At 45.9% G+C, this 964,500-nt stretch overlaps 2 protein-coding genes and 2 long non-coding RNA genes across 5 annotated transcripts; 2 read left to right on the plus strand and 2 right to left on the minus strand.

The window, feature by feature from the left end:
* Positions 1-40,893: 40,893 nt before the first annotated feature.
* Positions 40,894-637,452, minus strand: TMEM132D (transmembrane protein 132D). 2 transcript variants are annotated; one of them, XM_070275109.1, is made up of 9 exons: positions 636,936-637,452; positions 488,567-489,455; positions 374,637-374,783; positions 243,225-243,408; positions 143,072-143,215; positions 53,396-53,601; positions 50,952-51,225; positions 47,586-47,657; positions 40,894-44,197 (listed from the first exon to the last, which is right to left on the minus strand). In XM_070275109.1, exons 1-9 carry the CDS (start codon positions 637,012-637,014, stop codon positions 43,013-43,015), a joined length of 3,180 nt encoding a protein of 1,059 aa, XP_070131210.1. In that variant the 5' UTR covers positions 637,015-637,452; the 3' UTR covers positions 40,894-43,012.
* Positions 637,453-788,695: 151,243 nt separating this feature from the next.
* LOC102149952 (uncharacterized) lies at positions 788,696-794,915 on the minus strand. The gene is made up of 3 exons (XR_002809802.2): positions 794,624-794,915; positions 793,451-793,648; positions 788,696-792,168 (listed from the first exon to the last, which is right to left on the minus strand). It is a non-coding gene; the product is annotated as an uncharacterized lncRNA (long non-coding RNA).
* A 36,662-nt stretch (positions 794,916-831,577) lies between these two features.
* On the plus strand, positions 831,578-834,882 carry FZD10 (frizzled class receptor 10). Its single transcript, XM_014727599.3, has one exon. It carries the CDS (start codon positions 832,025-832,027, stop codon positions 833,768-833,770), a length of 1,746 nt encoding a protein of 581 aa, XP_014583085.2. The 5' UTR covers positions 831,578-832,024; the 3' UTR covers positions 833,771-834,882.
* A 69,549-nt stretch (positions 834,883-904,431) lies between these two features.
* LOC111774687 (uncharacterized) lies at positions 904,432-909,929 on the plus strand. The gene is made up of 3 exons (XR_011421118.1): positions 904,432-904,543; positions 905,128-905,216; positions 909,492-909,929. It is a non-coding gene; the product is annotated as an uncharacterized lncRNA (long non-coding RNA).
* Positions 909,930-964,500: the final 54,571 nt, after the last annotated feature.

Raw genomic sequence — 964,500 nt, forward strand, 5'->3', positions numbered from 1 at the left:
CAAATATTTCAAACAATGAAAATATCTAGAAATAAGCAATTAGTTAATTGTTATTGTATGGCTATAACCCGGAACAGTGCGCAGTCTTTAGAGAGTATATAATAATGATATGACGACACGGAAACATAGTCAGATGGTAGTGGAGTATGATCTCAGTTTTGTTTTTAACTTGTGCATATATTTGCGTAAACCAGAATTTGTCATGGTTCACACACATGTATTTGGGTGATGAGGTTATGGGTGATATTTATTTTCTTATGCATTGATTCTGTGACTTTCAACTTTTCCAAAGTAAGCATATATTGTTTTTTCTTTTTTTTTCTTTAGTGAGGAAGATTGGCCCTGAGCGCACATCTGTGCCAATCTTCCTCTATTTTGTATGTGGGTGCCACCACAGCATGGCTTGATGAGCAGTGTATAAGTCCACACCCAGGATCGAAACCCACAAACCCCTGGCCACCAAAGCAGAGTGCGCCAAACTTAACCACTGTGCCACCGGGCTTGCCCTAAGCATGTACTATTTTTTGTAGGTTAAAATGATATTTTCATGATAATGCAGAAAAAGGAGCAGGAAAAATAACCACTGAGCGACATCTCCATCTCAGCAACTGTTTCTTGAGTTCCCGTTGGACCCAAATACTAATGGGAGGTGCTGATGTGTTATTTCTGGAACGAACCAGCTGAGGGCACAGCCTACAATGAAGAGCGTCTTTCTCCCTTTTTTCTGGGTGTCTCACTGGACCTATGGCTTCCAAAAGAAGTCTTGAAATCTTCGTGACAAGCTAAAACCGCATTTTGTTTAAGTATTTCATGGGCTTCTGGCTTAAGGCTGTATTTGGGTCTTCTCAGAAGTAGTTATAAAACGACAGCAAAGCAGGAGTTGGACATAAAGGTAGGGTGGACATGAAATACAGCGCCGTGGGACGGGAAGGGAGAAGGCTCATTTCACACCCAGACCAGGACCTGACTTTCATCTGCGAGGGTTTTCGGGGGGAGATTTGGAGTCACTTTCCAGTCAAATATGGCATGGTGTTTAAAGGATCGATATGGCCAATGTACTTCTTAACCCAGTTGAAATTAGCCCTTTTGTGACTGTCAGTTTATCTGTCATGTCAAGTCCGTGTAGGGCCCCGCCATGTGCAGTGCTGACCCTGTGGCGGCGAGGGTGCTCAGTGCATTGATGGCAGACGTTTGGAACGCCAGCTTGAATTCACAGGTGACCAGCGTGAGCTAAAGACTTAATGGCAGCCCAGGAGCACCAAATTAGCCAAATGTGGGTTACTTCCGAGCTTTCAGAGCGCATCTCCCGTTAGCTCATAACCTCGGTTATTAGAATTTGCAAAGCACCACAGAGGAGGCTTCTCTCCTGGTGGAGGCAGTGGTGGTGAACTCCACTGGAAAGAGAAAATAGCCGTCTTTCCATATGAGTGATTTATAACTCGAGTCAACTCAAAAACGTGTAATTAATACCTCGTTGTAATTGGATGTGAACGCACCATCCGTCTTTGCATTTTCTTGTTCTCCCCCCTCTAGCTGAATCTTCACTGGTGAGCAGTGGAGCTCAAAAACCTCACTGCAGTTTGGGGAAAACCTTCTTGGTTAATCTTTCTCACCCGTAACATTTCCATGAAAAAATAAAGAGAGAGTTTGTCAAGGGCTTGTGACAAGCCGCAGAGGCTTCCATGTGGAAACCGACTGTTTAATGCCTCAGTGGGAACTGAGAATGTTTCATTAAGTTGTCCAATGTGATTTCATCATTCTGGGATGGTCCCTCTTTCTTCTGTTCCTTTGGGTCGGACAGAAGCCAGTCGCTGGAAAGTCAACAACTCTATCTGGGGGCCCGTTGCATGGTCGGCCGAGGGATTCTTGGAGCTCTCAAGCTCCATTATCTACTTCTTTGTTCCTCATTGATTTGTGAGTGTGTCTGTTCACGGTTTGGTCTTTCACAATGGACACTGGTTGTTATCCTTGGCCCCACCCCACGCCTCCAACTGCAATCCATTCTGATCAGGTTTACCTCTCATGGGATTCACTCATTTATCCGTTCATCTGTTCACTCAACAAATCATTTTTGAGCACTTATCATGGGTCAGACACTGGGGGCATGGCCGTGAACCAGGAAAAGCAAGCTCCCTGCCCTCATGGGGGCTCTAGTCTAGCAGGCAGAGTCAAACTATAAACCAGTCAACGAATCAACTTTTGAAAAGACAATCCCAGGTAGTGATAAGTGTGGCAAAGAGATAAAACAGGGCTCGAGGGTGACGGGGGACCCGGATGAGCGTGGTGAGTTTGTTGGTACCTGGCGATCAGAGAAGGCATTTCTGAGGAGGGGCACTTACACTGAGGTGGGAAGGATGAGAAAGATGTGGATAAGCAAGCAGCTGGCGATGAAGCTACCCAAACAGGGAGAAGAGGAGATGCCAAAGCCGTGTGGTGGCGGGAGCTCGGGGCGCTGGGGGATGGGAGGAGAAGGCCACTGGGTGGAGCGCATGAGTGAAGGGTTAGAGGTAGCAGATGAGCTCCCATCTCTCACAGGGCTCAGGTCACGCAAGGCCTGGATGGCAACGGATTTTCAACTCAACAGTAGAGAGTTGTAAGTAGGGGAGTGGCGTGGTGAGAATTTGCTGCTGTGGAGAGTGGATGACAGGAGAGCAGAGCAGAGACAGGAGGCAGACGGGCCATCCTCGTGGCTGGAGGAGGGCGGCAGTGGAGGAGACAGAGGAAAAAGGACGGATTGTGGAGGTAGAAGTGATGGCATGTGCTGATAAAATAGATGAGGATACAGGAAAGTGAGCAATTGGGGAGCCTTCTGCGACTTAGGCTTGAGCAGCTGGGTGGATTGAGGCTCCTTTTATGGATGGGCCAGCTGGGGAGAGGCGGGCTTGGAGGGCGTGGCTGGGACGGCTGGTGGCCCAAGTCCCTTCCCTCCTCAGCCTCAGGACTTGGGTTTTATCAGGACAGCTGCTTCCTGAGATAAGTCTGCATATTCCGGCTTCCCTTGCAACTGGGTTTGGCCGCATGATGAAGTCCTGGCCACGCAGATCAAACTGGCAGCATTGGGTAGAAGGGACGTTTTAACTATGTTTATTTTTCCAGCGCATGAGCATGGAATAGCTTTCCATTTCTTTATGTCTTCTTCGATTTCTTTCAATAATGTCTTATAGTTTTCAGCGTATATGTCTTTCACTTCCTTGGTTAAATTTATTCCTCGATTTTTACTCTTTTTGCTGTGACTGGAAATGGGATTGTGTTCTTGAGTTCTTTTTCTGCTAGTTTGCTGTTAGTGTGTAGAAATGCAACTGATTTTTGCAAATTGATTTTGTACCCTGCAACCTTGCTGTAGTTGTTGATTGTTTCTAATAGTTTTCTGGTGGATTCTTTATGGTTTCCTATATATAGAATCATATCATCTGCAAAGAGTGAAAGTTTCACTTCTTCCTTTCCAATTTGGATTCTTTTTTTTTCTTTTTCTTGCCTAACTGCTCTGGCCAAAACCTCCAGTACTGTGTTGAAGAGGAGTGGTGAGGGTGGGCATCCTTGTCTCGTTCCTGTTCTCAGAGGGATGGCTTTCAGTTTTTCCCCACTGAGTATGATGTTTGCTGTGGGTTTGTCATATGTGGCTTTTATTATGTTGAGATACTTTCCTTCTATACCCATTTTATGGAGAGTTTTTATCATAAATGGATTTTGAATCCTGTCAAATGCTTTCTCTGCGTCTATTGAGATGATCATGTGGTTCTTATTCCTCATTTTCTTAATGTGGCGTACTGGTGGTGAACACAATGAAGTCTATTCAGAAATTGATAAATAATGTACACCCAAAATTAAGCAATGTTATAAACCGTTATGATCTCAATAAAATAACTGAAAAAAAAATTGGCAGCGTTGGGAGGGGCGTCCAGGAAGAGCCCTTAAAGGGCTCAGAGAGCCTGTGCCTTTTACTTTCCCCACTTTCTCCTTCTTGTTCCTTGGAATGATGATGTGATAGTTGGAGCTCCAGAGTTTGTTTTGTGACCACGAAGTAAGTAGAAGACACCTGGGTGTCTGATGACTTTGTGGAGTTGCCATGTCAGGCCTGAACTGCCCACCTTGCTTCATGTGAGAGATTGGAGCCTGCTGTGTTTAGGTGGCTGTTATTTTGTTTGTTTTCTATGCAGCTGAGCCCACTCATAGGGCAGGGCAGGAGGTAACGAATGAACCCCACAGTCAGTCTGGTCAGGAGGAGTTAGCCGGCCTTTTGGACTCCTATCTAGAGATGTTGCGTAGAGATTTACACACACATGCCTGGAGCTTAGGGTTAATTAATTAGTTAATTATTACTCCTGACACTGCACAACAGGAAATGTCTTCTTTTCATGTCCTACAAGAAAATCACTTTCTTCATCAGCTTTGCAAAATCAAAGAATAAGGACTGTCCTTCAACAAATGTTCCAAACCAGCAATAAATTGCTCCTCTCTCCCCTGAGGGCTTTAGTGTGTCCTTGAGCCTGGGTGGGGCACCCTCAGTAGCTTTTCTGGAGCAGAAGTCCAGGCTGTAGGGAACGGTCAGAGGTGGGGTGTCCTGCCAGCATCCCCCGCTGTGGCCCCCAGGTTTTACACGCTGGGCAGATGTTTGGGATAGTGCAGGTGGAAGAAGGGGAGGAAGATGGGAGGATGAGGCAGTCTGGGAGCGCCAAAGAAGAAGCCCAACCTAGGCGGTGAGCTGTGGTACGAGATCCAGATCGTCATGACCAGCGAGGACAGGCTCCAGGAGGCAACCCCACCAGGTAGGAGCCGCCCACCGGATGTCCGTCATCGGCACTGTGGCTCCCAGGGCTGGGCTTCCTTTAGAGACGTCTCACCAAGGCCGTCGCCCCCGGGAAAGACAGTAATTGCAGACACTCTCATGCTTCCTGTGCACCAAGCACCACCCACTTAGCAACCTGGTGACAAGCGTGTGTGGCCACCTGTGTTTCCAGCCAGGCTCTAGGATCCTGTTGGCCCCGAAATGATAATGTCCCAAGTTAGTCAAGTTTCACACCATCCTGAGAGCAGCCCCTTAGTCTCACTTAATGTCACAGTGGTCCCACACGGAGGTGCAATGAGTTCCGATTTTGCTGATGAGGACACAGAGAGGGAAGGACTGGCCCGAGGTCACACAGCTGGTTGAGGGCGTGGGTGAGGAACCGGGGCAGTCTTACTCATGAGCCGGGGCTTTGCTGAGGACCCTGGGCCTCTCCCCCGTGCTGCTGGGTCTGAGTCTCTGGGTGGAACCCGGGGAATGGTATTTAACAGGCTCTCCCTGGGCTGGATGCCCGCCCGGGAAGGTGAGGAGCGTGGCCTAGCTGACCTCAGGCCTACCTACCTAATGACCTAGTTGGCGTCAGGAGAGGACACCGCAGCCCAGAGCAGGCCTGGGCCTTGCCCAGGGCCACAAGGTAGACGGGGCAGGGCTAAGACTGGAGCCTGGGCCAAGCGGGGCTGTCCTCAGCCAGGACGGTTGCAGGCCCCTCCGCCAGAGGCTTTGCTGGAACCTCGAAGAAGAAACCTCCGGGCCTCAGAGGGACCCTGGGCTGCTGTGTCCGTAGCTCATCAGGGAAGGGTCTGGCCTCCTTCCCCGAGCCGTGAGGGGAGCGGTGGGAGTGGCCACACAGGTGATTTCAGCAGCCGGCGCCTCCACCCACACGCCCGGTGACTCAGGAACTTCAGCTCATGTTTCTGTTGAAGTTCAGTTCTGCCAGCTTCCGTGTACACCTGCTCTGCTCCCACCTGTGTTGGCACCAGGGCCCAGGCAGGTGTGTCGGGAACAGTGGCCGCCTGGCGTCTCTCTGCCCTTCACCACATACGACCACCAGGCAGGGTTGGGAGGGGCAGAGGTGGGGGCGGAGCCCTCCCTGCTGCCGGGCCTTTCTTCTTCCAGGCAGCTATCGTATATGCAAAATATGACCTGTTAGTATGCCCGTTGTACAGAGAAGAAAACCGAGGCTTCTGTCCTCACATCTCCCCTCACTGTGACCCTTCTGTCTCCCTCTTACAAGAGTTTGTGGTGACATTGGGCCCACCTGGATAACCCAGGACAATCTCCCTTCTCAAGACCCTTAATTTAATCACATCTGCAAAGTCTCTTTTGCCTGTAAGTAAGATACCCAAGGTTCCGGGGGTTAGGATGTGGACGTCTTTGGGGGTCATCTTCTGTTTACCACACTGTCTAAATCAAGACTGGGGGAGAGAAGCACAGAACTAATCTGGTTAATCCACATTCCTGGCTCCTGCAAATCAGTTTATTCTTGTTCTGCACCACGAATGTGTCATTTGAGACCCAAGCAACAAAGTAAAGTGATCAGCTGCTTTCTCCTCCATGAGCATTTATTAAATCCTCCAGTGCTCCTTTGTGACACAGCTTGCACTAAGTAGGTTCTTTGTAAAGTAAATTTATGAATGATAACAGTGATATCTCACATTGACATCGTTTTCCTTTGCTCCAGGCCCTGGTTTATTATATTAATTTGAATCTACACGTCCTAGGAAGTCGGTAGGAGGAGCCCTCTCTGGAGGGTCACTGTGTTAGTGTATCGCTGAGCTTCCATTTTAGCCAGGCCTCTTTGCTCTCCCGTTACTGTCAGGATGTGCTATCCACGGAATTAATTCCCAATGGTGCTGGGCTTCTAATTTCAGCTTGCTTAGTTGACTGTTTCCTGGGAATAGGAGCCAAGATTAAAGTTGGGCCTGAACAGTTGGAATTTATCAGGCGTCAATGAACCATCTCACTTCATAGCTCTTCTGAAAGGCTCATTGTTCTTTTCCACACGTTGGCTTTCATTAAAGCAACCAGCAAAGGTCTAGGAGTGGAGCCCAGACAGAGGAGCTGCAAAAGCGGCCCCAAGGCCTTGCCAGCACCCTCCTCAGAGTCTGTGTCCCACCCCTGGGTGGGAAACGCGGTCTGCCCTTTGGACTGGCTTTGGTGAGTAGAACACCACACAACCAGCGTCTGGACCGTGAGAAGCCTCGCCTGCTTCTGATGGCATTCTTGGAAACCTGCTGAACCACCAGGTAAACAGGCTCAGGATGGCCTGCTGGGGGGTGACAGCCCTTGTGGAGCAGAGAGGAGCCATTCCAGCAGAGGCCCCCCCAGGCCCTCCAGCGCACAGCCGACCTGGTAGGGAACCACAGACACATGCATGAGCCTACCTGTGTCAGTGAGTATGGCTTAGATCAGCAGGACCACAGCTTCAGGGGCCATGAGTATGATAACTGATAAACCACTATAATAAATGATAACTGGTAAACTACATCATATATTGCAATCAATCATTGTTTTCATCTTCAGTCACTCGCAGTGGGTGTGGTTTGTTATGCAATAACAGATAAACAGAGGATGAACTCTGCAAGCCCTTCAGGCTGATCGCAAAGAAGCACACAGATGCTGCAAGGTGTGGATCAGTGTTGTCGAGCACACTTCTGTCCAGTTCTGCTTCAGAGGGTGTAAGATGACCCCTACAGCTATTCAAATAAACTGAGTCAATATTTTAAAGTTGAGACATTTCAGGAAGAAATCCCAGTTGCCCTCTTTCAAGAAAATGACATGTCTGTCGATGCTGAGTGTGCAACACTCAGGCAGCAACGTGCAGAGCTGACTCCCACCTGCCGCTTCCGTGGCTTGCACGCTTCCTCTCTCGCCTCCTCTATTCTGATTCCAGTTGTCAGCTGCTTGTGTGGGAAATGACACTTGATCATGTCAGAAGGTCAGGGTTCTCAGCTTGGCCTGAGTTCACTCATTTAAGGTTGTGTGCGCTGAAGCCAGACTGCTTTGCACTGAGGCCCAGTTCTGCCGTCTTCTAGCTGATAACAGGTGATAACAGGCACACTGCTCAGCTCTTTATGCCTCAGTTTGCTCGTCTGTAAAGTGGGGATACGAAGGAAACCTACTTTATAGGTTTTTATGAGAATCAAATAACTTAGGATATGCAGAAGGTTTCATCCAGTGCCTGGCACCTCGAAAGCACCATGTAAGTGTTTGCAATTATTATTATTATTATCATTGTCATTATTGTTTATGTTACCAGCGAGGCCCTGTAGGCATGTGAGTTTTCAACTCCGACTCGAATGCCCTTTTGTTGCTTTATTTCCCTCGCTGCTCCTGCGCTGTGAATCTGCGCCAGTGAAAGGAAAGGACAGCAGTTTGGGAAATAGACTTGGAACTTTGTAGGATTCGTGATACGTGGGTTTTCATTTCCCTGCTGAGGTTTCCATAGACTCCAGGGCAAGACACATCCCCAAGGCTATGTGGCTTTTTCAGAAAACCCTATGGACGCGGCCCTTTTGGAGGGCAGTGTGGGAGAAAACATTAGAATTCAAGATGTGATACCCTGTGACTAAGAAATTTCTCTTCCTACAGGCTGCTCCAGCATTCTCATGTGTGCATGGATCATCAGGATAGCATTTGTGCAAGAGTGATAATTTTTAAATTCATTTAACTTTTAAAAATAATCAAACAGTAAAATGGATTTTCTTTCTGTGCATAGTTCCGTGAATTTGAACACACACATAGGCTCATGGAACTAGCACCACGGTCAGGATGCAGAAAATTCCCTCGTGCCCTCCCTTTACAGCCATGCCTTCCCTCCCCATCCCTCACCGCTGGCAACCACCATGTCTTCTCCATTGGTATAGTTTTTTTTCCCCAAGGATATCACAGAAACGGAATCAGACTCTGTAACCTTTTGAGATTGGCTATCATTATTTTTAATAATGCAAAATTCAAATTAAGCTAAAAGTATACCAATAGGGGAAGATTTAAATCAAGGGTATATAAACATCCTGTGAAATACCATGCACGAGTCAAAAAAATGAGCTAGACCTACATGCGCTAACGTAGATAGACTTCCATGGCATACTGTTGCATAAAAAATTGCTAACAGGTGTATTGAGTATATCATCATTTATGTTAATTCCCACCCCTATATATAGGTTCTATGTGAATACACAAAGGACTGAAAAGAAAGACACCAAATAGATACCAACGGCTGCAGATAAGGCTGAAGTACTCTGCCTGTTCTCAACCCTCATCCTTGCCCACCCTGCCCTCAGCTCCACCCCCAGCCCTGGGGGCTGTGTTGGTAACTTCTAGTTCTGTTGCAAATGTTCTGACAGGGAGTCTCCAACACGGTCCCCAGTGATCCCCGCATTCTGATGTGGTTCCTGCCCCTGTCGACTAGCCCTGACCCCTGGGACCATCTCAAGGCTCGCGTGGGGGGAGATGTGCTTCTAAGCTCCCTGCAGGGCTGTTGACGGGCCTCTGTGCTTCGCCACATGGGCCTCTCCACAGGCTTCCTGTGGAAGCCTGTGGAGGAAGCCTGTGGAGGTCCTGGCTTCCTCCAGAGCCAGCAACCCAAGAACAAGAGAGAATACCAAGGATGGAAGCTGGTCTCTTTATAACCCAGTCTTGGAAGTGGCATCCCTATGCTGTTGGTAGAATGGAGTTACTGAGCCCAGCTCCCGTGCAAGAGGGGGAGACTCCACAACGCACGGACACCAGGAGCCTGGGGGCCTGCCACAGCCATCAACGTAAATGACAAGACACGTCTTTCTGCAGTCTTTATTGAAAACATTTTCTTCTCCATCTCCATCTTTTAGAAGCATTCAAAACATACTGCGGTTTAGAAAGCAGTAATTTTTTTCTTTTAAAATTTAACCCCTTGAATAAGCAACACGTTTACATGGTGCAATAATAACACCCCTATTCCCATTCCTCCCTTTACCCCCAAACAGGTCATTCTCTTATTAATTCCTTGTGTATTATTACAGAGTATCTTCTGCAAGAAGAAGCAACTACAAAATATATTCTTATTTTCCCCATTTTCTTACACAAAGAGTTGCCTGCGGTATGTACGGTTCTGTAACTTGCATCTTTTTCATTGAAACATATCTCTGTCCACATCAGTGCACAGTTTTCTTTCTCCTTTCTTTCAGAGGCACAGAGTTCCGTTATATATTCCCTTGGATAGTATAGTGTAATTTATTGATGGACATATGGGTTGTTTCCAATCGTTTGCTATTAAAAAAGAAATGCTGCAATGAATGCTGTTGTCTACATGCCTTCCCACGTGAGCACGTACACGGGTGGTGGATATTCACAGAAGTAAGGGAGATGGGTCAAAGGTGTGCACATTTGTAACTTTGACGACTGCTGCCAAATCCATGCATATGGAGCTTGCGTCAGTTTGCATTTTCACCATCCGTGTAGGAGACTCTTTGCTTCCCCACAGCTTCACCGACACAGTGTGTTACCACGTTTTGAGATTTGTGCCAAGCTGCTAGGTTAGAGCTCGGTATTTCAATCTGCTTCTAACCTATATGTGTGATACTACAGTCAAGTTGAACCTTTTTTCATATGTTTAAGAGTAATTTTTTCCCTGTCTGTGAACTGTCTGTTCATGTGAAAATGGCATTTTCCTGTCTCTGTGTTTTCCCATACCAGGTTTTTAACTAGAATACCTTTTCCTCACTGAGGTTTGGGAAGTCCTCAAGACAAGCCTCAAGTTCCTGATTCACTGGAAGAATTCCCAGGACTCTGCAAAGCTCTGATATGCTTGGCCACAGCTTGTTACAGTGAAAGGTTACAGGACAGAATCAGCAGGTGGGAGATGTGTATGTGCGAGATCCACAGAGTTCCACTCTTTCTCCAGCCTGGTCACGTTGACAGCACTTTCTCCTCCCAGCCATGATGAGTGGCAACACGCACGGGCTATTGCCAGCCAGTGGAGCTGACCAAGCTTTGGTGCCCAGAGTTTTTACTGGGGGTTGGTCTTGCAGACATGTCTGACTACCTGTGTGGCCGACTGTAGTCTCCAGCCCTTCCATAGGTCAAGTAGATTTTGTGTGGCTCAAGGCCAAAAAACACGTTGTTAGCATAGACTATCTGGTGTGGCCTGAAGGTCTCAGGAGAACAAAGATCTCTTATCAGAAAGGACATCCCAAAGGCTTAGTGGTCACCTCCCAGGAGTTGGTCAAGGGCCAAATCTTTCTTGGGGCAAAGTTATTCTTTGCTGCGTAATCACCCATTAAGATTCTGCTCATGCTTCAAAGCCTGGCCAAAAAAAAAAAAAAATCACCTCTTTCATGAAGCCTTCCTAAATTTTCTCAGTCGGCATCGGTCAGAATTAATTTCCCATTTCCTATGCACTCAAAGCACTTCCATGACCCTTCTACAGGAGCTTTTCGTCTCGCGCACTGAGACATTTGGAAGTAGTCCATTGTCATGATCATCCTCTAGGTTTTTTCCTTACCAAGAAAAAAGCACGCTGGCCATCCTCGCAGTTTCAAACGTCTCATTCTCTGAGCCCCACCTCGCATCTATCCAGCTCATCCCCCCTTCTTCTTAACTCCAACAGTCCTTGGATGGCACCTGGACCTGTAATCCATGCATCTCACCTCCTTCTTGGCCTCCAGCCTCCTCTTGGGATGCAGCGGTTGACTTTCAACCAGAACACAACGATTCGTCCTAATTCTTCGCCTTACCCAGCTTAGATACGTGTCCTACAATAGTTATCAAATTCTTGCCTAGATCCCCTAACTTTCTTGGCTCTCTTGCTGTCTGTTAGATTCACCTGGGAAAACACCAACCCCAGCTCCATCCAACTCTTCGTTTACTTCCTGCCTGCACCCAAGCAGATAAATGTGGCTGGGGAAACACCCCCCATGCCCATGCTATCACGTTAAATTCTTGATCGCCACCTTCATTGGTCCTCAGTGAGCCCAGCAATGCCTTTATGGTTCCCAAAGCCATTTGCTTCCTGCTCACTGAGAAAAATGGAAGTAGCAAGGAGAGAATTTCGCAAGGTCTCGGTACCTCATCTATCAACCTACAGACAGGTTTCATCGTGTTACTGTGAGTGAGTTGTTTGTGTTCTGATTGAAGATCAACCCTTCCTTTCGGACACTGGATCCCATCTACCACCTCCTTATGGGCATTCTCCTTCCAGAAGTTGTCCCCTGGCTCTTTGCAATAATAATTTTCTTCTTTCTACTGGAGCAGCAACTTTGCAGCAAAATCCTTTAGAAAAGTTGTCCATAGTATTCACTTCTCTCAATTCCTTTGATTGCACATCTTTGCTCCCAGCTCTCAAGCTGAACCACTCTTGTCCAGATCACCAATTGTATCAGTCAGGGTTCTGCAGAGAAACAGAACCAGTACGATATACATCCCCCAGGCACTTTCCCAGCTCAGATTCTTTGCCCTTCTAGCCCCTCTTGCCCTGCTCCTCCCCAAGATATCGTCATGGCTTTCTGCATCCCTTCCTTCAGGTCGCTCCTCAAACTTCCCTCTCTGACTACTCCATGTGTGACAGCGCCCCTACTGCTGGGGTACTCTGCGCCCCTTTCTTTATTTTTCTTTATAGCACTAATCACTCACACACACACACAATCACACACACACATATATAACTTGTGTTTGTTGTCTCTCTCTCTCCACTGACATGTAAGTTCCATAAGGGAAGAGACTTTATTTGTTGTTCATCATTTTCTCACTAGCAACTTGAACAGTATCTGGCACATGGCAGCGCTCAAAATATATTTGTTAATAAATAAACCAGTAGGCTTTATTTTCCTCCTCTGTGCTCTTCAAATTCTTTTCCTCAAGACAACTAGACTTTTGAAAGAAACTGTCACTGTATAACCAGAAAGCAAGGGCAGTAGATAATTGATTATTATGTCCAAAGGCCTCTGGTACAAGAAGAAACAGGTGCACATCAGCAGTCTTCTCTGCCTTCAATCTCTATAGCAGTCACCACTGGTTGGGGAAGGAGATGGGATCAGAAGTATCCTGCACACAGGAGCGAGATGGAGATGATGAGTATCTTCCAGTGACAGACCCTGGAAGCCAGGAGAGAGCTGGGTCGTGCCCAGTGAGGACGTCTGACCAAGAGATGGTCTGGTTTTGATTCAGCACGAGCAACGCCCCAAGATGTAAGAGCCCGGGACACTTGGAAGCGTTGTGTAAAAAGAAAGCTTCCTTCTCTTGGCTAAAGTGAGATTAGAAAAAACCAACTGGGCTTTCTTCTCTGGAAACTAAATAGTTGAACATATCACTTTCTGGCAGAATGATACGAGTGGAACATGGCATGGCTGATCCCCAGCTGCTCCATATGCTCCTGGGGATAGAGACTGAGGTCTTTGTACCCACTGTCTATCTGTTAGTCCCTATCACTGTGTCTTGTACCAAGTGGTGGTCAATAAATTCTTGTTGAGCTGTGAGCACCCATAAGTATTTGCTGAATGAATGAAGAGGCACCTTGTGTGTAGGCCGGGTCAGGTCAGAGGGGTTTCTCAACCAGGGCACCTTGGGGGCTTCCCAGGTGACCTAACTGAAGACCCCTGGCCTGTGAGGAGGGGCAGCACTGGGTCAGGGCTGTTGTATTAGGCTAGGCTAACTGGCGTCAACAGTGGCCAACACGTTTGTTTCTAGTTCATGTAGCAGTTCAGGGCATGTGTATGGAGGGCATCCTTCCACGTGGTGCCTCAGGGACCCAGGTTCTTTCCATCTTGTGGCTCTGCCCTCCTCCAGGGCTGCTTCTTTCAGTGGTGGATGGGGAAAGAGAGCGATCATCTCTAGGAGGTTTCTCTGGGTCAGACCTTAACTGGCACATATCACTTCCACCAACGTTCCATTGACCAAATCTCAGCCATCTGCCCTGTTTAACTGCAAGGGACACTGGGAAGTTTAGTTTAGCTGTGTTCCCAAGAGGAAAAGAAACTGGGTTTTGGTGAACTCTCTGCAGCGTCTGCCACAGTCGCTGAACTAAGCAGGTTCATCTCTTGCTATTCCCTCCCTGTCAGGCAGGATGGTGTTCACCTAAGCCTGCCAGCGTCAGAAGCAGGGCTGTGAGGTCAAGGACAATGATACAGGAGGAATGAAGACACATCAAAGAGGGAGGTGGCCAGGCAGCCGGGAGGGTTCCCTGATGAATTAGCAAATGCCGGCTCCGGAGTCTTTATCGGATCACCTGTAAGTGCATTCCTTGCCGCGGAAACTGTTGCTAAGTATTTTTAGCAAGGCCAAGAGTTCCCTTAGCACCATAATTATCTCAGTTGGAGATGTCAGGAGAGTTTACAGTGAAAGAAGGAATTGGCTGTGTAAGTGTGATAATAAGGTACACTCTGTGCTGTTTTTATAGCTTTGGAACAGAACATTCCTGCAGCCGCCTTTACATATGGACTGCAGACTCGATTGTCCTTCAGGGAGTCATAGAGGCATAATTTCTCCTCTAGAGCAGGGTAAGTTATTCTGACCCGCACAGCTCACACCTCAGGAGGGAGGAAAATCAATTGCCTCTCTGTGGAAAATCTTCCCTCATTAGGCCTGGCTCTGATGAGACCCCGTGGGTCTTGCTGGTCTGAAGGCAACACACTGGCTACTTCTGCAGAAATAAAAGAAACCTGAGGTTAGGAAAGAGAGCTTTCTCAGAAACTGGGGGCTGTCTGAAGGGAAGTCTGGCTCCGTCCAGGAAAGAAGTCGTCTGTGGAATAAATGGGCTCAGAGAGAGGTGGTCAGTTGTGATAGTCAAGAGAGGGTGTTGGGGAGCCAGAGGCCCCAGATTTGAAGTCAGCACCACTAGTGACCAGCTTTGTGACCCTAGCAAGTTTCTTCACCTCTCTGTGCCTCCGTGACCTCATCTGTAAAGCAGAAATCATAATATAAGTCCTTCGTCCGTCAGCCAGGCTGAGCCGTGCTCCAGTAACAAATGACCCCAAACCTCAGACACTTAGGATCACAGGGGTTTATCTCAGGCTCACACTGTGTGTCTGTCGTGACAGAACAGCTCTTCTCTGAGATGTGGCTGCTCCTACAACAGAAGAAGAGGAGAAAGGTGGGGACCGTTCCGTGGTTCTTAGACTTTCTTCTGGGCAATCACTTCTGTTCACATCCCGTTGACTGATGGAAAGTCAACGGTTCTGTCTGACGTGAGTGGGACATCACGTATGAGTCTCCCTCGAGGCCGGGCCTTAAGGAAGGAGCAGGAGTGAAGGTTGTAAGCAACTACACAGTCTACTGCAGGCCCACATCCTTCATCCCCAAACCAAGTCTAGGTTTGATGATGTCTGCCCTCTGAACTCCCACTATGAGGTCACATCCATTTTCCCGGATCCTTGTGACCAGGGCATGGACATGTGACTCAGACTGAGCCAGTGCGTGCATCCATGTCAGACTGAACCGGGGGCTAGTGGCTCCAGGAGTCAGGGCAGTGGGCAGTCCTCTTGGCCGTGGTTGTCATTTTAGAGACCCCCCTCACCGCCCCCCCGCCACACACACACTTTCTAGAGGCAGTGGGGTAAATGCTGTGGTGTCCAATGGTCCAGTGCTGGGGGGGCTGAGGTACAAACTGCGGTGTCTGGTGCCTCAGAGTGGAGGCACCAGATGAGATCATTTGGAGAAATGTTTTTATCTGCCCAATCTTTGGACTTTATTGTCCCTCCATTTTTAAAAAAATCAGCCCAAATTAGTTTCTGTTGCTTGCACTAAAGAACTCTGACTGAAAGAAATGGAGTCAAAACCATTCTTTTTAAAAAAAATTCATTTCACTCCATTAATTTTTAAAAAATAATGGTAAGATGTGCGTGACATAATATTTATCATTTAACCATTCACAAGCACTCAGTACATTCATAATGTCTGCACCCATCCCCACACTCCATAGCCAAAACATTTTCTCCATCCCCAACAAAACCTCTGTCCCCCTTAAACGCTAACTCCCCGTCTCCCCTCCCTGCAACCCTGGTAACTTCTGCTGTGCTTTCTGCCTCTATGACTTTGCCTATTCTGGGCATTTCATATGAATGGAATCATACAATATTTGTCCCTGTGTATCTGGCTTATTCTGCTAAGCATAAAGTTTTCGAGGTCCATCCATGTTGTAGCGTATATCAAAATTTCATTCTCTTTTATGAGTGAATAATATCCCACTGTATTTAAACCACAATTTGTTTATCCATTTATCTGTTGTGGACACTTGGGTTGTTTCCACCCTTTGGCTGTTGTGAATAATGCTGCTAGGAACACGGGTGTACAAATAACTGTCTGAGTCTGTGCTTTCAATTCTTCAGAATCATTCTTGCTAATCCCTTTCGATCATGCCAAGCTGGAAACTTTCATAACTGTCTCTCTATGTGGGAAAACCAGCATGCACATCTCTTCTTCTTATTTATCTCACATTATTTCCTTTTCTTGTGAACAAATATCAATGAGTCGGCTGACTCTAATTGTCTCTACTTTTCTTTGGGGTTCTTCTAAATCATTAGTTTTTCACCAATGCTCTTTCATCATGCCTGGAAAATGCTATGTTCCTTTGTACCTGGGGACCTCAGCTAAGGCATCCTCTTCCTGCCACCTTCCCCAGTGCCCAGTGAAGACTCTCCAGTCCTGCGTGCCACCTCTCCAAGGTTCGCTGAGTGATGACAGCCCATCTTATTGGGCCATGACAAAAATAAGGGATTAAAGTCACTCCGCCCTGGGAGTACGTCTGCATTCCCCTAGGACGTAAAGCATCCTGACTTAGAGCGATTTCTAATGCAGGGATTTCTGGCATCTAACTGCCTAGATGGAGGGAAGGATAATTTGAGGTTGAGGACTTTTGTTAGGTTAGGAAGCCACCTTGTCAGAGCACTTGACCATCAGTGCGGTCTGTGAACTTTGCAGGAAGAAGCAGCCAGCCACACTGCTGCCCCCGCCCCCAAGGCCTGGTCAGCGGCTTCCAGCTGCTTTGTCGGGGAACCCTGGGGATCCGAGAGAGAAGCTATCTTTCACAGCTCCTCTCCCACTAACAACCAGGGAATCTGCTCAAAGGTCATTTTTGTTTTTGGAAGATGTGACGTTTTTTCAGTCAGTTAATGACAAACTGGGGAATTGAAGTCGGTAGGTCTGTGGTGCTGGGCTCAGGGAAAGATGTCTGGCTCGTATTTGAGTTTCAGACTTTGGGTCAATTAGAAATTTGCTCCTGCACACGCTCACTCGCCCACTGGCCTCAGCAAGCCACAGCTCCTCACACACGGGTGCCGGCTGGTCCCGTCCTCCGGTGACTCCCAGACGGACAGGTGGGTGTTCTACTCTCCTCTAGAAGATTGTGTTAAGTTATCATTGTACCTTGTATGGATGCCAGCACATTTCAGGTGTAATGTTCCAGTTCTTCACCTGTGAGGGGGGGAATGCCCCTCTCTCCTAGCTCGTCCCTCCCCGCTCACCCCTCCACAGACCATGCTCCACACGGCACTCAGAGCAATCCTGTACAAGTGGCAAACAAGAGTCTGGCCCAACCAAGAGCTTCTCATTGCACTTAGAAGAAAATCTCTATCACAGCCACCAAGGCCCCCCCAGATGGCCCTGCCTGGGGGTCCAGTCTCATCTCCCAGCACCGTCCTCCTGACCTCCCCCTTTAACCTCTCTATCCTTCCTCCTGTCCCTTGGACATGGCACCCCTGAACCCTAGGTTCTCTCTCCAGTGACAACCAGCCCCTTCTGCTCCTCAGAGGGCTGCTCAAGCATCGCATCCTCTGTGGAGACCTCATTAACCTTCTCCAAAGAGCCATCTGCCCCAGGGCTTCCCCACTGTCACCCAGTTATACCATCATCACGGCGTGTGTCACTGTCTGAAATGACCTTGTCCATCTCCTGCTTTCTTGTTAACTGTTTGTCCCTATCCCACCCCTCACAATGAGAGCTCCGTCAGAGGGGCCATCCTGGCTGTGCTGGATGCCACACTGTGAACGCTGCCCAGCCCATCGTAAGCGCTCAGGAGAGAGCTGAAGAATGAGAGAATGAATAAGCACCTGCTGGAGCTGCTAGAGAATTAAACGGGATGAGGTGTGTGAAGCTCTCAGCCCGGGGCTGGGCATGCGGTGCGGCTGCATCGCCGTGACCTATCATCATGATTGAGAGGTGTAGCTGAAGGTAGAAGGTAGAGCCTGCAGACTGCCGGCCTCCAGGTCACATCCCAGCCTCAGGCCCACTTGGTGTGGTTTTCAGAATGTTTTCAAAATTGACCACTATTAAATCCTGATTTCTAGATTCTCTACCACCCCCATTGCCTCCTGAAATCAGAAAATCTGTCAACACTGGAAATGTGAATTCACATGGCAACGCTGGCTGCTCTGGGCACCTGCTCCTTCCACGGGGGTGAATGTCAGCTCACTGCAGCCCCCAGCACTGTTACTGCCACTCACCTGGCCCGGGAGCAGCTGGGGGTGTAAGACAGAGGGGAGCGCGTGGTCACAGCAGGAACCTTGGTTCCTCAGGGTCGACCTTCCTGAACAAGGGTAGGGTTGAGGCTGGGGGTCAACGGTACATCTCAGCTCCCTTTCTCACCCCTCTTCAGCCACAGGCATATTTTTCGACCCCTTGTGGCTCTCTGGTGCCTGGGTTTCCCTCTGCTTGAAGCAGGCCCATGGGGTCACGGATCTGGCTAACACGTCTGTGGGTGACGTTGGCCACTCTTGCCCCTCCAGGGAGCTGATAGCCCCCAGCTCTGTGCACCCATCCCGGCAGGGAGAACGATAGCATTCTTCCTATAAATACTAGTCTTCTTCCAGCTCTCAGATGCCCTGAAGTCTCAGCACCGGGAACACAGTGGTAGCCCACACTGCCGTGTAGTTCTCCACTGTGAGCAAGAAGGGCAGAGACAAGTGTGCGTCTGACTGCTGGACAGGAGAATTAACAAGAAGCTCCTGGAGGGGCACTGTTGCTCCCCACCAGCAGTGGGCAGGACTCACCACCCCCTCAAATCATGAATAACAAAGAGCTCCCACCTCTAACACCCAGCCCCCAGACCTCAGAACTCCCCACCTGCTCGGCACACAGGGGGCAAACCAGCCTCTAGCAGCCCAATGGTCACTGTGGCCTTTTCCGTGCACATGCAATTTACAGTCCCTGCAGTAACTCAGCGGCCAGCCCCTCCTGATGCAGGAGCGGTCCGCAGAGCAATTAGAATGAAAAAGCATCTTGGCTGCTGTTGGCTGGGAAGCTTTCGACTCTGTCACCTGGAAATTGATGTTGCTGCAGGATGCTGCATTCGAATGGCTGATGCCAGGGGGCTCGCCCTGGCATCTTTGAATGTTGCAGAGCCAAATGGACTTCTCGTCGTTCTGTGAACAGGAGACCGGAGGAGTGGCCCCAGACATGCCCATTCTTGAGATGCGTTTTTAATTGTGGGCTCAGTGTTGTAATTAGCTGGCCTAACTAGGTGTTGTCTTTCCAGAGACAGCCAGGTAAAGAGTGGGTTGGCCAGGAGTTTTCTCTGGAGCTGCGCACAGTGCAGCTGGGAGAGGAAAGGTGTTCTCAGATTTTACCCTAAAATTGAGAGTGAAGGAAAGCACATTACACAGAAAGTTAAACGTTCTAGTCTTATCAGTTCTCCAACTTGGGCTACTCTTTGTTTCTGGACTGTCTCTCTTCACACACAGACGTGCATACACACACACGTGTACACGCACACACATACATACATCCTCTCATTACCAGATGACACTAGGAAAACAAATTATCCATGAAAAGCCTGTGGCTGTTAAGACTCAAGGGGCCAGATTTTAGTTTGTCCAGTAGAACCTCTGTCCTGTTGCTTGTCTTTGAGCTTAAATACCACCCCAAACACGGTAGGAAAGCTTCTTAGGTTGTCCCATTCTTCACTCCACAAACAAACTGCTCTCATCTACTCCGAGAGTTGGCCCTCTCTGTAGCAGGGTGAATAGGTGCCCCCCAAAGTCGTGTCCCCCCAGAACTGAGAAGGTGCCTTGTTTGGAAGTAGAGCCTTCACCGATGTAGTTAGCTACGGATCTCAAGATGAGATCATCTTGAATTTAGAGTGGGCCTTAAATCCAATGACTAGTGTCCTTATCAGAAGAGGAAAGAACACGGGGAGATACACAGGAGGAAGGGGGCCACGTGAAGATGGAGGCAGAGATCGTAGCGATGCTGCAACAAACCAAGGAGTGCCTGGGGCCGCGGGAGCTGGAGGAGGCAGGAAGGATGCTCCCCTGGAGCCTTTGGAGGGAGTGTGGCCCTGCCGGCGCCTTGATTTCGGACTTGCAGGCTCCGGAACTGTGACAGCATAAATTTTTGTTGTTTTAAGGCTTCCAGTAATGTTTTCAGCCAGCAGTGATGTTGCCTGTTGAAATGATGAAAGCAACCTGGCAGTAGGCGTATCTCCTGTTTGTACAACCTGTTCTGCTTTTCAAAGCACCCCTGTTCAGTCACCACCGCAGACTCCCGGGTGTGCAAAAGAGATTTGAGGAGGCCTCCCTCGTCCCACCCCTCGAACCCAATTCACAGTGACTAGAGTGTCCACCACTGCCGCCCCTCCTGTTGGCTATGTGGCGTACACCAGATACAGCACATATGGGTGGGGAGAAGAAAGAGACAACTCTCAGTCTGCCGTTGATGCTTTGTAAGAATCTACCACTCTTGACCTCTTTGGACCTTTCCAGCTCATGATTACTCAGATGAGAACAAGTGGTGAAAGAGTTGGGTATTTGGGGGTGTGGCCCAAGGAGGGAAAGAAGACTAAAGGCAGGTGGGCAGGCGTGGCCACTGAGGAATCTCACACCACAGACGGAATGGAGTTCGTGGTCGGAGGGAACTAGGCAGTGGGAAAAGCTAGGGAGGAAGACCCCTTGAGCTCTGAAGAGTTAGATCAGTTTACCCAGTTTAGAAGTTGCAGGGAAAGAGGGAAATTTCAGGTCTAGGCAAATTAATTTTTGTTTCTCAAACTTACAGGAACTCTTTATAAATCAAAAAAGCCAAATTGCTAATTAACCATCTCTTTCAATGAACCCTGGACCTCCCTTCCTCCTGTGAAGAGAGGCTGGTGGACATCTGAATTTACCCCTTGTCTTGGTAACAGCATCCTGGTTTTCCTTTTGGAAATCTCCTTTCCTCCACACTTAATCCACCCTCCAAAGGGGTCATGTGACTCCTGCCTGACCAATTGGAAGATTGCGTCTTCATGGCCGCCATGATTGGTTCAGGGATGGACACATGACTCAGTCCTGAGTCTGGGAAACTCAATTCTTGGACATTTAGTGGAACTGCCAGCATGACAGACTCTGTCCTTAGAGACTGAAGAGACACAAGCCTGAAACTTCTGGGAATCACTGTGTTCAAAGAGGCTACTCAAGAATGACTCCATTCCAGAGGAAAGTTGAACCAAAAGACAAAGAGAGTCCAAGTTTTGGGGACATCAGCCCTGTTGGCCAGACAGTGGCCAGACCACTTTTGTTTACGTGTGTTTATGAATCCCCTTTTCTGCTTAGAACAATTTGAGCTGGGATTTCTATCATTTACAACTGAAAGAATCCTAATGGATATGAGCATCATGACTATCGTTGTGGTAATTTTTACCAGGAAGCAGAATACAGGCAGGTGGATAGAATGCCTCCAGGTACGCTCATATAAGCCTTTGGAAAATAATTCATAAGAAAGTAAAAAATAGTTTCCTGCACAGTTCTGGGGAAATATTGATTAAACTCTTCCCAAACCTTATTTGGCCTAAGATCACTCTTCTCTGAGCTTCGCACTTGTCAGGGTAAATATTTTATTTCAACAGACTTTTCGTAACATCTTAAGAGTCTCACAGTTACAGAATTTTCTCCCTCGTTGATGCTTCCTGAGGACATAGAGAGAGGCACTTTAATCTCACCAGTGATTTGTCTCCAAGCTGTCTTTCCAGGGAGATTTGCTTCAGAGAAGCATTTGTGCAGACGGCTGATTCCGTCTGTGGAGTGCGACTTCTTGCTGCCGTCTCGTGGATGGACTCACATCATCTCTAGAGGATTAGGGGACTCCTCTTTGGGGGTTCTTCCAACCTTCTTTGGTTGCCAGTGACAGAAATTGATTTTGGCTAAAGAGAAATGGACTTTATGAGAAGGTGATGGGGTATCTTAAAAAATAGAAAATTAGGCTGAAAAATGAGACTTAAGGTAGACAGGAAGAGACCAATGTGGCAGAACAGGTATAGGTCACAGAAATTGAGGGCATCTGTGTGCTCAGCTCTTGAATGGAGGAGATCCGGGCATTGTGACGGACAGCCCCACCAGACCACATCCAGTAGGGGAAATGGAACTCCCCCAAAGCAAATTTGGGATGCCATGACCAGAGAAAGGGTGAATACCAAAACAGCAAACCAGCACGTGACTGTCATCCTCTATTTGAACTGACCCTCTTTGGATGGACACAGTGGATGTATTCAAAATATTTAATACCTAGTGTGAACACTGACTAGTCAGAGTGGAACAGGCTATAAACAGCCAGGACAGCCTGCTGGGGCGCAGCCCGCTGAGCATAAGCCCCAACTGCAGGCAGACACAGTTTCCCTCTTTCTGAACTTTCCCCTTTCCTGAAAGCTGGAGAAGTAAGCATAAAACCACACCGGTCCCTTATTTACGTTGTCTTCCTTCTCCATACATTCAGCTCTGGATAATTTTGGAGCCAGTGTGTCTAATGGGATGAGCACTGGGTGAGGAATTCTGACATTCTGTCATTTCAACTCATCTTCTTAGATTGGTCCTGCTGTTTTATACGGTCTCAGTTTTCCTACTGTAAAACTGGGGCGACGACCTTCCCGTCTGATTGAACTCAGCAACAGCTTCTTGAGATCCTGCTCACCTAGCAACGAGTGACAAATTCATTAACTGTAAGAAAGCAACACTTTCTGAATAAGGCAGCCACTTGCCTTTCGGCTGTCACCTTCGATTGAAAAGCGAGATTGCCCAACTTGAAGATTTCTGTCTCTCACGTTGATAAAAGTTAAAAGTGCACACACTTGAGCAGCTTGTTTAGTGTTTCTGTTGTCAGAGCCAAAAGACAACACCAAACAGCACCTCTTTTCATCTTGGGGAAGAACAGCTTAATTGCCTCAGCCATTTAGTAACCAAAAGCATTGATACGTTCGCTAATGAAATGTTTCATGCCATTTGGGTCTTTTGAGGGGCGAAAAGAAAAAAGCTCACCTCAATCTATAAATCAAGTTAAATAATTTCTATTCCTTTCTAAGGAAACTTTTTTCACCCTCTGTGTGTTATATTATCGGTGTGAAACAGACGCTGGCAGAGGGAAAAGTGACAGGACGCTACGTGAATGTAATGAAGTAGCTCCAAATATTGTATCAGAATAAATGAAGTGAATAATGCAGGAGCTCCTTCCTGGGCCTCTTTTGCAACAATAACCATTGTGTGAGCGCGCACCAGAGCCGATTCAGAGGGATGGTTGAGTTTGAAGGTGCCATTGTAACGTATTACATACCAGGAAACAATAGGCAGCCTCAATTGCTATATTTAATTTCAGTAATTCTTTGAGTGCAGGAACTGGGAAGAAAGGGGAGCAGAGGGGACAAGAAGAATTACAACCCTTTCGAGTCCTAGTTTTTGTTAAGATTTCATCAGATAGCAGCAACTAGGTTCTTGGCTTTTAGCTTGTCTAGATCTGTTGGCCGACGACCTGGTGGAAATGGTGGTGTCTGAGGGACGAACGTTGCTCAGAAGGTAGTGCCTCCCACTGTGGTGGACGTTTGTCACCAATACCGGCCCTCCTCTTAGGGAAGCCCTCACTGTGTGTGCTTCTCTACGGTGGAAGCTAGAGGAGTGAGCTTCTCTCTTACAGCTAGGGGTCAGCACGTAGACTGATTCCTTCTCCAAGCATTCTGATTCTGTCTTGTTTGATTTTGTTTTAGGCCACATTGGTTTATAACATTGTGTAAATTTCAGGTGGACATCATTATATTTCAGCTTCTGTATAGACTGCATCGTGTTCACCACCAATAGTCTAATTTTTATGTGTGACCATGCACATGTGTCCCTTTCCCCCTTTCATCCTCCCCCCACCCCTTCTTCTCTGATAACCACTAATCTGTTCACCTTAGCTATGTGTTTGTTTGTCTTCCACGTATGAGTGAGATCATACGGTATTTATCTTTCTCTGTCTGACTTACTTTGCTTACCATAATACCCTCAAGGTCAATCCATGTTGTTGAAAATGGCACAATTTCATCTTTTTTATGGCTGAGTAGTAGTCCATTGTATATATACACCACATCTTTATCCATTCATCTGTGGATGGGTACTTGGGTCTTGACTATTGTGAATAATGCTGTGATGAACATAGGGGTGCATATATCTGTAAAAATACAACTACCATATGATCCCGCTATTACACTTCTGGGTATTTATGCAAAGAACATGAAAACACTAATTTGAAAAGACGTATGCACCCCTATGTTTCCAGTGCAGGAATTCTGATTCTTGAGCAAGAAGTTCAGGGAGGCAGGGAGTGTAAGAGGTCACACCTCTGGCAGGGCTTTTGTTACCTTTGCTGTGGTATCCAATATCCAGCTTTCTGTAGTTCCCTTGGTTTCTGCTTATTTCCCATGTGTTTTTCCCCAGTCATTTATTCTCTGAGTCTCTGATATCTTTCTAACAATGGGTCAATTTCTGTTGTTTGCAACCAAGAAAACTCACCATCTTCAAAAAGCTTCTTAGAAGGAAATGGCATTTATTTTGCCTCAGGGAGAAAGAGGCATGCTATTTTAAGAACATCCTGGGGCTGAAGATAAGATGGCAATGTTGAACAAATTCATTAAACTCTTGCTATGTGCCAGGAATAGTTGTAAGTAATTTGCATCTATTGACTCAATCCTCACAATTCTATTTTGAGGTAGTTCATTATTATCCCCATTTTACAGATTAGAAAACTAAAGCAGAGAGATGATAAATACATTTCTTCAGTGCATAGAACCAGAAAGTGGAAGGGCAGGCAATGGGACTCGATAGTCTGGCCCTAGTTTTGCCTTTTAAGTACCGCATTTCATTGCTGCTCTCCAACAGTAAAACTATCCTTGCTCAAGATAATACCAGACAACTTGTCTGCAAGTAGAGGAAGTCTGTTACTATATGGCCACAAGAATAGTGGTTTATTTGGTGGATGAGGTTGATTTTGGTGCTCCTGTTGGTTCCCTCTGCATCCTCTCCCAACAGTACCTGTAAGCAATTCCACTTCCCTGTTGTCAGTTGTATTATACTCCATGTCATCATGTCATTTAGATAGCACAGTAGACTAGTCATATTATTTCTTCATAAAGGAGAAGGTATTTTCTGCTTTTAGCAGTGATCTGGTGGCTGTGTTCTTTCTGTAGGTCCTGGCCAAGCTTGCTGCGCTGACTCCCCCTCAAGCCTTAGAGAATTTAGACTCCTTCTCCAAGGACACAATGCTGGAGTCACAGAATGACCTTGTACGTGTGCTGCTTCATCACCTCCATATACTCTGTGGACAACATAAGCAATATGCCTAAAATTTTACTCAAAATGGCATGTGAGATTTAGGAGCTGTGGCTTACTCAAAGCAGTTTTTGGAACCAGGAAAGATGGTTGTGGGTGGTTTCAGAGTGATCTAGCTGGGGATGCAAGAGGCTCGGTCAGCTCCACTGGGGGCTTCCTGCCGTCCCGGACAGGCAGAACACCGCACTACCATTTCCCCGAGGGAAGTAAGAGCCTTTACCGAGAATCACCCTGTGCAGACACCCGGACTCCACTAATGAAAATGTGTCCTTTGCATTTATTGCAGAATTCGTACCTGGTATAGGATTTCTGCATCAAACTGCTCCTTTCCCCCAAGCTTCAGCCTCCCTGTGAAGACATGGGGCTACTGAAATTTTACCTTGCTACCTATTCTCCAGTATAGCTTTTCCAGCTTGGCCAACCCAGCCCTAATCTTGCAGATTTGGGAATGCAATCCAATTTCTCTCAAGTGGTCTTGATCCCAAGCTCCTCCTCTGCAGAGCAAGGAGAAACAGCAGGGCTTGCGTCTGGATGAGCACACGTGCCCTTGTATATGCTCTGGGAGTTAATAAGCACCACGGACAGCTCTATTCGTCTGCTTCTACCTGATGGTGGTAATAAGCAAGCTGAGTGAGTTCTGGCTCAGTCTTGGTATCATAAATGCATGGTCACCAGCCCAGCCCAGTTAACAGACTGAGAAGCTGCAGTTAACATGATAGGTTTCACATGGGATATTTAATCTACGGATATAAATCATGAGGAACATGCATTGTTTTCAGCTAAGGCGAACTCAACTGAATCACAGAAATTACAGCCTTACTTGAACAGCTGAATGCTCTGAAAACAAAAATAGAAAATGAAGAAGTTAAATTGAGTCTTATGTGTAGTAGACATACACAGATATAAGTTGGGACTGTCACCTTGAGCGTGTGCGTGTGTGCACACACCACAGGTATCCATGGAACAAGGGTTAAGAATGCGGGCTCTGGAGGCAGCCTGTCAAATTTCATATCCCAGGTCTGCTGCTTACGAGCTGTATGATCTTGGGCAAGTACCGTGGAACTTAGGATTCGAGCCCAGGCATTCTGGCTCCAAGTCCACTCCTTAAACCACTGCATGCTCTGCTTCTCCAGCAGGAAAATAAATAAGTCAGGACAAAATAAATGTCCTTCCCACCCCACCTTTGGTCCTCTGATTCTTTCTAGAACAAGACACAGTTCCTAGTTTCTTATGTGTAGTTTCAGTAACATGGATTTTCATTAAGAAGGTATCTAACCTAGTCCTTCTGTCGGCACATGTTTGACTTGACAATAGAACAGAGAGTGTTCCATGTCATGTACAGATGTCCTTCATTCCTTTTTACGTGATTTACATAAACATCACTGCATAGAGCTGTCCCTGGTGTGAGACAGCATGGGCGCTCCTGCTAGAGTGACATCATGCTGGTGAACAAGGGGGTGGGCAGCTCAGCCAACTCCAGATTGAGTTTTCCAAAGCCAGCCACAATGACGACACCCCTTTTGATGGCTCCAGCGGCATAGTGGCCCATGCCTTCCCCAGAGACCATCAGAGGACCAGAGAGACCTATTTTGATGATGATGAGGGGGTTCCTGGGAGACTGTGGTGACTTCATATGTCCAGGGAAGACCCATGGACCCTATATAACTATGAGGCCTTCCTGTGGGGTCACAGGAAGGCCACATGGACTCTATAGAAACTAGAGAATCCTCATGGCCCTACCAAGGTGTATCAGTTTGCTATTGCAGTATGACATACAAGCACAAAAATCCAATGACTTAAAGTAATAAATATTTCTTTAGCTCTTGAGTCTGTGCATTGGCTGACATTTCTTCTTGTCTTAGCTGGGCTCACGAATACTTCTGTTTCAGTTGGTGAGTCAACTGTTAGATCGACTTTGCTGATTTGGGCTTTGTTCTCTAGTGCTTGGGGCCTCGACCAGGACAACTGCATTTCCTCTCCTGCTCTCCGTGACTCATTCTCCAACAGGCTCGCCTGGGCTTGTTGATGTGGAGACAGGGGGTTCCAAAGAGTGAGCAGAAGCAGGGCTCTTGAGACCTAGGTGTGGCACTGGCACAGTGTCACTCCCGCTGTATTTTGTGGACTAAAGCAAGTGACAAGACTAGCCCAAATTCAAAGGGTGGGAAACACACTTCACCTTTTGGTAGGAGGAGCTGCAAAGTCACATTGAAAATGGTGTGCCCCTAGAGAGAAGAACTGAAGCCCTGGAAGCTTGAAGACACTTAGCGGTATCTAAAAGGACAGGGAGCCACGCTACCTCGAAGGCCTTGGAAGCCTGTACCAACTGCTTGGGGCTTGAGAAGCTGCTCGTATCTCCAGAGAGCCAGAAGACCCCCATGGACCCTTTAGCCAGTTCCCTGTTAACAGACATTTAGGCTGTTTCTAGTGTTTTCTCACTACAAAGAGCTGTGCAACCAATATTCGTATGCCTCCCTCTGTCTCTGTGCAAATGTGCAGGTCCAATTGTAGGATCAATTACTTAGTGTACCTTGAAGAGGAAATCCTTCTCTTTTTCGGGGCAGGGGGTGGGTCCCTTGGTAATGTATCTAAGTAATCACATGCAGGCTCCATACAAGGACAGAGCTCCTCAACCCTGCTCCTAGAAGCTCGTTCATCATGGAGGCAGCAGTGCCCGGGGCCAGCAGCATCTCTGCACCCCGCCCATCGGCCCATCACCTCTCTGCAGCAGTCAACATGGGTCTTCCCAACAGCACTCCATTGGGTGCGGCTCCGGAATGTCCCTGTGCCACACACACAGGGCGCACATGCAAAGGGCTGCATTAAATCATAAATGGTTCACTAATGCAGAACGTCCAAATCCAACCCTGCTGGTCAGTGCTATTGTTTAAGAAGAATATTCCTTGCCCATCTCTGACCTTGGGAAGCTGCCCAGCGCATGCAGGGGAATGCCAAATGCTAAGAGGCAAGCTATTGATCAGGTCTGGAAGGAGGAAGGACAATGGAGAGTCGTAAATGCTTATTAATGGCTTGAGAAGGGACCGACGCTGGGATTTCTGGCACGAAGATAAAAGGGCAGAGAGTGCAGTTAACGAATTGGAATATAAAATCTTAGAGCTGGAAGGCCGGTAGCCAAAACTGGCTCTCTATCAGAATCCACTAGGGGAAGCTTTTGAAAATGTAGACTCCAGGCCCTGCCCAGACCCATCAACTCAGAACTCCCTGGGGGTGGGCCTGTCCACCTGCATCTGGTAAAAGCTCTCCAAGTAGATTTTAGGAACTGCTGACATCATCCAGCTCTGTAATCCGCTCCTCCGTGAAAGATGGATCTCGCGATATTTACAACTAGGATGCCTCCTATTCACTGAGGGCTGCTGTGGCCAGGAATGTGCATCATGCCATTGTTTCTCCCCCAACCCTACGCTGGCTGTCTAATTATTATTTCCACCTTACGTGTAAAATAATTGAGGATTTGAGAGATGAAGTGAGCGAAGGCACACAGCTAGGAAGTGGCGGAGCCCAGATTCAAACCGGAGATGTCTGACCCCACAGCCTCTGCTTTGTCTTGAGTTGCTTCTTCTGTAAAATGGGGCGAGCAGTCGCAGCAGCTCAGATCCTCATCCCCGTGACCCCAAAGCCCGTGCTCCCAACCTGAGGACTTCACTGCAGCGCTGGAGTGTGCTTCGCTGGTTAAAGATAATGCCCACCAACTTTTCTTACAACCCGTACCTGTTCTAGGTCCCCTGCCTCTGGGGAACACAATAAAAAGAGAATATATATATATATATATATATATAAAATATTTATGTGTGTTTATATACATAAAGTATATGTGCATATAGGCACACACGTATGCGTTTATATGCATGCATTCACATGTATGTATATATGATCATAAATGTTTGTTGTTGTTATTGCCGTGGAGTGGATTCCGACCCCTGACACCCCTGTGTACAGCAGAGCGAAGTCTGCTAGATTTTTTTGCACCATCCTCTCACCTTCCAGCACTATATCAGACAATGCTCCACAGCTATTCACAAAGTTAAAATGGCCATTTTGTGTGTGTGTGTGAGGAAGATTTGCCTTGAGCTAATATCCATTGCCAATCCTCCTCCTTTTTTTCTTGGAGAAGATTAGCCCTGAGCTAACACCTGTGGCAATCTTCCTCTACTTTGTATGTGGGATGCTGCCACAGGATGGCTGATGAGGGGAGTAGGTCCACACCCAGGATCCAGACCTGAGAACCTGGGCCGCCGAATTGGGGTGCATGGAACCTGAGCCACTTGCCCAAAGGGCCAGCTCCTTCATGGCCAATTTTTTGGGAAGTGGGTGGCCAGGTCCTTCTTCCTCGTCTGTCTTAGTCTTGAATTTCTGCTGAAACCTGCCCAGCATGGTGACCCTGCTGGAATTTGAAATCACGGTGGCTGAGCTTTCAGCATCACAGTGACATGCAGCCGCCACAGTCTGACAACCACCAGATGGGTGATGTGATTCCCTGACTGCAATGAACCCGGGCGTCCGTGGTGAGAGCGCCAGATCTTGACCACTAGACCAGCTGGGCTGGCTGTGCATAAATGTACATGTGTGTATGTGTGTGTGAATATGTGTGTATATGTGTATGTATGTACACATGAATATACAACCGTCCCACACACAATTATCTCCACACACATCCGGTCATGGTAACTTGAACCCATGGCCTTCTGCGCCCTGCCTCTGGGAGATCCTGTGAGATGGGCTTTTAGAAAGGTGGTTTGTCAGGACCTGTGGCGGACTGCCCATTCAGAATCCGTTCTCCTTGTCTTCCTTTTAGCAAAAGGAACCCCCAAGCTCGAGCCAGGCACTCGGCTGCCCACGTGGAGACATTTCCCAGCCTCCCTTGCAGCTCAGGGTAGACAGATGACAGCTCAGTATGTGAGTGGCCTGTGGGTGGAAGAGAGGTGCGAAACTCCAGGGTCAGGTCCTTCTGAGAGCAAGCTGCTCACTCTCTACCACCTTCTATTTGTCCCTTTTGTCACCATGGGCTGGAATGAGGATGCCATAGTTGTAACACAGCTTTGATTGGGTTGAGCACCGGGTCTCAACCAGAAGCAGTTTTGCCCCCATGGGACACTTGGAAATGTCTGTTGTCACAGTGGAGAGGAGGTTGCTACTGGCACCTACGGGGTGGAGGCCAGGGACGCTGTGAAACATCCTACGATGCACGGGACAGTCCCCGCCTCACCCCAATAAAGAATTATGCAGCCCCAAAAATGTAGGTAGTGCGGAGGTTGAGAAAGGATATAATGAATGTCTCTATTTTCTTTTCCTAAAAGCTTAGCTAGTCCCCTATCTGATAGGGGACTTTATCAAAACGTGGGGCAACAGAGATCCCCAAACAATTGTGGTCTGGATGCCACACCAGAAGAACCGAAATGCTGTTTTGTTATCAGGAAGCATATAATAGAGAGACCGGTTTTATCAGATAGGATGTTTGATTGCAGGCGAGAAACTGCCTCTCATTAGTACAGTTTCCTGGAGGGCCGCTGGGAGCTCACGGAATCACGGGGTAGCTTGGATACAGGCAGGAGCAGGGGGGCTTTGGAGACCAGGAAGCAGAAACCGCAGGAACGGTGCCAAGCAGGAACAAGTTTGTCCAGTAGCTCCTGATGGAAGGGATGTATTTCATCTGCTTCTTACGTCCTCAGGTCACTTGTTGAGAGTTAATGGCCTGGGAACATCTATCTGGGTAGCCAAGCTCAGGCTGTGAGCCCACCTGCTGGCTGGGCAACCAGTATTGATAAGAAGGCTCTGAGCCAAGGAGCCTCCAAGTGACCTTTGACTTCTGTGGCAGAGGGTGAGCCACCTGCCTTTACTGCCCTACCAAGAACGGACAGTGGAGTAAGGTAATCCCCAAGGAATTTGGGGTGTCACTAGGAAATGGGGTCAGATGCCGTTGTAGTCCTAACCAACAGCCACTGGCCTGGGAGTCAGGAGACAAGCTTCCACCTCTGGCTTTGCTACTTACTAGCCTCTGAGGAAATTCCTTTGACTTTTTGGGCCTGAAGATCAGACTAGAATCTCTTGTGGACCAGAATCTCTAGGGACCCAACAAAGTTACTCAGATCCACTGGAGCAGGTGTATGATATGATTAATAGCTGCTGGAATAGATTATCCTCCTTGACAAGGTCTAGTTATTGACACACATAGCTCAGGCTATTTGTCTGGCCAATTATAGATCAAAAAGGGAACACTTTAATTGCACATATTGATTATGTGTCAGTTATTTGAGGGGCATCGAGATGGACTGAAAATTATTTTCAAAGCCTTCATATACTTGAAAGCATCTCGGAAGTTGGGAAGAAGCAGAACATAGTCTACTGTGCCGTGAATAAGCCATCCAGGCATAGCGAGGCAGTCATGGAGCCTCATCATCCAGTTCACCCCACACTCCATCTCCCGGGTTTGAACCGATGATGCTCATCTGTCTGGTGAGTTGGGAGCAGGGCCCGGAGGGCAGGCTGATCCACTTCAGCTCACCTCAACGGGGCCTAGCACCTAACCTCAGGGCAACCTTTCTTCTCTGTGGAGAGGCTTCCCAGCTGAAGAAGTCACTGGGCCTGTGGTTGATGTTGGTTGAGCTCTCCTGCTCTCTGTCCATTCCCCTTTCTTATGGAAATAAGACAGTTCACCCGCATTTTCCATGGGACTACCCCTCTTTCAACCTCAGCCTGGGCTTTGGAGACAGATGATCCTCCCCCGCCCCCCCCACTGAGGAGGTGGGTGTAGGGTCAAAGTCTGGCCAGTGAAAGATTCCCACTATCCTTGGGTAATACGAAGATTGGTCCAAGGATGGGCACCTAACTCAAATCAGATCAATGACTCCTGTTCTGGATTCTTGTTGGAACCGTTGGGGAAAGTGTGATCTTTCTCCTTCGTGGTTTCTTTGCTGCTGGGTGTAAGCCTATCAATGTGGGGAAGGGCGTTTTTGTTGCTACTTGGAGAACCTGCCTGAGAAGGTTCCAAGTCTCCAAGATGGCTCGCTGGGCTTCTCACCTCCTGGTATTCGGGGCCTCGTGTGGCTCCCTGCCCTGTTGAACAGGACTATCTGTCTAACCGAGAGAATATCGGAAGTGACGCTGCGTGTACTGCAGAGTTAGGTCATGCAAGACACCAGGGCTTCCTTCTTGCTGTCTGTTGGATCACTGGCCCTGGGGGAAGCTGGCTGCTGTGTTATGAGGCCGCTTAAGCTGCCCTGAGCAGAGTTCTGTGTTCAAGGCCTCCTTCTCACAACAAGCACTAACTTTCCAGAGCCGTGAGTAAGCTACTGTGCAAGTGCGTCCTGGAGCCCCACCAAACTGTCAGATGGTGCAGTCCCAGCCAGCATCTGACGGCAAGCCCATGAGGGACCCTGAGCCGGAACCACCCAGTGAAGCCACTCCTAGATTTCTGGCCCTCAGAAAGTGCGGTGAGTAGTAAATGTTCACTGTTGTCTCAAGCTGCTAAGTTTTGGGGACATTTGTTACACAGCAATGAATAACTAGCACACATTATTAGCTTGGGCCATGGCTAATCACACTGGACGAGCACACAGCCCTGAAGAACGTGGACTTTTTAAAGCATCTTGACACTATCCTTCCAAACGGGATGGTCCGGAAGACGAATGCTGCCCATCAAGCTCTCATTAAAATCCTTTCTGCTGGCATGGCGGGTTCAAGAAGAGAGTCAGTCCTGCGCTTTCTGAAACACCACTGGGGCATTCATGAGGCTGCAGACTCATTATTTAACCTGAGCACGCTTTCTCTCTCTTTTCTTAAACCACAGTCATTTTCAAATACCTTAAAGAGAATGCTGAGTTTTGCATATTCCTGGAGGCTTTTTAAAACTGGGAGGATTTAGATTTTGTTTACTTATCCATGGAGGAAAATATCACTTGGTAAGTCTGCTCATTTGTACATACCTGAGCTCTGCCCCAGGGGCCCCTCCAGGCTCAGAGCCTCTCCTCCCTGTGGTAAATCGTAGGTGACAGTCATGGCTGGGAAAGCACCCTCTGGGAGCATAGAGAACCACACTGAGAGAGAAGCAGGAGCCGTGTCTGAGGCAGCCACTGGTGCCAGGGAAGCATGAGGAGGATGCGAAGGAAGGCAGGGCCCAGAACCAACGTGAATGGTGGAAATGGACGGTTCTTTCTGGGCAATGAAAACTTTGAGATATCATTGGGCTGTTTAGCTTAATCTGGTGACTTGATAGATATTCTTGGGTCTACCTTTTCCTAAGATGGTTGGGGGGGGAAAGAAGGGGCTGAAAGAGAAACAAGGGTCTCATCTTCCAGGGCCTCTACCTGCTGGGAAGTGACAGAATCTCCTCTTTCCCTGGTGTCCGTCTCTCCTCTGGGGTGTAGCACCCCCTCCCTGTTCTAAGGCCGAAAAACCATGATCCGTTTTGGTTCATGGGCACAAGTCTCAAACAGGTGGCTGGCTAGAGACCATGACTTTAAGTAACTCCAGCTCCCATATAGACCCCCACTGGGCTAGAGTGGTCAAGGGCTGGAAGAGAGGCGGTGCCAGGCTCACAGCCAAAGAGGATGCTGCCTCGCACAGAGTCCCCAAGGATCCTCCACACCCAGTTCAAGATGCTGCCTTTATGGAGGGCTGTCGATGTTCTTTCTGCTCTTTCTGCATCCTCCCCAAGAAGAGCTTGCTGCTTGGTGATGGTTCCATGGATGCCCTTATGAGGTCGCTCCAACCATCTTAATGAGGCCGCCTGCTCTTTTCGTGCGATAACCTTGCCAACCAGGGCAAAGCCCTGCATTATGAATCAGAAAGCACAGACTCCAACCGTGGGCCTTAGCTGAGGTCACCTGGAAGTGGCAGCCAGGAAACGAGAGCTTCTGTGGTGCAGCTGTGAAAAGGGGGGTGTCCTCAAAGAGCAGCAGTGGTCACCAACCAAGCCACAGGAGTTGGGGTCCACAGAGGCCCTCTCAGGCAGAGCCACTGTCACGTTGCCAAATACAGTGGTGCAGGCAGAGCTTTACCACTTGCAAAGGCTTTTCAGGGGGTGCCCAGGCCAAGTGACATTTTCTCCGTAGGTGACACAAGTGAGGCCCAGGGCGATGAAGTGACTTGCGTTGGTGTCCTGGCTCTGTTACAGGATCAGATGTTAGCACCACGGAATGCTTCAGATACTAACAAGGGAGCAGAGAAGACTTCCAGAAACCTCAGCTTTCCTCTGAGCCGCTGAGGCCACACTGAGGTCTGAGCCTGGCCGTCTGCCCACATCTGCCAATCTCGGAAGGAGTGGGAGTTGGAACAGAATTCAGTCCTGCTGTTTCCTGACCTTAAGCCACCCAGCACGTCTAGGAAGCTGGGACAGGAGTGGGGAGGTACAGCTGAGCAGGACTACAACCCCCGCCTCCCCACGTCAATACACATGCTCCAAAGGGCACACTGGGAGAACGGCCGTCCGCGGAGCTGGGAGAAGCGGGCAGCACAAAGGCCTTTGGGGAAAGCCAGGCTCTTGGGTGACATTGTCAAGACAGAGCAAAGCAGAGACAGGCGGTTCTCAGCTGACTAATTAGCTCACACCAGCAAAGAGAGATGGGCAAGAAAGTCCCCAGTTGTTTTCCTCAAGTTGGTAACAAGAATCACAATTAGGCCTCAAGAGACCTCTCCACTCGCAGGATGGTGCGTTTGTTCTGCTCCTGCAGACCAAGCCTACACTGGCACCCAAGTCATGCAGATTCTTAAAGGGGAAAAATAACCTAGTTTGGCGTACATCCCCTCCCTCCTTCAAGTTCCCTCCTTCACAGGAAGGTCTGCCCTCAGAAACCCAGGCGCTCAATAGACCAAGCAGCACGTAATGAACAACTATCATATTAATCAGGTTGGGGTAGGTTCTGCTATGGTAAGAAATAAGCCAAAATAGCAGTAGTGTAAGAGAGCAAAGGTCAATGTCTGGTCGAGAAGGGTATGGGAGGGTTGGGCGCTTTCCAGGGCCACAGTCTTCCTGTGGTGACTCAGGGATTCAGGCTCCCACCAATTTGTGGTGCCACATGTCAACATGTGGCTTCCAGGTCACCCAGGCAGCATGAGAGGGAGTTTGGAGAATTCACACTTGCTCTTAACTGTCCCCACTGGGAGTGACACATGTCATTACTGTTCACAGTGGTTGCCAGAACTAGTCACATGGCCCCACCTGAGCTGCAAAGCAGGCTGGGAAGTGCATTGAGCACGATGGTCTCTGTCACAACTCCCTGTTGTCAAACATGTTCCGAGTATTTGGGGGCTACAGAGGAAGAAGGGGGCCCTTCCCTTTTCTTGGGGATATAAAAAATCCAGGGAAAGTCTCTTCCCCAGTAGACTGGAGATACTGATTGTATGGAGTATGACCAGCAGAATTCCGACTGAAAGGAAGACCTCCATACAGTGAGGGTAATCTGGGAAGAAGGGGATATTTAATTCATGCCATGCTTCACCCACAGAGGGCTAGACCTTGACAGCAAACTAGTAAGGTCTCTGTAGAAAGAGATTAGAAGAGGTATTATCTTCCATGTGTCTCTTGAGGACAGGAATTGCATCTAACTTATTTTTGTCTCCCCTGAAGTGACCAAATTTGAAGACTTGTCTATTGGCCCAAGGGAAGATGCTGTGTCACATCCCTATGTCAGAGTAACTAGATTATATAAAAAAATTCTCTGGCAGCAGCTCAGTTTCCTGGTTCCCACTAGGTGGCCAACTTAATTTATTAGACTATGCCTTCATCGGTCATGCTGTGTAAACAATTCATTGTCTGTCTGCATATCCATCCATCCATCCATCCAAACATCCATACATCCATCTATCCAAACATCCCTCCAACCATGCAGTCATCCATCCATCCATCTCTCTATCCATCTGTCCATCCACCAATCCATCCATCCATCCACTCATCCATCCATTGAAATGTTTATTGATTGCTGACTCTTGCTAGGCATGGCTCTAGTCATGGCGTATATAGCAGAGAGTAGGTTGGACTAGATCCTTACTCATCTGGAACTTATATTGCACTATGGAAGGCACACAACAAGCGAGAAAGCAAATACTTAGAAAGGACAATTCCAGAGTGCTTTAAGAGCTATGAGGACTATAAGACGGGATGACAGGAAGGGGAGGGACTGGGATGGAAGGGAGGCTGAGACTGTTCTAAGGGGCTCAGAGAAAGCCTCCCTGAGGAAGTGACGTATGAGCTGAGACCTGAATGAACAGGAGGGTCAAACCTGTGAAAATCTGGGAGAACAGCATTCCAGAAAGAAGAAGCAAGAAGGCAAGAGCTCCGAGGTGGAGATGAGCTTGTTTTGCTAGAGGAATAGCCAGAAGGAAACCAGTGAGGTTGGGACTTAGTGAGGAAGAGGGGCGTGGGGGGTAAGGGGGGGGATGGGCAGCGCTGCCTCACACTGGGCCTCTGGCCACCAGATTTCATTCTAGGATTTACGGGCATCTATTAGAGGGTTTTAAGCCGGGGAGTGTCATGATTTGAATTATGTTTTTAAAAGGTCACTGTTAATTTTCATTTAGCAAACATTGACTGTCTACCTAGTGGATTCATCTAAGAGCCATGATAAGCTCCAGATGCAGGGGAAGCAGAGGAGAGCAAGACAGCGGCTTTTAAAAGTTATACAACACACAGGGGCCATAGTGCTGAGCCATTAGCACACCTGGAGGATCAGATTTGACTGAACATCAATGAAACCAGCCGTGAGAAATGTGAAGTCTGGGAGTGGCCCATCAGGCTGGCCCGGGCGACTCTGTCACCGGGACCCAGCAGAGAGTGATGGCTCTCTACAGTGGACCGTGCCAGATTTGTGAAGGGGGATTGCTGTCCCTTCTTCAGCATGGCCCTCAATTTTCTGGAGTCCCGTATATATGGTTCGAGTCTTCCTGGACATGTAGAAAGCAAAGTTCATGAAAATAGAATGTTTTGTGGGGGAAGCCTGGAAAAGGCTCTGCAGGACAGCATCCATTTTTATGGCAAAAGTCTCTTGATTTTCCTTTTGGAATCTGTCCCCTCTCCTGTCTGAGTCCCTATGGTTCAGGTGGGCACTTAGTCCCTCCCCCACACTCCAGGGCTGGAGGGAGACACCAGGTCAAGGCCTGGACCATTATATCCTGCCGGTGGCAGATTTGATTGTGTTCAGCTTGTGACGCTAGCTGGGCAAGAAGGTCAATTGAGGGACTTCTTCTGAAGGTGTCCGGACAGTTGCTGTCTTTCTCTGAGATTCTTAGCTGTGAAACTAACAAGGCTGGAGCTTCCGGAAGCCACCATAGGAAGAGCTTTGCCTGAGCACGAAGTCAGAGAGGGAAATACAGAGCCAAGAGCTGGAGGGGGATCCAGCCGCCCCGGGAGTCAGATATACCCTCGCTTGTTCAGGCCTATGAAGTGGTAAATTCTGTCCATCCTTCTATTTTTTTTCCTGAAGCTCAGTTAGATTTTTATTTTAATCACTTGCAAGGAAAAGATTCTCTCTAAAGCAAACATCAAGACAGGACTTCTTTCCCCTCAAGGGGACTACTTTCTCCTTCAAGTGGGTAGAATTGTGTCCCCCAAAAGATATATTGAAGTCTTAACCCTCAGAACCTATGACTGTGACCTTATTTGGAAAGAGGGTCTTTGCAGATGAAATTGAATTAAGATGAGGTCACACTGGATTAAGGTGGGCCCTTGTCCAGTGACTGGTGTCCTTACAAAAGGAGGGAAGATCTGGACACAGAGACACAGGGAGAAGGACGTGTGATGACCTGATCCAAGTGATGTCTCTACGAGCCAAGGGACACCCAGGATGGCCAGCCACCAGCAGAAGCTGGAAGAGGCCTGGAGCAGATTCTCCCTCACAGCCTCAGAGGAACCAGCTCTACCAACACCTTGCTTTTGGACTTGGCCTCCGGAAGGAATGCTGAGAGAGTAAACTCCTGTCGTGTTTAGCCACCAGTTGGTAGCAGTTTGTTAGGCAGCCCCGGGAAATGAATACATCACCCCAAACACATGCAGCCTTTGTGCCTTTCATTCTCCTAGCTACAACTTTTTGATGCACAGGTCAGCATTTTTTCCCATCCACACATCAGTTGGGGCCAGCTGCAGGGAAAGAGTACGGGAGAGAACTTGAGAGGAAGGCCTTTTTGGCCAGGCAGGGGTTCCACTGATCCACATCAAACTTGCATGTGGACCTCTCTGGCCACAGCATCCTCTTCCCTCTACCAGCCTCTCCATCATGCCTCAATCACACCGGGGCTGAACCAGGTCGACGGCGATCACTGGACGGGAGGACTCCGGCCTCCCTAGGAGAACATCCCTGGTCCACCCGTTTTCCTGCCAGAGCCTCTTTGGCTGCTGCTACGGCAGAGAGGGGGCGTCTCCCAGCAAGGAACTAATGACTGCACCCTGGGAAGTGACAAACAGGGTAATGAATTCACAATTACGAGCTTTCCCAGAGGGAAATAGATAAATTGTTCACTTGCACTCCCAGGTGTCCTAGCACAGCCTCATTTGTAAAGTGGGTGTGAAACCGAGGGTAAGACAAAGATTTTGTAGATGAGACACATTCCTGGAAGTCCAGTGGGCCCCAAGCCCAGTGCCCGGGTGGTCCACACAGCAGTCAACTGCCATCAGTCTGCTCACAAGTTTAGCTGCCCAAGACCTTCTGGCCAGAGGTTGGTGTCATGGGTTTAATTGTGCCCCTCCCCAAATTCATATGTGGACATCCTAACCCCCAGTACTAGACATGGCCTTATTTGGAAATAGGGTCTTTGTGGATGTAATTAGTTAAAACGAGGTCATACTAGAGTAGGGTGGGCCCTAATCCAATATGCCTGGTGTTCATATAAAAAGGGGAAATTTGGACGCAGACATGCCCATGCCACGTGGAAAACGCCGTGCGAAGGTGGAGGCAGAGATTGGGGTGAAGCTTCTACAAGACAAGGAACATCAGGGATGGCCGGGAACACCAGAAGCTGCAGAGAGGTCTGGAACACATGCTCCCGCACAGCCTCCGAAGGAACCAGCCCTGCCAACAACTGACCTCGGGCTTCTGGCCTCCAGACTGTGGGACAGCAAATTCCTGTGGTTCAAGCCCCCCACCTGTGGGGCTTGGTTAAGGCAGCCTCGGAAACTAGTAATGCAGCAGGTGAAGGATTGCTGGCGGCTCAAGAGAAGCTGCGAGAAGCCATGGCCTCCACTGGGGGGCGCCGATGATCCTGGTTTCCGTTGGCTTGGGGTCTGGTCTTACTCACCTGGTCCCATAACTCCCTGGCTGTGGGGGCCCCCGCCGGTGGCGGAAATGAGGAGGCAGGCCAGGAGGAAGAGAACCAAGCAGCATCGCTCACTTTATTCCCATTCAAAATGAGACCCTGTTGAAAAGTCAGTTTGTTAAGACTTTTGTATCATTTCTTTCTTGAATTCTGGGCACAGAGATCACAGTACAGGCTGTGTGATAATGGCATCTTATGTTGTCCTCTTCAGACAACGACGTTCTTCATTTTCCTAGGAGACACATAGGGGTATTCCGTCTTTCATAAAGCAATATGCTTTTCCTAATTGTCTTGAGAACACACAGCTCCTTCCATTTATATTTGCTTTCCACAATTTAGAGCAGAGATATGCCCAGGGAGAAATACTCCCCTATTATAAACAAAGTGGTGAGCTAGACGGCAAACGAAATTTGCAGTCTGGGTCAGGAAGACCTGCTGGGCGTGGAGGGGCCTGCAGCCCGGAAGCCACAGCAGCACATCCAGCTAGGGCCAACTTGGGTGGTAAGCCCCATTCTGACAGAGTGTCTTAATTATTGAGAGAAGACAGCAATCCAGATTTTTTAGGCCAAAGAGTTAAAAGTTTACTCAATCCTTCTCTATTCCATACACTAATTTTACGTCCTTTTTTAGGACGATCTGAAAACTATTTTGCTTGTCGTTTATTGCCCACCCCCTCTAAAGATAAGGTCTTTGAGAGAGGCCTGGGTCTGTCATGTTTACTGCTCTATCTCCCATGCTTGCAAGCGTTCCTAGCACACAGCAGGTGCTCAACAAATACTGGCTGAATAAATTAATGATCCATCACTCGATATTGTTTGCATGAATACAAGGATTTCATGCAACTTCTCTTTCTGTGGAATCGTCTTGGGCTGCGGCGTTTGATTATTAGGGGAATCTAAAGATCATTCTTTCTTTCACCCAGTCCAGAGTCACCGTGGGCGCTTACACGCCTGAGGAAGTTGACATCTGAATGTCTGTGTGAGATCCAAGAAAGGACAGAGCAGTTGCCCCCGCTGCAGCCCAGAGGGAGGCGGGGGTACACGCTCGCCTGCCACGGCACCCCATTGCCGCCATCCGTCAGCGGGCTCTTAGCGCGTGTGATTTATCTGCAGATCTTTCGGGTCCCGGAGGAGAGAGACTTAGGACACAATGCGCTTTGTCATCATGTGTCAACATCGCCTCAACGCGCAGAGCGGCATTACACGATGTAAGAGGGTAATTGGATTGTGCTGGGATCCTTAGATCTGCATTTTCATTTCCCAAAAGCCACAGTGTTTGGAGAGCCATTTGCAAGTGACACCAGCCCCTTGGATGGGGTCAGCGTGTAGAAAGACAAAGGACAGCCATAAAGCCGCTGAATGCAAACTTTATATTTACAGTCGGTGAGTTTATAAACAGATTACATTCTTACAGTCTCCAATACATTCTGCACGCACGGGGATGGAGAGTAGGCAGTGCCGCGGTGTTAACCGAAGCTTCACGGGGTGAGGATGAAAGAAATGGGGGGGCGACTGAAAGCAAAGGATTCTCATCGCAAAGGGGTGACAGCTTAATCACCCAACCAGACCAGGTAAGTAAACTTGGGGACAGGAGCAGGTGGCTTATGGCTGCTGGAATCCCAGTCTCAGCGCAAACGGATAGCACCTGAGTTGGAGGGAGAGTGCGAAGGTTGAGAGAGTGAATGGCTGGAATTTACACACGCGATCCAAGGAGAGTTAAATTATATGCATTTATATAGAGAGAGAGAGAAGGAGAGAGAGGGAGGGAGACACACACACACACACAGACACACAGAGAGAGACAGAGAAAGAGATGAAGCAGAGAGATAGGTTCAGAGACACACAGAGACAGAGAGACACACAGAGAAAGAGAGAAATTAGAGAAGAGATCTAAAGAGATCAGAAAATGATACAAAGGAAAAAAACAGGGAGAGAGAAATTGCCTCTACAGCCTGGGCTCTCTGTGCTTCCCGCCGCTGTGGTTCTCAGGATCGTACCAGTTGGCAAGGATTCCACCACCATCCTCTGCCATGAGGGTGAGATGGGGTAAGAGTTCGCTCTTCTCTCCCTCCACCTCCATTTTACCGGCTTTGCATCTGAGGGGTTGTAGAGATGCTCAAGAGTCCTTCAGATTTCAAGCAACATTAAATCTTCCAGGACCGACTTTGGAACCAAACACTTGCATTACCTCTCTCTCTGCCCCACATGTTGGCACCTTGTCTCCCTCCGTCTCTCCAGGGTGGGGAAGCCTTACGTTCTGCACGAGTGGGAGTGGGGACAGGCTTCCTGCCCAACTTGCCTCTTACACACTCAGAGTCCCCACTCTCCACAACCTGTGCACTCCACATGGACACCCACATTTGTCTCAATAGCCTTGGACAGGAGACCCGACGTGACTGTCGACAGACCCGTCGCAAAACCTCCCTCTCTGCTTCCTAGCAAAGCGAGAGGAAAGGAGCCTCGCTGGGTGTTGAATTCCTTGTGGGTACCGCTTACCCTCACAGACCAGCCTCTTCCAGGAAGGAGAGCATGTGCAGTCCGCCCACTGGGGACTTCTCTATGGCACATCACCAGGTTGCTGACACAAAGCCCGTGGGGGAAGAAAGAGACTCAATGAATGCTGGAAACTGCCCCCCGCTGCCTGTAAGTGACCAACGACTTTTGGAAAGCTGGCAATGCAGTGGAGAAATACAAATCTGAACATGGAGAACTTGCTAAAAAAAAAAGAAAATCTTGGTTCTTTGAACCTGACAAATTCTACGCCCCGTGTCCCTAGTTTACAGACAGAGGAATGCTCTGAGTCGTTCAGAGGGTTTCATTTGTTTGTTTGTTCTTGGCATCTGGTTACAAAGATATTGGTGGCCTATTTGCCCACTTGTTCTCTTTCGGTCCTTGTCAGCAATGGCCCTAGTCTGTCAATACCCTGCCCTGCTTTCACTGGGTCTTTGGGGAATAATGACTCAGTCACACCTCCCAGGGGCTGACTGTGGCGCTGGACCATGCCTGTCATCCTGCACACAGGCAGATGCACTGCTCCAACTCAAATGACACGCTTCCTCTCCTTGATCCACTTACTCTCACCCCAGGTCTCGCCTTCCTTTCGTCCTCTGTGATGCTGACTATGGGAGCCACGTGGATTTTACAACATCCAAATTGCTTTGACGATCCTTCTTTCCTGGAAGCTCTCAGAAGCTCAGTGACTCAGAACTCATTTTTCTTCCAAGTTTTAAAAATCTTGCTATGCATGATAAACCTCTTAATATGGACCAGGACATTGTACACTGGAATGTGTGCATTGCTTCTGACTCGGGGCCTCCTCAGCTGCACCAGGATCGTTTCCTAGGCCTCTGTTGCCAGGGTCACCCTCTTCTTGTCCTGTCATTTCATGTCTCCCCCAGGGGCACCATTGTCACACATCCTCAAATTAAAGGCTGAAAGGTGAGTGAGACCAATATTGGCGAGTGTCCGGCTTACACGTCTTCGTGTAACCTTTCCATGTAGTCATGGAGCTCCTTGCACTCTCCAGCGTCCAGATCCTGGCAGACCCAGCTCATGTTAGCCTCCCCACTTGTCCCCGTGGAGTTCACGGTGGGGCACTCATCATCTGTGGAGATGGTGGCAAAGGTAGTAAATTTCACTCTTTTCCTTTTTGAGGTGGGGGACGATGGGGGCTCATTTTTCTGATCATTCTCATCAGAGACTATGGGTCCTGAAGATTTGAACAGCGGCCCATTGATGCTCTTTTGGGAGTTTGTGCTGAGGAGATACTTACTCTCTTCGAAATCCATGCCCCTGTCAATGGCAGTGATCTGCTCATCTCGGGAGGATGCGAAGTTAATGTGATTTTCCAACAGTTCTGTCCGGTGGCTCAACCCAACCCAGTCATGGGAGTGACTCAACCCTTCCTGCTCTTCAAAGGGAACCTGTTTGTGCCTGTACTTCAATGCAAAGGTCACACAGTTTATTAGGAAGACCAAAATGGCCAGGCAGAAGACACCCAACAGAGCGTACATCCCAATTTCCAAGTCACTCAGCCCTTTGGATGCCTGCGTGAGGTCATTCTCATCCACGTCCCCATTGCTTCTGGGGAGGTCCACCTGGGCAGGGAAGCTGGTGAGGTCAATGGGGATGGTCTGAAAACCACTGTCATCATCTAAAAGGCTTTCCTGGCCTTTGTTCTTCTGGAAGGTTGACCTCTCTGTGGTGGAGCCTCTTCCTTCCGTGAGGCCCACAGAGGAACTGCCATAGTGCTGTCCCTCTTGACTCCCCCATTCTCGCATGGGTCTTTTGGGTCTTCTGTCACTGACGTTATTTTCCAGGTGAACTCCTGTTCCCATGTGTCTGCTGTCGCTGGTGTTGGGGCTAGCATCATTTTGACCAAATTTGACTCTGATATTGGCTGTTCCCACAGCCAGCACACTCTTCCGCTTGGATTTCTGGCATGATTCACTAATAACCATTTCGATCCTTACCAGAGCACCCTGTCCTTCGGTTTCAGCAGCGATTATAGGCCACTTGAATTTGGGATTATGGTGGATGGAGACCACCTTCTCGTCCAGGGATGTGGCCATCAGGGAGAAGTCTTTCCCATCGTAAATATCCAAGGGAGTGACGGAGCCATCACTGAACTGGATCCAGCAACTGATGGCCGCTTCCTGTTGAATAAAGTAAGTCAGTTAATCAAAACGGGCCCCAAAGCTCAGGGAACACCAAGTCTTAGCAAAATAGGCACTCTGTGGCAAAAATAGTATGACAAGAACAAATAAAAACGTTTTAAGCAGTACAGAAAAAGAGTTAAGAGGTGCCAAGAGTATGAAAGAAAATGAATTCTGAGAAAGATGTAAAACCAAAAGAAAACGACAACAACAACATTAAAATGACAATGAAACAGGACCAGTTATAAACACTCCATAATAAGGTTTGCTTTTCCCCCGAGGTGTTGAAGGACAGATGGGTTCTTGAGGCAGGGCAAGATCTGCTTCTGCGGGATGATAAATTGCATGTCAAAGGGTATTGCCGGTTAGCGGGCTCATTTACAAGTGTTACATGTTTAAATGAAAAGTATTTATTGCGTTATTTTTAAGTTGCTTTAAGCCCGAGTCTCCGTTCATTACTCACAGCACAGATAAAGCCCTCATCTGGACAAGGACGCCCCGGAGACGCTGCTGTCTCTGGTTGCACTGCCCTGCCTTCTCTGGTCCACAGGAATAGTTTGTACCAGCTTTGGACACAGCTGGTTTGGAGGCGAGCACTTAAACCAGCCAGAAAGATGGACTGTGTCTGAGAGTCTTTGTCTTCCTCCCACACTCCACCCCAACCAGGTGGGGGAAACTGGGAGACCAAAGAGTGGCCAGGGCCAAGGTCTGTGCACGCCCCAATCTCTTGCCTTTTTACTTTCTTGTTTGAGACAACTTTCCTCGGGACTAGTTAGACCAGGGAGATCAGGGAAGAGGAGCTGACCTCCAGTTTAAGGCAAGCCTTCAATGTCAGTGAAGATGTCATCGTGCTGACAGGGAACTGGCAGGCCCATTGCTTCCTCCCTCCTCCCACCTCTTGGAGAACCTGCCTGGCCCCAAGCCCAGAATGATGACCTGCCCTAGGAGGCACCTGGCCCTGCACACCCGGCTACAGCTGATTGGACGGGGGACAGCTGCCGTTGGGGTCATTAACCTCAGTGGCTCTGAGCCCACGGCATCTCTCTCCTTCCCCATCCTTCTCTCCCTCTCTCTCAAATTTGAAATAGGAAAGACAGGACGGAAGCACTTAACTTGGGAAGATGAGTGGGAGCTCATAGAAAGTGGGGAATGAAGCCCCATTCTGGAGCAACCACGATGGATAGCGTGTAAGCAAATGTTTGGGCACAGCATTTATCTGTGGGGAGAGAAAAAGAGATCAGACCAAAAGGAAGTCACAGGGGAAGGAGGAAGTGGGCGTGAGAGAGACCATTGACGCTCCAGTTCCTCCAAGTTCTCACGGCTGGAGTCTATGAGGGTCCCCTAATCCTCATAATAAATGCCGTGCTATGTAAGCTTGCTTCGGTGGGTTTCTCTTTCTCGAGACCAAAGAGCCCCTGACCAGGACAGAAGCAAATTTACCCTGGTGGTGCTCAGTCTTTGGAAGTGAGAAGAAAGGCTCCTCAAGTGTGAGTGGTGGCCTCTGCTCCTCCCTCAGCTCAGCCTGGAGATACTTCTATTGTTAGACATGGGCTTGGAAGATGCTGCCAAGACCCAGGGCAACAGCTGCCAGCCGTGACCCTGATTTACCAGGTTCTTCCACCCTGCCTTGAAATCGGAGCAGGACATTCAAATGCACGCTGGATTTCTTGCAACTGAAATGTCAGAGCCCAGTTGCACGCAGGGACTAAGGGCCATCCAAGCAAACGGTGGGGCGAACCTCAGGGGGGCACGGCGGAAAGGGATTAGCTCTTTGGCCTTGTTCTAACTGTGTCGCTGCTCCCTTGACTCCTAAGTGCTGGTAACCTGGTTTTATCACCCCATGAAGACAGAAAGAAGCCTCGGGTTATTTCTCTTTTGCTATCTGGAACTCGCATTCTGCCTGAGAAAAGGGAGGTTTGCCTTTGGCAAGCACGCATATCTGTTAGTGGGATCATCCACTTTAAAGTGTTTTCTAATCCAAAACCCTGCACACAAAGACCACAGTGAAAAGGCCAAGGGACCAGCTAACACCTGGGGGGTGGTGCGTTAAGTGATAGGGACAGGCTGGGCAAACGGGATGGCTCTGTGGGCTGGGGCACGGTTGGCTCAGCAGGCTTCCCGCTCAGGACAAGGCTGGTGTGAGAGGGGCCGAGGCGGGAACTGCCTGAACAGGGGACAGCTTCCAGGAAGGGCCCCTGACCTGTAAGGGAAGCTGCCAGGAAAATTCCCTGCGTGGGTCGGAGCCCTTCCCACACCCCACAGGAGGATGGTCCCATCTCGCGGGGCACAGAGAGAATCAACCGCTGGAGACCAGTCTGTGGTTGTTGAGCAGGTTCATCAAAGTCTCCATGCTCCTTCTAAGAAATAATGTTTACTCACCTCTGATGAGGGAGGGGACCATAGAACACTTGCAAATGTCCCGTGAATGGTCCCCTTTGTCTGGAAATCATTGTGTCAACACATAAACACACACATACACACAATGCACACATGTACACACACAGCATAAACACACACACATGCATACACATACACAACACACACATACACGTAGCATACACACACACAACACGTCCTCTGTTAGCACGCACTGGTTTTAAATAAAGAGAAAGAAGATCACGATTGACGTCACCATGGGCTCTTTATTTCTGCCCTGAACTAAGCAACGAACGTTGCTCTCTCTCCTCCTGTCTCCTCCTGACGCCCAGACCTGTTAGCCCGTCCTTCTTGCAGGGACCTCGCAGCAGGCTGTGGACCCCGTCTGGAATCTGCCTACGCCCTCACCTCCAGCCCCTGCCCCTCGGGGGACAGCAGTGTCGGGGCCGCTGTGCCAGGGCCTTTGGGTAGGTGAGGAACGTGAAGCGGCACGGGGCTTCCTGAGTGCACTAGGCATTCGCTGGACGGGCAGTGGAGCCTCCTGCCAGCCCGTCTGTCTCCTGGTGGCCTACCATCCGTTATGCACTGCAACCTTTGTTTTTGGGCATCTCTGTTTCGGGGGGCTAGGCCATGAGGCAAATCAGCCATTGTTTCACAAGCCCCTTCCCAGACTGAGAAACACCAAGGTGCCATCCCATCCTTTTGTGGGATCCCTGATTTATGACTCCTCCTGACGGGTAGCCTAATCTAATGTGTGACCTCACCCCTCTATGCGACCTCACCTGATGTGTGACCCTGCTCGATTCAGGACTCTACCCAATGAACAACCCCATCTGACGTGGGACCCAACCCCACTGTGTGACCCCCCTGATGTGTGACCTCACCTGGTGTGTGACCTCACTTGATGTGTGACTTTACCTGCTATATGACCCACCTGATATGTGACCCTCCTGATGTGGGACCCTCCTGATGTGGGACCCCACCCCATCTGTCCCAAGCCCTCCCTCCATACCTGTTTGGGCCTTTGCAGAAGTTCCTGAGCCACCGCTGTGGCGAAGATGGCTCTGTTGCTCCCTGGGCTGAGCTGCAAGGAGAGTGACAGCCCTGTCACCAACTGGACCCCGAGGTCTGTGATTGTTACCTTCTCATCTAGCACGGTGATGGTCTTTTCAGCCAAGATGGCGTCCGACAGAGGCGACAGGATCTGAAAGGCAGAGCCAACATGGCAAGGAAAAGCTTTCTGTGGTCCCAGAGATTTCTCCAGGAGCATGAACGACGCTCCACACAGGGAAGGGACTGAGACGACAAATGAGCCAGATGGAACAAAAGCGGGCCTTTCCCGCTGAAGCTTTCTTCTAAAAGATACATCTTGCTTATGAAAGTATATATATATATATATATATATATATATATATATATTTTTTTTTTGGAGAAAGATTAGCCCTGAGCTAACATCTGCTGCCAATCCTCCTCTTTTTGCTGAGGAAGACTGGCCCTGAGCTAACATCCGTGTCCATCTTCCTCTCCTTTCTATGTGGGACACCTGCCACAGCATGGCTTGACAAGCAGTGCCATGTCTGCACCCGGGATCCGAACCAACAAACCCCAGGCCGCCAGAGGGGAATGTGTGCACTTAACTGCTGCGCCACCAGGCCAGCCCCTGAAAGTTACTTTTTAAGTAACAGCAAGATGCTGTCAGGGAGTGGATGGGGCAGGACTTGACACCCCACCCCCACCACACAAATACAAACTCCATTACCCATCATGCACCACCTGGATCCTTGAAAGGAGAAATTAACATTTTCATTCATTTGAGTACTAACTTTATGATTCTTCTACATCGCGGACCATCTTTACCATATTTAGTGCATATTTGTTTAAAATTATTTACATGACTTAAATAATTTGTTAAAAAGCTTCATAGCATCAAACAACGATGTTTCGATATGCTAGTTATATATTTACATATTTCTCTCTCACACACGTGATGACCCATGTGTGATGAGAAGGACAGACTGTTGGTCCAGGTGCTACCTAGATCCTCCTGTGTGTCCCTGGGAGGTCACACTCCATGCCTGGGGAAACATGGAGCAGTGGTGCTCAGCTGCCTGTTGGAATACCAGCCTGCATCCTCTGATAAACATAGCTGCAATTCTCCGCCTGCTGCCCACACCCTACAGTCTCACTTCTCCTCTGGACCCCCGTGATGACCTGGGAAATGAAGCTTACATTCAGTTTAGACCCTGAGGAGGAAATCCTGCTTTGGAAGAGCATCTGTGGAGTCACAGCTCCGTCTCCTCGCCCCTCCCCCACGTTATGAAGGGCTGATTTAGACAGCTCCCCATGAATCCTTAACCTTCTGGATGAAATGGGTTGCATCCTTCTTTCACCTGCTTTCTTGACATAGTTCTCTTTTCAGGTTCTTGGGGATATTTATGAAGATGTACGTCAAGATAGCAGTTTTCCCAGGACTCCTTAAATTCATTTATCAAAGCTCTATATTTCTATCCAAACACCGTCTTCAGTTTCTAAGTCTGGCTATGACAATTTGAATGGCAGTGAGCATGAGATATGAGTTCCCAGAAGAAAATGGATAAGCGAATTCATAACTCAGGAGGACTCAGTGGGAATAAATAAAAGGGAGGAAGTAGGTCTCAGGAAGAGATGCCCCACCAGGAGAATTTCCACGTTTAACGCATGGGATGCTGGCCCATTTCCCTCCTACTACCTGACTTCTGAACACGGTGCTACTCCCTGCTTGCACTGAAATTATCATTTACAGTGAGTGCTTAATACCAAGTTTTCGTCTTGGTTCAGTTTCTAGGCATCAGTGTCAGTTTAGCCGATGGATTGATTGCATGAATTAGATCTTTAATTTAGATTTTTCAACTAAAAGTCAGTTGTGGAGGTTGCACACTCTTGTTTAGGAGGGAAATATGTTTTGTTCAACGTAAATAATATTTTAAAATGGAATTAATGACCATCCTTAAAAAAACAGAAGATTTCATGTAAAAAGATAAATTTCTAGGGGCTGACCCAGTAATGCAGTGGTTAAGTTCACACACTCCACTTTGGTGGCCCAGGATTCGCTGGTTCAGATCCCAGGCACGGACCTATGCACCACTTGGCAAGCCATGCTGTGGTAGGCGTTCCACATATAAAGTAGAGGAAGATGGGCACGGATGTCAGCTCAGGGCCAGGCTTCCTCAGCAAAAAGAGCAGCATTGGCAGCAGATGTTAGCTCAGGGCTAATCTTCCTCAAAAAAAAAAAAAAAAAAAAAAAAAAAAGATAGATTTCTAGCTTCTCTGGAAAAGTTGCAACACCTGGCCATATTGGGCTCTCGCATTTCCTCTTGGCTGCTTCTGGATATGAGTAGCAGCCTCTTCTTCACCACACTCCTCACCACTTCCTAACACTTAGGGCCCCAAATGGTCTTCATCTTTCAGCTCACGCCCAGCCTGCTTTCCACACTGTACCTTCTCAGCTTTTAGAGATCATCTGAGCCCCTGACTCCCGGGTGACTATTCAAACTAATTTATTTTCCTCCTTGAATAAAATGCTTTCTTTTCAATACCAGCCAATTTCCCAGAATGGATATGTTTTAAATCTTCCACAATCCAACATAGTTTCACTTATAAAGCTTCCTTATGCACAACTATTTTAGAAACCTCACTGATTGGCTAACAGGATAATCGCCTCTCCTATAAATGGGGAAGATATGAGGAGTAAAATTTGTTCTCAGACAGGAGGGCAATGACTAAACCCCCGTCACCCCTCCCAGGACAGTGTTTTGTGAAAGTGCTTGTTTCACGACTCCCATGCTGCACACTGGTCCTCTCCCACCCGTTCCCAGGAGCAGGTGCCCACATGACCAACGGTGTCACAATAACCTTGTTCCTGTCTCCTGCACATTTCTGAAATGCTCCAGTTTTCATCAGCCCTGAGGTCGGGATTTGGTAGAGGGAGCACGACATCACGGCGGGACGGGAAGCTTTTACTCGACAATGGTCAGTGAGATGGAGTGGCTAAGCAAGAAGCTGCTGGCCACATCCACGATTCCCATCAGGTCAGCTCACCCGAGGGCTCTGTTCCCAAGAAGGTAACATCTACCGTGGCTTGGAGACAAACAGTGTATTGGAGTTTCAGACGTGACCCAACCAGAGGAGCCAGACCAGCGTTTCTCAAACGCAAGCAATTTGTGAGGAATTTCAAGACTCTTGTTGCCTCGTTACACCACTTACATTATTTCCTTGACAGTTTCTTTCAGTCTGCTCACCTAGAAACAGACATTGTTCAGAGCAATGACAAACAGCCGAATTCTGACCTGGGCAGGGATGAGGCAGAGACACAGAGCCCGCGCCTGTGGGGATTTCTTACCTGAATGGTGGTCATTCCAAGCTCTTGGCCAATCAGGACTTGTCCCCCTTGCAGCTTGGCGATCCGGGGCTCCTCCACCTGCATGAAGTCATTCACCAGCTCTGTGATGTCCACCTGCCAGTCTGAGCCCAACAGGTGGGCCAGGTGCCCCCCAGGGCCAGCTGCCTCGGCCACAAACTGTGTTAAGACCCGCACCATGGCGTGCTGGTATTGGAGCGTGCAGCCTCGGCCCCTCCTCTCGTCTTCATCCTCTTCCTCGCTGTCCCGAGCTGGCCTGTCAAAGGGTCAGTTCAGTTTAACAGACACCGACTTGCTGGGACAACAGTCAGGGGCTGTGTGTGAAGGTGGGTGGGCCATGAGCCCTCCCATTCAGGGAGTTCACAGGCTGGTGTGACAGACACCCAGAGTAATTCTCAGGATATTTGACCACTGGTATGGCACGAGTACTGACCAGTTGGAATGGATTGGTGTGGTAAGCAGGGTTCTAAGGTGTCTCCCTAAATCCCCACCTCCTGGTATCCACTTTGTGGACTCCCCTCCATTTGAATGTGGGCTGGACCTAGTAATCTGCTTCCAGTGAAAAATTATAGCAAAAGTTATAGGATGTCACTTCCAAGATTAGGTTTGAAAAGACTATGACTTCTGTCTTGCTCGGCACTGTTTCCTTCGTTCTCTCTTGCTTGCTCTGACTAAGCAGGCCGCCATGTTGTGAGTGGCCCTTTGGAGATCTCCACATGGCTAGAAACAAGAGGGGGCCAATGGGGAACAGGGACCCTCAGTTCAACATCCTGTGAGGAGCTGAGACCTGCCAACAACTGCATGAACTCGGATGCAGACCCTTCCCCACATGAGCCCTGAGATGAGACTGCAGCCCCGGCTGACAACCGGACTGCAGCCTGTAAGAGACCCAGCTAAGCCGTACCTGGATTCCCAATCCAGAGAAACTGTGAGTCAGTACATGTTTCTCTTCTAAGCCACTAAGTTTTGAGAAAGGTCATCAAATTTTGTAGCAATAGATAACTAATATAATAGGGCTATGGGTGACTGGTAGAGCCCTATAAACCAGTATACAAAGGAGGTATTGAACTCAGGGGAAGATGAATTCGTGATAACGAATGTAGAAATGGCCAGGATGGTTTGGCCAGGAGACAGGTGTTAGCTGCTCCCTCAATGCCTGATGCCTTATGGGCAGCAGCCCTTTCCAGCATCACTGCAGTCTTCATCAGAACAACAGCTGCTCACCTCTCAAACTAGTTCTGTTGCCGCATTTGAGCTGGACAGCTGTGAAGGCATCTGGATGTGCCACCATCAGATTCGGCCAGTTCTTTAGTGAGTTTTTCCCTGCAGTTGTGTGCCCTCAGTAGCATCCATTATCTCTCCTAACTTCACCCTCCAACTCAACACCAGAAACCCCAGCAGGTAAGAAAGGGATCATTGTTGAAACCATCTTCCAGCTGCACATGGGACCCACTGCCTTCATCTTTAAAGCCATCCCCTCTCCCAGGGGCCGCAAGGACTGAAAGTGGTGGACTTCCAAGGGAAGGAATATAAACGTCATCCCTCAGGTAAGTACCAATTCCCTACCCCCCGCTGAGTACACAGCCTCCAGGAATATCTCCTTCTCTAACTCTGCACAGGCTCACTTTTGGCTTTCTACAGATCACTTATATATGGATCCTTAAGCATGGTTTTCTCTGAGATGACAAAGTCTCTGAACACAGAACCTGAGCTTCTACAACTCTCTTTGTATGTGAGGCCTGTTGCCTGACGTAGATGATGGGGACTTCTCACTCTATCACGCACCATCAGAATGATAGACCAGGCACACAGGTGACCAGCTTCGTTCTTCATCTTCCCATGGCAAAGCGATCTCAGAGCTTCTGAACCTGGGGCCTGGAGAGGCTGCCCAAGTCAGGGAGAATCTGTTCAGATGTCTCTCCAGTGGACATCTGTTGTTTGTGTCCCCCAGAATCACTTCTCCCGTTCTTCTGGAACTGATGTGTTAGTTCAGGCAGAGGTTACCTCTTCCTCTAGCTCCCCAGGTTCCAGCCAAGGGGTTGTGGCTGAAGTCTAGCCAGCCAGTCAGTGCTTGCTATCCCCTTGGCTGCGGTGATTAGATTAGGGATGGGCACACAACCCAAGTGAAGATAAGACTCAACTCCATGACTTTTGCTGGAATTACTGGGAAAGAGAGGATGCACTTTCTGTGGAATTGCAGAGAACATGGAATGGAAGTCTGGAACCTCCTGAGAAAAGCCTGATAGAGGATGAAGCCAACACAAAGCAAACCAGAGCCGAGAGGCAGAGAGACACCCAGTCCTTAGGAGTTTATTTGAATCCCCAGATCCAGTCGTGGCTGAAATGAGGCACCCTCTAAATTTCCATTTTAGCTGGAGCACATTTGAGTTGGGCCTCTCTTATGGAGACTGGACTCGCTCACCCACCTTTTGTTGGAGACGATGGGCACTCTCCAGCCCTTGATCTGATTGAGCTCGGTGTCGGAGACCTCTATCTGCAGCGGGAGCCGGGGGACCCACACCGTCATCTCCAGAGGACTGTGCAGGTGCTGGTAGGTGAAGTTCACCACCACGTTCACCTTGCCCTTCATTTCTTTCCCGTTGACGAAGACGTAGTCACACCTGTCAGAAACCTGTAAGGAGGTCAGAGAGGGGACGCATGAGTTTTATCATATCCCATAGCCAAAGGAACAGCAGGAGACAGCGGAGGAGGAAAGGGACGTGCCACAGCTGTTTTGGGGGCACCATTGTGAGGAGTATGTCCTAGTGTGGACATTGGTTCTTGCTTTCTGATATGGCAGAAATGGCGGGTGTGATAACAGATGCTGTGGGGCCACCACCTCTCCTGGGATCGCTTATGGGTCGGTACACTCACCCCTCAGGCACTGCAGGTGCATCACAGAGAAGTTATGCCCTTAGGTGGCTGGAGCTGTCCCTCAGAGTGACCTGGGTGCTGTGTACCACCCACCCCACTTCTTTGCCTGGTGACTTCCTGGTATGCTCAAGGAGGAACAAACTGCGTGCACAGTTCACTCGCCAGAGCTCCTCCTGGCATCTGGCCGACGTGGATTTCCTTGGAAACTGTCCTTGCTCAGCTTCTCTCCTTTCTGCATCCTGCTTCCTTCGCGCCCATGTGAATTTCTCCTGAGAACTTCTGCAATAAATCAAGTGCATACAGCCTCCCATCTCAGCTGCGGGGCGGATTCTGAGATATTCCTCATGGTTCCCTAGAGAGTCTCAATGGCATGCCCGCCACTTGCCCACAGAGGTAATTGCCCTCCTTTGGCTTCTCTTCCTTCCGCATGTCCTGTCCTGTCCCCGCCCCCACTCTGCTTCCTGGAGTCACTCCCCAAATGCCCACCTGCACTCAACTCCGTGCCACAGGCCCTGCTTTCCAGAGGACGTGCACACGTTAATCCAGGCACGCCAGCCGACGTCATCCTCAGGGCCACCACAAGATGGGCACTCCTGTGGGTCCCATATTCCAGACGGGGAAACTGAGCATAAAGGAGCTTGACCACGGTCAGCCCCCCCAGGAAGGAGGAGAGCCACCACGACTCGGTCCTGGGGGGTCCACGTACTCAACTGCCGCCCCCCACACAAGCCGGCTCCTCTCTGCCGACGTCCGAGGGGAGAACCAAGTACAATGAAAGGATTTTGTCCTCGTGTCTCTGTCTCCCAGCTCTTCAAGGAGTTTACCTCATCCTCAGTGAGCGTCGGGGCAAGTCTTGGGGGTGGTGTGGTGGGCTGAACAACGGCCTCCAGAGCTATCAAGCCCTAACTCCTGGAACCCATGGGTTTGCCCTTATGTGGCAAAAAGGACATTGCAGACGTGATTAAGTGAGGGATCTTGAGATGGGCAGATTATCCTAGATTATCCCGGTGAGTCCTAAATGTAATCCCAGCGTCCTTATAAGAGTGAGGTGAGGATATTTGACAACTGAAGCCAAGGAAGGCCACGTGCCCCTGAAGCGAGATGCTGTTCCGGGCTTTGATGATGGAGGAGGGGCCCAGGACTAACCTCTAGAAGCTGGACGGGACAGCAACGGACCCTCTCCTGGAGCTCTGGAGGGAGTGCGGCCCTGCTCACACCTTGATTTTGGGCCAGTGAAGCCGATTTGGGATTTTGTCCTGCAGAACTGGGAGAGAATAAGTGTGTGGTGTTTGAAGCTGCCAGGTGTGCGGTAACTCGTGTCGGCAGCCCTAGGGGATGAACGCAGAGGGGGTGAGGTGGGTGGAAGCAGAGGCCGTGAGGGTGGGGCTGGCTGGTGATCCCTCGGGCGAGTGGAAGGAGCCCTCCCATTCACTGAGCACTTCCTACGCCAGGACCAGCGCTGGGCTCGCCACAGCTACGGTCTCAGTCATGACTCACAGCCACTCAGGGGCAGGCTGCTGTCCTCACGGCCCCATGATCACCCTGGGGCCTGAGACAGGAAGTCACGCTTCCCCAGGATGCACAGCTGGAAAGTGGGAAAGACACCCTCAGCCCCAGCTGGCACCCGGCTGTCCCCTCTCTGGCAGGTGCGACATTCCTGCCCGAATGCTCCTCCCGGTCTCTTTTTGCAGGAGGCACACCTCCCTCTGGCACTTGGAGGGCGTGAGAAAAACAAAGCAGGAACGACTAGGTTGTTCAGACATCATGAAAAGCATGACCGGTGTCAGCCCCTTTATCTTCACGGCGAGGCAGCGGGGATGTGACACGCACAGTGGGACACTAGAAGCTGTACTGTCCAGGGGATGGTCAATAACTCTGGAGGGAAACGCGGACGCAGGTCCATTTGTGAGTTGGAGGTGCTGTCATCCTAGACCTCTGCCAACAGCAAAGGCACTGAAGTTGGCTAGAGAAGCTGAATGGAACAAGCTCAGGGGACTTCACTGGACTTGTGGCCTGTCCACGGCTCTCCTCGCTTCAGGACCAGTGAGTCTTTAATCCTAGGCTTTTTCTCTTTCAGGTCTTCCAATTCTAAGTCAGGCTGAATCGTCACAGATGAGCTGACTTCTAGAGAGAGAATGAAAGAAAGAAAAGGGAGAAAGAAAGAGAGAGAGAAAGAGAGCGAGAGATAGACACAGAGAGACAGAGACAGAGAGAGCTAGAGAGATAGAGTGAATGAAAGAAAGAAAGAGAGAGGCGAAGCAAGGAAGGAAGGGGGGAAATACTGAGACATTTTCAGGGAAACAGGCTGCTTCATGATTTTCACTTTCTGGGCCCTTTTGCCAAACCACGTGTTCTAAGAAAATGAGTCTGGGGGTCATCTCGGCTCCTTCTTGGCATCGAGCACATCCCTGAAGTCCTCCTGTGGACCAGAGAAGCGATGCCTGGGGGTGCTAGGTGTCGTTGTGGATGTAACCCTAAGTCTTCATGTTTTGTTTTTGTTTTATCTAAAACTCAGTGTTTATTCCTCAGGGTAACAGGAAAGCGGGAGCTGGATGCTGGTGGCAGGGTGAGGAGGTGAGGGAAAAGTTGAGCAGCCCCCTCAGTGGAGGCGGGGGAGGCACTCCACACCCAGGACGGGGACCTGCAGCCCCGGGTCCACACGGGCCAGGTGCGGAGGCAGGATAGGTGTATGTGTGTGTGGAGGTTGACGTCCAGCAATAAACACAACAAATACGTTTGGTTGGAGGGGTTGTCAGCCTCTCCCCTCCGATGCTCTGGGCTCCGTGCACGGCTGCGGTCTGCGCTCTGTATATGGAGGCCATCAGTAGAGGTGTTTGCCAACAACGTGCGGTTCTTCTCCAGGCACATGGCAGGACTGGCCTTCTAGCTCACTTGTTGTTGGGCGGGGCTGTGACCATCTTGACAATGAGTTGTGAGCAGGAGTGACAGGTGTCACCTCCTTGTGGGAACACCTAATTTCAGATAAGGGACCTTCCACAGCTGCCTGCCCCTCTCGCGTGGTGTCTGGCAGTGCTGGTGGGTGCTGCCTGGTCAGCCTGGCTCCTGGGGGCCTGTGACAAGCAGTGACACCCACAAAGCTGCAAGGGACAGGTGGCATGGGTGACAAGTACAACTTTGTTGTTTTAAGTCACTGGTATTTCTGTTATTTGTTCCTTCACTGTAACCAAGTTTATTCCCACTGCTGCATCGTGCACAGACATATTCTGACTACTGTATCAATAAAGACACGATGCACCAAATTAGCGCATTTACCAGGCTGGGCTGGGTGAATGAGACATAGGAAGACAGATAAGATAATGAGGAGGTGGCTCGAAGGATCCTAATTCTTGCAAACTCAAAACGAGCCAACTGGGGTCTGCCCCGGAGGCAGAGGTCTGTGTTACAAACAGGCTGCACACGCGTCACTCCCCAGCGCTCACTTATGGGACCCCCTCCTGATACTAATGATTTTGTCGTGACTGACATGGCATGCAGACCAAGTGAACACAAACCAGGGAGGCCTCACATGCAGCCTTGCAGCCTTCACCTTGGAGAAGGGTTTGGGGGACGCTGCAGAAGGATTTGAGCAGAATATAAAGACTGAGTCGCCTGGGGCAGAGACTTCAGCGGTAAGTCAAAGGGTCTTACTGAGCCTACGTGCTTGGGAGTTTTGGGGAATGAGGCCTTCCCGGGGTACCAATGCTCGTGAGTCACACGGTTTGGGGTCTACGGTACCACTGGGCTCTGCTCGTTGTCATTTTCGCATGGAGGGGACCCGGCAGGTAGGTGCGACAGATCTTTCTTTTTGGTGGCACTTGTGACTCAGCTCAGAGGCTGCAAGATACGGTTGCTGTGGCCTTGTGAGCTCTGCCTGTTCCTTATGGCTTCCAAATATGTTCAAGCCTGTTTAGGGGAAGCAGAACAGGAGGAAGGAAGGGAGGGAGAGGGGGAAAGAGAGAAACAAGAAGAGGAAGAGGGGAGAAGAAGATAGGAGGAGGAGAAGGGAAGGGCGGAGGGGAGAGAGAGAGAACTTGGAGGACTTCCCTCGGCAGATGGGAGCTGCCTCACCTGGAGATGCTCAGACGTCTTCCCAGCCCTGCTCCCCGCTGGGGCAGCCGGCAGCCAAACACAGGCTGCACAAGCGCATATGAGGACAACCTCTGTGGCATGTGGCACACTGCAAACTCCAGAGGGCCCATAGGGGAGCAGAGTCTCCTGATCCCCATCTGTAGTCAGATGAATAATGACTCCCAAAGAAATCGGGTCCCAATCCCTGGAACCTGGAAATGCACCTTCTATGGAAAAAGGGTCTTTGTAGATGGAATTAAGGATTTGGGATGAGATTATCCTGGATTATCCCAACTGTCACAGAGTCCTTATAAGAGGGGGGCAGAGGGAGATTTGATTCCGACAGAAGAGGAGAAGGCCTTGTGACGATGAGGCAGACACTGGAGTGATGTGGCCACAAGTCAACACGTGCCAGCTGCCACGAGCTCCTGGAAGAACCAAGGAACAGACTCTCCCCAGAGTTCCCCACGGAGCCGGATTTTGACCTCTGGCCTCCAGAACGGAGAGAGAAGGCATTTTTGTGGTTTAGACACCAAGCTTGTGGCAGTGTGTTACAGCAGCCACGGGAAACTACCGTCTCGGCCCTCCTCTTCCCAGCTCTGTCCAGCTCCCTCGTCCCTTAGGGTCTCTCCCACGAGACTTTCCTCACTAAGCCTCGTACACACGGCGCCTGGCTCAGGCTCAGCTCCAGAGAACCTGACCTAAGACTGGGCTGACCTTCAGTTGAGAAGACACAGCCTAGTCGCCCAAGGGTGGACGTGGCCCCAACCGCATCCTGGGCTCCATGGACGAGCGGAGATGTGTTCCTGCAAGAGCCAGATGGGGCAGAACTTCCCCCTCTGGTCCCCTGACATCCATCATTTCCCTGGTCTTCCTGGCCACTGCATTGGAGTGTTAAACATTACAAGCTCCCCCTCCAGCAGACGAACGGGAGAAGTGCAGTGGTCTAGGTGACAAGAATTGCTCATTCCTTCTCGTTAGAATACGAGTAACTGTACATGTCAATTTATTAACTCCCACTTCACAATGCCGAGGGTTTGAGGGAACGATCCGTTAAAACGCCTGGACCCCTCTCCTAGTCCGTTTCCAGCCCGCCGCTCTGCTCCACGGTGGGGATGCAGTTCATGTTTCTGACTCTGGTGTGCGCAATCCGGCACTTCTGTGAATTTAATGCCATTTCCTTCTTTTCTGTTTAAATGCTGTGTGAATTTAAATCTTATTTAAATATCACCAACATTCATGGTAAAATTTATGTTCTGATATTTTTCTCTTTCCTTTTTTTTTTCCAGGAGGTAGAGCGAAGGATATTAAGATTCTGTTTCCTCCCCCTCTTAAATTTGGCAAAAATAGACAGTCTACAGAGTATTTGGATCTAATGCTCAAGCTGGGTATAACCTTTTTGAGATTAGTCTTTATCCTGGACGAAAATGTTACCATTAATAATAGCGGAGACAAGGGAGCGGTGGGTAATATTTACTGCGTGTTTGCTGTATGCAGGCAGCACGCCGAGCCTCGAATACCTCGTTCCACTTAATCCGCACGAGAAGTCCATGAGGCAGGTACTATCACCCCACTTTCCAGATGATAAACTGAGGTGCAGTGTCCTCCAGCCACAAGGGACTGATTCATTGGAAGAGAACCTTACACGGCTCACTGTGCCTGGCTAATTTATTGAGAGACAACTTTACCTACCTCAGTGGTGTCTGTTAAGGGAAAATAGACACTTTTCCGACAGAAGACAAGCAAGCGTTAAATGAACACCCTAAGGAGGAGGCGCGGCCACGAGCACAGATGTGCCTCGGGGGCCGGAGGTCAGTGGTCCAGGTCAGGGGAGATGCGCAGTGTGCAGAGAGGGTGGAGTTGAGCATCAGATGGCTCTGTTACAGGCTGAGTTTGTGCCCCCCAAATCCATACGTTGAAGCACTAGCTCCCAAGACCTCAGAAGGCAGCTCTACATGGAGGCAGGGTCCTTACAGAGGCGGTTAAGTTAAAATGAGGCCTTTAGGGTAGGAAGAGGTTAGGACACACAGAGAGACACCAGGGATGTGTGTGCACAGAGGGATGACCACGTGAGGACGTAGCGAGCAAGGAGACAGCCGTCTGCAAGCCACGGAGAGAGGCCTCAGGAGAAACCGACCCTGCCCACACCTGGGTCTCGGACTTCCAGCCTCCAGAGCTGTAAGAAAATGCATTCCTGTGGTTCAGGTCCCCGGGTCTGCGGTAACTTGTTAAGGCAGCCCGAGCTGACCAATACAACCCTCGATCTAATCCCTAGAGATTGTTTTCCTGTTTTGGGAGGAAATGGCCCGCCTGAAGTCAGGGGAGGGAGCAGGGAGCTAAGGGCAGAGCCAGCCCAAGTGGGGGCTTCACACATTGGTGACGAGTAAAGCTGGCATCAAGCTCTTGTTACCCACACCTTTCCTAGGGCTTACATGCAGGGACTTGTTTCACCCTGACAGGAACCGAGCAAGACAGGAATTGTTATGATACCCACTGTATAGATGAGAAAACCGAGGCAAGCCAAGATTAAGTGACATGTTCAAGTTTGCACAGCTACAAGGGGCTGGATCTGCGATTTGAATCCAGGCTGTTGTGCTCCAGAGGCCGCCCTCTTATCCTTCGAGCGACACGGTGTGAACGTGGAGCTCTCTGGAAAGCGGACACCAAGACAAAAGGTCTATGAGGCAGTAATGTCTGTGAAGGAAAGAGGAAGGGACACAGGAGGGGGAGGGGAGCTCTTAGATCAGACGCAAACCTGAGGACACTTCTTCCAGTGCAACAGAGAGGTCGGGAGCCAAGATAGATGCCCAGGAGAGGCGCCCTGCTTTGGCGAAAATGTCCCGGACCCACCATCTTAGTCATCAGCTGGGGCGGCCCCAAGAAGAGGGTGACTCAGTGACTCATCTTAAAACTGAGGGACCCCAAGGAGCTCACAGCTGGAGGATGCCTGCTGCCAACGCTCCTTGAGGCAGAGCAGAGAGTCCTCTCCAGAAGGAGCATCGAGTGGCACCTTCCGGTTGCTACGATGGGCCTCTGGTTTATGACACTCAGCAGGAATATTCTGGTATCTTTGGAATCATCTGTATTAGATAGCATTTTTTTTTTTTCTTCTAAACCTCACTTTAAGTTCCTGGAAGCTCTGTTACTTTTAAATCAAAACACAACATTTTTACACAATGCGCCATTCCCGCTTTGTCTTTCCTGGGTCAGAAGGAATAATGCATTCAGTGAATGTTCTCAGAACTACCCACCATGTGGCCTGGGTCACAAGATCACAGCTGTGCTCTCACAGTCACCAACCAGTGCGCCGGCAGAAAACAATTTTAATAACAACCAGCCCAGGCGGCTCTTGCCCTGAGCCTGACACTGTTCCATGTGCGGCAGCCATGGTCTCTACCCACTAGATGCCAGCAGCGCCCTCCCCTCCAGCTGTGACAACAGAAATATCTCCAGACATTGTCAATCGTCCCCCGGGGTGCCAAGTCACCCTCAGGTGAGAACCACCATTTTAAGCGCATTTTCTAAACGGATTCTTTTGAGCTCCACCGCAATCCTAGGCCACAGCTTTTATGACGATTCCATCTTACAGATGAAGGAACTCTGTAAATTGAGACTTTTACATTTTTCCATATTTTACTTTTTAAAAGCATGCAGTAACACTCGTCCTTGTCCATACCTCCCCGTGCACAAATGCGTGTTTCTCTGTAGTACACACTGAGAAGCAGGTTCTAGAGAGTTCCACCCTCCCCAGTTGCTCTTCCAGCAGTGCTGCGAGGTTGGTCTTATCACATCTCCTTTTTGTAGACACAGAACTTTGAGACTCAGGGAAGCAAAGGAAGGTGGCAGACTGTGTTTCCCAAAGGGGCCACAGCGATCTCTCCCACCTCACGTGCGCTTCTCCAGGGGGCCTCACCGAGCCCCCGTTGATGAGGTGGAGTCTAATCCCCCTCCTTGAATCTGAACTGGCCTTAGGGACTCGCTGGACCAACAGAAGGTGACATAAGTGGTCACCTGAGACCTCTGATGCCTGCTCGTAAAAAGCCTTCCACCCGGGATTCTTGGACCCCTTGCCCTGCAAACGTCCCCTCTCAGAACCCACGCTCTGTGTCATAGGAAGCCCAGACCAGATGGAATCGCCGAATGTGGACCCCCATACTGGGCTCGCAGCTAACTGTCCACGTCAGCTGCCATCCACGGGATGCGCCATCTTGGATGTCAGCCCAGTTCAGCCTTTGGATGACTCCATCCAGGCACCACCTGACGGCAACCCCACGAGGTCATCAAGGGAAAACCGCCCGGCTGGGCCAGTCAACCCGCAGACTGTGGTTTATCGTGCAGCAAGGGATAATCAGAACAAGCTTGGGGAGTGCAAAGCTGGACTTCAACCAAGACCTGGCTTCTAGTTCTTGGTTCTCAGGCTGCAGGCTAGCCGTCAGCATGGTGCCAGCTCTGGGTGGGGCGAGCGCCTGGGGGAGCCTCCCTCTTGGCTCCCCCGGGTGATGCTCAGAAGCACGACTCCCTGCTGCAGGGCTCCGTCTCCTGTCTGTTTAGCGCTTGGCTTCACCACGTTCCCTTTCGTTTCAGAAATTCCAGGCTTCTCCTCATGAGTCCTGTCTGCTGACTTGGGCCACATCAGCTCTGCCCCACCGCCCTGCCTCCCTCGAGCCCCGTTCCGCAGCCCTCCTTGCCAGCCACAGTTCTTCACCGAGACTTCTGAAGTGACGTGAGAGCTAACACTCACACGTGCCAGGCTCGGCATGAATCACTCTATGTGCATTATCTACCTGACACCTCCTGATAAGCTCGTGCATAAGCGGAGGAGCAGATCTGGGGGCCCTCATTAATAAACAGAGTAAAATTAAGAACACGGAATTTCTCCAGTCTGCACTGGGTCTTAGAAAGGAGCCTGGTGAGTGAGGGGCCTGGAGCGTACGTCGCATTAGCTTCATGGTAGACCTGCCTCCAGGTAAGATTTATGACTATCCACTACTTACAGACGAGGAAACTGAGGCACAGACTGCTTATACAACTTGATAATATGCCTGTCAGCTAGGAAACGGCAGGGCCAGAACTCTGTCCCTAGATGACCAATAGTTGCCAACAGCGACTCGCACCCCCTCAAGGCCGTGATGGTCCAAGAAGGCAATGGTGTGCTGGTAAACGTGCACAACCTGCTCTCTGGAAAATAAAGACGGGCCTTGGTTTTAGCAGGGGTTGATTTCCGCAGCATAAACACTCCTGCTGTCACACCACTAAGCTCAAGTCACTGAATGTGGAGCTGGGAAGAGTCATGTAGAAATGGGTCTTGCTGGCTGGTACGAGCCAGCTCCCATGCTCCACCATCCCCAGGGGCGCCCACCATTCCCTACCACCCAGCCACCAGCACTGGATTGGGGACTTCTGAAAAAGTAGGCATGACAAGAAGGAGAGAATCAGAAATCCCGTCAGGCTCCGAGCTTGGCGTCCCCGGCTAGAGGACTGACTGTCCGCCAGAGGAGGCTGGAGTCCTAACCCACAAAGGGTCGCGTCCTTTCCAATGCTACTCGGCCGCTCATCTGCAGATAAGGGGTTGGAACCCAGGTTTTCCTGGTCCCGTGTGCTGGCTCATTCCACTACCTCATGCTGTTTTTTTTCTCCCTAAGCCAGGGCGGTGCAGCGCCCCTGTCCAATTATCAGGACAGCGATGTTCCAGAGACAACAGCGTTTGTATCCACAACGAGAAATCAGAGGAAAAATGCTGGCAGCACCCAGATCCTTTGGCAAGTTTCTGGTTATAATCGAAAGTGAGTCACTACAAACAATATCAACAAAATACAGAGAAAGAACGGGTCTTCTGGGCACCGTGCTTGGTGAACCTCAGGCAGCCTCCTGGGCAGGGGACCAGGTCTGTATATCAAGGTTGCTGCTCTCTCTCCCCAGGGACTGGAATGAGCACTGGGAGAAGGCAGCTCCAGGACAGCGGGGTCGCTCGGGCTGAGACGGAGTGAGGGCAGAGGCGACGCCTGCCTGCCCGTCTTCCCCTGAGCGCTTGGCTCCTTCCTCATCACCAAGGAGCACAGGAGATGCATCATCAATCAGCCCAGTGAACTGGCAAGAGTCACGCACGTGGAGAGACTCACACGTCTCTTCATTAATCTCACACACTCAAGAACACACGGACAAAATATAGATAAAGACGGAAAACTGGAAACCTCACAAAAATCTCAAAAGGGATTGATTTTTCTTCTGCTACTAGCTGTTGAATTTTGTTTCCCCCTTGCTAAGACTTTCCTTAAATAACTTATTATTACTATTTTTTTTTTGAGGAAGAGTAGCCCTGAGCTAACTACTGCCAATCCTCCTCTTTTTGCTGAGGAAGACTGGCCCTGAGCGAACATTGTGCCCATCTTCCTCTACTTTACATGTGGGACGCCTACCACAGCATGGCTTGCCAAGCGGTGCCATGTCTGCACCTGGGATCCGAACCGGCGAATCTTGGGCCACCGAAGTGGAATGTGTGAACTTAACAGCTGCGCCACCGGACCGGCCCCTTAAATAACTTATTTTTATTGAATAAATTTGACATGTACTATTGTATAAGTTTAAGGCGTATAGTCTGTTGTTTTGATACATTTATATACTGTAACAGGATTGCCAATGTAGCAATATTGATCACATTACATCACTGTAGTACATATTGCTTCCATATTCATTCTACTGTGCATCAGATCTCTATGGCTTATTAACTGCTAGTTATAAGATGTGTCCTTAAACACCATCACTCTTACCCCCCATTCCTGGTAACCACCATTTTACTCTTTGTTTTTTATAGGTTCAACTCCTTTAAAAGTTAACAAACCTGTTAGAATGGCTGTCATCAAGATGACAAAAGACAAAAGGTGCTGGCGAGGATGTGGAACCCTCCAGCACTGTTGGTGGGAATGTAAATTGGCCCAACCATAATGGAAAACAATATGGAGGTTCCTCAAAAAATTAAAAGTAGATCTACCATAGGATCCAGCAATTCCACTACTGGGTATAAAGCCAAAGGAAATGAAAACAGGATTTCGACGAGATATTTGCATTCCCATGTTTATCACAGCATTATTCCCAACAGCCAAGCTATGGGAACAACCAAATGCCCATCAAGGGATGAATGGATCAAAAAGATGTGGTACATGGACACAACGGAATACCAGTCAGCCATGAGAAAGGAAGATATCCTGCTATTTGCTACCACATGGATGGACCCTGAGTGCATTATGCTGGGCGAGATGAGTCAGAGAAAGACAAGTACTGTATGATCTCACTTATAACTTTGAATAATCCTTGGAAACAAAAACCACGGCCCACTTCTGGAAACTACTGAGTGTGAGTCTCTTTCTATTCTTTTGGATCACAAAATGTTCTTGACACTGAATGAGCAGCAGAAGGAAAGATGGAGTTGATGCCTGCTTCATATTTTGCCCAATGTCCATTTTGTATTCATGGTCCTTGGAACTCTCGCAGAACCAAGGCCATGGTCTTGGAAAGATGGAGCGTGTGTCTCTCGCGCATTCAGAGTAATCATAAGAAAGAGCGCGGTAGCACAAGAGACCAGCAGTGGCTGAGGTCTGTGTTGTAGAAATGAGATGCAGGAGAAGAGTGAATCAGTGCATTTAAAAAATAAAGGTCGTGGAAGGTGGTTATTATCTCTGAGCTCAAACCCACCTGCCCTGGTCTGTTCTGTGACCCTGCAAAGCAAACATCTGATTTGCCAGCTGTGCCCTTTCAGGCTCTGCCAAGAGGGGAACCCGAAGACGACTTCCAGGCTGGAGGAGGAAGGGCTTGCTGCGTCCCGTTTTCCTCCTGGGATCCTTGTCTCCTGCTGGACCCGTGAGCACCACCCAGCAATGCCTCACCCATGGCAGCGCTTCCCTCCTGAAGCAGGAGCTGACCCGGTTCACGGTTCTCCAGCACTCACAGAACCAGCCACATGGCACCTCCTCCAAGACAAGAGCACCAGCCAGCCAGTGCCCCCTCCTCAGAGCTCTGGGTCCCAAGCCCAAGGTCCCCCTTTCATATTCAGAGGGACTGGTGCCAGCTGAACAGCAACCTCTGCTTGGAGAGCCCCTGGCCCCAAGGGCACCATCTCTGTTTTAACAATTCCAGTCTCTGAGTTCCTTCAGCTCTAGGGGGTGGGATCTGCTTTATGCACGCTGCCTCCATGGCAACACACAAGTCTCCTTCCTCCTTTTAATGATGTAATTAACAGCTTTGTATCCAGTCAGCAATGCTTTACATTAAACTCTCTCTGTTCAAATGACTGACATGGATTCTGTCTCTCGACTGTCCCCTCACTGATACAATGGAAAGGGGAGGTGGCTGCCTTGTCCAGGTGCCACACGACTTCCAGTCCTGCCTGAAAGCAGCCTACAGGGTGGGGAGGTGGATGAGCATCACCAGGTACAGATCTCATTTCTGGTTCCCACGTCTATTCTCATTCCTGACTCTCCACCTCCTTGAATGTAGGACGGCCATGTGATTTGCCTTGGCCAATGAGACAGGAGTGGAAGCGATGTGTGTCATTTTATGATCAGAAGCACTGAAGAACCAAGTGTGCATTCTTCCTTTCTTTTTCTCCCGCCTGGCAGCCCTGAGATGCTGGTGCCCAAGAGGGAAGCAGTCTGGGATGCTGAGCCAAAACTCCGTGGAGGAGCCTGTGCTGGAGAGTTACCTGCTGCCGCCTTTGTGTGAGTGAGAGGTTTGCTGTGGAAGGCCGCTGAGGTCCTGGTGCTGTGTGTTATCTCAACATCGCCTAACTATCCTGACTAGTTGGTGTGGTCGGGAGGACCTTATCTGTCTCCTTCAGCCACTGGATCCTTGGTGCCCAGAACAGTGCCTGGCATATAGCAGGGACACAGGGAAGAATTGTGAGGGAATGGCTAAAAGTGAGAATCATTTTGCAAGAAGTCCTACCAGCAACTATGAAACGGCACCGAATTTCGCAAATCCATGAGAGTTCTCAGCCCTACCAGACATAATACGTCCGTTGTTCAACAGAGATTTTATAACTCTCCTTTAAAATGCTGAGAAGGAATTCGTAACTTATCTACCAGATAATTTTATCAACATTAATATAATGCCCTAACCTACGTAAAGTAAAATTAAAATGAATTTATAATAGCATGACGCATCTTTCAGTGCCCGGCTTCTGGAGCGTAATTCACCAGCAAATGTAGTGCAGGCAGATGCTTCGCTGGAGCCGCCGTGAACCTGCAGCGATGGGCGTGGCTCAGGGGTGGGGCTTTGTCAGCTCAGCAGAGCCGCCGGCAAGGGCATTTCCTGGGTGGGGAATGCCTCTCCATAAAGTGACAAATAAACAAACACAGAGTATCCTTCCAAGTACCTTGAGTGCATGCCTGAGAAATCCAGTGCATCAGGCTCCAGGACAGGTAATGACAGCCTTTCCCTAGTTTGGTGGGACATTTACAAGTTGTGTAGGACACGGGACAATATTTTGTGGTGGACTGTCCTGGACACTGCAGGACATTTAGTACCTCTGACTTTTGCCCACTCACTGCTAGTACTCACTAATCCTTGTGAGCAACAACAAGAAACCACCCCCACACATCTGTCAGACACCCCCAGGCGCAGGTGTGTCCCTATCGCCATCCGTGGCTGTAGACTGAATATTTTATCCGTGGACCACACACACAGCCATGCTCCCTGCTGGGTCCGTGGAGGGCACTCAGGGACACGATGCGTCCACTCCCATTGTCCTGGTCCCAGTGACTAAAGGGAGCATGTGAGTGGGACAGGAGGGTCACCTGCTCTTGGTGTGGAGGACAGCCGACAGCAGGGAATTTTCATTCACAAAGTCCTGGGCTGTGGTGGGGCAGGATGGTGAACACCCAAGGCGCCGTATGTTTGGGTGGCAGGAAAAGAAAGAAGAAGAAACTTCTGGGAGCTGCAGAGACACAACACACTTCTCTCCCACACAGATGAGAATGAGTCCAAGCCTTCCTGTTGCTGGCTTTCCTCTCTTCATCAGTCTCCTCCTGACCTCCTGTCTTGGGGACCGTGATCATCATACAGCAACCACAAATGGTCCATCTGCATTCAGGAGGGCAGCTCCGTCCTCTTCTCTGCTGGCAGCATCCTGGATCTCAGGAAGTGGCCGATACTGGCACCTGTGCCAGTATATCCTGTTGGTGGAGGATGCCCATGGCTTGACCCAGGTCACTGCTCCAAGTTTTTCTCCAGAAAGAAGGAGTGGGCATCCTTCCTCCAGACTGAGGCATCTGTGAATGCACCCTTCCTCCACAGTCCTGCAGTGCACAACCTGTTCAACCATACACAGCAATACTGGGAGACAGTTCTTGACTTTTTAATGTTAGAAAACAACATTAAGTCATCACATCACTGGCCCTTTTGCCAAATGCACCATAGGCCCTTCTTGCTCCATTTCTTTTCTGGTGATGAGCTCTCCCGTGCTAAATGTGCTGGGCATTCCCTGCTATCCTTCTGGCTGCTGCGAAGCACAGGGAATTCTGGGACTCCTGTCTGAGACGGTTCCTAGTTGGTATTTACTGGCAAAAAGACCCGCCCGCCCTTCCTCTTGAGACCCTCCATAATCTGCTCCGGTTTCTCTCGTTCTACCGAGGTGGCCTCTGCAAGTCACCGAACAGGAAGGCTTCCTTAGTTGTCCAGATGCCTGCGACATCTTTCAGACTTCTAGGGGAAGAAATCCCATCAACATTCCAAAGAGGGCAGCAGTCCAGAGAGGTTCAGAGAGGGTGCTCAGACCGTGGCTCCCCAGCAAGCCAGTTCCCTCCCCTTTCTGCTCCTCGTCTGTAAAGTGGGGTGATAAACAGTACTCACGGCGCAGAGATGCAGGATTAAAGGATATGCTCAAGGACCTCGGAGCGGGTCCTAGCATACAGTAAAGAGAATGCATTTAGCTAAAATTATGAACTCTTTTGCTAATCACCAACAGTCTGGCAGCATTTTTGTGCTCACCCGCTGGTGAGGGAGTTATTTCTCAAGTCTTAAGTCAAGCTGAAGTCCCGCTGCTGCAGAATGTACCCGTCCACTCGTGCATGGTCTCTCCAAGCCAACACCACAAGCCACAAGTTCCCCGAGGGTCGCTCCTGCTGCCCCACGCTTGCCTCGACTGTGTGGCATGAAGAAACTGTCCACAAGCTGATTTTCCCCCTGATTTAGGCAGGTGGGCCTGAGCCAAGGTGCCAATCTCTTTTCCTGACCTGGTCTCTTGGTGGCGTCACTGGGTTTGGGAAGACAGCTCAGGTCTCAAAGTGGGGACAGCCCGTTTCCACGTCAGCTGGGACATCCACAGGAGGGGGGACCGCATGGCCCAGATGAACTCCCCTGGGAGGCCGCAGCCCCGTCGGGTCTGGGGAAAGTCTGAGCTGCTGGCTCCAGCAGACTCCTCTGTCTCCTCTGCCATGTGGGGAAGCCCTCTCTGGCCATCACTGACACCCCTCCCTCCAATGGAGTGTCTCCCAAACGTCACTAACCCACCTGCGGAGTCACTGCCCTGGTCACACATCACCTGCAGGTTTATTATTTCGATTAAATCATTTGATCTGCTTTTTCAATATCTTATGATGACAAATTTTAAACATGGGGAAAAATGGAAATTGTAGTGTGAACCCCCAGACACCCCCCACCCAGCTTCCATAATGAACACTTCCCGCGTCTGTTTTATCCCACGTCCATCACCTGCCAGCCCTCGGTCCACCTTCTGTCGTGACTCATTTCGGAGGAGGCTGCAGATGTGAGTGTCTTCACCCCGAATGCTTCAGCCCCCCCGGTGAATAACCAGAGTTCAAGAAGCAAGTCCGAAACTTTGTACTGTTGCCAGGGACGGAAAACTATCATCATGGGGCATAAATGGAATTAACTTCTTTTAAGTGAGGACAACGAAAACAGCAGGGTTAGGAGAAACCAGCAGAAGCTGCTCATAACCTCTCCAGGATGAAGAGACTCTCTGGGCCTGAATGGGGCTCTTTTTCTTCCGGATAAATCCCAAGGTGGTCTAGTGTCATTAGGCTCTGGATGTGATGTTCTGCATTTACATTATTCCAGCTCTTTCACTCACTGGCTGTGTGACTTTGGGCAAGCTGCTTAAACTCTCTGTGCCTCAGTTTCTTCATCTGTGATGGAGATGATGATAATAGTACCAGCTTTGTGAGTTGCTGGAGGAGTCAGTGAGCTGATATATGTGAAGTTCTTAGGTTTCTGCATGCATACAGCAAACACTCAATAAAGCTACCGACCACTCGCCACCTGAATGTCTGGTCTGACGAGGGCGACAGAGAGGATGTACGGCAGCCATGGGGAGCCCCGTTCAGGTCTGCCTCGGGGGGAGCCAGCCATGAGGGGCGTCATTCACTGACAGCCTCTGTCTGCAGGGCCCTCAGCATCTGCCCGCCGGGGTCTGAGCACGGCGATGGCCAAGGCGGCCTCTTCGAGCTGGTGTGAGCTCTCCAGCAATCTGCACCCGCACCTGCTGCTCGGCCAGCTGAGAATGCCGAGCTTTGTCGCAGACTGCGCTCCTCCTGCCCGCTCTCCGTCCTCCCCGTCTCCTTTCACAGGGATCAGACCCACACTCAATTCTGGAGCTCGCCCTGCTGACTCCTGCTCCCTCTCTGCTTTATCCTTCCCGGGTGCTGCCTCTGACCAGTCTCGTGCACGCCTAGCTCTGCTGCTCCTGAGGATGCACACTGACCCTGAGCTCCACCCACGTGTGGGGATCCGAGAGCAGGGCTGAGGGAGAAAAACAGCAAACTCTACTACCTCTGCCACTCTGCCTCCTCCACCATTTAGAAAATTCACCATTAGTGATTCATTCCTTTGGTGATGAGGCTTTTTGGTGCCTATTAACCACAGACCCATTCACCCTTGTCTTTTTTTTGAATTCTGCATTCTTTATTTTTTTAATTGTAAAATACGTATACAAATGAACATTAAACACATAAATATGTTTGCATGAATAATTATAAAGCAAACTTATATACCACCAAGTTGAGAAATAACTCATTGCCCCAGAAGCACCCCCAACGCCATAATGACAACACTCTCCCTTTCAGTCTTGTCGGAGGTGCTAAGTAAGGAGAGAAGAGGCAGAGAGATGCGACAGGAGAAGGGGAGGACCAAGGATGAGCTCTGCCCGGCCCCTTACTCTGTTGGCACAGACCACCCGGGGGCCATGCTACATGAGTGGGCCAGTGACCCTCCATGCGAACCACGTGGGTGCTCCCTGGACACGCACCCCCATGGGCTAGGGGACACTACCTGGGTGTAGAGCAGAAGGAGCAGGTGCTCCGCCTGCGGATATGGAGGGGTCTCCAGGATGGATCCCTCAGTGAGAAAAGCCAAGTGCAGGACGGCCAGGTGGTTGTTCACCCAGCGCCACGGTGAAGGAGAGTTAGCCGGAGAACATTGGAATTCTTCCCGACCGGTTTCTAGACCGTCACTGCCCTCATGTCCCAGTGTCCTGCCACCCACAGAGCAAGGAGGGGGTCTATGTGGCTTGGAGAGACACCTTGAGGACCCAGCGTATAGAAGCCCATGGAACAGGAGAATGTAGGACTATATATTCACCTGTGAATAAAAGTTCCAGAAGGAGATATAAGAAAGCAAGAAGACCTATGGGGAGCAGGGGGAGGAGGCACGGGCCCCAGTGGGAGGGAGGCTGGGAGGACACGGAGGAGCACGCCTCAGATCCTTCTGGAGGGAGGGTGTGTAGTCAGCAGACAGCCTGGGCTGTGACCCCTGCAGGGTCTGCCTCAGCTGCAGAAGTCACCTTCCCACGGCAGGCCCGTGAGCCAGGTGGGACACGCTGACCGTCAACCTGCTCTGGGAGCACGGTGGCTTGACCTCTCCCTCTGCGGGATCCTGCTTCCCCTCTCTCTTCACTGGGCTCGATCCCTAACAAACATCTTGGCCCCAAATCCCAGCTCAGCACGTCCTTCAGGGGAACTCACCTGTCTCGTCAACTTGGGCGGCACGACAAAATCCCCGTGGGCTCGCTGGGTTATGAACAACAGACATTTATTGCTCCCAGTTCTGGAGGCTGAAGTCCAGGGTCGTGGCTGCAGCAGATCCAGAGCCGGCTTCCTGCTCACAGATGGCCGGCTTCTCGCTGCATCCTCACCTGGTGGAAGGGGCCGGGGAGCTCTGGGGGTCTCTCTTTTTTTTTTTTTAAGACTTTATTTTTTTCCTTTTTCTCCCCAAAGTCCCCCGGTACATAGTTGTATATTCTTAGTTGTGGGTCCTTCTAATTGTGGCATGTGGGATGCCGCCTCAGCGTGGTTTGATGAGCGGTGCCATGTCCACGCCCAGGATCCGAACTGAGGAAACACTGGGCCGCCTGCAGCGGAGCATGAGAACTTAACCACTCGGCCACGGGGCCAGCCCCTCTGGGGGTCTCTTTTATAAGGACACTAACCCCATCATGAGGCTCCACCTCATGACCTAATCACCTCTCAAAGGCCACCTCTTCACGCTGCCACATTGGGCATCAGGTTTCAACATGGATTTTGAGGGGACACCAACATGCCGTCTATAGCGCCACCTGCAGGAGGAGTTCGTCGTGTGTCCTTTCCTCCAGGCAGCCCTTGATTGGCAGAATTGTGTTAGCAGAAGAGCGTGCAGCAGAACCGTGTTCCCAGTAACAGGCTTCTGTGCAAGATGAGGACTGTCTGACATCCTTTTTATTTTAAACCATGTGAATATATTACCAAAAAAGAATAAAGGTCTTCAGGGTCCCCTGACAACCTACTGTGGTGGGTTGAGCAGTGTCCCCCAAAATTCTCGCCTACCTGGCACTTTCAGATTGCGATCTCATTTGGAAGTAGGGTCTTTGCAGATGTAATTGACTAAGATGAGGTCCTGCTGGATCAGGGTGGACTCTGAATCCCGTGAGAGTGTCCTTATAAGAGACAGAAAAGGAGAAGACACAGAGGGGAGGAGGCCGTGCGGAGATGGAGGCAGAGATGGGAGTGACGCAGCCACAAGCCAGGGACACCTGGAGCCCTGAAGTTGGACGAGGTAGGAAGGATCCTCCCTTGGAGCCTGCGGAGGGAGCGTGGTCCTGCTGACCCCTTGATGTTGGAATTCCAGCCTCCAGACTGTGAGAGCACGAGCGTCTGTTGCGGACAGCATCCCAGTTTGGGGCAGTTTGCCACGGCAGCCCCAGAAAGCTCACCCCCTACTAGGTGAGATGTCACTCAGGCCAGAGAACCTGCGTTTCGACAGACGCCCCAGCTGACCCTCATTCCCGCGGGTAGTTGAGAGCTACCGATGGAGGGAGCCCTGGACAAGAGGGGCTCTGCCACCCCACCGCTGCAGCAGAGCCGCTGAGCCCCGGAGTAGCTTCTCCCTGCTGAAATCTGCCCGTGGGTTCTGAAAGGCTCCGGTTTGGATCGCATCTTCTAAGGCGGATGAGAACTGATCACGGAAACCTCGCTCCTCTCAATCCCTCAACAAAAGCCCAGCTTTCCCGGCTGCCTAATACCCAGCAATGCCAGGGTGATCCTCGTCATGGGGACAGGAAAGCTGCCTGAAACACGCATCTCAAACGGCCTGACGGTACGACTCGGCGTCAAGTCCTCGGCGCATCCTTCCCCACTGCCGGGGATGTCACTGGGGGTGGGGGGGCCCTGGACCAGCAGTTCCGGGGGGCCCCTGCAGCACCTTTTGTGTGGTGGGTGGGGGCAGGTGCCACGATGGGGAATGTGTGCAACGTGTCCCACCTCATTCCTCCCTTCCTGACCTCTCTTCCTTCCTTCTTCTCTTCTTCCTTCCTCTCTTTATTATTTAAAAAAAAACTTCTTATTACCTTATTTTCTATTTAACTTTTTTATTACATAGAGATCCGTGTACACGTCATGAATGGACAGCTCAATGACGTTTCACAAAGTAAATAAACTCATGCAGCCGACCCCAGGTCAAGGACCAGACCTCGCCCATCAGCTAGAAGTCCCCTCCTGCGCTCCCAGCCCCGCCCCCGCCCCCGCCCCCGCCCCCGCCCCCGCCCCAGGAGACGAACCTCCTTCCTAATCTTGTAGCTGAGTCCTATTCTTAGCTTTGACGGAAATGGAATCGCATCGCACGGACTCGCGTTTTGGCTTCTCTCACCCCACGGACCGTCTGTGAGATTGACTAAGGAGGTGGTATTTCATGCTTTCTCATTGAAGTAACGTGTTCCACGGTGTGAAGACACCACAAATGATGACCCATTCTACTATTCGTGGACGTCGGGTGTTTCCGGTTTGGGGCTATGACAGATACTGCTGCCATGAACCACCATCCGGCTGTCTTCGGGTGAAGAGACACAGGCGTGTCTACTGGGGACAGATCTAGGTGGGGAATTGAAGGGTCTCAGAGGTTGCATATGCCCCGCTTTTATTTTTGTTTAATCAATTTGATTTGTACAAAAGTGCATAGAGCATTCTTTTAAAAACACAAACTTATTACGAACACATTACTCTCGGGACGCCATTTTAAAAACTCATCCATGGATTTCTATTGCTTTAGGATCATTCCATTGCTTTGGGATAATGAGTAAATTCTTAACATGACCTGCAAGGTCTGATATGGTCTGGCTCCCCCTTGACCATGGGGTTCAGTCCCCTCGAGCTGGGAAGATGGGTGGTCTCCTTATCAAGACTCGGGATGTGATGGAACCCTTGGAATCATTGTTGGTCTTGAATGTCTAGAAGGGCAGTGATGGCAACAAAGCTGTCACCCTCTGCACTGGGCACGGTGGGAGTCAATGGAGTTGGCAGGAAATCTCTTACCAAAGAGAGATGGGGCTGGAACATAATACGTGACAACCATAGTACATGAAGGAGGGAGCATGCACCCTGCCAGGGCAGAGTCATATCTCAGAGGGGAGTGAGGAAGTGAGACAGGAGGAGTGAGTGAAGGCTGGGGGGACACCGGGAGCCTGAAGGCACGTGGGCTGTCAGGAGGGTTGAGCACAGCCCCCACTCTGGTGGAAGCCAGAGCCAGGACCCCAGTGTGACAAGCACCAAGCAGAGGCGGCACATGAGCGTCACCTGGATGAGTCCCCGCTACTTCCTGGCAGGGCTGGCTGCTGGAATTGCCTCCCCTTGGATAGATATACTTTCTTTGAGGATGTAGGGGAGAGTGCAAGACAAATCATCTTAGGGTCTACAGCTTCCCCTCACAAAGGGGACAAAGGAAGCAGGGCTGTGACTTTATTCAGAAATCAGAGATGAATTCAGAGATGAAAATGCCTCTGCGGGCCCCTTGCAGAGAAATCCGCCGTCACTGCCTCTCACAGGCACCAGATGGAACTCCTGCCTCCAGCTGGGGTCTCCCACGGGAAACACCTGACCCAGTGAGGTCCAGCTCTGTCTTCACCTATGGAGCCAAGAGGCTTCCTCTGGGGAGTGCAAGGAGGACCCCAGCAGGTGCATGGAGGAGAGGCTGGGAGATCTGAGGGTTCCTAGTAAGCCCTGTGCCTTGGCACATAGACGGAGATGACGATTTCTCACTTCTCACTTAAAATTCTTCTTGGGGAAGGGCAGCACCTGACCAACCCTAGTCATTTTTCAGGGGGGAAGGCATAAGGACACTGCAAATCTAAATCTACGTGATGGATGGAGAACAACAGTGACAAAAGGTAACATTTAGAAATATAGTGTGAAAGGAATGCAAAGACATGCCACAGGCTGGGAAAAATTATTTGCCAGTATTTGGTAAGAACTGTCAACCAAAATATACAAAGGACTCTTACAACTCAACAGTAGGAAAAAACTAATTTAAAAACGGGCAAAAGATCTGAACAGACACCTCACCAAAGAAGGTGTACAGATGGCAAATAAGCACATGCAAGGTGCTCGATACGTCATCAAGGAAATGCAAATTACATCAACAATGAGATCTCACTACACACCTATTAGAACGGCTAAAATCCAAAACACTGACAACAGCAAATGCTGGCGGTGATGTGGAGCAATGCACACCTCCTTCCCTGCTGGTGGGAGTGCAAAATGGTACAGCCTCATTGGAAGACAGTTTGGCAATTTCTTACAAAGCTAACCATACCAGCAATCGTGCTCCTTGTTATTTCTCCAAAGGAGTTGAAAACTGATATCCACAGTAAAACCTGCACACGGATGTTTACAGCACCTTTATTCCTAATTGCCCAAACTTGGAAGCAAACAAAATGTCCTTCAGCAGGTGAGCGGATGAATAAACTGTGCTCCATCCAGACACCGGAACGTCACTCACTGCTGAAAATAAATGAGCTTTCAAGCCATGAAAAGACGTGGAGGAAGCTTAAATGCACATTGCTAAATGAAAGAAGTCAATCTGAAAAGGCTACATACTGTTTGGTTCCAACGATAGGACATTCTGGAAAAGGCACAACTCTGGAGACGGTACAAAGATCAGGGATTAGGAGGTGGGGAATGATGGGTGGAGCACAGGGGATCTTTATGGCAGTGAAATACTCTGTACCACACTGCAATGGTGGACACGTCATCATGCATTGGTCAAAATCCATAGGATGCACAACACCAAGAGAGAACCCTGATGGAAACTATGGGCTTTAGTTATTAATGAAGAATCAATATTGGAAAAAAAACCCCAAACTACCATTTATATAGTATTTACTATGTTCCAGGCACTGTTCTAAGTGCTTTGCATTTTTAATTCAATCTTCATAACAACCCAATGAGGTAAGTTTTATTATCAGGACTATTTTATGAGCAAGGCCACCGAGGCACAGAAGGCTTCAGCCAATGGCCCAGATCCCAGCTGGCAGGAACTGGGTGTCCAGGCTCCCAGGCTGCACTTGCAGGCGCTCACCCCCTGTCCCTGGCGCCCGCGCTCAGAAAACACCAGTTAGCCCAGAAATGACAGTCTGATCTCAGGCTCTGTTACAATGAAAAGAAACAACGTCTATCTACAAGCGCATGTTTCTTTCAACGGTTTTTTAAAATTCATAGCTTTGTCATGTGTTATGAATGTTTCATATTGGCTTTTCAAGTCTGAATACTTCATTAGATATTTTCTTTTCAACGGTTAATTATTTTTTGGAATCAAAAGGGGAAGTTGATACTGGCTCATGGTTTAAAAGTCAAACAGAACAGAAAGAAGCATGTGCATTGGAACGGGAGCCCCTCCACTCCTCGCCTGAGCTCCCCTGCTCTCCACCTTATGGTAACCATGTTACCAGTCTCTTGTGCATCCTTCCAGAAGATTCTCTGCATATACAAGCAGTTAAGTATATATTTTCTCATTTTTTTTAAACGTGATGGCCAGCATTCTATGTTTTGTGCTTTTTCCTTAAAAATATAGCTTGTAGATTGTTCCAAATCTTTCTCAGTAAATTTCAGGTTTCTGATATTCAAAATTCTATGAATCAAAGCCATACTTTGGAAGATGATGGTTAAATGGAAAATGGACACCAATTTTCCTCTAAACATAGTGGAGGGAAACAGAAAAGGTGGTGTTGTGAATTATTATGAAACGTCTTTCGTGGTGGGAATATGAAGCAGCTGCCGGTGGCCTCTCCCCAGCCCTGGCACGCACGATCTCAGTGAGCACTTGGTGCCCATGATGCACCCCCTCCCCAGCTGCAGTGCTCCCATGGGGCCAGCCGTGTGCCCCCTTTTCTCGCCTGTCCCATCCATAGCCCTAGACCCTGGGATGGTACCCGGACCACTCTGGTTTCTGGTGGCACATGAACACAGGAATGACAAGCTGGCCGGTGGCCCATTGGAACTGCGAGTTTTCTCTGAGAACTTCCACACTTACTGACCAATCCAAGGGCCTTTTAGAGGACAGGGAACTAAACAATGCCGCTTCCAATTAACATCAAAGCAAAACGGACTTGGCGCTGCTGTTTTGATATCAAAAAAGTTCTTTGGTGAAATGCCCTTGAGTGAAACTGGCCATGAAGAATATTGAATGTCTCGGCCATTCCAGGCCAGGGTCCAATTCTGACTGCGCTGGCTGCCTCTGCTGTACGAGCGTGGGACGTGGCACAATGCCGCAGCTCACGGATGGGGCGCCTCACCGGCCTCGGAGAAGGAACTTCAAGGACAGCACAGCGTGTCCTCCTCCGCGGCTCAGATGCTCACGTGTGACCCAGTTCTCTTTTCAACAGTCCATCTTCTGCAGAGGCTGCCTTGCTGCTCTGACAAATGAACTGTTCTTAGAAAAGGCGTCTTCTCCAACACAACTGTCCCCAGAGAAGAACAATGGAATCCATGTTGCTCTTGTCTTTTAATCACTTTCCATGGGCTGTTCCATGACAGCTGGGTGATTACAATGACGAAGGGGATGCTGACGGGGGCCACAGAAGAGGATGAACTAAAATGATGGGTGGAATTCCAGGTTGGGAGATAAGACCTGGAAATGGTGCTTCTTGACTAGCCTTTACATAAAAGAACTTAGTTGCCAAATCTGGAGGTGCTGGAATTAGGAGCCACCTTGGCATCTGAGAAAGGCCATTTGGATCAATGAAATTAAGTGCTCCTTGACCTGACATTGGCTAAAGCTATGAACAGGACACACAAGAGGAAAGAAATTCACTCATTCAACATATATTTTATGAGCACCTTTTGTGAGCCACGCACTGGCCTCAATCCTAGAGATAAAGTTTCTGACTTCAAGAAGCTGATGGTGTCGTCGGGGGCAAGGACATAAATTCAAATAGTAGTGGGATCTGAGAAAATGAAATAGAACCACACACTACAGAGGAATGAGGGAGAAGGTGCAGGTGGGGGGGGGGGGGCAGAGATGGTGTAGGGAGGCAACATTTCAACTGAGACCTGAATCTTAAGCCCTGTGTCAACCACAGAGGACCTGAGCTGTGGGTATTTAGGTGCAAAAGTCGGGCAGTGGAAACAAGCTTGAAATCTTGGAGAAATAAAACAGAGCCGAGATAGTACAGCTAAAGCCTAAGTGAGAGACATGGTGTGGGTGAGAGAGGTTGGCAGGGCCAGATCACATGAGGCCTGGAAGGTCATGGTGAGGAGGTTGGATTTTATTAAAAACACTGCATAAGGCAATTAGGATGTTTTATGCATGGGAGGGTTACAGCCCGATTTACATTTTTAAGGAGCCACTTTGGCTACTTGGTGAGGAGTGGTCTCTGGGGAGGAAGAACATAGACGGGTGGATGCTGACTTCAGTGCGTGAGCGTCTGAGGAGGAAGCGGGATGCTGCATAATATCCAAGCACCACCCGAGATTAATTACAAAGGGAAAATAGCATCTTCATGGTGGAGACGCCTGGCAGACACCACCTTACCCAAGCAATCAAAGGTAACGTCACCAGTAAGAAATCGTATCCATGTCCCATCCCATCTCTTCTGAGCTGTGCTTGCCAGAAAGGGATAATCTCAGTCTCATCACAAGAAAATATCTGATGGACCCAAACTGGTCCACAGCAGATCTGACCAGCGCTCTTCAAAAGTGCTGAGGGCATGAAAGATAAGGAGAGACGGAGGGGCGGGCCCGATTGGAAGAGGCTCAGCAGATGCCAGAGAGAGAACCTTCTCCCACCGTTCACAGCTCTTCCTGCTTTTCCATGTGAGGTCATGACCCTTGATGCTGCAACAGCCACCTGATAGTCACGGGGGAAATGGCACTCCATGTGAAGATGAGAGGGGACGGGGACGTGCTAAACTGGCCCTGGAACAGCCTCCCTGCCATCACTTTGTTCAGTGTGATCTTCAATGTCTGTACACAGCCTTTCTGAACCCCAGCTGCACGTTCAAATCACCTGGGGAGTTTTAAAACTATGGACTCCTGGGCTCCACTCCAGACCAACTAAATCAGAACCAGGTGGTGGTGGTGGTAGGGTGGAACCAGGCATTGCTATTTTTTAAAATGCTTCCCAAATTATTCTAATGTGCAGCAGAGGTTGACATTACTGGTGTAAGCCACTGTTAGTTGGATATTGTGTTACTTGCAGCCTAAAGCAGTCTTAACTTTGACCACCAAACTTTGTGTCTGTATATCAGCCAAAAATTACAAAACTCATATTTTATGTCACCAGGGCTTCCTGCCTTGGAAGTTAGTAAATTTGGCTCAAATTCCCCTGCCCCCATGTCATAGCCAGGGGAGAGTTTGGCAGAGCTGGTTCCAGAAGGAGATTTATTGTAAGGCTATGCGCCAGGGCCACTGCCTTGAACGGGTTCTCCTTCCAAGCACTGTGTTCACAGGAACACGTGCTTTTGTAAAATCTGCAAAATAAGAAATTTTAACCATAACTGTTTAAAACTGCTGTCTCTTCCACTGTAATTTTACCTTCGTCACACTTCCTCTGGGCCAGATGGGTTTTGAGTGGCCATGGCAGTTTCACGTCCTGCAAAGGGGCGGCTGGTTTGGGGATGCATTTGGTTTGGGTTTAATGGGATCCGTTTATGTGGTTTCTAGTTACTTCCATGCACAGTCCAGGAAGTGCTGGCTATCCTGGTGTAGGGACGACTTCCGGAAATACTTAGATGGCTCAGTGGGCCAACTGGAGCATGTAACCCACCAGGGTGTAGCATGAACGTGTGTATTGCAATGGGCTGTGGAAGCTGGGGATGGGGGAGGAGAAACGACGTTTTCAGTTTGAGACGTCAGCAGCTCGACTGCAGAAAATTGTTCCAATCATGCGACGTGTAAAATTGGAACTGGAGAATTCGGTTCTCGTCCACGCTCAGTAAAGCGTTAAGTTCCACCTTGTCAGAAATTCGCTTGGTAATGCAGCACATACAAGAATAAACACACTCTGCACTTTCCTTTCTCATGGGAATTATGCAAAATAGCCTTTATCAGAATTTCTGTGTCTTAATGTCTTGCTTACTTGACATGAAACGCTGACAATGACAAAGATAACATAAAACTCATAACACATCACTCCAAAAGGACGCTGATGACAAACTAGTTAAGGTTAACGGTTGCCAGGATCCAAGGAGTACTTTGTGAGAAAACTTGAAATGCCTTGAAATCTTACAGCTCACAGAAGACACTAGATAGGTTTTGCCCAAATTTGAAAACAATCATAAATACATAAACAAGATCAGGAATATTAAATTATAAAGCTGAAAGAAACTTTTCTAAATTATCAATAATCAAAAATAAATTTTGCTTTACTATGCTAAAAGAAGACAATTATCTTCTGATCCACTCGCTAAATAAAGCAGTTATAAAATCACGGTCATGACTGTTCAAAGCAGAGGCAGCCAAAAATATGCAGGAAAAGGTATTATAGAGGTGGGTCAAGCAGTTACTTAATAAAGACATTGTTATCTTTTACATATTTGGTGTGTTTGTAGTATTTTCCCGCTTTTTACAATTTGTAATTTGTTGTTGATTTCTTGTCTCAGTCTGAAGGTTCAGCGATGTCGTATACATAATTCTGTATTTATCTTCTTAGACATGTGGCCCGAGCCGCATGTAAAGCTTCGAGCTCTGGAACCCGACCTGCCACGCCCCTCTCGGGATTTCTGGACGCCCGTTCTCCTCCCCCTGCGCTGTCCACATGGGCTCTCTTGGGGCCACCCGAGCCAGTCTGGAAAATGATCCTGCACTGGTTTCACAAAGGCCACCCCCACAGTAAGTTTCCCATAAACTGTTAAATATCCTGCCGATTCACGGGTGATGGGCAGGGCTCGCGCTGTCCTTCATGTGCCCTCTCAGCTCTGCTGCACCACACTGTCTTCCCCCTCCTCCCCAGAATAACAAGCACACACTCCCCTTGCCCCCTGAGGACCAGCTCCACCCACACCCAGGACCTCCAAGCTTCACCTTGTATGCACAGGTACTTCCATTTCTAGAAAACGTTGGGTTATAACTTAACACTTGAATATGCACACATCTTAACTGTACAACTCAGTGGATGTTTACACATGTGTGCACCTGTCCAGCCCTCCACAAGGTCAAAATCCAGAGTGCTCACGGCCCTCCCAAAGTCCCCCGCGCCTTCTCTCCATCACCCCTCCAACAGTTAACCCTTCTTTTGACTTCTCCCACGCACTAGTTTTGCCCAGCCAGAACTCCATAGAGAGAGAGCACGCAGCATGCTCTCTCTTATTTCCGGCTTCATCTGCTCACCTTTAGGCCCGTGAGATGTGTCCTTGCTCATTCTTCTTTGTCGCCAAGTAGCGTTTCATTGTGTGAACATACACCTCATGTTTATTCTGTTGACGGACGTTTGGGTCATTTCCAGCTCTGGGCGTTCATGAGTGAAGCTGCTAAGAGCATTCTCATGCACAACTTTCCATGATGCATGCCCTCAGTTTTCTTGGGGTGGAATAGCTTAGTTTGGGATAGACATATGTTTCATCCCCAGCACTTTAAGGGCTTCCCCCTCCCTCTCGGCCAACAAACTCAGTTTCCGCTCTAAGAGAATGAATTCTGGGGCAAGCTATTCATGTAATTACATTTCCCCATCTCGTTACAATTAAGTGACTGCGGCTGTAACTAATCCTAAGAGGAGGGCAAGAAGAAAATGGAGTGTTTCCCTTCAGGATAAAGCTCATCAGACAAGCCTGAGCGAGAGGGGACGCCTGGCGTTTACTAATGACGCTGCATGCTTTCCTGTCGGTTTGCGCAGAGCAGTAATGCAAACTGACTCAGAAACAATGTGACGTGTTCCTGGAAATGCGATCATCTCTAGAGGGATCGTGTATGTTCATACTTGAAAAATCTAGACCAACTATTAGACACACGGGGACACCGTCCCCTAATAGGAACTGTATGTGACAGAGAAGTTGAGGAGAGACCCACTCGGGGAATGCAGTCCTACCCACTTTCAGAATTTAGTGAGAAACTAGCTCAGTGGTCTGAGTTATGCCAACATAAGAACACAGTTCTATTAGCTCAGGGCTTCTTAATCTTTCTGTGATAGTTACGCGTTTTCTTTAATTTCCAATCCAGCGCAGACTAATACTTTCGTAAAATATAATAAAAATGTGTTTGGAGGATGTGACGATGTTGAGTTGCCACAAACACTTCTCGATGCTTACTCTTGACTTCTGTGCCCATTGCACTGAAGACTTGTAGGAAATAGTGTGCAAACCACAGCCCACCCTTTGCAGAGCATTGTGGCACAGTCTGTTCTCTGGCCAGAAAGTCCCTCTCGAAACATCGTCAACATGGTGTTCCTGGCCCCTCCCAATCTCCCCACTAATTTACACAGGCACAGGGGCAGGTCGTCTCCTGGAGGACACGCCCTGGTGTGCCCAGCCATGCCCAACCCAAGCACACGTCTCTGTGAGAGGATGGGAGCTTGGGGGCTGTGTGCGTCTTGCTGATTCTCTGCCTGTAAGTTTTCCCACCAACTTTCCTTTTGCTTTTGCTCAATGTGTTGCAAGTAGTTCATCTGCTTTAAAATTAGCCCAGGCAAGACATGCGAGGTATTGAAATCCACTCATATTAATGTATATAAACCTCTCTCTATTCACATGTATGTATCCATATTCATACCCATATCTGTGGCATCTATTTCAGTGGCATTCCAGAGCCATTAAAAATCTCTGGGCGGGGACATTGCTTTCCCTCTGTGGCCTCCACTTTCTCCTTCTCTAGCAGAATTCTGCTTGCAGTTTCTCGTCCCCAGATCCCTCCATCGCAGCGTTTGTGGAGCACTGACTGTCTATAAGGAATGGACAGACGTCATAATAAGCAGCGGCGAGAAATGCTACCGTGGGTTTCTTCTATCTTAGCTTAATTCACGTGGATAACATCTCGTGTCCACTAACCCACTCAAGATGGCAACCATCCATCTGTATCTGAAGGTTTGGCTAATTGAAGGACAAATGGATGCCAGCACCGTGGAGGGTGGGTGAATGGTACGGAAATAATTACATCACAACACATATGCGTTTGGCAGGAATGGATATTGGGGATTGAATTAGCCTTCCCTGAACTGACACAGGGTTCTACTTCAACACGTTTTTCAGGAGTCTGACAAAACGAAGCAGACCAGAGAGTTTTCATCTATCTTAGTAGCACCAAAATTTTAAATTAACAAAGAGCTTCTCTCTTCATTATCAGCATCAGGCAATTATGTATGAGGGCCAAGTTCTACAGGAAAGGAGACGTCATTAGCGCTAACAGATCCGTCACTGGGATACCAAGATGCTGAGAGTCACGAGGAGGGTGTCACATCTGCGTTGATTTGGGTGTGTGACGCTCTGCAGCGGGGGACGACATCTAAAGGAAAAGGATGCAGTTCAAGTGAACTTGATTGCTTGAGAGAAGTATTTACAGGGAAAACATTTGGTAGCAAAGACCGACAGATCTGCCCATCAATCACGGAGGCCGAGAGGGACTCATAAAATAAACGAACACATTTGCTTCACGGCTGTCCCATCCGACTCATGCTAAATGTACCAAGCGCACATTTCCTTGATTAAGTTTTTGATATTTCCAATCACTCACGTCCAAGGAGCACTCTTTCTCCTGAACTTACGATCTTTTAAAGAAAGACTAACGCACAAACAAACATGTCATACCTCCGCGTGCCAAATGCCTCACTGGCCCCAAATCCAGACAACTCAGAGCAGCTGAGGCTAATTTCATCGCAGCGGCTGAGACTCAACAATAGTCAGATGTGGGTTGACTTGGCAAGTGCCCGTGGCTTCCGGCAGGTCCAGAAAGTTCCCCAAGAGCCAAATTTGGTCCTTACTCAGATACAAATGAAAGCAAATAAGCCAAACGCACAAGAAAATCAGCCGTTCAAGGATGTGTAAACAAGCCACTTCCCAGGCATTTGCTAAATATCGGGGCTCTTAGATTTTTGGACAAAGCAGAAGGCCACGTAAACACTACCTCAAGCCAAGAAAGAAACAACTAATTCAACCACAGCAAAACGGATTTTTGGCTAATTGGTGCCCCCAGGTTTCTGAATTAAGATGCCTGGCTGAGCAAGAGGGACAGCCAGGAAGGCTGACATTTTGTACCAGACACCGCCTGTGTCCCGTCTCATCGCCTCCCGTCCACCTCTAAGCACAGCGGCTGCTGATGGAGGCAGGGACATGCAGGGGTCCCCTGCCAGCACCTCGCTCCAGTCTCTTGCTCTCTGCCCTCAGGCTTTTCTGAGGCTGCCCCATGGGCATCCGGGGAACCTGCTTGGAGGGTGACCAACCGTCCCATGTTACCCAGGGCTGAAGAGTTTCCTGGGACTTGCGACTTTCAGCACTAAAACTGGGGCAGTCCTGGGCAAACCAGGACAGTTGGTCACCCTCCTGCTTGGCCACATGGATGCACGTGCACACCTGGCAGTGCAAGGGAGCTAACCGCCCTGGGTACCCCTTGATCAGCGGCGACAGGCACTGCTGGGGAAGTGCTCCCCTTCTTGAGAGTGTTCTCCATGCCTCCTTCTGGGGCCCTGAGCAGGACTGGGACCCCATTGCCCGCAGCTTACTGATGAATTGACCCTTGCAGCTGCTTCCCCCATTCTCTGCTTCGTCCCTCCCCGTCTACCCAGCCTCTTCCTTGGGAGTGCTCTCCAAAGTGAAGCACCTGCATGCAAGCTCAGGAGTCAAAGTGCGGCTTTTTGGGGGGAACCGGAAAGACACACTTTCTGAAATATTTACTGAGCACTGTGATGTGCCCCCCGACCCCCCTCTCTAGGAGGGAAGGAGGCATTCCCCCAGCTGCTGGAAGATGGCCCCACACTGTCAGCCCTCCGGGGATGGCTTCAGCTGAAGAAAACCACCTCAGCCAAGGTGACATCACCTCCAGGGATGTCCGCACCCAGTGGCTGATCTGTGTTGGGGCGCAGAGGCCCCTCGCTCCAACTCAGGAGAGCTCTGGAGAGCCGTCCCAGCCCCAGAGCCCCCACGGGGTCTGCTGGCCCTCCTGGAGGCTGCACTGCACTAGCTTCTCCCTCTGCCCCATCCTGCTTCAGTCCCCTCCCCTCCACAGGTGTGGATCTCTAATAAATATCCTGCATGCTAACCTCCAGCTCAGGGCTGCTTCAGGGGAGCCCAACCTGCTACAAGCACTTTCTAGAACGTTGTAGATCCTTGGGGTGCAACAGTTAAAACAAAAAGTCCTCTCCTCATGGAACTTTACTCTAGGAGAGGATATAGACAATAACCAAAGAATCAGATTCAGAGACGCACTGTGAAGAGTAAGGTGGGGCCAGAACAGAGGGTGAGGGCTGCTGTCCCAGACGTGGTCAGGGAGACGTTCTGGGAGGGGCCACGCTCTAGAGAATCAGCCCCTGTGGGTCATCAGTTAACTATCACACACGATAGAAATCAGCAAGAACGACACACTGCGGGGTACCCCACGTGCGTACTTAGAAGCAGACTAAAACTACAATTGCGTGGCTGAGCCCACAAAACGTGGTTCTCCACCCCTATCTGGGGAGCTTTAAAAATGCCCATTCCCAGGATGATGCTCAGAGGTTCTGATTCAATGGGGCAATGGCGGGGCCCAAGCATCAGCATTTTAACAGCTCCCGAGGTGTTTTTATGTGCAGTTGGGTTGTCACCAATGACCCACTCAGTCATTCAGTTGATCTATGTGCAAGATCATGACGTACGGATTACAGAAAGTACTAATGAAAAACCTAAAAACCACGTGTCTTTTCTATGCAATTCTACGTGTGTACAGCCGTCTACACCACAAGCACAAATGTGAATGTGTTTGTGTACCCACACGTAGAGCACATAAGAGCAATAAGCCAGATTGCAGTGCATTTTCCTGATTTTAGGGTCTAACGGTGCCTACTGTTGGAGAAAACAATCACCCACATGGCAAGAAATTCTCCTGAAAAATTGCACGTCACCACCAGATATCAGAATCCAGCACAAAATATGTTTGGTAAAACGTGAAAAAAGTAATGAAAAATGAGCTGCCAAGCAATACTTACAGCTTTATGCTTAAATACCATCCAGCTCTATTTTTTCTGAATTTTAGTGGAGTGTGCTAGACACTAATAACTCATTCTAAAAATTAAATTCCTACTAAGAGTACACAATTTTTGCTCTTGGAAACTTTCAATGAAATAACCAAAATTAAAAGCAAATATTCTCTTACTATTTCCAAACTTTGCAGGAGGACAAATATTGAACTTTTTAGCTAGGCTTCACCTCATTTTAGATTCAGTCATCTCAAATTGTTGAAATCAAGACCACAAAGCAATTACCCTCTGTTTACAAAAAAGCTGAATTCTAAGTTTTCTTCTACATTTCACTGCTGTTTTTATTTGAAATAAGTAATTTAAAAAGCATTTTTAAAGGAAAGAAAAGCTGGTGCAATCAATTATTCTAAAAGGAGAAAACAGGGTTTTCCTTTAAATATGTTTGCCAGGAATCTGTAAAAAAGCAGAAAAAATATATTTACATATATGTGTGTGTGTATATATATATATGTACATATATAATATGTACCATATATGTATAATATATAATTATATACCTTGTGTAACATAATTATATAATATTATACTATAATAATATATGCTATATATAATCTACTATATTATATATATAATATATCTATCTTAATTTCCTAAATTTATAAGAAAAATTCTGTCTTGAGGAAATAGGAACATAGCCCTTATTCCTAGTAGAATTTTTAAACAGTAAAATTATGGGTAACTGTTCTTCTGGTAAATTAAAAGCAACACTTTCTGTTTCCAGAAGCCTTTAATAAAGACACAGAGAGGAGGTTTGCCTTGAGCATCCCTGGGGGCTGCAGGCAAACCACAGATCGCTGGGAACTGAGGCGGGAGGTGACTGACTCCAGGTCAGCAGTCCTGGGCTGCAGCGGCCGTGGAGACTCCCAGATCAGCCTTCCCTTCAAGAGCTGGCCGCAGGGAGAGTAGCTGACTGAGCCTCCAGTTGCCGCAACTTCGGCTCTGACTCAGCGTGTTCACGCCGGGACCTCTCCTCCCTCCCCCAGCTGCCTGCCTGACTCTCCCAGGTGGCAGCCTCTACCCTGGGGACCCCGTGCACTTGCTGAGACTCCTCAGACTGTGCTGAAGTCGGGGACGCCCCCTCCCCAGTCCTCCTTGCTCCCTACTCCCCTTTCACAGGCATCAGAGCTGCATTTTATTTATTTGTTAATTGTGGTAAGAACACTTAACATGAGATCTACTCTCAACAAAACTTTAAGTGCACAATGCAGCATTGTCAACTACAGGCACGGTTGACTCATCTCGCAGAACTGGAACGTCACATCTGGTGAATGACGACTCCCATTTCCCCAAATACCCACGGGTGGATGAATGGATGAAAGAAATGTGGTCTATAAGAACAATGGAGTATTATTCAGCCTTAAAAAAGAAGGAAGTCCTGCCGTATGCACGGAGACGGACGGACCCAGAGTGCGTGAGCAGACCTGCGTCTTGATCTGAAGACGTCTCTCTCTCTGTCCTGTTCCCCCGCCCTTTGTCTCCACAGCTGTCTCTCCCAGTGAATCACCCAAAGGTCCAGTTCTGTTCCGGTGTGGGCTTCGTGGAGGACCTGAACACACACATGGGCTGGGGCTCGATGTAGCGATGGGGGTGGGCATCAGGGGCTTTTGTCTCTCCAGATTTATCTCCACTTCTCTTTTCAGACCCTTTGCCCCAACGGACAATGATGTTGAAGCGAGGCGGACCCTCTGTCTCCACGTGGGAGGACTGAGTAGAGCATCTCATTACCTTGCACGCTCCCTTAGCTCAGGGATGGGCATATGGCGCAATTAGGCCGATAAAAGTTATATCCAGGACGGTTGCTGGAGCTGTGGGAATACAGGCCCACTCTCTCCTCTGGGTTATTAAACTTGTAGAACGCAAACTTGGAGCTGCTGGAGACCATCTTTGCCACTTCATGGCGGAGCCTGCCTGAGGAAGAAGCTGGCACATAGGGAAGTAGAGCCAAGAGATGCAGAGAGACAAGTCCTTGGGGAAATTCCTTGAGCCCCTGGATCTAGCAGTACCTGAAGCTCATAGGCTTTTGAAATTATAAGAACCAACACAATAGTGTGTGTGTGTAAACCAGTTTGAGTTGGGTTCTTGTCACTTGCAAAAGCAAGAGTTCTGAAAACCCAAATTACTGGCAACACAGTGACATCTGACACTGGACTTTCTCCGTCCAGTTCTGGAATGTTTGTTTTTGAGGACGTGGTTACAGACAGCATGGAACTGTGGGGGGCCTGAGTCACGGCTCTCCCTCTGCCCACCTTGCGATTCAGGACTAGCTTCTTTTCCTCCTTGTGTCAACATCTTCAGCTCGAGTAATTCTTCTCCCTCACGCGGACACGGGTGGAAATGATTCAGAGCCTTATTCTGTGCCAGGCATTGTTCCAAGGACCTTGTATCCTTTATCTCACAGAGGCCGCTTGACCAAGGTGTGAGATAATTTATATTATTATTCCATTTAATAGCTAGAAAACTGAAACTCTGAGAGCGTAACTCGTCCGGAGTCATTCAGTGAGTGGTCGATGGAGTCCAGCTTCAAGTGTAGGTGGTCCACTCCAGACCCACGCCCTTCGCTCTTACCCCTCCTGTGATACACAGAGCTGCGTTCCTGGCCTTCACATGGCATCTTCCCAGGGACTGAGGGACACCGTGGGGCTCGGCAGGTCAGACAGGGGTCGTGTGGGGTTAACAGCCTGATCTCTGGTGACAGACAGACTGGGTTTGAGGCCAGCATCACCGCTTGTTAGAGGACATGTTGGACACCCAGATGAAGACCTGAACGATTCCTCTCGTGGCCATATCTTTGGTGATCCTGCTTCTCCTGGGATAGACCCATCCCAGGCTGCACAGGTGGCGGGTGTCTCAGGCAGGGCCATCACAGCCCCTGGCCACGGGGACCGGTTCAAGGCTGTGCTCCACCGAAGCCGGACCAACCAGAGTCCTGCCCGGATACTCTGTTCAAATGCAAGTCTGTGAAGAGACATTCTTCCTGGGCAAGGACCTAGCACCACTCATTAAGCCACGCTGTGGCGGCATCCCACATAAAATAGAGGAAGCTTGGCAGATATTAGCTCTGGGCCCATCTTCCTCACACACACACACACACACACACACAAAATGGGTCAGTGCCGCTAGATATTCCATTTTCTAAGAGAAGCTATAAATCCTATTTTTAGTGTAACTTTTAATCTAACAATTCCAGATTTTCAAATCTTGGCCACTATCCCAAAACTTTAAGGCCAAATAGTGGGTATATTGTCTACGTACGACATAACGACCTTCAGTTACAACCTCTGACTTAGAATAAAAAGCTAACATCCTGATATTTATTTATTTGAGGGACATGAGAGAAGGAAAACATTGCAAGAAAGCAGTCTGGAACTTTTTTGATCTTTGAACTGACAATAAAAACAAACAGCAAAAACAAATTGACAAATAGCGTCTTCTCACATTGCCGTCGTTCATCATCACGGAGGATGGAAACCATGAAATACGGTGGTGGAAGCCCATTCCTCCAGCCCCTGCGGTGCCTCTGACTGTGGCACCCGCACCAGTGACTCCACCTTCATCCTGATGACAGACGGCTGCCCCCAGGCTCACCCCTGGCGTGCTGGCTGCCCACACTGGCAGCGGCGGCCCCACAAACTATTTTAGTAAGAGCACATTACAATCCTGCCTGGCCCGAACTCGGATTGTTCTTCTGCAATATTACTTGAACGCTGCCGGGGAACAGGAAAGGTGGGTCCCAGTTTTCAGTCAGGAAAAGAGAGAGGAGGAAAGAAATCAATTCTCAAGGTCCCGCGGGAGCAAGTGTGATGTCGTCTGGGGCAAATGATGTTCCACCTGATTCTCAAATTCTTTCTCTTTCCAGTAGAGTTTCTGGCTCCAAAGAAGGTGTCTGTGTGCGTACGTGTGTGTGTGTGTGTATGTGTGTGTGTGTGTGCGTGCACGTGCATTGGGAGGTATGAATGGTTTTTCAGCGGCTGTCACACGCGATGCCATTTTCAGAATATTCGACCACCCACACAGCCCGGTTAGAGCAGCCACCCACCCAGACCCCAGCTGTAAACCGTCAGTTCAGCCAGGACCGTGCAATCACGCTGAACACCCACTGTGATCGTACGAAAGACCCTAGGGAGGAACCACAGCAGGAGGGGAAGGAAGCCCACCTTCCCCTACCAATTCCACTCACCCCCTGGCAGATAACAGCTAAAACCACATCTCAGATCTCATCTCTTCTGTCGAACTGTTGCCTGGTCAAATAAACCAGCAATTACTCTGTTGGCCTGATGCACCTGTTCTGGTACATTTTAAAGTCTGTAGTCATGCATTTTCAAACCTGCCGTGATCTTTTCCCTCTTTTTGGTTTATTAAGGGTGTTATTCACTTACGATAAGATTCAACAATATTAAGCGTACGGTCTGATGGATTTTGGTAATTGTATATAATCGTGTGACCGGCATCACATTGAGATATGGAACAGTCCCTCCCCGAGGAGTTCCCTCATGTAGCTTCATTCCCCCTTTCCTTCCCCAGCCCTGACCACAGGCAGCTACTCATTTGCGTTCTGTCATTACAGTTTTTTTTTTCTAGAATTTCATACAAATGGAAGTTTACCCTATATGATCTTTTCTGTTTACTTCTTTCATGTGGCGTAATGTTTTTAGGTGTCCCCCATCTTGTTGCAGCATCAATATTCACTCCTTTTGATTGCTAAATAGCACTTCCTTGGTTGTGTGTACCACAGTTTGTTTATCCATTCTATTGGACATTTGGGCTTCTTCCAGGTTTGTTTTGGCTTTTATGAGTAATATTGCAAGCCCTGAATATTGGCTTGATTTTTAACACTACACATCACATGAATGGCCTTGCCAACCTTAGTTTGAAATGTGTAAAGTTAGAGCAGTAGATGAAACTTTGCTTAAACAAGTCCATCGCTGACATTGCTGAAACTGTAACAGCCACAGGAAAGTCGACGCCCTCGGCGTTCACGATCCTGCTCGGGTTCAACGGCCAACCTGATCAGATGGGAAATCACTCACTCATCCAACACACATCTATTGAGAACTTTTTCTGTCAAGCCTGCTCTAGAATTTGGGGACACAATTACGAATGAGACAGACAAGGTCTTTGTTCTTTTGGAAATTACAATTTAAATTGGGAGGTGGGGCAGCAGGTACATAAAGTGAGAAAAAGAAATGAAGGAGATCATTTTTGGTATATATGTGATGGAGAAATTAAAACCGTGTGATATGATGGTGAGCACTTCTTTAGATTGAGTGATCAGAGAAGGCTCTCGGAGGTGCATCCACAGGAAACAGTGTGGTGGCCCAGCGGACTCAGTTGACGACTGTCTTTGGACTCATTGAAAGAGTCAGGCACAACTTGGAACAAGCGACTGGAAAACATGCTTATATTGAGCTGCCCTGGTGACTCTCAAAACAAGTACTGTTTCCATGGAAAAGACAAGGTTGTTTTTAAAAGAAAGATTAGCCAGAAGCAATAAATTGGATATTTTCTCATAAGTGGACAAAACGTAACTATAAAAAAACCCTTGTCCACCTAGTAGTCATGGATTTGTGGACTAGTGTCCCCAGGTTACCTGCCCCATCCTGGGTACAGTGACCATCACGGGCACGGATGCCTTCAACCTCAGCGGATGGTAACCCCGATTCTGCATGCTGGTGAGGAACAGCACGTCTCCCAAAGAAATGATGATGTGAATTAAAGACAATGAACATACTTACGACCGTTGTATTCACTCTCATTTATATCCAGGTTTTGTGTAGTCTGTTCATTGGTATTATACTCTTTGTGTGTTCTGTCGAGTTTAAAGCACTTATGAAGATCTATTAGACATGATTTTAATTGAATATTTAGAAACTTATAATTGAGTAACTTTGGAATCAATATTTAAATGTATCTAACCTAATATGCTAAATTTGTTAAATTCAAAAGTTTTAAACTTATTTATTGTGGGAGTATTATATGACTATTTAGGGACTATATAACTACTAATAATTTAAAGACTGATAAATTGGACCAGAGACACAATACAAATAGTCATGATAATTGCTTGCTGATACCAGTGATGCCATCAGGAAATCGTCTCTCTCCATGGCTTTCCTTTGCTGCCCTCTTGTCCTAAATACTCTCAGGCAAGCATGCCCCTTTTTGGTGTAAGGTGCCTACCAGCAGCTCCAGGCACTTTTCCAGCGGTACCCACTAATTTCCCCAAGGTTGGGTTTCATTGGACCAGCTTGGGTCCCATGCCCATCCCTCAACCAATTGTTGTGATCAAAGGGAGGAAATTCTTTATTCTGCAAATCTTGAGCTACAGAGGGTTAGGGTGGCCGATTCAAAGCACAAGACCAAATGGGGTATTTCCCCAAGGAAACTCAAGAATAGCCAAGCAGAACCAACAACCCTATATTTACATAAACTGCAGAGAAAGGGGAAGAAATAGCAAGTTTGAGTCCTGAGTTCTTGGCAGCATAGTATACATGAAGATGAAAGCCTTTTTATTGAATTCCTATGCTTTGATATTGTTCTCATTTTTTCCCTGAAGGTCAGGACAATTCGAGAACTCAAATCATGCACTTCAGAAGAGAGGTGAGCAGGAGATCTGCTCAAGAGCAACGATGACCACCCAGAGGAAACTCCCCGCACCGTTCATGGAACATTTGATTTGGAGCTGTCTTGTGACAGCTGAAGTCACCTTGATTTATTATGTAATGTTTCTCTTGCTGGACCTGTATGCACTCAAATGGTTGACCAGTGGCCTGAGGGCAGAGTCGATGCCTTACCTTTCTCGGTGTCCTCCCTACTCTAGCACGGAGGTTTCCCTGCGGGTTCTCAATGAAGCAAGGTGGGCAGAAAGGAAAAGAAGGGAGGGAGGCAGGGACGAACCAGGGTGGAGGGTGAGCCTCCAAACTCGAGAACAAATAGAACATGGAAAATACACACCGGGAATTACGTGCTTATCACTCTGACAGAGGTGATACTGATGGCCCCTCATTGATCATGTCTCCCAATATCCAGACCCTTGTGCAGCTCCTTCCCGCATTGGCTCCGGGCTTCATGTCAAAACGATGCTGTTCCAACTTGCTTTGGCCAACGTGACATCAGCAACCAGGATACAAGCAGAGGCCTGCTACGTGCTTGCCCACTGGCGCTTGTCCTTTGGAAACCTGGGTACCACGTGAGGAAGCCCCAGCCAGCCAAGTGGAGAAGCCTCGTGCAGGAGAACCGAGGCCCCTCGCCGACAGCCCTAGCTGACTGCCAGACCTGAGAAGGGGCACCTGGGGCCATCCAGCCTCGTTGGGCTTCCAGACGATGGTAGCCACTTGTGTGACAGCAGTTGAGAGCAGCCCAAATGGCAGAGTCATGCGTATTTAGACATGATTGTTGTGTTAAGCCACTTGGCGCAGTTTTTCATGCAGTAACAGAGAACTGATGCACACTCTTTAGCAATCATCTAAGGCAGTAGACATGTGTCTGTGTGTGTTTACATATATAAACACATACAGGAATTATTTATACATTTATAGGCTACAACACAGTGTACATATATGTAAGCACATACAGCCCAAACAAAAGTTATAAAAAGCAAGACTGACTTTTACTACACATAATACACGACAGTATTTTCTATTTCTTTCCACTTTGTTCTATTCTCTCTCTTGCTCCCTCTCTTTTTCTTTCTCTGACTAATTCTGATTAATAATCCACTAAATCGATTCCACAACTCACTAATGGCTCGTTACTCACAGTTCAAAAACCCCTGATCTAGCAAACAGGTTTTTAATTTAGGGAGGGTGTTGCAGAGGGATGACCTTCAAGTGGTGGTTCCTTAAATTTATATGAAGACTTTCCCGTGTAAGCGGGCACGTGCATTTTCTGGGAGAGGACCCCAGACTTTTGTCAGATTTCAAGAACTGACCTCTGATCCTGAGAGTCACCCAGTGCCCTCTGCCTGGGTGATGTCACCCACAACCACATCATCATCTAGCCAACGGCAATAACTCCGTGTCTCTATTTTCCAGCCAAGATCTCTTACCTGGGTTCTGGACTCACAGCCAAAAGCCTACTGGACATTTCCATCCAGATGTCCTAAAGGCACCCTAGACTCATTAGTTTCCAAACTTTTTTCAATATTTTATTACCCACATTCTCTGCCAAAAAACAGCTCCTCTGCCATTTTCCAAGCCGCAAGCCTAGAAGTCATTCTTGATGCCTCAGCATCACTCAACGAATCCATCACTCACGTTGCATCGATTCTATTGCTCCTATTGCCTGTACTAGACATCCTTCAAATCCTTTCTTCCTGTCCACCCTTCCCGCAGTTTTCCTAGTTCCAGTTCTCATGAGCTACTCCCTGGAGTGTCACCAGAGCTTCCCCACTGGCTTCTTGGCATGTAATTTCGATTTGTTGGATCCATTTTCTACCACGGCCACCAGAGAGGTCTTTGAACATTACGAATGTCATGACATCACTCACCTGTTTGAACACGCATTCACTACCCAAACACCATCCGCACTGCAGATGATACAACAAATGATAGAAACTCCTCTGTGTGGGTGAGAGGTCCTTCACCACCTGCCTCAGCTTACCTGTCCAGCTTCAACTTACGCCACCTCCCACCTCACATCTCCCTCTACATGCCACGTTCTCAAGTCTTTGCCCACATGCCCTGCAAGGCTCTTACTCCACTTATCCAGCTGGCAAACTTGTACACATCCTCCAAACGTCAGCCTAAATGTCACCTTTTCTGGGAATAATAACAGGTATTGGTGATTAGTGTTTGTGAGCACAGCACACTCCTCCAAGGGCTTCACATGAGTGAACTCATCTGAGCCGCACACAGCCCTGTAAGGCAGGGGCTGTTAGTGTCCTTACTTTACAGATGGGGAAACTGAGGCTCAGAGGAATTGTGAAACGGGCTAAAGTTCGCACAGCGAATAAGAGGGTATTGCCAAGACTCAAACCCGGGCCGTCTGGCTTCTGAATTCGCACTTTGTTCATTTAAAAATACTTTTTATTTGGAAATAACTTCAAATTAATAGAAAAGTTGCAAGAATTATACACAAAATACCTGTATGCTCTTAACTCAAGATTCATCTACTGTTAACATTCTGCTCATTTGCGTGATTTGTTCTCTATCTATCTGTCTACCTATCTAACTATCATCTATCATCTATCTGTCTATATTGACTTATTATCTATCATCTATCTATCTAGTTTTCTTTCTGAGCAGTATGAGAGTAAACTACACACATCATGGCTGTTTACCCTTATATATTCAAGCATGTATTTCTCAAGAACAAGGATATTCTCTTACATAACCACAGGACAATTATCAAATTCAGGCAACTTAACAATGTTTTTGATTTTATTTAATCTTCTGCCCATATTCCAATTTTGTCAATTGACCCAGGAATATTTTTATAGTTTTTTCCCTCCAGTACAAGATCCAGTCTTGGACTGGGTGCTGCATTAGGTGCCATGCTTTCTTTAATTTGGAACATTTCATTGGCCTTTTGTTCTCTTTCACAGTACTGACATTTTTGAAGAATATTGCCAGTTTTTTAATAGGATGTTCCCTACTTGGGGTCCATCTAGTACTTTCCTCATGATTAGACTGCGCTATGCATCCCCAGCTGGGATGTTACAGAGGGGCCGTTGTATCCTCCCTAGGGAATCCCATCGCAGGCACGAGATGGCCATCTGCCCCTCATCAGTGACGTGAATGCTGATCACCTGCTCCAGGTGTTGTCTGATTTCTTCATTCTATCGTTCCTGCTTCCTATGTTGCAACTAATAAGTTTTCTCTGGGAGACACTTAAGATCATGAGAATATCTGCTCTATCAAACATCCTTCTTCCCGCCCCAGATTTTGCATCAATTGACGATTCTTGTCTGAACCAACTTTAGTGTGACGGTTTCAAAGTGACGACTTTTCCGTTTCCAACACCCTCTCCACGTTTGCCAGTCAGCACCTGCACAGATGTCGTGATTTCCTTCACTCCCCCAGACAGAGTTAGGCATCTCGCGTCGACGTCCCCACTTCACTACAGTAGTGATGAATTGTTTGTTTACCTAACTTTTTCTCTCCTAAACCTATGGCTTGTTGAGGGCAAGCACATCCTCTTTTCCTCTTCTGTGTCCAAGACACCCGTGGAGAGCTTGTCCTAAAAGAATCCCTCAGTATCTGCTCTTGAACGAGAAAAAACCTGTAGCCTAGTGTTGTAGACCAGGCTAGAATAATGGGGCCCCAGCGAGGTCCCCATCCTAATCCCTGGGACCTGGGACTACATGGCAGTTGCCTTACATGGTGAAAGGGACTTGGTGGGTGTGATAAAGTTAAGGCCCTTGAGATGGGGAGGTCGTCCTGGGTGGGTCCAATGTAATCACAAGCATCCCTCTAAGAGGGAGGCAGGAGAGGCGAGTCAGAGAGGTTTGAAGGTGCTACGCTGCTGGTCTTGAAGATAGAGGAAGAAGCCGTGAGCCAAGGAGTGGGAGGGACTCTAGAGGCTGCAAAAGGCCATGGAAAGAAGTCTCCCCTAGAGCCTCCAGAAGGGACGCAGCCCTCCCAACACCTTGATTTTAGCCCCACAGAACCCATTTTTGGGCTTCTCACCTCCAGAGCTGTAAGAGAATACATTTGTGTTTTTTAAACTAATTCCGTTTGTGGTAATTTGCTACAGCATCACTAGGAAACAAATACACCTAGTTTAGTGGGAAAGGTCCTCCCCACCGCACCCCATCGCAGGTGCACCTGGTGCTGGCAAGGAGAAAGGAGCCTTCCTCACATGCACAGGGGACCTCACGCCCCCCTCCCTCTCCAGGAGGACTGTCTCTGAGGGTCTCTGGCTCTCCACATTGTCTTGCAAAAGACCAGGTCTCAGCCTGGACAGCCGCATCTTGGGCTGGCACCTCTTTCGTCAGAAGGAAAGGGGTTCTCCATCGTGGGTCTCTGCAGCTTAGTGACGGGAATTATTCAAGGCAATGCCACCCCAGAAATGTGGGGCGTTAGTCTTTCTGCCTCTGAAACAAAAGCAGGGAGATGCTTACCCCCAATTTCTGTGACTGCTTGGGACTAGAGTTGGAAAGAAAACAACAGAGAAGCAGGCATTGCTGGAGAAAGGAGAGGGTTGTTTGTGCCTCTGTCCTTCCAGAGTGTGTGTGAGTCTCTCTCAGGGCTTTGGGGTCCGTGTAGATTTGCTGTACTTTGATGATAAAGCAAAGGACAAAAAGAAGGGATAAGAGGGGTAATGGTGTGACTTCAGCTGCTCCCGCCTTTAAGCTCCGCCTCACCCACTCCAAGAAGAGCGACGCTCCTCCTGCCCTGGGAGGCGGGGAGGGGACAACAGTGGGGAAGCCTGTTTCGCTGTCTGGCTACAGGGAAGGTGGACAGCGCCCATCAGGAAGAAGATGAAGCTGAGCTCACATGTGATCCGTGACCACCGCTCCTCCAGCTAGCTGTTAGTTTCTCCCATTTATGACACTTTGATGCTCATTTCTTTTCTTTCTTGGAATAGCCTAATCCTCTTTGTCAAAAGCCTAATGTATGCCCCAGAGCAGAGGGGAACAATTACTGAGGTATTGATGTCATTCTTTCACAGACATAAAACACAGATGGCAGCAGGCAGGGAGCCGTGACCCCTGGGTGGAATGTCATTCTGCCTGGATGACAGAGAGAGCCGGGAGCAAGTCCACAGGATGTGGGACACCTGGGTCTCATTGTCAGCTGGTCTTGAACATGCTGTGTGATTTACTCATGACCTAGTTCCTTCCATGAATGAATGAGAATAACACCCACGTGCTATGCATATTCATATGTACACTCTCATCTCACCCGACAACAATCTTGTGAGGCAGGTGGCCTCATCCTTCTTTTAAAGATCAAGATGTCTGGGCTTAAAGACATTAGCAACATTCCCACGGTGACATGGTTAGTAAGCGGCAGAGCAGAGGGCCTGACTCGGTCCTGGCTCCCTAAGCCAGAAGTGTTGGCAGATTCTAGTATGGAAGGAAAAGACACATAAGAGCTATCCTTTTGCCAAAATCCACACTGCTGTTTAGGGTTGTGCATGACTCTCAGTGGTGGTCTTACGCCAAGGAGTCCATTTTGGGGACTGTGCTCAGGGGAAAACATGTTCCCCAAGCCTCATGTTTCTCTGGAAGGGAGGGAAGAATGAGGGAGGAGCAGCTCCAGTTTCTCCTGGGCACCTCTCTCCCTCTTCCCCAGGAGGGGAGGGCGGCGACTTACTCAACCGACAGGTAGAAGAAGGAGCAGTGAGTGCCCAGTGGACGCTGTTTTGGAGAAAGTGCATTTCCCAGCCTCACCTGTAGTTACATCAGAGCACTTGGCTGAATTTGGCCAATAGATTGTGAGCCAAGTGACAGGTGTCACATCCAGGCTGAAGCACTTAAGGGCTGGGGTGCCTTCCTGATCCCACCCCCAACCCCAGGTTGTCCTTGGAGGCCACATGCTGACGTGGCAGCTTCAGTGACGGATGGAGGTTGGATCCTGAGCGAATGATGGAGTAGCAGCCCCATCCCATCAATCTGCATTGAATTCTGCAAAAGCCACAAGTCGATTTTACTAAGTCCCTGGGATTTCAGGGCTTGCTTATCGCTCAGGCTTAACACAGTCTCCCCTGCCTAACGCATTTGAAGCCCTGTCTCTAGTCAGCTGTGAAAACGATGAAGCTGTGGGGCTGGCCGGTGGCGTAATTGCTAAGTTTGCATGCTCAGCTTCAGCAGCCCAGGGTTTGCAGGTTCAGATCCCAGGCACGGACCTGCACACTGCTCATCAAGCCATGCTGTGGCAGCATCCCACGTACAAATAGAGGAAGATGGGCACAGATGTTAGCTCAGGGCCAATCTTTCTCACAAACAAACAAACAAACAAACAAAAAAGATAAAGCTGATATTTTTATTTCTGTCTATCTGCTGCCTGGTTCTCATTTTTCAGGTGGTTCCAAATTCACCCTGGAGAGGAAGACAGAAGATTTAGTTCTTGCTTTTGTTTCTCAGCTTCAATCAGACACTCCACCCCCACACACTCACACACCTGTAACCTCAAATAGGCCATTTCCCTTTAGAGCTGTGTGGATTTGAGAAGACATAAGGAAAAAGCAATATTACAAAGCAAACCTACCCTAGCTTCTATTTGGTGCTTGAGGGCTCAATCGAGAATGTGCTCGGGGAGGGGAGACAGCATCCTCTGCCCACCCAGGATGCAGGGCAGGGGCACGTGGCCCAGCGATGGACCAGTGGGTGCAGTGACAATACTGATGGCTGACACTTACTGAGGACTCAGGTGTGCCACGTAGTTTTCACAGTGCTTTATAAAGTATTTTTGTTACTTATTTTTACTATTTTCAATAAAATAAATTTATTATTATTATAATTGTCTTATAATTTATTATTTGTACGTTATTTCATTTAGTCCTCAGGAAAATCCCAAAAGACAGGTTCTTTTATTAGCCTCATTTTACAGAATAGGAAACTGAGGCTCAGTGGGGTTAAGCAAACCCACCACAGTCACCCAGGTGGCCAGCAGGAGAGGCAGGATTCACAGCCGGGCAGTCTGATGCCAAAGCCTGTGCTGTTAGCCACTGGGCGACACTATTTGAGATCCCCAGACGCTGAAAACCTGGGGGACTACCCCACAGAGAGGCTGGCAGGCTGGCCAGCAGGATGCAGGATGCTGAGCTTCCGGACGAGTCTTTGTTTCTTTAATCCAGTATCTGAGCTCCCTTCCCTGTTCCTCTCCTCTCACGGCCCACATGATGGGGGGTTAGCAGCCTTGATCGAGATGACCCCTAGGCAGGCTCTGGCTCTCTAGGGATCTCTGGGCTCCCCCTGCGCCCCAGACTGCCCCATCTTGGGCTGGTGATAGCCAGGGCTGTCCTGTCTCCTTGCCCCGAGTGGCTGCTGTCCCTCAGAGGGCCCTCATGACCAGATCCCAGAGTTGCTTCCACGGACACGCACACAGCACTGCTCGGGGGTCCAGGGTGCTTGTCGCATTTCAACTCCATGAGGAACATCAACTGAGGAGCTGCCAGTCTCTCCAGGAGAAGGCTCCCGGGGCCTGTATCCCAATTCAGGCAAAAGGCGACTATTTTGACAAATGAGCCAAGTCAAATGCCCCTGCCACAGCGATTCGGAGAAATTAATAATGTGGCACTTCTGGGTCTTTAATGAGGTGACTAAGGGGGCGTTTACATCTCAGGTCATTTCATTAACGCCGTGGGAAGGAAGCCAGCCAGCACACTCTGATCACTGGCTTTCTAAGGGGTGTGCCTGACATTTGTTGGGATTGTCCTTAGTCTGAGTTAGACCACCAACAAGCATTATCAATTGAGGAGGGAAATGAGGTAAAGACAAAGAGCAGCGAGGGGCTGGGCGTCTGCCCTTCGGCGTCAACAACACCGACAGCCTCATCTTGCTTCCCTGATGGCTGCCATCTGCAAACCCCATCTCGACCCTCGCCACATCCAGGATGACATTCATCCTGGTGGAAAAACCAATATGGTCTTGACAGTTGTAATATTCTGGAATATTTCCATACTAATTGCAAATAGACACAACTCTCAAGCTCCCCAAGGACCCCATCCACCTCCTTGGCCACCCCAGACCTCTTCCTGGGACCCCTAGACATGCCCATTATACAGAAACTAAAAGGGAGGGAGGGCTTCCGGGGCATTACTCCACGTCTGCTGCCTGCCTCTGCTCTGGTTTTTCTGCGCCTCTGGTACCTTCATTAAATATTTGCATATCACCTGTCCAAATCCACGTGCCATTAAGATTATTATTTAGTTAATATGTACCTTTTACAAATTTCAGCTTTATTGAGGTGTAAAATTGAAAGATATTTGAAGTGTACATTGTGGTAACGTGATACACATATAGATACATTGTGAAAGGGTCCCTCCATCCATCCCCTCGCATATTTATCTTTTTCTTTTCAGTGTGAATATTGAAGCTCTACTCTTCTTGCGAATTTCCATTATATGATACAGTGTTACAGCTGCAGTCACCACCTCGTGCATTAGATCCTCAGACCTTATTCATCTTATGTATCTTTTGAATCAACTTGCTTTTAAATCAATTCACTTTAAAACAAACAGGCAGCACACTCTAGGTCTCCGCCGGCAGGCTGGGGGTTTCCTCTGAGGTCCCCCTGTGACGCCCGTGGATTGGGTGTTGAAATAGAGCGTTTCTCCACATTCCTGCCAACCTGAAAATTTTGTCAGCAGAGGTTTTAACAATGCAGAGCCCCGATCCATCTCTTCGTCAGTCTGCCCTTTAATCAGAGCCAGGGGAGACAAAGCAGGGTAGCCAGGCTTGTCACCTCACCGCTCCTCACAACCTTCTGCTCAGCAAGGCAGGGGCACAGAATGTGCTCAAAAAGCCCCCAGGTCTGCCGCGAAATCGGGCTGGGCTCCTGGGTGGAGGCACTGCAATAATGAGCAGTCTGCCGGGCTGACAGTTGTTTCCAGAATCCCCAGCCACTCTGGCAGGGGTGTTCTCTCAGCCGGAGGTGAAAGAGGTCTTCCAGGGAGATGGGGATTCTGGAGCATCCAGGGGAAGCATCAGTGTCCCGGGAGGCGGGCTCCTGTCACTCTTCATAATTCAGAAATTACTTCCTAGGTGTCTGACGGTTCCTTCAGATTCACTCCTCTCCCTTCCTCTGCTCCACATCAGAGGCCTTTGCAAACCATTCCCAGACTCCATTGCCAACCGGCTTCCAGGTAGATTCAGCCAACTGGAGGCACTGTTGGGAGGTGGGGGTGGGGAGGACTGGGGATGCGGGGGGATTTCCTCCCCTTGTCTCTCTGTGCTTTGGACAATGTCTCTCGTAGGGGCTGGGTCCGTTCCACGGTTCCAGCTCCCGCCAGGCAGCTCCTGCCAAGTTCCCTGGGCTCTGGAGACACCCCCTCCTCCGTTTGTCCTCCAGACCCACTAGTGGGAGTTGCTGCCTGCGACTGCTAATCTCTCAATTGTCTCGTTGTCCGTTCAGCCCTTTGCCATCAGTTCCACGTCTTAAACTCCCTCTTGGAGCACCTCGCTGTGGCGTCTGGTGTCCGGGCTGGACTTTGCTCCATGCTCCTACTTTGCATCCAGCCTGTGCCAGGAACTGGGAAAGGAGGATTCAGACACAATAGAATATCATAGGTGCCAACCAGACAGATATGTGGATGTAATTCGGGAGAGCTGGTGCTCACCAAACACAGAATTTAGGTGTGGTGTTGCCCAAGGCACACAGGGTCTGAATATGGTGGAATCAGAGATTTCTGTCTAGATAAACGGAAATAAATGCTCTGTCGCTTTTGTTGTCTCCCCCAGGAGGCTGGATCTTGGTGCTCAGGTCACAGTGAAATGTCACAGCACCTTGGGCTCTGCTGCGAAAAACAGAAGGCGAGCTGTCCACACTAATTACTTCCACCATCAGCTTTTCTGTGTTTCTCTTCATGACTCCCACAAGCTGATTACATGAGATATTTTTATACTTCTGAGCAAATACAATAAAAATTCCATCTGAAAGATAAACAAGTGCTTTGCAGAATTCTAAAATCAGAAGGCACCCCAGGCTCAGCTGGTGGGGCCACCACCAGCAGCAAGACCAGGTGTTCCTGGGGTCCCCTCGCCGCAGGTGGGCATCGGGGTTGGAGGCAGAAGCATCAGCGAAGTTCACTGGGGTGGCTCCAGGCGGGTTGGTGGTTCTGACCCCTCCCTGTGTGCCTGGCCCAGCACCGGCTCTCAGTGCAGCTCGGAGTTGTTTCCTGGACTAGAATGTGACACAGGAAATGCACTGTGCAGGAGGGAGCACCGTAGAAGGGGTGAGGTGACACATCTTGGAGGAGGCTACTGTCCATTCCCGACAAGACCATTCAGAGCATTTATGAAATTTCTGGTTGATTTTTCATTGTCAAAACTTTCTTTGAAAATCATAATTAATCCCATAATTAATCCCATATTTAAAATTGTGACATAACATGTCATCGCCTCTTCTGTGACAACTGAGAACAGCTTGATAGATTGCTGGGTGGACAGACCACATTCTGAGATATTCTTGGGATTCAGTGAGGGGGTGTGAAAGAGAGAGAGTGCATCTGGGGGATTATAGTTCAGTAGGATAGTAGAGAGACAAGTAGAAACCAGAATCCAGAGGGCCACGTGTACCATTCAAATTTGAGGGCTGCCTTCCTTCACATTTTTAGAAACCGTGGAAAATATGCTTAAGTTTCCCAAACTTTGCAATTTATGTTAGGGAGTTAGGATGAGATGACAGGGATTTACTCATTAATTCAACAGATATTGACTCTTTAGCACCCATGACGATATAAGATCTACGGAATTGTGTAGAGAGATCCCGCTTTTGGCTACTGTTTCTTCAACCCCTGGCATCCTCGATCATTTAATGTTGGCGCAAATCTCAAATTTATAAGTAAAACATAATATTTTAAAACTTAATAGTAATGGTACTTACATGACTAAGAAGGATCATATTGTTGTGCTAGTTCCCTGTGACATCTACATCCGACTTGATGACAGACGGTTTGCGCCCTAAGCCATTTTTTCTATCTACTTGGTTACTTTTCTTATTCTTTCCTGCATTTTTTTAAAATTAGAACTTCCTGACTCATCAGTGACGGCAGCCAGCTTGTTGGTTCTGGCTGACGGTTCTGGATGTTTGAAATGACCACAGACCCAGAGCATCTGGTGTGGCTTTTAATTGCCAACGGCCTCCTGAGAGCTATGTAATTGCTGCCTGTTTTGCTGCACACCCGACGGAAAGGACACAGTCCCAGCATGTCTTTGATCATATCTACACTTCTCAGGCATTACAGAGTCAAGACCAGGAAGCATACTGTTGACCACAAAATAATGAAGAGAATGTGAAGTCATCTAGTCTTTCTCCCTCCAACATGCACAGCATACATCCCGAGAGCTGTTTTGTACGAAACACACACATCAATGACTCCTTACAATTGTAAAATAAAATATTATGAGAGTACACAGAGGCAAGTAATTGTTTTGCCACATAGAATGCCATCGGAGAAGGAACCAACCAATACTGTCTTGCATTTTCTCTCCAAGCATCTCTGACATTCAATTTGCACCTGACGCTACAAGCTTTTTAGGGCCAGTGTTATTTGTGCTCATTTGATGCTGCAAGGAGTACATACCTCTTTGATGGTGATTATGTAGTTTCGTTTTCTTTCTCTTTAACCATAATGCTGGTTTGGTATGAAAAGCATTATGTTGCTCTTGTTGTAATAGGTTCATTAGAGAGGTACTTCTTTGGAAATGCTGCCAACATTTCCATGGCTTTGCGACAGTTTAATAAAATCCCATTTTCAGAGAGTCATTATCATTCTTACTAGTCATCCTTTTCTTTTACATAGTAGATCATATTTTCAGATTCACTTGCCTCAGTACTTGCAGTTTACACCTGAGACTTGTCTGCTCTTTATGTTAATATCATCATTCTGCATATAATACTATTTCTGTTTTAATCATTAAGTTTTATACTTAGCTTATGTTGAGCCACTCATCTATTTTTATGAATCCAGAATATAATGCCAACACAATAGAAACAATACACGTTGAAAACGTAACAAATGCAAGTGAAACACACAAATTATATGAAAATACATTAGCTACTATCAATTCTACCCTGATAACAGAAAGTTAGCTGAAAATAAAATCACAGACCATCTGGTCTTCGCATTGCCTACATAATTTTAAAATTGTGATGATTATTAAGACCATAATGTGGTTTCTTTGAAAATCATAATTAATCTTGTATTTAAAATTTATGACATCTATAATCTCATTACTTTTTCGTCTGCAGCTGTCAAACCACTTGCTAGATTGTTGTATATACAGTGGCCCCCCCTTATCCAAGACGGATACATTCCAAGACCCCAAGTGGGTGCCTGAAACCACACACAGTACTGAACCCTATATAGACTATGTTTTTTCCTAAACATACATACCTATGATAAAGTTTAATTTATAAATTAGGCACAGTAAGAGATTAACAACAACCAATAATAAAGATGGCTTTGGAGCCAATCTTAAGTAAAATAAGTATCACTTGACACGAACCCTGCAATACCTGACAGTCCTTCTGATAACCGAGATGGCAACTAAGTGACTCACGGGCGGGCGGCATCTGGAGCGTGGACCCACTGGACAAAGGGATGACTCATGCCGCAGGCGGGATGGAGCAGGACGGCACGAGATTTCATCATGCTACTCAGAATGGTGGACAATTTAAAACCTTTGAATTGTTCATTTCTAGAATTTTCCATTTAATATTTTCTAAGCACATGTAACTGAAAGCTTGGAAAGTGAAACTGTGGATGGGGGGGACCACTGTAATCTAGCAGAGAGTGGGGGTCCAGTTGGGGGAATGAAAGTCACAGTGTGATGTGTTTGTGGAAATATGTTCAGTCAGGATGAAGAATACAATTTCACGGGTGAGTGGGAACATGATGAGACGAGGAGAAGGCAGTGTGGGGATCATGGAACCCCTTGGGACTGGGGAGTGGTGGGTCAGGTTTACTTTTCAGGGATCAATGTGCAGTACAGCCCGTTGGCTGGGGACCCAAATGGGGCAGAACTGCCAGCTGAGCTCCCCAGCCAGACGGGGCCCCTGGCTCAGCTCCGCAGACGGGCAGAGCCTCTGGCGGGCTCTCCGCTTGGGTGCTGCTCCCGGCAAGAATACCGTCCACCAAGATCTGCGCGCGGGCTGCTGTCAGCCCTGCCTCCTTCTCTGTCTCTGTCTGATCCCCAGTGGTCGAGCTCCGCAGAGTCCTCCAGTCATTCCTCGGAGCTAAGACCCAGGTCGGCCTCCTGGGAAGCATCCTGCAACACTGGTGAAGCTGGATATCCACCTTGGGCTCTCCTTCCCCACTGGAGAAACCATAAGCCCAGGGGCCAGCTGGGTGCCGTGCTAGCCTGGGCAGGGGTCACGAGGTCAAAGTGAAAGCCTTCCAATGCTGTCCTTCTTGGACTCTGTGGTCCAGGGGGCCGGGCTTCAGCCTCATCTCCAGGCTCTAGGATTTCACAGTGGCATCTTGTCTACGGCTAGTTGCTCGTTGGGCTTCTTGGGTGGGAGGACTGAAGTTGGGAACGGTCTTTGTCACCATCTTGATGATGCTGCCTCCAGGGGCTACTGGACCACAGTGGAGAGGTGCTGGAGCCACTTCAGGGTCCACAGCCAGGACCGAGGTGTGCATGCCCACTGCTCAAAGCCTGGGTGAGCCAGACTCCTCCGGGTCCCTTGGTGTGTGGCGGTGACAGAATCAAAGTCAAACTTCGGGGGTGTAGCCAAGTCTCGGGTACGGTGATGTTTCTGGGTCTATTGTGGGGACCATGGGGGTGGGTAAGCCCCTTGGGTGCAGGCCTGCCTTCTCAAAATGGCTCTTCTCGGTCTTGGGTTGCACAGGGGTTTCAGTTTCCTACCAGGACCCCGCAGCTCCCACAAAGGCATGTTTGTCTGGGGGTGATGCCAGATCATTGTCGTTGGGAGGATGCAAGCAAGGGACGTCTTCTTCAGCCATCTTGCTGATGTCACTCTCTGCCGAGTCTTTCTGCTCAGCATGGATTCACTCGGCTGCCATCAGCACCCCACGCCCGGCTCCACAGGTGGGTACGTGACTCGGGCCTGGACCGTTGGATCGCCACTTTCCCCAACCTGGGTAATCGTTTGGGAGATGGACAGTAATTGTGCGGCTCTGGCTGGGACCCTTCAGAGAGGGCCTCTCTTCTCCACTCATCTTGGAGTTGTGAGGGTGAAAGCCTGCAGCTGCAGAAGCAGTTGTGCCTCTAGGAAGGGAGAGCCTGCTTGAGAAAGATGTCAACCTCGGGGAGAACGAATAGAGAGAGACCGACCGGGTCCTGGTGATCAAATTGTGCCCCAAACTGTCACCTCTGGTCGTTCAGTTACATAAACCAATAATTTCCCTCTCCTCCCTTTTTTTGGGGGGGGCTTTACACCAGTGTGATTAGGTCTCCGTCATTTGCAACCAAGAATCCTGCCGATACATCATCTCAGTGGATTTTGCTGAGACCCTACTAAGTACTCAATAAATGTTTGTTGAATGACTTAAAGAATAATGACATGGTGAATTTCTAATAAAATAATTTTCTTAAGCATCTCTACCTCCTCTATTGAGTATACACCTGCTTCAATCCTTAAATCCACTTTGAAACACGTTTCCGGAACAGTGGAAAAGAGGAGCCTGTTCTGGCTTTTTTGTGGGAAATCCATGAAGAAAAATTGCATCTCTTTGCTTGAGCCGGTGTTTATTCTGAACACAGTGTAAAAGGCAACTTTATTCCTTATGCTCAAAATAATACTGAAAACAAAATGTCTGAGCAGAAGCATTGAACTGAACAACTTGGACCTTTAGAATAGGCTTCCAAATTCAAAATCCAGAACTTTCTGGTGAGCTACGCTTTCTGTGGACATTTAGCAGATGTGACATCTCAAGGAATTATTGCAGAGGGCTGGGGAAAATTTACAATAAATTCCTTTTATGTTAACAAAGCAAAGGAAAGTATATAATATGTCATTTCCAAACCATCCTTTATGTATTTCCAGTAATTTTGGGATCTCTAACGTAACTGCTACTGAGTAAGACATTAGATCATATTCCCGTTCTTTGCTTTCGACTTCCAGTAGAGCTGTCCAGAACTTGCTAGATGTCACGCAGAACCTCTGAGTCCTCTATTTCCCTTATCCTGCTGGACAATTACACATTTTTTTCTGACTTTTTGTTTTTCACAGTCCCAGCAACGTCAAGACTTTTGTTAAGAGGAAGAAAAAGCTTTCAGTAGATTCCAAGAAGAAACTACCCTTCCTTCACGGGCTCAGAGGCACTCCGTTCGTGGTGACGTCCTGAATCCCCGTGTCGTGAATCTCCCTTGCTCCCCTCTTCCACCTGGCGGACTCCCCGCCCTGGCGGGCACCATTAACACACATCAGCTGGCCTCCGTTCCGACGGGTTGGTACCGCGGCCATCCTCGCCACGAACTATTTGAATCCCAGCTCTCCTGCTTAGGAAGCAGCTCACCGTGTCCTCATCCTCTGCACGCCTCTCTCTCCTTGGGCACCGGAAATGGAACTTAGATTCCCTTTTTGGAAAATAGATTAGACAAGAAACACCTGAATGCCCCTCATTAAGGAACTGATTAAATAAATCATAATAAACTCATACAATGGAATACTACAAATCAGTTAAAAAATAAATTCTAGCTAGGTGCGCTAATCTGGTATGATCTCCAAGGTAGAGAGTTCATCAGAGAAAGGCAGGTGCAAGACCCTAGCCATAGTGTGAGACATTCTGTGTATCAGGAGGAGGAGAGGCAGATGCACAGGTGTCCAGAATGTCCCGGGAGCTGGACCTGGATGCTACTTAGAGTGGTCGCCTCTGGAGGACGAGCTGGGCACCAGGGTTCATTTCACCTGGGCACCTGGGCATCATTTCCCTTTTGAGAGGGCATTAAAGGTAATGTATGGGTGCTATAACCAGACTGCCGTGGTTCTAATCCTGGCTTCTCCATTTATCATGTATCACCACGGCTGAGTTACTTAACCTCGCTGTGCCTCAGTGTTTCCATCTCTATAGTGGGCATAATGACAGGACTTATGTTATACGATTGTTATAAAGATTACATGAATTAACATATGGACAATACCTGGCTTATGGTAAGTGCTATATGAGTTTTAATTATTATATTATCCCTTGTTGTAAGCTTTCCCATGGACATGTAAAGCTTTCTGTAAATTAGGAAAAAATGTGCGGAAAATAGACGAAGGTAAAAAGTAAGCCATTCCATGCTCAGAATCTAATTTGGACTGAGGGGATCTCTTGTGAAGCCCAGGAAAGGAATGACTTTTTTCTCTTCCCTGGCTGTCACCAGCATAAGCAAAGATGAAAGCAGAGAGAAGCACAAGCTGCCTCGAGAAAAAAGACAGTATTGTTGAAAAAGACAGAATAATAGTGCCCAGATGCAGCCCAATAAATGCCAAAGTAGACGTAACCAGGATATTCTCAAGTTGTGGGGCTCCAGGCATCAAATTTGCCTTTAAAATTCAAATGAACTGGTTGGAGTCTCCACCCAGCCACCAGGCTAAGACCTCTCCTGACCCCGAGACATCGGAAAACATCAAGAGCGTCACACTCTTCTGGTCAGCCCGCCTGGCGGCCCACATCCTCATTGCCTCTTGGTCACAGCACTGCTGTTCTCGTGTCACATCCATGACACTGCTGTGCGAACAATGCCAAATTCCTTTCACTCTCCTCCAGAACACCTCCAAGACACAGTGAACACACCAGACTTGTCCTGACTGAGTGGGAGTAAGAGAGGGGTTTGCTGGGCAGAACAGAAAAGGCAACACTTCTACTTGCAGGGTAGACGTTGCTGCCAGAAGCACGTAGCCCCAGGCCCTGCCTTGGGGGCGTGTCCGCCAGCCCCTGAGCTCCCTCTCTACCGTCACTTCCTAGACCTTTCTCTTCTCTGCCTTCCAAATGTCAGTCCCCGCCCTCCAGATCCTTGCTTCCCTTCTCATGCAGTGTGTCACAGCATTCGCTGCATTTTCATCCTCTCCTCCAAACCATGTCTCGTGGTCAGAGTTAAAGATGGCGGCAATAGGAGACGGTGTGGGTCAGAGAGGGGTCCTGGCTTACGTTTTGTCCTCAAACAGCTATGAAAGCGGTTTTCTAAGTCCAGCAACCGTATTTCCTAAACCCACCTTCTCTGATATGGCTTTGGCCTCTCTCTGGGTCCCTCTGCCAGGCGGAGATTAGGCTGGAGAGCCATTGAAACAGTCATCCAAACTAGGCCAGCCTCTCTTACGACTAGGAGTTGCAGCCACAGGCCCCCTTGAGGCCGACCTACTTTGCTGGGTCAGAATCTCATTCTGAAAATGTAGTGTTAACAAGCATCCAATGTCCTGAGAAAATGGGGTAATAAAAAGTTTCATCGTCTTCTACAGCAGGCCTCTCATAACACCCTGTTGTTGCTAGGAGGCAGGGGGATTTTTAAAATCATACTGAATGACTCATATCCATACTACCCATGTTGACTACTGAATGACCCAAACAGGGGGATCCATTAGGAGCACCTGGCTAAGGGTGTTGGTGATTCAGGTTTAGCACAAGGCATAATGGTTTTGTTGGGGTGCATGGGGTCCCACCTGCTGCAGTGTCCTGCTTTAGAGAATAATGAGTGAATGTTATGGACTAAATTGTGTCCCTCCCTCAAATTCATATACTGAAGCCCCAACCCCGATGTGAATATATTTGGACACAGAATCTTTAAGGAAGTGATTAAGATTAAATGAGGTCATAACGGTGGAACAGTAATCTAATAGGACTAGTGTCTTTATCAGAAGAGGAAGAGACACCAGAGATCTCTCTGCATGACAGAGGAGAGACCAAGTGAGGACACAGCAAGAAGGAGGCCATCTGCAATCCAGAAAGAGAGCTCTCACCAGAAACCAACCGCGTTGGCTCCTTGATCTTGGACTTGCAGGCTCCAGAACTGTGAGCAAAGTTGTTTAAGCCACCCAGTCTGCAGTATTTTGTTATGGCCACCCGAGTAAGCTAATACAGTGACCGTGTGACAGTGAAGTAAGTGAGCATTAATGCTGGCACAGGTGAGGAGCCATCATGCAGGCCTGTCTTGGACCTGGGTTAGCAAGGCACCCCCCCAACATCAGCTCCACGGCCCGCTGGGCTGTGCGGACCCAGCCCTCAACAGTGACACCATGTGGTGCAGGGACCCACCGCACAGCGCTCTCTGTGGATGGCGTGAGAACCCTCCTCGTGTCCTCACTTGTTCTGAGCACGCCCCTGTAGTTCTTGGACAACGAACTGAGTGGGAGGCCATTCAAAGAAAATTCTAGATGTCCTGATAATAAGGCAGGTGTGTTCTTAAGAAATTAGCTTGCAACAATACAAGAGGTAATTGTATTTGTGTCTCAAATCGGTGAAGCATTTCATGAGCGAACAATGCTAAAGCAGCTGTAGCAGTTATTGTTTTAAATAGCATTTTAATTTCTTCCTCCTACATGCGAGCAACAACCACTATGAATTAAATGAGCTTTGGGATTGTACTGTGTTTTTTTTCTCTTGCTGCCTCTCCAGATGCTTTCTCTGCCCTTCCCTGACCCTGTCCTCCCCGTGAAGTGGACTGCTGTGGATCAGATCAACAGATCTCCCTTCCCACACGATCCTGGGCTGGGTTTTGTCAATGGAAGCGATCGACAGGAAATCTGACGAGGAGGGGAGAAAGGCTGGGGCATTTGTGCCGTCCGCCGCCTGCCTGCGTGGCTGCTGTTCGGCACCCGGTACCAATAGTTCTCTGTCCACGTGCACAGCTCCTCCGGGGAGGCCTCTCTCGCTGCTAGAACCTTACCCAGGCTCCAGCACCAGCTGCCTCTCCAGGCCCCTCAGGCCGCAGGGAGTTAAGGGCTTCCTGTTGTCACTACGTCCTTGTCCTTCATCACTCCTGCCCACACCTCTGAGGACGCCGCTTCACTCAGCCCTCTCCAGTCACCTCTGCAGGTTTCTCGCCGCCCTGAGTGATAAAGCGATCATCAACTCCTGACTCTGCTCCAGCTCTGCCTTCTGTACCCCTTTCTCCTCTTCACCCCACACTGCAGTCTGCTCTGCAGGAAAGACAGACATTGAGTTGTACCAGCTGGATGGAAGTTGGTTCAAGTGGGTGACTTCTGTGTGATGCTGAGTGGCCTCCTGCGCCTTCCTTGGCTGGGACTGAGGACCCGAATATGGTGACCTTCTCCAGCAACTCAGCATGTTGCCCAGTGGGCAGCTCGATTTACATGCAAAATCTTCAGAAAAAACAAACACAACGCACACCGGGGTCTGGAAGCTGGTGGGACATCATTTCAGCTCTTGGCTTCACGCTTACCAGGACTATGTTCCCTGGTCAACTAGTGGCAAGAAGTGAAGATGACGGCTCTTGCTCTGAACTGAGTCAGGCATCGGCATCCGGGGTGCCCCAGCTCTACACTGGCCTGATGGCCCATTTGCCACAATGAGATCCGACTATGCACCCACTGGAATGGCTGCAATTAAAAGGGCTAAAAGCATCAGGTGTTGTCGAGAACGCGGAGCATCTGGAGCTCTCAGACTTAGCAGGTGGGAAGTCGGGCAGTTTCTTATAAGTCTCACAGACCTAGCTTAGGACCTAGGAATGTTACTCATCTGTTACTCTGCTAGAGAGCAGCAAAAATGTGCCACATAAAGACTCACTTAGAAACGCTCATACTAGTATTCCTATGAGCTATAATGTGGAAACATCTTAGGTGTCCATCACCAGGAACATACACAGACAAATAGCGTTGTATTCATACAGGGGGAAACTACTCAGCAATTAGAGGGAAAGAATTACCGATTCATATGGTAACATGAATGGGTCTCACAGACGTTACTCTGAATGAAGGAAGCCTTCCACACGTACTGGATGAGCCCATTTATACAAGATTTTCAGACAGGCAAACTAATCTGTTAAGAAATCCTCAGCATAGTGGCTGCCTCTGGGGAGGGCTGGGACTGACCGGAAAGGGCAATGAAGGAACCTTCTTGAACAGTGGTCATGCTCTATGTCTTGATAGGTGTTTAGGGCACACAGGTACATGCATTTCTCAAAACCCATCACACGGTACTATTCAGATTTGTGCATCTCATGGCATATAAATTTTACCTAACTCAATGACCTGAAAACAAATACTGAACTCTAGCTAATGACAGACACTCAGAAGTGTTCAGAGGTGATGTGTACTGATGTCTGCACCTAACTTTGAAATAGATAAGGAAATAGACCAGGGGTTGTAGGCATGGATTGATAAATGTGTGATAAGGTAAGTATAGCAAACTACTAATTGAAAAAACAGTAGGCCTGCCCTGACCTGGTTCCTCCACTGCTCTTGCCATATGTACTCCCTCCCACCCCCAACTGGAGCCTGACTAGTGTTACAATAAAGATTTGGCTGTGGGTAGGGTGGTGTCACACCTTCCTTCTTTTTTCCCTGCAGAAGAGATGCTTTGGCAGGTTAAAAACAAAGCATTATAGAAGGTTAAAAGTGACACTGAGAGCCATCCCGGAGAACCCTGAATTCTTCTGGCTAGACTTTTCCTCGGTTGTCTCCCTTCGTGTGAATATAGGAAAAAATTAGATCACAAAACCACTGATGCCTGCGTGAACACTGGCAGAGGCAGGTGCTGCCCTGGAATGCATAATTTATGATCTGATTCCCTTAGGAGAATCATCCTGCAGAGTCCTGGTAACTCGACACCCGCTAACACCAATATCTAAAACAAATGATGGTGCTCGTTACGACGGACTGAATGTTTGTGTTCTCCCCAAAATCATATGTTGACGTCCACCCCCCAACATGATGGTATTTGGAGGAGGCCTTTGGGAGGTAATTAGGTTTAGATGAGGTCACGAGGGTGGGGCCCCCATGATGGGATTAATGTCCTTATAGGAAAAGCAATAGACCCGAGCTTGCTCGTTCCCGGCCGAGTGAGGACACAGCAGGAAGGCAGCTGTCTGCAAGCCAGGAAGAGGGCCCTCACCTGGGACAGAATCTGTCAGGGCTTTGATCTTGGACTTCTAGCCCCCAGAGGGGGTAGAAATAAATGTCTGATGTTGCAGCCCCCCAGTCTGCAGTATTTTGTTGTAGCAGACACAGCTGATAAGACACTCATGATATCATTAATCGAGACTATTAATTTTACGACTTACTATGTGCTGGGCACTGAGTTATCATGTTTACACGGATTGTCTTATTCTGCTTCTGACAGCCAGCATTTGGAATAGTGGTTATTATTATCCCTGTTTTAAGGGTGGTGAAATGAGGTTCAGTGAGGTTATGCGAGCTGCCAGTTACAGAGGGAATAACGAGGGGATCTGGGACTCGAGGACCGGTCTTCATGATTTTTAAACCAGGCATCACAGATTCAAGTGCCTGCACGTTAGGCAGGAGAAAACGAGTGCTGTGGGCTTTGTGTCAGTGGGAGTGCCTAACGGGGCCTGTGAACTCACACCTGGCTCAGTGTTGGGGCTACATGGGGCCTGGTGGGACTGTGGCACGCGGGGGCACCCCTGCCCCGTATGCAGGGGCAGACAAGTCAGCTCCAGCCAGTGCGTGACGGGCAGGAACGTGGGGGTTGCAGGTTTTCCAATATCTCAAGTGAAGGCCGGATCTAGACTCTAACCTGAAAATGTCAGCAACAAATTCAATATGAAAACACCGCAAGTTAGCCAAGGCTATGTGAATGTTAAAATACAGAAACACACAACAAAAAAACTCAAAATGTATTTTTAAGCAGAACACGCAGCCTCTTGTGCTACATTTTCTATTCAAAGAATATTAATTATTTTACACAAAAGTTTTTATGAAGTTAAAAACTAAAAGTGAAGCTCTGGACGTAACTACTGCATACACTGCCAGGCCTTTCCAGAACTATGCAAAGGACCACATTATTTTGGCAGTGGTCAACTCAAGAGACACAAGTGCTGTTGGTGTGGGCTTGCTTAAAAACCGTGCCAAGGCCGATATAGGTAGCAAGCGGAATAGTCATAAAGTGACCTCAGGAACTCTACATAAGTTTCTGGACAGCTGGCTTGCTGGGACAAGCAGCTCTCGCCAGCATGCAGCAGGAGGGACTACAGTGGAACTCAGCATCTTAAGACAGCAGGGGCTTGGGCTGCCTAGCAGAGGGGGCGGCCCAGCCTCCAGCTAGTAGACAGTTACATTGCCCAGACAACTCCTGAACGTAGCTGGCCCCTAAAACCAGCTAGTCTGCTTGTCTACCAACTGCCAAGCTTGCTTTCACACCTGCCAGGTAAAAATCAACAGCAGCCTCTGGAGTCAGGGCCTCTGCAGGAATCCGGCAGCCCTTGGTCCCAGCACATCCCTCCACAGGATGATGAAAGATCAGAGACCTCTGCCGTCCCTGGCTGCTTCTTGCGTCGTCATTTTCCCCATTGAAGCCTGCTCCTTAATGCACCCCTGTGACACTGTGGAATCTGCCTTGACTCACTTTGCACAATAGTGGACAGAACTTGGGTCGACAGGATGTGCATCTCGAGCCTGAGGCCTGGGCTCTGTGGCTGCTCCAGGAAAGTGTGCGGACGGCTGGAGCGAATCCTGCAGCAGAAGAAAGCTGTGGAAAGTGAGTCTTTTTCCTCTGGTTTTTCTTGCAGAGGTTTCCGAAATAATCAAGCTTTTCGCAAAAGGTAAAAATGATAGCCATATTCACAGAGATAAAATGACAAACTCAGAGTTAATAGAAGGAAAGCGCTGTCAGGATGCTTCTTGGAAAAATGTATTCTCTTTTGAAAAAAGCTCAGCTATCAGCTGTGGAAAAATTGCAGCTCTAAGTTATAACTGGTTACTTAACAGAAAGAGCATTCCCCCCAGAGGTAATGGTTTCGCTAAACCGTTTCCATTGAGGCTTCTCATTTCCTCTCCCTGCCCACCTCGCCTTTTCTCCCCAATAATAGCATTATTGAGATACAATTCACATACCATAAAAACAACCCTACTAAGTGTGCACTGAAGTGGTTTTTAGTATATTCACGGAGTTGCGCAACCTTCACCACTTCTAATTTTCATCACCCAAAAAAGAAACCCCGACCCCATTAGTAACCACTCTTCATTCCGTCTCCTGCCAGCCTCTGGCAACCGCTGGTCTACCTTCTATCGCTCTGGATCTGCCAGTTCTAGGCACTTCACATACATAGAATTACACAACATGTGGCTTTAGTGTCTGGCGTCCTTCACCCCATGTAACTTTTCAAGGTTCCCTATGTTGCAAAATTCCTAGAGCCACGATGTGGCCTCAAGTTCACTCAGCCCAGGGTTTTCCAGCCACAGCATCATGGACATTTGGGGCTGGGTAATTCTTCGTTTGGTGGTGTTACCTTGTGTACTGTAGACTGCTTAGCACCATCCCTGTCCTCTGCCCACCAGATGCTAAGAGCCTCCCCTCCCATTTTGATGGCAGTCAAAATTGTCTCCAGGGGCTGGCCTGGTGGCATAGGGGTTGAGTTTGTGCTCTCCACTTCAGTAGCCCAGGGTTCGCAGGTTTGGATCCTGGGTGCGGACCTACACTCTGCTCATCAAGCCATGCTATGGTGGCATCCCACATACAAAATAGAGGAAGACTGGCAACAGATGTTAGCTCAGGGCCAATCTTCCTCACCAAGGAAAAAAAAATACAGAAATACAGATTCCTAGTCACCATTCTGATTCAGCAGGTCTGGGGTGGGGTCTGAGGAGGATTTTTTTTTTTTTTTTTGGTGAGGAAGATTGTTGAGTGAGGTTTTTTGGTGAGGAAGTCCCCTCTTGGAATGCAAATACAACAAGGGAATTGCACACAATACAAGTGAATGCAATACTTCATCTATTTTTTGCTTATCTCTATATTTCCATCATCTAGATGTACATCTTACATAGAAAGGGAATTCAAGATGAACTTATTGAATGAATGAACGAATGAATGAGTGAATCTACTGCCACAACCCTTCTCAAGCTTCAGTCATCTATGCACATCATTTTCATGGTTTTTCTTTTGCCACATATCTAAACACCACTTCTATTTCTATTACTTTTTTTTTATTTTACAAAAATACCCTTAACCTTCCACTAAGCAAAACATTTGCAATCTTAGTTTTGATGTGTTACTTATATTTTTATAACATATTAAATTAAATATATAAAGATTGTATTTAAAAAACATCTGCCTTGGGGCCATCCTGGTGGCGCAGCGGCTAAGTTCTGCTTCTGCGGCCCGGGATTCACCGGTTCGGATCCCAGGTGCAGACATGGCACCACTCGGCAAAAAGCCATGCTGTGGCAGGTGTCCCACATATAAAATAGAGGAAGATGGGCACGGATGTTAGCTCAGGGCCAGTCTTCCCCAGCAAAAAGAGGAGGATTGGCAGCAGATGTTAGCTCAGGGCTAATCTTCCTCAAGAAAACAAAACAAAACAAAAATCTGTCTTTGCACCATCTAGAATCCTTGTGCTTGCTATGAGTCGTAGTCGTGTCCAGACTTCAGGACGCCATGCTGGACCACAGCCATTGCTTAACTGGGTCCATGTGATCTGACTTTTTCGTGAATAATCATGAGGTCTCCAAACCCCTTTCTCATTTAGAGCTGCTCCTCCCAGGTCAGGGGTGAAGCAATGAGGGGAAACAGTTCCCAAATGCTCTTACCATATGCAAACTGTGAATAAATAAAAGACGATGAGAGCTGAGGCTGGTAGGGAAGATCCTGGAAGCCATAAGTCATTCACTCACAGATTTGGGCGGGTGGGACAGTGTAGAGAGCAGGCAAATCAGCCCAGTCAGGATTTGTTGATATAAAGATTAACAAGCCTTCGCTGCTCCAAAAGACTTCAAAATGGGCTGTGTTTTAAGAAAACCTACTTTTGAAATGAAGGACATGCTACTTTGTGCCCCCAGATATTTTTCTTACACTGTATCTAACAATTGTCAAACAGGATGTCCCCTGAAGATACATTATTTCTCATACAAGCTTAAACAGCCCTTCACCCAGCTGGCTCTTTTCGTCCACAGCCTGGCTGTTTCTCACCAAAGATTTCCAGCCTGAGGGACTCTTCACCTGATGAGTAGATGACCTTTATGCCTGCAGTTTCTGATGTTCATATTGCATTAAACCAGGCTTCTTTTGTGATGTATATTTATGCCAATGCTTGATTCTCTCTCCTGCTCCTTCCAAAATTTTCAATTTCCTCTCAGATTCTTTTTGTCCTGATAATATCATTTTTGTAGCTAAGTCATAGGCTGTCACTCTGCATTTATGAACCGAGACATAAATGCACATGATTACTTTACTTTCATGAATGTCCGTAATGACTAATGCGTTGACTGAATTTCCAGGAAGGAGCTCTAGCTTCCTAATGGATTGTCCCCACCCCACCGCATGCAGTGCTCAGCCTTTGCTCAATATGCATGTTCTGAAGAGGTGATGACAACCTGTCATCCTTTTTCAGGGTTTTCTGATGTTGTAAAGAGAGGCGAGACCATCTTCAAATTGCTTGAATTTTGGAGTAAGTTTAAGTTGTGGTTCAAGAGAAGAGGGAAATGCACATCTATTTTAATAAAAATTGGACCAGAATGAACTTAGCCTAGCTCTGTACCTACCCATCCAAAGTAATAATCAGGCCATCTGAGAAAACCGTGGCCCGCTTTTTCAAGGGAGATGCAGACAGAGGGTAAGGGGTCCCAGGATGTGATCCCAGGAGCCAGGTTTTGGTGCCATCACTGAATTGCGTGCCAAATATCGAGAATGTCATTGAACATTAGGTATTTCAGTTTCCTCATCTGTCTCACAAGTGTTTTATAAATGAGAAGAAGATGTGAGGAAATTATTCAGAAACCTACAAAGTGCAGTACAAATGGAATCCCCTAAGAAGGTCACCTCATCAGTCTGCTGTACCTACTTAGCCGCCTCCATTTACAACATTTGTTATTGCTGCAAATGCAGCGTCTACCTAACTTCCTGGAATCAGTATCCTTAGCTGCCAAAATTTGTTTTGGTTACATGCAAGAACCTCCTAGGTTTAGCCCAGTTGAGTCGCATATAGGGCTAGGATATAAGGCAAAATATTTTGTTGAGCCCACTGTACCCTCGCAAGCTCCTTAGGGCCGCATGATGTTGAGTCAGGAGACCGTCTTAGTAATTCTGACACGGCCATGCCCCCTCCCAGCAACTGAATTGGCCTCAGTTTCTTTGAGGGAACATTGGATCCAGTGAGGGGGCCTGTGTCAGGGACCATGCTGTGTGGAGCTAGATGTCCTCAAACGCTTCTGCAGCAAGATGCTCACATTCTGAGCAGTGTCTGAGAACAGCATCAGGAGAAGAGTAGATTCTGGCTCCCTTCTTGCCATTGCCACAAGGGAGCTCCTCAGAGCATGGAAAGTGGGCGACCTCTCCCTCATTATTTGATTGTGATTTTCCCTCTATTTTCCTGCTCCAAGCTCATGTGAGTAATTAGATTTCCATGAGAAATTCACATACAACGTGGTTCCACTACACTGCTCAGAAGCAGCTGCCACAACAGACTTCGGGACTCATAACTTTAACTCTTGAATCTCAGGAAAACTTCCCACCACTTGGCCAAGGCCACGGAAGAAGGTGGGTCTCTGGGAGGAGAAGCCAGAACGTTGGGGACAAAATTTTCCCTTCTCCACGCTCGAGAGGGGACCCTCTTCCTCCTGGGATTCATGATACCCAATCTATCCACTTGGCTTTGATGACTCTCTGTGAAACATTGCAGAGGATTCATTCTTTTAATTACAGTGAATAAAAATCCATTCTGAGATTCTGCTGTGGCCTCTGAGAGAATGGGAAACATCTCAGTGTCAGTAATTAGCTTTTCGGAAAGGCTCCGATGATGGCAGACCCGGCCTCGCTCGTCACAGGTGCGAGGACCAAGTTCAGTGATTAACTCCTATGAGATAAAACTGTTTCCTCCACGTGTGTCTTGGGCATCGCCCAGGCACAGCTGTTAAGAAGCAAAGTGCCGGGCACGGAGGCGCATTTAGCCTGACAACAAAAGCTACAATTTGGGAAATATTCTGTCAAACACGTTGGAAGGGAAAAATGCAAATACAGCCAAGGACGGCCCTCGATTGTTTTGCCTGAACATTATGGCCACAGCCTTCTCCTTGGCGTGGTGCACGGTTTGGATATTCCTCATCAACAGAGGCATCCAGGGTCTGAAACGATCATGGTGGCAAAACCACAACCCACGAGGTTAAATTCTCAGCAAACGGGGAATTGATGGGACAAAAGGAAAAATGCCATTAAATACTTTTTGGTGGAATCACAAATAAGAGTTACTCTTACTTGTGGATTAGGGTCCAAAGTCAGTGAATTCATTCATTAAAATAAATATTTACTGAGGGCCTAATGAGATACGTCCCTATATGGACCATATCAGCCAATAAAATAAACAATATCCCTGTTCTTATGGGGCACATATTCTACAAAGGGGAGAGAGACAATAAGTAATCAATACAACAAATCAGTAAGTTCCAGAGTAAGTTGGAAATTGATAAATGGTACGGAAAAAATAGATCAGAGTAAGGGAGGTTGAGAGCGTCTGGATGGGGGAGCACCCGTGCCTTCAAATACGATGAGTAGTGTAGGCCTCCTTGAAAGGGTATTTGAGCAAGGGCTTGAACAGGGTGAAAAGCGAGTGCAATCAAAATGACGGCTGAAAATCCCCTAAATTGCCTTTACAGATTATAGTGCACATGGTCTGGTCGACTGCAAAACGGCCACACATCCGTCCCGTGTCTGTGTGCTTGTGCATCTGCAACAGGCTGTCCGAGTCTGATCCTCCCCCAGGACGTGAGGTTGGTGTCCCCACCCTGAACCCAGGCCTCCTCATGCGGCTGGCTCAGGCCGATGGGACAGCAGCAAACGTGACCCAAGCAGAGGTTTAAAAAGCACGTGTGCGACAGGGCCTTCTCCCTCGCTCCACCTGGATCCCTCGGACCACCAAGCGAATGACCAGAGCTGGCTCGCTTGATGATAAAAGACACATCCACAGGTCACCCCCACACAGGAGCTGAAGGCCAGATCTGTGAGTGAGGACATCGTAGACCATTCTGCTCCAGATGAGCCACCAGGTGACCCAGCCCAGTGGATGTCAGCTGAACTGGCCTGGGGGTTCAGAAGGAAGAACAGCCCTTCGACACACAGCTGGAGACATGCAAAGTGTGGTCTCAGAGCAGGACGGGAAAACCATTAGAGGAAGCAGTGGAATGGATGACGAGCAAGCAAGAGGGGCCACTGTGCGATGCCTAGCCCCAACAATGAAAACTTTGAGAAAAGCTAAGCCTAAGCTAGAATTTTCCAGTTGTGGGGAGAGGGTGATCCCGCTGGTGGCAGCTCTTTTGGGAACATAAAGACGCTGGCTTCTCCAGGTGCAAAGGGACAGCTGTCAGGAGTTCCAGATTCTCCTGGTTTGGGAGCCAAGTGCAGGGGATCCCTGGTGTCCTTGTGGGAGACAAGGAAGCTGGCGTGATTCTCATCATTTCAGGATCCAGAGGTGCACAGGGACATTGGTTCTGCTTCCTTTATCTCCATCCTACCAAGGCCACTAAATGATTCACGCTTGGAGAAACCACAGCGTCTCTTGGTACGTCTCTAAGACAATAGACAAACCCACAACGAATCATGCAGCTTCTCATCGGCTTTTCTACTTGGCAGTGCTCACACAGGAACCTGCTAAAGTGTCGTTGTCATCAGACACGCACTTGGTCTGATGAAGACACGGCAGCTTTTATGTTGTCAGCAGCTTCAAGGAAGTGACACCAGGGAGGTCAGAGCACTGTCATAAACGGCAGAATCTGGACTGCTGGACAACTGCCACACGCTGGGCTTCCACCACTCTCTCTGGACCATTGACCCAGCAGGCACAACTAACAGACACCCGTTTATTCTCACGCCGCACAAACAGGGAGGAGGACGAGGCAGCCTGCCCTCGATGCTCGCCCCACTCCACAGACCCTCCCTGGCCTCCACTGGGCCTGCTCGCACGGCTTGGTCAGCTGGCAGGGTGGCTTGGCAGGGATGGCTGGCAGGCTAAGGCTCTTCCCGCTCTCTCCCCAGGGCTCAATTAGGCGTCTTTATATGGCAGCTGGATTCTAAGAACGAGAGCTCCAGGAGGAAGCCCATATGTGCAACCACTTATCAAGCCTCTGCTTGCATCGCTCTTGTTAAAATCCCATTCGTCAAACCTGCCACATGGCGGTGGCCGGCCTCAGTGCAGGGGAGGGCTACACAGAGGTATAGATACCAGGAGGCCTGGTTAATTGGGAACATCCAGAGGGATAGCCTACCGCAGCAGTCAACGCTAGGCTGGGTGACCGTCTTTGATGCCAGAGGACACATGACAGGTGGAAGTGGACATCATCCTTTGGTGTTCCCCAAAAGGAGAACTTCCTCATCTACCATTGTCTTCTCCACAGTGAGCAAAGCTCTCTGCGGCCAAAGGCCATTTCCTGTCTGGGTTCTCATTCTTGTCCCACCTGGAAGAGCCTGACTCACCTGTACCTGCACCCCAAGCCCACTGCCATTTCCTCAGCACCTGAGCGCAGAGATCACGGGACTTCTAGAAGAGCCCTGCTGTATTTTAGGCCCAAGCCTGCCTACTGATGGCCTTCCATCATAAGCCAAACTGGGCTCATGGGGCTTGTTTTGTTTTTTCAATGTGTTTGTTGCCGTCATTTAACAAATGAGAGATTTTACCTAAACACCTGGGTTTCTAGTTTCTCTTGAAGGATCCTTAGCTCTGGCAGCACTGGACCTGTGTGTGGCTACAGGGACCATACCTTGGAGCTGAGTGGCACCTGCCCCATTGGGTGGGGACGTTCTCTCCCGATCAGCAGAGAGCCCACCACCCCAGTGGTGTTTCTAGAAGGAAGGCACGTGTCGGTGTCACTTACCGTTGAGCTCATGTTGTTTTCTTTTAGCGGAATTAGATTTCTGTGACCATGTTTTTACCACAAGTAACACAAGCCTGGCCGGGGACACGTGTTCCTCACACACCCCTGAGGATCCACTTAAGGTCCCTACTGCTCCCTGTCGCAGGGGAATCTAAACCCCTCCAGGCCAGGGCGGGTCAGCGCCAGCGACAGTGCGGTAAGGGGGCAGACCAGGGCTCCCGACCGATTGCAGATTCTCCCCGTGTCTCAAGCCTCTCAACATCAGAATTCGGCACCTCTCGCAAATTACCAATATCCAACCCAGAAACTGGTCCCTTTCGGGAGTGCCCGTCGGCCTTTGCATCACATGGAGGGCTGAGTTTCCATCACTACGCTCATCTGCAGGCTGTCCTTTGACAGGCTGTCTAGAAGCAAATGAGAATGATACTCACAGGATTTTGTTGGGCAACATGCTTGCAGGATTTCTGATCTAGGGGCTGTGTCGCTGCTGGGCATATGTCACAGCGTATGCTCCTACAGCTGACTTGGGCCAGCGCAGGAGGGCTGGAGCCGTGCAAGGAGCCCAACTGGATTGGCCCTTTCATGGCTATCATAGCGTGAAGCCGAAGTGCACAGCCTCAGGCACAATCTGCTCAAGAAGATACACTTGTGATCTTGTGCCTGAGCTGCTTTTTTCTTTTCCGTGACCTGTTCCCTTTGGCTCCCTGTGTCCGGCGACAGTTACTCTAGCTGAGGCGCTCGCCGAATCCGACCCCGAGTGGGCTTCATGCCATGCTCCTTAGCACATCTCATGTTTCCTAGAAAATCATCCTTGGTTGTTTCATCAGAAATGTGATGGGCTAGGTTCCAGGAAAAACCAGATGGGTGTTTGGGCGAAGGTAGGGAGCGGGCCTGTGTGTTTCTGCTTCAGGCACCTGATCTGGCCCAGGGCTGAACCCCACACAGTGAAGAAGGAACTCATTTCCTAAACAAACCGAAGTGAACCCAGGTGGAAATCATTTCACTGCATCTCGAGTCTAAAAGCAATTAATGTAAGCTGGGTTGAACCTGAGCTGAACCTATTTACTTTCTAAAATTACAGAACAGTCTCGGAATTGAACTTGAAGCTGACCTTAAAGGTTAAAATTCCCGGGCCTACCTCCAGGGAGAGCAGGTGCGAGAGCTCGTTTACAACACCCCACAGAAGCCCACCAGAGGGTCAACAGAGAGGGGAGCGCAAACCACCACTTCCATCTGAAAAAGCATTTCTCAGGTTCCAAAGAAAAGAAGACTCTGTTGTCAGCACTAATGACTAAAGGTGTGGCAGTATGGGAAAAAAATCACGTTTTCAATTCAAAAGGACTTTTGAAAATAAAATGAAAGAAAAATAAAAACTGATGAAAACAAGTTATCACATGGTAAATTCTTGATTAATTTGTCCACCTAGAAAGTAAGTGTTTTTTCCCAGTTGTTTTCAAATATATCAACAATTATTAATTTAGTACGTCCAACGCTCTAAATTCACTTCTCAAAATTAGTTGATTTAAGAATTCCCTTGGGAATGCTTAAAGTTTATCTATATCTCTATATCTATCTATCCATCCATCCATCATCTTTCTATATCTGCCTATCTATCGATCGATCAACCGATTGATCATCTATCTATCCTCTATCTACCTATCTGTCTATCTCTCTACCTCCATATCACTGAATTTAGGCTCTGAAATATACTATGTGTAAAGCTCCTGAAACAACCCCGAGGCCCTGGAAATGTGTCTTGTTTTACTGAAGTGACTTCACTCGGACAACACCATGGAAAGCCTCTAAGCTGAGTTCCCACAGCAAGAATTCCCCAGACCTGTCGAGGGTTACACTGAGTCAGAATACAGCACTGAGCTCCTTGACTCCTGCTGACAGCAGAGCTCAGAAAGGTTGAAATCTGCAAAATGCCAGACCCTTCCTTTAAGGGCAGTTCCATCGGGGGAGTCGGTCCAAGAGGATCCCAACCCCCACTGAGGTTTTATTTGCTCATCTGCGCATTCAAAATTCGGGAGAGCCAAAGGCTCCCTGTGCACCTCCAGCTTCCGTCCTGTTCCTCTGGCCCCTGCTCAGCTCCCAGGACTGGCGGTGCTCTCTGCAGCCCTGTGGGGAGCCCTCCAGGCCACCTGCCTACGGCTCAGCTTTGCCTCCTTCTGCGCCTCTGCCGGGGCAGGGACTCTGACCTCATTCTTCCAAGGCCACCCTGTTTTCTGCACTTCAAAGGGATCTGAGCATCCTCTTTGGAGCAAAGAGCCCCTGGCTGCATGCCTGCACAGTCATCACATGGCCATCCACTCCATCCCTCCAGGCAATCTGCATTTCCACTGGGCCCCACTTCCCAGCTCTCGTTTCTTCTGTCTCTGGGTTCATCAAGAATTGTGTTTATTTGTGACGGCATCCTGGTGAATGCCGGAGCCACACTGCCTGGGTTCATATCTGGGTAGGTGCCTTAGACTCCTCATCTGTAGCAGGACCCCCCTTATGGGGACGTCATGAAGATGAGATGGGTTAACGCATAGAAGTGCTCAGATCAGTTCCCAGACCAGAACAACCACTAAGAGTTAGTTTACTTATCATTATTTGCTAAACCATAATGGCAATTGCAAATTCATTGCAAAAATGGCAATTTCGTTTTTTCAGAATTGATTTTGCACAGTATCAATATCTCATAATGTTTCGAATTCATTAAATTGAAATTACTTGACACATTTTAGGTGCAATACTTTTACATATTATAAAAACATGAGGTAAATCATACCCTTATAACATGTTGAACAACTGCTGTCAATTTAATATAAGTAATGAGCTGCTGCAGGCTGTCCTACACACTTGTATCTCAGTCTCCTCCACCCCGAGAGAGCCTCTCTGTTCCACCTCGTCTTGGGTGCACAGCCTTCCTTCCTGCAGTTAGGTAGGACCACATGACTGTGTTCTAGGTGACGGGACCTGAGCAGAGAAGCCTCACTTTCAGGCCTGTCAAGCATTGTCCATGATTTTCCATCCTCTCCCCACTTCCACCAGATGGCGCTGGAGGAGCCCTGGGGATGGAGGAGCCACAAGATGGAGGGAGCTTGGGTCCCTGAATCACCGCAGGGAGGGTGACAAGGAATGCTGATGTTGGACTGTCATACAAAAGAGAAATAACTGATTGGTTCAGGCCACTGAAATTTGGAGGTTTACTGTTACAGCAGCAAGCCTGACCCTAACAAACACAGCGGGAGAAGGGGACATGGGAGAATACTAAGTAGCTGCAAGGTCGTGGAGGTAAACAGAGGCTGGGGGATTTGGGCCATGGTGTCAGGGAGGCGACATTGGTGACCACGGGGTATGGAGAAGGAGGAACGCGAGTGGGAAAGTCTGAAATGGTATTACTTAAAAGGGACTTAAAATTAGCACAAGTTATAAACCTCTCACACAATCATTAAACCAGAGCCATTTAATTTTTTACATAGTGGTAGACCCAGCTGTGCAAAGTGAATGTTTCTTCTTCGTACCACGGCATACACACAGAAGTGACAGCCTGTTGCTCCCCTCTTTCTAAGAGGTGACGAGTCATCATGTGGCACTGGAACTTCTCTTATTTCTTTTCCTGTCCAGTCATACTTCCAACTGGTACAAAGCAGATCAAGTGTAAGTTTCCATGAAGAGGTTTACCTGCGCTTATCGATGAGGGTTAACAATTCCTCCATGTTAATGAAGTCATACGTCAAAGCAGTATTTTCTGGTCACTTGTGTACAACCCTCACTATTTGTGACTATCCACATACCACCTGTATTATTATGCACCAATATGTTTCTTTACATCTTCTTTAGACTAACTACTTGTTAAATTTGCTCTGGTCCCAAGGAAGAATATTCGTGAAATCACAGTTGGACATGCCAGACACATGTTATTTTAATGAACACTGGAATAAATATAAACCTACTAGTGTTAACAAATGTTCTTCTCACCATCTTGAAAAATGTTGTGTACTACCCCTCAGAAAACACTACGTGAAAGTCTCCAGGACCTAATGTTTCCCAGAAACCGGACGGCTCAGTGTGTGCACCCTCGAGGCCTTGCACAGCCTCTGTTGTGGTCTAAGTCTTACCTTGGGGGAAACTTTTCCTCTGGAAACTGCATTAAATTGCAGGCTGCTATTCAGTGAGATTCCGCTTCAGGGTCCCTGACTCATGGAAAGTGCATCACTGCCCATGGTTCAGTTTCTCTCTCTGCTCAGAAATCTCCCCCTAAATATCAGACCCATCCTTAGCAGTGGTCAGATCCTGCTTGGTCCATGCTGGGGCTGACCACACTTCCTGCTTTCCCAGGACAGGACGACTTTACACTTGTCATCATAAATAGTGTCTTTGTTTATTCTCAAAAGTGGCCCAGTGTGAGAAATATACTAAATTATATTCCACTTGTAGGCTGTCCCAATCTGTCTAGTGGATGGATAGATTATATACACATATATGATATATATTTATACACACATATATATGTAATATGCATATTAATATGTAAATAGGATATGTATACCCTATTTACCTTCTTTACAGAGGAAACTATACATATGAAATGATATATATAGGATATATATCTATACGTATAGGTGACATGGGATATAATATGTATATATGAAAATATCTCCTATTTTCCTCCTCTATAAAGAAAAAATGTATATGAAACTATATTTATGAAAATATATATATAGGGTATAGGGTGTATATCCTATATATATGATAGGATTTCCTATCTCCCTCCTCGAATCATGAGGGCAGGGACTTAGTTTTGCTCACTGCTGAATCTACAGCCCCTGGAACAGTGCTTTGTATGCATCAGAAACTCAATACATATTTGTTGAATGATCTACGTTTATACTCAAGACTCTTCATTAGATGAGTTAAAAACAGTTTAGAATGGTTTTAATTTTTGAATTCTATCTGGGAGCCTCCATAATATCTTCTGAACTTTGCTTCTTTAAAGTCTTAATCTGTCTCTGCAAAAAAAACAAAGTGGTCCCGTGTACAGAGTGGCTGAAATGCTCCTCTCTGGTCCTCACCAAGACCTGACTATTACCCCGGGCTGGGCCTCTGCTGTTTCCTTCTGCCCTGACTTGTGTCTAGATATGCTGGGGTCTCGTCTGGAATTGATCTCTAGACCCTCCATCCTGGTGGATTTGTCCTGAGAAATGTTGCTCAGAGACTTGAGGGCCCACAGAGGGGTCCATATATGGGACTTGTCACCACACTGATTCTCGTCCTTGACTGTGACCATTGCCCCGAGTGAGAAATCGGCCTTCACTAGCTTTACCTGGAAGGACCCTAAGCCTGGTTTTCATCTTGGTCACAAACACTCCTTATACCTCCCGGTACTTCCTCTCTCTCTTCTTGGATCAAAGATCTTTCTTCAGGGGAAAGACAGCGGAAGCTTCTGTAACTCACCTAAAATTACAATTGAGATTCTCGGGCAAGCTATTATAAGACAGAAACTCTCAGGGCCAGACCCTGAAAGACACATCATAAAAACAGCCCTTTGGATAAGTGTATAATCTCTAATTTTGGGTTCCACGTGTACATTTTGCCATACTTTTTTTCTCCTATTAATTTTAACTCTGTAGAAGCAGAAGCTAGGGGTATGCAGCTGGGTTGATAGTAATTATCTGCCGCTACCTTTGTTAATGAGCGTTTCTGATGTCAGTCGGGCTTTTGTTCACAGCAGGTATGTTGTACTCTCAGATACATCTCAAACGTGATGTTCCAGCTGGTGGCTGCTCGCCTCATTCTAGCACCAATGGAGGGCTGACTCCTAACTCATCACGTGCGGCACCACTGTCCTAATGTTTGGTTTCAAAAGAGCAATACCATGGCTTTGTGCCAATACGTGCATTCTGTACGTGATGCTTGGTGTTTAATCGCCTGTGTGTTTAGTTAGAGGACTTAAAATAACTTATGGCCTATATCTCGTGCCTTAATGCACCTGTTGTCAGTATGTTTTCCCTCTTCGTCTAACAATGTATTGGTAGTCACAGAACTAGAGGTCAGATAAGTACTTTCCATCACAAAAATGGAGGCTAATTAGCAAGCCTCACCCTATGGGCGTGTGAGAATCCTGTGCCTGCAATTTGGGCTGCTGCCACCAGGTGGTGCCATCAGGAAACCTTTGGCCCATAGTGAGTCCAGCTCCAGGTGAGTCAGCCTAGCTGCTGCTTCTGAGCCTTCAACAAACAATACATCCCCAGCCCAAATTTACTAAGTCAGCCTATTAGTCACCAAGTACGTGTGTTAACAAAGTCAATTTAACTGGAAACATCATGGAAAGGAAATGGAGGATGGATACTTTATAGCTCACTACACGCTTCTCAATGTTTAATACAAAGTTGAGTTTCTTTTGCCATTCATTCATTCAACAAACAATTATTTATTAAGGAACTACTGTACGCCAGGCCTTTGGTTAAGTCCAGAGATACAGAAATGAGTCTAGAATGTCTCCAAATCTATCAGTTGTATCCACACATAAATAACTGAGGATGATCACATTCTAAGCACAGGACAGTCACATCTTACCCCAGAGTTAAGGTCTAAAGAAAGGAAAAACTCACCTGGAGTGAAAATTACTCTTGAAGGCCTTTGAAATGGAAGCCCTTTTGACCGTGAGTGTGCTGTTTGACTTCTAAAGTCTGACTCTTGTCATTTTGATCTTCAGAGGCCTGGAAGAAGCTGTGGAATCCTCCTGCCTGCTCTATCTGCTGACCCAGCGTCTGGGAAGAGAAGGCTCTGCGTGCGGCCTCTTGTTCCCATTTAAGCTGCCAAAGAATCCTAATTAGCTGTCACAGCTCTGCCTTCATGGGGGAAACAGATGACACGAAGTAGCAATGGGGGATCCCTTTCCTCCCGACCTCACCCCGGCTCTGGCCTTTATGTCCAGGATGTTATTCTCACCACACTTTTATCTTTGCTCAACTAGACTAACAGAGCCATTTTAATACAACTCTGAATATTATCCATCAACCCAACATCCCTCATCAGTCGGAACTCCCGCTTAGCTTCCCTTGGGCCTGGAGGGAGTTCCACCCACCATCTTTGGAGTGTTTTTGCTTTTTAATATGAAGGTTCAGGGAAATTCCACTGTATGGCAAGTGCACAGGCGTCTCCTCACCCAAATGAGGAGAACGTTGTTCTGGGTGGTTTGCTGACTTTCCCCCAGGGAACAGAGGTTTCTCTCTGACATCCGAATCCTCTATGTGATGACCAAGAAAGATGGTGCTCTCCATCCGCCCACTTGATAACTTCTTAGATCAGACCCTTCCTTTCCACAGCTGTTGGTGGAGGGCCCATAACGTGGCAGGTGAGGTCCCAAGACGGTCCAGAGGGCAGTGTGGCTGGAGGGAGAGTGAGGCGGCAATGTCAGGTGGCAAGGGAGCAGGAGGCGGGGTGGGGAGACCGATGGCCTCAGCGACAATTGAAAGGAAGTTATCTTTTACTCTGTGGGAGATGGGGATGCCCTGGGAGGGTCTTGAGTGGAGAAGCGATGTGACATGACTCCATTTTTAAAGCCTAATGGTCCCCGCTGGGTTGAGACTAGATTTGGGGGTACAGGACAAAGCCAAAAGCAGTGACACAGTGAGGAGGCTTGTGGCAAGTTTGTTTTACCTCCTAACCTGGACCCCACCATCCAGATCTAAACTAAACCTGGAAAGAACTTGTACAGATATTCTTGAGGCTAAGCATGTGGCCAGAGGCATATTCCTACTTACAAAATGACTATACGGGTGATTGAAGTGACTCTAATAGATTAATTTCCCAACACACTGCAGAATCGAATTTGTCATAAGACTGTTACATTCATTTTATAAGAAACTGAGGAACAGAGTGTATCTAGCTCTGGTTCTCATTTATAAAAAAGATCAGAGCCAGGATTTTAAATCCAGGCAAATTGACACATGCGCCCAAACGTGTAGGCAGCTTGTACCCTTTTTGTACAGCAATAGTCCTGTAGATGCAGCATTGGCTGCTCCTTTAGTGGGGACGTGTGCACCTCACTTTGTTGCAGTCTCCCCTACTCCCTATCATAGTTCCTAATTTAAGTTATCTCCCAGTTCTGGTATTCTTCTGGGTTTGTGATCCCTGGTCTAAATGTTCTCCAAGCTCCTTAACGTAAATTCTATATCATTGGGGGTCACATGGGAGAGGTTATATGGTTTCTATCTAGGTCTAAGATGACAAACAGGTTTCATCTCTTATGTCCATGATTGACAGTGTCGAGAAGGATTGCCAGGCCAATGTCTGAGCTCAACAGAGAGAAGTGCTGTACTCGACTGGTGATGTCTGTCGTGGGTGTGGTGCTGGCGAGGAATATCTTGTGCGAGGTACATTTGCTGATGCTGTTTGAGACTAACTCAGGATGGAGCGCAAGGCTGGCTTCCATCTCTGACCCATTTCTCCTCATTTTTCCAGGAGACAGAATCTCAGCTTGTCCTGATTTTGCCTATCAAAGAGGAAAGTGATCTAAGCAGTTCACTCTGACAAAATTTCCAGGAACTGATATACACTCTCTCTCAGAAGTATGTTCCCTTTAACAAAGGAGTGCTGGGAGAGGTTAACACTTAACGCAATGACGTGAAGTCTCATGGGAAGGATTGCAAGTGTCTGTGCATGGAGAGTTATTCTGGCTGGGTGTGTAGGGTCTCAGTGTGCCATGTAAATAGTGGCCTATGGAGGAAAGGCCTGCTTAGAGTCCTCAAGCAGAGAATGGCACACTTTTTCTGTGACAAAATGGATGATAAGTATTTCTGGCTTTGCAAGCCATACAATCTCTCTCACAACTACTCAACTCTGCCACAGCAGTGCAAAAGCAGCCATGGACAATAACACATGAATGAGCATTCCAAACTTGTTCCCATGGCAGGGCATAGGTTGCCAACCTCTGTTCTGAAAGATGAGTGACAGAGGCAAAAATGAATCAAGTCTTGGAAATGGGTACCATGAGTCTTGGTTTCTGACAATGTGTCAAAACTCTCTGCATTCAGGGCAGCATTATTCACAACAGGCAAAGGTGGAAGTAACCCAAGTGTCCATCAGTGGATGAATGAATAAACAAAATGGGGCCTATACATACAATGGAATATGATTCAGCCTTTAAAAGGAAGGTAATTCTGACACAGGCTACAACATGGATAGACATTGAGGACAGTATGCTGAGTGAAATAAGCCAGTTACAAAAAGACAAATACTGTGTGATTCCACTCGTATGAGACACCTAGAGTAGTCAAATTCATGACACAGAAAATAGAATAGAGGCTACCAGGGGCTGGGAGAAGGGGAGAAAGGGGAGTTAGTGTTTAATGGGTACAGAGTCTCAGTTTTGCAAGATGAAAAGAATTCTGGAGATTGGTTTCACAACAGTGTTAATATACTCAACACTACTGAATTGTACGCTTAGAAATGGTTAAGATGGTAAAGTTTATGTTCTATGTATTTTGTACAATTAAAAAAACCTCTCAGTGCCTCAATTTACTTATCTGAAAAATATGGATAAAAATAATACCTATTTCGAAAAAATTTTTAGGACATCAGCAACATGGCGGAGTGAGCTGTTCCCTTCGTCTCTCCCCCTTTTGAACTACAACTAAGTGGACATTCACTTACCAACAGAGGAAGCCCACAGAGCATGACAGGATGCTTGGGAGACACATGCAGCTATAAACCTAAGGGTGGATGGACTGGCCCCCCGGGGAGGGGCAGAGATAGGTAAGCACACTCTGCTCTCCCCCAGTAGCCCTGTGCATGCACAAAAATGCTTTCCAGCCTGGGAAAAGTGCATGAAAAGTGGGAACATGCACTGGGGTGACCATAGGAGGAGGTAGCGGTAACCCTTAGCCCACACTCATGTTTGCTCTCCTGTAAGGGAGAGGGAGCCCACCATGGCCCTGTCCCACCAAGGAGCAGCCATAGCTCAGGTCCCAGTGAGGAAGCCCCACCCACCAAGCACAGTGGCCCCAGGGACCATAAACAGAGACCACAGCAGATCTACATGCTGGGCCAAATGCTCCCCAGGTGTGCACATGAGTGCTCACAGTGCTGCTGAGTCCCCAAAGAGGGAACGTGGGCAGCTGTGGGAAAAGGCGTGGCAGCTTTGAGCCCACTCAGGTTCACTTTCCTGGTGGGGAGGGGGAGCCCACCATGCCCCTGTGCTGCCAAGTAGCAGCTCTAGCTCGTGTCCCAGCAAGGAAGCCCTGTCTGCCACGCACAGCAGCCCTGCAGACCATAAACAGAGACCGCAACAGATCTACACACTGGGGCAAACACTCCCCAGGCCCATGCATGAACACTCATAGCGTTGCTGAGCCCCCAAAGAGGGAAAGTGTCCTGGCAGCTGTGGGAAGAGGCAACAACAGCTTTTAGCCCAGTGGTGATCACTTTCTGGTGGGGAGGGAGAGCTCAGAGTGCTCCTGAGGCACTAAAGAGTGGCCCTAGCTCAGCGAGGAAGGCCCCCTACTCCACCAAGCACAGTCCACACAAACACCTGAACACACCCCAGGCTGGGGCAAGCACCCATATACCCCCACAGCTTCCAGCAGATGGGGTGGGGCCAGAAACACTGCTTGTGCTTCCCCCCAGTGGTAACAGGGGGAATCTGCATCCTAAGAACACCACAAATGCCCCAACAAAAAGATTGGTTCATCAAATACCATAAGAAACTGCAGCAACAATTTAGACCAGAAAGAAAATGACAACTCTCCAGAATCCAACACTGAAGACACAGAAATATACAACCTAAATGACAGAGAATGCAAAGTAGCCATCATAAGAAAACTCAATGACTTACAAGAAAACACAGAAAGACAATTCAAGGAGTTCAGCAATAAAATGAATCTCTTCACCAAAGAGATTGAAACTATAAAAAAAAATCAAGCAGAAATTCGGGATATGAAAAACACAATTAGAGAAATAAAAAATAATCTAGAATCATTAAGAAATAAACCTGAGCTTATGGAGAAAAGAATTAGTCTTCTAGATGATAAAAATGTAGAAATTCTACAGGTGGAGGAGGAGACAGAACTAAGATTTTAAAAAAACGAGGGAATTCTTCGAGAAATATCCGACTCAATTAGAAAAAGCAACCTAAGGATTATAAGTAAACCAGAAGAAGAGATGGAGAAAGGAGCAGAGAGCTTGTTCAAAGAAGTATCTGCTGAGAACTTCCCAAACCTGGGGATGGTTTCAGATTTACAGATAAATTAAGCCAATCAAATGCCCAACTTCATCAATGCTAAAAGAAGTTCTCCAAGGCATATAATAGTAAAAATGGTGAATGTTAAAGATAAAAAATAAATATTAGGAGCAGCAAGGCAGAAGAAAATAAACTACAAAGGAAACCCTATCAGGCTTTCAGAGGATTTCTCGGCAGAAACCCTACAGGCTAGGAGACAATGGAATGATATATTCAAAATACTGAAAGACAAAAACTTTCAGCCAAGAATATTCTATCCAGAGAAACTTTCCTTCAGATATGATGGAGAAATAAAAGCTTTCCCAGATAAGCAAAAGCTGAGGGAGTTCATCACCATCAGACCTCCCCTACAAGAAATAATTAAAGATGCCCTCACACTGGCAACAAAAAGGCAAAGGTCTACAAAGCTCTGAGCAAGGAGATAAGTAGACAGACATGATCAGAAACCTTCAGTTCTCTACCAGAAAAGGGAGGCAAAGGCTCAATTATAACTTAAAAGAGAAAGTGAAAGAAAGCATCAAAAGTAATGATAAACACTTCAACTTAGCCACAAATGCACAAAATTAAAAACAGGACAATCTGTAACAGCAAGTACTCAGAAGGGGAGAGGAAAGGGAAGGAACTTGTTTAGGTTAATGGAGCTAAGAGGCTATAAGAAAATGGACTATCTCATCTCTAATATCTTTCATACAATCCTCATGTTAACCACTAAACAAAAAACTAGAGCAGAGCCACAATTCACAAAAAGAGAGAGAAGTGAGAAATCCCTCTTAGAAAACCACCAGAATGAAACGGCAGTCAGAAATGCAAAGAGAAACATAGAACAACCAGAAAACAAGAGGTAAAATGGCAGCATAAGTCCTCACATATTGATAATCACTCTAAATGTAAATGGACTGAATTCTCCAATCAAAAGACACAGAGTGGCTGGATGGATTGAAAAACAAGACCCAACAATATGCTGCCTCCAGGAAATGCACCTCAGCTCCAAAGACAAACACAGGCTTAGAGTGAAGGGATGGAAGACAATACTCCAAGCTAATGGCCGACAAAAGAAAACAGGTATTGCCATACTTTTATCAGACAAAGCAGACTTCAAGTTAAAAAAGACAACGAGAGACAAAGAAGGGCAATATTTAATGATAAAACGGACATTCTACCAAGAGGACATAGCACTTATTAATATACATGCACTTAACACAGGGGCACCAAAGTACACAAAGCAACTATTAACAGACCTAAAGGGAAAAATTAAAAGCAACACAATAATAGTAGGGGACCTCAACACCCCACTTACTTCAATGGACTGATCATCCAGACAAAAGGTCAACAAGGAAATAGTAGATTTAAATGAAACACTTGACCAGATGGACTTCAATAGATATATAGAGAGCATTCCATCCAAAAACAGCAGAATATACATTCTTCTCAAGTGCCCATGGAACATTCTCAAAGATAGACCATATATTGGGTAACAAGTCAAGCTTCAATAAATTTAAGAAGATTGAAATCATCTCAACCATCTTTTCTGACCACAATGATATGAAGCTAGAAATCAACCACAAGAACAAAACTGGGAAAGTCAGAAATATGTGGAGACTAAACAACATGCTATTGAACAACCATCGGGTCATTGAAGAAATCAAAGGGGAAATTAAAAAATACCTGGAGACAAATTAAATGAAAATACAACATACCAACTATTACGGGGTGCAGCAAAAGTAGTCATAAGAGGGAAATTCATAGCAATAGAGGCCCACCTCAACAAGCAAGAAAAATTTCAGAGAAGTAATCTTAAAGTGCACCTACCAGAGCTAGAAAAAGAAGAACAGACAAAGCCCAAAGTCAGCAGAAGGAGGGAAATAATAAAATTCAGAGCAGAAATAAAGACTTAAAAAACAGTAGAAAGGATTAATGAAACTAAGAGCTGATTCTTTGAGAGGCTAAACAAAACTGACAAACCCTTAGCCAGACACATCAGGAAAAAAAGAGAGAAGCCTCCACTAAATAAAATTAGAAATGCAAAAGGAGAAATTACAACAGATACTGCAGAAATACAAAGGATTATAAGAGACTACTATGAAAAACTATACGCCCACAAATTCGATAACCTAGAAGAAATGGATGAATTCCTACACTCATACAACCTCCCGAAACTGAATTGAGAAAAAATAGAGAATCTGAATAGACAAATCACAAGTACAGAGATTGAAACAGTAATCAAAAACCTCCCAAAAAGCAAAAGTCCAGGACCAGATGGCTTCTCTGGAGAATTCTACCAAACATTCAAAGAAGATTTAGTACCTATCCTTCTCAAACTATTCCAAAAAATTGAAGAAGATGGAACACTTCCTAACATAGTCTATGAGGCCAAATCACCCTGATAGGACAACATCCTGACAAGGACAACATGAAGAAGGAAAACTACAGGCCAATATCACTGATGAACTTAGATGCAGAAATCCTCAACAAAATATTGGCAAACCGAGTACAGCAATACATTAAAAGGATCGTACACCACGATCAGGTGGGATCTATTCCAGGGATGCAGGGATGGTTCAACATCCACAAATCAATCAGTGTGATACACCACATTAACAAAATGAGGAATAAGAATCACAAGATCATTTCAGTAGATGCAGAGAAATCACTTGACAAGATCCAACACCCTTTTACGATAAAAACTCTCAATAAAATGGGTATTGAAGGAAAGTATCTCAACACAATAAAGGCCATGTATGACAAACCCACAGCCAACATCATACTCAATGAGGAAAAACTGAAAAACCATCCCCCTGAGAACAGGAACAACACAAGGTGCCCACTCTCATCACTCCTATTCAACATAGTAATGGAGGCATTGGCCAGAGCAATTAGGCAGGAAAAAGAAATAAAAGGAATCCAAATTGGAAAGGAAGAAATGAAACTCTTGTTATTTGCAGATGATATGATTCTCTCTATATAAAACTCTAAGGAATCCACCAGAAAACTATTAGAAATAATCAATAATACAGTAAAGTTGCAGGATACAAAATCAATTTTAAAAAAATCAGTTGCATTCCTATACACTAACAATGAACTAGAAGAAAAAGAAATCAAGAATACAATCCCATTCACAATGGCAACAAAAAGAATAAAATACCTAGGAATAAACTTAACCAAAGAGGTGAAAGATCTGTACACTGAAAACTACAAAACGTTACTGAAAGAAATTGAAGAAGACACAAAGAAGTGGAAAGACATTACATGCACATGGATAGGAAGAATAAACATAGTTAAAATGTCCATACTACCTAAAGCAATCTATAGATTCAATGCAATCCCAATCAGAATCCCAATGACATTCTTCACAGAAATAGAACAAGGAATTCAAAAATTTATATGGAACAACAAAAGACCCCGGATAGACAAAGCAAACCTGAGAAAAAAGAACAAAGCTGGAGGCATCACAATCTGTGACTTCAAAACATACTACAAAGCTATAGTAATCAAAATAGCATGGTACTGACACAAAAATAGACAAACCGATTAATGGACCAAAATTGAAAGCTCAGAAATAAAACTACACATTTATGGACAGTTAATCTGACAAAGGAGCTGAGAACATGCAATGGAGAAAGGAAAGTCTCCTCAATAAATGGTGCTGGGAAAACTGGGCAGCCACATGCAAAAGAATGAAAGTAGACCATTATCTTGCACCATACACAAAAATTAACTCTAAATGGATTAAAGATTTGAATGTGAGACCTCAAACCATAAAAATCCTAGAAGAAAATATAGGCAGTACACTCTTTGACATTGGTCTTAGCAGCATCTTTTCGAATACCATGTGTACTAAGGGAAACAAAACAAAAAGTTAACAAATGGGACTACACCACACCAAAAAGCTTCTGCAAAGCAAAGGAAACCATGAACAAAATGGAAAGACAACCCACAAACTGGGAGAAGATATTTGCGAATCATTTATCAGACAAGGGGTTGATCTCCAAAGTATATAAAGAACTCATACAACTCAACAACAAAAAACCAAACAACCCAACCAAAAAATGGGCAGAGGATATGAACAGACATTTTTCTAAGAAAGATATACAGATGACTAACAGACACATGAAAATATGCTCAACATCACTAATCATTGGGGAAATGCAAAGCAAAACTACAATGAGATATCACCTTACACCAGTCAGAATGGCTATAACTACCAAGACGGAAAACAACAAGTGTCGGAGAGGATGTGGAGAAAAGGGAACCCTCATACACTGCTGGTGGGAATGCAAACTGGTGCAGCCACTATGGAAAACAGTATGGAGATTCCTCAAAATACTAAAAATAGAACTACCATATGACCCAGCTATCCCACTACTGGGTGTCTACCCAAACCATTTGAAACCAACAATCCAAAGTAGCATATGCACCCCTATGTTCATTGCAGCTCTATTCACAATAACCAAGACATGGAAACAATCCAAGTGCCCATTGACTGATGATTGGATAAAGAAGATGTGGTATATAGATATATACAAAGGAATACTACTGAGCCATTAAAAAACACAAATTCATCCCATTTGCAACAACATGGAAGGACCTGGAGGGAATTACGCTAAGCAAAATAAGCCAGACTGAGAAAGACAAACACCAGATGATTTCACTCATATGTGGAATACAAACACACGGACAAAGAAAACAGTTCAGTGGTTACCAGAGGAAGCGGGGTGTGGGGTGGGCACAGGGGGTGAGGGGGGCACTTCTATGGTGACAGACAAGAAATAATGTACAATTGAAATTTCACAATGATGTAAACTATTATGAACTCAATAAAAAAAAAAAACACCTATTTCATGGGGTCATTGTGAGGATTCAAGAAGTAAATGCTTGCCTGCCATGTAATGAGCACCTGACACAGATTAAAACACTGCTATTTCTGTTATTATTACTGGTGTAATACTTCTCCCTACATTTAACCTGTATCAGGAGTCAGGTGACCCACCGAGAATTCTGAGAAGATGCATTGTATATTAGAAACAGATGGATGTAGATGAAGACGTGGAATCTAAAAGATGGGTCTCTGTATGGGGAAGAGAAATATTGTTTTCTATAAACTAAAACATTCATTCTTAATCAAGCATTAAAAGATTTTGACATTAGGAAGTCATTCCTAGGGGAGGAACCCCACTATATGGGGTCCAAATATGAGTGCTATGATAAGAAAAACTAACACCAGATGTATGTGCACAGTTGACACCATGCAGCCTACAAGCTCTTTGCGATGGAGCAGCTGCCCAGAGGGCTGTTTTGGGGGTTCTTAAAGGTCCCAAACCCACACAGCTCACCCAGTCCTACATGGCTGTAGGCGGTGTTGCTGCTTCCGCTGCTGAGAACCCACTGCCCTCCTCTGCGGGAGAGCTTAAGAATCTGGCCCTCCCCAGCCGCCTCCTCCTCCAGTGCGTGTGCTTTGGGCCCATTTAGGCTTTGGAAAAGCAGTCTGTTAGGGTGCCTTGGCTTGGCTCAAGGACAAGGAGGTGACCTAAACAGGCCCCATCAGAGGACATCCCAGGATTTATATAGACCGGGCCTAGAAGGTATGCGTTACTTCCTGGTGGATTGGGGGCAGTTCTGAGACATCTGTCTTGCTCCCACAAGGGCACCCTCTGTGAGAAGGAAACTCATACAGAAGAAAGAGTGTCTACAGGTTGGGGGCGGGGCGGAGAGGGAGAGAGAGAATGTTCTCAGGGCGTCTTTTGAAGTTCTGAATAAAACCCCCTTAAGCTAACCTGACTCTCGACTTTTCAACTGTCTCAGCCAACAACTTTTTTAAAATTTACATCAGGGTGGGTGGGGTATCCTGTTACTTCCAACCTTTAAAAATTAACTGCTATTATTGCTAACATCTGAAATGCACCCATTGGGGGGCTGTTGCCTCTTAAAACTCAGCATCCTTGGGAGGCACAAGGTAACATGTCTTCGCATAATTTACAATTCAGCGCGAATGAGTTTTCCAGTGCATTTCCCGAGGGAAGGACTGGATAGGGCTGGGGGAGAACAGGCGCTTATTGGGCCTCCGGCTGGGGAGGGAAGAGAAAGCAAATATAAGTAAAAGGACCAGGGCTTTAAAGGGAGACAGCCTGCTGCCAAGAGATTGTCCAGGAGCCCGCACAGGTGGTCGAGATGCATCTCCAAGGACGCCTTGGCTTTCTATCTCCAGGGCCTCCAAATGACACCAAAATATCACACACACCAAGTGACTCTCTCAACACCCGAGATTCACAGCACGGCACAGTGACAGCATGTGGGCTGTGGGCTTTGATTTGTAAGTTGTGCATCAGGCTGTGGAGCCTGTGGATTGACGTGAGACTGCCGTCGTGAGGGGTTCCATTTTCCCTCAGTCCACTGTATTTCTGAGGGTGATTTCATGAGTCCCAGGAGCACTCACGTCATTCCAGATTTTAGGGCAAAAACATAAGCAAGGCCTTCCTTGGTGACTGGTGTTGTCAATCTAACTCACATTGCTTTGCACAAAGGAGACCATGGGCTCACACTTAGGAAAGGTCCCGGTGATCTGCCAGGATTCCAGCTCTGAGCAGTGTCACAGGGACTGGCTTGTTCTGCCTACTGGTTCTGGTTTCCTCTGCTGTGTTTCCTTCTCTGGCAGGCTCTTTTCTCAAGATGGTACCTAGAAACTCCAGTATATCCTCCCAAGGGTAATGAACAAGAACAGAACAATAGGGGGGCCGGCCCCGTGGCCGAGTGGTTAAGTTCACACACTGCACTTCAGTGGCCCAGGGTTCGGATCCTGGGCGCGGACATGGCACTGCTCGTTAGGCCACGCTGAGGCGGCATCCCACATCCCACAACTAGAAGTACCCACAACTAAAATATACAACTATGTACTGGGGGAATTTGGGGAGAAAAAAGCAGCAGAAAAAAAAAGGAAGATTGGCAACAGGTGTTAGCTCAGGTGCCAATCTTTAAGAAAAAAAAAAGAACAAAAGGAAAGAAAATATGTCTCTAGACAGAGTTCCAGCCAAAGTCTGAAGATTGCATCCCCTTGGCTGGGATTGGACACCGGGTCTCTCCGTGAGCTAATGACAGTGTCCAGAGGGATGCAAGGCTTTGATGGGCCACCCTGAGTCACATGGCCACTGGACGCTGAGGCAGAGACAATACCATTACACTGCATGGATTTAGTGCAAGGATATGGAGGAATTTTCTAGAGAAAATCAGGTTATTGTTATCAGAAGAAGGGCAAATGAAAGCTGGAGAGGCAAAGCATAAAGTCCACTATCGGAATCAGCAGTGTTTCATAAAGCTGTACAACCAGGAAGAAACTCAGATGGATAACATAACTAATTCATAATATATAACCAGCAAAGAGACTTTCTAGAGTATAAAATTACGCACACAATGTTGCAAACCTGAAGCTAAAAAAAATGTAAGCAATAGACCTCCCTCGAGTGTGTGTGTTTCTGAGATCTTCTCTTCCGTGGGTTCACCGTCGCGGTTTCCTTAGTGCTCACCCCGGGCCCTGGCTACAGAGGGTACGCAATAAATGACAACCAGATTGAACTGCATATGAATTCAGCGATAAGAAATAGCAACACCGGGCAGAGTTGTCACAGTCGACTTGAAGGAGGAAGCACATCTTCAACTGGATCTTAAAAAGTAGGAACAACATGGACGGAGCCGGACCAGGCTCAGCGGTCTCTTGCTCTGACCCATCTTTCACACTTCTCCATGGCAAAAAGTAGGCTCTCAATAAATGCTTGTTTAGCGAAATAACAAAGTAGTCCAGTCTCCCCACTGCTTAAATTCTTACAATGATGATCCTTCCATTTGCAGGATCAAATTAAACTCCTTAAACTGGCATTCACGGCTGTCCAGCATCTGAGTTAGACTTACCTCTCCAACTACATCTCGTTGCATGCTAGCACGTGATCTTTGACTAGTGAACTGAGCCTCCGTTTCCTCGTTTTTCAAATGAGGATCTTACCTGTCTCAGAAGGTCCAGACTGTCACCTTGACTGGCACACAGCAGATGCTCCATAAAAGGGAGTTACTATTTTTGGAATTATCATGAACAACAATCTTCCTATATTCAAGCCATGCTGAGCTATGGTAGTTTTCCAAACATCCCATGATTTCTCACCTCTGTACCACTATCTTAATTTGGAGTCACTTGAAAGCAGAGCCTGAGACAAGGATTAGGTGCATGTAGGGAGGTGATTCTTGGCAGCAGGTGTGAGGAAAGCAAGAAAAACAAGGAAAGGACGGGACAGAAACAACAATAAAAGGTGTGTTATTGACCAGAATTGTTCCCAGGGCAGCTTCCCTCCTGGTCTATTTCTGTGCAGTGAGATCTCCTGACAGAAGTGGCAGAATAACCAGAACAGGATGGGGGCTCCTGTGGGACCCAGAGGACCTGCTGGTCAATGAACACTGATGCTGACCTGACAGCAGATTTCTGTGGGGACAGGAAGGTGTCCACTTGCCTTAATTACGTCTTCATCAGACGATCTGCATTCCACAGACTTCAGCAGATCCGTCACGGTGCCGTCCTCCTCCACAGAGACCACCTTCACCGGAACGGCCACCGTCTTCCCCGTGAGGATGGCTGTGTTCAGGATTTCCGCCTCCTGGAAGAGCAAACACACCCTCCATCACATCCCTTCCATCATGCAGACACCCTTCCCAGCCTCCCTGCAAACAACCCAGCCCTGCATCAGGCTCAGAAAGCCTGGCACGCAGCACCAGCCGAGGGGCCACGGTCATCACCCAGACTCCGCAGCAAGAATATGATGGGGAGGCATTGTATGCGGAGGGGGCAGGGGCAAATTTATTAACACTGTGTTTGACAAACCCCACTATGCACCAGGAACTGTTCTCAGTGCTTCACAAATACTGATCAGTTAATTCTCACAGCATCCCAACAGGCATTCGTCTTCTCTCCATTTTGTAGATGGCACAGAGAGGTTTTGTGACTTGTTCAAGGTCACACAGCCCAAGGAGGTGGTGAAGGGGGGCTTTGAACCTGGGAAGTCCAGCTCCCCAGTCCATGTGTTAGCCATTCCAATAGGTCTAAACTCACACAAAATGATTCCAATGCAAGCAGTCAACTGTTGGCAGAGGAGCGAGGTGCCATACCAGAAGCATAGATTAGTAGTCCCCCCTTATGTAGAATGTGACAGGGGCCTGCAGAGGCTGGGAGAGATGCCTCACCCCCTGTACTCTGTCGCTCTGGCTTCCTCTCACTCCCTGCCGATTTTCTAGGCTTCATCATGTCTGGAATGCTATGACGGGTCCAATGACACTCTCTCAGCCGCATCGATGTGACACACCCATGCACAACAAGCCTGCTTGCCCTCACTACTGGCTTTCCCAGCTGAGAACGTCACAGCCCTGGGAGCCCAGGAAAGAAAGGCACGAAGTCTCCCTGGTGGCACCCGACACAGGTGCCATTTTATTTTTACTTCTAGGTGTTCAGTCCTCTTCCAGACTGCAAGCTCTGCGGGGCTGTACCTGCTTCCTGCTCACAGGACCTCACACGGCGATGAGCTAGGACAAACGGTGGGGATTTGTGGAGGGCATGAGCAAGGACTCAACGGGGAGGGAGCGGAACCCACACCATGGCCTGCGTGCCCTCGCGTCTCAGCACTCTCTGCCTGAACCCCTTCTTCTTGGCGCCCGGATGCCTCTGGCTGCTTTTCCCAGACACTGAGCAGCAGTCTTTTCTCTGCACCTCTCCCCAGGGCAGTTACTCGTAGAGAATTCCTGTGGTTTGTAACTGGCAGAGTCCTGAGAGATCGTATGAGCCCATTCTTCAGAAGGAGAAAACTGAGCCCCAAGAATGAGGAAGTGGCCCTCATTCCTCTCTGCAGGGACTGTCTCCTCTAATCACAGGAGGATCAAGGTCCCCCTATAACCTGCAGTCTCTGCATAGCGAGGCTGCTGAGTTCTAGCCTATGACCGAGCTCAATTCCCATCCGCCACATGCCCGTCGAGTCCCTGAGAGGTGTCGCGTCGGCCCCACGCTGAGCTGCTTCTCTGCGTCTGAACTTGTCTGGTCTGTCTTCAGTGGAGCAACAACAGACATCTGGATGGGCGCTGGGAGCTGGTGAGGGGGCTCCCATCTCTTCGAGGCTTGCAAAGATTCGTGTTAATTTGATTTTCATGTGAAGTCACAAACGCCTGTTCAGTAGCACGCCAGGAGAAGGAGTAGAAGTTTATCATCCTAAAATTACATAACTGTTTTCCTTATGTTAACTTTATACTTTATATTTATATTTCTTATATAAGATCTCCTTTATAGGACTAGGTTCGTCTTATAATTAGCTCACTTGGCTTAGCCCTTAGATATGAAACTATATATTTTTTTTCATTACTTTAATTCTAAAAGACAAGACTCCAGCTTGAAATGTTCCTGAATTTCAAAGACCATGCCTTAGACAGTCTGAATATGCATAGGCCTCCAAATGCCCCGTTACCTATGCATTTGGCTTTTTTTTTTTCCTCTGTGGTTCCCAGCCTGATTCGATTTTATTTTGAGCACAAACATAGTAAAAGAATGAAGGGGCAAAGTCAGAAAATGGTGCTACTTCCTGCTGCCCCTGGGGAGGAAGAGGCCACGCATACTTTCCTGCCCCATAGGGTGGAGATGAGAAGGAAGAGTCCACACTTTGGGAAGAAGTGGAAAAACGCTCTTTAACTCGTTGGTCCAAACTGGCTCATCTCAAAGGAGAGAACAGACTGGGGGTGGGGTGGGGATCAGCATCCTGGCTTTGCCGCCAGTTTCAGGGGAAGGAATTTTGCATATCTGTGGTGCAGAAGTAAAGAGCATCTCCCCTTCAACAACAAACTCAAAAGGCCTTTAACGCATCTGAACATGTAGGTTAGCGTCACGAGGAATGGCACTGGGAATAACTGATGAGCAGCTGCAAGCCCATATGTTGGGGTGTTTTCCTATCTGAACAGAATATTCTGCCGACAGGATCTCGGTGAGGATGAGTGACCAAGCTCTTAGGCTTGGCATTTCCCTGCCTTCTCTGCATTTCCAATTCTTTGCTGCCAGAGCCTTCTCTCTTGCTAGCTTTGCTTTCTCCAGGAGGTGGATGGTATATGGAGGGCTCACAGAAGTCTCTAGACAAGAGGTGGACGATGGTGGGAGCCCCTGCACAGCCTGGTCTTGGGTTGAGTTGTGACCTACAACTGCTCTGAGTATTGGGCCTCATCAAGTCCTTGAAAGCTCAGCTGCCTTATTGCCATAGGTCCACCTTCTCACAGCCCCTCAGGGCCTGGGAAAGAAGGGCAGGAGTCTCTTGAGAGGGTTCTGTCTCAGTTCTTACTGGTTCCGCCATGCTCCCTTTCTGCCACCAGGACATTCTGTGCACACCAGTAAGGCCCTCCTGGAGATCGACAGCCCCACAGCAGAAGTGGAGGACTTCCGGAGGCTAGGAGGAGCGAGAAAAGCAGAGGAGAAGCTGACTGTGGTATTGAGAAAAGAGACAACCTTGTAAGTGAGGCCACAGATACTTTTCCTGGGATCTAACACCTCACCATCTATTGTAAGGAAAAGGTAACTGTCTCCGTTTTGCTGGAGGAATGATGACCCGCATCTTAGTTTGGTTCCTACCCAGAAATAGATCCTGGAACAAGGATTCAACGGCAATTTATTTGAGAGGCTCAGGAAACTTCAGTAGAGGAGTGAGGAAGCGATACAGAGAAGAAGAGGCAGCCAGTAAGTGTGTATGTTATGCCAGCTACACAGAGGTCATCTGGAGCTTAACCCTGCAGGGACTGGCCTGTTTTACGAAATACATCATATACTTTATATAGTTCAATATGTTGAAATATATTATGATACATTTCCCTGAAGGGAAATTATGTAAAATACACACCTAAAATTAGTTCCACTGAGGGTCGAGGTAGCTGGGGTATTTACACACCAACTTCTGAGAGCTGTCCTGGGGGCTGACCATTCCCTGGCAGGTCTGGGCAAAGCAGCCTTCTACAGCTTCAAAAAAACCTCCTGACAACAGTGGCGCTTGGCACTGGTCTGGAGCACTCTGCTGCAGTTGGAGAGGAGGGAAATGCACAGGGCGTGGACAGTCTGCTGCAACATAGCTGTGAAGTGATTTATGCCACGGGAGTCTGACAGACTGGAACAGAGTTACAGTGTTTGTTTGTTTTAAACTTCTTCATGCTTCCAGCATCCTGATCTTCTGCTTTGCATCTGAGCACAGTCATTTATTCATATTCACCCTTGAAAATTAATTTTAAAGCAGAGGAGAGGACGATAGTGGATCCAGCAAAACATTACACTGGGGGCCTTCTAAAACATCCAGAAGTTGATCTCTGTGTTAAGAGAGTTTCTTGTTCACCTGACATCCATTCTGCTTTTCTGCCTTCCTACAAAACGCCAATTTTGTTTAAGGCTGTAAGATGCCCAGCTAAAATTATTGCATTTTTTGGCTGCCCTTAATCTGTGACACAGTTCTGGTCCATGAGATATAAATGGAAGTCTCTTGGTGAAGTTTCAAAAAAAGTTTGTGAAAAAAGCAGATTCTGAAGGTTGTTTTGCATTTTCCCTTTCCTCCTGCCCACCATGCACAGCTGGTGCAAGAGTTGGAGCTCTATCTTGCACCCCAAAGGTGAGAGCGTGCAGTTAACAGCCATGTGTTTCCGCATGGCACGGTGGTTAAGAGCAGGAATCTCTTGGGGGACTTCCAGATTCACATCTCACCTTTGACACAACCCACTGGGTGACCTCGGGCAAAGTACTTAAAACCGGTTGCCTAATTTTTCTCAACTGTAAAACGAGGCTATTGCTGGTGCCCACCTCTTGTGTTTGCCCTAGGTTTAGGTGAGTTAATAATTGTGGAGTGTTTGTAACACTCCTTGGTGCCTAGTAAGTTCTCTCCAAGCGTTTGATAAATACAGAAACATGAGCAATGACTGCACTGGAGTGAACAGTGTCGCCCCCAAATTCATGTCCACTTGGAACCTCAGAGTATGACCTTATTTGGAAATAGGGTCCTTGCAGATATAATTAGATAAGTTAAATGAGGTCATACTGGAGAAGGGTGGGCCCTGATCCAATGTCTGGTGTCCTCATAAGAAGAGAAAACACAGACGCAGGGAAGACGCTCTGTGAAGACGGAGGCAGAGATGGGAGTGAGGCGTCCATAGGCTGAGGAAGGTCAAGGATGCCAAGAGCCACCACAATCCGGAAGAGGAGGGCAGGACTCTCCCCAGGAGCCCTCAGCGGGAGTGTGGCCCTGCCAACACCGTGACTTTGGAGCTCTGGCCTCCAGAACAGTGTGAGAAGAGATTTCTGTTGTTTGAAGCCACCTAGTTTGCGGGGCAGTGTGACAGCAGCCTCAGGAAACTGGCACAATGACTGAGCCCCACAGAGAAGAACCTGGATGCTCGATGCATCGTCACACCCACCTTGGACCTCTCCCTCCAAACATGTTTGGAGAGAAGACTAAGATGTTGCTTATTCAAACCTTTTTTTCTTTTGTTCTCTTACTCACAGATAATCGCAGTCCTATCTGATACAACCTGGGAGACGTCCTCGTCATTTTTCATAGATCTTAGGCTGAAAAGAGTAAGTTAATTGCCTATTGTCCCTAATGAAAAAAAAAATTCTTTGCCTTCAGTGTTTGGAGATCATTGGCCATTTTAATGTATGGTTCTGAAGTGACCCCACGCATGTTAAATAGATGAACGGGGCTGGGGGAAGTAAAAATAAATGCAGCGTTCACTGCAACAAGTGCTTCCCCTTAAACAAAAGCATCATAGGGGTAAGCTTCGAGCACCCCATTAGGACGATTAAAAAAAAGGGCAAACATCCCATAAAACAGATAAAATGGAGCGCAAATGGGATTGCCGCTCTTCCCTGAGATGTGGGAAGATGGGCTTGGGGTCAACATTAGCGAAAGTTGGAGGCTCTTCCGATCCCCGCGGCTGGCAGCCCATCCCCTCTCCTCAAGGAGAGCGTTTCACATCATTTAACCCAGTGAGACAGGAATCTGAGATGGGCATTTTGAGGAATGGAAATTAAAGTGAACTGGCACACTGAGCTTGATTTTCTATAGACCTGCGCAAGGGTAGCGTTTCTTAGAGGGGCTGCTAATGAGGACATAGGAAGAGGGCATCCACTCTCCGGCACACAGGATTCGAGTGAAGGATTGAGGCGGATTTCCTTACAGTACTTTCTAAAGGGAAACAATGAGTCACCGGGATGGACGGCTTTTGTTCTGCTGGCCTGACTCTTTTTGGATAACAGGATATTGATTTTCCTTTGGAGACACTCTCCCTTCTCCTTTAGACTGAAAATCAAGACGCTCTCCCGGGCCCAAGAGCAGGTGGGGATCTCTGAAGCCACAGCCGTCAGGTCTCTCTCCCTGGATCTGGGTTTCATTCGAGGGGGTGAGGCAGGAGCAAGAGCGCTTGGATCACATTCATCTTGTCAGTGGCTCCTGAGAAGTTGGTGTCACTGGTTCTGGTTCCTGCCTGGTCAGCTATTTCATCCATGTTCTTTCAATAAATCCCCTTGTAGATGGTAGATCTTACGTTGTGTTCTCACCACACGTCATCATCATCATCATCATCATCATCATTATAAAGAGCACTTTGGGAGGTGATGGAGAGATCTATGGCCTTGATGGTGGTGATGGTTTCATGAGTGTAAACTTATCCTTAAACTCATTGAGTTGTACACAGTAACTATGGACAGCTGTTTACATGTCAACCACACCTCCAAAGTGGTAAAAAAACAAAAACGAAAAAACGTATCCAGAACCCATTTCTTTTGCTTCTAAAGAATCCTCCCTAATGAAGTTGGCCAGGAAGGTGGTTAGGTGAAAGCATATTGCTTCACAGGGTCTTCTTCTAACTCTCATTGAGACGCAGACTCCATATTTCTTTAAAATTATCAACCTGAGTTCGCCAATTTGCAAATTGGATATTGCATTAGTCTGAATTCTCCCCAAATCAGAGCCTGTGACAAGGCTCTGGGTGGACTTCATTTGCAGGGGTGGGGAGAGAGGGGGTGAGGAGACGGAGACAGAGAAGGAGGAAAAGCTGACATAGGATGTGTTGTCCCGTTTGCAACCATGGACCAGGGGAGGTCTATCCTGCAGGGGCCTGGCCTGCTACTATTGTCTGCCTGCAGGCTGGAAGCACGCATTCCCTCAGGGGTGTAAACTCCACACTGGGGACAGGCTCCCAGGATGTCAGAGAGGTTTTCTCCCTGGGGCAATTGTGGATAGTTGTCCAGAATGATTTGAGGTGGGAACAGGTCAGGGAACTGCCCAGTGCAGAGGAAGTTCGAGGGCATGTGACAGGGAGCCAGAGCCAGCAGCTCCAGGAATGGACTCAGGTGTTACAAAGTTGATCCCATGTCAGGAGAGAAATTTCCCATGATCAAGTCTGGGGTGAGTATTTTATTTACTTTTTGAAAAAGGAACACACCTGGCATTCTTGTTTGCATGGAGACGCGTGGCCAGCGTCTGCACTAATATACAGCAGGTGTCAGAAGTAATGCTTCTTCTCTCGTCGGCTCATAACACTTGTAGAGACTGGATGCTCACTTACTAAGACCGCATCAATGCCCCATTGAATCAAGGACACAAACATGGTGGCATCCCCACAGGGCATCAGGAGAGGAAGAATTCGCACACCCCGTGTCAAGGATCCACATTGACAGGACTGACACATTTGGGGGCTGATATTGCACCCTTCGGGAACACACTTTAGATCCACCTACAATTTGCAACATTCTTATTTTCTTCCTGACACTTCTGCAACTTCCTGTATTACCAATATTTGTTTTATAAAATATGTGTTCCCTTTCTCACCCCATTTGTCCACTCTTCAAAATTTCTTGGAAACAATGTTCAGCTTGGGGAAATACTGCATGAGTCAAGGATCTTAGTGGCAGACAACAGAATCTGCACTAGCTCATTCCATTAGAAGAGGGCTTGTCAAGGAATATCGACCAAGCCCTGCATTGTTGACAGGGTTGAAGAAACAGACCCCAGACAACCTCCCAAGATCAACAACGCCTGGAACCACAGAGCGGGCCCACCGGGGACTTACTGCTTCTGCCATGATCAGGAAGCTGACAAATCAGGCAGATTGTTCTCGAACCTCATTGCCTCTCCCTAATCTCAGGCAGCCCGAGGGATGGCCGAATCCTTCCTCTTCCCCACGTTGGAAACAAAGCGTCACACAGATGTGTCCAATTGGCAGAGACTAAATTACAAGCCTAAACCCTCACAGACACTTTGCTCTCTCTCAGGGGAGGCCGAGGAAAGGAGATTTTTGGAATTTACCTAGAGAAGATGAGATTTACACAGTGGGAAGCTATAAAAATGTAGAGAGGATGCCTGTTGGGCAGCTACAAATGATAGTTTTCCATCACAAATATCAACACTACATGCTCTGGTATTTTCCTGACGTTAGAAGTACAAAAAGGCATATTCTGCTACGTCTATTAATTCTCTTAAATTAAAATTTTATAATATTGGCATTATTTACCCTTTGCCTTTGACCCCACCTCCAATGACACAAAGAAACAGTACCTTATCCTTCTTTGTCCATAGCAGACTGAATTCTAGGACATCTAATGTCAAATGGATATAAAAAGTGTGAACTTAGATTTTAAAGCAAAATAAATATAAATATACTGCTTAGTTAAAAATGGATGCCAAGATCAGGTACAAAAGTGATTTTTTTCCTCCTGCCACAGTATATCATATTTAAAGATGATACTTAAAATATGGGGAAAAACCCTCAAACACCTCCATGGCATGGTTACTGCCCAATCAGAAGAGAGGCCTGGCCAATCAGGCTGGATGCTGATGGGGATGCTGTGCAGGCAAGTTTGAGCTTTTGGCAGAGAAAGGAAGACTCGGCAAATTTCCATTTGCTCCTCCATATTTTCCAGATCCCTTGCAGTTAGGTAAGCCATATAAATACTCCTAGCCACTCAAACGTGAGGGTCAATGTTGTTTGTTACTTCTGGGTTGAGGCAGTAAAGTTCTCACGCAGCTACCATTCTTTCTCATCATCTGCCCTGACGACCGAGGAGGCTGCATCTTCCAGATGGGGCAGCTACAAGATGCAGAGCCTCTGCTGGCCTGGTTACCTGAGTCACTGTTGGAGAAGAACTTCCTACTGGCCCATATAGGACAGGTAGCAGGAGTAATAAATAGACCTTCTTTGTCGTAAGGCAATGAGATTTTGGAGCTACTTGTCACCACAATACAACCTGATCCATCCTGACTAATACACAGGTATGAAAACTCAAAATTTCCTCCACGTGCTGGGCGCCTGGCCCTTCATCTCCTGGTCAGCTGCCCTGGTTTCTGCTGTGACGAGTCGGGCAGACCCAGCCCAAGGCAGTGTGGACACCCAACTCCTCTGCAGCCACGCTCTTCCTCAACGTGATTTCTTAACTGTCATTAATTTCTTAAATCTTTTCAATGCATTTCCCAACAAAGATCAATAACCTAACAAATAGAATGATGACTCATCACCCTGTCCTTGTCTTTGGCTTGTTCGGCCAAGCTCTGTCATTCCAGCCCCGCCACCTGCACCTCCAGGAAATAACAAACACTGCAGTGATGATGGGCTGGGAGTTTCTCATTCATACCACATTAAACCGAAGAGCTATTAGATGACCAGAGAAACACTACATCTCATTAGCGATAATGCTGCATCCCTATAAATACCCTGTGTGCTTCTTTTAACAAGTGGAGAGCATCAGTCAATTTGGCATCTGCACTGCCAACAAATGTATAAACCACTCTGCTTTTTAAAGTACATCAGTTGCTGGGTTTAATGGCTGTGGCGCGGTAGGAAGAATTATTGCATTTTAGCCGCCATTCCAGGGAAAATAAAATTACCCTTCCACCCATGGGGAAGCGGCAAGATATCACATTGCAGAGCCCACAAGAGGCTGGCGAGAGCTCACGCCTTCTACCAGTTAGGCTGTCTTCTGGAAGCCACTGAAACGCAAGCCAAACTCATAGTGCTTTTTCTTTTTTCTGTGAATTTAAAAATCTTATCAAAGTTATGCATTGTTAAATATTAAATTTATGAAAAGGTTTATCACAAAATGCCACAAAAGACCACCCCATCCCCATTTTGTTCCCCTCAGGCGACCACTTCCAACTCTTCTAACTATGTAATAAGGTTTTTCTCGCGTGTCTATATAATGTGTTATACTACATTTTCTTGATATAGTAGATTTAGACATTATCTACTGATTTTCTGGTATGACAAATGACATCTTCTCTCTCCATTCTATTTTCTCTCCTTCCTCAGTCAATATAGTTATATTCCTGTTCTGGTTCTTCTATTGGCTATATTTACAATTTTAAGCAAACATACCTCTGACCCAGAGATAATGTGCTGATTCCTGAGCGGTCTAAAGAAATGTCTGTAGATTCCTTGTCATTCCTCCTAGGCAGAGGTGGATTCTAGTTACCCTCACTTTCAACACAGGCTGGCCTTGGTGACTCACGTCTAAAGTTTAGAACACAGTGGGAGTGACGCTCTGTCACTTCTGAGGCTCAGTCATAAGAGGCGAGACAGCTTCCACCTGGTTCTCTCTCTGGGGACAGTGGCTCCGGGAACTCAGCTACCATGCTGTGAGGAAGCCCAGGCCACATGGAGAGGCCACCTGTGAGGGGTCTGGTCCACAGCCGTGGCTGAAACCCAGCATCAACCCACCAGATGTGTCAATGAGGAGCCCTCGAGATGACTCCCCGACCCGAGCAGGAGCCACCTCGCTGAGTCCTGTCCAATCCCAGAACCATGACAGAAAAACACATAAATGACTGTTTCATTATGCTGTGGCGTAGTTTTTCTCACACACACGTTATGAGAATATTAGCTCTGCTTAATCCTCCTGCAGCTCTTTCTACCATGTTGACCTCCAAGCTTTTCTCATTTCCAGCTTTTACTACTATACTCTCAAGGTCGATAACATCTCCAGTGTGTCCTGAAATATAATGAAACCTCCCATGCTTTGCACAAAGGTCACATCTAAAGGTCAAAAGCCAGTAATAGATCTATTGTACTCATACAAATATCGTTCGCCGCGGAGCAGAGTTTCTCAGCCTCGACACTATTGATGTTTGGGGCCGGAGAATTCTTTGTCATCAGGCTCTTCCGTGCACTGTGTATATTTAGCAGCATCCCTGGACTCAACACACTAGATGCCGGTAGCGTCCGTCTGTCATACAACCAAAATGTCTCCAGACTTTGCCAAATTTCCCTTCGGGGGGCAAATCGCCCCCAGTTGAGAACCCCCGAGGTAGGGCTAAATTGTGTACTAAGATTCCATTTCCTCTCATTCTAATATTCATGTATCCTGGGGTTACTGATTGAGTTTCTCTTCTTCTGCTTTTCACAATTCACCTTTATCATAACCTTTATTTTTGTCAAGCTCTTCACCGACCTCTCCACTCTCATGGGGAATCTCCCCGGCAGAAGCTTCCGTGCTTCTGTTCCAACTGATACATTCTCCAGGCGTACTGCAAAAATTTCCTTTACTAGATTCAGGGTTTGTTTTAATAAACATACGCGCCAAAGGATGGGAGAAATTTAAAAACTGCAGAAGCAGGAGGGAAATCGTCGACTTCATGTCAGGAGCAATTACCGACTCCATAGGGCTCTGTGCAACTAGAACTTTGTATGTAGTAGATGTACCTTCCAAAACTGAAAGTGAATACATTTTAAAAATCATATTTTTTGTACCAGAAAGCCTTGTTATTAAAAATGATCCTAAAATAGTAAGCTCAAGACTCAACTTAAATGCTACATCTTTCTTAATCTCTGCAGGTGGAAATAATCAGCATATTATTGTTTATTAGAGATAAACTATATTTATATAAAATAAATATGAAGGCATTCGAGCTGGAGTGAAGAATACCAGCTCTGGAGCCAAGTAGCCTGGCTTTGAACCCCACTTTCTATGCCTTCCAGCTCTGTGACTCTAGGCAAACCAGTGACGGCACTGTGCCTCAGTTTCCTCATCTGTACCACGGGGATTGTAAAAGTTCCCACGTTGTTGGGTTGATGTGAGGACTGCATATGTGGAAGGGACTTAGAACTATGTCTGGCGTGTGATAAGCAAAACTGCATGTTAGCATTGTTATCATCATCCACCCGGTCTGACCTCAGGACCTCATCCAGCCGTGTCTACCACCCTGGGAGCAGGGGTGGAGAAAGGGGGCCCAGTTTGAAGGAGGTTTACATAGCTAGGCGACCTGGGGCACCTATGTAAGCTTTCGGGTGCCCAGTTTTCTCATCTTGAAAGAAGATCTAACCGAGATACAGTAGAAGCCTGCTTTAGCATTCCCTGCACAGCCTGTGGGCTCAGGCTGCCTGGGTTCAAACCTCAGCTTGGCTCCTAACTAGTTGTGTGACTTTGCAAGTTACTTAAATTCTCTGCACCTCATTCTTCTCATCCAGAAAACAGGGTTCAGGGTTTGGGTTCCAAACAGTGTCTATCTCAGAGAGCTCTTGCAAAGAGCAAATGAGTTGATGCATGCAAAGTGTTAAAACTGCGCTTGGCATTATTAATTCTCAATGAGGTTTGTTATATTCGTAGTATCATGCAATACATGCCATGACATATGTATTCAATATGTTACTGGCCAAAGATGAAGCAAGAGAGAGAGGGAGGGGGAGACAGAGAAGGAAGAAAGGAGGGAGGGAGGACAGATGGAGGGTAGGCAGGAGGAAAGGAGGGAAGGAAGGAGGAAGAGAAGGAAAGAGGGAGATAGAGAGGGAGGGAGGAGGGAGATAACCTGCCCTGCCCTTCAGTGAACTGCGGCTGTGTCCTGGAGTGAGGCTAAGACTGGCGGCAGGAATTTGCTGTTCCCTCAGTCGTTCTCAGCACTCACAGCCGCTCCCGGTGTGAGCGTCTTACTGCACTGATAGTAACTTTAGTATTAAACATATTTTTCACACACAGGCTTCCTGTGCATAAGCCAACAACTTTATCTGGTGCTCAACCGAGGAACGACGATCTGTTTCGATGCTGGAGAAAAAACTGGAGGTTTTGAGGCTGATAGACTGTATTTATGAGTAGTTTGAGGAGTGTTCAAGGGTCATGTTGATTGTGTGTTATTTTCACATCATGCACTCACTTTGGAATCTCAAATCCTACATAAGATGGGGCTCCACTGTCACGTGCAGTCAGCTCCAGCTCAGTGCCTGGAGCATGCAGGCTTGCAGTAAGAAACGTCTGAGTGAAACGCAAAATCATGAGTTCTTGGCCACCTTCATTCTTCACATCAGGTTTGTTTCTAGAGGAAGCTTCTGGGAAGGACCACAGGGCGATGCAGGTTGGACCTTGAGCGTTTCTACTCATTTCCACCTCTCCTATGGGAGTTTTCAAAGCCTCCGGGTAAGAACTCACGTGGCATCTCAGGAGACAGGGCAATTCTCATACAGTTTGCTCTTGTCTACAGTGGCACCATTTCTCCGCCAAGACAGATGTCCTGGGACACGGTGTCGAAACTATGGTTTCAACTTGGGGCCTGGGAAATGCTGATGGTAGGTGGGCCAGGGTCTCACACCTGATCAAAAGTGGACAGTTTTAGCTCCGTCTAAGTGTTGCTTTGTAGGAATGCAGACCCAGGTTCACACATTTCCTGATCTTTTGAGAGAAGCCGAGAATCAATATTTTTATGTGAAATCTGATTTTCATAATTGGCTCACCTTTTGTGAAAACCACTGGGAAGCCTGAACAAAACACATTTACAGGTTGTGCTGACCTACAGGCTCCAATCTGTGACCTCTATCCTAGTAGATAACAATCATACTCACAGTGACGCCCCTTTTGGACACAAAGGGGGAGATTTTGAACTCTTGCCTAGTTGTCTACACTCAAGAGCGAGGTGAGATTTTTCCCAGGACCCAGTTCATTCCTCCAGGTCACCCCACGGCCCCTGCTGTCTGGGAATAAGGCCTCCTTTATTCTGCACCACCTGAAGGAATCTCCTGGGATCACAAAGGCGCTGCTTAGTTTTGCATAACTAATTTAAAATCTTATTTAGCATCAAGTTTCAGAATTAAGAAGCTAAGTGACAGCTGTTTAATTAACTCCTTAAGCTGATTAGACAGCATTACTGAAATCCCCTTGAGGAGGAATTTATAACTGTGGGGAGAACCTGGGCCTTGTTACTGCCACTGTTTAAATTTAGTAAGCCGCTAAAACAATCGACCAAGCAGTCTTGACATTCTCCAGGATGCGGTCAAATATAGATTTTTATTTATTACATTAACTGCTACCGAAGACTCCAGATCATAATAATACAAACTTCTTTTGATCTGCTAAGCAAACACCCTGCATTAAAAAAGGCAAAAAAGGAATCAATGGGGAGTTTCTCAAAAAGCCCTTCACGATGTGTATAACGCCCGTGTGTTCAGTGTATTGTACGAGGAGAGGGCTTGGATTAACCCTTGGGACCCACATAATGAGCTGCATATCCCCCTCCTGATTAATAAGACAAAGGTATATTAACGAGTTTAAGACTTTAAGCCAATTTTATCCTTAAGATTAGTGTTCTTAAAGTGGAATTTCCAAGGAAGAGAGGAAATCACAATATTTGCCTGACTTTAACTGGGAGTCTGAGGCTGGCTGGACTTCCCAGCACCAGAGAAAGGATGAGAAATGAAGGATTTTTTTTCCCTTTTTAATCGTTGGCTGGGCAACATTGGGCAGACGGCAACAAAACATGGAATAAAGAGAATGTCAATGACCTGTAGTCAGAAAGAGAGACTCAAAGAACACATAAACTATCACTCAGCCTAAAGCTTTTTAGAAAGAGGACGAAAGTTTAGAGTTAGAGTTAGAAAGTTGGAAAGTTAGAGGTAGAATTTAGAGTCCGCGTTTTAGAGGGCTATTTCCAGGAGGCTGGGGTGAAGTGGTGTGACATCCAGATATTGTGCGCTGGTTTTGTGGCTGAAAATTTCAGCTCCTCACTCAAGATATAGAGATGCTGGTTGTATTTTCTTGATCGCTTTATTGAGACATAATTCACATATCATACAGTTCACCCATTCTAAGTGTACAATTCATTAATTTTTAATATAGTCGCAGATGTGTGCAACCATCACCACAGTCAATTTTGGCACATTTTTTTTAAAGATTGGCACCTGAGCTAACAACTTGCTAATCTTTTTTTTTTTCTTGCTTTTTCTCCCCAAATGCCCCCCAGTAGATAGTTGTATACATTTACTTGTGGGTCCTTCTAGTTGTGGCATGTGGGACGCCGCCTCAACATGGCCTGATGAGCGGTGCCATGTCCGTGCCCAGGATCCAAACCAGCAAAACCCTGAGCCTCCGAAGTGGAGCGCGCAAACTTAACCACTCCGCCACGGGGCCCGCCCCCAAGCACATTTTTATCACCTCAAAAAGAAACCCTGCAGCTCTTCCCTCTCCTCCCCCACCTACCACCTTCCTCCAGCCCTAAGCAATCACTAATCCACTTTCTGTCTCTAGGATTTCCGGTTTCTGCACATTTCCTAGGAACTCAATCATGCAATATTTGGTCTTTTGTGACTGGCTTCTTTCATGAAGCATAATGTCGTCAAGGTCCATCCATGCTGCAGTGTGCATCAACTCTTCGTTCCCTTTATGGCTGAAGAATATTCCTCAAGTTGTAGAGTTTTCATGTTTCCATTTTGCAAAGGTCAATTCTTCGGATGCTGTTCACCTCAGAGTTTATAAACTGGAGCTCTGTGGACTGAATCCAGCCCATGGATATGCTTTGATTCGATTGTACACATTTAATTCTTTTCAATTGACATAACATTTAAAAATTGAGAGATACGCAAAAGTCTGCATTTGGTTTCTTTTGAAAAATCAGAAGTTCAGGCAATTCTGAGGCATCCTTCAGTGGGCATGAAGTAGTGATGTCTCTCCATGTCACCACAGTCCACTTCTCTGTACAGCGTGGCTGGTCGCGGGAGGCTCTGAATCTGGGATCCCTGGTGTAGATGCTTCTGGACTGGAAACGTGTGTAGTTCAGCAGAGCCAGCATACAAATGCTGCCCACTCCCAACGGCTAAAGCTAAAATGTAGAAGAAACCTTAAGGACACCAGGGTAAGTACTTGGCTTCATTTATAACTTTTTTTTTAAGCAACCTCCTCTTGGTGTCAGAAATTACAAATCCAGTGATTCATTGCCTTCCTGATAAGAAAAGTCTGAGGCTATAGCAAAAATGCTGTTGAGTACACTCAACATATATCAAAGATTGACAACTATGGATGTTGATGATGGCTCTTGTAAGACACTTATACAGTCATGAGTTGCTTAATGATGGGAATACATTCTGAGAAATGCATCGTTACACGATTTCATCATTGTGTGAACATCCTAGAGTGCACTTACATGCATCTTGATGGTGCAGCCTACCTCACACCTAGGCTATATGGTACTGATCTTATGGGACCACTGCCTTATATGTGGTCTGCTGTCGACTGAAATATCGTCCTTTGGTGCAGGACTGCACTTCATTTATAGCCTCCAAACAGCAATTCCATGACACTAGGCATGAATATTTAATTTGCGTCTGTTGATGGAGTCCTCATGATAGCGAAAAGTATTTGCTCTTTGAAACCGAGGGAGTTTTTGCCTGTAGCCTTAACTAAACGGGCTGTCAGCCCTTTTCTCTATCACTGCAGAAAAATGCATGTCAAATTGTCAAAGGCAACAGAATTTTCTGTAGGCTGGGAGAAGCCTGTTGGTTTTAGGGTACATGAAACTAAGGAATTAATTCAATTGGTATGGAAAGGACATACAAAATTAAGAGACATCAAAGGGCTGCTCCCAGACTTCATTTAACGAAATGGGTGCACCTGGAGTGAGTCTTGTTTAGAATCTCAACCCTCCAGAGGGACTGTAAGTGGTTCTGAGTCCTTTCCTGACCCACAAGCCGCAAAGATGTCAGCAAGACTTATTGGTGGGGCTTGGAGCCAAGTCTTTACTATCTATGCTAATGAAGATTCAGTGTGTGGCTAGTTCCAAATAGTATAAAGTTCGAAAGTCATTTGCAATTTGGCCCTGGAATACATCATGTACTTTTTCTTTCTTTCACCAGACAACTTCTTAATTACGTTTTTCTTAGGCTAAGGTAAAAGTGAATTTGCACGTCTTGAGTTCACACTAATTAGGAAGAGGGGGCTGCAATTCAGATGATTCCGAGAGGCGGTGGAAAGTCCCTCTGAATTTCACATTGACCTCAGTCATCTGTGCACTGGCTTCGGCCCTGTCGTGGACTGGCTGTAGGAATGCTTTTCAGTCTTCTTCCCGTTCTGGGTGGGGGGGGTTGGGGGTGGTGATAACTTTGATCGGAATCAAATTAGTATTCGTCTCTTCTCCCCCAGCCTGAGCCTTTATAGTGCTGTCTCTTGGTACACAGGCCTATGATTCTGTGATTCCTAGGCTGTCTTCAGACCACGCTGAGTGAAAGACAGATAAGGGTCATGCGGCCCCTTGACCTTGATGAAAATGATGATAGACCCTCCTTCAGAAGGAAGGTCTGTGATCAAGCTCATGGACACTCATCTCATGCTCACCTGTCTGAAAATACAGAGAAACGGGTGCTCCAGCAAAGCAGTTGTGTCTTCAGGGTGTTTGTGGGGCCACGTGACCATGGAAAACCATACCCTTGGAGGTGATTTCATCCAGTCCTGGGATATTCATGTTGTGTTCATTCCCAGATTTACGGCTCCAGTTCTGACCTCTTCCCCGAGCTCCAGACTCAGATGTTCTCTCATCTGCTTGACCTCCCCACTGGGGTATCTCAAACTCATGGGGTCCAAGGTAGAACTCTTGATGTCTCCCTCAAACCTGCTCCTCTTTCAATCTTCCAAACAGTAAATCGTGCCACTAGCCACCTGGTTGCTCCAACCAGAACCTCAGGAATCATCATGCATTGTTTTCTTTAGCTCATCCCCATGTCACATCCATCCATCCATCAAGTTAGCACTATCCCAATGTGTTCTGCAAACGCGGCCACTTCCTTTTACCTCCACTGCTATCACCTTAAATCAAGCCACCGTGATATGTAGCCACAGTTATGAAAAAGCCTTTGAAACCACCCACCTAATTTATTAGAAATCTCTTTTTTTCCCCTATGAATTTATCGCCTGTTGGACCACATCAGAATATAAGCTTCAGAAGGGCAGAGCTTCTCTGTTGCTCCAGACTCAGCCGAGAACTAACTGCAGGAGCCACCGTGTGAGCTCTGACCTGCACGTCAGAATTCAGTATGTCACATGCTCAATGTAGGACTCATCAAGTCCTCCTTCAGTTGCTGAAATCCCTTCAATCAATTTCCATTTTCAACAGATAATCTGCATTATGGCCATGTTCTCTTTGATATTTTGTTCCTCACTGAAAGCTAAACATATCATTGGTGGATCCTTGTAGATATCTCTAGCTCTCCACATTCACTGGCTGGAATTGGGAAATTTTGTCACATTTATAAAGCTTGAAATGAAAAATGGAGTCAAATGTTTAAAGCGACCAAATTTCTTTGGCCTCTGTCTAATTCAGAGCAAGAACATAAGTGAGTGTTGCTTCATTCACTGGGATAGCTACTCTATCAATACCTTGTGTGGCCATGATCATTACTATTTTTACTTAATTAAGCTAGGCGTTGGCAGGAGCATTCCCACTGATGTGCAGCCAGCAAGCATCTGCTGCTGATCAGTTCAGCTGGTCGGAGCATGGTGCTAGTGAGTCCTAGGTCACGGTCAATAGCCACCTGGCTGTAGGTTTGCTCAAAATCAGCAGGCTGAGATGGTAACCCTAACTCTGGCCAACAGCTTAATACTTACAGGAGAAAACATGGATATATCACGGCCCAATCATCTTGTCTTCCTAAGGTTCTGGGCCCCTGAGGTTGGGCTCAGAACAGTGGTTCTCGACCACAGCTACAGAGCGTAATCCAGCAGGAAGAGCTGAGGAAGCATACCAATGCCAGGGATCTGCCTCAAACCAATTATATTAGAATCTCTGGTGAGTGAGACCCAGACATCCGTAATTTTTTATATCTTCACAGGTGATTCTAACCCAATGGTTCTCAAACTTAGCTGCACATTAGAATCACTGATGGAGATTAAACAATACTGATGCTGGGTTCCATACTCAGAGATTCTGATTTACATGGTAGAGCTTGCAATCTGGACCTTGGGAGGTTTGAAATCTTCCCAAGTGGTTCTCATAGCAGCCTAGTTGGAGAACCACTGGGAATTATCTTTGTCACTTTGAAAGTGATGGATGGTCACTGTCTTTAGTGAGCCAAAAGTGCCCTCCACTCTGTTGGACCTATCAATCACATGCACACACCAACATGGCCAAGATAAAAGACCCGACAGAGAGGGCATTGGCAAACCACTGCGAGGCAAAAGGTTTACTGCTCAATGTTTAAGGAGTGCTAAAAGAGAGTGATGGTGCCATGGAGTAAACACAGAAGCAAGGGGGTGATGCTCGGCACAGAGCGAAATTCAGGAGGCACTGTGCACGCTCTGACTTGCACGTCAGACAGAGATCTGGTCCAAAGACTCCAGGCTGCAGTTCCAGTGAGGCAGGCTGCCAGCGCCCGGCATTACCTCACAGCTCCAGCTCACGATTCAGCTCCAGCTCCAGGATCTTCGCCCGCGAGGGTTTTCTCTGATCACGGATCTACCATTCTGCCCCCCAGGTCCCCAGCTCACAACCCCTTCCCCATCCATTCCACATTACAATGCCTCCTTTTTCATTTCTGTAGCACTTACAGTTTGAAATTATCTTATTTTTATATTTATTTAGAAATTTAATTTATTGAAGATTATTAAAATGATTCAGAAATAAAAATGATTAAAATTATTAAATAATTAGGTTGAATTATTTAAGCTTTTTAAATTGCCTCCTGCCCTAGACTATAAGACGTAGGAGCAGAAGGACGCTCCGCGTCTGGTTCGTGGCTCCGATGCCATCTCACTATGTTGTGGGGCACCGTGTCGGCGCTCAAGTATTCTTGAATGAATGGATGGATGAATGTAACCACAGTTTTTAGAAAACAGGTTTTCTTTCCTTGAGATATTCCTCTTTTCCATAATCAAACCCCAAAACAGTAATTCATCTTTTTAAAATGATGTTGCACTGTAGTGGCTTTGAAAGCTCTTATATCCCACCTCATTATAGGATACATTTTTGGTGAGGGCAGGATTGAGTCTATGAAATATGCTTCCTAGTATATTGGAGAAACTCTGAAGTACACAAAATGATAAATTTCAGTGTAACTTGGGAGAATAGATTTGAATCAGAAACTGATATTGTTAATTTTTTTCTACATGACTGGGTCTCTGTGTTTCCACGGGTCAGTGGATTAAAATAAAAACAGTAAAGTATATTTAAAAAAAATCACAACCGGGCCAATTTTTGGAATGGATGTTCTAAGCAAAACAGAAAGAAAGAAAATTACATTGAATGTAAATGGATAGCATGACTTTCAGACCAAAAATCTTTAACGAGGGCTGTAAAGAGTCTTCTGTTTTCCTGACCATTGAGTCGGAGATGTGCCTAAACGCAGGTTTTGAGATGTAAGTTCTGCCAAACTTGCAGCAAAATACGACTTTAGGATTTAGGCTATTGAGAAGAATTCATCAAAGTGATTGCAGAACAAAATAAATAGCTGCATAGCTTCTGTAATGCAATGCAGGAAGGATGCTAAGAAAGTAAAGAATGGGAATGAAAATAAGGGGAAAGCAGGAAGAATCGGCTGCTGGTCGCTGCAGATCTCGGGAGGTTTGGAAACATGGAATCCGAGAAGCTATTGCGAAGAGACAGGATCAGTCTTGTAATAATATTCTGAGAAACGACATTCAAGGAAAGGCTCCAATTCTTTCCCATCGTGGGCTCTGCAGCTACTGTTAAATACGTAATCTTTTCAGACCGGTTCCAAGAGAAGAGATGTTAATGCGCACTCTGTGTGTTTGAGAAAATAAATCCAGGCTTGGCTTTGGCTTTCAAAGCATGTGCCTTGAAAAATCTGCATTTCTCCCAAATCTGATTTATAATGACCCTCAGTCTTGTTCTCACCTGCCCTGAACACAAAATCAGTATTTCTTTTCTGCTTCTTTTCCAAAAAGAACTACATTTCATGAAATTTCCTATTTTATCGAAATCTCTTTAAAACACCATAGGCACACAGAATCACAAATTCATAAAGACTGTCAACACTAACGACATCTTATGTTAATTGGATAGGTTTTTAATAACTGATACAAACAGAAGTACTATTACGGTGGGTGAGAATAGTGATTTTTATTCACGAAGGCAATCTATGTGGGTGAAATCCATTATCTTAAAAGTATTTTGATAAGGATAACTCTATGTAGAAAGGGCTATGCATCTTGTCTGCAATTGTTAAACTCCATTAAACATGCTTCATAATTAGTTGGCCAAAGTCTCTCATTAGATGCACATTAAATGTGTATTTAAGGCATATTTGAGACACTCCATTAAGAGTGACACAGTGAGCTTCACTGCATAACTTTAATAAAAATTCTCGTCAAATTAAAACTTGAATTTATGGTCACTCAGTCTTTCTTTGAAAATGGAAAATTGCATTGAATTCTTTTTCTTTTTCTTTCCTCCACAAGGGTCCAGGCCCAGCCATGTTACCTACTTCATAAGTGCTTTATTTAGGTATAATTTACATAAAATAAATTCAACCATTTTAAATGTATACTTTGATGAGTTTCACTAAATTTGTACAATTGTATAGCTGTCACCACAGTCCACTTTTAGAACATTCCATCACCCCTAAGAAGTTCCTTCATAACCCTTTGCAGTCAGTCCTGAATCCCAATCCATGACTCAGACTTGCTCACTAGTTTTGCATTTTCTGGAAATTTCATATACGTGTGATCATACGAACAGTATCTCATCTTTTGTGTAGTTTTCTTCACTGAGCATGATGTTTCTGAGACTGAGCCATGTCTTTGTGTGTATCAGTAGTTCATTTTTTTAATGCAGAGTAATATTTCATTGTGTGGCTATATCATAATTTGTGTATACAGTCACTGGTTGATAAACATCTGGGCTCCCTCTCTTTGGCTATGATGAACAAGGCTGATTTGAATATTCACATATAAGTCTTTGTGTAGACACGTGTTCATTTCTTTTGGAGGATGGAAATGTGGGGTTCTATGGAAGTTTATGTAGCTTTTAACATCTGCCAACTGTTTTCCAACATGGCTGTCCGTTTACATCCCCACCAGCCACGTGGGAGTGTTCCAGTTCCTGCACATCCTTTCCCACACTTGGTGTTGTCAATTTTTAAATTTTAGCCACTTTAGTGAGTGTGTGGTTGTAACTCACTATGATTTAATATGTATTTACCTAATAGCCAGTGTTGTTGAACATATTTTTATGTGTTTATTTGCTATTTGTATATCTACTTTCATAAAGTGTTTATTCAACTAATTTGGATGTTTTTATAGGATTAGTTGTTAATGTTGAGTTATGTGTTTTCTACATACTGGATACATGTCCTTTATAAGAGATATGTGTTATCTGAGTCTATGGCTTGCCATTTTTTTTTTTTAATTATGTTGTCTTTTGAAGAGAAAGAAGTGTTAACTTGTTTAAGTCCGATTTGTAATTTTTTTTTATGGTTCATGATTTTTTTATTTTTTATTTTTTTGCTGAGGAAGATTCACCATGAGCTATCATGCATGCCAATCTTCCTCTGTTTTTTAGTACGTGGGCCACCAGCACAGCAAGGCTGCTAATGGAGCAGTGTAGGTCCACGCCAGGTAACTGAAGTGAGGCTGCTGAAGTGGAGCGTGTGATCATAACCACTAGGCCACCGGGTCTGACCCTATGGTTCATGAGTTTTGCATCCTATCAAAGAAATCTCTGAGCAGCCCAAGCTACAAAAACTTTCTCATATTCTTTTCAGGAATTTTTTTAGTTTAAACTCTTACATTTACATTTATGCTCCATTTGGTTAAGTCTGTGTGCATGCCCTAAGGTAAGGGTTGGTCTCAGGGATGGGGGGGGGGGGCGGGACATAAGAATATCCATTTGTTTTAGTACCATTTGTTGAAAATATTTTCTCCATTAAGTTATCTGGCACTTTTGTTAAAGTCAATTGACCATATATGTGTATGTTTACTTCCAGTCTTTCTATTCTGTTCTATTCATCTATATGTCTATCCATATACCAATGTGGTACTGTTTATCACTGACCTTTATAGCAGGTGCTGACATTGGGTGGTGTGGGTCCTCCCACTTTGCTTTTATTTTTAAAAATTGTTTTGATTGTTCTAGGACTGTTGCATTTCCACATAAATTGTAGAATCAGCTGGTCAATTTCTACAGAAACATTTGCTGAGATCTTGATAAGGATCTTTGTCAAATCTGTAGATTGATACGGTAAGAATTATAATCTTAACCATATTGAGTCTTCCAATTCATGAGGATGGTACATCTCTCCATTCAGATTTTCTTAATTTATCTAAGAAGTGTTTTGTAGTTTTCAGTGCATGGGTCTTGTATAGCGTTCATAAATATATTCATTAGTATTTTCAAAGTTTGATGCTATTGTGAGTGAATATTTTAAAATTTAATTTTTGGATTGTCTGTTGCTAGATATAGAAATACAACTGATTTTTATATAATCTTCTTTGCTATGTGCTTGCTAAATTCACTACCTTTTAATAGATAATTTTGAATTTTATATTTACATGATCATGGTAACTACTCATAAAGATAAATTTACCTATTTTTTTCCAGTATGTATGACTTATGTTTGCTTATTTTTCTTGTCTTTATGATGGCACTGGCTGAGACCTCCAGTACAACCTTGAAGAGAAACGGAGGGCTTAAAGATCTTTGCCTTATTTCCCAATCCTAGGGTAAACACTCCATATTTCACCATCAATAACGGTATTTGCTGTAGGATTTTTGTAGAAGCCCTTTATAATGGACTGAATGTCTGTTCCCCCTCCGCATTCATATATTGAAACCCAATCCCCAATGTGATGGCATTAGGAATTGGAGCCTTTGGGAGGTGATTGGGTCCTGAGGGTGGGGCCTCATGAATGGGATTAGTGCCCTTATGAGGGAAACCCCAGAGACTCTCTTTCTGCCCTGTAAGGACACAGTGAGAAGACCATCAACCAGGAAGCGGGTCCTCATCAGGCACAAAATCTGCTGGTGCGTTGGTCTTGGACTTCCAGCCTCCAAAACTGGGAGAAATAAATGTTTGTTGTTTCAGCTGCCCAATCTATGGTATTTTTTTATTGCACCCCACATGAACCAAGACACCTTTCATTAGGTTGAGGAAGTTCCCCTCTATTTTGAGTTAGCTGAGCTTTATTTTATTTATTTTTAATCAGAAATACGTTTTGGACTTGTCAAATGCTTTCTTTGTGTTTATTAGGAAGATCCTATGGATTTTCCTCTTTATTCTATTAACATGATATATTAAATTAATTGATTTTCAGATGTTAAAAGATAACAGTTTACATTCCTAGAATAAATGTGACCATAAATAAATGGTCATGTGCTGTCGTCCCTTTCCTATATGCTGGGTTAGATTTGCTAAGATCTAGTAAAGCATTTTTGCATCTGTGTTCATGAGGAATATTGGTCTACAGTTTTCTTTTGATGTCTTTGTGTGGTTATATTATTGGAATAATGCTGGCCCCATAAAATAAGTTGTGAAATTTTTAATAATTTTTTAAAGAGATTGTGTAGGATTGATGTTATTTCATTTTTTAAATTAAACATGTTTACTGAGGTGTACTTGTCATGCAATCAGCCACACATATTTAGAGTCCATAATCAGTTAAATGTTGTGTGTATACACCAGTGAAACCACCACTACAATCAACTTAACAAACAAATCTATCAGCCTCAGAACCTTCTTGTCATCCTTGGTCAGCCTCGCTTCCCATCCCGCCCTGCCACCTCCTCTTTCACCCACCCATCTCAAGACAAGCACTGATCTGCCTTCTGTCACCATAGAATAGTTTGAATTTTCTAGATTTTTATACAAATGGAATCATTTAGTATGTATTATGGTAATACACAACTAATTCTGAGAATACTTGTATCAAGGGTTGAACTGTGTCCCGAAAAAAGATGTTCAAGTCCTAATACCCAGAATCTGTGAATGTGACCTTATTTGGAAATGGGGTCTTTGTCTATGTAATCAAATTAAGATAAGGTCCTACTGAGTTAGGGTGGGTCCTAATCCAATGACTGGTGTCCATACGAGAAAAGGGAAATTTGGGCACAGACACAGGAACAGGGAGAAGGCCATGTGGTCACAGAGCAGAGACTGGAGTGATGCATCTGCATGCTAAGGAATGCCAAGGCTTTCAACCACCAGGAGCTAGGAGGAGGCAGGAAGCATTTTCCCCTGGAGCTTTCAGAGAGAGAGCGTGGTCCCACCAATGCCTTGATTTCAGACTTCTACCTCTAGAACTGTGAGAGAATAACTTTTTGTTGTCTTAAGCCACCCAAGTTTGCAGACCTTTGTTATGGCAGCCTTAGGGCTCTGTCTGGCCGCACGCCCAGTTGGGTGAGCAGTGGGGGATAGGTTGTGGAGAGACCAAAGAAAAGACTCAAAGACGGCAAACGAGACATATAGGTTTGTGGGGAATTACTTACAGGCAATGTCCAGTGGGGGCCGGCTGGACGGAAGTGTGCACCCGCAACCATGAGTGGGGAGCGGGTTGCTTGTATAGCCAGGGGACACAAAGGCTATGTGTGTGCCAAGAGGGGCTGTCCCTGGTACAGCCAGTGTTCTCAGGAACAGCAGCTCACGTGGAGGGGCTCTGTGTTCCTTCTAGACGTGATGTTCTTTGAGAGAGGTAAGTTAAGATCTCAGCTGGGTAGGCCCTGGATCATTACTAATCCCAGCAGCTGGGCATCCTGCCCAGAAGCTTGGTGTCCTGCCCAGAAGGGGGCCAGAGGGACATATGGCTGTTAAAGCGCACGCAGGCTAGTGTCCTTACAGACACTAACATGCTTCTTTCCCAACAATTGTCATTTCAGTCCTCTGCGTCTGGACCCATATTTCCCGATCATATTCCCTCTCAATATCTTAAGAAAATTGGTCTTCTCTTAGTAGGGAAAAGGGAGAAATGCTGTTAGGTCAGCAATCAACGATGACTGCCTCCCATCTAGATAGATGGACATCCATTTTCTCACATTAGAGATAAAAGCTGAACAGCTTTATTGCAGAACATTTGGAAAATACACATAAGCATAAAAAAGAAAATAGAAATAAGCAGTAAGCCCACTACCCGACAGAATCACTGTTAAAATTTTGTTGTATATCCTCCAGGACTTTCCCAATGTGCACGAGTGTTTGTTTGTTTTGTGTATACAATGACTCCTTGGCTCGCTTTTATGTCACTGTGGAGGCCTCTTCTTTCCAATTCTATTGCTAATGTACGTCGATTTCCTCCAAATCCAGTTTCAGTAAAGTAGCTTGAAGTTTCCCCCGGGGTGGAAATCATTATGATGCTGAAGTAGGCATTACATTAAAGAGAGGCCGCTGAAGCTGGGGCATTGTAAATCATCAGAAAATTTCTGTTGAATGAATAAGAACTGTAGAATCATCCCAAAGGAGAATGTATCAACCCAGACAATCTATTGTTTCCAAAGGACATCGTCATACAGCAGAAGAGTGAGGGAAGTTACCAGGATTGGCACACAGAACAATTTCTCGATTTGTGATTTAAAAAAAAAATAGAAAGCTTTGAGATTTTGAGTGTTGAATTTACCTGTACCATCGTTATCTTCTTATGGGTATTTTATTCCCTAGACTGAACTCTTCAAGGTCAAGACACTGGGCCTTTTTATACTTGCATGAATGTCCAATTTCTAAGGTGCTTACTTCGAGCTCAGTATATGCTCAATATCTGCACACCCAAGCCGATGGTCTTCCCTCACAAATTCAGTCCACTTCCATGTGCCCGTCCCAGAGAAGGACACCATCTTCTATCCAGGTGTTGAGGCTGTCGGCCTAGGGAGTTCCCAGGTTTCTCTTCAGCTCCTTATCCCTCCAGCCCTGTGTCCTGTCCATTCCACTTTCTGGATCTCCCTCTAGCCCATTCCCTTTTCTCCATATCCATCAAATCCACCCCAATCCACAAACACCTTCATCCAAGCCGCCATTTTCTCCTTTCTGGGTTACGGCAATAGAAACGGCCCTCTAACTGGCCCACTCACTTCTAAACCCCATTCAGTGATCCGTTTGCCACACTCCAGCCAGAAAAGTCCGTCTCATCTCCTGATATCCTTCCTCGCCGCTCTGCCACCGTCCTGGCCCAAAACCAACTAAACAATTTCCATCGCTCTTGGAGCAGCAAAGACCCTCCTTGACACGGCCCACAAAGGCCTTCAGTGATACAGCCATTTGCTACTTCTCCTTACACACCTTAATGAAACCCTTCCTGCTCTCTGCTCTCTGGTCCCACAGTCCTCTTCCTGCATCTCTGCATGATGCGCCCTGCACAACAGATTCTCTGCACGTGCTGTTTCCTCACCTGGAACACGTCCCACCCCCCATGACCCTGGTCACCTCCCACTCCCCCCTTTAGATCTCTGACTAAGCACTGGTTCCTTGGAGAAGATACTTCTCTTAATAAGCCAACCTCCATACTGTAGCTCTTCTAGCATGTTCTCTCTCTCCTTCATAGCACTTATTAGAGATAACATTGTATATTTGTGTAATTATTTGATTAAGATCTATCGTCCTCACCAGATTCTGTGCTCTGCAGGGGCAGAGACCATGCATGTTTTATTTACATTTTATCTCCGGCTCTTAACTGAGTGCTGAGAAAAGAGCAGATGACCAAAAATATTTACTGAATGGGTGATGCATAGAAGGCACCCCTAATTGTAAAGATGGATGCATGAAGGGAGACCAAACTTATTTAAATAGCAGAAAAACATACATTATCCCCTGTAATCTCACTATTCTGAGGGAGAGAGAGAGAGAACTTGAAGAGTGATCCACTGAGCTGATCCTGGACATTTGGCCAAGGGGCGCTTAGTGACATCCATTTCTAGTGTTCAAAAGGGTCTCAGCTGGGACACTGGAGTCTGTCAATCAAAGTGCCATTCCAAAATGGCTGTCAGTCCTATTCTTTCAGATCTCTGGAGAATGGGGTTTTACAGCTTGTCCCATTGACTAGTTCTAGAGTTCAATCGTCCTCCATTCAAGACAGGTTTCCTTATGTCTAATAAAGTTATTTTTCATCCTAGGAGAGGAGTAAAGTTTCAGAAGCCTATTATTTTTGGTGAAATATTTATGAATGCAGAAAGTATATAAAAATGTGTGTATATGGATAGACAGATAGATAGAGACCATTTTTAGGTCTACTTATACTTTCTGCTTTAAAGCCCGTTTCACTTGATAGGGACACAGGCACACTGACTTTCTTTCGGTCAGGATTCGCTCAGTACGTAATTTTCCAACCTACTTTCAACCTTTCTGTGTCCTTATTTTTAAGGGGTGTGTTTAATAAAAGCATATAGCTGGTATATATATATTTAAGTTTAGTCTGACAATCTTGGCCTTTTAATTGCGAAGTTTACTTCTTGTTCATTGGTTGTCCTTGCCTATATATTTGAATTAATTTCTTTTGTGTTTATATATTTTGTGCTTTTATTTGCTAGGCTTTTTTTTTTTTGGATGTACATCATAATATATTTCAAATCCTGTGTGGATTACATCATGTTCACCACCCAAAAACTAATTATAGTCCATCCCTTCACGCGTGAGCCTAATCACCCCTTATGCCCTCCCCCCCCACCTATGATAACCACCAATCCAATCTCTAATGCTATGTGTTTGTTTGTCGTTGTTTTTATCTTCTACTTATGAGTGAGATCATATGGAATTTGACTTTCTCCCTCTGACTTGCTAGGCTTTTAAAGTTTGTTTCATTTCTTATTTCTTCTCTTCTTGACATTATATATATATTTTTTCAGCTGTTATTTTTCTCCCTTCTTTCCATCTTTCTTCCTCTTCTATTTTCAGAAGTTATACATTCATTTTTTCCCCTATGCTCAGTAATTATCCAACAGATTTTCTTTTTAACGAACTCCATTGATTAGTTCTTTAATTATTTAATTGCTATTGAGGTGTTACAAAATGCCAGACACAGAAATATGAAAATGAATAGAACACCCTTGGGGACACTCTAGTCCAGGGAGAGCGGCGATATTTTCAGACAAGAGTCTACAAGCTCAGCCTGAGCGCCGCCTTCCTCAAATCTTGTCTACGGAAGACAACGTTAATAGATCCCATTAGGGCAGCAAAATCCAGACTTAGCTTCACAATTCTGCTCAAAACCAATGGTTGGATGTAGCCCTCAACACAGCACGGCAAAGCCAAGCAAACACACACATGCACACACACGCATATACACACTTTTGCCACCCCTGATCAAAACGGATAAACTATAATACAAATCACCAAGTACTTTTTCAGATGTGATGTGAGCAGATGGAGCTGTCTATTGGTCGCAGTTAAAAACACTTTTCCTCGCTCACAGCTATTCCTTGCAGTAGGTATTTCTGATTCAGTTGTACAGATGAGGACATTCGAGTTTAGTATTCAGGAGAGCTGAATCTAAGATTTATAAACAAGTCCAGTACTTCTCTCTACTACACGGCAATTGCAGGCTAAGCATAATTTGCATAAATTTGCATACACAGCATCTTTAGGTGATATTTGTCTTGCTCTTTGTATGTTGTAAAAGTCTATATGGGTCAGAAGCTCTGGGGGTGCAAATGCCAGCTTAACTTAGTGCTACTCTTTGCATACACATGCAGCTGGTGAACAAATATGTTTTTGCATGCCAGATTAGAACAGCTGGAAAGAGTCTGGCCTTTGGCTTATTTCCTTCCTAACACAGGGCTTCATCTCCAGTTATTTTGTGAGTCTCATTATTATCATCTGGCAAGATTTGATTTCAATTCTTGTAAAGGTGAGTTTAATGCAAAGTAAATTAGATTCTGTAATGGGATTTTCTTAGCATGAATGAGAAATGTAAAATGTCAATATCAAATAGCAAATTATTCTTGATTAATTTTTTTATAGGTTTAGCTAACAACTGATTGAATACATCTTAGATAATTACTTCTATTACTACCACATCTTGGAATTTTAATTAACTGTTGAAATGTTCTCATTTTGATTGATTTCATTTTCGCAAATAAATGACGCAGGTTCCTGGCTCCGGTTTCCCTCTGGAATCTTAACAGCCCAGGGGGAGTGCTGGGGGTTCCTATGGTCATTGTCACTTTCCCACGAGGACAGGAACAGCCATGAGTAGTGAGCGGGGCCAAAGAAAGTGACTGCCACTGACCACAAAGCAAGGGATAAACATTTCACATGCCTGCATACATTTTGAGTTCGAGGTGGAGAAATTAGAAAGGAGTAAGAAATAAATTGGAAACCAGGAAAAATGAAGAGGGTGAACTTAGGAAGATTGGGTTATTATGCCAGAAAGTCCAAATCTAAGGAGCAACTTAGTAACCGTCCCTTAAGCACTGAATGAGACTCCTTGTCCAGGTGGGCCACAGATCGTTTCCTTGCCTGCTGAAGGGCATCTTGGTTGCTTCCAATTTGGGGAAAATTATGAATAAAACTACAACACTTATGTGCAGCCAATTAAAAAATTATATTAGAACATATTTCTGAAGAAAGAGGGTTCTTACCCTCAGTAGGTTTCTGATGTCAGCTGATAAACTAATAACTTTAATTCCCCCATTTTTGTGAGGTTGTGTGTGTTTGTCAAGGGCAGTGACAGTGGATGGTGTGGGGAGGCACCGCATTGCTGTGGGCTCAGAAGCAAGCAAGAGGTAAGACGCACAGGGAGAAGAAAACTGACATTATACAACACAAAACGTGAGAACTGGCATTCCAGGAGCCAGACCTGGCCCACCGATGTGTTCTGTTTAGCCTGCCTGGTGTTTAAAAAAAACAGAATTACTTGCCAGCCCTCAAAAATCAGGAAGTTTCACATAAAAATACAGAATTATGGATTTTATTGAAAAGCTGGAAAATCTGCCACGCCTGAGTGCAATTCTGGCATGCCATCACTTGACTGAGCTGAGAGGCAGGGCCCCCGTTAGCCGGAATATGTATTTGCTGGTTTGTCATCTTTCCCACCTGGCCCACCTCATAGCAGCCACTGGCTCCTACGGGCTGTTGAGTTTTTCATCTTGTAAAGCAAGTTACCACATCCATAGAGAAGTCAACCTAATGAAAGGTTGTAAAGCAATTTAATTAAGTTTTTTAGAGGAATGAGCATGAGAAGAGAAAGGCAAGATGGTGCGTCAACAGCACCAGGAGAAGCATCCGGCTGCTTTTTCTTTCAGACATAAGAAGCCTGAGCTGATGGAAAAAGAGAGACTGAAACCAACAAAATGAGACGGGATAAAAGCTCAGTAAGGTGACAGATGAGACTGTTTACAATGGGATCAAGAGTTTTCATGCCCAAGAAGTGGGCACCAGGAAAAAGTGACCTGTCAAATACATTATTATTTACTGATGAGCCACTTTTGTTCTTTTACTGGAATTGAAGGATCTTTTACGGTCCAGAACAAATCATATACTCATTCAACCAATTTTTTCTGCTTATTAAGCTGGTATCAGAGGTATGAAAACTGTACAAGTTATAATACGGATTTTCTTGTTAATGCCTCTTTCTCCTTAAGGAGGCTTCAGAAGGTTTCTAAGTAGCTCGTTTTATTTTCTCTAAAAATATATATCAGCAAACCGCTAAAACTAAGAGTCTGGAAGTCAGTGTACAGATTTTCTTTGGGAAGTGTACAAACTATCAATTTATATTTCGCTAACTCTTCAGATTTGGTGCTGGCCATAGACGGTTTTCTGCACTTCAGGCCTCAGTGTGGACGGGCAGGCTCATGTTTGCCGTGGCAACATCAGGATCGATATTTAAAATGATGACATTTATAAGGACGTCTAGACCCAACTGCCAGCTTCTCCCTCTCTGGCTTTCAGAATTCTTAACACATATTATGCTGTCAGCCTCCTAAAATATTACTAAAATAGGTCATGCTCTGGATTTGGCCACTAAATGACATTTTCCAGTATTTCGGTGACCACAAAACCAAACCCTGAACGGCTTTCTCTCCTGTAATATTGTGCTGTGGCTTCTCACTCTTCTTCACAAAGACAGGAAACAAAATTTTAATGTAAATTGTCCCGACACAATCCACAGGGACGTGGAACAAAGGATGGACACAATTCTATCTAGAATAACTAGAATAGTCATAGTTCTCAGGAGAGCTGCCTCCTCGTGGGCAGGGTGCCCCCCTCACCATCTCTCGTCACGGCGAGGGGCTGGCTAGTGTAGAAACAGAAAATGATCGTGCCTGCTAGAAAACAAGCACTGAGGTTGGGGGCTGCCGGCCTCAAAGAGTAGTTTTTCATGATAAAACCTGAAAGAATAGGAAACTCAGGTGCGTGGAGGCAACAAAGGTCCCAGCTGGCAATCGCACCTTAATAGACAAGGTGGAATTGATTGAACATTACAGGCCTGGAACATAGAATCTAAGGCAAATGTATACCCACTCTCTGTCTCGATAGCATGAAGTTGAATGTCTGCAAGTCAATTTGCAAAAAAGGGCAAAGTGTTTTCACACGTGATTGAAATATTTCATTATTCTAAGCACTTTCGACTTGCGATTTTGAGACTAAGAATGACTGTGGAGGGAGCTACATTTGTTGAAACGTTTGCTGAAGGAAATGGCGTTTGTGCACTTGATGCTGAAACTGTGTCATCGATGGTTGATTTCCCCGTCAACTTTGTGATAATGAACTCGCGTGACCCTCTGATCTCACACTAATTAACTCGACTCTCATGAAAGGATGCTGTGGACACTCTTAATAGAAACTAGCGAAGACTCTCCTCCTTGCAAAATCGATTCTACAAGTAAAATGAAGATAACGCTAATGGATTAAATTTAAAATTGAATTCAGAATCTCATTGTGCCGTGGCATAGAAATCATTGAAGCTGCTGGATGAGAACCACATAAATGGCTATTTAGTGCCACACAATGGACTTAGTAACTAACGGAAACAGAGGTTGATTTTTCATTAAAATGTCTGTTTTAACATTTCTTTTCAGAGAAGATCAGTTATCACAGAGTATCTGTCATCCTCTAAGAGCCCTTGATACTGTAAGACAGCTCATTAAGCAATAATGAACTCACCTGAGGGTCTGCCATTTGCCTGACCATGTAAGAGCTTTGTCATCTTTGAGCATATTGAATGGGTACTGAATTAAATTAAAAAATCATGTTTGTAATTAGTGCTTCCTGGGGATACCCTAAAATGCTTTCCAATCTTTGACTAGCTAATCTAAAGTACCCTATCTCGTCCAGGCACTTTGCAGTTGCCTGAAGAATGTCTTCCTCCATTTCTTGGCCATGGTAAATAATGCTGCAATGCACATAGGGTTGCATGTGTCTTTTTGAATTAGTGTTATCCTTTGGGTAAATACCCAAGAGTGGAATTGCTGGATAGTATGGTAGTTCTACTTTTAATTTTTTGAGGAGACTCCATCCTCTTTTCCATAGTGACTGTACCAATTTACATTCCCACCAACATTGCACAAGGGTTCCCTTTTCTCCACAGCCTCACCAACACTTGTTATTTGTTGTCTTTTTGCTGATAGCCCTAAATGTCCATGGACAGACGAATGGATAAAGAAGATGTGGTATACATGCAATGGAATATTACTCAGACATAAAAAAGAATGAAATCTTGCCATTTGCAACAATGTGGATGGACCTAGAGGGTATTACGCTAACTGAAATAAGTCAGACCAGAAGGACAAACACCATATGATTTCACTTACATGCGGAATCTACAAAACAAAACAAATAAAACAGAAACAGACTCAGGTACAGAGAACAAACTGGTGGTTGCCAGATGGAGAGAGGAGGGGGTTGGATGAAATAAGTAACGGAGATTAAGAGGTACAAACTTCCAGTTATAAAATAAATAAATCACAGGGCTGCAATGTACAGGATAGGGAATATAGTCAATAATATTGTGAATACTCTGTATGGTGACAGATGGTTACTAGACTTATCATGGTAATCCTTTCATAATGTACATAAATGTTGAATCACTATGTTGTACACCTGCAACTCACATAATATTGTTTGTCAACTATAATTCAATAAAGAAAGAATGTCTTCTTGGCTCTTGTGACCATCTGCAATTATCATGTCCACTTATTAGTTTATTCATTGTTTCTCGCCTGCCTACAGGAACCACCAACAGGAATGGACTGGAGAAGGGAGTGAGGGCAGCTGGCACAAGGGTGACTGACAGCACTTGTCCTAATGGGGTCATTGTGTGACATGGTTGTGGCTGTCATCCTGGCTGCCCAGCCTCCTTCTAAGCTCGCTCCGCCGGCCTTCTCCCATTGCCTCTCCCAGATGGAAGCTCCCTCATGTCGCCCTTGCTGGTTGGTCTGGGTTCAGCCCGTGAGCAGAGCCAGAGAAGAGCCGATGGAGGTGAGAGAGCGCCATTGTGTTAGTCAGCACCCGGTCCAGCTCCTTGCAGGGATTCCCCTGGTGGCTCCATTCCTTTTACTGAAGGTCTCAGCAGCTTGTAAGTCAGCCTTCCCCACACAACCCTGTCTCCTGATCCTGGTAATCACTTTCTCTCCTCACCCAGGCAGGTCTCAAAGGGCTGTTGTCACTGCCCTTACCATAACCTGCTAATCTTGGCTAAACTCTTTGCCAAACTCACTTCAAATTATCCTAATTTGAGTGTGCCATCTGTTTTCTGCTGGGACCCTGACCGATCCATTGTCCATTTCCCAAATGTGGTTCTAGAATTTCCCCCATGATTCTGTGAGCCCCAAGATTCAGGATCTTTTCAACTAAATTCCTTTTCTGTCTCGATTAGCCATGGTAAATATCTGTTATTGTAACTGAGAGCCCCGATTGACACAGACATCGATCGGTCACTCTACAGTAGCAAGACCCTGGCCTATCTTACCTGTACCTGTTATGGAGACTTGCACATAGTAGGAACTCAGATATGTTTTTTTGAATGACTGAATGAGTGTAGCTAAGGAAACAAGACTGATATTTCAACATATGTGTCACAATTATATGCAGACACATTCTGAGCCTTTCAAAGTTGTCCCTTTGGAAAGCCATCTCTTTATTCATTGCTCAAAATATTCTTGAAAATTCTTCTTTAGGAATTCTCTTCAGAGTAAAATGGTTCGTTATTTGTGTGAATTGCATGGAGGCAAGCACTTATTTGAATTTGCTCAACGGCTCGAATCCTTCTCAACTTCAATCCTCTTGCTCCCCTGACCCAGGTCTGTGGCAGAGCACTCCTGTGTGTGGTGGATAAAAGAGGAGGGGGTGTGGGATTCGGTCTTCCCGCCTGAGATGGAGGAGCAATTTCCCGGGGTGTTGGCAGGATGGCAGAGAGAGCTGACTTCTCTCCCTAGGCTTCGTGGTGACACCAGTGGGGAAGCAGTGGGAACCCACAGAAGTGACGAGTGGGGAAACCATGCAGATACGACCACGCGTTGCCTCCTAGACAGATCCCAGGTTCCTCAGCATCCCTGGAAGCCATCAGAGCCCCAGGCCACGTGGCCAAGATGACTGAGACAGCACTGACCTCGCTGGGCGGGCGACTAGAGGGTCTGACGGGCCCCACCACCCGAAGCTTGAGTCCTACGAGCTCACTCAGCACAACCTTCACACAACTTCAGAAACCAACAAAACGAGACTGAGGTTAATTTTCCTGCCAAACCATAAAAAATGGGGTCTCGGAAAAGTAATTAAGTTGAGTTACAGCAAAACAAAGAAATAAATATTTCTTGATTAACTGAGCCTGTCCACTGAGATTTATACCCAACAGCGTCAGACTTCTGATGTTTAGCAAAATGGCCACCTCAGGTCTCCCGGGCGGCAGTGAGTGTGTCAGCTGGACTTAGCCCCTTGCACACGGTGGGTGTAGCGGGGCGAGGAGCAGGCGTTCGAAGGCAGGGCGGTTCGTCTGGCTGGTCTCTGGTGCTGTCTGGGGCTGCTTTTTTGTTTTCACTTCTCTCTGTGGGAGGTGGAGGGACCTACTTTCCTGCAAACTCAGAGACTCCGAACTGAGCAGATATGCTCCCAGGTGAGACTGGATCTGGTTATTCTTCCCTCGCTAATAATTAGGAAGAGAAATAAAGGCACAGTTGTGAAAAATTAATTTTCTGCCAAAGCTGCCGGATTCAAAAAACCTCTTGGAAAGGAACTGGAAGTCAGTGGGCAATGTAAAAACTCAAAACAAAACCCAAATTTGCGGTCTCTCGGAAATGATCAGATGCTGACGTTCTCGGCTGACGCACAGAGGGATGGATGTATCAATAAGCCCAAAGGATTATTTTATGGTCGGAGACGTGGCGCCCGAGAGAACTGAATGTGAAAATCCCTCAGCCAGGGCACTCTTACCATGCGGGGATTTGTGGAAAAACCCAAAAATGAGAAAGGTGCACGATGAAGATGGAAGGGTTTGTAAAATGGTGGCTGTGCGTCTTGGGTCCCTCAGAAGCGCGGAGAAGTTAAGTGGGTGCGTGGATTAGGTGGTCTCAGTTCATCTCCAGCTCTGTCACTTAAAGGATCTGAGACTTTGGCAAATTAATCTCATGAAGCCCCAGATCCTGCAGTAATCAAATGGGAATAAATAAGAGTATGTAAATTGTAGAGCTGCAAGGAGGATTAAATGAGATCGTGTCTGCAAAGAGCTTACACAGGGCTCTGAGCATTCACAGACTCAGTGAACATTACGGAGGTTTCCTAAGAAGGGCGCACCTGTCAGGAACAAGGCTCTTCTGACTACTTCTGGAACGGGCATTTCCCAGGGACACTTACGGAGTCTCCTTTCTCGTTCTCCCCACCACCTGCATCCCCATCTGATTTACATCTATCCTTATATACATTAACCAGGTTGCAATTCAGTCTTCCTAGCCTGCAATTCTTAACTCTCACTCTACACTGTCCGTGTGCAGTAGTCAGGACTCTTTTGGTTGAAATCCATGGAAAATTAACTCGAGCTTAAACTGAAAAGGGAATTTATTGTTTTTGTAACTGATGTGTTCAGGCAAGGCTTGATCCAGTGGTTCAAACTGTGTCTCTCTGTAAGGACCTGATTTCTCTCCATCTCATGGCTCTGCTTTCCATAGTGTCAGCTTTATAGGGTTGTAATATTTAGCCAGTAAAAATATAAGATGCCCAAGTGAATTTCAGGTAAATGACAATTATTATTTTAGTGCAAGCATCTTCCAGATACTGTACAGTACATACTTATATTAAAAAATTATTGGTTGTTTATCTGCTGTTTATCTGGCAATTCTATGACTTTACACATCCTCAGTCTCCATGTGTCCCTCAGCACTCTTGAAAGTAAAACAGTCACAGCATTTCCAGGCTCCACATCTCTAAACAACACACTTCTGAGGGAGAGGAAAATAATTTTGAAAGAAAGGAGGCCTCTCTTTTTTAGAAGTGTCAGCAAATATCTCCTTATGTCTCATTGGCTCTGACTGGGTTTAAGCCCACCCCGGGAACCAGTCACCATGTCCCGGGGTGGAGCACATTGGGCAGCCTAGTCAGCCCAGGACCACTCCTGCAGTTGGGGCTGGAGCCACGTGGCTGATAGGGAAGGAGGCACTACTTGAAGGACTCTTCCAGAAGGAGGGGGACAGGCCTGGGTGTCAAATAATAAAGTGTGTCCGTCGTCCTGGGTAGCTGTTCTCTGTTTCGTCACACTTTGTTTTATTGTTTAATTATCAGCAGGAATTCCGGCTTTGAGGCGCATCGGGATTCCAGGCACCATTCCCAGGCAACCTCAGGAGCAGAGCCCACACTGATGTTTCAGTTTTGAGTCAGTATGCTCTGTGATTCTGGCATCCTCGCTCCCCTGGAGAGGCCACATGTCCACATATGACACGTCGAGTGAACTTGGGAAGAATGGTGTTTTCTAGAGAAATGAACTCGAGGCAAACGGAGCTTTCCTGTGCACAACAAGTAAACTGAGCTTGGAAGTTCTACTGACACTCCGGTTTTTGACAACTATTCACCTGTCTCCTTCTAAGGGCACATGATTTACTCCTGAGGAACCACTCCCTCTTCCCTTCTCAGTCCAGTTCAGGTGTAAGCATGTGCCTCAGGCCCCAGGCAATCAGAGCTTTGCATTCTTCTGGGCACAGCAATGGGTCTAGAGATGGATGCGACCCATGCGGAGATAATGAAGCACAAGAATTTCTCTGGGGTTTCCAGGAGATGCCACTGGATTTGAATCTAGGAGGATGTGAACTTGAATTTGAATTACGGTAGGCATTCCAACACCACATGGCACAAAGCTGTCTGAGAATGGAATCAACTCTGAGAAATGGAGAGAACTCAGATCCTAGTGACATTGTTTGAGCTTCTGGATCCAGCCATTCCTGAGGTCAGTGCTCACTGGATTGTCCTGTTACACGTTATTTACAGGAGATGTAGAGTTACCACACCCTTTTTTACCTAAGCCATTTTGAGTTAGATTATGTATCTCTTGTAACTAATAGAGTATTAACTGATGGAATGGAGGATGCATAGCCCTCACACCCCACTGTTTAAATAGGACACATTTTCTTCATAAAACTAGACACGTGTTACTGATTCTAATCCCTTCTGGCTAGCTGATCTTGGGCAAGTCATTTAAACTCTCTGAGCTTCGGTATCTCCATTTATAAAGCTGGGCTAGATCCCACTTAATTTACAGGGTTATTTTAAGGATTAAATGAGATCATCTGTGAAATCAGATAGTACCTATATGAAGCATAGTCAGAATACTCTATCAAAGGTAACTGTCATTATTGGTATCATCACCATCATCATTGATAGTAATTGGAGCATCAAGCATGCGCATATGTAGGGTGACGCTATTCTTGATCTTTTCTGCACAAATGGAAAAGGCACAGTCTATGCCTAGAAGTTGCTTATCCTTGAAGTGAGGAATCAATCATTCCTAATATACACTGGCTATAGACACACTGGGAGGAATAACTTTCGCATGGTGAAGTCATGTGACTATCCTAAATCACCTCAGATTGACATCTGCAAGGGGAAGGACAATGACCCAGGCCATGTGTTCACTTTTTGCCTTTGTGCCAAAAGACAAGCCTTTGCTAGTCAACCATGGAAGATATGCATCCGGCCTTGCATACGTCCCATTGTTCACTTTCTCAGGAATATTTCTGGGTGCCCACGAGGCAGCAAGCACTGCTCTAGGCTTGAATGGCGCTGGACAAGGCTCACTCACTTTCAAGGAACTTACAGTGAGAGGAAAAGACAGACAATAAACAAACACACATCGACCACACAAACTCTGATGATAAGTGCTGAAAGTAAACAAACAGGAGAAGGGGATAACGTGCATCTTCCGTCCAGCTTCCTAGAAGCAGAGTCTGAGGCGGGGTTTGAGTGTGCACCACTTACGGGGTGAGCATCTTCTAGAAATGCCTCTAAGGGAAACAAGCAAGAACGTGTCTCAGGTCTAGTCTAGCCTTGGCTGATCCTTGGGGCTCCCGGAGCAGAAATCACACAGCATGGTCGTCCACAACTGGAACCATATGTCAGCCAGTCATCGGCTCTGGGTCTCCCTCCGGAGGGGCATTGCCTCCCAGGTTAGGTGGCTCCTGAACTTCATCAGGGCAGGCAGCTGTGTGCCCTTGGCAGCCAGCATTCACAGCTGGGGCACCTAGTTTTTAAGATAGTTTGATAATAGTGGGCATCCTTGCACTGGTGACATGTGAGCCGCCACCTGATGGAGAAGAACCAGCCATGTTAAGATCTGGGGGAATTTGTCCCAGGTAAAGGAGGAACAAGTGCAAAGGCCCTAAGGCATGAATGAGCTTGGAGGCTTAAAAAAACAAACCAAAGGGCTGGAGCCTAGTGCAGTGCAGAAGATGATGTTAGAAAGGGAGGCAGCATCCAGATCACATTTGCCTTGAGACTGTACTAGGAGCTCGTTTTCAATTTTAGTGGGAGGTTTTAAGTGTGGAAGTGACATGACTTGACTCACATATTTAAGGAGAATGGATGGCCAGAGAGCCAGGGACAGCACCTGGGAACCAGGGAGGAGGCTACTGCAACGGCCTGGGTGTGATGTGTTGGGGGTTTGGAGTAGAGTGGTAACTGTGAATATGGGAGAAGTGGACAGATCCAGGAGCTATTTCGGGGTAAAGCCAATATGACTTGTGATGGTTTGGACGTGTGGGATGAGAGTCAGAGGAGAGTCCAAGATGGCCTCGTGTATTTTGGCTTGAGCAACAGGGATGACATTGGTGGGATTTACTGAGACCATCTTGGGGGTGGGACCAAAATGGGAGGAAAGGGGATCAAGAGTTTTAATTTGGCCGTGCTAAGTTTGGAGTGTATTAGAACACCCCCAGAGAACTAGCAAACAGGCAGTTGGGCACCTGGATCTGAGTGTCAGTGGAGATGTTAGGGTTAGAGGTTAGACTTGCGAATTAAAACTTAGAAATGAAAGAGAAAAGGGCCTCGTACAGTGGCTTGGGACACTGAATTTGGAGAGTTGAGCAGAGATATCCAAGAAGACCAAGAAGGAGTGGTTCTTTGATAGGAGAAGAAAAAGCAGCAGAGCGCGATGGGACAGAAACGGAGAGAACACTGACGTCTGAAGGATGAGGGAGGCATCTACGGTCTTGTACGCTCCTGAGAGGTGGCGTGGGACGAGAACAGGAGCAACCACTGATCTAGCAAGTCGGACCTCATTGGTGGCTGTGAAGAGAGCTGTTCAGGTGAGTGATTGGGACCAGAGCTGGCCCAGATCTTAAGAGAAGAAATGAGAACTGAGCAGGCGACTAGAGAAATTCATTTGAAGAAGGTTTCCAGAAAATGGCCTGAAGCTGGGGAAGAGCGGAGGTTTAAGGGAGGTTTTGGAAGGGGATGCATCTTGGTCTGCTCGGGCTGCAGGAATAAATGCCACAGGCTGGGTGGCTTGAACAACAGAAATTTGTTTTCTCCCCATTCTAGAGGCCAGATGTCCAAGATCAGGCGTCAGTAGGCTTGGTTTCTCCTGAGGCTTCTCTCCTTGGCTGGCAGATGGCCGTCTTCTCCTTGAGTCTTCATGTGGTCGTCCCTCTATGTGTGTCTGTGTCTAATCTCATTTTCTTATAAGGACACCAGAGAGTCCACACTTATGACCTCATTTAACTTGGTCACCTCTTTAAAGACCCCATCTCCAAATACAGCACGTTCTGTGGTGCTGGGGGCTAGGACTCCAACATATCAATTCGAAGAGGACACGATTCAGCCCATAACAGGACACTAGGGCATACTTTCTTGATGATACAAAGGGAGAAACTGATGATGCAGGAGAAAGGAGGAAATTTCAGGTGGATGCATCCTCGGGCAGGTAGGAGGGGATGTGTCCAGGGGCACCAGCAGAGGGCTTGTCTTTCCCTGGATCTCTCTGCAGCTGGAGCGTTCCATCTAGAGCTTGTCCCGTGTGCCACCACTCATGTACTATTTGTTAAAAGGATGCACCAGTAAAGCAGAGGATCAGCTAATTTCTTATGGTAATATCCCGGATCAAGGCAAAAGACCTTAATTGAACAAGCAATTAGCTTTGAAAATATTAGTGCACACAAAGGCATAACAAATAAATTTTCTGATTATTCTTCCTTGCCAGAAACATCAGCTGTTTTGGTCTTTGACAGTAACATTAGAACACTTGGAGGCATATCATTAGCTTACCAGGTACCTACTGAGTTTTAGGCATTTTAAAGGTATAAGGCAGATGTCCCAAAGTCAAGTGTGTCTTGGGCTGGGAGGGAGGTGGTCAGTGAATGAGTACAGAGAGCAAGAGCTGCAGGAATCTGGAGGCGTACGCCATAACTGAAGCAGCAGCAGACGTCCTGGAAGAATGTGGGTTCAGGGTTACCTGGTTGGTCTTTCAGGAGATGCCACAAATCTACATTTTTTATGTGTAATTTAAATTTTGAATATTGATAAGTAGTTCAAATGTTTGAAAAAGGCAGTGTGACCCAAGAAAAAACACGACTCTGTCCTCCTTGATAGGACCCTAGAGGATCCAGTTTGCAACTGTCGGCCGGGGGCATCACTCCTCCTTCCAGGGCTCACCATCTGTGTATGTGGGGCAGGGAGTAGCCAGCACAGTCCCTGCGTGAGGTGTGCAGAACACAACTCAGGATAAGCCCGAAGGATAGCAGCAACTAATGCTTACGTTCTGGGTATCTTGTCCTCTGGACCATTCCCACCCATCCCACCTGCTTGGGGACCTGGAGGGTGGCCAGCATGGACTATCAATGGCTCCCTCGGCCTCTGGCTGCCAGTTGGGTTTGTCCAGTGAGGAGCTCCAGCAGCAGACCAGAGAGAAGGGAGAAAGTAAACCTGAGGACCTATTCCCCATCCCCTGAGTACTTACACTCTGCAGGGTCACTGTGAGCTGGCTGTGTTCTGTCTAAAGGCCACTGCCACTGCCCAGTGGCCCTCTCTGCACAGTTGTCTCTCTGGGTCAGAGGAACTGCTCCCTCTCCTTGCTTCTTCAGATCCACAGGTAGAAATTGGCTCCTTGCTGTAATTAACGCTGACGTACTACACTGCTTTATTATTTCCCTAAATATCTTTACCATACTCTTCTTAATTTGGTCATTCTTTCTTTTTTCTGGTGGCATCCAGAAAGCACTGACAATGTGGCTGACAATGTTCTAAGATCAACTCACTGCATCAAATCCTATGTTGCCCCTACTTTGCAGACAGTAAGACTGAGGGTAGAGAAGTCACCCGAGGTCACACAAACAGTAAGTGGTGAGCTGGGATTTGAACCCAGTCAGTCTGGCTCCAGATTCCATGCTGTTGTCCACCATATTGAGGGAAGTTGGGTACAGCAAGATACGAGGAGGCCACTGGGATCAGAAAACCCTTAAAGATCAAGATATTTCAACCATGTCTTAAAGGATGGACATATCCAGAGAGGAAGAAAGGAAGAAGGAAGGAAGGGCGTACCAAGTATGTCACTGCTGTGAGCAGAGAAGGGAATTTTGTAGATGTGTGGAGGTGCTATAGAGGCAACTGTTCTCACCCAGCAGGGAAATGTATGTCCTAGAATGGAGGGAAGGGAAGTAGAAGGTGGTAGAAAGTAGGACACCAGCACGTAGGTTTCTGCAGAATCAAATAGGAGGATCTGAATATAAAACAGTAAGTGTAAACAGTCAGCATTGTATCAGCTTCAGTTGAAAGTGGATTAAGCAAAAGAAAAAGGAACTGTGGACTCATGTAACTGAAAGATCCAGGAGTAGGTGTAGCTTAGGGTGTGTTGAGTCCATCGGTCCTCACTCTCTCTGTCTCTCGACTCTACTTGCCTCTGTGTCGTGGTCACTTTCAGGCAGCACCCCACTCTATTACAGCCCCCTCCCCCAAATTCCAGACTGACATCATCCTTAAAGTACAGTCTTGGTAAAAAGAGAACTTTTCTCTCACAACAGTTCCTACAAAATCCAGGAATTCACTCTGAGCTGCCTGGCTGGGATCTCATGCTCATCCGTGGATCAGTCACCATGGCCAACAGGATGACATGCTCTCATTGGCCAGGCCAGGGTCATGTGACCACCCCTGGAGCTGGGGATTGGGGGTCAGTCCCATCTGAGTCACATGGAGTAAGCGTGGGGCAGGGGTGGTCCAACAAAGAAATATTGAGCTGGATGCAGGGCAACTAGAAGAACAAATGTCCACTGTAGCGGGAGATGGAACGCCATGGAAGTTCCTGAAAGCTGAGGTGACTTGGGGGATCTATCTGAGAAAGATGCTTCTGATCTGCAAATGGCACAGAGAGCTATATACAGGGTCAACGATCTAGGATGTTGTCTAAAACAGCTGTATGCACTTTCTCACCTTACAAGCTCCCTATCTGCCTCAGAGTCAAAGCCGGTGGTCTTCCTATGACCTTCTTGGCTCTGCATGAAATGTCACTCACCTCCAGGCTCCCCAGTGCTTCCGTGACAGCATCTCTTCTCTTCTCCCCTTGTTTCCTCAACTCCAGCCACCCAGGCCTCCTCCATGGTTCTTTAACCTCTCCCACCTCAGGCTTTTGTACCTGCTACTCTCTCAGCTTGCAGTGTTCTTCCCCCAGAAATCCACCTGCCCAGTTCCTCTCTTCCCCCAAATCTTGCGTTCTCAGTGGGGTCTTCTCAGACTACCCTAACCAAAACTTCTACCTCCTGCCCTCCCAGCACTGCTGTCCCTCTTATGTGCTGTATTTTATTCTCCTTAGCACACATCACTAATAGAGCAAGCATTTTACTCATTGAGCTCATTTATTAGCTCTTCCTAACTACAATATAAGCACCACCATGGCGAGAGTTTTGTTTGTTTGGTTCACTGCCCAGCTTGGCACATAGTAAGTGCCTAATAAATAAATGTGTTGAATGACTGAATGAATTCCTCCTCAATCTGCAACCATTGGGGGGTTTTATCTTGGCTACTTTGCTGAGACTCCTCTTTAAGGTCACTGATGGCCTTTGTGCCACTATATTAGATGGTCATCCCAATGTTCGTATTGCAGGAGTAACATTAAGCACAGATGTCTCCTGCCTCCTTGAAATACTTTCTTGTCCTGGCGAATGGGGGTCCTTCTATCACAGTGGTGCTTCCTTCTCAGTCTCCTTGCTCCTCCTCCTTCTGTGCTCAGCTTATCAGGGGCCAAGTGCTTGCAGATTGGGACTTGGCCCTCTCCTCTTCTCTCCCTCCCTCTTCTCCACCTCTCTCCATCCACCTCCTTCCATCTCCACCATTACCACTTAAATTCAAGGAACCATCACACGTCACCAAAGGAAGCTCCACCTTCCCCAGCTCTTGGCCCCATCCTCCAATCTAGGTTTTACCCAGCATCAGAGTCATCTTTCAACAGCTACCACTCCTTGGCTTAGAATCCTCCAGTGGCTTCTAAATAGTGATTCTCACCTTATACTCAAACCCAACTTCTTGCAAGTGCTGCGACAGCACCTGTCCAGCTCCCTGGGCTCACGCCATCTCATCCTTTTTCTTGCTCATGATACTCCAGCCATGCTTGCCTTCTCTTATTCTTCCAACAATTGGTTCCCGTTTCGGGTTTTTTCCCTAATTGTTCCCTGTTGTACTTATGCTGTTTTCTGATCTCTGCGTAACTCGCTCTTTCTCCTTATTCAGATCTCAGTCTCTGTAATGATTCTTTAGAGGAAACTTCCAGATCACCCAGTCTAAGTGGGTCCTTCCTATCACATGACCTTATGTTCTTACCCGTACAGTACTCGTTCTGGCATTTTCTCCTCTCTCTCCCCCCCTTCCTTCCCTCCTGACATCTCCCCCACTGGACTGTTAGTTACATCCACGAGAGTACGGATTTTGCCAACCCTGTGTTCTCTTCCATTTCCCAGGCCCAGAACAGTGCTTATTATATAGTAGATACCCAATAAATATTTGTTAAGTGAATGAATAAATGAATGAAATTGTTAGATGTGAGACATGTTCCTGGAGACCATGGCAGACAGAACTGGGAGGTGGGTTATCAGGGTAGGATGACTGTAAGGGGAGCAAAGATAAGCCTGGAGACCTTTGAACCTAACAAAATTCCCCAGGGAGCCTTGTTCTTGGCTCTTCTTTGCCCCTGCTCCCTCCCCCTCAGTCCCACAGCCAGCCTGGTCCTGTGTGTCTCTCTATGCGGTCAGAGTTAGAAGGAGCATCCTTGGAGCAGAGACTAGAGCTCATTTTCATGCTGTAGGCAGAACCTGGCATCTTGTTAGCGAGAGTGCCAGAACAGCAGGGCTTCAGTTATCGCCACTTAGTGATGGATGGGGATTGACTTAGGTCCCCAGAAGGGGAAGGCAGCAACATGAACTCATGGGGGGCTCAATCTGATGAGTGAGTGACACTGATGGCCCAACCAGAATGGGAAAAGCCAGTGAGTCACTGGGGGAGAGCCGCGGGCTGAGGCAGAAAGCGTCCCCTAGGAATCTGATCTGCTCTGGCTTTTCAGGGTCACAATTTGTTAACTCTTAGTTCTGTCCTTGACGCTGGTGTCCTTATGCAGATAAGTCTATTCTACTTCTTCCTTTGTTCTTTTCTCCTTTTTCTTCCAGCAATGATTTATCATCTGCATCTTTGCCAGAAAGGTAAGTGTTGTCGAGAGCAGATTCCTGTAACCAAAGCTCAATAGCTGCATCAGGACCAGAAATTCAGCCCCCACCAGTCTGGTCTGGTTACCATAGAAACGCCAAGAACATAGGGTACTACCTGAGTTTAAATCCTCAGACTGAGGAGTTAAAGATGACTTCTGGAAAATGAAGGCAGTTAGGCGATCTATTCAAAAACTGACTGCATCCTTAGGCAAGATGGCATTAGCGTGCACATGTAATCTCATCACATATTTCCAGTGAAAACAGTGCCTTGCGACGTACCCTACTTAGGTGCCATTAGAATCAAGTCTAGACAAATCTCCACCAAGAGACAGAGTGAAGTGCAATTGCATATTTAGAGGGTTTTCCCTCGGATCTTTGGAAGTGCATGACATCCTTCACAGTCAAAATCCCATACTGCTTGCACGAGTGTGAGTGTGTGCCACGCGAATGGGGGTATGATGCAGCTTACGGCTCAAGTTAAGTCGGAAAAAATATACTTTTTGCTTCACTCTGCTAGTGGGGTTCTCAAGAGTTCCATTAACAAAAGGCTGAAGTGCTTTCAAATTAGTACTCATCCTCAAAGTTGGTCACACGTCAAAATATTAGCATCCCTGTGGAATTCATCACGGATAATTACAGTCACGACCAGGTTTAACTTGCACTTTGAAATGGCTGTTGTTGAGCATCTTGCAATAGCATCTGCGGGCTCTGCTTTCTGACAGGCAGCGATATTTTTGCCATCTATGGCAGTTCGCCATGACAGCTGCCTCTAAGGCTTCATTGTTCAGAGAGAGGAAAGGAATAATGCTGGTGTTTTATAATGCCACAGCCATGCACACAAGGCTTTTTTTTTTTTTTTTTTTTTTTTAGTGTATTTTCCCTAAAGCAGTAGCTTTTAAGTAATGTTTGTAGAGATGATTTGAAAAAAAAGACTGGGCCATGTTTTGTGGGATTGAGTGATGTTGTCAGAGAAAACAACAAAAAAAATGACACCTAGACAACCTGCTCTTGGAAGACTAGGGGAGGTCCCTTCAGCGGGTTTTTAAGAAGATTGTTATGCTCAGCTTCGTAACATCAAAGCTGAAATAGGGCTGGAACACTTTCCTGTAATATTCTGACTAGAAGTCTGACAGCTCTCCTGTGGAGGGAGAGACCTCAGGAGTTTTCCCCTGCAAAGTGGGGGTAGCGGAACGCCAGGTACCAAAACATCTCAGAGGTGATAACACCACGAGGAAAGAACACTTAGCTATTCCAAATATGGTCCTTGGAGCACCAGGGATGACATCCTCTGGGAGCCTGCTAGAAATGCAGAGTCGCTGGCTCACTCCAGACCTGCTCAATCAGAGTCTTCTTTTTAACTAGACCGCTAGGCAATTTGTATGCACATCAGATCTGAGAATTACTTTTCTAGCAAGTCAGGGCACTGGGTCATCCATAACCTTTGACTGCAACACGGGAGGATCACCTACTAGCTTCATTAGGTGAATTCATTGGAAAAATGATTAATTATTAAGTTCCTAATTTGAAACTCCACAAATTATAACAATGTGGTCCCATGAGGTTCTTCACAAATTGGGCATTTCTTTATTATTGAGAGACACCTCTGTCATTAAGAGTGTTTGCATCTGACTTCTAATACAGGATTCGCAGTGTTTTCATTTTGCTAGTTACAGATATGTGAAAAGCAGACCTCATTTAAGCATACTCTGTACTAGCAAAGAAAAGAAATACGTTCTCTCTGACGTGAGTCCCACGGTCGCGGGATAAAGAGAAACTTTAAATGACCAGATCTCCCCTAAAAAGCGGTGAGCTGGCCATGAATGTTAAAAGGAATTGGGGGCATTTTTGTTCCCACGTCTCCCCACCCAATGGGAACACCGTCTCTCAAAACTGCTGATGGAAAGCAGGATAGTGTCTGCTCTGGTAAATGACGCCCTGCAGTGGAATTCTTGGGTCTAGAGTTTCTCAGCCAGTGGGATTAGGGGCGGCTGTAGCTGGTGCATGGATATTATGCGCAAGTAACATGGAGTTACACCTAGTGAGATATGGTACTCCCCTTCAATTCTCCAGCAGCGGCTCTGGTATTTCACAGAGTTGATGCCAGCTTGCTGCTGGTAGGACATGACCATCTCTCAAACATTTCCAATCCCCCTCCACTTTTGTTTCTTTTTTTTTTTCTTCTGAAAATGTATACAGTTTTTATTTCCTCATTTCTAATCTAGTTGTCTTTTCTTTCTTTTTTTTTAATTTTAATTTTTTTCGGATGTACATCATATTTCAAATTCTGTGTACATTACATCATGTTCACCACCTGAACACTGATATAGTGCATCCCCTCACATGGGAGTCTAATCACCCCTTTTGCCCTCCCCCCTCCCCCCTTCCCCAGTGGTAACCACTGGTCCAATCTCCAATGCTATGTGTTTGTTTGTTTGTTTTTGTCATTTTTATCTTCTACTTATGAGTGAGATCATATGGTATTTGACTTTCTCCCTCTGACTTATTTCACTCAGCATAATACCCTCAAGGTCCATCCACGTTGTCACAAATGGCCGGATTTCGTCATTTCTTATGGCTGAGTAGTAGTCCATCGTGTATAAATACCACATCTTCTTTATCCATTCATCCCTTATGGGCACCTAGGTTGCTTCCATGTCTTGGCTATTGTGTATAATGCCACAATGAACATAGGGGTGCGAGTATCTTTATGCCTTTGTGTTTTCAAGTTCTTTGGATAAATACCCAGCAGTGGAATAGCTGGATCATATGGCAGATCTATCCTTAATTTTCTGAGGATACTCCATACTGCTTTCCATGGTGGCTGCACCAGTTTGCACTTAAACAAAGAGCAAGAAGCCTTTTCCTGGCAGGAAGATGCATTGGCAGCGTTTGTTTTATAATACAGAGTATATAATAACAGTTGACATTGCAGGCAATCACAGAGCAACAATATAAAGCATCTTTATAATATATTTATTAAATTAAAAGTTGAGTCTATTCAAAGAAGAGCATTAAGCTTATAGCAGAAGTAGGAACAGAGCAACAGCAAAGATCCTGAAGGCTGTACTCGAATGGCTGAAATTGGGTCAGCCCTGCTGTGATTTAAGCAATAAGGTGTTTATTCCCCACCTAGTATAGGCTTATTTCTGTGCCACTTGCCTTTGAAAAGAAGCTAAAAACACAAATCATGTGCTCAGAAAACTTAAACCCCACCCAGTGCTGAGTTACACAAAATAAATCACTCAGGATGAACACCAGTCAGCTCAAACACAGCCCACCAGGGCGCGGGAGAATAAAGAGATCAAGATCAGAGGGATTTTCACATGTTCCTTCATTCAGCAACTGCTTTAGGATCCCTCCCAGGTACCAGGTCTCTTGTGAGCTGCTGAAACCATACTTGAGATCAGAGAACATTCTGGCCCCAGAGGAGCAGCAGTTTACAAGAGTGTGAGCCCAACCACCGAAGGGATTTTTCAAGGATCTGTCCATTTAGGAAAATCATATCTAAATAACGCATTGATCATTTCTTCATGAGGAAATTCTCTTTGTATTGCTACCCAAAGATAAAACGTTTGCTACCCAAGACATCACTTCATTGAATAGCAGCTTTTATGATGAACTCAGTTATCGGCAACTCTGAAAACTCTACTGTCAATCTGCGGGGAGAGCACGCAAATTTCTTTTTTTTCAGATGGCTTTCAAGGACACTTACGATGAATCTATGAAAAGAGAGCTACTTACAAGCCAGGGATTTACGGAATTTGCCAGTTATTTGAGTCCCTTTTTTTGTCAATAGCATTACGAGTTGCTGTTTGTGCCGAATTATCCACTGACCTAAATCCTAGCAAGCTATCTGCGTCTGTTTCTCAGATAAAGTTGTGCAGGAGTGTGATACATTTATCAGTGCCAGACACGCAGCCACTCCTCAGAGGTGGCTTTTCGCGTCTTGTATCAGGGCCAGACAAAGGGGGAAATACAAATGAATCACAACCCACTTACACGGATAGTTCCCAACAATTATTAAGTGCTTATCGTTTAAAAAGTACAATAACCAAATCCCTGTCTCCTGGTTTCCTGCAAACTTTTTGAGGAGAATGACACCCAATTTGTCTACCTCATGCTCAGCCCTGAGAATCACTGACAAGGCCAACATGATTTATTGTTCTCACGTTATGCAAAGTGCTCTGAGTAGATCATGCCTCATTATGCAAAATCAAAGCCACTGCTGTTCACTTGAATGAGTCTCAACGCGCCAGTGCCAGGTGCCCTCAGTGACTGGCTGCAGTGTTTGCCAGGGTCGCACTGCCTAAGAGTTCAAAGCCAGACGGGAATTCTGGTACAGAGTCTTGTGGCAGGAGATGCTAATTTGGACTCAAGGCTAGGGGTTCCAAAGTCAGCATGAATAGACCAGCACAGAAGGGGCTGAACAATAAAAAGGTGAGCCTCAGGGTCGTAGAACACGGGTGGGAGAGAAAAAGGTGGATGTGTATAAAACAAAAACTTTAGATACAAGGCTGGCTTGCTTTCTTTATTTTATTTTTCTGGCAAGATGTGTTTGGTCTTGTATGTCTGCGAGTCTCTTTAAAAAGAAAGATTTGTTCTTCTTCACTATCAGACCTAAATCTTAGAGGTATCCATGTCAAATTAAAGCTTCATCACTATTTTGAAATATTTGATATTAAAAAAGTTCTATTTGATTAGAGATCTACTCAGGTTATCACAAGAAATTTCAACATTAAATTTGTCAAGGGAAGGAAAGGATGTAGGTTCAACTGTTATAAATTTTTGAACACTTGTAAAAAATGATTTAACAAATGTTTTTATCACCTACTCATCAATCCTGACTAACAAGAATTTGAAAGGCTCATTAGAAATTATTCGATGTGGCTGTTTCAAGAATAAAACCAGATATTTAAAACTTATGTTCAGATGTGCAAGCTAAAGTTTCTCATTAAAAATTTAAAAGGTTGTATTTGGAAGTTATAAACAAATTCAGTAGCTAACATTTTTCTTAACTGCTCGCATTGTTTTCCTTATCATAATCATATAATAGGAAGACCAAACCACTTCTTCAGGAGCCCCCATAGGCCCCTCCCAGTCCCCCAGTGTCACTCAAGTTTGTAAGGATGATAAGGCTTGGGAAGTGCTGACCCTAGGATGATTCCTCGGGGGCAGGAACTCCCCTCTCCTCGGATCATCTTTTAAAACTCCACTCCCTATGTAGAGAGGAAAATGTCCAGGTCTTAACTGAGCACTGGTTCTCTGGTCCACCCTTTTCCCTTTGCAATGAGAGAACCCAAGCCAGAGAGAGAGATCAGGGAACCCAGAGCAGGCCAGGGGCAGCAGAAAGGGTTCAGTCAACAAGTGTCCTCAAGACAGACCTGGTCTTAGGCCAGCTTGACTCTTAACTGCTCACCCCTTTACAGCTCCCCCAGGGCCCCAGCTCTCGCCTCCAATGAAAGCTGGAACAGCACATTTACTTGAGTCCCTATGGCCTCTATCAGCTCAATACAGCAGCAAACTTCATATGACAGTGATGGACTTCAAAAGAGTGCTGAACTCCGCACTGGGGAAGCGGGAGGCAGGCACGGTCACTCCCTGGCCTGTGAATGGCCAGCGGCAGCAGCTGAACACCTACAGCCCTGCGGCTCTCCAGGTCAGGCTGCTGTGTTACTGCTGCGGCAAGACTAGAAGGTCAGTGAAAAATCTGGAGAGGAGTTCTCCAGGGAAGGGAAGGGATTAGCCCAGAAGGGGGCGATCATGATTTAATTCCAGACCAAGCACTCCAAGACCCCATCTTAACTCCAATCTTTCATCTGGGTTCCAGTCATGTTTGGCTTCACGAGGAGAGGGCAAAATTCTTGACTTTCCAGGGTCAAGTGGCCATTCAACTGCACTTGGATTCCTCTTTAGGAAACATGAGTCTACTGTTGTTGGAACAAGGTGCCTGCTGCATGAAGGGTTTCTCTGGGGATTTGGTTCTGGGAGGAATAAAGAGAATTTTACTTTAGAAACGATCATGCCTTCCTTCCTTTAAAGAAATCTACTACGTGCTCCTAATAGCCAGCCCTGAATTGTCCAGAGGGTAAAAGAAAAGCAGAGAAATTAGCAGAAGATAGGATATGTGCCATGGGCATTAACAACTAGGTCAATTTTGGACAATATTTATTTAGACATCATTTCGCTGTTGTTGTTATTTAGACGGGGCCAAAGATACAGCGGGCTGGCTGGGTCCCGAGGCCAACCTGGAAATGCAGAGTCGGAAAGGAGAAGGGCCTCTGAACTTCAGCTGGTTGTTACCAGGCAGGGTTCTTGCCTGTGTGGCAGTTTCCAGTTTCATAAGGAAACTCAGAGATCCAGAACTTTACATAAAATTTGCTGATGTTAAACTTATCAGTGAAATTAAAATAAAAATTTAAAGCCTTATGAGTAACCAAGATGTGAATGGATGAATAAACCCCGGTCCCTCCAGACAATGAAATGTTATTCAGTGCTAAAAAGAAATGAGCGATCAAGCCATGAAGAGACATGGAGGAAACTTAAATGCATATGACAAAGTGACAGAAACCAATCTGAAAAGGCTACATACCGTATGATTCCAGTTCTACGACATTCTGGAAAAGGTACAACTATGGAGACACTGCAGAGATCAGTGGTTGCCAGGGGTGTGTGTGTGGGAAGCACACAGTATTTTTAGGGCTGTGAAAATACTCCGTATGAAACCTAATGATAGATACACACCATTATACATTTGTCCAAACCCTTAGAATGCACAAGACCGAGAGTGAGCCCTAAGGTGAACTACGGACTCCGGGTGATGATGACGAGACAGTGTAGGTTCGTCAATTATAACAAATGCACCCTCTGGTGGGGGATGGTGATGGTGAGGGGGGCTGTGCGTGGGAAGGGCAGGAGGTGTATGGGAAATCTCCGCACCTTCTCCTCAATTCTGCTGTGAATCTAAAACTTCTCTGAAAAATAAAGTCATGAAATAAAACCTTGTGTAGCCCAAGCACAACAAACATATTTTACTCATGGACACCAGTTTGCCATTTTGGATTCAAAGGGAGAAGTTCCTATTGTCCAATTAGTGTTTAAGAAAGACACTCAGGAAGTAGAGTTTTCTCTTGCAGGATAATGGTTAGTTCCTAAAACTCAGTGGAGCAGAGCACATCACATAAATGTAACTCTAATGGACCTTGGCAAAATAATAAACGCTGTGGCAAAGAGTTCTTTTATCAAAAATTATTTTACTGAGGTCATATTGGCTTATAACATCGTGTAATTTCAGGTGTACATTATTATATTTCAGTTTCCGTGTGGACTCATCTTGTTCGCCATCAGCAGTCTAGCTTTTATCTGTTACCATACCTCTGTGCCCTTTTACCCCTTTCTCCCTCCCCCAACCCCTTCCCTCTATTAACCACTTCTTTTTTCCACTTCTTTTGCTTCCTAAAGAAATTTTCAGAAGTGAGGACTTTTTGCTCATTTGGAAGAGAATTCACTGAGAGTTCCAGCGTTTGTGAAACATCATTGCTAAAACTACAAACCTGGAGTAGAAGTAGTAAGCACACTTCGTGCTCTTAGAAAAGGCAGCCTGAGAATTCCCCAATGGCTACACTCTTTAATATTTGATTTCCGTAACTTGAATTCCTCTTTTTTTCCATATAAAAACACAAAACTTAGGAAACCTTTTAGCAAAGAGATTAAATAATGAATTAGAGCAAATCCTTTAAAGGTGTACAATCACTGGGAATCCCGTCATCCTTAAAGGTGGAGCTTTTGGTCTCAAGAGTGAAAACTGGGAAAAGGTGAAACAGTTTTCTGTTCGCCCTTCCCCCCAGCACTGTCACACGACTTGGAAAATCAATAACAGTACAGGCATCAAATGATGATCTCATTTTTTACGCAGCTGCGTCAATTCACTTCTAAGTGACATGACTTCATAAAGGACAGAGTCAGGTAATTCCACTGTATCTGAAGTTAAGCATGTTAATGTAGCTTGAATTAATTTTCTTGGTGCTAAAGTGCAAACTGGGCTCATAAAAGTGACACATTGACTTTTCCAGAGAATAATGCTCGGCTTATGAGGAATGGCAGCGTAAATGAAAATTAGCCTCAAGACAATGTTAATTACACTTTATCCATTAGTAGGAGGGTAATTGAACCACTCATTTCACAGCAAAGAAAACCCTGCTGGCTCCATAAAGAGAAACTGTAGTATTTAATATTCTAATCAAGGCCTAGCAATGTAGCTGTATACAGAGGAAAGAAAGTGAAATACACAAGGTATATTAGCGATGCAGACGATGAGCACCATCTTGTTGAGTTCTTTTAGTACCCTCATCATCCCTCTAATTTGTAAGGAGCTATTTCATAACAGGCATTAAAGACAGGTACATGGCAGTCATATAAAGGCTGATATGTAAAGCAGTGGGTAATATCCATTACACATGCATTTATCCTGGGAACACACAAAGCTGGCGTACTATTGCAGATACAGTTTAAACCAATATAATCGTGTTTACAATGGAGTCATAATACAGTACTTGCTCTTTCCAAAACAAAAAAATGAAAATCAAATTATTAATTGTACAACAGACGGACGTTTCCTTAGGTCTTTTACTATGTCAAAAGTATACACCCTCTCTGCTGTAGAACTTAAGAAGTTGGCTAAGACGGGCTCATGCTGAGGCTGCTAGTGGATATGGACTGACTTCCCAATGGTGTGGCCCTGAATTCTGTTGATGGAGAGACATTTGCTTTGCAAAATTTGGAATAATGTGGCTAATCTAGATTGTGAATTCACTGAGAACGGAAAGAATCCTCTTGATGCCCCAGTGGTGGACCATAGAGCTCATCTATATCCAGTTACCTTCTATTTCCAGATCAACAGGACCACATTGATCTCCACTCTGCATCCACTGTGAGGGGTGGATGCTAGCAGCTCACAGATCACAGAGCTCCTGAGCACTGCCTTTGGCCAATGGGACCTGCGTTCTGGGTTTTATCTGGGAGTTAATGCTCTCCCCCCAAACCACCCAAACCACCATCCATGCCTGACTGACAGGGAAACAAAAGACCATCTTCCTTCCCTCATGGGGGCTCTGCTCCATGCTTCTATTCATGCCCCGAGCTCCCTATAGGGTCAGCCTGAGGATGGACTTCCATGAACCCCCTGCCTAGCTTCTTGAACAGCTATTTATTCCCTTCCCTCTCTCCTTACAGGTTTCTCCTGAGAATACCCTCTCAGTTAATCACTTAGACAAGAAACCTCATCCTACTTCTAGAAACCGCCCCCCCCCCCCCCCACCCCCCCCACCCCCCCTCCCCCCCCCACCCCCCCCACCCCCCCCAGCGACTGAGTCAGGGCTGTGACCTCCATGGCCCAAAGTTTAGATAAGAGTGAGCAAAAAGCTGAGGGTTCCTGAGGAGGCAGCTACAACCTGACTCCATCCTCGGCTGAATTCCAGGAAAGATGATGGCACCTCTAGGTAAGACTGGGAATAAGAGAGCAGAGGGAACATGTGCCTTCCCCGAGTTCCATCCCAAAGCATAAACTGGGAGCTGCCAAGGGCTCATATACCTTGAAGACAGAAGCTGAAGCAGGAAAACATATATGCATGAAAATAAGGTCTGAGACAGACCCAGAGCTTCCTACACCTGCCAATGGCATGTGCAGTAGAAAGGGCACAGGCTCTGGAAGCTGGCACATCTGCAGCTGCCAGTGGTCCAGATGAAGACAAGCAGCCATCTGGGTTGACTGACAGCCAGAGACCAGGCAGAAAAAAGGACTCATCTGGGAGTTCCATGACCATCTCCTGACCCCAATGTATGACTTGACAATAAGAAAGTCTCACGGAATTTATACTTGACCATGGAGAAGGTGTGAGGTCAGACTTTGGATCATCTGAGACACAGGTGAAAATGAAAATTAAGTTGAGAATTAGAAAATTAGAGAAATTTGCATGTCATATCTGAGTTACCAAGATGATGGTTGTAGCCAGTAGGCCTCAAAAGCATTTCAGATCTTTTGGATCATTGGACGACATGGCCAAAAAGCACAAGCTATGAAAGAAAAAGGATCTAAATCATGAACCACTGGGCTGGTTCACCTTTCCCACTTGTGAGACCACATGAATGCACCTCAGTCAGTCAAGTCTTGTAGGTACAATGTTAGCATTTCTGGGAATCTGTGCCAGAATGTGTGTTTCCTGGGCAGAAGAAGATAGAATTTCATGATTCTCAAGTCTTCTCAGAGGCTCTATTTGCTCAAAGTAATGGAGGGGATTTGTCGGGCAGGAGCTCACAGCTACAGATTTATCATTCATTCTTTCATTCAGGCATTCAGGTATTCATGAACCAAACGACAATTTATTGTGTATCTGCTATAAATTAGGCATTTCTTGGCTTTTGGCATTTAGCAGTGATGACAACAGAAAGGAGTGACTCTCCAGAGATTACATCCTAGTGGAGAAGAAAGACAATAAACAAATAAATTATCAATATAATTTCAGGCAGTGATAAGTGCTCTGAAAACAATAAACTATATTTCCTATATGCCAGATGCTCTCATAAGTGCCTTACAGAATTCACTCACTCAGTCGTATAAAAGCCTCATGAGGTGCATGAAACTGTTGTCCTAATTTAAGAGAAGGAGAAACAGAGGGATGGAGCAGTAAGAGGTATGCCCAAGGCCATCACTAGGAAGTGGTAGAACATAGATTCCAGCCTAGATAGTTTGGCTTCCGTGTCCATGTGACTCTGTTAACTGTCACAGGATGGGAGCTATACTGTGGCCATGATATACCTGCTTCATCGCTCTGCTACACTGCCATAAAGCGAGCAAGACAGGCCAGCACGACAGAGGGGACCAAATGTTGGCATCAGACAAGGAGGGTTTCTTCAGATAGAACGCTCGGGGACAGCTTCTGGAAGGTGACCTATAATCTGAGACCTGAACAATGGGAAGGAAACAACTAGGCAAAATCTAGGGAAAAATTATTCCAGGCAGTATCATCAACGCAAACCCTTAACATGGGAATGAGCTTGGCATCTTAACAGAATGAGAAAAGAAAGCTTCAGACCATTTGGTTCCCATGTGTACTTATATTTAAAGTTCCATGAAGGGGATTCTTAGCAATGAACCTCATTCTCCTACAAGCTGTAGGAATCTCTCACCTTTACCTTCTTGGACAAGATATGGGTTCCTGTGGTTCATGTGTTTGGCTCAGACAGTCATGCATCTCATGTACTCTAAAATTTTCTAGGTGTGCAGCAGAAATCCTTCCAAATGATGTTATCCATTTTTTCTCTTACTTCTTAATGGGTATATTATGCTTGCATAAATATAAAAAAAATCTTCAACTAGAGAAGTTTTTCCTAAAGTGCTGAATGATTTTCAAACTATCTCTTTGAAAACGGAATAGTCCTCTATTTTACATGATGAAGAGATAAGGCAAATGGCTACAGAGGGTTAACTATGTGGGCTTCTGCTCCCTAAAACTCTCAGACCACCATACAAGATGAGAATATTAGTTACTCCATGATAGACACCAATTTGTCCAAACAATTTCTGTTCTCTCATTCAATGACATCATGCTTTAGGGGGTGGTGAGTCTCCCAAGATAGTCCCCGACAATTCCTCCTTTCTGTGTACATGCACGCTGTGGGGGAGGAGCTAATTCACTCTCCCTCCTTGAATATGAACTTGTCCTGCAATGGTTGGACCAATGTGTTGGAGTGACATCCAAGGACTCAAGCAGATGGCCAGCTTCTGCTTCCTTTTTGTTAAACCTCACTCCTAGGATGCTCCCCCTTAGAACTCAGCCGCCATGCTTTGGGAAGCCCCAGTCACATGGGGGAGGCGACATGAAGGAGAACTAAGGCTCTTCCATGCAGCCATGACTCAGCTCATAGCTGACACCCACATATGGATGTGTCAGTGAGGCTGTGAGACCATCTTGGGCATTTCAGTCGAATCCAGCACCTAGATGACTGACGCCTCCACCTACATCACTTGGAGCAGAAAACTGCCCAGTTTGTCCCAGTCAACTCCCAGAATCATGAGAGATAATAAAAGAGTTGTTGTTTTAAGGTATTCAGCAATAGATAGCTAAAACAATCCCTTAATGTCAAATGTTGTGCCTGAACAGGCCTGTGGGCTGAGGGCTCTTTGGGCATGCAGACCATGACTTCCACCATGCCGGCACTCAGGTTAGCAGGGAATGGAATACGGAACACCTCTTGACCCCACAATTCCGCTCCTACGTGTACACCCAAAAGAACTGAAAACAGGTAGTGACATGAACATGCGTGTTCACAGCAGCAATCTTCCCAACAGTCAAAAGGTGGAAACAGCCCAAATGCCCAACAGCTGATGAATGGATTAACAAAACATGGTCTATCCATACAATGGAATACGATTCAGCCATAAAAAAGGAAGTACGTGCTGACACATGCCACAAAATGGATTAACCTCAAAAACATGCTAAGTGAAGCAAGTCAGACACAAAAGGTCACATGTTGTGAGATTCCACTTATATAAAAAGACCAGAATAGAAAAATCCATAGAGATGGGATGCAGATTGCTGGCTGCCAAGGGCTGAGGGAGGGAATGAGGAGAAACTACTCATTGTGTACCGGGTCTCCCCTTGGGGGGATGGAAATGTTTTGGAACTAGACAGAGGTGCTGCTTGCACAGCATTGTAATGCAATTGAATTGTTAATTTTAGATTATTTGAATTTAACCTCAATAAATTATTATTATTATTATTTTTTAAAGATTTTATTTTTTTCCTTTTTCTCCCCAAAGCCCCCTGGTACATAGTTGTATATTCTTTGTTGTGGGTCCTTCTAGTTGTGGCATGTGGGACGCTGCCTCAGCGTGGTTTGATGAGCAGTGCCATGTCCGCGCCCAGGATTCGAACCAACGAAACACTGGGCCACCTGCAGCGGAGCGCGCAAACTTAACCACTCGGTCACGGGGCCAGCCCCTCAATAAATTATTTTTAAAAAGCAATTTGAATTTCACCTCAATATTATTTTCAGAAAGCAATTATATTGTCTCCATGCCACTGAGACAATATCCTTAAGTAGTGATACTGTCCTTTGTGCAGAGGGATCTGTTACAGTCTCAGATGGGACCATCATGCAGAAACAGATCAACAGTAAAACCCGAGAGATTCTACCACTCTGATTCCAGAGGCTGGAAAACCACTCCCAGGCTCACTACTATTGATATATTATTTAACTACTGGAAAAGATGTTATGATGAAAGTGCAATGATGGAAATTTACTTTCATCATTATTTTCTCAAATAAGTTTCTATTTTGATATGGTGCAGCCATTTATATTTAAATCAAGTTGTCTAAAATATAGGTGTGAAAAGTAACTTTCTTCTCCTCCCATCTCTATAAAAAATGTGATTTCAGTCCGTCTCACTCTGCTCTCCCTGCGCCAGCAGTATGCTCCCTCCTGCCTCTCCAGTCAGTCCACCGGGATCTGCTGTCAGAGAAGAGACTTCTAATCTAGATTGTCTGTATCCACAGTTTGCTGTAGAAATGACACAACTTTAGTAACTACTTCTCACAGCTTCATATTTATATTTATTCAGATAAGATGCTTTTAAAAATATACGTTATTAAAATCTATGGCTTTCTCCTTGCTAAAAAGAAAGGTTTACTTTAAATGAACAGTTTATAGAAGGCCGTGGCCACCAGCCCCTGCGTCCAATTAAGGAGAGAAGGTTTCTCTAGTTTTGGGTTCATTAGGAAGAAAGTTGAACTAAAAATAAGATAACTACAGTCAGAGTTTCAGACACACCAGCTTTCCACAATCCACTCGAGATCATTATGCAGGAAAAACAGCTGACGACAAATCCAGAAAGAGTGCAGAACCCAAAATATATGTGGGCAATGGTGTCTCACTTATGGTGGTTAATAAAATTCAGAAAACATATCACCATTGCCATATTTGAAGCTGTCCTAATCTTCCCATATTTCGGTGGAGATTTTTTTTTAGTGACAACGAGCATTGATAGTCTACTGGGAATGTGACCAAGAAGACAGGCTTGAAGGATAACATGGCGGGATTATTTCTGAGTGAAAAATCTGAAGCACAGTGTACAGCTAAATAAACTAACCACACGAAGGAGTTCTCTTGTGGTGGTAACAATGCTATGTGTTCATCACGTTGTTTCCTCTTCCTGGGCACCAAAGAAATAAGATTTCTTGCTCTCCCCTGTTCTTAGGTTGGGGGCATGTGACGGACTGCTGGCAATCGGAATGAGATCATGGAACAATGCGTTATTTCCGTCCAAAAGCAGTTAAGAGCAAGTATATGCCCCTATTCCCAAATCTTGGAGTCTCTTCTTAGAGAAATGGCAGATTCCAGTCTGGGACATGAAAAGTCCAAGAAGAGCCTAGACTTCTGATGGTGACAGAAAATAAGGAAATAGTGTTCAAAAAAACATGGTGGCATCCTGAAAGGATACAGGAGCCAACTTGAAGCATTCCGAATAGACAAATCTGGGACAATTTGACCAAGAAAATAAAGAATGATAGTATCGAATTATAATCTACAGAATAAAACAGATATCCATGAGTCCATAGCTGATGTAAGTACATAACTGAATAAATAAAAATGAATTCCAATTAATAAACATAGAAGGAATGATGGAATAGAAGATTACCACTTGGCAAACACCACAGTGAAGATTGTTTCAGAGAAGAATCATCAAGAGGTGCTAAAATCTGCAGGCAAAGTATGACCATTAACAGGATATTTACATAAACGCTCAAAGCTAACCTCTCCTGGTAACAGGATATATTGACATCATCTATCTCCCGATGTGATGCACTGAGAAAGGCACAACGTAATTTCCATGGTATTAATGCCAAAAAAGCATCATCTGAATTTAATCACAAGGAAGCATTAGCCAAACCCAAATTGAGGAGCATTCTACAAAATAACTGGCCAGTACTTATGAAAAATGACAAGGCCGTGAAAAGCTAAGGCAGTGTAAGATATTATCCCAGAATAAAGGAGATTAAGAAGAAAGGACAACCATCTGCAATATGTGGCTCCAGACTGGATCGCTAATGCCAGACAGGGCATTCAGGGGACATTTGGTGGGATTTGAATAGGTCTGTATTTATTAATAGTTTTTTCATCAATGTTTATTTCCAAGTTTTGATGGTTGTACTGTGGTTATGTAACATGTTAACATTTAGGCAAGCTTAGTAAAGGGACTATTATTTTTGCAACATATTTTTAAGACTAAACTTGTTTCCAATTGAAAAGTTAACAAATAAAGTCACTGTGCTTCCTCCACCTCTTGCTTCCCCTTCCACGTAAGTCTTGGAAGCCATGCATTGAGGTGGGAGCACCACGAAATGAAAAAAGCCTAGATCTCTGAGTCACTGGATGAAAAAGCATCCTTGCCAACTGAAGTTAACTTTACATGAGTGAGAAATAGATTTTTGTTGTTCTAAGACACTGAGATTTCAAAGAATATTTGTTACTGAGTATGACCTACAGGATTCTGATTAAGGTAACTTTGTGATAGTTACTAGGAAGAGCTAGTACTATGCGTGTGGATAGGAGTAGAACTCTGGAAATACTGTTAAGGAAAAAGTAAGTTTCACGTAGCTACAGAATTAAATCTTTTATGTTGAAATAAAATCACAAAAATTTGATATAGGTTTTACGTGTGCACCATGTGTACATAAAACCATAGAAAAAGGTGGAGAAGGATATACAACTTGAAACACTGGCCATTTCCAAAGAGAGGAGAAAGTGTCAGAATGTGCCACAGTAGCCTTATCTGCAATATTTTAAACTTGATAATATGATGTTCAGAGATAATTTGTGTAATTAAAATTCACAATAAAAGCAGACAATATGTTAAGTTCTTGACCTCAACTGAACGATTTGCAAACCCATGGCAAAGATGCATTTTCATTATAGGACATCATTAATTTGGCAGGGCCAGATTCTCTATTTACCGTATAATGAGGTTGCATTGTCCCAGAGGATTAAGTCTCAGATTCAGAGCTAAAGGCAGAAATCGCACAAAGCTCATTACGCTTAAATTGTTCATAAAGTACAGTGTAGATGGTTTCATGTATTCAATGCAACATAGAGATTTTCGTGGACTTGAATGTTAAAGAACCATTGGTCTAGACTAAAGAGAGAAACCAGACAAAATTCCAGTTGTATGTGTCTGGGCTAAACTCTTCTGATTTTAAGTCAACTATAAAACCCCTGTCAGTCAATGGGGCCTGGCTGGAGAAACATCCTACAAGATTTTTTCTATTTTGTTTTAAAAGTATTCATCTCTAGTTTTAATGCATGCTAATAGACATATCCATTGTTGGGATATTAAGTAAAAACAATGAAGTTTCATCTTGCTGAGGTTCATTTCTAAAGGTAGCTTGTAGGTTAACAGTAATTATGGTGCAACTTCACGTTAGTAAGTTATCCTAAAGAGAATGATATCTTGTCTATAATCTTTCCATTTGACTCTTCCTTACACTGATCTTGAATAATTATGATTCTCTTGCTTTAAATGACTTTTTGTCTGAATCAGAGCTACTAAACTGAGACTGAGTTCCCCATCTCTTCCCTCCCCACCTGGATGGGCCAACTTTTGAGAAACATATTCAGTACTTTCACAACAGCATGAAGGCTATGGAAGAAGATATCAGTAAAAATTGGGGTGCAGCTATGGAATTGGAATCCAAGCTCTCTGTAGAGTTGGTTTTGACTTGGCTACTAAGATAGCCCATGGTCCAGAGTTCCTCCAGATCTCCCTGGTTCCTTCTGGAATTATGTACCACTGGGTAAGGGAAGGGGGAGGGAGGAGAAGCTCTTTGAGAGAAGGGTTCTGGAATGACTATGGGACCACTGCAGAGCAGGGAGCCCCAACCTGGTTCCTGGGCTGAGCAGAGGCTGGGAGGCTGGGGAAAGTCAAAGCAACCATCACGTTTATGAGAGAAGGCAAAGGGGTTTGCTACAGGGAATCAGAAAGACAAAGTGAATGGCTTTGAAGAGGCCACAAGAGAAGCTATGAGATTATGAGAGAGGAGGGAAGGAAGCTCTTCAATATGAGCTCACAGCACAACCTGTGGTGGGGAGGAAGTATTACAGGTTGATATGATTAGAGTATGCCTGTCACATTAGCATGAGGTTTATAATCATGAGATGGAAGAATATTAAAAAGGGATAACTTCACGTTTCTTAGCCCTATTCATATTCTTTCTATGATTAGCAAAAGCAAATTCATTTCTCATCAGTAAGAAGACTCCTGAGTCTTCCTTTTTGTTGCATTGATAGATAGAAAGCTTGGTCCTCATAATGATATTTCCTCTCCCATTTCCAAAATGTAGCCCTAATGTGTCAGCAGAGTGACAGTGGAAAAAATCCATCATCTCACTCCCATTAGCCTGCCTGAATGTGGCCATAACTAACACCTGAGCAACCAAAGGTGCGTACCTAAGTCCCTCATGGGTAGTCGAATCACACCCATGACAGCAAAGAAGACTGACCCATCCTATAAAGAGAATCCTTTAAGTAGAGAAGGGCCAGGGTTAATTATCACAGATTAGCACACATCAACCCTATTCTTGAGCATCTAAATTCCAGCCTCAGCCTCTGGCTCCTCACATCCTGTCACACATTATCATTGGTATAGACAGACATGGATAAATACAAGTCTAACCATCCAGAGATTCCAGTTGATATTACAGAGGAGGATAAAGAAATGATTTTTAATAATATACAATGCAATTATTAATAATATAGACAGACACATGGTTAATTATTCCACTGCATGGGATGAGATGGAAGAGTAAAAAGTAGAGAGGAAAGCAGAAGAAGGAGACAAAAATCTTTTCCTGGCTTTTGTTTTCTGAAACTCCACACTCTAACAGAAAAAAAAAATTACAGCAAATGTTCAGATGTGAAGGAACACTCAGTGAGTAATGGCAAGAGTCTCCTAACTGCCTCTAACTACACGGGGGGGAAGACAGGCAATGGAGAAGGGGAGATGTTGGTGGGTCTCACAGAAAGTCTTGGTCTGCTACTCCCAGAATAAGCCAAGGAGATGGGATCCGAGAGCAAAGGAGCCACCCTGTTACTTGTTTCCCCAGGAGAGCTCCCGGGGACCTGGAGAGTCTCCAGAGAGCAGAACTGCCTGTGAGTGACTAGGCTGAGAGGGCTTCAGAGAGCATCTTGGAGATTTATCACACCCCCGGCTGCTTAGCAGCAGACTGACTCCTGTGTGCCCAGGAGCCACTTGGAAGTAGCCAACAGAGTTTCCAGGCCTCAAAAGACACTTTACTATACAGGTGGGGGCAAAAAGGTCTGCAGGGGAACTTGTGTGCAGTGGGGCTTTCATGGGCCAAGGTGTAAAAGCCAGATGGGACCGCTGGAATCTCAGAAGACACTTGCATGAACAAGCTATATGCAGTCAGAAGCTCCCATCCCCATATGCTTTGGAAATATGTTCTGGGGCTTCCCAGTGTGGAAACTCAACCCAAAAGAAATAGGGGAGGTGGGAGCTCACAGTGACTGAGATTAGGTTTCTGACAACTCGCCTAGGAGAACCTGGAAACTTGAAGAGGAAATGAAGTTGTTATTGAAAAACAATAAAAATATTTATCTTGCATCTTTATGCTAATGACTCAGGACATCACTTCCATACATAGATCATAACGTTTATGTAATTAGAATACAATGAATTATACGGACTAAAGTTTAATGTTTCCACTGTGATTCACAACACACTTCAAGATTTTCAATGCTTGGGATACAAGTGATGGGTGTGGGTGATTACTGGCTGGCAGATCTTTATGTGTATTTCCTAATCTGTGACACAAGATCATTAGATGAAATATTTTATAAAAGAAACAATACAATGAGGCTTATCATAAAGTCATCAACTGCCTGCCCTGTCTTAGTGATTTGGGGCTCAAACAAGGGAGGTATTACAGGGAGGTGTCTCACCACGATGTATGATGCCTCACAGTCGAACGTCTGTATGATGCGTGAAGACTCAGTCGTACGTCTGTATGACGTGTAAAGACTCACAGTGGTACGTCTTGTATGACATATGGAGTCTCACAGTTGTACGTCTGCATGATGTGGAAGACCCAGAGTCGTACATCTGTATGATGCATGAGGACTCAGAGTGGTACGCCTTGTCTGACACGTGGAGTCTCAGAGTTAGACATCTTGTATGACGTGTGAAGACTCACGGTGGAACCCCATGCTCAGTACAGTGACTCCCCCTGCCTCTCAGCTATGGCAGGTACCCCCAGTGCCAGAGCCTTTCTCATTTCCCTCTCCAGACAGCAGACCTTTGGTCTTACAATGGGGGTCTGGGGGACAGGGGACAGGTGACATTAACAAGGGCTAAGGGAGGGGCTCTGGGAATTCTAACTGTTTCTTACACAGAGTTTTAACCTGTCTTCCTGTTTCAGCTCTGCCTCACACGGCTGATTTCCAAAATACCTGGAACCCCCAAGTCTGAAGCATTGTTGTTTTCTCTCTTTTTTAAATCAACGTATTCCCTCCCCCTCCCCCCCGCAGGTGGTTCACCACCTCTGGTCTGCTAATTCAGTGACACCTGACAGTCTTCTTCCCATCTTGCAATATTTCGTTGAAATCTCTTATAGGATAGCTTATTTTTCTCTTCAGTTTGATGGGCTTTTTTTGAAAAAAAATTTTCTATTGTGATGCTTAATTTTATGTGTCAATTTGGTTGGAACACGGTGTGTCCAGATATTTGGTCAAACATTATTCTAGGTGTTTTTTTGAAGATGTTTTTGGATGAGATTAACATTTAAAGCAGATTGTTCTCTATAATGAGGGTGGGCCTCACCCAATCAGCCGAAGGCCTAAATAGAGCAGAAGACTGGCCTCCTCTGAGCAGGAGAGCATTCTCCTGCACGCCACCTTTGCATTTCATGTGCAATATGGGCTCTTCCTGGCTGCGTAGACAATGGTCTTTGCACTCAAACTGGTGCATTGGCTCCCTCCGTCTCCAGGCTGCTGGCCTACTTTGTACATTTTGGACTTGCCAGCCTCCATAATTGTGTGAGCCAATTCTTTAAAAGAAATCTCTCTCACTCACTCACTCTCTCAATAATACACACACGTACACACACACACACACACACACACACACACACACTGCTGGTTCTGTTATAATTTATATATACTGTTGGTTCTGTTTCTCTGGAGAACCCTGGCTAACGAATTCAATGGTAAATATAAGTAAACAATCCACCGTGCTTAACTGGAAGTCTAGACTCAGCAACCACATTCTTTCGATTGCTTTTCACGTGCCAGGAGATTCTGAATGCATTCTCTCATTTAAACCTCCCAGTGGCGTTGTAAAGAGATGCTCACAGAGGTTGAATGGTTTGCCAAAGGGAAAATGGCAGTACAGGTATTTTTTTTATTAAAAATATTTTTTTCAGCTTTACTGAAATACAATTGACAAATGAAATTATAATATATTTAAAGTGTACAACATGATTTGATGTATGTACACATTGTGAAATGATTATCACAATCGAGTTAATTAACACCTCTATCACTTCACATAGTTATTACCTTTTTTTTTTTTTTTTGGTGAAGAGGCTTAAGAGCTAGTCTCTTAGTAACTTACATTACTATTAACCACAGTCGCCATGCTGTGCACTAGATCCCAGAACTTATTCATCTCAGCACTGGAAGTTTATACCCTTTGACCAACCTCTCCTCATCTCCCCCACCCCTCAGGCCCTGCCAACACCACTCTCCCCTCTGTTTCTATGAGTTCAACTTTTCTTTTGTTTTTTTTTTAGATGCCACATATAAGTGATAGCATGCAGTATTTGTGCTTCTCTGTCAGGCTCATTTCCCTCAGCAGAATGTCCTTGGAGGGAATGTAAATTGGTATAGTCACTATGGAAAACAGTATGAAGCTTCCTCAAAAAAATTTAAAAAATAGAACTGCCATACAATCCAGCAACCTGTTTCCAGGTATTTACCAAAAGGAAATGAAAAGAGGATCTGGAAGAGATATCTGCACCCCCATGTTCACTGCAGAATTCTTCACAATAGCCAAGATATAGAACAACCCAGTGTTCATTGAGGGACAAGAGAATAAAGAAAATGTGGCATGTGTACATATAATGGAATATTATTCAGCCATGAAAAAGAAAGACATCCTGCCATTTGTGACAACAGAACACGTCTTTTCATCTAAGTACACTGTCTGTCCACTACAACTGAGTTACCTCTCTGATCACCTCTAAATCACCTTTACGTTGTTCTAGAAGCATCAAGATGTTCTTCGGGTGGAATGCGAGAATCCTTGTGTGATGGATTTTGTATTTATGTTTCTCACAGCCATGCAGCACGATCAGCCAATAAGTGTTAGAAGCTTCTGAGCCATATTCTCGTTTCCATCCCTGATTTCTAGGTAAATTTGCCTAAAACCTGTGATTCAGTCTACTGAAGTTCCCTACACTTTCCTCCCCACAGCCCAAGAAGGTTCTCGGTGTGGGAGGTACTATAAGCCATCAAAGAGAGAAAGGCACCTGCTGCTTCTTCACAAATCATAAAGTGTAGCTCACCCTGTGTTCTCCAGAGAGCAGAGCCTGAAGCAGGGGTTATGCGCTATGAATGCACTGGGAGGTGCCAGCCCCGGGAGCAGGGGTGCAGGACTAGAGGCATGAGGCAGGAGCCAGGGAGACTGGTCTGAGCACACACACCGAGTGGCCAGCGCTCGGTATCAAGCGTGACCAGTTGCTCAGATTCGCCAGCCTGTCTTCTGGGAGACCACACAAATGAATGCTTCTCAGAACAGTCCACTTGGGGAGGGGTTTATCCACTAGTTCCCATCTTTTGTTGGTCCAAGGTCTGCCCTGCAGGGTGCTAATTCCTCTTTGCTTCTGGGTAGTGTGTGTGTGCTTGTCCAGAAAAACTTTTAAGTTTCAGAGTGAACGAGAGAGCCCGAGGGCAGGACGGCATCAGCCTAAGGTCAGACGCTGCTTCTGCGCCAGAGTGAACTCAAGTTGTTGGAGTCAACAGCGGGGTTAGTTGGCACAGCAGCAGTGGAGTCCGGAAAAACTGGCCCAATGCCCCGGAGCCAGGCAGGGCTGAGAAGATCTGAAATGGCGCAAAGATGTGTCTGATAGAAATTCTTTAATCCAGCGCTCTTATCCTGCCCTCCAGAGGCTCAGCTGCGTGATCTGGGCCTGGCTAAATCTTACAGCGGGTACAGAGTGAGGCATTCGCTGCAAGCAGTAGAAAGTGACTTTGAATAATTTAACCAATGCAGGGATTAATAGGAACGATATTGGGGTAGACACCAGAATCAAAAGAAAAACGGAGAAAGCAGGTCTCCAGAAGGGCAAGAACTCATACACGAAGCGGACTCAGCAGCAGGCGCTCATGACTCTGCCATTGGTGAGACACAGCTTCCAAGGGTTCCAGGTTCTATGGCTTTCCTTTCAAGTTGAACATTCTTGGGAGCGAATCTGTTTGGCTCAGCTTGTGTGGGGTGTTTCCATGCCTTAATGGCTGAGCTGAGGCCAGAGCACAGAATCTCAGCGGATGAAAGGTGTTCGCATTAGAATCCCACATCAGTCTAGATAAGCTCAGTTACGCTGTAAAAACAAACAGCCCCATTGACTAGAGCTGAAACACAGGTTTATTTCTCCCTCATACGACACGACTGTCATAGGCTGGCCAGGGATTCTTCTCTCCAGGACTCCTCATTCTGGGACCAGACAATGGATGCAGCCAGTATATTGAACATCACGACACCGAGTCAGAGAGAAAGATTACTCTGGAGGTGTTTGAATTGGCGATTAAAGGTTCTTTAGCAAGAACTAGTCATTTAACTCTACCCAACCGCAAGGGAAAAAGGAAAGATAAGTCCACGATGTTACCGCAAGTGGGGAGTAATGGAAGCATGTGCAAACAATGTTAATTAATACCACAAACACCCGGGCGCAGCGGAGCAGGATTGTTTCCCAGTAGAACATGAAAGAGCAACTAGGCAGACATGATCAAGGGCCACTACAAGCAATGAAAGGCTTGAAGAAGATCAAGGTGTCTCAGGATTTCAGAGCTCAGGTGAACCCACAGTTTATCAAGTTTTACATCCCTACTTTTAATCAGTGGCAGAGCTGGGATGAGACCCTGGGAAGCTACCAGAAAAATGCTTTCCTTCATATACTCTCATTATCAAATGCTCCAATGTACCTAGTTTTAGCATGCGGCTTAAAAAAGACATGGTCAATGTCAAGGTCATTGGCTGACTTTTTGCCATTCAAACCATTTCTTCTAACTTTGACATCAGAATCTCAACTTTCCTTCAGAGAACAAATGTCACTCCACTTTCAGACCAAGTGTTTCAGGAGGAAGTTCCAAACACAGACATGAGACTCAAGTGTGGCCCACCAGAGCCAACTTGTGTGGATATGACATCTAAATGAGACAATAAGAACCAATGAAAGGCCAGGAGATGTTGGCTGGTGCTCTTGGGAGATAGGTCTGCAGGGTCGTACAGTGGTAAGGATGATGTGAACCTGGAGGTTGACAATGTGACCAACACAGGGGAAACCAGAACTAAAAGGTACAGAAAGGAAAACTAGTTCTGGTGATACAGTTTGAGCTCCTGGATCCAGCCATACCTGAAATCTGTAGCCAGACTTTTCCTCATGGAAGTCAATAAATATCTCTTCTCTGCTTCACCTTGAATTGGGTTTTCTGCTACTTGCAACAAAAGTTTTAACAGTTTCATATTTGATGATGTTCCTCCGAAGCACATTTTGGTTCCAAACTATTTAAAGAATCATTTACAGAAAGCTAGGGCAGCTCAGACAATATTTTATATATGACAACCCATGGCAGTCTCCCCCACCTCACTTCTCATCAAACTGGACTCGCTGAACAAATGATTTTTTTTTAACTCTTGGAACATGCAGACACTATTAATGATAAAGTATCATTTTCACTTCCTCATCGGTGTTAGATTGAATTCACTGCTGAGACAAAAGGGAAGCGGGCACTACATTTTTCCCAGATGTCCTTCAGGATGTTCGCACAGTGCTGCTGAGAAGAGGAAGCTATTATTTCTATGGACCTTTGTGCTGTAAATTTAAACAGGTTTCTCCAATGAACCGTCGCGGACTGCCTGCTTTCCAATCGCACTTAATCATTTTCATAGGCTGGCCTCAAACCTCAAGCGCCTTCCTCGTGCTTTCAAAACCTGAAATTAGTCAAACACACAAAGGCAACTTTAGTGCTTTAAAGGCTGACAAAAAAGGTGCAAAAATGAAGGAAAAATAAAACCTCACACCTTTTCTTTTGTGTGTCTCTGCACATTTGTAGTTTGGGCACAAAGAAGATTCATAGAATAATGACTGTTTTAATGGGCCTTTCAAACTGTACCGGGAAGCTAAGTAATCTTAGAGGTGATGGGGAATATTTGAGCCAGCTACTTAAAGGCGCAGGAGCGTGTGCTGTGCGTCCAACACATCCACGGCCAGCCGATGCACAGAGAAATATTAACCTGCAGAGAAAGGCATTTGCCAAATAGTTACCCCATAAAAGGAGAAAATTCTGAGTCACAAAAATGGGAATGTCATTGACCTGTTAAGTCAAGACATTGGGTGTCTGTTTAGCAGCCAGGGCGAGGGCTGGATGACCATGACGACAGCTCACCACCAGGCACCTGCCTAATGAAAGAGCTCACACACATGCAACTGTTAAGGTCTTTGTATTAATTTCCTGCTGTCCCTGTAACACATTACCACAAACCTAGTAGCTTAAAACAACCTAGATGGAGCCTCTCTCATCTCTGGAGGGCAGAAGTACAAAATCAAGGTCTTAGCAGGGCACGCTCTTTCTGGAGGCTTCAGGAGAGAATCTGTTCTCTTGATTTTTCAAACTTCTAGAGGCCACCCGCTCACATTGCTTGTGGCCCCTTTCCAACATCACTCAGTCTGTTGCTTCGCTCCAACCTCTATTGATCCTCACATGTCCTATTGTAGCCAACTCTCCCTCTGACTCTCTCTTATATGAGGACATTGTGGTCACATACACAGGGATAATGAGGGCAATCTCTTCATCTCCATCCTTAGCCACACCTGCGAAGTCCATTTTGCCATGGAAGTTAACATTCAGAGATGCCAGAATAAGGACATCTCGGGGGGCCATTATTTAGCCCACACAGACTTGAAAGCAGAATATGGAAACTGAGGCACAGACTATCCCATTCCAGAAAGGACTCTCCCGTTGGAATAAGCACTGGGTCTCGTGTGAGCTTTATTTAAGCTTCTCCGCAATGCTCAAGTTTTTGCAGTATTTGGCTTGCCTGGTCTCTGTGTTATAAATATCTGAATCCTCTTTTGGGTATTTGTATACAGCATATAAAGCTACTAACATTTGTTTAGTAAACGCTGAGCAAAGACCTTGCTGGGAATGTCTGAAGAAAAGAGGCCCATATAGGAGACGTAAGCGCCCATGATAATTACTTCCTCATCGAACTTGTTTCCAAAGCGTAGACAGTCTTCTTATTTTCCAGGTTGGGAACCAACGCGTAGTCAGATTAGAATCGCCCCGTTCACCGCCTCCAGGAACAGCAGCAGCAGGGTCCCAGCCCCTGCGGAAGCATGATGACCAACATTTACTGAGCACTCGTGTTGCATCAGGCGCTGTTCCAGGTGCTTTTATGTATTATTTAACGAAGTCTACCCTCTTCTCTAAGCCCAGTGGGTGGGTAACACTTTACAAATACGGGAACTGAGCTTTCAGGAGATTAAGTAAAATACCCAACAGCAAGAGCTAGTAAACGGCAGATCCAGGATTCATCTCAGCATGGTCAGAGTCCCAGGCTCTGCCTTTTAAACACCATATTCTGTTGTCTTACACGATGATGTCGCTGGGAGGGAACATAATTTTTAGACTGGTACATTGGAAAAGACATTCACAGCACCACAGGCCTGGAAAACTATCCGCTCGCTCCTCTACCTACTGTCTACAGCATCTGTCTAAGGGATGTAAACTGCGGCCACTGTGAATCCTAGCAGACTTCCGGGCTCCGAAGACTTTTCTTAAGAGAAGTAAGAACAGGGCTTCTCCATGCCCCTCAGCCTCGTCTGCCCCATTTCCTCTGGCTGGGGCAGGATGCGCCTCTAAGGGCGTGGCATCAGTTCACCAGGGGTGTTTATTCTCGCCATCACGGATCTGTGGGTCGTTGGTGATGCTATGCCTCAGGCTGTGCGTCTGCAGGTCAGCTGGGCTCAGAAGGTCCACAGGCCTTGCTCCAGGCTCCAGGTGGGGTTCAGGTCTGCTCCACACATCTCTCATTCTTCCAGGACCAGCAGACTACAGGGCATGTTTTTCGCATAATGGTGGCAGAAGCACGAGAGGGCAAACTTACTATGCAGGCTCATTACCAGCACCTGCTCTGGTCACATCTGCTAACATCGCTGGAACAAAGCAAGTCACATGGCCAAGCTCAAAGTCAATGGGAGAGGAAGTGAACTCCAACCAGCAGGAGGCCAGGGCAGGGACATGGATATAAAACAAGAGACTGGAGAGCTGGGATCCCAATGTGATCTACCACAGTCTGTCATTTCTAGTTTGGTTTTCCTAACCATGATTCCCTCACTTATACATCTGCTTTGATGGAGGAAGAACCAAGGAATAAAATCCAGGCTCTCCTACCCCACTTACAACCTCATGCTCTTCGTTCCACGCCCCCATACATTGAATCCATCACTGAGCATGGATGGTTCCACCTCAACGCCACCGTCTCATCACAGCCCATCTCCATCATCACTCACCTGGACTCTCAGAGCCTCAGAGCGGAGCCACCTACTCACTGCTGCCCCTCTAGGCTTCACACAGTGGGCATGATGATCTTTCAAAATGTACATTCCTTACCTTACAACTCTGTACTTACGATCTAATTCAGATTCCAGATCATTCCCTGTAAGATGCCATATACTCCAGAGGCCTGCCAACCTACCTGACCTGACCTTGTGACGGTGCCCCACCTGACCTCCTCTCCCAACACACCTGGGCTATCTAAGCTGCTGTGAAAACTTGCTGGTCTCTTGTCTGGATAACCTGGACGTCTGCTCCTCACACTGCTAGCCCTTCTTGTTACCCGGGTCTCAGAAGGCCCCGAGTGAGACCTAACCGCCTTATCTACAGAAGCACGTGCCTCTCCACATTCACCACTAACTAAACTGTTCACTGTTCTTACATCTTTTTTTTTATTACTTGAGTAGTTCCAGTACCTCCCATAAAAAGCAATTCAACTAAGAACAGGGACCTTATCAGCCCAATGCACTGCTCTACCCCCAATAGTGAAGACAGTGCCAGCTTATATTAATGGCTCCTCAAGGATGTGCTGAATTAAAAAATGACCAAACAAAGACACATGAACAAGAAACTCATGTGCTCCAGAAAGCTGGAGAAAGTGATGCTTTGTTGAGATCACCCGTGTCTAAAGAATACTGCTCTAAGTTCATCCACTTCCAACACTCCTACGCACATCTCTGATATTTGGGAAATGGAAGCTTGAGGGAGTTTCAGGGAGCCAAGTGTCACTCTCTCTCTCCTGAGGCTTGGAAAAGAGTCCTGAGTAACCCCCAGAGAGTGGGACATAAGTTATGTATTCACTACAAAGTCAAGGTGAAGGAATTGAGCATCAACGTATTGCAAAGTTGACCAAAGGCAGCTCTCGAGCTGGACTGTCTGAGTCAGAATTTAAGTCAAGTTTCTTAATCTCTCTTCCTCTCAGTTTCTCCATCATTAAAATGGGGATGATAACAGTACCGACCTTGCAGGTTATCACGAAGATCAAATGGGTTGGTCCATGCCAAGCCCTTTGTGAGCAGTACTTTGTACGCAGTAAGCAATCCATCTGGGTTTGCTATTATTATATAAAAAATATTAATTTAGATCAAATTGTAGATACAAAGCAGAGAGAGAGAGAGAAAGTCATAATTAGAGCTGTAAAATAACACTTGTTATAATTTCCCTGTGGTGCCTTCTCAAAATAAGGTCTTCTGTAAATGCCACTTCCAATCTCAGACTCAGCAACTCACCCACCAGCCAGCTGCCGGGGAGTGGGTTTAACTCAGAGAAGTGGCTCTGTGCAGCCATTTCTTTTTCTCTGGCTGTGTAATCTCAGGGTTGCCCAGTGGGAAAGTTACAATGCTTATTATAACACAGTATAAACAAGGCCCGGGATTTATATAACAGCTCCGTTACCAAAAGCCCAAAAGCACCCTTATGTGTTGCAGTTATGTCTATTTTCACAACGCGCATGCAGCATTAAGAGAGTTTGATAATATAATCCCATTTGCAGATAAAGAAATGCAAAAGAAATCAAACAACTTCTTCAGGGTCAGCCAGTAAAGAAGTCCCACAGCTAAAAAGAGGTCTGAACACCAACGCTGGCACGACAAGCCGTCTATAACTTACCTGACTTTACCGTTTTAATTTCTTTACTTATATTTCATCTCTTTCCAAAACAGGAATTGGAAATATAATTAGTAGACCAAGCAGGACATCCCAAAGTGCATTCCATGCAACAACTACAGGTGATGATAGGTGTGACCTGGGAAAATAGGAATTTCATTGGAATATTGGATTTCAGGGTGAAGGAAGTCTGTGGACACAGTATTTTCATACCCTTTATGCAGAAAATGATTGTTATTTATGGTTCTGAGTGGCCCTGCTGCAGAGAACCCTGCTAACTTTGGTTAACCCAGCATTTTACATTCTTGGCAGAGCATTTTTTAAAATATAAAATCAATACTATTCAGAGCACAGTATTCCATGGATCATCCGTTTGGGAAATGCTGACTGGGGAAAATCATGGTGCAGAGAAAAATTAGGATGATAACGAGAAATCCAGGGAAGGGCACACGCATGCAGGCCATAATACTCTTTGTGTCCAGTAGCTAAAGGCAGGCTGCAAACTGGGGCCATGAGCACCCTACTGGCCAAGAAAAGGTAGAAATATGAGCAGTTCCAAGGATCAGCTAATGAACCACAGGTCAGTCCAGAAACATGTAGCTTTTGGGGATTCAAAGCCTTTCACTCAAGCTTCTTCAAATATTTTAAGGTTTGAAATGAAGCCACATAGGACAATTAGCAAAGTCTACTCTGGATTTTTTTTTTTTTTTGCCTAAGCAAATTTAGCAATTCCAAATGCAACTCGTGACTTCTTAGAGGTACTATTTAAATTTGTTCTCAAATTAGTGCTACTAGTTTGAAAATGATCGTGTATTTTAAAACAGAAAGATTTTAGAGAGTTTCTAGGAGACTTAGAGAAGAACTCAAAAACACCATGAAAAGGATATAATTCATACAAACAATAGTAACTATAATGCACCTAACAGAGAGCCGGCGTTCAGCAAATGGCTCTCAGGTACCGTTATCATTACTATGCCTATTCCGTAGTTATTTTCACAACAGGAGAGAAATACCTCAGCTTAAGCTTTGACCTAGTGCTTAGTTGCTACCTCAAGCTTAGAGCATTTTTTGGCAATAAACATGATATCTATGAAGTTCGTAACCTTAACTCTTCTTTCTATTTCCTAGGTGTTCCAAAAGTTACACATCCAAAACTAAACTCTTGATTTCCCCTTGATGCCATTCCATGCCCTTGCTCCCCTCTCTGGTCCATAGCAAGTCCCTCCATATTTCCATGTGTTTGAAATCAGCCAGACTCATCAAGGATCTCGTCTTTCTCTCAGCGCCACAGACCAGCCACCAGCAGGTCCCAGCAGGTCATCCTCACACTGTGACCTCAGATACCTCGAATCCACCCACTTTTCTGATCCCACCCCGACTCACAGCCCAACCCTCCACAGGAGTCTTGCTAGACCGCAAGAGTCCCCGCAAGTGGTCTTTCTGCTTTCATCCCTGCTCTCTACAATCTCTACTTGGCAAAGGATTCTTAAAACCATAAAATATATATGTTTTATTGTCTAGTTGACACTCCCCAAAGTCTAACTGTTGCACTTGGAATAAAACCCTTACACCCTCTCCAAACTTCCCTCGAGACACTTTTCTCTGACTCGTTGCATTCTGGCCATGCTAGGTACTTTGAGTCATTTCTTGACATGGAGCCTACTCACAGAAGGTTCCCTCTGTCTGCAGCCTCCACATGGTCTGCACCCCGTGTGACTGACATCTCCTTATCCTTTAAGCCTCAGTTCAAATGCCTCTTCTCCTCAACAAGGACCTTCTCTGATCTTCCAAACTAAGTGCCCCCTTCCCCAATCCTTAATCTCTATCACGATATTCACGATGTTGGACATCTTCATAGCATGTTGTTTGATACATCAATTTTTACATGGTTAGTTATTTACCTGTTCATTATCTGTCTCCTACATCTTTACTGCTAACTCTGTGGGAGTGGGATCTATATCTGTTTTATTTATCAAACCTCACACTTTACCTAATACATTCTAGGCATGATACACACACACATGAGATATATATATATATATATATATATATATATATATATATATATAAACACACATTTAAATAGATATTTAAATAGATAGATAGGTATTTAAATAGGTATCTAGTCACTGAATGTATGTATGAATGAATGAATGAGGAAAACTCCACAAAGGATTCTTTATGAAAAAGGAATACAACTTGAATGTATGGTACATTATGTAAATAATTTGCAAAGCATCCATGAAAGGATGATTCATTAATTAATTCCCTTCCTTTTCTCTGCCACAAAAACCACTTTGGCCAACATATCAAAACACAAGCAGAGCTGGTGATTATCACTTACCTTTAAAATGCTCAATGACCCATTGCCTTGTTTGGAAAGCATAAGGTGAATAGAGTAGCAAAATAAAATGACCCTTCAGAAAGAGCAGAGTATCTCTTAGTTAATTCTCAAATGAATAATAAAACCCAACAAACAGCGTGTACCACCTAGATGTCTGATGGCTTTGTTAACTACAGTTTGGGGAAAGAAAGCGCAGTCATAATTCAGTGGTTGTTTCGGGGCTAGTGTCAGCTACACGTGTAGAGAATATTTGGTGGGATGAAAATGTCCCAGCTAAGAGGTCTCCATCCTCCTGGAAGAGGTAAATAGCTGGTTCTAGGTGGCGACTGATTAACTCACCAGCTTAGATGTTAAATTGCTGGAAGGGAAGTAGGTAACTAGCTTTTAGTCCAAATTTGCAAGAAAAAAGCATCTAAGGGTAAGCTGGGTATGTTAGTGGAGAGCTAAAGAGCCTTGGTCTTCAGGATGCTCAGGATGCTCTTCACAGCCTCAGTTCACCCACCCATTTAAAGCAATGCTACCCTCCCTCTCTTGGGTAGCCCCCTGAACAAACACATCCAAAGGGCGGTTATGAAGCATGGTTGTTGCTACTGAAACACATCGTCAGTATCCTCTTTAAACAGGGGACTCTTCTTAGGTCTCACATTACACATTCCCTCTGGTTCTTTTTGAAAGTTTAGTCGATGTTCAATGTTCTTTTTAGGTTGTTGGTGACATTTTTTCTTGTTAAATGCAGAGGAAATAAACAGTCCAATTACCCATCTAATTACTAGTTCAGTAATTACTTCATCACTACTTAGGCACCAAATTATCTAAATAGCTTTTGTTCCAGCTTTACATGCCTCTTGGATTTGTCTCTTTAGTACACTTTCGGCCCTAACTCTTTTCTTACATTAACACGCTCTGGAGTGGATGGAGTCCTTAGGTCTAAAAGGTAGGATTGTGTCTGCATGGTTCTTTGTTTAAAGACGATGCAGACTGGGATCCAACCTACAGTCCTATTTCACAAGCAACCCCCGCCTGGCCATCTGGAGGAGAGCAGGACTTAACCAGGGTCCCTGAAACTTGATCTTCTCCATTGTTGCTAGTATTCGCTAATTAGCCCGCAAACATTAGGAGGAAAAGGAGTCTAACAGATTGAACGATTAAGATGTGGTCAATAAAGCTGTAATTGGAAAAAGCAGCACAGGGCATCTCAAACTCACTGGAGGTTAACGGGTGGTCAAACCAGATAATCACGGAATTCTGGGAAAAAGAGAAGTTAAGCTAGATCTCAGAAACCCGTAAGAAAGTAGCCCGTGAAAGCTAGCAGAGGGTCACTGTTTACGCCTGGAAGCTTCCACAAGACGCCTGACTGAGCTGGAAGTGGCCAGTGTGGAAGAGTCATTGGCACAAAGCAGGGTCACAGAAGGGAGGTAGATCTCTAAAAATTTTAGGAAAAGACAAAAAAGAATATTCTATGGACCAAAAATCTAGATGAGATCTGGCCAAAGTAGAAAAACAGAAATTCTGATTTCACAGCTGCAAACGATTGCTGGAGGAAGGAAAATCAAAGGAATCCACAGGTCTCCTGAGATCAGCAGGGCAGGGACAGCAGGGAGGAGTGTGGCAAGAAGTGGGTCTGAAGGCAAGATTCCTAGGGACTCAGTCAGTGGCCCTGCAGAAAACAGAAGGGCTGCTTGAGGAGGGTTTATCAGCAAAGGTGGGGACGCAGAGGAACCATGGAAAATGTGTCAGTACCTGGAGCGAGCAGCAGCTGCGTGCAGCCACTGCTTAGCCTGAGGGGAGGAGAGAGAAACACGTTGGGAGGAGCAGTGAGGTTGGTAGAGGGACATACCCAGCCTGCCCTGGGGACCTTGCACAGAGAGGGAAAATACTCTGACCTCCCTCTGAGCTCCTGCTGGGGCCTCCAGAGAATTCTCTCTGGCAAATCTAGCTGGAATCCAGAGGACCTTGAAGCCCTTTGATATGCAAGAGAAAGCTGAAAAATGGACCTGGAGAAGCAAAAAGAAGACACCAGGCACATCCAGGAAAAGGAAGGCTTTCAGCAAATGACAGAAGCTACCAAACTTCTCATCCCATTTTTCTTCCATTCCCTTTGTCAGGGAGCCACCAGCCCAGATGCGTTGGTGGTTAAGAAGAAACCCAACCACACTTGGTGGGCAGGGCACAAGCCACCACCGAGCCCTTATAAGTGAAACAGGCTTCCTGGCTTGGACGTACCATTCCGTGGGACCGACTGATGGAACTCATAGCTGTGTTCACTGAACCTGTGAGGAACTATACAGAGAGAAAGGTCCTAGAATAATTTTCAACGAACAAAAGAGAACAGGGCAGCAAGTTGGTTATGAAAAGTGCAGACTTGTAAACCTGAAATGGACACCGACACAGGTTCAGAATAGGTTAAAAATATCAGGAGTGCTTGAACAAAGAGTTGACAGTCACCAGAAGATGCTACAGTTTCAATAAGAACACAGCACGTCTGAATAATCTTAGCTATTGATTTGTTGGATTTTTTTTTTTAAGATTGGCACCTGAGCTAACAACTGTTGCCAATCTTCTTTTCTTTTTTTTTCTGCTTTTTCTCCCCGAATCCCCCCAATACACAGTTGTATATTTTAGTTGTAGGTCCTTCAGTTGTGGCATGTGGGACGCTGCCTCAGCGTGGCTTGATGAACAGCGCCCTGTTCGCGCCCAGGATCCGAACCCGTGAAACTCTGGGCCGCCAAAGTGGAATATTCGAACTTAACCATTGGAACACGGGGCCGGCGCCCTGTTGGACCTTTTAAGTTGGACCAATAAACGTTGGCCATCATTTATCCATTCAACAAATCTTTCTGAGTCCCTATTATGTGCCAGTTAACATTCTAGGTTTGTGGATGCTGCATCAAGCAAGGCAGACAAGCCCCCTGTCCTCAAGAGGTTTAAAATATGGTGGGGGAGAACAATTCACAAGTGAACGTAAAAATAAACAGGATAATTTCAGACAATTGAAGGTAAAGGAAGCAGATAAGTCACGTGACAGAGTGAACAATGTCTTGGTGGTGGTGGCGGCGATGTGGTTCAGCCGACTGAGGAAAGCCTAGACAGAGAGCACAGAGTAAGCGATGAGTCAGCTGTAGACATGCTGGTGGAAGAGACTTCTGAGCAGGGGAACAGCAAGTGCAACCACCCTGCATTAAGAGTAAATTTCAGGAACCCCAAGGGATAGGGGTATGATGCTTGCCAGCAAGGGAGTCAGTTTTATGAGGGAGGGGCCATACAGAGAAGGGGTCTTTGCATCTTGGTAAGAACTTTGAATTTTATTCTGAGTGTGGATGGAATTGCACTTGATGGTCTTAGCAGAGAAGAAGGCTATGTGATGTGTGTTTTGAAAAGATCTCCCTAGTGGCTATGGAGAGAATGGATCGGGTGGGGGTAGGGGTGGCAGGAATGGAGGACAGGAGGCCCCTTATTCAGGGCAAGAGGTGACAGTGTCTTGAACTTAAGGAATAGCAGAAGAGATTAAACTCAAGGAAATACTTTGGAGACAAAGCTAACAAACAGGGTTATCAATTGGCTTTGGGGAGTAAGAGAAATCAGCACTATGGGAACTCTCAGGCTGCTGGTTTGAGAACCGTGTGGGGTGAGGTGCAATTTATTGAGATGCTGAAACCACAGGAAGAAAAGGTTTAGGGGAAAAGAGAATTTATTAACGTTTAGAAAGTGGTAGACATGGTATATGTGGGAGATTGCTCAGACAGTGATGAAATATCTCATCACGTCATTGTGGACAATAAGAGTAGGAATCTGAATGAGGGAGACCTATCATTTATTCATCTGAAAACACTTTTGAACACTTACTGTATATTACAAATTGTTTTAGATACTAAAAACAAACGTGAAACAAAGACAAAAACTTACTGTCCTCATGGACTTCTAGTTTGAGGGACCAAACAATAAACAGAAAATCAAGTAAAATAGATGGTGTGTTAGCTGATGTCTGGGTATGTTGCGAAGGCAGAACTATCAGGATCAACCAAGAGATTGGATGTGAGTCTGAGAGCAAAGGATTCCATAGTGTGGGTCTGAGCAACAGGAATGACGGAATTGTCTTTGGCTGAAATGGGGAAGTTTCCAGAAGGAATATGTTTGGAGGCTGAAGATCAGAGGTTTGGTTTAGGAAATGCTAGTGTGAAATGCCAACTGGACAGCCAAGAGCAGTTGTGGGGCCTGGAGTTCAGGGAAGAATTGCAGGCTGGAGACACACATTTTGACATTATCTGTGAAGAGAGTATATTTAACATCACAAGAAAGGATGAAACCGCCAAAGGATTCCCAGCAGGCAGAAAAGGATCCTCAAGACTGTTCCCCAGAGCAGAACAGGTAGGTAGATGAGAAGGAACAAGTGAAGGAGGTGAGGAAAAAGTAGCCCATGAGTTAGGGAGAAAAGCTGAAGAGCATGTTGTCTCAGCAACTTTGGAATTCCATGGAGGGTGCTGACCTCACTCCTGTTCTGTTTAGAAAGTCAATCAATAAATTGAATGAGGAAATTGATAGCATGCTATCCACAGTCATACATGACTTAAAGCTGAGAGTTATCATAAGGCTCAATCACAGATTTAGCATCCTAAAATATTTCAACAGGCTGGAATGATGATGGACTGTGTCCAACAAGATTAGATTTTTGAGAGAAATGCCAAATCTCGCTTCCTGGCTCAAAACTCTCACTATCCTAGACCAATCATAGTTAAGATGCAGCTGAGGACCAGCTGTGAGACAGCAAAGAGATTTATGGAATTGGGAGTCAACAATGCCATGTGGCTTCTCAAGAGGAGTCGCAGCAAACTGGCTGGCATTAATGGCGATACGGTGCCCAAAATGAGACAGTAAAGCCCAGCTCAACTCTCTTCTTTGTCAGCTCACACACTGAGCACCATTATCAGTCCTGGGACTATAAATTAAGTTTGGGACCAAAATTGAGACTGATGGACAATTGAAGGCTGAAAAGAAGAGAAACTGTCATCTCCAAGGACAGTCATCAACCCAAGGGTGTTTAGAGAAGAATGCCCAGCACAGGCAGAGAATAACAGTTGAAAGAACTGAGGGATATTTACAACTGAGAAAGACACACTTTGTGGGAGATTGTGCTGTGGATCTCCCAACTCCGTCTTAGCCAGGGAAAACTACACTCTCCGGCCCTCTTATAGTTAAGAAGGACTAGAAGAAGATGCTACTGGAAGAGGCTGGGAAGGTAGGCAGGGTTTAGACCCCATGCGGCAGGCCTTCTGTGCCCTGTTGGGCATACTATGTCTCTTCTCAGAGCGATAGAAAGCCATTCCCAAGCTTTAAGCAGGAGATAGTGACACCAGCAAAGCTTAATTTCGAAACAATTACTATCTGCAATGTAGAGAACAGAGTGAAGAGGGATTAAGAGTGGATGAAACGTTTGTGATGATTTAGATTAGAAATGAGGATTATCTGAACTGTAATAGTGGCACTGGGCATGGAAGAAAAGGGTGGGTTTGAAAAGCAGGTAAAAGGCAAAATCAGAAGGACTTGGTTTTGCATTGGGTGTAGGATATGGGAGAGAGGGGTGTCAAAGATGACTTGGATGGGTGACAGAACGAAGGAGAAGTCATCCAGTAGATATTGAACATTACAACTCTCTCTAGATATATATATAGAGAAAGATATCACAGATAGCTGTATTATCTCTCTCTTTCTATCATGCATATCCATAACCATGCTTTACCCATATCTTTATCTACCATATCTATTTACATAGAATGGTATGGATTTCCTTAAGAGGTAGTGCATTATTCCCTATACACAGAGAAGATCAACAAGATGCCAGACAACTCCTCAGTGGGGATGTTGTAGGGGGGATTCCATCATAATATGGAAAATTCATAGGCTGTTTCAAAACATATTACCACTGATCTTTCTAAAAAAACGTCCAGAATTCTATTACATGGATGAGGTCAATGTGGCATTATTTCATAGATAAGAAAAGGGAAAAACTAGATAGAAACTGATAGGTTACTATGAGAAGAGGTGACAGAAACATGGGTTTTCCTTCCTGTGAGTCTCATTTTTGTTCTCTTATCATTCAGAAAGCTCCTAACATCAGACGTCCACCACTTAGTCACGTTACAGCCTGTTCTTTCATCTTCCACTTTGAAGATAAATGTATCCAGGACCATCGCCTGAGGTCCCCATGTCCATCCATGTGGGGGAATGAACGTTTTTTGTTCTGCTCTTCTTCAGGCACTCAGATGTGTCTTGTGTCATACATCATTCAGAGGGCAAATGTTGGCTCTCATTCTCACTAGCATAGTTCCACAGTTAAATCCTGGTGGTTAACAAGCCCCAGAATTTTTGTAGCCACGTGACCTTCATCAACATATTCTTTCCACGAGCCTCAGTTTTCCCATCTGAAAAACGGCCATGATGCCTCTCTTGTGGTGTTATTGTGGAGCACAAATAAGAAGTTTTGTAAAGAGCCTACACAGTGAAGCAGGCAGCAAGCACAATAACTACCTAGGTTCTCAGGAGAGGAGACAGTCTATGTCTTTTTCAGGGTTGAGTCCTTTCTCAGCAGTTGAATTGTCTGTTTATTAATATTCTCCAACTTCATTACCACAAAGAGAATTTCTTTACATCAAGGATGGGCTTTTCTAGAAAAGACATGGGTCCTGGGTTCCGTTTCTATATCTGGACTCAGACTACAAGGTTAAATTTGGCGATTGCATCTCAGAAATGAGTTCAACCTTTTTCTATCTTTCAAAGATGAATCTGTTACATACCGTAAGAGATGTGTAATATCTAACAATCTTGTTTTAGGTAAAAGAATTAACTGGCTACTCATACACATTTTCAAAATGGAAATGCAAGATTTATGGACAGAACTCTCAGATCTCTAGTAACACGCTTAGCAAAATCCTTTTCTTAATCATTCCATTGCTTTTCCGTATGTTATCTTATTATACTTGCATAGAACTACAAATTCATAAGGACTGATAGCCTCCATTTCCATTTTACAACTGTCAGGGAAACAGATCTGCCTGGAACACACATAGCAGTTTAAATACTTCCTTCTCCACAGTTTATTGCTGATGGCTTTAGGAAAAATAAGTTTGGTAAAAAGTCACTTTGAGCTGTAACTACCACATCCCAGAGGTAGCAATTCTGAAGAATTCTCCTGCAGGGCAGTCTTTGTGTTGTTTTATGATACAGCTGCTTCTTTTTTTTTTTTTTTTAAGATTTTATTTTTCCTTTTTCTCCCAAAGCCCCCCAGTACATAGTTGTGCATTTTTAGCTGTGGGTCCCTCCAGCTGTGGCATGCGGGATGCCGCCCCAGCATGGAGTGATGAGCGGTGCCATGTCCGCACCCAGGATTCGAACCGGTGAAACCCTGGGCCGCCGAAGCGGAGCATGCAAACTTAACCACTCGGCCACACAGGCCGGCCCCCTGATACAGCTACTTCTTTACACACGGCATAAAAAAAGTCTTTTCTTCCTATTACTATTAAGGTTTCTCGTGTTTTTACAATTAAAAAGCCTTAAATAGCAACTTTTCCTGCCTTTTCTGACCTAGTCATGATATCCTCTGACACACATGATCATTCCATTATAGAAAAATAGATAGGCATACGCTTGCTATGGCCGGGCATTAACACCAAGCCCTGTGGACATATTCCAAAAAGAAAAACAAACGAACACATATCCAGCATTGGATGAATTAACAAACCAAAGAATCACTGCCAGTGAGCCAAAGAAAACTGAACTGATTCTGAAGAAGAATGCCAATTCTTTAGGAAAACATGAGTGGAGGTAGTTTGGACTTGAGCTTAAAATTCTCAGATTACTCTGTTACATGTCTGATAAGATCCCTTTGATGGGAGGTTCACAGGTTAGAAATAAATACATTTCAAAGCTTTAAGTCTCGGCTGAAGCTCTATCTTCAACTTTTAGTATCAGTGACCAAGCCCTTTACTGAGGTCTCGACGACGAGGTATAACGGGACCAGTATGTTTGCCTCATTAAGGACCACGGTGCCACTGGTGATATCCAGGAGATGGGGAGCAGATGTTCCCTACCATGCACAGATGTATTTTACTAATGAGGATAGGTGGTGTGTAGGTTCTTTCTTCACGTCTATTATATTGATTTTTCAAGCACCTTTTCTGTAAGACATTTTTGTCGTTGTTGTTGAAGGTTTTAAGATTTGTCTTGTAAATCCAGTGGAAAGGCAGTTATCTCCTTCACCCCAAACCCTATGCAACTGTATTTGTCCTGTATTTTTCTGCTGTGGACTTTTCCAGGCAACTTCTGTGTATCAACATGTTTCCATTCCTTCTTCTCTCTTTCCTATCAGAAACCTGGTTGTACTCAAATATCCATCCTTACTGACAGCCTGTGGATCGGAGAAGGCTGACACCATCCCCCAGCTTAGCAGGGCATGTGAGATGACCCTGCGCCTGTGACGAGTTTAGGAAGCCTGCTGTGGACAAATCAGAAGATCTGGTGATTGTGTCCAATTCAGGGCAGGTGATGGGCTAATGTGGTACAGTCTGACCAAGAAGAAGGACTCGGAGGAGAGCTGATTTTCCTTCTCTGGCTGAATGTGAACCAGGCATCCCTTTGCTCCAGCCATTGCCGATGACCATGAAGGGAGAGTGCAGGGCAAGACGCGCAACAGCAGAGTAGGACCGTGAGACAGGCAGGCAAACACAGTTGGCCTCTGGGCTCGCCACGCCCGGAGGCCCCCTCTGGATTCCTCAGCATGTGACGTGAGAAGTTTGCTTGTTGGTAAGCATGCTGGAAGCGGGGCCCCTGATTCTTGCATTCTGAAAGCATCTCAACCGGCGACAGGCTGATACCTGATAAACACGGGAACAAGATCCTCAGGAGTCCCAGGATCTGCCGGCCAGAAGCTGGAGGCCCAGCAAAGCAGGTGGTGTGATTCCAGTCTGAGTCCGAAGCCCTGAGAACCGGGGAGCTGAGGGTGTGAATCCCAGCTCGTGGGCAGGACCAGATGAGATGAGATGTCCCAGCTTAAGCCATGAGGCAGGAAAAACGGGCAAATTCCTTCTTTTTTCAGCCTATATTATATATGTGTGCATATGTATATTATGTATATGCATACATGTACATGTCTAAGTCTATGCGTGTGTATACGTCTATCTATATATATGTCTACGTCTGTGTGTGTGTGGGTATATATATATATATATATATATATATATAAAAATATATACATTTATCCTGTTGGTTCTGTTTCTCTGGAGAATCCTGACTCTGAGACAAGAGGGGAGGAAGGAAGGGGGCAGAGGGAAGAGAGAGAACAGGAGGGGAGAAAGAAAGTCTCTCACCAAAGTAAGGTTAAGGAAGAAATGTCTTCCACATTTGCATTCATAGACTGCTCTTTAAAGCAAAAGAGAAATTGAGTCTGAGGATGAAGCAATCACGTGTGTTTAGGCTAAGTTTAACGGGTAATTTAGTCATACCGCTGAAAAGACTCATTGACTCAAACTCAAAAGACAGATTTTTCTTGTAATTTGCCCATATTGTAAAGTTCTAAGCTGTATTTACCACCCATCACACTAAGATTATAGAGAAAAGAGCTTGTGGAATTGTTTCCTAAAATGGACTTTTCTTTAACTGTATACCACTCATATTTCAACATCTATTGAAATTTCCAGGTTTCTTAGCATCTGTCAAGAAAATAATGTTTTTTTCTTGATAACTTCTGAGATAAAGAACACTGGAAAAATAGTTAAGTCCCATATGAGAAAAACCCTACTTTGTGAAAAAGCATATTTTAATGTGCCAGTTTCAAAATTATTCAAAATAATTTTTTCTCATTAGGGCCAACACGTAATTACCCACACATTGATATTTGGGTTCTTCATGGTTTGTATTGAAATGGGAATTCTCTACATTCCCATATATAGTACTTTATAGCCAATACTGGTGAATGCTGAGTGGCTTCTCATCTAAGATAAACACATTTTAAAAGAAAGACGCAAAGCTTCCCTTTAGACTCTCTTATTTGGAGCTGTTCTTCGTGTGATGTTCTATTACACGACATCTGCATCTTAAAGTCTTCATTTCTTATTCAAAAGACAACAGTTGCTTCGTGCACTTCTTGAAAATACTCCTGGATGGTGGAGTCATGGGGTTTTGTAGAAGCTACGTAGTCAGACATCTGAAATCTCAGTCTTATCTAATCGGTTTGATCTGGGATGATGAAGCACATTTCTTTGCAGAGCAAATCTTCAAAATCTATGAAAGTTGACCTCCACGGGGCAAAATAAAAAGACAGAGTAGAATCCACTTGTGTCCTTCCAGCATTCATTTCTTTCTGCTCCCATTAAGGCCACAGATATTCCTTTGGGGAACCATTTCTCCTCTCCTGGATTTGGAAAAATGAGGATGTGAGATCTGGACAGGCTACAGCATTTTGTACCAAGAGCGGATCCAGCCTGAAGGTGTAGCTGGTTCCTGGATGAGAACAGGTATGAGAGAATTTCAGGATTTCAGACTTGGATCTCAGGTGACATCACGTAACTTTTTGGAGTAAAACAGGTCAGAAGCTAGTTTTTGGAACTTGAGGTTACATGTGTTTGGGAGACTTGGCTGGTTGTTTTGCAACATCTGGTCTACCTGGGACTTCATTTCCCAGCATTCCCAGGCATGACCATGTGATTAAGTCCTGACCAATGAGATGTAAGCAGAAGTGTTGTGTGAGGCTCCCAGAGAGACTCCTTACAGGAAGCTGACTCTGATATATGTGACATTTTTGGTGCCCTTCCTCCTTCCTCTCTAAATCTGTAACTCAGACATGATGGCTGGAGCTTCACTAGCCATTTCGGATCATGGGGTGATTTTGAGAATGAAATCCCACAGTAGAAAGACACACACCCAGGTGGACCCTGGGACCCTGATGACCAGGAAGCCACCATATTTGTCTCAAAGTGCCTACCTCTGGACTTCTTCCATGGGAGAAAGAGAGAAACTTCCATTGTTTTTAAAGCCATTGTATTTTGGGGTCTCTTTCATGTAGCCAAATGAATTTAATCTTATACACTGAGCCAATAAATTCTGATTTCTGCATAAACCAGTTTGGACTGGATTTGAAAATGTTCTAACAGATTCACCATTGTAATTTTGTGCCTACCTAACAGGTCAGCTAAGGCTCCCCGTACAGAACACAGCCATTATTACTTACTATTTAAAATGTTACAGCTTTACTGAGTCTTTTTATCCCTATAGGACATTCGAAGTTTATTTTTCCTTAATTTCTTGGAAAACCTAGAAGAAGAATGTGGAAAAACAATAATAACTACTTCAATATTGTGTGCTAGTATCCCCAAACATACCTTCTTTCTTGTTGTTGTTGTACGACTAGCAGCAAGAGTATTCACTGTACTGCCACTAAGTGTCAGACCCTTTGCCAAATATTCTACTTTGACTCGTTAAATTTTACATCACCCTATGTAGTAAAATGCCCTCATCATCCCCATTTTACAGATAGAAGAGTAAGGTGCAGAGATGTTACTTAATTTGCCCAAGGTCCACACAGTTATAAGCTCTTGGACCAGGGATATAAATTCAGCTCCATCTGATTCATTCCATACCACCAGCATATTGATGGAGCTTCTACCGTGGGCCGGAAACTGGCCTAAGTACTACAAATACAGCATGAACCCCACAGCAGTGCCCCTACCCCCTTGGTGTTTGTAGGATGGACAAAAAATCAATGTATGAATGTTAGAATCAAAAAATACCATGGAGAAAAAGTAAGCAAAGATAAGGGGCTACAAAGAGAGAGAGAGCATGCTCTTTGCACAGCCTGGTCAGGGAAGGCCTTTCTGATGAGGTTGCATTTTATGGACGAAGATCTTGACCACACGCCATAGAATGCCAAAAACTAATTGACTCTAACATATATGCCAGGTGGAGCTGGATGGTATTGCAAAATTACATGGATGGTGAGATTTTCCAAAATTTTGATTTTGGGTTTACATGGTCTATCTTGCAATAAACATAATAAGTTTCACAGATAGAAAAGACACGAGTGAGTTTGGCATTTGGTGTACGTGCCTGAAATGCATATGGATCATCCATGCAACCCAGCTTTTCTAAAAGGTGTTCTCACCTTCTGGTAGTTGCTGCCAGGATTTTGGAGGTTTTGGAGTGAGCCAGCCTTTAGAAAATAGTTCAAGGAGGAAGGAAACCTTGGCTCTGAGCAAGTGGAACCTGGGAATTAGTTGCAAATATGCTCTTAAATCAGCTTCCACTTCTATTTCTGTACCACTTTCAATTCTTTGATAATGAGGTTAATTGAAAGGTTAATGGCAGTTGTATTGCCAACGAGTTCTGATATTGTTCAGTGGATATCACCAAAGAGTGAGATGATGAAGCTAATCAAAGAATGGGAGGGATACTGAGGGGTACTAAGGTGGATTTAGGAAGCATAAACTTCATGAGTGTGGGGGATGTCCCAGGACCCTGAAAAGATGGAAGGCCTTCATTTGACTTTCAGGTGATAAACCACTGGAATGGTTTGTTCAGGAGGGGAACTAGCAAGCATAGGGCTGAGTTATCAAACCTGAAGTCCTGGGAGCATGATCAAGGGAGAAGGCAGACAGACTACTTGCTCTAGTTAACCTGAATCTCGTGGAAACTCTCCATGGAGTGCAATATAGTGGGAGATGTGCCCCTGTTCCCTGCAGAAAATACTCTTTTCTCCTGATAATGTCACTTTTTAAAATTGTTTTCATTTTAGGCAGCCCTTTGTTCAAGAAGGTCAACCTTTATATCATGACTGGACCATGTAGGGGGGCGCTGTTCTCAACCTCCAGAAGGAGAAACTGAGGCAAGGAGAAGAAAAAGCTCCGTCTGCATGAGACCAGAAATTGGCAAATTTTGGCCTGCAAGTCGTAGTTTTAGTACAGCCTGCAGCCAAGAATAGTTTTTATATTTATAAATGGTTGAAAAAAATCAAAAGAACCATACTTTTTTGGTGACATGTGTAAATTACATGAAATTCAAATTCAGCATCCGTAAATAGTTTTATTGAAAGCCAGCCACGTCCATTTGCTTAGATGTTACGGCTCCTTTTGAGCTTCAAGGTCAGGCCTGAATTGTTGCAACGGAGACTGCATGGCCTGCGAAACTGAAAATATTTACTGTCTGCTCCTTCAGAGAAAATATCTGCCAGCCCCATTGTTTTCAACTCCATTTGAGCTAATGCTCCTTTCATATAACAAATATTGACATGACAAATTAAATAGTGCTGATTTTATTATCCTGAAATATGAACCATAATGAATATAACCTACCAACACACATGCTTGAAAAAATCAATGTAATGTCTTAACTGAATTATAAAGGAGAAATAAAAGCAAATAGTTAATCTGTATTTTAATACATAAAATTTGGGGGCAGGAAGTATACTATAATACAGAATGGTGCATTTAGATACTCTCACTTATTTGTAGAAGGCACATGCATGGGAGAACTCTAAGTGCAGATTCAAGACGGTGCTTATATGCAACACAAACACAACAACAATGTCGCTGCTGTTACTTAACGGGAGAGTTGACTGACAGGAGTTGGCGCTTTTGACAGAGCAACACAGCCATTGAGAAACCGTAGCCTATCAGAGAACAGATTAGGGAATAAATACCCAACCTTCCTCTTCACCCTCTGTCTAAGCTTCTTCTGCTTTCCATTGACTGAACCCAACCAGAAGCCAGTGGATGAGTCAGCCCGTTTGAGGTCGTCCATACAGGAAAGACTCCAAGGGCATAGCACAGGGTGCAGAAGAGTGGAGAGCGGGGCCACAGAGCAAGTGGGGAACACACAGACCACCACCTCAGAACACAGCAGGACTGGCCCACAGTTTCCCAAGCCAAAACTTTAGAGCCGTACTGCTTGATCGAATAGCCACTAGCACGTAGGGCTATTGAAATTTAAGTTAATTAAATGACATGAATAATTCAGCTCCTCTGTGGTACTAGCCACCTTTCCAGAGCTCAGTAATCACATGTGGCTGTGGCTGCCATATTGGATGGCTCAGATCATAGAAGCCAGCCCTGGAGGTCCAATGGTCAAGATTTGGTGCTTTCACTGCCATGGCCTGGGTTTGTTTCCTGGTCAGGGAACCACACAACCCATCTGTCGGTTGTCAGACTGTGGAGGCTGCATGTTGCTGTGATGCTAAAAACTATGCCACAGTGTTTCAAATACCAGCAGGGTCACCCATGGTGGACAGGTTTCAGCGGAGCTTCCAGACTAAGACAGTAGGAAGAAGGACCTGGTCTCCCACTTCTGAAAACATTGGCCATGAAAACCCTACAAATAGTGGAGGAGCACTGTCTGATGTAGCGCCAGAAGGTGAGAGGATGGTGCAAAAAGACTGGGCAGGGTTCCCCTCTGCTGTCCACAGGATTCAGTCGTCTCCACGGGTAACAACAACAACAGATAACAGAGCATTTGTGTCACCTCAGAAAGTTCTACTGTACAGCACTGTCTAATCTAGACTGTGTTTGATCTCTTCCATTCACACTCCTTGTCCTGTCTATGAGCAAGGCCTGATTCTATACTTAGAAAGTACATCCCAAGACCTTCCATCTGTCTTTGATATCGTCTTCAATATCTCCATCACCACCCTAGTCCAAATTCTCATCCCTTTCCACCTGGACCATCAAAGAGGCCCCGAATATGGTCTTTCTGTTTCCATCGATTCTCCCAAATTTCTCTTCATAGCATTCAGAGTGATATTTTAAAAACAGATCGTGAATCTGATGAGATTTAGAGACAGTGACTCCGAAGTCCTGCCACACATATCCTGCCTGATGAGGGTCTGTAGCCCAGAGCCTGCCTCCTCTGACCTCGTCTCCCTGGCTCCCTGTTCCCCAGCTCCACTGGACTTTTTCCATCTGGAGCATACCAACCTGGTCTCTGCTTTGGGCCTTGGCATCCACTTTTCCATCTGTCTGGAAAGTCAGCTCTTCTTGGGTCTTCCTACATTGGATCCTTCTTGGCATCCCGTCTCAGCTCAGATGCCACCCCTACAGGGATGCCCCAGCCTCTTGGAGCTCACCTCACAACATCCTGTTTTATTTCCTTCCAACACACATCAATTCTGAATTCATCTTGCTTCATTATTTTTATTTACCACCTGCCTCCCCTGAGTGGAGTGTGAGCTCTGCTATATCCTCAACACAAAGCCCAGCACCCGGCACGTCGTGGGAGCTCAGTAAACATAGCCTGAATGGGTTGCCTCCTTGGTGCCTACAAAGTGGGTTACATCATGAGCATGTGTTCCCTAACAGCGACCAGTTGTACAACAGCAGAGGCTGTAATAACCAACCACAGGCAGCAACAGCAATGACTCCCCTGGTTTGTTTGTACCATGTACCTTTAAAAGCACTTGGCTGCTGCTCTTCATCATATGTCACCTCTGAAGAGGGCAGCTCATTAGGGGGCATCAAAGGTGGCAGAGTGGGCTGGGAAGGAAAGGCAGTGGCTTTGTGCACGATAAATAATTCATTTTCAGATGACTTTTCCTATTTCAGTAAGACTTCTCAATTTCACATTTTTACGAGTGTGCTTTTTTGCATTTCATTTCCCGAAGATGCTTTTGCATCTTAAACTGATCAATAGCCTAGACTCTGATTTCACTGAGGAGGGTGGTACAGTGGACTGGCTGCGAGCATGAACTCTGGAGCCCAGCCATCCAGAATCTAATTCCAGCTCAGCTTCTCAGCCGGGTCACTTGGGGCCATTCGTCAAGCTGTGTGCCCTCATCCATCTGTGAAGTGGGGATAAGCACAGTCCCAGCTTCACTGGGTCACTGTGGGGATTAGATGCATTAATGTCTAGAAGGAGGTACACAGAGCCGTGCCTGGTACCTAACGAACAGTAAGTATTTGGTGTAAGTATTGTGAATGCTTTTTGGGGCAGCCATGGCTACTCGACAAACACACAGAGCAAGAATGCGTTTTGGAGCAGAGATTTTTCTCAAGGGCTCTTTCAACGTCTTAATTTGCACTTGGTTGAGAAAGTATAAAAATGAAAGCAGTGGTGTGCTATGCAGTGTGACTGAATTTTCAAAAAGTCTGAGCAAAACAACAGAGGGTATCTGGCATATTAATTAACAGGCTGACACAGGAAAAGAATACCACAAAAAGTCAAATAAAAAAGAGCCAAGAATCTGCTTTTATGCCAAAAATAAAAAGAAATTTCATTATTGGAGCCAGGGAAGATAGTTTCCTGCCACAGTTTGGGGGCCTTTTCTCAAGTGCTCATCTCAGTAGGTGACTGTCAAGGCACTTATGTGGGCTGACTTCAAAACTGACGGGAGATCACGGACTCAGCGTTACTCTGTCTCCACAGACCCCTGGACTCGACAACGGTGGGGAGACCGTTCGCTGGGCATCTACTACGAGCTGGCCCCGTGCCTTCTGCCAGGTGTACAAACATGGAGAGCACATGGATTGATGGCAATCACAGTGTAGGGAGGAGAGGATCCAGGCAAGGTGGATGTGCCAGGAGACTAAGTCCTGAAGGGTCTGAAGATTAGGGAGGATGTGGTTGACGAAAAGGAAGTTCATTTTGTTTAAGAAGAAAAATGTATTCGATTGAGGAAAGCTTATTTAAAATGCATTTCATCAGAAGCTTTACAAGAGTAAATTATATGGTTATAAAAATGTGGGTGAGTTTTGTCTGGTAGGCGTAGAGAAATGGAATATTCTACTGAGTCATAGATTTAGGAGAACATGCCTTGATCAGTAAGATTTAAGAAGACGCAAACAAGACAAGAAGGGAAGATTTTATTTAATGTTTTCTTTCTTATAATCCCAAGAATCATACAAGAACAAAACTCAACATTCAATCGAGTCAGCGAAGGGGCCGCGGAAGTCTGAACTGCATAGCTCCCACTTATGGTTGTCTGGGTTCTGGGGACTCTTACAGGAGAAAGCAGCATCTGAATGTCACAGAAACAGTCAGTAAGGAATGGTGCCTTGGAGTCTAGCTGTCTCTGCTTTGGAAGAGGGCTTGCAGGTTGGAAGGGTGCCAGTGGGGTTCCAACAACGAAACGTAGTGAGGAAGGACTTGGAGGGTACATAAGGGACATGCTGAGCTTAGGTCATCCCATCATCTTGGTATGGCTCTTGCCTATTATGGCTCCCAGTGGTACGGGCTCAATCAGCAAATTAACTCAAGAGTGTCTCAATCTCCTGACTTGCCTACTGTACTTACTGATCACAGGGAAACCACAGAGTGGACAGAACATGAGTCAATGATGGTTGCATCTGACTGTGAGGATCAAGGGAGACTCCTCGGAGGATGTGGAGTCCGTGGGCAATACAGAGAGAGTTCCGAGATTCATCTGCATGCCCATTAGCATCACGTTTAAGGAAAAGCTCAAAATGGGGTACCAAATTGCACTTCACGAAGAGCACATGGCATATTCGACTCTTTGATTTTGTTTAAAAACTCTGTGGGCATTCCCCAAGGATCTGCAGGGCTGGGGCTGGCATGCATGTCTGTAACCTCATGTCACTGTAAATATCACGAAATGTCACCATCGCCAAATCTCCCATTAGGGTGAGAGGTCTCCTCTGATTATTTTCAAGGAGAATAGTTGTCTATCTCGACTGTATCTCCTGATTCAGTTTTATGTAAAGCCCCAACTCAATTCTAATAACTACAATTTGGTAGTCAAGGCTGGGACACGAAGCAAAATGAGACCCTCATCAGGGGTGCAACATGGGGGGAGGGCATGTTCCTACAACCCACAGGAGAGTTCAGTGATCCACGTCCATTTTCCACACTTACAACAGCAACCACAATTACAATACCTGAACTGCGGCTACCAACAGGAATGAAATAATGTTTGTTTTATTTTAAAAGGAAGAGGACGTGTTGATATGTTTTAAAGGACTAACTGGTGTGGTATTCCTATTGATAAATATCAGTATCATTATCTCCGAATCTTGGCAGAAGCTCAAAATACTGGTTTTAGCCGAAACTCAGGAAGCAGTTAGAGAGAAGGATGTTGAAGAGCCTGCAGAAACTGGGCCATCCACCCCAGAAAGATGTGTTCCAACTCTTCTGAGAATTGCAAACACCGCTCCCGGGAATCAGACACTGACATGCAGTTACAGATATGCACTAACTCAATTAATGTTAATGCACATTTAACGACCTTTCCTAAGAATTTTCTCCCTAAGGACAAAAATATATTTACCTACGAGATAGTAAGCCATCACTCCCTGAACAGAAGAAAATCATGTAATAAACTCATGGAAATACATGAACGGATTAAAAAAAAAGACACAAAAAAGCTTTTAAGGCCATAGACGTCAGGAAAAAATAGGCAAAATATTGAGGAAGAAATAAATGTCTTTTGGAAAATCAGCTTTGAATCTAAGTGCTTAACTGCATCTTACTTCCAAGGCTTCCTGGAGATGGAATTATACATCACACCAAGAACGGAGAGGCCACCAGACTCACCCCACGCGGATCCCAAATCCTTAATAACAGGCTAAGGAGCCGCAGCTGCATTTCCTTTCACCGTTACCGTTCTACCGCTTCAAGTGCGCTGTGTGTGGCTATGTGGATATTTGGAGCTTTTACAAGAACAAATAAAGCGGCCTTGTTTTTTCCTTTTGGTCATAATTAGGGCGACAGGAGGGATTTCCATTACGGACGAGATCAATGGATGTGACTACACGAAAACTAAACAAATACCCAAAAACTTCTGTATGCTAAAACATATGACCCGTGAGATTAGAAGGCAGATGATCACTCAGGAAGAATACTTGCAATATGTCAATCCAAACAGAAACAGAAAGTAGAAGGGGCTCACCAAGGGCAGGGCGGGGCGGGGGCGGGGACTGGTGTTGGGTGGACAGAGTTTCAGGGTTGTAACAGGAAAAAGTTTCAGAGATCTGTTGCACAACAATGTGAACATGTTGAAGATGAATGAATCGTACAGTTAAAAGTGGTAAAGACAGTAAATTTAATGTTATGTGTTTTTTATCACAATAAAAATGTTTTTTATGACAAAATAATAATAAGTTGAATTCCCAATAGAAAAAGAAGGTGGGCTAAGAACAAATGTTTAATACAGAAATAAAGAATGCAACCATAAAAGGGCAAATTAAGGCAACACTGAGATATGATTTTTGCTTAGTAAATTGCCCATTTTTTAATTTTAATGTTCTGTGTTGGTGAAGTTGCAGGGAAATGGGTACCAGTATCACAGCAGGTGGAATGGTAAATTGGTTAAACTTTTGAAGGCCGTTTGGCAACTGTTATCAAAAAATATTACAATATTGCATAACCTTTGATTCAAATTTATTTCTAAACGTTTATCTCGGGAAATCAATCAGAGATGTGTGCCAAGAATTGTGTACAAAAGTGTAAACCCTAGGATGCTTTATAACAGAAAGTCTCTCAAACATTTTAAGTGTTTTGGTGGCATCACGGAGATCCGTGGGGAACTTTTGGACTGGGCCCCAAACTACGACTCATCTTTTACTCTGGTCTTTCCTTCACAACTACGTCCAGTGCATTGGAAAGTCCCGTCATCTGCCCACTAAGCAGTCTCCTAAAACAGTGCACTTCTCTTTTCTCCACTGCTACGACTGTGCGGTCCAGGATAGCATCAGTGTGGCCTCACTTGCATTCTTTCCTGCTTCCTCCGTAATATACTCGTGGCTGGACACATGGCCTCCTAGGGTGAAGCTCACTCTCCCAGCCTCCCTTGTGGCCACATGTGGTCACTCGGCTGAGCTCATGGATCATAGGATGGGAGCAGAGGCGGAGTATTCAGAGAAGGGTCACGTCCTCGATGCACACTCCGCACATGTCCCCTTGGCCTATTCCTGCTGGCTGCCATGTGGACACGGCTGTTATTCATTGGGGACCATGGGGATGAGGTCAATATGTTTGGGGTCACTCAGCAACAGGATAGAGGGAGGCTATGTCCTATCTCCTAGCCCCCTAGAGCCACCAGATAGGCCCCAGGCTGCTGACATTCAGACAAGAAGGTGGGGACAAGTAAATTTCAAGCTCATTACAGCACCCAAGGTACAGTCCCTACCACTCTAATGCCCCTCTTGCCCTCCCAGATCCACTCTCCGCGGACAGCCAGAGTGTTCTCCTCAGGCATAAATCGTCCATGTGACTCCCTTGCCTAAAGCCTTCCGGGGGCCTCCCACCTCATTCAAAGACCCACCTCCTTCCTCCAGCTCACAAGCTCCAGTGTGGCCCTGATCTCAGCTCAAAGCACCCTCTCCTCACCATCACGGTCCTGGGGAGCTGGCTTTCCTTCTTTTTCTCTAATATTTCCAGCGCTTGTGACACAAATGAATAGATAAATAGATGCATGGATATCAGATTCCTTCAAATTTCCCTCAATGAACAAACAATGAACAAAAATAAAGTGAAAATGAAACAAAATGGCAAAAGGTCTATTTAATGATGGTAACCTCCATGAACTGGCAACAACTTTTCACCAACAAGTCAAAGGCGAAATGAAGCAGCTTGGTCTGGAAAGGGGCTTCAGAACACTCCAAATACAGGAGACCGGGGAGTCAGGAGTCCTATTTCCAGGGAAGATGCTCAGAGAATATTAGTAAAAACTCATCAGACCAGGAGTGTTTTCATCCAATTCTTTCCACTCAGTTCCAGAATCAGTGAGCCTCTACACACTGCCCAGCGCTCTTCTTATACTGTGAGATACGGGGGCTGGGACCACGCCCTTTGCTGAAGGAATTTACAACATCATTGCTGGAGATGCTTTCTCCTGTGCCTTCAGTGAGGAAATGGTCCTCAGAAGAGCCGGCACGTACTCTAGGTTTGCTCTGGACTGGGCACTCTTTAAGCACTTGTGAGTAGCAATTATCTCTTTCCTCCCTTTATAGATGAGGAAACTGAGGCACAGTGATAGTAAGTATGGTTGCATAGCTAGTAAGTGGAGACTGATTTAGTTATATTATTTTGCTTCCTAGGAGGCTCATAAAGACGCATACAGGGGCGGCCCGGTGGCGCAGCGGTTAAGTTCGCACGTTTGGCTTTGGCGGCCCGGGGTTCACCAGTTCGGATCCCGGGTGCGGACATGGCACCGCTTGGCAAGCCATGCTGTGGTGGGCATCCCACATATAAAGTAGAGGAAGATGGGCACGGATGTTGGCTCAGGGCCAGTCTTCCTCAGCAAAAGAGGAGGATTGGTGGCAGATGTTAGCTCAGGGCTAATCTTCCTCAAAAAAAAAAGACCAATACAGAATCGAAAACACTCAGGCGCCCACACGAGTAACCTCTCTGAGCCTCAGTTTCCTCATGTGGAAATGAAGGAGAATTGTTGCAAATACTGCTCATTGCCTTGCAATATCTAATCTCCTCTCATTCCTTGAAACAGAATCTGATCTATGTGCTATGCTAAATAATAGATTTACCAGCCTTCCTTCCAACCAGGTAGGGCCGCATGACTAAGTTCCTTGCCAATTGGATGTAACCAGAAATATTATGTTGGATTCTTGTGAAGGCTTACTGAAAGGGAAAAGGAACTGACCCTGTTTGATTTCTGCATTTCTTAGGGTTTTTCTGGTCGGCAGAATTTGGATATGCTGGCTGGCATTCCATCAGCCATCTTGGACTGTGTGGTAAACATGAGGATGGAATCCATGCCCCTGGCTGCTGAAGCAGAAATAAAGATGGAGCCTGGGTTTCAGATGGCATAAGGCACCATGCTAGCCCTGGGCCATCACCCTTAGGAGTTCCTTTACACTAAAAAACAAAACACATTTGTACTTCAGCCACTATTAGCCACTGTAGAGTGGAGTGGGTGGGTGAGGAGCTCTCTTGCTTTCAGCCAAATTTAATTCTTAACTGATAAAAGGGTCAACAAGGTCTAAGCTGAGACCCTTTCTAGCTCTGCCATTATACAACCTTATAGCATCACACGATATCATAGCAAGAGAGGCTGACGAGAACATTTTGAGAGACCCGTGAGGGCAGAGAGAGGGGCTCTGGTGAGGCTCGGGATTCATGTGGGTTGTGAACAAGCGGTTTGGAACAGGAAACAGGAGCATTAGGCACGTTCTAGGTGGGAGAAATGCTGAGTGCAGAAAACAAAGTCAATTGGCTTTTGCTGAGCAAAGCAACGGAAGCTGCTCAGAGAACTGCTAAAAGCTCAACAGACCAAAGGTGCTGAAAAGGAGCAAATTCAAGTAATTACCGATTCAAGACAAACGGTCTTGCCATGCCCAGTGCAGAACCACTAATAGCCTAAATGACGGAACGCTGCTGTCACTCATGAAACAATGTATCAGGGGAGGCTCCGTGCCTTCAAAATTAAAGAAATGGTTAATGAGAGTCCTTATCAACGTAAGTACCCACACACCTTTATATCTCCTAATGAACAGCATTGTAACTAACTTGTCGTCACTAGGCAACTGTCCATGGTACCTTTCACTGAAAGATTGATTCCTGATGTCCTTCCATTACCACAGAATAACACCTGCCGATAGTTTCTAATAGATGGTGACGGGGAGGCACCAGGCAGTCAAAGGACAGGTCAACTCATACTTCACTTCTGACAGTAAAAGTACTTTTGTACCAAGGGAAAGCTCAAATTATTGTTGGCAGACTAACATGCCCAAGCATTTGCATTGTGAAAATTCACGTTAAGGAAAAACATTATTCCTTTGTAGGGGCTCTGGACGAGTTCCTCGGAAAGCCAGGCTACACAAGGTGTTGGTGTATTTCGTTCAGGTGAACACGGGTCATCAGTCTCCCACAGGCAATGTTTTATGTTGTGTAGAAACCAGGGGCTGGTCCTCTCCAGGATAAAAGCCCATCTCTGTTCCACAAATGCTGGGAAATACATGGACAGACTTACAGTCCTAAGCCTTTTAGATTACACGTTATAAATAGATGGCCTAAGAATGCAATACAGACAACTCTTTCCCACAGAGTGCTTTATTTATTTTTAAAATGAGTGCCAATATGCACAAGTTGACGTTTTACATTAAAACTATATTTATGGCCTCTCTTCAGAAATCAGGAGATCCTAAGAATTCAGAACCTGGCTTGGCTTTCCTGCATGGTGGACACTGGCGGGGGCCTTTACACTGGGTGGGTGTTTGCCAAGGACTTGTCATGTTCACTCATTTCCTTCATCTCTTTGGTCTCTGCAGGTGTACGTGTTTTAGATCCTTAAATAGACTGTATCATACAAACACACTTATTAAATCACCAATACTTTTCATATAATGGAAGACCCAAATCTAATACCTGGAGTTTTATTATTTTCTAGATAAGATTCTGAAAATATTCTTTAGGAAAAATTTGTTTGAGAATTTGCAGTACATTTCCTGGTTCAGTTTCTCCCCTGCCTGGTTTCTGGCTCACTGACCTTACCCCACCACGTCTGGGTCACAGAGCTGACTCTTTTCTTCCCCCAAGCTCTGCATTCACAGTCCCAGGTGGGGACATTCTTACCATGGCCAGTGGGATGATGCCGATCAAGTCCTTTTGGCTCACGTAGATCTTGGATACACCCAAGTCAGATGTGATGTCTCCTGGATATTCAACCTGCCATGTGACAAGCTGTGTGGCAGGTGGGTCACTGGGTTCTTCAATTTCTACGTCGATCTGCATGACTTCATAGGAGGCGCCATCCACACTGGAGAGAAGGAGAGGAGAACACCTTTGAGGACTGGAGTGTGGGCACACTGGCGGACAATGGGCAGCACTTCACTACTTCACACGTGTTCCCATCATCCCTGCAAAGAGCATTTCAGAGATGCAATTCCCAAAAGAGTAAACCACCTTGAACACGATTCGCGGCATTTGCCTGGCCTCAGACACCATCACTCAAGCTTCCCACTCCTGCTTTTTGTGAGTGGCTCGGCTTTCCTGGGGTGGGTGTTTGTGGATAAGTACCAGAAATGGTGATTGCATTTCCTAAATGCTTTCTCCCCCTCTCTCCATCTAGGAGAGTAGGATTCTTTCCCTCACTCCCAAAAATTTAAATGCTGCCTATACTGGATTTTCCAAAGCTTTAGTCTGTTCAAATTGGGTGCACAGAATTTTAAAGGTGTCTGAAGGTGGTGTGGTTTTGTTATCCAGTGGGCGTGAGAGAGAGTTGCAGAGAATCAGAGACGAGGCATGAAGAGGAGTTCAGTGCCACGGGGTCCAGGCTGATGAGCATGCAGAAGTAGCCAGATGTTACTTGGAGAGAGGAGTAATTGTGACAATTATTAGTTTTTAGACATTCTGGATTTCCCTATAAAAATGCATCTGAAATAAATCAAAGTTAGAATACCAGGATGATTTTCACAGCTATTTATGTTAATTTAAGGAACTGGCTGCCTCTCTGTCTCTTCGCAGTCAGCTTTTATAAAACGTCTGCTCTCCTGCGTGACAGGTAGGAAAAAGGCAGGTGTGGTGCCAGCCACTCCCTGAGGGAAGAAGTGAAGATTGTGCAGGTGGAATTGACAGAGGAGGCAGCTAAGAGAGACGCTTCTTAAGCCTTTGTGCCCAAAGCAGCTTCTACCTATCAGATCTGTCTCTAAAGATTCAAATTTCACGTAATTCTAAAACGATCACTGACATCTGACATTTAGGAATACAGAGTTTGGCCTTTTATATATGGCAAAGCTATTGAAACATTTTTATCACACCATCAAACCCATGCAAATTTATCAATAAGCTCAGAGCTAAATGGTGGGGCTCCCAGGGAGCTTTTTCCTCAAAGTAAGGGATGAGACAGAGTATTGGAATATCAGGGGTGACCATAATGAAAAAAGGATGAGGAGGGGGAGGAGGGGAAGGAGGAGGAGGGGGAGAGGAGGGAGGAGGGCAAGGAAGAGAGAAACGAGATGAGAAGGACTCTCCAAAGAGACAGCCCCAACTGCAGAGGCTACCTTTGTGCTTCAGCAGCAAGCCCTCCCACGGAACAGGAGTCGCTGCAATGGACTGTGAGCAAAGACTGCAGGAAGATGGCACCTGCTTTTCAAATGCTGCAAGGCTCACTCTCTCTTGGTTCCTGAAAGAAAGATGTTTAACTCTTTGAGAAACAGGAGTTGTGATAAGAATTGGAAACAAATCGCATCAGCCACTGTGGATTTATTCCCTCTCTTAGCCTTCTTTTCATAGGACACATGTCGTTGTCTTTTGAGATCCTCAAACTAGTGGTTCCCATGAGTACAGAAAACTTGGGATCAAGATGCTAGAGTGCACCTTTATTTTTATAGTTGGAATTTATGAGAATTTCGGTATGACTTTCCCATTCATGAAATGGGATAATCCTTCTTTGGGCTATGCCTTCCGGTTTTAGTCAAAAGAAAAAGGAGATTTACAGAACAGAATGGGTAATGGTTGAGTTCAGGAACCCAGCCTTACAGTGCAGGCGTTATAGGAACTCCCACCCAGCAGGGACTCCTTATATGTAATGACCTGGCCCTCCTCTGGATACCACACAGCATTCTCTCCTGTTTCCTTCCAGATGCCTTAATCTCAGGCAAACTGAACAATCCTTGCTTCCGTGGGAATACAAGACTTTTCTTACCTCCACATCCCCATATTTTACTTATGGAGTTCACTTTATTGGAAATACCTTTATGAGTCTCTCCATATATTCAAATTCTTCCCATTCTACAAGACCCATCTATAACATCAATAGTAATTTTAAAAGTGCTCTATTTACTCATCTAATTTTATTCCTTCAGTAGCCTTACCCGGCTGTCCTATAAAATTTGATTTTCTCTTTTCCCTTTGATCCCTTATCTGGTCAAGACTTAAAAGAAACAGGGTCTCTTTTGAGCTGGCTGTCCTGTCTTTGATGTGCTGATGAAAACACCCTAAGTTGGGAATTCTTAACATGGGGATCAGAGCAAATTTTAGGAAGGTTGTGTATCCTGAAATTGTCTGCAAATGTGGGTTTTTCTTGAATGACCCCTTAGCTTGCGGGTTTCTCAATAGTTCTGATTCACTAGGGCTGTGGACTCAGTCCTGACAATTTCCTCTGTAAACTCTGCATATGGGGATCTAGCTTTGGAATATGTCATCATATGTGTCTGGGCGAATCAGTAGAAATTTGAATTTTAATACCTTTTTGTAAATATTTAGCACTTGAGAGCTTCCAGAACTCTTGCATATTTAGCAATATTTATCACTTCTTCATGTTTAACAGTAAAGCTAAGGACTGTAAATTTGCAGTTTGTGTGTGTGAGTGCTAGACCATAAGTGTCCTGAAAACAGTGGGCACGTGTGCCTTGTCCCAGGCTGTGCCTAGCACAGACTATAGTGCCTGGTCATCAGAAGGGGACCTACTGTGTTATAGGAGATAAATATCGTAGGTTTAGTGGAAGTTCATAAAGTATTTCTGCTTAGAGCAGTGGCTTTCCACCTCACCCACGCATTCAAGTTGCCTGGTGGAGTTTTACAAATAACCCAATGACCAGGCAGCACTCCTACAGATTTCTGATTGTCCCTGAGTGAGGCAGGCACCGGTTCATTTCTTTTCTCTGTTTCTTTCTTCCTTCTTTTCTTTTTCTTTTTCTTTTTTCTTCCTTTATTCTTTCCTTTCTTCCTCCCTCTTTCTCCCCTGCTCCTTCCTTCTTTCTTTCGTTTTTATCCAGGTGATTCTACCATGCAACCAGGATTGTGAACAAAAGAGTTAGAGGTTTACAAAAGTTTAATTATGTAGATATCTCTGTTCTTGGAGGTATTCTGTATACAATGGTATTAGAAATAGAATGTACTAAGTTAGTGGGTTTTGGAGATGCAATTCATAAAATCTGTGAAGATACAGGTGAACCAAGAAGAAGAATTCAGGGTTTCAGATGTCCATGAGTATGAGAGTGATAGGTACAAGAACAGAGTTCCAGCCAAGGCACAGGGTCTGGATAAGACTAAAGTGTTCAGACACCACTTCTGGTGGCTCAGACACACGCTCACCTGCCCAGCCTCCAGCCTCTCCTCCCCCACAGGTGAGTCAAACAATTAGCAATAGGATGGGCAATGCTTGGTGTGGGAGCTCCATCTGGAAGGCAGTACTGCTGTGGAGTTTGGGCAGGGTTTGCATGGAGGACAGAGTGTGGTCACACATGGAGGGGCTCAGTGCTATGTCACACTTGTAGACTAGAGAGCGTTCTGGGCATGGGAGCTGCCTGCAGTTTTAGCTTCTCCCCCAGCATGGTGGCTACCAGCGTAGGTAAGCCAAGAAGCCACCTCCTGGCCTGTTTTGCTTGCAGCCATCCACTGTATGGAAGACAACCAACATGGAAGCACGGTAGAGAACTCAGCCTGTCATGGGTGCCTCAGATACCCAGGGACTGGCTCCATACGTGTGGGCTGGAGGCATCTTGTAGCCGTCCATCCTCTTTTATAGAGATGATGAATAACATATCCTTGATTTGGAGAGCTCTTCTCATTTCTCAACAACTTTCCCTTACATGGACCCCTTTGTGCATTGCATTCAAAATCTAAGCCTTTTCACTAGAAAGGGCTTCATTTAAACAGACAAAGTCACAGTTGTTGGCCACAGTGACAGAGCCTGAGGCTTCCCAAAATTTAAGGGAAATGAAATGCCCTTTCAGAATCCAAGGCTCAGGTCAGCTAGGGCACAGAGAGTGACCACGTCCTCCAGGAACCAAGACTCAGATACCGAAGAAAGAAAACTAAACTTGAGGCTTTGCAAGACCGTATCAGCAGATCCCAGGGCCCAAAGTGGGTATGATTTTCAAAATAAAAAGTCTTATTTTAGGATTTTCATGCCTCTTTCTCTAGAGTCACGTAACAGCTAACTTTTATTGAGTATTTTTAATGTTCCAAGCACTGTTTTAAGGGCTTTTTATGTCTTACGTTATGTAATCCTCACAGTGTTCCAATAAATATTGTTATTTACTCCCAGTTTGCAGACAAGAAACCTAGGCTGCAAGAGGGTAACACATCAGCAGAGTCATCGAGCTAATATGTGAAGGAGCAGTCGATCTGACAGCAGAGTGCCCACTCTTGAGCGCTTTGTTACCTGCCCCAGACTCTTTTTCCAGTGCAAGGACAGGCATGCTTATTAGCAATGCAAATCCTAATGCAACTTCTCACCCCTCAATAGAAGCACGGGTCAGTACATCACACAGAGCTTACTCGAGACCCAGAAACTGGTTGCTTCAAATAAATTCTGCACAAGCAAAGCTGGAACACTTTTGTACAAGCTGCTTTGAGATTAGCTTGCCTTTAAGGTCTTCTGCCAACTCTGTACGTTCCATGATGTGGCTATAAATCAAAGTAGAGATGTGGAAACTGGAGCACCAGATGTGAAAGCCTACCATTCATTTGGAGAGGTAAGAAACCATGCAGACATGGACCTGCCAGCATTAGAACAATTTAAAGCTAAGTATTTAAGATGCAAGGCAATGCAGCTTAAAGCTACCTGCATTTTTTTCCAGATTAGAAAACCAACATATTATGTAGGTCTTTAAAAAGCACGCCAATGATCAAACTTCACTCCGCAACCACCCACATGGGCAATTGGCTTCCAACGTGCGTGTGAGTGTTGCGGGTAAGCTGGTGGGGTGGGTGGGGGAAGCAGAGAGTGAAATTCCATTTCCAACATAGCTTTTTCCAGATGGTACTCTAAGATAAATGGGTAAAATTTCTGGAAACAAAAGTAAAGCCAGAGAGAGGACAAATCTAGTATCTTAAGGACCGTGCCCTTAGAAAATAGTTTGAGATGTGTTCCAAAAAATTCAGAACCCTTTTCAGAGGTCATCTGGATGAGTCATTTATTACTGGGCAGCAGATAATGGTGGACAGTGTCAGCGTTCCACCCAAACCTCCCCATAGCCCTTCGGTCATTTCCATGTGCCTGACCTCTGGCTTCCAAGTGCTTTTGTTTTTAATGCTGTCTACCGGCGACTCTCCTGGGATGGCTCTTCTTGAGTTTCGGGAGCCCGCAGCGCACTTTGCCCACAGTGCAAAGAGCCGAAAGTGCCTCAGAGTCTACCTCCCTTGGCAGCGGCCCTTCGGCAGAGTCTGACGGTGCCCGGCTCCCTTGCCTCCAGTTGGGTCAAAGTCAGGAGACCGCTGACACCCCAGAGCCCCTCCACGGGATTAGGCTGAAGCCACCCTCCAAGTAACTTGGGTTCTTCCCTCCCTTTTTGCTGTCCCTGATTTCTCACCGGTTTCTCCGGGGACATTTCCTTCATTAATCACTTGCACACAACACCTTGTCTCAGGGTCCACTTCTAGGGAAACTTAAGGAACTTTTAAAGTAAGGCGAGCACCAAAGGCAATTAGCAAATGCTATGTGAAAGATTTTGGCCATAACAGAAACGAGGAATGGGGGAAGGGGCGAAGGGGCCATTATTCCAGGAACTAAGGAGCGCTAGCTCCACTTGGAGGAATCCTCCAGACCAAGCCAACACTCACCTGCAATGGCATTTTGGAAATTCGCATCAGACGTGGACATGCGGGACCAGATGTCTCCCAAATGGAGGAGCTGGTACCCTTTCGCCCTCTCTCCCTTCACATCTCATTTTCAAGATTAAAAGGAGGATATTACTCAAACAAATAGCTTCTTCTTAGACATTATCACAGTATTAAAATTTTCCATTACTGACATCTTTTTTCTAACTTTTTCATTAGCATTTTCAGAATAAAAACCTTTCATTATGGAGTAAAATATGCACAGTCCCTGTAATGTATGTACTTTATAAGGAGAACTTTTGTCATCATAAATTTATCTTCTCATGTTCTCTATTTCCACCTTATAATACCCTGAGGTCTGGGAACCAGAGTTATTCTGGAAGAGAAAAATGAAAAGGTTGTAGCTTGAGCCAAATCATGCTGCATTTCTTCCTTTTATTTCTGTGCTTCACTGCTCCCCATACCAACATTTTCTTCCTTCCTTCCTTCCTTCCTCCCTCCTTCCCTCCCTCCTTCCTTCTCTCCCTCCCTTTTCTACCTCGTCCCCTTCCTCCCTCCCTCTTTTCATTCCTTCAAATGATATTTCTTGAATTCTTGTTATTTCTTGGGTACCACGCTGGGTGATGGGGATGCAGACACAAAAGTTAGCTTAAAAAGATTCAGATCTAGCGGTCGCCCAGAACTGAGCTGACTCTGCACATCTCTTCCCTCCTCCACATTCAGTGACACCACTTTGGTATCTTGAAAGTGACTGTGGTGGGAGTATTTACACCACGGGCATTGGCAAGTGCTATAAATCAGGGTTCCCTCCAAACCCTCAAAGAGCTTGCTACTGAAGAGCCTTGATCTTCTAGCGCGTAAGTCTACTGGGGAAGATGAACACTGAATAAATCATCATGTCAGCAAATGTAACTGTCAACTGTAGCAAGAGGTGGGAAGCAGACGTATCTGGCAAGATAGCCTACTTTCGAGACCCCTGGTGTAGTCAGGGAGATAAGTACAGCTTCCCGAAGAAGCAAGGCTTGAACTGTGATCCCTATGAAGGCTGGGTAGGAATCCAAAGGGTTCCAGGCAGAAGGAACTGCACCCACAAATGCCCCGTGTGTGGAGGGGGCAGGATGGGCTGGAGAAAACAAAAGAAACCAGTGTGGCTGGAACACCCCGCGGCCTGGAGTTGAGCCACAAGAGGCAGCTGAAGGATGGGTAGGGGGAGACCATCCGAGGCTCTGAGGGCCATCCTGAGGGTTATTTTTTTCAGAGTCAGAAACTATGGCTGGTCTGTCAAATCCAAGCCATAGCTTGCCTAGCACAGATCCTGGGCTAAAAATGGCTTTTACATTTTTAAACATTGTTAAAAAAGAAAAAAAGAATCTGCAGGATAGAAAGTTATGTGGCCCACAAAGCCTAAAACATTTCCCATCTCACTCCTTAGAGGAAAAGGTTGTTAATCTCTGGTCTTTATCATAAGAGAAATGCGAAATTATGAAACCTTTACAAACAATAAAATAACACTTATTTCAAAAAGCAAATGCTTGGAAATATCTTCATAGAAGATGTTATGAGGTGGTCCAATAGTTATTCCCACTGACAATAAATAAATTTGGATTTAAGAGTTGGTCTGAGGCTGTTCTGAGTAAGAAGAACAGGAAAATGCAAGTGTATGCATCGGCCCTGGAAAAAAAACTGCAATTAGGGTAGGAATCCACAGACCAGATTTATTTGTCTACGAGAATAAAAAGTACGAAATGATCTTAATTGAACTAGGAACAATAGGCCAAGCCAAAATTATAGATTGTTTCAATGGGGTAAAAAAAGAAAAAATGCGACCTTCTTTCCGATGAGCTATGGGTTCTGCAAAAATGTCTACAGAACGTTAACATGTCAAACAGAGTAAGGGACAATTCTTCATTGTGTGGAACCATCCCACACTGCAGGACATCTGTCATCCTGGGCCCCGCCCTATAAGGGCCAGTAGCAAACCTCAATTATTATGACAGCCAAACCCACACTCAAACCACACAGGCCTGCCACATGTCTAAGATCCTTAGGCTTGTTTGACTGTCCTTAGGGTGTCCTTTTCGGAACCAGTGGAGTTCTTGTCAGACTGATCACCTCCTTCCTTCCAGCTGCACACCCTGTGTTCAGCACCAGGCTCCTCCATGGAGAGGCCCAAGTGTAGGGCCAATGGGGATGAAGGTGGGGATGGGTGGAGCAAGGGTGGGGATTCTTGCTGAGCCATGGGTGCTTCTGAATGGGGTGGTGGGGAGCAGGCAGTGGGGAGGTGGACAGGCTTCCCATGAAACCTGTGATCATACCCACCAGACCTCCCAGTCAAGGTTCCTCACCAGGGGATGCAGGGTGGGTTTGCAGTGGAAATGCCAAAGGAGGGCCCTCCAGATCAGTCCATGGATGGGCCGGGGTCAGTAATGGCTGCAGTCAGGAAGTCAATCCAAGAAGGGAGGAAATCTCCCCTGTAAACATGGCTGCCATCTTCTTGGCCAAGCAATTCCAGATCCCTCACCTGGATGCCTCCCATTCTGCAGTCTTGGCTTTTTCTTTCCTTGCTCTGATGATAACGGTGGCTTGTAGAGCCTGTATTTCAGCACACAGCTCCTCCCTGAATAGGGCCACTGCTGGGGTCTGATGTCGGGGATCCTAGGGGTCAAGAAGTCAATCTAGGAATGGGCTTGCCCTTGTCTAGAAACACAAATGGAGTTTCCCATATTCAGAGCACACCAGGACATTAGCACTTGCAAAAGCAGCCCTGGAGTCCTACACAGCTGAATGGGAGTCCATCAGATGGCTTTAAGCAAAGTGTTAATGGCTCAAAAACATCACCAAGGCTGCAGTGTTGAGAAAGGATCAGAGGTGGACCAGAGAAGTCGTGGGTAGACCAGGTAGAAATTCAGAAGTAATAAGGCTGTAGGAGAGACACATGTGAGCTTATGCGGGCTGCGGGGGAATTTGCTGGACTGATGCTCATGGTGTATATATATGAGCTTCTGTTTTGATTTTTTTTAAGCTCCTGTTGATAGAGCCCCATCTTCCTGCCCAGTGACTATCTCCACTGGTTACCACCTACTTCTGCAGATTTGCAAGAAAACAGACACACCACAGATGTATCCACTGCTCCTGAAAACCACAGAGCCGCTAAAGCATATAGACCAGATTTCCCTGCAGCACGAAAGAGTGGATGGAAAGACTGAAAGCAGAGGAGATACTGCAATAAATACAGGGATTCCTCGTATCTCAACAAGGGTTATGTAATGAGCCATTGACATAAAGTTAGACCCCATTTAATTGTATTTCCCCACTTAGCATTTGCATCCTAAATGTCATCATAAGCGTCACTGCCGATTGCCGTTTGTATACATAACACAATAACATGAAGATGCCACGAAAATCTACTGCAAAGGGATATTTTCACTCTTTTAAAAGTGGAATATTTTTTTAAAGTCATATTTAATAAAATCCGTGAGTGGAATCTTGCAGAGAGCTGCTTCAATTACTTGACTCACACACAAAATGTTTGACAAATGAGGACATGGCAGAGTTAAACGTGTTAGTGTTTGAAAAAGAAAATGAGCAAGGATGATGATAAGTTAGGCGCTTCAGAAACAAATAACGTGACTAACAAAAGCACAAGATAAACCTTGGAGAAAATTTGATGAAGACCTAGATTGCTTTTTCAAAACTGATCAAAACTGAAAGAGGTTTTTTTTCTGAAAGAGAACCTCTCCCACCCAATCAATACTGGCTTCAGCCTTCCTTGAAGAATAAGGCCATAGTTCTAATCATAACTTTTGCTAATTCAAGATGAAATAACCTGATCTTCTCTGTCTTAAGCTTCATTTATAAACGGTAAGTTCCTAACCAAACCTCATCTATAACTACTTTTATTATGACATTTCGCCTCTATTTTACATAGATTGACTTTAAATGATTTTTAAGAGTGCATATTCTCCTCAGTTAAAGAGGGCTTCCAACATTTCAAAGTAAAGGATAGATGGCGCTAAAGTGGGAGGGATGGAAAACCAGAAGCCACAAAAGGTCTTCACTCAGTAACAGGAAAGAAAGGCAAAATTCCATTTATAAGTGAACTATCCTTGGCATGGTCCTGGGGCTGTCCCCCACCTCCACCCCCAATCGGAAAGGGTTTCCCACGCGTGAGTCAGAACTTCTGCTGCAGATAACCACAGAAAGAATATAAAGCTAACTCTTTCATCTCCACCTCTTGACATTTTCCTAAACATATTCACTTTGAGATGGAGAGACATTTTATTTGATAAATTTCCTTATGTTGGGAGTCTTTTACTTAAAAAAAAACAGGCCCATGAGCATTCTCTCCAGGGCTGCAGACTGTCCAAGATCACATCTCGTCGGGGACGCCATAAAGCCTTGCTGCTCAGCATCTCTGATGAAACCCTGGGTGAGACTTGGACAGAACACAGAAAATCCAGATAGGGTGGAATTGGCAAGGAAGGTAAGCAAACCAATTCCACACAATTAGCTCCTGAATATCGCAGTCCCTCCTCTTCGGGGACTGGAAGAAGGGGCCCTCTCTGAAGTGCCAGCTCTGCCTGCAGGCTCCTTCCACCTTCTGACTGGAATTGACAATTGGACGTGACACAGAATTTACCCTAGACTTTGCTCTCAAGAATTTTTAATTAAACGTATTTTCTCTGCTACATCTGGCAACTCCGTGCTTCTTCTACCACTCCCTCCATTTTTGCGTGTTTACTTTTAAAGAGAGAACACACTAAAAGGGCGTTCTCTATCAAGACTCCGTCCCAGTAGGGTATGTCAACGGACAGGTCAAAGGAAGACCGTTCGGAATGAGGTTCTTATCGTCTTGACAAGGGTTTCCAGCGGCGAGTCTCAGAGGAAGCCCTAAGCTCATCAGTGATGGTCAGAGGTCTGTCTCCGTCAGGAAAGTGAGGCTGCATCCCCGAACGTCTACACCTGACAGCTAAATTGCAAGTGAAATCCTGAACACACAAAATCTAAGACAGTCAGTTCGACGTTGGAATCAGGGAGGAGCAAGGACTACTTTTCTTTTTCCAGCCACGACCTCTTTAAGCTTGCAGTTGAGTTGCTGGAGTAGAAAGGAAGGTCCCACATTCACTTAGAAACGCAAACAGCATTAACAGACAGCGATGATCGTTGCTAACTCTACTAACGGTTTTCCCAACTCCCATCCAACGTGACAAATGAAAGCACCGAGTGGCTGAGATGTTTTATTCTTTTGGGATAAAAAATAATTCAAATATGTATCCAGCTGGTTCTTCATATGAAAGAGATGATTGTGTTCCTCTAGGCTTCGCTGTAGAGCTCCCACGTGAACAAGCCACGCCGCGGCCAATGATCAATAACTGTGCTTCAGCCTTCGAGCGCTCCGGGGCTGAGGCTGAAGAATTAATTTGCTGGTTGAGGTTAATAGAATGTCAATTAATTTCTTGGCATAAATGTCAATACATTCAGTTAAGCTTTGTGATTTAAATACAATTAAAGACAACTTTGAGTCGACGTTGCCTTTTTGGTGTTGGGCGTGATGGGGATTCCCTGTAAGCCCACAGAGCTGCAGGGACGGAAAACTCCATCAAAAGGTGTGTCAGTCAGGTGTGTTGTTATCCGTGTCCTGTGAGGAGCCGGAACTAACCGCACCCTATTTTATCTCAGGCTTCAAACATCCACCTATTAATCTTCAGAGTTCCTGCCACTTGCTGAGTGTTTTTATGGCACGGAAGGCCATTTGGCCACCATGACCGTGCTCTAGATTAGATAGCGGGTATAGACAGAGAGCAGCGGCTGAGAGAATGGACTTTGGAGTGAATTATATGCAGAACGGAATCCTGACTGGTACTCGTTATGCTATCTAATACTTAATCTCCTTAAGCCTCAGGTTTCTCGATATTAAATGGTCAATGATCACAACCATCTCTTTGCTCTAATGATCCCATTTAATCATCATCGCCAGTGCTAGGGCTGTCTCATACATTTGTGCAGGTCGTGCACTGCACAGCTCAGAGATGCCCCACACTAACGATGTGAACGATGCCTCCTAGAATTGTTCAGTGCACCGTCTGCATCCCGTGCTCAGAGGCATGACCACCACCCAGAGAGAGTTGCGATTATTGATGGATTACCTATTTACACACCTGTCTCTCTTAGCAGAGAGAGAATGCTTTGAGGACAGGAATTATTCTTTCCCCTCCCTCCCTCCTTCCTTTCCATCCTTCCTTCTTTTCTTCCTTCCTTCCTGCCTCCCTCCCTCCCCTCTCCCTCCTTTCTTTCCTTCCAATTGTTTCTTTTTCTCAACCTTATAGACTCCCATGTGGTCTAGGTTTTCAGGAGAAGAGTATTCAGTAATGTAGGGATTCAGTGACTGTGTGGCCAATGTCGGATTTACTCCAAACCCCTTCTCCCCTTCCTCCCCTTCCTCCTTACCAACAAAGCCCACTTTGTTCAAGTTGACATTACCTGCCCCCACCAACAGAAAACAAATGATCGTGAAGCTAGGTCATGTGTGTATTTCCGGCCAATTAGATACAAGCAGAAATCTATTCTATGTAGCTTCCAGGAAACAAGTTTCTCCCCTGATAAAGAGGTGCAGTGTCAGACGGCATATGCTTTTTACCCTCCCTCCTTTCTCTTTCCTGCCTGGGATACTGATGTGATGTCTGGAGGTGCAGCTGCCATCTTGTGATGATGAGGTGGCACAGCTGGAAGATAGGAAATGAAGACCCTATTGTATCATTTAGCCATTATACCAGCCATGGAGTACCTCCCTACATCTTTTTGTTGTTTAGGATATACAAACCCAAATCTTTTTAAAGATTATTACATTTGGGCATTTGTTCCATGCAGCTGAGTGCCATCCTAACAGTACAGAGAGGATATATACCTCTGCTGTGTGTATCTGTGTGAAGATCTGCTGGGATACAGGAAACAAAGCCAGGAAAAATGATGTTTGCTTTTCCGGACAGAATGTGACAAACAGAATTGGGCTCATTGCCCATCTCTCTAATCAATGGTCTGACTTTTAAAAATTTAACTTCATAAAAATTATCTGTTCCTCACACTGGTTTTTTGTTTTTTGGTTTTTTTTAATTTAGATATCAGTCCTGCTGTTTTAGAGATTCTATATCTGAGTCATGTCAGGTGAATTAGGTAGGAAACTGATGGAATTCAGCTGATAGAAAACTACACTAATCTTTGCTAGAATGCTTGAGAATACAATCACAAGATTATACCATTCATGTTTTAATGTTCACAGCACCCCTCTGTCACTTCTTCTTGAAACGTTCTACCTAGCTGTTGAGAGGCAGCTTGGGGCAGATCTAAATAGTTGGGGCTCTCTCTGCCAGAGGGCTAATTTGCAAAGATCGCTGCATGATGAAAGTGACACAAGACATGACAACTGAATTTTCCAGCAGCAAAGAGAACAGCTGAAGGCCTCCAATTTCAGTGCTACAAAAGCTAAGCAGGTCACACAGTGAGGGGCGCAGTCAAGTGAAGGAAAGAGCAGTGGTGGGGCCTGTGGCCATCCGGCGAAGGCATGCCTTGATTCATGGGGCTGCCCTCACCCAGCTCTCGCCCCTTGTTCCGGGAAGGGATCCAGGCCGAGGATCGGCAGATCTTTTCATTGTGTCCCAAGGGAAATCCAGAAATCACTTATTTAATTGAAATTCCTTATTGTTAAGCACTAATACTTAATTCAAATTTTCTTAAAACCACCACGCAGGCCGAACAAATATGTCTTCAGGTCAGATTTGACCAAAGCCCCTCTGGTTTGCAATGATACTGACAATGGCAATGGTATGATGGTGGTGATGGTGATGATGATGGCTGTGATGATGATGAGGATGATGATGGTGATGAGGATGGTGATGGTGATGATGGTGATGAGGATGATGATGGTGATGAGGATGGTGATGGTGATGATGGTGATGGTGATGAGGATGGTGGTGATGATGGTGATGATGGCGATGATGATGATGATGATGGTGATGGTGCTGGTGCTGGTGATGATGATGGCTGTGATGATGATGGTGCTGGTGGTGGTGATGATGGTGATGGTGATGAGGATGGTGATGGTGATGATGATGATGGTGATGGTGATGAGGATGGTGATGGTGATGAGGATGGTGATGGTGATGATGGTGATGGTGATGAGGATGGTGATGGTGATGATGGTGATGGTGATGAGGATGGTGATGGTGATGAGGATGGTGATGGTGATGATGGCTGTGATGATGGTGGTGCTGGTGATGGTGATGATGATGGTGATGATGGTGCTGGTGATGAGGATGGTGATGGTGATGATGGCTGTGATGATGATGATGATGATGGTGATGGTGCTGGTGCTGGTGATGATGATGGCTGTGATGATGATGGTGCTGGTGATGGTGATGATGGTGCTGGTGATGAGGATGGTGATGGTGATGATGGCTGTGATGATGATGATGCTGGTGCTGGTGATGATGGTGATGGTGATGAGGATGGTGATGGTGATGATGGCTGTGATGATGATGGTGATGGTGATGATGATGGTGATGGTGATGATGGTGATGGTGATGATGGCTGTGATGATGATGGTGATGGTGATGATGATGGTGATGGTGATGATGGTGATGGTGATGATGGCTGTGATGATGATGGTGCTGGTGATGGTGATGATGGTGATGGTGATGATGATGGCTGTGATGATGATGGTGCTCGTGATGGTGATGATGGTGATGAGGATGGTGATGGTGATGATGATGATGCTGGTGCTGGTGATGATGGTGATGGTGATGAGGATGGTGATGGTGATGATGGCTGTGATGATGATGATGGTGATGGTGACGATGGTGATGATGGTGATGATGATGGTGATGGTGATGATGATGGTGATGGTGGTGATGATGGTGATGGTGGTGATGATGGTGATGGTGGTGATGATGGTGATGGTGGTGATGATGGTGATGATGGTGATGATGGTGATGGTGATGATGATGATGGTGATGATGACGGCTGTGATGATGATGGTGCTCATGATGATGGTGCTGGTGATGATGATGATGGTGATGGTGATGAGGATGGTGATGGTGGTGATGATGGTGATGGTGGTGATGATGGTGATGGTGGTGATGATGGTGATGATGGTGATGATGGTGATGGTGATGATGGTGATGATGATGATGGTAATGGTGATGGCTGTGATGATGATGGTGCTCATGATGATGGTGCTGGTGATGATGATGATGGTGATGGTGATGAGGATGGTGGTAATGACGACGGTGTTGATGGTGATGATGACGACGGGACATTGATTAGAACTGGAAAATACTGAAGTCTACACATATCTATACATACCTGCTAAAGCTACCTCAACGTTTTAGCGATATCAAGAGACATTTAACAACCCCCACCTTTCCTCATCGTGTCACAGTCATGAGTCGTAAGGCACTTGCTGGTGGGCCACCATACATTCTGCAGCCGGGATCCTGACTATCCGAATGTCTTTGTCGCTGTGGTAGTTAACGTGTGGGCCGATATTTATGGGTCAGTCTGAGCATGTGATATGATTTACCTTGTAATTGTTAATAAGAAAGAAGGGGCTGGGGCAGTCAGTCCCTGGCAGCAGGTAAGGTTTGCCATTGGCAGCTGCCACTGGATGAGTGTCACAAGACAGAAGTGAAGACTATGGGACATGTAGAAAAGAATGCATTATTGCTTTTTATATTTTTCTACGTCATATCTCCAACATTTCTTTCAACTGAGAACCAATGTAGTCATCTGAGTAATGAGCCCCAAAGATGTCCACATCCTAACCCACAGAGCCTGTGAATGCCACCTGATATGGCAAAGGGACTCTGCAGCGTGATTAAGTTAAGGACCTTAAGATGGGGAGGTTATCTGGGATTACCCAGCTAGGCCCTAGATGTCATTACAAGCGTCCTCATAAAGAGGAAGATTTCACTACAGGAGGAAGAGAAGGCCATGTGGCAATGACAGAAACAGAAATCTGAAGATGGAAGGAGGGGCTACAACACAAGGAATGCAGGTGGTCTCTAAAAGCTCGAAAAGACAATGAAACAGGGTCTCCATCAGAGCCTCCGGAAGGGCCTGCCAACACCCAGTGAGACTCATGCAGACTTCTGGCTTCTGGAGCTGCGGGAGAGTAAATCTATAGCGCTTTATGCCGCAACTGGTTACAGAGACCACGGCAAACAAATGCAACCAGGGACTTGCTCATTGTTAGAAAGACCAACTTCCTAGGGCAACGTGAATTTAGAAAGTCAGAGGCCAAATGCTATGGACTGACTGTCTGTGTCTCTCCAGAATTCACGCTTTGAAACCCCAGCCCCCAGGTGACGGTGTAGGACATGTGGCCTGGGGGAGGGCATCGGGTCGGGAGGTGCGCCCTCACGTTGGGGTTAGTGCTCTAATAAAAGACACCTGAGAGCGCCCTGGCCCTCCCACCACCTGAGGACACAGCAAGACATCTCTGAACCAGGAAGGGGGCCTCACCACACGCTGAATCTGCAGACACCTTGATCGTGGACCCCCAGTCTCCAGAACTGTGAGAAATAAATGTTTGTTGTCTAGAAGCCACTGGGTCTGCGGTATTCTGTCATAGCAGCCTGAGTGGACCACGCCACCAAGGCTTCATGTAGATACAGGCATTTGAAGCAGGCACTGTGGAAAGCGACTCCACGCCTTCACTCATACAACAAATCCTGCCGGCCTAACTTGGGACCCCTCCTTTCAAACCCCCTTCCAATAACTGTATTTAAATAATAACAGTTTGAGTCTCCTAAAACGTTAGAAACAGATTAAGATCTTGCTCTGAGTACCACGAATTCATAAAAAAAGCAGATAGAAAACTTCTCAGCATGTAAATCAAGACTCACTCCCCGTTCCTGTGGGTGTCACCTGGGTCACATTTATATTAAATCTAGAAGGCAAGGATCCTGTTCATCCTTAAAGACTTCAAGGTATAAAATCAAGCCAAGTCACCCAAGGATCACGGTGGGGTGACATTTTTGAGAAATTTTCCTTTTTCCTCCCCTTTCCCCAGATTCAGGTAGAAAGGAGATTTGGAGCTTAGCGCTTCTGCGAAGCCAGAAAAAATGGAGCTCACTTCCTGACTTTTAAATTCCAAAAGCCTAAGGCCTCAGGGAAATATAGAGATGATAAAAAAAAAATAAAAGAAATAAAGAAATAAAAAAACAAAAATTTGGAAGAATAAAAAATGTCCAAGAATGAGTTTCCCCCACTCCCCGGGGAACAGGCAAGCATGCTCTCTTTCTCGGCTCTGGCTGTTCAATGGAACAGCACGGACCAGGGGCCTAAGCCACAGACATTCATTTCTTACGGTCCTGGAGGCGAGAAGCCCGAGGTCAGGGGGCAGCAGGGTCAGGTTCTGGTGAACCGTCCCGCTTCCCGGCTTGCAGACGGCTGCCCTCTCCTTGTGTCCTCACATGGTGGAGACAGACAGCTCTCTCTTCTTCTCACGCAGACATTAATCTATCAGATTAGGGCTCCACTCTTGTGACCTCATTCAACCTTAATTGTCTCCTAAAAGCCCTGTTTCCAAATGCAGTCACACTGGGGGTGAAGGCACATACGAATTTTGGAGGGACATGGTCTAGTCCATAGCAGATGCCTTGGGCGGGGAGAGGAAGTGGACTCAGAGACGGTAAGAAGAGGTCTCAGGTGGAGAAAGGAGGGGCCAGAGCTGCGGAGGACAGGTGGCAGGAACAAAGTCAAGACTCTCAGCCTTGTTTTGAGAAAGGCAAGCCATCACCAGGCCCCGGGGCTATGCTGGGCATTTTCAGGTTACCCATGCGTATTTTCCTTAGGTGACTGCAGTACAAGGCCTGGCGAGTGACAACAAGAAGGACGCCAATTTTTGCTCCAACACTCCATAATACAGTTTGGCTTACTCCATGTAAACAACTCATTGACAGAACAATATTTCAGGAAGGCTCAGAGAAGGAGGATGGGAGCTGGTAGGGTGGCAGTGATGGGGAATATAATGCGCCAAAATCTATACTCGCCAGTGGCTTAAGATCACTCCTGGGGTACCCACCCACCCCGAGCCGGGAAAGTGCTAAACATACCCCAGTTCCAGGATGTCAGAGCAACCCCTGCCTGGCACTCTCCCCACCTGGACCACGTTTCTTGGGGACTTGCCCTACTCTAACCACTTAGATTAGCCATGCCCTTGCTGGCTGACTGGAGGAATTTTCAGTGACATAAACCTCAGCCACAACCCAATGCTCAGGGAGCTTGGGCACACTGCAGCTTCCTTTATCACACAACATTTCTGCCATGACAAATTCAACAGTCATTTTCCACTTTATGTAAAGGAGATGATAAATCAACATCAAATACATTATGCTCAACCTTATAATAATTCAATAAATTATTCAGTACAGCAGTCAGTAAACACAGAGCTAATTACAAAGAGTCCAATCAGGAGATATTGTGACTGGCTAACCGTCTGAGTTGTGTCTACATCAATGACTCAAAACTGGGGACGTTTCAGAACAGAGGTTTACGACGTTGGCTGCATGTTGGGGATCACTGGCTTTGCCAGGCAATACTGATGGCTGGCCCCACCTCCTGCAGATTTTGCTTGAGAAAGACTGGCCCTGAGCTAACATCTGTGCCGATCTTCCTCTATATTGTATGTGGGACGCCGCCACAGCATGGCTTGATGAGTGGCATGTAGGTCCATGCCTGGTATCCAAACCTGCAAACCCAGGCTGCTGAAGCACCCCAACTCCCACCGATTTTGATTTAATTTGTCTGGGTTGTACACTGGACACGCCTGGGTTTTAAAAAGAATCCCTTGCTTGGTTCAAATGTAAAGCCGTGGTTGAGAACCACCAGTTCTGAGCTTCAAGGAGACCAAACTGTTTGGGGCAGTTAACCCTGTCAGATTTGGGGAGGAAGCATGGAGAAGGCATCACTTAAACCAGTGTCCTCAACCTGGACAGCACAGCAGAATCACTCGGGAAGCTCTAACTGCGGCTTGGCCTGGGTCCCAAGCTCAGAAGTTCTGTTCCATTGGCCTGAGATGCTGCCTGAGCATGTGGATTTTAGAGCATCTGGATAACAGCAACGTGGAATGACTACTTTCGGCTGTGGTTCTCAGGTCACTCAGCACGTGAGGATCCCCGGGAGCTTTACAAACGGATGTGTAAGCCTTCGCCGCAGAAGGCCTGATTGTAAACCAGTCTGGAGAAGAGCCTGGCAATGATTCCCAGAGGATTCTGCAAGCACCCAGAATTGGAAGCCAGTGGTTTCAACTTTAAGGGTGGAAACAGTGAGGCCTGGTTGACACTGGGGGGAAAACGTGCTATTACTGTTGCAGAGATTACATGACGTCAAGACGCTACAACTCTTCAGGGAGGAAATACAACAAAATATTCCCAAGCATGTTCCATGCTGCCATATTTGTGAGAACTGCGGGCATTACAACAGGAGCAGGGTGACATCTGAAAGGGATGTGGCCTTTCACACAGTCTCCCTGCCACTCCCCCACCACCCAGCCAGGTGGACAGCACCACAGACTCAGGTTCCTTGTCTGCATCCTCAGAAACTCTCTGCTCACCTGCTCCCTGTTACCCAGCGGGTCTGCAAGGGGGTCTTGTTTGCACGGTGATTCTCTCAGCCTTTTGTCCTATCTCATCCCCACCCTGGAGCGGGTTAGCAGAACTTCCCTGTGGACATGGCTGCGACTTTGTCAATGGGACAGTCATGTGCAGAAGTGTCACTGGGGAGGCTGTGGGGAGATGTGCCCATTAGGAAGTGAGGAAGGAAGGACTGCGGGCAGGGAGTTCAGCAGAGGCTTCAACGGCCTGACAGGCAGCTCTGAGCCATCCCAGCCTGTGGTAAAGGGCCGGCCTTTGTCTCTGTGCCTTGGCTGGTCACGGGCAGTGTGCCCCCTCCTGGAGGGGTACAGCACGGGATGAGCAGCTCCACCTGGGAGATGGGACTTGAGTTCTGGCTGGTGCCAAAGTTGAGAGAGCACAGAAAAGGCCAAACAATGAAAATAAACAATTTATATCATTCTCACTCATTAAGGAAGAAACGAACGAAATGGTAGGAACAGCAGACGCCGGAAGAATTTTAGGCGGAGCTAGTGGCTTCCCAAACATAATCACTATTTATTGGGTGGTTATGACATGCAGAAACGGTGCTAAGCAATAGAATCACAGTATGAATAAAAGATGATCTCTGCTGTGGAGACGTGATTTTTTTGAGGTCTCATTCTTCATTCTTCTAAGAAAATTCCACAATTTTTTGGAGGGACTTCCTCTCCTCTATTCTCAGTCCAGTTGTTCAGGTGGTCCCACTCCAGGTTCCCAAAATGGGCACAAGGCCCACCCTTGGCCCATCCATAGTGTTCCACAGCACCTGGTCCCAGGGGCTGGTTCTGAAATAGGTGCATTCATTCAATAAGGTAACTACTGATGGAACACCAAAGAGGCCAGGCTCTGGGCCCACAGAGGAAATCAGCAGTAGACAAAGCCCCTGTCCTCGGGGTGCTCACATATCAGGAAGCACAAGGCAATGAACCAATAAATACATACATGATGCCTGGTAATGATAAGCGTGTGGTGGATGCTGGTGTTCCCACCACCCCAGAGCTGCAGCTCACGGGCAATTGGCCTCAGCCACCAGGAACTGCTCCAACCCATGCTGTCGCTCTCCTGGGTGTGGTGCAAGGCTGACGATGGGCTGAGCTGGGAGACAAAGGTTCTGAGAGGAGAAGCCCCCCAGCTCCAGAGCTGCCTGTTGGGTCAGGTGAAGCCTGTGCTGAACTGAAGCTCACATCTCCCTCCCCCGAATCCTTCCTTCCCTACTTCCCATGGGCGCATCTCTCCAGAGCCTCCCCAGTAAACCGTCTGTACACAATTCTTTCTCTTAGAGGCTGTTCCAGAGAACCCCACCTAATAGAAAGGCTATGAAAAAAAAATGTAGTGAAGGGAAGAGGTTCCCCTTTGATAGGGTGGGCCTAGGAGGTGGTTTGGGTTGAATTATAGCCCCTCAACATTCATATGTTGAAGTCCCAACCCCCAATACCTCATAATGTGACTGTATTGTTAGATATGGTCTTTAAAGCAGTAAATAAGGTTAAATGAAGTCATCAGGAGGGGATCCTCATTCAATACGACTGGTGTCTTTATAAAGAGAGAGGATTAGGAAACAGACACTCACAGAGAGACGACCATGTGAAGGTAGAGAGAGAACATGGCCATCTACAAACCAATGAGAGAGGTCTTGGGAGAAAGCAACCCTGCTGACACCTTCATCTCACATTTCTAGCCCCCAGAACTATAAGAAAATAAATTCCCACGTGCCAGTCTGTGGCACTTTGTTATGGTAGCCAAACAAACTAATACAGAAGGATTATCTGGAGATTGGACATTTCAAACAAGTCATAATTTGAGAGAGGGGATGAGCCATGGGGCCATCTTGGAGAGTAGCATTTCAGGCCAAGAGAAGAGCAAATGCATTTAACTCTTGGTCTAAACTGAGAAACGCTAAAAGAAACAGCAGAATAAGATTAAACATTCCCCCTAATTGTTGAGATACTGCCAAGGGCTGGTCTTCCATATCCCACAGTATCCCTTCTCTGAGGATCAACCAAAGAAATTCAATGAGGTCCTGTTCTCAGGAGAAACTGTGCCTCTCCTCAGTTACTGGTTTGCTTTCATTCTGGGGTTGCTTTGAATCTTTTACTTGATTGTATTCTTTTGTCTGTTGACCACTTGGACTTTCAGAAAGAAATATCTGGTCTACGTCTTGCAACAGTGTAGAATCACACGGTACGAATTTCCGTTATGAATCTTAGCTTGACTTCTCTGTTTCCATCCATATTTTCCTCTCATGTGAACTCCCTTAATGAATTATTTTTATCTTTTCGATGGTTAACTATGGCAATCAATCCACTATAAATCATTTGTGGAAGGAAGTAGTTATAAATAGGTTAACTACGAAATATTAATATCTTTAGTATGTTTGGACGAGGGTCACCATCTTCAGACAAAGTCAACCCATCACGCTATTTTGTATCTTGTCACTTTCTGCTATTGCCGGACAAATGTCCTGAAATATACACACACACCCCTTGTAACGACATTTAATAATCGCAGAGCCTCTTTTCTTTCTTAAGGCCAGATCAAAATAATCACTTCTCAAAGTAGAACTTCAAAATATATCGGAGAACAATTAGGTGCCCCAGGCCTCAAAGGATATTTTAATTAAAAGATGTGAGGAAGTTTTAAGGGTGAGAACAAGCACATCGGACGTCCAGTTTTGCAGCGTCTGGTGAGTCCCGCCTTTGAGGCTGCCTTCCAAGTATAACGTGTCTACTCTACAGTGGATCAAAGCAATGCCACGTTCAGCTCTCCAGCACTCTGGGAACAGTTTGCCACCCAGCACTCTTGAAGCTAATTGAAAGCTGTGGTCAGGCTGTGTTCTGAAACGCAGACACTTTTAAGGTTCTCAATAGCTAGGAGTAGATTTTTCAGGAGCTAATCAAAAGTTTTTAGGAGAACCTGAGACGAATAATTTCAAAGGCAGCTGAAAGCTGGAAAGCTTTGGCTGAAACAGAAAACGAAATAACTGGGTCTCTCCATGCTTTGCTAGCTCCTTCTCAGGGCTGTCTGTCCTGAAGCAAAACTGGTTGCAGCTCCTGGCTGGCTCTAAACGGAAGAGTGTCCTTCCATCCTCCATTAGCCACTTGCAGGGTTCTACCTACTAGCTACAGAGGCTCGGTGAACTGTGGCAGAGCCCAGCTACTCTAAAATGTAGCCATCAGCACCATTATTGCTTGCTGTACTTTTCCAATGGGGACTCAGATGCCACTGGAAAGTTCAATCAACACGAATGGCAGAGGTTGATGGAGTAAATTTTGAAATAAATGTCTTAAGCAGCGTCAGAGACAGAAACAAGGATAAGCTCTGAGCGTTATTTTCAATCACAACGTGCTTCTGGATGCTGTCAGCAGGTAATCGCCCGGGAATACTGGCTCACTTCATCAGATGGGTCTCTTGAGAATATGCTCTTAATTCAATCAATGGATTACGTTTAATGAGCCTGATTATGGGTAATAAAGGATGGAAACTGTTATCCTGGGGAGAGTTTTCATTTAATATGTGATTTAATGTCGTGGAAATACTAGTTAGTCCTGTCTTTCAGTCCTGTTACCTCATATGTGAATTTGGCCACAACTCTGCTGTCAATTACACACACACACACAGACACGCACAGGTGGTTAAATTACAGGCTTAATAGTTTGTACTCAATAAGAATAGAAGGAAGGAAAGACACTGTACAGTTTTTAGAGCCACACCTGGTGTCTAAGTGGAGCAATCACTAAAGGCGAGTCAATGAATGAATGAGTGAATGAATGAATGAATGAAAGAAACTGTGACGTCTCTTTCCGCGATAAGACATTTGGATTCATAAGTGGGAAATACAATTGCTGAACCTGAGAATTACTCACAAAACCTACATTATCAGAAACACTTGTGGTAGTAATAACACATGCTCAGTTTGCAGTATTGCTATCCTGGCATAGTTGAGTTTTCACAGAAGAAATAAGCTGCAAAAATACAGAAGGTATTTTTACAGGAGGACGATAAGTTCTCACACGTAAATTGAGGTGTCACAAAGCGAGAAGTATTTTGCCCACAGACACGGCCCATAGACCTGGCTGAACTGCACAGCCTGTTTCCTCACGGTGCACGTGACAAGCTGAAGGTGGCCCTATGTTGCTTGATGACATCTCTGACTGTCCTGTATTCCCCAGGCCTTAAGACTGGCTCGCTTCTTCGGAGAGGGGCCCCGGTACTTCTTCATTTCATCAATTTTGAGATGGATTGTTTCTCCTTTTACATTTCAATATCCGTGGAATTGGCACGATGACGCTGTCTTTGGGAAAATGTGAACTTGGTTGTTTTACGGGTGGTCTACCTGGACGAAGGCATCCCTGCCACAGTTTAGTAACAATCCTCCTCAAGGGACATTTGAGGGAGGAATGTGAGTTTCTGGTTATGGTCTGAAAACCTACCATTGACACCTTCTGCTAATATAAAGAAAGTGTCAAAATCTAACATTGCCACTAGAAGGGGTGGCGATGGTTTGGGAGGAAATTCTGAAGACAATTGTTGAATACCCTTTTAGGAAATGCTTGCTTTTGAAAATAAGGGGGAGGGGCCGGCTCGGTGGCGTAGCGGTTAAGTGCGCACATTCTATTTCGGCGGCCCGGGGTTCACCAGTTCGGATCCCGGGTGCAGACATAGCACGGCTTGGCAAGCCATGCTGTGGCAGGCATCCCATGTATAAAGTAGAGGAAGCTGGGCAGGGATGTTAGCTCAGGGCCAGTCTTCCTCAGCAAAAAGAGGAGGATTGGCAGCAGACGTTAGCTCAGGGCTAATCTTCCTCAAAACAAAAAGTTGAAAATAAGGGGTGATACTCTGGAAAAACCGGGTCACTGGTAACTCTGAGTTGATGTGATTCAGAGAAGTTAGGCTCAAATGGAGAGGGTTAGAAACGCCATAACCAATTTATTTTGTTTTTATTTTACTATATGTATATATAATAAAGTTGTATGATAAAAACTGGAGTCTAAAGGAATCTAAAAGAGATCTTTCATTTAGTATAAAAATTACAATGAAGAAAGATTGTGTCATAATTTAAATGGCATTTTTTTTCTTACTGGTAGTCAAAATAATAGTACATTTTATAATCTAGGGCACTTCAGTTCCAATAGAATATGGTAACAACAATACCCCTCTATATGAGAATGCAATTAATAAGGCACATTTTTTTAAAACACGAGACAAATGTGTAATAAACTGCCAATTATCTCTAGGATTCACTTAGCCAGCAAACAGAGCATCCAAAGGAGAAGACTTCTCATTTCTTATGGGGAATACTTTTAAATGATCCACACCCAAAGTCTCCACGTTGATGGTATTGATAATTAAGTATTTTTAATTTAAGTTTATCTTGAGATAATTGTAGTTTCATGCGTAGTTATAAGAAATAATAGAGAAAGATTCCCTTCACCCCTTTCTCCCAATGGAGCACTCAACATCTTCATAATATTAGTGCAATGTCACGGCCAGGATATTGGCATTGATACAATCCACAGGTCTTACTCAGTTCCACAGTTTTACAGCCACAGAACCACTCATCTGTGTGTGTATGTGTGTGTGAATTTAATTTGATACAATCTTATCACACTTGTTGGCTTGATAATCAACAATCAGAACACTGAACATTTCCATCACCACAAGGATCCCTCCTGTTGCCCTTTTACGGCTGCACCTGCCTCCCTCCCACCTCCCCACCCGCCATCCGTTAAGCCCTGGCAACCACTGTTCTGTTTCCCGCATCTAAAATGCTATCATTTCAAAAATGTTATAGAAATGGAATCATAAAGAACGTCACCTTTTAGGACTGGACTTTTTTTTCTCACCCAGTATAAGTTTCTGAAGATTCTTCCAAGTTGTTGTATGTATCAATAGTTCATTCCTTTTTTATTGCCAAACTAAGAATTTTTTAAGAAAGAAAATGGATATTGAGTCCTTTGAGAATTTTTTGGAGGGGTCTTTAGATAAGTGGATAAAGAACGTCATTTGTGTGTCTCCATAAAGAACAGAAGGGATACCTCAAACCCAGCAGTAGGGACCTGGATACAAGTCACCTGGTCGTTTGATCACTCCTGTGAAGTGAGACGAGTACAGCTGAAGCTCAAAGGAAATTCCAGAAGTCCACTGTATTCAAAACCAGCCTTTCAACACCCTTTATTTTCTTTTCAAGCCAAAGTTGTCACTAAGAGCAACTATGCCACTTTGCATTTGATTTTTTATTTCTTTCCTCTTACAAACTCTTATACCTATACAAATAAACAGTGACAACGTTGCCAAGAAAACCCAGCAAAGGAGGGGAATTCAGCTCTGAATGACTCAAAAAAGGATTATCCACCTTTGAGAATAGTGGAAAACACTCCTTTCCTTTCAAATATTCAACCAACTTGGAATTACGGCTTTTCACTGCAACTCAGTTTAGAACATCCTTTCTGGTTTTCAGAATTCATTTAACAACCACTTCTAGAGTGCCCACCGCCATTTCAGAGGCAGACATTTTAGCGATTCCCATTTTGCATTTGAGGAAATTTAAACCCAGCTGGATTAAAAGGATTTCCCCCAGGTTCTGTGGCTGTTAAGTGAAAAGCCGGTATCTGATTCCAGGCAGATTGACTCTAGAGTTGTCTGTATCCCCCTTTTAATTGTTTAAAATTTTGTGGAAGTAAATGATTCCTACAGGAAAATACACATGTCATATGTGTAGAGCCTGAGAAATTTCCACACAATGAGTTTGTCTTGCAATCAGTGCCCAGATCAAGTGACAGGAAATTAACATCACAGAGGTTCCCCTGCAGCTACTGGCCTTTGCCCAACAGAAACACTTTTCTGGCTCCTGAAAGTATGGATCGGTTTTGCCTGTTTTGGTACTTGATGTAGATGGAATTACACAGAGTGTAACTTCTATGTCTGGCTTCTTTCATTTAACATGAGCTCATCCACATTGTTGGGAACAGTTGTGGACCTTTACTTCTCATAGCGGTACAGTATTTCATTGTGTGGAGGCGCTGCAATTTATTTACTCTACTCTTGATGAGCACTTTGAGAAGTTCAACGTCTTGGGCTGTGTTCTATGAACATTCTAGTACATATCTTTTGGTAATATACATACACCCATTTCTTTAAGAGTGTAATTCATCCAGGAGTGTAATTGTTGGGTCAGAATCCATACCCTTAAACACTGCCACGTTCTTGGAGAAAATGTTGTCCGTGGTGTAAATATTGTGAAAGCCTGTGAAATTTCAGTAACAATTGAAGTTTCCATTCTGATACCAAACAAGAATTTAAATGCTTAAATATTAAACAGTCAATTTAAATATCAACTGCCTTCTATGTGGTAATCAAACATCAACTCAGGAGCTGGTTTACAAGACTCTTTCTTTGAAATTTACCACCTTTCAAGCCACAGACATTTTAATCAAGATTAGAACATCTGATCATAGTTTTTTGAGCACTTAAATTCCTTCCAGTCCATTAAATTGACAAGGGGCATTCAATTACCAACTACTACTATAATCATCACTGGAAAAGAGTCTGTAGGCGATACTTACAGCATGGACACTTGGCCCAGCAAGATGACAATCATTAGCTGTCCATCATATTGAAAGAGGGAACTGGACCTGAGATCCCTCTAGTAGGGCGGCTTACGGGTAAGGTGACTTGTGAAGTGGGGAAGTGCAGCCTACCCACTGTGGCAATCCCGACCACCGGATAACAGACAACAGGAAGTCCTACGTCCCGCACGTGAAAGAAAATACTGACTCAATCGAACCAGCAAAAAAGAGAAGAGAGACCCTAATTACTGACACTGGGAAGTGTTAATAACCAGAAATCATTACTTTTTCATGATCGTAGGCATTATTTTCATAGTAGGCAAAAATGCTAACCCAAGGTCAATTTTCACACCACAGCATTTCCAGTTTGTCAAGCCTGCACGGAATTGAGAAAGCAGGTCTCTTTTCACGAATATGTAATTTTTTGAAACAGTCAAAAATGGGAATTGGGATGAAGACATGCTTGACCCCAATCCATGCTCTGAGAGCCAAGTATCCAAGGACAGAAGAAGTCCTAGTTTTCTTTTATGGCTGTTGGTGCTATTGGAGTTGTTTCCCCTTTTAGCTTTTTGGTATAATCGTTATTAAATCTATAATTTCTTGTTTGTGGTTTCTGTTGGTCTCAGTTTAGCTTCAGAGGACAGAATCTACTCTTTTTATCACAAAGTATTAATGACGTGCAGGACTGTTGGGATGCCTGAGAGGCAGTCTAGGCTGAGTTTCTAGCTTTTAGGAACTGTTGCTAAAGCCACACCACAGAAGTGGACCACCAAGGAGCTCGCATGCCTGCCCCGTTCAGAAAGCTATCACGTCAGCAGGCTGCCCACCAAACCAACAGTGTCGGTTTGAGCTGCCAGCTCCAGCTGCATCAGCAGCAGAAGATGCCCATGCCCTGCCTCTCCCCCATGATCCAGCTCCAAATCCACATTTCATGTGTGTATCTGATTGGAAAAAACCGGAATCACATCCAGAAACCCTCACTGCAAGGGCCTCTGGGAAATGTAGTTCTTGCTGTTCACCAGAAGACTAAGTCCACAGGCCACAGCGTGCAGCATTTAGGACCACTATCGACAGAAACAGGGAAGTGATCATTTTAACACCTCACGTAAACCTTAAGTGGTCAGTCAACTCCACAGACAACCTTTGCTGAAGCTGAGATTTCCATTAATTAGGACGTCGGTTCTCCATCTTCACTGTGCATCAGCTTCACAAGGACAACTTAAAAAATGCACAGGGCTGAGTCCCAACTCCCAGACATGCTGACTCTCTCAGTCTGCGTGGGTCCAGAGCGTCCCTGGATAATTCTAACACGTAGGCAGAGATGAGGAGCACTGAGTTAGAAGGTACCACAGTCACCCAGATCTGCTCTCTTCTGAAAACCACAGAATTTCACAGAATGTAGAGACTCTCATTGAGCTCAGGACCAAACGGCAGGAACAGATGACTCAAAAACAAGAGATTCGAGAGCATGCTCCTGACGCTTGCACAGCACACGCTCGTCAAAGGCAACGAGAAGGGGACACAAAGAGTTGCACTGACGTGTTCGGGGGGCGTTTGATTAGCAAAATGGAATGTATAAACAAAATTAAACTGCACTATTCATTTGCCAAGTTAACTACTGAAAGCTTGAATGAGCTTACTGAGACTTTGAGTGAATTAAACAAAGCAAAACAGAGCAAAATAAACAAGTGAAAACAGACAAAAGACAGCTGGACAAATGGAATTGCAACAGGAGGGGCTCTGCTCAGCTGTCTGGGGGTGAACCTCCAAGAAACTAGCATTCGACAGAACGCCTGGGGATTTAGGCCGTGCTTTCATCTTCTCTCCAGACCAAAAGAGTCTCAAAACTCAAGGGTATTCCGTGGGTTCTAGAAAACAAATGAAATAATGCCCCTCTGCTTTCCTGGCTCTATCTATCGATGAAGTGGCCCAAGAGGGTCTGCATCCGTTTCAGGTCTTTCTCAAGAACAGACCCTGGCGACTAACGTGTGCTCCATGGACCAGCGTCACTTGCAGCTGGCTAAAATGCGCACTCGCAGGCCCACCGCACACCTCCTGGATCAGGATCTGCGCTTTAACGCAGTCTCCACGTGACACACACGCACAGGACGGTCTTAGAAGCACTGGAAAGAGCTTCCATGTATTCTCTACAATTTTAGACTACGTGTGCTTATGCTGCCGTTTTAAATTGTAACACCTTATCTAAACATTTTTGAGAATATAGAAAAGGAAGCAGCTTTCTAGTTTGTTGGATTGGGGCCAGTCTTTCCTCCCAGGACAGACCACGTTGATACACCCACAGGGTCTGAAACCGATCGATCGTCTCAAACTGTCTACAACACACACACATCCTCTGAACCTACAGTTTTGTCCATCCCTGCAACTTAATGAGCCTTTTAAATTGTTAAAGTGCTTCTTAAACATGCTGGATTATCGATTTCCTAGGACATTTGGGGAAAAGTAATTTAGTATCTTGGGCCTGAAACTAAACAGGTTGTTCATTCACCTCCCGCCAACCATCTGGCTCAGCGATTGATCTCTGACTGTCTGGTTGCTTTTTAGGAGAACAAGGCTGAAATTCCCCTCTTTCTTTAAATATGCAGCAAGAATTAGTCAGAAACACAAATCAAATCTCCGAGGCACTGATGAGAGAGTAAGGAGACAAGATTAACTGCTAAAAATGTCTGTCTTACCTTCAGGTTTAATAATTTAGAGCCTGAACTGTTTGCTCAGAAGGCAAACAATATCTTCTATTGCATATTTTATGACTGTGTATTACAGAGAGCAGCAAGCCAGCAGCCAAACCAGTGGTGAATACTTCACGCCCTCCTAGGAGGGAAGGAGCTTTATCAGGGAAGCGGCCAGGACCAACCCTGGCATTCCAGCACAGACGCTCAGGAAAGATCAACACATCAGAGTGAGTTTTAGAACATCTTAATTTCCACCAGAGCCAGGCCACTTTGCGGTATACACGGTTCTCAGGCCGTTCCTGCAAATTCCTGTCTCTGATGTTCTCCGTAGACACTGGCCTATTAGGACCTTGCTTGATAATTCACTGTGGCCCAGTCCTGAGTAACCAACTGGTTTACGGAATGCACACACCCTTACCCCATTACATCAGGGTATTTGACACTCTGAGTGGAACGGGGAACGTGCTCCTGCCCCATTATGGAAACAGTGCCTGCTGCTAAAGTTCCTTATAACAGGAGCATAGCGTGATTGTCTATTTCTCAGGGTCAGAGACACTAACACTGATATTAACATTAACTACTAATGCAGACATGAACACTGATATTACACTATGTTAATACTAATGTGTATATTAACACTATACAGTATAATGATATTCTATAAATAAAACAATAATGGCTAACATACATAGACCATTTACTATGTGTTCTAAGCTATTTAAAGTAGCTACTCACATAATTCCTAAAAATCTCTTTGAAATAGGGATCATAACCTTTTTCACTAGCAGATGAAGAAACTGAGGCAGAAAGTTGCTAGGTTACTTGTCCCAAGTCAAAGCTGATCAAGAGAAGAACAAGGATTTGAAAACATGCGGGTTGACACCATTGTTTCTCTTTTGCAGATTCTCTCCTACCACGGGGAATTTAAGTTGTAACCGCATCACACCCATAGGCTTCCAGGAGATGCTGTCACGGGACCACTCCTCCTGACGAGCACTGGAACCTCCTGCCACAGCACTAGGACCCCACGTCCCACCTCCAAACTGCGCTGCCTGCCTGGTGCCGGAGACTAGCTGGGGAGGAAGAGTGCTGGGCAGTAGGGCTCGGGCTGTGGTGGAACGCACGTCCCAGCTGTTCCTGTCTCTGCTGACACCCGCACAGGCTCCCGAGTATGGCGTACATCAGGGCTGGCAAACCATAGCCCCAGGGCCGAATCAGGCCTCTCTCTGCTTTTGTACAGGAACTTCCACGGGAACCCATCACACCCATTCGTTTACAGATTGTCTGTGGAGCTTTATCGTTACCACTAAGCTGAGCAGAGCAGCTGGGCAGGAGACCACGTGTCACCAAAGCCGAGATTCTTACTGTCTGACCACTCTCTGGTCCACGGTTACCTCACCGACCATCCACACGCCTTCACCCCACCCCCCTTCCCCTCATGGCGTTCTGAAGTCTATTCCACTGACCAGAAATAGGTTTCTAACATTTCTGAAGCTTCTAGAAAGGCTGTGGATAAAAGGTACAGACAACTCGACTCAGATTGGCTTCAACCACAAAGAAAATGTTAGTCCTTTTTGTAACTGAAAAGTTCAGATTTATACTGGCTTTAGATGTGGAAGGAGCCAGAGTTCCTGATGTCCTCTGGTCTCTGTGTGGCTGAGCCACGAGTCAGGGTAATTCTCCAGAGGAGCATCTAGATGTTCTCACTGCCAAAGCGGACACTGATGCTGGAGGGCAACTGACGTAATCGCCGATTCCAAGGGACTGCCCTTGTTTCTGGGGCTTCTTCTTGATGGTGACTCTGTGATCACCTCTCCTCCGGGTCTTGAACCCTGACCTTACCTGGATTAACCCTTTCTCTCTCAGGGTGTTGTATCAAGGGCAGAGAGCCATGATGGAGGGTATGGACTCAGGAGCCACGCTGCGTTTTTATCCCAGCTCCGCACTATTGGGAGGGTGTTGGGGAAGTTACTTAAACTCTCTATCTTAGTTATTTGTAAAACGTGGTTCTTAATATTACCTATCTCGTGGGCTTTGTGTGAAATCTAAATTATTGAATATGTGCTAATACTTACACATATGTATGCACCATACATATATCTAGCACATCGTAAATACTATATATTTGTTAACAGATATACTATATATGTGTTAATTATTGTATCTGTTGATTAATAAGATTATTATTCTTTCTATGGTTATTTTTTTCCCTTAGCTTAAGAAAGTCATTCCCAACTTTCTGTCGTTGGCATGGTTCTTGTAATTTCACTGTTTTCCTTAAGTGAACTCACTTTTACCCCAGCAACGATAACAATAATGGCATAATAATAAAATTATTAGCAGACGACATGGTGTGCGTCCAATACACCTGTTCTAAACATCCTGAACACATTAACCAATTTGTGGACAAAGCTCTCTCCCCAAGGATGCCAACAGGTCAGTGATTCTTGAAGTGTGGTCCCCAGTCCAGCTGCACAAGCATCACCAGGAATTTGTTAGTATACAAATTCTTGGGTCCTCTACCATATATACCAAACCAGAAACTCTGGGTGGGACTCACAGGCCTTGATGTAATAAGCTTCCCTGACCCTCAGCCCTTCTGTGAATTTGATGCACAGAAAATCTGAGGAGCATTGTGACACGATACACCCATCTGAGAACATCTGCACCACACCGAATGTGACAAGGTCCAGCATCTGCAAGGAGGAGGCAGGTAATTTGAGGGAATAGACTGGGTCAGTGATAAGCAAAGTAGTTAGAGAAGATCAATGATCAGTGACTCATGACACTCCGCTCAGTGTTGAGAGAAGCATCAGAGGAAGGGACTGAGGGAAACTGGAGGGTGAATGCCCCCTGAACGGGCAGCCTCTACCCACCTCCAATCTGTGTCACAGGCGGCAACATGCGTCGACAGTGGACAGATGTTTTTGATTTTTCAAGATGCTGGACGTCCAGATTTTGAGAGGAAAGCCTTTGATTTTTGAAACAATTAATTTTAATTTAAATATAGTTCCAACACATCCTGTGGGACGACTGAAGTGTTATCTGTGGGGTAGATTCAGCCCATGAATATGAGTTTTTGATTTCTGATCCAGACTGTGAATGTTCGCTGACGGAAGGGCCGCATCTTCCTGATCATTTCCCCCCGGTGTGTGTGATTGTGGAGAAACGAATCCACGTCCACTGAATAAATGAGTGAACGAAGGAATAAACCAACACTGGCACTATCCAGCTCTCTGTTAAAAATGTCAGTCATCGCCAGTGCACCAACTTGTTTAATTGATCAAAATTTAGATGCAGTGACGTCTCGGGGACGTTGTCCATTTCTTTCCACGGTAGCAGCGGCTGTGTCTGAGGCTGATGGCTGAGAGCATGTTTAGGGGATTCCTGAAGACACACTTAACCTTCTTCAGTCTGGGTGGCAGCAGGCCAGGCTGCAGCCTTCGTGTTTTCCTTGTGAGGGGAGCAAAGTTCACACAATTGCGTTAGGCTGCTTCTCAGAAACTTGGTGAAACTGAGAATTCCTCCCTTTCACCTACCCTGAGAACCAAAGCCCATCCTGAAAAGTCTCAAGTGGCTTCAACTTCACGAAGATAAGTAGACTCCAGCTGTCTTCAACACCTCAGTAAGCAACTCACATCAAACTCAAGTTGTTTCTCTCTCGCAGGTAACACACACCCCCCAGAAATGCCCGTCACAACACAGTGACACGCGCACGACAGAAAGAGAAGAGCGGTGCCCTCCCAGTATGGACGGGAGCTCTTCCCTGGGAAACATAACCATCACCCCAGAACTCAGTCACTGATCCATCAGGCTTCTCAGAAACGACACCCACCTCGTGACCAAACAGAAATATTATTCCTGACAGGATAGTCATTTAAAATTAATATTGAAATAAGCAACAGTGCTTTCATTATCACCACTTCCTTTCTAACAAGGCAGAATAACAAAGTGAATTAAATGACTTCAATCTCCAAGTGGCTTTGTGGCATTGCACATTTTTCAGCAACAAGCTGAGAATGCTAAGCTATTGATCAAACTGTGTAATCTCAGAGTGATGGGTGGAGAAAAAACCCAGCCTCTGAGCTGGGAGTTGTAGCTATTACTGTCAATTACAGTTTTTGCCCAGAAACATGAAATGATTTTATCCTTGCTGGCTGCTGCTTCCCTCAACACATTTTTGTAAGAACTGGGAATACAAACCCTGGACATGAAAGGAGTCCATTACAGTCGCCTGCCTAGGCTGAAATGCTGACCTGGAGCTCAGGTGCTGGACCCTGGAGGCGGATAAAATTATCGAGATCAGTTGGCTTAGAAATGGCAATAGGTGTTTTTCTCACTAATCTCTACTAAGGAAACAGCTGGACCTCTCAGGGCCCGCGTTATTTCTTGGACACTTTTGAGGGAGGTTCCTGTGCTGGCATAATAGCGGCTTCTATGTCCGGGCCATCCTGCAGCTGGGAGAAGTTGGGAGGGGTACTGCGAGCAAAGGATTTTGAGAAGCAGGAGCGTAGCTCTGCAGAATGCGGATGACACTCCAGGCTTGGTGGCTCTGATGTGCTAAACTGTGCACATAGGATGCCCACAAATGTACTCAATGGCATGCCACATCATACCAGCTTGGAAACACAGCGACATTGAAAAGACCACCTCTTGTACAATTCCATTTATATGAAATGTCCAGAAAAGGCCAATCTCTAGACAGAAAGTAAGTGCGTGGTTGCCTGGGGCTAGAGGCGGGAGAGAACATGGACTACAAAGGCTCACAGGGACCTTGTGGGGTGATGGAAGTGTTTTAAAATTGGATTGCTGACTGCCGTGATGGTCACATAACTCTGTAAATACACTAGAAGTCATTGAATTGTACACTATAACAGGTGAACTTGGTGGAATGTAAATTATACATCTAGAAAGCTCTTAAAAAATGACATTGAGCACTCTGTCACCCATCCACTGTGTCTCTGTATAGACATCCCTCCAAGGATATGAGTCCCCCAAATTATGCGAGAATCTCTACCACCAAGGAGAATGGGAGACTCAAAGCAGAAATTAACTTTTATTCTGAAAAATAGAGGTGCTGTTTTTTACCCATTGGATTGGTGCAAACTGGGATGTCTGGAAATATTAAGGACAGCAAAAATGAGAAAATGGTATTCTAGTATAAGGCTGGAGTGGTGGTGAGTTGTTCAAACCACTTCGGAGGGGAATTTGGCAGTAAATTTGGTAAAACAGAAAATATGCGTAACCTAGACCCGGTAACTCTCTAGTTTTTCCGTGAGAGACACTCTTTTTCACGTACTCATGGAGATTTGCACAATGTTCACTGAGGTAATGTTTATCATGGTGAAAAGAGAAAACAACAAAAATGTCCAAATAGGCAAATGTGCAAAAAAAGATATATTTATAAGGTGAAATACTGTGGAGCAATGAGAGGAAAATAAGCTAATGCATAATATATATGGTATATTTATATTGTACATCTATATGTACAAATACAGGTATGGATAAATCTTGAAAACAAATTCAGTGAAAGAAAAATTTGCAGAATGATATGTCCCACATCGTCATTTGTGTAAAATGGAAATAAATACTCATTTACGTAAAATTAAAAGTGACGCATCAAACTAAGAGCAGAAGTGTGTAACGAGAGGTGGGAAAGGGATGGGATCAGAGGTGGCAGTTGTGGCAGAGACTGGTAATTGCCTCCCACATTCTATTTTCCCTTTGTTCTCTCTTTTAATAATAAAAACCTCTGATTTGTAAATTGGGTGTATGGCCTGCTATATTCACATTGTACCATGTGGTTAGGAGTGGACATGTGGTTAAGTTCTTCCCAGTGGAAGATGGGAAAAAAATCACTACGCAATTTCAAAGTCACGTGCATAAGCGGAATTAGCTTGTTGGCCACCTCCTCTTCCCTTTTCCTACTAACTGGAAGGAAGACTCCATGGTGCTGGGCCATCTGTGTCCACGTGGACAAGGGCTCTGTTCTAGGAGACTGCAGAACAACAAGATGGAAGGAGGCTGGGTCTTGGAAGGCCATGTAGGACAGGCTACGTGGCTCAGCAGTTTGGACTCCTACAAGAGAGACAAACATGCGTCTCATCTTGTTCATGTCGCTGATGATTCTTTCTTAAAAACACCTAAACTCAACATTCTACAAAATGTCATATTTAAAAATGACTTTATATCTGAACATTTTTATTTCTTAACACATCCAAGAGCAAATAGGATAAAACCATATAGCTGTTAATTTTTATGCAGGCAGGATACGTCTATGTAGTTAATTCTATGTCTCTATTATTTTTTGTGCTTTTCTGAAACTTTTAAATATATCAAAGGAAATATAAAGACAGTCATATTCTCGTGCACCCAAAATTGTGATTTACAATTTATTTCCACTAGGGACACATCACACAAATACACTTATTGGTTTGTAGGTGAATCTATTTAATGTCTGATATCTTCTCCCAAGCTCTGAGCAGAAAAATAAACCTTATAGGAATATTGACACCATTCTCCTGGCTTTTAGTTCAAAGATGTTTATAGAGCCCAGAGTCCACTTTCAGTAGCTCACCTCTCTCCACTTCTCTGTATGGAAAATGCAATGGATGTTTACTAACCTCTTCCAGTAGCCCATTATAAACCCCTCTGTACCTTGTAAGCCTCCGGAAGAGTCCTGCTTGTCTGCAAGATGGAATTTGCCATCACTCATCAAGTACGTGGTTGTCACTTAGGGTCAGAAACTAGATTTAATTGTGTTCTTGGTGAACAGGGGTCTTTACAACTGCACTGATCCTTAATCACGTTGTGCATTTAACCTTTCCAATGAACACCATAAAACTCAATGAAATACAGCCCTGCAAGCCAATCAGAGGGGTATCCATCAAAAACTTGGTTTAACACTTTCTTGTTTTGGTCCAAGTGATTACTTAAAGACTATCTTGATGACAAGCAGAGAAAAGACACTGGGAGTAGGGGATTTAGGAAAACTGGAGTGATAATATCTTCCCCAGGGCCTGGGAACGTGTCTGACATGATCAGTGATCATTATTGGGTGGATGGATGACTTTCACAAATGATTCCACTGTCCTCTCTCTGCCAATACTTTTCTTTCTACAAATTGCCTAGAACTGAAAGTAAAGCTTGCTAGTAGCATCCAGCCTTGAGAATCCACATCTGCTTTGGCCACACTGACCTTTACTTTGATCCACCTCAGGCTGTGGAGCCTGGAGGTTTCCAAGAAAGAGGAGCTAACCCACAGATGTGGAGTCAACAGCCCTGCCACCTGGACTTAGGGCCAAAGCTTTGGCTCCTACACTGGAAAGTCCTGGAGAAATAGGTGTACACAGTACCTGAAAGCCATAGGAGATGAGTGGAGAGGGCAGTGGGGTGACGCTTGTCCCAGGAGTGACAAGGGAGGCTCACAATGCAGAATAGGGAAAGGGCCAAGTACAGGGCGTGGTGGGAACAAACACGCAAGGCCCAATATCCAAAACTACTATCCAGATGCAGATGCCTTAGTCAAGAGAGTATTTGAACTTGCAACTGATGCTGGGAGTCCTCGTCCTGCCAATGGGTTAACAAGCCCATACCCCTCTTCATGTGGGCACCACCCTGGGCTATTTGATAGTGAAAAGTAGGCCTTTGCACCTCCAAGAACGAACAAATGAAGCTCAGGGTCCAACTGACTCCACACTGAAGTTTTCAAACCAGTATGAAGGAAAAGGAGTTGTAGCATTTGCATAATTTTCTTGAAGAAAAATTCTTGGGGAAAATATATATTTTTTATGCCAAGTTAAATATATAATATTTTTGAATTAACTATCAGTTGTTCCTTTTGAGTGGGAAAGCTACCAATATCTTTGTGGGGAAAAAGTGAATCATATCATGTTGGTCATTTAGAAAGTATTCAATGAAGAAAAAATATAGCATAATTTATCCTGGTCTGACTTTGCAAACGTGAAAAAAGTCAAGTTCACTTGTTTAAGTCTTTGTGTGACCTTTCTCCACCTGCAGGGCCGGGGCGATGCTTCTCCCACTCCATTACGCCCCTAAAGTTTTCTCTGAACCCCAAGGTCAGTTTTATTTTTCTGCACCGAGTCTGGTCATGAGGAAGCTGCATGATTTTTTGCTGTAGCATCTCATTTTGACACTATCATTGCTTGACCATCACAATCTATTTATGAGGAAATGGTGACAGGTCTCGGAACTCTGCAGAGGCCCTAGAGGGAGTGTATTCATGAAGGTGATGGTCACAGGGCCGCCCAGTGTGCCCTTGTTATTGTAAGATGTGCTTTACGTACTTAACTTAGTTAATCTGCACACTAACCATATGAGCAAGGTAGGTTATTCTCCACTTTATATATGAGCAAGTTGAGGCACAGAGAGGATAAGCTGCTCCTCCAGGGTCACACAGGTAATGAGCTGGGACTGGAGCCCGGCCCTCTGGCTTGAGTCTGTGTCCCTTCTCTCCTCTCCTCGACCTCCTCTGTTCCGCTGCCTCCTCCCTCTCCCTGTCCAGCACGGGCCTTGTGCTCTCCAGACACTCAGCCATGTTGAAGGGTATGACCTGATCCAGCTGGGTCAGCCTGTGGAATGACACACGTCCTCTTCTCCTGACGTGCCCACTGCTTCTGACAGTGGGTGTGCAAGTCGCAGTACAACCTGGGGAGGTAGGCAGAGGGGAAGAGTTCAGGGTGAAGCCCAGCCACCCAGGCTGCATTGCGTCCATTTCCACAACCCAAAGTCTCCAAGAGGCAGGAGGCGACTCCCCCGGCTGCCTGGAGGAAGTGCTGCTTGACTGGTCAGGTTCCCCATGTCCACATCTACGATCTGCTTTTGGACTTTGTTGCTGTTGCTGTTTGTATTGAGAATGGCAAAGAGAGAAAGCCGGGAAACCCTTTGGGGAGGGTTGATTATCAACTTTGAACAGCTTTCCTAGGAGCATACCCCTAAGGATACACAAAAGAAGTCAAACTCTCACGGTGTTGAGAACCCTACATTCGTTAGAGCCTTGACAGCTGTGGCTCAATGACATCTTTCCTGGCGGCTAGAATGGTCCCTCAAAGTCCCTCGGAAACAAGGTGCCCCGTGAGGTAGGGGTCACTGCACAGCACGTATCACAGGATCTATGAGACCTCCTAACTTGGGCACTCCACCGGAAATGTTACATCTCAACTAACCAATGTGCCCCAGCCCTCTGGTTCCCAGATGGGGCATGGCCAATCCATCTCATCTTTCAACTGACGGGTACAGAAATCCTTTCTTTCCCACTGGCCGTGACGCTCACAGGATGGGTGGAGAATGTGGTAGGACAGCTGCATCTTGCAACAATGACAGAGCCCGTCTAGGACTGAAGGGCAGAGAGACTGGGGATCCTCTCTGGGGGACTTCCTTGAAGTCCCTGGAGTCAGCCTTATCTCGGAACTTCCACCTGGATAAAGCAATGTATTCTCCTGTGTTTTACTAGTTTGGGTTGCATTTTCAGCCATGGGTTATCAAAGAAGACCCATCTGATAGAAACAATTACTAGGATTGTGGAAGGACCTTTATAAATCCAAACTCAGTGCTAAATATAATATTAAAGGACTTCGTTTATTTTAAACGATAGTTTCCACCTAGAAGGTCCTTCCAAATCAACTCACTACCCCAGGGATAAAGGTCCCGTGACTTGAGTACTTCTATCGCTTGCTGTCAAAGCATCCTCAGGCAAGGCCACCGCTACAACTCAGTGTGATTGGAACCACATCTAGAATGCTGAAAAGCAGCAAGTGGCTTACAAAACGCTCTCAGGCATGTCTCTTTGGAGAATCTAGACATACACCTCAGAATATCCACATATCTCCTTGAAAGAAGATCACACAGCAAGGACTAAAGTCACAGCACAGATGTTAGGAGTGACTGCAGAGCATCCACGCGGAGTGAGCCACCTCAGATAGAAAACCGCATTCGTGCATTTACAATAGACTTCGACCTGCAAATATTCAGCTCACGCATAACTTTTGAGGAACACATCTGTTGTGCAAAGCTCAAGGCACTTGTAACGGAAAGAAGCCAGACTGGAGCAAGGACCCCTCCTGAACAATTTATTAATGTTCATTAAAGTGTCCAGTAACCATTTACTGAGCACCCACCATGTGTCGGGTAGGCCTGTAGCAACTGCAGATACAGAGGAAAATGAGAGAGATAAGGTCCCTGCCCTAGGCATCCTGCTGGGTGGCATGGGGTTAGAGAAATCTTTTAAAAACCTGAATTCATGACAAGGCTACATGTTATGAAGAGGATGGTGAGTAAGGAGGATGTTAATTAGAGGGGTTGGCCTGGGAAGGCTCTCTTGGAGGTCACCCTGGAGCACAGATCTGAACGAAGGAGAGAGCCAGCCAAGGGATCAAAGAGAAGCTTGTTCCAGGCAGGGGCCTGAGAGCAAGGACCGTGAGCTTGGCCTGTGCTGGGCACGTCCAAGGGACAGCAAGATGGTCGTGTGGGTGGAAAGGAGGAGCAAAAGACAGGCGAGTGGGTCAGAGAGAAAATGGGCCAGAAACTGTATGGCCTTTGGCCTTGATAAAGACGTTACATTTTGTTCTGAGTAACACGGGAAGTCACTGGGAGTTCTTTAGCAGAGAAGCATTCTGACTTGCACTGTAAAAAGAGCACTCATTTTATAAAATGTAAAAATGGATGTAATATAAGAATGAAAGTATAAGGATCTAATAGTGGGACCCTGGTGGGATGCGAATGAAATGGGGACAAGACTACTCAATGTGTATCTTTTTGTGTCATTTTGAGTTTTGAAAAACTTAAACGTATTTAGTTATTGAAAAAAACCATAAATATGAGACTCTCGCTGGCTGCCATGTGAAGATGGCGGAAGCAAGGAGTGGGGTTGGGCAGAGTGGACGTGGTCAGATTCAGGATTTCTTCTGAGAGTAGACCCAACGGCCTTCGTGGATGGACTCGAGGTGGCGTGGCTGAAAGAGGAGTCCAGGATGGCTCCTTCCAAGACTGCCCTGTTTCTTTAAGAGGATGACTCCCCTCTCCCCTGAGGACCCCTCCCACAGTTCACCTCCTGCAGGGATCAGAATATAGAAGGCTTCCTCTGAATCTTACGGAAGAGGAGAAAAAACGAATTTTTCATGAACCACACCAGATATTTTTCTTTACTAATGTTTTTTCTTCTGAAGGGGAAATCTCAATCCGGTTCTCACCCATTTTTCAGATAATAGTGCTTTAGAAAAATTAATTAGAATGCCCAAATTCCATGAAACCCAATTCGTTAATTCACTCAGAAACCCCATAAAAATGTATCCTTTATAAATATACGTACTTTTTCATGATGTTTATATAAAAATGAAATTTCATACATGTCAAGACTTTAGTCAGGTACTTACATTTTAGAGAATTTCAATTTTAGCTGCACGACATATACTTTTCAAAAACAGTGCCCGTTTATAGACTTTGACAGTGAATTAGGAACACAGATTTTTTTAAGCAGCCTTCAATACATATTTTACAAAATACACATGCACATGTACAAGTATTCATGCATACAACACACACGTGCATGTACATGCATGTACAGAATTACTTTGAAACTTTTCTGAACACTGTTAGGATGTTAAGAAGCATACTATTGCCTTTATAGGTTCACTTGTGGTGAAACAGCTACTTTTCAATATTAGCTTTTTAAGTTTTATCATCTTGGAAGACAGACCGTCATCCCAGTTACTCAAGCCTTGTTTCTTATCCCTTAGCAAAGTTTGGGAATTGTTTCCATATTGTTCCCAAACAATTGTTCTTGAGTTTATTCTTGGGGACTTTAAATTTTCGCACAGGGCAGTTTAACACCATCAAGAGAAGCTGAGAGGAAAATAAGAAAGTAGCTCTAAGTCAGTGGTTCCTAACTTCTTTGGGTCATGAATGTCTTTAGAATATAATGACGTTTACGACATTTATGAACTCTCTGTACACATACATGTGTGTATATAAATGTCTGTGTCTACATATGTGTACACATCTGCACACATGAAACATGTCAGAGCTTCATGGAGTCCATGCCCATTCATGGACCAAAAGTTAGGTAAACCTTCTGCAATGACATTTTAAATAGAGAGACTGATAGATATTCAGAGAGAAATTATCTTTTATTCAAAGTGATCATCACATAGGTATGTCTATATTCTAACTTATATCTCTCTTGGGAAAAATGAAAGAGCAAGGAATAGAGGAAAATTCAGGTCGAAAGTCTGTCTTTCCGACTCGCATACACACACTATGCTCCCGCTCACGCACGCACACACACATACGCAGAAGAGGATGAGCCGATCAAGAGTGATAATATGAACATTTTACTGGATCCTCTTGGATAAAACATAAACATTTTCTATGTTTTTAGCCACCTCTGTTCCAGCAACAAAACACTATGACAGAAATTTTCATCCTGCAGATGCTGAGAACCCGGTGGGTGAACCACTGGGATGACTTATGAACTATCACTTTCGGCAATTTGAGAAGCTAATTTGTCACCAACGTTATGAAACTATTCCATATTGTTCTAACTTCTAGAAAATAAATAGAGACATCCCTTTACATATGGAGTGTGAAAACACTGGGTATCTATAAATAGTAAATACACATATTTGAACACTATGTTATTTCATATTTATATGTTATGGAACTCAGACTGCGGAGCTTAATAATGCCAATGAAGTAGTAAGCATCACTCAGTCAATGTGTTACGTGCACAGAACACAACTCAGATGCCCAGGTGGCCCAGAGAGTGGAGCAGGGTCATAAACGCAGAGAGAGAAAACAAGAGGGTTGTAAAATCTGTCAGCCCTGGTAATGTTGCAGGAGGCTGCCATGCTTTTAGAATGAATTTTTGTTTTTTATACATTTTTATTTTTCAATACTTTTATAATGAACATTCAAATAATAAAAACCATAATCAGAAAAAGCAAAAGAGTTATTTCTATTTGGAGAGAAAAAGGCAAACTACCACAATAGGAAACAAATTAATTTGAATGGGTTAGATTTATCCTAGAAAAAAACAACCTATATATAATTAGATCACCAACCAACATTGCGTGAAGAGAGCCGGCTATAACAGCACCACCATTGTTTTCTCAGGACACAGTCCTTAATTTAAGGAGGTTACGGCCACCCACACAGAGATCTCATGCATCAGCTGAGTGCACTCTGCTTCAGGGTGCAAAGAATTCTTGAAAAAATTCTAGCACTGTCAGCCTGGGAATTGACTGACAGCTGTACAAGGGGCCCAGCAGCCCAGTTCCAAGTCCAGTGTGGGTGAAATCACGCTTGGAAAGGACTATTGCACAGCTGGTTTTAAATCATGCTTTTCGTGTACTCAGATACGTCTTAGAAACACTGGCTGCCCCTAATAAAGATGCTGCCGGATGCATTATGATTAAAGGGGGGAGTCCTTAACATTTCCCAAGGACTGGCCATGGCTTTACAGGGGTTTTACGTCCTCTAATCCTTTGATCGCCTGGGCGGATGGCCTCTCATCCTTGTTTTTAGACAGGACACCAAGACGTGGAGAGTCTATGTAACTCACCCCAAATATACATTGATTCTCTGATTTTCCCAATAAGAATATTTCTCCAACTTATTTATCAACAAATTGGACATATTAGCACTTAGGGATATAAATGAACTCATCAAATACTCTCTCAGTAATTACACTAACATCTTTTAAGTTACACAATATTTACAGTGTTCTATTGATTTAGAAATATTTATTTCCTTCCATGCTCACATCTTATGAAATAATTTTGTACAAACTCTCCACGTGCCTTTTCAACGTAGCTGTCTTGATCACAGATGTCATTTTCGGAGCACATGACTTCACTCCCACAGAAGTCGTTTGAGGACACGTGTGACCACTTACGATGATGACCCCTTAAGCTTTACTCCAGGTCACGACAACTCACGCATCTGCTTGGACAGTTGGTTTTCTCATTTATCCTGTAGGTGTGTATTCATGAGCCTTAAAAAGTAACTGCTTACTGTATTGCTTTTTAGACTGAATCTTATAAGTCTCATTTGCAACCATGAGGTCATTTCCTCAGGAATAATGACAAGTTTTTGTTAAATTTCATCCCTCCACCCTTATTTCGTTCAACATCAGCTCTGATTTAACCTCTGTAAACATCTGAAATTAGCGCTGATGGAGTGAGGTTAGGCTGGTGCGTCTGCCCTCGTGCTTCTTAGCAGGTAAATAAGAGGGTTTCAGACGCTCGCCCCTTTCCGTGAGCTCTGGCAATGATTCCACTGAGAACTGCTTCTTTTGAAAAATCTCTGTTACAAGCATTTTTCTCATAAGCAATTACACTTAGCACGACGTAATCCCTTCCCTTACCGCTGTTTCAAAAGTCACATGCTTCAAAAAATCGCTTGGGTACGTGTTCAAAATAAAATGTCATCATGTAAGAAACTTCTTAAGGATTTTGGTATAAGAATTCTCCCCCTTTTCTGAAGGATAATTTTTTAAGAAAAACTCGCCTTACTGTTTATGTAAATGTCAGAGACATGAATTAACCCTAGACTTCTGACTCCTAAAACTTATGTTTTTCCTATCACATTACGAGGGAATTCACGAATTCACACTGCTCCCCATCCCACTCCCTATCCTGCTCCCAGGCCATCCCTCCTAGAATTCTGATAACTTCATGTTACTCATCCATTTAGGGACTTAAAATAGCCCCTCGTGGCCTGTTCTGTGAAATCCAAATGCCTCTGTCTGGTTTGCAACATCTTCTGTAAGGAAGTCGCACATTACGAAGACAAGGACAAACACAGCAAAGATTTCCGTCCGATGAGAAGCCTTCTCTATTATAGATTTTTGAATTTTAGTACTCCTAGGAGAGTCACCATCAGGTTCTAATTTCTTCATTAGAACATAAACCCTCATCTAAATAGAAATATGGACTCATCTGGCCTGTTCCTCTGAGGCACTGCCGTCCAGGAGAGCTTCCTCTCATCATGGACATGCTCCATGCCTGCACTGTCCAGCGCGGCAGCCATTAGCCACATGTGGCTCTCGAGCACTTGAATTGTGGCCAGTGCAACTCAATTTAATTTTAATTTAAATAGCCACAAGTGGCCAGTGGTATCCATACTGGACAGCACATTATAAGAGTTTACTTCCATGAAACAATAGCGAGGAGGAAGAAAAGGAGGACCGTACAGATTTTAAAATACTTGGAGGTATACTGGACCTCATGCTAGCCCAGCAGTGCAGCGGGGTGACCCATGAAGATCCTTTACCCCAGGGGCCCTCAAGCAAGCAGGCCCTCCATACTCCTTCACTTACCTCTCAACGTCTTCCTTACCTGTTCTCACACTTTCTTCTTTCAAGGTCTCCCAATCGCTCTCTTAATTCCTCTTCCCAGGTGGAGTTCACAAAATAGGCATCACCGCCTCTAATTACCGTTGATCTCGTCTGAACGTGATTGCATCGTTTGTGATGTCATTAGCACGAGCAGGGCCCAAGAACAGGACGCACCGCAGGAGCTCCGGTGCAGCTCAATGTAGGCAGATCGGTCTTCCAACTGGTGACCTCCCAGAGCTTTTACTATTACAAACAGTCTTGCAATAAGTTGTCTTGTGCATACAGATCTTTTCACACATTTGGCAGTATACACGGGAGAGCGATCTCTCGACATCGAATTGCTCATCAAAGAGCAAATGCATATATAATAGTTGGGATATTGTCAAATTCTCTTTCACAGGGGCTGTGCCGCTTTCTATCCATCAGAAATGTGAGGGAGTGTTTCTTTCTTTGTGGCCACGCCAATAGAGAACGTCATGAAACTTCCGGTCTCTTATTAATCCTTGGGGGGTGACACAGTATCTCAGAATACTTTTAATTTTCATTTATCTCTCTCTCTCTTTTTTTTAGATTGGCATCTGAGCTAACAACTGTTGCCGACCTTTTTGGGTTTTTTTCCTTCTTCTCCTTCCAACTCCCCTCCCCCAAGTACATAGTTGTATATCCCAGTTGTGGGTCCCTCTGGTTGTGCTATGTGGGACGCCACCTCAGTATGGCCCGATGAGTGGTGCCATGTCCGTGTCCAGGATCTGAACCAGCGAAACCCCAGGTTGCCACAGTGGAGTGTGCAAATTTAACCACTCAGCCACGGGCCGGCCCCTGCATTTCTCTTTTTATGAGCAAGATTGAGCATATTTTCATACGGGTGAGGTCCATCTGCTTTGATTTTATGTTTATATCTCTGACCATTTTTCTATAGGGCCATTGATCTTTTTTCTTCTCTGGTTTAAAAAACTCCTTATAGGGATAAAGTTGGGTCTGTCTTATAACTCACAGATATTTTCTACAGTTTGTTATTTTCCCCTTCTTATGTTTTTTACCCCACACATATAACGGTTTATGTCATCCTATTTATCTATCTTTTCCTTTCCAAGTGTTGAGTCCTGGAAGAGTTTCCCTAAGTTTCCGGTTATAGAGGAATTCATCCATGTTGTCTACTAACACTGGGATTTATTGTTTCACTTTTACATTGAAATCTCTGATCCATTTCTTATTTGCCCTGGGACGACATGTGAATAGCAGACCCAATATGGCTTATTCAGCAATTCCAACACCTCTTATTAAAAAGTCCAGCTTCTCTCCCCTCATCCGTGAAGCTACGTTTCTCTTACACTAAATTTCAGCATGTAAGTGAGTTTTTAAACATTTTTCTACTACGTCCTACTGGTTTATCTCACTATTCATGTTGTGTGTTCATAACTCTTTTCACTTCTTTCCTATATTTTACATGGTACCTTGGCATGATAGGATGTAAATACGTGTGTTTGACCTTCTCCTTTAAACTAGAATTACCAAATGAGGAGTTGACTAAAATACAGTACTTTCATAAACCGTCTTTTTTTGTTTGTTTTGAAAATTAGTTTCTTATCAATAATCTGTATTGGAACAATTAGCCAAAATATCAGAAAATCCCATTTAAAGCCATTTTATATATATATATATATATAAAATAAAATATAAATAAAATATATATAAAATAAAATATATATATTATATATATATGTATATATATATATATATATATATAACACACATATGTTGTTAAAATTTACCAAAACCCACATCACTTTTGCACAGTCCAAATTCTTGTTTTTAAGAAAATACAACTGGGCTCTCTCCCGAAAGCATGAACGGCCTGAATGCACTGACTTGTCTATTCGGGAACCCTTTGTGGAAGCCATTGGTAGCGGCCTATCCAAAATCCATCTTCCCCTTATTAAAGGAACCTTAATTTTGTTGGGTTGGCAACGATCCTGGCCTTCGTGAGCACAAGCAACCACTGGCCTTGCAGGGCGGGCGGCCGGCACAGTTCTGCCTTGCGTGTTAGGAGGCAGACATCTGCGGGGGATTCTGAAAACACTTTGCTTTTCTGCTCTGAGTGTCACCTCTTCCTCCTTGTTCTTCCTTCGGAGAAGGAAGGAGAGAGAGGCCATCTGAAACCAAGAGGAAGAGAGCCACGCTTTGGGGACAGAAGAGCGGAAATGCAGAGCCAGTCCCAGACACTGATGATAGCGAGGAGCTGAGGCATTGGTCCGGGATAGTCTTCATCTGGACTCATCTTTTTGTGAGAAAAATAGAATCTTCTGTCAGGTTAAATTACAGTAGTCCACTTTCTGCCACACAGATTCAAACAATATCTATTCAACACACTTTTATGGATATTTAATATGGGTAGTTTGAGATGGACAACTTCCATTGAAATTAAGCTATGCCATTTCCCACAGTTTGGGCACAAAATTCATTTGGGAGGACGAGGTGACTTTTGCACGCTAGAGAAATATAGACTGTAGTAGACAATATTTGGTAATCTCCTTTTTCAGTAAGCATCCTTCTAGTAACTTTGGTCTTCTGAGGGTGATGATGCATCCTCCAAGGTTTGAGATCCACAGATATTTATTGCATATCAAGTACTTTGCTAAGTGCAAAAGGAACATGAGACTCTCACCTTGACCTTAGAGAGGTTACACTCTAAGGTTGTCTTTTTTGAGAAAAATATAATCCTCTGTCAGGTAAAATTACGGTAGTCCACTTTCCAACCAAGATGGTAAATGCTGTAACAGAGGTTTTGGACAGTGAGCTACTGAAATACAAAGAAAGGAATAATCATTCCATCCATGGAGTCAAATGAGCGAAGTATTAGGAACATCTTAGCTGGTCATGAATTAGCAATATCTTATACTCAATAGGTACTCACAAAATAGTTTCTAAATGAACTTAAAATACTGACCATATCTCCAGCCAGAGCACAGCCTACACGTGTCTTTGAGTACTCGGGCACGATGATGCTGTGTTATGAAGAATAGAAGTCAAATCACTAGAATTAAACTTGTTTACCTGGTAAGTCCCACTCCGTCTGCCTCTGAGAGCCCTGAGTATAAATCAGGATGCCCTGTTACTTGTTCTCCTGATACTATACAGTTCTTCTTCGTAGCATTTATTACAATTTAAAATTATGTGTTTGTTTTTGTGCTTTTTTCAATGTCCACTACTCTAACAGTCTTGAAACCTTCATGAGGAAAGGGAATGGACTGTTTGGCTCATTGTTGTCTCTCTAGCACAGAGGACACACTCAATAACCATATGTTAGATAAATGAATGAATTTCAAAGTTGTTGTCAATCTATGATTGCCATTTTTTTTTAACTTGATTCAAAAGTCACCCCTTCCTTTGGAAATACATGGTCTGGTTTGACACAGAGACAATTTTACTTATTTACTTATCTGTTTATTTATTGAGGAAGATTAGCCCTGAACTAAGATCTGCTGCCAATCTTCCTCTTTTTGCTGAGGAAGATTGGCCCTGAGCTAACATCTGTGCCCATCTTCCTCTATTTCATATGTGGGATGCCTGCCACAGCATGATTGATAAGTGGTGCCTATGTCCATGCCTGAGATCCGAACCAGTGAACCCCAGGCTGCTGAAGCGGAGCGCGCAAACTTAACTATTATGCCACTGGGCCAGCCCCAAGGGACCATTTTATTTTTGATAAGGAAATGTCAGGCAGAAATGAACTTCTATCCTTATAATTTGAAAACTATCTTCTACAAGAAACACCAGTGAGTGGACATAGCCAGCTCATGTTTTCTGCCAGAGACTAGACACACCTCCCAAACAATGCATCTGACCAAAGGAGCAGTAACTCATGAGGGAACTGCTGAATTAACCGTAAAGCATGAAAGCCATTCACGTGCAGCGCGGTCACCTCTGGACGTCGTCTGACGCCCTCACGGCTGTGAAGTAGTGAGGTGGTGCCACAGGAGCCATCCTTCTGCAGCAGTGTTCTCCATCTTGTCCTCCAGTAAAATCACCAAGTGCATCTGGCCGCAGAAAGAGCAAGCAGCGCCAGTCTCCAGGGACCACTCATGTTGGTAAACCTGGATGTTGAGACACTGAGACTGGCACCTGAGATCAACAAGAGACTGATTTTCCTTTGGGGCGTTGAGACTTGTGCCATTCTTTGCTAATTGTTGGCCACTCTGGGTGTTGAGGTGGGTTCTGTTCAACTTAAGAAAGTTAATATTTTCCCCTCTGTAGTGGGTTGAATAGCATCCCTCAGATACTCACGTCTACTCAAAACCTCAGACTGCGATCTTATTTGGAAGTAGGGTCTTTACCGTTGTAATTAGTGAAGACAAAATCATACTTTATTAGGGTAGGCCCTAAATCCAATGGCTGGTGTGCTTATAAGAAGGTCATATGAAGACGCAGGGGCACAGACATGCACAGGGGGAAGGCCACGTGATGAAGGACGCAGAGACCAGAGTGACGCAGCTACAGCCAAGGAACACCAAGGATTCCTGGCAACACCAGAAGCTAGGAGGAAGCAAGAAGGATTCTCCCCTAGGGCCTGAGCCTTCAGAGGGAGCTCGGCCCTGCCCATGCCTGAATTCCAGACTTCCAGCAGACCGAATTATGAGAGAATAAATTCCTGTTATCTGAAGCCACCCAGTTTGTGGTAATTTGTCACGGAGAATTAGGTGCCATTAATACACCACCTTTCTTGTATTTTCCTTGGGGAATCACCACTTCCCCAGCGTCACCCCAGGTTCAAGTGGGGCTAATGCTATCCCCATGCTCCCAAGGTGGTCATGGAACCCAAACCTGGCCAATCAGCATTGACTGTGATGGGGTCGGGAAGACGGATGTGATCCAGTTTTGATCAAAGAGAGGGAGCGAATCCCAGAAATTCCATGGGACCTCCTGATGAGTCTGCCTTTCCCCTGGATGCACTGGGATGAAGATGTAAGTTCAGGCATAGCAGCAAGTATTTTGCCACCACGAGGGAGACAGGTGCTGGTGGGAGACCCCATGTGCAGCTTAAGGATGAGGGCTGCTACAGAAGGAAGATGGTAAAGGAGATAGAAACCCAGCTCCTGGTAACATCATTTAAGGTAATTATTGAAGCTTTGCCTGAAACCAGACCCACCACTATCTTTTTAGTTGTGTGAGATAATATTACCTTTTGTAGGCAATCCACCTCAACTTGTACTTTCTGTTCCTTGAAACCACGAGAATCCTCCATATAATTTTCTTGAATAAGACTGCACTGTGCTTTCTTCCCTGTATCTATGATTAAGTCCTACCCCGTATGAATGAACAATGTCAAGTCCACGGCCTTTTGTTTCAGAGATGGAAAGTTATCTTTAGAGATCCTATGGAGCCACGTCTTAATTTTTTTTTTTTAATGTGAACTAATTTATGTGAAAGGTTATTTGGGGCTAATTTATTTCTGGGAGGAGGGTGGATTTTTCTTTTGTACCATTTGACTATACCTCACCATCTGACCAAAATGAACCTAGGATATTAAAATTGTTGTAAATATAAATTTAAGACAAGTCGGGCAAATTAGTTTCATCTTGAATGACAGCCTTAGAGTTTGATAGTGATTTCTGGAGAACCATGTTGAGAAGGATTCTGAGTCCGCACCAACTCAGGGGAAAGTGTGCTGTGGTCAGTTAGTGATGTCCATTATAGCACCAGAGGGGAGGATGCTGGCGTGGATATTGTCCCTGGCTAGAAGAAACACAGCCAAGATGCTGTGTGTTTACTCTTTAACTACCGCCAACAACATTCTGAAGATCATTTTAAATGATCACACATTTTGGGGGGATTCTCTGGGCCTCTGCCATTTGCAAGAATAACTATCAATCATGTCCACACACACACTGCCTCTGACAGGCTCGGCGCTAGTTTATGTGAGTGCTGTCCAGTTCTGAACCATCTCTGCAACAGTGACGCATAGTTCCCAGGGCACAGCCCCATCGCAGACCTGCCAAGTGAACGAAGAAAACGACAGGGGAAACGTTCAAGCCGACAGGACAGCCACAACGACCAAAAGGAAGGCTGTTTCTTTTGCTGGGTTAGTTGTGTGTTTTCTGATCATTCTCAAGTCCTGCAGGAAGTCGCAGAGGCAAACAGTTAACCCTGCTGCTGAGGAGTGGTCAAGCACAACCGGTAGCCAACAAAACAGCGAGAGATGAAGCCCCAGAAGACGTCTGGTCTCTGCCTCAGTCGGAAATCTGCCTCCAATGAAAAGAACACAGAGGAACAGCAACCTCCAGCACCTGCTTGAGTCCTGACATAGGACACCCAGAATTAACCCATTAACTGGAGACGCAGTCCAGCAACGTTTCCATGCTTCAATATTTAATCATTACGTATGGCGTTTGATGCAGGTTTTGGTATACAGTCTTTAATCTCGTTAAGAAAATTCCCATCTAATCCTACATTTAACAGTTTGAGCTATTTGTCTATTTTAAAAATCAAGAAATGGAATTAACTTTTATGAGACATTTTATTCATTTATGAGACATCCATTGAGACAATCCCATAGTTCTTCATTTACTCTGCTAATCAATTGCATTAATCCAACAGTTCTCATCTGGGGAGATTTTGTCACCCAAGGCACCTGACAACTTCTGGAGATATTTTTTATTGTTATACCTGATAGAGGAGAGTGCTATGAGGTCCAGTGGGTAGGAACCAGGGATGTCCTATGGGGCACAGGACAACATCCCCCATGCCATGACAAGCAAAGAGAGAGCTGAGATTGACAAACCTGCACTGACAGATTTCTTAGTGCTGACTCTGATGTTCTGATGTCGAATTCTCAAGGAGCTATGTTCCAAGACAAACTCTATTTGGTCATATTTTTAATAGACCGCTAGATTTGATTTACCAATATTTTATGTATGACTTTTGCACCTCTGTTTATAAGTGATTTGACATACATTTTTCTTTACTTTTTGAACTACTGTCAAATGTCATCAGGGCAAAGCTAGACTCAGAATAGTTGGGAATCTTTCCTCTTGCAAAATTTATTTTTTAAATTAACATGTAGTAAAACCCACTCTTACGGTGTGCATTTCTATGCCTTTTGACAAATGCACAGTTATGTGAGCACCACAACAGTAACGATACAGAACAGTTCCATCCCTGCCCTCCACTCCAGAATAACTCCCTTGTCCAACCCCTTCATGCTCAAATCCTCCCTTGACTTTTTTCCTACCATATTTTTAATTATAAAGTTAATTCATGCTCATTGCGATTAATTAAACCATACAGCAATGTTAAAAACTGCTTTTCTGCTTTTCTCCTATTCCTAGCTCCTGCTGGCACCAATGTTAATATTTAAGAGAATGCTTACATATTTAGGGATGAGGAAACACGCACAAATATGAGAGACAAGAGACAAAAATGAACATCCATACCATTTAAAATGTTTTTTGGCGAAAGTCAGCATAAACCAAACCCTAAGAGGGATGCATTGTTGCAGTATCAATGCAGATAAATGTCCCCTGGCCATAAGAGGAGCTGAGCACCTCAAAATGGATAAACCAAAGACAGACAACAAGGTATAAAAACACTAGCAAAGGATGCCAACAGGCAAGTCACAGGAGAGAAGATGCAAAAGGCCGATAAACATCGGAAAAATGCTCTTCTTCATTGGTATTAAGTAAATGCAAAACAAAACCACAAAGATAACATTTTTCCTCATCAGATTAGTAAGAAATAGGCTAACATCTAGGTCCAGGAAGGTTGGTAATCAGTGCTTTCACTAGTGCTGTCAGACAAATGAATTGGTTTAACTTTCTGAAAATTACTCTGATGTAGAAATTAATAAAAGAAACGTAACTAAACTGGATCTAGAAGCCCTGCAGGGGGAGCTCTCACACCCTATCATACTTCATCAATTACACCAAACAGGAAGAGACAGAGCTTGCACCTTCAACAGGAAGTAAAACTACTTCCCCACTGAAGGAAGACTTCTCTCCCCAGCCAGCAACAGCCCAGCCAATGAGAAAGGCCACAGCCCAGCCAATGAGAAAGGCCACAGCCCAGCCAATGAGAAAGGCCACAGCTCAGCCAATGAGAAAGGCCACAGCTCAGCCAATGAGAAATGCTGCAGCTCAGCCAATGAGAAATGCTGCAGCTCAGCCAATGACGAGCCCTTGCTGCCCTGAACTGCTGCTTTCCCCCAATAGGCTCTCCTTTAGAACAGTCCCTCCCACTCCCCGTTTTTCTCTATAAAAGCAGGTCCTGTCATTTGTTTTCTGGATCTGCCTAGGTTTGCCATAGCAGGCACATCCTGAATCGCAGTTCTTTTGGCTATTCCCGAATAAACTCATTTTGAGGCTTTTCAAGTCAACACTGGCCATGTCTATCATTATAAAAAATTCACATATTCTTTGACCCATAAATCTCACTTAGGAACCTATCTACAGAAACAAAGTCATGAGTATGTAAGCATGTGCACAGAATTATTATGACAAAAATATTGGGAAGAAACTGTCAGTAAGTGAATGGTTGAATAAGTTATGGTAAAACTATTCTGTTGATTATTATGCAGATTTTTTTAAAAGTAAGAATTTAATCTATACATCTTGATTGGGAAGAATATACAGGACATATCTTTAAGTTAAAAAAAGTTAATCCCAGTTTATAAAAAAATGTATAAACATTCATTTAGATAGGTGCGGCTGAAATGAATGTTCTAAGTCTGAAATGATAGCATTTGATAATTTCTTTTCTTTTTTTCCTCTCCTGCAAATAAACATGAAAAAGTGCTCAGCAGATTAGAACTGAAGTAAGCACGAAAATGAGCCCCAGGGGAATGACATGACTGAGTGTCAGCAACAATGCTCTGTAAGTGCTTCTACTGGTGACAAGGACCATACTTACACTGTCTTGTGACAGAAATCACACTCTCTTCCAGAACATTTTGAGGACATTCTCATTAGGCACCCTGGTCCTTCTAGAGTTGGGACTGGCAAATAGGTTTTGTTTCAAGGGCCAAATTTAGTTGACTGGTAGTGGACTCCTGGAGCCATGTCAGGACTCAATGAAAAAGAGGGTCATGACTAATGTCTTCCACAGGTTGGGGAAGGGACTGGCAAACCAGAGTCCACATATTGCCAACCAAGTTCTAGGTGCCATTCAAGACAGGCGTTCTGTGATGGGACACAGAAATCGTTGTGTCCTCCAGAAGGACCTAATACACTAACATGGCCAGATAGTTACAAAATGTCTTCACAAATAAATATTAACTTCCACTATTATGTATGGTAATATCCACTGACTTAAAATCGAAATATGTCACAAATTTTGACAAGGAAAGCCCACTGCATCCTAATTTTTTAAAATATATTTTCCAATCAGAGCAATTTAGGGTGTGAAATTGAATTCATTAAAGCCAAACAGATGATAAGTCTGAAATTCTTTCATTTACAACAGCCTCATGGGTAGGTCTCCTGGGCAGCTTTGGCTGAGAAAATATTTGACATTTTTAGGAAATTGCACAAAATTTTTCCAGCCTTTTTTTGTACCATGTCCCCAAAGATGTATTATTTTCTATGAGTATTATATTTATTTGGTACTAATGGCAGTTAAATGACAATAACAATAATATTAATGGTAATAATAATCATGATGAAATTTAGAAGCATCTCTGTGTATGGATGATTTAACTTTCCAAGAAACTACTTGTAAGTCTTTTTACTTGTATCCAAGACGGGTCTATGACAAAACTTCCATCAGCAGAATTCCACTACTTTTACCGTGAAGTTTCCCAGGAAAAGTCTTCGTTTTCTCCTGAATTCACATCAGGAATACAGACGCTAAATATTGAGGCTGACTCTCCAGGAAAACACTCAAAATTTCTTCCATCCCGCCATCTTTCCCATGCCTCAGCCCGATTCTGGCTTAGCAAAGGCATTTTCCACCCCTTACAGGATATGCTATTTACCCTTCAGAATTCTTCCTTTTTCTAATGACTTATCTCATACGCACATGAAGAATTCTTCACTTTGAAACTATTTTGAGGCTTTTTAAAAACAACGTTGCTGAGGTATATTTTGAATATTATTTAATTCAACCATTTCCAGTGTACAGTTCAATTATTTCAATTAAATCTGAAACTGGTAAACAGTTACCCATTGATAATTAGGTAGCTATTAACTAAAGCTTTTTCTCTATTTTTTGCAATTACTGGTTATGGCTTTTAGCTGTTCCCCCGCCCACTGTTAACTGTGCATTCGGCAATATGCTATCTGACTCCCACTAGGTTGCTACAGATAACATCTCCCTGGCACCTGGGTCACCATGGTAATGGGGGTTTGAACTGTTTTTCAGGAGTTAGGACACTTTTGTCCAGTTCAGGCTGGTTGAGACCACCAACCCATCCACTGGGCCGGTGCAGATGCCCAATAAGTGACCTTTTGACCTCAAGAGGCTAAAAACTACCCTCAGATCAAGCCAATGCCACCATTTTGTGAACATGAGTCCTATGAAGAGGCATGGATTCTGACTATGCTTGTGCAGATGGTCAGTTACCTCACCTCCAATCACCTCTTTCCACCCTTCAGACCACCTTGCCCCCCTACCCCATAAACATCCCTGAGTCGCCATTTTTGAGGAGGCAGTTTGAGACTCGTTCTCCCATTTCCTCACTTGGCTGCCTTGTGAATAAACCCTCTCTCCGCTGAATCTTATATCTTGGTCTTTGTCTTTCTGGGTGGTGGGCAAAAACGAACCAGGTTTGGTAACAAATTTACCAAGTTGTGCAACCATAATCATAGACCAATTTGAGGACATTGTCATCATCCCAGTAAGATCCCTCATGCTCATTTACAATTAATCTCCATTCTTACCCTAAGCCCCAACTGCTAATCTATTCTCTGTCTCTACAGATTTGCCTTTCCTGGACATTTCATATAAATGGAATCATACAATATGTGGTCTCTTGTGTCTGCTTCTTTCACTTTTCATAATGTTTATCCACTGGAAGCATATTTCATAGTCCATTCCTTTTTATTGCTGAGTAGTATCCCACTGTATGGCTATAAGACATTGCACTTATCCATTCATCAGTTGATAGACATTTGTGTTGCTTTCAATTTTCGGCTGTTATGAATAATGGTGCTAAGTACATTCACATGCAAGCTTTGTGTGGATATTAGATTTCATTTCTCTTGGGTAGATACCTAGCACTGAAATTGCTGGATCACATGGTAAATGTATGTGCAATATTATGATTTATAATATATATATGTATGTTCGTTCAGATGCCCAAAGTATATTTCTCATATATATTTGGTCTTCATCTGCAGTCCCGGCTCACAGCTCCCAAAACCCTTGGAATTTCCTGATAGATAAGAGCAATGGGAGCAGCTTTTGTTATCCTCTCTGCTCCTTTGTCCTCAATTCCTGAAATAGCTTCAGAGTCCTAAGTATGAAATGGCTTTCTTGTTATTCATACAAGCCCCTTTCCACCAAACTGGGTTTATGTTAATGAGGTGACTTTTGGAAAGCACCTAAGGATGGGTGCTGGTTGCCAGGGGAACCAACATGAGTAGACCACCTGATTTCCTGGGAGGGGAGAGGGACTCAAGGTTGAATCAATCACCAGCGGCCAATGATTTAATCGATCATGCCTATGTAAGAAGGCCTCCATAAAAACCCTAAAGGATGAGGTTCAGAGATCTCCCAGGTTGGGGGACCAGAATGCTTCCACATGCTACCATGCTGGCCCCAAACTCCATGAGGACAGAAGCTACTTTGTTCAAGACCTCACCTTATAGATCTGTTCGTCTGGCTGTTGACTCGTATCTTTTGTAATAAATTGATAATCTAGTGAGTAAACTGGTTTTCTGAGTTCTGTGAGCCCACTCTAGCTAATTAACTGAACCCAAGGAGGGGGTCACAGGAACCTCTCATTCTTAGCTAGTTGGTCAGAAGCACAGGTGACAACCTGGGCTTGCAACTGTCATCTGAAGAGGAAGCACTCTTGTGGGACTGGGCTCTAAACCTGTGGAATCTGACGCTATCTCCGGGTAAAAAGGGTCAGAATTGAGTTGAAGTGTGGGACACCCAGCAGCGTAGTGTCAGAGCATCGCTTGCTGGTGTGGGGAGCCCCTCTCATCAGTGGTGGAATTGGGTGCAGAACCCTCAGTATGTTTAATGTTTTAAGAAACTGCCAAAGTTTTCCAAAGTTGCTGCACCATTTTCCATGCCCACCAGCACTGTAGGATGGTTCTTCTTCTCCATGTGCTTGTATCTCAAATTCGTGTTTTTTAATCCTTACTCTTGTTCCATCATATAGAAGCTTTTATGCTCCAGCTGACTTTACTCTAATTGACATTATGAACCCAACATCCTTTGAAAAACACTTTGGAAACACAGCAACATGCAGACGACTAATGAACAACGTGGTGGTCAAGAATAAAGTGACCACCCTCACCCACTGATACATCTTAACCACGCCCCTTGTTCTGCAGTGGAACTTTGTTCCTATTTGTCATAGTCAAACACAGGGGATTCTGTAATACTGATACATTGGCAGTAGATGGAATTTGTAGCTGACGTTTATTGAACACTTTCCAAGAACAGGCAGCTACTGAGCTAATTTCCTCCTTTATTATGTGTGATCTATAAAGACCCATGTGAAGTGGCTTCAACTGTCTCAAGTCTCCAGGCTCAGAGACTGAGGTTGGGAAAACATTCCCCAATGCCATGCAGGTGGTGAACGGTGGAGTGGACCTGTGAAGCCCTGGTTAATTGTGAGACCTTTAGGGGGAGAGTATGACAACCGGCACACACTTTGAGGAAGAATGGGATGCTGCTATGTGTAGTGCACGGTATTTGCAGGGACCCACGAAACTGGCAGCACAAAGACACATCTTTCCAGCTAGATCCACTGAAGGTCACTATTTGTATTGGCTAGAAATTGTGTTCAGCTGCCTATAACCGAAACCAAAGGAGCAACTCATTTTTCTTGAATAGTGACAAGTCCAGAAGTAGGCACTCCAGGGCTCGCATAACAGCTCCCTCTGTCTTCGTGTCCTACCATTCTTAGTGTGTGCACTTCATCCTGTGACTACCTCATGGTCACAAGATGGCTGCACCAGCCCCCACCTCCTATCAATAATTCAGGAAGGGAGATCACGAAGAAGAAAGCAACAAGGAGAAAGGAGGCTCTCTCAGCAAGAAAGCAAAAACTTTCCAGAAACCTCCTGGGAACCGATGCGTATGACCACACCCATGAACAAAGGAGGCTCAGAAAGGTAGTTTTGGAAGTGAGATGGTTATTCCCCCGCACAAAGTCAGGACTCTGTAACAGGAAGGAGGGAAGAAGAGGTATGAGGAAGGCAATTAGCAGTGGTTGCCACATTAGCATCTTAGTCGGTCTATATTTAGGCTCCAGGGGCTCAGGAATGATCTGAGAACTGTCTATTACCATGCTGAGATGCTGAATACATTCCCTCTCTAATCCTGCCTCAAATTCTTAAAATATTGGAAGGAGCATTTACCGAGCATGAGGCTCTAAATAAAGATTATAATAATAATAATAATAATGACAGCAGCCAACACATGGTTTTACTCTGGACCAGGCACTTTCTAAGCTCTTTATAAACATTAATTAAATTTAAATCCTACCACAATCATGTGAGAGAAGTACTATTATCATGGCCATTTTTCAAATGAGGAAACTGAGGCACAGAGAGGTTAAGTAATTTGTCCAAAATCACACAGTCAGGAAGGGGCAGCAGTGGGATGAGCGGCTCCCATTCGTGCAGCCTGGCTCTACCATGCATGTTTCATCCATTCTGATCCCCTGCCTCTCCCAGGCAGAACACATGGACTAGTTCAGAGACCTACATCCTCCAAGGAGCTGGATGGCCTTAGCTAAATCACTTTCCTCTTGCTGAAGTTTTGTTGCTCACAGGAAAAGGGAGTGATGAAATGAACCTCCAAGGATGTTTGTGAGGAATGAATAAGACCCCACACGTGAAGCACGCATGCTGAGCGATGCTTGTGTTATCAGAGCATCAATATACTTTTGCTGAATGCTTACCATCTATGTGGATTTGAATCCCGTAAGAACACGATGTGTGGATGGTAAGAGAGAAAATATAGGAAGAAAAGTCTCAAGGGATGGAGAGAGGGAACACACCGCCCTTCCTCTCCCGTCCAGAACATGAAGCCTAATACTGAGGAAGCATCCTCTGCTTTTAGTTTGGTCCTGCCATTTTGACTCACCATGCATCCCAGTTTTTGTAAGAAAAAAGTAAAATTAAAATGTGCTTGAAAATTTTTTTTTTTTGCATTTCTGGAAGAAAGTAAATCTTGTAAATTTCCTGCAGGTGGCAAATACAATAACGGATGTTAGGGAGCTGCAGTGCAGCAGGGACCAAGACTGATTCTACTTTAAGGGGAATTTTCACTTTAATTGCTGTATTAACAGATTGTTCAGGTCTTAAGTCCTGTGGAGCTGACCCCAAACACCCTTTCCCATCTTATCTCGGCTCCCATTGCTCAGTGTTTGCAATCCTCTCTGAGATTAACAGAAGTGTCTCGATGGGTCATTTAAGCTTTTATAAAATTTTGTATATAACGGTAAATGTTTTCACCTGCCTGATAAACAAAAACACAAACTCCATGAAGAGAAGAGTGACTACAGGGACAAAAAAAACACACAAAGAAGAGAAAACCAAGAAGATGGAAGGTCAAATGTGATATAATTGAGAGAGAAGAAACCTGTTTCTTTAATGTAAATTGAACAAATCAATTTTCGAATTGGATAATTTTTAAACCATCGTTTAAACTGGATAATTCAGCGTCCAGGTGTGCTTTACGAACATGCCACTACACAACAGCATCTTATTAACAGAACATTCAAAACACCTTTCCTTTAAAAAACCAAAATCCAAAGCCTTCAGGGCCCACATGTGAAATTCAAATGACGGAGGCCAAAGACGGGGAGCCAGCGATTTGCCTTTCTCTATCTTGGAACCCTGTGCTTGACGTGGCGCATGCTCAGGAATTCTCAACCGTGTTTTTACCCGGATGAGACATTTCATTGTTTATACACGACAGACAGGATTCGAACAGAAACCGTGATTTTTATGCATTTTTTTAGCCCTAGGACAAAAATCTAGTTTTCCTTGTCAGACAAACATATTAGCCGTGGTCAGTCCTCAATTTTCCATATTCATGGAGCCTGATCTGAAACAGTATTTGCCTTGGGGAGGCATGACGCTTTTCACGCAAATGCAAGACTTGGACAGTTTCTCGAGGGAAACGCTGTTGCTTTTCCATAAGGAAGCGCCTGAAGGTAACAGTGAGTTCACGTCACTGCTGAGGGGGAGGGCACAGGGAAAACGGCTTCAGCAATGGCTGGAATGTTCTCCTCTGGGAAGAAAAGACTCTTGAGACCAGCTGAAGAAATACGAATTTTGCCACTTAACTGCATTAAACAGTTGAAATTCACCATAACCCAAAATCTCTTAAGTTGGTCTGATAAGTCTTTGGGACCCTGTCCTGAGCTCGATGGGAAGAATGGCTGGGTCTGTCTGAACAAACGGGCCCCGGGTTGGGATTTAGGAACAAGTGCCAGGACAACCCCTGCCGCCTTTGCTACTGGAACCTGGGAAACCATTGTTCCACCAGTGGCTCCTGGAACACATGGTAGCTGTCATCTGGGAGGCTTTGCCAGACCTGCTGGATCCAGAACAACGCTGGCCTTGCTAGATCCACACCAGCAAAAGGATGCTTCGTGCATGCTGCTTCTCACCTTCTAACCTAGTTCCAAATTTAGGCTGTGCACGAGAGAATCTGATTGACAGGTCCTTAATCTGCAAGATCCTGTCTGCAAGGGAGTCTAGGAAGTATGGCTTTTAGCTTTTCCGTCTTTGCAGTTCTAAAAAGATGCTGTTCTAAAAAGATGTTGACTGGGCCACTTTGCCATTGCTGCCCCATCTGGGTTCACATCCAGGTCTGCACTTTAACTGGCTGTGGAACATGCCTAGATCCCACTCAGCCTCAGTTTTCTCATCTGTAAAATGGTGATAAAAGTCACCTTTCTCATAAGGTCGATTGTGAGAATTAAAGAACCCCCATCAAGTCCCTGACAACGCGCAAACGCACAATTCATGTTGATTCCCTGTGACTGCCCTGCCCCTCCCATTAACACAACACCCCAGCTGCCAACAGTAGTCTAGGAGACGGAAACTCTCAGACAGGAGAAATCTTCTTGGGTCTACTCCTTAAAATTGGGAGCTAGGTGGGAAAATTGCTCAGGAGAGTGGAGGGGACAGGCACACTTTTAAGCCAAACTGGTTTGAATATGGGTCATACTCTGGGCTCCAGGATACCTGCCTGGTGGAGGGAACCTGGTCCGTGATGGTCAGCTGAGACCCGCCAGGAGCAGTCCCAGGAGACAATGGGTGCTGCACATTGTTACAACATCGTGTGGGATGGGTGCCTTCCGCCTCTGTCTCAGTGAGTCGTCCCACCTACCTCCTTGCGGTGGCTGCTGTCCCCTTCCCGTTTATGGGAGAGGACACTGAGTCTGGGAGAGATTCAGTGACTTACTCGACAGTCCCATCAGCTGAGTCCAGAGCCTGCACTTGTCTACTTCAACATGCGACCCCTCTGCATTCCCTCGATAGCTTTTCCTCTTGGCTTCAGATTTTCCAAAAGCCAATTTCCTTAAGGGGATTAAGGGCACAGACATATCTGTCATGTCTGGGCTGAGAGCCTGAACTCCCAGCTGACAGGAGCGTCTCTTGTCTTCTCCAAAACTACGCACAGGGGATTCCTTTGGGGTGGTGGATTCCTCACCGAGCCATCACCACCTCCCTGCTGGATTATTACAACAGACTAATAATCATTCTGCTCCCACCTTTCACCCCTACAATGTGTTGTTAATGCAGCAGCCAGAAATGACTCAGACCAGGTCCCTCCTCTGCTAGAACCTTCCATTGGTTCCCCATCTCACTCTGGATAAAACCGAAGTCCTCCCACCTGTTCCTGTCCCCATATAGTCTGGTCCTTGTCTACTTCTTTGACTCACTTCTTGTCTCTCCCTGTTACCCCTCTACTCCATTCCCACTGGCCTCCTTCTTCCTTGAACACACCATTCGACATAAAATCACACCCCAGCCACCACTCTACTTCATCACCTTGCTGAATCCATCTCACACTCTTACCACTACTGACAGGTTACATATGTACGTATGCATTTTACTCCCACCCACTAGAATGCAATGCAATGTACAGGTCAGAATTTTTAAGTAGAAGCAATAGAAATCAGCACTGATTGACTTAACCAGAAAACGAAGATTAGGCAGCACACAGCATCTCCCAGAGGAAGAAAACCAGGCTCGGGGTTAATCATTTGGGAACAGTGGTGAACACGATGCTGTACAACTGGTTGGTTGCAAAGGACACGGTTGCTGTTTCTGACAAACAGAAAACGCTGAGCTCACCTGGCAAAAACCATAGCACCTGCCAGTGGGAGGTCGCTCCTGCGGGAGCCACGCACACCACACTCCTCGGCATCCCCACCTGGCCTTCTTCACTCCTTTATGTTACTCTCCTGGCCACTGCAGGCAAGTGAACCTGACGCTCAAATCAGCCATAAGCTTTGGTTTCTTGCCCCCTCGCCTTTTCCCGCACCACCTCTCTACCTCAGTTGCTCTCCTCTCCATTTTGCTTGGCTAACTCTCAAGTCACGTTAGGGCTCACCAGCTCTGGGAGCATCCTGCAATTTCTTGTTCATGTAGCTGCAGAGATGACTCAGATCATGCCCCTTCTCTGCTAGAAATCTCCATTGGTTTCCCATCTCACTCTGGGTACAACTTATGTCCTCACCACCTGCTCAAGTCCCCATATGGTCTGGTCCTTGCCTACTTCTTTGACTCACCTCCTGTCACTCTCTGTTGCTCCTCTGCTCCATCCACGCCGGTTAAGGCACCCTAACTCAGTGCCCAAATAAGGCACCTGTTCGTATGTCTATTACTGCACCTGCTGACCAATAGCCAACGTCTATTATCTGACACTGTTCTAAGAATTTTACATATAACAAGTGATTTATTCTCTGCAGTGATGCCCTGAGGAAGTTATGGTTATTATTATCTTCATTTAGAGAAGAGGAAACTGAGGCAAGGGGAGTTTAACAAACTTGGCCAAGGGTATTCACCCAGCATGTGGCCAAGTCAAGATTGATTCTCAGGCCATCTGGCTCCAGAGTTCAGGTTCTCAACCAGGACTTGACGCTGTCTCCTGTACACCACTAGTGTTTATTTTGTATTTAAGTGTCTCACTCACTAGCGTGAGAAGTCCTGCGTAGGGTACTAGTCTCTCCATCCCCTCCTTCTGTTGTGGCACCTCCCCTTCTGAGCAGAATGATTTCATTCTATGCTAACTCTGATCTGTTTTATGTGGGATCCTAAAATGTTGTTCAGGTTTGTAAAACCCTGGAAAGGATACCAGGAATCATGCTTGGGCTTGTTTCTCCACCAAAGTATCCTGGTGACACATCTCTGGTTCCTTGGTTATTGGATGTGAATCTAGAATCATAAAATTAAGTACAAGGTATAGCTATTTCTCTGTTTTCTGGAACTCAAATTAATTTCTGATTCCGGACCCCATTTGTCTGTTTGGGCATTTAGCCTCCATTATGCTCAAGAATTTTTCCTCAGTCCTTCCTTTTTTCTAAAAATCTTTAAAAGAAGGGAAACGTGGTCATATTTGCATTTCAAAAAGATCAAAATTTAAAAAAGACCTTCTGACAATTCTAAGTGTCAGAGAGGATGTGGAGTAACTAGAACTCCCATATACTGCTGGGGGAAGTGTAAATTGGCATAACTGGAAAAATGTTTGCCAGTCTTTAAGCTAAACATCCTTATCCCATACAACACTGAAATTCCATTCCCGAGCATACAAGGAACGGAGCACTCCCTTCGCCAGCACGCACATGCAAGAACGTTCAGAGGAGTGTTATTCATGACCGTCCCAAACTGGAAACAACCCAACCACCCGTCAATAGAATGGATCAGTGATGTGGGGTATACTCCTACAATGGGTACCACACAACAATAGCAAGAAACCACTCTTCCATACAATAACATAGATAAATCTCACTGATACAATTTTGAGGAAAAGACACAAAAGAGTATGCATCATATGATTTCATGTACGTGAAGTTCAATAACAGGGAACACTAGTCTATGGTGAGAGAGGTCAGATTAACTCTTCTTCTTGGGTGGAAGTGGCTACTGGCATGGAGGATGGGAGCATCTGCTGCGATGACGGAAATGTCTGTATTAGACCTGCGTGATGGGGACATAACTACATGTATATGTGACATCTCACTATGAGGTGCCCTTACGACGTGCGCTTTTACTGTATATGTTGGAACTTGATAATTAAAAAAATATATATCCTCATATCACCAGTCAATTAGGTGTTGAACAGAAATAAGTTGTAATTAAAAGGGGAAAAGAAAACTCAGAATTTCACAGACATGGTTTCAAAACATGGTTCCGAATCAGGTTACTCATCAGCTCCATGGATAGCATGCCATATGGAATCTGCTTTGAAAGATTTTTGTTGCAATTCTCAATGGAATCACTTTTGCAGTGGCTTCTGGCCACTATGTCCTCATTCCAAATCCCCAGGTTTTATGCGTGGCACAGGATGAAAAACAGACCAAGAGCTGCAGGACTCACAGCTCCCTTCCCGGGCTTTGCTCATACGAACAACGCTGCAGTAAGCGAGGTGAAAGGAGACTGAAGCAGGATTTGAGACTCTGGAAATTACTGAATAAACGGGAATTCATACCAACTATCCAAAACTGAAAATTCACCAAATTGATCAGGTTTATTTTTGGCAGCAGATTCCTTTTGGGGGGGCTCTGAAAAGCAGTCAGAGAGTTGCTGTTTTGGCCAAATATCCCCATCCAGTAACAGACAAATCCCTCTAGGAAGACGGTCAGCTCAAACATCCGATGGCCAACATTCTGTTTGGATTTAGGGGGAGACCATGTTTTCAACGTCAGCTTATCTGCCCTCCCTTTTTCCTTTTAACCCACTTTCCCTCCACCTTACAAGCATAAGCGAGTCTGTCCTGTTCTTAAGGTTTAGCACAAAGGCAGACAGCACTGCTTTCCAGGAGCTGAAATTCTAAGGAGTGTGGTAGGTGATACTCTTGTTTCTGAACATGTGCAGCCGCACTCTCTGGTGGCATTATGCATTCCCGTGTCTTGACGTCAGTCTTGGCCATGTGACTTGCTCAACCTATGAAATGAGAGCAGAAGTGACATACGGTGCTTTTGGGCAGACACTTGAAGAATTATCATATGGTTCCAAGATCTCTCTTCTCCCTGCTTCCCTAGACAAATGTGTCCTTGATAGTAGCAGCTCCTTTGGTCGGGTCCCAGAATGAAAAAGAGGCACATATGTGGAAACCTGAATGAGCATGGGCACGTGTGGAGAGCAAAGAGCAGGCTTCTGCCCTCAGGAGCCTCAGCGACTTGGGGTCATTGTTGTCTAAGCTGATTTAAACAAAATCTAGTCATCGTAGGAAACAAAGGACTCGTGTGCATAGAGGAAGGAACAGATGTTGGAGGATCCATGATAACATAAGAGAGAAGCTTCCTGTTCTCAAGAAAATAAAAATGCTTGATCAGAAGGGGCGAGGTAGGGGCCGGTTCCGTGGCCGAGTGGTTAAGTTCGGGCGCTCCGCTGCGGCGGCCCAGGGTTCAGATCCTGGGCACAGACATGGCACCACTCGTCAGGCCACATTGAGGCGGCGTCCCACATCCCACAACTAGAAGGACCTGCAACTAAAATATACAACTGCGTACAGGGGGGCTTTGGGGAGATAAAGCAGGAAAAAAAAACATTGGCAACAGTTGTTAGCCCAGGTGCCAATCTTTAAAAAAAAAAGAAGGGGCGAGATGGATACTTGAGAGGAGAGCAAGGAGCGAGTAGAGATCTCAAGTGTCTGAACAAAATGACCAGGTCTCCGTCCCTAAGTCTCAGGGAGAGAACGCCATCGACCATGAACACATTTAGGAAGGGAAGAGCCAAAGAGACTGGGACTCATTTCTTGTAGAAAAGCAAGAACCTAGAGAGGAAACGACTGGGTGGGGTTACCACGCAGAGGGGGACTTCAACAGCAGGGCGGGGTTTCTCTGGAGTCAGCGATGGAAGAGCAGAACCAACTCCTCCCGTGTGCCACAGAAGCATGGGCATGTCTAAGATGTTGTTACACTTGGAGACAAATCGCAGAGGGAGATTCACAATGTAGGAAAAACCTGTACAGACCACCGCTGAAGCCCAGGCAGACCTGAGACATCTCAGCAGATGGCAGCTGGCTAAACAAAGGCCAAATCCGGATACCCCTTTAGCTTGCTCTCCAACTCTTGACAATTGCCAGCCACTCAGGACTCAGATACAATTCTGCAAGGAGACTGGACGCCTGGCTTGGCAGGTGGAGTGTGTGAAAGAACCTGAGTCATTGAGACTGACGCGCTTCCATCCAACAGAACGGAGGTTTGACGTGGATATTAAGATCGGCTACAGACAAATAATGTTACGTCTCACTCATGTGAGTTTTTAGATTGGGATCTGTACCATCACTATATATTTACCTATGATCTTTGAGGTCTTCATCTGTCTAGACTTGATTAGTGATTTTACGGATTCAGAGTCAAGTCAGGAAAACACGGTCTTTGTCTGGAGTCTAATAGAATGAATTTAACCCAGGGGACTGGTTTAAAGGATGTTGGATGCTCCTTAAGACATACAAAATTATGTGAATTTTTCTGTATTTATAACAGATTTCAGTAAAAACTTCAAAGTTATCGGAAGAAGTAAAAACCTAAGAAGAAATGGGGAGGCAAGCCAGGACTCAGTGATCACAGGAAGCAACTCACATCTCTTGGGATGGAGGCAACAAGTGGGAGCCAGAACCGAGGCCACCTGATGGGTGCTGGAGTCATGGTAGAGGCTGTTCAGTGGGAGATGGAGGTACAGAGGCAAGACGACCGCTGTGTGAGATGCTGCCCACAGCAGAGAGAGAGGGTGAGAGACAGCCTGGACTCTCCTTTCTTCCTTCCTTCAAATCTCCTAACCTTGTCTTCCATTGGCCACACCTTACCAGCAACCAATGGGCAAGGGAGCCCGATAAATGGAATTTGCAGCAACCAACCCCTTGTGATTTGGAGCACAGCAAGGAAAGCGTGGAGAAAGGATCTGTGAGCAACATGCCAGAAGAGCCTGGTTCTACATCTGCCCAGATAATTGGTGCCATCATTCTCAGAAGAGTGCTCCACGCCTCTGTGTTAAAGTAGAAATGATCCTGGACTTAAGAGTCCCGAGACTCTTCCTTCCCAACTGTGTGAGCTTGGGCAAGCCACTCAACAGTCCCCACATCCTGAGAGATACAAGCTAGGACTCGGAAAGTTGCGAGGGAGTGGTGGAGTCTTCAGAATATCCACTCAGTTCCCCCTCCATTCTGTCATGGTGCATCTCGAGTGGTATAGACCCATACGGAACGGGGGCGCTGGCAGTGGGGGCAGTCTCAAAGCATAGCAAAACACTGAGCACATATTTCCTGGTTGATGATACCAGAATCCACACCCAACCCCATATAGGCCACACTTGGATAAGGCTGGGGGCTTTCCTTCCTTGAACATAGTCCAAACTAGGATGAGAAAAGAGTCAAATGCATTTCACTCATGACCCAAAGTCCTTCAAACTCCTCACCTTTACTGATCTTGCTGTATGCAAAAGGACACTCTCGTGGATGCTGTGGGGTGCTGCCCAGATCCTGCCTTCAGGATGAAGGTGACAATTCCCCCTGCTGACTGGAGTACTGGGGGCAAATGCCCTCTGGGAATTGCCCCCAGCTGAAGAGAGCCACCTCCCCTGGGGTCACGCCTCCTCCCATGCAGAAGCTCCCATTGAATGACTGGTCAGGGGGGTACAATGGCCCAGCACCCTGCCTTCACCCCAGCTCCAGAGCACCCCTGGGGATGAGCTGAGATCTTTGTTGACACTACATCGGATATGCCCGATCCTGCTTCCTCTGCAAGCTTTTCCCACAGGCATGCCCCCAAACTTCCTGCACACATGAATCTCCATCTCAAGCCTGCTTCCTGGGAAAGATCGCCTAAGGTAAGTGTGCACTTCAGCAATGGGATTCCCAAGGTCATCTGCCTGCCCCGCTGCCTCCCCTGCCTTCAGGTCTACACAAATCCGTGGGCACCGCTGAGCTCCAGCAGCTGAACCGCCAAGTCCCATTGTGATATCATCAAAACGGCTTTGCACGCTCTCTGATCTGATGAGAAATATGAGGAGATAAAAGCAAGCCTGGTGAGCAATGACTCCTCCCGAGCCCTGACACTCAGGCGTCCTTGGACACCCTCTCCTGTGGGCTCCCTCCCTCCGCCTGCCCCACTCCTGCCTCTTCCCCTTCTCCTTCTCTCTACACACTCACTCCATCTCTTCCTTCCTCCCTCCCTTACTCAAGTTTCTTCCTTCTCTCCTTTTCCCAGCTGCAGTTCACACTTTTTATTTCCTTCTCTTGCTCGCAGCTTCTTTCTTCTCCTCTGGAGTCACCCTCTCCTACTACCCATCCATGTGGTTCAGAAGCTGCTATGTTTTCCTTCTCAGATCCGGAAACGAGCATTTAAGCCAGGCCTGGCCAATAACGTATTTCATATTCTTTGTCCACAGTGATTGCTTTCAGTGTGATCACATGAATCAAACGACTGCAATGATCCAAATCCCAAAATGTAACTTTTTTCTGAACTGACAAGGAAACAATTTTCTTTCTTTCAGAATACAATGTGCCAGAATCTAAGCCTCCAGTTTCTGGAGGCCATCTTTTCACTAGCTAGAGGGTGTGCCTGAGAAAATCAACCTAGAAGAAAGGGGAGACAAAGGTGGAAAGAGATGTCATCATATGAACCCCTGGATCCAGCTATGCCTGAAGCTCTCCTCCTGGATTTTTAAGCTTAGAGGTCAATCAATTGCCTTTTATGCTTCAGCCAGCATGGGCTTGGTTTCTGCCACTTGCAAATTCCTGGGGTTCACCCAAAAAAATCACTCACAGCAAAAACTATAGTATCATCTACATGGGCCATTTTTATTCTTCTGTGTTGCAGGTCAGGTTTCCCAAGAAGCAGACTCTGAGATGGATTTACATGCAGGAATTTTATTGAGAAGTGTTATCTGAATAAATGTCTGCAGGAGAATGAAGGAGGTAGGATGGGACAGAGGGAAAAATCAAATCGCGATGCAGTCACAGGGAGCCTCACCCCAGGGAGGGATGGAGCTGGGGTGGCCCTTCAGGGTTGCTCCAAAGTGAGACCAAGGCCTAAGCCTTGATATAGCTGTGTCCTCCAGTTGTTGGACATGGGCTGCCCCCAGGAAAGGAGCAGGACTTTGGATGCTGCTCAGAGTGAGTCCAGAAGAGGGACTCAGTAGGTTTTGGCTGCTACCCCTCCTAGCAGCTGGTGGAGGGGAGAATCCCAGCACCAGATGAGAAGATCTGGGTGGTGCACCCAGACATCCACCATTGGTGCAGCGAGTCCTTGAGGACAGAGAGAAAGGGGTGATTTTGGAGAGAACACGGTGTGACTTGGTCTGTACTTCGCTCCCTAACATGTAGGCTGCAGTATCGCTGCTCCAGCTTTGCACAGCTTGACCTCAGGGGCTGTGCATCTTGCCCTCCAGAGCTGAGCTCCTTAGCTGCCCTGCTGATTCCCACGCAGCAAGGACTATCTATTGCCTGGGAGGTATTCCTCTAGAATATGCCGTCCCAGATGCGGGAGGTACAGCAGTGCGTGGGAGAGACAAGATCGCGCCCTCAGGCGGAAGCAGACATTCACTCGGTGCACACATGAGCCTAGGTTTCCTAAGCAATGCTTCCTGTCCATTTTTGACATGAACATTTCTCAGACCTCTGCTCCTATGGAGCTCCGTCCTCCCTGCCTTCTGAGCAGCGATGAACAAAATATTCACACAGTGTTATTGTCTCACATGCTGCGGCGAGGGCAGGTGCTGTGCAAAACTGATCAAAAGTGGGGCATTAAAGGCTGCTGTCAACAATCCATCTCAGGCTCGGGTTTTCCACAATTCCTCCTTCTGTTACTTAAAGGAGGAAAAATGCTGTGGTGGTGATTTCTTTATTAGAAACAGCCATTGTGCCTGCCAAGTTTTAATCAACTCACCTGGCCGTGAGACCAGGCCGGCATTCACTGTCTAGGAAATAAAAGCGTCCTATAGGGAGCATCCTATTGCCACCCAGCAAAGTCCCCAAGTGGACTGCACACAGGATTATTTAACCATCATCTCAAATCTAAAATAGGATAATCTGCAGAGATGAAAACCTGCTGCTCTCCAGAACCCCAGGCACAGCCCCGTGAAGAGGCCCCTCACGAACACAGCCCAGCAATTCCTCTCTGCTTCCCTTGCTTCATTTTCCCTGATCCCGGAAAGGTGCTTCGTGGAGCAGAAGTGCACACTCACATTCTCAATTTGCTTTTCCAGCCACTATTCAAAACTCAGCGCTCTCTCCAATTTTCTCTTTTCTATAGAGTATTTTTTGTTTTTTGGGGGGAAGATTAGCCCTGAGCTAACTACTGCCAGTTCTCCTCTTTTTTGCTGAGAAGCCTGGCCCTGAGCTAACATCCGTGCCCATCTTCCTCCACTCCAGATGTGGGACGCCTACCACAGCATGGCTTTTGCCAAGCGGTGCCATGTCCGCACCTGGGATCCGAACTGGCGAACCCTGGGCCGCTGAGAAGCGGAACGTGCGAACTCAAGCGCTTCACCACCAGGCCGGCCCCAAGAGTTATTTTTATCTCAATAAAGAGTGTGGCTCATGCTTTTCTGCTGCAGTCAGTCACTCTGAAATCCCATGTTTGCTCGGTCTGCATGCAATGGGCGCTACATGCAAACTTAATATTTTTATTAAATTGACTTGCTTTCTTTACTTAAATACATTCATTTTGAAAAGAAGCTTTCTTGCATGAGGTAAGTGAAAACTGATGTTGTGTGTCATAAATAGAAGGCAGCCATAAACTCAACCAAGAGAAAAATAAAGCAACATTATTTACTCTAACTATATTACCGTGGCCTGCCAAAGCTCTGCCTCTGACTGGCACTTTCCTGTGAAAAGTGAGATGAGCAAATATTGGGATTTAAAGACATCTTAGTGTCAGACAGAGCCTTTCTCCTTGTAATCCAAATGGTTGGGAAAGAAGTGGAAAGAGGTTGCCCTTCATATCCTGGGATTCATTGTTATCCAGAGCGCCGTCCGTGTTGTGGGTATACCAGCTCACCCCCTTGGGGGAGCACTGCGGTACAGGAGCTGTCCTAGACGTGCAGTACAATCTGGCCATGTGGAAACAGCGTTAGGACCGGGAGACCTCAGTTCCGTGTTGTCTCTGCCACTGACAAGCTGTGTGAAGATGGTATACCCCTGCGTGCTGAGAACCACGCATCTGACACGTGATAATCTGTCAGGGGTCTGTGGCCTGCAGCAAACCAGGAGCACCTTGAAGACGAGAATCGTGCCTTATTTATCTGTATCCTCAGAATAAGCCTAAGAGGGGATAAGGGCTGTAGCGCTTTCAGTGTAACGCTTGTCATTGTGGATGCCCCGTGAATTTCTATTGAATGAATGAATGAACACAGTTCACTGTGGTTGTGGACCAGGCCCTTTGACGTGCACTTTTTGTATTAACGTTTTTATTCTTTACAATTTTACAACAGAGTCTGCATTCTGTGTGTTTTATAGATGAGGAAACTGAAGCTTAGCTAGTTAACCAACTTCTTCAAAGGGCATGACATTTTTTAAACTTTCTATGATGAAACACTTCAGGCCTACGGGACAGACAGAGGGAATGACATGGGAGCGCCTGCACATCTCGCACCTGGACTTAAACAAACGTTCGTGATTTGCCACATTCGCTTCATCTCATACCGAAAGGCTAACGCATTTCGAATACAGTGCAGGTTATTCATTCCTACATTATACTTCCTGCTATAGACTGAAGGTTTGTGTCCTCCCCCCCAAAAAATTCATATGACGAAACCTAACCCCAAGTGATGGTGTTAGGAGGTGGGGCCTCTTGGAGGTGATTAAGTCATGAGGGTGGAGCGCCCATGAATGGGGTTAGTGCCCTCATAAAAGAGACCCCACAGAGCTCCCTTGCCCCTTCCACCTGTGAGGACACAGCAAGAAAGCATCGACTATGAATTACAAGGGGCCTCCCAGGAACTCCACCGTGTGGTACCCAATCTCAGACTTCTAGCCTCCCAACCAGGAGAACTAAATTTCTGTTGTTTAGAAGCCCCCTCGTCTGTGGTGTTTTGTTATGCAGCCTGAATGGACTACTTGCCACAGTGCCAGTACCATGTCACAAATCAAATATTTCTAAATGATCAAAAGTACTGAAACACACTATGTGGTCCGAAACAGCTGTAAGAAAGACAGCGTCTCGGGGTGCTCCATCTAGCCATCAGCAGCGGACACGATGGTGGTAGAGATTGTGCGGCTCTCTGTGACTTGCCTGCTGACTTCCCTGCATTTAATGTCCTGAGAGGGAGGTTTCATTGTCCACAGTGGGAATGGAGTTTGGGGGCGTGCAGAGCATGACCATCAGTGTTGGCAGATCCAAGGTTCCTATCCTGAATCAGTCACTTCACCCATATTTGGCCCTCATCTATTAACTGGTAACAATTAAAAAAAAATCAACTTGACAAAAACGCTTTGAGAATGTTAGCTGACGTCCATGACAATGCTTAACACTGCTCAGTGTTCAGTGAAGGAATGAGTAATTCATCTGTTCTACTTCTAATCACCTGCGGAGTCAGGTAAGCAAGACTGCAGCATAAGTTTCTACCACACCCACTGAGGCTTCTGAGGCTTTGCAGAAGGTATCGCATCTTTACACCTTCAGATTTTGTTGGGGAAGCAGCCATTAGACGACGTGCTGCCCCCGTCAGCACCCTGAGCCTGGAACATTCCTTATATGGAGGCAGGTGCTGAGTGTTGCTTGGTCCAGATTCTTCCATGTTCGGAGAAACCTCTCCCCTGTGTGGGCACACGGTGAACTTCCTAGGTTGCTAAGCATGTGGTCATATGGCTCCTGGCCAGCCCCTCCAGAATATATGCCCCCTCAGGAAGGAAACGGGGTCTTCACTTGCAGCTGGAGAGGGGTGCCTGAAGCCCATCGCCCTGTGTTGGCCACGGTGAGGAACCCACTGCACACATCGCAGAGGCCGCCCCTGCTGGGTTGCTTCTCCTCCCTGAGAGGAAAATGTTGTGATAATCTGTGCCTTGTGTTTGAGCCTCCTCGGGAACTCTGGATCCAGAGAAGACGCGGTGGGCCAGGGTCTGTGGGCACCTGCTTCTGCTGGTTGGCATCATCAGGATCTTTGCGTCCTCCCTGCGGTGGGAAGCCCCACTTGGGGTTGGTAGCTGGGTCTTCCTGCTGGACAGTTACCACAGGCCTCCCCTTGGCCATGCCAGACACCAACACAGGCACTGCGGAAGCTCAGCACATGTGTGTCTACCAAACAACCACAGCTGCAAACGCTGCTGACAACCAGGCTGGCCACTGCTCCACTAGGTCACCCCTCGCAGGGGTACGAGACGGGAATCAGGAATGTGCTCTATTCCAGTGTCTCACGATGTGAAAAATCTCAGCACCCCAAGGGTGAGTCCACGTTTGAAAATCTCATTTTCTTCCAGTGTGGCCCTCAGTGCCAGCCAGCCAGCGACTTCTTCGGTACTCCAACGAAACAAAGCAAACCTCCCCAAACAGGAACCGCAGTCTGCTCAGTGCTGGAGGATGAAACGATGTGTTGGATTAGTTCAAAGTGGGTCTACGGGTGGCGAGGGATTTTCAAAGATGATTTTGACTCTAAATGATTTTCAAGGATGCTTTGATTTTACAGTCTGATCCTTATGTAAGTTAAGATTCCAGCTATGATTTTAAGTAGGAGTGAAATGCACTTTCATTTGAAAAGATAAAAACAAGCTGTGCTGTTTCGAAAAAGTATTATCAATAATGGGCTGACAGTTGCGTCAGCTGCGAAACCAGGGCTTGTAAGTTTATTTGCGTCTCTGCAATAGGGCAGGCTTAGAGCTCATTAAAGACATCACTTAGCATCCAGACAGGCATGGCAGCTGCCAGAAGTTTCCATAACTTCTTATCAAGACTTCCTGGGTTCCAGCAAGCGTGTCTGTCTCTGTGCTTCCTGATGAACCAAAATTCAAATGCTGGTCCCCAAATGTGCTGCCCTCTCGTGAATGCTCCCTTTCTTTCTGGGTCTCCTACAAAGTGATGGAAGCCCCTCCATGTTGTCAAGGTAAATAAAATACACAGATGCTGGGAAGGAGGTCTTCATAAATATACATCAGAAAAATCTGATCCAGGGGCTGGCCCCGTGGCCGAGTGGTTAAGTTTGCGCGCTCCGCTGCAGGCGGCCCAGTGTTTCGTCAGTTCGAATCCTGGGCGCGGACATGGCACTGCTCGTCAGACCACGCTGAGGCAGCGTCCCACATGCCACAACTAGAGGAACCCACAACGAAGAATACACAACTATGTACCGGGGGGCTTTGGGGAGAAAAAGGAAAAAATAAAATCTTTAAAAAAAAAAAAAAAAAAGAAAAATCTGATCCAATGTATCCAGCTGGCAACATAGAACTCTGATAAACAGGCATTAATCATGGTAGAAGCATCATGAGAACTCCGATCTGCATTACGGCATAGCTGCACCCCCTAATGCATCTTGTTTTCCTGTGTAAACTTTTTGCTGCATATCTGTTGCCTGCAAAATGAGCATCAGTTATAGCTCCTGCAGAAGTCTGAGTGGCCATCACATGGTAACAAAGCTTGTAAATAAATGAAGTGTTCAGAAATAGGGGAACTAACATATTGGTAATCAAGCCAAAAATATTATGCTAAAACGTGCAAAGCCGAAGAAGGAACTCGAATGAGGAAGCAGAGGTGAAGCGGATCCATTGAAGATGTCAAAAATCAGAAACCTGACTACAGAGGTTTGTCACTGTCTCCACGTGGCATGCCCAAGTGGAGTTTTTTTCTTGTCTAGAAGGAAATCCAGAAAAAAGACATCCAGGACTGGGAGAGCCTTCAGGAAGCCGACAGGAACCCAGGAAAGAGGGAAAAGGGTCAAGACTGAAGACGTACGCCACTGAAGTGTATTGTCCTAGAAGCTCCTCCTGGAAACTCCCCCTGCACTTATCCACAAGAACTATGTCACCTGGCTTCTATCAAGGGCAAAGAAATCTGGGAGGGTCATTCCATCTAGAACACCGCTGCCTCAAACTTAGTGAGGAGGAAGCGCAGAGTAGACATTAGGTGGGCAAACAGCAATAGAGGCTGGAATAAACAGTTCGTCTCGAATCTCGGTTCCTGGAGGTCAGTTTAAAGAGACGAAACGCTATCTCCAAGTCCTGGTGAATTCTCCCAGCTCCTCATTTCCTCCGAGACACCACGCAGGAACCCTGATGGATGACACCGCTGCACCATCCTATTTGGCCCACTTTTCAGAGCAGTGACGACAGTGATTGGATTCTGTCTGAAAAAGGGGCAGTGTGTAATAGCCCATGTCTGGGAAAAATAAATAAATAGCATGCCAAATGTGGGAAGAAAGGCACCTCTCTGTTAATTGTGAAGACAACTGTAAACAAACATGGCTTGACAGACGGAGCACCAAACACTTAAACTTGCTTTCTCGTCTACGAGTAAAACCCGGGCACCGTCTCAGAGGGGCCGATGCTGTTTCATCCATGTGTACGAGGGGATTCCGGCCACATTCCTTCCTCTTGCTCTTAGTGGATGCCGACTTAATCCTTGTAAGGTCATTATCGTCATCACCACTCAGCAAGGACACTCAGGGGCCCAAGTCTGCAATTGCGTTTCCCAGCCAACGTCCACAAAAATTAAAGGGCGCTCACATTGACATTAACATTTTCTTAGTGGAAACGTCCTACAAATCCATAGACTGATTATTTTTTTCTTTTAAAACTTTCATTGATATATGGCTTCTGATGAATATTTCTTTTGAAAGAAAGAAAGAAAGGAAGGCAGGAAGGCAGGAGGGAAGGAAAAGAGGGAAGGAAGAGAGAGAAGGAGGAAGGAGGGAAGGAGGAAAGGAGGGACAGAGAGAAAGACCTGTCCATTTTCTGTCGGTTTTGCTTTCTTAGTCTCACTTACCGCCCCAGCCTGGGTGGCAGTGGAGCCAGAACACAGTACAGATTCCTCAGTAACATACTGGGATTCCCTTTGTATTCCCGGCCTTAGTGTAAACTCGGGCACATCGATGACCTAACCGTCTTCGCAGACTCATTGGAAGTCCTCCTCTGTTTGCTTCTCCTCTTGGCTTCTGCGTATGACATTCCGGCACCTGGATTCCCTCCCAACGCATCCCATCCCTTCTAAATCCAAACTGCATTCGAAGCAGGGGCTAAGGCTGCTTCCTTGAATTGGACAGGACTCTTTCTAACCACAGCCTGTTTTCTATCTCAGTTGGTTGCAAACAATAGAAACCTCAGACTAGCTAAAGCCAAATTTTTTCCATAAAGAATTGATTTATCTGCAATGAAAAAGTTTAGCAGTGGCTGGATGCAGGGGTTCAAATCAGGGTGAAGCTTAGCCATTTTCTCCAGCTGTTTTTGTTTGGTTTTCTAGCTTTATTGGGGTACGATTGACAAATAAAATTGCAATACATTTAAAGTGCATGACGTGATGGTTCCTCCAGCTCTTGACTTGGCTCTCTTCTCTGCAACTTCACGCATGTGTAAGTTCTGACCACCTTGGACAGACCCCGGCAGCTCCCGGGTTCTACGCTCAGTGCCACTAAATCTAGGGCGCGGGGCACGTCTCTCCTTTGATCACTACCTATCAGTCCAGAAATGGAGTCCCATCGTTTCTCGTTGACTTGGTTTGGGTCCTATATCCACTCTGGAATTAATCACTGTCACTACTGCATGTGTATGTGTGTGTGCACACGTGTGCATATGTCTCTATTTCTGCATGTGTGTCTCTGAGTGTGTCTGTGTGTGCCTATATGTGTGTCTGTCTATGAGTGTGTACGTCTGTGTCTGTGAGTGTATCTGTCTATAAGCGTCTGTGTGTCTCTGTGTATCTCTGTACGTGTGTGTCTATGAGTGTGTGTGTGAGATGCTCTGTTTAATTTGACCTTGCTCTCGTATCTCCCCTTGGAGCTGGTGTCTGTCAGTTCCTCCTTAACACCAAGAACTGATGGTGAGGGACAGACAGTTGGAGCAGTGTCTCTAAAGTAGAGACAAGCGGCAACTACAATGGTCACTCTCTATCGCCACTCATGTTCTAACTTGTATCATAAATCTCTGTGGAGTCCGAGTATCCTTCAGGCCAGAACATCATTCTTTGAGGTGAGGTTCTGTTGTACTGACGTTCTGTTTCCCACATTGATGGCGTAGTGGGGTGTGGTGCAGGTGACAGACATGGGAACAAAAGCCAACAGGAGCAATAATCTCCGGGAAGCATTCATGGCAGGTTCTTGAGAAAGCCTTTCCTTGTGAGAGCATCTATAGGGCTGCAGCTGACTTTAAGAAGTCTTCCATTTTGCTTCCAGTTGGAGAAGAGAAGAGCTCTGAGATGACAAGTTAAGGTGTCCTGGACACAATGACGCTTCACATACACACACAGAGACACAGATAGACAGACACATGCACAGACATATGTGACACAAGTAGAAAATGTCTTTACCAACATGCTAAACAAAAGGATCCTTCAGTTGGCGTGTAAGTCAAGCTTCAGAAACACTGAATTTGCATTTCAAAATGGTAAGAGGTCTCACCCTAGAAAGCGCCTCTTTGGGCCTTCCATTAGCCAAGGACAATATGGTCTACCAAAGAGCTGTTTCTCCCACGGAGGACCTACTTCCTGCCCTCCCCCTCTCTTCTCCAGTTTGTCCACACTGAGTTTTGAGCTTTTCTCTATAATTATCATCCCAATCCAAGGTAACAGGTAGGCTGTCTGCTGGCTTGTTTCCCTCAGGGAACTCTGTGGCTGCATAGACTGGTAGTGACCTCCCTTCTCCAATGCACGACAACCAAATTTAAGTGTCAGAAGTCTAGCTAATTAACGGCTGACCTTAAGAGAGTTTGAAAAGAGTCCAAAAGACAAGGAGCACTCGTAATCCAGCTCAGTCTCTCAGAACTGCAGGCAGTACGTCTGAAGGAGACAGAAGTAGACATGTGTGACCAAAGGCTCGCTGGGCTCCTCAATGAGTACGGTCGAGTGTCTGGGCTCTGGCTGCCAATTCTAGAAGGAGAAACGACATTTATCCAATAAACATGAACTTGGGATCTATTAGGTTCTAGCATCATAGAACTGTAGAGTGTTCAAAGACATGCGTAAAAGCCACAGGAATGAGCAAAGCTCAGGGGGTCGATATCCTGGGTTCAAATCCCAGCTCCATCACTTACACGCCGTGCGTTGGTGGGCAGGGTACTTAACCTTTCTGAGTCTCCATTTCCTCAACTTTAATTGAGGATAATCATAGCATTTAGCTCACAGGGGTTTTTTTAGTACTAAATGAGATAATATATGCAAAATGATTGAGTTACAATTCAAGGATTACAGATTTGCGGTGGAAGCTGACTTCGGCAATGTGATTATAAGACATCGTGATGACAAAACATTAATAGTAGAAAGGACATGAGAGAGAGGACAGAGAGCTTTAGAGGAGGGTGCTGGCAAGGGTTCTGAGCAGAGCATCATTTCACTGGGTGCTGAATCATTACTAGGAATTCCCCATGGAAAGAAAGGAAGAAGGAACTGCAGGCAGAAGTTTCAGCAGGTGCAAAGGCATGGGGGCCTGAGAGGACATCGTGTGTTCTGGAAGGAGTTCCATATGGCAGGAGCTTAACGCACATGGAGCATCAGGAGAAGCTGCTGGTAAGATGGGTTTAGGCCATATTGTAATGGACCTTGCCTGATATGGAAAGGAGATTAGACTGTGTCTTCTGGGGAGCCAGAGATTTTTAATTCAGGGTTACACAATGACCATGCTTTCTAGGAAGGACAACCCTACTCTTCATGTGTAGAATGGACTCAAGAGGAGGGACGTGGAGGCAAGGAAATGATTTAAGAGGCTATTGCAATAATCCAGGCAGGAGACCATGGCGGGAGGTGAAGAGCCCAAGAGATGTTTGTAGACAGAACGTACAGAACCACGTGATTGATCGGACAGGAAGAAAGGATATCGTAGACGTCAAGAGCAAAACTTTCATCACAAAGAACCTGTTTCAGATCTTGGCTTTGCCACTTAATCACTCGGTGTGGATATATTATTAAGCCTACCGATGCTGTTTCCTCTTTTCTAAACCAGGGATAATTTTAGTGGCTCTTTTGTACGACCATCATGACAATTAAACAAAAGAACGAATACATAAAAAGTTGTTAACACAGAGACAGAGACATGGAAAGCATTCAGTGAACGTTAGGTGCAGTTGTCACCGATTTTGTTACCATCGTCATTATTATGACTGGGATGGCAGATTTTCAGAGTTCTGCTCTCTCACTCCAGTGAACCTGTCCCACGGGGTACTCTGGCTTAGGAGCCAACCCCAACAGCTTCCCTTTTGTGCAATTGCTGACTTCCCGGGGCCTGCCAGATTCTTCCTGGGGCAAACAGAGCCATCCTTCCGGATGGCCTTCCTGCTGCAGACAGAACACAGATGTGCTCTGTGCCTGAAATCGAGAATCCCAGTTTGTCCCTGAGAAACCAAGTGGCAGGACCACCAAACGTTCTCTTTTTAGCTGTAGATAACCGAGTCCTCTTCTTCTGCTGCCTTTATCTATAAATGATCAATAGAGCTGGATGATCTCTATTTACCCCCTCTCCCTCCCCACACCTACCCGTCTGCACCCCAGGCCCAGCCCCTCCCTCTTTGCTGTGCTCTGGGACCCCTGTGGGCTGCATCTCCTGGGATCCCTTATTTCACGGCTTCTGGTTGATTTTGGACAAAGGGCAGAAGATGAGAGGGGAAGGGGCTTTCAGTCCCCATTTCCAGTGAATGGTTGCCTGATCTCTGGCAGGAGCTGAGTTTCTCTGTGGTGAGAGCTCCTGCCATGGGCACCTCCTCCAGCTCCAGCTCCCACCGCGCTCTGAGGGCATCATCCTCTCCCTCTGCCCTCCAGACCCGGGAGGTAGGAGCTGTATGCTGCTGCTAGTCACTTACTGGGCCTCTGCACTGCCCACACCTCTGTGAATAATCTCCCCACTCACTCGTCCTCAGGCCCTGCCTGAGTGTCTCTTCAGTTTCCTGCTGGGTCTCTGGGCTGTAACAACAGAAATAGGGCAAAAATTCAGATGGGCGGGCTAAGCTTTTGGTGGAAGTCCACCCTCTCCGCTGCAAAGGATATCAAAAAAATAAAAACAGTAAAATAATGGTGCTGCTATTTCACAAGCTGGTATTTACCTATGGCAGTGCGGGCAGGGGTTTGGGTGTGTTTTTGTTCTTTTTCTTTTTAGATGGGATTTGGGCCCACTGATAATGATACCACAGACACAAGCTAAATTCATTACAATTTTCTGCCTTTCTACTAAAAGACCGTCTGAAACGGTTTAATCAGACGCATCTGATAAGGATAATTACACAGTGAGACGTTGGGCATCACACAGAGAGAGACAGATCTGGAAGAAAAGCTAATGAAACCTGGTCCTGAGGGGATTGGAACTCACAACCTTGCAAACAGGAGTCAGATTTCCAGAGAAGAGGCAACAGGCTACACAATGGAGTTCAGACGGAGCACCTCGCAGGTGCCAAATTATTGCCCAGAGCAGGCCCACGTTCAGCAGATGCTACGGCGAGACTGGAATTGGGCACACACGTGAATCAGCTCTCAGCTTCTGACGCAGTGTCAGCCAGGGAAGCGGAGGGAGGCGGTACCCAGCTCAGGAGGCAGTAGGTAAGACCCACTGAGTCAGGGGTGTGGGAGCTGGAACGCAGCTCAGATCTGTGGCCTCCCCTCTCTCTGTTCAACAGATAAGGGAAAGACATTTTTCTCAATTACCAAGAAAAAGCCTAAGGCTAGCTCTTGCTGTCTCAGGTTTGGAACATCACACGCTTCCAGAATTAGCACATCGGGGCTCCGTGCTCAGCGGGTTATAATGGCACCAAAAACACCTCCTTCTGTTTTCCCTGAAGATCTCCAGTGACTTTCCCTTCACCTTGGCTCATGGTGACACTCTGCTGATGAATGTCATGGGACAGCTCAGTGAAGCACTGGAAAATAAGGACAGACTGAACTGGCAGTCCTGTTGGCTTTCGTAAAAGGATCACTTCTGCAGTCGAAATCAAGAAAGCATTCATTTTTGTTTGAAGACCAGGATCAGAACACTTTCCTTATTTGCAATGTTTTCTTTTTCTTTTTTTTTTGAGGAAGATTCACCCTGAGCTAACATCTGCTGCCAATCTTCCTCTTTTTTGCTGAGGAAGACTGGCCCTGAGCTAACATCCATGCCCATCTTCCTCTACTTCATATGTGGGACGCCTACCACAGCATGGCTTGACAAGTGGTGCCAGGTCCACATACGGGATCTGAACCCACGAATCCTGGGCTGCCAAAGTGGAACGTGTGAACTTGACTGCTGCACCACCAGGCCTGCCCCTGCAATGTTTTCTTGAACACTCTAAAGGATTAGTCACGCTAATTGGGTCATTGACCCATCATATGTTTATTGAGTGCTGATAACTTGCCAGGAGCTGTTCTAGGTGCTGGCATTACGCAGGTGGACAAGAAAGACATGAGTCTTTCTTTCATGAAGTTTCCATGACAGCAGGCGAGACAGATCATAAACAAGACGATTTCCATTTTTGATGGAAATACATACTTTAAAAAATGGGAATAGCGTGGCTGGAAGCATTCTAGAGTCCTGGTTAAGAGCAAGACTCTGCATCCAAGTTAGTGTTTCTGAGTGCTTCACAGATATGTGTATTTAGGATTTGGGAAAGAGAAATTGAAATTCCCAGGAATTCTCAGAGCATTCCTGAAATCATAGATTATTTTTAAAACACTTCCAACATTATTCATATTCCTTGCTCATTATTACAGATAAATAAAGTGTGTTTAATAAATATTAAATTTAGTTGCATTTACGTATGACTATAGCCTACAGTGAATATTCAAACACCAGCAAATGTTTTGGGGGTAGTATTTGGATAGTTTTGCATTAGGATTTCCTATCAAGGTTAATAGCAATGCAGAGAATCAAGTGTCGAAACTGCCAGTATAAGGACTTAGTGTGCTCCCAAGATGTGTTGTTTCTTTATACATCATCCTGAGGGTTTGTATAAAGTATGCTATGTGTGTAAACATATTAACATTTCTTCTAACATTAGCAATAACAACTCACTCTTAGCAGAAGACAGAGCCGCCAGCTGACGTCGCAACATGGCCACAGCTGCAGGCAAGACCATCTAATTAGATAATGAGAGCCTCGCTCCTCCGTTCTGCTGCCTCAGTGCCCCAAATGTCCACCTTAGTGGTCCTTCCCCACCCATCTCAGTGTGTGCCCTCTCTTGTTTTTCACTTGACATCAGTGGATTCTTTGGAACTCAGACATCTTTATGTGAATTGTTAAGCTTTAAAACTTGCATGAGAATTGCAATACTTTGTCTCAATTTCTCCACTGATTTTTCTCAGGATCAAGATTCAGAAAAACAGATAATCTTGAGACACGCTGGGAAGAAATTCCTGCGTGAGAACACTAACTCATGCTGTCTGGGTCTGAGGAGCAGCTGTGCCATTTGCTGACACCTACCAGCTTTGTGACCTTGGATATGTCACCTAACCTCTTCTATGGAATTCCATTTTCTCATCTGTAAAATGAAACAACAATTTGCACCTGTGTAATGGGATTGCAGTGAGATGAAACTCTTTAACGTGTATAGAGCAGTCAACACAGTGACTGGCATGTAATTAGCCCTCATTATCTGTTAGCTCTTGTTAAAGAGGTCACCGTGGAGATTGCTGACAGTCACGTATAGATGACCAGGGATGGGTCTGTGAAGACTGCTTGCTATAAAGGACACATTTCTTACGTGTTTGCTTGTGAGTGTGATCAGTTCTTATACAACTCGGTTAACTTGACGAAGAGGAGAAAGACACCAGGAGAACCAGAAGAAAAAGGCTTAAGGGATCATAAAGACCTTATTTCCCACTGGGGCACTAATGAGCACCCCCATTTTCAGATGACTATGGCTGTAAAGGCAAACCCAGACTGCACGAGACGGAGAAATTGAAGAAGAAGAAATTGAAGCAAACACATGACTGCCTATGACAGGATGTCATGCGTGCAGTGAATGAGCTCAGGTAACGCCGGCCGGCCAGGTGTGAACTGAGGCGGTTCATGAAGAAGCTACCGGCTCTCTGGCTGCCAAGCTCATGGCTATGAGTTAGAATTGTGGTAGAGGTGGAGTTTTAATGTTACTCTGCTGAGCAAGTTGAGGGTTGTCGGGGGTCTGGTCAGTATGAACTATAAAGAGTAGAGGTGCAGTGGAAAACAGCTGGATGAAGAAAGGAAGGACAAGAAAGAACCAGCATAGAGGTTTACAGTTCAGGATATTCTTACCCAAGATGGAAGGTTCTCTTCAGGAGGATGAAGCAAGAGCCAGGAGAAAGATCCAGAAGGAGGACTGCAGGAGCAAAGCCAGGTGTGATCTCTGACCTGAGCTTTGCAGTGGATGCAGGGAAAGACATTTAAACAGAAGCCACCAGACAGGAGTGGAGACGTGGACCCGAAGGCTCTGTTCATGCAGTGGCCTGAGAGGTGAGAGGGGTGTTTAGACTGTAGACAGAATAGATGGACTGGTGCCGAAGAAGTAAAGAAAAAAACAAAGAGAAACCAGGAAGGGGAGATAAAGTCTTTATCCTCGTATAACACAAATACACCAACTTAAAATTCCTCCTTTTTTTTGACTCATTAATTTGTCTTCTTCAGGTCTTCACATCAAACTGGAAAGGCTACTACAGCTGAGCAGATGTGTGAGCTCTTCTGCAGAGACCAAGGAAAGAGAAGAAAAAGGGTACCTAATTGACATAGATAGGTAGAAAGATAGATCCCTACATATTCTTTTCAAAGATGGAAGGTTCAGTTCAGGAAGATGAAGCAAAGAGACATTCCAGGAACTCTAAGAAGTTATCTCATGTGATTCTCCAAAATTTAGAAAGTAGGCATTGCTACCTCATGTTGTAGATGAAACATTTGAGCAGGATTAGCAAAGTAACTCGCTCAAGGATACAAAGCCACTAAGCTATGGGCTATGATTTGAGCCAGTTCTGAATGGTGTAAATACCCAGGGTCTTTCTCCTAAGGGAAATCCTCAGGCAGAAAGAGCAGGAGAGAGGAGGGGAAATTAACAAATTGAGGTGAAGTGAATCTTTGGAGTGAGATCACTGGAGGAGCATCCTGTTCTGAAAGTTATTAACCAGAGGGATGAAGGAGAGATGCTGGTTAAAGAAGTACCTAGAAAGCGCATCCCATCAGAAGAGAGAGAAAAGAGACACAGAGAGACAGAGAGAGGCTGAAGGAGGCAGAGACAAAAAGAGAGAGGGACACACTGAGGAAAGCTAACAGAAAGGACGATGGCTTGATTTTCATCTTAAATTGGGCAAAGAGTTTTAAAAATTGACATAGTACCACAGACAGAAAAAAAAAGTGTTGTAATCTGACTTGTAATTTTCCCATTTGTATGATGGAAACAACATGGTGCTCAGGACAGAATTTTATGGCTGCCCTTGCAAAGGAAATTATTATGAAAGCAATGTGAGCTATGTGGTTAATAAACAGTATTCACATTATCACTCTCTCAGCCCTCTGGCTATTGTGGGGGTCGAAGCATAACACACCCAATTAATTTTACAACGGCACTAAATATTCCTCTTTGTTAAACAGAAATTGCCTGCACAAACAAGGCTCCAGCAATTAAATTTTGGCTCCCCTTGGGATATGGTAATAAAGAATTCTTTTGTCCAATTAATGATTTCAAATTGATTATAAACGGGACTTAGAGAATGGGAGGTCAAGGCAATCGAGGATTAACTCATTGGATTCCAAACCTTCCAGAAAATAAGACTCGTCTTCCGTAACTCATGTCCGTCCTATGACCGTTTTTATGAGGTCCAGAATAGAGAGGTGGGCTCCATCACCTCTGATTCAGGGAACCCAACCCAGGAATTCTCAGAGCCCACAACAAACCCCAGAGATCTCAAAATGACAAACATTTGAAATTCTAAGGGATACACATGGGCAGTTGAGTCAGCCAGCATCATTTATTCCTCAGATACAGTTGATCAGACTGTTTTGCACAAGAGCTCTGAATGCAGACAGTCCTGCCTGGGATTCAATTCTCGTTTTCTCTCCTCCTAGCCTTCGAGCAGGCATATCCGCTTAACAGCTGAGTGAACTTGGTCCAGTTGCATAACATCCCTATCTCCATTTCTCTCATCTTAATAGTACAGACATTCATAGTATCTGGATCACTGGATTACTGTAAACAGTATGGATACAATGCAAGTAAATTGCTTAGCACAATTCCTAGCACAGAGAGGGCACTCAACAAACAATAATAAATAATTATTATTAATAAGGTTTTTGTTATTGCTATTATCATTTTCTGCATGCACAACCCAATTAAATGACAAAGACTGATGTGTCTGCTCCCTCACTCACACTCACAGGAAGGCTGGCTTGACAGGGAGGTTTGGTTTAACAGTGGTTGGATGAGTAGACTTTTTCTTTCCATATAACAATTTATTTAGCTGACCCCCAATTAATCATTCCTTCTCACAGCAGCTGTTATGAATCCTTTACACCTCTAACACCACTTGCCAGTGATGTTTATTCATTAACTCACTCACTCAATGAACACTGATTAAATACATTCCCTGGGGAAGATACTGTTCTCTAGGTACTTCAGAGTTCTGTCGGGAACACTGGACAGTCAGCCAGCTGTGAGGAATTATAGGCATTTCCGCAAAATTCACTATGCTTGCTCTTATTTGTACTCACACATTATTCCTTTAGCCTAGAATGCTCATTCCCTCTCTCCCTTGTGGCTCGTGTAGGAAACTCCTATTCATCCTTCAACACTTGGCTTAAATATCACCATCTCCAGGAAGTCTGCTCAGATGTATCCAGGGTTGCATGAATAACATGGATTCTCTGTTTTGCACAGCTGTAATCCTTTACCTCTCTCCCTTTGGTTGGATCACAGCCCTTACAAGGCAGGAACTGTCCCCAGTGCTGAACAGAGAATCTGACAGATACTGGGTACTTAACAAAAATGTGTCCTAAATGAATAACTGAGAATAAAATTAAAAATATGCATCCATAACTATAATCCAACCAAGAAAATAGGTACTGCTTTTGTAAGTTCTTGAATGGAGAAGATAGTAACATGACTCTGGCCTAGACCAAAAAATAATAATAATTTGTTGGATTCCACTCCTGGGAAATTCCAATGGTGGGTCTCGATCCAGACATGGCTGAATCCAAGGTTTATACTCTGTCTTCAGAACATGCTCTTGGCTCTGCTTTTCTCCATTTCAATTTTATTCCCAAACAGGCTATCAAAGGTGGTGACCAGCAGTTCCAGGCTGAAGTGCAATGAGCTCCACAGCCTCCCTAGAAAGAGAGCTGTTTTCCCAGTAGCTCCAGCCAAAGTGCTGGGATGAAATCTCATTGGCCATGGTTACATCATATGACCACCCCCAACCAATCACTGTGGCCCAGAGGATGGGCTGCTCTGATGGGCCAGTGCTAGGTTGGGTACACACACCTGTTACTGGGGGCAGAGAGTGAAAGGCAGCAGGTTGCCCTCAAACACTCAGGATGCAATTATTAGACAATGAAGGGATGCCAGGCAGGCAGAAGAGTAGACTTCCATCTTACGAACCCTATCAAGAAAAGGAGATGTATCATAGGAATTTGGAAACGATGAGAGAGAGGCAGGTAGGGGTCAAGGCGTCTGCACTGGGAAGAATTTAGACACACAGATGGGACTCGTTTGAGAAGATGCAGCAGGGTGAAGAGTCCAGCTTTGTGCCCGAACAATTAGAATGGCTAAACGTTTGGAAACACAGGTTTGAACCAGCTCTCCAAGGCCTTGAATGCTAGGCTGCAGGAGCTGAATTTTATTCAGAAGGCTGTGGAAGACCACTGAAGCTTTTCACTGGGAAGGAGGCTGGACCCGAGTCATGCTTTAGAAAGATTAATCAGGCCACTGCGTGTAAAATGCACCAGCTGAATACAGAGAGAGCATTGCCAGAGTCCAGGTAACAGATAACAAGGGATTGAATGTGCTAAGAAGAGAGTACACAGGACAGGTGGATTCAAGAGCAGCTGGTATGGAATCAATGCTCCTCAAATGTTTTTCCTACCCAGGCTAACTGCTCCACTTCAGCCACTCTGCATCTGGGGATGACATTTAGGAGACAAAGCAAAGACATTTTCAAGGGCCATCATTACTGGGTTTTACACAAAGCTGCATTTTTTTTCTGGCTTCTGCCTCAGAGGAATTGCTTTTTCTCTCTCTTGCAGAGAGAAGAGGGCGGGCAAGCAAGGAAGGCGAGTTCCATCTCTCTCCGTGGCACTCTGACCCCCAGCGAGGCCACGCGTGGCTGATTGCTCTGTACGCCGTGATGACTGGAGACAAAGAGGGTGGGAAACCACGTCCCTGATTACCATCCCCGACACAGACACGTTAGCATTCATTATTCCAACGGAGACACGAAAGACGCTGATGCAAATGTCACCCAAGCATCATCTCTGCATCCACAGAAGGGCGATTAGCCAAACGGAACTGGTCCCCACCTCCAGCCTCAGAGAGGCTGCAAGCAACTCCCCAGTCCCTGGAGACCTTCAGTCAATAGGTTTTGGTTTTCGTTTCTACCTTTTTGTGTTTCCGAAATGAAAGTCATGAGACATCAATCAAAAATGCAAATAGATCCATAAATATTGCTCCAATTGTATCTAGGTGATCACACTTCTCTGAAAGCCCCCTCAGCAGCCTCTTCTTTCTGTCTTCACACTTCATAAAACAGTATTTTACGTAAAACACTTTGCAAACTGCTCTTCCCCCTGACAGCCGTATATTTCTAATTACTCCAAGCCGAGGGCGCTTGCTGCATTTTCTTTTGCTTTATCTTTATGATTAGATAAATCAATTTTAATGTCACGCCTTTCAAATCTGGCTTCTTCCAGATGGAAACAGATGCTTTGCTTTCTTCCGGGTGCTTGTTGGAATGTGGCATTCTCTGAAAGAAGTCCAAGCAGTAAGGACAGGCCACTTAATAAACCCTCTCTCTCACACTGTGCTCCCGACCTGCAGGCCACCTAACACATTAAAACAACAACAAAACAAAACTTTTCCTCTCTGAGTTAATGAATAAAACTGGCCCACAAACAAGAGACCCTAGGATCAAAGGGAAAGAACCTGCTACCGGCCAGAAAGATACAAGACTGTCCAGGGCTGCCGCGGAGAGGGAGCAAGATTGCTTTTGTTGTCTTCTATCAGTACAGCAGCCACTTACTCACTGCCTCAAATCAACAGATTAAAAACGTCCGTCTTTTTCAGTTTCCACACATGCTTTTGAGTCTACAGACACTTAAAACAATTAAGGGAATGAAACGTGATAGGTATTCACAAAGCCTGTCCTCAGCCTCACCTGGGAGCTTGTTAGATACGCAAATTCGCCAGACCTCTTGAATCGGAAATTCTGGGAGAGGGCTCAGCAATCTGTGGTTTAACAAACCCTCCAGGTGATTCTGAGAAGTGTTAAAATTTGAGAACCACTGTTAGAGGGTCACTGAGAATTTTAAAAAACAGCCTAGTAAGAGAACAGAACGTTCATTCCATCTATCAGCTCTCTGTCCAAGATACAGGGTACTGACCGTCCCAGCAGGCAGCCAGAGTGAGAACAATAACTGGTCATATTGCTGCTGGGGTACAGCACCCGCTTCCTCACAAAGCCGGAAAGAGCAGCCCTGGTACGCTTCTGAAATTTGCCACAATGCCTTCAGGTTACAAAGAGCCAAACACACTGGGCTTCCCACTGGGGCAAGCCTGCATCAGGGGAAAGAGGATTTTAGAAAGCTCAGTGGACACACCTCTGTCTGTGTCTTCACACCACTTCGATTTTGACACTTCTTGTCTCTGTTGAAGATCAAAACCACAGAAGCACCTCCAAAGTGGAATCATAAAAAATATTTTGCAATGCGATGCTAAGAAAATTGAAACTGAAACCCTCAGTCCCCGCTGGATGCAAAGTCAACCTCTATGAACTGCCCGCTCCCCTCTGAAGTCTTCTCGTGGGGGTCATATTCCCCACAAGCCTTTATAGGACATGCTGAGCGGAAAAGGTATTGACTATGTAATTTGGAAGAGGGATGGAATGTGGCTGCCTGGCCTGTGCACAGTATGTGAATCAACCCAGAATCTATAGATGGGAAGATATTGGACTGATCAATCTTTATTCATAGGCAATCAAGCAAGGTAGCATCTTCAGGTTTCTCTATAGACAGCTCATAAAATGGGGGTATTGATCAAGGGGTCTAAATTTGTAGTTTTGACTATAAAAGCAATTTGTTTTTGTGGAATGATCATATAAGATGAATGCATTTGGGTTATTGACTTCAAAAACAATTCCTCTGGGTAACTTTGTAAGGCTTTGCTGCAGGTTTCATCGTGAAGTTACTGAGCAGTTTCCAAGTATTTATTTGTGTGTAGTAAATTATTGTAGGTTATTGAGGTGCCTACCAACACATCTGAAAGTGTAGTTTATGTAGAAGATACTTCGCAGTTCTCCGAACGACAATGACATGAGACAGCATTTATAGAGCGCTCCCTACTTTGTGCCAGGCATAGACTAGGGGTTTTGCTTATGTTTCCTAATTTAATTTATCCTCATGATAATTCTATGCATTGAATTTCTTTTTGGTCCTTATTTTTCAGGAAATTGCTGCTCACAGAATGGACATGATTTGCCCAAGGACATAAGGCTAATAAGCCAAGGATGGAACTCAGGTGTGTCTGTGTCTACAGCCTGTATTCTTTAAGGGAGTTACAAACACTGTGGAAATTGTACATGAAGAGTTCCAGGTCACGTGACACCATGCAGTGATTTGTACAATTGTAGAAACAGCTTCGTACATAAGAAATTGACATTTATTAAACCAACTGCTGCTTCAAGGGGCTGAAACTGACCCCCCATTTGTCTCTAGAAAAGCAGAGGAAGACTCTCATTTGTTGTGAGAATTTTGAGGTAAGTATGATAGGGTATATGTAAGTCAATAAATGACCAGAGAAGCTGGTCTACAGAGCGAGAAGAAAGAAGTAGAATCTGGTACAGATGACAGATCATGAGAACTCGGAGAGATAGAGAGAGATGGACAGACTGGGTGCCGAAGAAGTTCTGAGACCTATGAGAGCTGACCATAGGTCTTCGACTAATTTTTAAGTGTCTGGATCTTTACCAGGAATCCTTCATGACATAAGCAAGCATGAGTGTGTTTCTTCTTGTGATCAAATATCCACTTAATTAGGAAGCCAGCAGACTGTAACTACAGGAAGCAGATACTGGGTTTTCTTTTTCACCATTGTCTTCACATGCCTAGCACAATATCTGGCACAAAATAGGTGCTCAAGAAAAAAATGTATCAGTGAATTAATTCATTCCTTAAATACGTGCTGTTGGAAACCACACTCCTGTACAAACGACAAACAAGACAACTCTGAACACCTGAGCTGTGCCTTTCTTGATGGAACTCTGGAGACTGGAGCAATAATCTTGTGCTTTCAAAAATGCAGAGATTGGCAAAGTGGATCATTGCATTCCATTTTTTTTTCCTTTCAAAAATCTCTCTTCTCCTCTTCAAATATCCTAATATCTGTATGAAGTCAGGTCAATGAGTGACACAGTTGTTTCCTCAACACTGATCCTTTTAAAGGCATCTGCATTATAATGGAGGACTCTGGGATACGTGAGTCTTCAAAACTGTATAAATACTACTAATAAACACATGTGCATAGATGCTCTTCTAAAACATTACATATTTATCAATTTATTGAGTGCTTGCTCTGGGCTATGTACAAAGGTACTTTTAAATACTTTATTGCATTTAATTATCACATCAACCCATTAACTAGGTGAAGTAGGTGTAATTATTCTCTCATTAGGGCTATAGAAACTGAAGCTCAGAGGTGAGATATTTTGCTGGTGTTCACAGACATTAAGAAGAAGAAGTGGTGCTTAAATAATGTCCAAAGCACCAAGGTCTACAGGCCTGATTTCCAGCCCTCTGTCCTTTTGCTAGGACTAAATCTGGTGTCTCTAGTGACCATTGTCAGAAGCTGGGCTGACACACTTCACATTGACAGCTGAATACTCCATCAACTTGAAAGGCTGACATTGACCAGCACTAACCTACAGGCCATGCACAGGCAAATTAGGACAGTCCACAGGTAAGGACTAAATCATAGGATGGCTCTATTGGCCCAGTCTACTGGGCCATCTTGTCCAACTCAGGTGCCCACTTGTAACACCAAGAGATATTTTTTGGAGGATGCGTTATGGATCTTTAGAGGTTGGTACCATATTCTAGTTTTTAAATATTTGATAAAGACAGAGAGAAAAAGCAAACAAGACCCATGGAAAGCTAAGGTTTTCCACAGGCTGCTGTCATACTCTATTCATTCACTGAGTATTTATTCAGTACCTATTATGTGCCTGATATCACATACTAACAGCTGAGCATGCAAAGGTGAATAAAAGACCTTAGGAAGCTTATACTTTGGAGGCGTTAACAGAAAACACACAAGGGGACTAGAAAAACATGTATAATTATAGACTGAGTAGTTGCTATTAACGAGTGTTGAGATAGAGAAGAATAGTGGGACCTACTTTAGGTAGGATGATCAGGAAAGGTGACATTTAACTGAGACATAAAGGGTAAGCTGGACTATGCAATATAAGTAGTGAGGGAGCAGCCTAGAGGAAGGTCCTGGGGTAGAAATAGCTGTGTGTTTCAGGAACGACAAGGAAGGCCACTGTAGCTGGACTTTACTGGAGGACGAGAAGGTGGGATGCTGTAGGTAGGGAGGCCTCTCCTGTCCTTGTGGATACTCACTGTGTGCGTACAACTCTTCACGTAGCAGGACCTATAAAATCAGGCTTCCCGCCGCAAACTCCTTCCTTAATTTAGAGAAGATAAGAAAGAAAACACCAAGAGATGCAGAGGGAAAATAATGGGGTCAGATCTTCTTGAAAAGAAATTTTGTTTTTAATCTGCCCAAGACAGTATTTCCAATGCCCCCTTTCAATAACAAATATTTTATTTTGTCCTCTTTCATCTCTAAAATGAAATTCATAGATAATAGGATTATCTACATACATAATTCAAAAGAAATATAATGACAACTGTAATATAATGAACAAACAAGAGGGAAGTGATTTCCAATGACATAATATGCATTTCAAGGTGCAGATGCACCACACGACTCCTCTGAAAGACATAATGAAGCGCTCAAAGGCTTTCACCATGTGAAGACATCACGAATGTGGTACAGTGTGAAGTGATAGAATTCTCTAGAAAGTCAAGCAACTCTTTAAAAAGTTCTGAACTGAACAATATACAATCTTCTCTTGATTTACCCAGTGATTGCATTCCTTGAAAATTTGGTGTATACTAAAACTATGCAAAGTATGCTGTATTTATATATAAAATGGAGACAAGTTCTAAGATCAAATACTTACAAATAGATTTTCCAATTTGTCATCATCAGTGTCCTGTAGGGCATTTGAAAATTGCGTGTGGGTGCAGGACTATACCATGTTGGATGGGACCATCCTCTACACTGTAGGACATTTAAGATCCCTGGTTGCTGTCCACTAAATACTAATGGCACCTCCCAACAAGTGTGACACCCAAATTAATGCCTCCGCATGTTAATAAAGTGCTCCATAGGCACGTGTGTGGGTGTGTATCTGTGTGTGCATACAGTGGGAGGGATTATTATGGAAATTTGGGGACTATTACTTTTGTTTGTGAATCACTATTCTGAGAAGTAATGCTGCCTGTGATCAGATGAAGAAGACAAGAATAACTTCCCACGTTTTATACGAGCAGGTGACCCGCAGCCACATTAAATATAATCATAGATCCATTGCACAAATGCCAAAAAACTCCCAAAGCCTGGTTTCTCTCACTGAGAAAAGCAGGAATCAGAAGAAGATCTAGGGTGCATCTGAAGCCCAGAGAGCTGGGAGAGGTGGTTCCTATTGAACTTGAACTTAAGGACGAGCTTAATATACAAAAAGATCCAAAAAACCTATATACAACCACCTTGTAAAAGGAGAAAAATATACAACAATTTACAAAAGAATCTATTCAATTTACCAACAAATATATGAAAAGATTCTCAATCTTACTAATGGTAGAGGAAATGGTACTAAAAAGAGCAGTTTTCACCTATGATATTGTCAAATTAAAAAAATTAACATTTACTACGAGCATCGATTTAGGAAATGAGCACTCTCATATATTACTGGTGATGATGTTAATCGCCACACCTTTTGGGAAGGTAATTTGGCAATGTTTACTAAAATTAAACTGCATATATCCTTTGGACAAATAAGCCTGCTCTTGGGTGGCCTTCAATGAGCCATTTCTCCCAGAATTCACATCATTCTGTACTCCCCCTCCCATACATACATACATAGGTTTTGGACTTGACCATGTGACTTGCTCTGGCCAACGGGACTGGAGGAAGTATGATGCACACAGAAGCTTGATAAGAGCTTGCATGCAGAGGCTTGTTCTCTGGACCACTCCCTCTCGGAAACTTGAGACCGCCATATTGTTAGGAACTCCAAACCAGCCACTCAGAGAGACCGTCTGTTGGAGAACTGAGGAGGCCAGCTGACCAGGTCCCAGTCATACAGCCCGCATAAGTCTGTTTCCGCCGGCCCCCAGCCATTCAAGCAATCCCAGCTGAGATGCCGGATGCTGTGGAACAAGGTCAAGCCAGCTCCTCCACGATCAGACGTTTACTGCATCATTGTGTGTGGAGCGGTGAAAACTGGAAGCAACCAGAGTATCCACCAAAAGAGGAATGATCAGATCAACTGTGCGACAACCGTACTGTACAATCACGCGTGAGGTTTACAGGGAGAAAAGCTTATATCTACCAATCTGAAGACATACCACCCTATATTAACTGAAAAAGCAAACTGTGGGACCATGAATGATCCCAGTTTCATAAAACTATGTCTAAGTCCTTAAATAAATGCAAAATAAATGTCTGTAGGAGACGGAAAAAGTGGAAGACCGCACGAGCTGTTGACCGACACTGGTCACTGCAGGAAGGTGGGAGGAGGGATGCGGCGAGGAGGGGAGTACTGATTTTTCAACGTGTTTTTAAAGTAATTCACTCATTCCATGTACTACTCCTGTAATTAAAGAAAATCTAATGAAGAAAATGTCAGAGCAAAACAGATTTAAAAAAGACCAGCATCTGAACACGCGTCTATCGATTTCAAACAAACCCTGAGGTGAAGCTGCGCGGTCTGTGGGGAGGCTCTCTCACCAGTTTTAAAGGCAGCATCATTTTTTTGCCAACCTTAAATTCAGATTAATGCTGTGAAAAGTTTCAGTAGTCTTCTTCCACTTGGGTTTTCAAGACTCATTTAACATGGAGATTTGGCTCTTTTCCTAGTATGTTCCACTGAAAAGGGCAAACATCTGGTTTTATCTCTGAGAATATATTTACTGCGCATGTGTGTGTGTGTGGTGCCGGGATAGCCAAATGATCAAACTTTCAAAAATTCCTTTTACTCTGGAATTCAAATGACCTGAAAGCTTAAAAAAGAAGAGAATCTTGTTTTCTAAATATCATTCTCATTAAACAAAATAACAGAAAAGCTTGCTGTCAGATAACGGTCATTATGTTTCTTTTTTGAAGGATTCTCCTGCATGTACAATCTGGACACATTCATGCCTATATGCTTGGTTTTTTCCTTCTTTTGCCTAATACTGTGGTTTTCCACACTGGCTTCTCCATAGAATCTTCCAGAAGGCTTTGAAAAAGTACAGATGCCAGGGTCCTACCTAGAGATTCCGATCTAATTTGGGTGTAGCCTGGACACGGGGATTTAGGAAACAGACCCCAGGTGGTTCTGATCGACACTCCAGGTTGAGAACCATTGGTCTGCAATGCATGTAATAAAGATTCTCAAGAAAGACTTAAAACATTTGAATCTTGTCTTTTGAATCAATGACAAATTGAATTACATTCCACAGTTTTAATATCAACTGTACTTTATTGAAGTTGAGTCATTTGAAAATTGGTGAAAACAAAAAGGTAATTTAATCTAAAATTCCAGGGGCCGGCCCGGCGGCGCAGCAGTTAAGTGCGCAGGTTCTGCTTCTCGGCGGCGTGGGGTTCGCCGGTTCGGATCCCGGGTGCGGACATGGCACCGCTTGGCACGCCATGCTGTGGCAGGCGTCCCACGTATAAAGTAGAGGAAGATGGACATGGATGTTAGCTCAGGGGCGGTCTTCCTCGGCAAAAAGAGCAGGATTGGCAGTAGTCAGCTCAGGGCTAATCTTCCCCCAAAAATAAAAAAATAAAATAAAATAAAATTCCAGTAAGCAGGAGCATCACTTAGAGTCAGCATAAGCCCCGTGTGGATGTAACTGGCTTTCACAGAGGCTGGCGCGTGTGTTTCCATGACGAAATACCAATGCGCCACTTCATGTGGACCAAAACAGAATGCCCAGGCAGTGGCGTTTCACAGCTCTCTTGGAATATTTTGGCAAGGTTGGGGTGTCTCTGTCACAGACTTTCTTGCATTAGGTAATCCTTGATGAAAATACCTGCATTTCTCAATGCTTTTTCTCTAATTTAGTTTGAACCTGCCAAAACATGTGTACAAACTCTATTTAAAATCGTGAACTTGCCCTAAATTAATCTTTATTCAGCTCCTTATTTTTAAAAGCCTGGTTTTGAGAATTTGACTTGCGGCCACCAATGCCCCTTAACTCTTCACCTGGAGCATGAACTTCTTCGAGGGACAGGACGCTTACGTTCTCTGCAGTGCTGGGCACATGGAGGATATTTAAATGCCTGCTCCCCTGATTAATATTTTTGCTCAGCAATTTTGTTTGCTATGAAATATCATCCCATGCGCTAGAAAGGTCACGGATTCTAGCATATCTGAGGAAAAGTCATCCAGCTCCTCAGGGATGTGACAAGTAGGATATTTACTCGATCAATGGTGGGACAGGCTTCACTTTGTTGTCTTTCTCAGAAGGTCTAACAAGTTCTCTTGCAACTCTTGTGTCTTAGTCAGCTCAGGCTGCTAGAAGAAAGTACCACAGCCTGGGGGCTTACAAACAACAGGCATTGATTTCTCACAGTTCGGGAGGCTGGAAGCACAAGACCGGGTGCCGGCATGGTCAGGATCTGCAGAGAGCCCGCTGCAGAGAGCCTCACCTGGCGGAAGGAGAGCAAGCTAGCTCTCTGGCCTCTTCTTAGAAGGGCACTAATCGGGGCCCGCCCGGTGGTGCAGAGGTTAAGTTGACACATTCCACTTCGGCGGCCCAGGGTTTGCCGGTTCGGATGCCGGGTGTGGACCTACGCACCGCTTATCAAGCCATGCTGTGCTAGGCATCCCACATATAAAGCAGAGGAAGATGGGCTTGGATGTTAGCTCAGGGCCAGTCTTCCTCAGCAAAAAGAGGAGGATTGGTGGTAGATGTTAGCTCAGGGCTAATCTTCCTCAAAAAAAAAAAAAAAGGCACTAATTCCATCATGAGGGCTCCCCCCTCATGACATAATCACCTCCCACAGGCCCTGTCTCCATGTGCCATCACATTGGGAGCTGTGAAAATGAATCCCCGGGACAAACATTCTGTCCATAAGGTCTTGACATGGGGAAAGAATGGAATCCGGAGCCCTTCCTCCCTGCTCCCAGGGAAAGTCAGAGGCAGGTCAGCATTCTCAGTTCATTTACCAGGGTTCTCCACAGAACATTCAAGAATGCTTATCAACTAAAAATCACACCTAAATACGCTTCCTTCCATTTATTAGAAACAGTTGGCATGTAAGAGAAAAAATGAGACACAAGAATCCAGAAGATCTGGGTTTTTAAAAAATGTAACAGTAACTACAACACAAGTATCATTTCTGGGTCTCTTGCTAAGTCGCAGGTGCGGCTGCTCTCGGCCCCAGGACTCATGTTTTAGAGGACTCTGCTCTGTTCCTCCTCCCCGTGGGGCCAAAGGGACATAATCACCTGAAATTTGTGACATCCTTCGAGACAACACTCTAGGGTCCCAGGTGTGCTGAGACCATGAGACAAACATGTGAGTGCAGGCATTTAATTTGGAAGGTGACCCCAGGAACCGCCACAGAGGAGTGTGGAAGTAAGAAGGGAAGGATGCCAATAACTGTGCGTTACTGAGCATGTGGATCTCTGTGGGCACCCAGGGCTCGGTCCCATTGGGAGCTCCAGGAGAGAGTGCAGAACACAGATGAGCTGAAAGGACTCCAGCCACCAGAGAAATCCCCCAGGAAAAGTCACAGGTGAGTGCATCTGGAAGCTGTGAGGTCAGCCTTCAGGGCTGTAGTGAGGGCTGTGGGCTATGGGCCAGGCATTGTCAGTGTCTGCCACACCAGGACCCTAAAATGTGTTGCCTAAATGGACCAAAACCACTTTTATGTTGGCACATCCCTGCATCCATGCTCCTGAGGATGACCCACACTGCCAGAGTGTTCACTGCTGGACCCAAGTGGTGGCCAGGGGGCAGCTGTTTGCAGAGGGCACCAAAGGGACTCACACATGAGGGCAGATGCCTTCAAATGCATGTATGTGCCCCTCATAGTGGGCAAGGTGGTGAGGTGGCAAGCTGACTGAGGCCGGTTTTCCCGGGAGCAGCAGGTTCCAAGGAAGAATCGGAGGAGTTGAGTCCAAGAAGTACGAACCCTGACCTGGCCTCCCAGGTGGTTGTAAAGGTGTATTTGTCACGGTGGGAGGACAGAACATCTTTTATTTATCAGTTTGTTAGCTAGATTTATAACTTCTGAGTATTGAGACATATGTTATGTACAGCAGATGCTGTTGACGGCCCTCCCATGTTCCCCGGGCTTCACCACTCCAGTGCACTCAGCCTGGCTTCCAACTGCCGAAATCTGCATCTCTGGGCCTCGGGGCTTTCTGTTACTGCTGGAGTCGGCTTTGCTGCCAGAACAGCAGGAATAAAGTGCAGAAGAATGGGGCTCCCGGGAGCAATCCTCAATGAAAGACCGATGGGTGTTGGTACGTAATACCCCCGATTCCTCACCCTAGGGTGGGCGGCTCTCAGAGTGCCCCTCAGGGGTAAGCTGCAGTCATCCACAGGAGTGATGTGCTGAGGACACATCTTTTATTAGCTACGTTTCTTCCTCCTCTCACTTTCCTTCTCCCTCACTGGCATTTTCCTTCAAGTCCACAAAAAGTATTTGTCTCAGTGCCTGCTCCAGGAAGAATCCAAACCAAGCTGGCCTGTGGGCCTCCGCTGACGCACTTGTCCCGGGCCCCACAAACGTGAGGGGTGGGTCTGGTGTGACCACTTGGTCCACTCTTTGACTCCTCACACAGCCAAATGAAGAAGGCAACATTATGATCCCCATTTGAAATTGAGACTTCAGCATTAAAGTCATTTGCCCAAGATTCTGAGCTAAGACATAAGATGATAAAAAATGCTTGTGATCTCGGCTCTGTCCCTTACTTGCTGTGTGTCCTCTGCAGGTGGCATCCGACTCTCAGGTTCTTTGTATGCATGATGGGGATGACGGGGACATCGTATCCACTTGGCCTATTTACTGGGTTGCTGCAGAGGTCCAGGGAGACGATGTCAGTGAGAGATCATATACACTGTCCATCATGCTGTGGACGTCAGGCTTATTGGAATTGGGCCTCACCTCCCTGCCAAAGGTTCTTCTCCACTTTTATCAATTTCTTATCTCATCCTGCCTTTCCCCCTTCCCTCCCTCCCTTCCTCCTTCCCTTCCTTCCTTCCTTCCTGAAGATTGAATGATAAGAATGGGGATTTCTTATCATTTTATGAAAATCAAAATTATCTTGAAGGAACAATTTTCCTTTTGGACTCAAGTAAAAGATAAGACAAATTTGTCCCCTTTAACACCCCTTGTTCTCAATGTCACTTCAACTGGACAAGTACTAAGGTCTTCACTCTGGACTCCCTGCTCCGTTAGAACCATGGAAATATCAGACATCAGCATTCCTATCAAGGAATCTACAGGGTCTTGGGAATACGTGTCATTTTAATCAACATTTACTGAGTGTCAAAGAGTGTTTGGACACTGAAAGAAAACAATGGTATAAGAGACTCTCTGTTTCATTTAGGTCATAATTTGGAGGTACTGTAAATGTTTAACATAAAATGATAAGGAATACTTGCCTATGTTAAGTGACACACATTGCCATCACTGGGCCCTATCGTACTGACAATACCAGCTGTAAATGTTATCTGCCCTTAGCCTTTTAAATAATGGCAATTTTATGTGTTTTATTCCTGTGAGATCATTTGAGGGAAATGGATATCATTACAGTAGAATATAATTATCTCTTTTAAAACTTTTATTATTTCCTAAAATACATAAATAGTATTTCTAAACAGTACAGAAGTATATAAATACAGATATGCCAGCGGATTTTAAAGATCACCGTTATATAATCCTGCCATCCAGAGATAATCACATTAACATCTCAGAACAGATTCTTCTAAAGTCTTTTGTATCTGTAATATAACAGTTGTCCATTCCACTTGTTGACCCACCACCTTGGGGACAGAGATGAAGGCATCCTGCCCACTGGACATCTGGTCAACCAGAGAGCTAGAGCGAGACGGTGTGTCTAAGCAACTACACACCCATGGGGACGGCAACTAAATCTATGTGCTTCATGAAATTATAATAAGCATGTCTTTCTTAAAATGCATCAGGCTTAACCATATATCCATAATATCTTTCCAAATCTACGTCATCCTTTCTAATGGCCACATTATATTCTGTCAAATGTAGCTACTATAATCCATTTAGTCAATTCCAAATAACTAAATATTTGAGCTTTGCTAGCACAAAGCTACGGTCTACAATACTCAGGAATAAATAACCTTCTATATTCCGCTCAGTGCACCTGACATAATTTGCCAATCTATTTGATTTCGGTCTCTGGATAGCCTCTTGGGTTTCTAACACAAAAGCAAAAAATCAGATCCTCAAACTCTCAGCCAGAATTTGCAAACTGATGACCCACAGATGTATTTTGTTTGGCCTAGATAATATTTTAAATATTTGAAAGTTTTACCTGAACATCTGAATTTCTCCTTTCTCTCGAAAGATGCTAGCAAGCCTAGCCCCACAGGCCCATACAGCAATAATCGGTGGGACTGGGTTTGGGGGACCCATTGGTCTGTACCTCAGTTTACACAATACCCCCTCCCCACAGTCTCAGCCACAGATTGTTTGCTAATTTACATTCCTGCCCACCCCCACTCCCGGGAATTTCATTGCGTGACCCTCTGTTGGCTGCCACGGATTTTTTAGTCATTTAATGACACCTGCCTTATGTCAGCTTTTGAGCACTGGAACTGGGCCAAAACATGGGGTCCCAACTCTTAAGTTTACCAGATGTGCATGTTCAGACAATTGAGTCTCTTCTAGGCTGAATTTTCCCTCTGACAATATCCCTCGTTGGCTCGTGGAAGTTGTGAATTCCAGATGAGACAACTCATGTAGAAAGCCCTCTGAACAGTGCACAGTCCTGAACCAGCGCGCGTGTAATCCCCAGCCCACAGGGAATGCTTCCTGGTCTGTCTGTAGGACCACTCCAACTGCTCATAAAATGAGGGCAGAGCAGATCAAGGAGAACAGTTAGGCTACTGCTCCACTGACAGCGTAATAAAACCCCAATTTTACAATATTTATGTCACCAACACTGGTTGGCTGTTCACTAAGGAACAATTCCTCCTATATGTGGCACAGAGCTGGCACACATTTCCCAGCCGCCCTTGTGGCAGAGATGGTCACATGACTGAGGCCACTGGAACATGAGCGGAAGTGACCTGTGCCAGCTCCAGGCTACCCCAGCACTTGCCCATGATCCTCTCTGCCCTTTTCCCTTTCCTCCACTCTACGAAGGTGACTTTGGTAACCTTGGAAACCATGTGTTGAAGACAATGAAACAAAATTCAAAGGAGCCTGGGTTTGTAAATTTTGCCTGGTGGAAAGCTATCTATTAGCAATTCCTTTAGATTTCACATGAGTTAGAAATGAGCTTCACTGTATGAGCCCTTATCAGTTGGGTCTGTTTGTTCAAAAAAAACAAGTGTTACTTAATGAATAATTTGTAACGTCTAAAAGAATATCTAGTTGAAAAACTTCCTGGCTTTAGTTGGAGTTTCTTTTCTTTTCTTTTCTTTTTGAGTTAAAATTAGTAAGAAAAATTAGCAAATGCCAGTTTCCAGCCAATTAAGAATAGTTTTGGTTACAAATGCAGTACTTGGAAACTGACTGATTATGAAATACTTCCTGGGAGACACATCTTCCTCCTCACAGAGTTCACTGAAAAGTAATTAATTTTTATTTTAAGGAAACATGAGAGAGCTTTTCAGTGCAGAGCAAAGAAATCAAGACAGAAATTTGTCTGTAAAGTGATGGAACAGAAGTGCCCTTAAATATCTAGCAGAGAACATCTAATTATGTGTCATATCATTAAATACGCTATAATAGAATGACAATTGGTGCATAAAATATAACCATATGCAGCCCTCATTTTTCTAAATCACATTGCACACTCCGCTCCTGTGACATTACCTAATAACACTGTATAATTTTATTTTTGCCACTTTGCTCAATAGCAGGTCTGTGTTCTCAGAGTTGCACAGGAAATGCCGTGTGTAGCCATACAATCAGAAGCTGACTTCAGACATGCTCCCGGTTGATTTTGCCCGTTCGTGTGATAACACTACCTTCTTGTTTTGGCAATGGCACTGTAAATGTTGTGGGGGAGTTATCTATTTCTCAGACTTCAGGTTCATGAGAAGCTGCCCCACCCTCAAGTCACGTAAGCCCACCATGAACCAAGCTTGGGCAGGTGGGGCCATCCACACCCCAACATTCACACAGGCACACAGCCCAAGCCAGACCAGAGCGATGCAGACCCGGAACTTTGCTAGGATGGTTGTGAAACAGCAGTCCCATGTCTCTGAGACACTATCTACGTGGTGATCCCAAGCTGCCACATGGAACCTCCTGAGAATAACGAAGCTGGTGGGAAGAATGCTGAGCCCAGCAGTAGGGAAACCGTGCCCTCAGGACACCATGTGTGCCCCTGATGCAGCCGTACCCAAAGCTACCTATGCTCATGTAGTTTCAGGTCCTTGAGCCAATAAATGCTCTCTCTCCCTCTCTCTTTTTTTTTCTGTTTGTTTGTTTAATTTTGTTTGAGTCGGGATTCTATAACTTGCAATCAACGAGTCCAAATTAATTCAACAGTTAATGGGAAAATCTTTTCTTACAGCTACCATTATTAAGAGTCTCTTACATAACAGGCATCAAACTTGGTAATTAAAACAACCCATTGTAACGTCTAAGACAACATCGAGGATGATAGCAGGTAATATTTATTAGGTGCCTGCTGTATGCTGGGCACTGTTCTACGTAATTTACATGGTTAAAAATAGTAATGGACACACACTGTTTAAGAAATATTGAAACTGGTCAAACTGGTGTCCAATCAAAAGTAAGCGTCTCCACCATCCCTGACCTCCTTCCCCAATTCTCTTCCTCAGCATCAACCCTACAGCCAGTGACTCTGTGTTCTTTCAGAGACACTCTATGCGAATAAATATACATTATGATAAAATGTGCAGATACACGTATGTGAGGGTGTGTTCATTTTTAACATGAACAACACCAGCTAAGACTAATTGACTGGTTACCATGGACTTGGTACCATTTTGAACACATTACAGTTATTATCTCATTAACCCTCAGGACACTCATGAAGTGAGTAATCCTACGAGGAAGAGGAGGCACTGAGAAACCTGGGGGACAATCCAGGCAGTCGCCTTCAGAGTGTGAATTCTTAACAGTCACCCTGCTCTGCTGGCATTTAAGGGAATCGATAAATAACATTCCAGTCCTCTACCCGAGTTTGCAAAGAGTCGAGAAGAGGTTACCAGGCTCAGAGGGCCGGGGCTCAGCACGCGCCGTCTTGTGAGGAGGGGGAGGTGCAGAATGCGGCTTAGGGATATTGTTCTAAATCTTCCCCTCCGTGTCTCCCTCCCATCTAGAGTATGGCAGACCATCTAAAGTCAACAGATGCAAGCTCAGCCAACACTACTGGGAGTGGAGATGAAAATTAAGAGATAAAATCCCCATGTTCAGGCATGTCATAGAAACTTGGATTTAGAGGAAAAACTGGGGGGACATCACCTACCTGGTAAATAAGAGGCCAGAAGTGTTTCTCTAGAGCCTCTATGTGGAATCACGAGGGTTAAGCTATTCATGTTTTCCTCAGCATCCTTATTCAGTTTACAAGGAACTGAGGATCAGAGGAGTGAAGGAATATTCTTAAGGTCACACAGCTAAGTGTCAAGGTTGGCAAATCTCTAGCTCCAAAACACGTGTGCACCCACCGTTCTGCTTCCCAGCGACACACTGCATTTAAACTCCGGGGCCACCGGTAGGCACACCGTTTTCCTTCCGACGTGACTCATGAATTAATTTTCTGTACAATGCAAGCATATGCCTGCCATGTTGACAGGACACGTAAATGTTTTGTTTATATTTGAATATTAAGAAATGTACAAAGCAGCATAAATAGGCTTATATGTAATAGATTTTCCAGCTTTGATCACTGGTATTGCCTCAATTGCTATGCTTCTGCTGGTCTCTGATAATATTTTATTGTAGAATGGTTACCCCCTCCCTTAGAAAAAAAGACAGAGCATGACACATCCCTCTTTCAACCTTTCCAATATCTTCCCATCACCAAATAAAATCAGAAGTCAGTATCCTGGCCTACAGGTCCCCATGTGACTCCTTCTGTACCTCTCTCTCTCCTCTCTCAGCTCCAATCATCCTGGCCTCTCCTTGATCTTCAAACACTTCAGTCATAAAGGCTGTGTTTGATAGCGGATGTCCAGTGTCTAGAACAGCACTTGGCACATGGTGCGTGCGTAATAAATATCAGTTGAATAAACGAGCAAGCATTTGTAGGCAGCGCAATGAGCATGCATAGAGACACAGCATTTGAGGCAGGCGCAGCAAGGCAGGACATGCGAGAGGTTCTGAATGACAGGGCCCCGTGTATCTGGTCGGAGAAGGCCAGCAGGCAGAGGTGGGCTCGGGTCACAATCGGAAAAGCCTCATTTTCTTAACAAAGGGATAAAGAGTTCAGTCTTAATACTGACACTTGGATCATCAAATCAGATTGGCACAAATAAGAGATCAAAGCTAATATCAACCTTTGCCAATAATTTCAAGGAAACAAATGATCGATAGACACAGGCAAAGTGGGAACGGCTCCAGGACGGTAGTGGCGGAACTCCAGGATCTTCTCATCACTTTGCACACAGCTGGTCCCGGTGAACATCTGAGGTCGCCAAGTGCTGTATACAGAGCATGTCACTCAGAAGAGAGCTGGCAGTCACCAAACATCTCCATTTTATGTGCAGATGGTTACAGAGCTGATGTGACTTTCCTAGGAGCCAAGCCCCATAATTCCATCAATTCCAGGTTCACTTACTATAAGCAATCTCCGGCAAGCAGGTGCAACCGGTTAAAGAATTACCAAGATAAGGTCACTCTGGCCAGCAACAGCCAGGAGCTCTGTCATCAGCGAGTTCACAGGAGGTGAGACCAAATCGCCTGCCTTCCTTCTTTCCTGGGGGTGTCCACACCACTCCTCTCCCTACATGGGGAGAGAATGAATTATGGACCTGCTGGCTAAGCTTCTCCTTCACAAAGCTAAAACCGACGGAGAGCTCTGAAGGCCTTCACAACGAGAGCGACGCGATCCGACTGCGCTCATACTACAGAGGCGCCTCGATCGCCGCCTGAAGAGGGGCCTGGTGTGAGAGCCTGGAGGCGAGGGCCGTGTCTGAGGTCTCTCTGAATCTCATTTGGCCCTGGAGTAAAAACACCCACCCATCAATAAACGTTTCTTAAAGTGATTACAAAACACAAAGGAGTTTTATTTTTACTTCTACAAATTCATTATAAAATAAGATAAATAGCAAACACAGTAGGTGATTCAATGTGAACACAGAGAACAAAACACATCCTTTTGTTGTTGTTGTTGCAAGAGATTTGTCTGGAAACTGTTAGTGGAGAGATTAAATTGTTTCATTCACCACCACATCCTTCACATTTAGTACAGTATATTCACACAATTACTATTTTCTTGAATGAACCTATTGAGCCAATACCTGCAAAACTTATTTTAAAACCTACTAAGCTACTTATGGATGAGAGGCAATATATTTAGAAGCATACATAAGGCGGGTGGCACGGATGAGATTTAAGGTATAGAAGCAGGCAGAGAAAGTTTCTAAACCTTTTAGGAGAGAATCTTAAAAATCAGGAGAGACATTCTGGGCTGGTTTTAGCAAGCAATGGAAAAAATATCACTGATGACGAAAAGACTGCCTTGTTGAAGAAAGACAATTGTTTGGCTGACTCTGTCTAGACCCCCTGATGTTGAAAGAGAGAGGGTTTATGCACATCATAAAGGAATAAATTACAATTGTCCACACAGAAATGATTCTGATGCGAATAAGGATCAAGGTGAGGATGAATTCTGGAAATGTCCCAAAGACGGGACTAGGCAACTTGCCAGCAAGAAGTATTCATGTGGGAAGAATGAAGAACACAGATCTCAGTTGTAATGGTATTATTACATTTCCCTATTGCAGCTTAAATGGGGGAAAAAGCAATGAACCACCAGTAGAAGGAGAGGGGGAAGAAAGTCCAAAATGTCTTAATGGCTTTCTCAGGGTAAACAGTACGTTGACCAAACCAAGAATGGAGAAGACTATCGGACATGGCAGCGTGCTGAGCATTTCCTCCCGATGCCCCCGTGCCCAGGGTTCGTTCTCTGCCTCCTCCGGACCAGCGGCTGATGCAGAAGGACTGCATCGCTGGCTCCCATCGAGGTCTCCCTTGCCCTTCAGCTTCCAGTTGGGTTGGCCAATGGGACTGGATTTCCTAGCGTGAGAACAGAGCACAGGAGGACAGGTTTGGGCTTCTTTCCCCCTTCTCTGCTTTGCCCCACGTTGCTGATGGTGGCTACATTCCTTCCAAACTCTAGCTGCTGACAGGTGGCTCCTCCTCTGTGACTCCACCTCTTAAAGGGCCCAGTAACACTGTTCCCTTCCCTTGTCTCCTCAGGCCAAGCGACAGACACGGCTTCCTGTTCTTGCTAGTCTCTGGGTCTGGCATCAATATAGCTACTTTCTCCCTTAACACTGCCTACACCTCAGTAAGTGTTCTCTTCACTAAAGACCCTTCATCTGAACTATCTGGAGGTCCCTGCTGGAACCCCAACTCATACAAAACCTTTCAAGTCATTTTATAAGGTATCTGAACACATCTAGAGTTCCAGGGTGACCTGGGACTGCCAGAGTCTGCAGCCAAAAGGCAGAGATGGACAGTGCACCAGCATTCAGACAGTTCACTAGAGCAAGCCCATGATTCGGGGCCTTTTTCCTTATTGAGCACCGCAACACTCACAGACTCCCCAGCTTTGGTTGTTGCTTTTCTCCTCTGAGCAGTGAAAATTAAACAGATAAAAAGAAATCACACTATCACCATTCCCCCGTGGCTCACCTTCCCACATGAACCCAGAGAGTAAACCGCACACAGGCAGCTCAGTAATCAAACGTGTCAGTGGCTCCTCAGTGGGGTAGGTGTCTCCAAGGACTGTCAGAATGAGTCACTGCAGGGGCGTGTGCTAAGCTCCACGAGGAGACACAGCATTCCAAAACCCCGAGGAACAGAAACAATGCTATTTGTAATTGCCCACGTCTTTTTCCTTCTCAGAACTCTATGGGGTGGCTTGGATCAGAATGCAGAGTTTTGGATACATAACAATCGAAACACACTTTTAGGCAAATACAATATTCTGCTCAGTCCAGGGCAACGGATCCATTGAGCATCTCCCGTTTGCCTTTAGCAGTTAAGGTTCTTTGGTGGCAAGGAAGAGAATTTGATTCAAAGTTGTTTAAGAAGAAAGAAGTTCAATATGAGAATATAGGACCACGCTATGGAACCTAAGGGTGGGGACATACAGAGACTCAGGAGAACTGAAATTGGGAGCTCCGCGTGGCCAGGGCTCTCTCTCTCCTCAGCTCTGCCTCCCTCAGAGCATCACTTCATTTCTCTGTTTCTCTACCACTGTCTTCCATTTCTCTGCCTTACAATGACATGCTTCACAAATACAGTAAAGTGCCAGCCTGCCTCTATCCATTCACTCCCTGAAAATATTTGTGGATTCCCTATCACACGCACATTATTCTAGGAGCTGGAGACACAGGAGGGAGAGAAAAGGGAAGATGACAAAGATACTGCTCATACCAAATTTGTCTTCCAGTGGGGGAGACACTCAATACTAGAAAAATAAATAGTCTGCTACATGATTTGTCTCGTATTTTGTCTAATTTACTGTCATGTAAGTAAATAACAAAATCATACAGCAGAGTGCTTAAGGTGCACCTTGGGAAGATGGTTTCACATCTGTAAAACTAAAACTCCGGAAGGAGGTCATGGTGGCACTGATCAGAACAGAAATGTATTTTGTATCAGAGGCGTGAACACAGTCAGATCAGTAATCAGTGCGTAAAACGAAAAGGTATGAATGTGAGATTAAGTATGCTTCAAATATTCTCTCTGTTTCTACAGTAAAAATGCAATGATCTCCAGTTGATTTTGGTCAGTGAGATAAATGGCGACGACACAAGTGACATAAGGAAGACCCAGAGTTTTGACCTTCTTGCACCCATAAAAACACACAAACTGAGTAGGTGCACAGGCTGCAGTCCCAGCAGAAGATTCATTCCTAATGCCCCACTCCTGGGCCTCTTCTCCATGCTGATGACATTACAAGGAAAACAACAAAGCCAGTGAATAGTTTTTGAGCTCCTGGCAATGCAGATGGGGATCTCCACTTTAGGGGAGTCATCAGAAGGAGGAATCTGAGGGGAAACAAAGAGCAAGTCCCCATGGGGAGAGTCACGTGGCAGTGAGAGCCATCTTGGTCACAGTGGTGGTGGTGTTTGCTGTTTCTCCCACAGGAAGCCACAAGTACATGAGCCAGGAGGGAGGCAGTTCACGTGGCCTCACCTGTCCCCGTTTCCAGCCTGGCTTAGAGGAACTCCTAGTGTAGAGGAAACAGACCACGGCCTCTTGATGGCTTTCATGAGCTGCCTGACTGCGAGCAATTGTGCAGTCTGTTCTCAGGGGCTCTCTCTCCCTTTGGCTGCTACTGGAAGAGGTAAAACTTGCCCGGAGGACACCAGGTGGGTCTGCCTCGGAGAGTATGTGATGTTTAAGTGCCCGGTCCAACTCCTGATGAGCAAAATATGCTATTACATGTATATGCACTCAACTTCAGGCACAATGCCCCACCCTCCCTCTCTTCCCCTCCTAATGGACAAAGAGAAGTTCCATCACAGGTCACCAGGAATGTGCTAATTGCTGCTGAGCTGGTTTCTTCTCTAAGAAACTGTACGTTCAGTTACTGAATGGCCACAGTGACCTGAATGCTTAATTGTATGCGTTATTACGCATCTCATTTCTTGCATCAATGACCCGAGTCCTTTTTGGGCACCTGAAAAACTACCCCATGGGGCAGTAATAAGTGTCTTAAGGCGATTCCAATGGATTACAAGAAAACTGGACAGGAAAAATGAATTTAGCTTCAAAATATTGTAATTCCAATTACGATAGCGTTTTCTTCCTTCCTGTCTTTCCGTGCAGTTTCCCCTATAAATGAGGGTGCATCTGAGCTCTTTTGTCTCCCTGAAAGCACCACACTGTACATAAAAGAGCAGAATCCAGAAATTGCAGCATCAAAGTCAAATTAAATTTCAGGCTAAAGGAAAAAGTGCAAAATGAAATCAAGCTTCCAGGATTAAGGGGAAATTTGTACTTAAAATGACAACCATTTCACAGAGATAGGAAGACTCAAGATCCATCTCCTCCGATGAGAAAAATGAGGCGGGAGAGGAGAAACGGAGGTTTACTTAGACAATCCTGAAATACAATCTCACGTCTCATGATTTCTGAGGCTAAGAAAAGGAGCTTGGGGAGCCACCCTGCAATTTCTCTTTAGAAAAAAAGAATCTGATTATATCAGAGAGACGTGCGCATTTCTCATTTTAAAACTTTCCAAAACCTCCAGATTTTTAGAATATCCTCAAGGCAATACGCAGAAAGAACTATCACAAGTTTGCAGCAAATTCTAAATTCAACTAAGGCTAGTGCCCAGCTGGGAGCTGGTATGATCATTGCCTTGAATGTCCAACAATCCAGGCTCAGGACAAAGTCCTCCACACCTTACAGGCTCAGCTTCTCCACCTGTGAAATGTACATCTTGGATCAAATGATGCCTCTTCACAATTTCTGTGATTTTTCTCAGTCCAAGTGATGTTGGGAACCATTGCGGAGATTAAATATCAAGCATTAGCTAATGACTTCTCAATTAGGTCAAAGATTAAAATCACAGAACAACAATGTTAATATATTCCCCACTTGATTTCACAGATCAAGTGAATTGGGCTCAGAGGGCATCCTGTCAAAGATGTAAAATTTCCGACACAAGCTATACCCGAATTTAGAAGCCTACACACTTAGTCATTTTAAATAAATGCTTTTGCATAGTGGTTGGAACCAGAAGCTCTTCTCCTTATGCCATTTTTGCAATTCTGTGACATGTATTTTAAAATAAAATGTGAAATTTTTATACCAATTAGCTGGTATATAGTCAGAACTGTAACCTGGTGTGTAAGACACATCTGCAAACGGTGGAAACCCAGTTTCAGCTGGTTTTAAAATACCCGATGTTAAGCCTAGGGCAAGTATTGACTTCAGGCAGAGCTAGATCCAGGTGTAAAACATGGTCATAACAGATCTGTACATCTCCTTAAATTGGCTGCTCTTCTCTGTGCATGTCATTCTCAGCAGAGTTACATTATGGCAAATCAATTGCTAGCAGCTCCAAGCTTGCATTCTACCAACTCCAGGTACAAAGATCAGAAAGAAAGCAAGCTTATTGCCTGCAAAAGCCCTGAGATCAACATTCATTGGGCCCATGTATATCTCTCACTCACCTCTGGGCCAATACATGTGTCCAGGGGAAGTGACTAGGTTTGGACCCTGCTGCCGTCTCTCCTAGAGTCGGAGGATGGGGTTAGCTTTGCTCTAAGCAAATTAACTGAGAATTGGGCAGAGGTGGTTCCCAATTTCATTTATTTATTGTTAGTCTGTCTTTTGCCACTAGAATATAAACTTCATGAGGCAAGAACCTTGTCTGTCTTATTTAGTGCTGTAACCCAGGCACCTTTAACACTGCATATCACATAATAGGTGCCAGGTAAAAATGCGATGAATGAATGAAAAAGAGAATGCATGATGGTCAGTGAACAGCAATGGAAGCTCCTTACCCCAGGAAATCTACTTTGTAACATGATAACAAGTATGAAGGATCTGGTTGCAGACAGCAAACCTGCACTTTCCTGCACGCAAAGAACATTACGTGAGAGTGATTTTATAGTGCTTACTATGTTCCACTGCCTCTAATATTTCTATGCCGCATGCAGAGTCTAGAGAGTCCAAAGGGTTTCCGAGTCTGTAGGGGGAAATGACACCCAAACTGCAAAGGAACCCTGGGCAGAGTAGTCTGTGAGCAGAGAGGAGAGACAGCTCCTTCACCTTTGTTTAGGGGGCTGGAGGTTGAGATTCCCAGAAATGGGGACATTTAAACTGAATAATAAAGGATGAGTATATCTGGATAGACAGAGAAGAGAGGGAAGGACTTTCCAGGCAGAGAAAATAGCTTATGAAAATGCAGAGAGAACTTGTTCTTAAATGACCTTGAATATTTTAGTCACATATTTTTTAATCTAGAAATGACAGTTGTTGTATTGATCGCATTTCATAGCACCATGATGTACTCACCCAGGCCTTCCACCGCCTGAAGGATAGCCACAATAATCTATGAAGTCAACTTTTTTTAACCTGTTTAATCAGTCACAACAATACCACGGGGGGAGCTGAAATGCAGGTAAAGAAGGATGGGAGACAGGCAGAAAAGCTGACCCAAAGTTTCTGGAATGTTTCTTCTCTCTCGAGTTGCGCCTGTGAGTCTAACAGGTGTTCCTTCTTTCCTTCCAGTTTTGAAGCACAATCGTCCAGATTTCCTCCCCGCCCTCGCTGTCCTCTTCCTCTCCTTCCTCCTCCTCCTTTCTTCTTCTTGTTCTTGTTCTTCTCTTTCTCCTTCTTCATCATGACTCCTCATCCGATTCTCCTCTGGTCTCTCTGGAATTCCAGTTTCCGTATCTCCTGCAAACGCGTCTAACAGCTCATGACTCTGACGTCTAACACTTCATCGCTGTGCCACCGTTTCCCTCTGGGTCTTCCACGTCTTCTACCTGGTCTCCTGTCACCTCAGCATCGTGGCCTTCACACGTCTTCTGTGCTCACTGAAGGGGCAGCCCAACCCATCAGACTGCGATAGGCTATTTTATTCTCTCCTTTGAGAGGATGGGAACAGCAGTGGACTCTCTCACTGGCCTTGGGAACGGCAAGTAGTTATGGTGGAATCTATGGGCAAAACACCCTGACAGGTAGAATCTGGAAAGCAGAGGGTTATCAATATCACGCCAAAGAGTTTAATTTATATTATATAAGATTCTTTTCAATTTGGACCACACTACACAATACATGAAAGGTAACGGTTTGGAAAACTTTTTCAAGTGTTGGCATGGAGGGAATATTTGATTAAAAAACAACCTGGAAATATTTGAGGAGAGAACTGATTCAGTTCAATGGTAACAATGACAATTAAGCACTAACTATGTGCTGGCTGAAGCGCGGCGGAACCAAGGCATGGAAGTTATAAAGGAAAAGGATGTTAAATGAGCTGTTATTTTAAAATAGCTCCTCTTCGCACCGTCCCCCCACCCCCTCCTCCTCTGCCTCTTCATCTTCCTCCTTCTTTTCACTAATAGGAAGTTTGCATAAGAGAAAGAGACCACCAGAACTCCAGATCTAGAACTTCGAGCTATGTGATCTTGGGAGGGTTACTTCATTTATTGACCTGACGTTCCCTCCTCTGTAGAAAGGAAATAAGAATATCTATCTTGTAGAAATTGTTATAAGAATTAAAGGAGATGTTGCATATATCAAAGTGCCTGTAAATGCATAGCCCAGAGAATAGACCTAAATGGGGGCTGGCCCAGTGGTGTAGTGGTTAAGTTTGGGTGCTCCACTTTGGCGGCCCAGGGTTCACGAGTTCCAATCCCGGGCATGGACTTACACACCACTCATCAAGTCATGCTGTGGAGACGTCCCACATACAAGAACTAGAATGACTTACAACTAGGATATACAACTATGTACTAGGGCTTTGGGGAGGAAAAAAAAAAAGAGGAAGATTGGCAACAGATGTTAGCTCAAGGCCAATCTTCCTCACCAAAAAAAAGCATACCTTAGAAAAACAAAAACATATACTGAATCAACTAAGGGTCTCAAAAAACACCTACAAGGAGTAATCAGGTATTGAAAGTGAGTGAGGATCCCGGGTCCAGGGGGGTGTGTACTGATGCACAATTGGAGTATGAGTCCTCATACAAAGGGCTCTGGCTCCACTCCTACTGTAGCTACACACACGGCCGTTCCAGTGTTGTGGACCTTACGGTTTTGCATGAGAAGCAAAAGTCCACAATTGGATGTGAAATTTCCCAATTCTAAAACACAGTGTGGGTAAAATAAAACATAGACATGGACCTGATCTGGCCTGCAGTTCACCAAAAATACAACCCTTGATTACACACATTATTTATTGAACCCACCACTTTGAGCAATCAAGCCAATTGAATGATTCAGCATGTCCCTGCTTGCCATATAGAAATGTAAAAACGGCACCAGCTCCCATTCTCTGAGGCCATCTTAAAGGACTTGATTTCTTTTACTCATCTCCAAAATGCCATTCCAAAATCTTGGAAGGGCAATGAGGCCATAGTGAGATGTTAACTTATTTTTAAATGAAATTTATTGAAGTACAATTTACAGAGAATAAAATGCACCCATTTTAAGCACATAATTGGATGAATTTTGACAAATGTATACAGTCATGTAACCACAATCACAAACAAGATACAGAACACATCCATCAACCCAATAAGTCCCTTGTGAAGCTGTGTAGCCAATTCCAAAGCCTCCAGTCAACACCCACTGCCCTAGTACCCCCTAACCTGCTTTTCGTCGCCATTGTTTAGATTTGCCATCTACAGAATTTCATATAAACGGAACACCGCAGTACATATTCCATTGTATCTGGCTTCTCCTACTCAGCAAATTTTTTGGAGATTCATCTGTGTTGTGTTGCATCAGCACTTCACTCCTTTTTATTTTTGAGTCTTATTCAATTTATGGATATAAAGAAATGTGTTCATTAATTCACCTGTTGGTGGACATTGGGGTTATTGTGAATACAGCTGCTATGAATGTGCAAGTATAAGTCTATCAGTGTTTCTAAATTAAGCCATTCTAGTGGATGTGTGGTGGTGTCTCATTGTAGTTTAAACGTGTGTTTCTTTGATGAGTAATAATGTTGAGTATCTTTTCATGTGCTTATTTGCCATCTGTATATCTTCTTTCGTGAAACCTCTGTTCAAATATTTTGTCCTTTTTTAAAAAAATTGGGTCATTTGCCTTCTGTTCCAGATATCAGTCTTTTGTCAACAATATGATTTGCAAGCATTTTGGCAGAGTCTGTGAACTTGACTACAATATTGAATACAATAATATTCTGGTTGTTATATATTGTTTCCACATCCATCACCTCATTGTATCCTTAGAAAAAACTTGCAAGGAGGTAGAAGACATATTACATCTTAATTTTGCAGATGAGGAAAATAAGACAGAAGAAAGACACTTATTCAATGCCACAGTGCTGTTAACCAATAAATAATCGGTCCATCCATTAGATTTGCAGAGTTTTCAACCACTCAGAATTTATTCACTGAGAGGTAAGCAATATGAAAAAGAAATTTTTATGCTTATTTTGTCCCCTGATGTATCTTCAGGGCTTAGAATGCGCCTGGCACATGGCAGTCACTCAACTAATTGTTGGCTAAATTCCTCCATTTTATTTCCCAATAAGACTGTGTTCTGACTGATAAAAAATTGCCTCTCACCCAACCTCTTTCTGTGTTCCGCTGACTGACTATTCCTGCCTCCCCAGCATGTGACCTGAGTGCTGGCCACAGCGATTGGTTCAGGGAAAGGCACATGACCATGGCTGGTCCAAACAGAGTCAGTCCCAGGATTTCTGGAAATACACTTAAACGTGTCTTTCCTACTGGACTGGAAAACAGGATGATCTGGTATTGGAACAGTTGTAACCAATTTTCCATGAAAAGAGGTAAGCCTTTCTGAGAATGTAGCCAGCACAGAGAAGAGCCAAGCAGTAGAGAGAAACTGAATACTGATGCCATCTATCTTCAAAGCTACAAATCCAGCTGTGTATGGCATAACAAAACAACAAGTATTTACTATGGTCACGTTCTTTGAGGGTCAGGAATTTCAGAGCAGCTCAGTTGAGATGTTTTGGCTCAGGCTCTCTCATGAGGTTGCAGTCAAGACGTAGCCAGGGCTGCAGTCATCTGAAGGCTTGACTGGGGCTGGAAGACGTGCCTCCGAGGAGGCTCACTCACATGGCTGGTAAGTTGGTGCTGGTTGTGGCAGGAGTCTTCAGTTCATCCCTCCGTGAGCCTCTCCACAGGCTACTTGAACGTCCACAAGTCATAGCGGCTGGCTGGCATGTCCCAGAGTGAATGTTTCAAGAAAGAGGAAGGCAGAAGCGGTGATGTCATTTATAATCTAGCTTTAGAAGTCACACATCACTGCTCTGCCATGCTTTAGTCATTAGAGGCAAGTGACTAAGTCCCCTCACTTAAGGGGAGAGTTTCTAGGCTCCACCTTTTGAAGGGAGGAGTGCCAAAGAATTTCTAGACATTTTAAAACCACCATTGCAGCCATACGTGAAAGTCTACTTCAAGGCTGTTTTTGTTCCATGAGTCAATAATTCCACCTCCACCTCCACCACCACCACCACCACCACCACCTGCACCAAATCTCCTTGTCTATTTATTCTTCTTTTTTCCCTTGAGTGAACCAGTTGGAGCTGGGTTTTCTGTCACTTTCAACAGACACAGAGAATCCTAACTGATACAGAAATCAAAAATATGTCTTCTCACTCTAAATGTAGTGTTCCGTCCAATAACCGCCAGCTGTCAAAATATGATCTAATTTTTGACACTGAAGGGCTAGATTATTTATATTGTGTGCAGAACATTGGGGCTTCTTAGAAAATCAATAGTAAGTGCACACATCTCTCACTGCACTTACCTTGATGAAATGAAATGGTTTATCTGTTCTGTTCATGCATGTGAGCTACATGAATGTGTAGGACTGTGTTTCATTCATCTTTGCACCCCCAGTGCCTAGCCAAGTGCCTGGTGTAAATTAGATGCCTAATATACATTTGCTGAACAGGACAGCTCTGATGCAGTTTCACTGCTTGAAATGATTGTCAGTGTCGAAGATGGTCAGAATTTTGCTTTTACGGTGCATTCTTTTGAGAGCTATGATTTGTTTGAAGCTGCAGCCCTTCATCAGGAGAGCAACGCTCCAATTGCAGCACTGTTCTTTTGGGAAAATATGGCCCAGTGTGAGACAATATGCTCTGTGATTAGCAATGTTCCAGAATGCCCAGTGATGGAAACAAGGACTGCCTATAATAGAATTGCCCTTTCGTCATTTAGAGAGACTCATTTAATCAAAGCCTTCTACCATAAACCACTACTTTATACCATGAGAGGCTCTTTCAGAAGAACATTAACTCTTACATCTCCCCAGAACCCCATGTCAGCATGTTTTAAATCAACATTTCTCCATAAGCACCATGGATAGAGTACCACCCACCTTTATTGCACTTCTCTCTTCCTGCAGATGCCTATGGATGTCCCCAGTAGGAAACCAGGCACCCACATACATTGCACCCCCTGGAAGCCAGAACTCCATGTCTCATCACTATCAGTAGGTTGGTTTTCAGCTCTGCACAATCCTTTGAACTCACTTCAGAAGACTTTTTGTACACACACCTCTATCCACATACTAGTTACAAATAAAATGAATATGAATGACTGATTGAATGAGCGAATGTGCAGTGCAAGCAACGTGATTGAAATTTGACATCTGAAACCCTTGTGGCCTTATAAGTTCTTGGAGAGCCTTCTATTGTTAAATGTGATCATGACATTGACAATGAGACAAGAACCATGCAAAGCACTTTTCCTGCATTAAGCTCCTCCATCCTCAAGGCATCCTTAAGGTATGTGTCACCATTATGTCCATTTTACACACGTGGATAGCGAAGACTAATTAGGAAACCATATATCTTGGCCAATGCCACACAGCTGACAGGTGGCAGGGCAGGGTTTTGGACTCAAACCGTGTGGCTCCACATGGCCGTTCACTCCGACACGATGCTTTCCTTCCTGCAGCAGATCTTCCCTGAGGCAAAGCCCTTTAAGCGCAGCATCGTTGGCTGAAACTCAACCTCAGCACCTGCCTGCCTTGGGTTTGAGACCTCGCTCTGCCATCCTTGCTGGAGTGAACCGGGGAAGTGCACCAGATTCCTATGGCTGCCGTAACAAATTACCACAAACTTACTGGCTTCAGCAAGACAAATTTACTTTCCTAGTTCTGGATATCACAAGTCTGAAATCAAGGCATCGGCAGGACCGGTTCTTTCTGATGACTTCAGGGGAGAATTCACTGTCTTGCCTTTTTCAACTCTGAGAAGCTCCTTGTCCCTTCTTTGAATCCATCAAACCTCTGATTCCATTGTCACATCTCTCCTTCTGTAGTCAACTCTCTGTCACCCTTCCTTATATAAGGACCACTGTAAATGCATTTTCTCCATCAGGATAATCCAGCACAATCTCCCCAACTCATGATCTTAATGTAATCACATCTGCGAAGTCCCTTTTACCCTGTAAGGCAACACGTTCACACATTCCAGGAGTTAGGACATAGACACATTTCAGGGGGAGGAGAGAGGCATTATTCAGTCTACCACAGGGAGTAATTTAGGTTATCTAAATTTTGCTGGGTCCCTATTTCATGATCCATAAAATGGGGATGATATTTTTGTCTTTAGTGTTAGGAGAAGGAATCCAATGAGCTAAATTTAGAGTAGCTATAGGCAAAACACTTACAAGAGGCTGGCACATATTTATCTCTTAACAAATGTGAGATATTAGTATTCAGATTACTCTTTGGAGGTTTCTAAAAGTAGACATTATACTTTAATGAAAAGGGGCTGGTCTGAGGTTCCGGGAATGTCTAAAGATAAAAGAGATGTGTGAGATAAAGATGACGTAGCCATCAGGTGAGGGGAAACATGAGCCAGTTGCTGTATCTTACAGCCCTGGAACAGCAATTGCCTAGCCAGGGCTGGGGTAGAGCCAAGGACCATCTTCAAGGGTGTCAAGCCATTTCATTGCCCTATGTCAAAATGGCACTCAACAATAGATACTAAATGAAATTTCCCTTCCCCATGCAAAATTCAATTCACATCTTCTCATAAATCCTGCCTGAGGCTCCTGCTACAATTTCCTGGGCTCCTAACCCCATCACAAGGTCACTCTGAAATTAGTTTGGAGGCGGTTTTCTCTGTGGCAGGCACGGCACGGTTGAATAAGGAATAGGGGGAAATCACGCTTGGATTTTTTGGACGATATTTATGCTTTAAAAAGAAAATCCAACTTCTGATATTATCAACTGAATAAGAATTTGTTAATTTTCTTCATTTTTATATGATTTTAATATATATCCTAAGATTATTACGTAACAGAATAAATCCATTCTAACTTATCTTACTAAAAGACAGTCAATGCACACCATATCTCATAAGCATTTCAGATATTTTTGTCGCTCCAATCCAATTTAGCATTGCATTCTCAAATGTAAACACACAAGGAAATGCTCAAAGTATGTAATTGCTAAGATAATCAGAATGCAATCATTTTTCAAAGACAGTCCTTTCCCCAAAGAGAGTAAACAATCTCATGAATTCCTCAACAGCTCCCCTTGCGCCAACCCTGGTTTCACTCTTGAAGAAAATGTGTACATTTCTCTACGGCAAGTTTGTAGCAGCAATAAAATAATTAAAACCCCCGCATATTTTTTGTAATTAATAAAACTAATATATGCTTATTGTAAACATTGGCAAGGGTCAACAAATGAAAGACTCTAGGATCTGTGAGTACAGACATTCTACTTCTCTGTTTTGTTTAACACTGAACTCAGGTACAACACAGTAGCCAGCACAGGGTAGGTTCCCAAAAAGGCTTATGGTTTGGATTCAGGAGAAAACAGATTATCACACATAATTTCACTGTTACTAAAATTTTGTCATATTTCACCCTTAGCCTTTTGATTATGTTGTGTGTGTGTGTATATATATACCAGTAAATTGAGAGCATTTTCTTGTGCCAATAAACCCTTGAAAACGCCATCTTATTGGCCCTGTTACATTCTGCTATGTTAACATGTTAAAGTCCACCCTTCTATCCTTACCTATTTGGCAGATTCCAAATTTTTTATTATTAATTAAAATGTGAAGACCATGCTTGTGTATAATATTTCTGATTATTTAGGATAAGTTCCTAGAACATAGGACCAAAGGGTTATTCAACATTTTAACAAATCTTGGCACATATAGGCACACTACTTTTTGATATGGGAAGTTAAATGAAGGCTTTCTGTTGTTCACACTTATATTCACGTGAAGTCGTAATACCACAGACTGTCCTCATTGGCAGCATAGAGAGGTTTAACCTCTTACATGTTAAAAATATTTTGTCCTTTACCGGTCTCAGCCTACTTTAAGAAACCCGAACTTCTTTTAAGGAAGGGGTCACTGATTTGATGGAATTCAGAGGTCTATGAACTCGCATGGGGAAAATGCATCTTTCTATTTTTATTTTATTTTAGCCTTACTGAAATTTAGCAATCCTTCAATAATGAACGCAGGTCGCCACAGAGTAGTGGTGACGGGACTTTTCACCCAGAGAAGTCGTGATGATCTTCATGTCAAATTGCATTTGTAACCGATATTTCAAAACAGATTCCACCCTGAGCACTTAACTGAAATCACGCCGGTCGTTAGGCGCGCTGCCGGGTTGCGTTTTCAGGGCTTTATTAAGGAAGCACATCATGGCAATTCAAAATATTTTGAAAAGTGAGTTTCAGTATAATCGCATTCCTATGAATTTTATTTTATGAAATTAAAAACATTATTCTGAGAAGATGCACAGGCGTCACCGAGCTGCCAAGACAATCCACGGCACCTGCTGGAAAGGCAGCAATGGAGCCATGGGATCCGGCACGCTTCCCAGTAACACCCAGCACACACAGGCAGGGCTGGAGGACCGTGTGGGTCACGGGACAGGGCGAGGAGATCCCTGCACGACTTTGAGAGCTTCAGCACACTAAACACTAAATGATACACGGTGAGACACTTAACGCCATTCCGTCTTCCTCTCAGCCCTTTGGATTCCCTTAAGGAGAAGGCTCAGTTCGGCGCCCAGCTGTGCTGCCTGCTCCTGGAAGACCTGCTGACCGTCCTCTGTAACCCGAGGAAGCCGGCTTCGGAACCACCCTGGAATTCAATAATATTGACTCTCTTCATTGTTTGATTTTGACAGGTCGCTTCTGATTCCAAGTGATCCTAGTTTTCTGTTTAGGGCAAGATAAACTCCCCTTTGAGTACATTTCCTTATATTCACGAGTGAAAGGAGTTCAAGGAGGAAGTGAGCAATCCCGCAGGTTAGACATAGACATGGTAAAAACTGTGAAAATAGTATGTTATTGCCAGAGGTTTGGGAAACCTGCACCAGCTTCAACATTTCTCTTCCATCAAATCCCTTCTGTTTAATGGTTGCAGATGAAACAACAATCTATGCACACAACCGTTTAGCTGCAGAAGATGAAAACATCTCCGTTTCTTCACACGGCCCCTTCAGAAACCCGTGTTGTGTCATTTCTTTTCAAGGGCTCCACATAAGGGTTCTCCATGAGGATCTGTTGGCATGAGCACCTACAAACCACACAAATGCTGTTCTTGCCACGTCCCCGTCGGCATCAGGAGTGGGCAATCAAAACCGCGCTCCACAAGCGTCTCGGGCTGCCCGAGTTCCACAAGGACGATGCTAAGCAGTTCCAGACAAAGACAACACCAGCGACTAAAACCGATGTTGACTGAATTGAAAGAATACCTTCTTATGCTGAGAGAGTCCCAGCTGATTTCTGCACGTTTTGAAATTGAGCCTGACACAATTACATCCTATACTGGTATCTGCCCACTATTGAAAAACCTGTCTTTCTCTGAAATATTTTAGAGTTTGGATTACAGTAAAGAGGTAAGTGATCTTGTAATGTGAGGTGAGGTCATCAATAGCATCTTATTTCTGTGGTATAAAAACTGAATCTACCTTAAGACAGAGATGAAGGATCTAGAGCCCTCCGCATTTAATGTCTGGGGTCTTCTGTTTAAAGAAATAAACCTCTTCAAAATAGTGAGATGAAAAAGCCTTTAATGCTGCTCATAATTAGAAAGGCTGGTCAGTGGATTGTATCTTCTACTGCTGATCACAAAGCATTTACATTGAAATTAAGGGTTCCTTTGAGAAGAAGTTCTAAAAACTTATAAAAGCGTATGTTTACACACAAAATAAAAGGAAAACGAAAGAGTAATTCAGAAAGAATTAAAGTAACCTGGTGCCGAATAACTTAGTGGATCCCAGTGAGAAGTTGAAAATCAATTAATTTAAAATGAGATCTAGAAATTGTATATGAATAGAATTACAAAATATGTCATCTCATGTGCCTGGCTTCTTTATCCATGTCTTTTCCTGCATAAGTAGGTAGTACTTTTTCATTGCTGTGTAGTATTCCATTCCTTAGATGTAACATAGTTTTTTTTATCTACTCACCAGTTGATAGACATTTGGGTTATTTCCAGCTTGAGCTATTATGGAAAAGGCAAAATTATGGATTCAGAAAAGAGACAAGTGGTTTCCTGGAATTGGGGCAGAAGTGGGGATTCACTGCAAATGGGTAAAAAGGGACTTTTCCGGTGATGGAAGTATTCTAAAACTACATTGTGGTGATGTGAACAACAAAATAAGTTTTCTAAAATTCACGTAACTGTACACTTAAAACGGATGAATTTTATGGTATATAATGTATAACTCAAAAGCTGTAAAAAACAGAGCTCTAAGTAGGAATATAAAGTCCCGTGCCCTTATGGCTAATTTCTCCAACTATGCCTAAGTTCAAACAGCACTCCTAAGAAGAGAAGGTATACGAGGCTAGCTGGTGACAAAATTAATCACCAGGGTTAAAGACTAAGAAGTCAGCAAGGAAACTTCTTGAACTCATCGGCACACAGCATGCAAGTTGAGAGCTGTTGGAGAAAGGCACTTTTAGAAATGATAGAAAATACAAAATGTATACATTTGAAAAATAAAATAAGACACCCTGTCCAAGAGAACAATAATCACAATAAAATTTTTAGAACATAAGAAACAAGATGATACTTTTCACAGTTGGACTGTAAATAAAGCTTCTTTGGATGGATCCCATAATTTTTCTTTTGTGTCTTTTTTTAACGTTCCGTGAAATACTATCATCTTTCTAAACCGTTCGCCAGGCCTTCAACAAACAGATAATCCAAACACATCACTTGTTCCATCCAGCTGAGCACGGCACGGAAATCTGGAGAGTTGAGGATATTTGGTAGGATGCTCAGAGTAAAGACTTGTCACAGAGAAGGAAGGCGCAGATCAGAAGACCGCGGAGGCCCGGACGGCTGCAGGATCACAAAGGCTGACTCTCCCAAAGAACTTTTCCCTTACCGTGAAAAACGGCTAAGGCTATTTAGGAGCTACGCAGAAATCTATGCACCTTTTTATAATGGACACTTATCAAAACAAATATGACTATAAATGTTCACGACCCTTAGCAAATATGAAAACATTTTTATATTTTGCATTGTGCATATATATTATGCATACATATATACATATAAATATAGACATGATACAGTTAAGATATAGATATGGATATAGATATAGAGACAGAGATAAAGACATACAGACACAGTTATAGATATAGACATGTAGGACTTTTACTGATAACGTTTTCCATGTTTAGAGAGGAGGATGCTAAAGACAATGCATGTGAATGTACACACAGACACACACACACACATGTGCACACACACACATTCATTGAAATTTCAAGTTCATAAATGTGCATGAAGGCAAATAGCAGCCCAGGGTTTTCTAGCTGGGATGTTATGTGTCACATCAGTTATTTTTGCTACTGCAGACATTTTTGGTCATTCCAGTGAATAAAGAGTTTTATCTTTCCTTGAAGCAATATATACTGGCTTGGTCGGACTCTGTGAAATCACAAACCCACAGAAACCAAACATTAGCCATGATCTATAACACTGGAGTGTGTTTATGAAGCATTTTGATGAACACCGGCAAGTGGCATAATCTAGTTATTGTTACTATTAGGTTATTATTTATGTCACATTTGCCAGTCCTGTAGCTCTAGCAGAAGCAGCAGTGGGGGTTTTCCTATCACAGTGCTCTGGAAATCCTACCCAAAGCAAAGGCGGCTCCCGCAAGGGAGGACGTGCGGCAGTAACTCACTGCTGTTCCCCGCTGAAAGTGGGCGTTAAATAATTTCACTCTAAATTTGGTGCTCTACTTGGAAATGGGAGATATTAAATACCAAATATATGGATGTAATAAAAGGAAGGCAACACGAGGGTAAATTAAGGCAAACCTCACACTTCCTGGTGCTACTGCATAATGGGATGGGGTGAGTGTCAGGAAGTGGTAAATGAGTCAGCCCAAGGTATAATTTCATAGAGAATTGGGCTCATAATTCCTCTTAAGTGGCATGCCATGCGCTTGAATTACTGCCGCCTCCTTTCTTAGGCTATATGTTTCTAACGGAAGCAATACAAATAAACTTACATTTCCTGGGACAAAACTCAGTGCTATCTTAGAAGATCCTAATGCCCTCTCCTCCAGGACACCTGCATGGCATCCTTGCACGCCTCCCCCTGAGTTTGTGTTGCAAACACTAGTCTTTTAAGGAGTGGCTATGTTTCATCCCATCTACATCTGGATTAACTCAGTATTTTTCTCCAAAACAACACATTTCTGTGGGTCTGTCTTAAAAATTACTTGGGTGGGAACATATCGTACATGACGTTATTCAAGTTTCCCACCTCTCTCAAGACTACATTTTCACGTCCATCTAATGTTGATATACATAAATAACAAGATCAATGTCATTCCTCGTAACTGCTGAATAAGATTCTATTATATGAATGCACCACTTTTAAATCCATTCACCTCCTGTTGGACATTTAGGCTATTTTTAACTTTTAGCTATTTAAAATAATGCACAAAGAACACTCTTGTACACATCTCTCCATGTCCACGGCTTAGTTTTTATCTAGAGTAGATGTATCTACAACTGTAATTTCAGGGTCGTATGGACGCGTGTTTTAGCCAGATACCGACAATCTCTCTCCTAGGTGGACAAACCATTTGACAATTCCTCCAGCATGTAGAGCAGGTCTGTGTTCTCCCTCACCCTCAGAAGAAATGATTTGCATGTATTTTTTTTGGCCAACATGATCAGGAGAAATGCTATTTAGTAGTACTGGAAACAATACTTCGGTCCGTTGTGTCTGTAACACAGAAGTTACTAAAACAAACTTGAATGGAAATGTTTCTGATAGAGTCTAAGTTTAAACACAATGGGAAAACCTTGCTCATCCTTGATAGAGACTCCACATACGACTAATGTGATTCATCTCACACTCTGGGAAATTTTCATTTAGACTCTGGAAATAAAACATAATCTTCTGTGACCTAGGAGGGCTTGGGTGTGTGTGCTGCACATACTGTATAGTCATTTGAACAATCTAAAAAAATTAATAGGTGGTTTTCTTTGAATGGTATTTTTGATTATTTCAAAGTGTGTCTGTTCACATGTAAGATTATATTTGATTCTCACAATAGCCAGCGAAGGCTGACATTATTATGCCAATATTAGAGAAGAGGATTTTTTAACGTTGTATTACCTCTCTGGTGAAATACAAGACGGCCAGCATAAAAATGAGAAATAAAGATTAGGTTTCCTGAATCTTACACTCATGCTTTTTCTACTCTTTATGAAGGAATTATCATTCAGAGGGTAATATGTATGACTATCATAATCCGCAAGAGTCAATGAGGAGGATATTGAAAGCATTTAAGGCATCAAAAAATCACACTTGCCACAGGCAAGACATAACATTTAGAACGTTATACCACAGTCTCGGGTGTTGTTGTTAAACTCAGGTTCTGAATGTCAGGAGAGTTTAATTGTCTTGCTGAAGACAGACTGCGGGAAAATATTTCTAATCAAATTATTACATCACTTAAAAAGAAAAGAAAAAAACTTCAAGACCTTTGTTTTCCATCACTTGCTGTGTCATCTTGACACAGTCAAGCAGCAGGAAAGTGCAATCATTAAGACTTTGCTTTCTACAGTAAAACTGAGCATTTTTAAACAATCTATAATATCTCCATTACAAGCAATTTTTGCTTGAAACAAAGAGAGGCCAGACTTTCTGGCTTCAAATTTTGGCAAGCCAGCAGATGGACAAAGCATCTAAAAATAACCAGTATTCCACTCAGCGCTTACAAGGACAAACATCCAGGACCCTATGAAACAACAATTTCCACAGTCACAGTGCATTACAGCTTTATCTTTTCCCTTTTCCATATGCTATCTTTTCCTAAATTCAAAAACAACCCATGTTCACTATGGGAATTTTCAGAAATACACACTGAACAAATAAAGGGGAAAATACGGATCACAAGTACTCTCGCCATTTGGGGATGGGCAATGGCAATTTCCTGACTGATATCTTTTCAATTTTTCCTGCCTTATATTTATTTAGAAACAAAATTGATACGATCTTGTAAGCTCTTTTGTCATCTACTGATTTTTATAACAGGCTTATTAAGATATAATTCATATGCTATAAAAATCACCATTTTAACAGGTACAATTCAGTGGTTTTTCCTTTATTCACAGAGTTGAAACAACCATCATCACTGTCTAATTTTAGAACATTTTTATTGCTTCCAAAAGAAGCCCCATATCCATTAGCTCTCACTCTCCATTCTGCCCTCCCCAGGCAGCCACTAATATACTTTCTGTATCTAAGAATTTGCCTATTCTGAACATATTATATAAATGGAATCATACAACACGTGGTCTTTTATGTGTGGTTTATTTTACGTGGTATAATGTTTTCAGGGTCATCCATGTTGCAGCACGATATCAGCACTCTCTCCTTCTAACTGCCAAATACTATTCCATTGTGTGGACAGACCACACGTGTTTGTCCATTCATCCTCTGGCTGTCGTGACTCACGCTGCAGGAACATCCGTGTGCGTGGTTTCTGTGTGGATATTTGCTTTCCGTTCTCTGGGGTAATAAGCAGTAGCGCTGGACCTCATGAGAACTCTGTTATCTCCACTCTCCACCTGTTCCTGTGGTCATTCTTCTTTTTTATACTCTGTTTGACTGGCTTTCAGGGATTTCTCTGTCTTATTTTCACTTCCTCGTTCTCGCTTCCGAAGTTTCTTCCCCGTCTCCAAAAGTTCTCTCTCCCCTCCACTGATTTTATTTCCATGGCAGCAGATCCAGTGGCCATTGTGTTTTTCACCTTCTGATGATCCTTCTTGTCCCAGATGGCGTCTTCTCCTGCTGGCTTGATCCATCTTTTATAATCCAATGCTTCTTTTGAATCTGAGAATGTTGATCAGTACTTAAAATCAGAATCTCTGCTTCATGTAGGAAATTCTGTCCTTATCGCTGATTTTTCAAGGTTTGCCCCAAACACTGTCTTACAGTGATATTTTCATACGTCTAGGGGTTTTCTGCCTGTTGGGGGAGGCTGCTCCCAAAGCTGTGCTCCTCGCCTGGTGACTCTGCCTGTGACAGTGACCTGTGCACAGAGGAGCTCTCGCTGGCTTTGACACGCTCAAGCCCACCCTGCCACAACCTACAGCCTCAATGAGGACTTAGCCCTGACTTTTAGCCTGGGTCTTCCACACTCACATTGCAGATCCTTCTCTTCTTATGCATATTTGAGATTGGCCATCTTTGCATGTTCCTTCAACCCAGTCCCATCCGCACTTTAACAAATATTTCCCTAACTTTCTAATATATGCATGCTAACTTTTCTAGTGCATTGCTAATGCTGGGGTCCTCCCACCCCTGTTTATTTCACTGGAAATTTCCATGGGAACCTGGTAGCATGAAGAAGATGGTTAAGTACTATATACTATTTCCATCATCCTACTGGAAATCCCACAATACTTATTCTTTATAAATTGCTGAGACAGAGGTTTCTGGCTGCCCAGGCAATCCAGTCTGCTCTTCTCTCTGTGGAACAGAAAACTGATTCTGACCTGGGCACACTGCTGCCTGTAATAAATGATGTTTCCCACTTTCCTTTGAAGTCTGGTGTGGCCATGTGATTAAGTCCTGACCAACGAGAGGCAAGAGAGGATTGGGGGTTGGCAGGAGTTTCCAGGAAATTTACTCAAAGAGATTGATCCAGCTGAGAAGATCTTTCCTGTCACTTTTTTTGGCCTGCAACATAGACGTGATAGCTGGCACTCCCGCAGCCATATTAATCGATGAGGATAAAAGCCATGCATTAGCATGATGTTGAAGAGAGACAGGTGCCTGAGACCATGATGGCACTGAGGAGTTGCTATGTCAGCCCTTCCTCCATCAGGGCTTCTTTATGTGCGAGAGAAATAAACTTCTCTCTTGCTTAAGTCACTCTTATTTGCATTAAAAATTAAATAATCAAACAGAATCCTAACAAACACAGTATGGGATATATTTATTGATGCCAGCATTTTCTAACTTTGAACATACATTCATGATTTAATCATATCTGTCTATATTTGAAACTTCACTTTTTATTTATGGCAGCTCATATCATTACTTAAATTATATTTGTTTTAAAATAAAACATATTACCTAGAATAAATGGAAAATCAGTATCGTATGAAATAAATAGATGATATTATGGGAAAGGATTAAATTCTAGCTATGTATTCTTGCCTGTCTACAATCTATTAACAAAGGACAGAAGCTTTAAAGACAAATTAGCCCCTAAAGGAGATGAACTTCTCTTCAATCAGCCGTCTTGCTGGAGAACTAAAAAGCATGTAGTTCCCATCATTCAAGTTTATTTAGTCCCATTTCTATGTGCCACCTAAAATCATTTAAGTAGCAACTGTAGTAAACTTTGGAAAACACTCATTTATGCAGAGAAGAGCAAAGAAATTTTTAAAAATATGGCTTTTGTTATACATTTATCTAAGTTTTCATAGTGCTATAGTGAGCAAGATTCTGAAAATGCAAAATGGAATTTGATGGACGGAGCAAAACTAATTATTCTGCTTCTGTTCCACAATATTTCCTGGCAATGCTTAGTCAAAACAGATCTGAGAGCTGTGATAACATTCCTATGTTAATACTGAAATGATAAGGTTTGCAGCAACCCAACTTCTTCAAAAAAGGAAGGATGTATTTCAACTTAGATAAGAGATCTTCACTCTTTCCCGTTGAGTTCATCACTCACACAAAAGTGTCTCTTTAATCCGTAAAATTACACCTGTCACAGTGGCTTAACTTCATTAACGCAACTTCGTGACTCATGGTGAATTATTAGCAACACAAAATCCATGACTCTCAAGCTAATGAAGACCGCCTCGTTTGCATTCCAATGATCAGATTCTGACTCTTAAGAATAACTGAAAACATTCAAAGAGAGTAGGAAGAATTTATAAAGCAAAAGAACTTCCGAAGCAAAACCTGCTAATACTAAAACATCCACTCCATAGTCCATTCTCCAATTATCCTTAGGATAAAGAGAAACAGATCTCCCACCAGTTCACTCACTCGCACAAATAGTGGGACGTGCCTGTTCTTTATTTGATTCCATAAGGACAGAAGTAACACGAAAAATTTTGAAGTGAGGATGAAAGTTGAATATAGTAATGAATATATCATATTCGAAAATGTCTATTTTAATGTTATACATTTTATTAAATGGTAATGCAGGCACACAGTTAAAAACATCAGAGTCCAAATGGTTCACAGTAAAAAGCAATTCACATTCCGGCTTCTCCCCCAACTTTCCAGTTTCCCCCAGGAGAAATCATTGTTGACAGTCCCTCTGCTTAGAAAGTAGCTTCTCTGTGTTTTCCTCAAACGGGGCTTCAATACACACATATGCACACAGTTACACACCTCACCTTTTTGAACAGGATATTGGAGACCATTCAGTATGTGTCCTTACAGATTTGCATCATCGTATATATATATATAGTAACAGAGATATGGTCTAATTCCAGAACTTTATTAAACAAGTATTTATGGAGAGCCCCAGACGTGTGTACTGGACACTGCTGCAGGCACTGGAAACACAGCTGCGAACAAGACAGACAAGGTTCCCAAACCAAAAAAGTGCCGTTCTGCAGCTCCTCACTAAGCAAAGCCATCCCAGCGTCAGTCTGAGAACTGGATTCCAAAAGAATAAAATAAACCTCTGCATCAACATGTGTGTATATATAAAACACATTAAAACGTACATGTATATACATGCACATAATGAAACACCTACATCATATACAAATATATGTGCTATACACTGATACTTTCTATATTTATACTATATCTACTGTATATACATATATAGCATATTACATACACAGACACATACTATATGTATTTAACATACTATATACATACATATATATTATCTAAATATAAACATAGATAATACGCTATATATGCATATATAACATATTATGTACACAGACACATGTAAGTGTGCGTGTGTATGCTGTTTTCCATCTTCTGGACCCACTGTAGGAAACAGAACACTGACATCAGAATCTACAAAGGGATAAGGCACATGCTCCATAGAGAATGCATGATGCTATCAGGACTTTGATGGGATAGCCTGATATTCCGCTCAGGGTACTTGTTTCTTAAAGAAGATACTGAAAGAATCTTCAGATGAAAGAACAAAAGGGCAAGTGTTATTCTGTTGCACGTTTTGATATGTTCTGGAGATGCTGACTTTCCATTCCTTCCGTCCCATCTAAAGAACTGTTAACACTCCTTGGAAGGACATGTATTATTTGATCCATAAAAAGGAAGCTTACACCTGAATGGGGAGGAACTCCCCTTGGAAATTCTCCTTAATTCTTCTCCACGCCCAAGGTGAACTGAACTAACTCTTAGCCAGAATTTCAAAAGAAAAAAGAAGTCCAAATCCCTTTACATTTCATAGATAACACAACAGCATAACAGCCACCGCTACTAAGAATAATCCACAGAGTAGACGGCGAGAAAGAGAACAAGCCCAAACAAAAGCACGGCGGTCGGGATCCTTTCCCCGAAATTCCTCCTCCTCTTGTGTAAGGAATAAAACATCTACCTATCTATCCATCCTTCCTAATTTTTGCTGAATTCACAACACAAAAGAAACCTTTTACGGAGGCGATACCTTATTGCCAAATCATGACCCAGACATTTGAGCGTGTGCGAACTTGCAGGTTCACTAAGTTAACCAGCGTGGTGGACGATCGCGACATAAACATCTAGGGAAGAACTCACATACAGATGCCTTCTTTTCCCTCCTGTTTGCTCTACAAGGAAATCTTCAAAAAGAATTTTTGAATCATCAGTCAAAAAAGGAAAGACACAAATCAGAGCTGGAGAATTGATAAGCCAAATCCAAGAGCACCAGTGTGGAGCCAAGGAGCACAGAAGGGATTCCGAGAATCATCCCCAAAGTGGCATCAAATGCTCCTTGAAAATGAACTCAAAAAAGTGTAATAGCTGTCGGCTGAGATTCATGACCTCCATATTAGAATAAATAATGGAAAATAAACATTCTCTCCAAACATCTAGCTATGAAGTTTAAAACTCTGACTCCAGAGATAATGTGCTACATACCTGGCGTTCGTCCATTCGTTCTTGTTTCAATTTCCAGTGCTACAAAGAGCAAAAAGCAACCAACGTAAAAGTGGTAAAAATATGCGACCAGACTAGGAATTCTGCAGAGCCACAAATGAAGTTTCAGGAAACAGGATGAAACAGCAGATAGTTGGCCGTACCATTGGAAAATGCCTGCAGACAAATACCAGCAACACGCCACATTTAAAGCCACACGGCGACCGTGGAATGCACCCGTGTGGCAAGAGATTAACGCACTCTCATTTTTAACACTTGCAAAATGAGTCATTTTATCAGAGAAGCCCAGACTTTCAGTTCACCTAATAATATGAATTAGAAAGAGGCCATGTTGAAGTGTAACATCACTTGTAGATAAATTCCATCTGCACGGAGTGGTCCTTGCAGGTGACCCAGAGCTGTGTTAGGATTTTAAGTGAGTTCACTGTGAATAATAGCTCACCTTTCCCAAATGAAGGATTCCATCCGTCTTACCTCAAAGCACTAATAATATAGATGAGGCATGCCAAATGCAAACCACAGTGAAAATGGTTGTTAGCAAATCTGGGAAAACGAAGCTGCTGTTGCGGCTAATGTGAATCTACTGCAGGCCACTGGGACTCACCTGTTTTCTGGGCCAGTTGATTTCTTCTGACAAATGATGACAGCTGGTGCATACTTCCCAGTATAATCCACGCTCTCCTTGACGTCCCAAATGGAAGGGCTGCTGGCTCTCACGCCAACGATGCTCACGCCTTTCTTCACCTTGGCCCTGTGGGAGAGAGCGAGTGCATAGCTGAGACAGTGCTGGGTTCTGGGGTTACTGCTGGTTCTGCGAACACCGTGAACTTAACTGCCCCTCGTTGCCTGGCAGGTGTAAGCTTATGCTTAATAGGATTTAATCACATATTTGCAATCACCTTCCAATCCATCTGTCCTAATTTTTCCCCAGTTATTCTTACCTTTAACAGAGGAGCTAGTAACAGTACCCTGACAGTAGGCAAGCATCAGATACACAATACTGTGTACAAAGAGTGACACTGTGTTAGCGGATAGGTTTAATTTTTAAAAAAGAACTAGGGGCCAGCCCAATGGTGTAGCAGTTAACTTCGTGTGCTCTACTTCTGTAGCCCGGGGTTCACCAGTTCAGATCCTGGGTGCAGACCTGTGCACTGCTCATCAAGCCATGCTGTGGCAGGCATCCTACATACAAAGTAGAGGAAGATGGGCACGGATGTTTGCTCAGGGCCAGTCTTCCTCAGCAAAAAGAGGAGGATTGGCAGTGGATGTTAGCTCAGGGCTAATCTTCCTAAAAAGAAAACCCCTAAAGTTAAAACCAAGTAGAAAAAGGAAATGAATTATAACTTCAAAATTAAAATTGATAATAACAAGGCACATTTGTTGAATGCGTCCTCTATGCCAGGCACTGATGGACATTTCATCTGTATTACTTCATTTCCCAAGCAAAGTTCCAGTCCAAAATGAAGAGGCTCCCATCCAGACAGGTTAGGGAATAATGATGGCCCATAGGAAAAGGGAGGTGCCGAGACGTGAACACATCCGTCTGCTTCTGTTTTGCTCTTCCCACTACGTAGTCATCATCAATGTCATCACCATCACACAGCATCATCATTACTAATACGTATTGATTAATTAACCATAAGGCAAACATGCTTCTAAGTTCATTATAGTTTTATCCTCTTTAATTCTCCCCAATGCCCTATGAGGTCAGTACCAATTTAATTCTCACTGAGCAGCTGAGAAACCTGGGGATCGTGCAGCCCATGAGCAGGTGACCCAGGATTTGAAATGGCTCCTACCCCCAATGCGGGTCGAACCATGCTCAGTGCTTTCCTTGGCTTCACATTAAACTTTCTAATGCTCAAGCCACTTCTTTTGATCCCACTCACACCCTCTGTCACACTCAACAGTGGTCAGCACGTGTCATGAGATCTAACATGTACTGAGACTTTAGATGAAGACATATTTACCACAGCAGGTGCGCTCTCCACCACAGACTTTGCTTATGATTTCTGTCCTCCATTCATTTATTCCTTCCTTCATTCATTCCCGGAAGGGATTAGATGATATGTGTACAGGTTTTTCTCCAAGATACCAGTGACTTCCTTCCCTACTGAGAAGCTGCATGAGTGAGAAAGGAGGACCCACAGCAGAACTGGTTTCCTTGTATGTCCTTAAGTTTCTCTAAGAAATTCCAAGTGAAAAACAACTATGGGATGGAAGGTGTACAGTAAAAGGACAATGCAATAACTGAAAACCTTTCGATGTATGAACTGCCTATGTGTTTGAAAAAGTCATGTTTCCTCCTGAGCAAAATATGAAGAGCTCTGAAGCAAGAAGACTGGGGGACAAACGGGGAGTTTGCTGGGTGACGGGGTAGAAGAAGATGCCAGAGGCAGCCTCTGGGTTCCCTTCTCCAGATCCGTGATGGCTGCGCCTGTACGAACACAGAGGCGATGCCGCGGATCCCGAGCCCCGGGGAAAATCCTCACTCTTACTCCCAGGAGACGAGCAAGCAGGGAGGGGACAATAACTGGGACTGGGGCTTGGAGAGTAAAGGAGGACTTGCCTTCCCCGAACATTAAGAACACTATTTCCCGTAAAGACAACTTTCAAACACATTGTGCAGAAGCAGCTCACACAGCAGGTCTGAGAAGGCCGGTCCTAGAAAGCCCTGCGTGCAAGGCTGACCCCTGGTCTGGCGTCTGGGAACTTGGATTTCGGGAGGGCTCCCTCCATTCCGTGATGAGAGGGGCTCACTGTGCCTGATTGTTTGTACAAACAATGTAGTTTATGCTGGACCCCCGCTTTCTTTCTGGCACCCCAGAATTAGGGTGCACACCTGGCAGACGGTGCCAAGGTGACCAGCCCGCAGTAAAAACCCTGGGTTCCTAGGCTCAGAGGAGCTGCCTAGCTAGACGACACTTCACTGCTCATTGCTGGAGGAATGAAGCACGCCCTGTATGGCTCCAGCAGGAAGGGACTTGGCAAGCCCACACTGGTGTCCTCCAGATGTCCCCCCCTGGGCCTTTCCCTTTGGCGAATTCACTTTGTGCCCTTTCGCTGTAATAACTCTGAGTCATGATTAGGACTGTACGCTGGGTCCTATGAGTCTTCTTAGCAAGTCCTCATACCCGGGGGTGGTCCTGGGGACCCCGACACACACACTGATTTGACTGTTCTACAAAGAGAAGAGGAATCACTCTCATGTGTGGCCCTTGGTGTGCAAGCTAGCATTTATAGAAGGTGAGCACCACGCATAGCATTGTTTCTAGAGGAAAATAAATAAATAAAATGTTTTGTGTTGCAGACAATCATCGTGCAGGCCAACATTTTGAATGAAGTCATTTATAAATTGGGAACTGCATGCACAGGCCAGAAAGCTGTCTGACCTTCTAGATCCTCAGGTGAAACCTGCGGGGGAATAAGCTACGATTCCTGCCTTGCAGGAACTCAGTTAAATTGTAGGCAACCAAGATGAGGTGATGAGAAAAAGTTCAATTCGCTGTGGACAGCTACGATTCTACTAAGATGAATTCTAAGGGCTGTCCCAATTACTGTGCATGGGAATTTTATTGAATCAAATTTGCTTTAAATAAATAGGTCATCAACCTGGATTTGGCAATCTTTTTTACTATAGAGGAGATATCAGTATATAAGCCTTTTCTGATATAGAATGGGCTCATATTTTTCTTATATTTTATTCATAAGTAGGTCATTTGGAATTCAGATAACGCTTCTCCAATGAATCATTTTTAAGTTCTTAGGAAAGAAGACGATTGCTTCTTTAACCCATGAAGTACCCAATATCTGATGCTAATAATTCTGTTGCGGCTACATGAAGCTATGACTTATAGTATTATTTCAAAGGGAAAATTCTTTATGAAATTTAGTGCAGGACACTAGGAAGTTGTCTTTCATAGATTCAGAATATTTCCATAAGGGAAGACACATTTCTATACCATAATTCAGACGTTCTGAATTGGGGAAGGTCTCCTTGCTCAAGAAATGTCACTGAATAGTGTGTGTTTATTAAGGATGAATGTATGCAAGAAACTGGGTGGCTATTCCTCAGAGACATATCTATGGTATTTACTGAGTTTGCACTGAGTTAATAATTCTGAAACGCTAATCTCAGAGATGTAAGTGGCAGTGTTTTGGAGCCATTAAGATAATTCTTAGAACATGTGCAGTGCGGCTTCACTGGGTCTGAAGCAAATGCTAATTCCTTTCTTTGTTTATGACAACTGAGTTACTTACATTCATTAATGGAAGTTTTATAACCTACTTGTGGTTCAATAAATACAGGTTACACTGACAGCTTCATCACACAGAGATAAACACAGCACTTGATTTCCAAAGACACTTTGCTGTATATTTATACTTGATCATATGTTTACCATAGTGATGGAGGAAAAGCCATAATTTCCCCCCATACTATGCACATGTCCCCTGGAGCAGTATAAATAAAGCCTGCTTGCATTAAGGGTATATTGTGTTTTTAAAACATAATAGAGCTATGGTATACACACACACACACACAAACATATATATACACTCATATAAACACACACATATATCTATATACACACATACATATATACACACACTCAGACGTATACACACACACGTGTGCACTTGTGTGTGTGTTCCAAGTACAGTATCCAGTAACATCATTGAAACAGCTAGTAATCTGGGCTCAGAACTGTGGTGCATGTTTGTTGTTTTTGCTCCCCCACATCCAATCTCTCATATTCTGGGTAACAGAAGGATGCAGCACACTTACAAGTGGTGTATGTTTGGTTAAGGGCAATCTTTCCAATTAACTGGTGGAAACTTGTATTTCCCCATCGGTTCAAAATCCAACAAAACTCCTTTGGGTCAAAGCAAAGCTTTTTTGAGTTTCTCCCTGTCTCCTTACTTATTTACTCTCATTAATTGTGGGAAAGAATAAAATAAGCTCTGTTTTCTCATACGCAGTAGCTATACTATTATATTTTGCAATCACTCATTGCTTCTAATTTCTAATTGACCAGGAACAATTTATGACAGTACCAATTCCCACCAAGACCACACATTACACAGCACAAAACATTTTTTTATTTTAAGAAGGAATTTCAGCCCCATCCCTGTGCCTCGGCCCTGCCCTGGCCAACAATTATGTTAATGTGCTTGTTTATGATGCTGTTAGCAGTTCTTTGTGAATCGAGTCCCGCTTTTCCCTCCATGTGGCCCTGGGCCCTCTTTCAGTGCCTGGAATATACCTGCTAAGTCTCTTTGCATGGCTCTGGGACTGTCCCAACAGACACAGGCAGAGACCAACAGTGCCACAGAAGAGCTGATCCTAGTGAAGATAACAATCTAAATTAGCAAGTTCCAAATACTTTTTTATCATGCAGTTATACCAGTAAATTATTTTTTTAGTATTCAACCTTAATATAGGCATATCTATTTATCAACTTTATACTTTGAGTATTGAAATAATACGTGTGCTATAAAACACACAAATATACATAAAAAATGATGAGATTACAGATAAACACGTAGAGTCTTAGTTTTTCCTCATCCCAATGAACCATCTTGCACACCCTTGGGGTGCACGCCCCCAGCTTGAAGGAGTTGCTCTAGTGCACCGGAACCTTTAATCCCTGAGCAGGGGCTGAATGCACACGATGAGCAGAAGTCGTGTTCTCATGAGGCAGGTAAATGAATGTTTCCAAGGAGCTTAAATGCTCCTGCCGCCTCTTTGTGCTCAGTCTTCATGAGGATGAAGGAATCTGTTTTCACGCTCCATTTTTCTGGTAAAGTTAAATACAGACTGAAGGCCAGTCACTCCCGGGCAAACCATTCTTGGTGTCTTGCCATCAGGGAGGCACTGCCCGTCCCAGAGGGACACGCGGAGCTGTGTTGCACAGTCCGGCTGTCAAAGGACCACCGCACGTGGGAGATAAAGGAGCGAAGATCAAGCGTGGAGGGCAGCTCGTTCACAGCGGGAGGGGAGTCTCCAGGACCCCAGTGGGAGGAGCCAAGAGTGGAGGGACAGCGGCGCCTGGCCTCCAGAGCCGAGAACAGTTCTCAGCAAGGGGTGGATTAATCGTTAACTGGAAAGCACAAGCTGAACTGGGGATGGCCACTCGAACTGTGAGCGCGGGCCTCGTGCACGGGGCAGCTGCCAGCTGCCACGCAGTCCTGGTGCTGCCAAATCTTTACGATATCGAAGAGAGGCCAGAAATCCTCACTATTACAAGAAATTCCAAAATTTTACAACACTGTCCTGGCCAAACAAACCATTCGAGGATTGGAAGCAGCCCCATGGCATCAGGTTGTGACTTCTGTTGACTGGAACGTACTAAGTTAAATCTATTCCGAATGAGCGGACGCATCAATGAGCGATGTGAAACGTCCCGTCACCTCTGGGGCATAATTGAGGCATGCGAGCATCGGATGAACTTACACCTGCGGGCCCCCTCCACATACACACTTGAATAATAATAGCTGTCTTACTTTTGTCTTGATTAAGTGGATGGAATATGCTCATTGTAGAAAAACAATGAGTAATCCGCAAAGGTGTAAGGAAGAAAGTAAAATTGACCTGAACTCTCATCACGCTGAACCTTAACGATCAATACTTTAGTCACCATCTTTCTATGTCCTTCTTTATTCACGCCTCATCTGTAATTTTATATAAATAAGGTCATGCCCAGGACTCCCATAGGGCCATACAAAAATGTCCTGACCCACCCCAGGAAGCACCATTCATATAGATTATAATGTGAAGAGGGCCTCCTCGAGTTGAGCAATGCACAACCTGCACAACAGTATGCAGCAGCCTTGATTATATTAAACACGCTGCTTTATTCACAGATCATCCTGGTCTCTTCTCGACCAGCCCCAGGGACAAATACAATGGCATACAGCAGGAGCTGGGCTGGCCACCTCCCACTCCGGAGAGCCCAAGGAGGAGAAAAGACAAAGCAACATCCTGACCCAAAGAGAGAGCAACATGTGATGGCAAGTGTCCTGCCGGGCCGGCTGCTTGCTCTGAGGACCTCCTGCGACTCCTGGGCCTGGATGAGGCAGCACTTTTCATTCCATTACGCCCGGCCTGTGGGCTTTCTGCGCCAGCTCAGACAGATGCTCAATGGCTTTTAAACAGTGATCTTAGAGCTAATTGCTTCCTGCACATAATCTTTAGTCTTTCCCAGCACCTGGTTCTCCTTCTGACTCAGTTCATGGGAAAATCCCACAGGCCAGTCTTTCCTAGGAGCGCAAGGGCAGAACCGACATGTAATTAGTAGAAACAGGACAGAAGGGACTGCACACCAGATGGGAACGTGCCAGCATGATGAATATGGACGCCAACTGTCAGAAGCCCTGGAGGGAGTGATCCTGCCTTCCCCACCCCCCCCCCAAAATCTTTGGCTATAAATAACTGAACCAGGAAATAAAAATAATGCATAATCTTTGGTAAGACAAACCTTACTTTGTCTTTGTTACTTTGTTACTTTGTTTGTTATTCGATCATTTATTCACTCAACAAATACTTTCTGAGTTCCACCTGTTTTCCAGGCACTATTCACAATACTGGAAATGCAAATAAGAACAAAACATGCGTGTTTCCTACAGACACAGAACTAACATCTTAGCGAGAGAGACAGAACACAGGCCAACACACACACACACACACACACACACACACAGTTATCATGTTGATATGTTCTATGAAGAAAAAGAAAGAAATTCAAAGGGATAGAGTGCCCAGCGTAGGGTGGCTATCTTAGAAAGACTTAACTTATTTTCTTACTCACATGCCTGCCAAATGGTAAAGCCAGCAATGAAACCACATGTGCAGGCAGAAGGTAAATGTGCACACACACAGGGATGTCTTCTAAATTTGACTTGCTCTTGCCTAGCACGTGAGTAGGGAGGAGCCTCTCGTGTTCCTGCTGAAAATGGTCAGCCCACCACCCAACAGTCAAGGACGCTGTTTAAATATTCCACAGCTTATTATGCGAGACCAGTGTTTATGGATTCATGGGGATCATCATGACCCCATGCAAACCAGTAATTCTCACTTGGAAAAACAAAGTCTTGATATAGACAGCATCCCTGAGCACAACCTCCCAGTAAACGACGGCTGAGTTGGAGGGGGCAGCAAGAGAGGGCAGAAGACGCTCCCTGGCTCATCATCGTTTCTAGAAAGACAGGTCAAGTTATTAGCCTCATTGATACTAAGGCAAAAATGACGCCACTCTCTGCCCTGCCCATGCGTCCGGGATTAGATGGAACCACCTCATTCTCTAAACGCTATTGAATCTCCCATCATGGGGTCATCCAATAAATCAACAGACATGCAAGAAAAAGTCCTATCCTTTGTTAAACACAATGAATTCTGTAAGATACACTATGCCAAGTCCTTAACATGGTGTCTGATAGAAAATAAATTTTAGCCATTGTTATTATTATTATTTCCTGTGTTACATGGAAACCTTGATGCCTGACTATTTTAAATCAACTTTCACCCTCACCCATACAATTTCCATCCATCTATAGCCAAATCACCAGCCAATCACCAGCCAAAGCCCCAATTCTTCTAAAATAAATAGAACAAAACAAACACAATCTTCGCATTCCGGTGGGAGACAGAAGATGCAGACTCAGAGCTCACGTTGGCTCTAGAAGTTCCATATTTCACCAGGACAATAATCCCAGCCAAGCAAACAAGATGAATATTTATAAGAAAACCAGATCCGGAGTGGCTTTCCCAGTGACTCGCTCTCAGAACACTCGGCTCCCTTCCCTGTTCCCAGGGCACGGCAGTGTGCTGCGGGCTGCGCGGCGTGGGCTTCCCAGGGGGTGGGACAAGACCTAATTTTATTGTCTGTTACAAGCCCCAACCTCTAATTTCACCTACAGCTCATAATAGAACCAGACTGCTGTTTTCTCCAGGATTCAAGGTTACCAGTGTTTTAGAGGGATCGTTTAAATATATTTCTTCAATTAAGGAAAACATTCTAAATCAAAACCAGAACCACGGTTAACAAACTCACATTTCAGGGGCATCTTTTGGGAGGTTGTTAATTTTTAATTAACCTTTTTGTCATCGAGAAAATAAGACAGGCACGTTGTAAATGTTCAAATGTTACAAACGGGGATACCTAAAGAATTCTCCCACTGCAGACTTCTCTTCCCCAACTTCTCCCCAGTTTAGCACACATTTTCTGGGAGATCAACTTATTTAGACATGTAGATTTTTTAAAATACCAGTGGCAACACGCTGCACACACTTACACTTAAAAACATGTCTTGTAGGTACATCCATAGCAGTGTTTATAGATCCGCTGAATTCTTGATTCACAATTGCAGACTACAGTCAGGCGTTGCTTAATGATGGGGACACATGCTAAGAAATACATCTTTAGGAGATTTCGTCATGGAGTCCATCATGGAGTGTGCTTACACAAACCTAGATGGTACGGCCTACCACACACCTAGGCCCTATGGTACTAATCTTATGGGAACACCATCATATATGTGGTCCATCGTTGAACGTACGCCATTGTGTAGGTATGTATTTAAACAAAATCTAATTGACTGGTGCCCATCTGATGGACAAATAGGTGGGTCATCCTCCTAAAAATGGGGGTTTCCAGATGCAGAGGATTGGTTAGAAGGACGGTAGGAAAGTTAATCCCACCATCTTGTGTCCCTAGGCAAAGGGACACCTTGACTGACTAAGAAGAAAGTCATTTACCCAGAAATGCACAAGGGGAAACACAGTAATGCATTTCAAAAAATTATCACCTCTCTTATTTTACAAATGAGAAAACCAAGATTTAAAAGACGTTAGAAAGACCAGATATTTCCTTAGGCCGCCTGAGTGGCCTGTTGGGCGTGTGAAGGAATAGAAGCACGTATGACACTGTGCTGTCACCTGCTGGGTGTGGCAGCTGGTCGGACTTCTCTTCCAGGCACATGGCAGGATTCACATCTCCATCCCTCTGGAGTTAGGTGAGGTCACGTGGCTTTGTTCAATGAAATGTGAGCTGCAGGGACATGTGTCACATTCGGCTGAAGCTTGCAGAGGTAAAGCTTTGTTACATTGTCTTTCCCCTCCACCCCAGGGATTGTAAATGTTCCAGGTGGTGGCTGCTCCATCCTCTGGGCCTCAGCTGAGTGCAAACCAAAGCAAGGAACCCGGGAGATATATAATGAAAGACAAATAAAACTTGCAGCTTCAAAATCCTGAGGTCTTGGGGTTATTTGTTACTGCAGCATAACCTAGACTTATACCATCTCTCAGTGAAATCCTCTGACTCTTTTCCTAGTAGCATCTAAACTAAAAGTTTGAGTGAGAATTTGTGGATGTTTACTGAGCCCTGATTACATAAGCAACAGACTGACCTGGTGGCTATTGGAAAGATTTACTCTTTGTGTAGAACAGAGATAATTTTCCAGATTTTATGGCCCTGGGTAAAAAAACAGAAGACATGCTCCATTTTTTTTTTTTTTTTTTTGAGGCAACCAACTATTATTCCACAAGGATGTGTTTTCCTATATTTTTATATTAAAAAAAAATCCTGCTAGAGAATCTTGTGGACTCTGTAGCCTTGGGAGCTGAAGGAGGGGGCTTCAGCCCTCTGCCTTCGTGTGTAAAATGGGGTTTATTTCCTGAGGGATGGGTCAGTGTTCCTCCTCTCCGACTACACCTGGAAAGTGTTCTCTCTTGCGATAAGTCCTCACACTCTTGACTTTGACCAAGGCCTCCTACTTGGCAGCACGCTTCTGAACCAGCTCCTCGTTGACATCACACCGCAGCGCTTAACAGCCCATATGCGGTAATGCTGTTATTTGTCAGCAGCCAGCTGTTCCACTTTCTACAACACTTAAGTAACAATTTCACAGCCATTACCAGACTGCCATAATGACACTGACTGAAAGCTGAGTGCTACACTGATTATAAACCACAAAGAAAGCCAGGGGAGGTGAAGACAGACACTGATAAATCAGAAGGGACGGCTGCACATTTTAATTGATTGATTTAAATCCCCACTCAGCTTCCTTTTCTTCACTTCAGTCCACTTGGTGTGTAGCAGATATGGCGGGTCTTATTTCCCAAAGATGACCACCGCTGCATCTCTCTCGTGTCCCACATGCTCCTCCTATCCCATGACTTTGTCTTTCCGCCCATCAAGGAGGAAGGCTTGCCTCTACAATGGAGGTGATGCTAGGACACTTACGAGATAGGTCATAAAAGGTGAGTCACTTTCCAGCATCTTCATCTGACGCCTGCATTTAGAGCTCTGAGCCACCATGCAGAAGCAGGAGTCCACCACGCTGTGAGGAAGCCCCACCACTAAGTGGGGCCATGAGCAAGTGATCTGGGTGACAGCCCCTGCTGAGGCCCCAGGCGAGAGCCAGCCTCCACCACGGGTCATGTTCGGAGTGAGCCTTCAGAGGATTCCAGCCATCAGTGGTCTTGTCACCTCTGTCCAGCCTTCCTGGAGCAGAGACATCTACCTTAGATACGCCCCATCCCAATTCCTGACCCCCAGAATCCATAAACATAAGAAAATGGCTGTTTCCTAGAGCAGTAAGCTTGGGGTGGTTTGTTATGCAGCAAGAGAAAGTGGAACAACAATGTTCTGACCCCAGACTGGAAAATCACTGCCCACCTGTCCTTGGTTCTTATCAGAGGCCAGGTTCTCCACCGGCAGGTAACTCCCTCAGAAGTCACAGATAGCAGCTTCTGGGCTGAACTTAACCTACAAATCTCCTGTCTGACATACGTTATTCCATTTTGACAATTTGAAGCAATATTTTAAAGTTAAGACATTTCCTTTAAAAATCTAGACTTTGGGCTTGTCTTGAAATGCAGCACAGTATTACTTGATCTGCTGGCTTTAACTGCACCAATCAGCTGAGGCTGCGACCTTTCAGCAGGGCACATGGTCTTCAGTTTGCCCTGGTCCCCACCACCCGCTAGTGCTTCTCCAAGTACAAACATCTTTATTAGACCCAACCTGGACTTTTCACTCAATTTTATTACCTGCCGGTCCCCTGAAGGCAGATGAGTTTGAGACCTCCGCTTTTTTTGCTCTTAGAATTAACTAAGGGTCTGCAGTTGCTATTGTATTAGTAACTCCAGATTCTAATAGTTTAATTACAGTCCCAAGACTACAGAACAAAGAGAACGCAACATCCTTTGACGTTTTGGTTGGGGTGAGGAATATATACTGCTAAGATGGAAGAAATCAAGGTAAGTCCTCTTCTAACTGCAAAGTCCTTACACATAGTGAGGCTTCTCTCTTGCTCTAAATTCCTTCACAAAAGATTGTAAAACAGTATGTCTATTGAGATCTGACAGTAAATTAACAAACTGTGTTCAGAAAGAAACATCATATAGAAATGAGGAAGGTGAAGCCATGTGCTATGTGGACAACCTCCAATAGAACTGTTTAAATTTATGTAGATGGGCAAGTGAAAGGCTGAGTTTGCAACAAGAAAGTAACACTGTAACTGTGCTTTCTCCCATATTCAATTCTATCTACCCATCTGTCTATCTTTCTGTCTGTTGTCTAGCTATCTATCTATTCATCTACCTACCTATCAACCATCTATCTATCTACCTATCATCAATCATCTGTCTATCTACCTATCATCTACATCTATCTATCATCTCTAGTGATTAACTGCTTCCCTTTTAGCTTCAAGCATGCTCTGTAAGTCACCCTCTCTTTTCTGAATCAAAAATCCTGCTACCTTGCCCATCTATTACCACCTTCTCTTTACCATCATCCCTCACAAAAGGCCTAAAAAAAATGTGGCCATTTATTGAATTTGGTATTTCCCAGCAAGGACCTGTCCTTTATTGAGAAGAGAAATCTGGAGACCTGCTTCCAGGGAGAAGCCAATCAGCTCCTCTGTAGGATGTGGTAATAAGGCTCATGGTGCAGAAGGTGGGTGAGACCTGAGTCTACCTTCCTGAAACGTCTCAATGACGTGGACTCAGCTAGATCAGACCCGCAAGTCCCAAGCCCATGTTTCTGATATATTGAAGGCCTGGTCTCCTTTGGTGCTTTCTCCTATTCCTGATGGAGTTCTGGTCACTTGAATAATTCTCTCCTCTAGCCCCACTGTGGCTTAAAGCTTCCAGCCTTCCAAACAGTATCTTCTCCCCAGCTATTTTACTGTCTCTCTCTGTCCTTCCAAGACACCAATCTGGGCCTATTCTGCCCGGTAAAAACAACGACAATAATAGGAGTTGCACCACATCACTAAAGCCGTCACAACGCCTTCTTTTCCAACTTGTAAAGAGAAGTTGATTATGCAGAGCTTAGGCGGTCTTATTGTCTACTGGTGCTCAACAGGCCAGTGGCACTGACATAGAGCTGGCTGCATATCAGCCATATGGAATGCATGAGCATATATTTAACCTACAATAGAACATATTTGAATTTGGGAATGTCCTAATGAAAAGGTAGTACCTTTCAAAGAACAAGCTTCCAGGTGGCATGCAGCTGGGGTCTGCAGCCACAGAACGGCCCTGGGACGACCTCCTGGCAAGATGGCGGCTTGAGAAGAGCTGGCTTGTCTGCTAAGCCAAATAAGTGTCAAGCCCTGTTAAGTACACACATGTTCGCAAAAAGCTAGGAAAACAAGACATTTACTTCAAAGATTCTGATGTATAGAAAGACATTCAATAGTCATGAGAAGAAAAAAGATTGTTGTTGTACTTTTTAAAACATATTTTGTAGTTCATACTTTGTTTATATTTCAAATTAATTAGCCGTAAAGGGGGGCTACAATCATCTGTCAGTACCTGGGACTTTTAAGGTTCTTAATGTGACTCTGTTAGTCCACTTCCTACCCCATCTAGAACTTAAAGTGAAAAACACAAAGTAAAAACAAAGAAGATAAACTTGTTTATGATACATATTTAAGTGAACCAAATTTCTGACGTTATACTTTTGTCTACACTTATCTCTGTAGATAATATAGGTAAAAATATAAATATGTATAAGAAAACTGGACATATATGTCAAAATTTGATAGTTAAATCTTGCGTGGTTGGGTTACAGGTAATTTGCATATTCAGCTTTGTATTTTCTCCATCAAAACACCAGTTTTCTGTCATAAATATGCATGATTACGTACAACGGCAAAGTTTAGAAGATGCCTCGTGGACTTTACACTTCCTTTCTGCCTCCATTGCCTACATATCCAAGTTGCCTTAATTCAGCCTGGGGGAATATGCAGGGCCATGGGCAGAATATTCACTCCCTTTTCTGATATGTTCATCCTCAGATGTAAACGTCTACAGCCAACCATCCCATCCATCACTTGTCCACATACCAAAGTGGGAGGAAAAGGGACTATGTCTCTCTCAACCATCACTCCTGCCAAAAATTGGCTACTTTGTATCTGCATCAGCACTGGGTTGAGAGAGGTCTCTAAGATTCTTCGCCATCACTCTAAGCTCAGCCTGAATCCCAACATGTCCCTCATTACAATAGAGGTTGTTCTCATGTCTTCTCCTGGTAATGGAGTGGAGTGGAGCTTTATCTTCAAAGGTACACTAGTGAGCAGTAGAGGGTTGTCTTAGTGGTGATGAAAAATTGCAGAAAAGACCTCAAATGCTACTATAAACATTGCCCTTCTTTTAAAGCAATGAATAGAAATAATTTTCCAATTTTACTTGGACATGTTTTTACATCTGATGGCCCCATAACCAGTTGTCTTGCTTGCACAAACTCTGAAAATGCGCTGTCCAAAAAGGTAGCCCTTGGTCATGGGAATCTGTTTAAATTTAAAATAGTTAAAATACAATAAATTCACTTTCTCAGTGGCATAGTTACATTTCAAGAACTTCATAGCCACGTGCAGATAGGGGCTACCGTGTTATACAGCACAGGTATAGAACATTTCCATCATCATAGAAAAATTTATCAGAGAGCAATGCTCTAGAATAATTTTTACAAAACTATGCATCCCCAGGCACATTTTAAAGTTGACATTTAAAAATTTTCTCTCCTAAGCTGCAAAGGTTGAAATTTTCAGTATATTGTAACTATTGACATTTTAAAATTAAACTGTTATATCATTCTTTTAAAAGTATTCACTGGAATCTAAATACCATGGCGACTTGATACCCACCATTATTTGTTTTAAAAAAAATATACAGACAACCTCTTCTTTACCAGACTTGAATTTTATATTTATTTTTTCTCTTTTAGCTTGCATATCCATTTTATTTCTTTCACAGAATTTTGCCCTAATGTATTCTATTTTTTCAGGTCTGAAAGTCTTTTAATCACTCTGTCATACTTCTCTGCAACAAAAATATGTATATAAATTCAAATTTATTTTTCCATGTGTCCATATGTCTCTAAATGCAGTTTTTAAAATTCTAGATTGAGATTCATTACAATCATATTCAGTACACACTTAAGTAAATATATATATATATATAATTTTAAAAAATAATTATTGAACATAAAACAGTGAAAGATCGTTAGAAATCCATTGACGCATAACAGGAATAGAGTAATAGAGTCAGCATAGTCTATTTTAGCTAAAGTAAGAAACAAGCCTGACTCTTACTGGCTTGAAAGAACAGATTTATTTTTTGCCCACACTTCAGAGTCTAGGTAGATAGGCAGGAATTCAGGCTGCTGGAGCCCACACTATGATGGTGCCCTCACTACATAGGGCTTCAGGATCTCCCAACCCAAGGAAGAGGGCACATGAAATAGACCTTGTATTTCCTACACGCTTCTCCACGGAAGTGCTGGCCAAAGCACGTCACACGGCCACAGCCTACTCCATGGGACCAGGGAAATGGAGTCCTCCTGGAGGGTCCCATCTGGACAGAAAAACTGAAGCAACTCTAGAAGATTTCAAGTGTAAAGTATTCAGCTCAGGATTAGACGCCACTGGCAGGCTGGAAGTAAGTGTGGGGAAGGCTCTTCCAGCTGTCTCCACCGCCTGCCCACTGAAGTGGATGACTTCCAACCCAGCTCCCAGCTGCTGGGATGCTCGACGATCTCTGTGAAGTCACAGGAGAACAGTGCCTTCCTTTCTACCTTCCAAATCCTCATGCCTCTCCTTGGCAGCCTCTAACCCAGAACCACATGGGAAAAGGGGGTCTCGGACACGTCGGTGCACGTTCCTGCCCTGAAATGCGGAAGACAGTGTAGAAGAGGGTGTGAATCGTGGTGAACTGATAACAGATGTTCTAGCGCAGGGCCATTCTTCCCCAGTTAGAGCGTGTGTCAGTGGATCACTGGAGGCATTTCATTCATCGCAAGAATGAGGCAGGGTCAGCATCAATTCAATTTCTACATTTCACTTTTATAGATGTGGTCCTGAGAAAAGCTGGACTGAGTGCACTTCGTTATAGCAACATAACTCAATGCTCTGAACTCCTTATATGACAAAAATCATATTGTGATCCATCGTCAAAAGTGATGTTTAAAGATCTGAGGATTTGATCAAGTTCTCTGCCTTCTACTTTGTGGAAAGCAAAGAATTAGAAATTATGTGGCTTGCCAAAGGATTTGTTATCTAATCATTAGAGTAATCTGCTTCCTCAAAGACACCAATGTTACTAAATTGTCTACAGGATTGTTACCTCATACAGTTTCACACTCACGGCAATCCATCATTGTGAGATCCTAAACAGGTGAAGAGGGCAGAGGTGAAGCTGAGCACCTTGACCTTAGGTGCGTTCTCAGGAAGATTAACTTTAGAAAAGATAGCATATCGAAGTGGAGAACTCAGAAACAGATTATCTTAAACCATTTATGTCTATGTACTCCTTGAATGTTTTTGTGTAACACCAGGCATACACATGCCCCAGTTTGAAGACCTTTACAATTTAAAAATTCCCTTGAGAGTCCAAAAGGAGACTAGAGCTGTGGGAGATCAATAACTACAGCATGACCCGCCAACACACAAGTGAACACACCAGCTATTTTCTCCCAGCAAGTACAAAGACCGCGAGCTTCCTAACATGTAATATTTTATACATTGAGAAGTTACATGAGGTAATGCCTGAGAAAATAGTTGAGAAATCTATTTTAATTTCATTCCTCTTCACCTAACAGGTAGAGGTCATGATTTAACCTAGAACTTTTCTTCCTCCCTAAATCAGAAGTGTTTATTAACAGTCCTTCTCCCATGGGTTCAGTGCTGGGATACACTCCCAAAAGTCAACTGGACAGAATCTTTGATATTGAGCCCAACTTAAAAGACTTCAACTTCTTTATAACGTTTTTTGATGTCAAAAGAACAAGCATACCCTTGCCTTCTGTCATGTGTCTAAATCCAAAGACAGGAAATAAGAAAAGACATGGGTAGAACATAGGTGCCAGCTTCAAGTAAAATGAAAGCCGTTGAGTGGAGTGGAGTTAGGATGGGAAATCAACAGCTGTAGAAGCCAGAACAAGGTATGGGCAATGAAAGAAGGTATATGTAGGTTCAGTATGAAGAGTATCTTAACACTCAAAGCTAACTGAAGTTTGAGTGGGCAGGCTAATGAAGTGTGGCATCATGTAGATTTCCAAGAATGGGCCCCACTGTCCACTGGTGAGCACCATGGAAGAGATCCAAGGGTTTTACTTGACAAATAAAAAGTCATTTAATAAACATCGTCTGTGTGCCCTAATTGCTAAGGATAAATAGAAGACAAAATAGCCCTAGTTCATACTCTCATGGAGCTTTTCACCCAGGTGGGAATGAATCAGTCAGGTTAGGATGTGTTATGCTGCAGTAACAAATAACACCTACAAAACAAACAACCAAAGTTCATTTCTCATTCATGCACATGCTCAGGGTCAGTGATTTCCTCCCTTAGGGAGAGCCAAGAGAGGCTGTGCCATCTGGAATGTTGCCAGAGACCTCCATAGGAGAACAGATGGAAAATCTGAAGCCAACTTTTACTTGCATCCACCTAGGAGTGACACGTCTCTTTCACTTACTTGTCCTTAGTCTGAGCAAATCATATGAACATGCCTAACTTCACGGCAATGGGGAAATTTATCCTACTTCTCTTCCCAGAGTACATATTAGTGAACGGTAGCAGTAGCCAATAAAGGGAGACAGGCAATAAAAAACGATTATATGATGACAGAGTGTGCGTGTAATGAAGGAAAAGTCTAAGATACCCTGAGAAGGGAAATGGAGGACCTATTGAGGTTGAGCAATTCAGAGAATGCCACTCTGAGGAGGTGACATTTAATTCAGGATGTAAAAGATCCAGTAGGATGAGAACCTAAAAATAATGTCCCACTTTCAGTCAATGACTCTACCATTCTGACTGTACCTAGACCATAACTAGCCCTAATTCAGGATAAACACTCTTTGAACCACCCATCCAACCAATTTCTGCACACCTACTATGTGAGGGTCATTCCCAACATCCGTGCATGGAAGCCTAGTTTTTGAATCTTCCCTTTTCACTTTTTGAAAAGTGTTGCTTTTCACTCAGCAACAGAGAGCGATGCTAGTTTCTCCAGAACTAACCTCATTTATGGAACACTAGGCGTGGAATCAGTGCTGTTCTTCATAGGAGAAGGCCCAGAGTTTCTTCACGTCACACTAATGGTTTCATTGATTGAAAATCCGCAGCAGACAAGATTTGGGAGTCCCTGAGATACTGCTGGAGTTAGAATAATTTATGGAGAGCGGTCTAGCACAACATAAGCTATTTAAAGCTGCATAATATACCCACAAACTCTTATTAAGGGCTGTGGTTTTCAACCCTCTGAGACAGAAACCAGTTATCGCTATGCATCACCAGGAAAGCAGATTAAAATTAAATCAATTTGTTTATCTCTGGGTTCTCTGCCCAATTAACAGTTCAGAAAGAAAAGCATTCTGTCCAGATACTAGGACAACCCTCGTTCAAATCGAGATATTAAAAATATAAATCTCAGGAGGTTTCAGTGCTAAATTTAATTATCAAAAGGGCAGAAAACGAGTTGTGATTCAGCTTATGAACGGTTTGCGCTATGAGTTAGAGTCGGACTTTCTAGACACCGCCCACTTGAATTGAAGGAAGGTGAAAAGTGTCCACGTAAATTAATTCAAAGCATAAGTGGATTTCTCTCCAAACACTGCTTTATTTTGATGGCTTTTGTGTGTGCGCATGTGTGCATAATATATAATGTCTATACAATGTATATATATATGTATACCTTATACTATACAAAATATTTCCCAAGAAGTATGCATACATTTTACATATATATATATATTTTACAGCGAAACACTGAAGCTTTGCATAGAATACACTATATATTTATTAATTCAAAAGATTCATGGAGGACTTTGGCTTCCACTAACCAAAAATTCTTCCAAAATCCCATGTATCTGGCTAAAAGGTGCATGCTTCTGAGTGTGGAAAAAAATCTGTTCTAGATTGATTACCAACTGGAGGTCCAGATCCAGATAATACTTGGGTTCTCAAATGATGAGTTTGAAAGGTGGCACTGATTTCACTAATTCTTCCATAGTAGAATGTAATGAATTTGGTGCATAACCTAGTCAAAGAGGAAGACAATGCTGCTGCAAACCACGTCATCCCATTTGCAGAGCACCCCCTACTAGCAAGTAGCCTACTTGCCATCAAGTCATTAAACAAATTGTTCATAGGTAGGTAAACAGACAACAGAGAGTAGATTGAAATAGAGAGGCTGTGAGCAGGTCCTGAGTCCCTCCACAGCTCCTGGAATCTCATGGAACAGTAGAAATATCCCAACCCTTCCAGAAGGAAGACCTGGATTCCGGCTCAAGATCTGGCATCTCTTTTCCTTGGACCACAACCTCTCTGAACCTCAACCTCCTCATATGGGAAATAGTTATAACATGCTCTGTCCAGCTACAGGGTTATCTTGAGGATCAGCTAAGCCTAAGTGCGTACACGACCCTGACCATGCACTCCTGGCCACTCCTCAAATTACTCCATGCTCCTGTATGCATGTCAAAGTGCCCTTTTCCATGCTGTTCCTTGGTCTAGAATGTTCTGCAACCTCCTGCCCGGCTCGATAAATCCCATGCCTCCCTGTGACTCAGTTTATAGAAAGTCCTCTTGCGAGGTCATTCCAGATGCACTCTTCTTTGCCCAAGTCAGGTAAACCTCCCCTGCACCCCAGCAGTCCTCTGTGGATATTCTATTGTGGCACCTTCCACCTCGTACTGTAACTGACCTGTAATCAATGTGTAATTTATCATACTAAACAGTAAGCTCCCTTATCTGGGTACTTTTCCTCAAGATCCCTCTAGCCTCCAGCAGAGCATTGTGCATAGTAGGTGCTCAATTAATATGCTGAATTGGTCATATGTATTAATTATTTTTAGGGGGTGCTTTGGTTTATTCCCAATATAAATCTGAGATGCTAAAATTATGCAATAGAGAATAACTGCAAGATATAACACCCCAAAATAACATCTAAACATATGATATTTCTCTGTCCTATTACTCTGTCCATTTCTATGAAACTTCTAAGACCTTGTTCAAGGACCACAGTGACAAATTTCCACCTTTGCAGAATGAATCCAACTTTTATTTGTTCTTTCATGTATTTTTGATCCTTAGTGCTTTTGGTTCTGTGTATGTGTGCACCTGTGCTTAGTTGAAGAAATACATGGATATCTTTTCCCATTGTTCTCTCTTTTATCCCCCCTCTTAACACTTCTTGCGAGAGGAAGAAGGAAGACATACCACAGAGACATGGAGTTGGTCAGCATGATACAGCTGCGGTTAACCTACGAAAAAGGTTACAGGAGAGATGTTTATTTTTCTGGTAGATATTTCATTTCATAAAATCCGAAGGACCTAAAACCTCCTCCTGCGCTGAACACATCAAAGGTCAAATGAAGCGGTCCTTTCAGGATGAATTCGGGCCCTGGAAGAAGGACAGCCTGACTGGGAGAAGATCTGGGATTGTGGTGGGGGAAAGAGAGAGGATTCACAAAGAGACATCAAACATTTGCCTGAACGCCCATCTGAGATGGAGTCTTGTACCGAGGGTTAATAATAGAACTATTTAACAATCGGTACAATATGGAAACCTATCGGGACAGCCATGAATACTGTTACAGCAGTCCCTGACCTGGGATAGGCAGGGGTAAAAGAAACGACACCAAAGAAAGAATCTAACTCTTGGCCGGCAGGAAGCAAGCCTCTCTTTTCTGAAGATGGACCATAGCTACTTTTACACATTGGCTGTATTTAGGTATAACTAAGGCGTTTCATGGGATTTTCACTTATTTCTTCCAGAGAATGTGGTGTGGAGCAATTTTAGTGATTATCTAGTCAACCTGTCTCATTTTACAGATGAGAAAACTAAAGCTAAAACAAGTGGAATGACACGCCGAAAGGAAAAATGCTAATTTGTGGCAGCTCTGGCCCTCGGATCTAAGTCTCCTTGACTTGTTGAATTTATTAAAACGAAAGCAGGCACTTTTCTGATAGGTCATGTGACCTCGTTCCTACCAAACTTTCGGGAGAATGCAGCATTGTGTTCATAGGATCTGACAGAGCTAACAGACTAAAAGGAACAGGAGTCAACAGCCTGCTGCCTTCTGGCAAAATGGTCACTGAATCATCTGGGACAGAGTGTCGTTCCTCCTCTCCACGAACTTGGGGATAAAGGACCCCACAACCTCCTTGGACGCCTGTCTTGAGCATCTGCTATTTCTGTCACTTAGCATTCTTTTGTTAAAATAGTGCACTTCCGTTTCTCCAGAGAACATCTCCATCGACCACTCTCAAGCCCTGCAGATGGGGTGGAAATGACCTCCTCTGAGTAAGTTCTGGATGGCTGACGTCAGTGATGCTCAAAGTGCCACTTGAGAAGCCCTAGAGGCTCACCGGGGCACATTCGGGGATTCTGCAAAGTCAAAACTATTTTCATAATAAAACCAAGATGCTATTCACACTTTTCACTATGTTGCCATTTGCACTAATGGTGCAAAAGCAGTGGTGGATAATGGTGGATTCTGTCACCTTAGCACTGACAAAAGCAGTAAGACCAGCTGTACTCTAGTAATCATATCATTCACACTGTAAAACCTTGGTCTCTGTCAATGCTTTCGAATATTGTACCTTGACTATTTTTGTCTTTGTCAATGCCTGAATGTCTATTCAATCCTCTGGGTGACTACACACACAGAACACTTTTGCTCCACACTGAATCCTCAGGGTTGTCTGGAGGAACGCACGTGTTTATTCTTTGAGCTGCAAGCTGAGCGAGCTACTCTTTTCATGGACGACCATTTTCACTTAAAAGAATTGTTTTATAAAACAAATTCATAAATACACATTTTTTTTAAAATGTCTCAGTTTTCATTTCTAATATGGTAAACATTGATAGGTATGACCTAAATAAACAAACATTTTTTTGGTGTCCTCAATAACTTGGAAGAGTTTAAAAGGAGCCAGAGACCATGAAGTTTGAGAACTGCTGGTTTAAGGCCGCCAGCGCTTCCCCACGTCTGGCCATTATAAGTGGTCTCCGGATGGACCTGGGGCCTGAATAGAACAATAGTTAAGGAGACGTTCTAGGATACTTTTAAAAGAAAAGAGCTTATTCTATCATCCTTTAGGGCTTCCAGGAGAGCCTATCATGAGAACTCTAAGGAGAGAGCCTGCCCCTGCTTGGGCGCCACGTGCAGAATCTGAGGATGCAGCAGAGACTCCCAAGGCAGAGTTCTTGGGCACAGTGTGAAATCTGACTCAAGCCTCCCCGAAGCCACCTTGCATCTGGGACTTTCACTGTCATGAGGCACCAATTCCCTTTGCGGTTAAGTCAGTTTGAGTATGTTTTCAGTCGCTTGTCACCAGAAACCTAGCTTATACAATAGCCCCGGATGAGACCCAATCACCCTATCGTCAGTAATTCACTGCACTGACAAATCGAATTCTCTCCTGCTGGAATTTGAGGGGAGTTTTATTTCTTGGGAAGCAGACATACACCAGAGTACTCATAAATCATTATTTTATGACATAATTTTTCCTATGATTGTTTCTTAGACATTGACTTGGACCATATTGACATCATTATCTTCGAATGCATCTGTAGTTTTAAAAAACCTCAAATCAAACTGTTCTCTTCCCTAAGAAGTCCCACTTGCAAATCTGTGGAAAAGCAAGACACTTTCTAAGAAGTCTATTTCTAAGAAAAAGAAATAGAAATCCTTCAAACATTGTAAGCAATGCATTAAGCAATAGAAACTTCTCATGTTTCAGTCCTTATTTTATTTTATTTTACTTTATATTATGTTATTTTGTTTGCATCTCCAATTCTTTATAGGATGTTTGAAGAGAGTCTGAATGTTTGTCATTTTATTGTTTGGTTGGTTCAAAAGAAATGGAAACAACATGGGTATACATTTAACGGTGGACTTCCGCAGGGACTGGTTCCACAGCTCAGGAAGTGTGGTTCTTAAACCCTAACCCGCATCACAATCAACCGGAAGCATTATATCACTAAATCGGAGAATGCTGCAGCCCACCCCCAGCGTGTCTGGCTCTGCATGTCTCAGTTCCTGGGTGATGCTGATGCGGCTGGCCCATAGTCCACTTTGGGAACCACTGTCCTAGAGGAGCTAAGAGCCAGCTGACATGGATAGTTGTCAGATACTTAAGCTTCTACAAGCCAGATGTGGAAAGACTAGAGGAGTAAGAAGATTTGAGGTAGGGGATGGGGAGAAGAACACTCTATTTAAATAACCTGACCAGTCAGATTTCAAGTATATGCTCTTCTGATTATAAAACAATAGAGATCTTCTGACTTTGATCAACCTACCTCTCATGCTGGCAGCATTGAAAGCGCAAAAATGCCCAGGGAAACCAGAGGTTGGATCCAAACTGAAGATACACTTGTACATCTGGGGTCTTTTTGGTTACACAGATACAAAAAATGGCTAATGGTTTTCAGATTGGCATTACAGTGCCACCAGCCTTAGCAATTATGCAAATGTCACCATCTTCTGGATTTGATCAGCGATTTCAACGCTCACTGATATCCCACTGTGTGCTATGACAGAGATGAAGGAGCATAAAACCTTTTCTCTGTCTTCCACTGCAGAAGTAAAACATTTTAGTATTCAAAATTGTAAATACAAGTTTATTTGACTTTTCAAAACTACATTTGCAAAGGGTACAAGCACAAAATAAAAGTCTTGCTCAAGGTGGTACAACACGACCCTTTATGTAACACCCATCAAAGCGGAACCTGCAGGCTTTCTGAGGCAACAGCTTCATCTTACCAAGCTCTGTGTGAGATGACTGACTGCTGAGAACTGGGATCTGGAAAGTAAAGTCAAGGTCAATTATCAACCCGTTGTTGCTACCTTATAAGGAGGAAGAAGCCTTTAATTTTCATATTTGGGATTTTTGGGGGCAGGTGGATGGAAAGTTACACTGAGTATTTTTAATTACACTGGGTATATCCTGCCCGCCTCAGCTCTAAATCCCCGTAAAGCAGTCAGTGTGTGATTTTCACTGGATGGCAAATAACGCCAGCTGTTTCTTCAGCTCTAAAGGAGGGGGCTCTCAGGAAAGGAGTGGGGCGTCAGAATAAATTTTTAGTATTTTTCTGTTGACTGAATAAGGTCACCCAGAAATGACTTAGTGGATACAACAGGGGGATCAAAAGACCAAAGAGACATTGATACAACAGTGAGGACGTTTTGGGCTGGAAGTAACAAAAGACCATCTAGATGTCGCTCAGATAAATAAAGGGTTTATCATCTCACAAACTGCTCAGTCTAGAGGAACAGCAGTGTCAGGGTTGGTTAATTTTGAAGCTCCGTAAAGACTGCCTTTCTGCCGTCTAAGCCTCTGGGCTTAGTGACCTCATGGTTCCAAGATGGCGACGGTGGTTCCAAGCGGTGACACAGCATCTGCCTTAATTTCATTTCACCTAGAAACATACTCTGAGACAAGGATTCAAGTGCAAAAAGTTTGTTTGAGAAGCGATTCCAAGAATCACCAGTAAAGACTAGAGGAAGACCTGGAAGGAAAGGGAGCTGGTTACAGAGTCATTATCAAGCCAGTCGCCACTGTGCATAACCCCAGGTTAATCCCGCTGGAGACTCTGAGAGGCAGCCTGAAACACACAGCCTGGAGCCAACCCACTCAAGGGCTGAGGAAACGAGATACACGTACCTGCCTGAGATTCCGGATGACAGCTGCTCCTGGGGATGCTAAGCCCATGGCAGCTCTGGCCTCCAGAGGTGTAGGCAAAATGAGCACCAAAGGCCAAAAACATAAAGCAGTGGAGGCGCTGGCAGTTGAAAGTTGGGCTGGAATGTACTGAAGTGACGAGGGCAAGGAGCTATGGTCGGGGCACCAACACCTGCTAAAACATCCCTCAAAGAAGGAGGATGTTCCTGCTCACCTGCTTCACGACTGCTGTCACTGGTGGTTACAGTAGTCAGATTAGGAAAGGAAAAAACCTCTTTCAAAGGTCCCTCAGGTCACGTGCCCACAGCTGAAGCAATCACTGACATGGACAGCGAGGTAACTGAGAACAGCTTAGTGACCCGCGACTCATCCTCCGGGGCTGGAGGGGGTCATATTCCCCCAGCACACAGCAATGGAGAGGATAGACATGGGAACAATTAGGGTTCTGCAGTCGTCAAGAAAAAAGGCGGGGGTGGGGGGGGGCTGACACAGGAAATCAATCGTGTTTCTGGAACCAGACCGAATTCAAGATGATTCCATTCTCAATGGATGTCGATGTCCCTTCCCCTGTCCACAGATGGACATTGTTGAATAGGAACTTAATCCCATTCTCACTTCAGGGTAGCCAAAAATCTCTGTGAATGCTAGATGTTGTTTGCAGGTTACGCTTCATTCTCTATTCAAACATTAATTTAAAATCTGTGTGGAGAATGGAGGGCGGGGGCACATATAACCTTGGAGTGGCTTGCATGGGAACTTAGTGGTCATTTTGAACAATGGTCATTGACAAAGCTTATTCTTTCTAAACCTAGGGCATAGCCAATTGGAAGTAAACTGATTCTATTCTTAATCTGGTACTCCTGATGGAAAGGGAAGGCATTACACACTACTGATAGAAGGGTGCTATTTAGAGATTTGGGGAGAAAAGCACTGCCAATAAGGAGAAATGCAGGAAAACATGTCATCCCTCATTATGCCTCTTAGTACAATTCCAGAGAATGAATGCGTGCTATTGGGAGATGAAAATGACAATCACTTGAGGAGTGAAGAAGTAAAAGGTCAAGGTGTCCCTGTGACTGATGCGGATGGATGTAAGAGGAAGGGAACAGGACCTGGAGAGATGAGCACACCCACACAGGACCGAGAACACGAGGCTCCTCTCTACTGGACATGCTGGGGCTGTGGACGCACACCAGCCTCCCCGTCCCTCCTGCTGACTCCCTGCAGTATGAGCCACACTAACTGGCTCAGATGGGGACACAGTTAAATCTTACATGAACTTGCATTATGCGAATCCAAAACAGTGCAATAAAAAACATGTAAATAAAGCTTTGCTCAATGCACACTATTTAAAGTAACATGGAACTGACTTGACTTTACATGTTAAGTTATGTGAAGCTGCCGAGTACAAGAAGGACTGCCCAGAAGAAATGTATGGAGTGTTCTGGACAGTGTCAGACGATTGGAACTGGAAGGTGGAATTTGGGGAGACAGGCGTGAATTGAGGGCAGAGGGGTCTGTTTACGAACTGGTGGTACACCACAGCGAGACCTCCATTTTGAAATAATTACTCCTTAGATACTTTTACTTGGATTCTGGGGAAAGTCAATTTAGTGCTGTGTTCTTGTTTCTTTTAAATTAGTCCTATGGGCTCAAGAGAGCAACACAGCTTTGTGGGGGCGGGTGGTCTTGGGATGACTGAATACCCAGGTGGCAGCCAGGCAGACGCCAGACCTATGCAAAGGCAGTTCTTATAAGGGGGTCAGGCTCCAGCCAGTGGGTCCAATTCATTACCACAAGGAATGGTACACAGCCTGGCTGGGGATGATAAAAGGAGAGGGCAGAGGGCACTGAAGAGGAAGTCCATAGTGGACAGTTCCAGAAAGAACTAAGCCTGAAGCTTCTGCTTTCCCACATGGACCAGAGGAGCCTGACCCGAGAAAAAGAGAGAGGCTTGATAGTTTCATTCCCCCAATAACATGGATCAAGCACTTGGTGGCTTCAACTTGTTGAGTATAGGCCATGTGCAGTTCGGAAGATGTCAGATTAAGGAACATCATCTTCAACATTCATAACAACTCAGCCTACTAATTATTACCTCCATTTGCATCTCAGGAAGTCGTGACACAGAGAGCTCAAGCTGTGGAAGAGGTGGAATTTGCCTGTAGGTCTCTCTGACACCAAAGTCTGAAGTACAAATTCTCCACCAGTGCTTTTTAAAGTAAAATTGTGGATCAAGACAATTTGGAGGGTTGGGTATAGATTTTGTTTCTTCAAATATTCAAAGTAGCTTTATTAGTAATAGCCTTCACTGGAAACAGCCCAGGTGTCCACCAGGAGAAAAAGGGATAAATGACTGATGGTATATTCATACAATGAAAAAATATTTAGCAATAAAAAGGAATGGACTATTGATACATGCAACTACAAGGACGAATCCCAAAACATTATTCTGAGCGAAAGAAGCATTACACAAAAGAGCGTATGTCATAGGATTCCATTTAGAAGAACTTCTAGGAGAGGCAAATCCAATCTGTGATGGAAAAACATCAGAAGATGACCGCCTCTGGCTGGGGAGGGATGGGAACTGACTAGGAAGGGGAACGAGGAACTTCATTAGGCGAAGGTAACAATCTCTGTCTTGAGAGGTGTTTCTGTTTGTTGGAACTCATCAACTGGTACATTTCATTGTATGCAAATTTTATGTTAAGAAGAACTATAAACATATGTTCAATTCTAGCTAATGATATGCATAGTGAAATATTTTGGTGAAGTGTACTGATGTTTGTAACTTACTTGGAAATAAATCAAAAGTGGGCTGGATTATAGATGCAAAGAAGGGTAAATAGATTGATAGATTTATGATAAAGCAGATATGATTAAAATGTTAATTGCTGCATCTAGATGATGGGCATATGGGTGCTAACTGTAAAATCCGATCAACATGATTGCATGTCTAAAATTTTTTTCTAATAAAATATTGGGGAAAATATACATGTCTGAGCTCCATCCATTCTGAATCAGAATCTTTGGGAATATTAAAACCCAAAAACTTTAAAAAAAATCTAACAAAAGGTGATGACATTATACACACTAGGATTTGGATTTCTGTTTTTTTGAGGGAGAGAATGATGCTGCATTAGCAAGACCTACAATTGTGTGCAGAGCAAAATGCATTTCAAAATGTATTCACATACGTAACTTGTTTGACAGCGATTCGGAGCACAGGGGTCAGATATAATCAGTGCCTTTTTAGCGGGGAGGAAGCTGAAGCTCAGAGAAGGAAAGTGATGTGTCCAAGATCACACAGCACTGAGCACCAGAGTCAGGGTGAAAGTCCAGGAATTCAGCCCAGGGCTCTTTGCACAGCATCACAGTAGGTCCCAACAGGAACAACTCGGGAATCTGAGGTTCATCGTATCCATCAGTGTTCTCAGATATCAAACGACAGATGATGGAATGCAAAACGAAGTAAATGAGAAAGACCTCTAACTAAGGGAGCAGCAAGGTCAAAACGATACAAGCTGAGAAGAAGCGCATCGCCAGAGACAACTAGACACAGAAGCCAAGTGTTCCAGCAAGTGCTGCTGCCAGCGTGCAGAGAGGGAGCCAAACAACCGAGCCAAAACTCTACAGGAGGGCCGCTGAGGTCTTCATCACGTCTGCTGGGTGATACATATTCAGTCTCAGGAGAGCCTTCTGCCACCTGGAACACGGCAGGAAGTTTCCCAGAAGGAATGGTCATTGAGTGGAGACCCTCATTCACCAGACCGTGTTCTTCCATTGGACGGCTGACAGTACGTGCAGACCATGCCCCCCCAGCTGCTGTTGCTGAAATTACTCAGTGCTATTCGCTTGTATGCAAGTGTTAGAGACCGTTCCCTAAATGAGTGCAGAGATCATCCTTTACTGCAATGGTCAAAACTGAAATGATTACAGGAGCTGGTTGGCAGTATAAATGTGTGCATGCCAAACAGAAAATCACATGTAAAGGGACTATGCGGCAAACCAAAAATGTATGGATTGATAAGGTCAGTACATGCTAGAAAGCTCCAACCAATTGTTGCCAAGTGGAAATATGGACCTAATATTGTCAGATCTGATTTTTCAATAAAAGAAAAAAATCCAGTTTTATGTGAAATCTAGATAAATGTTTGATATTAATTACTCATACGTATAGACACATTTTAATATTTTTCAGGCCAACTCTCACATTCGTGAGCCAATTTCAACCTAAGGATCTTTGTGTTCAAACTCTGCCATCTTTTCTCTAGAAGGATGTGCCATGCCCTACACCAACCAGTTAGCTATATCGTGAATATACTCACAATAACGCTACTTTCACAAACCAACCCCAAATTTAGTGGCTCAAAATAATTTTTCTTGAATGTTTCCTGGGGGGTCTTTCACTATGATTTTTAACAATTAATAATTTTCTGAATTTGTTATTGAAATAGACTCAGAGAATGAGCTCCATGAAAAAGGAAATTCCCGTCTTATTACCTCTGTAGGCCTATTATTCAGAACTATACTTAGCAGTAATTGTTGAATATTTGTTGAAAAAAAAGAATGAATGTTTCTCTAATATTAAATATAATTTCCCAAGAAAAAAATGCATTTTAACCATGAATGCTGATCCCATCCCATTTCTTGTCCCTTTTAAAGAGAGAAGTGTCAAATTCATTGACAGTATTACCACAAGAGGAAACTGGAATGAGTTCAACTAAATTTACCTTCTTTCACATGTTCCAAACATTTACAGAGAATTTTCCCCATTAGACATATCTTAGACTGGATTCCTCCAAAAAGAGAATCTAAGATAAAGTCTGATAAGAGTGGTATATTCGGATATGTGATCTCAGGATGCAGGAATGAGGGACACAAGGCACGAGCAGAGAGAGAGGGAGAGTAAACACAAGGTGTGTTACCAAATAGACCATCAAAAGAGGCAACTGGTTGCTTGACCCACGGGGTTTTTTCAAAGGCCTTATGGAGTCAGTGCAGGGCTGTTGCGGGAAGAATTTATCTGTTGGCTCCAGCCCCCCGTCATTCAAATGCCCCAGGAGGCATTACTCTCCCACATTTCTGGGATGCACACACCTGAATGCCAAGTGGTCCCTTCAAGGTGAGAGAAACTCTGGGGTGGAAAGCAAGATGCACACACAGTACCTGCCAGAGATGGGAAGCTGTCATGTTACACCTGGACCAGGTTCTAGCCCAGACAGAACTGGTCACTGCATCCTTGCCTGGAATCAGAGGTGAACTCGACAGCATTTGAAGTAGTACCCAAAGGGTGTCTGATACAGAAATGTCGTGTGTTCTAAAAGAATGCCCCACATAAAATGTTTGGGGAGGTTTGCTGGAGGCTAGGATAATCTTTATTTAGTAATGGAAACAACGTCCTTTTGAGAATCACCTTTAAAATCTCAAAATATGAATACTAAGATTCTTGAAAAACTCACAAGTGGTCTCAACCTGTTTCCTCTTTATGGAAATTAGGTTGACATAGTCCAGCACTGATCTTTAGAAATTTCAAATCATGGGCAGAATCCCAATGTGAGAATCTCCAGCTCTAAATTGGCCCCAGATAGACAACGGCTCATGATGGACAGTGATAACAGTGGGTGGTTCCAGACTTCTCGATTTGGGTCATTCCTCAACGCCGTCTGACCGTGTTTGTGGTTAAAAACACAAACTTTGTTTTGACATCATTTTCCAGGAATCCCCATCGCCCAGAACACCATCACTGGCCTCAGCGGTATTGCTGACATGGACAAACATGTTTGTGCTGACAGGAAGAGCTGCAGAGAGCGAACTGTCAGTACGGGCTGAGATATGCCAAAATGCTCATAGGTTCTCCCTGGTTTTATTTCCAATCTCGATGAAAAACGTCGAGATTTTACGTTGTGGCATAACAAAAGTCTCCGGCTTACACTTCACAGCTTACGTGCCAGTCTCACATCCTATTGACATTTCTATCACAATTTTGACAGCAGCAAAATTCTTTCTTCCTTCCAGAACATTTGGGGAGCAGGTGGCCCTTGTACCCCCATCAAGACTGTTGGACATTTGGTTTGTTTCCATTTTCATAAGCCATGTGGAGAAACTCATCAGAAGTTTAGTGTTTTTAGGAGTGTGGGTTCAGGGCTGATGGCCAGAGGAGGGTTCATGGCTCTGGATACAGAAGGCCAGGTACCAAAGTGTGTGCCTACTCATCCACTGCACAGACGTCGCTGAGCACCCACTAAGCAGTCTGCTTAGGAGCTCCGGCTTGATGGCTAGATACCCAGTTTGTACATCCACTCTGCCACTTACTAATGTTGAGAAGTTAAGCAAATAGTATTCTTATTAACTGTGGGACTTGAACTTCACTTTCATTATCTATATAATAGGAATAATAAAGAAGACATTTTTGAGATTATGCATGTAAAGTATTTAAAATAATATTTGGTACATGGTTAGATCCCCCAGAAATGATGTTCGTTGTGGCTACCTGTTGTATGATTACATGATTTTACAGTTTGGGAAAGACAGAACCCTAGGATGGTAAGCAAATCAGTGGTTGCCAGGAGTTCGGAGAGAGGGAGGGTCACCAACGAATGACAGCATGAAGGAAGTTTTCAGGGTGATAGAATGTTCTGTACCTTGATCGTAGTGGGCCTCACCGACCTCTATGAATTTGTTAAAACTCTTAGAGCTGTATGCAAAACAGAGTTACTCTTACTGTTTGCAAATTAAAAGTTAAATTTAAAAATGTTATTTTTGTTGTCAGCTGTCACCATTCTAGGCACTATGAATACATACTTGCTCTCCAAGAGTTTGCCTGCCAGTGGGAAACAGACCAGTAAACAAATAAGAAAGTAACTCTTCAGGGTGATACAAATAAACCAAGATAATAGGATAGCAAAGGGAGTAAAGTCGACTTTAGGGAGAATAGTGAGGCAGGGAATCGAGGGGAGACCTGAATGACTAGAAAGAAACAGCCATGTGCAGAATTGGGAAAAGAATATGGCAGGCCTTGGGGTTGGCCCTGTGGCGAAGTGGTTAAAGTTCTACACACTCCACTTTGGCTGCCCGGATTTGCAGGTTCAGATCCCAGGCGTGGACTTAATCTACTCATCAGCCATACTGCAGAGGCGTCCCACATAGAAAGCCGAGGAAGATTGGCACAGATGTTAGCTCATGGCTAGTCTTCCTTAAGGAAAAAAAGATGAGGATTAGCCATGATGTTAGCTCAGGAATTTTCCCCACCAAAAATAAAAAGAAGAAGAAGAAGAATGTGGCAGCCCCACCACACTTCTGTCAACACATTGGGTGTTTTCATTGTATAATTTGTTTCCTAATTCCACAAACCAAAGGAAAAAAGGGAGTTTGTTTTTGTTTTAAGTGAACGGTTTTTATTATTAGACAGTATAGTATTCTTATGTATTTTCTCTTTTATAAATAAACATGTCACTTTCTGAAACTCAATAGCGTTTTTTCAATCTGGAGAACTTAATTTTCTTACATAGCTTCAGTTCAACATGGTTCAAAAGAAATTTTAGAAATTTTAAACCACACTCTGCAATAACTGGAAGAGAAGTAATAAATAATTAGTTGCTAACAATTTACCCTAATTTTTTAAAGTTTTGACTGAAGGAGCATGTGGCAAAAAAATGAAAATTGTCAAAAAGTTTCAAAGAAAAAAAATAAAATTCTTTCTTTCCTGCTGGTCGCCCAGTTCTCATCCTCAGATGCAACTTCCATTTCTAGTCTATGAGTAGCATAAATGATAGCGTTCTCTCATTCTCTCTACTATTTTTTTCTCATTTAATAATATACCTTGGAGATTGATTCAGATCCATCGATTTATACTCTGCACACTATCCCATTTTAAGGTAGATCATCGTTTATTTAACCAGTTCTCTTTTGAGAAGCATTTAGTTGCTCCCAGCCTTTGAAAGTATAAAGGATGCTACAGCAAGTGCCCTCACATAGAATCTTTGCACACAAGGGCTATGGGCTATGTTCCTAAAAAGGGAATTTCTGGATGGACAATGATGTTCATTTAAAAGATAGTGGTGGTGTTAAATTGCCTTTCACATAATTGTGCCAGTTTAAACTCCCAAGAACAACACAGGGGGGTCTCTTTTCACACACCTTTGCCAACATTTTTCTTTATCAAGAATTCTGATCCCTACCAATTTGTCAGATGAAAATGTACATTGCTTTCCTTCTGAGTGAGGCTGAGTGTCTGTTCAACGCTTCAGAGCCATTGGTAGGTCCTTTTGGTAAGTTTTCTGTTCTTGTCATTTGACTATTTTTATAGTCAATCGTTAGAGGCTTTTTTTATTGACTTTTTTCAGAGCTCTTAATATGTTAAAGAAATTAGCACTTTCAACCCAAATTTACCTGCGCTAGTTATTTTGTATGCTCTCAAGCAGTTAAAGGATGTTATCAGTTGACTCAAGCTCATGGTCCCCCTTCCAGTTCACAGTCACGCCTCAAATGAGGACACTTTGGTCAACAACAGATGGCCCGTATGAAGATCGCATAAGATTAGTACCACACAGCCTAGGTGTGCAGTAGGCCGTGCCATCTAGGTGTGTGTAAGCACACTCTGTGATGTTCACACAACGATGAAATCGCTTAATGACCCACTTCTCAGAAGGCATCCCTGTCGTTAAGCGATGCATGACTGTACCTATAACCTTTATATCAGGGGTCAGACAATTAAGGGTCAATGGGTCAAATCCACCCTAACACCTGTTTTTTTGTAGTGTACATGCTAAAAATGGTTTTTATTTTTAAATTTTTAATTGTTGAAAAAAACAAGAGTAACATGTGAGACACATGTAATTCAAATTTCAACGTCTGTAAATATAGATTTATTGGAAAGACAGCCATGGCCATTTGTCTGTGTATCGTCTTCAGCTGCGTTCATGCTACAGGTGCCGCGTTGAACAGCTGTGGTGGAGGCCATATGGCCGGCAAAGCCTAAATGTTACTACCCAGCCCTTCACAGGATAAGTTACTCAAGAGGAGAATTTATAGCTGATCTCGGTGCTTTTTCCAGTTGAGTAAGAACTCTATATAGGTTCAATTTCAAAATGTTACCAGGCAGACATTACCAACTGGCCAGGTTTGGCACAAGTGACAAAAGTCCTACACCATCCCAGGTCTAGGTTCAACTCTCTCTGCTCTTTCCTTTCATCGTTTCTTTCAGAAATTTTCACACATGGGAAGTTAACAAATAGTCTGTTGTATGATAAGCCTAAATGCACATAGACAACGTTACGGTAAGCTGGCTAGCACTCTCTCATCTGTTTAAGTGGAAAGTCCTCCAATGAACTTTCCCACTGGTTTGCCACCTTCACATTTCTTTCTTCCTCAGTTAGAATTTTCCATCCCAGCAACTGCTAACTTACCAAGAAGGATATTTTCATTGATTAAGGAAAATATTTGTGGAAAGGAAATATATTTTATTCACCAAAATCTGAAGATATTTTCAGATACCCAGCTTAAAAAAAAAATCTCACTCCCCTAACGTACAACTAAGAGTCTTTTTCAAAGCACTATTTTCAAAAATAATATTTTTACTTTGATATTAGAAAATTAACTGTCTAAAAAGTAACATCTACCATCTTGTATTTCTGCCATTGAAATATGCACAGTGGAATCAATATTTTAAACGAACGTTTGGAAAAAAGGTGATAAAATGCCACACACATACTATATGGTATTTTCTGAGGTTTTCTCATTGTTGAGATACAGGAGGATTATAGGCCTTTGTATGAACTTAATAAACCTTTAGTAGACTCCAGTTGGTATGTTCAGAGTTGAATTTTTATCTGGTTACCCTGACATTGTCCTCCAGACACTGATTCAGACCCATGAACTCTGTGTGAAGGGGAAAATGCATCATTGCTGTGCCTTCTCACAGCTGTCACCTTACAAACAACAGGGACAGTCTCCTCAAGAAACAGTTTCATGTTGCTTTTTAAAATTCCATTAGCGTTTTCCCTTCCTCTCTGAGAAAAATATTTTCAGCTTATTTGGAAAAAGCTTGCTCGCTGCCACCAAGTTACATGGAAATAATATCTTAACAACAGCATAATGGAAGACTTATGGATTTTTTAATCCCAATTTGTAAGAGACTCATGAACAATTTAATATATTAATTTTGAGATTGTTTTCATTATTAATAAAGTTTCAGAATTATGTATCTTCAAGAAGAGTGAAGAAACTTCTGCAGGTATGCTTTCCTGGGCTCCCATCAAGTAAAATTTCATAAAAATGATTTGTAAAAAGGGTTGGCAGAGAGGCTCCATGTTAGAAACAACCAAAATATTTTTAATCCTTGTTACTTAGTTTTATCTTCTTCCCCCCGTGTGAACCCAGTATGTGAACTATGAACACTGGCGTGCCATCTGATTTTATTATTGGTGATCCAGACCCCACCTTAGGTTCTGTATTGTGTTAATAGTGATTTTGTTTTACAAGTACTCTGAAATTTTTAAAGTTTAGGGGAATTTGTCTATATTTTATAAATTCCAAGGATAGTTTTGACATTGTTCCTGAAATGGGTGTGTGGCAGATTAGATTATTGTTTGCAAATAATCTTGTCCTCTCTCCATAGTAGAAGCATACCCCACCATCTGATTGGTCTTTGAGCTTGCTGTGTGAATTCCTTCGGCCTCATGGTAGATGGAGGACACTACCCCATCCCTTGCCTTTGGGCCCTCCATGGGACTTGCGTTGGCCAATGGGATATGAGCAGGTGTAACCAAGCAGCCCTAAAGTAGGTTGGTATGACCAGACTTTCTCTATTGCACTTCCACCATCACAGTGGAGAACATTCTTTGGCCACCCCACCAGTCCAAGGAGCAGTCCTAGGCGGGGTTCCGCAGGGCTTGGCCCCAAGCTACAAGTTGGGAATGTGGCATCAATTTAAATGACATTCCGAGTCTACCAAAGATTGGAATGTTCCAGAACACTGTGAAAAAAATCAAGGCTTTCTCCAGTTATTCAATAATTATAATAACTAGTGGTGAAAAGGAAGAATAGCTCTAAATTTGTGTGTAAGTCACCAAAAATGAATGGCAAGAGACACTCATCACATAGGAGAAGGAGGGTGTGAACAGAGCTGGAGGATGCGCAATTGAGTCTTGGCTCCTTGCCTGCAGTCTGAGAGACCTTGGGAAATTACTTATACTTTTACTTGCCTCAGCTTCCTCACCTGTAAAATGGAGGAAATAATAGTACTTGCTTAATAAATGAACCTGAGGATTAAATACACTGGTGGAAATAAAACAATTAGAACAGTGCTGGAATAAACAACACATGCTCAATAAATAGTAGCTTTGTTATTATCAATATTAATTAAATTGAGGCTTAAGCAACAATTAAAGAGGGCTTCACCTATACTAAGGAAGCATATGTGATCATTTGGGGGGCAGAAAATTTAAAAAGTGATTTCGATAAAATGCATGAAAAGTCGTATAGGCTACGAGCACAAGTGGAACATTTTAGCAACAATTGCAGTCTACTCGAAAAACAGTCAACAGGGCTATCTACACACTGCCACGCCCATGTGTTGTGCACAACTGGGATGCGGTTTTGTGAGAAGAAGAAAGCACATCCTCATGCTCCCAAATCTATCAGTTTGTTTTGGCCACAATTCAGGAATCTGCAAATAGGATCAGCAATTTTTCAAAACATTCAAATGTGGAGAAAACCACATGGCAGGCAGCAAGCTCTGTCATTTGTTGGACACACACTGGCCCGTGTGTCCCTGTGCATTATTCCTCATGATCGAGGCACTTGCTGGGATTGCGACATGGTATAAGCTGTCTCAAAGGGTCCTTCACAGGCACAGTGACTGGTGAGGGCGTGATTTGCTGATGCGGATTTTCAAGTTTTTTGTATCTCGTTAAGTAATTTCTATCACATGCTAAATGTCCCAGAATTCTTTCAATGGACTTCAAATTAAGATTTTGGATAATTTGTTTTGTTTTCAAAGTAGAGGCATCTAGAGGAAAGGATGAATAATATACAGATATTGATGTTTTCCCCCAAATGAAAGTATAAATACAATGCATTTCCAATCAAAATGCAAATGAGATTTTTGTGTGCGTGCATGTGCATGCGTGTGTGTGTGTGTGAAGGGATAGAGAATCTCTTGATAATTTCATTAAATAAATGTATTTGCATAAGAAAAGCCAAGAATATTTAAGAAAAAATGACAATAGAAAAAGATTTGCCATACTATATGTCAAAATGTACTATAAAATTATAATAATAGTAATTAAGAGAGAATTATGTTGAAATAAGAATAGATAAATAGTTCTTTGGAACAAAATAGAGAGTCTAGAAGGAGAACCGTGCACATGCTGGTACTAGGGTAGAGATACTGCAAAATGTTCCCTGGACCTTTTCTTCTCCCTGTACACACAGGTTAACTAAATTTCTCAACCTCCCTTGCAATTAGATTAGGGGCATACAACTGAGTTTTGCCTACGGAATGTCGTGGAGTCATGTAGGCACATCTAGACAGTACTCAAAATCATGTCTTCCATCTTCCAGCCCACATCTGTCCTGTAGAGTCCACCATCAAGGCCACCTGGAACAGACGGCATAACTGCAAGATGGACAAGGGCCCCACGACCAACCCCAGCTGTGCCGAGCACGCCAAACACAAGTTGATTAAGCTACACCCATGATTTTGAAGGCTTACGTGTCACAACACCATAGCCTAGCCTACGTCGACTCAAACAAGTATATAATCGGTCATAAAGGTCATGATAACATTTAGGTTATTCAGGAAAGAAGATATGACTCAATAGTGTTCAAATAATTAGCAATTCATTTTGAAAATGAGACAGATACCACAGACCACACTCAAAAAGCAATTCCATTGGCTTCATTCAATAAAAATGTACTAATCCCACAACTAGACGGACACACAACTAAAATAGACAACTATGTACTGGGGGGATTTGGAGAGAAAAAACAGAAAGACTGGCAACAGTTGCTAGCTCAGGGGCCAATCTTTAAGAAAAAAAAAAAAAGTACTAACCCCTCATAGTGCAGTTGGATATAGGTCTAAAGATCATGAAATACATCAGAAAATGCTAATAAAATATCAAATGAAAAATACAGATTCGAAAATAACTTGTATGTAGTAATTTTAACTAGAACAAAATCTATCCTTGAAAAACAGAACGAGTCCAGAGAGCTCAGAATTACATTTTCAAACCTTCAAACAGAGAGGGCTTTGTATTTGTACGGATGCCTGGTTTCCCACAGGATCGCACTTCCACTGAGGCCAGAGTATGCCTCCTGGCCACACACCACCTGTCTTTTCAGCTCCCTACCAGGTTTGCCTCTATTCAGTCGACGGTTTCCACAAAGAGGCACCATTTTTATCACTGCAAAGGATTACAGACAAAAAACAATTTGAAGGACAAAGCCCTTCCTGCAAGCAGATAGGGATGCCGGTCAGCGATGCATTAGTCGCCTATTGCTGCTGTAACCAATTATCACAAACTTAGTGGCTTAAAATAACACATAAGAGTCATCTCACAGTTACTGAGGTCAGAAGTCCAAATCAGGCTCAGTAAGCTAAAATCAAGGGGCCGGCCCTGTGGCATACTGGTTAAGTTGGCATGCTCTGCTTCAGCGGCCCGGGGTTCACCCATTCAGATCCGGGGTGCGGACCTACACACTGCTCATCAGGCCATGCTGTAGTGGCAGCCCACATAGAGAAAATAGAAGGATTACAACTAGAATATACAACTATGTACTGAGGCTTTGGGGAGAAAAAACAAAAAGAGGAAGATTGGCAACAGATGTTAGCTCAGTGCCAATATTTCTGACCAAAAAATTAATTAATTAATTAATTTAATTTAATTGAGGTGTCAGGAGGCTGCATTCCTGTTGGAGGCCCTGGGGAAGAATCGGTTTCTTTGCTTTTTTCAGCTTCTAGAGGCTGCCTGCATTCCTTGGCTCATGGCCGCATCACTCTGACCTCTGACTGGGTCAGCACAGCTCCATCTCTGACTCTGACTCTCCCACCTCCCTGTTATAAAGACCCGTGTCCTTATAAGTTTCCACTTCAACAATCCAGGATAATTTTCCATCTCAAGATCGTCATCGCAAGTGCAGAGTCTCTCTCCCCACGTAAGGTCACACATTCCCAGTCTGCAGGAACTGGGACCTGGCGGTCTGTGGGAGGCCACAGCTCAGCCACCCACGGTGGGCTAGGTTCTCTCACTAGCTGACCAACAGGATTCATTTGTGCTCCAGAAAAAGTCAAAATGTTTATGCTTTCTAGACGCGAATCACTCTTCAATAAATATTCACAACTGTGCATGTTAAGTTCGCAGTTCTGGGGTCCCTACTCTGGTGTGAACATAAATGCCTTAAAACAAATAAAAGGAAGGGAAGAAAATACGCCCAAAGCAATGTTAACGGAGGTGCCAGAGTAGTTGAGTGAAAGATGAATTGGGTCTTTATCCTATTTTCATTTTTTAATGTTAGGTCACACTCATATATAAAGCCAAATGATATTTAACTCTAAATATTTTAATTATTATGTCTCTAGAATCACAGCCAAAAATGGAAAATAGCTGTGAAATCATTTGTCGTTACCATTCACGCAAACATTATCAGAACGACCTCAGCCAACTGTGCCCTATAATATAAGATCAGTGGTTTAACACACAGGAACTTCCCTGCAGAGTTTCATACGGTTTACAAGAACTCAGCTTTTTTTTTTAAAGGGAACTCCCTGCCAGAAGTTCTTTATCTTTGGGAAGCGCGGGGCAGAAATGGGTGCCTGGCTACCAATGCAGGAAGAAATGCTCCAAGTATATAAGTAAGTATCTACTTCCAGCTGTCCTTTTTGGATCTCCTACCTCGAGTCTAGATCCCCACACAGATTTCAACAATCAACTAACACCACAGGGGAAGACTATGGAGACAGATAATATACATTCTTCAGGACAGCCGCCTGGTTTCCATGTGGTTCGCTGCCTGATTTCCTGGGCAGGTGGACCAAGCTTATCGCCACTGCTGGTTCAGTAAATCTACTGCAGAGAGCTCCGCACTTCAACATCAAAACATTTATTCCGCTCTCACCAACAGGATTGAGTCCATTAAGCAGTGACTCTTCTGCTGCAGGACGAGTGTGACCAAACGGATTCCACCGCCTGGCCTGCTCCTCGGACATTTGGAGGACATTTCTCTTTTCTGAATTTCACTGTTTTTAGTCATTTCCTCCTGAGAGTACATTAAATAATTCCCTTTTGTCCTTCTCACTTCTACCCTTTCAAATATGTTACATTATGTCCCCTTTTAGTTACCACTTAGCCAATAGATACATATTTAGTTCATTAAATCTTTCTTCATAAATCAATTCTTTCAGTACCTTGGTTAATGTGTTGTTCTTTTAATTATTTTTTCTTCCTCTCCAAACCCCTTCCCATTTGTCTGTGTCTCTCTGATAATGAGGTGTCTGGAATGAAGTGCATTTCTCCAGGTTCCATCTCATTTGCGAGCCTTAGCTGAGCAAACGCTTATCCATACCACTTTCCCACAGCTCCAGAGACACGCGGAAGTGCCAAATTAGGCTGGCCGTTTTCCTGATACGGCCGTGATTGAAACAGATCTGTTCAGCACACTCCACTCCTAGTCTCTTTTACAACAATCACCATGCAGAGTCCCTCTTCCCACAAATAACCCATTTTTCCTATCACTGAACAAGTGCCCCGTTAAGTTGCAAATTCTTCCAAATGCCATTTCACTTTTTGCCTCTCTTTCTCACAAAGGATGCGAGAGTCTGCCAACATGTCTGAAGAAGACAAAGAATTTTACTCTCATTCTTCTTAGCTGGCTGCATGAATGACAGAGGAGAGCGTATCATGTAGGACAAAGTTTCAGTGGCTGCAGTAGAAACACCACAGCTGATTTTCCACAAGGCTGTCGGCATGTAGGCAGCCCAGCACGTGTACGGTGGCTCAATGGTGACTGTGCTTCTGGAGCTTCACTCAGCTTACTGTTTAGTCCAGGAGGCTCATGTCCACACCCACATCCTAACCAGCATGAAGGCGGGAGGGGTCTTGACGGTTCGCCTCCTTTTCATGGCACAATTTGAAGACTGCACACGTCATCTTCAGTCTCAGGGCGTGTGGGAACACCCGGCTAAAAGGGAAGCTTTTCTTCATGGTGGTCAGGTGGCCAGAGGAAGTTGTGACTGTGTTATGATGATAGAGAAGGAAAGAAAAAAAAAGAACAAAGACAACTAGGAATCCCAAGCATCCAAAGTGGGATGGAGGTAGAATACCCTCAAGTCACAGGGAAGGGAGGAAGCAGCACAAACTCAGAATGCAGGAGAAGCTCCACCCTGGAGGCTGGGGGAAGAGGCATTGTGAGGGGGCCGGCAGATGAAATCAAAAGGGGGGGTGAATCAGAGTCTCACCAGGGCTTTCTGAAACTTCTGATTACCCTTGAAGTGACAACATCACGCATCTACTACACATCCTTGCTTTCTGAGGATGGCGATGGTGCTCAAAGGCCTAAAGCACCTGTCACCTGTATCGTAAAACATCACTTTGCCTCAGCAGCAACCAGACAGCAAGCTTCGGGAAAAGGCTTAAAGAAAAATGAACAATACATACTGTGCTTTGCAGGGGTAAGGCATATTCCATTCACTCATTGAAAATAGCATTCAAATTAAGTAGAATTAATTCCACAATTCCATCAGCATTTGAAATGAGACTGGTTTTTGTTTTAGGAAATGTGGTGGGGCTACAAAAATACACTCACTCAACATATATTTATCAAGTGTCTATTATGAGATGGTCACTGTGGGTACAGTGCTAGATGAAAAAAAAATTCCTGAGGCTGGCCTGGTGGTTAAGTTCACATGCTTCACTTAGGCAGCGTGGGGTTTGTGGGGGTCGATCTGGACGCAAATATACACATCACTCATCAAGCCATGCTGTAGTGGCATCCCACATATAAAATAGAGGAAGACTGGCACGGATGTTAGCACAGGGACAATCTTCCTCAAGCAAAAAGAGGAAGATTGGCAATAGACGTTAGCTCAGGGCCAATTTTCCTCACCAAAAAAAAAAAAAAAAAATCCTGCCCTCAGGAAGCTTTCTTCATTGGGGGAGGGTGCTGTTTGCCAAGTAAATTAGTTAGGAATTCATTCGAAGAGGATGAGAAAACATGACACAGGGAGGGTTTGAACTTGAAAGCACGTGATCTGATGCACATTCTGAATGGATAATTCCGACTGCTTAATATTGAGCTGGAAGGATAAATAAAAAAATCATTGCTTTCCTTAAGAAATTCAAGATGGGTCCACACCGAGAGCGAAACTGAGCACCAACAACGGAAGCAGTGCTCTGTTATTAACCTAGAGAGCTTGCACTGGCCAAGTTCAATATTTATCTAGATAACATATTGAAAAGAGACAAACAAAGGGTTTTTATTGCTTATAAATCACATTATTTGTTCTATTTTTCACTGTAAAAAGTACCATCTTTTATTGAATCTAAGACTCCTCTGACGGCAAGACATGCCGTAGTTCATCGGCCATTGAAGGCAAAACACAGCCGAATGTTGTAAGACAGCACTGAGTATAACCCATCCCCTTCTCATCTCATCTCAAGGGGTGAGAAAAGAGTGTGACTTGGAATTGGTAAAAACTGGTGAAATATCCCGCTTTCCTTTTATAGATGGCTCTCCATCACCATCAGGTTCTGCTGATCAGCTTTCTAGACAGAATAAGATGTAGTGAGAAAACTAAAAGGCATCCCCAATTATGGACGGTTGAAATGCTGTTCTTGCCTATTGTAAGTTCTATGAAATTACTTTTGCTTTTAAAATCCTCCATTTCATGGGATAATCCAATAGTCCCATGGAATTTGGGAATATCTTTCCTTTGACCCAACTTGTAAGTATTTATCTGGCAGACACATTTCCATGTGTGAGGAATATATGCACAAGAACATTCTTCTCAGCCTTACATGAAATGAAGATTGGGGACAAGCTAAATACCAACAGTAGGAGACTGATTACATAAACCATGGTACATTTGCCCAATAAAATGCTATGTGCCTATTAAAAAGAATGAGCCATTTCTATATGTTTTGATGTGGAAATACCGTGTAAGGTATATTCTTAATGGATACAAAGCCAGACACAAAACTGTGTGTGCCTTGTTACTATGTGTGACTATATAAGATTATGATAGAACAAGGATTATATAGGTCTTATATATATAACCATATAATCTTACATAATCCTTATATATAACAAGGATTATATGTACACTAAAGCAGATCTCTGAAAGGACGTGGGAAAATGGACACAGCTCAGAAATAGGGTTGTCTGGAGACAATGGAAAGAGGATTATTTTAACAGTATAACACTGTGCTTTCTAATTTTTTTCATGTAATATATTGCCTATTCGATAATGATGATGATAATGAGGATGAGGAGAGAGGGGAGGAGAAGCAGGAAGATGAAAAAATGAATACATTCTCAAATTGATGTTATATCAGTTGTCAAGAAGTATGGAGCCCTTTGAGTTTTAGGTCTTCCGAGCTTTCTTCCAAAAGTCAAAATACACATTTCCTAAGACCAAACATGATGAAAAAAGGCTAACCATGTAGCAACAAGGGTGTATATAAAGTCAGGGGAATTAGACGGTTTGCGGGTCCTCTCGTTCTGACTCCCAGCGTAGAGGTGGGCAGGGACCCTGGACAGCAGTCACGGTGAAGCAGCTTTCTATAACACCAGGCTAGTAAAACTACACCAACTCAAGGAACTAGAAGATGAAAACGCTCTGTGACCCCAGGTATTTTATTATATCATAAAAATTCCATTACCAGCATGGGCGACAGGCAAGTAAAACCAGTCACATTAGCTGGCTGAATTCAAGTGTGTTTTAATATATCAATGAAATCAATCAGATCTCAGGCACTTGAGAGCTGGGAAGGGTTTTGACTGATCTTAAAGCGGATGGGCAGCAAGGAGCAGCAACGGTGCAAAGGGCGAGTTAAGAGAAAAAATATTGATGCCAAACACCAAAAGTGTGTGGTTTAGACTTTTTGGGAAGACCGACAACTGTTGCCAAGGCATTAAGGCTAACTTCTCAGTGGCAGAATTTTTTCCTTCACTTACTCAATATTCAAAATTTTAGACTAAAATAAATTAGCATAGTGCTGAAATGTAAAGACCATGCTTCACAGATTAAAGCACCGGGCACCAGAGGGAAATGCAGCCGTGGTCAAATGTCACAGGACATCCTCCACTTGAGACATATTTTTCTAAGATAGCTTCCAGGGTTTTTAAAGCAGGCATGGTCTCAATTACTGTTCACTAATGCTTTTCCTTCCCCACACCTTTGTACATATCGTTCTGATAGTAAGCGACCTCCTGTTAGGCAGTGTTTAATGTCAGACTAAGAGAAGTTGTAAGTGGTCCCATTTTGACAGATTTCCAAGGCATTCTACCAAAAGCAAGGGGCTTGTTTTGGGGCTTTCATGGTTCATGTTTAAGCCACAAATACATGAGATCATGTTACTCTGATCTGCAGGGTCCACAAAGGAAAGATGAATGGCTTCATGCCACAAACACAGGGCATTTCCTTGGGCTTACTCTCGCCATTCAGAAAGAGTTTTAAAGCTTTAAAAGCTGATTTGGCTTAGTGACCCCATAAGCCCCGTGGCCTCATTTAAGACAATGATTTGCTTCTATGCGACATGTACAGTTAAGGTTGGTCAAGAGATTTCCTTGACAGCTAGCAGATAGATTGCCAGCTAAATGGACATTAACGTTGCATTCAAGTCCAGCAGAAATTAATCTGTTGTTTTCCTAACTGTCAGGAGCGATGCTCAAGAGAGATGCTCAGCAACACACAGCAAGTTGCCTTCAGTTTTCACTGGAACAAATGTACAAAAGGATATATCACATATTGTACATTAAGCCAAAATATACAGAATATTTGAAAGTAAGACATCCACTCAGAAAGTGGCTAAAATAATCTTCCCCTGAGATTACAGAATGTGTACAGCCCAAACCAATTTCAGCGATCACAGTCAGCCCTGCGCCAACGTCTTCAGAGCTTTCCTAAATCCTGTGGAAATTATTTCTCAGCACTGTACACTTTGCCTTTTCATGCCAATGTTTCACATTTGCCATTCTTGTAAGTTCCTTGTAGCAGAGTCCTTACATCCTGTCTTCTACCTTAAAGATGGCGTATGTACATAGGAGGGACGTAACTGACACTTGCTGAAAAGACTTTCAATATCTGGGACTGCTGCTCAGCTTGTGGACACACCACTTCCCACGGCACTCAGGAATGAAAGCAGTGTAAATTTGCCTTGTTCAATAGACTCAGGGTCTATTAATCACAGACAGCTAGAGCTGAGAGCAGAGCACAAATCTACACAAGTTAATAGCTTCTTTTTACAGATGAAGAAATGAGGACAGGCACGAAATAACTTGCTCTTAGACACAGATCATGTTAAAAGCAGATCCTGCACTGGAAACCTGATCTCCTAATTAATTCTAAGTGAAATCAGATAATATGCAAACATGAATGTGAATAGAAACTGACATTCACACCTGTCGTTAATTCAGCAACACGACACTGAAAGTCTGTTTTGTCCCTATGCTGTCTCAGATCCTGAGGGTAGATTTGTGGATCTTGTATGGTATCGAGGTAGGAGGGACACAGACAGTACATATGTAAACAAGATAATCAAACGCAGTGATGTAACACAGATGTCCCTGTGGAGTGCTACTTTCGGACAGGGGTAACCTCTGTGAGGCATCTGTAATGAGCTAAGGACTGAACGACAAGAAGGAGCCAGCCAAGAGGCAGTTTGAATTACTGGACACAATTCTTCACCCCTCCCAGTACTCACAACTTTTGTGATGTGACTTCGTAGCTCCTCCTACGTAAGGGCAGGGCTATTTCTTCATCCCTTGACTCTGAATTCAGCCCACCGGACAAGCTTTGGTCAAGAGAATGTGGTCAAAAGCCATGCCTTTGAGCAAGTTCTCAAGAAGTCTTGTGCATTCCCACTGTGCTCCTGCACCTCGGCCAGTGCCACAAGAGTCTCCATGGGCTGGCCTGTAGATCCTGCGAGTGGGATGAGAGGCATGTGGAACAGAGCCACTCCCAGAGGAGCCAACTGGTTGCAGATGTGCGAGTGAGCCCAGTAGAGATCAGCAGAGTCACCAGCTGATCCCCGTCTACATCAGCCAAACTCCAACTGACCCTCCGCTACCTAGTGACGTAGGAGCTACAGAAAGGCTGACTGGTTTACACTGCGCATCTTTTGTGCGCGTCTGTCCTGCAGCAATTTGTAGCCATAGTTCACCGATGTACTTGCGAAGAATTTGGAAACAGATGTTCCCCAAAAGTGGAACAATAACTTCGAAGGCCCCAAGGAGAGTACAAGTGAGACTCTGAGGAACAGAAAGGAGCCCAGTGTGACTGAGCAGCTCGTTAAATGTGCGACAGCATGGTAGAACACGGCTTCAAGCAAGCAGAAAGGAGCTAGACTGAGTATGGCTGTGTGGGCCAGGGTGGAGATGTTATCATGACTACCATGGAAAGACACCAGAAAGCTACAAAACGAGGGGCTGACGTGATCTGTTTATCTTGTTAATGGATGACCTGATACTCTGCAGAACACTGAACACAGGCAAGTGAGAAGAGAAGCAGGAGTAGACGAAAGGAGGCTATTTTGATATCTGTAGTGAAACAGTATAATTCTTCATGTCCTTGAAGAAGCACATGATATATATGTGTATATATATATGAACTAAATGTATGCATATATAATCAGATAAATCAAACATATATGATAGTGGACAATATTATCAAGATAGTGAACAATAGCTGTGCTGGTATCATTGTGGAGAGGACATTTAAAGGAATAGTGATATAATCCTGCCCAACTTATTTGCATGAATTGGTGACCAGAATGGCATAAAACATTTTTCCAGTCCTGACGAGTTAAAAAGGTGCTCTTACAAATAAAATATAGCCCAATCCTCTGTAACGCACATCTAGTATTTACATAAAACTGAGCTGTAGCACTTCCCAGAGTGATAAGTAAAATGATTATAAAGAAAAATGTTCCATCAGAATTCCCCAGAAGCAAATAACACGTCCATGAAGTACAGTGGGAGGCTCCCCTGAGGAAGCAGGACCATCTCTCAAGCCATCATATCAGCATGTTCCCTCAGGCAATCCAGGGATGAAAATGTCATTCCCCTAAGTGGAACACAGAAAAATTCTTTTAAAAATACAAATGAATAGCCAAAAAATGCAAATATTATGTTCACATTCTCACCTGCGTCTCAACCATGACACAGCATTTAGAACTTGTGGTTACATTGGCTGAGCCATTCTCTGCAGATCACAAAATGCCCCAAAGGTGGGTCTGCCATTATCCACAGACTGACCACTTCCCATGTGGCTTGGACCACCCGTGGAGCTCAGACAGTCACAGAATTCCCCACAGAGTTCAAACTGGTCCTACAGTAGACGTGCTTTATTGGGGGGTGATGGGTACATCCAAACATGAGTTTTTTGAAAACGCCATTTGAATGAGGTCAGAGGTGTATGGAATTCAACCGTAAGTAGTAAGGAATATAAAAATAATTTCAAAAGTAGAAACCCAGCCATGAGCGTCTTTGCAAAAAAAAAAGAAAATTCTACAATAAAATTCAACCAAAATATAAATTGTACACATTTAGTAGGTGTAGAATTCTAGCACATTGTAAACCAGATTCCTAGGACAGATGCTTGTGAAACGCAGGAGTGTTTTCACACATTTCATTTTCCATGAGGAAAATGCATCCTACGAAATGCTCTTTATTCCTTTTTGGGCTATTGAGGAGCGCAATGTACCCAGAAATGACTGAGGAGTTTCTTCAAGAGGGCTGTAAAGACAGACAGGCTACAGGTCAAATCCCCTGGCCATCGAACCACATCAGCCCACATGTGGGAGATGTGACTGGCATCCGAGCAAAGCATCCAGGTCTTGCATCCTCTGTGATGTCTCCTCATCCTCCACAGAACCACCACCCTCTCTGTCTCAGCAGCAGGGTCCTATCTCTACTGCAAAATTAGAAATAGATTTCCTGTGTTTGTACTTCCTATTGTTGTTACTATGGTTCTAAGTTCCTATTGGCACTATTGATTTTATCCCAAGCCAAAATGGGCATTTGATTGAAGCCTGGCCAGTCCTACCACTTCATGACATTGCATCATAATTGGCTCACAGATGGACACTTGATGCAATCAAACCAACCACAGAAAGTCCCTAAATTGTGAGGGAAACTTGGGAGTCTGCTCTTTCCCCTAGGATTGCTGGGGAAGAGAATGCAGGCTTGGGGTTTCCGGAAGCCATCTTTCATCAAAGAGGGAACCAACCTGAGAATGGAGAGAGGAAAGCAGAGCAGAGAAGCGAAAAAGGATTTACTGCCATTGGCTCTGTCTAAATCTTAGAACCAGTCATGCATGAAAGCAGTGCCACCCTTGGAATTCCCAATTTTATGAACCAATAAATTCCCCGTCTTGCTTAATCTGGTTCCAGTAGAGTTTCTGTCCCTTGCAATTAACATATTCACAACTAATACATTTTGGTGAATGTATTTGTAATTTTTTGTTTACAATGTAAGGCAGAAATAATAATAAATATGTGACTTGCAATTATAGAATCTTTAAATACCAGTGACTATATAGTCTTATAGTCATATAAGTCATATATAGTCTATATAAACAAAAAATTCCCTTTCAGTCAAATAAAAAAGAATTTAAACTCAAAACATGACTACTATATCACATAATTTGTTTTGCCAGTTAGAATGTATAATCTCTCTGAAGCCATCATATTTTAAGCATAACCTTAGAACCATAAAAAACTTTGCTGTCTTGAATCAGTACAATTCATACGTTTTACAATTCATGCATTTTAAATGTTCCATCTATATCTTGCTCATGTTTTTATTAACACTTGCATTAAATGGAATTATAATTATTTATTTCTGTCTCCCCAGTTGGGCCTATTCACACTTCTAACTTCAGGACATAGGACAGCGCCTGGGTGATCCATTGGCAGAACAGCTGTGAGGGTGAACTGATCCCATTAAAAATCATCAGAAAAGAAGGTTAAACGGAAAAGCTGGCAGCCTATCTCCAATTATTACTACCATACTGTAGGTTAACAATGTGAAATCATCTACCCAAATCCCAATATGCCATCTTCCCAAAAATTGTGTACCCAAACCAATGTTGATCCTAGAACATATTAATTTAGTTATCGGCTATCTCTTTAAATTTTGCTTCTAAAAGTAGACAGCTGTAACACCTGGGATTCTATCAGCTTATTTAAACTGTGGGGAAGGAACAATGATAAAATGAAGTAAGAGAAAAAAATACTTGAAGAGTAGAAAGAAAGAATCTGGTGGGGAACAGAGAAGTAGAGGCAAAATCACAGGTTTGTAGTGGCCACCTCCAACTCCCATGACATAAATTTTGTGGCCCACTCACTGAAATTCTTTGGGTCTGCTTTGGATTTTAGTCATGTGAGTATACACCATTTTTGATTCAGAATGTCACAGACGTCATCATTTCCAGACTTGACTCACCTGTCCAGTCTCTAGTAAGTGTTTTCAGCTGAATTAGGAAAAAAAGTATGCATTCGAATCACTATAATGCACTTAACCAATCGGAAAATGACACAGACAGAAGAAAGCTCCCTCCCTCATGCTGAAGCACTATTATACTGAGACACTGAAGACGAGATTTAATCATCATTATGATTATCTAAGCCTGACTAGCTGCAAATGAAGTCCAAGTTCCAGATACGCAGCCAAAGCACAAAATTAAGATGCTGTTAGCAGACAATATTAAACAATACAAATGCATACCTTCCTAAGAAGATGCTTCTAATTAAAACAGCCTTTGCTTTGGGGAGAAGGGACGGTAAACAAGAGGAGACATGAGACAGTAAATTTAGAACAAAGATTTTTCCCACTTTAGTAATCTATCCACATGTCAATTTTAGAATTTTCTCTTCAGAGTGTAGACATTTATAAAAATAAGTCATTTATCCTTAAAAATATACTAGAGATATTAATCTAAGATACACATGATGGGCTCACTCTTAAATGTTCTAATCATTGGTCCACTTTCAGATTTTTTTTCTCACATATTTTGTAGTTTGTGTTCTGCTTTGTAGCACACCAAAACACATCAATGTGTCACTGAAGACTTTTAAACAGGATGGGTGTGATTTTAAAAATGATGCGCACTTGCGGGGACATTACTTTTTATCATGGCATTGTGGATTTCCTATTTTACTAATTCATCCCTGAAAGTGTATGTACAAAATACAAAGTAAGAGGCAACTGGAAGAGAATACAGATGCGCCCAACTTGAAGTTCCCAAGGTCATATGCAGGTTCTACCATCTCTCTCACATCCAGGAATAAACAACCCTGTCTGATCTTATGTTCTTCCGAATAGTCCTTGATTGACACTTGGATCTCAGCCCTAGGAAATCAACTAGTTCCTCTTGTAATAACTTCACGCCTCCTCAGCAGCCATTAAATTATTATGGGCAATTAGGGTTCCACATATATTTGTGTTTAGGGAGAAAATGTGCTGATTAGCAAATACTCATTTGGAAGCCTTGACGACCACATTTCCCAAAGTAAATTAATAAGCAGGGAATGGGTTCTGAATATATCACTAGTTTTAAGGGTTAGAGGTATTGGTTGCAGTCAACAGCAGCCATATTGGATCTGTGAGGGCCAGGTAAACAAGCTTAGACACCCCGAAGCCAGAAACAATGCAGCCAGGAAAATGGCTCAACTATACCACAAACTGCTCAAGCAACAAAATCACAGCAGCTGCTGCTATTTCTGCTCAGGTGTACATGCTAGGGATGGGACAACAGACACATTACCAAAGCTGGCTGGGAAGAACCAGACACCTCAGCCACCCTGCTTGCCACTTTCTCTGCACAAGATAGCCTGCATTTGTACAATACTCACTTTTCCCCCTCAGTCTTGTGATCAGTGTCCTTTTGGCAGAACATAGGCTCTAGATGGACCCCTAGCTTTGAAGGTCTTTGGGAAATGTCATTTTAGCTTTCACTCTCCAGAGCACAGAAAGAAAGCGAGAAGGGAGTTCGAGTAGGGATTAATGGAGCCAACCTGTAGATTCCTCCACAGACTTTCTTGAGTAAGGCCTGGGGAAATTGGCACAGAAAATGTAGGAGGGTAGAGAGAAGTCTGTCATATCTGGGGATAAAGACCCCAAGCTAGCCTCAGAGTGTGACACAGACCCATAGCCACATGAGAAAGCAGCTAAAATTCCCATGTGTCTGTGAGACGGTGTGGACTAGCTCAGTTAGAGAGAAACTGTGGGAGAAACTGAGAAAGGATGTAGCTTTGATGAGAGTGGATGGACAGCTGAGGACCAGGCTGAACAAGGCGAACCAAGGACCACGCCAACGTCACTCTTCATCACTCCCAAAATGCTCGAAACTTAGAAACAACGTTTGGGAAAGGGTGAGGAAAACTCAGAATTTACTAGCAAAAAAAATATTGAATTACCTGTGACTGACTGAGATGAATTTTCTGCCACTTGGGTAGAAAGTGGGGGGCAAGAAAGAGAAATTACATTAAATTTGGAGGAATCAAAATTTCATTCACACCTGAGTATATCATCTGATTTAAGCACCCTCTGCAAAAACGCTTGCTGTATAGAGTAACCCTCAGAATGCAACCTTACTCCACAGGATGCATTTGTCCACAGAAGGGTAGCAGCAAGAGGCAGTAGGCGCAACTGTTCCCTTGTATGTCCAACGAGAGTTTATGATGCTCTTCTGCAGTTGTTGATTTCCATGTCTATCTTGGAAATGAAGAAAGAGACTGTGTTCTCATGCCTGTGTCGCCGGTGTTAACACAGATCCTGGCTTTTTGAGTAGGCACTCTGCAATTCAAGAGGTCCCCAAGATCATCTCGTATGATAATTTATGAGAACTCACAGAGCTCAGCAAAGCTGTTATACTCAGAGTTGTGGTTTATCACAATGAAAGGATACAGATTAACCTCAGCAGTGGGAACAGGTGCAGAGGGCAGGCTCCAGGAGAGACCAGGTATAGAACTCCCCATTGTCCTTGCGCAGTAGAGCCCTGCAGACAGTGCTTATTTCTCCCATCAATGACGTATGACAACGTGCACAGAGCACTGCCCACCAGGGAAGCTCAGCCGAAGCTTGATGTCTGAGTTTTTTGGGGAGGTTGATCTCTTAGTTATGGTTGACCATCTGCATGGCGGACCTTAGTCTCTAGCTCCTCCAAAGATGGAGATGACATCTTGTGGATCAAGGCCTCCACCATAAATCACGTTGTTAGCATAGACGATCCAGCATGGTCCCCAGGTAAACAAATACATTCTTATCAGGCAGCACATTCCAAGGGCTTAAAGGTTACCCGCCAGGAGCTGGGGACAAAGGACCAAAACTGTCTTCTGGCAGGGCTAATCCTTTATTGTACACATTCGTTGTTCATTGAATAAATAGAATGGCTGACTACTGAATGAATGAATGCATGCATGAAGACTAACTACAAAATAAAGTAAATATGTATTTTCAATAGCTTTTCCCGTATTTGTGAGCACTTGTAGACATCATACAGGTTTTCCCCCACAACTCTCAAAGATGTAGAGGTTGCTTGCTGAGTTGTTCATGGCATGAGTCCAGCTTTTAATTCCACCAATCAACTTAGTACGTCCTTTCAAGGCTGGAATCACTACCGCCTAAGTGTATGGTACCAGATAATGATACGCAGCCCCGTGGATGTGCTGACTGTGGTGGGGGAGTCTGACAGATGAGTAGTTGTTTCTGCAAGATTCTGTTAAATATTGATTGCTATGGGGAAAACAATTAACACATTGGAAGAACAGAATAATCACCCACAAATCCCTGGCTTTTAAGCTAAAATCACTGCAAAGGAACAGTGAAGTGAGTTTTAAGGAGTTTTAATTCAGCCCTCTTGACCCTGAAGCAGCAGAAATAAGAACTCTGATGTTTATTCTGTTGAAACACATTGGCTTTCACTTAGCAGACCAGAGAATTTGCAAAGGCTAACAAAATACCAACTTTTCTGCAGGGAGTGGGCTGTGATGCCCAGCCAGGGCGGCTAAAAGCTCTCTTTAGAAACTCATTTTCATTCTATCCAGATTCAGAGTTGTTTTTCATCTGCAAAGATGGAGCATAAATGGATGGATGTTCAGAGGTCACCAGAAAAGGTGAGAAAGCTGTGGGGCAGGACAGCTCTCCGATAACCAGAGCTCACATTTGACAAATTGCTGATACTGGTAATAAGAGACCAGTTTCTTCACTGGATGGAAATGCAATTGATTTTCTTTTGCAAACCTGTAAAGCATCTCCTCTTTATTTGCTTTGTTTCTGAAAAAACATGCTGGGTTTACAGGTAAGAACCAAACTATGTGCCCTGTAGAAAACCAGGTGACCTCTGTTAATGGATAAACACAAAATATCACAGTCAATTTATTAAGCATCAGCTCCTGTTTTTCTCCCTCTCATTTATAACATCCTCATTCCTTCACACTTCACAATTCCCAAACAACTCTCCTCCTATTTTGGCTACAAAGAAATCTATTAGAGAAGTGGTTTGCAAAGTTCAGGTATACCCAACTGACCTAAAACATAGATTGCTGGACCCCAATCCCAAAGTTTCCAACTGAGTAGGTCTGAGTTAGAACCTCCAATTTTTCATTTCTAATAAGTTCCCAGGTGATGCTGATGGTGCTTGCTTGGAGACCACCCTTTGAGGACCACCATATTAGAGATTGATCAGTATATCACTAGAAAGAAAATTATAGGCTTCTTAGGTTAGGACATGGCGGTACGAGACAAGAGCATGGTGGAAAGGTAGACTGGTCCTACTCCTAAGAATCTTGTCAAAGATTCATTCCCCTCCCCTTCCCTTGGTATAGGTGGCCTCCCAGAAGAGATGATGGCCTCTTACAAAGTTACAGGAAAACTGACAGTGGTGCAGCGCTTAAGGCAATCAATCACGGTCATTGACAAGGCTTGGGCTCAACCCACTGATCACACCAGGGAGGGGCTGGTGTTCCCCCAACCCAAACGCTGGACTGCCAGGTGGGGCTCAAGCCGAGATTCTCTGGACCAGGTTGTCATTTATGTTCTGACCCCCAATCACACTGGAGGGGGAGCCAGTGCTTTCCACACCAAGCTCAAGGGTTGGGGACCCTCTCCTCTAACCTGACATCCCACCCAGCTAGATCTCTACACGCTGCTCTAGAGAGCATGGCTAACAGGGACCTGCACACCTGCTGCAGCTCTCGTCTCTGCGACTTTTCCCCAGCCAGCAGTGTTCAACAGGTCGTGTAGGTCCATCTGCTCATTTGATATTGTTTTAAAGACAACTAGAAAGAAAACAGTGTCCTTTCATTGGCAACACAGCGTAGGGGCCAAAGGCATCTGTGAGAGGCAGCAGAAAAAGTCAACAGGTTCTCTTCCCTTGCCATTTTGTTCAAATGCTTATTATTGTAATTAGACGTCTCTCTCTCCAAACAGTCCCTGATGCTTTTGAGAGGAGGGGTTGTGTCCCAGCTCATCATTTCTCAGTGTTGTAGTTAAAGTGGTGATTCTGATTCGGCAGGTCTGGGATGGGGCCTGAAGTTTTACATTTTTAATGAGCTCCCAGGTGATGTGGTCCAAACTGTAGGTGTGGTCTTAGCTCATATTTTTCTTTTTTAATCCCACGAGCATAAAAGAATAATTGGCACCTAATGGGCCCCAAATTTAATAAACACTTGTTCAATGGGAATACATAAGCACTATACTTGTGAATCAGTCAACATTCTCAGCTGCAAGCAGCAGAAAGCAATTCTGGCTAATTTCAACAAGAGAGAACCAATTTCAAAGACACTGGGGGTCCACAGGATTGATGAAAGGTTACAGTGTAGGGCTTGGGGATGGGTGGGAGGTTAAAAGCAAGGCTTATAATGATGGGTCATTGAGCAGGAACTCTGGTTAGAAGCTTGTCACTCAGAGGGCGGGGACTGTCTCTGTGCCTGCTTCATATTCATATCCCATGGAAGGTACACGGTTGGATTGGTTTCAGTCATGTGCCCGCCCACACAGGAAGACAAGGAGCCCTCATCACATCTCCTTAGACTGTACCCAATCAATAAAAGTAATTCCAGTGACGGAGTTGGGGCTGCTCTTAGGGAAGGGAAATACATGATGGTATCCCACAAGGGCACCCATCCTCTTAATTCAAGAGACGTTAAGGGGAGTGACCTGAAGATTAGTAGCACATGCCCTGAGTCATTGCTTTTAAATGAGTCTGCGCTGACCAGCCTCAAAACTGTATCATCACGAAAAGAGTTTGTCACAAGGAGTTTCACAGAAACATGCAAATCAGACCCTTTACCTTAGAGTTTAGAAATCAATAGGTTTCTGACCTTGGGCAGGTTATTTAACCACTCTGAGCCTGAATAAATGAGGATAATAATACAGGCTTTAACATTTGTTAACCAAGTGCCCACTAACAGATGAACGGATAAACAGATGAACATAGTGCACACACACAATGGAATATTATTCAGCCTTAAAAAGGAAGGAATTCTGACAAGGCTACAACATAGATAAATCTTGAAAACAGTATTCTAGTGAAATAAGGCAGACACAAAATGACAACTACTGTGTGATTCCACTTATCTGAAGGACGTGGGGAGTCAAATTCATAGAGACAGAAAGTAAAATGGTGGCTGCCAGGAGCTGGCAGAGGGAAATGGACAATTAGTGTTTCTGGGGACAGAGTGTCAATTCTGTGATGATGAAAATGTTCTGGAAATGGATAGTGGTGATGGCTACACAATGTGAAAGTACATAATGCCACTGAACTGTGCACTTAAATGGTTAAAATGGTGAATTTTATGTTATATATATTTTATCACAATAAAAAAAGCTTGATGAATTAAGCGAGAAAGTGCATACGGTATGAAAGCACTCAAAATGTAACCGGTATCACTTTACTTTTGCTTACTTATAGAATGAGGGTTTTGCAAAGTCAGTGTATCCTATGAACTGATCAGCATTAATTCAGCCATTTTTTCTATATCTGCACCATGCCAGACAGTGACTCTGATAGTAAAGATATAAAGATGAATAAGACACAGTCTGTGATCCCAAGGAACACATTCTCAAGTGGGGATAAATCCCTCAATTCTTGCCCAAGACAGGAGCTTCAGCTCCAGCCCATGATGACAACAGAATATCCTCTCTTTTAGGAACAAGACATAGTGAGCGCAAGAAGGGGAAGCAGCGCATCACCACCTTGAATTGACAAATGAGCTGTACTCATTTCTATCTTAAACTCTGTAACTGTATCTCTCTAACAGCTTCAGCAACAGTATTCCCTAATATATTAATAGATCCATTTCCTGTTCCAATACAAAGGCTTCTCTTCTACTTTCTCCTTTGTCACCCAGTTCGATAAAATATTAAAACAACTCAAAACATCTGAGTTTCTTTTTCTAGAAGTCTGGCTGTTTCCTGATCATTTCAGTCCACCGGAGCGCATCCAGCATCGCTTAAAATTTCAAATTTATGAATATGTGGGCTCTGTTCCTCAAGTTACAAGCAGGTAGGTAATAGATGATGTTAACAGAAAAAACTATCAGAAGGCTGCTCTGTTCACCCATAAGGGAATTACAAAAGTGTTCCTAGGACGCATTAGGAAGTAAACAACACATAATTGGAGGGATTTACAGGGCAATTAGGTTAAGTACTGACAAAAGTGCATTAGTCTGACACTGCACTAACGTTCCGATAACAGAACGATCGAGGTACCGGGCCAAATTGCTCCCCAGGGAGAAGTCTGCAGTCACCTACATCCAGGAAGAACAGCAATGTTCCTTAATCCCCAATCTCCTGATCTCAGCTGCACCCCAGGAGTCAAGACAGCTGTGGCAGAATTCAAACCAGGCTTGCTTGAATATCAGAGGATCTCTCCTTCTAGAACGGCATGTGTCAGACACTGTCCAAAGCTTTTTATATGAGCTTTATATAATCCTTACAACATCTCATGAGGTAGATCCTATTTCTATCTAGATTTCATTTTTTAGAAACTGAGGCATGGAGAGGCAGATTAACTGGTCAAGCATGATTATACAGCTAGTGTATCTTTCAGGGTCTTACCATTAGCTGTGCTCACAGTTTATGCCTGAGAGTGTTGTCTGGGAGGAACTCCCTTGTCTAGAGTAGACCTTAGCTCCTGGATGTGCGTTTTGGCAGGCTCTCCTCTTCCATTATCCTCCACGTCTACATCTGAAATGGATGTGGAGAAGTTGGAGAGTCCCACAACTTTCATAAGCCTGTTCCTCATTCCTGGAAGCATGGGGACCCAAGGTTTAATTTAAGTATAACACAACAAAACTTTCATTCTCACTTATACCAGGTCCAGTGTGTATTGACTGGAGCTTGCCTCCATCCAGTGATTCAAGGATCCAAGCTCCCTCCAGCCTGTGATGCCACCATATCAATACACGGCTTCCAAGTTCTTCCCATCTTGGGAAGAGAGGGATGGAGGAGGCACAGGGATACTGAAGTTCCCTGAACATATGTGCCTGGGATCAGAAGTCACGTCTTCTTTCTGTTCACATCCTTATTTACCAGAACTCAGTCCTATGACCCCAACTCAGACTACAAAGTGGGATGGGAAACGTACGGGAGCATGTGGATAATGAGTGTGCACAGCTGTCTCAGAAACATCTAGGAAGTAAACAAGCCGCATTGATACCCACGCAATGTGCCTCTTGAACATTATATCAGTTAACAGTGCACTTAGGTACAAATAACAGAAATGTAACCAGAGGCTTAATCAAAGAGGCATTTATTTTTCTCACATAACAGAATGTCCAGAAGCAAGCTCTTTCTAAGATCACTTCAATAGCTCAGTGATGTCAGGTCAGACTGAGTTATCCCAGCTGTAAAGAGGCTGTAAAGGTGGGTGAAAGCTTTGTCATGAATGGCCTGAAATGACCAGAGTTCTGTGGAAGAAGAAGATAAGGGAATGGCTGACAACCAATAGGGTCAGATAGAATCGCTCTGCTATCCTCCCTCTTGACTGGAACACGGCCATTCCTGGAGGTTAAATTCCAATCCCATCTACCTAAAATATCTTGCCTACATAGAGAATTCTGCCAGAAAGGAGCAGAATCGAACCTAGGAGTTACAAACTCAAGTGCCTATAGGGCCCAGGTAGACAGAAGAAAGGAGTAAAACAGACTGAGTGGGGACATGGAAAACCGGAATGCACTTACACATGAAACATGGCGGCCGCTCTCAGTGTGAGCAAGCAGTGGCCATGCAAACCATGTAACCCCAGATCTCCTGGAACTGCGAATGATACTAGAAACATGGACTTTATGTGACATATCCTGACTTTAAAGGTTAGGACTTTCTAATTAATTTTTAATTTGCCTTTCTCCTCAAAAACCTAGAGTGGTTCTGCATCCCTGAATCATAACTAATCCAGCAGTGGAGATGCTAACAGAATAAGCAGTGGTCCCTGGAATTCAGAAAAGGATAAAAGTCCCGATGGAACTGAATCCCCAACCTGGGTCCCAAGACAGAGATCGGTTAAGGGACCACAGAGGCCAGGTCATGCTTGATCACAGGGAACAAGGTAAGAACTCAGGGCTGGAACTAGGACAAAAAGCTGGAAGGACCTTCAGCAAGACTGTGATGCTGAGTCCCAGGGCTCCTTGCAAAGGACCCACAAGTATCGCCATGCCTAAGGAGGAATGGAGCCCTCGGCTCCCTGCATGCAGGGCTAGGCCCTCAGGCGACCAAGGTTCATTTACAGGAAGGCCTTCATCCACCCATTCCAACCAGTCACTGACGCAGGCCTCAGATTTCCACTCCACCCCCTCCCCCCGCCCGAGTTCTCCAGCTGTGAGACGCACATGTGGCTGCGGAAGAAGACTGGCTTTATTCCAGATCTCAAATCTGATACTTCCTGACACCGCCCAGGTACGTGCCCTTGAGCACGTCACTCGACTTCCCCGTGCATTAACTTCCCAAACCTCAAAAAGAAGGAGACTCCTTCTACTGTGTAGTGTTGTTATGAGGACCACAGATGACGTAGGAAACCTGCCCAACACAGTATCTGCCGGTGGCAAAATTTAAATTAGATAAAGCAATTTGAAATGACATGAGTATGAAACATCATACAGACACAAAGTCTTTTTCCACTACGTTTTCGAAAGACTATGCTCACTTTTTAGTCTCTGGACCCGTAATTGTGAGGTTATTTTTTAATAAAAATATCTAGAAATATTTTTAAATAAATAAGGCAAAAACAATATAATAATTAAGCTAGAGAATTAAGGCTTTAGACATCATAACAACATTGACAGCAATCTGAACTCTATTCCCCAATGAAATGTACCCCTTGTGTTTGTTCACTTGACAGATAACTGTTTAGCACCCATTTTGTACTGGTCAGTGTTCTAGCTCATGTTTCAGCAACTTTTTCTGTAAAGGACCTGATGGTCAATAGTTTCGGCTTTGCGGGCCAGGCAGTCTCTGCCCCAACTATTCAATTCTACTCAAGCTAAACTCAATAACTGGGAGAGAAAAATACCTTAAGAGTGAAAATCAAATTCTTTAAAGTTTTTGTAGCTTCAATGATAATTAAAATCAAGATGGATTTAAATATTTAAAATGTACATACAGATATATACATACACATATGTTCCCAGTGGAACAGAATGTACCCACTTCCCCATGGAAATTCACTTATGCGCATGGCACCGGATACAGGACAAGTGTCATCGCATGCTGATACCCACATCCCACCTCACACAGGACTCCATGGAGAATGAACGCATCTACAGTGATGTCCCTGCTAAGGAAGGACTTATCACCTAATTAAATGTGGAAACACTTAGCCAATTTCCCGAAGTCGACCTAATTTCCCAAAGTGTTCCTGTTCCTAAGGCATTCATTTGTCTTGGGTTATCCATTCCCTCCCCCATCACCCATCTGATTTTTTAACTTCAGCCAAATTGCCTTCATTTAAACTCAATTAACTTCTGAAAGGAAAGGTATCACCATAATCCCATTTGTTGAACTAAATTCTCTTAATGTTCTCATTACAAATTCCTGTTTTCAGTGTTTTAAATATGAGGATCATCTGACATTTGGTTTAAAGGTCTCAATCAGTGGTGTTAATGAAACTCCTTAAACAACCTTCTTTGACTCATACTGAGGTTCAGTCATCATCTCCTTCTTAATTTAAACACCATAGGCATTTTTTTAAAGGATATTTCATTTTACAAGTGAGAGCACTGCCCTAACAGGAGAGGAACACTGAGGACACAAAGACCAGAACTCCTCTCTAGAAAGGCATCCAGAGTTAGTTGTGTTCGATTACAGGATCCTAAAATAGCCCAAAGCCACCCATTCCATGTCGCCAGTATCTCTAGCCTGTGCAAATCGATGTCTGCTTTTGTCCCCAAACCCGCTGTTCCTACAAGCACTGTCTGCCAAATTTCTGGGGTCATCTGGACTCTGCTCATTCTTTCAAAATCAAAACCAACCCGTTGCCAGGTGCTGGCAAGTCAACCGTTGAGGCTTACCCAGCCTCTGGCCGCGCTCACCTCCTCCCCTGCTACTGCGGGGACAAGCCATGCTCTCCTCTGGTCTTCTACTTCTGCCCCTCCCAGTCTATTCTCCTCACAGAAGCCAGAGACATCCTCCGGAAATACGTTAGGCCATGTCATTGCCCAGATCCAAGCAAACAGGCTTCCCATAATGCTCAGGGTGAAGGGCGAAGTCAAGGTCAAAGTCCCTGCTGTGGCTTCACTGGCCTCAGTGTTCCTGCCCCTCCCTATTTCTCAGAACGCCCTTCCTCCCTCTTGCTCTCCTCATGCCAGCCACACGCGCCTCCTTGCTTTCTCGAAGGCACCAAGCATGGTCCAGTCTTCAGTCCATTGCCACAGCTGTTTCCTCTGCGCAGAGCACTCTGACCCCACCCAGCCTTCTCTCCCTTCCAGCTCCGCTCATCAAAGAGGACTTCCCTGCAAACAGGGAGCAGCCACCTCTTATAGACCCCCACCCTCTTACGCTCGAGTGCTTACGATCTCTTCAGAGTGCTTGGCACCGCCTGGACAGGTAACGCCTTCATCTTCTCTCTCTCTCCACTAGAATGCACATCTCATGAGGAAAGGACTTGGTCTATTTGTTCACTACGGTAGCCCCACTGGCCACAACCTCACGCTTGGCACGATGTCTCTGCTCAACCAATGTCTGATACATATTAACGTTTGCTCCTGTTCGTCTGCTTTAGCATCCTAATAAAGCAAGCCAATGCTGAGGGCTAGCAGCTGCCAGGCACTGCTCCAAGTGTTCAAAAGGTTAACACATCAAATCTTTCAATTACATGAGGCAGGTTCTATCATTATGCCATTTTACCAACAAAGAGTCTGGGGCACAGAAAGGCCAAATAACTTGCCCAAAGACACACAGCTGCTTGGCAGAGGCACGTTTTGAACCCAGGCAGTCTGGGTTCAGGGCCCCTGTGCATCGGCACCACACCTATGGCCGCTCCTACTTAGTGCTGTTATTTTATTTATCTATCTGTTTACATTGTCTATGCTACGGTCCATTCTCCACCCAGCATCACTTGACTTTTTGCAAAGTAAAGAAGGTTGTGCTCCTCTCGGACTTAAAGACCTCAAATGCTGCCCATCCTCAGCGAGGTAAATTCTCCTTTTCTCAGAAAGAGACTCCTGAGGTCCATGGGAGAACTCTCTCTTTGAGAGACACACACTGAATCCAGTGAAGGTGGAAATGCTCAGAACAGGAAGGGAGCCGTGAGGAGCCACCGTCCATAGGAGTCTACGAGCCCCTGGGGGTCCAGGTGGAATCAAGAGGGAGAAGGCTCTGCCTTCACTGAGCTTCCAGGCCCACGTGGGAGACGACAGACAGGCATCTGCAAATGCCTTATAAATGGCTATGACTGGAGTCTGCAGAGCTGCCAGCATCCGGGAGACGCTCCCTGTGAAGACGTAAGGGCATCCTTGAAAATCCAACCCATCATGTAGGAAATTGAACGTGGATAAATTTGGTGGAAAGTATACCCAGGAAAAGGTTCAAAGTCATAAACTGAAATGGCACTCTGGTGGCCCACATCCTACATCCTAGGCCAGATCCAACTTTCTAAAATATAGAAGAAAACAGCTAATCTCGCACCTTGCTCAGGTGGGAGAGGATCCATAACCGTATCAGCTAACAGGGCTTTCTCTCTTCTCTGCACTCCTCTACTAAGTATTATTATAACCATCATGAACCATTGTCTGTTTCTATAGTGGAAACCTGCCTGCTTTATCTCCCAGCACCCCTCTTATCCATATGGTACTAGTGGGGCTGTCAATCATGGTGCCCTACCCACTGGTTATAAGAGTGACCATGTGACACAGGGGGGCCAATTATAATTGCCCTATTGTTTGGTTAGGGTATGGACAAATGACCCAGTCCAAGACTGGAACTGCCCTCCTTTGGACTTTTTTAAAGCTAGGGGGGCAAACCTGGCTTTGGCCAGTGAGGGAACAAAAGTTAAGGCTGGAGTACGCATCCTCCCTGGCCCTATGGTGCAATGTAAGTTCATCTGCAACAGAAGAAAATAAAAACAGCACACAGAGGAAACCAGAGCTGAGAGGAAGGTAGGAAGGAGACAGAGAGAGAGAGCCTCTACTGATAGCATCTGATTACCTGGATCTAGCTGTCCCTGAAGCCAGAAGCATGCTTTTTGCTTAAAGTGGTTAGATTTGGGTTTTCTCTCATATAACAACTAAAAAATCCTACAAATTTTATTTAACATTTTTATGATATTTGGTTGTTCTGTAGCTGGATTCTTGGCTTCTTAAAAGGCAAGAGACTCAAAATACAGTCTTGCATATCTCTCCAGCCCGACCCCAGCACCCAGCACAATTTCCTGCCGACGGGGCAGCGCTGAACACAATATTTGGTTAAATAATCCAATGAATGAGTTAATCACATCCCCTTGCCTTTGTTTATCCTGCCTTGCTGTCTTGGAAAACCTTACAGCAGAGAATACACAATTTTCAATTATATGACTATATCATAATTTATCTAAGTAATTCCCTCCTGATAGACATGTAGGTTGTGTACACTTTTTCAACTTTACAATGCTATTACGAATATTATTCTCAAGGACTTTTAGGGGCTGATGCAAAGATTTCTCTATAACTAAGAATGAATTCAAGGGCCATAGGAGCTCCAGGCCTTCAATTTCCTTCAGGGTCCTGGCAGGAAAAGGCTGGAACACCCAAATGGAACAACTGAGAAGAGTTTTACGAAGAGCCTGTTCATAGCGATGCAGTTGAGACTAAGAAAAACCAACGAGAGACAGTGAGTCATCCCGCGTGAGGAGCTGCGTACAGCCCAAAGGGACATGGGGAGGGGGCTGTTGCCAGAACTCATCAAGACCTTTAGGAAACAGCCACTGCGGACAAACACAGAGGCTTCCAGTAAGGAATGAAACCACTGTCAACCCACAGGCCCGTCAAGGTGGGCTCACCTCCTTCCTGCCCCCGATCTGCTGCTAATGCGCCCACTGGCTGAGCTCCCCAGAAACCAAAGAGCCAGCCAGCTCAGGGCCTCTTCTCTCCAGGCACAGAGCAGAGTGGAGAAAGGAGGAGAAGGGATGTGGAGGGGCAAAGGGGGATGCTCACGCACTGCTACCGGGAAACTGGCTACTCCCTAGCAACGTGTGGGAGCACCCACCGCTCCCCGCCTCCCGGGACTCAGAACCACTGCTCGTATTGACAGATATTGGCACAATTGCCAACTCGAGAGGTAATGATACTGTCTCATTAACTTCCATGTGTCCCCAATTATTCCTAAGGTGGACCATCTTTTCATCGTCTCGTTCACTATTCTAATGTCCTCTTTTGGATTCTTCATTCATACCTTCTGCTCATTCTTCTTTTTGGTATTTATATATTTTTCACTGTCTCTTAGAAGACCTTTCTATTTTCTAGATACTACTTAGTTATTCTTTTCAAGATCATCAAGTCATGGAACTGGTACCCAACATTTTTTAAAGTTAAGAAAAAGATACAAAAATATAATTTTCCTCAATCAAGTGACATTATTCTTTTAACCTGTTTTCAATTTTTTAAAATGATTGTTCTTTTCCATCCTTGGAACCTACGCTCCAAAGGTTTGTTTTTGTCATTTTAATACCCAGAGGAGCCGGTGCAGGGTAAAATGAAAGTTGAGAAACCGAATTTCTGTCTCTTGGGTCAACGCGCTCACATGGATCTGGTCTTCCCAGTAAGGGGCGCTTTCCTTGTTTCAGACTGACTTATCCTTACAGTTTGTGCAGAATGCTCCAGTACAGTCCAGCAGAGCAATTACCGCGTCTCCGACAGAGTATAGTCGAGATCTGCAACACTTTAGAAATACTAGCCAACCAGGAGATATTTCAAAGAAAGCCCTGCAAAGCAGTCGCATTACTTAAAGATGGGGTTTATTACCTGCAGCGCAATTAGTTACTTTAAACCTACAGGAATGTTTTATCCCCTCAACCCGTGAGGTTGCACTTAAATAACACCCACTCAGAGGGGGTATTTGAAGTCTCGATTTGGGATGTTTAAAGATGATTGCTATTGTTGCAAATTACATAAATAACTCTGTCTAACTTTATCCAATTTAACTTGGAGCACTCCTCTTCACATAAAGGTTGAGAAGTATATAATTCACAGTGGCACTAAGTGGCCCGTGGCTATTATAAAGTTATCAACTTACAGTTGTTTTCCAATTGTGTTTCTTGGAACACTAGTTTCTAATGGAATTTTAATCAGTATGAAGCTGAAAACAAAAACGCTCCACGGTCTATTAATTTTGAGAAACACCAGGTTAGACAAAGCGAAGCAGGCTTCTTCTCTGCGTGATTCTCAGAGGCTCCACTGGTCCAGGGCTTTGTGAATCTCCAGGAGGAAGACACAGGACGCAGAGTTCTCCAGGCGCATTTAATGATAGCCTGTGTTATAGGGGCTGCATGTTGTTACAGACTGCACGTGATCCCCCAAAACGGCTTTAGAATATCAACTTTCAGCAGCCTCAGGAAACTTTGATCAAGAAGCAATCAGCTGTTGCTATTTACATTGTGCATAAAAATTGTGCTGAGTTTTTGAAGGACAGGTACAAGAGAAGGCAGAGCGATACTGTAGCAGGCAGGAAAGACTAATGGACAGAGACAGCCTGATCGACCGTGACTCCTGGATGTCACTGGCTGTCCTACCAGGGGGTCGAGGTGACTGTATCGCAGGCATAGTGATCCTTAGGCGGAGAGGCCTGTCCAGTCATTCAGACACTTTTCCTTCATTCGACAAATACCTATCTCCGACCTGCCAGGAGTTCTGCTAGGCTTCGGGGACTCAGCAGCAGACAAGAGGGACCTGGCCCCACAGTCGTGGAAATCATTGTCTAACTGGAGAAACATACAGTGGACAAGGAGATCAATAAATGAACAAGGTAATTGCAGAAAGTGATCAATGTCCCTAAGGAAAAACCCAGGATGAGGATACTCAGGGTGATTGCCACGTTCTTGTCTCCCCTCTGTCATCTTCTAGTGAACTTCTTCGCTCACTTCCTACCGTTTTTGGAATTAAAGCAAAAATTCCTGACCATGGACAAGTTGCCATGCAGTCTTGTTCCTACTGTGTTTCCATTCTTATCAATTCTCTCTCTGTCTCTGTCTCTGTCTGTTTCTCTCTCACACCATCCATCCTTCCTTCTGCTGCAGGCAAAGCTACCTTCCCACGATCCTTTGCTCTTACCACATGTCCTCTGACCATGAGACACCCCCTCCATCTGGCATATTCTTCCCTGCCCTCTACCTAATTAGTCATCTACTTATCTTTCAGATTTGGTCTAGAGCCTCTCTGCCACTAGGAAGCTTCTCTGTCTGGGCCCACCTTCACATCCCGTTGTACCTTCTCAGAGTACCAGGTCATGCTCCTCGGTGGCACCCTCCAAATTATAACTGTGATTTCCATTCCACACGTCCATTTTTGCTCACCATTTTAGCCCTAGCACCTAGCCAAGTGCAGGACATAAATTACACCCAAGACATTGTTGATGAACGGATCCTTCAAAGCTCAGTTCAAGCGTCTTCTCGGGAAAGTTTTCTCCAGCCCTCCCCTCTTATCTAGAAGACATGGCCCCGAATCCCCTCTCAGTCTGTCTACACCTCTTCCACGATATGTCTGCCACGCTCTTCCACAGAGTCAGCGATGCGCATTGTTACTCTTCCTATGCTTTTTTCATGGGCTTGTATTTTACTTAGGAGTTAGGTCTTACAGTTAATGAATGAGAAAGAAAAATTGTACAATCCAAACTATCCTTGAAAATCCCCCAGAAGGCCTATGAGGTCAGCATCTATGCCTCTGTTCACAAACCCAGGACGGAGCCTGTCTGTCATGTGACCACCTTGCGGGGGCAGGCGGCTGTGTTTTGGTGGAACACCAGACGGCTCGTGTTTAGGACCCACTTTGTATAAAAAACATGAGCACAGGGAGTTGAATTTTTGAAGTTAAATGTTCATTTGGTAAAAGTGCAATATATTCTCGAAGAACAAGATTTGTTTCTAATTTATCTTTGGATTCACACAGCAGCGGAAAAGCAGCTTTGCACATAGCAGGCAGTTAACGCACATTTGCTGGGTGGCTGGTTAAATAGTTTTTAAAAAGTGGTGCCTTTGGATACACACCAAATACACAAAAAGTGGCTGCCTGTGAGCTCTGCATATAGATTTTCCAGATGTCCCCGGTGGCCTGGGAGCTCCGGGTGACTCCTGTTGTCTTGATGTAATGACGGGTGCTGTCCATTTTCAATTCAAAAGTGTCCCAGTTTGGAACATAAATTATATGTGGCATGTGTGTGTTTGAGTAAAACAGACAGATGGAAACAGTGGGACTAAATGATTTAAGTCTGGAGTTCAGGGCGGCCAGACATGGAGGAAAAAAAGAAAAGAGAAAACCTACACTGTAAAGAGTCTGAAGACATATGAAAATGAGACAGGGGAACCAGCAAGACGGGGACAGCAGAGGCCGCACGTTCTTCAGCAGGGCTTGTCTTAGAGTAAACAAAAGGGGTTAGAGCATGTCCTGGATCACACAGAAATAAGGTCTCCTGGAACGTTTCTAAGAAGGAAGAATTTGAAACTTTGGGAGAAAGAAAATAGACAACAGAGACAGCAGCTGCCATGACCCTGCTATTCCAGCGGCCACTGTAGACTCAGTAATCGCTGGTGTTTACCGAATGCTCATGACGTGCTAAGAAACACAGTGAGTCCACCACATGAATTATTCCTTCCATCCTCACAACGACCACATGGGCAAGAACAATATAATTAGTAGTATTATTCCCATTTTATAGATGAGAAGTCTGGGGCTCAGAGATGTTAATCAACCTGCCCAAAGCCACCTGAGTAGGAGGCGGAAAAGCCAGGATTCGACCCAGAGCTGTGTGACATCAGAACTGGCTTCCCCGTGCTGCCGCAAGCGTCCTCCTTCATAAAGGCTCAGGGGCTCCTGGAAGGCCACCAAAGAGCCCTGCACAAAAGCTGTGCACTAGCCCAAAATGATCGGTCGGGCCTATCTCACGAAAAAGAGCAGAAAGCAGCAAAATGAACCAAAAGAATAAAGGCTTCATTTGGTCATCAAAAAAAGGAGCAGAAAGGATTCCAACAGACTCACATCACAAAGCTCCAGAACAACGGAAGAGATGGGTTCAGACCTGGCTTTAGAAGTCTTCTGCTAAACATTGTTAATTAATGAAAAAGCAATGTCGCACACTCGGAAAGGCGAAGTTGTCAAAGGAGCAGAGCACAGGGGGTGGGGAGCAACCGCATGCGTGACGATCTCTGGTGAGGTATCTGACAAACTCTTAGCTCAGAAAAGATCGTTGGAGACAAAAGTGATGTCAGGATTCTGCAAAGTCTCGCCTCCCAGACAAACGAAATCTTCATTGAAGACCTGCTGGATTGCTCATCTCTTTTTGACTGACAAGCAGAGGGATGTAAATTTGGGGAGCCATTGGCATCGTAAAGAATTCCTCATTGATAGGTTGTGAATGCAACTGTAACTCCTAAACCCAAACAAGTCAACGGATTCTCAAACTTATCACCTCGGAACGTTAGAATTTAATACCAATAATTCACACACAAGAAAACAGAAATTATTCCAGGGAATAAAAGCAAAAGGAAAAATGCAGGAAGATGCTCGCCACAGCATTATTTACAACAGGAGAGCCTGACAAACACCATAAATGTACATGATAGGGAGGTGACTGCAAGGATTCTGGTGTCTACTCAAGAACGACTACTAAAGGGTGTCGAAAATTATCAGTAGGAATTTAATTTAGCGCATTGGGAAATGGTTCTATAAAAATGGAAAAGGCCAGAACTGAGCTGTATCTGGATAAAATGAGGACGAGGTCACAATCCTTCCTGTGTTGGTCAAGGAGTGAAAGAGAAAGAGAGCAGGGAGCAAACGCAAACAGTTTGCTCCATCGGAAGAGTAGGATGGGAGGTGTTGTTTGTTTTCCCTTAATGCTTTTTAGGCAAAAAGAAAAAAAGGAAAAAAAGAAGAAAGATTATGCTTAGCTCTGATAAGATTAAGCCTCAACTCAAAGCTCGTTTATGACCCTCTGTTGTTCCCGCTTCCTAGAGTTGGATCCCATCTTCCAAGCTCACCTTCAAGACTCATTATAATAAGGAACCAAGCTCTCATTTGTATCTCCTGTTTCCATCCTGGCTGAACCCCTGGATGAACCTCCAGGCTGCTGGACAAGACTTTCCACTCTGGACACTTTGCTGGCCCCTCCCTGGTCACCATATTTGCTTTTTTCCTCTATTCTCAGCTATGGACATCTTATGAAACCATCAAAGAGAATCTTAAGACTCTCTCTGATATGATCTCCCTCTCCTGTCAATCCTGGCCAACAGCCTCTGTCTCCTGCAGCATGGTCTCCTCAAGCTGCCTTGTCAACAGTGAATGTCACTGTCATGTCCTTAGTCTCAGCCACTCAGGTTCATTCATTCACATGCTGTCGGGTTCTCTGTACTGTCACTGTCCCCCTGCCAACACCTCTACATAGACTGCAAACTCCATGGTCACATCTGACTCACTGTGCATCCCACATAGGGGCAAATCTGGAGCTTGGCTTAGGATAAAAATTTTCTGTATCGAACACTGCTGAAATTTCAACAGAGCCACCATCCATCCTCCAAACCGGAACAAGCTCCACATTGCCACCACGTTACAGATAAGGCAAAACTGTGTACCAAGAGATGAGCACCTCCCCACAGCTTTCAGCCAACTGGTCCCCTGTATTTTTCCTGTTTCACAACATTTATGAATTACGGGTCAACCATTTATGGGTACTTTGAAACCAGGCAAATGCAAAGTTCTCAAAAGTCAAGCAGTTTCCAATTCTTACAAAGAGCTTTTATCTATTTAAATTCAAGGAACAATACAAAGCCAATGATCTGACTTTTGTCCAGATTACGTAAATGTTGGAGACGGGTAGAGGATGTCTGATCTGTGAAACTCAACCTGCGAGAAGCTCCTGGCCACTCCCTGGGCAGCAAGAGAACTCATTACCTCTTTTATGTCTGTCACCTGAGAACAAACAGAAGCAGGAAGAGACCTGAATCCACAGCACACGGTTCCTACTAAGGGTTCAGTGAACACAGACTGTGTGGCTTGTATTTCTTCATCTGCATTAATCCCCTTTGAAGTCCGGGGGACCAGGATTAACAGCCTGAGCCTTCCCCAACTGGATTCATTTTATCAGCTCTGCGGGAATTTAAGTACATCCGAATGACATCTCCCAATCTTGGTGGAAGTAAGATGGATGAGAGGGGAAGCACCCACAAACAAGCCTGCTCACGCGCTGTCGGGGTCCATCACGGCCGCCATCCGTCTCCCAGTTACCCGGCCGGGGCTGACAGCCTTCTTTCATATTGTTTCATTTTCTCATTGCCCAAGAACCACAAACGCGCTCTTCACAGGAAACTCAGGAGCAAGAGAAACGGAAACACAGGGGCTCTGGAGACTTCTGCCCCTGAAATTTACAAATACTCACCCATAAGCAGTAAGTCAATAATTTCTGAGATTCAGGTTCCCATCTAAGTTAATAGAACAATATTAAGAAAACCCTTCTTCCCCAAGATCTCTCTCTGTGTTGCAGAGGAAGCAATGGACCTTTGGTGAACCTATTACGATTCTCAGAACATAGTAGAGTCACGTGCCTCTTAGTGACGGGGACACATTCTGAGAAATGCACCATTAGACGAGCTCGTCATTGTGCGAACATCATAGAGGGTGCTTACACAAACCTAGATGGCACAGCCCACCACACACCTATGGTACCAATGGTCCCCCCATGGTACCAATGGTGCCAATCTTCTGGGACCACCGGTCATTGAGGGAAACCTTGTTACGCAGCCCAAGACTGTACAGTCACCCTGTCCTCACTCCAACTACTCACCTGTCCCTCCCCTGCTGTTGTCACATGAGAGTCTCCATGGTTATCGACCCTTGTGCTCACTTCAGTACCTGGTACACAGTAGCTGCTTAAGAAACCGTCCAGATGGCATAGCATTTTAAAAGTTCTGAATTTATTCAATCACCTGTGGAAATTTAATTCTATCGAAATCTTGGGAACAAACCTGGTGCTTTTTATGTCTCTTTCTTGGACTATACTAAATTATTCATGTGGTCAGTCATTTTGGGTCTAAATGAAAATGTCAGAGACAAGGAAAACGAAATCTTGACATGTCAGAGTTTGAATACTTTCCTCAAAATATTATGTTAAGGTATTTTGTTTTCTAGAAAAATCTGTATCACATTTGCCGTTGTAGTATTTTCCAGGATAACACATTGAAGTTAAAAAAAAGTTTTGCCTTTTAAAAAAATTTGCCTTATAGTTTCGTTAACACCTAAGAGATTATGAAAATAAATCATTTTAAGTCGCTAATCTCTGGTTTGCAAATTCACTTATTTAAAAACATCATGTTGCTTGGGGGAGCAGAAACCTAGTTTGGGTAAGAATTTTTACCTTCTGGGCTCCTAGATCACTTCTGTATTGAAGTGTTTGAGTTTCCAAATTTAGTGCACAACTGCAATAAAACACTTTCCCAGAAAGTATCTATGTTGTTAGCATTTACGTAGACAGAGTGCATATTAACTGCAAAGGAGAACACTTCTAAATGTTATGTCTAATTGCAATACCTTCCCTCACCATCCCAGCCACCACATACTTTGAGGCGGCATCTCTAAGCTATTTGTCTTTGAAAACGTTTGCAGCCCAAGGTGTTGAGTAACCACACACGCTGCATGCTTGCAAACTTTTCTCTCTCTCTTTCGAGATTTGATGGCTGTCATTTCATCTCTGCTGATATCGCTATAATGCTAAGTCCTCCAATTACACAAACAAAAACCAGTGACAGAGACAGTCGTCCACAGAGAGATGGAGGGAGACTCAAGAGCTGGGAGCGCAGCCTAAAACAAGAGGGAGGAAAAATGACCCCTGCGTGAGGCGCCCTTGTTAGGTCTCCACGACGGCCCAGGGCGAGCACGCGCCCTCGCAAACGCCTGCCCTCCTCTGACATCCGCACTCCAAGCAGCTGCTAAAATTGAAACCATCCGTCAGCGGCCAGCGCTGTCTCCATTTGATGGTGGAGCGCTCTCATCACGCAGAGTCAGAGCAGGTTTTAATTTATTGAGTCAGGCAGAGAGGACGATTAAATATTTGGAGAGGTAGTTTGTCAAAGCCACTGCTGTCCAAACGCCTGTGATCTGGTTCTTCCCTGGCACTTTTCCAGGTGATGAGCAAGGACCTGTATACAGATGCAGGGTGTGTGTGTGAGTGTGTGTGTGTGTGTGTGAGAGAGAGTGTGTGTGAGAGAGAGAGAGGAGGAGGAGGGGGGAGACGGATTGGGATCCAAAGTCAAAAGGCAGGTCTGAACCTCCTTTTGTTGACAGTGAATTTCTGTGTCCATTTTTGACAACTGAAGACCATGTCAAGATTCAGTACAAATGTGGATCAGACAGTTAAAATAGCCACCTGTGTTTACAGAGTACTCACAATAAAGAGTGACTTCAAAGACATCATAGATGTGAAACTGCTATGTCTCAAGTCCCCCGACACTGCCACACACAGAGTGTTCCACAGGTATTTCTCAGCACGAGATGGACACACACACACACACACGCAGGTCAGATTCCCAAAGGTCAGGTGACTCAGGCGTAGATAATTTACCCTGACTGCTTTGGATAAAACCCCCACATCACCCTACCCTATTTTACTGAAACAGCCTTTTTTGGGTGAACTTTATTTCCTCTCTCCATGCAAGAGCCTCAGCAATTTTTTCAGTTATTTACATTGTATTCAAATCTACACTTTTTCTCTAAAATTTACACTGAAAAATAAATTTGCAAACATGCCTTCCTCTTGGATTTTCATAAACGGAATTATTTGAATACACTGGGAAGATCATTGTTAAGAGATTTTCTAGGGTTTTCTTTTCTATAAAGAATCCATTGGCTAAACTAATAAACGCTCTCTAATTTACTTTTGTCATAGATCTACAAATTCTAGTATCAATGTGGTTTGCATATTTCGTGGCTGATTACTTTACCCGGGACCAAGATGACCTTAATGCCCCCTCAGCTGGGCTCGACCTCAGCCGGGCCCCCCTGCTCCAGCCCGGCCTCCCTGTCACCAGCCCTAAGGAATCCAGAAGGCCCAACCACAGAGCCCCTCCCTTCCCTTTCCACAGAGCATTTACTCTAGAAAACTTGTCAGTGTACATTCTTTCCCCTCCCCTCTGAGAGGTACACCTTTCTAAAAGCCTCTTGTCAGAATTACAACCCTGGTCAGCCTTTCTCAGGACCCGGGAGCCAGCCCTTTTAAACCTAACATCAAGGAAGATAGCGCCCGTCCCTCCCAGTCTCTGTGGGAAGGCAGGACCTCTCTTGGGTGGGAGTCTTACCCTACGCTGTCAATCCCTCCTGTCATGAAGACATGAGAAGTTCACTTTCCCTTTGGGTAAAGCCTCTTCGCCGACACAGACGGACTAAGATCCCCACATCCCAGCTCTTAGAACCTCCTCCTCTTTCCTCCAGTGGAACTGAGCTCAGCCTGGGTTCTGGCCGACCCCTCCTGGCGCAACAGGCTTGGATGAAGTCTCCCTCGCTTGTTTAACTTCCTTCAGTGCAATGTTTGTGCCCTGACGCCTGTATTAGTTCATTACTTCCTACAACAAAATTGTAAACCACATACGAAGATTCTTCTGTTGTAGAGGTAAGGTGTTATGACATGCCAAGGTCACACAGAGAGCACCTGCCAGGATGCAAACCAGGATGAGAGTCAAGGTCCAGAGGGTGCTTCTTGGCTCTCCCCAAACAGAGTGAGGTGATGTGTTTCCCTGTAAACACTTTACAGGTTACATTTCTTAACTCTCTCACTCTAGCAAAACCCTTCACTGTAGATGCCGATGGCCACTTCTCTTCATTTGCAAAATTTGAGGTGAAAAAACCAACGTGAGCTATGAATCTTTGATGCTGCTATCTAAAAGGCCCTAAGACAACTCTACTGCTTTTTGTAGACTTTGAAAAAAGGGCAGGTGTTTTGCCACTCAAAATGTCTAACAGAACTTCTCTGTAATGGAAATGCCCTCCCGCCAGGTACTAGAAGAGATTTTCTATCCAACCATAGAAATTTCAAAGCAACACAATAACAGCAAAAGAATACGGCAGAATAGCTAGAGCTGTGTCCTTATTTACTTGATTTATTCATTTGGTCTTATACCATCACCTTGATTTCAGAATAGTGCAGAACCTGCATGAAACAGCTCCTATAAATCTGATTCAATCAGACTGCAAACTTCTCTCTCATTCTCAGTCCTCCTGTCTCCCTGTTTGTAAATTCTAGGAAGTTGCCAATTGTTCCAGAGGAAAATGAATCATTTGACTTTGAGGATTATTTCTCCCACGATAGCAGGGGCATAAGAATAAACCCCACACTGCAAAGAAGTCCAGATCTGCTGCCTAATGGCTGATAAAATTACCCCAACCTTCACCCACAAACACTGGGAAACGTCCGAGGTAAGACAGGCATTATTCCAGGTTCAGTTCAACTTCTTGAATGATTCTGTTAATAAAGGTGAAGCAAAGCCCACAAATGGAATTTTAAAATGACATTTTCTTTTTCACTGCCAAAAATCTAACAAAAAATATTTTTCCTGAACCTCTGAAGGCTTGTGGAAAATGGAACTATCAGACTTTATCAGCAATAGTGGCTACTGTTGGTGTCTGTTTACGTAATGTCTTCCCAGCGTTGGCAGGAGGATTTATCAACCACACAGGTGTTGTGGGTGTGAACATGATTCCCACGAAAGGTGATAAGCAGTCCCTGTAATTATGCAACTGAAAGGTAATTAACGCTGAAGGTGTCCACACGGCTGCCTCACCTAGACTGGCGAGCGTGAAGGCATTTTAGATTCAGTGCAGAGCCATGGAGCACCTGGAAAGCCAGGAGCTCCAGGTGGCAAAAACAAGACCCAGAGGTGATGTGTCAAAGAGAGGACGTATTTCTAATCACAGAATCAGCGTGGCAAAAAGTCCACCACAAATGACTTCAATTTGGGCCGGCAGTTTCTAACTCTGCGTGAACGGTAGTAATTGTGAGAGAGATTAAACATCAGGAATCATTTATTCATATTGTTTCAACATGGACACGAACAGAAAGCCCCCCTCCGCCGAGGGGCTTTACATGATCACCTATGAGGTCCTGCCTGCCCACTTTTCCTTCCTCATACCCCTCCCGCCCAGCTCCCCATCCCTGGTGGCCCAGGTGCTGGCAGAACTTCTCACCTGGGGTCTGCATTGGCACATCAGCCCCCAAAGGACTGTTTTCTACACTGGCAGCAAGCAACAGCTTAAAAAATGTAAACCGAGGCACATTTCTACCCTGCTCATGACCGCCAGAGGCCTCTCTTCCTCCCTAAGGTAATAGCCAAGCCCCTGAGGTCATTGCCGTGGCTCTCTGATGAGCATGAGGAGAACACGGGGGCTCAGAAGTCCTATTTGAGCCTCCCTTACTCAGAGTGAGTTTTTTCTCCACTTTTTTTGACAACTGAAGACCATGTGAAGATTTTGGATAACTGTGAATCAGACAGTTGTAACAGTGATTTGCATTTATAAAGTACCCATAACAAAGAAGACTGCTACATATCAAATGCCCCAATAGTGACATAACACAGGATGTTGCTGCACCTATTTCTCAGCAGGAAACAGAAACATCACACACACACATCAAATTTCCAAAGCACAGCGACTGGGCTGCGTGGCACAGCCTGTCCAATTCCTCTCCTGTTTCCTTCTTCATTTTCTCCCTCACTGACTTCAGGGGTGGTCAGCCTTTTCTGTAAAGGGCCAGATAGTAAATGTTTAGGCTCTGCAGGCCATGCAATTTCCACTGTAAGCATTCAGCTGTGCCGTTGAGCATGAAAGCAGGCGTGCACAGCACAGAACACAGTGCAGTCGTGTTCCGATAAAACTTTATTTCTGTAAAAACCACACTCAGTTTGCAGGCCAGACAGCAAGCACCTACACAGCATCTCACATCAGCTCAGTTGCTGTCCTGCTGACCTCACCCTGTGACAACAGCTCTCCCCCTCCACCCCCGCCTCGTTCCCATGGGGGACTCCTAATCATTATTCAGATGTCAGCTTGCATGCCACCTCCTCCTGACCACATTACCCAAAGTCCCTCCCAACACCCCATTCCAGAGCCTCACAGTGAGCTACTGGAGAAGGAGTGATGGAAAACGGGAGGTGCTGATGACCTCCAGCCCTGCGGAATCTAGGAGGGGCCTGGAGAGCCCAGACACCCCAGGCTGTCACCGCCAGTCATGGCCCGCTGCGTCTCTTTACCCCACCATGGCTTACAGATGTTGTAATGTCCTATGTTAGGTATGACAAGAAGATGGTGAGAGAATCCTGCTCCATCCCAACATTCTCTCGTTTTTAATTTTAGCACTCATGACTTCTGCATTCATCCTGCTTCCACTCGTTCATTCAATCTCAACTCAGCTACTAAGTACGCACAGTACCACTTGTCTGTTTCATCTCTAGAGCCCAGAACAGCGCCTGGGCCACAAAAGGTTCTCAGTAAATACTGAAAGAATGAATGAACGAACGGATCCTGCAAGCAGCAGAAGGCTGGCTCAAAAAGAGACCACAAAATGGTACTAAGGCACATCTATACAACTTTTAAAAAGAATCTCGATCGTCTCCTGCATTTCCTGTGATTTCCAATGAAGGCTCCAGGAGACCCATCAAGAAACTCTGTCCTGGGGCCGGCCCGGTGGCACAGTGGTTAAGTTCACAGGTTCCGCTTTTCGGCGGCCCGGGGTTCGCCAGTTCAGATCCCGAGTGAGGACACGGCACCGCTTGGCAAAAGCCATGCTGTGGCAGCCGTCCCACATATAAAGGGGAGGAAGGTGGGCATGGATGTTAGCTCAGGGCCAGACTTCTTCAGCAAAAAGAGGAGGACTGGCAGTAGTTAGTTCAGGGCTAATCTTCCTCCAAAAAAAATAAATAAAATACAATAAAAAAAAGAGACTCTGTCCCCAGTCATGTTTCGGCTCAAGTTAGTTCACCCGGACTATCCTGCTGTGGCCCTAGGTTCTCACGCTCCTCTGTCCCCTGCATCTGCTTTGGCAGTGCCGGAGTGACATGGAGCCCAGTGAGCTATTGTCATGACTTCCGGAGCCGAGGGGGCCGGACAGGCTGGGATCCATTCCACTGCACTTATCTTCCAGGTGAGTTCGCGGATCTTGGAATATGCTTTTCCTTTTACAATAACAAGTCCTGCGGCAGCGTGTTTTATGAGCCCATTATTCTATTTTCAGATTTTAACAGTGCACATGTCTCGCTGCAGCTCATTTTGCAGCTTACTGAGCTGCATTATATCATGACAATTCTCCAAGTACAAACGGAACGCGTCTCAGAGAATACTATTACAGCTCCACCCCACCTTCAACCAAGTGGAAAATCCAGGGTTCAGAAGTGCAGGACAGCACAGGATTGCCAGTAGACAGAGGGGATGCTGGCCAGGAGGGCGAGCTTGACGTTATGAGAGACTAATTGGGCAGCTCTGCATGGAAGGGGTCTCTGTCTTTGGAGACAGAGAGAGACGGTGAGAGAGAGAGAGAGAAACAGAGAAAGGAGAGATGTCATCACAGTCTTTGAACAGTTATAGCAGCACCCATGTTAGTTCACCTTCTCTAACCAAAGAAAATAATCCCGAGTTCCAATTTCTGTGGTTGCTGAAAACAATCTCATCAAACCCCAAGCAAGAGAGGGCAAAGCACCCTCATATACAGCAAATGTTCTTGTAGATGTAAGCCCCGGGTACAGCTTAAAAGCTGGTTCGCATCCATTGTGAAACAGTAGCTCTGGGGAGCACAGTCAACCATGAGTGTAGCCAAGAGGCTTTGCTTTACAGAGGCCCAGATCGACCCTCCCTCGTTCCAGCTTCTCCCGTACCTGTTCTCACTTCTGACCTCTGGGCCCAGCTCTTCCTGTGTCCTCTAACCATCCAAACTCAGGCCACGCTTCCAGCTGCCAGTTCGACAACCGACGCTTTCTCGCAGATTGATCTGTCCCTAATTGGCCCAGTGGTTTGGGATGGGCCACCTGACTCTGAGCTCCATTTTCTTCATCTACCATAAAATGTGGAATTTGGACGAGAATAGTATTTTTCAAACCTCAGATATTCAGGTAGACGCTTCATGATTTTTTCAGTATCTATTAGCATCAGTATTGTTATACACTCTCATCCTTTAAATCAACCCTTTTTTTTTTTTTTTTGAGAAAGATTAGGCCTGAGCTAACATCTGCTGCCAATCCTCCTCTTTTTGCTGAGGAAGACTGGCCCTGAGCTAACATCTGTGCCCATCTTCCTCTACTTTATATGTGGGACACCTACCACAGCATGGTTTGCCAAGCGGTGCCATGTCCGCACCCAGGATCCAAACCAGCGAACCCCGGGCCGCCGAAGTGGAACGTGTGAACTTAACTGCTGTGCCACTGGGCCGGCCCCTCAACTCACTTTTTTTAAAAATCAATTTATTTTGAAAAGAAATCTCACATTATTACTGTAAATTGAGCCTCAATAGCACACTAGGAAATGTCTTAGTTTTGTGCTGGTATGTCTTCAACAGCTCTATTTGCTGAAATCAGAAATTTTCAAGAGTTGGAGAAATGTTGAACACGTTCTGACATTTGAGAATTTCTCTTTGACATAACCAAAAGGACTTAAAAATAATTTTAAAAGGAATTACTTTCTCACCATGGGCTTAAATATTATTTATGCTGTGCCTCTATATGGCCTAAAATCATCTGAACACCATTAGCAGATGGATTGGCAAACTATAGGAAGCCAGCTCTCCTCCTGCTTTCGGAAAGAGTTGTATTGGAATACGGTCACATTCATTCATGTATTTTCTACAACTGCCTTCTCTACACAACGGCAGCACTGAGTAGTCACAACAGAAACTGTGGCCCACAAAGCCCAACGTATTTACTATCCGGCTCTTTACAGAAAATATCTGTCCGCCCTGCTCTAGAGGATGGACACCGTTCTTGGAGAATCGTTGCACCTCCTAAGCTCCTTCCCCATCTGTGCTGCCTTTGCTCCTTGCACACATTTCCATCATGGCCTCATCACTGTCGTGACTGTTTGTCCATGCATCTCATGGGTTTAACAGACTATTGACCCAGGAGGGCAACAGGGACTCACAGAAAGGGCGTTTCCATGGGAATTAGGGAGGCTGAACAGTGTGTACACAGACAAGATACCAACCCTCATTCTGAAAGAGGAATTCTAATACCTAATTTGCCATGCCATCATGACAATTGCAGAACAATATGTCAACGAGCAAGCACATCATATCACGCTCAATGAGTATGCTGTGAATAAGGGAATGAACAAATCCATCAATCAACATATTTGTAATACTCACTGATATCTCCCTTCCTTCCACACTTAAAGCCCTTAGACCTACTGGCGATTATAACCAACCAACGTTACCATTGTTCTCCAGAGCTACCCTGTCTATAAGGCAGACGCTAGTCAGGGAGATGCATGACTATTCTTGAGATGTACTGTGAGTGTAAAACACACACTGGATTTCAAAGACCTAGCACGAAAAAGAATAAGATATCCTTAATATTTTTATATTGATTCTAGGTTGAAGTGACAATAATTTGGGTTTATTGGATTAAATAACCTACAATATTACAATTAATTTATCCTGTTTGTTTTGATTTGTTTCTTAGTGTGGCTATTAGAAATTTAAAGTTACACATGTGGGCACACATTTGTGGCTCACACTATATTTCTCTCAGGCAGCCATGCTCCAGACTTTACAAAGTACATGTCTCACTGTCTCATTTATTCTTCACAACTACCGTTGAGTGGGAATTATTTCACCCATTTGGCAGAAGATGCTGAGCGTCCTCTTAAGAGGGAAAGCATTCTGTAGAGGGAGCATTGCTAGTCATTGCCAGGGCCTTGAGTCCCACTCCAGACCTTTCCACTACATAACAGGGCCTCTCCTGGTCACAATGGCCAACATTTCTTAGGGCTTCTTTGAGTGTCTCCTCATTTGGGTTATCTGAGTAAGGGACAGGCAAAGGCTTTTCTATCAAGGAATATTTCAAGAATACAAAAGGTGTAGATGTATTATAGTGAACACCGACATCCCCACCACCCAGTTTAAGATATAAATTCTCTTCCCTGATCCCACTGTACTCTCTCCTTCCCTCAAGGAAATTAATTACTGTCATAACTTGCATTTATCATCATAAACTTGAGTTTATCATTCCTATTATGTTTTTATACAAATATATGTATGGATGTAAATATATATATATTTATCCTTATAGGACCATGTGTATATACATATGTGCACATATGCACACAGATATATATACACATATAAGTAATATATGTATATTTTAATATATACAAACAAACCAAACAGTAATTTTTTGCATGTTTTTAAAATTGCTATAGTGTCACATTATGATTTTTCTGCAACTTGCTATATCTGCTGAATCTTTTTTTTGTTTAGTTTTTTTGCAATTTGCCCATTTTGATGCATGAGCTCTAGTTAATTTACTTTAACTCACGTATATTGCTCTCTTGTATGCGTAGGGCACAAGATTTGTATCCATTCTCTCCTTGACGGAAGCGTAGGTTGTTTCTAATTTTTCCCTATTGTACTCAGAGACCATCTCTGCAGCTACCTCTGGTCTCAGATGCAGGGGGCTTCGGGTGTCTGTTTAGCAGAGGAATTGCTAGGTCACGGAGGAAGAGCACCTTCTGCTTTTCTAGACATTGTGAGATCGCTCTCCAAAGTGGACAAGCCAATTTACATGCCCACCCACGGCGTACAAATGCTCCCATTATTCTACTTCTTGTCAGGACTCACTTTTTTGCCAAAAGGATAAATGTGGAATGGCATCGCATACTAGGTGTTTTCCTGATTCCTGGAGACACCGAGCATCTTCTCATATGTTTATTGGCTGGTGGCATCCCTTCCTCTGAGAATTGCTTGTTCGTGCCCTTTGCTAAATTTTCTGCTGTGTTGTTCAGCTTTTTCTTACTGATTTGTATGAGATCTTTAATTACTCTGATCTTTAATTATTCTTCATTGTTTTAGACACAGCCTGTTTTACGAGTCTCTTGTCACATACTTTGCACACATTGCTGTGCCAAGCACACAGCTTGTGCTTAAAAAAATATTTATTAATGATTAATTGGTTTCACCCTTAAGGATGTATCTATTTATATTCAATTGCAATACAAGTCAATTTTATTTGCAACAAATCACCAATGTCCTGTCTAAACAACTGTATTTTATTAATATCGAATTTGACTTAAATGAATTAATACATCAAATAAATGGGAAAATCAGCTCTAAAATTTTCATATGATACACATTTTCACTCAAATAAAATTTATTATAATAGGGTTTTATCTTTATAAATTAGTGTGTACAACTGGTAAATTAAAATCTCAAAATGAATTAACTACAGATACAAAGCAAAGTGGATGAGTCTCCCACACCTAATGGTAAACACACTTCACGTGGCCTCACTGAAGATGCTGGAAGGGAAGAGACAAACACCTACCATGGGTGGGCACAACTCTGTGTGCCTTCTGTTAGCTCTTTCATTTAACCCTCACAAGAATCCTGAAGGTAGATACTATTTTCCCATGTTTTCAAATGAAGAAACTAAATACTTAGGGAGGATAAGAAACTTCCCTAAAGTCACACCATAAGTGATGGAGTCAGGACTCAGACCTAGATGTCTTATTCTTATTCAACAAGAATTCTTCCAGTGTGCCAGATCTCCGATAACAGAGATAAATGAGGTATCATCATTGAACTGGCTTCCAAGTGCTTTCTCTTATGCACCCATCGCAGATATTGAGGATGGTAGAGAACAAATTGCAATTGCATCCTCAGATATAAAATGTCCCCTGGCCCCCGGTACCCCACCACCCTCCAAAAGCCATCAATTAGTTAAATGCCAATATAAGCATAAGAGAGTGTCCAAAAAAGTAACACAGGGCATAAAATGAGAGGGAAACATTATTAATTGGTGAACCTGTTCTCACCCATCCTTCTACCATCTTAGCAAAAGAATTATGATGGATATTTTTCTCTAACCTCTTAAGAATCTTTAACTCTAAAAATTTATTAGTTTCATTTACATTCTTTATTAAATTTGCAAATCATTTCAGACATACAATAACATGCACGACCCTAACACTCAGCAAATGAAATAAAATATGCAAGTCCAACTGAAGTCTCCATGTAACGCTTCCTCCTCGCGTTTGTTCCGCCAGACGTACCTGCCTCCCACTCTGAGGGACTTCCTATCCTACACATGGCATTGTCATTTATATGGATACAATGACACTTTCAATACACACATAGATGTATCCACATCTACGTTTGTACTATATAATTATTTTGCAAATTTATATAAAGTATATCATACTGTATGTGCCACCCCAGAATTTGATCTTTTTTCACAATATTGTGTTTGTGATGTTGACCCAGTCATAGCACATTCCTTTTCTCTGATGTAGAATACAGGCTGAATGACTATTTCATAATTTATATATGCATTCTTTTTTTGATAAACATATAAGTTGTTTCCAATGTTTCACTATTTAAAGCAATTATGTTTTGAAGAGTCTTGTATTTATCCTAGTTCATATGAGCAAGAGTTTCTTCTAGAATAAAAAACTAAAAGACTTACTGGTCATTCGGCAGACCTTGCATCTTCAAGTCTACTACGCATTGCCAAGTCACTTTTCACAATAGTTGGAACAACTGATCCTCTCACGGGCACAACATGACAGTCCCTATTGTTTCATTTCATCGCCAACAGTTGGTGTGCCACACTTTTCCATTTTTGCCATTATAACGGATATAAAACAGCACCTTGACGTGGTTTTAATTTCCCATTTCCATGCCTTCAGTTCATTTCTTTGTGAAACGGAGCTTCTTTTCTGTGGTCATCGACAATGTAATTTTCCTCTTTTAAGAATTGCCTGTCCACAAGTTTTGTGCATTTTATTTAGGCCAACCGCTAATGACTTCCACACCTTTAACACTTTATATACAGGTGACCACTGCCTTATCACCCTTGACCACTGACTGACTCCTGGGTGAACAGGGACATTAGAAGTTCACATATACAAACCCCCAGGACTCTAAAAAACCACATTATCTTCTACTTCACAAGCTGTGGAAGCCAACCCAGCAGCCCCACAGATGTCTAAGCACCTGGCCGGGGTGTTCCTCATCTACCCTCAATCCCAGGCAATGAGTGAAATTTTGCCTTGTCATCACATTCCTTTCTGACTGTGCCAGCATGTGTGTGATCATTTTCTGTCCCTCCCATCCAGGAGAGAGCAACTGTGATGCCAAAAACACAGCCTTCACCACATTGATTCACAGATATATTATCCCTGTGTTAGCTGGATCTATTATGCTCCTTTGTGACTGAGCCTTATTAATGCTGTAAGACGTGGGGGTTACATGAAACAGCGTACATCGTGGTTCCCAATTTATTTTTAATCTTGGCTCACTTCGGCAAGACAAAAGATCCCTTTCCTAGTCTGCTTGCCCCTCATTTCCTGCTCTCCGATGGGGAAGGAGGTGGATTGAACTAGCAATAACCATCGTGTAAGCAAACTCTGGGGGAAATATATACCTCAAGCAAAAGAGGTACAAAAATAGTTATATTGAAACCACAGCATGTCTAAAGTGCAGGTAAGGGAAAGTCACAGGCTATTAAAGAAATAGTTTCTCTAGCATCACAATCACTGTGAAGTTAAACAAACAACCCCCAACAGATTAAGCTGATGATGTTGATGGTAAAACGAGCAGAGTAATTCTCAAATGAGAAGCAAGAAAGCAACGGCTGAAAACTGCAAACAACTCCAGACTTCACTTCCCTGACCTTTCCGGGACACGCAGGCACACGGCAGGAGCTGCGCAATAACGCTGGGGGCTGCAGCCTTTCTGGTAGAATAACTCAGTCTTCAGCAGCAAATTGCAGTAAAATATTGATTTTAGTCTTTGAATTCCAAGTTCCTACGACTTTGATAACTCACTTAGTAGATTCCCAGTAGTAACCTTTAGTCCCATGTAAAAATGACATCTATGGGATTACAAATCATTCATCTGTCAGAAACACACCAAGAATGGGCAGCTTCAGATCAGTCAGCCTGTAAAGAGCCTCTCCCCATCTCTACCAGTGCTTTGAAGCCTCGTTTATGAGTCACTGGGGTAACACATCTTCTTTTAATCAAGGCGGTACGTTGGAATCCCTTCTATGTTCTTTTCACAGAGAAGAGTGGAACGAGATCCGGTCAGCAGGCGACTGCAGGGCCCACCTCTACCCGAGAACTTTTGATGGAGAGCATTCATTCATTCACTCACTCATTTATTCACCCATTACATTTTGAGCACTGGTGGAAGGCAGAAAAATGGCCTTCAAAGGTGTCCATGCCCCATTCCCAGGGACCTGTGACTATGTTATGTTACTAGGCGAGGGGGGGGATTAAGGTTGCAAATGGAATTAAGGTTGCTAACCAGCTGGCCTTAACTTAAGGAGATGATCCTGGATTATCTGGGCGGCCCAATAGAATCACAAAGGTCCTTTAAATGTAGAAGAGGGAGACAGAAGGTCAGAGTCGGAGAGAGATTGGAAGATGCTACGCTGCTGGGTTTCAAGATGGAGGAAGGAGCCACAGGCCAAAGAAGACAGGCAGCCTCTAGAAACTGGAAAAGGCACGGAGATAAATTCTTCCCCAGAGCCTCCAGGAAAAAGGAAAAAAACAAAACAAAAAACGCAGCCTTGCCAACACCCTGACTTCAGCCCAATGAGATCCATTTGTGGCAAGTTGTTACAGCAGCTAAATAAACCCAACAGGAGCACCACAGTGTGCCAGGCATGTGCTAGGAGCTGGGTGTACGGTGATGAGCCCAAGGGGGCTGTTCACATGGTCTCTGCCTGGACCCCACAGTGTGCCCACGGTCTCAGACAGTAATAAAGAAAACAAACCATAATAGATATTTAAAAATGCCTTAAGTCTTTGAAGGAAGTGAACCTGATGTTTTTAAGGGATAAAACAAGTGCACACATTTTAAGTCAGAGAGTCCAGGAAGCGCTCTCGGACATGGTGCGTTGAAGCCAGCCCGGGAAGAGAAGAGGGGTGAGTGCCAAGCTGGGGTCACAACGTGAAGAAGTCCGGAGGCCTGAGGGCGTCCAGCTGTGTACTGACCAGGATGAGGGACGGTGTGGCTTGGCCATACAAGGGGAAGAGGGGCCCCGATGGAGCTGGAGGGGTAGGCAGGGCCAGATCAGCCTCAGGGCAGTGAAGCCATCGGAACAACTGAGCACAAGAGTCGGCTCGCAGTGCAGAACAGGTACTCAACCTCCCAAAAGACATTTCTCCCTCGAGGAAGCCTCCAATTATCTTGCCGTTCATTCTGTTTTGCTATTTTTACTTTAAAACTAACTGACAAAGGAAGAAAACAGAGAATAGGTAATCTTGGATAAGATTAATTCATATCAGAAAAGCCAGCAGTAACTTCAGGACTGGAACTGAGCCGTCCACCAGCATAAACTGTCAATCTGGACGATGCAGCAACTGTGACCAGCTGTGTTCTCCATGTCTGTCTCTGTGTCAGTGTCTCTCAACCCTCGTATTTTCATTATCGCATCCTATGGAGACTTTTTTAAAGAAATTTTTTATTTTAGAACCATTTTAGATTTACAGAAAAATTGCTAAGACAGTAATGAATGTTCCCAAATACCCAAATACCCCACATCCAGTGTCCCCTATTTTAGCATCTTACATTAGCAGGTGCATTTGCTACAATTAATGAACCAATATTAGCACATGATTATTAACTAAAGTCCATAGGTTATTCAACTCGCCTTAGTTTTCACCTGACGTTCTTTCGCTGTTCCAGGAGCCCAGCCAGGGCATCAGTTACATTCACTCGTCAAGTCTCCCTGGGCTCCTCTTGGCTGTGACTGTCTCTCAGACTTCCCTTGTTTTTGATGACCTGGACAATTTTGAGGAGTTCTGATCAGCTATTTTGTGGGAAGTCCCTTCATTGGAATTTGATGTGTTTCTTCCTGATTAGACTGGGGTTAAGCATCTTTGGGAGGAAGCCATTCATGTAAAGTGGCCTTTCTCTTACAGCATATCAAAGGGACGTGCCCAGCTGTGGGCATTGGGAGCTCTTTCATTTGGCCCCTGTGTCTCTGACACATTTCCAGCATTGTGTGTGTGTGTGTGTGTGCCTGCATGGGTGTGCGTGTGAGCACTTCCTTACTTACTGCCAATACAAGATGTTCCAGGTCTAAGAAGCTTTGTTACACACGTCTTTCCCAATCCCTTCACTCACAGAATTGTAAGACCACAGATATGCTGTGTATCTGGTAAGTACCATGAATATATCTGTATTTTCTTCATAATAAGGGAAAGTTGTTTTCGTCCCCCCAAAGTAATTATTATGCTATTTCAACTGCACTGAGAATGCATGATCTATATCTACATTTACACTTTTTAAAAAGATATCAAAACGGTAGTTCCAGGTCACCACATTTGGTTTCCAACCTGCTTCTCACTAAAGAAGGAAACTGGATGGATGCCTGACTCCTGTCCAATCGAGAGTGGCTGTTTCTTCTTAGGAGTTGCGCAATGACTCAGGCCAGCCCTGGGTAAGTGGTTAAGGCCCAGCGCTCTCAGTGCCTTGGCTCCAGTTCGTGTCCTGGTCAGGGAAACACACGACTGGTCCATCAGTTGTCAGACTGTGGTGGCTGCGTGTTGCTGTGAGCTGAAAGCTCTGCCACCAGTATTTCAAATACCAGCAGGGTCACCCATGGTGGACAGGTTTCAGCGGAGCTTCCAGACCAGACAGACTAGGAATCAGGACCTGACCACCCACTTCCGAAACCATTGGCCGTGAAAACCCTATGAGTAGCAGCAGAGCATTGTCTGATATAGCGACAGAATGGGAGAGGATGTTTCAGAAAGACGAGGCAGGGTTCCACTCTGCTGTCCACAGGGTTGTTGGAATCAACTCCACAGCACTAACAACAACTTAGGGTGTTCGACATCTGATAGCGGAGGAAAATGTGTATATCCGAGAGAAATGAAAGGAGTACCACTGAAATGGAGAGAGAGCTTCTAAAAAACCAACAAACCAAAACCCTTCTGTCCTAAAACCCTTTCCTTTGATTTTTTTCTCATCATGTTTCCTTGAACTCCTTCCCTAATACGTCAGTGTTGGACTACTTGAGTTTTCATTCTTCCCAGAAGGACACTGATAGCTGACTTTACGCATCACGAGCAGCCGTGGTCTCAGCCCAGCGTCACGGCAAAGCCCTCCACTTGTTCTGTCACCTGCTAGGGGCTGCAAACGAGCTGCTGGCGCTGATGCAGGAAACGGTGTCATCTTCCAAGAGCCATTTCTGGGATGGAGCTGCGTTTGGTCTCTCTCTGGACAATGCAATATTACGACGGGAATGCAAACACACAGAAGGAGATGTGACCGTCTGCATTCTGAACCGTCTGGTTACAGACGAAAAAGCAGACATAGAGATACAATTTGAAGTGACCAAACTTCTCTTTCTGTTTCTCTCAAGCCTGCTGGCAGGCAGGCCACACACCACAGCCCCAGCCTCCAGACAGGCTCCCGTGAACCCAGGTTCCTCGCCTGCCCCAGCACCAAGCCAGCCCCACAGCCGAACAGCAAGGGCTGGGTCTGGTATGTTAGGCAACAATGAGATAGAGCTGATCCCCCGCTTTCCACCACCAATGGGAAATAAACAAGGCCTCTAAGCAGCCCCTTAACCACCAGTCAAACATATTTTTGCAGTTAAAATAAACGCTGAAGGTCATCATTTCAGAGGGCAGCCTCCCCTTCAAAGCCACCGTGCCCTTCGGACTATAAAACTGCACGGGGAAGTTAACAGCAAATGCGATGGGCCATTTGCCTTCCTCTCATTTTCAAAGCACTTGACAATCAGTCATGGATAGCGATGGTCTGCAGAAAAGCAGCTGTGGTCATAGAAGGGAAACCTGAAACTCAGCCTTGAATGGGTAACACAGGTCGCTGATCACAGATAATTCCCTGAGCTTCTAGACAAACCACACTGGCTTCTTAAAAGGAGGCTCTGTAGCTGGCATTTTCCTTTGTGCATTGGATGGGGTTCAAGGCAAGTCGCCCCAAAATATGCCAAAGTAGCATACTGATTACTTCGAATTAAAGTTACTTGAAAAACAGCTGGTGCAAGGACACTCTGACCCTCCTCTCTGTTGCCCTGAAAGCAGGAAATAAATCTCCCATGGGAGAGGTCCCCTCTCTGCAACAGGAGGTAGAGAGACACCCTCACTGCCAGAGACGGGGAATCCAGGGCCAAGAAGGCTGTGTGAACAGACTCTGCTTAGATTCCTCACTAATTGGCGCCCAAGCCTAAGTTCTTTTGTCTGGTCAACTCTTCACAAATTTATTGTCTCTTTGTGTAAAGGGTATAAGAGCTGGCTGCTTTGGTAACTTCTCTGGGTCTCATATTCTTATGGTGCTCCCGTGCATACATAATTAAACCTGTTTTTCTCCTGTTAATGTGTCTTACGTCAACTTAACTATTAGGTCAGTCAAAGAACCTAGAAGCGTAGAGTAAAAGATTTTTTCTCTCCAACACCTTCAACTATTAATCCGGATGCAGTCAGGACATCGCCGCTCTGAGTGGCAGAACTGAACGAATCAACCACCCCACTAGCGGAACTTCCTTCCAGCAGCTTGAGAGAGACGATCATTGAAATCAAACAACATACAAAAATAATGCAATTTCAGATAGTGATATGTGTTGGTGAATTGCCAGGGAAAGTGTCTCTGATTAAGTGACATTTGGAATGAGACCTGCTCCTGACAAAAGCACAAACTCTGCAAAGACAACAGGGAATGATGAATAAGCTTTCGAGGAACAGGAAACGGCACCAGGAATCCAATAACTCCTTGTTGATGACTAAAACTATTGGTTTTAGTAATTTAGATAAACAATTGAAAATAACTTAGATAAAGTAACTCAGAAGTGTGGTAGAATTTCTTTCCTCATTTCACCCACAAAACGTCAACAAACCTCTGTAGCATAATGGGGGACTTATTCCTTGTCATTACTAAACAATTCATGGCCTACTCTATTCCCCATAATTCATTCCTTAGTTTCAAGCTTTTGCATCCTATAAATGCCAGCTCTACAAATCAGCATGTCAGACCATCAGAGAAACTATATTAGCAAACATCAAATGCTAGATTAAACATGGCTGTGAATTCTTTGCTACTCCTTCCATTGAAAGGTGAAGTCTGATTTCCCTGCCCTGAAACCTGGGCTGGCCTCAGTGAATTGCTTGCTGGACAGAACATGATGAAAGAAACGTTCTGACTTCTGAAGCGAGGTCCTAAGAAGTCTGGCAGCTCCAGCTTGGTTCTTTGAAAACATGCATTTTTGGAAGCGAGCCACTATGTAAGACGTATGACTACTTTGAGCCCACCAAGCTGTGAGCAGCTCAGCCATGCTGACAGGGAATGGAGGGTGTGAGGCCATGTATAAAGAGAGAGGCCAATATGGTGCCAGATATGTGAGTTTAGGAGCCATGTTGGCAGTGGGGCCTCCACCACCAGCTGCCCCTGCTGATGCCACCTGGAGCCAAGATGAACCACCCAACTGTGCCCTTCCCAAGTTCTGACACAAATAATTGTCACAAATTAAGTAGCTGTCTTAAGCCACTAAGTTTAGGGTGGTTACTTATAAAGTGATAGATAACCAGAATGCATCTTTTTATCAGGAATCTCAGCATTATAAAATTGATTGCTTATTGTGCTGCAACTCATAAAGAAACTTCCTAAAATGTTTGGCATGTGGGAAAAAAAAAAGGCATTTTCTTAAATTCCAGCTACTTAGAAATTTTCAAAAAAAAAAAAAAAGTGTTTCCTCATGTCCTCTACACCTAGGGAGCATAAAGGAGTAGTCAGCTTTCAAAGTTATTTTGCGAATTGTGAACAGCTTGATTTTCTTCTAATAATGGGTAAGATAATAGGTGAGGGGAAAAGTGGCTGTTACTCTTCTCTGTTTTGTGAAATTGTCTTTAGTCTGAAGAATACAGAATAGGGGGCGGGCCTCCGTGGCCGAGTGGTTAAGTTCACACGCTCTGCTTTGGTGGCCCAGGGTTTCGCCAGTTCGGATCCTGGGCGTGGACATGGCACTGCTCATCAAGCCATGCTGGGGTGGCATCCCACGTGCCACAACTAGAAGGACCTACAATTAGAATATACAACTATGTACTGGGGGCCTTTGGAGAGAAGAAGAAAAAAAAAGATTGGCAACAGATGTTAGCTCAGGAGGGCCAATCTTTAAAAAGAAAAAAAGAATACAGAATATCTTTTTTTGTAGATAATTGTAAATGGCTTTTGCAATATTATGGTATATGGCATAGTGGAGTAGATTTTGATTACAACCATTTTCTTATGAAATGCAATTCAGCTCTAAAATAATAATAGCTATTTCAGAGAATGATTCAGCTGGATTTATTTAATGGTATTCTCTAAATCTTCAAAGTAGGTATAATTTTCAACTAATGAACAAAAATGTTCCTATCTTTAGGTCAAAACCAAGGAATTTTATTTAGGCATATCAATAAGGTAAGGATAAAGAAGAGGGAATTACTAGGAGGCATCAAGTAAATGGGCCTGGGAAGAGTGTTATCTGAGTTGATCAGAGGAATTATTGCGGGGTCATGGTTCAGAGTTGCTGTCTCCATTCCCAGAAAAGGAGAAGAGTTATGCCTTATAGGAAGGAGTGAGAGTAATGGGTGGTGGAAATGGGGGCAAGGGGGTGGGATGAAGCATGTATTGTAAAAGAAGAGAGATGCTGAAATTACTGGAGGTGACGTAATAACTTTATAAAGATATATGGGGAAGTAATAAATATAAATAAATAAATAGGAAAGGCAATTCATCCTGCACCCAAGTGCTTGGAGACCTCCTAGAGAAGCCGACTGTGGTTCTTTCTGTCTAGGATGCAAAAGCAGCTCCAGGGGAAGTGGGAGCTTTCTTATTGTCACCTCTGAAATAGTCCTTCCTCTCTTCTGCCTCTTTTGCTTGCATCTCATGTCCTAATACTGGAGAAACAGGTCTGGTTGAATTGGCTGCTGGCCATCCAATGTGGAGGACCATGTTGGGTGGACCATTGTGTCAAGTGCTGTATCAAACATAACTCACTGATGTGAGTTATATTTTATTGGTTTCTGCATTTTATTGGCTTCTGTGTTGATCCCAAACTCTGGTCCAATCAACTGTGTCCAGGATAACAGGCTCACGTGGTATAAAGCTTGCATGCTGTTGCTTTCCTATAAAAGGGCTGTCCAGGGGCCAGCCCGGTGGCACAGCGGTTAAGTTCACACGTTCCGCTTTGGCGGCCTGGGGTTCACCAGTTCGAATCCCGGGTGCGGACATGGCACTGCTTGGCAAGCCATGCTGTGGCAGGAGTCCCACATATAAAGTAGAGGAAGATGGGCATGGATGTTAGCTCAGGGCCAGTCTTCCTCAGCAAAAAGAGGAAGATTTGCAGCAGATATTAGCTCAGGGCTGATCTACCACAAAAAAAACAAAAAGGGCTGTCCAGTAGAGTATGAGGAGTAGCTCAAGAGCTAGTTTGTACACTCCGTACCCACACGTGCCATGTTGATAGCCCTTGTTTGTGGTGCTAGGCATAGGCCATGTACTGGGAGCTGATATACCTACGGGATTCGGCAAATGACTCTCCGTGACAGACAGTTTCTATCTTATTTTCTCAGGGTGACATCCTCTAGACACACACTGCTGAGAACGCTACTATTGCCATCCCAGGACTGAGGCGGGAGGTTCATGGTGACTAAAAGGCGTTACACCCACGTGTGTCCTACACAGTGTATTTGTCCACAGCCCAGTTGATTTCCCCAGTCCTACTGGGCCACTCACAAACACCACTGCTAAAATAGAAGCCAGAGTATGGCACCGTGGGGACACCGTATCTATAAGAGAAAAAAGTCACTTGGAAGCGTGGTCTGCATGGCGTCGGGGCAAAGGGGTCTCCCACCAGCGGCTGCTTGCATACAGGTCTCCTAACTCAGAGCTGGTGTTTTGAAAGCCTTGGACATATGCACATTTGAATGGCCATCCCAGGGCCATTACATTTTAATGGAAATTAAACCGCAAAAGGTTCACTTCTGTTCTTCAGCAAATTCTGGAGTTAAACTAAAAAAAAAGAACTTATGAAAAACTTAATTTTCACAGATTGCAAAACATTTCACAAATGGAAAAGGAAAAGGCAGAAAGGTTATTTGGTATTCTGAAAACACAGTGCTCTGGTGCTCTGCCAACCTATTCGTCCCTGCAGGCCCACTAGGAAAACGGACCTGTACTTCCTATTCCCATAAAGGCCGAACTGTTGTCGCATGTAAACAACGGAAGGGCAATTTGATGAATTGGATACTCATCTCAGATGGCCAGGTGACAGAGCAGTTACACTCGGCTTTGAACCATTCTCTCCAACGTGGCTCTCTGTTCCTAGTGTTTTACCTTTGAATGCTGCAGTCCTGCTAAGTGAATAAAGAATCAGAGAAAAGTGCTTACCTGCACACCCAGGTGTGTATACACACATGGTGAGCTCACAAATGACCAAATACAGACCTGTGATGACATGCTCCTTGTCATCACGGGCAGGGAAAAGAGGAACCCAACAATGGCAATGCAGTAAAGCTGGAGGTGGCATTTTCTTTCTGCTCCACAGGAATGCCCCCATGTAATTGCCCAGGTAACCAGATTTTGTTGAGCCCACAAATCAGTACTGTGCTAGATGTGTTGTGTGGGATATTCAATGGCATAAAATGTAATTGGCAGTATCTTCACAGACTCTATAAGCTAGGAGGGTAAATACAATTAATATTTGAGAAACAGAGGGTACAGATCAGAAGTGTAATAAAAGTTCAGGCGAGAGAATATTCTGCTCGGATAAGAGCAGGTGGAATTACCTATTCCATCAGGACACATGGTATGGGTCTTGAGAACAAACACAATCTGGACAAGCTGGACATAAGCTTGAGCCTTGTGCTACCCAGGTGATGCATCTCACAAAGAAGACAAGGATATGTCTAACTGTTGCTTTAAATTCAGAGGTCTCTTCATAATGAAGACCGAACATTACCTTGTGTTCGGAGGCGTTCCCAGTACAGGCAATGGGCTTTGCCAGCTCGTCCATTCGTGGCACCCTCTCTTTGCCGGTCTACCTCCACTCCCTAAATTATTTACAAGGAGTGCCCAGGTTCAAGGATGTCAATTTTGTGATGCAGTAAAGCTAATGACCTATATGAATAGAATACATAATCTTGACTTTTTGTGGCCTAAGGTTCAGGTCAGCTGACCTAATAAGCCAGTTAGAAATATGAGTCATTAAGAGTTAGGACTGCATTAGGCTGCAGGTAATAGATTTGATCACAGTGGATTAACAATAAGAAAATGATTTGTTGCTATGTGAAAGAAATCTAGATATAGACGAGCTGTGTAGGGCTGGTGCTGTGGACTGAAGAAATAAGCAAGGACCCAGGCTCCTTCTAGCTTCCTGTTCTACCATATTTAGACTGTGACTTTGAGTCTCCTGGTCTCAAGTTTTGTTCTCTACACCCAGTCATATGACACTGTTCCAGAAGGCAGAAGGCATGTTTGGCTGTATCTGCTGTTCTTGAGCAATAGAAGAGAAGTGTCCCAACAAGTCTCTTCCCACAACTTCCTTAGCCCTCACCAGAACACAGCGGACGTACGGCCATCTCAACCACAGAAGAGTCTGGAAGTCAAGATTCAGATGGATACGCTGCCCCCTGAATAACGTCAGAATTCTATTAGCAAAGAACAAGGAGGAAATGGATATTGGCTAGGCAACTAGCAGCTTCCGGCAGAATGACCAAGAATTAATTCTGAATGATTGACAGCAAAGCAACACGTAGTCCGTCGGTGACCATCCACGTAAAGGAACAAAAGGAGAACAGAGACTGTTAGTCCGAGGCAATGACGGTGTCCAGCCTCGCCAAAATATTCTCCTTTCTATTATGGGATATCCTAGGAGGAACCCTTCTCCGTTTAAGCATGTAGTACTTTTTATCTTTCCCTTCTAATAGGCACAAATTAAGAGACTTTGACAATTATTCTTAAATTAGGAAAAATTATGATGTGGGGGCCCTTTTCAAAAGGCAGCCTATAAGTTCAAAAGAAGAGAGGGGAAATGTAATGTTTACACATCTCCTGCATAGAGTTTTTTGTGATTGGCAATCATTGCTTGAGTTTTTTGGTTTCTATTAAAGAAAAAAAACAGGGAGAAGTTTGCCATCAGACTCTAAGTGGAGGTAAAGAGACTGCACGAGACGTCATCAGGATCACTATAGCAATCCTGAGGAAATCCATACGAGAGCTCAGAGCGCAGCCCTCCTTGGAAGGCTGCGCCTCTCCTGGCCTCTCCACACTCAGGGCTCAGGCCTACAGTCCCTGGACTTTCTGGACAACTAAAGAATTCCACCTTCAGGGGCTGTGTGACTAGCAGCTAGCTCTGGCCTGGAACCAGATTTGGTAGGTAATATGGAAACGTGCTAATAAAGTGAGACCAAAACCCTTTGAACTGCTTTTTGTTTCTTGGCGTTCTGCAATTTTCATCAGAAGATAGAAAAAAATCTCAACAAGGAGGCTTGTTCAGAGAAGGTAGGGATACTCAATTTTGGTCAGTCCTGAAACACTTCGGAATAGAACTATAAACACGAAATCACTCCACCCCTGAACGCAACAATAACAGCAATGACAACAACAACTAACACTGCACACTCGCCATGTGTAGGCACCACTCTAAGTGATTCGCATGTACTTATCACCATAAGAGGTAGATGCCGTGATTGTCCCTATGCTGTGGTTGAAGAATCCGACATGCAGAGGACCCAGGCAGCCTGGACTCTGAACTCCTGCACCATCACCTTCTCTACCTTCTCTACACATAGTCATGCAGTTGGCACTTGCCACCTGCAAAGACTCTGCCAGCCTCCGCATACAAAGACAGGCATGGTGTGGGTCCCAAACTCTACCCATTTCAGACTTACAGTGGCGCTCTCAGCTTGGTTGATGGGGCCAGCTGAGGTGTGGCAACTTGCTACAACTCACACAACAGCAGAGATCCTCCAGAAAGAGCTGACCCGTATCTAACCCAGGTAGAATACTAAGGATCAGAGAGAGGCTGAGCTCCGTCAGCACTGGAAGCTGCCCACGCCACCAGGGGAATTTGCAGCTCTCAGAGCCAAGCCAGCAGGGCTCGGCGGCTGCTTGATACGTATGGGACAAGGGCAGGAACCCACTGCACTTGCAATAGAACAAAAGGCGATCAAATGTGGTACTCATGGGAAATTAAAAGTAGAAAGAGGGTTTCTAGGCTCTTTCTGTCAAAAAGGGAAGTGTGTTGTATTTGAATATTCTACTTAAAATATTGATCCCTTTTATACACAGAATGACTGAACACTTCATTATTTGCTGAGTCATTTGCAAATAGTTTCATGAGGGTTTTTAGACTTTCTAACTGAGATATGAGCATCTCGATGGGTAGGGACTAGTTACATTACCATTTTTACATATCATATATATATATATATATATATATATATATATATATATAGGCCAATTTTTATAATATGTATAACACATATATATTTTGTACACAATGATAGGCACATAGCAGATACTCAAACACGTTTTGATTTATTTCCTAATAGTCAAGAACTTCAAGGCACTAATCCATTTTAGCACATTTGAAAAAGCCTGAAAAACTAATATTCTATGACTTTTGTGTGAATTTGAGAACCACCTAGGTTGAATCTGGAAAGTCTTAAGAGACCTTCAGTCACTCTCTCTTCTTACATGAAGTACATTATATTTTAATTCTCTAATTCTCTTGAACCAACTTTACAATGAAATACAACATTTCTATTGCAGACTCACTTCTGAAACAACGGTTCAAGCCGCCTCGTGGTACCGCTGGACTCGACACCAAGGTGTGAGCTGGAGGGAGCTGAGAGCTCAAGGAATATTGGGGGGACACACGTGTTTACATTTGGCAGGAATTTGCACAACATTTCTTCTGTTTGCAAAAGAAAAAGAAAAAAAAATTGAATTTGGAAGCCTTTGTTAAAAAATCTTGGAACTATTTCTGATGTTTCCTTCTTGTTGGACCGAGGAGACACTAAAAATTTCTCTTGGCAAGAGAGAGAGGAAACAAAGAAAAGGTAAACATTTCCATAATCTGTAAAACTATTGTTTCCTACTATTCCTAGCAAAGAGAACAGAGGGAACATTTACAGGCAGGGGAAAGAAGCCCCATGTGAAGCACTTATACTCAGGAACTTGTAATACTCTGGGGGGAAGAGAAGCTGCTTAAAAGACCACAGGTGGCTCTTCCTCTGTGGAACCAGTGTGCTCCATCACTCGTGGAATGGTTGTTTCCAATGTTACATTTAAAACGAGTTTCCAGGAAAAAAGCGCACTCCAATAAATTAAAGTGGGTTCAGTTTTAGATGGGAGAAGTAAATACGGCTAGGACTCTGGCCAGGGAAGGCTCACCAGCACCCTCAGGAATCGCAGTGCCAACTGTTTGAGTCAACTGAAGAACGCTGAATATTGCTGAAGTACCAAAGGGAAGGTAAGAAAATGAGAAGCAATAAGCGAAGCCACATGGAAAAGGTAAGACAGGGCGGCCGAACTATTTAAACAACGTGGAGCAATGGCGAGGATGGAGCACGATCTCAGGAGGGGCTGGGTTACGGCCCAGGAAAGAGGAAATCCCAAAGAAAAAAAGATAAGATGCTGAGTGTGACTACTGCTCGAAAGGGTGGTCCACGGTATAAGAGAACGGACAGGAACCAACATCAGTCACTGAAACAAATAGCAGTTACTGTGTAGATTTAAGAGAAGATGTAGTTCACCAGCCCTGGAGAAGAGGAGAGATGGAAGAACGAGCAGCAAAGAGCAGCTGCGTGGTGTATATTGTTTAAAATCACAAGCCTGAGTACAGACAGCGGAACTGTGGGAATTGGACACACAGGATTAAGGGTTAAAATAAAAGGAAATGTTAAGGTTCAGGATGCACCGCCCACCACGCTACTCCAGGCTGCTCCAGCAATAGGATTCCCACCTCATGGCAACGACATGATAATGGAAAAAAAAAAACATGCAAAAGACGTAGACGGCGGTTAAGGATAAAGTCTCATTTCCTCTACCTCTGAAGACCAAGAACAAAATCCTGAGGGTTTTGGGAGAGACCACTACACACCAAACCAGCTTCCTCTGAGCCCATGGCCAGGCCTCTTGCCTCCACTGCCCATCAGTTACATCCAGCCACGTGACCAATGGTATCTGGCCAATGGCACAAGGCAAAAGTGCTGTCCATTTCCAGGACCGTACAAACTCCCTACATGATCCCCACACGCTCACTCCACATCTACTGGCGGGAAGTGAAGGACTCTAAGTTCTATAGGATGGCAGAGCCTCAGGGGGAGCCTAGGTCCCCACATCACCCATGGAAGCTTCCTAACGAACACTGGAGTTTGCATGAGCAGAAGCACACATTCATTGTGCCAGCATCTGAGACAAGGCAGTTGGTCTGTTACAACATCTGGTATTACCCACCCTAACTAATACAAAGAGGAAGGCCATGATTTAGGTACCCAATGTTAGCCAGAGCCTACACACGCAAGAAGAGACCATCTGGGTGAGGATGACGTGCTGCTTCTCCCACTGACAGTAGTAAGGTCAGTCTCAGATAAAATCACGGGTGAAAAATCTGTGTTGTTTCATACAATTAAATTTATCCATTCTGAATGTTTGTTGAGTTTAACCAATTTTATAGCCCATGTAATCATGAAATCTATATGCATGTGTATATGTATATAAATATTTTGATGTATGGTTCTATGAGTTTTCAGACGTGTATAGATCCAGGTAACAACCCCCACAATCAAGGTACAGGACAGTTCCATCATCCCAAAAACTCTTTGTGCTTTCCCTTTGTCATCAGGACACGTCTCCTCTCAAATCCTAGCAACCACTGATCAGTTCTGCATCCTTATATTTTGCCTTTTCCAGAATGTCACATAAATGCATCACACAATATGTAGCCTTTTGTGGCTGGCTTCTTTCACTCCGCATATTGCCTTTACAGTTGATTTTCTAAAAATGCTAGTAAAAGGGGAAAATGACACAAAATTGTTGAAAGTTGATAACTGGGTAACTGGTCCTTGGGGTGCATTATTCCATTCTCTCTACTTTCATATGTGTTTGGAAATTTCAACAATAAAAAGTTTTTTTAAATTTTGAAAAAAATAATGCCTCATGTTCTCTCTGGTGTGTATATAATCATTGCTGCTTCAAAGGACTCTACAGAAACCAAGGACCCTGGACTGAGAAAAAGCCGGTGCTCACTCAGTCCAGGCTGATTGCTATGGGAACTAAGCTCCCATTCTTGTAAGAGGAAAGGAGAAAACCGTCAAAATACCATACTGATAGTTCCTGAGTCAGCATTTTTAGGATCTGACTGTTCCTAGCATCTAATGAAGTCAGAGGCAATGTCCTATTTCTCCAGCAAAAACCAATATCAAACCTTTGCTATTTACCAATCTGAGAATCCCTTAAGTTTCGGGTTCAACAGCTCAATAGAACAGAAATAGGCCAGTTCATTCTATAAAATGGATCTTGCCTAAAATGAGGGGACCATACTGTAAAAAATGGATTTTGCCCCTTTTGCAAGGTGACACAGGTCTATAAAGAGAAAAGACCTCATTCTAGGCACGAGCACAGTCACCCCGTCAGCCCAGCACAGAGACAACCCCAGCGGACAGACTGCAGGTGACGCATGAAGACCCAATCTGGTGCCTCCCAGCGCTTCTCCATTTGGACTTGTCTGAAACGCAGGCCCCGCTGTGTCTTCTCTGATGTGATACAGTCAAGAGTTTGAACAGCAGAATTAAAATAAATCTCCCTCCAACCAATGGAAAAGGGCATCAGGTGCTAATTTTGCAGGCATCAAGGAATTGAAACAGGCTCTGGAAAGGGCACATGTTCTGAGCAGCATGTTGGGAATCCAGCAGACCTGCATAGATGTCCCTTCTGGCAAAGAGAATGGATAAGTTCACCTTAAAAAAGGTGGTTTTTCATGTACTTAGATTTTACTCCAATAGAGAATGTCAAAAAGTTCATTTTCTTCTGACAATGTATATTAAGTTTCACCAAAGTAACCCCATTTTCAGACATCTTTTCCCAATAAATCATGTCCGTAGTAGGAAAATGAGTCTCTTATTTGTATAATTTCTAGTTTAAAAGATACTGCAAGACAGAGGTCTACTTTTTCCTCTATTTTATGTTTTAATCCTAAGCCACATGCCTTTGGGGTCTTTCCCATACAGAGTGTGGGGCTGCATCTTCTAACACCAGAACTGACATTGCTCTGTTGCTTTCAGCATCTAAGTTTTGGTCCCTTAAGAAATAGTTTGCTCTGCTTCTTTTATTTTCTCTGAACAGTGTCTAGAAAGTGGGTGATATACTTGTCTTCAGAGCCAAATGAGATTTCCTACCAATAAACAATGAGAAATGTCCAGAAAACACAGCGAGTTCAGGGTGGAAGAATTTGAATCAAATCACAATTTGAGTCAAAGAAGCAGGGAGAAATGGATGCAAACCTCATTGGAAATTATTGTGCAGGTTGGAAAGGGAACCTAAAATTCAACTAATATTTCACTCCATGATAAGAAGGAGATGTTTCCTTCAGGTAATAGTCTCAGCTGAGGGTGATTCGGACCCCCAAAGACATTTGGCAACGTCTGGAGAGATTTCTGGTTGTCACAGTGAAGGGGGCGGGGAGCTACCAGTAACTAATGGGTAGAGGACAGGGATGCTGCCCAAGGCCCTAGAGCTCTTAGAACACCCCACCACACACACACACACACACACACACACACACAACAAAGAGTTATCTAGTCCAAGGTGTCAGTGGTGCTGAGGTTGAGAAACCTGCCTCAGGATCAGAGCTGGGAAAAACTAAACCACAGAGACTGAGATGTGTGGTCACAGGTCAAAGGTGGTCCCATCCCCACGTCAGCAAACCTGGGCTGTATGAGTATGCAGAGCATCTTTCAGGGCCTTTAAATTTGTCATGAGCTTTGGCTTTAAATTAATCAAAGCACTCCATCAACAGAGGTACATTGAGATCGACTATGTGTCAGACACTGTTCACTGTGGTTTTGAGGATGCACAAGAAAGAAAAGATGCCCGATCACATGGAGTTTACAGAGGGAGGAGACTGAAATGGTCAAAGCACAACTACATACACAGCTGAATTTCAGACAGCGGTAAGGTCTATTAAACAACAAATTAAAGCAAGATCATGGGGGGAAGGGAGGGATCCTACTTGAGATGCAGCAGTTAAAGAAGACCTACCAATATCCAGCCAGCCAGCCAGCCACCCATCCAACCATCCATCTATCCATCCAACCATCCATCCATTCACCCACCCATCCACATATCCACCTATCCATCTACCAATCTACCTCTCTATCCATCCATCCATCCACCTGTCCATTCACCCGCCCACCCAGGTATCCACACATCCATGTAACCACATAGCCACATATCCATGTAACCACGTATTCATATATCCACATATCTATCTATCTATCTATCTATCTATCTGCCTTTTCATCCATCTATCCTATCTCATCTTTTTCCTTCACTTTTTTCACCTAATGTTTTGGAAAACTTTCACATCAGAATAGCTATATAGTATTCTGTGAATAGTATTCTGTGAATTTAAACTAGCCAATATCCCTTTAATGAGCACTGCAATGATTTGCAGATATTGCTCTATTATCTTCTGGTATCAGATGGCACTGAATGTTACTGTGGAGAAGTCTAAAGACAGCCTGAATTTCTTCCCCTGGTAACTGACAAGTGACTTGCTTTTTCCTTACAAAACATTCTAAAATCTGGCACATATCTCACACATACACACACACATGCACATAAGTATATATAAAGCATTAATGGAAATTAGATATATAGTTTAAAGAAAAGAGTATATATCATACTGAACATTTTAAAAGACAATAACAAACACCCCACGCACTTGCACCCAGAAGAAGAACTGGAATACGTTCAGTATCTTTGAAGGCCCTGCGTGTTCCTCTCCAGTGATATCCTCAGCCTCTTCACTGAGACCTCCTGTTCTAAATTTTGTATTAATTTCCTTGTTATTTTTTACCGTTTCACCTAATGAATATATACATCCATTATCCATAAACAGTTTGCATATTTTTATCTTTACATGAAAGTATTTGACTGCAACTTTCAATTACATTTAATATTATGTATCAGAAATTACCCATATTGATGTGTCTAGCTGTAATTGAATCATTTTCATGAATGTATAGGATTCCATTGTAGGAATATGTCAGAATGGTTTTATCCATTATCCTCTCAACGGTCACTGGGGTTGTTTCCATTTTTGCTATTACAGACAGCACTGCTATGAATATTTATGTGTGCCTTCCGGTGAGCAAGTGCAAGGCTTTCTCTAGGTCATAGACCTTAGATGTGGAAATGCTGGGTTGTAGTGTATGCAGATCTTTGATATTCCTGGGTAATTCCAAATTATTTTCTACAGGAAATGAGGGTTGCCTTTGTTCCAGATTCTCAACAACTCTTGATATTAACAGACTTTCTGACTTCTGGCAATCTGGTGGGTATAAAATTGCAATATATTAGGGTTTTAATTTGTTTTTCTCTGATTTCTAATGAGATGGGGCATCTTTTCTTATATTTATTGGCTACTTTGTGTTTTCTCTTCTGGGAAAGGTCTATTCTTATGTTTTGCCTATTTTTGTATTTGGTTATTTCCTTTCACTTACTGAATTATGGGCATTCTTTATATATTCTGCATCTTCGTTTTTTGTTGGTCTTATGTGTTACAAATACATTGCCTAAGTTTATGGTTTGCTTTTTGATTTTAAAGAGGCACTGGTTTTAAAAATGTAGTCAAATGTATCCATTTTCCCTTTGTGGTCAGTTCTTGGTTAAGAAATCCTTTCCTCCCAGAGCTTATAAAGATATCCTTTAGTATTTTCTTCCACACTGATTTCTCTGTTTTCCTTTGAGTATCTAACTGATCTGAAATTGATGTCTATAAATGGCATGGAGTAGAGATCTGATTCCTTTTTTCTCATTAGGATAATCAATGTCCCAGTGCCTTGTTTGAAAGAGAGACCCCTTCTCGCTGATCTGCAATTGGAGCTCCTTTATACAAAAGTGTCATATTTGCATGGGATTATTATGGGGCTCTTTCTGCTCCTCATTCTATTTACCTATTGTGTTCCTCTATCACACTGCTAGAACATCCATGAATTTTTAACAGCTCATCTATATTTTTCTTTTCCTTAGTGTCTTACCTATTCTTGGCCTTTTGATCTTCATATAAATTTAAGAATCAACTTGTCAAGTTCCTTGAAGGACATCCTAGTTGATATTTTTATTGGGATTGCATTGACTCTACAGATTAACTTGGGGAGAATTGACACTTTCATGCCACTGTGCCTCTCTATCCCTAACCCCAGCATATCTGCTTCTTTGGTTTTCTGTGAATGTTTGTTCTACCCAAATGATTGGCTAATTATTTCATTATGATTGAAATTTCATAATTAGCTTTTGTCCTAGTATTGATTTTTTTGTCATTAATTATGTTTTTCTGAAACACAGAATGCCCTTTGATCTACAGAGTTGGCTATTCTTTAATTTTAGGAAAAAATATATTTGCGAATATACTTTTTGTTCATCTTGTTGGATTCTCAGCTGTAGGGACAGTAATTATCCTCACATTGGATCAACTTTCTTCTTCGTGTTGATTATCTGCTTTCTAATTCTTTTAATCTTTGCATTTCCCCTGCATTCACCAAGATTATCTCAATCTTTTCCCTACAGGCCAATAATTCCCTTTTTCATTTGTGTCTATTCTCTTCCTTGTTTTCAATTTCTATTTTGCAGTGTTTGGTCCTCAATTCATGTACCAGCTCTCTGGTCTACCTTGCCATCTCCACCTTTGTTCTCTTTTTATATTTTACCTCTTGATTTATTAAATTCACGTTCTTTTAAAAAAGATCTTACCCATTTAAGCACTCACAGAGAAGTTTATTTTTTTCTTGGTTTATGTTTCCTTCCAAAATAAATTCTCCCTCTCTCTTGCATCTTTGTATTTTCTTCCTCTCTCCCTCCCTCCCTCCCTCCCTGCCTTTCCTTTCTCCCCGGCTCTCCCCCTTCCTTCCTGCAGTATGTGCACATGGATGTGCCGCCATTTTTGTTCGACCTGATTCATGCCCAACTTGGACAACTCTGACCCAGACCCAGGTTTTCTATTTGTGCCTAGATAATAAGGATGAATTGTACTTGGCATGCTTTATCTTACCAAATGCATACAACACCTGAGTTTTCAACAGCCTGGGGTCATGGAGAGAGGAAGAGAGCTCAGAGCATTAATGAATGGAACCAGGCCCCGTCCTCCCTTTCTGCAGTTTTGTCGAATGTTCTGTGCCTGAGTTCACTGAGCTTTGTGTGTGCTGAGATGGGGAATGGAAGTGAGGAGCGAGGTCAGTATTATATGTCTTCCATCCACTGGGATAAGCTTGGGCTGCAGATTACCTGTCCATTCATCTCTGGGTCTTGGATCCTAGCTTTAGACAGAGAGCCATCCCTGGATGGTCTCTTTTATCATCATCAACCCTTCCGCTGCCCAACACGAGAAAGGGAAAAGAAACCCAAACACTGACTTGTCACCTTTGCAGGTGGCGTTCACCGAGTCAAGAGAAAAATATCATCTTGCCCCTCTGTTCTCTTTCTGCTGCCTCCGGGTCTTTCTAACGCTTTCATCTTATTTATTATGTTTTCTGTTTGGCTAAATTCATTTCTGCATTGCTTATGACCCTCCTGCCTCTGCTCCCAGCTGGAAGTGACAGAAATGACAAACCCCAACGATTGTCTCTGCTTCTGGTACAATGTCGAGTTGATCAGAAAAGATATTCTGCTTTCGTAAAAAATTCTCCTCAAACTGCTACACCTGGAGGGTCAAGTCTGGGAACAGAACTCCTACCAGCTAACTGAGCAGAAGACTCTAAAACAGAGGGCTAGTTACAGGAGAGCTGAAAGATAACTAGATGATGCGCATGCCACCCAGACACCAGTGACTGCAGGAGCCTCTGCTCCTAGGGTCAGAAGGACAAAGAAAGGATGTGGTGTTATGCGAGGCCAGCAGCAAGGTCTCCATGTAGGAACTGGAGCTGTGGCACCAGCTGCCTGGAGGGACTTGGAACCACAGATGGAGGAGCTTTCTGGCCTGAGCAGGGACCGTGGAGCAAGAGAGAAGGGAAGTGTCCTGACTGCTCCCGACTTCCCATCCACAAGATTCCTGCCAGTGGGGCTCTCTCCCATCCTTCTGCAAGTGGGGCTCATTAGCAACATTTTTCATGACTACTAAGTGCTTACTACTCCAGTTACCTATTGCTGCTTAACAAACTACCCCAAAACTTAGTGTCTTAAGACAACACAGTTTTATTATATATTGCAATTTTATGCATCAGGAATATGAGCAGGGCTTGGTGGTGAGATTCGTCTGCTCCATGTGGAGTTCACTGAGTTCACGTGGAGGTACTGAGCTCTTGGCTGGCTGGTCTAGTGCATCCAAGACAGCTTCACTCACGTGTCTGGGGCCTTGACAGGAATGGCTAGAAGTCTGGGCTCACCTTGTCCCCTCCCTCTCCATGGAACCCTCAGAGCCTCTCCTGTGACCTTCCAGAAGATGAGTTGAACTTTTGACACAGCAGCTCAGGGCTCCAAGAACAATTGTTCTTGGAGACCCAAGTGGAAGGTCAGGGCTCCTTATGGTCTAGCCTCAGAAGTTCCAGATCCTCCTTCTGCTGTATTCCACTGCAGAGCAATGCACTGAGACCAGTGTAAATTCAAGAGTGGGGAAGACAACCTCTATCTCAGTGGGATGAGCATCAAAGAAGACTCAGCCACGTTCAGTCCACCACACTGTCATGTCTCCTCACAGAGGCTTTGAGGGAGGGGGAAACGCATTGAGCTGATTTCTGGAAACTTCTGCCTCTCTCTTTAGCTGACCTTCTCCCCCAGTCCTTTGTTTGTTGTATGCTGGTATTATTTTTTGTTGTTTTCTTTTAATCAATTTACTTTTCATACCTTCAGATTTTGGAGAAAAGATTTTGACATCTAGCTTCGCTCGACCATCTCATACCAGAATATGCTGAGTCAGTTGCTTTCCTAAGTTATCAAAGAAAATGCCTCATAAGCAACTTTGAACATGCTCCTTCTTTCATTTATTCATTATAGTTTAAGTCAGAGGTGCCCTGCTACTTGTGTTAACATCGGCCCTTTTCAAAATGAATTGACGCTGCTTACTCTGAAATGACCTTGAGTCATCTGTATTACGACTGACCCCGATACATTTCTTGCTTGATTGGTTATACACTGAATGCCTAACGTGGGGCCACACAACCTGCTCAAAGTTCCCTGTAGGCTTTTATTTACACCCGATAAGACCTGGATAAGGTAAGAGCCCAGAAACTGAGGCTCAGTGACCTTTGATGACCTTCTCAAAGGTCATCTTAGGGGCAACGCCAAGAGAGGTGCGCACGGCTCCTGCCTCCACGCCCTGTGCTCTTGCTCTGGACCCCATGTGGTCTCCGGCAGGTAGACTCTAGGTCCCTGCATTTGAAAGTGCTGTTCCGCATGAAAATGATCAGTGTTATTGCCTGGAAGGTCCCCACAAGCCACCTAACTTCCTTTCGAGCTCTGTAACCGGCAGCGACTGCTAAGACGCGCAGATTCAGGTGATGGTGGACACAGTTTCACCTGGTCTGTTCTGAAAAGCTCTGGCTTAAATTGGCCCCTCACACCCCAGTACACACACCACAGGCTCACTCTCACAGCATCCATCCCTCGGAAAAGGGCCGTGTCTCTGTGTCTTATTTGCTGTTACATCCCGGCACAAAGCATAACACTCAACAAATAGCTGTTCGATGAGGGAAATATTTCAGGTAACTCATTCTCTTAAGTGATTTTAGAAAAAATGGGATTTAGGAGTATCTGTGCCTGCCTCCCTCCCTTGCATTTATGGAGACGAATTTTCTTGAACATGTGCTCTGGGGTGTGTGTCGGCGAAGGTAGGTTCCCAGGACCTTACATAAACAGATGTGTTACAGGGTATTCTGGGAAGTTTTTAACCTCTTGAGTTTCAATTTCCTCTTCTGGAAAATATAGGTAGTAACTGTGCCTAATTCACAGAATTGTTCTGAGGGTTAAATGTGTAAAAAGTAATTTAAGCACTTAGTGTCTAGAACAGACGGATACTCAGTGAGTCTTGGCTGTTATCATTGTTACTATTATTATTGCTGTTGTTGCACTTGGCAATCTTACAAAACAACACATCATTCCCGTGTTCCCAAGAGTAACCTGGAAGTGGTACACAAAGAAATTAAGTTCAAATGTGCTGGAAGAAGGATACGAAGACATTCCCCCAACAGCCTCAGGGCACTGCTGACCAAAGGCTAGCCAGGAAATAGAAGTCTCTGTGGCCACGTGCACGAGCAGACATTTAGGACCCAAACCCAGCCCCAATGCTCTTCACCTTGGGGTAGCATAATCCTCCACCCTCTGCCCGCCCTTCAGCCCCTCAAAACGTAGAAACGTACCTGGAGGGAGGACTAAAACTCTGAAATGACTGGGACCGGGTTTCCCCTCCCAACACCTATCTATTCTGTTCACCCCGACTTGCAGACCAAACTTCCTGCCAGCTGCGACAGCATCTAGTCAGACACAGTGTGATACAAAAAGGCCTTTTCCCTGCAGGTGCCTTAGTCTAGGCAGAAAGGAGGCTGCCAGGTGGCCCCACAATGGAGGGTGATAAGCGGATGAGGTGCTCAGACAGAGATGAAGGTCAGCCCACAGTTACAGAGTGTAAACATCCACGATTGGAAGCTCGCATAGCCAAAGAAGATCACAAAGATCTGTAGCTGCAAAACAACCCGTGTGTGTGTACACCCTAACATAATAATTATTATTACAGAATTTAACCAAAGAGGCTAAACATACTGTGAAATTTCTTTCAGAAAAATTGATGGACCAGGTCCTGTAGTCAAAGGAGAGAACAGCAGATAGAGTCACACCAACACACAACTACCCCCTGAGAGAACCTCCTACAACCATGATGAAGAGAGAAATGGCCATCTCTGCTCACGCCACTCACATTTTTTTCCTCTTCCACATTTCTTGGACGCTGCATCAAGAGACAGATACTCGAAGACGCGTGGTGAGGCCCTCCATCCTATGGGCCCCCATGATCTTCCCTGTTCCAACTCCCAAAGGATGACAGGACTGTGGATGCAATGCTTCCCTGAGCTTTCGGTGTTCTTCTGACTGTTTTCCAGGTCGAATGGGTACTGGAATCCCGCATCGATAGCCGTCTTTCGGTTTCCTTAAGGGTACACGCTTTGAGGCAGGAGGAGAAAATTGCTCCTTTCAAACATGCTTTTCTCAAATTCCGTGCTGGGAGTATCCTCCACCATGGGTGTCATCCATGGAGCCCCAGCAGACTCACTGACAGCCTAACTTAACTTAAGATGCCCGCACCTCCCGAACCTGAGGCAGAAGTTTATATGGCGCAGGAGCTGCAGGCTCTCGGGGACAGTCAGGCAACACTGCACGAAACACAGAGAGGAGGAATGTGGAGCAAAACCTACCCAGGTTCAAATTCCGGATCTACTTTTTTTGGGGCAAATTAACATCAATTTCCCCATCTGTACAATGGAGGTGATCACCTCTCCCTCAAGGAGTTTGCAATAGCCATTTGTCATATTTTGGTCCCCAGGCTGTTTCTGTGAGTTTAGCTCTTTTAGATTCCACATATTAAGTGAGATCATACAGTATTTATCTTTCTGTGTCTGACTTATTTCACTTCGCATGATGCCCTCAAGGTTCATGCATATTGTGGGAGAAGGATATGAATCACTATCATGAAGAGATACCTGCAGCTACATATTCATTGCAGCATTATTCACAATCACCAAGACATGGAAACAATCTAAGTGTTTGTCGATGGATGAATGGATAAAGAAAATGCAGTGTGCGTGTATATATATATATATATATATATATATATATGGAATATTACGCAGCCATAGGAAAGGAGATCTTTCCATTAATTTCTAGAACCCCCTACAGCCTGCCAGTATAAGTGTGGGCATAGCCATAAGACAGTAAAAAAATGGACAGATCCAAAGGAACCATAACTATCAGCTGATAAAGGGATTCTTGAGTTGGAGCCCATTATGGATTGACATCTTGAAATGTGCAAGGTCCATAAAATTGTGTGCAAAATGGTTGTGTGTATTGTCATACAGTGGAGTTTCCACATTCACGCATTAAACAATATGAATCAATTATTCAGGCTTAGAGAGAGAGTGCACGCAGTTTCAGTAGCTTAAATTTCTCATTTAATATTCTACTCAATTATCATAGCCCCAGAATAATGAGATGGGTGACATGAAGCTAATGGTTCTCAACTCCAGCTGCACGTTAGAATCTCTTGGAGAGCTTTTGAACAGTAGTGACACCAGGGCTTCACTCCAGACCCATGTTGGGACCAGATGACCTGGATGGGCAGTTGCTGTCGGAAACAACCACCTCGACTCATCTCAGTTCCTGAGTTCCTCTTACAGTGCACGCACCTTAACATGGGTGCACTTGCTTCTGTTATTTTCCATACGTGGCCTTGAAACACAGGCCAATTACTTCATCTAGAGTCCAACCAAAGGACTTGCTATCGGACTCATTACTAAATGGAAAATAGGTGGGGTGGACCTGTGGAGACTGTGACATTCACTCATGCCTCCAAGATTTAGTGAATGGCCATCGTGGGCCAGATACCATACTTAATACTGAGGAAACAGCAGTGAACAAAGTTTCTGTCTCATGGAGCACACATTCTAGTGGATGTAAAATGTGTGTTAGGTGCAATTGAAAGGATTTCCGAGAAGAACTTGACTATACACAATGTTACATCGCTTCGACACTCTGAGCCTCCCATGTGTAAGTAGTGAGTTCCCTCTATGAGCAGTTTTTTCCAATAACCACAATCTAGTTCAATGGTTTTGACCTTGCAGGGGTTGATTTTGTCCCTAGGGGATATCTGGCAATATCTGGGCACATTTGGGTTTGTCACAACTGGGGGCTGTGTTCTGCAAGCATCTAGTAGGCAGAGGCCAGAGATGCTGCTAAACATCCTACAATGCACAGACCGCCCTTCACGACAAAATATTATTTGATCCAAATGTCAACATTGCGAGGTTGAGAAACCCAAGCTAATCTACTGGATTATAACTCAAACTGTAAAAATAAATGTCCAGATGCCCTTATGGAAGTAAATAAATGATTGAATAAATAAATACAAAAGTGAGGAAGAATAAACAAATCTCACCTGCAGAATTCCAAATTGTTTACGTTGACTTATCACTCTCAAGGAGGTGGAGGGTAATGCCCAGCTCCACAACTGGGAGCTGTGGATAATCACTCCCTCCCAAAGAACACAGTATCGGGAGCAGGAAAAAGGCTACTTGGCAGTGGAGAACGTGGGAAGTACTACTCAAGCCCGGTGATCAAAGTCAACATCAACAGTGATACATCAGGTGGTAGCGTGCATCCTCGACACGATGTGATAAAAATGGCACTTTACCTCTGCGGACCCATTATTTCACTGTAATCATGAGAAAAACATCAGACAAACCCCAGCTAAGGGATGTCTTCAAAGTGTCTGAACAGTAAGTCTCAGAACTCTCAAGGTCATCAAAACAGAGAAAGTCTGAGAAGCTGTCATAGCCAACAGGAATTCAGGAGACATGACGACTAAATGCATGCGAGAACCTAAATGGGATCCTGGGACAGAAAAGGGGGCACTGGGTAAAAACTAAGGAAATGTGAATGAAGTATGGACTTTAGTTAATAATAATATTGGCACATTAATTGTGATACATGTACCATACTGATGTAAGAAGTTAATAAGAGGGGAAGCTAGCCATGGGGCACATGGGAATGCCCCGCACTGATGTCATAACTTTTTTGTAAATCTATATCTATTCTAAAATAAAAGGTTTATTGACAAAAGATGGAACCCCCTACTTTCTCTGTCTGCCTCTCCTTCCACTCTCCACTCCAGGCAACTCTATTAATCCCCACTAGACAACAAAGAGAGGCACGGTCCCAGGCGCCAATGTCATGGACATTTGTGGGTTTACAGATACCCAGCATCCATCCTCTTCCTAATAGCACCCGGTTTTCTCAGGAGGGAAGTGTCTCCTCCTGTGGGATGTGCTTTAGTGAAAGGTAATTCCAGGAACCCATTCTCATTATGGGAATGATATGGGGCCCCTCTCCTACCTCAACACAGACAGCACGTAGACATGTGAGCTGGTGGGAGCTCCTCGGGAGTCTGCACCTTTTGCAAGTATAGCAAGAACAGACGGTACTATTGAAGGGACTCATTGTGGGGGTGGGTGAGGGGTGCTCAGGGAGCAGGCTGTTGCATCTTCGCACAGGCATCCATCCTCTCTCAGACCACATCCATGCCAAGCCTGGGCCCCCTGTCTCACTAATTCTAGAGATCCACGACATACATCCAACAAGCCCTTTTATTAATTTCTTTCTTAAATTATCCAGACTGGGATGTATGGCCTGCAAGTAAGAACATTATTGGATACACCAGGACATATTTTACCTGGAACAGAATAAGAAGAGAATCTATTCTGGTCCAAGGCAAGTTCAAAGGCTATATCATTCAAGTGAGTTAAGCTCAGGGCCAATCTCAAACGATCACATTATTTCCTCAGAAGTGCAAAATCTCCTGCAAAGCAGGCTCCCCAAACCACCAAAGAACATCTTTTGTGCCTCATCAATCCCAGGCCCGCTTTTCCTCCTTGTCAAATATTCTCATTTCACCCTCCTGCTCTCTCCTTCATGACTCTCATCTTCGCAAGAATACTTGCTTGGTAGTAATGTCTTATTCAGAGATGGCCTCACAGCTGCCCACAGTGCTAGGCACAAGGGGTCTTAAATTCCTGAGCATTTAGCATTTAAAACTATAGAGACCTCAGCAAAGTATAGGTATTTGTTAATAATCAACAACGTGTTCATTCATTCATTCATTCAACCAATTTAAGACTATCTGTGACTTTGAGCAAAGCCCCTATTCGCCTGAGTTTTGTTGCACTGTTCTGAGCCTCCCCACCTGCATTTCCCGGAGAGCTCTGGGATTCCCTCACAATCAGCTCTGACGACCAGAACTTCTTTGAAATTGCGGTCCTGTGGGGACAAGGAAGGGAGGACTAGCTGGGGAGGATGCAAAAGAGAGAGCCGAGTTCTCTTCTCCTGCCAGACACATAATCAGGTGGTTAGAGACCTAGGATGTTTCTGAAATTGGCTCTCTGTTGGAGGAGCAGAGAGGACACGAGAACAGGCTCAAGTGCTGTGGGATGCTTCAGTTGTTCACTCGAAGGAAAACATTTTCTGGAATTCAAAGGGATCCTCCGATGCTCAGGGAATGAAAGCATTTTGCCTCTCTTCTTTTGTGGAGGTCTGCTTTGGAAGACACGAGCTACAGGAGAGGACAGAATTTATAAGACGACAAACAGCCCCATCCGGGCTTTCTTCTTCTCAAAGGTTAACGCACACACACACACAGGCACACATGCATATGCTCAGACACACACACAGCTATTTCTTCTAAACTGCTCTGACTGATCATTTGCATGGAAAAATTGGTTCCCAGAACAGAAGCCAACCCCCTGTGCATTAACCACAGCATCACCCTGAGATGACAGGCTCTGCAATTGCCAGGGAGGAGGCAGGAGGTGGCCAATCACAGTGGGCGAGGAGCTCAAACTGCAGCCGCAGCAGCATCCTCGATTTGGATGGGCTCCCTCCTGTTGGTGGCAGTTAATTTGGTCCCCTTTCCCCCTGGCCATCCTTAAGTAGCGATGGATGTCCTGCTGGCACCTGACCTATAAAACACGAGCCTACTTCTGAGGGTGTCAACACTGTCAACACAGAGAGTCTAGAAACAAAAGTTGCAATTTCAGAGAAAAGCACCCAAGCCCACGTGGCTGGATCCTTCAGGGTTATTTATAGCAGACGGCCAGATAGAGAAGACCCGTACTAATTCTGAATATTTGGAAGCCATGCTAAATTAGTGTCAAATTGACTTCATTAGAAAAAATAGACAGTTTTATTATTTTCTAATTATGAGAATTCAAACTAAGGGCTAATAACATTGCCAGATCCAGGTTTACCTCCAGCTGTTTTCATAAACAGGTAAGACTCATTTGTAATCAGAGCATTTTACGTATGCAGCAAGCACATTATTAATGCAAGCTTTTAAAGAGACAGTGTGCCACCTTACCAACTTACACATTCATGAAATAGTTACCTTATTGTTGTCTTAATTGGAAAACTGATCTTTTTTCTTTTCATAAATGTCTAATTGATGGACTCTGAACAAATACACTTTTACTATATAGCCAAAATTTTCAGATCTTTGACTTATAAGTGGAATCACCACATCTAGATGCTTCAAGCGTGCTTGTTTCCGACTCTGCAAAGATTTGGATCCCTTAGATTATGTAGCCCAGAAAGCAAATTTCTCTTGGCTTTGTCACAGCTGGCCAGTGATAGAGCTGCCCTCAGGTCTCTGACAAATGGGTGTAGTGTGTAATAGATGGTCATCGGATGCAAAGCTTTTTGTGAGGTTTAATATCACACATACAACTGCTTCCCAAAAAAGCTGGATGTAGTATCATCTCCTGGAGAGTTACAGCTGCAGGAGATTTTGATTTTCACCCTGGGTCCAGGAAATCAACAATCCGTAGTTGGCAAATGTAAAGGATGGCAGAGAGTATGAAATCGTGCGAGAATAAAGCTCCCCTTGTTCAAAACCTTTAGTTTCTAGCAGCAAAATATTTCTCTATAGAAGCAGCCATCTCCACAAAGAACATTACATAAGACTGTTGAACCTGGAAAACAAAGCATGAAATGAGCCAACCATGCAGAGGGCCTGGGACCAGCTGAATCCAGGTCTGATCTCCAAAGGGAGAGGCAACGAGGCCTCAGTCCACAGACGTGTTTCTGTGCCCCAAATCCCTGCCGCTAATCCCCAGACACAGGATCAGCCCAAGCCAAAGCCAACCAGCAGCCAATTCAATCAGTAGATTAACGCTGGGCATTAGTTTCTGTTTCTTTAGTTAAGATTAAAAGGGAATTCCTGGCGCTGGGGCATAGTCAACTTAAATGTGCAAGATATAAGAAAAAAAAAATGACTCTTTTCCTAAGGTCACCCATCCCTTAACACAAACAAAAAGGAAGAAAGGAAGACAAAGCAGATATTACACCCAGATGGAGAGGGATGAGAGATCAGATCATTACTGGAGGAACTTTTAAACCCCACCTATAAAATGTGTCTCACAGCAACACTCCCGTTTCCAGGGGTCATAACACAAATCCTATTACACTGCACTTCAGATCAAGTTGCTGCATTAGGTAACAACGTTAGGACACGCTTAGGGACCCAGCAACACTTACACCAAACAGCTGTTAGAATCAACCTCGTCTCTGTTTAAAAGAAGTAGACAAAGCAACTATTCCCTGAAAATCCAAGCAAGCAGCTTCTCTTACATACTGCATTTCAAAGAGAAAACGAACCCATAATTCTTCCAAAGGACACACTAGTCCTTTTAAACGCCTTGTCTTTGCTAAATTCTTATACAAGACACTCAACAAATTCAACTGTTCTTCACATGTTACACGCTTTTATATTTTGAACACTAAGTTCTGTTTCCAGAGAGAAACAACATGATAAGTTTCAGGTTGATACCATATCTTGGAACTCACAGGTTTGGAATAGACTGTGAGTTGGCAAACGGTATCCTCCAGCCTTCCTGAGAACTGTTGCAACCTCATTTGCAGTCTCATTTCAGCTGTGAGCCATTTAACTATCTGATTCTGAAATGGTTCCTGTTGGGAGCCATTAGCATTCCTAAAACTTGTTGATAACACCCCAAGCAAAGGCAAAAGATGTAACATCAGCGTCCCCCTGGCAGTTCTGCGACCGCCTGGAAAATCAATTAATAAGAATATCTTCACCACCAAACTGCCAGCCCAGAACATCAAACAGGTCTCTATTTTACAGTGAAAATGGAGTCTGTAAAAATCGGGAGACCAGTTCTACTCTGGCCAGCGCTATCACAGCTCTTCAGATCAAACACTGGTTGCCTCAGAAGCATCCTGACCTTCGAGCTAGAACAGGGAGATACTCTGAACCAACTCACCTCAGTGTGAAGCGGTCCTCAGTGCAGTTTTTGGAGACAGCAACAGGAAAAGTCAGCACCTCTCCTTGTCGCACAGCCTTTGGCACGTAACGGATGGCCACGTTGTTATCCAGACGCAGCTCTCTCAGGGGAGGCCGGCTGTGGGTCTCGTACAGAAAAACGCTCCCAATCCTCTGCAAGGGAGGCCCCGACTCATCAAGGTCGTTGTGGCCTGTCCGAACCCCAGCGCCTGTCCTGGAATCCTCCTTGACACAGTCTCCTCGCTCGTCGCCCGGCTGCACGGTGTAGTAGAGCTCCACGGGGCTCCCCTCGGGCCGGTCCCCCGACTTCTTCCTCCCAGCCACCACCGTGGGGGGGCTGAACCAGCCGGCCAGCAGCTCCAGCTCGGCCACACACAGCCCCAGGTCCCCCTGCAGCCGGCAGCTGCCCCTCACCTCCCGGGTCTCCCGGAAAGCGAACACGCGCAGGCAGGGCAGCCTCTCCGCGGGGCTGTGGTCATCCCAGTCTCTGCCCACGACGTGGAACAGCACCTGCACTTTGGGCCGGCTCAGGTAGATCTTGTCCCGCAGGATGGAGGCCTTCAGCTTCCAGTTAAGAGAAAACTTGTTGGTGAATCCCAGCGGGTTGGAGGGCAGCATTAAGTCCTGGGGCACCACCTGCTCGATGGAGAAAGGCCCGTAGCTGGCATTCAGGACCGGGAGCCGCTTGGATTTGTAAATCAGAAAGGACTCCACACGGGACTGCAGGCTGGAGTTTCTCATGATATCCTGGTTGGCTTCTTTCAGGAAGAAGGACACGTCCGCATTGTTGATGTGGTACGTCACCGGGAGGTAGGTGGGCAGCAGAGAAAACCTCTGGATGCTCTCCAGGATCCCTCGGCTTTCCGTCACTGCCGGGAGGGAAGCAGAGGTGAGACGTTAGAAACTCCAGGGCAACATTATCAATATTTTGCACAGCTTTGTCCCCCTCATAATTGACTGCCTTGTCTTTGTACCAATTATGCAATCCTTTACCAAAATTTCTTACTTAAATCAACTCACTTTATATTAAATATATTTGTTTTAAAAACAACAATGCCACTGAAATAAGGAGAAAACCAGTATCATCTGCCATGTGTAGGAGTTGAGAATGCAAATAAATGATATTTTAACAAAGTAACATTTTTCATTCAACTAGTGGTCATGGTGCCTATAGGGCGTGATGGATTTATGCCTAAGACTTGCTCTCTTTTTGTTCAAAGGAGAAATCGTCATTAGAAAGGTCTTAAGAACATGCTAGAATCAAACAGAGAAGGACGTCAACTCAACCAGACGGCCGGAGATGGGAAACAGGAATAACTCTCTGAGCGTGGGGCTCGAGGCTGTGTCCATATTCTGCCTAACACGATTACATATTCCAGCCATATACACACGCCACACTAAAGGACACACTGACCCATGAGAAATGATAAGACTCAGGGGCAAAAATAAATAAAGACGGGCAATCATAAATCACTTGGACATCGCACAGCCTCCTCGGGGGTAAGCTGAGAGATGGAGAGAGAACACCTTGGAAGGGTATGTTGGGAGAAGGCCTCCAGAAACAGAGATGACCTGACCACATCATGTCAAGTGCAAGTGTGCAAGGCACACACCCCGTCCCTAGAACCTACGAATCGAGGCCAGAACGTCCCTTTGTGAACACTCTCTTGACACCAATGCCCAGAAAGCTTCCTCCTTTGTTCCTTACTGTACACACCCCTTCCTCAGGGGGAAAAAAGTCCAATATGTTACTTTTACAGTGTGCCTTGTATTCTGTAAGAAAAACACAAACAAGGAAATTACATGACGCAGGAACCAATTTAACTAGTTTTAGAAATGGAAATTATTGGCTTTGGGAACACGGACTTTCCAGGCAAAGCTCCACAAGTCATACGGAAGCCCTTCTCATTAGGAGTCACATAACTATCTCTGGTTATTCTGCAATAAAAGCAACTCCCGCCCTGACATTCATTGTGCTGACCTGTTTCAAAGGCCCACATGAACACATTTTCCCATGCATAACGCCCCCCTGAGTCTGGACAGTTGTCTGTGAGCAAAGGAGAAAGGAACAAACTCAGAGAAGGGGGTCCTGACGATGGCTTTGCAGGATAATAAGCAAGTAACAGACCCTTTGCCTCTCATGGCTGGTCCATAGAATGAGGGCGCTGACCAGAGCATCAAGGCCTCGTCTAGTTCCAACAGTGCAGTGAGCTATGCTGCATCCCATTTCACTTCTGGACAAGAAGCCCATTTGACACATGTATCCGTCCTGAATTTATAGACAGCCCTGAGGGAAAACTCCTCAATTCAATGGCATGATCAAACTCAGGCCAGGCCAAGCCCCAGCTAAGGATTAGCGCTTGTATTGTGCTGAACCATTTGAAACTGCTGATACGTGAGCAGTTTTGACTGACCCGGGCAGCGATTTCACACGGTTCAACCTAATAAATAGGAATATTTCTTTTTCTAAAATCAAAATAACATAGATGTAACAAGAGACTTATTCCTTAACAGGATTATATTTTTAAAACTTTCTGGAAGTCACTCAGGATTTATATTTTCAATAAGCTTGTATTTCCACGTGTGTGTTTTAGTGAGAACAAAGAACGAGCACTGAGCTTTCTGCTAACGTGGTGGGTTGAAGGTTTCTGCGTCATCCCTTTCTCTGGGTGCCTGCTCCCGTCACCCCTCAGGCTGCATCACAGAAGTCCGTTCTCTGGAATGCTGCCCTCGACAGCGTGATTCTGGGTTGTAATCCCCATCGATGTCCTTCTGTGTTGGCCATACTCCCCTATCACAGGATTTTATGCTCAGCTGTAATCCCCCTGATGCTCCAGTGGGTTAATATGCAAGTGAGCAGAGATGACATATGGGCCTTTTCTCCATTTTTTCAGAGTCCTTAGGAGAGCACCTGGCCAATATTAGGTTCTCAATAAATACCTGATAAATGCATGAATGAATCAACAAATGAATTATGCTTTTAATATTACAAAGAGAAGATTATCTTCTTACATCAGGATTTCATATGCTGTCTTCTTTGCTGCCATCACTCTATAGTTAGAATCCTTGAGCCTTTTGTCCCATTAAAGAGAGCCCCATGTTATCTTAGAAAGAAGGGACTAAGGAAGACAGGAGCCTCTCTACGCAAGGAGCTCCCTGAAAGACCCCATCGATGACCCAGTGTTCCCCAATTCTTAAGTAAACCTTGGCGCTGTTCAGAATATTACCCTGAGCTGCCATCACACCAGCTTGTCATTCATTCTAGAAACCACCAAAGCCAAATAATCAAGTTCTAGATAGTTAAACATTAATACTAGACACCAGGCTCTGTGAACTTTCCTGTAGAGCATGACCCCTACTACACGAGGACACCAAACTTCATTATGCAACTAATTACGTATTCCAAGGGCAATGGCTTTGGGTCCTCTGACTCTATTCTGGAAAGCAATAAGGGGTCACTGTGAACGTCATTCGAAGGGAAGTAATTTCTAAGCTTTATTCCACAAATAGCTTATTTGTCTTTTTGCCTGGTATCTGACCTAAATGTTTATTGCTTAAAAATGCCCCAAGCTGACCTAAAGCTACTGTTACTTCCTTTTTATTTCTTTTATTTTCTACAAAACTACAAAAATAATGCCAATTCTGTTCCACAATGCACAGAACGGACTGAGAAGAACAACTCATTACCCTCGAACCCCCACAGGGGTGGCTACCGCAACGTAAGAACACCAATTCCACATAAAAATGAGCATGGTGTTAAGCAACAGAAAAGCTGGGCGTGGTGACTCTCAGTTAATAATCCATTAAGAAAAAAAGTTACATTTGATTTTGCTGTCAGGCTTTCAACATTCATTTGAGGGAAAGTGACATGTTTACATCCTTAGGCCACTCAGTGGCCTCAGAAAGATTTCATATCAATTTCAGTATTTTTGAAAAGATAATTTTGCCTAAATAATACTTTTAAGAAATATGAGGAAGATGGCAATTTGAGCACAGACCTTTAAGTTTTCCCGAGTGGTCCCACAAATAATAATATAAAAGACAACAAAATTGAGAATTAAGCCAAAGAAGTACTACATTTAAAAAAAACACTTAAAAAATTGATTGTTAAAGACGGCAAATTAAGACCACGTATTTACATACTCCTCCACACAAAAATCCTCATGAAATGGCATACAACAAAAAAAAGAAAAAAGTGGTGTAATTTTGGAAAGCAAGTAGAATGAAATGATCAGTCTTGATGAACTTCTAAAGGACAGCAGACGGGATGAATTTGCCTCACATAGTGGTCATTTGGTAATTGTATACTCAGTTTTTCTATAGAATCTCTTATTTTTGTCTGCTTTATTTGTCAGTTTCCGAGAAGAGTGTTAGTGTTTCTCCAGATGGTTCTGGAATGGTTAGCATCTTCATTCCAAGGAGCTGACTCATATCTGTCTTCCACATGTTGGGTGGCACAGAAAGCATCACGACCATTATATTTTCTTGTGTGTTATGTCTCCTGTTGTCAATAAAAAAAACTCTCCTTTTGTCCTTTCTAATGCTTTGCTTTGAATTGTATCTTTTTCTGAAATTAATACTGACTTTGTAAGCATTTTCTTAGCACGACTTTTTGCCTGCTTTTATTCTCGGTGATTCTGTGTCACTTTCCTTCAGTGTCAAATCTCAATAGATTTCGATTGTGAGCTTTGCTTTATGGCTGTGTTTGGATTTATTCCTGCTATCTTATTTTATGCTTTAAATTTCCCACAATTGTGTGGTGTTGGGTTTTTTTTTTTCATTTCTTCTCTTTGATGTGTGGTTTTTTTCTTTCTAGTGGTTGGAAAATATTACGGAAGGTCTTTATTGTCAAGAAAAAATGTGCAATCGATTTGACTAATGAATAAGCAGAAAAATATATAAATTTAAACAAAGCTGTAACCTTATTATCACGGAAAAATAATCTGGAATTTCTATTTAATAAGTCCAAAAGAAGGAATTTTAACTCCACTCCATTCCTCCCCCTTAAACTTCACTGAAAACAACAATAAAACATTACATAAAGGAGAGATAAATTTTCATCTCCAATAAAATAAGAATGCAGTCCAAACCTCAAAATCACAAAGAATCTCCAGCTTAACAGGAATGGGACAGCTTTCCTCAAGAGCGAGTGAAGTTCTCTTCGCTGCACAGACGGGTCTAATTTGCTGAGGGCCACAAACCCAAGGATGTCGCAGACACCCCACTACAGCTGGGTTTGATAGGGAAACCCTGCTGACAATTCCTGTTCCTGTGACCGTGCCTCTGGTCAGCGAGAGTGTCCGAGATGAGGAGAGGGAAAGCAGTCATCAGCAAATGGCTTTGCAGAGAGCTGGGACACACAGGACATCTTCTCAGCTACGCTCAGTTCATGACAGATCCAGACTGAGAGACGTGCCTTAGGAACTTGGACTAGAGGGTGTTCAAGACCATTGTGGAAACTAATAAAAGAAACGTAACTAACCAGGAGTTGAGAAGGTCTGTAGAGGGAGCTCTCACACCCCATCACCATCATCAAGTACACCAAACAGGAACCATCTTCTACAGGAGGTAAAACTACTTCCCTACTGAAAGGAGACTTCTCTCCACACCTGGCTACAGCCCAGCCAATGAGAAACCCCACAGCTCCGCCAATGAGAAACCCCACAGCTCAGCCAATGAGAAACCCCACAGCTCAGCCAATGAGAAATGCCACAGCTCAGCCAATGAGAAACCCCACAGCTCAGCCCATTAATGAGAAACCCCACAGCTCCGCCAATGAGAAACCCCACAGCTCCGCCAATGAGAAACACCACAGCTCAGCCAATGAGAAATGCCACAGCTCAGCCAATGAGAAACACTGCAGCTCAGCCAATGAGAAACCCCACAGCTCAGCCAATGAGAAACCCCACAGCTCAGCCCATTAATGAGAAACCCCACAGCTCCGCCAATGAGAAACCCCACAGCTCCGCCAATGAGAAACACCACAGCTCAGCCAATGAGAAATGCCACAGCTCAGCCAATGAGAAACACCGCAGCTCAGCCAATGAGAAACCCCACAGCTCAGCCAATGAGAAACCCCACAGCTCCGCCAATGAGAAACCCCACAGCTCAGCCAATGAGAAACCCCACAGCTCAGCCAATGAGAAACCCCGCAGCTCCGCCAATGAGAAACCCCACAGCTCAGCCAATGAGAAATGCCACAGCTCAGCCAATGAGAAACCCCACAGCTCCGCCAATGAGAAACCCCACAGCTCAGCCAATGAGAAACCCCACAGCTCAGCCAATGAGAAATGCCACAGCTCAGCCAATGAGAAACCCCACAGCTCAGCCAATGAGAAACACCGTAGCTCAGCCAATGAGAAGCCATTGCCTCTCTGAACTATTACTTTCCCCCAATGGGCTTTCCTTTAGAACAGCCCCGCCCTCTCCTCCTTTCCTCTATAAAAGCAGCTCTCCTTTGTTCTCTGGATTTGCCTATGGTTTGCCATAGCGTGCACAGCCAGAGTTGTAATTCTTTTGACTATTCGGAAATAAACTCATTTTGAGATAAAATAACATGCAAATTTGCTTTTGAACTTGACACCAAGGACCCAAAGTTCCTAACGTCTTCAGCTCACTCTCCTTGTTCTTTCCAGCTACTGGGTATGGATGGCTGCCCCCATGCAGAGATTAATAATCAAAAGTCAAACCTCCCACCTTCCACCCAACACCTAACACATTCTCAGCTGCTGACCTGCACTTCATCCAGAAAACAGACGCCCCTGAGAGGAGCTCTCCCACCTTCTTTCCAGCAAATCTGCCGACGACTGAACTCTTGCTACCCTTCTTTGCTAATTATAATAAAGGGTCGCCATTCCCTTCAAAAACCAATCCTTAACGTCCTGCAGCTTTTCCCCCTCAAACTTCTGCCTCATCTGTTTCTCTCTCTTAACTGGGTAACTCCCCTCAGTTTAAAAATATGGTATACTCAAACAACAAAAACAAAGAAAACTCATGCTTGATTCCAAATCCTCTTCTATCTAGCATTTCATGCCTCTGCTCCCCTTTATATACATGTAAATGTATATATACACTATTATAAATGTACACATAGACATGTTTATATTTATGCCAATGATGGTAGACAGCTCTTTGCACATGCACCCCCTCCCCACCGTTGTCTATGGTCACTGCAGTAGTCTAAATAATACCTCCCTCCAAAGATACTCACAACATTACCCCAGGAACCTGTGAACATGTTACCCTACATGGCAAAGGGGCTTTGCAGCTGTGATTCTGCTAAACTTTATGAGATGTGGACAGTATTCTGGATTAACCAGGTAGCCCCACTGTAATCACAAGGGTCTTTATAAGAAGGTGGCAGGAGGTCAGAGAGGAGAGAAAATGATTCTTGCTGGCTTTCAAGATGAAGGAAGGGGCCATGAGCCAAAGGAATGTAGGCAGCATCCAGAAGCTGCAGAGGCAGGGAAACTGACTGTCCTGGGAAGCCCCAGAAGGAACGTTGTCCTGGGAACCAATTTCATACTTCTGACCTCATCGCATTTCTCTTTTAATAACTGGAAGTGTCATTTCTGTTGTTTTGTACAGTATTATTTTCTTCCTTTTGTAGATAAGGAAAGTGAGAGTCAAAGGGATCAAGAACTTGACCAAGGTCACACAACTAGCCAGTGCCCACGCTAGGACTTGGTGGGGGGCTAGCTCGATGGCGTGCTGCAGCTGGCAGGGGCAGACTCAAAAGCTGATTCTCCACGTCTTCCAGCTCCACGTGCCGTGACTTCGGGGGCGTAGATTCCAGTCACCCACGGTGGGAGAATTTACACTACAGAAACTGGCAAACCTACAAATCAGAGCCAGTTGTTAAACGCTGGCCCTGTTGGCCTGCTCCCTGGGTTTTTATTCTCCGCACTCCACTCTGATCCTATCACTTTTTTTGTTATTATTGAAAAGATTTCTTTGGCTCTCCAATGGCTCAATGGAAAATTCATATTCTATAGCTAAGCATTCAAAACCTTGCCATATTTACAGCTATCCACCCTTTCCAGCCTCAGGATCTCGCTATCGCACTGCCCTTAACCTATGCTCCCATGTCTGCGCGATATTTTTTGACTCTGTTTTCTCCTCGGGTAGGTAGCAAATTCTGCTTTGTACTGCAGCTAAGTGAGTTTGTTTCCCCCGCCCAATTATTTATTTAATAATTACATTTGCTTTCTTCTAGACACTGTTTTATATGCTCGAGAATGATGACTGTACTTAATATTTCTAGCAATCCCATGAGTTAGGTGCTTTTTGTCATCCTTACATCGCAATGAAGACACTGAGATTCAGAGTGGTTAAGCGACTTGTCTAAAGTCACACAGGTAGTAGCTGGCAGAGGCAGGATTCAAACCTAACAGGGTGGGTCCTTTACCACTGAGCAATGTGACCCTCAAGGAGTGATTCGAAGCCCTATTTTGTTCATCTTTCCATGTTAATCATGTTTTCCCCAGAATGTGGGATGAGTATCCAGTGGGATCGTGCTTGATAATTCCAGTGGTACGCAGAAGCATGTATGTTTTAAACCGTAATTAGCTATGCATCTCTCTTGACGAATATGGGAAGCAGTATAATTCCCACATCAAGGCTCAGATTCATGATTATCATCGCTCAGGCTGACGCTGACGTAGGTACTTTGTGGTGACTGTCTCCATTGGCTGCATGAATTACAGGTGCAGGGCTGGAAGGACAGGCGGCTGCCGCAAAGCTGGGAGATGACATGTGGGATGTCCCAGGACCAAGCGCAGAGCTGGACACATTTGGGGGCTTATGACATACTCTTTAAGTGAAAAAATGTTAGCTCCCGGGAAGCATGCAGGTTGTTCTTTGGGATCTCTGTCAATAAAAGGATGCTTTTAGAGGACCCTGAAAAGAACAGCACCCCCGCCCCATCCATAGCACAGCACTTGGAGTAGGAGGCAGGTCCTGAGATGGAGATGAACATGTTGCCCTTACACACGTTGTTCGTACTTTGCTTCTAAAACATTGAATGTGACATGTCAGATATTTCAGAGGGGAATGAGTCCTCATTTCTCCAGCACATTTTCATACCTCGAATGATTCAGGAAACTGGTACTTTACCAGCAGCCTCGCAAAGGAGCATGACGACTACAGAACAGAGCCAGTGGCAGATGTAGCAGCCCTCCGCAGAGATGTCGGCGTGAGAAGCACTCCAGCTTAAGGAGGAATGTGTTATGAGAAATGTGTTTGGAGGCCATGAAGTTATCTTAAAAGCCAGATACCTTTCTGTCTTTATTCATCCATCATGTCATTCGTGGCATGAATATTTGTGCAGAAACTGTCCTAGGTGCTGGAGAGACAGGATCAAACAGGACGAGCATGTTCCCTATCCTCAGGAGGCTGACACCCTAGTGAGGGGACAGATTAAAACACAAGTAAAGAAATACACCCATGTAATGTAATTTCACACAGGACTAAGTGCCATGAAGGAAACTAAAGCAGGGTTAGGAGATTGAAAGTAGCCTGGCCAGTCAAGTCTTCAATGGAGACAGCGAGAGGCTGTGTGGAGAGCTATATGTTCCCACATGTATGAATCATATTCAGTCCCGTCAGTCTTTACATCTCACTAGCTAAATGCAAAATCCTGGAAATTAGATGAAAATGCAGTCTCAAACAGGGATTCTCCACCCCAGCACTATGAGGATAATTCTTTGTTGCCAGAGGTTGTCCTGTGCATTGTTGAATATTTATCAGCATCCTTGACCTCAGCCCACTAGATGCCAGTAGCATGCCCCTGCCCACTTGTGACAATCATAAACATCTCCAGACATTGACAGATGTCCCCAGGGTAGAGCTGACAGATAAACACAGGGCACCCATTTAAATGTGGATTCCGGAATAACTAGGAATATTTTTTTCAGTGTTAAGTATGTCTCAAATACGGCATGGGACATTCATTGTTTATCTGAAAATCAAATCTCACCAGACATTCTGTATTTGTATTTACTATGTCTGGCTACCCTAATCAGGATGCAAAGTCGCTCCTGTTCGACAACCACCGCTGCAGTTTTACAATTCAGGAGACTGCATGCATGTGTGCCACATATGTATGTATGTATGTATGTAGGCATGCCTGCCATCATGGGTAGCATGGTAAAAGGCCACATCAAGTGCTCTGACCATCCAGACTGGCAAAGGCACGATTGCAACTGACCTTCCAGACGAAGTGAGTGTGGAAGACCCACAATATCAGGGTCTGATATTATCAGATTCTGAAAAAAGACACAAAAGTCATGCCACGTTCGACATGATATACTTTTCCTTACAGAACTGACAAAGAGTTTTTAAAATCACAATGAACAGCGCTATCCACAGTTCAGTCACAGCTACACTGTCATCCAGGGCTCGTGTGGAAGCATAACGAGCGTCATATTTCCACGAGATGACCTGACAATATCTAAGAGAAGTCTGGGATTCCCTTGCTCTCTGCCCCTTTCACTGCGTGCCTTGGAATCTATTCCTAGACATGAAAAGACAAAGACACGCTCACGAAAGTTTCTATTATACGAATGCTCAATGCAGCATCAGGCTTAAAGTTTAAAAAAGAACCACAAACTGAGTATCAAACAAAAAATATATATAACTACCCCACACCTATTATAATGTGTATCCCTTCTCCCTGGCATCTTGGCTCCTTAATATCTTGTCTGCCTCGATAGCTCTCTGATGCCTTAAAGCATATATTTTGTTGTATTATTCAGCTTTACTACTCGGTAGGAAGTTTGGTCTCGTAGCCTCAAGCAAATATCACATAATTTATTATTGATAGGATAAAAATGAGGATGTTTAGTTTATACTACAAAAATGCATATCACACTTCCTCAAATCTAAGATCCCATTAATTTTAAAATAAACCATTATTTTATGTACCACGAAAAGATGAAACTAAGACACAAAACTTTTTATCACTTATAACTTTTATTTTATACTTATTAAAATTTTATTTAAAAGTATTTACACGTAGAAGTGATGGAAATATGAACAAGTATGACCAGAGATAGCAATGTGAACTAAATCATAACTGATTTCAGGACTCTAAGAATTTTAAGATGCCAAGGATCGTAAGATGCATTCTGATTTCAGAGATATTGTATATAAAAAGAAAGTCTCGGTATCAATGAAATGCAGTATATCCACAGGGTGGGCAGACTGAAAGAAAGTACGCTAAATGTAAATAAGAGTCGTATCTACTAGTGGGATCTGGGGTGTTGATTTTCTCCTTAAGCTTTTTTCCCTAAATTATCCTATTATCTCTAAAGATCATTGATTATTTTTAATTAGAAGTATGTATTATGTGCAAAAATCTCTTGCTCATTCTACCTATCTAGCTGGATTTTGCAATGTCTTTTTGGTGATCACTTTTAAAACTTGCGTTTGAGGCAGACTAGGCAAGGAGAGAGAGAGGGCTTGACAGTGCTCTTGCAGCCTACGTTCCTCCTTCACATTTTTCTTCGCTGGCTCCTCCTCATTGTCTCAACCTCAAAATGTCGGGACGCCCCGAGCCTGGTCCTCAGACTTCCTCACTGATGCCCTTGGTGATGTCATTTACCTTCTAGGCTTTAAATTCGCATCTCCGGACTGGATCTCTTCTTCGAACAACACCCACACATCCATCCTCCTTCTCAACTCCTTCTCTTGGAGATCTCATAGGCATCCACACTTCACATGCCCAAAATATAACTCCTTATTGGTCCCCCAAAAATCCTCTCCTCCTGCAGTCGTCCCCATCTCAGAAAATGCAACTTCATCCATCCAGGATCATTGACAAAAAACCTAGACATGTCACTCCTCTCTTCCTTTCATAGCCCATATCCAACCATAAGCATAAGCCCTTGGCTCTACCATAAAAATATATCTAGAATCTGAACTCTTCTCTCCATCTCCACGACCACTCTCTATCAGTCAGGGTCCCAAAGAAAACACTCAACCTTCCAAAAATGGTAGTTGGAGAGATTTTTAAATGGGGTTACATAAAGATGGGGGCAGAGCTAAAGATGCACGCTGAGCTAGCAACAGAGTTAAAGCAATGCATTCCTGGGTTTGAAAGGACACATGGAGGGAGCAGGTACTGGATGGCTGTGACAGGAGCAGAAGGAGAGGGCTTCTCAGCGGAGCTGTGGTCCTCAGTAGAGAAATACGGCCTCTGCCAACCCACGCCCTCTCCCCTGAACTTTGACCTCCTGCCATTGCCTTCTAATAGCCAAATCCAAGCAGAAGCCAGAGAGCAAGAGAGCCGGCCAACGCAGTTCATAAATGTCAGCATTTCAGGGTGCAGAATAGGGAGGAAGAGGGGCAAAGACTGAACCTGAAGGACAGAAAGTGAATATGCAGGACAACGACTTTGAACCAAACCACCACCACCTGTCACTTGGATTACCGCGACAGCCTTCTGTCAACCTGCTTCCACCTTTGCCCCTTATAGTATAGTATATATACCACATAGCATGCTTCATATTATGATATATTATGATATATCATTCGTGCATTATATATTGCCTAGTATATTGTATATTATATAGTATACAGTATATGGTATATGTGGAGAAATATAGCAGCCAGAAGAACTCTGTTAAAATACAATGCAGTCAACCTTTCCTCTGCAGAAAGTCTCCCGAAGGTTTACTCAGGGAAAGTTCTGAAGTCCTTATGAAATCCAAAAGACTCCACAGGATCTCGCCCAACACCTCTCTGCCCTCACCCACGGCCACCCTCCCCCTCCTCCTCCAACGTGCTGACCACCTTCTGCCCCAGGGTCCTGGAACTTGTGGGATGGTCCTGGGATGGTCCTTCGGGAAGTCTTGCTCCCTTCCTTCTTGTTTATCTCATCTCAAGTGTCACCTCCATAGGCCGCCTTCACTGTCCCCTGTATATAAAATAGCACACTCCCCTCCTTGACTCTCCTCCTCTCCTTCATGGCTTCACTTTTGCCATCTCCTTGTCTCATGTCACCCTCTAACATAGTACACAACTGTCTTATTTTATGTGCAAGATATACATATACATATATATATATATATCTATCTCCTCCCCTTTCACACAGGAGATATTCAGTAAGCATTAATTGAATAAAGAAATCTTTCTCTATATATTGGCTTTATATCATTTGTTATATATAAATATATATATTTATTTGTTATATATATATATTTGTTATATATTATATAAATTATATAATATATAACAAGTTTGACATATATATTCATATATATATATAACTGTTTATATGTTCATGGCCGAAACCATGACAGTTACTTGAAGGCAGGGACTTTGACAATTTGCCCTGTTCACTGTTGTGTCTCCATTATAATATGAATGCGTGTGTGTGAGTGTGAGAGTGAGTGTGTGTGTGTGCTACATAACGATGTTCTGGTCAACGACAAACTACATACGTGCCGGTGGTCCCGTAAGATCAGTACCAGTCAGCCCAGCTGTGCAGTAGCCACCCCATCTGGGTCTGTGTAAGTGGACCCTGTGATGTTTGCACAACAACGAAATCGCCTAACGATGCAGTTCTCAGAACGTTTCTCTGTTGTTAAGCGACGCATGGCTCTATGTATATGAATTAATATATTCATATATATCATGACTTTATATTTATAAAGTGAATGAAAATATGAAGATAATAGGTAAGTGTTGATATGATCCTTTCAATCAAAGTCACAGGACTGTGTTCAGAATGACACAAGTCCAGGACTTCGTTCACTTTTGAGCTTCAGAATTTCAGACCACCTTGCAGAGCATCTAAGACAGCCTTCCGCTCATCCTGAGAGGCCCTTTATTTCATGAGTACACTTAGCAGGGCCCAGTGGCAGGAACAAAAAGTTACTCTGCAAAATCTATCTTCATCTTTATTTATAACGATAGGACCTCAATTTTAATTAGGACCAGCTGCCTTGGATAAAACTATATTTTCAAGACCCTCTGCAGGTGGGAGTAGACATACGCCTAATGTTAAGCCCATTACTGCCCAGTAGAACTTTCAATGATCATGAAAATTTCTTTATCTGTGCTGTTCAGTGCAATGGCCAGGAGCCACTTGAGCAGTTGAAATACAGCTAGTGCTACTGAGAAACTGACTTGTTAAATTACATTTAATTTCAATTAACTGAAGCTGAAATTTAACTAGCCTCACGGGGTGAGCGGCTTGCACACAGGACAGCTCTAGTCAATGAGATGTAAGCAAAATGGTTTATGTAATTTGCAAGGAGCAACGACCCCTCCCCTCCCTTCCTTCCTGCTGGGTGGAGAGCAGGCACCAGGGCTGAAAACGCAGCAGACATCTGGACCTTGAGGGGGAGGCGCATGACGCAGAGAGAAGAGGGAAGGGGTCTGGGTTCCAGAGACCTTAGTGCCATTAGCTTGAAGGTTTATGGGACACAGAATGAACTGCCATTTTGTTTCAGCCACTGTTGTTTTGCAGTTGCTGTTATTCACAGCTGAAGCTGATCCTAACTTCCAGAGAGAGTCATATTTTCCTGAACTCCATCTTCTAGCAAGAGACCTCCAGGTGTGGTCCTCACACTGCAGCATCAACATCGCCTGGGAACATGACAGACATGCAAATTCTCAGGTCCCACCGCAGACCCACTGATTCAGCCACTGGGGTTGGGGCTCAGCGGTGTTTGCTTTCACAATCTCCCCAAGGATTCCAATATGTGCTAAAGATTGAGAACCACTATTCGAGCAAATTTCCACCAAAATGGTTCTCCTAAGTCGAGTGACGTGTACACATGCATTCATGACTTCATGCGCACATGAAAATCTATTTGCAGAAGTATTCTTTCGTATTTGTTTAAATGTAGATACCCCTTATCCCAGAATTGTTTTTCCTTACTAAAAAGTTGCAAGATTTACTTCAAATAATGTGTGTGCAAGAGCTCATGCTTTTAGGAAGAAGGAGGGAGGATAAATCCAATGCAATCTTTTAAAAATGTGACCAGCCAGGCAGGCCAGACAATCTGATAAGCAGGGCTGGCGCCTGTCTCACCCAGCCTGTTTCACCTGAGCTTCTGCATACAAATTCCACAGCTACAACTCCGAAGGTCTCAGCTGGTAACTATGGCTGAGGGAGGTGTGTGCCTTCCGGCAACAGTTTTGAGATTGCAAAGAATCAAACACAAAGAAACAAAGCTCTCTTCCTTTCATTGAGGGCAACACTTCTCACACTTTGCTCTGCCTCAGAATGACGTGGAGGAGGCCGCCTGACCCACAGAGCATCTGATTCAGTGCGTCTGGGGTGAGACTCAAAAATTTGTATTCTAGCAAGTGATGCTGATGCAGCTGGTCCAGGGACCACGCTTTAAGAATCATTTACTTAGTGCATCCCTATGCCTGGAAATTCACCTCAAAACTGTTAAGAGAGAGATCGTGGATGGATAAAGGAGATCCTTTGAGAAGCCACGGAAGGTGATGTACAAAGCTCTGTAAGACAAGGCTGTGGCCTTATCTCTGACTGTCACACTCTCCCCTGGCCCACTTTGCTCATGCACGCTGCCCTTCATGCTCTTTCTCAAAGGCACTAAACTGACTCCTGCCTCAGGGCCTTTACACTGGCCCTTTCTTCTGCCTAAAAAGCTCTTCCCCAGGCCTTTTGTATGGCTACAGCTCTCTCCTCAGGCAGGTCTCAGCATAAAAGCCACCTTGAAGGGGTCTGACAGAGCCCTACCTGGTCACTCCCTCATGCCTTGTTTAGTTTCTTCCTTTGGTAAATTCTTCTCTGCTTGTTTTCCTGATTAAATCTGCAGATCCCTCCTTTGATGGGTCCTTGGAGGCGGAGATCTGAAGTGACTAGCTTATGGCCACAGGTTCAGGGCCCAGAACAACACTAGAGCACTGCGGGATATTAAGTAAATGTATGAATGGAAGAATCAATAAATGGATAAACGAAAGGAGAGCAGGCAAAGAGCTGGAAGCCAATCTGCATCTCAGGGTCGGCAGCTCCTTAACCCCAAACCTGCACTGGAGAAGGTCACGGCTGTTGAAGCCCCCTGAAAGCTGACTGAGATAAGGTCTAGTGAGGAAGATCAATTTGGATATAGATCAACATTTCATTTCTAATCTCCAACCTAACGATGCCTGAGCGCCCCTCCCCCCAGCAGCCCTGTGCCCCCACTCAGTATGCAGAGAAAGCGCTTCATTAAGTTGCTTTATATTAAAACTAGCAGAGTGTCACATCTCATAATTTTTTAAATTGTTTATATTAATGTTTAATTAGTCCAGGGATTAAACAGCTTTTTTAAAACCCCACAAATAATTTTTTTCTCCTTCTCCATTTTTCTGAGGGCAAAGTTGTTTGGGGTGATTTAATCAACACAGTGAATTTCCTGAAAGAGGAAAAAAGATAGAAACAAAAGAAGAAGGAGAGAGAGGAACAAAGACAGGGGAGGGGGAGGGGAGGAAAAGGGAGGAGAAGATGAGCAGGGCTGGAGGGGAGGGGAGGGGGGAGAGGAAAGAGGAGATGGGGCCAGAAAAACAACACCCACAGAAATGTCAACCACCTGCCATCCTCCCCTTGCTGAGGTCCCTGGGAGGCCGAAGGCCGCTCTACAATGAGACAAAGCGCCAGCATTTTCACAGCAGTTCAGAGGAGACGTTGTCTAGTAGAGAGGAGGCAGGGGAACACTTTCCGTGGAAAACTGGGCACACTTGCCAGGTTTTCAGATTCTAATTCTACGGGAGCTATTTCACAGTGTTGCAGGTAACTGAGAGCAACTCAAAACACTTCTGTCCATAGACATGCAAATCAATTCTCTCTGGTGAGGGACACCCTCCCCCACTCCCGGAAAAGTGCGTCTTGTGGTGACCTGCAGACAAGCCTTTACCCCACTGAGACCTGTGCTTCTGTGCCTTCTCCAGATCGGCTCTGACATCTTCCCGCTGTCCTCATTCAGTTAATGAGTGACGTAAACTTTTTAACACGTGTGCATTTTATGCCCATATGACAGTCGCGATTTTACCTGTTTGTGAAAACTGTCTTTTAATGGGGAAGATGCAAAGGTACTGGGTGGCATCTTCGGGGCCCGGCCCGAGAGGATGTGGAATTGCCAGTGTCACAGAGCACCCCCACCAGCCCCAAGTGCACCCTCACTGAGGCCCAGCCACACTCAGGGACACGCAGGGAAGGCCCAGTGCACCATCAGGCAGAGGCAGAATCGTGAATCAAGGTAACTGAGAAGCCACCCACCACCAGCCCAAACAGAAGGGCAAACCTCCTCGGCAGACCCGGACTAAAGCATTTCCAGGAGGAACAGGATCATTATTTCTCACCTTCTCACGTCCCCATCGCATCCTTAAGACTTTCCAGAATGGGAAACACGCAAGCTACCCAGACAGACGAGACCCAGATGGGCGCCGGCTCCGGAAAGACTGCAGGAATCCCTTCTCTGCTCCAGGCAGCGTCAGCTTTGCAGTCGCGAGTGTGATCTGAACGCAATTTTAAAAGCACGAGACTTGGATGGACTGAAAACAAAGCCGCTGGAAAAGGCCCGTGTCCGTGTCACAGGGACACCGGAGGGTAAACGAGATGCTCACAGCAGACCTCCTGCCTCAGTTACCTGGCAAGTTAGTTGGGTTCTGATTGCCCAGCTCGTGGGGAAAGGCCTTCAGAATCAGGGGAGCAGGCAACCCTCCCTGAATGGTGAGTGAAATGAGAGCACGCACCTGTTTGGAAACCAGTGCTGAGCCACAAGGCACGTCTAACACAGCCCAGGAGTTAGACAGTCTAAATGAGTCCTGGAATAATTGACTCAACTTTTAAAAGTAGTTGGTAGGTAGAAAAATGCACCCCCGGAAAGACGCCCACGTCCCGACTCCAGCAGCTGAGACTCTGAGACCTGCCATGGCAGAGGGCCCTCTGCAGATGCGATCAAGGACCATGAGAGGGGTGGTCATCTCAGCGCCATCACAAGGGCGCTTACAAGTGGAAGAGGGAGGCAGGGGTGGAGGTCGGAGCCAGGGGAGATGAGAAGACCCGACCCATAGTCGCTGGCATTGAAGACAGATGCAGGGCCAGGAGCCAAGGGATGCAGATGGCTGTTAGAAGGTGCAAAAGGCAAGGAAACAGATTCTCCCCTCAAACGTCCAGAAAGGGATGCAGCCCTGACGACACTTTGAACTTAGCTGAGTGAGACCTGTGTCAGACGCCTGACCTACAGAACTGAAAGATCAGAAATCTGTGTTATTTCAAGCACCGTGTTTGTGGTGATTTGTTACAGAAGCAACAGAAAACTAATACAGCTGGCACTGTAAACCAACCGTGGCAGCAATCTGCAGGATCATAGCATTTACATTTTAGGGACGTTCAGCATCTGGAGGTAGGAATAGGGCAGGCAACTCTACTTACGTGGAGTTCTGCCAGGCCTGCAACTAACATACAAGACATCTTTGTGTTAATTAGAAGTGTCTTCCCTTCCAAGCCAACACCGTCTCATGGTAGCCAGCATAGCTTGCTGAGTGGAACACAGACTGGCCTTCAGCCCCACTAGTCCTCTACCATAGGAGCACTTGTGCAGTACACAACCTGAACAACCATACACAACGGCCCTGAGAGGGGATCATGCCCACCTTTATTGTGGAAGGCCTTTTCCCTCTGTACAGATGAAGAAACTTCGTCTGCATTCTAGAGAAGAGGGTGCACTTGGTTTCTTACGTGGCATGAGGCCTGGCATTTGGCACTTCTTGATAGATTGCTTTGTAGCCCTCATCATATTTTACACACATATACTTTATGTTTCAGTTTAAAAGTCTGCACAGAAGTGGGACAGGAGCCACATTCCAGGTGTTCGTAAGTGTTGCTTGTTTGTCTGTTTTTGTGAAAAGCTGTCAGAAAATCCAAATCTAAGCAACTTAAGCAAACTAAAGAATTTCTCTCACTCCAAAATCTAAAGGATTCAGAGCTATCCAAAGCTAGGATACCAATACACCAGCAGGACCATCCCTTGCCTCTGTTTCCTCTAAACCTATGGATTTATTGTCAGGGTGGCTCCCTCAGGCTAGTGGTCCCCAGCAGCTCCTGGCTTATCTTCCTCCAGGGTCAAACCCAGTAAAAACTGTAGCTTCTCTTCCTTAATAATTTGATGTCAGAGGCTCGATGATCATTGGTCCCAACTGGGTCATGTGCTCATCACTAAGCCAATCACAGTGGCCGGGGCAATGGAATATGCTGATTGGCCAGGCCTGGGCCCCACGCCCACCCTGGTGCTAAGGGTGGATCCATCTCCGCCCGTGCCCCTGGGGGAAGTGATGGAGCTAACACAATCCGGAATGTCTGATGCACCATATTGCTGTGAATCTTTCATTCCTGGTTACAGTAAGTAAAACCATGACGTGCCCGTTATCCTTATTTTCTTCTTTCTGATATTCACACTTTTCCATCTTGGTATCTTTGCAAATCAGTTTACTTATAAAGGTGTTTTACAGGAAAAGTGAGGAAGAGAAGAAGGGGGTGAGTCATATCTACTGTGTTTTTGCCAGGCGTCGGGCACTTCTTATTTATGACGTTACTCGATGCCCCATCGTCCTGGGGTAAGTATTTGATGATCCCCACTTAGCAGGTGAGAGAATGAGGGTGACAGGGTTTGAGATGCTTGGCCCGCTGAGATAGCAAGTGGCCAAGCCTGGATTTGAAGCGGACCTGTCTGATTCCGGAATGTGCACTCTGAACCTCCAGAATGCTGGCTTCACAATAAAATGGAAACTGATTTATCATAACACTACTAACTAGGATATTAGAGAGAAGAAGTAATTTCCTTTCTCCACACCTCTGAGGATAATATGAGATAGAGGAAACGAAACACCCCCAACACACAAACTCTTAATTTACTTTCCTCTTGCTTTATGTTCTTTTAATAAAACAAGGAATAAAGGGCCAGTAATTAACTCAATTTCTACCACCATTTTAAGGATAAAATAGGAAATTATAATCAAGCAGTAAAGCGGGCAGTTAAGACAATAGTTTCCTGGTCAGGCTGCCTGGGTTTATAACCCAGCACAGCAATTTGCAAGCTTTCCCTCTTGCTGCCTGTGTATCTTTGGGAAATCACTTAATCACTCGTATCCTGGGCTCTTCAGTACACCATTTGCCTAAAACAGTACCCACCATCACATTAAACTTTTGATGAAATGTTATGCCTCTCAGTGACAAATTTATTTCACCCTGACAAAGGAAATATCTGGTTCTAAACGTATGTGAATCTTTTTAAAATAGGGCTTTTGTGACTGACTTGTTTGTTTGTCTGTTTGTTTGTGGACTGCCTTCTTCAAAGCTATTTAACGGCTGGAATTTACCATTCAAATTTTATAACCAGTGCTCTGGGTGCCTTATCCCACCAAAAAAAGAAGTTTCAAGGGGGCCATTACGAATTTATAATCAAGAATACAGCAACTGCTGTAATAGGACTAAATTTTGGAGTCATCCTCCATGTGGAATGGATCCACATTAGATGTGCAATACACGGTTATTTGAAGACACAGTTTTAGTAAAAACAGTGCATGAGTGAATGGTGTCTCGCCCCATCGTCAATTACAGGCTAATTACAACATTTCAATTAAAACTAAAAATTGCGAGGACTCAGCATTCGCCCTGGTAACCCACATGCATGAACTACACGCCCACCGCAGGACGGTGCCATCCAGCAAAGAATCCAGCCACGAGAGGGTTATGTCCTGACAGCACGTTGTGCTGAATTTGAGAGGAAACGAAACGAGGGTGGGATGCCCTGATACTGCCTCTTTCTCACTGCCAAGAAATAATCCACGGCAGGGTGTTTATAAAAATAAGAACTTAATTAGGATCCCACCTAACTAAGCGAGACAGGGGGGTGGCGGGTTGACAAGCCTCACTGGGGGTTTCCGCAGGCGGGTTCCGGCCGACACGGATAGAGGAACAGCTCTGTGAAGCCTCCTCTCCCGTCCGGCTCTCCCAGTTGATCTCCTCCCAGAACAGAGTCCCGGGTTTGCCAGCTGGGAAGCTTCAAGGACAGACGACTATGGGGGATGGGAGTGAGATGTCAGGAACTTCTGAGCCATTGTGCATCCTGCACGAAAGGACCCTTAGCACATAGTCCTGATGGGACCACAGGTGTGAACCACCAGTCCGTGCATCCCATCGGAGGGTGCATTACTGTGAACACCCCAGCAGAGAGTCTTCCCACCGGGCTCTCCTGCCTGTTGCCCACCAGTCCACCATGCTTCTTAGGCAGAAGGCATAAAACTCACTTCACAAAGTTGGGACCCAGGAAATCTATTTCCTTAATTTGTCTATAACGCAACTTAATTGTTTCTCTAAGTCCTCATTCTGCTGTGTGTAGTAAACTGAATTTCAGTCCATTTACAATTCTCCACCTCAACTTTTCCCAGTGTTGTGTCCAAATCCCATCCTGTGTGTGCAGGTAACAGAATCCCCAAGATGACCAACAATCTCTTCAGATCCTAAGCTGCTTTTCGTACGTTGACTGATCTGATGGATTGCTCCCTCTCCCATTTCAATAAACCATTCGTTTCCTAATTCCTCCTTTGCAGTGAGAAACTGTGGGACCCCTGAGAGCGGGCTGCAGCTGAAAACACACAATTGGCTGTCGGCATCCATCCAGGCCAGGCAGAGAGCGCCATGGGCTCGTGGTTGTAGCGTTCAGTGAAAGATGCCAACTGCTTGTCACTCTTCCCCCGCTGCTGCCACACCCACCTGAGAGCTCCTACAAGCACCTGTCACATCAATGACAAATCCCAAATGTTAGTTTGTTTTCTACAAAAGGCTCTTCCACATCTCCTTCCACCACTGAATTACCAGGCTGTGAGAAGGTAAAGAATCTTGAGTACTTTATTAGCAACTTAAGAAATGCTTGGTCCTCCATTTCTGGATCTGGATGCACTGAACCCGTGACACAGCCTCTCGGAGTCGGTAACGTTTAAACAGAGACCCAAATGAAGCTAGGAGGTAGTGGTCCCCCAAATGCTGCTGAAGATGCTTTTCAAGTTGGGGGGACAGCAAGAGCAAAGGCCCTGAGGCAGGGGCAGCCTAGGCTCATCAGAGCACAGTAAAAAAGTTAAGTGTGGCTGGAGGGGAATGCAGAGGGCAGACAGGGGAAGGTAAAGTCAGACACAGCCAGGCGCCGGCCAAGGTAAGGTCTTGTGGGCCATGATGGACTCGGTTCTACACTTGATCAGAAGCCCTTGAGGTGTTTGGAGGCAGAGAAGGAGATGATTGACTTTACGGCCAAACGGCCATCTGGCTGAGCAGGCAGCCTGGTCAGGAGGCAACTGCAATGATGAATGCCAGCGGCTCAGTGTGCACGGCAGGGTGATGAGAAGCCACTGAACATGGCAAATTCGGGGAGGAGGTCCGGGAAGTCCCTCCTTGGCTGAGCCCACGTGCCAAAGACTAGTTCTTTTCCCAGCTCTGAGCAGCACCCCTGACTCTGTCCAAGGAGGGGACTGGGCTGCAACTGGAGTCCCAGCCCGGCTACACAGCAGGCAGGTTTAGAGAAACCCTAATGCCCACCCCCAACCCCGGGCTCAATGATTTGTATGGATGTGGTCCAAACCTCAGAACTTTACAAAGTTCCCGGGTGAGTCGAAAGCACAGCCAGGACCAGAACCCCTGGCTACATGACCTCTGAGGGGCCTTTCTAGATCTCTTATGAGGACAATATGACTGTCCCCATTTTGGTGAGAAACGGGACGTGTCCAGGTCCCAGAGAGCATGAGAGGGCCGGCTGGAATGACCGGGTCTCCCCACCCCGCACTAGCTTCCCCGTTACTTGTATTACTAAGATCTGGTTACGCAGCATGAGACTTTTCTCTGAAGTGACTTACGCTCCAATTAAATCAACACTTCAAATGTGGAATGTCAAGTGTGGGTGGATTCATAGGTAGCACCAGAAGAAAATTTGAAACCGCAACCTTAAAAGCCTTACATATTTTTTGAACTGATAACTATAATTTAAAAAGCCAAGCTTCCATAGCAAGAGCAGGGAGACCCCCTTGGCATCGCAGACCCATGGCCCTGCTCAAATTCATGCGCTCTCGTGACCCTCCCACAAGCATCCTTTCCAGTCAGGAAATTACATTCTTTTCTGATCCCAGGCTCTACCCGGCTTGTCAGCATTTCTCTACCAGGTCCATTATGCCACGTCTATTTCTGCATCTCTTTTGTGTAGCATGTGAAAAAAAAAAATAGGCCGAGTGAGAAACCAGAAGGATGGAGGCCCATTGAGGGTGGGGGATAAGAGGGGTCCCCCAAGAATTCCCCACTTCATTCCGTCATAAAAGAAGAATATAGACACAGGATGTAAAGAGTGCAATATGACAAGAAGCCAGGGGAAAACCCGTCAGTACAGAAGGTTCTCTAAGACCAAGACAGGAACAGAATAAACTGTGTCTTCTTGAAAGCATTATCAAGGACAGAAATTCACATCTAATAATATTTTTTCTTGATTCTCAATTCATTTGCCAACACTTTCGTTTCTGAGTGAGCACAGCATATTTTTCCTCTTTAATAGGAGTAATTACAATTAATGTGCAGTCCACTCATTTTTGCCTGGAAATTCTTTCTCCTAGAGCAATCAGCCACTTTCTCTTGTGAGAACTCTGGAAACCAGACCCCACACAGCGCGGGGCGGTAATGACCTGGGGATCTGAGCAGAGCCATCCCGGACTCCAGGACTCGGTCTTCCTTTACAATGTGAGGACCCTGAGAAGCAATAGCCCTCTTAATTTTTGGAGTAAATTCTGTTTCCTTGTGTTCAGGTTCTGGTCACATGGAAAAGGGAAAAACCAGTTTCAAATCCTTTTTCAAAAAATTCTTATTAAATTGGAGGGTTGCCTTCACCTGGCAAAGCAGCACCTGTAGTTGTTAAGAGGGGAGGAGAGAGCACTGGGTCTTCAGGTTCCAAGGGGAAACTGCCATTCCCCATCTCCGTGCTCAGGAGGAAGCCCAGGGAGATGGCGGCAGAATGTTGCCCCCACAGGTCTTTCTGTCACTTCTTTTTTTAAAACCTTCCCCAGTGCCCACAGCAGATGTTACAAACTGAAGGCCTGTCAGCTGAATCTGGCTCCAAAGACTGTTTTATTTGATTCTGCCTGGTGTTCTTTAAATCTATAATTAGTTTTTAATGCCAATATTTATAAAACAGAAGATTTCACATAAAAATCTTGATTTTAGATTTTTCCTTAAAACATTGCAAGATGTGAGAAATCTATGAATCTATCACCATACTGCAACAAGCAACAGAGATGTGCCCTTTAGGTGGGGCATGAATGCACTAGTTTGCCATAGTCCCCACCCAGCCCTTATGCCTCAGTTACATTGCATGCTGATCCCTACAGATGTTTGTTTTTTTAAATCTCTAGACTGTAGGATGATTCACAAACCCCAGATGTCTAAAATGATCACTCTGGCTACTATGTGGAGACAGGTGTGGGCAGGGAGATGAAGAAGGGGCAGACGGGGAGAGTGGGTATTGCAATATTCCAGGTCAGAGATGATGGTAATTTGGGCCAAGGTGGTGGCAGTGTAAGTGATGAGAAGGGGCCATGATATGGATTTCGTTCAAGGCAGAAGCAACAGGATTTTCTGACGGATTAGACATGGCGTGTAAGACGTACTCTGTGCTTACTTAGCCAAGCCAATCTTGCCCGTTCCACCTCACATCCCATTCTCCTCCTTTATCTTCCTTCCATGGAGAAGTGCAAGGGCAGAGTTAGAAGATAAAGTGGAGCACTTTCCTGCTTGTTCTCAGATGCAGCTGGCAATCCGAAGTCAGAGGCAGTAACTTTTAAACAGTTTGGCACTAAGACCGTCACTCATTCATGACTGAAAAAGGACAAACTGGCCAGCAAGGTGAGACTCATGCCAGCTCCCCTGAAGAATAAAAAAATCACGACGTTAATTACCCTTAATTAGCTACCACGCCTGTTCCATTCACGCTGCACTTGTAAATGTAATGAAAATGTAAGAGGTCATGGATAAAGAGAACACACTTACAAAAGCCACAGATAATCTTCAGGAAACCCTTTACCTATTGTTTTCAGTGTTCCAGCCACTTGAAATGAGCTTCTGCCCCTTTAGCTAAAATCCTATTCATCTTTCAAGAATCTGGTCAAATTCCACCTCCTCAGTGAAGCTTTGTTCCAACCACCCCCATCTTTGATCCCATTTGTCTCTAGACTTCTACACCCAATTATTATTTGTTCAGTTCATTGTGCAATTAGCCTCAGAGTTCCACGTGACATTCCTCCTATTATTGTAGGACTGCTATTTAGATTACTGTTATGAACAACAGAATACGTCATCCAACCCGTTGCCCTATAAACTCAATCAAAACCAAGTCAGCCCAAACTGAGATCTCATATTCATTGGACACACTGATTAGGACAAAAGAAAACACTTCTGTATGTTAACAAAAAATGCAAATGGTTTTGTTTAACTTAGAATTTAATTCACAGCAGATTCTCCACTCCCATCCACCCCCAGTTTTCTTAAGGCTTAAAAAAAAAGGATTAAACTCTAAAATGTTGGAGAATTTTGTTTCTTTACTCACAGAAAGGTAGCCTCTTACTGAAGACATCATAACTTAAATTTCTGAATCTAAACAAATATCGTATTTCTCAGAGGAGATATTGTCCAAAGACCAGGAGACAATCAAACACAAAGAAGTACACATACAAAAGGCAGGTACTCTAATACTCATGGATAAAAAGTATCAAGAATCAATGTCATTTCCATAGTTGCTAAGAGATCAGATGTGAGAACAAATCTGAGTCGCTCGTTTCACAGTATGGCAACAAAAAAATTAAAAGTTAAAGGCTAGAAAGATTTCAAAGTTAAACATTCAAAATATTATAATTCAGAAAAATTACTCAAAATCCACAGCAATTATTTGGCCACCACCTAATTACATAGCAACCAGGACCTGGTTAACGAAACTGTGAACATTCCAGACTTTAGTCTTTATCACATTTCGCATTATCGCTTCTTTAATTGTCAGTGAATGGAACACTAAAAGGGTAGGAACTTCATCTGTCCTGCTCCCCATTTATTCCCAGAATCTAGCACCACGTCTGGCATTTAGAAGGCCTTTATCTGATACCTAACTGTGGAGTAAAGCACAATGGTTACATGAATTAGGCAGCTGTGAAAATGATACAGTAGAATAAAAAGATGTAATGGCATAGGAATGTTTTCACCCTACATATATGTGCAAATATACAATATTACATTTTTATAAACAAAAACACAGAACCCTGCATACTTACGCATATAAACAAGGCGAAAAGAACAAAACAGTAACAAATAGAATGCCCAGCAAGAAGTGAGGCAAAAGACATAAACGGACACAACCACCTCCATGGAACTCTGGAACGTAGTGCAGGGTGCAGGAAGCCGTGCACAAACAGCTACACAGCATACCACGCCATTTACATAAAACTCAAAAACGGGCGAAACCCATGTATGTTCCAGATGTGGTTCCCTTTGGGAATAAGGGGTAGTGACTGGAAGATGGTGACAGGAGGTTCTAGGGTGTCTGATAAATAAAATTCTAAGATATTGAAAGTGTACATTGTGGTGACTTGATTTACGTACATACTGTGAAAGGATTCCTCCCATCTGCTTAATTAACGCATCCATCACTATATATCACAATATAGGACATTGCACAATACGGTATTATCAACCATAGTCCCCAGGTTTCTCATTAGATCCTCAGACCTATTCGCCTTATAACTGAAACTCTGTTCCCCTTTACCAACCTCTCCCCATTCCCCCAGCCCCAGGACCTGGTAACAACAACCCTATTGCTTGATCATAGATACATTAAGGAAATTCTCTCTCTTGATCATGGATATGTTAATTATCTTAATTACTCATTTGTTCCCGTTTCAGCAAATAACATTTATTTAAAAATATTGATATGGGTCCTCACAGGTATAGAATTTATGATAGATTTACCGATTTTCTTATTTTTGCTCACCTTTTTTGTTTTCTATTTTCTACAGTGATCAAGTATTACTTTTATAATACTACTTCCATAATATTAAAAAGTATTTTTATTTTAATTAGAGCATTTTGGATCACCATTAAAATCCCACCCATGGGTGTATCAGGGAAGATACAGCACACGCAAATCACAAAGCCACCGGGGAGGTGCAGGACCCCAGGGCTGCACTAGAGGGAGCCATCATTGCCCGGGAGACAGCTCCCTGTGATGCCCAGAGGAATCAACAACCCAACTCTGTTCTCCTCCCTCTTGCAGCCTGTAAGGATGTTTCTCCTGGGACACGGAGCAGAAAGGAGAGGCTGGAGAATGAATGCAGAGGTGCAAATGGCAGGTGACCCTTTTCCACTGTGCGGAATGTGTGTCCTGCTCTAAATCTCATGCTCTGCGTGTCCCCCTAAACTCAGGAAAGTCTGCGCCCTGGTTCCACACACGCCACTTCGCACTCTCTGTGTACCTCGCCCTTCTCGGATTTCTGCTCTACAGTGTGCCAGAGTGCTTTTCTTCTGCTTCCACTATTTCTGTTCTTTGAGACAACCTTAAAAACAAACAGGATTTATTGCTGTTTCTCTAAAGAGGCGTGCACCCTACCCCTTTACAGACATCTCATTTATAGCGGGTGATACTTCTCCTTTATAGCATGTGGGAACCGTTTCCCCTGGTGTTGGTTTCACAGAAGCAGGAAGAAATATTATTTTACTAGCTGTAGCAATACAACTCACAGGGAGAAAAATGTTATTTTGTATCTGAAATATTGCTCTCCCCAAGTATTTTCATAAGCACTTTACACATGATACAAAATATCGGATAATCCTGAAATAGATATACTACGTCCCAGGGATGGCAAAGAGAGTAGCACGGAAAGCGACTGTGCAATCCAAGAGCCGCTGGTCAGTGAGAAAGCAACTGGCAGCCGATGGTGGAGCTACAAGGCTTCGTGGGGAATCACCGCTCCAACAGGAAAAACTTTTGTTTGTTACCTATAAATCTTAAGATAAAAATGCTCTAAGAGAGACAAAACTGCCCTTGCTTTACATTAAAATGAATTTGTACTTTGTAAAAGAAACAGAAAATCTTAGGCATAAATATTTAAAGAGACATTACTGCATTTGATGGCCCTTGATCTAAATCAACCTAAGATGTGGTTTCTCAACCCAGCACTCCTGACATTGGGGCTGGATCAGCCTGCTGCGGGGGCCGTCCTGAGTGATGCAGGATGTTTAGCAGCATCTCTGGCCTCAGCCCAGGTGCCAGGAGACCTCCTCCAGGCGTGACAACCCAAACTGTCACTACACATTGCCAAATATCCTTTCAATATTGTCTAATTGGTTGACAACACTGAACACTTGGGACAGTCCACATAGAAATCTTAATTTCTTACATCTCTTGAGTCATCAGCAGATAAAGACTCTCTGACCTCCACTGTGGCACTAACTGGCTGGACACATACTGCAGCCCCCTTTAGAAAGGCTGTGCAAGCTCCACACCACTCCCTACCGTCTCTCAACAACTGTGCCCATGGCCACTTCTCACCTGGTTTACACTATTGTTCTCATCTTGCACCTGCCTGCTTCACTTACATATATTTCGTCTCTGGCCCCTGGGGAATGTGAATTTGCAGCATCTTCCCCAAATGCAAAGGCCCTAGAAATTTCCACTATGAGCAAAATAGCTAATTTTTGGCAAAGGAAATACAAATACCAGTAAAGAGAATGACCTAAAGCTCAACATTAGAAAGAGTCATCATGGTCTCACTGGAGCCCAGGACAGGCGCCACTATCTGGTTGGAGGGTGAGAACTAGCCCCACACTTTGGTCACTCCTCTGGTTTGTAGCCATTGTGACAATGTCACAAAGCCTCACTGGCAACCCACACAACTGGAAGTTTAAAAAAATCTGTTGCTCCCAATAATCTATAAAGGTCATCCATCATGCAACACAGTCTATGGCCTTTTATAGCCAATAATGCACCGTATCGATCGGCTATTACTGCACAAGCTAAGCAGATTAGATGACTCCTCTATTCATTTTTCAAAATCTTATTTAAACTGTCTCCACTAGAATATTCTACCAAATATCAGGAAAAATCAATGAGATTAGAGATCTTGCCACTAAACCTAAGTGGCTATGTTTGTCCTTGCTGCGTAATGAATGGAATTAAAATAACCACTGTCTGCCTCCATAGTGCACGGCTCCCACCCACACAGACACAGAGTGGACTCCATCGCAGCAGAAAAGCAGGAAGAGGGCAAAGGAGAGGAGAGGAGAGGGGAAGGGAGGAGCGGAGGAGACGGAGGGAGAGAGAGAAACAGGTTGGCTGTGTGAAGGCAACCACGTGCATCAAGTATTTGAAATGCAGTCTTATGCTAAAGATTCCAGAGATGCAAGAGAAAGGAAGAAAATCCTAACACCTCGCAGGAGACAGGACAACACCCATGTGGCAGGATAAGCTGTAAATCTTCACCTTCCGTTGGGGTGGGAATGAGAAATCAGCAGAGCCCTACTTGGAGACAGTACTCCTGTCTTCGAGGACTCCGTCAGACCCAATCTCGCTGATTTTGTATCTTTTATCAGAAAAGCAGATCCAGGTCAAAAGCAAATTCTCCCCGAGTACGGTAGTACCAAGATTTTAAATCCCAAAGGAATCAGGTCAACGCCATCAGAAGAGTGGAGCCTGCCCCTTTCTGCAGGACAGCCTCATCTGTGCAGACAGGTCATCCTCATCTTACAGGCTCTGTCCACCGCAGGTGACGCAGGAGGAAGGATAGAGGCCATCGTTGGTTGGAGGCTTGTTTAGAACTGAAGGTCTCCCAGTCTTCCCCCCAGGTCATAGGGCAGAGACGCTCCCCTCCTCTGCAGGAGGGGCCACACAGCTCCAGCCAGAGGGCAGGGTTTCAGGATAGAAGGAACAGAAGGACGGCCTCTGCCTCACCCCTGCCAAGCCCCAGGTGGTGAGGCGGGGGGAGCTATCCACATTCGCACACAGGCCCAGCCCTGCACCCCACCCTGTCCTGCTTTGGATGTTTGCCCAGCCTTTCAGAAAAATAACTGCTGGACCCACATCTGAGTTCACTGTAAGGGGGACAGGTGAGGGTGGGCCCCAGGAGGGAAGAATCTCCTCCTCGAGAAGGGCTGATGAGCCCCCAGCCATGAGGTGTGTGTGGGAGGAGCGGACCGGACAGGAAGACGGAGGAGGACCACCGGGAAAGAGGAGAAGAAATGCTGACCCAAGAACTCCCTGAGTTCTCGCTAACAGAATAGAGGAGGAATAATGCTCTACTGGGGACAGAAACAGGATTTCCTGGACTATCAGGGTCATATCTATATAGTCCATTGAAATTCACATACGGCCAATGAGACTTGAGATGGAGCATTAAGAAGCCCCCCAGGGTTAATGCATCCCAGCGATGAGATGAAGGTTCTGCTGTGCATGCATATTTGCTCCTCAGGAGTCTGGTCTGCGAGGACCACGTCAGCTGGGCTTCGTGTCCTCTGCTTCAGCTGACTCCAGGCACAGCAGGAGATCAGAGAGAGGTGCGAGAGAGTGGGCTGCTTCCCCCATGTTCACTCTAGTCGTGGCAAAGACTGTCTTCCTCAGACTATACCCCCAGCTTCAGTGAGTAGTCCCCCTCCTGGTCCCAGTATCACATGCCCTCTCCTGTCCCTTCAGGCCAGGCAGCAGGGACTCCTCCCTACTCACGCTGCCCTGGGGTTGGGTCCCTTAACCTGATCACACCTCTGTAACTTGTCCCATCATCAAACTCCCTGCAGTCACCCATATGGAGTACGTTGTCTGTTTCCTTCTGGTGTTTTGTTTTTGTTTTTGTTTGATGAGGAAGACTGGCCCTATGCTAATATCTGTTTCCAATCCTCCTCTTTTTGCTGGAGGAAGATTGTCCCTGAGGTAACACCTGTGCCAATCTTCCTCTATTTTGTACGTGGGACGCTGCCACAGCACAACTTCATGAGCAGTGCATAGGTCTGCCCCCAGGATCCGAATCTGTGAACCCTGGGCCACTGAAGCGGAGCATGCGAACTCAACCACTAAGTCACCAGGCTGGGCCCTCCTTCTGGAATTTTGACCCATGCAATAATGCAGAAGGATTCTGTGACTTTCATAGTTTAAGTCTTTAAGATATTCAGGTCTTACAAACACTTCTACAATTCATTCAACAAACATTCCCACCTTTAGTAGTTATTATATACCAGGCACCTTTGCTGGGCCCTGGAAATTCAAATGAATAAGGAAGGGTATCTGCCCAAAGGGGCTCATTTCCCATGCTGGAGATGTCACTCTCTTCTGATGATCTATGTCCATTTCCCGGGTAATCATTCCAGGTGGGAAGCACCTTTATTGCTCTTGCACATGCTAATTCTACTGATTGACACCTAGTCACTGACGACTGGAAAAAATATTCTAGGGCTTCTGAAGATATCACATAGCTGAGATGACAGAAGGGAGATTAAAGCATGGATAGAAAAATACCTTATTTTTTGGTTTGTGCTACAAATTCTTTTTGTACCCACTGAAAAATCTGCCTTTTTGTTCTACTCAGACCCTCAAAGGATGACACCCACCCACACAGGTGAGGGCGACCTTCCTGACTCACTTTACCAATTAAAATGCTGCCCTCTTCCGGAAACACCCAGAAACCATGTTTTCCCAGCTCTCTGGGCATCCCTTAGCCCAGGTGAGTCGACACATAAAAGCACCCATCACACTGATTAAGAGAAAGTTAAATGATTTTTTGCTGTGCTCTCCTTACAAAGGCAAGTGAATTGTGTCAGGTACGTTAGAATGACCTCCAACAAAAGTTTTAAGGTTCAAATACCAAGAAGTTTCAACAACAGCCATCGAGAAAAGGAGGCTCTCAGAAAACACATTCCTGGGGCGCCACGGCACAGCGGTTAAGTGTGCACATTCCGCTTTGGTGGCCCGGGGTTCACCAGTTTGGATCCCGGGTGCAGACACGGCACAGTTCAGCAAGCCATGCTGTGGCAGGCGTCCCACATATAAAGTAGAGGAAGACGGGCACGGATGTTAGCTCAGGGCCAGTCTTCCTCAGCAAAAAGAGGAGGATTGGCAGCAGTTAGCTCAGGGCTAATCTTCCTCAAAAACAAAAAAATAACACATTCCTTCTGAGCCCTTAAACAATTAAGATTTTGCTCCCTGTACGGTTGCAGAAAATATATTCTATTCAAACACTACAAACAGCATGTTCCACGAGGAGTCAATTTTCTTGGGGTTCCTGTGGTCTTTACTCCCTCAGAAGCCTTTAAAACAAATTGTCAGCCGCATGCATCTGATGCGGACCCGGTCTTCCAGCTCCGTGACTCTGCTGATTGGCCCCATCCCTGAGACTGAAATTGATGAAAGCCCTGTTCTCTGAAGCACTGGAATGCAAGAATTTCATCAATTTCAATTGCCTTCTGGCTTCCAGAATAGGAACCCACCGGGAAGTTAGACTAAGGACACTGACCCAGCAAAATTGAGAAAATGAACACACTGACTTTGTTTAAAGTTATCGAGAATCCGCTGTGGGAATCACGCTGTGAATGCAGCCCCGAGAAAGTTTTCTGGAAGCTCCCTCCAACCCAAGGGTAAAAAGCTGACCTCTTGGCGGGAGCCTTTGATCACAATCATTTCACACGTCTCTGCTCTTGGTAAGAAAACCTTCCCCCCACCACACAGACTCTCTCCTGCGTGGGGAATTCCTAATTTGTTCTCAGGGATTATGGTAGACAGGGCAATGCCTCCCCTCCCCCAAGGATGTCCACATTCTAATCCTGGGAACCTATGAATATGCTACCTTACAGGGCAAAAGGGGCTTTGCAGATGTGACAGAGTTAAGGATGTTGAGAAGGGAGATGGTCCTGGATTATCAGGGTGGGTGCGGTATGATCACAAGGATCCTTATAAGTGGGGGGCAAAAGGAGACAATGATGAAAACTAGAGCTGAAATGACGCACCAGGAACATGGAGGATGGGGCCGGGAGCCAAAGGGCAGCCTCTACAGCTGGAAAAGGCAAAGAACCAGACCCCCTTGGAGCCTCAGAAGGAATATAACCCTGCTGACACCTTGAGTTGAGCTCACTGAGACCTAATTCTGACTTCTGACCTCCAGAACTGTAAGAGAAAAGGAAATTAGTGAAAAAGTGTAAGTTGCTAAATCTGTGGAAATTTGTTACAACCACAATAGGTAACTAATCCACGTATCTACGGTGTTGTAGATCGCCAGCGGGCTCTGGAGCCAGACCCCGTGCAGATTCGGGCTGACACTAGCCATGAGGGTAAATGACTTCGGCTTCCTCATCTGTACGATGGAGACAACAGCAATTGCTAGCTCATGTATTATTTTAAATACTACTACCCTTAAAACAGTGCCCAGCACACACCAAGCGTGAATAAACGTTAGTTATTACTATCATACTGAATGTCAAGTTTCAGCTGCTTAATATTGCAAATGTTACAAAGTTAAGAGAGCTCCTGGGATGGACTTTCCTTAACTCCCTCCCTGTGGAAAGCATTATCGTTACATTTAAAGTGTCTACTCCGGAATCTCATGTGGGTGAAAGATTCCTATTTAATTATTAGAAGTGGGTGGGGAGGAAGATGTAACATCGCCCGCAGCAAGAGGAGACGGTGTGAAACGGAGCCTGTGACAAACAGATGTCTGTAGGTCACTGGAAAGAAGCAGGGCTAAGTGTAAGATGAGACATTTTGGAGCCCCTGCAAATACCCCAGCGTCTTACAGCCCCCCAGGCTCCCAGCACACGCAGGGCTGGATGAGGATGAGGCAAGGGAGGTGCCCAGGGCTCAAAACTTAGGGAGGGACTCCTTCTCATACACCAAGCCCGGACAGTCGACCCTGAGACAGCACGTCCTTAAACTGTGTGCCCAAGGCACCCCCTCCGATTCACCCTAGTCCCACCCTGAGAAGACACAGATGAAGAGAAAAGTCCTGAAACCATACACTTGTAAAGACCTAGGAGAAAACATGAATGACATGAAGGCAGGGGAATTATATGAATCTGTACATCACCTTCAAAACCAGGCACAGGATGTGGATGGAAGTGTTGGGTGGGCAAAGCCCTACTTCATGGTATTTGCTCATTTTTAGTCTATTTCCTTGCAACAGTGAATCTTCCAAAATCAATACCTGCAAACACAGATTTGGTCATTGTTCTGGGACCCTGAGCAGAACTGCTCACAGATCTGGGAGAATCTTCTAGGCAGTTCGGTAGTTGCCATCTTCTCCCAAACGGCCAAGCTGGATGGTCCTCTCACTCGGGCTATTTCCCCAGCATCTTCCTGTCCTGCTGCTATGAGCTGAGGAAGTGAAGTGCCCAGAATGTATGGGTCCAAACCCTCTCCCTCCCTCACTGACCTGTCCATCCCTCATTTTCTTCATTTCAAAATGGAAATCATAATAGTGCCCCACCTCGCTGGGCCGCTAAGATGAAATGAGCTCGTGTCAGTGCCCAGTGCTTAAGGTCAGGTCTGGTGCATGAACGAGGCACACGAAGTGTCAGCTGCTAGTGTCACCACTAAAAACATGAGCTGTGCTGCTCCTGCTGGCAGGTCCCACAGGATACAAAACATGGTACACACGCAACACGACATTTGTCAAATGAATAAAACAAGAGTCGAATTGATGAGCTTGAGGAACCAACTTCCAAAGGTAAGAATGACATAAGTCGTTCGTCAGTGTAGAGTTAAATTCTCTGATGCTCCCATTATCCCGTAAATCCTTCTTTCCCCCACACAGACAGACCCACCCAGCTCCTCTGAATGAGAATCCTGGAGAAGCTCTTGGGTGACTCAGGTGCAGGTGTGGGAAGGGTGCTCAGAGGAGGTGACATTAGTCAGGGACCTACATCACAAGAAAGGGCCAGAACAACGAACGAGCTTTCCAGGATGGGGAACATCATTTACGGATGAATGAAAAAAAGCCAAGGAATCAACTTTCCAGGTAGAGAAGCAACACTTACAAAGGCATTGGTGAAATAAGAGGTTTGAACTCTCCAGTCAAGGGAAGGCAGTGTAAATGGAGCACGGAGAGCCGGGGCGGGTCTGGCTGCAGGTCAGGCCCCACCCTGGCTCATCTTTACTGCAGTGGAAAGTCATTAAAGGATTTTAAACTGGAGAGTGATCTGGTTTCACCTGCATTTAAGATCACACTTGCTGCCGTGAGGGGAAGGGTTTGTAAGGCATCAGGAGGAGAATTGGGGTACCAGTGAGGAGACTGACGAGGAAAAACTATGACATCATCCTGGACCCGCGATGGTGAGATGTCATCAGATTCAAAATACATGAAGGAGAACTCAGGACTTGAGAAGAACTGTAAGGCATGTGGGTGGGCAGTGGGTTGGAATGCTTTGTAGTACTGAACAAAGAATGCTCTATTTTTTTCTCTCTCAAGAAAGGAACACTATTTTTTAAATATAGCCACATAGCCATTCTTGCTGAGAGGAAAGAGATTCCATCATTTATTTAACCCTTTAGTGAGGACCTCCCAAGGCTTAGCTATTTGGTAATGAGGGTGAAATGCTTTATACCCTAAAGAAGCCACAGAGGAGTGGGGGAGACCCATATTTAAGGGAGCTTTACAGTAAACTCCTGGTCTTTCCCGCTTCTGAATCTGCTTCTCCTGTGTCTTCCCATCTCAACAGACAGAACTCTACCCTTCCGACTTGTTCAGGACCCTCACTGACTCTTTTCTGTCTCTGGCTCCTTGTCCAGTTTATCATCGGGTTCTGTGGGCTCCGCCTTTAAAGGATGCACAAATGCCAAGACCTCTTCCCCCCTCCAGGGCTACAACGTCTCTGGTCTGGCCTGCCAACTGCTCCCCGGCTCCCGCCTCTTCCTCCCTGTAATCAGTCGTCTACACAGCAGCCAGAGTGAGCCTGTGAAGAGGTAAGTCAGTTTACGGCACCCCAGAGACTCTCCAGTTCCTTCCAAGTACCAACCAAAGTCCCCACAGCAGCCTTCCAGGTCCCCAGCCCATCTGGCTTCCGGCACTTCCCCGACAGCTCTCTTCTCGCGCTCTCCATCCAGCCACACTGCCCTCTTTGCTGTAACTCTAACTGGCTAGCTGCCGTCCCACCTGGACCTTTGCATCGGCCATTCGCTCTGCCTGGACTGACCTTTTCTCAGATATCCACGTAACTCATTCCCTCGCCTCCTCTAGAAAGTTACTCAACTGGCACTTCCTCACTTCTACACACTTTACAGTCTCACTCACACACTTGAACTCACCTCCCTGCTTTATTTTTCTACCTGGCACTGGGCACCGTCTGACATACTCTATATACATGCCATTCCACTGGAAAACAGCATCCCATTGGTCCAGTCTGGCTCACAGGACCACCTGCTCCTTGGCCAGGAAAGGTGAGGTATCTTAATTGATATTCTCACCAAGCCTGCACCCAAAGGAGAAAGAGTGGTACCCCAAAGCAACATTTGTGGGGGGCCATTGGAGGAAAGGAGCATGGATGCTGGACAGGCAGAAGCCAGGGATGCGGACCTGTCTGTAGATAAGCATGTTACGTATAACTTTCAGGGCCAAAGGGCATGGTTGCCTATTCTTGATCAGAATTTGCTTAGGGCAAGTAAAGTCAAATTTATCTCTCAAAAAGCTGGAGATGGTTGTTTAAACACAGGTTTCTCAGTAAACCCAGATTTACGTGAACCATTCCTGTCAGTGCAGCCATCCTCAGAACGTGAGGATGAAATTCCTCCAAATTCCCTTTGATCTGCGCCCAGCATTAACATCAGAACCTCACAGACTGAACATCCCATGGGCATCATTTTTCATAGTCCTTGTCCAGAAGATGTCAAAGGAATGCAATATCGAAAAACTCACAAAACGCAATGTAATGTACAAAGTCCTTTAAAGCCCATAGCTCTTGCATTATTCAGATCTGAAAGAAATCAGAAAAAAATCTTTTTCCCTAAACTTAATCCAATTGATTAAAGTAAGAATTGTTTTTTATAGGCCTTCCAAATGCTCTCCAAATTACAAAGAAATTCCGGTAAAAACACTTCAGACCAAATCCTGGACTTTCACAAATCAGTAAGCACACTTATTTAAATAATTTAGAATAATTTGAAATGCTTTTTCTTTCCTGAGAAATAAGGGTAGACTGACAAGTTAATTGAAAAGAGACATACACACTCATACACAATCACATGATATCCAGCAAGTACTGGAAATGACACACTTAAAATGCATCACTTTCAACAAAAGGAAATTAAATGGCACATTTCCTGTGTGTTTTCCATTATATAACGCACATTTGTCCACTCAGCGACGATACACGAACCTCCGTGTGTGTAAGGCGCTGTGCTAACTGTGATGGGAAAATATTTTTAACAATGACTTGATTTTTTCCCCAGAAATCCTGTCTTCATCTTTGTTATATAACCTTTTACTTCTTTCCTTCTCCTGATGCATTTATGTTATGGCACAACATTTATGATATAGCACAACATTTATGTTATAGCATAAATGCGAAGAATAAAACCAAACCTGATATAGCACAACATTTATGTTATAGCATAAATGCGAAGAATAAAACCAAACCATTGGCTTTGAGTTTGAAAAGCCAAGGTCTATCAGTGCTATACAATAGATTTTGAAGAATAAGTGCACTATTCAAACTCTTAGAGAATAATTTTCTGGTTTGATGAAGGGGAAAAGATATGAAGAAAAGAACAAGAAAAGCAGATGCTGGAAAGAGCCTCTGAGAAACGGTACTTTACTCTGCCTGTTTCTCAGAACAACCCCCAAGGGAATTTTTGGGAGGAGGAGGGAGGTAGAACCTCTCCCCTCCAGATATATTGGGAGATCCTAAAGCAGAAGGGATCTGTGCCCTAAATTTGTACGTAGAATCTCAGATGTCAAGATCTATCAGAATTCCTGACTCCATCACGGCAAGAAAACCAGAGAGCTGATGTATCTTCTGTTAAGTCAGGAACGTGGAGAAACTGAGGCAACACCATGAGGGTCTGGTGATCCAAAGAGGGCAGGAGTGCCATTCTCCCAGAGTTCATGCTCTGCAGCACTCCTGGGTCTGGATGAAGGGAGCCTGGGGTAGAATGACATCTGGACCGCACAGCCAGGGAACAGATGAGAATACGGGGCTCCCAGAAGAAGCCAGTGAAGAGAGGTGGGAACACTGAAATCTGGATTGGATAATGTGCATTTAGCGGAAGGAGGAAGAGACCTGTTCCCCACGACCTGGGACTTAAATTCTTCTCAAAGAAAAAAAGGGACATCCAGAAAATTCTCAAAGATTAAGTTTAAACTGCAGGGCTGTTAGGCTTGATGAAGTAGCCTGAAAAATCACATCCATTAAGGGAGGGTTGAAAGAAAGACTAAAGAGACAGCAATTCTGCCTTGCGGAGCATATCATCTGGAAGAAGACATAGCACTCAGAACAGAGAAACATTCCATCTCACACTTTCACGGGAACTGGAGGCATCGTGCGACATCTTTCGTAAATCGAGCAAAAATGGTATTGGAAATGCCGCCACACTTTTCACTACACAACACACAGACATCCAAGCATTTTCCTATAGCAACAATGTTTCTGTTAAGCAATCTTACCCAAAACTTGGAAACCAGGCAAGAGGGTGAGTCCGACATGTCCTTCCACAATCATTGGTTAACAGGCTCACCCAAGGATTGCTCAGTTCTCTTGGCGAAGGTGTCTATGTTTGACTTGGCTATTTACTCCTGGACTGGAGTCCAGACGCAGTGAAGCTACACGTTAACTTGGTGTTACGGCTTATTGCCCTGTGGGACATTAACCAGTTTTGCAGCTAACTTGTCAACCTCAATGGAACACTCCTTTATCAAATTGCCTAAAACCACCCAGCTGCTCAGAGACTCTGTGAGCCAGCCTCACCACCTATCTGGTTCCATCATTCATGAAGGAGGTGCAGAAAATCTTTGACACATGTTCAAGTCATATTTTTATGAGAAGTTAGTTATTATAGTTTTGAAAATTATACTTTGACACTTCAAATGGGGGGTAAATTTCCACACTATTCCACGATCTGGATAGCCTCTAGGGTGGCTATTCTTGTACTTACAGGGTTAGAGTAAGTCCCAGAACACGAGCCCCTATGATCCAACTTTCCCATCAGACTCATTCCAGTTCCCAGGTGTGGGAGGTAAACAAAGCTGGCGGGTGCCACCCAACTTCACATTCGCATCAGGTCCTAGTTATCTTTTTCTGCCTCATCCGCTTTTTATCAGATGAAAAAGGGGAAGCAGACCGTTTCTCTACCACCCTGTCGTCAGCTTATTAATCTGAATTTGGAAAGAAAGGGAAGAGAAGTAATGAGTAGACTTGAGAGCAGCGTGCTTTTTTTTTAGCAAAGGTAGAAAGATGACAAAACCCTTCTCCACAACCACCCATTCCTGCTCAAGCACCAGTCAAGCCTACCTTTCATCAGTGCCCATCCATCCTCCCACAGCCTGGTCTTCTCAACTCCCCATCCTGTCCACCCCACCCCTGACAACCATGGGGAAATTCCCCAGTGGAGTCAGGCTGGGATGCTACCCAAAATATCCATGATTTTGTTTTTGCCTGGGCCAAATGATACACATACAAATGTGACCAAGTCAAGAACAAATGCTCTATCTGTCCTCTGTGACAGGGTTATTTCACTTAGCACAATGAGAAGGACAAACACTGCGTGACTCCACCTATATGAGGGATGGAAAATACTCAAACTCGTAGAAGCAGAGCGTAGAATGGTGGTTTCCAGGAGCCGGGGGGGAGGGGCAATGGAGAGTTGCTAACGAGTTTCCACTATGCAAGAGGAATACAATACCGTCTTTCACACTTAAAGATTTGTTAAGCAGGTAGATCTCGTGTGAAGTGTCCTTACCGCAATAAAAAGAAAAACAAGACGTGGTGTGCACAGACAATGGAATATTATCCTGCCTTAACAAAAAAGGAAATTCTGACACATGATACAACACGGACGAAGCCGGAGGACATCATGCTAAGTGAAATAAGCCAGTCACAAAATGACTAATACTGCACGCGTCCACTTACAGAAGAGGTGCTCAGAGTCGTGGAGGTCATGGAAACAGAAGGTAGAGTGATGGCTGTCAGGGTGTGGGGAAGGGAGCAACCGGGAGCTGCTGCTTAATGGGGGTGGAGACTCACTTCTGCAAGAGGAAAAGAGCTCTGGAGGTGGCTGGCGGGACGGCTGCACAACAATGCGAATACATTTGACACCACTGAATTGTTCACTTAAAAACGCTTAAGATGGTAAATTTCATGTTATGCATATTTTACCACAATTAAAAATAAAATTTTCAAAAGAAAACAAAAAAGAACAAGTGCTATAAGGAATAGTTTTATTCAGTGCCAGAATAATGAAAATCGAGCTCATGTATCGCCCGCCTCACTCCCCAGTACAGTGTTCACAGAGCTCCATCATCCGGCAGTCTGCACCCCCTGCCTCCCGTCGGGGCCGAAGGTCAGCTTCCAATGACTCTTTCCCAAGTGGAAACCACTGTCTCCCATCCTGCTCAGGCTTCTCTCCCTCACCCCCTCCCTCAGCCTTCCTCTACCAATTTTCCAGCTGATGGCTGTTCCCTAATTGACACTACATCCAATAATTGCAGATATGTGCATTCAAAACAAACAGAAAAGAAATTCTGTTGCAATAATTATGAAAATGAATACAAGCTGAAGTCTGGGGCACGGGCAAAGGTCTCGACCACTATCCAACCGCGTTCTCTAATCCGTCATTTATAAGACACGCCTTCAAGTTTTAACATCAAAAAGGAGCTTTAAACACAGCTCCAGTTTACCAGCATGCAGCCTCTGTCATTATTTCAAAAATTCACAGCGCCTGTGGGATGAGGGGATTTGGTATTAAAGAATAAGCCATTATGACTTGTCTCTTTTTTTTCTTTTAATCTCATGCTTTTGCAGAGGGGTCATTGCTTAAAGGTTGCCAATTTAGTTTGTTCTGACTGGGTATTTGTGGTTTCAAATACCATCTATATGCCAATGACTCAAAAGCTCACATCCTCAGCCAAAATCCTGCCATGAGCTCCAGACCCTTGTGTCTACCCGCCTGCTCAACAGCTCCATTTGGATGTCTTGCTGGCATCCCAAACACAACATGTCCAAAGTCAGCTTTAGGATCTTCCCCCCCACCGACCCCCAACTGGCTTCTTCTCCTGAGTTTGCTGTCTTAGCAGAGGATGGAAATCTTGGGTACATCTTTGTCTTCCTTTTCTTTCAACCTCACAATCATTCATTTCCCAAGTCTTCTTAAATCTGTCAACTCCTCCCCACTGCTAGCACCCTAAACCACGTCACCTCCGAAATCAACTCCATTGTCCTTGAAACTACTCAAGGCAGCAAGAGTAGATTTTTGTTTGTTTCTGTTAATGTAAATATGATGATGCCTCCACTTTGCTGGAAAGCTTCTAACAGTATTCCATTGCTTAGGAAAACTCCAAGATGTGTGCACCCAGGACCTTCCTGATCTGTCACGTGCCTCCCTCTCTCTTCATTCTCACCACCCTCTCTCCTGCCCTCTCCGCTTCCACCCCACGGGCCTTCTTTATTTCTTATGCTTTTGTCAAGGACCCCAGCCTCCTTCCTGCCTCCAAGTCTTTGCTTATGTTATTCCCTCTGCCTTACATAATTTTCCTTCTTCCTCTTCAATTGCAGAATCCCCACTCATTCCTAAGGATTCAGTCTAAATGGCAGGTACTCAGGGAAATGCTTCCTTAAGCTCAGGACTAGAGCAGATGCCACCATTGGAAGCTCTTACAGCACTTCTGACTGCTCCTTAACACAAGCGAAATTCAGTATGAATGGGATTTGTTTTACTTTGTATGTTTGCTGCCCTAGAATAAACACTCTGCGAGGGATCCCTCTTGTTTAATTCACCTCTGTATTCCCAGAACATCCCAAAGTGCCTGGCAATAGATGGCCCTAATATATATATATATATATTTGTCCTATGAGTGTGAACGAATGGATGACTATAATATATATTAGAGGTGATGCCAATTCCTCTAATAATAGATATGAAATTTAATTCGTTTGGCAGCTTTTGTACATGTTTAAAATCTTCCAACTTAAATATTTTCTAAAGGGGTCCAGAATTAGAAGTATTGAAGTTTCTATGCCTTGGAACTTCCTGCTCTTAATTATTGATTTTGGAAGACATTTTTGGAACTTCTGAGCAAAACTTTCCAGCGTCAAACTACTGAGGAGGTCTACCAGTTTTAGAGATGTACAGACTGAAAACGGAGAAGGCAATGAGTCCTCAGTGACTCTGCCTTGTAGTCCTCATTCAGTTTCTCAGCCACTGAGCTATGTTACCACATCGTGACTATTAATTTGGACAAAATTTAGAAAAAAATTTTGGAATGAGCTTTCAGTCATTCTTACAAGCTCTTGAAGAAATATAAATTAGTACAGTCTTTTAGAAGGAGAAATTGGATGTGAGGTTGAAATAGTCTTTGAACCAGCAGCTGAGAGCGGACGCATTGCCCTCAGGAGACAGAACTCAAACGCTGGATCCAGCAGTTAGTAACCATGCAAAGGTTAAGTTCACGGCTCAAGCTTTGGTTTGCTCATCTGTAAAAAGGAGATTATTACAATGTCTTGCTCATTAAATGAAAGAGTATCTAAAAATTACAGTGCCATACACACCTAAGAATTCAATATATTTTTGCGATTATTTTTATTAATGCTACGTCTAGGGATTTACCCCAAAGGAAAAATCAGAGATTGGCAAAAGTTGACATGTGCCACTACGGTTACGGATGCCTTGTTGACCATAGGGAAACAAGCGATGCAATGTCACTTTCAGATAAATAAAACAATGAGAGAATACAAAATAAGCCATTAAAATCAGATTCTCAAAAGACATTTAAAGATTTGATGTTAACTGAAAGATGGCTGTTGACATGCCATTTCCTCTCTACGGACACAGAGGAAGTCTACTCTGAGATTTGGATGGGGTCATGTGACCAAGATATAGCCAATGGAGTGGACAGAAGCGATTAAGCCAGTTCCCAACCTGGCCCTAAAAACTGCCCCCTTTTGAATCTCCCGGTCTCTCTTCCCTTTTCACACTGATCTTGGAAGCCATATGTTCTAGACGGATCACGATGTAATGCAAGCAGCCTGGCTCAGAGTGTGGGGGACTCCTCAGAAGAGAGCCCTCAACCACGAACTGCCTATGAAGGAGGCCCTGCATGATAAAGAAAGAAATATTTGCTGTACGAAACTGCTGATATTAAGGATTTATTTGTCACTACAACCAAGCCTATCCTATCTTGACTAATAGTTATGTCGAAATGTATACATAAAATCACTAGTAAAAAAAGTTTTTGTGATCCCACATAAATAAAAATCCATAATATGCACAGAAAAAAAGACAAGGATATTTACCAAAATGTTAACAGTTGCTATATTTGAATATTGAAACGCTGAGTTTTTTTCTATGTTATAATCATTGTCTACTATGCTATACATACTTTCGTAAACAAATCATATTTAATTTCAAAATAAATTTTAAAGTAATAAAAACACATATGATCACACTCAGCCAAAATCACTCCAGGTGGTAAACTTTTGGCATTGAATTCATCCCGCATTATGACATTACGACACATCAAGAGAAATTATGCATGTGGCTATGATTATGCGGTGGGGAAGAATATGTGCTCTAAACACAGGAATGTAAGTAACAAAACAAGCACACCCACCCTGAGCCACTTGTGTCAAGGAATTTAATAGCGTCTGCCATGGTACACAGCACAGTGCAGGCACAGGAAGTGCTAAGCACTGTTTGACTCACGCATCTTCATTCTTTTAGTCCATTAGGAGACAAATGCTTAGAAACGGTGAAAGCATAACTCAGTAAACATGGGTTGGAGGGTCCAACGGTAATCTCTAAATATTTCTTGATATGTTACATGCATCCTGCTGTAATGTTAGCAGAAAGAAAGAGCTTCGTTCAGGAGCACTGGGTTGGCTCCCTCCCATAGGAGGCCTGGTTCATACACCCTCTTCCTCATCCTCAGGGTGGATCCACAGCCTAAACTCTTGGTTAAATGCCTCAGCCACCCTCCACCGCATTTCAGACCCCAGGATGAGCCCCTGGCCTGGACTGACCTGCCTGAACCTGGATGATGTGGCTTCCTCCCCACCTCTGAATTCAGGTGATGGATCTGGCTGCCCAGGTGGGCGTCCAGAAGGGCCATTAACAGCCTGGAATGGCAGGGACATTCTGTCTGATGATGCTCGAGTCAGCAGGAATTGGCAGCTGAATCCATTTCCATCCTCCCAGTCGGACTGTCCCAACACGCCAGGCTTCCCAGGGCCTCTCCAGACACAACCACATGAACAGCCCCCAGCCGTGTTTCTTGTGGAGTTGTGGCCAGCCCCACGGCTCTTCCGATTTGCTTTCTCTCCTTCCCTGTCTCCCATCACTCTTTTGCTCCCTCTTGATCCTCTGGGCTTGTATGCCCCCTGACACATGCACACAACAAAGTGATAGCATTCAAGCTTCTCCTCAGGGTCTGCTTTTTAGGGAAGTGGGGCTAAGACAACTCCTCAGCATCCATTTCTCTCCAGATCCTCTTTCAACTTGCAACAACTTCTGTCTGAGGCTGCAACAGGCTCCTGGAAGCTAAGTCCACATCCCTACCCCAGAAACAAAGCTGCAGAGCTAGGATAAGTCATCAGACTGTTGCATTTTCCTGGCCAACAGTGATTGGTGCACAATCGAGCACATGGCCAATATGAAGTGAACATCAAGAGAGAGTCTTCAAATGCTGGACTAATGTGCTCCCTTCACCTCAGGACTAGAATCAATACAGCAATGTTTCTGCCATGAGAAAGTCCAGCCTGAGGATGAAGCTGATACCTGGAAAAGAACTGGGGCAATCAGAGAGAAGCGAAGCCAGAGCTCCTACTATATGGTTAAACCCCTGGATCAATCTGTACCTGATGCTGATTTACCCCTAAAGGTTTCAATTATATGTGCCAATAAATTATTTTTGTTGTTTAAGCCAGATTGATTTGTGTTCTCTTACTTGCAAACAAAACATCCTAACCAAGGGTAGGGATGGATATGTGAATGCCTAAAACAGATCAAAACTAATTTCCTATTCTTACCGATAACATGAGCTGACAACCTCTGCCTGTTTAAGATGAGCAGACAGAGTTTTAAAAAACTCCACCAATGCTTCTCCAAAAAGGTTGTTTTCTTTTTAAAATCCCAGAATCAGACTATATAACAGCGACTACTGCTTCAGAGTGGAGAAGATGATTCCAACGATGTGCCAAGTCCCTGTCCTGTGCAGGTATTTTGACTCTGTCTTCTTTCCACCCTCCTGAAGTCTCAGGCAGTTATACTCATGTTAAGTGCAGCATTAGCATTCTGCCTTCATAAGCAAGTAGGTGAAACCCAGTGCTAATGGCTGAAGATGGCTCATCAAAGCTGCAGACTCTGGGGGCTTCCTGCCACGCACAACTTCCCTGACACAGAGCCTGGCCCGATTCACCAGCCAGACAGGCTGTTTCTGGAGTCTGTAGCCACTTATTGTGCAAATCAACTCGTTTATCCCTGTTTGGGGAGATGGATTGAAAGCTACTGTTGCCACTGTAACAGTTCCATGCATCCAGCCTCTGAGAAAGCTATCCAATATGTTCTGTGCCACCCATGCAAATACACTGTGGGTGGAAACACATCTATTGAAGTCTGCAGTCGTTGTTTTTCCTACACCTTGCTTGAAGTGTACAAAAGGATACATTCTCTGCAGATGGAATTAACAGCCCACTAACTCCCAACTCCAAGGCACGTTTTTTAACATTTACATTTAAAAGGAGAAGCATTACTCATAGTTACTGAACCAAAGGTTGTAAACTGGCCTTGCAGGGATAAATCTCATCTATCCAATATATTTTGTTAATTGCATTAGAACTCAACTTCTAAAATGAGAAATTCCCAGTAAGAATCTAGATTACCAGATTTTTTCTGAAATATCAAAACTTCAGCAGCACTGAGTGTAGCATCTGGAATGCCAATGATTGACTGGCCTCGCGCTGCGAGCGGGCCGCTCTCGACTGTCTCTGACCAGCTCTGTTTACACACCAGGTCAACTAACTGGCCCTGCTGTTATCTGAGTTTATAAAACCCTTTTCTAAAGCATGTCTTGTTTTGCTATTGTTTGTAGATTTTGAGACATTAGATTCCCCGGAAGAGCTTTCTCAAGAAGACATTGCAGTGTTCAGAAATGCTTTGAACAATAGAAACCCTCCGTGTTTACACTGTAAACTCTGATAATGTCTTCATGTTGACTTTTTCTTTCCTTTGCTTCACAAGAAGCAGAAGTATGTCACATATATCAATAGAAGGCACATTGACATCCCACCAGCATAAGAAAGCAGGAGAGAAAAAGATGGAACCATAAGGTCTTTTCTCTCCTGCACTTCCGCCTCAAATTCAAACTATAATGAAATAGTAGGTCAATAAAGGAGGAAAAGCAAAATTACTTCAACACGACAGGAAAATAATTTGAAAGAGAGCTGCCCAAATTACAGGCTTTTCTCATCAGAGGTCTTTTCACTGTATATAAACAGGTTACAAATCTCCCAGCAATGAGCAGATTCTGAGAAATCAATGTCACATTCCTCATGGGAAAAAAAGGCTGACCACGCAAACACACACATTCACGCACATATAATCACACATATAGTGTGTGCACATGCATATGTGACGGGGCAATGTGGCACACCTAGTCACTGCCTCCTGATAACCACCCTCCATCACTTCCCTGGAAATAAACGCCCTGTTCACTCAGGGAGTGAGGAAGCGTCCGTCTCCTCGGGCAGCGGCACAGCCCCACTGCTCTAATCCAACCAGGCAGAACCACTCTTGTGGCCCGTGGTTGGTCTAAAGGCGGGCATGTGACCTGGTTCTGGCTGTAGGAAAATAGCCGGGCTTCAGTGGAGAAGTGTGTATTGTCTGGATTCCAGAGGGCACGCCTGGGGGTATCTGATTCCAGCGAAGCTATTTTACACTCTGTAGGTTTTAAATAACTTATACTGACCAGCATCCATTCCCTTTATTCTTACGTTTTGATTTTTACTTGTAAGTATGGTAAAACACACATAACATAAAATTTACCATCTTAACCATTTTGAAGTGTACAATTCAGTGGCATTAAGCACATTCACATTGTTGTGCAGCCATCACCACCATCCATCTCCAGAATTCTTCTCACTTTCCCAAACTGACACTCTGCCCCCATTAGACACTAACTCCCAATGCTCATCCCCCAGCCCCGGGCACCCACCTTCTACTTTTTGTCTCTATGAATTGACTCCTCCAAGGACCTTATGTGAGTGGAATCATACGGTATTTGACATTTTGTGACTGGTTTAGTTCACTCAGCATAATAACCTCAGGGTCCATCTGTGTTCTGGCATGTATCAGAATTTCCCTCCTTTCTAAGGCTGAATTGTATTCCATTGCATGGACGGACTATATTCTGCTTCTCCATTCCTCCATCAGTGGACACTTGGGTTGCTCCCACATTTTAGCAATTGTGAATAGCGCTGCTATGAACACGGGTGTACCACTATCTCTTCATGTCTTGATTTCAATTATTTTGGATATATACCCACAAGTGGGATTGCTGGACCATGTGGTCCTTCCAGTTTTAGTTTTTTGAGAAACTACCCTCCTGTTTTCCGCAGCAGCTGCACCATTTCACATCCTCACCAACAAGGGTTCTAATTTCTTCCCGCCGTTGCCAACACTTCCTGTCTTCTGTTTTCCAATAGTGGCCATCCTGACGGGTGCGAGGTCGTCTCCCATTGTGCCCAGGTTCCTCCTTTTTCCGCCTGGAAGTGCATCAGTCACTCTGAGCCCTCAAAGTGCTGAGGATGAGGAAGAAGCCAGCACTCTGAAGACTGTGAGAGGAACAGGGCAGAGCTGGGGAGCCACGGCCCCGTCAGCAGCTACTCCAATGGGAGCAACCACCTCCCTCCGGACTTCTTGTGAAGTCAGAAGAATGCAATTCCATTTACCTAAGCCACCAATAAATTGGGCTTTCTGTTATTTTTAGCCAAAAGCATCCTTATACCGATCAGGTGATGTAGATCTATTGCAGATTTTCAGGAAAGTTTTAGGATGTGGTGGGATTGCATCTCATGTTGGCAATTTGGTTCTCACGTTCCCAGGCAAGGACAAAATCACATTTCTTTCCAGTTATCCTTGAAATTCTCCTCCAATGCACATAAAGTACAGCAAACGTGGTGAGTATACACAAGACTGTACAGCCGTGGGCTGTTGTGGAGGAAGAGATCACAGACTCGGGGTTTGAAATGTCAACGCTCCCATTTTATAAGAACTTCGCTGTTGGGAGGCGGGAGATGCTCCTCAACTGGAAGCTGGTGCTCCCGCCCATCAGCCTCTAACACACCAGGATTCCCGGCTCTTTCTAACATCTGAGAACACAAAGCTCCCCTCCAAGAGCTGCCTTGATCAGACAGGAAGGCACATCCTCCTGACACTCAGGGAGAGAAGAGGTCTTGGGAAGGACCTGGTGTAAGTCAACAAATCCTAGGAAAGCTATCAGAACAGGGTGCTGACCATACAGTTGGAAGAGGACACAGTACTCATCCAGAAAGTGTTTTAGAATCTGTAAAGGGGTATTTGCCCAGGGGAGTGAAATACTGAAGGTTCTAAGGGACCCACAGAGTTAGTCGTCCAAGGAAGCCAGCCATTCAGGATCTCCTTACGAGGAGGACATTGCCTTTCAGAATACCTAGAATGGAATGCTATTGGGGATGGACTGGCTCATCTCCTTATTTCAGTCACATCTATGCGCCACGTTGGAGAAAGAAATTCTCTGTCTAATATGACATTAGAACATGTCACTGAGAGCCAGACGAAGCAGTTGTCTTATGTTTAATTAAATACTTGCATCTCCCTGAGATCTGAGAGGCACGGGGCACCGGGGGGCCCCTCAGGACACAGCCCATTCCTGCCTCGTGGCTCACACTCTTTCCAGGGCTCCGTGAGCAGAACAGAGCACACGTCACTGAATTTATCTGCGGTAAGCATGCTAATGGAGTCCTAGCGATGGACTCCACTCTGCTTGGCATTCCAGGTCCCAAGGCAGATGATGTGCTTCTTGCTTTTGTAGATGCCCATGCCTGAGGGGCAGCATAGGATAGTGGTTCAAATCCTGGCTGTAATTTCCCTGCTGTGTGGTTTTGAGTAAGTTTAACTGCTCCGTGCCTCAGTTTCCCCATCTGTAAAGTGTGGACAATAACAGTACCTGCCTCAATGGGTTTCTGCAATGATCGAGGGAGGTAAAACATATATACTTCTTCACCCAGGCCTTGGTGCCTGGTAATTGTTGTATAAGTGTTTGCCATTATTATCAGCATGGTAAAATATGGCAACATTTCTTAATCACTATTTGAACTGATGTAGCTATTCATTTTGCCACAACTGGGCTTACCAACATGCAAAATGAGGCCATATATGCACTTCAGAATAATCTTAAGTGTTCTTGTCAAAGCCACTAAGTTCCTTAACACTAAAGGTCTCAAGAGCAAGAAGGGCATCAAATTCACCCCATGTCCCTGGAATCCAGTTCCAGACACTGAGCCACCTCTATTAGGAAATTCTCTTAACAACAAGACACTTCTACTAGTTCCAATGAGCAGTGTGTGGGATTTTGTGATGATTAGGATTGGGGTACATCTACCGATCATATCTATGCACACACACACACACACACACATAAAAGTTTAACAACATGCTTAGTACTTTACAAATATTGGCTCATCAATTTGCATAATACTTCCGTGAGGTCAGTACTACTATCCCTATTTAACAGATGGGGAAACTGAGGCATGTAAAGCTGGAACTGCCTGAATTATATACAAAATGGACAGCAATGACACCACACAAGAGGGTGTAGGGCTGGATTTCCACCAGGAGCAACATGAGGGAGAGCACGACCTGAGGTGTATAATTCACAAACGTGGTCACACAGTGACATGAAACGTGCCTTTCATTCAGTCAGCGAATCATAAGGCTATTTCTGTGTGAAAAATGATTGACCCATCTCATTCTTTTTAATAGGTACACAGTATTCCACAGAACAGCTGTAACAGAAATTTCCTTGGAGTAATTTCATACACATATAATTTAAATTTATTAGGCTATGCATAAAAATCTAATTTATGTAATTTGAGATTTTTACAGTAAGAAAGCATAATTTTTGTAAAAAGAAATACTGTGATTTTTTTTAATTTAATGATTTGGTTTCCATATACTGGGAGTCACTTGGGCCATTTAATTTGGAAAATGAGTCACAGGGTCAGAGAGGGGACAAGTGGAGTATTTAGAGAAGGTAAATGTGTGCATCAGTCTACAGCTCAAATATCTAGATCCTGCCCACAACTTGCACAAAGGGCTTCACATCAACATAACGGTTGCATTCAATTTCCTGTGGGAAATAAATAAACCCAGGGCGGTGTCTGCAATGGACCCCAGAAAACACAGCTCTCCTGAAGCACACATGTCAATAAACCGTGAGTTATCATCTTGTCCCACCTTTATTTTTCATGTCCTGTAATAACCGAATCTAGATGTTTCTAAAAGTGGAATAAGAAGTCATACCAGAGCCTGAAAGGAGATGATCTAAGCCCGGGGAGGCCCAGGCTGCGCCCCGCGTTGCTGACACTCCAAAGACTGACTGAGCCCAGGCCCAGCAGACCTGCGAGGACAGAAGCCGCCGTGCACTGAAGCCAGTGGTAGCTGGGACCCCTCCCTGCAACATTTATCTTTCTTAGCATCTTTGAGGAATGGAGAAGACACAGATGCTGACAGCGTGCACAAGATTCATTGCTGTACCACTGAGAAAAGGAAGCAAGAGAAAACAGAACTCTTTTCATCTCTGTGGGGCTGAAAACCCTGGGGAAGAGTCAGGGGTTTGTTCGAGCAGACCAGGAGCGGACACAGGCTGCTCTTCCATGCATCGGCCACTCCTGGGTGCCCAGGTGTCTTGGATGCAAATGTCCTCTAGGCAAAATAATCCCATTCCTCGGGGACTCAATCCGATGGAACAAGTGAATAAAATAAAAAGGTATAGGCATTCACTTCATCACGTGTTTAATGTGGAGAGCCTACGTAGGCAGTGGCCCGTTCCCAGTGCCGGGCTGCAACAGTGAACAGGTGGATGGGCTGTCACGGAGGGAGACAGAAAATGAGCAGGAAAGCAGCAAACAAATAACCGTAGAGGATGGTAGTGCTATGAAGACAATACAAGATGATACAGGGGCAGTAGGTAAGAATAGTGGTGCTCATTTCGATTGACTCAGGAATGCTTTTCCGAAGAGGTGAAATTTGAGTGGAGGGCTGGCTATCAAGAAAGAGTAGGGGGAGTGAAGATATGGAGCAGAAAGTTCCAGGCAAGGGGGCAGCTGGTGCAAAGGCCTTGAGATGAGACAAGTCTGACTTCACCCAAGAACAGAAAGAAGGCCTGAGCGGCTGCAGTGGGCAGACTCAGAGTATCCTTATACACCCCAAAGATGTTCAGAGCAGGATTATCCAGACAAAGGAAGCGTGGAAACAACCTAAATGTCTACAAATGCAAGAATGGCTAAATAAACAATATCACACGCCTGGAGAGAATATTTCTGTATCAGCTAGGACCCTAGAGTCAGAAGGACGGGGTAGAAATTCCACCTCCACCACTTACGAGCCATGGGGATTGTAAAATTTGGGCAAATTTCCTAATGCCTCCATTCCCTCAGCAGTTAAGTGGGGATGATAAGAGATGTGGCTCTGTGGGTTACTGTGAGTGGTAAATGGAATAACGCTTGTAAAAATTGTGCAAGGAGCTGGGAATACAGTGCACACACAATAAATGTTTGCTGTCATTGAGGGGGAGGTTGGTGACCCATAGTGAACAAAACGCAGGAGAAGAATATCAATCAAATAACCACAGCAATATATGCAGGGTTGTATCCGCCCTAGGTTCTGTGGTTGAGCAATTCGGGGCACTGAGACAGCATCCGGACGAGCACTGATCTGATGAGGTGTGAAAACGTTGCGTGAGGAAGGGACCATTCATCCATGGCCACATGGGGACACGTGACATGTGTCCCGGGGGTACAATTCCTGTCTCTCATCTGCTTCTTTGGGAATTTAGGTTTCTCTCTTCTTTCTTTCTATAGGCCCATCTCCCTCTACATCATGGGCCCACCCTACAGCTCTTGAGATGACCTGCCTCAGTCCAAACTCATGAATGGTGACCACCTATGTGTCCTGGTTCCAACCCTATGTTTGTCAGGAAGAGATTTTCATGGATGTTACCAATGTCAGTGTTACCTAAGGTGAGGTCCATCTTAGTCAAGCAGGTGGGTGTCTCTGCATTTGCTGCATTGTTGTTGAAATCACTGTTGGACAAGGTGGGGAATAACCAGGGATCAATAAGCAAGGATAGGTAGTAAAAACTAGGGAGTTAACTGTACCCTTGGGCAGACCATCCAAATGCATGACTACCGTAGTTACGCAGCGATTGTGATAAGAACGGAAACTAGACAAGTGTCTGATAAAATGTGATGTGAACAAGGGCAGAAAGCACACTCATATGGACACTGGTTACGGCTACAGTAAAACACGCACAGATGTGGACAAAGACAGGAGAGGAACAGTCAAAAATGGGAGACGGTGTTGCACCAATTTTGTTACTGGCTCAGCCTCGGGAATCTGCCCATCTGGATTCCAACAGTCTCTGCCACTTTCCACAGGACGGACTTGGGCAAGCTGAGTGATCTCTGTGCTTTAGTTTCCCCATCTGCAAAAGTGGGTAAGGACAGTCCCTGCGTCACAGAACTGTGCAGCGGGAGGCACTCATCTGGGAAGTGCTGGGTACCTTCAGCCATTGTTGTTAGAGCCAGTGGGTTTGGATGTAGCTTCCCGTCTTCTCTCAGGTTTTTCTTTTTTGTTTTAAAAATAGAAAGAACAATCTCAATAGATGCTTAACCTTAATTCATACAAAAGTTAAATAATCCAAACAGGAGAAGACTTGTATTCTTTAGCTGTCAAACAGTTGGGGGTATGGCCATTAACTCTGATCTTCACCCTGTCCTATCCGAGGCACACCCCCTCTTCCCACACACTCGTCCCTACCCTAGAGCCATGCTTGTTGCAACCAGGGCTCCGGAGGACAGCCCCCACACCAAGAACCGAACTCGAGGGCTCCACCTGTCTGAAAGCACCGCAGCTGCGAAGGGCAGGCGCTGACCCTGCAAGGTCTCCTGCTGAAGCGAAAGTCCTGATCCAGCAAACGTTGGGCCGCAGGAAGCCAGCTGTGCGCGCGGAGGATGGCTCACAGGCCACCGGGGCGAGGTGCAGACGCCCCTGCACAAGGCTCCGCGTCACCAGGGGCTCGGCGGGGGCTGTCACGTTTCTGCCACCGCTAGCATTTCTGCGACAGAACCTGAGGCTGATTAACAAAGGGATGGAGAGCACCCTGTGTCTGTAGAAGAGACGTGGGCAGATTAAGGCAAAAAGTGAAACGGAGGGAAAAATCAAGGAGGTGAAAAGGATAAAACTCTCTTGGATGACATCATGTGGGGGTCGGTTCCAAGTGGTCCGACTTCATCCTCGCACAGGGACGCCCCTCTGCTCCCTTGCCAGCACCAGCTACTAGAGGCACCGAATCTGGTGCATAAAAATGCACACCGGTCACAACCAAGGTAAAATACACACACACACAAATATACACAGACACACACGTATACACACATATGCACGTATCTGTATACACATATGGATACATAGGATATACACATAAACATGCACATATATACGCATGTATATTACGTGTGTATATAGATATATGTAATATTTTTGATACTGAGTACTCTATGCTCCCCAGCTTCAACAATAAGAAAAAAACTTCCCCTCCATCTCCGTAAGAAACCAAGATCCAGCAACTAATGAGCCTTAAAATTGAGCTGTAATGAATTTTGTGTTGTGCTGGTGATTTGAATAGAATCATTCCAGGAAGGCTGGGAAACGGGGATATCTTTAACCCCTTTGTTCCATAAAAGCAAAATCACAGGAAAGAAGGACAAGCCACGGTCCTGTGTGGGGGTGGCTCCAGTCCTGTTCATGCCACCAATTATCCAAGGCTCCTGTTGACTTCAATTCCAGGACCCCCGCGAGGCTGCTCCAGGGAGGGAACAAACTCTGCCCCGGGGCAGCTGTTTTAGCACCTCTGACATGTGAGTTCTAAGAGGTGCTGCTGAAGAGGTTGTAAGACTGCTATTCGGGAAGTCCTTTCAGAAGCTGAAACGGAAAAGATCAGCCCCTTTCAACAATTTTGCTCTTTCATTCCTTGTCAAATACTCTTGGTCCCACGCCCCAATTTCCCAAAGTCTCTCTCTTTCGGTTCCTTCTCAGGGGACCAGTGGTGGACAGTGGAGTGGCTCCAGCCCTGCCTGTGACGGATGGATCGTCCCAGGTTATTAGCGACGAGTTAAGGAAGCAGAAGCTTTCTCTCTCATTCCTTAGACATCACAGAGAAACGGCAGCCCCACCTTGCTGCTTATATTGTTAGCCGTTTTGTAAAAATTGCTTAATTCATTTTTTCAAGCAGCCACATACTTGGTGATAAACATATTTAAATTGGATACTTGAGAAGCCAAAGACTGTGTTCCTTAATCATTAATGCAAGTTCTTGCTTCTTAACTAGGAAAAAAGTAACAGGAACAACTTGTCAGGTCTGCAGCTACAATTTTAGATAATAGGCTTCAAAAACATTCCTTCTTTCCAGGGAGGGAAAAGAGACAGCGTCTTCAATCACGGAGTCCATTCCTTCTTTAGCTGCTTTAAACTCGATGTCTGCATCCTTGAGGAGGGAAATAAATCTCAATCCTTAAATAGTGGCATTTCCAACAACCAAATCAGACTGGGACGTCTTCTTCTTTATTAACAAAGGTGTTTTTAAATATCTACCACACCTATGCGCCATTCAGTCATTTTAGAAAATCCTGGAGAGAAGCTGAGTTGTTATCGGATGGGTCTATACACTGTAGACTTTCCACAGGGCCAAGTGTCATTTGTGATGCTGGCTACTCTTATATCACGGGGCATCTATTTGAGCAGGAATGGAAACCCAGCTCCTAGAGTGACGCTTCTGGGCAAGACCGATACTGTGAATGAGAAGATTTATTCCTGTGGGAGCTGCAGGGAGCTGGAGCTGATGCCCCGTCTCGGGGGGAAGTCAGGACTCAGTGCCGATCATCACAGAGGAGACAGACGCCCTTCTTTTATCTACATGATACTGCTTAGGTTTTAAAAATCGGCAATTAATCCCAACTTTTCAAAAAAACTCTGTGTGGGACAAACAAAATACACCTGTGAACTAGATTCAGCCTGCAAGGTCCCACTTGGCAACCTCTGCCAAACAGTGTCTCTGCTGGACCCGAAGAGCCACCTAGCCTGCCTCGTCCTCAGAGCCACCAAACAACAACCATCTTACACCCTGTGAGCATGGCACCACGGGGGCTCTATGAAGCGACTCTAGAGGACTTACCTTTTTTCTTGTAATATACCAATTTCTCCTCACTCGTTCATAAAACACAAGAGCATCGCCAACTACCACCAAAAGCACCCCAAATAGCAAACAAAAAAGCTCAAACACAAAGAAATTTAAAGTTGAATTAATTAGAAAAACAAAATTAACAATCACAGGTTAAAGTCACTCTACTAGGCACGTATAATTTTTTTTTTATTAAAGATTTTATTTTTTTCCTTTTTCTCCCCAAAGCTCCCTGGTACATAGTTGTATATTCTTCGTTGTGGGTCCTTCTAGTTGTGGCATGTGGGACGCCGCCTCAGCATGGTTTGATGAGCAGTGCCATGTCCACGCCCAGGATTACGAACCAACGAAACACTGGGCCGCCTGCAGCGGAGTGCACGAACTTAACCACTCGGCCACGGGGCCAGCCCCACTAGGCATGCATAATTTTTAACAACATAAGACAAAAAGAAATCTGCAAAAAAAAACAACAAAAACTTTTGTCCCTCCCCCAGTATGAAAAAACTATTATCAGAAATTGACTTCTTTAAATTTCATGCAGTTTTCCTAACCGACTGTACAAGCCCAATGACCAAACCTCCCTGATTACATTGTTCCCAAGCCAGCTGTTCAAACACCCCGGGTAGACTCTTGGCTCAACCCTATAAAAGTCGTGGTAATCTGCATTCATCTAGAATGAACACAGTTGCCAACACAGGGGTAAAAAGCATCTGGAGAATTTGTCGGTTGTTATTTCCAGCTGTTTCTTATTCCTGGAAGACTCGTCTGAGCGCTTGGCACTATCAAGTTCGCGTTAATACGACTCAGTCACTCCACTGGGTACAGTAATCCTATGCAGTGAAGATGCTTTAGAAAATTGTTTGCAAGTTGCTGTTGCACTGGGATGATTTTAGACAATCTGAGACTTTTACACTAAATAAATGTTTGGAAGGGGCGACTGTAAAAAATTGTAGCTTGAATGCTGACCCAGTATGGTTTTATCTTTACATATTTGGGGAAACGATGCAGTATGGAGGGAGTTGCTATAATCCTAACATTGAGGACCTTAAGCTTGGGTACATTTTTTTTGTTTTTCTATCTGGGGAGATCTAGTACTATGTATGTCTCTTTCAACCACACCTGGGCTTGACCATCATCATTAGACAGCTCCTTACTGCTTCACGTGACAAGGGACTCCGAGTTTGTGAATAAAAGGACAATGACAGGCTATATGGACAAAAAAGAACACTAGCTTCCACAAGATAAGTTTATTTCTCTCTCATGGAAACGCCATCTAGTGCTAAGCATTCTAGGGCTGGAACTGTGCCTCCATGACCAGGAGGGAGCTGGGCCCCTTCCATCTTTTTCCAGTGATGTCCTTAACATTCTCATGAAACATGATGGCTGCATCAGCTCCGGACATCACATCCCAAACCCAATCAGCAGGAAGGATAAAAGACTAAAGAAAGGTACTTGCTTTTTAAGGACACTCCTGGAAGGTTCCATGGACACTTCCACTTGCAGATGCAAATGGCTACATCTAGTTACAAGGAAATGCAGTCTTTATTTCAGGTGGCCGTGTGCTCGTTTTAAATAGGGATCATATTTTTAAGGAAGGAGAACAGATATTGGGCGAGACAATCAGAAGTGTCCACCATAGTAAGGATAATAAGGATCCCACCCATTTTCAAGCACAGCCCCTGTGCTGGCAAGTCTCATACATTTATGGGTTTTTATTATTATTCATTGATTAAATATTGAATGCTTTTACGTGTAATCCTTACAACCTGACTCCAGGGCAGCCTTCTCAGCCCCCTTCCATCAAGGAGGCATCAGAAGCTTGAGCTGCCCAAGGTGACACGGCGAGTTGTGGGAAGAGCTGATTGGCCACTAGCCTCAGAGATGCCGGGCGACGAGCTCACACACCCAGCTCCAAATTCTCCGAGAAGCATCTCACGCAGCCCGCCTAGGCCTGGGGACTCACGACTTTTCTGACCTTTAGGTATCACTGACCCAGTCTCACTTGGAAGATGTGGTTCAATTCAACACGCAATTGCTCATTCCTACTGTGTGCAAGACACTGGGAGGAGCAAGACGGTTCTGCCTGTGGGGCATTTACAGGCTAGCAGAGGGGTCTTAAAGAGGCAGTCCAGGGCCTTAATTTAGCTCACAGATTTTTTTTTTTTTTTTGCCCAAAATGTTTTGAATTCTTTTGTGAATATTAGTTATTAACCTTTAAAACTCAGAGGTTTCTCATAAAAATCAGAGCATCTGCTCAGATCCAGTAACCTGGGCCCGTATTCCCATGTGGCTGCCTCCTTCAGCCAGGATGCGTCTCCATGGAGACCCTGCTCCACCCGGCCTGCTTCGCTTAAATTTACTCTACCTGCCTGGCGCTGTGGGCATTTGGGTTTATGACCCGTAGGAAGGAGGAAATTACAGCGAGCTAAGCCCCAGGCAAAGACTGTAATAACTGAATTTCAAGCTTCCACAAGCCCCCATGCCTGCTACACAGATAAAAAACTAAGAAGGACCTCAGGGCTATTAATCCAGGACCTTTTATCATCATTAAATTGGAGAGAAAATTGAAACAGTGGCTGGAATCTCTTTGATCTACAGCAAAGGGATGTTAATAACCACATTTCTGGGGAGCGAGCTGATTAACAGGGAACTTAGTGGTATTCCTGCAACAGCCATTGTCAGGGATGCTCCCAGATGGTGAATTTCTGACCAGCCGGTGAATATATAAATGAGAGAACCATTTGGGTTGTCACGGCCGTTCATTCCTGGCAGGTGAAGGCAGCTTGAGCTTTGTGGGCTCAAAGGCATATTTTTGGGGTACAAAGTGAATGACAATGGGTTATTTAGTCAAAAGCTTTGTTGCAAAATACATTTTTTAATCTATAACATACTAAGAGCAGGGTCCAGTTTTAAGTTTCTTAAGGGTCCCAGCAGATACTAAGAATACAGAAACTGCCACAGTTGTCTTTCTCGGCCCTTTATCTATAAATTTTGAAGTGGTTCATCTGTCTTAATCCATGGAAACTTCACAGTATTTCTGACTTGTGTGTCGTAGAAATAGATCCAAACATGAAATGAGAGAGACTTTGCAGAGCAGCCTGAAAATTCAGGATGGCCAGATATGAGGCATATTTCTGAGTGTATTAGTTTGGGTACCATAAAAAAGTGACCCCAAAATACACCAGCTAATACAAGACACAAGTTTATTTTTATTCCCATGTAAGGAGTCCTGAGCTAGTAGGGCAGTTCTGAAACTCTCAATATGTGGCTTCCATCTCTGGGTCCAAAGTGGCTGCTTCAGTTCCCACTATCACATCTACATCCCAGCCAGTGGGAAGCAAAGATCGAGGGAGCACTTTTTAAAGGAAAGGTTTGAGTGTTACATAAATCACTTCTCACGTCTCACTGGCAAGATCTTAGTCTAAGGGGCTCACCAAGCTACGATGAAGGTCAGGACATGTAGATGTTAGCTGGGCAACCATGTGTGCAGCTAAAACTGCCGAGTGACAGTATTAAAGGAAGAAGGCGAGAAACGATGCTGGTGGGCAATTAACAGTCACACCCACACTGGAGAAGGGAGCTCTTCCTGAATTTAAAACAGAAAAAGTTCAAGATGATCATATCCTTTCTGCTCACAACCTCAGAAGTAACGCAAGAATACCTCTTGGAGAAAGGACAGAAGGGCGTTGTGAGGAGGTTAACACATCATGTGACCCCCAGGCAAGAACACGTGGGACTGTGTAGCCAGCCCTTCAGACCCTGCACTCTGCAGCTGGACAATGTCTCAGTTCTGCTCTGTGCCCTTCCCGCTGTTTGATTTGGGGCAAATTATCCAACCTCTCTGTGCCTTCGCTTTTATTGACAAAAATTGGGTAAAAACAGCACCTACCTTGTGGGATACTGTGAGAATTAAATGGCATAAGGCTTGCCATGGGATAAAATCGTGCCCGGCCTCAGGACCCCGGATCCTGCTTGTGCCCCCGACGGTGGGAAAGAAGGAAGGTCAAGGGGAGCTCACACCAACTCCCTACAAAGCGACGTCCGTGGAGTGGCACATCTTACCCACACATTACTCCCACTCACATCTTGGTGGCCAGAAAGTAGTCACACAGCCTCACTCGGCTGCAAGGAAGGCTGGGAGTTGGAGTCCTGACGCATTTTTTCCTCTCAAAATTCTGACAAAGAGGCGAGCATCGCTCTGCTTCTCTGAAGCAGTAACTGGTTTCCTGAAGCTCTGGGATCTGAAGATGACGTCAGCGCTTTCTGGGACGAACCGCCATGTCAGATGCACAGGTGGCTTTCCAAACTCTCCAGACCTACCACCCGAGAGCCCTGGAGGGGCTTCGACTCATCAGAGTTCACAGCTACGTGAAAACGGTGCAGCTTCCATCCTGCCTCACAGAGTCAGTCAAACACGGAAAAAGTCCCATGTTCACCGATGCAAATGGTAACAATAAGGTCACATATGATCTCATTCTGCAAAGAATTCTGCTGGTAAGAAATTGCTTTCCTCCACATCATCCTACGTTACTCTCGAACACCCCAGGCCTAGCTGGAATCGCTTGGAATTGCCTCTTTCCTACACAAGGTCACAGGCCTCATCTGTGGCCAAACCAGAATTATATTCTGCTTATAGAATACGCTTATTTTCATTGTGGGCCCGGATGTGCAGGGAAAGCGTTGAAGACAAATGCAATTGGGGAAACAGGTCTCATTTTATTCAAGACCCTACATCCTGCATGAATGTGCCCTGTTTTGTCACCGGGAAAGGAAGCCACACGGAAGGTCCTTGCAATTAATCAGTTCCCACACAGGAGCAAAGACAAAGGTTCATGGGGACCGTGGCCCAGGACGACATTTCTTCCTCCACTACAGGACTGTGAAATGTTCCACATCCAACTGGATGGTTTCATATCGTCACATGAAATAAAAGAGAGTGGAGAAAAATAGTGATGGCATGAGGTCAAAGTGCATTTGAGTGGGATGGGCAAATCACAGAGCGATAAGATGCTGGAGAGGCCAACGATGAACAGAAGGAACAGGCGGGACACCACAGCAGATGGGTGAACACCAAACTACATGGCTTCGAAAAGCTTGGCCTACCCCAAATCAGGTGAAATTCAACCAACATGATTACATTTAGGAGGGAGAAATATGAACTAGGGCCTGGACTGGTTCATTCGTCCATGGAACAAACAGTTACTGAGCATGTATTTCACGCCAAACACTGTGCTCGGTTTTAAAGATGCATCAATAAACGAGACTCACAGGTCTCTGCTCTCAGAGAGCCAACATTCTCTTTGCAGAGCTGGGATTTCATGTAAATGACAAGGAGCCAAGCTATGGAAGGACCTGAGGAAAGAGCGTCTGGTTCGATGGAAGAGCAAAGAGGCAGACAGGAGCTTGGCATCTGTGGGGAACAGAGAGAAGACCAGTGAGACTGGAACGTCACGCGTGGTGAGAGAATGATAGAAGCTGGAGAGACAGAAGGAGACCAGTAACTCTAGTGAGCCACAGTAAGGAGTTTGGGTTTTGTCCTAAATGTGATTACAAAGCAAGGGAGGATCTTAGTCGAGCATCTGCAATGCTCTGACGTTTATGCTTTGACAGATCTCTTCAGTTACTGATTAGGGAAGAGCACAGAGAACAAGACTGCAGAAAAAGACCTGCTGGTGGGCTCTGGCATTGGCCAGGCAAGAACACAATGGCCTGGGTATGGATGGGGTCATGGAGGCGGGGAGAGGTCAATGGGTCAGGGATGTACTGAGAAGGACCATGGATGTCTTCTACATTTTCACCCTATAACTAAAAAATAAAGAGCCACAAAATCTTGTAAACATGCACATTTCTCGATAACCAATTGAAATCCACTAAGAAGCAGAATTAGTCTTTCTACCATGGGACAGTCTATCAGGATGACACTCGTGTTTAAACTCCACAAATTAGCCCACAGACTACCTTTTGCACTGGCTACAGTATCATGGCCATAATTCTGTTTCTCTACAAATCAACATCTGTATCCCCCACAGCAAGCACAGTGTGTGAAACAGAAAGATGCTTAATGAATACTGCTTGAATTGCATCTTAACAACTTTCCAAATATTCAGATTATCTCGAGTTATGAAATTCTGAATTTGTTTTCAACGGAAAAAATTTTTTAAGTGGCAATCGTCAAAGAGTCAAAAGGACTGAGACCTTTACTATTTCATTTCTGATATCCATATTCTGGTGACATATTCCTACTTCACTCTCCACTGGAGGTGTTAGTTTAATGCAAATCGTGTACGTTTCTTTAATTTCAATAGCTTGCCTAATACTGCCCAGCAAGACACAATCAAATTAGCAGCGTCTAGTCAAAGGCCACAGGACAGACAAGCAGGTGAAATCGGTGGTCCCATCTCATCAGAATCACAAAAGCCTACATTTGTGTAAGAGCTGCTTCACAAAGCAAGGTCTGAAAATATATTGATCAAAAATAAAACGGGAATAAAACTCATGGAAAGATTCCTGCAGACTGACAACAAAAGAGAAATTGACCTTTAACAATTAATTATGTGGCACATTAAGGATAGTATATAAGATTACATCATCTGTATCCTCTTTTTTTAAAAGAAAATATTGCTTCTAGAGCAAAGTAGGGGAGAAAAATAATGCTATTCATTCTGACTCACTGTTAAGCAACAGAGGGGGTGAAAAGTGTTTCAAATGGCTTAAAAACTGTCATTGCCTTGAACTCTGACCACCTCAGAATACAAAAGAAAAATATTTTAATTTAGATGTTTTGTTTTTTCCCTCTAATCACAAATATCCTCCTCCTTGGAAGCAATAGACCAATTAACCTCCACAGTAACATTCTGCGCTTCCCTGCACATTTCTAAGATGGAAGATTACGATTTTCACAATCTAATCAACAAATGAATCTCTCAATTTCAGCCCAGCTTTGAATTTCTTAGCCACCGATGCCTGGCATCTTGGCTGAAAAAAATCAATTTGAAAAGCAAATATTCTAACAGCCATCAGCAGAGGCAGACAGTCCACAGACCCACTCTTTAGAAAGCATGCTCAACACACCTGCTTGCATTTGCCACACAGACGGGACCTCCTTTTCGGATGCTCTCCCTGGCAGAGGAAATATATTTTTATTTTTCCGGGGTGGTTTTGTTACAGAGCTAAGTTACACGGACAAGTGAGCTGACGTCTGAGGGTGTCATTCAGACCCCAAAGCAAATGCTTGCGTTCTCTGGGTGGAAAACAAAAGTGCTACGTGACTGGTTCCAAGATGTAGTTTATCTCACGTGAAGGATGTTCCGGCCCTGCAGCCTAGCTGAGGCCTGGGAGCCACTGTGGGTTTCCTTTGTACTCTGTGGGACACTGGAGGGCAGACTAGTTAAAAGCCCAAGCATGGGAGTTCATTCGAACACCAACTATCCCTCTCAGCATCTACGGAATCTTGAATAGAGTACTTAATCTCCATGAGCCTCAATTCCCTCACCTGTAATGGGATAAACGTGTAGAGGGTTGTTGTGGGGATGAATGAGACCGGATGTGTTGAATGAACAGCACACAAGAAGCACTCAATGAATGTTAGCCGTTTCAATAATCATTGAGGGTTCATTCGTTCATTCATTTTTCATCCAGTAAATATTTGCTAAGAACCCACTGTGCGTCCGGTATTGTGCTAAGAACAAAGTACGGGAAACAAGCCAGACATAACCCCCAACGACACGGGAATTAGGGTCTAGTGGAGAGGGGCAGGCAGTCAACAAATCAATACACCAATAAATAACATCTGTGATGACTGCTTTAGAAGAAAAAATGATTCCTTAAGAGATTTACAGAATGGATCTAATTTGGATGGGGGTTTCTGAAAAGAGCTCTTTAAGAAAGGGAGTTTAAGGTGAAGACTAAAGAACAAACGGATACTATCAAAGGGAAGGGTCAGGGAGCCTCACGTTTGGCATTTTTTTTCTGACTATAATTTATTATGTTTTCCTTCAGGTAGTATGGAAAATATAGAAAAATTCAAACAATAAAATCAGTGTCACTCATCATCTACCACCAAGAGGCAAACTGGTGTACATTCTTTTTATTATTATTACTATTTTAAAGATTGGCCCTGAGCTAACATCTGTTGCCAATCTTTTTTTTTTTTGTCTCTTCTTCTCCCCACAGCCCCCCAGTACATAGTTGTATATTGTAGTTGTAGGTCCTTGTGGTTGTGCTATGTGGGACACTGCCTCAGCGTGGCCTGATGAGCACTGCTAGGTCTGTGCCCAGGATCTAAACCGGGAAAACCCTGGGCCACCAAAGCGGAGCAGGAGAATTTAACCACTCGGCCACAGGGCTGGACCCCTGGTGTACATTCTGCCAAATGTCTCTTTCTAGGAAAACACATATTAGATGACATTATATGCACACACACAAATACTTATGCCTATACAGTCATGCACCCTTAATGATGGGGATACGGTCTGAGAGCTGCATTGTTAGGCAACGTTGTCATTGTGCGAACTTCATAGAGTGCACTTACCCACATCTAAAAGGTACAGCCTACCACACACCTAGGCTGTATGTACTAATCGCCTGGGACCACCCATATGGTCATACATGTGGTCCATCCTTGACTGAAACGTCATCATGTGGTGCATGATTGTGTACACGTATGTGTGCACTGAAAACATCACTTTAACTTCCTGTTATATCTTGAGTACTTACGCTCTCAAGAATTCTCATAAAAATGTAGAGATCATATTTGAACACAGACCTTTGCACATCATCCAGTTTTTTTCCATAGGATACAGTTTCCAGCTGGGTTGTTGGATGAAAGGGCAGGAATATTTTAATGTCTCTAGTAAGCATTGCTAAACTGCCTTTTCAATCTTTTGAATCATTTTCCAGGCTTCACTCTCATCAGGAGTATGGGAGCACCTTTTCATCCTATTCCATGATGGGTCCCTCAACCTGTCAATGTGTGAGGGGAAAACGACCCCTCACTGTTCCTATGTCTTTGGCTTTAAATGAAGACAATATTTTTCAGACTTTATCTTAAATTGTTTTGTGAATTACCTGTTAAAGTCCTGTCTCACTTTTCTACGTTAGTGTTAGTCTATGATTACTTGTTAAAACCACACTGTAGGGGCCGGCCCCGTGGCCGAGTGGTTAAGTTCGTGGGCTCTGCTTCGGCGGCCTGGGATTCACCGGTTCGGATCCCAGCTGCAAACCCACACGCTGTTCGTCAAGCCACGCTGTGGTGGCATCCCACATGGAAGAACTAGATTGACCTACAAATAGGATATACAACTATGTACTGGGGCTGTGGGATGAAAAAGAAAGGAAAAAAAAAAAAGAGGAAGATTGGCAACAGATATTAGCTTAGGGCCAATCTTCCTCACCAAAACAAAAGAAAATGCATACTTAAAAAAAACACATTGTATACCGTTAGGTGTTTTGAAAATGTCACAAGTCAGCAAACCACTTTTTTATTTTGAATATGGTGTTTTAAATATATAGAAACAATTTTTGTCTGTAAGTAATCAGAGCTATTGATTTAAAGGGCTTTTTTTCCCCTAAAGATTGGCACCTGAGATAACAACTGTTGCCAATCTTTTTTTTTTTCTGCTTTTTCTCCCCAAATCCCCTCAGTATACAGTTGCATATTTTTTTTTAGTTGTAGGTCCTTCTAGTTGTGTTATGTGGGATGCCGCCTCACTATGGCCTGATGAGCGGTGCCATGTCTGTGCCCAGGATCCAAATTCACTGTGCCCAGTGAAACTCTGGGCCACCGAAGCAGAGCGTGCGAACTTAACCACTCGGCCACGGGGCCAGCCCCTAAAGGTTTTTTTAATATACACATATATACACGGTATTGCTAGGCTTTCTGTTTGATTCCATTGAACTCCCAATTCTTGGACCCATACTGCAGTGTTTGTTTATTTTCTCCTAGCATGTTGTAACATCTTACAGTGCACGTCTTCAAAGTTATTCTCCCTTTAAATATTCGCCTTATTACACTTAGACACTTATTTTTATAGAAGAACTTCAGAATCATTTTGTCAAGTTGGCCTTAAAGAAAACACTGCTATTTTGATTGAAAAGGTAATATTATAGGTTAATTCCAGACAGTGAGCCTTCCATAATTCCATACAAGTGATCTTTTTGCCTTCATTTATGTATAATTGGTTTTAGTTTTGTTAACCAGTTCCCTCAATTTTGTGCAGTTTTATCAAGTTCTTCCTAGATCATTTATATTTGAGTTATATGTGAGTGGGATCTTTTTTCCATGTTATCTGCAAAGTAATTGCTGCTATTATTGGACAAAATGATTGTTGTGACTTTACTACAGATGCCTGATTTTCTTTAATTCTTTAGAAAGAGTGTTGTATCATCTCTCAATAATGATTTTCTTCTTGTGTAAATAAAAAAGAGTACTCACATGTATAGGCATTTCTGGAAGAAATTTAGAAAATAGCATTGAAATGTGTCCCACGTGAGTAGGCAGGCTGAAGGAGAGTGGTTTGGTTTCTGATTTGGCCCCAGTCTATACACATTTATTTGAGTAATCCACCTTGGATGTGTAATACCTTCACTGCTTTTTAACATAAAGAGGTGAATTAGTGACTATTATGTAGTGTTCTTTATACTTCTTTATATTAGAAACAAGAATACCCACTTCTGATGCATTCTCATCCTTTCCAGTAGCTAGACATGATCCCTTTCCTCGCCTCATTGCACTGGCTATAATGAAGATTCTGGACAATCTGCACAAATGACAGAGGATGCTCATGTGTCCAGAGAATGCCCAGGCATGCACTGTGCGCCTGGTGGATGCAGAGTTCCCCGGGTGGGAGCCACAGCTCCACACCTGTGAGGTGTGTGCAAGACCACAAAGCCAGGCAGGGCAACAGGGTCAGCAGATCCCAGTGTATCTGCTAAACTCAGTCACTCATAGACACTGATGAATATACACCGTGATACAAACATTTAGTTTTGACCAACCTCACATGGGGTGATTCTGACATAATAGTATTTCATGGCCCCAAAGCTACTGGCCTCACTTACAGAAGTATGGCTAAATCATGGTGCCATTACTGGGCGTCTTTTATTTTGTTGTAACTTATGTTTCACCATTACATGTAATGTGGCTACTGGTCTGAGACAGACACTGTGCATAATGCTGGGAAAGTGTTGTTCTCTTCCTATCTTTCTGGATTTATTTCCTTAAATCGGAAATGCATGTTGGATTTCATCAAAATTGTCATCGACATGTATCAAGAAGTCACCGTCAATAACACATTTCTTAATACTATACCGCGCTTGCAGGTTTTCAAAAAATGTTCCTTTTATTAATGTATTATATTACACCACTTGACTTTTTGGTATTTTATTTTTATGGATGAAATTTTTCTTCAAATTTTTTTTTTTGAGGAACATTAGCCCTCAGCTAACTACTGCCAATCCTCCTCTTTTTGCTGAGGAAGACTGGCCCTGAGCTAACATCCATGCCCATCTTCCTCTACTTTATACGTGGGACGCCTGCCACAGCATGGCTTTTGCCAAGCGGTGCCACGTCCGCACCTGGGATCTGAACCAGCAAACCCCGGGCCGCCAAGAAGCGGAACGTGCAAACTTAACCACTGCACCACCGGGCCGGCCCCTCTTTAAAATTTCTTTTACTATTTTTTTGATTTTCATTTGAGGATAATGATTGGCTTCATAAAATCCATTGAAAGAGCTTTATTTTTGTCTATGTCTTATTTCTATTTCCTTTCTGTTTATTTCTGTTTATAGTCAATGGAAATGAATATTCCTTTAAAAATTAGAGGAAAATGCCATATAAAACCATCGGGGCCCAATCTCTTTTTTTCAGGAGAGGAGGGTTTAATAATACTTTAAGGTTTTTCTCTACATGAGTATTTGTTACAATTTGTTTTCGTTTAGAAAAAAAGTTTATCTACAATAACATTTCCTGTTTCTGTAGTTTCTATTTCCATAAACACCTTTCTGAGTAAGTCTAGCTCTTTTCATTCTTGCTTTCCTCAATTTCATCTTATTCTGCTACCTTATCTCAACTTCAATTTCTTTCTCAAATGTTATTGAGACGTCTTCTAACATTTACTTATTTTGTACGGCAACATTTCTTTTAAAACTACACACATCCTCTGCATCTTTAACACGTACTCTTCATCTTTTATGTAACCAAATCACTTCATTCTGTTACTGTTTCTTTTCTACCTATCCAGCCCAGGTATCCTGTGAGGACGCGACATCGCTTCTGAAGCTATCTTCACTGTTCTCCTCCTTGTTCTCAGGATCCTCCATTTACATTGTCAGCCAAAGGGCTAACCCACTTTGAGTGTTTCCAGTTACATGTTTTGTGGGGATCTGCTGCCCTTGGGAGTAACACCCTAATCCCATAGCATGGGAGTTCTTCGAGAAATGTTAATTTCTCAACAAGACGACATGTGACACATGACTAGCATCTTTCCTACTCAGGAGCACTCAGAGCAACCTGTTCACATGGGCCTTCTGGGTTCCCCCTGTCCCACGGCTCCCTTATCCTCCTCCCGTGCAGGGATGTTCCATCACGTTACTGATCATGATCCCAGCTTACTGTCAGTGGAGGAGCCCTGGGGTGGGGAGGCGGGTTAAGAGAAATGCCTTAGAAGTTTCTACAAGTAGCCGCTGTGCACGTACCACCAAAGACCCATTTACCTCTAGGACAGTTCTTGTGCATTATTGATGAGCTATGGAAATCAACAGCCTTCCTCCCGGGCCGTCCCCACCCAGTGGCAGCCACCGTGCCTTCCTCAAAGCCCTGCCCACGGACACTTCCCCTGACGGTCCTGAGGACTGCATGCTCTGAAGTCTGGGTCACATGCCTGTCTTGGGAAGAATACGCAGTGAGCAGCTAGGATGCAAAAGAGGCCAGGGATGTCAGATTTCAGAGATACCAGTGGATTAACTTATTTTCTATAAGAAAAACAGAGAAACATCTTTCAAAAATCTTTGCAGTTTGGCAAAAGGCATGGAAATGGTTAAACAGATGTGTGTTTATTAATATAAACATTTTGGAAAAGCCAAACAGGTCAACTGTTTTTAAGTTCTGTAAAAGAATTAGAAGAGCTAAGATAATTAGTAGAAACATATCTAAACTCATTTAATTTTTATTAATTTTACTGCATGGAATCAGCCAAATTAAAACAACAACAAAAAAAACCCTAACAATTTAAACTGTACAGGACGATTCTCAACCACAACCCCATCTAAGGAGCACATGTCCTGGCGTAAGCAGGAGACGAAAGACAAGGCTCCACATGAACTCAGGGCCCTCACGGCCCACGGTCCTCCGCCTGGTAAGCATCTTTGAAAGGGAATGAGCAGCAGAAGAGACAGGTGGGGTGGGGGGAGATGACACAGACTGAGAAGGAAGGCAGGTCCTGGCTGTCCAAGGACGGCCTGTTCCAGAATTCCTGGCTTCTGGCTTCAGCGGAAGTTGCAAACTGGTGACCTGCAGGCAAATCCAGTGTACCAATTGGTTTTGTTCAGCCAGCACAACATTTAGATGCTTCTGTTTTGCTTTTTAATTAGTCATGAGCTCGTAAGTGTTGGAAGATTGCACATAAAACTATAGATCTCAGGCCTCCTATGGAGGTAGGAAGTTCTGGCAACATCAGGCCCGCCTTCCATGGAACAGCTATCACCTGGGGCTGACATATGTCGCCGGTTTCCACGGAGCAGGCAGCCTGGTGGGGCACAGTGCCCTCGGCCACCTGATTCCTCCCAATGCTGGTTATTTGATCAGCCCAGGGGGGCCATGGCTCAGCTGGTTGATTCACTGGGTCTGACCCTGCACGCTGCCCTCATTTCATGAACTGGTCCCACACTACGAGGTGCGTTTTCCACTCTGCTGCAGAGGAATCGTGAGGCCTTGATATTGAGGAGCATCGGGGTGCGGCCTGGCCAGGGTGGCCAGGGAAGGAGTGAGACCTCTCCACCTAGATATGTGGGATGGACCCAGAGGGGAGTGGCATGTGCCCTATGAAGGTTCTCTGAGCTGAGACAGTCCTGCAGCCCCGGGGCACAGCTTTTCTTATGAGCCTCCATCATGTTTCTGCCCAAGTTCATTCCATCCTGAGATGGAGGCACAAAAATACTCTGATCTCAGGACACATAGCCTCCGGCATATGTTTATTCATTATACTAGCTTCAGAACTGAAAACATCCTTGATAATCACCAAACTCTGAAAAGGCTTTCTACAGGATGTGATGTCCCACGCCCAGGCCTCTCCCTAGGAGCCTGACCCTCTCCTAACAAGAAGCCCGCCACATGCGATCGCATGTGTGGCTGGAGAGGAGCCCCTCCAGAAACAATAACACACCGACTTCGCCAGAGGACACATCTCCTGGTGATCTGCCCGAGATTTCAAAGGCGGGGGGAGTGGTAAGTCTGTAAAGATACTGGATGTGTTTAGAACCAAAACCTCAAGTTGGGGAATGTGAGCTCCTAAACTAAGGAGGGTTGTTCAGACAACGTTAACAGGCTGAAGATGAAGAAAACGGAGGGTTAAAGTGGCAAAGAAACATCTGTCTCCCAACAAGTCTATATGGAGCCTACTATGTGCCAGGCCCTGGGCTGAACTCTGGGTCCCTGATCTCTCACTTCATGGAGTTGTCTGGTTACGAATCCAGATATGAAACAAGCAATTCCATCTTTGTTAATGGTACAAAAAGGGGAGCAGTGGTGTGTTGAAGCCCCAATGGGGGCTAATCGTGTATCGAGGTTCAAGGAAGGATAGCCAGTGCATGCCCTCCTCTGAGCAACTTTACAAAAGCCGGAACCCACTGTGGCCTGACGTCCGTAGTTAGAGGCCAGGAAGCCTAGAGATGTGAAGAGAACAGAGGACACTGGCTAACAGGGCATTTTTCTTTTTATTTAAAATAATTGCCAAATGAGAAATCGAGAGATTTTACATGAAAATGCCGATTTTCTGGTTCTCTTGAGCATCCACAACTGAAACACCCAACCACAACTGGCTGTCCATTCCTTGGTGACCATAGTCGCCTGGAGCCCCGGAGCAGCTGCCTCCTGCTCCGAGGAACAGAGGCCCTCCCGCTCCCAATGCCTCACTCTTGGCCCTGGTCTGCGTTTCTGTTACCTGCCTGGCCAGGAAGGGTTGTGAGTTTGGGAGACCGACCATAAATGCTCTCCAAGGGAGTATCCACCAAAGAAACCACATTACTCCCTAATCATCCCATAAAGTTCACAGATGGACAGACATCTGCCTCCATCCTCCACCCACCACACCCAGAGTCTCCACCCTACTTAACGGAAAATTAAAAATAGGCTGCTCTTTCTCCACTGGCCACACTCTGCAGGCCTTCTCTCTCACAACTCTCGTGCATAAACTGCTCATCTTTGGCACTGAGGCTGTTGGCTTTTATGTTTATTTTTGTAAAGTTAAGAGGATATACTACTGGTTGTTCAAATCTGTCTTCGGTTTTTCCTTGTCTTCTCCCTGAAAGCAGTTCCTGCCTGTGAAAGGCAGGCAGGCCAGGCCAATTCTGATCAGGCTCGACCAATGGAGATGAAAATAGCTCCATTTGATTGAGGTCCAACTGTAGCTGATAAACAACCCAACAGCCCTTCTCTTACGTCCACCCTACGTTGTTCCATTATCACTCCAGTTAAAGCCACCTATGCTATCTTAGATAGAACTCTGGCTTAATATTCAGCATCATACCTGGAGGTTTACTTAAGGATACTGATTTAGGCTGAACAATGAATTCCAAAGCAGCGGGAAGTCTTGGGAATTAGCATGAGAAAAACCTTAAAAATGTAATTATTTTTGCTAACAAAATCCATACTGTCAGTCTTGGCTTCTTACTTAATACCATGTCATTACAAAATATAGCACTCTATTTAGGAAACGATGATTTAGATCTCAGCTACAAGGAGCTCAGTACATGCTGAATATTATTGTTAATGATAAAAGATATGTAAATCACACAAATATTTAAAGCACAGCTTAATCACACAGCGACACCATACTCTCCAACCATTTCTGCCTAACCAACTCTATTCTCTATTCAAGTCATGGGAATAGCAGAATTCAACACTATTAGATCCAGAATACAGATGTAGAATAAAAACAGGGACCCCAAATTGCCATAACTCACCCACGAAAAGAAAAACACTCTCAATAATAAAAAATGATAAGCCTCCAGTTAACCTAATCTAGGAAATATGAGTAGAAAATATAAATGATGAAAATTAGAAAGGAGAGAGTAAATAAACACAGATGCTAGGGAAATTGGGTCAGAAAACAAAATTTACCTCTATGTGAAACTTGCAAAGGGTAAAAATAAAGATTGGGCACAAGTCTATCAAGAAAGCAGTGGCTGCAACAGTAATATGAAAAAAAAGTCAAATTCAAAGATCAAAAAAAACTAAACAGGACAAAAAAGTCAATTTATGAATATGAAGAGTAAAATGTACAATGCAAACACAATGATTATTAACTCTTCAGGGCTTACTTGAATAGCACTGAAATATCAAAAATAGAATTACATATAGTGAAATATATAAAGCAAAAGTTGATAAATAGAAATAAGGAGAAACTGGACAGAACACAATAGAAATGAGATACTTATACAACTTTTACTTCTGACAGATCACGTGCATGAAGAATGGAAGGAAGGAAAGAAAGTAACTAGAGAGAACCTGGAAATATAAGTAATAAAGGTTAGTTAATAGCTTTCTCTACACATGAAACTAAAATATTACAAAGGCTATACTTTTTCAAATGTCCAGAAACAGGGCCGGCCCCGTGGCTGAGTGGTTAAGTTTGCATACTCTGCTTTGGCGGCCCAGGGTTTCACCAGTTCGAATCCTGGGCGCGGACATGGCACCGCTCACCAGGCCACGGTGAGGCAGCATCCCACATGCCACAACTAGAAGGACCTACAACTAAAAATATACAACTTTGGACATGCAACTAAGATATACAATTGTGTACAGGGAGGTTTGGGAGATAAAGCAGAAAAAAAAAAAAAAAAGATCGGTAACAGTTGTTAGCCCAGGTGACAATCCTTATAAAAAAAATTTAAAAAATAAAATAAAATAAAATAAAAATATACAACTTTGTACCAGGGGGGCTTTGGGAGAAAAAGGAAAAATGAAATCTTAAAGAAAGAAAAAAAAGTCCAGAAACATATAGAAAAATTGTCACAGGAAACATCAATACTAAAACCCTGAAGAAGAAATAGCATAGAGTGAATTTCTGGATTATAATCTAGTACTATTATAAGTTATTTTAAAGTAGGAAGAAAATAACAGCAACAAGCCAACTACTCAGAAATTTATCAGCTCGTCAAACAAATCTTGTCTGCTTAAGCTGGTCAAGGTGGAAATCACGGTCATAATGCAGACTGGCTGATAAAGCATCCAGATGAGGACAGAATGTGTAGCAGCCTGTGGCGGACATCCGGGGGAGCTGGCTTTGTGAGTGGGGACTGAGGTCCCCATAGCCTGTGTCGCGTCCTGTCTCACCCCCACGCCCCTAACATCTTGGCAGGAAGATAACTTCCTGGCAGCCCCTGCATGATGAAGTCAGTAGAGCTTTGCTCACCACTTCGTGTCTACGGGAACGCATAACCAACGCTATCCAGTCCTTTGTTTTTGAAAATCTACTGACCTCCATGGAGCTCACCTCTAAAGCGGATTTGAAGCTCTAGGGAAAATGGCAGCTGATGTGCATGTTTAAAAAAAATGAATCCTTTAGAAAGACCAATAATAAAAAAAATGATAAGCCTCCAGTTAACCTAATCTAGGAAATATGAGCAGAATATATAAATGATGAAAATTAGAAATGACAGAGGGTAAATAAAAACGGATGCTAGGGAAATGTAAAGACTTACCATACTGTATAAAACCCTATGTTAATAAATTTGAAGATCTGGAAAAGAGGGATGTTTCTAGGAAATTGTAAAACACAAAAATGGACTCTGGAAAAGATTGAAGACTAAAATGGAAAAATAAGCGTCCAATAAATTATAAAAAAGTTATCCGGGCAGCATCCCTAAGAAAAAGCAGTTTTAAGCAGAAGAAGCAGGAGGAGGAAGAGGAACACACAGCTCACGAGTAACAGAAGGAAACTTTCTCAGCCAGGAGTCTACTGAAACCTACAACAAAACTCAAAAATTAACTCAATGGTGAAGCGTTACTAGTGCTTTTCTTAAGAAGCAGAGCAGAATACCGCCATGCCCAGCACCATCACCAGGCAGAGGTCTAGCGAAGGGAAGAAACCAGGAAAAGGCAAATGAGGCATACACAATGGGATAGAAAGAGAAAATATTATATTTATAGACAAACTGTCTATATAAATAAAAAATCCAAGGTCCTCTACTGACAAATCTGAAATAGTCTATTTTTCCTTATTTAAAAAAACTCTAAAGCAAAAAACAACAAAATCACAAAATGTAGCATTTTTTCATTTGGGCTGGTCAGTAAGTAAGCGATTGTTACATTTTCTGATAGAGTGTGTGTGTGTGTGTGTGTGTGTGTGTGTCCGTATATTTAACATTTACCAGAAAAGGTCGGTGGGGAGTGGAAATCAGGCTGCTCTGGTGGCTTCATATATGAGCTGTTTCACATATTCAAAAAATTGTATACACACACATATTCTTTAAGCTGTTCCCTAACATAAGAAAGGGCATTCCAGAAAAATACCAATATAGAAATATATCAAAGGTAGAACTTATATAAATTTTTTAAAAATCTAAATCAAATAAATTTCAGCAGTATTACGACTAAGTGGAATCATTCTAGGAATAAAGAGAGAAACACTGACACATTTATTAATTTATTATTCAACATATTAATAGAATGAAGAAGAAAAAACATATAACAATCTTGAGAGATGCCCAAAAGAGCCATGTATGGAAAATCAAAAAGACTCCAAGCTAAACATTAAGCCCCAAGCAAAATAAAAGAAATGGATATTCTAAAAGAAAAAAGAAATATTGATATTTATCAGTGATGACACTGCACACCTAGAAAATCCAATGAAAACTACAGAAAAACGATGGCGACGATAAGAACGTTCAATGAGGAGACTGCCAACACACTTGAAACACAAATCAAGGACTTCACAAGAATCCATAACCAGCGATAAAGGCAACGCAGAAAGCTCCATTTATAATTTTCAATGAAAAACACAATATCAATGAGTAGATTTAACAAGAAATTTGTCAGATCTCTTTAAGAAAATGTTTACACTATACTGCGGCACATAAAATGTTTGGAAAAAATCAAAGATATCAATTTTTTCCTACGTAATCTGTTTGCTCCCACACTGAGTGCCCCTCAGGGCCAGGGTGGGGGTCAGCTTCCCAATGCCCTTTTCTTTGAGGTTCACACCTCCCCCTCCACGTCCATCCCTCCATCCCTTCTTCAGCTGAACACTTCAAGTCCTGGCTTCCAGTCAACCCCAGATCTCAGTGACCTCGACATCCACAGAGGGGACCATCCAACCTCTGGCCTCTCAGTTCCTTCACCCCACCTTGACCTTCTGCAATGGGCAGAATTATGGGCCCCAAGAAGATTCCTGCCCTAATCCCAGACATCACAAGAATGACGAAATACTCTCTGTGAATATGTCACCCTATGTGGCCAAACGGACTTTGCAGATGTGATTAAGGTTACTGAAGTGCCCTTAAAGTAGGGTGGTCATCCTGGATATCGGGGCGGGCTCAATGCAGTCACAGGAGCCCTTCAAAGCAGATACAGGAGAAGAAGACAGACAGACTGAGACGCGAGAAGCCCTCAGTGTGCCATTGCTAGCTCTGAAGATGGAGGATGCCATATGAGAAGGAATGTGGGTGACCCCAGCTGACCGCCAGCAAGGAAACAGGGACCTCAGTCCTACAACTCCAAGGAACTGTATTCTTCCAACAGCCTGAAGGAGTCTGGAAGCAGACTCTCCCCCAAGGCCTTCAGCTAAGAGCCCGGCCCCCTCACACCTGGATTCCAGTCTGTGAGATGGCTGAGCCCACCTGGACTTCTGATATGCCGCACTGGGAGCTAACACACGTGTGCTCTTAAACTGCTAGTTTACTATAGCAGTTTACTATAGCAATAGAAAACCAATCCATTTACGAAAGGTTAGTCACTCCGCCACTCACTCCCACAGTTACATATAGGACTTCGTCATCAGCAGCAACTGCACCATCTGCAAAACCCTTAACCCCAGATGCCCACGTTCTCATCATAAAGTCCTGTCCCCTCTCTCCCTGCCTTTATGGAGCTCACTCTCTCCCCCGTCCCCGACACTCTGTCTCAGTGGTGTCTTCACAAAAGGAGTCTCCTTTTCACAAAATAAGTCACTGAGCCTAATTCCTGGCTCTGTAGTTTCAGCAAGTGCCCCGCAGCCCTGCCAGAGTTTCTGCGAGCCACATAAGGTTCTTTCTAAAAACCATTCTTCTGCTTAAAGTTTCCAGAATGGATCTTCTTGTCAGTATCAAAGAACAATTACATTCTACTATTTTGCATCTTTAAAAAATCCCTCTTCCCTTTTATACGTTCTTGTTGTTCAACCTTCTTTGTCAAACCTCTTAAGATTCATCTCCGGAAGCTGTCTCCATTTCCTCCAGTTCAGTCTTTAAACTCTCCAGTCTGGCTTCCATGCCCACCACACCACCAAACCTGCTATTGCCAAGATCTTCAGTCCTCTGTCTCTGAATCCAGTGGACAGTATCTACCCATCTTGACCTCTCAATGGCATTCGATAGTACTGGCTCTCCTTTCAGTATTGAAACATGCTTCTCTCTTGGGTATCACCAACTTGTGGGGTTTTTTTTGGCATCTCTCATCACTTAATCTCTTTTCCTGGATTATCATTTGCCAGACAACTATTAAATGTTGGAATTTCTCAAGATTTGGTCCCTTCTATTTTCTCTCTATACTCTCTCCCTAGGAAAGCTCATCCATTCTTTTGAATGTAAACACCATCCATAAGTTGTCACTTCCTAAACATATGTCCATGCCTGACAATTCCACTAAACCCCAGATTTGTATATCCAATGCCTACTTGACATATCCACTTAGATGTCACACAGTTTCTCAAATACCCAAAACAAGCTTATGCATTTCTTCCTAATTCTGTTCTTTCCACTTCTTCCTATCTCAATAAACGGCACCATCTTAGCGATAGTTGATCAATCCAGAAATAGTTGAGTCATTCTGGATTCCTTCCCTTTCCCTCACCCTCCCACTCAGTCCTTCAGTAAATTTTGTCAATTTCGCCTGCTAAATATCTCTTGAATTTGTCTACTTCTCTTCAGATGCAGTCACCACCCTAGTCCAAGCCATACCATCTCTTGTGGCTCATGGTAAAAATGTGCCACCGGTTTCCTCCCTTCCTTCCATCTCTCTCTCCAATTCATGCTTCATCAGTTGTCAGCATGAAGTGAAAAAAAACTAAATAAGATCATCTCACTTACTGCTTTAAAACCCTTCATCAGCTTCCTATTTTACTGTAGATAAAATCTAATAGAGTCCTGTGAATAAAAGCTAACGTCTTGGTCTGGGGGTCCTGTGTGTACTGGATTCTGGCTTAGCTTCCCAGACTAAACCACTGTCCTCTTTACTAGCTAAACTGAAGACACGCTGGCCACCCTTCAGTTCCTCTAACTTGACTCAGGACCACGGCCCTGATCCTCCAGTCTAGAGTGCCTTTCTCCTGCCATTTATTTAATTGACACCTTTGCATCCTTCAGGATTCAGTTTAAACACAACCGTCACAGAGGCTGTTCCAGACAAGCCTATCTCAAGCTCCTCCATCATCCATTATTCTCAAGCAAATTATCCTTTTCATTTCCTCCCATTTGTAATTACAAATCTGTCCATTTGTCCTCAGTCTCTCCCACCAGTCTATGGACTCCGTGAAATGGGAGACTTTTCCTGGAACATACTAGGTGATTAATGGATATTTATTGCAAAAATATTTCAAGACGTATACAAGGTGTGAATTGGGGTATAAAACTAACCTCAGGGCATTCGTTAAATAAAAGTACTATATACATGTAGTAGATTAATATGCAGCCATTACGAGAGTTATTTAGTTCTTAGTTCTATAAGAACATGTCAGAATCCAGAATATACTGTTGAGTGAAAATCACAGGTCTCAAAATAGCGTATATAATATGATTCTCCCAGGCACTGCTTGGGAGAATCGTTAAGCAACCTAATAAATAAGTCAGTCCCCGCTGCCTCTCACGGCGGTGTATCTACCTAGAACTGCGCATGATCACAGCAATCACAGCCGAGCCGAGCCCACAGCTCTTCTGGTGGGTGCAGGTCTCTCTGCTCAGGGGCTACCCCCACCCTCCTGGGCCCCAGGTGGCATTTCTAGAACACCATCTGGCCGAAACTTTGAGTGAGATCACGACAAGCATTTCTTTTAAATTAGGTGCATACGCAAAAGTTGTCAAAAACTTAATTTGTGTTGATAAAGAGGTGTGAGTGTGTGTGCACACGTGTGTGCGGGAGTGTGTCTATCTGTGTGACTATTGGAAAGGAAAGTCCCCCAGACATTGGTGGTGATTTCTCTGGATGGTAGGATTTCAGGTACCGTTTTTTCTGGTTTATGTTCGTCTGCATTGTTTGAATTTTCTCCAATTACTTTGTATTTCCCTTGCAATTAGAAATTAAAGTTCTTTTCCTTTGGAAAACAGAGACAAACAGAAAGGTGGAATAGCTGTATGAATTCACTGAAAGTGAAGGAAGGCTGCTGAGCACCAAGACACATGAGATGGACACTGCCCACCAGATCACTGAGGGCGTGTGGTTTGCTTCCCTCCCCTTCCCCACAATGTTGGAACACCATGTGGACGGCAGCGTGTGCAGGATCTCCGTTCTGCTCCTGACTGGCTCTGGCCTAACATTTTCCTCAAATGACAAAACCTGCCACCCAGGCAACCAGGGTCAGACTTTTTAAAAAGCTACTAGTTCTAGTCAACGCCTCCAAATATGCTTTCTAGAGCTGTTTCCCTCTTTTGTGAGAATGCGGAAAAGGATATCAATCTGCCAAATATAAATATTTGCACACATGTGGCTACAAATAACGTCTTCTACATTTTAGAATTATAATTTGCATTTCTTACAGTGCATTGAAATATCTGTCATGTGTATGTACCAAACTGTGTTGAGGTGGAACACGGGGAGGTATGAGCTCCATTTTCCAGACAGAAAAACTGAGTTACTTTCCACCTAGGTGAGCTTGCCAACACTCCCTTCTTAGACATCACAGGGCTAATTTATTGCAAAAAGCATGCTCACCTCTCCATCCTGCTTGCACCAAAGAAAAACTAAATGTTAATTACAAGAAAACAGGAGTAAAATAAAACAAATACAAAGAGAAAAAGTCAAAATAAAAGAGGAGCAAATTCTCTGAGCCCATAAAAGGAAGATGAAAATGATGAACACCACAACCAAGATGAAATGGGAGCAAGATCTATTTTGTAATCACCAATCTTCCCAAGTCTTGGGGAAAAGGTTTATTTCTAAGATACACGTCAGAGGCTTCCTGTGAGCGCATCCCAAGACTATTCCATAGCTTATGTTTCCTCATCTTCTATATGAAGCCTCTCATTACAACATTTGCTAAAGCAAATGCAGACGATGTTCTCATGCGTGAATGAATCTTTCTAAAATACTGGGATAGTTTTATCGAAGACAAAAATTCTGGAATATAATCACAAACAGGAACATAAATAGATACCATATTTTCCTATGCAAATAATGAGTCAGTTCTTATTACTGTCATCCAATTTTATCCGAGAATAGTACTGGGCCAATTAGACAGGAGTCAGTTTAATAACTAGCTGACATTAATAAGAATAGAAATGGATTGTATGAAAAATTGTTTACAGCTGTAAAAGAACCGTAAAAGCTGGTACAATATTGTATGAAATTGAAGTGATCATAAATTCATTTCTAATAAATATGCAACAGTTGCAATTAAAATTCCTGGCAGTAAAATCTTCACCGCACCATAATATATTCACGCATCCATTCACTTTGTGTATTTATTGAAGACCTACTAAGTGTCAGACACTGAGGTTTTTCTGCAGCTGCACAGATGTTTTCCTTCTGCAAGCGATAAGGAACTGAGTACTTTACCAGCACACAGAGCAGCAGACGACAGCAGGCTTCTTGGTAATCAGCCTTCACTACGAACCCACAGAATCAGAAGATGTAACAAGAGGGACAAGTTCACAAATTTAGCCTGCGTGTTTGAGAGCCTGGAAAGATAAAGTCTGGCTCACAAGAAGAAGCATGATTTGCCTTTACTTCTGCAGGCTCTCTCTGTGAAGCCTCAGAATGTTCTCACTCCATCTTCAGTTTGAGAAGTGAAGGAGGTCAAATTCCAGCAAACAGGAAGAATGGAAGGAATCAAGTCAAAAAGAGAAGACAAGAAGTTATGTTTTGTATATTTTTTCCAAGATGGCAGGTTGCCTCCCACATGAACACTGTGTTGACCAAGGCGTGTCCTCATGCGCACACACTGCAGTTGTATTCATGGCGCCCAAAGCAGAACACAGTGGTATTTTCATTCTCTAGGAGCACTGAAATTTTCAGAACAGTCTCTCCCCTCTCCCCCGACGCCAAGTGCTCACAGTCCCTGCCTTTTTGGAGAAAGCCTTGAAACAAAATGAAAACGCAGACTCATGCTATTAAGTCCAAGAACACTTTCTTGGATTATAGATTGCTTAAAGCAAGGAAATCTGTATTGTCCTTCTTCACACCCATCTCCACTCCATGGGGCCAAACACTGCACATTGCTCACGGAGGCTGACTAGGGGACTGATGAAAGAGGATCAAGAACAGAGCTAGAGAGGAGATTTGGCCTCTAGGTCCATCCTTCCGCACCATTACAAAATAATTGGATAAGGAAATATCCTAAAAAATAATAACACCATGTACCCATTAACTTAGAGGCTGGGTGGGGAATCCCTTAAGATCTGGATAAAGGAGCTCAAGACCCCAGTTCTACCACGTATGAACGTACAAATCCACCCTAAGTTGTTTGTGAAATTTAGCACGTTGCTTAACCGTGTGGACCCCGGAGCTGTGGAATCTCATCTCCCGCACGGTTTCTCCTCCCTGTATATCATTTCTTTCACCCATGAAGTGGGAATAAGAAAAGTCCTTATCATTAATAACAAGTGTAACATGGTTTGAACAGCGTCTGGCACCTCACAAGTGCTCAGTGTTAGTCAGCCATCAGTGTTTCCATTGGTGGTGTTACTACCAGTCCCAGTACAATGACGACTGGCGTCATCATCAGTACTATTTAATTACATATCTTCCTCTGACCCCGGGCATGTCTTTCATCACATTCACCCAAAAGGAAGTGCTGCTCAAGCCAAGTCTTCACGAGAGTGACACGCAGTCCTTGGGGGGTGGGAGGGTGGTGCAGGGAATCCCAAAGCTTTCTGCAGAGCCAAAGATGCCAGCAGTACCTGACACTCCTGGTCTCGGAATCTTTTTGATGCCACCTGAGGTCCCTCCTCTCCTGGCTCCTCTCACTGCTTTCTCTCTGAAGCCAAAGCAAACTCCCTCCCTCTCATGGAGGAGTTCTGCCCGGATCTCTGAGATCTTGGCCACAGCAGAAACCAGCCCCTCAAGTACCCCAAATTCTTTCAGGAATTTTTTTCAAAGATCATCCTCCCTCTACCAGGAAGTGAGAAGCCAGTTGTTGGAAACAGTGCATTTTCCACCTCATCATAAGTATTTACAAAACCTTTTCCATCCGTTGTTTCATTTGCACCTGCCAACCTCCCTGTGAGGTACGTGGGATCATCGATGCCCTTTTGCAGGCAAGGGAGCCAAGGAGAGTCTGAGGGGCTTCTTCTGGTGGCAGAGGAGGAGCACAAACCCAGAGCTTTCGATGCCAACCTACTATCGGTTTCCACCCTGGGACACTTAGCCATACATTAATAATATCTCAAATTTACATTTAGCCTCAAGGTTCTTTAAGTGGTGTGTCCATATTTAACTGGAGGTAGACCAGAAACCCACTTAATTCAAAATAAACCTGCTTATGTCTCATACCCACTACCTTGAGTTGCTCTTTGGGGGCACCTATTATAAAATATGTGTAAGGAGCTCACCATGGATTTTGGGTGTGAAGACACAATGTATGTGTATGCAAAAACTACGGCACCAAAGAAAAGGCAAAATTCATTTAAGCGCCCCCCAAATTTTAATTAATAAGTCTGAAAGGACTCAAGAAGGCTCAAGGAAAGCTCTGACTAATGTGACACGAGCATAGACAGTCTCAATTGCTCGTCTGCCCCTCCAGGACTCCTCTCTTCACCTTCTTCCTCTCCTCCCTTCCTGCCTCACCCCCTCACCCCTGGCTAAACCCCAGCTAAACCCGTTTTAAGAAATGTATGGAAATTAACGACCCAAAGGTGGCATTTTTTGACTCTGATTCCGATTTTATGCATTCTATGGTAAAAACAGTCTATAGCCAAAAACATTTGGGAAATACTGGATTCAAAGAGTGGAGACAGACTTTCTCACTGTGCGACTTCTTCGATTCTTTAACAGAACGACGTGTGTTGTAAGTCTGCACTTCTCAAGTGCACGTGACCACAGAGAACTCTACTTCATGGACAAGTTCACAGGGCTGGTTTTCTCTGGAGCACACGTGCAAAGCGCAACACTAAGACAGAGGCTGAATGAAGGATTTCAAAGAGTTGGCCTTCTAGGGGATTTGATTTTAACAGGTGACAGAGACAAAGCTAACTGGACTCTCCATCATCAAGAGTAGGCCAGTGGAGCTACTCTGATGGCACCGGAAGTCAGTCTGCCATCCCACAGTTTCAGGATGTGGGTATCTACCCTCTCTGCCAAAAATAAGCCTGCCTCAAAACGCAGCTGGTGAAGGACTTTTCAGAGGGGGGGCTGGACCACAGGCAGTTCTGAAGAAGCGTAAAGACATCGGAACAGTATTGGAGTCAGGGACGAATCATGAGCGAAAATGTGAAGGAAAGTACACATGGGCCATCTTGGGCAATGCTGCTCAAACTTTAACACACAGGTGCCCTGCCTGGGGTCTCATCAAAATGCAGATTTGGGCTCAGCCTCTGGGAGGTGGGGAGGAGGATAGACCTTTGAACTTCTAACAAACTCCCCAGTGACGCTGATGTTGGTCACTGGGCCACAATTTGAGGATTTAGGAAATAATGAGACACGCTGATCTTTAGAAGAGGGTGCAGCAGGAAACAATCCGACCACGGGCTTTATGGGTGTAAGAACGCTTTGCTCACCGTCTACCATCCATCAGGCACCATGCTAGGTGCTGAGGGTGTAACCGTGGAAAAGGCAGATGTGCTCTTTGGCCTCAGGGAGCAAATTCGGTGGAGGAGACAGAAGGTAAATCATCAGAGAGACAACGTGAGAGACAGGCCGGAGGTCAGAACAAAAACAAAATGAGCGAGACAGTCAGAGGCAGCAGTGGGGGATCAGCCTAAAGAAGAGGCCGGGGAAGGTGTCTGAGGACAGGACGCTGAGCTGCGGCTGGATGGGGGAAGGAGCCGGTCAAGGAGAAGCTGAGAGATGAGTCAGAGGTCCTCAAGACCACCCCGATTCAGAGATGCACTGGGACTCAGCATATGGTGCTGCTCAGGAGCGTGCCTTATTACAGCAAAGGGACACGAAGCACAATCAGCGAAGGGGAGGTGCAGGCGGAGGTCGGGAGGAACCAGGCCCAGGCGTCCAGAGCCCCTCCCAGGGAGTCACGCAGGATGCACTTAATTCCTCAGCAATGAGTTGTGCCAACACCTGTGGAGTGTCGTCTCCCAGGGAAGCCCCTGAGAGACCCAGCACCCAGGGTGTTTACTGGGGGCTGGTCACATAGGCGCCCTCTGCCAGGCACAGACCCAAACCCCAGAGTCCCAGCAGGAAAGCAGGTGGTCAGCATGGACCATGTGGTTTGTACAGTCTGGGGACAGCGAGCCCCTCTTATCAGTCAGGGAATGGTGGGAACTCTCCTAAAACCCAAGTTCCAAGACCCCAGCCAATGCCAACTTCACAGCCGGCCTTTCCAGGGAGCGCAGTCGCAGGCCTGCTGTGGGAGTTCTTTTCTGCACATGCGCCCTTCAGTCCCTGGCGCTCTGTGCAAGGGCCCTGGGGAAGGGAAAGCAGCCTGGGTCATGAGAAGGACAGCAGGCCAGTGTCCCTCGAGCTTGGTCAGCTAAAGGAAGAATCCTGGAGAAGGAGGCAGGGTCAGGTCCACAGGTGGACAAGAGGTCAAATTCTAGGCCCCATCGCTTACTGTGTATGACACATTTCACCTCCCAAAACTCAGTTTGTTAATCTATAAAAGCTTGCAACACCTGTTTTACAGGGCTCAAAGTATTAATGCCTATATATAAATACATATATATAATTAATGGTAACTATTATGATGATTATTGGGGGCTAATTTAACCTCATCCTCATAAAAATAACTGACATTAGTTGAGGCCTTACAATGACCCAGGCAGTAATGTAAGAAAGTGCTTTCCACCTGTTACTCACTCGATCCATGCCACACCCCGTGGGGTACGCGCTATCACGCTCCCATCCTACAGAAGAGAAAACTCAGCACAGGGGCTCAAGCGATTCGTCACAGAGCTGTTAAGGGCTTGGAAGGAATTCAAACCCAAGACCCAGCCAAAGCATAAAGGAAGCCATTTTGATGAAAGAGTTTCAGTTCGCGAGGGTAAGGAATGAAGCCGTTTTATTTTTTTCCAGTAACTGCCATGGACTACGTTCTGTCATGCCTCTCTCTACTGTGGAGCGAGCAGGCTCCCTCATCAACACCTCAGGCCAATTCCAAATTTTGCAGCTACTTTTTGATTTTTAAAGATGTTTATTACGGTACTCAGTTTACTGTGAATACTCAGTTCTGCCCGCTTTTAGGCTTCAACCATATTCAGCCCATCAGCCCCCAGCAAAGGTCAGATTACGTTACGGACTGAATGTTTGCGTCCCCCCAAAGTTCACGAAGCCCTAGGCCCAATGCGATGGTGTGAGGAGACGGGGGCTGTGGGTGATTAGCTTTAGGTGGGGTCACGAGGGCGGGGCCCCATGATGGGGTCAGCGCCCTTACAAAAGGAGGAGGACACGCCAGCGCTCCCTCTCTCTGCCATGTGAGGACACAGCACAAAGGCGGTCAAGTGCAAGCCAGGAAGAGGGCTCACAGGACGTTGATCTCGGATCTCCGGTCTCCAGAACTCAGAGAAATAAATGCCTGTTGTTTCTGCCCCCAACTCTGTGGTACTCTGTCACGGCAGCCCCAGCCGACCAAAACAGATCAGTTGCTTGGTGGCCCGCAGCGGGGTCGGGGGCTCTGCTCTCTCCTAACGCTCCCTCTACCCAGCAAGTACTTCTTCTATTGCTGGGGCAGAGAGCAGAGAGAGAAGAACCTTCTTCCTTAAGGGGTTGTCGCTGGCAAATCAGCTGTTCCCTGGCTGATCTTTAACGACTGCTCCTGTCTTGTTCACCTGTTCCTTTAACGCAGACTGGAGTCATTTTCTCCTGGGTCCAAAGATGGCTTTCCCTTTTGAGTTCTGTGGGATACCCCAAGGTCCCCACCCCACACAGTCTCCTGGCGTGGGCTGCCCAGTTCAGGCTCCAGCTCTCCCTCCCCCTTCATCCATCTGAGGCAGTCCACTCCACATTCTCTCAGGCTCGTGTCTCTCGTCTACTCCCCGACTGCTCTGTCGACGGATTACTGGCAAGAGGATTAAACTCCAGCCACTTTCCACAATGTCCTCTCACCCCACGGGAGACTGGAGCATCTCTGCCACGCCAGGGGGTGCAGGGCCCTCTGGCAAGCCCTCTCTCAGGCCCAGAGTCCTTTCTTCTCTACACCCCAGGAGCATCATGCACACTGCTGGGTTGGTGGATTCCCCACTTTCAGACCAGAGACAAGTGCCCAGGAGGGGTGGGATGGTTTGAGAGCTGAGAAGGCAAACTGACTGTTCCCTGTACAATCATCAGGATTGTCCACAAATATGTCTCCTTCCAGGCCGACTCCTTCAGGTCAGGCGTGGCCATGTGACCAATCTGAGCATGAAAGGAGCAGAAGCATCGCATGTCATTTCCGAGTAAGAACCTCAAAGGCCAGCACGTGAGTCCACAGTGAACATGGGCGCAGGAGCCGACAGGAGCCTCATCCACCTACTTCCCTAGTTCCCTCCTGCTGACCAGGGCTGGACTCATAGCACGAGTGAGAAATAAACTCTCTTTGGGGTAAACCATCGAGGTTTAGTGGGTGTTTGCTGACACAGCATAACTCGCCAGTTTCCTCACGGGAAGGTCATGGGGGGGAGTCTGATACTCCACCACCACCGCTCCCCTCAAAGTCGACCTTCCAGCCCTCCGGCATCTCCTCTTCTATTTCCAGACGGCGAAGGGCACACGGGGTTCAGCTCTCTCACCCCTGAAAACGCAAGAGTCTTTCATCAAGAGGAAAGAGATCTTCTTTGACCTCAACCCTGGAGAACCGAGCAACTCTGTGCTCAACCAAGTGCTAGAATCCAGACACAAGGTGATGCCCACTCAGGTCAGGAGAAGTCACCTGGGTGTCCCACATTACACAATGAACTTCAAAAGCCAAAATATAGGGGTTGGACTTGCCCTTATAGGAGTGAAGAAAACTTAGCCTGGGAACGAGGTGTGGAGTGGACTAGACAGGGCTGAGATGGGGAGCCCCATCTGAATACTGCTGTGAAACAGAAGAGTGTTGGGGATCCTTTCTTTAACTTTTTAAAATAAAAATTATATAAATTTAAGGTGTGTAACACAATGATTTGGTATACACATACACAGTGGAATGATTACTACCGTCGAGCTAATTAACCCATCTAATCCTCACATAGTTTCCGACTTTGTGTGTGCTGAGAGCACATGAAATCTACTCCCCCAGCAGATTTCCAGTGCTCAGGGCAGTGCTGTTAACTATGGCCCCTGTGCTGCACGTCAGCTCTCCAGGACTCACTCTGCACAGCTGCAACTCTACCTGCTGACAAATATCTCTCATCCCCCCCACGGCGGGGGGACCCTTTCACTGCAGAGCCAGCAAGGAGAACAGAAAAGGTGAAAAAGGACAGAAAGAAACCTTTTTATGAACTAACTCCCTCTGAAAGAAAGAGAAGAGTCAAAAGCAGTTGGACGATATCTTTTCTCAGAAGCTGAGTAAATGAATTATGGCTGGACTGAAATGCAAAACTAAAAAGAGGTTATGCTAATAGCTTTATTCTACAAATGAGGACGTGATGAAATAAGAAAACATTTTGATGAATATAACATGATCATTATTTGGTGGTTCATAAGGCAATTTAATATCTCATAGCAATACATATTAATACTGACAAGTAATCATTGCGTGCTTCTCTCTGTTTGGTCTCATGCTACGTTCTTTGCATGCCTGACCTCCTTAAACTCTTACTGCTCTCCTATGAAATAAATCCTGTTATTATTCCCATTTTTCAGATGACGAAATGGAGGTTTGAAGAAATTAAGTAACTCCCCCAATGGCACCCAGTTAACAAATAGTGAAGTCCAGTCTCTCTTGGCCCAAAATTCATGTTTTCAGCCTTAGATAGTCAGTGATCAATGAGAACTCTGGAACACTGGGCAAAAAATATAAACAGCTGTGCCAATACTGGTGAACTTCTTTACCTGTTCTCATGTAAGCAAAGAGTAGAATTTGCAAAATACCATTTTATGTGATTTTAGCTTTGTAGTTTATTGGAGGGAGTCCACAGTAATTTCTGTCCTTCCTAATTATTAGTTGTTAGAACCATGTTCTGAACGAGGTGCCTCCAAGGACACTTAGCATGCTTTGTTTCCCACTGTGACATTTCGCTAAATTAAATTTTAAAACATTTCTCGCCGTAGACTGAGACATCCTTAACAAACAAATCATACATCAAGTCTCAAGTGTAAAAAGGGGTCCAAGGACGGTGTCTGAGGAAGTTCACTGGAAGAGAAAAATCCATTTTCAACCCCCCTCACCTCAATTAAGTGCCTTCTGAGCTAACAGATGCAAAGTGCTTGGAATTATGTTTTTAATGTGAGTATAGAAACTGAGAAAGCACATCCATTAAAAAATAAAATATGTATAAGCTGCCTGCTACATTCACTAAGTGATTAAAAACGTAATCTTCCTGAAGAAATGTGCCACATATTTGTTTATATTAATGTTAATAACTTTCTAACTAATGATAAATGTATGATAATTTATTCTAAGTGAAGTGAAGTGTGCCCTGAAGACAGACTCTGTAAATGAAAGCTTATGCTCGCCGAGTTTAGCGCGGGCACATTAATAACTATATTCTTTTACTGCAGCGAAAATGACTGTATGCAAATTATATGCAAAGGCACCCACAGTAGCCAAATAAAGGCAAAGTGGGGCCCTTGAAGTAGAAATTATTGGCAAAGGTCCCGAGAAATGACCTTGCCCTTTTTGGTGGTGCTCCGAAATTCACCAGACGGGGCAAGAGAATTGTCTACACCTGTTTTCTGGGCAAATTCAAGTTTCAGGATTCTCAGTCTTTGCTTTGTGCGCATAAATGGAATAACTACAAACTGCCTAATGTTATATTGTGTGTATTTAGAAATCATTAAGCCAAACTATTTCTGTGAATTTAGAAATTACATAATTATCTTCATAAATAATGTTAACAGTTCTAATTTATCCATGCAGATAAATGTCAAAATATCTATTAAGCATTCACAGCAGTCTTTCTTCCCCTCCCAACATAACAACCATCACCTATTATGTTGGTACAATGTGAACACTCAAATTAAATCCATGTTCTTATTTGTGGCAGACATGGGTGGTTGGTCATCCAAAGACCTCTATCCTCCTTTGCTAAGAGGAAGGAAGGGAGGAAGGAAGGAAGGAAGGAAGGCCGGAGAGGGACAGATGGATGGAGGGACAGAGAGAGAGAAGAAAGAAGAAAGATCCCACTTCAGTTCAGATATGAGGAGAGAGACTTTAACCAGGAAATATGGTCCCTCCATCTTCTGGTTGAAAAGGGGATATTTGACTCAGTTCTGGCCCCTGAGCTTTTAAAGGGAAATCTACCAGAGGCCTTCTAGAAAAAAATCTTCCCTGATAAGAGGGAAACAAAAATTTCTCCTCCACGCGACGCTCTCCCTGTTGCCTTTGGCAGCATGTTGAGGCCATGAAGCCATCTGCCACACTGTGGGAGGCCGAGGGAATTCACAGAAGGCAATCTGAATCTTTGACACCATTGTGCTCCTGAAGCAGCTCCTTTTTACATGAGACACACCAGCCCAGAGACGTCTCAGGCTCTGCTGACTGCATTTCCTGTTCTTGCAGCCGAAAGCATGCCTACGTGAGTCCTCCTTAGAGTACAGAAACGGCATCAAATCACAATGGAATTGGACATTGAAGAAGCCAGGACTGGGGTTACAGGTAAGGGAACCAACTTGGGATTCTCGAGGGTCCAGTGGCTCTTCTGAAACTTTATAGTCACAGGGACAAATCACCCAAAGAACGGATGTGTTACCCACCTTCCTCTCTCCCCGGGGAGCCAGGGATGGCGGTGATAAAGCTGTGGAAATCTGATTGCACTACTGGTGACTGCGTACTTTTTGCCATGATGAAGGAGAGGTTCCACGGGGTTGGCAAGGCAGGGGAACTTGGTACAAAACGTCCCCTAAGAAATGAGACTGAAGCTCACCCAACATAGCAACTCACCCTATCTCAGGGCCTCCCTGTCCCCACAACGTTACACACCTGTCCCAGGCATTCCTGGGATGGTTCGCAACCATGGTGACAGCCGAGCTCTTTCAGCTGCTCATTTCCAATGACTCCTTCTCCCAAGAAGAAAAGGACCAAGTCCAGGCCCCAGGGGAGAGCTGAGATAAGGCACGAGCTTTCCTCACCGAGGGCGGGAAAGACGGAGAACTCTGAAGCATGGACCTCGTCATCTGAAATGAGGACGAGCGACTCTCGACACTCAGCCTGAAACCATCAAAGGCTCCGAGAGCAGAGAAGCAGGCGTGTCCCTTCTGAGAAGTCCAGGGTTTCACCATGAATGAGGGCAGCAATCACCAAGGTCAGCGCTCGGACGACTACGTCAAACCCCACTCAAATCTCCAGCTAAAACCCCAGGCTCTCTATTCGTTTGTCTCCTTTCGGGTTACATTTCATTACTTAGTGAAAACGCATCTACAGTCTGAGCTCAGGAAGCCGTGCCTCTCGGGGCAGAGTCGTCCAGAGCTCAGACTTGACCTACATGACATGCCTGCACCTCCACTTTCCAATCGTCAACTCAACATATTACCAGCACCCACCCCACTCAGTCACTGAAGACATAGAAAGAGATATGGAGAGACATACATAGACAGATTGATAGATGATACACACACACACGGATACCATCTAGAACAGCATGTGGAGTACAGGAAGTATTCTACAACAGTTAGTTATTATTACGACAATGATTATTACAAAAACTCAAACCTGAGTGTTTTCATCAGAACTTTCAGTAATTAGGGACAGAAAAGTCAACTGGATTTAAGCTGAGAAGTGCTTTTCACGGCGACATGCTACATAAATTTTGCAGTGAGATGTGAGGCCCTGTGATCAGGGGTGGCCAAAGGAGCGGCTCTGCACAGACGCGGCCTGGCTCCCCCGCTGCTGGAGCATCTCGGAGCCGGCGTGTGGCGTCCAGGCGCTCTTCCCCGCCACAGGGAGCAGTGGAGCCCACCCGAGCCAGAGGGCACAGGACCAGACGTTCAAGGTGCCGTCAGCCTGGGTCCCTGCACAGGGCAGGCGGGACAAAACTGTGCACGAAGTGCTGAGACTTCACTGTCCTCACGTGTCCTGACACCCCCAGCTTATGGAACCATGCCATCGCATCAACGGCAATGCCACTGCCATGTTTTCACCTACTAATCATATTTGACACGGAGTGAGTGCCTTCCATGAATTTGACGTGACAGGGGTGGAGCCTCTGAAAGGAAGGGTGTTGTGAATTCCTGAAAAGAGGCCTGTCTGCACCACTCTCCTTTCACCTCAGGCATAGCTCACCGGTCTCCATCACCTTCCTAATCTCTGCAGGCATTTGGGGGCTAGATCTCAGGATCGTGGGGTCCTCTGGGGACAGGAGAGAGAGAGGTTTCCATCCACCCAGTCCGACAGCCGCACGTTGTTTCACAGTATGAAGCAGGCTTGTTGTTTGTGAACTAAATTGTTCCCATAATAAATTGAGTGGATTGCTTGCATCTACAGGGATGGAGACGTGTGTGTGTGTGTGAATACTGACTGAGAGCTTGCAGCATTACACAAGTACATTCTGCATTTCCTAAATGTGAAGACGTATACATTAGCTCTTTATCAAGCCAAAGTAGAGCTTACATAACAACATAATGACACTACTCTCCTTCTACGTGCATAAAATAAACACTTCCCGTGAATCACTGAAATCAGAAAAAGGGTCCCCTCCCCAACACCATAAAAAGAGATGAATTACCACAGTAAAATGCATCGGTAGCTGTCTATTGATGTTTGCACACACTGTTAGAAAAATATAGCAGTCGGAGGCAACGAGTATTTCACTTCTATCTCGAACTTAAAGATTTGGGCAGCTTGTAAAAAATTACTTTGTAGCTACAGCTATTAACAGACTAATTAAGGCAGCTGTTAACAAATCTATCTCCCTAATTGATTCCAAATTTTGCAAAGCGAGGAAGAAAAAGCAGATGAAAGGGGGAAAAGTCTATTCTTAACCTGGAGAGGAAAGGAATTTGGTTCAAAGACACTCACTACAAAACAGAAAACATGACTTTGGTGTTTGTTAATTGTCAATAAACAGCTATGTGTGTGACCACTGCAGCTTACAGCAATGCCTCCGAGGGAGAATTGTATCAGTTACACAGCAACAGATGTACTGCCTAAATCTAATATTCATTTTTATTTTTTTACAGGCAATGCTTGCTTTATTTGGAATATGTACATTTGTGACAAGTACTTGCTGATAATTTTCTCATTTGACATCTTGCCAAACAGAATTTATTCTCAAGGATATTATTTTTTTAATGGGAAATAAACCTGGAAATACTCAAATTAAATTCAGTGTTATTTACAAGGTGGGGAGCTTTGCAGTGAAGATTTTAGTACAAACTTCACACATGCAAATAAATTTATTTAAATTACTAGATCTACAAACAAAACACCTTCTAAAGCTTGCTATACTAGAATCAGGTAAAAAAAAAACCCACTTCCTCAACGAGGCAAGTTCACTGAACAAAAGCACCTATGCTTTTATGGAAGAGGAAAGAAATGTATTCCTACTCCAAACTTGCTCACATCTTACTAATAGTGATTTTTCTGCCAAGCAATGAGTGTTTAGTGTTTTTCATTTGTTAATATTTTTAACCCAAATCATCAATGCAGAGAACTTATGCCCCCACCACGTGCCTGTGTCTGCTACAGAATGAATGGGCTGCAGCCTCACACTAGTTCCTGGACCTCTCCGGCTCTTCGGAGACCATGAAATATACATGAAATGGTTTCGTGCCACCTGCAAATGAAAAAGCCAAGTAAAATTTACAGTTTGGAGGCAGGTCTCCAAAAGCTCTGGTAAGGCTAATTTAATACATCTGTCATCTACAATTACACACAAAATGTAATCCAAAACATCTATTCTTTTCCGCTCTTCAGACAAAAATAAAGCCACTGCCCAGACTTGGAATTAAACAGCTGTCCCACCAAACACAGATATTAACCTCTGATGTTTTTATGAACCAGTGATACTTGATCATCCAGCGTGCCTTCCAGGAGCAAAAGCTCTCTCTCCATTACAGAAATGGCTACACTGGATCCCGAGTCCTAAACCGGGGCCATAAATCAGGATTAAAAGCCATGGGTGAGCTGCTATTAACTCAGACATATCAATAATGTCTTGTCTACATCATTCATCAGCCCAGATGAAAGCTAGTAAGATAAAAATAAAATTGCTGTGAGGCATCCTCTAGGATAGGAAACCCCTTTGTAACCTTCTTCCTAAAAATCTGAAGTGAAAGACGTCCTCTATCGTCCAGACCCAGGCTGAGGGGCCTCAACACTCTCGCCACCTGCAGAGCCCCTACCAGCACCTTACAGAGCTCCCCTGGGGCAGGACGAACGCAGGCTTCGCCATCTTTCCAGGTCTGATTCCTTCTTTACTCAAATTTGCAATCGGTCCCCCTCCACACTGAATTCCAAGGAAGGGACCTAAAAAAGGACAGGCTTAACACAGATGTGCTGTCGTTGTTACCAGGCTGTGTAAAAAATATTTGCGACATATAATAAAGGCTGTCCTCAATATAAAACAAGCTCTTAGAATTTAACTAAAAAAATGAATGAACACTACAACGTTAAGAAATAGACATATGATACGAATAAACAAAGACGATTCTCAAAAGAAAAGGAATATGAGGGCAAACCGACAAGAAAATGATTTAACCTAACAGTAACCAAAGATACGCAAATTAAAAGAATAAAGAGATACCCTTTTTCCCTTAATCACAATATTTTCTGCAGCCAAGGGAGGCGGTAGCTGATATCCCATACACAGCTATGTGCACGCAGTGTAGACTACTCCAGACAACTGCCCTTACAAGAAGTGTAAACAAGGACAACTTCTTAAACGTAGAACATGATCTTCTAAGTTTAAAACCTAAAGCCTTTTTAAAATACCTATAGTCTTGGCCCCAGAAATTCCACTTTTAGGAAAACAACTTTAAGAAAGATGGGACAAATTTTTTTAAATATGGATATAAGGAGAGTTGTCCCAACACAACATCAGAAACAGGAGAAACAATGAAGCAAACCACAGAAGGGCATATGGGAGCCTCAAGGGAGAGAGCCTGCGAGCCCAGAAAGGGGAGACCGGGACCCACAAGAGCCACACTGGGGCGTCAGGTTCCATCTGAGGCCACGCAAAGCCGCCGGTGTCTGGAGGTGACAGCAAACCAAAACGAATGCCACCCTGAATTTCCCCAGGTGTCAGACTCATACACCAGCAAGGGTATGAACAGCAAGGGTATGCCAGCAAGTAGGCAAACCCACTGGCTCCCGCACTTCTCATTACCCAACTCAAATGCACCTGGACAGTCAACAATATTGTGAGCATCCACTACATATATATATACATGAACTTACAGTCACACACGAATAAATATACGTAAGTGAATACAGTATATGTTATAGATAGTATACATATATGGAACACTAGTATATTAGAACAGCAGTATGTATATGTATGTATATTCAATGATACAGTTACAAGTCAATGCAATTCACACATAAGTCAATACATTTAAGTACATATATTTGTACATACAATATTATATACACATACTACTGTGCTAATATACTATGTACATTATAAAATGTAATGTCAAAAACATTTTTAAACATTGTTTAGGATAAAATGTAAATGAGCCATAAATCAAAGCTCCAATATATCTTTCCACATCCGCAGGTGCACGTCGGAGACACTGCTCAGAGGGGCTCATTTCCTCCTTCTTTAGAACGTAGCTGATGTCGTGGAAAGGGGTGGGGTTGGGAATGAAAAAGACCTGACTTTCGGGCAACCTTGGGCAGTGACACCCCCGCCCGACCGTCCCCTCCTCCTCATGGACCTGACAGCCCCACCTCACAGGCCTGGAGTGAGGAATAAGGACGTGGCGCATGTCAAGCTTCCAGAGCCTTGTGTGGAATTCCTTTATTCGAATGTCCATCCAGGGGCTCTTCACTGTAAGTTCCCAGTAAATAATAAATGGAAATAAAAAAAATAAACAAAGACTTTCCAAGTTCAACCCACAAAGCAAATTATACTTAGAGGAGAGTAAAAACAGAAGGATAACCTACACCTTCTAAAATGCACCAACTGAAAGGAAAAGGTCCAGTTCAGTGGGCTGTACAAGGGGCCCTCAGGCGTTCCTGCAGCCCCTGAGCGGCCTCTGAAGAACGCCCTCCTCCAGCCGACACCAGGGTGAATGCAGCCTGCCCCTTACCCTGACCACCGGGGGACCAGGGCAAGCTGTGCCTCGGCCCCATCCGTAAACACGGACAGCAGTGTGCCCCGCCCTGATGGGACTGCTGTGACAATTAAATAAGACAGTACCCGAGGACAAGGGCCCACACGCGCTAAATGCTTACTGAGCATCACCTAGAGGTGTTTCTGTTAACATTACTAAACTTAGGAACAGTCGTTAGCTGAGTGCGCTGTCTGACTAGAGAACTGTGGGGGCTACAGAATCATGTAGGTTACGGCTACTCAGCTTTATCACAGTGCAGAGATTTAAACTTGGGAACAGTAAATAGGTACACATACATACACACATATACACATGCATGCACACACATATATATATAAACACGTATATACAATACATTATATATGACACAGTGTGTATGCTATATGCACACGCACACACACGGATTTACGTGTGTGTGTGTGTAGATATAGATATATAATTACAATTTTTAAAGTCTCAGTGATGTTGTTGCCAGGACTTTTCAAGGTGCGTGCTATCATGTATTTACTCCTTGGAGAGCATCAAATCTCAGTTGGAAGAAAAAAAGTTTCACACACTTCTGAAAATTCATTTCTAAGATTAAAAAAAGAAAAAAAAAATCACCGTAGGTGGGTGTTTCAAAGCCCCCATCAGATTGTCTAATTAGACTGAGTGAGTCTTTATTTCACTCGCTCAGAGCTGAGAGATGCTGAAATCCCAGTTTAATCAGCCCGAGGTCCCATTTCTCCTCGGGGGAACTTCTCCTTCACAGCAGGAACTTCAGCCCGGAGTGTGGATTTTACCTTTTGCATTTCCTGCCCTCCTTGTCACAAGAATGCGGTACACCGAAATATAATGCTCTCTGGAATTTTCATTTAAACTGCTTCTTCAACTTTTGCCCTAAGTTCTTTCCTTTTAATAGATAAAGTTATAATCCACAGAGAAAGAGGCAAAGAAAGAAAGAATAAAGTGGGAAGAATGAGAAGCTAAAAGGTGAATCCGTCAATATCAAAATGTTAATTGTATTAAATGAGAATTCCCCAAAAGTACCAAAGCAATGACCTCAGGAATACTCTACTGTATAAATGGGTCTCTAGTCCCTTTAATAAAATTAAAATAAGACATAAGGGAAGTAAATAATAACAACGACTAATAATCATTAAGTGCTTGCAGAGAACCAGGCGCTGCTCTGAGCACCATGGTGCCGTAGTTGCTTTAACTGGACACGTTTGACTCAACGTCACAGCATCCAGTTTCCCCAGAGTCCAACGGACGCTCCTCATGGTCCACAGAGACTCCAGGTGGGTCACAAACTGGAATCAAGTGGGACAAGGTCATCCCATGAGGAAGTCACTCTCTTCTCCATGTCTGAGTCTTTTCCCACCTGCTGATCACACCAGGACAATCTGGCCTCTGCTATGTGGCCTCTAACTCCCTCTAGTCTTGGTCATCTCCCCTTTGACAGGAGCCAGGTCAGGGTGTCCAGTGAGAGAATATTCATCCTCTTTGTTTTCATTGTGTTTAATTTTTATTTCTATTTTTCATAAATAATTCTTTTTCCCATTTATATTTATAACATAAAATTTTACTATAAAATATTTTTTTTACTTAAGTGTCCCTTTAAAAAAAAAGAACATTAACCAAATAATTGTACTGTGGGTTCCAGACATGGTAAAAAATTGTAAAGGTACATAAATGACTTATGTCTGGAAACCTCTGGCAACGCTCCCCGGCGTGGTGCGGGCTCTGACGTGCTTTCACAGTGTTTCTTCAATGGATTTGACCACAGAACCTAGTTTTTGAGGGAGAATCTCCAAAGACTGGTCTAAACAGTGTCCCTAATCAATCCACATAAGACTTTTTCTTCAGGAAAAAAAAAAAACACGTTTTAAATAAAAAAGGAATATGACTGAATAATAGATTGAGATTTTTGAGAAGACTTCTATTGAAAATATTAAATTCTACAAATACGGAATTTTTCAAAATTTACCATATTCCTCCCATCATGGAATATTCAAACATCGTGACACGATTCTAGCTCATAAGTAATTGTAATTTCACTGGAAATACAAGATCTAAATCAAACGCACGGAATGTAGAACACCACACAAACGATTCAGGGAAAGTGCTAAAAGGCGCGATACGGACACACTATTTACACAGCCAAAAAGGAAAAGGATCAAAGTTACCCGCAGAAACAGAAAGTAGGAGAATGATCCCCGGGGCGTCTGGAGGAGCAGAGGGGAGCTGTATTTGAGGAGTCTGCTGCAGCTCCTGGTCTTTAGACCCCTCAGACTTCCATTCTGATGAAATGTCTAGTCAAATCCGCATCGTGTTTCTGTTGTGAGGGGATATGTTCTCGAGGGTGTGAAGAGGCGCGACCCTGGTGTGAGCAGGAATGGAGACCGCAGGCAGGAGGAGCCCACGGGACAATCTCCCTACTTCCATGCTACCTGAACTCATATAATACAAATATATGGCTTTTGTAATAAAAAACACAATACCAATTACACCAATAATTACTACTAATAAACTAATAAAGAAGATGCTGAAAGATGCTTTCCTGACCTGACCATCTAACGAGTGTTCCTGGAATCTGTCGGGACTTATCAATTTCCATGGAACAGGCACCCTTTGCATCTTGTCATTATTAAGATGCACATTTTAACAGGTCTGAAAATGGGATAAATCTTACAAGATGACATCTTATTTTCAATGAAATACAGTAACTTCATCTAACTTTAAGTGCTTGTAGAAACCGAGAAGGAGGGAGGGAGGGAGAGAGAGGCAAAATAACAAACAGTTCAGGGAAGCCTGCAAATTATTCCACCACAGGAGCATCTCTCCTGGAAGGAGTGTGAGAGGCAGGGCGCACAGCTGCCCTTTCTCCAGACTACTGGGTCCTCCCACATCTCTCACTATGCAAGTATCTTGCTGAGACCAGTGTAATCCCAATGTTTAGGACTATTATTTACCACTACTGAAGATCTCACCATTTCTCCTGATGCTCATCTGAAGATAGAGGGAGCTTCCCCAGCTCTGAAAGAAAGCCTTTCTGTGTGCTGGACTCCCTGAGGAAGGCATGTGAGCCCTTAACATTCCTCTAACTAAGACGGAACACCACTGCCCTTTTAGAAACGTCTACAGCATAAGCAGCTGTCTGAAGGCCACAGTATTGAAATCATGCTTGCAGTTCCAACAGAGCCACACCCTCTCCCTTCTGTAGCTCCAGAATTCATCTTTCATTGCCAAGGCATTGAATCTCAGTCCTTCAAGGACTAACACCAATGGGACGTTGAGTTGGAAGGCACTTTCCATTCTAGCTTTGAGTAGTAGAAGTCACACTAAGCACCATCCATTTGAAAAACGATGAGTCACCTAATTCACAGACAGGAGGGACATCAGGACTCTGGGTCATGGTTAAGTTGCACGGTAGGCTGACACTTCCTCTAACACTGTCGTAAGTTCAGAGTGAAGGGTTGGGATGTGCTGTCAAAAACTTCCATGGAAACAACTGGTGAAGTAAAGCGTCACCTTTCCCTGTGTTCTCAAAACAAGAAGTTAATTACCTGTTCGTGACACAGAACTGGTGAAATCAGCTACTTTCCTTATTCATTACTTTTCAATATCTAGAAGGAAAACGCATTCAAACTACCCAAGGGAAATAAACATGAAACTGAAATATATATACACAGACATGCATCCGAAGTAAATCTGTTTAGTGGCTAATGTTCCAGGGATGGCTAATAATCAAAACAGGGCTTCCTTATAAGAGTTTTTAGACACAGAATAAATTGCTGAGAAACGGATGAGTCTAAGAGTAGCTTCTGAAAACCAGAGAAAATACAAATGCTTTTCCCTTATGTCACTGTTACAGAGGTATCAAGAGCCATATGTCCTACATTAGTCAGAAATCAGTAATAGCAAAACCATTTATAACATTTTTAGGGAAAGCAAAACTTTTAATTTGAGACTAGAATGATCACGCCCATAATCACCATAACTGCCCTCTATCTCACTAGATGTACATTCTGGATACACCCACTGCATTCAAACATTATCCCGCGGACACTCCTGACAGCTGCCCCACTGGTAAGGGGAGTCTCAAAATTTAGTGACAAGTTCATATTAAGTTCGCCCCAAGTTAAAATGCCTCCCAACAGCAAAGTCAGCATGTCATAAACAGGTTTTAGTAAAATTCAAATAAAAGGATCCTAAAAAGTGTATCTAATTATTGCTTTGCATGATCAATTTCCATGTAGATCACCCACATATTTCTATTGTTCTGTGTTCCTCCCTGCATTCCATGCTTCCCATGGGGTGATTTTCCTCCCACTGCAAAAGACCTTGAAGTATACCTTTCACTGAAGGTCGGCTGTGACAAATTCTCTCTGGTTTTGTTTGTCAGAAAATACCATTATTTAGTCTTTGTTTTTGAATAATTTATTTTCCAGATATAGAATTCTAGGTTTTGATAGATATTTTGCCTCCTGCATTTTAAACGTCATTCCATTGTCTTCTGAATTTTATTTCTGTTGAAAAGTCAACTGTATGTCTTATTGTTACTTCCCTGAAGTTAAATGTCATTTTTCTCTTTTCAGTAGTTTTACGATGTGATTTCCTTTGCATTTATCCTGTTGGTTGTCATGGTACTTCTTAAATCTGTGGCTTAATGTTTTTCACCAGTTTTAGAAAATTCTCTCTCCTCTCTTTGCTCTTCAGAATATTTTCTACTGGTCTATATTTCAGTTCACTAATCCTAACTTGCTCTTAAACCAATTTATTACATTCTTAATTTGTTACTCTATTATTCAGCTCTAGACCTTTCATTTGATTCTTTTGTATATATTATAATTTCCTGCTGAATTTCTCCATCATGCCATCTCTTTTCTTGAATATACTTATAGCTATTTTAAAATTCATTATGGAAATTCCAGTATCTGGATTACCCCTGGGTCTGTCTATCTCTGCTCTCTCTACCATTGGTCCTGGCTCTGGTGTGCCTAGCAATTTTTCACTGAATGCCAGACAATGTATATGAAAAGCTGTAATGACTCTGGATTATGTTAACCTCCCCCAGAGAGGATTTATTTTTGCTTCAAACAGGCAATTAGAGTAAAGGGAGATGATCTTAACGCAGCCTACCGTTGAACTATTTCAAGGCTGATTCTGAGTTTTGGTGAGGGTTAATCTATTTCTGGTTCACCCTTATTCTTAGCCTCTGGCCCTTTGGGAAGCCCAACTAAAAGCCTGAGTTTTGCGGGCCCTGGCTCCCTGGCAAGTCCTGAGCCCCACTTTTGTCTTTCCTAAGCAACTGCACAGCGAGACTGCTGAGCGCGCTTGCCCAGCCCACCAGCTCCCAGTCGCCACTTTCTGTTCAGTTCCTCAGCTTTCAATTGCTGCTATCAGTTGGCAAACACTTTAAGAGAAACAGTGATGCAGAAGGTTAAGCTCACTTTTATGCGTTTTGTTCCTCTCTGAGTTCTTCCTCTCGGTCTCTGCTGCCTTCGTTACCTTGAACTGCAATTTTGGTCTCCCGGGCCTGAGGGAATTCCAACAGCTCTGATCTACTTTGTTCTCTCTTAGTCATGGCTTAAAATCAGCAACTGCACTGGGTCAAAAGGTGGTTCAGACGATGAAGAACGCTCAAGGCACGTCTCATCTGTGGTGGAATACACGGATACAAAGAGATCTCACATCCTCTGACATTGCATCCAAGGAGAGGTGAGGTCTGTCCTTGAATCTGGGCAGGTTCTGTGACCCTACTGACCTACAGAATTTGGCTGAAATGACGCTCTGCCAAGCTCCAAGCCCAGGCCTTAAGAGACTGGCAGCTTCTCCCTCCTGTCTCTTGGAAGAAAAGAGGTGTCATGTAAGAAGTCTTACTGCTCTGAAGCCACCGCACTGTGAGTAAGCTCACACCGGCCATGCCGAGAGGCCGCATGGTGCCACCCGGCCCAGAAGCCAGACGTGAGAGTAGAGAAGGCTTCGGACAACTCCAGCCTCCGCCACCATCTGCCTACGATAGTACTGGGGAGCCCAAGCAAGAATCACCCAGCTGAAGCCATCAACTCCAAGATCCATGAAGGACGATGATAAATCATTGCTTTCATACACTAACTGTGGGGCGGTTTGCTTCTTGATGATAGAGAACCACCACATCTTCCTTCTTCAAGTTTTGGCTGCTTGATAGTCTCTCCAGTGTGTGTGTGTAAAATTTTAACCCATGCCACTGCTCGATCTCATTAAAAGGTTTGGTCTAATTCAAGATAGCCCATCACAGCTGGAAATAGAAGTCATGCCTATTATAAGCAGAGAATCACTCATTAACCCTTAAAAGCAATCGGCAACTTCTGCTGTGTCAGAGTAACACGGACAGGTCCTCTGGCTGGTCTCCTCACTTCCTTCAGGTCTCTGTCGAGGGTTAAGTCATCAGAGATTCACTTTCCAGCTGCCCTCTGTGGAACAATACCCCCTGTCATTCCCCATCCTCTTACCATCTCTAACTGTCTTCACAGCATTTATCACATCACTTCGCACATCTGCATTTCTCCCCTCTACAAAGTAATTCCCTTAAATGCTGCATGACAGTCTTTAAGGCTCTTCACAATAATCTGGTTCCCTTTCTCCTGGACACATGCTAGGAATTCACTTCCCTACCCAGAGAATGCCTTCATGCATGGCCACATGGTTGGCTGTGACCAATGAAATGTGAGAAAGTGACAGATGTCCCTTGAGGACCAAAGCTGTAAGGGCCAGAGCACGCTGTGCCAGCTGTCCTTTCCTCTCCCACTTGATAGGCCATGTTCCAGGTGGTGGGTGCTCCCTCTGTCATCCTGGGTCCCAGAGTGAGAAGAGCTCCAGGCAGGATCCACAGCTGCAACTCAATGGATCTGCTGAGTGAAGAGACACAAATCTTTGTTGTTCTAAATACCAGAAATTCAAGGAGATATTTGTTACTGTAGCATACTACAGCCCATCCTGACTGTATCAAGCAGAACTGGGTGTATCATGGTCACTGCCACAGACCAGTGCCTCAGGGCATGGAGCTGGCACTCAATACGCATTGACAATGGTGAATAAACTTAAAGAATTCTCATCCCAAAGTATTTAAGATGTAACTAAGTTACAGAGATGACAAATGATTCTCTCATGATACACTTCAAGCCCAAGACAGAAATGCATAAAAACTCATTTATCCCCATGTTTGTTTTCAGTTGTTTAGATTTTATTGATAGCTAAATAATAATCCAAACTTGACATTCTCTCCAAGGCAAGCCACTCACTTTCACTCACGCAAATCATCAGGTTTTTAAAGAAGGGAGAATGAATTCTATTTGAAATAGAGGTGTGCGTGCATTATATGGAATCTGTGGCTTAGCAATGACTCAGCATCATCAGCAGATTATTAATCAGCTCAATTAACCCAAATCAGTGAGACCGACTGCCCTCTGGACTCTGGACTGTGGGCATCACTACTCACTCTGTAGGACTTCCCCTCTGAGCTGTGGGTACCTTCTTTGGATCTAACATCTGAAATACTCAAAGACAATTTCGTAAGGGTTCCTTTGAAAATTATCACAGCAATTTTGTAAAGACTTCAGGTGCAAATGGTCTCTTAAGGATCTGACCTTAAATGAAACGTGGAGAAATCGGGGGACAGAAGCGGCTATTTTTGCTCCTTGATATATAAAGAGAACTGTCACCCAGTATATCAATACTTTAGCTCAGACTTGAGATAAAGATGGCTTGTTTTGATAAGTTGGTCCTAGCAGTAAGAAGATTTGAAAATCAAAAAAGACCCTTTTTCCAAAGAGGAAAACTGTAGAAAAATATCTTAAGAAACTAAAATATTCTCCTGACTCTTAGCAAAGACTACCATGGATTGGGCAGAGGCACAGATAGTCTTCTGAAAATTAACGGTTTTATTTTTAGGAAAATTTGAGCTCATTGGTCTCTTCTCAGGTTTATCTCTTTGATTAGTTACTTCAGTTCCTCCCAATTTTCACTTTGAATCATGAGGATTAAAAATAATTTTGAGGGACCATTTCAATCATTACTCCCAAAGATTCAATTGACTCCTTGGGTATTTGGGGCTCAAATCAACCAGTTTCAAGGTCCCTTCACCCCGGGTGGGTCAGCACGCCCCTGAAGGAAGAGGTCCACAGTGAAGAAGAAATGGATTCTCATATGCTCCCTTTTTGCTTTGCTCAATTCAGTCCCATTGTTCCCGTTAGTACCCTCTAGTTGCATCCCAGCCAACGCTCTTCCCATTCCTATCTCCTGCAGAATCGTAAAGTATCACTTTAAGGTTGCGAATCTCTCCCTCCTCAGACTTGAGTATGGGCTCAATAACTAAAAGGGAAACGCCCCAGAGAAAAACGTGTTCAATCACCGACAGGAGTTTATCATGCAACGAATCAGATGCTAAGCATCTCTTGTCTTCCAGCTTCCACTTTTATAAGCGGACATCTCAAAGCTTCAACGAGGGGATAGCCACGTTTGACCAATTTTCAAGTTCTAAACCCAAAGCTATCCCATTTTAATATTTATCTATATAAAAATACATATTTTTTTTTAAAAAATACATTATTTTTAGGATACAAATGAGCTCTCCTGAAATGGAGAATGAAATTCCAAACAAATATGACTATAAAACCATACTTCTGACTTTCCAGGGATAAAAACCAAATCCTTCCCTTAGCATCAGTCATCAATTCAAAATCAAAACCAAAAACGTTAGGCTGCAATTTGCTTTGACTTCACAGAAAGCTGATTGTTTTATTTATATAATAATTAGATTTGAATCTCCTAGAGTTACGTAAATTCAGATACAAATGATGAACATATGTGCAATACAATTATTAAATTACACATCACTGACAAAAAGTAAAGATCTATCACTCTTAAAAACTAGTTGGTCACTTTGTGAATGTTGCTGATCAAGGAAGCCAGGGCAAAAAACAGCAGGAAGGGGACTGGCTGGTGGCATGGGGTTAAGTTTGCGAGCTCTGCTTTGGTGGCCCAGGGTTCACATGTTCAGATCCCGGGCGCGGACCTGGCACTGCTCATCAAGCCAAACTGTGGCGGTGTTCCACATAAAATACAGGAAGATAGGCACAGATGTTAGCTAGGCGACAATCTTCCTCAAGCAAAAAGAGAAAGATTGGCAACTGATGTTAGCTCAGGGCCAATCTTCCTCATCAAAACAAACAAACAAAAATAGCAGGAAGGAACCGATCTTTATTGAGGTCAACTCCTTACCAGGCACCATATTTGGTATTTCATGCACATTATCTCATTTGATTCTCGCAACATTCCTATGACTATGATATGAATACATCCATATTCAGATAAGGGAATTAAATCAGAGAATGCTCAGATTTAATGGTTAATAAATAAGCAGAGCTGAAATTTTACCTTGTTGCTGAATGACCACCCGAACAAACCCATGGGCTATCCACCATGCCACCCCACACCCCACTGCCTGTCTTGTCAGATAACAGGGATATTTGCAAACGTTAATAACTTCAAGAGAAAAACGCTCACACATACAGCAATGGCCTTCTATTTGGTAAGAGCTTCCACTGAAACGAGGAATTCCCATATGTCAGTAGATTTGAGTTTAGTAAACTATGATCCCTGGCTGAATGTCTGGAGTTATTAACATGAGCGCTGCGGAATTTATAGGCCAGGTCTGAAAGCAGCGGTGGGTGTCTCTAGGGCTCACACTGATCCCAGGCAGAGAACACCCACAGGGCCCCTAAGTAATAACTCAACTCTGAACCCATTAGTAAATTTGCCCTTTTGTATGTGTGTGTGTGAGGAAGATTGTCCCTGAGCTAACATCTGTGCCAGTCTTCCTCTATTTTATGTGGGACGCTGTCACAGTATGGCCTGATGAGTGGTGCTAGGTCAGCCCCCAGGATCTGAACCTGCAAACCCAGGCTGCCTACCCAGAGTACGTGAACTTAAGGACTATGCCACTGGGCCAGCCCCTAAATTTGCCTTCTAAACTGGCCAGGCCTGCCCCTCCAAGGACATGTACCAGTTGCTCATTTTAAACTTATGGGAAAATTCGCCACGCAAATATGAAACATGTTAGGGGACATGAGTGGGGCAAAAATATCAGTCAAAGGTGACATTGTTTTGTGTAAATATGAGGTGTCCACTGCCTGGGGCTTGGGGTGTGGTTTGGTTGAGCCACAAATGTTGATAAGATTTCTGCTTGTTTGTAGGGATCCAGGTGCAAACAGGACATCTTACAAACACGTTCTCTGTAGGAACTGCAATGTTTTCTAAAGTACTTCCCAGAACCAAAGAAGGAGCCGACAGATCATAAATTGGTGTCCTTCAATCAGGGGGAACTTTCTGTGGCTGGAACTGGACCTTCGATGAAAGGAACTAAACCAAGAGGCTGGGCCACCTACTCAGGACACAGGCTTTCCACTGCCATCCACCACGAGTTATTAAAATTATGCTCTGCCACACATACGACTTTTCCACATGAAGAAACAAAATAAATACTTTTCTTAATTAGATTCTTTTAGAAGAAAAAGCTCGTCAAGAAATAGCATCAGCCAGACATGTTCATTAGTTCTAGCAGATTCCACCATCATGAAAACCCAACTTCACAAGCAGTCACTGGTGCGTGCCGATCTGAGTGCTGACAGGAGGGGGAAACTGAGGTCAATATTTACTTCAGAGGGAACGCCACTATTAGCTCAGTCTGGAGAATACAGCCTGGACTCTGCATGCTTTTGTCCAAATCTCGAGCACAGATGCAGTGAAAGGCAGATGTTGCTCCCCATAGGGACAGCTGACTTCTGGAAAATGAGTCAGGATCTAATCTGCATGTATAGCTAATTTGAGCACGTGAAAAGCTATATTTTCTCCATGCTGAATAGTTTCCCAATTATTTGGAAATTAGTTGACTTGTTTTTCACATTTAGGATTTTAAAACCTCCCGACTCATTATAGACTTTTTTTTTTTCTTGAACCAGTCAGAACAGATTTTCTTCTCTTAGGCTGCCATCATAAATATTAAATTGAAAAATTGTTCATTTGCTACAAGTCGCCACATTGTTGATTAAATTGTACACATGCCAGCATTTGGGATGCTCTCTGTTGGGGATAATTGTAACTTTAGTATCAGGCAAAAGCCTGCATGAAAGTATGGGATGTTCACCAGAGCAATATTTGCAACAGTGAAAAATTAGAGGCAACCAAAACATCAGCAGTGATAAAATAAATTACAGTATGATAGCATTGTTTTATTTTGTAAAATATGGGTGTGCCTGTGTACACAGTGCTGCTTCACCACAGCTGTGCATGTTGTACAGTGCACAACTCCAGACTACCCACATCATAGTCTATGTCAGGGGTCAGCAACTATTTCTGTAAAGGGCCACAGAGTAATACTGAAATATTAAATTTTTAAGCCATAGGGTCTCTGCCACAACTACTCAACTCTGACACTGTAGCCAAAAACATAACTGAATAAGTGTGGCTGTCTTCCGATATAACTCTATATTTGGACATTGAAACTGGAATCTCATAATTTTCACGTGTCATGAAATACTATTGTTCTTTTGATTTTTTTTCAATGATGGAAAACTGTTAAAACTGCTTTTTCAGCTTACAGGCCACACAAAAACAGGTGACAGGCCAGAAGGGACCACTGACCCCTGAGCAGGACTGCTGACCCTGATCTAGGTGAATGTCACCAACTGAGGTTGTTCCACATGCCACCCGCACGGCTTTACACGAAAACGGTGTGCAGATGCGTCAACAAGGCCTGAAAATTATCGCAGGAAACTGCTAACAGCTGTTACCTCCAGGCCCTGGGGCAGCGGGGTGCTGAGGAAGAGCTGGCGAGCCATACCTCCTTGGATGACTGTATCCATTTTTCTCAACAGAAAGGCACAATCAGTTGTTTTTAAAGGCTATAAAAGGGAGACAGCTCTAGAGCCTACTGTCCGGGGCGCAGACTTAGGCAGACGTGACTCTCCTGGGAGTCAGGGTAGTGGTCTTTCTGGAGACGGAGAGGGGAGCTGTTTAGAAAGCAGCCCACTGAGGGTGATGACAACAGCCCACATGCTGTCCTGAATGATGGTTACACAAGGCAGTGCTCTATAAGAAATCACTAAACTGTCGTGTATGTTCTATGGACTCTTCAGTGCGTGCATCATGTTTGACCATGGGACAAGTTCCAAAAAAGATCCCACAATAGACTAATCTTCATTCTTCGAATGCTCCCCAAACTTCCCTGAATCAGGAGGCTGAGTTTGACTATTACAAATTAAAATAAATGGTGCGGTAATAAAATATTACACCTAAAATGCTACTTTTAGTCCACCTCACTGCCAGAAAGCCTTAATTTAGGATGATGGAAGACAGATTGATGGAAACATTCTCTAGTCTAAACTGTGTAGAAAGATCTGAGATCCAAATACAGCTTAAGAAATGCCTGTTGAAAAGTCATTCCACAGAGCATTTCTTAGTCATTTGTACCACCTCCAGCCAAGCCCGTCGGAGTCTGCAATTACAAAAGGCAAGGGGAATACTGACATGCGTAATCCACTCTGACTTACATTTCACTGTGGAAATCAACACTGTTGTCAAATGAGAGATAAGGGCTTCCCAGGACAATCAGATGGACGCCTTGGTGTCCTCCATCCCCAGAGAAGCACAGGATACAGACCAGGGATACAGTGGAGACTGAGCTGGCTGGAAGGACAGCACCATGTACAGCGTGCAAAGGCTCCTTCCCCATGTCCACGTGTCACCCAGCCAAGAGCCAGAAGAGGGGAAGCCTCATGGAAAACCAAAGCAATGACTTCTCCAAGCTTCACTGGGCTGACGTCGGGGAGCGGGCGACACTCCCCAGTTCAGGGAAGACTGCGCCTCATTTTTGAGGAGCCTGCTCTGGGGCTGACTGGAATCTGCAAATGCAAGAGCCTTAGGGGTTTCCCTGACTTGATCCCTTGATAAGGACCTGCAGCATCTCTTAAGGAGGGCAGATGACCAACTGTCTGCCCCAAAGGGCTGCCCTCCTCCTCTGGTCCCGTGTTGGCCTCACTGCCCTTTAGGACACAGGCACGGACCTCGTTCTCTGCGCTAGCGTTTAAGTAACTCCACACTCATGGGTACTTTTGCTTTTTATTACAATTACTCGTGTGATTTACCTTACCTCTTTCTGAAAATGATGCAAAGTGTCCTGTGCTTGGTTATGACGTGCTGGGCATGTCAGAGGTCAGTTCAGGATCAATATGACCCCAAAGCAACTCACTCTGCTTCCAATTCTACTGTTCTTTCTCTGTGTGTGTGTCTACTTCTCCGGATCTTTGACTAGTGTCTCCCTCTCTCGCTCCTGTCCATTTCCAGTTCTGGTGGCCTCTCTCTGTGCATGTCCGTATGCACATCTATTTCTCCACGTCTGTGTTGAGGGGACTTTCTTGGTGAACCAATCTCTCTCCATTTCCTGCCCCTCCTGTTCTTTCTCTTCCTGAGTCTCCCATGTCCCACTCAAGCTTGTAAACACTTAGAAGAACCAGCCAAATTTTTCAGGGTGGGTATTCTGTCACAGGTTTTCAGAATGAGTGTAATGTTTTAAGTTTACCACATAAGTAGTGCATGGAATACAAGTAAGAGAGTTTGGAAGAAGTAGAGGAAAATTGTGCATAGCCCCAAAGCAGGACACAGATACAGGATCCAGAAAACACCTGGACTGCCCTCTGCTTTGCAGCCTTAGTATGTCTTTTTAGGAGATTTTCTTATTTTCTTATATGGAGAGGTCCTAGACTTCCAGTATTCCTAAAAAGTTTTCCCCCTGGATAAAAGAGAAAAAATTTCATTTACTTAATAGGGCATCTGTGTGTCCAGTGCACTTAAAGCTTAACATGTGAGCTGGAGGACAGAAGAGGTTTCAAGGTGAGGGTCTACGGTAAAAAGTAGGTATCATCAAAATCGTCTTTGATACTCTCTCCAGATTCCAATAATGTACAATGCATGAGGTTTTGTGTGTATATTCCAGCACAGTAATTCTTATGCCTCCTGAAGTTTAAGAACCACGGAGCTGGATGACAAGGACGGTCTGCACACAGAGACCCTGGCCACCACCCATTCTGCCCTGATACAGCCAGCATGGCCTGGGAGAGACGGGAGGAGAGTGACCAACTGTTAAGTCACCCTGCTGGCCGTGAGTTCCACCTCACTCTGTTTTAATCTAAAGCTTCTATATAATCTGCACTCTCTTGGCAGGTGGGTTTCTTAATGGGAGTCTTCACAGGGACCAGACGTCCAAAAGCCCCCATCACATCACGAGTAGCACACAGCAGGTATTGGGTTCATGTCAAATTTCACACGCAAGCTGTTCTTCTGTCCCAGTTATGGAAGAGAACGCCCTTGCTGTTGCCTTTATCCACGGGTCCCTGCTGACTGCTTCCACGCTTGGTGTCTGGTCTCTGTGTCCTCAAGAGTGACATCTTATGGGGGTGGGGATGGGGGCTGTGTTCTGGGGAGGGGATGGTTTGGATTTGGCACATAAGTTTAGGTCCAGTGCACTTATCACACAGCTCCATTCCGTAGCTCCGAGAGAACATGGATGACTCCGGGAGGAATCAGGAAGCACACAGAACAGTGTCCAGATATCAGAGCATTCCATTAGGTTGAACAGGCAGGACAGCAGGTGATATCGTGAATGAACAGAAAAGTGATGCAATAACACAGAGTAAGAGAAAAGTCACCACAGGGAGCCTGGCCTCAGTTTCCCCATCTGTAAAACAAAGCGCATATGACTCATGCTCGTGAAAGTCCTTCTCACTTCACTTTCACGACCGTGTCACAGCACACACTTTGTCTGTGTATACATTGGCCAAGGCGTCGAGCAAAATGGGAGTTGATGAGGCTTAAAGGGCAGTCATTGGTAACACAAAACAGTCAACATTCATTGAGTTTTCACCATGATCCAGGCTTTTCTAAGCTCTTCCATGCACTGACTCACTTACTTCCCACTCCATCCTATGAGGCGAGCTCCCCTGTCACCTCATTCTGCAGAGGAAGACACGAGACAGAGTCCCAGATGACAGCACTGGGGATGGACAGAAGCAGGACTCAACCCAGGCACGTGGGCGGTGTGCTAGGCAGCAATACGCAGGTGTGGAGATCCCTCCACACCACTCCTACGGCCCTCAGGAAAAGCACCAAAGCCGGCTGAACGAAGTGTAGGAAAAACCAACCTCCTGGAACAAAAACAAAATCAGCGAGAAGTGTCCACCAGGAGAGAGTCTTGAAATCATCCTCTTCCCTGCTGGATACCAGGGAACATTCTGGACACCAGGCTGTCTCCCATCACTGATTCCAACCAACGCCTCGCACCTGGATGACGTAGCATCCTGACTCCACCCACTTGAGAGAGGTAAACGAGGCAGGGTCAGGTGAAGTAATCGCTCATCTTCACACAACCGGCGACCCCAGAGCTGGGATGCGCATGAACCCATTCTGCCCCAGACGCCGTCACTCCTCAGCCTGAGTCTGGTCCATCCAACCACTTTTCAGAGATGCTGTCCAGCCCCTCCGACCTGTTCTGTTTGGCCCGCATGGGGTTACCTTTTCTTTCCATTGAACTAGTTACCCACCTTTTAAAATTGGAACATTCCCCATAAAGGTTTTGATCTATAGTTTCTCGTGGAAAGTTCTGACGTTCCGGCCACGGGGCACTCACACTGCACTGAGGACAAGCCCCTGGCTCTGAGTGGGCAGGGCCTTCATGACCCAGGTCACCCTCTGGCCCCACTTTGCCTGTCTCCCCTGGTCCCATCACCCCACCTGCCTCTGTGGACACTGAAGAAGGCAACCTATTAACCTATGCACAATTTGGAAACGAGGCAAAAAGTTCACTGCATGCCCTTTGAAAGTCACGCTACAACATTCAACAAGCCCAGTGAAATGTCACCGGATCCTCCAGGGAAAGGGGACTTCGTCTGAGTTACTATTTACCATCAATTAGGGCCCAGACTCTGTAAATGTAGGCGTTAACTTGTAGATGATTGATAAGTTGCAAATAACTCTGTCCGGGAGAGATGCAGACAGTTCTGCATGTGGAAATGAAACCCTCAGAGGTGACTGCTTCACCGCTCACAGGGCATAGAACTCGGCCATCGGATTCTAGCCTTCTTCTCATTTTTCCATTGAATACGGGTGTGTGTGTGTCATTTTCTCATAATCACCTCTTGTCTAGCTTTCCCACATCACTGATCCCCTCATTTAACAAGTTAAACAACTATTTGACCCTCGCTTACTTTGTTACATTATGTTTTCACATTTTGAGAAACTTTAACTTTTGAAAATTTTTAACTTTCTGAAAAATCTTAACTTTTAGAAAATTATTCTTTGACAGACCTTTGACTTTTCAGTGGGATGAACCTAGGAATGCCCTGCCTTGTGGAGCTGCTTTTAAGAGACTGACTTAGGAAGCCACAAAGCAGATGCTCCCTTCCCTACATCTCAAGCCCCAAACCAGGTAGGGTTTCAAGTTCTGGAGCCAAGTTGGGGAAATTCATCCTTGCTGGGAACTTGCTGGTGATCCCCGTGCCTGATGACACCAAAGGAAACAGACTCAGCCCCAAGGAGCAAGGAGCCACAGGCAATCCCTTAGAGGGCTGCCATTTATGATGCTTTCGACGCACAAGTATCTCTCTGCCCATAAAGCAGAGAGCAGACCTGACCTTCCTATTCAGCCTGAGCCACGGGTCCAACTATTCCATCTGCACCCTCTGAACTCTCCATTTCCAATAGGTTCAGAACAATTCACAGCAGCCACAGAGGTTGATTGCCTATGCCTGTCTTGTCACACCCCGGGGGGCAACATGCTGACATCCTTAAAAGAATTTAGAAATAAATCTAATAGAGGATCGTTCACGCCAGAGAATTGTTTATTTGAATTCCATCAAGAGGGGACACGAGGATAATCAGAGAATGGGTCTGAGATTCAAAAGCACTTCGCCAAGCCATTTACCCCCACGCTGAATATAACCATTCCATAATAATAAAATAAGAACACTACTGAAAGTTGACACAGCCCAGGTTAAATGCTTGATGCTTTAAGAAGCAGTAAGATGAGCTTAGTTTAAAAAAAAAAGCCACAGCAGCCGAGCTACAGAATACAACCTCATCGCAACACGCCTTGCATCTTGATGGAAGGAGCTGGCGCTGGCTGAGATGGATCCGCCCCCTGCAGCAACAGAGGAACTCCAGGACGGACTCAAATGGCAGGGTCATTCATCAATTCATTCAGAGAACTGAGGCATCGAAAATTGTGGAGGAGCCTGGACTTGAAATTGGAAACAGGCTGGTTGTCAGACAGATAGGGGCTGTGTCACACGAAAGTCACTATAATTTTTAGCTTGGGCGAGAGTATGATTACAGAGCTTTTGTGTTGTCTTAGAAGCTGGGTTAAAAAGGAGACGGTTCCTCCATGGCAATGCTGGCAGCGCACACTGTGAACCCCTACAAAACACAGAGGGACTGATTTGGGACCATCGCGAAAGGGCTAGCCCACAGGAACGGAAAGCAGCAGGTGCCCAGATGCAAAGCTGCGTCCTTCCCCGGGACTCAGAGGAGCCCCGTCCCTTCCTGCGCGGTTCAGCGTGCAGAGATCGGGGTGCAGAGCGTGAGGCATTTCACATTAAAATGAGGAGTCTGATATTTTAAGTAACCTGATGGTCAGTTTTTTTGTAAAATGAAGAATCTTTATTGTACACGTCTTAATTTTCCCACTTTACAATGACAGGTTTTTTTTTTCCTTTTTTTAATATATCAAGTTCACTCAAGCAACCCTTACACGTCCTCATTCAAGCGAGATGTTAGCAAGCCTAGCGGGCACTGCCTTCAGCATAATGCTCGCATCCTAAGGGCTAACAGAAAATGAGAATTCAAAATACGGGGGTTAGTGTAAACTCGGCAGCCCTCCCCAGGGAAGAAGGAAGACCTCCTACGCCCCCAGCATACTTCAATACATCAAATACCAGTGTGGTGACAGCTGATTTTTGTTTTGGGGAAGGTGGTGGAGGAGAGCGTAACGAGACTCTTTCCTGTCCTTTCCTGGAGACAGTGCCCCCAAAACTCAAGCCGACTCTCCTCGTCAGTCAGCCGAGTCCAGCCCTCCAGGAACAGCGACTAGGTTAGGGCTGTGGTGGTTTTAAAACACGTCTGCAAATTCTTTTTCCACTCATCCCTTTAAAGTGTGGGTCTAACCACACAACGGCCACCCCCAAGGCCGGCTGCGACTACCGTTTGCTTTGAACAGGCAGCGACAATGAAAATGATGAGTGTGACTCCAGACGAGGCCATAAGGGACATCGCTGCTCCCACATGCCCTCTCGGGATTGCTCTCTCTGGGGGAAGCCAGCATCATCCTGCAAGGAGCCTTTAACAGCCCTGAGGAGTGGCCCAGTTGGAGAGGAACCAAAGCTGACCTGCCAACCATGGGCGTGAGCCCCTTAGAATGATTCCCCAGCCCCAGGCAAGCCTTCAACTGAGTCCAGACTCCAACCTTTGAGTCTCCCAGCTGAGGCCCAAGACATCACGAAGCGAAGACACGCCATGCCCATGGGGCCCTGTCTGAGTTCCCATCCCATAGAAACTGTGACATAATAAGTGGTTATCTTGCTCTAAGTCACTGTCACATTCCGGGTGTTTTTTGTTACAGAGCAACTGATAACTAACACAAGGGCTGAGTCCATGCCCATAGAAGACCAATAAGAGTCAAGCAGAGAGCTTCTGTTGTAACCACTGGAAAAGAGGACGCGTTTTTCCTGCTGTACACAAAGTTTGGAGGCTATCAGTCAGGAGCCGTGGAGAACACCATGTGAGCAGATTGAGAAGGAGCCAATCCAGAAGACAGCAGAGACAAGAGATGGAGAGAGACTGAGTGCTAATGATGTGATTTGAGTCTCTGGATCAAGCTTTGCCTAAAGGCCACTCTGGAATTTTTAGTTGTTTGAGCCTATAAATCCTCCCACCACCTGTGTTTTTACCTTACGTCAGTCTGGGTTGGATTTCTCTCATTATGTGTTCAAAGACCTTGACACACACACACCTTGACACACACAGGATTCCCAGAGCTGTCTCCAGCATAGTACACTGCGCAGTATACTAGATAGGCTATGGCTTTCTGAGGGAAATGGGTAGGTCCAAATGTTTGGAGCAAAAACAATCCTGACATATTGGCCATAGGCAATTATCCAGTAATCCTGCTACCTAGACCACTTGCCAATTAGTACAAGACAGGTCCAAAAGAGGTGAGGCACGTCCAAACTCCTTTTGAGTTCATTATGGAGCCTGCTGTCATAGAACTTCTGCTCATTACAGGGTTTCCTACCACAGAACCTATTTCCTGGTGGGAGGAGCTGGAAATCCAGAAAACAAACAGACACACAAATAAATACACAAGATAATGTCAGGTACAGATAAGGGCCTTGGGAGAACCAAGAGCGAGCGAGTCAATGGGGAGCTACTAAGTACACCGGGCAGGAAGACCTCTCTCCCAGGGTGACAATCAGGCTGGCACCCACCGCTGAGCAGGCAGCTCTGCAAAGGTGCGAGTTCCAGGCAGAGAGGACAGCAGGTTCAAAAGCCCTGAGAATCGAATGAAGTTGGAGGTGGGGCTTCCGTGAACAGAAAGACGTCCCGGGTGGCTGGAGCACAGAGGGCAGAGCTACTAGGAGATGCATCCGAGGGGCAGGAATGACCACGTCTGGCAACGAACAGGCAGGGAAGGAATCTGGGTTTCCTGTGAGGGCAATGGTCTGGCCTGCAGTTTCTTTCAGCATCCTGGCTGCGGTGGGAAGAATGGATTGTCAGGGGCGAGAGCCATCAGTCTAATACATGGGATGTGTTGACCTCGTCACAACTGATTGGGTGATTGGGGCTTCCCCTGTGCCTGGCACAGCTCTAAGCTCTCTGCAGGTATCATCGCACTTCATTCTCACAATCCTGAGAAGGAGGTATTTTAAAATTCGCATTGGCAGACAAAGGAACAGAGGCACAGCATTGCTGGTGGTCACATGGCTGGCAGGTTGAGGAGCGTGGATTTGAACCCGGGCAGCATGGCTTCAGAGCTCCATCACAGTTCACTCTTTCTTTGTTGGGTTACCAGACAGGGGTTATCTGGCTGTTTCAGACCATGGCCCTCAACAACCAAGATGCCATTGTTAGGGTTGGGTTGGGTTTTTCCTCTCCCATAGCTGCGGTTCCATTCAACACATCTGGGGTTAAAAATGTATGTTCTGGGACCGGCCCCATGGCCGAGTAGTTAAGTTCGTGCGCTCTGCTTCGGTGCCCAGGGTTTCACCGGTTCAGATCCCGGGGGCAGACACGGCACTGCTCATCAGGCCATGCTGAGGCGGCATCCCACACAGTACAACCAGAGGGACCCACAACTACAATACACAACTATGTACTGGGGGGCTTTGGGGAGAAGAAGAAAAAAAGAAGACTGGCAACAGATGTTAGCTCAGGGCCATTCTTTAAAAAAAAATGTATGTTCAAGGAAAAACTAAGTTATAGTGATAAATAGTGGTAACAGGGGGCAGAGATGGGGTGGGGTTGCCTTCAAGTGGGCAGAAGATACTTTGTAGGGTGATGGAAAAGTTCTCTATCTTGATTGTGACAATGCTGACATAGTGGATACACCTGTCAAAAAATTACTAACTCTACACTTAAAAAGAGTGCGTTTTATTGTATGTAAATTACACCTCAAGAAAATTGATTTAGAATGTTTCTGAAAGTCTATATTCACTTCTAGTAAATAGCTCCTTGTTTGGATTTAGGTTAAGTATGACCTATGTCCACAATGAAAGGCCATCTTCCCACCTCCAGCAGAAGCTCCAACAGCTTATCTGCCCGAGTACAGGCTTCTTCAGCCAGCCTCTGAGCTCAAGGCAAACCCCATCGCTGCAGGATTTCCTGTAGCAACAGCATCTGGGTTGATCCAACCCACCCCACCTCTATGGCCTGCATGCTGTAGGCAGGTGCCAGCTGTATACGCAGGTGATTCAAGCAGAACTTGGGCAGAGGTTTCAAAAGCACAGGACTGCAGGCCTGGCCTTTGAAGGCTGGAATAAGCTGGTCTTCAAAAAATTCATTTCTCCAGCAGGTCCGGATACAACACCCCCCATCCTGCCCCTGCATTTTGCCGTCCTCCAGCTGTCCCCAGCATGGCCTCCTGGGGCCATGGGGAGGCAGGGAGCAGGGCGGGAGCTGTCCAGCGACAGCACAACACCAGCTTTACATCCGAGATCCGGACTTCCAAGGGCCCGGACTCAGCTTCATCTCTGTGGGTCGCAAATTAGCCATGTCCTCACCACACCCAGCCCTCAGAACTACCTTCTCAGGAAGCACAGTGTTTCTGTTATATTGGTTTTGCTTTTTGCTTGTTTCTGAATGTAAATATCTTTAGGTAGGACACGAACTTCTGGTCCCCGTTGTCCCCCATTATACTGTGTCTTGCGCCAGCCAATTCCCATATTAAGACACGTGAGTCTGTCAATTCTGCTTTAGACAGAGCGTGCTCTTACTGGGCCCAGGGAGCCATGCCACTCAAACACCTGGTCAAAACGAACCCCAAGCTGTGGAATGGCCTGTTTTCCAGCTTAATTTTATGCAACAAATCAAATATAGTAAACATGAAAAAGTAATTATTTTTCAAAGTAGGCATGAAAATCCCTTATTATCTGAATTAGGAGCAATTACCTTGATATGCTTCTTGAGCTCTATGATATCAAGTGGAGTTTTACGTAAGAAAGGGTTAGATGTTTAAGGAGTAAGTGTTCCACTGACAGGTTTGTCGCACGATATGAACACACATACACATCTGTATCCATCTCTGTGTGTCCTCCTCCTCAGACCCACGTCTAGATCCATGTCTGATAGGATGAAGAGCACACCTGGCCTCTGTCCTTCAAAACAGCTTCCAAAACCCTTGGAATTTCCTGAGTGATAGAAGAGTCTTTGTTACTCATAATGAACCCCTTTCTACCACACCTGAGTCTACATGAATGAGGTGACTGGTGGGTGGGCCCCTAGGTAATTTCAAGGGAGGGGTTGACCACACCAGAAAGACTAAGTGGGCGATAAGATGGCTGGAACTCCCAGTGCCACACCCCAACCTCTGCGAGGCGAGTAGGCCAAGGGTTTCATCAATCACTCCTCAGGTACGGAAACCCCATATAAAATCCCTGGACCCCGATGCTCAGTGGAGCTTCCTGGTTGGTGAACAGACCCGTGAGCTGAGACGGTGATGCGCCCGGACCCCACCAAGAGAGTTCATAAGAGCTCTGTGTCCTCCCCTAGGCCTTGCCCTGAATGCAGCTCTGTCTGTCCTGAGTTGTAGCCTTTATCATAAAACTGTCACAGTAAGCACAGTGTTTCCCTGTGTTCTGTAAGTTCTTCCAGGAAGTCATGAAACCAGAAGCGGGGTCATGGGAACCCCTGAATTTGTAGCCAAGTTGAACAGAAGGGCGAGTACCCTGAGGACCCCCACTTGCAGTCGGCGTCTGAAATGAGATCCGTCTTGTTGAAACTGAGTCCATAACCTGTGGGGTCGGGGCCAACTCTGCGGAGCTGGTGTCAGAACGAAAGGACTTGGCCCTTCACCTGTGGGATTTGATGCTAACTCTGGGTAGTAATGTCGGGATTGATGCTGGTGTCAGAGACAATATCGACATCGACATCTATATAAAGAGACACAACAGCAGACAAGTGGTTTAAGTTGCCACCGAGGCTGCCATCCCCAAAATCCTGGCCCTAGGAGACACACCCACTTCCTTTCTGAATTAGCCCGTGACCCAGGAGTAGTGCAAACCTACTACTGTTCACCTCTACAGAGGTGCAACCTGGGCCTAAGGCCAAAGACAATTAATCATGGAACTAATCAATGCATAGTTTCAGGTGAGCCCACAATCCATGGCAAATCCAGTGAGAGTGAAGTTGGAAACCCTCAGGGCAAAGAAGTGCCCTTTTTCTTTCTTTCTTTTTTTTTCCCCAAGATGATCAGCCCTGAGCTAACATCGGCTGCCAATCCTCCTCTCCTTTTTCCTGAGGAAGACTGGCCCTGAGCTAACATCCGTGCCCATCTTCCTCTACTTTATATGTGGGACGCCTACCACAGCATGGATTGCCGAGCGGTGCCACGTCCGCACCCGGGATCCGAACCGGCGAACCCCGGGCCGCCGAAGAGGAACGTGTGCACTTAACTGCTGCGCCACCCGGCCGGACCTCCTTTTTCTTTTCTGCTAAAGTTGCTGAGCAGAAAGGATGCAAGACTGGAGCTGTTCAGCCATTCCGCTACCATGAGGGCCGGTCTGCCAGAGAATGAAGCTGGCGTCAACTAAAACAGAGCCACAAGGTGGCACAAGATGGAGCCCTGAGGCACCTTCTGCACCCTCGCTGTCCTGTGCCATCCCCGAAGGCAGAGCATCCCGACCTCTCAGTTCTGAAAGTCAGGAAGGCCCCTTGTCTCGGCCAGTTTGAGTTGGATTTTCCATCACTTGCATCCAAGTGAGTCCCTAAAATTGCACCAGGTTGAATCCACTTAAATTCTCTCAACAAACAGAAGAAACTTAGGAAGCCTCTGAATACTGGTTCTGTTCAGTGTGTGCTGGAACCAGCTCATGCCAGCTTTCAGGAGCCGACTGTTAAATCTTTAGGAATTTTGTAAGTCAGTTGTTGAACTCGTAGCAGCTTCAAATTAGCCACACAGGTGTGAGAACCAACTGTTAATCATTTACCAGCAAACCACTGGTTTTAGTTTTGGGGACAAAAACGGATCTTCAGAGGCCATAGAGTGGTTCAAGGCCAGTCTCTGAACCCCCCCAGAACTCCCCCTTAGTCCCTCTATCTTTGGTGTGGCCTTCCCATTTCCAGCCTCAACAGGCCAGGCCTCCAGGATTTGGAGGGGAAAGGCATTTGTAGAAGATGCAGCTTCTCCGTCCACGTTTGTGTGGGTCTACTTTTGTGTGGGTCACATCTGTATGGGTCCACATTTTTGCGGGTCCACATTCACCAATGAGCTGCCTCCTCTTATTTACAGTCTTGAGTCAGACAAAGATATGGGCCCCTGAAGGTTAGCACATCCTTCAATGCTTCCTGGACACCCCCTGCCAAGCTCCTTCCAGCAACTTCCATCAAAGACCAACACAAGGTCATTTTCTAATTTAGAGACTTCCCAGGGTGGACAGCAGGCTGCACAGATAGGATCAAATCTCTCTGCTGAGCCTGTTTTAACACCCAGCCTCTTTTTCCTGATATGAGGAAATCTCCCCCAGAAAAGCAGGTGATCAGAGGCACAGAATTCCTAGTCCAGTTTGTACAGGAAGAGGGAAAATAGGAGACATTTACCACATCGAGACGTGAACTTTCTGATCAAACAGGCTTCTTGATCTCCAGACTGAACGTCACAATCCGCTGGGAGACATCCACCGCTCAGGGGCCCCCTACTGCGGTGTCGTCTCCTCAGCATTAGCTGTGCAGAAAGACTTTTTATCTGACTGCAGAATAATGAAGAGCTGATCTGTCTCCTGGTCTAAAAGCTTTTGGGGCCAGCCCGGTGGCACAGTGGTTAAGTGCTCACATTCAGCTTTTGCGGCCCAGAGCTCGCCGGCCCGGATCCCGGGTGCAGACCTATGCACCACTCATCAAGCCATGCTGTGATAGGCATCCCACATATAAAGTAGAGGAAGATGGGCACAGATGCTAGCTCAGGGCCAGTCTTCCTCAGCAAAAAAAGGAGGCTTGGTGGCAGATGTTAGCTCAGGGCTAATCTTCCTCAAAATAAATAAATAAATAAATAAGAGCTTTAAAGGTCAAATTTGCTCCTCTCAAAGAAAACAAACATGAGGATGTTGTTTAGAAGCATGCTGTTGGTGCTGTGTCCCTCTGAAAGCCAAACCTGTTAAATTTTCAGAACAAAAGCTGGCTCTCAGCTCCCAGCACACCATTTTCAAACACCTTTTCATCTGTGAGGTGTGACCTCTAACAAGTTCTGCGTTAAATGGGAGCATGATCTTGACTGTCCATGCTTGGATGGGTAAGGCCATGTCCACCAGGTCAATAAATCCATTAATGAAAGATGTATTTTGTGCAAGATTCTAATAAGTTAGAACACTTGAACTTGGAAATCATGCAGCTCATACTTCACACAACACAGACAAAGAGAGACCCAGGAGCCCCTCAGGAAAAACCAGGAAGCATAATTCCATCGTGGCAAACGTGCCTCACTCAGAATGGAGTAGGCAGCTCTCCCATGAAAATCTAAATCTTATTCTTGTCTTGCTGAAAGACCCTAAGCAAGTCACCTTTCTGGCCTGTGACTGCTCTGTTACAAAAAGAGAGCGGGGGAGACACTCAGAAATTCTTGTGCCGCAATTGTTGTAAAGGAGTCACTATTTGGATTGAATAGTTGAGACGGTTATTTTTCCCCTAATTCATTGCATCAGACATATGCAGCCAGGACTATTTACCTTCAAATCTCATTGTCGCTCGTGCTAAGATCTGATAGAAGAGAGGGCCTCAGAGCAGATGCATTATTCTGATTGTGATTAACAAAATGGAAAGACTGCATGCCAAGAGGGAAAAAAGCTGTTGTGTTTGTCATTATCGCACCATTTCCCTGATTTACGGCAACTCAAATGAGGGCAGAAAGGAAGACAATTAGAAGAGAGCCAGCCTGCTGTCACCCACATTATTATAAAAACAAACAATAGGAATTTAAGCTGATTTGTCAAAAGCAGCAGGAAGTTTCAGCAACAGAATTTTTAAACTCGCAGCTCTTTGCTGAACCTCCTCACGGGCTGGACCCTGAACCTGAGTGAACCCCTGCAGAGAACGGATCCGTCTCCCTGAGATCCTTGACCACCTTGCTTCAAGTCACCGCTTCTGCAGAGACTGAATGAGCAGATCAATGGCATGGAGTCAAATCCACCAGGAGCAAAATCCACAGAGACCCGGCTTCTCAGCAGCAGAAATGGACTCTTGGTTCCCATTTTTGTGGGTTTAAAGAAAAAGGGGTGCCTCTTTTTGAGGATAAATTTCATATAACGTGCAAGAGAAAAGTATTCCAGGCCAAACTGAGAGTTAATGAGATGGTGAAATTTTTAAATGTAAGTTGGATCACGTCACTCTGGTTTTCAGAACCTTCCATTGACTTCCCCCAGCTTTACCCCATGGGGTCTGTCCTCCACCTGCTCCACTGCCCACCTTCCTCCCTGTGTGCGACTTCCCACCCCAGCAACCTGCTCACAACAGGCATCAGAAAACTGGGCAACCTGGACCAAGTCCAGACCACCATCGGATTTGGTAAAGCCGTCAAACTAATAGGTTTTTACAGCTTTAAATGGCTCTAAAGAAATCAAGAGAAGAAGATTTCATGGCAGGTGAAAAGGATATGAAACTCCAATGTTAGTGTCCATCAATAAAGTTTTATTGGAACCGAGGCACGGACGTTTTGTTTACATATTGTCTGGCTGCTCTGCACAACGACAGAGTGCATTAGCTGTGACGGAGGCTGTACGGCCCGCAAAATCTAAAGTATGCACCAGCTGGCCCATCGCAGGAAGAGTTTGCAGAACCGTGGCTTAGAACACCAAGTTATTCACACTTTAGGGTCTTCGCTCGGCCCCTAGAAAGTTCTGGTCCCAGATATCCATCACCACAAGTGCCTCAGGCCTTGTCTTAATCTGTTCCAGCTGCTATAACAAAGCGCCATCGACTGGGGGCTTATAAGCAACATACATTTATTTCTCACAGTTCTGGAGGCTGGCAGTCCAAGACGAGGGCACCAGCACGGTCAGGTTCTGGCGAGGACCCTCTTCTGGGTGCATACAGCCACTTCCTCACTGTGTCCTCCCACAGTGGAGGGCAGAGGCAAGAAGCTGGCCCTCCTGTGACTCCTCGGGCACTAACTCCATGCAGGAGGGCTCCACCCTCACGGCCTCATCCAATCCTAATCACCTCCCAGAAGGCACACCTCCTAACACCATCACACTGGGGACAGGGTTTCAACATACGAATCTGGCGGAGAAGCAAACGTTAACAGGTCTGTACTTAAACACCAGCTGGACTGGGACGGCTTCCCCGACCACCCCAGCCCAGGAGCGTCTACCCTCACTCTTTACCCACTCAGTGTTATGCCCTCCCCAGCACTTTGCATTTCTGAAATTATTCTACAATCACTATTTTATTATCTTCCTCCGCACTGGAACGTAAGCTCCAGGTAGGCGGACACTCCTGTCCTGTTCACCAGGACACTGCAGCTGCTCACAAACACTGAATGAATGACGAACAAACGAATGAATGAATGGCTTTAGGGCAGAGAGGGCAGCAGGAGGATTATTTGGCCTGAACTTCCCATTCCCAAAGAACCTCCCCGGAAAACAAACATTTAATATTGTTTACAAATGGGAGGTTAGTGGGTCATCATGTTTGTGTGTGTGCACCTGTGCCGAAGCATTAACTCATAAATGTAAATGTCAAATGCACATCCGAATCTGGGTAGCTCCATTTGGGCATTTCTTCTTCTGCTTCTCCTCATCTTCCATCTTCTTCTTTTTAAAGGTAACAGTAGACTCAAAAAATAATAAAACAGATGCTGTCCTGACTCATGCTTAGAAGGGCCTTGCAGGTTCAGATTAAGACAATGTCAAAAGAAAGACACATGGACAGCCAGCGGGCGTAGCTCAGAGGAGGGGCACTGCCATCTCGTCTGCTCGACGGCCGGGAGCTGCAATTCAGGGGTAGGACAGATGACAGAACGAGCAAGGCTGCCTTGGTGGGGGTGCGTGAGGCAAACAGAAGGGCGCGTGCCCCATGTAAAGGGGCAGCAGCCATTCTTTCATGGAGGACTGAGGAGGGCCCGTGGGGACACCCGCCCTGAGGGCTCCCAACTTTCAAGAGACACCAGAAATCCAAATTCTTCTGATTTGAAAATGTTGGCAATTCAGTTAAGAAAACAACAGCATTCTGTGGCTCAAACACAACGTGTGCACAGTCAATGTCTGACCCGCCAGTTGCCGTTTTGTCAACTCTGGCCTGGAGATTTCCACAGTAATCAACACTGCTGTGTTCATTCATTCATTCATTCACTCATTATGTACAAGAGCCTTGAAAGTATTCTCGGGCTATGTTCTCGGCATTGTTAAAATGCTGAGACTACCCAAAACACAGTCCCTGGGCTCAAACTGCTCACCATCTAGATCCAGAAATAAAACAAATAAGTAAAAACATGAGCCAGTCAACATAAGTGGGGTCCCTTATGTTGTGTGAATTCTCACTACTAAAGAAGCAAGAAATGAGCCAAAAAGTGTTCATTCCATTCCAAATACAATTATTTGGTGATTTAAACTCAGCCCTTAGCATCCTCATCACTAAATCTTACCATTTAGAGCAAGGGCTTCCAATGTTTTAGTGATCCTAGCAAAGTCCAAAGGAAGAACAAACAAATCATTATTTCCAATTCAGTAACAGTTCTCTGCTTAGAAGCTTGTTGTGAGGTGCAGCAGAAATGTTGGCTGGGGATTATGTGGTTGACTGTCACTTCTCATGGCTATCTCCATGGCTATCACTCTACTCCTCTCATGAGTATATTTGTCAAGACTCTTTCAGCAGCAAATGATACAAATCTAAATAAAATCAGCTCAAAGAGAAAAAGAGACTTTATCGGCTCATGTAAGTGAACAACTCTGGGGTAAAGCTTGTGGCTTCAGGCACGGCTGGATCAAGTCTCAAGTAATGCCATCATGCTTGCCTTCTCACTATGTCTCTGTGTTGGCATCATGCTCATGTTCTATGAGGTGGATCCCAGCAGCTCCAGCTTGCATCATCCTTACTGCTATTAATCCCCACAAAATGTGACCTTCTATTCCCTAAGGTTTCCACCCAAAGTCATGAGCCTGCCTCTCCTTTGCTGGAATTGGATCAGGTACGAATCCTCAACCCGACCACTGTGACCAGGTGGATGGAATGTGGTGATCGTCTCACTCCTGGTCCAGGTACTCACCTCCGAGGCCAGGTCAGCCTAGCCTCACTGTGGGGACTGACACAGGGGAAGGGGGGATGGTCCCACAAGGACACAAGATGCTGTTATGAGAAATGAGACTGGAGCCTGAGTGTGCGAACACGATCCATGTCCACTAAGATGAGTGAATCCCTCCCCAACCCGAGAATGAGGTGTATCTTTAGGAAGAAACAACTGCCTTTCGACCTGGGGAAGAAAAGAACAACAGGAAACTATTAATTTTACTCCAGAGCCAAGACGAAATGAAGAAGAATGTTTTCCACCGCTAAGGCGCAAACACATCTGGAGAACCACACTGCGGGTGGATGAACTACACTGAGATTTCTGTGACCTTGCCCGAATGCCACCATTTCACATACACATGTCAGACCCATGAATCCAGCTGATCGACAGCTGACTCCACGAGGCGCTTGCTAGCAAAGGGAGGGGCCTGCCCTGCGTGTTCAGCCAGGAAAGATCCTGCAAGGCTTAGGACAAATAAGGTCACAGAGAGTCTCATTCATCTGCCCCCACAGCCAGCCTGCAAATAGACGTGGGTCAAACAGCAGGCACGGCCATTCCAGGACAGCAGCCTAATGCTACCTGTTAACCAAACTCTCATGCACACAGGCACGCACGCAGACACACACGCGCAGAGCTATAAGGGGTAAGCTACAGCCTCATCTTGCAGCCTCCCTGCAGAGCTGTTAGGCAGTGATGACAACCCATTTCAGAAAGCCGACTCCTGGGTGTCTGTGAGTTGGCACAGAGGTTGCTGTTTCTGCTCCCAGCACGCCAGGCCATTATCCTAATGTCTTTATATTAGCCACTCACTGCAACGTACACGTGCGAGGCTGCCCGGATTCATCATCAACCCTGGAGGGGTGACCAAAGGCTAGAATCCACGTCACACACCGGGGTCAGTGTCTGCCAATTCTGCCCTAAGAACCGAGACCATCTGTATCCACAAAGCTTAGCCAACAAGACTGAAAACGAATACCATCTATATCAAAACGACTTTCCAATCTGTTCCAGGAAATTCCTGCCCAGGGAGATCAGACCAAAATCATAAATCTCACTGTTTGCTTCAGGAAACTCCAGAAAACTGATTTATGTAAACAATATATTGCTCATCTGGGCAAACAGCCCCATTTCCAGAACAACAGATGGCTCACCTGGACTCAAAGCTCACTTAAAAAATCACGGTGTAGTCAGATTCTCTTTAAGCCCCTCATTTTGCAGTCCACTGGATCCGCTATATTGAAGGACCCACCTTAAGCCAACCGGACCCCAAACTCTAAATATTGACCCCTGACCCCTCTTTCTGGGAGACTCTGAGAATCTCAGAGAGCGCTTTTCCTTACTGCAGCAGCTAATAAAATGCGCTTGGCATGGGGGCCGGCCCCGTGGCCGAGTGGTTAAGTTCGCGCGCTCTGCTTCAGCGGTCCAGGGTTTTGCCCATTCGGATCCTGGGTGCAGACGTGGCACCACTCATCAGGCCATGCTGAGGCGGCATCCCACATGCCACAGCTAGAATGACCCACAACTAAAAATATACAACTATGTACCGGGGGGCTTTGGGGAGAAAAAGGAAAAAATAGAATCTTTAAAAAAGAAAAAAAGTGGGCTCAGCTTAATTAGGTGATTGCACCCATGTCTCTGGGAGATGACGGATGGTTGCCACCTGCGAGCATTTCCTTGCCTGTCTCTGTTCTGTTCTGTACTGCAGGTGGGCTGCCCTCCGGTAACATTCCCAGGCTCCCAGGTCAGCTGGTTTCAGGCTGGGCTGGACCAAGGAAAGCCACTGGCAGGAGACTGGAGGGTGGAAGAGAGAGAGGCCAGGGCTTCTGCCCCCTGCACTGTGGCTGGGGTGGTTTCTCAGGTGGCAGCTGCATCTTTTGATCAGCGCAGCTCCCCCAGCAAATGCTCATCCTGGAACCCAGACTGTGAGAACACCCCTCCTCACCTGTCCCTTCAGCATGGAGGTGCCAGGGCTCTCCGCTGCAGGGCATCTCCCATACCGTCCCCTGTCCCACTTGGCTCCCCCCGACTGTGTAATTCATTCATTTTACTAAATTCCCTCTGGGGAAAATACTTAACATCCTTCCTGTTTTCCTGGTTAGACCCCAAGTGACACATAAAATAACTCCACTGGGAAAATAAATGTCATGAAATAAACCCCAAACACCAGACTTTGTGCCCCATCCCAACATCACTGCCCCACAGAGTCTGTGTGTCACTCCCACACCCCAGCGTCACCTTTTAGAACTAGATCCATATCTGGGTCCCACCTCAAAGCAAACAGAATCTCTGGCTCTGCTGACTGAAAACTCTGTTCTTTAAAAGTTTTTGCCTAAGATGTCGAGAACTGGAAAAAGGAATGCTCTCGTCCTGACAATAACGCCACCAACAATGAAGCTGGCTAAACTACAAACTAATACAGTTTCTTAACACGTCAAAGAGCTGAGGTTGTAGAGAAACCAAGTAGCCTGAAATCCAAGAAAAGAAAGTTCCTTCAGGAGGACAAGAGACCTGAGCGTGGGCTCCCCGGCCAGAGCGGGCAGAAGAGGCTCCAGGCAGACAGCCAGCAGATTCGAGTGGAAAAGGCGGGCGCCTCCAGGGCCACATGGGGGTTTGGGCAAAGAGATGGAAACTAAGACAACGTCCGATGGAAATGCTAGAAATCACATGATAATGAAAACCTCACATGGTCACAGAGGAAGAGGATCTTTATTGGGCTTACCTGTAGATTAAAAATGGCCAAGGAAAAAACCAGTGATAAAAAGAATGGTCAATAGAAGGTATTGAAGCTGAAACACCAAGAGAAAAAAAAAAGAAGAATGAGAAAACAAGCAGAGCCTCCAGGACCTGTGGGACAGTACGAAATAGTCCAGCACACAGGTAACTGGAGACCCCAGAGGAAGAGAGAGGGGAGAGAGAAAATGTAATGTCTGAAAAGAGAACGAGGGCCAACTTTCCAAAGACAATGAAAGACATCGAACCACAGACCAAGAAGCTCAGAGAATCCCAAGCAGGACAAACAAATTATGAAGAGCACATCTCGACAGGTCCTACCCAACCTGCTGAGAAAGAAAGAGACAGAGACAATTTCGAGGACAGCCAAAGAAAAGAGACACATTCCATGCAGAAGAACAAAGATAAGGATTTCTCTCTTTCTTTTTGTCAGAAACTATATAAGCCAGGAGACAGTGAAGTAACATCTTCAAATAAATAAAGGATCTCCAGAAATAAAAATATTTTCAGAAAAGTCAAAGCTGGGAATGCATTACATCCCATCTCTGATACAAGACACGTGAAAGGAGGCTCCTCAGGCAAAAGAATCTATCACCAGGCAGAAACCTGGGTCTACACAAAGAAATGAAGACTCGGGAAATGGCTAGAATGCAGGTAGATCTAAAAGCCATTTTTCTCCTTGTTTTCAATGGCTCTAAAGGATAATTGACCGCATAAAGCAAAAACAATAACAATATAGTGTGGGTTTATAGTGTGTGTAAAAACAAAATAAATGACATTAATAAAACTAAAACTGGGAGGGAGGAAGCAGATATACACTGTTTGAAGGTTCTTACGCTGTATGTGAAACGGTGTAATAGCGTTTGGAGAATACATTGTGATAAAATAAAGTTCTGTACTGCAAACCCTAGGGTAATCACTGTAGTGATTTTTTTTTAAAGTATAAATAATAACCCCACAGTAGAGATAGAATAGAGTTATAAACAATACTCCATTAGTTAAAAAGCAGGCAAAGAAAGAGAGGCACAAAGAATAGACAGAACAAACAACATACGACTAGGAAGATGGTAGCCAGCCCTGGTGGTCTAGTGGTTAAGATTCAGCGCTAGCCCCGGGCTCGTTTCCCAGTCAGGGAACCACACCATCTGTCTGTCGGTTGTCATACTGTGGTGGTTGTGTGTTGCTGTGATGCTGAGAGCTCTGCCACCAGAGTTTCAAACACCAGCAGGTCACCCAGGTGGACAGGTGTCAGCAGAGCTTTCAGACTAAGACAGACTAGGAAGAAGGACCTGGTCTCCCACTTCTGAAAACATTGGCCATGAAAATCCTACAAACAGTGGAGGAGCATTGTCTGATATAGTGCCAGAAGGTGACAGGATGGTGCAAAAAGACCAGGCAGGGTTCCTCTCAGCTGTCCACAGGGTCACTAGGATTCACAGCCCTGACAACAACGGAAGATGGTAGATTTTAACCCAATCATTCGCCAAATTATATAATTTTATGACATGTTAATTGTCTAAACACACCAATTAAAAAACATAAATTGTTGGAGTGGATAAAAAGCAAGACCCAGTCACACACCATGTACAAGAAACACACTGTAAATGTAAACACATAACTGGTTTAAAATGAAAAGACGGGGAAAACGTACCATGCAAACATCAAAAAAAACCCGTAGTGGCTTTAGTAATATGAGAAAACAAACAGACTTCCAAACAAGCAATAATATGAGGCAGAAAAGATATTATGTGTTTATAAAGCAGTCAATTCACCTAGAATATGTAAAGATCCTAAACGTGTATTCACCTAACAAAAGAACTTCAAAGTACATGAAGCAAAAACTCACAGAACCCACAGCAGGAGCAGAAAAATCCATAATTACAGTTGGAGAGGTCAACATTCGTCTCTCAGTAATGGAAATAAGATGTAAACAAATTAAACTCAATTTTAATTTTAATCAAAATTAAACCCAAAATTAAATCCAAGAAAATGGAATATCTGGGGACAGTATTATAACCAAATAACCTAGCTGACATCTATAGTGACTTTGCCCAACACGAGCGATGAAACATTCTTTCCAAGAACACACGAAGCATTCAGCAAGACAGACCATATTCTGGAACATAAAAAATACTCAAAAATATAGAGGAATTAACATCCTACAAAATATGTTCTCTGACTGAAATGGAATTAAAATAGAAATCAATAACCGAAAAGTATCTGGAAAATCTTCACATATTTCAAAGTAAACAACAAACATCTAAATATCATATGGGTCAAAAGGAAGTCTCAAGGGAAATCAGGGAAAGTAATTATAAATTGCATGAAATTAAAAGTATAACATAAAAGTTTGAGAGATGGAGCTAAAACAGTGTCTAGAGGAAAATTTATAGCATTAGGAGCTTATAATAGAAAAGAAGAAATGTCTCAATAAATGGTCTAAGCATCCATGTGCGAAGGCTAGACAAAGAGAAGAAAACTAAACCCAAAACCACAGAAGGAAGTAATAAAGATTAAACTGGAAGTCAATAAAAAAGAAAAATAGAGAAAAAAGCCAATGAAAACTGAAAGCTGGTTCTTTGAAAAGACAGATAACATTCATAAACCTCTAGACAGACTGACCAAGAAAAAAGGAGAGAAAAGAATCATGCTACTAACTGCAGGAATGAAATAGGTGCCATCACTACAGACCTCACAGGCATGGCAAGGCTGGCAAAGCAATATTGGGAACAATACTTCCATAAATTTGACAATGTAGATAAAATGGACCAATTCATCAAAAAACACAAACTACCAAAACTCACTCGATATAAAACAGATAATTTGAATAATCCTAAAACTATTAAATTTAATTTGTAATTTAAAAGCTTCTGAAAAAGATCTCCAGACCCAGATGGTTTCATCAGATGATTTAAACCAAACGTTTAAAGAAGCGCTAGCAGTGAACTCATACAATTTATTCCAGGAAACAGAACAGGAGGGAACACTCCATACTTCACTTTATGAAGCTAGTGTTACCCAACACCAAAACTAGACAAAGACAGGATATAAAAGAAAACTAGGGGCCAGCCCCATGGCCGAGTGGTTAAGTCTGTGCACTCCACTTCAGCGGCCCAGGGTTTCACTGGTTCAGATCCTGGGTGCGGACATGGCACCGCTCACCAAGCCACGCTGAGGAGGCATCCCACATGCCACAACTAGAAGGACCCACAACTAGAATATACAACTATGTACTGCAGGGCACTGGGGAGAAGAAGAAGAAAAAAAAAGATTGGCAACAGATGTTAGCTCAGGTGCCAATCTTTAAAAGAAAAAAAAAGAAAACTACAGAAAATTGTTTAGACATAAAAACCCTCAACAAAATATTAGCAAATGAAATACAGCAACATATAAAAAAATTACATCATGACTAAGTTGGGCTTGTACAAGGAATACAAAGTGATTCAATATTTGAAAATCAATGTAATCCACGATATCAACAGACTACCTAAGAAAAATCACGTGATCATGGCAATTGATGCAACTAAAGGATTGAACATAGTTCACCGTCCATTTATGATAAAACCTCTCAACAAATTACGAATACAGCAGAACTTCCTCATCTTCATAAAAAGCACCTACCAGAAACCTACAAATCATAGTTAATGGTGTAAGACCCAATGTCTTTCTGCTAAGACTGGGAACAGGCAAAGATGGGAGCTCTCACCACGCTTCCTCAACATCATCCTGCGGGTTCTAGCCAGTGCAGAGGGAGCGGAGGAAAAAGGCATAGAGATTGAGAAGCAGGCAGTAAAACGATATTTACGAATGACATGAACATCCACGTAAAATATTCCCAAGAGTCTACCCCCCAAAAAATAGCTACTAAAACAAGTAAGTGAGTTTAGGATACAACGTTGATATAGAAAAATCAATTGCATTTCTATATAATTGCAATAAAGGTCATAAATACAAATTTTTAAAAGAATATTATCCACAATAGCACCCAAAAACCTAGGACTTTTGGTTATAAATCTAAAACTTATGTGTAGCATCTGTATGCTGAAAATGATAAAACAGCGATGACAAAAATCAAAGAAAGCCTCAACAAACTGTCGGATGTACCATGTTCATTGATAAGAGCGCTCGTCATGATTAGGATGGCAGTTCCCATTACTACAAAGGTATATTTTCTACAAATTCAGTGTAATGTCAATCAAAATCCCAGCAGGATCCTTTTTTTAGAAATTGACAAGTGAGTTCCAAAATTTATATTGCAAATCAATAAACTAGAACAGCCAAAACATTTCTGAAAAAGAAGAAGGTGGGAGGATTTGCATTACCTGATTTCAAGACTTATAAAGAACAGTAATCAGGACAGAGTGGTACTGGTGAAAGGACAGATACATAAATCAAGGGGACAGAATAGAAAGGCTATCCACCCTCTACAGTGAAAAATATAAAGCCAATTTAAGAAAGAAATAACAGCTTTTAAAAATAAATTATGCTGGAACAATTGGGCATTCATATGCAAAACACTGAGACTTGAACCATTTATTGCACTCTACACAAAAATTAACCCAAAATGGATCATAGACCTCAATGTAAAACCTAAGACTATTAAACATCTAGAAGAACACATAAGAGAAAAGCTTTGTGACCTTTCATTTGGCAAAGATTTCTAAGATATGGCAATAAACGCAATTCCATAAGAGAAAAAAAAGGTAAACTGGACTTTACCAAAATAGAGCACTGTGTTCTGCTAAAGACCTGTTATAGGAAAGAAACGACACATTACAGATGGAGAAAAATATTTCCAAATCAGATCTATGACAAAAGTCTTGTATACAAGGTATAAAAATGATTCTCAAAACTGAATAAGACAACCCAAATTAATTGCCTATTTTTAAACAGCAAAGTGTCTGAACAGACACTTTACCAAAGAAGATATACAGATGGCAAACAAGCAATAACTGCTCAACATAATCAGTAATTAAAGAAATGCAAATTGAAACTACCCTGAGATACCATTACACATATATTAGAATGGCTAAAATAAAATTACAACGTGACGACATCAAGTGTTGGCAAGGATGTAGAAGGGCTGGAACGTTACACATTGCTGGTTCAAATGCCAAATGGTCCAATCATTTTGCAAAACAGATTGGCGGTTTCTTATCATGTTAAACATGCACTTACCACATGACCCAGCAATCCTGTCCCCAGGTATGTACCCACAAAAAAATGAAAACGCACATTCACACCAAAACTTGTACACATAAGCTTACAGTGGCTCTATTCATAATAGCGAAAACCGTCAGCAACTCCAGTGTCTTTCATCTAGCGAGTGGATAAACAAACCCTAGTACAGCCACACCACGGCACACTACTCCACAATAAAAAGAAAAGAGCTCCTGCCATATCCAACATCCTGGGAGAATGTTAGACGCTCTATGCTAAGTGAAAGAAGCCTAACTCAAAACGCGACAGAGTGTCCGAGAACATTCGGGAAAAGGCAGAACCACAGGAACAGGAAACCCATCAGCGTCTGCCAGGGCAGGAGGGTAGAGGGAGGGACCAGCTATGAAGGAATAAGAGAAAACTTTTGGGAATGATGGAAATGTTCCATATCTTGATTGTGTCAGTGGTTACAAGACTACATGCATTGCCAAAATTCATAGAACTATACAATAAAAAGGTGCCTTGGACTCCATGCAATTTTATCCCAAGTAACCTGACACCCAGGACCAAAGTAATACCTTCTCAAACGATTCTGCTGTGCAGCCAGGGTTCGGAATCTCTGCCTTAACTCTTCTCCACACAGCTGCCCTCCTTTGTTTCGTGGTTATCAGCCTTGATTTCACATCAGAATCACTTGGGCGAGCTTTCAAAGCAGCGCCTGGGTCTGACCCCAGGATATTCTGATTTTCTTGGTCTACGGTGTCGCTTGGGCAATGAAAGGTTGCAGAGCTTCACGGGTGATTCTGATGTGTAATCTAGGCTGAGAACTCCTACCCCAAAGACAATGGTCTTCCAAGAATATTGTTCCTGCAACTCCAAACAGAAAACTTGTAAAACTGTGTACCCACTTGCACATTTAAACAATGATGTCTAATATTTTTCATCAGGGTTTCAAGAGTTGCTAAGGATAACGTTTCTAGTGTGTTGTAAATCTTGACATTTAAACTGTTACATCATTCTTTTAAATGCATCCATTGGCATATAAATAACAGAATGAGTTGACACCCACCACCATCCACTTATAAAATCCACAAAAAAACTCTTCATTAATAATCAGAAATGTTACATTGTTCCTTTTCCTCCTAAACTCACACTTCCATTCCAGTTCGCTCACAGAATTTTATCCTAATGCAATACACTTGAAAATAACATATCCATCACCTTATTATACCTTCTACAGCAAAAATATATGCGTGTATATTGAACTTACATTTTTTTGTTTCTCCTCACAGTGAGATTCTCAATATTAAAAATGTCTTTGAGGGGGCCGGCCCGGTGGCACAGAGGTTAAGTGCGCATGTTCCGCTTCTCGGTGGCCCAGGGTTCACCGGTTCGGATCCCGGGCGTGGACATGGCACTGCTTGTCAAGCCATGCTGTGGCAGGCGTCCCACATATAAAGTAGAGGAAGATGGGCAAAAAGAGGAGGACTGGCAGTAGTTAGCTCAGGGCTAATCTTCCTCAAAAAACAAAAAAGTCTTTGAGTTGGCATTATTACAATTAAGACTGCTGCACAATTAAAACAACATAAAGATATTACACATCTTAAATATTCTTTTAAACAAAAACTAGATATCTTCTTGTAAATGACCTCTTCATGAGCTATGGGTGGCAGAGTTAACGATGCCTGGACTAAAGGAGCTGTCAGATTGTACTTTTGGGGACCGAGGAGGTTTTCACACCTGGGGAAATGAATCCTAATAAGACCCTAGACGGATGAGAGGGACCTCTATCCTAAAATCAAAGAAGTCGTGTGTGTGTGTGTGTGTGTGTGTGTGTGTGTGAGATACAGAGAGAGAAAAGAGAGAAAGAAGACGAACAAAGTAGTTGTCAGTTAATTTAGAGAGATCGAGTTTCAGAGCGCATACCTACAGAAGTTGGGGATTTGTAAACACTCCCTTTAAAGCATCTCTATTCACACACCCTCTGAAGGTCTCTGAATTACTCCTCCCTTCATACATCCTGGCTTCAAGGGCACTGCTCCAAATAAAAAAATAACATAAACACAAAGCATTAAACAAAATCCAGCAGACCATTGAAATTAAGCGTAAATATTACACAAAAGGAATTGCAAATTCATCCGGGGCGCAGGAAGATCACATAACGAGTAAAGTGCTTCGGGATCAGGAAACAAGGGCCCTCTTGTCTACATTTTATTTCCCTACTTTTGAGAGAGACCCGAGTACAGTGAAGTAGTTTCTCCTGCGAGAGACATGGCAGTTCACTCCACTGATAAGGGTAACTAGAAAAAAAAACGTGTTGGACTGACAGTGGGCCCCGTGTGGACAGCACGCCCCGCCCTAGCCGGTGGTGGCAGCAGCTGCTCGGCTGGAGCCACGGACGACACGCAGACGTTATCAGCACGGCTCACGATTCAAGAGAAAATCATGAAAATCCCCTGGACACAAACTATGGACAAGACGTGCATTGTGGAAGCCACACAGAACATATTTGCAGGCCGCAGTCTACCCCATGACCTGTCAATCAAAAACCACACCTCTCACATCTAAGTACAGAAGAAAACCAGGCGTCCACATGCATCTTTCCTCTCTCCCTGTTGAAGGCATGTTGCACCATATTGTTTTATCTGTCTCACATCCTCTGGGTTCACGAGGCCTGCTTTTACATTTAAATTGGAAAAGAATAGCAATAACGCCCCTTTCTTACCAAAAATCCTTCACCACATCCAAAACGATTCTGGGAAAAGTACTTTAGGGTAGTAAAAATGTGACATTTGGCCCAAATGCACACTGCAAGCTTTTGTCCTTTCCAAAGTTCAACTAGTAGGCTATCTATAAGACCAGAATAGCCTGGAAATGGCTTTTCCACACTGTTTTAAGGTTACATTTCTCTGAAGCACAGGCAAAATCCAACTCCCAAACGTGTACTCCCTAACTAGGGAAATCGAGCGGAACACTCACTTTCCTGGAACCAGATACACAGAACTCAGAGGGACAAGGCAGGCGCACTGGATGCCGCTCTGCACGGTGCTGCCTCAAAATCACTGTCTCCCCTCCTACTGCCAACACTGTGCCCCTGAAAATGCAAATGATATTGTTTGAGCTGTTTCTCTCCCTTTCAATGGAATTCTCAGTGGTTCCACTGATCTCACATTTCAAAATACTGAATGCGTGTAAAACAGGCAATTGTGTGTTTCGATGCTGCTTTTAACAGCACATAATGCAAATATTTATTCACAACAGTAATTTCCACTGTGTATAGTTTTTACATCTAATTAAGGACTCTGTAAAAATTACAATCATTGAAAACAAAAGCGTACATTACATTTAAACAAACATTCAAAGGAAAGAGTAACTTCTCCAAGAGGGTACAAGTCTGTCCTGAGAGCTGTCGTCTGGGCAGGCATACAAAATCCCCTTTAAGGTTAAACATTAGAGAAATGTGAATATTTTCACGTTAGGCTTAAAATTACACCGACACTGAGAGCGGAACTGCCTTTTTGCCGCCTGCCCAGCGTCCATCACCCTCTTCTGGGTAAGAGGATTCCACACATCGCCCTCTCCTCGCTTTCATATCAGGTGCGTTGGGTGGGTTCCCACTCCAGGCTCCAAAGGACGAGTTTCTTGCATGAGCCTGAGTCAAGCGGCGTGCGCCTATCCATCCTCCTGGGCACAGCGACTGACGCAGGGAGACTCATGGACAAGGCAGCCTAAACAAGGCAGGGCCGAAACTTTGATGGCCCTGTTAAGAGAAACACTTTGTCTTTTTACTGAATTTAGGGTAAGAAGATGTAACTCTGAGCTGGGGAAGCATCTCGCCTACACATGGGACAGTGTGTGTAAGAACAGAACCAATACAGTTAAAGATGAGCAAAGAGACTCTAGGTCCTTTTGGCGTCATGTGAGCACCTCCATCAAGCCTTGCCTGATACCAGTGTTGCCCCCAGAATTTCAGTTATGTGAACCAATATGTTTCCTTTTCCTTGTTGGCAGAGACTATTAATGTTTACCAAATTCATGACTGGTCCTCTACATTTCCCGGTCCTCCCAAAGGTTAGATGGAGACCATGTTTCTAAGTGCTGGTCAATGGGATGTGCGCACTAGAAATTAAGCCTTTTCCAAATCTAGACCTTAGATGCATGCCACACAATCCCCTAGCCTTCTCTCCCGCACTGTGATGACCTCGGAGGCCACATGTTCCAAACGGCATAACTACAAGGTGGAACGGGGTCCGAGTGGATTCTAAGTGACAAGAAACACGCCTTTCTCAGATGAAGCCACTGAGACGCAGGCGTTTCCTTATGACCACAGCCTAGCTGGCCTGTCCTCACCAAAGCATCCCTTTGGCAATTTTAGAGCTTTGTTTTGTACCTGCAACCAAAATTTGCCTAAATACTCGTTACTAGAAAGTGTTTCCTTAAATAAAACTCAAGTGGAACTCTTCCATTTGGCCATGGCTTCTCGGCGATTCTCTCACACTTTGCTTCATATTCCAAAGAGGGATGCGCACAGCTGAAGGCCGGCTTTCATCTCTTCCTTTACAGCATCTTTAAAACGCTGACGGATGACAGTAATCCAGAGGCTTTGGGATGACAAAACGGAAGCGTTCCTCCTCCTGAGGGCCTCCAGTTCAAAGAAACTCAAGGAATACTTCCAAATCCTAGAAGAGGGAGGGACCGCCTAGAAAAATCAAAGTCCAATCAGCCATCGATGGCGCTCTTATTGACCAACATGGTGACAGGGGAGGTGGTAAACACACAGGAGGGGTCCCTGCTTCCTTCCTACAGGCCCCCAGTAAGACAACAATAATATGGATGAGATATTCTAACATGGCTTTTTGCAATGTCAATAGGGTCAAAAATCAATTTAACAAGATGAGAATTTCTGTAGATACTGAAGACTGGCACATTTAACACCAATTCCAGTTCCTTTCTGGTGTGCCTTCCTGCATGGGAGAGGCTAGAGTCCTATTAACCAGACTGGCAGGAATCTCTTGACGCCAGGGTTCCAGGTCCGCCTTAGCTGCTGTTGAACAGAGGCAGCCATCTGAAACTTGGAGCAAGGCTACGAGCAACGCGAGGCAGCACTAGGCATGAGATGAGTGCTTCCTGCAGAGACGCAGACGAGCGGTCGGTCGGTTGGGGCAGCCCAGCAGGTCTGCGCATCCAGACCCTCGTCCCATAGGCACTGACAGGAAGGCGATGGTGATGGCGGATCTGGACCAGAACAGGAGCACACTGTGGCGGGCTGCTGTCGTTCCCCCCACGAGCCTGTGTCCCTGGTGCACACGGTGGACCTGCACACCACCCCACAGGACCCCGTAACTCCCCTTCTGCCAGAGCGGATTCTGATGTCAGCAACTAAGAACGTCGGCCAGCACAGAACAAGCAGAGTCCACAGCAAAGAGATTCTACGGAGTTCTCACGGGGAAATCAAGGATGCCGGTGTCCTTCCCTCCTCCACGTAAGCAAAGAATTTCTTCACACCTGCATCACACTGCTCCCCAGAGACAGAAGAACTGCTCACGGCTCAGCCTCCCCGGCCGAGCTGTAGTCTCGCGAGGGCAGAGTTGATTTCATACTCATTCTGTATCCTGAGCCTGCCTCACCGTGTTTATAACTTACTGTCAGATAACAGAAAGTAGACATATTGGTCTCTGTCCCGGGTTCCTGGCACAGAGCTCCTCAAACCCTTGTAAATCCCTAAGTTATAAGAACACTAGAGTGTCTTTTGTTCTAATGAGGCGACTCTGGGTGGGCTCCAGGATGGGGCTGGTCACCGTGATCGGAAGCTTGGAATCTTCAGCCCCTCCTTCTCCAAGGAGGGGAGAGAGGCGGGAAATGGAGCTGATGATTGATCGCACCTACGTGATAAAGCTTCCATAAGCTCTCAATAGTACAGAGTTTAGAGAGATACCATGTTGGTGAACGAGTGGAGGTGCTGGGAGGGTGGCACACCCGAGACAGGGCACGGAAGTTTGTGTCCCTTCCCACAGACCCTGCCCTGCACATCTCTTCCATCTGATGTTCACCTGATTTTTTTTAGCATATCCTTTAATAAACGTAAATGTAAGTAAGTGTTTCCCTGAGTTCTGTGAGCCACTCTAGCAAATTAATCGAACCCAAGGAGGGGGTCATTGGAATCTCCCATCTATAGCTGGTTGGCCAGAAGCACAGGTGACAACCAGGACTTGCAACTGGCGTCTGAAGTGGGGGTGGGAGGGGCAGTCTGTGGACTGAGCTCTTACCCTGCGGGATCTGACGCCATCTCCGGTAGAGAATGCCAGAACTGAGTTCAACTGCAGACACCCAGCTGGTGCCAGAGACGAACTCCTTGTTTGTGGGGGAAAATCCACATGTTCGGTGACCAGTAGAGCCAGAAGTGTGTTGTGTGAGAGTAAAGAAGACTCACAGGGAAGAAACTCACAGATGGGAAGAGCTGGGTTCTTCCCCCACAGAAGGGGCAAGACTGAATTGCTTCCTTTACACTCGTCCTCAAAACATAATTGTTAGATAAACAGATGACAGCCCTTGGTGCCCAGTGCCCACGATATTCCCTGTTGCAGATTAAGTATTAGAACTAGGTGGCTCACGGGGCTGAACTGGAATATTTTATGCTGTATTTAGACAGCAGGGCCTCTCAATTCCTGCAGTCACAGAATCAAGGAACTCCAAATGGAAATATCCACCTGTTGTTTCGATTCCGTTCCATCACGGTGATTCGCAAACGGCACGTCCTGGAGACTACTTCATCTTCCCAGCTCACTACCTCGCATCCTGCCTGCTCCATTTTCACTGCGGTTTCTTTCTCCCTCACCACCTTGAAGCCACAGTCTCTTCATCTCCACCTCTGTTGACAGAGGTCCTCTGGCTGTGGCCCTCTTCACAAAGCAGGCCCTCGGAGTCCCTGCTGAAGCAATCCTGGACCATCCTTGCTGGCTACAGACTTCATCACCTAGCCCACTCCACCATTGGCCTGCAGGAGGCAAAGCATTGCAGGCACAGACCACACTCCGAGGAAGGCGGAGCCCCAGGGCATCTGGAGCCCAAAGGAGCAGTGACTGTCTCCAAGACACATCCTGAACAGTTCGGGGACAGCAAAGCACAGCAAATGCTGTGGGGTCAGCAGACAGACACCTGCCGCCACTGAGCGCATCAGAGTTCAACAAAGTGGAGGCGTTCATGCATTGCTATTCCCTGTGCACGTTTTTGCAAAAAAAAAAAAAAAAAAGTGCACCCCTTCTGGAAAAGAACTTGACAGCAAAAGTCCCACCCATGCCCTCGGGGCCAGTAATTAAACAACTGTGACTCTATCTGAGAAAGTAACTCAAAGCAAAAAGTATGCACAAAGATAACTGTTTCCTTATAATAGTGGAAAACTATAAATTGTGTCATTGGTCATTGTCCAGAAAAAGCTGAAATGGTTAAGCAATGATACAGACATCAAAAATATATTCGTGATACATTTTTGAAACATGAGGAAATGCTTACATAAACATATGAACTCAACAAAGTCAAAAACAAATTATGTATACCATATACCGAGTGAACCCAACTGATTTAATAATTCGCAGAAAAGCAACTAGAATGAAATACACCCAAATGTGAAGCTGTCACCTTCGGGCACTGAGATTATTTATTTTTATCTCTCCCTCATTTCTAAATTAACTTGAAGTCACTTACAAAAAATAAATGCAATTGGAGGGAGGAAGCGGACAGGAAGCAGACAAGAAGAAAGAACAAGCGTACGAAAAAATTAAATAAAGCCGAGGATGAAGCTGATTCACAAGATGCCTATCTTAACTTCCTGCACTTATAAATAGCACACTTGGTGTTGAGAGTCCTGGGACTTAGAGCAAAGACAGACACGTAGACATTCATTTAGGAAATTCATGTGCTCATAGGACAAAGTGTAAACGACTTCTCAGGATAAACACAGCTTTTTTTTCCCCTGGTACTAAGGCCCAAGAAATAGTTCTTAGAAAAGGAACTTAGGACAGGGACTGTGTTTTAATAGATAAAGCTCTTAAAACACCCCTCCACCCCGTCCCCCGTGTTAAGTTTATCTTTGTAGGAACCCTAGTCTTTCCATACACGTGGCTCTCCAGCTGGTCTCTGCCGGACCTCCCCAGCTGCCTGCCGCCCTAAGGGCAGTGTGGGGTGGGTCTTCCACTCATCTCACACGTGAGATGGTTCTAACCCCAGGAGGTCTCTGGGTCGCATTGTGCCACGTGGCGTCCTCTCTAACCTTCTGTGCATCTGCTCCTCTCAAGTGCACAGGAGCACCCATCTGCTTTTGCAGCCAGCCTCTGAGACGAATGTGCCCCTGGGGAGGGCTGGGACGGAGTCCTGGGACAAGATCCTGCAGACTGTGCTGGAGGTTGACATCGTGCCATCTGCCGCCGTCGAGCACGGTGATCCGCCGAGCACAATGCGTCTCTCCATCATGTTGACGAGACTGCTGCAGTGAATGCAAATCTCAGTCCCTAACTTCAGTGAGCGAGAAATGCACCTTCCTTCATTTCCTGTAATGGAACTTCATTTCTATTTGGTTTCCCCATTTCATCCAGTAGCCAAACAACGGCTCTGTTGACAAACACTGCCTCCCCCTAGGCAATAATTCCAGGGATCACATCTAAGTTCTGAAAGATTCAAAGTGGTCACAAGGACCGGAAGGGTTCTTTTCAACTACAGACTTTGCTACTTTCCCAAACAGCATCTGGTCTGCTGTGGTTAGTCCACGCAGATCGCAGCTCCGCCTCCACGGCCTTGCCCTCAAGGCCTCCTGAGGTCCACGTGCTCCCTCAGCCAGGTCTGCATCACCCCTGGATGACCAGGAAAACATCCTGCCATGCCCAGCACCTCTCTGGAGCCCCTGCCTGCTCATGGCACACAAGCACTGCTTCTGCATCTTCCCCTGGTGATCTGGAGCAGGTTCTCTTCATCTCTGAGTCTCCAAATGTATGTAGGGGATCTATCTTCTATCCCCCTAATTCACCATGTGCAGTGAGATGACACAGAGAGTCTCAAAGGCACTCTGGCACCTGCAGCGAAACGCTCCTCCCCTCGCCCCCAGTGAAAAATATTTACCTAGTGGAGAAAGGAGAGAGAGGCCAAGAAAACATATGCCTGTGGACATATGTTCTCCAAATATTTTCTCTTTTGCCAGACCTTCGCTCTTGAAATCAAAAGTCGGGAATCTGGCCGTTCTGTCCTGTGCTTGCTGCTGGAGCCAGAGGCAGTGGCTGTCCTGTTTTACCTGCCCAGAGAACAGAGACCGACTGGGTGACCAGGAACACGGCAGGTGGGAGGAACCGGGATGAGGACGCCGCCAATGTCAGTTTTGATATCAAAATATGTTACTGCCACAATATCCTAAGAGATGGTCAAATACTATTGAACATCAGCGAGCTATTTTGTAACTTGAGCAGCCCCCAACTACCATGTAGCTTTCCCGTCCAAAAACAGAAACAACAAAAATAGTGAACTCTGACTGCCATCTTCTTTACTTAGCGAAGCTGCCCAATGAGTCTCCCATAACTTATTGTTTTTCACCTGAGCAAAATAACTTACTGCCACTAAAAGCTAAAACTCTTTTGACTGCCTGTCTTTCCAAATGCATGTCTGAATCTCCTGTCACTTATACACTTTACTTGAGAGACAGATGGATGTTTGAATCTTCTTTCTACTCTTTCAAATATGTTCTTTACCTTGGCTACCAACGTCCCGTCTGTTATGACAATATGCACCTGAATCTCTTTTTGAACGTGTGTCACCACTTCGTGGGCTTCCTCCCCTATAGATTCTTACACAATTTCTGGAGGTGAGGGGATGTCTCGGGTGATACCTTCGTTTAAAAGGAACTCTTGAAACCAACATTCAAGAACAGAAGTGAAGATGAGCCTGGCTTTGGGTGTCTTGGTGCTGCCTTTATTTCTTCCTACAAGCAGATTTTTTGAAATAAATGACAAAAGTGATGTAAAAATATTTTGAGTCTCTGGTCTCATTTCATGACAAATCCACGCTGGCTTTGTGGGATCATCACTTCCTTCTGTGGCACCTCCACGATATTTTTGCCATACTTCATTCAAGCTTGTTGTCTGGCATCAAACATTATACTCACCAATCCAAATGTTCACAGAAGCCACCACTCTCCTTTTGAAAATAGGAATAATATTTATCTGCCTTCATTTTACATGCTCCTTCCTCATTCTTCACCGTTTCACTAAGGAGCCACCCACGCCTTCAGTTCTAGATGGAATCGAGGCCACGTGAGTCGGCCACTCCCCAGACCCTCAGTGTGAGTGAAGCAGACAGATCATGGGATGCCTGAGTCGCAGGTCAGTGAAGACAACTGCAAAGTCTTCAGCTCCTGGGCCCACGACACAACCACACACAGCTCACAACCTCAGTTCAACGCCTCGACTTCTTTGACAGTCTCGGAATTAAAATCTATATTTTAGTCCCTTTCAATTATCATTCCTGATGGCTGCTGGAAAAATTAATGCTGACAAAATTAAAGAACATTCATTTACTCACTCATATGATAAATGCTGAGTGCCAACCATACACTAGGCTCTGAGCTAAACTCAAACGGACTCAACCTTCAGCAAGTCTGGCCCCATGTATAATTTTTGCCTGACAAACGTTTTTGTTTTTAGTTATCACATATAATCACAAGCAGAATGGACAGTGGCTAACGGTGTGGGCTAAGCACCAGAACTCAGACTCTGCCACTTGTTAGCTGGAAGATCCAGGACAAGCTACCTAACCTCTCTGAGCCTCCATTTCTGCACCCATACAGCGGGGTTAATAACAAAATCTACCCCAGTGGGTTTATCTGCAAATTCACAAAATCATTTTCATACATCACTCAGGGCAGCGCCTGACATGCAATAATTACTCAAAAACTTAGCTGTTGTTACTATTGACACAAGTATTTCCTGCAGCACTTTGAATCACTGGGAAGAAAAAACCCAGCATCAAACCATTTTCCTGTTGGGCAAAGGTTCTTTTGGCAATATCCTACAGTCTTAAGCATACTTAAAAATTTGCTGAGCTCTTGCAATGTCCAAAGTACTATACTAAGTACCACACAGAAGTCACAGATAGACAGAAAAAGGCACAGCTTTTGCCCCTAAAGAACTTCAGATTTAGGAGAGAAGACAGGAAAAAGTTTTAGAATGTTGCCCCCGCAGAGGTTGACAAATGACACCCCAAAATATGTCCATGTCAGGGTCGGCCGGGTGTTGTAGTGGTTGGGTTCACGCACTCCACTTTGGGGGCACTGGGTTCACTGGTTCGGATCCCAGGCCTGGACCTACGCACCACTTATCAAGCCATGCTGTGGGAGGCATCCCATGTATAGAGTGGAGGAAGATGGGCATGGATGTTAGCTCAGGGCCAGTCTTCCTCTGCAAAAACAGAAGGATCAGCAGCAGATGTTAGCTCAGGGCTAATCTTCCAAAAAAAAAAAAAAAAGCCATGTCCAAATCACTGAAACCTTTAAACACCACTTTATTTGGGAACAAAAGGGAGGAGGTCTTCGCAGATGTGATTAAAGTAAGCGGGTGGTGGTCTGCGTTGTTCTTGTGGGCCCTAAATGCAACCGCGTGGATGCTTCTAAGAGAGAGGTGGCAGGACACTGTACACACAGACACACAGGAGAGAAGGTGATGAGAGGGCGGAGCAGAGAGACAGGAAGACACGAGGCTAGAAGATGGCAGTGATGCTGCCGCAAGACAAGGACCATCGGCGGCCTGCAAAGCTGGAAGAGGCAGGACACGATTGATTCTCCTCACGGCCCCCTGCTGACAGCTTGATTTCAGCCCAGCGACCCTGATTTTGGACTTCTGGCCTCCAGAACTGTGCAAGAACAAACCTCGGTTGTTTTAGGCACCAAGTTTGTGGTAATCTGTTAGCGCAGCCCTAAGAAACGCATACACCCTCTGAGTAAAATCCATGCATGTCATCCCTCTGCTCCTCCACATGGCCTGTGAAAGGGTGACCACGGGATTCGGCATCCACCGGGACGATTCTGAGACTGAAAGAGAGTGCTACTTCTAACCACTCGAGGACAACTTGGGTAAACCGAGGCTGATCCAGGTGAAGCAGGACGTGCCAGGGTTACCTCCACACCCTGCCCGACCACTGCCTGTGCCTGTGCGCACTTCCGTCCTCTGCCCTCACACAGGGCCACAGTCTCACTGCTCTCCCCACTGCAGCCACACTGGCCTCCTGTGGTCCTCAGTATTTGTCTGCGCCCTCTGGCTTGTGTACTTCCCCTCCCTGTTAACGCCAACCCATCCGTCAGATGAATAAAGGCCTGCCCAGTGCTCTAAGCCACATGCCGATGTACCCGCATGCCGATATACCCGCCTGCTCTGTCCTGCCAGCACTCACAGTTGAAAGTTGACATTCCTTTGTATAATTAACGTTTTTCTCTATCTGCTCTATAAAGCGCCAGTTCTGTGAAGGCAGTAACCATATCTGTTTGGGTTTTTCTCACTACTGTATTCCTTGTGGCCAGCATGGTATGGGGTACACAGTTGGTGCCCACAAGGTGGTTATTGTTATAAAGTAGCAAAGGGAAGGGAGTGAAGGAAACTAGAAGAGGAAAAGAAGACGGGGTCGCTGAACATGGAACCGTGGAGGTTTGAGCTGACAGCTTAAAACCATGGAGCTATGGTTTGTGGCACTTTACAATCTAGAAGAATGACTGGCAGGACTCTTCCCTGGTCTGAGGACACTTCACTACCTTCCTAACCCTGTGTCCTCAGAACACTCGCAAATAGTTCCTGCAGAGTCCCACGTTCACTGAAAGCCTTCCATACTAAATTAATAGATGGATGGATGGATGGATGGATATGTGGGTAGATGGACAGACGAACAGACGGACCAATGGATGGATGGATGGATGGATGGATGGATACATGGGGAGAGGAATACATGGATGGGTAAATACACGGATGGATGGATGGATGAACAGATGGATGGATACATGGATGGAGGGATGGATGGATGGATACATGGATGGACGAATACATGGGTAGATGGATACATGGACGGATGAATACATGGATGGATGGATACATGGATGGACGAATATGTGGGTGGATGGATGGATGAACAGATGGACGGATGCATGGATGGATGGATGGGTGGATAAATGGGTGAATGGATGGATGGATAAATAAATTAGAAATATAGGGTAATATAAGTTTCTGCAACAAGGTATATTTGGAGTTCTTGTTTCATTTTCCATTTTTTCTTGGCCTTCAGAACGGAACTAAGTTAAACAGATCTTCATACTTGGAATTCTACTTTTCTATGCATTCAAATATTTTTTAATAAAATAATACTTATTATTTAACTCTTTAATTCAGAAGAAAATGAAACTTAACAGTCTCCCCATTCCCTAGGCTTTTAATTTGACAGCATTTAAATGTAAGGAATAAAGCCTCTCTGTCTCTGTCTCTCTTTCTGTCTGTCTGTCTGTCTCTGTCTCTCTTTCACCCACACACACACTCCCTCTTGGATATTTCTTCCTCCCCTGAAAGCCTGGACAAGGTGTCACTGTCAACCAAAGCTCCTCGCAGACCAGGGCTGGGGGATGACATTTCCTAAATAAGAGGTAATGCTCTGCCCGCAGGACGCCTCATTCCTGACCCAGGAGGGAAGCACTCTGCAGGAGGATGTCCTGAGACAGCCCTGCTGGAGACGCTCGCTGCTTTCAGCTGGACGCAGGCCGAGTGCCTGGCCAGCACAGCCCTGAGACAGCGACCACATCGCTACAGCAGCTCCTCTCCCAGGATCCCAGGTCTCTCAGTCTTTGCTTTTCACCGTCATTTGCAAGAGAACACAACTCTGGAGGAGACAGTGAGGTCCTGACCAGCAGCCTCCACGTGGCAACCTTCTTGATTTTGTATTTAAAAATTGCCTGGCTCTCTGCCCATCTCCAGTCTCCTTGTTAATTTGTCTCCTCAGCCCCTTCCATACTCCTTCCATACTCCACCCCTCCCACGAAGTGAATAGCAATGTATTAAAACACACCTGCAACTATGATCTACATCAAGTTTCCAGCGAAGACCAGACCCTGAACACAAGCTCTCTGGCCACTTGCTATAAGGCCATTCTCCAGGAAAGGTTGACAACGGTGCTGGTAAAACTATTTGTTTCACAGTATCATTCCCAGATCACAAGGAGTAGAAGTACAAGCAATGAAGTTTTATTTTTATTTGTTTTTCGAAAGATCTATACGAGGGTGGGTTTGCTCTGTGACCAATCGCTTCCTGCTCATGAAACTTAAACATACATAAGGTTCAAGGACATGAGCCTGGCATTCAAATGTGCAATTTTGTTCACTCAAGGATTCACATTTGGAAAGAACTAAGGCAAAACAGTAGAAACAATAATATCCTGAAGCAGATATTTCCTAGTTGGTAATAATGTCCACTTTTCCATCAGCCCCAGACAAATTAGGCACTTTGGATTTTGTGTGTGTGTGTGTTTGCACATGTTTGCTTCCAATTAAAATCCTTTTAAATATGGTCCATATTGGGCTTTAAGCTGGTTTAGAACTTCCAGGCAGTCAGAGAATCTTAGAGGGGAAAGTGATTTGAACACATTGGAAAGAGAACTGAACCATCCCTGCATTTAGAAATCAGGTCTGCAGCGTGAAATTTTCCACAACTTGATGGAATTAGGGGTGTTAAACTGTTTCTTGTTCTTGGTGCATCGTAAATAATCCGTGAATCGCCTGCCTGGGCCCCACATTGTGCTGACTGCTCTACGAAATCTTGACACACAATTGATTCACTTTTGAACAGTTTGGCTGAGTTACGTCTCTAAATTCAACAAGCAAAATATGTCACATGCTGGCTTATAGCATCATTTCACAAGCTGATGTTTGGCCATCTAGAAAAGAGACCGCCACATCAGAGAGTTCCTCATTTTAAGGACGTTTTCAGTCTTTCCACTTGAAAAAATTCAAAAGTATGAGGTGAAACACAGTTCTCTTCAACGCTGCTCAGTCTAAAGAAATCAGCAACAGAACTATGTACATAACAGAAGAAAGACAACAGTTAGGTCATATTTATAAAGCTATTCTGTTCCTTTCTTAATAAAACCTTGTTATTGCAGCATAAAAACAGAGAAGCCTATTCCTATCATAAAACCGAGTGACAACCAATAAAAAGCATGCCTTGTAGCGATCTGCAAGTCTGCCTGGCTGCTGTTGCTGTGGATTTGGGTTTTTTTAACCTCACGTCTGCCTGGGTTGGATTCATTGAATTCATCAACCTCTTCTTGGGTTTCTTGTGCACATTGTAAATCCCAGAGCCTCTGGTCGTCAGAATTGTTCTAATTCATAATTAGGGGACGTGAGCCCATTAGGACCCCACTTGAAAAGATGGCGGTGGGAGGGGTGACAGGATCCTCTTCCTCAATCATCCAGCACAAAACCCCAGCAAGTGAACTGTCTTATTCTATTACCAGATCCCAAGCCACGTAACCTCAGTGAAGAGCTCAGAGAACAGAAAATTCCTATAATTAAAAGGCTCTGTGCATGACAATTGGCTTTGAAGTTTCTGAAAGAGATCTCATCTTGAAAAATCCTCTCAAAAAAAAATCCATTTACAAAGACTTTTAGACACATTGGAGACCACTAAGAATCTCCGCTTTCCTCCTGATATATTTCTATGCAGGAAAGAGGCGCAAGGGGAGAACCACACACAAATAAAGAGTCCCGATCAATAACGAAAAAGAATTGCTGGTACTTTCTACCATCTGCTGTGTGAATGCAACAATTTCTCTTCCAGGAATTAGTGTCCTGAGCTTCCAAACCTGCTGTTCCAGTGACAGACAGCAATGGTGACAAAAAGGAAAGGAAGCAATGGGGACTTCCTGCCCTTACTCACAGCTTCAAGTCAGGGGCCTGCTGCCATAACTCAGGTGGCAAGTCAGGGTTTAAACTCCGGGTTCAACCTGCGTGGATGCTGTTGCAGGCAAGAGCCACAGAGCGCAAGAGGGGAGACCCCGGCAGGAAATCTCTAAATGGGCTGTGTTAGAGAAACTCGGGGCCGCTTCTTCCCAGCGACCCCCATGCCATATGGTGGGCAGCCTACAATCCTCCCATACAGAGGAGTGCTCCGGAATTATCTCCCAACAGGTCAGTGCCAGCAGGAAAAGTCCAGACGAAATTCCAGGACCCTTCCAGGTCATTTCAGTCCCCCTCCGCTGACATCTAGCTCAGCGCTCCCAGTGCCCAGCTCTCCTTTCGGGGGTCTCCACAGCCCCCTCCCCTAACTGGAAACGCTGTTGGGCTATTTTCCCTCCTGTCCCTTTGGAGTCTCACCTAGCGCCTCCCACCCCGGTCCTCCTGGGAGGCCCCTGCTGCAAAGAGGCAGCTGAGGACCTTGGCTGCCGGACGCGCGCGCGTGCACACGCGCACACACACACGCACTCCACACACCCACGCCCTCCCTCCCAGCCACCCCCAGCCACGCACACACTCCCACACACTCACTGCCAGCAAAGTTAGTCCCGGGGCCGGAGGTGGCGGCGGCGTCCCCTCACCTTTGGAGAACAGGGCGGCCAGGCTGATGAGCACAGGGGACCAGTGGTGCCACAGCGTCCCCATCTCAGACGAGCACATCCTGGAGACCGGAGCGCAGATCCTCTGCTCCCCGGCGCCGTCTGGGCGAAGAAGACACGGCCGCCAGGCCCCTGGCTGGCCGGAGCGCGGCTGGATGGCGACGGAACGCGCGGCTAGGGGCGCGAGCAGCCGCTGGGCCCTGCGCCCTCCTCCCGCCAGTCCATGGCCCGGCCGAGAGGCGACGGCCACGCGCCGCTCTGGAGTTGCCCTCCGGAGTCCAACGCGCGCGCAGGCAAACCCCACCTCTCTGTCACCCCCACCAGAATATTTTTATTTTAATCCACGCGGATTTGTTCCTTTCCTGTTGACCCGAGGGAGGACTGGCCCCCAGGTGGCCCAAAAAGGGCGCGTCCGGGAGCGCGCGGGCGCGGTGGGCGCCGGGTGGGCTAGCGGGCGCGGGCGGCGGGGCGGCTGGGCTGTTGCTCCCGGGGCGCGGGCGGAGGCGGCGCGGAGGCCCCAGGCCGGGTGGCCCGGCGCACGGAGCGGCGCGGGGCGCCCGGGCGCACCGCCCCCATCCCGGCCGCGCCCCGGGGCTGGCGCGCGCCGGCGCCCGAAGTTTGGCTGGTGCAGCCGCTCCCCGCGCCGCCGCCTGGCCCGGCTCGGCTCGCGGGGCCCTAGGCGCGCCGAGCGCACAGGCGGCTGCGGAGCCGCGGGGCTGCCCCCGGCGCCGGGGGGAGGCGGGCCAGCTGCGCGCGGAGGAGGACCCGCGGGCTCGGGGACCCGGCCGCCCGCCGCAGCTGCCGCCTGCCCGTGCGCGCGGTGGCCCAGCTCCGCCGAGGCAGCATCCGGCACGGAGGCGAGCGCCACAGTGCCCGGCGCGGGTTTGGGGTTTTGCCGTAAAATTTTGTCTTTTTTTAAAAAGCCCCACCCTTTCGGAGTGACAGCTGTGAGCCCCAATCCGCAAAGTAAACCCCACCTCCCCCTGGTCGGCCCCGCACCCACCCTCCCGGTCACCCCTCCCTGCCTGTGCGAATGGAGGGGGCCGCTGGGAGGCCGGTAAACACCCGGCCAGCTCCGAGGAGCCTGAGGCGGCTGCCCGCTCGCCCAACAGGTGTCCACACGGCCGTTGGCCTCCCTTTCTCTGCAGACCTCAAGCGAAGGACAAAGTCTTCCAGCCTGGAGGGTTTGCAAAGCTCTCCGGCTGCCGGTGAACACTGAGATGGCTGCAGAGGGGTCCCTCAGCCCGCGATGGGCATCCCCCCGCAATCTCTGAGCAGTAGGGCCTCTGACGCGCCGTCTGAGACCCATGCTGCCTCCCCCAGCCCCGACCCTGCAATGACTACCAAGTCAGAGATCCTAAAAGAATTCCATCTCGATTCCCACCTGGCCCCCCTGGAACTGGGAATGGGTCCCTTAAGGGCCAATGTTGCCTCCAGAAGACAAAATACACGGTTTTTCATTTATACCTTTCTGAATCTCTAATGAAGACATCGCGAAACCAAGATCGCCCTGTGATTTTAGCTGGAGGACTCCTCTGCTCCATGTGAGCCTTTGAACTAACCAGATGAAAACTCAGAGGAGGGAGAGCCTTCTGAATATTTAAAGAATATTGTGAATGAACAACAACCAAATCAAATGTGAATTTACCTCAGTGGGTAAAATGGGTGATTATCATCTGGCCAAGGGAGCAACAGCTGTTTTATCCTATATGTTCGTGGTTGCAAAAAATGGACCACGGCTTTAAGAGTTTTTACATTTCAAAGTTTCAAGGAAGGTCGGAAAAGCGAGTGCTGTCTTCCAAAAGATCGTCTTTCTGGGTTTCACGCTCTTTGAGATGTGTGCTCCTCCTTTATTCTATATTTACTTGTATGAATGTCTGCCTGTCTTTCTGTTTTTCTTTTATTTCTTAAACTTCTGCCTTTTCTCTTTGGCTCTCCTCTAAAATTCTAAGAAGCTAATGCAGCAAAGAACCTAAGAGGTTGCACATTTCAGTGCTTCTGAGACTTGAGAAGCATCCACATGGCTCGGGAAGCTTGTTAAAACCCAGAGGGCTGAGCCTGCCCCAGAGTCCCTGAGTCATCAGGCCCGGGTGGGACTCAGGAGTCTGCATTCCTAACAAGTTCCAGGGGATGCTGATGCTGCTTGTCCTAGGACCGCTGGTCCATTTCGCCATCACTTCATCTCAGTGGTGAGGAAACTGAGGTTTGGCCCCTCGCACACCTTTGCCTGGCCTCCTAGTAGCAGAGCCAGTGTCTGCGCTGAATGCCAACTGCACGTTGCCAGAGTCAGTTTTAGTGTGAAACCGAGTCTACTTTTAAAACATCTCTCCAATTTATTGACTAGGAATTAATGGTCCCTGTTCTTTATTAAAAACAATCATTTTGTATTTTCTGAATCAAATTAAGATTTTTTTTTTCCAGAATTACAGTCATCAGATATCTTTTGGGTTGTGTGTAGAGGGGAGCAGATCGTGGAAAAAGATTTCTCTATCTACCTCCTTAGGATAAAGAGTGGCTGGCAGGTCCCAGCTGCTGCCCAGACTGTTGAACTCTTTCCTGATTGCGCACAGTTGCCCAGACAAAGTTTTTTCTAGTCTTTGGTGTGGAAGCGTTTTTGGGAAGGTGATCAGTGGCTAAAATAAGATGTAAGAATGGCGTCTCACTCTGTCCTCCAGTATGCTGTTCTCGCTAATACATCTAATCTTCTTTGGGTAATTAGCACAGGTAATCATGAGGGAAGCAGAATGGCAGAAATGCATGGAGAAGCGTGCTGGGCCGGCCAGCTCCCTCGCTGCGTCCCGTGCCTCTGGGACCACGTCCCATCCGAAGCACCTGCCTTGTCTCTCTCCAGTTAATTGTAAGAAATCTGCTTTCCTCCAAGAATCTGTGTTTCATCTGCAGGGCCATAAATCAATCTGTAAGCCTGATTTTGTCGGTAATTAAATAGTACTAATTGTTTGTACTGTGTGGATTAGGCCTTTCCACAGGCAGTTTGGGTTCCTGTCTTTCAATCAAACAGAACGTTCCACACAGCAGTTTCCAGAGACACCAACTTCGTCCTGTGGAAGGGAGCCTGCTGGAATGCAGGTGCAGCAGGGAATTATCCCGCTGGTGGTCTGGAAGATGCTTGTAGGGACCACAAAGACGGGCACTATTTACAACGGAAACCTCTCCTCCAGCCCTTCTGATTATGTCAAGGCGAAAGGTTCAGCCTGAGCTGTTCTGGAACAAGCTTTTCACAATTGCAAATGCCCTTGCTTTTAAAACAGAGGGAACATCTTTGCCCAGAGTGACCATGTCTAGCTAGAATGTATTAACGTTGGCTGATTTTTCTTCGATCATTAGTATTTTTGCTTTCTCACCATCCCTTCACTTTAATGATGTTTCCTTTGAGATTAAGTTATGGAAGTTTCTGAAGAATGGGTTGATTTGAAGGAGAACATTACATCGCTCCTGATAGAGCCACACGCATCATCTTCCCTCCGTGACAAATCTCGTGAAGATGTGAGAAGTGCCTGGAGTTTGGGGAACACTGAAATGTGAGCTCCCGGATCCATCCGTCCCGCGGGTGCAGAGGACTCTTTTCGAAACTCCTTTTCTTCTCAATTTCCCAAAATTTGTGGAATGGGCAGGAAATAGAAAGGCCAGACCCCACGACTTGTCTCCTGCAAGAGTCTGGACAGTATTCTGACATGCAGTACACTTCGCCATCAGGGACAGTTCACGCCCTTCCTGGTGAGGCCGGGCGATCATCCCTCGAGAGAGAACTCCTCAGACTCCGTGAGGTTCCTTTGAGGATGGCAGCACGACTGTTCACCAATGTTCCCTCCTTCCTGGCACATGGACAACTATACCTCTCAATGCTAAATGTGAGCAGAAGTGTTGAGGGTCACTTCCTAGGTGAGGCCGGAAAAGCCCACCTGCAATTCTCCGCTCTGCGCCTCCCTCTGCCGGGGGCCTTGAGGAGCTCACGGGTTTGAGATGATGCAGCTGCTACAAGGAGGTGGCGCCCCCGTCTGCCAGCCCCGCAGGCGTGTGCAGGGCCACGGCCCCTCCAATCCACTTGAGACATCCAGCAGGAGAAATGAATTATTCTCGTGTTGTCACTGCAGTTTCCGGTTCTTCTGGTTACCATGCTAAAATCTGACTGTTCTACTCTCCTCCGTCGGTCCTTTCTTACTCCCTCACCTCCTCCCAGGCCTCCACAAGCACAAGTTAAAACCCAAGCCTGTTAGAGCTCTCCCACACAACCCACGGCATCTCCAGGGGCTCCTAGGGGAGCCTAGAGCAATAGCCCCTCCTGCAATGGTCAATAGTGTGATGCTCCGTTTGCCTCCGTGTGCTGATTTACGGATCAATACGGAAAGTTCAACCAGCCTTAAAGAGTCTTCTTTGAAGTTATAAGCCTGGAATAAATCATACATTTCTACATTTAGCCCCATCGACCCCGGAGGGTTCCTCAGTCAGGGATGAGCATTCCCCCAGAGGACAAGGAGAACCTGCGAGGCCACCTCTTCCCCAGGCCCACTGTTGAAAGACCTTCTGGACTTTTCATTCTCTTGTCATTCATTGCAGCCTGTGGGAGATGCTGCTAGACACTTGCTAAAACCCACCTCCTGCACCTGCTAGACACACAGCCACACCGCACGCCAGGCCTTCCCAAGGTTAAGGGTAGCTATGGGTTGAGTCAAGACCAAAAGGATGTGGGTGGAAGTGACACCCGTCCCTTCCACGTGGAGCCCATGACACCTCCTCTGGCCTGCTCCTCCAAACTCCCCCGCCTTCAAGCTGGATGCACAAGTCCCACAGGGAGCCCAGATCCCTCGTGACGGCAGAGTGCCTAGCTGGAAGGAGACTGCCTCCCTCAATGTGGAAGAACACGTTTTGTCACTGAATTTGGGATGAGCCAGAAATGGCTGGTATTATGTTAAGTACTCAAGTTTGAGAGTTTGTTGGTTATGGCAGCTGATGCTATTACTCTAACCAGTACTGTGTCTGTTGCTCTCCGCAGTGCTCCACATAAGCAGGAGTAGAATACAAGTAAACCGTACAACAGAATCCCCCCCCCCAGCTCTTCACACCAAGAAACAGCTCAAGGTCCAGGGCGGGGAGAGACATGGGCACCTGGGACTGTCTCTAAGCTTTGGGTCAGTTATGATCCATCTCGATTCAAGCGGGGAGGTAAGGGGTGGCTCTGCCAAGCACGCTGGTGAATGGTTGTACAACGTGCTGTGGGTACCAGGCACGGGGCAAATGCAAAAATGTGGACCGCTGCCCTGCCCTTAAAGAACTTCCACTTGATCTCTGTGGTCTTGAAAGAGCACTGCAGAGAGTAAGTGCCGAGAATTCCCAGGGAGGGGCCTCATGGGCTGTGTACTCAGAGGAGAGGGACTGATGTGGGTCCCTGACCCCGCTCCGTGCATACGTATTACACGCCTGTTATTGGCAGGCACTGGAGGTTTGGCAAGTGTACAGGCCGCTGTGGAGCTTATGTTCTCCTGAGGACAGACGGACAGGAAGCCAGCAAAGAGAGACTACGAGACTTTCAGAAAGATCCTAGGGGGAACTCAAACAGGACAATGTTTACTTGACCTTTACAGAGGTCAGGCAAGGCTTCTCTGGGACTGTAGCTTTAGAAGAGAGACCTCACTGATGGGAAGGACCGTCTGTGTGCAGATCTGGGTCGTGAACATGCCTGGTGGAGGGAACAGCATGTGCAAAGGCCATGAGGTATGAAAGAGCTGGGAGGATCAGAAAGAGGACCGTGTGGCTGAAGCTGAGTGAGCCAGGGAGAGAGTGGAAGGAGGAGAAGTCAGGGTGTGGGTGGAACACAGATGCAGGGCCTCATTGAGGTTTGGGTTGGTATAACGGGATCGGGAAGCCAGAGTAGGACATCAAGTGGTATGAGCCGCTTCACGTTTCTAGAAGATCTCTTGAAGTGCCAATAGCACCTAAGAGGCGGGAGCAAAGTATGAGGCCTCCTCTCCCGGAGCCCCTCCTTCCTGCCCTCCCTGGGCTCACCACATGGGGCCTCCGCATGGCCACGTGTGCCAGGGAGGCTGGGGAGCTAACAACGACCCACCCAGAGTAGAAACAGCCTCCGGTGAGCCACTCGGCTCAAACAGAGAGGCCCTGCTGGGCCCAGGGGAGCTGGTTTCCGCTGGCCGCCAGCACCCTGAGTCGTTTCTGCTCTCCTCTCTTAAGAACACCTCTATCTATTCCTCGTCTAACAAGTATCGACTGTCGGGCTTCCATCCATGCCCTGCACCCGCCTGGATGACTCTCGGGGGCAGAGAAAACCGAGGTGAGGTCGATCAGCATTGAAGTCCAGGCCGGAAGTGTCAGTCCGTGTGACGGCGTGTCACATGCTGGTGGCAGCCTCTGTGGTCACTGAGAGCCGGTACTTTCCAGTCCCGCTGCGGAGGCGGGCCTTCCTTGTGGAGGATGCACTGTCAACACGCAATCAGGAGGAAAACAGGGGTCAGTCGGAGGTCTAATCCAGAGATCGACCTTCCCACGGAAAGTTTCACCCCCTGCCTAATTCAAGAGCTCGTGACCGCAAACAAAAGAGGAAACTGGCGTCCATGGGGCCTGAACCACCATCCCACCGCGAGTCTGACACGTCGGAAGGACCTACTGACTTCTGAACTAAGCACCCAAATGGCTTGATCTTGCAGCCCCTTAAAATCAGTGTTTCCAGTAGACTTGAAGGTCTGTGTTCTTGGATCACAGGCCCCTTTGTCAGGGGCTGAGTCAGCGGGGATCTGTGGATCGGCTGTACACAGCTCGGTATACTATTATTGAAGAAGACGGCTGCCCAGCCTGCCCAAAAGAAAAACGTTTATGAAAGTGACACCCCGGGAGGGAATCCTGCCCTGGAGGAGGAGCTCATCGCGGCCGCAGAGGGAAAGGCTTTATCTGGCAATTTGTGCAGTTTGCCAACATCAAAGAGAAAGTCAGCACTGTCAGGTGCTCCGTGCGAGCGTGTAAGAGCCCCAGCGCTGAAGGCTGAGGACGTGGCCAAGGCCTAATTTAGAAGTGATTTAAAGGTGCTTTGGGGATTAAACAAGTGGAAATAATAGGACTGAGGCTGCTTCTGCCCCAAAAGAACTCTTTTTCCTCTTAATAAACGTCCTCTAAGTCCACCAAGTAAATCATGTGTACACGCCAATCACTTTCCGAAAGCTGACGGCCCTCAACAGTATAGATCTCTCTGCTTGGGACCTCAGCGAGGGAGGAGTTAGGCCTGCTGTCGTCCTATCCCCACAGATACGTTGGTCCAAGTCAGAATGTAGGGCCCCCCCCCCATAGTCACAAAAATCTTTAAAAAGATTATTTCTAACAATTCTTAAATACCAGTTTTTAATTTTCTCAAAAGGTCTTTGTTTGCTTGGTGTTTAAATCAGTCAACATGGGAGTAATCCAGTGTGATTAAATATGATCAGTTATTTGTAAATTGACTTTGGACTCATCCCATGAGAGAGGTCCGTCTAGAAAAAAGTGACCGATGACCCCAGTGAGCTCTCTGGGTCTCACAGTAAGAGCAGCGGCAGAGTGTGGTGTCATTGGAGGGCGGGTTTAAAAGACAACCTTCAATCGTTACCCCAAAATAGCAAAATTTGTGACACCAGATCCATATTGTTTTCGTTATTTTAAGAATCAAAAATGTTGAAAAGCAGCCCTGGGAGATGAGACTTTCTCGACATTGCGTTTTGCACAGAACAGCAGAGCAGAGCTGTGGTCCCCAGCACCCGGGTGGCTGGGGGTCCCGCCGCCTGGACTCGTGGCATGTGTGGACCTGCAGCGACCCCTAGTGCTGGAGAGGGGGCAGCTCAAGACACCTGTTTTTCCATGGAAGAAAAAAGCAGCCGGTTGCTGTCCTGCTTCACCCTGATTGAAGAAATCTCCCACTGTAGCCAACGGACACGTTTTAATTAGTCAAAGGATATTTTTAAAAACTTTGAATGTTTCTTATCACATAGTTTTAACAAACTAGGAAAGTAAGCAAGCCAAGCGCTGTCATCAAGGATGTCCCGTGGCTGGTCCTGTGAAGTGAGTGGTGGGCATCCACAGCCAGCACCTTGTGCCCTATATAAATATATATATATATTTAAAAACATCATGGAATTGGCTTTAAAAATTAGATTATAAGCGTCTAAACTGTGTGCATCCCCAGTAAGACTTGGGTTCAACTTTACTCGCTCTTTAAAATCTGCCAAGCAACCGATCGTTTTTAAATGGTTGTGCGCACCCACATTGATAACTTAAATGTACATGTTTCCAAACAGGAAGGTACTGGTGGCATCCTCCACTTTCTCGTCCTGCTCTCCAGGACTCGATGGTCTTTGAGTAAAGGGGACACCTGGTTTCCTGGGGTGGAGCTTAAAGGTCGGCATCAGAAAGAGAGCTCTGGGGGCTGGCCCTTGGCCAAGTGGTTAAGTTCGCGCCACCGCCTTCAGCCGCCCAGGGTTTCACCGGTTCGGATCCTGGGCGTGGACATGGCACCGCTCATCTAGCCACGTTGAGGCGGCATCCCACATGCCACAACCAGGAGGACCCACAACTAAAAATATGCAACTATGTACTGGGGGGGGGGGGGGCGGGTTGGGGGAGAAAAAGCAGGGCGAAAGAAAAAAAGATTGGCAACAGTTGTTAGCTCACATGCCAATATTTAAATACAAAAAATAAAAAAAAGAAAGAGAGCTCTGACCTACGGAGCTCCCTGCATCCTGCTCTAGGAGAATGGAATTTACATGTGACTGAGAGACGAGCAGGTCTGTAAAGAGGACAGGATCACACCAGTGTCCTTGATGATGGCAATGACCAGTTGAAATAGAGAATCTTACAATAGGGGCATCAGGCCATGCCAGAGGTCAATCCTCTCACGTTGATCTGAGAGGATGAAAACCAGAAAGAGGGAATTCAGTAACTTAGATATTGCTGCCTTTTAAAAACACTGCCACAGGATAAAATAATCTAGAAAGTAGAAATCTGAGCATAAATTGCTTCTTACAGTCAAAACTGGCCCATTCTCTTCATTATTTCTGGTTTGATCTGATAGCGACCACTGGGGAGCGCCCATCTGCAGCTGTTGGTCAGTTATAATCTCAAATAAACTGAAATCCAAGTGGTCGGGGTTTCTCTTTCCTTTATTCTAGCATTCGTGCTGAGACAGCTTTGGAAATAACTTCTAGAAAATCCGTTATGAGAAGCCTGTGCTTAAAACATTCATACTTTTCAAAGATTTCAAAGTTCATTCCAAAATTACCCTTCAGAACATTATAGTTTGGGGGCCAGCCCCAGGGCACAGTGTTTAAGTTTGGGGTGCTCCGCTTTGGCCACCTGGGTTTGTGGGTTTGGATCCTGGGTGCAGACCTACACCACTCGTCAGCCATACTGTGGCAGCAACCCACATATAAAATAGAGGAAGATTGGCACAGATGTTAGCTCAGGGCGAATCTTCCCCAAGGAAAAAAAAAAGAGGAAGATTGGCAACAGATGTTAGCTCAGGGAGAATCTTCTTTAGCAAAAAAAAATTATAGTTTGGCTGAAATTTCCATGCTAGCAAAACCAGTTAGCTGCACGTGCACCCACATTGAGTGGATGCTTGTTAAGAGCTGGCAGATTCTCAAACCGTCTATCTTGCTGCCATATCTGGCACCACTGTGTCTCAACTACAAGATGTGCTCCTGGTCACTGATGACTGGTCTAGAGGTGGCCCATAAGCCAGACCAACCACAGCCCTGCCCCAGGACCCTTGCACCTGAAGCGAGAGGGAAAAGCCATTTTTCTTTGGCTATCTGGAATATATGATGCAAAACTTAGACGTTTCTGTCAATCTTGCCCACCACTTGATCTGGAGAATTGGAGGAAGCAACACGAGGAGAACAGATTTAAGAAACAAAGTCAGGCTGCCCTTCTGGTCCCTAAGTCTGGTCATTTCTCACATTCCATGAAACACCTTAGTTTCCACATAAACTCTGCTTTTTTAAGCTAGGCCAGGTTGAGTTGGTCCCTCACCACCGAAAGATTATCCTTCATCTTTCGTCTCTCCTCTAACTAGCTCTGACAGTTGCGCTCCTGCTTCCATCCTGATCGAAGAAATGCTAGGAAAACTAAGTTGGCTCTTGTCTCCCTTTAGCTCAAAGCCCTCCTGTGGTCCCGTCTCACTCAGGGAAAAGCTCAAGTCCCCACAAGGGCGAACATGGGCTGCCCCACCACGCGCGGTGGGCTCTCCTCCTCTTCTCCTGTTCAGCCAGCCACACTCCCTCCTCTAACACACAAGCATTGCTCCTGACACAGGGCCTTTGCACAGACTGTTCTATCTGCCTGGAATACCTTCCCTCAGATGCCTGCATAGTCCACCCCCTCTTTCATCCTGGTCTCTGATAAACATCACTTGCTACAGACGCCTTCGCTGAACGTAATGTCTAAATAGCAGCCCCACCGCCTTCTCTCCTCTTATCCTGTCTTTTGTTTCGTGTCGTTCATCACCTCCTCAGTATGATGATGTCTCTCTCCCCCACCTGGAATACAAACTCCTGGAGAGCAATCACTCTGTCTGTTTTGTTCGCTGCCCTGTTCTCACTGCCTGGAACGCTGCAGAATAATGCTCTGAATAAATTTGTGAATAATTTGCTTTTTAAATAAGTTAATGAATTAACGACTTCTACCCCCACCCTCCCAGCGCCCCCAGACTGAGAGAAGGTGTGTTCTCCACCGTCTTTGAAGAGGCTGCTGCTCAGATGCTAGTCACCTACTGTCTTCGGCAGGACAACTGGTCAACTTAATGAATTTAACGTTGAACTCAAGCCTGGAGCTCAGTTAATTAGACCACTCATTGCACTGTGGGGAAACTGAGAGAAGCAACGTGACTTGCTTTTGATTGTATTTTTTGTTTTTCCGTTGGGGACGGTTAATGTGAAACTCACCCCACCAATTCTTCCCCGGTTCTCCGGTCCACCCAGTGCCGTTTGGGGGGCAGTGTGGTAAGGTGTATAGAGGGAAGTCTCTGCTTGGATCTGAATTAACAGCTGTGTGACCTTGGCCAAGTTACCTAACCACTCTGAGCCTCAGTCTCCTTATCTTAAAAAACGTAGACCATGCTATCACCTAACTCGCTGTGCTATTACAGAATTCACTGAGGACACCCGCATGAAGCATCTCCCTGGGGCCTAGCATGTAGTTAGCATTAAAAAAAGAGCAGTGTGGTTAAGTTACTGTTTCCTACAGGAATAGAAATGCATTTTTCAAAATGTTGTTTTTCCTTGTCCAGTTCCCTGCTTGACAATCCACATAATTTATTGGGTTTCTGCAGGGTCAAGGCCAGGAGCAGATTTTCTTAGTGTGATGTTACATGGTCTTCATGGGGAGAGTTTCACAAACTCATAATCGAAAGTCTTGTCGGTATCTATTATGCTCACATTAGGCCTCTGAAACTGTCAGTAAACAAGAAGTCAGAGATACAATGCCTACGGATCAACTTCACTCATCCTGCAGTTTAAAATAAGAATCTTGCTCTTTTTTTGGTTCAAGTTTTTCTTTTCTGCACAAAAAATTCCAAGGCTTGGGGAAAAAGAAAAAAAAAGCCCGAGACACCTTGTGTAATTGCAAATTTCCCCTGGTGAAGAGTGTGCAGGTGTAAGCTCTGCTGGTTGGTTGTTGCTGCTGCTGCACACGGTTCGGAGAAGATGCTGACGGAGACGTGAGCCGTTCTGTCGTGCCGCATCCTCAGGTTTTGTTCTTGAGCTGTTGCACCTCTGAGCTCAAGGTGAGTGTCAGACGTACCATTTTGAAACGGTGTTGCTGGGGTATTTATGTAACGTTTGCGGTGCGGCAGGAAGCCGGAGCAGCTCACCTGGGCTCGGGAGATGGGGCCCCAAGGTCAGGCCCATCCGGTGCCCCCGCTCAGGTGGCACCGCCGTGGTGTGACCCGCAGGCGCTCTTCCTGCTCCAGGAGCGCTAAGGATGCCGGCTCGCCCTCCCTCCCACAGAGTTCCCGGGTGTCGCTGTGCCTTCAGGCTGGGAAGGAAACAAGACTACGTGAACTAATGCTAATAAATAATAAATAATTCATTGCTCCTTCCAATAATTTACATCATCCAATAATGCCCGTCTCTCCCCACCACCCTCCAAATAAACGTCCTTTCACAAACCACCTTCTCCAAAGATGGCCACAACAGTGCCTCCCAACCACATGCTCTTCTCAGTGTCACCTCAACACTCCTTCCATCAGGACGGGGGTCTCTGTCCCCTTCCCTTTGTGCCTACATGGGACCCAGCACATAGTCAGCATTAAGAAAGAGCGCTGTGGGGCTGGCCCCGTGGCCGAGTGGTTAAGTTCGCGCTCCGCTGCAGGCTGCCCAGTGTTTCATTGGTTCGAATCCTGGGCGCGGACATGGCACTGCTTATCAAACCATGCTGAGGCAGCGTTCCACATGCCACAACTAGAAGGACCCACAACGAAGAACATACAACTATGTATTGGGGGCTTTGGGGAGAAAAAGGAAAAAAATAAAATCTTTAAAAAAAGAAAAAAGAAAGAGCGCTGTGGTTAAGTTGCTGTTTCCAACAGGAATAGTAAGGCATTTTTCAAAATGTTGGTTTTCCTTCTCTGGTTCCCTGTTTGACTATCCCCATAATTTGTTGGGTTTCTGCAGGGTAACCAATAGAAAGTGGCAGAAGTGGCACCATGTGACTTCTGAGGTCGGTCAGAGAAGGTAGACCACCTTGCCTCTGGAGCATTCATTCACGGAGTCGTGAGGCACCAAGGAAGAAGTGTGACTACCCTGGGGGAGGGGCAGCTGAGCCTCGTGGAGAGGGCGTGTGCCAGCATTCCAGGGAGCAGTCCTAGTCTCCGGTCCTCCAGCTGAGACGGCAAACATGTTGATTATGTGAGCCTTCAGATAATGCCAAGGTAGGGAGGGCTGTCCCACCGAGGAAAATCAGAGTGTGGTTATCGAAACAGAGTGATTTACGGGCGTCCAATAGCAACAATATGGGCGTTCAATAATAACAATATGGGCGTCCAACAATAACAATATGGGCGTCCAACAATAACAGTATGGACGTCCAATAATAACAGTATGGGCATCCAATAATAACAGTATGGACGTCCAACAATAACAGTATGGACGTCCAACAATAACAATATGGACGTCCAATAATAACAGTATGGACGTCCAATAATTACAGTATGGACGTCCAACAATAACAATATTGGCATCCAATAACAACAAAGTCCTGTACATCCGGCTCTATCAGAGGGAAGGAGGATTGGTGTGCCCAAGGACAGCCAGAATGTCCAAGAATATAAACAGTGCAAACTACTGGGAACTTTTCCTCATTTTGCGAATGGAGAAATCAAGACACAAACACTTCGGTGACAGGTCGAGATTGACATGGAATCACTGGCGGAGCCAGGACTAGACGCTGGTCTGACGCCCAGTGCCCGGCTCGTCCGACAGCTCTGCTGCAGACTATCCATTCCGCAGACATGAGACATACCCTCGGTTTGTGATCTCAATGGAAGGGATTTATGCTCATGATTATTGATTCCAACTTCAGATAAATGAGATGATAAACCAGAAACGAGTTCTGTTCATTCCTCCTGACCTCTACCTCACCAAACTCAAGTGCTTAAAGCCCCCAAATCGTGCAAGGTGTCGTATATAACGGGCAGAGTTGTCTGATTCAGCCAGATGGCTCACATCTCTCTCTCTCAGAGTAGACATGACTGAGATGTTGGCCCAACTAAGCCTCAGGTTCTTTATCTGAAAACAGGGATTGGGGATGAAAATGAGGCTTAAAACTGAGACACATTTTCCGAGTTCATGGGACGCATGAGATACAAGCATTTCTTTGCACAGATCGATTCGCATCATGAGGTGGAGCTGACGAGGAAAGTTTTCTGCGCAAACACTGGATGGAGTTCCACCTGGTGGAGGGGAAGCTGGCTGCAGTGGGCTGTAACAGGTGTGTCTCCCCAGCAGCCTCTGTAAACCCTCTCATGACTGCTTGCCCCCAGACACGGGATTGGGCCTATGTCTGTACTGGACCCACCGTGCTAGCTCCTCCCTGGCAACAATGAGTGGTCCAGGCAGTGGGTGTGTAACTCAGGGGGCCAATTAGAGTCATTTCTTGAGAATTTTCAAACTGGAACTTGAAGACAGAAGCTCTTATTTCTCCTTGCTGAAAAGGTGTGAGGTCCAGAGCCACCAGTAACTAGATCCCTCGAGTGGCAGGAAGCAGATCTGCGAGAATTAAGCCGATACTTAGAAAGTGAAAGAGAGAGCATCCGGAGGGAGTCTGAGAGCCGGTTCTGGCTGGTCTTGACACCAGATCTGTGTCTGCTTCTTAAATAGTGTTACAACGTGAATCAATGAGTTACCGTTTTGCTTGAGCTGTTTAGAGATGGATTTCCACTAAGTCACAACTAATACGTAGTCTTCTCCAACTCTCCCCGAGACACGACTCCCAGGGAAGAGGTGGTGACACATAAGAGAAAAGCTAAAAGCGAGTGAAATTTGAGCATCAGTGTCCATGGCCTCATTTGTTCTCAGGGACACATGGAACCTGGAGTTATAAGGATGGAGGAAAGGAAAGAAGATGTGTAAAGTTTCTGGCTCATAAGAGTTATTCAATAAATATTAACTCTCCATTATACTTAGCACACGTATAAGTAGCATCAATTTGCCTTATTGAAAGAATTCTCCCAAAGAATATGGAAATTCCATTGGCTAGGAAAGCTACAGTTCCAACTACAACAAATATTAAATTTTGATTGTTTTATCATTAATCTGTAGGTGTGTCTAATGTTAACTCTTTTGAAGAGTGAAAGACTCATTCATTAATTTGTCATAAGGTACAAATAATCATTTATCCTTAACTGTTAGAATCTAGGGTTTCTGTTGAAAAAGTCTTTTGTATGCCAATACTAAATAGATTTTTCATTCTTTAGCCCACTACAATTTATCTTTTCCCCATCAGCGTGTGGAAACGATTTCCAGTAGTGTCACAAGTGACCAGCTAATTGCAAATCTCAAGGACATGTTTAATTTCTCATCTGTCTCATTTCTCCATAACATCTGACACCATCCACTTCTTTCCTCCTGAGGCTGTGATCCCATGATTTTATAAAGATATTTTTTGTTTCCTTTCCCTTTGTGATTTCTCCTTAGTATTAATCTGTGGGGTTTTTATTCTCTACCTGTATCCTGAGTATCTTCCAGGAATTTATTCTTTCTTCAATTCTATATATTCTCCTTGGCATCTTCTGGACACCACAGCATGAACCACGTAGAGATGGCCCCCATGTCTATCCAAGAGATCGCTCCTGAAATCCAGACTAGATTCCCAGCTGTTTAGTGGACATCTTCTTTAGACAACTAGAATTTATTTTTTCTAAAATATGTACCTTCTATCCTTTTTATCTATCCCTCATATCTGTAAATAGCCTTAAATATTCCCCAGTGCTCATTGCATTTGAAGATCTTCTCAAAGTGTTGATTTCCCCTTACCCCTTACATAGAGTTAACCATCAAACTCTATTGATCCTTTATCCTAAATACACAGGATTTCTCTTCCTCCCCTTCTGCTCTGCCACAACCGTGGTTCAGATCTCTTCTGTTTCTTGCCTAGGATATTGCAGGAATCCCTTGATTATCTTCCATGCTTACCTTCTTTTACCACCTGCCCCACACACATGATCACCAGTGATGCTATTAAAAGACAGACCTGATCATGTTCTTTTCCTGCCTAAATTCTTTTATGATTTTCCAATACCTTCTGGATAATGCTCAACCCCTCCTATGAACCCTGGCTTCTGTCAAACCTCATCTGCCACCTCTATTCAAGGTTTCAGACTCTCCAGAAAGAGTCCTATGGGCTTATCCAGCTCCTTTTCAATTCCAGGGCTTTGCATATTCTATTTCATTTTCTTGGAAGAAAATCACACTTCCTTTGTCTCCCTGGCAAAATCTCCCTTAAAGACTTAGGTAAGATGTCATCTACCCCAGCAAGTTTTCTCTGACACCCCAGGAAGATCCACGCATGCCACCTCTTTCCAAACACTCTGAACATGCCTCTCCTCTGCTTCTATCATGTTGGCACTCATAGAATTTCTTCAAGAGTATGATACGCAGGGTGTGTGTCTTCCTCATCCTCGCACGCCCAGCACCTTCCACGCCGTCGTGTAATAGCTGCCTAACGAATGTGTGTTGAATGAATTAATGCATAACTAAATTAACTAACTAATCTTGATATTTTCCAGCTTTGAGAATATTGACTGCTACTGCTGTGCTTTCTGTCTCTCTAAGTGTGCGTTGTCTGGACATTTCATTTAGATGGGATCAAGGAGTCTCCAGTCTTTTGCATCTGGCTTCTTTCACTTAGCTTTGAGACACATTCGAGCACATGACGCTTAGAGTCCCACAACCACTTTTGACAACTAGGGAGAAGCCAAGAGAATCACGGGAACGTTAGCTCCAGCACGTTTGGACTGCTGAACTAAGGCAGGGTCCTTCCTATGTAAAAGGGGGAAAAAAAGCTATTTGGTAACTTGGTATTCTGTTCATTACAGTTGAAAGCTAATATTGTAGGTGGCCCACAAATAACGGCTAACATTATTATTACTAACTGAATACTAAGTTCAATTTCAAGGCCAAGGCAGCTTAGAGAAGAAAATGCCTGGGCTGGCAGAGCTGACAGGGCTCCCCCTCACGTGGTGGGGGTCCATGTTATCTGAGCAGTGATGTCTCTGGCCTTTTCACTGACGGGCATGCACTTGCTTTCTAATTAGACAGACATTTTTGAGAGCAGAAATGATCTCACTATTTCATGGGTGAACAGTAAACTCTTCCTCCACTCTAGTCCTCAGCATTCTTGTTGATTACACCTCCAAAATATGCCATGATCCGCTCCACTCCACACCTGCCCATCGTCACCCCCAACCTAAGCCGGGGTTTCCTCCTGCTGGGACAGTCACGCCAGCCTCCTGGATGGGTGTCCTCCTCCCACTCCCGCCCATCTACATGCGTCCTCACATGGGCCGGGATGACCTTGACACCTTAAAGCACAAGGGACCACTTTCTGCTTAAAACCTCCCAATGGCCGCCCAGTGCATTTAGAAAATATCCAAATTCCTCCGTACCTCTTGAACCTAGTCTTGACTCACACCCCCTTCCTCGCACTTTCCTTAGGCCACATCAGCCTACTTTCCCTTTTCTTAGATGCATCCAGCTCATTCCTACCTCAGGGCTTTTGCACCGCAGTCGCCCTGCCTCGATGCCTTTCCCAAGCTCATGGTATGGTTGGCTCCTTCTTGCTCTTCAAGTCTCAACAAAGCATCTCTTCCTAAGAAAGGACTCTCCTGACTGATATAAGAGGCTATAAATATTATAGTAGATAATTTTTGGTGTACAAACAGATATTTTCCTTGGGATAAATACTATGAGTATAATTGCTTAGAAGGAAAAGAGTATACATTCCTAAGTTTGTTTGTTTGTTTGTTTCTTTGTTTTGGTGAGGAAGATTGGCCCTGAGCTGACATGTGTGCCAGTCTTCTGTTTTGTATGTGAGATGCCGCCACAGCATGGCTGATGAGCGGTGTGTAGGTCCACGCCCAGGATCCGAACCACCATCCCTGGGCTGCGAATCGGAGCATGTGAATTTAACCGTTACGCCACCAGCCAGCCCCCATTCCTAAGTTTTTTAATAATACATTTTCTTGGCTTCATTTTCTTAGATTTAGCTCTTTAGCCTGTCTGGAAATCATTGTGGTGTGTGGTGTGAGGAGAGGATGTAATTCTCTTCTCTTGTGTCGATAAGCAATTGTCCCCGTGCCTGTGATCAAGTAGTCTATTTTTCCCCTCTGGATGGAAGTACAAAGAGTATGTTTAAACTTCTTAAGAGATATAAAGCAGCACGTAGGAGACAGCGGACGTTAGAAGGTAATGTCACAATTTTCGTTATGCATTAACCTCGTCTCAATCATGAGAAATCATAATTATAGACATATGCTGAGTGTATTTCATCTGAAATTGTATGCCACATGAATGACCAGGAGTTTACTATCTGGCAGCCAATCCAAAACCATCCCATTTTGCTTTTCGAGACACTACGCCTAGATGTGTAAGGTGGATCATTGAAAGGAATTGCTTGGTTCCAAGTAACGCATTCTTTGTTACCACGCAGCTCAAGCACCTAACAGAATCTTTCTGTATTTCACGGAGCTTTAATCAAAGCCATTTCATGGGCAATGGCAGAAATAAAGCTTTTTCTTCTAGAGCCCCATTACAGAATTTTAATAGTCATATTTAATCTTAGTTCAACAAGCAGTAATACCCCCAAAATTTACAAGTGTCAGAAAGCGCTGCGGGATCTTGATACATGATTAGGGTTTTATATTGATCAGACACGCAGCTGGTAAACAGTGTAATAAAAGAGCTTTCATTGAAATAAGGAGGTAACTCGAAAAATAAACTGTGTCCTATTGCCATTTGCACTTTATTTATTATGCATTTATGTTTCCAAGTGCATTTATTTATCCCTTGTTCCCTGGCAAATAGGATTGAGGTGATGTGTGCTTCAGAGAAAGTAGCCTTTTGCTCTGGGAGCTCTTCATCCAAGTGGAGAATGGCCTCATGGAAATGGTGGTTTATGAGACCTCGAGCCTTTACAGGCTGGCCCTGGGAGCCTCATGAATAATTCAGGCCACTTTCCAACTCTCACTCCCACTGTGTCAGGATGCTGAGGGACCCAGCAGCTCCTCGGGGACCCTCCCGTCAGCTAAGAACACAGCTGCCCCCTGAAGCCCCTCGGTCCCAGCCATGCTTCTCCTTGGCCGCTGTTGACAGGACCATCGGTGGGTGACCAGCAGAGGCAGGGTCCATCAGAGAGCTTTCCCTGGGACTGGAAAGTGAATCATGAGGCAGTCTGTCCATCCCTGGGGCTGCAGACGGACGGGTATTGTCTACCTGCTGTGCGAACTGAGCAGCACAGGAAAGCACACTGCAGAGAGAGGGGACCGGAACTCACGCATGGAGGGCAGTGGACACCGTGGCTTCCAGCTCCCAGACGCTGTAAGGTAGGGTGCCCTGTAGTCGCATCCATGAACAGCTCCCGGGTATGTATCTTTTATTAAGTTCTCTTGAGGTTTCTGTTACTTCCAACCAAACACACCAAATCCCCCTACAACAACCTTCCATAATAAAATGACCAATCTGGCTTGCTTATTGGTAGGGCTGATGTTAGGATTAGGAGAGAGAAAGTGTGATTGAGAATGTCATCAAGTCTGTATTTTATCTACGTTTTATCACTGTGTGAAGAGAATATTCCATCGTCTGGATGAAGGTCCACACGGATGTTTATTTGAATTGGATAAACTGTGAGGAGACGTGGAGACATGGAGCTAAAGATTGATAAGCAATAAAGTCTAGGGCGGCCCGGTGGCTCAGCGGTTAAATTTGCACGCTCCACTTTGGCGGTCGGGGTTCACCGGTTCGGATCCCGGGTGCAAACAAGGCACCGTAAGCCATGCTGTGGTAGGCGTCCCACGTATAAAGTAGAGGAAGATGGGCATGGATGTTAGCTCAGGGCCAGTCTTCCTCAGCAAAAAGAGGAGGATTGGTGGCAGATGTTAGCTCAGGGCTAATTTTCCCCAAAAAATAAATAAGTAAAGTCTAAAGTCTAATAGATAAAAATAAAATTTAAAAATAGCAAGAAATAACCTGTTAGCAAAGAAAAAAAAGGAGCCAGATGAGGATGCTGTGCCATTGGAACCCTTGTATTTCCACGGTACGTTTTAAAATGGTGCAGCTGCTTCAACCACAGAAAGGAGTGAAGCACTGACACCTGCTACAACATGGATGAACCTCGGAAACACGACACTGAGTGAAAGGAGAGAGACACAAAAGGCCACATCCTACATGGTTCCATTGATACAAAATGTCCCGAAGAGAAAAATCCACAGACAGAAGGTAGATCAACGGTTGCCAGGGGCTGGGGGTGGGAAAGTGGAGGAGACTGTGATGGATATGGGGTTTCTCTTTGGGGTGATTGAATGTTCTAGAATTACATAGTGGCAATGGTTGTGTAGCCCTTTAAATGTACTAAAAACCACTGACTTGTGTACTTTAAAATGGTGAATTTTATTTTCTGTAAATTATATCTCAATTCCAAAAATAGAAAAAAGAAAAAGGAAGCAGCCAGGAAGGAAGAGCAGACACTGCTTGCGCTTTGGACTGAGCCCCGAGCTCTCTCCCTGCTCTGGACCTTCTGCCTGTAGCTCTCGATGGATGGCCTGCTCTACCGCCCCTCCGCCCACGAGAGGGTGCCGTCCACCGTAGCTGGAGCCCCTTGAGGTCAAAAACCACGTCTTGGGTTTCAGTACCTGCCAGCACCATGCTGAAGTTGGGCAATTGGCGTCTGTTTGTTGATCGACTGATTGTTGGTCAGCCAATTCTGTGAGTCATAAAGGCCCTGTGACTCTGAGGAGGATAGGAACATTGTTCAGGCAAAACTGGGGAAAAGATGGCAGATTCAAATGGAAGGAATATGTATCCTTGGTAATCAGAGATGAATCCAAAGGAAAAGACAGGTTCTCTGGGCTGGTAATGGAAGGAACAGGAGACATCAAAAAAGAGATGAAATTCTCCCAGACCCAGACAGACACTGAGCTAGGAAAGAGAGAAACTGGTCCAGGGACAAGGACAGAGCACCCATGCTGAAGGAATCTCCATTAAGAACTGCCAGTATCTTGAGATGCTTCCCTGCGTCTGCTCCGTCTCTGTCACCCTGAGCACCTGCAGGAAAGATGTTTCTGTATACACCATCAGCTGGCCAGGAAACGGCTGATGATGCTGTCTTAGCCCTGAGAAGAAGTGAGTGGGGAAGCAGACAGATCTCGGCTCTGTAAACTCCAACTCTTTCTTTCCCCAAAGATGCCCCTCAAGTCTTTAAGTGAGCGTTGCAGAAATGACAAGAAAAAAACAAAGAATATCTCAAGGCTTCGATTTCTTCAAATTTCCCATTCCATTACTTTAAGAGCAGCAGCAGCAACGAATCACGTACAGAACGTACTAGACCAAAGAGAAGGAAGACAATTCTCCCCCCACACCCCAGGCCTCCTACGTGGAGCTTGACACAAAGACAATGGAGACTGCTAGAATCTTCTGGAGGAGTGACTCAAACATTGAGAGCAGAGGATATAATCAGAAGTGACAAGCATCTTAAACACGTTTTTCAGATTCCGCAAGTGCACATTTACACGTGTTGCCTGTTCTGGATCCTTTCTCCCTTTTTCAGGAGCAAGGACCTTGATATTCTTCCAGGACCACACCCCTCCCCGAGTCAAGCCAAGCAGTCTGGATGGCGCTGACCTCAGCCCCAGTCCTGGGGTGGGCTAATGGCTCCGGGACGGCCAGGCAAAGCATCACACTCCTCTGCCACAGTGATTGGTTGAAGGATGGGCATGTGACCTAAGCAGAGGCAATGAAAGTTCCTCCTACGTCTTTTGCTGCAGTCACCAGAAGAGGTCCTGCAGCTCAGAGATCGGGAGGCAGATTTCAGTTGCTCCATTTGCCATCTCAGCACCATGAGGGGATATGCTGCCTGAGAATGAGAAGAATCAGAAGATTGGAGAGTTTAGTGATGGAGAGAGATCAGTCCATCGTTTGAGCACCTGAATCCAGCCATACCTGAAGCTGATACTTCCTGTCAACTCCATGATTGTACGAACCAAATTCCCTTTTTTGGTTAAGTCAATTTGAGTTAAGTTTCTGTCATTTGCAAGCAAGAGTCCTAACTAATAAACCACCAAGTTGCCCATGGATGTTAAAAACAAAACTGATTGTGTGATCGCCAGGTGACATTGTACCCTTTTCAGGAGTAGCTCTGAAACATCTCTGTACTGCTGTATTTTTTCATTCTTTCACAAAATATTTTACCTGGGACTTAAACGATTTCTTAGCCACTGTGCTAAATTCAGGGGAGATTTCCGATGGCTAAAACAACAAGACCTGGAATGGCCAGAGCCGATTGTGAGCTCGGACCTCTTTCTTCATCCCTAAATCATAAAGCTGTTGTGAGAATTTAATCAGCTCATATCTGTAATCCACAAAACACAGTATAATACACAAAATTTACATGTATATTCTTAAAAAGAGGGTTAAAATGTGGTCCCTGCTCTCAGGCAGTTGGAGTCTAAGAAACTTTTTTGTATGAAACAATAGCGTGGTCATCTTTCATTGACTAGAAAAAAGTCATATGGATTTCAAAGCATCTGTAAAATCACTTATCTTAATAAAAGCTGTTACCATAAATGAAAGGGAATCTAGGAAAAATAAATAAATATTAAGGCAACTGGTAATGAGATATCTGTTGTATTTCATTTAGGGACGGCTGATTGACTCCGGGCAGTCTCAATAAAGGAGGAGAAAATGACGCAGCCTCAACATAATCAAACTCCCACAAAATTAAACAATTCCATGAATAATTCACTCTCAAATCTGTTTTACAAGAATAGAAATGGAAAACAAAGGTCTGTTTCCCAAATGACATCAGACGTGCACGGAAAACACCCAAGATAGCAAATTAAATAAGCACCATTAATAAATGATTTGAATTGCTTTGCCTAATGTGTTGAATAAACAGCATTTGCATCCTAAAAGCTTAGGGGCCCTCAGCTCAGCGAGAAAAGAAGGAAACTCAGATTCCATGGGGCATTGTTTATATTTTAATAATGTATGACCATAAACACTACATTTTCTTTTTCTATTTAATTATTACCTAATAACAAAATATTCAGGCACTAATGGGATTTTCAAAGTAATTTTTCTTTAATTGCATCCATTTCATCCACGTCTCTGATTTCCAAGCAGAGAATTGAATTCAAGCCTTTGGGGGCACGGGGTGTGGTCCCTCTCCGGCGGCTCTGCTCAATCCTGCATCACTGACGGCTTTCACATCCAGTCCTGGCTCCTCCTCTGCCCTCGTCTGCATCAATGGAGTGTGACCCTGGAATTTTGCTTTTCCCAGTACCTCTGCTCACCTGGTTTCTGAGTAGGTAGCCAGCGGGGGCTCAGGTGGCAGGAACGGTGGTCCCCATGGCCCCAGTTCTCACCAGGCAGCCTCAGGACTGTCACCCCCCTCCGCATCCCTCCAGCCCCAGGATGGTAGCAGCCCCTCTGGGTTTTCTCACCTTCCTCTATTTGGCTTTTCAGCTCTTCCAACAATTTTACCTTTTGCCCCAAATTATGTCCTCCCTTCACGTACCTGGTGTGGACTGTTTTCCTGACCAGGCTCTTCCCCTTGCTACTTGCTAATGCTTCCTGAATGCTGCTGCTTCCTCCTGCCCTACCTGAGACCTCGCCTCCGCTGGGAACATCACTGCCTGAGCGCCCTCCAGACTCGACACTGATCTCTCTCCCACCATCTGATGACCCTCAAAGGTAGTCTCCCATCTCCTGGTTCATGGTGGTCTCCTCTGGATCGTTACTCTTCTGTGCTCAGACAGAAAACTGCTGCTGCTGAAGCGCCCACCAGCATATTCTCTACCCATCCTGGTGTCTCTTAAATTTTGACCTTTAAGGGAATCCATCAGTTTTATTGAGAACTGGTTCAATGCATGTCTCTACCATAATTTCCACTTCCATCTGGGTGACTCGTGTAATGCTCTGTCCTTTCCATCCTCACACCCTGGAGGTTACAAAGAGGAAACTTTCTTCCCACCCTACTATTTACTGAGTGTGATCTGGAGCCAGTTACTTAATATCTCCCAGCCTGCTTTCCTCATCCCTGCACCGGGTTGTTCCTGAGAGCCTACAAGGGACAAGGGAAACAGTAGCAAACAAGATTACAGAAAGAAATTAAGAAAGAATTATTAGAAAACTGTATCTTTATGTAGTTAACATTCTAGCAGAGGAGGGAAGTAGTAAAGATTAATGATATTTATGATGCTATTAATGATTTAATTATTGATTATTTACTTAACTATTTAACTATTATTGTGATAAGTAACACAAGGGTAAAATACCAGAGCATATGTCAGAGGGAGTAAGATAATTTGTGGGGGCCGGCTCCGTGGCCCAGTGATTAAGTTCTTGCGCTCCGCTGCGGCGGCCCAGGGTTCGGATCCTGGGTGTGGACATGGCACCCCTCGTCAGGCCACGTTGAGGCGGTGTCCCACATCCCACAACTAGAAGGACGTGCAACTAAGATATACAACTGTGTACAGGGGACGTTTAGGCAGATAAAGCAGGAAAAAAAAAAAAAGATTGGCAGCAGTTATTAGCCCAGGTGCCAATCTTTAAAAGAAAAAATAAAGATAATTTGTTTTCCTTTGAAGCCACCGTCTTCTCCTTTGTGTTTTGAAAAATTGAAGCCTATTATTAGTTAGGGTGCAAACAAACTTACTTCTGTGTATTGTTGCCTTAGGGCTCTATCTTGGTGCTATCTAAACAGACTAGTGCCTGCCCTTAGCACACTGACATCCATGCCGAGCTCTCTCAGTGACCTCAGGGGCAAGATCGCAAATAGCAGGTGGCAAATGCCCTTTCATAATCATTAACACAAAGGCCACTTAACGAATAGATGGCCACCTTTCCTCCTTTGTATCAAGCAAATAATTCAAGCCAACGATTAACTTTTTCCATTTGTTGTTTCACTTAGAGATGAAACTTTTACAACCCAACCCAAACTGGCTAAGGAAAGAGATCATTTATTAGACTGTGCAACTGAAAAGGCTCAGATCTGGCTTGACCTGTGGCTTAATCTGAGCTCAAACGGTGACACGGAAATCTGATTTCTCTCTCTCCCTCTCTCTGTATGTTGGAGCAGAGTCCATTTTCAGCCAGGCTCTCTTCTCTTAGGGGCACAGTGGTTGGAGAAGCCGCAGCCTCACAACCCGCCAGATTCAGGTCTAGAATGATCAAGAATCTTCTTTTCTGGCAGCTCTTACAAAGCCCTGAACCTCATTCTGATTGGACCTGTTTGGGTCATGTGCCTGTGCCTGAGCCTGTCAGCGCGGCTGGAGGATGCTGTTCTTGGTTCAGGCAGGTATTGGTCCCCTGGACCACTGGAACTGAAACTGACAGAGGGACATTTGGGGGCTGTTGCTGACATTCAGGGGTCCAGGTACCAGAGAGCCAAAATGAAACTACCTCATTGACCTCAAAAAAACCATGAAAGAGGACATTTTCATCATTGCTTCTATGAAGTTCTTAACCTCTAGAAAATAAAAAGTCACAAGTTGGTGGGAGGTCTTACACATATCCACGACTCCTCCTCTCCAGGAGGTTGTCGCTGTCTCCGAGTTTCTGGTTGGAGGAACGGCGATCGGCACCTCTGTAGCTCCGAGCTCAGTGAACACCAGAGCAGCCGACAAAACCCGCGTGGCAAACTGCATTTTGAAAAAGCAACGCTTGCTTCCTACTGACCTTTTAATGATGGAAGCAATTAATTCACACCATTTTCTGGACAATTAATCTTACAGACAAGTGCAAAGTCTGTCTGCTTCTAGGAGGAAAAACAGAGAACTTTTGAAAAAACAAACAAAAATAGCCTTCAAGATATTCCCCCAAATTTCTGTGCTAGGACATGTCACACTTCCCTAAAGGATAAGGAATTTAGGGGACCTTATTAGTTTGCTGGGGCTGCCATAGCAGAGTAATACAGATGGGGTGGCTTAAAGAACAGAGATTTATTTTCTCACATTTCTGGAGGCTGGAAGTCTGAGGCCAAGCTGTCGGCAGAGTTAATTGCTCCTGAGGCCTCTCTCTGTGGTGTGCACGTGGCCATCTCCTCCCTGTGTCCCCATGTGGTCGTCCCTCCATGTGTTTGCGTCCAAATTTTCTCTTCTTATAGGGACACCAGTCCTACTGGATTCGGGCCACCCTAGAGACCTCATTTTACCTTAAGTGGCTTTTTAAAGGCTCTGTCTTTGAATACAGCCCCACTCTGAGGTCCTGGGGGTTAGGACTTCAACCGGCGAATTGGAGGGGCACAGTTCAGCCCGTAACAGGAGCCGAGCACTGTTGCTGTTAAGAACAGCACTCTTTCTGCACAAATGAAAATGAGACTTCGTGAGTATTTAAAAATCCTGTAGTCGCATATTATCGCCTTTGCCTCTAAAGTGTGAACATGTTTAACCACCATCTCCCCAGGGGATGTCGCAAGGGGCATGAGGAGATTCAGATTCAGAGATAGAGAACCTTGAGCGGGGTGAGGGCACCCATGGAGAGGACCTGAGAGGGTAGCTGCCTTGTGTGCCTGACCAGCACGGCCGCCTCTCCTCCAAGAGCAGCGCCTGTTTTCCTCGGAGGACCCTCCCTCCCCAGCACACCTGGACTTGGCAGTCAGCGACCCAGGCTGAAGGCACCCAGTGGCCTCCCCCAGGAATCAGGATTTTGAGTTCAGTGACACAGATGGGAGATGGCTGGGGTGGATCCATGACCCAAGGACCGCATGGGTCCTCACGGTCCTTGTAAACCCACCTTCTCTGACTTCCTTCACAGCTCTTTGTACACGCGTGTCTCTCAAACCCTTCACACTGAGGTGGCGAACCCGTACACAGAGACCACATCTGTGCGTCTTAGGGCAGGACACTCAAAGGGCAGGGAAGGAGCCCGCTGGAGAAAGGTCAGGAAGGACCTGTAGTTTTGTAGGAAAGCATCTCTGGCTTTTACTTCTAAGAAATAGCATTTAAAGGTCCACGGGGGCCTTCCTAGTGTGAAATGTGAGCAGCCTGGCTCCTGACCCAAACCATCCGTGTGCTCCTTCTGGCCCCATCATAGGCCATTCGGAGGCTGTGACTGACAGGCCGCGTGGGGATCGCTGCCCTCCCCGCACCTGACTTGGTGCTCAGTCCGTGCTCGGCAGTTTTCTGGAAGGAGCTGCATCAAGGACTCGGCCTCCGGGCCAGCTGAGCTCATGCGCACATCTGCGTTCCTAGGGAGGTGTCTGCATTCTCAGGCCTCCTTTTGGGGCGCTTTCCTCCATCCTCAGCCCTTCCTTCCCCCTGCCCTCATCCTCTCACTCCAAAAGCAAAAGTCCGGAGCCTTTCCTGTGGGGGTCCTCAGCAGCAGGTGATCTGCCTGACCCTTGCCCCATGCATTTCTGTGGGAAAAATGGAACATTAAGAGTCTGATTTTTTTTTTGATTTTTTTTTTTTTTTGCCTCTTGTCTGTACTATCACTGCATGCAAATAAAATCTTGTTTGTTGTCTTTGGTTTGGCTCATTGTCCTAATTGATGACCTCAACATCTGAAGTTCAGGTGTTACATAACATGACCCTGTCCCACGGTGGTTTTCTCCGATTCCTGCTCAGTTTGCCCACCTCCCCCTGATGGTCGTGAAGAAGGCTTGTGTTGACCACGGTGCTCGGAGCTCAGGCAGCAGGAGCGATGTGATGCTCACAGAACAGGCAGGAAGACTGGAGGGCATGTCTTGTAGAAGGTGACCTATGTGGGTCCCGGTAGCAGGAAATATTTGATTATCTTTCCAGGGTCTTTCTGGAATGAATGAATGAATGAATGCACATACATGTGAAGTTATCCCCTCTCAGTCTTCTTGGCACAGCTGTCGGGGTTCGAATTCCAGGGAAGGAGCCGGGGTCATCCCCCAAAGGGCTTGGAAAGGGCAAGTTGGCTGGATTACAGTCCACTGGACTGTGGCCAGTGGGACATCAGTTATTCCCCAACAGGGAAATGTGGGTGCCATTCCCAAGAAGGTGCAAAGATGCTGGACAGCTGAGAATGAAATGTTCACTCCGGTAAGATAGCTAAGTGGGGAAAATCCCAGAGCCGGGGAACGAACATTCTGTGACCGTCGGGATTCCTACCCACAGGCTTGTCCCTCTTCAGCCTGGAATAAATTCCTGGGGATCTAGACCTGCAGGTGGAGGGGGAGACTGAGGTGATTGGGAAGGGGGGAAGGGCATATTAGGACTGAGAAAATGTCAGGCCATGGGGGTCAATGCACCCCTCTACTTGTCTCCCGTCTTCCTGGGAACCCTAAGAGGAAGTGTCCTCTTGTCTCAGTCTTCCCTCTGTCTCCTCAGAAACACATGTTTACTCTTGCCGAGGACAGAGCTCCCCTTGGCTGGCCCCTTCCATTTTCCAGTCTCACCAATCACCACAACCCACGCACATCACGGCAGACTCTCCTCTCCTCACGGCCAAGATGGGCTGCCAAACATTCTGTGTGGACACTGCACTACACACACGTCTACCACAACCACAGTGCCTCCCTTAGCTGCCTTCTCCTGGACAGGTTGGTCCCCTACTTTATCCAGCATGAGTGGCTGCAACTTTTGGAGTTCAAGTCACCGTTAAGGGATGTAGGCTTCGTAGAAGCAGGAAACTGGGTCTCAGTTCTGATTCTTCCACTTTTTGGCTGTGTGACCTTGAGCAAGTTATTTAAAATCTCTGAGCTCAGTTTCCTCATGTACAAAATGGAGATGATAACAGTAGCTTCCTCGAAGGACTGTGTGAGGACTGACTGGGAAACCACACTTTAAGCACTTTGCACACAGTGTCCACTCAGCGAGCACGAGTTGCTAATAATTTATTGTTATTAATGTTATCCAGTTTGCCTACACCATTCAGCAGTACAGTAAAGTAATCTGCCGCTCTGTACTGCTTTCTTGGCTGGAGGGATTCTAAAAAGCCATTTGGTTCTCAGTAAGGACATGGAAAACTTTGAAGGTAAGCAGAGACCTTCCCCACTTAACCACAAAGAGCGGCAGCTTTTGAAGTTGGCTGTAGACCTGCTATTGTGTATTAACTCCTAACCACAGTGAAGAGCCCCAGGAACACTTCAACAAAGAAACTTGCATTCTAGACCCGGGAATAAAGAGAGAACCCACATTGCCCAAGTTGGAAATAGATTTATGCTGGAACCAACAAAAGTGTCTGGAAAACAAACAGGAGCCCCTTGTGGGTTTCTGGACTCCATGCAGCAGACTGCAACTGGGGAGGGTAATTCCTCATCATAAAAACAAACATCCGTTTCACACGTGCGCTGCAATGAGGATGTTCTTATTTGCATAATGATGGTGATTTGCATAAGATAAAAATTTGCCTGAGTGAATCTTGAGCTCCAAATACATTCAAATATGATACCATCGGTACAATTTTCTCAAGGATCCCAATTTAATACTATTTATCTAATGAAAGGAAAAAAATAAATATTGGCTGTAACATCCCATTATGCTTGAGAGTCGGTTTTAAACTACACTTGAGTAAAGTGAGTGAGTGAGTGGCGTTTGTGTTTCTTTGCAGTCCGTATGAGAAAGCAAAGACCGCTGTCTGGAGGTGGGAGTCTCTCTGCCCAGAACGGATCTTTTCAGACACATACATGCAAAGTTATCCACAATAAGCATTAGGTTCACGGACACAATGCTTCTACCCTAACTCAGGGACAAGTCAAGAACAGAAGATATAGCCTGAAGCTGGATAGACATCATCAAAAAAAGAAAAAATTGAAAAAAGAAAGAAAAAGGAAAAGAAAATAAAAAGAAAGACATCTTCAAGGTGTACGACCTCCAAGCGTGCAGCACAGGCAGAACCAAAAGTCTAGCTGAGTGTTGTTGGGTTCCGTGTCTCAGGAGCAAACGGGATTGGAAACTATCTTCCATCTGGCTCAGCAGAACGGAGAACTGCAGCCTGCGCCTCTTTGGGCCTCATTGTGCCTCACAAGTCTTCCATGTGGCTGTCTAAAATACATCGTGTGTCCTTCTTTGCTTTCTTCTGCCTCTGAGGGTGGGTGGACAGAGCCTTCATCTAATTTCTATTTCAAAGGGAGGGTCTCTGGTGCAATCAAAATCAAAACAGCATTTGTGTGATGTCCACATGCCTACAGCACAAGGCTGACGACCGCACACGATCTGCGTCACTGTCTTTCCTTCGCAGGGTGAATGTTGCTGACAGTGATGCTCGCTGGCTACCCAGCTATGGCCGGGGCAGGGCGGGAGGAGGAGGGGAAAGAGAAGAGGCTTTTCCATATAATATATGCCCTTCACATCAGTATCTTCTACACTTTTTTGACTGCAATCCGCAGTAAGAAATAGATTTGACATTACCTAAAACATACACAGATACATGCACAAACACAAACACACATCAAAATTGAGACAGAATTTCAGAAAACAATGCTCATTCTACAACCTTTATTATATATAATGCATCTTGTTATTTTCTATTCTATCCTGTCCTATATGAAGTTGTTACATGATGTTATGCTATTTCGTTTCTTTTTAAATGGCCACCACATCCCACTAAATAGATTTCAGCCCTCACTAGTGGACTAAAACAACACTGATTGAGATTCCAAAGGACAGAACAAAGCCCTAGGATTTATATGATAAGAATGGAAGAATAAACCATATTCCAAATGTTGCAAGCTTGTTTCTGCTTTCCACTCAACTCCCTTTTTCTCTGCTTTGAAAAAAAAAAACAAGGGGCCGGCTCCATGGCCGAGTGGTTAAGTTCGCGTGTTCTGCTGCGGGGGCCCAGGGTTTGGATCCTGGGCACAGACATGGTACCGCTTGTCAGGCCATGTTGAGGCGGCGTCCCACATCCCACAACTAGAAGGACGTGCAACTAAGATATACAACTATGTACAGGGGGTGGTTTGGGGAGATAAAGCAGAAAAAAAAAAGATTGGCAACAGTTGTTAGCCCAGGTGCCAATATTGGGGCGGTGGGTGGGGGGTGGGAAAGGAAGATTGGCAACAGTTGTTAGCCCAGGTGCCAATCTTTAAGAAAAAAAAAAAGAAGAAAGTTCTTTGGACCCATTATCTGTGAATTATTGAACTAATTCTTATGGGAAAACTAAGGTTTCGGCTTAGAGAAATAAGATGATGGTTCAAGGAAGGTTATAGAAAAATAATTAAGGAAAGAGCTTCTTAAAGTAAAACTGTAGCATAAATATAAGAACTCGCCTATGGATTGGGGAGTAATCCAAGCTTTAATCCTTAAAGGAGGGTGCGTTTTAAGCTGATAATGAGAAGTGTTCCTGTCAACTATAGTTTAAATGTCTGTATGTAAAGTAAACATACTGAGCTGCCCACCTGAAGCTGCCTAAGCCTGTTCCAGAGGTGCCGAATTTGGGAGAAGTGTGACGCTATTTCTCACTCCTCTATCCACCACAATTATCAATAGATCACACTGCACTTGCCCTCTGAATCCAGAATAGACCTCAGAATCCCTCTGAACATAGCCCCCTGCCTGTCAACCTTCTTTGGAAAAGTAGATGAAACTATGTGAACCTCAAGTCTACACAAAGGAAAGTGTGAAGGCTTCCAAAAAAATATCAAGATGTGTGACACACTTACATAAGCAAAGATTTTACTTTTCATCCAGGAGATTCTGGTACTGGATAATCATAGTCAGCATCTGAAATGTCTTTTTTATTTTTTAAGAAGGAAAGAAGAAACGAATGGATTACTATAAAGTTCTGGGTGACAAAGAAAAGAAGAATTCCCTCAACTATTACTGACAGTGATACAAAGTTATCTTTAAAATTCCTTGCAGTTCTGGCCTTTAATAATTCAATAATAAATAGCAAATCAAAGACAGTTGGTGATCTTCATTTTACCGAGTCTAACTATGGAAAAAGTATTGCTTAGTAAGAAATAGGGATATTTATTTGCTTCTCTAAATCAATTCAACAGTATTAAGTATGTAATAAGCATCTAAGTATGCATTAGCATCTCCTAGGTTAGGTAGGTAGCGTAATATTAACAGTTTATATTTATCTTTCTAACGACTAAACGGAGTGGTTAAAGCCTCCGTAGAAGAATAGATTTCTATAGATTTCTTTATAAGAACGTTTGGAGAATGTGATATAGAGTGAGCTGGAACCTCAAAGACAAGAAATCCCGGCGTTGGAATACTGTGCCCCACGCAGTGTTCGCTTCCATTTGCGTGGGGGTCCGCGATGCCAGGGAGGGACTTAGTTTGCCCTGGGATGTCCATCCTGAGCACGGGCCAAACACAGCTTTGAGTTCTCAGACCAGCCATGCTGGGCAGCCAAGCAAGTTGCTCCGAGTCTTCCCGGAGGGATTTTCCCCAGTGAACTTCTGTTTTATTCATCTTTACCTCCTAGGGTGCTCCCACGCCCAAGTCTGCAGTAGTGCACCATTTCCACGCAGTGTCCCGTTGCATTCGTCAGGGCAGGCCGGGATGTGCTTCAGTGGTTGACAGCCCCAAATGCCAGCAGCTTAAAGCAACAAAGGTTTCCTTCTCGTCCCTCTCTGCAGGTCAGAGCAGGGCTGCAGCCTGCCTGCCAGGTGCGTCATGTCCACCCTGCACATCACGGCTGCCTCCGGAGTAGGGGAAAGAGGATAGAGAGCCCAGCACGGGCAGAGAAATGAAGTGACAGCACGCCTAACTTCAGGGGGAGGCAAGTTAGTACAAAATCGAGGAGAAGTGGATATTGACGACACACTGTCACGTCAGCTCCATGCATAAATCCGAAGGGTGACAAGGATGAGTCATGTCTCCAGGTCACCCTTTCTCTTACACTTTACTTTCACCTTGTCACCAAGATCTAGATAGAGATGATGCAGAAATGGAAGGGCTCACCCATTCATCCATTCACTCACTGCTTCATTCATTCAACAAATGCTTATTGAGAGGCTCCCATGTTCCAGGTACAATTCAAAACCAGATCCAACAGGAAACTGCCTCGGTGAAGCTTACCTTCCAGTGGGAAATACAAGGAGGAAGCAAATGCAAGTATGAATATATATGTATCCACACTGTGTCAGCTGGTGTTGAGGTGACACTCTGGAAAAGATAACACTTGAACAGAGAGGAGGAGGAAGTGAGGGAGTAAGCCATGCAGGCGTCTGGGGGGGCGGGGAGAATCTGAGGCAGATATTGCTAATTTGTAAAATGTCATCTTTCTCTGCAGCCTCAGCACACAGTGGGACGCTCCCTGTGTGATGGGGTTGATTTTCACTGATGGCATTTCTGACACATGTAAAAGGCACTAGCTGAACCCAAATACTGACAGGAGACGTTGTGGATATTAATTAAACCCAACCTGATTCAGGCAAGGCAGGCAGAGCTAAAGGGGCAACTTTCAAAGAGAGAGAATTAAGGCTAACTTCCAAGTAAGGGTTCATGAAGTGGGTTCTCTTGAGCATCACTCAAAAAGAAAAAGGAGCTACCCCATTTCTATTTTATTTTCAGCATTGGAGGCATCACTGGAATTGTTGAGTAGGGACCCAAGATGACTGTCCTGAAATGCCAGCCGTCACTTGGCGAGATGGTTTCTCTCTGACACATTCATTTAGCAATCAGCCCACTGCCTGCAATCACACCTTCTATCAATAAGAAAGCCACCGGGCTTTCAATGTGGCTTGACTTCACCCAGAACATCTCTGGAATTCTTCGTCTGGCTGCTGTTTATATTTCAGGAATAGAAATGGGTGAAATAAGAGGTTGCAACAAAATTTCATTACATTTAATACAGAGAAATTTGGTAGAAATGAGCATTTTGAACAAGACCTCAAAGAGAAGATCCACAAAAGAAAAAATATTGATAGGCTAGATTGAATAAAAACTCACTTTTCTGAATGCCCAGACACTCAGACACACATACACACGCAGGAGTACACACACACCTGTAAGGCAAAGGAAACTGGGGAGAATATTTACATGCGACACGGGATTAATGTTTTCAGCATATAAAGAGTGTTTGCAGATCAACAAGTAAAAGAGATGCAAATAGTTAGAATTTCGACAATTTTCTGGGAGGGGCATTGTTATCAGTAGATGTTCGGTGCTACCTTAAGTTGGTCGTGGTTTCCAATTGCTAAAGTTTCGTTTGGTAATCTCAGATTAATGCTACTTTGGCTTCATTATTGTCCTTTAGCTTCCTGTTGGATTTTGGTTGATTTTACCATATATATTACAGCATACTTGCATATTTTGACCTATAATTTCTAATAGCTAATGTTGGAGCTATTCATACATCCAGTTGTGACTCACTTACATGCCCTCATTGATCAAGCTAATGCATAAACCATTCATACCCTCATCCTATCCCAAAACACACTTGTATAGCGATATTTTACTGGTAATAAATTTATGTGTTATGTAAATAACCTTTGATATATTATTGTATGCTAAGTGTAATTAGATAAAAGCACAGAGTTGTTTTTTCAGTTTGTAGTCATAACGGCAAACTTAAGTGTCAAGCACTGTTCTGATCATTTGACGAACTTTATTTGATTCTTACAACTCCATGAGGAGGAGAATGCTCGTTTTTTCCCCGTGAGGGTAAGGAAACCGAAGCACAGAAAGGTTAAATGACTTACCCAGGGTCACATAACCAGAAAGCGTCAGAGAGGAGCCTGAACCTGGCTCTGCAGCTCCAGAGCCCGGACTTGACGGCTCCGCCATTCTGCCCCTCCCAGAGTTTCAGAATATATGACCAGGTGCGTGAGACACTGAGCTTCTCCTAAACCAAATGCACATGGCTCAGGAGTGCTCCTCTTCAGTTCTTTTTTGTCACAGGTTCCCTTTCAACTGGAAAGGAGGAATGAGAGAGGTGGGTTGATTTGCATGTCTTTTGCCTAAGTCGGCCGTATGAAAATGAGTTAAGTCCCACCTCTCAGGTCCCCCAGTGCCCTGCCCTGCTTCTGGGCAGCCTGGTGTGGCTTCCTTAGCTGACAGCTGGTTTCCTTCCCATTCTTTCTCTTTTCTAGACGGCATCAGTCCGATGTCCCCAAGCATTGCTGGAGAAGTCTCAGGGTTCCCGAGAGCTGAGCAGGTGACATCATCATGTCCATCCAGTCACTACCTTCTGGTTCCTGAGGCTCACTGCTTCCGTGCTGTGAACAAGAAAGGGAGGCCCGTGGCCGAAGGCTTCTCCCTGAATCACCATCTCACTGCCCTGTGCTCGGAGCTTGGCCTGATCATTAATTCAGTGGCCAGAGCATCTGTCACCAAAGATTCATTGACCCTTCCATGAGGAGCTTGCAAGTCAACTAACAAGACACCTTGAGCTTCCCCCAGATGTTCACATTGCAGGGTTCCATCGTTAGGCGGGATGAGTTCCACGTTTATTAGTATAAAAGAGAGCAATCAGCCGAAAGCCGTGGGACCATCTGGAGGAAAATCGATGCCTCTATATTTAGGCCAGATGGGAGCTGATGCACCCGCACTGAGCAGCACACGTCTGTGGAAGGACGTGCCAACAGCCTGTTGACATTCCATGTCTCACTTTCATTATTTACCAACTTGGAAAAACAACATTCAAACTAGCCTGCGGGCAGGGCCCTGTTTATAGGGCATCTGGAGAGCAGCCCATAAAAATAAGACAACGAGAGGTGAGAGCGAACACCAGAGTTGGGGTTGCCATCACTGGAAAATGCAGCTTCCGTGTTCTGCCAAACTTTGTTTTCAATGAGCCCAGTGACCGGCTCTTGCTTCCTAAATGAAGGGACGTTTAGTGTCAGACATGATGTCCTCCTGGACGGCGTGGTCCTTACTCTTGTTTGGTCGTTAGAGCTCTGTGTTTGATGAGTGAATGCTCAGCTAAATTGCTAGTACTCACGAGGCATTTATTAATTCATTCTTAATCCAATGCAACAAATATTAATTGTCAGCTATGAGTAAGGCAGCTTGCTAAGTGTTTTTAGTGGACAATTGTATTTTTTTCAGCTTTATTGAAATGCAAATGACGAATATTGTCTATATTTAGGTTGTACCAGGGTAATGTTTTCATATGCATTGGGAAATGAGTACCACAATCAAGCCACTTAATGTATCCATTATTTCACATAGCAACCCTGTTTTTGTGGTGAGGACACTTGAGATTTACTCTCTTAGCTGGATCCATTAGACTTTGGTGTTGCAACCAATGGAAACGATGTCTGGCTAATTTAAGCACGAAAGAGGGTTATTAAGAGGACCTTGGGCAGCTCACAGGATCTCTACATTTAAAGATTACATGAGCAGCAACAGTACCAAAAGCGACATTGATGACGTGATGTGAGAAAGACACTGTGTCCCAGCTGCCGTGCAGACGCCGTTCTCCCTGTGGGTTACCGGTGCGCAGGCTCTGACCCGCAGTGGAATGGAGATCTGTCCCCATTTAAACCTCTCTGGCTGGAGCAGCATAATCTGCTTTTGAGAGTGCTAACTCCACTCTCAGGCAAGCCTTAGCTTCAGAGTGGGCCCAGACAATTCTTGGCTCACCTGTCTTTTCTAGAATAATGGGCACATGCTAGACTACAGTATTTCCCAACCTCCTCTATGGCTAGATATGGCCACGTGACTGAGTACCGGCCATAAAAAACATGGGGATTTGGTGCGCACCAGCTCTGGGCATGGCCCACATACACTGCTCATGCCTGATCCTCTCTCTTTCTCCACACAGGGGCTTATGGAGAGGATTCGGAGGAACACAGAGCCAAAAGATGGAAAGGACTCGGGTCATCGAGTATCTTCTAGAGAAAAGACTGCCAAGTCACATTGTATCATGACATGAAAGAGAAATGGACTTATTGTGTTAAGACACTGAGATACTACAGTTTATCTGTTATACCAGCCAGTGTTATTTATCTTAATTGGTACAGAAATCGCATCTGAAATAACCCATTCTATATACCAAGAGTTTGCAGGTTTTTGTTTTTTTACTTTTCCAGATACAGTATTGCAATGACATATATATTTTTCTCCAAGTTTTTCTGTTTCCAAGATTCTTTATAAAGAAAATGTTTTCAAATATGGGAAAAATGTATTCTTAAGAAGTTGGTTATGAGGGATTTTTAATAACATGGAAGAAGTTTCCTTGACAATGCACGGCTTTTTAAAGGTGTGACATAAATTATACGCCCGCATCATATGAAGCATCTGAGACGATTACATATATTTGTGCATTTTTGATTGCGAGGAGCAGAATTCTGCTCAAACTAGTACAATAAAAAGGATTTAACTGAAAGTGTAGCCATCTCATGGAACTCACAGTTAAACTAAATGAAGCGGCTTCTACGAGGAAGAGGGTTGGGAGCCCCACGGAGCTCTACAGGAAGAGCCCTGGGACTTCCGCTCTGTGTTCTGCCACTAATGAGACTTGGACACCAATGCTCAGTCACTTCTTCTTTTGAGGACCCCATGCTGTCTTGTGTCTCTACTCCTTGTGTTTGATCCATTCTCCTTTCATGGCCCAAAAGACCATCAACCCCAAGTCTACCTAACCCTACACTAGCAGAACTGCTGGATGATTCAACCTTCGTGTTGGCTGAGTTCTCCAGAGAGGGTCCTTATTAGCTCTGCCTTACCTCAAGTTTGGCTCCTTCTGGGCTTGGTGTCTAACCATGCTCCATATAAGTGTAACTTTACCTTTGGCCACCAACGCATACCCTTCAAAAGGGCTGTGGGTGGGGGAAATCCCAGAGAAGAGAGGGATATGACGGTAAAAATGATATGCCTACCAGCTGTCTGGCCTAGAGGAACACACACCAAAATTACAACATAGATGCCTCACTACCACTCCCAACACTACCACCTGCTGAAGTTCACTAAGCAATTACTACATTCTGGGCGCCATGTTACTCAAGAATGGAAAAATAATAATAAACTTTATTAAAACAGCAAAAGGGGATAAAAAGAGAGCCCCCTCCCTCCTACCAACAGTAATGATATTTGCACACAGGAATCCCTCAAGACTTCATAAAGAAAGCATTAACCTAATATGATATTGAGACACAGACCGGATCAAAAATGCTATGATTCTATAAAATACGTACATAAAAATATGAATATCTATTAAACCGACTAGAGGCGTTCTGTAATATCCAAGGTGAACTGATGGCTTTGCTAAAGTGATACGAAAACCATCGTCAGTAATTATTGAGCACCTGGTGCTTCACAATGCCATTTAACTTAATCTTCACTGTGTCACTTAGTTAACCCTAAATCCATTTCCAATTCCCCTTCTGCTGCTGCTTTCAACCAAGAACAGAAAACCAAACATCCCTTTGGAGAGGGTTACCTATGACATAGGACTCCCAATAACATGTAACTAGACGTTCAGGGAGTGAGGTAGGGCAGAAGGAAGTCTAGTAAAGCTTGTGTTTTCTTCTGAAAAAGTAAGAAATGGGTAGTAAGAGAAAGGAGAGGAACAACATGGTTACCACCACCCCCAATTATTCCTGCCTTGAGTGCTGATATGGTGGCAAAAGCTGCAGCCGCCATCTTGTGGCCAACAGCCCTTGGCCCTGACCAAGCCACTGCCTCAAGGCTTCTTCCTTATGAGAAAAACAACTCCCTACATGTGTAAGTTACTAGCAATTAGTGTGTTTCTAATTAATGTGAGTTTTAGCCTCATATTATGGTTGAGAAAATTGAGACAAAGGGAGATTAAGTGACTTTCCCAAGTTAGGAGGCAGCTAAGCCAGCATCAGATCCAGGTCTGCCTGAATCCAGAGTCTGGACAATTAATTATGACCCTACTCTACAGAAAGAGATGAATAGGAAGTCAAGAATGAGCCTTTGTTCAGTCCTATTTAGGGGAGAATTATGTTATCTTAGGTGAAAAAAATATTCCATCATTAGAAATACTTCTTTATGGTGAAACAGGAGAGATTCATCAGGCATTTTTCCATAGCTTGCAAGAAATATCCTTCAAGATAATCCACCCTCCCACCTGTCTCTGTGTCCACGTGCAACAGCTTCTCTGTTGATGAATTACCCTGGGAAGTGGCAGGCAGGAGTGTGCGGGCCTCTAGAAAGTTCTAGAAAGTCACAAGTGAGCTTTCTGACGTCTTCGGAGCCTGGCTGTGAGGAATCGTGTCCTCACAGCCAGGTCGTCCCTGGATGAGCTGACTTTTATCAAAGCTGAAAATCCCTCCAGGAAGCAATGCTGAGTCCCCAGTGTCACTCACCACAGTTGAACTAAGTGCCAGCACCAGCCTCTACTAGGGCGGGGCCCTTCTAGAACATTCTGTCACTAAGTCACCAGACTGTAGACACAAAGCCACACGCTCGTTGAGTCTAACGCACAACCCACTATACATTTCACACATAGGAAATGCTGCCCGTGCTCAGTCGGGCCACAGTGACCTTGAATATGTTGAAGTAGTTGGTTGGCTTCTCGCACATCTTTTCTTGTCAAAAATGCTGGAACTTGCAAAGGCGCCATGGACTGCTTTGCCTCGGCTCAGACGGATTCCAGAGACAAGAACAGAAGCTGTTGTGCCGTGCGGTGATTTCATTACAGGAGGCCAGTTCCTTGTAATCTCTGGCCCACGCCCCTGAGGTGCGGCTTGCTGGAGTCACTGTCCTTAAGTGAGCCAGGACTCCTTTCCGAAGATGAGCAGTGTGCTGGTTCACGGGGTCGAAAGGAGTGGACAGTTAAGCAGCAGGAAGGGCCTGAAGTCAGGAGGAGCAGCGTTTGAGGGCCAGCTGGGCCCTTGGCATCTCCCCGCCCCGTCTCTGCCGTCCGTTTCATCCTCTCGCACCGTGGACCTGACCTCTTTGTCAGGTGGGACGTGTGGCTGCCGACGGCCCCCAAGTTTTATGCCTCATGGTTCTGCTGCCTGCAGGGATCCAGCTCTCTGTCCCAGTTCTGGTTCTAAACAGCCCGGGAAATTTCTCCGTGAGCTTCGATTGGCTTACTGGCCTCCATGGACTAATCAGTTGTGGCAGCACGAAGGGAAGGCCGTGCGAAAACATGACCGCTTTTCAGGGGACCATATGGTTTAGCAGCGCCCAGAAGGAGCTTGTTTCCAGAGTCAAGGGAGATGCTGACAGGCAAATGTAAGTGTCTCCTTCATCCCCTTAGGCGGGGGACAAGCCAGCGAGAAGCTTTTCCTCGTAGCTCCACCTTAAACGCTTCAGCTCCTATTTGTCTCCAGGCTCGTCTCACAGGGATGCTGAGGGTGACCAACCCCTGGGGCACTAAGGGCACAGCCTACAGTGGGAAGCAGTAGCCGCTTGTGTTGCGTGAACAATTTCCAGAAAAGCCCTGCCATCTCTTGTGTTATGGAAAAAAAAAATCTTAGTCTCACATAGAAATTCAGAATGGGATTATTACATCCTACCCTGGCATTGCCGTTTTCTCTCCCCCACACACACTTACATTTGTTTTTCTGATTAAAGCAGTAGTATTTTTAATTAAATTTTAATCCCACCAGGAATACATGTGTATATTCTCCTTCTGAGACGTTGAAATTCTAGGATGACTCTGAAGTTCTCGTCAACGATCCCCTCAAACCCAGGTCCCTTTCTCTCTTGCCCAGAAATAACCATCAATTTATGTTTGTTTCGTATCTTCTTGGACCATTTTCAGTGAATTCACTTGCACATATTGGAGCAGAGAACCTGAGAGCTGTTTGTTGTGGGTATGAGTGCAGGTTTTTCATGAAGTCAACAAAACTGTAGATAAACTTACGCAACTTTTTTATTCAACAATATATCAGAGAGATATTTATACGTCATTACCTGTACGTTTACCTCATTCCTTTAAACTATATTTCCCTACTGATGGACACTTTAGGTTGTTTCCCATCTTCCTCTACTAACCTACACTGAAATAAATGTTCCTGTGTGGATGGGACAATTTTTCTGGTGGAAATTTCTGAGATGTGGAATTGATGTACGCTTTTAACATTCCAATCCACCCTCCTACCAGCAGTGTGGGTAGATACCTCTTTCCAATACACTCATCAACACTTGGCACTAGCAGTCCTTTCAACTTTTTGTCATCATTTTCTCAAGTGGTAGTTTTAGAAGCTGAAATGTGACCCGTGAACATTGGTTTGTACGTTACAGACAGCCGATGGGCACTTGTAAGACACGAAGATGGTTTGAGGAAAGTACAGCATTTCATTAACAAAAGCCGACTTTTAAAATCAAATGACCTACTATTTGCAGGATTTTAGCCATTCGCTCATCCCAACGGTTATTCGTAAAATTGACAGTCTGTAAGATGTTTCCAAACCGTGAACACTAGATTCCAAACGAGATGTCATTAAGAAGCTTCACTTTATGTACATAATGGAACGGCAGCTGCTTCTCTGCCTAAAAGAGAGCAGTATTTTTTTGAAGGGCCTCAAGTTAAAGTCAGAAAAACATTTGTGGACATGATTCTGTAATAGATGGAGCTTCAGATTCATGAGTTGGGTAGAAAATTGGACTGGAAGAAGTTTAAAATCCTTTCCAACTTTGGGAGGCCGTGTGTCTGTGATTCATTTGATGACTCTCAATCATAAGGATGACTCACTCATTCCACAAATTTTTATCTGTTTCCTGCCATCTGCCCAGCACTGCTCTGGATGTCGGGAATGGAGCAGAGAACAAGACAGACGTGGCACCTTCTCTCACGTAACTTCCATCCTAGAGAGAGGAACAGGCAGTCATCAAGAAGAGGCACATACCAGATGATTTCAGAGTGGGGAGGGTGGAGCATATGGAGGTTGTCGTGACGGAGATGGAGAGGAGGGGAGTTCAGGCTGCGTGGTCAGGAAAGGGCCCTCAAGCTCAGCTAGCGATGAGAGACTCATTTATAGACATCTAAAGGAACTGAATTCTAAGGTGGGGTTCTGAGGGAGGCTCTAGCCTGTCACCCGGCCATCAGTAAGGAAGGAGAGGATCGTCAACCCTTATGGAAAGGCAAGGGACTGGACGGAATGACTTAGCATCCCTTCCAGATGTGGATTTTACTGTTTTTTGAAGTATCAGCAAATCTTACATCTTAACCTTTCTGTCTGCAGACCCAGGAGTCCATGATATGAGTGACATCCACAGCTCTCAGGGGGTTTGGAGGAAGCGTCCCTGGGCATCGCCAGCTTGTCCCTGACTGCAGCCATCACTGGGATCTCCTGTGCAAAAGAAATAGCTTTCTTTATGTCTTACCAAACTTTATCAAGTTTGGCAAGAATCTTCGATTTGTCCACCTTAGACGCTTTCAGTCTTTACGAGTGACAGTAGAGTATAGCAGGACCTGCGAGCTTGGCTGCCTGGGTCTGCACCCTGGCTCTGTCATTTACTATCTACGTGACCTTGGAGAAGTTCCCTGACGCTTCTTGCCTCAGTTTGCCCACCTCATAGATTTGGGAAGAGCAAGCTACTGAACACGTGTAAGGCACTTGATGTCTGGCACATGGTAAGCACTCAATATATGCCAGTCATTCTTACCTTGGGGAACCCTCCCCCATGTCCAACATGGTGTCAAGGCTCTGTGGGGGAGCTACAGAGTGGGATATGTGGCCCAGGAGGGTTGTCCTTTGTTCTTGTGCCCACAGAGTCCGCCTCTGACATGAGTGCTGAGTTGGTGAGCATTTCCCTCCAGCTCCATCCTTGGCACATGACTGTCTTTCCAGGAGTCTGCCATGGCACCATCTTCCTAGGTGTACCTTGCTCCTTCTTTCTCTGGGGTCTCAACACCTTCATGCCAACACTAGGATGCCCAGATAGCCCTTGGCCTGTGGGGAAGCCCCTCTATGATCCCTCCTGCTCCTGAATTAGATAATATTGGCCCCCAAATCCCCTCTCCACCTGGGGGTATTGATTTTGGAGAAAATCCAAGAGGTTTCCCAGGCTATTTCTTCTCTCTTCTCCATCATGTCCCGAGACACTGACTGTGGAGCTGGCTTTCGGCGTGGGGGGCCAGAGGAAGGAAAAGACGTGTGTGAAATGCCAGAAAGATCATCCCAGCCTACATGCGTGCATCTAGGCAGCTCTCAGGGCTGACAATGTGTCAGCCAGGGCAGTGGTGTGCAGATGGCCCACTCCAAAGGGGCAGTTGAGGAGATTCCAGGAAAGGGATCCTTGACAAAGGTGGATGAAAGGTCATAGGAACCAAACAAAATAGGAGACTGGCAACGGGAAAGTCTGATGCCCCCCAAGTCCTGAGCTCCCTTCCCTGCAGGAGCCGGGGGCATCAGTAGAGGGATGCGGCCAACCCCGTGGAGAAAGAGCCAGTATCCTCTCCCTCTACCATTTTTCTTCTGCTAGAGTGTCTCATTGGCCAATTCCAGTCGTAAGACAATTAAACTAGTGATGCCATTCACAAAACTTAGTCTTCTGAGGCATAGAGCAGTGGAGAAGCATCTGGAGGGGCAAAAGGGAAATGTCTGGTTCAACAAGCTTCTGCTCTGCTCTGAAATGACGAGTGCTGGGGTCTTCTCTGCAGAAAAGAGTTCTTGTCACCCTTCATGTAATTTGTACGTTCAAGGGACCAGACTGAGGAATCCAACCTCTGCACATCCCCTGACTCCTGCCAGCTAAAGGTTGACCAATGAACAATATATGTGTAGGAAAAACATCAATTTGGTGACAGTTATTGCTGCCCTCCATGATGGAAAAGCGGCAGCCACCAAATGCCATCAGATGTCACCTGAGGGAGGGGCTTTCTGCTCACAAGTAGAATCATGTTTAATCATAAGCTTGAGGGAAGATTTTGCTCCCTTACCTAACGTCCATAAATTATCCCAGTGTACTTAAGAGTTGGGTTCATTGATTTATAATACAGTTCATTTATAAAAACCAAACTTATTTCACAGATGACAGCAGCTGCTTGAAACCCTCTTTAAAGTGAAGATGGCCTACAAATTATCCAGCGGTTTCGTTTGAAACAAATTATTCATGAGGAATGCAGTGTCAGCAGGAAGGAGGCTACATGTTAATCCCTGACAGGATGAGGCCGCATCAGCGTCTGATAATTATTTCAGTGCTTCAAGACGGGAATGCACCAATTCAATGGGGAGAGGTGGGTACCAAGGGAAGTGACAGACCCACTGTAGGAAAGAAAACTTATGCTTGATATAGAGTCATGAAAAATATTTTAGGGACTACCGATTTTCTTCTTTTAAAAGAGGCAAAGTGGGTATATCAATTGCTTTGTAACAAATTACCATGAACTTAGCCCCTCAAAAGAACACTCTTGTATTCTTTCACAGTCTCTGTGTGTGAGGGGTTTGGGCATGGCTGTGCTGAGTCCTGAGAATGTAATCAGGGGTCATGCAGGGATCACGTCTCATTTGAGAGCTCGGCCGGGGAAGGATCTGTTTCCCAGCTGGCTCTGGTTGTGGGCAGAAGTTCCTTAAGCTGCCCTCAGTTCCCTGCCTTGTGGGCCCCCAACATGGCACTTGTTCCATCAAGCCCACCACAGAATCCTGGCAAGACGGGCGTTACAACATTGTGTAACACTAACATGTACAATCCATCACTCGCCATCTTCTGTTGGTTTGAGGCGTGGTGCAGGTCTCACCCACGCTTGGGAAGAAGATCACACAAGAGTGCAAAGATCAAGAGGTGTGGTGATGGGGTCACCTGAAGAACCTGTCTGCCATAGAAAGAAAGGTGAAAAACCAACCCAAAAAACCCAAACCAATCTTGGGGAAAGAAAAGGAAGCTGAGAGGAGAGAAAGAGAGTGAGAGTGATAGAGACAGACACAAAGACAGAAGAAACATACAAGTTGCAAGAAAATGGCTCAAAGAGACTATGATTTCTAGATATCAGCCTCTGGTACAAAGTAAAGAAATGGAACATCACTCCTAACAAAAGCCCAGAAGAAACGCTCAGTCTTTATATTATTTAGTGCTTAAAAAAGATTGACACCAAGTGGTGAACCAAAGAAGTTCCCACTGACTTTAAATGAAAGGACTTGCATCTCTTTCCCCTGAGAAAGCCAGTCAAATGTGACTGGTTTGTCTCACAGGTTCCCCTTTACGTCTCCGCTCTCAGCGAGGCCCACCAGCTCCGCCCGGACAGACTGTCCCTGCTAATCCCGTGTCACAGCTGAGTGCTCCTCTCTGGGGCGGCGCTGGGAGGCAGCGGGATCAGGCTGCTGATGGAGAGCATCCCCTCTGTTTGCCAAGGTTTTCATGGAGTTGTTAAAGGGAAGCCTTCTTTCAGCAACTTAGCATGCCCCAGGAGACGCACAGTGGTCAGCCTGGCTGCGGACAGAGGACGAGCAGGTGAGGAAATAAAATGATACCGTAAAAATGTCCACTGAAAGCCCAGAGAGGGCAAAGAGCCAGCGGGGCACAGGGAGCCGGGAAGGAAAGCAGGCTGGGAGAGGAGGATATGGAAGCACCGTCAGATAGAAAGTACCGTCAGTGAGAGCCAGCAACTGCCCGTCCCAGCCTGCATGATCGATCCAGCGACGGCTCCAAGGAGTCCCAGGCTGACCGCCCAGCTCTGCTGAAACAGCAGGAGTACCTCCCCCCGCATGTCACTCACCCAACACGGGGATGCTCAACAGTTTTGTGACCCTTTTCCCTTCATGGCCTTTGGTGGTCACTCAAAAGGACTATACTTTGGGGAGATGCCTTTCAATTAGCTTTCTTTCTCACTGAAGCCTAGAAGGGAAATTAGGACATTGCTACCCCAAATCACGGGACATGCACCTCTGATTCTATAGGAAATGATTATATCACATAGTAAAAGTAGCGCTCCTTTGTAAATCCTCTAATTAATTAAATGGCTGAATGGGGAGGTTGGCATATTGAGGCTACACTGAACACATGGTCCTCCAAGTCTGATCTCTGTGTCTCAACCTAGAAATCATTCACGTTGCTAGCACAGATAAACACCCCCCTTTTTTTCACCAACTCTTCAAACCTTTTTAAAAGACAAAATATCTTTCATCTTTTGATATTCGGGCTACTCAAAATTATGCAAGAAATTCACTATTGTGGGCCACGCATGCCCTCGGCAGGCATTTCAGAGCAGGTACAAAGATCCACGGACTTGCTCTAAGTGATACTGGGGACAGCTGAGTTGGGTTATTGTGAGAGGATATTAGTGATTACAGGGTCAACCTCATACAAACCCATTTCTTTTACCACAGGAGCTTCTTCAGAGGTCAGAAGGCGCATACACCTATGTCACATGTGACAAGAGGGCAAGCCCATGAGTGACCTAATACAACTCAGCCAACAAGAATAGAACAGCTCAGCACTGGGTTCCCCACTGAGAGGGAGCCACTTGCACATCATCGGGCACAGAGAGCAGCCCACCGGCCATTTCGTCTTAGCAACGGCATTGTGGAGATAACGGTTTTGAGTGGTGTTCACAGGGAGTAAGTGAGCTGACAGTGAGGGATAATTTGATGCTGAGAGTGTGGGTCCTGTGAGCAGAATCAACGCAATGGGCAGGAAGGGAGGTGCAGGGATTATTATCAAAGATGCCTCCACATTGCTTAGCTGGAATTAAGCATTCAAATTCAAATCATCTACAGTAGTAATCACTATCTTTTTTAAATACTATGGAAGAAATGCATTTTACAATAATCACCCAGCCTCAGGCACATGGCAGCATGGCTCCTCCCGGCCTCCTTGTGCTCAGGTGGATCCAGGTGAGCTCAGTTCTGACCCAGCACAAGTGCCAGTGGGGACCCTCCAGTCCCATTTTCCCTTGGGCATGGTGACTGGCAACTTTCATGATGGTATTTGCTCTGTCAACCTGGGTCCTCAGTGACTTTGATGAAGATGGCAACCACCCTGATCAGCTGTGGACATACAGCATGAACAAGACATGGAAGGTTTTTTTTAAGTTACTGAGATTCAGGGGGGTTTTGTTATCACAGCATAACCTAGCCTATCCTGGCTGATACTGGAATATGCCTGTTGCCTTCATTACAAACGGTACACTGATATTTTGTGTTTTAGTCTAGTTACTCTATTTCATTTATTTTTAAAATGCTGGGTGCAATCCCATTGATTTCATGACTCACAACGGATTTGAAAAACACACTTGCAAATATATACTTGTTCTTGTGATGGATTGTTTAATCTCTGCCTCTGAGCAGAGACATGGGCAAAGGTCACATCTGGCTTTGTTCTGTGTTGTATATCTCAGAGCCTGGCCCAGTGGCTTGTGGGTATTTGGTGAATGAGTGAATGAATGAATGCATGGATGAAATGATTTTATCCAGTTATTTAAATGTCTTTATCCCAAGGATAATGCCTCTCAGGCAGGCCTGTAAGCCCAGCACAGACTGAGCAGATGAGCTCCATGGCCCACGTAGAGGACAAGCCCATCACGGAGGAGACGGTCCCCCACAGCAGGCTCGGGGACACCGTTGGTAACAAGCCAGCGTTAATCAGTTTTTATTCTCACTGTGATTTTCACCAAATACGGCGGGGACAGAGCTCCCCATATTATTTCCTTGTCTGAATGAGATGCTTGAGTTCAGAGCTTCTCTTGGAAATGAGCCTGCACTGCACCGACTTGCAGGAAAATGAACTGGGACCCACATCCACACCACAGGAAACTGAACATGAAGGTAATGTCACGGTAAGGGACGCTTGGAATGAAATCCATTCAGTTACTGCAAGTTCAACTTTAATCTGAAAGAAGCTTCTTAATTGCCTTGGCTGGTCTGCAGGTAATGGAAGGGTTAAATTGGCTTCAAAGTTTTATTTTATTCATTGTGCGATAACTGATTTCAAATATTGAATTTCCTTCAGAGGAACAATAAATTGCTTTTTAAAATATAGATTATGCCAATAATGGATGAGCTAGCTATAAATGGAATTCCAACATCTTTGGAATGTATTCTTGTGTGCATTTTTCTAGAAATTGCAAAAAAAAAGAGAGGGCTATGGTGGTGAAATAAAACAATATCACTGACATATTATTATACACTCTCTAAAGACGTGAGGCCACTGGGCTGTGGGGATCAAACAGACACGCAGAAGCAGAGCAGCCTCATGAAGATGACTCCTCAAACTTTAAAAGAAAAAAAATTGACCTCTCCTTCTTTATAAAATGACTGAGCACCACCACCTAGACTATTAAAGGTGGTTCAGGGCTGAGCCCTTTAAGAAGATATTGCAGAGCTGGATGTGGTCCTTGGACGAAATAAAGGGTAAGACCAGTAGCTTCCACACAACAAGCGCTCAGGGTCTGCCATTTCATTTTGTTTTCCGAAAAGGTACAAGGAGGATGTAACAAGAAGATGTTCTTTGAAAAGCGTTCCTCTAGTTTGTCCTGTTTGCTCCGTGTATCTGGGCAGAATTCATCTATGGGATACATTGCTCTTTATTTGGTTTGGGGGTAACATTGGATCAGCCTTTTTGGACAAAGGTGAAGCTTAGATTTTATTCTAAAAATAGGAAGTGGAGATAAAGGTATTCTGTTTAAAAATTTATGTTATCCATCCAAGAAACATTTACTGAGTGCCTACTCTGTGCCCAGCACTGGTCTCCCCATTAGGGAAACGGCAGAGCTCACAATGAACAAATAGCGACACCCCATGGAGCTTATCTTCTATGGGATGGAAATGACATTAACGAAAAGATGTCACAGTATGTTAGAAGGTGATATGTGTTATGTAGAAAAATATATTGGAAAGGGGGACAGGCAGTGTTGGGAGGAGGGTGGGCAGGGGCAACCTTAGATAAGATGGTCAGGGAAGGTCTCAAGGAGGAGACGACATTCAAGCAAAAGCTGCAAGTTGGTGCAGGAGACACTGAACTGAAATTGGAGAGAATAGGTTTTCAGATAGATGCAAGGTTTCCCAAACCGGGCACTATTGTGGGGCACCGTGCAGGCCTTGTAAGATATTTAGTGGCACCCCTGCCTTCTTCTTCTATCCCCTAGATTCCAGTAACGTCTCTCTCCATTTGTGACAAAAATATCTCCAGACATTGCAAAATGTCCTTTGGGAGGCAAAAGCTCCCTTGGATCTGCATGAGATGAGGAGCCATCGGGAGGGTTTTAATAAGGATGCCCTGATCTGAATTGCATTCTAACTGCATCCCTGTGGCTGCTGTGGAAAATAAATGGTGCAGGAACAAGAGTGAACGCAGAAAGACTATGAAAAAATTCAAGAGACGCAGAGGCTATGACAAAGTTCAAGAGAGGGGATGAAGGCGGCTTGGAGCACGGTGGGCACCATGGAGGTGGTGGGAAGTGGGCAGTTCCCAGGCCCGTGCTGGAGAAAGAGCTGATGGGAGTTTCCGCTGAGCACAAAGGCTCTTCCTTGTGGAGCCTCAGTTTCTTTGAAAGATCATTCTGGGTCAGGAGAAATTGATCTTTTGGATGCATGGATCAAAGACAGAGTCAGAGGAACAAAAGAAAGATGTGGCAGCTGACTGGAGGCCAACAAGGGTAGAGGGCCCACGGTGGGAGGAGGTTTCTTACATGCAGTGAGAGCTGGTGTCATTTCAGAACCCCATTCTTCACTGCCTCTGAGGCAGAACCAGACATGGCCTGCCATTTCCGAGAAGGGCAAGCTCCATACTGTCACAGCTCTGAGGTGCTCACCCTTCAACAATTAGAAACATGTTGCCAGTCCCAAGGAAGAGAGAATCACATAGTCATCTCCCCTGTTATGGGATGAATTGTGTCCCCCTGAAATATATGTTCAAATCCTAATGCCTGGTATCTATAAATGTGACCATCTTTAGAAATAGGGTCTTAGCAGATGTAATTAAGCTAAGACAAGGTGATACTAGACTAGGGTGGGCTCTCGTCCAATGACTATTGTCCTTATAAGAAAAGGACATTTGGATGCAGAGACTCAGACACAGAGAGGGAAAATGGTCACATGAAGACAGAGGAATTAATCCTCTACAAGCCGAGGCATGTCAAGGGCTACTGGCAACCACTAGGAGTGAGAAGAGGCAAAGAAGCATGGTCTTCTAGAGCCTTCGGAGGGAACGTGGGCTTGCTGACACCTTGATATTGGACATCTAGCCTCCAGAACTCTGCTGGAATAAATATCAGTTGTTTCAGGCCATCCAGTTTGTGGTGATTCGTTATGGTAGCCAGGAAACCAGCACATCTCCTTACCCAGGGAAGTCTGGTTCGACAAGTTATTGAAGGAAACATGGATTGGCCTCCAGGTAAGTCCAGACCACCTTCCAGGGGAAGACACGCTGTCTGAACTCTGCTCTTGTTCTTGCAGGCAGGGATGTGGGAAGGATTCGTTCTCGATAGAGTATATGGACGATTCCAGAATAAATAGACAAATGCTTCAAGTGATGGAAATGTAACACACACACGCACACACCCTGAAGATATTAAGACTGGGAAATGTGAGGGAGGTAAAGATGATTGCATTGTGTAGCTAGAACAGAACAAGTTTAAAGTGGAGGAAGCTCTTATCTGAGGATGGATGAAGCAGAGCTGCAGACAAGGGCAGGGTGGGCTCTCTTCCCTCCACGCCCAAACTCTAAAGATACTAAAACAGAGAAAATTACGAAAATCACAGAACGATGGATTTTAAATCTTGAATGTGACAATTATCCAATAGAGATACAAGTAAGCACCAAACACCTCATTTCCAGAAACTCTACAAAAATAAGGGCTCCTTTATCCCAGGTAGTGGAATTAGAGTGATTATCATTTTCTGCTTTATATTGTGCACCTCCCAAAGCAATGGACATAGGTTACTTTTATGATGAGAAAAAAATCAACACTATAGAATAAGTGACCCATCTATCTATATTGGAGCACAGACGGTACTGGGCCTCTTGCCCAGAGACTTGAGCTAGATGCCACCGTAGCAGAAAATAGGTGATTTCCAGAGACTTGGGGCACTCACTGTGCTTCTTCCCTTATGACGCTGTGCTGGACACCTCCTCTTCGTCCCTCCAAGTCCACTTTTCACTCTTCTCTGCCCTACTATCCTCATGAATTGCCTCAAGCAGCTCCCTTGGCCTCTGGCTTCCTGTTAGGTTTGGCCAATGGTAGTCAGAAGGCGAAGGAGAATGAATCCAGGGTATCTACACCCACAGCTCCCTTCCTGCTGGTCATCATGGGTCATTTGCTTCTTCTCCCAAAGACCACAGCCCCTGTCAGCCGCCCTCTCTAGACCCACACTGTCCAGGTTCAGGCACCTTGCTTCCTTGCTCCTTCAGGTCTACAGATAGTAACGGTCCCCAGTGTCAACAGTCCCAAAGCGCTGCACCATCCCATACTCTGCTTGGTTTCTCTTGATCCTGTCCACCCAGGTCTTCTCAATATCCATTTCAGGTGCCTTCTGTTTCCTTCTAGGACCTGATTGATGCAACCCTCATGAGCAAACCTAGAAGAGAATGCAAAGTACAGCTTACTCCACAGGTTTCCCAGGGTTTAGTCCAGCTATGGGGACATGGTTCACGTTTCCTTCCTGCCTGATGCCTCTAGTTCCAGAGTTTTCTTTAAAAAGCAAACAGAAACACACAACGAAGGAACACATTTGGCTTTTAAAATAAAACTTGTGAAATTAAAAGACTTCAAATATATTCTGTAGCTGGAGGCCTTCCACCGTATTTACAGGCACCAGAAACACCAGGGCAGCTGTTTCTAAAGTTTGCCGCCTTTCAAACTCCAGCAGTGGCTGGTGCAAGACTGGCAGCTCGTCTGAGGTCTGTGGGAGGGCCGGCTGTTTCCACTTGGTGTCTGTGGATCTCTAGTTCCAAACACCACCACCCACAGACTTAAAAAAACAAAAGCAGGAATTAGAGTGGCCTCATATAGGCAGGTGATCTGGGATGAGAGATTTAGACTGAAGGTTTACGAAAGTAATCTAATGGTTTAAAGTCCACTAGGTCAAGTATAGACCACGCCTTTGTTCTTTTTCTAAGTTGCACAAACTGAGTCATCACACGGGAGGGAAAAATGGGCGATATAGTAATGACGTGAGCAGCACTGAGGCTGGGGCGATGCAGGCATGGTGGAGCGTGAGAGAGTGTTGCTGTACCTCCTGGTACTTTCTGAAGGCTAGAATCGTAGACTTCCACTTCTGGGAAGATGAATTAGATGTGCTTTTTCCTATTCCTCCTGCCAACTACAGCTAAAATCTGTGGAAATTACATATAAAACAAAACCAAGTCTGAATGGTCAGGAGAAGAAGGCAGACCTCACAGGAACCTCGAGACCCAAAGATCAACAGAATGGTCAGTTTCCTGGATTTTCTTTCTTTTTGCCTGATATACCCCAGATTGCATACTAAAGAAGCTGGTAGCCAGAATGGCTACAGACAAAAAGACCCCCAGAAAGTCCTCTCTCTTTACCAAAGGAACTTGGAAGGGGGTAGGGCCTCCCAAGACAGAAAACCTCCAGACAGTTACTGCGCTACTCCAGCCACATATCACAGGAAGGGCTGTGGCCTCACTCCCACCCCTGCTGGCAAAGGTGGAGTGAGGAGCCTAGACTTCAGCCTCACCTGGATGAAACGAGGTGTCTCCATGCCTCTGTTGGAGGAGTGTCAGAGAAGGCCAAGCAGGGAGCCTGGACATTCATGGCTTCCTGGGAGTAGCAAGGCCAACCTCCTCACACGGTCAACGGAGGCCAACTGAGGGGCTGGGATGAGGCAGCTCTTGCTTCCTAGCCAAAGTGGTATTGGGGAGGCCTGATAGAGAACCCAATTTCCCACCCCACCCAGAAGTATTGAGGAGCCCCTGTCCCCAGGTGTCAGGAGAGGCTGAGGGAGGAATCTGGACAGTAATGGGGCAGCATTCCCCCCCGCCACTGGAATTTTGTCACAGGAGCCCTGCTAAAACAGAAAACTTAATTAAGATCCACAGTCTCATAGCATAACACCTAAGTGACCAGGTGTCAATGAAAAATCCTCATCATACAAAGAACCAGGAAAAGCTCAACCTGAATGAGAAAAAGCAACCAATAGATGCCAACACCGAGATGACACATTATCGGACAACGATTTTAAAGCAGCTGTCATAAAAATGCTTCAACAAACAATTACTAACACACTTGAAACAAATGACGAATGGAGGCCTCAGCAAAGAAGTAGAAGATACAGAGAAGAACCAGAGAGAAATTTTAGAACTGAAAAATATAATAACTAATAAAAAGCTCAATAAATGGGCTCAACAACAGAAAAGAGGGGACGTGGGGAAGGAGTCAGTTAGCTGCAAAACAGGACAGTAGAAATTTCCTAACCTAAACAGGGAGCAAAATAGAATTGAAAAATAGAGATGTGTTGGGACCATAGTAACACATTTAACATTTATGTCACTGGAGTCCCGGAGGAGAAGAGAAAAGGGATGAGGCTGAAAAATTATTCCAAGAAATAATGGCTGAAAATTTCCCCAAATTTGGAAAAGGGAGAAAAAAGAAACATATACCTACAGATTCAAGACTAGGTAAACATAAAACATGATAAAACCAAAAGGACCCAAGTAAAAGCCAGATTTGAAAGTAGAAACCAGAGAATGTCCTGGATCATCAGCACTGTGTCAGCATCCAAGCGTCTACTAGGAGTCTAGCCAATGCGAGTGACAAGCATAATCATCCCCAACATTCATTTACTCATTCCTAGTACTGTGACTGGTAAACCAGATACAGGGGTCTGTTTGTTCCCAAACTTTAAAGCAACTTTCTGCTTGTGATCCATACCAAGGACTGAAAGACAGGAAATTCCTCTAAAAAGTCTATTTGTGTCTATCCTTCAGTTGGAAACCAAAGAAACTGATTTGGGTTAACTTAAGCAAGAAAATAACATATTCTAATGTTATAAAGTAGCTGAGTAGTGAAAAAGCTTAAGAACATGGTTTTGTAGAAAACAACAAAGAAGGAAGCCCTAAAGAGCTGTGTAACATCAATTAATGGCCAGTCTCTTTAGGATATCACCATTAGAAGGAGTTGGTTCAACTGTGTTCCATTCTTGCATCACTCTGCTAAAGACTCAAAGTGCTGAAAGAGAGCGTGGTGGGACCAGAATGGATTACATGCTTGCTGCTGGTGAGAGAGTGCTGGGATCTCTGACCAACTGTCCCAAAAAGAAAGAGCTCATTCTTCAAAAAAGAAATTGGAGTGTATCTCAGTCTGTCCAGGCTGCTATAACAAAAACATCACAGACTGAGTGGCTTAAACCGCAGACGTTTAGTTTTCAGAGTTCTGGAGGCTGGAAGTCCAAGATCAACTCACCAGCAGATTCTGTGTCTGGTGAGAGCCCACTTTCTGGTTCATAAATGGACATCTTCTCACTGCATCCTTACGTGGCAGAAGGGGTGAGGGAGCTCCCGGGGGTCTCTTTTATAAGGGCACTGATCCCATTCACAAGGGCTCCACCCTCATGACCTAATCACCTCCCAAGTCCCCCACCTTCAAGGGTTAAGATTTCAACATATGAATTTGGGGGGGACACACACATTCAGCCCATAACAGAGCAATGCTACCCAAAGAGCTGGAATGGATGCTGGAGGGCAAAAATGGGATGTCCGTGCAACCCAGGAAATACGTCAGTGCGACCAGTTTATCGTTACGTGAGTGTCCCACAGTGGGTCCATCGTAGGTGAGGCATGAATGTGTTTAATAGCTTCACTAGTTGGAAGGACAGAAATTTAATGAGAATCAATGACTTTCATAGCTTTGTGTAGCTGTAATAAAAGGCGAGACGTGAGAAGGAACATCATAAAAACAGGATCGTCTTTTTCTTAGGGAAGAGAGTTTTCTGGTGGCATTTGTTAAGAATCCAGTTTGCTCTTCCTACCAAAACTCCAGAAGAAATCCTTAATCTCTTCCATGGTTCAAAACAGGGTTCAAAGTCTAAGGTGGAGACAGGGATGGGGTTGGGGATAGACTGTAGTTGGAGATACAGACAGATGAGGAGATACAGATGGAGAAAAAAAATGGTCACGATGCTACACATCTATTGGTTTCTCTCTGCCCAGCTCCTATTTCCCCTTCCTCTGGAAACGGGGTCCGTGTGGTTCTGGTTGGGATAACCTATGTGAGAAGGCATGCTCTTGATCACTGCTTGACCCCCAACACCTAGAATAGTACCTGGGGCTCAAAAACTGTTTTTGAAATGAGTTTCCTGAATGAATACCCAGACTGACAAGCTGTAGACCCACACGGATCACCCATTTTTAAATCATTCCTCTTTTGCTGTTTCCATGAATGTTGAACTCCATTATAAGGCTCCCACCTTAGAGCCCATAGAACAAAAATGCTTGCTTCCGGAGCCCTTTTGGCAAATCTACTGACAGCTCTATCAGGGCTTGGTTCAGAAAATAATTACACACTGGTTCCCCCCCTCCCCCCCACCCAAATCCAAAGAAGTCAATTTGGCTGGCTTCATGGTCCGAGGGGGCTACGACACCACATTGCTTCTTTCCCCTCTTGAGTTAATCCCTCAATTAGCAAATGCACCCTTTGTCGCTAGATTTACATTTATTTCACGAGGCTTAGAGAAGACGGGCAAAGCCAAACTGGTTTTGTCCCAGCCCAGGGATGGAACAGAGCTGCGGATCTGGCCTCCTGTGCCCAACAGGGCTTCTGTTCCTTGGCCTCTGCATCTAGTGTGTTCCATCATTGCCTCAAAGGTGGGTCGAGCCTTCAGCTGAGAGTGAGGGCACCCATTCATCTTCTCAGGTGAACTGAAACTGAGGTCGGGCCTGGACATGGTGTGGCTAATGAGAAAGATTCCCAGATACTGAGGAATATGGCTGCTCTGAGTGGGTCCCTGGAGTCTTGCTGGCCAGAAACAGCCCAGTTCTGTGCCAGCCGACAGCCTCGACCCTCCCAGCAATTCTCCTTCGCGGAGGGAGACTTTTCTTTCTTGCTGTGGTCATTTTGCTCAGTGGAGCGGTTCTGCTTTTATAATGCAAAACAGTTCTCTGCAGCCGAATCCAGTCGCTGTAAACCCCCTCCAGCTCAGACAATTTAAGGAACGAAATGACGGGAATCAAAACGGGAGGAGGCAGAAACGTGTTGCTGGGAGAAAAGAACAAAACGCAAGCATCACTTCTTTTTTCCTCTCTGCATATCCTGAAATTTGCAGAAACGTGTTTTCGCGGGTGTGTGTGAAGGGGGTGAGACTTCCCTCTCATAGTAATTCGAATCCAAACAGCCCCTTGTTTCCCAGCCCATAATAACGGGAATCAGAGGAGCCACTCAGAGGCGTCTGTGAAACAAAGGCTGTGGGTGCTTGGGAGTGAAAATGTCTTCGCATCTCTTATGGTACCTGAAATAATCAAGAAGCCTTTCAGAGGGGACTTAGAAGCAACAAGAACCGCCTGCAGAAGAGGTCGGGGCAGCAAGTGTGTTCCTGCACAAATGGGTTCTCTTGCCTGATGCATATTTAAAAAAAACAATTAGGGGCCAGCCCGATGGCTCAGCGGTTAAGTTTGCCGTTCCACTTTGTCAGCCCGGGTTCACCAGTTCGGATCCTGGGTGCAGACATGGCACCGCTTGGCAAGCCATGCTGTGGCAGGCGTGCCACATAGAAAGTAGAGGAAGATGGGCACAGATGTTAGCTCAGGGCCAGTCTTCCTCAGCAAAAAGAGGAGGATTGGCAGCAGATGTTAGCTCAGGGCTAGTCTTCCTCAAAAGAAAGAAAAAAACACACCAATTATTCCAGCATCAGCTTTATTCTGCGAGATCGATCTGCAGGGACACAGCGGGCGTGTGCCCTCAGATCTGTCTCCCCGATCCAGGGCGTGGGGCACAATTCATGGGAGGAAGGGCAGGGCCGGGCTGTCTGAAGTGTGGAGACAAATGAGCGGAGGTGAGAAAAGGTAGGTAATTGCTGATCTGCACAAGTGTAGTCAGACTCCACGCCTCTTTACAGGATGGATGTTCACAAAACGGCAGTGTTACCGCGATCTGAGGGTGCAGTTTCTTCTTCCCTGACATCACAAAGGTCACTTGTCAAGCATTTGCACAGGCCCTGTTGATGGGTTGGTGGTCTCAAGTGGCCTGAGCTGGACAAAGGTCTCCGTTCCTGAAAAGCCACTCTTAATTACTCTGTGGGTAAGATGAGTCAGTTGAACTCGTCCTGGAGGGCCCACAGTTACAAATGTACATGGAGCCAAACCACTCTAGAAACCAAAGAAGGGCTTCCTCCGGTGAAGTCTCCTTGGCAGGAGCAGACTGAACAGAAATCTCTTCCCACCAGACCCACCAGCTCTGTATGAGATGGTCCAAGATTGTCAAAGGAAGAGAAACAATTGGCTCTAAATTCAATATCAACCATCAGCCAGAGGGAGCTAATTTGCCTGGAAGTTCTGTAAGATCCTCTGTGATACTGTGATTTGTAATAAGAAATATATATTTGGTCTTTGTCCCGTTGCTGGCACAGAACTCCTAAAACCCTGGCATTTCCTGGGCTCTTTGCAATAAAGAGTTCTTTGTTATGTTAATGAGGTGACTTTTGGAAAGCACCTGAGGATGGGTGCTGGTTGCCAGGAGAACCAACCGTGTGATTTGAGGGTTAGAATTTCAGTTCCCCCCCCTGACCTCCCGGAAGGGAGAGGGGCTGGAGATGGAGTTCAACACCAATGGCCAACGGTTAAATCAACCATGCCGAAGAACTGGAGCCTCCATAAAACCCAACAGACAGGGATCAGAAAGCTGCCGGGGTGGTGAATATATGGAGGTGTGGGGAGAGTGGTGCCCTCAGAGAGGGCATGGAGGCCCCGTGCCCTTTCCCCATACCTTGCCCGATGCATCTCTTCCATCTGGCTGTTCCTGAGTTGTGACTTTTTAATCTGGTAGGTAAAATATTTCTCTGAGCCACTCTGACAAACTGGTCAAACTCACAGAGAGGGTCGTCAGAATCTCTGATCTACAGGCGGTCGGTCAGAAGCACAGGGGACAACTTGGACTGACAACTGGTGCCTGAAGCGCTGGGGGCGGTCCTGCGGGACTGAGTCCCCCATCAGTGGGGTCTGACCGGCTCTCTTGGTAGATAGTGTCAGAAATGAGTTGAATTTTAGGAATTGCTGGTGTCTGAGAATTGCTTGGTGGTGGAGGAAAACCCACACGCTGTAACTGGCGTCAGAATTGGACCCTCTACCATTAAGAAAGGAAGCCTGGGACATTTTTAAACGGAAGCCCCAAAAGGCAGAATGAAGAACTTAAATCTTTAAGGATTTCCCAGAAATTGCACTTAAGAGTTTGGGGATGATGGGAAGAAGTTCCAAATGGTGGTCCTGGCTGGAGAATGAGCAGGGGGTGTGGGCGTGGGGGTGTGGGGGGGGTGGGGGTGTGAGGAACAGACCGAAAGAAAATCTCATCTCATTCTTCTCCCTGTTTCTTTTTCCTTTGTGTTTTAAAAGAAACTACACTCTGAAGAGAAAGGCAACTTCAGAGACAGAAACTCAATTTTTCTTTATTTCCTTTGGGGAGAGGAGCATGGCGCTCCAAACCCAACTGGAAACTGTGAGAGGAAGCTTGCCTGTAAATGTTCTAATGAAAATAGTAGATGTGGAGCTGACCTGCACGTGACAGAAACATGAATGTCAGAGTTTAATGGCCAAACAGCTTCTAGAACTGGAAGATTTCAACTCTGGCTAAAGATGCCCCTCCCATGCAATAAATTGAAAACTGAATTAATTAATGAGTAAATAAATGAAAATACACTTAAGTTAAAACAAAAATCTTACTGTCATCTTTGATGAATCTCATTTCAGTTCAGGTTAATTTCATTTTTATTTCATTAGCACTATCATCTCTCCAGCTGTTCTGATGCTTTGTCATATTCGGGACACAGAAGACAGATATTTTCCCAGTACATTTTGCCAAATATTCCATTATTTTGAGAGAACTCCTGAAATAATTATTTCACTTCTCCCGCCCAGCCCCCCCTTTCTGAGCATTCCTCATTACTGTAGAGCAATTTCAAAATCATATTAATGAAACGATTGCCTTATTGTTTTCTTGGCTGTTTTCAGTAGAGTGGCTTTGAAATTTCACTTGTTTGGACAAAGCAAAACCAAGTACTCCACAAACTTTCCTCCCCATGCACGTGATCTTAGTGGCTTTTTTTTTTACGTCTACACCATATGCAAGTTAATGGCGGACGCAGGAGAGTCCATGAGCTGAAATACTGTCAGACAAACGGTGCACCAGCGTGAGCCACATCCTCCATTATGGATGATTCACCAAGCAGCCCCCTCGCGCAGTGATTAGTGACTGTGGGGCTGCTGCCTTTAACTATGCCTCTGCCGTCTATTCTGGAACACTGATTCCTTAGAAAAGGAATGCGTCGAAATTCGTTATTAATCACCGTTGGGAGATACGCTTGCCCAAACATCGGTTGTAGTTTGTTAAGGTGTTTACTTCTAAAGTCTTGAAACCTATTAAGAAATCTGCCGACAGGAAAACTCGCTGACTGCCAACACAGAGTCGACTTTAGTGGTGATGGAAAGGTTTGTGGTTACCAGTTACCCCGGGCGGAGTCCTGCAAGAAAAGGTTGCGGAGACAGCAGGGAACGCTGAGCCCAGGAATCCACCGGGGGTGGGGGGGCACTGTCTATTGGGCGACTATGTTAACACATTTCACTGTGTCAGAGTTGGGGGACTAACAGTTGCTCAGTGGGGACGGGTCGCACCGGGAAGCCACAGACTTGATTCACAGCTAAGACTCTTTCCTCGACAGTTAATGGAAGCAGATGGAGGTGATAAAATCAATGAAGGCTGACCGATTGGGAACTTGAAAGAGCCTTACAGAGGGCCGTGTGCAAGAGAGACGGGGGAGAGGAAATGGGAGGCAGGGGGAGCTTGTGGAAAGATGACTATTTCTTCAGAGGAATAAGGAAAATGGTCTCCCTTGAAAAGGCAAGAGAATACAAAACACAAAACGTAACAATGTGATAAGCAAAGCCCCAAGGCATTGTTGGGTTCCATGCGCCAGACGTGGCAGATGGTATTTTCCAAAGACAGCCGTGACTATGTGTCCCTCCCACACACACGTCTACGAAGTGTCCTTGCCACCGCCACACGAGGTGGAATCTATCCTTTGGGTTCAGACGGGCTTCTGACGGTACAGTGGAAATGAAGCTGTGTGACTCTGCATTCTGGGTTTCGCCACAGGCGTTTTGTTGAAATACTCATGTTTGGAGCCCTGAGCCACCATGGAAGAAGTTGACTGACTGACCACCCGCCACCACGTTGTGGGGAAGCCATGTCGGGCGATGCAGCCCGCGGTCCACATCTGCAAGTGCTTCCAGCCCAGGCACCACACATGAGAGTGATCGAGCCTTTGGAGGATTCCAGCACCAACCTAAGCCTTCCCAGGTGAGGCCCCAGACACCACAGAGCAGATAAAAGTGGTCCCCACGGTTTCTGACCCACACAACCCACGAGCATAATAAAACGGTGTTGGTTTAAGCTGGTAAGTTTTGCAGTAATTTACTACCCAGAAGTGGTAACTGGAACGCAAGGATATCAAGTCTTTCCAGGAGAGAAGGGCCTGAGGTTGTTCTGAAGAACTCTGCAACATGAGTTCAGTTCTCAGGTCTGTAGATTATAAATTCAAAATGACAGCATTGAAGAGGAAGAGGGCAGAAAGCAGGTTCAATTTTTTTTAACACTCTAGAAGACTCTTGAGTGCATTTGGAGGAATGTGACTACGGACTGGATATTAGGAGATATTATGAAATTACAATTATTTTGATAAGGAGGGATAATAATATCATGTATTATAGTTATGCAGGAAAGACATCCATCGTTATTTTTAGGAGGCGCCTGCTTAAGGATCAAGAGGAGAAGCAGCCTGGGTCCTGAGGCTGCAGTTTATTTTCAAGTGTTTCAACATCAGCAACACATCAGAGAGAGAGAGAAAGTAAATATGGTAAAAGTTTGACGATCGCTGAATCTAGATGGAGGGTATTTGGGATGAAAATAAAAAGCAAAGGAGAACTTTTAATTGACCTTTCAGAATTGTGGAAAGTAAATGAACGTAAAAGGCTGTGGGCTACAGGAAGCCTGCAGACTCGTGGAATTCCTGTTCGTCCTGGTCCAGCGTGCTGCTCAGTTTATCTGGAACCACGCCGACAGGCAGTTAGCTGTATTGATAGCCCCAGGAATTTAGCAAAGTAGCCAACTCGTTCAACAACAGTGATCGAAACCAGGGCAGGACTTCCTCTCTCCTCTGATGATTACACACTGCAAACTTAAATGTCTACAGGGGCTGAGAGAATACCATACATGAGGGAACCCGGGGGGTTAAAATAATAACAAACGAACGCTACTGCTCTGTCCAGAGGGGCAAGCTGCGCCCAGCTCCAGCCCACTGCTGCCGCTTGGGAACACGAGCCAAGTGTCAGATCTTACGATGTTTTTAGAAGCCAGAAATCAGGATTGTTGTGTGAGACCTTACAAGCTTTAAATGCTGAAAATGAATTTAAAAACGTGAAAATATAGTACAGACCAAATAAAATGTGTCTCTGCATCTTATTCAGCCCAGGAGCTACTCGTCCGGGACCTGTGCTGAATGAGGTCCTGGCTGATTGCTTGATCCCATATGCCCTCCTCTGCAGTTGTGGACACGGCTAAAATGAAACACTTCTAAGCTGATGGGATGATTGCATTGATGTGACATCTGCTCTGCTCTCGTCATGATAGCTCCCTCTCTGAGGGTGTGAAGGAGCATGGCTGCACTTTCCAGAGTCAGCATGCCCCAAATCCAGGGCCAGGGTCTCTCCTTCCCTCCACGACACCTCCCCACTAAATGTCCAGGACGCTTCTCTCCTCTGAGGGCATATCTGCATCCTGGGACTGTGAAGGCGACATTGCCCACACAGTGCAAATCAAGCAAAGTCTTGAGGGCAGATGGCCGATGAATGACGAATCTGTTGGAAGATTGGACGAAGGACAGCAAGGATGAACATGGCTGTGGACGCCTAAGAGACAGAAGGTTGCTGAGGATGCTGTCTCTAGCTCTGCTGCAAGGTGGTTTGGCCTGAGGTCTCATAGCTCTGTCTCTCTTGTCACATCTCCTTGCTCCCTTCTGCTTCCCTCCCCTCTGTCCCAGGGGAAGCATTTTCTATCTAGAAGGCACTCTGGATGGCAAGCATTGTATTTATTTTGTACGCTGATTCCCTCAGAGCCCTTAGTCCACAAAAAGGCTCACTTTGACTGCCTTGGGATGGGCTGCCAAGTCACCTCCAGGCTTCCTGGAATCTGCGTTGACCATGAGGTCAGACGTCATGTCAAATGCCACTATCTTTTCCAGGTAAGAGTCACATTCCAAGCAGGGTGCTGAGCAAAACTTCAGGGCTATAGCACAGATCGTGGGTCCACGCTGCCGAGTGCTGACCTTGCTGTTGTGCTGCTCTTGTCCGCTTGGAAGAAGAAGGGACGGTCGCTACAATGGCCATGACCAGAAGTCCAGAGACAAGAGATGGCTTGGTCTCTGGCACCCTCTGGTGCAGAGGGGTTGGGAGTGGGGAGGGAAAGGCTCCTCGTCAGGGTATGAAGCCTTCACGGATATGGCCTCAGTGGGATGTCCGGGTTTGGTGACCAAACCAGTTCAAACCCGGACTTATCAATCACCTTTGGGACTAGTGCTTGGTGGCTTTGCCCACAGTGAGGACACACCGAGCAGCGAATGTGACTCATGGGACACTGGCAGATCTGATCTGAATATAGGCATGGCACTGTTTGTTTAGACGAGGACGTGGCCAGGTCTCTGTGAGGTTAGTCCTTTGCTCATGGTGCCAGAACCAACGGCACCTGGACTTACATTCGGGAGCCACACAGCTGGTTTCCACATTCACTTTAAGTTCTGGCCCTGGTCTGACAGTGACCAGATTTGCTTCCCTCTGGGAGCCTGCGGGTATGGGGTCGGGAGAGCCCTGTCTCCGTGCCTCTCTGATGCTGAGCTTATGGCTACATTGCTCATTGAGTATCTATAAAGGCCCCTTAAGAATTACTACTTTTAAAAAGAGACACAAGCTTCCATTAAGATGAAACACAGACGCTGCTTCTCCTCCACGTCTGATTCTGTTTGCTGAGGCTGTTATTTAAACACTCACCCGGGCCTTAGACACTTGTCAGTAACAGGTCTTTTCAGAGGCTCTTACAGGCAGCACTCCTGAGACCATAAACAAGCCCTCCGTCTCTGGAAGTCTCCCAGGTCTTCATCCTTCCCTGCTGCTCCTTCCTTTCTGAGCCCGTGGCTCCACGCCCGGGGTCGCAGCCCCTGACTCGGGTTTTTGTTGGGAGCACCCATGTGGACCCATCTTTGCAGGTTCTGCCTCCAACCACAAGTGCCTGCACCTGCGCTTCTCCAAAGCCTGTCACCAAGGACACTAACACAAGGTGCCCTGGGCCATCATTGAGGTGCCCTTGAGTACCACCCGTGCTCCAGCAGAACATATGCATTTATCTGGATAAAAATGACAGAACAGGAATAAGATGCAAAGAATGGATTTTACCCCCTGGCATGCTAAGCACGCACACACACACACACACACACATACTTTTTTATCCCTAATTTTCTTTCCTCAGGTCCTAGGATTTCACTGGCAGGTAGAGATGATAAAGCCTCAGTTTAACATGCAGAAAGCCAAGGCGCTGAGGCGCCACTCGGCCCCAGGTGCAGGGGAGGAGTGTAAACAGTCATATTGGGGAGGGCGAGGGTACGGGAGGCCGTGTTGGGTGAAGGGTAGGGTATAGACAGCCGCGTTGGGTGAGAGGATGATTTGGTGAACATTTACACGTCCTAGCCACACGGGCCTCACGCCATGCGGCCTCGCCTGCCCTGGTTCCCTCCTTTTCAGAGCGAGTTGCTGACGTAGCAGTCTTCTTGCAACCACAATATCTTTGCTTTAATCATCCTTTTGAGAAAAGAGTATTAGCAGGGGCCTCGTGGTACTCGAGTGAAGGTCACCCAAATGATGATAAACAGCTCTACAGAAATCATAAAGCTCCTGAGAGGACAGAAAGTACCAGCACTTTCTCCCTGAAGGGCCTAATAAACCGATGAATGGCTGCCCCCGACCTCATCTCTCCAGCCTATTTGTTGCACACATGATGGAGAAGGTGTGATATTTGCTCTGACGGGTGGCAAACCACAACCTAATGGGCCTGGCTGATTTTCTGATTTTCAGGGCAGAGGCTGTGCAGGGTGTCGTGGTCTGTGACACTGAGTGGCTCTACTCTGCCTCAGGTGGAGAACACCAGCAAACCAAGTTTCTTTCTGAGGCAGGAGTCTGCAAACTCTGTAAAGGGCTGGAAAGTCAATGTCCAGGCTTTACAGGCCATGAGGTCTCAGCCACAACTCCCCAGTTTAGCTGTGGTAGCAACTCAGCAGACATAGGCATTCGGTAAACAAATGCACAAGGTTGGGTTCCAATAAAACTTTATGTTCCAATAAAGGGGGCCAGCTGTGGTCTGTTCATAGGTCATTTCAAGATATTTTAGAGAAGTAATATGTATATTTCCAGGTCTCACAAGCTAGGCTGTACCGTATAAAGGATAAATAGCGTAGCTGCTACATGTTTGTGTTGCAAGAGAATATTTTTACTTCTTTTCTTGTTTATCCTGTAACCTTCACCTTTTCAAAGAATAGAAATAGGTCACCCATCACCATGCATGGGGTGAGGTTGTTACAACAGAAATAAATAATAGGGACACATTCTTAGGTTTCTTTTTCTTCTTTTAAACTTTAATTGTTTGAACTTTTTTTTTTTTAATAACAAAAGTGATGTTCTCAGATACAGCATCAGTGGTGGTAGCTACCAGGAAGAAGAATGAGGATTCCTCTTCCTCATCTAGCCAGGGTGGGTTTTGGGTGCAGGGCCAAGACGTCAGAGAAAAATCCCCCAGTAGACTTGTGTTTCCTGGAGGAAGATGAGTTCCAGGAGTCCCCTCTGGAGGCGTGGGCAGGTGAGGATGAGGATGAAGATGTCCATGTCTGGGAGGCTAATGAGAGTGATGACAACATAAAGTACATCTGTTTCCATCAGTTGGAGCTGAATTAAGAAACACATTACAAGATAGAGACCTCATAGCTCCAGCAGAACTGAAATGATACGTGTTCAAGCTATTTATTAATACTAAGGGAAAGAACCCAAGATGGGCCATTTAAACAATATGTTTACTTAGATATCTTCTAGAATTTGTTTTTGTCTTATAACACAAAAATAAAATTTGATCTAGAAAATAATTGCAAAAATGACACACTAATTTTAGTTTTTGTTCCAAACTGAAGTCTAGTTTCTGGAAAAAAGAATTATAGGTGATACTGGAGAGCTCACCTCACCTTTTGCCTCTTCCCAGACTACCTGTAGGTGCCATGAGCTAAGGGCCCAATTAGAGAAGGAGGTAAGTCAGTCCCTCCAATTTGAGTCATAGGCAATGATCAGGAAGAGAGGCCATCACTTCTACAGTATGTCTGGTTATTTTTGTTGTTGGAAAGCATGACATGTTGTTGGAAAGCAGAGTGACAGCTGTGGGAGTCTGTTTCAGTCAGCTTAAGCTAAGTTATGCTGCATTAACAAATAACACCAAAACTTGCTTAACAAATATTAATTCCTCCTTCACGTTACACATCCCTCATGAGTCAGCTTCTGCTCTTCTCCAATATTTTCATTCTAGGATTCAGACTGAAGGAGCAGCCTCTGAGGGCAGAGACAGCATGGCAGAGCCACAACATGGGCCATAGATTTCTCCTTGGATGTGGCACACATCACTTCTGCTCAGATTTCATTGGCCAAAGAAAGCTACGTGATCATTCCCGCCATGGATGCGGTAGAGATGGACGATCTTTCCACAGGGAGGGAGAGAGAATATTTAGAGAAAAAAACAGCTGTATCATTGTCTTTTTTATACCAATTACCGGCCACAAATTCCCATTTTGAATGCACGCGTGCTCTCCAGGAAAAAAATTGTAAATCATTGATTTTTATTAGTAATGCAAAGCCAGCTGAGGTCATCAGAATCACAGAGGAGAACAGTCAGAGACTCAAAAGACTTGGGTTTACATCCTGGTTAGCAGGTGGGAATCTCAGACTTCCCAGGTGTTGTCCAGGTCCAAGATGTCCCCCAAGCGTGAACACCTCCATCCTCCCACCAGGATTGCACCCCACCCAGCCTCTCGAGCTCGTCTCGCTGTGAGGGACAGGAAATCTTCAGAGGAGGGTCAGTGCAGCTTTTTTGGTGTTTCTTCTTATTTTATAAAATGAGTCAGCCATGTGCCTGAGTGTGTCATGCCATAAGATGACAATTCAGGGGAGAATTGAATGAAAAATTGTCAGTTTTCATAATTCAGAGGCTAGAATGATTGCACGGTTCCTCTGAAAGATGAATATTCCAATCATTATCAAAGCATGATGGCATTCGACAGATGCGCTGGAAACACCACAGAACCAAAGAGCCGTTTGTCACTGCTGGCATCCACACTGTCAGAGGCTGGGAGTTCTGTCGGATCTGAACATTTAGCTCCTGATTAGAAACAATAAAATGAAAAGTGTGTTAAAAGAAGTACAGGCACATATAGAAATTTGTAAGGTTCCTATTTTTTCAAAACACTACAAGGAAAAGCCACCTGTGCCTGTCAGGGAGGCTCTTCCTGAATGTGGGGTGGTCCCAGCTGGAGTTGGCGTCCTGGAGCCATTGCGAGCACTGGTCTCGGTGAGCTCCTGGCTCCTTTTGGGACCGGGGCAAGCAAACTTTATGCTATGGCCACCAATGAGCCCAGAAAAGACCCGTTTAAGGGCAGGAGGCTGCTCCTGGGATCCAGGACTAGAAAGACCCCTAGTATACCAACACACACGCTCAGAAAATGGCTTTAGAGGATGGGTGCAAGAAGGAGAAGGTAGCATGGTGTCACAAAAAGAGACTTGGGCTGAGATTTTGGAGAATGGGCTCCAGAAGCGTTGTTCCCATTTTCTGTCTCTGTGACCCTGAGAACTTCATCACATCTCCATTTCCTCATCTTGGAGGAAGAGGATGTGAAAGTGTTTGAGAATTGGCAATGGGGTAAATGAATCTATAGGATCAGAATTACCCTCATTGTCCTGTAGGACCTAAGGGGAGTGAAGGTGGGCGGAGGGTGGGTGACTGGAGCACTTAGTGATGGTCCGTGCAGTACCAGCAAAAGTGTGGGAGGTGAGGTTTGTGATCATCTGCCTCATTGTCGTTATCATCATCATCTCCATCATCATCATCATCATCATCACCGTCATCATCAACATCAAGGCAGAGAAGGGAGAAAACATGGAAACCCAATTTCCCCATAAATACCATTTGCCCCATAAGCAGTTAATTTTTAAGTCCTCATCATGCACAAACAGGTACCCAAACACCAGTTCCAGGTCGTAAATATATTTTATTTGCTCCACATAATGCAGGCACCCTGTATTTCTTAAAGTAACCACAATATTTTAAAGCTGGGAGAATTCACATAAAAGTCCTAGCATCTCTTGAAAATTGGAAGATTGATCCACCCCGGGCTCTTCCATTTGGCAGCAATTGGCTACAACTGAGAAACCATTGCCTCTTTTAGAAGATAGGCTCTTTCTAATTCACCATAGTCCTCACCACTCCCTATTGCTTAAGGACTGTGAGCTTAAATAGTTTATATTCCCTGATCTGTTCTTGTAGGCATATGGGTTTGTACCCCTATGTTTCAAAATTGCTTGATTTAGATTTTTTTCTGATTTGCCAATTTCTCCTTTGAATGGGTTTAGTATATAAATACAAATAATACTTAAGACTATGAGTTTCCCACTCAATCAGCCCAAATACTTAAAGAATATAGTTTAATTGAACACCACTCCAGATTGAAGTTTCTGTTCCCTTCTCTGTCTCATAGAGGCAGAAATATTTTCCCTATAAATCAAATCAGCAATAATATTTAAGAGATATATTATTCAATAATGGTGTTGGAACAATTGTGTATCCATATGGCAAATAAACAAGACTGCATCGAAGAGTTGTTCTATATTCTCAAAGTAGAAATGGCCTTTCTGGTTTTGACAGATGAATTTAACTCATTATATAAACAACATCAAAAGGCAAAGATAAAATGGGAAAAAGTTACATTTCATAAATACAGAAATAAAGCTAAGTTTCTCATACATAAATATGTTCTACAAATCAATAATTAAAAAAGGCCAAAAACCTAATAAGGCTACTCCGCAGGGGCGATTCCAGCGGAGAACGGACATGCTCTTCAGGACCACCCCTGTGCATTTCAGGCAGGTGTCTGCATCCGTGTGCACACAATGGGCATCGTCATGGCTTTCCTTTGGACCCATAGGTCTTTGTGCAAGGCTGATACGGAGTGGAGAAAATCAGCTATTCCTTCTGTGAGGATGTTTGTGCCTCTGAACTTTCGGCTGCTCCATGTGACCACTGGTTTCGCAGATGGCAAAATCTCATCCCGGGGCCACTGAGGAATCCAGATGCCGGAGCTAGAGTCGAGAATTGAAAGCTTTAGCCAAACTGCTGATTATCCATAATGCACACCAGCTGACTTAACTTGTCTCTTGGCTGAAAGTATTGTGTGGTTAGAGGCTGTGAAATACAGCCTGAGTCTGCACCCAGGGGCAAAAACTAACCAGGCAGTTACTGCTGGGCAGATCGCAGGGCTGGCATCAAAGCCAAGGCGGATTCTGGATGAAAAGTGTCGGAAAGTTGAAGCGGCTTCAGGACACGCACACCCACTTGGCGCTCTTCAGTACTTCGTGCTCTTCATTGCTAAAATACAGGCACCCCAACCCCACAAACGCATCACACGAACTGTGTGCTATGTTGTCCATCTTCGAGCTGTAAGAAGCAAGGTGAGTCAAGGTGAGTCATCTTTGACTGTGTAGAGACAGCAGACGATAGAAGCAGCTTGTATCTCTAACAGCAGGAACCCCAGCGCCCCCCACCAGCCCTGGACCAGGTGCTCAGAAGGAGAGAAACACACTTTTATTTTGGTTTAGTTCCTGTGTTTTCGGCTCCCTCATTATGACAGCCTAGGGTGAACTCTTATTGATGAAATTGACCTCAAGGGTAACCTCACGCCCACGCCCACCCCCACATGCACATACAAACTAAGGAGTCATCACGGGAGTGATGGGGAACCCTCATCACCATTCTGTGTAGTCAGCATGGTCTCTGGTTTGTTTTCATAAGTAAACTGTCAGCTCATTTGGCCAGACTCATGTTTTGTTCAACTTCTATAACCCTAGCTCCTATTAGTCCATAATTAATGCTCCATAAATGTTGACTGAATGACTTTTTCTAATCCAGGGTCCTCTGTTTCCTAAGAACCCCATCCAAACGTGCTGGACCTAAGCAGAGATGTACACTGATCAGTCTCCTTTGATTCCCGGTCACAGGGAAGAAAAATCAGTAAGTATCAACAGCCAAGCATTTGCTAAGACCACTTTATGTGAACTCATCTTACTTCCATCTCATAACAAATCTGAGGCAGGAGCGCTTACTACCCCATTTACAGGCGAGGACACAGGCTTAGAGAGAAGGTAAATAAAATGAACTAGCAAGAGGCGGGATTTGAACTCAGGTCTGCCTAATTGTAAAGCCCCAACCTGTAGTGTTGTCTCCTAAGATCCGACAAACTCCTTCATGCTCCTGTCATCATGCTGTCTGTGATTCTGCCCAGGGAACAACAGGGATACCCACAGAATCAAGCTCCCATGGTGACATTTCAGACATGAGGACCAATCAATGTTTAAACAGAGAGCACCTCTCTAGTCACACCAGCCCAGATCTGCCCCTACACACAGAATTGAAGGCAGAATTTCACAAACCATGGTCTTTCAGTAGCTGCCCAGCATCCGACCCACATAGACACTGATCTCTTTAATACTAATCTCATCTTAAAGTTAATTTGAATATAACCAATGCTAGTCACCACAATAGACAAGCCTGAAATTCCAGTGGTTGAATACAAACAATGTTTATTTTTTGCTCAGATCGCAGCCAAATGCATGTGGCAAGTTCACAAGGGCAGCTGTCCTCTGAGTGATGACTCAGGGATTCAAGTTGCTTCTTCAGGGAAAATACAGCATTTCCAAGTTTGCAGTTGCCATGGAAAAGGGGTTGGAGGAACTTGCAAAATGTCTTTAAGGGCCAGACCTAGACCGGATGACATCGTTTCTGCCCACTTTAGATAGTATTAGTCATGTGACATCACTCTGATGAGGGCCAGGAAAAGTAAAGGAGAGAATGGACACTTGTTGTCTCCACGACAAAAGTCACAGGGAAATATGGGCCAAACCCCTTGGTCTCTGCTTACTTGCCAAGTTGTCCTCATCAAAGATTCTTTTTGTTTTTGGTCAATTATTTTATTGAGGTCATAATGGTTTATAACATGGTGTAATTTCAGGTGTACATGATTATTTATCAGTTTCTGTATAGACTACATCACACTCAAAATTTATTATCTGAGAATGTTTATCAAAATGACCCAAAGAGCATTTTCAAAACCCAGATCCCAGGGGCTGGCGCCGTGGCCGAGTGGTTAAGTTTGCGCGCTCCACTGCAGGCGGCCCAGTGTTTCTTTAGTTCGAATCCTGGGCACGGACATGGCACTGCTCAGCAGGCCACGCTGAGGCAGCGTCCCACATGCCACAACTAGAAGGACCCACAACGAAGAATATACAACCATGTACCGGGGGGCTTTGGGGAGAAAAAGGAAAAAATAAAATCTTAAAAAAAAAAAAACCCAGATCGCAGGACGTCATCTAAAAGTCCTGACTTACCATCACCAAGGATGGGGTCCTCGAGACTCTGATTTCAAAACTCCTCCTCAGTGATTCTCGGCCAAAATTAGGGTTGAGAACAACTGGACTGAATTCTCTCATCTTTTATGTTCTTTAATTCTGTGGTTTTCCTTTCTGATCTACAGGTAGAAAGACACACGTACAGGACTCGTGCGACCACTTCTTTGCCATCAGAGTCCTAGAAGATGGAGGTCTTAGAATTCTGGGTCCCTGCCCGGCAGAATCTCACTGAGATTTCCACATCTGAGTCTCTAAGGGCCGTTCTCCTGACCTCACTCCATTTTTGTGTTTTGCTTGATTCACCAAAGTTCTATCCAGTTTCCTGGCTCCGGAACTCTAGCTAGAAAACCAACCCCCAACACCCACAGACTTTCAAAGGACCCTAAATTAATCTGTGTCCCTCTATCCCTTTGCACAGCTCCACAGTTATCAATATGCATTTATCCCTCTAGATCTAAAATACTGGAATGTCAATAATTCTTAGTTCAATAAAACACATGGAGGACTTTCATATTATATCAAGGTTCGTAAAACTTTACTTGAATTGATAGATAACTGGCATAAAATGATAAAGGAGGCTGTGCTGAGTCGGAAGAAAATTGTGATTGCTTTATTGACCTGAAACTTTCTCCTTTTTGTTAAAGAGGTTGGCCTGTTCTCTTCAACATTGTCTTTCATCAAATTAAACTACAGGGAACACATAAATAACCAAAATGAAAAACACAAGGCATGATCGGAGTTAGGAGGGGGAAGCACAGGCTAATTTAGAATATTGAAGAAGAGGCCTTGTCTGGTCTCCAGGTTCTAGGAAGTCCTCTCAGAAAATCCTAATCTGAGAACCGACGACGAGAAGTTAGCAAGGAGAAGGCGAGACATGAATGTGATGGGATGTAGGTTGCTTGTCTTTTGATCTCAGCCCCATTCCTACCTTTCGTGCTCTGCTACACTTTGTAGGGGCCAAGAGTCTGAAAACTACCTTTCTGGGCTTCCATACCAACTGCTTCCTGTTAGGCTCTGCCAGTGGAAGGGAGAGGTGGGAGACTACGTGGTAGGAAAAAGAGAAAAATGATTCTCTTCCCACTTGTTCTCCGGCTGCATCTAAAGACAGTACAATAGTGGTGATAGTGTTGGTGGCATGGTGAAGCCTGCTCAGAGAGCATCTCTTCAGATAGGACTTTGAGAAGGATGATGAGCATTGGCCAACATGCCCCATTTGAATACTGTTTTAATAAATAGCTGAAACAATGCTCAAGACATGTATGGACATATTCAAATCAATGATGGGAGAGAGCTCAATTCCCGCCACCAACCTGCCCACACCCATTTTATTCTCCTCTGCCTGTTCATTCTGAATAGTGGACAGGAGACATTTCCTGAAAGATGTTTCAAAATAGAGAAAAGAATTAATTATGACTTATATGGACTGGAAATGGCAGATATGCATGGTAGAACTGTTTGGATGGAGAAAAAATTGGAGACTGAGGACAAAGGAGAATCTGTTACCACACCAGATTTGTTTCTGCCGCCCACCCAGCCCTCCCAGAAAGCCAAACACCAAGACGACAAGGTTAGGCAGAGAGAGGGCTTAATCACAAGGCAGCCACATGAGGAAGCAAGACCGTGAGTCTCAAATCTACTTCTCTGAAAATAGGGACTCAGGGATATTCATGGCATGGGGGGCAAGGTGGTCTGAAGGTGGAGAGAGATGATTGGAGGTGAGGAGAGGTGAGGTAATTGCTGATCTGCACAAGCATAGTCAGACTCCACGCCTCTTCACAGGATGTATGTTCACAAAATGGCAGCATTAGCGTGATCTGAGGGTGGAGTTTTTAGCCTCTTGATGTCAAAAGGCCACCTATCAGACATCTGCACAGGCCCAGTTGTTGAGTTGGTGGTCTCAACTGGCCTGAACTGGACAAGGAGTTCTAATTCCTGAAAAACAGCTCACACACCCATTACCATGGTGACCCAGGCTCCAGGGAGATGTTATCTGTAGGAGCCAGTGGGAGTCAGAGACCATATTGCCTACGCAGCACAGTTAACAATGGAGGGTTAAACAGCTAAAAGCTATAATCAGTAATTGCAAAAAGGAAAAAACTTTAGTACCTAGATACTTAATCATCAATGTCTAACTCTTTGCTGGTTTCAATCTCTCCTATTCTGTGGTCATTCCTCATTCTTGAGGGATTCAGGGCAATGACCCATCTAGCTACCTTCTGCTGAATTGGGGTGTAGATCTGGGTTAGAGGAATGAAACTGTTTAGCACTCATTTGGAAATATTCTCTTGTTCCCTGCTTCATGTTGACATTTTTGTATTGTTAGAATTTTGTATCTTGCTCAACAGTTTTGGAACCTCTAAAAGCACATTTTATCATCAAGTGTCTGATGAGAAGGTTAAGAAGTATGGACAACCCAAACTTTAACAGTCCCTGAAAAAATAGGCCTAATCCCATGGGGGCCTCCATCTGCTCTCCAGGTGGGGCAGACATCTGGTCTCAGGTCCTGATAGTCTTTTGTTTTACTGGATATGCAGAGACTGGAGCAACGGCTTAGATCCTGATCTTTCAGTTCTCGTGGATGATGGTTGTCAGCACAGACTCTCTGCCTGGGGGTCATCAGATTCCTGAGGAACTCAGAAGAACAAAGTTATCAACTTACAGCAGCTGGGAGGGTCCATAACATCTACAGAGCATGTTTGGGTTCGTTAATCAGAGGTCATTCAAAGTTACCATATGGTTTCTTTTCTACAATATGGCTTCCCTTATGTTGACCTTGTGTTTACCAGTATCAAATATACCTTCTCTGAGCCCCATTACCTCATGTAAAATAAAAAGTAAAATAGAACAACACACATGATTCGTGTGTGGATTCAATGTGACAACATGCACAGAGCCAGGCACACAGCAGATGCTCAATAAATGTAAGTTGAATTATAAATATCCTTAAAAAATTGATTTATTTTTAGAATTATTTTAGTTACAATGACTGAAAACAGTTCAAACTTCTTTAGCGGTTAATTAATTGAAAACTCAATGGATATATTGGTGTCAGGGGCCACCTGATCCAGGGGCACCAACAATATCACTAGGACTGTCTTTCTATATCTCACAGCTCTCTTGTCCTGATCTGGGCTTCATCTTAAGATTCCACATGGTAGCAAGATGGTGGCCAGCAGCTCAAAACCAAAAGCCATTCAGGCTAAGTCTGGAGGGATGTGTGTTGGGTGGTAAAGAGTATAAGAGTGTGATTCTTTTTCAATAGTACCAAAAAATCCCCAAAACCATAACAAAATAATTTCATTCAATGCCACTGGTTCTAATTTATTACATGCTTATCCCTGGACCAATGACTATCCTTGGGGGAATGTGATGTCCTGAGTGATCAGATCTGAGTCACGTGACCACTCCTGGACCAGAGGTATGGGCGACTCTACTCAATGCACGGGAACTGACTGAGAGAGAGGAAGGAGCGAGTTCCACAGAGATAAATCAAACCCCTCTTGCCTGGAGAAGAGGAAACGGATGTCAGAAAACCCAACAGCTATATACCACTACAATCAGCCCTTCACAAAACTCTCCACCTGCAGAAGCAGTTGTAATGATACATATTTTTGCCCACTTAACACTCTCTTCTGTCCAAGAACAGTAACCTCTTTCTTCTGGAAACTTCCTCTCCCCTCCCTGCCCTTGAATTTGGCTTACATGGGAGCTGACACGTCCTTACACGGTCACCGGGGTATAGCTATGCCAATAAATCTCCTCCCACAACTTTTCTACTTAGGAGGAAGAAAAGTTGATTTGTCTTGGAATGACTAAAATGTTAAGATGCTAGTCACAGAAACAGTTGACATCCATGTGGAGAAATTGGGTATGCAGAAAGAATGACACATAAAGCTGACACGTAGCTCACAAAGCAGAGACAAGAAAAAGCAATAACAACAACGAATCTGTCCCACAGGATTCAAGTTCTTGATTCGAGGTCCTCTGAGCCCCAGCTGCATCCACATTGCTCTCAACACTTCTTTGTTCTAGAGAAATCTAGTTCCCTTAAACAATAAACTCTTCTATCTGCTGGCTATCCACGTTCTTCAACCAAAAGATTCTGTATGTAGAAATAAGAGATGGGGAGGAAAAAGAGAAATAAGATTTTATAGACTGCACATGTCCCCATCATGTTTATTACTGGCCCCTGCCTTCCTGTCAACGTCCACAAAATGGTTGGGAAATGCAGGTCCCCACTGATCATTCGGTGGTGGTTTGATTTCTGTCTTGACCTAGTTCAAGCCCAGGGCTCAAACTTCCACGTATTTAACCTAGTCTGTGGGAAAGTATATTTAGCATGCTATGGAGCAGGGTCAGATATGTTCTCTAAGTTCCTTTTTGTAAAAGTTTTCTCAATTCAGAAAATGGAAATTTTTAACATATTTTTGCATTTTATTCGTTTTAAAATTTACGGACAGTCGAAATCATATTTCTGTAAGAGTTGACAAGTCCATCAACCCCACAATTCCCTCATCTCTCTAGGGTGGACAGTGTTGGTTACCCCCTCAGCCATCCCTCTGCCCTGTCTTCCCCCCGTCAGAGTCTGCCTGCCACTCAGTGAGAAGATCTGCTTATTTATGCACAAAAGTTTCTGCCTCGCTACTGGGAGGGTCGCTTCTCCCATCCATCCCCTGGTGTCGCACTTGCTCATGCAGCTTGATTTGACCCAAGCTGCCCACTTATTGGTTCCACAACTATTTTTTAAGCTGTAATATGTATAAAGCATTGCTGGAGACACTGGGGACACACAGTGACCAAGAGGGACAGGGTCTGGAGCAGGAGAGAATCGAACACGCAGGATCACAGGGGAGGGTTCTCCCTGCTGCTATGGCGGAGTACAGGGCTTCGCAGGACCGCGTCCTGGTCAGCGACACGGGCACCCGGGAGAGTGGATGACAGAATGAAAGCAGAGCTACCCAGGGGAAGGGCGATGGGTCCTGGGGGCTGGGCCCACTGCCTCAAACACACTCTGTTTCAGCAGAGGCTCCGATACGCTTTCCAGGGCAGTGTCTCAGGAAGCTGGCAGCCCCATTTGCTCTGCTCTTTTGAAGAGCTGAGGAAGCACATTTTATTTCCACTTGAGTGATCTGACAACAACTACGTAAAGATTTCTTTTTCTTAAAAACATCATAAAGGAGCTAAGCTCAGGTCGTTATGGAAACTCCACCAGAAGCTCTAGCACGTTCCATGCAACAAGACAAAAGGTGGCGACTCCCTTTGTCTAGTTCCCACCCCAGGAGGGGCTGGGAGGGGTGATGGTGTCACTGCCTAAATGGCAGGTGTGAAACTGCCTTGGGTCACAGCTGGAGAGAGGCCCGAGCTGTCCACAGACCAGCTCTCCAAGGAGCCCTGAGTTGTAGGGAGTCCACCAGCTGCAACATTCAAATCCGTGCAATGACTCTGGGGCTGCTGGTCCCCCTCACATCCAAGCACGTGGAGAGAAACGAACATTCAGAAGAACCCTCTCTGGGAAAATCGCAGGTTGACTACTGCATAGCCCGACCGGGGGACCACTTTTAGAGACAATTAGGAACTGAAAACTAAGTAACTACGCTGGGGCATCATTCTCAAGCTGCCTTGGGCCTGAAAACGCTCTCGGGCACATAAGTATCCAAGGTAGCGTGCTGTCCCCCACCTGACCTGTACCAGGGGTGCCTTTACAAGCCACCGAGCGTCACTGGTGCCCACAGCCCACCCTACCAGGCTCAGAACCACAGAGTTCCAGATTACACTGCTTTGAAAGCATTTTTGAGCACTTTCTTCATTCTGCGCAGTTCGTTAAACCCTCTCTATGGACTGTTATCTCACTCTTCGCGGCAATCTTGCAAATTCGCTACCGTCATTACCAGGATGTCCACACCTGCCTACTTGCCCAGGGTGGCCCCGGTTTACACCCGTCATCTCAGTGTAATGGTTAAGAGTGCTCCCTTTGCCTCTGAGGAGTGTTCTGTTTGGATGACAAATTGTATGTCATCCTAATTATTATCCCGTTTTCCCTGAGTATAAGGCATCCTGGGTTCCTTCTAGGAATCAATGCCCCAACCGAGCTGTGTGATTACGTGGAGAAGTCCTTGGCTCCAGAAATGAGTGCATGACCCAGGCTTGTCCACTCAGCATTTCCATCCTGTTGGCCTCAGGGGTGGCATGCAAAGAGGACGCGCCCTGGACTGAAGCCAACAGAGGAGATGGAGCCAAGAGAATCAGGGACTTTTGCCACCTCTCTGCAGCCTTGCTTCAAGTCATTAACCCCTGCCCTTTTCAATTATGTTTGCCGTCTAACCCACTCCACTGGTTTGATTGGGTTTCTGCATCTGAAACTGGAGGAGTCGTGAATAACACAATGATGGATACAGAGGTGATCCTGGGGACACATACCCTGCTCCCCAGGCATGTGTGAGCAGCCCCAAGCATCAGCACCATTCAGCCTCTAGGCTGGGGAGCACTTGCCAGGAAGCTGGGTGCCCACCCTGGAAAGCCCCAGGTTCCCCTCTGGAGTCTGTTCAGCCCCCACCCCACACCCACTCAGGTGGGCTGCTGACTGTGGCATTTGTTTCAAAGGCAGGATGAAGCCTGCAGACATCCTTTGGCAGGAAGCTGCCGTCCGAGCAGCTCATCCTTGGTTCCCCCGCTCCCCTGCACACCGGGTTTTAGATAACTTGGCAGCAGCATCTGACTTCCAAAGACAGCCCAATCAGATCCCTTTCTTGAGGTAATAATGCTTCATTTTCTCCCTTTTTGTGGGATGGAGATCATCTCCCACACTCTCCTTCACAGCTAAGCACATCATCAAAATTTAACTTCCTGCATCTGTGTGAGATAAATAGGGCTTTGCAGAAATGGGCTGCAAACCAGTATTCATTTCCCTCCCCCCAAAAACCTGAGGACACAAGCCAACAGTTTTCTTTCTAAGGGAAAGAAGGAGAGATGAGGCGAACAAGCCCCAAGAACACTCGTGGTTGATCTGGACCACGCCGAGTCACAGGAACGCTCTGAAAACGAACTATCGAGAGGCGAGGCAAGGGAAACGCAGACTCGTTGTCCCTGAATGCCGTTTACAAGAAGTGGGACATCTTTATAAGCTTTATACAATGACTCAGTCAGCTCTCAAAGCTATATAAAGCCCCTTCAGCATCATTTCCTTAAATAGATAACATACTTGATTATATATTTTTTGCTTATTCTGTACGATAATTCATTTTATAGGATTTAAAACACATCAACAAAGCATTGATGCAAGATGTGGAAGATGTTTCCCCCCAACTATTCAAAATTGGCACTATTTAATTATTGAAGAAATGCTGGGAAAAATTTTACACAATACAGAAGCGTAGAAAGAAAAATGTAAAACTCCCCTCCTCGCTTTGGACACCACCCTCCCTCCCCATCTCCCCCCCACACACACACTCCAGGGGGCCACTCCAGGTTTTTAAGGACTGTTCTACTGGGGAAGCCGGCTCCCAGCGCAGTGCTCGCAGTGATGAAAGTCCCACTGCAGGACCTTTGAGGCGGAGGCGTAACAGGAACCAATTAAAGAAGAGGAACGGAGAAGCACTGGGGTAGATGGCGAGGCAGAAATGGCTGGATGGCCAAAGTCTCTCCTTCCCCTTCCGTTCTGAGCCAGCCCCGTTGGCTCACAGTGAAACAGGCCAGGTCTGGGGACGTCTGTTACTCCTCTACCGTCTGTCATGGACCCACCCTCCAAGGGCACCTGCTGGTCCTTGAGGTGAGTTAGAAGGCAAGCTTCTACTCCAGGAAGCTACTGACACACAGAGGCTGCTTGTTACAGCAGCTAGTACATCCATAACCCCCCCAGGTGCTGCCTCTGTGCCCACCACACACACAAGTGGTCCACATGCAGGTGACTTTTCCATCCGTCTCTAACAGTGCATGCACAATTTATATTAAAAAGTCTGAAACGTCTGCAAAAATTTCCTACATCCAGGTGTGCTTAAAATGATATATGCTGTTTCAAAACTGTGAGGGCAGCTCTGCTGTAAGTGAGGCAGCAAACGGCTCAAACCTCAGTGTCCTCACGCCTCAGGGTTCCTCTTGGGAAATGACAATATGACAACTCTCGGGGTCTCCAGAGAAACGGATTCACTAGGAATCAAATATATAATAAATATACACGTATATGTGATATGTATAAGATATATATATATATACACATATATATAATATGTATTGTACATGGGATAGATAAGAAATAATACATATATTTTGTCTGTATATATGGTGGGAGGAGGGAGATAGAGAGAGAGAGATTTTTAAGGAATTGGCTCATATAATTGTAGAGGCTGACAAGTCCAAATTCTGTAGGGCAGGTCAGCAGGCAGGAAACCCAGGCAGGATCTCTATGTTGCAGTCTTGAGGCAGAATTCCTTCTTCTCTGGGAAAACTCAGCTTTTGCTTTTAAGGCCTTCAACTGACTGGGTGAGGCCCACCCACATGATGGAGGGCAGTCTGCTTTCCTTCAAGTCAGCTGATTGCAAATGTGAACCACACCTATAAAATACCTTCACATCCAGACTAGCGTTTGGCCAAACAACTGGGCACCATAGCCAGCCAAGTTGACACATCAAAGTAACCATCACAATCGTCCTCATAGCACTGTTGGCTCTTAGAATGGGCATGGCACAAAATACGTGAAAACTGACTACCAGAGCAATTTGACGTTTTCTGCAGTCTGGATCCGGAGTGAGGAACACGAGACCTCTGGGCCGTGATTTACAGCCTAAGAAGTCCTCTGCGGAAATACCAGGTTTCTTCTGCATGGCATCAGGAACTGGATGGATATTGGTCCGTAAAAATGTATGGTCTGAGTGTTCTAGAGTCTGACAAAGTGTCCTGTAGTCTTTGGTTCTTCGGACCCTGAAATAAACTGCTGAGGGCTGGGGCCGAGAGCGGCAGAACCGAGTGAGAGGATGGTATCTCGAAGACCAGCCAAAGCGAAGGAAGTTGGGAAAGAAGGCAGAGGGCGTCAGGTGTGGATGAGGTTGCCTCTGAAGGGAGCACAGAGGCTGGAGCCGTGATGCAATGCTGCCACCCCGTGTCCCTCAAGAGTATTGCTGCTGGAAGCTTCCTTGACTTCATCAAGCTTGTTCGTTCCTCCAGCCATTCTTACCTTCTTTTTTTTTTTTAACTTTATTTTTAATTTTATTTTCTGAGGAACACTGGCCCTGAGCTAACATGTGTGCCCATCTTACTCTACTTTATATGTCGGACGCCTGTCACAGCATGGCTTGCCAAGCGGTGCCATGTCCACACCTGGGATCCGAACCGGCAAACCCTCGGCCACCAAAGCGGAATGTGTGCACTTAACTGCTGCACCACTGGGTCGGCCCCGATTCAGACCTTCGACGTGAATAGCTCTCTGGTAGTACAAAAACACATCGCAAACCAAAAACGCAAGCGGTAAATAATAACCTAAGGCAAATATAAAGAGACGGCACACAGTGGTGGTGTTGCATCCTTCTGAACCACAGCGTCAGCCGTCTTCTCCTGAGCACATGGTTACAGAGTACCTTCTCCTGAGCGCATGGTTACGGAGTACCTGGCTGTTAGAAACTGTATCATTATATCAATACAGCAATCCTGTGAGGCGGGTAGTAACAACACCTTTTGCAGATGGCAAAGCTCAGAGACACTGCATAGCATGCCCCAGACCACACACTCAGGCTCCAGTGAACGTAGAATCTGAACTCCAGCCGTGCGTCGCCACAAACCCTCACCCCCGTGCTGGCTCTGCTCTGGGTCAGCCTTGCCCTAGAAACACAATGTGAGACATATATGCAAGTAAAGTTTTCCAGCGGCCACCTTTATAAAAGTCAAGAGAAACAGGCGAAATTAATCTTAATTATATATTTTATTTACGCCAGTATATCCCAAATTGTTATCCTTTCAACACATAATCGATATAAAGCATTATTAGAGATATTTTGCAACCTTTGCCTTGTACTAAGTCGTCAAAATCTGAGCTTAGTCTTTGCTTACCGCGCATCTCAGTTTGGACCAGAATGCCTGACATCACATATTCCCCAGGGTCTCTCCATCTCGGCCCTGTGGACATCGGGGGTCAGATGGTTCTTTGGGGAAAGGGGGAGTTCCGTGCATGGTGGGATGTTTAACAGCATTCCTGCCTTCACCCACCAGACAACACCAGCAACCCGCTGCCCTAGTTGTGACAACGAATAAGGTCTCCAGATGTTGCCACATGTGCCCTGGGGAGGATATTATCACTCCTGATCTATCTGGTTGGCCTACACCGTGTCTCTGTGTCAGATAAAGTGCACAAGCCAAATGTGGTTGGGCAGCTGAACAAACGCACACAAACACACACAGACGTAGCTGGGTCTTAGGAGAAAATAAGCCAATGAGAAATTAGCCGCCTACTTCCGACGTAACAGAATTTGTAAAGAGGAACAGCGGTGTGTTGTCCCTGCTCTGACGGACAGGAGCTGAAGAGAGGGGTGGGTACAAGGATCTTGACCCAATGAAAAGGCAGTGGGGCTGATACACCACATGCATCCATCGTATCACCCAGATGCCAGCAGCACAGGAGAAGCTTGGCAAAGTGTGTTGAGAGAGAGACAGAGGGAGAGAAGCCATCCCATCCATTGATGAAGCAACCTGGATGGAGACGGTGGGCAGTGCGCACTCAGATCAGGCTAGAGCTGGGTGATGCGGCGACTCACGTCAAGGGAAGGGGTACAGCACAGCACTCGAGGGCATGGCCTTGGGCCCCCGTGGGTGTGGTGGTTGATAAATTGTCTCTTCTCATCATGGAAAAGCCCTCAACAGGTCTGCAGCTCTAAATTTCATGACTCAGCCAGATGAAAAGATAACTCCAAATTCACTTGGGACGTTATAATTGTTTCCTTGTCATGGAAGTACTTTTTTTTATCTTAAGAAGATTTAGAATTAAATATGGAGCTGGTGTCACAACGAAACCAGCATATTATGTCTGTAAATATAAACACAACTCTATATTTGGTATAGATTGTCTGATGATGAGGCTTATGAGTCCAATAGAATATCTGTGAGTGAGCATTGATTTGGGGCTTGCGATTTTAAGTTGAAAAGTTTAAGAAAATTTAAGTTTAAAGCTAGTTATATGATTTGGGATGTTTTGGAGAATTTAAGAATCCTTCCACTTGTAAGAGTCACTGAAATACTTGGGAAAGTAGGTTAAACGATCAGAAAACTAAAGTATTTTTTAAAGGTGAGATTATCCCCTTCACATGTTCTCCTGAACATGTTTAATGAATTTTACTTGATAAAGTTGCCCATGTTTACTTAAAACATAAGGTTAAAACTTGCTAGATTCACATATAAACTAAGAAGACAGATGAACCTCTAACGTTAAGGAAGAGATCAGTTTCTTGTTTTTAATTTAGAACTTTAAAATATCAAAAGCTGCCTCAAAACACCACCACGAGGCCAGGCTTAGGGCACGGTCATAGCTTCTCTCCATCGCCCACTTCACCTTCTGAAAAGTCAGAACCAGGAGCGTCAGTACCGGGAGCACGTCTTCGGGAGGAATGGAGGAAGGAACAAGAAAGGGGTGTGCACGCGCTGCAGAGCAGCATTTGATATAATCCCTTCCTCGCATCTCTTCCCCCTCAGTGTTTCCCCCTCTTCCCACCTCCCTCTCTTCACTCTGTGTTTTCTCAGTTATCCGTGGACATCAGTTTTGTGTGGACTTCCACATGTTTTAACGTCAGTCTATGCGTTTCCTCAAACTGGGATTTTCATGGGATTCCACTGGATTTACAGATTAATTTGAGAAGATGCCTTGTATCTTTTATACACACAAACCATAGTGGCCTCACAAGACACATTTCTTCTGCAAAAACAAGAAAGGTCTCCTGCTACGCTTTCAGTTCTTCAGAGGCAGCACGTCTTCGGGATCTCAGCGTTTAGCCCAGGGCCTCGCGTATAATTGGTGCTGGATAAATATTTGTGGTATAAATTAATTTCGTGGGCTGTGGCCCAGAGCCTCATCTTGTCCTACAAGAGCGCGAGGTTGCAGATGAACTCCTCCAGACCTTTCACAACTTCTTTCAAGCAGCTTGGCCTCTAGGTGTCATTGTGCAGCCTGAGACCTGAAAATATAGCCCTCGTTAAATAAGCCATCGGAGAGAAAAATGAATAGGGAATAATTTAAGGAGATTCAATGGGCAGGGCTGTGGACACTTATCATGGCTTCCAAAATGCTTCCTCTCTGGAACGGTGGGGGGGAGCCTCTAAATTCAGAGATGCCAGGACAGTTCAGCAGCCCTCGAAATTGACAGGAAGGGAAATAACGTCATTAGCTTGTAAAATATAGGATTCTGCTTTCTCTATATCTGCCGATCTATTTTATGGTTGGTTCAGCCCAGCCATAAAATGTGACGGAATTAGAATAACTGCTGGATTCACTGCTCCTTGAATACACTTTCCAAAATAATAGAGCCGTGGGATACGGACATTCAGGCCCCGTCAAGAACTTTTTTATGCAGATCGCTCACTCCAATGGCTTTCCAGTCCAGGAGCTTGGCCAAGGGAGACTGCCAGCAGCGGGGCTGCAACGAAAATTAACATGCAGCCGATTAGGCAATACCTTCCAGCGACCTCATAAATAAGAGACAGGTTATGACAAAGTTGTCTGCTTCAGGCTGGCTTAAAAAAAGAGAGAAGTTACACACACCAACATTGATTTAAGTTCAAAAAATTATTCTGCACAAAAGACGCCAGGCCACAAAAGAGTACATTTTATATAATTCCATGTGTGTAAAATTCTAGGAAGGGCAAATCTAATCTCCAGTGACAGAAAACAGATTGGGGGTTATCTACACTTGGGGTGGGGACGGTGGAGAAGAGACACAAGAGAACTCTTTGGGATGCTGGCGACGTTCTTCTGTATCTTTATTGTGGTGATAGTTACTTGAGTGTGTCTGAAACCGGCTCAACTCAAGGTTGGCATAAGAGAAGCCATATTGTAGAAAAGAGACCATGTCATAGCTTTGAATGACCTCTGACTGACTAACCCAGCTGGATTTGCACCCTCCAGGAGATCCACCTGCTCTAGAATTTATGACCCCTGCTAGTGCATATACCTCCCAGCTGCGATAAGACGATAACTTCGTTCTTTTGAGTTCCTTAGGAATGTGATGACCTCCAAACAGAGAGTCTATGCTGATAGCTGTCATCAATGAAAACTGAAAGATCTAGTGTGGCAACTCCCAGTCTGTAGCACCAAAGGGTCAACATTCCTACCCCTCCCCTGTAATCCATGGGCCTGTATAACTCCTTGAAGATTCTGTGCCCCCTTAAGATGGTTCTTTAGGACATTAGTCGGCCATCTTCCCTCTTGCTAGCAAGCTGTCATAAAATGCCCTTTCTCTGGCGCCATCTTGCCTCTTGACGATTGGCTTTTGTCTTGTGGTGAGCAGATCATGCCCTTGGCGCGGTAAGATGTACATTAATCAAAACTCTTGGAAGTATACCTAAAATAGGTGCAATTTATTGTAGATAAACTACACATCGATAAAGTCCATTTGAAAAAATCGGTAAGTCTGATTTGGCTCACAACCTCAAGAGTCAAGTCACCATCTGAGCAGTAACTGATGGTGGATACGGTCTGAAACGTTGTTAGAAGGTTCTTACCCCTGGTTGAGGGCTATGGATCAGCGCGTGCTGACAGCACGGGCAGAGGGCTTCACACAGCACGCAGCGCCATCTCCAGAAGACTTCTAACAGGCTCGTCGCTCAGCCCTCCTCTGAGTTCCTAGGCTCTGCTTGGGCAGGTGAAGATCTCCTGACCTCTGGGAGACAATTTCATTAGTTTTGGGAACAACTAGCTGGTCACCCAGAATTTGATACGAACTTCCAGGCAGGAAGTCAAGGATGCTGACCATTCATTCATTCATTCATTCATCGCTCGTTTGTTGTTGATCATTTCTTGAGTGTCTGCCATGAGGCCAGCATGGCATTCAGCAATCTTAATACGGAAAAGTGAATTCAGATCTATTCTTAGCACTTCACATGGATTAACTTATGGATTAGTCAGTAGTAGCTGTCTGATTGCCATGTGTACTCCAATGGAAAGCTATTATTTGTCTAGGAGGTCGCCTCTCCCAGTTTTCTGGTTGTAGTCTCTCACTGTCTTTGAACTATTTTATAGCTAAGTCGTAAGTAACTGGAAACATTGCAAAAATAATTCTTACAGAGAATTCTATAATGGATAGAAATTCTACTGAGAAAACTGTCTGGTAGAGGTCCAAATGACCCCCAAGGCTCTGAGAAAACCAGTTTGCCAACATTTGAGCATTCATTTCAACCATCCTGATCTATACATGTGTCTGTTCTTTAGATTCTCTTTTGAACTGGTTACAATATTTGTCTGGTTCCCTCATTGATTACTGAGTAGAGCAGAATACAATCTTATTTTATTTTATTTTATTTTTTGAGGAAGATTAGCCATGAGCTAACATCTACTGCCAGTCTTCCTCTTTGCTGAGGAAGACTGGCCCTAAGCTAACATCCATGCCCATCCTCCTCTACTTTATATGTGGGACGCCTGCCATGACATGGAGTGCCAAGTGGTGCCATGTCTGCACCCGGGATCGGACCCAGTGAACCCCAGGCCACCGAAGCAGAATGTGCGCATTTAACTGCTGCGCCACTGGGCCGGCCCCTAGAATACAATCTTTAATGTGCATTCATTTTTATATCTGCATGAAATTATTGATTTTACCTTTTTGAGAATTATCTTTTAATGCATAATATACAGGGAACAGTAGTAATTAGTGGGGTAGGAGAGGCTACTGACATCCCAAATCATAGGAAGATGAAACACTGGCTCCATTAGGTGCCACCCCAATTTCTGGCACCGGGCCTTTCTCTCCCTATCCCCCACACCTCTGCTTGTCCTAATGTCCAGCTCTCTGGGAACTCATGTTTCTCTTGTGACATTGATACACACAAGGTAAGGTAGTCAGCACCGGGCAAAGTTTCTGGACGCTCATGGGGACCACTCCTATTGACTGATCAACTGGGAAAACTCTGGCTACTGTCAACAAGAGATCCTCAGGAGACACTGGGTGAAGACGGCTCATGTGGCATCTCCATGTTGGCACTCTGTGGTACCCATAGGGGAATGGGCAGGCTGCATGGAGTCTCAGGTCCCCCGTGCTCCTGGGTGGTAGAGACTAAAAAGGCTCTCTCCAGAGGAGCTGGTCCACACAGGTCTCTGCCCCAGCCCCACTGTGCTCCTCCCCAGTCCTGCATGTTCACGGTTCAACCTGGTAGGAGCAATGAGCGGTGGTTCGAGAGCCGCTTCTCTTACTCTTTTCTTAACATCCCTGTAACCTGAGGTCTTGAAGGTCAAAAGCCAACAGTCGGCTTTTCCTCTCTGCATTTTGCTGCGTCCTCCTCTCCCAGCTGCGAGGACTGCGGAATGCCTAACTGGCAGAATACGGGAAGAACTGGAGAGAATGTAGGAGCAAACTCCACGTTAGGTCTGCCAAACTGTCATTCTGCCCCTTACCGAAGTGTCCACTCTAACGCTGAGGACCAGGCACAAAGCTACTGCACCCCCAAGTCACAAATACAGCCGTGTTGATGGGGGTCCCGGAAGACTGCTGGTCCAAACTGGATCCTTGAGCAGGAAATGTACCCCGGCACCTGTGTGCTGGACTGGTAGGGAAGCTACTCTTGGCTCTTGGCTAAAGGAGGAAAGAGAGTAGAGAGAAGAGGTGCTCAGAAGAGTGGAGACCAGGATGGCATCTGTTCTCCAGCCCCAGAGAAAACGGGGAAAGTCAAGCTTTGTGTGCTTTTTGAGAGACCTGGGGACACTCTGGGGCCTGTTCTCCTGATTTTCACTTCTGCCATCTTATATCTTTCCATACAACAGCGGAGCGACCTTTCTGAAATTCCTGTGATATTTCATCACTTTCCTGTTCAAACTTCTGTAATGGCTCCCCATTGCTCCACAGACCTAAGGTCTGCTCCCTGCCTCCCTCCGATCTCCTCATCCTCATCTGCTATGCCTGCTTCTCTCCGGCTACCCAGGGCCCATAATTCTGCCTTGAATAAGCTGGGCCTATTGTACCTCAGGGCCTTTGAACTTGCTGTTCTGATTGCCTAGACCATTCTTCCTCCAGTTCTTTGCAAGAATTCCCCTCCATTTGTTCTGGAGTCTTCTTAGGTGCCACCTCCTCAGAGAAGCCTTCACTGACCCCCTCAAAACAACTCCGTCATCTCAGCACACCTTGTTTTCTTCGCAGCCCGTATTGCTACTCGAAATAATGTATTTATTTGTTTTCTGGCTTACAGTCTGTCTTCCCTCCAAGAACACGAGCCCCATGAAGCAGAGATCTTGTCAGTTTGGGTTGCTTCTCTGTCTCTGGTGTCGAGGACGTGCCTGGCATGGGGAGGGCTCTCGATAAATATTTGTGGGTGAGTGAAAGAGTGAATGCATGATGAAGAAATGATGCAGTGCTGCTCTGAGGTCACTCAAGAGTTTAATATGAAGTTCTTTCTCCCATTTCTGAGCCCAGGGAAGGGTCCTGTGCCCTCCTCCTTCTCGCCCCACGCAGGGAGAAAGGTTGCACACTCCCGTATGCTCCCGTCTGAGGCTGTTGCAGTGCCAAGTTCCACCCACCCTCTGTCTGCCCTCCCTTCTGCCAGCCCATCAGGCCCGTGCCAGCCAGGCACCCTGGTCAGAGCCGGCACGAGTCCCTGCCCCCTGGGGGTCTTTGAGGTGCCCCGACAGTGAGGGGGCTGAATGGGCTCCCAAAGATGATAAGCCAACAACCACCTATGAGACATCTTACAAAGTGAGCAGGTGACCAGCCCGGGCCTGATTGTTCCTGGAGCCCGGTGCCCCTGGACTCTCTGCTGTGCAAAATCCAGAGAGTGCCCATGATGCCATAAGGACTGAATGCCTGGAACTGAGACTCTGGGCGAGGGGAGAAGCTCACTGGGGGAACCAGCGTTGGTGACTGGAGGACACACCTCTCTGAGGGAGGGCACACATCTCACATACGTCGGGGCTGTGCATTTGGAATCACATCCGGGGGACCTGAGGGGAAGGACCCAGAGCAGGCACTGGCTCAACTCCCCCTTCACCTCCTCAAGTTTAGTATCTCATCAAACGCTGAGGATGGAAAGGCACAGAGTCCCTGGGTGGGCTCGGATGTGCATTTGGGAGCTGCAGCAAGTCCGCATTGTGTTTGGGGCACCATCTACAGGCCTGCAAAGGCAGCACGCTCCGGGGCCCCGCGGCTCCTAAACCTAGTTCAGAAAGAGAACTTACGTGAGGCCAGCTCTCGTTCCAAGCATAGAGGGGCTAATAATCCCAAAGGAGGGCCTTGTCCCCCAATCCAGAGATTTCAGAAAATGCCAAGGGAGCCCACCCCAGCCGCCTACTCACCTGCTGGTGTCTCTGTGGCTGCAGACAAGGCGACCCTGGCTGTCCATTTGGCTGCCTGGTCACAAAGGGGAAAGTGTTGACCCACAGCCAAGCCCCCACCTCTCCCCACGCCTTCCCACCACTCCAACAAAGACTGCCAGGAGGAAAGTTGGAGAGAATAAGTTTGTTGTACCAGGAAGTGCTTTGACCTACGCAGGTCTGGTGGTCTGAAAACGTCTATTCAAGGGCTTAGGCTGCAAAATGAGTCATATATTCAACACTGTCTGTTAGGAGCCTCCTCCGTGCCATGCACCTGTTTGAACGCTTGGGATTTATAAATAAACCATTAAACAACCACTCTTTGCCTTCTGCTCATTGACCACAGAATTTGGAGATGTGTCACCACCCAAAGAGACCATCCAGACTGATTAATCTGGGGCGGTACAACTGTATGGCTCATAAGCCAGTTTAGAAAGCCTGCCTTGGATCACACGAATAATACGCAAATGAACAAATAAAAGATAGAACCCATGGGAAGATATTTGTTTGTGGATTCTCAATGTCCTGGTGTAGAATCCTTTAAGTAGAACTGGAAGTGTCTGCTCTCTCCTCCTGCTTGAAGAGGGAATCATCACCACTTTTACCTTAAGACGTAAAGCACTCCGGATTCTATGCAACAGATCAGCAAACTGCAGCCCACCGGCCTGCTGCTTGTTTCTGCAAATAAAGTTTCTTTGGAGCACAACCACACCCATTCATTTAACCTGTTGTCTGTGGCTGCTTTTGTGATACAATGGCAGGGTGGAGTAGCTATTCCAGGCAGAAAAGGATGTAACACCGGGAACTCGAGGCTTATGAAAGCATTGCAAGGGCTGGAGCAGCAGGCAGGAACCAAGACTTCCAGGAGGAGCTCTCAGAACAAAACCACAGACCTGGCTCACAGAGGAGCCCCTACCTCTGTCAGTTCACTGGAGCGGGGAGCCAGGACATACTCCAGCCAAGGGTCCGGAAGCCACTCTTGTTGACCCATCACTGCCTCGGGATGCCCATGAAGTTGGTGAACGTGCACTGACCACAGATGGAAAATAATCCCATCCTCTCCCACCACGCTCACCAGTAGAAACAGGAGGAGCATCACGAGAACATTTTCTCCCAAATGCAGAGTCGCAGGCACATCCAGGCTCCTGGCAGCAGGGAGCCTGAAAGGCTGTTTTAGCTGTCGTGCAGGAAGGTCCAGTGGAGATGGGTTGTAGTGAGTGCTGAGTGTCCACCTAAAATATCTCCCACGATGCCCGTGAAACAATGTGTAAACCATGCCAGTTCTCTTGGGAAGACGCCCAAATTAACATAGACATTGACACGAAGCATGTTCCCTCCCCTCAGTCTCCTCCAAGAAAGTTTCCAAAACTTGCTCTGTGCCCACGTTGCAATAGGAGGCTCAGAGCTGAAACCCGAAAAATAATGGATCGTAAGTGTCTGCCAAGAGCGTTGTCAGCAACACAAAATACTCCAGCAAAGGTGCTGGTTTCACACCTTTGCACATTTTTCTTAACAAAACGACACGCTGTAGACCACACAGCCAATCAGAGGTGAAGATCAGGGTACAACCTAACATTTTGGGTTTAAATTTACGACTACCATAATGCATGGTTCACATGCAACAGGATAAGTGCCATCATAATAGGTGTGATAACAGATTGCAGCTCAATGTTGCAGGCTTTGAAAGAACAGGGTGATAGAACTCTATTTCAGTCCACCGCCAATCTGAAGAGTGAAGGGCTTTCTCCATCAGTGCCCCTGAGTCCAAAGCATCTTATCACAGATGGATGGTCAAGTACCAACCTGGGAAGACAAGTCCTGCTGCTGTCCCCTTGGGGCTCCTCAGAACGTGAAATCTGAGAGCCGAGCAGAGCTTCTGTCTTACTGGTAACATGAAAATAGATTATCACATGCCGCAAATATCTTTGGTTTAGGCGTGACCAAAATTAAGAGCAAAGCTATTGGCCACAAGTTTTAATCACTTGGGAGCATAAAAAGCAGTCAACACGAACACTTTGAAAATGCAAAGCCCTTTTTAAAAACTAAAGTAGGAAGCTTAGTAAATATCTGCATGTCGGTTAACATAAAATTTAAGGTAAATACATACTTTTTCTGGATCTTGTCGTCAAATTGAGTTACTTAAGAGACAAAGAACTCTCTCCTACAGAAAGATTTATTTTAACTGTTCCATGAAGCACTGACTTGTGTCCTTGAGTCTCAAGGTCATGATGTTGTGTGAAGCAAAAGGAAAAAGATGTGCCCTATGCACATGATTTTCTGTGTTTTTTAATGGTTATTTTCCCCAGAACATTAAAGCAGCTTAAAAATGCTGAAAAATTAAAAAGCAGGTATATTAAAACTTACAACATTATTTTAAGAATAAATATTTTTATTTACACCCAAACAAAATTCATTATCATTTTACCCCAGCTCAGGTGAATTAAAACTATTTAAGACCATCACTTGATCAAGAGAAGTTGTCAAGCACGGTCACTGTCTCGGTTGAAAAGAGACAGGCAAAGAAGCCTTTGAAAGTATTATTGAGCCTGCTCCCACGTCCTTCCTTCCGCCTCAGGCTCCGATAAGCTCAGCACGCAGCAGTCCTTACTCACAGTTTTGGTGTTTTGTTCGTCATGGATTTTTTTGCCTTAATTTTACATTTTGTCCCTGAGGCAAGTGCCTCCCTCAGTTTACTCCAGGCCCTGAGCTGGGGAAGTCCACAACAAAAGGTTACTCTGCTAGGAGGATCGCTGCAGACAACTGCACGTGAGCTTTCAATGTCATAAAGTTAGGACACATTTCTCGTAAGAGAGTGATTTTCCCCCAACCTTGTGATCATGAACCTGAGAGTTCTGACCTCACTGATCTAACACTATTAAGATCAACCAACATCAAAACTATGCTAATATGGTGAGAAACAGGAACATAACCAAGGTTCTCCTCCTTGAAGATAGAGTTATTTTCAAGGAAAATTCATAGAGGACTCGAACAGAATGCTTTGAAACACAATAAACAACGTAGATTTTCTATGATTGTAGCTTTGTTAACAATACAACAATACACAAATGAACAAGACACACACAGTTGGTCAAAGATAGATTCTGGATTATTTTATTAACGTCTCCAATTTAGACTTACCATGATCCGACTCTGACAGAATTCACTGGAACTGACATGTTTCTTTTCAGCTCGGTGGTTTCATTCATCTTTTCCTGGTCAGCAGGTTAAATAGCAGACCGTAGTATGCAAGAGTTCCTACTAAGTGACAGTATATAATACATTCAATTTACAAAACTGTTTCCCTATTGATCGACTTCAAATGAACCTTCAATTACGTAAAGATGGCTTAATGTTTTTCCCCAAAAAGGTTTCTCGTCAACCTGAGATCCATCAGAAACGGCCAGGCTTCTTGGCAGATAGAGCAGACGGCCCGATGCCGCCAGAGAGTGTCTTGGATGATTGTGCGGCCGGGTGGCTCCCACGAGGAGCGCGCAGCCTCACCAACTCGCCACCTTGTGCCTTGAGCCGCTCTCCGCGGGTCTCACTCACAGTCGATTTTCTGAACTGGTGTGTGTGTGTCAAGGTTTTCTATTCTTTTTACTGTATTTTCATCTCTCTAGGTCTGAACTGACGCTCCAGGCCCTCAGGAGCATCTGAATTTTAATTTACTACCCAAATACCTGCCTTTTCTGGGTCATCCTAAATCTGATTAGCATGCTCCAAGTCTTTGATAAAACGGTTGAATGAATGAGACTAAGGGCTAAATCCTGCTGTACAGACTGCCCTCCAGGTGGATGTTAATCTAAAATAGAGCGGGTAAGAATTCACCTGCCTAGACTGACTCAACTCATTTCCCATACTTGTCCTAAGGGCATTCTCTCACCTGCTAAAATTCAGACACACAGAGCTGAGATATTCTCTGATCAAGAAATTCATCACAAAAGGAAATAAAATGGGCTTCAATTTTCAGGTTGTTCTCAGTAAATATAAAAATTTTCATCATTTTCCTTTTGAGGGCCCACAAACCAGGTAATTACTTTTCCCTATTAGTCAAGGAAAGTTATGAATGACAAGAACCATACAAAGTGTACCTAAGAAAAAAGAGAACTTATGGGTTCAGATAAGTGAAAAGACCAGGGGTAGTGCTAGCTGCAGGCATGGAGGGATCAAGGGGCTCAGAGATCATCACCAGGACCCAGTCTTTCTGGAGCTTTCATTTCTGCTTTCTCACATGTTGACTTCATTACTGGAAGCAAGACGGCACCTGGCATCCCCAGGCTTCATTATATTCGCTGTAATTCCAGTGAGAAAGGAATTCTAAAAAAAGACCAGGAGTAGAGACCCCTTGGCCTGACCACCCAGCTTGTATCAACGATCCACTCCTGGACCAATTGCTGTTGCTACCCACTGCAATGCTCTGATTATCCAGGCCTGGGTCATATGCCACTGTTACAGCTGAGAGGTGGGATCAAACCTGCACAGGTCAAATGGACTCAGAGTCAAGTTTTCTGATCCCAGAAAAGAGAGATTAGATTCCTGGAAGACAAAAATACGGATGTTCCCTCCATAATCCATTCAGACTATGCTGTGACATGAGGGCAAGTGCTCACGTTTACAGGTTTCTGAGCTTCATGAAAGCTGGGGAAATGTTTGCTTGCGCACTCTCTTCTGGGATCTATATATATTTATTTTTTATTTTTTGGTGAGGAAGATAGGCCCTGGGCTAACATCTGTGCCAATCTTCCTCTATTTTGTACGTGGGTCACCTCTACAGCACGGCTTGATGAGCAGAGTGTAGGTCAGTGCCCAGGATCTGAACCCGCGAACCCCGGGCCACTGAAGCAGAATGTGAGAACTTCACCACCACGCCTCTGGGCCGGCCCCACGGGACCCATATTTTTTGGCCATCCCTCCGACATAGATGCTCCAGCTTCTCTGCGGCCACAGTCTGTGGCACTGCTGGCTCCTCTCCTGGTCTTTGATTTCCACTGTCACATTCCCTCCATATTTTCCACTTTGAGGATCCTCTGCAACAGAGTTTCTGTATTACTGTATATGCATCTCTATATTATAGTTCATAGCCATATAATGCTCCTTCACGAAAAAGTTCCTTTTAAAAAACATAGAAAATGCTTAGCAAAAGAACTCATTTAAAGTAACTTTTTTCCTACTTTCATCCGTCTCAACTGCATTTTGAAAGAAAATCTGTGAGAATCCACTTATTTCTGAATCCTTCCAGTGGAAATAATTGCAAGACCCTTGGTCCATAATCTCATGCAGCATTTATCACAATGTGCCTCCTGTCAGAATTACTGTATGTCAGTCGGGCTCCACTTGCCCCATGTGGGCCCCAGGGAGGGCGCATCCTTCGTTGCTCCTGTTTAAATCCTTGTGGGCCCCTGACCCAGCTGCCTCGCCCAGTGCAGACCCAGCACGCGCCACTGCCGGGTGAACTGGTGGAACGTCGTGTCGAGCTCCAAGGCGGTTGTGCTGACATTCCTCAGTTCAACCAGAACCGAGCTGCAAACCAAGGACCACTTCAGAATTCCCGGACAATTCATTTTTTAGATTGAAAAGACATGAACGGTTGTAGGGGTACTTAAGAAGTGTGGAAATGCGGATCTTGTGTCTGGAGGTCACTCAGAGCTGACCTTCCAAGGTCAAGAGGGAAATGAAGAGAAGGAGCCAGAATTCCGCGGCTGGAAGTGCAGGGCTGCTACTTAACCCGCTGACCAGGAAAAGATGAATGGTCACTTCTCCGGCCTCAATGAGCCGGTGGTAATAGGTTCCACGTTGTTGTAAACCTGGGGCTTGTTGTTGTGTTTGGTTTGTGGAAATCTCACCTCAGCGGTCTGCTGGCTAGAACCCGCTTGTACACAACTTCTTTTTGCCCAGGACTTTTTTTTTTTGACCCACTATTTTTAAGTTGAGAGACTTCTTATGAAAAGAAGGATTTATGGTTTCTCTTTAAAAGTCAGGATTTCTACCAACACAGGGCTCATATGTTGAGATCCTGGCACGATTGCCGAGAGCAGTGGTGGACAAACCACATCCATGGGCCAAATTCAGAGCATGGCCTGGTTTGCTAAATCAAGCTTTATCTGATTTTAGCTACTCATTCGTTTATCTGTTGTCTGTGGCTCTTTTCCTGTTGTGACACAGACCACACGCCCACAAAGCTTAAAACACTTGCTATCTGGCCCTTTACAGAAAACGTTTGTGGACCCCTGGCCTCGAGCTGGTAGGAATGCACCTTTGGGTAGGAAATCTGCTGTCTGGTTGGCCACAATCCCCAGCACTCCCAGGTATCTCTCTGATGCTGAAAAAAGTGTCAATTGACGTTTATTATCATGTACTGTTTAATTTTTATTACTTTATTTTTGTCTTTTTGTTTCTCTTCTTTTCTCTTGACTCAATTATTCATCAAAATAACAAAAGATAAACCATTTTACGAAAATAAGGGGAATAAGTACATAAAGATATTTCTTGGAAGAACTGGATAATAATCCTAAATGCTAATGCAAAAGGTACGTGGGCACAAAGAACACATCGCAAAAATATCTCAGGGCGGCTTCGCTGTTTGCGAGCCTCTGGCCCTGTGGGGCATGAGGCTGCTTCTCTGACTGTATATTAACCTCTACTGATCCCCAGTCCTTGAACCTCCCTAAATCCATCCTTGTTTATAAAATGATCCCGTATTCTCTCAATACTCTTTTAAACAGTTTAGGTGACAATCCCAACCTATCGCTCAGAGGATGTGCGGCCCCGTGTAGATATTAATTGTAAGAAATTCTTTGCCAGCAAAGAAATTGAAATTCTGCCCCCAAGCCCCTCTGCTGAAGGCGGGGTGGGCCACGCGGCCTGCAGGTGTCGCTCGTTCTCGTTTGAAGTTGCTCCCACTCTGAGCAGAAGCGCCCGCTGGGCACAGAGGGAAGTGAATGCGTCACAGGAGGAGAAAGGGGCCACTGCGTCCAGCAGGCATCCTCTGCTTATTAGAGCTGCTCATGAGAGACAGGAGAACGGCGTGTGTCCGTGTGTCGTGAGCGGCACACAGACCTGCCTTCAGGAGACCCCACTCCCCTGCCAAGCAGGCCAAGAAGTGGCTCGTTTCCTCCCAAGTGGACAGCACTGGCCTGGTTCCTGTAGGGGCAGCAGCCTCGCCTGCCGCTCAGCTTCAGCTTTGGTTCCCGGGGGAACTGCCAGCTGCGGAGGGCTGCCGGGTGCAGGACTCCTCTGAGCCATCCCCTCAGAGGCAGTGATCCCGGGACAGGCCAGCAGGATACCCCCGAGCAGAGGGGGCCACCTTCGGGGGCCACGAGAGCAGCTCCGACTCCGCCTTAAAGAAACCCACAGAAAGGGGCCTGGTTTGGGTGAAACAGGCCCTCGGGAGGTTTTTTTGTTTGTTTTATTTTGTATTTTTACTTTTCAGATGTGACACATTTCCCCAGGCACTATTTCTCATTCCTCATATCAGTGAAATAAGTACCTTATGCAGTAAGCAAAACAGCAGTGTCTTCTTCTGGAAAAGAAAACAAAGCTTCTTTCTTCCCTCTGCACTTCAGTAACAAACCTGGGGGGAAATCTCTTGGGAGAAAGAGATGCATTGGGTGTGAACGCATGGGGGCAGAGAGCGGCAAGAATCACAAAAGTGCAGCCGTGTCCTACAGGTGGGAACACGAGGGCCTGTCAAGTTCTCACATTCTGCTGTAATGTTACGTGGAATTTTTAATAAAAATGCTTCACAGAAATTTATTGGACTCTTAGGTCCAGTTTTCTCTAAACAAAGGAGGAGGAAACACAGAATGATGACCTATGAAAGGGCCTATGATCAAAAAACTAGAAAATGACAAGTGTTGACAAGATGTGGAGAAACGGGAGCCCTGGTGCACTGTGGTGGGATGGCAAACGGTGCAGCTGCTGCGAAAGACAGAATGGTGGCTCCCAAAATTAAACAGGCCTACCATATGATCCGGCAATTCCACCTCTGACTCACAAAAATTGAAAGCAGGGGCCGGCCCTGTGGCCGAGTTGTTAAGTTCGAGCGCTCCGCTTCAGCAGCCCAGGGTTTCACTTGTTGGGATCCTGGGCGCAGACACAGCACCGCTCATCAGGCCACGTTGAGGCGGCGTCCCACATGCCACAACCAGAGGCACTCACAACTAGAATATACAACTATGTAGCGGGGGGCTTTGGGGAGAAGAAGAGGAAAAAAGATTGGCTCAGGTGCGAATCTTAAAAAAAAAATGAAAGCAGAGACGCAAAGAGATATTTGCACACTCATGTTTAGAGCAGCGTTATTCACAATAGCCAAAAGGTGGAAGCCACTCAAGCATCCATTGATGGATGATGGACGAACAAAATGTGGTCCATCCATACGACGGAATATTACTCAGCCTTCACAAGGAAGGAAATTCTGACACATGCACAACATGGTGAACCTTGAGGACATTACGTTCAGTGAAAGAAGCCAGTCGTAAAAGAAGAGGACAACATGATTCCACTCATCTGAGGTCCCTAGAGGAGTCAGGTTCACAGAGACAGAAGGTGGAGTGGTGGCCCAGGGCCGGGGGGGGGGGCGGGGGGAGCTGCTGTTTAGTGGGGACAGAGAGTCAGTCTGAGATGATGAAAAGTTCTGGAGGTGGACGGTGGCGATGGTTGCACAGCAATGAGAAGGGTACTGAACTGCACACTTAAAAATGGTTAAAATGGTAAAATTTACGTTATGTATATTTTATCACAATAAAAAATCCCATTTGCAAAAAAACACATAAATATATCATAAGCCAATGCTAATTTTGGAGAATTTACCATCAACTGGATCTTCTCATTCTGTCTCGGGTGTGTAAGGCGAGAATCTTACACACACGCACACACACACACACACACACACACAGAGCAGCACAGCAGCCTAATGCGTTTTTCCTCTATTTAAGGCCGACAGCAAAGGAGGGAGGGTACAGACACAGAGCACAGTGCTGAGGGATGAGCGGTCCCCTTAGCAGGTGAGTCTAAAGCCACAGAGCCCACAGCATCGCCTCCCGGGAGCAAAGGATTAGAGTGTGAGGTTTAAAATGCCTGTGATGACCTCCTTTGATAGACTGGATTGTCCCACAAATCTTCACTCCCCTCTCTTTTCATACTCCTTGCCCCATTCTTTCAGCCCTTGTCACACGACTTGCTTTAGTCGCTGGAACGTGGGCAGATGTGATGTGAGCAGGGTTTCAGTGTGCTCACACAGTCGGCTTGCGCCCCTGCATCCCACCATCCACCATGAGAACAAAACACCCCGGCTCATCCTAGAATGAAGCACGGGGAAGACCTGAACACACAGCCTGTGGCCTGGGGCTGAGCCGAGCCCAGCTCCCCTGAGATCAGCCAACCGCTCAATAACCCGCAGACTCATGAGCAAGAAAGGTAATGTATGTAGTTGGAAACCACAGAGATTGGGTGCTTGGTTGTGATGCAGCAAAAGCTGACCGATACACCTCCCATAGAAGATGGAGCAAGAGGACAGCACTCGCAAGGCCCGGCACGATGTGGCCCCGTCTGTCTGCCTCTCCAGCTCGCTCACTATTCTGTGACTGCTCTGGCTTCTGCCTGTCACTTCAACCCATCAAACTCCTTCCTGGTTCAGGAGCTGTGCACTTGCTGTTCCCCCTTCCCGGGAGAGCTTTTCCCCATGTCTTGCTGTGACCCATCTCTTATGATCCTTTAAGGCCCAGCTCAAGCCCCTCCTCCTCTGACAACTCTCCCACGACTTCTCTGTCCCATGGGGCAGCCCCTCTCTCACGCTGCCCCATTTCATGTCCATCATGGCACTCATCCTACCAATTTGTTTATTCTTCATCATCCGGCTCCTCTCAGCAGATTAGAAGCGTTGTGAGAGCACCACACGGACCCCTCTTACCACTGCTGCTCTCTCCTGGGCCTGGCTCCTACCAGGTGCTCAGGATTTTTGTTGCACTGGACCTTAACCAATTTCTATCTCAAATGTATCAGGCGAGGCAATGGTTATTACACCCCTGAACACACCCACCAGGTCAACAAAGACCAAAGAAAGAAGACTATAAGAAACAAGGAGACCCCTGGTGAGAAGCGCGATGAAATCTCTGGAAGAGCCCCTTGTGGTGTAGGGTGGGGGACCCCGAGGGCGGGACAGGAGTTGACTTCTGGCAGGTGGAGCCTCCAGGCGTGTTTTCACGCAAACGGGTGGGCAAGCTGGAGCCTTCAGACCGGGCACCTCGCCGTCCCGTGTGGAAGAGGGGAGAAGGAGTCCTGTGGGAATTCGTAATTCAGGTAATAACAGGCTTGCCTGGAACTGCTCCTTTCATCTGAGCAGCTCGGAGCACTTGGAAATAGTAATGACTTAATGACTAGCGCCGCTGGGACGTGAAGGCATCTAAAGCAGCCTGTATCTGGGATTCCCCGTCTGGGAGGTGGGCATGATGGGCTCCATCACGGTGCCAGCCCTGCCGGAGGTGTCCTCAGACGGTTCACCGATTCAGGGGAGGGAGATGCAGGTGAGGTTAATAACACCGCCGGCTCCTCTCTGTCCCCAGGAGTGCTGGACAGGCCAGTGACATCGTGGGTGCCCCTGGCAGGGGCGCTCAGGAGGCCTGGGTCTTGACTAAATGAGGAGATGTGGGGTTTGGAGTTCACGTGCTGACATTCCGTGGAGACAGCCAACATGGTGACCGATGCAGAAGAACATAACCAAGGAGGTTCGTTCACTCCACAAGGACGCATGGAACAGAACGACGAGCAGCCCAACCAAAAATGGGCAAATGACTTCAACAGACATTTCTCCAAAGAAGATAAACAAATGGCCAATAGGTGCAAGAAAAGATGCCCAACACCATTAAGTCATTAGGGAAATGTAAATCAAAACCACATCACACACACTAGGAAAACTAAGTGGAGAAGTCCCGAGATCTTGTTTGGAGGGAGGGGCAGCTCCCTGCAGAGAATGGAAAGCAGCTTTTCTTCAGGTGTCTTCCTGTCTGGAGGCTGGGCCTCTTCTCGGGCACAGAGGGCCTCTGACTGTCCCTCCAGAGCACCCATGCCTTCTTTGGGGAGTTAATGGCACCCATACCTCCAGACTTTGAGCCAAAGGGGCCCCTCCCAAAATAGTCCCCAGTGTTGACTCATTAACAGTCTGGGAAGAATGGGCAGGGTCTTCCCGGAAGAAATCCAAGGGAGCAGAGAGGGCGGAAGGAGCCAGCAGAGTGGGCAGCTTCAGTGGGTAGCTGGAGGCAACAGGCCAGTCTGTGGACCAGCATGGCCTGGTCAGACATCCGTCCATCCATCCGCCGCAGACCCTGGGCGAGCCCGTCCAACATGCAGGCTCCCCTCCCTGCCTGAACATCATCCTGCCAGGTCCTGCGTCCCAGGGCTCCATCTCCACGAGCAACCCTGGGTACCTCTCCTGTGTTACACTCACCTTACTCCTGAACGTAAACGAAAACACCAGCCAAGCTTCTTGTTGGAAACGTGCTCTTCATCAGCTGCAGCCGGAGGCTGGTAAAGATCCAGGAGCTTGGCAAAAGTGGACAGAAGAATTCTATGAGAATTAACTGTCTCTAGGGGACTTTATTAATAAATAGGATTGTGCATTTTGTTATTCTTTATAAATTGTGTGCTATACAACCTTTATATCGGTAAAATTTGTTACACATGTATATGTGTACGTGGTGATATATATGTATATGTACGTGTGTCTATACATATGTGTGTATATATGCATGTGTACGTGTGTATACTTGTATGTGTGTGTATATATACATAAATGCATTTCTCCCCCAGAGAGCCTATAATTAAACGTTTTCAAGCAAGAATACTAGATAAGACCCCCTACCTTCATGGAATGTTCTTTCTGGTGTCAAACACCAGGGTGACAGCTCAGGGATGATGGCAGAAATTCAGTCTAGAGAGAGAGAGCTGGATGTGAGCCTGACTGCCAAAGTGGGGAGAAAAAGGGTTTTGCTGAGACTGAAGCGTGGTCCGGAGCCTGCAGTGGACCTGACAGTGTGAGCTTGGGCGATTCACTGACCTCCCTGAGACTCGGTTCCTCATCCGCACACTGGGAGCGTAAGGGTAATTAATCAGAGTCCTCATCGGGACTAATAGCTGCTAAAATGTGTCATTACTGAGAGCCTGACCCTGAGCTCAGCATAGGGGGTGCACCACCTCACGGAACCCTCACAGTACCCCTAAGCTTCCCATCTATTGTGAATGGGAAACTGAGGCAGAGAGAGGGCGGGAGGGTTTGTGTGCAGGGCACCGAGCTGCTCTGAGCCCCGGAGTCAGCGCCCACGTTGCCATCTCTGCTCGGCTGCCGCGAACGCGCCCCGCCGGGCCGTGCACCCGCCCGATTCCACGCCCGGTGGATGCTGCGATGCAGGAGCAGGCGTGCTCGCTCTCGGGACTCTGTCACCCGCCTCCTAGACCGAAACACCCGTGCAGATAAACGTGGCCCCTGAGCTTTCCTGGGGGCCCTGCCCAGCCACGTGGGAAAGCCCGCGGCAGGGAGAAGTTCCGGCAGCGAGAGCGTCGCCGCCTCGGCCTCCGGCGGTGTCCCCATCCTGCCACGAGGTGGCGGCATTTGCACGCGTTACACGAGGGTTGGGACTCGGAGCCGCAGCAGAAACTGGAGTCCTGAGGCTGGAAGGCCTGCCTCTTCCCGCTCCGCTCCCACTATTCCCCGCAATTCAGCCAGCACCGGACCCCAGCTCTGCGTCCCACTCCGTGACCCCCTACAAGCCCCTCGAGTCCCTTTCAGGGTCCCTTTGTCACCTCTGCTGAGCTCGCTCCAGTCCGCGAATGCCCTCCACGGAGCAGCCTCCTCCGAAAGGAAGACTCGGCCCACGTCCGGGGAGAGGAACTCTGCAAAGACGCACCTGCGGAGGCCCAGGAGGCCAAAATAAGGCCTGTGGGGGCTGTTGTCTGGCGCGAAGGCGATCGTGTGTACGCACGAACACACGCGCACACAGACACATGCACACACGCATGTACATGCATATGCACACGTGTGCACTGCAAATACATGCATGCACGCATATTTACACATGCATGCAATGCACACGCAGGTGTGTGCACACATATATACACGTGCATACAATACACACATGAACATGCACATGCACACAGAGCCTCCTAAACCAGGACTGCCACCCACTAGGGTTGAATAAACATGTGTTGAGCGAGTGAAAATACTCATGGGGGTCACGGTGGATGCTCCTTCGACGCCCAGGGCCTTTGAACCTGCTGTTCCCTCTGCCCGTTTACCACTTTCTCCCCTGGCTAAATTCTGCTTAGACCAGCTGTTGCAACATGGCCCTGCAGGACACATCTGGCCCACAGCTGTGTTTTGTTTGGTCCACTGAGTGTCTGAAAAATTGTGCAAGTTGCTGACATTTAAAAGCTGGGAGAGGAGCAGCCCCAGTGGCCTGGTGGTTAAATTCGGCGCATTCCTGACCTACACCACTCATCAGCCATGCTGTGGCAGTGGCTCACATACAAAGTAGAGGAAGATTGGCAACAGATGTTAGCTCAGGACGAATCTTCCTCATCAGAAAAAAAAAAAGCAAAGGTGGGAGACTTCTCACGCACTCACAGAATTCCTGTGATCTCAGAAAATCAGCTATCTGGCAAGAGGAACTCGTGTTCTGTGATGTGACGCTGGACGAAAGCTGAGCAGCGGCAGTCTTGCTCCAGATGGGTGAATCTCCCTTTCCTGGAGTCCACATGCCCTTCAGCCTCTTGGACTTCATCGATCATTCCGCAAGGTCTGCTTGCCGCCGGCAGGCATCTGAATTTGCAGGCCCTGACTTTCACCTTACTTCCTCTTCCAGGAAGCCCACCAGGAACCACTACTACAATGATCTTTGTTATTTTCTTTTCATTAGAGAGAAGACATTCCTATTTTCTTTCATTTTACATTACAAGGGGCTAACGCAGTGGGCTCTGCAGTGGTGTCAGTCTCCTGCCCGCCTGTCTTCTGTTTTCCTTCTAAGACATGCCCAGCAGAGGGAAGGTCTATTCGTAGCAGAGGACACTCCCTGAGCACCCACCTCCTGCCAGGCCCTGTTGTAGGGCCTTCCATCGTGCCCATTGTTCAGGGCACAGACAGAGTGGTCGAGCCAGGGTTCAAACACAGGCCATCAGGGCTCTGAGCCCCGGCCTCATCCTGCTCTCTGCCGACCTCAGGTGGAACTGGGGCCACAGGCAGGGAGGGTGAGGTGACCTTCGTGCATGGCCCAGACCCACTTAGTCCCCCTCCCATTTCTCCAGCACTTCCTGTCCTGAGGGCTTCCTGGGATGGGTAACACTTGCATCCTGAGTCTCCTCCAGGGGCCTCCGAGCCCACCTTGGGCCATACATCCCTCCAGGCCACACTGTCTGATGAAGGCTGAGCCCTCATGTTTACCCCGCCAGCACAGTGGGACACCCACCGGGAGGCCAAAGACCAGGCCTGAACGCGGCACCCCACGTTTCTCTTCCCAAGGACCCTGCCGGGGCGACACAGGAAGCCTTGCTCACTGGCCTCTCCAAGGGCATCATTGCTGCTTGATGAGGCCTCGGGCTGACCCCCCTTCATGACTGGGGAGCCGCCCCAGGTGTTTCGTCCTTTGGACCGCCTTTCTTCCACCTGCTCTATGCCGTTCCCTCTGCAATCAACACCAGAAGGAACTCCGCGAGGGCAGGGGATCTCGTCCGCTACTTTGCTGGCAAATGTTTAATAACCAGCTCTCTGGGCGAAATGTATGCAGACCTGTAAGTTTATCATAAATTTTGCTGCTGTAAATGTTGCGTAGCACACGATTTAGAAAGAGTAATAAAGTACACAATACTCTTGATTGTAAATTCCATAGAACAAGTTGATTTTCACAGAATAATTTAGTTCATTTTTGCTGAACTCTTGAATCCTTAGCCAACCTGTGGCTGCAATTGATGAATGAGTCTGATTCCGACGTGAACATTGGTTGATGTTCTCATTTGCAGCAATGAGGAAGAAAGGTACAGAGCAACAAGCACACGTGTCAGAACTTCACTAATTTGACAGTGACGTGAGCCAATTTGCTGAATCAGATAATGTTTTCAAATACTAGAAGCATATTTCCTCGACTTTTTGTGTACTATTCACAATCCATGGCTATAGATATGACATATTTGTAAATTTAATTTGCATTATTAATACTTTTTTCTATTAGTTCTTAAGTCAAGACAATCAACAACACACAAACAACCCCTGATTCATGGTACTTGCCTCCTGACTATGGTGTGAGTACTCCCACCCGCCAAGGGCTATGGAGTGAGTACTCCCACCACCGCCAATATGCCAATTTCAAGCCAATCTTTGTGGCTTCACTGAATGAGGAGTTAGGAAGAGCTGCTTGGTAGCACAACGTTATACAGTATTTCACCACCCAGATTCAGCGGCTGGAAATGACCTCAAGAGCACAGATAATAGGAAATCGTAATAAATAATTAGGAAATAATGCATTTGGAGTATTTATTAACTTTGATCGAAATATAATTTATTTAATTGTAAGTTTGTATCATTTATTTATTTTTTATTTATTTATTTTTAAAGATTGGCGCCTCAGCTAACATCTGTTGCCAATCTTCTTTTTCTTTGTTTTTTTTTTTCCTTCTTCTCCCCAAAGCCACCCAGCACATAGTTGTGTATTTTTAGCTGTGAGTGCCTCTAGTTGTGGCATGTGGGACGCCGCCTCGGCATGGCCTGATGAGCGGTGCCATGTCCACGCCCAGGATTTGAACAGGTGAAACCCTGGGCGCTGAAGCTGAGCAGGCAAACTTAACCACTCGGCCACTGGGCGGGCCCCTCATTTATTTTTTTTATTAAGGATTATGTTTAACAACTGGCAGGCAAAATTCCTGAAAATTTAATGAGTGGTTCTTGTGAGCTGCTGTGAGCTGGCTCCGGTGCACCGCTGGTCTGGCCAGTGGTGTTCGCTGCTGCGTCCCCAGCACCCAACCCGTGTCTTGTACATGGTCTGCACTCAGTAAATGCGGGGCCGCTCAGGGTCTCCTGGGATAGGCGCATCCGACGTGAACTCACGCGCCTCGACATTTGTCCTTTGCTCAGAAGCTCTGAGAATGTTACAGCAGGAAGGGACCTACGAGATGGTCTCATCCTGCAAGTTAAAAAGAAATTGATCCCCAAAGCCCAGGGTACTCCTGGAGGTGCCGAGAAGAGGATAGAGGCCTGGGGGACCCCCACCACAGCCAGTGCAATTGCACTATTATCTGCTTTCTCTGCCAGAGTTCTGGGCTGAAAACACCTGCACGCGCACACACACACGCTTGCACAGGCATACACATGCACACACACACGCTCGCACAGGCATACACACACACACACACGCTTGCACAGGCATACACATGTGCGCACACACACACGCTCATACAGGCATACACATGTGCGCACACACACACACGCTCGCACAGGCATACACATGCACACACACACACACACACACGCTCATACAGGCATACACAGGCACACACACACAGCATGCTGATTTGCCCAGCTGGGAACATACAAGTTCAGAGAGCCAGACCAGAGCTCAGGCTTCCACTTTCCCCGGGGAAATGGTCCCTGCCTCCCTCTCCCTCTGCTCCTCAGCACGATCGCCCTGTTCTCTGCACCTCTGTATCCCAAATCCCTGAGCGCTCACGCCACCCCATCTTGCCTGCTCTGGAACTGCCCCCGAGCGCATGGTTAGTCGGCTCTTCACGGAAAGGTGGGCGGAGAGGTGATCCCAGCCAACATCTGTGAGGGGTGGTCTACTCATGAGGCCTCTGTCATCGCGGTGGTCGAGTGCAGAGGCAGAGAAGGGATGAGGGCCAAAGAGGAAGAAGCAGCCGGAATCATTGCAAAGAGGAGAAGGCTTAGTGGTGTCCCCTGAAGTAATTACCCTGACATTCGCAACAGCGTCTCTGAGCAGCATGATGGCAGCCAGGCCCACGCAGCCATCTGTCTTGCCCCTGCGGTGACCCAAAGCAGGCAATGCAAGAAGGCTGAGGTTTCTAAGGCCTGGACCCCCTGAGTTAGTATCAGAATGACCTGGACCAGAAACAAGACCAATGAGGGGGCAGGCGAGAAGCGCCCCCCCACCCCCAGCCATGCGTGGGGAAGGATTCGTGGCTGAGGTCTGGGCTCTGAGGGGCAAGCAAGAGGCAGCAGCCACCGCTCAGGACAGAGGACGCCCGCCTCACGGCTCCTCCGCTCCCTGGAAGCGGGCTTCCCGAAAAGGCAGGAAGTTCAAGATCCTTTTAATGAGTTTACTCAGCCTTTGGAATATCAAGTATTTGTTTTCCTAAGGCTGGAAAGAAAGAGTCAACAGCCAGCCCCCTCCCGGGCAGCCCAGCTGGTTTGTCCTCAATTTGTTTGGGCCTCTAAAGAGCTGGCGGTCATCAAAGGCCTCTCGCACCTGAGGCCCCGGTTCCCCGCCGCCTGCAGCACTGGGCCCTGGTAATCCGCTCAAATCCCCAGGCCAAACACGGGCCGAGCATCCCTTCCCCAGCATCACTTTGAACGGCGGTCCCGGGAGGCGCTGTGGCTCACGCAGATGGGCTTTGAAGAAGAAGCTGCTCTGTCCTTGTCGGTGGGACAGGGCACAGAGGGGGCGACACTGAGGGTCAGATTGGCCCAGCGGCCCTCTGTCCGCCCGGTGTCCGCGGGGCGTCAAAGGCTCCCCTCGGGGGCTGGCAGACCCCAGGCGGGAGCCCACCCGACCGCTCGAGGGACGACGGTAGCCAGCCGGGCTTCTCCCTGGAAGGTCTTTTGTATTGTGTCATTTTGACCTAGTTTCAGACTTTGAGCGAATTTGCAGGAAGAGTACAGAGAATGCCTGGATACCCTTTATTCAGATCCCCTACATGGTAACATCGCAACAGCTTACCGTGTGTGCTTTCTCTCTCTCTCCCTCCTTCCCTCTTCTCTTTCTCTCTCTGTCTCTCTCTCTCTTTACACACACACATACACATACGGATATGTATAATTTTCCCGTAAGCTTTTTAAAAATTAATCTCATATAACTGAACTCGTTCTCCCTGTGAAGGGTGAACACGGTCCAGGAACGGATGACGTTCCACTCGACCGCCCCCCGTGGGGGCCCTGCCTCCACTGCCCCGCGGTGCCCGTGCGACTTGTTTTCCATCAATCTGCCAACGTGTTTTTCTGTATCCTGCAACCTGTTTCTTGCTCAACAGCTTATCGCGGAGATCTCGCCAAGCTGGTGCGTAAAGTCTACTCGATTCTTTTTTAACTGGTGCCATTTTTCTTCTCATCAGATTGGCCACAAAATTAAAGTCTGATATTATCGAGCATGAGGGAAGGTGCCGGGGAAGCGTCCTCCTTGGCGGCGGTGTCACCTCGCAGAGCTTTGGGGCAATTTGGCTCCGTGCGAACATTCGCAGCGTGTACCCCGTGCGACCCCGGCGGCAGTTCTCCGGACCCGGACGGGAACTCTCCGCCGGGGCCGAGCGCGCTTCCGTGGGATCGAGGGAGACCACGGCACGGTGGGGTCTCAGCCCGGGCTGCCCCGAGGACCCCGGGCTGCTTTTACAAACAGCCCCCGGGGACTCCGTGGCACCCGGTTTTCGGTGGGATTCAGGACTCACTCCCCAGGAGATGCTGCCGTTCCGCCCAGACGGTTGAGAACCAGTGGGATCCTCGACCCAGAAACGCGTCTAAATCGACCTCAACGTGTGGCTTCCCCGTCGGCCTGCAGAGGGCGCAGGGGAGCAAGATTTGGGTGGAAAGGGAAAAGCCCGGGTCAGCGGTTTGGCTCCCCTGGCGCTGCTGCTCCGCCGGGCGCTGGTCAGCTTCAGGGACCTTTGCGGGGCTCCTTGACTCAGTCCAAATCCCCGCTGACCACAGACCAACGCCGAACCTCCTGGTGGGTCTCCAGCTCCATCCCCTTGAGCAGGTTGTGCACTGCACAGAGGCACCTGGCGATGGTGATGGCTGAGCACATCGCATGGGCGGGACTCTGCCAACATCTTTAAACGTGGGGTTTCACTGATCCCACGCGAGGACTCTGTGACGTGGGGCCTCCTGGCCACCTCCCTGCAGAAACGAGGAAAAGATTGAGCCCTTAGCCTGACTTCCTCCGGAACACACAGCCAGTGAGGGCAGAGCCAAAACGTGAAGCTGAATAGTCTCTTAGATTTCTGGTTCTAAAGGGTGTCGGCAAGGTACCAGGGGGCCCCCCAGTGAACCCCTTAACACCACCACGCAAATGTTTTAAATTTTCGAGGAGAACAGCTACCTCTGTCGGCACCACACACACTACTTGTATTAAGGCGTTTGGAACCGTTTCATAAGTGACAGTGGTAGCTGTTTCTTCTGGGCCAGGGGGCCATGAAAATATTACTAAGACACCAAGGTCCTGCTGGGCTGAGGAAGCTGAGGAAGGTCTGTCTTAGATCCCACCATTACTCTGCACTCCAGTGCCGGCGTCGCCCCTGCTGAAATACCTTCTGTGGCTCCCTACTGCCACAAAAATTAAGCCCCAGCTCCATTCCTGGCATTCACGCCCCCACAGAGTGACGGCCCAGCATCCCACAGGTGAAATTCAGCCAAACTGGGCCTTGGACATTTCTCGCTAGGCTCTGCCTTTTCTCCCTCCTCCTGAAACAGCAAGTCATCCCTCTATACTCACCCTTTGAGGCCATCTTGCCCAAGTGGTTTCCCGAGTACCTGCCCTTGGGCTCCAAGATGTGTTACTTGTTCTTTAACCTCGCTCTTGAGGGCCTGGAGGGCAAAGACCAAGCCTTGTCACCTTGATATATCTCCAAATCTTTGCATGTGTTGTGGATTTCCTATTAAAATGAAAGCTCCTGCGTTCAAGGCCTAGAGTACAGTTGAGCAGGTTGTACACTGCACAAGGCACCTGGCTGAATGAAAAGCCAGGGTTGAAGCACTGAGTGTGACTATAGGGAAGACACCTGATGACTATTCACACAAAGGTGCCCCGCAGACTGGAGTAGCCACATCTGTGTCGGGCATCCTTGTCTTCAGCACTCCTCTCGTATTTGGGGCCCCCAATAGCATAGGCCCTGATACCTCTTCACTGAATGAATAACAAAATCTCATATAAAGAGCCCTATTCTGCCGAGAAGTCTACAGTCTTCAACAAAATGCAAGATGTTTAATAATAATAATAATAAGTAACATTTATGGGATAAGGATATACTTGCTACATCACAGAAATCCTTAAACCTATTAGTTTAATTCTGTTATTTTCATCTCCATTTTTAAATTGAGAAAGCAGGTTCAGAGAGGTTAAGAAAGTTGCCTAAGACCACACAGCTAGTAAGTGGGGGGAGTCCTGAGAAGATCCGGGACACGGTTGTTTGCAGGCACACTGAGAAGTCAGAGCCAGTGTTTGTGAGCTGGTGCTGGACCCTGCTGACCCCTGGGTGGTAGCCAAAGCGGTACCTTCTTTATGTGAGCAGACCCAGGGGCATCTTCCCGACAGCCGCCTCCTGACTGGGAGAGAAGGCCGTCCTGATGGCAGGGCTGCACGTCCCGGGGGCCCCCCACAGGACCCTCCAAGGAGTTTGCCCAACCCGCTGTGTGCAACCCCTTCCTGCTGGAGATCCCCGCAGCCATTTCTGCTTCCCACACCTGAATCTGGACTAATGAGCTTCCCATCCCACCTGCAGATCTTGGCCCTACTGGCGCAGTGTCCACGCCGCCCTCCTCTGTCGACATGGCGACCGCCCAGCGCAGGCCTGTGCCACTACCCCCTGGGAGCCCACACCAGCAGCTCTCTGAGCCGCCCCGCCTCCCGCCCTCCGCATTTCCAGTGCAGCCCCACAAGGCCTCCAGACCCCATCGCATCCCTGCCCTGGTTGGGGTCAGAGCTGCGGAGGGGAGAGCCCCACCCTTGCAAAGGCTAAGACATTCAGAGAGTTGGTGTCTCCCAAACCTGGGGCTCTGTCTGCGGTCACTTCTTGGGCTTTGTCTTTAGAGCTTCACACACGTTAATTCATTGCATGGTCCCAGGAAGCTCCTGAGGCTGGTACGAGGGTCAGAGGAGAAAGGAGGGATGGGGCCTCTGGTATATTTAGAGAGAGGTGGGCCTGGGAGTTGAGACCACCGCTGCCACAGCTGAGAAGGGAACTCTTTTCCTATCACAGCCTGCACGCTTCGAATGAAACAGAAGTCTCGCCGGCTGACTCGCCCACCACGCTCTGCACGGTGACGTCGTCTGTCTGGTCGCCTCTACTCCAGTCCATCTCACTCCTCCCCATCCTACACTCTTCTATCTTCTGCCGTCCTGTCCCATTCTACCCGATCCCTCTCATTCTAGTCTGTTCTGTCCTGTTAACACACTCCATTCTATTCTAGGAGCCATGCACTCCGATGCTTTCTATTCTGCTCCAACTTCATTCCCCCTGATTCCCATCTTTTCTCTTCCTTTCCTTCCTTCTCAGCTGGGGAACTAAGCCCTAATGTCCTCAGCCATCCACTGAGGCTTCTCCTGGGCATCTGGAAGGGTGCTAATTGCGTTCCACCCCTGAGAGAGCTGAGCAAATATTCCCTCACATCATTTCCCACGTTCTGTGGTTTAGATAAGAAACCCTGGTTTGGGCCTAAGAGATTTCACGACCACTAGTGTCCCTCTCGGCCTCCTGCCTCTCAGACGTGTACCGGAGTCACGTCACGGCATGGCTGATGCCTCAGGACGCCTCGGGGCTTCCCAACCCTCTTTTGGCGCTTGTTTGGTTTTTTTTTGTAACATCTCAGGAGCTCCCAGAGTGAACTGGCCCCAGCCTCTCTCAACCTCCGAGATGCCCCCCTCCCTGCACACTTTCCATAGCTCCCCGCTTCTCGCAGAGTGAAGTGCAGGCTCGTATTCCGCTGCGTGGGATGCTCTGTGGCTCAGCTTCGAGCTGCCCCCAGCCAGGGTGCCTCCCCGCCGAGCCCGCCGTCCCCACTGACCCCCAACCACGCTGCTCCCTCCATGCAGGCTCCTCTGGGCGGCCTGTCCCCAGCCTCCCACACTCGGGCCTGGCGGCTCCTCTCTCCACACCCCTTTCACGCCCCAGGTCTCTCCCCAGGTAGAAGGGGCAGCTGTCCTCCTGTCCCCCTGAAGCCACTGAAGCAATCAGCGGGGGGTCGTGTGTGCCAGACACTGTGCGGGCACTGGGGGTGCAGGGATGAAAAAATGAGATGCGGCCTCCATGCTCGTGGAGCTCAGTCTCATTAGAGAGTCTCCATGAGTGAGAGCATCTTTGTACATTAGTCACCAGTGTCACAGGTCACTCACAGCACTTTACAGGTACACAATCGCAGAATCCTCAAAGCCATCCCGGGAGGCGAGTACCACTATCAGTCTCACCTCACAGATGAGGACACGGAGGCACAGAGAGGGAGAGTCATTTGCCTACGGCCACACAGCTTCTGAGTGGTCAAGCTGGGATTGAACCCCGGCAGCCGAGCACACAGCCCGTGCTCTGAAACCCTCACTTGAAACCTGGAGTCCGCCCCAAAGTGGAAGCACCGAGAGCGCTCTGGTTGTGTTCTTGTGGGGTTGACCTGGCCCGCGTGGTCAGGGATGGACTTCCTGTCTATACTCAGGCCCCAGGTCAACGCCATTTCTACACTGGCGACTCCCAGTTTATTTCTCCAACTCAGGTGCACAGCTGCCTCTGAGATGCCTGATGGGCCGCACTCTCCACACGTCCCCAGACAGACCCATCGTCTTCCCCGCACACTGTCCCTCTCTACCCTTGCCCCTCTGAGAACGCACACCCGGATCCCCCCGTGGAAGGATTCTGAGCCCCCACCCTCGGCATCATCGCCCTCGCCCCCTCTCTCACTACATTGAATCCGCCAGCAGACTCCCCGATCGGCCCCAGCATCCCGCCACCTCACACCCTCCTGCTGCCCCTGCTCCATCCGGGGGGGGGTTTCTCCCGGACTCCGCCTGGTCCTAACGGGGCTGCCCGCTTCCGCTCTCGGTTTGTTTCCTGCACCGCAGCCACAGGGCTCCACCAGAATGCAAGTCAGAAAACGTCGTCCTCTGCTCACACCCCTCTGTGCTCAACAGACATGCACACGCGTGTTCATGCAGTGCTATTCATGACAGCCCAAGGCAGAAGCAGCCCAAGCGGCCAACAGACGAAGGAGAAACAAGGTGTGGTCCGTCCATATGATGGAATACTATTCAGCCTTGAAAAGGAAGGAGGGATTGAGCCCTGCAACCACGTGGAAGAGCCTCGAGCCAGGGAAAGCAGCCAGTCACAATGCGCACGCGTCACACCATCACATGATCCACTCGCATGAAACGTCGGGGAGAGGGGTCTCCGTACAGACAGGTGGCAGTTTGGTGTCAGAGTCTGGGGCGGGCCGAATGGGGAGAGACTGTCCGCTGCATGCAGGGGTTTCCTTTGGGGAGATGGAAATGTTTCTGAACCAGATAAAGTGGTGGCTGACAACGTTCTGCATACGCTAAATACTGGTGAGTTTGCTTTAAAATGGCTAATTTTATTTACGTGAATTTCACATCAGTACATTTTTATTTTTTTAAAGTATGCTTTCTTTTTTTTCAGTGAGGAAGATTGGCCCTGAGCTAACATCTGTTGCCAGTCTTCCTCTTTTTCTGTTCCCACCCCCAAAACCCCAGTACGTAGTTGTGTATCCTAGTTGTAAGTCACTCTACTTCTTCTTTGTGTGATGCCATCTCAGCGAGGCCTGATGGGCGGTGCCACAGCTGCGCCCAGGATCCGGACCCACAAACCCTGAACAGCTGAAGCGGAGCGCGCGAACTCAACCACTCGGCCACGGGGCCAGCCCCTAAATTTCTATTTTTAAAACCCTCAGTGGCTCCCCCTTGATCTCAGAGAAAAGTTCCAGTCCTGACGACAGTCACAGGCCTGTCCTCAGCCCCTCTCCTCGCCTCTCTCTGTGTTCCATCTCCCGGGGCCTCCACGTTCCTCACAAGGCGGGGGTGTGCTCCCTCCTCAGGGCTCCGAACTTCTCTTCCGTTTTGCTGTGTCTCTTCCCTGCGCACCCCCTTACGGCTGCCCCTCGCCCCCAGTGGGTCTGCACCGACCTCGTGCCCCCGACCACCGTACTGACAACGGCACCTTCCCGTGAGCATGTCCCCTCCACCCGCCTTATCTTCCCGGTGACCCTGTTCACTGCTGCACACGCGCCCCTTAGTGATGGCTCTTGTTGACCGTCTGTCCCCCGCCCCCCAAAGGGCTTCTGCAAGACCAGAGATTTTTGTCCGGGTTTCTTTGTTTTTGTCTTAATGGCTGTATCCCCAGCATTTCGATCAGGGCTTGGCAGGCATTCTGGGTAAGATAATACATATTTTAGCCTCTGCAGGCCACGTGGCCTCTGCTGCAGCTGTTCCATCCTGCGGCTGTGGCTCGGACGCCCCCACAGAAGGTGTGTCGATGAAGGAGGGTGGTCCTGGGCCAATCAAACTTTATTTGTGGATCCTGAAATTTGAATTTCATGTAATTTTCATGTGTCACGAAATGTTCTTCTTCTTTTGATTTTTCCCCGACTATTTAAAAGTGTAAAAATAATTCTTAGCTGGAGGGCTGCATGGAAGCAGCTGGCCAGCTGGATTTGGCCCGAGGGCCACAGTTCGCTGACCCTTGATCTAAAGCAGAGACCGCCACATAGTAGGTGCTGGATGATGATTGCTGAATGAGTGAAGGAGAAGCTGGAGGGATGCTGGTCGCAGACGTGAGGGGAAGAGGGGTTGACCAGGCGAGGGGGAGAGAGCCACTGGGACGGAGGGAAGAGGATGGGAAGGTGCTGATGGAGAAAGGAAGGCAGCTCATCCCAGGGCCTGGGAAAAGCCGAGTGCCGAGGGTGAGCGTGGAGGATTAGCAAGGCCTTGGCGTCCCTTTGTTCCTAGCCATTGTCAGCGCGTGTCTGGGTGATGATGACTAATGTTGATCCAGAGCTGGCCTGTGCGGGCGTCCTTAAGCCTGCCTCCATCCCCCCACACCCCAGCCAGGCAGGCGCCATTCTTATCCTCAATAGACAGATGTAGAAACTGAGGCACAGGGGGTTCAGGTAACTTGCCCAAGGTCACACAGCCTGTAAGTGGCCGAGCTGGGACTCAAACTCAGTCAGTTGGCCTCCAGTGCCATTCTCCCAGGCACTGGGCTGGGTAGGGTTGCTGTAGGTAGCAAATAAAACACAGGAGGCCAGTTAAATATGAATTTCGGGTAAATGAGGAATAATCAGTTAGTATAGGTATGTCCTATACAATATTTGGGACATAGTTATGCTAAATTTTTTTCCGTTGTTTATCTGAAATTCAAATTTAACCAGATGTCCCATATTTTACCTGGAACTCTTGGGCAGAGCACAGCCCTTGACAGAAGGGAGCTCAGTAGAGGCTGAGTGGCCTGTGGGGGAACTGTCTTGCTTACCCGGACGCTGTACCACCAGGAACGCCGGCAGAGGAAAGACACAGACCGCCAGCGAGGGGGCTGCGGGACTGTGTTCCAGGACCTGAGAGATGCTCGGGAAGAAGGGGGACCACGCGGAGAGGCCCCAGCCCAGAGGCCACTTGACGGCACCCTGCTGAGTGTGGGCACCCTGCTTCCTCTGCATCCCTCCCTCGTTACCGCCGGCCGCGGATGCGTCCCTCCTCGGCTGCGGATGAGAGTTGGAGCCTGATCGGGGGGCTGCACAGAAGCAGGTGATGGAATCGAGGAGCACAGCACCTCCCAAGCCCTGGCCTCCCGAGGTCTGCGGGGACACTGGCCTCTGATTCCGAGGAAAGCTCGTCCTGGGCCAGCCTGGGTCTGCATTAGGAGACAGAAAAGTGTTTCCTGGGCCTGCTGCTTTCTCTACTGCCACGGAAGAGGGCTGGAGAGCCGCGGGTAGGCTACAATGGCAACCAGACCACTGGCAGGGCTCCCCAGCTCACCGGCTTCGGGGCTGAAAGGACAGGACAGAGGCAACCTTCCCCTCCGGGGCCACCTCTTCTCCAGGCAGAGTGCTTGCTGATGGATTTATCAGCACTCTCCTTGAATCCTCCTATTCGGCTTGATAATAAGAACAATTTTTGCCCAAACTGATAACTGCTGAATGGTTTTGGGGGAAAGCTGTCAGGTGTGGCTTGGGGACGTGGTGAGCTACCAACTCTGGTGGTATTTTTCAATCGAGGGGTCCCAAGTGATAAGTTTGGCCTCTGGGCTTTGTGAGAGCTGCTGGGAAGCCGTCTTTATGGAAAGCAAAGTGGCTCAAACCTAGAAAAAGCTGGAAACCAGGCAGGTACACGATTCAAGTGGAGCCGGTGTGTTACAAGAGGGAGTAGTGGGGACTGGGGCAAATTGGAGATTGCGTGCTCCATCTAAGAGGGGAAGCTGCCACTCAGCTCCAGTTGACCATTGCCATTGGTGAAAGTATGCCAGATCTTCCAATTTTTCAACTGAAGTTGGAAATCTAGATTTTTTTTTAAATGTAAATTTTCCTAAATTCTAAATATTGTCGACTAAATTAAAAAAAGAAGGAAATACCATCTGAGCAAACAGAACACATCTGTGGGCCAGACTTGTCCTCAGGGCTGCTGGTTTGGGATTTCTGCTTAGCTTATCCTGCAGTCTGTGTGTGTAGCAAGACCCATGACTGCAATTCGAGGGCATGTAGAGAGATGGGAGGTGCAGTGGACAGCCAAGTGTGCACACACACATGCACACACAAGTGCACGCAAGGAGAAAGTTCAGTGGAACAAACTGAGCAATTGGAAAATCTGGAAGGCAGGTATTTAGTTTCAGAGTATGCGTTTGACTGTGACCCCCGCTAGCTTATAAGGAGCACGTTCTGTGGTGTGCCGGGCTGGACCCTGGAGACTTGATATGTGTCGGCTGCCTCGTGATCAGGACAATCCTGAGAGGTGAGCACCGTGTCCTTAGCCACCTCTTGCAGACGGGGAAACGGATTTGGATTTTCTATGGTTGGGCATCTCCATTCTTCTCCTGGAAGGGCAGGAGGGAGGAGTTGCTGGGAAACTCAGTCGGCGGCTGTTCTGACTGGAAGGTTCGGAGGACGCTGCCCTCCCTCCATGAAAGGGGCTGACCCACCCACACGCGCCTCCCAAAGCAGCGAGTGTCAGTTCCCAATCCTCTTCGTGCGTGTCTGTGACCGTCAGTGTGTGATTCAACGAAACATACTCTCAGCCAGAGAGACATGAGTGGAAGACGGTTCCTGTGGAAAATACTTGGAATGCTTGGGGAAGATTTGATAAAAGCGGGTCCCCCCACATTGCCTTCCGAGTAAATGTGGACCAGGCAGCTGAAATATTTAAGCGATGAATCTCAAGATGCAGAAAAGTTTCCTGTGCTCAGGTCGTTTCAGAGATGCCTCCGCCTTCTCGCTGCCCTTTGAATACACAGACGCGTGAAATCTCACAGGTGACTTTTGGACGTGGTTATGCGACAAAGAGAAGTGAAACACCTACGAGAGGGCACACGCTCAAAGAAAAGGACTGCTCCCTGCCTCGGACTATGGGCGAATGAGGGCACACTTCTGTGCTTTTAACTTGGAATGAAAGGTTTCGGTCTTTGCATTAACACCTCATCACATTAGACAGGCTTCCACTTTTCTAATGTCATCAGTTGTTTTCTAGAATCCGTGGCCGAGATAATGTAGCATAAATTATTTCCGAAATCCACAAAGCCTGCATATTAGCATGAAGGAGGCTCCTTGAGTTTCTGTCCTCAGTGCTTGGTGAGAGAATTTCCTGCATAAACGGGTTTCCCTGTCAGATCATCTGATCCCCTTTGCTCCGCGCACACTGCCAGCGTCCCTTCTCCATCCTACCCATGGCTTTGCACCCGGTTGCACAAGAGCTCGCCCTGCGTGCCCTACCCTCGGCACCTGCATGACCTCTGAGGCCATTGGGGCAGCCAGGCGGGCGGTCAGGACACAGCGCGTTCAGTAAGGGTGCACCGACTCACAGCACTCAGCCAGCCGGGAGAAACGCAGGCCCCAGCTGACTCTCCTTAAACACGCAGAAAGGGGGCCAGTGGGCTAACATCCTTCTCAGACGGCCTTTGGGGTGAGCTGCCTCAAGGCTAGGAAGGCACCCACAGTTTTCTCTGAGTGTGGGCCTGGGAATGCATCCTGTGCAGGTGTTCTCGGGCAAAATGCCAATGTCCTTCCCCAAACTCCAAAGATCCTCCTGTGCCTCTTGCTGTGGACTCAGATGGCCCCGTGGTCACTGGTGACTCAGCTGCACAAAGAAAACAATAATATTTTCTAGGAAAAGCTGGGAGAGGCCCCGCCTTTGTTTCCTCTCCTTTCTGTCTGTCCAGCTGATAAAGGTTTTGGTGACCCGACGCTCGGCTGAACAAGCTGCAAATGAACAGAGCTCAGATGCTCAGGCCAGAATCAGCTAAAGACTATTTGTACAGAAATTAATAGATGGAATGTTCGTTACCCTCCACCCTGGTCTTTACAGGAATGACGTTCGAGGACGTCCAGAGCACGCGTTCAGGGTGTTGAAAACGCAGCGGAGAGAGAAAAGCCCGTTATATGGTTGGATGATCACAGAAAGGCCTGCCTTTCCTCAATGCCACAGAACTATGGAAAGTCAGCACTCTCGTCCTGGGGAGAATAGTGTCCCCCAAATTTGTGTCCGCCCAGAACTGCCCGTGTGACCTTGTTTGGAAATAGAGTCTTCACAGGTGTCACTAGTAAAGGATCTCTAGATGAGGCCACTTGGACTTAGGGGAGCCCTGGATCCGGTGGTGAGTGTCTCTGTAAGAGGAAGGAGAGGGAGGTTTGGACACAGACACACAGAGAAGGTCATCTGAAAAGGGGGGCAGAGAATGGGGGCACGCAGCCACAGGCTGGGGGCGCCTGGGTCCCCAGAAGCCGAGAGAGGCAGGAAGGACCCATCCCTGGAGCCTTCGGAGGGAGCGTGGCTCTGCTCGTCCCTCGATTTCAGACTCCTGCCTCCAGAAGGGTGCGAGAATAAATTTCTGTTTTTTAAGCCTCTGGTTTTTAGTAATTTGTTACAGCCTCTCGGTCTAGCATTCAAGCATCTCCACCAATAAAGTGTGTCTGCTCTCTGCCAGTGCTGGCCACCTCCTGTTTCTCTTTTTCTCCTATTTCTCTTTATATTTTGCCTGCTTGTTCTTCCCAATAAAATCTGGAAACACTCTGTTCCGTGGGCAGGAGCCCTGGGGTCAGACGGGGTTGAATCCTGATTTCACCTCTTAGGAGCTGTCTGATCTTGGGCACCTGATTCATCGCTCTGAGTTCCGGTTTCTCATTGACAAAATGGTCCCCTAACTCCTGGGGTTGTGTGAGGCTCACAGGAGACAACGTGGCTGAGCGGATGGGGTGCCTGGCTCTCAGCAGGTGTGGTGACAAGTTCTGACGGTGAGGACGGTGGTGTTGATGGACTGCCCCGCTGCCCGGTCCCCTCCTATCTGGGCCCACAGCGCCGGGTGAGATGACCCCATTCCTGGTCTCTTCCTCTTGCTCCTGTGAAGGAGGAGAAAACAGGCCTGTCCCAATCAGGGAGGCTTTGAGCAGAGCGGGAGGGGGCTCCTGGGCTCAGAGCACCCCTGGACTCAGCCCACCTGGTCTCCCCAGTGGGGAGGCTCCCCCTGCACAGCTCCCCTACCCCGGGGAGTCCTGCTTGCTCTAGATCCCCCGACTCAGCAGGCCCAGCTGACGCTGTCTTTCCCCTAGAGCTCCAGGGCCACTGCCAGTTGGGTGTGGTGGTTCCAACTGGTCGTCGGGACCTGCCCAGATTTTCCAGCAAGGCCAGGCAGAGCCAGAGCGTGCGCTGGGCACAGATAAGCATCTGTGTTTGCAAACGAACATGCCGGGAGGTTAGCTGGGGCTAGCTGCCTCCCTGGTGTTATCACGGCCCCCGGAGGTGCTCAGAAGTGCTGCCAAGGTCTCCCGGAAACCCAGGGGCAAGGGCTCTGGGCCCCTGCAGCAGCAGGCACAGCTCGCTGTCTGCCCCAGGCCACCCTGGTGTCCAGCTCTGGAGGAGGGCAGACAGCAGAGATGGCCGGGCATCCAGGCAGGAAACGCCAGGCTGGAGAGGAGGCAACGTTGGCAGATGCACCTAAATCCAGGATGGTCCTTAACCTAATTAGAGCTGCTGAAACTTTCTTTCTAAATAAGGTCACATTCTCGGGTCCTGGGGGTTAGAATGCGGGCTATCTTTTAGGGGACACTATTCTTTCCACTACAATCCCCATGACGTCAGTCCTGGTATTAGTCACTGTTCTGGTGACCTACTGCCGCATGATAAACCACCTCAGCTGAGTAGTGAGACAGCAACCATTTTACAGGCTCAGGGGTTCTGTGGTCAGGAAGTCAGACAACACACAACAGGATGGCTTTTCTGTGCCCCATGACACCTGGGGAATCAGACAGGAAGGCTTAAAGATGGGGGAGACCTGAACATCCAGGAGCAGGACGCTGCTGGGGGCTTCTCACCTGTATGTCGGGTCCTGGGCTGAGGGACTCAGCGGGCCGGCTCCGCTGTGCCTGTCACCAGAACCTCCACGTGGCCTCTCACACGGCTCGGGCTTCCCACGGCACGGCGGCAGCATCTGGAGAGGGGGGTTCCCGGGATAGAGTGTCCAGAGAGCTGGTGTCCCATGAGAGCCAGGTGGATCTGCATAGCCTCCGGCCTGGCCTGACTCGGGCAGTGTCCCTTCCACCGTATTCCGTTGGTTACAAGCGAGTCATCCTGGCCAGCCCAGAGTCAGGGGAGGAGGAACTGGGCCCCACATCTGAATGGGGAAGTAGAAACATCAAATTACAGAAAAGCTAAGGGGATGGGAGACACTGTGTCTTCATCTCTGGAGAACATAGTCTGCCACACCCCCATTATTGTGGATGAGAAATTGACAGAAAGGCCACGACTGGAGAGTGGGGGATGGGAGTCCACCTTTGGAGCCGGGGTTCTCAACAAAGGGGACGTCCTGCCTCACCTGGGGCACCCTGCCCTTGCCTCACATGCCGTGTTATTTCGGTGATAAATGTGAGGAATTGGGGGCCATCTCCTGAGATACCTGGGCACATGACCACCTGGCCTCATCCATGAGCATGGGGGCCCCTGACCAATTGAGAGGGACTCCAAAGATGGAGGGGAAGACCTGGTACCTAGGAGGCCTCTGACATGCAGGCAGGATTCTGATTCTTAAGATGAGAGCAAAATCAGTTACGCCAGATCCGTGCCTCTCTCCCAGCCTCATCAGATGATGCCATGGCAGTGGGCTCAGCCTTCCCGGGAGGTTTTAGCTGAGCTCAGGCAAGAACGCATCCCCCATACATCCAGCTTGATTCAGCAGCCAGGTTATACCTCAGAATGGAGGAGAAGGTGACAACAGGGCTACTGGTCATTTCTTCAGTGCCTTTGTACAAATGGGGAAAACACGCCCTCTTTGGGCTAACTCAACCGCTCTGATGTGAGGGTTAGCTAGCAAACAGTGGATTTGTGTAGATTAGGAATAAGTACCCCTTCCTCCAGTCTTCTTGGCTAGTGCCCGTATGCAGTGTACAACCCCCCCAACAGTACATGGCAGCCCTAAGTCACAGGATTCTCAGCTCCCTCTCCCAGTTTATGGGGCTTTGTGACACCAGAGTCAGCTGAAAGTCACTTCTTCCCTGGTGGCTGCACACCCTCAGAGGCCCCTTAGAGTTGCTGGATTCAAAATGTCGGGATGGGAGGCCCAGCCCTGCCTGACCTGCTCAGGTTTCACAGCGAAGCCAAGATGAGACAACAACATAAACTCTGCTTTGCTCTGACATCTCTTGTCTCTTGTTTTCAGTCTCCCTGGTTAAAACGTGAAGGAGGAATTAAATATAGGTTCAATTCACAATTTCATTTCAATTACCAAATTATTGATCAAAACGTAAAAATAAAGTTTTGCACAAAATAAAATAGTTTCGCTAGTGCTGTGTTTGTGACAGACGGAATGGAGATAAAATAAACCGACACAGAAGACCAGGGGCAGTGGTGGGCTGGAAATGGCTCATGGGGGCTCACAAGGGCTGATGTCCAATTTTGGGGAATTTTGTGAGCTGAGTTGGCATCAAGTCAGGACCTTGAAATCAGCCACGTGGGAGAATTTACACAGCAGCAACGGACAAGGGCAGCACACCTCTGACTCAGGCTCAGAACAGAGATCGGGGGTCAGAACACCGGGGTCCTGTTTCGGTTGTACCATTAACCAGTGATGGGGGCAGCCCTGTTTGTCATCTTTAAAATAGAAACAGGAATAATTGACTCCTCCTGCGACACAGCATTGCTGTCAGAAGCAATTCAAAAGAGGTGTCCTTTCCTTCTCTTTGTTTTGGCCTAAAAGGAGTATAGAAAGGAGGATAGAGGACGCGTTTTGAAAGAGGAGCCCCCAGAAGTTCAGAGAGGGCACCCCCCCCGCCTCGGAACAGCACGCTTCAAGATGGATCCGATTTCTGTGGCCTGGACATAGCTCGGCTCCACTGCACTGGAGTGTCTGGGCAGGCGCATCTCGCCCCCTCGGCCCTGTCCCCCTGTCCCTGCGGGGTCCCCAGGAGGGGAGCAGGGAGGGTACAGTGGAGGTGTCTGCAGGGGCGGGCACAGAGCCAGCGTGTGGGTCCAGGTGGCTCCCACACGGATCCTGGGCTCGGCTCGGCCTCCCCAACCTGCTTCTTTATCTTCGACGTAGGGAGGATGGCAGACGCCCAGCAAGCTTGTCACCAAGGATCAACGGGAAGGCGTGTGTGTGTCACGCGATGGGGCTGTGTTCCGCCGGCTTGAGGACACGGTGTCACTTGGAGGAGAGCCTGCTCCGTCCTGTTCCTGCATTTCCTCGGAGAGCTTTGGCATTCCGTCTCCTTTTGGTTTAAATTACGAGAAGGCGGCAGTCCTGAGGTTGCAAAGGAGGCTGACTAAAGTCACTGCTATCATCCCGGTGGTTGCTCACGCACCAGAGCCTGCGGGGACACTGAGGCACTGAGGGGTGTCGGTGGGACGGGAGGGTGTCACAGACCACCTGCCTCCTGGGCGGGGCCCCAGCCCCACAGTGGGGAGACCAGCTTACGGGATTCTGACGGGCTCCTGCCTCTCAGGATATCGGGACAATGCAGTCAGAGTGAGTGTGTCTGGAGGGCCAGCCTGTGCATAAACAAACAGAGTCCAAGCCTCCCACAAGGCCCCCTCGTGTCCCATACTGTCACTCACCCCCAAGACGACCATTGCTGTTATTTCTGTCACCAACAGTTAGTTTTGTCACCTGTTAACTTTATGGAACCACACGGGATGCGGTCTTCCTTCTGGTTTCATTTCCTGGATTTGATGTGTGAGAATTATCTATGTGCATGTGTGTATCCATGTGCACACGTGTGTGCATGTGCCTGTGTGTGCACACGTGCATGTGTGCGTGCGTGTGTCTGCATGTGCGTGCGTGTGTGTGGGGGGGGTGAAGAGAGCTCAGCCTCACAGCTCTCTTGTGTGCACACACCACAACTCATCCACCTGTTCTGATTCCCGCCGGGCATCCCTGTCGTGTCCAGTGTGGGGCTTGTGTCCCTTCGCTCAGCTGCCAAAACAAAGAACCGCAGGCGGGTGGCTTACAACAACAAAATTACAATCACGCAGTGCATTGCCTCACAGCGCTGGAGGCTGACGTCCCAGATCGAGGTGTGGGCAGGCGACTCCTCCCAAGGGCCGTGGGGGACAAGCTGTCCTGGCCTCCCCCCCGGCTGTGGATGGGCGTCTTCCTCCCTTGTCTTTGCATCATCTTCTCTCTGTCCGAATTTGCCCTCTTTATAAGGACACCAGCTGTACTGGGTTAGGGCCCACCCTAGCGGCCTCACCTTAACTCGATTGCCTCTTAAAGACCCCGTCTCCAGGCAAGGCCACCTTCTGAGGTCCTGGGGGCTGTGATTTCAACGTATGAATTTGGGGAAAACACCGTTCACCCTACAACGGGGCACTTAGAAATCAGATGGCTGTGGGCCCTTGTTTATTTTCTTTGGTGAACATATAGATGCATTTTTCTTGAGTGATGAGTCTGTTTTGGAATTAAAAATAATGTATTGTTTCCATTTTAAATGGAGGTTTAAAAGATTTCAAATCAACCTGGGATGCAAGGCTATATAACCAAGGGTGCCAGTGAGGGCTCAAAGCCCTGACCTATGGGCACACAGATGCTCAGAAAACTCTGGGCCACACTTTGTGTCTGATTTGGTGTGAAATCCTTCTGACCAATGACCAACTTTTAAATATAGCTAAAATTTATTGAGTTCTCGCCAGGGCCGGCCTCTATGCTAAGTGCTTTACGCGCAGCACCTCTTAGAATCCTACCAGCATTCTGCCCCTCTAGGGACAGAAGAAGACATAGAAGATCAGACAGGCTAAGTATCATGCCCAAGGTCACACAGCAAGCAAGCAGCTGCACGACGACCTGGATTTGCGTCTGTCTAATTTCAAGCCTGTGGGGGCTTTTTAAATTTCTTGTTTGTCCTTTTCGAGGAAGATTAGCCCTGAGCTAACATCTGCTGCCAATCCTCCTCTTTCTGCTGAGGAAGACTGGCTGTGAGCTAACATCTGTGCCCATCTCCCTCCACTTTATATGTGGGACGCCTGCCACAGCATGGCTTGATGAGCGGTCCACACCCGGGATCCGACCCACCGAACCCCAGGCCGCCAAAGTGGAGGGCACAAAGTTAACCGCCTAGCCACCAGTCTGGACCCTGAGCCTGTGTTCTTACCCATGGCTATGATATCCTTGTTTCCCCAAGTAACGGGGGACTGACTGAAAGAGAAAGAACACCCAACTCAGAAAGACATAAGCAGTCCGATATTTATTATTCTGCATCACAAAAGTCCAGAAGGAGGTAGACTCAGGATTGATAACCTCAGTGGAGCAGTGACCACCTGGGAAATCAATTCTTTGCACCATCTTTCAGCTCTGACATCCCCAGCATGTTGACTTCTGTCCTCAGATTTGTCCCCTCGAAGCTGCCAGATGGCTGTGGCAGCTCCAAGCCTCATCGCTTCAACCAACAACATCCCAAGGTCTGAAGCAGAGTGGTCCATCTGTGGTTCCTTGAAGAGCGAGGAAACCTCTCCCTGGAGCGGTCCTGACCCAGCAGACGTCCCCTGGTTGGTCAGAATTATGTCACGTGCCCATCCCTAGATCAGTCATTGGCAAAGGGAATCGAATTATCATGATTCACAGGACTAACTCAGTTTGTTTGCTGCTGGGGGTGGCAAGGGGTTTGGGAGGGTGTCCCGCAAACACGGGCTCACCCATGTCAGAACTTGATTTGGATTGTGGTGGCAAGGAGGAAGGAAATGCTGAGATCCAGCCCACAGCGTCTTCTTGCTCACTGCAAGTAGACTCATGAATTTGATCTAATCTGGAACACAGTCAGACTTGGGGAGCTCGCTCCTCCTCCTCAGGGCTGCCGTCGACGGGACGGCAAGAAGAAAAAGTGAGACTCATCCTCAGAGATGGCTCCCTTCGTTCCAAACACAGGCCAGCAGCTCCCCCAGGCCGGCTGCACTCTCCGGTCTCGGGTTTCTAGTGACAGCAAAATCACTGTGAACGTGGTCATCAGGGGTTGGATGTGCTGTGGCAACCTCGTCACGTGGCTTCCCGACACGTCTGCAAACTGGCAAAATTCAAGTTCCAGCACGCAAGCTCAGGGAGCGGATCTCAACTTCCCTTTCTTCAATTTTTCTCTTTTGTGCTTGAATATAGGTTTTCACTCAAGCCAGAAAGACATTCAGTCTGTCGCAGGAAATAGGGCGCCAATAAACGAGGGACCCTGATTTGTCCTCTTTAACCTGTTGGATCCCCACTGCGGGAAGTAAACGGAAGAAGAGCTGGAAGGGGGATGGTTTATGGACTGTCACTGCTGAGCAACAAGCCCATTGCGGGACGTCCTCATTGGTCCAGGTTTGTTGGCAGATAAGCCAAGAACAAGCGACATGAAAACCCGGTTCCCAATCACACAGCAGAGTTTGAGGACCACTCAGTTATGGTCGTGGAGAGTGCGTGCTAGGCACAGACATTAAAGCAAGTGTGGGAGAGAAGATTTTCAAAAAGGTCCAGCACGGCTGACTGGTCAAGACTCTAGCAATAGCCTAATACTGAGGTGTCAAAAGGCGCCTGGAGGGTTGGTGTCTGATGGGGAAGAGGACCATGATTATTTCTTCCATTTTAATTACTTTTTTATCACATAGCTTAACTATTTTTAAAGATAAGTTCAAATATAAAGAAAATAATATGGTTTTTGACCTGCCTACAACAAGTTGACTTCCTCAAGCTGCATTTTGGGTTTTTTTTAAAGAATTTTTTTAAAGATTGGACCTGAGCTAAAATCTGTTGCCAATCTTCTTCTTCTCCTTTTTTTTCCTTCTTCTCCCCAAAGCCCCCCAGTACATACTTGTCTATTCTAGTTGTGAGTGCCTCTGGTTGTGCTGTGTGGGACGCTGCCTCAGCATGGCTTGATGAGCAGTACCATGTCTGTGCCCAGGATCCGAACCGGCAAAACCCTGGGCCACCGGAGTGGAGCGTGAGAACTTAACCACTCGGCCATGGGGCCAGCTCCCTAAGCTGTATCTTGTAATCCAAGCAATGGTACGTCCAGGTTTTAAATGACAGACCATCACTGGTGTCTACATACACCAGATATTTAGTGCAAAATGCAGCCAACTGTCTTCCTGCTTTCAAAAATGTGAATATAAAATAACAAAGGTTACTTTGAATTAAGTGCTATCCTGTCCCGGGCACTGTAAGCAATTGACATAAATTAACTCATTGAGTCCTCACAGCGAAACCCCTATGCAGGTGCTACTGTTACGAGAATTTTACAGATGTGGAAACTGAGGCATGGTGGGCATAGGAATTGGGCAGCGTGGTCTGGCTGGTCCCTAGCAGAACCACAGTTTGAACCTGGGTGGCCTGGCTCCAGGGCCACCCTCTTATTTTTTATTTTTATTTTTGAGTGGCTTCTAATTCTTTTACTCAACACGCTAGCACAGCCATTAACACTTGGCAATGTGAACACAAACCTGAGGATGAATTCAAACACGCAGACGATGCTTGAAACGGGGAAGCAATCCAATCGCAGTGGCAGAAATATTTCTTGCCTTGGAGAATCCTAGGACAGAAAGCAGGCCCGCAGACACCCACTAAGCTGGAGGAGGTGACGTGTCCCTATTTAGTGTGTGAGCTGACAATGGCGCTGTCAGAGACGTTGCTCAGGGCTGTTAATTTTCCCTTTTCCTGCTCCCTGCTCTGAAGGTGCATGCAGGACATGTGCAGCCTGGCCCCGGGCGTTGGCAAGCCAAGGAGAATGGGTCCAGTTGAAGGAGACTTCCAGAGTCTTCTGTAAATGGAGCTTCTAAGTCAATATACGTCATTCATTCACCCTCTAAAACCTACTGTGCACCTGTTATGAGCGATAAGAAATAAGAATAAGTGAGAAGAAATAAGCAGGGCACACAAGCAATGAGAAGCGAACAGTGAACAGCATGTGGATCAATGATTTCATGCCAGGGAGCAGTAAGTGACGCGAGTTGAGTAAAAGGGACCGAGAGTGACTTGGAGCACTGCCCTGGAGGGATGGTCAGGGAGGGCCTCGCCCTGGAGGTGACATTTATGCAAAGGCCCAAATGAGGGACAGGGACAGAGGCCGGCAAAGACCTAAGAGAAGGGCCCTGTGAGCAGCAGCCTGGAGGCCTGGAGGCCGCAGTTGGCACAGAATTCCAGGCTAAAGAAACCGGGTGGAGAGGGCACAGCGGGAGCAGCGAGGAGCTCGTGGGCCAAGTCGGGCCTTGGGGGGTATTATAAACGTGGTGGGAAACACTGGAGGAGCAGACAGAGCAAGACCTGCCGAGAGTTTTGGAACAATCGCTCTGGCCCTGGGTGGAAAGTCACCTGTGGGGCAAGGACAGGAGCAGGGAGATGAGCAAGCAGGCACGGTCCAGGGAGGAGGGGTTGAGACAGAGGACGCAGGTGATGGAGGACGGATGGTTGGGGACCGATTTAGAGGGAGAGTTGATGGGAGGGGCTGATAGATTCAAAGCAGGAGGCAGATTCTTCCGAGATGACTCAGGGCGGTGAATACGAAGGGAAACTTCTGGAAGGCAAAACTGAGCTGTCAATCATTTTAAGTTATGTGACAGGGCATAGGACCAGAGCTTAGTGTGCAGCGTCTCATTTACTCCTTCCCATGACGTATGAGCTCCACCCTGTCATTGTGCCCGTTTCCCAGAGGAGGATGCTGAGCCTTAGAGAGGTTAAGTGACTAGCTCAAGGTCACAGGGCAGGAGGTCCTACATGCATGTCTGAGAGAACAACCCCCAAGATTTTTGAAAAATTTAAAGGACATGCCACCACTCTACTTAGTAAGAAGATTTGCCCAAAATCAACAGAGATAAAGCAATATTCCTTCTCCACATGCTGTGGAGTAAATGAAGCACGAAGTCACATTTTTCTCATTTTGAAACGGCATCTACGGTCAGCAAAGGAAAGGACGAGAGTCCCTTCAACGGCTCCCCTCAACTTTTCCGAGAATGCCCTGTTTTTCCTCTCATGATATTTCACACCCCTGGTACAGCAGACCTGCCATCAAGGTGCTCTGTTGTGTTCTGTTCCTGACGATGAAAGCAACATGCATTCACCCCAGAAATAGTCCCATAACGGTTTGGTCCGTTCCTTCCCCTCCTCTTCCCTGGGCACGTGTGCGTGCTCCTTTGTGTGTGTGTAACTGCAAATTTACTGTCATTCGTGCTCAGGGAGAAGTTAGACGCTGCCTTGGTAAACGTGACGAGCTCTGAGGGGCCCGGCCGGTGCCAGATGAGGGCAGTCCCAGAGCCGCCTGGGAAGGGAAGTCCTGCCCCGGAGGACGGTGACAACGTCCTCTCCTCTGGGAACAGAGAGACTGCATCACCACCCGCTTGCTGTTGCTGCTTTGTTTTGTTATAGACTGTTTCTGGAAGTCTCCATGGTCCTGTAGACCTGTTTGCTTTCTAAACTCTTCTGGACCGTTTGTTCTTTCATTGGATTAAATGGACCCGGAGATGCTCCCTCAGCGGACCTCTTGCCTCCAGGTTTTCCGCACTGAGGAGCTGGATCTATGTGGAGCCAAATGAAGAGTTACAGACGATCGTGATGACACCGATGGCAGCAGACACCATTTCACACTCAGTTCTATGCCAGGTGCCGTGTTTAGAGGTTTACATGCATTCAGTCATGCAATGCTCATCACAATTTTCATTTCTCAAGTGAAGAAACCGAGACAAGCCGTTTGCCTGAGGTCACACAGTTGGTAAGAATCAAGCACTAGTTTCTTTGACTCTAAAACCTGTGTTTCTAATCACTTATAAGTATTGCCTCCTTAAGGATAAAGAGATGGATAAAGAAAAAAAGATAGAGTTAGAGAAATGTAAAGAAAAAAGATGAAGACAGAGACACACAGGTGGAAGGCATCTCCTGGATAAGACAACCACAAAACAGGGAGATATTGTCCTTGCTCAAAAGCTGATTGCACAGTCGAGGAAGCCGCCCACACAGGCCAGGCAGTTTCCAGGAAAAGTGGACAGAGAGGGAGAAACTGCCCAGGGAACATGTCCCTAAAGTTACCGGGAGGAGAGCTCGGGAAGAGTGTGGAGTGCAGAGGAGGGCTTCTCAGAGGAGGTGGCCATGGAGCAAGCTTTGGGGCATGTAGTGGTCTTAGAAGACTACAATTCCTTGACACCCCTCACACTGGGAAATGGGTCTTTGTCCCCTCCCCTCGCATCTGGGCTGACCTGAGATGCTTCCCTCCATAGAGGAGAACAGAAGTGCTGCCATGTGAGGTCTGAGACTGGCTCTTAAAAGGCCGCGCAGCTCTCACCTCACTCGCTGGAACGTTCACTGTTGGGGCCCTTAGCTGCCAGGTCAGAAACTCAACTACCCTGAGAGTCCCCATCCTAGAGACGTCACGTGTAGATACTTTGATGGAAGTCCCAGCTAAGCCCAGCCCAGCTCTGCTGAAGGTTTCAGACAGACAATGTTTTGCAATTCAACAGCGTATTAATAACCACCTTAGCAAAATACAGTGCAAAAGGCAAGACTGCTATTTAAAAATATTATTTCTGATTATCTGTTCTCACCATCAGAGTTGGGTTCAAATAGACGAGATTTAAGTATTAGAATTAATTACTGTGACTTGACTTACTACAGAGTTCACTTTCCTAGTGTTACGAGGGTTCTGGAGGCAAGACTACTTTAGCCACTCAAGGAACCAGGTTCCTCCTCTCTCCTTGTTCCACTGTATTTACATGTGACTTTTGTCCTCATGGCTGCAAGATGATGGAGCATTGCACCCATGCTGCAGAAGTTGAGGGTCAACAGGCACAGCCAGGTCAGCCTGCACCCCTTCTAAGAATTTTCCTGGAAGCCCCACCCACTAATATCTGTTTCTATCTCATTGGTCAGGACTGGTCACATGACCACCCCTAGCTGCAAGGGAGTCTGGGAAACTGGGTCTTTAGGCACATTGTATCCCAAACAAATTATGTTTCTGCTAGTGAGGAAGAAGAGGAGACTGACTGTTGTTGGTCTGTCTTCTGAAATTATTCCATTAAAGGATCCCAGGAGAATTATTCTCCGTGATGAGAGCAGGGGCCTCATGCTCACTGCTCTACTCCCCAGTGAGTAGTCAGTGCCTGGAACACAGTAGGTGTTCAACAAGTATTTGCTTCATTTTGTCAAATGAATCCACACTAAGGTTCTCAGTGGTCAGACCCGATGGCCAGGAGATGAGGAAGAGTGGAATGAGGCTGTGAGGGGAGGGCAGACGCCCCAGGCCCAGGAGCCCTGCCAGGACCTGCTGGTTAAAGCTCCCAGCTCTGAAAAGCCAAGAAAGTGCAAGGGCAGAAACGGTAAACTCTCTTTTGACTTATGAGTCAGGAGCAAACTCAGGTCAAATTTGTTGCAACAGGTCTAGAGGAGGAAACACATTTTGCTTACAAAATTCATCGAAAGAAATTAGAGAAGCAGGGTGAAAAGACCCCTGGAGCCCCCACCCTCACCCCCTAGGCTTGGGCATGCGCTGCTTCCTTCTTTCCCATGTCCTTCCAGTCGGGTTGGAAGTAGATTGCTGCCAAGAAGCGAGTCTGCAGAGGCTGGTTGATTTCACTCCTGGGAAAATTATCCTGACAATCAGCCTAAGGTTTCCTTTCCTTTCATCTCCTTGCTTCTAATAATGCCTCCTTGGATCGGCATGGAAAATTGGCCTCCCTTCTTGATGTTTATCCTGGCCGACGCTGATCGTATCAGTCTTTGTCATCCCTGCCAAGCAGCTTAAAGCTTCGGTGTAGGACACCGACCTGCTCCAGAGGCTGCGAACCTTCGTTGGTGGGTGGGAATTGGGAAGAGGCTGGGAAGCTACCAAAAGCCATTAAAAATAATTTAGTCCTAGGTAACAATTATGCCCCGCTGTGTGGCTTTCTTCTCGCCCACCCAGACAGCCTGGGGCTTCCTCCTGCCGCTCTAGGAGCGGGCTCTAGGACGTCCAGAGGAAGGGCCTGGCTGGATGGAGAATGATGGTGGAAGGCTAGAATGGTGATGGAATTCGGAGCATGAAGTTTATAATTGTCTTGGCACACACAAGGAGATCAAGCGAAGGTGGGAAGAGAGAGACAGCTGAGAAGTTCAGTTGGCATCTCCAAGGACCACAATGGGTCCCTATTATGCCTGGACTCAGCCACCATTTTCTAGACTGTACCCCACAAAACCCCACTAGGGGTTGCAAGGATAAATGCCTCCCTGGCCGACCTGGTAAAGTTAAAGAGTGACTGGCTGGGCTGGGTGTGAAGGATTGCCCTGTCCACAGAGGGCGCTGTTACCCAGCCTCTGCCAAGAGTCACCAGGCGGCAAGGAAGGTGCAAAGTAGCAGAATCTTGGCTTTTTTCAAGGAAAGCAGGAAGTCAAAATGTTTACTTGAAATTTCCTATTTTGTAAAATGTTGGCAATTTATAAAATTCAAACACTATGCAAGTCAAACAAGTATCTGAGGACAAATTTGGTCCACATGCCACCAGCAGACAACCTCCATCAGATATCCATCTTGATTTAGGAGACGGCCTGGAATGCCTTTCTACTTCAGGACTGAAATTTTCGTGGTTTTGTTGTTTTTGTTTTGTTTTACTATTTTAAGTCCTGATTCACCCTTATATTTGTTCCCTACTGGTTTTACTTCAAAGCAAAAATATATTACATGTGTGCAACATTTGAGCTTTTTAAAATGCTTTAATATCTTTCATTGCACTCAGTCTTCACAAAATTAGAAGTAGAGTGGGTCATCTTACTACCAAATAAAACATAAGCAACTTTAGTGACTTGTATGATGCCTGATAATTGCAAGATCCTTGTCTAAAACCAAGGATTCTGTCTGTTCTTGAGGATAGAATTCAATGACCTACAAACTCCTTTCCAAGTCATTCTAAGATTCCTAATGTCAGGTCCTTTCTACTCAACCACACCAAGCCTCTTTGGCTGTTATTTATTCTCATGAAATAGACAAAAGAAGACCAAAGCATATTGAGAGTTACGTGCACAGATATGGCTAGAATTCCCCAATGCATTTTCTGCTGGCGTGACATATTCTCAAGTTGGGTCAACCCAGATTCCTTAGAGTTCAGCCCCCCATCTGTGAGCATTCCTTGCTTGTTGCCTGTAGCAACACCTTTGTCTACATAATGCAAAGGATCATTTAGGGGGACTGTCCGAGGAGCTCTCAGAACCAGTAGGAAGCCTGGAGGGCTGGGCTTGGAAGGGAAGGCAGCTCCAGGCAACTCTGTAGCAGGAAGAGCTTAAAGGTCTCACCAGCTGCCGCTGAGATTTATCTGCTTAAATTCATTTAAAAGATCTGTCCTAGCAAATGTCACTCAAGTTTAAAAGCCATGGGAGAAAAAGTCCAGTTGGCCAAGTTTGGATCATATGCCCTTGCCCTGGTTAGAGGAAGCAGGGCAACTTGATTTCTAGACCCACCAAGACTGCACACCATGGAGAGAATTCCTTAAGGAACTGCCTTCCAAGATCCATTCTCCGGTGCTCCTTCCTGGCAGATAGCTATTCTGCATTTCCCAGCTCCTTTGCAGTCAGATACAGCAGGGCTCCTTAGTCTTGGCCAGTAGAATGTGAGCAAAAGTGATCCCCACCTGGCCTGGAAGACCTCTCACCTGCTCCAGCCCATGCTCTCTCCACCCTTCAGCTGACTGGAGTGGTGGATGCTGACGGTGACCATGAAGGCTGCATGATAAGCATGGAGGAGTCTCACTTTGCCTGGGTCCCCGATGACCACACGGAGCCGGGTGCCCCACTCTGTACTGCCTTGTACTATCACACGAAGAGGACACAAACTTTATCATGTTGAGCTATGGACTCTGAGGTCTACTTGTTCCAGCACCTTGGTCTACCTTAACCTATAAACACTATCACCAAAATAAGGGAGAGTGCACGCTTGGTGGCCAGAAAACAACAGCGTCCACTATATTCACAGGCAAGGAACGAAAGTGAACCTTTAAACTCACGTGCATGAAAATACCATCCCTCTTGTTATTCAATCTGTTAGGAAGAATTTGGCCAATTTGGGGAATTAGAACATCCAGCTTCTCAAGCGCCATCTGTACCAGGTCGTGTGTACCTCGGACACTCCTCCCAGACCCAAAAGGGGTCAAATACAGATATCACGGGGTCTTCCTTCCTCCCCAACTAGTCTGTGAATTCTAACAATCCCGATTAACAGGGCTGTTATCACTGCTAAGCATTCTGATTTTCCTTTCCTCCTCCAGCACGTTCTTTTTCCTAATCAGCGATAACAGAAGCCAGAGGATTTACACACCTTTTCCCTGCCCTTGAGGTTACTAAGAAAACATAACGCAGAAAACTGGCCCCCCTGGGGAGCTGACAGTCTGACACAGAGACACCAGATCATTTTTGAAGACTTGTGGGAAAACCAGAAAGAGAAACGGCTGGCCCTGCAAGCATTCCAAGCCCATGGATAGGAATGAATTTTGCACACATCAGTGGGTTCTGACTCTGTTGCCAATTAAACCCTCCGTGGGGGGCATGCCGTCCACTTAATCTTCGCTGCCAAAGACACAATCCCCCCAAATACCACAGGGATGGGGGAGTGGAAACTGCATTACGAAGACGACCCAAATCCTACTCAACTTCTCTGAAGTTTTCATAATTCTTTTTCAGGCTATTCATTGCCGACTCTGCCCATCAGTGAGGAATGACCAGCTAAATTGAGGGGCTGACGTTTGCTGTCAAAAGTAAGAGTCCGTGTATTTAAAATGCCTGAGATGAGTAGCCTGGCTACCCGAAGGTAGCTGTTTGTATGCCGTATGAATTCAAAGGGAGCTTCTGAAATGAAGAGGAGGATTTGGGAGTTACTTCAGTTGGGGTATGAAATATTGCCAATAACGTCAATTAGAACGAAAAGTGATTGACTTTTCTCTCCTTCGTCTTTTCTTTTTTCAAATAAGAGCAGCCAAGAGATTACAAAGTCAAAATTATATTTAAAATAGTCTTCTTTAAAACTCAGCTTAAAAAAACCCTGGCCCCAAGTTTAGCTATTGATAGCTGGAGGCGACCGGGTGGCACGCAGAAGCCCCTGCTTTGGGAACAGAGCCTCCCAGGGTCGAGTTCAGCACCGACCTGCACTTTGCTTTGATCCTGAGCAGAGCTCTGCCTGCCTCGGACCTGGAGTTTCCAGGCTACAAAATAAGGACAATCATTTAAACATACTGCACAGTTTCTGGCACATAGTAGGAGCTTATTAAATGTCAGCCCGTATCGTTATGAGCAAGGATGTTTAAACAGAGCTTAAGCTGCATTTCTTACAGGGACTCAATTAACTTCTTGGCCTTTAAGGAAATTTTTATGGGTGGCCTGGTAAAGTCTGGTAGAAAAGAAATAAATATTAACCAGCATTTGTATAATATTGCTATTTATACATGCGTAAGAATTTTCATAAATGTTGTTTTGTTTCTCATCACAACTCTGTGAGGCTGGTAGACCAGGTATCTTCCCTATTTTCTCTTTATTTTACAGAGGGGAAAACTGACTATGTATTATATATTATGTATACATGATTGTATATTGCATTTAACATACAATCAGTTTTCTCCTCTGTCAAATATATGTTTATATATTATATATGTAATATATGTGTATACATATCTGTGTATGTATAAACACATGTATGTGTGTACATGTATACATGTGCATGTGCACACACACCCCAACGTCAAGTAGACAACAGTACTTAGTGATCACCACTTATTCGTTGAACAAATAGTGCTTGAGCTGAAATTTGAAGAATGATCTGAATCGGTATGAGAGAGTGTGTTTAAAGAGGAACAAAATACAGAGACATAAAAATTGATACGACCAGATGTAATATTCCGTACAACTCTAGTGCCACAAAGCGAAAGTTAGACCAGGAAGAAAGGACTTGCCGTGTATATCACAAAGACCTGTAGGCCGAGGAGGCGGTGGTGCATCCAAGGGAGACGCGCAGCAGGAGACACCGGGAGACAGGGCCCCGGGAGGGCGAAGAGCTGGGTGGTGGCTGAAGTCACGAGCGTGGAGGAGATAGAGCAGCAGGAGTGCGTGGAGAGAGGAGAGCAGGGTGGGGCGCTGCCTGGAGGACTCGGCCCGGAAGGAGGGGAGCACCTGGAGAAGGTCTGAGGGAGTGAGGTGGCAGGGTGGGTAGATGGGGAAATGGCAGAAACCGGGCTCCACGAAGGGACCCCTGGAGGGCATGAGGGCAGCGAGGCTGGTGGCAGGGAAGCTGCCTTCCAAGACGGTGGTGGAGGGCACGGGAGATGTGGGCAGCGGTGTTTGGAAGGTTTCTTTGTGGCTGGGAGTGAGTTTTGTTTTGTGTTCAGCGAATGAAGAGGCTTGAACCTTTTCCTATTCTCCGAGGATATGGAGCGAGGAGAAGGTCATGGGAACCTTGATCATCAGCGCAAACCGCGCTCTTTCCACTAAAAGATCTTGTCCCCAGGAGAAAGTCGTTTCACAAAAGCAAAGCAACTTTGGGACAGTGGGCCTCAGGATAGCCCAAGGAGCCGACTACTCATCCTGGGAGAAGGAACTGGAACCAAGGAGGAAGAATGTAGGGACAGCATGCATCTCTGGTGAGCCACGTGCTACCCCAACAGCCTGTGTTGACAGAGCCATACTCCCCACTGGTGAGATTGGAGGCTAGAAAGAGATGCTGGCCTAAGGGATGGGAAAACTCTGAGAGTCCTACAAAGGGAGTTTGAGCAGATGTACATCCTGAGGCTCGACAGGCGCTGAGGCCCAAGTCTCACTACAGGGGCCAAGGGTCCCACGAGAAATGGAGACTGAGGGACCCCAGCATTACACAGTTTGCACATACCCATTCTGTTCAAACTAATTATAGTGTACCTTAACACTAAATAGACGTAATTTTAAAAATCCAAGCAATACTGCAGCTAAAGAAAAACAGCACAGTGGTGTGGTTAAGCGCCAGCTCAGGGCCAGACATCAGGATTCAAAACCCGGCGCAGCCACTTGCAGCCCTGGGCGTCTTTGGGTGAAGAATACCCTTCCCTCCGCTTCAATTTCCCATCATTAGAACGCATTTACCTCACAGAGTTCTCATGAAGATTAAGCAAATTACCGCATATGAAGCACTTAAAACAGGGCCTCGTCATAAATATTCACCACTCAGGACATTTTAACCCCATGAGCGCCTCAAATGTCTCCTTTGACCATCACCCAATATGGCGACCCACCCCTTTCCCATGGCAACCGTGTCCCCCATTTAGAGGGTGTACTTCCAGACCCTTTTCAAGTGTTTTCCATGAATATATGGACAGAATAATAATATTACTTGGCAGGTTTCCCTTCTTAAATTAATGGCATCATATCCTATAAATCAATATGACTGCTTTTTTGACTCAGCCACATGTCTTAGAGAGCTTTCCATGTACCAACGCGGCTCCAAGTGTTTTCTTCCATCACAATAATCCACCATGCGACTCGACCTGAGTTTAGTCATCTCTGGTCACTTGAGTCTATTCCAGTTGGTCATAATACAAATACTGTGTCGATAATATCCTTGTTCCACTGTTTTTTCATGATAAAACATTTGAACACATACAAACATTGTGAGATGAAAGGTGCGTTTGAAGGTTAGACTCGCCGTGTTCATGATCCCTATTGGAGAATGCTCCCTAAAATACACATGGAAAGCCAACGTTCTCTCTTGACTTTTTGGGCCTTGTATTCAATTATTTTTGTTCCAGCTGTTTCAGAAATAGAGACTAATGGACGACCTGACTGCTGTTTGTATGTGTGTGGTCTCCTCTGGTGCCAGCCGAGTTTGGTAAATCCCTGCCAATCCTGTAGCACTTTCTAAACCCAGGGAAGTGGGTCATACAGATTTGGCTAAGATGAGACAGGTGCCAGTGGTGTTCCATACACAGACCTGCCCATGCCAGCTGGCGATGGAAGGGCTCCTACTATCATTACCGATTCCTCATATTTTACAAAAGCCAACCATACACCACAGCAAGATGCCCATGGGACTGTCGGATGGATAGTGGAGCCAGCATCACCTAGAAAGGCTCCCTGGTTGATGGGAGTCACCACTGCCCGAGAGCTGTCATCTTGTCTTTGGGTCTCCCTTCCACAGGAACTCTGAAGTCAGCAGTGCTGATATCCCAGCATCGACATTCTAGAATGCCCGCTCCACACAATGTCATGGGTGACTCGAGGCCACTGGGCCTGCTTCCCTTAGCTGCCATCCTGACTCAGGACACAAGGGCCACGCCCAGCCCAAGAATCCACCCGCAAGGGCCTGTTAATCATGCTTCCTGGCAGCAAGGATATCTCCTCCTTCTGCGGGCTCTGGAGCCCAACAGAGTGGGTTCAGATATTGGTCCTTCACCTTCCTGCTGTGTGACCCCAAGATTTCTTAATGTACCTTGGTGTTCTCAGCTGTACAACGGGACAATGATGACACCTGGATCCTGTGGTTGCTGGGAGGAGCGTGTGAGTTAGCCAGTCTAGAACAGAGCCCAACACGTAACACTATCAACGTTAGTGGTTAGTCATCTGCTTAGGGAGGGGGATGGAGAGGGGACATTCAAGGAGGCAGCTTTCCTGGCCCAGGGATTCTTTGCCACCACCCAGAGGCTGCAGGGGGTTGCACTAGAATGCCCCAAAGAGCGTGACCTCCTCTCTACAGCCAGAAGCAGAAGGAAAGGCCAGCGAGCTCTGCAGCACATCAGACCAAAGGCCAGATCTGGGAGGATCTTGTAGCTGCCAAGCTTCAGGCATCTTTCCCTTCTCTCTGTTCTGTGGAGGCCGTTCCCTCACCCCACCCACCCCATGCTCTGGACTGTCCATCACCGTCATTATTATCCCTTGGCCTCTGCACTGCTAGAGGTTGAGAATGACGCCCCTTCCTTCCTTCCCTGAAGGGGCTGGCCTTTGCAGCCACCCAGTCCGAAGCCTGCGTTTGCACATCTCCATCTGAACAAAGATAAAAAGGGAAATCTTGGAGGAAGATAACCGGCCACACAATGCAGGCCCTTCCAGGAGCCAGCAGTTCAAAGAGCGCGGCCTGATTCCAGCGTTTCCTGAGCTCCTCATCTTCCTCCCTTTGTCTTTCAAGTCCCAATGTTGCAGATTCAGAGATCTGTGGGGACAGATTCTCACTTTCTTCCGAGGTGAGATCAAAGGGTCTGGGAGAGGCCTGTGAGGCGGCTTCTGACAAAGCAAACTTCCCACATCTGTCTGGCCGGGCCAGCAGAAGGCTATCGGGGCCGCAGAGGCGGCCAGGACTTCCTACCGGGGGCGATTCTCAGGTCCTGCCTAGATGTCACAGTTGAGCGAAAGAGACCTGGTGGCCCGGAGGTCTGGATGCCGCAGATAAGGTGACAGAAGAGGCAGGGCCTTGCATGTCTTCACACTTGGCCAACGACACCACGGCCACCTTGAGTTCACTGCGTTTACAGAAGGAAAGAGCTGCGAGTCTCACCAGGTACCATACCAACGGTGGAGGCTTCCATTTCATTGAAACTTATAAACTTTGTATTCCGGCAATGTGTGCGAACCCTACCCTCTCTGGGAGAGTTCTCACAGGGGAACCCAGCCGTGTCCTCGGCGCTGGCCCCCATTCAGAGCATCTCCAGCCTCTTGGAAGCTGCTTTTGGGCTCCCTACAAAATATTCACAGGCTTACGACTTTAGGGTTGTGGACAATAATAACCCACTGCACCTTGTCATTTCAGGGTGTTGCGTTCATTAGCGGCCTTGGGAAGGAGTGTGTCTGTGTGTGTGTGCATATGTGTGCATGCTTATGTGTTTGTGCATGTGTTCGTGCATATATATGTGTGTGTGTGCACACGCCTGTTTAAGATAAAGGAGGAGTCCCCCATTCTGTTTTAGAGTCAGGCGCACTCAGCCACTGTGGAAAGTACTTGCTTTTTCAATCACAGACTAAACGGGGGCATCCAAACCAGCAGAAAACGCTCTGGCTCTTCTTTTGACTTTCTCCGCCCAACAGGCCAATCACCCAGCGCAGGAAGGAGAAGGAAGACCCAGTCTCCTGATGCTTTATTTATTTAGCACCTTTTCTTTCCCGACCTTGACTGCCCCATTCGCTTGCGCACATCCATCTGGAACAGCTTTGATCTGGGTGGTGGCTTCTGACCACAGCCAGGAAAACAACGGTGCCCCTGAGTGGAGCTGTTAAGGGCCCCGTTCCCCGGGAGTGGGACCTCCTGCAGGCGCAGCCCTGATTGACACTGGGCCCATTGACCCAGATTCCAGCTTCCAAAACCACTATACCGAGCACGTGTCTACACAGGTGAAAACCGTTCAAAGATTTGGCAGATTTTCCCAGAAGGCTCCATAATGATAAAAAGAGAATTCAGAATTTGGCTGAGAATTCAGAATTTGGCTGAGAATCGGCACAGGCAGCTGGCCGCCACGGAGTGTGAGTTTTGCGACATTACCTCATGTACCTTCACCATAACCCCTAAGGAAGTCACCATGATCCTGTTGTACAGACGACAAGACACTCGAGGCTCAGAGCCATGAAGGCATCTGGTCAAGGTGCTCAGCTGACAACAGGCTGGAAGCCCACGGAAAGCTGCTCAGCAAAGTGAGTCATCAGAGAAGTGCAAATTGAAACCACACTGAGGCAGAACTCTTCACAACAGCCCAAAGTGAGAACAACCGAATGCCCGTCAGCTGACGATGGATGAACCAGATGTGGTCCATCCACACAATGGAACATTATTCAGCCATAAAAAGGAACGAAGCGCTGACACACTCTACAACAGACGAACCTCAAAAACATGATGTTCAGTGAAAGAAGCCAGACACAAAAGGCCATAAACTGTATGATCTCATATGTATCAAATGTCCAGAATAGGTAAATCTGTAAAGGCAGAAAGCAGACTGGCGGCTGCCAGGGGCGGGGGCGGCGGGGGGAGGGTGGGGAGTGACTGCTGACGGGGACGGTTTCCCTTTGCGGGGAGGAAAATGCTTTGGAACTAGACAGAGGTGCTGGTGCACAGCATTGTGAATGGACTAAACACCACGGAACTGCACACATTTAAATGTTTAATTCTATGTTATGTGAATTTTACCCCAACCAAAAAAATTATAAACAATAAAAATACCATACTGAGATGCCCCTACACACACACTGGAAAGCTAAAATGCAAAAGACTGACGGCACCTAGCGTGGGTGAGATGTGGAGCGACTGGAGCGCTCACACGCCCTGGGAGGGAGGGTGAGATGGGGCGGCCGCGGTATTAAGCAGCCGTGACAGACCAGGTGGCTTCAGTGACAGAAATGTATCGTCTGACAGCTCCGGAGGCGAGAAGTCCGAGGTCACGGTGTCAGCAGAGTTGGTGCCTCCTGAGGCCACGAGGGCCACGAGGGAGGCTCGGTCCCAGGCCGGTCTCCTGGGCTAACAGCCGACTTCTCCCTGTGTCTGCACATCATCTTCACGTCTCTGTGCATGCCCGTGTCCAGAGTCCCTCTCCCCCTGAGGACACATGTCCTATGGGATGAGGGCCCATCCTCGTGACCTCCTTTTACCTTAATTCCCTTTGTAAAGACCCTACCCCTAAAACTGTCACATTCTGAGGTACTGGGGGTTGGGATTTCAACAAATGAATTCTTGAGGGGAAGCAGTTCAAACCATGGCAACAACTTCCGAGTGCTGAAAAGTTAAACATGTATTTGCCATACAACTGCCAGTTCCACTGCTGGGTATTTACCCCAAAAGAAATGAAAACATATGTCCACACCAAGACGTATATGTGAATGTCAAAGCAGTTTTATTCACAATGGCCCCAAACTGGAAGTCACCGCGATGAATGGACCTCATTCATGGTACGTTCATAAATGGAACAGAAGGAAGAAGGAAGGAGCCTCAGCCACACAGGTGAACTTCCAGAAGAGCCCTGCTTCCACCACATTTCCAGGCATTTACAAAATATCCTTTTGGGGAAAAACTGAAAGACTGGACTTAGCTCAACGTTTATCTACTGGAATATCAGAGTCTGCTCAGAGAACCCGGGTTCTCTCTGTTCTCTGTGGATTGCCGATTCCGAGTCTCAAGCCATCCTCTGTACTCAGAACACAAACGCCTTCTCCTGCTGAAGAGAGAGAGCAGGATGGGGGCCTGTGCCTCTCCCAGGGCCCCGGGGCCGGTGGGGGTAGTAACAGCCAGGGGATGGGGATCCAGCTGACGGAGGGAGGAACGGCAACTGTCAGAAGAAACGTGGAAGAGACACATGAGGTAAAGGGCCACTGACACGCACAGTGGAATGGCTGGAGAATGCGTCTGGAGTGGGAGACAGGTGTCAAGATAATTTTGTAATTTATTTATTTATTTTTGAGGAAGATTAGCCCTGAGCTAACTACTGCCAGTCCTCCTCTTTTTGCTGAGGAAGACTGGCCCTGAGCTAACATCCATGCCCATCTTCCTCTACTTTCTATGTGGGACGCCCGCCACAGCATGCCGTGCCAAGCGGTGCGATGTCCGCACCTGGGATCCAAACTGCTGCACCACCGGGCCGGCCCCCCCCACTTCATTTACTTTTATCATAAGAAAATTCGGCACTGGTGACAAGAGATGGAAGAAACGTAGTCATTTTATTGGCTATCAAAGGTTGGGTTGTTACAACATTTGGGGTTGTGCTGAGAACGAACACCACCTTCGCTGAATGCTCTCGTGGTTCAAGCCTGACCTGAAGTTGGCCTGTGTGTCCGCCTTAGCGATCCTGGCCCTCGTGTACGCCAGCCCCATCTCTCCCATCTTTTCCTGTCACGATGCCATCCGTATGCCGCTCAGTTTAAATGCCTCCTCCTCCACGCAGCCTTCCTGACTCCTGACGTAGCAGCTGGAGCATCTCTCTGGTTATTGGAAGGCCACACAGGCAGCCCACTGCCATTTTTGGCTCACAGACACATCTCTTTGGCTCACACATTATTTTATTTTGAATCTGAATTACTTGTTAACATTTTAAAAGTAGGAAAATTCACATAAAAAACCCCAGATTTCCAGCTTCTCTTAAAAAATGCGGAAGATTTGGCAAGAGCGGGTCACATTTTATTGAACAAAGTCTTGCGAAGAGTTTCTCACGTACCAGGCGCTGTTTTCAGTGCTTCAGTTTATAACTCTCCTAACAGCCGGGTAACCAGAGACCGTTAAACCCTGTCGCATGGCTGAGGACACAAAGTCGGAGAGAGGTTAAATGACTCATTCGCGTCCTCACTGGCGGGAGCAGCACATGAGGATCTGAACCCAGTGGTGCTCTCCAGGGTCCACGCTCTTAACTCAGCCGCAACACTAAGCTGCCTCCACCAAGGCTGCATACCCTGGAGCCAATATTCTCTGTTCTCATTTCTCCGTCCAAAGTGAGACCGGGGCTGGCCTGGTGGCGTAGCGGTTAAGTTTGAGCTCTGCTTCTGTGGCCTGAGGTTCACAGGTTCAGATCCCCGGCGTGGACCTACATGCGGCTCCTCAAGCCACACTGTGGCAGCTTCCCACATACAAAACAGAGGAAGATGGCACAGATTTTAGCTCAGTGACAGTCTTCCTCACACACACAAAAAAGGTCAAACAGTAGTAAAACAGTGCAGCCACTGTGGAAGACAGTGTGGAGTTCCTAAACACATTAAACAGAATTACCACAAGATCCAGCAATTCCACTTCTAGGGATGCACCCAAAAGAAAGAGATACATCATCATGTAGAAGAGAGAGAGATTTGCACACTCATATCATAGCAGTATTATTCACAATAGGCAGGAGGTGGAAGCGACTCAAGTGTGCATTTGCAGATGAATGGACAAAGAAAATGTGGTCCATCCATATGGTGGAGGATTATTCAGCCTTAAAAAGGAAGGAAATTCTGATACAGGCTATAGCATGGATGAACCTTGAGGACATGATGCCGAGTGAAATAAGCCCGTCATAAAAGGACAAATACCGTGCACGTGGGGAGGTAGAAGCTCCCAGAATGGATCGTCCCTCTGAAGTGTCTGGTCCGCCATCCTTCCCCCAGTGCCTAATGCAGTCCTGGAGCACAGCAGTACTCAAAAATGAACAAGAAATGCCAGAGAAGTGGTCAGGGTGTGGGCATGGTTTGGGGGACAGGCAGAAGACTGTTTGTTATTCCTTAAATCGTTACAAGTTACACCATGCGCACGCACTTGGAATACTTCTGTGGTCTGCAGAGTTGACACAAATGTTCATATGTATGGTTCTCATGAAAAGCTGGCACGTTTTGCTGTACTGGACCAAGCTTCCCATAGGAGGGCAGTTTGGTGCAGACAGACAGTGGCTGCGCTTATGGGCAGAGCGCATGCCCTCCCTTTACACCGGGCCTCACGGCTCCCACCGGCAGTCCACCCAGGCCGGGCTGCACCCTCTACGTCACGTGGCTAGACCTGGGAGCATTTAAGTTTGCAATCCCACAAGTTAGAAGTCCTATAAAATTGACAAGAATGCCCCAAAGAAGACTACCTCATTTTCGTTAAGATCCAGTTTCACATCGGGGCATGACTTGGTTTTATTGTGGGCTAATGATTTTTCACAGAACAAACACCCTCCGTGGGATGACTCCACCAGCAGCCCTGGAACCACAGCCAAGCCAAGGCAGAGGAGAGAGCAATGAAATCCGAGTCTGTGATCTGGCCACTGATGTAGAAAATGACTTAATGCCGAGAGCTGGGGCCTCTGGGTGCCTGTCTTGCCTCATGGGGCGCTGTGGGATTAAGGGGGATAAGGCTTGAGAAAGCATAGATTCAAGGGGCAGTAGCTTCTGGAACAAGGGCTGACCTAAGCAAAATCGTACACATCTCTGTGTAATAGCAAATAAAAGCCACCAAAATAGCAGCGAAGAGACAGACCCTGTGCCATCAGACTCTTAACGGCCTGGGTATTTAGTGATTTACAAAGTGATTAAAGACCCCTGCGAGAGTCTGGTTGTCAGACTGAGCAGAAGTCTATAATTTGCTCTAAGTGGCCCAGAACTCTGGCAGAGCCCAGTTGGCACTGTCTTTGGCCTCTGATAGCCCCGCCCTCCATCTGCATCCCATAAAACGTCCAAACGCTTTTTGCCTCTGGATTTGGCCACGCCTCTCCTGGCGACATTTGATCCGAGAAGGGCTGGATTTTCCAGGTTCAAGGGAAAGCCATCTCGTGTGCACCCTGAGTTGAAACTTGCCTCCTCCTGGCTCGAAATCCTCAGACAAGTCCAGAGGCTTCCCCGAGCACGTCTCCCCACTTGTTAAATGGGGCTAATTACACTTCACGAGGGTATTATGAGGATCAAATGAAATAACAAGCAGGAAGGTGCCCGGCAGCGACTGGTCCGGGTTATTGCTGGCGGAATATCTGTCAGGCAGGGGGAGAGGAGAGGGTCCACTCTCAAAAGGCAGAGGTTCAGGTCCCACCTGGGACATTGGTGAGCTGGGTGCCTTTGTCTTCCAGTCTATGAAGTGGGTTTAAGAGTAGAACCTTCCCAAGGGGTGGGGGGGAATAAGTAAGGAGGCTGGCTAAGATCATTTCCTCCCCAGTGACAGGAGTCTGAACATCCCGACAGCCAGTCCACAAGTGCTGCTGCCTTGGTGGCAGAAGGCTGCAGGAACTGTGGCAGCTATGTTGGACAAGTCCTGACTCCTGAGCACCTGCTGCATGCCTGGCCCATGCAGTCATCATCACAAACCTCTAAATGCAGGTGATCTCACACCTGGCGAGGAAGCTGAGCCACAGAGAGGCCAAGTGACCTCCATAATGCTTCCAGCTCCTTAGCGATAAACCAGAATTCAAACCAGGGGTGTTGACTCCAGGACAAGCTACCATGTGGCCTTCAGTGGCAGGAGACATCAACGTGAGCCGGATCATCCAGGAAAGATCGTGCAGAGATGACAGGAACTGAGCAAGGCCCAGATTACGTTGGTTTAGATGATTCATTTTGCCCTGCTCCCCGCGAAACTCTCTCCCCAGCCTGAAAACAAATGGTCATTCACCCCAAACCTATTTGGTCCCATAAGTGCTGTTGCAACAGACAAGGAAGAAAAGTCATTGTCTTAAGGAAATGTTTAATCCGAGACTAATTCCATTCGGGAGCAATCAGCACCATCACCCAACTCACCAACCCTCTACTCATCTAAGGTGAAGATCTTTCCAAATGTGCCTCTGGGCAAATAATTCAAATTTGCATGAATTCGTCCCTCTCCCCTTCCCCACCCCCAACCTGCCCCTCTCAAATGCACACATCCTTAGAAACACCTCCCACATCATTTTGCCCGCCATGATATATCTCCGCTGGTCCTTATGATTTTTAGATGTGCAAACGTTCCCATAGCAACAGTCTGAAGAAAGTAAACTTTTAATTATGCCACATTCAAATGGAGAGCTCTTTGAGTCATCTCTGGCACTTCCTTTTAGTGCAAATATGACTCCGGGTTCCATGGGCGGTCTTGATTTTTGAAAATCCCAGATGTTCAAAGGAAGACGATCATCACGCCTTATCTCTAAGTGCCTTAATGGAAAGTTTGCATCTAGCGTATTTCAAAGCCCCCCAAAGAGCGGCTTTCATATTCAAGAGGAAAGTAACTGAATTCAAAATTTTATTAATAATGTAAAAGGCTTGTGTGACACACAGAAGCTAGAAAAATACGGGGAAATCAGAGGGGACTTTGCTTTATCAAAGAGCACCCAAAATAAAGGTTGGTCTTGATTGCGGGGGAGGTGGGGAAGATGTGGAGGGGATGTCTGCGTGGAGGAGGAGGTCAATGACGCTCTCCCCTCGAATGCTAGTTCTTGCACGACTTTGAGACCCGGGATCTGCGGTGCGGTTCTGCAGAATGCCTGGGAGTTTATGAAAACACTTGTGGGTATCAGTTTACAATCCAGCTCTGCTGATATCCCCTCTGGGGGCAGAGAGACTGTCTAAATGTTTTCCTTCAGTGCCCAAGACGACCCTTGGCTTGTACTATCAGGGAAGAGCCATCACCGGCTTCTTATTCTTAAAGCAGCACGTTGCCCACCTTGACCCCAGGTGCTCACTGAAAGCGTCTTCAGACACCTGCGTCTGCGTCCTCCAGATGCTGAGATTGGTTTTGAAAATATGGCATGTTTGATTTCACCTTGTATTTTCCCAAATAAAAGGTCAGTTAACTGACCTTGATTAAGGTTATTAAGGTTGTTCAGCTATTGAGGTTAATGCAATAATTATATTAACTTACATCGTTTTCCTCTCTTCCTCAACCTAACCTCCAATTATTTAAATTCTAAGGATTGTTTTCTTAAGTCTTTGCAAATAGGAAAAAAACAAACCTCAGTTACTAGGTTGGCTACTTTATCTGGTTAGTCCACTTGCAGAAATTTAGGTAAAGGTATGATTTTGCTTGATTTTTTAAATTGAACAAGTATAGTAGATTAATAAGAAATTCCTGATTTTAGTAACAGGTTTTTTTTAAGATTACATGTACCTACAGTCATGTGCCGTGTAACCATGTTTCAGGCAGTGGTAGACCCCATATGCGACAGGGGTCCCATAAGATTAGTACCATTCAGCCTAGGTGTGTAGTAGCCTGCACCATCTAGGCGTGTGGAAGTCCATATCTTCATTTAACCTATAATTGGGTGATAATTTTGTATCATCTCTTTGATGTTCACACAACAATGAAATTGTCTAATGACCCATTTCTCAGAACGTAGCCCTGTTGTTAAGCGATGAGTGGCTGTGTATAATTTCTACGGGTACAGTTGGGAGAGGACAATGACCAGAGCGTCCGCAGTCTTCCCATCCCATGCATGTCTTGTGAAGGAAGCCTGGGGAGCCTGTCCAATCTCAGCTCTTTATTAAAGTGTAACATACAGACAAGGGTAGAAATCATGAATGTGTCACTCAAAGAATTTTCACAAAGAACTCACCGGTGAAAGCAACGCCACACTCAAAAAGAGAGTTTTACGGGCTTCCCAGAAGCTCCCCTATGCGCCCTTCCAGATCCCAGCTCCCAGGGGGAACGGCAGCGTGCGAGGGATGTTACCCTTCCCTTCCAGAGAGCCCTCACCAGTTCACACTCCCCAGAGGGAGCAAGAGAGCTTGTTTCCTCGCACCTGCCCTGCGCCGGCCACAGCCAAACTTTTCAACATTTGCCAATCCCGTAGATCAAGAACGATATGTCAGCATCATCTTAATTTGGACCTTTTAATTATGAGTAAAGCCAAGCCTTTTTTCCCCCGGTGTTTATTGATTTTTTTTCTGTGACACACCTATATTGTTGTCTTGTTACCATAGTCAAAAAAACAAAATCAGGGACCAGCCCACGGGTGTAGTGGTTAAGTTCTGATGCTCTGATTCTGAGACCCAGGGTTCGTGGGTTTGGATCCCGGGCACAGACCTACACACCACTCGTCAGGGCATGCAGGCGGCATCCTACATATAAAACAGAGGAGATTGGCACAGATGTTAACTCACAGACAATCTTCCTCAAGCAAAAAGAGGAAGACTGGCAACAGATGATAGCTCAGGGCCAATCTCCCTCACCAAAAAAACCAGACAATCCCAGCTGGTGTACCCATCGGGATCTGGCTAAATACATCACAGGAACATACTGACAGTAGGTGAAACTGCAGTCATGTAAAAAGAATGAGATACCGCCATGCTGCTCTATGAAATTATTGCCCAGAGTAGATTAAGTGAAAAAGGCGAGAAACCAAAAGGATGTACTGTAGGATCCAATCTTGGTTTAAAAAAAAAAAAAAGACCTGTATATGGATCACAGAATTCTGGAAGAATATTCCAGAAATTGCTGACTGGTTATCTCTGTCAGTTGAGACAGGAGAGAGGATGGGGTAAGATGTTACCTTTAATTTCTTCTTAAATAAAGTTTTTATTTGGAAACTTTTTGGTTTACAGAAAATTTATAATGATAGCGCAGAGAGGCTATGAGCCTCAAACTGCTCTAAAACTAAAGTGTCTTCATTTTTGTAAAAAGATAGCACAGGAAGTCCCTGCAGATCGCTCACCCAGTTTCAGTTTCCCCAAATGTTGTCACCTGACGTCACTCTGGCACGTCTGTCAACACAGGACCACGACTATTATCCAAACTCCAGCCTCTCGTCAGATTTCACCAGTTTTCCCACTAACACCCCATTTTTGTCCCAGCATCGCATCGGGGCCCCACAATGCACGCAGCCCTCATATCTCCTTAGTCCTCAAATATAAAATGCCCCTCAGTCTGGGTTTGTCTGCTGGTTTCCCCCTCGATTAGGCTGGGCGTGGGGGAGAAGACACAGAGGTGAGGTGCCCGTCCCTTCACATCGCATCAGGGGCACAGAATATCCACTTGGTACCCTGGGGATGTCAACCCTGACCACCTGGCTCCGTGGTGCCTGCCGGTGCCTCCACAATCAAGGTACCTCCTGTCCCTTTCCGTACTGTCTCCTTAGAAGAGTCTCTTTTTTTTGGGGGGGGGGGGGCGGCTAACTGAGCTAACTGCTGCCAATCCTCCTCTTTTTGCTGAGAAAGACTGGCCCTGAGCTAACATCCGTGCCCATCTTTCTCTACTTTATATGTGGGATGCCTGCCACAGCATGGTGTGCCAAGCGGTGCCATGTCCACACCCGGCGTCCGAGCCGGCGAACCCCAGGCCACCAAAGCAGAACGTGTGCACTTAACCGCTACGCCACTGGGCCAGCCCCAGAAGCAAGTCTCTAAGTGCAGCCCAGCCCCAGTGAGGAGAGAGGGGCTGGCAGAGGGCTTGGGTGAGCACCTGCAGGAGGGGAAGACCTTCTGTATTTGGCAGTTTTCTTTTTCCTCTGAGCCCTTCTATAGCATTTGCCTCTTCAGCCTGGGCACATATTTCTTCCATTATTTAAAAATACAGTTCCTGAAACAAGTGTGAGCTGCTGAACTAAAATCAGGGGTAGGACAACTCCATATTTTGCCAAAAGCAAAGCTTTCTGGTCCCCAGAAGAGAAAACTCACGCAGCCACTTCCGGCTCCAGGGCCGGGAAGACAGTGATGGCTCCACCAGCCTGCGTCCACGAGAGCATCGGGGGCCCAGAGGAAGGGCCCTTTAGCCAGGACCCAAGCCCTGAGCAGGGAGGGGAGCTGATGGGTGGGGCCACGTGTTGAACGGGGAGGAGACTGGACGAGGGGAGCAGAAGCTTCAACAGGAGCAGGGAAGAAACCAGAAACTCATTAGCTGCAACCCCAGCTGTGACCTTTGCCCCCCGCGTGACCTTGAAAAATCCTCTTAACTTCCATTGCCGCTTCCGCGGGGGGTCCAGTGAGCATTCCGAGTCCTGCCTGCCTGTGTGGAAAATATCTTTGGATGATTGATTAACTAATGCTTGGAAACAGCTCCGGTGCTCGGAGCCAGTTCCCCAGAAAGTGCTAAGCTGCGTTATTAAGGGATCAAACAGGAGGGCTTTTGTGTGTGATGCCAAGATGATTTTGTTAAATTATGAAACTCGCTTTGATAAACTGCCTGGAGGTGTCATCTGTGACATGCTTAATGTTTTTCTTTCCCCACTTCCCTGAGCTTATTGAATTATTTGTACACAATTTATTTTACTTTCATAGGGCATTAAATTACTCTGAGACCTTGAAATATTTTATAGCCAATTCAAGGGATCTGGATGCTGCCAGGAGAGTTTTTGATGGATTTTTGTCTTTAGGAGATGAAAGAGGGGGTGGATTCTGCAAATTGGGGGGGACCCATGGCATGTAAAGGGAGCTTTCAACTCTGTTCAACGTGGGCTGCCGCTGAAATGTTTTTATAAAACAGACAAAGGAATTGGAGTAGATTTAATCGTCTCTGTATCTTCATCAGAAACAGTTATTGAAAACTCTGTATTATGGGAAATTTGAAATATATCTAAAAATAGGAAGGAGAATATTATGAAGCCTCATGAACATATCACACCGCTTCCATGATCATCAGCCACCCTCATGTCATCCACCTGCCTCCTCACTCATCCACCCCAGGGGCGATTTCGCAGCCAATTCCAGATATCAGAGCATTTCATCTGTAAATAAGAAACATATTTTTTAGTAAGATAAAAGAGTTATAGCCACTTCCTCCTGGGACGTGTCAACTGTGACAATGAAAAGCGCCGTCTGTGCCTGTCAGGCAGTCAGAGCTGCTCTGAATGGCTGTTACTGTTCTGGTGATGCTGAAGGTGGTCAGCCCAGTATTGAAAGTCAGCCCTCCCAGGACACCCTAGTCCTGGACACTCGCCTTAAAGGGAGGGACATCCCTGGGCATCCTCACCTCGCTCAGTGTCTCAGGCCTGGCCCTGGGAAAGAGAGCAGAACTATTTTTCTTGCATCATGTGTGAAATCACAGAGCCAGCCCTCCCTGCTCGGCTGTGCTATTCCATGATCCCCGCCTCTTCCAACCTCTACCTGCAAAGCTGCCTCTTCCAACCCTTCCTCACTGTGGCTCCCCACAGCCGACAGCGGCACCGTGCCCCAGGCCCAGGCCTCTCGGACTTTCCTGTGGACCAGAGTCTCCTGGGCAGCTGGCAAAAAACCTCACCTGCTCTCCTACGTGGCTGCTGGAAGTGTACACTGCTGGTGCAAACTGTAGGAGGGCAATTAGGCAGAGACCATCACAACTTTAAAATGCACACACCATTCAACCCTGAAATAGGACCGTGTCTTACACAGACTTGCCCATGTGTGAGTGACATCCAGGTGACACTATCTATCACAGCCGAAGACTGGAAGCAACCTACACAGTGAGCAACAAAGTAACATAAATGAGGGCCCATCCACACACTGCCATACAGTGCAGGCATTCCAGAGAATGAGGACCATTCGCCAAAATATGTGGTTAAGTGAAAGAGCAAGATGCAGGACTGTGGAAATCGAACGTTACCATTTGAGGGGAAGGTAGAGTTTGTGTATGTGTTTATGTGCCCATGCAGATATATAAATAGACATAGTTATATATCTTCTTTCATAAAGGATACTAATACACATATACACATAGGATATACACACACTATATATGCACATACATATATTTTATAGACATGTGCTCATATCTACTTATATTTAAGCATATGCATGTAGTTGCCTAAAATCTTGACAAAAATACTCAAGAACTAGAAACCATGTCCAGTTCCTTCAAAGTAGGGGACTCAGGGACAAGGGTCAGGAGTGGGTAAGAGGAAGCCTGACTTTTCACTCTATATTCTTTGGTCCTGATGAATTTTGAACCCTATACGTGAATGACCTTTTCAAAAAGATAAATAAGTTAAGTAATTTGTTCAGTTCCGCTGCCTGGACCCCCCTTCAGATCAACCAAAGCAGAATCTTCAGCAGTGGGGCCCAAGAATCCAATTTTTAAAAAACCTGCCCTGGTTATTCCGACGCACACACTCCAGCGCGGAGAATCTGTCCTTAGGCTCCCACTTCTGATCCAGATTAATCTGCTCTTATTGCACGTGCAACAGAAGCTCTTTTCAAGTGGGTGCTTTGTCCCCGCAAGCACCTGAGCCCCTGAGAACGGGACTGATTGTTACATCCGGGCATGGAAGGCAGGAAGGTGTGAAACGCACTGACTTCAGTGAGCGCCCCAAAGACAGCAATGCCACAGCCGGGCACTCAAATCTCTTATGGACCCCCTGTGATAGGTAAGGGGTGACCGCAGATTCCTTGCTGCTCCTCCCACTCAAAGTGGGAAAGAAATTCCCTGCCCCTTGAATAGAGGCTGGCCTGGAGGATTTGCTCGATCAATAGAATGAGGTAGGAGTCATCCTCTGAGACTATGTGATAACAAATCTAGCAGCTCTGCTTGGGCTGCCAGGAGCACTCTCTCTGGGAGAAGCTGGCCACCATGGGACCCTACCGTGAGGCCACCAGGCTCTGAGGAGGCCCAAGAAACCTGTGGAGAGGCCTACGTGGAAGGAGCAGAGACCTCCAGCCAGCAGGCCCTACCGAGCTCCCAGTCACTAGCCCATGCCAAGTTGCCATCGTGTGGGGGTCAGGGGGCCTCTCAGATGTGAATCCTCCAGGCCTGATGGAGATGTTGCCACTGTCACCACGTGGAGCCGAGATGGGTGGGCCCCCACCAAGTTCCACCCAAGCTGCAGATTCAGGAGCAGAGCAAATGATTGTGGCTTGAAGCGCTGGGCTTTGCGGGTAGTTTGTCACTCAGTGACAGATAACAGGAACACTCCACGCGCACAAGGCAGTTGTACCGAGTGCTCCGTTACACTGTTTGGATCAAAAGCGTCTCTTAGTTCTAACTGATGAATAATTGCTTCCATTTTTGAACGTTTACCACGGCAGCCTCTGTGCCAAGGACTCCCATTAAAACCTATAATTTTCCTACTCTGCAGATAGAGAAAATAAACGCAACGAACACCACCACCAGGGATCTTTCCAGCTCTTCCCTTTTCTCGAAAGAGGCTCCTCAACCATGTGGTTGCAGCAGCGTGTGACCAGTAACGGTTGGGATGATGTGGATTGCTGTCTAGACAACAGCTGATGGAACCAGGAAGGGAGTTTTTGCTAAGCTGGACCAGTGGGTCCCTTCCCTGGCACTCGGGAAGTGGAACTAAGAGATTGCCGGCTTGATCTGACCCGAATAGAAGAAAACAGGAGAGATGTGAGTGGCACTGCCACCACACAGACTGAGAAGTGAAGAGGGTCAGGTTTGCAGAGAACATGCCGGAATACCGCTGGGGCAGGACAAGGCACCAACGTCCCCATGGTGACTCAGCCCGCGGTCCACCTAGCCCTGAGGCACAGCCACACCCTTCCTCTGGGGTTTCCGAAGTAAAGGTTTCCATTCCTTGCTTACGCCAGCTCTAGCTGGTTTCCGCTGGTTCTGATGAACGTGAGCTTGCTGAGGATCACAGGGGCCCCTTTTCCTAAGGTCCCACAGGCAGCAAGGGTTGGCTCAAGGTGGAAAGCCCGGTCGGTGCCCCTGGCGCCTTCATCGCTATGGCAGGCTGGCAGACCTTTTTCTGCTCTCTCCACAATTTCATGAAATATCAGCAAAATTAAAGTGCCCACAACAACTCTCAGCCTCTCCTTCGGCACCAGAAGTGGCAGCCCTCTCTCCATCCAGCCAGCTAATTTTTGGATACGTTTTAGAGTAAGCTGCAGACATCAGGGCCTCCACCCCTTAACACTGCAGTTTGCAGACCATCTCTAATCTTCTAGCACAAAAGCTCGCAAAGCGCATCCCCATCACTTGGAGTCCACAATGCTGCCTGATTCATCCAAGCCTGGGAGTGGTAGGAATTTGTAACCCACACGGAATAGAGAGGGGATGTGGGTACCACGCCAGACCCTTCTTGTACAGTTTTATTATAAAAATTTTTAAACATACAGAAAAGTGGAAAGAATTGCACAGCAAATACCCTCGTGCCAACTAGCTAGTTTCCACCATTAACATTTCAATTTGATTTATCACATGCCTCTCCATCTGTCGCACCCTCAGCACAGTTTCCATTCAGGTACGTTTTCCAGTCAGCTGTGGCCATCAGTGTCTCCAGGCCCCACGCACCAGCACGGACATCTCTCTGATTGTGTTCTGTGGCCTCGGCCCTCCATGGGCGTCTCCACCATCCCCACCGCACCAGAAATTAAAAGGCAAATGGGAAAAACAACTTTGGGGCAGCGGTTTAGAGTAAACTGTGATGTTTATAATCACGGCAGGTACGATCTTGACGGGGTCTGCTTCTCCCTTAGAGCTCCTCCATGCTCCTTCTTCCCGCACGGGCACCACGAGATGACCCGGAGCACCAGCTGCGGTGGCTCTCCTCCAGGGGGTGGAATTAAGTGGCCGATTTGGTTTTTTTAAGTTTACCTGTATTTTAGAAGTTCCATATTATTCAGGAGACCCACCAACTCTAGAAACTCGTACCCATTTTTCCCTCTACGGAGCACTTTTATTAGTTAGCAGATCTCTAATATGAAACATGCGCCTCAGAGAAAAGAGTCCCGCGGTGCCTCCCCCGCCTCCGGAGGTCTGACGTCTGCATCTACAGCCTGGCAGAGATTAACAGGCAGTTAACCATGTGTGCTTCGTCTCTGCGTCATGCCCCGCAAGTTTTGTTTTTCCAGGCAGTTGTAAACGTTCGGCGATCGGATACAGCAGGAGGATCCCAGCAGCGCTGAGCCAGGAGAAGGGAGGGAGGGCGGGAGGTGGAGAGCGGTCAGTACCGACGGCAGCATCAAGATCCGCTCAGCACTGACCATCGGGCACCACCCTGGCACTCTGCACGCGTCTTATTCATCCTGCCAACTGTTCCAGGAGTGGACACCTGGAGCAGTGTGTTCTCTTAGGGGACAAGGACGACCAAGTAAGCTGAAATCAACTTGAACACAGAAAACTTTTCTGCAGGGTGCATACAGTCAAGTTTAAGACTTTTAATAAAGGTGAACTCTTAGCGATGGGCCTAGCTGTGGAAAGAATATTCAGTCACGCCTGCTGCTCCCCAGGCCCCGGGCTGAGCGCAGGGCGTTGTGCTGTCTCCGCTCACCTTTGTGATGTTCTGAGACAAGTCCTTGTCATTTTCCCCATTCTACACATAGGGAAAGCGAATTACAAAGAGGCTAAATGACACCTAAGTATTTCTGGAGAGTAAATGTTTTAGAAACAGGTCAAGTTGATTCCGTTCCTGAGTTTGAAGAGGCCAGGGACTGCCTCAATCAGTCAGTTGACATACGCTTGACAAGGGCCCACTATGCACCAGGCAGTGCGCTGGTGCCGGGTTTGGGAAGCTTAATAACATACAGCCTCATGTGCTCGCGTTGGCTTTAGCACAGCTGGTTGATCCGTGAATATTCCGCCCCATCGCTGCATGAGTAGCCTTTAGAAGAAGAACTCGCCAGACTAGTCCAGAACCATGGGATACACAATAAAATGACTACTGTTGCTTTAAGCCACTAAATTTTGGGGTGATTCCCGACACAGCAGTGGACAGCAGCTATGGGGGAGGAATGGAGCAGGCTGGGCAGAGGGAGGAGCTGAGCTGCGGCCGGTCACACGGAGGCCCGCACCACCTCACGGGCGCTGTGGAGCTCCCATGATCCTGCACGGCCGTCCCAACGTGGGGCACGGGGATGCGCCCTCTTGCCGCTGGCATTTACCAGTCACCAGTTGCTGACTGTCCCTGCGGAGCAGCCATGACCTGAGCCAGGGGGCCTGAGAAGCCTGGAGATGCCGGGCACTGGCTGGGAGGGGACTGACGGAGAGCTGTCAGTCATCGGCTGGAGGAGGGGCCTTTAGTCCAGAGAGGGTGGAGTCTGCTGCACAGCGTCCTCGTCCGGCTCCGGACACCACCGAGCCCCTCGCTGCAGCATCTGTGGGATCCACACGGAGGGGCGGCTACAGACGAAGGGACTCGCTGTGGGGAACAGTCTGAGGGGTCCTCAAAAGGTTGAACACAGAGGTGCCAGTGACCCAGCACGTCCACTCCTGGGCGTGTGCCAGGAGAAACGAGAACACGCACCCACAGAAGTGTGCACACAAGCACTCGCAGCACTGTTCCAACGGCCAAAATGTGGAGACAACCCAAACGTCCCTCCACTGACGACAGAGACGCCAGCTGCGGCCCCTCCACCCAGGGGAACGCGATTCAGCCATAAAAAGGGACGAAGCCCTGACACACGCACTGCGACGCGCATGAGCGTGAAAACATGATGTGGAGAGGTGCGGCCAGGCATAGAGGGCATCGCTGTGTGAGCCCGTTGGTACGAAACGGCCAGGACGGGCAAACCCACGGAGACAAGTTAGTGGTTGCTGGGGGCTGGGCTGAGGGCGATGGGGAGCCCCTGCTAGCGGGTAGGGGGCTTCTTTTTGGGGTGATGGAAATGCTCTAACAAGAGGTAGCGGTGACAGTTGGACAATTCTGTGAGTATAGTAAAAACCACTAAATTCTACACACCAAAGTGGTCATGGTATATGGATTCTCTTTGTATAAATATGAACAGATATGTATATTTATTTCGTATTTTTATGCATTTATATTATTTATGTTTCATATTGATATATTGCATGTGTTCATACAGAGAATATATATACGATAAGGCGTATGAATGGAGGTCTCTACGGGCCGAATACAGGCCCTGCAAACCTGACTCTGCCACTCATGGACTGTGTGACTGTAGGGAAGTTTCTTGCCCTCTCTGGGCCTCTGTTTCTTCATCTGCAAAGTGGGAGCAACAATGGGGCCCATCACTGGGGGCCTGGAAATGGAGTAGTCAGGTGCGGACAGTGCTCGGGCAATGACAGGCCTGCCGTCTGTGACCCACGTGTTGTCTGTCACCCCTCTGGCCTCCACTGGGACCCAGTCCTTTGTACCTGGACCACTGCACACCCACCTGTAGCGCATCGTCTGGTCCCCAGCAGCACAGATCGTCGGGGTTCGGGGTGGGGAGGCACCGTGAGCTGTGGATGGGATGGGGGCCACGCCCCAGTCCCTGCTCCGTCACCTACCAGCTATGCGACCCTGGACAAGTCACCTTCTTCCCTGAACCTAAATGTGCTCAGGTGTAAACGGGAATAATAAAAATGAATGCCAGCTGGGGTTATCGATATAATAAGTGAATACGCACAAAGCCTGTACTTCAAGGAGCGCGACGTGGAGCAAGCTCTGAGCAGCATTCGCCGTGGCTGTTGTTGTTGACTTCGCCTCCTGCTGGACCAGCTTGCTGTCCACTCAGAGTTCAAGAGGCCTTTATGCAGGGCTTCCAGGTGCCAGGGACCACAGCTTCCCGTTTCTCCCTCACTGTAATTCCTTTCATAGATGAGGAACCTGAGGCCAAGAGAGGTCCAGTCACTGCCTGGGGATCACACAGCTAGCAGAGGCCATACCAGATCCATACAGGTCCGAGCCTGTGCCATTTCCACTGCACCAGTGTTTTCTAAGTGCCAGATGCATACTACTGTTGGCACACAAAGCATTTTTAAGTGGAATGCAGGTAGACATTATTGCATAAAGACCACTGCCTTTACTTTTAATGTTAATAGGAAAAATTTTTACATTTACCTCCAAGTGGTTATTTCACAGATATTTTTGCTTACAGAGAGGCCAAGATGGAAGCCAGTCTCATTTTTTAAGTATTAATATGAAGTAAATTATATTGTAGGTAGTAAGTGCCAAAAAAAATTGTGAAGTCATTTTTGTCCCTTTTCCCATAAATTGAAATCGAATCTGGGTCTGAAGTTTCCGCCTGGAAGGATCTGCAGCTCATAGCAGTCCGCAGGCACAGGGCACATGACTTTCTGTGCTGAAACCTCTAACAGTCACACAAACGAGCAGAAGGAAATACATCCAGGGGAAAAAAGGCGACGACGGGCATTTCCCTCCCAAACTTGAACCCAGGCAAGTGTGACGCACCTAGGCGCCTCACCTGATATTTTAAAAACTCAGACGCAGAAGCCGTTTGAGGAGATTCCGCCTTCCGTACTCTGTCTGGACGAGCAGGGTGCAGCGGGCATCAGAAGCGAAGGCTCGCTCAGTTCCCCCTTCTGCAGAGCTGCGGGATGCTGGGGAGTTCTCCCTGCCTCTGTCCTCTGGGCCTCCCTCACCCCTTCTTCACCTGGCGGACCTCGTTTTCCCAGCCTGGCCAACCCTCCCCTCCCAGCCTTCCAGACACACCCAGTCATCATGGCTGGGAGCCCAGAGTGTGGAGGGCAATGTGTCTCCAGGACCCCCGGGAGCCCATCCTGTGGTCCTGCGGGACCCGAGGTTCAGTGTCTTGATGCCTGCCCTCTGGCCCTGGGTAAAGAGTAGTCACATTTTACCTAAAGGCCTCTTTTTGAGGGGGACGGGGTGGGGTGGGGGAGTTTCTGTAAAAGGTTTTCTACCTTCCTGCGTCAATCTCTACGGAATCCTTCCTGCTCCCTAAATGAACTTTTAAACATTGCCGCAACACTAAACCAGCAATTACTAACAATGAGAAGAATAGCTGATATGTATTGAACTCTGTGCCAGGCACGAGGCGAGCATTTCTCAGCATTCCTCTTGAGTTCCCACCCCAGCCTTAGAAGGCAGAAAGGAGGAAGAGCCCCATTCAGGGCTCGGAGCATGTCACCTTTCCGGCTCACACGCCCCGTCGCAGGCCGACTCAGGGTGCCAACTCGACTGCCGGAGGTCGCCGTGTCCAGGGCTGTGTGCAGCCCGCTGCTCTACGCCAGGGCCCGCGCTGCCCCTGCCTGGCCCACAGCAGCGGCTCAGCGAGCTCTGGGTGAAGGCGTCAATGACTCCAGCACACCTCCTGACGCAGGGCTTCCTGGAGACAAGCCATCATTAAATGGGAAACCGAAAAAAGGAAGGAGGATGATGCCAAAGCTTCGCAGGGCTTGGCTCAGGCCCTCGTGTGGCCAGCCAGCTCAGCCCACGGGGGCAGCTGACTGCGCTCTGAGTCAAATAAATCACCACCACCCACCCGCCACAGCCCCGGCACAGCCTCCTTATCAGCATCCCCCCTCCCAGAGGGCACCCAGCTCCTTCTGCTGACCAGGCCAGGCAGGCAGAGCCTGGGCTGTGGCCTCCCACAGGGGAGGCGGCTGGGCAGCCCAGTGGGCTGTGGACTCGGTCACACCATGCAGAGTGTGAGCGGCTCACTCCTCCACCCTCGCTGACCCGCTGGCGCCTTTCTTGTGAGCAGCAGGGGTGTGCCAGTGACGAGAAGCCTGGGCTTCAAAGACCAGGCAGGGCTACAGGGCTGTCCTCGCAGAAGCTCCCTCCCAGCCCCCCAGCCCCCGAGCCCCAGCTCCCTGCCGGGCTGGTCCACACTGCGGGGCTGGCCCTCCCAGCCCCCCAGGAGGGGCTGCAGCCCCAGAGCAAAGGCCGGGAGGCCCCGCCTCGGCGCTGGGGTGCCCGGCCGACCACTGCTCTTTTCTCTCGCTGGTAACTGGCTCTAAGATCTGGGGGTCAGGGGAGGAGGAGGAGGTGCAGCCGGGGTCTGCCTCCCCCTCAGGGGTCAGCAGAGCGCTGGGCCTTTCATCATCTGAAGTTCATCGTAGTCCATTAAGAAATGACCCACGGGAGGAACAAGGCCTCTACACCGTGGCATCTTTCATTTCTCTGAACTCAAAGGGCGTAAGGATTGAAATAATTTTGGCCAATCCAGAACATCAGGATTTCTTAAAATATATATATGATGCCATTTTTCTCCAGAAATATGACACCAATGTGGGCCCGAGCGAGAGCTCTTTTCTCCCTATACACAATGCAGAGACTGACTCTGTTTTAACCTACCTACCCCAACCACCTGTAACGTCCTAGAGATGACGGGGCTACTCGTAAAATAACCACGCAATTTTTGTTTTTGAAAGTGCTGATTCCCAGAAGCTGCGGCAGTTCTGTCTGGCAGTTTGGGTGCGCCCCTCCTCCTGTCCCGGATGCATGTTTGAGGCTGTGGTACGGCCCCACGTGGAGACGCTGGCGACGGCTCTCATTGGGTCTTTTCCCGACGTGAGGCTCAGGCTGAAGAGGAGGACAAGGGGGTGGGAGACTCTGTGATCCCAGCCCTGGTCTCCATGACAACAGAGAATGTTCTAGAAGGGTGAGGGCACCGTTCACCTCAGGGCAGAAGGCCTGGTGGGAGGGCCGCACATCAAGCCTCTCATGTTTTGGTTCAACTTGAGTAAGAGGGGAAATTCCCAGGAACCCCTCTGGGGCCTGAGACCCCCAACGCTGAGGGAGGCAGGGGCCCCGCCCGCCCCCTCGCAGACTAGGGTTTGTGTGCTTGTATTTTTTTTTATTCTCAAGAAAACTGCTGTTTTCCAGGCAGCTTCAATTAAAGCGGGCCCCCTTACCTCGCTGGTTACATTGTTTACATTTCAAAGACCTAATCCTCTTGTTGGGCCCATATTGTTTCTTGCGGGCTCTTAATGAAAAGCGTTTGTCCGGGATTACTCCTAACCAGCAAATGCCATCCCCCCAAGACAGTTAGGCTCTGCGGGACAGCCGCGTGGCTCCAGCGCCCGGGGCCTCTGCAGGGCGGGTGGCCTGGCCCGCTCGCCTCTGCTGCCCTCGGCCTGGGTGCCCCCGGCCGGCCCAGAGTCCAGGAGGCCTCACCATGGGCACCGAGGGAGCAGGTCCTCCCTCAGGGAGGAACGGTGAGGAGGAAGCCCCCCTTTCTGATGGGCTGTTTCGGTCTTGAGTCTGTGGTCCCCCTAAAAGATGGCCACGTCCTAATCCCAGAGCCTGTGCGTATGGGAAGGAGACGCTGCTGGTGAGGCCAGGCTAGGGGTGGGGGGACTGCCTGTAACCACTGGGGCTGTGTGAGAGGGCAAGAGGTCAGGGTGGTTCAAGGAAGGGGTCGAGAGCCAAGGAATGGGGGCGGCCTCCAGAACTGGACGAGGAAAGGGATTCTCCCCCCATAACAGCCCCTCGAGGGAACACGGGGCTGCTGACATCCTGAATTCACCTTCAGGACTCGCGCAGGCTCCTGGCCTCCAGAGCTGGACGAGAAGAGAGTCGTGTTATTTTAAGGCACCAAGTTCATCAAGTCACCATGGCCGACTGATGCAGAAGGAGCCACTCTCACCCTGACCATGGCTCTGCTCAGGGCCTGGTTGGGCCTGGGGGGCCCTGCCCTCCTTTGATGAGGGTCCAGCTGGAAAGCCATTAGCAGATGCTGCCTCCACTCTCTACAAGCAGGACTGCTTTGTCCCTCCCAATGCCACCCCCCGGCGAAGGTTGGGATCCCAAGGAAAGCTGACGCAGGGACGAGGTGCCTTCAACAGGGCATCCACGGTCCCCTCTGCCACCCTCGACCCCTCACCAACCTGATCCTGGCTCTCCCTCCACCCACTGTTCCCTGGCTGCAGTGGGCGGTGGTGTAGACACGCTGCCCTCCAGCAGAACTAATCAAGAAGATTACAGGGCCCGCATGTGAGAGAAGGCCTCGACTGCCGGGGGAGACCGGAGGAAAATCCCCTGGTCCATTTCCCCAAACTTGCCTTTGATTTTTAAGGGTTTTTTTCCCAAACGTTTCTTCATCGTGGATTTCCGGATGCGTCGTCCCCAGCGGCACATACAACAAGTTTTGGCAAAAACCAAAGTCTTATTTCTCCTTCGACTGGAGGAGGTTAAAGTGATCCCCCCCAGATGCACAAAGGAATAAACTCCCCCAGCGCAATTAAGGAGAAGGTGACGGGATGAAAAGAATTCCAGCCTGTTGACAAACCGTGTTCTCGTTTTCATGTAAAAGTCACAAGACGGAACTTGCCGTCCATTTGGCTTGGGGGGATCAGGGTTGGGGTTTAGAATGGGGGTGGGAGGCTCGCAGGGGAGGCTGGAGGCTGCCGCTTCCCTGGATAGGGGCCCGGGGCGCCCACCTTCATGGCGCTGCTGGGCCCGCTGGGGCCCCGGACCCACAGAGCCTCCCGTCCACCCCAGGGGGCAAGGAGCTGCGGGGAGGGTGCTGCGGCAGCTCCCGGACCTTCCCAGGCCTCAGTCACGTCCCGTCCTGTGTAAGATGTGGCTGATGCCCGCCCGCCCGCCCGCAGGGCTGGGAGCTCAGAGAGGAGCCCCCGGGCACACTGAGCCTGGCTGGGGAAGCTCTCCAAACAGCAGCGCTGTCTGGGCTGTGGGTCCTTCCTCCCCCCACGACCCCTCATGAGGAAGGCGAGCTCGCCCACTTGCTCTTGTAGAGGCCCAAGGAGGGGCACACAGGCAGCGCTTAGGAGTGGCTCGGTTCTTTGGCACTGCCTGTCTACAGGGTCGCCGCATTGTCTGGTTGTGGTGACTGTTTCCACGGCCTCTTATGGGGTCACAATAACACGTCCCTCAAAGGGGGAATGCGGGTCAAATTGCATCTTGCAGCCAGTGCCTGGTCCACACTGCGGGCCCCCAGGTGCAAGTGTGGTGGGCAGGGGTGGTTGCGGTTGTTGTATTCTACGTGCTGTAATGAGCTGTGTATCTGAGACTGTGCCCCTTACACACACACATACATACACCCTCATGCACACACTCCACACTTACACATGCTTGTGCGCTCACACACACATTCATACAACCACAATTCACACACACAAATACTCACACATACACACAATCTGATCACACACATACTCATGCACTCTAACACTTGTTCACACATGTATACACGCTCACACACACACAGAACCACCCATGCCCCTACACTCTCCCACTCACACACATCCTCATTCACTCACTCACACATTAACACTCATACACAATATACACACTTGCTCACACATTCACACCCACAGCACACTCACACTAAACTTCACAGGAAAAGCTGCCAGGACCCTCTGCAGCTGCAACCTCAACCCCCAGCCTGGGAGAGGGGGGCAGGCCATCCCCAGGTGGCTACGGAACATTCCTCAAGGCAGGAGGCCAGGCCCAGGGAAGTTGCACTGCGCGGTCCCAGGGCCAGCTCACTTTGAGGCCCTTTTTCCGGCTGCCTGACCTCGTGCCTTTGACGCTGCGCACAGGCCGGGCTCGAGGACACCATTCCTTCTGCGAGCCTTCACCTGGGTGTGCAAAGCTTTGCAGAGGTGGCCCTGGGAGACCCGACCCCTGGGTCTGGAAAGCCAGGAGAAGCTCCACGTGGCTTCCATGCCCAGTACACTGGGCCGCTAGAGAGTCCTCTGCCGCCGATCCAAGTACCACGGGGTGGGCAGGAGGTGGAGTCCCAACACAGAGCCCAGACTGACTGACAGCTGCTTTTAATGGATGCCACTTAACACTGCCCTGACTTCCTTGCTATGCCCTGGAAGCCGCTTCCCCTCGCCCCTCTCTCCGCACCCACCGCGGGCATCTCCAGGGTCGTGAGGGGTGTGGGGGGAGCATACTCAGACTCTGCCCTCTCCCGGTGCTACTGCGCCTGGCACCCAGGGCCAGCAGCTGCTGGAGGCTGAACCGGAGTGAACCCTGGAGCCTCGTGACGAGCTGGTCACTGGAGGGCGGGGGCCTGAATTCTGCAGCTGCTCCTGAGGCCAGAAGCTATTCCAAGAGGAGGGTGCCCTGCCAGGCTCCAGGCAGCAGATGCCTTCTCCACAACCTCGAGTCCGCAGGCAGATCCGCGGTCTGCAGGGAGGGTGGCCACCGGTTCTGTCAACACCCCCTACGTGAACCAGATTCCCCTTGGGACCGGGGGGCTTTGAAGGGGGACAATAAAGTGTCCACAAAGTGTTCCCCGAGTCCAGAGTTATTTCTCAGCTCCCTCCTTAAAAGTGATCTCAAACAGCCCAAATGTCCACCCGTGGATGCACGGAGACACACTTGTGGTCTATCCACACAATGGAATATCATCCAGCCATAAAAAGAATGAAGTCCTGCACGCCGCAGTGTGGATGGACCTTGAAAACCTTGTGCTAAGTGAAAAATGTCAGACACAAAGGCCATGTGTTGTGTGATTCCATTTACGGGAAATCTACCAGAAGAGGTAAATCCACAGAGGCGGAAAGTAGATTGAAGGTGGTCAGGGGCTGAGGGAGGCAGGGAGGGAGGGGAGCCCTGCTGATGGGGGCAGGGTCTCCCCTTGGGGTGATGATGTTTGGAACTAGATAGAGGGAGTGTTTGCACAACACTGTGAATGCACCAAATGCCTCGGAATTGTACACTTTAAAATGACTCATTTTGTTACGTGCATTTTACCTCAATTAAAAAGAAAGTCATCTCTGATTTCAAAAAGACCAGTCAATGTTCCAAGGGACTCATTTGACGACAGGAAAGGCCATTTGATTTATGGGCCAAATGCTCAGGAGTGAGGAGCTCTGCCTGTAATGGAAACTTCATAAATAGCTGGGCACTGGTTTTCCCTGGAAAATTGGACCAGACTTCCTGGCTATCAGCTTCGCTATGTGTTCCACTCAAAGGGGCAGAAACCTCTAACTCACAATTTCATTCAAATGGGGAAAATAAAGCCCCCAATTCTTAAACTGATATGTTAAGGCAGAACCCCCTGGACATGCTTTTCTCATGGGACCTCGATCAGGGGCATTGAGTCTGCCTGTCATAAAAGAGGACAATGCGGCTGCCCAAACGCTGGTGTGTGTGGGGGGGTCCATGGGCTGGGAGCAATTGAGGAGAAGATTGAAAATGGGGTGGTCTGTCTTTTCAACTGCAGCCAGACTGCGTGCAAGGTTTTCCTGTTGTGTATTTACTGAATGTCTCCAGGCAGCAGAAACTTTTTGGGTGCTGGGAGAAAAATCGAGTGTAATAGTCACAATGACCACAGCAGTAATAATAACATTAATAATAATAATACCCTCTACCAGGCACAGTCACATGTCTTACGGAGCAGCTGGTATGACATTGGGCAACCTGATTAATCCTTCTGAGTCTCAGGGTCCACATCTGCACAACAGGACAAGTAATAGTCCCCACCTCATGACGATGTCATAAATATTAAACTAAGACTCAACTAGAAACATTCCATTTTTAACAAAAGGTTCAACTCACATTTATTAGCAAGCATTAATGACATCTGGGTCCAGGTCCACGTGGCCAGTCGAAGAAACATACCTTAGGGTCCTATGATATGCTCTATTTCTAAATAGTTTCACCTGCATTTGGCAAAGTGAAGATGTAGTCACTGGTCTCAAGAAGTCTGCAGAGATGTTGAGGAGGTCAGACTTTTGTGCATGAAAAATAAGATAATACAAAACAAAAATCATAAAGTGCCCTAACAGAAAATATGTTGTCTGTTTCCAAGGTGGCCTTGGGAAGGCCATTTCTAGATTACTGTCCCGAGCGGAATTAAAAAGTCCACCGAAAACGGAGAAAGGAGGGTGGAGGATGCAAGTATGGACAGGAGGCCTCTGAAAGGAGGACCAAAGGGGAAAATTCAAAGGCTCTGGGGAAGAGCATACAACCGCCCCCGCGGACCTGGCTGAGGTCGTGAAGTGCACCCTGGGCAGAAAGGACTCTAGGCAGAGAACTCGCCGGCCTCAACCAGGATGGAATAGTGAGTGCAGCTCAGGCAAGAAAGACACATTGGGAAAATAAATAAATAGATAGATAAAGACATCACGGTCATCAGCGCCATCATCATCATCATCATCACCTCCTCCTCCTCATCACCGTCATCACCATCATCATCCTCACAGCTGCCATTTCCTGAGCACTTGCTAGGCTCCAGACACAGCGCAAAGCGCTCCATGTGCATTATTTCATTTAATCTTCCCAACAGTCTTATGGTGTAGGTTCTGCAATTGCCCCGTTTGGTGGACGAGAAAACCAAGGCTCAGAGAGGTTGACAGCGTGCCCAAGATCAGTCAGCTGGTGGGTGGTGGGATCAGGATTTGGGGGAAGCGGGTCTTGTAACCACATGTGGCCATCCTATGTGTTGAACTAGGAACCCCTGGGCGAGGGACGCTGGGGTTCTCTCCACGGCTCCTGGCAGGGTTCGGTTTCCTCTGGGGATAATTACTGTTTGTGACTCTTTGGACTCTAGTGTGCGAACTCACTGCATTTCACTAATTCTAAGACACATGTTTTCCATATGTTACCGTCTTTGAAACTGGGATGATGTGTCCTAGTTTAGTCTTAGATGACACAAAATAATGGAATCAATGGTGTCTTTGACTCACGAAAAGTGAGAGCTTTCAGTCCCTAGAACTAGTATGTTTCCTTTTTATCGCAGATATTGATTTTATTGTTGTTGCCATTGGAGTTAAAAATTAAAAAGAAGGGCCGGCCGGGTGGCGCAGTGGTTAAGTTCGCACGTTCCGCTTCTCAGCGGCCCCAGGGTTCGCTGGTTCGGATCCCGGGTGCGGACATGGCACCGCTTGGCAAGCCATGCTGTGGTAGGCGTCCCACATATAAAGTAGAGGAAGATGGGCACGGATGTTAGCTCAGGGCCAGTCTTCCTCAGCAAAAAGAGGAGGACTGGCAGTAGTTAGCTCAGGGCTAATCTTCCTCAAAAAAAAAAAAAAGAGAAAGCAACCCCTAGATTAAATATATACAAAAAGCCTGGTGTTCAAATTATCTGTTGTTGTGTAACAAATAACCACAAAACTTAGCCACTTACAACAGCCATTTTGTTTCATCTCACAATTTTGGGGGCCCAGCATTCAGCAGAGCTCAGCAGGGTGACGCTATCTCCCACTTGGTGTGCACAGTTTCCTTGGAGAGATTCAGCCACAGGAAGGGCTGGCTATTCCCGAGGGGAAATACCTTCACTCACACCTTGGCAGGGATGTCTGGAAGGCGGGGCTCAGCTAGAGCATGGACCAGAGCCTCCCATGTGGCCCCTCCAGCATGTTGACCTCAAGGTAGAAGGACTTGTTCCATGGGGGCTAAAGGCTCTGAAAGTGTGTGTTCTAAGAGATCAAGGCCAGAGCTGTAAGGCCTCTGATAGGCCAGCCTTGGAAGGCACGTGACAACTTCCTGATCGCCTGTGGGAGAAGACCTCACGAGGGCATGAGTGTCAGAGGCCAGGACTGCGCATCATCTCGGAGGCCGGCTCCCGCACCAGGATGAACACGGCCTCCTTCACAATCCATTCTGGATTCACACAATGGCTATTATGTGTCAAGCATTGTTCTCACCAGTAAATAAGACACACAAAGTCCCGTCCATGGCAGTTACACTGCCGCGGAGGTGGGTGGAGAGGAGGCAAATAGCAAGTAAAAAATCAACAGCATAGTTGCAAGTCATGGTTGGTTTTTTTTTGAAGATTAGCCCTGAGCCAACTGCTGCCAATCCTCCTCTTTTTGCTGAGGAAGACTGGCCCTGAGCTAACGTCTATGCCCTTCTTCCTCTACTTTATATGTAGGACGCCTGCCACAGCATGGCATGCCAAGTCGTGCCCCGTCCGCACCCAGGATCCGAACCGGCGAACCCTGGGTTGCCGAAGCAGAATGTGCCAACTTAACCACTGCACCACGGGGCTGGCCCTCATGGTTGTTGTCTTAAAGACAGACATAGGTGAAAGATGGAAACGCTAGAAAGAGTGATCACAGGAGGCGTCTCTGAGGTGGTCTGTGACAATGGACCTGAATGATGAACAGGAAGTGATTCTCTGGTAAAGGGTGTAGGTTTTATCCCAAGTGCATTGGGACCCATCCAAGGGCTTGCCACAGGGTGGCAGTCACTGGGTAGCTGACTTGTGTTACGTCTAGGGGAGAGGCAGTTCAGCAAGACCAGCCTGCCCTTAGCACAACTGCCACATAGGTGACACCCATCTGTGGCACCCACTCGTCTCCCAGGCACTCCCAGGGGCCGTGGGGGACTCCCCCCCCTGGGCTTGTCACTCCTGCCCACACTCGGGTCCTGCATCTCACACCCACACCAGGAAACCACATGCAGTTTAGAAGGGCGACCTGGGGGCTCGGCCAGCCCGTCAGGGAGGAGAAGGGCTGGGGTGCGGCGTGAAGTCGGTCATGAGAAAGCTCCCCCGAGAGAAGGCTCTCAAGCTCAACCTAGAAAGGGTCCCACCAGTCTCTCTGTGTGGTTTGGACGTGTCTTTCGAAAAATCAGAAAAGGAAAACAATGACTCTTGTTTCGGCTGTCAACAAGGAGCCCGGGGTTGCCTATCTGTACAGGAGAAACAGCTCAGTTTCCCTTAGAGTTCTCAAAACAGCAAACCCTTGGGCCAGCCCCAGTGGCCTAGTGGTTAGGGTCATCACACTCCACTTCGGCAGCCCCAGTTTGGTTCCTGGGTGTGGACCTACACCGCTCGTCTGTCAATGGCTATGCTGTGGTGGTGGCTCACATACAAAAGAAAAAAAAAAGAGGGGGGCTGGCCCCCTGGCATAGTGGTTAAGTTCATGCACTCTGCTTCAACAGCCAGGGGTTCATGGTTTCAGATTCCAGCACGGACATACACACTGCTCATCAAGCCATGCTGTGGCAGCATCCCACATATAAAATAGAGGAAGACTGGCACAGATGTTAGCTCAGTGAGAATCTTCCTCACCAAAAAAAAAGAAAAAAAAAGAGGAAGATTGTCCATGGATGTCAGCTCAGGCGAATCTTCCTCAGCAAACAAACAAACTCAAACCTTCAATGATGGAACCCTCTGAACCTGTTATTTTACCAGGCTTTCTTGATTTGATTTTATTTTCTTAACTTTTTAATAACCCCCTTAGTCCCTCAAAAAGAGTACAGTATACACAAGGTGCATAATAAATGCTTGCAAGTTGCATGACTGTAGTTGACAGAATAATGAAATTCCCCTTCTGCTCCAAGATGTCCATGTCCTAATGTGCGACTACTGTACCTTACAAAAGGGACTCTGCAGATGTGATGGGAGTTAAGGAGCTTGGTCTGGGAGGCTGCCCTGCGTTTACCAGGCGAGCCCAATCTAATCACATAAATACTTAAAATTGGAGGACTTTCCCAGCTGTGGTCACAAAGAGACGTGTGGACGGAAGGGTCAGAGAGATGAGACATTGGTGGCTTTGAAGATGGAGGAAGGGGCCATGAGCCAGGGAACGCGGGCGCCTCTAGGAGCTGGAAGAGGCCAGAGAGTGTATTCTCCCCTGGAACTTCCAGAAGGAACATAGCTCTGCCGACACCGTGATTTGGGTCTGGTGAGACCCACCGTGGACTTCTGAGCTTCAGAACTGTAAGAGAATCAATGTGTGCTGTTCTAAGCCACTCGATGTGTGACGATTCCTTCAGGCAGCTACAGAACCTCATCTGATAATTCCAACTCACACCTCTTCCTTCTGTTCTGCGGCGAGACGCACACTCTCTGGGAAGACACACTCTATTATTTTTGAGATGGCACACGTTGTAGCCAGGACTCTTTCATTCGCAAGTCTCTAAGTCACAACTCAAAATGGTTTAAGAAACAAAGGAACAAAGGAATGTGCTGAATCACTTAAAGGGAAGGAGAAGTGTCCGGGCATGGCTGGATTCAAACGCTGCCATCCACGCCATCTCCCAGCCCTGCCCCCGTCCAAGGGTCCTCATTCTCAGTGTGCAGTCTCCCCATGGGTCCCTAACTCAGGGTCCCCAGTTGACAACCTCTGCTTCAAGTCCAGTGCAAACAAAACATTCCATCCCTCACCTGGTGAACGGAAGTTCTCAGACGGATGGTTATTGGCTGGATTGGGTCACAGGACCATCCCTGGAACCAATCATGTGGTCAAAGAGATACAGGGCTCTGATTGGCCAGGTCTGATTCAGACGGACACCCTCAGACAGGGAGTGGTGGAGCGTGCCAGTAAGGAGACAAGGATTCCTCAAAAAAACTTGGGATACTGTTACCCGAAGATGGAGAAATGGATGCTGAGTGTCAAAATAAATGTCTACCACAGGAGTATCGGGCATTCATTAGTTTACCAGAAGGCCAACTGGTCCACCCTTGTGGACCCCTTGATGAGACTGTGCTTGGGGGGATGTCGGGGCATCATTTGCAGAAATGATACTCCCAGTGAACCGTCAGACCCACCCCTCACGGTCACTGCGGCATGAGAAGCGGACGTCGTCACAGACCCTTCATTCCCATGTGACAGTCTCCCTCTGGCTCCGGGCATGGCGCTGGCCCCGGGCCTTTCCGTTCTTGGTTTCTCTACAGACGGCCTCCCGTCCTGCAGCTGCCCTCTTGGACTCCCTCCTGCCTGTTTTCTGTCATGCTGGGACTGGAAGCAGTCACTCTTGTGTTTGTTTCCACAGAGTTTGCAAACTTGAGTCTTGGCCTTAAACCAGGGAAATAATCAGCCTTTTCCATCCGCCCACTGCCATCCCCAAGTGGCCTGCAGAAGAACCCTGGGAACCCTGTGGGCAGGCCTCCTGATGCGCTGGAGAGACGGGCATCCCCGTGGGAGCTCCCGGCCGGGCTAGGCTTGGTCACCACCCTTAGCACCCGCCCACCACAGCTGGGCTCCCTGACTGTTGCCCAAGCTGGATCCCTCCTTCCCGTGAGTGAGCACTTATCCTCTCCCAGCACCCTGGTCCCTTGTTCAGATGCTCAGCAATGACTCCAAAGTGGAGGACACCCCCCCCCGGGCCTCAGATCCCAGGGAGCAAGCCCCCTCATCTTTCCCGTAGGTCTTGTGATGCCACCCCCCCTCCAAGGGCAGAATTGCAGGACTGTCGGCCCCCAGTGCAGCAGCGGAGGGTGAGTCACAGCGAAGACTGCTTAGGCTACACTAAATTGGCAGAGCCAGACGAAAATACTCGGGCTAATTCATTTGGCAAGAGCATCAAAGCCCAGAGAGGACTGGGTCCAAGTTTTCTCCTCTTTTAAAAATAAAATAAAACAGAAATGAAAACAAATCCTGGCATGAGGAAGAGCAAAGCTCGGACCCCCTTTCGTCTCCCGTGTTGACTAGAATAGAAGGGCCACGAGGGCATGACTCGTGTCTGGTTTGGTTACCCTCACATCCCCTGCACCTAACCTAATTCCTGGCACATAGTAGGTCCCCAAGAAATGTTTGCTGGACGGTGTTCCAGCTACTACAGCTAGATAAGAACCACCCAAAACGTGATGGATGAGACAGCCATCTTCTTACAGCCGCGGGTTCTGTGGGTTACGAGTTTGGACAGGGCACACACGCATGGCTTGTGTCTGCTCTCCAGCATCCGAGATCTCAGCTCTAAGACCCAAGGCTGGGGTGACTTGACGGCTGGAAGCTGGAACCTCCTGGAGGTGCCCTCACTCACATATCTGGTGGTGGATGCTGGCTTTCTGCCGGTTGAGACCTCAGCTGGGTTGCCGGCCACGACACTTACAGGTGGCTTCTCCATGTGGTCTCCCCACATGCGGTAGCTTGGGCTTCCTCACAGGATGGCGGCAGGATTCCAAGACAAGTGTCTCCAAAGGAGCCAGGAGGAAGCTGCATCACCATTTATGGCTTATTCTCAGAAGTCACATATCATCGCTTCTGCAGTTCCTTGCCCACTCAGATTCAAGGGGAAGGAACATAGGCCCCTCATCTTGAAGGAAGGGTTAGGGTCAAAGTCACACTGCGAGAAGGGCACATGGGATGGGAGGTGTTGTTGCAGCCACTTTGTGACAAATGATCTGCCTCCAATGGTGGATGGATGCGATCCAGATAGGACAGTAAACCAGGCCGTCTTTACAGTGACTTGCTCAACCCCATTCAAGCTTTTCTCAAGTAGCCCCAAGCAGAATAGAGAAGCCTTAACATCACTAAAAGTGGACAGATTGACCTCAGAGTCAGTGTCGATCAAAAGCATCTTCCTGGAGAAAACAACATATCCACCTGGGTGGTCATATAGTGTTTTGATTAAAAGCAAAGCCAGATCAATGTCAACATCTTGGCCACGAAACTGTGCTATAGTTTTGCGAGATGTCAACATTAGGGAAGCTGGGTAAAGCTGCAGGGGATCTCTCCGTTTTTTTTTTTAATGGATCTCCGATTATTTCAACAAAAACTTCACTTAGAAGAAGGTGAAGCCAGGCTCCTGGGATTCAAATCTTGCTCCTGTCACTAACCAGCTGGGTAAAACAGACTCACAACTTAATCTCCCCGTGCGCGGTTTCTCACCTATACAATGGGGCTAGTACCAACAGAGACTCATCAAGTGGTTGAGAAGATCTAAACCCTGGTGCGTGTAGAGGACCAGGAAGAACAGGGAGCACTGTATGTTCCAGTAATGATATCACGGAACCTCACACCCTCCTTCTAAGACAACTCAGTGCCCTTCCATGGGGTCCACAGGCATTCAAGGCGACGCGCAGATTCTGAGCAATCAGAAAGAGAAAACCACTGACTCTCCGGCAAGGATCACCACCCTGCAGACCTGGTTGCCCAGAGATCTGCTGGGAGGTGGTCTGTTAGCCAGAGCACGCCACTGGCTGCAGAAGTTGCCTGTGGCATCAATACAAAGAGCCATGGCGGAAAAGACAGCAAGTTCTTCAAATATCTGGTCTGTGGCCTGGGAGTGAGGACACGTGGGGCCCTACACGTCCGCTTCCTGACAGCGAACATGCTAGCTTCTCTTCCAGTTGCTGACAGGTCTGCGCACGGAAAACAGAAGATACGCATTCACGATTTGGATGACCGCACTAGGTGCCAAGGTCTTTGGCTCTGTTCTCCTATTTAATACTTACAGCAACTTATAAGACACTACTATGATTTTCCCCACTTGATAGATTAGCTCACAGAGGCTCAGAGAGGCTGCATTTGCCTAAGGCAACACAGCTCAGAAGTATAGCAAAACATGGTTTGAAGCCAGCTGGCTGGCTCGGAAGTCTTTTCTTCTCCTGCTCTGTCTCCTTTGCCTGCTCCTCCCGGCTGCCAGGATGAGAAACGGCCCCCTGGGTGCTCCGCACACCACGCTCTGACTTCAGGTGCTTCTGAGGAGCCTCAGGGCTAACTCTTGCACTTGCATTTTTACCTGTAGACGTGCTCATGTGGGAGCTGCTCGCCCTGCAGGAGCACCGACAGCTAAAGCAGGTGCAGCTGGCCCTTTGGTGTAACCAATGTTGTGACTGACAGCAGCAGAGGCCCCCCATGCCCTGCCCATCGGAGCTCCGCTGGGGTCAGTTGTTAGGCTGCTGTCACGGACATGCTGATGAGGGCAACCCCGGAAAGGTTGAAAGAGGGGCTCTGCAGGTAGACCAGTGTATCTGAGTCACGGTGGGATGACCCAGGCCTCAGTTTCCTCATCTGTAAAATGGGCATCATAAGAACGCCAACATCAGGGGGCTCTTCTGAGGATTAAATGAGGTGATGCCTGAAAGAGCTTTGGGTTCCCCAGAGAGGAATCTAGATAAGGTTAGCAAAAGGAAGGGACATGATACCTGGGGACCAAAGATCATAAAAGTCAACAGCACTTCCTTCACCTTAGGCGGTCCCACCTCCCTCGGGGAGGCCCCCTGTCCATTTATGAGTGCCGTGTGTGCCCACACGGACAGTGCTGTCCATCTTCTTGGGGGCGGGCATCCGAAAGCCTTTGCAGGACCTTCCCAAACGAAAGTGGAGCAATGCGTTTACTCTCAGATCCAGTCTGCACGCTCTCCACCCTGCTGGGCATCAAAAGGAGCTCCGCTTCCAGGGCTCACTGCCATCTGGCTTTGGGTAGGTTCAAAGACAGGGAGACCCCGGCAGGCAGGAACCTGGAGGGCGGAGCAGGGGGTCAGCATCCTTCGCCCTCTCCCTCTGCTCTGGGAGAGGCCGTTTTCCTCCATGGCTCCAGCTCCCTCTGGACAGTCCCTCCTCCTGGGTCCTGCTCCCGTTCTGGAAGCTCCAGCCTCGGGGCTAGCTCTTGCTGATTTCCCAGGTCAGATGACAGCATTGCCTCCTGTCGTCCCTCCAGCCCAAGGGTGGCCCCTGCTCGTGCTAATCTCTGGGCACTGCACCATGCCTCGTTTGGATCTGCTGGATCCCATGGGGCAGGGGCGGAATTTGAAGCCAGGCATTCATGTGAAGCCAAGACCTGTAGGTCTGGGACCACAGCATCCCTGACTCATCGAGCCCCTCCCTCACAAATCCCAGATCCTCTTTGTAGTGGGTTCCATACTAGCCCCCAAAATGCGTGTTCACCCCTGCAGGTGACCCCACTTGGATAAGGGTCATTGCAGGTCTAATTGAGGTAAGGATTGAATGAGATCACACTGGATTAGGGTGGACCCTAGCTCAATGACTGATGTCCTTATAAGAAGAGGAGAGAACAGAGACACACACAGAGGGGCTGATGTGAAGACAGAGGCAGAGACTGGAGTGATGTGCTTACAAACCAAGGGTGGCCAGCCACACAGGAGCCGGGAGACCCAAGGAACAGATTCCCTCTCGGGGCCTCCCCAGGGAACCTTGATTTCAGATTTCTGGCCTCCAGACCCAGGAGAGAATACATTTTTGTTGCATTCAGCCCCCTGGTTTTTGGTCATGCATGACAGCAGCCCCAGAGACTCACACACTCCTCCTCTGGGATTTGACTCCACCATCCTCAGGACCAATGTGGCGCCCATTGCAAGAGGGTCTTGACTAGGCCCAGGTGGAAAATGCACAATCGCCCTTTAAAATACATTAAAGGGATCCTGTGAAGAGTCAAAAAAATAAAGCCGATGAACAAGATAAGAGTTCAACTTGGTCTTGAAAGATGGGGAGGAAGAAGCTGATGCCAGGCCTGCAAATTCTCCAGCTCTGCTCCTTCTGCCTCAGGTGATAAACCACCGGCAATCCTGCTCCCCAGGAAAAGGTCTAGAGTCGGCTCAGCGAGGCAGAGCGGCTCCTGCAGGGCCGGCCCTCTGGGAGCAGCAGACGCTGGTCAGGGCAGGCAGAGGGCTGCCACCACACCCCCCAAACCAGGGGCCGAACACAGAGATTACGCCCCACTCACGTAGCGTCTGATGTGGGTGGGGCTGGGGGTGGAGATGGGTGTGAGTGTATGTGTGTGTGTATGTGTATATGTGCACATGTGTGTAGGTGTGCATGGGTATGTATGTGTGAGTATGTATGCATATATGTGTGATGTGTGTAAATATGTGTATGCACGTGCACATGTGTACATGTATGTATATGCACATTTTGTGCATGATGCAGATATATGCGGATATGTGTATTGTGTGTGCATGTGTATACGTGATGTGCATGTGTAATGTGTGTATACACACGTATGTGTGTGTCCACATGTACATATGTGTGTATGTATGTGCGTGGGGGAGGAGGGTCTGTTTCTTCCACTCAGTGACTCTGCCTCCCCCTAGGGGCTCTGAGACCTTCAATAGGTCCTCCGTGTCTCGCTCCCAGACATAGAAAGACCAGGAACATGGAGCAGGACTGGAGAGTTTGCACTCTGGAAATGTGACGTCGCTTCCACCCAATGCCATCAGCCAACACTGGGTCACGTGGCCACTTGTAACTAGAAGGGAACTAAGAAATGAGTCTTTCTGTATGCCCAGGAGGAAAAGGGACGAAGTGTGGGGATCCCAGGGCATTGCCTCCACCGCATGGCTCTGATGTCCCCATTCTCAGTGTGTCTTCTACATGGGGCCAGCTTCCTGCCAGCTGTAGGGGTCATAGGACCCAGGAGGGTAGTCAGAGCCCTTGACCCCTTGGAACCAGTGGGGTTGAGGGATGAGTGTGTAACTTGAATTGCTCAATCAGAGCCAGGAAGCACTGGGCCCCAGGATTCTTGCTGGAACTATTGGGAAAGAGGTGCCCTCTTTGTCAGCTGTGTTGTGAAGCTAACGAAATGCAATGCATAGCTGCAAGGAGCAAGATTGCTGCCAACAGACAGGGGAACAGAGCCAAGAGATAAGAAAGATTGATTCTCAATGTTAACCCTTAAGACCCTGGATCCACCCATACCTGAAGCTCTATCCAGAGACTAAATTCCCCTCCCTGACATTTTTGTGGCCAAAGTTAGAATTTGGGGGGTTGTTGGTCAATTGCAACCAAAAGAGTTCTCATGGGGTGGTGTGAGATGTGGCTCTGTGTGGACTTTTCCTCCCTGGGACACTTGATAAAGTGTCTATTGCCTCATCTTGCTCCCCGCCTTGCCCTCCATTCAGAGGTAGGGACCTGTTGAAAAATCTAACCAGGTTCAAAAATCTGTTCAGCCAATTTTTCTGAAGGAAGAGAAGACACTGTTAAACATTGAGTGGGGTTTTAAGGAGTGACACCGACACCAACCCAAAAGAATTTGGGTCTGAGGCAGGGACGGAGGTCCCGGCACAGCTGGCCAGAGCGACCTCTCACGGAGGGCTGGGCAGGAGGAAGCCTCAGGCTCCCACTGCTGCTGCAGCAAATGACCACACACGTAGTGGCTTCAAATGACACACGTCTACTCCCCGCCTCTGGAGGCCGGAAGTCACAGTGAGTCCACCAGGGCTGAAATCAAGCGTCAGCAGGGCTGGCTCCTCTGGAGGCTCCCACGGAGAGTCCATCCTTGGTTCCAGCTTCTAGAGGCGCCTTGTTCAGGGATCACGGCCCCTTCCTCCATCTCCAAAGCAGGTCGCTCAGACCTCTGCTCCCATCACGACGCCTCCTTCTCTGACTCAGACCCGCCTGCCTCCCTGTAAGGACCTGTGATGACACTGGCCCCGGGTCATCCAGGACAATCTCCCACCTCAAGCTCCCGAATGGGATCACATCAGCCCAGGCGTGAGGTAGGGGCAGCACGGCCCCGGGTTCCGGGGGTCAGGATGTGGACCTTTTTGGGAGCCACTATTCAGCCAGCCGCGGACGGTGGTCTCTGACCTCCACCAGGTCATCCTCACCTTCCTCCTCTACACAAGTCGGAAAAAAACAAAGGGCTCTCACAGGTTCAACTCTGCCCACAGATGCCTCCGCCTGCACAAAGTGCTTAACGAGTTTCATTCTGTAACCAAGGTACACAATGCAGGCTTCTCCGTCCAAACTCTCATGTCCAGCTTCTGTTGAAAAATCAAAAGGTCTGGGCCACCTTCCTCCACGGCGATGACTGGCTGGAATCCCACAGGGGCTGCTCCTTTAGATGCAGCATGTACCCTGTCGTTTGCCACAGACCTCACCACTCCCTCTCATGCTCCATCCCTGAGACCAGCCGCCAGCGGACATTGACACCAAACTTGTGCCTCCTTTTCAAATTTCTTTTTACGGTGGAAATAAAATGAAAGTGGAATATTTCTTGCACACACATCTCTATCACAGAGCAGAAACCCCGCTGCAGGTGCAGGGACCTGTGCTTCGGACTTGTGGCTGACTTCCCTCGCCGATGCTCCCGGCTGGGCCCTGTGGGCCTTTGTGCTGTGGCTCTCCCAGCAGGGGCTCTTCTTCCTGCCATCTGCATCCATGTCCTTTGCCAAGCTCTCCAGTTTGACTGAGGAACCTCCTATTTGTAATGGCATTAAACGTGGGTTAGTGGTGTGGGTTGAACTGTGTCCCTTCAAAAAATTAGGTTGAAGTCCTGGGCCTCAGAATCTCAGAACGTGACCTGATTTGGAAATAGGTCATCGCAGATATAATTCGTTCAGAGGCGGTCATACTGGAGTTGACAGGGCGCCTAACCCAACGAGACTCGTGTCCTCCTAAGGAGACGAGACACACGGGGAGACGCCAGGCGAGGCTGGGGCGGAGGTGGCAGCTGGAGAGATGCGGCTTTAAGGCAAGGAACGCCAAGGATGCCAGCCACCACCAGAGGCCAGGAGGAGGCCGAAGGACTCTCTCTGGAGCCCTCAGAGGGAGTGGGGCCCTGCCAACACCTGGATTTCGGCCTCCAGAATTGTGCAAGAATAACTGTGTGTTGTTTGAAGCCACCCAGCCCGTGGCACACTGTTGTGGCCGCCCGGAGAAACCAGCACTTTTGGTAAATACAATTGGGGCGGCATCTCCACTGGAACTGGTTGATGACTAGCTCTGAAGCGAAGCTCACGGATGTCTAACGTGTACTGCCCAGCCTGCTGTAAACGGCTATCTTTTACTCCAGGTGAAGCCCCTGGGCCAGTTTGCCTCAGTGGGACGCGCTAAATTTCCTGCTGCAGAAATCTACAAGCAGCTCACCTGCAGCAAAAGCCCCCGGCCGGCCGGCCCGGAGACCCGACGGTGCGCAGGCGACAGCGCGAGGCTGGACAGCTCACGGACCGGGGCAGCCGCGCCTGGAGACAGCCTCCCGGGTCATAAGAACTGTGTTTGACCTGCTGGATAATGAAAATAAACTGAACAGGGCAGTCCCAGTATTTCCAAATGGGCGTTTAAGCCTAAAAGAAATGCGGCGTGTTTACCTTCTCAGCCTGGCCTGCCCTGGGTACACACTGAGCCATTTCTCAAAGCTTATTGGCACACCTGCTACAAAAAAACAGCTTAAACTGGCCCGGTTGCCAGTCCCGCGGCATTTCAGAAAAACCGAGTTTGAAGGGTGTTTTCTGGGGCTGATTCAGACGCTCCAGGTGCTCGGGCAATTAGTGGTGTGAAGTGTAGGATAAGTGAGTTCGCACTCAGGATTAGCCACTGGCAGCTCCCTGCACAGAGGTGCTGGGCGGGATGGGGGGGTGATGGGGGCGGGCAGGGCCGGGCGTGCACCAAGGGGGTGGGAGGGACCAAGGGCAGGGTGGACCTGGCTTCAGCAGGCGAGAGTACACAGAGGGTTTGTCTGAAGCCCAGGCCACGGGGAGTTGACCTCTCTGTGAACAAGCCCGTCTTGGGAGTGAGGCAGGAAGTGAAAGCAGAAAGGAGAAGTCGACAGGGAGGCTGCAGGGGCTGGTCTTCCCCCAGCCTGGTGGGACAGAACTGAGCAACAAGGAAAATGCCCCGAGCACGCACGCACATGAGCCTTCTGCAATCTTCTGGCTCCTGGGCATAATTTCAGGATCCAATGTGATCGTTAAAGAAAAAAAACCACACTTTCCATTCCATCTAGAGTTGTCAACTCAACAGTTTTCATCCAAACAGACAAGGACCTGGTGAGATGGGTTCCTTATCCAAGCTCCCGAGTTTTTCGAGGTCCGTATGCTCCTGGAAACTGATTTTGTCTACGGTTATCTGAAGGCCGCGTCAAGCTCGCCCAGTCTCTCTCTCTCTGCCTCCAGTTGCCAGAAGTGTCGACTGTGCCTCACAGAAGGACTTCCCCTGGATGGCTCAGCGGGCGGCACGGATCCTGCTGGTGTGTGGAGCCAGCGCAGAGCTTCAGCAGATGTGGCCCCGGCAGAGGGGCTGACGGAGGTCGAAGTCTTCCATCAGCTTCTAGGGGGTCTCGTGTCGAGTCCCAGGGGTGCCCGAGTCACCCAAGCGTGGGGTCTGAACTTGGCTTAGCACTGTCCCCCTCATCACTGTCATTTACCAAAGACCGACTGTATGCCGGCCCCAGGGTGAGGCGGCCATGTGGAGTGACCCACTGAATTCTAACGACAAGCTGTGCGTGTCGGTCAGCGTTCTTCAGAGAAAGGGAACCAACAGGAGAGAGATGCGGATGTGGATACAGATATACAGATCCATTGATACAGACAGGTGATGGATTAGACAGATACATAAGTTGATAGGTAAAGAGATTTAAGGAAGTGGTTCACACAGTCAGGGGCCAGCGAGGCCGAAACCCCACTCAAGCAGGGTTTCTATGTTACAACATTTCTTCTTCTTCAGGAAACCTGTGTTTGCTTCTAAGGACTTCCACTAATCAGACAAGGACCACCCACATTATCAAGGATAATTTCCTTAACTTAAAGGCAACTGATGTAGATGCCAGTAAGATCCACAAAATACCTGCACAGCAACCCCCAGATTAGGGTTTGATGAGATGAAGGGGTGGCCTCGCCAAGCTGACAGATAAAACTGACCATCACAGTCTTTGTTTCTCAGGTGAGAAATTAGAGGCTCAGAGAGGTCACCCACCTTGCCCAAGGTCACAGAGCTGCTTATTGGTGGAGGAGACTGTGCAGCCAGGTCTTTGGGTCTTGGTCACCTGTGCTTTTAAACCTCAGCTTCCATTGCCCCGGGCACTGGGCGATAGGGTGACCCCAACCCCGATGGGGCACAGGCAGGCAGGACCTCCACCACCAGGCATGCCTGTTGTCAGGAGCTCAGCTTCCTTCCTGGGAAGTTTCTCCATGGAAGTGGGTGGGTGGGATGGGACCCCTGCCGTATCCCAGCTTTGCAGACCCCCCAGAAAGTTCTTCCCGCCACCTCTCCTGAGCCCTCCCGCCACACCTAACCCAGCCCAGGCCGTGGATATCTACAGGAAGAGGTTCCCAGCAAAGTAGTGTCTCGTGATCCTTTTAAGAGGGCCCCTGAAGAAGTAGACAGCAGCAACACTTCGTCCTCGCAATCAAGGCCAGAAGAGCGGCTTTAGCCCTGCTTTTTCCAAAGACCCTCCCGCTGGGTCCCAACGGGCTCCCCCGTTGTTTCCAGTCGTGTTTATGGTCAACTCAGGACCATAAAATGCCTCCGTCCCTGTAAGGGATGGAAAGAGACTGAGGACACCAATTCTCATCCCAGATCTTTCAGGCACGTTTTCCAGGGGGTAGATTTAAAGGAGGAAGATAAAGTGGCTGAGGACAGAACTGTTTCCCTGTGAGGCAAGGATTAAAACGCGAAAAACATTAGGTTAAGATGGAAAGGAACAGAGGGGTCTTGCAAACTCAGTGTGCACAGCCCCTGAGGAACGGCTGGTGGTTTAGCCCACGGAATGTTGAAAATTCTCCAGACACGCCCAGTGGGATGCAGCGCGCTGTCCTCAGAAAGGCCGATGTGCAGGCCGGGGGTTGCAGACTCTGGCACAGACCTGCCTTAGAGCTGTCCCCGGGAGGCGGAGGTGCTGGTCACAGGGGGAGCCTGAGGGCCAGCACCCCAGCCTTCGGGCAGCGGGCCTGGGCTTCTGGGTGCTTTCTGGGCATCACTTCCCTGTGTGCCCTCCAGTCAGTATCTCCACCCTTCTCGTTCCACCTCGTTTCACCTCTGCAAACCTGTCCATCCAGATGGGGGACTGGGGTGCGTCTGGCTCACCCCCTCCCACATTCTCAGCCCAACCCAAAAACTGGATGAGCAGCCGCTTGCCCTCTGCACCGGGGACTGAGAACACGGCTCAGTCTGTTTCATGTTCTCCACAAACCAGAAGCCCAAAGTCCGTCTCCCACCGCAGGGCCAGGAAGGCCCTCACTAAACCTGTCAGGGAGAATGGACCAAAGCCAGAGGGATTTTCTAAAATGTTATAAACACAACACTGAAGGTAAAAAGTTACCTTGAGAAGTAAAAAGTTGGAAATTATCTAAATGTCCATTAATGGGGAGATTCTTTAAAAAATTATGGTGCCATGGAACGTGGACTAGCCATCACAGTGATCTTTTTACAGAATATTCCATGATAGGGGAGATTCTCATGATACGTCATTAAGTGAAAAATAAAGCAGGTTATGAAGAGGTACGTATGGTGAGATCCCACTTACAGAATCATATGTGATTGTGATTTATAGCCTTTCAGAAAAAAAAAAAAGGACCGGAAGGATATTCACTGAACAGCAAGAGCCCGGGGATCTCTGGGGTGGGTTCCAGGTGATTTCCACTTTAATCTCTTTGCTTATATTTCACATTTTACACAGTTTACATGTGAACATGTATTAATTCTGTGATCAGAAAAAAAGCAAGCTTTCTTTTTTTCTGCTGGGAAAGATTCTCTGAGCCAACATCTGTCGCCCATCTTCCTCTTTTTTTCCCTCCCCAAAGCCCCTGGACAGGGTTCTAGATTCTAGCCGTAGGTCCTCCTAGTTCTTCTGTGTGAGCCGCCACCCCAGTGTGGCATCTCACAGACGGGTGATGTGGTTCCACACCCGGGAACTGGGCCCGGGCCACCAAAGCGAGCGGGCGGAACTGTAAGCACCAAGGCTGGCCCAGGAAGGTTTCTTTCTACTCCGAAGGTGACATCGTAGAAGGGACGGCTGGGCAGGATCAGCTCCACCAGACGCTGCAGAACGTCAGAGGGCTGCACGGGAGCCGGCCTCTGACAGCTCCTCTAACAAGGTCCGGCCCCTCCCAGGAGCACAGCCCCCAGCACCCTTGGTCTGGATCATCACTGACATCACCAGAACCTCACCGTCCCGCGGCTCGGTGCTCACTGGCGCCCTCCCTGTGACATCAGCCCCCACCAGGCTGATGTGGCCGAGGACACAGCTGGTTGGGAGTGACAGAGGGAGGGGCGCGTCTGTGTCTCTGTGGCACCAGTGGCCAATGCGAGCCCAAAGCCCCGAGTCCCGAGGTCAGCAAAGCCAGGGCGCCCGCCAGGGTCAGGACCCCCTGGGTTCTGGCCGCTCAGGAGGTCATCAGCGTCCATAGCAACATCACTGCAAATCGTCCCTGTTCTTTTACAGCCCCCAACAGCTCAGAAGCCAAACTCCAACAGGTCTCCCCCGAGCTTTCTCCTCTCACTGAAAGCCAAACGAGGGAGGAGGAACAAGGCTCCGCCCCTGTGGCTCTCCGTGACCTTGATCAGCTGCTCGACCTCTCCGGCCTCGGTTTTCCCAACTGTAAAATGGGGACGGCAATGACTGGTCTGCCTCTGGGAGTCTGGGAGGGTTGCATGATGTAAAACACAAGGTAAGCACTGGGTAAGTGTTGGTATTATTAAAACTGAGGATGATTACGCACACAGTGAGCTGAGTGCTCTGCACACTGTGTCCATCTGTCCATCCGTCCAGCACTGACAGAGGCAGTACGGAGAGATGCCAAAAAAAACCCAAATTGAGAGAGAGTGTGGTCTTGTCTCCAAAGAGGCAACATCTTCAGAGGTCCAAGTCACACCCGACAGGCCAGCTCAGGCCACGCTCCACGGCGTGGCCCTGATGACACGGACAAGGGAAGTCCAGAGGGAAGGTGGGGGCAGGGCGCTCGGCCACCGCTGGCTCCTGAGGGCGGGCAGCACTGGGCACTCAGCGGTGAGTTTCACTCAGTCACAGCAGCATCTCCTCCACGCTGGGCCCGGGACACGCTGCTCAGTGAAGTGCAGGGGCCTTCTGCCCCATCACTGGCCCCCTCTCCCCTGCAGGTGGCTTAACAGGGACCCTGCAGTGACCTATCTGACAAGCCGCCCTGACAGCGCTAACCTGAGGCCTGTGGTCCTCCTTCTCCTTTCTGGCTTTAATCTCCGTGCAAGGAAAAGCAGGGCGCTGCCCGTGGGTCCTTAGGGCCCCAGTGAGGCAGGAAGACCTCCACGGCTCCACCAGCCTCCCTGCCTCCATCCGTGGCACCCCTTCCTCCTCCACCCCTCGGCCTCGTGCAGCCCACGCCAGCTCCGCAAGTCCAAAACCCCCGCCCCCGGGGCAGACGAAAGGCAGAGCCCAGAGCAGCAGAGGCCACGCGGTCCCAGCGGTGCTCACAGGAGGGAGTGGCCGCCTGCCTTCCTGTAGCATCGTTCAAGCACCGCAGGGGCCGAGGGAGGACACAAATCCCACCTGCCCACCTGGGCATGAGTCTCCTCTCCTTTCACCAGGAGTTACCATCGTGTTCAAATGCCATTCCCTTCTGGAAGGTGCTAGATGATTCTGGGGCATGACGGCGACCCCCGTCTGGCCCTGTGGCAGGGCTGGGAGACCTGGCTGATTAGCGGGGGCCTCGAAGGAGAAGGGCCGTGGAAGTCAGGAGCACTCATCACACCTCTTGGGGTGAAGGGCCCTGCGGCCGCGGCACCGAGACGTGCAGGAGTGGAGACGTGCGTCGCCCGTCCCAGACTCTGAGCAAAGCTGGAGGACGCTCCCACGGTGCAAGTGTGTGGGCGGTCAGAAGATAAAAGGGGCGTCCTTCTTTTCACCAGCCCCTCAGCAGTCCTGGGCCCACGGCACTCACTGCAGACAGCTCTGCCGATGTGCCTGCGTCCATTAGCCGGTGACTCACCTGGGTTTAGCTCGGAGCCAGAGCCAAAGGCCAAATGCTGTTGAGAGCCCTTTCCATGGGTATAAGGCGAGCCCCCTGTGGAGCTTCACAAACAGTTATTAAGCTTCCAGCTCCTGCTCTGTCCATGTAATTATGCTCCCTTCACACGCAGGGAAACTGAGGCAGAGAGCCCTTCACATCTCAGCTGTGTGACTGGGCCCTCACCTGAGCCGTCTCGTCTCTCTGTCTATGGCAGAAGCAGGGGTTATTCTAGAGGATCTGGATGTCTTCTCCTCAGCCCGGGATCCGGGTCCCATGCTGCCCGCCCTCAGCCCAGAGGCACGGCCTCAACGAAGGTGACAGCACAGCGTGGGGCCTGCGGAGACGTGGACCAGCCGCAGGCGTCCCGACCACCGGGATGGGGCTGCTCGCCTCCAGCCAGATCTGTGCCCAGACCTGGACCTCTCTCCAGAAGCTGAAAGCTCCATTTTTCTGTGAAAATATGGCCGTGTTTTAAGTTCACTAATCAGATTTCTTTAAAACACCGCACAGGCCAAACACAACATGTGTGTGGAACGGATTCAGCTCTTGAGAAACAAATTTGGACCATTTATCCAGATCAGCACAGTCTGAAAGAAATGTCATGTGAGCCGCGTATGTGATTTTAAATTTTCCAGTAGCCACTTTTTAAAAAGTAGAGGGAAATGGGTACAATTAATTGTGATAACATTTTATTTAACCCAATAATCCAAAACAATATCCTTTCGATGCATAGTGGGTGTGAAGACTGTTAAGGGCCTGGTAAGTCTTTGCATCCCGGGGGATGTCTCACTTGGAGCCCATCTCCATCTGGACCAGCATCGTTTCAAGTGAGGACAGGACAGCCTGGACGAGCCTGCAGCTGGGTGGGGGGGTGGGGGGGTCTGCCCCAGGGACAGCACAGCTTGAGATGCAACCAGGTGCTATATGACTGGAATTCTCTAACTCCATCCCCAGCACGCTCTGCCCCAGCACTCAAGCCAGAAGCCCCGCTCACTCGGCCCCACCCTTCCACCGGCTGGAGAGCATTTGCAAATGTCCCTCGAATGCATCCTTCTTCTTGGTTTCCAGGGTCATTTCTTTGCCTTCTTTGACCCCAACTGTCTGAGAAGACACCTACTAGCCCCCTCCTGCTTCTGCCTCTGTACCCTCCCTCTCCCATCACACCACTGCCAGGAGGATGCTCTGAAAGCTGGCACGTGCCCCCATCACTCACACGACACACGCGCCTGTGCACGCTTCTCCACTCCCCCAACGAGCTTCGAAGTCTCAAGACACTGTGCCTTTGTGCATGCTGTTCCCTCTGCCTCACATGCCCTTCCTCCTTGCTCCTTCTGAGGAATTCCCACCCACCTTTCTAAGACTGCTCTGGGAACGCCTCTTCTGCCCCACAAAACAAAACAGGTTTTCCCTGCACGCATACCACCAGCCCTCCAGGAGAACGCTTGTCATGTGGTCCTGGACTTCTATGAGTATTCCCTCTACTACTACTGTAGTCAGGGTTATCTGAGCACACGCTACGTAGTGCTGCCATAGCCTGGTGTGAGGTGTCCATGAATTCACCCCTAGGGCTGGGTGGGGCACAAGCTGGCTAACTGCTGGGGTGTTCTTTGTATCAGGCACTGCCATTCACCCTTACACATTACCATTACGCAGCAAATCCTACTATTATTATCCCCATTTTGCTGTTAGGAAAACTGAGACTCAGAGAGGTTAAGCAACTTGCCCGACGTCACACAGCTCCTAAGTGGTGGCGCCAAGATCCAGCCCTGGAAATCTGGTCCAGCCATTATGTTAGGCCACTTGTGAATTCCTGAATGATGACAGGGACCATGACTTTGTAATATTCTAGCCCCCGGACTGGCAGCAGAATGCGTCACGTGCTTGGTAAGCAAGCGCATCAAGAAAGAACTACAGGAAGGCACCCTCTGGCCTCGGGGTCCAGACCATTGCCTGGCTGGCTCGCTCTCGTCCTGCTCTCAGGGCACATGCCAGCTCCGAGGAGGCCACTCCTGACCACCCCAGGGAAGCAGTCACCCCCTCCCGTCTCTCTGTCCCATCTCCCTCCTTATTATCTTCACAGCACACAGCGGTCTCTGAACTTCTCTTCGGGCGTCTCTGTTCATTTGTTGATCATATATCTCTGCCTACAGTCCCTGTCGCACCGAGAGCAGCGGCCCGGTCTCCCTCGTCTGGGCTGCATCGCAGTTCCTGACACAGCGCCTGGCTCCGAGAAGACACTCAGAGTACACGTGCTGCATCACTGAGTGAAGGCGTGACGGAGTCCACGGCGCCTGCCCAGACGATGCCTCCTGCACCACCGCTTGGGCTCTGCCAAGCAGCCCCGCCAGAAGTCAGGTCAGCCAGGATGAGTGGGGGAGGAAGGGGGCGCCAACAGGTCACAGCATGACGACAATAAAAGTGATGCAAGATGAAAGTGAGGCAAGACTGGAAAATCCGCCCCAGAGATCCAGGCAAATGAATCACGTAGCCCAGGGCTGAAACCCCTCTCCGGGAGTCAGCGAAGGCTTTCCATGAGGTCCAGATAACAAATACGGTAGGTACACCCTTCAGGACGGAGAGTCCACTGCAGCTACTCCGCTCTGCCATTGCCGTGCGAAAGCAGCCATCTGCACAGCGTAAAAGAATAAGTGTGGCTGTGTTCCAATAAAACTTTATTTACAAAAGCAAGCAAGGGGCCGATCACAGGACACAGCTGCAGACTCCAGCCTCAGTTAATGAAACAGCTCTCACGTAAATAAAACAACCAAGCAGACAGCTAACACAGTGTTCAAACGTTATCCTGAAATATAGGGCAGAGGCACGTCATGCAAAGGATTTGCTGACAAAGATCTTGCCTATTTCAAATCTGCTGCATAATTCAAGGCTAATTTTTGCAAAGAAGTACACGTAAAGAGTGAATTTCTCAGTTTTTCTAGCTCAGGTGGCACTGACCTGCAGCAATAAAGTAAACACAGTTTACTATTAGCTGAGTTTGCTCGGTTTAAAACTATCTGATTTTTTTTACTAAATTTTAAAATTGGGGTGTGAATGACTTTGTTTCCAATCTTATTATGAGACTGTTAATATTTGCCGTATCACCCTAGTTCGAATCCGCCTAATGTGAATTTACATAAAAAGCAGCTACATGACATCTGTTGATCTTTCTGTCTCCCCCTCTGGCCACAAGCTCCCCAAGAACACAATGTCCCCCACCCCGACCCCCGAGTGTGGCCCTGTGCTTGGTGCACAGGAGGCACTCAACACGCATGCACCAAGCTGATCTGAAATGAGGAGCCGGTTCACCCCTAAGAGCAGGTCAGGGAGGGAATAAGCTTAAACCACAGCCATGGTGGTTTCGGTGAGAGCAGAACTCTGCAGCCTCCGGTGGGTCCGCAGTCTTCTGCTCTGGCGGCTGTTTGTGTGTGTCTCTGTTTTACTATAGCTCTTCACGTCTGACAGTACGGACCGGGTCCTACAGGAAGCAGGAGGAAGGAGCAGAAAATATTCCTGACCTCCTTCCAGACCGAGGATCTAGATTCTGAAATCTCCTTCTCTACAAATCATGGCTAGAATTTTTTTTCCACGCACTGCACCAAACACTTGAAATTCCCATGTCACCGTGGCCTCATAGCTTAATAAACCACATCAAATGCGTTTTGCAATGATGCTTTTTCCTCTCTGAAACCTGAAGCCATAAGTGGACCTGCTATTATGCCGGTAATTAAGCCACTCCCCGGCCCCAGTGGATATGCATTCAAGCTGCCAAAATATGATGAAACGCGTGCTTTCCTCAGTGGGATCCTAGTGGCCTGACTCCTGTCTTTCCCCGATACCGTGTTCCCATTCCAGCAGATCTGTGGTTCAGCTGGATCAGGGCTCCCTGTGTGCAGTCATTGGGATTCCAGCGGGTGCAACTTGGGAACTGAACTCCTCTGGTGTCAACCACACCCTTTTGGCAGCCAGCTGACCCCAACGAGCAGCTCACCAAGTAGCAGGAACCAAAAAGGGGGCTTCCTGTCTTCCTGCCTTGGCCAGCCCCTGGGGAACTGAAGCCCTTTGAGGAACCGATGCAGACCCTACTGATGCCCACCCACCCCCCGGCCCTCCTCCCCTGCGAGAAACCCAGCTCTGCCGCCTCTCCCTCTCCACAGGGCTCCAGCACATCCCAGGTCTCACTCCGCCAGCCTCTGCCTGAAGCTGCACCCTTTGTCCTCCCACTTGGAGGAGCCTTTTTCGGTTTAAGCCAGTTTGAGTTGGGTTTTGTCACTTACCAGGGAGACCCTTAACTAATGCAATGAGGCACAAACGCAATGATACTAACAGTTACCAGTATCTGTGGGGGTCCCTTGCTAAATACTGTGATGAGCTTTTTTCATGAATTATCTCACTAAACCCTCTCAATAACCTTTTGAGGACCCGACTCCCATCTTACGGACAAGGAGCAGATGCTCAGAAGATTTAGTAACACAGCCAAGGCTGTCCGCAAGGCAGCCGCCAGCCTAGGGCTTGTGCGAGCTGGGAAGGGTGGCCACGCTCAGCAGAGCCCTCCCAGGCACACGGCTCAGTGGAATGCGATGGCAGGGTCCGTGTGCACCTGGAAGGGGGCGTCCCTGCCCTCCAGAGACACCAGCCTGTGCCGGGATTCATGGCTTAGGGATGAGGCGTGGACTGGATTGCAGGCCTCCTGTCCCCATAGCTAAGTGCTTGTGCAGGCACGTTTACACACCTGAAAGGGGGGCCTTGGTTACCCCACTCATATGTCCTGCGACCAAGCCTAGAATCCCCATCCTTCTGACCCGGGAGCCTCAGGACGTCTGCTTCAGTTAGGGGCCAACCAGAGAAACAGAATCTAGAGCAGGAGATATACAGAGAGAGACAGATTTCGTACAGAAGACTGGCTTACATGATGGTGCGGGCTGGCTGGGCGAGGCTGAAATCCGCAGGGCCATCTCGGGCAGGAGCTGAAGCAGAATTTCTTCTTCCTCCGAGAAGCCTGCTCTTCTCTGAAGATCTTCCCGCTGGTTGGAGGAGGCCACCTGCATACTGAGGCTGATCTGCACTTAAAGCCACTGGCTGTGGGAGTTCCTCAGCTCCGCGAGACACCTGCCCAGCCACACCTGGGTGTGTGTGGTTGGATCTCTGGGGGCAATCGCCTGGCCAAGCGGACACCTGGTGCTGACGGTCACAACCACCTGTGACTTCCGTCCAAGAGGTCTTCTCACCGGGTCTCAGGGGTCAGGGCTGGGAGAGGCTCTGGTCATCACCTTTCAGATCTGCCTGGGCCACTGCTGGTCCCAGTGTGATAGGCAGCGCCCCGTTCCGCTCTCCGGAACGTCTTGTTCAGATACTAAGTTATATGGTATGTCAATTACATATAAACAGAGCCCTGGGCCTTTTCCTCCTGCGGAACCTACAAAATTGGCCCTTTCCTTCTGCTCCATCTCCTGAGCTCCAGCGTCTTCTGCTTCTCCTGTGGACACAGAGGGATGGGACAGGGAGTGGGGAAGTCTGGGCCCAGGGCCTGTCTGACGTCCGTGGGCTATGCGAGCATGCTGGAATTACCCCACCTCTTTGTTCCTTCTCCGTAGAATGGAGAGAACCATCGTTCCAACCGTATGGGGTTGTAGCCAGGAGGAAACCATAAGGAGAAGGTTCTTCAACGTCTGAGAGCAGTGCGTGGCCTGGGCACAGATTCAGTACATTGGAGGGACACGTGCTCAGGATGCCGACCCGGCTTCTCCCGCGTGCTCATTCCTCCTGGCCCAATGGCACCTCTCAGGAGCCGCTGGGGCCTTGGATCCCAGAGGACGCCCCACTTCCCGCGCCCTCCCTCCTGACGCCCACACCTGAGGCGATCGGAGGGGGCTTCTCAGTAGCTTGAAGTTACTTTGGACTTATAATCAGGACTCACCTTTCAAGAATGTAGGGAAAATAAGTATTTTCTAATATTCAAGTTAAAAAAAGGACGCAGCTCCTCTTTTGGCCGGAGGCTTGGGGCCAATTCAGCTTTAGGTGTCCCTTCTCCATGTGTAGACAGGCCAGCAGCACACTGGGCATCTCCCAGACTCGGGAAAGGCGCAAACGTCTGTGGATGGCGTCGGCGCAGAGAGTCACTGGTGAGCTGTGAGAAAGCACGCACCGGGCACAGTTCTTGATCCTGGAATGCAGAGACGGTCAAGTTTGGAAACTCAGCTTCCAAATTAGATTTTGAATATATATATTAGATTATGCATATATAAAATTAGATTACATATATAGCATATAGACGTTAGCGAGGAGGGAGGGGGGAAAGGGGGAGAAGGAGAGAGGCGCTGACCAACCGGCAGACAGACCCTGTCAAGGCGGGAGAGCACCTTTAACCCTGAAGGAGCCGCTCAGCTGCCAGAGTGGTAACGGAGGCCTTCCCAGGCCTGAGGTCAGGAAATAAAAGTGAAATGCACGCAGGCATGGCACAGCTCTCTTCCCTACCCTACTCTGGACCTCGGAGAAAAATGTAATTTTGCATCTGATTTGTCATTTACAATGAGGAGAGCAGGACAGACAACTATCAGGCGAGCTGTTTTACTTGCAATGAAATATGAGGCTGAAACTTGAACCGCTTCTCAAAGACAGCACGCGGTCATCGTCGTGTTTCAGATCCACGCTGGAGGGCAGGGAACAAGGCGGCGTGGGGGGCTGGGGACAGCATCTGCCACAAATGTGCGAATGCAGCACCAGCAGCCGCCCTGGAAACAAACGGGCTGAAGAGCTGAGGACAGGCTCTGGGGCAGGCCGACCCCCTCAGGCCCCCATTCGGCAGGGGGCCTCCAACCTGCCCGCTGCACATCCCAGGGAAGCTCGGGGAAGAAGAGGGAAGCCAGGGGTCCAGCAGCTCTACCGGAAAGAAAATGACGTGTAAGTGATGCTATTAGAAACCACCTGGCCTTCTAGCTGGTGAAGACAAATGAAGAATTTAACAAAGAGAAGTGGACTGAGGTGAAAGTTTATAGACGGCTAATCCTGCACAGCTGACATTTACGTGCCAGACCCAGATCTAAGCGCTGGATGAGTTGTTCCACTTAATCCTACCCCAGACTTTATAAAGGAGGTGTGGTATTAGCCTCATTTTACAACAAAGCTCAGAGGGCTTAAGTAACTTGTCTGAGGTCACACAGCTGAGGACAGAGGTAAACCAACACACCTTCCTCCACCTTCCTTCACCATCTGTGACCTCAAGAATCCCCTCAAACACAAGAAAGCAGAACATCAAGATGATAAGAAAGCGCCAAATGCTTCCCTTGCATGGAGGAAAGAAAAAAGGCCACAAACCAGGCCTTTATCCTTCTCCTGGCTGCTGACATGACATGAAAACAGGGTCCCTTTCTGAAAGTCCTGGCTCGACCACATTTACTTACTGTGCATCCACCCTCCATGGGTGGGCAGAGCCGTGAAGAGAGCTCGGAGCCCACCGCCCAGGCTTAATCCTGCCTCTGCCCCTGGTCAGCCGTGTGCCCTTTGCCAAGTTACTGAGACTCCAAAACCTCCAGTTCTTTGTCTCTAAAATGGGGGTCTCCCCTCGACCTGCTTCCTGGGGTCCCCGTGGGGATTAAACTGGTCATTTCACATAAAAGGCTGACGACAGCACCGGCACCTGTCAAACGGTCCATCGGCTTCTCTCTTGTTAGCATTTTAATATCTACTTTTACAATGGTTAGCTTGTGTTATTTCGGTCCTAAGGCTATTTCCCCAAACCCCTGCCCACCCATGTCACACCCGGGCCCGGGTCATACTTGTCTTCACCGATACTGTATTTCCACGATAATTAGGGCTGCTGTGAACTCACCCCTCCATACGTGTTGGTGTTGTCACAGACACTTCACACGGGTTAGGGCATAATCCTCCTCGGGGCCTGTGAGGTTGGAACCCCACTGGTGCCCATTTTTCAGATGAGAAAACCAAGGCACAGAGGCCAGGAGGAACCCTCCTTGGGTTACGTGGCTGGAACATGGTGCAGGGGATTCAGACCCAGATCCCACACAGTTCACACCACAGAGGAGGGCTGCCCATGGTTTTAGCCAAGTGGGTTCAGACTCAGCCAACATAAGGTCAAAGGCAGGAGTGTGGCTCTTTCTCGCTTCTTTTTAAGGCGGGAGCAGACTTGTGGGCATTCCAGCTCTCTCCCTGGAGGGAGGGTCTCCCTGTTTAAGGCCCTCCCTCACCTGTGCAGGGGCAGCAGCCTGTGGAGGGCTGACCTCCTTCTTAGGTCCGTGTGGTAGCCGGCTCCTTGGGACAGCAATGAAAGGGTTCCGGGGTAAGGGGAGCAGAGAGGAAACAGATGGGAAGGTGAGTAATTAAATCAATATATTCCAAACAGCCAAGGGCCGGGGAAAGCATAGCAGTGATGTCAAAAAATGAAGTCTGAACTCATCTCATGTGCGTTCACGTCCCTCAAAGCTGGTTGGCATATAAATACAAAACAAAATAAAACAAACACACACACACACAGGAAGACAGTCTCTTGTTTCATTTTCCCGGAATTCTGTGATTTTTTTTTTCATAGACTTTTCCAAAAAAGCATCCCGATACAGAATTGCAGGTTGAACTACTTTTTCTGGGGGCCGGTTCTGTCGCAGGGGCAGGGTCGATCTGTTCGTGTTCTTGCGCAGGCATGGGCTAAGCCTTCCTATATTTTAAACAGATAATGTCCTTGTAATTTGGAAGCACTTCCACCAAAGGCCGGCTTTGTCCTTTTCTCAGTATGTTTGTTGTTTTTGCTGTCGTCGCCAAGATGAAAAAGAAATTCTGTATCTTTAAATTAGGAGGAGCTGAATAATGAACCTTGGGCAGTGAAAAGGCTAATTCGCTGTGGAAGAGAAGGAGTTTAATCTAATTTAGTTGGAGGGTGTCTGTCTGCGGTGTTGTTTTTTGGAGTGTGGGAATAGAGGAGAGAAGCTGCCCCCTTGAATGGTTCCTCCTGGCCAGAAGCAGTGGGGAGCCCGTAGACGCCAGTGATGCAAAGCCGGGCCTTGAAAGGGGGATTATAGACATGCTCTGATTTGCAATTCACACCAATGCACCCCGTGGAACCTTTGGTAATATTTCAAACCACATTTCAAGGGAAGTGGCCTTAAAATGGCTGCCAAATTGTCGTGGAGCAACACACAGTGCACTCCAGCCATCCCTTTTATGACGTGGATGCTTTTCCATTTATTTCTCATCCCCCCCAGCCCCCAACCAACCAACATCTTACAACTGGTGTTTTTAGGTGTAATTAAAACTTTTGTGCCTGTCGAATTTGCTGCAACTTGCATTGGTTCTCTGGTGACACAAACAGAGTGTTTTCTTTAGTAAGTATCCCTGCTGATGACTAAAGGTATTTTCCTTGGAGAAAAATGTGGGGCAGAGAGAAAAAGCATGCCTACTTGGTTAGAAAATAGAATTTTCCAGGCCTGATTTTTTTTTTTTTTAATCTGATGATAAGTTTCTGCAGAAACGTGACACAAGATGAGGTCAGGAAAAATAGTACGTATTGGAATCAATTATCAGCAGATCACATTTCATTCTTACTTGAAAGTAGAGTTGGAGAAGTCCCTGATGAAATACAAATATTGATGACATTAGGAGATAAAAGAAGAATCGCAACACTCATGTCACTGGATCACCAAACCTGAATGTGCCAGCAGAGACCATCCACGTGGGAGCTCCAGAAAGAGCACTAAGATCATCAGAACCACTTTTTATCTTTAACGTTACCAACCTGGTTTCTTTCTTTTCATCAGCTTTGCTGCTGTTCCACAAGTTTGCTCTTAAAATTAGCTTGTAACATGCTAAGTCCAGGGTTTAATTTCTTTCTATTGCTGAAAGTGTCAGTACTTTTTATCTTAAAGAGATTATGTGAGTCTTCTCTAATCCCATTTCAGAAACCCTCGCACAGTGCTTAAAATTTCCACTGACTATAACATAATAAGAAGAGATACGACTTTGATTTTTAGCAATATCCATGTCAAAGTATTTTACACATTGGACTTTGCTAGAACGCAATGAAACTCTGCCTCTCTTCAGTTCTCCACCAATATATTGCCTGATTCCTGAAACATTTCCTTTCAAAAGCCTTTTACTTTTCTGGGCGAACATTTGCAAGAACTTGAACGCAGTTAAAGTTTAAGAGTAGCTCTCCAATGCAGTTCTTTAGGAGGTTAGGGTAAAATATATATATATTCCTTGTCCCTGCATATTATTTGAAATCATGTTTAATCATAAAGTTTCATTAAAAACCTTTACTCAAAATTTTAGAGACCTAATAAGATTTCCATTAATTTAAACATATCACTATTCCCACGACAGCCCCAAATGCTTTCTTTTTCCTCTTTCATCCATGGTTAAATATGTAAATAAAATGTCTAAAGTCATTCTTCAAAGAAGACAAAAGAAAAAAGAGCTGAGGGAAAGACAGCCATAAAATTCCTCCCAATTCTCCATAACATTTGCCAGAGGGGGGCCGGTTCCTGGCCAGGGCTGAGCAGCGGGAGACCCCGCTGCTCCTTAGAATCACACATCTCAAATCCCACACACAGGAAAAAAATAAAATAAAATATCTTTTCAGCTGGAGCCATCAAAAGGCCCTTTTCATTTATTAGTTACAGAGTATCTTGCAGTTGCTGATTTCTCTGAGCGCTCATTTTTCTATAATGTCTATTTGTTGGTTTCCGTCTCAGCTGGGCAGAGTGAAGCGCTTCTGCAGACATTTTTATAAAAACGAGAGAAGAAAGCCATCTGAAGTGGTTATCGCTAAAATAATGGGTCTGCAGAAGGCGGAATTAATACAGCACATAAAAGATCAATTAGGAACGCACGCCCTGCTCCTGGGGTTTGGTGTTCTCTCTTACTCCTTCACATTTATATTTCCAGTAGTTTCTGAGGGGGAGAAACAAAAAGAAAGAGAATGGAAATGGTGCCGAGGAAGGACCTTGGCAAGGAAAGTTCTAGAAAAGCCAAGTGATGTCCGCTGAATCTTTTTAAACTTAAGGGTTCTGAAAATAACTCACTAGACTAAAAAAAAAAATAAAACCATCATAAGAAAAATGTCAGCCTTTTAAAAAGCATGCGATGTTTTCACTCGGGAAATCCAGTTGAAGCTGGCTGTCCCGACTGCCCGAGCATCTTGCTTTCTTTCCCACCTTCTGCCTCATCTTAACATCCTCCACCGTCTCCCACTGAGATCCAGGGACAGACAGTGAGGCAGTGCCAGGCGCAGGGACCCGCCTGTTAGCTGTGGCATCCTGGGCAAGTCCCAGCCTCACTCTCCTCAGGAAGTGTTCCATGGATGGGTGGATGGATGGATGGATAAGTGGAGAAGCAATTTCTCCCAGGTTTCTTACAGATGTAAAATCCTACGACTTGTTTTAAATAAAAGCCAATATTCTCCAAAGCCTCTCAGAGGAACTGCCCCACTTCTGCCACCGCTTACAAAAAGCTTCCCAAGGGACTAGGAGGGCCTGTCAGTGGCTGCTCCTTCCCGGGCGCTGCCTAGAGAAAGCTGGCAGCCCCCGGAGCCTCTTCCACTGCAGGGAGCACGAGCTCCTGCAGAGCCCGGTGGAAGGCTGCAGGGCTGAGGGGCCCCAGCACGGACCCCCAGGATGTCTGCACACGCTGCACACCTCTCCAGCGTTCCCCTCAGACAGGCAGGAGGATCAAGAGGCCCGTGTGCACGCGGCCTCCTCTGACCTCTCCTCCCACCGGGGAAAGTCCTCCAACTGCCCCCTCTGTACCTGATCCTGGAGTTTCAGAAGAACTTAAAAAGACCCTGACTTCAAGGGCGTCTAGGAGGAGAGAGACCCGGCAACCTCCTAGGGGTACTGTTTATTTAAGGGTTAACGCGGGATGCAAGGTGAAGCGCTCTGCCTGCTCTTTGCAGGCGAGGCGTGGGTGTGTGCGCCCAGCGCGCACTCGCAGTGCCGGGGAAGGGGCGGGGAGCGCCGTGTCCTAAGAGACTTGATCACAAACTGGACCCAATCCGAGGCGGGTGAGCCGAGGGCGTTAGGCCAGGTCGCTCCTTCTCCACTTTCTATGAAAACTGAGTGGCGTGCGCGCCTCCGCCTCCCCCGGGAGTTGGGGACCCTCGGCGCGAGCTGACGCACCGCCCTCCCACCTCCTGCTCCCAACTCCGCCTCATTTTGCGGGTCTGTAGCCAAGGAGGGCGCAGGCTGGGCAAATCACTCGCCAAATAATATAAATACCCGACGAGCGAATGACTTCCTATAATAAATAAACTCAGCCGCCCAGAAGAAATCACCAACCCTGCCTGGCGCGAGGCCCCTCCGCTCCGCGGTTTTCCTGGAGGCGGGGGTCACCATTGTACAAGCCGAGCCCCCGCTCCCCGGGGAGGGGGGTCGTAAGTCCCAGGAAGCTCCCCGCCCCTCCCCCTCGCCTTCTTTGCCGAGACCTCGGATGAGCGGCCCTAAAATCTGGTTTCCCAGAGCCCCTCCCCCCTGCCCTTAGCTTTTCCCTTTGAAATTTCAAAGAAAACCCCTCCCCGGAGCCGGAGCCCGAGCCCCGAGCGCAGGCCTGGTAACTAACTCCCGGCCTCGGGAAGACGCGGGCAGGTTTACAAGCTGAGGGGCCACTTTATGGCCGAGGCTATAAAACGCAAATCCCACCTCGCTTTGAAAGCGCCCTCCGCCCGGGACCCACCATAAAAACCAGGGAAGACGCGCCCCAGCCCCCGCCGCGGACCACCCCGCCCCTCGCGGGCCAGTCTCCGAACTTCCAGTAACCTCGGCGCCCTTGGGGTGCCCGGCACAGGGGCGCAGGCGGGGAGGCGGCGAGGGCAAAGTTAGAGGGCGGCGCAGGAGGGCGGGGGGCGGCGGGAGGGCCGGGCCGGGCCGGGCGGCGACCCCGCGGGGCCGGGAGCGCGCGGCGGGGCGGCGGGAGCGGGCGGCCCGGCGCTCGGCTTTCTCATGCAAAGCAGCGGCGGGGGCGGGGCGCGCGGCCCGGGGGCGGGGCCTCTCCCCGCTCGGCTTTTTTCCCTTCGCCTTTTTGCGAGTCTTCTCATCCCGGGACGCAATCCTCGAAACAGCTGCGGGCGGGCCGGGCCGAGGCCGGCGCGGGGAGGGAGGAGCCGCCGCGCGCGGGCCCGGCCACCGTGCGCCCCCGCCGCCTGGGCGCTCCCAGAAGAGGCCAAAGTTTGCCGCGGCAGAGTTGCAGCCCGCGCCGAGAGCTCCGGGGGCTTCTCTCGCTTCCCGGTATTGTTCGCAAACTTTGCTCCTCTCCTCCGCGGCCCCACCTCGGCGGAGGCCGGGCGCGGAGAGCAGGGCCCGGGGGCGCCGTGCGCAGCGCTCGGGCCAGGCGGGGCGGGCATGGGCGGGGGCCCGAGCGGGGACGAGGAGCCGGGGCCAGCAGCCGGAGCCCGAGCCCGGGAGCGGCGGCTCTGAGGGGAGCGGACCTCCCCGCGAGGGCACCTCCGACGCCACCATGCTGCGCCCGGGCCCCCGCCTGTGGCTGGTCCTGCAGATGATGGGTTCGTGCGCCGCCATCAGCTCCATGGACATGGAGCGTCCGGGCGACGGCAAGTGCCAGCCCATCGAGATCCCGATGTGCAAGGACATTGGCTACAACATGACCCGCATGCCCAACCTGATGGGCCACGAGAACCAGCGCGAGGCCGCCATCCAGCTGCACGAGTTCGCGCCGCTGGTGGAGTACGGCTGCCACGGCCACCTCCGCTTCTTCCTGTGCTCGCTGTACGCGCCCATGTGCACTGAGCAAGTCTCCACCCCCATCCCCGCCTGCCGGGTCATGTGCGAGCAGGCCCGGCTCAAGTGCTCCCCGATCATGGAGCAGTTCAACTTCAAGTGGCCCGACTCCCTGGACTGCAGCAAACTCCCCAACAAGAACGACCCCAATTACCTGTGCATGGAGGCACCCAACAACGGCTCGGACGAGCCCCCCCGGGGCTCGGGCATGTTCCCGCCGCTCTTCAGGCCGCAGCGGCCCCACAGCGCGCAGGAGCACCCGCTGAAGGACGGGGGCCCGGGGCGCGCCGGCTGCGACAACCCGGGCAAGTTCCACCGCGTGGAGAAGAGCGCGTCGTGCGCGCCGCTCTGCACGCCCGGCGTGGACGTGTACTGGAGCCGCGACGACAAGCACTTCGCCGTGGTCTGGCTGGCCGTGTGGTCCGTGCTGTGCTGCTTCTCCAGCGCCTTCACCGTGCTCACCTTCCTCATCGACCCGGCCCGCTTCAGGTACCCCGAGCGCCCCATCATCTTCCTCTCCATGTGCTACTGCGTCTACTCCGTGGGCTACATCATCCGCCTCTTTGCCGGCGCCGAGAGCATCGCCTGCGACCGCGACAGCGGGCAGCTCTACGTCATTCAGGAGGGCCTGGAGAGCACGGGCTGCACCCTGGTCTTCCTGGTCCTTTACTACTTCGGAATGGCCAGCTCGCTGTGGTGGGTGATCCTGACGCTCACCTGGTTCCTGGCTGCGGGCAAGAAGTGGGGCCACGAGGCCATTGAGGCCAACAGCAGCTACTTCCACCTGGCAGCCTGGGCCATCCCGGCCGTGAAGACCATCCTGATCCTGGTGATGCGCAGGGTCGCGGGGGACGAGCTCACCGGCGTCTGCTACGTGGGCAGCATGGACGTGCACGCGCTCACCGGCTTCGTCCTCATCCCGCTGGCCTGTTACCTCGTCATCGGCACCTCCTTTCTTCTCTCGGGCTTCGTGGCCCTTTTCCACATCCGGAGGGTGATGAAGACGGGCGGAGAGAACACGGACAAGTTGGAGAAGCTCATGGTGAGGATCGGGGTCTTCTCCGTGCTGTACACCGTGCCGGCCACCTGTGTGATCGCCTGTTACTTCTACGAGCGCCTCAACATGGAGTACTGGAAAGTCCTGGCCGCGCAGCATAAGTGCAGAATGAACAACCAGACTAAAACCCTGGACTGTCTCCTGGCCGCCTCCATCCCCGCGGTAGAGATCTTCATGGTGAAGGTTTTCATGCTGCTGGTGGTGGGCATCACCAGCGGTATGTGGATCTGGACGTCCAAGACGCTGCAGTCCTGGCAGAACGTCTGCAGCCGCAGGTTCAAGAAAAGGAGCCGAAGGAAACCGGCCAGCGTCATCACCAACAGTGGAATTTACAAAAAAGCCCAGCATCCCCAAAAACCCCATCTCGGGAAATACGAAATCCCCGCCCAGCCTCCCACCTGTGTGTGAAGGGCTCCGGGAGAGAAGGCGGGCAGGAAAACTTTCCCAGCGAGCTGCAGTGGCAGGCAGAGCCAAAATATGGTGCTTTTCTTGGTTGGTTGGTTGGTTGGTTGGTTTTTTTAAATAAAAGTAAAAGAAAAAAAAATAAAAAGTTTTTACCGTGAAATTCAGGATGCTGTGATACACTGAAAGTAAAAATGTCCTTAAAGGGTTTTGTCGTGTTTTGTTTTCAGTGAAGGACAGCTGCTCCGAGAAGGAGTCTCTGGTGTTACTAATTTGTGGTAAAGTGGTTGATTCTGCCCCCAGAAGAAAGCTTTTGTTTAGAACCTTCTGTAAATATACATCTGTGTGTTGGAGTTGGCTTTGCTATCCATTTACAAATCAGAGAAGAGATAACTTCTTTGCAAATTAAAGAGCCTCTGCTGGGCTGCAGAGAGGGGGAGAGAGAGAGAGAGAGGGAGGGAGAGAGGCAGAAGAGCCGGTCGCTCTCTGGCGAGTGAGCCGTCCGGGGCCCACCCTCAGGAAGGCTGCCTCTAAGACAGCAACTTCTGTGCAAACAGGAAGGCAGGGAAGGCCTGAGGAGTCTGCACACTCCAGTGAATTTGCGGTCACTTAAAATAGACTCCTAGCCCCTAGCCTTCGCAAATGGGCTTTCTCCAGGACAGAAACTCCCACCAAACCTAACATTTGTAAATGCAAACGATGTGCAATACATTTTTTTCTCTTTCTGTGAAAATAAAAAGAGAAACAAGTATTTTGCTGTACATAAAGACAACAAAAGAAGTCTCTAACAAAAGAACCCAGAGGCCCAGCCCTCAGAAACCCTTTAGTGTTACATTTTGTGGCTTTTTAATGGAAACCAAGCCAATGTTATACACGTTTGGACTGATTGGTGGAAAAGAGGGGAAAAGAGGGAGAAAGATCATTCAGAAGTCCCGAAAGAGCTTATTGACTCTTTCTATTGTGAAACAAATGGTTTCCATGAATAGATCCAGAAGCAAGAGACGGTCCAGTGTATGCTCCTCACCGCGCCCGGAAAGGGGGGGCCTGCTTATGCATATTTGTAATATATGATATTTTTCATGCGCCACTATTTTATTAAAAATAAAATATGTTCTTTAGTTTGGTGCTGGTCCCTTGCGCCTTGTGAGGTTTCCCTTCTCTGTGTGCGGGGAGAATGGAGGAAACTTTCTCCCTCTGTTTTCCAAGCGAATCCTGAGTGTGCATGTCTGTCTAGAGGTCACTGGTTACCCATAGGAAATGGCAGACGGGCGGATTCTAAGGTTGGCAGGATAACTTAATTTCGAGTTTCAGAGGAATTCCATGCAGGAAGCATGTGAGGTTGGAAGTCCCCTCTGACTCTTGGTAGCGGGATGCGAGAGCCTGGTTGTAGACACCTGTCATCAGGGAGCACCTTGGCCACTAAGCATGGAGACAGTGGTGAGCCTGGACCAGCCTCCGGGGATCCCTCTGGAGAATGGAGCCAGCCACGTAAGGGAATTAAACAAGAGCGGTGTTCAGTTGACCTGCTGGGGTTGATTTGTACCCAGATGGAGCTCTGGACCTCCGTGCACGGTGTGCTGGTTGGTGGCAACTCCAGGACATGTTTACAAAACAGATTATAGACCTGGACAGGATTAAGTACCTGCTCAGGGTGGCAAGTCATTAAGGAGGAGTTAATCAGCTTTGCGCTTCTGTGTGCTCCCTTCTTCCTTGCATTTGCCATGAGAGTTGTGTAGGTATAGGACCTGAGGAAGGCCCAGGTGCAGCAGTGAGGGGCACAGCTAACCTCAGGGTCGAACCAGAAGGACCCAAGGGCACAGTCCAGTCCTGCTGCCCTGGGAAACTGATAGGATAAACCGAGCTATCCGTGGGTCTTGTGAAAGTCAGGCTGCAGGCTGGACAAGGAGCTTTTAGTAAGCACTGACTAAGGTGGACGGGAGCCCGAAGTCAGGGCAGCCTCTTGTCTGAAGAGGCTTACAAGTTAAGCCTGATGAGCAAGACCAGCCTCACATCGACACCCCTTGATTTGGGCAAAGGTACGAGTTGGTTTGGGGGGCTGCTTCACGTGGATATGAACATCTGTAGCATGCAGAAGCAGGGAGCTGGGGTGGTTTGGGATTGAGTTTGAGAAACACCAACTAGGGAGGCAAAATAATTTAAGGAAAAATCCAGAATAGCCTTCAGTGCATTACAAAAGAAGGAAAAAAGGTTTAAAAAAAAAATGCCCACAAGTAAAAACCTGTTTGCTGGTTGGTCCCACCCAGGCCCTGGGAAGATGACATGGAGAGGTTTCTGGCTGTGTGTAGGTCTATCTGTGACAGGTGCACGGGGCAGCAGCAGAGATCTCTGAGCGAACTGAGCTCTCGCTAGGAGAGCAGGTGGTCTGACCCAGGGTCACAAACAGGTAAGTGAATTTCAGGAGAAGCATCAAGGCTTAAAAGTTGGAGAGCTGCAAGAACGCCTGCTGCCCGTGGCTTCTCTCTGGCTGAGGCAGGGTTTCCAGAGGCATTGCTGATGGCCCGAACTTGGAGATTTCTCGAATCACGGCCCGAGCTCCAGGAAGATGGAAACCTGTTTGGGGTACAGGTCCGAGCAGTGAGGCCATAGTTAGGAGCCCAGAGAAGGTGATTGTCCAAGGTCACACTGCAGTCCACACACATTCATTCATTCCTTCATTCATGCCTTCATTGGACAGACTCACCATCTACTACTTGCCAGGGCCTAGGAGCCAGACAAAGGGCACCTGGCCCTGGGCTTCCGGGAGAAGGTCACAGCCCTGCATAGGAGACCCGCAGGGCCGTGACAGGGGCATGTGCAGGTGCTTCTGATATGAGGGGGAGGCTTCCCCAAGGGGCTCAAAATGCAGAGACGGCAGAAGATTCAGCCGCGTACTGTCATGGGCCAGTGGAGGCACAGGGACACGTGGATGGCCAGAGCAGGGAAGAGAAAACTCTGCGAGGACCCAGACCGTGCCCAGCAGCGAGCAGAGTGCCTTGGAGTAGTAACAGTATCTACAACAACAGTAACAGTGACAGTGATAGCTGCAGCTGACCCTTCAGAGCACTTCACTTTATATATGAAGACCCTGAGTCACAGAGAGGTTAAGTAAATTCCCAGGGTCACACAGCAAGTAAAAGTTAAAACCAGGCAGTCTGATAATAGATCCTGGACCACTGATTCAATAAGTAATTGTTGAGTGAATGAATGACAGCTAATCACTTTATGCCAGTTACTATGCTAAGCACTTCACATATATTCATTCAATCCTCCATCAAACTTCGGTAGCACTATTCCCATCCTTCATATTATAGATGAGGAAGATGGAGCACAGAGAAGTCAAGTCACTTGCCCAAGGCAGTAAGCACGTAGCCTAGAATGGGACCCTTGGCTGTGTGGCTCCAAACCCACACTTCTGACCACTAGGCCTTCCTACCTCTCTTGGAGGTCTAAGGACTTGACGTGGATTAAATCACTTCACCTTCACAGCAGCACCACCATGCCTTTGGCCCCAGCAGAAGAGGCGCGAGATCACCCTGGCGAAGTACGGAGCTCACTCTGCCAGTGTGGGAGGTGAGAAGAGAGGAGGGAATGACCTGCGGCCTTTCTGCAGTCGAGTGAACCGAGGGCGGAGCATGAGAAAAGCGGGCGGATGGAGAGGTCCTTCGAGGGCAGAAGCTGCAGGACTGGACTGTGTGCAGTGAGGAGCAGGAGGGGATGGATGGTCAGGGAGGACCACGTTTCTGACTCGGGAGGTCAGGTGACCTTCAAGACAGGAGGAAACAAGCGGAGGAGGACAGGGCAAAGCGTGTTGGTGAAGAAGGAAAGGTGAATGCGGTGCAGACAATCTGTGTTTGAGGGGTGTCCGAAGCCGCCAGGTGGAGGACATCAGTCTGCAGGCTGTGCTCGGGGTGTGGGACCCGGGGACGAGGCTGGGGCAGAGGTGGGCGTCCACGAATGGTCAGAGTTGGAGGACAGGTTAGTCAGGTGGGTGAGTGGGCCTGTCCAGGGAGAGGGGAGGGAGGGGGGCGGAGGAGGAAGAGGCAGCCTTGACTCAGAGCCGTTGCTTAACCACCGGCTCAGGTTTCTCATTTTATAGGAAAAGGATTGAAGGAGATTATGTAAATTGTCTCATCCAGAGTCAAAATATGAGATCCACGACAAACAAGGGGAGTTCGGAGGGTGAACCCTAAGCATGCCTCTCTACCCAACCCAGGGCGTCCGCCTCTGTCTGCAGCCACCCTCGGGCCGCTGGAGCAAGATTAGAATTAGCTCCACGGACTGATACTCTTTAATTCCCTGCTAGCACCTTCGGAGATGCTGCTCCAAGACCCAGAAACAGAAATCAAAAGTCAAGAAGTATTCTCGAGGCAATAGACATTATCCTATTTTCATACTATTTCTCAGAAGGAAGAGAGAGAAACAGAACAGAATGACAGGTGGAGTAGGAGCTGGCATTACGCTTGAAGGACGTGGGGACACAGTATAGTTTTCGTAGGAGCATCGTCTTGCTCCTCCTGTGTGCTGGTTTCCAGCTGACGCAACGCCTTGTGAGTTGCTTTCCCTTGGGCAAGCTGCTGGGACCTCCCTGCCTCAGTTTCTCCAGCTATAAAATGGGGGTGATAATGGTCCCTCCCTCCCTGGGCCGTCACTCACGAGGAGCCCGGTTGTTTTAAGTGCTCTAAACTTATCAACCCATCTACTCCTCACAACCGACAGGAGACATGTCACTAGAGTAAATGGAATCACATGTGGACAGCACTTAGCGGGCGGCTTGGCAGAGAGCGAAGGCGCAGGAAATGCCAGCTGGTCTTGTGCCCCCCCGCCCCTCCCCCAGGAAGCCAACCCAGCATGCTAATGAGGACTGATCTTTACAGAGAATGAGTTGTTTTTCTTATAGAAACACTTTTTCCCAGACCGTGTTCAGGTTCCACAGAATACCCACTGATCTTTCAAGTTTAAAAGGCAGGCACAGTGTCTCTGCAGCGGCAAAAAATATTCTCGTCTTTCTCTTTGAATACGACGACATCATAGCCGACTTCCCAGGACATCAGGCCTCATGCGTGGACACCTCTGTACGCAAATGGATAGAGAAGGCTGTAATATGGAGATGGAGAAAGACGGCCAGACTTCAGGGAAGCCGGCTGAACGCGCTCCGGCAACATAGTGCGGAGTGTTTTTAATGTTTTATTAAGAGTGTGAAGGCCAAGCTGGAGGGAGGAGGGAAGGCAACGTGTTTGAAATCTGCAAAGAATAAGTTTTAGTTGCCGAGGTGAGCTGTCGTAATTGGGGCCTTAAACAGTCACACCCCCAGGAAGACGACACCGTCAGATCCTGCACAATTCCACAGCCCAGTCGGACTTTTCAAAAGTAGCCGATTTTCGCTTTGTTATTATAATTCTTTTTTTCTTTTGGTACCAGGCTTGCATCCAGGGGGCTTGGGTTTATAGGAAAGGGTTCCTAACAACCCTCCTTGAAACACGCCCACTTCCATCCCAACAGAAGAAACTTTTGCAATCCACAGCTTCAGAGGTCCTTTAACCAGGCACAGGGTCTCTCGGGTGGTCTCTGACGACAGGTGGTTGCTCACAACTGATGTCCTCAAAGGGAGCACTTTGTGGCATTTTGGAGAATATTTGCACTAAAAGAGAAAACTGTAAAAACCTCTCCTAGCAATACTTTCAGTATTTTAGGCAGAACTACAAAGTTATCAGCCCTGACAGATGATCAGTCAGCGTCTGCTGTAAGAGGTGGGGATGGCGATTCTGAGGTGCAGGTGCCGACTTTGATCAGCAGTGACACGCTCGCGGGGTGGGGGCCGTTCTCCCCTGCGCACCCCCGGGGCAGAGCAGCACCTGTGCACCTCCCAGGGCCGCCCCCCTCATAAAACACTCGGATTTTGTTGGCTTTGAGTAAAATTCTTCATTTGCACACTGCTTGTCTTCCCGCAGCCCATCTGAAGCCATGTCACCGCAGCTGTGTCAGTGTCATCCAGATTTCCCTGGATTCCAGGCTCAGAGCAGAAGGCTTAACTCTGAACTAAATTCAGAACAGTTTAGGCCAGCGGAAGCTTTCTGATTTTTTTTTCTTAAAGGGACGTCCTCTAAGTGTTGGGAAAATGAATACCAACTTACGCTTGCACACATGGCCTAGAGTAAGGCAGCATGAGAGATCCGTGAGGAATTTGTGATTCGAATTTGCTGTAATGATGACACGTCTATGAAGACCAAACAAAAACAATAAGAATGATAGGAAAAGGTTAATTATAAAATTTGCCATACTTCAATGGGTGTCATGATGGCAACCATTTTTCTAATCAATAAAACGCTCCTGTTCAGAGTATTGAGTCACAGCTCTTGGGTAAACAGAGGGCATTAGAGAGAATAAGTGTAAGAGAGGAAGGGACATCAAACAAAATCAGAAATGTATTATTTTAATTTTCAACCCACCTCTACCCCTAAAGGTTTGATTCTTACTGGGGCAAAATCTTTGCACATGTCCCAGGGGATGAACCAAAGTTATTAAGTCAAGTAAAATAATCCTACTAGGTTAGGGGTGTGCATGTCAGTCTGGTCAATGAGATGTAAGGTGAGTTCTTTGGGTGGGATAGAAGAATGGGAGTGTGCAGGTGGGAGTCCATCAAGGTTTGAGGAAAGACTTTTCTTCATGATAAAAAAAACAGATGATAAGGAAGCCTGTCCTTTTCTTGCACAGAATGTAGTTTGTGGAAGTCGTATGTGGAGCTGTTGCAACCATTTTGTGACTATGAGGCAATATACTCACTATCAAAGCCAACAACACTGAGGACGGTACACACAAAACGAGAAAGAAACAACTTCGTGATGACTTCATTAAGCTGCTACACCCCTGGGCTTCTTGTTACTCAAGTAATTAACTGTCTGTATTCTCTAAGCATCAGTGAGTTGAGTGTTCTGTGACTTGTAGGAAAAAAAATCTAATTTCGTCAACTAGTCCAGTGCTTCCCAAACCAAATTTGTATGTGCATACAAATCGCCTGGGGCTCTTGCTAAAATGCAGATCCTTGGATGGGACCCGATATTCTGCATTTGTAATAAGCTCCTAGGTGATGCGAATGCTGCTAGTTCTCCTGACTCTACTTTGAGTAGCAAGGATCACATGCCCACCATCTGAACTTGACAATTCGCTACGATATTCCTGGAGAAATTATATGGACTTCTCTTGGACACCACCACTTGGATGTCCTATCTTGGATTAGCTCTCAGTTTTTTAAAATGTCTTATATTAAGTTAAAATCTGCTTCCTTATAACTCTTCCCAGGAGCTCCACTTTTACCACGTGGTCTCCTATAACATGTGTAATTCATTTTCCATATGGAAGTCCCTTATATCTTTGAAGTTGAGTATTATGTGCTCCTTGCTTCTGTTTTGATTCTTGAAACTGTTGCCCGGATCACCTGGTTTCACCTTGCTGGCCGTCCTCAGAGTATGCTTACCTTGGTCTAAACTCCTGTTCAGGACGGGTGCCCACAAGAGGCTGCAAGCCCCTGGGAGTAGTCTAACTAGGGCATGATCGAGTAGGTCATTGGACAGCTACAGCAAACATTATACATAATAAAGGGACACTAGAGGCCTTTCTATTAATGCAAGGAGCAGAACAAGGCAGGCTACAGTTATTCACCGTGACCCTGGACATGCTAGACCAGGCAGACACAAGGACAGGAGAGAGAACGTTAAACCACTGGAAACTGTCATTATTTTCAGCTGATGTTATTGAAAAGAGAATTGGCTAAAAATAGAATTAGTGAGACTAGAGTAGAATTGCTAAGGAGACTAGAACAAAACAAATCTACAAAAATCAGTAGCTTCCTTATATACCAGCAGTAACCAGTTGAAAATATAAAGGAAATAAGAGACCACCCTTGCAATACCTACAAAAAGCGTAGGTAAACTAGCTAGAAATAAACTTAAGAATGTGCAAGACCTTTTGATGAAAACACTATGTTACTGAAGAGCACAAGTAATTGGCTCAAACAGTTGGAAAATTATACCATGGACCTGGTAAATACATCAAGTATCCCCAAATCAATTTGTAAATATAATGCAATTCCAATTTAAAAATCTGTATTTTTTTGAGTTCTGTAAAATGATATTAAATCTGTCAAATTTGAGCAAATATCCGAGGGGGAAAAAAAGCTGTAAGTGTGAGGAGAAAGGGCATAATCTGTCAGACAGTAAAGTGCACTGTAAGTTTACGGTGACTAAAACAGCATGGGACAGGTATTAAAATAGACAAATTAATGGAACGAAACTAATTTCAGAAAGAGTCCCAAATGCATTTGGAACTTTGTTGCAAATAAATAAGAAAGAATGGATTATTTAATCAATGGTGCGGAGGCTCATTGTAGACTTGGGGAAATTTTTTAACTCAATCCCTTCCTCACACCTTTTATCAAAATACATTTTGGCTTGTTAAAAGATTTAAATGTAAACATAATACTATCAGTAAGGAAAAAATTGCTATCTAAAATTTTCATTCACTAGAAAGAAAATGCTGGTGAATACTTTTAATAAACTTACCAGGAAAGAGTCTTCTGAGTATGACGTCAAAGCCAAAATCATTTTTAAAAATCATGATTTGACTACATAAAAAGTTAAAATTCTGTATAGCAAAACAATTAACTAATAAAAAATGTAAAATATCCATAAACGAAATTAGAAGGCAGAAACTGTAGGTTCCTGCCTGGGTCTGTGGCTGGGCAATTCAAATGAGAAGAAACCCCAATCGCCAGCAAACCTGTGGAAAGATATTTAACCTCATTCACAGTGATCAAAAGATATACGTGTAAAACATGACCATTTTTGCCTAACAGGTTGTAAGTTTTTTTAGGCTGAGGATACCTAGATTTGGCTTGGGTGTAAGGAAATGGGCTCCCTGTATCACACCAGCGGCAATATAAAGTGGATCCTCCTTTCTGGAGACCAAATGCAATGTGTATCCGACACCTTTTAAGGTCTGTACATCCTCTGACCCAGCAATTCACTTCCAGTGAAATGTATTGAAAATTGGGAAAACCTGCATGTACACCAATAGGCTGACTAGTCAATTCAGGTATGGTAAATCCTTAGACTATTAAGTAGTCATCAAGGTAGTTATGTAGAAACATATTATTGACATGGGAAAATGGCCAAGCATATTACTCAGTAGGCTGCCATCAGCCAGGATGGACCAGTACAACCCCTGGGTGTTTATGATTGGCATGTTTTCTGGGTCCATATCTATGCCACACTGGTTAAACATTTTGAATATTACCCCTGCTGTTGATTGAACAAGGTATGTTGTATAGTACATTCTGTGTAGCACCATCTTATTTTTTGTAAAATATGTGTATACGCCTGAAAAGATCTAAAATGTTTACAGTGGTTATCTATATTTGGTGGGATTATAGATAATCTTTACCACCTTCTTTATACTTTCTCAATTTCAGTGTTTTGCAATAAATGTGTTATGTACATAGAAGATAGATGATAGAAAGATCGGGTGATAGATGAAAGATGGATGGATGGATGAATGGATAGAGAGATGAAAGAGAGATTGCAAAGCTATTAAAAATAAACAGGATAATCACCTACTTCATTCTAGATTAGGGACTACAAATTCAAGTGTCTGCAGGGGCTGGGAAGACAATGAGTGAAGCAGACAGTGTGAGAAAATAAACAAGCAGTGCTATGGGAACATTTTTAAAGAGGCACCTACTGGGAAGTTCCAAACCATTGTTGCCAAGATTTGGGAGCTTGGAGTTTACAGAAATTCTTATTTTTCAAGATAAACCAGAAATTTTATTTTTGAGGGGTCAAGTCTCCTGCTTTTAAATGTAAACAACTAATTAAAAGTTGCAAAAAAACACTGCGCAAGACAAACAAACTACGTCTGCTGGCCTACCATTTGCAACTCCAGTATCAGACCCCAAACTTTTGTTATGTAAATGGGCATTTCATCAGACTTCCAGTGAATCCCTGGTACTATTGATTAAAACTGCGTGCTCTCTCTCTCTTCTTTTTCACTTGCTGTGTCTAAACCATGTTCCATCCATCCTCATCCACCTCATTCTTCTATGATCTCCTTTCCACTACCCAAACTCAAGGACTGCATTGATCCCCATTAAATTTCCTGTCGTTAATTTCATCTTCATCCTTTCGGTTCCCTCTTCTGTACATTAGTACCTGCATCTGAGCCCTTTTTGATCCCTGCTTCTGTTTTTCAACATGTGCTATTCTTCCCAAGTCTATGTCATCCAAAATTTGATCAGTTTATTTGGGGCCTCTTGGCTTCACAAATTAATCTGTCCTCTCATTGTGGAGGGTGATCAGGTTTTTTAATTCTTTGAGTTTGTTGTTGGAAACGCTCAGGGAATAGATAGCAAAGGGCAGCCTGTTCTCCATAACTCGGTTTTATTCACAGTTTTGGAGTTCTGATGGCATGAGTATGGCTTCCGTCAAAATGAGCCTGGAAGATTTCCTACAGTGGCACGTCCCTCAGCTTTGAAGTAATTTAAGAAATTATACAGAAGGCACAGGAGCTGGCCCATAAGAGCCAATCCTGAGCATTTCTTCCCTGCCCGGCGTTTAGGTCATAGCTTGAAATCAGCATGGTGGGGGTATTTACACACAGAAACTGGCCAGGGGCCACAAGTTAGGAATTTTCTTTTCTTCTGGAGAGCTGGTTGCTAAATATTTTCCGACACACCACTGAAGCTGTCTTTATTTTTCTTCTCAGACAGAAATCCAAGTGGCATGCTCTTAAAATGCATGAACAGGGGGCTGGCTCCGTAGCTGCGTGGTTGGGTTCGTGAGCTCCGTTGCAGCGGCACAGGGCTCGGATCCTGGGCGCGGACATGGCACCACTCTTCAGGCCACGTTGAGGCGGCATCCCACATCCCACAACTAGAAGGACCTGCAACTAAGATATACAACTATGTACGGGGCGTTTGGGAAGATAAAGCAGAAAAAAAAGGAAAAAAAATGCATGAACAGAAGTGTAGGTATTAGATAAATTTCTCAAGCCTCCTTTTCTCTTTCTACTTTAAAAATTACACAGATTCTCATCATTGCTTCATTTATCTCCAATTCTTGAAAAAATTAAAATAACAAAGAGCAGAAGCTGCGGTGTTTACTTATTTCGGGGAAAGTGTAACTATGGTGCATCTGTTTCATGAGTGTGGGCTGCCAGCCTCTTATTCATTTCACCCTTGTTTAATTTGGAGATCTGTCTGGTTAGGGGCATGCTGACCCCACCGCCATCTCCACTGGCTCCCTCCATCACACTCTCCTCGGAGGTGGACGTGCCCAATCGGGTGAGTGTCATCACTGGGTGAGCACAGACACTCTTTCTTCCTCTGAGTCGTGCAGCGTGGCAGCGATATAAGGATTGAAAGTACTGCCGCCAGGCGATATGAGGGCACCCAGCCTGAGGACAAGGCCAACACTTGGAGGGGGAAGCAGTTTTCAGAGAATCTGACCCAAAGCTGTGGTGACATCATGAAGCCCTGAATCAAACAGTGCCGGAACGAGATCTAGCTTGAGCCTTTCGGTCCATGAAGTACTTTTTAGACAGTACAGCAGAGTTTTCTCTTACTCACGACCAGATGATGTCGGAATACAAATTGCCACAAAAGCAGCTTTCAGCACTGCACCGTAGGACAGCCAAAGGAAGCAGGCGGATTCACCTAGGTGCTCCAGTTATCTCTACTCCACAGTGGGCACCTCGAAACTTATATTCTTAAATGACCCCTCCCTCTGGCTCATGATTTGGTGAGCCAGGAATTCTGTAAGGAATTGGCTGGGTTGTTCATCTCACATGGGCTTGATGATGGCCTGGGCATCTGGGCTGGTGGTCCACTCCCACTTTTCACTTCAGTTACATATCTGACATCTCTCTCTCCCCGCATGGTGTCCCATCCCACGGGGCCTCCTCGTGTAGCTTGGGCTTCCTCACAGCATGGCAGTCTCAGAGTGGTGAGACTTCTTCCGCGGCAGCTGTCTCCCCGCTGGGCAAGCATTCCAGGAGCAAGCGTGCCGAGAGTGAGCGCTCTAAGAGGCTGACGTGGGGGCTGCCCAAAGCATTCCTTCCGCCATGTTCAGTCTGACAGGCAGTCACACAGTCCACCCAGATTCAAGGGGAGGGAAATCTCTTTCCACCTCTCGGTCAGAGAAGTGACAATGAACCCGTGGCCATCTCTACCACACTGGGGGGCAGGGCGCCAGCTAAATTCACAAAGAGAACAGAGTGGGAACTGCCTCCTTCCATCACCTGCCATAGATGCCCCGTCTTTTGTTTTCTCATCACAGATTGAAGCAGAAGCTGTGTCTGCGTGGACTCATTTTCTGCTTCCCGTCAGAATTGCACTGTCCCTGTCTTTTGTGGCATGCTGGTTTTTAACCAGAGGACCTTATCCTTGGAAGAGGCCGCGTCGCAGCAATTTTGTTAAACATGCTGACAGGTTTGGAGCCGCTGGAGGACTCCGGGTCTGGTCCGCAGGCCGACGACGGACGCCTTGTGGGCTGAGTTTGTTTACTTCTGGAAAAACCTGGCTTCCTGTTTCTAAGGGGGAACAGGTTTAAAAGGCCTCATAAAAGGGGGCTCAAAGCCCCTTAACATCAAATGGCTCTTACGGGGCAGCATTTGATGAGTTAAGTGTAAAGGAATCAGAAACATAAGGATTGGATTTCCTTGCAGATACACATAGGTTATAAATTAAGGGGAAGAATCACGTCAAAACACGTTCTGGCATTTAGCCAGAGCTGAAAACATTTGAAAATTGATTTTGAGATGGTGGATGTACCCGTGTCCTATCTCCGTACATCCTTCCTGGTTGGTAAGATTGATTTACTTTTAAATAAACGGCAGAGGAATTGCAGACTTGGGAGGGGGTGGTTCTCATTTCAGTTACCAAGTTTTTTTTACCTTCTTCCTGAAAGATGGTCCTGGATGGAGATGCAAAGCATGTTTGTTTCGTGTTGGTTTTAATTGAGATTTCAAAGAAAGGACCATAGCTTCTATAGCTTTGAGTATGTTTCTTATTTGGATGAAGACGCCAGGAAGTACAGAGCTCATTAAATCCTGCGCTCTAGCAGCGGATGAGCGTGTGGCCTCTCTTTCACCTGTTTTCAGGAGATTTATGTGTCAACAGCCTCTGCATTTGATCCTGGGTAGAGCAGATTCTCTCTCGCTTGGCATACGGATGGAGAAGTAGAAACCACATTATTTAGGAGGTATCCTACCCTACAAATAGAGATGTGGAGATTTCTGCTTAAGACAAGCTGTCTGCCTATGGAAATGTTATGAATTAAAGTAGCATGTTGGTGTGAGTGTGAAAGATTTTAAAACTTTTTGAGCATTTTTTTTTCCTGGGGAAATGTTTAACGATCTAGGGTTTCAAAGACATAAACACACTATCTTTTGCTTTTAAGATTTTTATTTTAAAACAAGTTAAAAATCTCACAGTTATTAAAAATGGATCCTCTAATGCTGTCAAAAATGGAGTCTGTAAATGTATAATTTCTTGCTTGCTTACATAATTTCTTGAGTCTTTTAAAAAGGACGGTGAGCTCTGAGCAGAGGAGGACAGAGCCTGAATGCCAAGGGGCCCACACTAGAGATGTTTATTTCCCATCTTTAAAAAATGAAATTGGCAACAGGAATGTTTTCCTAAGCAGCTCCACCTGCTAATTATGTCGCAGCTCCACCTCAGCTCAGCAGAGACTGGAAAGACTGGTCACCAGTCCTGAAAAACAGCATGAACCTGCCCTTCTGCACCAGCCCGGGCCAGGCCGCAGGCCAGCAGATGCTCACAATTCCTAGAAATACCTTCTAGTTCCTAATCCCGGGGATGTCTGGTGAGGGTGAAATGGGGGCACAGGTGGGCACTAGGTCCCAGCTCTCCCCAGCTCTGCAGCTCAGAGGACACCCGGTGGTTCTAGAGCAACGTCCATGCTGCTCACCCTGAGAGCCGTTCCCCACGTCACAGCCTGTTGGTTGAGTTTATCCATCTATGGAATTTCCGAGATTATCTGACTCGTCCCACTCACACTGGCTTCCTTCCCTGCTCCACCTTTAGGTTGATTTTTCTTTAAATAATTTACGGAGGTGAAATTTGTAATATAAAACATAAAATTCAGAACTCAAAGTGGACGATTTGCGGGCATTTCGTATCTTCACAGTGTTGTGCAACCATCACCTCTGCTAAGTTCCTAAACATTTCAGTCTCCCCAGAGGAGCCCTGGTGCCTGTGGGCAGTCTCTCTCCATTCCCTCCCCCTGCAGCCGCCCCTCTACTTTCTGTCTCTATGGTTTAATCTATCCCAGCTATTTCAGAGATGCAATCAGACAATATGTGACCTTTTGTGTCTGGCTTCTTTCACTGAGCATCGTGTTTTCAAGGTTCATCCACATCACAGCAAGTGTCAGTGCTTCACTCCTTTTTATGACTGAATAATAATTGTGTGGATGGACCACATTTTGTTTATCCATTCATTCTCTGGTGGACACATGAGTTGTTTCCACTTTTTGGCCATTGTGAATAGTGCTATGAATGTGGGTGTGCAAGTTTTTATGTGGACGCGTGTTTTCGCTTCTCTGTAGGTTGATATTTGAATCCAGTTGCATGGTAAGTTTGTTTAGTGTCAAAAACAGATAGCTCCGGGTGCAGAGTTTCCAAAATGTTACATGCTGACGGCACACTCTCTTCCTCTGGGACAGATTGGCGATAATAGAAATTCATGCTTTCCCACCTCAGTTGGGCCTCTTCTGCTCCTATGGGGGTCATTCTATCCCCATCTGATTGGCGACCTCATTTCCTAGAGTGTCCCCTCCCACGCCTTTCCTGTCCCCAGCCCATTCCCACACTCTTTGGAGGACCAGTCACACACTTCCCTGAAAAGCTTGAGGCCACCTGACAGGTCCTTCCTCCTTTGCACACGAGTGTTCTCAGCATCCTCGTTCACTCCTGCCCTAAACCCAACTCTGTGCTCTTGTCTGAGGCCAACTCCTCAATTAATTCTCTCCATCCCAGGCCCTCTTGTGTTTCCCATGGTTTATATCTTTCATTGCCCCTAAAACTTAATGAATAACCCCCCTTTAGGGGACTGAATTGTGTCCTTCAAAAGCTATGTCCAAGTCCTGACCTCTGACACTGAATGTGACCTCATTTGGAAACAGGGTCTCCTCAGATGTAATCAAGTTAAGGACCTTGGAACATGATCATTCTGGCTTTAGGGTGGACACTAAATCCAATGACTGGTGTCTTTATAGGAGAAAGGAGTGGGAGATTTGAGATCCAGAGACACAGAAGAGGACCATGTGAAGATGGAAGCCAAGACTGGAATGATGTGGACACAAGGCAAGGAGCTCTGGGGACCACCAAGGGCTGGAAGAGGCAGGATGGACCCTCCTAGAGCCCTTGAGGGGAGCACAGCCCACCTTGGTGTCAAACGTCTGGCCTCCAGATCTGTAAGAGAACAAATTTCTGTTGTTTTGACCCACCAACTTTGTGCTGATTTTGTACAGTAGCCCCAGGAAACGAATACGTCCCCCAAAATAAAGTGTGTTTATAAAGTGGTTGTTAAGAACACAGACGCTTGAGTCAGACAGGCTGAGTCCAAATCCTGCCTCCTGGCACCTGCTAGCTCGTGACCTTGGGCAGGGTATTTACCATTCGCCTGGCTCACTGGTAACATGAAGACGGAGAAGCGGCTTCCCAGGGCAGTGAGGACACCGAGTCCATCCGTGTACCTGTGCAGAACTCCACCTGTGACTTACTGCTGGGAACTGCCTGCTGCTGTGGCTCCGCCTCTGCCTTCTCAGTGCGTGATCCGTCCATCTGTTATCCAAACCCGACAGTCCCTCCTTCCCTGTGTTCCTCGTATCCAAGGAATATTGGTGCAATACTGGTCCGTAATAGCGTTCTCCTGCTGCTCTCTTTTCCATTCCAACTGCCCAGGCCACAGGCCAATTTTGCAACCTCTCGTCTGGACCCATGGGGTTGTCTCAAGATTGGTCTGCCTGCCCGCAGTCTCTTCCACCCCTCGGCACGCGGCAGAGTTCACACGTGTTCAGGGATTGCCATAAAGTCAATGGGTGTGGCCTTCTCCAGAATCCTGCTCCCCTGGGAGGGACGCCACATTTTTATTGGCTTAAGAGATGTGAAATCTGTGGGTGCAACTATCTGAATGGGGTAGAGTCAGGCAGAGAAGAAAAGAAGGAACGCTGCGCCCTCCAGCCTCAGAAACAGGCGGGCAGGGTCCCAGGCTCGGAGATGCAGCCGGGCTGGCCACACAGCTTTGCTATCCTCCGCGTAGTACCCAGTGCACCTGGGGAGGGAGAGGGGACACCTCTCCTGTCTTCTCCCTGGTACCCCAATGCCAAGTCACTCTGGGGCTGAGGGGCTTTCGCTGTGTCCACCTGTTGTAGCGCCTTGAGAGATGCAGAAGGAGGACCACCCCGAGGTGTCGGGGTAGAGTGCCTGCTCCATGCCTGCCACCCTGACCCCTCTCTCCTCCCCCACTGCAGGGCCTCTGGGAGCAGAGGATGGAGTCTGTCATGTGATCTCAAAACCACGGTCAGCAGAGCCCTGACGGCTTCAGGAATCAGGCAGGGCGTGAATCACACGTGCCGCCTGTATTTGTCTCGGGTCGACCGCATGCCCGCATCTTCTAGAGATGCGACACGGGGCCCTGCCCACCTGCTCCCACCTCAGTCTGCGTTCTGTGTGGGAGGTGGGTATGAGGAGGGACTGCCATGTGTGGAGGGTCAGTTGATGAGCGAGGTCCACGCACTGGGTCGTCTCGCCTTCCTCTGAGCGTAGGCCATCAGCCTCGAGGGACTGAAGCAACGTAACAACGGCCAGCGTCAACTGCTCTAGAGTCGAGAACACAGCCACTTCTCCAGGAGAGTCGTCTCTAAAGTGGACTGCATCTTGGATCCCAGAAGCCACGCAGCAGACAAAGCCCCATCCGCCCACTCTCCCCACCCAGCTCCATCCTCCTGCTGACTCAGAGGTTTGGGGGCAACAGACAGAAGCAACTGCACCTGGGTCTGTAATGAGACACCGACTTCAAAAGGCTCAACAGCTGCTTTCTGGAACTTGGCTGCCCAACTCCAAACCCCTCAGCTCTCTGTCCAGCATCGTGATTGCCAATGCCTGACATGCTGGCCACGGAGCGAAGTCTGGTGGACATTTGACCATCCTGAGTCCAGGAAGCCAGGGACGGTGACCTTAGGTCATTTGTCATGATTTATTTTCTAAATCCTTTCACACATGACAATTGGTGCATGGGTTTCTCAGTCTTCTCTTCTCAAGTTTTCCCTCTGAATCCACCTGCTTACTCAGTTGTATCAGACAGGTTTCTTGGTGGCAAGCAACAGAAACTAACTCTGCAGGTGTCTTCAACAAAAGCGGCACTTGGGGGTAAGGCAAATCAAGATGAGGATGGAAGTCCAGAGTTGGGAAAAAGAGATCATGGGCTTGTCGAGATATGTTCTTGTCACCAGGCTCTGTGTGGCCACAGTGACACAACCATCTCCAGCTGTCCTGGTTCCTCGCACTGCTTGCTCAAGGATCCCAGTTGAGACCATCCCAGTGGCCAAGCCTCCATGGGATGCCATCCTAGGCTGAGCCAGGTCAGAAAGAGAGGAAGCTCTTCGGGCTTCTGCAGTGGGAAGTGGGTCTCCTTCCTAAGACAAGTTCTCCAGAAGGCTGACCCATACTTCCTTAGGTAGAGAGGGCTGGATGGTGGAGAGCCCCCTCCCACCAGAGGGCAAGCATCAGCAAGGCAACAGGAACTGCAGGTCCTGGGAGACACCCAGGAGGGTAGTAAGTCAGTGTAGACCGGCCCCAGCGTGGGCCAGGGCTGCCATGTTCCCCCTCTGTAGGTCCACCTTCCCTCCGAGAAGGCTTTGTATGCTGCATGCATCTTGTGAGTGTCTCCCCTCCCGCTCTGCACCTCCCCTGCCTGGCCTGCATCCAGGGGTCTCCACACAGGCAGCCCAAGTGCCAGCGACTGGAATAGGCTGGAGCTCAGGGTCAGGAGCTGACTTTGTTGTCCAAATCTGGTAAGAGACTCTCGGCGGGACATCAACACATGCTAATCTTACACCCCAGGAAGATAGGCAAGCCAGACCCCTAGGAAAGGGATGGGAGGTCTCTCCCTGGGCCAGCTCAGACTGCCACTCAGTGAAAGATCAAGCTGAGGGCTGTGACCTTGACGCAGCCTTCCCAAGTGCAGGAAGTCGGACACCAGAAACCCGATCCTGCTTCAGGCTGGGCAAACACCGATACGTGCTTTGCACGTGTTTCTGTCCAGGGCTGCCTAAGTCACCGCAGAGATTTGCTCTCCGACCAGTGCTGTGTTACCCAACAGGCAGACTAATACCATGCCTAGGATGCCGGAAAAGTAGGGAGCCAAACGCTTCTCTTTAAGAGTTTCCTGTTTCACAGGGAGCATGAAAGAGAAGCCAGCGTGGGGAGCGCAGGACACACACTTGGCTGGTCTCACACTCCAGAATCCTTTTTGTTTGGAGGTGTTTGCAGCACAGGAGACTGGTGTAATGTTTTTCAGCATCAAACTTCTCTGGAAGTCTCCATCCAGCCTGTCTCACCAAGAGAGAGTCTGACACTCGATGCAGACAGGAAACTTTTTCTGTCCCCTCCTTGTTGGGGCAAAATTCAAAATTACTTTTTTTTTTTTCCTTCCACTGATGAAAATTCATTTGGATGAGCTTCCGACGATGTTTTGTGTTCCTGCAGCCCATACGTGCCCTGATGTGTTCCTCTGGTTCTCAAAGTGCGGTCCGGGTGGGCAACATCAGCATCACCGGGGAATTGAGCTGAGCCTCACCGAGGACCCCCGGACTCAGGGTCCAGGGGCGGGCCCAGCAATCTGCTTTAACCAAGCCCCCAGTGATGCTGTGCACGTTCAAGGTTGGGAATTACTGGCATAGAGTAGAACAAAGTGAGAAATCAGACACACGCGCCCCCCGAGGGGGACATCCTTCCTCTGCCGGCACACCGTCCACTTATCCTGGGAGGCCCCACACAAGCCCCTCAGGAGGGCTGGGTGGAAGACGACCCGTGAAACTGCGTCTTCAGTCTTTGAAGATCGTCATTGGGTAAATCCCAACGCCTGGCGCCTCTTCTCCCTGGAGCGGAAGAAAGCAAGAATGGAAGAGAAACAAAGATAAGGAAGAAGAAAAACAAAAACAAAATTAAAAGATAGAGTTCTCGGATGAAAGATTGTAAATCACTTACATTAGAGATTTTTTTTCTGTAGAAAGTTACTACTTTATAAAATTAAGAAACTAAAAAGTGGAGATAAGACCAAAGAAGAAAATAAAAATCACGCCAAATCCCATCAACATTTCTGTGTTTCTGTCTACATCATACATAATTCTTACAAATGACATCATATTTTTTATCCTTTCGAGTAAAAGGTCTGTTCTCGTCTTTGATGATCTCCTTGGGAGGAGCTCCCGGAAGTGGAATTCCTGGGTTGAAGGCTGTGGGCATTTATAAAAAGGCAGACTTCTGATATGATGTCCTAGGGAAGGTGGCGCCGTTTAGGGCCCCCAGGAGTGCAGGGAATTCTTGCAGAGGAGAACGCAGCAGTTGCACCTCATGCAGCCAGGTGTGGGCGCATCGGCAGCCCTGCTCTGCCATCATGTATCGTCTGCACAGCACACAGTTTTAGAAGTGGAGCAGGATGTGGTTGGAGACCCTGGATCCTATGAGCCAACCAGCCCGTGGCTGCTCACTATTTCTCCTCTCCTGGGTGTGGGCAGAGTTCTCTAGGGCTGTCCTGACTTCTTCCTCTCTTTGAGTTAGGATGCAGGCAAAGATGCCCCAAGAGACAAAATGCACTGACTGATGAGCATCCACCTTCATTTCTCCTCCTTGTAAGAGCACAGAGGTGAGTGGCCCAGGGCTGGCAGGGCCTCTGCTCCACGAGGTCACCCAGGGACCCTGGTTCCTCCTGCTGTTGCTCCCCATCCCTGGAGACTTGCCCTCATCTACGGGGCAGCAGCCATCTCACCAGCACCCCGTGTGGGCTTTCAGGCCTCATGGAGGAGGAAGAGGAAAAAAGGAGGTGGAGCAGCCAGTGTCACATTGCAGGGGTGCCCAAGAGCTGTGTGCCCCACTTCTGGTGCATGCTCACGGCTGGCTGCAGGCAGGCTCCAGCTGCAGCTGTGGCTGAGTAGTCACCTCAAATCCAGGAGAGTCAGTTTCTAAAAGAAGAGGAAGGATCGATTCTGGGAGCCTGGGCCACATCCCGGGACCCTTTGCATTTTCAGTCATTCTGCCCTTGGCCTTTTACCCCGGGTCCCCCAGGAACTAGCCCTGGTGGTAGGCGAGGTTTAGTCGCTACGGGCTTTTGTCTTTGAGACAACTCTTTTATTCAGTGCCTCGGCCAGTGCAAGCTGCTGCAACAAACTCCCGTAGACTGGGCTGGATAACCACACACCTGGATTTCTCACAGTTCTGGGCGCTGGAGCCCGGGGTCAGGGTGCTGACACGGTCGGGTTCTCAGTGAGAGCCGGTTCCTGGTTTACAGACGGCCCCCTTCTTGCTGGGTCCTCGCGTGGTGGAAAAACAACCAGCAAGCTCCTCTTATAAGGGCACTAATCCCATCGTGGGGGCTCCACCCTCTCGACCTAATCTCCCCGAAGGCCCACCTCCTAAGACCGTCACAGTGGGGGTTAGGTTTCAGTGTGTGGGTCTTGGGGAGGTGACACACATTCAATCTGCTGTGCTTAGCAATGCTCCTCTTAAGATGACTTTCTTTACGGAGAGAAGCCGAAAGGAAGGTGGCTGTCCTGGTAGAACAAGAGAGCTCTAGAAGTTTTTTCCCGTTTGGTCTGGTTTGGTTTGTCTTTTTGGTTTCTTTATTTGGTCTCTGACACCTTTGACCTGACGTAACTGAAAGTCAGTGCTGGCACGCTCACCTTCTTACAGACCAACCAATGGGCCATCTCAAAGCAAGGCAGCGTGAAACCGAGACAATCCAGCAGGAACCCCGCGCGCTCTCATCTGAAAACCTCAGGAGTGGTCTCGGTCGACTCACATTTTGATTTATCGTGTGGACTAAGCGGCATTTCATTTCCAGGAGCTTCTTGGGCGTCTGAAGGAAGAGGCAGGTGCGCACAAAGAGAGCCGGCTCCTCAGAGCTATTTCCGTCACAATGGCTCCACGGGGGGCAGCAGCGTCTTCCTCCTGACCCACTTCCCTCTGTCCCCCCACAGCTGTGCTCGCTGCCAGAAGAAATCACAGGAAAGGATCTTCTGTCAGCCTCTAACTTGCTTTCCCCTCTCGCCCCGACTGTCCAGGAGAGGGAGGCGCCTGGCTTGCGTTTGACTCTCAGGTTCTTAGCCTCCTACAGGTAAGCCGCGGGAGCCGCAGCGTCGGTGGACGGTCCCTGGGTGCTTTATAGCTGTGCTAAGACTGCTGGCTTCTCCATTTATGTCTGGCTCTTGTTTCCTGGTCTTGGGAAACATATCTTCAGCTCGACACCTTCAGCGAATGGTTAATTTTAGTAAGCAAGATGCAGAATAATTTTAAACAATGAGTTAAGGTATTAAGAAAGAGATGAGAGGAAAGAAAGGATTAAAAGAAAGAGGGTAGCTCAAGAAATAGTGTGCTGCTGTCTTCTAGAAACGGAGGCAGTCATAGAGGATTTATAGGTGAAACTCATGCATGTGGCACGAGTACTATTACTCTGATGGAAACTTCTTTGTTTAGGACGTCAGATATAGAGCCTCAGAAAACCAACGGAGCCTTAAGATGCTCTCCAGCCCATGCTGCTGTCTTTGAACAAAACCATCACAAAATCCGTCCTCAAAATACAGCTACTTTCACGAAATACTCAAAAGGAGGACTCCATAACTTACCTTGGGAATGTTCTCATTTCTTGAGACCACCAGTGTCAATAAGGTCTTCCGAATGTGCATTTCCCTTGTTCCAATTGCAGCTCCCAATGATAGCAAAACACCTCTCCTAACCCGTTATCTTACCAGCTCAAGACAGTTATTAGGCCTCCAGACCCTCCACGTTAGGCGCTTCTCAAACGCTTCCAATCAATGCACTAACTTCGCACAGCAAACACACCTCCCGCCTCAGGCTGCTACAAAATAAGAATCATCAGTGGGAAGACGGATGTTCTCGATAAAATGAGTACTTTATTAAATATCATAAGCAAACCATCATTTCATGGCAGTCCTGGAGGTGTAGAAGTTATTCTAAACATTATCACATCCAGTAAGAGGATTAGTAGGGTTGATGCACAGTCCGCCCATCCGAAGGACTGTCACCCTGTTGTGTGGCCCACGCCTTCAGTTACCACGTTGGAGCTTTTAATTCAGAACCACACCACACCCAGCAGCACCTCCCAGGAGCCTGTCCTCCAGAAGCACTTGCTTATGCAACAAAGATGTAAGGACAAAGCTGTTAACTGCAGTGTTGTTTGCGATAGAAAAAATTAGAAAGCTGGGTGCTCACACGGGGTTAACTGACCCATTTCATATTACAGAGTAGTGCGGAGCCATTAAGAACAGCTGATGTCTACACATACTCTCACGGAAAAGTCTCCAGGACACCTATTTAGTGGGAAAACACAAGGAGCAGAAGGGTAAATAAAGCCTGATCACATTTGTACAAAAAAAAGTGTACATTCCTTTACTTGTGTGAATATGCAGAGTTGAAGAAACGGAACCACACAGAGAAATCTTCAGAATGGCGACTGTGTGTGACAGGGAGTGGAGCAAATCTGCGGGGGGGTGAGGGGTAAAGAGGGGCTTTTGTCTTACTCTGTGTTTTCTTTTACGTATCATTTTATTAATACAAAAATACAATTTATAAATGGTGGGAAAACCCACAGTATTTAACAAAAGAAAAAATACATCAGAGACAAATGAGCAAATTGAACACAGACGGGGTATGATATTATATGAATGAATTATTGATAACTTTGCTGGATAAGACAATGGGATGGTGGTAACGGTATTGTGAAATTGTGCTGTATTTCAAAGACAGTTCTCATCTTTTAGGAATACATACTTAAGTGTGTTCAGGTAAAATGATACGACATGTAGCTTTAAAAACTATATATAGGCTCACATATACATACATACATATGTGTAATATATAAAATTTGCAATTATTAAATAAGTGCTTTTTCAGTTGACCAAATAAGCAAAATTCTATACAGTTTCATCATGAGAGGAGATAGAAATTCAACAGCCCACAGGAGCCAAACAGATGATAAAAATGAGGACACATTTGGTGTGAGATCAAGAATCTGGGGTGCACGCTTCATTTCAAGGGGCTTTTCTGTCTCAGAACCAGCCTTCTGGGTTCATCTGGGAGTGCTGGCCCTGAGAGGTCAAAGCTTCTGCGTTCTCAAAGGAAACTGGCCTCCAGATACAGGGGTCCGCCTCCGCACAGGCAAGCGAGGGGCCTGGGCTGCCAAATGGAGGGAGGGCTCACTCTCGGGGACCAGCCCGGGCCCTGTAGACGTTCAGACGGAGCCCCTCCTTCGATGACGTGCCCCAGCTTCTTCTTCCTCCCCTTAACCAGGCCCTGTCCAGGGAGCCCAGATGAACCCAGAAGGGGTCCAGGGAGGGTATTTACCTCCTGATACTTAAATGTTAACTAACGCACGTGTGTGAGTCTGTGTGTGTGTGATGAAGAACACATCAGAGGGCGGTCGGGCCCGTGGGCAAGCAGTGATTTCTAAGCTAAAAGAGTCCCTGTGAAGGGGCCCTTCTTCCCCCACGGGAGTGAGATCCCGACACCAGCAGCAGAGCCCTCAGGCCCACACGGGTGGTTAAAGCAGAACCCGAGGCTCCTATGGCCAGAGGGAGTCACTGAAGACCGCTTCAAGGTGGTCTGCACACGTCTCAAGTCTTCCTAACTACGCCCTTTGTCTGTAAATATTCTATTCAACAGGAACTGATCCTTACTCCATGGAGACCCTCTCCCATCCAGGTCACTCTTGTCTGAACCCCTCATTGGGTTCAAGTGCCTTAAAAAATTTTTTTTTAGGGGCCAGCCCTGTGGTATGGTGAAGTTCCTTGCACTCTGCTTTGGCAGCTGTGGGTCATGGGTTTGGATCCTGGGTGTGGACCTACACCACTCGTCAGCCACACTGTGGCAACAGCCCACAGACAAAATAGAGGATGACTGGCACAGATGTCACCTCAGGGCGAATCTTCCTCAGCAAAAAAAAACATATTTTAAAAAAATATATAAACAGGGTGGGGCTGGCCCGGTGGTGCAGTGGTTGGGTTCACATGCTCTGCTTCGGTGTCCTGGGGTTCGCCGGTTCGGATCCCAGGCACGGACCTATGCACTGATTATCTAGCCATGCTGTGGCAGGCATCCCACATACAAAGTAGAGGAAGATGGGCACAGGCATTATCTCAGGGACAATACGCCTCAGCAAAAAGAGGAGGATTGGCGACAGATGTTAGCTCAGGGCTAATATTCCTAAAAAAAAAAAATATATATATATATATATATATATATATATATATATATAAACAGGGATCATGGTCCCAACATTTGAAACACTTTCTGCCACCTCTTATAGACTCTCAGACCTGGACCATCTGCGCCTTGTCGTGATGAGCCTCAGATGCAGGAAGCCCTCAAAGCAGAAAGGCACCTTCACCTCTGAAGGAGAGGTGATGTTTGAGCAGACACGTGGGAAATTCTAGCGCACGACGACCACAGGTGCGGGGGGGTTCGGGGCCGGGATGAAGACGAACTGAGATCACAGAACAAGAAAATCATGTCAGATTCTGGCAAAGTGGCTAGTTTGACACCATTCATCCATGTGGTTTCCTGAGCGCATGTGGCAGGTACCTTTCCAGGCCCCGAAGACGCTGCTGTGAACAAGACAAAGGCGGTCCTTTTGATCCTGGAGATGATAATCGCATGGGGCGGCAGAAAGGGAGAGAACGTTCTGAAGACCCTGCCGAAGGGGGGCGGGGAGGGCTGATGAGGCTGGAAAGGCAGCTTCAGGTGGAAAGGCCTGGGCTCAGAGTCCACCAGGGATCAGGTGCGCAGACCCACGTCAGTGCCAGGCCCTCTAGGTAACTGCAGGCTCGGTCCCTGCTCGCACAAGTCCCTCCCACTGCCACGTGTGTAACCGACAGGACAGGGTTCTGAGCACACGAGGCATGAGGATCCTTAAAAATCTAGTTCACACTCCACCCCACCCCACCCCCCCGCCCCGTGCTCACTCGCTATTTATTCCCACTCTCATTTTTCTCCTCCTTACATTCTTCAGCTAACCTGCCTCAGTGTTTTTCTTTTGCACTCAAAAGATTAAGGCTTAAGCAGCTGACTGTGTTTGGGGCAAAGTCGTGAGAGCACTGTAACTTTGGACCGATGCCCGCAGGAGATGAGCAGGTGACTGTGTTAAATTATGTAACACCGGAGCAATAAAAGACCTGCCTCATGAAAAATGAAGGGGCTTTAAAAGGCTCACCCACCTGGCTTTCCTTCTTCTTCAACTTCAGGCTAGGAAAATGCTGTGGGAGGAGCCACATCGGGAAGGTGGGAAGCCTTTTCCCCCCAGGTTGCCTGAGTAAGAGGCTCCCGCTGCGACACTTGAAAGCCCCACAGACACGTCTGAATTTATAATGCACGCTTGAAGTGTTCATTCAGTCCTGAAGGGACTCGCAGAGCCACGAAGAGCATGGATGACTTTTGTTGGCTTAGGTGTTGGGGACGCTGTCTATGGGGCTGTCAGCACAAGGGTGTTAATTTGGAAAAGGACACTAAGAGCTGCGTAGGCTGAAAACTCTCTGGCGCTTAATGCAGTTCAGCAAATACTTATTGTGTGCTGTCTAAGAGGCACAGACCTAGAGAGGGCAGGAAACGCTGCCAGGTGCGTGCGAGTCACCCCTCGGTCACGGTCTGAATTGGAAGGAGCATCGCACCATCCTCCCATTCACTCGGTGCCTTAAGTGGCCCCTTCTTTGTGCAGGGCCCTCTGCCAAGCACTGGTGCCCACGAGCCTCCCCCGGGGAGCAGAGAGGCGGTGCCCGGGAGGAACGGTAATCGCTCCCTTGTGGAGAGGGCTGCCAGGCGCCAGGCTCCGTGGGAGGGGTCTACTCATGTTACATCACATAAACAGATCATTACAAAAGAACAAGGTGTGTGAACGGTAGGAACATGAGCAAGGTGTTATGAGGACATCAAGAGGAAGTCCTCATCCGGGGGGGTGAGGGTGGGGAGGGCTGGAGGCAGGGAGGTCTACTTAGAAGACACGATGCTCCAGTGAAGAGGCAAAGGATATAAGGGAGTAAGTGACGCCAAGAGGAAATTCATTCACAAACGTTCACCCAAAAAGCTAAGGAGCATCACCATGTGCCAGGCTCGGTTCTAGACCCTGGGGATAAATTAGCAATGAAATCTGCTATCGTGAAAGGGCGGCAGCAAGTATAAGATGGTGTGTAAAATGTATGATACGTTATTGATGTGTGCTAAAACTACAAGAAAGGGAGCAGAAAAAACGAGGCTGCACTGTCATTTTTTTTAAGCAGGGCTGCAAGGAAAATTGTCACTGAGCAGGCAGGATTGGAGTAAAACCTCAAAGGAAGTGATGACGGGACTCATGGGCCTGTTGGGAAGAAGAGTGCTCTATACAGACAGACCACACAGTGCAAAGGTCCTGAGGCAGGGACTGCCTGGCAAGTCCAACGAAAGCAGGAAGTATGGCTGGAGCAGAATGAATGTGAGGGAAAGAGTGGAAGATAAAGTCATAGTGGGGACGGGGGACCCACCGTACGGAGCCCTAGTGACCACTGAAAGTTCTTCGGGTTTGTTTTGAGTGAGATGGGAGTCATCGAGCATTTAGGAGCAGATGATGGCTGTGACTTGACTGACGTTTTTACCAGCATCTCCCTGGCTGCCTCAGGGGCAAGAGACTTGAAGGGAGCGATGTGACAGCAGAGACCAGTGAGGACGCTGTTGCAGTCAACCAGGCAAGAAACCAGGGAGGCTTAGACCAGGATGCCAGCAAGGGGGTAGGATGGTGACTGTCTTTTGCAGGTATCACTGACAGGATTGGCTGGCCACTTGGATGTGGGACTGGAGAGAAAGAGGGATGTCAGGAATGAGCCCGGTGTTTTGGGTGAACCAACAGAAGGCTGGAATTGCCATTCGCTGCGATGGGGAGAGTGAAGGAGGGAAAGGTCGGAGGGTCAGAGCAGGAGCTGAGCAAATGAGAGTCCGTTCCACGCAGACCAGCAGACCAGAAGGAAGGAGAGCGGCCCGGAGTTGGGCACTCTGTGTCATGGGACCGCCAGCTCCCTGGGGACCAGAGAGGGATGCCAGCTGCGGCTTTGGTTGGTCCTCGCTTTGGGTTTCGCTGGGAGACAACAGGTCTGCAAGGCCTCAGGGGTGCTCCTGAGGGTTACTCTATTCCGTTCCGTCTGAGATGGCCTCAGTTGTGAGACCTGTCATTATTTTCTGTTCCTTTGAGAAATTCTTTCACTGACACCTAAATTATGGTACGATACCATTTCATGACTTAGAATTTGCATCTTATGCACATTACATGCATATTAAAGGACTCTTTCAGACTTATTTAGACAGAGTCACCTCATACCCCTCTCTGTGCATACAGGAAAGGAAAACAGAAACAAAATAAATCGGTTAAGGTGTTTGCAAACTTCTTCCCATTCAGAGTCCAACTGCTCAAAACACTTTGGGACTGGAGTCATCAATGCTGGGGTCCCCACACGCCCGGGGACAACAGGTGATCACGGGCAGTGGGGAGGCTCCTTTCCTGAAAGCTTTCTCCACCATCGTCTCTACTTCTTTCCAAACCACGAGGGCCCTCCTGCAAGTGTGGAAGCTCGTAAGTGCTTGGTCTGCTAGGAGGTGTCAGGAATGGCAAATACGTCATTACTGCTGTTGGACACCGTCAATTGTAAGACACATCCTGATATCAGAAGTGTTAAAATGCAAAAAAAATTCACCTTTTAGAACCAATGGCATAAAGGTGGACCCAGTGCCCCATGATAGTGTCCAGGCTAAGAAGGGGAAAAAGAGAATTTGGAAGAAATGCATGTGATAAGACAGGTGAGTCAAGAAGCTGTGGTCTGGACAGGAGTCGCAGTGGTCTGTTGCCACGACAATGCTGAGCAATGAACCCCCACAAACCACAGTGACACACAGCAAACGCTCGTGGCACACATATCAGGGGTGGTCTGTGGCTAAGTGGCTCTGGGGGAGTTGGCTGGGCCTGCTCACAGGCAGGGGGTTGGCTGGCTGTTGGCTGATGTGGGCTGGTGTTGGCCAGGAGTCTGGGGCTCCACGTCTCTCATTCTCCAGCAGTCTGGCCCAGGCATGGTTCTCACGGTGTCGGCAGAGGTGCAAGGGAGAGCTGGTGGAGAAACACAGGTCTCTGGAGGCTGGAACTAGCACAGTTGCCTGCACCACATTCTGTTGTCCACAGCAAGTCATGAGGCCAATCTAGGTTCAGGAGTTAGAGAAACAGACTGGGCTGTTTAGTGAGAGGAACCACACATCCATAAGACAAAGGGAGCGGCTGGCTCCCAGGAGACCCCTCCAGGGCTGTAGAGAATTTACACCTGGAATGATGCTGTGAGCGAGCTGCAAGGATAGAAGGATGCAGCCAGACGTACATGTTTCTGAGGTGAGCTTGTTCCAGATGGTGCTGAGATGCAGGGTGTGTCCCTAGGTGTGGGTGACTTTAAGCGAAGAGGCATTAAAGGAGAGTCAAAACTCTCCAGTTGTGACTGGGCGGTCTCCATGGGTGGGGTCTCCCAGGGTTGTGGGAGGGACAGGATGGAGAGCACACCTGTCTCCTGCAGCTGCTGTAACAAAGTACACACACTGGGTGGCTTAGAACGAGAAATTTATTTCCCACCGTTCTGGAGGCCAGAAGTCCGAACTCAAAGTGTCGGCAGTGCTGAGCTTCCTCTGAAGACAAAAATGGGCTCTGCTCATGCCTTTCTCCCAGCTTCTGGCGGGTGCTGGCAATCCGCGGTGTTGGTTGGCCCTCAGACACAGCACGTCCGGTCTCTGCCTCCATCTCCACACGGTGTTCTTCTCTCTGTGTCTCTGTGTCTCTTTCCTCTTCTTACAAGGACACCAGTCATGTCAGATTTAGGGCCCACCCTAATGCAATGTGAACTCACCTTAACTAATTACATCTGCAAAAACCCTATTTCCAAACCAGATTGCATTCCAAGGTCCTAGGTAGACATGAATTTTGAGGGGGGCATTATTCAACCCAGTGCAGAGAGGGAGACCAAGTCAGTTCTCCAAACCGTCCGTGAGCCGGAGGGATTGAACAAGAGGCTGTGGATGACGAAGACGTGAGAGGAAGATTAGTACAGTCAGACCATGTGGGCACTGGGCTTGGTGACGTCACGCATCCTCCCCATTCACTGACTCGGCCTGAACATCCAATTAAAATGCTCCTGTTGTCTCCATCCGGCCACCTTAGTAAACTCAAGGAGCTCCAGGGCCTCGGGGCTCCCTGGTCCTCTGCTGCCGCCCCTCCTGTCCACTCCAGCCCTTGCTCTCTGCTCACTCGTTAGGACTGGTGCTTCTCAACTTCCCTTGATTCCTGGACCATCCTTGCCCAGATACGGGCTCCAGCCAGCACCCCAGGCACACTTACTGCTCAGGAGACAACGTTACATATCAAAGGAGTATGAGGTTTCACACGAGAGCGGAAGAGCGATGGTCCGTGCATTGGCGATGGAGACACAGGGAAAAGCTAATCCTCTGCTCTGGCTGGACCGCCAAGCTGGGAGAAATGACCTCATCTGCTGAGGACACAGTTCCCTCATCTGTGCACCCAGGGGCTGGTTGAGGAGATCGCCTGTTACGAGTATCTTCTTAGCCAAATTTCTACAAGTTTATAAACAGAAGTGGGCAAGGGAGGCATCAGACAGCCATTTTTGATTCCTTGCCTCTTTTTACAAAGAGAGCTCTTGTCCACTCTGGCTTTTATTACTCACCTTCTCTGTTGAAGTACTTTTCAATCTATAAGCAATCTGCAAACAGTAACCCAGCCTGATGAATTCTACCAGAAAGAGAAAGCAGCTGGTCTATCACAGACATTTTTAACTAAGTAACTCAGTTTCCATCTTGTTTGCGCACTAACATCACTAGCGAGTGTTCAAAATATACTTGTGGTGGGCAGAATAATGAAATAATAACCCTTCCCAAAGATGTCCGTGTCTTAATCCACAGAGCATGTGGATACGTCCGGTTGTGTGGCAAAGGGGGATTATGGGGCAGATGGAATTTCAGTGGAAATCGTCTGACCCAAAATAGAGAGCGGGTGTCCTGGATCAGCCGGGTGGCAGTGGGGTCACTCGGGGCCAGTCTGACTTCATCTACCCCTCCATCCACTTTCCCCATCCCTGTGCTATTTTGAAGCTAATCCTAGACATCATATTGTTTTATTCATAAATATTTCAGAGTGTATCTCTAAAAGATCAGGACTCTTTCTGTAACGTAACCAGGATACTGTTATCTTAATAGGACAGTAGGTCCTCGATATCCTCAGAAATTCAGTGTTCACATTTCCAGTTGCCTCGTATATGTTATGTGGAGTCAAACCAGATCTGCATGGTTTTATTTTTTAATTTCATACGTGTTGGTTTGAATTGGCAGCCAAAATAGCTCCACACATTGCGATTGGGTGTGATATCTTTAAAGTCTCTTCATCTCCGGAGTTTCCCCCTGTCATTGTCTCTTCAGTATGGGTGCAAGGAACCAGTTTCTTTGTCCTGCAATGGTGCCTAGTTGAGATTTTGCCTATTATGTCCTCACGGTGTCGTTTAATATTTTCTCTGTCTTTTGTGTTTTCCATAAATTGAAAGTTGGATCGACAGGCTTGATCAGTTTTGACTTGAATTTCTGGCAAGAAAACTAGACAGGTGGGGTGTCACGCCACCAGGAGGCACCTGAAACCTGCTGTCATTGCTCAGGTGAAGCTGGGGGACACTGGGGTCAACGCCTGGGGCCACTATTTCAACAGGGGCTGCAAACCATCAATAATCTGTTCTTTCTTCTTCATCTGTTCAGTGGAATAACTCCACACAGAGAAGTTTGCCATCAGCTGCTATTTGGTTATTAATTGCCAAGCTTTTAGAATTGTTTTTTAGTTAACGAGCATCGCCAGCAAACACGAGACCTGCTATAAAAATGGGGACCGAGGGCTGCACGTTGTTGAAGTCGTGGAGCTCCCTCACGCGTTTCCTGGATGGATCAGCCATCGTCGTGGCCGAAGGCTTGGAGACAGTCCCTCTCGGGCCTAAGCGAATGGTCACTGTCCTTTTGAAGCGTCCTCTGCTTCCAGAGTTCTGCTGATCGAGACTCCTCAGCTCTTCCATGTTGGATCGAGTCAAAGTGTGTCCCCTTACCCCCAAATTGGATCCTTCTGCCCAACACCTCAGAATACGACCCTCTTTGGAAATAAGGGATGTTGTAGCTGTAATTAGTCCAGATGAGGCCACATTGGAGTGGAGTGGGCCCCAATCCCACACGCCTGCTGTCCTTACCAGAAAGGGGCATCTGGACACAGACACACACGTGGAAAAGGCCACGTGAACATGAAGGCAGAGATCAGGCTGATGCGTCTTCAAGCCAAGGAATGACAAAGATTGCCAGCAAAGCACCAGAAGCTGTGAGAGAGGCCGGGAACAGATTTTCCCTCAGAGGGCCCAACCCCTAGCACATAAACCCCTGGCTGGGTTTATGAACAAATGTCAGCTATAAATAAATTCCCCCTCTGACCACTTCTCTTCACACGCCCTGTTGCATCTCATGCTTGGATAGCATTTTTCATCTACAGGTCATTTGACTATATTAATCCAACAAATATTTATCAAGATCTTACGTCAGGTGCTCATAGGGATAATGGATTGAAAGATGAAATAAATCATGTCCTCTGCCCCATGTTGCTCACAGTCTGATTGGGAAAACAGACACACATAGATAAATACATCACATGGCTACTCACGATGGATGAATAGCCATGTGCACCCCACGAAGGGGCCGTGAGCCCAGGCTGGGACGGAGGGTTTGGTGATTTGAGTGGGAGAGGATGAAGAAGACGGTGAGGGCAAGACCCGAGGGTCTCCAGCCCAGGAGCTCGGGCAGACGGAGGTGCCAGCCCCCACGATGAAAGCCCGGGAGCAGAGGGGTTCAGATCCAGACTTGCTGAGCTGCTGCGCCTGCAGGACATCCCGGTGGAGAGCCCCAGCCGACGCCCGATGGATGAATCCGCAGCTCCAGGGGACGGTCTCGGGTGGAGCTCTGGAATGAGACCCGCGAGCCAAGGATGGAAGCCCGGGGACAAACCTCTCAAGAGCATTCTTTTAACTCCAGAATACATTAAATTGGGGGGAAAATATTGTTCAGATGGTTCAAAGACTTCCCTGTAGTTTCGTGTATCAACATGTAACCGGTTAAGGAAGAGAAAATTAAAACAACCAGGTCGTCTCAGCTCCTGAAATTGCAAGAGGAGCCCGCAGTCTTTCCTCTCCTGCCTGAATTGCCTGCTTCTGCTCTTTGCTCCTCTCGTAATCCTTTCTGGTCCCCGGTGGGAGTCCTATATTCCTGAGCCTCAGCCCCTTATAATCTCCAGCATTCCCACCCCACACAAGCAAGGGCCTTCTATGCAAACACATCCTGTCCACGGTGGCCTCAGGCGGTCCGCCATAGGGACCTCCTATATATAAATTCGGCAGCAGCCGTGGGCCACCACCACGCCAAAACCAGAAGCAGGCGAGCAGGAGAGGGAGAAAGAACACGGGGCTTTGGAAGCAGACAGGGCTGAATTATCATCCCAATTCCACCGCTTTCTAGCTCAGCTTCCACATTTGCAAAATGGAAATAGTCACAGCAGCTTCATGGTCTCACGATGATGGTCAGACTAGATTAGACTGTGCCCAGCCCCAACTCACCCGCTTCTTCCCCTGCTTCCATACGGACTGCCCTCACCACTTTACACTTCTTTTCTTTACCAGAAGAGGGAATAGGAGCACAGCGCCCAGCAGGAAACAAGAGTCCATGCCCAGGGGTATTTTCTGACATCCCAGCACCAGCTCGCGAATGAAACGTCAACAGAGACGCCCTCGGTCCTGTGGTCATCAGAAAAATAAGCAGATCTCCCTCAGAGAGTGACACCTTGCTTGTGGACTCTAAAGTCCCTGATTATGTGGGTGGCATTTATGTCCATATTGCAGTTTCTGGATACTTAGGAATTCTTAAGATAAAATTCTCAGGAAGCAAGAAAAGTGGAGGCATATTCTCTATTCTCATAGTTCAAAAACATGGAACCTAATAGAATAAATATGTTTAACATATGGGAACTTCAACAGCCCTCCCTTTTTAACCACTTAGCTTCTTTATGGAAATCCATGAATTCTACCTAAATCCCCAGAGAAGAGTGGTCATGGTAGAGGAGAAACCACGTTGCTGGGTTTCTTTGTGGTGGCAGAATGAGACACGTTAGAGAAACACGGTACAGACATGTGAGCATCGTTAAGGAGAGAGGGGAGGAAGGGCCAAGATGGCCTGTGCAGCACGGCCTGGATGACAGAGGGAGTTATTGTGTGATAGGAAGGGGAAAGGCCCCATAAGAATCCAGCTGCCTGAAAATAGATGGTAGAACTCCGTAATATGTGATATCATGCTCTAAGCATTTAGACCTCCATAAATATTTGAAAGAGATAGAAGAAAAGATGAAAGTTGTATTTGGAGCTTGTTACTGTGGATGGAACCCTCCTTCGGCACTGGGACACAGGTGGGAGATCCCGCTTTATCAGGATTTAAGGATGGTGCATTGTATCTAGCAGAGATGGCACCAAAGGAGAATACGGTCTGTGTTTTCCCCTCATCCGTCTGCAAGCCATTCTAAGACACAAAGAGGGAGGTCTCCTGGGTGAGAAATCTGTCTCTGCTTTCTGGACGCCCCCAGGGATGGGCAGGCATCGAGGGATGAGCCTTTCGCTGGAATTGCAGAGAATGGAGCTGAGTCGAACACCTCACGGCCAGTAAGTAGAGCATCCCAATGGAGATCCACCTGGAGCTGGCCCCGTGAGCCAGGCCTGCGGGGACGGACACAGGAAGAGGATTCTATGGGCAGAACTGGTACCTAACTGATGCCCCTTCCAGACTCCAAGCGTTCAGCTGGCTGAATCCTTCTCTGGGAAGGACGCCCTCATGGCCAGAACCACAGGTGGGCACCATAATTAATGCCTGTGCTCCAGTGGCTTCCCATTTAAAATAAAACACAGCTGCCTACCAGGGCCTTCACATTCCTGCCTGAGCTGGCCCGTGTGGTTAGGATGACCAACCATCCTGGTTTGCCCAAGATGGAGGGGTTTCTGGAATGTGGAATCTTCAGTACCCAAACCTGCAGAGTCACCTCCCCATGACCACCTCTCCTCATGCTCATTCATTCACCGGGGCTTGAAGCATGTTTCCAGAACATTCCGGCCTCAGGTTTTGGCCATCGCTCTTCCCTTTGTCTAGAACACTCCTGCCCCAGATCTTCGGGTGGCAGCCTGATTCTTGTCATCCAGGCCTCAGTTCCAAAGTCACCTCCTCTGTGAAGACCTCCCAGCTGCCCCCATCAGACAGTGCCCTGCCCAGCCCTGCTCCCTCCCCCTGGTTTACTTTCATCAAAGCCATTATCTCTACCAAGATGACTTATCTGGGTGTGTGCTCGTTTACTTGTTTAACGGCATGCATGTCCCTAGGAGGTCAGCTTTTTGAATATTCATTCAATGAATGAATGAATGAATGAAAAGATGAATCGGAAGTAGTATTTTTTGGCTGGTATTGAAGTGAGGAGAAGGGAAGAGAGGGAGGAAACATTAAATAACCCTGAGCACACGAACACCAGTTCCGTGTGCCCCCGTGATGGTGCACAGACAGGCACACCCACAGGTGCGGCTACACCAAGGTGAGTGGGGAGGTGCCTGTTGGGGGAGAGCGTTAAGTGAGTGACTTCCCTGTTGGTTCCTTGACACGCTCCTCACTGCAGGCTACCAGTTTCGGGTTCCTCCTCCTTCCTAGGTTTTTATGCTATCACATCTCTATTTCAGAAATTGGCTTTCTGAGTTTTATGTCCACTGACTGCGTTTCTACCACCATCTCCCTCCCTTTTTGTTTCGCTCCCTCCTGCTGGCAAATCCCTCTCTGCCTGCCTCCTCTCTGAGCTCTATATGCCCTCCCTACTACCTCAGGGTCCCATCCGCTTTTATTTCCTCCTTTTCTCCCCAAACAACTTGGGCCCTATGTTGCTACGACATGGGTCTCAGACTAGAAGCAGCTTTGCTTAGGTTTAAAAGAATTCTGTCTGTCCTTTTTTTCTCCTTTTAAAGAAACTTTATTTTTTTTAGAGCAGTTGTAGGTTCACAGCAAAATCGAACGGCAAGTACAGAGATTTCCCGTCTACCCCACGCCCCTTGCATGCACAGCCTCCTCATCACCACCATCCCCTCCACAGTGGGATGTGTCTTACAACTGATGAACCTACACGGACACGTCGTCATCACCCAGAGTCCACAGCTGACATAGGGTTCACTCTGGGTGCTGTGCATTCTGCGGGTTTGGACAAACGCACAATAATGCATATCCACGATTACAGTGTAACACAGAGTAGTTTCACTGCCCTAAAAATCCCCCATGCTCCACCCATTCATCCCGCCTCTTCCCCAAACCCTGGCTGTCACTCATCTTTGTACTGTCTCCAAGGTGGTGTCTTTTCCAGAATGTCAGAGTTGGAATCACATAGTATGTGGCCTCCTCAAACGGCTTATCTCACTCAGTCATAAGCACTTAAGGTCCCTCCTCGGCCTCTCACGCATCAGTCCTTTTCAATTTCCCCCATATGGTCTGTCCTCTCATGGAGCCATGATGGGGGTGAACATGCTGCCCAGTCCTGTGAGCAGAGTAGAGAGGTGAAGGAAGAACCTCAGGGCTCCTGAGTCTGACCCACAGGGATGTTTCTGGAATCTCCACCCTCTCACTGCTCCTCTGGATGGGCCTCCTTCCCGGATTCTTGTCCCCGGTGATCACCCCCCACCGTGCCCATCAAGTCCCCCCAAAAAAATCAAACGAGGAAGTAAAATCTCTTCCTGTTTTTCAAAAGCAAAGCTTTAACAAAGGTCTTTGATCCGCAAATGTAATTAGCATTAGAATTGGAGATGGAACGGATATTTGTCTAAAAGCATTAATTTAATTCCTGGCCCAGTTTTTTTTCCCCCTTATCAGCGCTCTAATTCTAACAGCGCCTGTGGCAGAATCAGAAATCAGAGGGAAGGAACAAGTGGGCCTTCACGCAGCAAGAACGCAAATAAAAATTATGTTGGAAATGCTTTCAAAATCAAGACAGATGGGGTGACCCAGGAAAGTGAGTTTGTTTTCATATCATAAACCCAAACTCGCTACCAAGATATGAGTTCTGAGCATCTTAGCTGTCTGTGGTTCATCCGCACGTTTTCTTGCTCATACTCAGCAAACCCTCTAGAGCAGAGAAAGCAGGAGGCTAATTGTCCTTGGCCTCTACCATTTGGTCAGAGGTTTCTTTCGCTGGAATTTTAGGAGTTGCTTTGATTTGTCAAGTAGCGTTTACAGGCAACTATTGTACAGCCAAAGTTGTAAAGTTCCAATGAGGGTTTGGGGGACAAAAGATGCTTCATATCATCTAAAGTAGAAGAGACATGTGAACATAAAGTTAAATTCTTCTGCTCACCGACTGTATTAGCCAGCTTGGGCTGCCATCACAAAACACCACCAACTGGGCCACTCAAAGAACAGAAATTTACTTTCTCACAGTTCTGGAGGCTGGAAGTCCAAGATCAAGGTGTTGGCTGGGCTGATTTCCTCTGGGGCCTTGCTCCTAGGCTTGTAGATAGCAGCCCTCTTTCTGCCTCTTCAAGTGGTAGTCCCTCTGTGATCCCACGCCCTCCAAGGCTCTCCCTCGTCTCATAAGGACACCATCCTATTGGATTAGGCCCCACCCTAATGACCTCTTTTTAACTTAATCACCTCTTTAAAGATTCTGTCCCCAAATATGGCTGCATTCTGAGGTCCCAGGCATTGGACTCCAGCGATGAATTGGGGGGGGGGGGGGGCACAATTCAACCCATCACACCTGCTCAGCAAAGCATCCAACGAGACCCAACTTCTTGTCTCACCAGTCAGAGAACCTCGGTCCACCTCTAATTCACAAGTCCTGCTCGTAAACCCGACGGCATGCACTCTAGGGGAAAATACAGAGTCTTGGCAGCCTCCAGAAAAGCCAGAAGCCACCAAAGTAAGGACACCCAGTGTCCTCACCACACTCTGCCCACTCAGATAACTGCACCCTGCCTGCAGGCCGTATCGTGCAAATTAATCCTGTGTGTTTACATCCTCGTTTTCCCTTTGCTCCTGAGGACCCATGGCAAAGGCTGCAGCCACCCCTCGTCATCCTGACGTCTCCTTCCTTTGGCAAGAGGATTACTGGGTTTTTAAAGGTTAATAACTTGTAGGTGTTTCCCCGTCCCCTTGATGGTGTTGTCATCTTCCATCTTTGTTCATTTCCTAAGGAGGAAAATAAGTTGAGCGGAACAAAGGCTGTGTGTCTGTGCCAAAGGCGGCCCTCAGAACCGTATCAAAGCCACGGCGAGTGGGAATAATTACTCATTCTCAGCTGGGGGTGCCAGTGACACCATCTGAGCTCCAGGATCACTCGTTCCTTTCAACAAGGAAAATTAGAGAGAAAACGCAGGAGAAATTCTGGGGAGAGGCCAGCGACTCGGAGACGACGGAGACGGAGGTCAGCGGCCAGGACCTTCCCCAAGCGGCCACTGCTGCTTCTCCAGGGGCACAGCCGCGAAGGTTCTAAACGGTGATTTAAAAATCCTCACGGGAGGAAGGAGAAGAACAAAACCTTCCTTTATCTTCCGTCCTGAAATCAAAACATAAAAAAGGTGGCTGATAAGGAAATTGTGGGTTAGTTGAAGGACTTTCCTTTATTTAATAATTGATTAGGCTGCTCTTCAGAGAAGTCAGCTCTGATTTCACTTTTTATTTCAAAAAATCTGTAAACCTGTCTAAGAGGACCGCTGGAGGCTCCCTGTGGACGTCCTGCTGTCCGGCCTCCAGTCTCCAGGCGGAGCCACGCTGACTTTCCTGCAGGTCCACCGAGAATCAGCGACGTAGCCTCCAGATCCAGTCGCGAACGAGACATATAGTGTGCCTGTCGATCTGTCTGTCCCTTTAAGTGTCTCCCCAAGTGAGGAGGAGATATGAGTCTCTTCGATAGAGACTGAGGTGTGGCCTGCGGAAGGAAGCGGGCCAAAGGCAGGGGTGTGTGTGTGAGTGAGAGAGGGTTTATATGAGCAAGTGAATGTGTGCACATATGAGTGTGTGAGTGAGTGTGTGCAGACACTTCTGTGAGTGTGCATTATGTGTGTATGACAGAGTGAGTGTGTATGAGAAAGTGAGTGTGTGCACACGTGTATTTGTGCATGCATATAGGAGTGAGTGTTGCATGTGCAGGTATGTTTGTGAAAGAGTGAGTGTGTATGTGTGTGAATGTGTGAATGAATGAGAATGTAGTTAAGCAAGTGAACGAGCATGTGTGCATGCATATATATCTATGTGTGTATGAGAGTGTGTGTGCACGCACATGCGTATGACTGTGCATGCATATGTGCGAAGGTATGTGTGCATCATGCATGTATGAGACAGTGGTGTGCACGTATGTATGTGTGTGTGCATGTGTGTGTGTAGGAGGAGAAGAGTGCCTCTCCCCACCTCCACAATCACTAGGGTCACCTCGGTGAACTCTCCTCTGTGCACCGACGGTCCCGGGTGGCTGGACGTGGAGGCCTGGACTGCTGGAGGCCTCGTCTGGTCCCCCTCGGGCCTCTGATCAGGAGTTGCAGGGCCGGCACGCCCTCGCTCCCTTTCGCTTTAGCCATCCAGATAAGGCCTTTGCACAGCTCCTAGAAATGAGTCTCCCGGCTACAGGATTCCCACTCTTTTGGAGATCAAAAAATATGCTTAGTGGGCTGGACAAAATGTCAAAGGAACTGGGATGAAAGTCCCAAGGAAGAACTGAGAGAACGCCGGACATGTATCCCCATCCATGTGTGTGTCCAGAGGCAGTTCAAGCGGCTCCAGACCAGCTTCAGGAGAATGTTTGCCATCACGCGTGCTTCTCGAGGTGTCTCATCACTGTCCTTCAGAGAAAGCCAAACAACAGACTGTGTACGACAGGAGAAGGCTGGCCAGCTCAAACCATGCACGGTCCCCGGACCCAGAAAGAGGGCAAGGCCCACGCCATCCCCATGGGGCGCCCGCTGTAGGAATGGTGCCCTGGGGTGTGCATGCCCAGCCTACGGGGCTGCACACAGTGTCCACCACGTCCAGCTTCTCCACTCAAAGCCGAGCAATGCCCTCAGTCGCACAGCTCTCTGAACCGCCATAATTACAGAAAAAAAGATAAATTTAGGTGCTTAATAACACATAAAAAAATAACAAAAATATGGTCCTTGTTCCACTAAAGACAGACAGGTAAGGGGCAGTGAGGTAATCAGTGGAACAAAGGATCTAGTTTCCTTTAAACCTTCACACTTTGTATATGATGGAGACAAGCCCCAAGCAGACTAGAGAAGTGGTGGATCAATGGGCAGGAGAAAACCAATGAGCATTCGTTCAACAAAAGCTTCTAGCATTTGCCTATTTTGTGGAAGGCACTGAACAAGCCCCTGTGGTCCATCCTAGGCTTTGCTTTCTGCCAGTCAAAGTGATCTAACAGCAAGGCTCCCCACCCATAGGCGGGTCTCGAAGTGGGGTTCCCACCGAGGTCCTGATAAGGAACCAGCACGTGGAACTGAGAGCTTAGGGCCCACGCGGCATGAAGACTTCCTTCCTGGAGTAAACAAGGCGACAGTTCCATTTCCGCCTTCCTCCTCCATCACAGACGCACCCACTGCTCTCCACTGTGAGTCTGCTCACATTTTCTATAATAAAACAGCCTGTGCGTGGGACGTGTTCTATGAGATTGGGAGAACCGTATTCAGAATGAGTTGAATACCAGGGGAAAAGAGCTCTCCATTGTCAAAAAGAAATGGTTGGTAGGGCTTTCATTTCCTTCAAAAAAAGCAGTAGCTACTTTCAAAGTCAGGAGAGGCAATTTTTTTTAACACAAAGAAAGAAATAGCATCAGCAGGGTGTTGCCTTACTCTGTCTGTGCCCTTTAAAATTCCAGCTTCGGGAGATGCTATTAATTTCTCCTTCCTCTTCTGGCATGAGGTTTTGAAAAACACCCATCATGCTGCAAATATTCAGGTAAATTATCTTAAGACCGCCTGCCATGCGGGATATGGAGTGGGTAGGAATGCCTTCCCCAACTGACCCGGTCCCATGTGCTCCGCACCCCATTCCCACCCCGGGAGCAACTGGTGACCACGCAGTCGGAGGCCTGCTGCCTCTCCCACCAGCGCGAATGAAAACCGATAAGGTCTGTTTCTCCGCACTGCCACGTGAGGCCGGGACGTGCGCGGCCGTGACCGGGCCAGCCGTCATTGTCAGCAGGGCAAAGCGCTGAGTATCAATAGACCCACTCCTGCCTCTGCAGCCCGCTCTCTGCCAGGAATGTAAACTTCTGTAACACACTTTCACCTTTGCCCCCTGCCATCTTCATGGCTCCTCACTTCAAAGGATGCTCTTCCCATGGAAAATGCTTTATGGAGAAAAAATGGCCATAGCTACACAATTATTTTAGAAACTCTGCATTGTATTTTAACTGAGGGCAGACGGCCTGGCTAAAGTCTGGAGGGCTTTCAAGATTAAGATCTAAATCCCGAGGTTTAGAAATACGAACGTCAGAAGTACAATCGTCCCAACATCGGAGCCTGTTCTTTGCTTCTTGAAACGTGTTAAATTAAAGAGCGAGTTGCGGTTTGACAACTCAGCTCACCGTTTTCAAATAAAGGTAACAAAATCCCAGGGCTAATGAAGCCATTCTTTTTTTTTTGAAAGTTGGATTACACTGATGATTATCTTATAGCTCTTTGAGCCTTCAAACAACAGCGACTTTGAAATGTCAGCTGTGCCAGGGGAGAAGTCTGCTGACCTCTCTGTGCTGGGGTTTCTCTCCTGAATCCCACATCACACCTTTCCTCGGAGCAGCACTGTGTGAAGATGCTGCACGTCAGCCTTCAAGGAGGGACACAGAAGACAGAGCCAGAGCACAGGAAGTGAGCAGCGTGCAGGGGACGGTGAGCTCTGGGCTGGCATTACTTTAGGCTCAGACACATTGTTTGGGAAAATGTTAGTACAGCAGGCAGGTTACACCAGAAATGCAGTAGCACACCGTACAAAATGGGATCCCACAGCTCAAAGAACTCGATAATCACCTACAAGAAAACATCGAAGAGACGTTTTGAAGGATTAATCAGGAAAAGAATGAAGGAATGCATAGACAACACAAGGGAGTGTCAGATATTCTCCCTCAGAGCCAGAAAGAAGCACATTCAGGTCAAACCTTTTGAAGGATTTTGCCATCTCAGTTCTATTTTTAAATATTATCTATAAAAGTTGAAACGAATACTTGTTTTTCTCTTAAAATTTTTCATCAAAATTCTGGAAAACTGGCAGCGGCAATGACACGGTTTATAACTCTCAAAAGTTCCCTGTAAAAATATACAGAGAAAATAAGAAAACCAAAGGCTCATGGCAAAATCTACCCCAAAACTTAGGACACGGAATCCCAGGGAACATCAAAATACACCTGGTAGACGTGCAAGGGAGGGGACAGGCCCCCAAGAACCGCCACAGGTGTGTGGATTCAGGGGCCGTGAAGGAGGAGGCGGAGAAACTCCGGGCGTCTGATGACCAGCGGAGGTCTCCAAGGAACCAGCAACGCGCCCTGGGGAGCGTGGAGGACCAGCTGAGAAAGGAGCTGAAACTGGGAGGGATTTTGCTCCAAATTCAAGGGGTCCAAGAAAGATCCGAAGGTGCTGAAGCACCCTGGGCCCACCGACTCTGGGAACCAACCAGCCGGAACTTCCCTCCAGGACAACACTTTCCACTGAGAAGAAACTTCTGGAAATGAACTCTAAATTGGGGGCACAGGGACAATAGGGAGAAAATGAAGAGGAGTCCAGAAAAAATCGCACTGGGGGACAAGAGACAGGAGCTCTCAGGACACAGGCTGCCGTATTTTTAAGCACAACATGAGAAACAGAAGAAAGAGCCCTCACCGGGGAGCTGAGAGGAGCAGCCCAGAAAAACGCCCCCTCACCAGATTTTCAGAAAACCATGTCAGGGCGAAAGTAAACAAGAGAAGGGGTGGAGACCGAGTCCCACACACAGTTTGCATCAAGTCAAACGGAAGGGGCAGAGAAGCCTCGCGGCAGATGGTGATGGCACAGCAGGACGTGCCCGTAAGTCAGAAGAAAACGTTGCTCTCTTGAATAAAATGACACAAGATAAAAAACAGAGAATACTATCACTCAGAAAAACTCAGAAATGAGATGGTAGAACTTAGGAAAGAATTGTAGATAAAAGACAGTGTTATTTTGATAAGGAAAACTGTACCAGAAGGAACAGAGGAGTGAACACATACATCAGAATGCCTTAATAGATGTGGAAATAGAAAAGGAGGACATTTCTGAAAATTAAAAAGAAGTGAAAGAATAAATTTAAAAAACAGATTTTAGAGAAAGTGAGAAATTCAGAAGATAGATAAAGCAGATGCAATAAACATAAAATTTAAGTCCCCAAAGAGGAAAATCCAAGCAAGGACAGAGAATAAACACTAAAATTATAACCCAGCAAAACTTTCCTGAGATTAAAAATAATCGAGGTTTGGGGTTGTTCTGGTGGCACAGCTGTTATGTTCGCACGTTCCACTTCGGCAGCCCAGGGTTCGCCGGTTTGGATCTCGGGTGTGGACACGGCACCGCTTGGCATGCCATGCTGTGGCAGGCGTCCCACATATAAAGTAAAGGAAGATGGGCACGGATGTTAGCTCAGGGCCAGTCTTCCTCAGCAAAAAGAGGAGCATTGGCAGTAGATGTTAGCTCAGGGCTAATCTTCCTCAAAAAAGATAATAATAATTGAAGTTATATATTGAAAGGACATATGACGTATCTGAGAAATTTGGCCCAGAGCAACTGACAATAAGAAATATTCTAGAAAGCGACTGAATTTTGTTAAAAAGATAAACTATTTTGGGAGTACAAGCAAAAATATGAAGTCACTTATAAAAGAAAGTCAAATAGTCATCAAAGTTTTATATGCCAATATTTCTTATTCAAGAACAGAAAATGTAATTCAAGGATTTTATATCCTGTCTGACTGGCTTTCAAGAGTAAATGTTGTCATCAAACTCTTATCAACCCGTGCAAACTCAGTGAACATTACTCCCATAAGTCCTTCTTGAGTATCTTTAAGATTATGAGTGTTAGACGACCAAAAGGACTAGAGAGATGTCAACATGACTGATGTGAGCTGTAAACACGTATTTATTTGTAGATAAGACGAATGAAGCGTTAAAAGAAAGAAAGTATAGTACGTAACCGCTGTATCCTCTGATGAAGTAAATCGAAGACGCCCATCAAAAACTAGGAAGAGGGTGAGAGAGCGAATCCAAAAGTTTTTACTATTTCAGTGGAGATAGTATTGGTGTTATTCTTCTGAGACTGTTAAGTGTGTAATGTGGGGTAAAGCAAATGAATAATTACGTGACCCTATTTTATCTATGACTCCATCACAAGCTATACCCCCCAGAGCCAGGATCATTGGTGCAGAAGGTAAGCGAAACAACGTAAAATAGAAAATGCTAAGTTAAAACCCTGTCGTCCTGAATTTGAACTGGCAGGATCAGTATGAGCCCATGACCTATTCTCCTTTACAGACCTACACACAGGAACAGATTTCCTACCTCTACCAGTGGAAAGGCCGAGAATTAATGAACAAACTAATAGAGACGAGCACCCCTAGCATCCAGATTGTGGGCTTGAAATACCATTTCCAACCAAAATGAGCAAATGAAAACTAATAAACAAAACAAGAGTCCTTTTTTTTGAGAAACAGCTGGTGGCTGTCTCCAGTCTGGGCAAGAGAAGTACAGGATGAGCCTGGAATCTTCTGTCATCCTAGACAGCAATGAAGTTATCAAAGGCTTCCAGAATCAAGTAAAAAGTCTCAAAAGTCAGCTTGCAGAGGACCCCGCCAACCAAAGATGAGAGAATCTGAGTGTCAATAAGAACAATTTCAATGAATTACAATACAACAAGCACGTTAAACCCAGGAGTTCATCATGATGCTAAAACACAGACGTGGCTGCAAAAGAGAAAGAACTGCACTATATGAACTGTCCTACAGGACTGTATCTCTGGGGAATCAAATAAGAGATGAAGGAAACTGCCTCTTTACTAAATTATTCCTGCTAATAAACAAAGACAATATTATAGAATGACAATATCATCATTTTACTACTTCTCATCAATTAATGATTCCAGGCATTGAGGATTCGCGTCTGCTAACTTCACAAAAAAGGGAGACAATCAATTATCATATGTTTCTGATGGATAACCACCCCATCACCTGTGAAGAAGCCTTACTGAAAAAAAAATAGCAAACCTGCACCTGATTAAGCCCATATGGCCCACTGTATTACAGGAAATACAAGGAACAGACGAACGTGTCAGACCACACTATAAGGATGCTTTCCCGAAAACTCCAACCATGGGAACACACCATGTCAAACAACCTGGCTTCTTCAACAAACAAATTGCATAGAAAAGAATAAAAGGGATAAAGAAGGAACCCGTAGATTTAAAAAAGGCTTAACGACATATTAAAATGGACAGAACTGGACGACAGTGTTTAGAGATGCACGCTTGAGTGATAAGGCTGTAAGGGAAGTCAGCAAGTGCCTGTTGTCGATGACGGGGTGGTGATTTCCAGAGCGGAGGGGAGGGCTGTGAGCGGGCCGGTGCTTGTGGATAGTCTCTCAGAGTGAGCGTGGATCTACCCGCTACTGATGGAGCACCCACTTTTACTTCTTGCCCCAGATGGAAGCTACAAGTGTTTCGTTATAATGTTTTATTAGACTACACATTTTCTTTACGGAATTTTCTGTCTCTGTTCTATACTGTGTATTATATTATGTACAATAAAAAGTTAAAAGTTTACACCAAAAAGAAAAATATTTCACATAACAAGCAAACACATTCAAATTTATTCCACAAACTTAAAAGCTGCACTTAAAACACAAAATCCTAGGAGTCTCTGTTGTGTATCATTAGATGCCGCCCTTGGAATGTGTTTAAAAATAGACAATTTTGTGAGTGAAGATGATGACAAAAGGACACCTAAGTTATGTGGAATGAATAGAGCTGTAGGTTTTGAAGTGGTGAGTGGTGAGGAGCGAGTGCGTGTGTGTAATCATTCTGCCGAAAGCCCCCAGTAGGAGAGAACTCTTAACTAGTGTGCTGCCTGTGTTTCTAGTCTCCAGACAATTTATTTATTTAAGATGTTTTGTCTTGATCAGAAGTATTATCACATGAACGTGTTTGATGAGTCTGCTCTCCTGATGTACAGGGCAAGAGCTGTTAATGTCAAGTACAAATGTAAAATTTAAGTGTCTTCATTTACTAAAGGAAGAACTCTTTATTTAAATCAATATATAAACAGCTTTGGGAATAGACGTATAAATAGAAACACAATTTGTGAATGTAAATAAATGAGTGAAGACGTGCTGTGGATGTCAGTCGGGGCGTTTCCATGACTGGCTATTGGACCTCCAGCAAGTTATTTCCCTCTTCCTAGCAGTACAATGGGAATACGCAAGAGTACCTACCTTGAAAGTTTATTTTGAGCATTAAATGAGATGATGCATTTGCAATGCTGAGTAAATATTCTTTGAAAATTCTCCCCAGGGATTCTGATGCACGTTCCTGGAACAAAAGATGAGCTGGAGGGAAAATAAGTGACTACCCAGGAGGTAGATTAAAGGTTGTTCTAACAGTGCAGGCAAGAGAATGATCCAGATCCAAGAGGAAAGAGACAAGACGTGGCATCCAGCTAGACAGAACTGGGAAGCCATTGATGTTGAGAGTGATCCCAGGCAGAGTCAGGCTTGGGTCATGGGATGATAGCGAATTTAATTGTATACTTGTTACATGTGAGGGACCTAAAGACCATCTAGAAGGTGATGTTCAAGGAGCACTTGGGAAATGAGCCATCAGCTCGGGAGAAAGGTGGAGGTAGAGTAAAAGAGTTCAGCATGTGGTAGAAACTATGGGAGGGGACGTGATCCCCAGGAACGCTCTGCAGGGGAGGCAGTGGGGTGGCCAAGGATGGGACCCAGGGCAACAGCATCTGAGGACAGGAAGAATGGCAAAGGAGTAGCCAGATGAACAGAAAGAAATTCTAGAAATCAAAGAAAGGAAGAATTTTAAGAGGTGAATGGTCAACAGTGTCAAAAGCTGCTAGAGAACTGTAGTCAAACATGGCGTGTGGTCCCTGAAAGGTCAATGGGGGCCTTCAATCATCAGTTTCTTTAGAGAAGGTTGGGGATGGAACCAGGCTTGTCATGGGGTGAGGAGTGAGCAGGAGAAAGCACATGTGGCTGCCCTGGGAGGAGGGCAGGAGCAGCTCGAAGGAGAAGCAGCGTGGAAGGCAGAGTTTGTTTCCCTTAGGGGCAGGGGAGGCACGTTCGGAGCCTGAAGGGAAGCATGGCCGCACGAATGAGGAGGAAGGGGGTAAAGCTCAAGAGTATCAGTTGGGGGATAAGATGGGGCCGGCGGGCGGAGAAGAGTTTGCTTTTTCTCCAAAGAAGAGATGGCTCCTGTTGTAGATTCGTTCATAATCAGAGGACAAGGAAGTCAGGGGTATTTTGGCTTGTTGGTCTCTGTTTTCCTCGTGAAGGAGAAAGCAGAAAGAATGGATTTTGTCGACGGGAAATTTGTACAAATTGGGAGTAGCCACTGAGAAACACACAGAGAAATCATGCCTTACGAATCTGTCTCCTGGATGAGCTGCTTAGAAGATGGGGAAGTGTGGTACGGCCCCTGAGGTCCATTTTTACCTCGAGATTTGGGGGAATGCCTTTTAAGAACTCAGAGAGACAGAATGAAAGAAAATGGGCCGGCGCTGTGCGGGCCTATTGCCCTGGGGTGCTCGGTGCATTATAGACGTAACTAAAAATTCCACTTCTGAAAACATGCCAACACTAAACCCAGCAAAAAGAAAAGGCGTTTGTTGACAGAACTGATTGTTAGACACTTTAATTTGGAAAATATTTTGGAGCAGGGATTTCCTTTCGGGTCCCCTAAGAGGTAATAGAGACAGATCTGAAACATTTTTCCCCGGGTTCTGGAACAAGGCTGAAACGCTTTCATCATTAATTGGATTGTGGTCGGGTTAACAGCTAATGCATTTCAGTTCTGCGTGTGTGTGTGTGTGTGTGTGTGTGTGTGTGTGTGTGTTCCTGTCTCTCTTCTCTCTCTCTAGAAAAGGTATGTGGCCCAACTTTATTATTCATCAAACATTTTGCTTCATCCATGACCTTTGCTCCTAAAATGAGGGGGACGTGTGCACACTCCACACCCGCACACCCCCTTTTTGAGTTCAGGATTCACAGCCTCCTTTTAGTTCAGTCCTGTTTGTGTCTCCTTCCTTCTAACACTGCACATCTTTTTTTTTTTTTAAAGATTTTGTTTTTTCCTTTTTCTCCCCAAAGCCCCCCGTACATAGTTGTATATTCTTCGTTGTGGGTCCTTCTAGTTGTGGCATGTGGGACGCTGCCTCAGCGTGGTCTGATGAGCAGTGCCATGTCCACGCCCAGGATTCGAACCAACGAAACACTGGGCCGCCTGCAGTGGAGCGCGTGAACTTAACCACTCGGCCACGGGGCCAGCCCCTAACACTGCACATCTTTGCAGCTATAGTGGCTAGAAAAAGGTAAAGGATTCCAAAGTGAATTCAACTCAGCCGACAGGTATTAGTGTGTAACAGCTTCTGGGAAAGCATGAGAAGACTCAGCATCCATGCAAAGAGAAGGGTGAGGGGGGAAATGAGGGAGACGAGAAGGAGAAAGGTCCCACCGAGCCACGGAGAGGAGAAGGAGGACCGAGGAGGACCGCTCAGTACTTTCACAGAGGAAGTCCCCAGTTCTGATTCTTTCCCACTGAAAATCAGGCAGGTCCAAGGGCAGGAGACAAACATCTACCGCATTGTGGGGAATCTCCGTAGGAGAGGGGAGGAAGGTGCAGAACATGCTCTGCCTGGCCAGAGCTCACCTCTGTGCCTCGATTTCTCCTCCCCACAGGGAGCATCTCTAGACAGAATGCTTCACATCTTCCCAAATTTCCTACGCGTGTACAGGCGTGCACATATGTACTATATATATATCTATGCGTGCACAGGCGTGCACATATGTGCTATATATATCTATGCGTGTACAGGTGTGCACATATGTACTCTATATATCTATGTGTGTACAGGTGTGCACATATGTACTCTATATATCTATGCATGCACAGGCGTGCACATATGTACTCTATATATCTATGCGTGTACAGGCGTGCACATATGTACTATATATATATCTATGCGTGTACAGGCGTGCACATATGTACTCTCTCTATATATGTATGCATGCACAGGTGTGCACATATGTACTATATATATATCTATGCATGCACAGGCGTGCACATATGTACTCTATATATCTATGCGTGACAGGCGTGCACATATGTACTATATATATCTATGCGTGCACAGGTGTGCACATATGTACTATATATATATCTATGCGTGTACAGGCGTGCACATATGTACTATATATATCTATGCAGCACAGGTGTGCACATATGTACTCTATACATCTATGCAGCACAGGTGTGCACATATGTACTCTATATATCTATGCGTGTACAGGCGTGCACATATGTACTCTATATATCTATGCGTGTACAGGCGTGCACATATGTACTATATATATATCTATGCGTGTACAGGCGTGCACATATGTACTATATATATCTATGCAGCACAGGTGTGCACATATGTACTCTATACATCTATGCAGCACAGGCGTGCACATATGTACTCTATATATCTATGCGTGTACAGGCGTGCACATATGTACTCTCTCTATATATGTATGCATGCACAGGTGTGCACATATGTATTATATATATATCTATGCATGTACAGGCGTGCACATATGTACTATATATATATATCTCCTTTCTCTAAAAACACACAATAGAGTCATATTTTACATCCATCTCATTGCCACCTGCGTTTGGTTTAACAATCTATCTCAGCCGTCTTTCGTGCCGGCCCTTACAGATCCTCCTCATTTTCTTCAACACTCTTCCACTGGGCGGATGTAGAGGGGCTGCTTGCTGTCAGACATCAATTAGGATAGGAACAGAAAGCCATTTAAAGTGAACCCACTTGAAACTCAGCCCAAGATTTTAGTTAACAGAGGAAAAAAATTGAAAAATGAAACAAAAATCTATTAAAATAAGTTCACCTCCTCCTCTAACAAAACATCCATTATAATTACAATTATGGATGCATACTTAGAGGAAACAAAAATGAGTCAAGAGTCAACTGTTTGGAGCAGAGGTTTTCCCACAGATTACTCATTAGCACGACACAACGTGCTGCACTGGATGTTTGACTTTTACGACAGGATCTGTAAAAGGGTCATTTTTACAAAAATATTTAGAGTCTCATCTCTCTTCCCAAGGGTTTTTCAGGATCCTTTGACAGTCATCATCATCACGCCATCACTGGTCCCTTCCCTCCTGTTCAGTGGGTGCCTGCTCGTTGCACAGTGCTCTGTGGGAACTGAACCATACTGCACACCACTTGCGCTGACTGCGTGCCTTTCCCATGATTTTTCAGCTCACTTTCAATTAACTTGCACGGCATTTGCATTGCAGATACTTTAAACAAAGATGGAGACAGAAGGAGTGGGGATTCCAGCGTCAGGCAGGGCAGGCTGTTTGAGGAGGAATTCATTTTGTATGTGGCGAGTTCATTGGTGAATATTTTCCTCTTATGAAGGTATTTGCTTCCTGAACTGGTCACCCAACTCTGGGGATTCAGATATTCAGACTGCAAGGAACTCAGCACCGTCACAATCTACCCTGACCTAAACTAGAGGACGTTTAGGATATTTCCAGATACTTGCACTTACAAATAAACATTTTCGCACTTATATCTTTGTAAACTTATGCAACTTTGTCTAAAGGATACATCCTAACTGTGGAAATGCTAGGATTAGGTCAAAAGATACATGATTTAAAATTTTGGTAGGTAACATTAAATTACTCTGCAAAAAAATTACATTGAGTCACTGTCCCATCAACCTTGCATGACAGAGCCAATTTCCCACACCATCAATTGTACCGGAGTATTATCAATCTTCTCAATTTTTGCAAGACTCAGAAGTTAGGAAAATGGCATCACGTTGTTTTGAACTTCTTATATTTTAAAAACGTTCAATCATTTCAAATGTTCCCATTTTAACCACATGGTTTAGGAAGAACTCATGTCAAACTCTTTGCAGAAGAGCTGATTTTTGACTAGATATAGAGTCCAGAAGAAAAAGAAAATAAAGTATTTTCAATGATAAAGGTTCACCTGCATGTGTGCCTCATACTCCACCTTCTCGCCTATTACTAAGCCTGCTGGTCCACAGCAGTGCCTCCACCCGCCCCGCTCAAGGACTGTCCTCCCGCCATTTTCCCCTCTCTCCTGACTTGTCCATCCTTCCTTCTCTTTCCTATCTTTCCCATCAGCCTACAGATGTGCTCTTACCCAATCTTACAAAACCACATAAACCTCCTTGGATCCCATTCTCCCCTCAGCTACTACCCCATTTCTTTCTTCCCCTCTCAGTAGAGCACCTAGAAATTACTGTCCATACTGCCTGTCTCCAATTTCCTGATTTATTCACTCTTGAACCCTTCACTCTTCGTGCCTAGTGGACATCCATGTGGAGACGTCAAAGAGCCAGCTGGACATGCAAGTCTGGGGTTGAAGCCAGAGGCGGATGATATCAACTTGGGAGTCATTGTCAGAGAGATGGACTAGATGTGACCACCCAGAGCGTCAGTGGAGATGGAAATGAGAAGCCAGGGTCCAGGCTCCGGGTGCTCCCATGTTCACTGCTCCAGGGGAGAAGGAGGCTCAGCCAAGCACGCTGAGAGCAGCTCTCTGTGAGGTCGGAGGAAAAGCAGAGAGTGGGCTTCTGGAACCTGAGCAAAAATATTGCTTAAGGAGAAGTACGTTCTGAACTGTGTCACATCCTGTCAAGAGATCAAGAAGCATGAAGACTGAGAAGTGGCCATGGATGAATTGGCCATGGATTTAGCATGTGGGGGTCATTAGGGACCTTGATAGGAGCGGTCTTGGTGGGGGTGGTGGGGGGTGGAAGGCTGCACGTCGCCCAGCAAGCCCTACTTCACACTTTGGGCCTCCAGAACTATAAGAGAGCAAATTTGTGTTGTTTTAGTTGCCACTAAGCTTGCGAGAATTTGTTTCAGCAGCAACAGAAAACTAATACCAATGACGTCAATGTGCCATGAATGAAAACATGGCTCGCTGAGTCCTCTGCAGCTGGTAAAAAATATAGATAGATATAGACACTGCTATAGTTATAAATATATAATATTTTTTTTACCAGCTGTAGAGGACTCAGCCACACTCTAAGTATATCTTTATTTATCTATCTACCTATCTATCATCTATCCATCTATCATCCATTTAATTGAAATGATATGGACTCTGACACTGCTCTCTTCCACTGCCACCCACTGGTCCAGACTCCCCTTATCTCCCCCCTGAATTATTACAGCAGCTGCCTAACTGGTTTTCTGGCTTCAGCTCTTACTGACTCCCTCGTTTACTGCCCACACAGCAGCCTGTCATCTCATAAACACAGAAGTCTCTGCCTGTCTCTCCTCTCCTCCAACCCTTCTGGTAATCTCCCACCTCACTCAGAGGAAAAGCCAATGTCCTTAGCATCTCCGAGGCCCCGGTGGCCCTGTCCCTGTTACCTCTCTGGCTCATCTCCTTCTACCTTCCTCTTGGCTCATCCTGCTCCAAGCTTCCTACCTCCTCAGCAGGCCACGTTGGCCCTACCTCGGGGCCTCTGTGCTTGCTGTTTCCTTAGCCTGAAATGCTCTTCCTTCTCTCTGATGGGCACTTGTCTTGTTCCCTTTCCTCCTTAAACTCTCTGCTCAAATGTCACCTTCCCAGTGAGGCCTTTTCTGGAACCGCTGTCCAACAGCACAGCCTGCAACCTCAGCACGCCCCCACCCTTCTCTGCCTGACTCTTCCTGTAGCCCTAGCGCCATCTAACACACCCTGGGTGTTAACTATGATCTCATTTAACGCCTGTGTCCGCCCAGCAGAAGGTTATGTCAGGAAGGCAGCACTTTTTGGTGTGTCTCGTTCACGGCTGTGTCCTCAGTGTTTGCAGCAGTGAGTGGCGCACAGTAGGTGTACAGTAAATATTTATTGAATCGATAGATGTAAGTTGGGTTTATAAACAGTTTAGTCATGCGGATAGATTTGAGGTTTCTTTTTTGGGATCAAAGAAGAAAGTGATGATGTAGTCAACAGACTTTTGTGGGCTTAGCACCACAATGTGTTGAAAACCAAATAAAGGGGCGTCTATTCCTTTACGCATGGTCCTCTTTCAATGTATCGTCAAAAATAGTATTATTTGGGGAAGCTGGAAAATTCAAATACTTTGATCATGATCTGTTCACTGATTTTTCAAGAACTTTAGGTGGGATTTTGACTGTGTTTGATGTACCTGATTAGAAGGCAAACCCTCCCCCACCGAAATTTCTGTTTTAAAAGCCCAGATATCTATGTGGATGCTCACAGAGGTGTATCCTGCAGACTTCAATGGTTCATCCAAGGAGCAGGTTGTGTTGATTTGGAAGGAAATAGCATTTGCAGGATTTTGAGAGCACATAAGCTCAACAACACTGGGTTAAAATATGCGCAAATGTACACACCCACTCACACACTCTCTCCTTTATGTCTCCAAGGGGGACATAAGTCATGCTGTTCACAGCTCCTACTCCCACTTGTGGCTAAATTAACTTGAGAATCTGCCCCGCCCAGTCTTAAGGGTCTAAAATGTTTTCTTCCATCTTAGATCTATTCTTGGCAGGAGAACAAGATTGCCCATCTGGACAGGGTCCGACATTCTTCACGATGCAGTCCGACTGACGGTCATGGAGCAACACCTCCAGTTCCCTCTTCCCTCCCTCTGCACCACTTACTCCGAGATCCTCACGAAGATCCCCTGCGGAGGGTATTTGTTATTGTATTACTGCCCTGGGATTCTGTAACAAAGCACCAGAAATTAGGGGGCTTAAAATAGCAGAATTCATTGCCTCACAGTTCTGGGGCCAGAAGATCAAAGTCAAGGTGTCTGCAGGGCTTTTCTTGTGGAGGCCCTGAGGGACGATCTGTTCCTTGCCTCTCTCCTAGCTTCTGGTGGTTGCCAGCAGCCCTTGTGGTCGCTTGGCTTGTAGATGCATCACTCTGAACTCTGCCTCCGTCTTCACATGGACTTCTTCCTTGTGTGTATCTCTATGTCCAACGTTCTGTCTTCGTCTTAGGACACTGGTCATTGGATTAGGCCCACCTTAATCCAGCATAACCTCCCCTTAACTTGATTACATGCTAATACCCTCTTTCCAAAGAAGGTTCCAGGTAGACACGAATTTTGGGGGAGACACTATTCAGCCCAGTACAATTATTATCCTTATCCGGGGAGCTGAAGAAGCCTGGTCTTTCAAAGACCACATTGCCCAACCGACGGACACAATCGAAATCCAGATATTACAACTCATGGTCCCGTCTTCTTCCTTGTTGCTTCTCTTAAAGACAGCAACGCTCTGAGAGCCTGGGCGTCTGCAGGTGCACCCCGGGCAAACATGGGTTTTACTTACAATGAACTACAGTATTTTTGCAGCAGTGAGTTAGGAGGGAAGCCCTTCTGCTGAGCCACTGGGGATCTTGTACCTCTTTCTCATACATAATTAAGCATTGTCATTCTAACTTCTGCTACTCCGTGTACCATCGTGCTCATAAACACCCTGTCCGGTAACGCACTCCAGTTCAGACACAGACAATGTGTCCCCAAGTTACAGAATTCCTCGGGAGAGTCTTATTTCACGAGAAAGTCTGTCCCATGGTCCAATCCCCAATTCCACAGACTAATTCCATAGAGGTGGTTCCTAGCACATCTCTTATCTTACCGAAAAAACAAGCAGAGTCCCTCTGTGAGGACCCACAGATGTTTGCTTCAAGGAGCTGGGGACAACATAAGCTGGAGCCCCTTGGCTCTCCCGATAGTACCTAAATTCTTTCCGGAATGTCGCCCCTCGCCCAGGCACGGATTTGCACTTCCTGACTTTGTGAACAATTTTACTGCTCCTTTCAAGAGAGTATCGCAAAATCTTCTTTCTTATTGCACAGAATCTTCCAAAATTGAACTCTTTTGTACGAACCCATGGCGGATGAGCGATATTAATCAACACAGCATAGTCATAACAGCTAACCTTGATGGAATATTTGCTGGTCATTGCACACTGGCCTAAGAGCTTTACACAGATCATTTAATTGAATTTTCAAACAACACTTGTTGGTCAATTATTATTATTATTCCCAACCTATAGATAAGGGAAATAGAGTTCAGGAAGTCTAAGTAACATGCAGAAGGCCATACACCAAAAAGTGCTGAAGTTTTGCGGTGGGATTTTTTTCTTTTAATGCACAGTCATATTTAAAAGAAACGGGCAAAATCAATATTTGACAAACATGACGGTAATAATGCTTCAGACAAGAATCATCAGTGGATGTTAAAATCACTGAGCGAAAGTTTGACGAGAAACTGCATGTTTACATAATCTCAATATATCTCTACATAAGATACTGACCACTTACAAAGGAAAAAAGAGTAACTTTACAGCAGAGAGCTGGTGAAGCCCCTTAGAGCTGCACTATTCATCTCACCAGCATGTACCACCTGCCTCAGAAAACGCGAAGCTGCGTCAAGCACTATCCTCCACTCAAAATAACCGAGAGTAACAATCAACCATCACTACATTTCTTCTGGTGGAAAGGATGTTTGAGATGAAGCCAACTTGGATTACTTGTTGAAAAGATTAAGAGTAGCTATGAAGGGCGGGGGCTGGTGCGTGTGGCGCAAGTCACTGCCTGGAGAGAAAGTCATGTTGCCGCCGAGCCCTTTTCCGATGAAGAGCTGAGCAAACACACCTTCTCTGTCAAGCCGAGAGCTGTTTCTCCACGGGAGGACTTACACATTCACAAAGGATTCCGCACTTTCCCACTCATAAAATGTAAAGATTAAGAACAGGGACTATGTTTTATTTCTCTCTGTGTCTTGAAAACACTGCACACCATATTTGGTATACTATCCACTCGATGAATATTTTTGAATGAGCTAATTCATAAAGTCATTAGAGCTGCCTTAATTTGAATCTAAGCAGCTATCAGCCATTATGTAGAACAAGAAAATAATGTATAAAAATTGAATCCAGGCAATAGAATTTTTATTTAAAAAATTCACAGAAAGAGGCTACACTATGTTGGGTAGTTAAAACAAAACAAAATGTTTTGTAACTGTGTTCTGTGAAACCAAAGGGTGCTTTTGGAGAGCATTAAATCATCCTGCCAGGGTATTTCACTAGAAGAATTCAGTTTTCACATTTTAAGTGTCTTTGAAAGTCCAGTTTCTAATCCTTTTTTTTTTTTTTTTTTTTTTGCCTTCTATCTTCAAGTTATATTCTCATTTCTCTATTGTAGTATTCGGCAGCATTCTTCTTCTTCTTCTTTTTTTTTTTTTTTTGGTGAGGAAGATTCGCTCTGAGCTAACATCTGTGCCAATCTTCCTCTATTTGGTATGTGAGTTGCCCCCACAGCATGGCTGACGAGCGGTGTAGGTCCACACCCAGGATCCGAACCTGCAAACCTGGGGGGCTGAAGTGGAGCGAGTTGGACTCAACCACTATGCCATGGGGCCAGCCCTACAGCATTCATTTGTAAACATCTATCACATGCTGACTCATCTATGTATTTAATAGATATATACTGCATGCCCCCTCTGTCCCAGGCACGTATCAGACACCACAGGAAACATTAGTGAGCAAGACAGACCTGCCCACGGGAGGCTGAAAGCCCAGAGGCAGAAACAGACAGCGAATAAGGATTTACACTGTGGGCACCAGGCCTAGGAGACATCAAGGGGAGAGAACCAGTCACTGCTCTCCAAGGGACTCAGACATTCCTTAGGGTAAAGAGACATTTAATAGTCATGATGGTAGAAGGAGGTGGCGGAGGAGAAAAAGGAGCTGCTGCCATTTGTCAGAACAGAAAGAGCACGAGCTTCGGTTTCAGACAAACCTGGTTTGCAATCCTGGCTTTTCTCCTTAACTGGAAAGAGGGGCACATTTACACAAATGAATTGATATCTCTGGGCCTTAAGTTTTTCGTATCCCAAATAAGGATTATAATACCTATTTTTCAAAGTTTTTGATAAGAAATAAGCAGAAGAATTAATTATTTAAACCTTTAAAAACTAGAAAAAAGGATGTTAGATTGAAATAAGCGTTAACACCTGCCTCCCCTTGTCACTCCAAATTCTCAGAAATTATAGAAAAAGTATAATTACATTTTTAAAAAAATCTTCAGATCTGTGGAAAACAAGAATAGTGCCATCAGTAGAAGAGAAAATTCCAGAAATATCTGAAAATGAAAAAAGTAGATGGATTGGGTGAATCAGCTCAGGGATTGTCAGGGTCCTATATGCCACCAGGAGATCCTGGCTGTGGAGGATGGGCAGTCAGACGACCATGCAGAGAAGCTCAGGGCCAGGGGGTGGGGGGTGCGCTGCAAGCTGAGGCCGTGGGAGGAACTGAATGTGTGCTGGGCTCCCTGTTTTGTTTGGTGGGTGAAGCTATTGACTAAGATTAGGCATTAATGAAAATATAAAATTAAATGTGATGATTAAAACTTTAAATTACCTCCAGAAAAAAATAAACAGTATGTATAGCTGCCACAGAAGTTGGTAAAAAAGAAAAAAGTAAATGGAATAAATAAAACTTGCTTGGCTCAATTTTAAAAAAAAGAAAAAGAAAGCATGGAAAAGAAACAACAGAAATAGACAGAAATAAGCCTATGCATGCAATGAAATCATAATGTAAGTACTAGTCAGTCAATTCCTCCTAAAAAAGGAAAGCTGTATCAACTTGGGTGAGGAAAAAAACTCAACTATACACTGTTTACCAGAGATGCATGACTGAAATAAAAAGTTTGAAAATGAAAAATATAAAAAGAATGCAATATTAATATTAGACAAATAAGTTCAAAGTGAAAGTCCAGAGAAAAATCTGTCAGATTATCAAAGGGATAATTATTAAGAAAATATGGCAACCACAAAGTCTTATGCCCCAGAAGTTATGGGCCAATCTTGCATAGGAATATAAATAAAAATCTCCTAGATAAAATGTTAGCATGCTGAGTCAGCAGCACATTAAAAGCATAATGCATCATGTCCACATTGAATTTATCCCAGAAGTCTTTAAAATGATCAAAGAAATAAAGGAAGCAGAATAAAAATATAAAAGAATGGGATAGCTTTAAAAAAGTATAGATTTGCCAAAGAAGCTTATAGAAATTCTAAGGTGAAAAAATACAGCTACTGAACTAAAACGTTTTGTGGCCAGATTGTAGAGCAGATCAGACTCAGCTGAAGAAGGAATTACTGAATTGGAAGATAAAGCTGAGGGCACACCCACGTGCACCCAGAGATCCAGGAATGGGGAGTGTGAGGGACAAGTGGAGTTGCGGGACCTGCTGACACTGGTGGAGGGATTGGTGCTTAGTCTGAGGTGACTTTCCCTTCTTTTCTTGTGCTGCAGTCACTCCCAACTCCTGTCTGCCCTTTTTCTTATCCCAACCTCTTTGCACCTCAAGGCTTTCTAGTGCTGTTCCCTCTGCCTGGATCTCTCTTCTCCTGCCTCTTCTCTGGAATCATTTTCATTTTACAGGCATCAGCTCAAACACCACCTAATTCATTCAACACATGCCTGTTGTGTGCCAACTTCGGTCCAGGTGCTGTGCGTACAGATTCAGACAAAGTCCCTGTTCTCATGGAGCTCACGTTCAGGAGTGGAGTGGAGAGCAGATAATACATGGGACATAAATTAAGAGGTAAAGTTTAATTTTTGGTGACTGTTATGAAGCAAATAAAACATGACCTTTTCAGGAAGGTCTTCCTTGCCATCTGATCTAAAGAGGCCCCCTACTCTCTAACACACTAGCCAATATAGTACACCTATTTTTTATTATACCTATTGAACTCAACACCTGATATTGACAGCTCCCTGGGGGCAGGGACCTCACCTTCTGTGTTCAGGGCTGTATCTCCAGTGTTGAGAATGCAATATGTATCGGTCCAACAAAGGAATTTTCAAATGAGTAACTGACTTTAGTGGCTCTCAGACGCATGTGCTGGCCTCACACGGCTAATTGTAAGCCCAGGCATGTCTTAACTCATCCACCCACCTCTCATTGCCAGTAGTGTGCTGGTAAATGGTTAACAACCAACCTTCAGGAGAACAAAACAAAACAAAACAGCAACAAACATAAACAAGTAAAAAATAAACTTGATTTGTATCATTTGCCACTTTCCATGGTGTAAGCACTCCCATCGAGGTCAATTTCAAGTTCCCAACAGGACATGGCGGATGAAGTTGGGAAGAGACACACCGTAGCCCTGGTGACACAGCCTTTCCGAAAACATGCAGATGGACCAGATGCAACTGACCTCAAGAGCACGGATCATAGGACAATGTAGCAAAATAATTAGGACGTGATGAACTCTGAGGATTTATCTATCACCTTTGTTTCTAAAATACTTCATCTAATAGTAAATATATATAATTTAATTTTTAGTAATGGCTACGTTTAACAAAATTCCTGAAATGCACCTATCGGCTCTTACAAGCCAGTATGAACTGACTCTGGTGCACTGCTGCCTAATGTGGAAAATTACCAGGAATTTAAGGGAGTTAAAAAAAAGCCAGGTAGTTAACCCCCATTATGGCTTAATATAAAACCACACGATGCTTTTTCACTCACTGGCACACGAAGGGCAAAGACGTCCAGATGTGCTCGAGTACAAAGGAGGGGTGAAACACGCTGTCTGATTGTGCTGATGGTACCCAAGTGGCAAAACTCCCTTTTGTGAGCCACAGTCTCCCAGTATCTGAGATGAATGGGCTCAGCGCTCCAGAATCCCAGCTAATTCAGCTGATAGGAATGCAAACATTGGCCTAAGTGGAGGACCCAGAACAGACTCTTCCGTCTTCTTCGCCCCAGGGGGGATGAATGAGAAAGACTCCTTGTGGATTATAATTGCTTAAAATAGTTGTGATGTAAAAATCTAGTCCCTTCTCCTCTTCAATAGCAAAGCTCTACAGACAGAGAAATTATGCTTAATGCCAGTGTCTTCAAGGTAAAAGAGAATTCCATTCTCCCTTTGGGGGGAAGAGAAAGGACATCTTTTTAGAGCTGTCAGAATTCACAAGCCATAATAAATTATTCTTTTTCATGACTGATTTATTAAACAGGCTGCTCTGCGTAATGGCAGAAAATTTCTGTTTAATTTTCATGGTATTAGACGACTATGATTCCTGGTCTGAAATCAAGTTCAGTTATTAAAAGAAGGGCATGTATTTAACGTCATGTGTCAGGTGCTGAATTTACTAAAGTCTGCCAAGCACAAGGTTTAAGCATTTATGTCACGTGGCCATTGTTGGGTTGGAAACAAGACGCCGGCCGAGTTCTTGGGACAGCCAGTATCGGCGTGCACACCCCAAGACTCTTTGGTTGTAGAGTGGCCAGCAAATCAGCTATCAAATACCAAAGCGGGCCCAGAAATCCCTGGCCGAAGAATCCGAGGATTCAAAGAATTCTCTCATTTTCACTGGAATTAGAATTTTTTTAACGGCAAACAGTTGACCAAAATGTTAGAATTATTGATGTAGCTAGAATTTGAGTAAAAGTAGGATGTTTCAGAAAACGTTAAATTATATACATTAAGTTAGAATGATGTGAGCAGTATTGCTACCCATGGAGAGACACTGGTACTTCTGTTCCCTTCTGCACATAGCCTCTGCTGATGGGACCGTCCTAAACTGTGCCATGGGTTTTCTTCCTGCCATTCACACATCTTACATCAAGTAAGCACTTCCCAAGCTTCTACTGCGGGATGATTCAGCTCTCGAGGAGGTTTGGAAATATTCTGGGGAAGACAGCGATCTGTAGAAGGTCCAAATGAAATGTGAGCTGTGCAATCAGGGGCGCGGAAGTGCAGAGCGGCCCCAGGCGCCCGTCCCACCTGGGAGAGCTGGGTGGGCCTCGCAGACGACGTGCGTTGCCGCTGAGCCTTCACAGGCCTTATGGATTTAACCTAAAATGGAAATTACCCATAAAAATGGTGGCTTACTGCCTTTAATAACGAGCTATAACTGTATTTTACCGAACTAGCAGTACCATTGAGTAAAGAGGTGCTACCCCATGCTAGGTAATATAATTTCTAGATTAGTCTACGGGGCTCGTTTTGTAATCAATCTCTAAACTTGCAGAAACTGGTCACGCCTAAACTGAACGTATAGTTATCTCCAACTGGATAAACCTGGGACTTTCAACTGTGTTCTAAATAGCTCTTTTGGGTATTCACACAGAAATCACCTGTCCTTGATTTAGTCGGCCAAGTAGTTGAGACCATTTCCGGCATCCTCTATGGGACTCTGCTGCAGAAGTGTGCTTTATACATGGTGTTTTTATCGTGAGGGCCACCACAAAGACAATACCACTCATTCTCCATGAATGGAGGGACGCCCTCCTGCTCACCACTGATCCCTCACCATCTAGAAGTGTGCATGGCACAGTGCGCGCTCAACAAGTAAACATGAGCTAACAAGACCAACCAGGTGCCCGCTGTCCTACAGGAGCTGGATCATCCACAGGTAAATAAATTCCAGTAAGGAGAAATGCTTTGAAGAAAATAAAATGGCATAAAGAGGTAGACCATCAGCACCAGGAGGCAGAGAGGGTAGGATGCTTCGGACAGCGTGTGGACCTGGGGTTCCTGAGAGCTGCGCCTGGCTGAGGGCTGACTGACCAGAGGAGCCAGTCCTGCAGGGATGTTGAGCAGAGGGTGAAGCACAGCCAACATGGCGCCCAGGGGAGAAGGAAGGCCTGAGCAGAGAGCACAGGAGTCAGACAAGGCTGGGTCATCCAGGGCTTTGCAACCACTCGGTAAGGAGTCTGGATTTTCTTCTAAGAGAATTAAGCATCCCCTAATGTTTTTAAGCAAGGCAGTGGAATGATCCTAATTTTAGAAAGATACCCCAGCTGCAGAGTAAGAAAGGCAAGAGGACAGGAAGGGAAGAGGGAGAGCCTGGACCCTGATTGTCTGCAGGCAGGAGATGAGCCGGCGTGAACTCGGGTGGAAGTGGACAGGAACAGGTCCTTGGCACGTACTTTGGACTTTCATTGAAATGACAGTCTTGCTGATCGACTGGATGTGGGTGAGCGGGCAGGGATGAGCCAGTATGAAGAATGACACCTATGTTTCTGGCACATACGACTGGTGGATAGATTTGCCATTAGGTAGCAAGAGGAAGACGGGGAGAAGCGTAAGGTTGGGAGGGGGTGGACAAGGGATGGGAAGAATCCTATTGCCTTAGGAATGATTTTCTGTTTATGCTTTTCTGCCTCCAACCAGCACACTTCACTGGGCCCGTGATGTGCCATCACCTCCTGATCATCCACGGCAGGCCTCCCAAGAGGGTGCCAGCAAACACAACACCGAGTCTTCCAGGGAAAGAAAAGAATTCGCTGCCAAGGTATTCCAGCCTGTTTCCAAGGAGGTTTGTTTGAATAAGATCCAGTTCTGTGCCGCCACCATCCGCCTGTTCACCACGAGCTCCTCCTCCGCGGACACCTGGATGTTTTGGACTTGAGTAGGTGGTCCAGCTCGCAGATGGTGGTGAAGGGGTAGGAGTTGTATTCACAAAACCCAATGATCCAGAAAACCATTGTAGGGCAGGATTTTCAATTTCAACAAGGGGGGGGAAGAAAAAAAGGGGGGAAAAATGGAGCAGAAACAAAAATAACAAGGCCATTAATCTTTCATTAAGTTAAAGGGATGAAAAGGAATCGCTTAAAGTATCATTCTTTCCTTGCACCACAAGCATGTCGCCCCCCGCTGACTTCAAAGGCGCTGACGAGAAGTTGGTTAATGTTGTTGGCACAGGATCAGGCTGTGGTTTACTTTTGCTTAAGTATGATCTTTTTTTCCTTTTCAACAAAGAAAGCGCAAGGGCTGGGCACTCACGATGGGAGGAGGCAGCCAACGTGAAACATGCCTTTGTGTTGTGCAGGGGCCTTCAGAGTTGGGCGCTGCCAACATGTGCTGTTTGCAGACTGTTGTCACAGACTCCAGCCACCACCACAAAAAAAGTCAGCCAGAAAGAGCGTAGAGAATAGGATCATTGTCCTCATTCATTCCCTGCCTTCTGCCTCTGGAGAATCAAGCCTAGGCCCTGACTCAGCAGCTGGGCTCCTGGTGGCCTTGGTGAAGAGGCAATTGCGAGAAAGAAAGTAGCAAGTCCCACCGTTTTTCAGGCAGAGCAAGGACACCCAGCATCTCTCACCTGTTGGGGGCAAGGGGGGAGAGGAAAAGAGTTTTGCACTTTGGGAGGCTATATTTTTCTTCAAGTAGCAGTGTTTATACAGAAAACAGAGCTAATTGGTGGTGAGTGGCAGGGTTTTGTGGTTAGGTCCTGGCTCTGCGTTGGCAGCTGCTGCGTGGTTAAGGCAGGCTGTCCCACCTGGCAAGTGCAAATGCCCTGGGGCAGAGGGAGAGGCTAGAGAGGCGTTCAGGAGGGTGTGATAAGATGCTTGGAGAAGCCATGGCTAGAAGCCCAGCATAGGCCCCCACCATATTGAAAGGGTGTTTGGATGCCCCTTTTGGTTTTGTTTTCATGAGAAAGACAGGGAGCAGGGGCTGGAGACCAGCTGTCGCCTTTTAACAAACACCCTACAAATTCGACTTCCCACATGCAGTGAGGTTGTTTGGCGTTGCTCACTGTGAATCATAACAGGTGAGGATTCAGCTAAGTCTTTCAGATGCAGTTAGGTGCCCAGTGGCCCCGGTCTTCCAGGGACTGTGCTGGGACACATGGTGCGAAGAGCCTCTGCTCTGCCACCCTCGACTTCTGCTTCAAGCACCATCAGCCATGCTATGGACAGTTTGGAGTCAGATAAACTAGGCTGCCTCCTAGCTCGGTCCTTACGCCTCGTGAGATGCTGAGCAGGCTGTTCACACTCTGCACTTCTGTTTTCCCGCGTGGCAAATGGGACGAGGACCATCTCTGAGGGTTACCGTGAGACTCACTGAGAAAGAACGCACGAGAGCCCCCAGCCCCCAGGCGAGGCTCAGCAGGGCCAGCTGGTCACGGTCACCGTCAGAGCATCTGCTGCGCACAGTGGAAAGGGGCAGAGGCAATGTTAGCTTTCCCAAAAAACGTTTCCTGTAGAAAGTGGGAGGGATGCTATGGTTTCTTTTTAGAAATAGCATGTACATAAGCTTAAATAAATTTCGTAACAGCTTACCTCTGCGTGGAGAACCAAACAAGGCTCCTCGGAGAAGCAGAAATGAGCAGGAGGAAGGAGCTGGGCGCCCAGGGAGGTGGCACTGAGGGGCTGGGACGCACGCAGCTCTGGAGGCTCGGCCACTTGAGAGCCAGTGACGTGGGCAGGCTCCTCGAGGGGCCCTTGTGGAGGTGCGAGTGGAGCCCAGGCCAGCACACGTGCACCCTGGGTTAAGTCCCCGTTAACGTGGCTGCCGCGTCTACTGTGAGCACAGGCCCAGCTCAGGCCCTTGGGGGTGCAGAGCTCTTCACCTGGAATTGCCCCAAGGTCCAGATCATAACCGCGGCACCAGAAGTCCTAATCGGGCGGGACCACCTGTGCAATGTTTCCTCCCGAATCCCCGACTCGAGTTTGCCACATGCCGTAAGACTTTGCTGTTGGGATGTTCAAGGCCGAATCAGAAGCTTAACCGGGGCTGGCTGTGAATTCTGACCTGCTGCGAACTTTCTACATAGGGCTGAGCCACGGTTAGACTTTCCAGGCATCCCAATGGCCTCAGGCAGCACCAGAGTTTAGTATGGACGACTTGTCTAAGGATAAATGGAAATAACCAACACCCACAGACGCAGTTTGTAGATGGGTGGGTACGGGTATGGCTGCAAATACAGATATATAGATGCAGATACAGTTAGAGAGAGACAGAGAGAGGCGTATGTGTAGATACAGATGCAGATATATAGATAGATTTTGATATAGAATTTTTTTCAAAGCAGGCCACTGATAGAGAGGTCAATAGCATTCTAAAGCTGGGGGCCTGCTGATGAGAAAGGCATTCAGAAGGCACTGAGCATTCGAGGATTTTATGAACAAGCCATTCCCATGCAGCTAGTGAAATAGATGTTATTTATTTATTTATTTTAAAGATTGGCACCTGAACTAACATCTATTGCCAGTCTTTTTTTTTCTTCTTCTTCTTCTTCTTCTCCCTGAAGCCTTCCCCAGTATGTAGTTGTAGATTCTGGTTGTAGGTCCCTCTGGTTGTGCTGTGTGGGATGCCACCTCAGCGTGGCCTGATGAGTGGTGCCATGTCTGCACCCAGGATCTGAACCAGTGAAACTCCAGGCCGCCAAAGTGGAGCGCGTGAACTTACCCACTGGGCCATGGGGCCGGCCCGATATACGTTATTTAAAGAACAATTTTCTCAACTTCCAGTTAGCTTCTCTTCATTTCAGTTTGGAAAATGGAAGTATTTCCCAGACCAAACTGTAAAATAAATCTCTAAAATACCTAACTCCCTACTCCTGATTGCAGACGCCATCATCTGACCATTCTCCAGAGCATCTAAACCCATGTGGATGTCTCTGTCCATCAGGACAGGCTGGATGAGTTGGAGTAATAACTCCAAAAACAAAGTGACTTAAAACAACGAGGTTTCTCTCTCACTCAGGCCCCGAGTCCACCACGGACCTCGGGGCTTGCGCTCTGTCTTGTCCCCAGTCTTGGGTGCCGGGTGACAGAGCAGCTGAGGGGTTGCCGGGCTCGGTAGCACAGAACGTGGGCCTGGGAATGGTCCACACTGTTTCTACTCAGCGGTCAAAGGTCAGAAGCAGACCTGGTCCCACCCCGTTGCAGGGGACCACGAAGTACAATTGCACCACATGTCTAGCTTGTGGCATGTCCAGCTCCAGACTCAGAATGCCACCAAGATGCTAACCCTTCCCCAATTTATCTGGATTTACTTCTCCAGCCTGAACCTCTCCCCTGAACTCCAGACTCACATATTCAATGGCCTTCTTAATGCCTCCATTTGGATATTTAATAAACATCTCATATATAGTGTGCCCAAACCGCAATCTCTGGTCTTTCTCCCCCAGTATGCTCCTCCCACAATGTTCCCCACTTCAACCGATAGTACTTCTATCCTTGTAGTTCGGTGCTCAGACTAAAACTCTAGGAGTCATCCTTGACTCATCTCTTTCTCTCAAACCCGATATCTAAACAATCAGCAATCCCTATAAGCTCTCTCTTCAACATAGCCAGATTCTGACCTTCCTCTGCTACGGCCCTGGTCCAGGCTACCATACCTCCTGCCCAGATCAGTGCAGTAGCCTCCTGGCTGGTCTCTGTATTTGCATCCTTGCAACCTGCAGTCAGTCCTCGACATGGCAACCAGATGGTCCTCTGAGAAGATAAATCAATCAAGTCACTGCTCTGCTCAAACCCTCCAAAGGCTTCCCAGGAAAACCAGAGTGAAGGGTTTTGAGTTGACAATGGCCTTCGAGGCCCTCCATGCTCTGGTCTCCCAGCACCTTTCCAAAGTCATCTCCAGCCCATCACTCGCTCCTCAGCAGCCACACCAGTCCTGAACCCCTCCAGGCACTCTCGCGTCCTGCTCCCGCCGCCTGGTGTCCTCCTCCTTCAGCTCTCTGTGGGCTCTGTCCTCCCCTAGTTCAGGTGGTCAGTAAGCAGCTGAGGAATGAATGAGTGAATGAGTGAATATTTGTGCTCACCGGTAGTCGAGATCTGGGCCATGGAAGTTATAATTTTAGGAGTAAGGGTTACACTTACTAAATCTTTCGAGAAGCAGTACATATTTGCCACAACCCCTAGAAGGCGGACTAGAGATACCACGTGAGAGCAAAATTTAATAGAGGAGACGAGTGAGCTGACACACCGCGTGGACGCAGGGCAGCCGAGGGGACTGTGCATGGACTGCTAATTGATTCTGTCCCCAAGTTTTACTTGGGAACGTGGCCAGCCATCCAGAGACTCTGTTTCTGGCTTTCCCTGCAGCTCCGTGGCCAAAGGCTGAACTCAGGTCAGCCGATGTGAGCAGAAGTGTTTCAGGCAACTTCCGGGTTACGGCCTGCCAGAGAAAGCTAGTAAAGGGAGAGCTAGTGAAGCCAGCGTGGCCCAGGCGTGGACGGTGTGTGTCCAAGATGGCAGAGCTCCCGTACCCCTGGACCGCCTCTCTGGACAGTACGGAGAGAGAGAAAGCTCTCTTCTCTCTCTTATTTGAGCCAGTGTAACCTGTGGTCCCTTCGATACTGCAGTTAAACCTATGCCCTAGGCGTACGAACACAGAGCTGGGGAAGAGACAGCGTTAGCCTTTGATGATGGTGACTGATCAAGAATGGCAGTCACCAAGGGGGAAGTGAACTTTGCCACCTAAAGTGTGCCGAGAGATATTTTTTCAAGCACACATTTTTTCGGAGCGATTGAGAGACTACAGTCTTTATGTCAGCAAAAGATAAGAAGAGGCAATAAATTGAAGTTTTTTGGAAGATAGCCTAATAAGAGTTTTAGCACAAGCTTTTCTTGGCCTAGTTTTCTTGACTGGCCTCAGGTTTTGCATGAGAAAGCCCTTTGGAATGCAGAACAAAGGAAATGTACGCCTTTATCCTATGGGTTTATATATTTATAAATTTCCCCCATCGCTCCATAGCCCACATTATTAACTTCAGATGTTTGTCCTTTTCAAAAATGTTTAGGTCTGAAAACTGATTGGAAACCCTGTTTATCCTTATTTCCCGGTCTGGTCAGCGGATTCCAGAATCTTATCTTCCCCGTTACGGAGAAAGCATGGCTTTGAAACCGTCTCCTTGGAGAGCTCACTTGCACATGAAGCGCAGCCCTCACTCCAAGCCGGCTGGGAAGCACTAGGACACAGAAGTGACATTGCATCAAAGTGGCACAGGAGAGTGGGGGTGGCTGGAAAATCATGGAATCAAAGGAAAATGATCCAATATTTCAAAGAAAATCATGTCCCGTACATTTCTGCTCCATTACAATAGGGGAAGTTGAAGCTGGTCTTACGCGGCTGCTGTCTTAGATGTGGAGCTCTCGGAGTGCTTGAAATGTCTTCTATTTTATTACATATACAAAGGAGCTCTTTAACACGGCTACTGTCTGCGACACGTAAGTCATATCTCAGTTTTCTTTGTCGACTAAAACCATTCTGGACTGGAAAGTCCCGCTACTGAAGACTGCCTCTCGCCGGTGTTCCACAGGTGAACGGCGAAATACGGCAGCCTCTTTAACGAGGAAACTGTCCATTGACCAATCTACCAAAATTGTCCGCCTGTCTTATGTTAGTACCACATTTTTATGATTTTTAACACCTGCAAAATACGCTTTCGTCAAAACTTAAAGCTGCAAAGTAAATAAATAAATAAATAAAATTCGATTGATGAATGGTTTTAGAAAGTAAAGTAAAGTTTCTGGGCTGTAATTACTTTTTAACAATTTATCAGTGAACACACCATCATGAAGTCTCATTATCTGCTTCACAAAAACAAACCTAAAATGCAAAGTTAATGAACCAAAACATCTTGCAAATCTAAGACCAAGTTGACAAGACCATGGCAAATGCATCCTTATAATGACTAGTCTTATGCCCAAACTCCGAAGATGATAGCCTCTGTGGTTCTTGCATGAATGAGCACATGAAGTAACGTGCACCACCTCACGGCCGGCTGTAAAATCATGCTGTGCCATCTCCATCTTTTCATATTCATTCAGCAAACGCTTATTGAGAAGCTCCTGCGTGCCAGCAATAAAGCTGTCTCTGTGCTCGTGAAATCAACAATCAGATGGGACACAAACAGGCATAAGCGATGGGAGGTCCTGCTTTAAATTCTGTTTATTGGGGAAAGAATGGGGTATCATGGGGTGTATAAAACAACACCTTGATTGGGACATTGGGGAGATTTACCACAGAAGTGACAGTTGAACTGATACCTGAAAATAAATATGAATTATCCAAACAAAAGGTAAAAGTTGTTTTCACTGCTCTGGGTAGAGGAGACGGCATGTGCACAATCTGGGAGGCAGGAGAAAAGAGCAAGTTCAGGGACTGAAAAGACTTCCGTGTGGCTGGAGTGTAGGGCGTGAGTATGTGGCAGCAAGAGATGACATCAGAGAAACAAGTGGGAGGAGAAAGGACTGAGAGGTCCTGACCAGACCGCTGGCAGTGAGGACGGAGGAAAGTGGACGGTGTGTGAGGAATGAGGCTGTGGAAGAGAGAGAAATGGATGCTTGGTTAGAGGCAGGGTGAAGAGGAAGAATGGCGAATGGCGAATGGCGAAGGGCTCACAGATTTCTTGATAGACCAAGATAGGAAACACGGGGAGGGAGGGCTGGCAGGCAGGCAAGGAGTCCCGTTTGGATTTGTTGAGTTAAGATATCTGGAGATATCTAGGAGAAGATACACAATTCTCAGCTGGAGCTCAGAGACATAAGCCAGTGAGTTCAGTCATCACCAAATGGTGTATGATGTGGGGGACACAAGATTGCTCCATTTGCTAGCATGAGAACCCCATCTTTTAAAGGCTGACAGAACAAGAAGGTTCAAAAGATTCTGAGATGGAGAGAGTGCAACATGAGACAAGACAAAAGTGACGGAACCAGGAAGAAAGTCAACGTTAGCAGATGGGAGAAGAAAGATGAGTCAGCACAAGAAACTAGGAAGGAGTGGCCAGAGAGATTAGCAGGAAACCAAGAGCGAGTGACGGTAACCAAAATCCAGGAAACAGAGCACTTAACCAGAAGGGTGGTTCTGAGACTTGAGAACAATCAGGAAGAATCGGGACTGAGGATTGTCATCAGGTAATAAAGGGAGAGGATGCCTGGAGAGGACCCAGAACACAGTGGGATGAGTAATGAGTGCAAGGAAGGGAGTGGAGATGGCAGGAATCTACGCAGCTTCTCCAAGGAGTCAACTGCGAAGGGGAGAAGAGATTATGCAATAGCTGAAGGGTAACCAGGCTGCAGGAGTGTTTTGGTTTTTATTGTTTTGTTTTAAGATGGGAGGGATTATAAGTGTTTCAATTTACATCTGTAAGATTCCACGGGGCAAAGATATTTTACACACACTTATGTTATCCACTGCATTTTAGATTATAAGTTGACACTTCGGAGCTCCACTTGATGAATGTACACTTCTCAAAATGGAAACTCATCTTTATTCATGCAGGTTAAGTTACTATAAAACCCTCCCAGGGATATCTGGGCAGCAAAGACATGAACACATTCACCCTGGTCCTGTGCACTGTTGCTACTGTTTTGTTTTGGTTTTTTAATTGTGTTTTGTTAGACATATGCTTTGTCTACTCCCTATTAGAAACACAGAAAACAGGTTTTGTAAGAAATCTTTACAGCTAATCTTCCCCAACCTGTTCTCATCAATCCTTTATGTATCCCCATCAAGGAGTTACTAAACCTCTGCCTGAAAAACTCTGGTGACCAGGTACCCTCAATTTCCGGAAGCAGCCCCCTGGTCTATCTCAGAGCACTTCCGACTTCCAGAAAGTTCTCCATTATACAGAGTCCAAATTGGTCTCCCTGTAACTTTTTTCTGCTGGGAATTATGAGTAGAAAATTTGAGGTCAAACATCACGGTTTCAAATCCCTGCCACTAACCTACCACTAGCAAGTCACACGACTTGGCAAACCACTTATCTGTTTCCTCAGTTTCTTCGTCTGTATAACGGGATGAACGTCAGAACCAGCCCACGGGGCCGCCGCCAGGAGTAATCCAGATAATACAAGCGAAAGTCTAGAACTGAGCTGGGTAAGTATTAACCCCTACCTCCACAGACTCACACAGGAAAAAGGAAGGAAAATCTAATCATCCTAACGTGTCCTAACCTTTGAAATATTTCAAGGAGACCATCACATAGACTCTGCATGTTTCCCCTCTAAATGTCCCAAGTTCCCTCACAGCTTCTCCCCGACGCAGCTTTACATTCCTCCCGCGTCCTGCTTGCTTTCCTCTGGACAGCATTTATTTATATCCCCCTAAACCCAGTTTATTTATACCCCTCCCCTCAGAGGGTGGAGCCCGGAGCAGGATGGAATGCTGCACGTCCTGCACAGAGTGAAGAGGGCCCATGGCTTCCTTTTTGCTTTCTGTTGGAGTTCTGTCAAGGCCGTCTGAGATGCGTTAGCTTCTGTTGTGGTGGAGGTCACGGCTCTCCACGCTGTGTGCAGGACTCAGCGGTGAGTGCACTAAAACCCCTGAGCCTTTGTGCACAGGCTCCTTCTGTCCCAGGGGGGAGGCAGATTTTGGAGGCAAACTCCCTACTAGCTTTGTGCTATTGAGCACTGTCTCTACACCTTAATCTCATCATCTATAAAATGGCATAATAATCACTACCTCATGGAGATTGTTAAGACTGAAAAGAGCTAGTCCGTGTCAATTGTCGGCTGTGTGCCCAGCACACAGTGAGCCCAACACAAATGTTAGCTATGGCTGTTGCCTTTATTATATTTTTTATTCCATGTGTAGGATGTTGCCCAATTCTGTTATAATGCATGTTTCAGAAATATGAGTTTGTTCTGACGCAATTGATGTATTAGGGGACAATTTGAATGTAATGCAAAATTCGTATTTACTCACTGGTGATTTTGTCTGTGAGAAATGCTAGGTGAATACAGAAAGCTGCACCCAGTGGAAGTAAGCACAAAGGAATATACACAACGCACACACCCACACGCCTCCACCACCCGCCGGCCACCTCCACTCACGAAGTGTAGGAGCCATCCCATACACATCTGCTGACACGCTTTCCTTCCGACGCCAGATGACACTGTTTCCACCTCTTCAGAATGACTCACCAGCTACAGTCCTTCGGAGCACGCTGCCACAAGCAAACCTCAGGTCTTTTTCCAGGTAAAGTGCCATGTTCAAAGTAGTTTTGATGTATTTCTTAACCACTTAACCTGGGAAAAACCATGCTGGCATTTTTCCTAGGTTCCTGTCTTTTTTTCATGTGTCACTGAGGCAGGTTTTGAGTGAGTGTCCCAACCCCATCTGCCTGGGAAGCCCTGTGATTTTCCTTACGTGATTTTGCACAGCGCAGCGATCTTCAGGCATATGTCAATTACAGCAGAACTGACCATTTGATCGCCACTAAGTTTTGTAGACTCTCAAAATATTTTGATTCTGTTATCCCTAAATATTTGATGCATCTCATCATCATGTTATGCATGAATTTGGTGAGAATTTTACACTAAATATCTGAATATCAGCAAGGGGAGAGGCTATGTTCTGGAGGATAGCCTTACAAAGATGAAAAAGGCATTTCCTGCAGGATAAAGTGAACTCAGGATAATAATGAAGCTTTAATAACGTTATCAGTTTAATAAGCTATTTTCCAATTTAGCTTCAGGAAGAAAACCTTTTTTCCTGCTTACTGAAATCCTTAAGAGCTGCAGGGCGGGGGACTTTGGATGGCACATAAGAATCGTGTTGTCCAATCTCTTTGCTTTCGAGGTGAGTCAGCATGGCTCTGGGAAATGAATGTCTTGCCAAGGTCGCCCCACTCACTGTTAGTGACCGAGCCAAGTTTCCCGGCTCCCAGTTCACGGCTGTGCTTACAACCCCAGGCTGCCTCCCGCTTACATGTTGTACAACTTTATATCCTTGTAATAACACTACAGTTTATCCAAAACCAGACCTGCCCGTTACCACAGGATGGTTTTGTAGGCAGCTTTTGAGACTGGTAAGGGAGCAGGAGTGGTGAGAGCCTTCGAAAGCTGCCAGGCACCACGATGCAGCTATGTGGGCAGCCGGGCCCCCGCCCACACCATCCCCCAAGCCAGCTGCCCGGAGAGGGGCTTTCTGCCAGCAGAGCAAACCCATGAAATGAGGACAAACCTGGCTCCTTCAAGCGAGTTTCTTTCTTCCCAATTTCCTCCCCTGTAAAATGGAGAAAATGACTTCGTAGGGGTTTTGAAGTCCAAAAGACTCTTCATTTTTTAGGTGGAAAAAAAATACACACACCCTATTGGTATTGCTTGTAATAACAGAAAATCAGAACCACCCACCTCAGTCCCTCTCTGTGAGCGTGCTCTTTTGTTTTTACTAGAATAATTCCAATGAATTCTATTTTTATACCATCAGAGCTAATTAATTAACTTGTTGATAAATCTAGAACTTGTCAGGAGCCTCAGCATAGTATCTTTACTTATCAATTGGTGTACTTGTTTATTTATTCATTAACGTAATTCTCTCCTTATTTTTCTCCGTGAAAGCTCCTGGCTTGACTTGTTCCTTCATGAGTTAGTGTGTTTGCTTAGAACTGGTAATGCACACACAAGGCACGTGATCTAAAAGCTGTGGAAGGCTGTACAGGGGAAACAGGCCAGCTTCTCTCCTCCCTCTCCCCCTCACCTAGGAGAGGAAACTGCTTTTTACCAGATGAGAATCTGTGTCCCTTTCCAGGATGACCCATATGTTCACGATCTTGTGTGTGCGACACAAATGGCAATAGACTATACATACGTTGCCCCACTGCTTCTCAGCGGGGGTCACCTTGTCTCCAAGTGACATCGGACAGTGTCTGCAGACATTTCCGGTTGTCCCAACTGGACCTACTGTTGGCATCTGACGGGAAGAGACCAGGGATGCTCCTCACCACCCTAGGAGGCACAGGATGGCCCCACAACAAAGAATGATCCGCCCCTACGAGTCCATAATGCTGAGATTAAGAATATCTTGATCTTATTATTATAATTTTTACTTTTAAGCTACTTTGACTATTGTTCCTCAAGCAATGTAGCCACAGATTTCCTTAGAATGTAGAGAGAAGAAGGTTTCAAAGTTGCTGAAGAACAGGAGGTCGATTTTGGTTTTGGACCCCCAGCTCCTGGCAGAGAGCGTGGTTGTCAGTGAGTATGCTTTGAATGCATAGATGATTAATTAACGATGAGTCGGAGACGTTTAAAATAAAGTAATAAAATGTACCGTAAGCTATTCTTCCTTCAAACCTGAAATTTCCAATCATCCTCAGCGTTGATTAGATTTTAACTGAAGTGCCACAAAGGAGGCGCAGCTTGGAAATTCTTTGGACCCAAGGAAAACAACGTGGGTTCTGAAGGAAATTTCCTCCTTTGGAAACCAATGTTGGAGAAATTAACTGCCTAAAAGAAGCCCCAGGTCCTTCACCTGTCCTCATCTACAAAGATAAGTTATAAGTTATTAAAATAAACAGAAAGCTTGCCTGGCTTTTTAAACGATGAGGCCAGCCAGCCTCCATAACTGGCGTTAGAACCCACATCACTGAGCGGGATAGAAGGTGTTTCAACTCCATCAAAAGCCTTGAAAAGGAGGACGTCCTTTGTATTGGCTTTCAGGAAGTTTTTCTGGACTGCTATTTATTTTAAATCAGCACCCCCTACAAAGCAAGCCCCCTTTAGGAAACGCAGTGCAGACAGCAACCCTAGAGATGGGCTCTATGATTCCACACTGGACCGAGATATTATTTTTATAGAAAAAATGGATCTCTTTAATCAGCTTTAAAAAAAAAATTGTGAACAGTCACTTCTCTTATTTAAAAGTTTAACTTTACTTTCATCAATTTATAATCAGAGTTCCTCTGGTATGTTTGATTCCTGACAAACAAGGATAAAAGTCTTGTGCCCCCATTGCTAATGAGATGATAAAACAGCAGGGATCAAGTTTTTAATTACTGCAGGCGATGCACTGGAGAGGTACCGATGATATTTTCTATTGCATGTCTAAGTTGTAACTTCAGGCTTATGACAGTCCTGCTGAGCTCCACTGCCTTTGATGATCACTCATTTTTGTCTCCTGAGAACATACAAAAATTTCTGAGCTAGAATCCTGGGGGGCTGGCAATTATTGGCGTAACCTGGTACAGGTACCCCTCTCCAACCATCACGCTCAGTGAGGATCCAGCTTCTTAATGCCTGCCATTATCCCGAAAGGGAAATTGGACATTCAAAATATCTGTGAACTTTCCTACTCAAATGATACCCATTCTCAGTCTCCCAGCATGCGCCTTCCATTAATAAGAAAATGCTTAATTGAATTGGGAGATTTCTAGTATATACTTTTTCATTTCTTTTCAAAGTCGTGCTTGAAATTTTTTCAAAAACCTTATTTTTATACACTTTTGTAGATGTGCATTATACTTCTCACTCTCAGCTGTTTAAACATATTTCTAACAATATTCTCTTTGTTACTGCAGACAGTTGATAATCGAAATTTTTAAAGGTGCCATTTCGGGTCAAGTGTGTGAAATGTAAAGGTCAGACATTCTTACCCTTATTGAAATGGAAGCTGGGAGCGGATTCCATTAATTCTCATGTTCGCAAGACACACACCCACACACACACACACACACACACACACACTGGATGGCCAGAGCACTCAACAAATAAGGCTTGCTCAAAAACCTGTGTTTAGCCATAGAAACTAGAGCACAGAATTAACCTGACTTGTGGATGATCACCAACCCAATCTGAATCCAACTAACCAGTTATCAATCAACTACCCAACTCATCAAATAACTAGCCAGCTTATCAACCAATTACCCAACTCGTTAAACAACTAATTTTTGATCAGTCAAGTAACTTCTAAGTTATGAAGTAAGAATTGAGTGTCAGAATCACAAGCATTGGCTGAGTCTACCAAGTGGTTTAAATTTCTAAGATTTTCGATCATAAACATAAAAATGCATCCTCAGCTACTACATTGGGGAAAGCCCATGGATGAAAAGAGATTCGCTGATCAAAAGGTAAATGGACCTTTCTTGTCCACCCATCCCTCAGAATCTGAATTTACAATGCCCTTTAGGGATTTCTAATTTATCAATATGACTTTTATGGCCTTTAAAAATATCACACATGTGAAATGTGAAGACCGATATTTGTAGCTTAGTTTCTTCTTGGCAAAGGGGAGCAAAAAATGTTTCAACTGTGTAATTTATATATAATTCAGAAAACACATTGCTTGTATTAATCAGGATAGACCAATTGCTGTAACAAACAGTGCACAACCTCAGCGGCCAAACACAGTAGATGTTTATTTCTTGTTCATGGGAGTCCCTGTGGACGGGCCTGGTCGGGCAGTGCTCCCGGGCGGCTGTCCGTGGGGTCAGCTCCTCACATCCAGTAGTGCTCCTATCTTTTCCGACCACAGAGCGCGCCACTGGGCTCTCCACGTCTGGCCAGCAAAAGGGGAAAAGCCAGTTTGAAGACCTCCTGGGGCTTCAGGGTCCGTGGCCAGAAGAGCTGCTCTAGAGTGCCCACCTTCCATTGGCCAGAAGGGGTCCAAGGCGTCACACAGACGCAAACGAGCCCAGGAAGAAAATGAATTGGTTTGGTAAACAATGTAAGTGACTTTTCTGCATTAATTATAATAATTCTTTACTCCTATAGGATGCTTTATAGTTGTCAAGTTTTATTGATATTATCTCACTTCATCCTTGGAGTCTTGGAAATTAGACAGAGATGATTATTATTTACAGATCAGAAAAATGAGGTTCAAAATTCTTCATTGCCTTGCTAGTGATCAGACAGTGCTAGAGCTAGAACCGGGTGCTGGTTTTCCTCTCTTCTCCTTTGATATCTGTTATGCCACATGCTTGCCTTGATTTGTGGTCTACTGTCCTTCAGAAATAGTCATGATAAGGCCATCTATGCTGTAGAGAAACAGCATCAAAAGACACTTAATCTTCTGTATAACATAATGTGATATTGAATTGACTGTAAAATACTAGTGATCTAAGCTACAGAACTCATTCTCATTTTTAATGATCTGCTCACTCACATAATTGGAAGTCTACAAACTCTGGTAAAATGTATACATAGAGGAAATAAGTAATCCAGCTATCAAAGATAGATCTTGAATTTGTTTACATCTTATTCTATCAAGGACCATATCAACTTTCCTTAGAGCATGGCTAATATTTTCATAACTCTAGGACTGTGATGTAGTTAAGCCTTGTATTACTTTTGTGATGTGAGGCAGACCAGAGAAAAAGAGATAAATGCTTAAAGTAAAATAAGGGTCTAACATAATCATCAAGATATATTCACACAGATGAATAAAGTAGTAAAAACTTGAATAAGATTTTTAAAAAAATTTTTCCTTCAGAAACACATAGACCAGAGCCCTATAATTGGTCAAACTGCTCAACTGTGAGACTATTTTTAGCAAAACAATTGTCCAAACAGTTTAGATTTGGGCCAGGTAGACAGGGAAGAGCTGATCATCGCTGGGTCAGTTCAAAACCAGGGTTGAAACCACGAATGGACCAGAGTATAACCTTCCTGCCTAGTCACACTAATAATCGTAGACATCGACTGAGTCCTGTAGAATGCCAGCACCGTGCTCAGAATCGTATGTCATTATCTGGAACCCATACAACAAAAATGCAAGATAATAGTATTCTTCGTCGTCTTCTTTTAATCAAAGACACACGGAGGAAAAATGGCAGGCAGAGCCTCATTTAATAAGTCAGATCCGGATAATTCTAAAGCCTGTGTTGGGATGATTGCAATGTACAGTCCAACTGTCATCAGGAGAGACAACTGCTGCCACGTCTGTGCTACCGCGTGGCCGTAGACCCGGTGGTTAGGAGTGTGGGCGGCGGGCCAGACCTCCGGGTTCAAGACCTCCCTTTCCTCTTGGCCATGCTACTTCACCTCTCGGCATGGCAGTGTGCCTGTTTATAAAGAGGGGTGACAACGGCACCCGCCATTGTGTGGATTAAACGGGGACAATACACATCCAGCACATAGTAACCACGCTGGCCGTTGCTGCTATTCCTTTCGGTTTGCTGAACTTCATCAGTAGATCGTGAGTCACCCCGGGGGCGTGTTCAAAGCACCAACGCCAGCCAGCACATCGGTCCTCGGAAATCTGAGGAAACCTGCCTCATAGACATCCTTTACTGACTCACATTTCAGCAGCAGGGAGTGCCCTCATACTTCCTCTAAATATGAATCAGCACCGTTGTTCATAAGTATCCCATTCTCTCTGAGATTTCAGCAATTACCAACGTCAACCCAGGACATCAGAAAGAAAGGAAGAGAATTGAAAATCCCTAGGAACACACATTTCCTAAAGGGAAGTCAAGAAGCTAACGTCTGCCTCACAGACATGGATTTGGGAGGAGGCTCATCTCAGGCATAGTTAGGCTGAGACCCCAAGAATGGTCCCTTCCACCCCGTTGTGTGGTTAATCCACGCAGGGCTTAGCTCGGACAGCAGCGAATTCGGGGCACTATTTCAGAACTTGCCAAATTTGAGGCACAGGAAAGAATCATGTCCTTGGTGTTTTTGTTTCTTCCATCCCTCTCTCCATCTCTGATCATATAAAGGCTGTTGACTGGCCCCAGCCATGCTAGGTCATGTCCCCCGTGACACATCTCCATCCTCCCAGTGGGAGATGGGTGAGGCTATAACATGGGACTTGTTCACGAAGTTGTCTCCAAGCCAGGATGCCATTTAACATATATTAGAAAGTATAGATTTTCATGAAATATAAGCTATGAAATTGAATATATCAATGAACCTCTTAGTACATAAAAATTACTATACCTGGTTACTTTATAAATTCCTTCTACAATCTCTAAGGTGGTATGGATGACAGGAAAACATCTTATTTATTTGAGTTCTTTATAACACAAAGATTTAATAGGAATTCCCAACAATCAAATTTGTCCTTAGCTCTATACATTCAAGAAAAAACTGTTTACATCTTCTGAAATATCATCTATGGTGTGGTGGTCAAGCTTGAGTGGGCTAAGGGATGCCAGATGGCTGGTGACACATTATTTCTGGGTGTGTCTGTGAGGGTGTTTCTGGAGGAGATTAGCATTTGAATTGGTAGACTGAGAGAAGAGCTCTGCCCTGGTCCGTGCGGGGGGGCACCATCTAATCCTTTGGGGCTTCAAAGAGAGCCAATAACATGTGAAGGAAGGGTGAATTCTTACTCTCTTCTTAAGCTTGGACGTCCATCTTCTCCTGCCCTCGGACATTGGACATCAGAGCTCCTGGTTCTCAGGCATTTGGAGTCTAGAACTCCCCTCAGCAGCCCCCGCATCTCAGGCCTTTGGCCTTGAGCTGGGAGTTACACCATCGGCCCCCCTGGTCCTCAGGCCTTAGAACTCAGACTGAATTGCGCTACCAGCTCTCCAGGGCCTCCAGCTTGCCGACAGCAGACTGTGTGGCTTATTGTCCTCCATAATTACGTGAGCCAATTCCTATAACGAATCTGTTCTTACATGTGTCTACATACATAGATTCTATTGGTTCTGTTTCTCTGGAGAACCCCGACTAATACATACAGTTTATGAAATATCCAGGCCAATGCTTTATATTTGGTCATGGCTGCACTATGACTTTCAGGAATGCTAGGTACTATTGCTTTTGTGGGCCCTTACCTCTATAAAAACAAACAAAAAACTAACATTTATATTTTATGATTGCATTGGTATAAAAACTAATGTAATCCAGGCCAGCTTACACTAATTTTTTCCTACTGATTTTAAAAGAAATTAGAACATTTCTGTGGGCTTCTAAAAGTATTAGGGGTCCTGCACCTCTGTGCATAATGGCCAAGTCCACTGTGTCTGGTCCTTAAATATTATATAACAAAAATTGACTTGGAAAGTGATAGCCCTCAAGAATAGGATGTTTAACCATTGAAGACCTAAGCTATTCATGACCCACATGGACTAAAATAAGTGCTTATCTAGAGCCTACTGGGTGCCAGGCATTACTCCAGTGCTTTCATATCTGCAAACTCTTCCAGTGCTCAGAGCCACTTTATTAGGTGGTTACCATCATCATCATCATCACCACCACCATCATCATCCTCATCACCATCATCCTCATCATCATTACCATCATGTTCATTTCCATTATCTCCACCACCATCATCATCCTCATCACCATCATCACCATCATCCTCATCATCATTACCATGATTTTCATTTCCATTATCTCCACCACCATCATCATCCTCATCACCATCATCCTCATCATAATTACCATCATTTTCATTTCCATTATCTCCATCACCATCATCATCATCATCACCATTGTCTTCGTTTCCATCATCAGTATCATCCCCATCATCACTGCCTGAATCATCATCATCACCATCATCTTCATTTCTGTCATCATCATCATCTCCATTTTACAGGGAGGGTGAGTGACTTGTTCAGGGTCACACACCAATAAGTGGCGGGGTTGGGGGTTTATGACTGCAGAGTTTACACTCTGAATCTCCACACCACTCCACCTCTTGTAGGTTCAGTACTTAATTGAGACGGCCAAAGTAGACTTATTATTGATGTCTTCCCACTGTAAGACTGTTAAACGTAAATATTTAACAGAAAACATTCAATGTAGGAAATAAACAAGGAGAATACTTTATTCCTTGATAATGATTAAGGATTTTTTTCACTTTAATGAGAATTTTAAAATATAATTATATGCAGAATAATTTGTAGAAAATATTTTTAAAATAAATGCCAAGTTTATGTAAGTTCTCCTTATGTACCTATCTTGTTACAGTTATAGCAACATAGACATAATTTTTTGTGCTTTTTTCTCTTTAATGTTATCTTTGTGCAGTGTTCGCATCCATTAACGTAACTGCTATCCTTGATAATCTGAACAGTTACATGATATTCAATCATACTGATAAGCCAGGTTTCCCTGAGCAGTCCTCAGGTCCAAGGCATAGAATTCTTGCCAATTTCTCACCATTATAAATACTCACGCTATAAATACTCTGGATAAAGTGTTTTTAGATGAGTGGTTCCCTGGGTTATATTCCACAGAGTGGGATTTTTAGGTCAAAGGTATGGATAATTTTATAGCTGTTCCTACATATTTCTTTATGTGCATATTGATTAAATTAAGTTTTGTAGCATATGGAGCATATAACAATTTATGATGACTTTTGAAATCTAGTTCTATCAGTTAGGATGCCTCCAGCTACAAATAACAGAAGACTCTTCAAGACGACTTCACAAGAAGTTTGTAGGAAAGTTGTATCAGCTGTCAGTTGGGATCCCAATTTTTTCCACCTCTCCCTCTGTCGTCCTTTATCTGGCAGTTTATCCTTTTAAACTGACTCCCACTGGGGCCCCAGACGGCTGCCAGAGTTCCCAAGCGAGAGCAACGAAGGAGGAAGCAGGCAGTCTGGTTGTCGTGGCCAGCAGACTATGGTAACAATTTAGCGAAAGATCATGGTGCTCAGGCCAGAGTGAGAGCAGTGAAGAAGTGGTCAGATTCTAGAAATATTTTGAAGACGAAGCTGAGAGAATTTTCTGATGGCTGGATGTAGGCTGTGCAGGAGAGGTGTTGAGTACGATTCCACGATGGAACTAGGTGCACCCGTATCCTCAAGGAAAGATCCACAGGACAGATTGTTGCAGGACAAAACAAAGTCAGACAACGTCGCTACATAGATGTGTTTACACACACTAGGTAACGAGATAGAAAAAGGCGTCGAGACAGATAACAGAACACTGACAGCCATCGCCCTTGGGAAGAAATGTCAGCTGTGGGCATGGCAGGGGGATGCGGGGGAGATGAAGACGGACTTACAGTTTCTAGGCCATAGGTTTCGTTCACTTTTTTTACAATGAGCATAATTTCCTCTACTACCTAAATGTTTGAAACAATTTCCAAAAATTAAAATTTCAGAGTAGTAAATAATAAATTACAGGGCAATCCTAGGATGAGGATGTGCTTTATAATGTGACATTATTGGAGTGATTTTTTAAAGGATACCTATGCAGACAGACAGACAGACAGATCTTCTTATATGGACAAAGATCATCTCCAGAAGGACAATGAGATCTGGTAAGGGTGGCAGTCTCTAGACAGAGGAATCGGAAACCCACCATTGGGGGGTAAATTGCCACTTCCTTCCCACTTGGTATCTTTTGAATTTACTATCTTATGCACGTCTTACCTACTTAAAGTTAATTACTTAAAATAAAGGCTAGCAAGAAAAAAATGAGATGCCCAAGTAATAGATTAATACACCTAAAACAAAAGTAAAACCGAACCCAAGGAAGGTTCGAGTTCCCGTGGCCATCGCCATTTCTTTAGACTGGTTTTAGGTGAAGTCTGGGTGAAAAGGTGAGCAGAACAGGGGGTTTAGAGAAATTTTCCACAAGCCTAAGCGATTCAATAATTTCTCATTATAAGGCATTATAGCAATGGATTTGGAAAGCTCGATTTCTAAACTAAAACGGGAAATGGAATCCTTCTAAAGGTATCGCTCACCCCAAGTCAGTAAACACTCACTGTGTAGCGACTACAGCCGGGGCACTGAGGGGGTGCGGGGTCGATGCTTTCTAAGGGGAAAGATGTGATACACAAGTTATTTTTGTGGAAAATAGAAAGAAAAACTAAAAAGGACAACAAAGACATCAGGGTCTCCATAACTTGGGAAACCATCTGAGAGTCTTTCCGGACACAACTTGTTGCCTACAAAAGGACAACAGAGCATCCAGCGATGGTTAGCGCTTGGTGGGCTTGTAATTTCTAAAGATGTTCAAATGTTTGCCTCTTTTCCTAGCTACAAGCGTTATTGTTGGTCTAATTGCCTTTGGTTTCTCTTCCTACAAAGTCGCAGATTAATCACTTCCACTTGTTTTTAGGATCACTAAGAGTAGCGCTTAGGGAATGAGTGAAAATAAAACTATGGTTTGGTAAGAATGGACCCAAAACTACAGTCCTTCCGGTGGAGGAATGAAGGCAGCTAAGCCTGCACGATTAGTATTTCACCCATCTGAAGCTAAAATCAAACATTCTTCACCAGTGAACGTGTTCTGTTCCAACTGTCGCAAAGCAAACACGGAAAAATCCATCCCTTGATAGAAGAAGGAAAAGGGTTAAATTGTTGACAAAAATCTTGTTTTTCCTTCCAGATACCGTCTGGGGTTTGTATGACATCAACGCATTTGGAATGGTAGATTATTTAACAGTTTCAAAAAAATTAAATTATCTAGTTAGCAAAGGTCTGGTGTCCAGACGCGGGTCCTCCAGCCGGGGGCCAGGAAGATGAAAGCGCCCTTCGCGCCGCTGGCGGAGGGGTTCGCCCGTTCGCCCTATCTCTGCAGACCCGCTGATGCGCACACGGGGACACTCGGGAGACAGACGAGCAGCCGTGTGGTTTTCCCCCTGCTATGTTAAAAATGCATGGCTATTTTTTCAAGCATGCTTCGATTAAAGAGGGCACATCTGTTTTAAGTCCTCTTTTATGAAAATTACTGAGCTTCCTCAGTGCGCTTATCTTTTAATTTCGAAATTCTTTGTAGCAATAACTTGAGATAATAACCAACCATATTTCTGGTCCCTTTAAAAATAAAGGGAGGGAGGAAGAAAGAAAGCACGAATGAGCCATTTTCCAGCTTTGAACTCTCTTTTCTAATCCTCCCCCTTTGGGCCTGGGTGGAAAGGGCCCCCTCATTTGCGTTTAGAATGGCTGCGTCCTGCCTTGATTGCAGGCGCTGCCTCCCAGCTGGGCGAGCTGGGCCCAGCTTGAGGCTCCAGGATTATTCATCAACTCCCCGGCAGGGGGGAGCCGCTCTCACTTCCACTGCTCAGCCGCAAAGTGTTCAGCTTCCCTTTATAAGCCTCTTTATTCCCCCTCAAACCCTTTGTACAAAGTTTCTCACCCTCTCCCTCCCTCTGGAGGGGTGGCTTGAACGTGCGGGACACTAGATCACTTTTGAATACCCAAATCTCCCTGCCCCGGCATTTTGTTTTGAATAGCACGTAATAGGCAGGGTTTTATTTACCGTATGTCTTCCTGCTTTTAAACTGTGGTTTAAGCTCAGACCGTTCAGAGACATAATCAGGGATTGAGCAGAGTTGAGTCAAAAAACTCGAGATTCCTCCTCTGCATGGCTTGCACCAGTTCCCTTGCTTGCTTTCTCTAAGCGTTGGTTAAATGAGAGATGTGCATGTAAGGTGGGAAATAGGGCACAACCGGGGCGCCCAGAGGCGGTTTCATTTGAGGGGGGATTGAAGAAGAGATGGGGCGTTCTCTCGCTTCGGTTTGATGAATTTCAGCAAGGGTTCAGTTAAAGTCTCCGTTTTCCTCCCGGTCAAACCAGGCCAAGGACATTTCCTGTGGTCTTTGTAATCATCTGGAGACAGGGATCCCTGAATGTCAAGGTATTTCCCCGTGTGCTACCTGGAGAGGCTCAAGACAAACCAAGAGGAAACACGGGTAATTGGCACCTTCTTGCCCACCCACTCGGGAAGTCCAAATCTTCCATCCGGGAAGCACTCGATCCCATTGCAACATTCACGTCTACAAGGTTGGCTTGGAAATTTCCTGAATAAATAACCACGTAAGGCAGGAGGTGATGGTCCAGTTGAAAGAAATTCGATGGCATTTGATGTTTCCCTTCCGCTGCACAATGTCAGGGTCTTTCTCTCTTTGTCTTGGTAGAGAGGGTCAGAAATAGACGTGAAATCTAAAATTATTAGTTCTGCTAGGTGAGCAGCTCTGAGCATCACTATTTGAACGGGACCAGAGGCGACTTGTGGCTTTCAGTCACAGCACTCGCTCTGCCTTATCACAGGGTATCGGACATTGAATTTATATACTATTCAAAAAATGAGCTGAATCAAAAACCCTCCTCACCATCCACAGATATTTATTGTGCACCTACTGCATACAGGAAGCCTCCAGGCTAGGCGCCCAGGAGATACAAGTCAACAGAGGAGGGTTTCTGTAAGTAAGACTCTAACTCTGGTTGGAGAGAGGAGGCCCATGAAAAGAAAAAGCGCGAGTCTAATTCAGGATGTTGTTTGATAAATGTCAAAGAGAAGAGAGTTGCAGGAGCGTTTATTCAGAAATTAAGGAGCGCCGTTATTCTTGGTTCTGGGACTATCATGATGAAGAAGACTGCAAAGCTTCTGCTGCCGTGGAGGCATCCTAACGTGGGAGGACAGTGAGCACAGAAAATAAATCTGCAAACAGATAAGAAATTTAATTTCAGGTAAGGATGCAAGTGATGGAGAAAGCAGGGTGGTGAGCTGAGTCGGGGTGAGAATGATACTGCCACCATCTCTGGGAAGGTAACGTTGATGCAGGAGCCACCCAGGTGAGGAAATGGGGCCAGCCAGGTGAGGAAATGGGGCCACCCAGGTGAGGAAATGGGGCCAGCCAGGTGAGGACGGCTAAGGCGGGGACGAGCTGGAGGAAGAATGGAGGAGATGAGGTTGGAGGCCGGGTCAGCTGTGTGGAGTTCTGCCGGCTTTGATGTGCACATGAATCACTTGGAGATCTTGACACAATGCGGATCCTGATTCAGTAGACGTGTGTTTGGGGGGAGGCTGAGATTCCGCGTTTCTAACACGGTGATGTGATGCTTCTCCTCCAACCACACTCAGAGTAGCAAGGAACAGAGCCTTGGTGTTCCACCTGACCTTACCAGAATCACCTGGAGAGCTCGTACGCCTCACAGATGCTGGGGCCCCATGCCAGGTGACTGTAACATGCATCCAGGGCTGAGAACTCCTGACGGAGCGTCTTGGCTAGGGTAAGGTTAGGGTTGTACTGTCTGTGTCATTGGAAGGGGTAAGAGCTACCATCTGGCCTTCAGAGAAGGCTTTCGGTGGTAGACCAGAAGTGAGCTTGACCTAGATCTTGACGGGTATCAAGTTCAAAGAGACAGAGTGTCAAAGAGGTCCATGTGAAATGGATGAAAGGTGTATGAACATTAACCTCAGCATTATTAACATTTGGACCACATGATGCTTTGCTGTGGGGCTGTCTGTGTATTGTAGGATGTTCTCAGCATCCCTGGCCTCTACGCACTAAATGCCAGTAGAACATTTGCTGTAGTCCAGGGACAATCAGGAAAGTCTCCAGACATTGCCCAGTGTCCCCTAGGGGGAAAATCGACCCCAATTGAGAACCACTGGCGTAAAGAAAGATGAAGAGCCAGGAGAGACAAAGATACACTCATTATCCAACTAAGGTTCAATAAATATTCGTGGTAACTATTCTGGAAGCCAGTGAGCTTTGGGAATAGGTCCCCCTCTCCGAAGGCAGAAGAAGCACGTGCTTAGGGCTCAGCAAAAGCATAAGTTTTTGGAAAGGAAAAAAATTGACATTGAGAAAAGAAAAATGGCACTCAAGTAGACATCACGGAAGGAATCAGAATTCTGTTAGTTAGTCTTCCTTGTACTTACTTTATGCTTTAGCATTTCTTTATTTAAAAGAAGGAGCTGCTTTTACATGCAACATCATGGATAAATTCAACAAGATTGAAGCCAGACAAAAAAAGTGTATCATGTTCGAATCCATTTATGTGAAGTCCGAGACCAGGCAAAGCAAATCTAGAGTTCTAGAAGTCAGATTTGTGATTCCCCTTGTGGGGTGGGGTGTGCTGACTAGGATGGGGCCCCAGGGAGCCTCTGGGTGCTGGAAATACTTGCTCTCTGGACTTCTACTGTGGGGGAGGTCAAATGCATCTTCCAGCTGCTGGGATGTCTTGCCCCTTTATGCTATTTAAATAGGCCCTAAAGAGAGGTGTCATCAAATTCCCTCCCTGAGAGAGAGCAGCTGAGGGTTCAAATTAGGCTCCTGGCACCAAAAAATCAAGATGGATTGATGGATGAATAGAGGAGTGGACAGACAGAGAAATGGAGGATAAAGCAGATGGAGCAAATGTTCATTGTAGCATCTAGGGTGAGGACAGTGGGTATTCTCTCTACGGTTCTTCCCATTTTTCTTTATGTTTGAAACATTTCATAATAAAATCTCGGGGAAAAAATCAGGCCCTTGCCTTTCTGTTTCTGCCAAGCTAAAACACCACGACACCTCATATAATGGAGCAAATTTCATTCTTAAGCTCCCTTATTGTTTTAGCCATTGTCACTGGTTGTAACCTCATCATTTAGAGATGTAACCGAAAACCAAATATTCAAATACATTTCTGGAAGTAGTCTTTTTTTTTAATGTTGAGATGACTTCTCAAGAAAGGACTGTTTATATCCACTTTGGGGCAATACACAGAGTTCTTTTAAATTCAGCTGTCTAGAAAAAAGCCCAGTATCTCCTTCCTAAAGAAGCCCCAATTAAGGTGAATGAATTCCTGTTTTCTTCCGTCCTACAACTTTGTTACAAACAGCTGAGCTGGGCCGAGACTCCTGCACACTGCAGCCGCTGGGCTCTCGTGAGGTCACAGTGAGAATGAACAGTCTGGCTGCCCTCAGGGGTGGGGGCACTCTGTCCTCTTGGGAGGGGGTTTAGCAAAGGAATACATTTCAAAGGAGACACCGTGTTTTCCATCCTTTTTCTGAAGTGTTTTCAAACACACTCCCAGCTAAAAATTCTTAGAAGTAAGAAAGGGAGGCAGATATCAGACAACCCCCGAAGCAGCTGACAATCCGGAGAGTAGAAGATTGGGTCAGACTTGAGAGGCTTGGATCCCAAGTACGCTCTCACCGTAGGAGGCCTTGCTTTCTTTTTGCCCCACCCACTGGGTCTTAACTTTGAAATGCTCAGTACAGAAGACTTGGACTAATGCCCTACTTGCATGCATTCTCTCCTACAATGTGACATGTCTTATTTCAGTCTTATCCCAGACCGGTGTGCAGCATCTTCATTACAAAAGGATGTTGCATCCACTTAAACTCACACATTCTGGAAGTTTACGGCAAAGGTATAATTATACAGCGATATAAGGCAGGTTTGTTTCTTTTTCACTGGGTGAGTGTGTGTGGAATTTATAAAGCTGTACACATATCTCTATTAAAAGAAATCAAATCAAACATGTTGAAGGTAAAAAGCGAAATTTCCCCCTGATTTTTTCTCACTTCTGTCTCTCTCCCTGGAGATAACAGTTTGGTGTGAATCTTTTAGGAGGAGAAGAAAGAGAAATTAGTTAAACTGGATTTTGTACATATGAATATGACTATTTTAAGATGAATGTTTATAGGGCCAGTGTAATGGACAGCATCACAATTAGGTTTTGGCGTGAAAATACCTCTTGTTCACAACGATCCTCAGCATCTCGAGCCTTGCAGAGAAGGAAGGATGAAGCTTGATATATTTTCAGTTGAATGGCTCTTTATTTGCTTATACTTTTGTTAATCAGTTAATTTTTTCATAAAAGTTAAATATACTTAAATTTACTTTTGCATTTATAATTATTTTAAAATTATATCTGCAATTTATATAGTCTACACAATAGAGATTATACATTACATTGGTTATAATACACATCTATGTAATACATATACATAATAATAGATTATATTATGTAATCTAATACATATATATGCATAATACATAATAGGTTATACAAAATATATAGATTATGTATGTAATAATAGATATTACATAATATATTATATTTGGTTATATCATAGATTAATTATATATAATTAAATATAATAATGTATATATTATATATAATTATATAATATATAATATAATTTAATAATAGGTTAACCTCTTTTATATATTATATGTGATATAGAATTATTATATTTAATTATATAATTATGTTATATATAATAACCTATAACATATTTATTATATATATATGCACACACATGCTTTGGCTAAAATTTGACTATATTCTTTAAGACTTCCAAGGTAACATTAAAGATTATTTCTGATATCACTAATATTATCAAGCCAAAAAATAACCCAAAATATTCAGACAGAATTTCTGATTACTGGTGTTTGTAGCTGCTTAAGGTAAGGCAATTTTTTTGCAATGAGACAGACTCGAATTTTTATTTTGAAAAAACCAAAATAATACTTCTCCAGTGATCAACTTTTTGCATAAACAAGATGTCATCATGCATGGCTGATGGAACTTATTGGTGATTAAAGTTTCCAGAGCTCCATGGCCCCACATGGCTGCCCATTTGTGCTCAAAGCCATTGTCACCCATCATCCCCTCTGTTGTCCAGGAGAAAACTGAAACAGTGGTTTTGATTCTTGGCCACTGTCTGGATGCAGGGAGCGCGAGGCCGGGGAGGATGAGCCAGGATGAGCTGAGCTGATCCAGCTCTACATGCTTTCTGTCTCTCTATTTTCCCACTCGTCAGTTGTAGCTGACACTTACAGAGCATTCACTATGTGGTAGCGTTCGCAGGGATAGCTCCTCGACCACTTACTCAAACTCCTTAATGTGTGTGAAATGGGGCCAGCATTCTGGAATAACAGGACTACCTCTACAGTGAAATCACGTGTTCACACTGCATAATAACCATAAGACACAAACATAGGGTTTCCAGAGCCATCTGGGTTCTGGTGGAGAAAGGATTGTGGACCTAATGACCTCATTTAGCTCTTAGAACAACCCTATGAGATCGATACTATTCTGCTTTCCACTCTACGGATGGGGAAAGTGAGGCGCTGAGAGGGGGAGTTACTTGCTCAGGGTCACATGGCTGACGCATGATAGAGCTGGGATTTGAACCCGGGTGGCTGGTTCCAGGTACAGGGTCTTAACCACTAGGCTATCCTGCCTCTTTTGGTCATTATTTTTATGTGTTATTTTTGTCAAGCCATTACATTTGCCCAAGCATATATAAATGCAAATATAATGAAATGTAAAGATAGTATAAAGAAAAATCTGATGATGAAATGACATAGTAAAGGTTTAGAATCTCTCCCTCAAGTGTGTATTAATGTATTAACATCAGTCAATCTGCCCTTTGAATTCAAAAGTACATTCATGAGTGTTGTTGCAGTTGAGTACAGACATACCTGGAGACACCACCATGTTGGTATAACCAAAAATATTTTTCAGTACACACACACAGAGACACACACACACAGAGACACACACACACACACACACACACACACCCTGTATTTTGCAGGTTCCAAAAAGAGACAGCCTGGGTCAAAATTCTGCTCTAACACGAACCCACATGTTCTCGAGCTATCTGTACAGTATTTCAGTGCCTCGTTACTCATCTGTGAAGTGGGAGCAGTACAGTTATAATAATCACGCAGCACTTTCTCCATGGCCTGAGCTCTGCTCCTCAACCACTTTTGGAGGATCAACCACAGCGATGTACCCGGCTTCGTGGGAATCTGCCTTCATCCAGTTTATTCAGCCCTGGAAGCGGGACGATGGGAAGGGAAAGAGATTTCCTGTCCAGGTGCAGGCTGCCCTTTCACCTCTGTGCTGACACACCAGGCAGGCAGCGGGCGGGCATCGAGGACTCCTCCTGCAGGCCTTTCATTGTTTCTTCATGCCATTCTCTCTTGAGAGAAGGACCTGGGGGCATAGGAAACACACCACACTCGAGGGTAAATGAGGAAATGCTGTAAATCTTCCCAGGACCCTAATGAGGAATCCTAAACCGAAAATCTGCTTTGAAGAGTCTTCTCCCAGGAGTAAACAACGCCTGACCCATGAAGGCCAGACCGTTCCCCCACATGGGCAGACAGCACCATCCCCGCTTCACACAGATGTGTTGTGTCGCATAAACGTGGAGCCAGTCCTTACTGAAAACAGTTTGACAGTTGCAAACTCTGCTGCATTCTAAATTTGGGAGGAAGGCCATGAAAATGCTACTGTTATTACTGCTGCCACCAACACTCATGCTGAATACCAAATTAATCATTTGGAGTAAGTAGAAATAACATATTGCTCAGCTAACATTTCTTTAAAGGGAAAGCTTACTTTTAGCAGTTTTCTGTATAACTGGAAACTTAGGCTATTCACTTGTGATTCCTGTGGGCTCTTGTATCAGTTGGGATGGTATAGGGTATGCTGCAGTAACAAGTAAGCCCCAAATCTCAGTGGCTTAAAAGAGTAAAAGTTTATGTCTTATTCTGTTCAGAGTCCATTGGGACGGGGCAGCAGCCATTCCAGGAGCTCGTGGAGCAGCCCTCTCCTGGACTGGGGAGGGGTCCCTCAGGCAGAGAGGAAGAGAGAGAAGGCAGGGGACCAAGCACTGGTTTTAAAACTTCCTGCTGGAAGTTTCACATGCCTCTTCCACACACACTTCGCCAACCAAAGCATGTCACATGGCTGCTCTGGGTCTGCAGAGGGTGAGGAGGTACATCGCACCACGTGCAAGAAGGGGACTGAGACTATTGGGTGACCAGCGCTGATGACAGCCCTTGTCACCCCGCATCATCCAAGCCTGCTTCTGAGGGCTGAGGAGTCTCCCACTTTCTGCAGCAGAGCCCTTCTCCACTCTGGATGCCGACAGTGGTGGAGGCACACGTCCCCGGATGCTCCTGCAGCTGGCTGCAGGCCGGTGACCCAGGCTCTGACAGCCAGAGGCGCCCAGGGGAGATGCAGAATCTGTTGCCAGTGATGCAGAGAAGGAGGGAATTTGTGGAATGCCCCTGGACAGAGGGGGACGGGGCGGCAGAGGCATCCGGTCCCCAGACGTAAAACTAGTCATGATGTCATCAGGTGAGCTGCACCGCCGACGGATGGTGGCAGAACCTGTGCTGTGCCCCTGGGCGTGTGCCTCCAAGCCTCGTGCCCGGGCTGTCCTAGAAATCCTACTTGCTGTCCAACGTCCTTTTTATCAATTTGTGGTAAAACGCACGTCACGTATGATTTACCACCTTAACCATCCTGTGACATCAAGCACATTCACATTGTTGGACAACCGTCACCACCATCCATCTCCAGAGCTCTTTTCATCATGCAAAGCTCTACGCCTGTTAAATGCTGACTCCCCACTCCCCATTCCTCCAGGCCCTGGCAACCACCATTCGACTTTCTGTCTGTGCGGGTTTGCCAAGATCCTTTTAGTAAATCCTTTTTCTGCTTAAATTAGCCAGAGTGGCTTTCCGTTACTTACAGTGACAAACCTTGGCTGCCATTGACTGGAAGTGCCTAAAGGACAGTGGTTACATCCCTGTCCTGTTTGTATCCTCACCGCCTCGCAGACAATTGTGGGACTGAACGGTTGAAATGATTAAAAGCCCATCATTTCAAAGGAGGCTGCTCAAAGACGATACTGAATAATCCACTTCAATACTGAACACATATCTTTATGTTCTGTCTATAGGATTAAAAAGAAAAATCCTTTTTTATCGAGAAGAGCAAAGTGAGCAATTAATAAGGATTCTGTTTTCTGAAGAGATGATACATGGGAAATAGGGCATCTACACCCTCGTGATGTACTGATGCTTTTAAGGGACTCCAGAATCACTCCATTCTGCGGAATAGTCAGGAATGTGGGGGGAACGGCTGGTGTATCGCCTCTTTGCAGCTATTGCTGTCAGATAACTAATTGAATCTGCAGGGAAATGCCATCTGATCTAAGACACGTCCTTTTATAAAGAGGTCACAGCATCCGATAGACTCAATGCAACAACCAAGGAAAAAAATGGGAAGGAAAACAGAATGTGCCATTCAACAAAAATCATCGAAAAAGAGAGAGAGAACCTGCTCTGGATTGAAACATGCCCCGCCCCCCTTTCATACATGGAGGCCCTGACCCCAATGTCAGCGTGATGGTGTTTGGACGAGGGGCCTCTGGAAGGTAATGAGGTTTAGATGAGGGCGTGAGAGTGGGGCCCTCACGATGGGATTAGCGCCCTTATAAGAAGAAGAGCAGACACCAGAGAGCATGCTCCCTCCCTGTCTGTCTCTCTTTCTCGCTCTCCCTGTCTCTGTCCACCAAGTGAAGACACAGTGAGAAGCCAGCTGTCTGCAAGACCGTAAGAGGGTTCTCGCCGGAAACTGACCATGCTGGCACCCTGGTCTCAGACTTCCAGCCTCCAGAACTGTGAGAAATAAGTCTCTGTTGCTTACACCACCCCATCTATGGTATTTTGTTATGGGAGCCTAAGCAGACTCAGAACATTGACTACTATTATTTCTTCTGATAATGAATAAGAAGTGAAACGAATGGAGCCGCACATGTTACTGAGGGAATTCTACATCTGGGTCTGGTGATCCTTGGGCAGGACTGCTGGTGGCCGTGGGCACTGACGGAGGACTTCTTTCCTTGTCGACCACCTGAGCAGGCGGCATCTCTCTCATAGGTCAAAATCGTTCATCCTTCACTGTACGGTGATTTTCTCCTACAATATGCTGACTATTGCACTAAGGGCTGGGGACATCGCTGCCAACACACCGGAGAAGTTTCCTCTCAGGGAGCAGGCACGTATGTATAAGGAACGTTGAGACAAGTGCTGTGAAAAAAGCAAAGCTGAGAGAGGACGGAGGGTGATGGGCTATTATTCTAGGTGGGCAGTAAGGGAGGCCTCTCTCTGGGGGGATCACGAGAGCGGTTTATCCATCTAGGTCCGGTCACAGCCACAGAGACCGCAGCAGGCATTGCAACCGGCAGGACTCAGTGCAGGAAGTGGTAACACCGGTGCTGGTGCTGGAGGCTGACAGAGGCCAAAGGGGACATGGCGAAACCCAGCAACCACAGCGGCAGAAGCCACTGCTGTCCTAGGACTGGGGGATTGAGGGGATGAGGCTGCAGTTATCAGCACCCAGAAGCTCCAAAGGTGGGTGCTGGCACCTCAGGAGCCCCCAGAAAAGACCCTGCTGCTGGCACGCCTGGGGCTGCCTCTGGGAGTGTGAAAAAAAAGCCGGGGGCTGGAACCAACGGCTCCTGTGAGGAGAAGGGTCCCCGGCTGGACGAAGCACCGTTGCTGGTGATTCAGACAGCGACAGCTAGCAAGCGGGAGGAGCTGGCTCCTCTTCCTCCCAGCAGCCTGTCTCCAGCACTGACTCCATCGCTTCATTGGCTGGACCGGCTGGCAAAGGAGGAACCACTCGGCAGAGCCCCCGCCTGGCATCGCCCAGCAGAGCGTGGAAGGACAGGTCTGCAGCTGATTGAGGCGAGCTCGATGACAAGCACGGGCGGAGCTCTAGATGAAGTGGGAGAACGGGTCGCACTGACCCTGGGGTAGAGCGTCAGAGGGCGCAAGGCCCTGAGAGGAGAGTCTGCTCCGTACCTGAAGGCACACGGCTGCTGGGGAGTGACCGGGCCTGCTTCTCTGCTTCTCGTGCACGAGGACTCATGCTTGCCTGCTATACATACAAAGGGCCAGACTTCCTTCCTTATTCTCCAAGGAAATGAACTGAGTCCTGCTACAGTCTCATACTCTAAACAGTTTCTTACAACCTGTCATTAAGCAGCTCCTAGTCACTTGCCCTTTATGCCCCTCCTGAGGATGCTAACCACCACTGTTGTTTTTTTAATTTCAAAAGGTCACAGAGACTGATACTGCCATAAATGCTCAACTTCTAACTTTGAGTCTTGTCTGGTATCTTCTTTCTTCTTCTTGCCTGAAATAGATGCAAATCTAGAGCAGTGGCAGCCATCTTGCAACCACAAGGTGAGCATAGAGATGAAAGTCACTGACTGAGGATAATGGAGCAGGGAGGTGGAAGGAGGTTCAGGTGCTGGTAACATCACAGAGTTGCTGCGTCAGCCTGGCTCTCCTGTCTCGACGTCTTGTTGTATGACGAAATAAACGATTGCTGATGTCTAACCCTGTGAAGTTTGAAGTTGGTTTGGAGATAGCAACTAAGAAAGAGAAGTTCGTGCCTGATAAAGTATGACACCATGTCTTAATGGTGATCTCATGTGACACATGAAACGGTTGTGTCATCCCCTCTTGGCTGTGAAGTTTCTTTCATCTCCTCAGAGAGATTTGGCACGGCTTCTGCCGTGAGTCGCACTGCGGGACATGTGGTAGCTAATCCTTTTGCTCATAGCTCAGCTTCGTCTACTTGTGGGCCTCGCTTTTCTTGGATCCCCTAAAGCACTTGGATGTTGCTTTGGAAGGAAAACGTGGAATTGGAGTCATTCCTCTGAATGCAAATATTTGCCTTTTGATGTCACATCTAAGCCCACTTTCCAAAAGCAAATCAGGGTGTAGCTTTTTGGTAACATTTCTTGACCACTAAACCCAATGCGCTAGCAATGTCCGTAAGTCAATGAAGTAGCGAAAAGACGAGCAGCTGTGACCAGGCTTCATCCTGGGAGGTCAGTGATGACAGCTATGTCACAACTGCTGCCTGGCCCACGGTGATCCTAAGACGCCATCGAGAGCAAAACTAGTGTGGATTTCAGAGACGGAAAATGTGCCTTAGAATCAGTGGAACAGGGACCAAGCACTTGACAAGGGTCCTTGTTGCCCTCGCAGTTGTCATTTCGCCACCACTAAGGGTGGTTGTGTGGCTGTTTCATGATTGAATTTGAGACATTCTTAAAAAGGAAAAGTCAAGACTGAGGGTTTTTTTATTCTAGCCATTACATTAATTAGTTTTTAATTAGCATCTACACCCAAAAAATTGGGCCGGGGAGGATTTGTGTGGGTAAAATAATCTCACGGAGGGTAAACTACGCACTGAAATCACCAGCCAGGAAAAGCAGACGTTTTGGCTGCCGACGTGGATGCTGTGGGAGTGGAATTTGGTTCCGAGGACCAAGTCCACAGCTCCAGGGAAAGGGTAGTCAGCGTCTCAACCCCGTGTGTTGTGTCACTCGTCTCTCCCTCTTTTCTTCTGTCTCGTGTGTGTTCATTCATTCAATGACCAACTCTTAGGTCACCAGACCTGAGACCCTGACTGTCCCTCCGTGGGAGCTGGGCTGCACCGTGAGGTCCCTGTCCTGACCTCCCACCACGGCCTGTCCTCCCCGTGTTCTGTGCGCTCCCGCAATGCTGGCCTCCCTCTGGCCCCTCAATGCACTGAGGCATGTCCGCTCCCACACATGCGGGGCCCTCAGCCACTGCACCCTGTCCTGCTTCTGCCCCTTCCCCTGTGGCCTCTCTTATTCATGCCTTAAATCAACATTTTCCAAACATTTCTGACCACAGCCTATGGTCAGAAAAGCATTTTATATCACAATTTTTTTGTTTGTTTGTTTGTTTTGTTTGAGGAAGATCAGCCCTGAGCTAACCACTGCCAATCCTCCTCTTTTTGCTGAGGAAGACTGGCCCTGAGCTAACATCCGTGCCCATCCTCCTCCACTTTATACGTGGGATGCCTACTACACCATGGCATTTGCCAAGCGGTGCCATGTCCACACTGGGGATCCGAACCTGCGAACCCCGGGCTGCCGAGAAGCGGAACGTGCGAACTTAACCGCTGCGCCACCGGGCCGGCCCCCTATATCACAATTTTATGGATACAGATATAATTAAAACAAAAGTTTCACACACTGATATGCACTCTGATATTCTCGTATTTTCTCTTCTGTTTTGCTTTAGTTTTGTGAAAAGTGCTGGTGGCAACCCACGAAATGAACTTCCTGCCTCGCTGTGCGTCACAGGTGCAGCCGACGTGCGGAGGCTCACAGTCCAGGCCGCGCTCCCGGTGACGCCTCACCCTGTTCCGCAGGCTCGGTTTGGCTTCTGCCACGTGCAGCGTTCCCCTGCCTCTCTAGAGTGCCCCTATATCACCTGTCACCGTTATGGTTAAGTGCGTGCACCTGTGTGTGTGCACCTGTGTGTGCATGTGTGTGTGTGCACCTGTGTGTGCGTGTATGTGCACATGTGCATGTGTGTGTGTGCATGTGTGTGTGCATGTGTGTGTGTGCACATGCATGTGTTGTCTGTCTCCGTGAATGTATGTGAATGTTTCATGGATGTCCCCAGTAGATGGTGGCTCTGTCAGGGCAGAGATGTGTCTACTTTTCCACCATTTATTCGGGGACGTCATGGGGAGTTCCACCCTCTGCTGCCTTCGTTTGCGGGTTTTCCTCTCCTGGGGAGCAGGGGGCATCGATAGACTGAGATTTTGGTCCCTTTTTCCTTAGTAACTTAGAACAAGGTCTGGGTCTCCCTTTCCGGAGGTAAGCTGCATGTCTAGATGAAGGAGGAGGGCGTGGGACATGTGACAGTCCCGTGAAGAGTCTGCCCTTAGTTAGAAATCATGCTTGTTCACTTTCTGCATTTCTATAGGACGAGGGAGCGTTGAGTGACTTACATCAAAGACAGGTCGGTGAAACCAGATGCCAGCGTTCTTCCTCCAGCAGACCCGTGAGCAGGCAGGACCCACCTCACCGCCAGCCTGCACACAGCGCTCAGCAGAGCGCCCGGGCCTGGCCCCTGCAGGCCATCCGTGCACCAGTGAGCCCTGCCTCTCCAGGGCCAGGGACTGCTAGGCCACGGCAGAACCCCGTGGCAGCTCACAGGGAGTAACCGTAACATGGCCCCTTCCTGCAGGCCTCGGCTCTGGGCACCCTGCAATTCCAGGTCACTGCGCCAGAGAGGATGAGCACCCAGGCTGAGCTCACTACCTCCCTCCCTCCCTAATGCCGACAGACCCTGAGACCTCATTCAGTCCAGCCGTTACCACAGGGTCCGGCACAGAGAAAACATCCAAGAAATACCGTCATCCAAGAGTCGCATACCTGCTGGGTGTTACACGCTGCATTAGGAACAACGGCAGCTCCGAACGAACAGAAAGCAGCAACGGACGACCTCGGGGAAACTGACCGTCTGTGGAGTTAGACAGGAGAGGCTCCCAAGCCACCTTTGATTCCTTCCTGGACCACAGCCGTGGCCTCCCCTCCTGCCTGGGCTCCCGGCCTCCAGCTTTGCCCCCACACTCACTATCTTCTCAGTGCAGCAGCCTTCGATGTTCTCGCTCTCACTCAGTCAATGCCAAAATCCCTACCCAGCCACAAGGCCCTGCCGGGTCTCCCCTCAGATGGGAGCACTACAGGCCCCTGCTCTCCCCACTCAACCCCGAGGCCTCCTTGCTGGTTCCAAACTCACTTCAGCCTGGAGGTCTTCGCACTTGCTTTTCCCTCTGGAAACCCCGTGGCTGGCTTCCTCTCTGTCCCTCAGATCATTACTCAGATGTCATTTCTCAGCGAAGCTGTCCCTGCCCGCTTCCTCTACTCTTCTCTGTAAAGCTCATCGCCCTGTGCTTCCTTATTTGGGTTGTCTTATGTCTGCCTCATGCACCACAATGTAACCTCCATGACAGCAAAGAATTTTGTCCTTGTGTTCACTGACGTACGCAATCACCTAGAACAATGCAAAACACCCAGGAAGTACTTATAGAATGAATGAATGAATGACTCGAGACAGGCATTGAACAATAATGCAAGTGTTATGAATTGAACTGTGTCCCCCAAAAGATGTTGAAGTCCTAACCCCTGTACCCGTGACTGTGACCTGTTGGGCAATAGGGTCTTTGCAGAGAATCGAGTTAAGGTGAGGTCATTAGGGTGGGCCCTCAGCTAGTTTGACTGGTGTCCATATAACAGGAGGATCTTGGACCCAGAAGCAGACACATACAGAGGGAAGACGATGGGAAGACGTGGGAGAAAGCCTGAGGAGGTAGACGAGAGGCCTGGAACAGATTCTCCTTCACAACCTGCAGAGGGAACCAACCCTGCTGACTCCTGGCTTTCGGGCTTCGGCCTCCAGATCTGCGAGATAATAAATTTCTGTTGTTTCAAGCGCCCAGGCTGTGTGCTTTCTTAAGACAGCCCCAGGAAGTGAAAACTGCAGGGCTTCAGATTTGTACTTGGTAAGAGAAGTGGAGAAAACCAAATTTGTGCTTAGTGGGGCCGACAGCAAAGACACACCATCAGTGTAAACGTCTTGTTAAATGCCCAGGATCGAAATCCCAGCCCGGCGTTTCCCTAGCTGGGACATCAGGGGACCCCAGCAGCCCACTGGGCTCTCTGACCATTTGCAACGTGGCAATGCTTCCTCCACCCGTGCACACAGGGAACTGGAAAACTGCCACCAGGAGCCCATGAAACAGCAGCCCGGGCTGCTCTAGTCCCACAGGTAATGGATTTAAGGTACCACGGGGAAGAGGACAAAAGTGATACTGCTGGCTTTGTGTTTTCCCTGTGCCATGAGAATTTTCACCCACTGTTGGTGACTCTGCTAGAGAATTGACAAAGACAGACTCTTTGTGCCCTGAAGACAAAAGGAAGAATTTTATTGGCTGTCATCACTGTCTTTCAGTGGGATGCAGGTCATCTCAAGTGAAGAAGCAGTGACCACATTGTATGGGTGGAGCTGGCCTCCAGGTGAACTTGCCTTGGCCACCCCTCCCCAGGGCAGGTGGTGGGTCTGCAGGTCTGCTCAGACCCTGGAGATAGTTAAGGGAGCTCACCCCATTGGCGGAGGGCTGAGAAACCAGCGGGGGCCATATCTGATTCTTGCTCCTGCTAAGTAAAAAGGAAAGGGGAGAGATTTGGCTAATGCTTTCTTTCTTTCTTCTTTTTACATCTACTAACTAATTAGGCCCTGGCTGACCGCTGGCCGTCAGCACCCCTCCAGCAGTAACAGTGCGCAGGTTTCTGAATGTGATCACTGGATCATACGAGTCAGAGTGAGGGTGTCAGGCACCAGTGATGCCACGTACAGTAGAGCCAGAGTGAACAGGTGCTTGCTACCCCGGAGCTCACGTTCCTGTTAGTGAGGCTGTGTTGTGTCAGGTGGAACAAGTCCTGTGCACTAAGAGGGTGCTATTTTAGAGTCAGGGACATTCTCGCAGGCAGTGACATCTGACCATAGACTGAAGGAAGAGAGGGCGTGAACCTTCTGGGGAGAGAACAGGAGCAGAAGCCCCGAGGGGCCGGCTCCATGGCCGAGTGGTTAAGTTCGCACGCTCAGCTGCGGCGGTCCAGGGTTCGGATCCTGGGCGCGGACGTGGCACCCCTCGTCAGGCCACGTTGAGGCAGCGTCCCACATCCCACAACGAGAAGGACATGCAACTAAGATATACAGCTGTGTACAGAGTGGGTTTGGGGAGATAAAGCGGAAAAAAAAAAGATAGGCAACAGTTGTTAGCCCAGGTGTTAATCTTTAAAAAAAAAAAAAGAAGCCCCGAGGTAAGGGCGTGCCTGCCAAGTTCCAGGAAGAGGCCCCGTGGCTGGGGCAGAATCAATCAATTAAATCAATTAATTATTTTCAAAATTTATTAATTAAAAGCATTAATTAACAGTCATTATCATAATAAAATACATTACCTAATATATTAATAAAATAATTAATATTAAACATATTATATTATCAAAATAAGTGATTAAAATAGATAAATTTGTTGATTGATGAATTATTGCTTGACTAAACAACTCACTCAGTGCCTCCTGGGCTGGGCTATCCTTGTGAACAAAAGCAAGCAAGCCCTGTCCCTGTCCTCAAGGGGTGGCTAATCCAATGAGGAAGACGCAAGACCATCAATCATTCAAACAGATCAGATGCTGCAACTCTGACGAGTGCTACGGGAGTGGGACATGGTGCCATGAAGGCCAGTGATGGGGGGTTGACTGATGTGATCTCAGCAGGTCATCAAGAAAGGTCCCCCGAGAAGGCAATGCTGACTGAACTGAGATATGGAGCATAAGCAGGAGTTCAGGAGGGGAGGAAAGAGCATTGTAGGCAGAAGGAACTGCCTATGCAAAAGGCAGAGGCAGGGAGAGACACAGTGCACGAGATGAGCTGGAAGAAGACAGGTGAGGCTGAAATGGAGAGGGGGCACAAGGAGCCAGATGACCCTGGAGAGGCGTGCGTCAGCCAGGGTCCATCTCGAGGAAGACAGACTTCTTCAGGTACCTCATGCAGGAGGGGGTTGAATACAGCAGCTTAGATGCTTCCAAAATCACTGGAACGACCGAACGAGAGAATCAGGTGCTGGCCCTCCCACTTACCCTGGGACAATTCAGAACATCCCCCTGGGGAGATTTCACCTCTGAGGCCGCTGTGGGAATAAGCTGGCCTCAAGATCCTGCAGCCAGTGTGAAGCTCAACAACGGCCTCACACCTCCAGGAAGCCAGAGAACGGGTCCTGGCACGCCGCAGCAGAGGATGCACAGCTGAAACAAGCGAAGAGGCAGGGAGCTGGCCTCCACCTCGCTTAACCAGAACCCCAGGGGCAAAGGAGTCTGGGAAATGTAGTTTTTAAGCTCTCTAATCTACACAACCAGAAAACTGGGATAGAATGAAGATGGGATAAACTGATCCACAATAGCCAGGATGAGTAGGCCTGATCTTGCAAAGTTTGGTAGGCAATATTGATAAAGTTCTGTCTTTGTCTTAAAAAGAAGGGAAGTCCTCTGGAGGGTTTCCTGCAGGAGGGAGTTATGCAGAGTGTATATTGGAGGCGTAGGGTAGCTGAGAGGATGTGGATGTTATTGCAGTAGTCCCGGTGGGGGATGCTAGGAGCCTGATCCGGGATGGCATTGGAAATGGAGAAAGTGGTTGGATTTGAAGGCTGTCTAGGAGGTTCTGTAGGTGGCACTAGGCTCTGGGGTGTGAATGAAAAGGTGTCACCCATGCTTCCCAACTTCCTCCTCATACAAGGGGTGGGGGCTGGTGGCGCCATTCTCTGAGATGGTGGCCAAGACCATGAATTCAGTTCTGAATATGCTGAATTCGAGATCCCTTGAAGTCATCCAAAAGGAGGCATCACAGGAGCAGACAGATATTTAATGATGTGGCAGTCAGAAGAGACATCTAGACCGGAGATAGAAAACTGTGAGTTATCTACACACGGCTGTTACATGAAGCCACGAGGCTGGAGAAACCGGGAGAGAGTGGCGGGAGCTGGTCTAGAGCAAGACCGTCCCAACATCAAAGAATGGCCATGAAGAGAAGGATGAGCTTGCGAAGGAGACGGAGAGAGAGGCCAAGCAGGAGGGAAATCAGAGTGAGGGGTGTCTAAAGGAGGGCATGACCAGTGGGGTGGGATCCTGCAGACAACTTACATAAGGCTTCTCACTTCAGGCAAAGGTGAATAGTGCTCACTTCATAAGGTCGTCATGGGAAGTGGATGAAACACAACATATGCAAAGTGTTAGCATAATCCTTGGCACATGTCACATGACCTTCCATGGAGACCGTTCTGACAGGGAGGTTTCCCCAGGACTAGCGTGGCTATACATCCCAGTTTTCCCAGAACAGTCCTGGCTCACTCCTGCCATCCTGGTGTCGTTGTGAATAGCATCCCTTTCATTCCTCGGAAGGTCCCAATTTGAACTGTAAACAATACGATCACCCCCTTCCTCCAATGACATGGACCATTAGCCCAGGGACAGCAAAACTTAGTGAAGGGAGAATGGAAAGCACACATCCTTTTACTGAAATTAGTCCCGTCTTTAAGAGGAACTGCAGAAAGATCAGAGGTATGAACCCAAATGAGAGGGTCCCACACAGAGCCTGCTTCGGGAGCAAGGGATTCAAAAATATCCATCAGGACTCCCAAAGTGAGACATCTCCGGTTATTCATGCAACCAGTAAATTTGACGGCTGAATAAAATCCAATGTCAAGGTTTTAGAAAAATATGACATTTTTTAGCCTAAAACCACCCACAGATAGTTTCACATTTTAAATACCCTTGTAAATGAAACTCCATTGTGAAATGCAGCTTTAAATATTCTAGCCTTGAAGAAAAAAATCTTATCATGGAGATTTCTTTCCACTCATAAATGAGTCATGCATTTATGGACCATGCAGAGTTTTTATTTTTAATTTATGTTCCTTTGATAAATAGCTATTTATGGTGACAAACATTCTATGCCTTTCTACAGAGCCCCAGAGATCAAATCCTTTTATATAATGCAATGTTATAGATCATATTACACTGATTGATTAATTCTAAACCGGAGGTATTAAAAAAGATTTACGGTATGTGAGCAGCATGAAATTTTTAAAAAAGAGCCTTTGATGTTTACAAACAAAATACTTTATTTCACTGCTGAGAGGTGATTTGAAAAAAAAAATTGAGATGCTAGGACATATTTAAAAGAAGATAAAAGACGAAGACCAGAGGGGGAGCATCGTTCGTTTAAAAAGAATGTATGTTTCTATAAATGTAACGTGAAGAAATTTGACCATAGTGCAAAAAGACAGAGACCCCTCTCACTGAGGACACCCCGCAGGAAAATAAACACAAGCACACAACTTAGAAGAATATAAATTATATGGTAAAGTGACATAATATGGGTTGTTTCTCATGGGAAATTCCAAGACCTCCAAATGATTTTGTTAAAATATAGATTTTTTTACAAAGATCTTGGCAAGATTACAAGAAAATAAATTACTTTCAAGGTTCTGGAATTGTTTAAATGAATTTATTGAGCTATCACTCATATGCAATAAAATTCACCTTTTAAAGTGTATAATTCAGTGGGGTTTAGTAAATTCTCATAGTTGTGCAGCCATCACCCATATCTAATTTTGGAACATTTTCATCAGCACAGAAAGAATCCTTATATCCACGAGTAATCATCTCCCTTTCATCTCTCCCCAGGCCTCGGCATCCATTAACCTACTCTGTCTTTATGGATTTGCCTATTCAAGGCTTTTCATAGAAATGGAATCCTACAACAGCATGTGGCCTTTTGTGCCTGGCTTCTTTCGCTTAGTGCCATGTTTTCAACTTTCACCCATATGTAGCATGAATCAGTATTTCCTCCCTTTTTGTGGCTGAATAATAATCCACTTTGTAGATGTACCACATGTGTTTATACATTTGTCCATTGATGAACACTTGGGTGGTTTCTAATTTTTGGCTATTTGGCACAAGTTTTTAACTGGATGTATATTTTCAATTCTCTTTCCGAATTTATTCTGTCCTGGTTCTGGAGGCCAGACGTCTGAAATCAAGGTGTGGGCAGGGCTGTGCTCCCTCTGAAGGCTGTCGGGGAGGGTCCTCCTTGCCTCTTCCGGCTCCTGGTGGTTCTCTGTAGTCTGTGGTGCTCCTTGGCTTGTGGCCGCATTGCTGAAATCTCTGCGGCTGTCTTTACAAGGTCTTTTTCTCTGTGCATCTCTGGGCATCCCCCTTCTTCTTATAAAGATGACGGTCATTGGATTTAGGGCTCCTCCTAAATCTAGGATGATAACCTCTCAAGATCCTTAACTAAGTACATCTACAGACTCTTATTTCCGAATAAGGTCGTGTTCTGAGATTGTGTGTGGACATGAATTTGGGGAGACATTACTCGATCCACGAGGCAGCATCCACCCAGGCTCCCTTGCTGGCTGGTTTTGAGTTGGGTTCAGTCACTGGGGCACCAGCCAGGAGTCAGGGACAGGAGTAGAGAAGGGTTGGGGTATTTCTTCCTGCTCTCCCCCAGCTTGGCACACTTGGGTGGGGCAGTGGCTGCATCCCATCTGTCCTGCTGACCTCACCCCCCCCCCAGGGTGGCGGGCGGCGGGCGGCAGTGGGTTCCGCCTCCCCTTCCTCGTCTCACCCTTCAGGCCTAGGGCGGTAATGCTCCTTTCTTCTGCTCGGCCCTCGGTGCCCCCGTCTCTCATCTCTCGTGCTGTTTCCCTTAACCCTGCCCACCTTTGTAGAGAGTCCTCTCTTGATATTTTCCAGTGAACCATTGGGAGGAAATTTTTCCTGCTTGGACCCTGATTGATACCAAGATTATCATTTACTTATTTTTCTCAGAATGAGGAGTAAAGACGATCCTTACTGGGATGAGTGACTTTTTTCATGCTGTCTACAAAATAGCAAAATGTGAATGTGCCAGGCTCAGTTCAGCTCTCTAGTACTACTTCTCAATTAAAGTTAGGTCTAGGGGCTGGCTGGTGGCATGGTGGGTAAGTTTGCTGAGTTGGATTTGGCAGCCCAGCATTTGCAGGTTCAGATCCCAGGAGCGGACCGACACACCGCTCATCAAGCTCTGCTGCGGTGGCATCCCACATACAAAATAGAGGGGGATTGGCATGGATGTTAGCTCAGGGCCAATCTTCCTCAAGCAAAAAGAGGAAGACTGGCACAGATGTTAGCTCAGGGCCAATCTTCCTCACCGCCCCCCCCCCCAAAAAAAAATTAGCTCTAAAAACACAGGATCATAAAGGACAGATGTTTTCATTATCAGCTGGCATTTTCACTCTGTTCCCAAGGTCACAGTTCTCCAGGGGCTCTGCTACCCTGTACACTCTTTTCCCTCCCACTCCTTTTGGTTTTGTTACCAAGCGCTGCTGGCGTCCCGTTTGATAATGTTCCTCTGAGAGACCGGTCCCACAAATTGTTCCATGTGCTGCTACTTTCTGCCACGCTTGTCGGGACAGAAAAGGGAAGGAGTCTGTGATCCTGGTTGTGAGGCTTGGCTGCCAGAGATAGGAGCACGCCCACCTGGGAGACACGGATTCGTTTCTGAAGGACGGGGTCTTGTGTTCGTAACGCCCTGTGGAAAGGAGGCAGAGGACGCCCTGGTCTGCATCGACAGACAGCGGGATTCCGCCTCTTCCAGGAAAGTCAGTTGAAAAAGACAGACCAACACAAGGACCTGTAGAAGGGAGCCCCACTCTTTCCGTGCTGACAGTTGGATCTTGGCCATACAGTTACCTTAACCTAATTGGACAAACGATTTATACACATGCAATTTGCTCTTATATGCTTTTTTGTCATTTAAAATATCCTGTGAACATTTTCACTTGCCATCAAGGATTCTTCTGTGACTTTATTGATAATTACTGCACAGATTTCCCTTCAATGCCTTTGCGCATTATTTAGCCAACGCTTATCATTGGGTGTCTAATTTGTTTGTAGTTTTTCAATATTATAAGGAGTGCTGTAATGAATATCCTTGTCTAAGAGTTTTTGAACTTATCTTTGACTTTTTCCTTAAGCTGAGTTCCTCATAGTAGAATTCATATGTCAAAGGTTTGCATATTTTTAATTTTGATACATATTGCCAAACTATCTTCCAGAAAGATTGTGCTAATGTAGGCTCTCATTAATAGGCTATTGTATTTTTAGACTTTACAATGTGATGAACATAAAATGAAATTCCCTTGTTTTTGCATTTCTTTAATTACTAGTGAGATTTACTGTCTTTTTTTAATATTAAGTATTTGTATGAATCTGTATTCTTTTTTCCATTTTTCCATTGGGCACATCAGCTATACTTTATAGATTAATAAGAAATCTTTATATATTCAAAATTTTAAACCTTGGTCAAAAATATTTTTCCTTGTTTGTCATTTGTATTTTAAATTTGCTTTTGAAATTCTTTAATTTTGTGGAAAAGTTTAAATCTTTATATGGTGGTGTCTATCAATTTTTTCCTTAATATCTTTTAAGGGGTTTGCCTTTTTTATTCTTGGAAAAGTATTCTTTACCATGGAAATACATATATACGCATATAAAATTGTGTTCTAGGGGCTGGCCCTGTGGCACAGTGGTAAAGTTTGAACGTTCTGCTTTGGCGGCCCGGGGTTCACCAATTTGGATCCCTGGTGAGGACATGGCACCACTTGGCACACCATGCTGTGGCAGGTGTCCCACATAGAAAGTAGAGGAAGATGGGCATGGATGTTAGCTCAGGGCCAGTCTTCCTCAGCAAAAAGAGGATTGGCAGCAGTTAGCTAAGGGCTAATCTTCCTCAAGAAAAAAAAAAAAAGATGTCTGTAAAGTTAAAAATAAATAAGGTAAAAAAAAATTGTGTTCTAGTGTTTCCTTGGTTTAATTTTTAACATTTAAATATTTAATCCACCTAAAATGTATTTAGAGAAAGTTATAAATTAGAGACTTAAATTAATTAATTTTGCTGTAAATGATTATATGATTGTCCCGAAACAAGTTATTACCCAATTCACCCTTTACCTCCCTTGAAATGCTGTCTTTATTCTTATTTGCTCTTGTCCTTGACTTTGTATCCTGTTCAATGATCTGTCAGTATATGCTCTTGCCACTCCCCCTCTATCTTAATGACTATGAGTATACAAATAATCAGTGGCATAAGTCCTTCCTTATTTTCTTTTTCAAAACACACTTATCTTTGTGTTAGTCTGGGCACAATCAGGAGACAGAAACTGTATGGTGATTTAAACAAGGAAAGTTTAATATGAAGAATCATCTAATTATGGTAATTAGGGGCTGGCCCCATGGCCCAGTGGTTGAGTTTGCACGCTTTGCTGCAGGCGGCCCAGTGTTTCATTGGTTCAAATCCTGGGCACGGACATGGCACTGCTCGTCAAACCACGGTGAGGTGGCATCCCACATGCCACAACTAGAAGGACCCACAACCAAGAATATACAACTATGTACTGGGGGGCTTTGGGGAGAAAAAGGAAAAAAATAAAATCTTAATTATGGTAATTATAAAATATAGGGAACCCAGGACTGCAAGAGAAAGGACAGGGAAGGACACAGGGGAGGGCCCCTCCCCAGTTACTGGGCCAGCAGGAAGCCCCCCACTTAGGCACAGATGAGCCCAAGTGGTGGCAGGGTGAATGGCATGCAGAAAGGGGGGTGCCAGCATGTGCAGGGGCCTGGAGCCCACAGTGTCTGTGCCGAGAGCCTGCGGGAGGTGACTGCCAGGCTGGACGTGGTTCGAGGTCCCAGAGGCGCTGTGTGTTCTGGGTGTCCTGCTGAGGGAGAGCATCAGCTGCCACCAGCACACCTGTGCTGGCTGGTCTACTCTTCTCTCTGCAGGTTAGAATCACTTAGTCCCCAAGCTCATAGCACTGGACCTGAGTTAAATATTTTCATTATTTTAGAGAAAATGATGCAATACTCACTATTCTTGTCCAGGAATATGGATTTCTCTCCATTTATTTGCATAGGCTTCAGCAAAGTTTTAGGTTCTTCTTACGTATTTATCTATTTCTGTCTGCTCCTTTTTGCTATTTCTATTTCTTATTTCTATTTCTTGTCTTCTTGGATTAGCTAAAACATTATCAAATATAAGTAGTGATATTTTAAATCTTTGATTCTGGTCCTGTGTGAATGCCTCTGCTTGTCACAGTTGGGGATGAAGATGACTATTAGTTTAAGGTGAATCTTCCTTATCATGCCAAGACTGGATCTTTCCATTCCTAGTTTTCTTTGTGTTCTATCAAATACCTCCCTGGCATTTACCAAGCTAATCAAATGGTTTTCCCTTTTTAGCCATTTCATGTGATGAATTATATTAATAAGTTTCTAAATAATGAGCTATCCTTGCATTATCAAAATAAGCCTTAATTGGCCATGGTGCATTATCTTTCAGCATAGTGCTGAATTTGATTTTCTAGTATTTTCTTTAGGATTTAGAGATCTTTAATTGTAAAGGGGAAAGAGTGCTCTCTATTTTCTTTCTTGAACTATTGGGTTTTGGAGTCAAGATTAGGCTGGTTTGTAAAACCAACTGGGAAGGATTCCATCTTTTTCTATGTGTATAAATGAATGAGTTTTCAAGTTTTGGAAATTTGAACTCCACACAGTCTTTCCTGTCTATCCTTCTCAATCCCCCTTGTCATAGCAGAATCCTAAGCAGTGTCTCAGTCTCCAGTCTCTGCCCATGGAAAATTTGCGGTAGGTGTCATGATTCAAAACCTGGCCCCAGACTCCATGCTCTTTGTCACTCTCCTACACAAGTGTCCTTGGTCTTCAACAGTGAATTCCAACTGCCTGAGCACCAATCCTGACCCTTCCACTTGCTGTGTGACCAAAAGCAAATTACTTAACCTCTCTGCGCCTGTTTCCTGATTTGCAATAGAGAATAATAATAACCCCCTTGTGTTAGTTCCTGGGTCTGCCATAACAAAGCACCACCCAGATGTTTGTTGGCAAGAGATGAGAACAGAAACTGGGAGTAAGCACCATTGCATTTAACAGTGTTGTTTGTCACTTTTTAAAAATGAGTTCGTATTTTGTATATCTGTGTTTTTTCTCATTTCACTTTTCTGGGAATTTATTTTTATTGTCTTTTACAAAAGTGGCAGTCTGTCGTATGTTGGAAGCAGACAGTAATAACACCGCATGGTCCTCCCCTCCCGATAGTGTGCAGACTGCTCTAAAGAGCCCTTGCACTCCCTCTGTCCGGAAGCTCAGAGCCCTGCAGGTCACAACAGGACCAGCAGGCTGTGCTAGACCAGGTGCACGTTGTGTCGGGTGTCAAGCACTTCACCAATAAAGGATCATTGTAAGCATCCAATACTCCCAACAACAACTGAGGCTTGGAAGGTTGAATAAACTGCATGAGGGCTCAGATCTGGGAAGCAGCAAAGACAGAATTCAGGTGCGGAGCCCCCAGGGTCCTGGAACCCCTGTTCTTCCCAGGTGACCGGTGAACGGGGGGTGGGGCATGAACTGGGGTGGAGGGGGGAGATAGGACTTAATTACTGATGAGTAGGTCGTGCTCTCTCCATCCTCACCTTCTTGCCCAACCACAATTAGACAGAGTGCTAGTCATCACAGTGAGCTCACAGGTGCCTTTAAAAAAACAGCCAGGGCACTGTCTCAAATATTTAGTAAGAAGCACGAGGAATTGAACCATTCCGACAGCCCATAACCGAAGCAGCGGAATTACAGTAGCCAGAAAAAGCAACCTTTCAAACCCTATCCTAGGAGGCCAGTCATCTTTTCATTTTTTGAAAAAATGACAAAATGTGGCTCCAAGATCCAGTGTTTCAGACGCTCAGATTCACCCTGAGCAGCAAGATAATATTTTCTCAAACACGAGCCTGTCTACGGATTAAAGGCAAGCATTTCAAAAATTATTCTGTAGCTTAAGAAAACATACTTCAACAATTACTGTTTCCTTTTCCATGTAACCAAATTCACTGTACATTACAACTTTAAAGCTGAGATCTAAGGGTTAGATCAGCCCTTTAATCCTGCCTGTGGCTTCGGGTCCTTCCTGCTCTTTATGAGAGGGGCTCCAGGCCAGCAGCTGCCTGTGAACAGAAAAAAAAAGAGGAGAAGAAAAAGAAGAACTTAGCTGACTGGGAACAAAGTTCTACAGCATTAAAAAGGTTAGGCCGTGGCATTTAAAAATCTGACACTTGAAGAATACATAACTTCATGACACAACTCAACCTTCGTGCTCTTCAGAGAGCGTTAGGTCAAATAAAACAACCGAGGAGCGAAGTGGATTTAATCTCCTCGTCGAGTATTTAACTTGAAAATGTGTTCCTTGCCGCGAGCACCCAGCTTTGTTTTTCGAAATGGAATCCACTTTGGTCTCTTAGTTTGGTATGCCATGTTCCAGATTTGACCAACCTTTTTTTTCATCCATTGGTCTTCTTCTAAGTCAGCTTAGTTTTACTGTACTGTCCATTAAGAGGATGCTGCCACGGGAGGAAGTCCAACAGACTTCGCTGACACTGAAATCACACCTCATGATTCAACGCAGACTCTTCATAAAACGTGGATTCATGGGTTTGAAGGATGGCTCATAACTGACTAACATGCCGCCTTGGGCAAGCTGCCTCATCTCCTTGGGCTCTTCACATTTCCATTTGTAAACCAGGTGCAGGAATGTCTACCTTGCAGGATTATTGTGAGAACAAAGTGAGATGAGACAGGTCAGGTGCCCTGCAGCCGCACCCGGCTTATGACGTCAGAGTGTATAGACCATTGCTCCATCCTTCAACCTGCTGCTGCTAACTTACTGTCACTAAGGTAAAGAGTCACCTTAGAAGTCCCACGGAGGAGATACTTCTGCAGTCGCGCCCTCTTAGAGAAGAGCACATGCCCTGGTTCTACATCTGTGCGGCAGACTCTGTGCCTGCAGTAGGGAGACCCGGGTTTCGAGTGTGTCGGCGGAAGGCAGCAGGAAGCCCAGGTCCAAGAGCATCATCAGAAGTCTCTCTTCCTTTTCCTTCTTCCTCTTGCATTTTTATACCCTTTGCTTTGACCAGAAATGTTTGTTTCTTGCTCAAGATCTCCTAGAATGTATTTAACACCACATCTGAGACCCTGCCGTCTCCCAGTAAAAATCAAGTGAGTAACAGGATTATGGTTCTTATACACGACTACTGACGCCCTAATGCGGGGCTGGCCCTGATATATGTTCCAGCTCTTCTTAAATAGGACCAGGCTGTGTCAAAACCCGGCTGGACTCGGCAGCAGGTGAAGACACTGGCAACCCCGAATCACCGTCAGCCCTGCCCCGAGCAGCTTGGAAGCGCTCTGCTCCGATGCCTTCAGCTAGAGTTAGTGCCAGGGCTTCACACCAGGAAGACCGAACAGGAGGAAGTGTTCAGACTCCTCCAAAAGTCCGTTCCTGTGTATGGGAGCTAACTCCCACTGGAAAAGCTGAATACATAGATGCACGCTCCATTCTGCTGGTACGAATGTTGCTTAAAATAGCAAGAGAAGAGGTGGCTCTTCCCTCACCCTCTCCTCCCCCGCACATCCTCCCTCTACACATTCACCACGACTCTCTCTCCCCAGAGCTCCGGACGACTCGCCTTAACAGCTGTCTACCAAGCAGTTCCGGTCTCCCCAGGCATCACTTTCCTGTTTATACTTGTACATCAAAAGTGCCTGTGGAAAATTCCCTGATTTCTTTTGTCCTGTTCTCTTTGTTCTGTTTCCATTTAGAGATGACATGGAAGGGAAATGGCTTATTGCAGCAACTGAGATGGTGGGAAAAGGAAGCGAACCCTGAGAAAGAAAACACACACACACACACACACACACACACAGGCTGTGAGAAAGCAGAGCTCGGAGCCAGGCCTCTCCACACAACCATGGGCTCCCTGTGGAGGATCGGGGACGGTGAAGTGTGGACTTTGGGGGAAATTTTATACAAAATGACATATCACAAGCTTTGCTGGAACTTTCAGCTTCGAAACTACTTTGTTTCTGATTATCACCAGCTGTACCTGAATGCAACATACTGACCACAGGCTCTTTGGAACCAGCCACGTCCCCTAAGGAGGCGTGTGTTCCTATCCTGCACACAGCAGTGGTCCCGAGAGATGAATGGCTTGGCAATGGAGGTAGGGGTCAGTCCTCCTCAGAGTCACCCCAAATGAGCATAAAATTGAAGAGAAGAGGACGTGCTTGCTATGCATGGAGGCGGCCCCACTCCCCCCAAACACAGGGCCGCCCCCAATCCCCTCAAGGAAACGGTGGAGCTGTCATCGTTCACTCCGGCGCTGTGACAAATGAAATACGCAGGAAGAACAACATTCGCAGCCATTTATTTTAATTTGTAGCGTTTAATGGATCAGGGAGGGGCCAGGAGAAGCAGCCTTGAGCAATTCCAAACTGAAAATGATCCCTATCTGTAAATGCAACTCTGGGGAGTGGGGGAGCCACTTACAACCCTCACTACTTCATGAATGCCATGCTGGTGTTTACAGGTTTGGTTTCGATTAGACTTCCTGGCCCTGCTCTCCGTCCTCACTCCCACGGCTGGGCATTTAAATAATATCGTCAAAAGGCTTTGATAATCCTTCTGTTTATCTTTCCGACAAAGCTGAGCTCAGATGATTCCCAAATCATATTTCTGTGGCTTTAACCCCCTGACCCGCGGGAGAGTGTGGCGGGCCACCATATAACAAAATTCCCCACAGTGGGGAAAGCGCCCGGGGCAGGTTCAGAGCTAATCAGGCGGGAGCACGCCTTGCATAACTACACTCTGTTTTGATGAAATATTCATCCATATTGATATTGAAGCAATAAAAAATTATGGTTAAAAAGTTCCATAACCTCTGCGTGTGGAAGAAGAGCTCAGTCCCGACATGTTAAATGTCATCTTTTCAAAGTGTCACCGAGATTTTGATTTGTTGGGATCGGTTCCTGCCCTTTACGATGAAAACTAAAACACAGTTGAAATCTTTGATCCACTGGGGCCAATGTCAGCCGCATATATTTTCTGATTGTTTTTAAGGGAAATAAGCTGTTGTTTTTACCATTTTGAAAGGAATGTATGTCCGTGAAAACTCAACTGATACAGAAATGCATAAGGGAGAAAATAAAAATGATGAATACTGCCACTGTCCAGATTCTCTCTCCTTCCAGATCTACAGGTTTATGTGCAGTCCACACCCACACACACGTTCACACAAGATATAGTTCTAAATATGCGGAGAGAAAGAGATACAGGACAGAAAAGGGAGAGAGCAGAGGGCAGGAGAGAGAAGGGGAGAGGCGGAGTGGTCCCATTACAGGGGCTAGTTTGCTACTAGCTTTACCCACAACAATGACTGGTGTACTTTCTTCGATGCCGGTAAACACAGACCTGTGCATAATTTTTAACGACTGTCTAGATCACCACCACGCATACCATAATTTATTCAAACATTCTCCTGCAAGTGCGCTTTTCTGTTGTTTCCACAGTCTCTCTTTTAATGACGTTTGCTCTTTATAATTTTTAGTCAGAGGTTGACCCAGACCCAGTTATCCTTAGAGTGAATTAACAAAAGTCAAATTTGAACAGAATAACGAGTGTCTAATCCTCAACTGTTATCAGCTTAGTGTTTAGGAATTCGTTTCCTTCATTCAATATGTCAAATCTTGAGGAACAAAAAGGATTGGCATAGAAAGGAAATGACCCTGACCCAAAAGAGATGAAGAATTATGAGAATGAATGAGCCCAGAATTGGGAAACATTCTAAGATCCCAACAGGAATTGTGTATAAAGTATGTTGAAAATCAAGTATATGTCTACAAAATTAATGTTTTCGCCTATGTTAGTAAGTTCAATTTACAAGCAGTGACTATACCTTCTTCATTATGGTATCATACACATCAAAAATATTTTTTTGTTTTTTTTTAACTGTAACAAACCAAAAATCCAGCCATTTGTCTTGGGAGGCAAGGAGTTGGCAGGCAACATTAATTACTCTAGGTGCATCTACAAATATCATTTCTTTGTATTAATAGACTCATACAGAACATAACACCTACCAACTATTACACTGAGAATCGTGTCAAAGTGGTTGTAACGTCTTGCTTTCCTGTGCACTGAAATATGTGTGTGTTGATTTAAGCAGATAAATACAAACACATGTGCAGACTCTGCTTAGAAGGGGGAGTCACTTAGCCATTAAGAGCATGCTTTAGGCTCAGAGAGACCTGGACTTAAAATCTGCCAGTTGCTAAAATGTGTCCTTGGACAAATTCCTTGGCCTCTGCAATCCTCACTTTCTCCACCTGTAGAGTAGGAGTAACAGCAGCGCTTACCTCCCAGGAGGACAGAATGAATGAAGTTGTTAAAACACACGCACAGTGCCTAACGCAGAGCAACAGTCAACAAAGACTGTGTGATGACAACGGTGGTGGTGAGGACAAGGAAGGCATCTTTGAAGACGAAGCTGATGATACTAAGCGCTGCACTTGGAAATGCGGTGGAGAGTGGACCAAGTGGGAGGATGTTCAGGGGAGCAGTGACATGATCAAACATATATGACCTAAGTGAACCAAAGTAAAACACACATTGGAGTGACAGACCATCCTTTCGGATGGAAAAATGAAACTTTATAAAGATGTCAGTTTCCCCTAAATTGGCATGTAGTTTTCTTGTGTCATCAGTCACAGGAGGACTTTTCCTGGTTCTTGATTGTGGTGGCAGTAGCATCGTTAATAGTAATGACTGTCCTTTCATGAGAATTTAGGACGTACTAGATACTGTGCTGAGCACCTCTCTATGTTATCTCACTCTATCTCCTGACAGCTTTACTGAGGTGGCACACAATTCACCCATGAATAGTTTAGTCTACTCAGAGCTGTCCAATCATCGCCACAATTTTAGGACATTTCCATCGCCCCCAAAAGGAACCCGTACATGTTAACAGTCGCTCCCCACTCCGCCTCCACCTGCCCAGCCTCAGGCAATCGGAATCTAATTCCTGCTGTTGTTGATTTGCATCTTCTGGACATTTCCTGTAAGTGGAGTCATAGACCACGTGGTCCTGTATGACTGGCTCCTTTCACTCAGCATAATGTTTTCAAGGTTCATCCATAACGTAGCATGTATCAGTACTCCTTGTATTGCCAAACAATATTCCAAATTGCATGGAGGGCCACATTTTGTTCATCTACACATAAGTTGATGGATATTTGTGTTGTTTCTACTTTTTGAGTATTGTGAATAATGTTGTTATGGATATTCATGTGTACAATTTTGTGTAGATATATGTTTTTATTTCTCTTGAGTATCAAAACCTAGGAGCAGAATTCCTGGGTCATATGGTACCTCTATGTTTAACCTATTGAGGAACATTCAGACTATTTTCCAAAGCTGTTTACGTTCCCGTCAGCAGTGTGCAAGAAGCCCAATTTCTCCACATCCTCGTTAACTCTTGTCTTTTCTATTGTAATCATCCTGGTGACGTGAAGTGCTATCTCGTTATGGTTTTGATTTGAATTTCCTTGGTGACTGGCATCTTTTCATATACTTACTAGCCTTTTCTATTTCTTCTTTCTCTATTCAGATTCTTCGCCCATTTCTAATTAGGCGATTTGTCTTTTTATTATTGAGTCGTAGAAGTTCTTTATGTATTCTAGATACCACTCCCTTATCAGAAATATGATCATGTCACCTGCAAATAGAAATGGTTTTACTATTTTCTTTCCAATCTGGGCGTTTTTTGTTTCACTTTCTTACCTAATTACCCTGACTAGAACCTCCAGTGCATAAGTAGAGAGAGCAGACATCCCTTCTCGTTCCTGATCTGAAGAGGAAAGCTCTCGGTGTTCACCATTAAGTATAATCTTAGCTGTGGGTTTTTCGTAGATTGCCTTTATCAGATTGAAGAAGTTCCCTTCCATTGCTAGTTTGTTGAGTGTCCTATCATGAAAGGATGCTGAATTTTGTCAAGCGCTTTTTCTGCATCTATTAAGATGGCCATGTGGTTTGGGTCCATTAATCTATGGATATGGTGTATTACATTAATTGCTTTGTGGATGTTAAATCTACCCTGCATTCCTAGGATAAATCCCACTTGGTCATGGTGTATAATCTTCTTTATATGCCCTGGATTCAGTTGGCCAGTATTTGTTGAGGATTTTTGCACCCATATTCATAAAGAATATTGGTCTGTAGCTTTCTTTTCTTGTGATGTCTTTAACTGGTTTTGTTATCAGAGTAATACTGGCCTCATACAAAAACATTGGGAAATGTTTCTTCCTATTCTTTTCTTTGTAAAAGTTTTTGAAGAATCTATATTACCTCTTCTTTAGGTATATGGCTAAATTCCCCCGTGAAATCATCTGGACCTGGACTTTTCCTTTTTCTTTTCTTCTTTTTTGCAAAGACTTTTTCAGAGCAGTTTTAGGTTCACAGCAAAATTGAGAGGAAGGTACAGATTTCCCATACACCTCCTAACTCTGCAGGTGCACAGCCTCCCACTATCAACATCCCCCACAGAGGGTATGTTTGTTACAATTGATGAACCTACATAGACACATTATTAAAGTCCACAGTTAACATCAGGCTTTGCTCTGGGTGTTGTACATTCTGTGGGTTTGGACCAATGTGTAATGACATGTACCCACCATTATGGTATCATCTAGAGTATTTTCACTGCCCTGAAAATCCTCTGTGCTTCTCCTATTCATTCCTCCCCGAACCAATGCCTAAAACCACTCCTCTCCTTATTGTGTCCATAGTTTTGCCTTTTCCAGAATGTCATATAGATGGAACCATACAGTATGCAGCCTTTTTAGATGGCTTTTTAAATTTGATATGCATTTAAGTTTCCTCCACGTCTCTTCATGGCTTGATAGCTTATTTCTTTTTAGCACTGAATAATGGTCCATTGTCTAGATGGACCACTGTTTATTTATCCATTCACCTACTGAAGGATATCCTGGTTGCTTCCAAGTTTTGGCAATTGTGAATAAAGCTGCTATAAATGTCCACGTGCAGGTTTTTGTGTGGACATAAGCTTTCAGCTCCTTTGAGTAAATACCAAGGATTTTATGCAACATAATGTTTAGTTTTATAAAAAACTGCCACATTGTCCTCAAGAGCGGCTGTACTATTTTTGCATTCCCACCAGCAGTGAATGAATGGGCTTTCTGGCTGCTCCACATCCTTGCCCGTATTTGGTGTTGTCAGTACTTTGGACTTTGGCCATTCTAATAGGTGTGTAGTGGTATCTCATTTTAATTTGCCTTTCCCTGATGACATATGATGTGGAACATCTTTCCATATGCTTATTTGCCATCTGTCTGTCTTCTTTGGTCTGTTAAGGTCTTTGGCCCAATTTTAATGTTTTCTTATTATTGAGTTTTAAGAGTTCTTTGTATATTTTGGATAACAGTCCTTTCTCAGATGTGTCTTGGCAAATATTATCCCAATCTGTGGCTTGTCTTCACATTCTCTTGACATTGTCTTTTGCAGAGCAGAAGTTTTTAGTTTTAATAAAGTCCAGCTTATCAATTGTTTCTTCCATGGATCATGTCTTTGGTGTTGTATCTTAAAAATGTCATTGCCATACCCAAGGTCATCTAGGTTTTCTCCTTTGTTATCTTCTAGGAGTTTCATATTTTTGCTTTGAGTTAGTTTTGTGAACAGTGTAAGTCTGTGTGTAGAGTCATTCTTTTGCATGTGAATGTCAGTTGTCCCAGTAGCATTTGTTGAAAAGACTGTCTTTGCTCCATTGCATTTCTTTTGCTCCTTTGTCAAAGATCACTTGACTATATTTATGTGGGTCTATTTCTGGGTGGTCTTGGATTTTCCCTGAGAGTAGTTTTTTAATTACTAATTCAAACTCTTTCATTGCTATAGGTCTACCAGATTTTGTGTTTCTTCTTGAGTTAGTTTCAGTAGCGTCTTTCTAGGAATTTGTTCATTTCATCTAGGTTATCTAATATCATCTCCATTTTTTTTTTGAGGAAGATTAGCCCTGAGCTAACATCTGTCGCCAATCCTCCTCTTTTTGCTGAGGAAAACCGGCCCTGAGCTAACATCCATGCCCATCTTCCTCTACTTTATATGTGGGACACCTGCCACAGTATGGCTTGATAAGCAGTGTGTAGGTCCAAACCTGGGATCTGAACTGGCAAACCCCGGGCTGCCGAAGTGTGCAAATTTAACCCCTATGCCACAGGCTGGCGCCTAATATCATCTCAATTTTATAAATAAAGCAACTTCAGCTTATATAGGTTAGAAGTTTTCCGAGCGTACAAAGCTAATAAACAGTCCTGTCTTATGCCATTTTTAAACAGTCTATTTGACTTCTATCTGTAGCCTTAACCACTTGATTAAATGGTCCTTTTGTTCTATCTAGAAGAACAAAATAAAACAATACCCTGGAAAGGAAAGTAAAACAAGTGGGTGAAAGTTTTTATCAGATGTTAAAATACATTATAAACTAATAATAATTAAAACAGTTTAGCAATGACACAAAGTTTTATATACAGTTTATTAGAAGATAGTCAATAACCTGGAATACACACATATGCATATATGTTAATTTATGATTGTGGTGCTTGTAGCAGATGTTGTCCCTGGCCTAACCAGCACTCAATACCCTCTTCCTCCTTCCTAACAGAGCCTCGCTTTATTCAAGAGTGCATCCACTCCCCATCCAGCTATGACCTCGGGCTGGCCCTCACTGGCCTGAGGAAACATCACCCCCTTGGTAGTGATTGGTTCATCAAAGGACATGTCATACTTTTCTGGCTGATGAGACATGAGGAGAGGTTGCCACCACCTTTGAACCAATGGCTCTCCGAGACTGTGCAACCACTGTTGTCTCAAGACCTCTGTCAACTATCATCTTGGAATTTCCCTTAACTATTATCCTGTGTGGAACTTTCTCTTTCTTGGTTTATTCTTTGATTAACTTGGTGAAACACACCCTGCTGTGGCTTCCTGAGAAAGGGAAGTAAATTATTCATTCCCTGCATATCTTAAACTGTCTATTTCACCGTGTACTTGATTGATGGAGGGCTCGGTAGAGCAGTCTAGGTTGGAAATCATTTGCTCTCAGGAGGTTGAAGATCTTCTTCCCCGACTTCTAGCTTTCAATGCTGATGTTAAATAGTCTGCTGTTATTTTCAGTAGTAGTCCTTGATTTGTGACCTCTTTTTCCGCCCTGTAGGTGTCTATTTTTTTCTTACTGATGTTACTGTCTTATGATCTTACTGATTGAGAGGTTTAACATCTTACTAGCCATTTTTTAATCTCCTTCCTGAAATATCTATTCATATCCTTTTCCTGCTATTCTATTGGATTGAGGAGCTCTTTGTATATTATAGACATGAACCCTTTATTTGTCGTCTGTGTTACACATAGTTGCCCCAAAATATTGTTTATTCATGTGCTTTATTTATGGTACCATACAAAAATCTTAGATTCTTAAATATGTTCATCTTTGTATTATAATTTCTAGTTTTTCTAAGTAACAAAGACCTCTTAACCCCCAGGGGGCAACTTACAGTCTCTCAACTTTTCTTCAAATGTTCGTGGTGTTTATTTTTTCCATGTAAATCTTTAATGCATCAGAAAATTGATTTTGTATGTAGTGTAAGCTAGAAAGGCAGTGTAATTTTCCTCTAGATACTATGTCAGTTGTGCCAGTCATTTATTAAAAAATATTTTTCTCACTGAATTGGAAAATCACCTTTGCCATATCAAATTTATACTGGGATCTATTTCTTATCTCCCTATTATTCTTTCCTGGTCTTTTTGTCTATTCTGATGTCGACATCATATTGTTTGGAATCATGTGTTCATACCTGGTAAGAAAGTCTAACGCTTTATCATCAATTTCCTCTTTTATGATAGCTATTCTAATTTATCCTCCTGTATAAATATTAATGTCATTTTTTTAAATCTCCCTAAAGTAAGATTTAATTGGAATAGCTTTTAATTTATAAATTAATATAGAAGAAATGACATTTTAAATGGTTGTCTTCTCATCCCGGAGCCTACTATGGCCTCCCATTTGTTCCAGTCTCGTTTATGTCCTTCAACGTGGTTTTATAGTTTTGGCATAGAGGTCCTATGCTTTTTGCTAAATGACGATGCCCAAAGCTAGAGAGGATGCAGTGAAACTGTTGCATCGACTTGGCTAGTGGCAATGGGCCGTCACCCACTCAGCTCTTTCTGAAAACAATTTTGCAATATACAAAGGCCACACAAATGAAGGTTCCCCTGGGAGGGAACACCAAGCTTTAGGGAATTTTTTCTTAAAGATATTTCGAAAAGAAAGAAAAAGCTGCGTGTGGGGTATAGCATTGTTTAGGATGTTGAAAATTTAGAATCAATATAAAAATTCAATCAAAAAGAGAGCTTTTCAATTTATGGTAAGTCTACTTAATAGCCTAAGTCATTGAAATGGCAATTTGAAATTTATATAACACAATATTGTATGATAAGAAGAAAAGTGGGATATAAAATTGAATGCACAAGCTACAACTGAAAATATATTGAAACTGTCAGGAAAAATGGAGGAGACTACAGAAAAAAGTTAAAAGCATTATTGGTTTCTTGATAGATGAGTTTTTCCCTCTATTTCCCAAACTTTCAATAATGTCATTATTTATTGTGACTATTTTAGAAAACATAAAGTGGTACTAATCAGGAGTAAATAGAAGAGCAACTGGTTTGATTTGGTGGGTGGGAGGAAAGAACTTTGGAATGTTTTCTCTCAAATGCAATTTGACTAATTTCAGACATACATGGCAACAAGGATAAACTGCTAATGATGAGTTTACAAATAGAGGTCCAACCGAAACTGATAAAGTAATGCACTGTCAGCAGCTTATATGCCAGACAATATGCCGATTGTCTGAGAAGAGTTTTTCTCTTAAGTAGGTTAAATCTGTCTCTGCAATCTTGTTCACATGATTGATTTGCATCTGAAACCCTCCTTGAAGTACAAAGATAAACTTCAACCCTATTAAGATTGCATTATTCCTGATTCTCATTAACAAAATTTAACATAGCAAAATTTTCCCATGCATCATCACTCATCAAATGAATGAGGTTTTGTGTTTATTAAAATACATAAAACCAAAGTAACTGTAGCTTTATCTACCTGTAACTCAGCTTTACAGACTCTCATTCTTAGCTCAACTATAAGATTAATTGTGCACCTAGTATACATTGGCATTTTAAGTATATTATCTCATTTAATTTTCATGATGATCCTATGAAGCTGGAATTATTGGTTCTAATATAAGAATAAGACCCTGGTGTCAGAAAGCTGTGACTTGCTCAGGGTCACACATCCAGAGATGTATATTCCATTACTTATTCATTCAGACATTAAGTGAACCACCGTTTTTGTGAGGTACTAACAGTAGCAGCAAGTGGTGGTGGAATGGGAGAGGTTTAGCCATAAATATCCATAATCTATCAGCTCTCACTCAAGACAGCCCAAAAATATGACTTGGTGACAACAGTGTGCTTGCCATGCAAACAGACTTCCAAAATGCCCCAGACTCCTTCCACTCCATGTCTCCCACCACCCCTCCTATATAGAAACGCTAACAGTGTCACTGGGTCTAGGCTGGGTGCTTAGGCTACAAAAATGCATAGTGTGGTCCGTCTAGTCCACAGCCAGGGTCTAGCACCAGGGATTCATTAGGTTCCAGAACGTCCTGATAATGTATAGAAAATCCTGTTTCTAAAACCAGGTCCACAGCTTCCAGATTTCCAAAGGTTAAGAACTACTGACCTTATACACTCAATCCAAGGTTTGTCTTGTGCTGAAGTCCGAGCTCTGCTCACATACTGTGCGCAGCGCCTCACCAATACACGCTCAGTGTGATGCTTTATGACTCTCTGATCAATGTAGGAAGAAAATCCTCACTATGAGCAATTCTTCATAAAATACTGGTGACGCATCATGTCACAGAGCTCAGTATAATTTATTGGGATTTGGTAGCAAATGAAATTGCAAGTATTTGATTTTTGTTCTTTGAATTTAAAGAATTAAAGTGAAGATGGATGAAATTTCAAAGGCACTAATATGTAAGTATTAATACAGATTGAGTTCACACATCACGACCCAAATCATTTCTGTCTCTGCTACTGCTCAGTTCCTATGCTCAACAATTTCCAAAGGAGATGTACTTTGTACTAGTTAGAAATTTAGAGTGACTATGTCGCTAAACACAGGGAGAAATTGAAATTTCTACTGACAAGTTTAATTATATTTATGTGATATTATTATTGTCATTTGAGATAATATGAACCTTTTTCAGAATGATATTGAAACCAGTAAACACTTAGCTGTTGATGATTAGGTAGCTATTAACTAAAGTTTTTTTTCTCTTTTCCAATTACTAATTACAGTTTTTAGCTGTTCCCCCTCCCATTGTTAACTATGCTGCTTCGGCAATATGCTGTCTGACTCCCACTAGGTTCCTATAGATGACATCTCCCTGGAGCCTGGGTCACCATGGTAATGGGTGTGTGAGCTGTTTTTCAGGAATTAGAACCCCTTGTCCAGTTCAGGCCAGTTGAGACCACCAACTCATTAACTGGGGCCATGCAGATGTCCAATAAGTGACCTTTTGACGTCAGGAGGCTAAAAACTCCACCCTCAGATCATGCTAATGCCGCCATTTTGTGAGCATGAGCCCGTGAAGAGCCATGGAGTCTGATCTTGCTTGTGAGCAGATCGTCAGTCACCTCACCTCTCCTCACCTGCAATCGTCTCTCTCCACCCTTCAGACCATGTTGTCCCCCAGCCCATAAATATCCCCGAGTCCCCATTTTCAAGGAGGCGGATTTGAGACTCATTCTCCCATTTCCTCACTTGGCTGCCCCGTGAATAAACCCTCTCTCTGCTGAATCTCCTTGTCTCAGTGGTTGGTTTTCTGGGTGACGGCAAAAATGAACCTGGTGCACTAACAATATTTTTCAAAGCCAGCCCTTGTGGTCTAGCGGTTAAGATCCAGTGCTCTCTCCACCGAGGCCTGGGTTGGTTTCCCAGTCAGGAAACCACACCATCCGTCTGTCAGTTGTCAGACTGTGGCGGCTGCACGTTGCTGTGATGCTGAGAGCTCTGCCACTAGTATTTCAAATACAAGCAGGATCACCCATGGTGGACAGGTTTCAGTGGAACGTCCAGACTAAGACAGACTAGAAAGAAGGACCTGGCCACCCACTTCTGAAAACATTGGCCATGAGAACCTTGTGAACAGCAGCAGCGCATTGTCTGATACGGCGCCAGAACGTGAGAGGATGGTACAGAAAGGCTGGGCAGGGTTCTGCTCTGCTGTGCACAGGGTCACTAGAAGTCGGAACCCACTGGGTGGTACTAACAACAACAATTTTCAAAGTGTTCTCTCATGTGTATCCTCTGCACACGGACAGATGATGAAACTTTGTGACAATTTCTGCTAAGATATAAAATGACTTGCACATGTGTGGAAGTTCAGCGTTGCTCAGAACAGAGATCAATAAGTAACGGATAAATACAATAAGAACATTTATTTGAGGGTACTTGTTTATCTCAAAATAGTTACCCTTGAAGTATACCAAGACAGGCTGCATATTTGTCCAAGCTGGATCGTGTGCCCGACTACAGTCTGAATTTCGTGTCTGCTTCAAAAGTTACTCTAGAAACTTATCTTGGTAGTGTTTCTCCAAGTTGGATCTTGGTCTACTGACATCAGAATCAGCTGGAGAGCCTTGGAAAACTTGAGATTCCTTACTCTGTAGGCTCAGTTCCATTCTGTAGGTTCATTGTTCAGGCTTGGAGCCAGGAATCCTTACCTTTAACAAGTTCCCCAGGAGGTTCTGCCCTATATCTTGAGGTGGGAACCACTACATCTTTTCTTAGGGTGTCTTGGGCTGCAGTAACAGCAGAAATCCCTGATTTAACTTGCTTAAGCAACAAAGAAAAGTTATCTTGAGTGATTGTAGTCATAGACACAAGATGCCTACAGCACCTCTGGACGTCATCTACCTCAAAGTGCAGAGGCAGGACGGGTCTATCTCTCTGTGATGCCCTCTTTTTATTTCTTCTTTGTTTGTTTTTTTTTCATGACCCCAGCTGAAATCCTCTCATGTGTCTTTGGCCAGAATTGTTTCTCACGTCCATGTCTAAAATAAAGCATTCATTGGCAAAGGTTTGCGGGCATCACAAATAGTTTAGGCTAATTTAAAACTAACCCTGAGTCACTTGGAGAGGGTAGACCCCCACAAAAAGCTGGGTTAAGAAAGCAAGGAAGGCAGGAAGAGGCCATGGGTGTCTCAGGTACCAGAAAATTGTGTTCAATCTAATTTGGGAGCAACACAGCCAGCCGTTATTACCACTTCAAAACAAAACGACATAACACAAAACAAAAAACCCACAGCTATTAGCAAAAGGAAAAAAACAGTTCAGAGAGTAGGACACGACACTGGAATGAGAAACACAAGTGTCAAAGAATTAAGAATGCCAATCGCAAGTGACTTTCACCCTCCACTTGACTTCTGAAAGACGTCCAAGAATGGAAATGAGTAAAGTGTGTTTACAATACAAAGGCTCCAAATAAAGCTGAGCACTGTTAGCTCGGCTCATTTATTCAGGAAACATTTCCTGAGTTCCTACGCGTGCAGGAACTGTGGGACAGGAAGTAGAGTGAGAGGGGAATTCTGTCCTCAATGAGCTTTCAGCATAATGAAGGAGGGGCCGGCCCGGTGGCTAGTGGTGAAGTCTGCAGGCTCCACTTCGGCTGCACAGGGTTCATGGGTTCAGATCCTGGGCGCAGATCTAGCACCACGGGTCAAGCCATGCTATGATGGCGTCCCACATATAAAATAGAGGAAGATTGACATAGATGTTAGCTCAGGGACAATCTTCCTCAAGGAAAAGGAGGAGGATTGACAACAGATGTTAGCTTGGGGCCAATCTTCCTCACCAAAAGAAACTCCCAGAAAACAAAAAAACCAAAATAATGAAGGAAACTGACAAGTAAAGTGAACTTAGCACAGTGTGATGTGTGATGTTAGGGACCTAGAAAGGACACTAAGGTGAAGTCACAGAGAGGGAGGGTCCCTAACAAGACAGGAACGATTAGGAAAAGACAGCTTCCTGGAGGGGCACCAGCTGAGCTGAATTTGGGGACTAATTGTGGCAGGAACTGGGAGTCAGTTTGTGGTAGTGCAGCGCGGAAAGGGACAAAGCCGACAGGCGGGCAGAATCCACGCTGCAGAATGTGGACTTCACCTCGGAGCCTCGGAACCTCCAAACAATTCTGACCATGTACCCACAGCAGTAAATATTTTGAGCGTGTACACCCAATATATTTATATTTATTTATAATCTACCACTATGTGTATATAAAACATATATATCACTATATTACACACATGATAAAATATACTCTAAAATAAAGGTCAAAAATAAAATTGCATCATTAAAATGAAAAATTTAATGATGAAATTTTATTTGATAAAAGTTCTTTCTCACTGAAATAATTGTTAATAATAATAACATTTTTCAGGAGAGCCACGTGACTGTCGAATCTGAATCATCAGCATTTATGACTGCAAAAAGCCTGTAGGATGAACGGAAGTGTTGGCTCTAACACTTTCTTGTTTGCTTATGTTTGCGTTTCTCGTTTTTTTTTTTTTCCACCCATGGTTTCTTTGCAGGAATCATTTCAAGCTGCTTTTTCATCTTGTTGGGGTTGGTTCAGAGAGAGTTGGTTATGTAACCCAAGCCACTGTCGGCCAGGCCACAGCTCATCACAATCCTCTGACAACAGGCGGGAGATGGGGATGCTGTCAACCCATCCCTGTGGTGGATATCCCACCCAGAGACACAGGAGCCACGGGAGGGCACCAGTGTCACCTACATCTTAACCATTATTAAAGCTTAATTTCTTGTCTTAATTTCAGAAAAAACTAGTCATAAGCAGAAGCTCTTCCCATACCTCCTGCAGTTGTCTTGTACATCCTGCCTACAAGACCACTGCCAAAGCAACTGGGACAGTACCAGTCAGGGCGGAGCAGCCGCTACTGGAATATTCCAGAATGAAGCTCAGGAGCTGAACATAGACTACACACACTTCAGGGCCATGAAGCCGAAGAGGCCTTTTGAAGTCAGGGTAGTAAGTGAGCCACGCCAACACAGTGAAGAGGATGGTAAGCTCAACCCCTCTGCTCTGTGGCTCTTCCAGTGGTTAGCACAGAGGTTAAACCACTGGGTGAACTGGGATCAACTGGCAGGCTAGTTCACACAGATTGCTGGCCCCACCCCTGGGGTTCCCGGTTCAACAGGTCTGGGGTGGGACCCAGGAATTTTCATTTCCAACAGGTTCCAGATGATGCTGATGCTGCTGCTCCAAGAAGGACACTTTGAGAACCACTGCCTTGGTCCGTTGATATTTAGGTGATGGGCAGAAGAAGGAACTCCCATGCATCACACTAAGAAGGACTAGCCAGAGCTGGAGGAAGATCACAGACGGCAAGAGGGGATGTTGCTGGGACGGATGAAGTGAGCGTCATTCTCAAATGAGACCAAGAAGACAGGTGAGTCTGAAAGCTGTCCACTGGATTTGGAAACAAGGAAGGTTCTGGGTTCATGGAGGTCTCTTAGAGAATCAAAATCAGACTGTGGGAGGTAAGAAGTGGATGGAGGTGAGGAGGTAGAAAGAACAGTACATCATTCTTTTAAGAAGAGAGACTCTGAAGGAAAAAGAGAAAGAAGTAACAATAGGAATTTATTTCCTTTTCTTTTGTTTTGCTGTTTTTTGAAGATGAGGAAGACTAGACAACATTGACATGACAAAGAGAAAGCCCAATGGAGAGGAGAGTTGAAGGCAATAGATGAGGGAGCCTTGTGACAGAGAGGAATCTCTGAGGAGGCAGGAAGGGGGATCCGGAGCACAGGCAAAGGGATTCAACCGGAGGAGGCAGATGGAAAGGTGGCCTGCGGCACCGCACAATGAATGGCTTCACTTTTCTCAGAGCAGGAGAAAGGCCAGGGGGTGGGAGTGAGAGCTGGGTAGGGGGCTGGTGGAGACTGTGAAGATCAGGGACGGTCCTGGGGGGGCTTGGCAGGTGGAATTAAGCAGGAGGGAGAGGAGGAAATGATGACCAGGAATGGTGCCCAGCTAAAGTCTGTGCCATTAGTAGAAAGATGGCAGAGGAGAGATGGTGAGGGCAGGGGCAAGAGAGGAAGAAGTGACTGCTCCAGGGTCTGGCTAAAATTAGAGTAAAGGGAGGGATCACAGACTAGATTCATCCATGCATTCATTCACTCTCAGTCAACAGAAGATGTTCTTAAAAAGCTTGCTAGGTGCTAGGCACCCCAGTGGAAACTGGGAATATTGATGTGGGTGCAACAGATTCCCTGACTTCAGGGAGAGTTTATTCTACCAGGTTAGACAGGTAAAAAGCAAGCACGTAATATCAGGTAACAGAAATTACCTTGATGACAAGTAGAGCAGGGTACAGTGGGTTGAATGTGCCCTAAAGATTCATGTCCCCTGGGAGCCTCAGAGTGTCACCTTATTGGAAATAGGATCTTCACAGCTATAATCAGTTAAGAAACTCGACATGAAATCATCCTGGATTTAGGGTGGGCTCTACGTCCAGTGACAGGTGTCCTTATTAGAGAAGAGGACACAGAGAGACCCGGGGAAGGAGTCACGTGAAGACGGAGGCAGAGACTGGAGTGACGAGCCACAAGCCAGGGAACGCCTGGGCCACCTGAAGCTGGAAGAGGCACAGACAGATTGTCCTCTGGAGAGTGCAGACGGCATGGTCCCGCTGACGTCCTGATTTCAGACTTCCTCCAGAACCCAGACAATCAGTTTCTGTTGTTTTAAGCCACCGAGTCTGTGGTAACTTGTCACAGCAGTGCTGGGAACTAGGATGCAGGGCGAGGACTGGGCTGTGAGAGATGAGTAGAGCGCTTTATCAGATGGGAGCTCAGGGAAGGGCCCTCTGAGGATGGATGTGTGAAAAGAGGCCTGGATGGCGGGAGGCAGTCAGTCCCTCCAGACGGAGGGGAGGGCGGGTGGAGGCCCAAGCAGGACTGAGCCCGGCATGTGTGTGGCCCTAAAGAAGGCCAGTGTGGCAGAGGTGCTGCTGCTCACAGAGGCGGGCGGGGGCGTCCTGAGGGCCTCGCAAGCTGGGGCCTACTGGTGTTGATTCTGACAGAGAAACTTGGTGAGGTTTAATGCTGGGCAGTCAGAGGGGTTTTCTTAACCACACGGGGAAGACTGAAGCAAAGAGCACCTTCAGTGGTCCACCCGCATAGCCAGCGCCAGCGCTGGTCAACCTTTTATCAGCACAGGAATGGCCTGGAGGGTTTGTTACAATGGGGATCCCTGGGCGCCGCCCCAGGAGATTCTGGTTCAGCAGGTGGGCGGGGCCCGAAAGTCTGCATTTCTCATAACTCCCAAGTGCATGCGGGCGGCTGGTCCACAGACCAGTGAGAAGTGCTGGTCCAGGACGATGTCCTCATTCTCCAGAGCAGAGAAAATGAGGAGAGTTTAAGTGGCGTGGCCGTGACCACTCCTCAGAACAGAATGCAGCCCAGTTCCCATGACCCAGGTCAGCACTCTTCTGCCCCCCACACCCCAAAACACCCCCCTGTGGCTGGACTCTGATATTCGATTAAAATTTTGCACTTAGAAGCAGATCAACTCAGCCTCACCAATTGCCCTTTCCTTTCAGGAATATTCCCAGATATTCGTTGTGTGTGTGTGTGTGTGTGTGTGTCTTGGGGCACACACTCATGTCTCCATTCTGCTCCTCTTATTACGTCAGATATCTGAGGAACAGGTGAGAAGCTAGACAGTTCTTTAATTCAATAAAACTGGAGTGACAAGATAAATATGAAGGGAGGAGGGAATTGTTTTGAAAAATTTGGTTAAGGAGTTCATGCTAACTTGCCTTAGTTTTTTTTTTTAACTACTTTATTTATTGCTTTACCAATAAATAAATAATTGCTTTACCAATTAATAAATGATAAATTTACCAGCATATTTATTGCTTTACCAACAAAATCTGGATTATGAGTTTAAAGGGGTTTTGCAATATTTGAATGAACGGAACTAGGTCAAAACATGCTCTGATTGTGTGGTTTTCTGCTTTAAAAACTTCAGAAGCTGATTGGTTACAGACTATGGTCAAAACTCCTGCATGTGGCATTCAGGACTCACGACAATTGACCCTCAACTTTCTTTTCCAGCCAGCAGTTCTTGCCACGCTTGCCACCATCTACCAAGACCATATTATCAGCCATAGCTGAACTAACTCGGGATTTTTCTTTTTCCTTCATTCAGTTTCCTTCCGCTGGAATGCTCCTCAGCACAGCTGTCAGGAGCTCAGTGGCCATGAGATGAAAATGAGTCCACAGATGTCCAAGGTTCCTGCTTCTCTTTAAAAACATTAGACCCGTCCTTCAACTGATGGATGGCTAAACAAAATGTGTTCCATCCATGCAATGGAATATTGCTCAGCCATGAAAAGGAATGAAGTACTGATACACGCTATAGTGTGGATGAGCCTTGATAACATTATGCTCAGTGAAAGACGACAGACACAAAGGACCACACATGATTCCATTTGTATGAAAAGAACAGAACAGATAAATCCATAGAGACAGAAGTAGATTTATGGTGACCAGGGGCTGGGGGAGAAAGGGGAATGGGGAGACTCGTTAATGGGAAGGGAGTTTTATTCTGGGGTGATGAAAATGTTTTGGAACTAGATGGAGGTGATGGTTGCACAACATTGTGAATATTCTAAATGTCATTGAATTGTTCACTGTTAAATGATTAATTTTATCTCACATGAATTTCACCTCAATGAAACAAAACAAACAACAATGAAATAACATTAGACACAGCAAATCTGGGATCTCATTCGCTCTTGGCAAGGACTGGCTAGGACCCAGAAGTCACTGACACCTTCAGGTAAGGCGTTTACACTCCTGTTTGTCACAGTCCCTGCTTCTCCTCTGTTCAGCGACCAGCCCAGCTCTGATGTGCATCCGCGTTGGCAGCCTGGGGCTCAGCATCATCAACAAGTGCACAGAGAGTGTATTTTATTCACAGCACCCAGCAGGGTGTCTGTCTGGAGTCAGCAGTCTTGATGTTCAGTTTTCATTGCCACTCAACTTTAGAACCTGGTGTGTCCCTTCAATGGCATCACCTGCCCCCCCTACATTTACCTGTCACTCCTACTGTACTAAATTACCTGCAGCTTCCTAAACAGCCCCTGCCTGTTCCAATCACAGTGCTACATCGTGCTTTCCCTGCTGCTCCCTGCAAATCCCATTCATCCCTCAAGACTTCAGCAGCATCATTTCCATGAAGTGATCCCCACCCAACTCTCCCTCCAAGCACGCAGATCATTTGGAGCACTCTGCTGACTTTCCGTGTGGGTTCATCCCTTCTTGACTGAGCTCCCGGAAGGAGAATCTCCATCTGTTCACTTCTTAATTTCCAGAGTCAGGCACAGAGTCGTATCCAATAATTGATGCCACTAGGGCCCTGGTCCTGCTGTCAATATAGAAACTTGTAAAAATCAATATTTCCCCGACTTTCTCTCTGTACCTTTTCTTTTTAAATTTTCTGGGAGCTTTGTGAAATGTCATGTTTGCACCATCAGAAGAATGAGGGGTTTTGCCTACATCTTGTATCATAACTTCTTACATCTTTAGAAACCAATCATTTCATACATTACACACACCAAGACACTAGGGATATTTCACACTAGCACGCATCTTCAGCAGTTACAAGGAGTTTGGGCATTTGGAGAAAACAGAGGGGAAGCGTTACTTCTGCCCTCTAACGTCCATTCATGTTGAGGCTGCGAAGATCTATTTCTTATTTTATTGCTCCATCTGCTGGCAATTTCATAGAACATCTTTTTCACCAACATCTTAAAATCATTCCTGGAAAAGTTAAGGTTCGTATTGTATTCCAAATTGTGCCCTTTATTTTTTAAAAAGTGAAAATTTTTGTGAAGCCATTTTTTTCCCCCAAACTACTCCTGGCTTCAAGTGTCTTGTTTTTTCTCATAAATTCTTTAAGTGTGAATGGTGTCAGGATCACAAATTTTGCCTCAAATTTCTCAACCTTCTCTGAACATAAGAATCACTTGGCATCTCTTGTTAAAAGAAAATTCCTTGCTCCCATCCCAGACCTACTGAATCAGGATGATCTGGGAATCTGTTTTTCAGAAGTTCTCCTCCCATCCCGGCTTTTGTTTTACAATCAAGCTAGTGTGGGAAACACTGAAATCCAGCCTGTTCCTTTCATCCCACAAATGAGACTGTAGGACTTGGGGAGGGGGCTAGGAGAGGCCTCAGCCCTCTCCAGCACTCCCCACCCCCGCCAAAGTATACACGCCTAAATATAAATAAAAAACAAAATGCTGCATAAATGCAGCTTTAAAACAAGTCCCTAGAAGCAACCATACTGCGGGTACCCACCCCACACACCTTTAGAAAGAAGCTATGGAATTATTGTTGGACTTAACTAGTCACGTAGTTAGTCACTATCAGTTCCACTTCTCAGCTTAACAAATAATTCTGTTCGATTTTACAATATTTACAATAGTTTTATTTGGGTTGCTTTTGCCCAATGAAGAAATATACTCCTATTGAGGGCATCTA

This window comes from Equus caballus, chromosome 8, assembly GCF_041296265.1.
Source record: "Equus caballus isolate H_3958 breed thoroughbred chromosome 8, TB-T2T, whole genome shotgun sequence".
Taxonomy (NCBI): Eukaryota; Metazoa; Chordata; class Mammalia; order Perissodactyla; family Equidae; genus Equus; species Equus caballus.

What these genes read in the sequence shown, in the direction of transcription:
- TMEM132D (XM_070275109.1), bottom strand. Translation starts at nt 637,014, where the DNA reads ATGTGCTCGTCTGAGATGGGGACGCTGTGGCACCACTGGTCCCCTGTG. An exon ending in TTGGAATGACCACCATTCAG is followed by an intron (nt 47,658 to 50,951) that starts GTAAGAAATCCC and finishes CTCTCCTTGCAG; the next exon opens with CTCAGCCCAGGGAGCAACAG. An exon ending in TTCTGCAAAGGCCCAAACAG is followed by an intron (nt 44,198 to 47,585) that starts GTATGGAGGGAG and finishes TTTATTCAACAG; the next exon opens with GAAGCGGCCATCAGTTGCTG.
- FZD10 (XM_014727599.3), top strand. Translation starts at nt 832,025, where the DNA reads ATGCTGCGCCCGGGCCCCCGCCTGTGGCTGGTCCTGCAGATGATGGGT.